Source organism: Aedes aegypti, chromosome 2 (assembly GCF_002204515.2).
Source record: "Aedes aegypti strain LVP_AGWG chromosome 2, AaegL5.0 Primary Assembly, whole genome shotgun sequence".
Classification (NCBI taxonomy): Eukaryota; Metazoa; Arthropoda; class Insecta; order Diptera; family Culicidae; genus Aedes; species Aedes aegypti.
Window position 1 is genome coordinate 448,182,475 of NC_035108.1, and position 1,104,844 is coordinate 449,287,318.

The 1,104,844-nt window shown below is 37.3% G+C and overlaps 5 protein-coding genes and 1 long non-coding RNA gene across 19 annotated transcripts; 2 read left to right on the forward strand and 4 right to left on the reverse strand.

Annotated features, from left to right (window-relative positions):
- Positions 1-4,336: 4,336 nt before the first annotated feature.
- Positions 4,337-30,596, reverse strand: LOC5569805 (protein takeout). Of its 2 annotated transcripts, none has more exons than XM_021848002.1 (4): positions 30,245-30,596; positions 17,770-18,007; positions 17,598-17,710; positions 4,337-4,792 (listed from the first exon to the last, which is right to left on the reverse strand). In XM_021848002.1, exons 1-4 carry the CDS (start codon positions 30,312-30,314, stop codon positions 4,485-4,487), a joined length of 729 nt encoding a protein of 242 aa, XP_021703694.1. In that variant the 5' UTR covers positions 30,315-30,596; the 3' UTR covers positions 4,337-4,484. The 2 variants fall into 2 exon arrangements, with proteins under 2 accessions (XP_021703694.1, XP_001653020.2); XM_001652970.2 differs by having other exon boundaries at positions 17,577-17,710; positions 30,245-30,595.
- Positions 30,597-91,125: 60,529 nt separating this feature from the next.
- LOC5569804 lies at positions 91,126-909,422 on the reverse strand. Of its 4 annotated transcripts, XM_021848003.1 has the most exons (18): positions 909,206-909,410; positions 908,678-909,043; positions 725,844-726,517; positions 725,423-725,668; positions 725,183-725,344; positions 204,981-205,340; positions 200,270-200,392; positions 199,245-200,201; positions 177,982-178,353; positions 167,714-168,295; positions 154,312-155,200; positions 153,319-153,692; positions 144,951-145,056; positions 127,828-127,997; positions 112,183-112,475; positions 111,894-112,113; positions 111,460-111,836; positions 91,126-92,571 (listed from the first exon to the last, which is right to left on the reverse strand). In XM_021848003.1, exons 3-18 carry the CDS (start codon positions 726,210-726,212, stop codon positions 92,184-92,186), a joined length of 5,988 nt encoding a protein of 1,995 aa, XP_021703695.1. In that variant the 5' UTR covers positions 726,213-726,517; positions 908,678-909,043; positions 909,206-909,410; the 3' UTR covers positions 91,126-92,183. The 4 variants fall into 4 exon arrangements, with proteins under 4 accessions (XP_021703695.1, XP_021703696.1, XP_021703697.1 ...); XM_021848004.1 differs by having other exon boundaries at positions 177,982-178,350; positions 908,678-909,422; XM_021848005.1 differs by lacking the exon at positions 177,982-178,353 and having other exon boundaries at positions 908,678-909,422.
- Positions 549,624-551,662, forward strand: LOC23687984 (odorant receptor 46a). The gene is given in 6 exon segments (XM_011495106.2): positions 549,624-550,189; positions 550,443-550,674; positions 550,757-551,038; positions 551,107-551,206; positions 551,259-551,513; positions 551,574-551,662. Coding segments are annotated over 6 exon segments (1,248 nt in total). The 5' UTR covers positions 549,624-549,870; the 3' UTR covers positions 551,634-551,662.
- On the reverse strand, positions 653,015-654,651 carry LOC5569825 (odorant receptor Or2). Of its 2 annotated transcripts, XM_021848007.1 has the most exons (3): positions 653,780-654,650; positions 653,622-653,720; positions 653,015-653,555 (listed from the first exon to the last, which is right to left on the reverse strand). In XM_021848007.1, the coding sequence occupies exons 1-3, from the start codon at positions 654,626-654,628 to the stop codon at positions 653,349-653,351; spliced, it is 1,155 nt and encodes a 384-aa protein (XP_021703699.1). In that variant the 5' UTR covers positions 654,629-654,650; the 3' UTR covers positions 653,015-653,348. The 2 variants fall into 2 exon arrangements, with proteins under 2 accessions (XP_021703699.1, XP_021703700.1); XM_021848008.1 differs by lacking the exon at positions 653,622-653,720 and having other exon boundaries at positions 653,780-654,651.
- A 10,631-nt stretch (positions 909,423-920,053) lies between the features above and the next one.
- Positions 920,054-920,589, reverse strand: LOC110676073. Its single transcript, XR_002500048.1, has 2 exons — positions 920,415-920,589; positions 920,054-920,171 (listed from the first exon to the last, which is right to left on the reverse strand). It is a non-coding gene; the product is annotated as an uncharacterized LOC110676073 (long non-coding RNA).
- A 17,619-nt stretch (positions 920,590-938,208) lies between these two features.
- LOC5569793 (nuclear hormone receptor FTZ-F1 beta) lies at positions 938,209-1,092,149 on the forward strand. 9 transcript variants are annotated; one of them, XM_021848014.1, is made up of 8 exons: positions 1,058,011-1,058,107; positions 1,084,919-1,086,091; positions 1,086,152-1,086,363; positions 1,088,227-1,088,549; positions 1,088,610-1,088,846; positions 1,088,906-1,089,055; positions 1,089,118-1,089,375; positions 1,089,427-1,092,149. In XM_021848014.1, exons 2-8 carry the CDS (start codon positions 1,085,010-1,085,012, stop codon positions 1,089,526-1,089,528), a joined length of 2,364 nt encoding a protein of 787 aa, XP_021703706.1. In that variant the 5' UTR covers positions 1,058,011-1,058,107; positions 1,084,919-1,085,009; the 3' UTR covers positions 1,089,529-1,092,149. The 9 variants fall into 9 exon arrangements, with proteins under 9 accessions (XP_021703702.1, XP_021703706.1, XP_021703707.1 ...); XM_021848015.1 differs by having other exon boundaries at positions 1,089,439-1,092,149; XM_021848016.1 differs by lacking the exon at positions 1,058,011-1,058,107 and adding an exon at positions 1,083,749-1,083,922 and having other exon boundaries at positions 1,089,439-1,092,149.
- Positions 1,092,150-1,104,844: the final 12,695 nt, after the last annotated feature.

The following is a 1,104,844-nucleotide window of genomic DNA, read 5'->3' on the forward strand; positions in this document are numbered from 1 at the left end:
ATTGATACAAATCGACTATGATGGAAAGGTCCCGCTATTTACACCCTTCATAGAAATGTACATCTCAGCGAAGGCGCGCCCCTTAGCAAACATAATCGATTAAATTTCTGAGAAACCAAATCGGTACTACTGATATTTGACCATGCAACGGAACTCTAGTCTCATCCTTGTTTCGCTTTTAGTTTAGTCCCAGAAAAATATTAGAAAAAAGGGGCTTTTTGCTAGCAGCAAAACCGAATCAAGCTAGAAAATTTGTTTAGTAATCAGAATTCACGTGAGTCCTTGAATTACCAGTACTTACAGTCCTTGTTGAGTTAATACTCATGATTGTTATCCTGGCTTCAAGTGTAGTCTCGGGGCTGACCAACTCCGAGTCTTTAACCATTTGCTAGGTAAAATAAATTAATATTCAGAAACTGTTGTCAGTAACAAGGACTTTGTTCCGCGAATCCTTGAATTACAAGAACATATTACCCTAGCCCGACAAACAAGATGAGACTAGGGTTCAAATTGGTAGATCTTACGCCGTAACGCACCACGAAAAGGTGATCTACCCGCGTTACGGGTCAATAAAAAATCATACTTTTTATCATAAAATTTTTCCAAGATTTTTAACATGTTTTGTGTTTTGTACAGAGTTGTTTGTCATGAAAAAACCCGTTTTTTGCTGAACATATCATCACTCTATCTTTAGAAGTAGCAAAGTTATTTATGAATTACTCTTATTTCAAGGGGTAGTTTAGGCCTCTATACTGGCTTCTGCGCAAAATGGCGCAGACAACTCTTACAGATAATGAAAGTACCATATCTCCCCTTTTAGCATTTGATAAAAACTTTTGTCTATAAACGTCTTTGCATGGGTTTTTACTATCAAACAAATAAGCCTTATTAAAACAAATTCGACTGATAATTCTTTTACTTTAAGAGATAGAGAGTTGCGATGTTCAGCAAAAACACGCGTTTTAAGATGTTTAATAACTTTGAATAACTTTGTAGAAGACATGAAAAATGTTAAAAATCTTGTAAAAGAGCTTCGATTTTTTTAACATAAAGTACACAAATTTGTATGAACAAACTCGTTTAAAATCGTTTTTTCTCATAACTTTTTATTTAAATTTTTAACATTTTTTATGTCTTCTGCAAAGTTGTTCAACACCTTAAAACACGTGTCAAAAAACACACCTCTCTATCTATTAAAGTAAAAGAATTATCAGTCTTATTTGTTTTAATAAGGCTTATTTGTTTGATAATAAAAACCCATGCAAAGACGCTTATAGACAAATTCTAAAAGGGGAGAAACGGTACTTTCATTATTTGTAAGAGTTGTCTGCGCTATTTTGCGCAGAAGCCAGTTATAGAGGCCTAAACTACCCCTTGAAATAAGAGTAATTCATGAATAACTTTGTTACTTTTAAAGATAAAGTGATGATATGTTCAGCAAAAACACGGGTTTTTTCATGACAAACAACTTTGTAGAAAACACAAAAAATGTTAAAAATCTTGGAAAAATGTTATGATAAAAAGTATGATTTTTAGGGGTCATTCACATACAACGGTATATATCTCAAAAAGTATAAGAGATAGAAAAATCATGTCTTCGACAAAGTTGTTTAAAATTGCCAATTCTACAACTTTGCCAAAGACATCATATTTCTATCTAAATGTTTTGAAAAAATAGTTTTTCTATCTCACTGCTAGGTGGATTGATCACAAAACTTTTTTCGTCAAAAGTTGCGCTTTAATATACCAAAAAACTTTTCCGAACAAACTATATCGTTAAAATCAACAGTTTGGGCGCTATTCAAAAAGCGCATGAAATCGAGGAAATAAAACACAGTGCTATGGTAGTCGACAGGTGACTTCTCAACTATGCATGCCCACTATGTTTGACAGTGACTGCAGACGAGTCACATAAATCAACTCGATTTACAAAATAAATTCCTGCATTTCTGTTGAAAACTTCTGAAACATACACTTAAATTAGTCAAGTATAAAATTTAAATTATTTTTTCATAGAATTTTATCACGAATGCTGGAAGTTCAGGTGATAAAAAGCACTCTCAATGCTAAAATTTTCAGCTAGGCAAATAATCACAAAATTGATAACATTCCAGTTGTGAAATCTATTTTTTTTTTCGTGATTCTTCAAATTTTATGTGAAATTAATTTATATTTCCATCAAGCCATGTATTGTGGTGAAATACAATATTGCGACTTGAACAATATTATTTGAATGAGAATTTTACATTGAAATGTTAGCAGCATCGTTGAATATGTCATTTGAACGCTCTCACAAGCAATAGTGATCAAATACCGTATTCGACAAAAAAAGTTTTAGCGGAAAACTGATTTATAAACATTTTTCACTTGGTGGGTCGCGGGGAATATGCCAGACGACTAGGTGACACGACAGGTCCTGACGTCGATAATGTCGGAGAAGTGAAGTCCATCAATCAGAACGTGGCGTGGTCGATTTGATACACATACAAGGCATTTATCTCAAAAAGAATAAGAAATAGATAAATCGCGTCTTTGACAAAGTTTTTTTTCAAATAGCCATTTGTACAACTTAATCGAAGACACCATCTGTCTATCTGTGAAAACTTATGTTTTTTTTATCTCATTGCTACATAGATTAATTGCAACTTTTTTGCATCAAAAGCTTATGAGAAACTTTTTTGAATGAATTATATCGCTAAAAACAACAATTTAGACACTATTCAAAGAGCGCACGAAATCAACAAAAGAAAACACTGTGGGTTGCTGGAAGAAATCCTCTGGCTCTGGGTTTGCTAAATTCGAACCAACACACCGGTCAGCATTAGAACGCCGAATAAACCGCACGGTTGCGTGATACAGCGTAACAACGCTCCTACACGTCGGGTATGAATGGTCCTTATTCAATAAGGTGGTGTTTCCTGGATCGGGCAATGATGAGCTGGTCGGAAGCGCACAGAAAAAAAAACACGATCCTATGATCTTGAGATGTCTTTCATGGATGATAAAGACGCGCTTCATTTAGGAGGTATTTAGGGATTACAATGACTTTTTTTTCCCCTTCATGAATGGGGATTTCCAGCTCACTTGCTCAGGGAATATGACTTCGCGCTGCAACCTGTTTACTGTTGACAGGGAACGACGTGCGAAATTGCTCGTTTTTTACACCATTCGCACTGTGTTTATTAGCCTGGTAGATGATTTATTAATTACCTGCCGGGGGGTGTAATTTTACGCGGCAAAAACAAACGTGCAAAACGGCGCATAGGTACTCACATGGTCAAGTGCGAACATCTCGAGTGAAAGATCTTAATGGTTGATTTATTGGAGTTTGTTCTATCGATTCGATTCCAGTAGTGAGTGCATTGAACTTTAAGGCTTCATTGGTCGTTCAAGTGTCGATGCGTAAATATGACGATTCGGCCATGCGTAGCTCAATCATGTTTACAGGATCTTGAATAAATGAAGCCGATTGCCGAGCTTAATTACACAACTATCTAGCGTTTTTATTACATTTAATTTTTGGACGTTGTTTACCATTAAAGTGTGCACAAACAATCGAAAGGAAATAGATGGCAGAAAATGGGAGATTGTGGTTTATTTTGAATAAACATGTGATAAAATACACAAAATAATTAAACTTGGTTTATAACAAATATTGAATTATTAAATTATTCAACACTCAAGTTATTACAGATCGTGGATGTTATCGAGGACACTACTGCAGGACGGGTGGATAAAAATTCTTGTAGTACAGATGGAGTGATGGCATCTTCATGGATGAAGTTTAAAGAATTGAAAGGTGGAAGTGCAGTACAGTGTTTAACACTTGAATGTGCGCAAAGGGCCAATATCGAAAACAATTGTTCTACCCCATTTCTGTTATTTAGAATCGCGTTTGTTGTGTATATCCCACAATTCAATTGCCTGTTTTTTTTTTAGAATTCTTTTTTATAAATTCAATGAATCTTCCATGGGCGATCAGACAGCCAATAAAAAAACTAACTTGTTCATGTAATTAGTAAATAGATCTATACAGCCTTTCCATGAACTACCGATATTGTGGGTAACCAAATTCTGTGAAAGTTTTTTGTAAATATTCCCGACTTCCCAGGAAATCAAGCCATGCATTGAACATAATTCAAGGCAAGTTATCAACAAATATTACTAGTATGGGATCCAATTATGCCCAATTTTGCTTGTACTAATAAATCGATCAACCTTTTATCTAGAACAATTTCGGCAGTGATTGAAATTAAGTGGACATCTAAACAAACTTACCATTGCCACAACCATCAATTGAAATCGGATTTCTTTCTGAATAATTTTATACTAAAAATTACATCTTCGTACTCAAATAGAGACTGCAAAAGGCTCACTTCTTTATTTGTACATAAATGACTACAATATAGATCACAATCATTCCCGCCAGTGCGAGACACTCCCACACTGTCTTCATGGGACCCCCCTCAATCTCCGTTCCTATACTAAACCTTTTCGGGAAACATATCGTCGATGGTGGCAGTCTTCAGCAGATTGTTAACAATTTCCGTGAATATTCTGCCCAAGTTCTTCTCCAGTCCGGGAATGATTTCGTCCAAGAAAATTCGAGAGTTTTCGTTGATCACCTGGTTGCCGACCTGTCCCAACACGGGATCCCCGTTGAACAGATTGTCCAAGTGGAAGGTTCCGCTTTCCACCTTCAGCCGGATTCCAATCCGATGGAACCGCACGTAATCCTTGCCGTCGATTTTCTCCGTGTAACCTCGGATGCGAGCCGCCAATCGGGTGTTAGCTGTTCAGAAAAAAAAGATTAATAGTAAATTAGGGGATGCACCACCCCCACAATGGGGATGATTAGATTGATTGTTGTCCAGATATGATGTTTCATCTTCCAATCTGATGTGGGTGGCAGGTAGCTTAAATCTAGTTTAACTAGTTTCAGCTTTGGAATCACAGATAGCATCAGCCTAGAGTTAATTTATATTGGTTTACAGTGGCATGTAACATCCCCAGCAATCTCGCGGCATGTGCACTTGTAAGGCGTGCTAGAAATTGGTTTGTTTTGAATATAGATACGTGAGAAATAATTGCCATTCAAATAGTTCCGACATGGGCTGATGATAGAATTCACCGATGTGAAAATAAAAACCTATAGACATACGGTCATCAGCCGGATTATTACAATTCTGGTAGTCATGTAGCGAAATTCTCACAATTTGAAGGCTAATGTTCATGCACAATAGAATTGTTAAACCAGGCTCGTTTCCGGTTGGATAATTTGCAGATGTTTGATTTTGAAACCCTATTATTGTCCAACCAAATTACAAAGGGTTTGAGAAATATTACACTATAACCAGTTAAAACCAGCGTTCAGTCGATTTTCTATTTATGTAGCGTATAGAAGAACCTCCAAATATTTGGAAATATCTATAATCAATTATTTGTTTCAAGCTCCAAAATACCGCTATTTACTTTATTGAAGGTTGCTGAATCCATTTAAAACGTGCTATAACGTCTAGTTTTTAGAATATTGGCTGTGAAAAATGTAGAGTTTGACTATTTCAGCCAAGTTGCATGCAAGTTTACCAGATTGTATGACGATTTATTTACTTGATTTGTCACAGAATTCAAACTTCATGTGTTCAACAATACTTATCAACAAAATTCATATTAATTTCGATACTTGAAAGACATTTGCTGATAGTTTAGAAAACCATTTTGTCATATAAGAGAAACAATGAGTGTTGTTCGGAGCTTGCAGGCATGTTGAAAAAATCAGTTCAATATAAATTTCAACGAGCCATTCAAACCTAATGATAGCTTGCATACAAGTTGAAGCTCTATTTTGCATGGTTGTTAGGTTAGGCCACTTAGAAGTTTGATAAATTATACTTTATATGTCATGTAATCATCAATAAACCAGTGTTTCATACAGCTTTGGCAATTGTGACGTGCTGGACCATTTCTTAAAACGACACCAGATTCAGCAACCCCAAATGTACTAGAGACACAACCCCAAATGTCTCTTGAGACACGCAAAATTATTATTTGTTTTACCCTGTGTAATGGATTTCAAACGCAAATTCTAACTGTTACCTGTTGAGTGTATCGATAAAATTGTTTATTCAAACTTGTTCAGTATTGTTTTTTTTTTTCAATAGACACCGAAACGTTAATGCTTCCAGTGCACACTGGTCCAGGAAGCTAATTTAGGCGGACATGAGGTTTTCGTCAAGATTTATTGATTTTAGAGCCATAGTTTCTTCTGAGAATATGTTCAGAATTTTCAGTACCTACTACAAAATGTACGAATCAAAAAAAACTTTTACGGTGTTCGCAAGAGTGGCGTATACGCTAACTTTTTTATTTTAACGAACCGTAAGTTGGTATGTTCAGCAAAGTTGTAGCAAATGATCATAGAAACAACTTTGCCAAACAAACTTTTTCTCGGTTTTGCTTGAGAGCCGAGATAATTAAGTATTTTTATTAAAAAAAAGTTTTTTGCTTCTTAGTGTTTTATTTTTTAGTTTTTTTGGCCTACTATGTTCTACAAAGTTTTTATACTTATCATTTTCTACAACTTTGCTGAACATACCAAAGTTGTATTTCTCATGTTTCTCATATTATTTGAGTTTTTCATCTTAAAATTAGCTGTTTTGTATGCCTTGTATCTCAACTATGAGCACCTCAAAAAATATATCTTTCCACCAAATGATTTTGCAGTCTTTCAAGTAAATGTGAGCAAAATTTGGAGAAGATGATATTTTTCTATCTCGTTTAAAATCGATTTTATTAATAGACTATATGAGATAAATCGATATTTATTGAATATTCATACATGTTCAACTCACAAAAGTCATGGCTACCTAAGCTCATGAAACCAAGGGTAACACGTGTATTTATGTAGAAATATAAAGTACCGTAAATTCGGGTGAAATTGATCAGTAGGGTGAAATTGATCACTGTGTCACACGATTTTATTTCCCTCAAATAGAGCACAGAAACCAATGCAACCTATGTAAATGAACGTTGTTTGTCTTAACTATTGTCAATTTGCATGTTGTGAAGCGTTTTGTGTTATGGAATGTTTATTTCTATTAAAATAAAAGGAAATTCCATCATCGTGTTCTGTGTGGTACTGGCAGACATCAATAAACTTATAGTTTTAAACAAGGATTTAAACATGGTGTCAACCTGAAAATTTGTAAGGATGCTTGAAATATATCCCCAAAACGAATTTCATCATCAAAATTCGTACCAATTTGTAATTTTGTTGTAATAATTGAATTTTTGGATAGATTTCATCAAATTCCTTCGGGAATTGCCTACATTTAGGCGTTTTCTGCGGTATTGCTGAAAATTAATTGCTAATTATTTCCATAAATTTTGCATTGTTAAGAATTTGGCAAGCATATTTGGATTCAGGAGGCTCAAATTAAATAAGTGAAGTTGTTTTCGAAACTAACAATAATTGTTTTAACAGGTGATCAATTTCACCCCGAAATGGAATTCCTTGATTTTTTATTTTAGAGACGATTTTCAGCACTAAAATCACAACTGTATGAAAATTTGAGTATATAAACCAATGAAGCTCACCGTCGTACTTGTTTTCCTGCATTAAGTTGTTTGGAATTGGCAACATCATAGAAGACAGACATGTAAAACAATTAAAAGTGATCAATTTCACCCGAAATTACGGTACATCGTTTTTCAGTTGTTTTCGACTAACTTGGAAGCTTCTGCAAGAAATTCATCGTCTTTTCCTCTACCAGTATTTAATCTATTCCTAAGCAAGAAAATTGGGTTGGAAGTCAACATAAGCCATATAAAATACATCTACAAAATTTACAGTTCGATTAAATTCTGTGGCATGATTTTCCCAGAATCTTCTGATGGATTCCACATTTCATGTTTTTCTTTGGTAATGCGGCATGCCGGACAACACCACTTCCTTGCAATAGTTGTAGGCGTATCAGAACGAACTTCTTCCAGCTGGTAGGAACTCAAATGGTCGTAACACGGCACGCCGCTTTTCACGGGAAGTAGATATTGTGTATTTCTTTCACTACTAGGCTGCGAAGTGCGGCCTCATAAGTGCGAAGGTGTGAATAAATATGCGGGATTGCATTGAATCCTGTTGGTGTCTTCAGAGCACTTATTCTTCGATTTACGAAGAATAAGTCCCCCGAACACCTACCCGATTTGATACAATTGCGCACTTTTGTTAGCGTTTCCGCACTTGAAAAACTTCTGCGATAGTCCAGTGGTGAAGGAAATGTAAATTTTGTAGATGAAATTCTACATTCTTAACATTAATTCGTTAATGTTGCCTAATTGAAAAAATAAAAGTTTTGACAGCGGAATCGTTTTTGGTAATGTCATTTTTAGTGAGAACCGCATTTTCTTTGCTCATATCGCTTGCAGAACTTATTTGAGACACGAATCTTCGCTCCTTAACCATTGAAATCATTGTTTCACAAACTTGACAAATTTACGCATGAAGTTAACGCAATTTTTGCAAAAATCCTCATTTTTTATAGCTTATAAATATAAGAAAGGGAAGCAACATTCATGCTTTGGAAATGTTTCATCAATAAATGATGATACCAACTTATTACGAGATGAGTCATTCCGATCAATGTTACCCCGCTGATCAATGATACCCCGGAGTACGGTACTGCTAACATGGACGGAAGTGACAAGCTTCCTCTGCTAGGTATTGGAAAAAGTGACGTCATTGCTCTTCGAAAAATGGATGTTGAAGTTGGATCAGCGAATGAGCGATGAGAACTGAAAAATTGTGATGTCTGTGGATAACTGTACGGCCCATCCGAAGATCCTTCAGGAAAAAATGAAGTCGATTAAGCTTGTACTTTTCGCTCCAAACGCAACTTTTGTTTTGCATCCTCTAGATTTAGGAATTATCAAATCTTTGAAGCAGTATTACAGATATGAGATGGTTAAAGGACGAATCTATTCAATGGAAACAGATTTGGTATATATGAGTGTTAAATAAAAGTAATTATAAATATTAGCTTCTTCAATTAACTTTTTACAGGAACAACAAGATATAACCGTTTTGGTTGCTATCAAACTTGTGTCCAAGGTATGGGGCGTTAAAGTTAAGGCAGAAACCAACCAGAACTGCTTCCGAAAGGCTGGTTTCATCTTAGAAGACGAAGATGACATTCCATTAGCAGAATTTGTTAGAAGGGAAGCGATACGAAATCAGCAGGATTTGGCACTTGCAGAAGACGAGCTATTTCCTGTTGATACTGTGGTACCGTTTTCTGACTATTGTGATATTGATAGGAATGTCATATGCAGCGAGATGATGACTGATAATGACATTCTCGAATTTGTTACTGGAGGAGACCTCGCACACGATGAGCCCAAAGATGTTTTATCAACCACATTTGACAACATGGAGTCTTTAGAACCACCACTCGAGATTACTGCAGAAACTATAAAATCGACTTCAAAAACAATGGAGTTACTATTACACTCAACAGATAATGTTCAAATCGAAATGTTTGAACATTTTTTTAAAGTTGAGCAGTTTCTTTCCAATCGATACATTTCCCATCAACAACTGGGATTGGTGGTCCAATGGCTACCGCTTCTGCTTCATAAGCAGAAGGTCATGGGTTCAATACCAGGCCCGTCCCTTTCCTCATACTTTGTAGTTGTATCTTTCACTTGCTTCTATCTACCACTCTTAAGAGGAAAATAACCATCATCGTTTTGCAAATTTTCAAAACCAGTTTTTTTGCTCAAATTTTAAACAATCTTCATAAAAATCTATCATTACATTGCGCTTACTATCTGTAATGCAATGATAGATTTTAATGAGGTTCACTTAAAATTTGAACGAAAAAACTGGTTTTTAGTTTTCGATGATTGCTGATGATTGAACGATGGATTCTTGAGCCTTAATATATCACAATTGATCTATCACAGTTCATAGCATTTGCTAGAACCCGAGACGGACAAAACAATCGTTTCCCTACGCTTACATTCTTCCATCACTAGAGCACCTTTCCTAACGCCTGATACATAGGCAGTCTGCTAACCAAACAGCAAGCCTCTCTGCTATAAAAAAATACCTCACCCCTTCACCCTTCCTGCATGAACTGGCGTAGATGCAGTGGTATATACGGTCTACCGTGGGAGCCAGTGAATGCATCATCAACTCCTTCCCTTTCCTCCCATTGGTCTGCAATCTGACGTGGCAGGCACCATTGTTGCCTAAAAATAGAAGATCACCAGCACTTATACACTAAGGGTGTCTGTTAATCCCAAGCAGTCATCTGGTTGGTTCCTTGTGTAAGTGCAGCTGATCTGGCGATACTGGAGTAGCAACCACGGGCGGCCTATCAAGCTCAAGCTCAAGCTCAAGATACATTTCCCATCAACAACTCTAATTTGCGATTTTTATTGAATATCGAATAATTAATCAATAATAATAAAATATATAAAACCACAAATCTGCTTGCTTTTGATTATCTCCTTTGCATTTGTAGTGTAATGCATTATAAAAGTTTAAAAATCCATTTTTTGTAATAATTTTTCACATGACACTAGGTACATTATTGGTAATATCACATAGCAGATTGTGTGCTTTTAAAGTTAAACATGAAATACACGTATTCTTCCAAATTAAGCATATTAAATAATTAAGATTAACTAATACTTTTATTGATATAAAATGTGTCTTGCCTAATCTTTTAATAACGAACACATACACTCCCGTGCATAAGTTTGGGTTCACCCCCTAAAAAACATGCAAAAGTGTTCAGTCCATGTCTCTGTGATTACACGTCCAATTCAAACTCTTTAAGCCGCATTCCAAAGGCAAAGAGTTATTCTTACTTCGTATGTATTTTTCCAAAAACATTCTTCGAACTTTGTATACTAAATATGTACTTAAAATTATGACATTTTTCAAAAAACAGACTGAAAAAACATTACTAATTTCCTCAGCATTGGATCGACCAAAATTTTAAAACATGGTGTATTTAGAATCGCTATCTTATGTTCTTTGAAAAGCACTCATGAAATTTTTGCGGAAAAATCTGAAAAATATTCAAAATCAATGAAACAGTCAGTCAAGTCATCGTGCAAAAGTTTGGGTTCACCCCTCAGTATGGTGTATCGTGCAAAAGTTTGGGTGTATACTGATCGGTCTTAGCCGTCTAACTAGACACCCAAAAAAAATAAAAGCTGTGTACATGCACTACAATTTGTTGTTTTACAGATAACTGCTGTATGTACGCTGTGTAACAAACGACAAAGCGCTTCTTATTTATATATTTAGCAGCATAACAAAACATATTGCATAGAAGCCGCCGGATGAATGATGGGGACTTTTATTCCACAACATTAGGTTGCTACTGCTTAAGGTGTTGAGTTACAGCTTTGTAAAAGCAGCAAAAGCGATAAAAGACGAAATATAGTCAGCTAAGATTTGTAGCTGCAAATTGTTTGCGTTATGGTTGAATTAACGCTAATCGTTATATTTTTGACAGGTTTCATTTTTTTGCAGCGTTCGCTGCTTCAATTCAACAGTTATACATCAGAAAGCAAATAATCTTGGCTTATAGCGCTAAAATTGTTAGTTGGGAAAAGCCATTTTCTTGTAATTTGAGGACGGGTGAAATTGATCACCGTGTGACACGATTTTATTTCTTACCAATAGAGCATCAATATCAAAGTAACCCGACCTTCGTTTGACTTATTTATTGTCGAATTGTTTGTTAAGAAAGTTTTTGTGTAAAATAATGTTTATATCTATTAAAGTAATGTAAAATTCCAGAATCATGTTCGTTGTGGAGTTGATAGACATCCATAAACTTCTAGTTCTGAGCCAGGTTTTGAACATGGTGTCAACCTGAAAGTTTGTGAGGATGCTGCTAATGCCCGAAACCAGAAATTGAATTTCTGTCTGATCCTAGGAAATTCTTTTGAAAATTGCCCAAATTCCACCGTATTCTTGAAATTTTAATTTTCAATATTTCCATAAATATTGTGTTGTTAAGAATTTAGCAAGCATATTCGGATTCAGGGAGCCGAAATTAAGTAAGGGAAGTAGTTTTTAAAACTAACGATTATCGCCTTGACAAGTGATTAATTTTACCACGAAATTGGATCCCCCGATTTTCAATTTTAGAGATGATTTTTTAGCATTAAGGTGAAGATGAATCGAAGCCAAAGTTCAAATTTTCAAGAGCACGGATCTGGAGAACCAATCCGTTTAAGCTGAAGGCTTAATCGATTGGTCACTAGCATTCAACAATTTTGAGACAATAGTTTACATGAACAACACTACCAAAAAATCATGCCCCCCCCCCCTTTCTCCACAGAAGATTTAAGCAAGAAAACAGGTTTTTATACTGACTTTGTCAAATTTTTTAGAAGTGTGCCCATTTCTGCAAAATAAACAAGTTACATACTATCAGTATCGCAAAAATATTTTTCGAAATTAACTACTTTGTTTTAGTTTCGACATATGCTGCAAAAATGTGTTTTTTTGACTTGTAAGAATTAGGAATATGACATCAGGATCCACGAATCTAGTTAGTAGGAGGACTGGTGGCATGACGCGCCGTTTAAGGAAGGAAGCAATTTTAACTCTTTATTCATGATCTGATAGACTAATATGTTTTCAATCATATAGTAAAAACCGCCATCCTTATTATTTTTTCTGGAGTTAATGAATCAATTTTCAAAAAGTGCGTTCTTATCTACATTTTTATATATTGCGGGGTAAAACGCGCCACCTGAGCACGGCGTTAGCAATCATGATTTAATACCGGGTACCCCCTTTGGTTTGACCACATTTAATCTGAACATTTTTTAATCTGTACCCCATTAATTTGCACATCGTTCAGATTAACCCGTATAGGCCTGAGTGAAAGCAAAAATACTGAAACCCTCACCACTCAGCGAATTCTTAACGGATTCAAATGATTCTTTGTCAGTTCACTGGCCCACATTTCTAGTTTCTAAAAGTAGCCAAAGGAATTCGGATATATTCCTGTGGCCGGAGTTATTCCAGTGGGTCACTGGGTCAAGTCGGGTAAAAAAGTGCTATTTTTTGGGACATGCCAAGTTACCTTTATTTATTTGCAATGACAATAATTTTAATTTGCATAAATCATTAAGATTTATGGGGGCCCAGATAGCCGTAGCGGTAAACGCGCAGCTATTCAGCAAGACCAAGCTGGGGGTCGTGGGTTCGAATCCCACCAGTCGAGGATCTTTTCGGGTTGGAAATTTTCTCGACTTCCCAGGGCATAGAGTATCTTCGTACCTGCCACACGATATACGCATGCAAAAATGGTCATTGGCATAGTAAGCTCTCAGTTAATAACTGTGGAAGTGCTTATAAGAACACTAAGCTGAGAAGCAGGCTTTGTCCCAGTGGGGACGTAATGCCAGAAAGAAGAAGAAATCATTAAGATCTGATATTCAACATTATAAATGAAGTGTTTTGCACCGTTTAAAATATACCGGATGTGGCCATTCGGACGTAATGCCCGGAAGAACCGGCTATATATTTGTTGGATACTAAACCGTTTTAATTCTCGAAAAGTAGAAATCAAACATAATTGTGCACTGAAATTCGTTCCCATGAGCTTGGCACAGATGTTCAGATACAAATTGGCCAGTATATCGTAAGTTTGAGGCGTCGCGGGACCCAAAAATGGTCATTTGTAGGATTAATCAAATGCAAAACTCATAGTTATCGAATTCAATCATTTCTCAAAAGGTTTACACTGATGCAATTTTCTTAAAATGCCGTCATATAGTGGCCACATTATAGCCGATTCCGGAAATTATCTGTGACTTGAAAGTTGTCTACCTCCAGGGGCACAAACGCACAGTACTCTTTTCACCCAACCTGACCCAGTGACTCACAGGAAAAACTCTGGCCACCGGAATATTTCCGCGTTCCTCTGCTCACTTCTAGATACAAGATATGTGTGCCAGTATACTGACAAAAAATCATTTGAATCCATTAAGAATTCGCTGAGCGGTAGAGGTTTTAGAATTTTTGCTTTCACTCAGGCCTATACGCGTTAAAAATGGTTCAAACGTCATTTAGCTCATGGAACGGAGTAAAGTGAAATGGAACGCTGTGGAACGGAGCGCAGAATCAAAACAAAACATTGAAAGAGGTAACCAGAAACACGTTTCTAGGGTGACTAGATGTTCAAATTAAAAATGAACCCCGATGGTTTGCATGAGGTACCGTTCAAATTAGCGAGGGTGTACGGTAGTCCATTTTACGAGACGTTTGAACAGCTGATCACTTAGTTTATGAATGAAATTTTGACAGTAGGTGGTGTCGTAACGTGTGAAAGTAACAGCAATATCATCAGTGTTGCCGTTTCGTAAAATGGACTATATACGTTGCATACATAAGGGCGTTTGATCAGATGTTATTGCAGCGTTGCCAACCTTCCAGGTTTGTCTGGAATATTCCAGACTTTTGAGGCCCCATTTTGCAAAAAATCTGGAAGTTCCAGATAAAATTTGTAATGAATTTGTAAGGTTTTGTAAATAATTTGTAAGGTTCTCCATATACGACATAAGCGATCCAAACTTTTCTAGACAAATTTTCAACATCTTCCAGATTTTTGAAAAATTAACTTGGCATCCCTGTGTTATTGTTTAATTACAGTATGAGTATGCTGATACGAAGAATTCGGATTTGTAAGGTTAAAATTTGCACGTTACTCCTTGCTGGAATTTGAATGTAAACGGTTTTTTTTTTTGTGTTGTGCCCCACAAGTTGATTGTAGTTTAAGTCCTTCAATACGCTTTTCAAGCAGCCATTCCATGAAAACCCAATCTAGTGGGTCTCCGAATTCCGTGAAAATTTGCTATTTTGTTCCTTATCCGAGATAAGGATACACGTGTTTTTGGATTTTTTTTATTTTTATTAGGGTAACCATTTCCAAAATCGCGATTTTGCAAAATTTTTATTGAAAAAAAAAAATTTTGTCCGCTTGACCGATTTTTAATTTTCTTGGACGGCCGATTTCCATTCTTTTTTTATGGAATGAAAGCTAAAGATTTCAACTTTTCAGCAAAGATTTTTACAGTTGGTTTGAATTACCCGGACACTACTATAAAAAAAAAATTGAAAATTATTATCTCGTTTTTTTTAAAAGTGTTCGATCCAGCTCGGTAATAACATTTTCTAACAGCTTACTGAAGAGCGCAACCTCACATTACCCCCAACATAAGATTTGATTCAAAATTTAAACCATCCCACAGTGCGTTCCTCCATAGACAAAAATCAAATTTCAAGTTTTTTTTATTCGGCGATAATAAATATCCACAAGTGTTCATAGATAACATCCGCTATTGAAACAAGTATTGACAAACTATACAAAGCACTAAAACTACCACAATAAGCGTCGAAAGTGACAGTTGTCGGAGTAGCAGAAAAACTTAATTTTATCACAGGTTTTCAGCATTCCTTTCAACTAGTACGGAGAGTGTTGAAACAAAATTATTCAATCAAAATCTAAGAAAGAGCATGGCTAAAGGTTGTTAAAGTTTATTTGATGGGATAAGCACATCAATTTTAACTTTGAACATGAGAAATCGGCACGGTGAGTTGGCTATGAAATCAAACTTATAAAATACTAATATGTAACTTTGATTATCGATTAAAAAAAAGTTCCACCGAGTTCCAACCTAAATCACTCACAGTAATGTTTTTAAAACTGTGCTCTAAGAGGTCTGAATGACACAGCTGCAACTCCTTCAAACTCTTCGGATTTTTGACTATTTTTAGGTAAACTCCTTTACCTTAAGTAAAAAACAAGTTGTTTGTGATGAAAAATCCGAAAATCTTGCAACGTTATGTGGTCTCTGCCGAACCAGACATTACAATAGAGCAAGTTTATGCTTAAAATAATATATTATATAAGTAGTTTCCAAGATTTTATTCAAATTTTATATTAAATACCCGAAAATTAAAAAAAATGCGTTCTTGTTTGCATATAGGCGACCAAGTCACTTTTGCAGCTACAAGTGAGAAGAGACGTATTTGCAAATAACTTCTTGCATCATTATGAGTAATAAAAATACAAATTGCAAGGTGTTTCTTGGAAATAATGGAATTGGCGCTTGGGACAGTTTTGCTGTTATGCGTATATTATATGTCATTTATCCAAATTGTAGCTCCTTAATCAAGAACCAACTTTCCTTTCCATACCAAGGTGATCCAATGGCTTGATCTTCCAGTTTTGATTTTTGTCCCCCATCTCCATACATTCAACGAACTTTTCATCCGAGAAGAGGCAAAACTGATTGACGAACAATTTATTTGAAGACATGTCTAAAATCAACGAGGCCTGAGAAAAATAAATGCTGCCAAATTGTCGTTTCGAACCATTGTACATTGGTACGTTTGTCTCAATAATGATTGGATAAATATATAAACTCTGTTTTTCAGTCAAGCATTCAAAAAAGAGTTTTGGGAGTCTGATATGCTTAAGAAAACGGAGTTTATGTTTTTATTCGAAGTTTTTTTTTAAGCATAACAGACTAAAAGTCATAAACCAGAAATAGCAAAATAGTTGAATTCATCAAGAAACATAATATAAGTTACCTCGATATGTAAATAAACAATTAACTGGCTATTCATATTCAACTATTTTTAAGCGACTTTAATTGATTTAGCCTATTTAAAGCAGAGTTTGTTCTACAACTTTTCCGAAACGCCGTTCTAATATTAAAATTGTCGAACAACGCTGCATGAATAAAAATAACCAAGGCAGTAAAAAAGATTGTTCCTCTGACTCACCCTGTACAAGCTGTCAGCCCCAGCCAATATTGACAGCATTTATCTGAACTTGACAACAAAGTTCGCCTACAGGTATACTACCCCAGTGTTGCGCACATTATTCAAATCAGACAGCATGTTGTTATTGAGAACAGGTTCGTAGCTGCAGCGCATTGGAATCACTGCTCTCAGAATAAAACGGGTAATTACAGCCACTGTAAACGGTGAAACATCTAGTCTAAAAATTGCGCCATAATACCGTTTTGATTCATATTACGGACACTTAAGGCCTCAGTGAAGTATAACCCAGCTTGGACCATACAAAATAAATCATTCTTTATGATTTTTCAGCGTTATCGAGAGTCGGAAGCCCTTAACTTTCGGATGGTGGGTAAAGAATACGCGTCCGAAACTTGAATAATTTTAAATAAATCAAAACGTGTGGCCTTTTCATGATTCTTATTCCGGACGCTCCCTCACTTTTGCCTCATATTCCGGACGCTTTGATTCGAATTACGGACAGCACATGATAATCATTAATGGAACAGTCAAATCATCAATTGAAATCGTTCAACCACTTAAGAGACGTCTAAGGTAGTTGGGAATTATAAATTTGCAATGATAATAATGAAAAAAACCTAATAAAACGAGCCTCGAAAATGAGAACTTTTGGACGGCGAAAATTGAAACATTTCGTGTGAAATGTTTCCCATACAAACGAGAGTGTCCGGAATTTGAAGCTGTCCGTAATATGAATCAAAACGGTACTTACTGAGCGATCCTTTCAAATCACCCTTTCCTTGCAGATTCAGCAGCAACATTTTCATCTTGAGCGAGTATTTTCCGGTAAAGTTCAGCTTAGGAATGTTCACAGCCAGATCGAACGACAGATTCATCGGTTTAGATCTACAACATTGGGAAAATATTATACAAAATCACATTGGACATAATCCATTCACACTTACTGCAATCGCTCAACCTTAAACTTGCTGCACCCATAGACATCTAATTTGTTGAACACCGCCTGGAAGTCCTGTCCCCGTTGCATCTTGATCTGTTCGATGTAGAGCGGTTCCAGTTTGGGGATGTCGAATTCCTTTCCGAAGTTTCCGGCCGCCAAGTTGGGCCGGATGATGTCAACCGCATCGATAATACACTGGTCGACTTTGGGATCGTTCCGGGAGCAGACTTTAATGGTGCTGGCTGTGAGCAGTAGAATTGGAAACGAAGCAAAGAAGTGGGGATGATAATTAATGGAAATGGATTTTTATTTCGTGTGGCGCGACGATGCGAAAATCAAGACAAAAACAAAAATGACCGTGAACTTGAAAGGGTATTCGGCGAATTAAAATCGGAAGCCGATATCTCCATATGTGGCGCATTAGCGCTAATTTATTATCGGGTTTAGAATGGTGAATTTCGAAGTTGTTTGTAAACAACTCTTGTTACGCAATATTCCTGCTGGAGTGTGACGTTGATGTGCCCGAATGTAACATTGGTCAAGGTGAAAAAGAAGAGGATAATGGTAAAAGAGATTGGGATGGGAGCTAATTTGTTGGCAAATAACATATGGGCATATATTATCAGTTGGAATTCATTACTGCCAAAATTTTTGAAATGTCTGCGGAAGCAATGATGAATCTGATCCAGAATGAGCTTAAACTATAAAAAGTCGTGCTTGATAATCTTCGATTTGTTTCATACATGTTTCCAGTGTGATAGAATAAACGTTTTCCATAGATAATGCTAACATTTTCGTTGAAGAGCAACAAGAGTTTTCACATGCAAGTTGTGGATAACCTACACAGTTCGAACGAAACGTGTAAATTTCTGAGACATATAATGCACATAATTGGAGCGGGGATTATCATGGATATTTACATGATATTTCATGTAAACTTCAATTATATATGATGTAATCCAGCAGGATCCTCTGTGGTTACATGACACATAACACATTTTTACATGATTTCAGACTTAAATTTACATGACTTCATGTTTACATCGCATAAATGAAGTTTACATGACGTGCAATCTTCATAATTTTTAACTGTGTAGGGCTAGATAGAAATATTATTCACATCTTTTTTATGAATAAAATTTAAAAAAATAGTTTAAAAAACTTTATTTTGACAAAGCTTTGTTTTTATTGTTGGAATTTCACCATACAATCTTGAAAGGAAACAAATTAATCGGAAAAAGTTTCATGATGAAGACCTTTTATTAATAAATTTAGATTTTCAATATATGATATTATGAATTACTCTTTAGAATTGTCCATTTCGAGTAGTTTCAAGTCAAAATATATTTTTTTACTGATAAAATGAGTAATTTTCATTCAAACCACAACAAATTACCAAGCTCTATTGAAAAGAAATAAGAAATTATAATTAAAAGTGACTTCGTTACAGAAATCGCAATTAAAAATAAAATTCGGTCAATCTTATCTTTGCATCTTAGGGTCATACCAATAGTACCAAGAGCCGCATAACTAAGAACAAATATTTATTCAAAACCAAAAAATAAAGCCCGCGGCATTATTTTTACGTCATCTTAAGGTGATTATAAAACGAAGCCAAACTTCGAATTTTCAAGTGCACAAGACGAGAAAATCTGACAACAGTTCGCTTTGAAAATTAATCAAAATGCTTGCTTGCTGGTGGTGATCAATGGGATAGATTTTCAATTGCGGAGCGCTGTTTGGTTCTCAAGTCTTGTGTTCTTGAAAATTTGAGGTGTGGCTTCGTTCTATAATCACCTTAAAGCTTTTCATTCTGATTTTGTGGAAACAATGTGAAACTACGAAAACTCTTATTTTGGTACTCAATATCGCTTGCGCCACTATAGAAGGAGTACGATGGTGTTCAGGCGGCGAAGACGTGCGCGAAAGCGGTTCCTCTTTTAAATGCATTGTTCTCGATAATATGGAAGAAATTTCTAAAAAAAAGTAGCGGATAGTGCGTGTCGGTGGATATAGGAAGGAATTTTCATAGTGTATAGTGAAAAATTGTGAAATTATGGCATTTTCGAGGTGTTTAATCAATTTTGTAATGGCTTGGCCGATGTGAAGTGAAAAAAAAACTGGCATAGTCAATGTATTGGTGTTGTCGTGTGGGTGGAGTGAAGTGAGGGGTTTCTTTATTTGAAGCTTGAATGATGTTGTTGTAATGGGGTTCAATGGTGTTGAATGAATTGCTGTCAGTTGTCATTTACAGCATTTCATAAATATTTCGTAATATGGTCGTTTTATTCAAGAATGTATGTATAATCATGTGGTTGAAATGAGCATCGAATTTTCTGGAAGCAATGGGTACTTCGGATCAGTAAGTGTGTGTGCGTGAAACTTAGCGCATCAAGCATTATGTTGTCATGACAACGACGAAATGTTGTGTTAGAAGTGGAGGAACCTGAAGCTGTATGCCGACGACATAGTAACGCGACGCGTCAAGTGGGGCGTGAGGCGTTCATCGTGCGATTTACATATAAGCATATATGTGACATTGTGACGCCTTGTTGAATCGCGTGGGTTAGATCTACATTTCCTACCATTAAGGGAATATCCATTATTTACGTAACACATTCTTATGACCATTTTCTGTATGAAAATAAAAAAAAAATAGCGTAAGAAATCTCAATCTTATTAAATTTTGCGTGAAGTAAACACAATCATTAATGAAATGTTTCGCGAGTGCAGTATAGCATATAGTGTAAATTGGAAACCTTAAGAAAAATCAAACCATCATTGATCATCGGAGAGTTCATCCAGTTCATCAAGTGTTACAAATCTGCAAGGGGTTCCAACTAACTTGGTGAGATTGTTCTAATTTATATTGTATTTATTTATCTTTTTATATCATATATAACTGGGTTGGGAGGGACCACAAGGGCACCCGAATGAAGCGACTTGGACAGGGAGCTTGGGACTGCCTCCTCCCTGTTGTTAACATTTCGTGGATTGAGGGCGGGCTCTTCGATCCCATCTATTGGGAGTATTCTGTAAATCGAGGGCTTGATTGTACAATTGTTCGTGAAAACTTTCTTCTGGAAGGAGATTCTTTTCCCCTGCCGCGGGTTTCGTGCAAGTGTCTCTGCTTGCGGGTCCGCACATCCGTTTTTGGCCCTTCATACAGGAGACTGACTGCTTACGAACAACAGAACAATCTTGATCAAATCGCTTTTCAGATTATTCCAGTGCTATAGGCAGATGCCTTGCTACAATAGATGGTAGAACCAAATCATCATCATCATCAATATCGCTTGCGCCACTATAGGAACATGTATGCCTATAGTAGCACTTTTTCTGATTTTTGTTCCTATACAGAGGCGCGTCCATGTTCGAAACCATGGGAAGGACAAACGTTGGCAAATATTTTGTACACATTGAAGCTAAGAAAAAAAAATTACCCTATAGATTCCGAAACTGCAAATTGAAAGTTACTATATTTAAGGGGCTTAAACGCAAAGGGTACCAATCGTTACCACAAAGCTTTCCGTTTTAAAAGGGCTGCCTCTGAGTACCTTAAAAAATAGAATATTAAAAACCTGTTGCCTGAAAAAAAGAGACCTGAAAAGAATCAAAACGAAGCCGAAAAAAGACTAAACAGGCAGCAAGAAAACAAAACGAAACCTAATAAAAGCCATAAACAAGAGTTTGATTTGGATTATTTATGCCATCAGAGCAGATATTTCTTTAAGATCTAAGATTTTTCGCGAATTCCTCATGATATTACGAAAAGTATTACTGTTCATATTACTGTATATGTATTTTCATGATCTTATCTACTGATTTTATCGGAAACTATTTCAGGTATGTTCATCTATCAGTTCGGCATTTTCTAAAGGTGTACATTTAGCTATTATTTCTCAAGGAATATTCCTAGGGAACTTCTCCAAGTATTTTGATTCGGATGCTTCAAGAATTCAACCAAGATTTTCCCAAGAAGTGCTGCAGAAATGGTATTTCTCCAAAGAATGTTTCGGAAATCATAAAAATTCCTACACCTTTTTTTTAGAATTTTTTCAAGAAAGTCAGAATTTCTCAAAGATTTTATCCAGTGATTTATCAATAGATTTCTCTGAGACATCCTTCTAGATTCCAGGTGAAAACATCTTCTCTAGAATGCCTAGAGGAATTTCGAATTGTCTTTCAGGATTTATATAAGCTTTCAACTATATATTTATCTAAAGATACATTCAGCAGTTGCTCTGCAGAATACTTCTAAGGTCCTACAAAAATTCGTCTACTAATTCTATGAGTTTTTCTAAAGTAAGTTATTTTCAAAAATTCTTCCAGGAATGTCTCCAGGGAAACACCAAGAATGTTTTTCTGGTAAATAAATCCGTGAGGTATTTCTGAAGAAAATCCTAAAGTAACCTCTGATAAAACCTGTGTAAGTTTCAAAATCATCCTTAATGGAACTCCTGGACTTACGAGGAAGTTTTGGACGACGACAGAATTTATCTGAGCTAGTTTGACTCGAACTAGATAACCAACACTACTCCCGAGGTTTAAAAAAAATGGAAGACATAAAACTAAATTGCAATCGACTGCCATTTTCCGATAATTTGATGACGTATTTCGGTAAAACAAAAACCAAGTGTTCAGAGTGTGAGTCTGTTCGGAATTTGAGACAAAACAGTAATTTGCTGCGATAATCAAAAAAAAATCAATCGAATCTCGGGATAGTATTTCGCAGGATTTTCTAAAGGAATTTCTCGAAAAACATAGGACAGAATCTCGAAAGAAATTGTGTATGAATGATTGGAGGAATTATTGCGAAAATTACAGTAATAATACCTGAGGATTTCTGTTGATCTTGTTTTGATTTTGTTTTTGTTGAATCGTGATTAGGACAATCCTTTAACTGTCCTACCCAATTTTTTTTGTATGTAATAGGAGAACTGGGTGTAAAATGCGCCGTTGTTTTGCACGAACGACGTGCTTTGAGACGCTGTTTTTCACCCGAAATAATGGAAAATGTATTAAAATGCTTCTCTACGTATATTTTTGAGTGTTTTCCTGGCAAAAATCGTGAAAAACTCAAAAAAACGTTTTTTGCTGTTTTCGTTGTAATTTTGTGATATTTTCTAGGTCATTTTTCAGGCTGATAAACAACAAAACTTTTGAAACTATCACCGAGAATCGACTTGTGCACTCCCATAGTTTGTATTCCATGCGAAAAAAGTGTTGAATTTGTCCTTAAAAAGCGTATTGAAGGACTTAAACTTTAATCAACTCGTGGGGCAAAACGGCCACACCTATTTCATAAACAGCCGTTTGAATTCAAATTCCAGCAAACGTAATGCCAAGCTGTAGTTACGTGCCAATTTGAACCTTACAAATGCACATTTTTCGAATCAGTATGTATACTATAATCGAACAATAACATCTGATCAAACGCCCTTATGTATGCAACGTATTTGCAAGCATGATTGCGCATGCGTGCGCGCGAACGACTAACGCCGAGATCATGTGGCGCGTTTTACCCCGCAACAAATAAACAGGCAGATAAGCAAGCATTTTATAAAAATTGATTTATTAACTCCAGAAATAAGAAAATGGATGGTTGTTTATACTATTTGATAGGAAACATGTTTGTCTATGAGATAATGAATAAAAAAAGGCTTATAATAATGCTCTTCATAGCTAAAAACGCTTCCTTCCTTAGAGGGCGCGTTTTACCCCCAGTTACCCTAAATCAATTTTTATAAAATGCTTGCTTATCTGCCTATTTATTTTTTGCGGGGTAAAACGCGCCTCCTGATCTCGGCGTTAGTCGTTCGCACGCACGCATGCGCAATCCTGTATGCATATACGTTGCATACATAAGGGCGTTTGATCAGATGTTATTGTTCGATTATAGTATACATGCTGATTCGAAAAATGTGCATTTGTAAGGTTCAAATTGGCACGTAACTACAGCTTGGCATTACGTTTGCTGGAATTTGAATTCAAACGGCTGTTTTGGTGTTATGAAATAGGAGTGTCCGTTTTGCCCCATGAGTTGATTAAAGTTGAAGTCCTTCAATACGCCTTTTAAGGATAAATTCAACACTTTTTTCGCATGGAATGTAAACTATGGGAGTGCACAAATCGATTCTCGGTGATAGTTTCAAAAGTTTTGTTGTTTATGGGCCTGAAAAATGACCTAGAAAATAACACAAAATTACAACGAAAATAGCAAAAAAAACTTTTTTCAAGTTTTTCACGATTTTTGCCAGGAAAACACTTTGAAATATATATAGAGAAGCAATAAATGAAAGCTTATAATGGTGTTCTTCATAACTAAAATCGCTTCCTTACTTAGACGGCGCGTTTTACCCCCAGTTACCCTACATATCCTACCTGCCCTACCTACGTCACGTGCCAACAAATTTTGTTGTAAGAGAAGCAAAACAACCCAACCGTGGGTAAAAACAAAATCCAGTTTACTCAAATTAGAGTTAAAAGAACGCTCCAGTCGGTGGAACTTTTTCGTCAAATGGAAAGTCCATCACTGGACTACTGAGTGTTTAGTGTTGTCCGTTGCCTATGTTGGTGATCGTCCAGTCCAAGATTAATTGAAGGGAGGTTCAGTGATCTAAGCAGTCAGTGGGTGCGAGGTGTGGTCAGCTGCGAGGGGGTGAAAAGTGACAGCTGGTGAGTCGGCGAGGTAAGTGGAACGATTGCGAACACAAAAACCCGTGGAATTGTGTTCCATCGATTTCCAAAAGAAGGAGAGCGACGCTCATCGTGGGTCGCGTTCTATGGCCAATATGATGGTTGGTCACCACAGCAGAAAATCTTGTGGCAGCTGTTTTAGCAGAGTATCCAAATTTTGATGCAGTGGTGGTGAAAACCTATATCAAAATAAGAACAATTGCCCGGATGCGGTTAAAGAATCTAAGAGCAGAAGGATTACTGTCCATAAACTCAAATGCCGATACTGGAACGTTAAAACGATTACACGAAGATGATGGTAGCTCAAAGAACTCGAAACGCTCGAATATTAACGAGAAGAAGAAAAAGCCCGTCAATAAGAGTTATTTAATAATAAAGTACAAAAAACTATCCTCCAAGTAGCATAAGTCGTAGTTGAAGTAAATTTTATTATGATTTGTTCGTAGATTAAGACATAGTTTCTAGTCCTTATTATTTGTTACCACCATAAATACGAGATGATTAATTATTATATGCTTTAAAAAATCAACCTGTTTTTTTTTACTCTTTTTCGCAATAGTTCAAAATACTCTCCAAATGGTAAGAAAAAATAATATCAGGCATAGTTCGCTGGTGTACTACACAGCGCATCTTACTCGACTTAGTTCCTACGCAAAGATTTGGAGAAACTCCATTTTTTTCGTGTCGAAAATTCCGATTTTCAACTGTGTGAATGATATTTAATTGAAACCATTTGACACGATGTTGAAACAAATTAACTGTAGAACTCATACAAGTGTTTCAATTGAGGCTGCTTTGAAAGATTCAGTATACGCAACCTCATCACAATTTTGCAATCCAACGCCTCGATATTCTGAGGTCCGTTCGTTAGTCATATATCCAATTTCGTTGTCTTCTATTTTGTGATCTTGTCAGGTCCGTCACACTCGGGCTCAGATTGGGTACCACTTCTAGTACTGCATTTGGTCCCTCGGTTGTGCAAAAGGTACCCAAGTTTGACAGATCGCAGTACACTTTTTACGGCATTCTAGATTACCTAATGAGCCATAATTTTGGGCAACTGCAAGGGACATGGAGGTCTTAAATGTGTCTTTGGTCTTGTTCTAAACATGCTTACGATTTGAGGCACCCCAGGTTCGTTACAAGACCATAGAACCATTCAAACGAAATTTCTTTCCTTTTCCATGGTCTGCTATTAATGACATTTCAGTACACGTACGAAACAAAACAAAGTGGTCGGTGAAATAGTGAATTTCATTTCATGGCATGCTGGTTCATTTCGCGAAAACAAAGTGGCCAGGTGTCATATTGTTTTCCAATATGGCGGATCAACCAATTTGACACATCGTATTACCTCCCTTTCAGATACCTTGGTCCAGTCTATGCAGCCTTTGGCTGAAGACGGTGTGAATTGTCTTATTTAATTTCTGTACAGTCTGAAGACTCGACTTCTAGTACACGACACTGAAGACGGCCTTACAGTTGAGGTCGAAATACGCGTATCTGTCAAAGGGCAAAGGGTACAAACTCTAGTGTAATTAAATGGTATAGTACTAAATTCGGTTTTTTCATCTACTTATAGGTATTCTACTAAACAGCTCGAAGATTTATTATCCTCCAGGAGTTCCTTAGGAAGTTCCCCAAAAGTTTCTTTACCAATTCCTAAAGGAGTTCGTTCAGGAATTCCTACAGGAGATCCTTCAGGAATTGGCGAGCGAGGAATGGAGAGATGCGGCCACGAACCGAGAGTTGTGGCGTGAAATTGTTGATTCAGTGCTATCAGTTTAGATCAGGGTTTCTCAACCAGAGGTCCGCAGAACCCTAGGAGGCCGTGAGGAGCTCTAATGGGTCCGCGAGGCCATTGAGAATAAGTGTCATTTATCTTGATTAATGAATAAATGTGATGAATATGATCCTAATATATTATTACCCAGTTGCAAATTTTGCGTCATTCAAATTTTTTGAGGCGTTAGGGCCTTTTTTGTTTCTTGCGACTATAATAATACTGGGAATTTACCTTCAATGTCATTCTGTCGGCTTGAAATAGCAGGCCAGAGATTATTAATTAACGCAGATCCGCTCTAATTCAATTCAGTGTGGTCCTGAAAATAGTTTAATTCTTGGCAGATTTTGCAAGCTTCCTGGCAAGATCCTCCAAAAATTTCTCAGTACTTTGGCGGCAAGATTTTGCACCGCTTTTGCAAAAAACATTCGCGGGAGTCTTGCGAATCTTTCATTAAGTTTAAAAGTAAAATTTTCGATCAATTTTTGTATAAGTGATCTTTGGTAGATTTCTGCGAAGATTCCTAACGGACATCTGACAAAGCTTTCGAAGATTTCCTGGCGGAATTTTTGACAAATTCTCCCCACAGCAGATAATCTGCTTCATAGAAGCCCATCAACAAGTCTCTTAAAATATTAAATGCTGAGCATCCAGAGCTGATTATTTCTGATGAAAACTTCAATTGACTCCTGGGATTTTTTTTTTTTTTTGAAGAATTGATCCCAATTTAGCCCGATTTAGAGAGTTTGGGCTATTATGAAACGGAAGCGAACAGCGAATGGAAGTACTATAGTAGTGAAGTAGTGAAAGTATTATAAAACCTGACATTGCAATTTACTGAAGAGTTTGACCTTTGGATGGAGAAAAATCCACAATGTTAAAATGAATAATGAAGATGCCCAAGTGGTTATCCTACTTGCACTACATTATTTTTTTTGCTAGAGTTTGTCAACATTGTTTATGGAGGTTCCTTGTCATACTTTTGAAAAGATTCTAGTAGCCAGAAATCTACAATTCTGGCTTATTTTTAAAGGATCATAGCAGAATTCTTGCATTTGATTGATTTGAAGAACATTTATTTTTAGAGGTTCGCGAGACGTTTGTAAAGCTTCAAAAGGAGTTGCAGCACCGAAAAGGTTGAGAACCACTGTTTTAGGTGTTAACTAAATAAATAAATGAATCCTTCAGGAATTGCTGGTATCTTCAGGAATTCTTCCAGGTGTATGATCTTCAGGAATTTCCCCAGGTGTTCCTTCACGAGTCCCACCAAAGATTCCTCAAAGCATTCCCCCGGGGATTCCAACAGTAATTCCTTCAGAACTTTCTTCGGGAACTCCTGCAAGAAGTGTTCACAGATTTCATCAGAAATCCTCCAGATGTACCTTCAGGGATGCCTACAAAAATGCCTTCACAGGAATCCGTCCAGAGATTTTTCCAGGGATTACTATAGGAACTTCTTCATTCTTTCGTGAATTCTCCAGGAATTTCCGCCGGGATTTTTCCAAAAAATCTTTTAAATATTCCTCCAGAGATTTTTCCAGAAATTCCAACAGAAATTTTTTCGATTATTATTGCTTAGATTCCTCCAAGAAATTTGTAAGGGATTCCTTTAAAAAATTGTTAAGGAATTCCTCTTGCAATTTCTCCAGGTATTCTTCCAGATATATCTTACAGGGATTCATTCAATTATATATCAATGGATTCCTACAGGAAGATTTTCTCCATGCATCCCTCCAGGTTAATCGAGAAATTTCACAAAAAAATGTCTTTGGAAATTGCTTTGGATTTTCCCAAAGGAATCCTTCAGTAAATTTACGAGGAATTTCTTTGGAAGTTTTGCGATGAATTTCTACAGTAATTTCCTAAAATGAGACATCTCACCAGAACATCTCTGGCGATTTTCTCAGATAATCTCCCAGTAGTTTTATCTCAATAATCAAAAACTCTTCATAGATTCTCCTGAATAAATCCCTAGAGGAATTCTTTGAGATTTAAGTGGAATTTTCGGATATTCGGAAAAATCTTGTGAGAAATTTTTGAAGGAAGCCCCTGAAGAATTCCTGAAAAAATCCATTGGGAAATTCTGAGGAGGACGTTCTCTGGAGGAATCATTGAAGGAATTTTCTGAATCCCTGGATAAATTGCGAAGTGTTTATTAAAGGAATCCCTAGTAGAATTACTGTTAAATCTCTTGAAAAAATCTCATGAAGAATTCTCGGAGGAGTCTTAGGAGGTATTCCTGGAAGAATTTCTGGAATATTGTCTAAATTACTTCTTGGTGAAATCCTGATTGAATCCTTGAAGGAAATACTGGAATCCATGTAGAAGTTCTTGAAAAAAATCTCTTACTTCTTATCAAAATGATGTTAAAGAAATTTCTTGAGAAATACATTAAGTAGCTTTTGGAGAAATTCCTGAGAAAATCCTTAGAGATATTGCAGGAGTAATTCTTGGAAGAACCGCTGAAGGAATCCCTGGTCGATCTCTGGACGAACATCAGCGAAAATCCTCGGAGGAATTCCCGTAAAAGTCTCTACAGGAGTCCTTTAAAAAAAATATGGAATATGACAATGCAAGAGGATGTACATTTCAGGAACAAGCATAAAGTGCAATAATAGTGCCCAAATTTGGAAGTCATAAGAACACTTGTTTAATTATGATTCGTGATTTACGGCTAACCAGCCAAGAAGAAGTTTAGCAACTACCGAAAAACTAAACATTACGTATACATTGAAATTGGATTAAATGGACAAATTGGCGTGAAATTTGCGAAAAAATTATACGTCTTGTCGGTGAAAATCGCTAGATAGGGCGCGTTACCCATACACCACGAGAGGACTCATGGACGCAGAAGTTAACCTGAATTCAATTTCAGCTAAATTACCACGTGGTGCTCTTTCGCAAAGCGCACCTCTTTCGGAAGAATTAGATGCCCATCCAAACACATCGCTACTTATTGTATATGCAATGCCTAGCCCGGTATAGTACTAAATTAGGTTTTTCGTTTGTTTATTTCATTATTTGACTTTGCCTTCCTTGTTACAAATCTTACCGCATTTGATATTTGCATTTCAAACACACACAGCAACGAATTACAATTACGAAATAAGGTGAAAAGTTAAAAAAAACTAAATATGAAAAATTAAGCCACAGATAGTTTCAATTCGACGTGTTATCACAGATATATTGACAAAACACTTTTGTATGTTTTTCAGCTTTGATGACCCCAAACTTTTTCACGAGAGTGCCAAAAAATTGAAAAAAAAAATTGGAGAGGTAGGCATCATTTCTAATTTACGCGACTAAGAACACAGTTCAATTAAAAAGGAGCTCTAGTATTTTAGGAAACATTATTAAGCAAAAGCAAACTTTTTAAGATATGTGCGCTTAATAAACTTAAAACAATAAATATAGATTATTTTATTTACTATTTCTTTAATTAAAAATTTACTACGTCTTCAAAGACAGGAGTCAGCTATTGTGAAATTTTGATTCTGAATGCTTCACATTGAAACACAATTTAAATATTTCAGAAAACAACTAGGAATCAACTTTCCATGATTTCATATTCTGTACCTCAATATTGAGCTTTAGAGCCATAGTAAAACTGGGGTTCATGGCAACCTCGATGGTCATTTAAGCCGCAATGGCATTGGCTTTGTATTCTACAACTCGATGGTCCCTTCAATACAGAATAATGGGAATTTCACTCTATTCTAATTTAGGCATGTTTAACTCTCGAGCTATATCTATCAAATTAAAACAAACATTATGTTTGTGTCTGCCACTGGAAATCACATAAAAGTACACAACGATACATAAAAAGAATTAGTCATAAACGCACAATGGCTTATCCCACCAGTCAACCCTTCAACTATAAAATGCACCCATGTTTCCCATTTCCCACTAATTACGATCCATGTTATTCAATTGTGTTTTCGCAAGGCCACGATTAAATTCCGATCTTGTTCCAGCGCCCTAACGGAAAATCACTTACGCAGTGCACCGCTTACTGCATCAATTACAACGACTAGCGTTATCACACTTATCACAACCAATCGATTCATTTCTGCTGCTGTTCACTGTTCGATCACTTCCGGAAGAACTTTTCACTTTTCACTGATTTATCGTTCGTTATCACACTATCACTTTCTTCCAGTATGGATCGAAGCAACCAAAGCCCGCTTCTGTTGCTTTCTGCCACTATCGAACTGGCCAACTGCGATCTGTTTTCAGGCGTTGATTTCCGTTCCAGGAGGTCACCGGCCACCCTTTCGTGTGCCCTCTGTCTACCGATTCCTGTTTGCTATTGGCAGCGTGCCGTTGCTGACTGAACCCACTTGTGCCCGCCTCCGAACTATTTATAGTGCCTAGGCCTTTTTTGTTGTTCTTCCGAGGGTTGAGCCGAGCCGAGCCTCGCCGGGACGGAACTTGGCCGGCGTTTGTTGTGTGTGATCGTGATTGTTTTTCCATTTTTTGATACAACAGATTTCACACAGCGAAAGATCCCCCCGCCAAATTCAGATTGAGCGGCACCGGCAAGAATGTTGAAGGCGCCACGCTCGGGAATCTGCTGTTGGCTGAGTTTTTCGCGCTTTTGCCATTATGTTCTGAATCATCTCTTTTTAATTCAGCAGTTCTCAATGATCATTGATGATGTCTTGGAGTTTGTTGTTTTGCTTGTAATGTTTGTAGTAGAAGCTTAATGATGTATTAAAAATACATTTAAGTATTCAGTCAGAGCAAAGTAGCATTAATGGTAGTATTTTGGGGCCAGCTGATCTAGAAAAATGTTGCTTTATCTTGAACACTATGTTATCATAACGTTTTAAGTATCACGAATAGAAATCGACCATGCCGGATTTTTTTCTGCGTACAGTGGTCCAATTTCATATTAGTACGGGGGACGGTTTTCACATCGAGTTGATAAAAAACTATTAAATCATACAATGAGTTTCAAATACTTTATCAATTATGAACGTCGGGTGTCATATATAGTTCGACAAAAATATTTTCATTTACATTTATCTTTGAAATAATGTAAAAGTATTGAACTCGTGTCTGAAAATGGCCCAATTTCGTATTCGTACACCTATTAAAAATCAAACATACAACATTCAAAATATAATTTTTATGATCTATTTGATTGCTCAGGTCCTTGATTACGTTGTTCAGATGTATTAGAGTACATTTGGACAACTTATAAGCTACTTATAACTTATAAAAATACCTTTTTTTTTAAATTTCGCAATTTCGTGTGGGCCTTCGCGGCCGAGCGGTTAGTGTCGTCAGGCAGTAAGCGCATCGTGTGGGGTGTGAGTTCAATTCCCGCTTCAGCCATTGAAACTTTTCGTCAGAAATGTTTCGTGGCTGTGCCACTGGAGCATGCTTGTCCGTTGTCTAGTGTTAAGTTACAGTCTGTGCAGCTAAATGGCTGAAGACGGTGTCCAAAAATTTTAACAATAACGTTCATTTTTGTAGATGGATCCATTCTCAAAATGATATTCGTGAGCACTGAGAATTTTTACTGAGATATGTCCAGTTTACACACATCAAAAGCTTTTTATCGTTTTTGAGTTCAAAAAATTGTAATGCCACAAATTTAAAGCTCTTATCGAATGTTATCTTAAATCAATGTAAACCATTTTTTTTTGTTCTAAACAATAGATAAAGGTTAATTATAAGCTTGTCTGTAGAAATTATGACAACTACGAACTTTTTTTACAACAAACTACCCTCTATCATGCTGAATTTACCTTCAAATGATTGATATCATCTCTATATTCAATTAATATGTATATTAATTGAGTTCATATTTAAATTACATACAAAAAAGGACCATATTTTGAAATTTATTGATTTTGTAATTAAAATACAACAAATACATTTGAACAGTGGCGCGGGAAGTGGGTAGGCCAGGTAGGACATGTGTAGCACGAAAACACCTGGGTAGGACAGTCGAAGGATCGTCCTACCCACGATTCGACAGCAGAAAGGTTGAAAAATAAATTAAACAATTTATCATTTGTTCAATATACATCCAAACTCTATCAACGTCGTAAGACACGATAAGGTATTTGATGGAGTTTCTGCGTGATAAAACATTTGTCAACCATCTTCAGTTTTTCCTGAAAACTTTTGCGATTAGGGTCACTTCTTTGCAAAGAAAAACAAACTACACAAATTGGCACAATTTTTGGTGTTTATCCATTTGTTATCTACAAATAGATGAGGGAATAAGAACAACCTCTTTGGTTATAAAGGCGAGTAGTTTGGCCTATTTTTGTCAAATTTGTTTAATAAAGATATAAAAATAAAGGATATTCATTTTCTTTTTTCATTCATTTACAAAAGTTGATCCAATGAGTAATTCCAAAGGCAGGACTGATATTAAGTTTCTTTTAAGAGATTTGGTCTCTATTTTAATGCTCTAAGAGTCTCTAAGTAGTCTCTAAGAAATCTCTATTTTCAATAGAAGGTCTCTAAACTATCTATTTTAACCAAAATGGTGTCTAAAGTCTCTTTTTCCTTATTCTGCTTGCAAAGAATCCTGATTCGAAATTGTACAAGCTCCAAGTAACCTTTGGAGACTATAACGTGTTCAACAGGCTCTTCAAGAATTTCGTCTCAGATTCCCCGATGAAAAGCTTTAGGAATTATCATATTGATTCAGTATACTTTCAGGGTCTCCTACAGGGATCTCTCCAGAAATACTTCTAGTAATTTCTCAACCGATTCTCCCAAATTTTTTTCCAATGATTTTCCAAAGGATGCTTAGAAAAAATCCTTTAGATGTTGATCCAGGAAGTCCATGAGAACTCCAGAACTACTACCTCTAGTAATTTCCTCAAGTATTACTGTGATTACCAAAACTATCCTAGAATTTCTTAAAGATTGTTTTTCACTCATCCTTTAACCTCCTCCAGTTGTTACTCTAGGAGATATTCCAAAGATTCGTACAGAATTTCTTTTTAGAAAATTCATAATGGTTTAGTGCAGAGTGTTTGAAAACAATAGCTCAAAGGATTTCTTTTATTCTTAAGAAACCCTGCAAGAGTTTTTTTGCCTGTTCATGTGGATTTCTTCAAGTTTTCTCTCAGAAATCGAAAATTCCTTGAGGGGTTCTTCAAACAACCAGTTTTACCAAGCATTTATTGAATAGTTTGTCAAAAGAATCCATGCAATCTTTTAATTTTTTTTTCTAAATTTCCTTCAAATATTGCTTAACAAATTTCTATAGAGCTGTTTTTCAAGAAATTTCTTAAGAAAATCCTAAGAAATATTACTCCGAGATTCGAGCGATTTTTAATCAGAGAGTTATTTCAGAGAACCTTGTTCATTAAGATGACTTAAACAAGTTGTGTAAGAGATTTATCTAAGATTTCTTTAAAAATTCCTGGAAGAAAAAAAAACTTTCAAGATTTATGCTTAGTTTCCTGTTTCTTTCAAGAAAAGCAAAGAAATCTCTTTACTGAATGGGTCAAGTAATTTCCTACAGGGAGGTTCATTTGACATTTCTTCTAAACTGCGTGCTGCGATCAAAAATATGAGATCTTCTTAAAAATTCCTGGAAGCAATTTTTTTATGCATCTAGATAATCGGTTACTTTCGTTTTCAACAGCAAACCAGCATATAGGTACTTGAGAAAATCTCAAAGAATTTTTTTTGTAGAAATCTTAGATGTAATCTCTGGAGCAATTGCCGAAAGTAAATTTGAAGAAATCTCAAGTTGAAATCTTGCATAAATCCTGATAATCAAATTGTACAGAAAATCCTTTGGAATCTCTGGTGAAGTAATTGATTGAATTGAAGAAAACGTTTGGCCGGGAATATTGGAGGATGTGCCAGAAAAATCGATGGATGAATCCCTGGATAAAATCGTGGGTGTATGAACTTCTTGAAAAATTCCTCAAAGATTATTACTGAAATAATCTTTGGAGATCTTCCATTTCTGCAGTTCTCCTTGGGAAAATTCATGTTGAATTCTTGAGGTATCCTGAATAAAATTCTTAGAGAAATTTTCTATGAAAATTCGTAGAGAAATTCCATGGAAAACAATAAATAAAATAAAAAATGGAATTTTCAAAAAAAAATCTTGGATATTAGAAAAATGCCTGCTCTGATTCTATGTAGAATCAACGTCTTAAATCTTAGCTCTTTCTAGGTTTTGTTTTCCTGGTTCCTTCAATTTCCTATTTTTAAGGCACTCAGTCGCTACCAGCTTTGTTAACACGAAAAGCTTTCTAAGTCTTGTGGTAACGACTCGCATGAAAATGAGGGGGTCAGGGACAAATACCTTGTTTTAAGAAAATCTATTTAAAAGTTTTGTCCGCAAATTTTCATTCTATACAAGTAGATGTTTCTTTTTCTGCTGAGCGAAAAAATCACCTGAAAATATCGTTAGAACGAATCGTTCAGAATCAAAATGTCACTTACACGCTTTGCGTTTGAGCCTCTAAAATATTTATTATTAAAATTTCCTGTCTGGGGCCAAAATTTTTCTTTGCTACACTGTGAATATTTGTCAATGTTTGTCCTACCCATGGTTTCGAACGTGGACGCGCCTCTGCATTTGAATGAGTAGAGAGCATAGATATGCTTTTTGTAGAATATACCATTTTGTTTTCAACATTAAAAATGATAATGTTTGATAGTAAAACGTAAAACAAGCATAATAATTAGGCAATGTTTCAATAGGAACATGAGTCATGGATCAAATGTATCTATTTAAGAGCCAAACTGAGGGAAAAATGGTTAAAACTTTTGGTTTGGGATTAGTTATAAATGTTATACCAACCAAGAATTTAAAGTATGGGATGCCAATATCCACTTATAGCTACTCCAAAACTGATTATAAGTTTTTGAAACTTGTTCAGTAATCGCAGCTATCATTCTTAAGAAAGTGGTGTTTAAAAAAATATTAATTGTACGACTTACTAGGTTTTTTAGCAAAAAAACATTAAAAAAAAGTTGTATTTTCGTTAAATTTACTTAAGTTTCTTATATATTTGCTTATAAGTTGTCCAAATGTACTCTACTACATCTGAACAACGTAATTAAGGACTTAAGCAATAAAATTGATCATTAAAATTAAGTTTTGAATGTCGTGTGTTCGATTTTTAATAGGTGTACGAATATGGAATTGGATCAATTTCAGACAAAAATTCAATACTTTTCCATTATTTCAAAGATGAATATAAATGGAAACATTTGTTGTTTGTCGAATTATAGATGACACCTGTGACCTTCATTATTGATAGAGTATTTGAATATCAATATATCATTTAACAGTCTTTTAACAACTTGATGTGAAAACAGTGCCCCGTACGAATATGAAATTGGGCCGCTGTAAACAAAACAAAGTGAGATTGATATAGAGTGATTCCAAGCAACAGCACCAAAATTTGGTAAATTTTTTAATTCATTTTTTTCTATTGAGCTGAAACTTTGCACAGTTTTCCAGTTCCATCTAAATTTCATTTTCCGTCATTTTCCGATATCAAATCTTCAAGTTGAGTCACGACTAACTTTTCAAAAGGGTGTCAGGGCCGGATTTACAAATGTGGGGGCCTGGGGGCCATTATCTTGTTAGGGCCCATTTCCAGAAAAAAACGTTTTGATACTTTAGCATAGACTAGATATTTGTAATGTTTTTATAAGGTTTTCATTACCAGAGTCAAATTATTTTATAACGTTAAAAAATACTTCAAATCCCACATTAACGTAAACCAATTTGAAATTTAAATTTATGTAGGTAATGTTTTTTTTATATTTAATACATCTTAGTAAATTTTATATGTTTACAGGATAAATTCAATGTTTTTCATTGTTGAACAAACAGATTTATTTAAAAGTTTTGAGTTGAAGAAATTGCTGTAGGGCTGGTAGCAGTTCTTTTTTTAGAGACTTCCCATCAAATATTTTCGCGAAATGAGAGTGGAACCAATCACTCTCAAACATATTTCAGCTCAATAAAATGTTATTCAACAACTAAGGTTTTTGGGTAGGTCTTTATTTTAATGAAAGTATCTCTTTTAATCAAAATGCTCTCTAGAGTCTCTTTTTACCTCATTAGGATTGCAGTAAATCCTGATGCAAAATTCCACGAGCTCCAGAGAAAAAAAATCAGACTTTAATGCAGTTTTTCAGCAGGTTCTTTAAGAATTTCCTCTCACATGTCCCATGGAAAAACTTCAAGAAATCTTGCAGTCATTTTCGCAGAGATGTCATCTGAAATACATTCAGGGACTGATACTGAGATATCTCTAGATTTTATTCTACCAATACACCCAAAAATTCTTCCACCGATTTTGCAAATGATGCTTAGGACTTAGGAAGGGTATTTTTTTCACTAACCCATCAACAGAATTCTACAGTTGTTACTAAGGAAATCGATGGAAGATGCAATCATAGAGGACTTAGGCCTTCCTTGAAAAATATCTAGAATAATCTTTGGAGAAATTCCTGGGTAATTTCTATAGTTATCCTTATTAAAATCTAGGTTATATTCACGAGATATCCAAAACAAAATTCTTGGAGAAATTCCTTGAAAAAATCTTCGATGAATTCCACAGGAAATAATAACTTAATCTACAGAATAACCTCTGAATCTTTGGAAAAACACCTAAATTTTCATGAAATTCCTAGAAAAAATCATGAAAAAATACATAGAGTACATACAATCACACTGTTGTATTGTCGTAATAAAGAATTTAAGAAATTTATAAGTTTGACCTGATTTTTTTTTCTTTTGGTTCATATTAGGTAAAATATTGCTTTTCTGTTTCCTGCTTGATCCATTTTCGGTCTCTTTTTGTTTCCTCTCTGGTCTCTTTTCGGTCCATTTTTTCAATCTACAGGGTGTCCGCAAATTATCCGTACAAACTTTGAAGACATGGCTCCATACAAACAAGCATAATAAATTCAATATGATTGCATGGTTGTAAACATTGGCTTACTATATTCTTATGAAGTAAGTTTGAAACATTTCCGATTTCAAATATTTGCAAAACCAAGTCAAATGTATTGAGGTGTCTTAAAAGGAGCTATTTTTCGAGCTATATGACGGAAGAGAAATGTCCATAGAACTCACTGGATTTGAACCATATAATTTTCTATTTCCAGTCTAACTTGAAGCCACTAAACTGCAGGTAACTTCAAATAATAATAGGACATCTAGATTCATCTCTTTTAGATTTTAGGGATAACACATCTCCAGTTTGACTAGCGGCCCTCAGGAAAAACGTCTCCGATAAATTTAAATTTGCTTATCTCAGTACTAGCAATCATTTCAAAATTATTTGAAGTTGTATTTTGTGTTAACATATAGATGTATTATAAAAGGTACATGGACATTGATTTTTCATTGTTTTCAATGAGAGATAATCTTTCCAATATGTTGCTGTTCGGATAATTTGTGGACACTCTATAGAGTTCTCTGAAGTTCCTTTATTCACACTGTAAGCTCAAAGTACCCTTTAAAGGGTAAAAAAGTACCCTCTTTGAGAGAAACTAGTTTAACTCTTAAAAAGAGTAAAGCACTTGTACTCTTTAAAATCAGCGAGTAAATTTTACCCATTATCGTTGCTAGGTTTTACGGAAAACGGGTAAAATGTACTCTTTATTTTTTTATTCGTTGCATTCATTTATAAAACTTAGTTAATTAGGTAAATAGTAATGGAAATAATAACATGATCAGTGCCGTAGCGTGCGGTTGGCCAGGTTGGCGCCCGCCAAGGGCGCAAGCGATCAGGGGGGCGCCAAAATGCGTGACGGTCAATGTTTTGGAAATACATACGCAAAATACAAGAAAAACATCTTTAAATTCAATGTTTGAAAACATAAACATTTCAATTTCTGCATTGATTATAACATAATACAGTCATCTCTCCCTTACTCGATAATGAAGGGACCATCGAGTTAGAGAACCTTTTTTTTTCAATACAGAGATACAGAACCTTTTTTTTTTTTCAATTTTTGAAATTTTGATTATCTCGAAAAAGTACATTCAAAATAGTAAATTAAATATGAAAAATAGTAAATTTTTAGTACATTTAGCAACGTGACACTTTTTGCATAGTCTTTAAAAAATCAATTTTTTATCACCCTGAAATGACTTGTCAATCTTCATTTTATTATAACTATAATCATAATTATCAAATTTATGAAATTTAATAACATTTGGGGAATATTTGAAAATTTTCATGGACATATCGAGTTAGAGAGGTAAACTTGCATAGGAAACTGAAACAGATCGCATCGAGTTAGGGAACATCAAGTTAGAGAGGTATCGACTTACAGAGGGATCAAAGTATGCTAGATTGAAGGGACCGCGTATTCCATCAAGTTAGGGGAAATATCGAGACACAGAATATCGAGTAAGGGAGAGTTAACTGTATATTGTAAGCATCCCACAAGATGTTGAAGGATTCTTTAATTGAAAGGAATTTTCAGATAAATCATTTCAAATTTATTAAAGATTTCCTTAAATAGTTCTTCATGACAATTATTTGTAAATCAGTTTACGCATGGTGCCTGTATCAAAAATTACTGTGTAGAAAACAGGCAAATCTAAGCTAATACAGCGGACGCCACAGAAGTCTTGGCTTGAATTTCACACAATCCGAGATGCATTTCCCATTGAAAGTCATGTCAAATAATCCATAACCCTAATGAAAAAATAATAAATTTAAACAGGATGCTTTAGTATTACTAGACGGTGTTCTCATGGAACTTGTACAAAATTCTCTGTTTTAGCCACAATTTAGATGAAATACTGAGCACAATTATAAACGAATCGTAAATATAATTCTCAGAGAATTGTTTACCAATGAAAGGACATAAAGTTGGTTATTATTCGTAACAACAATCATTCTTTTAAGTTTCTCCAAACAAATGCTTTAAACTGACTGATAACAGTTCGAATTTATAAAAATGTTTCAACAACAATTTTCTAGTAATCAGAGTTAAATTCTTTAACATTTTAAAAAGGTTTCACTTATTAGTTTCAAAACTTTTTGTTCAATTCTATGCTTCTACTTTTAATGAAATATTTAGATAATATGAGTATTTCGTAATATATTAAACTTCATCTATATTTTACACAAATTCTCGTGAAACATTACTAAAGGACCTCCCTAGTAACACACATGATGTACAAATGAGAGATTCTCTCCTCTCTCGCTCTCTTTCGATAATAACATTGGAATACTAAAGCTTTTGGGAAGTTTTTCACTACAGATCGAAAAGCAAATTCTTTGACTAGCGTTTCATACAAAAAACGCAACAGAAGAGGTTAATGTGACTCAGTTTTTGATAAAAGAGAAAGAAAACAAAGAGAGCCTCTCATTTGTACATAGGTCCTTTAATAATGTTTCGCGAGAATTCTTTGAACAACTTTCATAAAAATCAAAATCTTGGAAATAATTTAGAATTAATTTATTCATTGTTCATTCTTCAAGAAGTTGAAATTCATTGAAAATATTCTTGTAGTTTTTTTTTCATGTCAACAAAATGTCGATAATAAATTACATTAAGAGATTAATTGAACAGTTAAATCGGAATGACCAAATGTATTATACTTATGAAAAATAAATGGTTTGGCGATATCTACAATAATTTATTTAAGAAATAGAGTTTTACCGAGATTTTAACGATGATAAAAATACAATAGTTGTTATGAATTCACTTCTGACCATATAAACGGTAATTTTATTAGCTATTTATTAAAGGATAAAATGTTTTAAAGCTATACTTCAAAACTTCAACCTTTCGAAACTTGATCGATTGGTCATCATTTGTTTAAAAAGTTGTCTGGTTCTCTAGATTATCTAATTCTTAGTCTTAGCTTTATCATTAAGTCTCCCTAGACTTTCAAAATCTGATGTTTTTCTGAAATTTTCAACATTAACATTAATGATGTTTTTCTGAAATTTTTAACATGAACAAGGGGCGCTCAAATGGTTTTTCGCCAAGGGCGCCATGAGACCACGCTACGGCTCTGAACATGATATAGCTTTCATTGTAAAAACACATTATTTTCTTTTAATAAATAGTTCATGGAATCTACAATTCATCAGTACCTTTGTTTTAAACTACTAATTTTGATGGACATGTTGACTCCCAGGACTGCTCTTTTTTCATTAATTTATTTTTGAAGCCTGTAATAAATGTGAAGCGATATTAATAAACAAATAGTTGTTTATGCTTCTGAATATATTATTTTCCTTTATTTGTAGAGAAACGCCGGTTTGCCTGGCCTCATTGTAATCAAAGCCAGAAGATCAAACTTTCTTAACAAGTTTTCCACCCATTACTGAGTAACCATTCAGAATATGAAAGAGGGCATTATTCACCCATTATAGAAAGTTGACAAGTGCCCATTATTTTGACAGCTCCATATATCTTCAAATAATGGGCATTTTTAACACATTAAAGGGTAATGCGGAGTTTACAGTGCATGGCACTTAAACGTTACCAGGTCTGCAATGTGATCGATAGAGTAATTTTAAAAATAAATAATAAAATAATTAAGTCCTTTACTTGATTTGTAGATAAATAAATTGCATTCGAGCCTAGTCTTAAACTTCGTTGAGAAACCTGTCGTAGTCGTTGGAAAAGTCATGTTAGAAAATCGTTAAGAATTTAAGCAAAAAGATGGCACTCCATTTGTTTATCCAAATCGTTTTTGAATCTTCCTCGATCTTCTTATATCTTGTAAAGTTATCAAACTCCCATTATTTTGCTCTAGTAATTTTATATAGTAGACTTTACTTTACTTTACTAATTATTCGTGAAAGTTTAACTACAAATATTTTTGTCGACATTTGTGGGGGCCCTTAAAATGTGGGGGCCCGGGGGCCATGGCCTCCTCGGACCCCCCGAAAATGCGGCCCTGGGTGTATGTGAAAATGGTTCAAAAATATTCAAAAAGCTGCACAGCAAAACCGGTTCGTTCGATTGTTAGACAACTAAAGAAACAAAGTTAGACAACTAAATAAAGATTGCAAAAAAAATACACACAGTAAAAAAATTATTTTTTTTTGCATTAAAAAACATAATTTTTCCCAGACAACCAGAAATCGCATGAAAGTTCACGTTACAACTCGTTTATTCATACTAATTACATCAAACTCGCTGAACACCGTGGATAAACTCGTCAGATTGATGAGTTTCCTCGCATAAAACACTTCTTGTCTGAGTTCATTTGTACATTTTGTTTCGTCCCGTACACACGTACAAAGTAAGTCGGATCAATCCGTAGCAGCTGTCAAATCATCATTTGTTATCATAAGTTAAGTCGCATAATATTGCAGGTTAGTTCGGTAGAATATTTATACACTCGCATTGTATGTTATTGTTCATCACATAATATATGCACGTATATCGCCTCCACTTTTGTACGTAGAAGGCCTTTTTGCAACATCTTATAAGTGAAATTTTGCACATACAAAGCCTCCAGGTGATTTCGTTATACGTACATTTTGGTTGTCTGGGTTGACACAAAAACTCAAATATGTCAAAACCCTATCGGAATACCACCGTAATTTTTTGAGGGCAAACGGTCCCTTATATTAGCTATCTACCATAAAAATTTGGTGATGGTAAACCAATAAACAAAAAAGTTATGACATTTCAAACACGTCACAATTTTCACATTTAGTAGAAAAAAAAATTTTTTTTTCGGTGTAAATTATTACGGGAACCGCAGTTTGTTGCTGATTTTATTGTTAAGGGCCTTGCGTGAATTAAACAAGTCGTTTTCATGTATTCATTAGTATTATATATATTATATGTATAAATATTATGTATATGTATAAATATCATATGTTTATGTATATATGTATGAATTAAAATGAATTAACAGATTACACAAAAATATTTTTTTTTTTACCAGGATATTTTTTTTAGAGTATGATCGATGAGTTTCTAAATGTTATATGTAAACTTTAAAAGTTTTGGATTTGGGTATGCGTTATGAGATCATGAAAACATTTTATTAATACTTATTTATTTATTTATTGTTATTCATTTTTTTTACAATATCGAACACTTTTGCATCATTATCAGTACAGTTCGAGTATAGTTTTGCTTTAATTTTATTTTCTGACAATGGAATGAAACAGTGAAATTTTTGGGTTCCTTGGATCGTTTTCGCGTTATTATATTGCTCGCTGAGCTCTGATGCCGTTAATTCGTACTCTTCAGTAGTAGTAAAACAAAATGATAATTTTGTTAAATCTTCTTCTTTTCTGCGATTCGCCCAATCAAATAGTTCTTTTGCAGTTTTAATTGGATGCTCACGTTCTTTGGCTAAACTTGCTCTTGTGGCCATGCGCTTTATGGTTCCTCAAATAGCATCACAAGGACCTTTGCCATGTGACGTAGCAAAGAAATGCCATTCTGCATCAATTCCGTACTTTGATTTAAATTGACATAGGCTCGAAAAATTCTTACGGTTTTTGTACTGCGATGCTGCTCCATCAGACATGAAATATATCTTTCTGATTTCTTTATCCTTATCAACGCGTAAAAAGTTAATCATTTTGGCAATGAACAAATTTACAGATACTGAGTCGTGTCTTAAATCTTCGGAAATTACAATAAAACTAAAATGTTCAATTTGCGTACTTCCATTGAAATAAATAACGAATGGATGAATTGTAGCTTGTTGTACGTTCCAGTGATGAGACTGCACTTCATCTTGCAATACAAAGCTATAGTTTTCAGAAAAATCACAAATGACTAAAAATTCACCATCTTGTAATGTATTTTTCGTATTTTTTAAAAAGCGGGATTGCTCTGTTTTAATAAAGTCGTGAGGAATTAAACTTTCTAATTTCAAGCAAAAAAATGACACAAACTCATCTACAGGTTTTACAATAGTTTCTAGGTCACACCTATCCGTGGTCACCCATTGCTCAAATGATAACTGATCAATATAATTTTCTTCAAACTCAGCGAATAAAGTATTTTCCAATGATGAAGAATCTGGACAATCCGAACAAGATCATATATCAGATTTTAACTTTGTGGAGAAAACCAGCGCCGAGAAAACCGACCTGCTTTACGTATACTAGATCACCTGGGTATAGACCCGCCTTGTTCTCTACGAGGTAAACTTTTTGCAGGTAAACTAGTCGTATACCTGTATAGAAAACTTTTTTTGTAGCTTTTGTCTTCAATATTAGATTTCTTATAGGTTTCTTTTATCAAAAGGTTTCAACACTATTGAGAGAATTTTTCTTCAGTTACGTACAATAAAAAATATGACACTATCAAGACTTTAGATCACAACACTGGATCGCGTCTAACTTTCTAATAGATGCTATAATAGTTATGAATAATTAAATAAAATATCATGAAAACAACTTGTTAACCTCATGTGGTACCCTTAACAAAAAATTCAGCAACAAACTGCGGTCCTAAAAAAAATTAACAATGAAAAAAAAAAATTTCACTAAGTATCAAATTTGTGAAATATTTGAAATGTCATAACTTCTTTGTTTATTGGCTTACCATCACTAAATTTTTATGGTAGATAGCTAATATAATGGACCGTTTTCCCTCAAAAAAATACGTTGGTTTTCCGATAGGGTTTTGAGATATTTGAGTTTTTGTGACAAAAATGATGTTTTTTAATGCAAAAAAAAATTGTTTTTACTGTGTGTATTTTTTTGGGAATCTTTATTTAGTTGTCTAACTTTGTTTCTTTAGTTGTCTAACAATCGAACGAACCGTTTTTGCTGTGCAGCTTTTTGAATATTTTTGAACCATTTTCACATACACCCTTTTGAAAAGTTAGTCGTGACTCAACTTGAAGATTTGATATCGGAAAATGACGATTTAGATGGAACTGAAAAACTGTGCAAAGTTTCAGATATTTTTGAAATGGTCGATCAGAATCGACTTGCATGCCTCCGTGGAATCCCTCTATACTGTAATAATAAATTTATTTTGATATACTGATTAAATCTTTAGTGCCCAGGGAGGTTTACTGTGAAATGTGATGATAAAGAAGTAAATTTTTGTGTGCCCCTCCTGAAAGTGGTATAATATTCTAGTGATTTAGCGTTTGCTAAAATAAACCGCTAGGTGATGAAAACAACATATACCGTCGTACGAGGTGACATGGCTCCACAAGCTTGACTTTGGGCCAACATTTTTACAACAAGCTTATTCCAGAAAAGAAACAATGTGTCAAGCTTGAAGAATACGTTATGAATAGACATTAGATGATCATAGATTAGTTTTTAGCGTTCCTACTAATCATGAGATGCATCGAAAGAGGCGGTTTAAGTCACCCCGCACGGAGGTGTAGCAGTTCTTGGTTTGTTTGGACAGTAACTGTGCTTCGAATGATATTTAGTCAGTTCAACTAACATATTACGAGAAAATTCATTGGAATATTTTAATTTGAAAATAGTTAAATTGTGCCAAACCGTCTGATATTAATATGGCGAAACCGTAATTGATAAACCGAAATGCTGGTTTGTCATCATAAACACATGAAAAAGAGCACAATGTTATGATTAGGCATTTTCCCATGTAAAATTTCCCTTATAAATGCTGATTGAAGATGATTCAGCTTTTTTTCGCTTTTAATGGTAATCAAACAGCATTCAGCAAAATTTGACCGTTTTGACGTGTTGTTATGAAGAATATACGCGAAAACAAGTTTCGCATGGGAAACCATTAGGAATAAGCGTTTTTGAATAATAACGTTATGTTAATGATGCTATGTTGGTGTGGTAAGTAATTAATTCGTTGTTGTTGTTGTTGTGATCGCATCTTAAGAACCCAAATACTGATTTCAGAGCTATGAATAAGGTAAGTTATCAGAAACTAAATGGAAGTCAATTAGTTGAAAAGCAGATTTTTTTGACAACAAGGTGTATTATATCGATAGTTTCGATCATAACCGTAACGAATAAGTGTCGGTTTGAAAAAGGTGTTGTAGTGCAAAAAAGCTGGTTTTGAAGCCACGAAATATTGACTTCATAGTTTGTCTCCAAAAGGTTTCGAAAGCAGCTAAAATCCGAACGTTAAATTTCGCCTCTAACTATTATAGCATTCACATACCGTTAAGTCACCAGTCACCGTGCGGCCGCAATTCACCGTGCACATATACAGATTCCTACAGAATATTCATAAAAATTATACAAAATATTGTTTTGTTAGCAAAATAATACGAAACTGATGAAATGAAATAGTTCTTGTCACAATGCTTTTTGAAAAAAATAGTATATGTAGTCAAAATCATGTGAATTCTGTTTAATAATGCGATTTCTTAACACTCTTAGTAGAAACGCCAGAAATTCACATTTTTCATTTTAACGTTAGAGTATCAAATTTTCCATAAGTTCAACAAGTTCTCGCTGTGGATACTAGAAGCAAGATGTATCTAGATGTATCGTCCTTCAAAGACAACTGGCCGAATTGACAGAGCTATCGTGAAGAAGGCGGAGCTATACCGGGGACTATCAGCTCCGAAAATTGCGAAACAAATTGAAAGCGAGTTTTCCATTCAGCTGACATCACAATCCGTAGTAATGCTATTTGGATCTGATGGTATCACAAGAAAATGGCGGCGAACCGGTGAATGTTTGAAAAAGGAGTGTTTGCGGCCTACAGTCAATCATGGCGGTGGTGAGTTACTTTACCAACATTGATTTTTCAACCAACTGAGCATGACTTTGATTTTTTTTTCTGCAGGTAGAGTCATGGTGTGGGGATCTATGGCTACATTCGGCGTTGGAGAACTTGAGTTTATCGATGGAATTATGACCAAGGAGGTTTACTTGGACATTTTGAAGCAAAAACTACCAGCGTCTGCCCAAAAGCTTAAGTTAAGGCACAGATATACGTTCCAAAAAGACGGAGCACGCTATGTCTGAACCAGACGATTATAAAAATTGAATGTACATCGGATTTTTTCTCGCTAGAGTTTAGTATTTGGGTTATATTTAAAAAATCGGAAAGTTTTGAAATATTCCATCGGTGAAATTTTGATTTTTTCCAATTTTTAGCCATTTTTCATACTAAATCCCATGAAAATCACGTTTTCGACGTATTTCAGCCAATACAAAATGTATGGAATAAATTTCACCGATGGAATATTTTAAAACCTTCCGATTATGAGAATGTAAACCAAATACTGATATCTAGCGAGAAAAAATCCGATGTACATTCGATTTTTATAATCGTCTGATTCAGACATAGCGTGCGGAGATCCGAAACATACCTCAAAGCTGGTTTCGCAGTGGTTCAAGGAAAAGCGTATTAAGGTTATGGAGTGGCCAGCACAGTCCAGGAGCAAAAACCAACAAGCATCCAGCAATTGCGGCAGGTAATCTCAAGTGAATGGGACGAAATCACCCCGGAAACAACTGCTAAGCTTGTTGAGTCAATGCCCCGGCAATGCCGAGCAGTTATTGAAGCCAAAGGTGGTCACACAAAGTACTAAAACTGTGTCAGAGGGGTGGAAAAACTTTTTTTGCGTCATTTTTTAACTTATTTTTAACATCAGCTCTCAAATGCAAGAGAATTTGTTTTTTTACATCGAACTCGCACGAATTGAACTTGTTTTTACCTAAATAATAAGAAACTGAACAACAAATAGCCGTGTTCTAATATTTTAGTGGGATTTTTGGAAGAAATCTAATTTTCCACTGGGGGTGAATAAACTTTTTTTGCATACTGTACTGCCGTTATACGCATATTTGTCCCATGTTTCAAAATATGCAATCGAGAAAAACGCGTTAAAAGATTTTAACACATTTAGGCCTCGTATTGACCAGGTGTGTGGTAAATTAAATTAAAATCTTTACAACAGTATAAAGAATAGCGTGTTCATTAGAGTCAAGAGTTTTTATTATGGGAATAAAGTAAATTTAGCTACGAAATTCAAAGTGGGACTGTTATGCCTAGAAATACGAAGTTTTTGGTGAATTTCTACGCATAACAGTCCCACTGATATTAGTGACCAATTATGTGCTAAGCATAATGCTGTAGATGACCGTTCTTACGTATAAATTTTACCGAATGTAGCGGACGTATGTCCTCAAGACTTAAGGCACCTAATGACGGCTCAAGTGACATGTGCCAAACGGAGCCACGTGTGGGGAAGTGGAGAAATACGATTTTATAGTTTGGGATGGAAAGCAAAGTTTTCTGTATGTGTGATAATGAGACAATGTATGAGTTAGTGAAAGAAAGAGTGGATGAGTAAGTTAGAGAGTTTATAAGATGTTATAAATGTAATATATCGACTCTTCCAGCTGCAGGCTTGACAGAAACTCATCTGCGAATTCAAGTTTATTTTGCGGAGTAAATATTTAACTCAAAATTCACGACACAAATCTTCACACGATTTGACATTTCTTTGGACTTGGTTTGCAAAATCATGATTTTTGATACATCGCAAATAAAGCTTCAGAACCATCAACATATTTCCCAGACAACCAGAATGTGCGTATAGCCAAATTACCTTTTGCGTTATGCGATGCTTATTTGTGCAAAGTTTCACGCATAAGATGTCGCGAGAAGGCCTTATACGTACTAAAGTGGAGGCGATATACGTGCATATTTTATACGATGAAACATACCATGCAATGCGAGTGTGTAGATTTCCTTGCCAATAAGTCTATACCCTTATGCGACTTAATTTATGATAACAAATTTTATTTGACAGCTGCTACGGAATGATCCGACTTACTTTGTACAAGTATACGGGACGAAATGGAATGTACATATGAACTCATAAAATAGCGTTTTATGCGAGGAAACTCATCGATCAAACGATTTTATCCACCATGTAGTGCGGGAGTGATGCAGTTTGTACAAATAAAAGACTTTATTCGTATACTGTTATGCGACTTCTGGTTGTCTGGGTTGCCACTTGCATCGAAGAACCAATTACCCAGAATAACCCAGTATGTGGCCAGGTCATCCAAAACCTCTTGAACTATTCTTCTTTTGACATGAATTTGACTTCGTCTTGACTTCATCAAGTTTGATGTGTCGCAAGATAGATCTCAGAATCGCCAATATAATAATCACCTCTTCTGGAGAACAGGATACCCAAAACAACCTGGCATGTTATCAAGTTATCCAAGAACCTTTGAATTACCCTTCTTTAGCCTTGATTTAGGAATTTATGTAGTTTGATGTTGCCAGCTAGGTTTCAGAACCGATGGTTTAGAGGCCATTTCCCCCAGGGAACCGGGAATTCGGAACAATCCAACATGTGGTCAAGTTATTCAAATACATTTAAATAAATATAAAAATAAAATAAAAATAAAATAAATTAAATAAAAGGTAGATCATACCTAGCACTGAAACTTCGCCGAAGACAGTACTGTGCTATCTCTTTTGGCATACGAGATATTCAACAACACTCCCAAAGTGATGAAATCCCATAAGCCCTGGGTCTCCTATAACGTTCTGGTGTGTCTTATAGGAGTGACCGTAATAGGAGTGCACGTTATAGGAATGCGTTTAATAGGAGACCCGACTGTAGGTTGTTTTTTATCAATTACAAAAAAAAATGTTGCACGCAGCTCGTTGTAGAACTCGATTTTTACAGCACTCGTGGTAATTATCCAACCACCCAAGTGACATTGAGAGCTGAACAATAGTTTATTCAGCTGATTCACTAGCTATTCAGCTAAAAAATGACTCGTTCAACTCTTATTCCGCGAAAATGTTTGTTGGGTAGGAAAGCCTTATTACGTAAACTACTATTACTTAACCATAGTGAGAACTTTGGGTCTTTTCCGATCCACTTCAACAATGAATTCAAATCAATATACATATCTTTTGTATGGAATAACCCAGCAATATGATTTTTTTAAGGCACTCCGTGCTCGTGGCCACTACTGTGCCGGAATCAGTTTATCTGTATCTTCCTTACCGATACAGTTCTATTTTTAACTAATCTATATTTACATCTGCGTTCCCTCTCTTCTGCTCTTTTGCTCTCACACCGAGCAGGTAGGAGAGTGCTCTGCTGTTGGTCCAATCGATTTCCATAAGTCATAGTCCATTGCTCTTGCGGAGGTTCGTTTTGCCGTGTTCCTGAGTCATTTGAGGCTAGCTGCCTGCGAAGTGGGTCAGTTTGTCTCAGTCACCATCTGATACTGACGGAGGATGGATGTGCCCCCTTAAGCACGGTCCTCCGTGCGGCGTCTTCTGGTGGCTGGACGGGTTATTTTTTTGGAGGGGCTGGGAATTGAATCCATGACCTTCCGCTTATGAAGCGAAAGCGTAACCTCAAGGCTACGGACCCCCCTAAATATGAATTTTCTAGCAATTATTTTAGTGTGGAAAACTTCACCGTTTTTGACTCAAATATTTAACAATTTTAAAGATGGCGTAAGTTTTCACCCCCTAGATACCGTCGTAGGGGGTGACAATGGGTCAAAAAGGGATGTGTACGATTTATTTATTGAATAACTATCGCAATTTAACTCCAATAAACTTCAAAATTGGTGTGTATGTACTTTGATGGTACATTAACAACTGTTCAAAACATTGAAGAAAAATATTTATTCACAGCGGCACCACAACTGAATGAAAAATGACCCAATCTCACCCCATAGAGGGGGTGACATTGGGTCACTGTAATTGAAATAACTTGTTTTAGATAATATGGTTGCAAAACCATTCACAGCTGAAGAATATTGATGAAATACGATGGAAACAAGATGAAAAGATATCTAGGATGTTTCACAAGTATGATAAACCCACTTAAAAGAACGATTATTCCAAAAAATTGAAGAGCTATGAGAAAAAATATGTAAACACAACATTCATCGTCAAGTTTACATAAATTTTCTATTTTTTCCCCTCGAATTGTCTTCAAAATCTCATCCCCATTGCCATGAAGCCTATTCAGTTTTTCCAAAGGCGTACTGAAACAGTGATTATTGTAATTCTTCACAAATAGTTGAATTTCGGAGCGACATTCCCCGATCAATACATTTCAGGCAGATGTTGACGTCATAATCACGATATTTCAGTGTTCCAACTCATTTGTACTTCCAGGAGATGTTTCTATAATATGAAAACACTGATAAATAATTAAATTAAAAAAAAAAACAATCCATTTGATAAAATTTTACGATGTTGCTGCGCACGAAACACAGTTGCTGAATTGAGAAGTTGTCAAAATGCGTTGCATTGTTATTCAATGCACGGAATCCTCAAGAAGCCGAGTTTGATGTTTCAGAGATGCTGTATTTTAAAAGAATAAACACATCTTAATGAAAAAGAGAACTACCGGCACCGTAAAATGTCAAAAAAGTGGACTTGCAATTTCATTTACTGTCGTTCTTGCTTGACCCAATCTCACCCCCATTTTTGATGTTTTAGACACCGTACCGAAAAAAATGATTTTTTTTGTTGAAAAATCATATAGATTCCGGAAAATACGTGTGGCGTGTAATGAAAAGACTTTAAACCTTCTACTAATATAATGATAGAGGTGAAAGTACATGCGTAATACTTTGCACAGGAGAAATTTAATGTTGTAAATTTTATCTAATTTCAACATACAAGTTCATAGATATAGTAAACAAAAACTACTATTTCTAAAAATGTACATTGTGATAAATTATGTGTAAAAATATGTTCCCTAACATATGAATTATTAATTTTAGTAATATCAGCGTTATTAGCTGAAATATTTCATAAATCATATTTTTCCGTTTTGACCCAATCTCACCCCCCAGACCCATTGTCATTGACCCCATCGACGGTAGTAGAAGAGTTAAAACTAAACAATCTGTCTTAATAGTAAGAAGAAAATAATTTAAAATTTTGCTATGATTTATATTTTTTATGATAATCTACAATTGGTGGAACACTGCTTTAGCTTTTGGTTCTGCTCAATATGCGTTTCTGTTCAAGTCATACTACAAGTCGGTAATGACGCTGGGAGTGTGGGGTAGAATAGTAATATTCCTTAATTGAATACTAGAAACATCAATTCCATTCTATTGCTGGAACTTCCAGTGAATACTCAGCATGTTTTATTTTCGTATCATAACTTTTTTTTTCGTCCAAACCAAAGCCTCGAAAACGGTTGACAAAGCGCTTCATTGAAAGCATTTAGCTCACCACCGTAGCCATCAAACTTGCAAAAGTAAGCACGTATTAGCGACCCGACAGACTATCTTCACCTTTCCTGGTTGCGTGCTCAGGCAAAGTAGGCGGTCGGTGTATGTTGTGGCTAACCGCAATCGCGACTTGTCAACTCTCACGCGGGGTAACGTCTAGAACAAAGATTCAAATCGGAGCCGGAGACACATCGTCGCGCTGCTGTCACCTGGGAAACTATTACTTACACCGCAGTGCAAAAGTTTGAGATCGCCTCAAAAAACACAGAAGTCGCGTCTAGTACACGACACTGATGACGGCCTTACAGTTGAGGTAATACGCGTATCTGTCAAAGGATAAAAACTCTAGTGGAATTAAAAAAAATGGTTTATAATTTATTTAACAAAAAAAGGTTTATCCATATTTTAGTGATTACATGTCTAATTCAAATTTTCTGAAAAGCTCAATCAGTTAATCTGACTTCGTATGTATTTTAACTAAAATATTTTTTGAATTTTGTTTGCTAAATAAACTCATTGCCTTTCGAATGAACCATGGAGAGGATCAGACGTGTCTTTACAAAGATATGGACAAAACACTCTGTATGTTTCAATGAAAGTTCCCAAACTTTTACACGGTGCTGTATCTGCGGGTGCACTTTGCGCGTCAACTGCTTCTGTGAAATGCCACCTTCGGAAGCTAATGAGCCCAGAAGATGATGAGCACACCTGATCAACCGTTGTCAATCGAGGTAGGCGTGGAGTGACAAGTGATTGTATTCCAGCGAAGTAACATGAGAACGTAGATTGCCATGCTGCGAACTGTGCGCGATGACAGGGATTAACCCTTGCGGTTGCTGCGGTTATTTTCTAGTAGTTGCCGTTGATTGAACCGATTGCTTTGCAGACCGGCCGGCTCGTGTGTGAATTGATAATCAGGTTTGCACGCATTTCAATTGTGCACGGTTTGACGTTCCTAAGTGGATCTACGACATCCACACACGAACCCGTGACGTGTAAAGGAAATGCTACAATGTGGCAAAAAGCAGAGTCGATTTCTTAAATGTCTTGGGTATGTTTTATGAGTTTGTATTTGAACTAAAAAAACAGGCAAAAGTGTGGGAGTCAATTCACCTTTTTTTTTTGCACAAATCAAACATAGAGTTGATTTATCCATAAGTATGATGTTAAACCCCCCAACATGCAATGTACTGATAATCGACAATAAATATCTCACGATCCGAATTTACATTCAATCGAAAGTTTTCACTTATGAATGCAACCCAATCATCAATGATCAGCAATTATGGGGCGTCTTGTATTTTATCAAACAATACAACTGGGCGGGTATTGCGTACAAATCTAATTGAGCACACATATATCGGGCAGTCCTGGATTGCCGTGATAAAATCTGATTCACACTTATATGTGCTCGATGCATTTAAAATACGATCAGTCATACATTCACGCAATGCAAAACCCCTTCAAATCCTGATTTTCTACAGTTTCATCACTAGAGTACCTTACCCTTGTATACCTATCCTCGAATCGATGAAAAAAGTCTCATCCTCTACTTAGCCCAGGATCTGCGATTCGAAGTGAGGAAGAAAAGGGTATTGCTAATCGTAGACAGTATTTCCGAAATCGTTGGATTCAAGCAGGGCATTTTAAACTCCATATTTGGAAACAAGGTAAAACATTGATTCTTCCGGTGGCTCTCTACGGGCACGAAGCGTGGACGTTGAAAGAGTCAGACCGGAAAGCTCTCGGTGTTTTCGAGCGTAAAGTGCTGCGGACAATACTCGGTGGGAAACTCGAAAATGGTGTGTGGCGCAGACGCATGAATCACGAGTTGTACCAAGTGTACAAAGATGCGAATATTATCAATCGTGTAAAATACGGCAGACTTCAGTGGGCTGGTCACTTAGTGCGAATGTCGGAAGAAAGAATTGCGAAAATAATATTCAGCAGGGAACCAGGTAGAGGTCGGCGGCTTCGGGGAAGACCACGAATAAGCTGGCTGTACGCAGTGGAAGAGGACCTGGCGACCCTAAACGTTCGGGGCAACTGGAGAAGTTTCGCCCAAGACCGACGAAGATGGAGCTCTACAATACGCCCGGCAATGGCGTAATGCTACGCTGTAGACATCAAGGTATCAAGGTAGGTATTTGGAAACAAGGTTTCCTTCCAAATTATGAAGAAAGGAAACTGCCCTTGAAAATTATGAACTCCTACTCAAACATCTTGAAAAGAAGTAGCACAAATTGAAATAACTTTATTTTTCCCAATCTCAATCCAAAATTCAAATCTTATCGAAATGGAAAACATTTTTACTAGAATCACATGATTGCCATCAGCATCACATATATTTATTACAGATCTCGTCAAAATCTCAAAAAATACAAAATATTCTGATCGGGGTTGCAAAGGATTTACTGGATTTTAAGAGATTCATAATCGGAAAGCCATATATTCCCACTTGATTCCCAAAACAAAATCTCTCAAAGTCCCAGATTGTTTACTGAACTTCTAAATTTCCAACAAGAATCCTAAATCCGAATGCAAGAATTGTTATGCAAATTCCAGAATGGCTCTCCTGGGCATTCAAAGAAATTCTCAAAATTTCCCAAGGAATGTTAGAGTTTCCACTTCAAATTCAGAAATCAAAGAATACCTTTCGAAATCTTCAATATTTTCACTCAGATGTAAATTTAACCACTCCATTCTGCAATCTCAAAACATGAGTAGCAACCTCTGAAGCTTGTAATAAATACTTCTTTTTCATACCAAGACGCTGTTGTATGTTCGAAAGTTGAAGTAGAGTAAAATGACATCGGTAATGTAGTAAACCCAATAAACATCCTAAGCATCAATCGTTCGAAGACTCCAAGTGCTAGCAGGTCCTCCTCGAGCATCGTCCATGGTTCATGCCCGTAGAGGACTACCGGTCTTATCAGCATTATGTACACGGTACATTTGGTGCTGGTGTGAATCTTTTTTAACCGCAGCTTCTTGTGGAGACCATAGTAGGAACGACTTCCGCTGATGATGCGTCTCCGAATCTCACAACTAACGCTATTATCACCGTCAGCAAGGATACAAGGTAAACGAACTCGTCGATCAACTCGAACGTATCCCCCTCTATCGTAACACAGTCCCCGGCAGGATTCAAACGAACTGGAATGTTTGCCTGAAACCTTCACACAATTTTGCACTCTTTCCATCGTCGTTCTTATCCGTCTCATGAGCTTCCCGGGAATTCACATAGCTCTACACGGTCGATAATGGTCGATAATGTCGATGCCGCCTTGAAATCGATGAAAAGGTAATGCGTTGGGACCGGGTATTCACGACATTTTTGTAGGATTTGCCATACAGTGAAGATCTGGTCCGTTGTCGATCGACCGTCAACGAAGCTGGTTGCCATTCCGTGATTGACCGAAATCAGTGAAGATGCACAAAGATTCAACTAGAAGTTCGTCTGGGATTGACCATAATCTTCTTCATTGTGCATAATTCAGTGCCTCTATTTATGCAGGGTCAATAACGGCGCCGGCCATGCCCTTGCAGTCAGGTGGGATTGGGGGAAGGAATAGCTATTTGGAGACCGTGTTTTCCTCTGCATCTTCACGAAGGTTACTGGGAGGGATTTTTGTTAGTGGGGAGGATCGTTGGGTCACATCAACGATGCCGGCTTGATAACTTCCCACGTACTCGTTTGCCCTTCCCAGGCCGATGGAAAATTAATTCTGATTGACTTCTAGACTTCACCAACTTCTTCAAGCTCCAGAATCCCCTAGAACCCACAACACAGTAAGTAATTCCGCATGAATTAACTAATTGCTTGAATTTTAACCAACATTTTTCGATGAAATCTAATTATGTTTGTAACTAATGGGGCAGCCCCCTATCCGACATCAAAAGGGGGGTCTAAGATAGCCGTAGCGGTAAACTCGCAGCTATTCAGCAAGACCAGATCTTCGGGTCTACTACGCGCACTCCATGGCCTACGCACTACGCCAAGGGCGGTTAAAAGGGAACGGCTAAGGTCACTCCAAGATAACACTAAGGGTCCTGGATGATCAGAAATTTTTGCATTCACCACTGTCTAACTCCTTAAACTTCTTTCTCAGGCTCGGATTAGAATTTTCTAATAACTTTGTCAAAGACGTCTACAGTCGGGTCTCCTATTAAACGCATTCCTATAACGTGCACTCCTATTACGCTCACTCCTATAAGACACACCAGGACGTTATAGGAGACCCAGGGCTTATGGGATTTCATCACTTTGGGAGTGTTGTTGAATATCTCGTATGATAAAAGAGATAGTACAGTACTGTCTTCGGCGAAGTTTCAGTACTAAGTACGATCTACCTTTAGGAGTTGAGGATCATCATTTTAGTTGAGAACTTGGCCGGTAGGGGCGCTTTTTCTGATTTGCACTATATGAATCATGAGGGATAAGAATGCAAAATTTTGTAACATATGATATCTCTGAATCCTGATGTTTTGGAAGGTTGGTGTCTTCGGAAGAGTTGTTCAGTCGCTCAAGGGCTGACATGTGGTGGTCATTCTAATACGGAATTACGCCACCAGGCGGTGCTAGTGGGCATGGAATTTTTATTTTGCGCATAACTCAGTAGCCTGACCACTTAGAAAGATGGCGTCTTCGGCAAAGTTGCTCTGTATCACAAGGGCTAACATTATTTGAGCAGAAAGTTTCAAAATTTTGCCACTAGGCGGCGCTAGTGAGCCAAGAATTTTTGTTTTGCGCATAGCTCAGTAGCCTGACGATTTAGAAAAATGGCGTCTTCGGCAAAGTTGCTCAGTATCACAAGGGCTAACATTATTTGAGCAGAAAGTTTCAAAATTTTGCCACTAGGCGGCGCTAGTGAGCAAATAATTTTTGTTTCGTGGATAGCTCAGTAGCCTGACCACTTAGAAAGATGGCGTCTTTGGCAAAGTTGCTCAGTATCACAAGGGCTAACATTATTTTAGCCGAAAGTTTCAAAATTTTGCCACTAGGCGGTGCTAGTGAGCCAAGAATTTTTGTTTTGCGCATAGTTCTGTTACCTGACCACTTAGAAAGATGACGTCTTCAGCAAAGTTGCTCTGTATCACAAGGGCTAACATTATTTGAGCAGAAAGTTTCAAAATTTTGCCACTAGGCGGCGCTAGTGAGCAAGTAATTTTTGTTTTGCGCATAGCTCAATAGCCTGACCACTTAGAAAGATGGCGTCTTCGGCAAAGTTGCTCAGTATCACAAGGGCTAACAATATATGAGCCAAAAGTTTCGAAATTTTGCCACTAGGCGGCGCTAGTGAGCCAATAATTTTTGTTTCGTGGATAGCTCAGTAGTCTGACCACTTAGAAAGATGGCGTCTTCGGCAAAGTTGCTCTGTATCACAAGGTCTAACATTATTTGAGCCGAAAGTTTCGAAATTTTGCCACTAGGCGGCGCTAGTGAGCCAATAATTTTTGTTTCGTGGATGGCTCAGTAGCCTGACCACTTAGAAAGATGGCGTCTTCGGCAAAGTTGCTCAGTATCACAAGGGCTAACATTATTTTAGCCGAAAGTTTCAAAATTTTGCCACTAGGCGGTGCTAGTGAGCCAAGAATTTTTGTTTTGCGCATAGTTCTGTTACCTGACCACTTAGAAAGATGACGTCTTCAGCAAAGTTGCTCTGTATCACAAGGGCTAACATTATTTGAGCAGAAAGTTTCAAAATTTTGCCACTAGGCGGCGCTAGTGAGCAAGTAATTTTTGTTTTGCGCATAGCTCAATAGCCTGACCACTTAGAAAGATGGCGTCTTCGGCAAAGTTGCTCAGTATCACAAGGGCTAACAATATATGAGCCAAAAGTTTCGAAATTTTGCCACTAGGCGGCGCTAGTGAGCCAATAATTTTTGTTTCGTGGATGGCTCAGTAGCCTGACCACTTAGAAAGATGGCGTCTTCGGCAAAGTTGCTCTGTATCACAAGGGCTAACATTATTTGAGCCGAAAGTTTCAAAATTTTGCCACTAGGCGGCGCTAGTGAGCCAAGAATTTTTGTTTTGCGCATAGCTCAGTAGCCTGACGATTTAGAAAAATGGCGTCTTCGGCAAAGTTGCTCAGTATCACAAGGGCTAACATTATTTGAGCAGAAAGTTTCAAAATTTTGCCACTAGGCGGCGCTAGTGAGCAAATAATTTTTGTTTCGTGGATAGCTCAGTAGCCTGACCACTTAGAAAGATGGCGTCTTTGGCAAAGTTGCTCAGTATCACAAGGGCTAACATTATTTTAGCCGAAAGTTTCAAAATTTTGCCACTAGGCGGTGCTAGTGAGCCAAGAATTTTTGTTTTGCGCATAGTTCTGTTACCTGACCACTTAGAAAGATGACGTCTTCAGCAAAGTTGCTCTGTATCACAAGGGCTAACATTATTTGAGCAGAAAGTTTCAAAATTTTGCCACTAGGCGGCGCTAGTGAGCAAGTAATTTTTGTTTTGCGCATAGCTCAATAGCCTGACCACTTAGAAAGATGGCGTCTTCGGCAAAGTTGCTCAGTATCACAAGGGCTAACAATATATGAGCCAAAAGTTTCGAAATTTTGCCACTAGGCGGCGCTAGTGAGCCAATAATTTTTGTTTCGTGGATAGCTCAGTAGTCTGACCACTTAGAAAGATGGCGTCTTCGGCAAAGTTGCTCTGTATCACAAGGTCTAACATTATTTGAGCCGAAAGTTTCGAAATTTTGCCACTAGGCGGCGCTAGTGAGCCAATAATTTTTGTTTCGTGGATGGCTCAGTAGCCTGACCACTTAGAAAGATGGCGTCTTCGGCAAAGTTGCTCAGTATCACAAGGGCTAACATTATTTTAGCCGAAAGTTTCAAAATTTTGCCACTAGGCGGTGCTAGTGAGCCAAGAATTTTTGTTTTGCGCATAGCTCTGTTACCTGACCACTTAGAAAGATGACGTCTTCAGCAAAGTTGCTCTGTATCACAAGGGCTAACATTATTTGAGCCGGAAGTTTCGAAATTTTGCCACTAGGCGGCGCTAGTGAGCAAATAATTTTTGTTTTGCGCATAGCTCAGTAGCCTGACGATTTAGAAAAATGGCGTCTTCGACAAAGTTGATCAGTATCACAAGGGCTAACATTATTTGAGCAGAAAGTTTCAAAATTTTGCCACTAGGCGGCGCTAGTGAGCCAAGAATTTTTGTTTTGCGCATAGCTCAGTAGCCTGACCACTTAGAACGATGGCGTCTTCGGCAAAGTTGCTTAGTATCACAAGGGCTAACACTATTTATGCCAAAAATTTCAACATTTTGCCATTTGGCGGCGCTAGTGAGCAAATAATTTTTGTTTTGCGCATAGCTCAGTAGCCTGACCACTTACAAAGATGGCGTCTTCGGCAAAGTTACTCAGTATCACAAGGGCTAACATTATTTGAGCCGAAAGTTTCGAGATTTTATATATACGTAGAAATCGGGAGAGAAAGTTTTTTTATAAGATTGAATTATCGTTATGAAAAAGAAGGTTTATATTTTAAAAATATTCAAACAAGAGTGTCGTGTAACTAAAGAGATGAGGCCAGTCATAGTTATCTCTTTAAGATTGTTGGCGAATGGATTTCCCAATTTATTAGTAATGACTGACATTCCAACCTAACTTCATTTCTATCCAATCCATACCTTAGAAAATGTTCAAGAAATGAAGTTCATGCAATGACGAAATAAAAATAAACATACATATTTTTTTCTCTGGTTCATATGAAAAGCTAACGATCACATATTTGAATAGTAAACGGATCCTCACTCATTCTCATATCAAATTATTGATCAAAAATTCTCCCAATCCGTCGAAAATACTAGGATACTAGCCATACTTTTATCCGATTGTAAAAATAATGTATATATTTTTCTCCAGGCACTTTTACTTAAACGTGACAATGCGAGGAAAATCGTTAGCCTAGTGTCATGCTGAACAACTTTGGTCAGGCTTCTGAGCTATCCACAAAACAAAAATTCTTCGCTCACTAGCGCCGCCTAGTGGCAAAATTTCGAAACTTTCGGCTCAAATAATGTTAGCCCTTGTGATACTGAGCAACTTTGCCTAAGACGCCAACTTTCTAAGTGGTCAGACTACTGAGCTATCCACGAAATAAAAATTCCTTGCTCATTAGCACCGCCTAGTGGCAAAATTTCGAAACTTTCGGCTCAAATAATGTTAGCCCTTGTGATACTGAGCAACTTTGTCGAAGACGCCATCTTTCTAAGTGGTCGGGCTACTGAGCTATGCGCAAAACAAAAATTCTTGGCTCACTAGCGCCGCCTAGTGGCAAAATTTTGAAACTTTCTGCTCAAATAATGTTAGCCCTTGTGATACTGATCAACTTTGTCGAAGACGCCATCTTTCTAAGTGGTCGGGCTACTGAGCTATGCGCAAAACAAAAATTCCATGCCCACTAGCGCCGCCTGGTGGCGTAATTCCGTATTAGAATGACCACCACATGTCAGCCCTTGAGCTACTGAACAATTCTTCCGAAGACACCAACCTTCCAAAACATCAGGATTCAGAGATATCATATGTTACAAAATTTTGCATTCTTATCCCTCATGGTTCATATAGTGCAAATCAGAAAAAGCGCCCCTACCGGCCAAGTTCTCAACTAAAATGATGATCCTCAACTCCTAAAGGTAGATCGTACTTAGTACTGAAACTTCACCGAAGACAGTACTGTACTATCTCTTTTATCATACGAGATATTCAACGACACCCCCAAAGTGATGAAATCCCATAAGCCCTGGGTCTCCTATAACGTAGATTCCTATTACGCCCCCCAACCATATGTCTAATAGGAGACCTGACTGTATCTCGCTTAACTTGTGGCTCGATAATCATCCAGAGCAATGGTGGATATCCATTTCAGAACCCTCTACCTACAGTTTCCCGCAATATTTGGATTCGTCCCATCATGACTCCTTTTACGCCACCCCCCAATGCAATGGCCACTCATTCTGCTTGTCCTTTTTATGCCTGGTGGTGAGTAGCGGAACTACTTTCTATGTGGCTGCATGCTGTCCAGTGGGCGATGGGTGGTGACTCATTTCCCCGAAATTCGAATTGTGAAGCCATGAACTGTTATAACTGTGAGTTGTATTCCCTTGCTGGAGGGGAAGGTGGTTGGGCTTGAGTGTTGCACATGGGATCCGACAGTTTCGATCTCGGTGGGCCCCAATTCAAGTTTCGGTGAAATGATTCGCACTCACTCACTCACTCATTTCATTTCACCGAAACTTGAATTGTGGCTCTCTGGGATCAAAATTGATCGATTTTGTGTGCAGTACTCAAGCTTAACCATCTGCTTTTCTATCTTAGGAGGATAGAGCATAGTTGTAGTAGTTCGTGGCTTCGTAGTTCGGAAAATGTTATTTTCGGGGAAATGAGTCTGAACAACACTGATTACAGTATATATTACAGTATACGATACGGAACACATATACGCCTCCAATCGCAAAACGCAACATACTGTTAGCCATCTATACTTTGGTAGCGCAACTAGTCAGTGGATGAGAGATTGGATTTTTCACGCATTCATCACATGCCTCTGTAGGGGAAAATGTTTTATTTTTTTGATAAAAGACGGTCAACAGTGAAACGGTGAAGTGGAAATGGTAGAAAAATCCATGCTCTAAGTACAACATTCGTTTGTTTTTTTTATATTATTCTACTAATTTCATAAAAATTGAGATCCGGTTTGTGGGAGCACTAGTTGGAAAACCAAAATATGTGAGGTTAGTTTCATTGGAACTTTCGCCTGAGCCATCTACCATTGGATTTCATTAAATTTCATACATTACTTTACTTAAGCGATAAAAATAAATATTTTGTTCCGAATGTTTTGAAACCATAAATGAGTTTGACATTGCTCTCGTGAACCATAATCATGACGATAGCAGCACACCCCAGCGGACGAATTGTCGTCTTGGGAGCGAAAAATCTGGCACAGACACACCACTGGTTACATGTTTTAAACTCTTAAGACTTTTGAATCAGGTTATACTAAAATCTCTCAAGGAATATCGAAAAGTGCTTCAGAAATCTATCGGATATTGGCTACAAATCTGTCGAAAATTATTCAAATGATTTTGTATTTTTTTCATATGTTCAACTTTAATTTCTTTAGGAGATCAACCATTACTTCAATGCATATTTTCATCCACAAATTGATTACAGATGTTCCTGGACATAACAAAGAACCTTTTTCAAATTTAGCGTTTTTTGTTGCGATTCGTTAAAAAAACATTGAATTTCGGGAAATCCTATACCGAAATATTTAGCAGAAAGTTCCACTAGAATTATTTTCTTTTGTCAGACTACTGTTCCCAAAAATTTAACTAGAAATACTTTTGCGATGTTCATTAGAGTGATGCAAATTTCGAAATTCTTGCTCCCCTATGCTTAAACGATTTAAATTATGGTAAAAAGCATCCTCCCAAAATTTTAAATGATTTGAAAGAAATTTGACTGTGCACACGCCATTTGAAGTTTATATGGAGATTACTATGGAAATCGCCAACCTTTTGTGTTCAGCCCTCTATCTCTTTGTTATAATAGTTTATGGAAAAGTGAACACACTCTTCTCATGTGAAATTCTTCCAGCTACAACTTTGCCGAAGACGACATTTTGATTGGACGTCAGGAAAAATTGTTATTCATCATCATAAAGTTGGTTTGCCTTCAGTAAGCTTCACCAACTATTCGGCAGGCAACAGTGGTGCTCCTGGCGGGAAGAATAGATCAAAGTAATCCAGGCTACTATGTTCTACAGCAAAAAAAGCAGTGTTGCTCTGAAAGTAATTGAATGATCATCTCAGCATGGTTTAGACTTTGGAATCAAGAATAACAAATTATCCTTACGTCCCAACAAAATGTGGTCTTCGGCAAAGTTGTAGCTGGGAAAATTTTACATGGGAAGAGTGTGTTCGCTTTTTCATATATTATTATGCCGAGCAGATAAAGGACTGAACACAAAAGGTTTGGCTTTTCCATAGTAATTTCCATATAAACTTCAAATGGCGTGTGCACAACCAAATTTCTTCCGAATCACTTCAAATTTTGGGAGAATGATTTTCATCATAATTGACAACGTTTAAGCATAGAGGAGCAAAAACTTCAAAATTTGCATCAGTCTAAAGTTCATCAAAGGTCCTCAAGAAATATTTCCGGAATAATCACAAATTGCGTCAGAAATTCTTCTGTTTTTTTTCTGGAAATTATGATTTAAATCAAAAATTGTACAAGAAATTTTCACAAAAAGTGTTTTGACTCTCCTTCAGAATATTATCCTTCGAATCTTCAGTGAAAAATCATAAAGACAATTGTTGAAAAACCCAAGGCACACTTATGCTTGAAACTAGAATAGCGGTTAAGGAATCTGTGGAGGGATATTCAGCACATTTTTGACAATTCTTGTGTAATTGTAAGGTGAAATTCCGAGAGGCTTTTTTGCAGAATTTGGAGAATCCATGTGTCAAATAAGGAATGGTAATGTTTTTAATATTGCCAATTACATTCGCCTTAAAGTCTTACTGGTACTCCTAGGACTTCAATTTCTTAAAATCCTAAATAGTTCAACCACAGTAATTTAAAAAAGTTCCACCAAAAAAGTTTGTTTGGAATTTCCTTAAGAAGATACCGTTTTGACTCATATTCCGAACACTTAAGGCCAACAGTGACTTCAAATGCATCTGATTGGCATAAATTGGCTGACATTTGTGTAAATTTCAATTTCTTTGCAAAGTCTAACTGTTAGCTGTTGGGTGTTGGCCGAAGGAACTCAGGAATATTCCTATAGCCAGAGTTATTTCAGTGGGCCACTGGGTCAAGTTGGGTAGAAAAATGCGATTTTTTGGGACATGCCATCTTTATTTATTTCCAATGGCATTCATTTTATTTTGCATAAATCATTAAGATCTGATATCCAACATTGCACCATTTGCACCATTTAGAGTGCACCAGATGCAACCACTCCGGCCTAATGTCCTGATTAACCGGCTCTAGATTTGTTAGATATTAAAGCGTTTCAAACATCTAAAGGTATTGATCGAACATAATAGTTCACTAAAATGCGTTCCCATAAGCTTGACACAGATGTTAAGATACAAATTGTGCACTTTATCATAAATTTAAGGCATCCCGGGGGCCTGAAAATGGCGATTTGTAGGATCCAACAAATGCATTGGTATAGTTATTCAATTTAATCGATTAACATAAGGTTTACGCTGATGCGTTTTTCTTAAAACTCCTTGATATAGTGGCCACATTATAGCCGATTCTGGAAATTATCTTTGACTTTAAATTTGCTTACCTCCAGGGGCACAGAAGCACAAAACCCTTGTCACCCGACCTGACCCAGTGATCCATTGCAATAACTCCGGCCACAGGAACATTCCCGAGATTCTTTGACCACTTTTAGAAACTAGATATGTGTACGAGTAAACTGACAAAAAATAATTGGAATCCGTTAAGTATACGCTGAGCGGTGAGAGTTTTAGTAATTTTTCTTTCACTCAGGCCTATACGGGTTAATAAGTAGCATAGTGTATTAATTATGCAATACATGATATTTTGTACATATATTCCTCACCATCTCTTTAAAAATGAGCATAGAACGACTAGCCTGTCCAAATTATATACATGTCTAAGTTATATACGTTACCCTAGTAACTCGTTGGTTGCGGCAAATCGATCGAATTTGTATTTAAAAACACTGTTTTGCCCTGTGATTTTGAAAATTTAGAGGTAATTTATCTTCATCTTGTGATGTTTTCGACATGATGGTGGATAACGAAACACAGTTTTTACCAGTCTTATATACACGGTGTTAAAATCTCGATCATTATTATTTTTTTATGTGCCCAGGTCATATTTACGAAAACGTTCAGCATTTGGGCTAAGATTTTGTAAATCTATTGGATTGTATTCTTTCGGTATACATGTTTATGAAAACAGCAAAAAATTTTGAATATTAAACAGCACGCAATTTGGAAATCGACGGAAGATTGTGGCAAGCATTTGAAAATTACAAGCGTTAGTCAACAGCCGAAGCAAATCTGACCATCTGGTCAACAAATCAGGGCACTTCCAACTATATTTCAGTTTATTCCGTTAGAAATTTACATGAATCTGCCACAAAAAAATCGGTCCCGCTCAGCAGTCAGAGATGGGCTCAGGCGTGTAGCTATCGCTCTAGAGGTCGCGAGTTTGAATCCCGTGTAGAACTTTTTTCATATTCTTCTAGTTCGGTAGCTACACACTTGGAAATAATCATGTAATTTTGTGTCATTAAAGTCCGACATATTAAAGTGAGCGAAATGACATAAAATTACAGCTTGTTTCAGTTTTGCGTCAGGTTTTGGAAGCTAGATTTGTAATTTTACTTGTAAACAACTCGCACCTTGTAATTCCAAAATATGACGTAATTCAGTATAAACATAACCTCAACTCTCAGAATGCATACCATTCCCATTTCTTTCTAATATTCTTTATCAATTTCATATAAGCAATAAGAACACTATGCATGTATTTGCCATTATAATTTATTCTTCATATGTAGAAACTGCAACACTATTCATATTTCATAGAACAGATAACGAATCACTTTACCTACAGTACACTTTTGTTTCACTACGCGTTAAGGATTCGGTGCGATGAGGCGATCGGGCTGTTCCGCACTCCACACACACGGCCCCGATGATGACACTGTGAAAATCAATAAACAGCAACTCAATTTCATTAAATTACTTCAGCTGATAATGTTGTAAAATAACTAATTACGTTGCAACACCAAACATGCCTGTTCAAAACAACACTTTCAACTTGATTCCGATAACGTTTCACACTCCCCCGACGAAATTGTATGATTGAGTCACCGTTCGTGTAATTTTCTGTTCCTTGTGATTTAAAATCAAGTCAGGGGATGGAATGTTGAAGTGATTCGTAGATGTTTGTGTTTACATCATCGATGATTCAAAAATGATTTTTTTTGATTTATGGCACGTTTAATTGTGTCAAATTTAGCTATTGTGTCACACATAAATATCTATCAGATATGATGGAATCCTTTTGTTACATTCGATTCGCTATAATTTTACAGGTTTTGTTCGTACTGTGTATGTAAAAGTTTAAGCTGTAAAATTGTTTTTTTTTTTATTTTTGAATTTAATATGGAAAACAATCCTTAAAGTTGAAGCAATTCAATTTTCCCATGCAGAATATTTTGAACTTTGAAGATGTGAAAGTTTTGTTGGGATACTTATCCTCGTCTAAAAACAAATCTAAGGTACATGTAATTTCGTCACCGAAATTTCGACACCGTGATACAAAAATCAGAAATATTACACGAGTTTCAATTAAATAATGAATAGTTCAGAGAGTTTTGAACTTGTAGTTAACCCATTCAGACACATTAATTAAGGCCCCCAAATAAATATTCCGCTGCATAAACTCGCTCAGTTGATTAAGCAAACCGCAAAAGTCAGGAAATATCCCAATCAACGCATTTCTGCCATTTTCAAGTCACGAGGTTTTTAAATATTTAACGTGAAGACAAATATAATTTCATATTTCATATTGTCATATTATCGCAGTTTAACCTTGGAATATAAAAGTGTTCTAAATTGATTGAAACAAACCTTGAATCAAATTAATAAAGGATAGATCAACAAAAAATATACTTCACGATTTTCGAGGGAATTATAAGGTAGATTTAGGCATGTTAAAAAATACAGATTTCAAAAGAAACTAATTATAAAGAACAGGTGTTCCACGTAAAAATTTTATTCCAAAAAGTGCTCCGCGAGCCATAAAGGCTGAAAACCCCTGCCGTAGACAATTTCCGGGGAAATTTCTGTCTGATTCTTTGGAGGTATACTTGCGAGACGCCTGGAATAAAATGGGAGTCATTCCTATAAAAAAAGCATTTCAAATCAACTTTCAGGAATTCTTAGATGAACTTATATCCCGTGACACGACTGCCGTTCAATGGGACTTTTACCAATCGAATCTTCAGGCGTTTTCCATTCCGGAATTTTTTGAGGAGTAAATGATCCCATTACTCGGACAACACATTGAACCAAGACACGTTTCGAACTCCACTTTGGTACCTATGAAAGGAAAAGGATGCAGATGTAGATGTAGATTCTCAAAGTGTGGACCGGTTAATTTCCATCATTCGCAGTACTGACGAAGGCATTTGCTCCGTAGCCTCGGCCTTCATTGCATGCGCTCTCGACACCATTCAGGTGTTCGTCGTAGTGCTGATTCCACCTTTCGATCACCTCACGTTTGTCCGTCAAGTTGCTCTCATCCTTATCCCTGCACCACATCTCGGTTCGCCACACGAAGCCGTTGCGGGATGCGTTGAACTTCTGATAGAACTTCCATGTTTCTTGGCGAAAGGCCTTGTGTAATCCGCAGAAAAAGATTTCTGAGATTCCTTAGCTAACTCAGGTAAGTCAGATGTTAAAATATTATACAATTTGGTCGCATTTGCTGCCTTGATGAACACAGAAAGTCATTCAGACGTGGAGTTCTCATAATTAAGAAACATGGTAAGAGTTTTTTTGTCCTAAGGATTACCACCGCTAGCTTTCGCTAACGAGTCCAACGAAAAAGCGAAGGCATGGGACGAAACAAGCACAGTTATAAGTTTGTTCTGTGCAACTCTCACCATCTGTTTGAAATCGCTTTAAATATTTTCGAATTTTGGTAATAATCTTGAAACATTCAAATCTTTCGATATGATTGAAAACATTTGATTCTTGAAATTCTAATTATTGATACTTTTAGTCGTGATTTGAGGGCCTCCTAAAATATGGGAACCCGGGGCTATAGCTATGGCTATGGGTCCCCTCGGTTCCCTGTTAGTACGGCTCTGATTAGAAGTTTAACTCAGCTTTAACTGAAATCTAACCAACATGAAACAAGTTTAATCGTACTTATGTTTATACACCAGAAAACCCTTTTTAAATCTCAAATAATACAAAAAAATAGCTCAGATGTCAAAACAAATCAATAACTTCCGTTTCAATTTACCTTTTTATCGAACATTCCATTCTGAAGCACACGTATCCCATCGGTTCACTGACCCGCTCGAACTGATATTCATGTGAATTAAGTGATCATGACTATAGTAAAATACTATTCCACGTGTTAGATTTCAGAATGTTCAGGACGACACGTACCCAATCCTACCAAAACAATGAATAATTAATCATCACGTAGTGTTGCCTCTTCACAGTGATAGCGCTATAAATTTGCGGTAGGTATTAATTCGCTATGCTCGCAAACCATTATCAATTAATGGAGTAAAAAACATCTCGTTCTGTTGCCCACTTTCGAGCTCATTGAACGAAGATGACCATCAGATCCGAAGCGCCAGGTTCAAGGCTCATGGATTCCAGCCCCCATATATTACCCTCTGACGACAAAAGTGCACCGTCTTGTTAAAACAAGCAACCGACCCACGGCACTTGCCATTTGTGTGAAAGCTACGACAAAGTTCTAGAAGTGCCTCGTCGCAGAGGCTTTGTCCACGCCTTCGTGCAATTGCGCGCGCATTTGCCTGCCTGCTTAAAACCACACGCGTGTGCACTTTCTGCATTCCATCGTTGTTCATGTCAGATGTATGATTTCGCGGGGCGCGCGTTTCGTTACGTAAAGCCACAGCAGAGATCGGAAGGGTGCAATTTGACCGCCTCCACTAGAATATTCATTTTTCGTTCCAACATTCTCCGGTAGCTCGTCATGCGTAATGCGTGTAGGGTAAACAAGTATAAAAGGAAAACGGAAATATCTGCGCTTTAAGAAATATCTCTAATGTAAAAATTGCCTTATTATCTCACAAGATGTTTAACACATGCAAGCTTTTTCATAAAATCATAAAATACACAACGCCCCGCTTAGTGTTGTCACCCTGGATATTGCGTTAATGGAGAATCAAGATTGCGACTCCAGAAATCATGATTCATCGACATGATATTATGACCTAACCATTTTATGAATTTCATGATTTAAATGAATCAGATTTTTTCCGAATTTGCTTTGCTATGTGATAATGCTGTAAAACTTACATACTGCGTAGTGAGAATTCCCAGTCATTTGCAATTTTATATTGAATATGGTTCGTTAAATACAGATGAGGGACGTATTGCCCGGATGGGGCGTATTACACCGAGTAACCCTATATGTGTCTAGCCGGTCGCAATTGAATTGGGACCGGGAATATGTGCTCACGCGTAGCAATTGAATAATTGGATCAACGCGAGTCGAGTACTAGTCTAATTCAAATGGGAGAAGTTACCTATCGCACATTGTGATCGAATGCGTTTTCCCAAAGGTGTTGTAATCGGGAATAATGGGGCTTTTGCGAAGCGCAGTGCCACGGTTGGTGGTCGGGTGACGTAAGGCAAAGCTGATAGCCATAATTTTACGGCTTTTCAGCAGCTAATGTGAAGGATGTGGTTTTCGTGAGAAACGAAAAATTTCCGAGGAATATGAATAGAACAGGCGAACGAATTTTAAATGTGAATAGTGCTCTTAAATTTTCTGCTGGCATTTTGTTTCCGTTGGATAATTAGGGCCTCCAGAAAGATGCATCGCTAACGATCCAAGCTTGGTTCCACATTTTATTGAAAACATATTACATTTCATTTGCCGCAGCAGGTAAATTGAAGTCATCTGCTAGCAATACAGAAAGGTGCGTCGTAACGCAACGCTTTTTCATTGCACAACTCTTTTGAGTTTTGTTATGAATAATTACACAATTATCAGAAATGGTGAACGCATCTCGATATGCTTTCCGAGACCCTCAAGTGATCTTTTACCAAATTAGAAAAAAGTTGCGTCAACTACAACAGTAGAAGCATTAACCTCAGAATGCTAATGTCGCTACTGTTCGTGTTTCCAACATCTAGGTTGTCACGCGCTGACAGCTTGAGTACCGGTCCTCAAATCGTCAAATAAATTTTAAAATCATCCACTACAACATGGCATCGAACAAACATTCAAAACATACAGTTCAAAGTGATAATGAACTAATTCAGTTTTGTGAGAACAGCGCCATTAGCGTTCTACTACTAATATTTCTATTACTACAACAGACTACTCCCATTACTCAACAGTCTTCAAAATATCCTTTGCAATGCGTAGCTTTGATCGATAAAATAGGGAGTAGGAAAATGCACACTCCTCTTTTCCCAATCCAACACTGCTTTGATTAGTACCTATCATTTCGAGAAAATACTGCATCGATGATCTAATAGTAGTTTACGGAACAAGTTGCAGAATGATAATTTTTACAGCACGAGTCGTAACTTTCCTACGAGGCTAGCCAAGTAGGATAATAACGACGAGTGCTGTAAAAATCGAGTTCCGCAACAGTTACGTACAACACTTTTTGCAATTTCGTAGAAGACCACTTGAGGGTATCAGAAATTATATCGGAATGCATTCACCATCATTTTACAATTTCTGAAAAATTGTTGTGAAATGATTAATAACGCGTTGCGTAATGAATCATTACAGTGGCGTAGCTAGAGTTTTAGGGGCCCGGTGCGGAGGTAGATTTGGGGGCCCCTCGAAAAAAGGTTTGCCAAATTATGGGGTCTATTTTGTAAATCGAGCAGATTCATGTGACTCCTCTGTAATCACTGTCGATCAAAGCAAGCAAGCATATTTCAGATGTCACACGTCGACTGCCATAGTAATCTAGTCACATAGAGTGACAATTGTCGAAACAATCGAGTGACAGAGCCTTGTCGAGCGATTTTTTGGTCGACAGTGACTCCAGTCGAGTCATCCTGATCGACTCGACTTATAAAATAAACCCCTATGTCTTTTATTAGGGAATTCACATGTACCTTTCACATTTTTTGGAAAACGTTAATATTCTATTCTATTCTATTCTATTCTATTCTAAGTGCTTGCACAGCCAATAATGAAAAGCATCCTGGAAATATCGGAACGTCTCCTGATATTTTCTTGTCAGTATTAATATTTGCAACATATCAGTGATATGTTACAGATATTAACCTTCATCCAGCCAACATACTTTTCACATGCAAAAAATACACTAAAATGTGCATAACTTTTTTGTTTATCGATGGATTTGGTTGAAATTTTCAGAACTTACCGAAAAACTCTTCTAGTCTAAGGTCCAGGAAACTTGATAATATGGTCCACGTGGTTCCGGAGTTATTCCGGATTGTCTTGGGGTACCAAAATTGGCCGCATCGTCCATTCAACGGATATCTCAAAAACCAGATGAGCTAGAAGGTTGGTGCCTTCGGCAAAGTTGTTCAGCAGACTAAGGGCTATCCGTCAGTAGAAATCTTAACTGGGAATTTATCCGCTAGGTGGCGCTAGTTACAAATTTTCTTCAATCTTCTATATCTCAAGATCCTGATGAGCTAGAAGGTTGGTGTCTTCGGCAAAGTTGTTCAGCAGACCAAGAGCTATCCGGCAGTAATAATCTCAATTGGAAGTTTATCCGCTAGATGGAGCTAGTTACAATTTTTTTCAATCTTCTATATCTCAAGATCCAAATGAGCTAGAAGGTTGGTATCTTGGGAAAAGTTGTTCAGCAGACCAAAAGCTATCCGGCAGTAATAATTTTAAATGGAAATTTATTCGCTAGGTGGCACCAGTTACAAATTTTCTTCGATTTTCTATATCTTAAGATGCTGATGAGCTAGAAGTTTGATATCTTCGGCAAAGTTGTTCAGCAGACTAAGGGCTATCTGGCAACAACAAAATTAGTTGAGAATTTCTCCGCAAGGTGGCGCCAGTTACAATTTTTCTTCAATCTTCTATATCTCAAGATCCTGATGAGCTAGAAGGTTGGTGTCTTCGGCAAAGTTGTTCAGCAGACCAAGAGCTATCCGGCAGTAATAATCTCAATTGGAAGTTTATCCGCTAGATGGAGCTAGTTACAATTTTTTTCAATCTTCTATATCTCAAGATCCAAATGAGCTAGAAGGTTGGTATCTTGGGAAAAGTTGTTCAGCAGACCAAAAGCTATCCGGCAGTAATAATTTTAATTGGAAATTTATTCGCTAGGTGGCACCAGTTACAAATTTTCTTCGATTTTCTATATCTTAAGATGCTGATGAGCTAGAAGTTTGATATCTTCGGCAAAGTTGTTCAGCAGACTAAGGGCTATCTGGCAACAACAAAATTAGTTGAGAATTTCCCCGCAAGGTGGCGCTAGTTACATATTTTCTTCAATCTTCTGTATTTCAAGATCCTGATGAGCAAGAAGGTTGGTTTATTTGGCAAAGTTGTTCAGCAGATCGAAGGCTATCTGGCAGCGACAAATCTAATTGGGAATTTATCCGCTAAATGACGTTAGTAACAAATTATCTTCAATTTTATGTATCAAAAGTTAACAAGCAGATCAATGTTGGGTGGCTCCAGTTTGTCTTCGGCAGAGTTGTTCACATCGTGACGAAAATTTTAAATTCTCATATTTTATGTTCGAGATTTTTCACGCTTGATTTGTAACTTACGCAGCTCAACAGCCACAATAGTAGCTAGTAACCTCTCCTATATTCTGAATTTGGTGATCCTAAATAGCTAAAAAATGATTTACTAAACAGTTCAGAGTCTGATAGTGATAAATTTGATTCAAATTTTGTTCCCTAGATGTCACTAGTGATATTTTTATAAAATTTATCTAATTCAACAACATGATAAGCAGGAAGGTTAGTTTTTCGGCAAATAATATTGGATGGCTGAAATCTACCTAATAGGGATCAAGTTGGTTTGAGTTTTAGTGGCGCTGCCGTATATTTTTTAAGAAGAATTTTATTCCAAGATCCTCGTACGCTAAAATGTCGGTCATTTAGCATTTTTTTTCAAGCAACAAAAATCTTCCTTAAAAAAATTTAAGGGAAATGTTATAGACAACGGTTTAAATGCTCAACTTGCTGCTCAACGCTAAGATTTAAAGTTAGAGCAATCTGAGTTCAAGTAAATGCTAAGGTAAAAACAAATAATATCACTGATATCACTGATAACAAAACTTGTTGATTTTTTTTAGTTTTGAGTTATTAAAAACTTCCATCAGTTATCGATATCGAAAACATTAATATACTGGGATCGTGTGAAAAGTTATTTCCTTGAATAATCAAAATGCACCGAAATACCGGAAAAATCGATACTTAACGCCTAATGTAGGTCTTCGGAACTTTCAACCAATAGAACTGGATTACGCGATCGAAACGAACCCACTTTATTCTCACTGCCAGCAGCTGACTCGCACCTAGGCAAATCAACAACTACTGCTCTAGTCCAAATTATATTTACTACACAGAACCAATCGATGCACACTTCATCAGGCATGTTCTATTTTTATTCCCACATATATATACAAATAAATTGAAAATTTATATAGAATAATTTTGTATGGCAAAATTCGTCTGATAAATTATGAAAAATATATTCAGGAAAGTATTTTTTGTACCGGTTTTACATAATGGAGAAAAACAAAATTCCTCACAAACGTCTATTTCAAACAAACGTTTTGATATTTTGAGATGAATTGTTAATAAGATTTGCAACTGCCCAAAAATCCTTGATCTGCTTAACAATGTCGAAGACACTAACCTTATAGCTCATCAGGATCTTGAGATATAGATGTTTGAAGAAAAATTGTTACTAGCGCCACCTTGCGGAGAAATTCTCAACTAGTTTTGTTATTGTCAGATAGCCCTTAGTCTAATAAACAACTTTGCCCAAGACACCAACCTTCTAGCTCATCGGGATCTTGAGATATAGAAGATTGAAGAAAAATTGTAACTGGCGCCACCTAGCGGAAAAATTCTCAACTTATTTCGTTATTGCCAAATAGCGCTTAGTCTGCTGAACAACATTGCTGAAGACACCAACCTTCTAGCTCATCAGGATCTTGAGATATAGAAGATTGAAGAAAAATGTAACTAGCGCCACCTAGCGGATAAATTCCCAATTAAGATTGTTACTGACGGATAGTCCTTAGTTTTCTGAACAACTTTGCCGAAGACACCAATTTTCTAGCCCATCTGGGTTTTGAGATATCCGTTGAATGGACGATGTGGCCAATTTTGGTACCCCAAGACAATCCGGAATAACTCCGGAATAACGTGGACCATATTCCCAAGTTTCCTGGACCATAAATTAGAAGAGTTTTTCGGGAAGTTCTGAAAATTTCAATAAAATTCATCGAGAAACAAAAAAGTTATGCCATTTTTAGTGTGTTTTTGCATGTGAAAAGTATGTTGGCTGGATGAAGGTTAAAATGGCCAGGCCCACTGTGAAATGGCCAATTCAGGGAAAAATATACAATCGTTGGGAGTGGCTTTGCTAAGAATGTTATTGCACACTCCATTTGCGGTCCTTTTCCGTTTCCTGGGATGGGACATGGGTATTTCTCCCTTATGCCCTGGCTGTAAAGCCTAGGCTACAGCGCCATTACTCGCTCTCTGAAACGAAATAAAGACTCATTCTGACCTCTCCCGCAGCAGTCATAGATAATTAAATAGATAGCATTGTTTACGGTGAACGTTACCTATTTTTTAATTACTCTAAAATGGATTGTTAAATGTCATGGGAATGTTTATAATGTAATAAAATTATAGAACTAAAATAGAAACAAAAAAATTGGAAAAATCATGCAAAAGTGAGTGCATTTAGTTTCTGAAGAACAGCAAATATTATGGTTATATATTTACATAATTATTTTCAATGAAGGGTAGCTGACAAGTTTTCAGTGTTACGAAAAATTGAGGAGACTCGAGGGCTTATTTGTCGAAATAAAAAAGAAAAATTAAAATAAGTAGGAACGAACTCACCAAATAACGTTATTGTTGTATGCTGCCAAAATTACTCCTCATGTAGGTGAGTTATAGAATGACCGCATTCAACATTGGCTTTTCCACTGTTTTTATTGACATCAGATTCCTGGATTCCAACCGCTCAACAACAAATAACACACGTAAAAGTATTTATCAGCCGAACCAGAATGGCACTAAAATCCATTAGCCGAAGGTGGTAAAGTTTTCATAAGCACGACCAAAACACAACTGAGAAAATTATTCACGTTGGAAACTATCATTCAACAATTTACTGAATTTTATTCACATCAATCTTTGTTTTACAAGCAATTAGTCATCAGATGACCACGCGTCACACAGATTCTGTCTGAATAAATCTTCCTTAAACAATCCCAAAAATTTTCACAATGTTTTGGACCTAAATGTTCGATTTCCCGTTCCGAACACAGCACGCACGTGTTACACGAGAAGTTAAATGCACCATCTGACATCACCCCCCCACCAATTACCACAGAATCGTGGAAAGGAGCTTGAAAACACTAATCACAAAACACTTTCGATCGCGGTATAGATATGCAGCATAGATATGCTTCTGAAATATCTGCCATTAGGGGAACGGACCTAGTAACAGTTTTTTGGCCATATCTTTTCAACACGATGGACGACATGAAAAGTTTTATGTTTACTTGAAAGCCTGATTTAGCGCACGCACTTTTCTCCAGAGAATTTGTGATGTCTCCTACCAGGACATGTCTAGACATGTTCGAACAAAATTCTCCAAAAGGTCCGAATTGGACCAAACTGTTCCAATTCGGACCCCCCATGTTCTAATTCGGACCACCGTTTTTTGCTATGCTAGTTATAAAACATAGCTTCGATTTATGTTGTATTAAAGCTTGTTGAGCCTCTTCCATTAGCGCAAGCATAAACAAATTAAGTCAATGTGTAAAAAGTTACAATTTAACTCAAACCAGAACTAGCTCAAGTAAAATGTGAATTTAATTAAAAAAAACATGGGTGAATTCCGAAACTGGATCAAAATTGAGTACAGTGAACTTTCCAACTGACCATGTGTATGTGAAGTATCGTGATAAAGGACACATATATTTTTTAATTGTGGAGACTTTTGTTATTTCGAAAAAATATATTGGAAACAGCCAGTTTTACTTAGAATAAAGTAAAATTTCAACATATTGAATCATGGCATGAAAACATTGGGTTGAAAAGGTGAACTTGTTCAGAAAACTGAAAAAGACAGCATCAATTCTGGGTACATTAATTTGGTGAAGTACCGACATACAGTTGTGTTCAGAATAATAGTAGTGAAAGCCGATTTTCATACAAAATGCTCAACTTTGGCATGCTGTAACTTTGTTTCTATATGAGCAATCGGCATGAAATTTTGGCAGTGAACTACAAATATGCTCAATTTCATTATCACAAAATTTGAAAATTTTCACACTACCGGCTAAAAAGTTAAGCACCAGGTGAAATCGCTCAAAATAATAGTAGTTTTAATAATTTAAATATCTGCTGTATTTTGAGTTTTAGAATTTTTCTTTACACATCGTTTCAACCGTTTCCACCCAAGCTTTAAATGTATAGACAATACAATTTTTTACTTAATTGTTGCTAAACAAAAATTTACAAAAGAAAAACTACTATTATTTTGAGCGATTTCACCTGGTGCTTAACTTTTTAGCCGGTAGTGTGAAAATTTTCAAATTTTATGATAATGAAATTGAGCATATTTGTAGTTCACTGCCAAAATTTCATGCCATTTGCTCATATGGAAACAAAGTTACAGCATGCCAAAGTTGAGCATTTTGTATGAAAATCGGCTTTCACTACTATTATTCTGAACACAACTGTACATAATAGGGTCAAAGTACGCTTTATTAAAGTGATTATAAAATGAAGTCAAACTTTAAATTTTCCAGTTCAAAACATAATATATCGGGTAAGAGAAAGTTGATTGTATCAATCTCAACATTCGTAAATGTTTTTTTTTTTTTTGTATCGTATTGTCAAACAAATTTGAGAAGCTGTATTCAAAATAGGCTGTGATATTAATGTAGATGCTTTTCAAGTAGCTGGATTATTGATTCCTTTTTTGTGGTCTACCGTATTTCTTAGATTTTGTCGAATACTTTTTCTTGACCGCAACTGCAATAAAGGCACCATCCATCCATATTACAACTTCTGTGATTTTCTACCGAGTCGAGAAGACTTTTACAGGGTGGAGCTTATGAAATAAACTGAGTACTCGTTTAAAATCAAGAGCTCCGTATTGAACCAAATCGAAAGGTCCGGATTGGACCAACATACATTTTGAGGTTTTCAAACTAGTTGAGCACAAACAGTGCATATACATATCAAAACCATATGGTCAGATAAAAGCTTAGCCTTGGGGGATTCGATTATAAAATAACACAGAAAGATTGAAGACTTTTTGTCAATTACAGAAGCTTAGAAATAATGCCAATCGATAGCACACTAGAGCACTTCAAAACAACAACCTAATATAAAAATCGAACGAATCAACTGAAAGGTGTCAAATGTTTTGTGTTCGATCCTAGCCAGACGGTGGGTAGAAAAACGTTACACACGATCTTTACAGTAGCGCCAGTATTGAGAAATGCTTGATGGTCCGAATTAGAATAGGGTCCGAATTGGACCAGCTTCCCCTACAAAAAATACTATTTCTTTCGAATCACTTGCCGGGTGGCATAGCACCATCATCCTTTCCAACACTTTATCTGCCAAATCGAACGAAAAAAAAAACGCGGAATCGAGATGAATCGTGACAGCTAATTCGAAATCGCACCCACTCGCCACATTTTTTGGAAAACGTTAATACAGTCGACTCTCCACAACTCGATATTCTATAACTCGATATACTTTATAACTCGATGGATTTTTCAGACCCTTCAAATTCCCATACATCGTGCTCTCTATAAGTCGATATTTCTATAACTCGATATCTCCATTAGTCGATGTCACGTGAGAGGAAAATTTCCCTCCATAACTCGATATCCATTTTAAAATCCTTTTTATACGGGGAAACCTGGAATAAATCTTGTTTGGGAGTGAATAAATACTTGCAAGTTGTAATAAATGTTTAAAAACATTAAAATAAAAAAAATATTGAAGGTAAAAATAAGGAATTTTTCGAACATTTCGAAAAAAGTTTTCAAATAATCTATTGTAAAATAATATCAACAAAATATTATTGCTTTCTTACAGTAGTAATCATATATGTATTGGAAATGCAGAAATTTGTTTCTTCGATTTTGGGATTTTTTGCGTTGGTATATTCTATAACTCGATAATTCTATAAGTCGATGGTCCCTTGAATATCGAGTTATGCAGAGTCGACTGTATTTGTAAAAAATTGTGAATAAAAGGTCAAAAAATAATCTTCTGGTAAAAAAAAATCGGTCATGGAATAGTTTTTGTTCATACGTCTTGTGGGACCAACACACTTTCTGAGGTGTTGGATTCTCGGCGATTCGTTTTGCTGAGGACGGTGAGATAATTTAATTGTATATAACGCGATTGCTCTATAAGCTTCTATATGTTTCTGTTTTAAATGATCTTTAAAGATATTCTTGGATACCTTCCTGTATGTTGTACGGTATTTTGTAGTATGCTTACGGTTATTCCTATTTGATTTCTTCTGAAAAATTTGAAACTATTCATGGGTAAATATCTGGTGAAATCACTGGACAAATTCTAGTATTGTGCAAACCACTGAAAAATTCTTTGTAGTGGTTTTCTATGCAGATCTAGTAGGCAATCAAGATAACATGTTTGATTTTATTATTGATGTTATTTTATGAGGAACTCCCAGCAAAACTCATAGAGGTACCCCAAATTCTTGGTTTAAATAAACTTCTTGTAAAAAAAGAAATTTCGAAGGAACATTTAAAAAAAATCTTGAAAAAAGGCAGAATCTCCTGTGGAAATTTTTGTTTTTATCACTTGAAGAACTTATTGTACAGAGTGTCCGCATATTATCCGTACACAATTTGAAGGCATGCCTCTATGCAACCGAGATGAATAAGTTGTGCACTCTTACGTTGTTTGATATTATATTCTTAAACAACAAATTTGACCCACTTCTGATGTCAAAATATTTGTAAAATACGACTGAAAGGCGTTGGGCTGTCTTAGCGAACGCCGTTTTTCGAGCTTTATGATGAGAGAGAAATGCCCTTCGAACTCAATGGATTTGAACTGAATAATTTTCTGTTTCCAGTATATCTTAAAGCCAAGATTATGTAGATAGTTTCAAACATTAATAGAATATTTGAATTCATCTCTTTTTTTTCTCCGATAAATTTCAATTTGATTATCTCAATACGAATCAATCACTCATTTTGAAATTATCAATCATTGTGTTTTTTGGTATTTCATAAATGTTTCAAAAACATACATCGACATATACTGCCCATAAAAGCATAGCTGTCCCATATTGATTTTCGAGCCGGCACCTTTTTTGGTCGTAATATCCATGTTTTAATGTATATTTTACTATGCATATAAAAAAATTAACACACTTTGTTTGAAAATATTGTGGAAAAAGTTGAAGTTGATGCAGTCCCATATTGAAAACTAAAAGCATAACAGTCTCTTTATGAACTTTCAAACGAAATAACAACTGCAAAATGGGAATTGCTTTCAAATTTATAATATTCGCTGATCAATTGAAGCAATATGAGTTATCTGAGCGGTTGTGTTCAATGAATATGGTATGTAGAAATGAACTAGAAAATTATGAATATTTGTATGAGAAGACAAACTTCAAGAGTGCCATTTTCTCAATGCTTACTTTTTTCATATGGAACAGTTATGGGCAGTATAGTATTGTAATGTTTGTAATTTATGGACACCCTGAGCAAATTCAAGCAGAGCTCCCTGAATAAAATGAAGGATGCTGTAAATGTTTTCTTTTAACTGTCCTGTGAGTAAAACTCGATGCTGGTTGGGACACTTCTTCTTTCTGGTATTACGTCCTCACTGGAACAGAGCCTGCTTCTCAGATTAGTGTTCTTATGAGCACTGCCACAGTTATTAACTTAGAGCTTACTGTGCCAATGACCATTTTTGCATGCGTATATCGTGTGGCAGATGCGAAGTAACTCTATGCCCTGGAAAGTCGAGAAAATTTCCAACCCGAAAAGATCCTCGACCGGTGGGATTCGAACCCACGACCCTCAGCTTGGTCTTGCTGAATAGCTGCGCGTTTACCGCTACGGCTATCTGGGCCCCCTGGTTGGGAAACCTTTAGCTGTAATTAATTTATCACATGAGTTTTGATGTTTTAATTGGTTTAACTTAACAATTTTACTTACAATTTTAACAGTATCTCCGTACTATTCCTTTAGTTTTAACTAGTTTTAAGTAGTTTTGTTCGTATATTGTAGCTAAGATAACATTTTATATTCACAAGACAATAAATTCAAGGTTTTAGTTTTAAGCTTACCCTCACGTTTTGGTTCACAATTCTTCCACAAATTCAATTATCAGTTTGTTTTCCCAAAAGGCAAAATCTCGCTGGATTTTTCTTCTTCGGAACTATCAATTTTACCTTACTCGTTTCAAAATCGCAATCCCATCGATGACCGATCACCTTGCACGCCCTGTAGTATTTTACAACCATAACGAGCCGAGGGGTTCTCGTCATCAAAAAGGACGAAACCAAAAGGATTTCCAATTATAATTATCTGAGGAATTCTCGCAAACTGCCAAGATGAATACCAGGAAAAAATCCTCAGATAAATCGCAAGGAAGAAATAAATGAAAATTTAATAAATTATTCGTCGAGTTATTGGTGAAGGAATATTTGGGGAAATCTAGGGCTTGACCAAGGGTACCTTAAGAAATTCCTTCAGTGGTTTTCAGGAGCGAATGCTTAGAGGTCTCCTCAATGAAATTTATGGTTGAAACCATGATAAACTCCCAGAACGATTCCTGTAGGCAATCCTTGAAAAAATCAGGGTAGAAATTTTCGGAATTCCTGTGACATATTTTTCAAATCTCCTTATGAATTGACGTCCATATCGAAATGGCAAATAAATTTTTACTAGCTATTTAATAGTAGTTTTACGCTCGAAGCAGTTCTTCCAAAAAATAATTGAAAAATTCCAGACAGCATTTTCAGAATATTTTTGACATGAAAGCACTCGAAAAAGATCCCTGGATTTGTTGCTAATGTTGATTCTGAAGAAATCCAGTTAAAATTTTTGCAAAAATTGCTAAAAGAATTTCTAAACGAATTCTTGGAAAAATGTTCCCCTTTATTCGACGTAACCTTGGAAGAATCTCTAAATACGTTTAACAAAAAAATGGAGAATTTTTGCAGAAATATCATGAATAATTATTTAAGGTCACCCGAGAATAAATTTAGATGGTTATTGGTAGGTATTTTTGAATGATTAAATAATAAGGAATTTTGATTACCTCAAGCCTGAAGCTCACAAATTCTCCAGATTTTTGGAGGCCTACAAACTTCGGTACATTTATTTGGAAATCATAATTCATGAAGTAAATATTAATAAACCCAAGGCCATAATTAGGCTCGACATTTTCGAAATAGGTATCCTAGCCTACTTAAGTATCCTTATGAGGTATAGCAAAACGCGGCCTACATCGAAGGCTCAGTTCTTTCATGCGCCCAATCGTTTGAACAACAACAAGGAAAATAACTTACAAAGTAAATATTTGTGGAGGCCCCTAAAATATGAGGGCCCAAAGTAACGGTCCCGGTCCTCTCTGCTTACTCAAAATCTAGACCTGAAGTATTAAATATAGGTGATAATCAAGGGGCCCCTGTACATCGTGATTGAAATCTCCTCTAAAACCTATGCTTATCATGCTATTTTTTTAGTTTGGAATCATACAAATTGTCAGTTTCCTTCAAGCTAGGTCGAACTTAATGCTATAAGAAATCCACACTGCAATTTTGGGGCCCCTATTTGCTCGGGGCCCGGTGCGGACCGCACCCACCGCATCCCCTAGCAACGCTACTGGCTGAGGGTCGTGGCACAATGGTCGGGATCCATATAAAGGGGCGGCCAAAACTACCAAAAACTTTTTTGAGATTTTTATGATTTTTTTAATTTTAAAATATACCTCATGTGTTATATTATTATGATCCTTAATTGAAATTGAACTAAAATTTAAATTTCTATGATTTTTATGACGGCAAACAGGCTGAAGTCAAAAAACTGAAAAATGTAACAATAAAATAAAGCTCAAAATTTATAATTTAGGAATGCAATATTTCCCCAAAGTTACCCACTATCTGAAAGCTTATGGTTCAACACTTTTATCGAGCATGAGGATGAAAAAAAATATTTGGTTTAAGTTTCAATACTATTCAATATTACATTTTAGTAATTTTGGTGATTTTGAATATGAAAAACAACTCTTGTCGCGTCATGTCGCCGCCATTTCGAATATTGCACATCAAAAAGCATCCTTAGATCTTACAAAAAACCTTCAAAATTTTTGCAGAAATTTGCTGATTTGCAAGTTAGAGCTATTTGAATAATTCAATATTTTACATATATTTTGACGATATTTTTCATACAAAGTTTATTTAAAATTTATTTAACCACTATTCATACACATTTTGATCAAACTCAATCAAATATAAACAAAATTTGTACTTTCAGCCCGGTTTGATAACAATTTTAAATTATAAAAATTTTTTTTTTCAAAGTTACGTAATTTGTGAATAATCCTTTCTGAAACAACAAAAACGCCAAATAACATATTCAGATTACATATTTCATCGATTAAGGCGATAAAAATAGTTTTGGCCAAACTTCACTTTTTTCCGACCATTGTGCGTGGGTTCGAATCCCACCGGTCGAGGATCTTTTCGGGTTGGAAATTTTCTCGACCTCCCAGGGCATAGAGTATCTTCGTACCTGCCACACGATATACGCATGCAAAAATGGTCATTGGCATAGTAAGCTCTCAGTTAATAACTGTGGAAGTGCTCATAAGAACACTAAGCTGAGAAGCAGGCTCTGTCCCAGTGGGGACGTAACGCCAGAAAGAATAAGGGATGACTCGCTGGGTGTTTGTAGGCTTCTTATAGATTTCAAAGTTGTAAGATGAACTTTCTACCCTGGCGACAAGCAGATCCAAAAACGGTAGGTTTCCATCCCTCTCCTCCTTGTTGGTGAACTTGATATCCTTGTGTACGCTGTTGATAGTATCCAAAATTCTAGCCAGATCGTTCCGCTTGAAACGTCGTCGACGTATCTCACCCATTTAGCTGGTAATACTCCTTGTATCTTTAAATTTTCCTCAAAATTCGCCATGAATAGTTCGCACAAAAGCGGAGAGAGTGGGTTTCCCATGTGGGCTCCTTTCGTCTGCTTGTAGAAATTTCCTCTAAATTAAAAGTAGTTCTCGTTCATGCACAATCTAGCCATCCTCATGTATGTCCTGACCTTTCCTTTCCATGCTGCATCCGTCCTTTGGCGTAATAACCAGTCCTTGAGAAGATTTGGGGAAACCATCACCTCGTCATCCTCGATGTGTCTTGTCTCTAATACTTTCTGGGAGAACTCCTGGGTATTATTAGCTGACCTAGTGGGGAATGGATTTGGCATACTCTGGAATTCCTTGACTAACCATTTCGCCAGTTTATGAGTGGGGGATCCGCCGGTCGAAATGATTTCTCGCATTTATTTTCCCGGCTTGTGAATATTCGGAAGTCCTTTAATCTGTGGAAAAATGAGGTTTGACCCTCGTCTCGTCCTTGTCTGCCCTGCTGCGTTGTCCTGTTGTAATGGCCTTTGCTACAGTGCGCATCGTACCTTCGTGCTGTGCGTACACGAATTCTCTCTGCTCTTGGAAGTTTTCTTAAAAACTACATAAAGCAATAAAACAGTACTTTCCAGTGCTACAAAAACAATACTTTTCAGTGCTAAAATTAAAAACGGTACTTTTCAGTGCTACTAAAACAGTACTTTTCAGTACTATTTTTTCTACTGTTGATCCCTCTTACGATCCTTGTTTGGACCCGTGCCTTCGGTTTTTCGTTGGACCCGTTGGCGAAAGCTAGCGGTGGTAATCCTTCTTGGACACCGTCTAGGGAAAAAACCTCTCGAAGGTCACGTCTTTCTCGTTTATTAACTAAACATGGTATCAACAACAAACAAAAGGAAGGGTGAATCTCTGAATTCACTACTTCCTTCCAAAAAAGTGGGTTTTAAAACTGTCACTACACGTGGCAAGAATGGAAGAAAGGACGTTTCTCCGGAATGCGAACTTTCTTCCAAGGCTGAAATGAATAATTGTATCGAAATGAGCAATCAGTTCGATGCTCTAGACAAATTTTCCGAACACAAATCGAAGCAGCCTCTAGCCCAGGCTCTTTGATTCAAGTGAGGAAGCAAAGAGTGCCGCCTATCGTGGTCAGTTGTTCCGAATTTGGGGGATTTAGGCAGGAGATCTTGAACTCCATTAGGGGAATCAAGGTTTCCTTCCAAATCGCAAAGAAAGGAGACTGTCGCGTTTTGCCGGAAACTCTTAAAGATCGTGAACTTCTTCTCAAACATCTTGAAGAGAAGAAGCACAAATTTTTTACTTATGACGATAAAACTGAACGTTTGTTCAAAGTTGTCTTGAAAGGTCTCTTAAGTGACTATAAATCACCTGAAGAGATCAAAAATGGAATAAATTATATACTTGGATTTTCCCCAGTCCAAGTAATCATCGTGAAAAAGAGAACCCAATCTGGCATTGTTCGGAAAGGGCTTTCTCAAGAATATTATTTAGTTCACTTTAACAAAAAAGAACTAAATAATATTAAAGCTTTAGAAAAAGCAAATCTTTTGTTTGATGTCCGTGTGACATGGGAACATGTCCAGAAACCTGGAGGAAATTACCAGAACCCCACTCAGTGCCGTCGGTGCCAAAAGTGGGGTCATGGTACAAAAAATTGTCGCATGGATGCTAAATGCATGATTTGCGGAGGTTCTTCTCACGCCAAAGACGTCTGTCCAGTGAAGGAAGATACCACCAAATTCATATGCTGTAATTGCGGGGCTAACCATAAGTCCAATATTTGGAATTGTCCTGCACGCAAAAGGGTCATTGAGGGTCGTGCCAGGCAGATGAAAGATAATATCCGTTACGATAACGGTCGTTTCCGGAATTTGCCTGGTAGAGTATCGAACAATGCTCATTTTTCAGTTAACGATCGCTTGATCATGAATCATACCCATCAGGAAGATCATAATCATGCTCATTCACAAACTAATTTTAATCCGTCGGGTAGCCGTTCGAATCTTTCAATTTCGAATGTATCTACCCACGGTAAATCCTTTGCCGATATCGTAGCAGGTAATTTTAATTCCTCCCTATTCGTACTATGAGTACCCATTCTACTTGTTTCAAATCAAATGGAAAAAAACCCTACCGACACAGGTAGGCTTCTTCGTCTACCGAAAATTCTAATAGGAATTCATCAGATAATGTACCCACTTCAAGTGACATGTCTGCCTCTGATTTTAATTTTCTAACTGAACAATTGAATCTAATGATTGATGCAATGTTCAAAGCCACCACTATGACTGAAGCAGTCCAAGTAGGTGTAAAATTCACAAATCAAATTGTTATTGGATTACGTTTTACTAATAAATCCAAATAATAATTTAAATATTTCAAATTAGAATGCTCGTTCTCTGAATGGTAAAGAGGACGAGTTGTTAAATTTTCTTACAACTAATAACGTGCATATAGCTGTTATTACTGAGACGTAATTGAAACCTGGATCTAAACTCAAAAGAGATCCTTACTTATTTGTTTATCGTAATGATCGACTTGATGGGGCATGTGGGGGAGTTGCAATCATCATTCATAGGCGTATAAAACATCAACTGTTTTCATCATTTGAAACTAAAGTTTTTGAAACTTTAGGTGTTTCTGTTGAAACACAGTTTGGTAAATATACTTTCATAGCTGCCTATTTGCCTTTTCAATGCTCTGGACAGCAAGTTAATTTGCTCCAAACTGACTTGCGTAAATTGACTCGCAATAAGTCAAAATTTTTTGTCATTGGTGACTTTAATGCCAAACATCGGTCATGGAATAATTCTCAAAGTAATTCCAACGGCAGAATTTTATTTGATGAGTGCTCTTCAGGATATTTCTCAATTCAATACCCTGATAGCCCCACATGTTTTTCCTCTTCTAGAAATCCATCTACGATTGATTTGGTCTTAACCGACTCTAGTCATCTTTGTAGCCAACTGATTACTCATGCTGATTTTGATTCTGATCATGTCCCTGTTACATTTCAAATATCCCAAGAAACGATTCTCAATCCTATCAGCTCCACTTTCAATTATTTACGAGCCGACTGGAATATATATAAAACGTATGTTGACTCTAATCTTGATGTTAACATTTCTTTAGAAACTAAACTTGATATTGACAATGCTCTTGAAACTTTAACAAATTCCATTGTTGAAGCCCGAAGCATTGCAATTCCAAAATGTGAAGTAAAATTTGAATCCGTGATTATAGACGATGATCTTAAACTCTTGATCCGTCTTAAAAACGTGAGAAGAAGGCAATTTTAACGCACTCGCGATCCTGCTATGAAAATTATATTGTAAGATTTGCAGAAAGAAATCAAGAAACGTTTTGCTCAATTAAGAAACAAAAATTTTGAAAATAAAATTTCTCAATTGGACCCTGGCTCTAAGCCCTTTTGGAAATTATCGAAAATCTTGAAAAAACCTCAGAAGCCAATATTGGCATTGAAAGAGGAAAACAAATTATTACTAACTAATTGCGAAAAAGCTCAAAAACTAGCTATGCAGTTTGAAAGTGCGCACAATTTTAATTTAGGACTTACTAGTCCAATTGAAAATGAAGTTACTCAGGAGTTCGAAAATATTCTCAATCAAGAGAACGTTTTCGAAATTGCCTGGGAGACTGATTTGGAAGAAGTGAGAACTATTATTAAAAAATTCAAAAACATGAAAGCTCCTGGCGATGATGGAATTTTCTACATCCTCATCAAGAAACTTCCAGAAAGTAGCTTATCATTTTTAGTTAATATATTTAACAAATGTTTTCAATTAGCATATTTTCCTGACAAATGGAAAAATGCTAAGGTTGTTCCAATTTTAAAACCAGACAAAAATCCTGCAGAAGCTTCTAGCTATCAACCAATCAGTTTGCTTTCCTCCATCAGTAAACTTTTTGAAAGGGTTATTTTGAACAGAATGATGGCCCACATCAACGAAAATTCAATTTTTGCCAATGAACAGTTCGGATTCCGCCATGGACATTCGACCACTCATCAACTTTTACGACGACGAAGCCTGCGTGTCATCTGTAGTCGATTGCAAAAAAGTTTGGATATTTTTTCTTCATACTTGCAAAACTGGAAGATTTCTCCTAATGCTTCCAAAACTCAACTAATAATATTCCCACATAAACCAAAAGCTCTTTATTTGAAACCTTCAAGTAGACATGTTGTCACGATGAGAGGGATTCCAATAAATTGGTCAGATGAAGTTAAGTATCTAGGGGTCATGCTTGATAAGAATTTAACTTTCAAAAATCACATTGAGGGCATTCAAGCCAAATCTGCTAATCTGCTAATATCAACGCACCCCCTAGCCATGGCCAATTTGCGTTGTTTACACAAACATCCCTATAAACCCCACGCTGGGAAATACGTTTACCGGAAAAGGCGTTATGAGGTTCTGCACTGCATTCTTGTATTGGATTTACTTTAATGGCATTGTTGTTAGCAATTCACAAAAAAGTGAAAGAGAAAGAAACATGATTTGTGCAGGCAGAGCCCCATAGGCCATGCTATACCAGTTAGCACGCCCGACGCCCACCGATGACAGAGTGGGTAGGCTCGCACCATCGTCCTGCCCTTCAACCTATTTTTGAGATAGGCAGTTCTGTTAGGGTGTAAATAGTTATTATTATCCATGTAATACAAATGTTAAATTGTTGTTTAAGTCTGAACCAAATTAGACTGTTATATTGGATACTTCTCTCATTTAGCTGGAGGTTGCTGCAATCCTTCGTTGGTCCGTTGGTTCCGACGATCGTTCCCGTATCCGCGTTTCCTCGGCCATTACGCTGTTTACATTGCATTGTTGCTCGTGGTAGTGGCGGGTTAAATATGAAAACAAGGATAGGGAGAGAAGAAATGTTAGTGATTGTAACATGCTTTATTGCAGTATTGGCCTACACTGAAGTCATACAAAATTCGCTCTTTGGATTCGCACGATAACAATCCCTGAAACTGATTATGAACCACATAAAATTTATCCGAAAGAGCAAAAATCTTAATGTTTCAATGTAGGACAATCCAGCTTTATTGCATGTGAGAAGTTCTTGGTGATATTCTCACAACGGCCATTCAGAATGGTTCGACGAATGTAGATAAAAGATCATTATGATAAAATTAACGCGACGACATGTTAGTAAGCTCAAAAAGATTATTGTATTTGCAACTGATAATTTAAATAGTTAAGCTAAGGGTCGGTTATTGTATATAATTTTATAGATAAAGAGAAGTATAGCACGAACGCGAAGTAATGACCTTCCACTCCATCTTCAAGTGTTCCCCACAAGCCCAACACTTCATTATGGCACTTTAGAACGTCCATGTTGTAACTTGTTCACACAAGAAATCTGCCTCTGTTCTGCCGAGTTGGCAGAACGCGCCCGTACCCCATTCTGAACCAAAGGACAGGATTCATCTAATACCATGGTACCTTAACTACAAATACAAAAGCTACTTCTATGTTATTTCCACTACTAGGTACGCTCACGATAATTATGTTATGATCGTTAGAATAAAAACGGTAGAGGTTACTACTACATAACAGAAATACTACCCAAAGAACGCTAATGTCGCCAGTGTTGGTGTAAATGCAAGGTAGTGCAAAAATGTTTAGAGAATTAAATAAGTTATAAATTACAGCATTCTGTTCAAAAATATTATATTATTTTATAAAAGACAGTAAAAAATGAAACATTTCAGTAACAACAGCGCCATTAGTTTTCTAATTATTATACATATATCAGTAATACTTCTCTAATTCCGCTACAACCTTACTAGATAACGCAATATTGTAAAATGCCGTAAATCAGCACATTTTGGAATATTTCTCAAACATTGGAAATTATTGTTAATGATGTTTTTAATTGCAATTATGAATATACAAAAAAACAAACAGCGGTATGGGCATCGGATTTAGGCGATGCGCTGAATTAGGGCAACCCACAGTATTGGTCTTATACCAAGGTAAGTATTACTACGTTGTTAGTAAACCTAATATAAAAGTCTATTTTCAATGTGTGAGACGCAGATGTGCTTATTCTGCGCGGCGTGTGAGTCGAGACGAGTCGCTCTCACTGCGAGTGACGTGAGACGACTAATGTTAATCAAATGGGAGCGAGTCGACAATTGTCACCTCATTCGACTCGTGTCACATCACACGCCGCGCAGAATAAGCACAAGAGACCACCCGCACACACTCTTGCGCCTCATGGACTAGTGAAAACGACTTGTGTATATTGAACTAATACTACTATTAGATATAGTGCTACTGATGAAGGTGATCGTTGGTTTCCCAGTCTTGTTAGTGATTTGAGTGTTAGTAGAGACTGGTAGTAGGCCCTGCCGGTCCCTCCAGCATTACGCGTAGTTATCTGGTGTTAGATCATGCGACAGTAACTAAACTCATGCTGAAGGTGTGATAAATCAAGTGTAAAATATATTTAAGCATTGAAACACATGTCATTATATAACTTAAACTACTAGATTAACTTACATTTTATAAGTTCTTCTTCTTCTTCTTTCTGGCGTTACGTCCCAACTGGGACAAAGCCTGCTTCTCAACTTAGTGTTCTTATGAGCACTTCCACAGTTATTAACTGAGAGCTTTCTATGCCAATGACCATTTTTGCATGTGTATATCGTGTGGCAGGTACGAAGATACTCTATGCCCTGGGAAGTCGAGAAAATTTCCAACCCGAAAAGATCCTCGACCGGTGGGATTCGAACCCACGACCCTCAGCTTGGTCTTGCTGAATAGATTTTTTTTTATAAGTTATAATTACGATTAATTTTTGCGATCAATAAACATTAGAGTAATTTCACAATATCAACAATATGTAATGCCAACTTGATTAATCACCGTCAATCCCATCACCCAAGGGCAGGAAAAAAAAATCACATTGAGGGCATTCAAGCCAAATGTAATAAATATGTAAAATGTCTTTATCCCCTTATTAATAGAAAATCAAAACTTTGTCTTAAGAACAAGCTTTTGATATTCAAACAAATTTTCAGGCCAGCCATGTTGTATGCTGTACCAATATGGACTAGCTGTTGTAATACCAGGAAGAAAGCTCTGCAGAGAATTCAAAATAAAATTTTGAAAATGATTCTGAGACTTGGTATAGTACCAATGAGTTACATAGAATATCCAATGTTGAAACAATGGAACAAATGTCAAATAAAATAATAAATAATTTCAGGCAAAAATCGTTACAATCTTCTATTGCCACGATTAATGCGTTATATGTTTAGGTTAAGTTAGGTTAAGTATATTTAAAGCGTTTTTTTTTTCTCTTATAAGCAGGTGAAATCAACTCACCTGTAAAAAATCGGAACTGCTACGGCAAATGAAATGTTATATGTTGTTAACAAAATGTTAATAAAATCTTAAATTTGTTTTACCAAATTAGGATGATAGTGTTGTCTAATAACACAGAACACCTAGATATAAGAAATAAATGTAATGTTTGGAATGATACTAATAAAGAAATTAAAAAAAAAAATCACAGAACCTGAGAAAGTTGGTGATGCTTTTAATGACTTTTTTTCACACCAAGCTCGCAACTTGGCATAAAACGGCGATATGAATATGTTCAATACTATGGACAGATGCAATCTCTCTCTATTTTTGCGACCTACGTAGAAGGCCAAAGTATATTCAATCATTTGCAATTTAGATGTCACAAAGGCAGCCAGAATTGATGAATTTCCAATAGCTGCACTGAAGCAACACTCTACGCACCTCTCCGGCATATTATATTGTGCCAACGAAAGTATCAGTAATGGTGTATATCCTGAATGTCTGAAGCGGTCACTAGTGTTTCCAGTTTTTAAAGGAGGAGATCCCATGACCCATCTCAGTTCTACCCGCGGTCAACAAGGTATTTGGAAAGGTGATCTACATACGATTCTCAAGTTTCCTTGAGACCACCAGAAGGCTGTACGAACATTAGTTTGGATTCAGACAGGGATCATCAACCGAAGTTGCAACTCTGGAGCTGATAGACGAAACTTCAACTGCTGTGGACAAAAAGAGTTGCGCTGGATCCCATATTTTTGGACTCATCTAAGGCATTCAACACAATCAATCGTGAGATGTTGCTGAAAAAGTTAGAAGCTTACGGCATTCGAGGAGTTCCTCTCAATATAATCAGAAGCTTCAATCGGTATCAACAAGTTGTCGTCAATGGAATGAAGAGCAAAGCCTGCACAATATCTTGCGGTGTACCACAAGGGAGCAATTTAGATCCCTTATTTTTTCTCATTTATCTAAACGATATATCAAAACTACCACTTAAGGTAAACCAAGACTCTTTGCTGATGATACCACCATCTCATACAAAGGTCCACACCCGGAAAGAGTCGTAGATGAGATGACACAAAATAAGGAGACTTTTTGAAGTACTCAAGCATGACATAGAAATGTGTGGCACTTGATATATTACGCGTCTTTCGATATCAACTGCAAGACCGCCTTCAGTATTGATAGTGCACGACTAGACTAGGTTATGAAGCATAAGTAAACCTACCTTAATCTAGTATAATGGAATTTCGGATAAAATAACCCGCACCGTTTGTTTTATTAAAAATATAAACATATATTTTCAATGAACGCCTCTATTTTTCTCTTCCATAAGTTTCTCCACGTATGCAGCTAGTAGTACATTTACCGGAGGGATGCGCTAAAAACGCGTTCTCCTTATATGTTATCCCTCCAAAAATACGAAAGTAATTTTCTACAAATTATTTTACATTTCTTCGTGTTAAAATATTGATAGCTCTCTGATATTCGATAGATTTACAACTGATAATCGGTAGATATACACCTAAAGATCGAAATTTAGAATGTAAATTAGTAAATAGAAACGCCCAAAAATGTACAAAATAGCGACAGTTTTCTGTAGTTTTTTTGCGAAACATATATTGCAACTGGTTAGAAAAGTACACATTGAATGCAGGGAAAAACAGTACACTTGTTTAATTTTCGGAAACTGCCCAAGAAAAAGTGTCTTACTCATAAATGTTAATGGAGGAACATTTACTCTGTTTGCTGAGTTCATTAAGGCTATTTTGTATAGCTAATGCGAATATGAAAACAATGATCTACGCTTAACAAAAGAATGGTTGGTAATCGGTTTTGCTGGACGCTGAAGGCACACACGTGTAGCTATTGCCTTCACTCGTTCACGCATGGCGGCAATTTGTCGCGGGTACCTGATCTCCGATCATTGTTCGACACCCAACGACGGTTTCCATATGATACGTTTAGTTGATTCTGACCTATTTCGTACTTTCATTCATCTTAAACCTAGTGAAATAAGAAACAGTGTAAGTTTACCTTCTAAGAGCACTCCGGTTTCTTCACTTCCTATAAAATAACGAAGTTAGTGGTATGGTACAAATATTTTTGAAATATTGAACCCTTTTGACGAAGGATAATATTGCGGTACGTTTGCTTTATAAATAATTTGCGATTAAAAAGTGGTTTCCTTACATGCTAGGCAGTAATGCACAACTATTCTATATCTCCAGGATATAAAAATTATCCGCGTAAAATCCATAAACAAACAGAAAAAAAAACAATTCATTTTCCCCTCGCCGAAGCGAAGGAAAAGTTAAGTGACCGGATCCGGCATTACACCGGAGGAGGTCCCTTGATGTAACGCAACTGGGGCGTAAAACTCATCGAGTACGTATTGAGGGCATCGCAGCAGTGCGGTTCGAAGAAGCATGCCGCGCACATGACCAGCACCAGAGCCAACTGCACCGGAACGGCAATCTTGGTGATTCGCCACACCCACCGGTTCTGGGACAGTTTCATTTTGGTGGTATGAATCAGACCCAACTGGGTGGCGGTGGCATGCTGCAGATGTTCCTGACGCTGTTGCTGCTGATGGGTTAGCGTTTCCGTTTGCACCTCCGGGTGCAGACGGGTTTCTTCCGAGTCCGTTTCGTTCAGGGATTGGTTGGATCGGGACCGGGACCGATCGGGTTTCGCCGGGCTGGAGTTGCGATTCTTTTTGCTGCAATGGATAAATGGTCTTTGGTTAGAAATAGAGTTCTTAGTGAGGTTGACTTAATTATTATCAGAAAAAGAATATCCATAAAATCTGTGTTCATAATGTTTCATGGTTAAGCTGCACTGCCGTGAATTGCAAGTCAGTCCCATCTGTAAAAAGTAGGCATTGAGAAAATGGGCTGTGAAGTTTTCAAACTCGTTTTCCATACTAATATTCAAAACATTCCAGAGGATTGGAACATGTTCAAATCTGAATAAAACTTTCACAATTTCCTTTTCACTACAATATTTTTCCGAGAAAAATATAAAGAAGACCAAACCACGGTTCATTTTTGTGTGACATGGTGCGGAAATTTGTAGTGGGACTGATATGCGATTAATTTTCATTATGGGAGCATTTGACTCGCTGTTTTTTTCCTATTTTTTCCGAATCATATTACCGTTTTGTCTCAAATTCCGAACAGACTCATATTCCGAACACTCGGTTTTTGTATGGCGATTAGGTTGAAATGTTTCGCTGAAATATGTCAACAAATTACTAGGAAATGGCAGTCAATTGGAATTGGAAGACGTTAACTTCAAATCAATTTTATACCTTGGGAGTAGTGATGGTTCTCTAGCTCAAGACCACATAAACTAGCTCACATAAATTTATTCTCGAAATTAATAATTTGAATACGATTTATTCATGCTGTTCGGAATTTGAATCAAGGTGTTCGGAATATGAGACAGAATGAAGGCAGTGTTCGGCATTTGAGTCAAAATGTTGTTTCAAACTTTTACGTAAAACAATACTAAACAAGTTTCAATAAACATTTTTATCAGTACACCCAACATCTAACGGTTAGACTTTGCGAAGAAATTAAAATTTTCACCTATATTAGCTAATTTATGCCTATCAGATGCTTTTGAAGTCACTGTTGGCCTTAAGTGTTCGTAATATGAGTCAAAACGGTATTTCAAGAGTTTTCCAGCCTACGAAAAAGAGGGTCGCTAGGCGAATAAGAAAATAAACGTCTCTTGTATTTGTCTTCGTATTCTTGTATTCAGCACTGAAGTAATACTTGTTGTGGCGTCTCTACAATGGCGACGAGAGATAAATAGGATTGTGAAAGAAGGAAAGTTTTGATCTTTCTTGTGTAAATTTCGTTGTAAAAGTATTATTAGTTACTAGGATAAATCATCAAAGTCATAGAATAAGGATTGGTGAACGTGATGAAAAATTTGGACCTTCTTCAGTCTCCATGAGGCGAATTCAATTCCGGTTATGTATATTAGAGAGGATATTGACTGAATGACGAGATTTGGAGCTAGTGGTGATTATGGAAATACCTTGTAAGTATGTTGTAAATAATTTTGAGACCTAAATGAGATTCTAAAAATAAAGCTGCTGCCGAAGGTACTCAATTTGAAAAGCGATTTATAACAAATCATTCCCGGTATACTTCAGAACAAGGAAAAAGAGCCAGTTTTTCAAACAACGACTGTTCTTTGTGACTAACATTTTGTTGAAGGTAATTTCTTTTGTGACGAATTATAAGCGAAAGTGGATAATGTTTTCTAATTTTAATGAATGACTTATTATCATATGGTGAATATTTTTATCGCTCTTTTCAGTGTGTAGAACTATTTCTAAAATATCAAGTTTGCGCAAAAAGCCATCGTGTTTTAATTTCGTATGTCTGAGTAGAGCATTATATACGATTACAGTAAGAAAAATCTCCTTGGAGAATTCATTATACCGCATTTTTTTTTTTTGACAATTTAACGAACAAAAGGATGCTGCAATGTCCTGAATTACCAACTGCTGTTTAAATTGTACAAAAGATGAGTTATCGCCGAAACATGTACGGGAAAAATTAGAGAAATAAATAAATAAATGAGACTAAGCTTACGAAAACTTCTTGCATCGAGAATGGTTTCGATGATCCCGTTTATTCCCCTCGCTGAATAAACTATTATTGAACTTCTAATGTTACATGGGTATGCTCATAAAAAAAGAAAGAAAAGAAAAGTATGTAGTCTGGTAGCATTGCGACTTGTTCCTGTTGTGCTCTTATCATAATAATTGTAAGATATGATGTAAGGGTGCAGTCGAAATGAATATCAAAAATCAACTTCATTGTCTATAATGCATATTTGTATCAACTGAGAAAATTTAAGCAAGAAAATCAATAAAGAACACATCAAATCATTTCGTATGTTAGTACTGAAATAAAAAAAATGCAAAATTTAATAAGTTTTAATTAATTTAATTAAGTTCAATTTAATTTAACATACATTTGTCTGATTTGCAGCATTTTAGGCACAAAAAAAAACTTCTTTCTTTCCTCTTGTGGGATTTATCGTCGTACAACTAACGGCTTCTGAAGTTTAGGCGGATCATAAGTTTCGCTAACGCTAACGCTATAAGTTTCAAGAGTTGAGGTCTTGATGACATTTCATTATTTCACGTTTTGTGACTTTGTTTCGTTTGCAAGTGTTATCAATATTTAGTCCGTGCAGCTTTTAGTTTCTGTGTAAATTTTCATTGTTTCTTGATAATTCATCATAACGTTAGTTTAGAATTTTAAAGTTCAAAATGTGATTATCTTCGTTTAATACGCTGTTTTCTAATTCTGAAGAACTCACTAAAATAGTTAATTCACTGAACAGAAAAAAACAAAATTGCATAAATCGCAATTGTTACATATATGCAGTAATTGACAATTTGCTTTGAATATACTCATAAACGAAGTGTTCGGAAGATAAAACTTTTATATGCATATTGGCGTAAGACATTCTTTCAATAACGAGCTAAATAAGAAAGCAATTATTGATTAGATAACATAGATATGTTCACCGTAACAGTTATAATGAAAATAATATAAAAGTATTCCCTACTTGGAATGTAGAAGTCAATCGAAATTATATGTGAGTATTTACAAAACGCAATGTAAGAAAAAAAAATTACGAATAATTCTGATGTATAAAAGCGTTTTCGAAAAAAAGACTTGTGAAATCGCCAGTTCCAGTGCTTTAACAATCAGTAGAGAGTAAAGGGAATACTTAAAGTAATTCCGGTCTATTTCTCCTTAAGAAACGAAGAGGGCAAAAGCCCTGGTCCGTTTCTGTAAAAAAGAACGTAGAGAGTTCGTGGAAATTCGGTCCTGTTCAAAAGAGATCAGTAGGAATAACACGAATCATCCAGCCCGTTTCTTAAAAAAAAAGGTGATAGAATATCGCTTTTATGAGGTCTTCATATGAAAAGAAGAGGATTAAAATCCTGATCCATTTCAGTAGAATAAAAAAATACGTGGAGCAATTGTAAAAAATCGAATATCTAGAAAGAAATGAAGGAGTTTATGGTCAATCAGTGAAGAGAGTAAAGGGAACATTCTATATGATTCCGGTCTACATCTCCGTAAGAAAAATTAAGAGGATGAAATATTCCTGGTCCATTTTGGGATAAGAAAAAAAATAGTAAAGAAAAATAAATTAAAGTTGTTCTAGAGAAAAAGGTCTGCTTTGAACAAATAATAAGAAAGAAATAGAACGAAAAAAAAAAACAGCAAGAAGCTCAACCAAGGCATTCGATTAAAACATATTGACCAATTTCAATGGAATTGAAAGTTTTAGTTGATAAACAATCGAAACCTTCAAGTATAGTCGAAGTAGAAGGAGTTAAAAGAATTCTACTATGTACAATTTGAAAAATATATGGAATGTTGCAACATCTCTTAAATATAAAACAGAATCATTAGTTTAATTTCAGCATTGAAAAGACATCTATACAGGTTTGCAACAAAAGTAGAAGAAGCATAATGAAGTGCGGATAACCGGAAATAGAAATTGAAGACACGCACTGGTGAAGCAAATAAAAAGCATAAATATGAAGCAGTTGTCCAATTTACCTCTAAAATCGGATAGACGGCAAAGTATCAACCAGATGAATAATTATTTGTTACATGTTAGTGATAATCTACCTACTAATATTTTATTTCCCTTAAATTCAGAAAAGCACAACTGTCAACGCTAGGTAACGCGACTGAGAAAATATTTGAGAGCCATATTCACTGGACCTTATACACTGCATGGAAGTTGGCAGCAGAAAGATGAAGATAATAGATACAAAGTGTTAAGTGCGGTTAAAAAAAATAGAAATTCACATATGGATTTGATACGAAGGAAATCGAAAAACTCGCCGCCGATAACACAGCAGTGGAAGGGTCAAACCATATGAACATACAACGTTATAGTTATTAATCTAAAAATTAAATCAATTTATTGTTTCATTTTTATTGAAGACAAGGAGAGATGTAGTAGGCTGGAAAAAGAGGGTCGCTAGGCGAATAAGAAAATAAACGTCACTTGTATTCTGAACAGCACTGAAGTAATACTTGTTGTGGCGTCTCTACAAAGAGTGCAGCTGAAAGAGCATTGGAAGATACATTGAAAACTAAACTCAACTCGATTTTGACGAAAATGCATTTCCATATAAACCTGTATCGTCAATAAACCACCTTTAAATCACCACCGAAAAAGCGATAAAGTCCATAGAACACCATTTTTATCTAAGGATGGTGAAAAAGATATGAGAAATTGGATGTTGAAACTGTTTTAATTTTGAACCGTCTTAAGGTACATGTTGTACACGGTTAAACGAATTTACCCGAAATTGAGTACGATTCGCACAAAATCGAGCTATTCTAGACCTAAGACAAGACCGGACAGGTCAAAGTACAAAAATGAAACCAATTGCCTGTCAAAAAAGACCACTTCTCATTGGTCGTTTTGGCAAAGGCCTACTTTCACATCGTTGAGTTTGATTGCAACAGGGCACTTTGTTGCTAGCCCGGCCGTGTTGCTTGTTCATTGGTTAGAGTTTTCATCAAAAATTTGAAAATTTTCAATGAAATCTTTTTGTTTCAAATCTATTCATATACGATGTTAGGTTCAAAGCATGTGCTGATTCAATGTTAAAATACATAAAAATGCCTAATTGAGACCAATATAATGGAAATTGTGTCAGATCTCTCTAAAATATCGTCGATCTTGAATTAAAATCTGATTTGTTTTTTAATATAGCATCCTTCATTGCACTAAATGAATGAATCGCACAAGAAACAATCAAATTATGAGCTTTTATATTTGAATTTGTTCACAAGATTTGCTTCAAAAGGATACTGGTAACACTGGCTTTTGAATCGTCAAGGTTAACGACTGAAACACAACAGGGCAGTCTTAGTTGAGCTGTCATGTCCTGTCCTAGTTCTAGACTAACACATAAGGTGTAATTTCAACACATGATGGAAATCCTGCTACTATGTTGATTTCTTTTTTTTTCTCCAAAATAAGTATATGGCACATGAAGAAGCTTCTTTGTGCGCGGTGTAATTTGAGAAAATTAGACAGTAATCAACACAAAATCGATGTTGATTTAGAAGAGAGAAGTGAATCAAATTATTATCAAAACTGACTCGAAACAAATAACAACGCAAGCTCGTTTCCAACTTTGTTTGTCCCAACTTTTGCAGATTGGGATATAATCAAATGCAAAAATTTGATGACAATCACAGGGCGCAACATTTTTGCAACCTTTTCATCTCGCGAATAATCAGTTATTCTAAACACAAAACAAAATTTCAATGCTTTTCGATAATGTGACAATGTTTACGAATACGTAGAAAATTATCGAAAATTGCAATGCGAAGCCCAGAAAATCGCTGCGAACGTGGTAAGCGATCGTCATATTCTGTTCAAGTGGTGATAAACTGTTGTCGAATAAAATTGTTACAACAAGAATAATAGATGACAATGTCTATGTTGCTGCGTGTTGGGTGACAATTGCTTCACTGGAAAAGAGTCATTTAAGAGAGGATAATAAAGTACAAGTACACCTTTGAGAAAGCTTTCGAACTTTTAGTTCCTGGTCGTGGGCAACTATCCGTTAAATACAAACTCTAGTGGAATTAAATGGTGTAGTACAGTGAATCAAATTGTCATTAAAACAGACGAAAAACAAGCAACAAAGCTGGATCGTTCACAACCGTTTGTCCCAACTTTTGCGGATAATGATACAATCAAAAGCAAAATTGTCATGACAATCACAGGGCGCAACATTGTTGCAACTTTTTCAACTCGCGATTAACCACCTATTTTAAACACAAAACTAAATTTGTTTATGTATACTATTAGACAATGTGTCAATGTTTACTGACACGGAGAAAGTTCTCGACAATTGCAATGCGAAGCCCAGAAAATCACTGCGCAGGTGATGATCGATCATTGTCATATTCTGTTCAAGTGGTGATAAACTGATGTTGCGGAATGAAATTATTGCAACAAGAACAGGAGATGACAATGTCTTTGTTGCTGCGTGTTGAGTGACAATTGATTCACTGGTGTAGTACTAAATTCGGTTTTTTCATCTAATCATTAAATTCTATTAAATCTTTCCTTTCCGGTTTTGATTTATTGATCGAGTACCTACTACTAAATCTTACAGTGAAATCGAATTTTGTAACCTTAGAGGTGTAATAGAATAGAATAGATGTGTATGAAACAAAAGTAAAAGAATTGAAGTATCATTGTAACTGTTTTATTACACGGATATCCAAATCGTAGCACTTGTAGATATTAATGTTAATAGCCTCGAATAATTAAAACTCATCGTTAATCAACTAACGCACTAAGAAGGCACTTCGTAAAGTCCTAGCATGACATTTTTCGTCGCTGAAGTAGCAGTTTTTTTTTTCGTTTTCGCGCATTTTGCTGGACTGTGCTGCGAGAAGCCTAAGAAAGGATTAGCAAGTCGGGTAAAAAATGTCCCCAACTTTCTTTTCAATTAACTTTTACCCAACTTATTAGTATAAATATGACTCCAAATCAACTTGTTTTTGTAGTTTCGGCACTACACTAGCTTTGGCCTTGGATATTTTTTTCGGTTATACAGTAATTTCTCGATTATATCACGGACCCAAAAAATTTTGGCGTGATATACCGAAGCGTGGTATAATGAAAATGTATTTTTCTGCCATATAATTGTCATCAAAATTTGAGCTTTGTATTGCAGAAATAAAGCTAATGAAATGAAAAACACGTAAGGCATGGGTCAACTGAATATATGTGGCTTGTTTGGAGTTGTTTTTCAATGCAAAATGTATGAATTTCATACAATTATTGTGGCGTGATAAAATCGAACAGAAAACCGTGCTAAAATCGAGAGTGATATGATGAAGCGTTATTAAAACAAGCAGTGCTAAAATCGAGAAACTACTGTACATGGAACCTTCTTAGAACCAGCCAAAGATAGGTCTAATTTATTTTTCTTCTAAACTGTCGAAATTTGCTTGGGAAACTTCATCCTTTGCAAAAGCTAATTCAGACATAATCGTGGGGAAGCATTTCAAGGACATTGGCCACCTAGAGGACAGGTTCAGTGACTTTGTTGTGAGCTAAGGGTATACTGTCAATTTATAATTTTTTATGAATTTCTGATAAAAATTCGCTAATCCTAATAGTCGTCTTGTGTCTTTCATTGTTTTTGGCGGTTGATAATCTAAAATCGGCCGAACTTTTTCCATATCAATGGAAATTCCCTGTTCAGAAACTATATATCCCAGATATCTTACACTTTCTCTGCAAAATTTCGACTTAGCCAGGCTAATCGTTAGATTAGCTTGTTTCAATCGTTTTGCTACCTCTTTTATTAATTGAATATGCTGGGTGAGGGTTTTGGTTGCGATGATAATATCATCCAAGTAGACCCATACATATGGTTGCAAGTCACAGCCCAATGCAAGGTTCATTAATTTTGCCATAGTAAAAGGGGCTCCTTTCAATCCGAAGGGCATTACTTTGAATCTGAAGAGGCCCCTATTTGTCCTGAAAGCGGTAAAATTCCTTGATTTTTCAGCTAGAGGTATTTGCCAGTAGGCTTCTTTTAAATCGATTACACTAAAATACTTAGCATGCTCGATTCTGTGCAGAATTTCATGAAGGTGAGGCATAGGATATGCGGCATTTCTAGTTGCTGAATTAACTCGGCGTGAATCTAGACATACCCTGAATTTTCCATTAGGTTTTTTTACTGGTAGTAAGGGACTTGCATATTCGGAATCGCATGGCTCGATTACATCCATGAGCTTCATCCTTTCTATCTCCTCATCAACAAACTTTTGAATATATGGAGAACATCTGTACATTGGAGAAGCTCTTAATTCTATGCCTGGGATTAACTTTATCTCATGTTCTAACAATGTGGTTTTTCCTATTTTGTTTTCCTCAGATACTACAAATTGGCTTATCGAATCTAGTAAATTAGCTTTGTCTTGTTCTGATAATACATGTTCTGTCTCAATACTATCTATCGGAATGGACTCAACATCTAAAGTTGGGATGTCTAACGACAAATCCTCTTCATCGCTAATGGTTTCTTCAAGCGCCCCTACAAAATTGTTGAATGTTAGAGAAAAGCTCTCGTTTTCATTTGAGAAATGATTCTCCAAAAAGCTGAGTGAGTCATCTGATTGACATTTGGACAGATTTTCAATCGTACAAACTAGATTGTTTTCGTTTTTTATTGCAGGCACGATGTCGAAGGCCTTCCAAAAATTGATTCCTAAAATTAATTGTTTCGAAAATTCTGAAACCACATAAGTTCGAATTACTCTGGTAGTATGGTTATATGTTATAGGTAAATTTACAAAACCAAAGCAGCTATAACTACTTTTTCCCGCGGTATCAATTTTAAGATTGCTTTTATGTAATTTGAAATTATATTTATTTACCACCTCTAGAGAGTTCATTACCGAAATCTCAGCTCCTGAGTCTAAGAGTGCCATAATTTCTGTGTCTACTATTTTAATTTTGATGTGAGGGCATTTTCTGGGTTCCACAATTAGCTCATAAATATCAGAAATCTCCCCATTGTAGGGGCTATTATAATTGTTTGGAAAAGAAGCACCCCTCAGTTCTCTTCCGGACTCTCGTTTTTTGAGATCTGTTGCGGTAATGTATGACTTTTCGGGCAGGTTAAAAACGTAACTCCTGGTGTACCACATGCGTGACAAAAAATCACTTTGGGCTGCTTGCAATCTCTCCAGCGGTGCCCATATTTTCTACAGTTCCAACACAATGTGGCAGGTTCTTTGAAAGCCTCTTTCATGGGATATGTATCTTCCGGTTTTTTGACAAAATAATTGGCCCTTTCTTTTCGCTCCTGTTTACCCCTTCGTTCAAATGCACAAACATCAGCGTCTTCTGACGAAGACGATGAAGATTCTGACGTTGCTTCGATATTTCTAACTTGTTTCTTGAATGGTTGAATATTTTTGGAGTATATCCGACCACTGTCTTTGTCAAGTTGTTGACAAAGCATGCTAAGATGGGCAATATTTTTGATTTTATAAAACGATAGTTTTGTTTTATACCACCTACGCATATTATTTCTTAGAACTTTCAGTCTTTTACGCTCGGAATACTGTTTGGTCATCCGTTCAAACATTCCTTCTATTTCTGCACAAAAAGCAACGAAAGATTCTCCTTTTTTCTGTCTCCTGTCCTTAATATCTTGCAGCAATTTCCTGTCCTTATTTGGATCCCCAAATCGTATTTTCAAATGTTTAGAGAAACTATACCATGTTTTATATTTCCTCTTATAGGTGAAATACCAACGTCGTGCTTCTCCAGAAAAGAGAATATACGCTTGATCTAGGAACCGATCATCAGGTATTCGTTCAGAAATCATCAGTTCATTTACTTGGAACACAAAATCTGAGACATCCATTCCTTGAGCATCCCCACTAAACTGAATTCCCCATCTATCTAATCGGTAATGTTGGAAACGGTCATCGCGACGGTCTCTTGAAAATCTTCGCTCAGAACTATCTGGGAGTTCTGAATCTGAACTCGAGTTGGATGATAATAAGCTACTGAGCGAATCTAAGGAAGAACTATCCCGCGAAGAGGATGAACTTTGAGGTAATCGTTTTCTAATTCTTTCATGTTTTCTGTTTTTATCTCCTTTTTGTTCCCTCACCTTAACTTCTTTTTGTATATGTTCATTCTTCCGTTCTTTCGGTCTGGTTCCTAGCCTTAATGCTTCCCTTTGTTCCATCAAACTCCTAGCAGTTTCCGGACCAATCCTGATATCACGAATGTTTGGTAAATTTGTAAACAGATCTCCTACTGTTTTGTGTGTTTTCTTTTCACCGTATTTACTTTGCGGCAATTTTTTTATAATCGGCGCATCCGGAGCTAAACTGCTATGAAATTGTATGTTATCCTCAAATTTCTCCTGAAATTGTTTTTTCTTTTCCCAATTCTGATCCATACTCAATCCTCCGATTGCTCCATTTAATTTTTCATCTTCGGAGTCACTCAAATTCATTAATCTTTTGACGGTTTCCTTGTAATTAGTCATGAGCTGTCGAATAGCCATTAAAACATCATATTTTTGTTCTTCTTGAGCCAAATCTGCTATCTTCGATCTTTCTATTCGCTCTTTCCAATGTCGAAGTTGGGATATCCACCGAATTTGAATGTCTCCTTTCAAACCTTGTTCAATATTCCGGAGTTTTCTAATTGCCATAGGCCACTCATCTTTGAAATAAATGGTCTCAGTCAGTAATGGTGCTTGACTTTCATTCCTAAAAACATTCCTCAACCTTTCTCGTTTATGTGTCTCTGATTCTTCCTGAAGCATATTTCTGATTCTCAGTTCATAGTCCAGTTCCTCTTCACTCAAGTCAAAAGCATTAATAATGCTTGTATTAATAGATTTCGCCATTTTCTTCTTATTTTTTTTTTTAGGAAATTGGTACCCCGTTGATGATAAAAGAAAACAAAATAAGTTCAAGTTTTAAAAATACAAAAATAAAATTAAAATTAAATAATAATTCTCGGAAAAAAAAAACCAGTCCAACTTATAGTCTACCGAAAAAAAACTGAACCCTTCACCAAAAAGAAAAAAAAAATAAACCAAAAAACGGTATTGCAATCAAAAAATTATCCTAAATTTGTGTATTATAATTCAATTTCTTCTTATTCTAAGTGCTCGAATCAATATTTCCTTAATTTTGCTTAAAATACTAAAATTTCCCCAATTAATTTACTATGGTAATAGGAGTTGTTGCTAAAATTAACAAAAAAAACTCCAATAATTCAATTCAAGTGGGTTGAAGCTTTAAGAAAGTTGGGCGCCAATGTAAGAAGGATCCTGCTAGGTCCTCTAAATTCCAGCTTAAACGCCAGACGATGCAAGTCGTCTGCTAGAATTCACTTTTGTTTGCCCAGCTAACTCAGTGTCTAAACCTATGCAGAATCCACCTTGTGTCGTCTCCCAATAATCCCAAGACTTCTTTCCCAACTGGTGTTCCTTCCCAATTAGAAAAATTCTAGTTTTAAAATTCATTCGAAACTGATTATATATTCGCAAAATTCGAAGTCCCCAACGTTAAATTATATTTATTGAAGCTGATGAGAAGAACCATGCATACAATTTTACAACTTTCAAAAGAAAGGGTTTTTAATCTTCAAAGCTACTTTCGCATTAGATTTATTGGCTGAAGTTGCATGCAACATTTGTAATTTTGGTTTTGTGTAATTCGTTTTCCAAAAAAAACCTGCTCGTGACGTCACGTTTCATAAAAAACTCCATCGTGAGCGATTCAACTAGTACTCTCTCTCTCTTCTATTGGTTTCTCCCTGCTACTACTACTACTACTACTCTTACTACTACTTTTCGGTTTGTATTTCGGTTCTGTAGGGGAAATTGGTTTGGTACTTACAGCTCGTCATAAAGATACCCCCACCATGCTCATCGTGTTGTAGTAGACTTCGACTGTGGCCCGGTCGTCGTTCCTCGCAGCCAGACGAATGATGACTTCGGCTGGGGGGCGTCTTAGCGTCGCTTCGAAGTGGCGTCGCTGGGCCGTCGGGTAAGATCCCGACCACTTGTTGATTCTGGTCGATCCCAACAACAACCCGATCGTGGGCCGGTTCGTGGGGTGGTAGGAGGTTCGATCGAGACGGTGTTTACCATGGATTTTATTCCCGGGACGTGAGTGTAGGCGAGCCGCTCTGGCGATGGCAAACTTCCCTCATTCAGATCTCTCGCGAATTTCGGCAACCACGTGGTAACGGGTGGTGCTCGCGAGGCCGAACCACTATTCCGATGACCACGCTCTCTGGGTGTACCCTTAGTGGCCCACAGCCACGAGGCAAAGGGTATATCCAGGGGACTCACCTCCGTCTGATCGCAAGCACTCGATAACAGGCAGATGCTTTTTTTTCGGGGGCTGGCGACGATGGTACTCGCACGCAGATGTGTCTCCCCACTCTCCACACCACCCAATGGGTTGTGGTCACGGTTGGTGACTGCGAAAGCCAAAACGAATTAGCACCACAATTTGTAACCAAACCAACATTTCCAATTACCTCACTTTCAATCAATTCACTTTTTTTCCTTATAATTTCTGGATATTCACTCACGATAATGGTTTCCTAATACATTAATATTGATTAGCTTAGTAATTCACATGTAAAATATTTTTTCTTACTTTTTTCAATTTTTTTCTAATTCACTCACTCACGATTTTAAAACTTTGATTACTTGATATAAACTTTCTGAAAAGAGCTTTAAAAATTTTAATATGAAATTTAATTTAATTAACAGCAATTACTAATTACTTTAATGGTATTCACTTCTAATCGGCTTCACTAAGAATCACTGGTTTTCGATCTTGTTAGTTCGGCGGTCTGAACGGGAAAGATCGACTTCAGTTTCTCCCCGACCAAAGACCCCTAATTCTTTTGGCATTCTCAGATTTAGTTTCCGGTTTCTTTCTTGATGAAATATTCCTTTGTATACTTTTCTTTCTGGGTTTCCTGGGTAAGTATTACCAACGAGTCGTTATTACCATTATAATATCACTCCCATCCCTTCTACTGTACATCATTTCATCATTATTGATTCGAGCACTTTTTATCTTGTTGCCTACCTCGCAGGCGCTAATTTAAACACAAACTTGGGATGTCTATGAGACGGTTATACAACCGTTTCACTATTATTTTATTTCTAGGTGGCTAGTACCCTTAAAATGATCTTGTTCGATCAGGTCTGAGCTGATTTTCAAAATGATTATATTTAATACCCAAATTGACCATTTCCGAAGTAAAATAAAATTGGCCTATGTTGTGCCGGTTCTACGGAGGTTCCTGAAATAACCGAAAAAATACCCAAGACCAATGCTAGTCCCATTGTCTAACTTAGTTATTACAGGGAGCGGGCCATTTGGCATAAGGTCATTTGGCATAACGCCATTTAGCATAAAGGACATTTGGCATAACAGTCATTTGGCATAACGGACATTTGACATAATTTTTAACTAAGTGAAAGATGAGGGTCATTTGGCAAAACGGACTTTTGGCATAATTTCAATATATTTTCTGTACATACTTAAATTAAAGATTTTAGCATTTTATTGCCGTTTTATTTTAGTAACAGCTGCATCTGTTTTATAATAATTTATTTATACTCTTCTTCGGCAAGCCGCCGAGCACAATAAATGCGGTAAAAATCCATCAGAAGATTCCGGTTAAATTATGCCACCGAATTCAATTCGACTGTAAACTTTGTAGATGTATTTTATACGACTTCTAACCCGATGATCCCGCTTAAGAATATACGGAATAGCGGTAGAGGAATATATGATGAATTACTTTCAGAAGCTTCCAAGTTAAGTTTATATATAAATACACGTTTTAGCTTTGATTTGATGTGCTCAGATAGCCATGACTTTTGTGAGTTGAGCATGTGTGAAAAATCAATAAATATGGATTTATCTCAGTATAAAAACTTTGTTGAACATAGTAGGCCAATAAAACTAAAAAAAAAAACACTTAAGAGCGAAAAACGATTTTTTATTACAAATACTCAATTATCTCGGCTCTTAATCAAAACCGAGCAAAGTTGTTTCTATGATCATTTGCAGAGCTGCTCGCTGTCATTATCAACGCTTAAAATTTTCTGATTTGTACAGGCCGACAGCGATACAATTCGGATCATTCTATATCACATCAATATCATGTCTACTCCATCACCAATGCATAGATAGCGATAGACTAAGAATATCACTGATGGGTTAACTTTTATTTTAAATTAAGCAAATAAAATGTCAACTCTCAATACGATATTTTTGATAATGCTGCAGATGAATTGAAACTATGTGTCACTGAAAAACATGATTAGCTTGGAGAATTGCCACGTGATCACTCATTCCGAATAGATTATGCTCTAGAGAGTGATGTCGCATCACTGGTTGCCAAAACAAAGTAATATTGATAGCTCGTTACAGATATTGATAGTTTTAGTGAATCAGCCATACGCTGATACGACTGATATTAAGCAACTCTGATCATTTGCCACAACTTTGCTGAACATACCAACTCACGATTCGTTAAAATAAAAAAGTTGGCGTATACGTCACTCTTGCGATCACGGTAAAAAAAGTTGATGCGTACACTTTGTAGTACTGAAAGTTCTGAACATATTCTCAGAAGCAACTATGGCTCTAATATCAATTAATCGAGACGAAACCCTCATGTCCGCCTAAATTAGCTTCCTGGACCAGTGTGCACTGGTTGATCGGGTTCGTTCGAACACGAGATGTTATTTAAAAGATAATTGTAGCAGCAATGTTGCTGCATTTTATTCTTTTGTTTTCCAAAGTCAAGACCTTGTTTTCAATTTTCAATTTCAAATTAAGAAATATTGCGTCACTGATTGACACCCTAGTTCATCTTCTGTTATCCTGTTTAGTCATGATATTTATCCCCTTTCCCCTTTAGATTTACCCTTTTTTCAAACATAAGGTGTTCTTACGAGGGTTATTGTTATAGCGATATGACGCGCTATTTTTCTATATAGGAATTTGCCCTTCTTTTTTAACATGGCCTATTCTTTTGCGTAATATTACAACAGTGCTATGTGAAAAAAGGAGTATCTGAATTATTATACCAAATAACCCTTACTTTTCAGATGGTTTGATATTATGCCAAATGAACCTTTATTTTCACATAGTTCAAAATTATACCAAATGACCGTTATGCCAAATGGCTGTTATGCCAAATATCCTTTATGCCAAATGGCGTTATGCCAAATGACCTTATGCCAAATGGATTTATGCCAAATGCCCGTTATTACATTACGTCCGTAGCCGAAACTATAGAAACAAATTAAAATAGAGTCAGATTTATATCAATTAGTTTAGTAAAAGTTAATTGAAAAGGAAGTTGGATTATTTTTCATCCGACTTGACCCAATGACCCACCGGAATAACTCCGAACCGGTGACGTTTCCAAAAATTCCAATATAACTAAACATCCTGACGATTCCATTCGAACTAAAACAAAGGCAATCCGTCACGAATTGCCAAAATAACAGCAATTTGAACTTTTTCCCGTATGCTGGTCGGTTACGGGTTTAAAACGCTATACAAAGCCGTCGTACAACGTGGCATATTAGTTTTTTCCGTTTTTATCAATCAACTATTCCGGAGACTCTCATTAAGCTTTTTGTTCGCACAAATTGTCTAAACTATTGACAAATGCAACAGCGAAAGATTCATGTAAGTTCATTAGCCCGTTCTCAAGCCGTGACATACTAACATCAGTTTTTTTCATATTAATTCTATTAATATATGTGGAGTTTGCCAATCTGTTCCGCTGGAATCGCCCAACGCAGGACCTACAGAAACACAACCTACACTGGCGATGGTCGAGAGATGAAAGAGTCAGAGTGATGCTGTCGTCAACGCTCATTTAGTATGCGCGTGTATGTGTGTCATTCGCGCGCTAAGAAGCAGTGTTGCCACATTTTTTTCGAATCTCATCTGTGTTTTGAGTTGAAAAAATCATTTTTATCTGTAGCCGACCTACAAAAATCTTGGTAAAAATCTGTGTTGCACAAAAATTTAAAATTTCAACTTTTTAGATCAAAAAGAACATTTGCTAACGTATGTTGGGTGTTCTTGGCATGTCAAAAATTTTAAATTTGAACTTACTCTACTAAAAGTGAGAAACAGATGCACAATTGTTTCGAAATATTTGAAATACTTACGAATTTTAGAAAATTAAACAGAGTAATGGCATTTCTTTCCACATCCATGTCCTAAACTCGTGTTATATCCTAAAATCTTTTTGAACTCAAAATTCTGTGATCTGTGATCACAGATATCTGTAGGCAAGAACAAGAAAAAATCTGTGTAATTAGAGATAAATCTGTGTATGTGGCATCACTGCTAAGAAGTAGGGAATGAAGATGGATTCCCAGATGGGAATGTAGATGGATGTGCCCCACAATATATATGAGTGCAATATGTTTACACACATATTTATCGTTACTGGCTTCACTTTCTGTTCTGTAAGAATTGCACTTTGATCCGATTGGTTGAAGAAAGTGAAAAAGTGCCGCGATCGGTTAGTTCTGTTTGATCTTTCGACCTTGACTCTTGCTTTTGCCGGGGCGAGCGACGAGGGCAGGATCAAACATGTCGCGCGTTGGTCTAGTAAGTGAAAAAGTGGCGTGATCGGTGAGTTCGGTTGGAGTAACTGAAAAAGTGCCGCGATCGGTTAGTTCTGTTTGATCCTTCGACCTTGACGCTTGCTCCTGGGCAGTGCGTCAAGAAAGCCCGAACAGTTTTTTTTTTATTATTCTTCTTGGGTCGCGCGCTTATTTTTTTTTTCCTGAGTGCTTTTTTATAGCCGAGCAAACGAGTGAAGCCGATAGTGGATTGTGGCTGCTCAGTCAAGGATAACGGATCAATTGGTGAGCTCGTTTCATGCTACTATTTCTAATCTATAAAATATGTATGACTGCACATTCAATCGTTACAATGGTGGGATGTAAATATGATTTTTCAACAAACTATGGATGGTTCGTCACTGTGAGTGTCGACACAAACTCTGATTCATGATTTATTTATGTTTAACATTTTTTTTTTTTTCAGAACACCTCTTATATACCTTTATTTTTGTAATTAAAAAACTTTGAATGGTTCGACACTACAAGTGTAGACTTGCGAAAGGTTCACTTTATTCAACAAACTTTGGATGGTTCGCCACTGTAAGTGTCGGCATAAGAATAAGAGTGTTCTATGATGTCCCAACCAATCGAGTTTTTTGTTTCTTTTCAAATGAGTAAAATATAATAACACATGCTTTCGTCCTGATAGCTGTAGGAATGTTACATTTAGGTATTTGTTCAACAAACTTTGAATGGTTCGTCACCTCAAGTGTCGGCATAATTTTCCTCTACATAGAAATTGTTCATATCAAATGAAAATATTATATTTACGTATAAGCATGTATATATCTCACAAATCATTGTTTATCATGGTCTAATCGCTTATCAAAGTGAATCCTATGACCCAACGATCCTCCCCATTAACAAACATCCCTCCCAGTAACCTTTGTGGAGATGCAGAGGCAAACACGGTCTCCAAAAAGCAAAGGTTACACACTAACATTCCTTCCCCCAATCCCACCTGACTGCAAGGACGTGGCCGGCGCCGTTATTGACCCTGTATAAATAGAGGCACTGAATTATGCACACTGAAGAAGATTATGGCCAATCCCAGCCGAACTTCTAGTTGATTCTTTGTGCATTTTCACTGACTTCGGTCAATCACGGAATAGCAACCATTGATATGTGTAGTCAGTCTAAGCCTGGGAGGGAGAAACCAATACAAAATTTATGTACGTCATAGTGAGCCGGGATTTCGCTGTCACGAACTGTCACTGTGAGCCCAGATCTCAAACATTAGACTAACATGAAAAAAGCGCGTAACTGATTAGAACACATTTTCGCTTTTCATCTAAAGTGAATGAAAATGAATCCATGCACACAATGCAAGTAATGTAACGTGAGCACCTTTCAATCTGATTGAATATAAAGCATTGAAAACCCATCGTTTTACTTTTTCCAATGAAAATGAATATTTAGTGCATAGAAAACTGTGGCCCTTTCTCCATGTTTGTCAGGAAAGATCAAAAGCACACAACAAAAGAAAACTAGCGATTTTCCCCAAGCCTGCCTTGATTGTTGTTGGCAAGCTGGAGTTATCTTGCAGTTCAAACAAACGTTGTTCCATATTTCGTGTGTAGTATCGGTGCCTCCCTCCCAGGTCTAAGCTAAGCTAAGCTAAGCTGTAAGAATTGCACTTTGATCCAAATGAATAAGGGATGGAACTTCCGCTTACGAAGTTCACATTTTTGCAGATCTCATATTATTGATCAATAACAGCGTCGGCCAAGTCTTCACCATCAATTAGGGATAGGGTAGGAATGTTTGTGTGTGATGATTATCGCTTCTAGAGACCGAAAATACCACTGCATCTGCATCATCAACACGGGAAGGGTTTCTATTTGTGAGGATGAGATCTGGGAGTCCTTTTGGTCGGTGATGCGATCCATAGATAAGAAGGAAAAGTACGATTCTTACTTAAAACTAGTTTTGCATTTTTGTCTTGCGGTGGAAAGATATTTGTAGAAGATTGAGAAATATGTCTTCATTCAAACACGCCTCGTTGTACTGTAATTACATTCAACACGTAATTCAAATTTTGTCGATCTTCTTATTTCAAACTTCGTTCAGAGGTTATAAACCACTAAACAAACCAACTTTGAACCAAGTTCGTTTCGACGGTATATTTCTTCTGGTAATCACGATGAATGAAAACCCGTTTCAATATCTCTGATTTCCTTTGAATTTGAGGAATTATACCATAAATGGAACATAATTTTGAAACGGGCGTTATTGACAGAAAACGATTGATGAGCACAGATTTAATGGATGTTTTTTTTTTTTCAAATAATAACAAGCTAAGGAGCACCGTGCTTCGATACTTACCTTCCCTTGGTTTTGTTCTTGTTCTTCACACTGGCATCATTATTGTTACTACTTTCGCCCCGATCGCTCTCCCCACCGTTTCTGCTTCCGCCCTCGTCACCGCCTTTCTCGTTCATGATGATCTTCCGGCAGGTGTTCTGCAGCGAGCGCAGATCGTGCTCGGCCATTTCCAGCCGCTTGGTGATCGTCTGCATGGCTTCGCTTCCCGGAGCGAGGGCCACTTCCAACTGCTTGACCAGCCTCTTCAGTGCGCTCAATCGTTTCTCTCGCTCAGAAAGACTGCCATCAGACATGCCACCACCATCGGAAATGCCACTATCAGAAAGAGACCCACTCGACGAGAGCTTAAGATTGACCGGAACGGCGATATCATGCTCCTGGAACGGATCGCTCGCATTAGAATCTGGCGACGTTTGACTTTCGATGAAACTCACCTGAAAAAGCGGCTCAGCCTTCTCGGACAGAGCTTTGACAACTTCCTTGACACTATTGACCATTTCGTCAGTCCTCCCGGCCCCGCTTTGCAGGGCCCCTTCGATCCCCTGAAGTTTGCCACGGTCCCGATCGAGGATGTCTTTGAAATCGCTCAGACCGTCCTCCAGTTGCTTCCACGTCATCATCGAACTGGACAGGTTCTCGATTCGGTTCCTTATCCTGTTGAATGATTGAAGCGTTAGATATATTGACTCATTGATCAGCGAACTTTGAACCAAATCTACATACCTCACTTCCGCCTCATCCCAGGTGGCGTACAGCATGCTTATTCCGTCCTTCAGGTCCCGATTGATTGAGCAATCCTCGCGCAGTTCATTGAGGCAATCGTAACAGGCGCCGCACTTCTGGTTGGTGCATTTGGTGAAGTTTTTGTCCCGGTCGAGCTGTTCCATCTGGGCGTCGATGCTCGAATCGTCCAGCAGTTCCTTGCGCTGCTGTTCCTGGGCCGAGACCCAGTTGTGCACGGCGGCATTCATGGTCAGCATCTTGGGCCGCTGGTTCTGGAGCACCTTGCGTTCATTCTGGTGGGGATAGAAAGAATATGGATTAGTACTGGATCGCTTGAAAGTTTGGGTTTTCGCCGTTTTTCATATCTTCGTATCTTATGGCAGAATGTCAGGCAAAAAGTTTTATCGTACCTAATTTTTAGCTCGCCCGCTTAAATTAATAAACTTGTATTCCTATAAATTTATTGACAAATCATTTGGATTGTAAACTTTGGTCAGTGTTTTTACAACTTCTTAAAAAACTTTTAAAAATAGACTACGCAGAAACCTCAAAGTACTTCTAAGGGCATTACAATAATGTCTCTTGTTTTACCTGCATTTCTAATATTTGCAACCAAATAGGACTAAAGGATAATGAAATAAGTTATGCAATGAATCATATATGCATTTATAAAGTTTTTGTTTAATGAAACCTATTATTCATAGAGTCAATCTTGCCGTTCGCGCGCACAGTTCCCTATCGAACAACCTGTAAAATTGTTGAGCAAAATCATAATGGAAAATTTGAAAATGATCCAACCAGGAATTGAATTCTCGTCCTCACGATCAGAAAGCAGACTAGTTACCACTAAGGCTAAATAGCAAAGTGATCAAATCAGAGTGTCCGTTCAAACCCAGTTTCCTAACTCACGGATTGTTTTCCGGATTACTTAAAAATTTAAACACATGACAAAATGATCCTGCGACTTGATGTTTTGGCTTTTTTATTCATACAAAATGAAATACTTGATCTAAGTTATTTATAAATTGTTTTGAATTAAATTAACCCTCTAATACCCAACCCCGCCTTTAGACGGGGTACACTTTGGAATTTTGTGTATTTTTTCGTAGATTTTATTTGTGGCTTTAACCTTGACTCATAACATGCATATAAGACAAGTTTTTTATGACTTTTGAAACTTTTTTTCTATTTTTGAAAATTGTTTGAAAAATTGTATTCCTATATAACCTAGAAATGCCTGGGGTTCATTTAACGTGTAATAATAAAATGCGAACCTTTTATATTTTTCTACGACCAACCTATTACAGAAGAAGAGCTTGGTGGTATTAAAATAATTTTAAACCTGTTTTTCCGTTAATTACACGGAAAATAAAAAATATCACAGAAAAAAATTAAAAATTTCATATTTTTAAAAGTATCCTGAAAGCTTAACGTGTTTAGAACGATTTTAGATAACGAAAAATGATATTTAGATCGAAAATATAAATTTGGGTATTAGAGGGTTAATCAAATACTGTGAGTTTGAAGCGGTTTGAACTTCGAAAGAGTTCACGAAAAAGTTTTGGATCATGAGGTATGAACGATTTGTCGAAATACCCAAAAGATCGTCCATCCTCTCACAGAAAGTTAATAGAAAATTTAAATTTATATGAACAAATTTCAACTCAGTTGATCTGAATTTGGACTATATTCCACAAAAGGGCAAAGTTTAATAGGTAATCAATTTTCTGCCTTTGACATGGCCCATCAACACTGTCCAAGTTTTTCGTCCCACTTGAGACATAGCCCGCTCAACAACTCAATGCACACTGGTTCAGAGCCGGAAAACGGCCGTTTTTTAATTTTGAAAGGGTGGTGTCTTCTGATGAGTTTGAGCTTATCTCATAATTTTGATATAAAAATATAAAAGCAAAGCAGCAAAACATAAATTTTGCTCAAATCTTCAGCAAAGTTGTAGATAATTATGATTGTTTTTTTTATTTCTTTTCATACACCAACTTTGTAAAAACGTTTGTTCAAGACATTAACTTTCTGTCTCCTCTCCTTTTAGAGTTATAAACGATTTTAGTTTAAAAAGTAGTCACAGCGGCAAAAGTAGCAACCAAACAACTTCCATCTAAAAGATACTATTTGTGACTAACGGTCAGTCATTGTTTCATTTTGTTAATAAAAGTATGCCGCATTTGACCACCTGTCATTCTCCTCCTTACTCACACCCACTTTCTCTTGAACTTTTATTGCTTTGGTTGAGAGCAGTTGTTTTAAGAGCAATACCTATAGAGATGCTCTTAAATTATAAATAACTTTCAATTACAAACACTTGTGTTAGCATATTTTTTTATTTGAAGTTATTCATAAAAATTCCTTCAATGGGCCCATTAACAGTACAGTCATCTCTCCCTTACTCGATATTGGGAGGTATCGAGTTACAGAGCACGAATGCAGTGCAACTGCGTTCCAAGGGACCATCGAGTTAGCCATGAAAACCACTACTTACTATGGTTCTCTAACTCGATGTCGAAATACGGAATATCGAGTAAGGGAGAGTTAATTGTAGTTTCTAATTAGTATTGGAACAAGATGGAACAAAATGAAACAATGCCTGATCGATATCCTAAAAGAGTATATTTCAGATGAAAGTTGTTTAGTTTGCCACTTTTGCCGCTTTCCATGGTATTTTGTAACAAAAAGTGATTGTTTTATAACTAAAATCGTTTATAACTTTAGATGAAGAAAAACAATCGTGAAGAAAAACAATCGTTTTTCGATTGTTGACAACTTTCTAGATAAAATAAACGTATTTTCTATAACCGTTTAAGAAAAAGTTATTCTAAAAATGTGATTTAGGAGTATTTCATACAAAACGCTCTGTAACTCTTGAACAAACGTTTGTACAAAGTTGGTGTCATAGGAGAAAAAATTTCAAGTATCATTATCTACAACATATTTTTATACTGCACTGCTGAGTGGAGAGATCACAAATAGTGATATAATACAGATATCCTCCAACTGTTCAGAAGACACCACCTTCCTAATATCACGTTTAGACATCGAAAACTGAAAAACGAACTTTTCACGAACTCTGATCCAGCGTGCAATGGTCTTATTAGCACTTTCTCAGCAATTCACTGATAGCTTCCTTTGTATTTGTATAAACTGTCGCGCACGCGAAGCTTTTTTATGTCCTGGGAAGACGACAAAATTTCCCATCCAAAAAAGATCAAGCTACGGAATATCATACAAAAAGAAGATATTTTTCCAGGAGTTCCTTAGGAAGTTATTCATTAAATTCATTAAAGTATTTCTATGAACATCTATTACAAAGATTTGTCTAGAATTTTCTCTAAAAATATTTCTAGAAAATCTACAGAAACTGCTGTAGGAATAGCTATTTTTCCACAAGTTCTCACGTATGAATGATTGTTCTTTTAAAAACTTCTACTGGATTTCACCAGAGATTCTTCCAGGGAACCATTCTCATATTTCTACAATAATTACGCAATAAATTCATTAATTTTTACAGGAACTACTACAGAAACTCAATCAGGGATGCTGAAAAAAGTCGTTCAAGGATACTATAGATTGTCCTGCAGTAATTGCACAAGAAAACTTGAAGAAAGTCTTCAATAAACTCCTCCAAAATTATAACAGAAATGCAATCAGCAATTATTGCAGTAGTTCATTTCATAGATTCCTCGGATAATTTCGTCAAATATATTTAAAAAGATTGTTCGAAAAGCTCATTATTGGTTTCTTCCAGGAAATTCTATGAACATATTACCAATTACACGAATTCTTCCATAATCCACAAAAGCGCTTTCCGAGGAGTTCCAGCAAGATCTATGTATTTTTTTCAGGAGCCACCATAGAGATTTATTCAGAAGTTTCTCCATTGAGTCCTGAATAATATCTTCATATAATCTCTGCAAGATTTCTTTAAGCAATCTCTAGATTAATCTCTAGTGAAATCTCTGAAAACTTGAGGAAACCCTGAAAAAATCTCGAAAAAAAACTCCTACTAAAGATTCTGAAAGAAAAACTTCGAAGGATTTCTTAGAAAATTTTTAGAGGAAATCATGACCAAAATTCAAAACGATTTCAGCCTTAGAGTAATTCTACGAGAATATCCCAAAGAAATTCTCGGAGGAGTTCCAGGAAAACTTTTTTTGGAGAATTTTGATAAAAATAACACAAAATAATCATGCAAAAAATACCGGACTTTCAAAGTAGTTTATAGAATTATCAAAGGAATTCCTCAGAACAACGCTTGAGAGAATTCTTCCTAGTGAAATCGCTGATAAAATCTTTGAAGAATCGTAGCTGGGAGGATTTCACATTAGAAGAGTTTGTTCACTTTTCCATAAAATATTATGACGAAGAGATAGAGGGCTGAACACATAAGATTAGCGTTTCCCATAGTAATCTCTATATAAAATTTAAATAACGTGTGCACAGTCAAATTTCTTCCGAATCACTTCAAACTTTGGGAGGATGCTATTTACCATAATTTGAATCGTTTAAGCATAGGGGAGCCAAAATTTCGAAATTTGCATCACTCTATTGAGCACTGAGGGAAAAATAAAATTCGAGCCAGAATGATACTTCTTCGTTTTTTTTGGGATCCTTTGGGAGTTCCTGCAGGAAATGCTACAGAGTTTTTCAATTGGAAAGAATAAACTATTCGTGCATAGGATGAAGTACTGGTGAGATCGTTTCATGCTTATGATAATTCTTTTTTTTTCGATGATATAAGTAGCTTTTATTTTATTTTCAAACAAGCTATGAATGGTTCGTCACAACAAGTGTCGACTTTTTCGCGTTGCGTTTAAACTTAATATACCATTATGTTTCCGTCATTGGTAAAAATAACCTTTGAATAGTTCGACATCATAAATGTCGACGTAAGACATTTTTAACTTAACTTTTTTTTTAATTTAATTTTCAAACATACTTTGAATGGTTCGTCATTACATGTATCGACAATACCCTTATTTCTGTTACATACACTTTTAAAATACACAATCCTTTCTGTCTTCGTCATTACTAAAAATAACCTTTGAATAGTTCGATATTATGAATGTCGACTTTTTTATAACTACTTTCAATATATTTTTACTGCGATACAAAAATGCAACACTAGATTTAAGTTTCGTATTTTCCCTCCTAATCTATGGATTGCATCACCGACCAAAGGTGACTCCCAGATCTTTTTCCTCCCTCACTAACCACACCTGTCCCGTGATGATTGTGGAGATGCAGAGGTATTCTCGGTCTCTAGAAGCAACGATCATTACACAATAACGTTCCTTACCCTTCCCAACTGACTCTAAGGACTCGGCCGGCGCCGTCATTGATCAATAATATGAGAGCTGCTAAAATTGCACTTCGAGAGTATGCGGAAAATCCCATCCCTTATTCATTTGGATCGAAGTGCAATTCTTACCGGTTCGGATCAATCACGGAGTAGCAACCATTGACATGTACAGTCAGTCTATGCTATGCTATGCTATGCTATGGAGAGAATAAACTATTCGTGCATAATCCGACAGGACCCTGTTCAATAATTTTGACAGAAAAAAACTTTCTGAAATTGCTACAGGGATTTCTCCAGGTGGATTAATTCTCTAGGAATTGCACAAGGCATTCCTACGGTGGTTCCTCCACAAATCTTTCGCAGATTTTACCAAAGATTCTTCCAGAAATTCATCCAAATGTTATTTTAGTAGTTTTCTCGGGTAATTTCGCCAATATGTTCTTCCTTTCGTAAGTAACGCTAATATTTTCTCCAATTATTCTTACGTGGATTCCTTCTGGGATTTCGGAAGATGCGTTCGATGAGCATTCTTACGGGATGTTGTCTAGGGTCTCCATAGACTATTTTTCTACTATTTTCTTGGATGGCTCAGTAGATTCACCAGAGATTCTAAAAGAAATTGTCTCAAAGATCTTTGAAGGTGATTCCTCGGATTTGTCCATCAGTTTCTCCAAAAAAAATTTTCAAGAGCTACTTAAAAACTCTTTCTGGTATCCCTCCAATAAATCCTGAGTGAAATCTTTGAAGGATTTCTAAAGCAATCTTTGGAAGTATTTCTGAAGAAAACCCCTTTAATATTGCTGAAAAAATCTGATGAAATTCAGGAAGAAAAAAAAGCTTAGAACGAAATGCTTGAAACAGTTCTGAAAAATATCAAGAGAAGAAAATCATGGAAGGTAATTATTAAACGTGCAATGAGGAAAATTACCTATATAATTCTCGAAACATTGAAAATTCTATAACATCAAGAAAAATTCAATTAAGTGTTTGAAATCCCTTCGTAATGAATTTTAAAAAAAATCTCAAAACGTTCGATAAGTTATCTTAGAACATTTAAAACGATTAATTTCTAGAGGAAACGAAGAAACACACGTGAGTACAAATTCCATTCCTGGAGTAGCTTCAAGCAGTATAATAAGGATTTGATATGATTCTCTTAAGAAACAATAAAAATTGTTGTAGTCTTCCCTGCAGTAATTCTATAAAATATACTGAAAAACCGCAGAAAAAATGGATTATCAAAGATATAACTAAAATTGAAGGGAATTTCATAGAACAACTCTTGGAAGAACTTCTGAACAAATATAAAAGCCTTGAAGGAGGGAATTTTTTATTTGATTTTTAAACCTGGACAAATCATCCAAAGAATCGTTTAGTATTTGACCAAGTAAGCTGTGAAAATGCTCAAAGAGCATTAGAGGCAGAAAAGCAAACTCTGCCCCAGTAGGGACGTAACGTTAAAAAAGAAAAAGAAGGCTCGCTCAGATAATGCTCAAGAGATTTCTGCAGGAATCGTAGGGATCATATCTGAAGTAGTGATCTTACTTCGAAAGGCCGAGAAGCCGGAATTATCAGAAGGAAAAATTCTATGAAACCGTAAGGACCGTAACGCAGAATGACCGGAATGAACCGAATGGCAGAAAATACCAGAAGGCAGAAAACCCAAAAGGCAGAAAGTACCGAAAGGCGGAAAACACCGGAAGACAGAAAAAACGAAAGGCGGAAGCAACAATAGCCGAAAAGTACCAAAAGGTAGAAAATACTGAATGGTAGAAAAGACCGGAAGGCAGAATCGGCCTCAATGCCCGCGCCGCAATTATGACTATAGAGGATTCCAAATTTTCGTCCCCCATTTTCCATAGTTTTGCCCAATCTATGTCCTAAACCATATGCATGCATAGTTAAACTTTCGTAGACCCCCCCCCCTCCTTGAATTCAAGAACGCAATTTTTGAATGTTTTTTTGCAGAAAATACTGAAGTGTAAAATCGCAATCCAAGGCCGTTTACAGTACTTTTCAGGGGAGCATGCAGGATTCTAGTAGAGACGTAGGACTTGAGTTGATTATACAATTATGTGTAACCTTTTTATATCCAAGATCTTATTTTCTCCCAAATTTCCCATCATATATTCAAATTCCGTCTAAAATCACCTCAAAATCCATTATGCCCCTCTCCCCTAGAAACCATTATGGCCACACTCTTACAACAGCCTAAATGATATGTGAGAAGCGTAAAAGTGTCTATAAAGGTCTTAGGGAGACCGAAATCTCGTTCCAAGGTTATTTATGAGTTTTCATAAGGGACATGCCGGATTTCAATTGGGGCGTGGGTTGAGGTGTCCTTCACCTCACCCTCAAATCGCTTCAAAATCTATCATGTTCCCTTGCTTCATTTTCCATCTTTCGGAACTTTTTGCCTTTGATTTTTTCCTCTTTTCGGAACTTTCTGCCCTTTGGTTTTTCTGCCTTCTGGTATTTTCGGCCTTTTGAGATTCCGCTTTATGGTATTTTCGGCATTTTGGCGTTCTGACTTGTGGTTTTCCGCCTTTCGGAGTAATTAACGGTGTATTGTCCGAAGAATTTTTGGTCGAAATCTTTATGAAATCATTAGATGAATGTTTTGAATAATCGTTGAAGTAAATATTGAGAAAATACTTATTGGCAATTTTTATAAAGGAATACCGGGAGATATTACTGGTTTGACTGGTATTAGTAAACACCAATCATTACATCATGAATAAATCTCATAAGAAACATTAGGAACAAATCCTTTAGAAATATTTCTAATTCACAATAGGTATCCTAAGAGTGTATGGCAATCTCTCGTGAGAAAGTTAAAAGAATGTACGTTAAAACTATTTCTATGGGATAAAACATCCGGACAATGAAAACAAGAAATAATTTCAGAAGTAGAAGGAGATCCCCCGGTAACGCACAACACCCAATACCGGACAAAGTCGAACAATTGAGAGATCATTGTCCAATCATGATGGTGTATTAGAAGAAAAGATTATGGAGAGTAATGTTTGTGTAGAATGAAATATGCACGCCTTTTTTTTTTAAAAAAATAGAGATGTTTGAACGGGGCTCAGATAGCCGTAGCGGTAAACGCGCAGCTATTCAGCAAGACCAAGCTGAGGGTCGCAGTAGCGTAGCTAGGGGGGTGCGGTGGGTGCGGTCCGCACCGGGCCCCGAGCTCCTAGGGGCCCCAAAATCGCAGTACGGATATCTCATAGTATTAAAAGTCCAACATAGCTTATTAGAAACTGGCAATTTGTAAGATCCCAAAAAAATTGAGCATGACAAACAGACTTGGATCTGCGATATTCAGGGGCCCCTTGATTATCCCTTATTTTTAATATTTTAGAGTGGGCTGAGGGCTCCGGGAGGACTGTGACTGGGGGCCCCTAAAATGTGGGGCCCACAGTCACGGTCCTACCGGAGCCCTCAGCCCAACCTAAATCTATCCCACATTTTACACATTTTAGGGACCTACACGAATATTTGTATTGTAAGTTATTTCCTATATTGTTCAATCGATAGCACGCATGAGAAATCCGAGTCTTCTAAAACGGGGCCCTGATGTAGATACTGAAGTTGTTGAGTCTAATTACGGCTTTGGATTCATAATTATTTATATTTATATAATACTTCATGAATTCTGATTTCCAATCAAATCGAACAAAGTTTGTAGGCCTCAAGAAATTTGGAGCATTGGTGAAATTTGACCCTGTATATATTTACTTACGTTATTAACCATTCTAATTGTCACTCATTTTAGAAATTTGACAGATACCTTCTCAATAGTATATACATGAGTCAAATGCTAAAGGTGTACATTTTGTTCAAATTTCAATGTTCGAGATATTCTTAGAAGTATGTAGAATGAGTAAGCCAACGACTTTAGGTCGACTTTTTAAGCAGATGCAAATATAAATTTTCTTTTAAATCCGAGACCACTACGGAGGGCGCGAAAAATATTAACGTTCAACGCTCCTTCATCGTAATCATCGTGATCATCGAAACTTCAAAAGCAGTTTTTCTGTTCAAAACACGAAATCAATCAATGAAAATGTGGTTCGGTTGTAGGAAAGAATACAGTGAACACTTCTTCTTCTTCTTCTTTCTGGCATTACGTCCCAACTGGGACAAAGCCTGCTTCTCAGATTAGTGTTCTTATGAGCACTTCCACAGTTATTAACTGAAAGCTTTCTTTGCCGATTGACCATTTTTGCATGTGTATATCGTGTGGCAGGTACGAAGATACTCTATGCCCTGGGAATCGAGAAAATTTCCTTTACGAAAAGATCCTCGACCAGTGGGATTCGAACCCACGACCCTCAGCATGGTCATGCTGAATAGCTGCGCGTTTACCGCTACGGCTATCTGGGCCCAACACAGTGAAACAGTGGGCAGTGAACACATTTTCCTGATAATTTCTTTGATTTTGAACGAAAAAAATGCTTTTGAAAATTCCGAAATCAATGACGGATCCTGCCCCCTTAAGGTAGGCTTACCAGACGGTATCCTTTAGAAGGACATGTCCTCCTTTTTGTTCTTATGTCCCCGCGTCCTCTTTGCGCTGAAAATGTCCTCCTCTTTCGAATTAATTGAATAAGTTATTTGAATTCAATTAGTTTCAAATTATTTTTTGGTTAGAATCTCTAGGTATTTTTTAGATCCGAATATGGATGAAAGATCTTTGACTTTTAAATCCAATGGAAAATCAACCAGTTTAGAATTGAATGTGAAATAGTATTTTGGTTTCTTCTCTAGATAATTTTTGATTATTCCTTTAAAAGTATACCTTCAAAAACTCTATATTGTCCCCTCGCTGTGCATGTTAAGCGACCTTTTCCATGCTGTTTGAGGACTTATTAATGGGTTGAAATGCTTTTGGATTTTTCAATGCACATGTAGCATCATCATCATCATCGTCGATGCTACAACGACGACGCAACATCTCGCCCGATCGGTGATACTATTTCAAGCCACAATAGAAGCCCATTTGGCTATTACTGTTTGAATTCAACAATTGTACCCCAATTTGTAAAGACTATTGAAATCTGTTTTTTGACTATCAGAGGCATTGGCCTCGAAATTGTATATAAACATCCTAGGTAGTCCTATGAAATATAGTTTTTATTCTACTCGCACAGCAAACAGTCTTTGCTTTCTCTCGTTCGCCAAACACATATTTTGCACTCAATTTATAAATATATTACAATTACCTTATATTGAGATTAAATTCAAAAACAAGCTTATCAATTTTATAAAAATGATATTGAAAAATGAATACCATGGGTCCATTTATTAAAATTTTAAGGAGAAACAATAATTTTGAGTGATACTCTATGAATATCTATTCCACAGAGGCACACACCCTCTTCATCTTTTGAAAAAATAAATAATGTAACAAATTAACTTTAACTCTCATATGGAAAACAAGTTAATTTATTTTTTCAGAATTATTCTCTAATAATATAATTTTTGGAAAAAAATGCTCTTATTATATGAAATTAAATTAAATTCGTTCAAAAAACAGACAAGATTCTTTGCTTTAAGACCAACACAAAATATTTTTCTTTAAGGTTGTTGTTGTCTTATGTTTTGTATCATAAATGTCATAAATTCAGGCCAGCCATGTTGCATGCTGTACCAATATAGACTAGCTGTTGTAATACCAGGAAGAAAGCTCTGCAGAGAATTTAAAATAAAATTTTGAAAATGATTCTGAGACTTCCTCCCTGGTATAGTACCAATGAGTTACATAGACTATCCAATGTTGAAACATTGGAACAAATGTCAAATAAAATAATTAATAATTTCAGGCAAAAATCGTTACAATCTTCTATTGAGACGATTAATGCGTTATATATTTAGGTTAGGTTAGGTTAAGTAGATTAAAAACGTGTTTTTTTTCTAATAAGCAGGTGAAATCAACTCACCTGTAAATAATCTGAACTGCTACGGCAAATGAAATGTAATATGTTGTTAACAAAATGTTAATAAAATCCAAAATTTGTTTTTTACCTAATTAGGATGATAGTGTTGTCTAACACAGAACACCTAGATACAAGAAATAAATGTAATGTTTGGAATGATATACTAACAAATAAATTAAAAAAGACTTTACTGCTAAGATTTTTTTTCGGTGCAGATATACAAGGTTTTTCACAGTTCACAGCAACTTTTTATTTTGTTGCGTTTCGAACAAATGACAAAAATGTCAAAAACAGATAAAATACATTAATTTAATTTTACAAATTTTAATTTATTTCTTTATTTTAAACGTTGAATGTATATTGAAATCTTTCAGATTTTATTTTTAAATCATCCAAACTTATTCTCAAGTGACAACTCATCAGGGCATTTCTTAAAACATTTCTCCTGATACTTTATATAAAATTATGCCATGGAATTTTCATTATTTTTTATTAAACGTATCCAGAGATTTCTTTAAGATTTCGTTGAAAAAAAAACGAGAACATATTTTCAATTATTCATTTTGGATTATTTCAGGAATTTTTGCAGACATCCTTTATTTGTTCGGAATAAACATAAGCAACAAATCCAAGGAACTTTTTCCAGCGCTTTCATGTAGAAACTGTACATACTAAACTATGCCAGTAGGATTTTTCTAATAATTTTTGAAAGAAATACACTATATTATTGCTAGTAATAATCTATCTAGCTTTCCTATATGGTTGTAAATTCATTAAGGGATTTTTAATGAAATTGCCACGGAAAATCCCAAAATTTATATCCAGATTTTCTCAAGGATCGTTCAAGAACTCCTACAGAAATCATCCTCGGAATTTATCAAGGTTTTAACTACAAATTCCACTGAGGAGCCATCTGAAAATCACTGGAAGGATTTCTTGGCGTACCGTTGGCCAAGAAATTCCGTGGTTTTCCTAAGTATTTTCATTTGGTATTTATCTTAGAAGTTTGAATTTCTCAGATAATATGAAATCCTTTTAAATACGTCCCTCATTTTTTCCAGGGAGCTCTTCATGGATTCATTCATTACTACAATAAGTCCTTAAAGATAAAAGCAGTGATATTCCCAGAAACTTCTAAGAGATTCTACCAGTTTCTTCAAGATTTTTTTATATATTCTTACAAGACTTCTGTCATAAGAAGTTTTTCTCAAGAATAAAAAAAAAAATCACAAATTTCAGGAATTTTGACAGAGTTCTAGGAAAATATTTTTACTTCAGAAGAATTCCTGCATGTTTTTTTAAGGTATATTCCAAAAGTTTATAAAACATTTCGTCTTGATTGCCTCCTAGATCTGCATCAAAAACCACACAACAATTTCAGTGATTTGCGCAATACTAAAATAGAGCCGTTTCATCAGCTATTTTCCTTTGAATTGAGATATTTTTCTACAAGCCTTTAAAGCGGTCATCTAGGTATAACCGTAAGCAAACTACTAAACACCGTACATCATACAGAAAGTTATCCAAGAATTTCTTCAAAGAAAGTGATGAGCCAGCCTCGGGCTGCAAATCTCTTAAATAAAGATATTTTTCTTTAAAGATCCTTTAAAACAGAAATTTATAGGAACTTCTGCAGCAATTGCTTCATAGATATTTTTTGATTCCACAAGACATAACATCAAAAATTACTCCTTGACGAACTTCCTGGCTATGTCCTCGTATGGGTAAATTTTTACTAGCAGAATATATTTTGACCTTTGAATCACGTTTTTTTAATATTAAACGTTTTTGACTAAAATATGTAGGTATGTGTAAGCTAATAAGACATATTTTGCAAACCTCTATTTGAGGGGCCCCCAAATCTACCTCCGCACCGGGCCCCTAAAACCCTAGCTACGCCACTGGAGGGTCGTGGGTTCGAATCCCACCGGTCGAGGATCTTTTCGGGTTGGAAATTTTTTTCGACTTCCCAGGGCATAGAGTATCTTCGTACCTGCCACACGATATACGCATGCAAAAATGGTCATTGGCATAGTAAGCTCTCAGTTAATAACTGTGGAAGTGCTAACAAGAACATTAAGCTAAGAAGCAGGCTCTGTCCCAGTGGGGACGTAATGCCTGGAAGAAGAAGTAGAAGAAGATGTTTGAAAATCGTTAAAAGATTGACGCGTCGCCTTAAATTTCGGCCTAATTAGTAATTGAATATGGCAAAATAGATAGGATCACGCAATCGTGATTGAATACAATCATAATTTGAAAATATGATTGTATTTTGTCTCGTATTCAGTAAATCAATTGTCACCCAACACTCAGCAACAAAGACATTGTAATCTCCTATTTTTGTTGCAACAATTTTATACCGCAACATCAGTTTATCACCACTTGAAAAGAATATGACAATGATCGATCACCACGTGCGCAGCGATTTTCTGGGCTTCGCATTGCAATTTTCGAGAACTTTCTCCGTGTTGGTAAACATTGACGCATTATCGAACAGCATCCATAAAACAAATTTAGTTTTGTGTTTAAAATAACTGATCAATCGCGAGCTGAAAAGGTTGCAACAATATTGCGCTCTGTCATGACAATTTTGCTTTTGATTGTGTCCCTATCCGCAACGGTTGGCACAAACGGTTGTGAGCGAGCTTGCTTTGTTGGTTGTTTTTGTCTGTTTTGCTGACAATTTGATTCACTGATCGTATTTGGACTAAATGTGGACAAACTATAATTTTGGTCAACCACCTCCTGTCCCCCAATTTCGAACAACTAGTTTTGTTATCTGATATCTTTGTAACTTTTGCACCAGTGTCTGAAAATACATTCATTTTTCATGGATTGCGTCGATCATAATATAAAAATTCAATAAAAAAATGGAAAAAATAAACATTCAGAACAACGCCGTAAAATGTGTTATTTTTCGTCATATATGTAAGAGATTTGTGATGGACATCTTGCAAGATAGGTAAAACTCAAATTGTTCTCGTAAATGTTGAAAATGCATTAAATTGGCTATGAGATACTATTCCTGGAGTAATCCCATTCGATGGTGTACGAGCTATTTCTAGATTGTGTCCGGCATTGGGAGCCAATTTTTATAATTGACCAAATTGGCACTATAATACATCATCAAAATGTAATGTATTTATATTTTCAAATTCATTTCTGTACGCTACAAAAATGATAACATTCATCATGGTAACATGATCACATAAAACCAATATTTACCCCTGTAGAGTTTATGGTGAGAATAGGGCATACCACGGAAGATTCTTTGTTGCCAATCAGTATTGCATAACGGCATAATGACCTTGTTGTTCATCAGTTTCCATGATGGAAAAACAGAGCGCGCCAAACTCTAAACGAAAAATTTGAACCAATTACACGCAGCCCTGTTCTTGTTTACGTTTAAATATCGCTTCTAAATAGAATCGTTTGGCATTTCCGTTCACGCCAACGAAACAAAGTGGGCCATGAATTCAAACGAGTCGCGGATAAGCTCGAAAGCGGCACGCCACGGTTTTCGGCAAATCATGCTGTATTATTGATAGGTATGTGTCCTATACAAGATTCTTCTGATTACTAGCTTAAATCACTAAAGAAGTACCGATCCTAACTAATATTGTAACACAAAAAACTTCAAATTGGGCGAAACATAACACCGACGCTTATCAGTAGTAATGACTCAATATCCAAGCAACCTTGGGGCCCTTCATCCATCACTAGAGTCACCACTTAACGTTGCCAGTAGTGTTGTAGGCGGTTGATCATAAACCATGAAAAGCAAATAACAAGTCGTAAAACAAATGCAACCAGTTAAGTTTCACTTTCAGCAATAGCCTCACGTTTGGCTGTCAGCCAGCCTTGACGCAAGTGTTTAATCTTCACACCTACAAAAACTCAGAGTTCAATTGCATCATATCTACAGATAGACACACGCGTTACGGGTACAATCTCTCCATCCCACCGAACGCCGATCGGAATCGTAGAGCACTTGACTCCTGCTGGGATCGAGGAATTCGATCAAGTCATTTACTAATTGCTTTGATTTGTTTCGCCGCCCCTCACTTGTATGCCATTAGGGAACGCCATCGACTAACTGACTAATTATCGTAAAAATACCCGACCACTACTAACCTATCATTCTCGTTGAAAAAACCTTATTTAGCCATTCCCGGCTATATGTGTATTCAAGTGCATCTGCTAAATTTCACCGTCAGCGACCAGAACACGAAAATATCGCCCTCTGATCGGGGCCAACTTTGATCGCCTGACCTTCACCCCTACGAACAAAAACCACACAGCGATTCGACGACGCGACAACGACTTTCTTTCGCCCGACTGACCCTTATCAAAAGGCGTGCAATGCATTCGTGTATAATTAATTACCTTCAGCTGATCGATGGCCAGCTGTATGTGGGCTTCCGACGAGAAGTCGAACGCCTTGCTGCCCAAATCCTCCAGCACATCCTTCAGCGATTGGATCTCCGCCTGGAACCGGGTCGTAATCTGTCGCCGTTCGCTCCAGCTCAGCAACTTCTCCCAGCAGTGGATCGTATCTGAGAAAAAAAAAGATAAACGGAAATTGATCATTGTGTATTGATTGGGTTCTAAATTGGCACTTGATCGAATTCTGTTCTAACTAGATCACGATAGAATGTATTGTACCCGAAGCAAGTCGATCGGTCTGCACACCGGCGTGGCACTTCTGCACCACCCTCCGGGTCGTCTTGGTCGTGGTCGAGATGCTGATCGATTCCTGGTGAATCGATTTGTACTGTGATACTTTTTTCATTCTGTCACTCGATTGAAACTTTTCGTACGAACGCGTTCGCGAAACTCCGTCATATTGAGATTGAGCTTGATCGGGCGCCGCCGTAATGTCGTAGCAGTGCGCGCGCGGTTCGAACGTAAACAGTAGACTAGCGGCTGGTAGCTCTCGCGCGCGCTTAGGTCCGGGCAGGAAGCGCGAATACACCGCAGCAACCGATCGGATCTAGTAGCGTATACCTAGTTTAAAGTCGTAGTAGGCTGCGAAACATGGGCGGAGCAAGAAGGGGCAGATGGAAATGTCAATGAACGTTTGTGTTTGAATTTGTCAAAGATTTTCTTCGGTTATTATTATCAGGCATTGCAGAATTTGTTCTCAATTGATTTCGAAGCGCAATCAAAGAAAACCATCCCATCAGTATCGGTACATGATCGGCAATGTTTGCAATCTCCATACTTTCTGCTGGGGTTTCACTTTCATTCATCCAGATATTTTTCTATGATTCTTCAATGAGTTTTTCTAATAACCACTACAGGAATTATTCCATAAGTACAGCTGAGTACACCTCGAATTTATATAGCGAGTCCTCAACAATACCGCAAGGTGTTTTTAAGAATACCTCTAACAATTCTAGAAATTCATCCATGAATTCCCTCGAGAATTACAGTCCCGTTCAAAAGCTTAAGATCTTCCTCTATAAACATCTAAGTGTTTTGTCCACATGATTACAAGCCCAATTGGTAGAGAGTTCCAATTCAAAATAGGTAAAGAGTTCCATTCGAAAGGCAATATGACAATAGTATACTTCGTATGCATTTTGACAAAGATGTTTTCAAAATTTTGTTTGCTATATTTTTACTTGAAATTGTGACGTTTCTCGAAAATTACACATAAAAAACATGGCTAATTTCTTCAACATTTGAACGATCAAAATTTAGATTCAATGCGACATAAGAACCGTAATCCTATATTCTTTGAATATTTATGACTTGCAAAATTTTAGTGGAGAACAATTTAAAACAATTAAAAATCAATAAAATAGACATTCCAGTCATCGTGCAAAAGTTTAGAACTTACAAAAATCATGTAAAATCTCCTATCAACTAAGTACGCCTCATTATTTACTAAACAAACATAAACTATCGATAAGGAAATTAACAAAAATGATTTGTTTGCATAGCAGGTGACCCTAAACTTTTGCACGATACACATATCATACTGAAGGATGACCCAGACTTTCGCGCGATTACTTGACTGTTTTATTGAATAAACCACGTGTTTCGTCCAGGGTTGACCAGGCCCTACGTTGGGTGATTTTAGGTCCCAAAGGAGCAGACGAATAACGACGACTTTCTTCTACTATACTGTTTTATTGCCCACCACCGAGAGGCAGTGCTCCTGTTCGGTGGGGGATACTACTTGTAACGATCACAACTTACAACTAACATGATTACAGAAAGGTGCCTCTTATATACGGTAGAGGTAGTGGATGAGTGTAACATATTACAAAGGTGTGATGCGTCGACAGCAAGCATCACGCAGCCCAACGCAATTGCATAAATGCAGTTGAGCTGCTTGCTGCTAGCTGGGGCAAAACAATAGAAGTAATAAACCATAGAAGAAGAATGTCGCTGGCGTCGCTGTCGGAACATCTTTTGCTGGCGGAGATATTTAGGCGGGGCTATAAATGTCAACGCGAAAATGTATGCAGTTTGACACTTATGTACCTAATTTCTGAGCGAAAACAAAAGGAACACCAGCGACATTATTCTTCTATAGTTTATTATTTCTATTGGCGAAACAGAGAAATTGAATTATACATCGCAGCGCTGCTGCTATATCTTACTGCGCCTTGCATACAGTAATGGGAGATGCGTTTGCGGTGAGACCGAACACCACGTTTTTTCAGTGTAACTTTTGAAAATTGACACTACTTCAAGTAAAAATCTAGTAAACAGAATGTTGAAAAATCTTCGTCAAAACACCTACGAAGTTAAATTACCTCATTGCCTTTCAAATGTGTCACAGAGATTAGACCTGTAATCGCAAAGAAATGGATAAAACACTTTTGCATGTTGTTAGGGGGTGACAATTGTCTCAGTAGCTCTAGTACTGAACATACTTGGTATCTTATAAAGATTTCTTCAGGTATTCCTCCATCGATTTTTTACAACGTATTCTTAAATAATCTGCATTCATTCTTTCGTGAACCGTTCAAGAATTACAGACAACAATACAAGAATTAAAGAAGTCTGTGTTTCGAAACTCCTTCAAGCACTTTTCAAGGATTCCTTTACAAATTATTATCGAAAGAGTCCTACAGAAATAATTATTCACAAAGAACATTTCCAACAATTGCACTAGGTAGGAGTAACCTGAAAGCCTTTTCCCGAGTGTTCCCTCTCAAATTCCAGCAAAACTTACTCCAGGGATACCAGTAGTTTGCCTTAAATAGTTTTCCGAGGAATTTCCCCCGAAACGCTTAATGGGTTTCCACAATGAAGTTTGCAGAGTACCTAAGATAATTTCAAATATTAGGGATTTTCACTGATTTTTTACATGCATTACTTCTTGGATTATAGGGGTCGTCCATTAATTAGGTAAAGGTTTATGGGGGGAGGGGGGGTTTGAGATTTCTTACGCGCCATACAAATACGCCATACGCCATTTCAATTTTCATACAAAAAATCTTGCAATGGGGGGGAGGGGGGTCTGAAACCCGTCAAAATTGTCTTACGTAATTAATGGATCACCCCATACCAATAATTTCTCCAGTCATTAGAACGAAACAAAAACCCACAGTGTTTACCAAACTATTATCAGGTAGCTCACTGAAGATTTTACGAAGAGTTTAATCTGGGAGTTTCCTCTCGACTTCTTTAGAAGCTCCTTAAAAATCCCTACAAAAAAATTGGAAATTTTCAAGGGTTCCTTCATTAAATTAGATTATTTCAATTCAACCAGAATCAATCCCGCGATTTCTCAAAATATTAAAACTTGAGTTCTTTTTCAAAAAATTAGATTTTTTTTGATCTGGAAAATATGAAACAGCTTCTATGAGAGAAATTCGCGAAAACTGACATTGCTGTCAAAGTGTGAGCCTATTGAGCAGCGAGAGCTGGCAAAGCGTAAGCCAAACGAACATGCGTTATGCTTGTGTTGATCTTTTTCTCTTGAGTAATGTAATCTAATCATATATAAAGTTGCCCGCCTGTCAGTAACGCTTTGAAATGTTTCATTGAGCACTACAACGGCATATTTTTTCGCTCTAATCCGTAGATTGTTCTGGAACTGTTGAAAAGTTTCACAGCAGAAGAAACGCTAGCCACGTTTGGCAAGCTAGTTAAAATTATTTCAGTAGAAATTTTTATTGTGTAGAGAGGGTAAATGTGGAATGTTGGCCTTTTTATATTTTTGCGATATTATTTCAGATCTTTTGAAAAATTTACGTTTTGTTATAGCCGCATTGGGGGGCCTTCCTTAGCCGAGTGGTTAGAGTCCGCGGCTACCAAGCAAAGCCATGCTGAAGGTGTCTGGGTTCGATTCCCGGTCGGTCCAGGATCTTTTCGTAATAGAGATTTCCTTGACTTCCCTGGGCATAGAGTATCATCGTACCTGCCACACGATATACACATGCAAAAATGGTCAATCCGCAAAGAAAGCTCTCAGTTAAAAACTGTGGAAGTGCTCATAGGCAAATGCATCTAAAGAATTATTTCTAAAAAATGGAAACTATTTTCGAAAATATAGTTGGTACCGGTTTTGTGTGCAATGATGATAGCTATCACGCCTACTAAATATTTTTTTTCGATTGAAGCTTTCATTTACGAGATATTTGAAGCTGGATGCCTTTCCCCTCCCCATACAAAATAAAATGAGAAAACTACTGCTGATCAACTGTGGACATGAACTAAGAAGGTAATCCATTAAATAAAAAAGGGTGTATATCCGAAGTCTGAACGAATCTTTGAAATGAAAAAAGTTATGACAATTATAAAGGCTAAAAGCTTTTCGGGGAAACGGGGTATTCGAGGAACTGGCATTCGGAGAACCGGCTTTCGAGGAAACGACATTCGGAGAAACGACATGCGGGGAAAGTAGCATAACCAGAGCAGAAAGACAAAAATTAGTTATTTTTTTCTTCTGTATATTAGCTTTCAATTGTAGCTTACAGGTCTATAACGAAGTGATGTCCCTGTCCCAACATTATCTTCGACGCTAGGCAAACTCAGCACTGCCGGTCTGTTGCCAAATCATCCATTTTATTTTCGCTAATATCTCATATAAAACATCCCTGCAAATCTCCGAATGAGCATCTAGAGAAAATCTTTGAGTGATACATGAAGGAGCTTCGTGAAGAAATTATTCTCTTTATTTTGAAGGAGTTTGCTCTTCTTCTTCTTCTTCTTATATAAATCGCTGTGGAAACCACGATGACCTCAGAGAAAATATTAGATTTTTGGAATAGTGCTTGAAGCCAATTCCGAATGAATCTCGGAAGGTATGCTAGGATAGACTTCTGGAAGGACTTCTAATTGAAATTTTAGAGGTTCTCCCAGAAATATCTATATAAATAAAAATGGAGTGGTGTTTGTATGTCACGAAATGGCTCACGAACGGGTCAACGTAGTTGAATGGTAATTGCTCCGTTTGGTTCCTCAAGGGTTCCGACGTGTTTGCATGTATAAAAATCCCAGGATAATTACCGGAAAAGTAGGGAAAACGAGAGTGCACGGAACTGTCATTTTGTATGGGACGATCCGAAGCGTTTTTCAACAGCCTACTTGATGGCAAGACGAAGTTTGCCGGGACCACTAGTTTAAAATACATTACAAATTTAGAACTTTTGAAAAAATCCTTGGATGTAGTTTTGTTTTATAATAATTTTTAGAGAAATTCTACAGGAAATGAAATAAATATTTAGAGGAGAACATGAGAAAAGAAGTAGATGAAGATTGTAAAAATATCTTGAAAAAAATTTCGAATGGATTCCTGAAGAAACATATTTCAATCCCTAAAAGATTTCCAAATGTTTTTCCCGAAGGAAATTGAAACAAACTATTTAAAAAATCTGTTGTTAATCATCATCTGTTGTTGTATCATTAGTTGAAATTCATTATTTTTTTTAAACTCCTTGAAAAAAAAAATCCGATGCCTTGTATTTTCGAATAAAAAAAAAATGATAGACAATAGAAAATAAAGTACCTGGTGATATAACTGGATAAAAATGCCTACACTAAATCCTGGGGGATTTTGGATCGTGTTCCTGGAAGGAATACTAAGGAATACTTCGAAAAAATATACCTGGATGAGGTTCTGATGGAATCAATCCTAGAGATTTCTTGAGAAACTTGTGTACAAAGAGGAACGCTGAATGATCCTGGCTGTTCAAAAGGTAGGGCGGATCAATGAGACTGCAACTAATCGGATATTCAGATATATTCCAAGTTTTCTGGGCTGTAAAATGAACCCGACTTTGATCACTGTGGAAAAAAATAGGGGTAGGGTAAAAGCGTATAATACATTCCCCTAAGGAAAAGCTGCTCAGTTACAAAAGCAAATAGTTTTTTTACATCTAGGTTTTAATAATTTAGTTTATTGTTTTACATGCAACCTTCTCTTGACAGGTAGCTTCTAAAACTGTACAAGATTTTTTGTACGGTCTAAATATTGACATATCTAAACTACCCAGGCAATAAAAAGTTCAACAGCGTTTTAGAAATGTTTCCAAAGAGAATTCCAATACCTGCACAACCTAAAAGTGTCCATAAGCAGTAGTCTTTCGTTAGAATTTTTTGTAATAAGTACAATATTACCAAATAGGCTACAGTGACAATGAGGATTTCTTATCAGACGCGAAATTTAAGCCTGATATTCGATATTTTTGAAATATCTATTGATTGTTTGTACTTCTCAAAAAACATTTATTCGCAACATATGAGATTTTTGTAGATGTTTGCAGGGCTATAATCCCATATGAAGCAAAATAATACCAAAAAACTCATGATCAGGGTTAGGAAAAATCTAGAAACTAACTCTACAGTAGCCAAGCAAAGCCAATCACAGTCAGCGAAGCAAGTGAAACTTACGCCCATCGTTGCTGTAGGCAAAAAGCCTTGAAAATAGCAAAACACCCGTTGCTAAGGGCAATCCAGAATTACTGTAGAAAAATGTTCTATTTCACGCTGCATTTCCCGCATTTAGAGCCTTCAATGACACTTATGATTTAGAAAATTCGTGCACCCAACATAGGCTACTTGATGAGATTCACGTTTTTGAACTACTGTACTAGAGAGTCACGTGATTTTTGCGAAAATTCAAGCCTACTACTATTACCATTCCCAGCACTGCTCATGATTGAATCGCCATCTTCAGCAAAGTTCTTGATTATGATTTTAAGAATTAGTTATTACTATGGGATGATAATTTTTACTCAAATTTCAGTACTAACGTGTTTGTAACATTTTTCAAAATTTCCATATAAACCTACATCGTCTTTGAAACACCTTTAAATTACCAGAAAGCTGAAAATTTTACAGAACACAATTTTTATGGTAAAGTATACGCTTTGCCAAATGTGCAAATTTTTGGCTAGGCATAAACCAATAGATAAACATTAAACAACCATCTTAACACTGACAATATCTTTGCATTGTCAACCAGTTGATTGAGTCTGTATAAATCCAAGCCAAATATTTGCCATAGTGTATTTACTGATAGCTTAGGAATAGTAAGCAAGGTATGGGATATTTGATTTTCAAACTTTTTCAAATGCTGAACCGCCCTAATGCAGATGCTGTTTAAAATGATCGTTTTTACGTGCAAATTGGGTTGTTTAGTGATGAAAAACTCATAGTTTTTGGTAACTTTATCGGAAGAGCACATTTTTCTAAGTGCAACACGATATTATTGCGCTTCAATACCTTAATGTTGATATAGTAAATGATTTAAAAAGATTTCATTCCGTCGACTCAATTACATTTCAATTTACACAATGACAGCTCATCCCGAAGTTAAATTTGCCGAGGGGTGATTCAAACGCGATTTGCATACTAAATTCAAACGTGTTCTAAAAATAGTTCCAGGGCACGGAAAGTTATGAAACTTTGGATTCTGGCTCAGTTTTTAACGTAGAATAAGAATATGTAAAAAACAGGATACCCCTAAACAAGCCAATTGAGAAAGCATTTTAGAGGTCCCTTGTACCCCCCTTCTAATGGAAAACCTGGCTAAGCCCATGCAGCGAAATAGGGGCGTCAATGTGCTGCTGCTACTACGATTGGCGAAAAATTAAGCTCAAACACAGTCAAAACGTGCGCAATGTCTCGTTTCGATGGGGTGCTAGATCGGATTGTTGTTCCATGATTATATAGTATTGTGTAATTCCCACGGCTATGATGATCGCATAGTAGGCGCCGTACACATTCAAAAATGGGAATCATAATACACAATCACTAAATCACTGTCGCTCCTCACGCTGTTTGGGGTTGAGATCTGCGTTGCCCAAGGGTTAAGGGTAACCATAGCAACCCTGCGATTGCGGAACGCTCACACCAAAAAGAGCGCTCGCGAGCCGGGGAGAGAGAGAACACGAGAGATACCGTTCGGCTCTAAATGCGTCTCAGATGTTTGCAAACACGTGCCATACTGTGGGAAGTTTGGACGCATAAATTTGATCATAGGGTAACTGCTCCTGATGTCGTTCTCATAGGTAAACAGAAAATCGAAGCTATAGTAATCTGAAAGTATTTTCATTTATCTTAGGCGGACTTGGTCTCTTTCGTTTGAATCATTGGATGGATAATGGAACCATTCCTTCGCTACTCTTGCCAGATGCGACCAATAGGTTAGCGCGAGCGGAGTTAAGTGTCTTAAAAGCAGCCGTCTGCATTCCAAACTAGACACTGGACCAATAGGCAGACCTAGTGCCGAATTTCAACATGAAAAACATATGACCGTGTGGTGGATGCAAAACACGCCTCGCTAGGCGGACCGTTCTTTAGTTTGCTATAGGTCAATCGACACGAGTTCGGGTATGATATGTGTATCAATTTTATAAACCAGGGTTGTAGTTTAGGGGCCTGAGTTTCATGAGAATTAAGTAACGCCAAATTTAGATGATTTTCCACAATATTCCAGAAAGAATGAAGTACAAAACTTTTGAAAAAAATTAGGAAGATATTTTGTCGTCCTGTCTGACCATTTCTGAGAAAAAAAAAGTCAAAAAAAAAGTTCTGACAAAATTTGTTGAAAAAACATTGTTCCAGATAATTCGATTTCATACAAATCAAGGCATTGCTTTCAAGTGCAGTTTAAATGTTAAGGAATAACAAGGAGTATAGTTAAATATTCTTCTTTTACTTCTTCTTGGAATTACGTCCTCACTGGAATAGAGCCTGCTTTTCAGCTTAGTGTTCAATGAGCACTTCTACAGTTATTAACTGAGAACTTTCTTTGCCAAAGTTGTCATTTTCGCATTCGTATATCGTGTGGCAAGTACGATGATACTCTATGCCCAGGAAAGTCTGTCCGTTTCGACAGATCCACGACCGTTATTCGAACTCGCCACACTCAAATCTCCCTAGCTTACAACCCTGACCATGAGATCAATCTAGCGAAATGTACAATCCACTTGAACCGGTCCACTCTTTACCAAACTCCATTTGATACAAAACCAGTAACTCTACATTTTTTGCAAAGCCATTCCATATCAATCTATTCACTAATTTGAGAAGCGAATCAAAAATTAATCGCACCATCAGAGTCAAACGACCAGCAGCAAACGGCTTTCACTTGTCCCGCTTCAAAACTGCACTCGTTTCTCCTCAGCAATTCTTTGCAACAAGTTTTTTTTTTCAGCACAGCCTACTGCTCTTTTCACTTTCTTCGACTTGCGACACCCTATAGATATGCAAGAAGCGCCAACCATCAGCACGTGCTAGCTTGCGTATTACAATTACACCCTGTTAACCGAGTAAACCGCAGCCTACTCTGTGTCAAGGTCGTTACGACTTCATTCACCACATAGCATCTCTTGCAAACGCAGTTCGAGTTGCTGCGTATGTTTTATTTCCGAACCATCATAGCAACCGCACCGCGCTCGCAGCCAACGAACTACGGCGGCGGGCACTACGATCGATGAATCACTGATTAGGATTGCTCTTTTACACGACTTGACGAAGAAACATGATCGTCATGGTCCGGCGATCACACTTTGTTACTCACACACCAGATATTCGCCAGATTACAAAAGCTCATCCACTGTTCCACTCGGGGAGCATAATCGAATTACAAGCAACCGTAAACGCGTCGTGGTCAGTAATCGATGACATCATAACTGGGCTAACATGATGTTTGTTTCACCGAAGAAGGTATAGTGAAAAGGCGGTGGCCCTCAAAGCGCTCGTTTGTTTTGGATGATATCAAGCATCCTGGGAAGAACTTGCAGTCGTAGATGTCGTCATAGCATCGCAAGAGGGATACATAGTTGAAATTGCGAACATGCGCACTAACTGCGATTCGGAATTGCACAGTAGATTCTCCATTTGTCGATGTTGTTTGATACGACGGTCGGTTGTCACTTGATAGGAACATTCTAAATTACATTTTCCGGGTTACAAGGATGGTTCATTCAATAAGGTTGTCGAAGTGTTTCTTTTCCATACTAGACATTTCATTCATTCGATAGTCCCTCCAATATAGACATAGGGATGTGCGACTGTATATTCATGTAGTAGGATTGTATGTGCTTGCAGGTTAATTCATGGGATGAATCACGTAGAAGGATAGAAGTCTCGTAGTCTTTTGCAGACGAGATGTTCCTGACCTAGCCTATCAGCCAGCCTTGTTGACCTACATTTAGGAGGTTATTGCGATGTTAATATTCAATACAAAGCTTAAGAAGAATGACATCGCTTAGGAGCATGCTTGTCTGTATGCTTGTAATAGAATGCTTCATAAAAATGTTTGAAGGGACCATCATAGAAGCCATCACCCTTGATACTGTAGCTAGATGACTCGAAATTCAAAATTAAGTTTTTGCCAGTTTATGTTTGACGTTCAAATTTTGTATAAATATGATTCAAATGTGGTAACACAATGTAATCAAAACCAGAGAAGGTGGAAACAACTTACCAAGATCATAATTTGTTGTTCTAAAGTAATTACTGACGATCATAATCAGATATTGGTTTGTTGGAGATAAGAGATGAAAGATCAAAAGTAATATCAAAAATTAATATGAAGAAGTATTGAACAATATCTTGTTCAGATATTATAAGATCAAACAATATCTGGCAAGTTTATTGATTGACCAAAAAATCAATATCAAAATATGATCTGACAAATAGCGAAGAATAAAAATAATAATGTTCACATATTTTCATATGTTGCGCTGAGATTTATAAAGTTTTCGAACATCTTTCTAATATCAAATTGAGACATGCGATCATAATTTTTGGTTTCGAGCTGTGATTTTGATTTTTCCTTCTGACCGGGAAGACTCTTTACAACCATGATCCATCTATAACACCGAAAAACTAGCAAAGAAAAAAATGACTTTCTTGTAAAAAATCTTACCGCGTTTGGTGACGATTAATCCTAGAGAATATGATTGAATAGTAAACTTTAACTTGTTTTATTTGAATCACATGTTGATATCTTACACAGTTAATTATCATAAATATTTTGGCGTAATAAATCCAAAACATCGGACTTTCGAACTTTTTAGGTGAAGCATTAGGGTAGGTTGTCAATTATTGCACGGGCTAAAAATGCGACAATAGGGTCGACAAAAACACCACAGGGGATTTAGTTTTAACATTGGGGTTGTTCCTACCTGGCATTTCGGAAGGGACACGGAAAACAAAACACACTCAAATTTTGAGTTTAAGCCAAGGGGTGTGACAAAATTAAAAAAAAACTTTAAAAAATGTTTGTTGGACTTAAACAAACAAAAAACATTAAAAAATTGAGTACACATGTGTTTTTGGCCTAAACTTAAACGTTTGGTACTGAAATTGGGACAGGGCTTTAGGACCCTGTTATTGCATAAGGGGCTGTGACCCGAAATTATTCGGATTTTGAAATATCTTCATCATCTGAAAATACGTCCCAACTGGGAGCCTGCTTCTCAGTTTAGTGTTCTTATGAACACTTCCACAGTTCTTAACTGAGAGTTTTCTATGCCAATTGACCATTTTTGCATGTGTATATCGTGTGGCAGGTACGAAGATACTCTATGCTCTGGAATGTCGAGAAAATTTCCAACCCGAAAAGATCCTCGACCGGTGAGATTCGAACCCACGACCCTCAGCTTGGTCTTGCCGAATAGCTGCGTGTTTACCGCTACGGCTATCTGGGCCGATATATTGATTTTAAATTGTTGTCTACTCGGACCGTATAAAGTGCGTTCAACATTATACGACTTCTATGTACATTTGTTGATTTACCCACATTATGAACACATTGTAAACAAAAACCTGTTGAGTATTGTACTTAAGAAGATTCTTGAGGAGTATTCCATTTTTGGGGTGTGCTAACGTAAGAACTTCCACTACGATCAAGCATCTCGCGTCGCGTTTTATGTGATCGTCTTGAGGAATATAGTTTGATTTGGTATTGATAGATATCTTTGTTCTAATATGATAGCATCACAGCTGTTGTACAAAGTACAATAGCGCGACAGCCCGAAGGTTAATAGACAGCAACTATCACACAATAGAGCTCGCTGTCCCCCGAACAAATCATTTCATATGACTGGTACATCGAGTTCCGGTTTCTCTGAAACTTGTCAAATTTGATATAGAAGTTCAATCCCTTAATACTTAATTTGTCCTTAACGCCACATTTGACGGTAAACACTTTTAAATTTCAAGAAAAAATGGCATGGTTTTTTCTATAAAATTGAATATCAGAAAATTTGAAGCTGATTTGACAAAAAAGTTTTTTTTTCTAACTCATAAATTGACCGTTTAAGAGAAGTTTTGCTAATTCATCTAGGGTGGTTCACCAAAAATAAATTTATGTGTGTGTGTGTTTTTTTTTATTTCAAGTTTCTCCGTGAAGTTATCTTCTCATCCCGTTGCAGCCAATTGAAACGCATAGTTTGAGGCCTGTAGATTGATATAATTTGAATAATTACAGACCTTCTTTTTCATGAAAAATTAACATTTTTTCACATGTCGATATACCCAATTTGGGGCAAATGAATTTTTTTTTGTGAATTAATTATTTTCTTTTGTGTATAAATGTGAATAAAAACGTATTTTGTTCCAAATGAAAAAATGTCTATGACTTTTCAACGATAAAATTATATGACTGATAGACCTCAAAATATGCGTTTCAATTAACTCTAAAGGTGATGTGGAGACAACTTTTCTAAGAAATTTGAAGTATAATAAGTAAAACACCAAAACCTATTTTTATTTGGCCACCCTATATGAATTAACAAAAATTAAATTGAATTGGACTGTACTGTCACTTCTGTCATATGAAACCCGCTGCATTCTCATCAACTTGGAAACACTTAAGTAGCACTGGGAATTCGCAATGATTCTCTTCCTCAACAACATTATTTCGAACCGTGTACACTCAGCTGCACTTCTTTCTCAATTAACCTTCCAGTTGTTGCGCGGTGTGCCGCTGTGAGAACCACCGCGCTGCTGTTGTGAACGAAAAGCGAGGTTTTTTTCAGCAGTGTTGTACAAAATACAACAGCGCGACGACTGAAGTGTTAAACTTCTGCAAATCTCTCGGCATTTAAGAAAAAGCAAATTATTTGCCGAAAAATCATACAGAACGCATTATGCTCAAAACGGACCAATTAACGGTACCGTCGTTGGGGGTGACAATGGGTCAAAAAGGGATATGTGCGATTTATTTTTTGAATAACTATCGCAATTTAACTCCAATAAACTTCAAATTTGGTGTGTATGTACTTTGATGGTACATTAACAACTGTTCAAAAAATTAAAGACAAATATTTATTCGTATTTTCGTGTGAAACTGTTATTTTTCAAAGTTTTTCTATAATTTTTTTAATGTCAAACAACTGAATGCAGGAAAACAAGTAGGACTGTAAATTTAATAGGTTCATATAAAGAAATTTTATAACATTTTTATGATTTTACTGCTAAAATCATCTCCAAAATAAAACATCGGGGAATCCAATCTTGGGATGAAATTGATCACTTGTCAACTTTACTTTACTTAATAACTTTACTTGTCTTAATGTTCAACATAACAATATTCAAAAACTAATCAATAAATTTCAAGAATACCACGGAAAACGCCTAAATGTAGGCAATTTCCAAAGGAATTTCTTAATGTCTGGCAGAAATTCAATTATTTTAACAAGATTCTTTAACTCAAGAAACTTTACAATACACAAGTCAACAATAGTTAAGACAAACAACATACATTTAAAGCAGGTTGCAGGTGCTCTAATAGTGAGAAATAGAAGCGTGTGACACAGTGATCAATTTCACTCGAAGGTATGAAACAAGCCACTAAAATTGAAAACATTAGACTCAAAAATATTGAACTTGAAGCTGTCTAGAATAAGAATAAAAGAGATAAATAGCATAGGCGATTTTAGAAACCTTTGGTTGCTAGACAATGCTCAATCTTACGGATTTTGAGAATGTCTCAAGATTGAATCCTTGAAGTATTCTGAAAGTTTTTTTTTTAGAATTTTTATGGAAAAATCCATTAAACAATTTTTTGAAAAATCCTTGGAGAAATCACCCACTGAATCACTGGAGAAATTCTCAGAGAATTCCCTGGAGAAATTGTTCAATATATCTCTGGAAGAACATATAAAGCAATCCATGAAGGATGCTCTGAGATCATTCTTGGTGGATTTCTTGGAAAATTTTCTGCAAGGATCAATTCCTTTAAAAATCTTCGGAGGAATTTCTGGTATGTTCTCGAAGTAACTCATGAAGAAATCCCAGTAAGAATCGTTGAAGGAAACAGTGGAGGAATTATTGAAAGCATTTATTGAAGGTTCCCTAGAAGAAATAAACATGTAGTGTTGCAAAAAAAAAACGGATAAATCTTTTCTCTCATTAACAAAACAAGCTTTATGTTACAAACCTGGCAATGTCCTTACAATTGCTAATAAAGATTCTTAAAAAAAAATAATTCATCTTTTCCATGATTCCTATAATTTCTCTGGGGATCAAGTACTTAATTTTAAGAACATTACTATGAGAAACTGTACGTGAACTTATCCATTAGCGTCTTCATTTCTTCAGAAAATATTTTACGACTATCAAATGAGTTTCTCCTAGTATTCTTTATGTAATGTTCTCAAAAACAAACTTGAGAATTCTTTTCAGGGGTTTTCATACCTCTTGGCATAAAAAGCACCTTTGTATACAATTTGATTTTTAGCAAACGTATCGAAATAAGGTACATTTCATCCACAAATCATACGAAAAATTGTGTCGCAGATAATTTTAACCAGCACACTTGCTGATTCATGTATTTCAATCTAGGTCTCTATTAATTATAATTATTTTCATCTACTAAAACTAGATTACCAGTTGCATTTAACTTTCACTAATTGTCATTGATAACTTTCTTTAAGTATGCTTTTTATTTTCTGGGATCACGATTTTTTCACGAATTTCCAACGGACATTGTTGGATTTCTAATTTTCTAATTTTGGATAATCTTCAAAGTATTTTGTTATCCAAATGTTTAATCTTCTGAATGATTTCTGGATTGTTTCAGACTATGTTTCTTCTGTTGATATTTTGCTATGCCTATGAAGAGAGCCTCGATGGACCCATATACTTCGATGCTAAGAAGAAAGAACATTTTTGTGTGTGAATTCCATTAAGATCCGTTGGAATAATTTCTTGTGTCCAGACTGTGCAAGTTTTGAGCTTCGCTCTCTATACTTAGAGCGTTGCGAATTGTACTGAAGAGCATCTTTCCAGTAAAATAAAAACCAGCAAACGTCATGAGCCCATCAGTATTCCTAACTTGTTAAGAAGGCGAAAATGGCATTTGTGTAAAATTGACTAAATTTCGTAAATGTTTGATACATGAAAATATACATTGTATATTATACAACTTACTTATATTCTTCAACCATTTTTGTTCTAAATAAATTACAATGTCATGAAGCTGCAACTATTCGTAACAGCCAATCAAGCAAATCTAATGTAACCCATCATCAAAGCCTAGGCAAACAAATAGCTTTTCACAACTCAATTTCGATTCCGCATTGAATTACAGTTGCAACCATCACACATCACACTCGTGAGCACGTGACTGGTCTGCCGGATACCTACCTGTTCACGGATCCTCGTATCAAATATCTCCCGACCAACACTTCGAGAGCAACGCAAATGGCAGGGTCACCGATCGAACACTATAGGGAAGATGATCCTACAAACAAACTACACCGGTTCTAATCTCATGTCTTCTAGCGTGACTTGATCGGAGATGACTTGGGGCAGTTGTTGAGAATTAGCTATAATGGTCAGTGAGGGGATGTGGTCGGTCAGTTTGTCTGCCGACGACATTCAACGGGTGAGCTTGGTTTGATTTGAAACTTAAGGGAAATTTGTTACCAGTTTATTGTCTGTTGGAGATGAGTTCAATGTGGTTTACTATTTAGTGAGTATGTGTGTTAAAAAAAAGAAAGCATAAGACAGAACGGTTGCAAAATAAGAGTGCATTCAGAGAAGGAATCGAGAGAAAGCGGTGCAAAAGAAACGGAAAGGAAAACGTTCACTCTCAATTGTAAAGCATTTGCTCCGTGCTCGAAAATGAAAGACAGTGTAACACGAATAAACGAACATAAAAATGCGTGCGCAATGCTTTTCGACAGTCACACGTGCGATAAGAAACTAAAAACTAAATGAAAAAGCCGAATCGATGATTTTAAATTTTGAATAATCGTAGTAACCTTTATTGACAGCCAAAATGATGAAACTTAAACTAAAAAAATAAGCGTGCTATGAACGAGTAACCAGGTGATAGACAATAATGAATTACAAAGCGTATTTGTGCGAAATTTAGGCACTAATGGTAACCTATCTTCGATGGTTATATACTCTACCAAAAAATAACATGTAATCTGTACATTTCCGAAGAAATCTGTCATCTACTCAAATAAAAGCATAATTCAGATCGTTTCTACACAACAAAAGCATTCTAACCAAGTAATAAACCTCCAATCAAACTATTCCAACAGACAATGTTCTGATCGTGGCATCCTCACCACTTCCACCGTCACCACCACCGCCGCTTGGTTTCCTCCCGAAGAAGCCCACCAAGCGATAGAATCCTTGAAGGACGCCCACGAAAAACTTGTACAAATTAAAGTTTCGCAGCAAGTTGCCCACATCGAGCAGGAACTCGATCAGGATTGCTATGAAGCGTGTGATTTTCGCGCATCGACACTCATGCCCGACTACTACGATCTTGCGGCGCGCCTGCCCGTCATCGACCCTAACTCCACTATCGTCGTCGGAGGATTCCTGTTCCTCGCTGTCATCGTCCCCGCGTGGGTCACCATGGTCTAGTCTGTCAGTCTTATCTACACTACAACTTCCCTCACCCGGTTCTATGCTTTCGTCACAAGTCTGTGGTTCGTCGTCGTCTTGTCCAAAGCGATACACTCGCCTACTTTTCCGATTCAACAAGGTGCGCGTTAAAGTGCCGCCGCCGGAGTTTTTCGGACAAAAGGTGCGTCTTTTTGTGGTGGAAGGTTTCCGCTTACCTCGCAAGTCTTGGCACTTGGCCGCCGTCAGTACGGTTCCCGGCTGGGACAGCAGCACCGTTTCCAGACAGCGAACGTTCTCCCGGCACGTCTTGATGATTTCGTCCTGCGTTGGAACAGGGGGTTGGCGATTAGAAGAGAAAAGAAATGGTTGATTAATAAAGTAACCTTTGGGTGGACGATTTTGGGGGGTTAGGTTTGTTGGATGACCAGGTTAGGTTGGGATGGGGGAAGCTCATCGATATTCGTGTTTGTGTGGTAAGTGCTTTGTGGGGTTTGCTGGTAATTTTATGAGGTTGTGACGTGATTTCACGGCTGGACAGACGCAAATTGGTTTAGAATAAATTAATTAATAACTTTATAGATCTGCTGGAAGCAGATAAATTTAAGTCCCGTTATTATTATGTCAGTCGTTAGTAATAGAAGAACCTACCTAGGGCAATATTGATTCCATTGTCGTTTACAATTTGGTTTGGTTTTAAATCTATTTTAAGCCTATGATACAACCTCAACTGTTAGTTATGAATACACATGAAACGTAGCATAGATTACACCTTCAGTACTATACGTCTTCCCATACAAAGCTGATGGACTAGCAGCTTGCCGAAGCCAAAGGACAAAACAATAGGGCGATATTCAAAACTGAAAAAGCAATAGATGACTCTTTTTCAGTGGTAGTAAAATCGAAATCTCAAAGCAAGAAAGCACCACGGAAGATGAACTAAACACAAACAGTTTTGTATTAACATTACGCTTGATTTCTAATTACTACTACTTACTACCAGTGAGAGAAACTTAATGTTCGAAAGGTTGTTGTCTTTACTTTTTGCCGCTGTCGCCAACTGTTAGTGATTAAGAACGAAATAAACAGTCGTTACCCTACTGATAAAATGATCATCAATATAAGTACCGTTTTGTCGCATACTCCGAACATTAAGGTTTACAGTGGCTTACAACGAATCTAACAGTCATTAATCAGCAAATATTTGCGGAAGATTTATTTACTTCACTAAATTCAACTGTAAGCTATTGAGCGTGCTGAGAAAGATAATGATTAATCATAACTTGTTTTCGTTTTTAAATATTGAACAACATATTTCTTCATATACCGAGCATTGCCCTCATTCTGTCTCAAATTCCGAATCACTTGAATCAAATTCCGAACAGCATGAATAATAAGTATTCAAATAAATAATTGCGCAAATAAAATCATCTAAGTTAGTTCAATAGCTCTCAAATTAAAGAGTAATCACAATTCCCAATGTATAAAATAGCATGCAAGACGTTTAAATTGATTTGCAAATGACCGCTTTGAACTTTCATGATATATTGGTGTGAAATATTTCAACAAAATCTCCATACAAAAAAGAGTTTTCGGAATATGAGACAAAACAGTATTCAACTTACTCAAAAATTTTCGATAAAGAGTGATCGTGCTCTTCAAACACCATGATCGTGGGTGGGTACCTTAAAACTAAATGGATCTGATCAATATGCCACACGATTGCCTTATGAGATATACGCTGAGTTTATTCTAACTTTTGTCGATTTGTGGTTTGTATATTTCTTGCAGAAAATGTTTATTTTTGTGTAAAATTGCTGCTCTTCGTATAACACTTTCGCGTGGTAGTGGTAGACGTTAAAAAAATTCTAGTTCTAAAACTGGATTTACACATAATGTCAGCCTAGAAGGTTAAGTAGATCATTAAAACAGATCCATGAAGCAAATTTCGCCGTAGAATGTTGTATATTTTTTCAAATGTCATTAGAAATAGACTACATTTAGATGTGTTTTGTGATACTTTTGATTTTTTCAATATGTGCTTACAAAATGTCAAAATATGTCTTACAAAATATGTCAAGAATTTAGCCAGTATATTTCTTTTTGGGGAAAACCAATTTAACATACAATGTGTTTTATGTATCCAAAGATCGTCTCTTCAACGGATTATCATTGTCACTCCAAAACGAGATCCATTTTTTTCAGAATATATCTAATTTCCAAAATCTGTTGCGATAGTAAACCATGATACATAAGCATATGAGGTTGAACATCGTTCTTGTTATCTTGTATTTACGCAACTATCTAGTTGTAATTCAAAACATTACATAAAACAGACTAGAAGAACAATAAAAAACAATTCCACCTAAAATTACGATAGTTCTTACCAAAAAATCCAATGATTGTGTCGAATAGGGTGCTAAAATGTTGAAAGAAAACTTGTTTTTGTTTAATAACACGAAAGAGCATGTTACTGTAACTACTTTAGCATTTTTTCCCGCTCAAATAACAGCTTTATCATATTTAAACTTTAATTTGAAAATTGGGTCCATAAATGAACCTTGACACTTTTGATCATGTTTGACGTTCGCTAAGTCGACAAAAACACCACAGGGGTTATAGTTATTCACTAGGGTTGTTCCTTTCTGACGTTTCGGAAGGGACACGGAAAACAAAATACACCCAAAACTTGAGTTTGAACCAAGGGGTGTAACAAAATCTAAAAAAAAAACATAAAAAATGTTTTCTGGACTTAAACAAACGGAAAACAATAAAAAAAATTGAGTAAACATGAGTTTTTGGCCTAAACTTAAGCGTTTGGCACTAAAATTGGGACAGGGTCCATTCCCATCAATGTTATCATTAGAATATCAATAGAAAGCTCAAAAAATCAAACTAAATCGAACGAAAACTATCTTATATTGACCAGAATCACTTCGAACTATTCATATGTTGTACCTAACGACTTAAGTCCCTGAATTCACACCGTAATAACATTATTATTAACAAAATTTCTCAAAAATCGTGCATTTTTGGCGGGTTTCCCAGGTCCAGACTAGTTTCTTATGTACGTCCGTAAAAGGTAACCTTGCGAAATTTGGAGATTTTTTTTTCTATCTTTATTAACAAGATTTTTAGCCCTAGGCTAGTTCATTTCGGGACCAACGGTTTTACTTCCCTTCCGAAGGAAGTCGACTATCTCGGGGATGGGATTCGATCCCAGGTCCTCGGCGTGTGTTCTAACCACTACACCACGTCCGTACCCAAAATTTGGAGATTAAATTTTGAAGGATAAGCTAGATTCACTTTTGGTGATGAGCTTTTTGAAGACTTTTTTTTTAAGAAAATAAATTTAAACCGCTGTTGTATAGACTGAACGAAAACATTACGCTACGGACTACACGAAACACCCAGCAGTCCAGTGATGATTTTTTTGATTACCGAAAAGTTTCCACCAACGAGGTTTGAGTTAGAATTCCCACATCTCATGGAAAAAAAAAACATTTAAACGACTTACGCCGCTAGCCGTACGACCACTAAGCCCACAATTTAAGGAATCTATGACATTTAGTCGACCAACATTTAGTCGAATGACGTTTAGTCGGAAGTATGTTTGGTCGAACGGAAATCTAAATACAGTCGACTCTCCACATCTCGATATCCTCACATCGAGGACTTGGGATCGAATCTCATCTCCGAGATAGTCACTTTTGATGTAAAAAGTTAGAGTGGCGACTTCTTTCGAAAGGAAAGTAAAGCCGTTGGTCCCGAGATGAAGTAGCTTAGGGCTGAAAATCTCGTTAATAAAGATAGAAAAAAAAAACATCTGGATATCGAAGGAACCATCGAGAAGGGAGAGATCAAGACAAAGAACATTTTGATCAATGAATACTAGAATGAAAATCACTCCGTTACTAGGAAAATTAAAAAACAAACTGAAGTAAGCTCGTCTTCTGAAATTGCTTTGAATCACTAAAGTCTAGTCTAGTAACCTTGAATAATGGATATGCGAAAAGATAATCAGTAATGATAGGGAGCATATCGATATACGGGATATAAGGAGATATCGAGACATGGAGTGTGAAAATATATGCAGATTCAAGGGACCGAAAAAAATCATCGACTTAAGGAGTGATATCGAGATGTAGAACATCCAGGTGTGGCGAGTCAACTGTAGCATGGAAATTAAATTTTACGTTTAATCCGATTATCGTCGAGGGTAGCATTAAGTCGCTAATACGTTATTTTACGCGGTTCTATCCCGTTAGGCCGAAATGGTCATTAGGCCGAAATGGTCATTAGGCCGAAAATGGTCAATATTTTCAATAAATCACACACAGTAACATAGTAACCGCTGCCAAATAAAAGTAGAAAGAAAGCCTTTGTTAAAAATAAAGAAAAACACTGATGAATGTGTTAGCAATGTGTAGTAGTAAATGATCAAATGTTATTCCGGCCTTACGACCCTTTTGGCCTAACCGTTCATTTAGCCTGACGGCATTCGGCTTAATGGCCTTCGGCCTAACGACATTCGGACTAAGGGCATTCGGCCTAATGACCTGCACTCGTTCTACGGCGAATATCCTTGCGAATCTATTACCCAAAGAATCTATTGCAATCATTTCCGGGGAAATTCTAAGTTATTACTCTCTGAAGAATCACATGTCGATCTCCCTCTCGATAATTTATGTGTTTATCTGTAGATAATATAAATTTGAAAATTTGAAAACTATAGTCGCTATACGGTTCTGTGGACATTTTTTGTGTATCTACTCAAATTACCTAACTTTCAACGGGCTACTGGAACATGAGCGGGTACTGGTACGTTGCCGGTACATTAATTTGTAACGTTGGGAACATTTCTTCAGCTACTAATGAATTGGATTCCGGAAGCACTGAAGGAGTTTTATAATAATATTAAATCTATAATACAGTGAAGCTGTATACAAATTACACAACAGTTGCGAAATGGCGAAATAAGCGCCTATTTGTCCTATAACAGTCAAAACAAAGCAATGATCGATATGCTTAATAGCTGTCAGCACAGCTAGATTCGCTAGATTTGTTGGTAAAAGGAGCGCATAGAAGCTTTCATTCGTAGGTTCAGCGCATTTACTCAACACAAAGCCGAATAAACAAAGCTTCAAGAATGTTTACATTTGCACTAAATGTTAGTTAGGATGTGCAAATAAACGTAAAAGCATCTAGAACATAACAATTGCCTAGACTAGAATCTAGCTTTTTACGCTGGCCTGCTATAAACTTTGAACACCCCTATCTGACTTTTCTTGCCTACACTATAATATTTTTATAGTTTAATCGACGAAAACTATGCGATGTTGAAAAAAAAACAAAATATATTCTTAGGTATTCTTGAATTTCTGTTTTTAATACTTTTTTGTCATTTTAAGTTAATTGGGCTTATTCTACGACTGGGGTGAGGTGACAATTGTCGGTGTCGTATAGCGAGGTGACAATTCTCGACTCGAGTGAAGTGACTCTCCATTTGATTTGCACGGCGAGTCACTTCACTCGAGTCGAGAATTGTCACCTCGCTATACGACACCGACAATGGTCATCTCACGCCAGTCGTAGAATAAGCCCAAATGATATGCAATCATCACTGATTCCTATTAATTCTCTATAATGACATAGTACAAGAAATGAACCACAATTTTGTTTGAGCTGTTTCTCCAAGACAGACCATGGACGATCATTGAACAAATTCCTACAGTTCAGGAGATATGTTTGCTTAATGAACAATCTAAATTGCAGACAGAGCGGATCCAAGGTACGGAGGAAGTAAGACATGTTTACTACACCTCCAATTTGGGTCTTGTTTCCTGGATCCAATTTCATAGCTAAGCTAACAGCAATGCTTATAGCTATGTAATAGTATGTGACTAGTAGTCAAGACATTGAAGAAGATCAATAATCAAAAATCTCAAACCACCACTTGTACTGCCGTGAATCGCAAGTCAGTCCCAACTGTAAAAAGTAGGCATTGTGAAAATGGGCTGTGAAGTTTTCAAACTTGTTTTCCATACAAATGTTCTAAATAATTGGAATATGTTCACATCTTGATGAAACTTTCACAATTTGCTATCCACTACGATATCTTTCCAAGAAAAATATAAAGATGATCGAAACACGGTTCATTTTTGTGTTACACGGTGCGAAAATCTCTAATGGGACTGGTATGCGGTTATTTTTCATTATGGGACAATTTGACTTGCTGTTTATTCCTATTTTTTCCGAACAAATCATATTATCTCATTGAGGCAGCTGAAAGAGCATTGGAAGATATGTTAAAAACTGAACTCAACTCAATTTTGACTAAAATGCAGATGGGTCTGACTTGCGATTCACGGCAGTATAGATGTTGTAAAATTTACTTCAAATGTAAATTTTAGTTTATTCCATTGATCCATGAAATTTGAGGAACGTATATATATACTGGCCAAACCTGGTTTGGATATGTTCGCTGATCGTGTCAGTCATAATATCCGATGCAATAGCGATACCTAAAATAACAATATAAGGTTAATAAAAATTAATTTAAATATTGCAGTGAAAATGTTTGACATTTCAATCAACAATAAAATCAGAGAGGGTTGTGTGTGTACAAGACACGACCGCATAAAGTTAACTACGCCATGTGATTTGCTGCATTTGAATTTTGGTCAATTGTCATAATTGCAACCTTCCTTTAGTTATAATTTAGAATATAATGGTTTGCATGTAATGGTTTTAGAATGTAATGTCCCGAACAGCTCTCCGTTCGGAGAAGTGCCCATTTCAGTGTTATTCATGAAAAGGGCCGATTTAACTGTTAAATTTGAGTAACACCCAATTTTCAATAGTATATCGTCAAAAATCAATAGTTTTCTCCATTTGAGTAAAATGTTGCATAAATTTCCGACCGATTGGTGGGAAAATATTGAAAATATATCGATAAATAGCTGAATTATTATTGTTCAAAATCTAACATAATTTCGTAACGGTCGCAACATTTTAGATTTAACATTTTAAAAAGTAAAAAGTAGTAGGCATAGTGTAGTAGAAATTCCACACCTTCTAGCTGTATTCGGAAAAGAATAGCTGATGAAATTCGTAAGACAATTTAATTCGTAAACTATGAAATTCTAAATCGGTTTATGACTAGATTATAATACTGATGGAATTCATGTAACAAAATTACAGAATTTTGGCAGAAAATTCTGGAAAAAAATACTAGTCATAAATAACTTTTGTTCCACCATTGTTATGCTTTTCAAATAAAGGCTGGTTTTCAAGCCGTATGTCAAATAACAATTATGGCAAATGGCCTTTGGTCAATTGAATATGAGAACGGAAGATTTCAATATGAATAACGGCTATATCTGAATGAGGAAATTGATAAAACCGTTGTAAGATACTGTTAAACTATAGTCCAAGGCAACTAACAAATAATTCTGGTTATTTTATTTATTAGAAGAGATGGCGAAGATTAGACTGATGCAAATTTTGTAGTTTTGGCTCCCCTATGCTTAAACAATGTCAATTATGGCAAATAGCATCCTCCCAAAATTTGACGTGATTTCAAAGAAATTTAGCTGTGCATACGCCATTTAAAGTTTATATGGAAATTCAATACAAAGAGGTACAAATATTACAATATTGCAGAAATATCGTCATTTTTTAAGATTTAACAATCAATGTTAGGGTTTTGATTAAACATTAATGTTAGGATTTTGATAAAGCTTCTCCGAACAGTAGCAAATCGGTTCAATTCGATAAAGTATTATTTTTGTTTGTATTGAAGCCTAAACTTTGAATCAAATTAAAATTCAATCTTTTAATTGCCAAAATTTACTCCTCTCCTCTCGCTTCGTCTGTCTCAACTGCATTACTAAATTCTTCACTTCTGCATTTTTCCATTTTTTATTACCTTCACTCATTACTGTTGAAACTCATCGCCATGAAACAATTGGTTATTAGTGACAATTAGCTGTCTCAACTCATCATCCATCGCCGCTTCGGGTGCGCTTCGGAACATCCGTCAATAAGTACCCTCAAACTGTATACCTCTTTAATGAGCATGTTTGCATTTATATATTTCGGGTGCTAATGATCAAATGTTTGAGCATAACTGTGGTAAGCGATGAGAGGCGATTATTATTAATGATTTTTCCTTCCAACTCATGCCGCGTATTAGTCAACGGAACAATATAAGCAATATACCCACCGGAAAACGGATGGATCCACGCGTTGCCTTGACCAGTTTACACGTTTTCATCTCCTAACAAAGTAGGGTTAATTTTGCTTCAAAAATATGCCAATTTGGAAGAAGACGTTCCTCCCAGAAGGTTCAAACGAAACCAAAGAAGGACGCAGTGTTCGTGTATAACAAATAACGATCATTTATATTTACAATGCCCTCCCGGGGCAGCTTAATGAATAAATTCAACACTCTCATCAAACATTACCATAACACAACTCCACATAGATGTAAACCAACACAAACAGGATCGTATTGATGCAGCAGCAGTAAGTGCACGCATAGCGCAAACAAACATCACACAAATAGAAAATCGTCAATCTTACATAGTCCTCCGGCTTCAGCAGGTGCGATTTGGCTTTCAGCGCTTCGGTGTTGGCCAGCCGCAGCTTGCTCTGGATCAGCAGCTTCTTCATCTCCGCTTCCATGTCCTCGTCGAACTCGTTGTTCGAGCTGGAGCTGGTCTCGTGCGATAGCGACCGCAGGAACGAGTTGTGTTTGTCCACCGAGCGCAGTGACCGCCGACGACCACTTCCACTGAGGGCACCTACTCCGGCACCTCCTCCGCTGCTACCACTCGGCGAGTGATCGGGACTTTCGTACAGGACGTGGTGCTTGCCTCGACTGGAGGTGAGCGTCTTGTCCAGCGAATGATGCGGCGGGCTGCCCGACTTGCTGGACCACGAGTTCATGTTGTGACCTGGGAAAAAAGGCAAAGTTATCATAAGGACTGTGAATATTTGAAGCATTATCAAGAATCTGGCGGCGTCGCATGAATCACGAGTTATACCAAGTCTATAATGAAATGGATATTGTTAAGCGTAGAAAACACGGCAGGCTGCGGTGGGCTGTGCATGTAGCTCGTGTGTGAATATTTCAATGCAAAACTGACCCCAATAAAAATGAAATTGTTCAAAATCATCATTAGACATCTATAAACTAGAAAACATTGCATGTCTGTGGTGACCAGTGCTGGGAATGGTAATAGTAGTAGGCTTGAATTTTCGCGAAAATCACGTGGCCAGTACAGTAGCTCAAAAACGTGAATCTCATCAAGTAGCCTCTGTTGGGTGCACGAATTTTCTAAATCATGAGTGTCATTGAAGGCTCTAAATGCGGGAAATGCAGCGGGAAATAGAACATTTTTCTACAGTAATTTTGGGTTGCCCTTAGCAACGGGTGTTTTGCAATTTTCAAGGCATTTTACCTACAGCAGCGATGGGCGTGAGTTTCACTGGCTTCGCTGACTGTGATTGGCTTTGTTTGGCTACTGTAGAGTGAATTTCAGATTTTTTCCCAACCCTGATCAAGATACTCACTGTAGCGATCATCCATCCGGTACTCGTCCAATCGCTTCCGCCGGTTCAGCGAGTTCGTGTTTGGCTCCGAACTTTTGCTGAGCGAATCGTTCTTTCGGAATCGCGGTGGCGACAGCGAGTCCATGTTGGCCGCCGAAAGCGACGACGACGCACAGTCCGACTGGGAATCGATAAAATTCCTGTAATCATCTCCAAAGTCCAGCAACCGCCGGGCGGCGTCCGTGTCCCGATCCTCCGAGTACGGTTCGCTCATGTACTTCTCCTGGTAGTTGTCCCATGCTTGCTCCGAGAAGCTGCTCATCTCCTCGGTCCCGGTTCCCGTTCCGTTGAGGTCCGCCTCACTCCGCTCCACACCATCTAGATTATAATTAGCCAACGCGGCTAATGATCCTAGATTGAGACTGCCGCAGCGAGCGCGCGTGACGGAACCGATTTTAAAGTTTGGCTTCGCCATCAGTGCCTGCTGCTGTTGATGTTCCTCTTCGCTATCCGGAGCGGATTTCTTCGTCGATACGGTGGCCATCATTGTCGTCATGGCCGTTGACCTCGTCGTCTGCCGAGCAGAGGACGATTTGCGCGATCCAGACGACCCGGACAGTGACGACAGCGTGACCAAGTCATCCGACAGCCGAATCCGTCCGGAAAAGGACTCCGACTTCAGGAGGCCCCCTCGATGACTGCTGCTGGACTGATGATGCTGATGATGCTGCTGGCGACCGCCACTTCCACTGCTACTTCCGGCCGATAGTTGAATTTCCCTCAAAGGTTGTTGCTGCTGCTGGAGCAGTTGTTGCTGGTGCTGCAGGATTAACGAGTGCTGTAGAAGGTGCAACGTTGAAGACTGCTGCGCTGGTTGCGATTCATCCGAGCCGGACTCGTCGATGCGATTCTACAACGGGGGTAGAAAGTAAAGCGAATGTTAATTTTATCTGCAAGCAATAAATCATATCTTGTTTGAGAAGCTTTACTGCTACGGACAAGATGAGGTCATGTGGTTCTGCAATGGAACGAACTGTTCCACAGAATCCCGATTGGATGAAATCGTGAATTAAATGCAGTAGATTGGTGTTAGCGGTAAATGTTAGTTCGGAACATCGCCACAGGCGGCATTGTAAAGTGGGAATTCCTGAAATGACGATTTATTTTAAGCATAATTAAAATATAAACAATTTTGCCAAAGACACCATATCTTGCAACATATACTAAATACGAAGTATTTTATGAACTACTTCCTAAAAATAGTTTTCCTCAAATGTTTTGTAGATGCGATGTTTTCGGTTGCAACAATGCAAAATTGTAGAAACTATTGAAATGAATAACTTTTTAGAAGATGCTAGATATCTAAAGAGTAAGGAAAAGCAGTGATCGATCAACTGTTGATTTCACATCCGAAATCAAGGCAAAAGCAACATCGGAACACGGCGTTAAAGGTTTTGAAACTGAGCGTAATAACTGCAAAGCTCACGATACATTGCTCTTTAACTATAGCAGCTATAGCAGTTACATCCTTCTTTACATCTTCTCTTAGCTAATTTCATATGAGTTGCGTATGCAACTCAGATGTTTCAATGCTACCTCTCAAATCGGATGTTTTTCAACGTACATTCTGTATTAAATTTGTCTAAATCTTCTATTCGAATAAAAAAACATGACTTCTATTGGCTAATGAAAACCATCGAGGATACATCAAAATGTTTATTATTTTCTCTGGGTAATATATACAGAACTTACTAGATAGAATGAAGGGTGAACGAAATCAAATAGCACCACTTTTAAGGGGACACGGGAGACCGTGTTATTTTCCCTATATTTCGTCTCACTCTAACACTTATCATCAAAACTTTGTGGAAGCAAATCTCAAGTTTTAGTGAACCGATGAAGCTGAAAATGTAATGGGGTATGCACTACATACAGTGGCCGAAATTCCTATAAGCGCACACGCATTTTTCAACATTTGCGACTAGTTATTACATAAAACATTGACGATCTGTTACTAAAATGATATTTACTATATTTCCACTTGGTTGTATGAAAGACAGTCAAAATTAAAAATTTTTCGATTTTGTGAAATAAAAATATTATTTTTTGGCCAGGAAATTCCTATAAGCTAACGCCATTTGTGTTTGCTTCACTCACACTACAAAAACTTGTCATTTTCTTTTGCTGCCGATGTAAACGGATGCGTGCGGAAAGTTTTGCGATTCGTGCACAGTGTTGTTTGTTGACAGCTTTCAAGATGCCGAAAGGAAAGTTCTTGGACGAAACGGAGCGAAGATTAATCCTTGAATTGAAGGATGTTGGCCAAAGTAACCGTGCAATCGCCAAGAGGATCGGTAGAGGAGAGACGGTCGTGCGAAATTTCCTGAAGAAAGGTGAGAATTACGGCATCCGGAAGAAAAACAAGGGCAACTCCAAGATCACCAACCGTGAGAGGAACCGAATTATCCAGCTTGGTGAAGCCGGGGAGCTGGATTCATCCGGTATTAAGAAGGAATTGGGTCTTTCCATCACAACAAGGCGAGTATCTCAAATACTACGTGGATCTGGACACATGGTGTACACGAAAAAGGCCAAAAAACCCAACCTTACTCCGAGGCATGTTCAGGCAAGACTGGATTTTGCCAGAAACCATATGTCTTGGAAGCGGGAATGGAACAACGTGATTTTTTCCGACGAGAAGAAGTTTAATCTTGATGGTCCTGCTGCGCGTATTATTGGCACGATCTTCGGAAGGATCCGCAAGTGAAGCTGAGCAGAAATTTCGGTGGAGGAAGTTTGATAGTCTGGGCTGCATTTTCACGTAGAGGTAAAACCCCGATTGCAACAATTACTACCAGAATGAAGTCCGAAAACTATGTTGAGCTTCTGGACAGTGTTTTGATCCCATTTACGGAGGATGTGATGGAAAACGAATTTGTTTTTCAACAAGATAACGCTGCGATCCATGTCAGCAAGGCCTCCAAACAATGGTTTTTGGAGCGGGACATCCCAGTTATGGATTGGCCAGCGCGGAGTCCGGACCTAAACCCAATCGAAAATCTTTGGGGAATCCTCGCAAGACGGGTTTACAGTGGAGGACGGCAGTTCGGATCAGTTCGAGAGCTGGAAGCAGCTGTTAGAGAGGAGTGGCGTAAAATTCCTTTGACAATGCTGCAGAACCTCGTCGATTCAATGCCGAAACGAATTTATGAAACAATTCTGAAAAATGGTAAACAAACCAAGTACTAAAGTTGTTGTGTTCTTGTGATATGATTTTTTATGATCTGAAAATAAAGGTGCGCTTATAAGAATTTCCATACTCAAATCCCGTTTTTTCCTCTTCATTCCAAACTGTTTGAAAGAAAAGTCTTAGTAGTTGGTAGAAATATCATATTATCCGAATACCTAAAAGCAGAGATGATTTATTGAAGTATTGGACTTTCATACTACATGTGCCGGTGAAAAATGGTCATGCACTTATAGGAATTTCGGGCACTGTATATAGAATCATAGTGATACATTTTTCGCATCGATATATGGAGTGGTTCTTGAGATTTGCTTCTTGAAATTGATAGGGTGATTATGATGACGTCACGTGCGGCCTTAATTGGCTGTAACTTTTTTCCCGTTGGGCATTTTCTATTGAAATTTTGGGTGTATTTTATTCAATGTGTATTTCTTAACGCTGTGTAATTTTCCCTGACAGATGTGCAATCGTTATGAAGATGAAGTCAGAAGAACAGCAACGGCGTAAAAAAATTTTGCTTACGTACCCCAAAAATACGGATCTATATCATCGTGCCATCAACAGAAAGCTAGGAATGGTACATCCTACGGTGTCACGTGTTTTAAATCGGTTCCACGAACGTTTGACCATCGACCGGAAAGAAATATTGGCAAAAATGGATCTCCGTATAGTGTTAAGGATCACAAACGGGTAGTTTAAACTTTGAAGAGGAATCCCAACAGCTCAGTTCGAGATGTGACGAAGAAACTGAATCTATTCAAAACTTTCGTGCAAGATGAAAAAAAAAACGTGAAGGATCACATAGGTCCAAAGTCCATAAGGCGCCTGATCACGATAAACGGCAGAAGACGGTAGGTAGAACACGTACAGGGAAGCTCTACACCAAGATGTTGACAAAACCACATTGTCTCGTTATGGATGTAAAATCAGAATTCCGGCAGCTTCTGGGGCTCCAGTTTTTCACTGCTCATCATAAATTCGATGTCCCTGAGGACGTTAGAAAGCAGAAGATGTCAAAGTTTGCCAAAAAATATATGATTTGGCAAGCAATTTGCTCGTGTGGAAAGCGGAGCACCCCATTCATGACAACTGGAACGGTCAATGGGCAGGTGTACCTAAAGGAATGCCTCCAAAAGCGTCTACTTCCATTTCTGAGGTTTTACGATGGTCCTACAATTTTCTGGCCGGATTTGGCCTCGTGCCATTACTCGAAACAGGTTTTAGAGTGGTACAAGGCTAAGGAGGTCAATTTCGTGCCGAAGCATCTCAAACCCCCGAACACACCAGAACTTCGGCCAATTCAAAAGTACTGGGCCATCATGAAGAAGGCACTTGGTCTAAGTGTTGTACAGGACCGTATGAGTAGTGTGAAAAGAAAACTTCGTCCATTTGGATATGAAATTTAAATTGAATAAAACAATCATGGGAAAATATTCATAATATGTTTTATTTTACTCCCTGAAAGTTTGAAGATGATTTTTTTCCTTTGTGGGGACATGATTCCACTGCGACCATTAATTTGATCTATTGTTGTGTTATCCTCTTTGTTTTTGCCGTACTGTAGAAATATATTACTATATGAAGTAACTATCTCCACAGCTATTGGCGTGCATCCCAATCAGGTACTACATTTCGGATAAAATTCAGTACCTGTTTTGGATGGTAGATTCGAATTTCATTAGGCTCTAGCAGGCCTTTATCTAAATGTTTGCAACGCTTGTGGTATAGTGCAATACACTTGCACAACAAATGTTCAGTGCTCTCGCTTTCTAATTTACAGAAACGACACATATCTTCTTGCAATTTACCTATAATTTTGAGGTAACGTTTGCTGGGGCAGTGGCCTGTTAATAAGCCAGTATAAGTACTTAGATCGTGTTTTTGAGGTTTAATAACCTCTGTGTTTGATAGGCATCTGGTTCAATGAATCGTTTGGACTGGCGAGAGTCCATTGCGTTCTTCCAGTTGAGTTTAATTTTTGCTTTCATCCAGCTCTTTAATTGCATTTTCAGAGCCTTGTTTTGCTAACTGATCAGCTTTTTCGTTTCCTTCTATTCCGCAATGGCCAGGAACCCAATATAGATTAACTTTATTAAGATAGGACAACTGCTGCAGTAGCTTGGTACACTCCCAAACAAGTCTTGATGTGTAAGTTCTAGACTTCAAAGCGTTCAAGGCTGCTTTGCTATCCGAACACATACATTTATTAGCATTCCTATAGCGCCTTTTAAGAAAAATGTCAGCGCATTCAAGAATGGCATAAATTTTGGTCTGAAAAACTGTTGGCCAACTTCCCAGTGCATAAGATACATTAACTCCTGGGCCAAACACTCCTGACCCTACCATGTTTTCTTGTTTTGAACCATCAGTGAAAAAAATTAATGATCCAGATCGGAAAGTTGGTCCTCCTGTATCCCAATCCTGACGAGTTACATCAGCAACCCAAAAACAATGATCAAAAAAGTTACGCTTCAACATATAATCTTCATTCACTAAGTACACTGGACTTATTTTGAAGTGCTTCAATATAGTCATATGTCCTTTCAGTTCATTATCAGCGCTATCTAAGGACCTTCTGACTCTGATAGCACTCTTAACTGCATCTATTTGAAGATGATTGGTTGAACGTCCGAATTATGACAAATATTTGTGTGTGTCGCAATTTAATTCCGTACACCATTTATTATTTTTTTCATACGAAACGGTCTAGTTAATAGGCCTGGATTCTTGTGCTCCGATTAACCTGAAATTTTCACAGTGGCTTTTATATAACATGAACTTTACTAAGCGCGAAATTCACACTACACCCGATTCTGTTTTTGCACGGGGGATGCGTACCGTGCAAAAAAAGTTTTCAGTTCAAAATTTCAAACAATGTGCAAAAAATATGCAAAAATAAGGTTTTACCGAAAAAAATGTATGGAAACTTTTTTTACATGGCCGTGCAAAAAAAAATCCGTGCAAAAACAGAATCGGGTGTATTTTAAACACAAACTTTTGAGTTATATCATATATCCCATATTGCAAAAAATGATATAAATTCAAATTGGAATGATTTCGAAAACAGTAAATTTAAATTAAAAATAATAATATACGCTCAAGGTTGTTTTTTTTTATATTGAACAATTATGTAGACGTATTTCCCTAGATATTGTCATATAAAAATTATTTCTAATTCCAAATTTTGTTATTTTTGTCGAATATGGAAATTTGCGATAATTCAAAAAGTTATTAACCCTTAAGACGAAGTAGGCCGTCATTGAAATGTGTGCGTGTCGTTGTTGATTGTTGCTAAATCATGTTACAATTTCGAATTGAAGAAAATCAGTAGGAATTGCACTGTTGCTTCTGAAAAAGTATCAGCATAGGGTAGGGTGGGGCAAGATGAGCACCTTAAGGATAAACCTATTTTACTGAATGTGGCCATTATTTTTTATTGCAAATGACATGGAACATTTAATATAAACATGTTTTCTATCACCCATAAACATAACGGGGTCAAAAAAAGGAAAATTTGATTGAATAAAATAACTTAACAAAATAGATGTTTTTCAGGTGGCTTAAATACACTGCGGGGCAAATTGCATTTTTTTAAATTACCTATAAGTTATCATTGATAAGCATCGTATATTTTGCATCAAACTATGCATTTCAAATTTGGTTTGTGCAGAAAATTGTTGAATCCATTCTCAGTTAGAAGATATAAATGCATTACTTGTTTTATTTTACTAGAAATAGAAGCAAAAGATGAGAAACGACTATATAGCGACTTAATTTTATGAATACAAGCTAATCAGCAAATGTAATAGAGCTAAGGCAACTAGTCCAAGCATTGCTAAACATATTTGAATGATATCCAAATCATGTTCCTATTTCCATAAGGGGTGCTCATCTTGCCCCGACTTATAAAAATAACTTAAACCAAGTAAAGCAGTGTATGACGTTATTTTAATAAAATTCATTCAAATAGTCTCATATTTGAGGGGTGCTCATCTTGCCCCGTCCCCCCTACTATCTGCATGTCAGCGCATATATTGATAGTTTTCTGGATCAATATGATCTATGAGGACTGACGTTTATCAATTTAAAATTGCGAGCTTCTATGTCAATATGGCTGCCAAAACGAATGACGGGCTACTTAGCCTTAAAAGTCCGATTTGAGACTTACGTGACGCGTTCTGAGAAACCGAATCACGAACTTTTTGAAGCTACTACTTCAAGAGGAAGAGTGGGACCAAAAGGTTGTATTTTCGGGTTGGTCGGACCGTCCCACTTTTTCTGGGGGGTGGATGTAAGTGTGGCATAAGGCATAATTTTAATTAACCTCGATTAAATGAACATCACAACAACAAAAGATCATAGTTTTGCAGAGACAAATCATTCTGAAAAAATAATGGTTTCCTTATGTTAGCAAAATGGACATATTTTGGCTGTCTAGATGCCCCAAAATAGGTTCTGGAAGTCTGGAAAATTTGCAAGGGATGAACGATTCTCCTATAGCATCACAAGCCTATTATGTGACGCATATATTTTGTTTTTGATTTTCTGAATAATCTAAAATTGGAACAAAGTTGGTCCAGGATATCCAGCAATCCCTGGTGGAGCGGGACGGCATCTCCAGGGAAGTGACCACTTTGGGAATGACGTCCATCATTTATCGGGATTTCTAGACCCCCCCTCCCCCATCTGTCACGCTTTTTCCAATATCTTATAAATGCACTGTCACACTTTTGTAGACCCCCTTCCTCACCTTAATGATGGACGTCATTTTTGAATGACCCCTTTTAGAATTGTTTGGAACTTTTCTTACGACACATCAAACTTCATGATTTTGCATAACAAGTTCAATAGAAGACATTTCAATGACTTCTGGCGACATTGGGCACCTACTGGCATATTTCGGGAATCTGGTATCCTCAGGGAAATGGCCACTTTTAGAATAATTCTGAAACCTTCCTTGCGGCAACACCAAATTTTATGGTTTCGCAAAACAAGTTCAATAGAATACATTGCATTTACTCTTGGCAACATGGCAAAGCAAAGAAGTCGAGTAAATTTCAAGTTATTTTCAAGCTGCGTTGAACATTTCAGGTCGTCCGGAGCACTAGAAGCCGAGATCAAAACCACCAAAATTGATAATTTTATATGGGAAACCGGCCAATGCGCACAGAATAATTCAGTACTGTAGCATACTGTCTTCGCTTTCTGGGAAGATACTGCCAAACTAGCAGTTTTCTATGACTCGGAATGGGTAATTGGTATTTCATGTAATTTCTTGATTTTACTATAAGAGTAATGACATTACTATTCTATCTAACGCATCTACAATGCTATCGAAAATTCGATATTTCTATATTCAACTGTACTTTCCTGAATATAACCAGCCTATGCGGATACATTGTCAAGAGAGAACTTTACAACGGTAGTTTCAAAATTTCTACTCGTGGGCCCTTTACAGAGATTATAGCATAATCAACAAGTGTATTAGCGTGTATTGTTTTTACAAACAGTTGTCATTATCCTTAAAATAACAATTTTAAAGTAAGGCACTCAAACATGATCCCAATCCCGGATCTTGTCAGTTAGCCGAAGGTGAAGCTCATAAGTTTTTTAGACAACAAATTATACAAGGAATTATTTAACATTCAAGGTAGTCTAATGTTTTGCAGGTTTTTTGACAATATTTCTACATTGAACCCCAAATTATTGAAGTTTTTGACAATTCAGCATTCATAGGCTCCCACAGATGGTAAAATTCATCTTATATAGAATCCAGGTTTTTACGAGCGCTAATGGCTGCCGCAAAAAGGCTCACTTTCTGGTAGGGATCAGTTGGTATGAAGTTTGGCTTGGGTCCGTTCTATATAAAATGACCCAAGCTAAACGTCAAATCGACTGATCCCTACCAGAAAGTGAGCCTGTTTGCGGCAGCCATTAGTGCTTTTAAAAAACTGGATACAAATGGCTCGTTCGCTTAGATTCAGTATGATTTCATCTTTTAACGATATTTCTTTTTCTTTATGAATCAGAAATGCTAAATACTGGACATTGGTAATTCCTACAAGTGATCCATAATATAGACCATGAACTGTTTGTTTTCCACAATAATAGATCCTTGGCGTTTCCAGGGACATTTAGTGGGAAAAAAGGACTCAATCTAATTACCACATTGCCATTTCACAAAAAACGCTTCCAAAAAATAATTAATTGGAGCAGCTACTTATTTTGAGATCATTTAATAAAATATGCTCGAAAATAAAGACAATTCTGATGGCTCAATAGTATGATAAGCTCTGTCACAGTTGACTCATCGATCTATTCCGACATATTCATAACAGCATGTTTGACTATTTACTTATGCCGGTTATGCCGTACTTCAATGTAAAGATGTAGAGCATTATTAACTTACCACCGAATCAATACAAATTATTGGAGTTGAAAAATCTTGGTTTTACACATTGTGATATTATTCACTAATTTCTAAAATTGTGCATATATATAGAAATAACTATCTTAGGGTTTATTAATATTTAGTTCGCAAAGTAATATGGACTGACAACGTGTGTTCACTAAAAGATCTCAGTTTTCAAACTGACGGTCTGAACGTCAGGCCTACTATGTTTCTTCAGATTCACCACACACATTTTAATCAATAATGTGAATAGTGATTACAACAACCGACACATTTTTCAATTGACAATTATTTTGTGCTTATTGAATTTTCATGTTCTCTGTGTTAATTCATCGAGAAGACAGACAAGTTTAGTGAAGACACTTTTTGTGTAGGGCTATCATGTTTCGAGAAACATTTTTTATAATTTTGTTGCTCTTTTAGACATAGCAAAAGCGTTCGACAGTATTTGGCATGAAGGCTTAATTGTAAAATTTAAATAAGGTACCGTGGGGCAAGTGGGTAATGGAATTCGCATAGTTGAGATTCTTCAAATTCTAAAGACTTTAAATTGAAACAAATGAGGTCGTGTATATTTTTTAGCTTGACTCCCACCAAATATAAGCAGCATGCTGAAATTGATTTGTATGAAAAATTAAAGAAAAAAATACAGAAAAAGTTTTTGAAAAATGTCTCCTTACTTTTCACTTGCCCCAAAAGTGGGGCAAGTGAAAAGTTTACCGTTTTGAATAATAAATTCAAAAATAAACAGTTATATCCACGATTTCTATAAGCTTTAACATTTGTTAAGGCTTCCCAATGAACAAAAACATAAGTAATATGTAAACAAAGAAAATGTTATTCTTTTCACTTGAATTTTCTTCTGTACAGTTATGTTAGTTTCGATTCGACAACATTATAACTGCAACGTTTCCAATTAGAGATGGGCAAAACGGCTCATTTTAGTGAACGGAAACGATCCGAATCATTCATTTTAGCGAACCGGATCTTTTGAACGGTTCAGTGGTACAGCGGCTCACAAAGAAAGAGCGAACTGATCCGAGCAAACGGAAAAAGAGCGGATATATCCCTGATGCGCGATGCGTCGTACCTTTAGTATCTTTCACTCTCTTTCATTCTCATTCTACCTTCTTCCCCAGAAACTCACGATATACTAGGCCGATTTCTCCTACCCGAACCACAAGGAAGAAGCAAAATGTGCCAGGGGAAGTGGTTCACCTAGAGTGAATTTATAGCAGAGAAAAGTAGATTTTGTAAGAAAATTGACAGGTATATGAAATTCATATTATGAATGACAAGTTCATCCACTTCTCCTGGCCTATTGAAGTGAGCACTTTTTCTCTTTATCTATCATCTGCTTGTATACAAGTGGGCGGAGCAAATGTATCTGTCTATGCTGAGAGCGCTGAGAGTATTGAGCGGCAGAAAGCTGTGCTGTGGCGTTTCGCGCAAAACAAGGCACGTGACAAGCGTTATAATGAACCCGAGAAGCGAACGAAGGGGAATAGGAAAAATAATCGGTTCGTTCTTTTTCATGATCAATTTTTGTCTGATCCATGCTGATCAAATGAACCGACTCTCACCAAAAAAGAGCCACGGATCTCTCGTTCTTTTAAGTGATCCGGATCTTTTGAACGGCTCGATTATTTTTGCCCATCTCTATTTCCAATGTTAGTTCTTACATTATAGGACAGCAATTGCATTTCTGCTCTGTATAATTCCCACCGCTCGTTATTTGTTTTTGAGAAAGTCAGATATGACGTCGGATAACTCTTCGGGAGAAACCAAACGGAATCCTTCAATAACGTATTTAGAATCTTTTTTATGTGGATAGACCTATATCCCATTTTTATGTTTTGAACTAGCTTTACATAGACATTCCACGAGTTTTCCGTGTGTTCTCTAATATTGCAACTTTTCAGTCAACGTCTTCCTTTTAATTGGCTGCCCGAAGTAGACATATTAATATTGTAATGTTTGGCAACATCTTTTAGAGAAGTTCCATGATTTCTAATAGCTTTTAACGCTTGAGTATAGTGTTTCTTGAATTATCAGCACGTTATGTTTTTCTATGATAATTGCGAACCATGTTTACTTATGGCGACTTAAAGAGAAAACACAAATTCAATCTCTAATGATAAACTTTTCACTTGCCCCACCTGATAAGAAAATTGACGGTGTTTAAATTTAGTTATTTTTAGGTCTACGTCGAATTATTTCTAAAACTTTTTTTATTGCAGTTTGAAACTGTCACAGAGGACAACTAAGAAGTGGTACAGGAAATTATTTTCCGCAACTTATTTCCACTGAAAATCTATATAAATAAAAATGGAATGGTGTTCGTATGTCACGAAATGGCTTGAGAACGGGTGATTGAACTTACATGATTCTTTCACTGTTGAATTCGTCCAGAGCTCCGACGTGTTTGTGCGAAGAAAAAGTTTGAGAAAGTCATCGGGATAGTGAGAAAACGGGAGAAAACGAATCTGTCATTTTCTACACGAGACTTGCATGGCGTATTTCAACAGCCTACTTGATGGCAAGACGAAGTTTGCCGGGACCACTAGTATTAAAATAAGATTGTACGCTGCCAACTTGTTACGGAGTAACAGTTGACAGGTTAACAATTTTTCGCTCTATTATGCAATAATGGCTGAAAAATTTCAGAAATATCTTACCTATCGTAATGTTCTCAATGGCCTCAAAGGTTTACGCATGAGTTCAAAACGTTATTTCACACATTCAGTGAAATATATCAATTGTTTTCACTTACCCCATTTACCCACTTGCCCCGCGGTACCTTACTTTAAGTCTCCAACTTATATTTTTAGAATAATCCAAAGTTGTCTGTTAAATCGTACACTTCAGGTTAATTATCAGAATTCCAAGTCTTAAAGACTTCCTGTAAAAGCTGGTGTCCCTCAAGGCAGCATTTTGGGACCAATATTATACAATATTTTCACATCTGACTTACCTGAGTTACCTCAGGGATGTCAAAAATCTTTGTTTGCGGATGACACAGGCCTTTCCGCCAAAGGACGAAGCCTGCGTGTCATCTGTAGTCGATTGCAAAAAAGTTTGGATATTTTTTCTTCATACTTGCAAAAATGGAAGATTTCTCCTAATGCTTCCAAAACTCAACTAATAATATTCCCACATAAACCAAAAGCTCTTTATTTGAAACCTTCAAGTAGACATGTTGTCAGGATGAGAGAGGTTCCAATAAATTGGTCAGATGAAGTTAAGTATCTAGGGCTCATGCTAGATAAGAATTTAACTTTCAAAAATCACATTGAGGGCATTCAAGGATGATAGTGTTGCCTAACACAAAACACCCAGATATAAGAAAAATTGAAAAAAAAATCGTTCATAATTTTTCGTCAAGAATTTCATTTAACTCAAATTGCTTTCAAACTTGTTTAGGGAAAAAATCAAAATATGTGTTGAAATTTATGTTGTGTTTAAATTTCAATCAAATCGGTCCAAATATATCCGAGATCTTGCCCTCCAAAATTTATCATTTTGTATGAAAAATCGAAAAAGTTAAAAAAAATATCCGCTACCGAATTAAATTCACAATTTCGGTCAATCAAAACTCTGTGCGTTCACCACAGAGAATTCAAACCCACTGCATTCGCAAAACAATCGTGCGAATTGTCCAGAAATTTCCACCTTTTCGGTGCTATCAGCGCATTCTTATCGCACAAAATTACTTTCCTATCCTATCATCGTTATCACCACCGACGACGCCCATCTACACCTACCTTGCGTCTCGCGCGCAGCTTCCGCTTCTTCAGCGATCCCTTGCTGTCCGAACTCTTGACCGCCAGTTGGCTCCCATTGCCGCTGCTCGTCGTCTGCTTCAGCGTCCCGGGCCGCATCGGCGACATCGTGTTCAGCGCAGACTCGCTAATTGAAAAGCTCGCCGTCAGCCGTTGGTTGGAGTGCGTCTCGCGCCTCTCCCCGTACTGGTTGATTTCCACGGCGGACGTGTTCAGCTGGGAAATGCACGACACGGACCACGGCCTCTCGGCGGTGGATTTGTTGACCCGTCGTTTGACCAGGCAAGTGTTCGAGTTGGAGTTGTTCTTGGATTCGACTTCGTCGTTCGAGATGTTGGAGGTCTCCGAGGGGTACACGTTGTCGGTGAGCATCTCCTGCGAGGTTTGATCGCCCTGGAGGCACGTGGCAACGGAGTTGGCCAGGCCCTCCGAACTGTCCGTGTCGCGAGCGATCGAGTCGGAATCGGTGTACTCACCGGACGCTTCGCAATCCGTCGTGGGGGCGGATCCCGGAAGGATCGGCGCAGTGGCGGCCACGTCCAGCGGTTGCTTCTCGAGCCATTCCTGTTTGGGGCAAACACAGAGAGGAAGATTCACATCAATTGAATGAAATTAGACGGTGGATGGGTGGAAAAAGAGACAATAATGACGTGGGTATTGAACTGTGAAGGCAACGGTAATCATATTTCTTGTCGATATAAACCCAAACAAAACTCACAGCAATTCGATTCATCACGATCAATTTGAACCTTGAACTTGCAAACATGATGATGCATTTTTCTTCGCTTCTGAAGCAATAAACAAACATCCGAATATATTGATTATCAGATGCTTCTTCTTTGGGCCTTGCACGCTGTTCAGAGCAACACACCTGAGACTAAGTAAAAATAGGATACAATCGATTCCTGGTTTGAGTTGATTGTGTTATATTTCAAATTGATTTATTCTCGAATGCATTCTACTTAGGTATAGTTTTTTACGAGTTTAATGGCTTTTTCAAAATCTAGGAAACGTAGCTTTTGTGTTCAGAAACGAAGGTTTACATGAAAAGTACTGAAGTTTAAACATTTTAAATGCAATCCTATTATTATAACAACGTAGTTTGTGCTTTCAGTGTACATCTGTGTACAAGAAGTAAAAATCAAGTGATTGATTTGACGTCCTGCATTTCTCACCCATATTTTCATTGCAGGTCCCTTGAGAAATCCTTTAAAATTTTTAGCAAGAATCTATCCCTAGATTATGTGATAATTTTGCCGAAAATTGAGTTCGATCAGGTTTAGAGTTCCATTCAAATCTCATCATTGATCCTTTGAAAACTCCACGAAAGACTTTGTGGGAATGATTTGTGATATTTCTGAAACTCTATCAAATTCTGTTAGAGATTTGGTTTTATCCATCATTAAAACAAAAAATCCAAGGAGAATAATAAAACAATAATAAAAGTTGATCAAACTTAAATGTTGAATTTAAATTGAAAAACAAAAACAGTACCCTGCAGTTTTTCATATAGAAGATATTCAAATGTTGTATTGATTGTGTTTTGATACTGAACGTTTGCTTCACAAAGTTGAATTAAGATAACACGGGAGACCGTGTTAATTTCCCTATCTTTTGTCTCGCTCTAACAATTTTCACCAAAACTTTGCAGAAGAAAATCTCGAGTTTTAGTGAACCGATGAAACTGTAAATTTTATGAGTTATGCACAACATATACAGAATTATATGGTAAATTTTCCACATCGATATATGGAGTGGTACTTGCAAATGGATAGGGTGATTACATTGACGTCCCGTGCCACACTGTAGCCGTTCCTGAAAAAACGTGATCGAAATTATTTTGACCTTAAAAACATGATTTTTGTACTATAGTGTCTTCGGGAAAGTTTTTCCATTAAATAAACGCTATTTTATGAAAGTATCAATTTGGTGATTAATCCACCTAAAAGTGAGAACGAAATTTTATTTTTCGTATTTATGAATTTAAAAATAAAGTTTATTCGGGAAAGTTTTAGGCAATATTAAAAGGAACAACTTTGCTGAAGACACCATATGCATAGCTTTTGATTTTCATGTACATTTGTGGAGTTTTTCGTGGAACACCCCTAAAAATCACTTTTTTCACAATAACTTGGTTGGATGATTTTGTACAATTTTCAATTAATCTAGTGTTTTTTGTTACATGCCAAAACGCATAATTTTCTCTAAAAGAGCATATTTTTATCTCTCATACTTTTCGAGTTATTGAAAGATTTATATGAAATTTTGCTATTTTTTGACACTAAAAATCATTAGGCTACGCACATTTCCGCAGTCTGAAACTTGCACATCCAATGGTTTGAAACTAATAGAATAAACTATGACATGCAGAGAAAGCCACTTTTAGCCTGACGGTCAAAAGAAAGTCTGAAAAAATGTTTACTTACATGCATAACAAAATTTACACTTACTCACAATACCCTATATTGGCTCAACTTGAATATCTGGCAACCCTGTATCGAATCCTATGCAATCAAAACAATAATGCAATCAATCAACAACAGATCGGAACAATCTGTTCAGATGGGTTTATCACAAACAAACAGACTTATCATCCTACACAGACAAACAGACTAAATTCGTTCACCCATCTAACTTTAGTTGCATATATGAAGAAGGTGGTCAATAAGGGATCCTGGTTCCGACAACTTTTGCTGAATATGATTCTAAGTAACTAAATCAATCGTCAGTATTAGTAAAATAGCGATAATGAAAATTTTTCCACTAAACTAATTGAAAATAATATAGTTTTCGTGTTGATCATTGGAAATCCCTATATTTTGGTGTTATTACAGAAATCATTATTAACAATTATAACATTTATGCATTTTACAACAAATTATCAATTATATGAAAAATACTATTGTCAAAAAGTTTTTGAGTGTTTGTAATTGTTATCTGAAATATTAACCCTACCGGCTGTCATGCGATTTGCCATCACCAGAACTGCATGATTGATGATACGATAGGAGAGGATTTTCTATCAGCGTTTTACAAAACAAAACAACGTAACTGCTGAATTTCAAACCGGTTCAATTCAGTAACATCACTGTTATGGACAAATTTGCTAAACGCTTCGTTCACTAAATCCTCATACGAGGAAGCGTTTAAAACCCTAAAAAATTCTACTAAAGTAATTAAGGATAGTGCTACATAAAAAGTTCGTTTGGATTTTCCGCAAGAACGCCGGGTTCGGATTTTGGCAAGAATTTCATGACGAAATTGCAGAAATTCTACGGTGAAGTATTGAACTACACTTTAACATTGTAGGAATTATTAGAGCATGCATTTAAAAAATCTAATCGAATTTCTATATGAACTGTTGAATTTCCCGCAAGAACTTAATTCATATCTTGTATGGAGAACCTTACAAATTATTTTCAAAACCTTACAAATTCGTTTCAAATGTTATCTGGATCTTCCAGATTTTTGTAAAATGGGGCCTCTAAAATCTGGAATATTCCAGACAAATTTGGAAGATTGGCAACGCTGGATATAAGATATTCAGAATTTTCCTGACAAATTCTCAAAATCTTCCAGAATTGTTAAACATTGGCTTGGCATCCCTGATTGACACCCAGTATATTGCCGTAAGACGTAGTTAACGTCAAAAGAAGAATGAGCACAGAAACAGAAATCGGTCTGCTTTTATAGTGCACTTGCCAACCCAAAAGAATCGTGGGTTCGGTTGCGTAAGAAAGGGGTCGACATTTTCCCAATTTTCGACAGTCTATCGTCGAAAATCAAAAGTTTTCTCCATTTGAGTGTATAAATTTCCCACCAAATGGTGGGAAAATATTGAAAATCTACCAATTAATGGCTGAGTTATTAGCATTCAAAATCTTACATAATTTCGTGACGGTCGCATTATTTTAGATTTTCAATTGACACCCAGTATATTGCCGTAAGACGTAGTTAACGTCAAAAGTGAAATAATGGGAGTCTACCGATTCCTCCTAGAGAGATTCATTTAAAGCACTTGAAATCGTACTAGAAATTCTATGAGTCACATCAAAATGGTCTCCAGGATCGATTTTTTGTTGTAAATTCTTCACAGATTTCAATAAGAAAAAACTCTCATTGTTGTCAATGCAGTTCTTCTTAAAGCTGAGAAGCTAGAAAAGATTTTAATTTCTCTCGGGATTTCTTTGATGAATGCTTTAAAACTTTTCAGCTGAAATAATCCAGAATTTCCTGCAAAAAATCGTTGAATGATTCTCTCCAGGAGGAATTGATAGACTCCCAATATTTTATAAGCAATAACATATGATTCAATTGTTTTTAATGATTTCTCCGAGCAGTTCTCCGCAAACATCTACATTTTTTCCGCAGAAAATCTTCAAGTGCATTTTAGTAATTCTAGAAAATCCTCAATAGATTATTAAAGATATGACTGGATGGTTTTTCAATTACAACTGGAATTTTTTGTAATAAGTACGTAGAGGGCCTTACTGGAGAAATTCTTAAATAATTTCTTAGGCATTTTCTGGCGGAATTTATTAAGAGGTTTTTCTATCAACCTGATAGAAATTGCTTGAGAAATATTCTGGTGAGATCGGATAGCCAAGCGAAACTCCAGATAAATCTGTTGAATATCAACTACAGGATTAGTTTAAATGATTTTATTTGGGAATCTCAGGTGGAACTCAGTGAAAACTGGTAAACTCCTCTACCTCTCTCTTGGAGACAGCACTGAAAAAATATGAAAATAACTCATAAAGAACTCCCTGCAGGAATTCTCGAAGAAATCTCTACAAAGCATGTGGTTAAATACCAAGAAAAGTTCATGGAAGAATCACATGGGATATTCCCAGGATTTGAGGATTTTTTTTACTTAACTATCACTTTTCATGTAATAAATATTTTCCGTATTTCTGAAGAGAAGAGGGCTTCAAATTTCTCAAATGAAGATATCTATTTTTCCGCAATGAAAATTGAAATTTACAAATATCGCTGATTATTGCGTGATATCGTGATTATCGCGACCGACATTACATCTATAAAATAATAATTTACTTGGCCCCCTCAAGGCCCTCTCCAGAAAAAAATCTTTGCTACGCCAATGTCGACAGGTTGTTCTTTAAAAGTATAGGATCTGAGTCCACGGGATAGATTTGAGGAAATCGACACCATCCCTTAATACATATTTTTATGTCTTGTTGAAGATTACTGGAAAACTAGGCCTTCAAACAGGAAGTTGATAAGAATACCTCTAAACCTATACTAGTCAACTATGGAGAACACTAGTTGTGAGAACCTCTACTCAAGAAGTACCGTCGTGCGGGGTGACATTGGTCCATAAGGGTGACTTTGGGCCAAGATTTTTACAGCAAAACCAGAATAATGAAAACAATGTGGCAAGCTTCAAGAATACGTTATAAATAGCCACTGGTCATGGATTAGTTTTTGGCCTCCCATGCTAGTCAAGAGATGGGCCAATGTCACCCCGCACGGCGGTACATCTAACGAGGAAAAATTGTCGCTTCAAGCCGTATACTGCATTTTTTGACTTTCTAGAGTTGATTTGGTAGATTGAATATATTGAAGTTGAAGACATTTCGAAGATGCTAGAATATCTCAAATTTGTCTAGAGAGTTGGACTGCGATTCCAAGATGGTAGAAATAATTATCGACGAAACAATGATGCAGGATACAACTTAACTCACTCAAGTAGCGATCAGCGAGTCAATGGTTTCGATAGACTCCGTTATCCCGTTGGCCGTGGCGAAGGAAGATCCGGACATCAACGGTTCTCAAGAGGTGGTGACAATCGACAATCAGAGGGACGTTACTCAATTGCAATTTCTGCGGTAGAAGGAACAGATGCAATCCAAAGAGGAGCAGAAGCTGATTTTGAGCGATCTCGAGGTAGTATTGAGTATAGAGGTAGGAGTAGGTTAGAAAAATCATTTTTCAAAACTTTAGTAAGATTTTCGAATTTTTATAAGGAGTGTGTAACACTTTTCGATACAGGTAGCCCAATTTGTTTAATTAGAAGTAGCGTTGTTCTTAGTTCAATTCAAATATCAAAATATTCTGATAAAACGTTTTCAGGCCTAAATAATTCTAAAAATTGATATTTTAGGGACATTTGATTCAGAAGTTGTCATTAATAATTATATTTACAAATTACAGTTTAAAATCGTGAGAGATTCTACCATGGAACCGATGTGCATTTTGGGAACGGACTTCATTAGAAGGAATAACTTGTTAGCTGAATATGACGGTGACGCGATAGTGTTTGGAAAGAAGAATGAAGAACATAGGGGAGTTTTGAACGTGCTTGCAACTGAAAATAATTTTCGTCCAGATATCTATGATGTGGAGGTAAGCTCGGGCACTTTCTTGAATACTGATGTGGATCAATTAGATATAGGTGACGCTGGAATTCCTTTTAAATATATTACGGACATCAAATCTCTTTCTAACAATGTATATGAAAACGGAATTAGACCAATAAAACCTAAAAATTTGTATTCTATGAAAATTGAATTGCAAGTCAATAAAACATTCAACTTTCCATTCGTTTATCAAATTCTCAGAAATTAGAAGTTGAATCTCAAATCAATAAGCTTTTACAAGAAGGGGTTATACAAGAAAGCAATTCATCTTACACTAGCAGAATAGTATTAGTGAAGAAGAAAGATAACTCATGGAGGATGTGTGTAGATTATAGGGAGTTAAATAAAATTACGGTTAAAGATAGATATCCAATTCCACATATTGAAGATCATTTAGATAGCTTACGCAATAAGAAATATTTTAGCACGTTAGATCTTAAAAGTGATTATCACCATCTATTAATTGATGAAAGCTCTCAAAAATATACAGCATTTGTGTGTCATTTGGGTCAATTTGAATATAAGAGAGTACCTTTTGGCCTATGGAATGCACCTTCAGCATTTATGAGATTTATTAACACAAAAGATTTGATTAAAAGAGGTATGATAAGAATTTACATTGATGACATTATCATAGCAACCGAAACAATTGAAGAGCATTTAACAGTGATTGAACAGGTTTTTGAAATTTTAGTTGAAAATCTTTTACAATTACAATTGACGCAATGTAAATTTTTAAAATGTAATGTTGAATATCTTGGTTACAATGTCAATTCCGAAGGAATAAGTCCAAGTGAAAAACATGTAGAATGTATAAAAAACTTTCCGATTCCTAAGAATATTCATGACGTGCACAAATTTATTGGATTAGCAAGCTATTTTAGAAAATTTATTTCAAACTTTTCAGTTATTGCAAAGCCTCTTTATGATTTATTTAAAAAGGATAAAAAAGATTTTAGCTTAGGAAAAGAGGAAATGATTGCTTCCGAAATTCTTCGTGAGAAACTTACAGCTGAACCAGTTTTGAAAATGTATTCGCCTTTTACTAGAACTGAGCTACATACTGATGCGAGTGCTCTCGGATTTGGTGGTGTCTTAATGCAAGAACAATCAGATGGGGTTCTACATCCAGTAATGTATTATAGTAAGAGAACAGATTTACATGAATCAAAACTTTACTCTTTTGAACTTGAAACATTAGCAGTAGTGAATAGTATAAAAAGGTTCCACATTTATTTACAGGGCATTAAATTTACCATAGTTATAGATTGCATTGCACTAAAAGAAACCTTAAATAAAAAGGACATAAATGCAAAAATTGCTCGTTGGGAACTTTTCTTATCTGAACACGACTATGACATCATTCATCGTAGCTCTTCTAATATGAAGCATGTAGATGCTTTATCTCGTTTGCCGATTATCTGTGCATTAAGAAATGAAAATAATAACTTTGAAAGAGCTTTATTGGCTAGACAGATGTTAGATTCTAGAATTGAGGAAATAAGAATTCAGTTAGAAAATAGAGAAGACAAAAATTTTGAGTTGCGAGATGGAGTAGTGTATAGGAAAAGCAAAGATAGTAAATTATTATTCTACGTTCCTCAAAACATAATAAACCAAATTTTGAAGATGTATCATGACGACTTTAGACATTTTGGAGTTGAAAAAGTTTACGATTTAATCAATAAATCTTATTGGTTTCCGAACATGCAAGAGCAAATTAAAAAATATATTAATAACTGTTTGAAATGTATCATATATTCCAAGAAAAACTTTGAAAAGGATGGTAATTTGAATATAGTTGAAAAAGGAAGTACACCTTTTCATACGATACATATTGATCATTATGGACCAGTAACTCTTAGGAATTGTAATTACAAATATATTTTTGTTATAGTGGACGCTTTTACAAAATATTTAAAATTATATCCTTGTAAAACTACAAATACGAGTGAAGCAATTAAACATCTTAAACATTATTTCAATGCATATTCTATACCTGAACAAATTATTTCGGATCGTGGCAGTTGTTTCACTTCCAATAGTTTTAAAGAATTTAATAGCGAAAATGAAGTAAAATATATTTTGATAGCTACTGCATGTCCAAGAGCAAACGGACAGGTAGAACGATTTAACAGGATTTTGACTCCAGTAATAGCTAAACTAGTTGAAAGCAATCCTACAAAAGGTTTCGGTCCAATTTTGTCAGATGCAGAACATTTTATAAATAATACTTTTTGCCGATCGATAGGAAACTCTCCTTCGCAATTACTGTGTGGAGTTAATCAAAAGAAATTGAATATTAATATGATTGAGAAAAGCATTAACGAAAACAAAGACATTTAAAGAGATTTGATCAAAGTAAGAGAAAAAGCTATTGCTATAAACAAGGCACTACAAATTTACAATAAAAAGAAATGATTCTGAATGTAGAATTAACACACAGTATCAAGTAGGTGATCTAGTTTATATACCACATCATGCTCTACCCGGAAGTTCATCTAAATTACAAGCACAGTTCAAAGGTCCTTATATTGTCGAAAAAAACGCTCCCTAATAATCGTTATGTTGTGAGTGATATTGACGGTATTCAGCTAACGCGTTTACCTTTCACAGGAATTTTCAATCCTGTTAATATGAAGTTATGGGATATGTAAAATGAATTAAATGCACATCGGGGCGATGTGGATGTCAGGATGGCCGAGCTGTAGGAGATTGAAGTAGGCAATACAATCATTAGGAAGGTCATAGTAGGCTTTCAATAGCAAATTAGGATCATTTCGATGTATGACAGTCATTAATCCTCGAGACGCCAAATAAACAAGACCATTTATAAGAAGCTCTCTGTATTTTGTACTTCAAATGTTAGAATGATCGAATCGCTATAAATTCGGCTCCGTCAAGCCAGATGGCATTTGAGTCTATTTAATATATTATTAAGTAAATAAATGTGTATCATCAAATACAGCAGTACATTTTCATGAACCCCAGGTATCCGAGACGAATCATCATTAAATACCTATATATAGAAGGTGAGCAAAAAATCGACGATAACGACAATAATGATTTGATTGTTACTACGAATGTCGGATTACCTTGTGGTTTTCAACAAGTTCATGGGTGTACAATTAACTTCGAATGTGTGTAATTTGGCGACGGTTAGCCTAAACTTTTTTGAACTAACATTTGACCCATTTACGAAAACGAACCTTCAATATAACCCTCATTAAACTAGACCACGCGTGCACAATTCGAAATTGAACTTCAAATTATCAATTCAAAAAAGCTTTCAAAGCCGATTAATGCCTACTTTAAAAGTTCGAATGATCGAATAATGCAGACCATCCATCCATACCCCCCACAAACCCATGTCTCTCTCTCTCGGCCTCGAAAATGAAGTGTAACATTGTTGCGAAACGCCCCGTCGTCGTCTTCGTCGACGTCGTCCACCCGCCCAGACCAATTTGCAACAACAAGTAACATGCAATCTACCCGAGCAGGAAGGAATAAGTCGTACCTATCTATGCATACCATATTTTGGAATTCATTTATATTAAGGATTTGTTAAGTAATTAAGGTATTATTAAAACCTCAAATTGGTATTATTATGGCATTAAAATTATCGATTAAAATAATCAATAATACCTTAGTGAAGTATAAGTAAACTATTGAGGACTGCTTGATGTAGTAAACTACTAAACAAAAGTGTAGAATTTCACTTTTCAGTACCTTAATGTAGTATTCTGCCGCAATTATCTCTTACTCGGGCAGTCATGCGCAAGAGACAATAGCCATCCGCGGAGCGGAGCGCAACAAGGAACTTAACAAGCAAAAAAACATATCTACAACTGGCATAAGGCCTGCACTCACCTCGATCCGGTTGATCTTGAGATTGCTCATCACTTTCTCCGCCTTCCGACTGCTGCTGCTGTTGGTGTTGATTCCGCCGACGCCGCTAACAGTGCCCTGAAGGTGGCGCGATGACGGAGTCGTTGACGAATGATGGTGATGGAGGTGCTGTTGTTGCTGCTGAGACTTGTGATACAGCTGATGATGGCTGTTGGAACTGCTGCCACTGACACTACCGTGATGATGATGATGATGATTGTGATGATAGTGATGCAGATAGTGCGGATTCTTCACCACAGTTTTGGGTGTCTTTGCGAAGATTTCGTCACGCACGAGCGTTTCGGCATGCAGCACTAACCTTTGGATCGTTGGACTCGTTGCATATTGCTGCTGCTGTTGATCGGTCGAACAGTTGATCGATTTCGCGATTGATCCGCACGAATATGATGAATGAATGGATGAACGAACCGAAAATGAAACAAAAATAACGAGATATAAATCAGAAAACAGCGAATCGCAGAGAAACGGATAATATCGAGTAATTAGTAGCGCTAGATAAGATTGGACCTCGCCGACCCGAACCAACGCGACTACACGGTACACTTTAGTTGCAGCAGCAACAAATTCGACAAGAGTGCAACTCGCGAGGCGACGGCAAATGGAACGACCAGGCAGATATAACAAGCCGGAGTCGGTTTCTCAGTACCTAGATGACGTGAGTTCACGTTATATCTAATAAATAACAATTATTGACGAAAAACACCACACAACGAGAAGAAACAAAAAAAAAAACGATCCACTCTGAAACAGCTGGTTTCGCGACGTCGTTGGCAATTGCAGTCGCGCGCGATTCAGTAGCCCAACGGTCTGTTGTTGTGTGTCAATTGCGAACCGAGTCGAGACTGAAGACGTGGGGAGCGGTTGCGAGTCGAGTTACCCCCAAGAAGACAGCGAAAACCGCGAAAACTTGGCTCCGCTGTGTTGGATTGGAAGTGCAAGTAGTGGATGTAGAAGAGATATCTCGCGAGCTCGATAAAGAGATATCAAGATTGCGATACCAGCAGAGCAGAGCCGGGGTACCAACCGCTGCTAGGTGACAGTGGGCTGAGAAGTGATAAGACGAGATGGGAAGGATAACGTGACTAGAATTTGCTAGCTTCGTATATCTCAGAGGTATTTAGCATTTGTTTGATTCTGCTTTTAAGCAAAGCTAACCTGTTTCATTCTTAGTGCACTGTAGACCCATTCAGTTTTTATTCACTCTCAATTCTGACTCGACTCACTGTCAACTCAGTCATGGAAATGTTTGCATCACAAAGCACCTCACAACTGTAAATCAACGCATTACAATCATGACAGACTCGCGAACAAGCTTGAGGTGAGTGAGTTCGCACCCATCTGCTCGGCAGAACTTATCAAAAGGAATAGCAAAAATTCATGAAAATCTACTCGCGACTAACCGAACAAGGTGTGATTTCTTATGGGTTTGACAGGTTTTGACAAACAAATAAATTGTATATCCATCAAATAGACAGTGAACTTCCAGTTTGTTGCGAAAATCCTTGAAATCCAGAAATCTCCGAGGGAAAATAGCTTTTTCCCCCAAACCTTAAATGACTCTGAACAGCTCAATACAAGTTCACGAATTAATTTACTATCTTCGTTTACTCGCGAGCACGACAGTTGCGAGTAAATCAGCACTCTGATGCTCGCGAACATTTCGTTTTGTTTTTGTTTCGGTTCAGCAGACATGTTCGCCACTTTCCATCACTGTTTCTTATTATTCTTCTTCTTCTTCTTCTTCTTCTTCTTCTTCTTCTTCTTCTTGGCATTAACGTCTTCACTGGGACAGAGCCTGCTTCTCAGCTTAGTGTTCAATGAGCACTTCCACAGTTATTAAGTGAGAGCTTCCTTTGTCTTAGTTGCTATTTTTCGCATTCGTATATCGTGTGGCAGGTACGATTACACTCTATGCCCAGGGAAGTCAAGAAAATTTCCATTACGAAAAGATTCTGGACCGACCGGGAATCGAACCCAGACACCTTCAGCATGGCTTTGCTTTGTAGTCGCGGACTCTAACCACTCGGCTAAGGAAGTCCCTCATTAATCGATTCTCTCTTTCGCTAATAAGTTCGAGAGAATAAAGGTAATTCTTAATGTGTCTTATTCATGAAGCAAGATGTAATGATAATAAATCTTCGGCTGTCTAGTGGAATATCTATAAGTGAATGAAAAAACAAATATAGTACTATACCGCTGAATTCCACTAGAGTTTGTATCCTTTGACAGATACGCGTATTTCGACCTCAACTGTAAGGCCGTCGTGTACTAGACTCGCGTAACTGTCAAAGGATGCAAACTCTAGTGGAATTAAATGGTATAGTACTACATTCGGTTTTTCATGTACTTAAAATGTAATGATTTTTTCATCCTACAGTACAAAAACATGTTACGAAATGTAAATCAGTTTTTTTTTGCAATGATGCAAAGACAACAACGATGAACAGAAATCAATCAATGCAGATCATCCCTTATGAAGAATCAAAGACGAATTCGATTCATGATATCCACACATACTCGATGAATCCAAGCTTCCGAGTTATTATTTGATTTTTTACTCGCTTACAAATCGAGTTCTATTAGATGCCCTTTGCTTTTTTAGCTTCATTTAGAGCCATATTGGACTCACTCTCACTCACTCTCAACAAGCGTTGCGAAAATCTCAAATTCTCATATTTCACGCTCACGCAACTCAACAGTAAAACATTATGCGTGAGTTGGCTCATCTGTTCGACTCATTGGATTCATTTTTTTCTGCTAGAAATATAACAAACCATTCTAATATAAACAAAAACATGGGCATTTGACGCTTTTCCAATGAGTTTTTTGACAGATTCATTTTTGAGGGAATCACTGTCAGCAAACGATTCTGAATCAAAATCTCATGCGTTTGTTTTGAGAAGGTAAAATCATATGAGTTTACTCTCTCGGGAGAACTCAATGATTCAGATTTGAGTGTGAGCCTACCAATACTACTCTCAACATTTTTTCACTAATTATCCACTCATGCTCAATTTGCTCAAGATCATTTTCGACTCAACATATCATTCGGCACATTCAACTTTCCATCTCAATCCATTTTCAACTAGTTTTCTTAGATAATTTTTGATAAATTTCTTAGTGTAATTTCAGTTTTTGTTTGTCTCATTAACATATCTACATAACTTAGACTGTTTCTCAACTCATGCTCGCTTCAATCCAGATTCAATTTGGTTCTACGAATCATTCCTCGAGTCGTTCTTGGATAATCCTTGACTTATGCTTGACGAACTCCCAACGCACTCTTGATCCTGGCTAACTTTTGGATCGCTCTCAATTTAAACTCGTTTTCCTCTCTCACGCTTTTCACAATCTTAACAAGGAATTGGAAAACAAAGAAAATTGAGCATATCTCATATGTCTCACTGTCTGCAACAATCATGATCGATAGTAAATCATGCGAGTCCGTTTATCATTGACTGCTAAACTGCCCATAAAGGCATAACTGTCCCATATGGAATAAGTAGGCATTGAGCAAACAGCGCTCAAAGTTTGAAGTTTGCATTTTCATACAAATGTTTATAATTTTCTAGTGAAATTTTGAATGCAATGTTCATTTAGCTCCACCACACAGAATACTTAATTTGCTAATAATGATCAGTAAAATATATAAAGTTGAACATAATTCCAGTTTTGCAGTTGCTTTTGGGGTTCAAAGTTCATATAGAGACTGTTATGCCTTTATTTTTCAATATGGGACTGCATCAGCTTCATATTTTTCCACAACATTTTCAAACAAAGTGTCTAAATTTTCATATGCCTAGTGAAGTGCATATTAGAACATGAATGTTGCGATGAAAAAACGTGTTGGTTCGAAAATCAATATAGGACAGTTATGCTTCTATGGGCAGTCAAGCTATGATCAAATCGAGCGGCTGACACTGCTTGACACCCTTTTAAACATGTTCCAACTTCAACATGAGAGAAGAGGATACTACTGACAAATCCCATATCAAATCGATCAGTCCCAGAACTTGACCATCTTCGATTCGCAGTAAATTGTGCACGTGTTTTCGGTATGGTAGAATAAAAGTTTTCCATAGATAAATTGATCATTTAATTGACTCAAGAATAACTTTTGAAAATGACGTATGAGTTTTTGCATGCAATTTTTTTTAATTTATAGTTCCGAAACTGTTGGTTTTAGGCAAAAATGGTCTATGGAGAAGTTATGGTGAATCGTTTGGATAACAAGAAAAAACGATACACTGAGAAAAAAAATCTTTTTAACATGAAAAACTGAAGTATAAAACATTAATTTTAAATTACACAAATACCCCATTAATATTTTTTCAAATTTTGATTTTTTGCAATAAACTTGAAATAACTTGATAGGAAACAGATGTTTGGGACAAAGTTTCATGATGGAAATTTTTTAATAAAACAGTTTTCCTATAAACAATGTGTGGTCGATTTTCATATTTTTTTCGTTTAGATGATAAAATAAGATACTTGAAATCATTCTAAACCATATTGATTATGATCAACTCTCTAACAGTAACCATTTTCGAGTTATTTCTAGTTTTATGCAAAAATGTATTTTAAAAATAATAAAATACCGTAATCCGGGGTAACATTGATCATTTTTTTGAATATTTCTTAAATATTTCGTTTGAAAAAGCAAATGTTGCAAATTTTATATGTTTAAAACAAGTACTGCCACCCATAGCTCGTGACTATATACTGCGTTTTGTTTTTTGAAAGATTTAAGCATGTTTAAAAAAATGTTTTAGGTGATTTTTTGATTTATGGGGTAACATTGATCACCTATGAAAACAACGTTCGGAAATATTGAAAATATCGTTAGTTACTCAAATCATGGCTCCCGAAGCCGAATATGAAGGCCAAACGCTTACAAGTCATTTATTTTTTGAGTTATTTTTAAAATAAAACCACGGAATACGCCTAAAGGTAGGCAATTTCCTAGGGGAATTATATGTTCCTTACAGTAATTCGTTATTGTTGCCTAATTTATCATACTTATGAAAGTTTTGACAACGGAATCGTTTTTGGCGATGCCATTTTTAGTAAGAACCGCATTTTCCTTGCTCATATCGTTTGCAGAACTTATGTGAGACATGAATCTTCGGTAATGTCATCCTTACCCATTGAAATCATTGTTTCGAAAAGTTAACAAATTTACGCATAATGTAAACGCAATTTTCGCAAAAATCCTCACTTACATTAGCTAATGAATATAAGAAAGAGAAGCATCATTCGTGATTTGGAAATGTTCCATCAATAAATGATGATACGAACTTTTTTCGAGATGAGTCATTCCGATCAATGTTACCCCGCTGATCAATGATACCCCGGATTACGGTAGCTCATTTTCATTTGTTATTCACGAATATCTATCAAGAACAATAGGTTTTCGAGGATTTTAGCCATTTGTCTCTACTTTCTGATTTTTCTTGAAGGAGAATCGCGAATAACAAAAGGAAATAGTCTATTTTATTATCGAATTGTTGATTTTTTGCAATAAACTTGAAATAACTTGAAAATCGCTACTTATAGAAAAGTGATCATGATAGTCACTATGGTTATGAACAACTTCAAGATCTTATTGCGTCATCAAAACGTATTTATTTCGACAAACAATATGATCGATTTTTGTATGGAAATCACTTATTCTACCAAAATGTGATGATCTTTTCGACTCATTCTGGATGGAATTCGTCTCATGTTGCCAGCTTTTCGTGGGTTATTGATGTTAGAGGAATAAATCTAAAATTGATATATTTTTTCCCTTATCTTAAATTCAACTCAGCTTTTACATATTCTCGACCACCAAATAAAATTTTCTCAACTCATCCACTCAATTTTGCCATACTTCAGACTTTAGACGTTCCGCTCTAAACCAACTCGATTTTTCACTTTTGGACCGTTCAATTCCGGATTTATAAAACGGCGTAAGTAAGACTTTTAACTTTCGCAACCTAACCGCTACTTTTACCGCTCCGTTGTATAGAGAGACAAAGTGACTTAACCTCGAATCAAAACAAAACACTACTTGAGTCGATTATACACTGGTACAAAAACGTTACAAGTAACTGAATAAAATGGCTTATAATTTTGTCATAAAATTTATATGGATTTTAATAGAAATTACCTACTTTTTAATGCGAGCTGATTGTATGCAACACTTAAGCAATTTACACGGCGAAAAAATGTTAAAAAATTAATTAATTTAAAAACAGTTTTAGAAGATATTTTGTGGTTTTTCATAATTAGTTTTCTCAAAACCTAAGTCACTTTTTACGTCGATTTGAAAAAGTAATCGAGACTTATTGTCGGCTTCTTCACGACTTGGAAAATATTTTCCTCCAGTTATGCACTCACTCTTGTCACAACATCAACTTACGGTCAAGTCGTTACTTTCTCCTTCCATCAACATGCTCTTTACTCATTAGTTACAATATAGACTCACTCTTTTCTCTTTTTTGACTCACCCTGAACTCAAAATTCCCTCATGTACTTTTGTTTCAATCATTTAGCCTACTTTCGACTTGATCTTACTCTCAATCTCAACATACATTAAAACAAGCATGTGCTAGAATAAGGGCGTAAGTCGCATGATCGATTTCTCTTCATCGATCCTCACTTCTGTAAATAAAGGTGACAAGATGCGGGTTTGTTGGCATTTTTTCACTTTAGACCGATTGGCAGCGATGCAATCTTGCGTCCTGAGGTGAAAAAATGCTGACAAATATTGAATCAGCTGACTCCTAAATTTGCAAGATTTCAAAATAGTTATAAATAAATTTACGAGCTGTTTGGTGTAGAATCTATAAAATAAATGAAAACCGTATTTAACCTATCTATTATACTATGAGACGGCTTTACAATTGAAGTCGAAATACGCGTATCTGGATACAAACTCTAGTGGAATTAAATGGTATAGTGCTGGTACTAAATTCGGTTTTCCTTTTTTAGAAAATAGTTACCAGCGTTTTCTGCTGAGAGTTCGACTGTATTTTCAATGATTGATGAAATATCGACAACGCAGTCTTTTTTGTTAAAAATGAGTTTTATTATTTAACCCGACGTTTCGACGCAGAAGAAGACGCCATACCTGCGTCGGAACGTCGGGTTAAATATTATGCGTTGCAAGAAAAATTTTGATTCGCGGAAAATCCAGAGCTATTGATCATCAAAATTTTCCCCCAAAATTATCATAGTCACCGATGACTTTGAAGCGGTTTATGTTGCATCTGCTGTCACCGTGAAATGTATGATTTCAATGGATTTCATTGAATTCCTCGGTTTTCACATGAATTTTGCGTGAAAGATACTAGACCATGGAGATTTCGCTAATTTAGAACCCTTAAATATAAAAGCACCAATACCATTGTTAATCGCTCATTGTTGTTTGTCTTCGACTCAATCTGTTTGAATCTTAAATACAGCTTCATGTGAGACGCAAATTGATACCGCGTGAATAAAAATTACGTGGAGGAACCACTGGGAACCGTTCTGATAAATTGAACACAACTCCTCATGTGAAATGTGATTTCTAACTACATTGGTCTCGAACGTTGTAACCCATGGTTAAACAGGATAAACAGTATTCGAGCATCTACGAATCATGATTCACATCCATCAAAGGTTTTAATTTTGTAGAATCAGAGAATGTTGTTAAAATATGTTGGTCTAACAACATTCCGAACATCACATACCGTTTGGTGCAAATTGTCAATGAGTTGAATTGTGCTTCAAACCGCAGTAGCTTACTTTGGTTCATTTCCTCTATGCGGGGATTGCTCACTGCGCGTTATTTCCGCGAAGCAATCCAAATTTTTAAATTTCCCCGCAATAATAAAACTCGTTATTAACAAAAAAAAGACTGCGTTGCCGATATTTCATCAACCATAATTACCAGCGGTATACGAGAGAAACTTCGGTTTGAAAAGACTTTTCACATATTATTCTAGATTTACTATTTCAAGACTAACAATTCAAAAGGCCTCATCTCCAAAAAGTAAACAATGAGAAAAATGCAATCTTGTTTTGTCAAACAATAAATCAAATTTCAATTATGAATTTAAGCATTGTATGTTATTTTATCGTCCTGAAAGTCGATAGATAAACTGATTTATAGCTATGAATATTCATTACTATCGTTTTAGCAAAAAATCCTGCTAAAAAAACGAGTAAAAGGAAATGAGGCTTTTATTTCACCAAAAGCTGTGCAGCCCTTTTCATTTGTGGCCATAGACGCCGGCCGACGCTGATGAGGCCTGTGAGTTGACGCCTTTGTTTACTCTAAAATGTGTTGAGGCCTTCTAGTTCTGGCTTGTTCTTTCATCATCTTCTGATGTGGCCTTTTGAAAATCATTTAAAATTGATGATGAAATAAGAAATTTGAAGTGTAGAAGAGTGTTAAGTGGTGAAGTTAAGTACATGGAGATCCCTGCAGCAAAAGAAGATTCGTGCGGTCGAATAAATATGTGATTGATTGAACCCTTCCTCATCCATGAACATTATGTATGTGCTACGCGAGTTTGTCGTCGAGAAAATGTATGGAAATATTGGTTCAATTGAAATAATATTGCAATTGAACGTTATTTTTCATGGAATTGAAACCAAATCGTGTTTTTGTTGATTGTCTGTCAAGTACAGACAGGCTGACACAGGTATTATTAGGTAGTATGATACAAAATACATGTCTACAGGAACCCGATAATGTTCGCCGTTTAGACAACCACTGTATAAAATAATACAAGGAGCAGTCGTTCCGTAGTATAACCTGCATCTTCTTAGTGAGTTTGGAACGTTTGTCGCAATCTACATTGCAATTTTTATGTTTGTTTAACAGGCCTCAACTCGGTTTCCGTCAGATATAGAAATGAGGCCTTTTTGAGAAAAGGCCGCATTTGCGATGAATATCCTGATTAGCGGAAAATGAGATGGGGCCTTTTAGAAAAATGTTATTTTTTCAACTTTTTTGCATATTTTTAAATGACTATTGAGCGGTTCCATTTGAATTCGAATGTCGGTTTACATTTGTATTTTTTGATTTGGATGAAATTTTGCACATACTTTCTTTATGCCCAAAAATGCCTTTTTGCATCATCGGCTCGCCATTTTGACTCTAGCCTTGCTTTTGAGAAGGGCCTAAGAAAAAACTCCTTAATAATTTTCAAAAAATCATAACTTAGAAACGGTTTGTCCGATCAGTTTGGTGCCTTCCGCAAAGTTTTAGGTTATTGTTGGGACTATCTGGAAAAAAATATAGACTGTAAAAAAAATGTTGTAATTTTTTATATATCGAAAATAAAGCTTAAAAATCAATTTTCTCAAAAATCGTATTTTTGATTTTTTTTTTTATATGTAAAAGTAGACAAAAAATGAAGTCTTTTGCACAGTGGGTCAAGATGGAGAAATCATGGACAAAAAAGTTATTTTTTGTCTACTTTAACATATAAAAAAAAATCAAAAATACGATTTTTGAGAAAATTGATTTTTAAGCTTTATTTTCGATATATAAAAAATTACAACATTTTTTTTACAGTGTATATTTTTTTCCAGATAGTCCCAACAATAACCTAAAACTTTGCGGAAGGCACCAAACTGATCGGACAAACCGTTTCTAAGTTATAATTTTTTGAATATTATTAAGGATTTTTTTCTTAGGCCCTTCTCAAAAGTAAGGCTAGAGTCAAAATGGCGAGCCGATGATGCAGAAAGGCATTTTTGGGCATAAAGAAAGCATGTGCAAAATTTCATCCAAATCAAAATATATAAAAATGAAATTTGGGAAAAAAGTCGTCATTTTCTGTGGAACCGCTCTATTGTATGTTTTAGTAAGAATAGGCTCTTATACACTGAAATCAGCAGAAAACCTATTTGTTAACATTTTGGACTTGAGGCCTTTTCAATTGTTGGTCTTGGTTTAGCTCAAAACATAGGGGCGGTCCATTAATTACGTAAGGGGTTATGGGGGGAGGGGGGGGGGGTTTGAGATTCCTTACGCGCCATACAAAATATTTTTAATTTTCATACAAAAAATCTTACCACGGGGGGAGGGGGGGGGGGGGGTTGAAAAACCACCAAAATTGTCTTACGTAATTAATGGACCGTCCCATAAAGTGAAGTATTGGACAAAACATTTGCAACTTTTTCAATTTTCCAAACAAAATGACCAACTCTGGTAAGCTAGATCTCAGTTATTCATGAACCAATTTTAATGAAATTTTCACAGAACATCAGACATAACTTGAATTTTAACATATGTTTTTGATTGATTTTTCCAATCACGAGTTCAAAAGCAGTAACGGTTTAACTGAAGTGAATATTTTTTTACGATTTTTTATAATTGACATAATTAAACACATTGAAGGAATAGCTTCAGGGTATTTTTTTTTTTTTTAAGGCACTCCGTGCTCGTGGCCACTACTGTGCCGGATTCTGTTCGTCTGTATCTGCTATACCGATACTGATCTATTTTTAACTAATCTATATTTACATCTGCTTTCACTCTCTTCTACTCTTTTACTCTCACACCGAGCAGGTAGGAGAGAGCTCTGCTGTTCAGTCCAATCGATTTCCATAAGCCATAGTCCTTTGCTCTTGCGGTGGTTCATTTTGCCGTGTTCCTAAGTCGTTTAAGGCTAGCTGCCTACGAAGAGGGTCAGTTTGTCTCAGTCACCATCTGATACTGACCGAGAATGGATGTGCTCCCCCAAAGCACGGTCCTCCGTGCGGCGTCTTCTGGTGGCTGGACAGGTTTTTTTGTGGAGGGGCTGGGAATTGAATCCATGACCTTCCACTTATGAAGCGAAAGCGTAACCTCAAGGCTACAGACCCCCCCATCTTCAGGGTATTATCAGCAAAGTTGTAGATTTTGACGAAATGAACAAGTTTGCTGAAGACAGTTTTTGTGTAGTGCTATCATATTTTAAGATAAATAGTTTTGAATTTTTCGTTGAAAATTCCAGTTTTGTTGAATCGTTATTACATTCAAACTCGTGATTGGAAAAATCATTCAAAATTATATGTTAAAATTCAAGTTAGGTCTGATGTTCTATAAAAATTACATTAGAATCGGTAATAATAACTACATAGATAACTGAGATTTAGCTTACCAAAGTTGGTCATTTTGTATGGAAAATCAAAAAAGTTGCAAATGTTTTATCCAATACTGTAAGTACTATGGTTTGCAATGTTTTTTTTCGTGGCTACTGGTTCATTCCACTGAGCGTAATCTATCGAAGACCCCATGTCACGTATATTTCAGTTCAAAGACAAATCTCGCGTAACTTTTCAGAAGGACCTATGTAACAATGAGAGATTATCTCCTCTCTCGCTCTCTTTCGATTATAACAGCGCAATATTGAATCATTTGGGAAGGTTTTCACTATAGATCGAAAGACAGTGTCTTTTAATCACCATTTATGAAGTATTCATTTACACTTCCCTATATTTCAGTCACAACTCCATACAACTCAACCCACAGCGCACTTCATTAGCTCACATTAGGAGGTGGTGCTGCGCCACTCGCATTTTTCTTTTCTCTTCTCGTTTATTTTTGCACACACAAGTGACACTGCTACCCTTCTGGAACGCACTCTGTAACACTTTCTTCCGCCGCGACGGCCATCTATCCGTTTCTTCGAAGCCGGACGGATGCGAATGCAGTGAAAAAAAAACCACGGGGAAACACTCGCCAAAAGAGAGCTTTTTGTTGTGCCCTAAGCAACCCGACCAGGCGGAAGAAACAAAATTGTAACTGAATGTGTTTTGATGATCTCATATCACCAGTTGCTGTGAAACTTGTTTCGTTAGGAGTTGAAAATTTCAACAAATACAACAACAAAAAACTAACAAAATTGTAATGAAATGTCTGGTCATAACTTCGGTTTTTATGTAAAACAAACGAACATCGTGATACTAAAATTATAGCCACTTCTGTTATTTTTAACCGTTGTTGATAGAAACGTATTAAAATTTTGTTATATGTTTCTGATCGGGAAACTCCGAATAGTCGCCGGCAGCAAACCGATCAGCGATGATACTGTCGTAGTAGATAAGATAACGCGACTAAACAGACGCTTCGAAACACATACACACTATTGTGGGGTGGCAATCAATCTCCTCCAGCACGAAATGGCAAAGTAAACGAGACTGTGCAACACGCAATATACTAAAACCGATAACTTATGTGCAGCTCACAAGCGATTGAAGTTGTCTGCGAGCAGCCCGGACATCGATTGGCGGACAAATTACACGTAGGACCGCTCCGAAGGGTGCAGTATGATTGATTTATTTTCGGACTTGACGTTGGTTTGGCACTGCCCATGATCTCACCAGCAGTAAGTTGGTTCATTCGTCAAAGTTTCTCCGTTTTCGGCTAATGAGCTGTGCCAATTCTTGTAGGTACCTGGAACTCATCCAGCAGTGCCAACGTCAGCATCATCTCTGCGCGAAGCCGGTGAGGGTCGGTCAAAGAAATCATTCGCAGCTTCTGCCAGTTGCCATAGGAGTAACTGGCTTAATTCATAGCCAAAACGTTTAAAAGCGAATGAACGATCTGTTATACATTTAAATATAAGCTGTAAAAGCTTAGGTTTAATTGTTTTCAATATGTCTTGAATAAAAACATTTCATGTTTTTTGATCAAGTAATATATACTTACTTGGCACTCAAAAATCGCACCCACAAGTTTGAAAAAAAAAATCAACTTATAGTCAAGAATTTGGTCTTTTTACTCCTATGTACGTCGATTTGCGCTCTCCCCTTTTTTTGCGCAAAAAAAGTTGAGAATCATCGCCATGATTAGGCGCGTTTAAGCCAGAGTCTGTCTACGCGAGTGCGAGCGCGTTTTCGGTGGCTGAACTGTGTTGTTTGTGAGCGCAGAGTCTACCTAAATATTTTGGCACGGAAGTTTTGATTGGATTGAGGGATGATTGAAAAATGAAACCAATTTGAACCCGTGTCGAAGTAAAGCAGCCGTCATTATCGTAAGCCGGCGCAAAACGGCAAATGACATAGATTGGCTATTTGGGAGGAGGAGCGATAATCGCGAGGTGACCCTAATGAGCAGTTCAGCGACAAATTGAATTGTTCAGGTGTGGTTCGAAGTCTAATCATAGGGTGCAGGAAAAATGGGTAGAGCGAATTTTGAAAGCGCTTTTAGTGGATTAGATTTGTTGTTGAAGAAAAGAGAAAGTGGGCTACGCAATTCAACTTAAATTGAGATGAGGCATTTCAGAATTCGTTTTCAATTGATTTTGAAGCACGATCAAAGCAAGCGAAGAAAAACATACCATCTGTATCGGTCCATGATCGGCAATGTTTCGCAAATTGTACCATGCTTGATAAATAGTAGCAGCGAAGGAAAGCACAAAACAGAGAGAACGATGATAAAACCCATTTTTCTCGCTTATTTACCATTTGGGGTGTGTGTTTTACTTTACTGGCATGATAAACAATTCCTGAACTTTCGATAGCAATAGTGTCCCCCAAATTTGGAGCTTGTTTAGATGGGTTTTATCATGCTCTGCTATCCTCCCGATCTAATCAGAGCTGTAGAGTATATGATAAAAAGGCTCTCACGATATGCTCCACATCATGATTGTCACAGAAAGCGATAAGTGAGAAGTTCTCTCAATTTTCTCAGGATTCAACCTCTGATTGAGATTCAGTTGTAAATCAAACAATTTCAAAAGATCGTCCATGTTCTTTCATTGTTTTTTTTTTTCTGGCGTTATTAACTGACAGCTTTCTTTGAGAATCGTCCATTTTTGCGGTCGTATATCGAGTTGCACACACGATGACGATTACTGGATTACATATGCAAATCATGGGTTTTAACAAAAGTACAGAAATAAAAACGATATATTTGAGAAATTTTGACAAATGTATAAGATAGATTTGACAGACATATGCTATGTTTTCAACAGATCCGATATTGAAGATTTTAGCTTGAACCAGGTATTGAGATTTGTCATCTTTATTAACAGAAGCGAGGATCGATGCAGAGAAATAGATCATATTACATTCGCCCTATTTCAAGCACACGCTTGATATTAGCATTCACATGTCATTAGGGTAAGTAATCATGATATGTTTTTTTTTCTATTCGGTATCTTAAACAACCTGTATTTCAATTCGGGATCTTGAACAAACGGTATAAATGTGGGAGAGATCGATTTGTTTGAATGTGGGCATCGCGATTGAAATTTGTGTGACATTTTATATGGGAAAACCAATACATTTGTTATATCTATAATTTAACCTTCTAATTTCACAAGCCAGTTTAATATTGCGAAAAACGTCGAAAATGCTTCGGACACTACAGTATTCGAAGGTAACATTCATGCTTAAACGAAGTTACACAACGTTGAGTATAATTCGCACAAAATGATGGACCAACACATCAGGTGTGTAATTTGAGCACAATCTGCTCCTGGGATGATTTCTACTGCTTTTTTTGCAAAGTATATGACACATAAAGAAGTTCCGTAATACCAAGCATCGAGTGCGTCGTTCGATTTTCAGAATGTGTGAAAAATACACACACGGTGTGTTAGCAGAGAAGAGCCCAATTTTGTATAACTTTATTCAAGAGAGTTTGGTATGTTTTCAGTGATACCAAAAACGAAATTAAGACATAGTAGTCAGGCTCAGAAAGGGTACCACTTCTAGAACTTTATTTTTTCTATCTTTATTAACGAGTAGCCCTGGGCTAGTTCATCTCGGGACCAACGGTTTGCTTCCCTTCCGAAGGAAGTCGTTACTAAAATTTTTACAAACTATCTCAGGGATGGGATTCGATCCCATGTCCTCGGCGTGAAAAACGTGTGTTCTAGTCACTGCACCAGGTCCATCCCCTTCTAGTACTTTATTTGGCTCTTGGTACTGTAATTGATACCCAAGTTTGATAGATTTCAGTACACTTTTCAACTTTTCATAACATTCTACATTTTGATCTTTTACCTAATGTGCCATAAAGTTTTGGGCAACTATAAGGCACATGAAGGTCTTTATTTCGTCATTGGTACCACCAATGGAGGCCGCCCATCAATGAGCACCCCCAATGGCTTCGCTGACTGTGATTTGCTCTATTTGGCTACTATGGAGTGAATTTCCTATCTACTTCGAACAAATTTGTGAAAACGAAGATCTAGTGGTCCGGTTGGTATGGACCTATGCACGTGTTCATTATTTGACGTTTGAGCTGTGCCGAGTTATTTATGTGACCATGGCAACGAGTGAATATGGCACCGCTCAAACGTCAAATAATGAACTCGTGCATCGGTCCATATGGAGTAATGCACGAGTTCACGAATTTGACGTTTGAGCGGTGCCATATTCACTCGTTGCCATGGTCACATAAATAACACGGCACCGCTAAAACGTTATTTTTTTTGTGGGAACATTTATTTTTTCGGAAACAAAAGTTTTGAATGCCCCCAGGAGAAGCTACCATAAAAAGGTACAAACTGTGAATTAGGGTCGTTTTCGACTCGAAAATTCGAACAGCTCGAAAAAATCAGTGTGTTGACCGAATTTAGTTCTGTTGAGGTACACATGTCTAGTTTCAGTAACCCTCTCGGAGATCCGGATTTGGTCACTGTGGCCACCGGAAACCTGAAACATCTGAAAAAAAAGTCCCTCTAGAGACCCTTACTTTGACAACCTGTAGTTTTGTAACTAAAAAAGTGATTTGAGTACGTATTCACGTGGACTGTGAATAGATTCTCAAATCATTTACTTATTCATACCCGGTTTCGGATACCCGGAACATCCGGAAAGTAAGATTCCATCGCAATTTTGTATATGTAATTTTCATCGATACTATTTGGTTGATGGACATTGTGGCATAAAACTTCTCTGTAATAAGGAATTGATTACCAGCGCACATCCCTTGAAAAATTTGGTGCGGAACATGTTCCTGGAGTCCCGGAAGGTGGCCAATCTGTACAATTCGATGAAATTACTCGGATGTATGCCCCAAAACTAAATGAATTGTGTCCAATTCATAACGATTTATTTTGTTTGGATGTATTTTGCCTAAAGAACGAACAAATGGTTATTCTGGTCCTATTGGAGCACCGGAATGACCACCGGAAACCCCATATTTATTTATTTATTTATTTATTTCGTCAATCAATAGTAGACTACACATTTGCTTAATTCTATGTTGTATTATATCTTAAGGAAAATAATATGGGACCACTAAGTTTTAACACCAGAACTAGGCATGCGACGGCTCAAACTTCATGTTTTTGAATCCCTGTTACTCTTCTAATTCAATTATAGCGCCAACTCGAACGTCTTTTGATGGAAGATTAGCATCAAAAGTTGTTCGAGTTGTTGCTTTAATAAGTTTTGATCAAAGCATATTTATACGAAACATAGTACTTGAGATCTGCTGGATATGAATGGCAAACAAGTTTGTATGCACTAAACTTCACTGTGTATGACCCCTTTTTGGAGACTTTTATTATTCACCTGAGATTTTTGTTGAAGCTTCGTATGATTCCGTTATTAAGCTTGCAAAATCGTAAAGTTACTGAGCAACATTTTCAAAGCTGATTGAATTTATTTGTTTCATGTATTACTATAGAATTCCGTACAACTCTAACTATGCTAAAACTGAACATTACAGCATCTTATTGAGATCTCTAAGCAAAATGCTACGATCACATGATCAATTTATCACAGGTAGATTTGTTATAAGTGGAACCTATCGATGTTTGTATGAATTCATGTGCACCTTATCTACCATCAATTTAACAAGGAATTGTATATTCGTATTATCTTTATTCAAGACTGGCTAATCTGAGAATATTTGTCAGCAATTCTGTTTGTTTTTCCATTGCAAACAAAAGCAATATTCTGTCAATTCTCACAACAAACACGTGGACAATAGTGTCAACATTGCACTGCTATTGCATTTGGGTTGGAATATTGGATTTATGAAATGTTATATTGCGTCTGTCATTGGCACAAATATGAACTTGTCAATATTCTGGAATCTATGACATAAGGTCGAAAGGGCAAAAGATCGAAGAGGAAAAAAAGGGGATAAAAGGTCAAAAAACTTCTTTCAAAGATGATGAATATTGCTCTTGAGTCGCAAACCAAAATTGAAAAAATTTTCATCTAAATCCGTTTCAACAGTTCACCTCACTTAAATGAGATTACTAACAACCAAATTAAAAAAAAAAATGATTTTAGCAGCAAATGAAAGATCATCGGTCCAAATTCGAGACATGCGGATTTTTTTTTGTTATTAAGTTACATAAAAAAGACACCGTGTGAGGGTTGCTGCCTGCTGCTATGCTGAAGTATTGAGGGTGCCTGCTGCTTTCGGGTCATGAACTTCAGCATAAATTATTATTACTATTGGCTATGATCGTTTATCTAACACCATAATTCTTAAAATGTGAATATTTATTACTAATGTATAGTAGCAGTTTGTGAGAGTTATTACTATTATTTCTTGAGTGTAACGGTAGGAGTGTGAATTGAGCTGAATTGTGGAGAAGTTAGTAACATCGAGATTTAAAAAAAAATGACTTCCGGTATAAACAGAAAGCAAACAGCCAGCCATGATGTATGGCAGTCATTTTTCTAATCGAATTTTTTTTATTAGAATAAAGTTAATTAATTACGAAAATACGAAAATTCAAATGCTATAGTATCTAAGTTTTTGCCCCTTATTTACTGATTCGGTAATTTGTACTCCTTACAACAGGCCTGCCCAACCTTTTTGAACCGCAGGCCAAATCGCAGAAATAATTTTGTGTCGCGGGCCACATTTTTCAACGCACAAATATTCCCATGAAGTCTGACAAAAGCCTGTAAATTAAGTTCAAAAAACCTGACAAAAATCAGTAAATGGAGTCAATTTCATTTCAAATCGAAAAACAGAAAAGCTTAACAGCAATTAAGCATTCTGCTGGACATTGTAGAAATCCCTTTCAAAATTACATGATAATATAGTCCAGAATATTTATAATAGAATCTATTTTAGAAAATTTTAATCCTGTGAGAATAGCCGGCCCAGATAGCCGTAGCGGTGAACGCGCAGCTATTCAGCAAGACCAAGCTGAGGGTCGTGGGTTCGAATCCCACCGGTCGAGGATCTTTTCGGGTTGGAAATTTTCTCGACTTCCCAGGGCATAGAGTATCTTCGTACCTGCCACACGATATAAGCATGCAAAAATGGTCATTGGTACAGTAAGCTCTCAGTTAATAACTGTGGAAGTGCTCATAAGAACACTAAGCTGAGTAGCAGGCTCTGTCCCAGTGGGGACGTAATGCCAGAAAGAAGAAGAAGAATCCTGTGAGAAACTAGGATTTTTTTTCAATCGTACTCCGAATTTTGTCAGAATCCGACTTAATATTCTTAGCATGAACCGGAATGATAAAACTCTGATCAAGCTTTTACGAAAATCCTGGTCAGAATGTCCAAGATATTACAAGAATCGTGCCTAGGATTCCTTCAGAATCTCACTCAATAATTATTTTGAAACTAGCTTACCCAACGTGGCTAGCCACGTTTCAACAGAATTTGGAAGCCATAAATCAACATTGCAAAGTAAATCTTGCACTTTGAAAATTAAAACAAACTTTGCAAATTAAAATTCAAAACTTTGCATTTCATCTTGCCCCACCCGTTTCAATTTGCCCTGGTATCCCTTAGGATCTTTCTAAAAAAATCTCCTAAATGTATGCTCTAACCATACTTTTGTTAACACACGTTGTCTTTATGCTGTTGTAAGGTTCTAATATCAAATAAGCACATCATTTGATGCTGTTGCAGGGTTTCTTCTACTGTTAAATGTTTCAAAAGTTCCAGAACATTTTACGAATTAGAGCGAAAAATGATATCGAATTATTCTGCTGTTGTAGTGCTCAATGAAACATTTCGGTGAAACATTTCAAAGCGTTACTGACAGACAGAAAACTCTGGGATTTTAAATATATGATAGTCATCTTTCGAAATCACAGGTGTAATGAAGGGACCATCGACTCATGGAAATATCTAGTTATGGAGCAGGAATGCTTTGGAAAGCTGTTTTAGGGACCATCATGGTAAAAATGAAATTTTGTTTTCAGTATGCATCCATGAGTCGATACCGAGTCATGCTACAATGACTCATGAAGATTTCACTGTAACTTATGAAACAAAACTCGAATATTTGACGAATATATATCTCATTCATGTTTATCTTGCTTTTGCATACGTTGAATTCGTTTTGAACCTGAGTTGGAAATAGCGATACCCTCTCTAAATCACATTATCCACCCCAACCCGACTCAAGTTCGATCGAACAACAATTTGCTTGATGTTGGTTTGTTAACGTTTAATCACCGGCCTATCACTAAAATGACAATGATTCGAGAATATTTTACGTATTGGGAAGGTCAATGTTCTGGAAATTTCATTTGACTGAATGGCTATTGTAGTGCTCCACAATATGCAGTTGTAATGTTCAGACATTCAAATTGTTGAAATTATTTTAAATTGCTGTTGTAGCGCTCAGTGAAACATTTCAAAGCGTTACTGACAGACAGACAACTCTGGGATTTTATATATATATATATATATATATATATATATATATATATATATATATATATATATATATATATATATATATATATATATATATATATATAGCTTTATCCACGAAAGTCGTGTCCAGAATTCTTAAAAAATCTTGTTCAAGATTTTGTAAAATGCTCACCTTTTCTATAATCCTATTAAGGATAAATGTCGAATGAATGAATGTAGAAGGAAGTCATGGTAGAAACACTCAGAATTGGAGATTTTTAATTTGAATCATCAATAAAATTCAATATCTAAGAAGATTATTAAAACAAAACAATTTAAATAATTACCAAGCTAGACCATGATACTTAATCTAAATTTTAAATTAAATAGGCTTAGTATGTTCTAACTTTGGGTTGGTAGAATATTCAGCGGACAAAATATAAGAAGAATCTTCGAACCCTCCGCGGGCCGCATAAAATGGGGTCGTGGGCCCGACGCGGCCCACTGGCCGTACGTTGGGCAGCCCTGCCTTACAAGAATCATTAAATATTTGGAAAACATAATAAGACTGAATAATAAATAGTCATACGGCCACAGAAGGCAGCGCAATTTGAGGGAAGTTGTTACTTTTTATAATGGAAGAACATGCCATATTGTGGATATTGTAACATCGGGACATTTCATTATTTCTATTGGGAAGTGTCCATAAATGACGAAGCGCATTTTTAAACCAATTTTTGAGGCCTCCCCATCGTAGCCTATTTTCGCATGCCTAATACACGGTTCAAGTCTTCCCATGAGCAGAACCGAAGTGCAATTTTGTTTTGAACCTTGCAACTTGTGTTGAACCGCAAACGCGCTTCGTCTCTGTACCAGTGTATCAAACCGAACCCGGTACATGTGTACTTCGGTTCAAACTTAGGTTCATATTAATAGCAGACAGAGAACAGTTGAAATCCACGCGGATAACTTTCTACGATCATATATGGAACTTCTTGATTCAAATCGCAAGACCCTTCAGGCTTGAATAAATGTATTATTTAAGCAGATCAACTAAGATCAATATATTAGGTAACATTTAGCGGTAAATTTATACAAAAACCAAGGGTTTTACTATATCATACAACAAGATACGATAAGTACAAATTGATAAGTGTGGATTCGTTTTCTGTCTGTACGTTTTCTGAACCTCGGATGCAACCGAAGATTTGCACCAACATTTTAACCGCGGTTGCAATCAAGGTACAAATGGACCGACTTTCGAACCGGCGTTTGAACCAATGTTCACCGACAGCCTTACAGAAATTAAACCGTATAGGCCTAAGTAAAAGCAAAAAAAACTTGAACTGTCACCGCTCAGCGAATTCTTAGAGGATTCCAATAGTTGTTTGTCAGTATACTCGTACACATAACTTGTTTCAAACATTTGTACATTTGACACGTGTTTCGTCGTGGACATGTAAACTTCAAAACGTCAATACCTTATAACAGCAAGATTCCTTAGGCGGGAATTGTCTACAACTTAATCATTAATTAACTGTGCAATAAAAACCAAGTTCTGGCCTGAACTCAAGAACGGAAATAGAAAAAAGGAATTCCTGATTTCATGCAAACGACAGTATAATAAACCTAAGAAAGCACTCATTAATATAACCATTATAATTCCACTCACCTTGGCCGAGAGTAACGATCCTCCTTTTCCGTTGCTATCCACCGAGTCGGTACTTTTGCCGAAGCTCCCGATCGACGTCATCATCAGCGGGCGCGTGCTCAGCGTAACGCCACCGACCAACGATTCCTTCGTAAAGTCCAGACTCCGCTTCGATTTCACATCCTTCCCAATGGCCATGGCTGAGTGCTGTTCCTGTCTCCTCTCGCCCGGTTTGTTCTCCTTTTCGTCCTCGTCGTCACCTAGTGGGATCACCTCCGTTGAGGACTTGGTTGCTTGATCACCTCCGGAGCTGCTGTCCTGGCTGATTTCGCCACCCTGACCATCGTCACCGTTATTGTACACCCACTCATCCCCTTCCGACGAGCTGGACGACTCCTCGGACTTGGTCCGTTCGCTCGAGTCCTTGTTTAATTCCGAATCGGTGTCCAAATGCTTAAAGTAGAACGTGGCGCAATTTTTCGACTTTCGCGTGGACCGATTGAACTTGGCCTCGCTGGTTTTGCTCCGCTTCTGTTTGCCATTCTGCTTCGGCGACGAGGACTTCTTCAGCTTCAGCGGGTTGGAGTTCTCGTTGTTGCTGCTGCTGCTGTTCTCGTTGTTGTTGATCAGGTCCTGTGCGGTGGCTCCCCGCAGGATGCCATCGATAATGTCCTCGCCGGACAGTTTTGCGCACGTGAGAGTCGCCGGGGAGTTTGCCGTGTTGCCGTTGGTGATCGTGTTCGTCGATAGGTTCTGAATGTCCGCTGCTTCCATCATAGGGTTCACTTGGCTTGCGAGCAATAGGTTCGCGGCGGATGGAGGGGGAGTCGACGGCGTGTTCGTTGTGGCCGTCGTTGTCGCTGAGTTCTGGTGGTGGTGGTGATAGGTGATAATTTTCGGTACAATTTCACAGTCGCTGCCCTCGGAATCGGCATCGAAACCAGCGTTGGAGAGCTTCTTGCCTTTAACCCATTCTTCCTGAAATGTGGCGGGAAAGTTTGGCGAATTAGGAGATTTGAAATACGATTAGTTGGGAGGTTACTTACGCCGCTCAAGCACTCATTCTGCAGCGAATCGGACGATTTTGACTTGACACTGGAACTCAGTCGTGCCTGCTTGTTGACCGGTTCTTCATCCGTATCCGAAAGACTAGCGTTGTTATCTGAGCTCTGCGGAAAAAAAAAAAATAAATGGGGTGAAACGTGAAGCGCAGAAGGTGAGTAAGTGTAATCACAGGGTTTCCAAATCAGTGGTTTGCGGACCCTAAGCAGGAGAATCGTGAAATTACGCCAGGCATTTTGTATAGATTTTCTCCAGGAATATTGTCAGAAATAAATTGAGGCATTTGCACTTCAGATTTCCGAAATTTATTAAATGATTCTTTAGCGGATTTCCTTAGGAATCATTCCTAAAATTTAATCCAGAGTACCTTAAAATAATCAACCAAGTATTTTTTTAAACTTTCTGGAGGTCGTGCTTTTGTACTTTGTGCAACAATTGTGATTTATATGCTATAATTTTGCAGCAGAGATATCTATTGACATGTATGTCATTCAAAACTTTGACACCAGGTGGTACTAGTGAGTATGAAATTTCTGTTTTGCAGATATCTGAGGAGCCTGACCATTTAAAAAGATGACGTCTTTGGCAAAGTTGTTCAGTAGCTCAAGATTCATTATTATTATTGTAGCCAAGAAACTTAAGGTTTTGCCACACGCTTATGAATATTAAACTTTTGTTTTGCGCATATTTTTGGATCCTGACCATCTTTCTAAGATTGTGTCTTCAGGAAAGTTGTTCAGTAGCACAAAGCCTGGTGCTGTTACTGGTGGCAAAATATCTAATCTCATGTCTCAAATAAAGATAGCCTTTGAGCTGCTGAACAACTCTGCCAAAGACACCATCTTTCTGGTGGTCTTCTTCTTTTTCTTCTTGGCATTAATGTCCTCACTGGGACAGAGCCTGCTTCTCAGCTTAGTGTTCTTATGAGCACTTCCACAGTTATTAACTGAGAGCTTTCTTTGCCAAATGTGTGGCAGGTACGATGATACTTCTATGCCCTGGGAAGTCAAGGAAATTTCCATTACGAAAAGAACCTGGACCGACCGGGTATTGAACCCAGACACCTTCAGCATGGCTTTGCTTTGTAGCCGCGGACTCTAACCACTCGGCTAAGGTAGTAAAATTTTGAATAAACTTGCTCGAACAATGATAATCCTCGACTTACAGAACAACTTTACCGAAGACGCCATCTTTCTAATTGGACAGGATCTTGAAATAGACGCAAAACAAACATGAAACTTTTATTTTTCATTGACGCCGCCTTGTGGTAAAATCTCTAATCTCTTGGCTAGATGATAAAAAGCCTTAGAAAATGAAAAATTTTGCCGAAGACGCAAACTTTGAAAGTGGTCAGGATTCTGCAAAACAAAAGTTCCAAAATACTAGTGCCGCTTAGTGAAATATATTCAATGATTCTTCCATAGAATTCCCCATTATCTAACTGGGAATCCATCTAAGAATATTTCTAGAAATTACTCCAGAGACATCTTGAATTCCTCAAGGCAATGAATATTAAGGTCTTTTTTTTAATGTTTCCAAAAATCCATCCAGTAATGATTTTTCCGCCAATTTTTCTATGTATTCCTTAAATATTTTCATTCAGGACTTCGTCGAGAATTTAACCAGTGCGTAGTTTCTCCTATTATAGCTATAATTTCGTCAAATATAACAGAAAGTGTATTGTGATTTTCTCTATTTTTTTTTATTTTTTCATAAATTCATCCAGCCTAGCGTCCTCAACCATTTTTTTTGGGTGTTCGTAAAAAAAGTTGTTCAGGATTTCTCTAACATTTCAACCAGAAAGTTTTTTAATAATGCTTTCTGGGTCTTCATCAAAGATTGCCTTCCTATATTTTTCCAGAAAATTTCCAAGGAATCAAGAACATCCTTTATTTAGTAATTCTTCAATTTGCTTTCATAATAAATTGTAAGGAAAATTCCAGAAAAATTGAAACAATCGAAAGTTATTTTTAAAGAAAATTCTGCAGTAATCTCAGATAAAAGCCTTTATAAATATCTGATGAACTTTGCTGCTGATTTATAGGATTATCTAAAAAAATAGCGGTAGCAAAAATTAAAAAAAAAACCGATGGTTTAAGTCCCAAGTAACAACTTCACGATCTATTTGAAAAAATGGAGGAATTCTTGTAGGACTATCCTCAAAAATTCTTGTGGGAATCCTTGCAAGAAATTAATACATCGATGGAATAGTTTCTGGAGGAATATCTAGAGGAAATCCTGAGAGAAGGTTTTCCACAACAATACCTGTATAAATTACTGGAAAGTATCATTGTTAAGATCGCTGAGTGTATTTCTGAATGTATCTCTGGAAGAATAACTGAAGGAATTTCTAAAGCATTTCCTCGAAGAATTTGTGAAAAAAATCTTTAAGAGTCAGTGGAGAAGTCGTGTAGGAATCTCTGGATTTTTTTGGATTTACACAAGGATCTTTACGCTCTAAATCAAGATTTTTTAAATTATTTTTCAATAAATCTTTGAGAATTTCTGAAATATCATGCATAAATTTCCGTACAAATCCCTATAGTAGTTTCTCGATCAATCCAGCCACTTCATTATAATCGTGCGATCCAACCCAATAATTTTTTTTATCAAGAAGTTTGTTCATTGTAATGCTAATTCTGCATGAATTTAGAAAAAAAAACACGTATTTGAGATTTTTTTGACAACCAAATACCAGAGAAAAATAACATTGAAAGATTGAAAAAGGGACTTGAGAGATCATTTTGCCCTTTTCAGAGACTTGCATTAAAACAGAGATCAAGTCTATAAAAAGAGGCCTGATACCAACCATGTCAAGGGGGCGGTGACGACTTCTCAGGGGGTCCTTGAAGCCGTTGGACATAAGTATCGTTTTTCTTGATTGATGAAAAACTGTGGGAAATCTCTTAACTCGCTTTTTGGCGTGGTTTAAATTATTAATATTTTAAATATTTAATTTTGTTTAATTTTAATATTTTAATGATTTTTCATCTATAAGTAAAAAGACATGGTGTCATATATCAATAACAAAACAAGACCTTATCCGGATGTTCCAATATCGGATCCTGTAGGCCTCACATGGGACACTTATCGACTTTCCGGTACCATTCGCCATTGATATTTCATATTATACTGTATGTGCATAATGGTATAAGTCAAAAGGCAGACTTGGATCCATCCGGGTATTCTGAATACGGTTCCGGTAAGTTTCAAATGGGACATTTTTTTAACCGGCCTCCAGATATACCTCCAGAGATTCCTCCAGGACTACCTTCAGGGACTCCTCTAGAAATATCTCCAGGGATTCGTCCAGATTTACCTCAAGGGATTTCTCCAAAACTACCTCAAGGGATTTCTCCAGGGCTACCTCCAGGAATTCCTCCAAGAATTCCTCAGAGATTCCTCCAGGACTACCTCAAAGGATTTCTCCAGGACTACCTCAAGATGTTCCTCCAGGACTACCTCCAGGGATTCCTCCTGGACTACCTCTATGGATTCCTCCAGGAATACCCTCAATGATTTCTTGAGGGATATTCCCGTGAATTACTCAGGGAACATCTGCAAGGATTTCCCCCGGAATGTCTCTTATTAATCTTTCAGGAATTCATCCAAAGATTGCTTCAGGAATACTTCCAGGAATTCCTTCAGGCACTCCTTCGAGATTTCTTCTGGGAATATACTGTCTTTTTTTTCAATAACTACTTAAGGGTTTTTTCAGGGTCGTTTTTGCAGTAATTGCTCCAAAGATTTCTTCAGGAACATCTCTATCGATTCCTCCTGTAAATCCTCCAAAGATTCATCTGGGATCTCAGTGATTCCTCGTAAGGTTCCTTTTAACATTATTTTATAATTTCATCGAAAGGCTGAGACTATTAAAATAAATGTTGTACTTATGTTATCGGGTTATCTTTGAAAATAAATTATGGCCACTCTGCAGAAAATCTGCTTTAGAACGAATATTCCAGGGTCTTCATGTCTTAAAATAAATATGACATTACATTCATGTATTAGCCTCGTGTATCAAGATATACAAATGCAAAAATAGTGAACTGGCAAAGAAATCTCAATATATGCGGAAATGCTCACAAGACTGGAGAATCTGGCAACAGTTCGCGTTGAAAATCAATCAAATTACTTGCTGGTGGTGACCAATGGGATAAATTTTCAAAGCGAAGTGCTGTTGTTTCTCAAGTCCTGTGCTATTGAAAATTTAAGGTATGGTTTCGTTCTATAATCACCTTAAAATGTTATAAGATCGTTAGCAGGTTTGAAAAATGACAACTTTATTTAGTACTATACTATTTAAACTACTGGAGTTTGTATCATTTGACAGATACACGAATTTCGATCTCAACAGAAACGCCGTTTTCAGTTTCGTATACTAGACACTGGAGACGGCCTCACATTAGAAGTTGAAATACGCGTATTTGTCAAACGATACAAACTTCAGTGGAAATATATGGTATAGTGCTTAATACGGTTTCCATTTATTCATAGCTCGAACATTTATTATCTTTTTGGCGAGTTTCCAAAAAAATCTCATTTCGTTAAATTCCGATTAGGTAGCCGTGATATGCTCGTGTAAAACTTCAAAGACGAGTCGCAGCTTGAACCAAGTTGAGAACCACTGTGTTATCACCTAAATGACGGATATGATTGCCCGCGCCGCAGCAATATCGATTAATCGACACTTACCGAGGTTTTGGTGTCCAATAATCCCTCCAGCAGACACCGGATTTCGTACGCCTTCAAGTACAGCAGATAGTAGCGTCTCTCGAGCCCTTTGATGCCGCTGTTCTCCTTCGCTTTATTGCTGAGCTTGCCACCACCGTAGTACGTAGTCCCCGGTTGGGCGTCAACCTCCGGGGTCAGGGAACCGGAACCGGAATTGGGTCCTCCGAACTCCGAGGCGGTCGTATTGAGCGTCGACGATCCCACGCTGGTCACGCCGGATATGTTGGCCGAGAATCGGCTGGCTTTGGCCGCTTTCTTCTCGTAGGCACGGACACAGGCCGCAACGGCGCGCGAGTTGGACTCTATTTCACGGTAAATTTCCTGTAATCGGGGAGAATATGTAAAACTCAATTAGTGGCTGTTGCGGTTCGATAGAAAAGCGAGTGGGTGGCAGTTCGATGGCTAACAATGCACATATGCATGCAACAAAATCAGAACAGGAAGGTACATAGTGTACAAGACTCGAGTCATCCGTTTGCTGTTCTGTGTTATCTTTCGATATTTACAAAGTTGATTCCCGATGGCAGGCAGGGAAGAGCGCTGGAGTCAAACGCATCTCCGGGGAAAATGCTTATTTGTGAGCATGAGATGTGTCAGTTAAATGAGGTATATGATTACTGAGCCAATAGAGGCATAATCATTCATTACTATTGGAGAATAGAATAAAGTTGAACGCGACAAATTAGAATCACAGACAAACAGACGTATCAGGAAGGAAAATCTTTCGATCTAACAACAAATGCCAAGCTCGAGCAAAAACGATACGTCAAATGGTACATTTATAACATTATTTGGAAGTATTTCCTATAAGAATCTTTTGCACGAGTGTTACAAACATATAATCGTATTGCAATGGTACATCTTATAAGAATTTATCTCAAAAAAAGCGCAGTCCAATGATTCCCCATGGATGCACAATTGCAGGTTCAATGTAAACCAAGCTAAGTAAAATATTTGTTATTGATAAGATTTTAAACCGAGATTCAAATACATAGTAACTTTACACAAATTTGATAGAACTACATCCATTTCAAAATATAACACTGAATTTAGCAATAATTGATATAAATACCTTTTACCTTCAATTTAACACTTGTCCCAACTACTGTTGTACTTACTCTAGTTAGAGATGAACAGCCAATACATTGTACACTGCATGCAAATCATTTTTTTTACCTAGTGATAGGTAAACAGCAACAAAGCGCCACTAACGCTAGGCAAAATTGAGCATTTTAGGCAAGTACTAGCTTGTGATCCACATAAGATAGAAAGTTCGACTCCTCAGCAAATTTGTTCAGAAAGTCAAGGACTCGAGCTTTATATCTCATGTGGATCACAAGAAGGGCTTGCATAAAATGCTCATTTTTACATGCTTACTAGCACCACCTAGTGGCAGAAATGAACTGTTTACTTCCGGATGTCCTTGACTTTCGAAATAACTTTGCCAAAGACTCGAACTTTCTATCTCATCTGGGTAATGACATAGATGCTCATTTTATATGCTCACTAGTGCCACCTAGCGGCAAAATTTAGAATTAAATCGCTTAGGGGTGGTCCATTAATTACGTAAGGGTATATGGGGGGAGGGGGGGTTGAAGATTTCTTACGCGCCATACAAATTGTTTTTGATTTTCATACAAAAAATCTTACCATGGGGGGAGGGGGGGCTGAAAAACCGCTAAAATTGTCTTACGTAATTAATGGACAGCCCCTTACCTTCCGGATATCCTTGACTTTCTGAACAACTTTGCTTAAGACTTTAACTTTCTATCTCGTGTGGATCGCAAGATAGAACTAGTTTAGAACAGTCAATTTTACATGCTCACTAGCGCCCAGATAGCCGTAGTGGTAAACGCGCAGCTATTCAGCAAGACCAAGCTGAGGGTTGTGGGCAAGCATGGGAAAATTCACTCACTCACCCGAACGCCACCGATAAAAAATAGCAAAAAATCTGCTGCTACCGAACATTCAGTGATAGCTGAATCGTACTGGGTGGAGTGTAGCCTGGAAGTGTCAAAACCGATTGTGTAAAAGCAAGAATCGGAAGGAACACGAAGAGAAGTGAATACAAATACACTTGTATCTGCGAGGCACGAGTGAAAGCATTAAGCATCAATTCGCCGAATGCAATGAACTGAGTGAGCGGATTCCCACTCACTGAATCATTCCGTGGTGTGGATTGCCAGTCAATGAACACTCATCAGCACTCAAATCCGAATGCCACTTCAACGGAATCAGAATGTAAACAATCATTCGGTATGCATTCGTTTGCCTTCGGCTTTTAGAATCGGTAGCGACTCAATCAGTTGCCGTTTTTTGTTTCGCTTTGTGCTCGCCGAACAAGCAGAATGGGCACTGGAAATTGAAACGTTCGGCTTGGTTAGAGAAACGGCTTTCTCGCTCCCGACTGTGCGTGGAAGCGAGTGAGGGAAACACAAAAACTGAGTGAGTGTTTCCCATGCTTGGTTGTGGGTTCGAATCCCACCGGTCGAGGATCTTTTCGGGTTGGAAATTTTCTCGACATGCCAGGGCATAGAGTGTCTTCATACCTGCCACACGATATACACATGCGGAATGTGAAGGAGAGGCTTCTGGACCTATCAGTAACCGGCTAAGGTTCCCGCCAAGGAAGGAGGCGACCAACTTTATTGAAAACAGTGTGGGCAAAAGCCTAGATACTGTGACGACGGCAGGCACTGGCCGCTCCAGTGCAACATGTGTGGTGACCGATGGCCCGGGACTAATCGAGGCCATAGATCGCAATAGGGAGTACCTCCCTAAAATGCAGGTAGCTGCTGAGCAACTTGATGTCATCATCGAATATGTTAAAAGCAAAACAAATATCAGCAAAGACTTGAAAACAAGTCTACTGAAATTGCGACAATCAGTCCTAGTTGCAAAGCAGGACTACGAGAAAGCCAAGGAACAACTGGGCAAGGTAGAAGGCCAAAAAGACACTAGGTCGTGTCAGACCGAAGTGTTTTCCTTCACAGGCAACGCGAATATATCTGATGATATTATTCGATACGCGATGCGGAAGAGGGAAGCTTCCGGGGATGAATACGTGGCGAAAAGACGTATGGTTGCTAAGGGAAAAGTGACCTACGCGGCCGTCCTCCAAAGCGGAAAAGCTGGCACGAGCCAAGCCCCGCGATCAAGAGGACATGGCAACAAAGGAGAGGCCAACACCAATCCTAAGGCCAAGAAAGCCAAGAAAAAGGAGCCATGGGTTAACCGGAACCAGGTAGTGCATCCACAGGAACCACGGGCGCAAGGCAACAGCAACCCGTGGATACGAGTTGGAAATAAGAAAAAACAGAGGAAACCGAAAACGGAGCCCAAGGAGAGCGCTAAACCGAAAACAGCGAAACGTAGGAATTTAGGCGAAGCCCTCGTTATCAAAACGGAGGAAGCAAAATACGCCGAGGTTCTGAAGGCGATGCGAAGCACAGAGAAGCTATCACCATTGGGCGCAGACGTGCGAAGCATAAGGCGAACTAGGATTGGTGAAATGATCCTAGTCTTAAAGAAGGACGCCAAGGAAAAGGGTGCAGTCTATAAGCAACTGGCACAAGAAGTACTTGGTGACGAGGTTGATGTAAGATCCCTTACTGCTGAAGCGACTCTCCAGTGTAAAAATCTGGATGAGGTCACCGATGCAGCGGAGGTCTCGGCTGCCCTCAAAGAGCAGTGTGACATCGACGTAGCCAGTAAGGCCATCCACCTTAGAAAGGGCCCGCAGGGCACCCAGGTGGCGGCGATCAGGCTGCCGGTCGCAGAGGCCAACAAAACGAAGAACTTGGGCATACTCAAGGTAGGCTGGTCGGTTTGCCGGCTGAGCATACAACAGCCTCCTGAAGTTTGCTTCAAGTGTTTCGGGAAGGGCCATAAGTCGTGGAAGTGCAATGGTCCCGACAGAAGTAAGATGTGCAGAAAATGCGGCGCTGAAGGCCATAGGGCAAGCGATTGTAAGCAAATCGCTAAGTGCCTAATATGTGTCGACAGAGCAGACAACGGACACTTAACGGGCGGACCCAAATGTCCGGGCACAAGCGGAGTATCAAAGCAGCCAAAACGGAAGTAACACAGTTAAATTTAAACCACTGTGATGCAGCCCAGCAGCTGCTTTGGCAGTCAGTCTCGGAAACCAAGACTGACGTGGTGTTATTATCGGACCCATACCGCATACCAGCCAACAACGGGAACTGGGTGGCGGATAGGTCTCAACAGCTAGCAGCTATAGGGACGACAGGACGATACCCAATCCAAGAAGTAGTCTCTAGCTCAAATGACGGTTTTGCGATAGCAAAAATCAACGGCGTGTTCTATTGCAGTTGTTACGCGCCCCCAAGGTGGTCGATTGAGGAATTTTCCCACATGGTTGACAGGATGATGGCCGAACTAGCTAATCGGCAGCCAGTAGTGATAGCTGGCGACTTTAATGCATGGGCAGTGGAGTGGGGTAGCCGCTGCACCAATCAAAGAGGCCAGCTATTGTTGGAATCCCTGGCCGCATTAAATGTAGAGCTGGCAAATGTGGGTACAGTGAGTACCTTCCGCAGTAATGGTGCAGAATCGATCATCGACGTGACGTTTTGTAGTCCTAACCTTTTAGGTACCATGAACTGGCGCGTTGATGACGGTTATACTCATAGCGATCATCAATCGATTCGCTATAGTATAATACCAGGCGGGCAGAAGGCAGCGCGATGTAACTCGACCCAAGCCCGAGGATGGAAAACAGCGCGCTTCGACGGCGAAGTATTCACTGAAGCCCTGAGGCGCGAACGAAACACTCTGGACCTAAACGGTGAAGAGCTAGTTGCTATGATATCACGAGCGTGTGATGCTTCCATGCCGAGAAAAGCCCCTCCTAGAGAGAACAGGCCGCCAGTGTATTGGTGGTGCGAATCAATTGCAAATCTTCGAGCAATCTGCCTTCGGGCTAGACGAAGAATGCAACGCGCACGCACAGAAGCACAAAGAGAGGAACGCGGTGCAGCATTCAGAGAGGCAAAGTTGGCTCTCAAAAAGGAAATCAAGAGTCGAAAACGGGCATGCTTTGAAAGTCTATGCGAGAGTGCCAATTCTAGTCCATGGGGTGATGCCTACAGAGTGGTAATAGCTAAGACCAAAGGAGCCATAGCGCCCCAAGAGAAATCGCCCGAGTTGCTGCGATCGATAATCGATGTACTCTTCCCGCACCATCCCATAAGCCCATGGCCCCCAGCGCCGTATGCGGCAGATGAAGGAGAAGAAGTGGCGAGAGTGACGAACGAAGAGCTGGCAGAAGTCGTGAAATCATTCGCGTCAAACAAGGCACCGGGACCCGATGGTATCCCGAATGTTGCCTTAAAAGCAGCAGTGAACACGGATCCGGACATGTTCAGAACCACGATGCAACGTTGCATTGATCAAGGAATCTTCCCGGATGTATGGAAGCGACAGAAATTGGTGCTACTACCAAAGGCGGGGAAACCACCAGGTGACCCGTCGGCGTATAGACCTATCTGTCTACTAGATACGACGGGCAAGTTATTGGAGAGGTTGATTCTCAACAGACTAGTACCGTATACGGAGAGTGCGGACGGCCTGTCCAACAACCAGTTTGGATTCAGAAAAGGTAAATCTACTCTGGACGCCATCCAGTCGGTCGTTCAAACAGCTGAGGTGGCAATCGAGCATAAAAGGAGCGGCATCCGTTACTGCGCGGTTGTCACTCTGGATGTGAAGAATGCGTTCAACAGCGCAAGCTGGGAAGCAATAGCACACGCGCTTCACCGCCTCAAGGTACCGGTGCAGTTGTGTAAGCTTCTAGAAAGCTATTTTGATGGTAGGATTCTACTGTATGACACAGAGGAGGGGCAGAAAAGCGTTCGAATTACCGCGGGAGTACCTCAAGGTTCAATCCTGGGCCCGCTGTTATGGAATGCGATGTACGATGAGGTACTGAGGCTGCCCCTTCCGAAGGGTGTTAAGATTGTTGGCTTCGCCGACGATATCACCCTAGTGGTCTATGGTGAATCGATGGAGGAAGTAGAGTTGACAGCAGCGCACTCTATTTCCCTGGTTGAGGAATGGATGAAGTCTAGGAAACTAGGACTGGCCCGTCACAAGACTGAGGTGGTGGTGGTCAACAACCGCAAGTCCGAGCAACGGGCGCTTATCTCGGTAGGTGATTGCACCATAGAGTCCAAGCGATCCCTTAGGCATCCTGGGGTAATGATCGATGACAAGCTGAGCTTCGCTAGCCACATTGAATATGCCTGTAAAAGGGCATCTACGGCTATAGCGGCGCTTTCGAGGATGATGTCTAACAGCTCTGCTGTAATTGCCAGCAAACGCAAGCTGCTGGCAAGCGTGGCGCTATCCATACTAAGGTATGGAGGACCAATCTGGTCAAAAGCGCTTAGAACGAACAGAAACCTAAAGCGGTTGGAAAGCACGTACAGGATAATGTGCTTAAGAGTAGCAAGTGCATACCGGACGGTATCTAAAGAGGCCGTGTGCATCATAGCCGGGATGACGCCCATCGGGCTCATCATCAAGGAAGATGTTCAATGCTTCAACCAAAGGGGACCAGAGGAGTCCGCGACACGTGTAAAGAGGAAACGCTCAGAAGCTGGCAGCAGGAATGGGATAACTCCACTAAGGGTAGATGGACCCATCGACTAATACCAAATGTGTCAGATTGGTATGGTAGAAGCCATGGGGAAGTGAACTTCCACCTGACGCAGTTTCTGTCAGGACATGGTTGCTATAGACAGTACCTGCATAGGTTCGGGCACTCAGAATCTCCTGCGTGCCCCAATTGCGCTGGTGTAGAGGAAACAGCGGAGCATGTCGTGTTCGATTGCCCCCGTTTCATTGTTGTGAGAGGTCGCATGCTCACTACATGCGGAGGGGACACGTCCCCCGACAATATTGTAGAGAGAATGTGTGCGGATGCCGAGTGCTGGAATGCAGTAACTACGGCTGTCACTCACATTATGTTGGAAATGCAGCGTCTATGGCGCGCCGACCAAGAGTTGGCTGCAGAGGATTAGCCCTGCCGAGGCTGGTCCCTTGTAACATTGTTTAAGTCGGCTAGGAGAAGCAGTTTGCCTAGGCTACTTCTGCTACACGTGTTGTGCTATATGCACTGGTCCCTTCCCGAAGAAATACCGTAAGGTGGTTCCGGGGAGATGAGGGTCTGAGTCCAAGGGTCATGTCGATGCACTGTTCACCACTTGAGCAATTCTAAATGAATTGCTCATGCACAGTGCATAGGCTGGTTTTAGCGGGTCGTCGTTGGTGCGTCATCCCCGCATTCCCTGAGTTATCTTCTCAGGGGATCTGTTTGCAGATTTCCCCCTTGTAAAAAACAAAAAAACACGATATACACATGCAAAAATGGTCAATTGGCAAAGAAAGCTCTCAGTTAATAACTGTGGAAGTGCTCATAAGAACACTAAGCTGAGAAACAGGCTTTGTCCCAGTTGGGACGTAACGCCAGAAAGAAGAAGAAGATGCTCGCTAGCGCCATTTAGCGGCAAAATTTTGAACCAATCTGCAATGTAAATTGATCTGTTTTGAAGTGATACTAAACTTTTTGGGAGGTATTTTAAGGCGAAGTAGGCCGTCATTGAAATTTGTACGCGTCGTTGATGATTGTTGCTAATTCATCTCACGATTTCGAATCAAAGAAAATCAGTTGGTTTTGCACTGACACATCTGAAAAAGTATCAGCATACTTTAAGCATGTTAGCGCGTACAGTGATACTTTTTCAAGTCAATATAAACTATCAAGACTGAGTATTATCACTTTGAAATGCAAGCTGAAAAGTTATCATTGTTGCCAAAACGAATGACGGGCTACTTAGCCTTAATTTTCAACTGAAAGTTGCAATACTTTTTTTAGTGAGTCCTTTTTCATAACGGTAACATAGTCTGTCCGGAGACTAAGCACAACGGGTGTATATTAGAGTGGTTCAAAAAATCGTTTTTGCTCCACAACGCTCATTCGATTCTAGATCAAATTCTGAGTGTCCTCTCAAAATTTGAGCTCAATCGGATGAAAATTGAGACTGCACAAGCCCTTCAAAGTTTATATGGGAATTACTATGGAAAATGCAAGCAAATCATTCAATCGGTCGTAGTGTTTGCCCATGTGCTCTTGGGGATTAGATCTACGTTGATACTGTTAGATACATTCATCAGCTACAACTTTGCCGAAGATCGTTTTCAAATTAGACGCCTCAGTAATTAGTTATTGATTTATATCCAGTCACAAATTCTTCAGCAGTGCTCATTTAACTTCTGAACAGGCAACATTGCTGCACCTGGCGCGAAAGATAGCACGCACAAATCATGGCTACTATGTTTTACTGCATATATCCAGTGATGCCTGCAGAACAGCCCAATAATTATAGCCAAAGTTTTACAACTCATTCAAAAATCAATAGCTAATTACTGGGGCGTCCGATTTAAAAACGGTCTTCGGCAAAGTTGTAGCTGATTATTGCATCTCACAGTATCAACATAATTCTAATCCCCAAAAGTACATGGGCAAACACTATGACCGATTGAATGAATTGCTAGCTTTTCCCATAGTTATTCCCATATAAACTTCAAGGGGCTTCTGCAGTCTCAGTTTTTATCTAAATGAGCTCAAATTTTGGGAGGACACTAAGGATTTGATCTAGAATCGAATGAGCGGTGTGGAGCAAAAACGATTTTTTGAAGCACTCTAGTGTATATGCCCTGGGGAGTCGAGAAAATTTCCAACCCAAAAAAGATTCTCGATCGGTGGGATCCGAAGCATGCCGCTAGTGTGACCCATGAACAATCGAGCAAAATGATGATCACACCTCTGGTTGTAGAGAGTGAAGAACTAGCCTGATGAGTTAAAATTCACACAAATAAAGTCAAAAAAAAAATCTGGTTGTAGAGTTAACATGCAAAAGTCATTCGTTACCAGGGTTTGAATTCTCAAAAAAAAAATAAAAAAAATTGAGAGTATCTCTCACTTATCACTCCCTGTAACAATCCGCAACACATCATGAGAATATGTTTATCGTCTACTGCTACATCCCTGATTATATCGGGGGGATAACAGTGCATGATAAAACCCATCTAAACAAGCTCCAAACCAGGGAGGCACTATTTATATAGGATGTTTGGAGATTGTTTATCATGCCAGTAACACGTACCTATACCCAATGATAAATAAACGAGAGACATGGAATTTATCATCGCTCTCTCTTTCACAGCTGCTATTTATCAAACTTGTAACAGACACAGATGCGATGTTTTTCTTGGCTTGCTTTGTTCGTGCTCCGGAATCAATTGAAAACGAATTCTGCCATGCCTGATCTAGAACAAATCCGACACGATCGCCACCATCTATTCGTTGGCCAACCACCAAATATCAACTGAAAGTGTTAATAGTGAAACTATTGAAATCAAACTAATATCGAAAAATATACCAATTTGCAAAAATAATTGTTGGTGAGATCGATTATAATTTCTTCATTGTTAAGTAGATTTGACTGTGTGTTAGTCGCGTGGACATCATTTAATTTTTTACTTGACAATCAAATAAGTCAAACATATTCTACGTGCGCGAATTTTAAAAGAAAAGAAATTACTAATCGAGCAAAATAAGTATGAAATTTCAAATCAGTTGAGCTTAAATTGTCGATTATTCTTTTCTTTTCGCGTGCACTAAAATTTAGATGGATTCAGATAAACTACGATTAAGGACTGTTCATTTTATAAAGTGGACACCTTGTGCATGCTGTATCTTTCTTATTAATCAATGAAATTTCAATCGGTTTTTTGCACATCGTTCGACTAGTATTGTACAATGTTGTGATAATAAAAATTCTTCAAAATAATTAAATTTCACACAAATATGGAACAACGATTAGATCGGTCGATTTTTTGAGGTTATCAAAATCAATGATTGTAAGAAATTGGCTGGAAAATTCGATAATTTATATTTTCTATTTTCAAAAAAGGCTTGTTCTTCGAAAGCATCATCAATCAGAAGCCTGATGGAAAAAATCAAGTTATTTTTGGAGCAACAATTTTACAGATATAATAAAATCAATTTTCCCGTATATTTTTAAAGAATTTTTTTTAAATTTGATGGGAATTGATATGAGTAGAATTTTTTGTGTAAAAGTACGTCCTGAAGGAAGTCCTAATATAGTATTAATATGAAAAATAACTTACGCCTTCATAGAGTTACTTAGTAAGTCCCCACGTCACATTCAAAGCACAACAGAAACACAATTGTTTTATTCTTAGAAGACCTATCAAAGTACATTGACAATCATCAAAATTGGCAACACTGCTGTAATAAAATCGATTTTATTTTCCACATATTATTTTCATAATATGTTATTCTGAGATTACCAATTGAAAAATTCGGAGAAAACTGTTTACAATTTGCTGTAGATCGATAAATATGCGTACATGATTTTAAAAGTATGAGACTTTTTAGTAAAACTACCATAAACAGTAAAATTTATACTTAAGACTGTAGTTTAATCTCACGATTTAGCTTTCGTTTGTACTAATATAGTTTCTTTAGTAATCCACACTAGTTTTGAACACGCTTTTTACTTTTCTCTTTTGCTGGGAGTGAAAGGATGGTGTATCAGCAAATTTGGCCATAAATGGGTAAATCACTAAAGTTACCTAATGTCATAGAATGGTGGAATATAATTGATATTTTTAAAGCTTTACCTTTAGTAGAATAGTAAAGGATACAAACATACAATTTGTTCATAAAAATAAGGATTTTTGTTTTGCGAAAAATAATGTTAAACTTTGACGGACAGCTTTTTTTAAGAGTTTTTGGAAAAACTATTTAGCTCTCCAACCAAAAGCATTTTCAAAGATTTTATATTTTCATAGCATTTTAGAATAATAGGTCAACGATACACAGAAAACCGATTACGATTTTATCAATAAATAAAAAAGATATAGCATAAACAAAGTGTCCACTTTATAAAATGAACAGTCTTTAAGACGCTCAGGATACGCAAACAGCACTTTTGTTCACAAGCTTAGCTGATATCGTTTTGAGCAAACTCTGCTCATTGTTCTGAGCCTGTATGGCTCAACTTCCCGAACAAAGCCACATATCAATATTGAAAAATCACCGACACGTAAGTGCTTCCAGTGGACCATTTGCCCTTTGAAGGAAGCACCACACCAGACAACGGACTAGCATGAAACGCCCAGTGGCACATTCGAAAAACATTCCTGACGAACAGTTTTCCGGACTGAAGCGGGTATCGAACCCACACTCCTTGACTCGATGCGGCTAAATGCTTGGAAAGGCTAACCGTACGGCCACGAAGCCTACTATTATAACACCTTTCTATCAACTGCAGTTAAAAATAACAGATGTTGATATAATTTTGTTATTAAGATGTTTTTCCCGACCAGACGGAAGGAACAAAATAATAACAGAACGTGTTTCTTAGATATGATTGAACACATTTCTATTAAGAGCAGTTAATAAAAACAGAAGCTATATAGGATTTTAACAACTACATGTGCATGTTTTATAATAACTGTTGATAAGCTATCATAAAACATGCACATATAGTAGTTAAAATCCTATATAGCTTCTATTTTTATAAACTGCTCTTAATAGAAATTTGTTATTATATTGTTATGTGATTCTGGGCGGGTTGTTTTTTACATGTTATATATTTTCGAACACACTGAGAGTAATCTACACGCTTGATCCACATTTTTTTCAATATGAATCTGTGGTGTCTATTGGCAAGGTGAAAAAACGTGTAAAATTTTCGATTCTGTTAAGGATTGGCTTTGGTTACACAGCGAAGCCTTTTACACATGATTTGAACGTGTTTTACAATGTCACCAGGGCCGCATTTACGGGGGGGGGCGAGGGGGCCATGGCCCCCGGGCCCCCACATTTTAGGGGCCCCCACAAATCTCCACAAAAATATTTATAGTTAAACTTTCACGAATAATTAGAACAATTGCAATAGTACATACTTTTCAGAAACGCATCATATGATTTGAAAGATTCAATTTTTTTTAATAAATCCGGGAAAATGGGCGATTTTTTTGGAAATAAACTCTAATAAGTACTACAACTTCAACAAAAGCTTTCTCAACGAAGTTTATGACTAGGTTCGAATTCAATTTATATATCTGCAGATCAAGTAATAAGACTTAATTATTTAATTATTTATTTTGAAAATTTCTTTGTTGATAAAATTGCAGACATGATAGCGTTTAAGTGCCTTGAATATAGGAACTTTAGAGAACTCTAGCTTAAAAAATGGACCAAAAAGAAAACAGACAGGAATCAAAAGTCTTTTTCCAAAGATTCAGAGATAATTCCGAAGATAAAGTTATTAGTTTCTGTGGAATTCCTCGCATAGTTTTTCTAAGGAATTTTTCCAAGAATTTTGTTTCGGATATCTCATATATTCTATCTGGATTTTAACAAGAATAGCTACAGAAATTACCCAGGAATTGTTTCAGATATTTTTCAAGGAAAGCCTAAGTCCTCCATGATTGAATCAGGTGATTCTTCCATCGATTTCCTTAGTAACAACTGTACATTTGGTTGAAGGATTACCGAAAAAAAAATCTGGAGGAACGCTTTAGTCTTTAGAAAAAAACTCGGGGTAATCCTGGAGATGAAATAACTGGAGGTGGATTTCTTGGGGAAAGTCATCTAAGCATCCTCTGCAAAATTGCTGGAAGAATTTCTAGGAGGATTGTTAGAGGAATCTGTAGAGAAAAAATCTAGAAGGACCCCAGTATGAATCCCTAAAAGTATTTCAGATGAATCTCTGGAACAATCACTAGAAGATTTCTTGAAGTTTCTACATAAGACATTTGAGAGGAAATTCTTGTAGAACCTGCTGAAAAGCTCCATTAAAGTATTTGATTTTTTTCTCCGGAGCCAGTAGAATTTTGCATCAGGACTCACTGCAATCCTAATGAGGAAAAAAAAAATACTTGAAAGAGAGCATTTTGATTAAAATGGATTGCTTAGAGATCTTACATTAAAAATAGAGACTATTCAGAGACTTTCATTAAAATAGAGACCTACCCAACAAACATTACTAGTTGAATAACAGTTGAACTCAAAACTGTTGAATAAATCTGTTTGTCCAACATTTTGAGTATTAAACATGAAGAAAATAAGCATAATTTGGATTTAGGTACCTATAAGAAAAGAATTATCAAATGACTTTTATTCTTGACGAATAAGCCCCAAAAAACATTGAATTTAACCTGTTAACATATAAAATCTACTAAGATGTATTAAGTATATAAAAAAGCATTACCTACATTATTTAAATTTCAAATTGATTTACACTCATAGGGGATTACAAGTATTTATAACGTCATAAAATAGTTTGAATCTGGTCATGAAAACCTTATAAAACATTACAAATATCTAGTCTATGCTAAAGTATCGAAATGTTTTTTTTTTTCTGGAAGAAAGCCCCCACAAGATAATGGCCACCGGGCCCCCACATTTGTAAATCCGGCCCTGAATGTCACTATTAGAACAAATTTACCCATCATTACAAGGACCCATTTTCCTCCGCACGCGTGACATGTTATTTTTGTTTTCTGCAATTTGTAAACTAACATGTTTCATATTTGGATTGCCTTTAGCAACTCGTTTTACACGTTCGATTGACGGGTTTCACAATTAGTGAAAATTCACGAGTGAAACACGTTAATCGAGTTTGTAGAATCTTTTCAGTGCAGATTTCTAACACCATGTGTTACCTTTTTGACGATTATGAACGAAAAATGATATGAAAATTATGAGTTCCAAAAATATTTCGGGGAAATGGGTCATTCAAAAAAACGCGCTATTCGGCGAACTGACATTCGAGGAAAATTAGCACAGCTTTTTTTGACATGGCAACATCCAAAGTTATGGACAGTAACATAATTTGCAGTAATTTGGTTGTTCTGGAACATCCTTGGAACATATTCTGTAATAATTCTGTTATAATTATGATGGATGAATTATGATGGAAAGTATAACAACTTTTGTTTTATGTGGTGCAAATTTTGTTAGAACTTTTGTGACTTACGTTACAAATTTTAAGTGATGATATAAAAATATCAAAGAAATACATTCAATTATAATTTTGTTTCTTCCGTCTGGTCGGGTTGCTTAACCAGGAACGTTGAAGTCAATTCATCCCAGAATACTGAAAAAAGTCTTTGAAAAGCTAATAAATTTGATATTTAAATATGTCAATTCTTAGATGTCTATTGATTGTTTATATTATTCTTTCGGAATTATATAGTCGCTACCGAATATAAAGCTGACATCATAACAAAATCTCAGACCTTGGGTAAGCTTGTAACAGAGTTTGATAAGCTTAACATTTAAAGCAGTAGTCACTGTATCTAAATATTTAGAGAACTCAGTATTCGGAAACATTAGCTTGATTTGTTTCTGAATATTTTTCTATTTTTTTAAATCATGTTTACATAATTTTATAGTAATACAAATTTCCAGATCGTTGAACAAAAAATCTCGTTAGTTTTTCAGAATTGCAATTATTGACCACATCTCCGATCAGGAAGTCATGACAAAATCAAAATACAATAGAAATATCAACTGTTGATGTTCATATCAAGTTTTTTTTCTTATTTAGATTATGAAACGTGTTTTGCAAACTTTCATCATTATAGCATAATAAACTATAACTATAACTATAACAACTATAACTAAACAAGTTATAATTTATGTTGAATTCATTAAACAGCAGGGCTCCTGTTATTTATAGCTACAATCGACATGGATTTGACCCAACATAGACTCGACATCGACCCAACAATATTTTGATCGCCAACCCGACTTTAACCCGATGTCAACCTGACATTGCTCCGACATTGCTCCGATTGCGCCTAAATTCTGTGTTGTCTCAAATTCCGAACATGACTCATATTCTGAACAGTGGCGATTGTAGAGATTAAAACTGATATTTTCATTACTTTTGAGTTTGTACTTGTATTGTGAAAGAGTTGATCATCCTGCGGAAATATTTTGAAGATTTTATTAAAAAATCACTGTTTAAAGTCGAGTGTTAGGAAAATGAGTCATGTACGGAATGTGAGACAAAACGGTATCTTAATTTTGACATTATGAAAATTTCAGTCTGTTGACTTAATGACATTTCAATTTACATAATAACAGTTCGTCAAGTAGTAACATTTTCCGAGGGGTGATTTAAAATTGGTTTCCTTACTAACTTTAAACGTCTAAAGTGGGGGATAGACATGCTGAGTGATATTCTAAAAATAGAATAACACTCTTAAAAATAATACAAGAAAAATGAGTTAAAATTTACACAAATTAGTTTTTGTCGGAAGGGTTATATGTAACAAAATGTGTTATAGTTTAGAAATAATCGTATCAATGTCGGTTACAATGAGTGTATATTTTGCATAATTTTTGTTATTTTAACAACTTATCAGCTTATTTTATAACACACTCTGTCACAAAAAAATAACACCAGATGTTATAATTATATTTTTCTTCTGATCAAGCAGATTCCGAATCTGAATCACGAGTAGAATTAGCCCAAAAGCTATTGTCTGCCTTGCTATCAATTGTTCAGCTTCCTTGCCTGCGTATGCTGAGCTAAATTTGCTTAGTATTTTCTGAAAAAATCTTTCAGCACTATAAGTCTTTTTGCACGGCTTCATCAGATTTTTTTTTTGAGATTGTAATCAGTTTTGGAACTTATTAATATTCAAAGCTGAATATTATCAAGCATCTTACCATAAATCGTGCATTTTCGAAATCATTTTTCTGCAGTAGGGTAGAAGCACCGGTTTTGGCCATACGTCGGTTTTAGCCATAGTGGATTAAACACCGTTTTACGAAGCCAATCAGCATGAAACCTTTTGTGTTTAGTTGATCACGTTCACGAGATGGAGCAACATTCATTCACTCGTCCGAATTGATTCAAAACATAAGAAGAACAATTATTTTCCTTATAATTTTAACTCCCATACACCTAATTTGGCCAGAGTACTCCTAATTTAGCCAGTCTTGCGAAAAATCAGTGTGATTGGCCATTTTAGAAACCAAAGTTAAATCTCTGGCCAAAACTGGTTCTGGTGGCCTATATTGACCAATGAGATTTTCAAAGCGAAAAAATGGTTTCAGCTTAGTTTCGACATTTTACATACATAATATGAATCGAAAGCTTGCATTTGACATATTTGTAGTATAAATACGGCTTCCCATAAAATTTTTATTGACATTCTCTCTTAGACTGGCCAAAACCGGTGCTTGTACCCTATTCGTTTGAACGGTGACCCAAAAGGGGTTTAATTTATTAACTAACATAGATTTCTAGTTCTCAATCAATATTTGAAAAAAAAGCATAGCATAGCATAGCATAGACTGACTGTACATGTCAATGGTTGCTACTCCGTGATTGATCGGAACTGGTAAGAATTGCACTACGATCCAAATGAATAAGGGATGGGAGTTTCCGCTTACTCTCGAAGTGCAATTTTAGCAGATCTAATATTATTGATCAATAACGGCGCCGGCCAAGTCCTTACAGTCAGTTGGGATGGGGAAGGAATGTTAGGGTGTAATGATTGTTGCTTATAGAGACCGAGAATACCTCTGCATCTCCACAATCACCACGGGAAGGGTGTTTATTAGTGAGGGAGGAAAAGATCGGGGAGTCACCTCTGGTCGGTGATGCGATCCATGGACAAGGGGGAAATATACGACTTATATTTATAGCTAGTTTTGTATTTTTGTCTCGAGAAGTTTTTGGTAGAAACTTTTAAAAATACGTCAACATCTATAATGTCGAACAATTCAAAAGACTTTTTTTATTAATGACGAAAACTGAAAATTACATGTATATATTTCAAATTATATGAAACAGGAACAATGCCGACACTTGTAGTGACGAACCATACATAGTTTGTTTGAAAATGACATATGAGTATTACTGTGCATTTTGTCTCAATATGGTAGAAGTTTTAAAAAATACGTCAACATTCACAATGTCAAACAATTCAAAAGATAATTTTTAATAATGTCAAAATGAGAAAAATATATGTATATTGAAATTGTATAAGAAAAAAGCATAATGCCGACAGTTATAGTGACGAACCATACAAAGTTTGATTTAATATTACATAAAAGTTACGCTTTCAAGAAAAAATGTGTTACCAGAAGCATGAAAGGAACTCACCAGTTGGTAATCCATTCTCGACTGAACACAAAACTGACACTGACAGCAAAACTTCTTGGCGTACCGAAAACAAACCGTCTTGCTTGGGCCTTCCCAAATACCTACCCAGCAAAACGCTCCAAATCAGGGAAAAAAAAATCTCCGGCGACGAAAACACGCGCGAAACCGTGAGCAAAATCTATCGGACGACGCAAAACCGAACTGTCCTGCTTGGGCTTCACGGAGCACTACCCAGCAAGACGCTCCAAAACAGGGAAATATTTGAAAAAAATTGCTCCAAAACTCAAAATACTGAAAATGCAATGGCAACGGTGTTCTCAGAATTCTTTTCCTGTGTTGGGTGTATAATCAATGCGACCGTTTGTTTGATCTATCTTAGAATCTTTGTCAAGAAGATTCAAATTCAACAGAATTGAGCAATATGGGTTCTAACGAGCTCATTTGGCTCAAAACTGTGAGCTAAGGTTTTTTACAGGTAGTTTTTTTTTTTACAAAATAAACTCAATTTTCTCTTATTTGGGAAAGCTTTCTTGGGAATCTTGAGAATAATTGTTATTTAAACCGTACGTAAAAGAGGCTGTGAGCCTGACAAAATGTTTTTGATATACAAAGCCGAGGAGCTCAAAAACACGAGACACTGGAAAGAAATGTACAAAATATTGGTAAGAATTGGCAAAGATTTTACATAACAATAACAATAGAAATAGTCGGCTGAGAGCTCAAGACACTCTTTTACATCGTTCAAATGAATTGCGAATTCTGAGTTTATTTGGCTTCGAATGTCAATCGGTTCTGGTTTTGCATAAATATAGAACTCCAAGAAATAGTTTGAATGGGATCTATTGTTTGCTTAAAGAGCTCTTAAGAATCTTATGAAATACTGGATCAAGAAAACTCCTAACATCTAACTTACAGATTTTGTTAAAACTGTCGGAAAATTGTAACATGGTGCATTTTTTTTTCTAAAGAGCGATTTTCTTTTTATTTTTCTGTTGTTACGTCCCAACTGGGACAGAGCCTGTTTCCCAGCTTAGTGTTCTAAGGAGCACTTCCACTGTTATTGACTATGAGCTTTTTTGCCAATAGATCATTTTTGAATGTGTGTATCGTGTGGCAGGTAAAAAGATACTCTATGCCCTGAGAAATCGAGAAAGTTTCCAACCCGAAAAGATTCTCGACCAGTGGGATTCGAACTCCCGACCCTTAGCTTGGTAGTGCTGAATAACTGCGCGTTTACTACTACGGATATCTGGGCCCAAGAACTATTCGAACTGTTTAGCTGTTGAGAAATTCACCAGAATCCGTAAAATGAGCTGAATATGTATGGAAATTCTATATTCAAGTATTGGAAGGAATGGAATTGGTTTAGTTATGGTGCAGATAAATCAAAGCCAAACCTCTATTTTACAAGAGCCCAAATCTGGAAAAACAAACTTCCTATTAAGCTGAAAAATTAATCGAAATTGAAGTTTTTCTTGGCTTTGATGCATGTTTACCTTAAGTAAATGCAAGCTTCTTTAAAGCCTATGAAAATCAAACCTCCACTTAAAGCTCAGACACTGAATCTCGAACCATAGACCGCGCCAATCATTAATTGGGATTTCGGCTAAGCTCTGAACACTAATTCCGCTTGTTATAAAACAATTTATCCACTTTGGCGTCCTACCCAAGTCCAAGTGGGACCGCCGTCTTTTACCCACGGCTAATGGGTTTTGAGCAGTCACCGACAATAATGTATTGATGATCCCAACAGTCAAAAGAGGGATTTCTTCCGCATGGGTCTCGACCACGGAGATGACCTCACCGCGATATCGGTTAAGGTTTTAAATTGAAAAACACGAACATCATGGGCAGTGGTGCAAACGCGTAGTCTTTGGTTGTGCACGCGAACCCCGGGAAAAGGGGGCGTTCTCTGTGGGAACTGCTGGAAATGGGACTTTTCAATGAGTATGCCTCCAGCTAGCCTAGCATGATTGATCACCTGAAGAAGACGAACCTCGTGCTAAACGTCAGAAATCATCGGCCACTTAAATCCGTCGTCATAATGATCGTCATTACTACGTACCGATTCCCACGCTCATTTGGATCCCGTAAGAACAATTTGCTCCATCAGCGTAGACAAAGTAGGCCATCCTGGTCGGTTTCAAAGCATTCGAGGGATCTACGCCTACTGCTGCGACTCGATTCAATGATATTCAATCATCGGGTTGCTCAGTGGCATTCCCCGTCATGTTCAACAAAATAGCAACATACGGACGCCGAATTCGTTTAGATACAATCCAATGGGCCATTTCAAACATATTTGCCGTGCGTCTATGATAAAACGTCCGCAAGCAGCGTGCCACACGCCCGGTGATTTATCATTCAAAACATTTACTCGGCGGCAACGTTATTACATCGCTCGAACAAAAGCCGCGATCGTCATTACGGATCCAATTTCTTGATGTTAACAACATTCGTTCAATAGCTTGTCGGTATGCCATAAATTTCTCGCTTGTCAAATGGTCGCCACATTCGGCAAAAGAATGGCCCTCTTTGATAAAAAAAAACGGCGCTTGCTTTGTTCCATTGATGGTTCATCATTCGAAGGAAAACGCACAATCGAGGCCGATGGATTTCAAATCTTCGAATAACACAATCGCTCGCCTTAATGATCTGCTCCATCTTCGTCTGATCCACCAAAATTGTTTAATCAAATTCATATGAGCGATCATCGGGCAGCTATTGATCGCGCAAAGGGCCTTGCCCTGCCCTAACTCAACTCGAACTTCGATCGACCGATGTTGCCAATTGAATTAGGAGATGCAAAGGGAGCGGGCCCTAAAGTGGAAAATTGCTTTGGTGGTGTTACACCTCGTTCTCGGTTAGTTAACCCTTCGTCTGTGTTTTGGGGTCGATATGAGATAAAACATTGAATGTAGTAGTGGTTCCGTTGCATGCTCCAGTGGGGTGAGCAACGGAATCAAGACCAAACGTGTCTGTGCGAGTGCGAAAAGATATTCGCGTTCTGTCGAGGAAGGATTGCTAACTGGTGAGCTCGTTTCATGCTAATGATAACACAGTTTTATCGGCGCTATCGTCATTATTAAAAATAACCTTTGAATAGTTCGACATTATGGATGTCGACGCACTTTTTCAATCTTCTACCAATATCTTTTCACCACGAGACAAAAATTCAACACTAGTTTTAGGGAAGAACTGTATATTTCCTCCTTATCCATGGATAGCATCACCGACTACAAGTGACTCTCAGATCTTGTTCCTCCTTCACCAGTCAACACCTATTCGGTGGTGATCGTAGAGATGCAGAGGTATTCTCGGTCTATCCCAACTGACTGACTGTAAGGACTTGGCCGGTACTGTTATTGATCAATAATATGAGAACTGTGCCCTTCAAGAGTTATCAGAAATTTCTATCTTCTATCTTCTATCTTCTATCTTCTATCTTCTATCTTCTATCTTCTATCTTCTATCTTCTATCTTCTATCTTCTATCTTCTATCTTCTCTCTTCTATCTTCTATCTTCTATCTTCTATCTTCTATCTTCTATCTTCTATCTTCTATCTTCTATCTTCTATCTTCTATCTTATCTATAATTTCATATCAATATAACTGTAAGGCACTGAAAACGATATTTTTTCCGCACAGACAGAAGGCTAATGATGCTCGCCTATGCAACGCGCCATGTGGGTTCGTTCAACCGCGACGAAGCAAATTTGTTTACATTCATCTCAGCGTTATATTTTTTTTCATGGGTTTGGTGTTTGCTGATTACCATATTTCACGCATAATGTGGTTCGTTTCTCGGTTTCATAGAAACAAATTGATGTTTTGGATTTCTTCAGAGGATCATAGTGATGCTGATGATGATGATTGTTATGATGGGCTCGATCGATGTAAACTTGACCCCATTCAGGGCAAGCTTTTGTGGGTTGATTAGTTCGATATGGGAATTTAGAATGAATTAGCCAAAAACGATGTGAGGATGATTGATCGTGGATATTAACATATGCGTGAAAATATTATTATCTATAGAAATTCTTCTATTTTCTGTTGAAGCACTGGTTCCCATATCGTTCGATTTCTGCTCAAAACCAAATAATTTTCAGCTTCAATGTAAGATATTTTTTATTTGATTGGCATTAAACATGGATCATTTGATGAGTCAAGCTTAAAAACCTGATATCCGTAGTGATGAACGCACAGCTATTCAGCAACAATTTTACAGATATAATAAAATCAATTTTCCCGTATATTTTTAAAGAAATTTTTTTTAAATTTGATGGGAATTGATATGAGTAGATTTTTTTGTGTAAAAGTACGTCCTGACGGAAGTCCTACGCCTTACGCCTTCATAGAGTTACTTAGTAAGTCCCCACGTCACATTCAAAGCACAACAGAAACACAATTGCTTTATTCTTAGAAGACCTATCAAAGTACATTGACAATCATCAAAATTGGCAACACTGCTGTAATAAAATCGATTTTATTTTCCACATATTATTTTCATAATATGTTATTCTGAGATTACCAATTGAAAAATTCGGAGAAAACTGTTTACAATTTGCTGTAGATCGATAAATATGCGTACATGATTTTAAAAGTATGAGACTTTTTAGTAAAACTACCATAAACAGTAAAATTTATACTTAAGACTGTAGTTTAGTCTCACGATTTAGCTTTCGTTTATACTAATATAGTTTCTTTAGTAATCCAAACTAGTTTTGAACACGCTTTTTACTTTTCTCTTTTGCTGGGAGTGAAAGGATGGTGTATCAGCAAATTTGGCCATAAATGGGTAAATCACTAAAGTTACCTAATGTCATATAATGGTAGAATATAATTGATATTTTTAAAGCTTTACCTTTAGAAGAATAGTAAAGGATACAAACATACAATTTGTTCATAAAAATAAGGATTTTTGTTTTGCGAAAAATAATGTTAAACTTTGACGGACAGCTTTTTTTAAGAGTTTTTGGAAAAACTATTTAGCTCTTCAACCAAAAGCATTTTCAAAGATTTTATATTCTCATAGCATTTTAGAATAATAGGTCAACGATACACAGAAAACCGATTACGATTTTATCAATAAATAAAAAAGATATAGCATAAACAAAGTGTCCACTTTATAAAATGAACAGTCCTTAAGTAGTATTGGGAGAGTCAAATTTTAATATGTCGTGCTTGAGATGCTCAGAGAGCCAAATTAGCTCATCAGTATTAAGAAAGTCGCAATTCCGTGATTTTTTAGAAAAATACGAGTGATTTTTATCAAAGTTTTGAGGTATTTGACATGAAGATGAATTGGTCCAGTACAAAATTGTGATCCAACTCTGCTCAAAATTAGCTGGGAAATTCAATCAGGTTAATGAGCTGAATTGTCTCCGAGAATTCGAAGGAAAATCGCTCATAGTTTAAGGCACAAGATTATTTTCAGCAAATATTACTTACAGCTTTGATTCCTATTCGAAATTCTGCTTAAAAATGGATAAATTTAAAGCAGAGCGATGCAGAACTAGTCTCACTAACTAGATCTTTTAAAAATTTCGATTTCATCAATTCATTTCCGTTTATACTTTTTTTTTTTAAAGACACGGACACGTTAATACTTCCAGTGGGCATTTTGCCCTTTGAAGGAAGCACCACACTAGACAACGGACTAGCATGCAACGCCCAGTGGCCTAGTCGGAAAACATTCCTGATGAAAAGTTTTCCGGTCTGGGGCGGGAATCGAACCCACACTCCTTAGCACGATGCGGCTAAATGCCTGGTGACGCTAACCGCACGGCCACGGAGCCCACCCAATATACTTAAATATAGTACTTTATAATTTTAAACTTTTCAAATTCTTCACCAACACAGCTCAGCTGGGCCTATCTCGCATCTGATAACAGTGCAGAAAAGCTAAATGATTTGATTGGGAAATTTCTATTAAGTTCAGTATTGAGTCAATCAAGCTCATAGTTCTGAGCCTATTTTGCTTGAAATTTTGAACAAAATCTTCTGGACTTTGACCTCGTTCGAAAACTATGTTGGACGATGGATCAATCCTGTTCTAAACGATTAGTGGTCAGAATGATTCTGTCGGTGTCCGGCCGTTTGGCCGAATGCCGTTTGGCCGAACGCCATTTGGCCGAATGCCATTTGGCCGAATGGGTCATTTGGCCGAATGGGTCATTTGGCCGAATGACGTTTGGCCGAATCAAGAAAAAGAAATAATCAAATTTTTTCAACGCTGAAGCGTAGGATTCATAAGTGTGGACTGATAACAGATCTGCTAGTTGACTTGTTAATCTTTATGATGAGGCGGGACATCATGTTTGTTGCTATATAAATGCTCCAAGAGAACACATTAAACTATCCACACATTCAGGACGAAGTTGTGAACTCGCGTCAAGACTATGAGCTCATGGTTGGTTCGTCTCTGGGGTTCCAACGGGGTGCTAGGGTTTGAAATGTTGTTGATAATTTGATAAGATTTTTTTCTACTTTTAAACATAGGCTATTCTTTCAACTTGTACTGGTTTCATTACTATTGGTAATAATTTAGCTTATACTTCAATTGGGAATTTTACCTTCTTTAAATTATCGGCAGTTCTTTATAGTTATACTGATATAACATTTTTTGGCATAACACAAGCTTAATTTTTTACAAGCGATTTTTCCTTCTTTTGGTCATAGGCTGTCCTTTCATATTTCAATATTTTTTTCAAAGTTAATGGAACTAAGGCTTATTGTACATTTATAGAGTCTTATTAAGGATTAAACTAAACGACTAAGTGAACACTTATTTAAAAAAAAACTAACTGTTTCTCCGTTTTTGAAAAGAATAATCCAAACTTGTGGTTGCTATGAATTATTTAATTTACTAAGTACTAAGAAGGATTGAAGCACATCGATGCTACAAAAAGACGAAGAAGCCGTAAACCGTTTTAGTAACTGACAAGAGCTGACTACAAACGCAATGCGAAAACCTATGCTGACAGCTATTACTGCTAGCAGAGAAGTAAATAATTGCTTACATTTAGTATGTTCTTCTTCCAGCATTGACTGTTCCTTGAACTCACATTTAAGAGCTGTATCCTTCTTTAAGAATAAACAGTTCTTTGAAATTCATTATAAATGCATGCTAAATTTAGTTCACTATTGTTTTCAATTTCGGCCAAACGGCGTTCGGCCAAATGGCATTCGGCCAAATGACCCTTTCGGCCAAATGGCGTTCGGCCAAACGGCATTCGGCCAGATGGCATTCGGCCAGATGGCATTCGGCCAAATGACCCGGAACCCTTCGATTATCTGTTATTCAATGAAATAAAAGCCACCATTTGTACCTTGTTACCTAAACAACTAATCCAATGCTAACTCGATGAAATAAACTCTCTCCACTTAAGGTTTCCAAATCCAAGAAACCGATTTTTTGAGTCAACAGTGACTCGCAGGATCATTTCATCGGTTCTCCGCGCGATCGTCTCACCACACAATGCGTCCCATTCATTTTCGTTCAAATCTCAAAGTCCTCAATCATCACTTGGCTTTTAGCTCCAAACGAAATCGAAAGCAACCGGAAATATCGCTCACCACTGTTTTCACAGGTGATCATGTCTGGCCGATACCAAATCTCCCTCTGCTGACCATACTAAGTAGCTTAGATCCACAATCGATCCCAGTCAGTCGGACAGTCCCAAACCCCTTGGCCGCTCCCTTCCGAGATCGATACGGATCTACGATTGAAAGTGAACGACGAACCACCGATCACGTAATTATGCATTACGTGATACATTACACTTTCTGCTGTCGAAGAACATCGCAATCGGCGGCCTAAGGGCCAGCGATGATGGACGATTCCGGAGGAACGCCCTGCTGCCTACTTGAAGAAATCAAACGACCGCCGATCGGATTGAATATGAATGCTTCGACTCCAGGCATAGTGGTCTGGATCTATGCAAAATTGTGGCCAAAACTATCCATAGTTTGTTTGAAAATTACATAAACGCATCGTTGCCATGTTGAAAATGTGTTATCATAAGCATGAAACGAGCTCACCAGTTGGTAATCCATCTTCGACTGAACACGAATACTTTCGCACTCGAACTACGCAAACCGGACATGATTGACGCGAAGATGTTTTGACCAAACTTTATTGCATTCCCGAGCATTGTGCCAGGGTCCGGAAAAGGCGTCCCAGTCTCTCCGGATCGACGGATCGACACCGCGGCCAGAAGTGATTATGCAAATGAGGTAATTTTCCTCTCATCCATGGCGGATGGAAGGGGGCGACCAACACCGGTAGGTCGCTAATTGATGGTTTTATCGATATATTAAAATATGCTGGTCGGTACGACGGGAATTAAACTGTCGAAAGTGGAAAGGGCTTGCCCTTCATGGGACCCTAAAGCAGGGAAGTACCCCCGTTATGCCATCAATTTCCTTCGGGCGAGTGACGTAACTTCAGAGAAAGTTACGGTTAGTGGGACAAGCTGGAGTTGCAAATTTATGATCAAATGAAAATTATGCGAACGGCATTCGCAGACTAATTTCCTTACAGGCGAAAAGGAAGCAAAAAAAAAAAGTTCAAGGTGGTAAAGATTAGCAAAATTACACGGTGAGGTTTGCGAAATTCGAATGCATTTGGTCGAAAATTACAACCGTGGTGGGCAGGCAGAGTAGGCTTGTGGTTTCAATGCCAACCGGATATTGCATGCACTACTACTAAAAGCTTAGGAGGCGAGCGAAAACACGAAACGAGATCAAATAATTCGCATAAAACGGGGCCGGGTTCGTTATGGCTCTACTTGGGTTGGGTTGAGCGGTAATAGAGGTGCTTGCTGTTGCCAAATTTCAATGGATTTCGCTCTACAAATTCGTGAACTAGATGTTGAAATTGCATTTGAATTAGGGTAAAGGTATGCCTTACCCGATAATCGTTTAACTCTCTACATTCTATAGTACAATTCAAGTCCAGCCTACTGTGATCGATTAATTAATCCATGATTGCTTTGCTGATCCCTTTTTATTAGTTTACAAGTTGTAGAATGATGATTTTAACAGCACGAGTCATACATTACGACGAAAAATTGCAATCCAAAACATTTTTGTTCCATAACACGATATTTACTAGAATCGAAGGTCCCTTCAATATCGTTTTATGGAGGATTGACCTCCTAAAATATAATTCAATACATCACTCAAAATCACCAATTCTAATTTAAGCACCCAAACTCACGTTTAAAACTTCAATCAGCGCTCCTCCATCAGCCATAACACCACACTATGATGCCTCAATCAGCCTCAAATGTAAACATCCACGAAAACACACAACGCACAACACCCACGCAGCACTACCGAATTGCTTGGATCTCCGTTCGCGGCGAACGTTTGCAATTGCGAAAATCACGCGGGCCTACTTGGACCAATACACACCGAAAAGAAAAATAAAACAAACACACTATAAATTAGCACCGACTTTACGATGCCAAACCAGAATTTCTCAGATTCTGCGTCGACGACGTGATGTGTTGATATTTAATCCACTGCGGCGAGTCGCGTTTTCCGTCAAAATAGTCTCGAGCGGAGTTTTCACGGACACTCACAGAGCACTTCAACATTTTTTTACGATCACAACGGATGATCGTCATAATTTTTCCACGCCAACGGAATGTGAAGGTCCATCACTACTTCTGTGAAATTGCGTTCTTCCACTAGTAACCGCGCACAGCCAACTAGCTAGGAAAGTGATAGAGTCGTTTTGCAGAGAATTTTCACACCTCCAAAAATAGATAAGGTCTATGACGTAAGCCATAGAGATAATCTCTCAAGCTGGAAAGTTGCCATCCCGCATAATTGCCTCTCGTGTTTTGTTGGCTTCCGTCATGTTCGGTAAACCTCTAATCGTAAAACTGAAAAACTCAAATATTTTCTTCTCTTTCGCAATCGGAACACCGATCCATCTGACGATGACTACCTAGCTACAGTTTTGGTTCAGTGTAATAATGCTTCGTTCGAGAAAAAAAACTTCTGTTTTTGTTTTAGCCCATGTTGAAACAAGATAATCTCTAGCGCTGTTGAGTTTTCGAAGATTGATCGCTAGGCATGATTCACACTCGATAAACAACCGAGACAAAGGAAAAGATAGCATTTTTACCATTCCTGGTAGAGTAGATAGATAAAGCAACACTTATCGCTTGCTGCGGAACGAATGAGAGACGAAGGAGAAAGGCAAAGAGAAGTGTTATTGTTTATGATTATGATATGGATTATTCATAACAGCGATGGTGTTAGGCGATGATGATGATGAACTGTTGCCCGTTCATAAATATATAAATTTCCCGTTTCATAAATATAAATGAGTGAATTCAATATGCAGTCGACCCAACACATCTCGATGTTCTACATCTTGACATCTTCCCTCTCCCCTGTCGATGATTAACTCGCGTAATTCTTCAAAATGACCTATCTAATATTGAGAGGTCCTCTCGTTCTGTTTTGACTACAACAGTGCAATACTGAAGCTTTTGGGAAATTTTTCACTAAGTATGGATCGACAATGTCACTGGCTAGCGTTTCAAACAAAAACCGCAACAGAAGAGGTTAATGTTGCTCAGTTATGCGTTAAGGTGAAGATGAATCGAAGCCAAACCTTACATTTTCAAGAGCACAAATCAAGAGAACCATTTTGGTCGGTTTAGGAAATTCTATTGTTTCCATGTGTTCTAACGATATTTTCAGGTGATTTTACCGAGCAACAGAAACAAATATCATGAATCTTAGAAAACTGGCTTGTTTTATGACTCCCATACAATTTGTATAAAATGTTTTTTTTTTCACTGACACTTCTTTGCTTTTAACACATTTTTTTCATGCTAGTAATTACCACAAAACTCAGAACGCTTTTCATCTTTAGAGGGATAGTAGCGACTGTGTGTCTTAAAATAGGAAATTAGAGACTCCTTGCTTGACAAAAGATTTATAAATGAACAAAAAAAAGGCCAAAAAACGAACAAACAAGGACTAAGTATACAAAATGAATCCTAATACGAGCCAGTAGATATGTATGAGTTTGATTCTTCATAGCATCAGAATAGACATTTCTTTAAGATCTGAGATTTGTTTTTGAAATACCTCGTGACGTTACGACAATTATTTCTCTAGAAATTTCATCAGAAATTGATTCAGATATTAGCCCACATGATCAGTTATTACTCCGGAAATTTGCTAAAGAAATTCATTTAGTGATTATTTTCCCACGGATTTTTTCCACTAATTTCTCCAAAAATTTTATTTAGGATACCTGAAGAATGCAACCTTTATTTTTCCAAGGAAAACCACAGAAAAATTTTTTTCACAGATTATTGAATTAATCATCTGAGTGTCTTCAAAAATTCTTAGAGACATTTTTCAAGAAAGCCTAAACTCCTCAAAGATTTTATCCAACGATTTCCCTGGGACTTCCTCCAAAATTCCATTATTACTACTCCAGAAATTCCCAAGGATTTTTTTTAAATAGGTTCAGGTTTTACAAAAAAAAAATCAACTGGAGATTTCTCTAAGAATAACTTAAGCAATTGCTCCAGAGATTCCTTCTAAGACTTCTACAAAAAAATTTCCAGTAATTCTTGAGATTTTCTCAAGTAAGTATTGCAAGTTGTTCTTCCAGGAATGTCTCAAGTGAAGTGCCAGGGCAGTTTTTTTTCTGAAAAATAAATCCGTGAAGTATTTCTAAAGAAAATCCTTAAGTTACCTCCAATGAAAAACTTGTGTAAATTTTATAGCCACACTTAATGAACAAAGATCGCTGAAAAACCAACTCTTGGACTCTTGAGGAAGTTTTAGACGATTTACTAGATAATGTAACAAAAATCAATCGAATCTCGGAATGGTATTACGCTGGTTCATCTAAAGAAATCGAAAAACATTGGACAGATTTTCTACAGAAATTTGTGTAAGAATGATCGGAGGAATTATTAGGTAAAATTGTTGTAATATAAACTAATATTGAACCTTGAATGAACTTTTGAAAATTTCGAATATTTAACTTTTGAAGTTACTTAGATGGAATGTTGGAAAATTCCTAGGAAAAAAATCTTGAATTTCAGGGAGGATACGTGGATAAATCCTGGAAAGAATTGACTTGACCAAGCGGAGGTATTTCTCGCACAAGTTAAAAAACAGCTATTTTTTGAAACAATCTGGAACAAACCTTTGTATGTTTCTTCGAAAGAAATGTTTGGAAATTCTCCCAGAATTCACTGGAAGAATTTCTAGGAGAATTGATTGAGAAATCTCTAGGAGAAATTCAGGAGAGACCTCTGTAGGACCCTGAAAGTATTCCAAATAAAATCAGCATGATAATTCCTGAAGATTTTCCTCGAGGAATCTGAGACGAAGATCTTGAAGAGCCTATTGCATCCATTATACCATGAAATACCTTACATCATGTGCATAGTACATGTCCTACCTGTCCTACCCAATTTCCGCGCCACTCGACAGGTCCTTCTAAAAGTTACGAGAGATTTGGATGTTTTCAGTTTCTCACTCCTTATCACGATATCTTCCTTGCATCGATATCTGCTTGGTTAGCAATTTAGCCGCTACGTGACGCTAGTGAGCATGTAAGTTTGGTCTTGTTCTAGCAGGCTCTAGCTCATGATCCAGGCCACCTAGAAAGCTCGTGTGTTCAGCAACATTGTTCAGAAGCAATTTCGAAAGCAATTTGAGGAAGCAAAGTTTAGTTAGTAATTCTGCCGCTACGTGGCGCTAGCGAGCAGATAAATTTGGCCATGTTCTAGAAGGTTCTAGCTCATGATCCTGGCCACCTAGAAAGTTCATGTCTTTAGCAAAGTTCTTCAGAAGCTTGAAACTAATTTGAGGCAGCACTGTTTGGTTAGCAATTTTGCCTCTACGTGGTGCTAACGTGCAAGTAAATTTGATTGTATTGTAGCAGGCTCTAACTAATGATCCCGATAACCTAGAAAAATCGTGTCTTCAGTTCAATTGATTTCCTAAATATGTCAACAAGAAATTACTCTAAGGGTTTTTCAGGGCTTCCTTCAGATATTTTTCCACGAGTTTATCGCAAATTCTACGAGTAATTTATCGAGATATTCTTCTAGGCATTTTTCCACGGAATTGCCATGTCGAGAAATTGTTTTGTAAATTACTTTAAAAAAATAATATACGAAAAATATGTTTGAATGCAATCTTGAAGTAGGATTTTTTACCTAATGTGCTCTAGCTAGGATCTCTGAAGAATCTTCCCGGTCATAAAGAGAGGATCTGAGGATTCTCTAGATAAAACTAACAAACAAAACTCTGAACTATGTTATATGCAATTTTCTGCAAGATCCCCTGAAAAACATGGTATGCAGCAATGCCTGAAAACCTTCCATAGGAAGAATAAAAAAAAACTACTTAAACAATTGCTTCAGCATTTCCCCATTTCCCCAAATGAAGATTTTGAAGATTGTCTTCTTTTTCTTCTTGGCATAACGTCCTCACTGGGACCGAGCCTGCTTCTCAGCTTAGTCTTCTTATGAGCTCTTCCATAGTTATTAACTGAGAGCTTTCTTAGTCAAAGTTGATATTTTCGCATTCGTACATCTTGTGGCAGTTACGATGATACTCTGTGCCCAGGGATGTCAAGGAAATTTGCTTTACGAAAAGATTCTGAATCACCGGGAATCGAATCGTTTTCAAAACCAATCCTTTGATAATTGCTTCACTTGTAATCCCAGAAATTGCTCCATAAATTCTTCCATGGATTATTCCACAAAATCTATAAGGATTTTTTCCAAGAATTTCACAATAAATCCAACCAAGGATTCCTCATAAATTTCTCCATAAATTAGGATTGCTTTCAAAAATTTCAGGAATTATTTTCGAAGTTATGCCTTTTTGGATTCTTTAATTTATTTAGTTTGAACACGAAACCCTACAGCAGTTATTCCGGCAGTCCCTTAAAGAGTTCCACCCGAGATTTTCCAGGAATTTCCTCTAGCAACATTTGTTTGGGTAATTTTTGAATTATAGCATTACTAATTTTTTTGAAGACTCATCCAAGACATACTCAAGAGTCCAGAAGAGATTCGAAATTTTATAACCATTTTTTGAGAACTCTTTGGGAAATTTTCTAAGGGGATCACTGGAAAAAAAATCTGTGGGTATCATTGGAATATGTTCGGATTGAGTTTTTCAAGGTTTATCGAATGAAAGTTCAAGAGGAATTCCTAGGAAAGTCGGTGAAAAAATCGTTCAATGAACTCCTGAAAAAGTCTTCGAATTAATAGTTGAAGCAAAATTTAAGCAAATACATGAATTACATTCTGATAGAATTTCTAAAGAAAATCATTAAATCCCACATAAACTTTTAGAAAGACGCTTTGCAAGTTGTCTGGTGGGATTACTTGAGGAATCTTTATCGAAATGTGGTTCGTGTTCTGTCTCATTTTGGTTTCATTTTTCAGGCATGAGGTCTCTAAAGTTCTTTTTTTAGGACACTTAGCCGCTATTAGCTCTGAAGTGGTCGTTATATTATTCTTTACTAAATAAAAACTGAAAATGATTTTAACAGTAGATGGTCCATTATTTCCAATCCCAAATATGAATATTGCTTGAAAGTATATTATTGTTTCAATAATTGACAAGTCAATTGTTTGGAAGGGCCCCCGATTTTAGCTCCGCACCGGGCCCTGAAAATCCTAGCTACGCCACTGCCACTCGGCTAAGGAAGGCCCCAAGAAGATTGAAACAGAAATAAAAAATATATATATATTTGTTCCCTAATTACAAAAATGTTAAAAAAAGCAATGTGATATCGACATTTGTAAGGTTTCCACTATATCTGGTGTATGGAACGCCACTCCTTGGGCAGACGAGGTTTTGTTAAACAAGTTGTGTGTCTTTCAGTTATTCCCGTAAAATCTTGTGTTTTACTAAGCTGGACTGCTTTTAACCTACAGTTTAGCAGATGCTGTCTTCATAGCTCTGAAATTTGTTCTAAAATTCCAACCCCTACAGGGCACAACACTGAATCGACCCTTTTGAAATCAGCAATTGAAGTCGAACAGCATTAATTTGCAGAAACATACAATGGTACAACTAAATTAGATCCAAAATTGATTGAGAATGTTCAGGCGAACACAAAATTATTGCGGCACCGAAAATGTCATGCCAATTTTCTTATAATGTTTAGAATAAATCCAAAATTTCAGGGTAGTTTTTTACATATATTTACTTCAAAAATCACAAGAAAAGTAAGTCGATGGAGTCTTGAGTGTAAAATTGAAGGCATTTTCGCTTGATGCCCTCCATCAAAGTCATTACAGTGTCATCCGGTATCAGTTTCTCAGTTTTTTTTTTCATTTTCTTAACATGTCCTTCTCGTCTTTGACTGTCTTCTTGCTCTTCCAAAGTTCCCGCTTCATTATACCGGGCGCAGCTCCAGGCAGTTTGGCGGATTCATGTCCTTTGGAACAAAATGGACAGAATTGGCCTCACACCACTCCAGGACACTTTTAGAATGACAAATCTGGCCAAAATAGCGTGCTGCTGCAAGAACGGCAAAAGGCGCTTCTCGGAGCACTCAGATTTGAAGTTCTCGACATTTACTGTGTCCTTTGTCACGAAAGGCTCACTCCTTAGCCCGCAAGAGCAGATGGCCTGCCAAATGAAATATTTCTTCTTCTTAAATTTGTCGTCCACATCGAACTTGCTCTTCCCGATGAAAAACTCCAACCTCGGAATTTGCTTAAAATCGGCTTTTATATACGTTTCGTCGTCCATCACACAGCAGCCATATTTTGGCAGCATCTTCTCATAGAGCTTCCGTGCCCGAGATTTAGCCGTCGATTGTTTCCGCTCATCGCGGTTTGGGAAGTTATGTACCTTGTATGTATGTAGTCCAGCTCACTTCTTTGCATTCGGACTCTGCGACATGCCGATCTTTTTAGCCAAATCACGGCTCGAGACGTTGGGATTTGCTTTAATCATCCGGTTCACCTTTTCCTCCGTCTTTTTGTTCTCCGGTCCAGGTTTTCTTCCAGCTCCTTTGCCGTGGTCCAACGTCAATCACTGCTGGAACCACTTCAACACTCTGGAGACGGTTGAATGGTGAATGTTCAACATTTTTCCCAACTGCCGGTGCGAAAGGTCAGGAAATTCCAGGTGTTTGTTCTCTCGTCTCGCGTTGGTTCACCTCCAATTTCGTTGAATCGAAAAACACGACTTCGAGTTTGACAGCATGTAAACAATACACATCCATGAGAAAGTGTGCAAAATTTGGTTGATTTTTACCCAATGGTAGAAAAGTTATGCTCTGTTGAATGCGTCGCAATAATTACGTGTTCGCCCTTTAGCCTTGTTATCAATTCTGTGATTTCTATGAGAATTATTTTTGTACCTTTATAACGTTCTAGTTTACTTCTGAAAGCCTAATTAACCTTTACGACACCGACCTCCACAAGGCATTTTAAAATAGCTGTCATTTCATCAATTTTAATGCGATTATTTGAAGCCACCCTCAGTGTACTTTAAAAAGGTAGGTTATTTGCCACAAATCGACAATGCACAATTCGGAAGCATGCCGGAGATATTCCGGGTTATACTGGAGTTGGTGGCCGCTCCAGAGCACCTGACACAGATTCCGAAAGGGGACATTTACATTGTATGTCCAAACATATCATATGGTATTCAGTAGTTATTTTCTTCTGCTCGAGTTATAAAAAAATCCTCTTTTTAACATTTGTTGACGTCTACATCATTGAAATGTCACAAGCAACAAATGCGCGTTCAAAAGCATAGGGAGTTTCCATTATTTCTCACAAAAATGTGACGATAAAATGATACACCGTTTGCTTACGACGTTTTTGTACCAGTGTCAAACCGACTCAAGTAGTTTGATCTTTCGACCTTGACGCTTGCTCCTGCGGGGGCAGGTGACGAGGGCAGGATCAAACATGTCGCGCGTCGGTCGAGTAGTGAAAGGAAAAAGCTCCGCGGATTGTTAATAGTGTTTGATCTATTGATCGCGTCGCTTGCTCCTGCGTGGGCGAGTAATGAACACTTGTTCGGCGTACAATGCGATTATCAAATTATATCGCGAATCCGATTAGGCGTGATTATAAGATGGATCGCATCACCAACCATTGGTGACTCCCAGATCTTTACCTTAATCCACTAACCCAATATCCTTTCCATGACAACTGTGGAGATGCAGAGGTATACTCGGTCTCTAGTAACAACGGTTGACTAACTAATATTCCTTCCCTTCCCCGATGACCGTAAGGACGTGGCCGGCGCCGTTATTGACTTTTAGATTTTGAGCTCTTGATTTGTGCACATTGAAGAATGGTAAGCTAATCCCAAGCCCCATTCATAAATTCCCTGTGCAACTTCGATTGCTCTGGTCAATCACGGAGTAGCAATTACGAATTGTACGGTCATCTATGCTCATGCTCATGCTCAGTGTCAAACCGACTCAAATAGTGTGGTGTTTTGATTCAAAGAGATACTTTATCTCTCCAAATAATGGAGTGATAAAAATAGTGATTAGCCTGCGAAAGTTTAAAATCTTAGTTACTTTGTTATGTGAATCCGTTCTAAAAGTGAAGAATCGAGTTGGTTCAGAGCAGAGAGACTGTTTGAATAAATTTTCGAGATTTATTCACCAAGTGTCCCATTAGCTCAGTTGATAAAGCACTTGCAGTAGCCTACAAAGGTCGTGAATTCGAACTGCACCTGAGAACGTGCATTGTTTTCATGGAACTACCACCATTTATGCTATATTTTCAAGAAATTGTTTTAATACGATGATCTTTAGTTCCAAACCTGTCGCTTGATTTCACTGTGATGCTTACCTAGAAAGAGAAAGAGAAATATTAAACATTAATGAATCGTTCGCATTATATTTTATCTTTGATCTTATATTATACAATGTTCTAAGTAGCTTTGAAATATGGTGTAAGAATCAGCACCCCGAGTAGTCTAATGGCTACCGCTTCGGCTCTATCCATCGTACTTTTTAGTTATATCTATCACTAGCTTCTATCTTTACTTTTAATCTATCACACTTGATCTATTCGTTCATAGAATTGCTAGAACCAGAGACGGACAAGAAACCGTTTCCCTACGTTTCCATTCTTCCGTCGTTAAAGCACGTTCTTCCTTACGCCTGATTCATAGGCCGTCTGCTAACAAAAAAAAAAGTTTCTTTGTCATACAATTACTTTACCCTTGTACCTTTCGCATGAACTGGCGTAGATGCAGGGGTATATCCAGTCTACTGTGGTCCAGTTTTAAATTCAACATCAATTTATCTCCCTTCCTCTCTTTGGTCTGTATTCTGACGTGGCATTGTTGCCATTGTTACCCAAAAATAGAAGATCACCAGCACTTACACACAGAAGGTATCTGTTAGTTCCAAGCAGCCATCTGGTTGGTTCTTTGTGTAAGTGCAGCTGATCTGGCGATACTGGAGTAGCAACCACGGGCGGCGAACCAAGCTCAAGTTTGAAATATGGTGTGAGAAACTCGCAATTCACTCCTAGTTCTACTCTAATTTGTACCCTAGCCCTTATTGAAATCCGTAACAACTTTGAACGATCATTAACACCCCTCGTACATTATGTTATGGCGACCAAACCACTGGTGTAACACAAAGCGAATCTAAAACTGAAAACACTTAAACCCCCTTCGCCGAAACCGAAACCAAAACAATAGCAGCTCAGTGGAAAACATCTCATCGGATTAACGCACAAATCTAATCAAACTCGACGCACATGTTGTAAAAGTGGGTATTCCACTTATGGCATTTAGCCACTCCACTACCGAATGCGCCGCCCCTCAGCCTCACATGTTGGTACTGAGAGGCCAATAAAAGCAACACTTCTCTCAGTTTCTGGCGCAATGGGGAAATAACGCCTGCATCCGGCTTTCGTTCAACTCCCCAGCAGCATCATAATCATCATGCTCTCCTTCAAAGTACAATTGATTTCGACCAACGCCACTTGAATTGAAATCAAAACCGACATGATTCGACCCGAATAGGGAAAAACGAGACCTTCATCTCCCTTATGACAGATGACATGCTGGATGTGTTGAACAGGGAAGTTGCTCCAAAGTAATGAAAATCGACACAGAAGCCGATATACAGTGTTGGATAAAACTTTGTATAACGCAAAAATGTATTGCGTAAAACGTACATTCTGGTTGCTTGGGCTTGTGAATTCGTGATTGGAGAAGTTACTGAAAAACATATGTTGAAATCATTTAGTAAGGAAAATCGAAAAAGTTGCATATGCATTGTCCAATACTGTATGTGTAGAAGAAAGTTCGTTACGCAACTCGTGCGCACCATAAAGGAGATCGCAGCCTCGAAGAAAACATGCTGTAACATTAAAATCTATGAAATAACTAATTCCCGGTGCCGTCAATTAGTGCCAATTTACAGCCAGGCACCTTCTTCCAGATGTTTAGCAACAAAAACCATAAGGCTGCGATCGACGAGCTGACGTATTGGACCGCGATCACAGAGCAAGAGTTCCATCAACTCGCAAGGTTTGAAGAACTGCGTGCAAACGCATAGCAGGATCCGCATGCGAAAATCCCTCTTCAAGATGGAGAGACGGTTTTTAACTGAATGACCTAAGCAGCTCTCGCAGACCTCGTAAGGATTGGAGTGACTAAGCAGTTTCTAAAAATTATGGCTCTGCCGAGATTTGAATCTGAAGTGGGGGGGGGGGTGTAATGTTTATATGCTGCGTTGCAAAACAATGCATTATGGGTGTGTAGACTTGTAGAGAAGACGATGACGACGACGTACGGGACTTGTTGTGCGGTATCGTCATCATCGTCATCATCATCCATATATATCGCTGAGTGAGCATCGTTGAGTCGTCAGCTGTTGCGAGCTGTATTAGGCGAGCCAACGAATTAGCATGACAAAGTGCGTTGCTTCGGCGTTGGATGGAGTTGTGCGCCGATGAAAAATATGGGAAATTTGAACTCAATAGTGGTGATACTAAGGATACGCAGATATGGAAGAACGGTTTGGTGAGCTCGTTCCATGCTGTTGTTTTTTACATTTAGTTTTACCTTTACTTTTTTTTATTATACATGATTTAAATCAATTGGTGGATTTTTACCTGAAGAAATCAACATTGCATGCTATCAAATCCGATCGTGTTCACTGTTGGTGTCACTCAGCATTCCAAAACGTTAGTTTTTATTCTTTCTGGCAACCCTGGTTGCTAAGAGTTTCAATTCATTTTTATTTCCAAATTTAATTGTACTAAAATATATGAATGTCGAGCTGAACGAATTAATTGATGAGCTCGTTTCATGCAGTTTTTTTGCGGTGTTATTTGAAACTAGGGTGATCCACAATATCACATAAATAATGTAATCAGCCTTCTTATTTGCAAAATTAATGGTATATAGGGGGATTAGGGGCATAATGAACATACGGGGCGAAATGGACACCCTCTCAATATCTGATAATACACATATTTCATCAAAAGTTCATTCACTGTATGAAATCTGTAATGCATTTGAAATGCTTGACGGTAAAAAAAAAATATATTTTTTGCTTCAATTGTTCTTTAAAATTTGACTTAATTTTTTTCTCAGTTTCAAATTGGCATATAAGCAAGACCGTGGAAGAATCTAATTTTTGAGCAAAGTAACGAACCCAGAAAGGTTCTTTTTAACTATTATGATTGAGGGAGAGTTCTTTTGCAGATCGGAATGATTGACAGTCATTGAATATGTTGGAATAACTAAATTTCATACAGGTGTTCATTTCGCCCCGATACCTTTTTACCAGCCTTGTTTTCGACCCAATTTTCTATCTCGCTTTTCTGACATATGATTTGATTTTTATCACTATGAATGAATGTGGCACGTCGTACTAACATCAAACTTGAAAACTAGCCGGGGGTAAATTAAAAACATTGCCATTTAAGGGTATTAAAACGAACATTTGCTTAACGTGTCCATTATGCCCCTAATTCCCCTACTCAGATTTTAATCAACTTTTCACTGGTCCATGAAAAATTTGTTTTTTTTTTTATCTCTGGTTTTGCTAATGTTGACTTCTCGTCAAAGTAGTCGACTTTTAGATCTTATAAAAACGCGAATTTTCATGCAAAAATTTGGTTATTATCTATTGTAGTTCAAAAGTTATTGAAGTTTTTTTCTGATAAAAATTGTTGGCTTTTCAAGGCATTTCATAACAGCTACAAAAATAACACATCTGTAATTTTTTTGATATATTATACAATTTCATTTTATATTTTGAATGCCGTCAAAACATATACAATCAAAGTAGGCATGTTTTTTCTAGAAAAACAACAATAACTCCCAAATAAAAGGAGATAGCGAGTTCCCTTCACTAACCAAATTACCCAATTTTCAAAGTTCTAAAAGTGTTTCACAGACTACTTTGATGAGATATAACAATTGAAAACTCTAGAGCCAGAAAACCAGTTTTGTTCGGACCACCCTATGCCACCGTAGTAAGAAGGCTCTAAATCCGTCAATTTAGGAGATACAAAAATAACTTTGCTGAAGCATGTACACTGTAATTTCTACAAATAAGAAAGTTAGTTATACATTTTTTTATGAAAATGTGGACCACCCTAATTTTCAATAACATCAAACAAAGGACCAAACAAATACAAACAACTTTGTAGAAGACCGTTTTTGTCTAATGTTTCATTCTGAAGGTCAAAATCCATCTTTCCAAGTAAAACTGCTTTCTGGACTACTGTAGAATGGTAGGATAGCTTGGTGAGCTCGTTTTATGCATTTTTTTTACATGTTGCGTTATTTTTATTTTATAGTATGAAGATTTTACACTGATTAATGGTTTGGTGCCTCAGAAAAAATCGACATTTAAATTTACATTGCTTCCACGCTTTTTTTAGATCGCGTGCCAAACATCTTCCATTCCAGAATATTCGTTTTTTTTACTTTCTGGCTACTCAGTTTAATTTTATTATTTTTCTCGGAATTCTGTGCAAGGATCCAATTCAACATCATTCAAAACTTATCCCTTGCAAATTTCATTGAGGATTTTCTTCCAGATTCTTTTAGAGAAACTTAGCCTTTTTTCAATGTTTCTCATCCAAGGATCTCGTTCAGAACGTTAGGAGAAATCTCAGCAAAATTCCTTCGCAAACTAATTAATTCTGAAGTTAATTAATTCTGAAATGCATCCGAGAAAACAGACAATACCCTTCTGGGATGTTGTTGAAAATACCTCAAAATCCTTCTAGACTGCTTCACTACAATTTACAACAACATTGTACCAAGGGTTTTGTACTACAACCGATTTCAAGATATGGTCTGTGATGGATGGATTATAATCAGCAATTATCACATTGAATCTTTTTGCAAGCATTTAAATTAATCTATCCCCTTGAAGTCCTTCTAAGATTTGCACCTCGAATTATTCTGGAATTTCTCCTTGAATACTTCTGAAATGATTATCTGGAGTCTTTTCAAGCCGGTCTACCAAAATCCTTACGGGATCTTCGCAAAAAACATCACAGAATCCATTAACTCGGAATATTGCTAGCTCTCTTCTTCCAAAACCATCTGGGATTATCTCCCAGAATACTTTTGGAATCTTTTCTTAGAATCTTTTCGGAATTCATTCAAAGAATATTTCTGAAATTCTCCTTAAAATATTTCTGAGATCCAGTCTTTCTTAACTCCGAAGATAGTGTTCAAGGATATTTTAGGACGATCTTCAGTATCTATTTGAGATGTTGCTAGACAAATCTTCCAGAAAGCTAGCACAGAATCCTTATAGGACACTGGATACTTGAACAGAATCCACAAAAGATTCAGGAAAAAATGAATTCCGGGATTCTCCGGAATTCGTCTGAGATGGGCCACCAGAATTTATCCAGAATTCTACTACAGAATCATTTCAGGTGTCTCTTTCTACTACTGAATTCTTCCAGGATTTTATCACAGAGTGATTTCCAGCATTCTAGTTCAGAATTCTCGCGTAACTTTTCAAAGGGACCTATCTAACATTGAGTGAACCTTTTTTTACTTTTTCTTCAATCAATAACTGAGCCACATCGGGGTTGGTGGTCTAATGGCTACCGCTTCTGCTTCATATGCAAAAGGTCATGGGTTCAATTCCAGGCCCGTCCCTTTCCTCGTACTTTGTATTTGTATATTTCACTTGCTTCTATCTTCCATTCTCCTCAATCTATCACACTCACACCCTATCCGTTCATAGCAAAACGCTAGAACCAGAGACGGACAAGAAACCGTTTCCTTACGCTTTCACTCTATAATCAGTATAGCATGCATTTCCTTACGCCTGATACAAAGGCAGTCTGCTAACCAAAGAGCAAACCTCTCTGCCATGCCTTTCCTCCAATCTATACACTCCCACATGAACTGGCGTAGATGCAGTGGTATATACGGTCTACGTGAGAGCAAGTTTAATGCATCATCAATTCCTCCCCCTTCCCCTCATTGGTCTGCATTCTGACGTGACAGGCGCCATTGTTGCCTAAAAATAGAAGATCACCAGCACTTATACACTGAGGGTGTCTGTTAAGTCCCAAGCAGTCATTCGGTTGGTTCCTTGTGTAAGTGCAGCTGATCTGGCGATACTGGAGTAGCAACCACGGGCGGCCAATCAAGCTCAAGCTCAAGCTCAATCAATAACTGAGCCACATCCGTTGCGTTTTTTGTATGGAACTAGTCAAGGAGATTATCTTCAGCTCTATAGTGAAAAACTTCCCGAGAGCTTCAGTATTTCACTGTTATAATCGAAAGAGAGCGAGAGATGAGGGATCTCTCATTATTGCATACATTATGGTGAAAAATTTTACGCAAAATTTCTTCCAGGATTCTGGCCTAATTTTTTCTGAAATTTTATGACAGAATCATTCTAAAATCGTTCTACAGAATTATTCCATAATTATACCACAATATTTTCTAGGATTCTTCTCCAAAACATTTTTAGAATTCTTCCCCAGAGAGATTATGATAGACAATATCAAAGAATTCTTATGAACTTATCTCAGAGAATCCTTCCTGTTGGTAAATTATTACGCATCTCACCTACAAAATTCTAAAGAGCTATCCTTCAGAGATGCTTTCTTGAATCCTTTCTATGGTTCTCTCTCTCAAAATTTAACTACAAAACCACTGATTCTAAGCTATCTCGGGTTTGGAACACGTTATAAAAAATGCAATTAAAAAAAAACAGTTAATAAGCTGAGATGCAAGCCCTGTCCCAGTAGAGTCGTAAAGCTAAGCGGTACAAGGAAAATGATTGGTGGCTGCATGTTAGCATTTTTATCATCTGAAACCTAACACATAACTTTAAATATGACTTTCTCATAAGAGAGAATGTAAAGTATTGTTATTGGAAGGATGCGACTGAATAAATGGTGAGCTCGTTTTATTTATGCCGTAATTTCAAAATAAAATATCCTGATTGCAAGATAATTCCCCATTTCATTTGTAGACGATGGTTTTTTTTTTATTTTACCGAAAAATATGTACTTCGAGACGAATGAAGAAATTGGTGAGCTCGTTTTATGATACTTATTATTTTACCTTGTATGTTATCTGAGTTTCAGAAACGGGAAGGCCCTTATCATTATGAAGGCTGTTTGTAGTACAAAATAGATATTCAAATGAAGCTTGCACATTTTGATTGTCTAATTATAATAGATTCAATAAATTGTTCAAACAGAATCCTTAAAAATAACTCCAGAATTGTTCCGAAAAACTTTTACAATATTCATATTGACTATTTCTATAACATTCTTCTAAGATTCTCCTCGAGAATCTTTTAGTTATAGTTTATTGCTTTTTTTTCTCTTCGGACTATTTCGGGCTTCTACAATTCTCCCTCAGAAAATCAGTTTGTAGTACTCCCAAGAGCTTCTGAGATTCTTCTCCAATATATTTCAAGGATTCAATCCCACAATGTTTAGAGAATGCTGATTAAAAATTTCTTCAAAATTGATCCTGCGAATTATTGCAGGACAATAATCAAGAATTTTACGATCTCTTTATGATTCACCTGCATTACTCTTGTGGGATTCTTCTTAAGAATGTTCTAAAGAATCTTTCCCAGAAATCACATGACATTTTCATTAAAATCATAATGACAATTTTGTGAAAATCATTCCGAAACCACCGACGATTGTCAATCAGCTTCGTTCAGAAATTCTCTTTCCAAATGTTTTAATACTCTTGACGAAATCTTTCTGAGATTCCCTCTTGAATCTTTCTGCGATTCTCTCTTTGAATTGTTTTGAAATGCCCCAAGAGTACTCTTCAGATAATCCACCAGATTTGCTGTTTTAAGATTTTATTTCCGAAATCCTTCTAAGATTTCCTCTAGGATCTCCTCCAGAACATTTGTAGGATTGTTGTCCGGAGTCTCTTCTTCGATTTTTATTCGAAAACCTGTTTTTTTGCAATAATACTTTTTAAATCCTGCTCTCGAATGCTTTTGCGATTCTCCCCAGAATTTTTTGAAATGTCCCTTCAGAATACTGTCGCAAAATATTTCCAGAATATTTTATTTTTGTTATAATCCTTCCAGAACTTTTACACAAAATCTTCCCAAGGGTCTACCACAGTACCCTCCCAAGATTGTACTGCTTCTCTCCCAGAATCCTTCTCAAATTTTTCCACAGATTTTACCAAGCACCTTTCAGAAATACTCTTCCAGAATAGTTTTGATATTCATTTGAAGTATCTGCCTGTGAATTATTTTAAATTTTTTCCTACTTCTAAAAATTTTCTGAGATTTTGCGTTAAAACATCCGGGAAATTTAAATCGGAGTTTTTCTGAAAAATTGTTTTGAGAATTTATTGAGAACCCTCCATTAAAATCTTGCACACCTTTTGAAGGGTAGATGGAGAAATATTGAAATAAAAAACTTACAAGAATATCGCGGAGATTACTCTCCAATTTCCTTATGAGTTTTTTTTTTTGTAAATTACTCTGAATATTTCCCTCCAGATTCAGATTCGTTTTCCCTCAGACTCTGTTCAGACTTTCTGAGATTTTCAAAAAGATTCAATGAAGCATCCCAAATAATTCAAGTGGAATTCAGCACAGGATCCTTCTGAAATCCCACCTCAAGATTTTTCCTTCGATATATTATTTTGCGTTTCCTCCATGAATTCTCCTGCTATTCTTCCTCAGAATTCTTCTGCAAGTTTCTTTAAATATTCGTTTCCAGAATGCTTTTGATATTATTATTTGATATAAACGCAGACAAATATAAGAACGAAATGCCCCATACCCTAGTAGAATTCTATCGGTGAAAATCCTTGATACATTTTTAGAAAGTTTAAAACAAAGGTCTTAAAGTTTCTGTCCCAATATCCTTCAGCGTTGAGGTAGAATTCCTATGTAAATATGATGAAGGAATCTGAAAGAGAAAAATACTTGGTAGAATAATAGAAGGCCAAATCGTCATAGCGCTAAGCACACGGCCATTCAGCAAGACCATGCCGGGGATGGTGAGTTCGAATCCCGATCGAGCCAAGTGCTCAATTGACAAAGGAAGCTAATAAGCTGATAAGTTTGCTCTGACCCAATAGAACTGTAAAGATAGTGATCATAGAATGCACACCTCATCATGAGGTTTTGTGCGGATCGGGAACTGAATATCGACATTTTAATGATTCAATGGCAAATAACATGCTCATGAGAAAGCAGGCGGTTTGAATAGTATTGGTATTGGAGATAAGTGAATTTCGAGATAATTTAAAAACGGTGAGCTCGTTCTATATTGTTTTTTTTTCACATAAGTTGGAGAATATGAGTATTCCGTATACTAGGACGACAATGTATCAACCGATCACTCATTTCTGAATAAAAAAAAATGTTTCACTAAAACTTTTCGGCGCATTACTTCCCATAAGAATTGATAGAGAGAATCACTGATCAATTTGGCAAGAGCAACTCAGAAAAAAAAAGTTGATGAAGGCATTTGAGGAAGATCCAGAGAGGCAGCCTCTAAACATATTTTAGGTCGGGCTCTTAACTATTCTGAAGGACAGTCCATGAAGGTTCTTCAGAAGAAGCACAGTTTTTTTAGGAATACGGAAAAATGGACAATTATTCATCTAGTCTAGACTATTCTATGCTCAGTTTAAATCCCAGAACAGTCGAAGGTTTTATCATTCGACTTGGCTGGCATACAGTCTTTGCGTTTTCCATACAATTACAAATGCAAACATGGTCAAATAACAAAGAAAGCTCTCAGTCAATAAGCTGAAAAGCAAGCTCTGACCCAGTAGATCTGTAAAGCTATAAGGATGAAGAAGATCGGTTTCTGATATTTGAATCCTGTCAAATCTCATACAAGATTAGTCGGTTAAAAAAAATATTGGTATTGGAGGTAAATGAAATTTGGATGGACTTTAAATTGGTGAGCTCGTTTTATGTTATTATTATCACAAAGGATGAAGAATATGAGTTTCCCGTACATTATGACGACAATGTCTTAACCGGCCACTTATTACTTAACAAGGAGACGTCCTACTTCAATATGGTCAATTAAATCAGAGCTTTGAACTTTCTGACTTCGATTTTATAGGTTCATTGGCTCATAGCTCTGTCATGCACTGCACAAACGCATCGAGCGCCCCCAGGCAAACGGCCAAACCCACCCATCGGATGAGCATATGCCATCGGTATGTTGCACTTTTCACGAGCCAACGATTGGCAGTTTATGCAAAGCGCGCCGAACACCCAACTAGACAGGGCGCGATAAATCTTAAAGGTTGTAAAAAAAATAGCGACCAGCGAGGTGTTAACAGACTAACGCGTCCGTGTGTAAAAGATGATGACATCTTCGTTCACGGCGAGAGTTGAAGTCGAGATTAATCGTCTCACTTAGGTGACGTCGTCTTCTTCAACGGGAAAAAAAACTCGCTAGGATTCCAACGAGTGATCGATCTCCACAGATGTGACGCGGAAAAAGTACCAGCCTGGGAATGTTATAATTGGCAAACGGGAAGTTACGTGTGCCAGTGCGAAACCCGTTCAGGAGGATAATGATGATCGACGATGATGAAAGTTTCGCCCAGAAGCATCCGTGTCCAATCGCTTCCGAGCCTTCCTGAATTCCTGACTGACCACAATATTCGTCAGGCCCCCGAAACAATCGCCCATTGATCGATTCTCGATTGGGATCGACGGATGCCAATCAGTTTCCATCGCCACAATACCCTATTATTTGCGCATCATTCATAATACTGTTTTTTTTATCACATCATATTACTGTTTGGTGGGTTATTGATGCACACTTCGTTCCGACATCGTGATTCATTATGGCCCGATATGGATACGAGACGAGGTCTCGGTACCGAGGTCTCGACGAGACTATTATGAAAGGGTTTTATGCCCTCCGGGCGGCCTTCTTCGATTCCTTCTTGGGATTCTGCGCGGAGCTCTTTCCTCGAATCGAACGATGACGAAATAGTACTCCGTTACAGGGCTGGTATCAAAAAAAGTGGTGCCAAAAATAGTTGTTTTTGTGATCGAATTTGAGAAAACAGTGTCCAAACAGGGAAAGTGTACCAGTTATGGCAAAAGTGATTCCCTTTTTGTCAAAATACTTGAAAATAGAGACTATTTGTCGGAAAAGATGACGATGACTTCAGTAGAAAAACATTAAAAAAAATTCAAATTGATTGGCTTAAAAAAAGTGACTCGCTACCAGCCCTGCCATTACAAAACACTTCCAGATAGAGCATAGTGTAGGAACAAGAAGACGGGGCGGAAGGAAGCGTGATCTTTCTATCAGATGATTTCGATGAACTTTCGTAGACAATTAATTGAAAAAAGCATAAATAACTGATTCTTCGATCGGAAACAATGCACCGGTGGTCCTGGGGAGGGTTCCTACCGAGAGAGCGCGCCGCCATTGAATGGCTCCGATAAGTGAACGTTGTGTAATTGTGGCGTGACTCGGCTCTGGTATGCACAATTCAGTTTTACATACCTACCGAATCGAATGCACTTTGTCGTTCTGTTTCGCCGCGTTTTTAGTTGACGAAAGAAACCAAATGCATTTCAGCTGCAATTCAGGTACACAGCAAAAATAAATTGTTATATTACATCGTTTTCGATGTATATCAGTTGCGTCATACACGGATAAAAATCTGATTCTTAAATCATGATTTACAAGCCATGAAATTAATAAATTGATGTATCGACCACCTTCAATCCAACACGACGATTTGATTGTGTGGTAAAGGGCGAGGCCCTTCATCAGAACGGTCTTGGTGCGATTCCCGACAAGGATTTTTTTTATTTGTCGCGATTCATAATTTTATGCATTTGATTCATGATTACAAGCATTATATTACAATTTATTTTTTGCTGTGCACCACTCGTAGCATTGGGGCTGGGTGCCGACGATAAGAAATCCCAGATGGCACAAAAATTGTAGCGAAAGTGACATTTCGTCAAAGTCGCTGTTGCTCGCGTTTGTGCTTGTAGAGAGAGTCGTAGGGAAATGAGAAATGGTCGGTACGCGACTGGCATGACAATGACCAAACTGTTTCTACTTTTTCATTCAATTCACCGCCTCGCGCCTAGTTGTAAGGGCCTTCGATCATGAGCACGGGTGATGATGATAGTGCGGTGGTGGTACTGGAAGTGGGCTGGTAATTCAGTTCAGCAGATTGTATCATACAAAAGGCGCTACGGGTGTTGTGGTCAGTGAACCTTAAGGTACTTATATCGGCTTTACCTCCCCTTCCCGTGTGTTGTTGTGCAGCCAGTTATAATGTACTTGGGACTCGCTAAATTAAGTTCAATGGAGATTGACGTGCTCGAGTGAGATCGGTAATCTGCGGGTGGAACAGCCGAGTGGTCGTGTTTTGAATTGTAATGATGTGAGATGGTTTACTTCTTATTGAAAGCGAACGCTGATTGACATTACTTAACTGGTCTCTCGTCCGCCCTGGAATGATTTAGTAACTGATGTTATGAAAGTTAGGTACATACAGAACTTAATTATATAATGTTGAACCCTTAATTTGATATTTAAGAATCTCATCCAAACTGCAGTAGCAATAATCTGATAACTATTATCGAAGCTTTTGAGAAGTTTTTCACTATAGATTGAAAGACAACGTATTTGGCTACCGATTTAATCGGAACGAATTCCGAAGATAATTTCTGAAGCAGATATTGTCTTAATTATCCAGCAGGAGAATGATTCTGCGAAAGAATCGCAGAACATTAATCAAACTCAGCAAATAGATTCCTTCAAGGAGAAGAAAAAATCTAACGAAGTAACAAAATGATGCCTGCATCTCTCACGCCCCTTTTCCCCCGAACAACCGACGTCACATACCCGCCACTAATGATTGACATCTTTCTGGGGGCACACGACGGCTTCGGCGGTACCTTATGCAACTCCCCTTGCGGGCTTCACCATCACCACACAAAGAGAAGATTGGCAAACGGGCTGGCGACTTTGTGTGAGCGCACGGGTATCATAAATCTGCTATAATTGATACATTTCCCGTGAGGCTTCTAGCAGTCAGCTCTAACCCGAACCGCACGACCAACGAATCGCCATCTATGTGCCACTCTATTATGACGGAAGCCCCCATACTCTAATACTCCCAAGTAAGTAAGCCCGAGCTTTCTAGATTCCACGGCGTCTCGCCCACGGCTCAGGGCTTTACTTACCTCAGAGGGCTTACCCATTGACACAGAAGACGTGACGTGCGCTTGGGAGCACGTCAACAAAACGCCACAAAGCCAGGAGAGCGTGATTTATTGTTGGACTCGTTGGTTTTACGTAATCTGTTTGGCTTCTGAAGAAATCAGACCTACCGAAAAAAAGAACCGCAACATATGTTGACAGCAGCTTCGGGAGATTGACGTGGTGGTGAAACGACGGTGTTCCATGGAAATAATTGCGGTTCTGACCTCGCACTTGGGGCCCACCTTTCGCCTATCGGTTCGAATCGGTCGTAAATCTCTTTGTGCTCAAAAAATAGGTTATTCTTTTTTTTGCGATTAAGCATTCCATTCGATTGCCTAATTCCGTCCGCGAAAGGGCAAGGTTCTAAGGCTGGCTGACTGGCAGTGAAACAAAACGATCATCACTTTGAGGGTTTGGTATCGTGTAGATCGTGAGTCCCCCCCCTGAAGACCCACTGCTGCGAACTTGAGATGGGTGCAGAAAACAATAGCACTCCCATCGAGATAGTTACCATGGGCAGCCCTTCACATCTAGAGCGCGAACAATGCTTAGTAGCGGTACGGTGTGCTACCAAGTTACCTTAATCGACCGAAGAACAACTAGTTAGATCGACACGGTGTGCTCTACAGACCGTTTTTATCAGAAAATATCTCTATCAAATTTGAGCTCATCAGGCGGCTATATAGGCTTCTATAGCTTAACTGCAAGTCTGTACAAAATTTAAAAAAAATGGATTTGGAAGATGTGCCCTTTTGATGGATTAAACCCACAAATTATAAGGAAAACCATTTGCCGTAGTAATCAGAAGAAACAAACAAACATTTCAAACTTCAACTTGAAATTGTGTTTTTTACATGAAAAAACTCAATAGTTTCCATTTTTTCGTGTTTTGAAGGCCTTGGGACCAAAGGGGCTATCGCTGTTCTCATTTTTTCTTGAAAGTTCAGAAAATTTTACGTATACTGTCAAATTTTCAGCGATGTATGTTTTTTAGTTTTTGAGATATATTTATTTGAAAATAAAAAATCAGTCATTTTTTATCGGCACACACTGTAGGTCTCAGCGCATTAGATTGATAATGTTTAAAAAAAAATATAACTTTTGAACAGCTTAACCGATTTCCAATCTTTTTGTATGGAATGAAAGCTTAAAATTTCAACTATTCAGACAAAATTGAAAAATCTGATAAAAATATGTTTAAACGTGAATAAATATAAAAAAAATTAATTTTTTTTTTTAAATTTTCATATATTTTAATGTTTTTTTTAAGTTTTCTATTTTTTTTTGAAAAGTTGAGACCTTAAGCTTTCATTCCATAAAAAAATATTGGAAATCGGTTAAGCTGTTCAAAAGTTATATTTTTTTTAAACATTACAAATTTAACCCTCTAATACCCAACCCCGTCTTTAGACGGGGTACACTTTGGAATTTTGTGTATTTTTTCGTAGCTCGCAAATCAAAATGATTTTATTTTTGGCTTATACCTTGACTCATAACACGCATATAAGAAAAGTTTTTTATGACTTTTGAAACTTTTTTGTATTTTTAAAAATTGTTTGAAAAATTGCATTCTTATATAACCTACAAATGCCTGGGCTTCATTTAACGTGTAATATAAAAAATCGTACCTTTTATATTTTTCCACGATTAACCTATCACAAACGAAGAGCCTGGTGGTATTAAAATCATTTCAAATCTGTTTTTCCGTTAGTTACACGGAAAATAAAATACGCTCCGAAAAAAAAATTAAAAATTTAATATTTTTAAAAATACCGTAACAATTTAAATTTTTATTATTGCCAAAATTCAACAACTAAAAAAGGCTTCAAGAAAAAATGAAAAAAGCTAGAGATGTTCAAAAATAAAAATTATAAAAATCAAAAACCAAAATTTAAAAATTTGCGAATAAAAATAAATAAATGCCCAAAACGTGTTTAGAACGATTTTAGATAAGTAAAAATAACACTTGAATCGAAAATAAAAATTTGGGTATTAGAGGGTTAATGCGCTGAGATCTACAGTGTGTGCCGATGAAAAATGACTGATCAAAGAAATATATCTCAAAAACGAAAAAACATACATCGCTGAAAATTTGACAGCTTACGTAAAATTTTCTGAACTTTTAAGTAAAATGAGAGCAGCAATAGCCCCTTTGGTCCCGAGGCCTTCAAAACACGAAAAAACGGAAACTATTGAGTTTTTTCATGTAAAAAACACAATTTTTGTGAAATTTTATATTTTTCCCGAAAAGTCAAAATCTTTAGCCTTCATTTCGTCCAAAAAGATTGAAAATCGGTCGAACGGTTCAAAAGTTATAATTTTTTTAAAATAAAAATTTTGCAAAATCGCGATTTTCTGGTCATCCTATTTTGGAAATGGTCACCCTAATCAAAAAATCCAAAAATACGTGTATTCTTATTTCGGATAAGGAACAAAATAGCAAATTTTCACGGAATTCGGACACCCACAAGATCGGTTTTTCATGGAATGGCTGAATGTATAATTAAGTGCCTGTAGGACTGATGAATTCTTGCATTGTGATTAAAATAATTGCAGCATTTGCATGTGTAAAACCTTTGATGAAATTTGAGATTGTTCTTGAGAAGCTATTTTAGATTCATTGTTTGGAATATCTGTAGGATTAATGTGTAAATGACAAGTTGGATAAATTCTTAGAAAACTTTCAGAGATTGAACTTTTCCGCTCATGGTTGGTATTCCAGTATAACCAGATCAACTACACTTTCACTAGGAACCAACCAAATGACTGCTTGGAACACTAGCACACACACCTTCAGTGTATAAGTGGCAGTGATCTTCTATTTTTAGGAAGCAATGGCGCCTTTTACGTCAGAATGCAGACCAATGAGGGAAAGGGAAAACAATTGATGTTGCATTTAAAACTGTCCCTCAGTAGACCGGATATACCCCTGCATGTACGCAAGTTCATGCGGAAAGGTATAGGAGTGAGGTAATTTTATGGCAGAGCGGCTTGCTTTTGGTTAGCACACTGCCTATGTATCAAACGTGACGAAATGCGTGATACAGTCAACGCTCCCTTAATCGAGATGTCGTATCTCAATATCGAAATAGAGAACCATATTAAAAGTTGGTTCTCATGACTACCTATATGGTTCCTTGGATCGCAGTTGCACTGGTTCTGTATTCTGTAACTGAAAGCCCCCCTAACTCGTTGGTCCCTTCAATATCGGGTTATGGAGAGTTGACTGTAAAATGATGGCAGAATGGAAGCGTATGGAAAAGAATTCTTGTCCGTCTGTGGTTCTAGCGATTGCTCTGAACGAATAGTTTAAGTCTGATAGATTATGAGTGCTTCTAGTGCAAGATACAACTACAAAGTACGAGGAAAAGAACGGGCCCGGGATTGAACCCACGACCTTCTGATTATGGAACATAAGCGGTAGTCATTAGACCACCAACCAGGACAGACCCAGAAAACTTCTAGAGGAACTCGGTGAGGAATCCCTGGTCGACTTAATTGAGAAAATTCTGGAAGAGTTCAAAACAGATTTCTTGGAATGATCCTTGAAGGAATTTTGGAGCACCGTATGAAAATGTCTGGAAGAAAACCTAATAAAATCGGGATGGAAATTTCTCGATCAATTCCGTTAGATGTTCTTGGAAGATTTTTTGAGGCATCTTTGGAAAATCTGCTTAAGCCGCAATCTGGAAGAATATCAATAAAAAAAATGTAAAAATTCTGGAAAATCCCTGAGAGAATTCGTTAGAAATATCAAGGAGAATTCTCGGAGGGATGCCTGGAGAATAGGGAGCGGCTTATTTTTCGAAAGTTCTCGAAACCTAAAATTCGTTTGCTCTTCTGAATTCAAATCACATAAAAAGGGTAACCTCAAAATTTTGAGCCAAAAATATTAAGATTTAGAGGTGGTGCAAGCGACTTGAAGATGAATTTTTCAGGCATTCAGTCTTCACAACTCTTAGCATCATTCTTTTCAAATTTGAATTTATGAAAAGTTTGTAGAATATCAAATTTGCCTTAAATCAAAACTAGTCTTAGTTAAAAGTAGTATTCTCTAAATTTTTCCACTTATACTAAAAGAAATATTTTTGTTTGACCATGACTTCATGAATACTCATCCAATTCCAAATATATTAACATGCTTTAAAGAAAAAATTGGTTGTAATCAAACTGTGTGTACAACATATTGAATTAAAAATAGTTATTTCAGAGAAACTACTCAAAAACATGATTTTACAATTTTTTGCCGAATATTACTATTTGTCTGAAATTTCTAAAGTATCATTTTGTAACTAAGAGTTTAAAAATGTTTTTTTGAGTTCTGCAAAAAATGCTTCTTAGAGCTTTTTGAAGGTTTTTCAAATGAGAAAAATCAGTTTCAGCTCAAGTATTAACAAAAAAAAAAAAAAATAAAAATACAGTAGGGATAGTGTACCAGTTATGGCCATAGTGGTTCCCTATTTGGTCATATGTGTCTACTCGAAAACTTTCACATTTTGAATGTTTCCGCATCATTCAAGCATATTTGATGTCAAACTGCTGGAACACACAAAATGATCAAAATTTTGAAGATAATCAAATTGTCACGTAAGGCGAAATAGGGAACCATTATGTCCATTACTGGTGAATATTACGTTACGCAAAATTTGTCACTTTAAAACACCCTCCCTCCTCTTTGCAACAGCTTTTGTACGGAAAATTTCAAATTTTAGTATGGACCTTAACACTCTGGAAGACCCTCTACCTCCCCATAGTGCGTTACGTAATATTTGAATGATCCATTTTTACTAAGACAAGTTTTGATTTAAAATACATTTGATATTCTACACACTTTTCAAAATAAAATAATTATGAATAGAATGATGCCAAAATCTTCAAAATTGATTAAAAAATAACAAAATTATGAAGACTTGAAAATTTACATGTAAGTCGCTTACGCCACCTCTAAATTGTTGGCTCAAAATTTTTTTGAAATTTGAATTTACAAGAGCACACGAATTTCAGGTTTTGAGCACTTTAGAAAAATAAGTCGCACCTTAGTAGAAGAATTCCTGAAGCTTTCCTCGAGAAATCTGAGAAGGAATTTCAGGAGAATAATTACACTCCCGTGCAAAAGTTTGGGTTCACCCCTTCAAAAACATACAAAAATGTTCTGTCCATATCTCTGTGATTACAAGTCCAATTCAAACTCTTTAAGCCGCATTCGAAAGGCAAAGAGTTATTCTTACTTCGTATGTATTTTTCCAAAAACAGTTTTTAAATTTTGTATACTAAATTTATACTTAAAGTTGTAACATTTTTCAAAAAACACACTGGAAAATTTCCTCAGCATTGGGTCGACCAAAATTTTAAATCAAAGTGTCATTAGAATCGTAATCTTATATTCTTTGATGAGACACCACGAAATTTTGGCGGAAAAATCTGGAAAGTATTCAAAATCAATGAAACAGTCAGTCAAGTCATCGTGCAAAAGTTTGGGTTCACCCCTCAGTATGATGCAAATCGTGCAAAAGTTTGGGTTCATCTGAGCCACACGCACATCATTTTTGTCAATATATCTGCCATTTTTCAACCGATTTTAATAGTTTAAAGCTTTTTTGAGCGCAAATAATAGCGCGTACATGATTGGTTTGCGATTTCACAGATTTAAGTAAGTTCAGGTGAACCCAAACTTTTGCACGATACACCGTACTGAGGGGTGAACCCAAACTTTTGCAGGATGACTTGACTGACTATTTCATTGATTTTGAATACTTTTCAGAATTTTCCGCAAAAATTTCATGAGTGCTCTTCAAAGAATATAAGATTGCAATTCTAAAGACACCTTGTTTTAAAATTTTGGTCGATCCAATGCTGAGGAAATTAGTAATGTTTTTTCAGTGTGTTTTTTGAAAAATGTCACAATTTTAAGTACATATTTAGTATACAAAGTACAAAGAATGTTTTAGGAAAAATAACTCTAAGAATAACTCTTTGCCTTTGGAATGCGGCTTAAAGAGTTTGAATTGGACGTGTAATCACTGAGATATGGACTGAACACTTTTGCATGTTTTTTAGGGGGTGAATCCAAACTTATGCACGGGAGTGTACGTAAGAGTCGCTCATTACTGGGGGTCACCCATTTCGCATAAAGAAGTTTCGCATAAAGAAGTTTCGCATAAGGACGTTAAGCATAAATGCGAAACGTCTTTATACGAAATGTTCCACCCACCTGATTTCTTCTGCACCAGGATTCACTATGAGGATTAAATAAGAAAAAATGACTTTGTAGACTATTTCAATAAAATATAAGACTTTCATAAGCTTCCATTAAAAAAAATATTTTGAGACGCTTTAAAATAGTAACCAAGTCTCTAAAAAAGATCTGCTACCAGCCCTGCTATTAAATGGCATAAATGTTTAACAAAATTAATAAATCTTTAAAGGCTCAAGCTCTATAAGGCTTTACGGAGCGAATATCGTCATGCAATTAATAACAAACAATCCCGCTACTTGAAATCAAACGATACCAGTATCCGTTCAGTACCACCTATAACAGATTTCATAAATGTTAAAAAAATACCGACAACACAACAGGCTAGAAGTTTTAGGACAAGAGCGATCATTTCTATATCCCTGAGGAAGGCCTTAATCCAGGACCGAAACGTCGGAGCGAGTAGAATTTAGTTCGCTTGATTTACTAAATAAAACTGCCGAGCCAATCGAACCGACACGTTAAAGAATTATTCGGTCGTCAATTCTCTCTTCAAAGTATACTTTTGGACTTTAAATATCTTCTGGACTCAAGTTTACGTGGAATTCGAACTTTGGTAGACTGGTAGACTGTTGACTAATTAAGTTACAATTTGTCACTATTGCTTCACTAGAGTTCAACAAGTATGATCACGTTTTTCTGATTTATCCTATCTTCAGCAAAAAATATGTCAAATTTAATAAATTTACAAAGTATCTAGAAAAAAAAAACAGTAATATTTAATCGCACAATACAAAAAAATGCTCAATAAAGTAAGTCAGTTTACTTATTATGATGCGAAGAGAGTAACGGAGTAACTATGAAAAAAAATGATTCATCACAGATAATCCCCAATGGAAAGTTAGTGTCGGTTTGTTCACAAACCCAAATTAAAAGCCAAATTGAATCCAAATCAATAATGAATCTTTTAGTTAAAACATTAAATTTCTTTCTAAAGCTCTTCCTACCTGTAGAATTTCGATCAATCTATCTATCAACCTATGTAAAATGTGCAACTTCTAGGATTGGTGAATTAAACTGGTAAGCGTTTAATTACATGTAAATTCTATCTTTGCAAATACTGCTAGTTTAAGTTTCATGTAGCGAAATAATAACAGCTATTATTATGTACCATTTATAAAATCTTCAAGCTACTGTTGCTTCAGCTCCCTTCAATTTTCGTTCATTCATAAGCCAATTATTGCGAATAACCATGCTTTTATAATAAAGATTAAAACACGAACAAAACAATTGGGTTAGTTAATGGTTCAAATAGATCCTATTTCGAAAAGAGACATTTTAAACGGAAGCAAATGCGAACATTGTTTTGTAAATAATCACAAAATGCAATTGGCTCCGTAATGCTTCACAGCACGCGAGCCTTCATAACATGAATCTTCAAAACTTGTCCTTTCATCACGATCCACCATCCTTTAAAGCCCGTTTAATCTTTGAACAGATTAATTGACGATCAAGGGTTTCCAAATGCTACTTTAATTTAGTCAAAGTCCTACTTGTTCTTGACGATTGCAAAAAGGGCGAAACTCAATATTTTGTTGATCTATTATTTCAAGCATCTTTACTAAGGTAAAGAATACATAGTCTAACCATCTTTGAGTCATGTTTTGGTGATGTATTTCTTTTGATGATACCGGTTGATGAAAAGTTATATAACAAGGGCGTAACATCAAAACTAGATCTACGACGTTTTTCAGATTTTACCCAGATATGAAACTATGCTATATAAATTGACTGGTAATTGCAAACATTGTTTGTAAATAGTCACATAATGCAATTGGCTTTGTAATGCTCCATACCACGAGAGCTTTTATAACATAAACCTCGCTGAGATTTACGAAAGGACCTATGTAACAATGAAAGATTATATTCTCTCTTTTCGATCATAACAGTGCAATACTGAAGCTTTTGGGAAGTTTTTCATTGTAGATCGAAAGACAACATCCTCGGCTAGCGTAACAGAGGAGGTTAATGTGGCTCAGTTATTGATTAAAGAGTAAGCTAACAAAGAGAATATCTAAATGTTAGACAGGTCCTTTTGAAAAATTACGCGAAAAATATTCAAAGCTTGTAAACACTTTGAGTACTTGACTTTCATTGGCGATCAAAGGTATTCAAATGCTACTTCAATCTACTTAGTACGAGTTGTTGGCGATTACGCCTCAAAAGGACGAAACTCAACATTTTGTCGATCTTCTATCTCGAAAATCTCTACAGAGGTAAAGAATACCTACTGAAACCATATTTGAACCAAGTTTTGATGATGTATTGCTTCTGATAATACCAATAGATGAAAATTAGTTTAAGCATTATTATTTCCCTTATGCCACAAAAAGGACGTGGCCCTACGATCTTGTTCAAATTTTACCCACATATGCAGTTAGCTATTTCGACTGGTTACTACATAGGGAGCCAGATCCTATTCTTGGCACTTTTGATTCACTTCGGTAGTGGGTTTTTTTGGAAGCTACAGAGCTCATACTTGGCTACAATATGCATCGTACTGAAACGATTCTTTTTGCAAAGTTTCAGACAATTTGACCGAGAAAAAAATCCCATGTCAAAGTGAATCATGGAAGTGCCAAAGTAGTTCTGCACCCTATTTGATGAAGATTTTATCATGAGCATGAGCATCGATGACCGTACAATTCGTATTTGCTACTCTGTGTTTGAGCAGAATAATCGAAGTTGTACAAGGAACCAACAGATGTAGCTTGGGAGTAGCATACCATCTTCAATGTACATTTTCGAGGACTCTAAAATTAGTAATGTCAAAAACGGCGCCAGCCACGTCCTTACGGTCATCGAGGAAGGGAAGGAATATTAGTGTGACATCCATTGTTATTAAAGACCGAGTATACCTCTGCATCTTCATGGTTGTCACGGAAAGGATTTTTGTTAATGGGAAGGTTTAAAAGCTATATGATCAGGATTCAGCTCGCTAAGTGATGCGATTCATGTAACCTCTATTTAAAAAGTTATCTATCAATGCGTCACAGGTTTGAATCTCGAAATCAGGGTTGGGAAAAAATCTAAAATTCATTCTACAGTAGCCAAACAAAGCCAATCGCAGTCAGCGCATCCAGTGAAACTCACGCCTATCGCTGCTGTAGGCAAATAGCCTTGAAAATTGCAAAAAACCCGTTGCTAAGGGCAACCCAATATTACTGTAGAAAAACGTTCAATTTTCCGTTCCAACATAGGCTACTTGATGAGATTCACGTTTTTGAACTACTGTACTGGGAAAACCACGTGATTTTCGCGAAATTCAAGCCTAATACTATTACCATTCCCAGCACTGCTCGAAATTTTTAAAACATGTATAAGCGCTTATGCCAACAATTTAAGTGTCGAACCATCCATAGTTTGTTCAACAAAAACATAAAAAAAAATACATGTCATGGTACAAATGTGTTATTACAAGCATGAAACGAGCTCACCAGTTGGTAATCCATCCTCGACTGCACAGTCACAATCTCAGCTCAACACGCTTAAGCAGGCCCGCGAATGAAGTGCTAACTGCAAAAAAACCGCTCCGAGCGCGTGAAAAATTAACCGGACAGCTTGGGCCTTCGCAAAGCACTCCATATTTGATGAAGATTTTATCTGATTAAAACGGTCTGTTGGAGCACCCTGTACCTCGGTTCAATGATGAATGAGCAAGCAAGTTTACTAAGCCTAGTTGGCGGCGCAGTTAACTGCGGTGGAGTGGTGCTAATTTGAAGGTTGCCAATTTGCCAACCCTTGCCCGGGTACAGAGCGAGCTGAATGCAATGTTGCACTTTGTTGGTACCAGGCGAAAACAATGCAATTGCTGCTTGCTGTGTCATAAACACGCCATCCATGCTGAAGGAATTGCTGGGAGCGCTTTTATGTTTGAACAGCGGTGATGTCTTTTGTTGAGCCGTAAAGGGCATCGATCGATGATGATTGCTGATTGCAATTGGGATGGGTAAATGGGGGGAATGATTCTTCAGAATCAGAAATCGTCGATTCTAGGTGTCTGCTATTTCGAGTTCTTATCGAATGGGATTGGATCTAGACTGGAAGTTACGTGGGAATTGGAACAGATGCAAGCATGTCTGAGAATTGTGAACTTAGCTTAATCTGATTGAAGGAGTGGTTTTCAGGGCACACAGTACTTCTAATCTAGCCGAATTGTGGAGGCTTGTATCAGGTAGATGAAACAACAGTTCTTATTCTTCAATTATCAATCAAACTCATCAACAAGCTAATTTTCTGACTACCCATGCTGCTGTTGACAACCATTCGTTTTTTTTTTTCAATTTGTTAAATAATTTCAATTTCACCTTTTCACCAACGGAAAAAAAAAAACCGAAATGTTACATGCCTTCCTCTGATGTTTATTTCTAATCTGAACAATTGCAGAGTTGGTAATCGACTTTCATGACATCTGAAACCTAGTAGGGGAGCAAACGTTTCGTAACCTTTCAATTTACAAAAGTCAACGTCATCAAACTCAAAGAAAGTTCAACGAATTAAACCACTTTAACCCCGCATGAAAGAGTCCATTTATTAACACTAATTCAAGCACGAGTTCTTGCTTCCATTTCCTGTGGCGTGGTTTTCTCCTGGTGCCTCCTACATCACGGGAGGTGTGAACCACTCACTCTCTTGTGTTTCAGAGAAGAAAAAACCCTACAGGGCATCCCCGGAGGGGCGGACTAACCACTTGAGGAAGGTTTATTTTTCGGCAATCAACAATTTGGTTAGCTCATACTTACATCGCACCAGCAGTGGAGTGGGTGGACGACGACGACGTCGAATGAGTTATTTGTTCGTGTAAAGTTCGTTGTAAGCGGGAAATTACTGTGCAGCGCTCGGTCGGTGGGGTCCAATTAAGATGAATATGCTACGGGCGCCGAAAACGCGCCTTCGACCATACGTGGTCGAGATCCGATTAAGCGATTTGGTTCGGTGGGGCTGCTGCTAACAAGGAGAAAACTTCGCTGTTAACCTTATGTAAGAAGAAAAAGAAGAGAGGCCATCAGCTTCCGAAAAGGTTGGTACCGCCGATCGTCTGTTGATTGGAACAAATTACTACCAATAAGACGGACTCAGCATGACTCCCAGAGCGCAGGTCAGAAAGCTAAATGATAAACCATTTATCGAGTCGGATTTGTGTGGGGATTTCGACGCAGGAACAGGTGATAAATTATGTTACAAGCATAGCTGATTTATGGGTTGGCAGTGTGTACCAAAATAACATTTCGTTTCTATCCTGGCAAGGACGTGGCCGGCGTCATCATTAGGGATTCAAAGAAATGATGCTCCAAATATTAAGGGGCAATCGCTGTTCTAAACACCAATGCATATGACTCAAATCGATAACGACCATTTGTAGCTCAGGTGATAGCGGCGCAGCAATAACAAAAAACCATGAACTGGTTCGAGTCTCAATCCTAACTTTTTTTTCTTTATATCGCAAATTTCAAGGACTTGAATCTGTAATTGTTCATAGAGGAAAGCCCATAACCAATTATTCAGATTGTAGTTCCAATCGTAAGAATCTAGAACTTATCAAACATTAAAATTGGTCCAGCAGCCACCAACGTCGTCGGCACGCGACAACGACACCTGGCGGCACGTAAACTCAACCCTCCACAGATGTAGCGTCATTCCAGCACACATGTGTGACAGAAGCTGACAACGAGTTTGACGTTTTACAGGGTACTTAAATCGCTTAACGGTCCACAGCAAAAACCAATAAAAGCGAAAAAAAAAGTTTCACCTCACATTTAACGGCGGCATCTCGTAGTTGGCGCTGGGCTGCTGCAATTGCACCATCAAAGCAAACCATTTGACTATCAAACAAAACCGCTTTGTACTGAGCGCGGCTTGCTGCGCTTCTCGGCCCCGAGCATCAGTTGGTGGGTGATACAATAAAAACACTCATACGGATGACACTTATGCGCCGGGCTTTGCGCTTGCACAAATGCACCCACCTGCATTTGTTGAATTAAAAAATATATAAGCCAAAGGTGGCAATAGAGCGGTAGTCCATTCAAACCTATGGTTGTCGGTGCAGTTTTACTTCCACATCCAGCAGTGAAGAAATTTCAATAACAAAGCCCAACTCGAATGATTGAGACATACAAAAGCGGACAGCGTTTCTCCAACATACTGAGGGGAAATAGAGTTTTATGCGACAGGTAAAATATGTATACTGCTTTCTATCGATATACTGCAGAGAGGCGATTTAATAAGTTACTGACGTCGTTACAAGCGCAGCTCAAAGCAGAAAAGGTGATTTACGATCGGTAAATCAATTATTTGTTCCAGGAAAGCTGTGCTCGCAGGGGAGCTAACTATGGCCTTGGTAGTTATGGTGAACTCAGAGAAAAATGCACATTAGGGTTTAAAAAAAGTAGCTGCTCAAATCGAATGCTAATACATAACGGGAATCCTACAGATTTTTAGACTATGTTTCATCACTTAAACTTTCCCGCGTCCTAGACGGTAAAAAAATGCAGAGGTAGATATGCGTTGATTTTCAAACAGCCAAAGCTGGCTGAGCAACACGATCTTTCGTCTGCCTAGTGAACAAAAGGATTGGCCGGCGTATTATACTACGACTACCCATATTATAGGGTGTCTATTTAAGTACAAACATGAAAATCTCTAATATTTCCAGATTCTTCAAGGTTAACAAAAATAATTCCGGAATTCAAGAAATTCTCCAAAATGCAAAAATAATTGACAAATAGTTAATTTTATATGACAAGAATTTTATTTTCAACTTCAACACAGTTAAACAAAAAAATATAATGATATATTTGAAAGTATTTTTCTTTTTTTTTTTTTTTTGTATGGTATTCATTTGGAGCTGCCTGGCAGCTTAACTTGTCAAGGCTGAACCCTCGGTCTGGCTTTTGCCAAGTTTCCCCTCTACCAGGACCAATACTCAGACGGACTAGGCAATGGCGCCCACATGAACACTGTTTTTTATTAGTATTGTGACGTGGTAGTTTTTGAAAAATACCCATATTCCCTTGCTTCTGAGAAAAGGAAGCATTGTGAAAATCAGCAGCTCCATCAGAATTTGTTTGAAATAGTAGTGTAGTAGTGTCATTACTAATACTGTTTAGTCGAAATGGTTTTGAATAATTTGTCATTCAAGTGCTATTCTGATTACTCCTTTACGTTAGATTAGAGTCTTAAATGTCAATTGTCGTCAAGTTTTAACAAAATTAGGCTGTTTAGTAGTAGTTCTAGTTAATTTAATTTGTTGTTGTTAAAAGTATTTATTGGTCATTACGTTCATATATCCTTGAAGAAAAAAGTCGCTTTCCTTGTCTGTTCAACAATTTTTTGAAACTAGCAAGTGTACTTTAATGATCAATCTCAGCGTCTTACTTTCCACATTCATTTTACTTTAGGCTTCTATTACAGTCTCCTACATGATTCACTTTTCGGTGGCAAATGCAATGCTTCACAACGCCTACTTTCTACTTGTAAATTTTGCGAAAATGAAGCTGGAATTAGATTATTTATACCGCTGTTACAAAGGAGGTATTTCTTATTATGGCAATGTAAAAACCATATTAAAATAAGATTGTCGCCACTTATTTCTACTCAGTGAATCTACTAGTCATTTTCCTAAGAATTCCTATGTATTCCCTACGTCGAATATGATAACGATGTATCTAGCTAGCTAATAGTAAGAGTGGCTACGGATCATTCTGGTTAGCAAAAGGCAAACTGAACGTCACCAATAGTATTAATGTCCACTTCGAATAGATTAATTATTTGAAATGGGTATCAATTCTATCAATGACGCAGAATGTCCGTTGGATCACATCCGAGATATTATTGCGTCTATGCCATATGAATTATGACGCGGCTTTAAGCAAAAAGTGCCAAAATGTGATACCACCACTACAGGTTACGCCTTTGGTTTCCATCATATGGGCTAATGGATTATGCCCTCCCATCGCGGCAAGGTCGCATAACCAAGGGGAGGGTTATATTTGAAAGTATTTTTCACTTCAATAAAAAAAAAATTGTTTCTTTTTCTCGAATGTATTCAAAATAAAAAAAATAAAAATTTGTTAATTTTTATATAATTTTTTATTAATTTAACTTTGATTATCAAATGATCTGAAAGTACCTTTAATCATCAAAATCAGATACGAAGAAAAGAGTCTATTCGGACTAAAGGAAAAAAACATCCTTTCCCTCAAAATGGGATTTATATTTATGGACAACAGCGATGTACGCAGAATATTTATCTGAAGGGCGTGCTGTATTTTTTCCTAGATGAAATCTTCATAAAAACCGAGGCTGGTAGCGTATAAAAGTCTTGGAAATCAGAACTTTCGATATCTTTTGCCTGAAAAAATAACAAACATGAACTTAAAAGAAACCAAGCATGAATTTTATACAAAAAAAAAGAGACCAAACTGGAACCACACCTTAAGAGTTTGGTTTCTCATTTGAACAGGCTAAGAACATCGATATTTTTTTAATTCCGTGCGATATTACGACAAGTGTTTACTGTGGATTTTTTATATATTGCTCAGAGGATCTCTTCAGGAGTTTGTGATTTTTTATGAACTTTCTAAGTAGTTCTTCCAAGAATTGTGTTTTAGATACCTTCAAGAATTCAATCTGGATTTTTTTTTCTGATGATAACCACAGAAATTACTACGGATAATCCAGGAATCCCTCCAAACCGTTTCAATTTCAGTTTTCAAGGAAGTCCCTTGTTCTCCTGAAATTTATCCGTTGATATTTCTATCGATTTCCCAAGCACTCCCTCCAACATTCCCAATTAGAGCATCTTTAAGAATTCAGAATTCTTTCAGGAATCCTGCCATTTTTGAATGTTGTGGTATTTACTGGTGTAGAACCTTGAATGCAGTTTTCAAGGATCTATGGAGATTTTATTTGAAAAATAATTAGAGAAATATTTGAACCGCAGCAATAATATTTTGATGAAAAACTGGAGCAATTCAGAGCGAAATTTTTAGAGGAACTCAATGAGGAATCCAGGAATTTTTAGATAAGATTAGAAAAGATTTCATAGGATAATGCCTGAAGGGTTTTTTTGAGCAACTCCTGTAAGTAATCAATTGGAACGAATGAAAAAAAAAAAAAAACGGTTTAGGAATTATTGTAGGGTTTCATGGAAAAATTAAGAAACTTTGAAATAAACATTTGTGGAAAAAATTCTCTGGTAAATCTCCTCAATTGGAAAACTGGCGAAAAATCAGTAGAGGAAGTCCTGGGATAAAGGCTCGATTTTTTTCGGAGTAATATCGATGAAATTTAATGCAGGTATTAACGTTGGAATTCACTAGATTTTTTTGACCAAATTCTGAAAAAAATCATCCTTTAAAAATGCTGGTATAAATAAACTTTTTATAAAATTGCTCTAGAATAGTGAACAAGACTTAAAAAGAGACCTGCAAAAATGAGGAATGCTTTTTTATTTTTGCTCTGTTCCTAAAAAGTTTATATTATTTGTGTAGAATAAGCGAAAAACATTTTTTGTAAACAAAATTGAAATGTTCTCAACCATGTTTCATACACTCATTAACGACACCCAACTGGAACTGGGAACATTACTTGCTTTCGCCTACTTGGCAATCTTAAGTTTTGCTTACTTGCCTAAACATGTTTAATGCTGAATAGTGAATAAACAAACAGCCTTCAACAGTTTTCGATAGCGACGCAGCAGAAATGTTTTTGATTGAAAAGATTAAGTACCACAGGATATATTTTTCCATATATTTCTGATTCAAAATAATTTCCCTGATTGTGGCCGACAGTTCCTGAGAATTCGAGGTTTTTTCAAGGTAAAATAAAATTCTTTGATAATTCCAGGTTTTCTAGATTTTACCAGGTTGTAGACACCCTGTATTAACTGCTCCCTGTTTTCTCCACAACTCTTGACTCTATTCTCTCTATCTCTATCCCTCGTTTCGTCTATCTGCTAATCACTTCATTCTCTTCTGTATGTTGTTTACTCATTAGCTTCATGTATCTCTTTTTTCTGCATTCCTGCATTCTACTCACTACTCTTCATTCTGTATTGTGTACTTGCTACTTCTGTTTCTACTCTGTTCTCTCTATTACCTTTTCTACTCTCTACTTTCCTCTCTTCCAGGCATTGCCGAATTCATTCTTATTTAAAGCACGATCAATTTGCAAATGAAGAAAAACATCGCATCTGTATCGATCCACATGACAGGAAATGTTTCGCAAGTTGTAACAAGCTTGATAAGCAGCAGCAACGAAGGAGCGCTTCAAAGAGAGAGCTATTATGAAACCTATTTTAGTCTCTTAATTACTTTTGGGGGTAGGTGTCGTGGGTTCGAATCCCGCTGGTCGAGGGTCTTTTCGTAAAGGAAATTTTCTCGACTTCCAGGGCATAGAGTATCTTCGTACCTGCCACACGATATACACATGCAGAAATGGTCATTCGGTAAAGAAAGCTCTCAGTTAATAACTGTGGAAGTGCTCATAAGAACACTAATCTGAGAAGCAGGCTCTGTCCCAGTTGGGACGTAATGCCAAAAAGAAGAAAAAGCAGTAGCTGTTACTGAGAGCGATCAGTGTGAGATACTCTCAATTTCCTCAGTATTCAACCCCTGATCTCTATTATCCTCTACTCGCTACTCTTCATTCTGTACTGTGTACTTGCTATCACTGTTTCTTCTCTATTCTCTCTTATTACCTTTTCTTCTCTCTACCTAAATCTCTTCTGTTCTCTCTCTTTATTTCTTAGTTCTTGGAGTGCTAATGCTGGAAAGCTTCTAAAAGAAACACAATCACAAGGTCAAATTAGATCTTTTACCATTCGAATAGCTTTAGCGGATTTCCAAACTGAGAAGCTCATCATATTGTGCAAAATTCCTGCTGAAACAGTTTCTGACAGAAGCTGTTTCAATATGAGAATCATTCAAATTGTGAGAAAAATTTTCAGAAACATCAGACAGATTTTCTGAAACTTATGGAAGAAACATTCACTCTCATCTACAGCTTCTAGAGAAAACATTTTAAACAACGCTTTGTGAATTCTATGAAAGAAGTCTTTTACGGGATAAGTTTTTCGAAACCTTTAGAAAACCGATGAAACCATTTTGAAGCGCCTCCTCTTCGAGTGAAGCCTTCAGAAACTTCTGTAACGTTTTTAGAATTTTTAAGAAAGCTGTTGGAAGTGCTGCGAGAGATTTTTTAATCTTCGTAGAGAATCTTTCTCATTTTTGTAGTAGATTTTCCGATACTTCAGCCTAGAGTTTTTGAAAAAAGCCATTCGCAGCTTTTGGGATAGATCTTCCGAAGGTACTTTCGAAGTTTTTGCGTAAAACCTTTACAAGCTGTCGGAAGAAGTTTCCCAAGTTCAGATTGAAGATTTCAGAGGATAGTCGATGTTACTGAAAGAAGTTTTCGAATCTTTTCTGTTCGAGATGCTCCCCAAGCTTCTGGCAGAAACTTCTTTAAGCTTTTGAAAGAAATCAATCGAAGCCTCTGGGTGAAGCCTTCCAAATCTATCGAGAGAATTATTTTGAAATTTGGCGAAATCGCCGTGAGAAGGCTTTTAAAATGTCTGTGAATATGTGTTCGAAAACTTCTGGGTTAGGATTTTCAAGCTTTTCAAATCCCAGAAGAAGGTTCTGGGAATAGGCAAGCTTCCTAGAGATGGGTTTCAAAACTTTTGGGAGAAGCCTTCGTAGTATCCGAATGAAGTTGATTCTGAGAATAGCTGCCCATAACTGCATAACAGTCACATTCGACATTTTTGACAAATTGGAGTTAATACCATGGAGAGTCATCAAATGATAAATACTTTCGATCAACTTACTGAAATCTGTGAGATTGTTCTAGAAAATTCGAAAAAAATACCAAGTTGTTTTGTCACATTGCTAATTATAACCGCATAACAGTCACATTGGGATTATAAATGAGCCTCGTAATGTAATAGCAATGAAATTTCTATCAGAATTATTTTCTGGCTATTCATGTAGTATGCGATATGAGTTGTACAAAATATCAACTCCAAATAAGCACTTTTGAGTTCCTGGTAATTTTTAGAAATTTTAGTTTTCTCCCATACTGCCATAAAATGCAAACTTCTATTGCCATTTACTCAATGCCTACTTTTGTCGAATGTTACAAATATGCAGTTATGGGCAGATAGTCTTTCAAAGGTTTCAGGATCCCTTTTCCGGGTGACTTTCTTATCTATTGAGTAAAAAAAAAAACCTCTGAGGAAATCTATCTTTGAGGGCTTTGCTAGCTACTATAAGAAGAGGATGATATTTACCATATATTTTTCAAAGTTACTTAGAGAAATCTCTCAAAGCTGTTGGAAGAATCTCTTAAATATTTTCGAAAAAAAAAACCAATGTGTGTTGCATACTATGTTGTATAGGTTGTATACTGTGAGATGGATGAGTATGAGTTATGAAGAGAGTCTGCGTGATCTGTGGGGATTTGAATTCGAAACTTGTAACCGTCTAAGTTATTGGGTCACCAAGTGGCTCGGTAGATTAATTGGTAAGACGCTCGTCTAGAAAACAAGAGTCCTGGGTTCAAATCCCAGCCGAGCACGTCAATTTTTATAATAATTTCACCCATAATTTATATCTTCAAAACAATAGAAGATAATTCTAATCCTGTCATATTCTTGCAAGTTATTACGGCGGAAAACAATAAAAAAATGAAGGGACCTTTTGCTTTCACGACATGGTACGGGAATAAGGGTTTATGTCGACGCTAGAAAAGATAAACCATGTATAGTTTGTTTGAAAATCCCATAAACGTAACGTTGCCACGATAAAAAAGTTTTATCGGCAGCATAAAACGAGCTCACCAGTTGTTAATCCATCCTCGGCTGTATACGAATATTTCATAGCACTCGCATAACGCAAACCTTAACTTTTTCTGCATTCCTTTTGCTCCCCTTTCTCACAAAAAGGTAGCGTTCGTTGTATATTCGCTCCAAAAGACGAATGCCATCACAGAATTGCTCTTCTTGGCGATTGAGCCCACCTTCCTCGCGGGTCTGTAATAGCTCTGTTGGTAAGTGCTTGGAGTTGACGATAGGGAGGTCGTTTGTTCGATTCCAATCGCCTTTTGTATTTTTTTTTTTCTCGAGAACAGGCTCACAACCTGTCGACGACGCGATCGATTTTTTAGTCAGTTCTGCGCTCCCGACCGAAGATTCGATCATAATGGAGTAAAGCTTATTTGTTCATCGTGACGCGAAGCCCATGTGACGGTTCGTTGCAGCAAATAGTCATCAAACGCTGGTTGAGTGACGAAGACGTTTTTTTTTCAGTTTCGACACCGAATGTTGATGATTATCTATCCTTTTTTTTACAAAGGGGAAATCTGCAAACAGATCCCCTGAGAAGGTAACTCAGGAAATGCGGGGATGACGCACCAACGACGAGCCGCTAAAACCAGCCTATACACTGTGCTTGAGCAATTCTTTTAGAATTGCTCAAGTGGTGAACAGTGCATCGACATTACCGTTGGCCTCAGACCCTTATCTCCCCGGAACCACCTTACGGTATTTCTTCGGGGAGGAGCCTGTGCATATAGCACAACACGTGTAGCAGAAGTAGCCTAGGCAAATTGCTTCTCCTAGCCGACTTAAGCAATGTTACAAGGGACCAGCCTCGGCAGGGCTAATCCTCTTCAACCAACTCTTGGTCGGCGCGCCATAGGCGCTGCAATTCTAACATAATGTGAGTGACAGCCGTAGACATTCTCTCTATAATATTGTCGGGGGACGTGTCCCCTCCACATGTAGTGAGCATGCGGCCTCTCACAACAATGGAACGAGGGCAATCGAACACGACATGCTCCGCTGTTTCCTCCACACCAGCACCCTGACTACCCTGACTAAAAATTAAAAAGTGAAAATTACTTCAAAGTTGTAATAAATTTGCAAAAGCTTTCAGAAACTTCTGTAAGAGGTTTTTCGAAGTTTGAAGAAGTTGTTTGAAGAGCGTCTGCTAGAGGTTGTCCAAGATTTGAAAAAAATCTTTTTCGGTCTTCTTAGCTTCTGAGAGCTTCTAGGAGAGGATCTATGAATCTTCTGGAAAAAGTCTATCAAAGTTCCGGATAGTTTCTATGAAAAATCTTCCGACGCGCATGAGAGACATCTTTTGAAGCAATTAGGAGTGGACTTTGAAAGTTTCCAAAAAAAAAAAAAGTTCTTGAATGCAATGTTTTAGGAGAACGCAAACTTCTTCGAGATGTGCTGCAAGCTTCTGACAGAAACTGTTTCAACTTTTAGGAGAAGCCTCCCAGAGTTTTTCAGGGCTCTTGAAACTTGATAACATCACCATAAGAAGGCTATTCAAAGTATCTGAGAAGAGCTTTCGAAAGCTTATGGGTGCGGATTTTCAAGTTTCTGCAGTCTTTTTGAAGCGTTTTCAAAAAACTAAAAATTTCAGAAGAAGAAGGTTCTGCGAGAAGGCAACCTTCTGAAAGATATATTTCAAAACTTTTGGGAGAAACTTCCGAAGTTTCAAGGAGAACTATTCGAAACGTCTGAATGAAGTTGATTCTGAGAAAAGCCTTTAAAAGGTTTCAGGATCTTTTTCACGTACGGCCATCCATCTATTAAGAGCAGTTTTATCGGCACAGTCAGTCTTGAGGCAGCTAAAACGACTTTTGCTGCTACTTCTCCGACGTTATGTTCTGTGTATTGTACAAAATGCAGACCTCTAAACCCTTGAAAAAGGTGAAACATAGCCGAAACGTCGGAAAAATAGAAGTAAAAGTCGCAACTCTAACAAAGTTTTTTGGATTGTATGGGAGAAGCCTTTCATGCTCCGTAGAAGCATTTCATAGTTTACGGGATAAAACCATTCTGAAGTGCCTTCCAAACCTTCTGAAACAAGCCTTCAGAAACTTCTGTGAGAAGTTCATTGCAACATTTGTAACAGCTGTTGGAAGTGTCTTGGGCAGGTTTTCAAATTTCCGGCAAAAATCTTTTCAAATCCTTTGTTAGAGATCTTCAGCAAAAATCTTCTGGTAAAAGCTCTTCAAAGTTTCTAGGAGCAGCTCTTAAAATTTTTTGGAAAAGTCTTCTGAAGTTCCTAGGATAATTTCTACAAACATTTTGGAAAAAAATAACGCTCTCGAGGCTTTTGGGATAAGTTTTCCGAAGCTCCTGATAGACATTTTTTTAAGGAGCTTTTGGAAGAAGCCTTTCTAAGTTTTACGAAAAAAGTTTTTCGAATTCTGATTGAAAATTTCAAAAACTATTTTATTCTTCTTCGAGAAGCTTTCCTAATCATCTGCTGTTTCAGGAGAACGTAGACTTCTTCGAAATGCTCTCCAAGCTTTTGAATTTTTTTTTACTTTTGAAAGAAGCCTTTTGTAACTTAACGAAATTTCCGTGAGAAGGCTTTTCAGAAATGTCTGAGAAGACAATTCCGAAAACTTCTTGATGAGGCTTTTCAAGTTTCTGAAGCTTTTCCGAAGCATACTTGTAAAGCTAAAAAGCCTTGTAACGATCAGAAGAAGGAAGTCTACCTTCTGAAAGCTGATATTCAAAAAAATTGGGAATAACTTTTCGAAGAGTTTGGGAGAAGTTTTCAAGGCGTCTGAAAAAAGCTTTCACAAGTTTCGCGATCCCCTTTCCAGGTGGCCTTCTTCTCTACTGGGAGAAAGAAAACTTCTGAGGTAATCTTCTTAAGTTTGGGTGCTTTACAATCTACTATGAGAAGCCTTTCGAAGGGTATAATAGAGACGTCCCTGACTAATATCGTTAAAGCATATGACTAACGGAGAATAACGAAGTTTTCATTCCACTGAACCTTTTTAAATAAATGATTGGATACTGACTTTGAAGCCCGTAACGTCAGAATGCAGGTCAATGCGTGGCAAAAGAGGGAACTCGTTATTATTTTTCCACCCACTGCTGATAGATTATACCAGATTCTTCTGTAACGAACATATGGATATTCTCAATAGCCTTTTTATTCTTTCTTACTGACTTTACAACCCAACAGGGACAGAGCCTGCTTCAACGTTGGAGTTCTTAGGTATGAGCGCTTCCACTGTAATTAATTGAGAGCATTACTTGTCCAATCCTTATCTTCAACCAATCCCTATTAATCAGATCCTGGAAGAAATCTTTAGAGGCTTTTGGTAGAAGCCTTTCCAAATCTTGCGGAAGAAGTTTTCCAAATAGTGATTGAAGATTTCAGAGGCTATTTGATTCTTCTTCGAGAAGCTTCAATAATAATCAGCTTTTTTCAAGAGAATACAGATTTATTCGAGACGTTCTCCAAGCTCCTGGTAGGAACTTTGAAACTTTTGGAAGAAGCCTTTTGAAAGTTGATGAAATCTTCATGAGAAGGCTTTTTAAAGTGTCTGAGAAGACTTCTTGGTGAGGCTTTTCAAGCTTCTAAAGTCTTTCCGAAGCTTATTTGAAAAGCTAAGGAGCCTTAAAAAACAGAACAAAATAGATGACTACCTTCTAAATGCTGGAGTTGTTAGCTTTGGGAGAAAATTCCAGAAGTTTCTGGGAGAAGTTTTCGAAGTATCAGATAAAAGTTGATTATGAGCAATGCTTTTCAAAGGTATTGCTTCTCTTTTTGATGAGCTGGTGGGAAATCGACTGTATGGTTGTAATCAATTATGCTTTTCGGCTACGCAGTCTTAATTTTTACAACGGCTTATTTATTTGCCCGACGTTTCGACACGGGAATTGTGTCTTCCTCAGGGGGTCAATATTCACAATTCCCGTGTCGAAACGTCGAGCAAATAAATAAGCCGTTGTAAAAAATAAGACTGCGTAGCCGAAAAGCATAATTGGTATTGCTTCTCTTTTCCAGGTTGCCTTTAATCTACTGAGAAAAAAAAAATAAAACTTCTGAGAAAATCTTCCCAAGGGGCTTTGCAATCTACTATGAGAAACCTTTCAAAGGTTGTAATAAAGATGTCCTTTTCTAATGTCTTTAAAAGCCTATGAGAACGGTTTGCACAAATTTTCACAAATTTTCAAAAGTTTCCAAGGGAAGTCTTCAAAACCTGTTGAGAAAATCTTTTCAATATTCACTATTTAGCAAGTTAATACGACGGAAAAAAATGAAGTTTTCAGTCCAATGCTCATTTTTCTAGTTTTGCGGTAGATGAATGATTGGATTCTGACATTAAAGCCTATATCTTCAGAATGCAGGTCAATCCGTGGCAGGAGAGGAAACTCATGATAATTTTTCCACCCACTGCTGATTGTATAATCCGGATTCTTCTATAACAAACATTTGAATGTTATCAATAGACATTCACTCTTTCCCTCTGACTTTACGACCCTACTGGGACAGAGCCTGCTTTGAAGCTAAGTTTTCTGATGAGCGCTTTTCATTGCTATTAACTGAGAGCTTTCTCAGTTAATCGACAATGGCCAATACAATGGTTCAAAAGGACACTAGTGAGGTCAATAGAGACATTAACGCGTTCATTGCACAATGCTCATTGCATCGAACAAAGTTGTTTAGCACCTCCACAGAAGTTTATCACTTTGTGACAGCTTCATCGCCGCATTCACACCGCATTCGTGTGAAACCTCCTAATAGGCCCCTGTCAGGCAATGGCGAGAGGTGTAAATTTAATAAATGCTTCCTGAGATCATGTTTCGCGCACTGCCCATCCGTCGTCAATAGGAAATCAGCAATGGAGATAAAATTTTCTCCAATTTACAGCTAGCTATCGAGTGCCCAGATGCAGAAGAAGTGTATACCTTTCTTACGGCAAGTGCTGTGGTGCATTGAGAGTCAATACGAGTAATGGAAGTAGCTGAGTAGTGTTCGGCGTCCGATACCGAGCAACCAGATGGAAAGTTATGTTAATTTACGTGTGCATAATATTTGCCAATTATGAAATTTTTACCCAGGACAAATCACAGTAGCTACGTTGAGTGGGAGGAAACGAGGTACCTGAGGGGGAGCAAGTAGCTATCAGCGATATACCGTTCCTGAACGAAACGAGTAGCGATTGTACGTACGAACGGTATGGTAATAGACATTGCGACATTGTACCTCTCCGTGTCTTGAGGGAGGCAGATGGTAATCGGGAGGCAGCTGAGAAAACGGCGGTTATGTTGCACTTGTAGTTCGGATTTTATGTGGTAGCAAGCGGACTTGTATTGGGGGTATTTGGGACGACGATGAACTATGTGATATTTGGTAAACCTGACTGGCAAAAATCTAGTAAGATACACAATAATACCGTTGGGAGAAAATACTTTTGAAAATACTTTTGACCAGCTAGATTGTACAAATATCCCATAGTGTGACGGTGAAATCGGAACTAATCATGTGTAAGATAAACATTTTTGAGAAAATGCTTCAACATGGATTCACTCGACTCGGTTGATTCACCGAGATTCGAATGTTTGACAAGCTTGGAGGTAAGTACCCACTTTATGGCACAATCTAGATAGTGAAGGCCTCCTTTAATTAACAACCCATCCCCGGAGGACGTCGCTGTCACATTTGTCAATTTTTAATTACCTCGGCCATCGATAAATCTTCATTAGGACATAGCGACCGATCTCTCACGCGCTTGCATCCGTTACTCGATTTGTTGCATGCTGCAGAGAGGGAAACATGATACACATTACCACATTGCGAAAATGGTCGTGCACGAACAGACCCTTCGCATCTGGACTCGGACTTGGACTGAATTTCCTAAGAGTTGCGAAACCGTTGAGGTTAGCTGCGATATTAAAAAACACACGCGCGTTGAGATTCACGAAATCGAAGCGATTAAAATCATGCTTTTTTATGCAATACTGCAGTTGGACACTTCGCATAAAATTAACTGCTGCACCAGATGGCAGGTCTTTGTCATACCCTAACCTATGCACCGCAAAAAGTAAGTTAATATCGGCCGACGTAATTTTTGACTCCGCTCAAAACATAATCAGATTTGATGGATAAAAAATCCAAGAAACTTATTTCGAACAGCAATACTAAACTTGTAGTAAATTGAACTTACTTCCATCAGCTAGACAAGATGACCAAGAGGTATTGACTGCAGTTCTCACTCGCTAGTCCTGGGTTCAAATCCCGATCAAATTTTTGCATTTTTTTATGTTATACAGTCATCTCTCCCTTACTCGATATTTCGTATCTCGATATCGAGTTAGAGAAACATAGTAAATGTTGGTTTCCATGGCTACCTCGATGGTCCCTTGGATCGCAGTTGCACTGTATTCTCAAAATAGTTCTATCGATTGCTAGACCCCGATTTATTAGTAATTTTACATGTCTAAAAAATGTAAATATACACCATATTTGTGACGAGACTGATGTACACTTAAAATGACGATAAATTTATTTTTTGCTGTGTACAAAGTCACAGTGGATCAGCGTGCTCCATCGTCGTCGAACAGATAATATCATCATTTATGTTGCTCGCAGGCTATTGGAGATAATCTCCGAGGGCTTGCCTCCAACGCTATAATAGCAGAGCGGCGAACATTGTGCAATGACACACTGACACGGTCCTAGTTGGTTGCTGCACTCTGTGAGGGCCCCAAAGAAAGCCAAGTTGCACTCTGTCGGAAGAAATTGGAAAGGTTAGGCGTCATCGCATCTCGCGACTTGCGATCCCGGCGACTATAGGCGAATAATTAATTTTATTACCTGCTGCTTAGGGGAGAACTTCTTTCCTGCCTTCGACCGAACACTAGGCTGGATCTATTGGCAAGTTTATGAACCTTTTGGGCGCTTAATTGTCCCCACGGCAGCAGCTAATTAAAGCTGTGTGGGCTGCAGCGACAACATCGCGACTTAGATAGGCCAAACCTTTCACATGTTCGGGGCAACGGCAATTAATCACCACCCGTTTTACCTGGATCGAGAAGCGAAGTACGTGAGAAGGCGACGAAGGTGGCTGTAGAGATATAAGAGACTACAAAGAAAGGAACAGCCAACAAAACAAACAGATGGTGGTGAAAAACACGGGTCTATACATTGTAAACTTTGTGATATTTCCATTGCCGACAGTTGGATTCAGGTATCCTACTCAAAAAGGATTGGGCAATGCACTCGAAATTAAATCAAGTTTCAGATAAGAAATACGTAGAAATGAAACAAAATAAAATATAAATTGAATTGAAACTGTACAGAAATTAAGCAAAACATAAACTGAACAGAACAGAAGAATAACTAAACTGAAACTGAACTAAACATAGAACAAAATCTGAAAATAACATAAACTAAGCAGAAAAGAACATAAACTGAGCAGGAAAGAAAGAAAACCGATGCAAAACTGAACAGAAGTTGAATAGACCAGAAACTCAACAGAACAGAAACTAAAGAGATCAGTACTGAACGGAAAAGAAGCTGAACAGAACAGAAACTAAGCAGAACAGAAACTGGATAAACCAGAAGCTGAAGAGAACAGAAACAGAATAAGAGCAGAAGCTGGATAGAACAGAAACTGAACAGAACAGAAGTTGAACAGAGCAGAAGCTGAACAGAGCAACAGAAGCAGAAAGAGAGCAGAGGCAGAACAAAACAGAACTGAAACTAAACTGAACTGAAACTGAACTGAAACTGAACTGAAACTGAACTGAAACTGAACTGAAACTGAACTGAAACTGAACTGAAACTGAACTGAAACTGAACTGAAACTGAACTGAAACTGAACTGAAACTGAACTGAAACTGAACTGAAACTGAACTGAAACTGAACTGAAACTGAACTGAAACTGAACTGAAACTGAACTGAAACTGAACTGAAACTGAACTGAAACTGAACTGAAACTGAACTGAAACTGAACTGAACTGAAACTGAACTGAAACTGAACTGAAACTGAACTGAAACTGAACTGAAACTGAACTGAAACTGAACTGAAACTGAACTGAAACTGAACTGAAACTGAACTGAAACTGAACTGAAACTGAACTGAAACTGAACTGAAACTGAACTGAAACTGAACTGAAACTGAACTGAAACTGAACTGAAACTGAACTGAAACTGAACTGAAACTGAACTGAAACTGAACTGAAACTGAACTGAAACTGAACTGAAACTGAACTGAAACTGAACTGAAACTGAACTGAAACTGAACTGAAACTGAACTGAAACTGAACTGAAACTGAACTGAACTGAAACTGAACTGAAACTGAACTGAAACTGAACTGAAACTGAACTGAAACTGAACTGAAACTGAACTGAAACTGAACTGAAACTGAACTGAAACTGAACTGAAACTGAACTGAAACTGAACTGAAACTGAACTGAAACTGAACTGAAACTGAACTGAAACTGAACTGAAACTGAACTGAAACTGAACTGAAACTGAACTGAAACTGAACTGAAACTGAACTGAAACTGAACTGAAACTGAACTGAAACTGAACTGAAACTGAACTGAAACTGAACTGAAACTGAACTGAAACTGAACTGAAACTGAACTGAAACTGAACTGAAACTGAACTGAAACTGAACTGAAACTGAACTGAAACTGAACTGAAACTGAACTGAAACTGAACTGAAACTGAACTGAAACTGAACTGAAACTGAACTGAAACTGAACTGAAACTGAACTGAAACTGAACTGAAATGAACTGAACTGAACTGAAACTGAACTGAAACTGAACTGAAACTGAACTGAAACTGAACTGAAACTGAACTGAAACTGAACTGAAACTGAACTGAAACTGAACTGAAACTGAACTGAAACTGAACTGAAACTGAACTGAAACTGAACTGGAACTGAACTGAAACAGAAACTGAACTAAAACTGAACTAAAACTGAATTTTTGGGGCGCAGATTACCACATAAAGAAAAATCAATAACAATAAATGTTCGTCTATATTTGAAAAACTTTTGATGGACATAAATTTACTAACTACATAAAAAGGCAGATTTTCAATTCATTTGTAAGGATTACATCTTCATCTAAGAATAAAAATCTGAATTTGAGATTTTTTCAAAATATTAATCCCCACATACTCCAAAACGCTAAGGAACTGACAACAATTTTGCAATTTGAACTAAATCTCGACCAAATATGCTATTTTTTATTAGTTTTAACTGAAGAGAGAAGAGTATTTTTTGACGTTTTGCTTCGAAAAATGAAAAGATTCAATACAAACTCTTTATTTAATATGAAATTTTCGGTGCAGGTAAAAGATATTACTATGAAGTTAGTGCATTTGAGAATGGTATTTCATTTCTCTTATTTTTAAATGCTCAATACACTTGAAATCAGCTGATTTTTTTTCTTGTGTAAAACAGTTTTTTAAAGTTTACAAATTAGTTTCACAAAAACACTCGACTAGATCTACAATCAGGTATAATATGTTTCGGATATGACCGTTTGACAGAAAGACTTTTGACTGAATGGACGTTTGGTCGATTTTTTCCTGCTTCAAATAACTCAATAATTATTTTATATCTCGTTCGTTTGGTAGGCTCAGTTGCCATAGGATATTACGGAGCAAATATCATTCATGTTTTTAAAATTATTTAATCTATCAGTATAATTTATTTTTTTAGCTTGCAAGGTCAGAGCACTCGCAGTGGAATTGAGATTAAGGGCTACAGTTATACGAATGTATAACTAAGATTAAGTAAGAAAGGAACTTTTGGAGTTAAATTTGTACTCTTATACAGCCATTCCATGAAAACCGATCTAGTAAGTCACCGAACTCCGTAAAAATTTGCTAACTTGTTCCTTATCCGAAATAAGGATACACGTGTTTTTGGATTTTTTGATTAGGGTAACCATTTACAAAATAAAGTGACCAGAAAAATCGCGATTTTGATTTTTTTCTTTAAAAAAAAAATAACTTTTGAACCATTTGCCCGATTTTCAATTTTCTTTGACGAAATGAAAGCTAAGGATTTTGCCTTTTCAGGAAAAATATAAAATTTGGCAAAAAAAATTGTTTTTACATGAAACAAACATAACAAATTTCCATTTTTTTAACGTTTTGAAGGCCTTGAGACCAAAGGGGCCATTGCTGTTCTCATTTTTTCTTGAAAGTTCAGAAAATTTTACGTTTACTGTAAAATTTTCAGCGATGCATGTTTTTTAGTTTTTGAGATATATTTTTTTGAATTTATTTTATCGGCTCACACTGTAGGTCTCAGTGCATTATTTGTTTTTATTTTTTAAAAATCATAACTTTTGAACAAATTTTCAGAAAAAAAATATGAAACTCTATTATTTTTTTATACATGGAAAAATATAAAAATGTCAGTTTTTTGAGTTTTTTGACGGTTCTGGGACCAGAGAGGATATACGTATTTTTTTCTAGAAACTTCAGAAAATTTTACGTATATCCTCAAATTTTCAGCGATGTTTTTGAGATATATTCTTTTGAAATTAAAAAATCAGGTATCCCAACTTTACCATGAACTTTAAAGAAAAAATGAGAACAGCAAGGCCTGCAAAACACGAAAAAACAGAATTTTTTTATTTTTTCTTTCATGTAAAAACCATTTTTTGTAAAATTTTATATATTTCTCGAAAAGTCAAAATCTTTAGCTTTCATTTCGTCTAAGAAAATTGAAAATCGGTCAAGCGGTTCAAAAGTTATGATTAAAAATGAATTAAAAATTTTGCAAAGTCGCGATTTTTCTGGTCACCCTATTTAGGAAATGGTCACCCCGATCAAAAAATCCAAAAACACGTGTATCCTTATTTTGGATAAGGAACATAATAGCAAATTTTCACGAAATTCGGTGACCATCTAGTGGGTTTTTCATGGAATGGCTGTATACTGATATCTAAACTATTTCATTTTATTGCGATCAATATTGATGGAAAAACTTGTCCAGAACTGTAACGGAACTAAACGAAGAAGAATTACCGGAAGGTAACAATTTGAAGAGGAAAACGAAAGAAGAGAACGATTGACAATCAAACTCAGGTATCAATACAATTCTTAAATCAACGTTTGTCAACATTTCCCAAACATTTATTTTAAGTCGAGTTTTACCATAAACTTATGACATACGTAAAGATTTCTTTCCAGAGCTTGGTACGGAAAGTATGCGCGTTTAAAGAATAGTGATTGGAAATAAGTCGGCAGATTGCAGAGACGAAATGACGACTTTCGTCCAATCACTTGAACCATGGATTCTTACACACCTGTAAGAATATTGAATCAAAAGGGGATGGGACGTTTCGCATAAGGATGTTTCGCCTACGGACGTTTGGCATAAAAACAATTTTATGCCTTCTATGAAATGCTATCTGTTCTTATATTAAACTACTTTATGCGAAATGTCCATTATGCCAAACGTCCGCATGCGAAACGTCTTTATGCGAAATGGGTCACCCTTGATTCAGCTTGGTCTCTCCATTTTCATTGGCAACTGATCAGACGTTCAGAATCAGCTAGATATCTGAAGGACCATTGCAAAGAACTTCTTCGAAGATTTGATGCTCATAGAGGTCGTCTTTATATCAAAGTCTTAATCTTATTTAAAAAGTCCACTTTCTCATTGTCCGAGATGGAGTAATGAGAAAAAATCCACAAGAGGGTGATAATGTATGAGTGGATTGAGAAAACATTCATTACTTTGCGTATTCTTTTGATGAAGTACGTTGTGCGCTGTAAACAAGGTGTTAAAGATTGTAAATTTGTTTCTGCTTTGATTTTCCAAGCACTTATCGAATTGACGCATTAATATAGTCATGATATAGAACATCGAGATATGCCACGTCTACTTTGATTTACTTTTGTGTAAAAAACACCGCCTTCTTCGATTGAGTAACATGGAAATCTAGTACCCTAGATTTCCCTACTTTGATGCCCATAAAACGTGGTTTTATTTTCACACCAGCTCACTCTCCACTTCCTAGAATTGGCATCGCCTAAGAGAGATAAAGTCCTAATTCAGTCCGCCATAAACAATGGATGCCGTTTGCAAACGCTTAACGTCCCAAAAACGGTCATAATGACTGTTTAAAGTTGTGCATCTCCCTGGTCCCCATCGCCCAGCACACTTTCAAGTAAACAAAAACGGCAGTTTTACTATCAGATTCTAGTAGCTGCATCAGAAGCCGGTCGCCAAACAGTCATAAAAGCGGGAAAAAATGTGCATCTGAAACAACACACGGTGGAGAACAACGACCAACCATAGTGGAAGATCGTTTCCCTTCGGTAGGTTTGATAAACCTTCAGGAGTGGAGTTCCTATGTGGGGTTCGCCGCTTTCAGTGTGCCGCCGAATAATGATCCACTTTTGGAAAGGCATTATTTAGTCTACACGGAGAGGCGGGAGAGATTGCTAGCGAATACAATGTTTCGGAACACGCCAGCTACATGGATGTCCGTCGTCGCGAACGGTCGGCGAAACTGTAAATGAAGCGGAGATTCTACGACAGCTGGTTCAAACGATATGGGAGAGTGCTCCCGAGTAGTAGGATGCAGTAACGTTGTTTTAAACTTAGGTAAAGACTACTTCTATTGTACGATAATACTATACGTCTTGAAAAGTCAAAGAAACATAAAAAAAAATCGGGAGCACTGGGATTTGAACCCAGTTTACTATGCATTATGCTCTGCGCGTTAACCAAGTGAGCTAAAGACGCCAGAGACATTGAAAACAAAATTTGTTTAATTTTTAGCAGGAAATTATTCACATTTGGTTCAGTTATTGTGTGCATAGTTTTTCAAGCGAAAATAATTTAAATTTACAATAACATTTTAGAAACGCATAACAAATTGTGTTGTAGTTTCTCCTGAATCGGCCAATGAGCGAAACATTAACATAAATATAAGTTTGTACACTACGATAGTTCTCTGCTTCTACTCTTAAGAGCAGTCAACACAGTCCCGCGCAAGGTGAGATAATGACAAACAAGAAGAAAATTATACCAAATCCCACTGTTGTTTGACGGTAGGAAATTAAAATTTATGCACCTAAACAACAAATTACACGATACGTTTTCTCAGAAGAGAAGTTGGTCCCACGTGTGAGACACAGCTGTTCAAAGTAGCAAATGAATGGCAACTTCTTGTAGGCACTTGGCAAGATGAAAGGTGCGAAACGGAATGCTCTCGACTCTTTTTGGGAGGGAAATCCCGTCCAAGTTAATGACCAGTGTTGCTTGGATCTGCACCTGCAACCCCCACATTCCAGGTTCATACAAATTAGAAAATTGGGTCCCACTGGATTCGGCCGTCGTGCGCGCAAGACTTTAAGTTTTATAGCCGGGAAGCGAACCGTTTTGTTTTTTGCATAATAAAACACACCCGAACTTCGGTACAAGTAGTTGATCACCACAGCACCATCGGTAAAATGGGTTGAAGTGAGAGAAAAAAAAACGGCTTTATGTAATTACTTGGAAGCGCACGCCATTAAGGGAGCTTCGGGCTAGGAAGTGGGATCGAGCTTTAGGGTTGCGCGGAGTGAAAGTTGGCTACGATCTTGTCGGGAATGGCCTAGAAACTACTGCCTTAGTTTCAGCCAGCAAGTGACAAGTAGGTATTTGTTTTTCCAAGGAATGGTTAGATTGATGAAAGTGAAATTTGATGACTTTCTTCCTGGGACATCAAAATTATAACGTTTTATGTTTTATTGCTACTGCATCGTTATACAAAACTTCAATATCCCTTGGTAAACATGGAGTCTACTCTGAGTAATAGTGTAGCAACTGAGTGGGATAGGAGAAGTGAGCTCATAGCAAAAAACGATCAAGCTGAAATGTCCTAAATAGTATTGTGGCTAAAGTAGTTGTGAAGTGTCATCCATCAATCAACTAGTTGTTTTCAAATAACGAGCTGAGGGTTTTGCAAACATTCGGCTGTGGAAATGCAAATTAATTTAACTCAAACAGCATTTTGGTTTTGTTTAGACAAATGTCGTCAGTCTACTTGAGAACGTACAATGACGTGATTAATGGATTGACAATACTGACGCCTGCCACAAGGATACATTATTCCAGATTTGGTAATTCTGACGATAAAGAAAATATGTGGCTTGCGTGACCATGAGGGTTTTGAAAGCTTTTGATTATCTTCCAAAAAGACCAATTCCCATACATTTTTCATACTATGTTTTACTCACTTATAGGACGATAGGCTAGGCAGTTTGCTTACCTGAAAAGAAAAAAAAAATTTTAACATAAGTATATTGTTTTGTTTATCGTGTATGGAAGCAAAAGGATAAATGATAATAAATCTTAGAGCTATTAAGAAATGTAAAAACTGGTGCAAAATGTATTAATAAAATTATTATTAGATTGCATTATTGACTAGAGAAAGTGGATCCAAATTATTTTTGAAATATTTTGAGTAGCTATGCTCGTTCTTTGAATGGACGAGCTGTTTAATTTTCTAACAGCTAATAACATACATATAGCAGTTATTACTGAAACATATTTGAAACCTGGATCCAAACTCAAAAAAGATCCAAACTTTTTTTTAACGTAATAATCGACTGTATGGAGCATGTGGTGGAGTTGCTATCATCATTCATAGGCGTAAAAAGCTTCAACTTTTTTTTTAAACTTTGGGTGTGTCAAGCTTCCACATTAAGACGGGGTTGGTTGTCTGATGGCAGAAGGTCATGGGTTCAATCCCAGGCCCGTCCCTTTCCTCGTACTTTGTATTTGTATATCTCTCACTTGCTTCTATCTTCCATTCTGAATCTATCACACTCAAACTATTCGTTCATAGCAAACGCTAGAACCAGAGACGGACAAGAATATACAAGATACTTAATACAGCTAAATGGGCGAAAAAAAGAATAAAGAAAAATTGACCTTTGTTTGTGACAATATGTACAGTCGAAGCTTGCTATAACGACATCGCGAGGGACCAATAGCAATAGAGAAAAGTCGTTATAGAGACAGAAGAGTTAATATGCATCAAATATAGCATGTGTGTTCCTTGGGCTGTAATAATTTACGTTGATTGCTGTTTTCAAAATTTCAATCAAGTGAACTCCAAAAAAGCCAAGTTATTTAAAATATGTCTAATGTATTCATTGAATTGTGGTTATGTTACAAAAGTTATTTACTACATATTTGAATAGGCATATTCCCATCTATGTAACTCAAATAATCCATAAAACTGTTAAATCCATGGATGATTTATTCAGTTTTTTTTTCGGGTAATAGAACCACGGATAATTCTCGGACCGGATTCCCAGTTAATCGTATAATCGTAGTGCGATCTGCATGAATTTTTTTTTGTTTGTGATATATGATGAATAATTGTTTTCATTCCATTCAAAAATGTTGGAATTTTTTAAATTGAAGCGCTAGTAGCGACTTAGTGTCTTGAAAAAAAAAAGGAACTTTAAATAGCTTTTCCCTGAAAAAAAAGTGATGAAGGAATCAAAATTCCTCATGAAATCTGAACAAAGATTTCTATTTTTTTTTTATTCCTCGTGACATAACGACAAAATATACTGATTGTTTTACTGTATGCATTTTCTCAAGGAATTTCATCAGAAATTATTTCAGGTATTTGCCCAAAGATTCAGATATTACTGCGAAGATATCATCGGGTTAGGGTACATGGATAGATCACTTTATTTGAGACATTTGAAGCCCGAGGATAACTCATCTCTTGTTTTTCCTCAGGAGTTCATTTAGTGATTATTTCTCATGGAATCCCTTCGAAAATTTTCATTTGGAATTCATCAAATAATTTTGTTTTGGATATCTCAAGAATGCAACCTAATTTTTGTCCAGTATAACCACAGAAATTAACTCCGAGATCAACAGGAATTTATTTCATGATTATTCAGATACTTTAAAAAAAAGCCGAGGATTTTATCCGAAGATTCTTCCATCAATTTTCCCAGGATATGCTCCAAAACTTTCGTTCAGAACTTTTTCAAAAATATAACCAAAAATTTCTCCAAAGATGCCTTTAGAATTTTTTTAGATTTTAACTAGGAATTTATCTCAGTATATCTTCAGGATTTACTCACAGATTCCTTCAGCAACTTTTTAAAATTTCTCAAAAATGATTTAAAGATTTGTCCAGGTACTCTTCGAGGATTTTTTTCAGGTATTTCTCCATGGAAATGCGAATGAAATTTTTCAGAATTTTGTGAAAATGTTACAAAAAAAACGTGAGGTATTTCCGTAGCCAATTTTAAAGTAACCTCTGATGAAAACTTGTGTAACTTTTCACGTAACCCTTGATGAACAAGGTTTAGAAGAACTCATAGACCATTGAGGAAATTTTAGAAGGGTTTCTAGTTAAATTGTTAGGTTCATTGAAAAAAACAAAAATCTGGATAATGTCCTGCAGCATTTTCTGGAAGAACTGCAGCATTACTCTGGAAGAAACATCGCACAGAATCCCTTAAATATATGTAGGAGGGTTTTCAGCCAAAAAGCTCCAGTGTTAATTAGTATGGAACCTTAAATATACTTTTGTAGATTGCATGGTTTTTTTTTTAAGAAAGGGTTGGAAGAATTGCAGTTGTAATTCTGGAGAAATTCATAGAAAAAATATCTAGAGGAACTCAGAGATGAAACACAGGATCAAGTTTGAGGAACTCTTTGAGAAGTTTCTAATAGATTTTCTCGAATAAACCTTCGAGATTTTTTTTGCAGAAATTCTTTTAAGTAACCGTAGATGAAATAATGTAAAATTCTTGCCAGGTTTCTTAGATTTTTTTTTAATCGCTGGAAGAATATCTGGGAGAATTGGTAGAGGAATCTCTATATGAATTTCTGGAGAGATCCCTGTATCCATATTATATCTCAGGAGAAATCACTAGGATAATTCCTGAAGTTTTTCCTCGAGCAATCTGAGATTTAACTTGTGAAGAATTAAGTGAAAAATCTCGTAACAGTCTCTTAAGGTTTCTCTGCAGAATTCACTGCAAGCAAGGAGGACTCTAGAGACCATTTTGGTTGTAAAATAAAGATTTTAATTACCTTTTTACCTTTCATTTTAATTTTCATTCTGCATCGTTTGGTGAGGTAATAAGAGCGCAAGTCAATCCAAATTTGATGATATGAGATGTCTAATTGCTGACTGGTCTATGGTTAACCCCTCTACCGGCAGCTTCATTTTTTCCCGCAAAATTCATATTCAAATCGTTATAACATTTTTGTTTTTCAATATTTTCGCACCATTTTTTCACAAGTTCTCAAAAAACTCTTCTAGTTTAGGAATCTGTGCCGATATTCATTATTGATGATCTGGTTTCAAAGATATTCCGATGTACCTTGGGGGACCGACGTTTTCCATATAAAATGTCTTTGGCGGCCATTTTGTTTTTGATCAATTTATCAAAAAATTAAAATATGGACTATATAATGTCAGGTAATAAGGAGCATCTCTGAAAAAATCATACAAATCGGTTCAGTATTCTTGGAGATATCTGAAAATTACGATATGATGTTTTTTAAAGTTTTTAAGATCTTCATTTGGCCAGCGTGGTTCCAGAAACCTAAATGGTCATTCCTTAAAGATGGCTGCACCAAATTGCTTCATTTTTTCACAACATACTCTCATTAATGTATTGTTCCGAAGAGTGAATATCCGATAACGATTACATTTCTGTAGCCTGAGAAATTAACGGGGGGTTCTAGTTACGGGTCGGTCCCCCAAGGAATTTTGGAATATCTTCAAAACCAGATGACCAATGATCAATATTGATGCAGATCCTAAAACTAGAAGAGTTTCAGGTTTTCCAAGTTTTTCCAGGTAGTAGACACCCTGATTATTTGATGAGTGCTCTTCAGAATATTTCTCAATTCAATTCATGTTTTTCGTCTTCTAGAAAAAAAAAACATTGTTTAGTTCTGAGCACTTAGAAGCGGATCTGCGCAACCTACTGTTGGTGACTAGTTGTTCATCAGTTGCCAAAATAGAAATTAGGACGGTGCCATGACTGTTGACATTTTCTAGACTAGCTCATTTTACCTTATTATTAAGTGGTATTTATGTCTCATATGCATTCGTATACAGTAATGACCTGATTTTGTCAGCCCCCGATTTTGTCAGCCCCCGATTTTAGCAACCTTTTTAACCCGATTTTATCTACCCCCGATTTTAGCATCCTTTTTTGCCCGATTTTGTCAGCCTAAAATTTACATTTATTTAAATTAAACTAAACACGTCTATACTGGCAATATTGGGTACATAAAGTAAATTATGCCCATGGCCACGTCTATACAATCATCTATAGACCGAATTTTGAAATTTGAAATTCTTATTAATTATCCAAGAAACTTATTAGAGTTACCTTGGATTAAGGTACATAGGAAAATGAAGTAGAAACACAATGTTTAAATTAACAAAACCATACAACTTAAAAAAAGTTAAATTAAAACTTGAACCAGTTGAATTTTTTTCCCGATTTTAGCTCTTTTCCGATTACAAAAAATAATAAAATCGGGCCATTACTGTATTATGTGTACGATAATACTCTATATTTAGGATCATTCTGCCGAGATCTTCAATCAATTGAATTCGAACCCACTGTCCTTACTTAGCGCGTTTAGACTCCAATAAAATTATAAAAAGAACGCGAATGAGAAGCTATCAACTTGTGTGTAAACCACTTAGATGTTTGACATGTATTTGTCGTCATCAGAAACTGCAGTGAAACCCCCTAATGATCACATCTCTACCACTTTACAAACCATCCGACACTACCTCCCTGAAGCACTGTTATATTAAGACAATCGTAATCCGTGACTCCATACATTTAATTGGTACACAAAGACCGATCATTACGAATAAAAATCCCAACATGCACGGCCGCCGCCGGGCTTAGTTAGCAAACACATCTATATCTCACACCTCTCCAAAGCTGCTGGTAATGATACCTCTCTTAGCGAGGGAGAGATGCAATCACCACCAGTGTACTAGGAAATAAACATTGCAACACCGCTCCGACCCGGCACTCCAGAATTAATCAATTGCGCCGGTATTATAATGCTCGAGCTCGACGAACTGTATCCCGCGAGCCATATCGCAAATCTTGGTGAGCGCATGCATAACACACTGCTCGAAGTAACGTGCCATGTCGTGCCGTTGCTCCTTATAAATCAAAATCATGGGGTGGCGATGCGATTAAATACAGTATTGGACGATGCTTTTGCTACTTTTTAGATTTTACACACAAAATGTACAATTTTTCATTCATTTTTCTTTTCTTTCTGATACATAGGCAGTCTACTAGCCAAGAGCAAGCCTCTCTGCCATAAAATTATCTTTACCCCTATACCTTCCCGCAAGAACTGGCCTAGATGCTGAGGTATATCTGGTCAACTGTGTGTCAGTTTTAAATGCAACATCAATTTCTCACCCTTCTCCTTATTGTTCAGCATTCCGACGTGGCAGGCGCCATTGTTGCCTAAAAATAGAAGTTCTTCAGCACATATACACTGATGGTGTCTGTTAGTCCCAAGCAGTCATCTGGTTGGTTCCTTGTGTGAGTGAAGCTCATCTGACGATGCTGGAGTAGCAACTACGGGCGGCTAATCGAGCTCAAGCTCAGTTTAATTATCTGTGGGAGCTTATGAATTCTAATGCTACTTTCTCCAAAAAATACGGCAATATTTTGATCTGATACCGACTCAACTAATAAAAACACCATTATTTTTCGGTTGAAATGGATCTATAACTGTGTTGAAGTTTCGCCAAAGGGATCTATAACAGTGTGTGATCCGTAACTGTGTGGGCATAGTATTTTGAGTTATGGCAATTACAATAGACTTTCCAAAAATTCAACTTTCATCAACCCATTATTGCTTTCGATCTCGTGATTAGAAAAATCACTCAAAAGTTTGTGTTGCGGTATGTTTACAAACTGTGAAAATTTCATTCAAATCGGTCCATATATGATTAAGATCTAACCCTCTAAAGTACACCATTTTGTATGGAAAATCAAAACAGTAGCAAAAGTATTGTCCAACACTGTACAAATTCCCATATGCTCGCCATCGAATGTTTTGTTCAAACACCCGAGATCACCTTGGGCACCTTTGGGGACTGACTGCATTTGACTGCAATCTAGACACGATCTAGATGAGAACGATGACGGTGGTGGTGATGATGATGTCAGTCAGTTCCTAGCCACCCGGCAGCAGTTGTAACAGTCCGACATACATGCTCATTATGGCTTGATTATAACACATGTCATTATCTATCTGCGACGCGACTTACTGAATGGATCCCGCCAGGTGGTACGGTACTCACTTCTCTCAAGGTGTGGGTGTAAATGTCCCGCGGGAGCTGATGAACGCCACACTTCCTTGATCTCGACGTCGTTCCACCATTACAACCCCCGGCTGATGTGCTGCGAGATTGCAGGTCGCGAATGCTTAATGCTTCTAAATGGGCCATCAATTCAATTGGATGCTCTTGGTGCTGCGGAGGAATGGGTTTCCCGGGAGGAGGACATGCAAATTTACGGTAATTGAGGTTGAGTTCTGCCGCAAATTGATTACCGCTTTCGAGGTGGGCGCCAAGATGATGTCGTAAGAAGTTCTGATAGTGTTACGAAACCGTAGTCACCTTTTTTATGAAGAAAGAGCAGATTGTATGTTTGGACCAAACCGTTTTTTGTCCATGTGCAAGAAAGCATTAAAATAATAATATTTAAATGAAACGAGCTCACCACTTTTTTGCAATCTTTTTTAGTATCATTCCAAGTGTAACATTTGGTAGGGAATCGGGTTCTCAACGGTAATTTAAGATTAAAAGTCGGCTCGGGTACGTAATATGTAGTTGAAGAACCTTTTAAAGAAATCCTGATGTTTTGCCTGGAGGAAATTGAACAGATTTGAGGAAAAATCCCAGGAGTCCTTGGAAGAACACATGGAACATTATCTGAAGGAATCTACAATTTTTGGAGGAATTTCTGGAGGAATGTTTGGAGTAAATCTATTAAATATTGCCTTGAGAAATCTCTTGAAGAATTAGTTTGGGAAGAAAATTCAGAAAGACGTTCTGAAGGTATCCTTGGAGGCATTACTGAAGAAATTCTTGGAGAAGTACCTTTGAAATATCCTGAAAAATACAGAGATAAATTTCTGAAAAACACAATAGAAGATATCTAGGAGCGGCATCTGGAGGGGGTAAATAACTGGAAAAATCTAAACAGAAAAATGTTGTTGATCGCCTTGGAAGCATTTTTGGTGAAATTTCTGAAGGAATCACTTGTTGCATTCCTGGAGGAATTTTCAAAAGAATCAATGGAAAAATTCTTGTTGGAATCCCTGGTGCAACTCCTGAGAAAACTAGGGAAGGATTAAAAAATCACTGATGGAATTCTTGAAGCAACCCCAGGTAAAATTACCAGACCAATCTTTGGCAGAACTACTGAAGGAAACCTCGGCAAATTTCCTGGAAAATATCTTAATGAATCCCTGGTGGAATTTTAAGAGCAATACCTGGAAAAATTTCTTCAGGAATATCTGGTGGAACTTTTGGGGGAATCCCTGATACAATGGATAGTGAAATCCTTATGTGAATTGCTGTACGAATCCTTGAGTGACTTCCTGGATGAATACCTTGCGGGATTCCTGGAGAAATCTCTGGCAGTTTTCGGGGAAGAATTCCTGAAGGAATTACTGGCGAATTTTCTCAAGGAATTTTTGGCGAAACTCCTGGAGAAATCACTGGCGGAATTCCTGGAAAAATTACTGGCAGAACTTCTAAAAAATTAGTGGAAGAAATAATCGATTCATTGCTGGTGGAGTTTTTGAAATAACTCCAGGTGTAATTTCTGGAAGAATCCATGATGAAATTGCTGGAAAAATTTCGGTTGGAGCTCCTGAGGTTGATTGGTGGGATTACTGAAGTGGTGGGTTCATACAATTTTCAGCGGAATTATATGGCGCGATTCAAATGGAATTCCCTAAAGAATATTTGGTAGATTCCATTTGGAGAAATTTTTGAAGGAAGCCCTTGAAGAATTCCTGAAAAAAGTACATTGAGAAAGGAAGACCGCTCTCTGGATGAATCATTGAAGGAATTTTCTGGAGCAATTACGGAGTGTTTACTGGAGGAATGTCTGATGGAATTACTGGGGCAACTTTGGGAGAAATCTCATAGGTAACTCACGGAGGTATTCCTGGAGGAATTTCTGAAAAATGTTTCAATTTCTTTCTTTATGAAATTCTTGAAAGGAATACTGGAATCCATGTAGAAGTTTTCAAAAGTATATCTTATTCCTTATCGATTTGATCTCAGAGAAATTCCATGAGAAATACTTCAAGTAACTTATGGAGATTAGGAATTACTTGGAAAAATTCCAGAGAATTCTCGGAGGAAGCCCTGGAAGAGTCTCTGGAGAAATTCCTTGAAACAATGTTTGGAAAATTTCAAAGTGAAATCTATGGAACAATTACTGAAATTCCTGCAGTAGTTTTCGAGAAAAATCTCTTTATTAATTAGCAGTGAAATTTCCCTAGATCAATTCTTTGACATATTCCTGGAGTTAAGAAATTGTGTGAAGAATTTTCTGGAAAAACGCGGAAACCCTATGAAGTCCCTGCATTCTCTGGACGATTTTTCGAAAAAAAAAATCGTTTAGAGTAAAGTGGGGCAAAAGTTCGAGTGGGGTAAGAGTTTCTTTTTAAGATTTCTAGCTCAAATAAAATCAAAACTTAGAAATATCATGGTGGTTCGAATGCTATTCAAATAAGAGACTTTCACTCCAAATATCATAAAAATTGATTGAGATTTGGAAAAGTTATGGCTATTTGTTATTTTTTGACGTAAATATTGTAATATGTGGTCAAACTTTCGATGCATGGAACCAAATGAAGATAAAATATTTTTCAATATTTTATGTAGGGGCGTTTCTAGGCCTATCATAAGGATGCTTTGACGTGTATTAGTTTTCGCATAAATGCTTGGAAACAATTTTTGGCCCATAGCGGGGCAAAAGTTCGAATTTGCGGGGAAAAAGTTCGACCTATGTATAAACTCACGGAAAAATTTTCAAATTGCCTAAAATCCACATATTATCTTCAGATTTAGCAAAATTTGCCTGATCGTGCGAAAAAAATTAAAATTTTTTTACATTTCCACTTTTGCGAAAAACTGCTATTTTTGGGTGTATTACAACTAACCCTGTTTTGGGCATTTTTTTGATGAAAATTTAGTGTGTATTTTTCGGCAAACTTAAGTTTACGGCTGGTATAAAGTATGCCTGTCATAAAAGTATTGATATTTTGTGTTTTAGCCTACGAACTTTTACCCCACACTACATTCGAACTCTTGCCCCACCGGTGGGGCAAAAGTTCGTTTAAGACAATCAATTTTGAAACTGTTATAACTAAAAACGGGTTGATATTTTGACACAAGATTGTTCAGCAAAATTATAGCCAATATGTTGAAGGTTCGCTGTACGGTATTTTTTCTGTTTCATCTGCTATTGTTTTCCTGGAAACTTTGATTATACCACTAAGGTCGAACTTTTGCCCCACCTTACTCTAATCATTTCCTGTTGAAATGCTCCTGAAGAAATTCGCTGAGAACTCTCTGAAGAAGCTTCTGGAGTAATTCTTGAGCAAATCCTAGGATAAATTCCTCGAAGAATTCCCGGAGGAATTTCTGGAGGAATCCCTTGTGGAACTAAGCAGGATTCCTCTGTAGAATTTTCGGAGGAATTTCTGGAGGAATCCTTGAAGAAATTTCTAGAAATATACAGACATTCCATGAAACACCGATCTAGTGGGTCAACAAATTCCGTGAAAATTTGATTATTTGTTCCTCATCCGAAATAAGGATACACGTGTTTTTGGAATTTTTGATTAAGGTGACTATTTCCGAAATCAGGTGACCAAAAAACCGCGATTCTGCAATTTTTTTTTCATAATTATAAGTTTTGAACCGCTTAACAAATTTTCAATTTTCTTGGACAGAATGTGGCTATAAATTTTGATTTTTCAAGAAAAATATAATTTTCTCATGAGAGTACAGAAAATTTCACGTTTACTGTCAAATTTTCAGCGATGTATGTTTTTTTTTAGTTTTTGAGATATATATTTTTGGAAATAAAAAATCAGTCATTTTTTATCGGCACACACTGTAGGTCCCAGCGCATAAAATTTTTATTTTTAAAAACACGTTAGAACAGCTCAACAGATTTTCATTTTTTTTTTTTTAATGAAAGCTTAAGATTTCAAATATTCAGAATAAATATAAAACACTAAAAAAATTATTTGACAAAATATTAAAATTTTCAACAAAAAAAAAAAAAGAAGTTTTTATATATTTTCATGTAAAAATATTTTTTTCCGAGTTTTATATTTTTTCTGAAAAATTGAAATCTTAAGCTTTCATTTCATAAAAAAAAGATTGGAAATCGGTTGAGCTGTTCAAAAAATTTTCAAATTGCAAATTTTTTGTCACCCTATTTCGGATATGGTCACCCTAATTAAAAAATTCTAAAACATTTGTATCCTTATTTCAGACAACGAACAAAATAGCAAATTTGCACGGAATTCGGTAACCCACTTAGATCGGTTTTCTATGGAATGGCTGTATATAGACAAATATTTGAATTGTACAGGTAAAATCTTCGAAGGAATTACCGAAATGCCTAAATTATTCCGAGAAATCCCTGTAGGAGTTTCTGGAAGAAATCTGTAGAATTCTTTGAAGAATTTGAAAATTCTTTGAAGAAATCATTGGAAAAATTTCTGGAGGTTTCTTTAGAAGAATTCCCGGGAAACATCTGAAATATTTTTTCAAGAAAGTCCTTCGAGAGAGTACAGTAACACTGCAGAACACGTTTTTGTCTCAAGCACCAAAATACCGTTATTATCCAAATTAAGGGTTGCTGAATTCATTGTCGTTTTCAGAAATATCGTAGCACGTCTAGTTTTTTAGATATCGACTGTTGAAATAGTAAAAATTGACTATTTCAGCCAACTTGCATGCAAGCTTGCCAGCTTGTATGGTAATTAATTCGTTAAATTTGCCACAAAATTCAAACTTCATGTTTATAACAATTATTATCAACCAAGTTTATAGTACTTTCGATGATCAAAAGTTCTTTTTTGATGGTTTCGAAAAGTATTGTATTTTGCCATACAAAAGAAACGAAGAATTTTGTATGGAGACGGAAAGCATATTGAAAAAATAGATTTAATCTAAATTTAATCGTGCAATTTCAACCAAATTATATTTGAAATAAAAGATTAAGTCACCTATTGCATATTTGGTGGATTAGACCACAAAAAAGTTTGACAATTCAAACTTTAAATTCCACGTAAACAGCAATGAAAACAGTATTTTGTACAAATTTGGCGACCTGTAGCTAAAAATTGTGACGTGGTTGAACATTGCTGAGAACGGCATCAGATGCAGCAACCCCAAACCTACTAGAGACACATAATTTGATCCTTGAGACACGCAAAAGTGTCATTTTTGTTACGCAGTGTAATCGCTGGAGAAGTTTTCGAAAAGCTCTCTGAATTATTAGTTGGGGAAATGTTACTAGAGATTTCCTTTTGGAAATCTTTGAAGAAACTTCTGAAGGAATTCTTGAGCGAATTCTTGCACAAATTCCTTGAGGAATCCTTTTGAGAAATTCTTAAAGCAACTGCAAAATAGAGAAATTGCAGATGAAATTCTTGGATTAATCCTGAGAGGAACTCTGGAGGAATTCTTGGAGAAATTTCAGGAGGAGTCTCTGGAAGAGTTGAGAAATTTCTGGAAAGTCTAGATGAAATCTTTGAATTAATTAATGAAATACTTGGAGAAGTTTCTGAAACATCTCTGAATTATTTCGTGGCGAAATTTCCCTAGATAAATTCCCGGAGAAATCCTAGAAGGATTTTCTTGAAGAATACTGTGGAGGTATCCCTGGAGCCATTTGCATGAGGAATTCACCAAGGCTTCCTCCAGGAATCTTCGTGGGAATTTTCGGAAGAGTCTCTGGATGAATCTTTGGTAGAATTTGTTGAGGAATTTTGGAATTTGGATTATATTTAAATTATTTCTTGGTTAATTCTTCGAAGAAACCCTTATAGGATTTACTGGAATACCCAGAGAAGTTCTCGAAAATATCTCTTATTTCCTGGAAAAATGATCTAAAACGAATTCCTCGAGATATCTTTGAAGTGGATTTTGAGAAAATTCCTGAGGGACTCCCTGGAAAAATTCCTGGAGAAATCCCTGAGATATCCTCTTTAGGAATCCCTGAACAAATTGAAGAAGTAAGGAATAACTGAAATCCCAGGAGTAATTTTCAAAACAATCTCTAAATTATCAATCGGTGAAATTTGCCTAGACCTTGAAAAATCACTGAAGGAATTTCTAGACGAATTCCGGTAGGAATTCTATCGAGGAATCCCTCGAAAAATTCCAAGACTCCCTGATGGAACCCTGGAGGAATCCCTATGGGATTTCTTGGAAGAATCTCTGGAGAAATCTGTGGAAGAATTCGGGAAGGAGTCTCTGGAGAAATCTCTGGAGAAGTTTGTGGAAAGTACCTGAATTGGAGGATATTTCGAAAGAATCTCTAAATTGTTTGGCGGCGAAATTTCCCTGGAAAAATTCTTTGGGCAGTCCCTGAAGGATTTTCTAGATAAATTCCTGGAGAAATTGCAAAAGGTATTCCTGGAGGAATCCTTGGTAGAATCCTGGAGGAATCTTTGTGTGAATCCTCGAAAGGTTTCCTGGTTGTATTTGTGTAGAAATATCTGGATAAGCATGTATCCTTGGAGGAATATGTGGAAAATATCTCAATTATTTCTCGGTGAAACCTTTGAAGAAATCTGTCAAAGAAACACTGGAGTACTAGAAGTTTTCAAAAATATCTCTGAATTAATTTCATAGAGAAATTCCTGAAGATATTTCGATACATCGCACATATGGCAAAATACAAACTTTTCTGAACCATTTTTTTTTTTGAGCATCGAAAGTATTAAGAACACATGAAGCTTGAATTCTGTGGCAATTTAAGGAAATAAATTGCCATATAAGCTGACAAACTTGCATGCAAGTTGGCTGATATAGTAAAATTTAGCATTTTCAACAGCCAATATAACAAAAACTAGACATGCTAGGATATTTTTGAAAATGGCAATGGATTCAGCAACCCTTAATTAAGTAAATAGTGGTATATTGGTGCTTGAGGCAAAAACGTGTTCCGCAGTGTTATTTGACATAACCATGATTTTTCAAGAAATTAAAACAATTCACATTGATTTCCGGCAAAAAAAATGGTTCAATCTATATAGCTTGACTTTACATTCATTTGTCTAATCTCGCATAAACCAGTAATCAGCTCCACTGTAGGTCCCATATCAAATGTCAATTTGCTTCTGGTAGGCAAATCAGTTGGATCAATTGAACAAAACGACCATTCCGGCATCTCTGATCAACACGCAAAAAACCGAACAACTCTAACATCAAATGTCGACAATCTCTCCCCGCAAGAGAGATTGAGTCGAAGGAAACCTACAGCAGAGCACGCGGGTTGTAAATTTCCCCGGACAACATCGAGCGAACAAATTGATATCGATATTAAAATGCTAATGTCAACATGCATTTGAGAGCGGCTCCGAGGCGCTCTAATTTCCCACCGCCCGGAAAATGCGACGACTTAAGAGTGACCGGCCGACAATTCCGACGACGACGACGACGACGACGACTTCGACCACCTACCAACTGACTTTTTTCTTACCAGTCAGCACTTTTGTGAGTGCGGGGCGCCGCCGCACTACGAGATAGAAAGCTATTTTGGATGGCCAAAAACTATAGTGCTCTGGAGATGTTGGCTAGAGGTTTGATGTCCGCTGCGTTTTATCTCGAGTGAATCAGAGATTTTACGAACAATAAATAACATACATATAGCAGTTATTACTGAAATTTATTTAAAATCTAGATCCAAACTCAAAAGAGATCCAAACTTTTTTGTTTATCGTAATTATTGAATGGATGGAGCATGTGATACAGTTGCTATCACTCATCAACTGTTTTCGTCATTTGAAACCAAAATTTTTAAAACTTTGGGTGTTTCTGTTGAAACACAGCTTGGTTGGATATACTTTCATAGATGCCTTTGCCTTTTCAATGCTCTGGACAGCAAGTAAATTTGCTCCAAACTGACTTGCGAAAATTGACTCGCAATAAGTCAAAATTTTTTGTCATTGGTGATTTTAATGCCAAACATCGGTCGTGGAATAATTCTCAAAGTAATTCAAAAGGCAGAATTTTATTTGGTGAGTGCTCTTCAGGATATTTCTCAATTTAATACCCTGATAGCTCTACGTGTTTTTCCTCTTCTAGAAGTCCATCGACGATTGATTTGATCCTAATCGATTCTAGTCACTTTTGTAGCCAACTGGTTACTCACGCTGAGTTTGATTCTGATCATGTCCATGTTACATTTCAAATATCCCATGAAGCGATTCGCAATCCTATCAGCTCCACTTTCAGGGTATTTTTAAATTACACTGTGTTGATCCAGTCCGGAAGAGCCCGATTTTGTGTGTATTTATTTGAAAGAGCTCTTGAAATTTTGGCCAACCAAAGTAAGTTTGCGCCCGTTGTGCCGATATAGCAACTTGTTGGATGTTTGGTGTCATTTTGGTATGTTCATGCTGCGGTGTGGAAATAAAAACCATTGAATCGATGTTTTCTAACGATAAAACCGTGGTCGTCGATGATGGTGGGACCTCCCCTTTGGCACTTGGTGTCCCACGACCGCCCCATATGAATGAGGGGGGAGGGGTTAGGCGATTGAAATATCTTAAAACCATCTCTCGGTGACGACGACAATGATTATGATGATGATGATGACGCAATATTATGCTATCTTTATGTCTGCTATTAGTAATTGTGGGGTATTTTTATGATACAATCTGTCATGGCGAGCTTGAGGGAAACCGCCGACAATTTGTGGCGAGCATAAAAGTGCATTCTGATGGTTATCAATTCGAAGAGTGATGACGGATGGTTTTTATGGCTGCAACTCTTGATGGGACCCCCTAATGGGGAAGGTATTCTTCTGTTGCGGCTCAATAGACGGAAATGTGTGAAAAATTGTTCATACATGTCGTTGGTGGGCATGTCTGGAAAACGTGAGAAAACGGCAGTTACGACAGTTTGCTATTTGAACAATTTTCGAGTGGTGTTTGTTAATGGAAATATTCTTACACCATCTCGGGAAGGTGCACCTTTACAGCAAAAATCAATCCAGGTCACCGCATTGCATTCCCCGGTAAAAAGAAGGAAACCACCTCCCCGACAGGAAGCCCCCAGAACGGTAAAATATATCGAACCCGGTGCCAGAAAACAGGTTGAAGGCGGTGGCGGTTCCACTCCAAACTTGGGCAATACCCTTCGACAATCATCGTCAAACACAATGGCTCGACTCGGTTCGACTTCTTTAACATATTTTCTCCATTTAGTGCACTTTGCTTAGCCAGCCCCCCTCTTTCGCCAAGCACTCCCTCCGGAATCTAAAACAAAGCAAGCGGCGAGGTCTTCAAACTAGATTCTAGAACAGTGGTTCTCGACCCGATTGACTATGCGGGTCATCTTCCAAAAGGGCTTAAAGCCAAGGTCCGATTGAGAAATTTTGTTTTCAAAACTTTTGTTTCCTAATTGAGTTAAACGTTTTTTTAATTTCTTTTTGCAGATCATGTCATATAATATTCATAGCAGCATCACGAGTGCGTTGAAATTGCTTCCATCTCACGTCTTTAAAGAGATCAAGATAATTCGGATTGTTTAAAGTTTCGAGAGCATTGTCAGCATCAAGTTAAGTTTTTAAATTTATCTTTTACGCAATTAGTTAGTAATAATCTATTTTCCTCTTTAAATGCCGGAATTGGCTTAATAGGTTTTCCAAAATTTTTGATAATTTCTAAAACGACTCAAAACCAGAGTCCAATTGAGAAATTTTATTTCAAAAGTTTTTGTTTCCTAATTGAGGAAGCCGTTTCTTAATTTATTTTTGCAGATCCTGTCTTATAACATTCATAGCAGGATCGCAAGTGCATTGAAATTGCCTTCACTTCACGTTTTTAAGACGGATCAAGAGTTTAAGATCATCGTTAATAATCTCGGATTCGAATTTTACTTCACATTTAGGTATTGCAATATTTCTTGCTTCATTGATGGAATGAGTAAAAGTTTTGAAAGCATTGTCAATAGCAAGTTTTGTTTGCAAAGAAATGTTACCATCAAGATTATTATCGATATGTATTCCAGTCGTCTCGAAAATAATTAAATGTTGAGCTGATAGGAATGTAACAGGGACATGATCAGAATAAAAATCAGCGTGAGTAACCAGTTGGCTACAAAGGTGGCTAGAGTCGGTTAAGACCAAATCAATCGTAGAAGGGTTTATAGAAGAGGTAAAACAAGTAGGGCTTTCAGGGTATTCAATTGAGAAACATCCTGAAGAGCACTCATCAGATAAAATTCTACCTTTGGAATTACTTTGCGAATTATTCCGAATTGCATTAAAGGCACCAATGACAAAACATTTTGATTTATCGCAAGTCAATTTTCGCAAATCAGTTTAAAGCAAATTAACTTGCTGCATAGAGCATTGAAAATGCAAATAAGAAGCGATGAAAGTATATCTAACCAAGCTGTGTTTCGACAGAAACTCCCAAAGTTTCAAAAATTTTGGTTTCAAATGACGAAAAAAGTTGTTTTATGCGCCTATGAATGATGATAGCGACTCCACCCCATGCTCCATCCAGTCAATCATTACGACAAACAAAAAAGTTTGGATCCCTTTGATTTGCAATTTTGTTATGGCCAGTAAGATAAATGGGATCGATAGGAATTCCTAGTTATAAATGACCGTTGAATTATTTAAAAATTTCACCCAAAACACCGAAATTCGAAGAGACTCCTTCAAAATAGCTTCAATTATTGGTGGTAGGTCATTTGGCATAAAGTCGTTTGGCATAAAGCCGTTTGGCATAAAGTCGTTTGGCATAATGGTCATTTGGCATAATGGTCGTTTGGCATAATGGTCATTTGGCATAATAATCGTTTGGCATAATGAGTGTTTAACCAAGAAACTCTCAAATATTGAATCTTTCTGATGACATCAGGAGTAAATTGATACAAAATAATACTTTATTTAACAATCTTTTGCTCTTGAATAAATTTAAGCATAGTTGGAAAGTTATTGCCAATATTATTTTATTTTTTATCCATAAATTATCCTTCTTTCAAATATTAATTCTTCTTCTGAGTTTCGCTATTGGAACAAATTTTTGCACTGTAGATTTTTATATATTTAGCACAAATTTACTCTTCTTTTAATTGTTTGTTTTCTTCTAATTATGATGTAACCATAATTATAGGTATGAAAACTGTTGATTTAAATTTCAAATGCATATGCTGTTCTTTGAAGCTATATTTTCTAAGTATTTTTTTTGTTTCCAATTGACAAAAGAGCGGCAATCGATAACATTGATCTGCTCTAATTATCAGCGAAAACAGAAGTCGTTTACTGCAGTTACTACGATGGGTTGTGCTACTTTTTCCCGAATGTCGTTTCCCCGAACGCCAGTTCCTCAAATGTCAGTTCCCCGAATATCCCGTTTCCCCGACTAGCCAACTTCCCCGAAAAGTTTTTAACACTCATAACTCAACACTCATGTCGTAACTTTATATATTTCAGGGTGGTTAACGAATTCATCATCTAATATGCACCCTTCTTTATTTAACTGGCGATTCTTTCGAGTTTTTCCGTCCTCAGCATTTTTTCCAACATGAATATAGCCGAGAATTACAGAATACTTCCTTCTTTTGACTGTTCATCGTTCTTTCACGTCACCACTTTTCGGGGAAACCAGTCATTCGGGGAAAAGTAGCACAATTACTTGGATGATTCTGAACGCACTTTTTTATGTCTTTTCGTTTTATTATGCCGCAATAATTGTTGGGGTTCATTCCTCTATTGGTTTAATGATAAATTTTGCCTTCTTTTAAAAATAGGCTGTTCTTTATTATTATACTGTTTTAAATTTTATTATTTTATAAAGCTAAATGTTAACCATTTTTATTTTTTGCTGTTTTATCATTTCTATCCAGATGTGTTCTTAGAATGATAATTACTTTAGAACCTGCCAATATTCAACATATACTTTTTTTGGGGCAAACGCGTGATCTCCTTCCGAGATATGCTGGAAAAAATACTATTTCAATCACAAATTTTCCCTTCTTTCGATAATGGACGATATTTTTGATGTACACTTCCGAAGTTAGAATTTATATTGAACCGTTGAAAAGTTATGCCACTAATATTTTCTTTTAAAGATGTGTTGTTCATTTGAGTAATGCTGTGATTTTTTTTTTTACGTTAGAGCCTTAAACGTTTTAAACGAAAAATAATCTGCTCTCGTATATAGGCTATCTTTACATCAAGTCACATTGATAGATTTTTGGATTAGAGCTTTTGATGAATCCATTCTTTTAATCAAGTAATTTTCATCGAGTGTTACGTCTAAACTGGGACAGAGCTTGATCTGCAGCGAAGAATTGTATGAGCGTTCCCTTGATGAATAACTGCGAACTTTCTTTGCCAATTTACTGTTTTCAAATATGTATATCGCAACAAGCTCGAAGATACTCTATGTTCTGAAATGTAGAGACCCGTCACGAGTTTTATTTAGTAATGCTCTCTAATGTCACAACAATTTTTAAAATGTTTAGCTTGGAAAATATCTGAACGAACACCACGCTTGTTTGGAATCTACCAAAATTTTTTGTGGTGTTGATCTCGGTAAAAGCTTTAAAATGCCGATATTTATTTTAAGTCAATCATCATGCCAAAAGGCCATTATGCCAAATGACCATTATGCCAAACGGCTATTATGCCAAACGACCATTATGCCAAACGGCTTTATGCCAAACGACCTTATCCCAAACGACTTTATGCCAAACGGGGTACAATCTAAATAATTGCCTAGAAGTTCTTCATGAAATCTGAAGTATAATTCAAAGAATGTTACATCCGGAGTTTTCCACAATTTGCCTAAAAATTATTGTAAAATAAGTGTTTTGAAGATTTCTTATATATTTCTTAAATTTTACAGACATTTCACCAAGGGTTTGACCTGGATTTTTTGCTAAAAATATTTCTTAAAGTATGGAAACCATGATATTTTCTCCAGCTTCCATGGATTATTTTTTGAAGCAGAAATATTCATTACATTGCATAAATTACATTATTCATGACAAATCTGTGAAATTATTCCGTTGCCCATAGGATGATTAATTGCTTCAATATATTCTAGTTGAAATTTCTGTTCGAGTTTTTAAAAATTTCGAGAGATGATTCCTATAGGAATCCTTCGATAAGCTTAGCAACTTATAACAAAACTTAGGGAAATTAAAGGAAGATCAGAAGGAATCTTTCGAACTGGTTTTAGACGAATATCGGAATTATAGAAAAACAGATTTTTTATGAGTCTTAGACCAAACTTCATCAAGAATAACCTAAGAAAGCTTCAACAAAACGTATTTTGAAGGGGTCTACTAAAGTGTTAATTATCCCAGACAACCAGAATGTAAGTATAACCAAATCACCTTTTGCGTTATTCGATGCTTATATGTGCAAAGTTTCACGTATAAGATGTCGCAAAAATGCCTTATAAGTACAAAAGTGGAGGCGATATACGTGCATATTTGTAGAGTGTGCAGATTTTCTTGCGAATTAGTCTGCACTCTTATGCGACTTAATTTACGATATCAAAATTTATTTGACAGCTGCTACGGATTGATCCGATTTACTTTGTACAAGTATACGGGACGAAATGAAATGTACATACAGTATTGGACAAAACATTTGCAACTTTTTCGATTTTCCATACAAAATGACCAACTTTGGTTAGCTATATCTCGGTTATTTTTGGACCGATTCGAATGAAATTTTCACAGTAGTACTTTTCTCTCCAACAGTTGTAAAAGATTTGACGCGCCCTTCTTCTAACAAACCTTTCCGTGGAAAGCTCTACAAGTATTGCAAATTCTAATACTCAATCTGTTGGATCATATGGCTGGAAGGAGATCCTCTATTTTCCGCGGGTTTCGCGTAAGTGTTTCTGCTTACGGGTCCGCCACCCCCCTTTTGACCCTTCATACAGCGGTATGTTGAATGCAGATTGGTAATAAAATTTGACCTTACTGTTGAGTGGAGCCGCATGCAGAGCAAGACTCAAGCAAGGATTGGTGGCTACCCACATACATACATACATAGATTCGAATGAAATTTTCACAGAACATCAAATATAACTTGAATTTCAACATATATTTTTGAATAATTTTTCCAATCACGAGTTTATAAGTAATAACGTTTTAACTAAAGTGTAATTTTCGACGAAAAATTCAAAACTATTTATTTCAAAATCTGATAACCCTAAACAAAAACTGTCTTCAGCAAACTTGTTCATCTCATTAAAATCTACAACTTTTCAGAATGAAGCTATTTCACCATGAAGCTATTTCATCAGTTTGTTTAGTTATGTCATTTATAAAAAATCGTCAAAAAATTCACTTTAGTCAAACCGTTACTGCTTTTAAACTTATGATTGAAAAAATCACCAAAAAATAAATGTTAAAATCCAAGTTATGTCTGATGTTCTGCCAAAATTTCATTCAAATCGGTCCATAAATAACCGAGATCTAGCTTACCAAAGTTGGTCATTTTGCATGGAAAATCGAAAAAGTTGCAAATGTTTTGTCCAATACTGTATGAACTTATAAAATAGAGTTTTTATGCGAGTAAAGTCACCAATCAAACAATTTCATTCACAATGCAGTGCGGGAGTGATGCAGTTTGTACAAATAAGCGATTTTGTTAGTATACTGCTATGCAACTTCTGGTTGTCTGGGATGTTATTGAAGACAAAATCTCAATAAAGCTTTGAGGAGCACATTTTAAAGGAATTGCTGGCGACAAATTGAAGAAATGAATGAATTCAACAAGGAGTAAAAGAAGATAATTATATAAGTAATTTACTAAATCACTTAAAATTGAAGGGTGAAGTCTGCAAACAAGTTCAAGAGAGAATGCATGAAGAAATTTCATTTATGACGAAAAAATCGCTTCAATATACACAGTGTGTTTCTGATACAATTTATGGAATTATTCCTTGAACATTTTTGAAAAAAGTTTCACCAGTACTCGATATATTGATTTTTGGAGTATTATTGAGTGAAATTCTCGGAATTCATGAATAAACCCACTCACCTCGTTATTTTTTTTAATGAACTCGGCAGTGTGAATCTCGGTTTTGCAGTTTCAAGGTGAAGATGAATCGAAGCCAAACCTCAAATTTTCAAGAATGCAAATCTAGAGAACCAAACATCCGATTAAGCTGAAAACTTAATCGATTGGTCACTAGCTGCTGGTGACCAATCGATTAAGTTTTTATCTCAAGTGGGTATTCGGTTGTCAAGATTTGTACTCTTGAAAATTTGAGACTTGGATTCGATTCATCTTCACCTTAAGCGGGATTTATTTAGCAAATTGTCCGGTTGCTTAGTAACGAAACATGATTTACTGATACTCGAGATCTCATGAAATTCGCTGTACCGTTTTGATTCGAATCCCGGACGGCTTTAAATTCCGGACACTCTACTTTATATGGGAAAGATTTCACTCGAAATGTTTCAAAATGCGCCGTCAAAAAGTTCCCAATTTGAAAGATGATTTTTATAAACATTTTACATAGCAATCCATGAAAATTTACAATGTTCAACTAGTTTTGACGTCTTTTCAAAGGATTAGTGCATTTAGTTAATGATTGGACTATTCTAATTGTGTTTTTCATGAGCTGTCCGGAATTCGAATCAATGTGTTCGGAATATGAAGCAAAAGTGTGGTTGTGTCCGGAATAAAAATCATGAAGAGGCCGAACATTTTTGTTGATTAAAGTGAATTAAAGCTGTGGAATCCGAATCTTCACCCAGCATTCGAAATTTAAGTGTTTGCAAGGCCTGATTACGCTAAATTTGTATAGCGAACGATTCAATTTATATATTTTTTGATTAGTTGAAGTTCATTGCAGCCTTAAGTGTCCGTAATATGAATCAAAACGGTACATAGTATAATTAGCATAAGCTGAGATTCGGTATACTATTTCTCCTGAGATTCCTCAACAAAATTTTAGGGTGGTTTTTGGAGATGCCTTTTTAAACTCTTCCATAAGATCTTTAAATCTAGACTGTGAAAAAAAAATACTACGGAGATTAATCTTGTGTTGGAATTGTTCAAAGATTGTATCCAGCACTCGGATTTATACAATAATTACGTCATTATAAATTGGAAAACTTATGAAACCACCATGCAATCAGATTTTTGAAAAACATCTTGCCAGAAATTTTTCGTAGGTTTTATGAAATCTGTTTGGAAGCTCTAATTTTTTTTGCCAAAAATAGTGTCAAACACAAGATTAATTTCCGTAGAAAAAAATGTTCATGGTCCAGAAGACTGAAATTAACTGGGACAACATCGACACAAGAATTTCCTTGGGTAGATCCCTTCGGACGGATATCGTTAACTGAATAATGAGAATTTTTGGAGATTCTGCCTGGGGAATTCCGTCTACGAAAAACGTTGTCGTTCATCTGTCTGATATGACGACGATTCGTTTGCGCGAAAGGCAATCCCAAAAGTTAGACTTACGATTGCCCCCGCAACTTGCACATACAAACTTCTTGGTATTTTTCTTCACAGGACAGACGTCCTTAGCGTGAGAAGAACATCCGCAAATCATGCATTTAGCATACGTTTGGCAATACTTGGTACCATGATTCCACTTTTGGCACCGACGGCACTGAATGGGGTTCTGGTAATTTCCTCCAGGTTTCTGGAAATGTCTCCATGGTCACACGGACATCGAACACAACTCCTGCTTTTTTTTCTGAAACTTTAATATTATTTATATCACGTTTGTTTCAGTGAACTAAATAACTTGAACAAGCCCTTTCCAAACTTTGAACAAACGATCAGAAAAAAAATTAAAAATAAATTGTGCTTCTTTTCTTTAAGATGTTTGAGAAGATGTTTCCTTTCTTTGGAAGGAAACCTTGATTCCCCTTATGGAGTTCAATATCTCCTGCCAGAATCTCCAAAATTCGGAACAACTGACCACGATAGGCTCTTTGTTTCTTCATTTAAAAAAAGTTGTGTACGCACAGCATTATTTGCTAACCACTGCCCTAGAGCAACCAGCAGCAGCTCCAACAAGGCCATTAGCAGAAAATCTACAGGCGAACGCGGAAATAAATCGATCGACTGTACGGCAAAAGTACGGTCGGGAAATAGATTTCGGTACCTCGAGTGGGTGGGTGAGGGTGGAGCGGAAAACTATGCCACCAGTTTATTTCAAGACTTGTCCGACTCTGTCTGTCTGTTTCCTAAAAACCGAAGGAAAACCTACTGACTGACTGACTCGCGCGGCAACCATTCATCGAACGAACGGTGTGCGTTGCATCAAACGGTTGTCTTGTGTCTTGAAATGTGTTTACGTTCTGTTGATCCACTTTGGGTTCCGGCTTCTCGCGCGCGGTTCGTCTACTTACCTAGTTTTGCCGTTTTCGAGGGAGGTCGGCTTCATTGTTGGTGGGTTTTGAGCTGGTGGTCTACCGCCAAACCGAAGGGATAAGCCGGTTGTTGCAAAACAATGTGCGGTTATGAGCATTTTACAGTGGATTTTCTACCTTATTTTGGTGACGAGCTGTTCATCAGTTTCTTAAATAGGAATTGGGGCGGTGAACAGTTGGATAAGTTTGAAGCAACCCTGTTGAAATTTTTCGTTGGTGAGTTTCCACAGTCAATTCAGTTAAACAGGACAAAATAAGTTAAATATTGGTGAGCTCGTTTTATTTTATCATTTATTCAAAATTATACTACCTGTCTCACATAGAGATGTGTTCTGTAAAATCACTTTAGGCGATATTATTTATTACCATGCAAAGGAAGACCATAAGCATTTTAAAGTGGAATTTCTGCCTTATTTTGGTGACAAGCTATTCATCAGTTTCCAAAATAGGAATTAGTAAGGTGCACAGTGCGAGAAGTTTGATGCAACCCCATTGAAATTTGTCTTTGGCAAATTTCTATAGTCCATTCAGGAAATATAAAGGACAAAAAAGTGTAAACTGATAATTGGTGAGCTAGTTTTATTATTTTTTTAAGTACTACTAGTCAAGTCTTGATTTTATTAATAACAAGCATAAATCTCAACGATCTTCAGGGGACTGCAATTGCCGAAACGGTAAACACATTGCCATTCAGCAAGACCATGCCGAGGGTGATAGGTTCAAATCCTATCAAGGATATAAGGGTTTCTCGAATTTTTTTAGCACTCTGTAGCGTCTTAAAATGGATTATAAAATTTATTCAATTTTTCTGGACACCACATCCACAACTTAACTGTCAAATAATCATTATTGTAAAGAGATTATTTGTTGATTCATTTAAAATAACTTCACTTTATCTTCATTCCAACTCCACCTGAAGACAGTCCATTAGACAAAACTCATAAAGATTCAAAAACAAAAACGAAAGTAAAACACTCGCCCAACGCAGACAGTCAGCCCTATCCACCTGTTCGATCAGAGCCCGTTTCTCGAAAAAACATAAACCATTCGGTTCCAATCTATCGAAAGTGAAAAACGCCATCGACAGCTTTCAAGAGCACTCGGTGGCCGCACCTTGAAAGGCCATAAAGTTCGAAGGTAGGCTTCCTCCACCGCGGTTTGTCCCTCTGTCCACACGGTGCACCCTGGGTGGTAGATTTAGATAATTAAGCTTTTAGATTACAATATGGCGCGCACGTTCCTGACGTTCCGAAAAGCTGTGCTGCGCTAACCAATCGGGTGAGTAGGTCACCCCTTACCCGAGGTTTCACGATCACTATCATTGTGTCCAAGCCCTTTCCAGGCCCCGGGAAGAATTGGGAAACCTCTCTCGCAGGGCGGCAATAAAAATATTCAAAAACAAAACCGAGATCGAGGCTTTCGGTGGAGTGGCCGTTTTCGGTTTAGGTAATCGATGTTGATTAATCGATGGCACGCCACGGAAAATCGTTTTTGTTTTCTGATCCTAGGGTTATAAATTGTGTACCTGTTATGCAGATGTTAGGCAGGCGCCTGCCGTGAGAAGACAGGTGCAGTATTTATTAGTTTAAGTTATTGCTTTTGTTATTGGTCTACTTCATCTAACAGCTACGATTGCTTTCGTGAATTATAAATATTGATTATCTCTTATGCAGAGCCATATTTGCATACAAACTGCTCATCAAGGTAACTATTCAATCCAGTGGCGCAACCAAGGGGGGGTTTTGGGGGTCAAAACCCCCCCCAGAGCCGAAAAATTATAAGGCTTGCCAAGTATATTTTTGAAATTCAACATTACACATTATACAACTACAGAGTAGTAGCTTAGTTAGACTCGTGTTATCACTAGGAATGTCTGTGGTTTTTCAAGTTAATTCTTCTAAGTTGTGTTTTTAACTCTTATACTCTTCAGGGAGTTTGATAAATATGAAATATTACTACAACAAGCTTATAAATAATCAAAATTACTAGCCTCTAAACGTGTTGTCTCAACAGTTTGTCAAACCTTCAAATATATTCATTGGTGCACCATGTAACCGCCAGAGCATATAAATTCCTTGATTTTTTAAGATTATTTGGCTGCCTGTGGAAGTATTGCGGCCTCACTAGTAATTTCAAAAATTTTGAGATTTTGTAAGTGTGGATCATGAATTAAAATTCTGAAAAACCTTTTTTTGTGGATAATTCATGAAAACAGGGTGCACATCCAAAAATGTTGGAAATGTTGTTGTGACTCGGATTTGTCCATTAGAAATATGAACGCATTAGCATTCCACTACAAAAGTAAAACGATAGGATTCCAAATTCATCCAAAAACAAAATTTAATGACCATTTTGGAAACTTCAAGGTGTCATCACATATTTTGTCATAAAATCTTTACAATGAAAGCAGAACTCACTTTATAACTTTGGACTCGATTAACTAGATTGTAATATGTGACAATTACAAAGTTGTACATGAGTTTTCCAATGCTGATCTACTTTCGACCTACTGCAACAATAGTGGCAATGATTTCTATAGCAAATTGCTGCGCCTAAAGATTATTCCTGAAACCATTTTCATTGTTGAAGAACTCGAAAACATGATACAACACAGCAGAAGAACCATTCACGGCATCACGCGAATAGAATGTAATATTACTTAATTCATTTTACTATGCAAAAAACAAAGCATATATTAATTTTGAACTAGATGTTTTTTGTATTAAAAATATCTTCTGACAAAGTATTTTGAAATTGGCAAAACCCCCCCTAGAACTAAATCCTGGTTGCGCTACTGATTCAATCAATACAATTCTAAATCAATCTTGAGAGGATCTTACGAGAATCCTGAGAGGATTCTTCCGAGAATCCTGACAAGTTTCTTCCGAGAGTCCAGAGAGGATTCTTCCGGGAATCCTGAGAGCATTCTTCAGAGAAGCCTGAGAGGATTTTTCCCAGAATCTTGAGAGGATTCTTCCAAGAGTCCTGAGAGGATTCTTCCGAGAGTGCTGAGAGGATTCTTCCGAGAATCCTGGCAAGTTTCTTCCGAGAGTGCAGAGAGGATTCTTCCGAGAATCCTGAGAGGATTCTTCAAAGCAGCCTGAGAGGATTCTTCTGAGAATCTTGAGAGGATTCTTCCAAGAATCCAGAGAGGATTCTTCCGAGAATGCTGAGAGGATTCTTCCGAGAATCCTGACAAGTTTTTTCCGAGAGTGCAGAGGGGATTCTTCCGAGAATCCTGAGAGGATTCTTCAAAGAAGCCAGAGAGGATTCTTCCGAGAATGCTGAGAGGATTCTTCCGAGAATCCTGACAAGTTTTTTTCCGAGAGTGCAGAGAGGATTCTTCCGAGAATCCTGAGAGGATTCTTCAGAGAAGCCAGAGAGGATTCTTCCGAGAATCTTGAGAGGATTTTTTGAGGATCCTGAGAGGATTCTTTCAAGAATGCTGAGAGGTTTCTACCGAGAATCCTGAGAGGATTCTTTCGAAAGTCCTGAAAAAATTCTTCTAAAAATCCTGAGAGGATTCTTCCAGTAATCCTGAGAGGATTCTTCCGAGAATCCTGACAAGTTTCTTCCGAGAGTGCAGAGAGGATTCTTCAGAGAATCCTGAGAGGATTCTTCAAAGCAGCCTGAGAGGATTCTTCTGAGAATCTTGAGAGGATTCTTCCAAGAATCCAGAGAGGATTCTTCCGAGAATGCTGAGAGGATTCTTCCGAGAATCCTGACAAGTTTTTTCCGAGAGTGCAGAGAGGATTCTTCCGAGAATCCTGAGAGGATTCTTCAGAGAAGCCAGAGAGGATTCTTCCGAGAATCTTGAGAGGATTTTTTGAGGATCCTGAGAGGATTCTTTCAAGAATGCTGAGAGGTTTCTACCGAGAATCCTGAGAGGATTCTTTCGAAAGTCCTGAAAAAATTCTTCTAAAAATCCTGAGAGGATTCTTCCAGTAATCCTGAGAGGATTCTTCCGAGAATCCTGACAAGTTTCTTCCGAGAGTGCAGAGAGGATTCTTCCGAGAATCCTGAGAGGATTCTTCAAAGCAGCCTGAGAGGATTCTTCTGAGAATCTTGAGAGGATTCTTCCAAGAATCCAGAGAGGATTCTTCCGAGAATGCTGAGAGGGTTCTTCCGAGAATCCTGACAAGTTTTTTCCGAGAGTGCAGAGGGGATTCTTCCGAGAATCCTGAGAGGATTCTTCAAAGAAGCCAGAGAGGATTCTTCCGAGAATCCTGACAAGTTTCTTCCGAGAGTGCAGAGAGGATTCTTCCGAGAATCCTGAGAGGATTCTTCAAAGCAGCCTGAGAGGATTCTTCTGAGAATCTTGAGAGGATTCTTCCAAGAATCCAGAGAGGATTCTTCCGAGAATGCTGAGAGGATTCTTCCGAGAATCCTGACAAGTTTTTTCCGAGAGTGCAGAGAGGATTCTTCCGAGAATCCTGAGAGGATTCTTCAGAGAAGCCAGAGAGGATTCTTCCGAGAATCTTGAGAGGATTTTTTGAGGATCCTGAGAGGATTCTTTCAAGAATGCTGAGAGGTTTCTACCGAGAATCCTGAGAGGATTCTTTCGAAAGTCCTGAAAAAATTCTTCTAAAAATCCTGAGAGGATTCTTCCAGTAATCCTGAGAGGATTCTTCCGAGAATCCTGACAAGTTTCTTCCGAGAGTGCAGAGAGGATTCTTCAGAGAAGCCAGAGAGGATTCTTCTGAGAGTTTTGAGAGAATTATTCCTAGAATACTGAGGGCATTTTTCGAGGATCCTAAGAGGATTCTTTCAAGAATGCTGAGAGGATTCTTTCGAGAATCCTTAAAGGATTTTTCCGAGAATCTTGAGAGGATTCTTTCAAGAATCCTGAGAGGATTCTTCCGAGAGTCCTGAGAGCATCCAAGAATCCTGACAAGTTTCTTCTGAGAGTCCAGAGAATCCTGAGAAGATTCTTCAGAGAAGCCTGAGAGGATTCTTCCGAGAATTCTGAGAGGATTCTTCCGAGAATTCTGACAAGTTTCTTCCGAGAGTGTAGAGAGGATTCTTCCGAGAATCCTGAGAGGATTCTTCCTAGAATACTGAGGGGATTTTTCGAGGATCCTGAGAGGATTCTTTCAAGAATGCTGAGAGGATTCTACCGAGAATCCTGCGAGGATTCTTCCGAGAATCTATAGAGGATTCTTACGAAAATCCTGAGAGGATTATTCCGAGAAACCTGCGAGGATTCTTTCGAGAATCCTTAAAGGATTTTTCCTAGAATCTTGGGAGGATTCTTTCAAGAATCCTGAGAGGATTCTTCCGAGAGTCCTGAGAGGATTCATTTAAGAATCCTGACAAGTTTCTTCTGAGAGTCCAGAGAGGATTCTTCCGAGAATCCTGAGAGGATTCTTCAGAGAAGCCTGAGAGGATTCTTCCGAGAATCTTGAGAGGATTCTTTCGAGAGTGCAGAGAGGATTCTTCCGAGAATCTTGAGAGGATTCTTCAGAGAATCCTGAGAGGATTCTTCTGAGAATCATGAGATGATTTTTTCGAGAATCCTGAGAAGATTCTTCCTAGAATAGTGAGAGGATTCTTCCGATAATCCTGAGAAGATTCTTCCGAGAGTCCTGAGAAGTTTTTTTTTTCCGAAAGTCCTGAGAGGAATTTTGCAAGAATCTTGAGAGGATTATTACGAAAGTCCTGAGAAGCATCTTCCGAGAAACCTGAGAGGATTCTACCGAGAATCTTGAGAGGATTCTTACGAGTATTCTGAGACGATTATTCGAAGAATCCTGATTCTTCCGAGAATCCTGAGAGGATTCTTCCGAGAATAATGATAGGATTCGTCCGAGAATCTTGATTTTGATCATATATCTGGTACATTTCATTTCAATGAAGCGATTCTCAATGCTATAAGCTTCAATATCAATTATTTAGCTGACTGAAATACATATGATGTTGATGTTAACATTTCGTTGCAAACAAACCTTGATTGCATTTTCTTGAGAACTTAATTTCGATAATCAAACAATTTTTTAGGGCATTTGATGTGTATTATGCCATTCATAAAATGCTGGCCTAAAGACTCAAATATAACAATCTCACGAACTCTTTTGTCGATTACCAATAATCGCGCCGTGATTGATTCGGCTTTGGATTAAATTAGCTCAAATTTCGCAGCGCGTGCCTCAAAAGCTGTTCCAAATTGCCATTTTTAACGAACATAATCTTTCGACGCCCGGTAGCTACAACGAATTAGATGCAATTTTCTCGGTTTGGAAAAAGGTCGTGACCACCGGTCAGTCAGTCAGTCAATCTGAGGGTAAGGCGATCACTAACAATTGCACAACAGCGCCTTTTTTCCGAAAGGCTGCCCTAATTGAATCGGAATCGGAGCCGCCTGTCGTCATCCATGTTGATGTTGGTTTAAACATAACATATCCACAGCAGCAGAGCCACATTATTGTCTCGATTCGGTAACGAACACGGACCGTGAGCGAGTGGTAACAGTTTGTTGGGGAGCTTTGAAATGAAAGTGAAAACCGATGCAAACCAAACAATAACAAACTTCATTTGTGGATTGTTTTTTCACGTTCTTTACTCTCGTTGGCTTTGGTTTTGGTTACACATTTTGAATGGGGTGGTCGCTTTGCGCCGCGCGGGGTTTGAGCAACGACAATGGGTTGGATTGAGTGGCGGTCCAGTTTTGAGGGCCTATGGTTACGCCTCAGTTGGATGTTTTTCTAAGTGGTTAAGATCTTGTTGAAAACTTCACTTGGAATTACAAGTGGAAATGGATATCTAACATCAAAGTGTTGCAGGGCTGGTAGACACTGAGAATCTAAAAACTGGGAACTTTAAAGACAAAATGTCTAAGGAAGTATTAAAAGAGACCCATCCATCAGATCCAATCAGGAATAAATAAGAATAAAACAAATTAATTAATAATAATAAATATTCGAGCTGTTAAGTGGAATATTTTTATGTAGATGAAAAACCGAATTCAGTTCTATACCATTTCATTCCACTAGAGTTTGTATCTTTTGACAGATACGCGTATAGCCTGTACTGTGTACAGTAAAGCCGTTTTCAGTGTCGTGTACTAGACTCGAGTCTAGTACAGGCTATATGCGTATCTGTCAAAAGATACAAACTCTAGTGGAATTAAATGGTATAGAACTAAATTCGGTTTTTCATAAATTAATTAACTCATTACGCGTTGTAAAGATGAATAAATTGTGGGCGAAATTATAAAAAAAAAATCACGTGCTTGGCTGGGATTCGAACCCAGGACTCTTGTTTGCTAGACGAGCGTTATACCAATTAAGCTACCGACCCACTTGGTGATTCAATAACTCAGATGGTTACAATTTTCGAATTCGAATCCCCACAGATCACGCAGACCCTTTTCATAACCTATATCGTCTAGCATAGAAGAGTCCTGGGTTCGAATCCCAGTCGAGCACGTAAATATTTTCACAATTTCACCCATAATTTATCCATCTTTACCACGCGTAATGAGTTAATTAATTTAATAACCATGCGGATTTGATTACCGAACATCTCAATACATGTGTCGATATAAAGAATAAAGCAATTTCAAGAGTAATTTTATAACATTCCTTATAGAATTCAACATTTCTCAGAGTACACTTCTAACCATTTCTTTGGGGATCCATTTTGAAATTTTGTCACGTATTACTCTAGAAGAAATTCAGCAGCTTCATCAGAAATAAATAGATTTGCTAAAAACTACTATCGTCATTCTTTTCTCTAAAGATATCCTAGCAATTACTCCAGAGATTTCTCGAGGATTCTTCCTCAAATTGCTAAAAGAAGACATTAGTTCTTGAGGATTGTATCCAACGATATTTCCATGAAATTTCATAGAACTCAAGGATACCTCTAGATACTACTTCAACGATTTCCTATTTGTTTTTTTTTTTTTAATTTTCAAGGTGTTCAATGATTCAGGAATTTATGCAGTGATTTTTCTTTGGACTTTTCTAGGTTTTCCTTACAGATTTCTGATCAGGACCTCTTTTAGGATTTAACCAATAATTCCTCTAAGAATATCTCCACAAACTACTTCAGAGATTATTCCAGGATTTTTTTTTAATTTCAGCAGATATTCATACATTTTCTGATTTTATACAGCAATTCTAACTGGATATTTCCAATAAATTCGTCCAATGCCGCTTCTTTGTTTGTTTTTTTTTTTTTTGAATTCCTCAAAGAATTTTGTTGAGGATTTCGTCAATATGTTGAACAGGACTTTGTTTAAGGATACGTAGGTACAGGAACAATTCCAGAGATTTCATAAGGACTTCTTTCAGAGATTTCTACAGAAATTCCTTCCGAGATTATTTCAGAAACTACCCAAAGAAAAAAGAAATGTTCCCTAAATGCATTGCTGGTATCGGTGGAAACATTACCAAACGATACCCTGAAATTTTGAAGACATTTTTTTACGAATATCTTAGAAATTGCTAATGGAATTTCTGTAGGGATCCCTACATGTGACCCCGGATATATTCCTAAAGAAAACTCTAGAAGAATCACTGCAAAAAAATCATAAAGCGATTTCTCGAGATATGTGTCAAGTGAATGAAAAAATCGATCTTGGGCCTCCAACTGCCCAGAACAATAGCTTCCAATCGAGACTTGAACTAGTGTTCGTTCATACTCATAATGTTACTTTCAATACAGTAAATTTCGCATAACTTGCGATCTCGCCCCAAAAGCCATTGGCAACCGAGTGTGTAGCTCGCTGTTTTTAACACTTCAGTCGTCGCGCTATTGTATTTTTTAAAACAGTGGTAAAAAAACCTCGCTTTTCGTACACAACAGCGTGGTGGTTCTGACGGCGGCAAACCTCACGACGACTGAAAGGTTAAGCAAATAAATGGATCAAGATAGAAACTACCACCACTGGGAGATAGAGGAAAATCTTCTCTTCATCATAACATTTCCAAACAACATATTAATCTTTCGATTGCTCAGTAAATACAAGCTACACACTTGGTTACCAATGGCTTATATGACGCGATCATAAATTATGCGAGAAAAGGTACGTTATCGTAAAAATAATGTTGCACTGTGGGCGATCAGGTGGCCAATAATCGAAAAATGACTTGTTCTGATTGTTTTTTTTCTTGTAAACACTTCTGTTAGGGGGATTTTTTTAATTTCCGTACAAAGTGGGCCGAAGGGTCTCAGATTTTCATAAAACTTTTTCCACGTGCAGGGCTCATCAATATATGAATAAAAAAATGAGAAAAAATCTGGGCCGCTTATTTTCCCGGAAAACTCAGTTAGATTTTTTTTGTTTTCGTCTGACACTACTGACTTTGAAAAATCATAACTCAAGAACGAAGCATCGTAGAAACAAATTTTTTTTGTTTATGGAAATGAAAGCAAATTTTCTCAGGAATAAAAAAAAATATTAACTGGAAAAAGTTTTCCACAAAATTTTCCACCGTTGAGAAAATTCGTAAGAAAAAGCCGGAAAAACTATGCTCCAACTCGTGGAAAATTTTCAAAAAAATATTTTTGAAAAGATAATTTCATAAGCTTTAATCGCTGAAATTTTTGAAATTTACTTTTTTTTTCGATTTTGAGTTATGGCCAATTTTGTAAAAAAAAATGTGCAAATGTGCCATTTTGAGCCTTTCTTTGAAAAATCATAACTCAAGAACGAAGCATCATAGAAATAAAGTTTTTTTTTTATGAAAATGAAAGCAAATTTTCTTAGGAATAAAAAAAAAAAATAACTGGAACCAGTTTTCCACAAAATTTTCCACCGTTGAGAAAATTCGTAAAGAAAAGCCGGAAAAACTATGTTCCAATTAGTGGAAAACTTTCAAAAATATATTTTTGAGAAGGTAATTTCATAAGCTTCAATCGCTAAAATTTTTGAAATGTACTTTTTTTCGTTTTTGAGTTATGGCCAATTTTTTGGAAAATGACCATATAAGCCTTTTCTTTGAAAATCCATATTTCAATCGAAGCATCGGAAAAACAAAGATTTTTTATCAAAATAATTGCAAATTTTCTAAAACTTCTGAAAAAAAGATATGGGATTGGTTTTCATGAAGTAAAAGTCGGAATGGATGAAAAACTGAAAAAAAACTGTTTCTGCCTCAATTTTTCATTACACTGAAAAGGGAATCTTTCTTTTCTATGGAACAAATAAGATTATTCTTTATGTTTTTAATTTTATTTGTTCAATTAATCAGTATATAACTTACATTTTCATCTTAAAACTATCATTTTTTTCAACCGGGTTGCTAACACCAGAAGATTATTAAGAACAAAGCATGCTGTATTTTCTTGGTTTTCATGTGCATCTGAGAATTCACTAGCAAAAATGCTTCGTTCGTCTTTTGGTATAAATGAATGATATTTTTTTGTTCCAGGAATTGGAACAAGGTTAGAAAATCTTTCCTGAAGAAATTTTTCAGCCTCTGAATAGTCATTTTCAGTTGCATAGATAATTTCCCAATCTTTTTTAAATTGGTCTTTCACCTTTTGCGACACAGCCCAGTCGAAAAATTGTTTGGCGTTATTAATTTCTGCTGACTTTCTAATACATTTGCACTTTTTTTACAAAATTGGCCATAACTCAAAATTGAAAAAAAAAGTACATTTCAAAAATTTCAGCGATCATATTTTTTGAACGTCAAAAGGGGGGAAAACGAAGATACAATTTGCGCAGGATCTGAAAGGTGTAACATAGAGGTTCAAATGGTATATTGTATCTCTGGAGCATATTGGAGGATTTATAGTACAGTTTTGATGTGAAAACGAACATTTATACTGAAAGTTCATGATTTTAGCTGATAGCTCGACTTTGACAATTTTTCTAAAATTTACAAGATCATTTATGGACGCCATTAGGGAAATTACCTACAGTTAAACTGAAATGCGGAAAATCTAAAAAAAAACTTCACTATTTTCAATATGTACTACAAATATTTCCCACACATTTTTAAAAACATTGGAGTAATTCAATTTATTTGTTAAATTAGCTCTCTCATGATATTTTCAGAGGAATTTGTTTAAATACTAAGAAAGGATCAATTCTTCAAGACATAGATAAAAATTCGAGTTATATGAGTTAACTCCAGATTGGCAACGCGTTGGAGTGCCGAGAGATATTGCAAAAACAGCAAAATACAGTTATTTTCAACAATTCTGCAGATGGATTAAACTGTATGTTGGTCACTGGAAATCACACATAATGATTTTTTTTTTTTGAGCTTTTTGATTAGTTACACTTTACTGAGGCCTTAAGTGTCCGTAACATGAATCAAAACGGTAGATAAATCGGTAGATGTTAGGTAGAGTTAGGGGAAAATATCTGGAAGGAATACTAGGACCCTTAGGAAAGTTTTAAGAGTAATCTCTGAGGAAATTTTCGAGAGGTAGAACAGTCGATTCTCCACATCTCGATGTTCTACATCTCGATATCTCTCCCTATGTCGATGATTTCATAAGTCCCTTCAGTCTGCATACATTTTTACTCTCCATATCTCGATATCTCCATACCTCGATGTGTTTCTGTTCATTTTTCGTTCTCAATTTTCTCTCCGTATGTCGATATGACCAATATCGAAGGTTACTAGACCAAAGTTTTGAGATTCAAAACAAATTAGGAGCGCAAAATGACGTTTGTTTGTGGATTGTACCCCGTTTGGCATTAAGTCGTTTGACATAAGGTCGTTTGGCATAAAGCCGTTTGGCATAAAGTCGTTTGGCATAATGGTCGTTTGGCATAATGGCCGTTTGGCATAATGGTTATTTGGCATAATGGCCGTTTGGCATAATGATTGACTTGAAATAAATATCGGCATTTTTTGAGCTTTTACCGAGATCAACACCACCGAGCGGACAGCAAAAAAAAGGTTGGTAGGTTCTAAACAAGCGTGGTGTTCGTTCAGAGATTATCCGAGCTAAGAATTTCAAACATTGTTGTGACATTATAGAGCATTACTAAATAAAACTCGTGACGGGTCTCTACATCTCAGAACATAGAGTACCCTTGAGCTTGTTGCGATATACATATTTGAAAACAGTAAATTCGCAGGGAAAGTTCGCAGTTATTCATGAATACTTCATGAGTATTGTGGACAAAGTTATTCCAGAACATCTCTGGGTCAGGTAGGGTAAAAATCACATAAACTTCCATTTAGAACTGCTCAAATACGAGCAATTTAAATTTTGGTTGTCAGCCCCGTAGCCTACGGGTTAATTATTAACAACTTTGCCACAGACGCCAACCTTGCAAGTCTACTGTAGCGCTTGCTACGGCGTTTTCCATAATGCAGGGTAGGGTGGTCCATGACAAAATTGATATTTTGCCCATAACTTTTTTATTTCAAATTCTATCAAAATAACGTCTTCTATAAAGTTTTAGAACCAGTTGAAACGCGAATTTTGGTGAGCGAATTAAGTGATTCTACTCATCCGTGTATGAGATATGACCATTGTTATTCAAAAAAATCATATTTTTTGAACACCAATATCTCAAAAAGGGGGAAAAACGAAGATACAATTTGCGCAGGATCTGAAAGGTAAAACTTAGAGGTTCAAATGGTATATTGTCTCTCTGGAGCATATTGGAAGATTTATAGTACAGTTTTGATGTGAAAATGAACATTTTTTACTGAAAGTCCATGATTTTAGCTGAAAGCTCAACTTTGACAATTTTTCTAAAATTTACAAGATTATTTATGGACGCCATTAGGAAAATTACCTAGAATCAAACTGAAATGCGGAAAATATAAAAAACTTCACTATTTCTAATATGTTCTACAAATATTCCCCACAAATTTTTAAAAACATTGGAATAATTCAATATATTTGTTAAATTAGCACTCTCATGATATTTTCAGAGGAATTTGTTTAAATACTAAGGAAGGATCAATTCTTCAAGACATAGATAAAAAATCGTGTTATATAAGTTAACTGCAGATTGGCAACGCGTTGGACTGCCGAGAGATATTTCAAAAACAGCATCTTTCTTATCTTTCTTAAGATAGCACAAAAGATTAATCGATTCTGGACAAACGCTGGCTAAATCGTATTGGTATGAATGACAATTGGAATACATTTGTATGCTCACTAGTCTTACCTAACACCTAAATAAGTGACCTTAGGATCAAACTATTGAAAAACAATAATTTAACTATTGATTTTCAATCAAAACTTTTTAAGTGATTCTGAAAAATTCAGATTAATTGTTCAAGCTCTTTTTTAAGAAACATCATTTGACAACAAAACTCAAAACAGAGAATATGGTACTTTTGAATTAGAGGGGCCCCAACGTCGCTTTCAGGTAGATCCGCAATAATGAGAAGTGGAGAACGAATTTCGAAAAGGTTTTCGAACCATTTTAATAGCATACACCTTTGATCGAGGGCATTAAGCATAAGATATAAGATGTCGCGAAAAGGCATCCTACGTACAAAAGTGAAGGCGATATACGTGTCTATGTTATATGATGAATAATAGCATACAATGCGAGTGTATACATTTTCTACCGAATAAACCTGTGATCTTATGCGGCTTAATTTATGATAACAAATGTTGATGTGACAGCTGCTACGGATTGATTCTATTTACTTTGTACGAGTGTACAGAACCAAACAAATTGTACAAATGAACTCAGAAAAAAAGCGTTTTATGCGAGGAAACTCATTAATCTGACGATTTTATCCACCGTTTTTTGCGGGTTTGATGTAATTTGTATGAATAAACGAGTTATCACGTGATGTTTTATGCGACTTCTGGTTAACTGGGTAGTTTACAATGCTCAACTAGTTTTGACGTCTTTCTAACGGCTAAATAAGTTTAACAAATTATTTGACTAAAAAACTTTATAAACTTTCCATTGAAATTAAAGATTTTAGTGACTTGCAGCTTGTCACTATTTTGACAGAGACCTTCTACCAGCCCTGCCGCAATAGATGCATCGATCAGCTCTGACTCACCAGTCCTGTAAATCAATGCTAATTCATTACGATATTTGTTTTACAACGGCACCGCAACATAATTGCACAACAGCAGCACTGATAATAACAGCTGCACTGCCAAATGATCAATTTGTCCGAGGGCCCACTCCGACAAATACTTAGTGTTTACTGCCTTAGTGTAGGCTCGATCGGTGAAAGGCAGTTACAACGACGCATCGCACCTGGCCGACACGAAACGTTTGCTGTAGCTAAGCCTCGCTAATGGTCACAGACACGCCATCTGCATGTAATTCTTGGTCACTTATCAACCGAAACCACACGGTTAACAAATCTCATCTCGTCTTTCCATCGCCGTCACCTGAACTAGCAGCTAGACGGACACGGACAGAGCAGTGCCTTCTGGCTCTTCTACTCTTTTTAGTCGCCGGATGATAATTGTTACGATAATGTACGAATCATGTAATTTGATACGAACGGCTCTGCAGGTGATTTTGACACCATCTTTCCGAAGCCTAAACCAGATCACAGAGGAAGCAAGAAGTGTGCCAGCCAGCAGCATGAACCATAAATCATCGGTGACTTGTGCTGGACCACGGACCAAGCGACGAACCCCGCTGTCTACTATACAGAGACTTCAAGTCCATCGACGTCGGACGTGCTTTTAAACGCCATAATCATTTGGGAAATTATGATATTTGATTTGGCTTTACTCGAGAAAAGGCCGCCTAAGCCCTCGCCTCTAGAATTGAGATTAAAATCTGGAAAATGTGCGCGGTACGCCCCCTCCTGTCTCTCTTTGCTGGGGGTCGGCCACCCAGATCAACGACGGCTTCGATCGACGACCCAAACGCGCGGGTGAAAGTCAGAATCAAAAGCATTGTAATTTGTTGGGAAATTTACTACGACCGGCACGGATCGTGTGCCCGCTTAGAGCAGCCACCGCACAGCAACAACACCGGTTGCGATCATAAATTAGACTTTAGCCGAACCGAAAGCGGATTGGGATTTTCTCGGGCAATAACAACGTGAAGGGGGAGAAGTTAGGCATCGAGGCTACGACAAATTACAAGTAAATTGTTTCGCTTAGTATCTGTTTATTTTTCACATTTCCGACGATCGATCCTTATTTATGCTGTCGTCGTGTCGGGGTTCGATCGTTTCGGTTGTTGCTTTAAGCTTTTCATGAGCCGGGGTGTTATCGTCAGGTGGAAATCGCTATTTTGGTTACCTTAATGGTAGACGGGAGAGTATTGAAGCTTAAATGATGATTGAGAGATGTCCAGCAAAAGAGATGGAGCTTATCTTATAAAAAGATCATTGTCGCTACACAGAAAAAAAATCCATGTAAATTTTAGCGTAAAATCATGCACATAGAGAGAAGCCAGATTTGTAGTAAATTTACATGACACATCATGTAAAATTACATCAACATCATGTAAATTTATACGAATTGTCGCGTAATCGGTTAGAGTCTATGCTAGATTACATGATGTATAGCGAAAACTTACATGATGTTGTATTTTTTCACGATGTGACGTGTAAATTTGCGACAAGTCTGGCATTCCTTCATACGCTGAAATTAACATTGATTATTCTTTCTGTGTAGAACGATAAAACGATTTCTATTAAGAGGAAAATAACCATCATCGTTTTAAAAATTTTCAAAACCAGTTTTTTCGCTCAAAGTTGAAGCAATGCTCAAGAAAATCTATCATTTTTCGTTTAAAATGTTTGAGGCTCTAACGCAAAAAAAATGTTCCCACAGCATGAGGACTGTTCATTTTATAAAGTGGACACTTTGTTTATGCTATATCTTTTTTATTTATTTATAAAATCGTAATCGGTTTTCTGTGTATCGTTGACCTATTATTCTAAAATGCTATGAAAATATAAAATCTTTGAAAATGCTTTTGGTTGAAGAGCTAAATAGTTTTTCCAAAAACTCTTAAAAAAAGCTGTCCGTCAAAGTTTAACATTATTTTTCGCAAAACAAAAATCCTTATTTTTATGAACAAATTGTATGTTTGTATCCTTTACTATTCTACTAAAGGTAAAGCTTTAAAAATAGCAATTATATTCCACCATTCTATGACATTAGGTAACTTTAGTGATTTACCCATTTATGGCCAAATTTGCTGATACACCATCCTTTCACTCTCAGCAAAAGAGAAAAGTAAAAAGCGTGTTCAAAACTAGTTTGGATTACTAAAGAAACTATATTAGTATAAACGAAAGCTAAATCGTGAGATTAAACTACAGTCTTAAGTATAAATTTTACTGTTCATGGTCGTTTTACTAAAAAGTCTCTTATTTTTAAAATCATGTACGCATATTTATCGATCTACAGCAAATTGTAAACAGTTTTCTCCAAATTTTTCAATTGGTAATCTCAGAATAACATATTATGAAAATAATATGTGGAAAATAAAATCGATTTTATTACATCAGTGTTGCCAATTTTGATGATTGTCAATGTACTTTGATAGGTCTTCTAAGAATAAAACAATTGTGTTTCTGTTGTGCTTTGAATGTGACGTGGGGACTTACTAAGTAACTCTATGAAGGCGTAAGTTATTTTTCATATTAATACTATATTAGGACTTCCGTCAGGACGTACTTTAACACAAAAAATTCTACTCATATCAATTCCCATCAAATTTAAAAAAAAATTCTTTAAAAATATACGGGAAAATTGATTTTATTATATCTGTAAAATTGTTGCTCCAAAATTAACTTGATTTTTCCATCAGGCTTCTGATTGATGATGCTTTTGAAGAACAAGCCTTTTTTGAAAATAGAAAATATAAATTATCGAATTTTCCAGCCAATTTCTTACAATCATTGATTTTGATAACCTCAAAAAATCGACCGATCTAATCGTTGTTCCATGTTGTTCCATATTCGTGTGAAATTTAATTATTTTGGAGAATTTTTATTATCACAACATTGTACAATACTAGTCGAACGATGTGCAAAAAACCGATTGAAATTTCATTGATTAATAAGAAAGATACAGCATGCACAAGGTGTCCACTTTATAAAATGAACAGTCCTTAACTCAAATGAACAACACATTTAAAAAAAAATATGTGTGGCAAAACTTTTGAACGATTCAATATCAATTTTAATTTCGGAAGTGTACGTCAAAAAAAACGTCTATTATCAAAAGAAGGGAAAAGAGGTCATGTATTCGCAAGAAAAAAATATATGTTGAATATTAGCAGGTTCTAAAGTAATCATCATTCAAGAATTGATAATGCAACAAAATATAAAAATGGATGACATTAAGTTTTACGAAATAATAAAAATTTAAAACAGTATAAATATGAAGAACAGCCTATTTTTAGAAGAAGGCAAAATTTATGATTAAACCAATAGAAGATTGGACGCCAAAAATAATAGCGGCATAATACAACGAAAAGACATCAAAAATTGCGTTCAGAATCACCGGTTCCCCGAATGACCGGTTTCCCCGAAAAGTGGTGCAATTTAAATATAAGCTATAATAGTCTTCAGTGGCTGGATAGTGAACGAGAAAGTACGATAAGCAATCAAAAGAAGGAGGTATTCTGTCATTCTTGGCTATACACATGTTGGCAAAAATGCAGAGGACGGTAAAACTCGAAAGAACTGCCAATTAAATAAAGAAGGGTGCATATTAGATGGATAGTTCGTTTACCACCCTGAAATGTATAAAGTTACGACAATTATGAGTGCCAAAAACTTTTCGGGGACGTGGGCTAATCGGGGAAACGGGATATTCAGGGAACTGGCATTCGGAGAACTTACGTTCAGGATAACGACATTCGGGGAAAAGTAGCACAGCCCATCGAAGTGACTGCAGTAATCGATTTCTCTTTTTGCCAACAACTTGAGCAGATCAATGTTTTCGATTGCCGCCCTTCTGTCAGTTGGAAACAAAAATTATCTACAACATAACTCCAAAGAACAGCCTATGTATAAAAGAAGGTGAAATTTATTTAAATTTTAAATCAACACTCTTTATACCTATACTTATGGTAACATCATGTTTAGAAAAAAAAAACACAGAATGTTTGAAAGAAGTATATATCAAATATATAAAAATCTTCAGTGTAAACAAATATTCCAATAGCGAAACTCAAAAGATGCATTAATATTTGACAGAAGGGTAATTTCTGCATAAGTAATAAGCATTGAAGAGCATATGATTGTTGAATAAAGTGTCATTTTGTTTCAATCGTCTCCAAAACAAGCCTGATGCCACCAGAAAGATTCAATAGATACGTAAAAACGAATGTCATCTTAATAAATTCTTGGTTTCAGACTCATTATGCCAAACGACTTTATGCCAAATGACCATTATGCCAAACGACTTTATGCCAACCGGCTTTATGCCAAATGACCTACCACCGGAATAGATAACCATTTGAGTTCGTGTCATTTCGAATGGTGCTACCTATGCAAACGTTGTTGCGGGTACACATTTTTAAAATTTTGGTATATTCAAAATTGGACTGTACGTTCAAATAAATGAGAACCGAAGAGGACGACAATTTAAATAGTTTGATATTTTACAACGTGCATATTGCAGTCATTACAGAAAAATTACGAAGAAAACTCAATAGAGATGCAAACATTTTCGTTCATCGAAATGATTACCTGGATGTTTCTGTCATTTGCTGTCTTACTTCTTTTTCAAAGCACTGTACAATAAATTCTTCTGCATTAAAATGTTTTGTAAAAATTGACTCACAATAAGTCTTAATGTTGTGTCATTGCTGTCAAACTTCGTTCAAGGAACAATTTCCAAAGCCATTCCCACAACAGGAATTTGTTCGACAACTTTTCTTTATGATATTTATCAATTCCCTGTACGCAATATTTGTTTTTCCTCTTGTATAAATTCATCAACTATTCATTTGATCTTAACCAACTCAATTTTCTAAACAAAAAAAAACATAATTTGGACTAGCTCATGAGTGTAAGAATGAGAAGCGTCATCATGTATTGAAAACATTACAACGATAAATGATCTTAGTAGGAGGAACTCCCCCATACTTTCATTGAATGCTTTCATTTGTTTGTAAATCTAAATATTATCCACTATTAACTTACGATTTACGATAAGAATCATTGTGCTTACCTGAAAGTAAAGAAAAAAAAGGAAATTATATTGATGCTACTGGAAATTATATTATGTAGTACATTATGGTTTCAGGGATGAAAGACCTCATGCCTAAAATTCAGAAATATTAAAATAAACCGAAGAGACAATAAAAGACATCATTTAGGGTGCCCCATGAAAAATTCCAAAAGTTCTTATAGATTCCAAAACCCGACCAAATTTTACTGTAAATCCTTTGTGAATTACTGCTGTCATTATTCCAGATGTTACTCTAAGTATTTTTTCATTATTTATTTTGAAGAATTTCACCAGAAATCATTTCCGTTTTTTTATAAAGTGTTTTTAAGTACTACTCCACAAGATTCTTCAGAAATTGCTCACGAAGTTTCAGGGATTCATCCCAAATTGCTAAAGAAAGTTATATATAAATTTGGTAATGGCGATTTGACTGCATCTTTAAATGCTATTTTCGGATGGCTTTCTCAGTCTGGTAGTCGAAAGAGGATGTTTTTTTTTTTTTACTTTCCCAATGTTTCGGCCATTGGACTGTGACCCTATGACCCTTGGAAAAGGCCAAAAACATATCGGTCGAAACGTCGGGAATGTAAAAACAAACATAACTTTTTACCAAGCAGAGAAAGCCATCTAAAACAGCCGGCCTAAATAAAGTGGATCTAGGAATATCTCCAGGAAATACACAAGAGGTTTCTTTAGTGAATCCTTTCAGTAATTTACCAAAGAAATTCTTAAGAAATTGATTCCAAGTGAATTATCAAGGAAATCCAGAAATAACTCGCGACATTTCCTCAGTTATTCATCCAAATTCTTGCGGAAACTTCTCAAGAAAACCCTAAACCGATAACTCCAGAGGACGGACTTGGTTCAGTGGCTCTTTGGATACCGTCAAGGGTTCATCCAGAGATTCTTCCAGAAATTCACCAAGAAATACTGAAAAAATTCATTTATGGAGTTCATGCCATTTTTTTTCTCCAGGAAATTTTTCGTTCTGTTTTTTTTCCTGGGAAATTCGTGTTGCAGTTTTTTAATAAATCCCTGAAGAATAAATGAAGGATCGGCTAAGGAACTCTTGGAGGAATCTTTGTAGGATTTCCGAGAAAAAAATCTCAATTGATTTCTTCATAAAAAACCTAACGAATTTCTAAAAAAAATCACATATATTCGCAGAATTTTGGATATATCTTAAGTAATTATGTTTAGAAAAAAGACTTTCAGAGCCTTTCATTAAATAAGAGGTTTTTTTAGAGATTTGCATTAAAGTAGTGACCAGCTTGCATTGAATAGAGATCACCTTAACTCACAATTAAAAATAAATCAAAAGTTGCTTTTATGGGCAAAACATGTGTAATTAACAATAAATTCATCACTCGATTGAATGCCATAAAAATAATTAATTTTCCACCATTAACAATAACGTTTGCCCTTTCGGCGCACCCTTAATCTTCCCACGGTCCCACATTTCTCGGATTTCCTCGGATTAAGTCATTAAAACGAATCAAGCATAAATCGCAGGTCAATAAACGGCGCCACACGTCGTCTTCCTTATTTGTACCTTCCGAAGTGACAACGAAGTAAATCAAAGCACAACATAGCACCTTGATTTGATTACCCAATTCCACCTACAGACCGCCGCAAAAGCCAAGGCTGAAAAACGATAGGCCGTGTACATAATCCGCAGCGCTTCCAGACTATTAATGAACCAGGAGGGCACTGCAGGGGCTTCTTCCGTGTTTTGACGACCCTACGCCACAAACGCTCTCCGGGGGTTCTCCACCGACACCAATTAATGTGCCGTATTTTCGAGGCTTGCATAATTCCCCACCGTTTTTAAATATTATGACACCTTAATTACTTCTAGCGGGAAAGGTGGAATTCCTCCTGCTGGGGGAGTGTCTATAATCCTCCGCTATTCATGGCAGGCCGTACAGTAGCCAGGCCGTTTTGTGTAGAACAAGACTTTCACATTTGTTGCAGTGCAGCGCCGAGCAGCCAGTGTCGGTCAAATAAGGCTTTCTTTTTTTTTTGCCCGCGCGATGTCAGACGATCCCGCGATGATAGCAGGCGCTGGAAAAGCGCAACATGACAGGCGTGCTGATTGTTCCAACTTCGCCCGGGAGTTGTTGGATGTTTGTAGATCGCAGTCGGCCGATTATTCGGAGCTGGGCAGGAACGTGGCATAATTTATGGCCTACTACTGTGAGAGGTACATTGGGAACGCTTTTCGCCGGAACGGAAAATTGAATTCTGTTTTCCGGATTGACGGCTTGGAGAAGCTTATAAATCTATGGCGGGTTTCGCATTGTCAGGGCTGGTAGCAACAAAGTGTCGTACCATTAGGATCTTTGGAGAACTAAAACACAGGAATCAATAAAACGAAAAAAAGAAGCAAATAGGAACCAGAAGATACGAGTTTTTCTAAAGAGTTTTTAGAGAAAAAAAAAATAGAGTAAAAAATGGAGTAATCCGTGAAAGTATTCGAGAGAAGTCATTAGAAGAATTTGTAAAGCTTTTTCTCGAGGAATCTGAGTAAAAGTTCTTGAAGAACGTATGGAATAATTTCTAAATGTACCAGTAAAATGTTGCACCAGGATTCATTGCAAGGATAAAAAGTGACTTTAGATACCATTTTGGTTGAAATAGAGTCCTTAGAGACCTACCATTTAGAATAGATTTTAAAGTCTTCGGCTCCCATCCCTGTAATCATTGTGAATTGTGAAACAAGAGATTGGCAAGGACCATGAATCACCCATTGAGCCCATGGTTCCGGGATCCATACTCCTTCAAAGCACCTTCAGCCGTTCCAAGTCACCCTTAACGCTTGGCTGCCCATCTTCGCCGCCGCGAGTTAATTGAGTTTTCGAGCTTCATGACAACTGCTGCCGCTGGTGACAGAAGTGAGTGGGACTACATGCTTCTGCCTTCCCACCTGGACCGTGTGCGATTCCTTGTCGAGATGGTCCATGTCATCGTCGTTCCACACCACCAACTTGCTTGCATACGAACGATCCGAAAGCCTAAGCCTCTCATGTATGAAACGACTATCATTGTTACTGTTATTGCCCGGGCACGAACTTGTAATACGATTCACCGAAACCAAAAAAAATGGCTTGAATTCAACTAGAAAAAGTGCCATTTGGAGTTTCTCTTTCGCAACATGCAAAGCACCGTGAAGTTATGACAACCTTCCGCCAAGTCCGAGTGTCGTCGTCGTCTTCATGGTGATTCTTGAACTTTTACTTCGTGATGTCGGCGCATAGTCCCAGCTGGATGCGCCTCCGTCGAGATGCAAGTGAGAGTGAATGTGATTCCATCGCAACAACGGCAGCTGTGAACTCCGTGCCAGCGAGAAGAATTGAGTCGTTTCATAAATCAACTTCTCGCGGTTTGTCCTACTGGAATTAACACCGAATCACTTCGGGGAGGGACCCTGGATGAGGTAGTTTGGTGGGGAGAGCAAGCTGATCAGCTTAACAAATTGAATTCACACTGCGCTCTATCTTTGTTCCATGTCGAGTTGGTCCAGTGCAGTGGTTGATGGTGGAGAATTCGAGACATGACACGGGGAATGGAACGTATCATCGTTTTTTTCTGGTAATGTCATCATGAAGGATACTGAAATGATTCTCTGAGTTTTTCTGGGAATCCTTTCCAGTATCTTTCTGAGAGTCTCTTCCAGAATCCTCCTGAGAGTCTTCCTTGAAGTGTCTCAGATTCTTTTCAAAGTCTCTTTCAGAATCTTTCTGTGAGTCTCTCACAGCATCTTTCTGAGGATCTCTCACAGAATCTTTCTGGGAGTCTCTTCCAGAATCTATCTGGGAATCTCTCCCAGAATCTTTCTGAGGATCTGTACCAGAATCTTGCTGGGAGTCTTCCCCTGAATTTTTCTGGTAGCCTATCTCAGAATCTTTCTGTGAGTCTCTCCAAGAATCTTTTTGAGAGTCTATCCCAAAATCTTTCTGAGAGTCTCTCTCAAATTATTTCAGGGACTCTCTTCCAGAATCTTTCTGTGAGTCTCTCTCAGAATCTTTCTGGGAGTCTCTCCCAGCATCTTTCTGAGGTTCTCTCCCAGAATCTGACAGGGAGTCTCTACCAGAATTTTTCTGGAAGTCTCTCCCAGAATCTTCATTCTACTCTCTCCCAGAATCTTCATTCTACTCTCTCCCAGAATCTTTTTGGAAGTCTCTCTCAGAATCTTTCTGGGAATCTCTTCCATAATCTTTCTGAGGAGCTGTCCCAGAATCTTTCTGAGAGTCTCTCCCAGAATCTTTCTATGAGTCTTTCTCAGAATCTTTCTGGGAGTCTCTCCCAGCATCTTTCTAAGGATCTCTCCTAGAATCTGACTGGGAGTCTCTACCAGAATCTTTCTGGGAGTCTCCCCCAAAATCCTACTGGGAATCTCTTCCAGAATCTTTCTGAGTATCTGTACCAGAATCTTGCTGCGAGTTTTCCCCTGAATCTTTCTGGTAGCCTATCTCAGAATCTTTCTGTGAGTCTTTCCAAGTATCATTTTGAGAGTCTTTCCCAGAATCTTTCTGTGAGTCTCTCCAAGAATCTTTTTGAGAGTCTCTCCCAGAATCTTTCTGAGAGTCTCTCCCAGAATCTTTCTATGAGTCTCTCTCAGTATCTTTCTGGGAGTCTCTTCCAGAATCTATCTGAGAGTCTCTCCCAGAATCTTTCTGTGAGTCTCTCTCAAATTATTTCAGGGACTCTCTTCTAGAATCTTTCTGTGAGTCTCTCTCAGAATCTTTCTGGGAGTCTCTCCCAGCATCTTTCTGAGGTTCTCTCCAAGAATCTGACAGGGAGTCTCTACCAGAATTTTTCTGGAAGTCTCTCCCAGAATCTTCATTCTACTCTCTCCCAGAATCTTCATTCTACTCTCTCCCAGAATCTTTTTGGAAGTCTCTCTCAGAATCTTTCTGGGAATCTCTTCCATAATCTTTCTGAGGAGCTGTCCCAGAATCTTTCTGAGAGTCTCTCCCAGAATCTTTCTATGAGTCTTTCTCAGAATCTTTCTGGGAGTCTCTCCCAAAATCCTACTGGGAATCTCTTCCAGAATCTTTCTGAGTATCTGTACCAGAATCTTGCTGGGAGTCTTCCCCTGAATCTTTCTGGTAGCCTATCTCAGAATCTTTCTGTGAGTCTCTCCAAGAATCTTTTTGAGAGTCTTTCCCAGAATCTTGATGGGAGTCTCTCAGAATTTTCATGGGAGTCTCTCCCAGAATCTTTCTGAGAGTCTCTCCCATAATCTTTCTGTGAGTCTCTCCCAAATTATTTCACACGCTAAACTTGTCACGCTCAGAAATGAGTGCCGAGTACACAAAATCAGCCTCTCTTCATGCAGCACAGATTCTGTGCAAAGGGGGCTGTACACAGTTTTGAGCAAACGGTGGTAAACAAACCGAATGAGTGAAATGCGCACAGAGGAGGAACGCTTGGAATGCGGAATTCGCTTCCATTTTTGTTTTGCTTCTGAAAACATTAAAAAAACATTCAAATTTTCAAGTTTTCAGAGATGTTTTCATTCGAATAGCCGAAGCGGAAGCAAATGGGGAAAAAACTTCCACATTTGCGACCATCTTCCGGCTTTTCGCCTGAAAAAATCACAGAAAACTCCCCATCTTACCAACGGCCAACTGTTTGCTGCCGCGCGGGAGAGATTGACAGTTCCATTTCCATCGATCCCCGCACAGCCTAAGGCCAACACATCGGCTACACACAGCATGAGTGCGACTTACACAGAATTTTCACTCAGCCAGAGAGTCCTGCATTGGTTGCCTCATTCTGTGTAGTTTTAACACATGCACTGCGTTGAGCAGGCTTAGCGTGTTATGGGAATCTCTCCCAGAATCCTTCTGGGAGTCTCTCCCAGAATCCTTCTGGGAGTCTCTCCCAGCATCCTTCTGGGAGTCTCTCCCAGCATCCTTCTGGGAGTCTCTCCCAGAATCTTTCTGGGAGTCTCTCCCAGAATCTTTCTGAGAGTCTCTCTCAGAATCTTTCTGGGAGTCTCTCTCAGAATCTCTCCCAGAATCCTTCTGGGAGTCTCTCCCAGAATCCTTCTGGGAGTCTCTCCCAGCATCCTTCTGGGAGTCTCTCCCAGAATCTTTCTGGGAGTCTCTTCCAGAATCTTTCTGAGAGTTTCTCCCAGAATCTTTCTGGGAGTCTCTCCCAGAATCTTTCTGGGATTCTCTCTCAGAATCTTTCTGAGAGTCTCTCAGAATCATTCTGAGAGTCTCTGCTAGAATCTTGTTGGGAGTCTCTCCAAGAATCCTTCTGGTATTCTCTCTCAGAATCTTTCTGAGAGTCTCTCCCAGAATCTTTCTGGGAGTCTCTCCCAGAATCTTTCTGGGAGTCTCTTCCAGAATCTTTCTGGGAGTCTCTCCTAGAATCTTGCTGGGAGTCTCTCCAAGAATCCTTCTGGGAGTCTCTCCCAGTCTCTCCCAGAATCTTTCTGGGAGTCTCTTCCAGAATCTTTCTGGGAGTCTCTCCTAGAATCTTGCTGGAAGCCTCTCCAAGAATCCTTCTGGGAGTCTCTCCCAAAATCCTTCTGGGAGTCTCTCCCAGAATCCTTCTGGGAGTCTCTCCCAGCATCCTTCTGGGAGTCTCTCCCAGCATCCTTCTGGGAGTCTCTCCCAGAATCTTTCTGAGAGTCTCTCTCAGAATCTTTCTGGGGGTCTCTTCGAGAATCTTTCTGGGAGTCTCTCCTAGAATCTTGCTGGGAGTCTCTCTCAGAATCTTTCTGAGAGTCTCTCCCAGAATCTTTCTGAGATTCTACCAGAATCTATCTGGTAGTCTCCCCCAGAATCTTTCTGGGATTCTCTCTCAGAATCTTTCTGAGAGTCTCTCCCAGAATCTCTCCCAGAATCTTTCTGGGAGTCTCTTCCAGAATCTTTCTGGGAATCTCTCCTAGAATCTTGCTGGGAGTCTCTCCAAGAATCTTTCTGAGTCTCTCCCAGAATCTTTCTGGTAGTCTCCCCTAGAATCTTTCTGGGATTCTCTCTCAGAATCTTTCTGAGAGTCTCTCCCAGAATCTTTCTGGGAGTCTCTCCCAGAATCCTTCTGAGAGTCTCTCCCAGAATCCTTCTGGGAGTCTCTCCCAGAATCTTTCTGGGAGTCTCTTCCAGAATCTTTCTGGGAGTCTCTCCTAGAATCTTGCTGGAAGCCTCTCCAAGAATCCTTTTGGGAGTCTCTCCCAAAATCCTTCTGGGAGTCTCTCCCAGAATCCTTCTGGGAGTCTCTCCCAGAATCCTTCTGGGAGTCTCTCCTTGAATCTTGCTGAGAGTCTCTCTCAGAATCTTTCTGAGAGTCTCTCCCAGAATCTTTCTGAGAGTCTCTCTCAGAATCTTTCTGGGGGTCTCTTCGAGAATCTTTCTGGGAGTCTCTCCTAGAATCTTGCTGGGAGTCTCTCTCAGAATCTTTCTGAGAGTCTCTCCCAGAATCTTTCTGAGATTCTACCAGAATCTATCTGGTAGTCTCCCCCAGAATCTTTCTGGGATTCTCTCTCAGAATCTTTCTGAGAGTCTCTCCGAGAATCTTTCTGGGAGTCTCTCCCAGAATCCTTCTGAGAGTCTCTCCCAGAATCCTTCTGGGAGTCTCTCACAGAATCTTTCTGGGAGTCTCTTCCAGAATCTTTCTGGGAGTCTCTCCTTGAATCTTGCTGGGAGTCTCTCTCAGAATCTTTCTGAGAGTCTCTCCCAGAATCTTTCTGAGACTCTACCAGAATCTATCTGGTAGTCTCCCCCAGAATCTTTCTGGGATTCTCTCTCAGAATCTTTCTGAGAGTCTCTCCCAGAATCTTTCTGGGAGTCTCTCCCAGAATCTTACTGGGAGTCTTTCCCAGAATCCTTCTGAGAGTTTCTCCTAGAATCTTGCTGGGAGTCTCTCCAAGAATCCTTCTGAGAGTCTCTCCCAGAATCTTTCTGAGTCTCTCCCAGAATCTTTCTGGTAGTCTCCCCTAGAATCTTTCTGGGAGTCTCTCTCAGAATCTTTCTGAGAGTCTCTCCCAGAATCTTTCTGGGAGTCTCCCCCAGAATCCTTCTGAGAGTCTCTCCCAGAATCCTTCTGGGAGTCTCTCCCAGAATCTTTCTGGGAGTCTCTTCCAGAATCTTTCTGGGAGTCTCTCCTAGAATCTTGCTGGAAGCCTCTCCAAGAATCCTTTTGGGAGTCTCTCCCAAAATCCTTCTGGGAGTCTCTCCCAGAATCCTTCTGGGAGTCTCTCCCAGAATCCTTCTGGGAGTCTCTCCTTGAATCTTGCTGAGAGTCTCTCTCAGAATCTTTCTGAGAGTCTCTCCCAGAATCTTTCTGAGAGTCTCTCTCAGAATCTTTCTGGGGGTCTCTTCGAGAATCTTTCTGGGAGTCTCTCCTAGAATCTTGCTGGGAGTCTCTCTCAGAATCTTTCTGAGAGTCTCTCCCAGAATCTTTCTGAGATTCTACCAGAATCTATCTGGTAGTCTCCCCCAGAATCTTTCTGGGATTCTCTCTCAGAATCTTTCTGAGAGTCTCTCCGAGAATCTTTCTGGGAGTCTCTCCCAGAATCCTTCTGAGAGTCTCTCCCAGAATCCTTCTGGGAGTCTCTCACAGAATCTTTCTGGGAGTCTCTTCCAGAATCTTTCTGGGAGTCTCTCCTTGAATCTTGCTGGGAGTCTCTCTCAGAATCTTTCTGAGAGTCTCTCCCAGAATCTTTCTGAGACTCTACCAGAATCTATCTGGTAGTCTCCCCCAGAATCTTTCTGGGATTCTCTCTCAGAATCTTTCTGAGAGTCTCTCCGAGAATCTTTCTGGGAGTCTCTCCCAGAATCCTTCTGAGAGTCTCTCCCAGAATCCTTCTGGGAGTCTCTCCCAGAATCTTTCTGAGTCTCTCCCAGAATCTTTCTGGTAGTCTCCCCTAGAATCTTTCTGGGAGTCTTTTTCAGAATCTTTCTGAGAGTCTCTCCCAGAATCTTTCTGGGAGTCTCCCCCAGAATCCTTCTGAGAGTCTCTCCCAGAATCCTTCTGGGAGTCTCTCCCAGAATCTTTCTGGGAGTCTCTTCCAGAATCTTTCTGGGAGTCTCTCCTAGAATCTTGCTGGGAGTCTCTCTCAGAATCTTTCTGAGAGTCTCTCCCAGAATCTTTCTGAGACTCTACCAGAATCTATCTGGTAGTCTCCCCCAGAATCTTTCTGGGATTCTCTCTCAGAATCTTTCTGAGAGTCTCTCCCAGAATCTTTCTGAGAGTCTCTCCCAGAATCTTTCTGGGAGTCTCTCCCAGAATCCTTCTGAGAGTCTCTCCCAGAATCCTTCTGGGAGTCTCTCCCAGAATCTTTCTGGGAGTCTCTTCCAGAATCTTTCTGGGAGTCTCTCCTAGAATCTTGCTGGGAGTCTCTCTCAGAATCTTTCTGGGAGTCTCTCCCAGAATCCTTCTGAGAGTCTCTCCCAGAATCCTTCTGGGAGTCTCTCCCAGAATCTTTCTGGGAGTCTCTTCCAGAATCTTTCTGGGAGTCTCTCCTAGAATCTTGCTGGTAGTCTCTCTAAGAATCTTTCTGAGAGTCTCTCCCAGAATCTTTCTGAGACTCTACCAGAATCTATCTGGTAGTCTCCCCCAGAATCTTTCTGGGATTCTCTCTCAGAATCTTTCTGAGAGTCTCTCCCAGAATCTTTCTGGGGGTCTCTCCCAGAATCCTTCTGGGAGTCTCTCCCAGAATCCTTCTGGGAGTCTCTCCTAGAATCTTGCTGGGAGTCTCTCCTAGAATCTTTCTGGGAGTCTCTCCCAGAATCTTTCTGAGAGTCTCTTCCAGAATCTTTCTGGGAGTCTCTCCTAGAATCTTGCTGGGAGTCCCTCCAAGAATCCGTCTGGGAGTCTCTTCCAGAATCTTTCTGGGAGTCTCTCCTAGAATCTTGCTGGGAGTCTCTCCAAGAATCATTCTGGGAGTCTCTTCCAGAATCTTTCTGGGAGTCTCTCCTAGAATCTTGTTGGGAGTCTCTCCAAGAATCCTTCTGAGAGTCTATCCCGGAATCTTTCTGAGTCTCTCCCAGAATCTTTCTGGTAGTCTCCCCCAGAATCTTTCTGGTAGTCTCCCCCAGAATCTTTCTGGGATTCTCTCTCAGAATCTTTCTGAGAGTCTCTCCCAGAATCTTTCTGGGGGTCTCTCCCAGAATCCTTCTGGGAGTCTCTCCCAGAATCCTTCTGGGAGTCTCTCCTAGAATCTTGCTGGGAGTCTCTCCAAGAATCCTTCTGAGAGTCTCTCCCAGAATCTTTCTGAGTCTCTTCCAGAATCTTTCTGGTAGTCTCCCCCAGAATCTTTCTGGTAGTCTCCCCCAGAATCTTTCTGGGATTCTCTCTCAGAATCTTTCTGAGAGTCTCTCCCAGAATCTTTCTGGGGGTCTCTCCCAGAATCCTTCTGGGAGTCTCTCCCAGAATCCTTCTGGGAGTCTCTCCCAGAATCCTTCTTGGAGTCCCTTCCAGAATATTTCTGAGAGCCTCTCCCAGAATCTTTCTTGGAGTATCTCCTAGTACTTTTCTGTGAGCTCTCCTAGAACTCTTCTGGGAGTCTCTCCAAGATACCTTCTGGGAGTCTCTCTCTCAGAACCTTCTGAGAGTATCTTTTGTGAGTCTCTCTCAGAATCCTTCTGGGAGTCTCTCCCTGAGCTCTTCTGGAAGTCTCTCCTAGAATCCTTTTGAGAGTCTCTCGCAGAACCATTTTGAGAGTCTCTTGCAGAGTCCTTCTGAGAGTCTCTCTCAGAACCCTTCTGTAAGTCTCTCCCAGAACTCTTCTGAGAGTCTCTCCTAGAACTCTTCTGGGAGCCTCTCTGAGAATCCTTCTGGTAGTCTTTTCCAGAACCTTTTTGGGCGTCTCTGTTTCTGAGAATCCTTTTGGAAGAATCCTGTCCCAGAATCCTTCTAGGAGTCTCCCAAGAAGCCTTCTGGAAGTCTCTCCAAAGTTCGTATGAAAGTTTATCATAGAATCTCTTTTATGAGTTATACGGAATCGTACATACATGCATTTGAGAGCATCTATCATATCTCCTCAGGGTCTAATCCTTCTGAGAAGAAACTTCTTGACATTATTTCGAAATTCATCTTGGAAACTCTGAGAGCCCTAAGAGTAAAGGCAGAATATATTGAACTGAGTTTTTTGTGCATTTAATATTAGTTGTTAAATATAAGTTCAAATTCTCCAAAGAACTTCATTTTTTGTCGAAAAAATATTAAACAGATTTCGATAGTCGAATGCTTGGCCGCTCTCGCTCTTTCCATATCCCCGTCGTTAGTTCAAAAGGCAAGATCACACTACAAAAAACTGCTTTCCAGCAAAAACAGTTCAATTGAACCGACCTGACAGTGAAAGCACGTGCTCATTAGTGCCTCTGCGCGGAATCCGAATCCGAATCGCATTCGCGGGCCAATCCTCCTCCGGAAAAGGGAGCAAAACAGTTTTGTATCGTTCGCCAACTGACACCAAATCTGATAAAGCGTTCCATTGTGTATGTAGGCACAGGTCTGCAGTCAATTCCGTCCAGCGATTCGACACTGAATCAAACGCGGAAGAATCTAGCGACGATCTGCGATTGTTAGCTGCTACCGTTTCTCGCCCAGTTCACAAGCCTTATTGGAGCACTGCGACTCTGACTGCCAGAGATCATAAACTGGCGATCACAAAAGGGTCCCACTGTCGAACTGTCTGTTTGCTGTCCCCTTTCCAATTCTCTGCTATTATGGAAAATCTCGCACAAATCAGTTCGGCAGTGCCACTCTCTGGACCAGGGGTTCACAAAGTGAACGGATTCTGATAATAAACTGAATTTGTGGGCTGAAATGGCTAGCAAGGGGACGAAAATGGGAGAAATTTAAAACAACGACTCATAACATTTGGGAAACACTGCTCCAGGCTGTCATATTTCGCTATTTTCACTTTCTGCGACTTTTCAATCGGCGCGCTTTGGACATTGGAACGCGGGAACAATAACGGCTTCATTTCCTCAGTTTTCCATCGATTGAAGAAAAACGCCTTATAGCACCTTTGGAAGATTTCTCTTTTTCCACTCGATTGAATTCCTCTTGAGCTCCGAAGGAAACAATCGGATCGAACTCGTGGTTGGCGAAAAAAGGGCTCTGATTTATGGACATGGTTGGCTTTCCTACTTGGTGAGTTAATGATCTGGCATTTACAACGAAGGGTTCACTGTCAAAATAGAGTCAGAATAGATTTCCAACCTGGACAAGCCTTAAAAAGAATCGACGATTATGACGATTATTTAACGACCGAAACCGAAGGCGGACCTTTAAACATCGATAATACCACTCGAATCAGTTGTTAAAACTCGAATTAATTTTACAGCTCACACAATGCATATCAATTACCCTAAGAAATGGACCTCCGCCGTTCTAACGTTCAAAATTCTGAATTATGGCCATAGAAATGGCTCTTTTATGACTGTTCCCTTCAGAACACCATATTTTTTCGAACAGTTTGTTCCTCTTGTCATGCCACAAACTCGGTGGGATGGCTCGTAAATTCCCGTCAGGTTTCCTCCAGGTTCAGTCTCGTGGGTGAACGTTTTGAATGCACCTCTTCTCAGAACGATAGAAATAACAAACGATCGAAGTTGAAAACGAAAAAACGAAATCAGAAACATGGAAAGTGAAGGTGTTTTCGAGGCAAAGGCTGTTTATCATAAAAGCTTATTGTATTGGGTTGTGACCACCGAAGGTTCTGACCAGTCTCGTGCTAACGACATTGATTCGTTAAAAGCCAAGTCATCGCCCATTTCTGAACTCCGAAACTGATCTTCCTTCCCGACCAAATGGAAGAAACAAGATTATAGCAGAATGTGTTTTTCTGATATAAGTTTTTTTTTTTTTTTTTTTTAAATATCTTTATTAGTATTATTCCAAACATTACATTCATTTCTTATATCTAGGTGTTATGTGTTATTTGACAACACTATCATCCTAATTTGGTAAAACAAATCTAAGATTTTATTAACATTTTGTTAACAACATATTACATTTCATTTGCCGTAGCAGTTCAGTTTTTTTACAGGTGAGTTGATTTCACCTGCTTATAAGAGAAAAAAAACGCTTTTAATATACTTAACCTAACTTAACCTAAACATATAACGCATCAATCGTGGCAATAGAAGATTGTAACGATTTTTGCCTGAAATTATTAATGATTGTATTTGACATTTGTTCCAATGTTTCAACATTGGATATTCTATGTAACTCATTGGTACTATACCAGGGAGGAAGCCTCAGAATCATTTTCAAAATTTTATTTTGAATTCTCTGCAGAGCTTTCTTCCTGGTATTACAACAGCTAGTCCATATTGGTACAGCATACAACATGGCTGGCCTGAAAATTTGTTTGAATATCAACAGCTTGTTCTTAAGACATAGTTTTGATTTTCTATTAATAAGGGGATAGAGACATTTTACATATTTATTACATTTGGCTTGAATGCCCTCAATGTGATTTTTGAAAGTTAAATTCCTTCTGATATAAGTTGTTTATATCACCAGTCGTTATGTAACGTCGGAAGTGCAAATAACAAAATTTCTACCAATATATACAATAATATAGTAAAATCATTTATAAACATAAAAGAATTCAAATAAAATGTATTTCAAGAATTTTCCAAATTGAAAACAAAAAAATACAAACTAGATGTCCCCGCAGGCTGTGATCCCTGTACATAATATCGAATTTCACTTTTTTTTTCATTTTTCAGTGGATGCCCTCAACATTTTCCTAGCAAGCACAAGTCGGAGTCTTTGACAAAGGCAATAGTGAAAGAATTGTGCAAATCCGTTGACCCGTTCTCAAGCTGACTCGTGACATACAAACACTATTTTATTTTTATTTTTGTCAAATGGCAATGTCAAAAATAGTACAAATGTTGTAATAAATCTGTCAAATCAACAAGATAAAAAAACAAAACCATCCAGATAAGACAATTTTATCAACTCCTGTTATTTTAACTGGATAGAAACTAGTTATAATCTAAGTATGTCATTCCGATCGGGTTAGCACCGGTGTTGAAAGATGGAAGGTGATAATGCCCAACACAAAATCCATTCTTCTGTTGAATGAAAAGAAAAACGCGATCCCCCATCGCCTAACAGGAATACCGTCCCCAAAGACGCGAACCAACAATTTAAAAAGTGAAAAAAAAAGCCATTGGCGAATCGGCGACCCCAATCACAGGTTGATCGAAAAACATGACACATCAAAAAAATTTGCGCTCGTTTTTGGGACGTGCCTCAATCACTGGTCAGTCAGGTGAATCGGTGGTTGGTTCGGGAATGGTAGAAGAAGCCGACAAGAATCCAACGCAAAGCTTCCCAGTACACAATTGGCGGAAATTAGATGGCGAAAAAAAAAATTAATTACCTTCTGGTGATTGGACACGGATAGTGAGTAGCAAAAACAAAAATTTCGGGGGAATGATGAATGGATTCGGGCTGGGAAAGTTTGAGCTGGATTTGAGAAATTGAAAGTGGTGTATCCACTACACGCTTGATAAAACATTGAAGATTTTTTTAGAGACTTGCAGAAGGATTTCCAAAAGACTCTCAGATGGACTCTCAATCAGATTATTTGAGATTCTTTTGACAGACGAAAATCTTGGAAAGACTTCAAGAAGGACATATGCCCAAAAGAAATCTGATGTGTGTTATGCAGAACTCTTTGAACCTTTTTCAAAGGTTCAAACCTCCATAGTGATTCCCGAAGATTTATTCTGGGACTCTAAGCTTGAAGCTCCAAGAAGAACTCTGGGAGAGAGACTCCCAGAAGGTCTTATCTGAAGGCTCTAAAAATGGCTCTGAGTAACTGAGTAACACTTGAAAAAATTTCCAGAAGTGCTCTGGGAGAGACTTTTAGAATGGAGAGATTCTGGAATAGACTCCAAAATGGATGAATTCCTCCTGAACATATTTTCAGAATGATAATAAATCTTTGAGCTGTTTAGTAGAATACCTATAAGTAGATGAAAAACCGAATTTAGTAGTATACCATTTAAAATGATACTGGAAGAGAAAGTCAGAAGGGCTCATGAAATCTTTTTCAGTGTCCTTCTGGGAGGGTCTACCTGAAGCATTCTGAGATAGGCTGACAAACATAGGGACACTGAGTAATACCCATAAATGGATTCTCATCATTAAGACGTTCCTAGAATAATCCTGGAAGTGACTCTCAGGGGTATAAGAACTCTGAGAGTCTGGTAGAACAAAATTGGATAAATATCCTGTAAGGACTCTAGACGAAACTCCCAGGAGTCTCAGAGTTTATAAGAAGAAGTTCCTTAAAAGGGATTCTGAGAAAGATTTCCAGAAGGATTCCGGGAGAGACACTTTGAAGAGTTCCTGGAACGACTTCCAAAAAGTTTCTGGGATACATTCATAGAAAGATACTTGAAGAAATTCACAGAAGCATACTGGGAAAGACTCCTTTTTGGTTCTGGAAGAGACTCCCAGAAGGATCTAGAGGAGACTCTAAGAAGGATTCTGGGAGAGACTCTCAGAAGGATTATGGAACAGACTACCAGATAATTTCTGGGAGAGATTCCCAGAGAGATTCTGGGAGAGACTCCCAGAAAGATTCTGGGAGAGACTCCTAGAAGGATTATGGAACAGACTACCAGATAATTTCTGGGAGAGACTCTCAGAATATTCTGGGAGAGACTCCCAGAGAGATTTTGGAAAGACTCCCAAAAATATTCTGGGACAGACTCCCAGAAAGATTCAAGGAGAGACTTCCAGAAAGATTCTGGAAAGATTATGGTAGAGACATCTAGAAAGATATTGGGAGACTCCCAGCAAGTTTCTAGGAGAGATTACCAGAAAGATTCTGGGAGAGACTACCAGACTACCCAGTAGGATCCTGGTAGAGGCTTTTAAAGGATTTCGGGAGAGACTCCCAGAAGGATTCTGGGAAGGACTTTCAAAAGGATTCTGAGAAAGACTCCCAGAAGGATTCTGGAAAAGACTTTCAAAAGGATTCTGGGAGAGATTTCCAGAAAGATTCTGGGAGAGATTCCAAGAAAGATTTCGGGAGAGATTCCTAGAAAAATTCTGGGAGAGATTTCCAGAAAGATTCTGGGAGAGATTCCCAGAAGGATTGTGGGAGAGACTCCCAGAGGGATTCTGAGAGAGACTCCCAGAAGGATTGTCGGAGAGACTTCCAGAAGGATTCTTGGAGAGACTCCCAGAAGGATTCTTAGAGAGACTCCTAGAAGGATTCGAGGAGAGACTCCCAGAAAGATTCTGGGAGAGACTCCCAGAAAGATTCTGAGAGAGACTCCTAGAAGGATTCGAGGAGAGACTCCCAGAAAGATTCTGGGAGAGACTACCAGAAAGATTCTGGAAGAGACAACCAGATCGATTCTGGAAGAGTCTCTAGCATAATAGACTGAAAGCCATAGAGACTCTCAGCAGGATTGTGGGAGAGATCCCATGAAGGATTCTAAGAGAGACTCCCAGAAGGACTGTGGGAGAGACTCCCAGAAGGATTCTGGGAGAGACTCCTAAAAGGATTCTAGGAGAGAATCCCAGAAAGATTCTGGGAGAGACTACCTGAAAGATTCTGGAAGAGACAACCAGATAGATTCTGGAAGAGACTCTAGCATAAAAGACTGAGAGCCATAGACACTCCCAGAAGGATTGTGGGAGAGACTCCATGAAGAATTCTGAGAGAGACTTCCAAAAGGATTCTGGAAGATATTGGAAAGACTCCCAAAAATATTCTGGGACAGGCTCTCAAAAAGATTAAAGAAGAGACTCCTAGAAAGATTCTGGAAAGATTATGGTAGAGACTTCTAGAAAGATATTGGGAGACTCCCAGCAAGTTTCTGGGAGAGATTACCAGAAAGATTCTGGGAGAGACTACCAGACTACCCAGTAGGATCCTGGTAGAAGCTTTTAGAAGGATTTCGGGATAGACTCCCAGAAGGATTCTGGGAAGGACTTTCAAAAGGATTCTGGGAGAGATTCCCAGAAGGGTTGTGGGAAAGACTTTCAAAAGGATTCTGGGAGAGATTCCCAGAAATATTCTGGGGTGATTCCCAGAAAGATTCTGGGAGAGATTCCCAGAAAGATTATGGGAGAGATTCCCAGAAGGATTGTGGGAGAGACTCCCAGAAGGATTCTGGGAGAGATTCCCAGGAAGATTCTGGGAGAGATTCCCAGAAGGATTGTGGGAGAGACTCCCAGAAGAATTCTGAGAGAGACTCCCAGAAGGATTCTGGGAGAGACTCCCAGAAGGATTCTGGGAGAGACTTCCAGAAGGATTGTCGGAGAGACGCCCAGAAGGATTCTTAGAGAGACTCCCAGAAAAATTCTGGGAGAGACTCCTAGAAGGATTCTGAGAGAGACTCCCAGAAAGATTCTGGGAGAGACTCCTAGAAGGATTCTAGGAGAGACTCCCAGAAAGATTCTGGGAGATACTACTAGAAAGATTCTGGAAGAGACAACCAGATAGATTCTGGAAGAGACTCTAGCATAATGGACTGAAAGCCATAGAGACTCTCAGCAGGATTGTGGGAGAGATCCCATGAAGGATTCTAAGAGAGACTCCCAGAAGGACTGTGGGAGAGACTCCCAGAAGGATTCTGGGAGAGACTCCTAAAAAAATTCTAGGAGAGAATCCCAGAAAGATTCTGGGAGAGACTACCTGAAAGATTCTGGAAGAGACAACCAGAAAGATTCTGGAAGAGACTCTAGCATAAAAGACTGAGAGCCATAGACACTCCCAGAAGGATTGTGGAAGAGACTCCATGAAGGATTCTGAGAGAGACTGCTAAAAGGATTCTGGAAGATTTTGCAAAGACTCCCAAAAATATTCTGGGACAGGCTCTCAGAAAGATTCAGGAAGAGACTCCCAGAAAGATACTGGAAAGATTATGGTAGAGACTTCTAGAAAGATATTGGGAGACTCCCAGCAAGTTTCTGGGAGAGATTACCAGAAAGATTCTGGGAGAGACCACCAGACTACCCAGTAGGATCCAGGTAGAGGCTTTTAGAAGGGTTTCGGGATAGACTCCCAGAAGGATTCTGGTAAGGACTTTCAAAAGGATTCTGGGAGAGATCCCCAGAAAGGATCTGGGAAAGACTTTCAAAAGGATTCTGGGGTGATTCCCAGAAAGATTCTGAGAGAGATTCCCAGAAAGATTCTGGGAGAGATTCCCAGAAAGATTATGGGAGAGATTCCCAGAAGGATTGTGGGAGAGACTCCAAGAAGTATTCTGGGAGACATTCCCAGAAGGATTCTGGGAGTGACTCCCGGAAGGATTCTGGGAGAGACTCCCAGAAGGATTCTGAGAGAGACTCCCAGAAGGATTCTGGGAGAGACTTCCAGAAGGATTCTGGGAAATACTTCCTAAAGGAGTCTGGAAGAGACTCTCATAAGGATTGTGGAAGAGACTTCCAGAAGGATTCTGGGAAATACTTCCTAAAGGATTCTGGGAGAGACTCTCATAAGGATTCTGGAAGAGACTCCCAGAAGGATTCTGGGAGAGACTCTCAGGTACTGAAATATATTTCCAGAAGCTACCAGAAGTACTTAGGAGTTAATACCATAAGGATATTGAGAGACCAAAAGGAGGTTGGGAGAGATTTTTACAAGGATTCTGAGAGAGACTACCAGAAGGACTTTGGGAGAAACTCCCAGATGAACTGCAAGTAAGAATCAGAGATCAACTACCAGAAGATCCTTGGAGAAATTCGTAGACAGACCATGAGGACCGATCTACAAAGACATTCAGAAGAAAGCTGAAAGAGACTTCGAAAAGGGCATCAATTTCATTAGTATTTCGAGAGGTAATATTGGAAGAAAAATTACTTACTCGTAATAAATCTCCAAAAATATCCCGATAAAATTTCGAAACAGAATTCTTAAAGAAAAACCCTTCCATAAGCTCCTAAAAATGCTAAGGAAATTATCTCAGAAGAATTCTAGAAAAGACAGGAAAACAATATGGGAGAAGAAATCCACAAAATATTCCCAGTACATTGTCCTGTGGACTTTGTACATTTCAAGGTCCACAAGATAAAAATATTGTCCAGTGGACCTTTTTTCGTTAAATCGCTGTGAAAATATCTGTCAACATTCTATGATTTAAAACGAAATAAAGCCATCAAGTACCCTTCGTATTGATCCAAAAGTATCAATCGTGTAAAGCCAGTTTGATCATCCAAAGGGTGTCAAACCCACACATTTTTTGCAACCCATTCTCGTCACTCTAAGCAGTGCCTTAGACACCCACACACGGTGATCCCAAGAAGAGGCTTCTGATCGCGACTCATCTCCTCACGATCAAACCAACAAGATCACCCGATCGATTGAGCTACGAAGGGATTCACCGTTCCAAAAATCCTGTGGGTGGACGATCGCTCTAAAGTTCAACCGATAGATGGTGCGATCGCAGCCAGTCATTCATTACCACACTTTGCTAATGGCGGCGGACGCCGATCTGCGACAGCTTTTAAGACAAAAAGGAAGATGAGCAGTACCCAGAAATGCCAGATTAAGACCGCCTCGATGACGCCAGCCAGCCTCCGATCGGCAGTCGAAGTTTTTTTTTCCTCTTTCAAAGTGTACTCCTGAAACGAGGAGTGTCATCTTGAGAGGCTCCTCTCGAGAGGCCTGCAAATGTGCCAACGATGGTTTTACAGACTATGCTCAAGGAGTCTGGATTAGATCATCGTTACCGTCTCGTATGTGTTCCCAAGCAACTCTATGTGCGGAAAAAAAAACGCGATATTAGAGAAATAAATAATAATGGATGTAGTGAAGCACGGCTAGTAACAGTAAAACAGCGCCACGATCGTCGCGAGTGCAGTATTATAAATAAGAACGACGAGCGGAATTAATGTTCTGCCTGTTGGAAGGAATCGCCGCTTGGGCTCCAAGATCCCAAGTCGGTACATTAATTAAGCGGAACATTGGCAAACACAAGCACGGAGGGGACCATTATAATAAAGATTTAAATACGATTCGATCACGACATGGCGACCGATGACGACGGCGACGGCTAAGACATACAATGACGACAACTAAAGCGCGATCGCAACTGTCCCGTTACGATCGAAATGCGCCGCCTGGATTTGATGAAGAACCCGATCGATGGCACTGTAAAAAATATCGATCAATTGTCCAATGAAGTTGGATAAAATATCTTTTTTTTTCATCATTTATGCATTCGTTTATCGTGTAGCTGGTACGATAATACTCGATGCCCAGGATTGTCAAAGATATTTTCATTGCAAAAAGATTTTGGACCGACCGAGAATCGAACCCGCATGGTCTTGCTAAAGAGCTGCGCGTTAACAGTTATGGCTGTATGGACCCCATAAAAATACCTAGTTTTATCGTTCAAATATGAATTATTCGCCTGAACTTTTATCAGTGTCACAAATCAGACCATTAGCGTCTTCATTCAAGTATCGACCGACAAGCACATCCGCCTTGAGACGAAACATTCGTGACTGTATCGTGCAATTTATTACCGATAACAAGCTTGATTCGGAGACAAACTTTTTATCGATCCTTCTTGAACGAGTCACGTGCAGAAACATCTCTACGAAGTCACTTCCGGGTGTTAGGGACAGAAAATCTAATAATATAATATCTATCCGAGCATTTAATTAAGCCCGCTCTGATTGTGGTGCAATTATAATCGCACATCATTCCACGGGGCGTGCGCAGCTCATTAGCTATCTCATCCACTCTCAGTTTTCCCGAGGAAAAAAGTGCAGAGACACACACACACGCGAGGAGAGCGCCCTGAAGAGCCCTTTAATTAATTAATCCGCGCTTTTGAATCACAGAGTCGCGCTCGGCGAACGCTCAAGGTAGGTATATCAATTATGCAAATCTTTCCGCGCAGAAAGCACTTCACGACGATGCACGCGCAGGAGTAATTCTTCGTGTGCTTATCGCCAATGAAGGAATAGAAAAAAAAAGTATACGAAAATGGAAACCGATTAGGTGTTTTGAAAGCGCAAACATTCCTCCCTCTTGCGCTTGGAGTCACGTCACGTGTTTAGGGCTTCGATATTGGCAATGTACAGTATTGGACAGTGCGTTTGCAACTTTTTTTTTGATTAATTCAACTTTAACTACAGCTAGAGTGGTGTGTGGTCTTTCGATTCCGTTGTATGCTCATGTGGAGTGAGCGACGGAATCACGCCCAATCGTTTTCGGTTCGCGTTGTGCGAGCAAGAAAAGATATTTGTGTTCAGTCGAGGATGGGTTGCCGACTGGTGAGCTCGTTTCATGCTTTTGATAACATACTTTTATCATGGCAACCTTGTTTTTTTGTTTTCCATATGAAATTGTCAATTCTACAGAATTAGATCTAGGATATTGATGTATCGATTTGAATGAAATTTTCACAGCACGTCAGATATAACTTGCATTTTTTTTATCTAATCACGAATTCAAAAGCAACAACTGTTTAACAAAAATGATTTTTACAGCAATAATTGCCATAACTTAAAATATGAAGAGAGAGTTTGAAAGTAGCTTCAGAAAAATTATTCAGACCAAATGAAGAAATTTGCTGAACACACTTTGTGTGCCTAAGGACTTTCATAAATTAGGATAAAACGTTTAATTTTTTTCGTCAAAAATTTCACTTTACTCAAATTTTTATTATTTTTGAACTCGTGAATGGAAAAAATACACAAAAATATATGTTAAAATTCAAATAATGTTTGCAGTTGATCATTTTGTATTGAAAATCGAAAAAGTTGAGTGTATGCAGTCCAATACTGTACCTTCAAAGCAAGAGCCGTTTTTTGTGGCGATATCGAGGTGGTTGCTTGCTGTTTTCGCGCTTGGCCCATTGATGCGAGTAATTACCGTTGCGTGATGGGGAATTATCGGAAATCAGCTGGGAAATTTATGCACGCTCGTGGCGGACGCTTTTTTTTTGTTGGTTTGCATTTGTACTTGAGACTTGGGGAGTTGAGGTGGACTCTCATTTTTGTATGGTGCGCGAGATATTCCATTTTGTGAGCGATAACATTGATCACAGTTTTATGTAATTTCTAAAGAAAAGAGCACCGATTTCCATTTTGCGTGCTTTATTGTTTTTGAATAAAATTTATAACAGCGGCGAATTTCTTTACAATCTTCACGCGTCACTCCCAGTATGCTTCTGGAAATCTCTCCCAGAGTCCCTCTGTCCTGGGAGTCTCTGCAAGAATTTTTCTAGGAGTCTCTCCCAGAGTCCTTATAGGAGCCTCTCCCAAAGTCTTTCTTGGAATCTCTCCCAGAATCCTTGTGAGAGTCTTTCCCAGAATCCTTCTGAGAGTCTCTCCCAGAATCCTTCTGGGAGTCGCTCCCAGAATCCTCGCAAAAGTCTCTTCCAAAATGCGTGTGGGTGTCTTTCCCAGAATCCTTGTGAGAGTTTCTTCCAGAATTTTTCTGGGTATCTCTCCCAATATCCTTCTGGTTATCTCTCCCAGAAGCCTTCTGGGTGTCTCTTCAAACATTTGTCTAGGAATCACTCCCATAATCCTTCTAGGTGTCTCTCCCAGAGTCCTTCAAGGAGTCTCTCCCAGGATACTTCTGAGAATCTTCACCAGAATCCTTGTGAGAGTCTTTCCCAGAATCTTTCTGCGTAACTCTCCCAGAATTGTTCTGGAAGTCTCTCCAAGAATCCTACTGAGAGTCTTTCCCAGAATTCTTTTGAGAGTCTTTCCCAGAATCCTCGGAAGAATCCCTTCCAGAATCCTTGTTGAAGTCTTTCCTAGAATTCTTGTAGAAGTTTCATCCAGAATTTTTCTGGGTGTCTCTCCCAAGATCCTTCCAGTTATGTGTCCCAGAAGCCTTCTGGGTATCTCTCCCAGAAACTTTCTAGGAGTCTCTCCCAGAGTCCTTCTAGAAGTCTCCCCCAGAATCCCTGTGAGAGTCTTCCCCAGAATCTTTCTGAGAGTCTCTCCCAGAATTCTCTTAAGAGTCTTTTCCAGAATCCTTGTGGGAGTCCCGGAATCCCTGTGAGAGTTTCTTCTAGAATCCTTTTGGCTATCTCTAACTGAATCCTTCTGGGATTCTCTCCAAGAATCCTTCTGAAAGTCTCTCCAAGAATTCTTGTGCGAGTCTTTCCCAGAGTCCTTATGGGAGTCTCTTCCAGAATCCTTCATGGAGTCTCTCCCAGAATCCTTCTGGAAGTCTTTCCCAGAATCTTTCTGGGAGTCTCTCTCAGAATCTTTCTGGTGCTCTCACAGAATCTATCTGATAGTCTCTTCCATAATATTTCTGGTAGTGGCTCCCATAGTCTTAAAAATTTAATCCAAATCGAAGGATATCGAGCCAATTTTCATTTTCTCGACTCTTTCTGGATGGAGTTTGTCTAGTAGAATCCTTCTAAAAAATATCTCCCAGAATCCTTCTAATAGTCTATCTCCAAATAAGAATATAGAGAAGAGAATAACTATCAAAGTGTTTCATGAAGTTTGTTCTATAACCTTCCTAAAAGCCCATCTTAGAACAATACAGACATAGACAGTTTTTTCAAAATCTTTTAGGAAGAACCCACAAAGACATTTTAGATATGTCCTGTCTGCGAGCCTTTTCCAGAATCTATACGGGGAAACGAGAATCCGTGAAGAGACTTCTCGCAAGATTTTTTTTCTACAAGTTTCTTCATAAATTACTCTAAATGTTTTTCTCAGAATTCTTCCGGAAAAAGTTTTGGAGTGTACCCAAAAACAATTCTAGGGGACTTTTCGACAATCCTTCTATGCGACTCTTCGAGAATCCGTCTAAAAGACTCCTCCAGTATCCTTCCAAGATTATCTCCTAGAATCATTCTAGAAATCTCTCTCAAAATCCGGCGCAGTGTCTCAAAGCATACTTGTGGAAGATTATTTCAGAAGTTTTTTTGGAAGTTTCTATTGTAATATTTCTGGAAATTTGTCTCAGAATTTTTCTGATTATTTCTTCTAGAATCCTTCTGAGTCACTCTCAGAATCCTTCCGGAAGTCGCTTCCAAAAACTATCTCGACCAGAACCCTTCTGGAACTTTTTCCCAGAACCCTTATGGGAGTCTCTTCAAGAAATCTTCCGGGAGACTCTTCCAAAAACCTTATTGAAGCTCTTCTAGAAACTTTATGGGGAACTCTTCCAGAAAACTTCTGGGAGTCTTTTCCAAAAATCTTCAGGTAGTCTTTCTCAAAAATCATATGGGAGTCTTTCCCATAATCCTCCCGAAAGTCTCTCGAAGAACCCTTCTGAAAGTTTCTGTCAGTGCCCTTCTACGAGTTACTCCAATACCCTTGTGGGAGTCTCTCGCAGAAACCTTATGGGAGACTCTTCCAGAAACGTAATGGGAGTCTCTTCTAGCAATTTTATGAGAAACTCTTCCATAGAACTTCTGGAAGTCTCTTCAAAATTTTGTTCTAGGAGTTTCTCGCAAAACCCTTCTGGAAGTCTCTCTTAAAACTACCTAGGAGTCTTTTCCATAACCCTTCTGGAAATATCTTCCAGAACCCTTGAGGAAGTCTCTCTCAGATACCTTCTGGGAGACTCTTCCAGAAACCTAATGGAAGACTCCTCCAAGAACCTGGGAGTCTTTTCTAGAAACTTTATGAGAAACTCTTCCATAGAAGTTCAGGAAGTCTCTTCAAAAACTTTCTGAGTCTCTTTCAAAGAGCTTATGGTAGTCGCACGTAGAACCCTTCTGGAACTCTCTTTCCTCTTCCAGAAACCTTATGGGGGACTCTTGTGGGAGTCTCTCACAGAACCCTTCTGAAAGTCTCTGTCGAGCCCTTCTTCGAGTTACTCCAAGAATCCTCGTGGGAGTCTCTCGCAAAATCCTCCTGAAAGTCTCTCAAAAAACATCTAGGATTCTCTACCATAATCCTTTTGGAATTCACTTACAGAGCCCTTGCGGGTGTCTCCTGCTGTGAGACTCTTCAAGAAACTTTATGAGAGATTCTTCTAGATATCGCCAAAAACCTTCTGGAAGTCTCTCCCAAAAATTCCCACGAGTTACTGCAAGAACCCCTGTGGGAGTCTCTCGCAGGAACCTTAGGGGAGAGGTTCTCGCAAAACCCTTCCTGGAAGACTCTCCCAAAAACCATCTAGGAGTCTCTTCCATAACCCTTCTGGAACTATCTTCCAGAACCCTTGAGGGAGTCTCTCCCAGAAACCTTCTGGGAGACTCTTCCAGAAACCTAATGGGAGTCTCTTCTAGAAACCTTATGAAAAAAAAAATTCTGGGAGTCTCTTCAAAATCCTTCTGGGAGTATCTCCCAAAAGTCTTATATTAGTATCTCGTAGGATCCTTCTGGAACTCTTCCCATTGCTCCCAGAAACCATCTGGGAGACTTTTCTAAAAACCTTATGGAGGACTATTCCAAACACCTTATGGGGGAGTCTTCCAGAGACCTAATAGAAAACTCTTGTGGGAGTTTCTCGCAGAACCCTTCTGAAAGTCTCTGTCGTGCCCTTCTTCGAGTTACTTCATGAATAATTGTTGGAGTCTCTCGCAGAAACCTTATGGGATTCTCTCCCAAAAAACTTCTGGAAATCATTTCTAACAATTATGGGAGTTTCTCGCAAAATCCTCCCGGAAGTCTCTCCCAAAAAACATCTAGGATTCTCTCCCATAATCCTCCTGGGACTCACTTACAGAACCCTTGCAGGTGTCTCCTTCTGGGAGACTCTTTCAGAAACCATATGAGAGATTCTTCCAGATCTCTTCAGAAATCTTCTAAGAGTTTCTCCCAAAAATTCTCACGAGTTACTCCAAGAACCCTCGTGGGAGTCTCTCACAGAATCCTTATGGGAGTTTTTTCTAGAAACCTTATGGGAGACTCTTCCAGAAACCTTCTGGGAGTCTCTTCAAAAACCTTCTGGGAGTCTCTCCCAAAAACCTTATGGGAGGCTCAAGCAAAAACCTTCTGGAAGTCTCCAGAAAACTTTTGGGAGTCTCTTCAAAAACCTTCCCGGAGTCTCTCGCAGAACCCTTCTGGGAGTCTCTATCAGTATCTTTCTACGAGTTTCTCCCAGAAACCTTCTGGAAGACTTCTAGAAGCCTTTACTGGAACCTGTATGAAAATAAACATTCAAGATTTACTTTGATTAAAACAACTTTCATTGTATTTACCACAAGTTCAATCGTCCGTCCATGGTAGCTTACCTGGAAATAGAAAAATAAAGATAAATTAATAATCAAAAATATGTTCCCGTAGAAAAATCAATATTAAATAAATAATCAATTAAAACGTACATAATTAATTTCCCATTGTGTTTGATTGCAATTGAAGGAGCTTACATTCCTCCATCGAAATACCTAAAACTTGTTGCTTCCTAGCAATAGCTCAGCTGGAATAGTTGGAAAATACCTAACAACCTATGCACCGAGACCCCCTCGCTTAACCCACCACTAATGAATCTCCAACTGTGCTCTGTTGGTGCACAAAACCAGCGTGCACAGCATCCCACCTGCCACCCAAACCCAAGTACCCTTCCTATCGTCCAAACTGCCTGCCGAAATCAATTTGAATTATGATCATCGAGCGACTTCAACCCGAGAGTACCCTAGCTACCACACTTGGAGTTCATTACGGTTCCAGGGGTGAAAGATCGCTCTCAGGCAGTCAACAGCACTCCTTCAGCGCAATCCCCTCATCGAAAGCGAAATCTCCGTCAGATATTTCACGTATCATTTGCATTTCTGTTTTACCCACAAGAAGACTAATGAGCGATCGTAAATCATATCTGTCTTCCCTGTCGACGCACTTCTGGGTCACACTCGAAAGGCCCCAAAAGCGTTGAAAGGGTACTCTCGTAGTTTGCTGCCCAAATCAAGCAGCAAAACTACCCGGATCAAATCGCTCATTTTCCACTCTTGAAGTGAAACTAGTTCGGACGCCACAACCAAGTTAGACAAATGCGTAGCATCAAACGAAAACGAAACGCACCGATTGTCATTTGGCGAGGCACTTGCTTTGCGCATTTTCCTTAAGGTGAAGACGAATCGATCAAGTTCTCTAGATTTATGCACTTGAAGACTTGAGGTATGGCTTCGATACATCTTCACCTTAATGGTGCTACGCTTTTCCGATGCCTATCCAACTGCGATCCCTTTCAAAACGCAGAAATGTTCGCCGCGCCGTCAACGAAGATGCTTATCTCGATCTCGACGAGCGTAACAGTCCAAAAATAAAGCTAAACAGTTTCGCGCTCTTGGAAATTACATTAACGCATCTCCTAGTTAAGACGACGAGTCATCAGAAGACCCTCAGACTTAGGAGCTTAGGGGCTCCATTCACGTTGCCGACTTGGTTTGGGGTGACCAGAAAAACAAGCACGACGAAAGCGAACCGACATGGACGTGATTGGCACCTAACACGGCGACGGCGATTTCGATCTTGAAAACTGCCATGTTAGAGCATTGGAGCGCTGCATAGATGCTCCACTTTTCGGGTGACATGATAATTCATTCATTTGGTCGGACGGTAGCAAGTTAATCCGAACATGGCAGTCGGAATATAAATGAGCGGGCTCATTCATTAGACGAGGTCTACGTTCAGCTAGACGAATTGTCGTTCGTCCGATCGGGATTCAGTTTTTTTTTTCAGATTTATTCTCTCTCTGACTGTCTCAATCTCGGATTGATCATGACTCTCGTTGTAACTCTCTGAATTTCATATTGACTCAGTCTGTCACACTTTGCACTTAATATGACTTAGAAGAAATTAGTCTCACTCTCAACATTACATTAATGTTCACTGTCTAACTCACGACTCATTCCTAACGCACAATGTCTCACTCTTGACTCAATGTTACTCATACTGTCTCATTTTCAACCTAATGTTGACTCTCACTGTCGCTATATCGACTCAGCCGTAATTCTTACTGTCTCACTACAGACATAATCTGGACGCTTTCTAAAAGCCAATATTATACATACAGCGATTATTACTCAAACTTATTTGAAACTTGGATTCAAACTCAAAGGAAATCCAAACTTTTTTGTGTATCGTAATGATTGAATCAACTTTTTTCGTCATTTGAAACCAAGTTTTTTGAAACTTTGGGTGTTTTTGTCGAAACACTGCTTGGTAAATATACTTTCAAAGCTGCCTATTTGTCTTTTCAATGCACTGGACAGCAAGTTAATTTGCTTCAAACTATCTGGCGGAAATTGACTCGCAATAAGCCATTTTTTTGTCATCGCAATAAGCCAAAAATGTTTGCATTTTATTTGATGACTGCTCTTAAATATCCCATGAAGCGATTCGCAATCCTATCAGCTTCACTTTCAATTATTTTCGAGCCCACTGGAATACATATGGAACATACATCGATAAGAATCTCGATGGTAACATTTCTATGCAAACAAAAATTCTTGTTGGGACCTCAAAAAAATCTGTGTACAAGCCTACTAAAATTTTCGATAGGAAACTCGTCAAAGATCAATGTGATCTAGTAAAGATGAATTTTCCATGGATCGTATCTCGAATACGCCAAGCATCCTATCATTCATCACTTTTGCTAAGTAATAAATGGCACGTAATTGGTAAACTTTTATTCCCATCAACTCGATCCTCATGCAGAAATCCATCCACCACTTTTCCGGCTTGCGTAAAGCCAACGGATCATTTTTCAACCCCTTTTCTGTGCCTGGCAGCTCAAAGCCCGAGGGCGTCATTTGAGCCCCAAGCCACACTTTTATGATTGATCGCAATCAAACCGTTGGTTGCGCAGAGATTTGCCTCTGCCCACTCGGCGTGGTCAGCTGTCCATGTCCAGTGTCCATGTCCCCTGTCATGTCTCTATCTACGCCTCCTCCGAATCTACAGCAGTCCAATCCAACACAGATATAGTTAATGCTGGACAGCCATCAGTAGTAACGATACAAATATGAATTATAAATTGAAAGTAAATTGATCGATGAGTTGTTTGAGCGGTTAATTATATGCATGTTGTGAGCCGGGCGTGAGGTTAGTTTGTGACAGGGCTTCTACCACGAGCCCAACCCATTGCACAGTGGGCAGAAATGGACTCGTAATCGGACTTATCTAGAAGCCTTTGAATTATAAACTCGAAATGTTGGATTTACCAATCGATTGGTTTCATTTGTGGATTCCTGGAGACGAGAAGACGAGAAGATGATGTGGAGACGAGAAGACGAAAAGACGAGTAGAAGAGTAGACGAGTTGACGAGAAGACGAAAAGACGAAAAGACTATAAGACGATAAGACGAAAATACGAAAAGACGAAAAGGCGAAAAGACGAAAAGACGAGAAGATGAGAATACGAAGAGACGAAAAAACGAAAAAACCAAAAGACGAAAAGACGAGAAGACAAGAAGACGAGAAGACGAGAAGACGAGAAGACGAGTAGACGAGAAGACGAAAAAACGAAGAGACGAAAAGACGAGAAGACGAGAAGACGAGAATACGAGAAGACGATAAGACGAGAAAACGAGATAACGAGAAGACGAAAACACGAGAAGACGAAAAGACGAGAAGACGAAAAGACGAGAATACGGGAAGACGAGAAGACGAGGAGATGTGAAAACGAGGAGACGAGAAGACAAGGAGACCAGAAGACAAGAAGACGAGAAGATGAAAAGACGAGAAGACGAGAAGGCAAGAAGACGAGAAGTCGAGAAGACAAGAAGACGAGAAGACGAAAAGAGGATGAGAAGACGAAAGGACAACGAGAACATGACCAAAAGACTGCGAAACGCTTATCAGACGACGACGAAAAAACGACTAGAAGACTATAAAAAGATGGCGAAGAGATAACTTAACGACGAGAAGATAATTAAAAAAATGAAGGCAAGACGACGGAAAGACGAAGGGAAGACGACGAGAAGACATCGAAAAGACAACTAGAAAATGACAGAAACACGACGAAAACACGATGATAATATGACCAGAAGACAACAAGAGTATGACCAAAACATGGTGAGAAGAAGGCAAGTAGACCAATAGGAGACTATGAAAAACGGACCAATAGGAGACTATGCCGAAAACGACGAAAAGATGGCGAAATGGCGATAAAACGTCGACGTGAAGACTAGAAGAAGAGAAGACGAGAAGACAACAAGACGAGAAGACGACAAGACGAGAAGACGAGAAGATGATGTGGAGACGAGAAGACGAAAAGACGAGTAGTAGAGTAGACGAGAAGACGAGTAGACGAGAAGACGTGAAGACGAGAAGACGAAAATACGAAAAGACTATAAGACGATAAGACGAAAATACGAAAAGACGAAAAGGCGAAAAGACGAGAAGACGAGAATACGAAGAGACGAAAAAACGAAAAAACCAAAAGACGAAAAGACGAGAAGACAAGAAGACGAGAAGACGAGAAGACGAGAAGACGAGAAGACGAGAAGACGAGAAGACGAGAAGACGAAAAGACGAAAAGATGAAAAGACGAGAAGACGAGAAAAAGAGTAGACAAGAAGACGAAAAGACTAGAAAACGACATAAACACGATGATAAGATGACCAGAAGACAACAAAAAGACGACAAGAAGATGACCAAAAGACAACAAGTGAATGCCCGAAGGATGGTGAGAAGAAGGCAAGAAGACTAATAAGAGACTGTGAGAAGACGACGAGAAGACGAAAATTCGATAGGATGACGAAAACGACAAGACAATTACGAAAAGATGGCGAAATGGCGATAAAACGTCGACGTTAATAAACGAGAAAACTAGAAGACGAGAAGACGAGAAGACGAAGAGAAGACGAGAAGACGACGAGAAGATATCGAGATGACGAAAGGACAATGAGAAGATGACCTAAAGACTACGAAATTCTGTTTAGAAGACGACGAGAAAACGGCTAAAAGACTATCGAAAGATGGCGTGTAGACAATTTATAGATGACGAGAAGATAACCAGAAAACGAATGCAAGACGACGGGAATATGACGAGAAGACATCGAAAAGGCAACTAGAAAATGACACAAACTCGACGAAAACACGATGATAAGATGACCAGAAGACTACAAAAAGATGAAAAATAAGAAGGCAAGATGACTAATATGAGACTATGAGAAGACGGCGAAAAGACGACGAGATGACAAAAAGCCGTTTAAAATATAATGAAAAGATGACGAAAACGACAAGCAAAATTGGCGAAATGGCGATAAAACGTCGACGTTAATAAGACAAGAAGATGACAAGACGAGAAGACGAGAAGACGAGAAGACAAGAAGATGAGAAGACGAGAAGACGAGAAGACGAGAAGACGAGAAGACGAGAAGACGAGAAGACGAGAAGACGAGTAGACGAGAAGACAAGTAGACGAAAAGACGAAAAGACGAGAAAACGAGAATACGAGAAGACGAGAAGACGAGGAGATGAGAAGACGAGGAGATGAGAAGACGAGGAGATGTGAAGACGAGGAGACGAGAAGACAAGGAGACCAGAAGACAAGAAGACGAGAAGACGAGAAGGCAAGAAGACGAGAAGTCGAGAAGACAAGAAGACGAGAAGACGATGAGAAGACGACGAGAAGACGACTAGAAGACTACGAAAACATAACCAAAATACTGCGAAACGCTTATCAGACGACGACGAAAAAACGACTAGAAGACTATAAAAAGATAGCGAAGAGATAACTTATAGACGACGAGAAGATAATTAAAAAAATGAAGGCAAGACGACGGAAAGACGAAGGGAAGACGACAAGAAGACATCGAAAAGACAACTAGAAAACGAAAGAAGCACGATGAAAACACGATGATAAGATGACCAGAAGACAACAAGAGTATGACCAAAACATGGTGAGAAGAAGGAAAGTAAACCAATAGGGGACTATGAAAAAACGGTGGGAAGACGAAAAGGTGACGAAAACGACGAAAAGATGGCGAAATGGCGATAAAACGTCGACGTGAAGACTAGAAGAAGAGAAGACGAGAAGACAACAAGACGAGAAAACGACAAGAGGTTTCACCTAATAGCTAGAGTAGGACTAGAAGTCGAGAAGACGATGAGAAGACAACAACAAAAAACGACGAAAATACAACGAAAAGCCGAGAAGACGACGAAAATACAACGAAAAGACGATGAAAAGAGGACGAAAAGACAACGACAAAACGACGAAAGGACGACGACAAGACAACATAGCGACAAGTTTAATATGCGAGAAGATAAGAAGATGCGCAACGAGAAGATGATAAGATGAGAAAACTAGAGAATAATGATAAATGATGATAAAAATGTAAACGATTTTGAAAGAGTATAAATACAGACAGACGACGAACATGACAAGAAGCAATAAAAAAAACGTCGAAAATGCGACGAGAAGGACACTTATGCACGACGAGAAGGTGATGATAAGATGTCGAAATAAAATCGAATAGACAACAAGAAGACGACGAGAAGGCGACTAGAAGTCGAAGAAAAAAAGAGAGAAAAAAGACGATGACATGGTGACGTAAATGAGATAGAGAGAGGTCTAATAAACAACTAGAGAAGGACCACAAAAAAAGAGAAAAAAGACCATAAACGACAAGAAGATGACGGGAACCCGACAAAAGGACTACATTAAGACGAGCTACAACGAAAAGACGACAAGAAGATAAAAACTCAACGAAAATACGTTGATATGACGATAAAAGTATGACAAAAAGACAACGAGAAGACGACAATAAGAGAATTAATGAAAGACTACAGACAATTTACGAACTACGCGACGAATGAAGGACTAAAAGACGACGAGTAGATGACGATAAGAAGATGAATAAGCGAGAAAAAAACGAACGAAGACGACCAAAAAACAACAAAAAGACGAAAAAACGACGAACAGACGTTGAAATAACGGCGAGAAGATGATGAGAAGACGAAAGAAGATGACAAAAAGTTTACGAAAAATTAACGAAAAGACGGTGAGACAATGACTAAAACATAGCGAAAATACAGCTGTTTTTTGGAATGAACGAGTAGCATCTACGGGCTGTCGATCGAGTGTAAGATGAAGAGAGGGCTAATAGACAGCTAGAGTAGGATCAGAAAAAGAAGAAGAGAATAAGACTATAAATGACGAGTAGATGACGAGAATTCGACGAAAGGACTACATAAAAACGAAATACAACGAAAAGACGACAAGGAGATAAAAACTCAACGAAAATACGATGAAAAACGACGACGGTACGACTAAAAGACAACGAAAAGACTACAATAAAATGATAATGAAAAGACTATGATAAGATTAAGAATAATGCAACGAAAAAAGGACGAGTATATGATGTTCAGACGATGCATGGACGAGAAAAACCGACGAAGAGACAACAAAAAGACGAAGAAGAGGGCGAACAGACGTTGAAATAACGACGAGAAGATAATGAGAATAGAAGAAGAAAATTATATAAAACGAAAACAAAAGAGGATGAAAAGACTACGAGAAGATGAGAATAGACAATAAAAGTAAGACAGCGAGAAGATGACAAAAAGAGACCACAAAAACAACGAGAAGATGACAAAAAAAATACGAAAAATCAACGAAAAGACGGCGAGAAGATCACTAAAATGAAACGGACAAAAAGCTGGTTTATTTTTTCAATGAACGAGTAGCATCTACGAGCTGTCAATCATATAAGCGCACCTAATAACAGAATTTCAGAATAATTGGTCGACAATAACTCTTCTTGACGAAGATAACAAAACTGCCGAAAGAACAAAAGTTTTCCTTAATGGTATTGTACTGGAATCGGTTATTATTTACCTACAGATATTCCTTCAAGAACTCTTTGATCTATATTGTTTTTTTTTTCAATTGGCATACTATGTTATAACATACTGATAACTTGAATTATGTTCTTTTAGAAAACATCTGGTCCGAAAAGTGGTATCTCACAAGGTTTAAAAGAAAGATAATTAAAAGGAAATTTTTGAAGAATTTTGCCAAGAAATCAAAACAAAAAGTCTTGATAAATTATACATAATTGAGTACGACTTACACAAAATCAGGTTCTTCTTGACCAATATTTGTTTTATTGTTACAAAAAAATCGCTCCTGTGCTTGTTTCTTCTTCTGACGAATTCCATCCAGAATGAGTCGAAACAAAAATCGTGCTCGATAATCTTGGACTTGCAGTAAATTTTGCACATGTTTTCGGTATGGAAATATAAAAGTTTTCCATTGAAAAATCGATCATTTTGACGCAAGAATAACTTTTGAAAATGGCCCATAAGTATTTGCATGCAATATATTTGAAAAATTCTAACTCCAAAATTATTGATTTTTGATTTTGGACTACAAGTAAAAAAAAATACACTGAAAAAATATTTCATGAAAAATTATAAAATAAAACTTAAATATTAAATTACACAAAAATCCCATTTTTAATATTTTTCAATTTTTACCGTTTTTTAGTTTCCTATCAAAAGAAACTGATGTTTGGGACAAAGTTCCAATGTGGAGAAGTTTTTAATATAAAATTTTTTCTAAGAACATATTTTGGACGATTTTCAAAAGTTAAATTTTTTGTCAAAATAAATACGTTCCGATGATACAATAATAATCTTGAAATCATTCTAAACCATAATCATTCCCTAGAATAGCCATTTTTGAATTATATCAACTTTAATGCAATTTTTTTAATTTAAATATTAAAATAGGCCATTTTTATTAGTTATTCGCGATTCTTTATCAATGACAATACGTTTTCGAGAGTGAAGACCATATTTCTTTCCATTAACTTATTTTCCTTGATGGAGAATAACTAATGAAAATGGCCTATTTTAAAAAATAATTTATAAATTGACGCTTATATTGAGCTGTTCGGTAATCCAATCCGCATGGTTATTAAATTAATTAACTCATTGCGCGTGGTAGAGAGTGTTACTGCCTCTCTGTAGTAGTCATGTCGTCACTTGAGTGAGAAATAAATGCAATATATAAATCGCACTCGCTCTTCTCGCGTGTGTATTTTACATGAGATGGATGGATATGGGTTATGAAAGGGGTCCGCGTAGTCTGTAGGGATTTGAATTCTAAACTTGTAACCAACTCAGTTATTTGGTCACCAAGTGGCTCGGTAGCTTAGTTGGTAAAGCGCTCGTCTAGCATTCAAGAGTCCTGGGTACAAATCCCAGCCGAGCACGTGGATTTTTTTCATAATTTCACCCATAATTTGTCCATCTTTACCACGCGTAATGAGTTAATAAATTAAATAATTTATATTTTTTTGCATTAAACTTTGGATAATTCTAAAATGGCGACTTCTGGAGAAGTGGTCAAGATAATCATTATGGTTCAAAATAATTTCAATATTCTTATTTTATCATCAGAACGTATTTATTTTGACAAATAATCGATTAGAAGTTGTTCTTAGAAAAACTCTTTTTATTAAAAACTAGTGGTCCCGGCAAACTTCGTCTTCCCATCAAGTAGGCTGTTGAAAAACGCTATGGATCGTCCCATACCGAATGACAGTTCCGTTCACTCTCGTTTTTCCAACTTTCCCGGTAAAAAGCCTGAGAATTTTATTCACACAAACACCACGGAACCCTTGAAGAACAACATGGAGAAAGAATCATTCAATTCCGTTGATTCGTTCGTAAGCCATTTCGTGACATACAAATACCATTCCATTTTTATTTATATAGATTTCTCCATCATGAAACTTTGTCCCAAACATCTGTTAACCATCAAACTTCAACGGTAAAAAGTTAAAAAAAAATATTAAAAAAGGTTTTTTTTTTGTGTAATTCAAAATTTATGTTTTATTTTTGAAATTTTTATGAAAATAATAAAATATTTTTTCATTGTATATTTTTTTCTTATACTCCAAACGGTTCACTAGAACTAATTCATAGAACTTTTTTTTCTTTTAAATCAACAGTTTCGGAGTATGAACTTTTCAAATAAGTTGCATGCAAAAAAATACAGGCCATGTTCGAAAGTTATTCTTGAGTCAAAATGATCGATTTTTCTACGGAAAACTTGGATTAAGGATAGGAAAAATGCAAAAAATTGACTTTCTATGGTCCGCGCAGGATGATACTTGCCCCAATCAATAACTTTTTTTAGATTTTTTTCCATCGAAAATGCATCATTACATGTTTCTTTCTTGCGGCTCCTAAATAAAACCCATTTCAGGTCTGATTTCGCCCACTGTGCATCAGCTCTCGGATTGATTTGAGGAGCTACGTTGTGACTTTTTTTTTCAAAGAGAAGCGATAAGATTGCTACAAATTATTGGACGTAATTAATTGTGTACACGCTTTGCATAGAGGCGTTTTTCCGTCGTCCAACTCTCGGACGAAGGCGTCCAAGTGACTGACTGACTGACTGACTGGTCAGGTTGAGTCACTCGCTTCTTGCAACCACTCACGGTGAATCTAGTCAGCCTTCAAGATTTGACGGCGCTACCGCCGTTGTCATGGTGATGAGCTTTGACGTACTTCCTGTGATATGGTGCAATCCAAAGCAACGGACCACGACTTGGCTAGCGGCTTTCAACTCAAATCTAGATCAACGTTTGAAAGCAGCGTGTATCAGTAAAAGTAAAAAAAAACGTAATTTTATCAGGATGTGTATAACTTTATCAAGGACTATTCGTTGCACTCATGATTAAAAATGATTATCGAAAAAATTCCATCAAATACCAACTTTACAGAATTTACTTTGTATGAGTTGCTATGGAAATTGGAACTTCAACATCGTTTATCTCCGTTTATGACTTCTCTTACATAGAGTGTTTTCAAATATTTGTCTAGAAATAACGCGAACAAAAAGAACAAGAGTCGAACCCCGACTGATATGTGTGTTTATGGAGCGACTTCGGAACTAGGTAGGGGAAATCAGGGTAAAACCGACACTGTGGGTAAGATCGACACCCTTTGATTTTTCATGTTTTGAGCAGATTTTCATACAGTTTCCACCACGCTCTATCTTGACTTGTGAAATATTGTGTTTCGAATGACATTACAATTGACGCTACCAATAAACTGCCAAAATAAACAACAAAATCATATTGGATAACATAGAAACAACAGCAGTTGCAATATTTCGCTGTTATTCTTTAACTATTTCGCATGTAATTTTTTTTAAATGTCATTATTCAATCTGCGTCTACATCCTTATTAACTATTATTACGTTGGTACAACATGGAGGAGAAATTATTTTTTAGTTTTTCGACAGCTGAAAACGCTATTGAAAAATAAATGTCCACTCGGGGTAAGATCGACACTTTCATTTGGGGTAAAATCGACACCTTTCTTTGCTTCATAATCTAACTTCTGGGAATCTTTCTAATCGGAGGACTATCTCTGTAGTTTAAGTGAGTCTTTATTTTCGAATTCCAGTGAAGTTCACGGATAGCGAACTTGTTTACATATAAAATATGACACAATATGACTTGCCACAAGTAGTAAATAAAATATTTCTATGTTATCACGTTTCAACTTATTTGATTAAGCTTGAAGAGGTTTTTCTCATTTAAAATTCAAGAATTAATAGAATTTGAAATATTTTCACATAAACTACTCTTATTGTTTATTTACAAACCATTAGGTTCGACAGTTTTTATTTTCTAAAAATAATTACACTTTTCTGTTTTGTAATAATATAACAGTATTTATTTTCACAAACAATCATACGCCACAACTTTATATTCGTAAACATTCCATACACACAAATTAATAATATCCATGTATATTCACCCCAACTTTATAATCATAGCATGGAACATTTGAAATTTTCACATATATATATAGTGGATCTTTGACCTCTCCTCAATAATTTACGTAATATGTGTATAATCCTTTAGAGAAAGGGGTCATAAATGTCGAAAGTCATGTTTAAAGCATTCTTTTGAATATGCAATGTGATGGTGATGTTCACAACGTATAAATTCTACTCAAAGTGCATGTGTCGGTTTTACCCCAACAGGGTGTCGATCTTACCCGCACTCTCAATTTTCTCACCTAAAAATGATGAAATATCAATGTGATTTAAATCACTATATAACCTTAATATATCATCCAGCGATTGCAAGGATTGATAGATTTATAACCAATATGTGATTCTACAACAATTTTAGGTTCGTTTAACAAGCTAAAGTACACAAATTTTATCAATAAGCTTAGGGTGTCGGTTTTACCCCGAATTCCCCTAGAGTATAACGAGATGAAAATGAAGCAACAACAACGAGTATCAGCAGAGGCCTATGATTGACAGTAAATGAGAGTTGTTGGCGTGATGCCAGAGCAGCTCAGTAGCGTAGTGTGGTGTGGTGTGGAGCAATAACAAGCTTGCGAATTACTCTTTCACACTTCTTGGGTCGAACAGAGAAAAAAGGGGGCCGAGGACGAGGGAAACCATGAATAATGAATAAAGTGGGTAAATTATGGTCGATTGAGTACATTGTAGTTTTTTTCATCTTGCTCAAAACCGTATCAAAGCTGATTGGCAGAATGGGTGAAACTTCAGGATCAAGATGAATGGTGGTGGTGATTTTGATCCAGAGGAAGCTCTAAAATAGAAAGTGAATCGATGTGGACAAAAGATGTTGGGGCATCGGAAATTCACAAATTGGAGGAAGTGGTGAACTCCTATAGTCAATGATCGGTTCGAATCTATGTCCACTTAACATTTCAATCCTTACAGACCCGCAGGGTATCAATTATTCGCAGCGCGAAATGCGATAGAAGACTAAGCTAGTACAGTGCCTACTCGATTTTCGCAACATGATGCGACTTGTATTTTTAGTGTTAAGCAGCTTCTGAACCATTAGTAATTTCAATTTTAACAGACTGATTTAGGCTCGGTGTACCAATAGTCGATCAGCTTAGAATATGTGAGAAATTCTCGCTGAAACCAGGCCGCCGTCGATACCCATCGTTAGAATTCCAATTCTATGTCACTAATCGCTAGTATATGCTAAAACTAAAGGGTGGTCCTTCTGTTTTCTCAAATTGGTGGACCCATTGTAAGCCAGCTAGCTAAACCGTTTGCGAAAAAGCCAATTTTTTTTAAAAACATTAGGTATTTCTTCACTTGGAACACATAGCAAACATAGTGGCATCGTATAAAGGAAGGACATTTTGGCGGCAATTTTAAATTTGGCCGCCATCTTGAATTTTGTAAGAGAAAAACCGTTTTTTCACTATTGGCGCACCACTCGCTTAGAATTTTGAGGTCACCATCTGAAAGCTGATAAACAACTGAGCAAGATAGGCTACAAAACTAGGTATTTACCCTATGAAATGAACGATTTTCTAAATCATGTTCTACGATTTTGACGTATATGGCGAGAGCAATAAATGAAAACATTATTTTTTTGTACAACAAAGAAGAGGTTGAATCAATTCCCCCGAGATGGTAAATCAATTCCCTCGAGAGGGTAAATCAAATCCCGCGAGAGGGTTAATCAATACCCCAGAAAGGGTAAAACATAATCAAAATTTTATGTAAACATCAATGGAAACAGTGTTTTATACAACTTTGGCAACCTATAGCTAAAAATTGCGACGTTCTGGAACATTTCTGAGAACGGCATCAGATTCAGCAACCCCAAAGCTACTAGAGACAAATAATTCGATCCTTGAGACACACAAAAATGTCATTTTCGTTACGCTGTGCATGTTACCATGAGTATAGCCAGAGGGTGGCATAAAGCTGTAATAGGAAGATAAAGTGTCTCTGGAATTGATCTTCATAAAAAATAGCACCTTTTGAAAGTTCTTGCGGGATTGTTAGAATTCGTCATACACTCAGGTATCTACCAATTATTTTAACAAAATTCATCCAACGGTTTCGTCAAGGATCCGCAGTAAATTTCCAAGAAATCTTTCAAAAAATCGCTGCGATGCGTAGTAACGAAGTATTTCATAGATTTCAACTGGAAGCTGTCATGTTTTTCAATTTATCAATCTTATTCAAATTACATACCTATACAAAAAAGTTTAGGAAGGAATCGCTATCTGATCGGAGGTCAAAAATACAAAAGCACGACAACTCCCATTGCCAGCCACACCCATCTAAAATAAAAAGTGAATAATTTTTCGAACAAAATCTGCAAAAATATATCGTCATGAAACTCCTCAGCAATCAAAAATACTATTTGTTTCGAAATAAACAATTCAAGAATTTTGCAAAGGATTTGTTCAGGAATTTTCTTAGAAATACCTTTGAACATTTTGCCAGAAATTGCGCGAGAAGAAAAGAATAAAACAAAAAATATTTCCAGAAATTATATCAAGAAGAACTCCGAACTTCTACATAAATTATTTGGGGAATGTACCAGAAATCTCCCCAAAATTCTGTCGATCTTTTTTTCAGGAACCTATAAAGATTTGCTTCAAGATTTTCCTGTAGAAAATTTCCTAAGACTGTATCTAGTAATTCTTTAAAAGTTTAAAAAAATACAAGACTGTGTTACATGAATTGTTCAATTTTCGAGTAATTTCACATGAATAAAGCCATTGGATAAAGTGTGAACTAGGTAAACTTATTATGTTTTATTTTTTAAAGAAATTGTTGGGAAGTTCCAGAAAATATTTGAATAATTTCCGAAAGATATTTACCAAACTTTTTGAAGTCATACTTCGATATTCCTTAATAATTTTTAGTATAATCTTATTTCCCAATGAATATTGAAGGGTGGTTTCGGAACTGGAATATGATCTCTTCATACTTTTCCCCTGCGATTCCTCTCAAAACTCATTGACTCTGTCAATGAATATTTCGCTGAATTTAAAACAAATTTACTAAAAATTTATCAATGGTTTCCTTCAAAAAGTTTCTTTTTTTCAAAAACTAATTACAAATTCTTTCGCCAAGTTCATCGAAAGTCCTTCAGAAATGTTACTGAAAAATATCACAAACTGGAATTATGTTTATTTTAACGAAAATACATCATACAAAAATTAACTACGAAGAGTGTTTTTAAAATATCTCTTGCCGTCGAATCTTTAGAGAAAATCTGTAGAAAACCCCAGAAATAATTTTGTTTTTGAGATCAACATAGCAATAAAGAATTTTGTGGGGAAACATTTAGCTAAATGTACCAGCTATTAGGGGTTGGTGGGAGCGATTTGTTAAGATATTTAGAAACGAAATAAAGAATAATGATCTTCCTCTAAATATTTTTTTTTTTAAATAGTTTTACCAATTTATGGCAGAATCCATATTCTGGTATTGAAACATTGTGCAATTCTATGCCGGAATTCTCAGAGGCTTGCTGGCAGAATTCTGGGAAATCATGAAATCAAGTAAAGTCTGCCAGATTTCATGGAAAAAATCATCAAAAAAATATTTTGATGGAACATTTCAATAAATTTGTTTTTGTTTTGTATGCATTACAGAGCGTTTAGTTATCTTTGAATTTTTCATTTCTAGAGAAAAGATTATAAATAATCACTTATCCTTCGTTGTCCATCTGTTGTTTCTACTTGCTTCAAAATGTTTTTGTTTCTCCTTCTGAGCATGACGCTTTCTAGAGGAACTTCGCACATTTTTTTTCATATTTCAAAAAGTAATAACAGCAAAAACTAAAAAAGAGGTATATTGTAGGAGTTTTGTATAATTGCCCAATTCTTATTCGCCCGGCTGCTGATTCCTGCAAATCGATCAGGAATTCCTCAACAAATTTTCAGGGTAATGCAAACATTTCCACCGAGATTTAAACTTACTTTACGAATTCACAAATAATAAATCTTTGGCAATGTTCTGAATAAATATTTTCGCAGTTTTATTCAATTTTTATTATTTTTTTAAATTTTATTTATTTATTTATTAATTTTTTTAGATGGGCTTTTTTTAATTATTGTGGTAATAGAAGTTTATTACCACAATAATTAAAAAAGCCCATCTAAAAAAATTCTTTTGGGATTTCTGTAAATAGGTAACATTAATCTGTTCGCCATAATACTATGAAACTTCGTAATTCTTCAAAAACATTTCCTAAGATGTTCGGAACAAAAAACGCGAGTTAATCAGAAAAGACGAAAAATAACAACAATAATTTTTGGAGTGAACCACTTAGGCTTTTCTGTGAGAAATTTAAAAAAAAAGTTACAGAAATTCTACGGTGAGTTCTTGAATTTTTCGTGAGGAATTTAGTATTTTTTTCCAAATTCAATTTAAGCTGAAATTATCCAAAAAATTTCTTTAGAAGTTTTTCCAAAACTTTTTTTTTGTATGAGTTATTGTAGAAATCTAATATAAATTTGATATGGATATCCAAAAAATTTCTCTAGAAGTTTTTCCAAAACTTTTTTTTGTATGAGTTACTGTAGAAATCTAATATAAATTAGATATGAATATCTATTGCAAAAAATTCTCTTTAAAAAATTATTGAGATATTCCTGGAATACTCTTGAACCAAAAATATTTAGAAGATTCTCTGGTGAATTTTCGGAACAATACAAGGACGATACCTAGGAGTAATAATAATATAATATAACATAATATAAGGAGTAATAATAATATTTTTAAAACAACAGATGCAGTATTAGGTAGGCAATTTTGAGCAACATCAAATTGATTTTGAGAGAAATCTAAAGAAACACTTGAAAATTGCTTGTGAAAATCTTGTAGAATATTATTTTAAAAAAATCTTTGAAGAATTTCCGAGAGATTTGGTGAAGAAGGCTGAAGAGAAACTGTAGGAAGAACCTCAAAGTCAAAGTTAGAAAAACTGTTGGTAAACACTCTGAAAAATATGTGGAAAGAATCCTTGCTTCGTGATCTTGAATTTCTATGAGGCTCTCAAGTTTCCTGTTATATATCTTGGAAAAATCTTCAGTGATTCCAGAAAATCCTTAACAAATTACTAATAAACAACTGGATAATATTTTAAACTAACAATTGGAATTTATACAGTATTGGACAAAACATTTGGAACTTTTTCGATTTTCAATGCAAAATTACCAACTTTGATAAACTATATCTCAGTTATTTATGGACCGATTAGAATGGATTTTAACATATATTTTTGAGTGATTTTTCCAATCACAATATGAAAAGCAGTAACGGTTTGACTAAAGTGAATTTTTTGACGATTCCTTATAATTGATATAATTAAACATATTGAAGGAATAGCTTCATGGTATCTTCAGCAAAGTTGTAGATTTTGACGAGATGAATATGTTTGCTGAAAACAGTTTTTGTGCAGGGCTATCAAATTTTGAGCTAAAAAGTTTTGAATTTTTCGTCGAAAATTACACTTTAGTCAAACCGTTATTACTTATAAACTCGTGATTGGAAAAATTATTCAAAAATATATGTTAAAATTCAAGTTATATCTGATGTTCTGTGAAAGTTTCATTCGAATCGGTCCATAAATAACTGAGATCTAACTTACCAAAGTTGATCATTTTGTATTGAAAATCGAAAAAGTTGCAAATGTTTTGTCCAATACTGTATGTAATGAGTGCATAGAAAAATGTTCAAAATAATCTCAGATCAGAATATCCTAAAATAAGACTTTAGGAAAAAATTGTTGAATAATACTTACTAAACCCGGGAATGATTTTCTGTGGAAATCCCCGGGGAAATTCTCTTAAAAGCACATGATTGAATACCTGAAAAACTCGTTGGAGAATCATAAAGGCCCTCGTGAATTTTTAGTAGCATTTTTGAAGGAGTTTGGATTAAGCATAGAATGAATATTTACGTAGTGAAAATTGAATGTACCAAAAATTACTAATGTGCAGTCATACCAATACCAACAAAACAAAATCAATACAAATCTGTGCAAACTAAGAAATTTGTGGTAACCGTGATTGTCATTAACGACATTATTTCTGCAAAACAAGAATTTGCTAGGCCCCCGTAGGACCCCTCCAGAAAAAAAAATCATGGAACAAAAATGCAACAAATTTTCAAATTCAGAGATCCTTTGGGAAATTAATTTATGAATTACCTCCACCGATTCATCCCAAACTTTCTATGAATTCTCTGGAGATTCCTCAAAAAATTCCACTAACAAAAAAATCCAAAAATTCTTCAAAGGAATTCAAGAATTCTTTCCATAGAATCTATGACACGCTGAAAAACAGCAAATGTAAAAGCAAAAGATGGAAGAGAAAGTCAAGGGACAGATGATCGTAATATTATTCAGAAAAGGGGAGAATCCTACAAAGAAAATCATTTTTGACCTTTTTTCTTCTCGACTTCGTACCTTAACTTTTCCAATACATCTTACACTGATTTGCTGAAATCGAACTACTGGAGGAATTTTAAAACCATTATTTAAAAAAAAAATCATGTGTAAATTTCTGAATGAATTTCTGAAGGAATCCTTGAAGGAGTTATTGAATGAATTCCAAAAGATGGTCCTGTATTAATTACTGTAAGAATTTCAGAAATGTTTGGAGATTCCAGGATGAATTTCTGAAGAAATTTTGACGATATGAAAGAAGGTTTTTAGGTCACCACTTACTACACTAGCTGATGTTGATTCTGAAAAAGCCCTAGAAGGTTGTGCCTGGAAGAATTTCTGAAAGAAACTTCAATTGAAAATGAATAAGATGAACCTCCATAATCTCCAGAAAAAAATCTATGGAGAAATTATTGATGGAATTCATCGAATTTGATGACAGAATCTCAGAAGAATTAGCAAGAGTAATGGCTGGTCACCAGTCCAAGCTATGACCAACTAATGATTGATTCAAATACAAATTTTGCGTTATATCAAAATAGAAAAACTTGTTCAATGAAATTTTGAGGTTAACGCTAAAATCAATTAGTCACTGGAAGTTTCCCAATTGACCATCCGGCGCAAAATTTACATAACCATACATCACGCTGCTGTACGTCCCCTATTTGGTCTATCCTGACGCTTTCTTCCAAGAGTTCAACACCGACTGATTCTTCGAACAAATCAATGCAAAAGAAAAAAAAAAAAACGCCATCAATCGAACCAAAAGAGCAGACCGCGCAATTCAGCAAAATGATGTCTATCATTATGGTTATTTAAAGTCCCGACGTCCATTACTCCCGACACCTCTTTCTGTCTAACGCTCTCCTTTTATTGGCAAATGGCGAAATGGACTTACAAGAAACCGTAGTTCACTATGGCGACTATCTATCTCCACGGATGGCCACGGTAAGCTTTCCTCGCGGCGGCGCGCGTCTTTAGCCCTCTTACATAAAACCGGCCCCGCAGACCCGTAAAGCTAAAGGTGGCAGCGGGAGTGAACATGATGTATAATTACAATCATCATTACCGGTTCATTAATAAATAAAATATAGATCTCGATACGGCGAAGTGACCGCCACGGCCCGAGCCGCATCGAATGAGTAAGACAGACAGTTTGCCGTCAGTTCAGATTGCATTCGGGTGAGGGTTCCATGTAACCGCCACCGCAACTGTGGACCAGAAATCAAAATTTCGCCATGTAATTTGAAGCACTGTCATAACACAGTACAATACACAAAATTTAAACAGCATTCGAACAGCAGTTTTTGAAAGTACACAACCATAATAGCAAAAACCTTGTTGCAATTCCATTGCCAATCAAAACAACCTTTCATCGAGAAGATGAATAAACTATGCTGAAAAGAGCTACTTTTCAGAAATCTTTTCGGTGCTGAAAAGAATAACTTTTCAGTACTGCTTTGGGAGGCGTCAATCAGTATTTTCATTCTGTAAAAAAATCTAATAAAATGCTCGGTAAATAACCACACTTATTTGCAATCATGAGAAATTCGTCTTTTGAACTTTTGTCACGGAATTTCGAATTTGACCCTCAGTGCAAAGGCGCGACGATGACTTGAGTTGCGAAAGCTTAGCGGGACGTCCACGCGCAAAAAAAAAAAAAACGCTACAGAAATGGCATGCTTCGTCCGCGAACAATCTAAGCAAACTTGGATCTTTCACCCACAGCAAAAAAAACTCCTTTTACGACCAAGGAATTCTAAGGCGCACAAAATAGTAGGCTTCGAAGAGAGCTTTGAAAGGAGCAAAGACCTTTTCGGCCGGCGATGTGGAGAACATCACAGCTTCGGCGAGAGACACTTAGCGTAGTAATTACGGAACGAGCTCGCGGAGATCGGATCGACCTTTTGCTGGAGCAGGGGGCGAAGAGATGATTGGACGTGAAGTGACTTTGAAATGACGACTCGGGCGGCTGTTTTGTGTGACTTTTTACGTTTTCTCATTGTCCACGCCGCGAGGATGACCGATGCACAGTGGCTCAAAACAGGCTAAACGTGAAAAGAAAATTAAGCCGGCAATTTCTATTACCGATTTCCGGCTTTCATTGGTATTGAATAGCAATTTTCCAAAGATTCAGAACGATTGGTATACACTTAGATTTTTTTATACTATGTGAACTGTGAAGATGTCAGCTACAATTTGGACACCTATCGTAATGTGTAACATTTAAAATGTCATAAGTAAACCATATTAGAATTTTAACACCGGACTTCCATGAACGTATAACAATTATTTAATGCTTGGCTAAGATATCTAGGAAATGCTTTTGAATAATCATTTACCCCTCAATGTGAATTCAGATATTCAAATGTTTTGAGTGAGGTTTGTACTTTTGCCCAACATCGTTATGGAATGCGACCACTATACTATGGAATAGCCGCCCGCGAGAGCGAGTGATAAATGGCAAACGGTGATCAATGAGTTGGAAATTACCATTGACAACATTGTGGCCTGGTGTGATGTCTGTCTACGAGAGGATTGTGGGAATTTCGCTGACCGTGAGGTCCGTGGGAGAAAATGCTTGCGTGTCTGGGTGCGGACGGGGAGACTTGCACTTCAAATTCAATACGAAGCGGTTCTCTGGAGTGCGGTAAATTACCATTTTTCGACATTGTTATTAGTTTAGGTCACAACCCGTACTTAAAATACATTTGTTTTCTGATACTAATATTCATGACTGCCATGACAAGGCGCTTTGACGTAATGATTTTTAAAACGGTGTATTGCACCATCATTGAAATAGAGTGCTCCTTTTTGTTTAAAAGACGTGGAATATGTCAAGATTATTTGAAAAATTCCCCAAGTCTTCTTTCAAATTGCTCTGATTTTTTTTTCAGAGATTCCTCTTCTAGGTTTTTATGGTTTTGTTACTGATTCCCCAAATAACATTGCCCTAAATGTCAGCTCCCCGAATATTCACTTTTTGCGTAAAGTTGTTGCTGTCACTGAAACTCTCATTTCTTGATTTTCCCACGCAACTCCACGGAAAACAAATCACAACGTAAAATTGAGTTTGTACCTTACGGAACCAAATCATTATGCAACTTACTACCAACTGCCAATCCAAGCCAAAGGGTTCATTCCTTTCCAAACCCGCAATGCGCCCGAGGCTCGTCGCGCGTAGCCCCGAATTGATCTGCATCTTTTGCATTAGTACAGTTAATGGATGAGACTCGCCGCCGCGCAATGACGAAGGCAATTCGTTTCGGTCGTGCCTGGTTGCGGTTGTCTTTCCTTTCGCGCGTGAATTCTTTAGCAACACAACTTACATACGTTATATAGGTTTCATATTTCGTGCCCACAGCACAACGACAACAAGTGCTTCCAAAAAGTCCCGCACTCCACTTACTTGTGCGCAAAAATAACGGCCACGGTTGAGTCACACCACTCCGTGCAGTTTTGCGCAAAGTCGTCGAATTGAATTGTATACGGTTTGATGAAGCGCATTATTATAATATAATATTACGTCTCAGTGGCGTGTCCCGACGCTCTCTGAAGGTTCGTCGCTTGTGTGCAAAGGGACACGCGTTTTATGCTCTCTCTCGCCAGAAGGCGAATCGACGCAATTGTTACGTCATCGAAACCAACGCCGCCGTCATCATCAACATCGTCTTCGTCCGTAACTATTTGCGGAAACTGTCGGCCGTGCTGAAATGTGTCGAGAGTTGGATCATGCTCGAATGCGGTTTCCGAAGGGTCTGCGGCGTTCTCCCATTGGGGCCCTTCAGTAGGTTAATTGAATAACATTTGGAAGATGAATGATAAGTTACGTGACCGCGGTCATTACTGTTTATGTTAGGGGTGGAGTTATCTTCGGTTGGAAATCTTGTAGACCGACGAGAGGTATCGAACATTGAAGCTAGACGCTTCTCGGAAACTAAGCCGGAGGATGGGAGTTTGAATGTCAAGTCGTCATGCGACATTCGAGAGGATTCATTAGCCTGTGTTTGTTGAGAATCTGACAAGTTGTCTCGATTCCAAAGAGCTAATTGAAACGCTTGTAAAACCTTCACGATTGCAACTACTCTTGTGTAGAGCTTGCCACTCAACCAGTCGATTTTGCGAATGACGTGATACTTGGTCAAGTACAGAAGGGTAGAAGGTCCCGCGTAACACCATCCATCGACACTCTCAACCAGTCGACTTCGAGTATGAGTAACGCGCGGTGGTCGATTTGCGAAATGCCGCACTTGAACTGCCGGCTTGCCGAAAAAAAAGAAGTCATTAAAACCGGACCGGGGGCTTGTAGCAAAAAAAAAATGCCATTAACTCGAAACAATAAAACTGACCACAAATCCGGCGCTTTCCCAGGTTCGGAAAGGGTTTTTATAACGTTTTTCCGCTCGATGAAGGTAAAACAATGTGGGCACTTACGCACGGGTATTCGCGTTCGCAAAAAGTAACGAACTTTATTTGCGGAATTGTTCCTTGGTTCCGAAGCATGTAACACTATCGAGATGGAGAGTTGTTTTCATGGTAATGTGGGTATACACAGTTTAATGGCAGTTCCAGTGAAACAAGTAAAACAGATAGCTGACCTACTGTCGTCGTCGTCGTTAGTAGTTTCTCGGAAGTAGCGGTGAAGTCACTTGTTTGCACAGTTCAAGCTTACCGCTAGAGTCTTGTATCTTGAATTACCGCTCAAATCTGTGAAAGATTACTGTGTTTTGAGATATTGATAAGTTTTTTTTTTAATTTTCGTTTGTATGTCTGTATGAAGATAGTCACCATCCTAGCTTGAGTCTTGCTCTACATGCGGTTCCACTCGATAATATGGTCAACTTTCATTATTAGTAGTTGAAAACCCGTACTAAACTCGACTAGTCTAGTACACGACACTGAAGACGGCCTTACAGTTGAGGTCAAAATACGCGTATCTGTCAAAGGATACAAACCCTAAAGGAATTAAAAGGTAGTACTAAATTCGGTTTTTCATCTACTTATAGGTATTCCACTAAACAGCTCGAAGATTTATTTATTTTTCATTATTAATTTATATTCTTATGAAGGGCCAAAAGGGGAGTGGCGGATCCGTCAGCAGAGACACATACGCAAAATCCGCGGAAAAAAGAGATTCCTTGCCACTAGATGCTATTTTTTGTTCCTTTTCAAACTACATATTTTTTCTAGGAAACGGTACATTCGGGAAACTGGCATTCGTGTACAAGGGTATTCGAAGAAACGACATTCAGGGAAACACTAGCAAAATCCCTGAAACTCGATGTTTAACAACACAGAAAAAAATATTTTATTTTCAATGTGATGTAAACTGAAGTCTAATGTAAAAATAAATCAAATTCGTGTGTTATTACAGCATCATGTAAACTTGAATGAATATACATTTAATTTTCAACTAGAAATGATTGAATATTACATGATCGTGTAAATTTAGAGTGAATTCGATTGAAAAATAATGGATAAGTCGTTGAAATTTAGGTTTATTTTGATGCTCCAAACATTTGCATGAAAATAAACTTAAATTTACAATACTTTTTTAGCTGTGAAGTGCCAAAAGTGATTTCCTTTAGGAATATGGATGAGAATATTAATTTGGTCAAGATCTAGACCCTGAATTTGAATTTAAGATCCAAACTAGTACTGCATAGATAGATTGATAGAAGTTCTAACAAATCCCTTAGCTATATTTGCGCTATAGACTTCTAACCAGGGACACAGTAACATATTTCAGAAGTCACCCATCTGCTCCCATAGTGATCCAGCAACATTGAATGACAACTTTTGAGAACTTTCAAAATCATTATCAAATTATGTTTCGTCCCCTCAGTTCGCTTCTACTGAATCAGGTTTCAAAATTACTTTGTTGACTAGTATCATATGTTCCTTGTGCGCTCTATAATTAGAAATGTAGAAATGATCTGATAAGCTGCTAGTTATAACATTGTGCTCTAACAGCTTATACAGTATTGGGCAATACATTTGCAACTTTTTGCAATGTTTGTTGTTGAAAGTTAATAGCCTGCACTAGACCATAATACAGGGCTGTACAGCATTCGCATCCGGCCCGTGGTCTTAGTTTATGCGCCCCGCAAAGAGCTGGAAGATCCTTCTTATATCTGACCCTGAGCTGCTGGAGATTTTTTTTTATTTCCGCACGGGTTTGGGCCGAAAGGTCTCAGATTTTCATGAAACTTTTTCCACAGGCAGGGCTCATCAATATATGAATAAAAAAAAAATTAGAAAAATTCAGAGTCGCCTATTTTTCCGGAAAACTCAGTTGGAATTTTTTTGTTTTCCCCTGACACTACTTACTTTGAAAAATCATAGCTCAAGAACGAAGCATCATAGAAACAAAGTTCTTTTACGAAAATGAAAGCAAATTTTCTCAGGAATAAAAAAAAATAACTGGAAAAAGTTTTCCACAAAATTTTCCACCGTTGAGAAAATTCGTAAAGAAAAGCCGGAAAAACTATGTTTCAATTAGTGGAAAACTTTCAAAAATATATTTTTTAGAAGGTAATTTCATAAGCTTTAATCGCTGAAATGTTTGAAATGTACTTTTTTTTCGTTTTTGAGTTATGGCCAATTTTGTGGAAAATTTGGAAAAGCCTTTTCTTTGAAAACCCATATTTCAATCGAAGCATCTGAAAAACAAAGATTCTTTTATCAAAGCAATTGAAAATTTTCTGAAACATCTGAAAAAAAAAATTCTTCCGATTCTCTCAGGAATTGCTTTACTAATCACTCCAGGGTTTATTTCCAGAAATCTTTTTTGGGTGTACCGTTCACCCCCGTTAATTTGAACGATACCTCATGCAAACCATCGGAATTTATTTTTAATTTGAACATCTAGTCACCCTAGAAACGTGTTTCTGGTCACCTCTTTCACTGTTTTGTTTTATTCTGCGTTCCATTCCACATCGTTCCATTCTACTTTACTCCGTTCCATGAGCTAAATGACGTTTGAATAATTTTTAATCTGAACGATGTGTATATTAGCGGGGTACAAATTAAAAAGTGTTCAGATTAAATGTGGTCAAACCAACGGGGGCACCCGGTATCTCGAATTAAGGACTGTTCATTTTATAAAGTGGACACCTTGTGCATGCTGTATCTTTCTTATTAATCAATGAAATTTCAATCGGTTTTTTGCACATCGTTCGACTAGTATTGTACAATGTTGTGATAATAAAAATTCTGCAAAATAATTAAATTTCACACGAATATGGAACAACGATTAGATCGGTCGATTTTTTGAGGTTATGAAAATCAATGATTGTAAGAAATTGGCTGGAAAATTCGATAATTTATAATTTCTATTTTCAAAAAAGGCTTGTTCTTCGAAAGCATCATCAATCAGAAGCCTGATGGAAAAAATCAAGTTATTTTTGGAGCAACAATTTTACAGATATAATAAAATCAATTTTCCCGTATATTTTTAAAGAATTTTTTTTTAATTTGATGGGAATTGATATGAGTAGAATTTTTTGTGTAAAAGTACGTCCTGACGGAAGTCCTAATATAGTATTAGTATGAAAAATAGCTTACGCCTTCATAGAGTTACTTAGTAAGTACCCCCACGTCACATTCAAAGCACAACAGAAACACAATTGTTTTATTCTTAGAAGACCTATCAAAGTACATTGACAATCATCAAAATTGGCAACACTGCTGTAATAAAATCGATTTTATTTTCCACATATTATTTTCATAATATGTTATTCTGAGATTACCAATTGAAAAATTCGGAGAAAACTGTTTACAATTTGCTGTAGATCGATATATATGCGTACATGATTTTAAAAGTATGAGACTTTTTAGTAAAACTACCATAAACAGTAAAATTTATACTTAAGACTGTAGTTTAATCTCACGATTTAGCTTTAGTTTATACTAATATAGTTTCTTTAGTAATCCAAACTAGTTTTGAACACGCTTTTTACTTTTCTCTTTTGCTGGGAGTGAAAGGATGGTGTATCAGCAAATTTGGCCATAAATGGGTAAATCACTTAAGTTACCTAATGTCATAGAATGGTGGAATATAATTGATATTTTTAAAGCTTTACCTTTAGTAGAATAGTAAAGGATACAAACATACAATTTGTTCATAAAAATAAGGATTTTTGTTTCGCGAAAAATAATGTTAAACTTTGACGGATAGCTTTTTTTTTAAGAGTTTTTGGAAAAACTATTTAGCTCTTCAACCAAAAGCATTTTCAAAGATTTTATATTTTCATAGCATTTTAGAATAATAGGTCAACGATACACAGAAAACCGATTACGATTTCATCAATAAATAAAAAAGATATAGCATAAACAAAGTGTCCACTTTATAAAATGAACAGTCCTTACTCTACCCAATCGTAAGCAGTACATCAAGGAATGGATTGAAGTCTTGGAAAAGCGAGAGTTAGATCTAAAGTTGTTTCAATTCAAGATTATTTTTCGATAATCATTTTTGAATCAAATTTTTTCCAAATAATTTAAAATTGTGCATGAAGCAGTTCTGGTAGCGACTGAATGTTTTAAAAATAGGAAATTAAAATAAAAAACACTTTCCTGAAAAAAGAGATTGAACAGGAACCAAAATGAGATCGAAAAGAAACCAAACGGTAATCAAAAACCAAAACGAGAACTAGCAGTAACAAAAAGAAAGAGTTCGTTATAACCAGAAATTTCGCAGAGATTATTTCAAGAACTTATTTAGGAAATTTCTTCAGGTGAGATGAACTTTTTTAGAGATTTTCTTTTTTCTACAGAAGTTTATTTAGTTATTATTTCCCATGAAATCTCTCTAAGAATTTTCCTAAGGAATTTCTCAAAAAAAGTGTTGGATATGTCAAAATAGAAACTGGATTTTTCAAAAACTACCACAAACAATACCTTAGGAGGGATTCCAATAGGAATTCTTTCATATATTATTTCTCATATTTTTTTAGGCAAGCCCTGAGTCCTCGACGAATTTTTCCATTGGTTTTTCAAGAACATCATGCAACACTCCCGTTAAAACATATTGGAATATTCGACCAGAAACTACTCTACATGTATCCAAGGTTTTCTCTGGATTTCCTACAAAATTGTCCTTCAGAAATTCTCAAAGATTTTAATTAGAAATTTGTATGAGTATAACTTCAGGAATTTCTCCAGAGATTGCTTTGGGAAGTCATCCAATAATTTTAAGAGATTTATCAAGGAATAGTGTACGTCGTTACAAAATCAAATCTTAAGGTAACTTTTGTTAAAACTTGTGTAAGTTCTTAAATCACCCTTGATTAATAAGGATGTCTAGATTCTAGAAGAACTCACTAAATTTTACAAGATTTTCTAGATTATTGCTAAGATAATTGAAAAAAAAAAATCGAACGATGAATAATATTCCGCTGGATTTTGTGAAGGCACTCCTGGAAAACATAGGACGAAATCCTTAAAAAATGAGTAGTGTTAACTGAAAAAAAAATGTTATAGTGTTAACTGGTGTGGAACCATAAATGAACTATTGAATATTCCATGGGGAATTTTTTTTAGTAATTCATTGAAAAATTTTTGGAAGAACTCCAGTAATCATTGGATGAAATGCTTGAGATGTTCATAGAAAAAAAAACTAAAGAAAACTCAAAAATGAAACACAGGTCGAATTTAATGAATTATTTGAACTGTTACTAATAGAGCAATTCTTTGTAGATGAAATAGCGAAGGAATTCTTGTCGGGTTTATTGAAAAAAAAAAAAAAATCTTCGAACGAATTTTACCAAAAACTCTAGAATAAACCTTCGCGAATTTTCTTGAAAATAATATCACTTAGAGTAACGACTGGAGAATTCGCTAGTAAAGTTAGTGAAAAAATATCTGGCGGAAGTCCTAGGATAGTTTTTGGAAAATTGTTCAAAGTAATCCTTGAGAAAATTACTGGAAGTAGTAACAATGGAATACTCAAGAATTTCCTGGAGCAAATTCTGGAGTAATTCCTTGAAGGATACTTTGAAAAATTACTAAAAGAATTGATAGAGGAATTTCTTGGAGAATTTTTGGAGAGAACCCTGTAATAGTTCCTGATAGTATTTTAGATGAAATCCCTAAAGAAACCACTAGGATAATTCCTGAAGCTGTTCTTGAGAATGAGAAGAAATTTTGCATCATAATTATCTGCAAGCCAGATAAGGAAAAAAAAAATAAGAGACCATTTTGACTGAAATAGAAACTTCGGAGACCTTTCATCAAAAATAGAGACTTCTTAGAACAATTCTCTAAGGAGGAAACCTGCTACCGGTCCTAGATATGTTATTCCTTTACTTATTAAATATAGAGAAAACGTCAATCATGGTTTGGAAAGTCGATAAAATTTCACAGTCGAGAGGATCCTCACTCACAGCTCAAATAGCGTTCTGGTAGCGGCGCAGCCGAATTTTTTTTCGATTGAAGAGAATTTTATTGCAAATAATGGTTGCTTTGGCCTTGCCACAAAAATTCTTTTTATTGAACATATTCTACCATGAATTACTGCCTCAAAATAATTTCCCTAAGTGTGATCGAAATTTCCTGAGAATTCCAGGTTTTTTTTTCAGAAAGAATAAAATTCCCTGATAATTCCAGAATTTCCAGGTTTTTTCAGGTAGTAGACACCCTGACTAAGAATTGAAAACATCACACTGAATTATAATCCTGAGCCTGAGCTTTATATTGTAGAAAGAATTAAATTAATATTGGGCAGATATTGCATACATTTTGAACAGGATAGGGTGTTTATACAAAACCAGTTTTCCAATTACCGGATTTTTCCCGGATAAATAAAGATCTCTTTAGCGATTTTTTATAAATTGTCAAAGCTGAAAGTTTGGTTTAGTCTTCAGGGACGTATTAAGGGATCGTCCATAAATGACGTAGCATTTTAAGGGGGAGGGGCAAGTCTACAACTTTGTTACCAACCATGTGTTAGGTATGGGAAAATAGGCTACGATGGGGGAGGAGGGCGTCAAAAATTGTCAAAAAACTGCTACGTCATTTATGGACGGTCCGTAAGGACCACGTCATAGATCAAGAGGACTAGTCAAACTAATATTTCTAACAAAGCTTCACCAAGTATCACAAAGATTCCACCGACCGCTAGGAATCTGCTGAGAATGTAATGAAAAATCGGCCAAGGATACAGTTTACTTAAATTTTTATTAGTAAATCTCTAATAATTATGTACTTGTATAGTGAAGTTTTACAGAACTTTTATGTAACTCGTCAATTATCGCTTAGATTCTCGTTAAGATTTCTGCAAAAATCTCAAGCTATCTATCCTAGAAGAAAGCTAGCAAGCTTCACCAAGAATCTAGCCGGGAGTTCTTAAATGCTCTTTCAGAAATTGTTCAAGCATTTCAATAATGTTTCATAAGACCTTATGCGAATTTGGTTAATATCTTTCCAGAAATGCATAAAGCATCTCAAAAGAAATCTACATAAATTATAAGAAAACAATATTCCCTAGTATTTCCCGCATTTCCCGGATGGGTGAGGATTCTTAGATAGTTTGGGCAGGATTCTTGCACAAAGTTAGGCTTGATTGTCATAAAATACTGTGTGATATCATAGTATCCTAGCAATGATGATCACCGAATCCGGGACATCATCCTGGGCAAGATTTCCACAAAATCTTGAATTTCTGGCAGAGTGCTGAGCAGAATAGACTTCTTCAGATTCTATAACAGGATTTTCTATCGAATGGATTCTGGGAAATAAATGATTCTAATAGAATCCAAGAAACAAATTTCACGGAATCATGCATAGAATTCTTTAAATTAAAGTGAGTTTATTCTTAAAATCCTGGGACAGCTTTTACGAATAATATGAGATGGAATACTAATATGATTCGGTTGAAAAAATCTTACAGACTTCCGACAGATTCTTATGAAAACCTAGAAAATTTTCTCAGTAGAATTTTTTTAGAGAACCCTGGCCTAGATTCTTTCCTTACCCTGAGCTCGATGTTTACAGAATCTTCGGCAGTATTAAAACAAAAGCAAGTAACCATTCAATTGCTCCAAAAATAGTATGTATTACATAATTGAATTTACCGAAAAAATAATTGAACAAAATATAACTAAAACAAAGACATTTTTAAGCAAAACAATTTTTTTTGGTCCGCCGAAAAATGTTGTGTCTGACATTTGGCTCGTGGTTCGAAAATGTGGGCAGGCCTGTCCAATATGTTAAATAATCAGTTGCAATTCTGAAATTCAGCAATTTCTGCGTAGAATATTAATTTTTTTTTCAGCTTTCAAGCTTTATAAATTTTGTAGAGCAATTCTGCTGATAAACAGAAAAACTACCAGTTTAGAGGGAATTTCGTTTGTATTCGTGATTTGGTAAGAAAAATGAGTAGAAGAGTGGGTTAACTGAAAAAAATAAGACATTATTTTTCGAAAAGGACCAAAAACCGTTTCTTGTAGTTTATATCCATAAGCTTTCAAAAGGAGTGAATTACTTGAGGGAATTTCGATGTTCTATCAACCGTCTTTTTTCATGGTTAGCTTTTTTTAACGACAATCGAAAATAAATTGTATGTTGTAATAGTATGTATTGGCGACAACTTTGGATGTGTACTATTTAGTAAAGCAACTACTTTGAAATTGACACAGTATGTCAAAATCTTTGAAATTCTGTCAGAATGTTGAAGATTTCATTCGACTGTCAGTTGAAAATCTGAAAGCTTTTCAGGAAACGGTTGCAAACCTGACTATAAATGGATTGTTAAGAAGTTTCCAATCATATACATACACATTTCGAATCTACGATAAAAATTGAAAAAAAAACTTGATTTTCATTAGCTCCAGTGTACTAGTACAAGGAAATCAATTTTCAATTACCTCTCGAAAATTGAGTTGGAAACAGAACATCTTGTTCTTGCCTCAAGATATACAAATGAGCTCTCAGTAAGTATCCTTGAGAGTTCTTGTAGGCCACAAAGCTGAGAGGACGAAGTGTCAGAAAATAAAAAAAACAGGATGCTCATAGTTAAAAAATGGTAACCTTGAAAAATGTTTCCTTTCATGCATGTTTCAATTACTACCAGGCTCGACTCTTTACTTCAATAACAAACCCAATGAATTCATTTCCGGAGTAAGTGGCTCTACCCCAGTAGGGATACTGAAAACATTAGATAAAACCCTTCGCTAGACCACAATTCCCTTCCAATTGGTATATGACATCAGTGTCAGCGCGTATTAAAATAAATAGATTTGTAAATAAGATAAAAGAACTGCTTCACTACAAACTTCCTTATTGCCCACAGTGAAGTGGTTCGTTATCTTTCACTCAATCCGGAAAATCACTAACGAACCATAACACAAAACACCGATTCATCATTAACTGCACCAAATCAAAGCTCCAACCTGGCAATTGTAGGAACAATTCACGCCCAATAAAAAAAACCCTCGGACATAACATACTCCAAGATTGCTGCCATAAACTTACTGCACCTTTCGAATGGTATCTCTCAATCCCGTAACCACACTAATCGTAAACCGATTTTGGTAGTGAAATTATACATCTTTATCTCGTACGATCTTCCCGAACAGGCACTTGAATTCCACCCAGGGAGTCTGCTGATCACACAAAACAAACAGTGTCAGGCTTCCCACAATCGAAGCCGCGCGCGCTGAAAAGTGAATGGAGGATCTCTGCCCGCAGTCAAACGACGAGGTCCATAATTAACCAACTCCCCTTACGGATAGCTTCCTAAATCGCGATAAACCCAACGAAACCCTTCTCCTGCTGAGATTCGTTTTTGGCCGTACGTCAAACAGGTGTTCGGTTCGCGAACCCGGGTCATGTCCCTGCGGCTGGCTGTCTATCCATCGAGCATCTAGCAGTCGACAGTGAAGCTCACGGATTATCATCATATTTGCATGCATAATCTCTCTTGTAAGCGAATCTAATTCATCATCGATGTAAGGCTGAGGACTAGGGTGGTTCAAAACTTGATATTGTTTCAAAATTCAATCTCCCATACTATGGAGATATTCAGAAAAATGTTCTAAACATAATAGTACTTCTGATGGAGAAAAAATCATCATCTTAGTTTATTCTTTAAATCCTAAAAAACATTGAATTTGATTTTCAGTACAAAGATAGTAAAAAGATATGGAAGATTTTTATTCTAAACCACCCTACTATGCACGGCCTGTTCAAATTTTCCCTTTCGTTGGAATCTCAGCCGGCGAGCTCAGATGACCGCAAGGGAAATTGAAAATTACATCAGCTCGGAGTCCTCCTCTCGCCTTATCTCGTACGGAACAATCTACAACTACAAAGGCTAGGCAAATTTCCGAAACTGACCACACCGAGAAGTGCTGTCGCAATCGCAATCAGTCACGCTGCGCCGCCTACTACAAGGAAGACGATGGTGACCATGGTGCTGGTGCATCTAGTGAGCCTTGCTTGGCTCGATACAGATGGAGAGCTCTAGGAGCTTTCGATTGTGATTAGTTGGAGCTCCCAAAGCGCGAGCGGTACTTTCTCTGTCGGGGTCCCTCGAGATGATGGTCCCGGATCGAGTCTTGTTGCGTCTAAGGGTATGCGCTAGAACAAATGATTCGGAATTCCAAGGAATCTAATGAGGCGAATCTTATTTCGTTTCGCTTCGACAGAAACGACGATATTTTCAGGTCACAAATGAAATTTCACGAGTCATCGAGTTCATTTTGTGTCAAAAAAAAAAAAAAAAATCGTATATTTTTTACATTTTTAAATTGATGTCCTGTGTTTGTGGCTAATTCAATGGTATTTAAGCATCTACTCAACTCGGTTAGAATCAAACTGCAAAAGTGGTGGAAATGTTCTCATCACGAAGCACCTCACGAGTGTAAACCAACGTGAAACAAACATGACAGAATCGCGAACAGGTTTGGTGTGAGTAAGTTCACACTCGCCTGCTCGAGAGCAGTGTTGACAAACTCATACTCGAATCTCAATCAATGAGCTCTCCAGCGAGAGAAAAATCATGAAAGATCTGCTTCGAAATTGCAAGAGTTTTACAAGCGAAATCATTCAATCACACTCAAGTCGACAAAAATGATTCAGTCATAGAGCCTGTCAAAAACTCGTTAAAACCAAATTTAGAAAGGATTACTCTAATTCTATCAAACTAACAAGAAATCACACAAAGCGAGTGAACTGTGGAAACAATTCAATGAGTCAAACAGGTGAGCCTACTCATCCATGATAGAACTCAACAGTCAAAGTTGCGTGATAGACAGCTCAATGTCAATAGTGAGTTATGAGAATTTGAGATTCTCACGACACTGCTCGGTGAAACAAATCAAAAGAAATAGCAAAAAGTTCGCGAACATTTACTCGCGAGTAACCAAACAAGGTGTGATTTATGATGCTTTTGACAGACAAATCAATTGTGTATATGCATCAAATCGTCAGTGAACTACAAGTTTGGAATAAAAAACTCTTGAAAAACAGACATTTCGGAGGGGAAATAGCTTGTTTCCCAAAAGCACAATTGACTCTTAACTGCTCCGAACACGTTTACGAATCACTTTAGCTACGTTCACTCGCGAGCACGACAGATGCGAGTGAATCAGCACTCTGATGCTCGCGAGCAATTTGTTTTGTTATTGTTCCGGTTCAACAGACATGTCCGTCCCTGCTGCTGGGACGTAATGTTAAAAATGTCTTTTCGACGATTCATGGTCAGGAAAAGACTATGAGCGTAAGTAGTGTCATCATGAACAATTGGTACGTCAAGAGATAATTAACTATGCAGTGCAAACTGCACAGTTTGGCCCACTATAGGTCAAGGTTCGCATTTAAGTTTTACCAGTAAATTGGGAGCAAAGTTACTTGGACACTTTCATGATTCACTTTGGCATGGGAGGTGTTTCTCGACCGATGTCTGAAACTTTGCAATTTGCAAGTGCTTTTTCTTCAATACGACACATATTTTGGCCAAACATGAGCTCAGTAGATTTCAAAAAAAAAAACCTACTGCCGAAGTGAACCAAAAAGTGTTAAGAATAGAATTTGGCTTCCTACTATAATCTTAAAACTACAAATGAAACTCCAAAAAAATCCAAGTACAGTGCGCGTTCGATTTTGGCACGGTTTTATTATAGCAACACGGTAATGCAAATACAAAAAAAAAATAATCACGGGTCAGTCACCAATCTGGTAATCTCAATCTTTCTGTGGGCTTTTTTGAGGCATATGATGTTCAAAATAGGTAAATTTAATTCGTGGTCATTATTATGGCGATAAAAGTTTAGATAAGATCAGCTGATCGTTTTTGGCACGTTTAGATTTAGCCAACAAGAAAATTGTTGTCATGTTGTCAAAATCGAACGGGCACTGTAATGTTAAGCCATTTGAAGCCATTTTAAGTAAATTTAAACCATTTCATGACATTTTATGCCATTATCAGCCATTTTAAGCCATTTTGGGCCACTCCAAGCCGTTTTAAGCTACTTCAAGTCATTTTAAGCCATGTCGAGCAATTTTATGCAACTTGAGGCCATTTTAAATAATTTCAAACCATTTTAAGCCATTTGAGGCTATTTTATGCAGTTTTAAGTCATTTTAAGCCATTTTAAGTCCTGTTAAGTCACTTTAAGCCACTTCAAGCCATATTAAGAAATAATCTAGTTTAGCTATTTATATCATGTTATGTTATTTTTAGCTATTTGAGGTCATTTAATGCCATTTGAAACAAATTTAAGTCTTTTTAAGCATTTTTAAGCCATTTTAAGTCATATTTAGCCATTTTTACGATATTTAATGCCGTTTCAAGCCTTTTTTCACGCTATGCTAATCCATGTTTTATTGAAAGACATCGAATTGAATTATTGAATTTTGAATTTTATGTTTCGAATTGTGCGTTTTGGGTTTTGAGCTTTGAGTTTTGAGATTTCAATTTAAAGTTCTGAGTTTTTATGTTTTATGTTTTGAGTTTTGAATTTTGAAATTTGAATTTGAATTTGAATTTGAATTTGAATTTGAATTTGAATTTTGAATTTTGAATTTTAAATTTTAAATTTTAAATTTTAAATTTTAAATTTTAAATTTTGAATTTTGAATTTTGAATTTTGAATTTTGAATTTTGAATTTTGAATTTTGAATTTTGAATTTTGAATTTTGAATTTTGAATTTTGAATTTTGAATTTTGAATTTTGAATTTTGAATTTTGAATTTTGAATTTTGAATTTTGAATTTTGAATTTTGAATTTTGAATTTTGAATTTTGAATTTGAATTTTGAATTTTTGAATTTTGAATTTTGAATTTTGAATTTTGAATTTTGAATTTTGAATTTTGAATTTTGAATTTTGAATTTTGAATTTTGAATTTTGAATTTTGAATTTTGAATTTTGAATTTTGAATTTTGAATTTTGAATTTTGAATTTTGAATTTTGAATTTTGAATTTTGAATTTTGAATTTTGAATTTTGAATTTTGAATTTTGAATTTTGAATTTTGAATTTTGAATTTTGAATTTTGAATTTGAATTTTGAATTTTGAATTTTGAATTTTGAATTTTGAATTTTGAATTTTGAATTTTGAATTTTGAATTTTGAATTTTGAATTTTGAATTTTGAATTTTGAATTTTGAATTTTGAATTTTGAATTTTGAATTTTGAATTTTGAATTTTGAATTTTGAATTTTGAATTTTGAATTTTGAATTTTGAATTTTGAATTTTGAATTTTGAATTTTGAATTTTGAATTTTGAATTTTGAATTTTGAATTTTGAATTTGAATTTTGAATTTTGAATTTTGAATTTTGAATTTTGAATTTTGAATTTTGAATTTTGAATTTTGAATTTTGAATTTTGAATTTTGAATTTTGAATTTTGAATTTTGAATTTTGAATTTTGAATTTTGAATTTTGAATTTTGAATTTTGAATTTTGAATTTTGAATTTTGAATTTTGAATTTTGAATTTTGAATTTTGAATTTTGAATTTTGAATTTTGAATTTTGAATTTTGAATTTTGAATTTTGAATTTTGAATTTTGAATTTTGAATTTGAATTTTGAATTTTGAATTTTGAATTTTGAATTTTGAATTTTGAATTTTGAATTTTGAATTTTGAATTTTGAATTTTGAATTTTGAATTTTGAATTTTGAATTTTGAATTTTGAATTTTGAATTTTGAATTTTGAATTTTGAATTTTGAATTTTGAATTTTGAATTTTGAATTTTGAATTTTGAATTTTGAATTTTGAATTTTGAATTTTGAATTTTGAATTTTGAATTTTGAATTTTGAATTTTGAATTTTGAATTTTGAATTTTGAATTTGAATTTTGAATTTTGAATTTTGAATTTTGAATTTGAATTTGAATTTTGAATTTTGAATTTTGAATTTTGAATTTTGAATTTTGAATTTTGAATTTTGAATTTTGAATTTTGAATTTTGAATTTTGAATTTTGAATTTTGAATTTTGAATTTTGAATTTTGAATTTTGAATTTTGAATTTTGAATTTTGAATTTTGAATTTTGAATTTTGAATTTTGAATTTTGAATTTTGAATTTTGAATTTTGAATTTTGAATTTTGAATTTTGAATTTTGAATTTTGAATTTTGAATTTTGAATTTTGAATTTTGAATTTTGAATTTTGAATTTTGAATTTGAATTTTGAATTTTGAATTTTGAATTTTGAATTTTGAATTTTGAATTTTGAATTTTGAATTTTGAATTTTGAATTTTGAATTTTGAATTTTGAATTTTGAATTTTGAATTTTGAATTTTGAATTTTGAATTTTGAATTTTGAATTTTGAAATTTGAATTTTGAATTTTGAATTTTGACCTACTGACCCAATTAGCCTAACATACTTCGGCCTATTGACCGAACTCAGTTTCGTATCGCCAAGCAAAATTTACATATCGCATACCCTTAGCCGCGTCGGTGGGCAGTTTCGATTTCATGCTCATTGTTTTCGCGTGCTTCTCCAGCTGATGCCACCTTGCACCGGGGCAAAATTCATTGATTACACCGCGTTGCCTGATGGCAACTTGTGGAAACAGCTGGAGATGCACACCGAAATCCGAAGGGGGTGGAATCTCCTGCTCGTTAGGGTATGTAATTTTTTTGCTGTCCGGTGAAACGTCCGATAATCACAGTTTGGTGGTTTTAGGTTTTCTTTCGCTGCACCTACCCCATAGTTAGGCAATTAATTAAATACGCTTAGATTCATCAGCCGTGCCTAATGTTTGTGTTCGGCTCGTCTGACAAATTGACGCCCATTAGAAAGCATCCCTGAATTGTAGTCATTCAGGAAAATTGGAAGTCATTGCTACACGAAGTACAGCACGTCTACTGCGATTGGGTGGTCCATGCTTTTTTCGCGAAACACAATCCAAGCAACAGGGTCGACCGATTCACAGGAAATCTCGAATTTCTTGGCCCTCTTTGATGAGGCTGTGCGGGGTCTCAAGTACCATCGCATTAATTTGCGCGACTCACACTCGAATTACGAATGTTTTTTTTCGGCAAGTGAATTGATTGCGACGACCAGCAACCAAAAACTCGCCCTGGAGCGGTTCATGAGTTCAATTTGAGACGGATACTCGCGACTCGCAGAAGTCAAGTTCACTTTCGCCGTTCCACTTCGAGATGAAATTTTTGCATGCCGAAAAATTGGAACAAGTGCACGCGGCGGCGGTCCCTCATTAAGACAACCACCTCACGTCGCTGTTTTCGTTCGAGCATGCATAATGAGGAGAAGGTTGGACCCGAGTAAGATGAAAGATTTGCCAATGACTCTATCACGGGGGGGCTTCTGACCGCAAGACCGTGTGGGTCTCAATACTTCTGCTGTTTGCGGCTGTTGAGATTTGAGAGCACGTCACCTCGCCACAATTGAAGTCGTGTCGTCCACTCGAGAGTGTTGTTATGCAAATTGTGCAGATCTTATGGAAAAATGCGGATTGAATTGCGAAAAAAGGTTGGTAGTGGTAATGATGATATCCATCACGATCACGATTGAGAGATAAATATTGGTGGTGGGTAGGTGACGTGAGTGAACGGTGCTTAATTCAATTGGACGAGAAGAGTGTGATTGATTTGACGAAGAATGAGATTTGAGTTGTTGTCTTGAGAGTTAGAAGGTGCATACCTTAGCATAGACTCACTGTACATGTCAATGGTTGCTACTCCGTGATTGATCGGAACTGGTAAAAATTGCAATTTAATAACGGATGGGACTTTCCGTTTACTCTCGAAATCTACATTTCAGCAGCTCTCATATTATTGATCAATAACGCCAATGGTCAGCTCCATACAGCCAGTTGGGATGGGGAAGGAATGTTAGTGTGTAATGATTGTAGCTTCTAAGGACCGAGAATACCTCTGCATATCCACAACCACCACGGGAAGGGTGTTTATTAGAAGGGTAGGAACAAGATTTCGTAGTCACCTTTGGTTGGTGATGCAATCCATGGATAAGGAGGAAAAATACTACTCTTACAAAAAAACTAATTTTGCATTTTTGTCTCGTGATGCAAAGATATTGGTAGCATTTTGAAAAGTTACGTATAAGTACTTTAAAATTATATAAAACTGGAATAAGAGCTTGTAGTTGTCGACACTTGTAGTTGTCGACACCATGCATAGTTCGTTTGAAAATAACATAAACATAGCGTTACCACGATAAAATTGTATTATCGAAAGCATGGAACGAGCTCACCAGTTTGCAACCCATCCTCGACTTAACGCAAATATCTTTTCGTACTCGCACAACGAGAATCCAACATGATTGGTCTTGATTTCGTCGACCACAAACTACTTCCTTAACTACCCATGATACCCATAAGTTAAAATCGTCAGTTATACTCACATGAGGGACAGTGAATTTTCCACTAAATTCAAAAGCAAAATTGGCTTACCTGAAAATAGAAATGAAAAAAAAATATGTTAATGACGTCCATATTGAAGAATAATTGATGATAAAACTGCAAATAGATGTAGATAAACATTTCTCCAGGATTCCATGCAAACAAATCACCACTTAAGCACCATTTACCACCTCGTTTAAAGACACGTGTCAATGTTCGGAGCAATCAGCCGTCAATAAAGCGACCGAACCGTTTACGATCATCCGTTCGAAGCTGAATACAAACTTCATCAAATTTCACACCTCCCATTGCGTTCCATTCATCCAATCTGCATTGAAATCGTTCGGTAAATTATCCCCAAACAACGAACACCGTCAATTTGTCTCGATTGGAAGCGGGGGCCCTTAATGATCACCAGGGTCTGCCCTGGTCCCAAAATATTCACCCATTCTTACATTTCCGAAACTTAAAGGCACAGATCGACGACAAAACCGCACAAACAAGGCACAATGGTCGGAATGATAATAAAGTTTGGCCAAAAAAAATTGCGTGACTCTGTTTAACCGTTTTCACGCCATTTCGTGACATACAAACACCATTCCATTTTTATTTATACAAATAGATAAATAGATAGATAGACAGATACTAGTTGCCCGGAAATCGTTGCCACATAGTAGAATGTTCTAAAACGCTTTGAAAACCCCATACAAATTGACAGTTTTGTACTATCCCTTTTTACCGGCAGTCTTTCTCAATTTTTACATCACACAAACACGTCGGAGTCCTGGTAGAATACAACTGTGTTAGAATTTTGAACCGCTAGAAGAAGATATGATGTTATACTTTATTTATAATATTTCAAATTTTAGACTTTAGTCAATTTGACGACATTGAATTTATAGAAATTTCAACAATATTATTTTTTTAGATATCACTAAAATAGTTTTTTTTTTTAATAATTGAATATTTGAAAATCTTAAAATCATGTTCAGTAGTTCTGGCCGCCTATTCATATGATGTCCGACCATTGTGCGGCGGTCACAGTTTAACTGTAATCTGATCTCTCCCGCCCCCCGACTTCGGAGTCCAGTTCCATCAGAGCGCTACGACCTCCATTCCCGGCCCAAACCGACCGGCGGCCGTTTCGGTGACCCATTTAGCCGTAGTTGGAAATTAGTCACGAACAAACCGACTCGGAATCGAATGATAAATGACTCCCGATTGCCGAAGTTGATTTCTTTCACTAGCTGTTTTTTTTCTTGCGATTCTGGAGTTTTAACTCACGCATTCGTTCGTTCGTAGTTAGTTCCGATAGTTTGATTAATTTTCTCTCTGTGATTCCTCGCCAATTCTCATTCTCTCTTGAGCAACCTGTTTTGGCAGCTGAATTAACAAACATTCAAAAAAGGGTTTACCAAAGAGTAACCAATAAAATAATTAGACAAAAGCAATGTTAAGATTAATAATAAATTTTGATAGATTAATGATAATTAAAAGATATCAAAAGGAAAAATAAAAGTAAGACCTCAAAAAAATACCAATAAAAACTAAAAAAAAAACTCATTTCTATTTAAAAGATTCAAAATGTTGTTCTGATTTTTTTTTCGGAAAATTTTTAATATTGGCGTGTTTATTTTCAGTTTTTTAGAAAATATTTCAAACTGCTAATTTGTACCCAATTTTTTAGTTGAACCATCTCGCTCTTACCCAATTTTAACTATTTTCTAATTATTTCATTGGATATTACTAAAAAAGTGATTGTTATCCTTTACCCAGAGCATGATGATATTTTTCCAACCTGTTTTCGATGGAAACGATTTGGCAAACAACTTGCCGCCGCGACCTGGGGGCAAATCGTTGATTGTTTTTTTTTTCTTGCTAGTTACTAGTTATCGTTTTTCGGAAATCCGCGTGGCTAAATTCGCACGGCCCCCACTTTAGTTTCAATCACATCATGGTTGGCTTGATGATTCGGAGATGACTTGGTCAAAGAAGCTGTGTTGGTTTATGACCACCGGTGTGAGATTGGTTTTTTACGATTTGTAGGTCATGGTTTCATGTCGAGATCAAACTCTGTAACATGACGCAGATTTTGTTTTTCGTTATTATTCTCATCAGGAGAAAACTAATGGTACTTCAAACATCAATTCTCGATTGAAAACATTTTCTAAGTAGAACCAATTCGATTTGAAACAGATAATTGCCAATTTTCGACATAGGATAAAATTTTACGTGGAACGGTCTCACCACTTCAAGCATCGCAGCAAGCTGAACACATTTTGTTCAGTGTCTTACTGCGAAAATGATCGTTCTACCGTTAGGTGAATTGCACGAGATCTTTATTAAATCTGTGGGAGGCTGCGAAAATGGAAATCATCTCGTCACGTCGTCATGACTACTACAATTGGTTAGATGAACGCGTGTGGTGTAGAGTTTGCTAAAAGTGTGTCAGCCATCATCGCAGCACTGAACGGAAGACTACGCTCACGATGCGGGTGGTGGATGATTTTTGGCGTATTGGATTCCTTTTCGCGCAGCTGACGGAAAAACGAACGGAGATTATTCGGATGCCAATTGGTTTATAGTCGCCATATAAAAGAGATTTCAACACCAAGTGGGAGCCCACGCTGATTTCAAATGTTTGAGAAGAGGCAGATAAATCATTTTTATTCAAGAAAGTGGACGTAAGTTCACAGTTGGAGCATAAGAGTGCTACTTAAAAAAAACTTGAGACCAGTATATTATTAGAAGGTTTCCAAGAATCTCCTTGGGCTTCTCTTCAGGGGTGTTCACAGCGAGCACAAGAGTTGCCACAGAGAACTTCACAACAGTCTTCAAAGGGATGTACATTGTGGTCTCCATACAAATCTCGGCAGCGAGTACAGAGATTTCCACAGGAATATCCGGAGGACAGGAATCTTTACAATAGAATCGACAGGGATTTACATGAAGGTATCAACAGGAATCTACACAGGGGTTTGTACAACGGACGCAGATCTCCACAGAAATCTCCACAACGAACATATAGGTCTTCACAGTGATTTTCACATGAAGAGTTCTCCACGTTTTTTCACAGAGATCTTTAAAATGGCCTCTAAAAGGTCTCTACAGAGTCTCCATAGAAATCTCCACAGTGAGTACAGAATCCACTGTGAAAATCACTGTAAAGACCTATATGTTCGTTGTGGAGATTTCTGTGGGGACCTGCGTCCGTTGTACAATGATCTCCAGAGGGATCTTTACAAGAGTATCTACAAGGATTTACATGGAGTTCTTCACAGGAATCTATACAGAGATCTGTGCAACGAACACAAAGGTTTCACATGGATTCACATAAAGGTTTTTCCAGAAATCGTCATGAGGGTATGTAAAATAATCTTCGCAGAGATCTTTACAACGAGCATATTTGTCTCCCGACATGTGGGGTCCTTACAGACTTTTCCACCAGGGGTTTTCACTGGGATCTCTAAAACGAGCGTAGAGAATTCCACAGGGATCTAAACAAGGGTCTTCACGGAGATTTACACAGAGGTGACTTCAAATAAGAAGCGTAAAATCAGATTATGAATCGAAGGATTCTAAGAAGTTCTGTAAAAAAGGGTTTGTACCACGGATGTTCATAGTGAGCACATAAGTTTCCACAGAGTTCTCTATAGGAATTTCATAGATGTGGTCTTCATAGAAATCTCCACAGCGAATATAGGGATTTCCACAAGACTATTTTCAAGGATTTATATGGAGGTCTCCACATTAATCTGAAAAGGGAATCTGTACAACTAACAAAGAGATTTCATAGGGGTATGTATAATAAGAGATCTTCTCCCGAGAAGTAGAGGTTTTACGATGTTCTCCAAAAGGGTTTTCACATGGATCTCTACAACGAGCATAGAGAGTTTCACAAATGGCTCTCCACGGGGATTTACGTCTGTTTAAATTAGAAACGTAAAATCAGGTTATCGATCTGGGGATTTCAAGAAGCTCTGAACAGAAGTGGCTTCTCCCCAGGAGAGTGCACTGCGAGCAAAGAAGCTTCCACAGAGATCTTCCGACGGTTTTTAGGGGACTGTACATTGTGGTCTCCCATAGAAAGCTCAGCAGCAAATACAGTGATTTCCACAGAAATATCCAAAGGAATCTTTACAAGAGTATCTACAGGGTTTCAAATGGAGGTATCTACATGAAATCTACTCAACGGCCTCTACAACGGGTACAGAGGTTCAAAATGTGTTTACATTAAGGTCTCCACAAAATTCTCCACAACTAGCGTATAGATGTCCACAGTGATGTTAACATGGGTCTTCACCGAGTTCCTCTCGAAGTTTTTACAGAGATCTTCAAAACGAGCTGAGAAGGATTTTTACAGGATTTTACATTGTGGTCTTCATCAAAATCTCCACAGCGTACATGGGTTTCCACATAAATTTGGTTAACATTGAGGTCTCTACACGGGTCCTCATAGAGAGTACAAGGGTTTTTACAGGAATACTCAAAAGATTCTGAACAGTCCACCAAAATTAACATAAAAGTCTTCACAGAGATTCGTACAACAAGCGCCGGGGTAGGTGTCTAAACTAATTTTCATAGAAGTTTCCACAATGATTGCTCAAGGGATATGTATAATGGTCTCTGCAGAAGCACATGGGTCTGCAAAAATATCTTTACAAAACTCTCCTGCAGATGTGTACAGAGAAGTGTGGTTTCTCCGAAGTTCTTCACTAGAGGTTTTCACAAGAGGTTTTCCAAGGACTTTAACAGTGAGCAGAGGGACCTTTACAAGTCTTTACAGGGATTCACATAGAGGTCTCCACAGTAAGTCAGTAGGGTTTTTCATCATGAATTATAGATCGCATCGCCAATTAAAGGTGTTTACCTTATCATATTAATCTCATATCCAATGGCAAAGCTAGGTTTTTTCGGAGCCCGGTGCGGAGTCATATCAGCCCTTTAAAATACGGGTCTGCGTTCTAGGATACTCGACTGGAAGGATTTTCACTGTGATTTTATGGCTTTTGTAGTCTAAGGGAATCAAAACGGAAAGCTTTGTTTTGCCCGACGTTTCGGCACTTTGTGTTTGGCCTTTATCCAGGGTAAAACTGTCATCCTTGATAAAGGCTAAATACAAAAGCCGAAACGTCGGGCAATACAAAACTTTCCGTTTTGATTCCCCTAGACTGCGAAAGCCAGAAAATCACAATTAAGATTTGTGATAGAAAATATATGAGCTGTTGATTATCTATTGTTGCAGTCGTTTTTCAATTCAAAAATCAAGATGTCTATTATTGAGGAGAAATATGCCAATTTAATCTCTTCAGGGCTGGTAGCGACGAAGTGTCTTAAATATAAACCTAAATTTACCTCATGCCTGAAAAACGTGACCAAAAAAAAAAACTGAATACAATCCGAGTTTATATGAGGATATCTCATAGAATCAAACCGAGTTCTCGAAGGGTCTTTTTTATTCTTTATTTGTTTGATTCAACGGACTTATTGTAGTCTAATTGAATATATACTTAATCTAAGAACATAGCAATTTGAATACAAACAACAGTAAACATAATTCGGTTTTAGAAACTTAACAATTAACACAGAACAAACTTCCAAACAGAACATTCAAATCTCTGTTGAATCACAATTATTTACAATAACAAAATTACGGTGTGTCGGGTTTCCAAGTACATTGCCTTCTCTTAAACTCGCGAAACCTAACATTCTTTGGCCATGTAGACGATTTCATTGCGATAGATTTCCATTTTTGGTTCAAAACTATTTTGAAAGAGATGTAGTCTAAGGTACTACTGTCAACCCATTGCGGAACGAGCTTCTTCACATATTTACATTCTCCATCACAGAAACCCAAGCATTGCGAAACCATCATTTGCACTTCTTCCTCTGAAACGCTACTGTCGATGTTCGTCAGCAATAAAGAGAAGTGTTCATCCCCGTATGTTGTGTTCGAAATTCGGTCTGACGCTTCTGCTACACATGATGTTTCTCCGCAATTTGTATCTCTGAACGCGCGGTCAACTTGCCGTGAAGAGCTAGGAGTTGAATGCAGCATCGAAGTATCCAGAGGGCAGTTAGAATTTGATCCTAGTACAGACAGTATAGAATCAACTTTTGCTTTCAGATCGTCAACATCACATTGAAGTTTAGATTTCGGCTCAGTGTCCATTGGTGCGATCAGTTCCGTTTTCTCCTTCTTTTGTTCATTTCTCCATACCACGAACTCAGCCAAGCATTCGTCGCACAGCCAAAAACTGTTTCTCTTTGGAGGCGACACAGCAACAAGATCGGCTTTGCTCAATCCAACGCAAGCGGCATGGAATATCACAGCACACGGTCCATTGCAATGAATGAATTGCTCCTCTTTTATAACAACTGGGACAAGGCACTTTTTGCAGTCCATGGCGGTGCGGCTGAACTAAATAATTTAATGTTTCCTTGGGAAAACGCCGCTATATTGAACAAAAACGTGACACAAAATCTGACGCTCTTGCGGGTCCGTAGTTTCACAGTAATTTGACGAATTTTCAGACACGGTTACAACCATAAATTCAACAATTTCGACAGCGATAGAAAACCGACAACCGACCAATTGAACAAACAACAACTTCTTAGAAATGTCTGTGGCGATTCCTTGTGAGGTTATGCCAAATATTACTATATGTTTTTTTACACATTTAATGAGAATGTAATTCAAGTGTTTGCTAAAAATTTCCATAATTTATTATCGCGAAGATTACTTCAGGAGTTCATTGAGCTAACCCTTTACAAACTTCCCGAAGAATTCCTTCCACATTTTCCCAGGTATCCCCGTGAGGAAGTCATCCAGATTTTTTTTTCCGAATATACCATTCCAGGAATTTCTTTAAATATTAATTTCTCAAGGAAGTGATCTGTCTGGGAACTCATCAAGCGATTTTTCCTAAGAATTTAGCAATAACCCGAAATATTTCTTCGGAGGTGGTTTTGTAATTGATCTTCTTTTCGTTTAGAATTTTTGTAATATTTCTTCAAAAAAAAATCCTATAGAAGTTTTAAAAGAACCCTTCGAAGATTTTTCTAAGAACGTCTACAAGAAGATGCTAAGGATTTTTTTATCTGGAAATAATTGGTGGAAAAAATACATGAAACATTCATACAAGAGAGAAGCCTTCTTAACATCCTATAATTTCTCCTGGATTTTTGAGAAAAACTTGTATCTTTAAAAAATAATTATTTACAATATATCAAACGAAACCCCTCATAATTTCTTGCAGGTTTTTTTAGAAGAAATCTGGGAAATCTCGAAGAGAAATTGCTGAAGCATTTTGTGGTCTTGATCTCTAAATGATCTATTAAATTGAAAAATCCATTGAGAATTTCCTAGAAAACTTTGAAAGATATCAAAACTGTTGTAGAAATTAATGAAGAATCCCCAGTTGAATAATTTGTGAATTTTGTGAAAGAGTTGTAAAATAATCTCTGCAAGAGTTTATGGAGCAATTCTTGTGATAATCCTAGGACTATTGAAGGATAAGTTCTAAAAATGACACAAAATATTACTGAAAAAATTACATAGAAGTTTCTTGAGGAATTATTGTACGATTTCACGGAAAATTTTCCACATGAATTTCTTCAAGCCTAGAATAATCCGTTGCAAATTTTCCTGGGAGCATTCCTGTAGGAATATTCCTCCAGTTATTACTCTGAATAAATCGGTAGAAGAATTTCTTGGAAAATCTTTCTGGGCAAGGAAGAAGGAATTCTTTTTAGCATAGCATTGAAAGATTTTCAGACCGAATTCCTGAAAAAAACCTCTAGAGCAATCTTTATAATAATATCTTGAGGGATGTCTGGAGAAGTCCTTGTTCCAATTCCTGAAGAAAGCTCTAGACAAATCACTAGAAGAGTTTCTGAAGCTTGTTATTGAAATGTACGCTATCTTTATCAATATTTTGGATGCTATAGGAGCCCATTATCATTATTAATTCAGGTCCCCTCCAAACTTGACTTTCCCTACCTATAAACATTTTAGTTTTTCAAAAAAAAAAATTACCATTATTTCTGGGCCCCTAAAACCCTGGACCATGTGCGGACCGCTACTGCTCATATCCTTTCCATGACCACTGTGGAGATGCAGAGGTATACTCGGGCTTCGTTTGTCTTACTGACATTCCTCGGTCTTCTTCTTCTTCTTCTTTCTGGCGCTACGTCCCAACTGGGACAAAGCCTGCTCCTCAGATTAGTGTTCTCATGAGCACTTCCACAGATATTAACAGAGAGCATTCTATGCCAATAGACCAGTCCTCGGTCATTGCTTGTTTTACTAACACTCCTTTCCGACGCAGTAGCTTCTCAAGCGTCACTTCAAGTACCATAGAGGTCTCAAAAGTGGTCTTCACAAATGCATTCCCACAGAAGTTTCCAAAAAAAAGCATCAGAAAGCTTCTCTACAAGTCTTCACATTTGTCTCCTCTGGTCTCCACAAAAATCTTCACTGAGGACTGCAAAGTTTTCAAACAAATCTTCATAGAAGTTTCAGCAGTGGCTTCAAATAGAAAAATTAAGAGGTTCCATGAGGAATTATTAAGCATACTTAGTACTTACACAGAAATATTCCCAAGATTTTCTTGAGGATGTATTGTACGATTAATTGATTTTCTTAGAAATTTCTTAAGAGATGCCTGAAAAATTCTTTTTGAATTTCTAAGAACACCTCCAGGTTACTTCTAGAAAGAGTAGAGAATTCCACAGGGATCTGCACATGAGTCTCTACAGGGATTTACATAGAGGTGTCTATACAAAGGTTTATACAGGGATTATCAAAAGGGATATTCACAAGAGTCTCCACAGTCCACCGAAATTGACCTCAAAAGTCTCCATAGTGGTCTGCATAACGAGCACAGGGGTTCCTACAGGGGCGTCTAAACTGATTTTCATGAAAGTCTCTACAGGAATCGCCTAAGGGATATGTACAATGGTTTCCGCAGAAGCTCCACAAGGATGCTGGCTGTGGGGAGCAAGGTCTCCTTGGAGATTTTCACAAGAGTCTTCACAGATGTCCACAGAGAAGTGTGGTTTCTACAATGTTCTCCAGCGGTTTTCAAAGGGATTTTTACTGGGGTTTCACTAGGTTTCACATAGCGAGCACAGGAATCTCCACGACGTAGCAACGGTCTCAAAAAGAGTCTTTACAGAAATTTACAAAGAATTCTCTACAGCTAGTACAAGTGTTTCCAATCTTCAAGAGTGTTTTTTTATACGAATTACACTTGTTCGGCGTGCCAGGCGGTATTAGAATAACACCCTGAATCCGATTAGGCATGGAACTCATCGCCAAATGAAGGCTTTTACCTTATCTTACTAATCTCATATCTTTTCCATGACAACTGTTAAGATGCAGAGGTATACTCGGTCTTTAGTTGTCTTACTAACATTCCTCGGTCATTGTTTGTTTTACTAACATTCCTTTCCGGCGTAGTAGCTCCACAGGCGTCTCTTCAACTAGCATAGAAATCTTCACAGGCGTCTTCACATATGCATTCCCACAGCAGTCTCCACAGAAATCTCCAGAGAGCTTGCCTAGAAGTCTCCACCGATCTTCAAGTCTCTACAAAAGTCTCCACTGGGGCCTGCACACAAGTTTTAAAGGAAATCTTCATAGAAATCGTAACAGTGGCTTCATTGGAGAATACTTAACAGGTTTGGTGAGGAATTATTAAATATACACATCCAGAAATATCCCAAAGAATTTCATCCAGGAATAACTCTGGATTTGTTTTTTTCAAGGATTTCTTGTACGTTTTCTTCAGGTAATCATTCATGAACCTCCTAAGTGAAGAGATCCTCGAAAAATTCTCTTTAAATTTCCAAGAAAACGTCCAGCACATATAACTGCAAGGTGCTTCTAAAAATTTCTCAAGGAATCAGGAAAGACTGTTCTATGAATTCCTCAGAGATTTTTTCATGGAATTTTACAGAGTTACATCAAGAGTCAATTCTTTAGGAAATTTCTTGAATTTATTGAAAACAACTTGGATTAAAACAAGCCTGTAATAATAAGTTCATCCATAGGATTTTTTCCGGGAATTCCCCTAGATTCTTCTTGATAGTCGTCAAAACCATACGTTCTTAGGAACAGTAGCGTAGCTACGAGGGTGGGTGCGGTCCGCACCGTGCCCCGAGTTCATAGGGGCCCCCAAATCGTGGTGAGAATTTCATTTAATATTATGAATTTGATTTCTATAACAGGGTGTCTACTCGTTTACCGAAATGAAATTCCCTGATATTTCCAGGTTTTTCCAGGTTTTACAAAAAAAAATCCAGGTTCCACAAATACTCTAATTTTATATGTCTATGATTTTTTTCACCCCCACTTAGGTCTTAAATCTAGTTTTATTATATGGGTTTAACGTGGTTTACGGCTTAAGCGAAGGTGAAGAAAAGGGCCCTAAAACAAACAAATGACACATTTTAAAAAAAATTCAATTTAATAGCTATTTATACACTTCTGAACATTATTTAAAGCATGCTGATGCCATTCCAATATCCAATATTACAATATGAACATGCTAACAATACCAAAGCTTAAATTTTATTCAAATGAATTGTATTTTCCAATGATGATGTATTATATTTCGTTTGTTAGAACACCGTGAACTGAACGAAACTTTCAAGTACATCAGTATGCTACTTCTTGAAAGTACTTTTAGTACAGATGAATGGTACATATCATTTCCATCGGTCGTTTAGATAACTAAGACAACTTCATGGGCGCAAAAGTAAAACTTTATTTGGATTTGTGGTAATATTTTAAAATAAATACTAAGTTTATCGATGTATTAGCAAGCAATCATACAGTTCTGATCTGCATAAAAGCCAAATTCTTTAAAATATCTTAACATTAACACGGTCATCTGCAACATATTTAAGTAGATATACATATACCCATCTAAATTAATACAAATAATCCGTAAAACTTTTGGATCCCGATCCATTTTTTTTTCGAAAATATAAACACGAATTATCAAGCCCCTGGGTAATCGCGTTCGACCGTATAACATATCCCTGTGGTAATTGAAATAAATGTTGAATTTTCGCATTCCCTTCGGAAAAGTTCTAAATTATTCATGATTGTTACGAAATTTTCAATTTAACACTTCAGTCGTCGCGCTGTTGTATTTTGTACAACAAAGCTGAAAAAACCTCGCTTTTCGTTCACAACAGCAGCACGGTGGTTCTGACGGTGGCAAACCGCGCGACGACTGGAAGGTTAAAGTTGTACAAATTCCAGAATTCTTTTCGAAAATCGTTTGTTCTAAAACCGAATATTTTCCAATAATTTTAAAAATTGTGCATGAAGCAGGGCTGGTGGTGACTGAGTTTCTTAAAAACAGGAAATTTAGAAACCTCTTTTTAGAAAAAAAAAAAAAAGACACTAAAAAGTAATCAAAAAGAAACGAAGCAGTAATCAAAAAGCAAAACGAGACCTAACAGGAACCAGGATAGAATAGTTTGATCAGACCACATATTTCTTTAAGAATATTTTAATTTTTTTTTCAAATTTCTCGTGACATTACGACGACATACCAACAAATCTGGTATATGCCAGTAAATGACAAACATGTATTATGACGACATTACGATGGGAATTGATTGATATCTTTTTTTGAGATTTTCACTCTCCAAGAATTTCCTAAGGAATTCCTCCAAATGTTTTGTTTTGCGTATCTCAAAATAGAATCAAGATTTCTCCAAAAATATATCACATACAATACCTCAGGGCTTCCATCAGAAATTCCTATAATTATTTCCATTATTTCAGGTATTTTTCGAAAAGCCTTTAGTCCTCTAGGATTTTGTCCGGTGATTCTCCAATCAGTTTTTCTACAAACATCCTTCAAGACTCTCGTTTAAAAAATGTCATAATATTCAGCTAGAAACTTCTCCAGATGATTCCAAATTCTCAAGAATTTCTACAACATTGTTCTTTAGATTTTTGTTTAAAGATTTCAACAGCAAATTTCTCTGAGGATACCTTCAGGAATTACTCCAGAGATTGCTCCTAAGATTTCTTCGGAAATTCCTCCATTAATTCTAAAAGATTTCTCAAGGAAGTTTTCGCAACTTTTTTCTCGAACATTCTTCCAGGAGTTTTCTTCGTGGAAATTTGAATGAAATTTTCCAGTATGCTGAGAAATTGTTGAGAAAAATTCGTGACGTATTCCTAAAGCAAATTTTAGGGTACCTTCTGTTACACCCGGGTAGAGGTGAATAACAAAATAATGGTACAATAAGAACAAATTTTGCAATCATATCTAGTTTAACCATTATTATGTTATTAATATATGACATAAATATCTCATCAATAGCAAAACATACAATCATAGCAAAATTTGTCATTTGTATGTTATACTTGAAAGTCATGTAATAACTAATCAATAACAAAATATACTATCATGGTAAAATTTGTTATTTGTGCAAAAATACTAAAAAACATTAAATATCTAAAGAATAACAAACATCGGCATCGCAGTAAAATATGTCATTATTTTAATATTTGAAAACTTTATTGAAATAATTCATGAGAACAAACCAACATCAAATTTTGCCATAATAGCTTATTTTACAATTCGTATGATATTCATTAAAGATTTAAAAAGAAAAAGAAACTAAAATTACCATTATTTTGATCTACTCGTGAATAGCTTATATAGTTATTATTTTGTTATCAATATCATAATAATAACATATTTTGTTATTTACTGTCGCCTATATTTTTACTATTATTTTGTTATTACAATGGCAAAATATGATATTATTTAGTTTTTATGCCATATAAACTTAGTTATTATTTTTGTTATTTTATCTCTTATTTCAAACAAACAAAGAACAAATTTTGCTATTCAAAAATTCTATTTTAATGGTAAGTTTTGTTATTCTTTTGTAATTCTGCTCTACCCGGGCAGTTACTTATGTAATTTCTTAGGTCACCTCTGATGGAAAAGGTTTTTAGAAAGTCACTCTTGAAGAACTATTAGAAGATTTCCAAGATTATTGCTAAATTATTGCTAAGATAATTGAAAAATATAAAAGAAAAAATCGAATCTCGCAGGATATTGTGAAGGAACTCCTGAAAAAACAGGACGAAATTCCTAAAAAAAATGTGAAGGAATTATTGTTACTACAATCGTAGGATCTCATGAAAAAATGTTGGAGTGTTAACTGGTGTGGAACCTTAAATGAACTTTCCAATATTCCATGGGGATTTTTTGAGAATACATTCAAAACGTTTGGATGAACTCCAAAATTCCTTGAAAAAAACGCTGGAGAAATTTCTAGAAAAAAATCTAAAGAAACTTAATAATGGAAACAGGTCGAATATAAGGAATTATTTGTAATGTTCTTAATAGATTCATTCGAATAACCCCTCGAGGATCTTTGGAGCTATTCTTTGGAATAACCGTAGATGAAATGGCGTGGAAATTCTTGTCGGGTTTTCTTGGAAGAAATTCTGTGGGAAACTTTGGATATCTCTTAGATTAACGACTGTTTCGGTTGAAAAGTTAGTGAAAAAGTATCTGGAAGAAGTCCTAGGATAGACTTTGTTCACAGGGAATACCCTGAGAAAATTACTATAGTAACGTTGAAATGCTCAATCCTGAAGCAATTTCGGGAGAAATTCTTGTAAGCATCCTACGAAAAATTGCTGAAGAAATTGGTAGAGGAATGATGAAATCTCTGGAGCAACCACAAGGATAATTCCTGAAACTGTTCTCGAGAAATATGAGAAGAAATTTTGTATCTTAATTATCTGCAAGCAAGATAATGGAAAAAGAGAGACTTTAGAGACTATTTTGGTTAAAATAGAGACTTCAGACCCCTTTTATCAAAAATAAAGACTTTTTAGAGACTTGCATAAAAATGGTATCTAAAATAAACCTGCTACCAGCCCTTGATATGTTAATCTTTCACTAAATAAATAAAGAGACATTAAAAACATCAATCATGTTTTGGTAAGCTGATAAAAATTCATACTAAAAAGGATTTTCATTGAATAGCTCATGAGAGCGGCGCAGCCGAATTTTTTTTTCGAATTAAGAGAGTTTTCGGGCAAATAATGGTAGCTCTGGATTATGACGCAAAAATCCATTGTCGTTAACATATTCTATCATGAATTACTGCCTCAAAGTAATTTCCCTGATTGTGATCAAAATTCCCTGAGAATTCCAGGTTTTTTCCAGGTTGAATAAAATTCCCTGATAATTCCAGGTTTTCCAGGTTTTTCCAGGTAGTAGACACCCTGTATAAAACTAACACGTTAACAAGCAGATAAAAATTCAGTTTGGAGGTGACCTTGATCGGCAATGTGTAGGGACTCCATGATTACATGATATTAGTGATTGAAGTAGTCTAAATACCTTTTCTAAATTCATTCTCGATAACTCCGTTCAATTTTATAATTCAGATGGATCTACCTAAATGTGCGGGACCCATAATTATATTTGGAGATATGTTACAGAACATATTCTTAAACAAGCCAATTTTCATTTCGACTAGAATTTAAAAAATTTATCAGTTACCATCTTTGGGACATAGTTTGTAAACATTCAAGGCTGGTAGCAGAACTCTTTTTAGATTCTATTTTAATGAAAGTTTCTATTTTTAACAGATGGTCTTGAAAGTCTATTTTAACCCGTATCCGACCGGGTTAAGAAAAAAAATTCAAAAAATTCTCGTGAAGCTATTTTCTATCCGATTTGCAAACTTCTTTCACTATATGAAATCCAAACTCTTCTATTTTCCTATGCTGGAGAAAGTGGTCCAAAATTTTGCCTGTGGCCGGAGTTATTCCGGTGTCCTCCTGGGTCAAGTCGGGTGAAAAAATGATCAACTTCCTTTCCTGAACAGTTTTATAATACTAAACTGTCATTTAACTACTCAAGTTTTGTAGGAACAGTCAATCGTGCAACATGAAAGATATTCAAGTGATTTAAGGAGTCACTTTCATGGAAGTTTCCTTGAAAAACTGAAATATGCCTTCCGGAAGATCCGGAACATCCGTAAAAGTGGTCAAATCGTTAAAAATGACTTGGAAAGCCGCGGTTTTTTTTCAATCTCACTAGTTTTCAACATACATGGACATAAACGATGCTTTGAGTGCATAAGACCCTGTATGGCCATTGAGGGGCTCACCGGAAGATCCGGAACATCCGGTAAAGTTATCAAATCGTTAAAAATGACTTGGAAAGCCGCGGTTTTTTTTAATCTCACTAGTTTTCAGCATACATGGACATAAACGATGCTTTGAGTGCATAAGACCCTGTATGGCCATTGAGGGCTCACCGGAAGATCCGGAACATCCGTAAAAGTGGTCAAATCGTTAAAAATGACTTAGAAAGCCGCGGTTTTTTTTTCAATGTCGCTAGTTTTCAACACACATGGACATAAACGACGCTTTGAGTGCATAAGACCCTGTATGGCCATCGGGAGGCTCACCGGAAGATCCGGAACATCCGGTAAAGTGGTCAAATCGTTAAAAATGACTTGGAAAGCCGCGGTTTTTTTTTCAATTTCACTAGTTTTTAACATACATGGACATAACCAATGCTTTGAGTGCATAAGAGAGCAAAAACCCAGTATGGCCATTGGGGGGCTCATCGGAAGATCCGAAATATCCGGAAAGGTGGACAATTAACGTGACTTGCCCTACAACACTACATATTTTTGAAAATTTATTGTTTTCAGTATTTAGGCCACCATGTGACTCTAGTTGGCTACTGATTGGTCCTCCGAACGATCCGGAACATCCGTAAAACTGGCCTTATTATAGAAGATGTCTCGGAAATTCTCGTTGTTTTTTATTACACTAGTTTTCTACATTCAAGGATGAAACTAATAAATAGAACGTTTTATGATCAGCTATGGCAACTTGGGGGGTTTCTATGTATGTTGAAAACTATTGAGATTGAAAAAAAAACCGCGGCTTTCCAAGTCATTTTTAACGATTTGACCACTTTACCGGATGTTCCGGATCTTCCGGTGAGCCCCCCAATGGCCATACAGAGTCTTATGCACTCGAAGCATTGTTTTTGTCCATGTATGTTGAAAACAAGTGAGATTGAAAAAAAAACCGCGGCTTTCCAAGACATTTTTAACGATTTGACCACTTTTATGGATGTTCCGGATCTTCCGAAGAGCCCCCCAATGGCCATACAGGGTCTTATGCACTCAAAACATCGTTTATGGCCATGTATGCTGAAAACTAGTGAGATTGAAAAAAAACCGCGGCTTTCCAAGTCATTTTCAACGATTTGACCACTTTACCGGATGTTCCGGATCTTCCGGTGAGCCCCCCAATGGCCATACAGGGTCTAGTGCACTAGAAGCATTTTTTATGTCCATGTATGCTGAAAACTAGTGAGATTGAAAAAAACCGCGGCTTTCCAAGTCATTTTTAACGATTTGACCACTTTACCGGATGTTCCGGATCTTGCGGTGAACCCCCGAATGGCTATACAGGATCTTATGCACTCAAAGCATTATTTATGTCCATGTATGCTGAAAACTAGTGAGATTGAAAAAAACCGCGGCTTTCCAAGTCATTTTTAACGATTTGACCACTTTACCGGATGTTCCGGATCTTCCAGTGAGCCCCCAAATGGCCATACAGGGTCTTATGCACTCAAAGCATCGTTTATGTCCATGTATGCTAAAAACTTGTGAGATTGAAAAAAACCGCGGCTTTCCAAGTCATTTTTAACGATTTGACCACTTTACCGGATGTTCCGGATCTTGCGGTGAACCCCCGAATGGCTATACAGGATCTTATGCACTCAAAGCATTATTTATGTCCATGTATGCTGAAAACTAGTGAGATTGAAAAAAACCGCGGCTTTCCAAGTCATTTTTAACGATTTGACCACTTTACCGGATGTTCCGGATCTTCCAGTGAGCCCCCAAATGGCCATACAGGGTCTTATGCACTCAAAGCATCGTTTATGTCCATGTATGCTAAAAACTAGTGAGATTGAAAAAAACCGCGGCTTTCCAAGTCATTTTTAACGATTTGACCACTTTACCGGATGTTCCGGATCTTCCAGTGAGCCCCCAAATGGCCATACAGGGTCTTATGCACTCAAAGCATCGTTTATGTCCATGTATGCTAAAAACTAGTGAGATTGAAAAAAACCGCGGCTTTCTAAGTCATTTTTAACGATTTGACCACTTTTACGGATGTTCCGGATCTTCCGGTGAACCCCCCAATGGCCATACAGGGTCTCATGCACTCAAAGCATTATTTATGTCCATGTATGCTGAAAACTAGTGAGATAGAAAAAAAACCGCGGCTTTCCAAGTCATTTTTAACGATTTGACCACTTTACCGGATGTTCCGGACCTTCCGGTGAGCCCCCCAATGGCCATACAGGGTCTTATGCACTCAAAGCATTATTTATGTCCATGTATGCTGAAAACTAGTGAGATTGAAAAAAACCGCGGCTTTCCAAGTCATTTTTAACGATTTGACCACTTTACCGGATGTTCCGGATCTTCCGGAAGGCATATTTCAGTTTTTTCAAGGAAACTTCATGAAAGTGACTCCTTAAATCACTTGAATATCTTTCATGTTGCACGATTGACTGTTCCTACAAAACTTGAGTAGTTAAATGACAGTTTAGTATTATAAAACTGTTCAGGAAAGGAAGTTGATCATTTTTTCACCCGACTTGACCCAGGAGGACACCGGAATAACTCCGGCCACAGGCAAAATTTTGAACCACTTTCCCTAGCATAGAAAAATAGAAGAGTTTGGATTTCATATAGTGAAAGAAGTTTGCAAATCGGATAGAAAATAGCTTCACGAGAATTTTTTGAATTTTTTTTCTTAACCCGGTCGGATACGGGTTAAGCGAATTGGCCTCTTAAGTCACTATTGTCTTTATTTTGCAGTGATTACTGCTTTGAGAGGTTCCAGAGAGAACTTCAGAGAATGTTACGAGATTTTTTCACAGGTTCTTCAGGAATTGTCTTTTTTTAGATTCCTCCACATAAAACTTCAGGAATTCTTCTAGTGGTTTTTACAAAGATCTCTTCAAGTATATTTCTGAATATTCTGTAATGTTTTCTCCAACATTTCATGCGAAATGATTCCTGCAGTTGTTCCAAAAAAATCCAAGTAAAATCTTAATGGCATCTTCAAAAGTTCATCTGAGGTTCCACACCAGCTAATACAAAAGTAAATATTCTTGTAATTTTAATCATCTAAGCAATTTATCTACGAAAGCCTTAAAGACTTTCTTTAAGAGCCCGGAAGTTCTTTGGAGAACTTCGTGGGAGTTCATCAAAGATTACTTTCAAATTTCATCAAGTCTCATCAGATGTTACTTTAAGATTACGTTCTCCCAGATTTCATTTCTGAAATTTCAACGATATTGGGCATATCTTGGTGGAAATTCTAAGAAAACGATGGTTAAATCATTGGAGACATTTCTGGTGTACATTTATGATTGTCACAAAAAAAAATGTTATGAATTTTTGAAGGAATTAATGATAGAATTTCTTAGGAAACATTAATGGTTTTAATTAGAAAAATTCTACGTCTAATACGGAATCCATAGAAATTTCATAAAGGGGCCTATTTTATAAATCGAGCAGATTCATGTGACTCGTCTGTATTCATTGTCGATCAAAGCAAGCATGCATATTTCACATGTCACCCGTCGACTCCCATAGTAATCCAGTCACATAGAGTGACAACTGTCAAAAACTCGAGTGACAGAGCTGAGTCGAGCGAATTTTTCGGTCGACAGTGATTATAGTCAAGTCATTTTGATCGACTCGACTTATAAAATACTCCTAAAATTACAAAATGAACCCCTGAGGAAATCATTGGAGTGTTTGCAATTTATTTGAAGCAAACCTTGTGGATTTATAAGGTATTTCTTTCATCAAGCATTTCAAAATCAATCCCGGCTCCAAAACATAAAATTAAGAGATTGTCCAATTTTTCCTACAATACCCTATAAAAATTGTATATGAATCATTGCTTTCGAGAGCTACTTCGCTAGCTATTATTTCTACTTCCATGCCAATTCACTAGAGGTCCTCTCGATATTTGTCAACATACTAATGTATTTCTGAACAAGAATTAATAAAAGAAGAACTGTAGGCTCATTAATTGACATTTTTGTCATCAAACTAATATAATAACATATCGACATGTTAACATATGTTCCACCACTTTAGTCATAGTTCTACAAAAGCTATTTGTTCATCGTTTCTTTCAACAATCAATTCCACATGAGCGGCTTACATTTAGACGGCGTTCACCTTGATTTTGGGAAACCCCTTAATCGAAATCCACACCGGGCCCCAAAAACTCTAGCGACGCCACTGCTTATGAATGTTAGGAGGAACAACAGTAATATCAAAAATCAAAACCAAAACCCATGATCAGTCCCTTTTCTGAGCCTGGACGCTCATAATAATACATCATTCAAATTAAATCATATACTTTCGCTCTTTCTCTCCACATACTGCATGGACCATAAATAATGACCGTTATCTCCCGTCAATCTGCAGATAAGGCCTCGCCAAAAAGGTCCGAGTCACCTTTGCTGCCGTGTTCCGCAAAAAATAGCCAGAAGTGATCTCCTTGTGCATAACTTAGCATCCGATAGACAGAGGGCAAGACCCGCCCCTCTCTCGTATTGCCCAAAACCATTTCCGCCTATTTCGGTGTCTTCGGACTATCCCCGAGCAGATCGACTCGAAATAAATATCTTCATTGGCTTGGTACGGCGGCAACCCTACCTTGTGTCACAGCCCCCCAAAAGCCGAAATTAATTTATTACCACGATTCCCAACTCAAAGACTCCCATATATCGTCTTTGTTTTGCGACGTAATCCGGTTGTAATTGAAATGGAAAGTGGCCGACTCGGTCGCTGGGGCTCGGGTTCCGCCTCCTTCTTTCGATGGTGGTTGGACGATTTATTGAGATGACGGTCCTCCTCCTCTTTGGAGTAGGTACCCTCTGTCTACTCTCCTGAAGTGTATGGTTTGTGACGGCTCTCCATTGTGATAAGAGAAGCGCGGCGTTGTGCTCACAAGAGGCACGCGGGATATGCTCTTATGTGAACAAATGAGTTTTTGCAATATATTGAACTTTCACTGATGACGGTAGCGGTAATTAGCCGAAGATTTTTGACAACCCATGGGGGTTCCCATGGACTTTTGGAATTTGGGTTCGTCGAGGGTTACATCACATTAGCTTCTGGAATTTTTATTGAATATGAAAAGTTGAAATCTACATTGTCAGTTTGGATCAATTTAGGCCTCTTATTGCGAAGAATCGAAACATAAGCGCTGTGGTTTAAGCGGATAGAGCGCCGATCTAGAATGTATTGATTCGTGGGTTTGAATCCCACCAGAACGACACTTTGATTTTTATCGCTTGTCGGTTTTTTTTTATTTTTGATATGCTAGAATGTTGATACCCTAGATTCGGTTGATAATTGTAATCAATTCAAATGAAGACATTCAATTCAAATCAATTCAATTGAAATTAGACACCGAAAGTGTGATTATTCCCTAGAGTAAAATTACAATCAAGTCAAAAAAAAAAGGTCGCTACTTGGGAACAGCGCCATTCCATCCGGATTAACGTTGATCGAACATTCTAATCAACATTGCAGGTATGAATTCTCCTGCAGCCTCTGGACTCAATCCACTTAGCGCCACTAGCTGCCTCACTTAAATCGACACCCGAACGGAAACGGACCAAGCGCACCAACTGGCAGTCAGTCACGATTCCTCCCGAAGGGCCGCGCCCCATACAATGTGCCTCCACCGCGCACTTTCGGCCGAACAAAACATTTCAATTACATGAGCAAATCATTTCCCTATTGGCGAACAATTAGATAAAATTGCTTAATTACCGAGATAGCGCGCGTGAGCACGAACCGGGCGGAAGATCGAAATTGCACGTTCCCGCCGTTGTTGTAGTTGCTAGCCGACGGATCGCACATCCGATGAGGATGGTTCCGAACGTCAGAGTATACTAGCTAACAAGCTAAACATGCACTTTCCGGCGAAGGACCTGCCCACCCAACTCCGAGCAATGCCCGGATTCATTATTATAAATGTGAGTGGGTTGAGACAATCCAGCCATATGATGTGCAAAACACCCCCTTTTCCCGAGCTGAATTGTGGTTTACAGCTGCTGCCTGGAAGCTCATAAACCAGCAACAGGAGCAGCACCCGAAGCAAGACAAAACAGGCCGATCATCATCATCGATCAGCGAGAGAGGAGTTGTGTGTTGAGTGGTTATTGCCCGGGCTAGGCAAGCTTTACCGTTGGTTAACCCGTAAACAACCAGGACGATATTTTTCGAAATTTTTCGATCTTTCATAATATCTTCGGACTGTTTGAAATGCTTAGTGAAACTCTACTTGTCGAGTCTAGTACAAGACACTGAAGACTGCCTTACATTTGAGGCCGAAATACGCGTATCTGTCAAAAGATACAAACTCTACTAACTCTAGTGGAATTAAATAGTGTAACACTAAATTCGGTTTTCCATTTATTTATTGATCTTATATCGCATAAATTTAGTTTCTAATGATAACAGATAATCTATATTTAATTTTTCATAATAAACCATTCATGTTTTGATCTTAGAGGTCTCGTAAGGCATCCAATATACTTGTAAGTTTTTACCTAAATTCTATTTTTTTTTTCAAGGTTTGTTTGTGGAATATATTTTATGCTATTCACAGACCCTCAAAACCTAGAACGCTTTTGGAATACGTTTTTCATAATCTAGACTATTCAAACTACTCTGAAGTTATGGACTTCAAAATTTACATGGTCTATCGTAATTTATATTCACTCTACGTATGCATTAGACATTCATTGATACTCGTAGTACCTTGAATTTATTGTGTTCATTTGAATTTCTTCAAAACATGTTGCGATCAATTTCTAAAGTTCTATATATTCTACCACAACTGGGCAGATTTATATATGTTTTTCGATAATTTAAATTTATTCAAGGTAAATAAATAAAAAATGGTTGTCTTCACTACTTGTTGCATCACAATAAACAAAATAAAAAATTAAGGACGACTACACAAGTCTAGCTTTTACAAAATACATAATTACATTTGTAACATTCTCACTACTATTTGCATACGTTACGTCAGTCTTAAGCCCTACGGGATGACAAGCTCTTGAATTTAAAGTTTCGGTTTTCAAGTTATTGCCGTATATACTTGTGTTTAACTATGCATATTTTTTATTAGTCGACAGTGGCGCAGCTTATGTTTGTTCTAGCATTCCGATTTCTACAGGGCATTTCATTTCATTGCCCTGGCATTTCATTGGCCCTTTTGAAATTAACAATTTGTTGTCTGGAGTAGGAAAGCATACACATATATTGAGAAAAATAATTAGGTCTTGAATTGATTGCCTACTTTCATATTTCATCATGATTTTGTTTGGCACCTTTGTAGGGTTCTAGATAGTTGCCTTCTAAGAGACTGTTGTGGGGGGAAGTTTCCCAAACTCTTTTGAGCAAACCGTTTTGTATGTGGGTAAGCTAAAAGCTAAATTTTATTTCATTAGAATAATGAATTCAATATTTTTGCAATCACTTACAATTTTTGGTGACCTTCAGACGGTTGGGTCTTACCACGGTGACTCGGGCTTAATAATTTTGTAGATATACTAAGGATTAGAAACTCTCAATTATCAAATTCGAACCAAAAACAATAATACTTACAGCTAGTTAGGTTTTTCAATTGCTCAACCTCGTCTAGGACTTGGTAGATGATTAGCGGTTTCTATATATAACGAATTCATTTTAGGTTATAAATTCAACGTACTTTTAAGAAGTATTTCCCTTACCTCGGTACTATAGATTTTAAGCCAATTTTGCACGAACTAGAACTAAGTTAAACTAGAGTTTAGATTTTGATTCCTCACTACCTTTTAGCTTTAAATTAACGGAAAAATGCGCAGAATAGTAGATAAAACTTTTGAAATGCTCATTTGCATGACTTCGTAGAGTTGTTCCAATTTTGTTTTGGTTCTGAACTCCTACATACATCGAAAAGCGCCTTTATCCTCTCTTTTACGCTCGGTTAATCGACCGTTGTATTGGTCAAGCTTAGTTGACCACTTGAACGGCCACAGTGAATCGACCACAGTAGATTTGTAGCAGGGGGGTGACGTGACATCCCCCCTCCCGTGAACACTAGTTACGACCCGACTCTTCGAGAGTCTCCAATCTGGGTTCACTTCGTTCAACCACGTCAAGAACCGCCAACTTTACTGCTGGTCGACGATGAACTCCGGAAGCCGTCCGGACAAGGGCTTGGCGGACACGTCCATCACGTCCAGGCATCACAGCTTCAACACGTCCTCTCGTCCATTGATCCTTGGCTGTCCCATTCACCACCAATACCAAATCTCCAACAGCTATATCTCGGACCTCTCCAAACCACTTCGATCTCCGCGTGATTACTGGAAGATATTCCTTCAGCCACCTTGTCCAAAAGCGTTGCGTTATGGCCTGCGCAAGTCTCCAACTGCTCCGTAGCACGGCCGGTGACTCAACGGGTTCATCTGGAAGGAACTTGTCACCATTTGAGGAACCCAGCAAAAAGTGGTTGGGTGTAAGAGCTTCCTCATCCGCCGACTCGAGTGGAATATAGGTGAGCGGACGCGCGTTTATCAGAGCCTCGGCTTCGAGCAAGATGGTCTCCAGAACTTCGTCATCTGGTCTACGTGGGCTGTCTGCTATAGATCCTATTGCTACCTTGACGGAACGAACTAGACGTTCCCATGCGCCTCCCATATGGGGAGCCGCTGGTGGTATGAAACACCACCGGGTCTTGGTTGTTGTAAACGTGGTAGCTAAAGCGGCATTCCGCTTTTCCGTCTCTCGTTGCAGTTCGTTGCTCGCCCCTTGAAAGCAGGTTCCATTATCCGAATGGAATTCGGCTGGAGATCCACGTCGAGCTATAAATCGCCGTATTGCCATAATGCAGCTCTCCGTGGAGAGGCTGTACACTACTTCCAAGTGTATTGCGCGAACTGTAAGGCAGGTGAATAAAGCCACCCACCTTTTCACTTGACTTCTTCCAACCTTGACCAGTATTGGACCGAAATAATCTACTCCTACGTAGGTAAATGGTCGGATGAACGGTTGTAGACGGATCGCTGGAAGCGGCGCCATCGCTGGAGGACTCGGTAGGGCTTTCTTATTCCGGCACACCACGCAGCCCTTTGTGACCTTCTCGACTAGTGCACGTAGCTTGGAAATTTCGAAGCGTTGACGAATTTCGTTGGTGACGGTTTCGCGATTGGCATGGCGGAAACGCCGATGATACCAATCCACAAGCAGGAACGTGATCTGATGTTGCCTCGGGAGTATTGCTGGGTACTTGAATTCCATTGGTACAAAAGTTGAGGCGCCGATTCTGCCACGTTGACGAAGCACACCGTGCTCATCGAGAAACGGCCAGTTTTTGTAAATTGGACTGCTTTTAGCGACACATCGATGACGGACCTCTGGTGAACCTTGCGTTTCAGACAAGATTTCGATTTCCTCTGGAAACGATTCAGCCTGTGCAATCTTCCAAAGGGCTGTCTCAGCACGCCTCAATTCATCTTGGACGAGAACATCCTGTTGCATCGAAGCACCGCTGCGTTTACGGCGTAGGTTATCCACGAATCGAATCACAAACGCCATGGTTCTCTGTAGACGAGTCCAGTTGCTAAACCGTGTGGTGTCGATTAATGGTGGGCTGGTAGAATGGATGTGGATTGGTCGCAGTTCTTCGCACGTTGTTGTGACTACCGTTTGTTGAGGCCAGAATTCTTCCGGCCGATGCAGGAATGGTGGACCCGCGAACCATGGATTCATAGAGGTGAGATCAGGCCCATTTTTCCATTTCGTAGCGAGGTCTGCCGCATTCGATCTAGATGGAACCCATCTCCACTCCCGTACGTCAGTTGATGTAAGGATCTCACCGATACGGACTGCCACAAATTTGTTATACCGACGATGTTCTGATCGAATCCAGGCTAAAACGGTGGTAGAGTCGCTCCATAGAACTCGGCGGCTGATAGAGTAAGTGTGGAATCCTTCGACAGCCTCCAAAATTCGGACTCCTAGTACGGCCGCATTCAATTCAAGGCGAGGGATTGATAAGACCTTTAAAGGTGCCACCTTAGTTTTTGCGCAAACCAGCGCAACATGAATGCCGTTTTCAGTTTCGATTCGGTAATAAGCTACGCAGGCGAAGGCAGAATCGCTGGCATCGACGAAAACGTGTAACTCCAACCGATCGAAATTATCTGGAAACGGGGAGTTGAAGTAGCAGCGGGGGATTTGCAATGAGTCTAGTTGCGGGAAGAAGGCTACCCATTGTCGCCAACGAGTGAAGAGCTGCTCGTTGATTTTTTGATCCCAATCAATCCCCGAGGCCCAGACGTCCTGCATAAGTACTTTCCCGTGGACTAAGAAGAACGCCACGAATCCCAAAGGATCAAAGAGACTCATAATCACCTTCAAGACTTCGCGTTTCGTTGGAATGTGATTCTCATCGAGAATTAACTTCAAATCCTCACGCATCGAAAAGGTGTACGTGAAAACATCGTCCGCTGGTTTCCATCTCATTCCGAGAACCGATTCGGCTGCATCTGCACGTACAAGAGCGAAGTCTTTGGTAGAATCTGGTTCGATCTCCCCAGTTCGCCGCAGAACTTCGTCTTCGTTCGATAAAAAGTTACGAATCTCGAATCCACCCATAGAGTGGACGTACTTGACATCGCTCACCACCCGAACTGCTTCGTCAATCGTCCTGAAACTGTCCAGGTAGTCATCCACATAATGGTGCTCCTTTATTGCGGCTGCTGCTCGTGGATAATGCTGCGCGTACTGTTCGGCATTGGCATTCTTTACGAACTGGGCGGAAGAAGGAGAGCAGGTGGAACCGAACATTGTGACTTCGATCGCATACACCTGTACAGGTTCTTCGGGAGTGCGACGAAACACAAACATCTGTGAATTCCTATCGCTAGCTTGTAGCTTGATTTGGAGAAACATCTCCCTAATGTCTCCAGAAACGGCCACCGGAAATAGACGGAATCCGCTAAGTACTCTCGGGAGCGGAGTGAGGAGGTCGGGACCTTTCAACAGGAACGAATTGAACGATACCCCAGCGACTTTTGCTGCTGCATCCCAGATCAGCCGAATTTTACCCGGTTTCTTGGGGTTGATGACCACTCCAAGTGGCAGAAACCAAGTTTTCTGTGGATCGATAGCTGTCACCTCTGATTCGCTGACTTTGCGAATATAACCCTTTCGCTCATAGTCGCTGATTTGCTCACCAACTCGCTGCATCATTGTTGAGTTACAACCCAACTTCTTTTCGAGAGCCTTCATCCGTCGAATGGCCATCGGATAGGTTTCTGGAAATTCCGGATCATCGAACTTCCAGAGGAGTCCGGTTTCGAATCCGGTTGCTGTTCGCCTTGTGGTATCTTCCAACAATTTTCTCGCTCTCTTGTCCTCGTCCGATTCGAGCATCACGTTCGGGCCCACGATCCCATTGTTCTCCAACGTGAAAAAATCGCGTAGCTGTTCATTTAGCAGAGCATCTGAACTCGCCGCGGCCGCTGTGTGGAAGTTCACAATCGCCCTAGGAATGGGTTTCGCAGATGTGCGGCCATAGACTCCCCAACCTAGTCGACATTTGGCGGCTATAGGGTCAAATGGCCCTCCCTCTCGTAGCCTCAAAGGAACGCCGAGGCGAAGATTGTCTAGCCCGATAAGTAATTTGGGTTGTGCTAGATCATAGTCTTCGATCGGAAGCCCCTTGAGATGTGGGAAACGTGTTGTCATTTCTCTATAGTTGAAACGCTGCGCTGGAAGAAGCAAACAACTCACGGTGCGTGCTTGGTGAAGATCATAACGTTTGTCGTTTCGTTTACCCGATATTTCCAGGCTCACCTCTTCCGATCGCAGTTCATTGCGCTTCACGTTCCCAGTCCATTGTAGAGTCAACGGTTTCCTAGGCCCGGAGAGACCAAGTTCGTTTGCCACTTTCTCCTCTAGCATTGTAATCTGCGAACCCTCGTCGATAAAAGCGAATACCGTTACACTCTTGCCGTTTGCGTACAATACTACAGGCAGTACTCTGAACAGCGTTTGATCGTCGTCCATTGGAAATTTCCTCGACGAAACATTCACGGAGTGGGTTGTTGGCGTAGAGGAAGACGACGAGTGCAAAAGCGTGTGATGTTTGAGTCGGCATCCCGAGACTCCGCAACCCTGCCAAGACTTACACGGCCATTTGCCGTGGTTGTTCAGGCACGTTCGGCAGAGACCTTTATCCTGTACCTCCTTCAATCGTTCCTCTAGGTTTAGCTGTTTGAACTTGTAGCATTCAGCAACTCGGTGGCCTTCACGATCACATATTCGACACGATTTTGGTGATTTGCGAGTATTTTCTGCCGCTGGTTTTGGAGCCGGAATATCTGCAGTTGAATGAGCTTGAATTCTAGCTTTCTCACGAGGACGTTGTAATTTTTCGCTGTTCGTCGCTTTCTGAAACCCTGGAAGTTCGAAACTCACTTCACTGGCCGCGCTGACCAGCTTGCCCATGAATTCACCGAACGTTATGACGGTAGCCCTGGGCTGAAGATTTTTGAAGGTGGCCCAGTCCATCCTCATAGGGCCTGGCAGTTTCTCGACCAGCTCCTGCATGAGCATTGGGTTGGCCAGATGTTCTTCTTGTTCAGCCGCCTGAAGATGGTCGACGAAATTTTGCACCGCCAATCCAAATTCCAGAATGGATTCCGGGCGGTCATGCCTAGGTCCTGGAGTCCGCCGAATCTTTTCATGTAATGACCGAATAAGAAGTTCGGGACGACCGTAAAGCGTGCGGAGCGTGTTCATCACTTGTGGAACGTTGGCCGGAAGCAATAGTCTGCTTCGCACCGCTTCTCGAGCGTGTCCGGTAAGGCATCTTTGTAGTCGCGCAAGGTTTTCGGCATTTGAATACCCACACGCAACGGTTGACTGCTCAAAACTGCTGATGAACATCGGCCAATCAGCAGGATTGCCGCCGAAGTGAGGTAAATCTTTGCCGACAACTTGTCTCGCGGCTATTTGCTGCGTGCTGAGAACCCCTGCTTGCCCGATTGGTTCGTGATTGTTCGCTCTCATCGCTGTATTCACCGTTGGTCCACCCAAGTGACGAAATTGCTCCGGACGAGATTCGTGAGAGAAAAGATTTGGCTCTACGGATCGACGTGTTAGAGGTGGATCGTGAATTGCGTCGCACAGACCAGGTGTGGTCCAAGAAGGCTCTTGTCGGCGAAATATCTGTGGAGTGTGTTCACCCCCATCACTGTGTCCACGAGATGAATGAATCGACGGTGGATATGGGTGAACTGGCAAAGGATTTGTTTGCAAAGGCCTTGAACTAGTTACGAACTGCTGGAACGGTTCACGGATTGTAGTAGATCGAACGTGATACCCGATCCTACCACTCACATGAGGAATGCCAGTGGGCCCAGGGAAACGCTGACGTGGAGAAGAACTATGAGTTTCTGCCACTTGGGGTGCAGGTGGTAATTCTGACGGTATCTCCGTTACTCTTGAAGGTACATTGATGATCAACGACGCTACACTATGCGGGGCCGCAGGAACCGAATCATATTGGAGGTTGCCATGATTTCCCAATGTATTCCTGTCGGACTTCCCGTTCGGCATATTAGCCGTCAACCAACTCGCGACCTTTTCTCGGGAACTTGTTGCCGATTCCACCACACTGCCACGTTCGGAAATCTGCAGAATGACTTCATTTTTCTTCTCCAGTGATTCACGGCGTATCGACTGCTGTTTGAGCAGACGTGCTTTCTCTGCCACAAGTTTGCTCTGCCTTAGAAGCGATTCTTCCTCAGCCAACTTCCTTTGCTCTTCCATTCGCTTCTTCTTTTCTTCCAGTTGTCTCTGGGCCTCTTCATGTTCCAGTTTCTTAAACGCTTCCTCTTCTTCAAGCTCTTTCTGTTTCATCCTCTCTTCTTCCTCGATTAGCTCCAGCCGCGCCTTCACGATCGACGACCGGCTACTCGATGCTACCGACGAAATCTTGCTGCCAATATTTGAAGCAGGTTTGCCCCCTGACACGTTACCTGACGGCGCTCGTTTCGCTTGTGATCGCAGTCGAGAAGAGATAGTCGATCCTGCTGCATTCTCTCCCCGGCACTGCCTGCAGATAAACGGTCTACTCGGCACGGACTCGCTCTCGCCGGTACAGCTGAAGTGCTCCCACAGGCGGCATTGATCGCAGATGATCATATGAGCACTTGACGAGTCTGGGCGGTGGCATGCCTTGCATGTATATCCCGATCGGCTGTGATGTCCGTCCATCTTCACCCACGTACAAAAATTCTTTTAGAATGTTGTGGGGGGAAGTTTCCCAAACTCTTTTGAGCAAACCGTTTTGTATGTGGGTAAGCTAAAAGCTAAATTTTATTTCATTAGAATAATGAATTCAATATTTTTGCAATCACTTACAATTTTTGGTGACCTTCAGACGGTTGGGTCTTACCACGGTGACTCGGGCTTAATAATTTTGTAGATATACTAAGGATTAGAAACTCTCAATTATCAAATTCGAACCAAAAACAATAATACTTACAGCTAGTTAGGATTTTCAATTGCTCAACCTCGTCTAGGACTTGGTAGATGATTAGCGGTTTCTATATATAACGAATTCATTTTAGGTTATAAATTCAACGTACTTTTAAGAAGTATTTCCCTTACCTCGGTACTATAGATTTTAAGCCAATTTTGCACGAACTAGAACTAAGTTAAACTAGAGTTTAGATTTTGATTCCTCACTACCTTTTAGCTTTAAATTAACGGAAAAATGCGCAGAATAGTAGATAAAACTTTTGAAATGCTCATTTGCATGACTTCGTAGAGTTGTTCCAATTTTGTTTTGGTTCTGAACTCCTACATACATCGAAAAGCGCCTTTATCCTCTCTTTTACGCTCGGTTAATCGACCGTTGTATTGGTCAAGCTTAGTTGACCACTTGAACGGCCACAGTGAATCGACCACAGTAGATTTGTAGCAGGGGGGTGACGTGACAGAGACCTTAACATTATCTAGACATTCAATACAAATGAGCATTAGACCTGTTCACTTTTTTTAAGGTACCCTTGCTACATTTTAATTCGAACTTATTTATCAAAAATGAGCCAATTTGGTAAAGTTTTAGAGGTGTACCAAATCGATTTTGTGGTTTTTTGGACCTTCTCACCGACATCCCTCTAGAAACACAAAAATATGATTGAAAATGATTCGAATATACCATAAGCCTTTTGCTTACATAGTAATCTATTGTTTTGCTGAAGACACTGGGGTGTTCTGACTACTACTTCATCGTGTTTTTAGCGTAATTAGTTAGAAAACTCGAAACAATCTTTCCAGTTTGCCATAATTTAAATTAAATTCCGCTAAAAAAACTTATTATATTTTGTATTCAAATCAACTTTTTTTTATCTGAGTGATAAGAGCATACCATTTATACATCAGTTTTTAGTGGGAATTGATTTTCACTGCGAGATAATTGAAATTGTATCACTCTATACCAGTGAATCAATTGTCACCCAAGATGCACCAACAGAGACATTGTCATCTCCTATTCTTATTCCAACAATTTTATGCCGCAACATCAGTTTATCATCACTTGAAAAGAATATGACAATGATCGATCACCACGTGCGGAGCGATTTTCTGGGCTTCGCATTTCAATTCTCGAGAACTTTCTCTGTGTTGGTAAACATCGACACATTATCGAACAGCACCCATTAAAAACATGGTTCAAAATATTTGATTATTCGCGAGTTGAAAAAGTTTCAACAATGTTGCGCCCTGTGATTGTCATGACAATTTTGCTTTTGATTGTATGCCAATCCGCAAAAGTTGGGATAAACGGTAGTGAGCGAGTTCGGTTTGTTGTTTGTTTTTCGTCTCTTTTGATGACAATTTGATTCTCTGCCTTAAATCAGTGTTACCAAAACGAATGCACGCTATGAAACCCAAAGTTACCCATGATTTAGACATAATATCTTTAAGCCTTACACTTCTATCTGCATCGGCTCCTCCAAATAGATTTGATGATAAGGTTGTACCTGAGGATCATAAAATCCACAATTCAAGTACAAGGGACAACCTTGTTTTTGCATAATCAACAGTAATTCTAGCTTATCGTCTCTAATTAGTGAAGACTGAAAGCACATGTATTTTGAGTAATATATGCCAAACATAATAGACAGATGATTTGAATATAAAATATAATAAGATTTTTAGCGAAATTCACAACGCAAACTGGAAAAATATAGTCTTTTTTAGATTTTTTGACTTATTACGTTAAAGCACAATAGAGAAGCAGTGGAAGGATCACAGTGTGTTCGGCCAAGTGATAGATTATTGCGTAAGGAAAAAAATAGTTGTATTTTCGAATCTATTTAAACGTAATTTTGTGGTTTCATGAAGGCTTTTCGGCATAAAATTGATTGAAACTTTATCAAATTCTCTAATTTTTGGACAGATATCTTATTTTGATAAATACGTTCAGAATTTGATGTGGCACGGCGATTCGGAGAATATTTTTCAAAAAGTGTACAATCAGCAAATAGCATTTATGATAACAACATTTTCTCAATAATCTGCTCAACAATAAAATCCATAGAGTTTGCTACACTGATGATGTGAATAAAAATGTTTAGAACATGTACTTCGTTCTACGGTATGGACCATAAAAAATGCGAAAATCTTTATATCATGTTATATAGAAATTATTTTATGGAAAATGAAAACCAAACAAAATTTGTATTCATTTTTAGACTTTGTTTTTCGCTTTGAACATGATTTTTATCCCGAACCAGCCACTGGCTGAAAGTCTCCTTAATAAAGATAAAATAAATAAAATAAATAAAATATATAAAATATATAAAATAAATAAATAAATAAATAAATAAAATAAATAAAATAAATAAAATAAATAAAATAAATAAAATAAATAAAATAAATAAAATAAATAAAATAAATAAAATAAATAAAATAAATAAAATAAATAAAATAAATAAAATAAATAAAATAAATAAAATAAATAAAATAAATAAAATAAATAAAATAAATAAAATAAATAAAATAAATAAAATAAATAAAATAAATAAAATAAATAAAATAAATAAAATAAATAAAATAAATAAAATAAATAAAATAAATAAAATAAATAAAATAAATAAAATAAATAAAATAAATAAAATATATAAAATAAATAAAATAAATAAAATAAATGGAATAAATAAAATAAATAAAACAAATAAAATAAATAAAATAAATAAAATAAATAAAATAAATAAAATAAATAAAATAAATAAATGATTTTTATCTGCTGCTTTCTTCTTACTAGAGAGCAATTGGAAGCATATCTTCCAATTGTATCATGTACATATTAAGTTCAATATCTTTGTGATGAATGCTTTTAAAACATCAACGATTAGGTGAGATTCTTTACAGGCCTTGTCTCGAACATTCGCCCATGTCAAATGACAGAATAGATTTATACTTGGAGCGCTGGAGACTTCAACATATTTTAGAATAAACGGCTCATTCCGGATAACCGTGGCTGAACCTTCATACAAACATGATAAACGGCTCTGTTTTGCTAAAAACCTATGAGCTAGTATTCAACCAAGTTGTCTCTAATAAAACACTAACTTCTTTATCAAAAAACACTGTATTATTGTTTCATTAAAAATCAACAAAAAATAAAGACACATCAAAACCCAAAAGACAGAAATGCTCCCAAAACCATGACCCTGGCAAAATATTTTATTGTGAACAAGAGAAACACGTAGTCAAAAAACTCCTCCCTCCTCTGATACCTAACAAGCTAATATTTTCAACAATTAACCATGATTTTCGAAGGTGGAAAATTTATCACAAAGTATACGACAGACAAACGCTTTTTCTGACCTTTGGACCTTGAAACTTCTCTGCTTTAGTACATTATTTAGGTTAGTGTTAAAAATATGACAAAAAATGTTCTATATAGCGAAGTTATATCAGAATAAATTACAGTCATCAGAAATTACACACATTCATAATAACGATGAAAATAACGCTTGTTAAATTCACATTCAAAAAACATTTGCATTTTTTATAGGCCATACTGTGCTTTCAAACATGAACTTTTACAAAATTAAAAAATAACATTATTTGACAGTTTTCTACTACACTTATACGAAACTTATAGAAAACTGTCAAATAATGTTAATTTTTCGTCTTCGTCAATGCCTGTGCTTAAACGAATTTTTGAATAGGTAAATGAAAAAAAAAAACGAATTTAGTATCAAATTTACCATTTAATTCCACTAGAGTTTGTATCTTCTTACAGATACGCGTATTTCGACCTCGACTGTAAGGCCCTCTTCAGTGTCGTGTACTAGATTCGACTTCTTATTGAAGCCTAAATTCTGAACTTTATGTGGGAACTTTAATATTACAAAATTTAATCTGGGAAACATAATTACCAGAATTCTTGATAGTCCAGTACGGATATAAAGGTTAAATTGCGGTTGAATTTTGAGGCTTCCAAGATTTCTGTAGAGTTTCTTAATCGCATGTTGAATTCTGATGATGAATAAAGGATTCTATGTACTTCAATGGTATAATTTTGGTTAAATTTCTAGAATTGAAGATTTCCATAAAATTGCTTACATTGAAACAGGATTTCTTGGAATTAATGAAGGAATTCTGTGGATTTTTTCGGGATTCCATTAAGAATTCTTAGAAGACCAATAGATTACTACTTGTTTAATTTAGGAATCCTGGGATTTCGATGAATATTCTAGCATTCCAGTGAGATTTCAAGAATCTGTTTTACCAAATCTGAAGATTCGCAAAAAAACACATAAAAAACTTAAAGATTTCCAAAGGAAATAAAATATTTCAAAAGATTTTCATCTGAAATTCAAAGATTCCATCGAAATCTGCATGAATGCCACTGAAATCTTGAAGAGCGATTTTACAAAGATTCTAATCTGAGCCGCAAAGGTTCCACCAGAATTCCAGAAGATTCATAATCCCCTGAATTTTCACGGATTTCCAAAAATACTACCGAATTAACGCAGCTTTTAAAGACTCTGCACTACTTCGAACGCCACTACGCCGAATATCACTACCTCGAACGCCATTACCCCGCAAGCCAGTATCTCGGAGGCCATTACCCCGAATTGGTCATTGCCTCGAACGCTACTACCCCTCCATGGTTGTCATGAATGAGAACGAGTTTTATTAGTGAGGAGGGATCAGGATTCACCTTGGTAAGTGATGCGATTCATGCAACCTCAGTTCAAAAAATCACCCAACTATCAGTACTATAAAGACAACGTAAACATACGATAAGTCGATACTCTTTGCATCGAACCATTCAAAGGTTATTTTTATAATGATAAAAACCAGGTAAAAGTAATGGTATAGGGTTCTAAATGTTTATGTGCAAGAGTCTATGTCGATACTTACAGTGACGAACTGATCATATTTCGTAAAATAAATTCATTTGACTACCATATCCACTATTGTCATGTTAAAAATCCGATTCAAAATATATTGAAGATTTGCATGAAACGAGCTCACCAAATTGATTGAGCAGATGTAAGCTACTTTAACCAGCATACTCATTTCACAAAAGCAAAATATCAATTCCGGCAGTGCGAAAACTTCAACTCGGAACGCGTGCAAAAACGACGCAAAAAACAAAAACGTGTTTTCGGGTGAGGATGAAATGAAGCCAAAACTTAAGCCCTCAAGAGCACAAATCTTGTTTTTGTTCTGCTTGGGCTTTAACGAAGCAATGCCCAACTGCGTGCAGAATTAACCGACATATTTGAATTATAGGCAGATTTTCCAAAAACTGTACCAGCCGTTTCATCCGCCGAATCTTATAATTTGCGCAGACGATAAAAACGTGACAGATCAATTTTCAACACATCCGTTCGCCCACGCTGCCTACTGCGATCTCCATCACCAACGAATTTTACGCACCATTAACTACTAGTTTACATGATTAATTTCATTTTTTTGGCTGCAAAACAAGATATTACAATATAGTTAGTACTGTTCGGGATAGTGACCCATACGGGGTAGTGGCGTTCGGGGTACCGTAATTTCGGGTGAAATTGATCATTTTTCACGGTTTTTCTAGTCTGTTTTCTATAATGTTAACAATGCCAAACTACTAAATGCAGGAAAACAAGTACGACGGTAAGCCTCATCGACTCATGTACCGAAATTTTCTAACAAATGTCATTTTAGTGTTAACAAATATCACTAAAATAAAAAATCAGGGAATCTCATTTCGGGGTGAAATTGATCACTTGTCAATGCCATTATTGTTAGTTTTCAAAACAACTCTATATGATAAATTTGAGCTCCCTGAATCCGAATATGCTTGTAAAATTCTTAGCAATGCAATATTTATATAAATAACGAATAGTTAAATTTCATGAATTACGCGGAAAACGCCTAAATGTATGCAATTTCCTAAGGAATTCAATGATATCTAACAGAAATTCAATTATTTCGACCATATTAGCTAATTGGTACGAGTTTTGGTGATAAAATCTGGTTTGGGGATATATCTCAAGCATCCTCACAAACTTTCAGGTTTATACCATGTTTAAATCCTTGCTCAAAAATAGAAGTTCATAGGTGTTTGTCAATACTGCACCGTGCATGATTTTAAAATTTTACGTTATTTCCATAGTAACAAACATTCATTAACGCAAAAAACTTCACAACACACAATTCGACAATAGTTACGACAAACAACGTTTATTTACTGCAGCTTACATTGATATTTGTGCTCCGTTACGAATAAATAAAATCGTGTGATACGATGATCAATTTCACCCTTCTGATCAATTACACCCGATTTTACGGTAGTGATATTCGGGGTAATGGGTTTACCCCGCTTAAAAACTTCCACCCACAAAAATCCCAAAATGGATACAGGAGTTCCATAATGCCTATCTGGATGTAGAGATATCAGAATTTCCAAAAGAATTCTGGAATTCTATCCGAACTATCAGAATTTGCATGTAAAACTCAGAATTTCTTCCAAAAATCCAGTATTTCTACTTAAATTCATCACCGATATTGCGGAGCTTTTACAGAATTTTAAAAAGTTCCACCTACAAGACCCCCAAAATAGGTACCAAAATTCCATAGTGCCTATCGAAATCTAGAAAATTCTACAAACATTTCGTAATTTCAAAAGGAATTCTGGAATTCCATTCGCAGTATCAAAATTTGCACGTAAAACTATTCGGAAATCCCAATATTTGTACTAAAACCATAAAATATCGTTATTTCAAAATTTTCACAATAACAATATTCTTGAAAAAATTCTAATGTTTTTACCAAAATCTAGATTTTTTTTTAATAAATCTCAAAATTCTTTCGAAAACCAAAGAATATCTTTCGACATTCCAGAATTCACATCGTATTACCATGGCTTTTATGCTCCATATTCTATCACTCGCCAAGTCTAAGCATTTTTAGCATTATAAGCTCGTCCTGAGTGTTTACGGGTAAATCGGGAGGATGCTCCCGAAACCTGCAAGGCTTTCCGATGGAACGCGGCTGTAACAACAGCAGATCGTGTTCAGAAGCCTTGCGCACTACAAGCAACTGTACGGGATGATGTCGCAACCGAACATGTAGGTACACCGGCTCCGGCAAGCATCTCAGATCCACCCACCAATAAATATGACGGTTTTCAACGGTGATCGCGACCCACCTGATTTAGAAAAGAGAGGTCCCACTGAGCAGGATTTATCTAACGGTAGAATTTCGATTTATGTTACGCCGACGCGCGGGGCGAAGACAACTCTTGCGCGAAGGTGGTTGTTTCTGGCTGATAGGTGTAGGTACCTCGGAGCATAATATTTAATCGGGAAATTTGATCTTGGCTTCGGGTCGGTGGGTCGCTTTGGGGACCTGGCCAGAAAAGTTGAGCGCCCGTTGCTGAAATCTTAATGGGATGAGATAAACGCGGACATTATTCCCATGGCTAAATTGAAGTTTAATGTCGGTGGGTACTTGTTCACAGAAGTGGGAAGCTACGCCACGTACGAAATGAAAAATCCTCGGGGAATTTTTAATTAGAGATTAACATGGGACCATAGTGAAAGGATTCCTATCGCATGCTAACAATAATTAATGAGCTTTTTTTCCTGTTGCTGTTCGGGATGAATCACTACAATTAGTTTTATGATCTTTTGTGATATACCGGTGTCTTTTACTGTGTGCATCTCTCCCTATTTTACAAGAAACAAAAAGTCATATCTAAATCAACAAGGGGAAATTAACCAGACAACCAGAATATACGTATAAAGCAATCAAGATGCTTATATGTGCAAAGATTCGGTATAAGATGTCATCAACAGCACATAACGGTAAATATGGCAAAATATGGAATGAGCTCACCAATTCATCAGTTTATCATTCCTGACAAACATTCTACAAAGAACAAAAAACTGCATGGTTCTAATATCAATTTTTAAGATCGGGAGATCTAGAGTGTTATTTTTAGTAAAGTTACTTCACATAAGCTGGTGAAAACTACATTTAACTACATAATCTACCCATACAATGTACAATGCTTGGTCATTACTTGCTATAGTTTCGACAATAAAAACGCCATCGGCTCTTGCCAAACCATGTTTTTGCACACGAAGCAATTAAAAAGATATCGGATCTTTCGTGGCGTTCACTTCTATGCAACAATGTTCACTTTTTTTTTCTCCGGATCCATTGTTCCAGAGTTTTACATAGTCAAAACCGGTACCAGAATAGCAAGGTGGGGTCCAAAGGTGACTAGATTGTGACGCTTTCGCCTTAGGGTCCACCTTGGTAAAACTACGAAAGGGGAACCCATTTTTCGCAATAACCACTCAACCTAAAGGGGAAATCGATTGTCCGCTCTGTGTAATCAGTCATGCGGTTAGGTCAGTTGATTAAAAATTCGTGCAGTATTGACATTGTCAGTTGCCACACCGACCGGCGGCGGCGTGTCAATTACAGAAAACAAGACCGCCACAAAGCGTGGGAAATTCGCTAACCGGCTTAAAAACTGACCCGGAGCAGTAGAACTCTCATGAATAATTCCTACACCCCATCAGCGACGGTCGGACTTTCAGGCCACACACAAGAATAGAACTTTGGTCCGAATGGCAAGGTTTAAGTTCTAGCGACGCGAAAAAATTAAATCATAATCAGATTTCATAAGTCATTTTTGGCCCAGTTGATGTCGGTCACACAGTGCCCATGAATCAAGTTGATTCGGAAATAATTGCCCTGTGGTGATGATGATGATGCCGTGAGCTGAGCAGTTGTTGAGCACTGTTTACAGAACTTTATAGTTGCTATTGTTGAACCGTAATCGGATCGCGGAAAGGTGCGATAGAAGGGTGATGGAATGGTTAGTCGTGGCTTACCTCATTTGGCGAGCTAGCGGAGCATGGTCAATCTCCCACGGTGATTGACTGTAATTAAGCATGAAACAATTGCTTGTCGAATTACGGTGCAGAGATTGGAACGGTTGATTCTACTGGTTTTGTTGTCGGTTTGAGCGTTATATTTTAGTTGCTATTGATGCAATTTCAAATCATTCTAGTTTATATATGAAATGTTGGGCAAGTTAATCCCTCATTGATCTATACACTTCAAGGTAGAGCTTCATCAATAAGTTTGTACAACTTTTCAAAACTTTCCATTTCATCTGACATGTTACTTCATAAAAAGTCAACCATCATGATTATTCGGTTCCACACTAATTTTGATGGTTTTTGTTTAAATCATTTTAACAATCAGAAACCGAAACCCGCACCTCAGTATCAAGATTATTAAATTTACGACCCGCATAAATTTGTAACTCACGAAATGCGACTCTACGTCACTTCCGTAGCACTCTCTTAATACATTTAAACACCGAAAAAAGATTGTCATGCACTGAACCGACAACCATCGATCCGATAAAAGGACCTTTTCCCTCGTGAAAGGTGAGAAAGGGCGACCAAGTGTTACGTAGCGATATCCACTTCAAAAACCCCCATCCGGTAGAAAGGTACTTTACGGCCCCGGCGATCGAGACGACAACCGCCAATCAATAAATTAGCGTTGATAACTCACTTATTTTCCCCGAAGTAGTAGTAGCAGCCGTACCCATTTAACATGCCACATCGTTCCAAGTTGGACATGGTCCCATCAATTTCGTCGTCGAGTTGTTGTGATCATACCGATTGCAAGGCAGTCATTTTTCATACAGGGGCACGATCGGAGTTTTGTTTTCTACCAAAGTCATATGGGATCGTAGATACCATCATCGATCGTTTCAGGTGTCTTGTCTGCGGTCGACGGAAACCGAACGGACAGATTTATGATAATGATAGGTCCCCCAATCAGTTTAACAAACAGGAGGGCCTCTGCACGATCATTGATGAACTCCTGTATACGGATTTTGTCCATATTATCGGAGTTGAAACAAATACTGACTTTTACCTTTTGATGGGTGCTAATTTATTATGAAATATAGTAAAATATAAGGAGTTCGTGTAAAATGGTTAAAACAAGCTCATTTTCGTTGTACAGACTCAACGAGAGTGAAAGCAGCAAAAAAGTTTTTTGAGATCTAGCCTCCTTCAGCCGCGCTTTTCATGTACAGAGTTGGCCGGCGTAACACTCTGGAACAATGGAGCAGGATCGTAAAATGCGCGAAAAAATAACACCAATAACATTGTTGCATAAAAGATCCGCTATCTTGGTTTTAAATGGTTCTCGTGTGCAGAAATGGTTTGGCAAGAGTCGATTGTCCGTTTTGTTGGTGTTTAAATTTCAGGTAAACGATTTAGGGACAATAAGACAATAAAAAAACGTCGAAAGGACGAAAGGGCGAAAACCAAAACGTCGTAACAACAAAAGGCCGAAAATGATTTGCATAGAGGAAAATTATACATTATTTGAACAGCTGCATCCTTTTCAATTATTCCCTTCTTGTTTTTATCTTCGACCTTTTGTCTTTCGAATTCTTGTTATGAACTCACCTTCAAGTACAGTCAACTCTCCCTTACTCGATATTCGATATCTCGATATCAAGTTAGAGAACCATACTAAAAGTAGGTTTTCATAGCTACCTCGATGGCATTTCCACTGGTTTTGTGTTCAATACATCGTTACCTCCCTAACTCGATAGCCTCTTCGATAACGAGTTATGGCAAATTGACAGTATATCAAGTTTTTTCAGATTTAAACCCGATTTGAATGATAGAGATAAAGTCTGAAACATTGAAACATCATTCACTCTAAATAAAATTTCTAGACCAACATATGAAAATTACCTTTGAAAAGAAAAGATTCTCCTATCCATTTTAAGCTTACACTCCCGTGCAAAAGTTTGGGTTCACCCCCTTAAAAACATGCAAAAGTATTCTATCCATATCTCTGTGATTACACGTCCAAATAAAACTTTCTAAGCCGTATTCGAAAGCAAAGGGTTATTATTACTTCGTATGTTTTTTTTTTTCAAAAACATTTTTTGAATTTTTTATGCTAATTTTTTCCTTAAAGTTGTAACATTTTTCAAAAATCACACTGAAAAATCATATTTAATTTTCTCAGCATTGGATCGACCAAAATTTTAAAACAAGGTGTCATTAGAATCGTAATTTTATATTCTTTGAAGTGACTACACGAAATTTTGGCGGAAAAATATGAAAAGTATTCAAAATCAATGAAACAGTCATTCAAAAATTTGGGTTCACCCCTCAGTATGGTGAATCGTGCAAAAGTTTAGGTTCACCTGAACTTACTTAATACAGGAAAAATCTGTAGAATCTAAAACCAATCATGTACGCGCATTTATTTGCGTTCAAAGTGCTCTTGAAAGAATATAAGATAACGATTCTAATGACACCTTGTTTTAAAATTTTGATCGATTCAATGCTGAGGAAATTAGCTATGTTTTTTTCAGTATGTTTTTGAAAAATGTCACAACTTTAAGTAAAAATTTAGTATACAAAGTTCAAAGAATGTTTTAGGTAAAATACATACGACGTAAGAATAACTTTTTGCCTTTCGAAAGAGGCTTAGAGAGTTTCAATTGGACATGTAATCACAGAGATATGGACTGAACACTTTTGTATGTTTTTAAGGGGGTGAACCCAAACTTATGCACGGGAGTGTATTTGAACTTTGACTTTTAAAATAATAGGCTCTATTACGTTATGTCACAAGAACGAAGGTAGTGCACAATGCTCCATATAAAGGGGCGGCCAAAACTGCCAAAAAGTTTTTTGAGATTTTCATGATTTTTTTAATTTTAAAATATACCTCATGTGTTATATTATTATGATCCTTTATTGCAACTGGACTAAAATTTAATTTTATATGACTTTTATGACGGTAAACCGGCTGAAGTCAAAAAATTTAAAAATGTGACAATAAAATAAAGCACAAATTTTGTAATTAAGGAATGCAATATTTCCCCAAATTTACCCACTATCTGAAAGCTTATGGTTCAACACTTTAATCGAGCATGAGGATGGAAAAAATATTTGGGTAAAGTTTTAATACTATTCAATATTACACTTTAGTAATTTTGATGATTTTGAACATGAAAAACAACTCTTGTCGCGTCATGTCGCCGCCATTTCGAATATTGGACATCAAAAAGCATCCTTAGATCTTACAAAAAACCTTTAAAATTTTTGCAGAAATTTGCTGATTTGCAAGTTAGAGCTATTTGAATAATTCAATATTTTACATATATTTTGACGATATTTTTCATACAAAGTTTATTTAAAATATATTTAACCACTATTCATACACATTTTGATCAAACTCGATCAACTATAAACAAATTTTGTGCTTTCAGCTCAGTTTGATAACAATTTTAATTTTAAAAAAATCTTATTTTCAAAGTTACGTAATTTGTGAATAACCCCTTCTGGAACAACAAAAACGCCAAATAGCATATTCAGATTACATATTTCATCGATTAAGGCGATAAAAATAGTTTTGGCCAAACTTCACTTTTTTCCGACCATTGTGTAGCGTACTAAATAAGCCTCGACTAGCAAAGGTTGATCCATTCTTTTTACTTTTAAGTCAATATTGATGATTGTGAAAGCGCCTAGTTCGGATTCTCAAATTTCTCAAACTTGCAACACAAGGGCATGGAAGAATGGTAGTCGAGAACTGTCAAAACGTATGAAAATAATGAAAAACGTAAATTACTTGCAATCAGGAAACTGGATCGAAAAAGTAGTGATTAGAAATCAAGCGTAATGTGAAAACATAACTTTTTGTGTTTAGTTCATCTTCCGTGGTGCTTTTTTTGCTTCAGGATCTCGTTTTTACTACCACTGAAAAAGAACCATCTATTGCCTTTTCGCCATATTAGTCATAGATCATCAGGTCTCGAAAAATTCATTTTGGAACACTACAGTCTCATACTCGGCTAAAAAAGTGTATTGGGACATTTGAACAAATGAACAGATATTTTGGTGAGTTCGTTTCATTCTAAATTTTACTAAATTAATTTTCTCTTTTGTGATTTGCACAGTCCATAATAATCCATTATGCCCATAACTGCATATTTGTCACATTCGACATTTTTGACGATTTCGAGTTAACACCGCGGAATACCATCAAATCATCAATACTTTCGACTAACTTAATAAAATCTGTGAGGTTGTTCTAGAAAATTCGGAAAAAAATACCAAGTTGTTTTGTCACATTGCTTAATATAACCGCATAACAGTCTCATTGAGATTATACATGGGCCGCGTAATGTTGTGGCAAAGAAATTTCTATAAGAATTATTTTCTGACTATTCACCCAATATGTGAGATGAGCTGTACAAAATTTTAGCTTCATATAAACATTGTTGAGTTCTCGATATATTTTTGAGATTTTGGGGCCTTCCCATACTGACAAGTAATTCACACTTGTTACTCCATTTACTCAGTGCCTACTTTTGTCGAATGTTACAGATATGCAGTTATGGGCAGATTAGTTTGATTTAGTATGATTCTAATTCAGAATTGATCATGCCCCATTTCCAGTGTTATTATACACAATCATATAAATGTTTACAAAAGCCACGGTTCCTGATCAAATTTAATTAAAATGATGCGCAAGTTTATCAATTTATCAAACAATGATTTGCATGATTTTAAATCACCGTATCGAAGATTTAGATCCGATATGAGTTCACAAATGATATGAGCAAAGAAACAGCTATTTTAACTAAAAATTGAATAGTCCGAAACGACAATGTAGTCAAAACTTGTATAAATATGGAATCACGGAATGCTATCGACTGAGGTTCTAGATTACTGGGGGGGGGGGGGGGAATTTCTTGGCTTTGCAATCACCATAGCAATCAAACGATTATTATGTTTCTTGCTTCCAATGTTTCGGTGTTTATGGGCCTTCAGAACGAGAACGATTATAAGTTCTCATTCCAAGAAGAAGATGTAATAAACACCGAAACGTTTGAAGCAATGAAAATAATAATCATTTGATTGCTTTGGTGACTGCGGAACCACGAAATTCCCCAATGATGTAAAAGTATGCTGAATTCAGAATAATGAACGAAATACTGTAAATCAGGCCTGCCCACGGCTTCATTTTGAGCGGCCCACGACGAGCTTGAAGACCGTCATATTCTCATATCTGGCCCTTTTTCTGCTCTCCAAACTTGATGTTTGAATATTCCAAGACTTCTTATTAAGATTTAAGGTTCTTCAATTCAAGGTATTTTAATTTTGAAGACTCTTTACATATTTTTTTAAATTTTAAATTTGTTTGATTTAATTTTTTTTATCTTTATTAACGAGATTTTTAGCCCTGGGCTAGTTTATGTCGGGACCAACGGCTTTACTTCCCTTCCGAAGGAAGTCGTCTCTATAACTTTTTACGTCATAAGTGACTATGTCGGGGATGGGATTCGATCCCAGGTCCTCGGCGTGAGAGGCGAGTGTTCTAACCACTACACCAGGTCCGTTTGATTTAATTTTTTTCATATTTGTTTTTCAAAAAAGCTTAATTTCATGAGGAACGCACCTGATGTAGTGGTTAAAACACATGCCTTTAACGCCGAGGACCTGGGATCGAATCCCATCTCCGAAATAGTCACTTATGACAAAAAGGTTATGGCGACGACTTCCTTCGGAAACCATTCTAAGGGGACCCTGGACAAGATTTTCAAATAATTTTAGTCGAGATTTTGATAAAATACAATGAATAATTGTGACAGAATTTTGAGAACATTTTTTTTTTTTGAGTTGAATTCTGACGAAATCCTAAACACATTTCTCTCAGAATCTTCGACATAAGCAATTTTCTCTTTTCAATCTCTTCAAAAGAAATGTTTATAATTTTTATTTGACTTCAACAACAATTTTGAAATCGCTGCGCTTAAAAATTTTGGCACTCCTTACCATATCAAAGCTGAGATTTGACCCGCAATTCAAGAAAATTAGGCTGGCCTGATGTAAAAAATGCACAATCACCTAACGAAGTTGCCTACTTTGTATTGTTTAGAATTTTAAAATAACTCAAGAAGTAATTTACTTTTTTGATCTTAATAAACAGATTCAAAGGCCATGTATTAGGGTGAAACAGCTTGGAATTCAAATTCAATAATGTACTTAAACTTTAAAGGCACAAATCTTGCGAAAGGAATATCAAAGTACAGTGCAGTTTCTATTTCAGCTTTTAGCACTAGCAAAAGTTCTAAATACAGCCATTCCATGAAAAACCGATCTTATAGGTCACCGAATTCCGTGAAAATTTGCTAATTTGTTCCTTATTTGTAATAAGGATACACGTGTTTTAGAATATTTTGATTAGGGTTACCATTTCCGAAATAGGGTGACCAGAAAAATTGCGATTTTGCCAAATTTTTATTTTCAAAGAGATTATAACTTTTGAACCACTTGACGGATTTTCAATTTTCTTGGACGGAATGAAAGCTAAAGGTTTTGACTTTTCAAGAAAAATATAAAATTTCCCAAAAAAATTGTTTTTTACATGAAAAAATATATTAAAAATTTTCATTTTTTCGTGATTTGAAGGCCTCGGGAAAAAAGGGTTATTGCTGTTCTCATTTTTTCTTGAAAGTTCAGAAAATTTTACGTTTACCAAAAATTTTCAGCGATGTATGTTTTTTTTTGGTTTTGAGATATATTATAAAATAATATATGTATATATATATATATATACATATAAAACCCTGAAAAAAAAATATTATATTTTAACACATTATTTTTTTTTTCAAAAAAATATATCTCAAAAACTAAATACATACATCATTGAAAGTTTGACATTAAACGTAAAATTTTCAGAACTTTCAAGAAAAAATGAGAACAGAAATAGCCCCTTTTGCCCCGAGGCCTTCAAAACACGATAGAACGGAAATTTTTGTTTTTTTTTTAGGTAAAAAATTATTTTTTGTGAAATTTTATATTCCCAATATATTATCATTTAGAGGTGGCGCAATTGTCTTGAAGGGGATAGTACATAAATTATGTTACGCTAAATGTCAACTTTTTCGACACCCTCCCCCCCCCCTCCTTTGTCACACTTTTTGTATGAGTCCTCCGAAAATTTTGTACGGCTTGTCACGCTTGGCTTGACCCCCTATCCCCCATGGAGCGTGACGTAATTTGCGCATGACCCCAAGGTGAATTTTCAAGTTATAAAAAATGACCTTCAGTAAAGTAAACATAACTTTGTTATTTTTCAACAAATTTTGAAACTTTTAGCACCATTATCTTCCAGATTAAATTTGACACATGTTTTTGAAGCTAATTTAGTTGTCTTCAAACTGTTTACTCAACACATTTTTTCTGAAAATGGTTTTGATTTAGTTATTCAACAAAAACTACCAAAAACATGATTTTTTCTAACAAAAATATCAAATTTCTTTGGATAATTTATGTTTTTTCGATGAGAATTGATTTTTTCAATAAAATTTAAGTTATAATGCATCATGTTTTGATTGAGAGTTGAATAGTGCATATAATTTTTAACACATGCAAAATTATTTTGATTCCAAAAGTTTTCAAAAATTGTTGCGAAGTCCTTTTCAAAGTTTAAACAAATGATAAAACCCAGTTTCAGGTTTAGAGATAATATTTAACTGGCAAAAAAATGAAAAAAAAACTGGCATTTCAATTAAAACAAATCAGTTTTTTGTGCAGTTTTTGTTGAATAACTTGTTCAAAACATTTTTTCGTGAAATGTATTGTATAAACAGTATGAAAAAAAATTAAATTAGCTTCAAAAGTATGTAAGAAGATTTGGAACCGGTTGAGTATTAATGAAGTAATGGTCAAATAAAGATGGAATTTTTAGAAAAATGAGAAAAAAATTGGAGTAAACTACTTTTAACTAAAACTAACTAACAGATTTTAGAAAAATTTGGTACTCTGGAGAAACTTATAGAATATACAACTGATTACAATGTAGTTTGAACCCAGAGAATTTTTATCTGCATCAATATGCCTCTGAAATGACAACACCATAAAAAATGGCCATTATTTACTTTAAATTGACAATGTTATTCTTGTTTGCATTTTAAAGCCCTATTCATTTTATTCCACTTTGTATCCTTTGACAGATGCAGGTATTTCGACCTCAAATTGTATGGCCGTCTTCAGTGTCGTGTACTAGACTCGACTTTTTGATATTTTGTATTACTCAAAAAGGATAAATAGTCCTTGGACTTTTTTCCATTCTCAGTCGGAAACGTACTAACAATTCTCGAAAACGCCATTCATAAAGTAAAAATTCGATTCTGCTTCTGTTTCCCTGTATTGAAAGCAAACTAAACTGAAACTGAATTCAGATCGAGTGGCCTACAGTTCGCCTCTAAACGTGCAGTCCGAAATTATTCATAAATTCTAGCCGCGGCATGGTTTCCTGCCAGTCCGCAGAGTTATCCATAAATTTACGACGACGCGTCGGTCGGTTTATTGCATTGCAATTGATGGTCACCGTTTTGGATCACTGGTCATGTGGATAGTGGCATTTATTATTTTATTTATTTTAAAACCATTACATGCCTAATGATGAGTAAATTGAATAGGTGAAGCTTGAAATTGCGGAGGTATGTTAATATTGAAAAAACAAAGCTAAATTATTTCGTTTAAACTAATTGCTTGATCAATTGAGCTCTTGAGTCTTACTTAAATTAAGCCAGAAAATTGTATTTAATTTTGTTTAGAAGAAAAGGGTCATTAGTCCTGATATGAAAGTCGAAGTGCCATTGGAATTACATCTCCAAGTCACGTTGATGACCCACAAGTTTCTACGACCTTTTCATCTTAAAATTAAAGCATTAAGAGTAATTCTGTAATTTCCAACACATAAAAAAAAAAGTTGTGATCCTCTGCAACCCACTCACTTCTTTTCACTAATTTTTAACGATCGTCCTCCACAGTCACGCAAGAATCTAAAATAAAGGTCATAAAGCACACCACCAACCATCATAGCCAGTTATATAGTCCAATTATTCCTCTTTAAGGTCATGAGCTTATGAGTGCGAGCAAATGACTGAAAACCCTCGTCACCTTACGTATGCTTTTGAAACGGGTTTCAGTTTTACGATTTAACGCGAGCTTTTACATGAGCACTCGCGTTGCAATGGTCAGCTCAGCGAAGCGTCAAATGCAAGACCATTTCATAAACGCCACGTCCTGCGCAGCCTTGAAGACGACGATATGGGTGATAAATCATCCAACACCTACAACGGTCACAATCAAACCGAAAAAAAAACAGCTGAAAATTAAGAACAAACGCCTTCGCACACCGTGTCGTCCATAATCAGCAACACAAAAGCAAAGAGGTTGACTTTTTTCCATTCTCAACCACCATGTACGTTAACATGCGAGAAAACGACACAGCTATGAAACATTGTGACAAATGACGTTTGTCATCTATGTGGTGCGGCGAGCGGAGATTACCTCCAAAGGTGACTTCTTCCCTGGCCTAGGGTGGGGGTTCCGCAATATGAACAATATATACCGTTTAATCCTACAAAAAGTTCAGAAGTAGGCATTGCTGATTTTGTTCTCAATTGATTTTAAAGCACGATCAAAGTAAGCGACGAAAAACATCCCATATGTATTTATCGGTCCGTGATGTGGCAATGTTTCGCAAGTTGTAACAAGCTTGATAAATAACGGCAGCGAACGAGAGGAAATGATAAAACTCATTTCTCTCGCTTATTTACCATTGATGTAGGTGTTTTACTTTACAGGCGTTATAAACAATCCCAAAACATTCTATAGCAATAGTTCTCCCAGGTTTGATAAGCAGACTTTCATTATGTGTTGTGGATCATGTATGTTACAGTGAGTGATGTGTGAGATATATTCTCAATTTTCTCAGAATTGAAATCCTGTTCAGAACTTTGATGAATTACAAAAAAAAAAAACGATTTTTTAGCGACTACTATACTCGAATTTACCATACATTAAAGATTTACTAATATCTTTTATTTTTGACCCGATATTAACGCACTTGCCCAGAATCAAACTACCACCACCCTACCATGTAATGTACGGCACATTCGTTCGCGCATTGTTGCTCGCTGATGGCTACAGTAGTGTCGTGATGGGCCCATTGTGTTGACGGAACGACGCCATTCTTAATTACAGCGGAAATTGTAAATCGTAACTCGCGTCGCTCATCTGGTTCTGTGAATGAGTGCGCTGTTTTCTGTCTCGCTCAGATTTTTCGGAACTGGGACCACCTTCAACTACGGTGTGGTCATTTAAACAGTCGTCGCCCGGGATCGCACTCTCACACTATCTAGGTCATTTGAATAGTTTCGGTTTGTTTGCAGCTCTCGGCTTCTTTCCCTCGACACAGCATCACCAGAATTTGTGAAACGATGGTGCGGCTTTTTTTCGTTTGTTGGTACATTTGTACACATTACCCAGTTTCCAATGAATGATACAGTCAGTGCAGTGTGTGTACGGCGGTCATTTCGATACGGTATCAAACGATTCGGATTTTTATGCTAAAAGCGCGTCGTGTCGTGATTCATCTGGTGCTGTTGGAATGTTTGATCGTCGTCTGCTTGGAAGTTTGGAATGTTTTATCCCGCAGATAAACAGATGCGGGGTCGTAAAAGTTTTCATCAGCGTTTTGTTTTGAGTAATTGTGAAAGCGACGCTGGAACAATTCAGCATTTACGACCGAATGTGCATTTATAATTTAACGCATAATTATAGCCTGAGTCTGAAGTAACTAGGTATATGAATGGAAATTTAGAACGTAAAATATGGCAATATATTTTACTAGAAGTTCAAATTGCATGAATCTCTGAAGATCAACCTCGCTTGACATATTCAGCATCAGCGAGGTGCAACTGTCTTATGCAGTGAATACGGGTCATCTTACGCAAACGTTCATATCATGTAAAATCAAAATTTCGGATTTGAATCAATTGAGATAGAATATTCATTACAGACTATTGTACATTGGTTTGAAAGTAGTTTTATGAGAATAGATGTATTTTGAGCTATGAAAATCAAACTTTGGACAACAATTGAATCTTTTGCTTGTTTGAGAAACATCAATTATCAATTATCTTCTGCATAGCTGTGTCTCCGTGAATACAGACAGACGATGTTTGTAGGGATACTTATCCTATTTATGATAACTTTAATTAATTTCGGCAAGTGTTTTTATTTAACCCTCTAATACCCGCCTTAAGACGGGGATACGGGGAATTTTGTGTATTTTTTCGTAGCTCGTAAATCAAAATTATTTTATTTTTGGCCTAAACCTTGACTCATAACACGCATATAAGAAAAGTTTTTTATGAATTTTGAAACTTTTATGTATTTTTGAAAATTGTTTGAAAAATTGTATTCTTATATAACCTATAAATGCCCGGGGTTAATTAAACGTGTAATATAAAAAATCGTACCTTTTATATTTTTATACGATCAACCACAATCACAAAAGAACAGCCCGGTGGTATCAAAATAATTTCAAACCTGTTTTTTCCGTAAGTTACACGGAAAATAAAATACGCTCCGAAGAAAAATGAAAAATGTAATATTTTTAAAAGTACCAGAAAAATTTAAATTTTTATTATTGCCAAAAATCAACAACTAGAAAAGGCTTCAAGAAAAAATGCTAATAGCTAGGGATGTTCAAAAATAAAAATTATAAAAATCAAAAACCAAAATTCAAAAATTCGCGAATAAAAATAAATAATTACCCAGAACGTGTTTGAAACTATTTTAGATAACGAAAAATAATATTTAAATCGAAAATAAAAATTTGGGTATTAGAGGGTTAATGAGAAAAAATGATTTCATCGCAGTAATCCACGGCATGTCAGTGAAAAATAATACCTCAACTATTGGTACACTGTTCCTTTAGTTGCGGTATATTTTTAAATTGTGTTCCTATAGTTGCGGTATCCGTTGTTTTCTTATGGGATCCTTCACTATAGGAACACTTTACCGCAACTATTGGTACAAGCAAGTAAAGTTTTAGCAATATTAGAGATAATTCATCAGTTTTAAAGGAATGTGAAAGCCCTTTTCAACTATTCCGTGCCAATACGCCGAGTTGCAGTGTCGGTTCTGTGGTTAATGTAATAAAATTAGTGAAAACGGCATTACTGCAACTATAGGAACACCCACAACTAAGGGAACATTTACCCTTTATTGAAAAACTACCAACAGTTGTTCTTAGAGAAACTTTTTTATCATGAAACTTTGTCTCGAACATCTGTTTCCTATCAAGATTCTACGGTTAAAATTGAAAAATATTAAAACTAGCGTTTTTGTGTAATTTAAAATTTAAGTTTTATTTTTGAATTTTTCATTGAAAAAAAAAAGTTTTTCAGTGTATATATTTTTCATGTAGTCTAAATTGTTCACCACAACTTCTTTATAAGACATTTTTCTCTAAAATCAGCAACTTCAGAGTTAGAGTTTTTCAAATAAAATGCATGCAAAAACTTGTAGCTCAAAAAGTCAAAATGATCGATTTTTCTATGGAAAACACTTATTTTATCATACCGAAAACATGTGCAAAATTAACTGCCAATCGAAGATGGTCGAGTTCTGTGACTGACCGATTCGATATGGAATTCGTCTTTAGAGACCTCATGCTTGAAAGAAAAGACCGATCGGGAACAAACAAGAGACCAAGTAAAGACCTATAGAAACCAGTAAGAGACCATGTAGGAATCAAGAAAACAAAAATAGTCCAAACAAGAATCAGGAGAGAAAAATGTTCATAAGAATTTTTCAGTAATTCCAGCCAGATATTTTACTTTGAACATTCTAATTTTTTTGAATTACAAGTATTAGTGCTCGTATTACATTTTATCTAGTTTTTTTTTTCCAAAAATGTCTTTTTAACTAATTTAGGTATTAGCCCATTTATTGCCTTTGGCAGCCTTTTTTTAAAGGAAATTATTCACTCATTCAGGATATACGTTAAAGACACTTTCATGGACTCAAGCCATAATTCCTCCAGAGATGACTCCACTAATTTCATAGGATTTTCACCAGAATTCCTGGTTTTTTTTAATTTTAATCAAGAATTTTTCAGAGAATGCCTTTAGAAATTGCTCCAAAGATTACTCCTATGATCACTTCGGAAACTCCGCAAGAAATTCTTTGAAAAAAAAACTACCAAGGAAGTTCTCAAAGAATTCATCCAGGATTTTCTCCAGGGATGTCTCCGGAGAATCTTCAAGGGCATTTTCGAGACATTTTTTATTCCCTGTTGGGTATTTAAGTCACTGCCACCAGTGAAAATATTATTGGAGAAATTTCTGAAAAGAAATCCAGTAGGTACACAGAAAGAAAAATCCATGTAAACTTCAGCGTAAAATCATGCACATAAAGGGAATGCCAGATTTGTCGCGAATTTACTTGACACATCGTGTAAAATTACATCAACATCATGTAAATTTATGCGATTTGTGGAGTAATCGCGTGAGAGTTCATGCTAGATTACACGATGTATAGCGGAAACTTACATGATGTTATTGTAATTTAACACGATGTGACGTGTAAATTTTCGACTACTATGCCACTCCTTTAATGTGCATGATTTTACGCTGAAATTTACATGGATTTTTAGTTCTGTGTAATGTTGAAATAAGAAAACCTAAAATCCTGGATAAATCCAGCAGAATTTTCTGGAGGTAATCCTTGAAAAATTTGAACTGAATCCCAGAAGTAACTGTTTTAGCAATGATCGGAATAATTGCTGTACTTCTTCTTTCTGGCGTTACGTCCCAACTGGGACAGAGCCTGCTTCTCAGATTAGTGTTCTTTTTGAGCACTTCCACAGTTATTAACTGAAAGCTTTTTTGCCGATTGACCATTTTTGCATGTGTATATCGTGTGGCAGGTACGAAGATACTCTATGCCCTGGGAATCGAGAAAATTTTCTTTACGAAAAGATCCTCGACCAGCGGGATTCGAACCCACGACCCTCAACATGGTCATGCTGAATAGCTGCGCGTTTACCGCTACGGCTATCTGGGCCCTTAATTGCTGTACTATTTGCTGTGAAACCTCAAGGAAAAATATGAAGAATCCATGAAAATTGGGGTTGAAAAATTACTCGAATATTGTTGGAAAAGTGCTATTTTTGGATAGCTTTCTCAGTCTAGTAGTCGAAAAACTAGATCAATTAATTTAAAATAAATTTTGAAGTAAATGCGGTTAGTTGGTCTTCCAATCTTTGGGTGAGACATCCTCTTTGACCCCTCCTTCTTTTTTAAAGAAAGAAAGCGAAGACACAAGGGGTTATGTCCGAATACTATAGGCCCAGGAAAGATATTTAGCAGTTCAAGGGCTATCTGGCGATGAAAACTCTGATTTCGATTTCATCCGCAAGGTGGCAAAATTGACACGTTTAATTCAATCATCTGTATCTCAAGATCCTTATCAACTAGAAGGATGGTGTTTTCAGCAAAGCTGTTCAGCAGATTGTAGGGCTATGTGGAGGTGAAAAGTCTACTTGAGAATTTATCCGCTAGGTGGCGCTTGTAACAAATTGTCTTCAATTATCTGTATATTAAGATCCTTATCAGCTAGAAGCTTGTTGTCTTCGGCAAAGCTGTTCAGCCGATCAAGGACTATCTGACGGCGAAGAGTATGATTAGGAATTCATCCGCTAGGTGTAGCTAGGAAAAAAATCTTCATTCTTCTCTACCTCAAGATGTCTTCGAAAAAAATATACGGCAGATTAAGGACTATCTGGAGGTAAAAAATCTGATTGAGAATTTATTCGCTAGATGGCACTAATATTTTTTTTTATTGTACCTTGAGAACCTTATTAGCTAGAAGGTTGGTGTCTTCGGCATTGTTGTTCTGCAGATCAAGGCCTATCTAGCGATGAAAAATCTGTTTGAGAATTTATCCGCTAGGTGGCGCTAGTGACAAGTTTCTTTCAATCGTCTGTATCTCAAGATCCTTAACAGCTGGTTGGTGTTTTCGGTAAAGTTATTAAGCAGATCAAGGGCTATCTGGCGATCCAGATTCAATGACGATGATTGAGAATTCATCCGCTGGGTGGCGCAATTGACAAATTTAATTCAATCATCTGTATCCCAAGATCCTCATCAGCTAGAAAGTTGGTGTCTTCGAAAACTTTGCCAAATCTTCAGATTGAGGGCTATTGAGAAATGAAAAGTCTAATTGAGAATTTATCCGCTAGGTGACGCTAGTAACAAATTTTCCTCAATCATCTGTATTTCAAGATCCTTATAAGCTAGAAGGTTGGTGTCTTCGGCAAAGTTATTCAGCAGAGCTAGGGCTATCTGGCGGCAACGAGTCTGATTGGAAATTCATCCGCTAAGTGGCGCTAGTAAAATAAATTTTCAATCATCTCTACTTCAAGATCATTATCAATTAGAAGGTTGGTGTCTTCGGTAAAGTTATTCAGCAGAGCAAGGGCTATATGAGGCCATTTTTGGACCGTTTCCTAGAAATGGGGTCAGTGAGGATGTCTCACACATGGATTGTACGACCAACTAATCGCATTTACTTCAACATTAATTTCAAATTAATTGATCTACCCCTCTCCCAATTGTAGCCATTTAAAAAATCGAGGTTCGTCTTGTGATTTTAAGGTTTAAAGTTCCAGTCGATATTATCAAATTGTTTGGAACAAACTGTAGGAGTAATTATGGATGAAATGTTGGAAAAATTTATCGAGGAACCTCATGATTGTAGGATTTATTAGGAGGTTCCTGGAAGAGCTCTTAATAGATTTCCAGGTATAATCCTTGGAAGAACTAAAGAACAATTCCTGAGACAACCCGTATACAAATTCACAAAGGAGTACGTATGAAAATGACTGGAGAAATAACTGAATGAATCAACGTAGGAGTTCCTTGAGGAACTCTTGCAGGGGTTCCTGAAAAAAAAAACTTTTAAATATCTTCAGTAAATCTGAAATAAACACTTAGGGATTTTTGTTGGAAATACTCCTGTAGATGACATGAGCTTAAGCATCAGAACTTTGAGCCCATCTCAAGCATCATTCCTAGTTTTATAATGGTGTTGAAGTAGTTTTAAGGCAATTTTTGACTATTACAACCGTAATGAAACTATGCATACGTCTTGTTGAATGTAGATTTGATTTGTGTGCACTAATATATTTTTTTTTTTTGCTAGCATTTAGAAAGCCCTACATTTTCTACTGTCCCTAAAAACTCCGAACGCCGACTTTCCCAATCCCTTCACCAGCACCAACGATGCGAAAGGTCTAATCACAAATCACGTGCAAAAATTTAACCTCATTTTCGCGTTGCTCGCTACTTCTGAAAGCGCACCCCTCGCAGACACATTCGATTGGAAATTAGTACCCTCCCGTCATCGTGTCCTGCAGTCTTTCGCTCGTAGTTATCTCCGGCTACCGTTTTGCGCAAACCGGACGACCACACCTTCATCGGGCTTGGTCAGCTGGATGCAATTCTCCTGATAACTGCCCTAGAAGAGGTGAAGTGTTGATGGATGGAAAGCCCGCAAAAAAAAGGGCCAGTCCCGTTTGATTAGCTACCTTCTGAACCAGAAGGACTGTAATTTGATTTTATTGCCTCCGCGATTAGTGACTGACTGGTGGCGAACTCTCCGGCTGGAAAGGGTCGACCATTGCGGGGGCACCTTTGTGTCTATATTATCTGGGTTATATTTATTTTCCCTGGGTGTAAATTTTCCATTGGCGGACGGACGCGTGGTGCCAGCTGGTTGGAATCACGCGATTAAAAGACCGGACTCAGGCACCCTGCTACAGTTCCAAATGATTCGTGTTTCGATGTGTCTCAGTCCATGTTCCGATGTTTGAAGTGGATCGATTTTCAAAGGTGGTTAACCTTTTCCGTTGGGATTTGGTTTGTTTCACTTGTCATTCGCGAGCGATTAGTTTGGTTTTGAAACGCGAAGCAGACACATTATGATTCAATGAGATGGCATGATTGATTTTTGAGGGAAATTCACTCAGTTGATACTCGACTTTTCGGGGGAAAGAGTATCTTTGTTGTTGCCACAATATATAGAAATGCAAAATGGTCAATTGGCGAATAAAGCTTTTAGTTAATAACTGTGAATTCCTGTGAATAACGGTCGGATAATCTACTAACAAAAGATGGTGAGCTCGTTTTATTCTATTTTCACACTGTTTCATATCAACTCACGGAATATTGTAGAAAAGTTAAAATAATTGAGCTCGGAATAACATCAATAAGTGTTGCTTATCAAAATTTCAATTTTGATATTTTCTTCAAATTTTGTGAGATATTTTACCTCTAGTTTTTCTTTAAGTGTATGTGTGAATGTGGCACATCAAATACTCATGAAAACTATCAGTTCTAGAACCACAAGGACCAACAAATTTACAGTATAACTGAAATTTAAGTGTTACTGACATTCTCAAGAAAATAAAGAATAAAAAGAAACGTGGTGAGCTCGTTTTATTGAATTTTTTATTCTTTTCATGAGCTTTTGTAGAAAAACAAGCCAAAGTGAATTCGAAACAAGCATGAATGGGTATTTTTATCATAATTTCAAGTTTTCAATGAGGGCTTTGGGTTAATCAGCTGAGTGTTATGACTAGTAATTAAAGATAGACTGCAATTTTAACATTTTCTTCAAACTTTGTGGTACGAGCTGGGTGTTAAGCAATCCGATTCTAATCTTAAGTCAACTAGCTTGACCCTTTCGCACGGCTGTTGCTGCCAACAACCAAACCTGGCAGAATCCCACGTTTAATCTGACGGTTTCCCTTACTCGGTGCGCAACATGTTTCCTATGATCATGCCGAAGAGCAAACCCGTTTTCAATGGAAACCTGCCATCACCTTATTCGGACACGCGGTTTAATTTCCTCGCTGCTGACTAGGTATCGCTGCTAATCTGTCTCGAGCGAGAAATTAGTTTTTCTTCATCTAGGTACCGTGATTCTGCGTGGCTGCCGCCGCAAAAATGTTGCCGAGGAACGAGACCGACCGCATTCAGCTGCCGTGGAAAATGAAAATGTTTGGCCGGTTTACTGCTTTGGGCCCTGGGTTTAGCACTAAATGGATAAGCAAAAACATGCTGCGTAAGGAATCTCATTCCATTCGCAGCAGCTGGTTGTCCGTTGAGGCAAGTATTTCTCAACGTGAAATTATTTCCTGAACTGATTAGAAATAGTTCTTGATTGGGTAAATTTTCAATTCATTCTGAATTCAATTGATTTTTTAGCAAAAAGAACTTCAATTTCTTAAAAAGCTTTATTCTTTGAATTTTCTTTGCAAATGTAAGCAACGAGCGTGGAAAACAGAAATTTTAGAGACTACCTGCTTGTAGAAAGACCACACAAGACTACGAAAAACTCTGTTGCGATTTCTCAAGACACTACGCCTAAGATATTTTTTTTAATTATGTTCCGAAAATTAATAAGATATGTTCCTTCGGGTTCTAGTTATACGAGTTCCTCAGAAGTTTGTCCAGTATTTGATTTACAGACTTCATCCAAAAATTCAACCAGGAATTCTTATAAGCACCTACATTCAAAAATATCCACACACATTCTTTTGGAGATTCTTCCAGCAATTTCTCAAGGAAATCCTCAATCCTCCAGGAATTTATCCACGGATTTTCTTGAGGTTTCCTCCAAATTTTTTGTTCGTTCGTGACTTCTTTAAGAATTCATTTTTATTATTCAGTAACTTCTCCTGGGATTTCATTAAAGAATTTCCAGAAATTATAGGGAGATTGACAGAAAAAATAATCATAGAATTTTTCAAACGGAAATCCTAAAAAAATCTCTGATAAAATTCTTCAAAAATATCTGATGAGCTCTGGCAGAAAACTTTTATAAATCATATGGCCCCTTGGGCAAGGATTGAGGGATTATTTACTTCAATTGTTGAAATAATTAAGAGAAAAATTATCGAACAAACCTCTGGATTTTCTCCAGCAATCCTAGTAGAACTTCGGGTGGAATCCCTGGTGGTTTTTATGGAAAATATCGGAGGAACTCTAAGAATAAATGCCGAAGAATTTCTTAATCGAAGCACGAACTAAACTTTTCGTCTACTATCTGCTACAATAAACTCGGGATGAAATGCTGGGAAAATCCATAGAGTGATATCAGGAGAAAAATTCCAGGAACATTATGAGAAATCATTAAACGAATACAAACAAGTAGCCTGGAAGAATATCTGTAGGAATTCCTGGAAAATCTACTAGAAGAACCCTTGAAGTAATCGCGAATCAGTGGATATATTTTTTCCACATTTTTTAGATTATTGAAACTTTAGTATACTATATGACAGCCATTCTGTGAAAATGAAGTATATTGAACAAACAGACATGATTTACAATTGATGGTTCAGTTAGCAGAAGCGCCAGCCTGGCATAAACGTAGTCGTAGGTTCGAATCAGAATAGATTTTTTTTGTCAAATTTTAGTTTTACAACGAAATAACATTGGGCTTTCCAATTTGAAGTTCTTTGGGTCCACCAAACATATGTGACTCCAGCTCCTTCCGAATGTTAATGCAACTACAGTGAATCCATTTTCACCTTTAGCAAACTTCCATGCTAATGACGTTTATTGTTCTCCGTGCAATAAATTTACAAATCCTACACCTAGCACTCAGCCAACGGCTTTCTCCGTGATGCACCGCCACACATTGCAACGATCATTTTCCTCTCCCTCTGACTCCGTTCGGCAAAACAACAATAACCATAAATCCAGAGCGACTAAATTATAACAACAGCACACATTCATCGTGGTTTTCTCCCTAGCAAGTGAACCGCACCCTCATGCGATCGATACGATCCAGTTCTACACAGCAAAAAATTTGCTGATATCGGTCGACGTAATTTGTGACTATGTATATATTTTGTCCCAAACACCAAAATACCACTATTCACTTGATTTAGGGTTGCTGAATCTTTTGCCGTTTTCAAAAATATCATAGCACATCTAGTTTTTAAGATACTGGCTGTTAGAAATGTGATTTTCGACTATTTAAGCCATCTTGCAAGCAAGTTTACCATCTAAAATCGTTCAAAACACGTTTTGGGCAATGATTTATTTTTATTCGCAAATCTATGAATTTTGGTTTTTGATTTTTGTAATTTTCATTTTTGAACATACAATACAATTTTTTAAACAATTTTCAAAAATCATAAAAAAACTTTTCTTATATGCGTGTTATGAGTCAAGATTTAAGCCAAAAATAAAATCATTATGATTTAATTATCTACAAAATTCGAACTTAATATGTTAAACAATATATATCAACAAAGTTCATAATACTTTCGATGCTTCAAGATAGTATTTTTTATGGTTTCGCAATGCTTTCTGTTTGGTCATATAGGAGAAACGAAAAAAATTCTATGGAGACCTCATGGGTTTTTTTTATTTCCGTACGGGTTTGGGCAGAAAGGTCTCAGATTTTCATGAAACTTTTTCCACAGGCAGGGCTCATCAATATATGAATAAAAAAAATTGAGAAAAATTCAGGGTCGCCTATTTTCCCGGAAAACTCAGTTGGATTTTTTTTGTTTTTCTCTGACACTACTTACTTTGAAAAATCATAACTCAAGAACGAAGCATCGTAGAAACAAAGTTTTTTTTCATGAAAATGAAAGCAAATTTTCTCAGGAATAAAAAAAATAATTAACTGAAAAAAGTTTTCCACAAAATTTTCCACCGTTGAGAAAATTCGTAAAGAAAAGCCGGAAAAACTATGCTCCAACTCGTGGAAAATTTTCAAAAAAATATTTTTGGGAAGATAATTTCATAAGCTTTAATCGCTGAAATTTTTGAAATGGTATTTTTTTTTCGTTTATGAGTTATGGTCAATTTTGTAAAAAATGTGCAAATGTGCCATTTTGAGCCTTTTCTTTGAAAAATCATAACTCAAGAAAGAAAACATCGTAGAACCAAAGTTTTTTTTTATGAAAATGAAAGCAAATTGTCTCAGAATTAGAAAAATATTAACTGGAAACAGTTTTCCACAAAATTTTCCACCGTTGAGAAAATTCGTAAAGAAAAGCCGGAAAAACTATGTTCCAATTAGTGGAAAACTTTCAAAAATATATTTTTGAGAAGGTAATTTCATAAGCTTTAATCGCTGAAATTTTTGAAATGTACTTTTTTTCGTTTTAGAGTTATGGCCAATTTTGTGGAAAATGACCATATAATCCTTTCATTTCTCAAAGAAATAAATTTTTCAACAATATAGTAAATTTGGGTCAACCTATTCCTGTATCTGTACGTGATATACTTGGTACAAAATGGTATCCTATAATGAAACTTTTGTTTCAGTTTATAAATGATATTTGGTTTGATACTCTTTGTATTTTTTTACTTTTATTTTCAGATGTCACATTGCATTCGATTCTGGTTCTCTCCCTCACTGATGTCACGTTGCATTCCATTTTGATTCTCTCCCTCACTGGCTTTCGATGACACTCCTAACTTAATGCTGATTGTTATTTTTCAAGATTATGGCTCTGTTATGGTTTACTACCGTGTGAGCCTTTAGTTTTAAGTTTTATTTATAATGTTTACTGAAAAGATAAAGAGGTTTTGTGCCTCTTTGAGAAAGATTTTCAATGAAAATCACTCAAAGGGGTTTTTCCCTCTTTCAAATATTTAGTAAAAATAAAATAAATAAAATAAACCATATAATCCTTTTCTTTGAAAACCCATATTTCAATTGAAGCATCGGAAAAACAAAGATTTTGTATCAAAGAAATTGAAAATTTTCTAAAACATCTGAAAAAAAGATATGGGATTGGTTTTAATGAAGTATAAGTCGGAATGGATGATATTTTAAATGAAAACTTACACCGCTAAGAAAAACTGAAAAAAAAACTGTTTCTGCCTCAATTTTTCATTACACTGAAAAAGGATTCTGTCTTTTCTATGGAACAAATAAGATTATTATTATTATCTTTTTTATTTTTTTTAATTATTCAGTATATAACTTACATTTTCATCTTCATACTATCTCTTTTTTCAACCGGGAAGATTGTCTTTAATTGCTAACACCAGAAGATTTTCGTTTCTTTGTATTATTAAGAACAAAGCATGCTGTATTTTCTTGGTTTTCATGTGCATCTGAGAATTCACTGGCAAAAATGCTTCGTTCATTTTTTGGTATAAATGAATGATATTGTTTTGCTCCAGGAATTGGAACTAGGTTAGAAAATCTTTCCTGAAGAAATTTTTCAGCCTCTGAGTAGTCTTTTTCAGTTGCATAGATAAATTCCCAATCTTTTTTAAATTGGTCTTTCACCTTTTGCGACACAGCCCAGTCGAAAAACTGTTTGGCGTTATTAATTTCTGCTGACTTTTTAATACTAGCATCTCTAGCCATTCGCTTAATGTTGCCACCGATACCATCACAAGGACCTATTCCATGTGAGGTTGGGAAAAAGTGCCATTCTGCTTTAATTTTAAAATCATTTTCATGGTTGCATACATTTTTGAAATTTGATTTATTTTTGTATTGCTCTCCGCAACCATCAGAAAGATAAATGATTTTTTCAAGCTCCGGAAATTTGCTTCTTTCTTGAGTTATAATTTTTCAAAGAAAAGGCTCAAAATGGCACATTTGCACATTTTTTTACAAAATTGGCCATAACTCAAAAACGAAAAAAAAATACCATTTCAAAAATTTCAGCGATTAAAGCTTATGAAATTATCTTTTCAAAAATATATGTTTGAAAGTTTTCAACTAATTGGAACATAGTTTTTCCGGCTTTTCTTTACGAATTTTCTCAACGGTGGAAAATTTTGTGGAAAACTGTTTCCAGTTAATTTTTTTTTATTTCTGAGAAAATTTGCTTTCATTTTCATAATAAACTTTGTTTCTACGATGATTCTTTCTTGAGTTATGATTTTTCAAAGTAAGTAGTGTCAGAGGAAAAGAAAAAAATTCCAACTGAGTTTTCCGGGAAAATAAGCGACCCTGAATTTTTCTCAATTTTTTTTATTCATATATTGATGAGCCCTGCCTGTGGAAAAAGTTTCATGAAAATCTGAGACCCTTCGGCCCACTTTGTACGGAAATAACAAAAAACCCTTAAGTTAACAAAACCGATCAAATCTAAATTTAATCGTGAATTTTCAACCAAAATGAATGTTGTAGTCCTTGCATGCTTGGTGGATTAGACCATTTGAAAGTTTGACAAATAATGCTTTGAATTTCATGTAAACATCACAGAAACCAGTATTTTATACAACTTTGGCGACCTGTAGCACAAAATTGTGACGTGCTGGAACATTTCTGAGATGATCGAGAGGTATCGGACGCGGCTCTCATTCGCTAGACTTGGGTTCTATTCCCGGTCATTTTTTTTTGTTTATTTCTCAAACCGGTTGCTATATCCCGATTGATAACTGTCATTGGCTGTTTGTACGTTGAAGGGATGTAATAGTACACCATATCAACGAATGAATTGATGTGCAGCAAAAAATCCGTGATATTACAATTTATTTTTTGCTGTGCATGAGAATGGGGGATCTGAACCGTCAAATTGGCAGCACATGTTCCCGGGGTCTGGATGAAAAATTCGATCCGTTTCGGTACGCGAGAAAATGCATCAACTTTTGAACCTTCCAGAATTCCCGGACTTCCCGAAATTTGGTCACGATCCCAGCAACGGATCGCTCTCGTGGGAAAACGCCCCCCATCCCGTCTTAGTAACAGTGTGTAAACTTACTAAACTATCATTACCGAACGCCTCTCTAGCCCCGTGGATCTCACCCACTTCGGTTTGGACGTAGGAAGATTAGTCATTTTCACCGCCATCAGCGCAGTCTTCGAAGACAACGACGACGCACAGTGGCGTAAATTCAGACAGAAGTGGGACAAAACTTTTGGGATTTCTGGGTGAAATTTGTTCAGTACTTATTCTCGAATTCGAATCGGATAAAAAGGCTATCATTTGCTAAAATTTGATTATAATACAATAAATTGTTCATAAATGTTTAATAGAGAATATGAATTCAAATTACTTTTTTTCAATTTCAGTTAAAGGTAAACTTCACATAAACGTACAGATTTTTAAAAAAATTTAAGAAAGATTGTAAAAACTTTTTTTGTTACAAATGATAATCCAACACGGATCACGTTTTCAAATAAAGCCTTAGATAGGTTATGATTTCGTCGAGACACCGCTGTTTGGAGTTTGAAAAGTGAACAACAGTTTAAGAATTTAAAGTGCTACAATTTGCTGAATTTTCCACACTTAAGATGCTGCTAAAATCGGAAACAATTCTGAACAATCCCAAATTTTGGGAAACAAGAGATTTCAATGTTCGTTTAATGATTTCAAGGCAGCGCACAGTGATTTATTTCATCGATTTCACGATCAAAATAGAATAACTTCAAAACTATTTGTTCTAGATGTTTGGTGTCTTCGATGAAGTTTCTTGATATTAAAAGGCGCTTCTTTTTGTATTAGGGGTAAGATGATCAATTCACCTAAAAGTGAGATAAAAAAAATATTTCTTCAAAAAATTATGTTAGAGATTTCAAGTCTTCGGCAAAGTTGTAGAGTATGTTATTACAAACAACTTTGCCGAAGACACAAAATTTCTATATATTCGCGGTAACGAGATATGGAGCATTTTGTCTTCGACACCCCTTAAAACTCGTTTTTTGTACATAACTTTTTAATAGAATTTTTCACATTTTTTGAATATTCTACAAAGTTGTGTGGATCGGTAAAATACACATTTTTGCTGAACACGCAAACCTTCTGTCTCTTATCTCTTAAAAGTTATAAACAAATTTATGTTAAATTTTAGTCCAGTTTCACCTTAAAAATCTCCATTCTACGCAAAATGACGCAGCTAGTTTCATGATAACTTCAAGATCTAACTTTCTACTTTTGCATAAAGGTAATAACTTTTGGAAACAAAAGGTTTTTTGCAGTGTTTTTCACAGATGATACACTCCCGTGCAAAAGTTTGGGTTCACCTCCTAAAAACATGAACAAGTGTTTTGTCCATATCTCTGTGATTACACGTCCAATTGGAACTCTCTATGGTGAATTTGAAAGCCAATGAGTTATTCTTACTTCAAAAGTATTTTCCCGAAAACAGTTTATGAATTTTGTATACTAAATTTTTACCTAAAGTTGTGATATTAAAAAAAAACACTGAAAAAATGGCCATTTTTCTTAGAATTTTGGTCAATCCAATGCTGAGGAAATCAGCCATATGTTTTCAGTGAGTTTTTTTTTAAATAAATGTCACAATTTTAAGTATGAATTTAGTATAAAATTAAGAAAATGTTTTTGGTAATACAACTACGTAGTGAGAAAAACTTATTGCCTTCCAAATGCACCATAGACGTGTAATCACAGAGATATGGACAAAACACTTTTGTATATTTTTTAGGGGCTGAACCTCTGGGTTTGCGCAGGAGTGTTAATCGTTCATTTAACATTATTAACTTTAAATTCTTCCTGTTAACTACAAATTTCTTATTAAGGTCTATCGAAGTAAGTAATCCAGTATTAACACCTTGAGACACAACTTCAATGAAATAAAAATATCAAAGAGTGCCTTACAATTTAGATGAAAATATGGCTGAACAGGGTATAATGGAAACATTTGACGATTTCTTATTTTTAGATTATGAAATGCCAATTCTTTGCAGTCTGTTAGTTTTCAAGTATTTGTTTTTTTTTCTTGGTCTGGTTTAGCTGACATGTTCGCCACTTTCCATCACTGTTCATCGTCTTTCATCAGACTCCATTGTAAAATTTTACGAAAATCGATTAAACTTAAATGTACTAATCCGAACAGAAAATCGAAGGAAAGAAGTCAATCATTGCAATTATGTCTTAGTAAATGCAAGATATGAATTGTCAGAAAACCAAGATCGATAATTGGTTCGAAAACAAGACTGGTGAAAAGATATCGGGGCAATATGAACACTTTCGTGGAATTTAGTGAATGTTTATTGTTCTTCTTTTTGGAATGACTTTATTACAAACTATTACAAAGCTTGTTTCTCAGCTTGTTCTTAGAACACTTGCCACATTTCTTTACTTAGAGCGTTCTATGCTAAAGTTATTATTTTTGCTTTTGTATTAGGAATAATATATTATCTTCAAGGCATCGATACATTTATGTGAAAAAAGTATCATAGAAAAGTATCGATACCTACAAAATATTTAATAGATAGCGAAGTTGATCTCAAATGGATGCAAGCCGAGCTTTGTCACGTCATTCAATTCGTCTGATCTCACCCGATTTACAGAATAAGCACAATTTCCTCAATGGCACAAATATACCAATTGGCGGGAAACGTGCCTTTGCAGCCGGCCTTTCGATAGGTCAAACTATTTTTGGTGCTTTCATAGTGTTGAATGGCTAGCTTCCACCGCAATCTCTGCTATTTACCTGAAGTCATCAACACCGCCGGCAAAGTCATATGTTTACCTAAGGAATGTATGATACCTACTTAAATCACATGACTAGTTTTTATTATAAAGGAAACATAGAACTAAAACGATTACGATATCTATTTTTAAAGAATTGCATTAAAGATTTATTAATAAATAAAAATACCGTTGAATCAGAATTCTTGATAAATTTTCGTGAATAAAACAAGATTTCTCAAATGCTGCACCAGCCTTTCCAAAAACGTACATGACATAGACTAGGGCCTTTCCTGCAAACATTTCATTCGAAATTCCCTAATTTCATTTCTTGAATCTTGGTAGTAGTATTCACTTTCGAGAATCTAAAACTAAATTGATAACAACATACTGCCAAATTTCTGACCCGCAAACTTACACAACTAGTTTACTAGGGCTAAAAGTCTCACTAAAAAAATAATTAAAGTGGTATTGCAAAGAAACGCATAATGCTCAAATTTTCCTTGCGTTTTGAAAATGGCGCAACAGTGAGAACTGGTACATGTTATACGTTGTATTGAAACCAAAGAATGTTTGTATTAAATATATCATCATAGCTTTATAAAGCTTGTGAAATATACCTGACAATTTAATTTCACTGAAGTTGTACCTCAAGGTCTTAATTGTCCAGTATTCTTACTTGCTCCGATGTACCTTAACAAAAAATTTGTAATTAACAGGGAGGGTTTAAAACTTAAAATTTTAAATTAAATCTGTGAAAAACAATGCAAAAAACCTTTTGTTTCCAAAAGTTATTATTTGTATGCGAAAGTAGAAAGTTAGATCTTGAATTTGCCATGAATTTAGCTGCGTCATTTTGCGTAGAATGGAGATTTTTAAGGTGAAAGTGGACTAAAATTTAACATAAATTTGTTTATAACTTTTTAACGATGAGAGATAGAAGGTTTGCGTGTTCAGCAAAAATGTGTATTTTAGCGATCCAAACAACTTTGTAGAAGGTTCGAAAAATGTGAAAAATTCTATTAAAAAGTTATGTACAAAAACGAGTTTTAAGGGGTGTCGAAGACAAAATGCTCCATATCTCATTATCGCGAATATATAGAAATTTTGTGTCTTCGGCAAAGTTGTTTGTAATTACATACTCTACAACTTTGCAGAAGACTTGAAATCTCTAACTTAATTTTAAAAATAAATATTTTTTTATCTCACTTTTAGGTGGATTGATCATCTTAACCCTAATACCAAAAGAAGGGCCTTTCAATATCAAGAAACTTTATGGAAGGCACCAAACATCTAGAACCAATAGTTTTGAAGTTATTCTATTTTGATCGCGAAATCGATGAAATAAATCACTGTGCAGCGTACGATTCAGCGAAAGAAATGAACTGTGGCAGACATGTACATGGTTTTCAGTCGAAACTAACAAGGCTGATACGTGCAACGCTGGTTGGTTCGAAATCAAGTGTTCGGATTGCAGATGAGGTGTCAACTTCGTTTGTGACGTTAGACGTATTGAAGCAGGGAGACGCACTATCGAATTTACTGTTCAACATTGCACTCGAGGATGCTATTAGGAGATCTGGCGTGCAGGGAAACGGCATTATCGTCACACGGTCACACATGCTCCTTGGCTTTGCGGACGATTTCAACCTTATTGGAATCGTTCACAGGTCAGTGAAGAACGCCTTCGAGTCTCCGGAGACAGCAAGGACAGGCCTGACCATTAATTCTGCCAAAACGAAGTACATGGTTGCAGGTAGAGATAGAGGTAGGCTTTGTGGTGTAGGTGCTATGATAGTGTTTGATGGAATATTAGCAGGGAACCAGGTAAGGGTCGGCGATTTCGTAAAAGACCACGAATATGCTGGCTGTACGCAGTGAAAGAGGACCTGGCGACTCAAAATATTCGAGGCAACTGGAGAAGTATCACCCAAGACCGACGAATATGGAGCTCTGCAATATTCTACAATAAGCTTTGCCAGCCATGTGCCACTGTGCAACGTGGATGCGTGTGAAATGATATGCTAAGTGCATGCGCTATCTCCCAGCACCCGACTCTCAGCATGCATGCATGCATCCACGGTAGGTAGATTGAATGTTTGCTGAGGCGATGACGATCATAAGGCTATTATTATCCTATCGTCATGATATGCTGCAGCAGCACGTTATGTTGTTGTAGTGTAGCATCAGCAGACAACAGAGGATCACCCTTCGGCGGGGAAAGACAAGCAACAAAACAACAGTGTTCATCTTTGGCAGCATCCCATTCTTCAACGTTGATGTTGATTTTTTGGATTTCGGGGAAACCAGTTTCCAGCGAGGAAACAGTCGAGGAATCCAGCTATCCGGAAAGTGCATTATGCCTAAACTAAATATTTATCCTCGTGCGGTGGAGTATGGGTTGGGGCAGTGGTTCCCAAGCTGCTGTACGAAGACTGTTTTGAATCCAAACAATGATAAATTTGAAGGTACAAAACTAAAAGAACTTAAAGGAAGTAAATACCAGTATTGTAGTAACAAATTCTACAATTTCGAAGAGAAATGTCTGAGATGCCTGCAAATATCGAAAATTCTGGAGATTAATCCCAGAGAGATTCCAAGATAATTTTTCATTTCTTAAATGTCCGTAAGAAAAGTTATAGCAGATATCAATTGAGTCAAAATAAAACTTTTTTGGAGTATCTTGCAGAATTTTGGAAGACTATTTTTGAAAATACGCTTTTTGAAAGAACTGACAGGAGCATACACTACCCGTCATAAATACGGACTCACTAAAACAAGTATTGCAACACTCAGCTGAATATTGAATCACCCTCTAAAAAGTTTAACATCACCTCAAAACAGGTAAATTCACATTGCTATATCTCGAGATCCTTACGACTTGCAAAGAAGCAATCCTCAGCTAAGTTGATCAGGGGATCAAGAACATACGGAAGGCAAATAGTTTGGTTCGCGATTTTGCCACTAGTTGGCGCTAGTGAGCATGTAAAATTGAGCATTTTAAACTAGGGAAAGTGTACCAGTTATGGCCATAGTGGTTCCCTATTTGGCCATATGTGAAATTTTGATAACGTTCACATTTTAAATCTTTTTAAATGTTTTAACATCAAGATATATCTTAAATCTAACTGATACAACACACACATATTTTCAAAATTTGAAGGCATTAAAGTAATAACGTATGGCGAAATAGGGAACCACTATGTCCATAACTGGTACACCTACCCTAGTTCTAGCTTGTGATCCACAAGAGATAGAAAGTTCGAGTCTTGGGCAAAGTTGTTCAGAAAGTAAAGGACATCAGAATAGCAAACCGTTTGGTTCCTAATTTTGCCATTTGGTTGCACTAGGTTGCGCATATGTAATTAAATATATGAAACAAATTCTATCTTTTGAGCCAGATGAGATAGAAAGTTTGAAAATTTGATAGATGAGATTGGAAGTTTCTTCTAGAGATGGGCAAAACGGCTCATTTTAGTGAACGGATCCGATCCGAATCATTCATAATAGTGAACCGGATCTTTTGAACGGTTCAGTGGCTCAGTGGCTCGCAAAAGAAGAGCGAACTGAACCGCGCAAACGGAAAAAAGTGCGGTTCACTCCCTGATGCGCGTCATGCTTCGTACTTTTCGTATCGTTTGCTCTTTACGTGCTTTTCCAATCTAGTGGGCATGTTTTCTCTCTCTCTCTCTTTCATCTGCGTGCCGGGCAAACTAGTTGTTTGGCTGTGTATACTGAGAGTGCTGAGCTGTAGCAAACCGTGTTTGCATGTGTGCTGTGGCGTGCAAAGCAAGGCACGTGTTAAGCGATATAATATAATATAAGGAATGAACAAGAGAGAATAGGGGAAAAGCATACGTTCGTTCTTTTGCCGGGTCATTTTTTGTCAGATCCCGTGCTGTTGAAATGAATCGACACTCGCCAAAAAAGAGCCACGGCTCACTCGTTATTTTGAGTGAGCCGGATCTTTTGAACGGCTCTGGTTCTTTTTGCCCATCTATAGTTTCTTCGGCAAAGTTGTTCGGAAAGTCAAGGGCATCCAGGAAACAGTTTGAATTATAATTTTGCCATCATGTGGCGCTGCTGATCATGTTTCAATGAGTACTTTATACTAGCTCTATCTCTTGATTTTACTACGGTCCAAATCAGCCATGAAAACCAACTTTTACTCTGGTTCTGAAGAGATGACTGTACCTAACACTTATGAATTTGATAACATAGAATCTCCAGAACGCTGTTCAGAAAGCCTTCGGCATTTGAAAGTTGAATCATATTAAATTAAAGTGATTCAGGTCTGATCAATTGTATATTCAAGTGTATCAGACCTGATTCATATTCTAGTGATTCTGGTATAACTGGCCAACTCCATGTGCGAGTGATTCAGTCAGGACACATATTCATCATATTCAAATTATTCAAGTCAAAATCTCTTCATATACAAAGGGTTCAAGTTTGATTGACTTCATATCCAAGTGATTGATGTCTGATTCTCTTTATTTTCATGTCTTTCGGGTTTGATTCTCTCTCTATTCAAGTAATTCAGGTTTGACTTGAATATGGAGTTAAAAAAAAATCATGTCAAATTCACTACATGTTCAAGTGACTCAGGATTTATTCATTTTATATGCAAAAGATTCAAGTTTTGTTCGATCCATACCGGCGAGTGTTTCACGTCAGATTCACTTTATCATAAAGTTATTTAGAATTGTTTTATATTCAACTGCATCACTTGAATATACTAACTACGAATTGCGCGATTACCAATGTTTATAATCCGGGATGGAATAGAACAATTTAAAGTAAATAACAACAGCTGTTAGGTCCTTATCGGGGAAAAGATGTAAAGTTAGTTGGAGACAAATTGTAATCAGAGACCGAGATAACCTCTACATTAGGGCGATTCAAATTTTAGAAATCTTTAAGAATCCATCTCCCATATGCTCCTTACCATCCTTACCATAAAAACAGTGTTCTGTAAAATTTTCTGCTTTCTAGGTGGTGATTTAAAGATGGCCCAAAGACAATGTAGGTTTATATGGAAATTAGTATGGAGAAATTTTGATAAATGTTCCAATCACGCTAGTACTGTAATGTAAATAGAAACTTATCATCCCATAGTGAAAACTCATTCTCACTAACTACGAATTGCGCGATTACCAATGTTTATACTCGGTTTGAACTACTTTCATGTTCCCACATTCCAAACATTCGTCATTACCAATAATGATCCACGTGCTACGAAAACTAACAAATCGCCATTCATGTTACCTTTTCATCATCGCTCAAATCCCAGAAATCGCTCGTTCGGTGGGATAAACATAGGCGACTTCAATGCATTCCATGTGAGATGTAAAGTAATTTCACCCTCCCTACAATCCCTCCGAAAACCCGCTTCGGAGCTGAAGCATGCCAGCAGTTAGTAAACAACAAACTGGAACAAGGAAAATTGAAAAATTTGATTTGATTATAGACCTCGTTCGTCGCTCGTCCCTTCACTTCCCTGACACATCTTTCTCGGGCACATGTTTGTTCGCATTTCACGTACGCTTCACCGAGAAAAGGGTACTATTGCGCAACGTAACTACTCTGGGAAGTTTCTGCTGCTGCCGCAGTCAACAACTCTGGGTTTAGCCTGCGGTTGCTGTCGTGCCAAAAAAAGTTAAACATTTAATGGCGGTATACCGATTTTGAGAGAATAATCAATTGACTTGGATAACTTGCACATGCGCGTAATTACCTGGATAATGTATGTGGATGCTTGACTTGGTTCGTTTTTCCAACGCACAGATACAAATTATGCGCTTGTTCTTGAAATAATCGACATTAACCGGTCGCTGTTTCGTTTCATTAAATTTTTTTGGAATTACGGAACAGTAACAGTGTTGATCAGACTCATTTCCCCGAAATTCGAATTGTGAAGCCATGAACTGTTATAACTGTGCGTTGTATTCCTGAGATGGAGGGGGAGGTGGTTGGGCTTGAGTGTTGCAAATGGGATCCGACAGTTTCGATCTCCGTGGGCCGCAATTCAAGTTTCGGTGAAATGATTCGCACTCACTCACTCACTCATTTCATTTCACCGAAACTTGAATTGTGGCTCTATGGGATCAAAATTGATCGATTTTGTGTGCAGTTCTCAAGCTTAACCATCTGCTCTTCTATCTTAGGAGGATAGAGCATGGTTATAGTAGTTCGTGGCTTAATAGTTCGGAAAATGTTATTTTCGGGGAAATGAGTCTGAGCAACACTGAACAGTAATAACTTGCAATTAGTTTTTCCAAATTGATGATATGTTTAGGCGATTTTACTCAACGTGTTGTGCGGGTGTGATGTAATTCATAGTAGTAAGCAACTTACGCAAATTCTAATGCGACTTTTGGTTGTCTGAGCGAAAATGTGAAATTTTGAAACACCCTAACGTCCATGCCTACCATACTGCCCATATCTGTCGGCCTGCTTTGTTCGATCAGAAAACTGTCAGTGCTGGAAAATGTTACGTTTGAAATCCGTTCAACCGACCAAGGGCGATTTCGGTTAACATCTAGAAGGCCAGGTGGCCCGTCGTTTCGCCCCGATGATCGATGGGGCAGCATCTAACCTAACTTGATGATGATCGTTTTTTCCTGATGACATCAACAAATGATCGCGCGCTGATTTCCTGTGTGTCTGTTTGTTCCTAATTTCTCGTTATTTTTTTCGGTGTTTTGCGTTCATCATAGTGTTCCGTTAGGCGGCGCTGCTACGCCAACGATGACAGAATGATCGGGTGTCTGAACATCATCATTACGGGCCCCAGCCATTTGTCAGACGAGGTTTTGTCTCGTTGTTGGAGCTGAAATGGGTGGGTTTTTGTGGGCCGGGACCTTAATTCTTCTCGTTCGAGTCTCGACTCTTGAAATGAGAGAGTAGAAAAGTGTTCTGCTGAAAAATTACAAACGAACATGTCTGCTAAATGGCTCGTTAAGCCTCGTTGGCAGGGAGAGAGATCCCCCCTCGTATGTGATCAAAGAACCGGTAAAACATAAAACCTGGTTTTCTCCTACGCAGCAAGAACACACGACAATATGATCGATGATCGTACACCCGCACAAAACAACGCATTCGATACAAGGGAAGTTCTCAACGTTTTTTTTTTGCGAGACCAGCAACCTATAATTACAGATTGGAAAAACATGCGTCGAGCAAAACAAAAAGAAAAACCCGCCGATTACAAGATTGATCGCTTTCGCCAAAGATTGCTGGCAGAAATCCCCTCGCCGCCGCCTCGGATATCAGCCAATTACGAGATGCCATCCCACTTGGCACGTCACCACAATCTCGCACAATTGTGACGGAAGTCACTTTCGTTCACTTCCGAGCTCTAGCTTTTTTTTCTCTGTCTCTCAGGTTTTTGTAGGCTTCAAATGATCTGATTCCGTTTATGTTCAACTGCCGGCAGCAGTTGCGTGGCGACATTTTCGTAGTAGACACTGTTTTTTCTTGGATTGTGCGTTTCTACGCGTCGAGTTTTGTTTGTGGGAATGAGACGATTTCGCTGCGTTTCCCTTGGCAATGAAATCACAGTCTCAAAATTAGATTTTGAGTTTCTCGTATGGCCTACTTATGAATGCAAAAATTTAAAATTTCGTTAATTTTACGTAAAAAGTGAAGAGTTAATTCTTAAGGGCATGTTGATTACAGAAATTTATTAGAAATATATGCCATTCAATTTTTGCGCCATTCTTTTGACAAACTTTTCTACAGTCAAACCTCCATGAATCGATTTTTGAAGAGACCATCATCTCACAAAAATAACAAGAACCCATAAAATATTGTTTTTTGTTTGGTTCGGGTTGGGAGTCGATATCGAGTCATGGAAAATCGGTCTCATGAAGTTTTTACTCTACTTCCAGAAACAGCGTTGATTAATATCTTAGATGATCTGATTTTGGAGGTATTCCGATGTTCCTTGAAACTTCATGATAACTAAGATGATCTCCTCAAACAGAGATGGTCCAAGGAGCTTTCCTGAAAATTTCGACCAAACCGGTTGAGTTATCTTCAATAAAACACAAGATTACAATTCGTTTTCGTCAATTTTACGATCTCCAATAGCCTGAGTGGTACCAAAACACATATTCTCACAAAACCGTTCAACTGAATTCACTTTTTTTTTTCAACACATCCCCACATATGGCGCCGGCCAAGTCCTTACAGTCAGTTCCAACGGGAAAGGAATGTTAGTGTGTAATGATTGTTGCTTCTAGAGACCGAGAATACCTCTGCATCTCCACAATTACCACGGGAAGAGTGTTGATTAGTGAGGGAGGGACAAGATCTGAGAGTCACCTTTGGTCTGTGATGCGATCCATGATTAAGGAGGAAAAATACGACTCTTCCTTAAAACAATATTTTGCATTTTTGTCTCGTATGAAAATATATTGGTAGAAGATTAAAAAGGACATTAAAAAGACACGGACATGTTTATGCTTCCAGTGGACGATTGAATCCTTTTAAGGAAGCACTGCACTAGACAACAGACTAGCATGCAATGCCCAGTGGCACAGTCGAAACACGTTCCTGACGAAACATTTTCCGGACTGAAACGAAAATCGAACCCACACTCCCTGACTCGATGCGGATAAATACTTGGTAACACTAACCGTACGGCCACGAAACCTACATACATAATATCGAACTATCTATCGAAAGAAAACTAGCAGGGAGTCTACTCGTTTACAGAAATGAAATTCCCTGATATTTCCAGATTTAAAAAAAAAAAGGAAGGTTCAAGAAATTCTCCAAAATACATAATTGATTGATAGAAGCTCGGCTTCGATAAAAAAAAGATTAATTTTAATATATCTTTTATTTCCATGAAAAGATATTTCCTTAATTGGTAAACAAGTTAAGAAAATATGTGGTGATTTTCGATAGATAGATACCATTATTTAAGAGATTTGCAGTTTGAGATTGACTAATCTCTTTAGAGGCGGTGGAAAAATCGATTTAATTTCCACGAAAACCGACGACTGCTTCTTTTGATGTAAATTTCTTTCACATATTACTCCGAAGATCTCTTCAAGAATTTGATTTGAGATATTTTACGAACTTTCTGAGCAATTCTTCCAAGAGTTTCATTCTAGATACCTTTATGAATTCAGTTTGGATTTTTCTAAGGAACATTTCTTCTAAAGATCGTTTCACATTTTTCAAGGAAGTTCAAATTTTCCAGAAATGTATCTATTGTTTGATGAGTTTCTCCAGTCCTAAAGTTTTTTTTCCTACTCATTCATCATGGGATGTCTCAAGGAAAACAAAATCGAACATCAACTCTGATACACTTGTGTGTATTCTTGTATGCCTTGATGAATTCCTACGATGATCTCTGAAAGAACTCCCAGATTTTCAATGAAATTGTTTCTAGATTTTTTATACTAATTTGATAAACAAGCTGAAAAAAATCGAATTCTCGAAAATTGTCCAGTAAGACTTTTTGAAGAAATTCGGAAACAATCCCTTAAGAAATTTATGTATGAAAGATCGAACTGTACTAATTACTGTAGTATTAACAGGTATGGAACCTTGAATGAAGTTGTGAAGAATCCATGACGAATTGAAAATTTTATTTAAAAAATATTTGTAGCAATAATAGTTTGATGAAATACTGTAGAAATGTCGGGAGAAATTCCTGGAGAAACTTTATGAGGAATCCAAGTGAAATTTGTTGAGGAATTCTTGGAAAAGTTTATAATAGATTTCATCGAATAATGTCTAAAGAAGTTTTGGGGACAATTATTGAGAGCAATCGTAGATAAATATTTAAATAATCTTTAAGAAATGCCTGTAATAAATGGAGAAGTTGGCATAGGAATCATTGTAGAGTTTGTTGGAAAAATGTCGACACGATATTTTTTTTCCAAAAACAGTGTAATAAACCTTTAATTTCTCCTAGAAGTAACAATTGGAATAATCAGTGAAAGAATCAGTGAAAAAACATATAGATGAAATCCTGAGATAATCGCTGTAATTTTGTCAAAGTAATATTTGTAAAAATAACTGGATGTAGTAGCGTTTGAATGCTATAGGGTTTGCTGGAGTAATTTCTGAAGAAATTTTTCTAAGCATCCCTTGAGAAATCGCTGGTAGCATTCCCAGTTGAGGAATCCTAGTGGTTTTTGGAACACTTCCAGGAGTACTCAAAATAGGGGGGTCGGTAGCCTTGAATTTTGTACCATAATTCACAAGTAGTATAAGTAGACTAAGACTAAAAAAGTGACTTTAAAGACCATTTTGATTAAAGTAGAGATTTTGAAGACCTTCGAATAAAAAAAAAACTATTTACAGACTTGCATTAAAATGGTTAACCTTCCAGTCGTCGCGTGGTTGGCCACCGTCTAAGCCACTACGCTGTTGTTGTGAACGAAAAGCGAGGTTTTTTCACCAGTGTTGTACAAAATGCAACAGCGCGACGACTGAAGTGTTAACAAGACTCTAAAAAGAGACTGGTTTTAATTTTTGCTGTTTCCCTACAAAGCATGTAAAACACGCGACAAAAAATTGTAATAAATTCAGAATGTTCTCAACGATGCTCACGAGCGAGACCCAGCTTGAACTGGGACTGTTTTTTCCTTTATCAACTTGGTAAGTTCTGATTTATTGTCTAAACATGCTTCATGCATAAATATAAATACCTAAAAAATAAAGAACTGAACATCGCAAGTAGCATTTTGATAGCGAATTTTTTTTATTGAAAATCTTCGTCACAAGAAGAAAATATTCTACCATGCACTACTATTTCATAAAATTCCCCTGATTGTGCCCGAAATTCCCTGAGAATTCCAGGTTTTTTGCCAGGTTGATTAAAATTCCCTGATAATTCCAAGTTTTTTTTCAGGTAGTAGACACCCTGGCTAGGTAATGTGTATATTAATATTATATGAAACAGGAATAAGGGTTTCTGTCTACACTTGTAGTGACGAGCCATCCATATTTTGTTTGAAAATAATACAAACGTAAAGCTGCCACGATAAAAATGTGTTATCACAAGCATGAAACGAGCTCACCAGTTGATAATCCATCCTCATACTCGCACAATGCGAGCCGATTGATCTTGATTCCGTCCCACGCTCACCACACAGAAGCATGCAAAGACCACATACTACTCACTGCCCAGGAAAAAGGAGAAAACGGAACAACATTTTTTTGGGCTTTCTGTAGCGCACTGCTCAGGGAACACGAAAACCAAGAAAAAAATATTTCTGTGACGCACAAAACGAACTCGCTAGGTTGGGCTTTACGAAGTGCACTGTATTGGGAATGTGAAACTAGTTCAAACTAAGCCAAAAAATAGTCCAAACTAAACTAAAATGAACCAGTTCAGCTTGTAAATATGAAATTTTTGTAGAAAAATGTAGATGTTTTTCAAATTTACGATTCAAAGATGAAATCTTTGAGAAAAAAACTCTATGTCTGAGGGAAATTCCAGTTTCAAAATCTGGTAAAACTAGTATCACAGCTGCACAAGTTGTTTTAGAAAACAACATATTGGTTTTGATGAGCCGTTAAGCTCCCAACATTATGTTGTCTCCAGCACTTGGAATCTGTATGGTCAATAAGTAAGTTTCTTCAGCAAGTTGGCTCTCCGTAGCTCTTCTTAAACAGCCGAGAGCTTCCAAGATGATAATGTTTTGCTGAATATTTCATTGGTACGAAAAATCAGTCCCTCTATCAATATCCAGGTAACGTGAGCAAACTAGCTCCGCTCTTCAGGAATTTATTGTCTACTTTGATAATGATAATTCTTATACCGTTTGGCGCCCCTATGTTTGCTGAGCCTTTTGGCTCTTTGCGATTTGGCAGCATATTGGCTGGAATTTTATCGTCTCTCCTTGCTTGGCTGACATCCAAACCTCAAATCTTCAAGAGCAATAATCTGGTTCAAATTGAAAATTAGATCGTTTGATCATTTGCTGGTGGTGACCAATCGAACACATTTTCAGAGTGAACGGCTGTCTGGTTCTTTAGTTTTGTGTTAGAACGCTATGTAAATGGCAAGGGCTTCTATCAATAGTCTACTTCATGAGCAAGACAGCTCCACAGAGCTTTTAACTTTTGGTAAAATATCTACTTTTGGTAAAATATTGTTCATTTGGCTGTTTTTCTTTATTTTATTCATTGTGAAATCTCGAGTAAAACTTCTTCTGAATACATTATCTTAGTCTCATGAGCCATTTAGCTCCCATTTCTACTTGGATTATAATCGAGTTTCGATGATGATTTTCACAGCAGAAGAAAACCTCACCAGACCAATATCGTATTAGTTTTTGAATGAATTCATCTTTCTAGTTATGCAAAAGCTATCTATTTGAACAATCTCTTCAAAAGCAGTATTGATTTATTGTTTTTTTTTTGTGGATATTTCATACGCAGAATCAATTCTTCCACTCAGTGAGCTATTAAGCTCCAAGTTCAGCAGCGTTTTCAGAGCTCCGCTTACTTCTCTGTTGACATGCGTTGTCCGTCAGTTTGATGGCATTTGAAAATCTTCTTGAATCAATAACTGAAAACCGAATTTAAAAAAAAAAAAAGATTTACTATCCTCTTGAACCAGTTTATCACTACCTGCCAAGTGCATTCGCATTCCCTTTCTTAGCAGACGTTATCTATACTGAAACAATCCCTAAAATCGGTTTTGATTTGATGCATTCGTTGATATTGTATGGATAGAACCGATCATTATATTCCATGACCCATTAAGCTCCTAACATAATTACGTTCTACTAGGCAAATGTTCAACGGGGTGTTTATTTTTATTTTTGAACTGGTTTGAACAAGAAGTTTCTGGATGAAATATCATGTTTTTGTTCTAGTGTTTTTTCCACTTGTTGTGCAATTTGATAGTTTACTACTTTACTCAGACATCCTAAAGGCATCATTCGTGTGTCATTTAGCGCTTTTTCACTTGTTGAGCCCTTTAGCTCCTAACTCTTCAAGACGACTTATCATCAGGCTTTATTCTGCTCATCTTGATCTGATAGATGAAGCGACCTCGTACGCTCACAACAATTATGAACCAGCATTCGCTGTTGGTTGAATAATCCTTGGCTGAGAGAGTGGAGAGAAACGTTGGCTCTATCCAAACGCACATCTTCCATTTGACAGCTCTAGCTTACTTCGAGGCTCTGCAAACACATCATCATTGCGTTTGGGATGAACTGAGGTTGGTTTCTCCGTCAACACAAGAGCATGATTTCGCTTTCCTCTTTGCCCTTTTGGGCAAAGAGCTACAAAGAGACAACGAAGAGCTGTCTGGAAATGCTCTTCCCCGAACTGAGAAATGGGAAAACATGCTCTCCCCCTAACTGAGAAAGGGAGAAAATAATTTCTTTCTCTTTTAAGCACTGAGGTTGTCAAAACAAACTCTTCACCACTGTGGGAATGAAAATAACAAAACACAAACGTGTAAACTCTTCATCCCGCAGAGCTCGTACGCTCAGTTTGTGTGTGGGTTAAATCGCTTCTCTTTTGTAGTTGATCATTAAAAAGGGGAGAAAGAGGATAAGTCAAGAGCAAGGAAGAAGCCTGCTTATCATGTCAACCACGCTGTCATAGAACATGTTGTGAGACTCATCTGTTCTGAAAGTGTTGAACCATCTTATCGATATCTGCTCAATTCAATCCTAGTCTCCCTTTAGACTTTTTTTACTGATATGTTGACACATTTTTCAATAACGGTTTTGATTTATTTCAGTCATTTTCGGGAGTAATTAAGCTCCTGCATTAGCTGAGCTGGAAATACGAGATCTAGAATGTTTTTGCTTTGAAAGACTATTTTATGTGGAATTCTGCATTGAATTGTTCCAAGGTTTACACGATGAACAGGGCTGGTAGCGGCGAGACAGCAAGATAATAGTGACTTTAGAGACCAAAATGATCAAAATATTGACCTAAAACTTCAAGTTACGAGATGAACATTAGCTTGATATAGGTTCTTCTTCTTCTTCTTGGCATTACGTCTTCACTGATACAGAACCAGCTTCTCAGCTTAGTGTTCAATGACCACTTCCACAGTTATTAACTGAGAATTTTGTTTGCCAAAAACGTCATTTTCGCATTCGTATATCGTGTGGCAGGTACGATGATATTCTATGCCCAGGGACTTCAAGGAAATTTCCATTACGAAAAGATCCGGGAACGACCGGGAATCGAACCCAGATACCTTCCGGAAACTAAACTTATATTATTTAAAGGAAAATTCCTGTTCATGAGGAATTTACTGGAAAAACTTCATTGAATTTTGTGGAATAAATCGAAAGAAAATTGTTGGTTGTAGAAGAAAATTTTTGACGAAAATCATGATCGAATTACCGACTGAAAAAACTCCCAGATTTCGAAATTCAAACAAAATATAGAAACTCAGGTATAATTTTTGGCATAATTTCTGTAAAATTAAATGCTTTCATCCAAATGAACAAATCCAGAACACAATTGATTTTAGACGAACTTGAGACAAAGGAGAATGTTTTACATAAGGAATTAACACCCAACCCCCCTCAGAGAGTCGGAAGTGCAAAATTGAAAATGCATATCTTTCTAGTTTTCGAAGCGATTTTCAAAAACTTTTCAGCGATTGAACCGGACACTACTTAAGATTGATGTTCAGTTCTGGGTTTTTGAAATAGATGCGTCTACCCAAAGTTATTAAGCAAAAAGCACTTCCAAGTTTTTTGAAAAACGATTTTTTTCACAAACTCAACAATAAAACAAAATTCAAAGCGATGACATGTAGTTTTTCCGAAATTAAATTGATTGAGAAAGTCAAGTGAACATGTTTGAGTTATAAAATGTATTTTCGACAACACAAAAACAAATATTTTAGCCGGAAAACCACACAAAAACGTATTTCTTGAGCTTTTTTGTCCGAAAATCAAAGTTGAAGGCTACGACATGCAGTTTTTTCGACATGAATTTACTTGCAGAGGCCAAGTGAATATTTTCGAGTAGCAAAAAAAGTTCAACTCAAAATTGTTTTTACCTAAAAAACAACATAAACAACTTGTAAACAAACGATCTAGCCCTGGGAAAGCGTTTTTTGTGTAATTACTAGGTAAAATTAATTTTAAGTGCAATCAAAACTTTCTTTTTCTACTCAAATATGTTTAATCAACCTCTACAAGCCAATTCATTACGAAAAAAACTACACTTTATCGCTTTAATTTTTGATTTACAGACGAAAAAAGCAAAGGAAAAACCGTTTTCGTGTTGCTGTGTAAAATAAATTTTTAATGTAATCGGATATTATTTTTAAATTAAAATATGTTTACTTGATTTTCACAATCAATTTCATGTCAACAAAACGAGAATTTTGAGTTACAGTTACATGTCTACTATAGACGGATTCCATGTCAAATCGGTCAGTCACAGAACTCGACCATCTTCGATTTGGATTAAATTTTGCACATGTTTTTGGTATGGTAGAATAAGTGTTTTCCATAGAAAAATTGATCATTTTGACTCAAGTGTAACTTTTGAAAATGGCCTATAAATTTTTGCATGCAACTTTTTTGAAAAATTCTAACTCCGAAACTGTTGATTTTAGAGAAAAATGTTCTATGAAGAAGTTGTAGTGAACCGTTTGGACTATAAGAAAAAAATATACACCGAAAAAATATTTTATTTATTTTCATGGAAAAATCAGAAATAAAACTTAAATTTTAAATTACCCAAAAACCCCGTTTTTAATATTTTTTAAATTTTCACCATAGAATCTTGATAGTAAAAAGATGTTTTGGACAATGTTTCATAATGGAGAAATTTTTAATAAAAAAGTTTTTCTAAGAACAACTTTTGGTCGATTTTCAAAATTTTGATTTTTTGTCAAAATGATGATACAGAGAGCATCTTGAAATGATTCTTAGTCATAATTTACTATTCAGATTATATGGTGAAAATTTAAAATATATTAAATTTGGGGTTTTTGTGTAATTTAAAATTTAAGTTTTAGGATTTTTTGTAATGTTTTAAGTAAAACAAATTTGGAGTGTAACACAAATTTCAATTTCAGCACAAACATGTTCACTACACTCAAACAAGCAAAATATTGTCAAAAAAGCTAAATGTCATCGCTTTAAATTTTGTGTCATTGTTGAATTTATGAAAAAATGCGTTTTTCTGAAAACTAGGAATTGCTTTTTGCTTAATAACTTTGGGTAGACGCATCTATTTCAAAAACCCAAAAACCCAAAAATGAACATCAACCTTGAATGAATGAGCTAGTAGCGGTTCCATTGCTGAAATTGAATTTTTGATATGCATGTTCAAAGTTGTACTTCCAACTTTTTATGAACCCTTGGTAGTTGGCATAAGTTTTCACCCCCTTGGTAGAAGAAGAGTTGAACAAATGATTCTATGTGTTCTTAAAATGTCTATATTTCACTGACTAGTTCAATAAAATAATTTTATCACTCAATGGCCACTCGTTATCTCACGTTTTATCTGATACGAAACCCTGAAAATGACTAATTTTGTTTACTTAGATTATGGAGCAAACAGTAAACGATGCTGGATTTGACGTTAGGGAATCGCCTCTTATGTCACTATTGATTAATTAAGATCGTCAAACAATGTTCAAGAATGCATTATAGAAATATGGTTTTGTATAGAAATAGTTGACTAACGTCGTGTAAAAAAAACAGTGATAAGAGTTAATCAATTGAAAAAAGTGTAGTTTTTTATTGGAATTCCTAGTGTAATTTATGAAATGGTTTCTAACAATATTAGTTCTATTCATAATGTTTATCTTTCAGCTGAGTTTCGATGCTGTTCTTTCAGAAGACAGGTTGAGGATTCCTTCTACAGCCGTACCTATCAGTGTAGATTGTTGCAGAAAGTTCACTAGTAATTTATTCAGCAGGTTTGCTAGATATTGGTTCTGGGATTCATAAAAAAATATTATAATATTTCGGTCAAAATTCATCCTAAATTAGCTTGCCAAGTTTTCGCACAATCTTCTTCAAAACTTTTCCCACATTTTTTTTTTTCATTTTCCGTTGGAAATGTCTACAGAATATTCATCTGAATTCTACCAGAAAATTAGCCGGAAAATAGTTCCTATTTTTCTTGAGTTATGAATCTCGATACTAAGATTTCCAAATAACACTATAGTTGTCTTTATAATAACAGATATCTATGTCTTGCTGTTTGTATTTGAAAAGCTAAACCAGTTTGAAATGTCATTATCATCAGATCACGAAAATAGTGACTTAAGCGACCATTCTTCTTTTAGTAACTTTTTGATGGAAAGAGTGACTTTTTAGTGACCAGTCAAAATTGCTTGTTCAAGGCGACTTGCTACCAGCCCTGCATAAACCTTTTTAGGAGATTATCTAGCAGTTTATTGTTTTTTTTTGTAGAACGATAATTTTTTCCTTTTTTTGTTCGAAAATTACTCTTCTCCAAGCTTTTACATCGATTCCTTAAGGATCTCTCACAAAAACTCACTCAAAAATTCCTTCAGCATTCACACCTTAAGAAGGAGTTCCTTCCGTGAACCTGAAATTTTCCTTGTAAACTTTTGAAGAGGATTCTCGATCTTTTCGTAACTTATTCCGGAATTTTGGACAAATTTAAGCATTCTGACCGTGAATGAGGGACCTTCCTTAGCCGAGTGCACTCGAGTGGTTAGAGACCGCGGCTTCTAAGCAAAACCATACTGAAGGTGTCTGGGTTCGAATCCCGGTCGGTCCAGGATCTTTTCTTAATGGAAATTTCCTTGACTTCCCTGGGCATAGAAGTATCATCGTACCTGCCAAACGATATACGAATGCAAAAAATGGCAACTTTGGCAAAGAAAGCTCTCAGTTAATAACTGTGGAAGTGCTCATAAGAACACTAAGCTGAGAAGCAGGCTCTGTCTCTGTGAGGACGTAATGCCAAGAAGAAGACCGTGAATGATTCCAGAGATCCCAGAAAACTTGTAAAATTCGAAGCCAGACTTAAATCCTTCTTCAATGCACTAGATAGACAGTATTTACGTCCATTTAAACCTCCTCGAACAAACAAGAGAAATCGAGCCCTCTCGTCTAATCACAGTACGCAATTCATTTTCGCATAACAGCACGCACTCTCCTTGGCATATTTCCCCTTCGTTTATTGCTCTACGTAGAGCAAGCCATTGCAAAGCACAGCAAAGCAAAAGATCCCGTCCACTCAGTGTCAGTTGTAATAATCGTCCAGTCGTCGTCGTCGGTTGTAATGGGTGGACAACGACGACAGCTTGGACAAACTCGGACAGCAGCTGATGTTCAATACTGAACCCTTGCAAACCTACCAAGGGGGAGGGAAAAATGTAGCAAATATTTATAATTTCTCAACGGTTGCGGGTAATTACGTTCCGCCGATGGAAAATGGTACCAACTACGAACAGTCCATGAAGGGTTCTCCTAATCCGCTTATATGAGAAACCATCATCGCCGCAGAAAAAAACCGCGCACTGTCGACGTATTTTTTCCTTCTCTGCGCAAAGTGGGTTGGTCACACACTCGACTGGTTAGGGGGAAAATTACCTCGCCGACATGGCAGTGATTGGGAAACGTACAGTGCTGAACAATGTATTCAAAACTTTTTCGATTCGATCTAGATCTTGGATGTTTATGGACCGATTTGAATAAATAACTTAAATAACTCAGATCTAACCCTCCAAAGTGGACCATTTCGTATGGAAAATCTAAAAAGTTTCAAATGTATTGTCCAATACTGTAGCGAACAGCAAACCCTTTTTCGAGGAGGTCTAATCGCTACAGTAAAAAATGGAACGTGAGCAAACCGTGTGTCTGTTTCATTTTGCGAAGCGCGTGTAAGAGATGTAACACGACGTAACATTTAATTGGATCAACAATCCGAAATAATTCAAGTGTCACGACGACGAGCAGCCCACCCCTTGCGAGCATAACGCCATTTTCTCCGTTGCGCTTCCAGGGCCAGAGCTTCCTGTGTTGCAATTACCAATTTGCCTAAAGATAGCGGAAAGTTCCTGTCCTCACGACGACACGTTCAGCTCAAACTGCAAAATCCAAAATCACGACCTACCTGCTGCTGCTGCTGCTGCTATTATTACACCTGTCAAAAAGTCAGTTCAGTGCACAACCGAACGGGTGAAGTGAAGACCCGATAGGGAGAGCACGAAGAGACCTCCAACGGCAGCCGCTAATTGATTTCCACCGACACCACGGTGGATGCAGTGGTCGCACTGCATTCAAAAGTTGGCCGGAAGTACGAATTTTGCTCAAATTAGACAAAAATTCGAAATTTTTGACAACAAAAAATACGTGCTTTAAACAAGTCCATGATGTGATGGCCTGAAAATGTCAGTAAAATAATATGCAAAATTCATTTCTGTGATAATAAATCCTCGCTGTTCACTAAATAGCCTATATATAAATTAAAACCGGATGCAGTACTGTACCATATATTTCTACTAGAGTTGTACACTTTGACAGATACGTGTATTTCAACCTCAACTCTTCAAGTCGAGTCAACATGAGTTCTGTCTGATCTTTCGACCTTGACGCTTGCTCCTAAGGGGGCCAGCGACGAGGGCAGGATCAAACATGTCGCGCGTCAGTCTAGTAGGTGAAAAAGTGGCGTGATCGGTTAGTTCTTTTTGATCCTTTGACCTTGACGCTTGCTGCTGGGCAGTGCGTCAAGAAAGCCAAGTTTTTTTTTCTTTTTCGGGTCGCGCGCCTTTTTTTTCTGAGTGCTTTTATATAGCCGAGCAAACGAGTGAGGCTGAGAGTGGATTGTGGCTGCACAGTGAAGGATAAAGGATCAATTGGTGAGCTCGTTTCATGCTACTATTTCTAATATATAAAATATGTATGACTGCACATTTAATCGTTACAATTGTGGGAAGTAAATATGAATTTTCAACAAACTATGAATTGTTCGTCACTGTGAGTGTCGACACAAACTCTGATTCATGAATTATTCATGTTTCACATTTTTTTTATTTTCAGAACACCCCTTTTTACCTTTATTTTTGTAATTAAAAAAAAAACTTTGAATGGTTCGACACTACAAGTGTAGACTTGCGAAAAGTTCACTTTATTCAACAAACTTTGGATGGTTCGCCACTGTAAGTGTCGGCATAAGAATAAGAGTGTTCTATGATGTTCCAACCAATCAAGTTTTTTGTTTCTTTTCAAATAAGTAAAATATAATAACACATGCTTTCGTCCTGACAGCTGTAGGAATGTTACATTTAGGTATTTGTTCAACAAACTTTGAATGGTTCGTCACCTCAAGTGTCGACATAATTTTCCACTACATAGAAATTGTTCAAATCAAATGAAAATATTATATTTACAAATAAGCATGTATATATCTCACAAATCATTATTTATCATGGTCTAATCGCTTATCAAAGTGAATCCTGTGACCCAACGATCCTTCCCATTAACAAACATCCCTCCCAGTAACATTTGTGGAGATGCAGAGGCAAACACGGTCTCCAAATGGCAAAGGTTACACACTAACATTCCTTCCCCCAATCCCACCTGACTGCAAGGACGTGGCCGTCGCCGTTATTGACCCTGTATAAATAGAGGCACTGAATTATGCACACTGAAGAAGATTATGGCCAATCCCAGCCAAACTTCTAGTTGATTCTTTGTGCATTTTCACTGACTTCGGTCAATCACGGAATAGCAACCATTGATATGTGTAGTCAGTCTAAGCTAAGCTAAGCTAAGCTAAGCTCAACTCTTCAAGTCGAGTCAACACTGCAGACTGCCTTACAGTTGAGGTCGAAATATGCGAATCTGACAAAGGATACAAACTCCGGTGGAATAAAATGTTATAGTACTAAATTCGGTTTTCATTTCAGAGACGTTTGGCCAGCATTGGTCCACTGTGCGGTGGGGCCGCCTCCGGTGGCATCGATTACAACTTCAGTCGAAACTTCATTTGACAATACTTGTTGAATTTTCAATGACCGGCGAGCTGGGGCTTGGCCGGGTTTCGCTCCACGGACGAGCAAGTGATGGTTGCTACTCGGTATTGGACCGAACCGTGGAACATGATCCTCGACATGGATCTTGAGAGGAACTTCAACCAGCCCTAACCAGTAAGCATCATCATCTTTGTTTGCATTCACTTAGAACCTTCACTCGATTCGATTTTCTGTTTGCTGTTCCCTTTTCTGAAGCTGTGGTCAGGCGGGAAAGGTACGGTGCATTATCTGCACCAGTGGTTGTCCAACAAGATACCAAGCACAAGAAATGTGTGTTGAAAAATATTGTACTACATCGAATTTTTGATATACAGTATTGGACAATACATTTGCAACTTCATCGATTTCCTATACAGCCATCAATTAAGGAGGTTTCAGCTCGTTTAAGGAGGTTAGATCTCAGTTATTTATGAACGGATTTGAATGAAATTTTCACAGCACAGCAGATATTTGAATTTCAGCATTTGACTAAAATTAATTTATTGACATATTTTAACAATTAACTTAACTCAAAAAGTTGAAGTTTTATGGTACCGTTCTGACTCATATTCCGAACACTTAAGGCCAACAATGACTTCCAATGCATCTGATTGGCATAAATTGGCTGACATTTGTGTAAATTTTAATTGTCAGCTGTTGGGTGTACCAATAATAATGTAGGTTTAATTAGTTTTAGTATTGTTTTACGTAAAAGTATGGAACAACATTATGATTCAAATGCCGAACACTGTGTTGAATTACAATTGACTGCAATTTCCTTGCTATTTGGTGACATATTTCAGCGAAACATTTCAACCAAATCGCCATACAAAAACCGAGTGTTCGTAATATGAGTCTGTTCGGAATTTGAGAGAAAACTGTATCTACAGAAAAGTAGTAGATTTGGGGTTTACTTCGAATGCCCAAGCAAACGGTTCCTTTGTTTTTACCGCCGAAGTGTATTTATTTTTCGTTTTTTGGCGTTCCACTGAGCAGGTGACAAAATTGAAAATGAATGGCAACTGCCCAATTAATGTTGGATTATCAATTGGTGAGCTCGTTTCATTCTTTTATTTCAAATTTGTTTTATTATCTTTTTATTTCTTCTTTCTGGCGTTACGTCCCAACTGGGACAAAGCCTGCTTCTCAGATTAGTGTTCTTATGAGCACTTCCACAGTTATTAACTGAGAGCTTTCATTGCCGATTGACCATTTTCTTTTACATGTGTACATCGTGTGACAGGTACGAAGATACTCTATGCCCTGGGAATCAAGAAAATTTCCTTTACGAAAAGATCCTCGACCAGCGGGATTCGAATCCACGACCCTCAGCATGGTCATGCTGAATAGCTGCGCGTTAACCGCTACGGCTATCTGGGCTCCCTAATGAGTTTTATATGTAAACAAAAATCTTCTTGTGACAACGGTTTCAACATTAAAACCGATGACCGTAAGGACGTGGCTGGCGCTGTTATTGACTCTTGGAATTCTCGAAATTGCACACTGAAGATGGTCAGCTACTCCTAAGCTCCGTCTGTTGATTCATTGTGCATTTTTGAGTAGGAACTACGAATTGTACGATCATCAATGCTCATGCTCATGCTCTCTACAGAAAAGTTGTATATTAAGATCAGATGAACAAGTTCACTGAAGATATATTTTGTATTTTCAGAAAAATCTTTTATAATTTTTCGTCAACAAGTTTACTTTGTTCAAATAAATGTATAACAATTCAAGAAACACCTGAAGTGCTTTGGAAATTTCATTCAAATCGGTCAATAAACAACGGAGATCGAGCCTTCCAAAGTTTATCATTTTGTATGGCAATCGAAATAAATTACAAATGTTTTGTCAAATACTGTATAACTCAGATAATTAAAAGCACTAATTACAAGCTCTATATAAGATCATTAAACCAAGTAAAAATTCGAACAAACGAATTCTCGACCTTCTGTCATGCGTTGAAATAGTATCTGGAAAATGTTGTTTGACAATCAGGTTTAAGGATTTTTTGTTTCGAGCCGCTCGAAATGACTCGTTTAGAATCACATTCGACCAAGAAATTAGATGCATACAGCACATGTTCAATGGATTCCAGATTCCATTGACTTATTATAAGTGTACCTGGTCAGGATTTTGTAATGAACACTTAGGAATTCAGTAAAAATTATCTAGAATTATTAGAAATCTGCCGTGGTTTTTTTTTTCTACAAATCTTTTGAGGACAATATAGAAGTGCTAACAAGAAGTCTAGAAACGAAAAAAAAAATTCAAAAAATCTCCAGAAACATTCCGAAACCATGCTAAGAATTATATAAGAGACTCAAGAAAAAACTTCACAAGGAATCTTTTAAAGGAAACTTTTTAGCTGAAAACTCTGCCCACATTCAAAGCTAGCTAGAAATTCAAAAAAGGGTGCGGCTTTAATTTTCAAAGGATTTCACATGTTTGCTCAACTTATTAACTACGTTTTGAAATTTGAGTGCAAATCATCAATGCTGTTTCCAAAAACTGTGTAGAAACGGACCAAAGATGTCAGTTAATGATGCCCTTCTTAAACCCTATGCCAATGTTTTACAAAAATTTGGTCAGGAGTGTTCCCAACATTTTGCCAAATAAAGAACTACAACTAGTATTTACATGCAATCCCGCCAAGCGATACATTGGAGATAATTAGGAGATGATTAGGATTTTGCTACAAATCCACCAAAGGTTTTTGTCATAATAGCAATTAGTAATTTAGTTAAAAAATACCATCTTATATTCGTTAATAATGGAAGCAGGGACAAGACAGCCGAGGAAAAAATCTCGTAGGGAATCCTTCAAAGTTTTGCAGAAAATAAGCTATGAATTTATTGGTAATTGTCCGAGAGGAGTAAAATTCAAATCTTCCTAGCGTTTTGCACAAATTTCTACACGAGCCGCAAATAGGTCGGAAATCACTGGAAGAATTTGCCAAGGATCTCCGAGCTTTTTTTTGGTCAGCGTTAGCGTAGTTACGGTATTCGTAGTTAAAATACCAGTAACATTTTCTAATCTCATCCAGACTGCTTTCAAGAACAAGGCTGGATAGTAAATCTCGAATCTTGAGAAATACCACAAAAAGCATGAATGTTTCTATTCGCGGCCACGCTAATTTTCATCGTGACATGGCATAGTGGAGGCAAAAGTGATATAGTGAAACTTTGCGCATGTTTAAGTGGCCAATAGCCACTGGCTATTCAATACGACATTTCGTGTCTGGTATTCAGGGTGTCTACTCATTTACAGAAATGAAATTGCCAAATATTTCCAGGTTTCGAAAATTAATTCTAAATTCAAGAAAATTTTCAAAATACATCAATTACACTGCGGAACACGTTTTTGTCTCAAGCACCAAAATACCGCTATACACTCAATTAAGAGGTGCTGAATCCATAGCCGTTTTCAAAAATATCATAGCACCTCTAGTTTTTGAGATATTGGCTATTGAAAATGCAAAAAATGACTATTTTAGCCAACTTGCATGCAAGTTTGCCAGCTTGTAAGGCTATTTATTTGCTTAAATTGCCATAGAATTCAAACTTTATGCGTATATCAATACTTATCAACAAAGTTTATAATACTTTCGATGCGGAAATGTTATTTTTTATGTTTCAAAAAAGTTTTGTTTTTTCCCATGTAAGAGAAACGAAGAATTTTGTATGGAGACAGCAAGCATGTTGAAAAAAACGGTTTAATCTAAATTTAATCGTGCGATTTCAACCAAATTATGTCTAAAATGAAAATTTAAGTGCAAAATGGCATGCTTGGTGAATAAGATCACAAAAAAGTTTGATAAATTATACTTAAAATTTTATGTAAACATCGATAAAACCAGTGTTTTATACAACTTTGGCGACCTGTAGCTAAAAATTGTGACGTGCTGGAACATTTCTGAAAATGGTATCAGATTCAGCAACCCCAAATCTACTAGAGACACATAATTTGATCCTTGAGACACGCAAAAGTGTCATTTTTGTTACGCTGTGTTATTGACGAATTTTTCATATTTGATGACTAAAAATTTATTTTCAAGGATTGGAGTTCGGCTTCGAAACATTTAAACAAAACAATAAAAAAAAATTTCACTTCAATTAAAATAAATATCTATTTGTTGTTTTGTAAACTTAAAATATGGTGATTTTGTTTAAATTTCTTCGAAAACCAAGAATGTTTTTCAAATGATCAATGAATGAAAGTGCTTTAATCATCAAAGTCAGATATGAAGAAAATAGTCTATTCGAATTCGAGAAAAAAATAGACTTTCGCCTAAAATAGGCTTCAGATGTATGGCTATCAGCAACGTATTCAGAAAATTTCACTGCAGGACGTTTTGTTTTGGCAGGTAATCACTGATCGTCCTGAAAACAACAACTCCCCTTTTACCTGAAAAAAAAATCAATAAATCTACCAGGAACTACTGAACCGGGAATCGAACCCACACTCCTTGACTCGATGCGGCTAAATGCTTGGTAACACTAACCACACGGTAACGAAACCCGACTTAGCAATAACAAAATAATTCACATTCAGTGTCATAAAATCTGAATTTTTTTCCAGCTTTTAGTAAAGAGCCCCACGCGGACCCACATATTATATTTCCACAATGAAGCCAATGTTCTTGACTAATCGTAGACAAAAATTTAGGTGCCGCCATCTGCCGCCTCACGAGTTATCCAAGATTTTGTAAAACACTTGTAAAAGTAACATAAAATCTGAAATGTTTGCCAGTAAATGATGTAAATTTACTTCGTTGTTGTTAAGTTTTAAAAATATGATGGCAACATATTTTTTATACAATAAATTTGAGCAAAATAACTGTCAATATCTGATTTTGGGCTATTTTAAATCAAGTGTCATACAGCGCCATTTACGTCAGTGGTCTGGCGTCTTCGGAAGGAATGTCAAAAATGTCTCAATGAACAACTTTGCAGAAGAAAGTATTTTGTTAGGACGCTCAAATCAAAAGATAAAACTGATGTAGATCAGTTTTAATTTATCTAGATCAAATACGCAGGAGTCAAAATGTAGTACGAATTACAGTCAACTCTCCCTTACTCGATATTGAAGGGACCATCGAGTTAGGGAGGTATCGAGTTACAGAACACAAAACCAGTGCAAATGCAATCCAATGGACCATCGAGGTAGCCATGAAAACCAACTCTTACTATGGTTCTCTTACTCGATATCGAGATACAGAATATCGAGTAAGGGAGAGTTAACTGTATTCCAAAATATTTTGTCGAAGACACCAAACCGCTAGGATAAATATCCACAGTACTAGAGGTTTTGGCCGTCGAAAACAGCGATCTACCCCAGTGTGTGTCGGAAAGACAAATGTCAAGCGAATGCCTCTGACCACGATAGCTTCGCAATGTCACACACACTTTGCCTGAATGTTTGGATGGGTTTGAATCACTCATTATTGGATTAAGGTCTTCGAACAGTCAAGTTCAAATTCGCTTTATAACATCATTTCAAACACAAATTCCACACATGAATGCGGAGGAAAATTTTCACTTCACCGGTAGGATCTGTTTTCTATGGTAAACAACCCCTAACAAAAGAAGCAATACATGCAAACATACTCGCCAGCTGTCACTTCTACCTTCTCTGCAGCTGAACTCCACTCGCACCGACTGATTGCTTAGATTGATGAACCTTCTTTCGAGAAACCTTGGCTTCGGTAGGAAACGTGACGGTTGTGTTTGTTTCTGTCATTTTTAGTAACAGGCGTTGCTTTCACTGTATGTGTGTCACTTTCGGCATAACAAGCAATATCAAAATATTCAATTGACAGTTTTTTTTTTGTGTTTCTCGAAGATCATTCTACCGCTCGTGCTGTGTGTGAGAGCTGACGGTAGCGGATGAATGCAGACAAATCAAATGACTGTTGACCACCATGGCAACGAAACCAACGTCGCGCAAAATGTCGAATGTTTACAGCACTGAGCAAGAGAAACTAAGACCGTATAGGGCGATGGAGATTCAGAAAAGAAGACTTTGTCTTCAGTAACCTTTCAATGGGTCACAACACAAGGAGCAGGTGGACATCGACGATGAACAAACAGTTCCTCAAAGTGTTCTTCAGGTTTTACTATGAAGATTTTTTTAAGAGATCCACCCTGTTGTTCTTTACGGGTTTTCCCAATAAATTTCTACAATATTTTAGTTATGGTTCTTAAGACTCGCAAAAAATGCGACACTTTGTTTTTGGTGTTACCTTTTATCGCGTGGGTAAAAAAAATTTTTTTTTGGGTAGTACTAGTTTAGAGTGTTATGTTTATGTGTGCAAAATATCGCAATCTGTCAAGTAGTTTTCAAGATGACGGATTTCACGCCAACTCGACAAAGGGATTGGCAGCACCCCTTCAGAATTCAATGAAACTTTCTGGGTGTGAAGACTATGTGAAACTAAGATACTTTTTTTATCTTTTTTATAAACCCGTATAACTCGAAAACGTTAAGACCTACAAAAAAGTGTTGTATGAGGGACTGTCGTGAAATTTCCTGACGTTTTAGTAAAAAATATTAAAAAAAAATAAAACACATTTTCTACACTGAAAATATAATCATTCAAAACTTCAAAGTCGATTTAAAAAAAAACGACCACTTCAGATTTTGATCATCCTTAAGCAAAAAGTTTCGTAATTAAATTTACTAAAAGTCGTCCATACATTGCAAATTGGGCATATTTTAGAGAAAAAAGTTTTTCTAACATCGAAATTTTCAAGTCCCAAAGATTTTATTTTACTTTTTTTTATAGATCCGTATAACTCGAAAACGGCAAGACCTACAAAAAAGTGTTGTATGGGGGACTGTCGTGAAATTTCCTGACGTTTTAGAAAAAAATATTTAAAAAATAAAAACACATTTTCTACACTGAAAAAAAAAAATATTCAAAACTTTAAAGTCGATTTAAAAAAACGGCCACTTTTGATTGTGATCATCCTTAAGCAAAAAGTTTCGTAATTAAATTTACTAAAAGTCGTCCATACATTGCAAATTGGGCATATTTTAGAGAAAAAAGTTTTTCTAACATCGAATTTTTTAAGTCCAAAATGAACTTTTTATTTAGCTTCAAATCGTCTAGTATGATCATATTTTCAAGTGATAAATGAGTTTTAATCACAAAATAGATTATATTTGTTTTATTGGGAGTAGTTAAAAGAAATAAAACGGAATCATACAGTTTTTTTTATTAAATTCAATTGATCTCGCACCATACCGCTTATGATAAAATCAACTCCTTCTAACAATTCGATGGTTTTTTTTTTATGGTTGGAAAGATATCACAATAATATTTTATTTCTTATTTGGTCAAAGCCAATCTTAACAGGTGTCTGGAAATATTATACTTATGAAAAAAGTCGTGGTTTGTTTTTATTTTTATTATTGCTATATATCCTAAAACGTAGTATCTGCACACGAATATTCACATTATTTTTGGGCTTTACTGAATAAATTGAATGTTTTTGGTTCATCCTCTGAATTGGTATACCGTTTGGCTGCAATTTGTGTATCACTAGTAGGCATAAAACAATGATATTTTTGGGTACCAGGGACAGTTTTAACCTTATCAAACAATTCCACAAATTCCTCTGACATTTTAACATATTGTTCATTAGATATATAACAGAAATTTAATTTGGTGATACATGTATCAGTTTGTTTCACTGCCCAGTCGAATAGTTCTCGCGGAGTTGCGATTGTGTTTCCATAGTATTTTGCAAGACTTGCTTTTTTTGCCATTCGCTTGAGAGTGCCACCAATAGCGTCACAGGGGCCTTTGCCGTGGGATGTGACAAAAAAGTGCCACTCTGCTTCCAATCCATGTATTTTCTTGAAATTACATAAGCTGCCAATTTTTTTTCTATTTTTATAATGAGCTGCAGCTCCATCTGACTTAAAAATAACTTTTGATTTGTTTAACAAAATTTATCAATTTTGAAATAAATAGCTGAACTGCTACTGTGTCATGGGTCTGATATTATAATAAAACTAACATTTTCCAATTTATTATCTTTTTTATGATAAATTTAGAATTGGGAATTATTCCAGTGATATCCTTGAGCAGCGTTATAATTTTCAGAAAAGTCGCTAATTACCAGTATTTAACCTTGTTTTAAGGAGTCTTTTTTGTTTCGTGAAAAAGAAGACTGTTATTTGCAAATAAAATCATGAGTTATGAGCTTATCAACTTTTTTTTAGGTAGATAACAACACAAACATATTCATTATTTCTTATTCATCTGGCGTTTAACGCAGGTACGTTTAGTAAGTTATTTTTCACAAAACTTTTCCTAGAAAAGAATTTAATGGGATATGGATAAGGTTGTAACTTTTCAATGTTTGCAATACTGTTGTGATACCTTTAGAACCATAAAAATCCGTCGGATTGTTAGACGGAGTTGATTTCCTCATAGGCAGAGGCGAAGTCCATTGATTGCCTTCATTTAAAAAAACATAATCACTGTATAATTCCGTTTTTTAACTATTCTCAATAAAAAATACAATCTATTTTCTGAACAAAATCTTTGAAAAAAAATTCAGTTTCGGACTTTAAAAAATCGAAGTTAGAAAAACTTTTTTCCCTAAAATTTGCCCAATTTGCAATGTATGGACGACTTTTAGTAAATTTATTTACGAAACTTTTTGCTTAAGGATAATCGAAATCTGAAATAGCAGTTTTTTTAAATCGACTTTAAAGTTTTGAATATTTTTTTTTTTTAGTGTAGAAAATGTGTTTTTATTTTTTCAATATTTTTTTCTCAAACTTCAGGAAATTTCACGACAATCCCTCATACAACACTTTTTTGTATGTGTTGCCATTTTCGAGTTATACGAGTTTATTAAAAAAAAAACTAAAAAAAAACTATGGGACTTAAAAAAAATCGATGTTAGAAAAACTTTTTTCTCTAAAATATGCCCAATTTGCAATGTATGGGCGACTTTTAGTAAATTTAATTACGAAACTTTTTGCTTAAGGATGATCAAAATCTGAAGTGGCCGTTTTTTTTTAAATCGACTTTAAAGTTTTGAATATTTTTTTTTTCAGTGTAGAAAATGTGTTTTTATTTTTTTTAATATTTTTCTCTAAAACGTCAGGAAATTTCACGACAGTCCCCCATACAACACTTTTTTGTAGGTCTTACCGTTTTTGAGTTATACGGGTTTAAAAAAAAGGAAAAAAAACTTTGACCCTTTCCAAATGTTAGTCTAAATCGATTTTGAAAAAAAAAAGTATGCAAAGTATCTTAGTTTCACATACTTTTGACATCCAGAAAGTTTCATTGAATTCTGAAGGGGTGCTGCCAATCGCGTGTCGAGTTGGCGTGAAATCCGTCAGATGCATTAAAAACAAGGAAAGCTACGTCAACAAAACTTGGGCACGGGATCGATAATGCTGGTCAGTCGCACAGATGGATCGGCAAAAGGCTTGGAATCCACCGTAGAATGGTGTCCCACGTTGTGAAGATGTTCCAGAGGACAAAGACCATCGGAGCGGCGCGCTAGAAGCGGTCGAAAACCGAAAACTGAATACACAGAGAAAGCGCGGAAAATAAGGCAGTACTTTAAGAATGATCCGAGCTTTTTCACCCGAGACGAGGCCAAAAAGGTCAATTCGTCTAAGTGGTTCGTCCAGCAAACCATGAAGTGGGTTGGGCAACGTACTTTTAAGGTCAGGAAGGCGCCAAACCGAACTGACAAGCAGAACACGGAGGCCAAATTGCGTGCGCGGAAGTCAGACATACATCAAGGCAGACACCACCAAAATCTCCGGCCTCGAGTTTTTTGTCGGTACGTCCCGCATGGAGGTTCCGGAAGAAAAAGATAGACAAATTCGCGAAGAAGTACCTGTTGTGGAAGGCGATCTGCGAGTGCGGACGGTACAGCAAGCCGTTCGTTACAACCAGCACCATTAACAGGCATATTTATCGAGAGGAATGCTTGCAGAAGTGCTTGCTGCCCTTCCTCAGCTCTCACCGTGGTCCCACGCTGTCCTGGCCGGATCTCGCTTCGTGCTATTACGCCATTAGTCTGTTTTAGATTGGCACGAAGCGAAGGGCGTTAATGTGGTCCCAAAGGAGACGAACCCGTCAAATACACCAGAACTTTGTCCGATCGAAAAGTTTTGGGCGATAATGAAGAAGAAGTTGGAGAAAAGCGGAAAACATTCAAAATCGATGCAGTTTTGAAGAAAAATTGGAGTAATTGAGTAAGAAAGATGGGTAAAGCCTCGCTCAAGATCTCATTAAGAGAAATATACGAGCATTCAGCTTGGGGAGTTACATAGTTACTTATTTCATGAAAATTTGAGAAGTATCCGATTTAAAATTAATTTTTGGTGATCATTTTTGTGCGTCTCATTTTTTACGATTCCAGTTTTTTCGGATTCTTTGACCACATTTAGAAACTAGATGTATACGACTATAGTGACAACAAATAATTGTACATCCGTTAAGTAGGAGCAGAATATTCTGCTGGTGGTGACCAATCGATTAGGTTTTCAGCTCAAACGGATGTTTGGTTCTCCAGATCCGTGCTTTTGAAAAATTGAACTTTGGCTTCGATTCATCTTTACCTTAAGGCATTTTAATAAAAATGGTCAAGTAGCAATCAAGTCTCTAAGAAGAGACTTCTTATTAGTGCCGTGAAGTGCGTTATTTACTAGATACGATTCTTTTTCGCCTCCTTCATCGTTCTCCATCGAGTTCCCATCTTGTGTGCAGATATCAGTCTACCATTACCGAAAAGAACGAGCCTTCTTGCGCAAGAGCACGTCCAGCAGCCATCATCCAATTGCGAGCAGTACTTGATACTGGTCTTGCAGTAGTAGGATGTGCGATGACGCGCGAACAAATTGCTCTCTTTTCCCCCACGTCTTGTACTTGCCGTTGCTGCTACTGGCTTTCGGCTACAATCATCTCCTCTCAGAGCGGAAGCCATTTAGTAGCAAACGGCTCTTAGCACTGTTCGTCCCATCCCTACTCAGCCCAACCCAATTCCATCGCGAGATTTGCTGGACAAGGGCTGGGAGTTGATAACGAGACCCGCCCGAAGGAAGCGCGAGCGCAAGTCCACAGCCCATGAGATTGGAACAGTGTAGGCAGACAGACCATTATTCCCGGGGATAAATCTAGGACAATGACGGAAAAGTTCTCCTCCGAGTAGGCGCGAAGCCGAAGTCGCTCTGGGTGACCGCGGGGGGAGATTAATTTTTAAATTAGATTCGCATTATTTCAGCGCAACTGCGATATCGCAATTCATAAAGGTGAAGGGTTTCTGCCGTGGGGCTCTATTAGGCGCAGGCAGGTAGGAGGCGCTATCTTTTCGCCAAGGCTGTAAAAGGCGCAGCGGCAGTCGAACTCAATTAACGATCGAAGCGTCCTAACGGTTTCGCCTCCGCCTTGCGGGATACGAATGGCTTGTTGGAAAGAAGGAGAACGACGGACGCTGAACCCATAGAGGCTCGTGCCGTGCCCTTTTTCGGGGGACTTGACCACAAGTCGAGATGGCTTTATGGATGACTTCGTCAGGTCTGCGCACTATGGGCCGAAAATCGAAATTACAAAAGACGTGTAGGTAATGATAATTTCAAATATAATTTAAATTGGGTAAAGATTATTAAATTCAGGAAAATAAGGGGAATCACTAGTTTTGACAAAAGCAGCCAAGGAAAAAAAATAAATGAGCAAGAATTGAGTATACACTAGCAAAAAATATAGCAATAAATACATAAAAAAAAACAGAATTGTGGAACAGTATATTGTATATATATATAAGAACATATTGAAACTAGATTTGTAAATTTTCAATCACTAGTTTTGTAATTAAAAAGTTTATTGGCCATTTGTTGCAATTTTTTTGGATTCTAGCCCATAGTGCAGCAGGAGAACGGTAAACCGAAAGGCACACGCGCACACAAACCGCAAGAGGTCCGTGCGGTCGGTCGTGATATTTACGGTGCGATAGTGGAAATGGATTTCTCTCCTGCTCAAATCCGTTCGACAACAGTTCAATCCAACAACTGAACTGATTGAAGCGAAATTCCATGGGCAGAGTTCTAACGACGTTAGCATTACGGTCCCGGTCGGTCAGATGGACATGAAGGCGATGGCCATTTCGAATAAAAATGCATAGAACCGTATTGTAGTTGAACTCTGTTCGAACAAACGTGTGGGTTCCGGTACAGTTGAAGGGGTGATGAGGTTCGGAGCCGTGTTTTAATGCAACACTTTTCTATGCCTTCGATGCACTCTCGTCATTCAATGCACATTAAGGTGGTCCATTTTTATACGGGAAAAATCGAACTGTAAAAATCTTTACTAACATCCCCCAAAATTGTTCATTTGGACCTCATAAGGTACTGTGCAAGTTTGAGCGAAATCCGCCTACTCTAAATCTACCAAATATATGAAGAAACAATTCAAATTACATTTCTCATATATGGCGCTGTAGTGTACGATTTATTCATTATTGATTTGAAAATTCTCTAAACAATAATGAAGAGGCTGACGATTCGGAAGTAATTTCGATAAGAAACGAAAAAAGATGTATTATATTGTAATTCTAAGCAAATCTAGATTACTGTTTCAAATAGACGTAAGTAACTTTCATTCGGGTTGAAGAAAAGCAATTGAGAAACATTGAAACCCTAAATTGACGCTTATATTGAGCTGTTCGGTAATCAAATCCGCATGGTTATTAAATTAATTAACTTATTACGCGTGGTAAAGATGGACACATTATGGGTGAAATTATGAAAAAAAAAAATCCACGTGCTCGGCTGGGATTTGAACCCAGGACTCTTGTATGCTAGACGAGCGCTTTACCATATAAGCTACCGAGCCACTTGGTGACCCAATAACTGAGTTGGTTACAAGTTTAGAATTCAAATCCCTACAGACCACGCGGACTCCTTTCACAACCCATATCCATCCATCTCATGCGAGAAGAGCGAGTGCGATTTATTTAGTGTTGAAACTGTTTGCCTACGTACCTACATCGCTTCCACAACAACTGTATTGTGGAAGAGTAAGAGTCCTGGGTTCAAATCCCAGCCGAGCACGTGGAATTTTTTCATAATTTCACCCATAATTTGTCCATCTTTACCACGCGTAATGAGTTAATTAATTTAATTTAATTGAAACCCTAGCTTACCTACATTTTGAGGTTTTTTCTTCATGAGGATACCCATGGACTTCATGTGTACTTTCTATCATTTTTTTCACATTTTCTATCATTTTGTTCAATTACTTACGACGGTTTTGTACCAGTGTAAGATTGACTCAAGTAGTGTTTAGTTTTGATTCGTGGTTATGTCACTTTGTCTCTCTATAAAACAGAATGGAGGAAATAGTGGTTAGGCTGAGAAAGTTGATATACTAACTTACGTCGTTTTGCGATTCCAAAAATTTTCCCGTTTTTTTCATACACAGCCATTCTTTGAAAAACCGAATCCCGTGAAAATTTGCTCTTTTGTTACTTATCCGAAATAAGGATACACGTGTTTTTGGATTTTTTTTATTAGGGTGATCATTTCAAAAATAAGGTGACCAGAAAAAAACGCGATTTTGCAAAATTTTTATTTTTTAAAATATCATAACTTTTTCACCGCTTGACCGATTTTCAATTTTCTTGGACAATGCTTAAGATTTTAACGTTTCAAGAAAAATATAAAATATCACAATACATGGTTTTTACATAAAATAAATCAATAGTGTCCGTTTTTTCGTGTTTTGAAGGCCACGGGACCAAGGGGGTAATTGCTGTTTCATTGAAAGTTCAGTAAATTTTACGTTTACTGTCAAATTTTCAGCGATGTATGTTTTTTTTTAAGTTTTTGAGATATATTTTTTTGTAAATAAAAAATCATTCATTTTTCATCGGCGCACACTATAGGTCTCAGCCGCATAGATTTTTTATTAAAAAAAAATCATAACTTTTGAACAGCTCAACCGATTTCCAATATTTTTTATGGAATGAAAGCTTAAGATTTCAAATTTTCAGAAAAAAAAATATAAAACTCCGAAAAAAAATTGTTTTACATGAAAAAATATAATAAATTTCAGGTTTTTAGAAAATTTTTATATTTTTCACGTATTTTTTTTTTTCAGAGAATAGAAATCGGTTGAGCTGTCCAAAAGTTATGATCTTTCTAAAAATTAAAAATCTATTCCGCTGAGACCTACAGTGTGTGCTGATGAAATATGACTGATTTTTTTATTTTCAAAAAAATACATCTCAAAAAATAAAAAAAAAACATACATTGCTGAAAATTTTACTGAAATTTCAATATAACAGCAATAATCCCTTTGATCCCGAGGCCTTCAAAACACGAAAAAACGAACATTATTGATTTTTTTTTATGTAAAATAACATGTTTTGTGAAATTTTATTTTTTTCTTGAAAAGTCAAAGATTTTGAGCCGTTCAAGAAAATTGAAAATTGGTCAAGCGGTTCAAAATTTGAAATTAAAAACTAAATAAAAATTTTGTATATTCACGATTTTTCTGTTCACCTTGTTTTGGAAATAATCACTCTAATAAAAAAGAAAAATGCAAAAACACGTGTATCCTTATTTCGGATAAGGAACAAAAGAGCAAAATTTCACGGAATTCAGTGACCCACTAGATCGGTTTTACATGGAATGACTGAATTATATCAAGTTTAACACAAAAAATATTAATTAAATAATAAAACAGATCATTTTCATTTGCTATTCGCAATTTTCCATCAAGAAAAATAAAAAAGTGGAGATATACATGGCTTAATGACGAAAACATTTTTTTTTATGGAGAATCGCAAATAACTTATGAAAATGGCCTATTTTATTAGTTAAAACATTTTTTTTTGCATTGAACTTGATATAATTTGAAAATGGCTACTTTTAGAGAAGTGATCATGATAATCATATAGTTTAGAATTATTTAAAGGTTCTTGTTGTATCATCAGAACGTATTTATTTTGACAAACGATCAAAATTTTGAAGATCGACCAAAAGTTGTTCTTAGAAAAACTTTTATATTGAAAATTTCTCCATCATGACACTTTGTCTCAATCATCTGTTTCCTATCAAAATTCGATGGTGAATATTTTAAAAATATTAAAAATGGGGTTTTTGTGCAACTTACAACCTAAGTTTCATTTTTGAATTTTTCTTGAAAAAAATATTGATAATGTTTCAGTGTAGGGGAAGTGTACCAGTTATGGACATAGTGGTTCCCTATTTGGCCATATGCAAAATTCGGATAGCTTTCACATTGTTTATCTTTTTGAATGTTTTATCATCAAGATATATCCTATATCTTACTGCTAAAACACAAAAAAACTTTTTAAAATGTTGAGACATTCAAATTATCACGCCATAACTGGTACACCTACCCTATATTCTTTTCTTGTAGCCAGATGGTTCACTACAACTTATTCATAGAACATTTTTCTCTAAAATCAACAGTTCCAGAGTCACAATTTTTCGAATGAATTGCTTGCAAAAACTTATAGGCCATTTTCAAAAGCTATTCTTGAGTCAGAATGATCGATTTTTCTATGGAAAACACTTATTATGTGCAAAATTTAGTGCAAATCGAAGATGGTCGAGTTCGGTGACTGATCGATTTGACATGGATTTCGTCAGCAGTGGTTATGTTACGTTTTGTAATTCCGATATTTTTTTTTTTTTGAGTTTTAATCCATATGAACTTCAAGCTCGTTTGGCCCCTCTTTAGAGTTGACGGATTTCGCTCAAACTTTCACCGAATATTCGGAGGACAGTTTGACAATTATGGGTCACCCTAGTGCACACTGAACGCTCGATGCATTCATGTTCACATCGCTGGGGTGCGGTACTGGCGACGACGACTGCGAGTGTTCGACTGTTGACTGGAGCAGTAATTTAGATCGAAATCTGTGGTTTATTTAGCTCCGTTTCCGTACTTTTGTTCCAACACACGAGTCGGAGGAGGACGTCAACGACGACGACGACGACGACGGACAGTATAGAGCTGTGCTGCCTGTAGTTGATGATGATGGTGGGTGAGGGAGGGTGATTGAATCAAGGAAGAAGGAGCAGAGCCCGACGATCGTGTTCTATTTATTCCAGCTGGAATTGGAGTTCAGTGCCATAAAGACAGCAGAACCATGTGTTTTGTGTAGAATGGGATATGTTTATACGTCTCGGGTTGGTTCCTTCCGTTTTTCTTCTGTAGGCAGTTTATGATCCGTCGAAGAAAATGGTGTGTAGCTGTTGGATTGCTTTGCGTCCGTAGCATTATTGGACTTATGTATTATTATTATTATAATCATTTATTACGCAACTTAAGGCATCTGCCTTTTTAAATGTTACATTGATGTAGAAATATTGATGGTAGATAGCTGAACATAATTTACAAATAACAAATGATACGATTAAAAACTGTTTTTCAAAAACTATTACTATTAAAGTGCTCAATACATTCCCTCCTAAACGCAGCTTCTGAGGTTTGAAGTGTTAAACTATTAGGTAATGAGTTCCAAATTGCAACGCCTCTGATAAAGAATGAATTTCCGCGTTTGGCGGTACGATAACGTGGTATAGAGAATTTCCGACAACGAATGCTCCGCAAAGGTCTCAATTTGCTAAATAAATAGTGAGGCTCTTGAGATTTAAGAATCTGATAGATTAGCAAACAACATCTCATTTTCCCAAAATTTTTAAACGGACATCCTATTAATTTTGCTTGTAGATGCGAAACATGTTGAAACCTTGTCAAGTTGAAGACAAATCGAACGCATGAATTTAAAGCAACTTTCAACTTGTTATAAGACACAGACGAAGCTTGTGTTAGTAAAAAATCACACGAAATAAAATGAGGAAGAATTAACGCTTTGAATAATTTCAGTTTAGTTTCAGTGTGCAAAAAACTGGCACAAAGATGCAGTGTTCGAAGCTTGCCATATATTTTACCACACTGCTCACTCAAGTAATAGTCCCATTCGCAATTTTCCTGGATTTTCACTCCCAAGCTAGATGCCGAGTTAACAAACGGCAAACTAGAACCATTCAATAATAAATTCGGTTTTCTGATGAGATTTGTATGTTCCGCTATAAAAATTGCATACGACTTATTGACGTTCAAAGACAATCGATTTGTTATCGACCACGTTAATATACGATCTAAGTCTTCATTTACACGTAACGTGATTTCAGAATCATTCAATTCGGAACAATCAAAGTATAGTTGTACATCATCAGCATACAAGTGAATTCTGCAATATTTCAGTACATTAGGCAAGTCGTTTATATACAACGAAAATAGAATTGGTCCTAACACGGAGCCTTGAGGTACTCCTGAGCTAATTGGTAAAAACGTCGACATGCTACCGTTGCAACACACAGCTTGAGAACGATCCACCAGGTAAGAGTGGACAAGTTGAACAGCATTGTTCGAAAACCCAAAATTCAATGCAAGTTTCTTACATAGTCGACTATGCGAAACGGTATCGAACGCCTTAGAGAAATCTAGCAGTATTAAAACAACAGGCTTACCACCATCCATAATTATTCCTATATCGTCTAGTACCTTAAGCATTGCAGTTTTGGTTCCATGGTTCGGTCGATATCCAGATTGAAAATCGTTCAGCAGTTTGTTTTCGAGAACATAGCTACATATTTGGTTTTTGATAATACGTTCGAAAGCTTTTGAAAGAACACTCAATATGCTTATAGGACGAAAATTTTCGATTGAATTACCAGTTGTTTTTTTCTTTATAGGAATAATTTTGGAATATTTCCATGAAGATGGAAATTTGTGTGTTCTGATGATATTATTAAACATAAAGGTCACTTGATTTAAACACAAAGGCAAAATAATTTTCAAAAATCGAGGGGAAATGTTATCTAGACCAACAGCATGAGATGTAATTTCAAACAAAGCATTCACTACATCAACTTCACTGATTTCATCAAAATTGAAAGAACGCAGAGTTGAGTAAGGCACAAATGGACAATGATCATCTGGTTCTAAATAATTACTGACAAAAAATTCATTAACATCATTTGCACTGTAATTATTAACGTTAGAAGTAGACGATTTTCCAATACCTATATTGTTCAATCGTTTCCACAAAAGTTTTGACGTGAGATCTGGATTAAGCTGGGTAGCATAATAACGTTCTTTAGACTTGTGCACTAGGTCCGTGACCTTATTACGTAATCTTTTGAACAAAGTGCGATGATTATCATCATTAGAAATTTTCCATTGTCTATATGCTAAATCGCGATCGACTATAGCCTTGGCAATATCATTATTAAACCATGGGTTCATGTTGGTTTTTGAAGTAAACGTTTTCATTGGAACATATTGATCATGTAAATACAGAATTGATGAATTAAAAAAGTTTACTTGTTTTAATTATGAATCGTGGTTTACGGCCAACCAGCCGAGTGGAAGTTTAACAACTACCGAAAAGCTAAACATTACATATAATTTGCAATTGGATTAGATGGACAAATTGATGTGAAGATTTGCGAAAAAGTTACACGTCTTCTCAGTGAGAATCGAACTCACGACTCCCCGATCTCTAGTTGGGGCGCGTTAACCACTACGCCATGAGAGGACTCATGAACGCAGAAGTTAACCTGAATTCGATTTCAGCTCAATAATCACGTGGTCCTCTTTCGCAAAGTGCACCTCTTTCGGAAGAATTAGATGCCCATCCAAACACAACGCTTTCTATATATATCCAATGCCTAGCCCGAGAGCGCATTGTTTTTTAGATATAGGAATAGCACACTACACTAGCCAGCAACTGCGCTGGCTGAGGTTTCTATTGTGTGGGCTTCCAATGGGTCGCGACGTTCTCAAACGACCGGTTACGGAACATGAGTCCGTTGCTCGATAAATACTTGTTTTAATTATGAATCGTGGTTTACGGCCAACCAGCCGAGTGGAAGTTTAACAACTACCGAAAAGCTAAACATTACATATAATTTGCAATTGGATTAGATGGACAAATTGATGTGAAGATTTGCGAAAAAGTTACACGTCTTCTCAGTGAGAATCAAACTCACGACTCCCCGATCTCTAGTTGGGGCGCGTTAACCACTACGCCATGAGAGGACTCATGAACGCAGAAGTTAACCTGAATTCGATTTCAGCTCAATAATCACGTGGTCCTCTTTCGCAAAGTGCACCTCTTTCGGAAGAATTAGATGCCCATCCAAACACAACGCTTTCTATATATATCCAATGCCTAGCCCGAGAGCGCATTGTTTTTTAGATATAGGAATAGCACACTACACTAGCCAGCAACTGCGCTGGCTGAGGTTTCTATTGTGTGGGCTTCCAATGGGTCGCGACGTTCTCAAACGACCGGTTACGGAACATGAGTCCGTTGCTCGATAAATACTTGTTTTAATTATGAATCGTGGTTTACGGCCAACCAGCCGAGTGGAAGTTTAACAACTACCGAAAAGCTAAACATTACATATAATTTGCAATTGGATTAGATGGACAAATTGATGTGAAGATTTGCGAAAAAGTTACACGTCTTCTCAGTGAGAATCGAACTCACGACCCCAACTAGAGATCGGGGAGTCGTGAGTTCGATTCTCACTGAGAAGACGTGTAACTTTTTCGCAAATCTTCACATCAATTTGTCCATCTAATCCAATTGCAAATTATATGTAATGTTTAGCTTTTCGGTAGTTGTTAAACTTCCACTCGGCTGGTTGGCCGTAAACCACGATTCATAATTAAAACAAGTATTTATCGAGCAACGGACTCATGTTCCGTAACCGGTCGTTTGAGAACGTCGCGACCCATTGGAAGCCCACACAATAGAAACCTCAGCCAGCGCAGTTGCTGGCTAGTGTAGTGTGCTATTCCTATATCTAAAAAACAATGCGCTCTCGGGCTAGGCATTGGATATATATAGAAAGCGTTGTGTTTGGATGGGCATCTAATTCTTCCGAAAGAGGTGCACTTTGCGAAAGAGGACCACGTGATTATTGAGCTGAAATCGAATTCAGGTTAACTTCTGCGTTCATGAGTCCTCTCATGGCGTAGTGGTTAACGCGCCCCAACTAGAGATCGGGGAGTCGTGAGTTCGATTCTCACTGAGAAGACGTGTAACTTTTTCGCAAATCTTCACATCAATTTGTCCATCTAATCCAATTGCAAATTATATGTAATGTTTAGCTTTTCGGTAGTTGTTAAACTTCCACTCGGCTGGTTGGCCGTAAACCACGATTCATAATTAAAACAAGTATTTATCGAGCAACGGACTCATGTTCCGTAACCGGTCGTTTGAGAACGTCGCGACCCATTGGAAGCCCACACAATAGAAACCTCAGCCAGCGCAGTTGCTGGCTAGTGTAGTGTGCTATTCCTATATCTAAAAAACAATGCGCTCTCGGGCTAGGCATTGGATATATATAGAAAGCGTTGTGTTTGGATGGGCATCTAATTCTTCCGAAAGAGGTGCACTTTGCGAAAGAGGACCACGTGATTATTGAGCTGAAATCGAATTCAGGTTAACTTCTGCGTTCATGAGTCCTCTCATGGCGTAGTGGTTAACGCGCCCCAACTAGAGATCGGGGAGTCGTGAGTTCGATTCTCACTGAGAAGACGTGTAACTTTTTCGCAAATCTTCACATCAATTTGTCCATCTAATCCAATTGCAAATTATATGTAATGTTTAGCTTTTCGGTAGTTGTTAAAAAAGTTTGCTAAAACGTCAGGATCATTTTGGGAATAAAAATACGCCCAGTCGCACATGTCAAACGCATTTCTTAGATTATCCACATTAATATTATTATAATCACGATATTGAACTATGTTTGGTTGGACTGAACAGTTAAAATCTAATGAAACAAACAAAAGGTCATGATTTGAAAGGACTGGTATGTCAACTTGGTTGAAAAGCAAAAACTCGGGAAACACTATTAGTTAAAATTAGATCAAGCTGAGAAGATCCTCCATTATAGAAAAATGTTGGCTCAGTGCCAATGCTTTGCATTTGATAACTTGAAATAACATCATTTAATCGTTTTGTTGGTGTGATTCCTGTGTTCAACAAGTTTGTGTTGAAATCTCCAAGAAAATAGATGTGATTGTACTATGGTCCATACTCCTGAAGTAGTGTATCTAGCAAATTGGAAGCATCGACTCTTGGTGGATTGTAAAAGGCAGCTAATAATATTTTCGATCCATCGATCGACAGTTCTATCATTACAAATTCCGTTTCAATGTTCGTGTTATTTGTTGACTTATTGATTATACGGTAATTGAGGGTTTGTTTGATATACATGATTATGCCCCCACCCATACTGGCAGTTCTATCATTTCTTACAATGTGGTAACCATCGATCTTTAAGACATTGCTATCAATACGTTCATTCAACCATGTTTCGGATATACATGCAACGTCAACTTCAGAAATAGCGAGAACTTGCTTCAACTCATGGAGTTTGCTCAATCTTCGGGCACAAATGCTTTGGCTATTAGCACAACATATTGAGAGCTTTCCAGGGCAGAGAGCAGATTTCATGACAATTCCAGCCTTACACCATTGCTCAGAGGCGTTGCTATTGCTCGTAGTGTTAGCCATTATCATAAATTTGGAAAACTGCAATTAGAAGGAAACCATAATCGAGCACTTTATCTAAACAAAACTTTAACATCAAACAATTTATAACTTTCATTACAATTCTTCGAAACCAGCTACACAAATACATTAATATTCATACTTAAAGAGATAAACAAAAAACCACCAATTCAACAGCAATCCAGTACAAGCATAATCAACAGCATAACCAGCAGCAGCAGCACCAGCACCAGCAGCAACAAGCGATGACCACGAAGCGATCCAATGACTTTTAGGACGGAAGCAAGGGAAAGAATGGATCGGATTGGAAGGATAGTTGGCCGTAAGGTATGATGTATAGTTGTAGGGAAAGTTTACTAGCCGTCATTTCATGAAACAACGTGCTATTTGTGTGCAAAAGGTTCATGAACTCACATGCTGAATGCAACTTCATTGGAGAATGTTTTCTCAACCGAGAAATAGATGTAAGTTCCAAATAAATACATGTTCTTGTCGTTCGAAACAAAATATTTTTTATCATTTGTCCCAGCTTTGGAATAAAGACCACTCTTTCTTTTGTGTAAAAAACCAAAAACAATAAAACGAGCTCACCAATCAATAAAAATAGCCTTAAGATAAGAGCATCAAAACAACCTTACTTCATACGAAGGACGTAAACAAGTTCCTGTCGAAACCTAGGTTGAAACTCTCATTCAAAGGTTAAATTTATCCTTGAGAAAATTCAACCTAGAATAATTGACGGACTGCAGATGCGACTCTGAAAAGACTCCTGGCAAGATACTTCAGCTAGATCTTGATCTAATCAGGTGTGTTCCAGTAAAATATTAGCTTAGCAATTAAGCCTACTAAGAAATTTTTGGAAAATTGTACATAAATCATGTAGCGAACCATGTGATATCTCATGTAGAGTCACCATAGATCACATAATAATATACAGTTACTCAAAATTATACCACTCGCGATCACGCAATTTCAGCTAATGATGGTCCGAATTCGGCCCTCCTCGACATCGACGATATTTACCTGAAAATAGAGACAAAACGAAAAACAGCAACATTAATAATGGTCTCACTTTCCACCAGGCAGCAACACTACATTAGATGAATAGGCTATTTACAATCCATTTCCCATAAAACCCTCCCCGAAAATTCAAAACTCGCGTCACCACACAGCAACAACAACTGTTCGCATTCGCACGTTTCCGAAAACAACAATTAGCCGAATGTGTATCATTAGGGAGGGGGCCTTTTCCCATCTCTGAAATAGGCATCATTTTCGTCGCCATCGTCGTCATTTCCTCGATGGCTGTAATGCTGATGCAGTGGGAAACGAGCGACCCGCAGCATCGCCATCCCACCCATTTAAGGGCAATTCAAACACTGCTGCGTTTTTATGATTAAATATACAGCCAAATTCAGATTCGTCGTTCGGCATGGCTTACTATACATGTTAATGCACCAGAAGACAAACAAAGAAAACGCATCACTAAATCATATCTTCCCAGATCCAGTCGGTCACAGTAGCCGGGAAATTTCAACACAGTAAAAAAAATCAGCCGAGCAATATTGCTAAAATAACTAATCTCCTTTATTGTTAAAAGTTACATTTTTGATTGAGTTTGAAAACGTTTAACTTAAAAATCCAACTAAACTTGACGCAGAAAAAAATTAGTTGATTGTACAATATCCTTTTTTATATCCAAACTCCCAGTGTTTTCTCTTGTGGAAGTGCAGAGGACTCCTAGGCTTTCATCCTCAAATTAACTTGCATTTGGACACAGCCGGCGCTGTTCTTCTTCTTCTTGGCATTATGTCCTCACTTGGACAGAGTGTAGTTCTCAACTTGTTCAATGAGCACTTCCACAGTTATTAACTGAGAGCTTTCTTTGTCAAAGTTGCCATTTTTCGCATTCGTATATCGTGTGGCAGGTACGATTATACTCTATGTTCAGGGAACTCAAGGAAATTTCCATAACGAAAAGATTCTGGACCGACCGAGAATCGAACCTAGACCCTCACTCGCTAGCCCAGGGATCAAATCCCAGGTAAACTATTACGTTTTTTTTCGTTAACTTTTTAAACCGGTTCTATCGATTGCTAGACCCCAATTTTAGCTCAGCTGGTTTTATTCGTTTAAAACGTGTCATTGTACGAAATATTCATAGATAAATCGACGTGATATTACATTTCTCGCGTTCAGTATCATATGGACAGTGCATTTGCAGTGATTGATTTCTCTTCATCAATTTTCTCTTTGGCTAATTACTTGACCGGGAGAATGTTTTCGGCCAATATTGTTGATTCAATAGAAATCGCTCATCATCCTTCGTCACACTGTATCATAAAATGTTCCGAAAATTGATTGAATTCCCAGTAATAATTCAAAGAGAAAGTCGGTGAAGAGAAATCGATCACTGCAGATACGCCTGTATGATACTGAGCGCGAGATTTTATTTTTTTGCTGTGTGCCGAGAACGCACATGTCTCGTCTCAGCTCGTTCGCTCATGCGTAAGGACGAGGCAAACAATCCGGCAAGGGGTCATCGAACTCGCTTCTCCGGCCAAACTCCCGAAACCAAATTTGTCAATATGGGCTGTCGAACACGAATAACAACCATCAAGCGAAGTAATTGCAGCGGCAATCGATCCGATTTTCCCCCTAATAATTTTGCTGACCTATCTAGGAAATTAATTCCGTTGGACATGTCGTCGTTGTTGAGGAGTGGAGGGAAAACCACGTATTTTATGGTGACGATGATTAGGGGGTTCCAAACAAACACACGGATGGGAAACCCAAACCATTTCGATCGAGAAATGGAAAGAGTTGCGTAATTACTGTAGTCGATTACCTCAGTTGCGGCCGGCCACCGATCGACGTTATTCGGCGTCCCGATAAAGGTCTGGGAGGTTCACGAGGTACGACGATCAAAATGAAATTTACATACGGCACCTTCCTGTCCAGTTCAGTTTTGGTTTGACATGCAGGTTTGTGAATGTGAGAGTTGGTTGGAACAGTAGAACTGATAATAGGTAATTAGACGTGAGATTATCGTTATTATGGGGACAATTATACCTTCAAAAAGATTGAATAACCATATCGTATATGATACTTACTATTAACGATCATCGAAATGTTGACTTTCCAGGAAACCGACAATTATGAATAAAAGCATAGAATTATACTACACGTTATTGTAGCAGAACTGTCACATGTATAACAATAACAATACCTAAACTATTCAATAACGATACAACTTATCGTTCTGTGTTAAAAACTTATGGTAAACGGCAAGACCATATTGTCATTAACATATTGTCGAAACAGAATGAAGTGTCGAAGCAATAATTGGACTTTTTCTATTAGTGAAGTTAGGGGTTCAAATATTTTTATTTTAAAAGCTATTTAGGAATATCATCAAAATGTTGTACTGTCATTGTTTCGGGAACAAAGAACAAAGGAACAAAGCTATCGACCGAATTCTATTGAGCAGCCTTACCTAAGCAACCATTGATCTCTACAAAGTGGAAGAATCCCTGAAGAATCGTTGGAGGAATTCCTTGAATGTTCGAAATTCTCAGAAGAATCTCTCATGGTGTTCCTACAAAATACAAGGATTCTGACGGAACACCAGGCGACATCTTTGAAGAACTAGCTGGAAGATGTTTAGAATACTTAGAATATCGAACTTGTAGTGGAATTTTCGTCGAATTTCCCAGTTTCACCTACGGCAAATTCATTTAGAAATTTCTGGTAGGATCAGGTCAACTCTTGTGGTGAGCCCACATAGCTAAAAAAAAATATGTTCCTTCATCGAACTTATGACTCATTAAACTTATAGTTCTATGGGGAACCTTTTTCTGCGAAATGTTCTAAGTTTGTCATTGTAAAGTGCTAGTTTTAGTAAGAAAAAACTCAGGTAAAAACTTGAAGTCCGTACGTGGACGCTAGGTGGTCCTAGCGGCTAACAGTTATCAATCCATCCGACCTAAAAATTCTGGCAGCTTTTGTGTGATGCCAATTATTCAGGACTAACCCTGTTAATTACCCATTCGACCTTACGGTTCATTAGAAATATTGGCCGTTTTCGGTCTAATGACTCTTTCGGCCTAACGAACCTTTCGGCCTAACGGGATCGAACCGCTTTATGAACTTCAGATAAATAGTAAAAATGTAAGTTCTTGCAAAAATAAATCATGTTTTTGGGAATTTTTTGTTGAACAACTATGTTAAAACATGTTTTAATTAAATGTGTTGTAAACACAGTTAAAAACAAATAGCTTCAAATGCATACAAAAAGATTTGGTGATTTTTTTCTGTATTAGCATACGAATTTTCAGTTCTGAGAACTTTCGAAAAATAAGCCGCACTCTACTGATCCTTCAGTGTAAATGTTCGAAAAAAGATTTTAAAAATTCAATAGAGATTCGATGATTTCGTGGAAGTTAGCGAACCTACAGCAGTAGAAAAGTGCATATGGGAACACGAATAATACGGATGATTTGAGAAAATATCGGCAAAAAAGGGAAACACACTGTATCATTAGAATAGAATTTGTTTACAAGTATTTTGAAACGTTGATGTCTCACTAAACTTAACTTGTATAATTAGCCCAAAAAGTGAGAACGGAAAAAATACTTTCAAACCTTCACTTCTATTGCTCTGCTGTTCAATACCATAGACTTAAAGATTGTTCCTTCAAAACTTTGTCAAAATTCACAAGGATGAAGAATCAAATGGTGAGCTCGTTCCATGCTTCTATTTCAAATCTGTTAATTACGTTTGACTACACATTTTGTCATTACAACGGTGGGACGTAAATAAGATTTTTCAACAAACTATGAATGGTTTGTCGCGGTTCGTGTCAGCATAAACTCTTACTCATAAATTATTTATGATTCACTTTTTTTCAAAACATTCCTTTCCCTTTACTTTTTTTTGCAACCTTGAATGGTTTGATACTATGAGACTTGCGAAAGGTGCACTTTATTCAACAAACTTTGAATGGTTCGCCACTGTAAGTGTCGGCATAAGAGTGTTCCGTGCTGGTCCAGCCAAACGAGTTTTATTTTATTTTCATATGAATAAAGTATGATAACACATGTTTTCGTCCTGATAGCTGTAGGAATGTTGTGTTAAGCTATTTGTTCAACAATGTTTTATTATTACAAGAATTGACATAATTTTCTTCTACATGGAAATTTCTCATTTCAATTGAAAATATTATATTTATAAGCATGTTTATATCTCACAAATAATTTAAACGCTTACCAAAGTTATTGTGATCCTGTGACCCAACGATCCTCCCCATTAACAAACATCCCTCCCAGTAACCTTTGCGGAGATTCAGAGGTAAAAACGGTCTCCAAATAGCAAAGGTTACACACTAACATTCCTTCCCTAATCCCACCCCAATGACCCTGTATAAAAAGAGGCACTGAATTATACATACTGAAGAAGATTATGGCCAATCCCAGCTGAACTTCATCAGAAATACTGCATTTCGAGGCAGCATTTCAGCATTATTTGTTTCATCCTCAGTTCGATTTCCAATCTTGGTTTTTGATTTGGAAGATTATGTATATAGTTCTTTTATAATCAAACAGATTATAAGAGAACTATATACATAATCTTCGAGGGCAAAAATTAGAATTCGAACTATTTTGGAAAAAGTTGATTATGTCAACAGATTATGATCAGCTAGACCAGTTCAACAATGACAATCTAATTCCCTGTTGTAATTCAGAACTAATTGCGTCTACCTTCAGACAAGCGAAGAAAATTGTTTGCTGACAGGAAGCTATGCCACACCGTTTCATATCACCTTCCTTTGTCATTCCCTACATTTCCCCTTGTAGGGTTATTTACGCAATCCCTCTTCTATTCAACTCCCGTTCTTGTGGTTTTCCTCAACAAGTGTTTGGCGTTCTTGATAGAAGGGAAACCGACATTTATTTACACGCATGAAAAACGCCTAGTTTGTATCGCATAGCGACGCCACTACTTCAAAAGAAATAAAACGTTTGTCACGAAAGTCGTTCAATATTACCGGAGTGTAACTTTATGACACCAACAATCACCCGAATTGGAAAGGAAGGGGGGATTCTTATTTCGATTCGCTCGGGGTATTGTTCTCGAATTTGTCACGATTCGAAAGAACGACATCGATTGCGGCGAGCACGCAATGTTTAATGGCAATCGATAGTTTTTTTTTCATGAATTTGGAAACGTGTGCTCGAAAGCGATTGTCGGTACGGGAGATGCATCGCTGAGCATGAAGGTCGTCGATCCGTTGCGAGTGAGGAATTGGTGGCAGGTTGCAGACGATTGGATTTGAGTTGATCGCGAGTGCATGGGTAATTGTTGAGGTGTGAAGTTTGTGGAATTCCTTGGATTTTGGAACGATGACGAGCCTTGAAAGGGAATGCATTCGGCGAGGATGAGCAGGTGCCAATGTGAATGTAAGTCTTAATAATGTAGAAGTGACGGTTTTGATATGGAGAATGGTGGAATAAATACAATATTAACTGTATGAAGAAATTGGCATAGAAAGAAAACATTATTGACTATGATCAGACTGGTGAGCTCGTTTCATACTATTTTTCCTTAATTTGAATTCAATCCCCTAATAAGATATTCAATCGAACACGAAAATTAAATTGGTGAGCTCGTTTCATATAACACATACAAATAAACGGTTATGAGCAGTTATGTTATTTAATAAAACTGTTTATATTTCTTCATTATGTTTAATTTAATCGAATTAATGTGAACATTGTCAATTAAATTCAGTTCTATTTGTGGGGTAATGGATTTGAATAAGGTATTGAGGGATCATTATGAAATCATTCGATGAATCATTCAACTTTTTCAACCAGTCAGTAATTTAAAGTTTTATTATTGCCCACTCCTTATAAGTTGATTGCTTCTCCAAACAAACCGTAAAGTTTGCCTTTCTTTGGACCTTTATTGTGATTGGAACTAACGATGCCCCTAAGAGCCATCAAACACTTATCCGATTACTTCAAATTCGCTATGGGTTTGTGTTTGCGCAAATCTCACGCAGATATTGCCAACAGAAACCCAAATGACATCACCGCGGCTCGTCGATTGTCATCGTCATTTATAGCGGTCTTTAACCTCTTTCGGCTAACAACACTCGCCCCATTCATTCATTTGCTGTTGTGTGCGGTGTCAGCTGATGATTTGGTCATTCTTTCGCGCTCAATCAACGAATCAAAAGTGAGAGTGCTTAGCAATCCGCACTCTCGGTCATATTATCGTCAAAATGGGTGATAGTTTGCTAACAATAATCTCGCATTGAACTACGTTGGAAATTCGTTTCAAACAATTGACCTTTTTTCACATCCGCGCCGGTCGAGCAACTCATCAACGATGGCCATAGGTGAGATCGCAATGCATAACCTCTCCTCACCCGAGCAGGAGAAACTTGCTATCGAATATCCAATTAAGATATTCCCTATCAGACCATGGAACTTCCAATACTTGCTACCTAAAGAACCCTGTATAAGAAGTAAAATCTAAAATATAAGATCTTATCTCAAAAATAAGATATTATTGAAGTTTTCCAACATCCGAACAAATTATCCGTTTATTGTTTGAAAAATGTGCATGATATATTATTTGAGGTATTTCACCTCTTATGCCCCTTTCATACCTTATTCAGGTGATTGGTATTGACAAATATCTGCTCTATAATACTTTAGTCATTATTTTGAAGAAATTTTCATCTACTCGGGACAGTTTACCCATTTTGCCAACGATTGCGCTTAGGTGTCGCCATCGAGCTGACGTCATGTATCAACATTGCGGTTTTGGTGACAGACAGACAGAGGAAAAACATCCGATTCAACCGGCGCAATGCGATGCGACGCGTCGTAGCCAATCGCCGACAGCAAAAAACATTGAATTTTGTAATTGAAAATAGAAAACGAGGAAAATGGGTGCACACTCTCGATGATGAAGTTCGGTTTGACAAGACGTGTCGGCCTCGTGACTAACGCAACGCTTACCGATGACCAACGGCGTTACATCAAGTTGGTCGGTCAGACAGGCCGGTTGACCGCTAATAATAACCATTCGGCGCACTAAGGGGTATTTAGCGAATTAAGATGGTCAAAATTCATATTTAAAATTCACTTAGATTTCGGTAGTAGTCTGACCTCTAGTTAGGGCGCGTTACCCTTACGCCATGAAACTTTTACTTTTCTTATGCTGATATCTCAGGAAGGTGTCCATTTAGAGTAATGGGCTATCATTGTTTGGGCTAGTTGATTTAAAATTTTGTCACCAGGCGGTGCTAGTGAGCATAAAAGTTTTGTTTTACGGATATCTCAGGATCCTGACCACTTAGAACAGGGCTGCCCAACGTACTATTCTACCAACCCTTAGTTGGAACATACCAAGGTTAATCGTTATAGTTTACAATTTAGTTTCAAGCTAACATTTTAGCTCGGTTATTGTGTATATTGTTTATTTTTTGAAAAAATTTAAAGGTTTTATGAATGATTTGAGTTTTTACTTTGAAAGTCTGAGCATTTTGTAGCACTATCGATTGCAATTTTTTATAAAGGTTAAAATGGTTCTACGTATAAATCCGACTTGAGATCATGATTCGAGGTTCATTATGAAAAAAAAAAACACTACTATCAGATTGAAATTATTAGGATTTTCTACCGTGCCTTCTTTCAACATTCAATGAATGAAGCCTGAACATAACTCATTTTAAAAAGGCGAAATTTTCAAACAAAATTTCACTAAATAAAAGGCTCAAATTTTCACAGAAATTTGGAAGTAAATTTTACCAAAACTACCTAGGCGTGATTGGAAACGTAATTTTCTAAAATCCTACACCGTGCAAGATTTTTACATAATTGAGACGAAAAAATAATTGAGATTTGAGCAGTTTTTTTTTAAATTGGTAGGCATTCATAAGGGTATTCATAAGCAAAGCAGGGTTTTAAAAGATTATGGGCGAATCTGATAATACCAGATCGGGTTGGCAGAATTCAAAGTATGATTTCATAAAATCCTGGACATTATTCTTACAGGGTTTCAAATTTCTGGAGTAGATTCTTCAAAATATGCTGGAATAGATTATTTCATGATTTTAAAAGAGCTAGCAGGATGTTTCATCTGTTTTTCTCGATTTCTCCAAATGATATATGCCTATTTCACTGGTTTTTTGTCATATTTCTTGAATGTTGTTAATTGACTTTTGTGACACTTTTAAGATTTATTTTTGGGATCCTTATTGCAGACTTTTTTTTTGCTGAAACGAAGGGAAATATCAAGATACAGAACACATATTTTTCAAATTTTAAACTTTTCATTATTTTGACCAATTACTTCCAAATAGTAATTTTCACGTGAAAAATAGTACAATTTTACCACATTTACATTTATGTGACATTTTTTCAACGGTCTGAAAAAATAGAAAATTTTATCACCCAGAAATGAAACCTAATTTTACTATCAAATTAATCATACTATGCAATTTCCTGAAATTTATTAATATTTGGAACCCTTTATGCAAATATCGAATTAGAGAGGTAAAATCACATGGGAAACTGAAACAGATAGCATCGAGTTAGGGTACATCGAGTTAGAGAGGTATGAATTTACAGAGGTATCAAAGCATGCTAGATTGAAGGGAACGAGCATTCCATCGAGTTAGGGGAAGTATTAAGATACAGAATATCGAGTAAGGGAGAGTTGACTGTATATGTTTTTTTACTGTTTTAATGAGATTGTAATTCAAGTATTTGCTAGAAATTTCCTTCACTTCACTTCATCTCGAAGATTTATTGAGGAGTTGATTGAGTGATCCCTTCACAAACTTCCCAAGGAATTCCTTTCACATTTTTCCAGGAATCCCCGAAGATACCCTTAGATACCACTTCAGGGATTTCTCAAACCTTCATTTCCTAAGAAAGTGATCTGTCTCGGAACTCATCAAGCAATTTTTCCTAATGATTTAGCAATAACTCCAAATATTCGTTCGGGGATTGTTTTGTACTTCTTTTCGTTTAGAATTTCTGCAATATTGCAACGAGAAATTCATTTTTAAAAATATGCTCCAAATTTTCATTTAGGAATTCTTCAACAAGTTCTTCTAAAAATATTCCATAGAAGTTCTCAAAGAACACATCCAAGATTTTGCTATGTATTATTCTATTATTATGGTATATTTTATTCTTTTTTCGTTTTATTCTCTAAGTACGTCTTCAAGGACATGCTAAGGATTTTTTGTTTCATATCAAGCGAAACCCTCCTAATTTCGTGCAACATAATTTAGAAGAATTCTGGTGAATCTCGAAGAATAATTGCTGTAGCATTTTGTGGTCTTACTTACTTACTTTTGCTGGCTCTACGTCCTTCAAGACATGACCTGCGTCACAATGTTACGCCAACTAACTCGGTCCATGGCTGCTAACCTCCAATTCCTCGATCGCCCCACACTTCCAAGATCCTGCTCCACTTGGTCGAACCACCTAGCTCGTTGCGCTCCCCTTCGTCTTGTACCGGCCGGATTTGAGGTGAACACCATTTTTGCGGGATTGTTGTCCGGCATTCTCACAACGTGTCCCGCCCATCGTACCCTTCCAGCTTTGGCGACTTTCGTGATACTGGGTTCACCGTAGAGTTGCGCAAGCTCGTGATTCATTCTTCTCCTCCATACGCCATTCTCACATACTCCGCCGAAGATCGTCCGAAGCACACGTCGTTCAAAAACTCCTAGCGTTTTCAGGTCCTCTTCGAGCATTGTCCACGTCTCATGCCCGTAGAGGACTACCGGTCTTATTAGCGTCTTGTACATGGTACACTTAGTACGAAAGTGAAGTTTACCAGACCGCAAGGTCTTGTGGAGTCCATAGTAAGCACGACTTCCGGCGATGATACGTCTTCGAATTTCTCTGCTGCAGTTGTTATCCGACGTTATCAATGATCCGAGGTAGACGAATTCGTCCACCACCTCGAACTCATCCCCGTCGATCGTCACGCGTCTGCCTATGCGAGCTCTATCGCGCTCGGTTCCTCCAGCCAGCAGATATTTCGTCTTCGACGTATTTACCTTCAATCCAACCCGATCTGTTTCACGTTTCAGCCTGGTATACTGTTCAGCAACCACCTGGAACGTTCTTCCGACAATGTCCACGTCGTCAGCGAAACAAATGAACTGGCTGGATTTATTGAAGATCGTGCCCCGCATGTTGAAGCCCGCCCGTTTCATAACACCTTCTAGCGCAATATTGAACAGGAGGCAGGAAAGACCATCGCCTTGTCGAAGTCCTTTGCGTGTTTCAAACGGGTCCGATAAAGCACCCGATATCTTCACACAGCACTGTACACTATCCATCGTTGCTTTGATCAGTCTAGTCAGTTTCCCGGGAAAACCGTTCTCGTCCATAATCTTCCATAGCTCTTCGCGGTCGATGGTATCATAGGCCGCTTTGAAATCGATGAATAGGTGGTGCGTAGGGACTTGATATTCGCGACACTTTTGGAGGATCTGCCGCAACATAAAGATTTGGTCTGTCGTCGATCGCCCGTCCACAAATCCGGCTTGATAACTTCCAACAAATCTGCTTGCCAGTGGCGATAGACGGCGGGAGATGATCTGGGAAAGCACTTTATAGGCTGCATTAAGAATGGTGATCGCTCGATAGTTCTCACATTCTAACTTGTCACCCTTTTTGTATATTGGGTATATTATTCCCTCCTTCCACTCCTCCGGTAGCTGTTCTGTATCCCAGATCCTGGCTATCAATCGGTGCAGACAAGTGGCCAACCTGTCCGGGCCCATTTTAATAAGTTCCGCTCCAATACCATCCTTTCCAGCTGCTTTGTTGTTCTTGAGCTGTTTGATAGCATCCTTAACTTCACCTATTGTGGGAGTTGGCACGTCTCCCTCATCCGCCGTACTGATGAAGCCATTCCTCCTGCTGTCTAGATCTTCCTCCTCTGCGCCGTTTAGGTGTTCATCGTAGTGCTGCTTCCACCTTTCAATCACCTCACGTTCGTCCGTCAAGATACCTCCATCCTTATCCCGGCACATTTCGGCTCGCGGCACAAAGCCTTTGCGGTATGCATTTAGTTTCTTGTAGAACTTACGTGTTTCTTGAGAACGATACAACTGCTCCATCTCTTCGCACTCCAATTCTTCCAGGCGGCGCTTTTTATCCCGGAATAGATGGGTTTGCTGTCTTCGCTTCTGTTTGTATCGTTCCACGTTTTGACGGGTGCCTTGCTGCAGCATCATCGCCCGCGCTGCATTCTTCTCGTCCAAAACCGTCTGACACTCCTCGTCGAACCAACCGTTCCGTCGATTTGCTTCCACGAACCCAATGGCACCTTCCGCTGCGTTGTTTATGGCTGCTTTGAGACTACTCCAGCAGTCCTCAAGAGGGGCTTCGACGAGCTCTCCCTCTTCCGGCAACGCTGCCTCAAGGCTTTGCGCGTATTCAGTTGCGACTTCGGGTTGCTTGAGTCGCTCCAGATTGTACCGGGGCGGGCGTCGGTACCGAATGTTGTTCACAACGGAGCATTTTGTGGTCATGAATCCTAAATAAGCTACAGCTAACTCTCGATATTGAAGGGACCATCGAGTTAGGGAGATATCGGGTTACAGAACCAGTGCAACTGCGATCCAAGGGGCCATCGAGTTAGCCATGAAAACCAACTTTTAATATGGTATCGATATCGAGATACGGAATATCGAGTAAGGGAAAGATGACTGTATTAAATTGAAAAATTCATTAATCTTATACAGCACAATTTTAAGAAAACTTTAAAAGAATTCAAAATTTTTGTTGAAATCTATGAAGAATCCCCAGTTAAATTAATTGTAAAATTCCTGGAAAAGATGTAAAATATCCCTGCAAGAGTTTATTGAGCAGTTCTTGTGATAATCTTAGGACTAATTATTGAAGGAAAGGTTCTAAAACTGACACAAAATATTACTGAAAAATTGACATGGAAGCTTCTTGAGGAATTCTTGTACGATTTCTCGGAAAATTTCCTACATGATTTTCTTCAACCTTGAAAAATCTTTTGCAAATTTTCCCGGGAACATTCATCATGTAGGAATATTCCTCCAGTTATTACTCTGAATATATCGATAGGAGAATTTCTGAAAGAATCTTTCTGAGGAAGAAAGAAGGTATTCTTTTCAGCATAGTTTGAGAAATCATTTAAAGTTTTTCAGACCGAAGTCCTGGAAGAATCTCTAGAGGAATGTATATACAGTCGCCTCTCCACATCTCGATATCGAAGGGACCATCGAGATAGGGAGAGATCGAGACAAAGAACAAATTTTTGACGAATACTAGATTGAAAAATACTCGATGCCAAGAAAGTAATACACAAACAGACGTCATTTTGCGCTCCTAATTTGTTTTGAATACCAAAACTTTGGTCTAGTAACCTTCGATATTGATCTTATCGACATACGGAGAGGAAATTGAGAACGAAAAATCAACAGAAGCACATCGAGATATGGAAATATCGAGATAAGGAGGATATCGAGATATGGAGAGTGAAAATGTATGCAGACTGAAGGGACTTATGAAATCATCGACATAGGGAGAGATATCGAGATGTAGAACATCGTGATGTGGAGAGCCGACTGTAATAATTTCTTTAGGGATCCCTGGAAAAGTCTTTGTTCGCATTCCTGAAGAAAGCTCTAGACAAATCACTAGAAGAATTTCTGAAGCTTTTCCATGAGGAGTCGTTAACCTATGGAGCAGCCGCGTAGTAATCTCTGGAATACAAACATTCGTTTTGAACGGTATGCTGAGCGACTTGGTTTAGAATATGGCGAAGAACGAAAATGTTTCCAAACCCGTTCCTGGCTTTCTAAGGTTCAAGTTATTAAGCCCCGGATATTTGAGGATTATTAGAATAATACTTTTGACCAGCTCGGATTGTCCAAATATCCCTTAGTGCGACGCGAAGAGGCAGGAAAACGGTTTCAAATTTAGTCAGCGGGAAAATCGTCCAAACCGCGGTGACGAAATGCGGCAGCAGCAAACGAAGGAGGCGTAGACATTTTCAGAAGTTTAAGGTGCGGAAGCGCGCACCGTTCGTGACCTCGTTGAACGGCACCGGCTAGAACTGATTCATCATCATCTTCATCGTGATCATCGGCTGACCGGCGAGCAAAAATGTTCATGACCGGCACATTGCGAGGCCGCGCAAGTTAATGTTGAGGTAATTTTCCCCAACCTTTTTACGAGGTTAACTAGCTGGTACTGCTGGTACGACGGTCGGTCATCGAGAGGAAGCCTCCAACAACAAGTACGCAATTGAGAAAAAATGAATCACGATGCCATTAGACGGATGAACTCGTTTCGGGAAATTATAAAAAATATATTTATAGAATCGATTTTTGTTTTTGATTCAAAATTAATGTTCAAGTAGTAGCTCATCTCAACGAACCTTGAGCCGTCCAAAAGCAACGTGAGGAATGAGGGAGTATCCCGATGAAGACCACGTTATGTTCATAATAGCGAGAACATACCAAAACGAATAGCAAAAATTTCGCGAACATTTACTCGCGAATATACGAACGAAGTGTGATTTATTGTGACAATCAATTGTATATCCATCAAATCGGCAGTAAACTCTAGTAGTTGTATTTAAAAACCCTTGAAAAACAGAAATCTCGGAGTGGAAATAGCATTTTTCCCAAAATCGCAATTGACTCTGAATAGTTCACGAATAACTTTCAGCTTCGTTCACTCGCGAGCACGTCAGACGCGAGTAAATCAACACTTTAATGCTCGCGAGCATTTTGCTTTGTTTTTATTCTGGATCGACAGACATGTTCGCTACTTTCCATCAGTGGAAATCAATAATGTTACCTAATCAGAATTCAGTATTTGATAATATAAGTATCATGAGTATAAGCTCAACAAGTCTTTCACAATCTTGAAGCTTGAAGTTTGTCTGGAGAAAATTTACCAAATATAAGAGAAAGAACGGTTCCAACCACATTTTTTACAAAAAGATGCGCTGCAGTCGATGAAATTCTGAACTTGTGTAATGACTGTATTTTCAAAAATTCTAAATTAATTTTGAATGCATCCCGATCTGATTCTGATACCCTCAAGGGGACTTCTACGAAATTACAAGAAAATGTTGTACGCAACTCGTTGCAGATCTCGATTTATACTGCACTGGTCGTAATTATCCATCTCGGTAAACCTCGTTGGATAAATGTACGACTCGTACTGTAAAAATCATCATTCTGCAACTTGGTACGTAAATTACTATTTCACGACGATATAAAATCTAAATCATCATTGTAATTCAATTACGAAGTTTCTTCTAATAACAAACAATTCATAGACAACACCATCTGCATTTTCCCAAACCTAATATTTAACAAGTGTTTGCAAACGGACACCTCTAAATCAATTATGCAATGATGAGATTCTGATGCCCCCAATCCATATGTATAAAGAGACATCTCAAGTTTGATATTCTACGTCCCGTTGCCGATGACGGCCACCTTCTTGAACTACTTCACCGCCAAAAACGAAACCGAAGCGATCGAGTTCGTCCTGCCGCTGGAGAACAAGTTCTACGGGTTGGATACCCGACGCAACATTGTGCACTACATAATCTACATGATGATGCTGACTCCGGCTGTTTGCGGTTCTGCGTGCCTCAGCATCGTAAAGGGTACCGTTCTTTTCACGATCATCCGTTACGGAGCAACCCTGTTTGAGCTGGTTTCGCTGAAAATAGCGGATCTTGGAGATCCCTCAAATTTCCGCGATCAAGATGACCTCGAAAAGCAGCGCAATCGACAAGATCGTCTCCAGGAGATTATCGCCCTGCACCAGACGGCGCTGGAGTTTGCCGACCTGCTGGAGAACACCATGCAGCACATTTTGCTCTCGCAATTTGTCAACTGTCTGCTCATCTCGTGTCTGATGATGTTCTACATCTCGAGCGTGAGGGATCAAAGTTCGCATTTATTAATGGAACGACTGGGTTGATGTTTCGTTTTTTTTTCTCTCTTTTCTCTCCCCGCTGTCGTAGACGTACGGCCCCAATGTCGTGAATATGGTAATACTGTTCGCCGTCCTCATGGTGGAAGTGTTTGCGTACTGCTTCAATGGAGATGAGCTAAGCGAAAAAGTACGAGGGTCTCGCTTAATTGAGGAAGATTTTATGATGATGGTTTATTTTTTTGTTTCTCAATCATGCAGGCGGCAGCGGTTGCCAACTCAATCTACAGCTATCCCTGGTACTTAGAACCGGTGCCGGTGCAGAAGGCGATCCAGTTGATGATTTTGCGGTCACAGCGGAAGATCGGTATTACGGCGGCCAAATTCTATTTCGTAGACATTGGACGATTCGGGGTGGTCGTTCAAGCTTCGTATTCGTACTACTTGATACTGAAGGAACGATTTTAAGATGTTTTATAATTTCACTGCTTTAATAAAAATGTTACTCGCCTGATGTTCGCCACGTTATCCAACAGAAAACTTCACCCGTTAATTATGTCATATATCACGAGATAAGAAAGAAAGCGACGTGATTTACATCGTGAGATACATTTTCATGCAACTTTCTCGCGTTTCATGGAACGTGCAAAATTTATGATGATTTGCGTAAAAGATATGTTGCCTTATTTTACGATGGATCTTTCGCAAGTGCCGCAAACTGTGTAAATCTTATTCTCTGCAATACCGACTTTTGGAGGCTGAACCCATTGTCTTGCTAATTAGTTTCTAACAGTGAATTGCTCTCTCAAAGCCTCGATTCTCTGCAGCAGAGTGCAATTTCGCCAATAAAGAACGCCAATTTGCCTTTCACAAACCGGTAATCTCTCTAGCAGCAGGTGATCAACCCAGACCATTCTGTGCTGCAAAACTCTCTCAAGGAAAGTCGTCCACTTAGCAGATCAATTTTCACCCGGGTGGTGTGAAGATCAGTGCGAAATTTTCGCCACAGGTCAATAACGGACCGCCTGTCGCTCGGCAACGCGGCGAGATAAACTCCCGAGAGGTCGTCCGGCGGCGCTATGAACTGGAACACTCCATCGCACTAATTACCGCTTGGTGGTGGTTTTGTGTCTGTGTTTCATCTCGCCAACGAGCCATTCACCATCCTCATCCAATCACGACCATCGTCGCACAGAGGTCCCGTTTTTCAGAAAGGTGGCAAAAATTCAATTTCAAAGTTGGAAAACAAAGTCAAACACTAATCATTAATCATATCAATACTAAGGAATTGACTAGAGAAGATTCTTTTTGTTTAAGAGTGCTCAGTTTTTTTTTGAATAAGTTTAGAGTCTCAAAAGGTATGAAAACAGCAATTGTGTTACATTTTTAATCTGAATTCCATGTCAAATCGGTTTGTCACAGAACTCGACCATAATCGATTTGGATTAGATTCTTCACATGTTTTTGGTATAATGGAATAAGTGTTCCATAGAAAAATCGATCATTTTGTCTAACGAATAACTTTTCAAAATGGCCTATAAATATAGCAATGCAACTCCGAAACAGATAACTTTAGAGGAAAAAATTCTATGAAGAAGTTGTTGTTAACCGTTCAAATACAAAAAAAAATAAACACTGAAATTTTTTTTTGTGAATAATTCAGCATAGCATAGCATAGCATAGACTGACTGTACATGTCAATGGTTGCTACTCCGTGATTGATCAGAACTGGTAATAATTGCACTGCGATCCAAATGAATAAGGGATGGGAGTTTTCGCTTACTCTCGGAGTGCAATTTTTGCAGATCTAATATTATTGATCAATAACGGCACCGGCCAAGTCCTTACAGTCAGTTGGGATATGAAAGGAATGTTAGGGTGTAATGATTGTTGCTTCTAGAGACCGAGAATACCTCTGCATCTCCACAATCACCACGGGAAGGGTGTTTATTAGTGGAAAAGGAAAAGATCTGGGAGTCACCTTTGGTCGGTGATGCGATCCATGGATAAGGAGGAAAAATACGATTTATACTTTAAGCTAGTTGTTAGTTTTGTCACAAAAAGTTTTTCGTAGAAGATTTAAAATAAACGTCAACATCTATAATGTCGAACCATTCAAAAGAAGTTTTTATTAATGGCGAAAAGAGAAAAATATATGCGTTTATTTTAAATTATATGAAACAGGAATAATGCCGACACTTGTAGTGACGAACCATACATTGTTTGTTTGAAAATTACATAAAAGTATTATTGAACATTTATGCCTCAAGAATAAAAGTCTTTGGTAGAAGTTTTAAAATAAACGTCGACATTCATAATGTCGAACAATTCAAAAAATATTTTAAGTAATGTCAAAAATTTTATATGTATATTAGAATTGTATAAAACAGGCATAATGCCGACACTTTTAGTGACGAATCATACAAAGTTTAATTGAATATTACAAAAAAGTAACGCTTTCATGAAAAAATGTGTTATCATAAGCATGAAACGAGCTCACCAGTTGGTAATCCATCCTCGACTGAACACGAATATCTTTTCGCACTCACACAGCGCGAACAGCAAAACTTCTCGGCGCCCCGAAAACGAACCGTCTTGCTTGGGCTTTCCAAAACACTGCCCAGCACAACACGCGAAACAGAAAACCAAACTCCACTGAAATTTTTTTTTGTGAATAATTCAAAAATCAAACTCAAATTTTTAAATTACACCAAAATCCTTTTTTTTTTTTTTTTTTTGGCGGTAGCGATAGGGGTAGTACTGGCACTCTTAATCTGCCCTAAGCTCCTTCCCAGCATTTGCTTTTATAAGCCTCTATTGCGTTCATCACACAGACGTTCCTAAGCAATGTTGCTCAAATGGTCACTGTGTACGCTAGCAGCAATCAGCCCTTGCCGTAGTTTTGCAGTCTAGTAGTTCAGACTACTATCAAACTATGATAAGGCCTGAAATGCTACTAGAGTGGTTAAAGTGAAGAACGAAATAGTTTTATTAAAAAGTCCTCATTCCCCATTTCATTTCATCACTCACTATCGTCACTTTTATTTTCGACATTATCACGTATATCACCGATTATCACTCATCAACTTTCGTAATACACTTCAGATATACTTTCTATTATATCACTTTTCACATCACACCATTTTCATATAAATCTGTTAGCATTACTATCTGTTAGCATTACTAAGTAATTAAAAGATATTCAATTTAAATGTATCATATTTTTTGTTGCTGTAGACTCCTTACTATTCAAACTACGATTTAGCACTATGATCAAGAAAGTTACATTTAAAAAAAAAATCACTTCGATTCATTCTTCTGTACTCGCTGTCATTACATATTAACACTTTTATCATGCACGTTTGAAGAACTAGGCAATTATGTTTATATTCAGAAAAATGATTGCACAATGTATTATGGCCATTATTAAATTAGTAGAGTTCACATCATTATTATTATATTTTTAACAAAACTATCAGAATCATTTCCACCTTAATTTTCAAATTTTCATCACTATAGATTTAATATAAAATCACTATTAGCACCTTCACAATCACTAAATTTAATAACGACGAGTGTAACGCACAGTTCCACCAAACATCCATTCTTATGTTGCATTATAAAACGATTGATCACACGTTGGCTTCGAAACTTAACCACCATTGCTGATTAGTACAAAGGATGCTACAGCTCGTGTAAACGAATTGAAACATCAAACAACCAGCACTGGTTTATAAGTAACTAATGAGCCCTGGCGGTCCCTCCGTTCGAAGAGGACCTGATAATATGCCGAAACATATTAACAGATCCTCCGCCTGAATGCAGCCGTTTCATGATAAATCATGAACCGTTGGAGGTGTGCCAAAGTATTGGGAAGGTGATATGTTTCACAGACGGGTATTATTATGGTGCACCTTCTACTTTGGCACCGTCAAACCCTGTGATCGTGGCCAGGGTAAAAATCAAACTCAAATTTTTAAATTACACCAAAATCCCGTTTCAAATATTGTTTTAAGTTTTCACCATAGAAGCTTGATGGGAAATACATGTTTGGGCAAAGCCTTAAGATGGAGAAATTTTCATCTAAGAAAATCATTTGCAAAATAAATGCGTTCTGATGATAGGGAAGGTGTTCCGGTATTCGCCATGTACCAGTTATTCGCCACCCCGGATTATATACCGTTTTACGATATGTATGGTTGCCGATTGTTTAGTGTTCGCTAAATTGCTTTAAGATGATGCGGAAACATTCTTGGAAACCGCAAAATTTTCTCAGAAAATAGTAGAAAAAAAAAATTCTTTAAAATTTTTGCTCCTTTGCACCTATTTTTCGCCATTCCTTATTCGCCACCCTCCATAAGAAATCAACTTAGATGGCGAATTCAGGAACCGAAATTAAAATCGTGGCGAATACTGGTGCAAGTGGTCCAGTATTCGCCACCCCCATTTTTAATACAAAAACAAAGATTCTTATTAGTTTTTATATTTTTCCTGCTGAGCATGGATTGAAAGCTTTCGTTTAATATATTGACAGTAACCAAAGGTTGTTTGATTTATGTATAAACAATATTTTTCCTTAGGGTGGCCAAAACTGGTACACCTCCCCTACAATAAAAATCTTGAAATTATTATAAACCAAAATGTTTATCGTGATAACTTCTCTAAAAGAAGCTATTTTCGAATTATATCAAGTTCAATACAAAAGAAAAAATAAAATAAATTAATAGGCTATTTTTATTAGTTATTCGTGATTCTCCGTTTAGAACAATAAGGTTTAGAGACTATAGGCCATATTTCTCTGAACATACTTATTTTTCTTGATAAAGAATCGCGAATAACTAATAAAAATGGTCTATTATTTATTGAATTACAGTGGTTCCTCGATATAACGTAATTCGATTTTATTTTCGTTACGTTATATCGAGGTTACGTTACATCGAAGCAAAATATATTTTTTTTCTAAATTTCGTTCAACACGTATTGTTTGTTGAAAAATGGGTCTTAAATTGATATTATTGACCTAGCAGTCATTTACAGTCTTTCTTACATATTTTTTCGATATTTTTCCATGTTTATTTTTTTGTTTTTCTTCTTATTTTTTTTTAGTTTTACGTCTCTATCATCATGTGAAATGTAGTCGAAAAAATCTTTGGAGGAATCCTTAAATACATGGAGAAATTCTGAATGAAATTGATAAATGATATCTTTCATAAATCATTAAAAAAGTTAATGTTAAGCAGTCTATGAACAATTCTAACAGGAAATATGGAACTTCAAGAATTTTGTTATGATGAGCTCATGGTAAAGTTCTTAAAACAAATCCTTTTGTAATTTCTTGAAAGAATTATAGAATGAATGTCCCAAGAATTCTTGAAAAGATGTTTATTTCAGAATTCATGAAGAAGGCTGACACGAATGCACCCTTCTGGTGTAAAGTGTCATAAATACACAAAAAAACAACAAACCAGAAAACTCCATTGAAAACCAGAACTATCCTTGAGAGATTATCTATGGAACAGTTTCTGAACGAATACGAAATAGGATTATCGGCAGTATTGTAGGAGAATAGGGTTCTAAAGCCCTGTCCCAATTTTAGTGCCAAACGCTTAAGTTTAGGCCAAGAACCCATGTTTACTCAATTTTTTAATGTTTTCCGGTAGTTTAAGTACAAAAAACATTTTCTATGTTTATTTTAGATTTTGTCACACCCCTTGGGTTTAACTCAAATTTTGGGTGTATTTTGTTTTCCGTGTCCCTTCCGAAATGTCAGATAGGAACAACCCCAGTGTTAAAACTAAAACCCCTGTGGTGTTTTTGTCGACAAAGCGAACGTCAAACATGATCTTAAGTGTCAAGGTTCATTTATGGACCCAATTTTAAATTAAACTTTAAACATGATATAGCCGTTATTTGGGCGGGAAAATTTGCTAAAGTAGCTGCAGTAAGGTGCTCTTTCGTGTTATTGAATAAAAACAAGATTTCATTAAAAATTTTAGGACCCAATTCTCTGGGGGATCTGAGACACTTGCTCAGTTTTTGAACGAGTCCCTGAATATATTTTTGTAATAAAAAAACCATTGAAAAATTTATAGACATCAAAAATTACTTGAAGAACCCATGAGCATGAGTATTGATGACCGTACAATTCGTAGTTGCTACTCCGTGATTGACAAGAATCATCGAAATTGTACAGGGAACCAACAGATGTAGCTTGGGAGTAGCATACCATCTTCAATGTACAATCTCGAGGACTCTGAAATTAGTAATGTCAATAACGGCGCCGGACACGTCCTTACGGTCATCGGGGAAGGGAAGGAATGTTAGTGTGACATCCATTGTTACTAAAGACCGAGTATACCTCTGCATCTTCATGGTTGCCACGGGAAGGAGTTTAAAAGCTACATGATCAGGATTCACCTTGGTAAGTGATGCGATTCATGTAACCTCTGTTTAAAAAGTTATCTATCAATGCGTCGACATCTTAAACATCGAACTATTCAAAGGTTTGAATCTCGAAATTTTATAAAACATGAATAAGCGCTTATGTCAACACTTAAAAAAAATACATGTTATGATACAAATGTGTTATTACAAGCATGAAACGAGCTCACCAATTGGTAATCCATCCTCGACTGAACAGTTACAATCGCAGCGTCAACACGTATAAGCAGGAATATAAAATAACTGAATGAAGTGCTAACTGAAAAAAAAACTCCGAGCGCGCGAAAAATGAATCGGACAGCTTGGGTCTTCGCAAAGCACTACCCAAGCGAACGAAGCCACCGAAAAACACTCCGAGCGCGTGAAAATGAATCGAACTGCTTGGGCCATCGCAAAGCACTGGGCAAGCGAACGAAGCCACCGAAAATGGCCATTTTGAAAATGAATCGGACTGCTTGGGTCTTGGCAAAGCACTCAATGAAATCAAAAATTACTTGAAGAACCCAATGAAATAAGTATCATTGAGAACTTTCTTAAGAAATTCCTGATGTTGTTGTGATGGATTTTGTTCCACATAGAATCTGTTGCCAGTCGAAACCGTCACCGAAGTTCTTCGACCTGGTAACAATCGTAAGATGGCTTCAGTTTGAACCGGATCAAATATCAATCTCAATATTCGGACTACACTTGAATATTACATTTCGAGGTAACAAAGCTACAGTTCACTTTGCCTTAACTACAGTCGAAGCTAGTTATAACAACCACTTTTAAAACGACATAAGCTCTCAATAGCGACATTTTTCGATCCCTTGAAAAACATTTTAATGTTAACACTATTCTCTATAATGACCTTTCTCTATTACGGCGGCCATTTGTGATGTCGTTTTAACAAGCTTCGACGTTCGATCAATGGAGTTTACATCTACATGTAATCAATTGCTGCCAATATTGCTGTTCAGAGTATCGCCACTATTTTTCGTCATAACAAAAGAAATTTAGATAGTACATAGAATGGTCCTTTCATAAAAACTTGGAAAAAGTTTTGCAGAAATTTTAAATGGAATTGCTGAAAAGTTCCGTGAAAATTGTTTTTCAGATTTTTGAATCAATACCTGTACGAATACATGTAAAATAGGTGGAATAATGTATGAACCTCTAGACTTCGGAAAAAATAGGTTTCGTAGGCGGAATGATTTGAAGAACTCATAGTTGAATACACTTTATATCCTGACGAAATTACTTGGGGAAATTTTTGATCTAAAGCTCAGTAGAATTCATAGATATTTAAAAAAAAAACTTTTAAAGAAATTCAAAATCCTTGAATTTTAAATCCCTAGAATACGGAATTCTTTGAAAACCGTTGTTGGTCATATTCTGGAGAAATTCCTGAAGAAATATTTGAATCATTTCTAGATGGAATTCAATGAGAACTTTTAGATGAAATTTCTGAATGAATTCTTAAAACGGGTAACCGTTAAGACAATACTGATCAGATGTTCCTAGAAACTCTTAGAGGAATCTCTGAAATCGATTTGAAAAGAAAGAAATAATTTGATATCATTTCTGAAGAAAATCTTGAAGGTTTTTAATCATGAATATCAGGAAGGTTAACCAGTGGAATTTCTAGGAGATGCCTATCGGAATTATTTTAGGAATATGTTTTATGTTTTAACATGAATACTAGAAGAGTTTAAGATGAGTCCGTGGACAAATTATTGCAGGAGTATCTGAAGGCATCCCCAGAATGATTCTAGTTGAAATCCGTGGAGGAATTCCAAGAGAAATATCGACTTATCGAAGGAATCATTTGATGAAAATCTGTAAGAATTCCTAAGGCAATAACTGAATTTTCAATTTTGAGTTTGATCTAATCTTTTGAGCTTGAGCTTGAGCTTGATTGGCCGCCCGTGGATGCACTCCAGTATTGCCAGATCAGCTGCACTTACACAAGGAACCAACCGAATGACTGCTTGGGACTAACAGGCATCCTCAGTGTATAAGTGCTGGTGATCTTCTATTTTTAGGCAACAATGACACCTGCCACGTCAGAATGCAGACCAATGAGGGGAAGGGGGAGGAATTGATGATGCATTGAACTGACTCCCACGTAGACCGTATATTCCACTGCATCCACGTCAGTTCATGCGGGAGTGTATGGATTGGGGGAAAGGCATGGCAGAGAGGTTTGCTTTTGTGGTTTAGCAGACTGCCTATGTATCAGGCGTAAGAAAGGCGTGCGCGTGGAAGTAGGAAGCGTTAGGGAAACGGTTTCTTGTCCGTCTCTGGTTCTAGCGTTTGCTATGAACGAATAGTTTGAGTGTGATATATTTAGAATGGAAGATAGAAGCAAGTGAGAGATATACAACTACAAAGCACGAGGAAAGGGACGGGCCTGGGATTGAACCCATGACCTTCTGCATATGAAGCAGAAGCGGTAGCCATCAGACCACCAACCCCGTCTATTGAGTTTGATCTAATCTTTTTGAACACTAAGTCTAAAGTTTTCATAGATAATTTAAGTGATTAGCAGGCTTGGTTCCAGTGGCAGCGTAAATGCATCAAAAATAAAGAAGAATGATATATACAAATGTACAGCAATGACAAAATGTTGGTTTTAACATTGAGCTTATAGCTTACTCGATATCGATTTATGACTGTAGTCAGTTATAGTAAACACTTGTATTGCTTTGATTTAGTATTGGTTGTAGTTTGAATCTTGAAGAATGTTTAGTGTAGTTCATAAACCATGTTTTCAATGGAAATTGGAAAAACAAATGTGAGCCAAAAAAAGTTACGCCATATCGAGGTAAAATTTACGTTATATCGAGTTACGTTATAAAGAGGTTGCGTTATATCGAGGTATAACTGTAATATTTTTTGCATTTAACTTGATATAATTCAAAAATGGCCATTTTCAGAGAAATTATCATTGTGGTCGTCATGTAAAGAACAAATGGACAATGTTGGATCGTGTCAACATCGAGGAGGCAGCCCCTCTACCACGATGTAAGTAGCACAACCCTGGTTAGGTGGCCTATCGAAGACTCTTCACCAACCAAGAAAGGCAAAAGTAGAGCAAACGGATTGATTTTACGGCAACAGACTCGGCAACGAATAAAGGACACTGCGGAATGTCGGCGTGAACGTGGCAGCTATCCAGGAAATACGCTGGCCGAAGACCGGAGAAAGTGAATTTCGAGCAGTCGTCAACACTTCATTCAAGTACCACAGAGCAAACAATGGCGCGGGAAGTGATCAACACTGGTCAACGACGAAAATGAAACGACTGGTTCGATGAAGAGTGCCAAAGAGTGACAGACATGAAGTATGTCGCCAGAAGCCGCAGGCTTGTAGTCGGTACTCACCAGAACAGAGAGCGGTACAGGGTAGCGAGAGCCGAAGAAAAGCAAATCCACCGCAGAAAGAAAAGACAAAAAAAAATGTGGTAGCTGAAGCGCATAATAGCATGAACCGGAACGATATGTGGATATTTTATAAAATGGTCAATGCCGCACGGCACAATACTGTACCAGTGCCCACCATGTGCAATGATCGAGAAGCGAATTTTCTGTCGGATAAAACAGCAGTGGTTGCCAGGTGGAAGTAGCACTTTCAGCAAATATTGAACGGTGAAAATGGAACTGTAGCGTCAAAAATGATGAACTTTGATGATAACGATAAAACTGTGGACCCACCGACCATAGGCGATGTTAAAAAGGCTATCAGCGAGCTGAAGAACTGTAAGGCTGCTGGGAAGGACGAGATCCCAATCGAGCTTCTCAAGTACGGAAGTGAGCAGCTTTACCAGTTCATCCACCGAGTACTTCTGAAGGCAGGACGAAGAATGGCCCACTGGCTGACTGGATGGCCTCATACGCCCTATCTACACGAAAGGGCACAGACTGGAGTATGCTAATTACAGAGGAATTACCCTGAATTTGGCGTACAAAATTCTGTCGCGCATCATGTTTAACACACTGAGGCCGCTCGAGGAGTCCCTCGTCGGCAAATACCAGGCTGGTTTTCGTGAGGGCCGCTCGACAACGGACCAGATGTTTAGCTTGCGAATGATCCTAGACAAATTCCGGGAGTATAACTTGCAGACTCACCATCTGTTTTACAATTTCAAGGCGGCGTACGAGTCAGTGAAAAGAAATTACCTGTGGCAGATAATGTCAGAACATGGTTTTCCGGCGAAACTATTAGGCTGATACGTACTACGCTGGACGGTTCGGAATCAAGTGTTCGGTTCGCAGACGACGTGTCAACTTCGTTCGTGACATTAGATGGATTGAAGCAGGGAGACGCACTTTCGATTTTACTGTTCAACATTGCACTCGAGAGTGCTATTAGGAGATCTGGCGTGCAAAGAAACGGCACTATTATCACACGGCACTATTGCTCTTTGGGCTTGTGGACGATGTCGATTTGATTGGAATCGTCGCGGGTCAGTGGAGGAGGCCTTCGAGCCTCTGAAGAAGAAGACAGAGAAGATAGGCCTGACCGTTAATTCTACCAAAACGAAGTACATGATTGCAGGTAGATATAGAGGCAGAGTTGGTGGTGTAGGTGCTAAGGATGCGTTCAAAGTTGTTGAAGAGTTTGTTTACCTTGGAACATTTGTGACATGTGAAAACGACATTTCCCGCGAAATGAAAAGACGTGTTGCGGCTGCAAATAGGGCCTTTTACTGACTACGTAACAGGTTTAGGTCCAACGAAGATGGAGCTCATTATTTTCCTAATCCCAAGAAAAGTATTTCTGCATACTACTTAGCCATTGTTTTTATACAAACCTCAAGCTCATTAAAAGGTTGTTAAAAGAAGTTTATGTTTCAAAATCAAGAAAATTAATGTAAGTAAGTGTGTTGATTGTTATCTATTTGTGAATTGAAACACAATGAACAAATTTCAGTTAACTTTTTCATTTCGAAATTGTTCCAGAATGATTAAAAAATTGTTATTCAAAATCGCCTTTAAATAAAAAAAAATGTTTCGTAAAAAGTGTAGTAAAAATGGATCAATTTAAAAAAAGTGTAACAATAGGCAGCATACAATCAGCTATTATAATTGTTTAAAAAGTATAGCACTGGACTGAAATTATTACCTCAAATTTGTTCAAGTTACTCCTCTGTGCGTCGTGTTCATATGAGTATTTGACAGGTGTCGTCCATTTCAGCGCAAAAACGATTCCGGACTCGAAAAAACAACGAGCCACGAACTTGTTTTGCGGTGAATGAACAACAAGACACAAAACAAAAAATCGGTGACTTGATACTCTGATTGAACCAATTAACTTTCTCGAGTGTAACGAGAGTTCATCATTCGAATCGATCGCAGTCGGCGGGGTGATTGCGTTGACTGTGAAACTGAAAAAAAGTGCATCATAGCCTGCTCCGCTCTGACAGGGACCTTATAAGGAACTGAGCAATAATTGAGTGACAATTGGACCAACGTCGGACGGAGATTTTGGATGCGGCTCTTAATTATCGATAATTGCTGCAGCAGATGCAGTTGCTCAAGTGCATGTGCGTATGTTGTAACCTCGACCGGGTCCGAATCGAATAACAAGAAGTAATTGGATCCTAATCGTACACGGCTAGCTACGATCCCGCATTTGCAAGCTTCTCTGTTTTTTTTTTTCTCACAGACTACACACGAGTCATTCATCGGTCGGTAGCAACACGAAAAATACAATCTTTTCAAATGTCTCTCAAAATGCCATTGCTACCGCCGCATGAGAGGCTATTTTTTCTGCTTCGAACACATAAATAAGCGCAATGGCCCGATGCTGGAAAGAGGCATGACATAAAGATCACCCGGGAAAATGGTAACATATGCAGCGATCGTCGACGGTTCAACATAAACACATAAATCTCGGGATCCCTCCGATCCTCGGGCATCCTCAGTCTCCGGCGTCGAATGCAATGCACTTCAATGCAGAAAAGGGCGACTCGAAAAGGAGGGCTCACTCTGGGAGAGGAGCTGTAAAATGGTTCTATCGGCTAACGGGGCAATGATCTCCAGGCGTCTTCCGGTGTATTAAACCTCGTATGATCACGTGTTTTTTTTTGCGATCACTTTCTTTACTTGAACGAACAAACAAAAGATTATATGGAAAAAAATCTTTGTTAGTCGGTTAGAGTTTGATTAGTGCAATGTATTTGCTGAAGGCGGAGGTGATTTGCATTTGCTCGCTCTCTGCAGACCGCGAAAACCACTGCATCTGCGAAAGGTCAAGCGAACTGCATTAAAAACGAATGTTAGTGGTGATTCTTTCACAGATTTTCCTTGAACTAACTATACAATTTTCTTTTAGATTATTTTAAAGGACCATCCTACCAGTAATGTTTATAAGAAAATTAAAAAAAAAGATCATTCTTCTTTTCTTTAAGAAATTTTCCGCAGATACTTCAAGATTTCTGTAACATTCCAACGCAAAATTTCCCGAGAATTTACAAAAAATAACCAGAAGATCCTTCTGGAATTACCTGAAATTCAAGGAATTCCTCGTGGGATTTTCTTTAGGAATTCCTCCACCATATTATCAAAGGAATTTCTCATATTTTTTAAGGAATTCCTGGAAAAAAAATCAGAAGCTGTTAATAAAGGATATTATAGAGTGATTTCTGACAAAACTTATTTGACAAATACCTTACGAACTCCTGCTAAAGAAAAACTACTGGAGGATCTATGAAGGATCTCTTGAGCCTTCGAAAAAATCTTGCTGTATAGTTTTTCTCATCATTGAGCAAGAATTTCTTCAATTTCAGCAGCAATTAATTATATTACTACTATATTTTTAGAAGGAGATCTCCCTGATCAAATGTATAGAAGAATATAGTTGAATCTGAAGATCTCTGGAAGGTTTTCGGGAGCAATTTGAAGAAATTTGAAAAAAAAAAATCTGTAAGAAGGGTTCTTTGAGGACTTCCCGAAATAATCCTTGAAGAAATTCCAGGCGGAGAATTCGTGTAGGAATCTTTGGAAGATTTCCTGGAGTGACAACTATCAAAATCTGAGAGAGAAAGAATGTCTGAAGTAAATCTCTGGATGTCCTAGGATAATCTTCGGGAGAATTTCCAGAATAATCTCTGTAGAAGTGGGAAATTACAGGAGGAGTGGGAATACAGGAGGAGTTCCTGCAAGTATTATTGAATTCTTGAAACTCTTTCTGAAATTTCTGGAGAAACACTAGTGGAGTTGCGTATGGATCTCAGAAGATATACAGCAGGATTGTCTACAAGTTTTTTTTTTCACGAATTCTTTCAGAAATTTCATCTTTATTACTCAAGAGATTTTTTGTTGGATTTTCCAATGATTTTTAATGGATTCTCCGGAATTTCTTACAGCGATTTTCCTTACGATATTTTGAGAAATATCACTATAAACCCCTGCATGCATCAATCAGCAGAAATAAATTGTTTCCTCATTTGTTCAAGAATTAATTGAAAAATAAGTTTTCTCGTGTTATGTCTTGAAATTCCGAAGATGATAGCAAAAGAATATCAAAATATTGCTATAGAAATTTATCCAATGATGTCACGAAAAATTGTCCAGATAATTTTCGAAAGAAGAGATTCCTTTGTAGCAAAATCTTTAGAAAACCATCATGACAAAAAAGAACGAATTTGTAGAATATCGTTATACAGGTACAAAATACAACGGAGTGACTTCTGAAGTGTTAATCAATAAATAAATACTTGGTCAACAGTTTCTTGTTTTAACTTAAGAACGGACGATTTCTGAAAATTGCATTGATAGGTGGACAATTTCCGGGAAATTTGGTTAGCTCGTTTCATACAATAATTTCGTTTTTTTTGTGTTAATTTGTAACTTTGTGTTATCTCTGAATTTTCTGAATCTCTACAATGTAATATATTATACCAATACGTAACATAATTTGTGCACAATAACATGTTCAAAATTTGCAAAACGAACATCATTTTCTGCAAATTTTGAATCAAAGCTGATATATAGAATAAAACGACGCGGTTAACATAATGCCAAAAAACAAATTGGTGAGCTCGTTTTATGCAATAATATCAACGAAAACATGATTTTTTCACAGAAGACTTTCGTAAGTACCAAAAATCCGCTCCGAAGACACGTTCGATCAAAAAATAAGATGTCCATAGTGTTTGTCGTCTGAAATCAGATTGATCCTTCAGAAATCCGAGCTTGGTTTTGCCTCTTGTAAAACAAAACCAATAGAACGAAACGTCATAAAGCGTCATATTTTAGCACGCCTCACAGTGGCGGGTCGGACAAAACCTCAAATACGTCCCAAATCACTTGCTAATGGTAATCTATTAACTATCTTGGATAACTGATATCATCCCGTTGGAAATAACTGCAAAATTAAAAATTCGAAAATTGATATTTTTCCAAATTAAGTTTTGTTATCCAATCAAATAAAGAGGCTATTATTACAAAAAAAAAAATAGTTGTAATGCAAAAATTTGTGTATAAACCTAAACTAGAGACACATGTTCAAGTTCCTTGTAGTAATTTCAGTATAGTTTCAAACGAATTTTGACACATTATACAGATTTGAATGATGAAATAGATAAATTATAATGAAAAATTTAGATGAAATTTTCACCTCTAGGGGCATGGAGGGGCAAGAAAAATCATTGCAGATTAGAAAGTATGAATAATTTGCTGCTTCATAGTGAGTGACTCATTTTCTCGAAACACTTCACATAAAATGGACGAAGTTTTGAAAATTTATCAAAATTTTAGAGAAGGATTGCAAAGAACATTGTTTGCTACAACTAACAACCTAATGTGTTAAAATTAATGTTATTATAGCCAAATGAAAGGCTTAAGACTACGATTTCAAATGAAGACTATTGAGCTTAAATCGGTTATGATTTCGTTGAGATACAGCTGTTTGAAATTTGCTTGGTGAAGCATTATTCATGAATTTTAAGCAATCCGATTTTGCTGACTTTCCCGCACTTATGAAGCTGTTAAAAATCGAAAACAAAACAGATCACTCTCAAATTTTGAGAAATCTTCACTCAATAGTATAGAAGTCAATAGAAAATATTTACAAGCGATTTTGAGAACATGGATTTTTGAGGTTTTGTCCGGCCATGCGCCACTGTGCGCCTATCTTCCTAGCCGATCATTAAAGTGAAACTGCCGCTACTTTTGGCATTGGCACAGAATTCTTGTAGGTCGAATATTAGTGCTTTTCCCCTATTACACATGTAACGTAATTTGTGCACAATAAAATGTTCAAAATTTGAAAAATGTACATAATTTTCTGTAAATATTAGCCAAATATAATATGACAAATAACAAATTGGTGAGCTCGTTTTATGCAAAAATTTCAACAAAAACATAAATTTTCCACTGAAGTCTCACGTATGGTCAAATTAACTCAATAGTGTGTTAGCCAAATTTTGGAAATTACGTCTTAATCCATCAATAATAATAAAGATGTCCATAGAGCGTGAGCTCTGAAACCAAATTAATCCTTAAGAAATCCCAGCTTGATTCTATACCTCTCGCAAAGCAAAACCAATCGAATGAAACGTCATAAAGCTAAACATTATAGCACGCCTGTCTTCGCAGTCGATCATTAAACCGAAACTGCCACCACTTTTGTTTTTTTTTTGTTTTTTGTTTTTCGGACGCCACAACCCGGCAAAATTTTGCAAAACCGCATTCACGTACCACCGGCTCGTTTGCTCACATCTCGTTCCGTCCAATCAAAAGTAGACGCACGTACTGTTGTGTGGTGGGATCCCATTAGCTGACGCCTTCGCGCAGTTCGACAGCCGGTCAGTTTCGTCGGCCGCTTCGCGGTCATTCCACCTTATTCCCATTGGGATTTTTTTTTTCGGGAGATTTTCCTTTGCCAAAACGTGCTTCGAACGGGGTCAAGGTAGATAGAGTACGTACAAGTCTGGTGATGCTCGCCACCACAACTACAACGGTCGATCACATCTCGTGAGGGGCGCAGACGCATATGCAAAATCTTTGCGGTTTTCTGGTTTCACTACTCGTAGACCCAAATGCAAATTCATCACTTAGGTCGAACTGTAGGGGTACTTGAAGCGCCGTCATTTCACGAAACGAGGGCTGTTCGTTGGCCGGGAATGCACACTAGGGTGGCCCAAAAATAATAATATCAGAAGGTTTGAATTCGCCATAGACAAAAGATTATAGCGCTGGGAACACTATCGAATAATGTGAATCCGAATCAAGTTTCAAAAATCTTATAACTTGTTGATAATCGGTAAATTTTAGAATTTAATTATTGAAGTTCAGGACAAACCACATTAAATGCCTAAATGTAGGAAATTTTCTTTGAATTTGGCAATATTTCGACGAAAAAAGAATGAAACTGGGTTAAGAAAAAAAAATCTGGAATGCAAGAGAGAATTTATTTGAATGGTATCTTTATATGAAGAAGAATCCTTCAAAAGTTCATCAACTATTTCCTAAAAACTTGTTTTCCCATGTATAAAAACCTTCCATGTTTAAATAACAATAAGAAGAATAAGTAGCAGCTATCAAACAATGCTACACCACAGACATTTTGATATTTTTTCTCATTCTGTTCTCAGTATTAGCAAAATGTTTAGACTCAGAAAGCAGATAACGGAAAAAAATTGGAACCGATAATCTACATGAAATTTGCTACAAGATAGGGGACAATCACCAGTAAATCCTTCGAAACTGAGCACTAGAAAATTTGAAAAAAAAAAGTTTTTTCCGAACTTAAAAATGATCCCTAGAATGTGAAATTTATTTTAGTGACAAAAATTCTTACGCCACATTTTGTTCATATTTAGCATCTTGAACTATGAGTAACAAGCATTTATTTATTTTATTTCGATCAATTTTCCACTTACCTCAACAATTCATCGCAACTTCTATACTACGATACTCTATATTTTTACTGTACCTAAACATTAATGTTTTGTTTTTCGATATTTTGGCAGAATTTATTTTCGTAAGGTAAAGTAAGGTAAAATAAGAATGTGTGTTGATTTTGATCGACAAAATGAAACGAGTTTGTGCAACCGTTTTTGAGTCATGAGAATTTATTTTATGGCACCATTCCAAGTATCTTGAAATTTTCAAAAAAACATCGTTTTTGAGAGTTTTTGAGAATTTCTCATGTTTAAAGTTTTTGCTTCTGACACTGTCATCTAAGGGGAAAGCAGTTAACTTTTCAACAGTTTTATTTCGAGGGACACCCTAATGCACTCCGTTCGTCTCTCCAGCCAACAGCTAGAGTCGGAGAAAGATTGCGGAATTGAGTTTGCATAAAATTTAAATTAGATTTGAACTGTGCATAATCAGATTGCTCGCGTGATGCTAAACTTACGACTACGACTGGTAATGGTGACCGCTTAACATTGTGATACACTGACTGACTGTCTGTTTGTTAGAGGTTTGGTCTCGTTAAAAACCGCGCCTGAAAAAACAACTAACGTGAAATCCATCGCACTCGTACGTCAATTATTCTAATGTGCCAATCGCCGAGAGTCGTTACTTTCTATATTGCCGAGCATAAATCTTTATTAATCTATTGGGTCCCCCCAATAATGTGGCACAGAGTCGTCGTCGTCGTCGTCACATCTCACACTCTGTATCCTTCTGAAAACCCGCAGATGTGTGTCGACTTGCTAAGCGAGAGATGAAGTCATATAACGTATCGGTTTGATTAATTTACGATTTCCTAATCGCATTGCTCAGTTCTCGCGACCCATCAACCAACAAAATCGGAGGGCACAAGAGCGGGTGGAACCCTCTTAAAGGCGGCGTTACTTATGGGAGGCGGCTTTTTGCACATAGCTGCGAATGAGTCGCACAATCTCATTAGCAGCAGCAACAGTACAGGAAATGTTCGAGCCAAGTGGAAAGCTTGAGCTTCGCGCTTGGTTTTTTTTTATTGCCACCTTCAACATTCAGACCAGATGTGCGACGAGTTCTGGCAAATGGTTACAAGGAATGGTTCTCTTGTGTCGTTTGACATGCAGTTTGTACCATTTGAAAGGGGGTTAATTGTGACATGAATGGGACGACGAATTGCATTCTATATTTATTGATCGTTTTACGACCTATTTTTACGATGCATGAGAAAATTTCTTGACTTATCATTATTTTAACGACTTATCGTTTATGTTCGATAGCGAAACAGTCGTAACTAGCTAGAAGAATTATACTTATTTTTCAATGAAACTGCCTTGTAATTTCATGTTTTAAATTTGTTGTTCGCTTTTCATCCGTAGCCGGCACATTTCGCGGAGAGTTATAAGAAACGACATCCCATGTTTGGATAAAACTGGCATCTTCAAGCCTATCATAAAACCATACAAGGGTGTCATTTTTTATGCACATCGATTTTACAATGTATTCAATATGTTGATAGAGTAGGGTTTATTTCCAAAATCTTTCATAGTCAAGATTTACAAAGTAGAAAAAAAAAAATCGGCCCCCAAATAACATCCGGTAAAATATGAAATTTTTTGAAAAAAAAAAAGATTACGAAAGATTTTGGAAAATAAGCCCCACCCTAATGTACTACGAACCATTAGTCAAATAGGTTCACTGTACAGGTCGGACTCGATTATCCGGAGACTCGATTATCCGGGGACTATTTTCAACCGAAGCATCAATTTTTAGAACAATTTTTTGAGTTTTAAAACAATGTTGGTTTTGAACAGAAAACTGCTTTTGAAGTTTGGACGCTGACGGTTATGGATTCTTGAACGTTAAAACACTTCAGGCCGAAAAAAATGCAATCGTACTTACAATCCCATATTTTAATTTCAAATCATCTTGGACATAGTGGGATAATTACCTAGAAAGAGACGAAAATAAGGAAAACGTTAGTATTTTTAATGCAATGGATGGGTGAATCTGATGAGCTCGTTTCATATATTTTTTTTGTTCGTATCAAACTGAATTAAGTATTTTAAGCTAAGTGAGGCCTTCCTTAGCCTAGTGGTGACGTTCGCGGCTGTAAAGCCAGGCTGAAAGTGTCTGGGTTCGATTCCCAATCTCTCCGTAATGAAAATTACCTTGACTTCACTGAACATAAAGTATCATCGTACCTGACACACGATACACGAATCCAAATATGGCAACTTCGGCAAAGAAAACTTTCAGTCAATAACTTTGGAAGTGCACATAGAACATTAAGCTGAGGGAAGCAGGCTCTATCCCAGTGTGAATGTCATGTCAAAAAGAAGAATAAGAAGATTTAGACTGATTAGAACGATATAAAAGTCAAGAAACGATTTTCAACAGATTCAGTTAATTTGTCTACTTCGCGGATGATGAGAACCAGCGAAGGATTTAGAATGGATTTCGATTAGATTTGTAAGGTTCGGTAATCTAATGACGCTTGTCGATTCGCAATATGGATTTCAACAGAAGCTATTCGTATTTCCCTGCAACCGAAAGACACGCACAGGTGTTCATCATTCCGAAAAGGGGAAAGGAAAAAAAACTGGTACACTTTCTTTCATCAGTCCGTCTGCATCTAATCACAGCACACGTGTCGACGATGATGTAGATGATTGCCTGACTGCCGTGGCTTCTTCTTCTACGACTTGGGGAGTCGAATGCACTTTTCCATTGCATATGCACGAGAGCGTCTCCGGTTGTAAGAGGCTGGTCTTACCGTAACAGCAGTGCGCACATACCAGGGAAAAACGATTTCGCACGATCGGCTCGACCATCACCTTCTGCTCGGTTTCTGCTATGGGGTGTGAAGACTGCCAGCCCAAAATAGGTGCAAGGAAAAGTGGATCCCATATTTCACTTTGGCGATGCATACAGGCAATTACTCTCGCTTTGATTAATCACCTTCGATTATTGGCGGTAGGCTACCATCCACCGTCCACCGGACGGGTCTGTTCCACGCCAGATGGAAGCCTCGGTGCAATATTGGAATGTAACGACGTTTTCGCCAGGGGTTCCTCAACGGATTTATGCAATTGAAACTCGGGTAGTAAGGACGTGGCCGGTGCCATTATTGACTCTGTAATCTTCATGCTCATGCATTTTGGGTAAAAAACCATAGAGAAAATCGATGAAGAGCAGTCTATCATTGTAGATACGCCCATATGATTCTAAACCCTAGAAGGTTTCGGTCCACAATTGAATCTTGAAAATACCATAATTTTAGGTTGTTTATAGAACATTGCAGAAGAGAGTAAAATATTTCTAATAATTCATCATCATCATCAAAATCATTATTATGATTATCAGAATCATGATCATCATTATCATGATCATGATTATCATCATCTTCATGGCCGTGATTATTATCATATTATCATAAAAACACAGGCAAAATATTCGTTGTTCTTTATACATAACCTTCTATGAACAACTATATATCTTCTTCTTCTTTCTGGCGTTACGTCCCTACTGGGACAGAGCCTGCTTCTCAGCTTAGTGTTCTTATGAGCACTTCCACAGTTATTAACTGAGAGCTTACTATGCCAATGACCATTTTTGCATGCGTATATCGTGTGGCAGGTACTAAGATACTCTATGCCCTGGGAAGTCGAGAAAATTTCCAACCCGAAAAGATCCTCGACCGGTGGGATTCGAACCTACGACCCTCAGCTTGGTCTTGCTGAATAGCTGCACGTTTACCGCTACGGCAACAACAACTATATAAGTAATACTTAAAAAGACGATTGCTCAAAAAAAATCCAAGGTAGAAGGAATGTTACGAAGGGCAACAGTCTGTGAAAGAAACTAAAATTTGCATAAAAGCTCCCTTTGGACGGCTAATGGTCCGTTGGTTTATGGGCCCGTATCCTGTTATCAACCGATATGAATAATTCCACGACGGTTTGGGATCCACTGCGCTGGACCGATGAGCAAGATGACGTTACGGGGTTTTTGTTTGACTTGCTACATAACGACGCGTAGGTACCATCATCAGACAGAAAGGGGAAGAAAACAGTTTTTCCTAACTCCATTTATCACTTATTTCTGTACGACGGGTGTGTGCATGTGTACGGGAATGTGCAATCTAATACGACAGCAGACGGACGTGTGGTTAGTTTTTGTTTCCGAAGTCACCTTGACGTGCTTCTTCTTTTCCTAGAAATTATGGACGATGTCTTGTTTTGGTCATTTCGAACACGCTTCTTCGGCGAACTCGGCGCACTTCAGGGTAAAATCAAACCAGCCATTTTCGCGCGCAACAATCACGGTTATTTTACGATGAAACTAAACATGGCTCTTGGAGCAGAACCCCGTGCAAACTCAAGGACGGCATTTGGCTCTCGACAGGGCTGGTAACAACTTTGTGTCTAAGAATAAGGAACTTTACAGAAACCTTATTTGGAACCAGGATCCAAACTCAAAAGATATCCAAACTTTTTTTTGTTTTTCGTAATGATCGACTGGATGAAGCAAATGATGGAGTTACTATCATCATTCATAGGCGTATAAAACATCAACCTTTTTGTCTTTTAAACCAATTTTTTTGAAACTTTGGGTGTTTCCGTTGAAACACAGCTTAGTAAATATACTTTTATGGCTGCATTTTTGACTTTTCAATGCACTGGACAGCAAGTTAAATTGTTCAAACTGACTTGCGGAAATTGACTCGCAAAAAGTCAACATGGGTGACTTTAATACAAAACATCTCTCATGAAATAATTCACAAAGCAAGTCCAAAGGCAGACTTTTGTTTAATGAGTGCTATTCAAGATATTTCTCAATTCAATACCCTGATAGCCCTATTTATTTTTCCTCTTCCAGAAACCCTTCAACGATTGATTTGGTATTAATGGATTCTAGTCACCTTCACAGAAAGAAAAATCCATGTAAATTTCAGCGTAAAATCATGCACATGAAGGGAATGCCAGATTTTTCGCAAATTTACATGACACATCGTGTAATATAACATCAACATCATGTAAATTTATGCGAATTGTCGCGTAATCGGTAAGAGCCCATGACAGATTACACTATATATAGCGGAAACTTACATGGTGCAATTGTAATTTTACACGATGTGACGTGTAAATTTGCGACATATCTGGCATTCCCTTCATGTGCATGATTTTACGCTGAAATTTATATGGATTTTTCTTTCTGTGTTTGTAGCCAACTTGTTACTCATGCTTATTTTGATTCTGATCATGTCCCTGTTACATTCCAAATATCCCATGGAGCGATTCTCAATCCTATCAACTCCACTTTCAATTATTTTCGATCCGACTAGAATACATATGAAACATATATCGATAGTAATCTTGATATTAACATTTCTTTGCAAACAAAACTTGATATTGACAATGCGCTTAAAACTTTAACAAATTCCATTGTTAAAGCACTGGGTATTGCCATTCCTAAATGTGAAATTAAATTTGAATCCACCAAAAAAAGACCGATACGGAACCAAGAAAAGACCAAACAAAAACCTTTTTTTTTTTTCAAAAGTGCAACCAGCCCTGCTCTCGATAGAAAGCCCCGAAGCAGCCTCTCTGTGTCATCGGGCTTGATTTAGCCTTCTGTGTGCACTGTTGCACTCATCATCGCGCCACTATTATCGATCTTCTCTGCTTCTGCTGCTGCTGCCTTTGCTTTCCTACCATCATTACCATTGATTAAACCTGACCAAGTGCATCGAACAAATCGATTGTTCTTCAAACGTGCGCGGAGCGTAACCAAACCTCCATCACGGCGGCGCAGTTGTAATTACCGGCCTTACAGACTGGTGCCCTCCTGGCCTGCCGATAGACCGATAGATAGTTTCCTCATCTATTACGGAGCCTATTATTGGTCCGTTTTTCCATTATGATGTGCTATTATTTTTGTGCAGTTTTTTTTGTTCCTATTATTATATTGCGCCCCTTCTGCTGCCTTGTCATAACTTCGATCGATCGACCGAGGAAGCCGTGGTGCGAAACGATTTGTGTGACTTTACAATTTTCTACAATGGCTGCGAAAACACAGTAGGCCTACCTCGCACCAGAATAACTGAACGCCAGGTTCTACTACCAAGTGCCTACTGCGACGTGCCAAAGACGTTGATAAGCAAGCCTTTGGTTGAGCCGGTTGCCCCTCGCGAAGGCTGTTCTTGTCTGCCGTGAAAAGCTTGTAAAAATTATTTATGGTCGCTTTAATGGCATTTTGCTGCTACCGATTGAAGGTTTTCCTGCTGATTCACCCGGGGTTGGCTGTGAGGGTTTATCGCTGTCCGTTATCTTGCGTTCTTGGTGGAAACTTAATTTGACGGGTGCCTTGGAGTGTTGTCAATTCTATTCTGGTGCGGTTTGTCATACCTAGTCTAAAACTTGCAAAAGCCTGGAGAATTTAGGATTACGAAAAATCGGTTTTCTATCGGTTGTACAACAGCTGTGATTTATTTGCTATCATTTTGCAACAGAAGTATCTATCAACCGCAAATTAAAATGTATTCCTGAAGAATCTTCTTAAGAACAACACTCGACAGCTTATGTTTACAATTTGGCCCTATATAATACGGTGAACCCACGAATGAACATGGAAGTCGCATAATAATGTTCGCACCATATATGGTTCAAGTGGACTACAATTCGAAACCGGTGTATCTTAAAATCCAGATAAATTCGAAACTTGGGGTCTTCAGCAAAGTTGTTCTGGAGGTGAAGAGTTATGCGATAATACCTCATTTAATTCGGATTTGACCGCTAGATGGAGCAAGTAGCCTTTTACTTTTGTTATCTCCGACATCTGAGAAGCCTGTCAATTTAGAAAAAGGGCGTCTGTTTACAAATTGTTCAGTAAGTCAAGGACTATCATTGTTCGACCTAGTTTATTTAAAATATTGCCTCAAGATGGCACTAGTGAGCATGAAACTTTTGTGTAGCAGATATCTCAGGATTCTAATCTCTTGGAGCAATAGCGTTTTCTACAAAATTATTCAGCTTGTTGATTCAAAATTTTTGTGATCAGGTGGCGCTATTGTGCAATAAACTTTGCATGCTCAATAGCGCCATCTTTATAGGTGGTCAGGATTCGAATTTTTTTTGGCTAGATATCATTATTTGGCCTATAATTTCATAATCGGAAGGTTTCAAAATATTCTATCGGTGCAATTTTTCCCATACATTTTGTATGGGCTGAAATGTGTAAAAAAACGCGATTTTCATTGATTTTCATAGGCTGTATATAAAAAAAGCTAAAATTTTTAAAACTTTTCGATTATTAAAATATAACCCATTGAAGGTAGTTTTTGTCAGTGCTCACCGCATCTAAACGAAGGCGCCACTATATATGGGGTTTAACATTATGACAGCACTGCTGTTCTGTCAAACACACAAGGCTACGGTGGCGCTATCTATGCTTTCCATAGCGGCCGTTTTGGGTATTTTAATGGTCCATTACTGAACTCTAGCGGAAAATCATAATCTGCTGGTTTAGACATAGCGTGCTCCTAATCAACTATGCCGAAGATGGTTTTTCTCTGTTTTTCTATATTAAATCTAGCTAATTTTTAGTCCAAGCTACGATTTTTTTATAAGAACTGAATACTAAGAAAACGACATAACGCGTTAATTTTGAAAACGAAGTAAAAATACGTTTCATGATCATACGAACATTGTTTTGTATGGAAAAAAAATCAATCAAGTTTTTTTACGTCGGTTTTTGAATTACGCTATTTTTATCACGTCTTTTTTTATTAAGGCGGTTTTTTTACATGGTACCGGGTATTTCATAAATCACCATCATCGATCATCACCAATTTCGACCAAATATGCAATCACTAAAACATGCCAAACCCAATTTTTTTATGACTATTGGACCACCACTCGGCCAATGCGATTCCTGTGATTGCAAAAGTCATGATTTTCCTTGAATTTTTAATTTGTATCTTAGATATAGAGACATAACCTCAATTTTTTTACAAAGAAAATCGATCGAAGAGTCCAGGAAAAATGAAACTGTTTTACAATGAAATAAAATATATTTATTTTCAATTTTGACACTTTAAATCGATTTTTTATCGAATGAGTATGTTTATAGTTCAAATTTTTTTTATTGCACTGTGTTTAGTAGTCATTTTTCTGTTTGAAACACTAAACTCCCCGAGGTGTTTCGATCAAATCGCGAGAATTAGCGTTTTGAGTAAAAATTAAGTAATAAAGCATTTTGCTTTTAGTCAAAATGCTATAGCGTCGGTGTTCCCTTAGTGGACGGTCCCCTATAGTCGCACTAGTGGCGTTTTACGGCCGTTTCACTGGTAATTGTAGCAAAATATAAAATGAGTATAAATAATGAGTTAATTAATTTAATAACCATGCGGATTGGATTACCGAACAGCTCTATATAAGTGTCAATTTATGTAGCAAAATAATTTTTGACATGAAGATCAGTAGCTATTTATCTAAGTACCATTGACATACTGCTCGATTTTGTTCAAAAAATGATCGAAATAAATAGTTTTGCTTAAAATTTTAGCTCCCTTGCACCTATAGTTAACCTATTGTTCCTATAGTAGCACTACTAAGAGAAACTATTTTGTTATTAAACAAAATAGTTGATAAATTAGGAACTTTTTTACATCAATCGAACGTTTTTGATCCACACTTCAAAGGAAAAATATAAAAGTTTTGTAAAAATACGGTTTTGATTTGTGTTTTGCCTATTCCGTGAGGCAAGTGCTACTATAAGAACAGAAATAAGGCGGCATCCACAAATTACGTAACGCTCTAGGGGGAGGGGGGAGTAGGCTCAAGCGTTACGGTTCATACAAAAAATTGAAATTTTTCATACAAAAAGCGTTACGGAGGGGGGGAGGGGGTCAAAAATTTCCAATTTTAGCGTTACGTAATAAATGGACGCCGCCTAAGGAATAGTGCTACTATAGGCACACATAGTGGCACAAGCGATAATAAATACAAAAACATGAGTTTTCTTATGTTTCATAATTTTTCCACAAAGCCAAGATAAAAAGCTTTCAGATGATCTAAAAATAATTCCGCAGGCTTTATTTTTCGATTTTATACGAATATTTGTTCTTAGCTATGCGACTATTGGTACATCGATTCTATTGCTTAATTTTTACTCAAAACGCTAATTCTCGAGAATGGCTCAATGCAAAGTTAAGGTATCTCGGTTGTTTAATTAAAACAAAAACCTATAGACTAATAATAAATAACAACAGTGTTGCCAGTACATCATTTTGATCACAAATTATTTTTAATATATGTTTTACAGATTAGCCGTTAGTAAATTGTTCGAATAGAAATTTTTTTCAACAAAATATTAGATTACAGTGTTGCCAGATATGAAATTTTTAAATTAAAATAGACCAATTCTGTTGATGAGTGGTTAAATTGAAGAAATAAAATTTTAATTTCCAAGACTTTCTTCGCATATTTGACAACACTGCAACTTTAAACTTAGCTAGATTAATATTTATTTTTGAAACTACAACTGTTTTCAGTTTGACATTATTTTTAATAATTCAATTAAAAATCTGGTAACACTGTTCACATTTCCGCCGTGGAATTTTTATTGCATGACTTCGAAGCGGCTCTACGTAAAAAAAATAAATTGAGTCATTTTTTTTTTTTTTGTCAAAATTTCATATTTTATGTAATTTTAGCTTAGCTTAGCTTAGCTTAGACTGACTACACATATCAATGGTTGCTATTCCGTGATTGACCGAAGACAGTGAAAATGCACAAAGAATCAACTAGAAGTTCGGCTGGGATTGGCCATAATCTTCTTCAGTGTGCATAATTCAGTGCCTCTATTTATACAGGGTCAATAACGGCGCCGGCCACGTCCTTGCAGTCAGGTGGGACTGGGGGAAGGAATGTTAGTGTGTAACCTTTGCTATTTGGACACCGTGTTTGCCTCTGCATCTCCACAAAGGTTACTGGGAGGGATGTTTGTTAATGGGGAGGATCGTTGGGTCACAGGATTCACTTTGATAAGCGATTAGACCATGATAAATAATGATTTGTGAGATATATACATGCTTATAAGTAAATATAGAATTAAATTAAAATTTATTTTGATATGAACAATTTCTATGTAGAGGAAAATTTTGCTGACACTTGAGGTGACGAACCATTCAAATATCTAAATATAACATTCCTACAGCTGTCAGGACGAAAGCATGTGTTATTATATTTTACTTATTTGAAAATAAACAAAAAACTTGATTGGTTGGAACATTATAGAACACTCTTATTCTCATGCCGACACTTACAGTGGCGAATCATCCAAAGTTTGTTGAATAAAGTGAACCTTTCGCAAGTCTACACTTGTAGTGTCGAACCATTCAAAGATTTTTTTAATTACAAAAATAAAGGTAAAAAGGGGTGTTCTGAAAATAAAAAAAATGTTAAACATAAATAATTCATGAATCAGAGTTTGTGTCGACACTCACAGTGACGAACCATTCATAGTTTGTTGAAAATTCATATTTACGTCCCACCATTAAAACGATTAAATGTGCAGTCATACATATTTTATGGATTAGAAATAGTAGCATGAAACGAGTTCACCAATTGATCCGTTATCCTTGACTGAGCAGCCACAATCCACTCTCAGCATCACTCGTTTGCTCGGCTATATAAAAGCATTCAGAAAAAAACTGGCGCACGACCCGGAAAGAAAAAAAAAATTGACAACTGAAAGCCCGAGTTCTTGACGCACTGCCCAGGAGCAAGCGTCAAGGTCGAAGGATCAAAAAGAACTAACCGATCGCGGCACTTTTCACTTACTCTAACAGAACTAATCGATCACGCCACTTTTTCTCTTACTAGACCGACGTGCGACATGTTTGAGCAAGCGTCAAGGTCGAAGGATCAAACAGAACTCTATTTCATATTTTATGTAATTTTATATGCAAAACTCGGACTTCCTCTAAAGATTCTTCCGAAAATTCCTCAACGAAGTTTTCAGCTCTCCCGGAATTCATTCTAGAATTTCCTGGGGATTTTTTTTTATTTCCGTACAAAGTGGGCCGAAGGGTCTCAGATTTTCATGAAACTTTTTTTTATATGAATAAAAAAATTGAGAAAAATTCAGGGTCTCAGGAAAACTCAGTTGGATTTTTTTTGTTTTCCTCTGCATCGTAGAAACAAAGTTTTTTTTTATGAAAATGAAAGCAAATTTTCTCAGGAATAAAAAAAAATATTAACTGGAAAAAGTTTTCCACAAAACTTTCCACCTTTCTCAACGAAAAGCCGGAAAACTATGCTCCAACTCGTGGAAAATTTTCAAAAAAATATTTTAGAGAATATATAAGCTTCAATCGCTGAAATTTTTGAAATGGTATTTTTTTTCGTTTTTGAGTTATGGCCAATTTTGTAAAAAATGTGCAAATGTACCATTTTGAGTCTTTTCTTTGAAAAATCATAACTCAAGAAAGAAGCATCGTAGAAACAAAGTTTTTTTTATGAAAATGAAAGCAAATTTTCTCAGGAATAAAAAAATATATTTACTGGAAACAGTTTTCCACAAAATTTTCCACCGTTGAGAAAATTCGTAAAGAAAAGCCGGGAAAACTATGTTCCAACTCGTGTTATTTTTTTTCCTGAGAAAATTTGCTTTCATTTTCATGAAAAAAAATGTTTCTATGATGCTTCGTTCTTGAGTTATGATTTTTCAAAGTAAGTAGTGTCAGGGGAAAACAAAAAAAATTCCAACTGAGTTTTCCGGAAAAATAGGCTACCCTGAATTTTTCTCAATTTTTTTTTATTCGTTTATTGATGAGCCCTGCCTGTGGAAGCAGATCCATGAAAATCTGAGACCTTTCGGCCCAAACCCGTACGGAAATAAAAAAAAATCCCCTCCTCTCAGATTTCAGATTGGGACATATTTAAGAATTATATCAGTCATTTCTTTAAAGATATCTTCAGAAATTACTATCGAAATTATCGGGGGAGATCTAAGGCTTTTCTTAAAAAAAATCTTTTTTTTTCGATATTAACCAGTACATTTCTCTAAGGAAATCATCAATAATTACACTAGAAATTACTCCCGTATCCTGCAATATTTTTCCAACATATTTTTACAGAAAATTTCCGAAGAAGTTTCCGAAGAATTCAAACACAAATTATTCTTGGATTTTTTCAGTGAATTAGGTAGTTTAGTGATGAAAACAATTTTTGGTAGCTTGATCGAAAGCGCACAATTTGTTATTGTGCTTCAATATCTTAATATAGATATTACAAATTATTAAAATAGATGACAGTTCGCCCGTAGTAAAATTTGCCAAGGGATGATTCAAAAAAGATTTCCATATTAATTTCAAACGCATTTTAAAAATAGTTGCAGGGCACGGAAAATTTTGAAGCTGAGGGTTCTGATTCTATTCTATCCCGTTAGTACGAATGTCGTCAAGCCGAATGCCGTGAGGCTGGGTTATTAAGCAGAAAATGGCCGATAGTTGTAATGAATCGCCGGAAGAATTTTAAGGACGCATAGATTGTTAGTTGTTAGATTAGGATAGAACTATTTCAAAGGGCTAACACATTCATCACTGTTTTTTCCTTCTTTTAATCAAAGGCAGTTCTTTCTAGCTATATTTCACAGCAATTGTAGCAGCTCTCATATTATTGATCAATAACGGCGCCGGTCAAGTCCTTACAGTCAGTTGGGAAGGCTAAGGAACGTTATAGTGTAATGATCGTTGCTTCTAAAGACCGAGAATACCTCTGCATCTCCACAATCATCACGGGACAGGTGTGGTTAGTGAGGGAGGAAAAAGATCTGGGAGTAACCTTTGGTCGGTGATTCGAACCAGTTTTGTTTCAACCGCCGCGAATAAAACCCGATCGAAGTGTAGTAAAAAGTAACAGTGACGTAAATAGTGAACAGTGTAAAGTAGTGAAGGGAGAAATAAAGTGTAGTGACTGGCAGAATCAGTGGTGTAGTTCCTTTCATCCAAAAAATACAGTCCACCCCGACCCGACCGGAGTTGGCCACGGTTAACGCGCCAACACCCCCCTTAAGACCCTTCGTTCCTTGCTACGACTATGTAGAATATGTTTATTTATCAGTTGAAGAGTCAACCTTTATGACTGTGAAAAAAAATTTTAAATCGAATGACTAGTTTTAGAGTAATGGCTGTACAAAAATCTGTGTAACGCAAATTTTTAGCATCGTTTCGTGACAGTTAATCAACTCAACCCTAGATATCCTGCAGGATTCTCTACGGGAAACAATTGGTTACAGCAATGATAACTGTAGCATTTTTTTGGTAACTTACTGAGCTTCATAATTTTTTGCTTGACAAATTTCTGGAGAATCTTTATTGAGGAATTCATGAGAGGGTTCCAAAAGTTTTCGTGGAATTTACCCTAAGAGAACTCATGGAGTAACTATTGTGTGAAACCATGAAGAAATCGTTGACGTAATCCTCATAAAAATGGTTAGCAGAATTACTTAAAAAAATCGCCGCAGTAACCATTCGAGAAATTTATCTGTGAAAGTCTGTAATAAATGATAAACAACTTACTTCAACCTTAGAATAAATCCCTGTACATTTTTACGAAGAAAACTTTAACTCTATAGAATAATATCGCAGGGATCTTTGACGTCTCGAGAGGTCAGAACAATATTGGAACATCCTGAGATATAATTCAGGAAAAAATCTCAAAATCCATTGCTAACAGAGCTGCACAAGTGTTTCCCGATCATATGAATGAATGAACATCCAAACCCCAAACCAGCACTACTGCACGGGTAGAAATCTAAACCCAAAAAACAATATTATGACTCATGATATCATGATTTCAGTGTGTTTTTATCTTATGAAAGACATCATGAATTGGACTCATGAGTCAGATTGCCGTGGCGTAGCGTTATGTTTTATGGCGTGGCGTAATACAAGCGTTATGTTTTTTGTTCTTGATTGCTCGGAATCATGAATCTAATGCCTGAAATGGTAAGTTGCGCATCCGTATAGATCGACAAAATAAAAAATAAAATAAAAGAATAAGTGCTACAATGAGATTCGAACCATGAACCCTCTGATCGAGAGCCACATACTTAACCACACAACCATTTTGTCCTATTGATAAATGGGTGATCAATCTGAATGAGTTGCAGTAAAACGCACCGCTGAGTGTAGTCAATGGATCTTCTTCTTCTTCTTTCTGGCGTTACGTCCCAACTGGGACAGAGCCTGCTTCTCAGCTTAGTGTTCTTATGAGCACTTCCACAGTTATTAACTGAGAGTTTTTGGATGTGTATATCGTGTGGCAGGTACGAAGATACTCTATGCCCTGGGAATCGAGAAAATTTCCAACCCGAAAAGATCCTCGACCGTTGGGATTCGAACCCACAACCCTCAGCTTGGTCTTGCTGAATAGCTGCGCGTTTACCGCTAGGGCTATCTGGGCCCCAATGGATGTTACGCTTATGAAGCATCATGATTATGACTCCAGGAATCATGATTTGAGGTCCTAAAAACAACGAGCTTTTACTTCCTTTTCGCATTTGGAACGAAGATGCTCTATGCCTTGGAAAGTCGAGAAAATTTTCAAAACCGAAAAGATCCTCGACCGATGGGATTCTAATCCACGACCCTCAGCTTGATCTTGCTGAATAGCTGCGCTTTTAGCGCTTTGGCTTTCTGGGCCCCTATCGACCGATTCAGCTGTTATATTTTGAATGGGTTCAAATAATCAGCAATTAGCAAGCCATCTGCATCAAATTATCTCTAATCGAATGCAATTATGCAAAATATAGATAGCTTTATAATATCTCCATTACTTATGGATGAGCAGAACGTGATAATTAGCCTAATAACCTAGATCAAAGGCTTACGCATGTGCTTTCCTTCTGATTTATATAATCGGATAACCATTTTCTACTTTTCCCGATGTATGTAAACTATTGATGTGCAAGTTGTAAGAATCTAGAGAATACCATCGACTGTCAGGAATGGAATGGAACAGTTTCTCCTTTGACTCTAGCACATGAAAGGAAATAAATTGTATTCAGACGAATCAACTAGTCACTGCCGCTGATTATTATATCCACAATTGATTAAATATGCATTCAAGTAAATCACTATCCATCAACCCAGATTGATTTTTTAAATATCGAACCATATAACCGTGTAAACAGCCATTCAGTCCATGGCAATCCGCCGATAGCGAAGCCCCAGGATGGAACTGTCCTACCATCGAAGTCTACCTCCGGAGTTGCAAATCATGCCCTTCCAGCTGCGTTGCATGGAGCTGATAGGACTTATTGGGCCCAAAGGGCGCTTCTATCGATTCGTTCTGGCATTTGGCTGGGGAACGTTCGTCATTCTGCTGCCCAAGTCGGTCCTTGGGATTGGCAGTTCTGAGCTGGACGCCATCATCAAAGGTTTTGCGGAATTGCTATTCGAGGGAAATCTGTTCATTGCTGTGGCTTCCTTGGTGCCGAAATTGCCACTCGTCAAACGACTGCTGCACGTGCTAAGTGAAATCTTCCGACAAGGTGAGTTCTGAGGAATTCTTCTATGAACGGTATGTAGCAGGGCTGGTAGTGGAAAGTGATGCCAAAAAAATTTATTTCGGTATCCAGATTTGAGAAAACGGTAACGAAATAGTGATTGACGAGTATCAAAAAAGTGACTACAAGTATCCTGTGGAAACATTCTCGAAAACTTCTAGGTTTTGTCTTCACTTCGATACCAGCCCTGAAATTTTGATTGATCGATTTTCAAATTTCTCGTTTTCTCCTCCGCAAGCAACGCACGATAAGCACGACGCCAAGGACCACTGCTACGCGTTGATTTGCGAGCAGAATTCCAAAATCGACAAGTTTTGCAAGTTCTACTTCATCTACTGCTGCTTCGGACCGTTCGTTTTCTGCATTCCGGCCATGGTTACCAGCTATGTGCGATACTTTGACACCACCAACAACGGCACCAATGCTAATGGATCGGAACATCTTCGGTTCGAACTTCCCATGGAACAAGAGTAAAGCCCGAGAAAACCCAACGATCGATCCGGTCGATCACCATTGATCAGGTTTCGTTTTTGGTTTCGTTTGTTCCGTCAGATTCTACTGGCTACCAATTCGCACAAATTTCGCATGTTACCATCTCTTTCTGGCGCTATCTCTGTCGGCCTATTGCGTCTGCTCGTACATGTCGGTGATCAAGGTTTCGACGCTGCTCATCATGATCAAATACTGCTCATTAGTCTACCGATTGGTGGCGATTCGGATCCGAGAATTGGGAAAATAACCCCCAGGACGAAAACAGGACGATACGGATGAGGATGAGCGGACGAAGATGGTGATGGTGAAGGAAGTCGTCGAGATGCACGAAAAGGCTTTGGAGTCAGTCATGGTCGGGTGAGTGAGAGGGGTTCGATCCTCGTTAAATCCACGATTTCTATACTTTTCAGAGCGACCGATCTGGTAGAGAAGGTAATCAACATCCCTATCGCAATGCAATTTATGGCATGCATCCTATTCTGGTGTATGACCATGGTCTATGTCTCCACGGTAGATACTAGAATCAAATTTTGAGAGTACGTTCTGAAGTCACCTTTTCCAGAACATCAATTTCAACTTGTTCAACGTGATGGTTCTCTTTTGGTTGTCTTTGATCGAAACGTACGGGTACTCGTACTTGGGGACGGAGTTGAGCGAAGATGCGAAAGCCGTAGGCCACGCCGTCTATGATCTACCGTGGTATGAAGATAGCGCTCAGCTACAACGATACTACCGACTGATGATCCAGCGTTCCCAGCAGAACATCGGAGTTACGGCGGCCAAGTTCTTCATCGTCGGGATCGAGAAGTTCGGAAAGGTATTCATGGAACATCCCAACATTGTAGATACTTATATCGATTTTTCTACCTTATTTCAGGTCGTCAATCTCTCTTATTCATACTACCTAGTGCTCAAAGATGTTCTGGACCGGCTTTGATTACAATAAACAGAATTCTTTAAACTCAATAACCAGCCAAAGTACATTCCCAAGAAATCCGATTGCGATGATCACGTCCCCATCAATGCACCGTTACAACCGCCCAAGAATGCGCCGGCCAACAAACCCACCACCGGCCATAATAATTCTTCAAAAACCCGTTTCCTCCCGTAGCATCGATCGTTTTAAACTGTAACTGTCCCCCCCTTCAGGGGAAGGCGATAAACGCTTCCGATTTGATCTGAATACTAACTACGTGGTCGTTTAGAAGAAACCAGTTGCAGTCGGTGGCAGAGCAGAATTCCCGACCGCTAATCCGAGCGCTTAGCAGATCCATTAATCGAAGAGAGTTACAACCTCCCGAACCCATCATAGGCATTAGTTTTACGACCTACCGGACTTGGTGCACCTCAAGGGGGAGCAAGCGCACGCGTCGGTCGAGGATTTGGAAAAGGGCTCGCATCTTCATCGATTTGCCGGTGCGGTTGCACATCGGGATTGCTCTGAATGGCCAAAATCATTTGAATAGATATTTTGAGCTATGAATACTAAATGTCCATTTTGAATTAAATGAAATAACGCGTTGTCTATAATCAATAAAGTTGTTAACCATAAATTGGGGTACTTTATGGGCCATTTTTAGTCTAGTGGTAAAGTGCATTGCTTCATAGCAAAGTCATGCAGAGGGTTTCTGGGTTCAATTCCCGGTCTATCCAGGATCTTTTCGTAATAGAAATTTATATATCTTCCATGGACATAGCATATTATTGTGCCTGCCACACAATACTTGAATACAAAAATGTCAACTTCGGTCAAGAAAGCTCTCAGTTAACAACTGTGGAAGCAGTGTTGATAGACTCACACTCAAATCACAATCGTTGAATTCTCCAGCGAGAGTAATCTCTATCGCATAACTCACGCCAAGCATGGGAAACATTCACTCGAATATTGCATTTCTCTCGCTCACATCCACAAGCGGTCAAGAGCGAAATTGTCGTTTCTCCGACCAAGCGCTTTCTTCTTGTTCGCCGAGCGACAAGTTAGACAAAAACGGCAACATAATGATTCACTACCGATTCCTTGTGCCGAACGCATCCGATTGCTGTAGCGAATGATTCTTTACATTCCGATTCCGCACGAGTGGCATTCGTTTTTGAGAGCTGAAGAGCGTTCACTGACTGGTAATACACAAGGCGAAATGTTTCAGTGAACGCAAAATCTGTACATTTCGCAGGAAGCTTTCAGTGATCGAATGGCGAACGCGTTCTTTCGTGTCTCCAATTTGAGAGAGGATAGGTGCTCTCTCCGCTCCGTATATCTTTTCATTTTCGGTTTATCTCAATCGTTTACGATTCGTCGGGATTGCGCTCACCCTAGTAGCGTTCGGCAGTCATTGAACATTCGGTGGCAGCAGATAGGTACTTTGCAGATATTTTATCGGTAGCGTTCGGGTGAGTGAGTGAATTTCCCCATGCTTGACTCACGCATGAGATTTTGATGCAAAATTACTTGCTCACCCTCATGCCGTCAAAAATGATTCAATAATCGGGAATCTGTCGAAACCCAATGTTATTGTCTACATTCAAAAAGTTTGTTATTATTTCTAACAGAAAACAAAGAATAAGTGCTTTGCGTGAGCAATAAACATTGGCAATACAAGCTAATGAGTAAAACGGATGAGCCAACTCATGCATGATTTTTCGACTGTTGAATTTTGTAAGCTACAACTCAAGCATGAGACATAAGAATTTAAAATTTTGCTTTTAGAACACTAAGCTGAAAAGCAGGCCCAATGCGATCGTAATGCCAATAAGAAGAAAAAGAAGCGACTTTCTCTACAGATTCATCCGCATATGCTGTCCGTTTATTCACATTGCCAACTCAAAATCGATTCATTATTACGAATCATTATCTCAAGATTTGAATTCGATTACTTTCAAGATTAATTCGACTACTACTAACTAACTCGAAATGCTCTCTCCACTCACCTCCTCAGTCACTTTCAACTCATTCTCGCCTCGCCTCTCTAATGACCCTTAGTTCGTTTTCGATACGCTCTCTACTCACTCACAACTCACTCTTGATTTATTCTCGACCAACTATAGTATCATTCTCCAATTGCTATCGATTTACTCATCAAAAGATTAGTAGATGTACTCGCCAAAAGTCTCATTTTTGGCTTACTACCGGTCTACTTTTGAGTCCCTCTATATTAACAACCGATTCATTTTGGTTTACTCAGCATATTTCTATTTCAATCGAGCTTTCTTCTAGATAATACATTCAATAAGAATCGTTTCGATTTTCAAGACGGTTTTTACTATTAACAAATTTTAGGTTGATGCACGATTCTCTTTCGTCTCACTTCCGGTAAACATTCTACTCTCTTGTTTTACTCTCAAAAATGGATCAAGAGTAAATCTTGAATGAGACTCAGAGTTACACATGAGTAAATCGATAGAATGCCAAGAATGAGTACAGCATTACTATGAAATGGATCAAGAGTTGAAGAGCAGAACTCGCTCTCATTCTGCTCTTCAGCTCTAGATCCATTTCATAGTAGGGAAAGTGTACCAGTTATGGCCATAGTGGTTCCCTATTTGGCCATACGTGAAATTTCGATAGCTTTTACATTTTGAATATTTTTGAATGTTTAAACACCATGATATACCTTAAATCTTACTACTAAAACACACAAAACCATTCAAAATGTGGAAACATTCAAGTAATACCGTATGGTGAAGTAGGGAAACAATATGTCCATAACTGGTACACCTACCGTAATTCTGTACTCATTCTCGGTATTCTATCGATATACTTATGTGTAACACTGAGTCTCATTTAAGATTTACTCTTGATCCATTTTTGAGTCCTATTCGGCTAGATCATTTGAAATCGATTTCTGAATATTCTTGATTTGATATTCAATGCTAATATATTATACAAAAATTATATTAAAATGCTCAGCATATTTTGCGATCCATAATACACCAAATTGCGGGTAAATTAAGAAGAAAATAGGAAAATATTTAACGGTTTATTTGCTTAGTGTGGTTATAACTACACACGATACTTTATAAGATGCTTAGTATTTTTATTCGAAAATAACTTTTTTTGAGATCATTAGTTTCGATGATTTTTAGTAGATTCTTTCAGCATCTTTCATAGATCATCTATGTAGAAAAAAATTGGCGTGTTCCGAATGAATGCTTTTGAATTTTCGTTGCGTTAGCCAGATCTCTTTACAGGATTTCAGACATGATCCTTGAAAAGTTTCCTTGTGAACTTAAATGCGGATTTTTAGCGAAATCCTTAGAGAATTTCCTATAAGATCCTTGTTGGATTTATTGCAAGAGTTTGGGAAAAACCACAGCAATTATCTTGACGGATCTCTGACGAGCTGTTTAGTGGATTTATATCAATAGCATCGATCACGCCAGAAAAACAGCAAGAAAGTCCAGATATCATATCATATGGATTCGAATTGATTTCCACTCATTTTTAACTCATTCGGCGTCTTAACTGAGTATCATTTGACTCACTCAGGATTATCACACGTGACAAATGGGTTCATGTCAGTATTTCTCTACTCTTTTATAATTTCTTCGTTGCCATAGTTCTGGTGCGCGTTGATAAAAATTGAAAAGGAGTGCATAATCATTCCCGGCGACGCTGTTATGTGGACCAACCTGGAGGTGATCCGTTTTGGCTCCTAAATCGTATCTCATTATCGAGTCTCTGTCTCAGAATACATCCTCGACCAGTGGTGAAAAGGTTCGCATCACAAAGCACCTGACGAGTGTAAAACAACACAAAACAAACATGAGAGACTCGCGAACAGGCTTGACGTGAGTAAATTCGCACCAGCCTGGAGAACATTCCAAAAGAAATAGCAAAATGTTCGCGAACATTTACTCGCGAGTGACTGAACGAGGAAGAAATAGGCAAAAAGTATAGGAGTAATAACGAGTGATCCGTGGCTCCTTTTCGGTGGGAGTCGATTAATTTGATCAGCACCGATCGATCAAAAAAATAAAACGATCAACTGATGGAACATACACTTCGTAGTTGCTACTCCGTGATCAATCAGGATAGTGATAGTGCACAGAGAACCACTCAGATGAAGCTTGGGTTTTATCTTTTTTTTTCATCTTCAATGTACACTACCCTTGATATTTCTTGATTGATAACGGCGCCGGCCACGTCCTTATGTCCATCGGGGAGAGGAAGGAATGTTAATTTGTTAGTCGTTGTTACTAGAAAACCGAAGAATCTCCTGCATTTCCCACAGCTACCTTGGAAGTCGGAGTGTTTTGTTAGTGATGGATGAGGTATTCGACCGGATGGATACCACTGTGGTAAGCGGTTAAGTCGATATATTTAATTCTAGCGATAGATAGAACTGAAGATGTTTGCACCAGAATGACGCAGAGAGATAGAAAAAGACAGCTATTAGGAAGAGTGTTACAAATATGTGAAAAGGACGGACCTGGGATTGAACCCACGACCTTCTGCTTGCAAAGCAGAAGCGATAGCCATTAGACCACCAACCCCCATGGCATGTAGTTTTCTACAGCTCCACACTCTCAGCATACACTAATTTGCCCGCCCACTTGCATACAGGCAGATTAAATGGAGAGAAAAATGCCCAATTGAGTGGCAAAATGTTGCTTCTTTCTTTTGGTTCAGGTAGGGGAAATTGGCGTGAGTTTTTGTGGGAGAACGAGATAGCGAGATACGGAAGGTACGAAGCATGTCGCTCTTTTTCCGTTCGCTCAGTGCAGTTCACCCTTGGGAGTCGCTGAGTCACTGTACCGCTCAAAAGTTCCGGTTCACTTTAATGAGTGATCGATTTTAAAAAGTGATTGGATCCGTTCATTAAAATGAGCCGGTTTGCCATTCTCTAGAACCTCGTTTCTCAACCGGGGGATCCACGGACCCCCGACCTTGCAAAAAGCACGCTGAAACGAACACTTCACAACGAACCGTTTTTACTCCGTTACAAAGGTTGAGGAACAGTACTCTAAAACAAGGTGTGATATATTATGGTTGTCACAGACAAATCAATTGTATATCCATCAAATCGACAGTAAACTACCAGATTGTAGTCAAAACCCCTCGAAACCCAGAAATCTCGTATGGGAAAATGCATTTTCCCAAAAGCACAATTGACTCGTAACAGTTCCGAACACGTTCACGAATCACTTTAGCTTCGTTTACTCGCGAGCAAGACAAATGCGAGTAAATCAGCGCTCCGATGCTCGCGAGTATTCCGTTTTGTTTTTGTTCCGGTTCAGCAGACAAGCTCTCCACTTTCGATCACTGAATTTCAGCAACATTTTGATGATTTCAGCAAAAAAAAATAGTTAGACAAGTGATTGTATTGATAGCGAGGACTAAGGTGAGAGTGAGAGAGTTGTATGAGAAGTATGAAGCGGGAGTTGCTCGCTAAAGATTCGAGCGTAAGTTAATGTTGAATCGAAAATTAGTTGCGATGCGATGTGCAGTAACGAAGTATTTCGTTGATGGCATACTGTCATGTTATTAACTGTTTTGAAATTCATCATCGTAATATGCCGTTTTTCATGACGCCAATCTATATTTTCGGAAATTGCTATTATCACCCAGACAACCAGAAGTCGCATCAAAGTTCACGTAATAACTCTTTTATTCATACAAATTACATCAAACCCGTAAAACACGGTGGATAAAATCGTCAGATTGATGAGTTTCCTCGCATAAAACGCTTTTTTATGAGTTCATTTGTACATTTTGTTCCGTTCCGTACACTCGCACAAAGTAAGTCGAATCAATCCGTAGCAGCTGTCAAATCAACATTTGTTATCATAAGTTAAGTCGCATAAGATTTCAGGTTAGTTCGGTAGAAAATTTATACACTCGCATTGTGTGCTATTATTCATCACACAATATATGCATGTATATCGCCTCCACTTTTGTACGTAGAAGGCCTTTTCGCGACATCTTATAAGTGAAATGTTGCACGTACAAAGCCTCCAGTTGACTTTGTTTTACGTAAATTTTGGTTGTCTGGGCACTCTTATTCGAATTACTTATGGAAAACTATTTTGCCGGCCACACCCGTTACGAGGAATGGAAAGGATAATGATGATGTGACACCTACTTGATGAGTATGTCAAATTCCAGACACCTACCTGATGGTGAATCGAAAATTGGTCGAAAGAAAGCCCGTAGCTGAGTCGATGATGAGTTGAATGTCAGTTGTTGATTAATCGAAAATGATGCGAGCGTAAGTTCATCCTAGTGAGTCAAATTATACTCAGTCAAAAGTAAGAATCTAGATATAATATTCCGAATATTATGATAGATTCTTCTGAAAATCCATAGCTTAAGACTTTTGAAACTTGATTCTTGGAGATTTCCTGGCGTAAGTCGCCGTAGATATTTTTGAAAGATGTTCGTTATCATCAGGTGAGTTAAATAGCAAACATTGTTCTAAAAATCATTGAAAAATCGCTACATAGTTATGACCAGGCTTGATAGAAACTCCTCTGCGATGCTAAGAGGAGGCGATTTCGCCGTTTTTCTGAGGAGAAAAAAATAAACTCAAAATTTTCAACACAGATCCTCAAGCGATTCGAGTGAGAGTGCAGAAAAATGCGAGGATTTTTTCAGGCACTCTCTCTCTCTCTCGTTGCGATGCTCACCATCACTCACACTTCAAAAGAACTCTCGAGTCTGTCGCCCGAACAGACAGTCCTCGAGGAGTTGTGAAAGCACCCTTTTTTGATGAAATTTTACTCGTTTTTTTTTAGTGCTTCATCTTCCTCGCTCATTTTTCGTTGCCTCTCTGCTTAGCATTTTTTCGCTCCCTCGCAAAGAGGCAAAGACAGCACGCTGCTCTAGAGTATGTCCCCGAACTCTGATGATGTTGAGGAGAATTATCAAGCCTGGTTATGACCAGATCATTAGTGGTCAAGGATCGATTGCGTGAATAATTTACCGAAGTGAATAATTTAACTCGTCCATACTTCATTTATCAGTCTAGGGTCACACTAGGAATTTTATCAGAAATCGAATCCGGCAGAGATCTTGTAAGACAATACTCGTAAGAGAAACTCGTGAACATCAGAAATCTATTGCTGGTTATGTCATAATTATCCACCGTAGTCCTTACAAGAAAACTTCAGAAGAACTTAAAAAATCGCCAAACGTCCCAACAAAAATTCATCAAACAGCTTCCCAGGCATGTGATCACTATGATTGCTACAGATCAGGCATATGACGAAGAATCTTTTAAGAAATCGGTAGGAATCTCCCGAAAGCTTAAGTTTTTAAAAAACCTTTAGATTAGACTATCTCTAAAGAAATCTTTCATGAACCTTACCAAGAATCAGTGAAGCATAATGAAGGATTATTAAAAAAAATTGCGAGGAATTAGTCAACGTAGTTGGCGAAATTTTGCAAGATATCTTCTTCTATAAAATTATGGTGTCAAGAGTCTCCAAAGTCTATCAAGAATCATGTATCGTTTAAGATTAATCTGTTAGATATATTGGAAGTACCAAAAATCTCACAGTTTGTTGGTTGGTCAAGAATTTTTCAAAAATTCGCTAGATTTTTCTATGAATCTTTGACGGATGCCTCCATAAAAAAAAACAGAGTGCACATATGCTTTCCAATGATCGTGCAAAATGCTTCATAGAATTTCAGGAAGAGCAATTCTCGTTGAAACCAGGCCGCCATCGGCACCCATCGTTAGAATTACAATTTTATGTCACTGATCGCTAGTTTTCGATAAAACTTAAGGGTGGTCCTTTCTGTTTTCTCAAATTGGTGGACCCCTCGTACACCAGCTAGCTAAACAGTTTGCGAAAAAGCCCATTTTTTGATAAATATAGGGTATTTCTTCCCGTGATATGTCTCATATTTTACTTGGAATACATAGCAAACTTAATTGCATCGTATAGAGAAAGGATATAGCTTTCATTTAAAGTTAAAAAAATGTTGACGGTCATTTTGAATTTTGTTATAAAAATCTCTTTTTCACCATTAGCGCACCGCTCGTTTTGAATTCTGAGATCACCATCAGAAAGCTGAGGAAAAATTGCGTAAGATAGGGTACAGAAACTAGGTGTGCAATGGTATTTACCCTATGAAATGAACGATTTTCTAAATCATGTTCTACGATTTTGACGTATATGGCGAGTGCAATCAATGCAAACATTATTTTTTGAACAACAAAGAAACGAGTTTTCAATCGTTGTTGTTTCATTCGAGTTGAGTGAAGAATAAGAATATTATTTTAAGTGAAAAAATCTGGCGGCCATCATGGATTTTGACGCCATCTTGGTATTAAATAGTAGAATGAGTTTTCACCTTGTTAGCACTCATCATGTTGAATTTTAATGCCACCATTACACTTACTCTTCGTCTTGTTCTTCTTTTTCCTGACATTACGTCCCTACTGGAACAGAGCCAGCCCCTCAGCTTAACTAGTTTCGAAAACAAATTATCAAGTAGGATTTTTTAACGCTTATTTGCTATCTGAATGATTATTCTGCATATCTTCGTTTTGAATAACAGCATGATTTCTTTTATTTATATGGTCTAAAACCTATGATAAAAATGAACAATCAGTTGAACAGCTGATATTAGATAAGAAATATAGAATCTGATGTTTTTTTTTTAACAGAGTCAGTTATCAAAATCATTCAACTGCTAAAAACTAAGATGGCGTCTAAATCCAAGATGGCCACCATATTTCCCGACCTCAAGATGATACACCTGCGTTTCGGCATAACGTTCACATTAGAACAAAGCCTGATTTTCATCTTTCAATTTCGCTATTTTTCACATGCATGTTGGGCGGTAGTAAAAACGATACTATATGGTTCAGTAAATCAAGGATTTTTTTTGCTTAAAATTTAAGATTTCTATTCTTAATTAATGCACTTTTGGCAATGTTTTACGTTAAAACTTCAGATATTACCACAAAACCTACTAATGTCCAAACGCGCAAATTATAAACTTCATTCAATGACACAAATGCACATGGTAAAAAAATGTTTGTTTATTTCAATGAATGTTTTGGGACGGGTTTTATTCAATAAATTTATTTATTCATTATTACTGAATTAAAAAAAAAAAAGATATGTCGAAGAATTATTCTGATATTGAAAATCGCATTATAAAAGAAAATTCCTATTTAATAACCTGTATTCACAGTTAAACCTCCATGAGTCGATGTTCTATGACTCGATATCGACTCATAGAAACGAACTGAATACCAAATATCGTGGCTACTATGATGGTCCCACGAAACAGCTTTCCAAAGAATTTCTTTTCCATGACTCGATATTTCCATGAGTCGATGGTCCCTTCAATATCGACTCATGGAGGTTTGACTGTATAACTAATAAAGCTGAGTATCAGCCTCGGTTCTGGTAAGGACGTAACGTCAGGAAAATAAAGAGTAATAAGAAGACGAGTATACGTAACCTTGTTTTTATTGGTAGCCTCTGAATTCGACATGCACATGTATATCAAGATTAAAAATTCATTCTACTAATTAAAACCAAGATGGCGTCAAAATCCAAGATGGCCGCCAAATTTTTTTACTCAAAATAGTACTCTTATTCTTCACTCGACTCGAATGAAACACCAACGATTGAAAACTTGTTTCTTTGTTGTACAAAAAAATATGTTTTCATTGATTGCACTCGCCATATACAGTCAGTGACATAAGTTAGTAACCAAATGCTGTTTTTCCATACAAAATGTCCAAGTTTGGGGTGCTGTATCTCAGCTTCTGGTTGTCCAAATTGGCTGAAATTTGGATGACGAACTACAAATAACTTGAAATTTTGCCTGTAAGGGAATTATTACATTGCAGTCATTTTACATAGAGTTTCAGAGGGTTGTTCAAAGACAAAAGTAAGTAACCGAGAGACTTTTAAATTTAATTGAAAACGGTAAGTCGTGGAAAGTTGGTGTGTTCTGCAAATTTGTGTGACTTCTGAAATTGAACAACTTTGTGGAACAGACTAACCACCCACAACTAACCGTTTTAGAATTAAATTAAAAAGTCTCTCGGTTACTTACTTTTGTCTTTGAACAACCCTCTGAAACTCTATGTAAAAAGACTGCAATTTAATAATTCCCTTACAGGCACAATTTCAAGTTATTTGTAGTTCGTCATCCAAATTTCAACCAATTCTGACTACCAGAAGCGGAGATACAGCATCCCAAACTTGGGCATTTTGTATGGAAAAACAGCATTTGGTTACTAACTTATGTCACTGACTGTACGTCAAAATCGTAGAACATGATTTAGAAAATCGTTCATTTCATAGGGTAAATACCATTGCTCACCTAGTTTCTATAGCCTATCTTACGCAATTTTTCATCAGCTTTCTGATGGTGATCTCAGAATTCAAAACGAGCGGTGCGCTAATGGTGAAAAAGAGATTTTTCTAACAAAATTCAAAATGGCGGCCAAATTCAAAATGGCCGTCAACATTTTTTTAACTTTAAATGAAAGCTATATCCTTTCTCTATACGATGCCACTAAGTTTGCTATGTGTTCCAAGTGAAATATGAGACATATCACGGGAAGAAATACCCTATATTTATCAAAAAATGGGCTTTTTCGCAAACTGTTTAGCTAGCTGGTGTACGAGGGGTCCACCAATTTGAGAAAACAGAAAGGACCACCCTTAAGTTTTATCGAAAACTAGCGATCAGTGACATAAAATTGGAATTCTAACGATGGGTGCCGATGGCGGCCTGGTTTCAGCGAGAATTGCTCAAAGATGTTCAACTAAAAAGTTCAGAGTGAAAAATGAGTCATGAAAGATGAGAAGCAAAAAAAAAAAATAATAATCGTGAGGTCTAAGATAGTCATAGGGGGATCAGTGATGAGACGGCAGCTTTTCATGACTTGATATGGAATTGAAATGAGTCAAAAGTTAGTCGAGAATGAGTCAAGAGCGGACTGAGAGTGAGTAGAGAGTATATCGATTGCGAATCGAAATGTAAAAAGAGCTCCTAAACGATCATAAAGAAGTAAGAGTTGTAAGAAACAAAGCAAATCAAATGTAGGTATATGGAATGATGCGTGATTAAAAATTCGAAGTTCTGAGAGAAATGGCTATTTCGTCTGTTTTGAAACACTCAAAAATGGGCCTATGGTAAGTCAAGAATGAGAAATTAGTTTAACAGGACAATCAATTCGTTAGATGGCAACTTTTCATATTACAGTTTGAGAAATTACATTTCTATCTGTAATATAAACACAAAACATGAGTAAAAACTGTACTGCAATGCTCGACATTTGATGTTTTCTGTAACTTTCATTCACCTAAATCATTTGATAATTACAAATTTGATCATAATCACGGCAATTACATTTTTCTTTTTGACCACTTTTTTGATTCTAACTGCTCATAATCCATTTTTGATGTTTATCGCACAAGCCTCTTTTCGTTATCTTCCCGTTCGAAGCAAGAGTAACTGAACGAGTTGTGCAGCCCGGCAGATGTCACCAGCTGCTTGTTACTGGGCCAGCAGGGCTCTTCTTCGAACCAGAACATGGGAAGCTGCACGCAAAGTCGTTTTCCTCCGTAACAGTTGTCGGGCAGTTAATGTTTCCATTAAAATAGGAGATATGTAATGTACTTAACGTATTGAATAAATGTTACATTTCCAGAACCATGAACTTTTATTAATGATTCAAGAAGAGTTATGGATGCCTAGAAACAGCTCAGAAAACATATGCTCGACATCCTACCACAGTTTACTTCCGACCTTGCACTCACTGTTCAAAACTCTACACGCAACTGCATCAGTGAACCACATTCTGAAGAAGCCACCTTAACAGCCGTAACGGGCCAACATCCCGTCCGCATGCATGGAGTGTATTCCGATCAAGATCCAACCGGCGGCAGCCAACTCGAGTGGATTTAATAAAATTTATTTTAATTTATTCACCACCAAAGCAACTGACCTGCTCTGGCTATGGCCAGCGATTCACAGCCAGTGCAGAGTTCGGACCTGTTGCCTCCATCATCTCTTTCGACGATCATACGCAGCGATCCAGTTGAGTTACACTCCGCGGCAGCATTACTTCTTGAAAAGTTGTAAATTCACAATGATTTTGTTGTTTCTCCACCGGTTGGCCGCATCTCTCGGATTGGACCTCTTGTGGCGGCTCTTCGATGGAAATATGCGTGCAGTGCATGATAAACGAAACATTTTTTCACTCGAAATCAGATGAAGAATGTTCGAAGGCATTCGCACGGCTGATGATAGATGCCTGTTTTTAATAACGTTCGGCGGCGCAACGCGAAGGGATTCGGGTTGCATACGAAGGAGGGAACGGGGGAGATAATTGATATGCTTTTAGTGGGAAAAGAGGAAATATTATTAGCAATTATTCTCCGCTTCTGCATCCCTGCGCGAAGCGGTGGAGCATTTGGATACCTCCATTGTACAGTGAACCAAAGGTGGTCAAAAATAAAATCAGCATACGAGCTGGTGAACTTGCATGCAAGTTGACTGAAATCGATAAATAGTGCACATTCAACTCAATATTTAAAAAAATCAGTCGAGTCTAGTACACGACACTGAAGACGGCCTTACAGTTGAGGTCGAAATACGCGTATCAGTCAAAGGATACAAACTCTAGTGGACTAGTACTTAAATCGGTTTTTTATCTACTTAAAAAAAATCAGACGTCAATTTTGGTTTTTGAACGATTTAAATGGGGTTTTTGACCAACATTCGTACGGAAAGTGTCCACTGTGCGATGTGAGATTTGGATTACTGCACGTAGACGGTAGCAAACGCTGTTCCCGCTCTCCGTGCGTCTGCATGAACCACTCGTTCTGCGTACCCCCGCAAGATCAGGTATAGACTTAAGAACATTATCTTAATAGGTCTATTACGGTTTGTGACGAGGTAGGCGCGGTTCGCAATCATCGTTCGTCCGTCCGTTCGTCTGCACAGTCGGTTCGCGTTGGCCTCGTGCGGAAATGGAATTACATCACCCCTCCGGAGAAGTCTGTTGCGTCAATTGGCAAGCTCGGTTTGGGCGGTGGAATAGGAAACAGCCTTCTTCAGCGTGCCAGCCCTCGAATGCGATAACAAGCAAGGGCCAACTCCGCGGACAGATTGGGACCTTTTGAGGGCTAACCTATGATTTACGAGTCGGCGTGGTAACCTTTTGCAGCGTGGTTCCCCTATCAGGGACGATAAATCTTGCCGAAATGGAAGAGACATCTCCCGAATGGGGAATGGGTGCAAATCTTGAACTTGTTGCACGAAGAATAAAACAGTATTGACAAGCTAAAACGATACATTTTACAACCCAATGATTTCAAATAACATTTCTGGTTTTATGGTAGATTTCTGAACCATAATTTATCCTTTGGGATTACTATAAAATCTCAAAGAAACTATAATTACATTGCACCCAACATAAGACTAGAGGATTTTAGTACAATTCTGCATGGAAACCTTACAAATGTTGTATACTTTTATTGCATATACAGGAAATGTAACGTTGTTTTACAGTATTTGTACCGAAATCTTACACGGAACAAACATAGAGTTTACATGACGTGTTACCTTTAGTATTTTAATAGTGTTCATCTCCTGTAACAAAGCTTTATATTTTCTTTATATTTAAGGACATTACACAAGTTTTGAATTATGTTTTGTTTAGGGAGTATGAATGATCAATCTATGTAAAAATCGTTCAATGTGCAATTTTTACCCTTATCAAACACATCTTATTTGAGTCGAAACACGCGAAATTCTCAAGAAAGTGAAGTGTATGTTAACATCAACATATTTGAACTCGAATTTGAAACCATATCGACTTTAAATCCAACTCGGGCACACAACCCAACTTCGGTGGTGATGAGGGTAAACGGACGACGATTCCTTCCCTCATGGCTGGGATAGGGCCTCCGCCGCACGGCCAAGGAGGCAATTTACATAATTTGTTCACCTATCAAGATTTTCGCTAGCCAAAGGCAGCGGCGGCGGCAGCTTCGGCAGTTCCTTTTTTCTGAGAAGCGACAGCATTCCTCTCTCTATCTCCTCAAAAGCTCCATGAGGGTCCATTGTTTGTCGCTCATGTGCGGGTGAGCGAGCTTCGAGACGAGTTCAGTACTACTCAGTCAATTTGGAGGATCTGAGTGTAGTGTGACATCAGTCAGTGTCTTGATATTGTGCCTCGTTCCCTCTCACTACTTGGTATGAAGTGAGCATATTTCTGAGTGACAGTTGAGGGGTTGCAAATTGACAAACTTCCATCGAATGAGTCGGGTTATCAAATAACCAAGATCATGTTGTTGTGTAACCGCAAGCTACGTTATGCTTCTATCAGCGCACTAGAATCTGGAAAAACTGCAATTGGAAAGCTAGCTTCTACAAAAAGCAGGACATTAAAAAAAGTATGCTTTTGTTAAATTTGGTAAACACATAGTTGTTCAGCAAGTCCGTTGTAAATGTGTCGGGTTCGACATTAAGAACCTTATCAAGTTGGGGCCTTTCTTGGCCGAGTGGTTAGAGGCCGCGGCTACAAAGGAAAATCATGCTGAAATTTCTCACACTTCCCTTGGCATAGAATATTATCGTACCTGCCACACGATATACGAATGCGAAAATGGAAACTTTGACAAAAAAAAAGCTCTCAGTTAATAACTGTGGAAGTGCTCGTTGAACACTAAGCTGAGAAGCAGGCTCTGTTCTAGTGAGGACGTAATGCCAAAAAGAAGAAGGCCTTTTTGTGCTTGCCACACGATAAACAAATGCCAAATTATCAATTGGCAATGACAATAGGGATCCCACTAATTATCCATTCTCACCTTTGCTGTCTCGCAAGGACGTGGCCAGAGCAAAGCTAGAATGTTCGGGGAAACCCCAGAGATTACCCCAATTTTTGTCTTTCAGTACCAAACAGTGGAAAAATCTCGAATCTCTTGGCTGGAATTATGACAGTCCTTGAGCTACTGAACAACTCTGCCGAAGACGCCATCCTTCTAAGTGGTCAGGATCCTGAGATATCCGCAAAACAAAAAGTACTGCCTGGTGGAGCAATTTCACTTGAGCAGTGTTGCCAGCTACGACAAAATTTGGACCCTGCGTGAAAAACTGGATTACAGTTGAAGAGTATTGCTATGTTACTAAGCATACTATTTTTCTATTCCGCTAAAGTTTCATGGATTTGATCTTTTCTTTATTCTTCTTAAACAGTGTTGCCAGCCACACTGCATATCACACCCCCATATAATTGGCTCATTTGATAACAATCGAACAGTGTTGCCATCTATTAGCAAAATATGAAAACTTGAACGGCCATTTTGAAAAATTCTCAATCTATGCTTCAACTATGCCGAATATCTCGGATCAGTACTTCCAATTCTTGACGTTGCATTTTTCAAAAACATAATTATAATCCTGATTGTTTTTACGACCGATTCTTTTTACGACCCCCCGATAACGGTCGTAAAAAGAGGTTGGAAGAATAGGAAATAGCTTCCTACTGAAAATTCCCTAAATGAATCAATGAATATGTGAGTTACTGTTATCACTTCTTTAAAGAAAAATCATCAAACCTTTATTGGGCAACTATCCTTGAAAAGTTTCCATTTACATACCTGAAAAGATAAGAATAAAAAGAAGATTAGATATCATACTAGAGGTATACTGGAAAATGTATATTTTCAATATATATAATTAATTCTCTAACTCTCGAGTAGCTAGACCTCTCAATAAATGAGCAAAAATCAATTCAGTCATCTCAAAAGAGGAACATTTTCAGAACATTGCCGTCGAAAATTTATAATCAGTGTGCTGAATATTTTAGTGGCTAAACTCGTCCTTCGACTATTTATTAGATTCACTCAGTACTCTGCTTGTCTCTCCTATCACTCATATTGTTGCTATATTCGTACTCGAATAACAATCATTTAAAATATTTTAGATTTGGCTTACAAATCTTACGTTTGCGTGTTTATTTATGTAAAATCACAAAATTATTCATTATTAATTTATGATCTTATTATTTTATTATCAACTTATCAAATAATTATCTACACACTTTAGCCTTATTCTTGACTTACACTCGATTTTATAAATTTTGGGTTCATACAAATCAATTCTTTAAGAATCTTTGGAGTAATTTTTGAAGAAGTTTCATAAGTAAACTGGAATCATTGAAATCAAACTGGGTTGAAAAGAAAAAGGTGAGCTCGTTTCATATTTATATTTATACTCAAAATATCAAGCATTGAAATTATGTTGATATGTCTACCTCACAAATCTCGCATTTGAGTTTTTCATGCAAAATCACACTAATTCACTCATTTTCAACTTATAATCCATTCATTACTTGCTAACTTTGGCATCAGATCATAATCAGTGTTGACAGACTCACTCTCGAAACTCAATATAAGAGCTCCACCGCGAGAGCAAACTCATGCTTCATCTCTTGCTTGAGTTTCTCGTGCACAATCACTCAATAACACTCAAGACGACAAAAATGATTCAGTCATAGAATCTGTAAAAAAAACACCAGAAAACCGATTGTTGCTGTTTACTTAAAAATGGATTGCTATAACTATACCAGATTAACAAGAAATCATAACTTTCAGTTCGTAAACTGTGGAAATATAAGACAATGAGGCAAACAGATGGTTATCCATGATGACTGCTGAGTTAAGTGATTGACAACTCACGCAAGAAAAATTTCAATCGTGAGTAATGAGAATTTGAGTTTATCACAACACAGCTCATGGTTGATTTTTTTTAGAAGGAATACCTGAAAAAATGTTTTAACCTTTCAAAGCCGATGACGAACCTAGAAATTTTAAATGGCCACATCTCGGAGGCTAGTAGCTCAAATAATTTGAAATAAATGCGGTTAGTTGGTCTTACAATCCTTGGGTGAGATATTCCTCCTGAACCCTCACCCTTTACTAGGTAACGGAAAAAGCGTGGTCACGACTGATCCAAAATTGACCTCAAACGGATATCTCAACATACAGTTGAACTAGAAGGATGGTGTCTTCGGCAAAGATATTCAGCAGATCAACAGCTATCTGGCGTTGAGAAATCTGATTGAGAATTCATCCGCTAGGCGGCGCTAGTAACGAATTTTCTTCAATCATCTGTATCTCAATATCCTTATAAGTTAGAAGGTTGATGTCTTCGGCAAAGCTGTTCAGAAGATCATGGGCTATCTGGCATACGAGAGCCTGATTGAGATTTTTTCCGCTAGGTGGCGCTAGTGACAAATCTTCTTCAATTGTCTGTATCTCTAGATCCTTATCAGCTGAGAGGTTGGTATCTTCGGTGAACCTGTTCAGCAGATCAAGGGGTATCTGGCGGTGAAGAGTCTGATTGAAGTAGGTGGCGCTAGTGCAAATAAATCTTCAATCTACTCAACCTCAAGATCCTTATCAGCTAGAAAGTTGGTGCCTTCGGCAAATATATTCAGCAGATTAAGGGCTATCTGGCGGAGAGAAGTCTAAATTTATTCGCTAGATTGCGCTAGTATTGAATTCACTAGCGCCACCGAGCGAATAATTTTCCAATCAGACTCTTTACCACCAGATAGACCTTGATTTGCTGAACAGCTTCACTGCAGACACCAACCTTCTAGCTAATAAGGATCTTGTGATACAGATGCTTGAAGAAAATTTGTCACTAGCGCCACCTAGCGGATGAATTCTCAATCAAATTTTTCAACGCAAAATAGCTCTCGATCTAATGAATAATTTTGTCGAAAATACCATCCTTCTAGCTCAACTGGATGTTGAGATATCCGTTTGAGGTTCATTTTGGACCCCTCGTGTCCACGCATTTTCCGTTACCTAGAAAATGGAGAGGGGTCAGGGAGATGACTCATTTAAGGATTCTAAGACCAGCTAACCGTATTTACTTCAAAATTTATTTCAAATTAATTGATCTACTAGTCATCGAGTTGTGACCATTTAAAATTTAAAGATTCGTCTAGGGCTTTAAAGGGTTAAGTCTCCCCGAAAAAAAATCAATGATTTTAAAAAGGAATATACAATTGAAACTCAGAGAGAATTTTTCACGAACCCTACAATAAATCTTAATCGCAACTCAGAGAGAAGCACCCGGAAAACAATTCTGGAAAAGTTAATGATTGAATCTTGAAGGAATCGAGAAATTTGAAGCAGTGTTGACAGACTCACACTCATATCTCAATCAATGAGCTCTACTGCGAAAGCAAACTCATTAGATACATGGAAGGAAGAAAGGATTAATATAGCTCCATCAGACTAACAAGAAATCAAGACAATGAGTCAAACAGATGAGCCAACTCATCCCTGATTTTTTGACTGCTGAGTTGCGTGATTGACAACTCACGCATGAAAAATCTCAAGCGTGAGTAATGAGAATTTCAGTTTCTCACAACACTGATTTAAAGAGAGATTACTGGTGAAACCTCTACTGGTGGAAATACAGTTGGAATCCCTGAAAGAATACCTGGACTAAATAGTGTAGCAATTTGAAAAGTAATCACTTAAATAAATCCTCACGAAATTTCATTTGTGGAACCCTACAGAAAGTACTTCAGAAATCCAAAGGCGAATTTCTGTAGGAGTCCCTGCAGTAATTTTCGATAAAAAAAATCCCTACAGTTGTTTCCGTAGTAATTTCTGATAGAACTTTTGAAGGGTTTGGCACAAAAACTCCAGCAGGAAAACCTGAAAATGTATTGGAAGATGTCCTGTCAGTAAGGCAGATTCGATTACTGGATAAACTCATAATAAATCTTCGAGCTGTTTTGTGGAATACCTATAAATAAATGAAAAACCGAATTTAGTACTGTACCATTTAATTCCACTCGAGTTTATCTCCTTTGACAGATACGAGTATTTCGACCTAAACTGTAAGGTTGTCTTCAGTGTCGTGTACTAGACTCGATCAACTCGGTAAACTACTCATGCTATCCTGTAGAAATTCCAGAAGGATTTCTCGGATGAATTATTTGAAGAATTCTAATTCTAACTAACTAATGGGTATTATAATTATCAAGTGTTCAAGATGGTGTTACAGTTGTTTCTGAATTTTTCCAAATAAAGTTGAAAAGGAAAACAAGATTTTTTTCTTCGAAAGCGTGGACTTAGGTGATCCATTAACATAAATATTATTAAACATTTTTTTCCATGAAATCAGATGTCGAAGCTTGTTAACTATATGAGAATATTCTGTGCTACTAGGTTATATGATTCCACTAACAAGACTAAACTCGACTCGACTACACAGTGTCTTCTATGAAAAAAGGTTAATGTGAAACGAGCTCACCATTTTTTCATATTTCATTCTCTGTCAGTTATCAAAGAATGAATTATGAATAAAAATGGTGAGCTCGTTTCATATTACCTTTATATTTTTTTCATGAGAGACAGTGTTTAGTCGAATCGAGACAAGTACACGACACTGAAGACGGCCTTAGTGTCAAAGGATACAAACTCTAGTGGAATTAAGGTGATTATAAAACGAAGCCAAACTTTGAATATTTAAGTGCACAAGACGAGAGTATCTGACAACCGTTCGCGTTGAAAACCAATCAACTTGCTTGCTTGCTGGTAATGACCAATGGGATAAATTTTTAACACGGAGCGCTGTTTAGTTCTCAAGTCTTGTGCTCTTGAAAATTTGAGGTGTGGCTTCGTTCTATAATCACCTTAAATGGTGTAGTACTAATTCGGTTTTTATTTATTTATAGGTACTGCAGAATTCTTGACGAATTTAACCTCAATTTTGCTCAATTTCGAGGTCATAGATACAAATTTTGAAAACTTGATCATATTTTTCTTCTTTTTCCCAACTCCGTCTAATCATAAAACACAAGCTTCACCCCTGTCCCGCCGACTGATAGCGAAAGAAAACCTAATCTAGAGCTCACGAAAGGGAAAATTAATCTCGCTCTCAAGTCTTGTTCCGACGTGTAAATAGCAAGAAAAAAAAGCAGCCAGGCAAAAAAAACTAACCCAACAAAATGAACCGTTAATAGTCGGACCATAAATCATAAGCCATGGCATTCGCACCTTCGCTTTTCTTGCACTTCCTTTCCTTTCCTTCCCGCGATCATGATCGATCGCGGTTGTGGACTAAATTGTTGGTTTTTCCTTCGCGAACCATAGGTACCAGACTAGAAAGAATTAGACTCTTTTTTTTTTGCACCCAATATCGTTCGGCTTCGGAGCAAGGACCTGGAACAGGTCCGATAAATATTGAACAGTGCAGAAATAATGATCATCGGAATCGATAATTGCCTTTCGGAAAACTGGAAATGCGAGGGGTGGGGGATCGACAATCAATTCCCTCCTGTGTTGTAATATATTTTTGAACTTGGTTTTTGATTGCAAAACATAATATTCATCTAAGGTCAACTTCCAAAAATCATGCTCAAAATTTGAATAGTACAAACATTTTATTTTTTAGCGGCTTAGATCAACAAAAACTTTTGCAATATCCTACCTAAATGATCTAGGCAGGTTAACAATGAACGCTTTCACTAGAGTTTGTATCCTTTGACATGTACGCGTATTTCGACCTCAACTGTAAGGCCGTCTTCGACATTGAAGACTGTACTAGACTAGACTAAACAGGGTCTCCCATGAGAAAAAAATAAATAAATAAAAAAGAAATATGAAACGAGCTCACCATATTTTTTTTTCGTATTTCAGTAATCAAAGGAATCTTCATGAAATTTAAAATTCCATAGTATTTAAGGAAAACTCCATAGAGTCATGTTATTCTTGTTTTTAAATATTTCAAAACCGTGTCCTAAGCTCATGTAATATCGTAAAATCCGAAAAATCTTTTTCATTTCACATTTCTGTAATCTGAGAACACAGATATCGATAAGCAAGAACAGAGAAAAAATCCGTGTATTTCCAGACAAATCTGGCATCACTGGTGAAAAATTGGTCAACCCTGCACCCCCGAAGAAGCTGTCAGGCGTGAAAGGAAAATTGTTGTGCATCGAAATGCCCGTCAACCCGCTCGGTACAATACCATCGCTTACGTGTGACGTGAGTCGGCGCGAGGGTGCGCGGAAAGTGGGCAGCTCTATCTACTACTCCGGTGGTTTCATTATATAAAAATAAAGAAATTGAATAAAAAAGTGAACTCTGCGGTCGGCGGCGGATACTGGCGACGACCGGCGACTGATTGCTCCGTAATGGGTTTCTGTCTGGGCTGATTACTTTTCAGGCAAATTGTTGCAAAGGTTAGGTAAATGTGGCGTTTTTTTTCTGGGAATTGTGGCTTATGATTGGGTGATTGGTTTGGATTCTGGGAGAAAGGGTTAGGAAAAATATTGAGTACTTTCGAATATGGACTTGTTTTCGAATCTATGTAAGTTTCTTCAGTTTCCATACAATTTGTATGGAATGAAAAAACTTCCAAGTCGATTTTCTCAAAACTAGATTTTTGTCATTTACACCCTTTTGCTTCCAACCCTCTCACATGGAAAGAAATGAAAAAAAAAGTAAAATAAAACGAGCTCACCATTTTTTTTTAGACTATTTTTCATTCCTCTTCAGTTTCATGTCTTTCCAGTGGAATCTAATAATCTTGTAGTGCAGTAAGGTCTCATAAAACTCACAAGTTTCGATACCTGATTTCATGAAATTTATACAAATTTATATATTTATAAATGTTCTCCGTTAGATGGAGTGACAAGATCCGAGCTCGCAAATAAAGCAAAGAATAAAAAATCTTGTTTTTCATCTAAGCTTCATACAGAAAGATTCAAGAATAATTGTAAGAGCATCTTGAAGATTTGATAATAATTTTAACAAAAAGTTATTTTTCCAACTAATACTAGAATTTTTACAAGGACATTTTAGATATTTATTCAGGGAATTTATCAGAAATTATTCAACCAAATTCTTTAGGAATGCTTTGGGGTTGCTAGGTCTGTAGGGATTTCGTCAAGTGATTACTTTTCAAATCCTGCCCAAATTATTCCAGGTCAGGGTGTCGACTCAATTTTGAAAATAAAATTCCCTGACTTTCCCTGACCTTCCAGTCATTTTCCAGAAAAGTTCCAGACCACTGAGTTGGTTAATTTGAACCAAAATAAGTAAGATTTTTACAAGAAGATACATATTCGTTATGTTATAGGTCGTATGAATAAACTGATCAAAAGCTTTTACTTCATTGAGATATATGTACCTGCCGGATGACGTTCTTGAACGTTTATTCAAGTTGATATGATAAAACTGAACAACTAAGAATTTATTTACTTTTCAAACTTGAAGATCCGTATGAACAAAGATGTTCTCGGCTAGTGAACTATCTTAGACCTGATTTAAAATTTTAGGCATGAACGAAAATTTTAGACTCCTTCCTGATTATAACTTTTTTATACAAGAGGCAACACTATTACGATCATCCACCATATTTTTTTTTGTTGGAAGAAAGCTATCCTCAAATTCGGCTATTTCTTTTTCCAGGCTAAATTCTAGCCAATGCCATAGAACTTTCTTGGAGAATTGCTTTAAGGAATTCCACATAGATTGCTCAGAAATTCTTCTTGAAATTCTTAAGGTTTTTTTACCAGATATTCCTTCAATTCTTCTCAATAAACTCTTGAAAGATTTCCTCCAGAAGCTCCTCATCTCCAAGATTCTCTAAAAATTGTTAGAGAATTTCTTTCAGTTTTAATTTTTTCTAAAAATAGCATTTGGATTTCCTAGAACTATTTCAGGAATGCTTATAAAAATATTTTTCAGGATAACATATTTTTTTCCAAATTGTTTTCATTTTTTTTTTCTTAGAATATCTATGATAATTCTTCACAATGATTCGTTACAGTTAATATTTTAGGATTTCGATATGAATTACCCCTAGTTTTTCTCCCAGAAAAAAAATATCTAAATATTCTTAACAGAATGCATTCAGAACAATGCGCTGATTAGAAGGTTTCTAATGTTTCTCTTGTACTTGCCGTACCTTCAGCAATGCTCCGAGGAACTCTTTTAAGAATTCATCTACGAGTATCTCTAAGTAATATCACAAATTGTCAATAGCAGGGCTGGGCAAAAATCTGAAATTCACTCAACAGTAGCCAAACAAAACCAATCATAGTCAGCAAAGCCAGTGAAACTCACATCCATCGCTGCTGTAGGCAAGAAGCCTTGAAAATTGCAAAACATCCGTTGCTAAGGGCAACCCAAAATTACTGTAGAAAAATGTTTTATTTTCCGCTACATTTCCCGTATGGACCTATGCACGAGTTCACTAATTTGACGTTTGAGCGGTGCCGAATTCACTCGTTGCCATGGTCACATAAATAACACGGCACCGCTAAAACGTCAATTAGTGAACTCGTGCATAGGTCCATTAAGAGCCTTCAATGACACTAACGTTTTACAAAATTCATGCACTCAACATAGGCTACTTGATGAGATTCACGTGTTTGAGCTACTGTACTGGGAAAGCCACGTGATTTTCGCGAAATTCAAGCCTACTACTATTACCATTCTCAGCACTGGTCAACAGATTATCAAGATTATTTCAAATGATATTCCTGAAATTTCTGCGTTTCAATGATTTTCTGGATTACTAAAAATAATCGAGGAACTTTGAGAATCATCCTCAGAATTTCTGGAGAATTTTCTGGGTCCTGGTTCCTTAGTCGAGTGGTTAGAGTCCACGGCTGCAAAGCAAAGCCATGCTGAAGGTGTATTGCTTTAGCATGATCAATTACTTTGCAGACAATAAACTCGTTTGATATTGTAGTATTGATATTTTTTTCCCTGACCTCAAGTGAAATTCCCTGATTTTCCCTGACTTTCCAGGTCAAAAATAAATTCCCTGACATTCCCTGACTTTCCAGGTTTTTCCAGGTAGTCGACACCCTGCAGGTATTCTTTCAGGGATTTCAGCTAGGAATCTCTACTTGAATTCATCTAAGGATTCCATTGGAAATTAATCATAATCCTTTCCACATTTTTTTCAAGTGCTTCTTCCTGAGTTACGAATCAGATTTATGCAACGATTCACTCAGAAATTCACCCAGATTTAATTTCTAAATTCCTTTTAAAAATGTTATTGATTTCTATGGGGAATTTGTTAGCATTTCTTCGGAATTTCTTACAGAGTTTGCTCTAGGAACTTCCTTTGAATTTATTCGAAAAATTCTTACATAATGGATTTTTTTTGTGTATGAACCCAAAATAAATCCAGCATATGAGTTAAAAGTAATGTCAAAGTTAGTGAAGAGTGATATTGGATACCATAGACTTAGTGTACATGTCAATGGTTACTACTCCGTGATTGATCGGAAGTGGTAAGAATTCGATCCGAATTAATAAGGGATGGGACTTTCCGCTTACTCTAGAAGTACAGAAAGAATTTCTCATACTATTGATCAGTAACGGCGCCGGCCAAGTCCTTACAGTCAGTTGGGATGGCGAAGGAATGTCAGTGTGTAATGATTGTTACTTCTAGAGACCGAGAATACCTCTGCATCTCCACAACCACCACAGGAACGATGTTCATTAGAGAGGAAGGAAAAAGATCTGGGAGTCACCTTTGGCCGGTGATACGATCCATGAATAATGAGGAAAAACACGACTTTTACCCAAAACTAGTTCCGCATTTTTGTCTCGTAGTGAAAAGATATTGGTAGAAAAATTTTGTTTGAAAATTACATAAACGTAACGTTGTCACGATAAAAAATATATTATCATAAGCATGAAACGAGCTCACCAGTTGGTAATTCATCTTCGACTGAACACGAACCGAACACGGCGAAACGAAAAAAACACGATTGCTTTGGTTTCTACGAAGTATTGCCCAAAACTAACTCATAAACTAAACGACAAAAAGTCAAAACTAAGTCAAAGTCAAATTCCGAACATTGGGAAAGTATGATCGACTCTCCGATTTGCAATTAGGACTTTCCCTAGACCATATCGAAATCAAGAAAGTTATCGTACAATAACATGTAATTAAGTAGGTATTCAACCTCATTTCGTTTTCTGAAGTTGAAAAATTAAACCACAAGTAAACCAATGAGGCGGAGTAAGTTAAGGTGAAAATTGTGATCTTCCACATCCCTGTAAAATATCTCGATAATTTACCCTCCAGAAAGTGAAAGGACCTTCACGGTGCCCCGATAGACCGTTATTATGCAAAAAAATTGTCCATCAAATCTGAGCACAGGGCTCGCTTTCTGAGGTCATTCTGCACCTCTGGGCCAATTTTTAAAAAAATCCCTAGGAGGAATCTCGAGAAATCTTGATTTGAAGTTTTTGACTTAAAAATTCAATATAATCCTTAATAAAATTTTGCATTAGCACTGAAAAAACCTACAAAAACGCTCAAAAAGTTTTCCAAACTGTTCTCAACTAGCATATAACTGTTACCATTGTTATAATTAGAAATATTCAAAACTGACTTAACATACCAGAGTGGCTTAAGTATGTTTTTACATGGCTTAATCCAGTTAGCTTAGTTCAATAGAATGAAATCTAAGCAATAAATTCTTATATACAATTGATATTACGTTCGATAAACGTGAAACATTCAATGCTGAATTTACAGCTAATTTACAGCTTATTTTTCGATTTTCACACTAAGTGACCAGCCCACCAAAGTCTGCCGTATTTATTTTGCTTAAAAAAATTGTTTCTACTATTTACTACTTACTACTCTTGATGTTTACGTCTAGTTTTTCGCCGAGTTCTGCCCTCACCATTCTGTGTAAAAATATCCTTTTCAATACTCCAGCCACAACAGGATTATAACTACACGGGAAACATGATTGTCATATGTCACAAGTGTTCGAAAATTCACAACTTCAGCATCACCAGGAATTCCACTCTATATACCTGCAACAATCTTCGTTTTATTGTTTTCGGAATTCATCGTCAATCTGTATATTGATTTCTAGATCACGAACGACTCAGTAACGAAATTCTAGCTGCTGCAGGTAATATCAAAGGCTTAAAAATAAAACATAAAGCTGATAGGCTGGCAAATACAATGAAGTGTAAGAATTGTAGACGAGGAGCCTATTTTTTTTTTTGGAAAATTACATGGAATGGAAGGAGATGAGTTTCAGAATTTACTGTTCAATATTGCGTTTTGTCGCATATACTCCTTGATTTTGCAGACGATGACTTTATTGAAATCGTCCGCAGTGCAGTAAAGCAGAGTTTCACTATTTTAAAGGTAGACAACTAGTCTCCGTCGCGTCTCTCGTGAACTAGGATAAGCTTGTCATATCATGTACTCTACCCAAACGTATATGGTTGCATGTAGACAAAGAAGGAAGTTCAGATTTGTTGGTGCTGAAGCAGTGCTTGATGGAGATGTACAGTTGTGTTCAGAATAATAGTAGTGTAAGCCGATTTCCATACAAAATGCTCAAATTTGGCATTCTGTTACTTTCTTTCCATAGGAGCAATCGGCATAAAATTTTGGCAGTAAACTACAAATATAGTCAATTTCATTATCACATAATTTGTTAATTTTCACACTACCGGTTTAAAAGTTAAGCACCAGGCGAAATCGTTCAAAATAATAGTAGTTTTCATTATTTATATATCTGCTGTATTTTGAGTTTTTGAATTTTTCTAAATTTAAAGCCGATTGCTCATAGGGAAACAAAGTAACAGCATGCCAAAGTTGAGTATTTTGTATGAAAATCGGCTTTCACTACTATTATTCTAAACACACTTATGACGTATGATAATAATGATAAAATAATGATAACACACGTGTACTAGCTGTGAATATCTCCTTTTATGGATTATGTAACCAGCTTAGGGGCCAACTTGCAAGGGGAAATAACATTTCTACACTGTTGCTTGATAAAGGCTTATCTGATTTCATAGATCAATTATTTCGTTAACAACTTCGGCAAAACACATCGCGACCCTTTATCGTAGAACACTGAAAAGTGTTTCGAAAACTAAATCAGTTTTCAATAAAAATGCAAACAGAACAACAGCACATTTATTTGAGAACAGGAGCGAAAACTATTGTGTGAATAAAATAGGCAAACTTCAGTGAGCTGGTCATTTGGTGAGAATGCCGGAAGAAAAAGTTACATCATTCAGGTGAAGGTCAGCGGCCCCTTGAAAAACATTCGTGTATGTTCATGTGTATTGTACCAAATCATTCCAGATTTGAAACAAATGATTGATACTAGCTCTAAATCGACTATACAAGTATAAAAACTATAGAAATCTATGAAAAACAAAAAATCTTAAGCCACTCAGGTAAGTTTAGTTAGTTGTTAATGTCTAATTATAACAACGGTAACAATTTTATACTAGTTGAGAACAGTTTGGCCAACTTTTTGAGCGTTTTTGTAGGTTTTTTCAGTGCTATTGCAAAATTTTAATGAGGATTATATTGAAATTTTAAATCTAAAACTTCAAATCAAGATTTCTCGAGATTCCTCCTAGGGATTTTTTTAAAAATTGGTCCAGAGGTGCAAAATAACCTCAGAAATCGAGCCCTGTGCTCAGAATTGATGGACAATTTTTTTGCATAATAACGGTCTGTCGGGGCACCGTGACCTTATTTTGCAGACCCAAAACCTACAACAGGCGAAAGCGCGTCAGCCATGCTAATTATGATCCAAGATGGCTCTGTGTCACATGCAGAGTCAATCTTCTTTTCCATCCCTCGCTGAATCGATCGATCGGGATAATTTGCATTTCGCACGATCGTGACCTGCCGGCGGAAAAAGTGTGAATAATTGAAGATAACGTCCGATCGATTCGATCTGCTGCCGTATCAAAATCGAGAGAGACCCCGTTTCGGTTCCTGGAGTATAATTTACTGCTCGGAATTGGGGAAACGGATCCCCGACGATCGGTGGCAACGGTCCAAGTCCTGATCCTCTGTCAATGGCTACTTAGCGTTTTCGTGATCTTCCGGAGACGCCGACTGACTGTGGTTTCGCACCCCGCAGGGAAAATTGTCCTTTTTCGATCGGCGCGATCGAATGCATGTGAGCATGTGTTGATTAGGGTGGTTCATAATGAACTGAATACATAAAATCTTAGGTTACATCCCTCAAATGTATTCATTTGGACCCCTAGAAGATACTATGAAAGTTTGAACGGAATCCGTCAACTCTAAGTGGGAACCAAATGAGCTCGAAGTTTGTATGGATAAAATACACCAAATATATGGGAAAAACGGTCCAATCACATTTTTGACCAGTCGTAGATTGTAGTCGATAGATTTCTTTCATTATTAACTTGAAGATTCCTCAATCCATGAAGAAGAGAGACCTCTTCTTCATTGATTGAGGAATCTTCAATTCAATAATACAAGAAATTCATCGACTACAGCGCCATCTATGGTCAAAAATGTAATTCAATCCGTTTTCCCCATATAGGTGCTTTTTTGGTCGATTTTCTCCATACAAACTTCAAGCAAGATTAGTGTTAGAGTTGACGGATTCCGCGAATTTTACAATACCTTCTGGAGCTTCAAATTATTACATTGAGGGGAAGTAACTTAACATTTGTATAGTATGATTTCTGTCATACAAAAAATGGGCCACCTCAATGTACGGTGTTGGACGATGAGTGCAATGATTGCAAAAACGAATCCCACTGCGAGTTCGATCATCATTACCCCACGCCACGCGATCGCGATTGCCCGTGCAAAAAAGACCTTAATTATCGTAACGGTACCATGGCGGCGGCTATACGTACATATATGAATTGCTTCGTTTTTTTTTCTCGATCAAAGCGATGATTTTTTTTCATATATCTATTCCCTCTCGCGGAGAAAAGCCCACTGCTGTTACGAGAACGGGTGCGATCGTGGTGGAGCCAAACACGTAAAATTGAAAATCGATTGTAAAAAAGCGCTCCTCGGTAAAGGTAGCAGTAACCCATCAAAACGAGCAATAAATAACATGAGTAACGAGCTCAAAAAAAAAAAAAACAGCGGGGAGAGAGGGGGAAAAAGTGATCGTAATAAACGCGAAGGAAAGCTATTACCTGTTGGAAGTGTTTGTATGCTTTTGATCGAATCGCTAATGACGAGCGGGACGCTTTCACGCGAAACCATTGCGATAATCTGGCACAGATTTTGGTGAACATAAGAGGCCAAGTCAAAAGACTAGGATTATTGGAACCAAAAGAATCTTGAAATCTGCGTTGGGATCCCTATCTTAGATGCAACTGTAAAAAATGATCCAGTTTATCAACCAAAATCGACGGTTGCACCGCTTATATAAGATTTTGCAAATTGAAGCGTAGCAGGCGTCAGTACTGCAAAGGTATACGTAGTCAGCAGTATCTGTGATATCAAGATAAGTACAAATTACACACAGCAACACCAGTCCAAACATTTGTTTGAAACCAGCAAAATATCTCTACTGTCAAACAAGTGTCTGTCCTTCAGTCATATGACTGCCAAATGTTTGATCTCGTACACTACAACCTTAAGAAATAATTTTTTAAACTCGATAGCTTGTGTCTTGAGCAAATATTTTTCGAAAACTTATTATCATTACTCGACAAGAAGCTAAAAACAAGTCGAAATTGAGTAAACTATATATAAAAATTTTTAACGTTAATTAGTCGAAAGTATGTTAAAGACACGTCGAGAATAAGTCAAAACGAAGCCAAAATTAAGTCGAGTATACGTCGAAACTAAGTAAAAAATAAGTCATGTACAGTAAGATGCGATAGAGTCAGAAATAAGTCAAGAATATAGGTCAAAACTGAATAGAAAAAGACACAAATAAATCTAGAGTGAGTCGAGTATGAATATGGAAAAGACTAAAACGAGCCCAGAATTAGACTAGAATAAATCAAAAGCGAGTCTAGAAGAAATCCAAAATATGTCAAGAATAAGAAATGAGTCAATCTACAAGGAAGGGCACAAACTGGATTATTACATTGCCAATAGCAGAGGTATTACCCTGCCGAATTCGATGTACAAAAGACTGTGGCACATCCTGTTTAAAAGACTGAGAACGCTCGAGTAGTTCTTCGTCGGCGAATACCAAACTGGCTTTCGTGAGGACAGATCGACAACTGACCAGACCTTGCGAATGATCCTAGTCAAATTTCGGGAGTATAACTTGCAGACTTACTTTATCTGTTTATCCATTTCAAAGCGGCGTACGATTCAGTGAAAAGAAATGAACTGTGGCAGATAATGTCTGAACATGGTTTTTCGGCGAAACTAATTAGGCTGATACGTGCAACGCTGGATGGTACGAAATCAAGTGACCGATTTGCAGACCGACGAAGATGGTACTCTACAATACGTCAGGCAGTGGCGTGATGCTACTCTGTAGCCATCAAGGTACATGGTGGGTGAATCGTGAGTGCGTCAAAAACAAGTCTAGAATGCATCATGAACGGATAGAGAAATATCCTAGAATAGATCGAGAGTGAGTCGAGAAAAAACTCTAGAATCCTGAGTGATGAGAATTTGAGTTTCTCACAACACTGCTTCAAACGATTTGAAAACAGCGCTTCCCATGAAAGACCATTGAGTTAACCTATAACCTTCTGTTATGAGGAATATTCGTGAGGAAGTGAATGATAAGTGTGAACGCTTCACTTTATTTTGTTCGTTAACGTTCAATGCTCCGTCATCGTAATCATCGTCATCATCGAAAGTTCAAAAGCAGTTTTTCTGTTCAAAACTAAAAATTATTCGATGAAGATGTGTTCACTGTGTTTCGGTTGGAGAATAGAATACAGTGAACACATTTTCCTGTAAATTTTCTTGATTTTGAACGAAAAAACTGCTTTTTAAATTCCAGAAATCAATGACGGATCCTGCCTCCTTAAGAGCTTATTTTCGATCCATGTCAGTCTCAAATGAGTCAAGTGTGAGTAAATTAGAAAGTATGATAAATCTTGTTCACTAATGAGTCAAATTGAGAATTGTTGTGAAATGCGTCGTAAATTTAAAGGTTGTAATTGTTTTTCTTCGAGAAAGGAAGGAAGAATTTCCTACCAAGTTACTAATTTTGACTGTCTTTCTAACTTTCATTTTTTATCTTTCCACTCTTTATCCCTAAACTTTCATTTTACGGGTTCAAAGACACGAAACGTATCTGCACTGAAAGCTGGAAAAAGTGTTGAATATTTTGAAAAGTATGAAGACTTTTAGGCAGATCAATTTATTCTTAGATAACGACAGTTATTGAAGATGCACTTTGAACTATACAACGGTGAAAAATCAAAGCTATGTATAAAGAAATGAGTTCTTCTTTCTCATTTCTGGGTAACCCTGGAAGAAAAACCCGCTATCTGAAAAATATTCGACTATGGAACGAGCTCACCAAATAATCGTGAACCAAATAGATTCTGAAATTTACTATCTATATCGACCGTGAGCTACCTCTTAAAAATAATGAAAATTACTGTGGCTGTTATTCACACACATCATAGAACTGATTATAATTTCTCGTTGTTTTGTATGCACATTAGGGTGCGGCTTATTTTTCAAAAGTTCTCAAAACCAAAAATTCATGTGCTCTTCTGAATTAAAATCACATTAAAAGAGAAACCTCAAAATCTGAGACGAAAATATTAACATCTAGAGGTGGCGCAAGCGTCTTGAAGAATAAAAATCTGAAAAATTTTCAGGTTATAAAAATTACCTTGAGTTAAGTACACATAACTTCAAACGATTTCAAAACTTTTAGCATCAATACCTTCAAAATTAAATTTATGAAAACTTTGATGAACACCAAATTTGTTTAAAATCAAAACATGTAAAAGTAATTTATTCCAAATTTTTCCTCATTTTACTAAAAAAATCAACTTTGTTTGACCATAACTTCATGATTACTCAACCGATTACAAATCTTTTAACATGCTTTTAAAGTTAATTCAATTGTTTTCAAACCATTCATACATCACATTTCACTAAAAAAAAATGTCTTGACCAAGTTATTCAGCAAAAACTGCGCAAAAACATGATTTTTTAACGAAAAATGCCAGTTTTTTCAAAATTTTGGCAGTTAAATATTATCTCTAAAGCTGAAACTGGTTTTTCTCATTTTTTAAACCTTTGGGAAGGACTTTGCAACAATTTTGAAACAAAAATATGTTTGCGTATGTTAAAAAAATATTTGCACTATTCAACTCGTAATTAAGGCAAGATGCTTTATAAATTTAATAGAAAATATGCAATTTCTGGCAAAAAAAAACTGAAATAATCCAAAGAATTTTGAATTTTAATTAAAAAATCAAGTTTTTGGGTAGTTTTTGTTAAATAACTTAGTTAAAACCATTTTTGAGAAAAAAAAAAAAAAAATGCTGTATGAACAGTTTGAAAATGACTAAATTTGCTTCAAAAATATGTAAAAAGATTCGGAATCGATTGAGTATTTATGAAGTTATGATTAAAAAAAAATTTTTTTTAGTAAAATGAGGAAAAATCGGGATAAAAGTATTTGTAACTAAGACAAGTTTAGATTTTAGACAAATTCGATGTTCTACAAAGAATTTATAAATTTTATTTGGAAGATTCCAAAGTTTCAAAATCGGTTGGAAAATGACAAAGTTATGTTTACTTCACTGAAAGTCATTTTTTATAACTTGAAAATTCACCCTCAAGACGCTTGCGCCACCTCTAAATGTTAATATTTTTGGCTCAGATTTTGAGGTTTCTCTTTTAATGTGGTTCGATTTCAGTAGAGCACACGAATTTTTGGTTTTGAGAACTTTTGAAAAATAAGCCGCACCCTAATGCACATTACTCGCGTTGGGAATATTGAGCTAGAATACTTAGTGAATAAATAGCTTTGATTTGGAAATTTCATAAGAAACGCCCCGACACGAATGCCAAACGAATGGTAAAGTGGCGCTAATAAATAATAATAATAATAAGAAACGTATTGTAAAACACATTTAAAACATATAAAATCGCAGAGTTGTTTGTCTGTCGGTAATGCTTTGAAATGTTCATCGAAAAGTTTTATATAGCGCTACAATAGAAATTTGAAGCACTACAACAGTCAATTTGAATGTTAGACAATTGAAATTTTTGGAGGACATCATCAACTACTTGACAGAATATTCTGGAGCTTTTTGGAACATGATTCTTCCTGATGAAAAAAATATTCTCGAGTGTTTAATTATAATCGGTGAGATGATTAAAATGTAAACAAACTAATTTCAATCAAACTATAGTTCAGTCGAACTTGCATGGAATTGGGATTGGATTGTAATTCAGAATGAGTTTCGCCAGTTCAAACCTAGTTTTTAAAATGAATTCGACATATCAAAAGCAAGAAAAATATAAATAGGATAAATATGCACCAGCTATTCGAGTTCTTTTTTATTAACAGTGAAACCTCCAGAAGTCGATGTACCATGACACGATATCGTCTTATGAAAAAAGTCTGAAAACAAAATGTAATGTGTACTATGGTGGTCTCCTTAAACCAGGGCCGTCCATTTTCAATTCATTGAAAGCCTTTTCAGTCCCCAACTGACTGACTCAAGCTTCCCTTTCGATTGAAACTCTCATGTTTCGTTTCAATCCGACAAACATTTCCTTTCATCGCAGCAAGCGTAGTCTTTCATTTCTTTTGTGCTGCCTGTGCGGTTAGAAAGCTAGCCATCATATAAATAAAGTCCCAGAGTTGTCTGCCTGTCAGTACCGCTTTAAAATGTTTCACCGAAAACATTACGACAAAGATCTCAATACGCTATAACAGTTTATTAAAATGATAGAGCACTACAACAGCTATTCAGCAGAATAGTCGGAAATTTTCAAAAACATTATTTTCTCCAATTCATAGAATGTTCTAGAACTTTTTAATGCTTCTCAGCAGAGTAAACACTACAACATTTCGTTGTAATACTAGAACCTTACAAAAGCACTGAGGCAACATGCTCGATAGAGCATGGTTGAAGCACAGATAATAGGCAATTTTGCAAATTAGTATCAAAATTACGTTAACCATACATGTTGCCTCAATGCTGTTATTTTTGTTTTTTTTTTTTTTTGCAAACAGATCCCCTGAGAAGGTAACGAGGTAACGAGGATGACGCACCAACGACGACCAGCTAAAACCAGCCTATGCACTGTGCTTGAGCAATAGGCCAGGAGCATCCACTTGTCATTCATTTTTCTGTCAATTCTCATACAAAATCTACTTTTTCTCTGACATAAATTCATTCTAGGTGAACAACTTCCCCTGGCCTATTCTTTAAGTGCCTCAATGCTGTTGTAATGTGCTCAGAGCACTTCTACAATTTTGTTAAAGAAACATCTTTGCTGACGATGCCGTTTCGCATTCGAATACATACATTTTTAGTTGAAAATTGAATGTATATTAATTTAAATTTACATGATACTGTAATAACACACGAATTTGATTTATTTTTACAGTAGACTTCAGTTTACGTCACATTGAATATTAAATATTTTTTTCTGTGTGGCTAAACACGTTGGGTAAACTAATTATAGTAATAGAGCGGTTCCACGCCAAATCGGTAAACGATGAAAATTGACTACCTTGGATTCAAATGGAATTTTGCACATAGTTTCGATATAATAGAATAAGTTTTTTTCCATTGGTGGAGAGACCATTTAAAATCAAGAGTAACTTCTGATAAGGGCGCAAGTATTTTAAGCATCACCATTTAAAAAAAATGTACCTCGGAAACCATTTGTTATAGAGAAAAAGTGTCTGAGAAGGGATGGTAGACAATCAAATAGGCTTTGTAAAAAAATATACACTGAAAAAAAAATACTTTTATTTTCATGAAAAAATTGAAATTAAACTTTAAAACACAAATTGCAAAAAATAGGTATCTTCGATTTTTTTTCAAATTTTTTCTGTAAAATTTCAATGTAAAACCAGATGTTTTAAGCACAGTTTCAACATGGTGCAATCTAAAATAAAAAAGTTTTTCTAAGAGCAACTTTTGGTGTATTTCTGAAAATTCAATTTCTGGTTATAGAAAAGGCGTTTTGATGCTGCAATATGATTCTTTATCCAAAAACAATTCAAAGTTCTAATATCAATGATCTTCCTATAAGTAACCGCTTCAAGATATTTGGGATTGAATTATATTAATATCATAAAACTTAAGAAAATACGCCCGTTTCTTGCATTATTCCAGATACTCCATCAACAATGTTACGTTACGTAGACAAACAGAAGTAACACCTAGAACATTTTTCACAAAATTCTCTCGACCACAAATACTACCACCATCTAGTGAGCTTATTGAACGAAATAACTTTTTGTGCCACATGTCCAACAGGTGGCGGTAGTGTGAAATGTCAAACACGAAGGAATGCGACGCGCGCGCCTCTGGTTGTGAACTTTGTATATTAAACTGATCGTTAAATTCGTGGGCGATGGAAATTTATCCAGTGTTACGTCTGTTTGTCTGTGGTAATACTTATATTAATTCTCAACAATATTCCAACAATCATACTGTATCTTTCGAACAGTTCATCCAACCGTCTAAATGTCAAAGAAAAAGTAGATGGGATATTAATGTGGGAAGAGATTAACGTAACATTGTTGATGGAGCATCTGGAATAATGTAAGAAACGGGCGTATTTTCTTAAGTTTTATGATATTAATATAATTCAATCCCAAATATCTTGAAGCGGTTACTTATAGGAAGATCATTGATATTAGAATTTCGAATTGTTTTTGGATAAAAAATCATATTGCAGCATCAAAACGCCTTTTCTATAACCAAAAATTGAATTTTCAGAAATACACCAAAAGTTGCCCTTAGAAAAACTTTTTTATTTTAAATTGCACCATGTTGAAACTGCCCTTAAAACATGGGATATTAGTGTGGAAAGAGATAAACGTAACATTGTTGATGTAGCATCTGGAGTAACTTATGAAACGGGCACATTTTCTTAAGTTTTATGATATTAATATACAGTCATCTCTCCCTTACTCGATATTCTGTATCTCGATATTTCCCCTAACTCGACGGAATGCGCGGTCCCTTCAATCTAGCATGCTTTGATACCTCTCTAACTCGATGTTCCCTAACTCGATGCTATCTGTTTCAGTTTCCCAAGTAAATTTACCTCTCTAACTCGATATTTTCATGAAAAGTTCCAAATGTCCTCCAAACGTTAATAAATTTCATGAATTTCATTATTATGATTAAATTGATAATAAAATTAAAGTTTACTGCCAATTTCTGGGTGCTTAAATTTTTAATTTTTGCTGATCGGTAAAAAAGTATCACAAAAGTAAATGTGGTGAAATGGTATTGTTTTTCACGTGAAAATAACTATTCTGAATGTATTTTGACAAAATAATAAAAAGTTGAAAATGTGAAAAATATGTGTTCTGTATCTCGATACCTCCCTAACTCGATGGTCCCTTCAATATCGAGTAAGGGAGAGTTAACTGTAATTGAATCCTAAATATCTAGAAAACGGCTAGTTTTAGGAAGATCATTGTTATTAGCATTTTGAATTGTTTTTGGATGAAGAATCATATTACAGCATCAAAACGTCTTTTCTACGGCCAGAAATTGAATTTTCAGAAATGCACCAAAAGTTGCTCTTAGAAAAACTTTTTTATTTTAGATTGCACCATGTTGAAACTGTGCTTAAAACATCTGGTTTTACATTGAAATTTTACAGAAAAAATTTGAAAAAAATCTAAGATACCTATTTTTTGCAATTTGTGTTTTAAGGATTAACTTCGATTTTTTCATGAAAATAAAAGTATTTTTTTTCAGTGTATATTTTTTTACAAAGCCTTTTTGATTGTCTACCATCCCTCCTCAGACACTATTTCTCTATAACAAACGGTTTCCGAGGTACAATTTTTTTAAATGGTGGTGCCAAAAATACATACGCCCTTATCAGAAGTTACTCTCGATTCTAAACGATCCACATATGAGATAATTTTCGTCTCATATACTTAATGCATCTGCGCAGTTTCATCCAAATCGGAATGGTACATGTCAGATTTCAGCATTTTATGGACGATTTCGCGTGGAACCGCTCAATAATATATTATATATAATAATATGAAGAATATATTCTGACAGTTTGAGCGGTATCCATTAAGTCTAAGCGCCCCACGAGCTTGAAGTCTGTAGAAAATCAGTCAAATTTATGGGAGAAACTGATCCTATTACGTCAAATCCCTGAGAATCTCTGGAACTGATCCATAGACCAGAAAACTGATTTATTGTTATCTTTTCTGCATACTGATCATGCAGCTAGCAATCAGATACTTAAATAGACCATTCAAAGGCGCTGCTGTTTTCGTATAAAAATCATTCTGGACATCGCTGTTTGATCGTACTCGGCACGGCCAACAACCCTTGAAAACTCTTAGAAATCCTTGGAAACCTCTAGAAATCTCAAAAAGACCATTAAGAACTAGTGATAACCTTCTAAGATCCTAGTAGAAAACTTTGGCAACATTGAGGAACCCAATGAAACTTCTGTAAAACCATTGGCCTTCCTGAGAGGTCTTTGGAATCCTTTTGGATGCTTTTGGGCATCCTTGCTAACCTTCTGAAACACTTTGATTTCACATTGGAAATCTCTAAGAACATTTGGGAATCACTATAAATCCTCGGAAGCCCATTCGACAACCCTAAAAACGCCTTGGGTACAGTCTCAAGCAACTACAATCTAAAAATTCAAATTCAACGGTTTACTTACAAATCGCTTTCAGGATATTCATGAACTTCATTAAGTGAACACAAAACCATTGCTCTGTTGAAGGTTAATTGATACGGTTTACAACCAAGCACGCTATACGAATCGTGCCTTACCAATATTTTAGTCCAAGACTATGAAAGTGACATTTACACATGGAGTAAATGGCTTTGGATCTATAAGCGCAGAGGTCCATTATAGTTATCCAAGAACACCGTTGAGTACAGGACATCAAATCAACAAACGTAATCAGTATATCTGGTAGGTACAGTAAACTCTCTGTAATTCGATGCTGAAGGGAGTTACAGAATATAAAATCAGTGCAACTTTAACTTTACTTTTGAGTTACAGAATATCGAGTTATGGAGAGTTGATCTCTTAATTTTTTCGGACGAAAACCAATAGGTTTAACTTGTTTGAGTCTTTTAGAGTGTGCCTGAAGATCTATATTCAAAGAAGTAAACGGGAAACCTGGAAGCGTAGTTGAAATCAAAAATTGTACGAGTCTATTTCTCATACTCTGCAGACTGCATACTTTAAAATTCCGTGACTAAGTATTTCGTCAGCTTATGCTATATAGGTCAGCCGAAATGATTTCTCGCAACTCCTTTCCAGGTTTGTGGATTTTCGGAAGTCTCGTCAATGATCATCTTGGAGTACTTCAGAGTTTTGTTCGTAAGCTTGATAGGTCCAGCAAGTGGAACCAACAAACAAGTTCAAATCCAACGGTTTCCTTGGGTGTAATATCACTAATTCATAAACTTCGTTGAATAAAGATCTGCAAACATAACCATTTATCTCTTGAAGATTATTTGCTAAGGTTTAAACACCAAAACGATCTACAAAATGTGCCTTACCCATATTTGAATCCAAAGACTGTGAAATTTTATACAGGACATGATATTGAGACATTGAGGACATGGCTTTGGACATTAAGGACATGGCTATGAGCGCAGAGGTCCTTTGTCTTCAGTTATCCCAGAACAACGTTGAGTACAGGACTTCGGATCAACAAGCGTAACCAGTAATCTCTTGAAGGTATAGTAAATTCTCTTAACTCAATATTGAAGGAATTTTCAAGTTATACAACACATAGTTAGTGCAACTTTTTAATATGGTTCTCTATCAATTTTATTATGATTCTATATCGATCTACAAAATCTCGAGTTTTGGAGAGACGATCTCTTGAAGGTATATAAGCTTTCCGGACGCAAACATAATAGGTTCTCCAGAGTTTCATGCGTAAACTTCATAAGTCTGGGTATATTTTGTCACTTTTAGTGCCCACTGATGAAAGTTATCAGAGAACTCCAATAAGAACAAGCTTTCAATTCTAGTAACCAATAAACTCTCAAACTCGCCGACTAAATAGATATCATCATACAAATCGCTATTCGAACCTTTTGTCCGTCCACCATTCTCGAAAAAACAGCAAAACTCCAGTAGTGAGATCGCCAATCTCCCTCCCCCAAACAAGGCAAACAAGCAGCTATTTTCTCGGAATGTCGAATCTCAATGAAACACATCCAACACCGCTCTTCGGCTTCTGCCGCTACTAGTTACTCACTCCACCGTCGCCGCCGCCGCCGCCGCAATTCAAACCCGACCGTGTACGTTTCCGAGGCTTTTATAAATAAACTTGAAAACGTAAAATAAAACCCAATGATGTGTTGTCGGCATCAATGACTGACTGCCTGCCTGCGTACATAGCTACCATGCCATTCGAAAGGAAACGCAATCCATCCGTCTGTATGGCAAAATCAGACTTTAGTCTCTACAATCGGTATTCGTCCATCGGTGCGCACACAAACTACAGCCCTAGAAACGGTTTGTTAGAGGCTGCATGCAGCAGCGCACAGTGATGCCGAGGCAATGAAATTCAAAATTATTTTTGTATTTTTCTACAATGAAATGAATATTTCAAGGGACTAGTGTGTGGTCTTTTGATTCCGTAGCATACTCCTGTGAAGCGAGCAACGAAATCAAGATCAATTGTGTCGGGCGCGCGCGAAAAGATATTCGCGTTCAGTCGATCAACTGGTGAGCTCGTTTCATGTGTGTGATAACATTTTTTTATCGTGGCAACGTCACTACAAGTATCAAGATAAACCCTTATTCCTTTTTTCATATCATTATGAATGTCGACGTACTTTATCAATCTTCCACCAATATCTTTCCCCCACGAGACAAAAATGCAAAACTTATTTGAAGTTAGAGTCGAATGTTTCTTCCTTATCCATGGATCCCATCACCAACCAAAGGTGACTCCCAGATCTTATTCCTCCCTCACTAATCAAAATCCTTCTCGTGGTGGTTGTGAATATGCAGAGGTATTCTCGGTCTCTGGAAGCAACAACCACTACACACTAACATTCCTTCTCCATCTCAAGTGACTGTAAGGACTTGGCCGGAGTTGTTATTGATCAATAATACGAGAGCTGCTGAATAGTGCACTTCGAGAGTAAGCGGAAAGTCCCATACCTTATTCATTTGGATTGAAGTACAATTCTTACCAGTTCCGGTCAATCACGGAGTAGCAACCATTGACAAGTACATTCAGTCTTTGTCATGCTAAGCTTCAGAGATAAATCTGTCGAATACTTTTTCGAGAAATCCAAATACTTATTGCAAATCCCATTTTGGTCGCATTTAATCGTTTAAACATCACTTCTTTTTCTATACTTGAAGAAATCTTAATAAGAATTTTTGAAGAGAGAGAGCTGAGCGTATTGACCATTTCTGATGGTATTTTCTTCAAATATGGTACAACATATATTATGACCGCTTCGTAGAACAAACGGCACCACTGTGCTGGTGATGTTTAATGGATGAGCTCCCAACATTCGTTTCAGCTGAAAGGCGAGCAACAGTATCGGAAAACATGTGTTCCGCTGCTGCCGTTGTGGTTTTCCCAAGCCGGATGAGGTTGGAAGTTGACTGAGGGCTCGATTTGTCGGACAAAAGGGAGCATAAGCAGGAGCAGTCGTCTTCCCATCAGAAACGGGAACTTCCTTTCGAACATTCAGTTTTCCATCTGCTACTGGAAACAACCATTCAATTGCGCGTTACGCTGTAATCAAAATGTTTATCCGTGTCGTGCGTCGCCGACAACCGTCCAAATGAATGGTAATGTAACGTTAGTCGACGGTAAATTAACTCCTAAGAAAGGGAGATTATACGACGTGTGGATTCCCAGAAACAAACACCCACCACACCGCATTATTGCCAGCAGCAAACGAACGACCCAAAACCTAAGGTTAACAAAGGGCAATTGGGTACTGTTACCAGCTAGTTGGACCGATCGATTCCTGAGAAATTCGACAGTCGAAAACTCACAAACTTTTCGTACGGAGCCAATTCAGCACGGCCGAGTGTCTGACCACATACGTATAGCTCTATGTGTGCAATGAATGTCTGTATGCCTCTCTCTATCTCCTACTGTTGGAAATTGATATAGGCGAAGACCTTGGAATAGCGCAAAAAAGGCGAAACCCACCAATCTTATTAGCGTGCTTCTTGCCCGGCTTTTTGGGGCTATTTCGTTTCGTTTCGATCGATCATCTTCTTTCAGGTGCGGTTTGTTGAACTGCTGGCTGGCTGGTGCTGTCTGCGAGAGGGGTTTACGTGGTTTTTTCGCGGTTATTACCGAGGAATTGGGCACTGATCACGATTGTTCTGCTGTGTGAAGTGAAGAAGGATTGAATGCTGATTTAGAGAGAGATACCGATCTGCTGTGCGAAGGCCAATCACAACGTCTCTATTCTTTCGGGCTGGTTGTGCAACCGTGAATCCACACACCATTAGTGTGTCATTCTCCAGCTGAAATTAAACTTTTATTGGCTGTGGGCTCAAGGTGAAGCTGATTTATGGAAGCTACCAAGGGAAGGGGGAGTTCCCGCGTTTATTTGTCTGAAGAAGCGAAAACCCGAATTCTAATTATTCTTCACCACATGAAGCTAGAGGCATGCGACTGCCTAATGAAGTTATGTGTTCTACCGGAAGTGTCGGTTGAGTAATAGACTACCGGGGAAGAATGACGGCGTTGACGGCGAATTGCTTACAAACAACAATATGCTGTTCCTGTCGGTAGGAAGTGCTCGAGCATAATTTATTCTGGATGGGGAGCGAGCGACTGCGTAAATTATTACTTTCGGTGGGCAGTTTGAATGGAAAAGAAGGGTAAACGTTGCGTTGTCGGTTCCGATTGGAAACGGTTGTACCTGCTGAAATAAATTCACGCGGTGTGCTATTGTTAGATTGTTGCATAACATGCGCATGTTAAGCAGATGCCACATGTGCGGATGCGATGAATTTATGTCCTATTGCATTCGAACGATGAAATTTGCTGAGGAACGTAAGTGACTTGAACGAAAACCTATGTGAAGAATGCCAGGTAATAAATAACCGATATAATTCTGGTCTACTGTCGATATAATGCTAATAAGTCATTAAGTAGCCCTACATAAGCCGTATATGAGGTTCTTGATCCAGTATACTGCTAATGGTTGTCTAGGTATGGATAACAGTTTCAATATTTGTGTTGTTTGGTGAGCTCGTTCCATATTTTTCATACTTTTTTCTTTAAACTGGCCCACAGTAGACCGGATATACCGCTGCATGTACGCCAGTTCATGCGGGAAGATATAGGGGTAAGGTAATTTTATGACAAAGAGAGACTCGCGTTTTGGTTAGCAGACTGCCTATGTATCAGGCGTTAGGAAAGGCGTGCTATAATGATGTAGGAATGGAAGTGTAGGAAAACGGGTTTTTGTCCGTCTCTGGTTCTGGGAAATGCTATGATGGATAGATCAACTGTGATAGATTGAAAGTGGAAGTTAGAAGCAAGTGAGAGATACAACTACAGCGTACGAGGAAAGGGACAGGCCTGGGAGGCTTATGAAGGAGAAGCGGTGCTATTGAACAAATTTTTCTTCAGAAGAATGAGTGGCAAAAATCATGAATAAATTCCCAGGTAATAAATAATCAGTAGAACGTGAAGAATGCTACTATACTGCCGATATAATGCTAAGGTAGCCAAACATTAGTCCAAAATTAATTGATTGGTTCAATACACTGTGAATGGTTGCCTAAATATTGAGTAAGGTGAAGTAGTCCGTCATTCGTTTTAGCTGCCATGTTGACTTTGCGGCTGATAATTTCAAAATGCATACTAATACTTTTCCAGCTACGTCAATTACAAACCAACTGATTTTCATTACATCGAAATCGTGAGGTGATCTATCAGGCTAATGGTATTCGGGGTAATGGAGTTCAGACCAAAGGGGTAGAGTAAGGTGGGGCAAAAGTTCGACCTTAGTGGTATAATGAAAGTTTCCAGAAAAACAATAGCAGTTGAAACAGAACAAATACCATACAGTAAACCTTCAACATATTGGCTACAATTTTGCTGAACAAACTTGTGTCAAAATATTTACCCATTTTTAGTTATAACACTTTCAAAATTGATTGTCTTATTCGAACTTTTGCCCCACCGGTGGGGCAAGAGTTCGAATCTAGTGTGGGGCAAAAGTTCGCTGGCTTAAACACAAAATATCGATACTTTTATGCCAGGCATAGTTTACACTAGCCGTAAACTTAAGTTTGACGAAAAATACACACTAAATTTTCATCAAAAAATTGCCCAAAACCGGGTTAATTGTAATATACTCAAAAATAGCAGTTTTTCGCAAAACTAAGTGGAAATGTAAAATTTTGGTGACAATTTTCACACTATCAGACAAATTTAACTAAATTTGAAGATAATATGTGAATTTTAGGCGATTTGCAATTTTTTCCGTGATTTTATACATGGGTTGAACTTTTGCCCCGCTGACTCGATCTTTTGCCCCGCTGACTCGAACTTTTGCCCCACTATGGGCCAAAAATTGTTTTCAATCATTTATGCAAAAACTAATACACCTAAAAGCATCCTTATGATAGGCCTAGAAACGCCCTTACATAAAATATTGAAAAACATTTTATCTTCAATTGGTTCAATGCAACGAAAGTTTCACCAAAAATTACAATATTCACGTCGAAAAACAACAAACAGCCATAACTTTTCCAAATCTCAATCGATTTTTATGATATTTGGATTGAAAGTCTCTTACTTGAAAACTATTCGAACCACCATTACATTTATAAGATTTGTTTTAAATTGAGCCAGAAATCTCAAAAATAAACTCTTACCCCACTCGAACTTTTGCCCCACTTTACTCTATAATTATAAAAATATATATAATATATGGTAAAAACAGAGTTCTTCATGGATTCTGCGAAACCCCCAGTTTTGGTTACCGGAAAATCGTAAATTGTTCTGTGGCCCTTGTTTGTTACCTGCTGGTCTACCAATCAGAACATGGTTTGACTCCTACACAAACTGAAGTTTTCTATGTACATTTTTTAGGTCGCAAACTGTACTTATGAGGTTAAGGTTCACCAGCTGCTATAACTCTCCACAAACGAAATAAAACATTCTTTAGGAGTTACACAAATTTTTCCAAGCTGACAAAGACAAACAATTAAAATTGAGCTTGATAAGTGCTACGATTTTTTATTCCATTAAGCAAAATAATAACGGATGTTCTAAACTTTGCATTATTTCCTTTCATTTTGTATTGCTGCTTTCTACGTCTTCAATTTTATTTTATTACATATATAACCGAATACTCAAGTCCGAAAGTATTCCTTGACGTATACTTGCGCTTCGATATACAACATGTACCAATGGGTTGAATAAAAATAATCTGAATCGTGAGTACATGAGTTCACTAAACTAGACAGAATATTGTGCTATAAAAACTAATTTGGTAACATGATGAAATTAGCTCCGTAATGCCTTATAGCACTTGAGCCTACCAAAAATCAGTTAATGGTGAAAGACTTTTGCGGCATGTAAGCACAATGTGTCACTGAAAAAACATTTGAACGCGTTTAACGGTATTAGAATGCCCTATAAACACTAATATTTTTGATGGTTACCTCTTCAAAAGGGCGTAACTACAAATTTTGTTGATCTTCACATTCAAAACTCCGCCCAGAAGTTATAAACAACTAAGGAGTGTATCGAAAAGTAGTCGCAAACATTCAAAACGGTATATCTCAGAGCATAGTTCATCTTTTTGAAAGCTATTTTCACGCAAATTTTCATCATGTCATCAAAAATTGAAGCAGCTAAAAAAATATTGAATAATATGCAATCTTAATATAAATACAACAAGGTTTATAAAGCATGGAAAAGAAAATCTTGCACAAAATTACATTTTTGAAGTGTCTTCTGAAAATTCGATGATTTGTATTGAACAAAATGTATACCAAACAAAATAGGATGAAAAGCTTATTCTATCAAAAAATATGTTTACTTCACACAGCACGTAAAAGAAATTCAAAACAATAAATTATTGCTCTAAAAAATCTCAATTATTGGAACAAGGTCGGTTTTAGAAAATCACTTTTGTTTAATCAACTTTCAAAGCTCTGTCATATACAGCGGTAATTATATAGAGTAACATTTTTTGCTAACGTTACTTCATAAATATGCAAAGAAACCTTTCCAATCAAAAAACATTTTTTTATTCATTACAATCGTTCGATATTAGCATTAACGTGTAGAAAGAAAAAATCAGAAAACGAGGTCCTTGAAAATCGACTTTTTTGTTTTTTTTTTTGTATTTGCTCTTAAATGCTTGTTAATGAATTTTTTAAAATATTTTTTACATTATGTCATGAGAGTTGTGGCACAGAATATATCAGCACAAACAAAAATCATTTTTTCTTAAAATTTAACACATTTATTAACATATCATTTTTTTCAGAGGTGTGCAAGATTTTCATCGACATCTGTTAGTAATTTGCAAAATTATCATGCAAAATGCCACTTTATTGAAATAATATCACCGCATCATCATTTTTAAAAACATTGTAAAGCATTTCTGATCAAAACATTGTTTGTATGTTCAACCCATTATTTTTGAGACTGTTTTGAAAGTTTGCGACTACTTTTCGATACACTCCTTATATAACCCAACCATGGTTCAAATTTTATTATTATATTTCTTCTGATAATCACGGCCAATGAAAACACATTAAATACTTCAGATTTTCTTTGAATTTGTGAACTTAAACAATCAAAAGGGTGTAACTTCAAAACTGGTCCTACGATTTTTCCCACACATGCAGCTTAGCTATAGAAAACGTCTGGTGAGAACAGATTTGATGAAGAGTTTTTTCTGATTAGAACCATCAGGGGAGCACCTTGAGCTTACTCAAGCACAAAGCTTTAATATTTGTTTCATGTTTGGTTGGTGAGCTCGTTCCATGTTTTGTATATTTTTTTTTCTCAAAACCCTTTCAAAGCGATTTCCTAATTACAGTCGACTCTCTATAACTCGATATTTAAGGGTATCGAGTAAGAGGACACTCTGTTTCATAACTATTTATAGATCCCATCAGAAGTTTTGTGTGTTTTGCTAAGAATACAATGATTGCATTTCACGGTCTATACCAGAGCTGCCCAATGTACGGCTCGCGGGCCACATCCGGCCCGCGGTCCGCCAAGAGTATGAAGATTCATTCGTTTTACCAATTCGAAGTTAGAACTACTAAGTCATTCCTTTTTTTTTTACTGAATTTTAATTTACAATTTATTTTTTTTAAATAAGAAAATGTTCAGTAACGGAATTCGATGCACTTTTCTTCAGAATTTGAATATCATTTGAAACTGTTCTTCAAAAAAATATATCGTGAAGTTGTAGTGTTGACATTCGTAATGACAAAGCCCATTTTACACTTCTTGATAGAAAAATAAACTGAATTTTCATCGAACTTCAACAAAAGTATTAGACCAATTTGATCAAACAAAAAATCACAATTGATTCTGACAAAATCCTGGGCACAATACTGGGAAGATTTCAAGCAAAATCCTCAGCAGGATTATTTATAATATTGGGAAGGTTCTTCGAAAAATCTTGAGCATGATTCATGAGTTTTATGGCAAGCTTGTGCAGGGTTCTCATGTGTGTTGGGTAGGCTTCGAACAGAATCTACGGCAGTATCCTTGATAGAGTCAAATCTGGAACATAATCATGAGCAGAGCATTGAAATGATCCTAGGTGCGATTCTATTGGGATTCTGAGCAGAATCCCAGTAAAATAATAAATACCAACTTCACATATTCCTAGACAGGATTACAAAACAAATTTTAAGATTCTGACATAATGCTTTGCACATTTTTTCCAAAATCTTGCGCATAATTTTCATTTAAACTTAGGCGAAATTATTGCACAATCTTGGGTAGATTTCTCGAGATATCCAGGACATGTTTTTTAAGAATCCTGGGAAAGACTTTCAGGGACAGGTTGGACTCTGAATGAATTCTTACTAGTTTTCTTATCCAAACTTGGCTTACATTCTCAAGTTCCTAAGCAGCAAGTATCTTTTGTAAAATATAAAAAAAAAAACTTTTTTTATCGACTGATTATGTTCGATCAAAACATTTTTTTTTTGTAGACTAATTCGAGTATTTCCTAGAAATTGCTTCAGATAATACTCCATGGTTTTCTGCAGGAGTTCTTTTGGTGATTTTTACGAACCGTCTAAGGAATCCCTCCAGGAATTTTGTTTTAGAATTAAATAATTCAACCTGGATTTTTTCTAAGGATACACCCAGAGCTTACCTCAGAGATTCTATTAGAAATGCCTCCAACAACACTTTTATTCTTTATTTTTTCAAAAAATTCCTTAGATTTTCATGAGCTTATCTAATGATCGCATCTACCATTGTTTTCTAAAGACTGCCATCAAGATTCCCATTTAGAATATCTTTAAGAATTCAACTAATATTTTCTTGATTTTCCTAAAAAAAATTGTGTTCAAGATTTCTCCAACATTTTAATTAGAAATTTCTATCAGAACACCTTGATTCAAACTCCGGCACTTACTTTCAAGGGAAAGCGTTTCAATATTTGTCACTTTTGATGCGTGTTTTATAAGGATTCCAGGAATTCCAGAATTCAATTTCAAAACTATTAAAATTTTGAATGTTTAACTAGCTTGGACGTGTTTCTAATGGCTGGGAGAGCCTAATAGTTTGACTTATACGATTTGAGCCGTCTATGATTCGAATCAAAGTCTCCAGAATATGGCGCAAAAGTGAGTTAGCGTCCGAAATAAGAAACGTTTATTGAGGAATTTCTGAAGCAAATTCCCTCGAAGCATCCTTTGAAATACCACTACAAGAAATTCTGGGAGACTGGAATCACTAGACTCTTTTGAAAGTACACCGAAAAATCTCTTCAGAAATGATGAGACTGATTCCGGAAGCTTTTCCTTTGGAAATCTGAGTTGAAATTCCTGAAGAACCTGCAAAGTAGTCGCATAATAGACTCTGAAGATTTCTCTGGGACAAATAGTTGGGGTACAATCAGACTAGTTTCAGAAAACGTATTCTAAGAATGATATCACGATTCATGATATTTGCATTATTTACTTTAATACTAGAATATCTGTAGCAAAATAGCATAAAAAAATTGAATGAAGGATTGATTTTAGTCCTTGACGTAATTTTAAAATGCCAGAATATAATCTAGTCCGGTCTGTCTGAACACCGACCAAATAGAATTTGTAGCATAATTTAAGAGAACTTCCATTAAAAATAGAGCCTTTTGGGTGATTTTCATTAAAATAAAGACCAAATCTCTAGAAAGAGACCTGCAACAAGCCCTGCTTTATAGAGTATAAAAAATCAGTTCGAAGATCAACACAAAACCATGTTGAGGTTTTGGTGCTTGCAACATAATGCAGATTTTTTGTGTTGAATTTTATTGGAATCTTTCAGCCCCTGGTTGGGTAAACAAACATCAAAAAAGAATTCTAGATTTGTTTCATTGTTGGGGAAACATTTTGAATACTAATCGAATTCCAATCATTATTGCATGATTATATGGTGAGCTCGTTCCATCAATGTTTTTTATTATTTGTTTACAAACTCTTTCAGAACAAGTCTTAAACTTTATGCATTTTTTCCAAGTTTCACTGTTTTGGAACATGAAAATTGTCACGCTTCGTCACGATTCGTTTTGATTCGCTTCAGGTCCAGGATCTTTTCGTAATGGAAAATTTCCTTAACTTCCCAGGGCATAGTGTATCATCGTACCCGAAAATGGCGAAAACGGCAACTTAAGCAAAAAAAGCTCTCAGTTAATAACTGTGGAAGTGCTCATTGAAAGACCTTTAAGCTAAAAAGCAGGATCTGTTCCAGTGAGGACGTAATGCAAAGAATAAGCCGCTGATTGTGTAAGCAAACATACGAAAAGTTTCAATATTAGTTTTATTGTCTGGGAAACATTTTAAGAACAAATTGAATTCTACTAATTGTTGCATGATTGTATGGTGAGCTCGTTCCATGCAAAATTTTTTATCGCTACCAACGCTTTCAAAATAATGTTTTAAACTTATTTTGCTGCTCCGGAACAGAATAAGTGGAAACTATTGGGTTCTCTGGAAACATCAATAACACACTATCAAGACCACCATATTCTTAAGAACTGTCAGGTTAGAGATAATAAAAATTAAGGATGATATTGTGGATTAGAGTTAAACAATTGATGGTTAAAGCTGTAATGGTGATTATCGATGCATTTGAAGAAAAGATGAAACAATCAATTGCATGTAACTAAAACAGATTCTAAGTTGTTCTATTTATGTTCATGGTAGTTTTATTGAAACTTTTTATAAGTATAAATTGATAAATTGTAATAGAAATTTAAAAATTTCTTCTGGGTTTCTTTTGTCTTCTAGAGCGATTATGGTAGTTTAATAGCCTGATGATAAAATTTGCAACTAAAAAACACCAACAATTTTGTACAATATGGACCCGATCACGGGATAGGCAATTTTCTGAATGGGAATTTCCTCAATTTCTTCCCCAAGCGTTCACAACTCCAAAATTGGAAACATCAACCAATCCAGAGAGTGTTAACTGTAGAAACAGCCTGTGTCCCAGTTAGCTGATAAGAAGACCGGGACCAAAGCAATTCCTCCAGCAGAAATAGCCCGAATGCAACACATAAGTGGCAAACAAACAAACAAACCTCATTTATCGCGCAGCCACATGAATCATAAACCAAACAAATAAACCAGCAGCAAATGATTCGTCATCATTCTCAATTATCGCCTCGCACTATCGATGGACAGCAGTAGTTTCTTCACATAGTCGGAGACAGACGGAGAGCCAAATTCTGCATCAATTACCCCGTCAGCTGTTCCAAATCATAATTGCTCAATCTTTCCCAACTGGGTCAACAACTGGGAAGGTGGTGAAGGCCACTGTCGTGATGCCATTCTTTTTCTCTTTTCCAAGATTTGCATACATACACTGTACTGGAATGTTTGTGTTCTTTATCATTTGTTTCGTGGTAACATGTCTCCCTCTTATTTTGACATGATGGGACACGTGGTAGAGTTGCTATCATCATTCATAGGCGTATAAAACATCAACATTTTTCGTCATTTGAAACTAAACTTTTTGAAACTTTAGATGTTTTTGTGTTGAAACACAGCTTGGTAAATATACTTTCATAGCTGCCTATTTGCCTTTTCAATGCTCTGGACAGTAAGCTAATTTGCTCCAAACTGACTTGTTGAAATTGAATCGCAATAAGTCAAAATTTCTTGTCATTGGTGACTTTAATGCCAAACATCGGTCATGGAATAATTCTCAAAGTAATTCCAACGGCAGAATTTTATTTGATGAGTGCTCTTGAGAATATTTCTCAATTCAACACCCTGATAGCCCCACATGTTTTTCCTCTTCTAGAAATCCATCTACGATTGATTTGGTCTTAACCGACTCTAGTCATCTTTGTAGCCAACTGATTACTCATGCTGATTTTGATTCTGATCATGTCCCTGTTACATTTCAAATATCCCAAGAAGCGATTCTCAAACCTGTCAGCTCCACTTTCAATTATTTACGAGCCGACTGGAATATGTATAAAACGTATGTTGACTCCAATCTTGATGTTAACATTTCTTTAGAAACTAAACTTGATATTGACAATGCTCTTGAAACTTTAACAAATTCCATTGTTGAAGCCCGGAGCATTGCAATTCCAAAATGTGAAGTAAAATTTGAATCCGTGATTATAGACGATGATTTTAAACTTTCGATCCGTCTTAAAAACGTGAGGAGAAGGCAATTTCAACGCACTCGTGATCCTGCTATGAAAATTATATGGCAGCATTTGCAGAAAGAAATCAAGAAACGTTTTGCACAATTAAGAAACAAAAATTTTGAAAATAAAATTTCTCAATTGGACCCTAGATCTAAGCCCTTTTGAAAATTATCATAAATTTTGAAAAAAAAACTTCAGTAGCCAATACCGGCATTGAAAGAAGAAAACAAATTATTACTAACTAATTGCGAAAAAGCTCAAAAACTTGTTATGCAGTTTGAAGGCGCGCATAGTTTCAATTTAGTACTCAAGTTACTCAGGACTTCGAATTTATTCTCAATCAAGAGAACGTTTTCGAAAATGCCTGGGAGACTGATTTGGAAGAAGTGAGTACTATTATAAAAAAAAATCAAAATATGAAAGCTCCGATGATGGAATTTTCTTCATCTTCATCAAGAAACTTCCAGAAAGTAGCTTATCATTCTTAGTTGATATATTTAACAAATGTTCTCAATTAGCATATTTTCCAGACAAATGGAAAAATGCTAAGGTTGTACCAATTTTAAAACCAGACAAAAATCCTGCAGAAGCGTCCAGCTATCGTCCAATCAGCTTGCTTTCATAAATCAGTAAACGGTTTGAAAAGGTGTTTTGAACAAAATGATGGTCCACATCAACGAAAATTCATTTTTTGACAACGAACAGTACGGATTCCAACATGGACATTCGACCACTCATCAATTTTTACGTGTAACAAATTTGAGACATCAAAAAATCTGAAGGCTATTCTACTGGTCTTACTCTTCTAGATTTAGAAACAGTGTTTGGCATGAAGGCTTGATTGTAAAATTTAAAATCTTTAATTTTGCAACATACATTGTTCGAATAATACAAAGTTATCTGTCAAATCTCACACTTCAGGTTAATTATCAAAACTCCAAGTCTGAAAGACTTCCTGTAAGAGCTGATGTTCCTCAAGGCGGCATTTTGGGACAAATATTATACAATATTTTTACATCTGAATTACCTGAGGTTCCTCAGGGATGTCAAAAATCCTTGTTTGCGGATGACACAGGCCTCTCCGCCAAAGGTCGAAGTCTGCGTGTCATCTGTAGTCGATTGCAAAAAAACTTGGATATTTTTTCTTCATACCTGCAAAAATAGGAAGATTTCTCCGAATGCTTCTAAAACTCAACTAATAATATGCCCACATGTACCAAAAGCTATTTATTTGAAACCTTCAAGGGGTTCCAATAAATTGGTCAGATCTAGGGCTCATGCTAGATAAACATTTAACTTTCAAAAATATCATTTCCTCTCTGAATCGAGGAACAAGAAAAAAAGTTTTGATGAGTATTTTGGATATTTTCTTCCCTTCACTTCACGTTCGCTGATTTCGACTTTTCACGACTCCAAAACTGTAAAACATAAAAAAAATGTTTTCTTGTGTTCGGAGGTAAAGTAAATTGAGTATTCCTGAAGTCCACATGGAATTCATTGTCGAGATGTTTATGTTAAACATTCTCTAAACTTACAGCGTACGATCGTGATCTTCAGCACTAAAGCCAGCAAAATTGCCGCTTTGAACCAAAAAGACAGCAAACGCCATAAAATGGACACAATATCCATTTCAAAGTGCTAACATACAATCGAAATAGAACACGAGTATAAACAAGATCACAACATCTTACTCGCAGCACAACAGATCGCGTCAGAAAACATAAATCACCATCTCCATAGCGCTTTTACACGTTCTTAATTGCTCATCAAAAAACATAAAACATACATATAAACAAACGAACGGCACCGGCTCAAGCAGAAAACTCACTTTTTAATCCGAAAAGCGTGAAACAGATGAGAACAGCCTTCCTTTCTCCCTTTGTATATCTGGCCTAGGGCTAGAGATGTGATGATCGGTGTAATTCCCACTCGTTGTTCGAATCCACTTGCTGCCAATCCTTTTTTCCACTTCTTCTCAATCCAAGGCAGCGGGGAAAAAACACAACTTATTCTTCTTCCTTTTTTATTCGAGAGGATCGATCACATCAGGCACCGGTCGGTCAGAAATGGAAAACCAGCTCTTTCTCTTCTCCTTTAATGATGTTCTCTCTCGTCGTGAACAACAATATTCAAGAACAAAAAAAAAGCACCAACAAAAACAACAACACTCTGATCACAACAACAAGAACGACTCGCGAGAGCAAACTTCCAACATCCACACAACTCTTCTTCTTGGCGGTTAGGTTTCTTGCGGTTTACGCCACCGGATTGCAAACTCTCCTTTTTCTTCCCGTTCTCGATCGGCGTCTTCGTCTTGGCCAACAACTGTGGTGGCGATCGCCTACTTCGGGCTACAACAGAAAACGCTAACTAATGAGACACTGCAGAAAATTCTTGACTCGCTTTCCACGTGCGTTTGTCTGATCTGCGTATGAGTATGCGGCGAGATCGCGATCGTGTGCGTATGTGTAGGCACTTATTTATAAAACTTCACTCTTGTCAGAACGATTTTACGTTCGTATTAATAGCTTTTTCGTGCGTTTCTCTGTGTCGTCTTGATCACCAAACAAAAACACTCGGCTGACACATCCAAGAAGGCACTGGGATACGATCCACTGAAATTTTCCACGGTTTCTTTGTCAGAATAAATGATTCCCGGCAGATTTAGCACCAAACTTTTCTCAAAACTCAACTGTCGCTGATAAATACCCGGTAAGAACGCACCGATTATTTACACGAAACTTCGACACGAGCGAGAAGTTAAGAGCACCGTTGATAACAGTAGAGAGGGAAACACATTTACAACATATCTAAAATCGACTACTTTTTTTCTGTACACTATACACTGTACAAAAAAGGGAGAGAGTTTCGAAAACTACCGAACCATGCAAGGCTATGCGCTTCGCACTATTCTTCCAGAAAAGAAGAAGAATCCCCGAAACCCAAATAAAACCGTTCCGCGAAGGTACTCGCTACTGCTGTCCGTTTGTAACCGAAAAACGGGGTTCAACCAAAACGAAGGAGGAAAAACGATCAACAGAAACGTCGCCACGTGCAAGCGCTAACCACTCCGCCTACTGTGTGTCCTCTACGTACAACGTCCAGAGTGAGACTAACGTCGCGCCGACGGTGCTTCACGAACGCGACCGCAGCAACCCGAACTCGCCGAAGGCGATTCGCGTTGAGTGCCTCGCGACGACGAATCGACCCGACCACTCACTCACAGCTTCGTTTTCGGCGGGGAAGAAAAGCTCGCGAAGCGAAGCTTTCCCCACACTCACACGATCGATCGACTCAATTGAAAGGGAAAAACTATGCGCGCGGTGAGTGACCGCTGCTCCATCGACAAATCATAACCCGAAGTGGGTGGTGGGTGGAACTCAAAATCGATGAAACTCTTTCGGTTACAGCTGAGCTCGGTCGTCGATCCAGGAGGACAATTGAAATTGCAGTCACGCTCGCTCGACTTGTACACAGTCGCCGTAAAATACCTAGTGGTGGTGATTCGCTATTAGAATGGTAACACACGATTTTCTGTGGCGTTGTTTTTTGTGCATGCGGGTGATGTGACAGACAAGCAGAGTAAGTAACCGCTTCGTGATGGATCGATGGATGGATGTGTTTATGGTCGGCGAACAATTTGGTGCGGCGACAAAAACAGAATAATAGACATGGGTAAGGTACGTGAATGGAGACGAACCTCGTTTCGGGCGTTGTTGAATTTCTGAACGAGGAGTTGATTTCGGGTGAATAGATATTTAATTATCGATATTATCATTATTTAAAGTATAGCTGCATGAGGTTGTCGACCATTCATTAAAAGAGCTTGTTTCAAATCATTACATGCAGTATTTTGAAATTTGGTAGGCTAATAATTAAAACAGAGCACATGTAGAAACTATTGGAATATTCACAACTTAAAGACAGTGACATCCAGTATATTTGCTATTGAAACTAGTTCAAATATGTCAGAGCATGGTCATTTTAATGAGGAAGGGAAAGGATAATTTCAAGGCTGAACAAAACCCAATTATTCGAAACATTAAACTAGTACAGGTATGTTCCGTTTTTATCACGTTCCGATTTTGTCACGCTCCGATTTTGTCACGTTCCGATTTCGTCAACAAATTATTCCGTTTTTATCAACACACGAAAATAGTTTTTTTTTTTTTTATTTTTCAAAATGTTTAGAATATAAACTAAATACTTATTTTGAAACAATTGAAATGCTTTTTGATACCCTCAGAGTTGAATTTTCGACATTATGTTAATATTTAGCATCTACGACACATGGTAGGTGTCAAGTCATATACGAAGGTTTGACCCCTTCTTACGCGCTAATCAATTGAAGCTTTCAAACTTAGCATAGTCTGTTGGATAAGATTGATCCATTCATCAACAATCGAGAGTTGCTCTGGCCACGACCTAACAACAACTGGAATTTGTGATTAGTTGAATACGTATTTAAGAGATTTGCAGAGACTTTGCCCTTTTCTTTTATAACAAGGCATAAAATAATTTTCTATGTAAATTTGATAGACATATATACCCTTCTCCCTCTATGGTTTGATTTTTTGTATGAGAATAAAAAATAATTTGTATGGCAGTTAAGATATCTCAAATCCCCCTGCTTCCCCCAATAACTGCTTACATGATTAATGGACGATCCCATATATGTTCAGTTCTTTATGATAAGGGATGCAATTGGGAATGAACTCAAGAAGACAAGGCAACGGCAAGAGACATGATTGGGTTTATTTTATTTTTGATAAGACTGTCGACCTTGTTATATTTTGGACATTACCTTCTATCTCTCAAACTCGAAATTATTGCACAAATTATAGCAAACATCAATTGATATTATCCTGTTTCAAGGGGTAGGGCATGAGGTCCTTTCTTAGCCGAGTGGAATGGAAATTTTCTTGACTTCCCTGGGCATAGAGTATCATCGTACTTGCTTCACGATATTCGAATGCAAATATGGCAGCTTTGGCAAAGAAAGCTCTCAGTTAATAACTGTGGAAGTGCTCATACCCAGACAACCAGAATGTACGTACCGTTTTGATTCATATTACGGACACTTAAGGCTTCAGTGAAGTATGACCCAGCTTAGACCGTACAAAATAAATCATTCTGTATGATTTGTTAGCGTCATCGAGCGTCGGAAGCCCTTAACTTTCGTATGGTGGGTAAAGAATACTCGTCCGCAACTTGAATAATTTTAAATAAATCAAAACGTGTGGCCTTTTCATGATTCTTATTCCGGACGCTCCCTCACTTTTGCCTCATATTCCGGACGCTTTGATTCGAATTACGGACAGCTCATGATAATCATTAATGGAACAGTCAAATCATCAATTGAAATCGTTCAACCACTTAAGAGACGTCTAAGGTAGTTGGGCATTATAAATTTGCAATGATATCTATGGAAAACACCTAATAAAACGAGCATCGAAAATGAGAACTTTTGGACGTCAAAAATTGAAACATTTCGTGTGAAATGTTTCCCATACAAACGAGAGTGTCCGGAATTTGAAGCTGTCCGTAATATGAATCAAAACGGTATAATTAAATCACTTTTTGCGTTATGCGACGCTTATGTGTGCAAAGTTTCACGTATAAGATGAAAAGGCCTTATACAGTCGTGAAAAGGCCTTATACAAAAGTGGAGGCGATATACGTGCATATTTTATATGATGAAAAATAGCGTGCTATGCGAGTGTGTAAATTTTATTGCGAACTAATATGTACTCCTAAGCGACATAATTTATGATAACAAAATTTATTTGACATCTGCTACGGATTAATCCGATTTACTTTGTACGAGTATACGGGATGAAACGAGATGTAAATATGAACTCATAAAATTGCATTTTATGCGAAGAAACTCATCGATGAAACGATTTTATCGACCATTTAGTGCGGATGTGATGCAATTTGTATGATTAAACGATTTCGTTCGTAAATTGTTATGCGACTTCTGGTTGTCTGGGTAAGAACACTCATAAGCTGAGAAGCATGCTCTGTCTCAGAGTAGACGTAATGCCAAGAAGAAGAAGGAGAAGAAGGAGAAGAAATGAAGAGGTCCAGCAAAACTAAGCATTCTGTAGAAAATTTTGTTGCCATCCCAAATTTACTGGAATGTTGATCTTTGAGCAGACATGGACCCCTCCCCCACATGGAGACTAAAAAGTTTATTAGGTGTCTTATACCAACAGCCATACGCTTATTCAGAAAACTTTACAAAAGAGTTTCTTACCAACAAGTTTTTATTTGGTGATGCTTGTTCTAGAGTTTGTACACGTTTGTGGTTTTGATGAACTTCTATATAAATAAAAATAGAATAGTGTTTGTACGTGTGTTCCAACGTGTTTGAGTGAAGGAAACGATTTGGAAAATTATCTGGAATAACTGGAAAAACACCTGTAAACGAATCTGTCGTTTGGTATCCAGCTTTTTGCGCTCGCCATAAAAACAATATGCTATAAAATATTTGACAGAAGCCGATTTCCACCACTGAACTGAAACTTTGAAATATATACTCAGCATGCCGTGACGAACAGTCGAATTTCATTGTTTTCTTTTTTCTGTCAAACAAATGATTTTTTTTTTGGATTTGTGGAAATAATCATGATTTGTTATTGCTATATTTCTCAAGTTAAATTTAGTTATAAAAAATTCTTTATTTTATTTTAGGCTTGAATGAGTTTATGATGATGAAGTTGGTTTTCCATATCTCACAACAGCTAGAAGAAGTATTTAAAAGACCCGGCTTAGATTTTCAAATTTCGCAAGACCAAGGCATACAAATTTTCAAAAACAGAATCAAATAGATCAATCATATCCTCACCAAGTCGTAGGAGGAAGTCTCAAAGAATCATGTTAAAAGTTTTATCACATTTAAACAAATTTGGAAGGAGTTCACGCAGCATGTCGTCATGCCGTAATTCTCACAAAGTTCAAAGCATAGTTTTCACATATTTCTGGGTAGGATTATGATAAAATCCTGGACTGCATCCTTACAAATTCCATGATAGGATTGTAGTTAAGAATTTTGAACAATGTTCTGATGAAAAGTTTATTACAGATTCCAGCACACGATTCTCACCTAATCTTAAGAAAAATTGTTACTTAATTTTTGTAGGGATGATGAGAAAAGAATAAGTAAAATATACAAAAAAGATTCTCGCAAAATCCTTTACAATATTCGTACAAAATTCGAAGCTTTATTTAAGTTATTTGGCGAGATCCTAGAATTATTGCAAAATCCTGGAAATCATTCACACAGATTGGCAAGAATTGTTCTTAGAATTCTGAGCTAGAGTCTGGATATTACACTCTGGATAAGCACGATTTAAAATGTGGGTTATAAAAACCCTGGAAGATGTTCTCACAATGTTCTGTGCAAATTGCAATGTAGTAGAGATTTTAACTTTCACGACAAATTTCATTCAATTTTTCAGACATCAATTCCTTGACTGATTTTCATTTGATTTACGGAAAATTTGTACCGCACTATATTGTTTCAAAGATTTGGCCTACAGCTCAAAGGATATAGCGGGAAGGAAACCTAAAAAAGAAATGGAACGATTAGGTATTAAGCGATTAAAACATTATCAATGCAAATCGGAATTAGATTTAAGTTTGAATGACAGAAAAGCAATGAAAATTATTTCAGTGAGTGATGGGTTACTAAGGATATATTTTCAAGTTTCAGTTCAGTGGTGGTAGTTAGCTTTTGTCAGATATTTTATAGCATGGCGAGCGTAAAAAGCTGGATAGGGCATTGCATGCGATTTTTAAGCCTACTTGATGGCAAAATAAAGCTTGACGGGATCACTAGTATTTATTATTATATTTACTTAACAAACAACTAGAACTTAAGGTTAGTTTGTTGCCAGTCTTTTTCTGATCTAACGAAAAGCTAAAAGGCGATGGTGGTGCTGTTCTAGATCATCCTTGTCGAAGTTGATAGTAATATCTTGAAAGAAAGATTACCACAATTATTTTACTGTTAAATTTGGCAATTTCAAGCACAGAAAACCTAATTATTTATTTCAGTTTGCAAAACATTCTCAACATAACTCCACATTTAATCATCAGTCGAATGTGGCCGAAAATTAAAAAAAAATGTGTCTTTGCAAAAAAGCTCTCAGTTGATAACTGCGAAAGTGTTTATAAGAACACTAAGCCTAGAAGAAGGCTCTTTCTCAGTTAGGATGTAATGCCATAAATAAGAAGAAGAAGAAGAAGAAGAAGAAGAAGCAGAAGGATGAAAATGAGAAAAAGAAGTTGTTTCTTGTTCAATTTTTCTTTATTTAATTATTGTGGTTATTTTTACAAATATGACGTACCTTGTGATGTAAAGGACGTTTATGTGGTTATCGTTTTGATATTCTATATTACATTTATTAAAACTGTAACCTGGAAAACTAAAACTGTTAATGATTTATTACTAAATCATATTGATTGATAGGACTCTGCAATCAACTTCCATTACGAACCTATAAGAATAAACATTCTAAATGCTTCTCACGCCTCCTAAACATCAATACTATGCATTTATATGATGAAAATGTGTATTATCCTGACAAAACTGCAATTTTCATTTCAAATTTGTGAAACATTTTGTCTAAGAAAATTATTCCGTTTTTGTCACGGTTCCGTTTTTGTCAACTGAAAATCTCCGATCGTGTTGATAAAAACGGAACATACCTGTACTTCCCGAACAGAGCGCCGTAGCACTTCTCCAAGTATGCCACAAGTTGTGAAACTACTGAATCAGTTTTTAATGTAACCTTTGAAAATTAGGTACATAAAAATATCCATCAATTCCAACTATCAAGTGTATACGCGTATTTCGTCTGTAACTGTAAGCCGCGTCCTGAATCCTTTCGACTTCCGCTTCCATTTACAAGTTCTAATGTTTATTATCCACAGTGATCGCCATTAATTTGCCAAAAACCTAATTTTTAACCTGGCTGCCATTCTTCAAAAAGTTTCAGGGCGTTGTTCAAAGACAAAAGTAAATAATTAAAAGATTATTTATAATTTAGTGTAAAAACGGTCAAATGGAGTAACTTTGACGAACAAACCAACAACCCATAACGCATCGTTTTTGAAATAAATCCAAAACTCTCGGTTACTTGGATTTGTCTCTGAACAACCTTCTGAAACATAATAAAAAATGGCGGTAGTGTAATGAACTAACTGCAGACATAATTTAAGGTTGTTTGTAGATCATAATCTAGCCTTGTTGACTACCAATAATTTTGGGGACTATATCCATGGACACAGACATTTTGTATGGCAATAGAACATTTGGCTACCAACTTTTGTCCGAATATATAAAATTGAGCTGTTGCTGTTGATTTATTTTTGTTCATAGAATAATAAAGTTGGGGGAATAATTGGTTATTAAAATATATACAGTTTAGTTTTAACAAAACAGAATACTGTAATTATTTTCAGACAACAAAAACTGTCAAATTCCGGCTGTCAAGGCTCGCAAATGAACAATAAGATTCATTTATGTAAAAACGTTTCAAAATCTATTGGCTCTTCAACCTTTAATGAGAAGAAGTTACTCAAGCTCGATCGAACAAGTTTAAACTTAGGGCCCTATTTTATAAGTCGAGTCGACCAAATACTACTCGACTGGAGTCACTGTCGACTAAAAATTTTGCTCGACTCGGCTCTGTCACTCGAGTTTATCGACAGTTGTCACTCTATGTGACTGGATTACTATGGGAGTCGACGGGTGACATCTGAAATATGCATGCTTACTTTGATCGACAATGACTACAGGCTTGTCACATGAATCCTCTCCATTTACAAAATAGACCCCTTAGTTAAAAAGCAATACAATTTATAATACAGGTATGTTCCGTTTTTATCAACACGATCGGCGATTTTCAGTTAACAAAAACGGAACCGTGACAAAAACAGAATAATTTTCTTAGACAAAATATTTTACAAATATGAAATGGAAACTGCAGTTTCGTCAGGATAATACACATATTCATCATATAAATGCACAGTATAGATGTTTAGGAGCTGTGAGGAGCATTTAGATTATTCATTCCTATAGGTTCATAATGAAAATTGATTGAAGAGTCCTATCAATCAATATGATTTTGTAATAAATCATTAATAGTTTTGGTTTTCTTCGTTAGAATCAATAAATGTAACATAGAATATTGAATCGATAATCACCTAAATGTTCTTTACATCACAAGGTTCGTCATGTTTGTAAAAATAACTACAAGGAAGTGAGGCAAGCTGATCATTTTTTTTAAAAAAGATTAAACAAGAAACATATTTTTTTCTACTATTCATCTTCATCCTTTTGCTTCTTCTCCTTTATGGCATTACATCCCAACTGAGAAAGAGCCTTCTTCTCAGCCTGATGTTCTTATAAACACTTCCGCTGTTATCAACTTAGAGTTTTTTTTGCCAAGGTACATTTTTTGAATTTTTGGGCAACATCCGATTGATGATTAAATGTGAAGTTATGATGCGAAAGTTTTGAAAATTGAAATGAATATTTACGGTTTCCTGTGCTTTGAATTGACAAATTTAACAGTAAAATAATTTGTTGATCTTTCTTCTAGAGTAATTACTACCAACTTCGACAAGGATGCACTAATCGCCCATCTAGAACAGCCCCACCATCGCATTTTAGCTTTACGTTAGATCACAAATAGACTGGCAATAAACAAACCTTAAGTTCTAGTTTTTTGTTGAGTAAAATAGTATTAAATACTAGTGGTCCCGTCAAGCTTTGGTTTGCCATCAAGTAGTCTTCTGAAAAATGGCATGCAATCTCCAATACAAAACGACAGATTAGTCTCCAGGTGTTTGTCCAGTTATTCCAGATGATTTTCCAAATCGTTTCCTTCACTCCACTTGACCAATGCAACAGTAAAATAATCACGTAAGTCTATCAGGCCGTTCTTAAGGCATTTCGTGACGTACAAACACCATTCAATTTTTATTTATATAAAAGCTCATCAAAAACACACAAGTAAACAAACTCTAGAATAAGAACTTTTTGTTAAGAAACTCTTTTGTAAAGTTTTCTGAATAAGCGTATGGCTGTTGGTATAAGAATCCTAATTTAACTTTTAGTCTCCATGTGGGAAAGGGGTTCATGTCTGCTCAAAGCTCAACATTCCAGCAGATTTAGAATGACAACAAAATCTTCTACAGATTGCTTTGTTTTGCTGGACCTTTTCACCTACCCCTTGGAACAGGATCTAATCAATGGCTGTTTACTATATTTGTGCAATGCTATCGAGTTTTAGAGATAAAAGATAACGTCCAAAATATGACAAGGTCGACAATCTTACCAAAAATAAAATTAACTCGATCATGTCTCTTGTTGTTGCCCAAATATTCTTGAGTTTATTCCCGAGTGCATCCCTTACCAAAAATAACTGAACATATATGGGATCGTCCATTAATCATGTAAACGGTCATGGGGGGAGCCAGGGGGATTTGAGATATCTTATGTGCCATACAAATTATTTTTTATTTTCATACAAAAAATCATACCATAGGGGAAGGGGGTATATATGTCTATCAAATTTACATAGAAAATTCTAAATTATCAAATTTACATAGAAAATTCTAAATTATATAGAAATTATATAAGAAAAAGGAAAGGTCTCTGCAACTCTCTTAAATACGTATTCAACTAATCACAAATTCCAGTTGTTGTTAGGACGTGGCCAGAGCAACTTTTGATTATTGATGGATGGGTTAATCAGCCAACAAACCAAGCTAAGTTTGAAAACTCCAATTGATTAGTACATAAGAAGGAGTCAAACCTTATTGAATCGTATATTTCTTGACACCTACCATGTATCGTAGATGCTCAATATTGACATAATGAGCTTGAGCTTGAGCTTGAGCTTGATTGGCCGCCCGTGGATGCACTCCAGTATTGCCAGATCAGCTGCACTTACACAAGGAACCAACCGATTGACTGCTTGGGACTAACAGGCATCCTCAGTGTATAAGTGCTGGTGATCTTCTATTTTTAGGCAACAATGGCACCTGCCACGTCAGAATGCAGACCAATGAGGGGAAGGGGGAGGAATTGATGATGCATTGAACTGGCTCCCACGTAGACCGTATATTCCACTGCATCCACGCCAGTTCATGCGGGAGTGTATGGATGGGGGAAAGGCATGGCAGAGAGGTTTGCTTTTGTGGTTAGCAGACTGCCTATGTATCAGGCGTGCGCGTGGAAGTGGGAAGCGTTAGGGAAACGGTTTCTTGTCCGTCTCTGGTTCTAGCGTTTGCTATGAACGAATAGTTTGAGTGTGATATATTTAGAATGGAAGATAGAAGCAAGTGAGAGATATACAACTACAAAGTACGAGGAAAGGGACGGGCCTGGGATTGAACCCATGACCTTCTGCATATGAAGCAGAAGCGGTAGCCATCAGACCACCAACCCCGTCATAGATGCTCAATATTGACATAATGTCGAAAAATCAAACTCTGAGGCTATCAAAAAGTATTTCAATTGCTTCAAAATAAGTATTTAATTTATATTCTAAACATTTTGGAAATTTAAAAAAAAATATTTTTTGTGTGTTGATAAAAACGGAATAATTTGTTGACGAAATCGGAACGTGACAAAATCGGAGCGTGACAAAATCGGAACGTGATAAAAACGGAACATACCTGTACATATTAACAGCTTGTAACAAGCTATATAGTGTCATATTTTACCTGTTAACAAGTTTGCCATCTGTGAACTTCACTGAAATCCGAAAAAACAAGACTTACATGGACTACAGAGAAAGTATTTCGAAAAAAAAAGATTCCCTGAAATTAGATTATGAAGCAAAGAATGGTGTCGATTTTGCCCCAAATGAAAGTGTCGATCTTACCCCGTGTGAATATTTTCCTTTCAATTGCGTTTTCAGCTGTCTCCTTCAAGTTGTATCTACGAAACAATAGTGAATGATGATGTATATGCAAAACAAATAATGACATTTTTAAAATTTCACATGCAAAATAGTTAAATAATGGCACCGAAATATTCCATGTTATCCAATGTGATTTTGTTGTTTATTTTGGCTGATTATTGGTAGTGTCAGTTGTTATGTCATTTGAAAAACAACATTTGTCAAGTTAAGCTTGTCAAGTTCAAGCTCTTGAATAAATTTATTGATTACTTATAGTGAAAGAAATATTGCAAATAGTATATTATTATCTACCCAGAGATTGGCCTTTTTTAACATATAAATTATTCTTTTGAGTCGCGCTGTCAGAATAAATGTTGGCAGTGAAGTTGATGTAATTGTCACAAATTTATCCTTCTTTCAAATATTGGTTGTTTTTTTTTTCGAAATATGGTGTAACAACTATTTTAATTATTACAACAGTAAATTAAAATTTAAGTTTTAAATGTTTCGAAAAATAATTGGTTTTGAAGTTGAAAGGAATACATCCATCTGCCCAAGTTATCAGCAATAAGAAAAAACCAATAAATAGAAATCTATTGCGTTACACCGATGACACTACACACAAATTTTATTTTACTTCCATTGTCTTACATTCCAATCTTTATCAGTTTATTCGTTAATTTTTTAAACAAAGACTATTCTTAAGAGTCTTATAAAAACAATGTTTTGTTAGGCCTTTTTTAATATTTCGCTGTTTGAATAATTATTTTTATATATTGCTGTTTGGTTCATTCTTTCGAGCCTTGCTGTTAGCATTGGCATTGCTTAGAATCCTGCAAATATTTCCACACACAATTATTGTTTTACAGACACTGAATCTTGTTTCGTAATACGCTCGGAAAATTATTATTTCAATTACAAATTTTCCCTTCTTTCAAAACTATGCGGACTAATTTTAAATAATGCTGCAAAAATAGGTCTTTACATCAAATGTAAAAATATGTTGTATGTAAATTTTCATTTTTTTTACTAAGCTTGACTTGAGCAAGTGTTGTGTAATTCTTTTAAATAATCACTGAACCATGATCGTGCATATTTCAGTCAAACATAATCCTGCTTTTAATCAAATTGTTTGAGATGTGGAAACAATTTTTTTATGTTTAGTTAGGTTAAAACTTTTTCCAGTCCAGTTAGGTTGAAACATTTCGATATGAACACAATCAAAACTGCGTTTGGCATTCGTTGTCACTGTCTTGTGCTCTAGTCTGCTGTGAACTAGTCAGAAATTTTTGCTATGTGCTTGGTGGTATCAATTTCGGTGAAAAGCTTCGACAAATGTCGATCTACAAGGATATAAAATCAGTATGTCAATTGTAAGAGGTGCAGAAGAAGTCACTGATTATACATGATATTTGAATCTCCTCATTTCAAATCACTCATTATGCCAAACGGTCATTGTGCCAAACGTCCATTATGTCAAACGAACTTATGCCAAAAGGCCTTTTGCCACAACTTTACAAAACAAAATCGCGAGAAATTTCATGACCCTCCGTTGTTTAAACTGGTGCTTTGAGCCATACCGAGGAAATCTAAAGGGCAGTACGATTATAAAGGTATGGGAACCTCTGCATTAAATTATCCCATTTCTCGCCTAACAATTAAAAAGGGCCAATCCTCAGTTCGTTGATCTGAGAAAATTCGATGTGAATGTTTTTACCACATTTTCAATTCCTATTTCACAGCAATCAAAACAATCAATGTGATTTATTGCTCGATGAGTGACGATTTACAATTTCTACACTACAACTAACAAAAAATTTAAAAAAATGATGAGTTTAAATGCTTGGATCATTTTCGTTTTTTACCAGGCATTCGCCTTTTGCATAGGCCAAATTGAATTTTCTTAGCATGCTTTGGCTCATAGCTAGGCCCTTTTGGTTTTCAACGAATGAGAAACAGAGATTCATTGGCCTCTCACCATGCTAAGGCCAATGACAGTTTGCGAAATTTTTCGATGGTAGACCCCCTTGAAGGAGAGAGATCCGATCATTGGCCGTTTTGAGTAGGAGGCCAATTAATGATTGTTTGTGGATATTGGGAGATGCTATCGAACGGTATCCAAACACCGACTTGTGTACAATTTGATCATTGGCCCTTAAGAATTATTACGCGACATTTCTAACGATATCATGTATCGTGAGTCCCTCGTTAGCCATATAGGATAATTAATTGGCGACGAAGACGAACGAATCATCAGACAAATATCAGGATCAATTCTAACACAATCTCTGCAAAATTAAATATGTTTGTGCATAAATGCATAAGTCATCGAGTATTGAAATTACCAGAAGTGCCAGCGATTAAGTGTCTTAAAAATAGAAACCATAGAGACCTCATGCCTGAAAACAGGATCCAAACAGGATCTATAAAGAGTCCAGTTAAAGTTGAATTAAAATCCAAAACGAAATCCAAACTTGAGTCTAAATGAACATCCGTACCGAAATCTAATTCGAAATTGAAATCTAAAATGAAATCATCTTAACTAACCTCCAAGTCAGAATCTAAATCCAATTCGTAATATAAACCGACCTCTAAATCGAAATCGGAATAGTAACATTTACCAAAATTTACCAGAGACAATAGGGCCTAATCATGGGGACTGAGAAGTGATGAATTTTAAATCGTGAACTATCGTGATCAATTTCATTACAATACACTTTGAAAGGATCTTGAAAGTCTGTTAGTATCTTTAAAACTTTATTAGATGAGATTCTTGTATTTACTGAACAAAGAACAAAAATTTTTGGATGTGTCTTTTGGGACAGCTCTTGGAAGACTCACTCAAGCAGATATTGAAATGATTCGTGGTGAAATTTAAGAATAATTCTTTATTTAAGGCATGTTTGAATGTATTCTTGGAGGGTTTTTCGAAAGAATTTATCGATGTTTTCGTAGAGCATTTACTGAAAATAATTTCCGAGGCGCTATCAAGAAAGAAAAGGAAAAGATTCCTCGAGGAATACCCAAAGGAATCCTTGAAGGGATTCCTTAAAAAAATGATTTGAGAAATCCTGGAAGATAATCTTCCTGAAAGTTTGAAAATGCTTTTCGAATTTCAGAATGCAATACTGGATGATTTCTTGGAAGTTTTTCAGAAACGATTGCTAGGTGAAGAGATTAAGTTTAAGATTATCGTCTATAATTACAGATAAGATTTTACTTCACATTTTGGTATTGCAATCCCCCTTGTTTTAACAATGGAATTTGTTTAGAGAGCATTGTCAATATCAAGTTTTGTTTGCAAAGAAATGTTAACATCAAGATTACTATCGATGTATGTTTCATATGTATTCCAGTCGGCTCGTAAATAATTGAATCTTGAGCTGATAGGATTGAGAATCGCTTAATGGGATATTTGAAATGTAACAGGGACATGATCAGAATCAAAATTAGCGTGAGTAACCAGTACGCTATAAAGGTGACTAGAGTCGGTTAAGATCAAATCAATCGTAGAAGGGTTTCTAGAAGAGGAAAGCAACAGGATGCTGAATGATTGCGATGACGCAAGTGTATGGTCAATATCGAGTATTGACGGACCATCTCATGGAGCTTTTACTGTTTATCGGATATTTCCCAACTTGCGATAGATATGCCTATTAGAAATGGGTTTATCTAATCTCTTACCAGATATGCGCCACAAAACGTCGAGAGTAATAATTCCAGAAACTCACCTGTAAGAAAGCAGAAAAATAAGATAAAATTAGATTTATTTTATTGACTACGAAGAACATCGAATGACATCAGAGTGGCATAGTACATAACCTTCAGTTGCGTTCTCTTCGGATAGTTTAACTAGTTCCGTTCCTACGACCCAACCGAAAATCTTTCATCACCATATCTTATAACCTTCCGCACATAAACGCCACCGAATCGTCGTTGCTTTTAGTCGAACATGGTCAACGTAATTCAATACTTCCTCCTCTCTCGAAGGAAAAACCTTCGCTCCGGGCTGTGCCATAAAATCTGCTCGAACAGAACCCAACTTCATTTCACTTTCGGTAAGTGGCTCGTCTGAGACGAAAAGGCAAAATGCAAGTAAATCACATTACCTCGTCTTCGATTTCCGTTTCGTTTCACAAAAATAACAACAACGAAACAAGGGACAATCAACTAGAGCCCGAAGCGAACCCCTCGTATTTCGGTGTAAACATACGATGCTAATTACACGGACTCCTTCACACATAATAAACCGTCATAATCCGAACGTGCACCGAAGTCGTCGTCGTCATCGGCTTGTAAAATCACGCGACTTCGATGAACCTGGGCCGGAATTAGCGCTACAGAGTAGCAAATGACACATATGTGTACTTGCCTGACGGATTGACATTGACATTCACCGGCTTTCCATTCGCACGTGGCCGTACACGAACAATCCAAAAAGCGATAGAACTGGTGGAGCGTGTCTCCTGCGCAATGTGAATCCAATAAACGCAACTCCGAAGAAATGCAAACAAAAACAACAATACCCCGCTGAGCGATAGAGACAGAGAGAGTGTTGTGGCTGACCATGCGACATGATCGGTAGCATCGCCTCCATCGCCGGCCATATCGATTGAGAATAGGCGCGTCGAGCGTGGAGACCTAAATTAAATTTACCAGAACAATGAGACTGACGCGGTGCGGTTGAGGAGGACCGAATCCAAACCGCGTGGTTTTTTGACGAATTGGACAGAGAGGGGAGCAGACAACTGGGTCACCGAATCGACTCGGGCTGGAAACCTGACGACATGATCTTGCGAGAAGCTTTTGAACCTGCCTTAGGCATTTGACGATTGTATCGGAAACAAGGTTACCTCCAGGGGAACTGTTTAACATGAAACCGACAGATTCAATCAATTTTTACACGCTCAACTTGGACTATCACGCAAGACCATCTCACAAGCGTAAAGAAACATTAAAAAATGTGACAAACCGAAAGCTGCAGAGGCTGCAATCTCTTTCCCGAGCGTGACACAATTTTCTCGGACAGCACATGATTGCTGCAAGCAAGCGCGCTTCGTTCCTCCGATAGGCTGATGCATTGCGTTTCACCTTCGGAATACCTAACCACAATCCAAGAGGGCCACCTTCCCAGGGCCATCTGTATTTAGGTTACCGCCGCCGCCGCGCCATAGCCTACTGGCGAAGAGTGCGTATCATCTCCCGAGCGCATTCAATATCGCGCATCATCATCCATCGGAGCAAGCCACTTTCCACCTTTCGATTTTCTTATCAACGAATGGTCGGCGCGGAACGAGGCCTACTTCTATTCGATCAAATCGGTAATTGCCTGTGCTTATGCCATTTGTACTCAAATGACAGGGTTGGTAGCGAATGGGTTTCTTGAAAATAGGATATTTATTGAAAAACAAAATCCAAAAATAGACGGAATATAAGCTAAAAAGAGACCAAACAGGAATCTAAAAACCAAGAAGGAATTAAAAATGAACCATGGAATACTAAATAAATAAATGAAAACTGAATTTAGTACCATACCATTTAATTCCACTAAAGTTTGTCGAGTCAAGTACACCTTACAAGTGAAGTCGAAATACGTCGAAGGATATAAACTCCAGTAGAAAAAATGGTATGTGTAGTACTAAAATCGGCTTTCATAGGCATTCCGCTAAATAGCTTTAAGATTTATTATCATGGAATAGGCAGTGCTTCGGAAGGCCCAAGCAAGACTCTTCGTTTTCGAGACGCCGGGAGTTTGGTTTTTGTTTCGCGTGTTTTGCTGGGCAGTGCTTCGGAAGGCCCAAGCAAGACGCTTCGTTTTCGAGACGCCGCGAGTTTGGTTTTCGTTTCGCGCATTTTGCTGGGCAGTGCTTCGAAAAGCCCAAGAAAAATGGTTCGTTTTCGGGGCACCAAGAAGTTTTGCTGTTCGCGCTGTGTGAGTGCGAAAAGATATTCGTGTTCAATCGAGGATGGATTACCAACTGGTGAGCTCGTTTCATGCTTATGATAACACATTTTTTCATGAAAGCGTTAGTTTTATGTAATATTCAATAAAAATTTGTATGGTTCGTCACTACAAGTGTCGGCATTATGCTTGTTTTATTCAATTCTAATATACATATAAAAAATTTTGATATTATTTAAGATATTTTTTTATTTGTTCGACATTATGAATGTTGACGTATTTTTTAAAACTTATACCAAAGACTTTTCTTCTTGAGACAAAAATGCACAACAATACACTTATGTAGAGTAAGGTGGGGCAAAAGTTCGACCTTAGTGGTATAAACAAAGTTTCCAGAAAAACAATAGCAGTTAAAACAAAACAAATACCATACAGTGAACCTTCAACATATTGGCTATAATTTTGCTGAACAAATTTGTGTCAAAATATTTACTCATTTTTAGTTATAAAAGTTTCAAAATTGATTGTCTTATTCGAACTTTTGCCCCACCGGTGGGGCAAGAGTTCGAATCTAGTGTGGGGCAAAAGTTCGCTGGCTAAAATACAAAATATCGATTCTTTTATGACAGGCATACTTTACACCAGCCGTAAACTTAAGTTTGACGAAAAATACACACTAAATTTTCATCAAAATATTACCCAAAACCGGGTTAAAGGTAATATACTCAATAGTTATAGTTTTTCGCAAAACTAAGTAGAAATTTAAAATTTTGGTGACAGTTTTCACACGATCAGACTAACTTAACTAAGTTTGAAGATTATATGTGGATTTTAGGCAATTTGCAATTTTTTCCGTGATTTTATACATAGGTCGAACTTTTGCCCCGCTGATTCGAACTTTTGCCCCACTATGGGCCAAAAATTGTTTCCAAGCATTTATGCAAAAACGAATACACCTCAAAGCAACCTTATAATAGGCCTAGAAACGCCCTTACATAAAATATTGAAAAAGATTTTATCCTCGATTGGTTCCATGCAACGAAAGTTTGACCAAAAATTACAATATTCACGTCGAAAAACAACAAATAGCCATAACTTTTCCAAATCTCAATCGATTTTTATGATATTTGGAGTGAAAGTCTCTTACTTGAATAGCATTCGAACCCCCGTGACATTTATAAGATTTGTTTTGAATTGAGCTAGAAATCTTAAAAAGAAACTCTTACCCCACTCGAACTTTTGCCCCACTTTACTCTAATTTTCAAACAAACTATGTATGGTTCATCACTACAAGTGTCGGCATTATTCCTGTTTCATTAAATTTATAATATATTTTTTTCTCTTTTCGCCATTAATAAAAAATTCTTTTGAATGGTTCGACATTATAGATGTTGACGTTTATTTTGAATCTTTTACCAAAAACTTTTCAAAACAAAAATAAAAACTAGCTTTAAGTATAAGTCGTATTTTTCCTCCTTATCCATGGATCGCATCACCGACCAAAGGTGACTCCCAGATCTATTCCTGTTCCACTAATAAACACCCTTCCCGTGATGATTGTGGAGATGCAGAGGTATTCTCGGTCTCTAGAAGCAACAATCATTACACCCTAACATTCCTTCCCCATTCCAACTGACTGTAAGGACTTGGCCAGCGCCGTTATTGATCAATAATATTAGATCTGCTAAAATTGCACTTCGAGAGTAAGCGGAAACTCCCATCCCTTATTCATTGGGATCGCAGTGCAATTATTACCAGTTCCGATCAATCACGGAGTAGCAACCATTGACAAGTACAGTCAGTCTATGCTGAGTGATTCCAAGCAACAGCACCAAAATTTGGTAAATTTTTTAATTCATTTTTTTCTATTGAGCTGAAACTTTGCACAGTTTTCCAGTTCCATCTAAATCGTCATTTTCCGATATCAAATCTTCAAGTTGAGTCACGACTAACTATACAAAAGGGTGTATGTGAAAATGGTTCAAAAATATTCAAAAAGCTGCACAGCAAAAACGGTTCGTTCGATTGTTAGACAACTAAAGAAACAAAGTTAGACAACTAAATAAAGATTCCAAAAAAAAAATACACACAGTAAAAAACATTTTTTTTTTGCATTAAAAAACATAATTTTTGACACAAAAACTCAAATATCTCAAAACCCTATCGGAATACCAACGTAATTTTTTGAGGGAAAACGGTCCATTATATTAGCTATCTACCATAAAAATTTGGTGATGGTAAACCAATAAACAAAAAAGTTATGACATTTCAAACATGTCACAATTTTCACATTTAGTAAAAAAAAAATTTTTTTTCGGTGTAAATTATTACGGGAACCGCAGTTTGTTGCTGATTTTATTGATAAGGGCCTTGCGTGAATTAAACAAGTAGTTTTCATGAATTCATTAGTATTATGTATATTATATGTATAAATATTATATGTATATGTATATATGTATAAATTAAAATGAATTAACAGATTACACGAAAATAAAATTTTTTTTACCAGGATATTTTTTTTTAGAGTATGATCGATGAGTTTCTAAATGTTAAATATAAACTTTAAAAGTTTTGGATTTGGGTATGCGTTATGAGATCATGAAAACATTTTATTAATACTTATTTATTTATTTATTGTTATTCATTTTTTTTACAATATCGAACACTTTTGCATCATTATCAGTACAGTTCGAGTATAGTTTTGCTTTAATTTTATTTTCTGACAATGGAATGAAACAGTGAAAGTTTTGGGTTCCTTGGATCGTTTTCGCGTTATTATATTGCTCGCTGAGCTCTGATGCCGTTAATTCGTACTCTTCAGTAGTAGTAAAACAAAATGATAATTTTGTTAAATCTTCTTCTTTTCTGCGATTCGCCCAATCAAATAGTTCTTTTGCAGTTTTAATTGGATGCTCACGTTCTTTGGCTAAACTTGCTCTTGTGGCCATGCGCTTTATGGTTCCTCCAATAGCATCACAAGGACCTTTGCCATGTGACGTAGCAAAGAAATGCCATTCTGCATCAATTCCGTACTTTGATTTAAATTGACATAGGCTCAAAAAATTCTTACGGTTTTTGTACTGCGATGCTGCTCCATCAGACATGAAATATATCTTTCTGATTTCTTTATCCTTATCAACGCGTAAAAAGTTAATCATTTTGGCAATGAACAAATTTACAGATACTGAGTCGTGTCTTAAATCTTCGGAAATTACAATAAAACTAAAATGTTCAATTTGCGTACTTCCATTGAAATAAATAACGAATGGATGAATTGTAGCTTGTTGTACGTTCCAGTGATGGGACTGCACTTCATCTTGCAATACAAAGCTATAGTTTTCAGAAAAATCACAAATGACTAAAAAATCACCATCTTGTAATGTATTTTTCGTATTTTTTAAAAAGCGGGATTGCTCTGTTTTAATAAAGTCGTGAGGAATTAAACTTTCTAATTTCAAGCAAAAAAATGACACAAACTCATCTACAGGTTTTACAATAGTTTCTAGGTCACACCTATCCGTGGTCACCCATTGCTCAAATGATAACTGATCAATATAATTTTCTTCAAACTCAGCGAATAAAGTATTTTCCAATGATGAAGAATCTGGACAATCCGAACAAGATCATAGATAACAATTTGATGTTGTATTTTCACACAAAAGACTACCAGTTAACATTTTAATATCCTTTGATAAATTGATTCTTTTCAAACTATGTAAGATTAGGTTAATATTTTCGTGTGTTGTGCACACACAAACATTATGTGTTCCTGAATTGGATAGAAGCTTGCATTGCCTTGGACGAAGGCTTGCAAATGAGGAAAAACCTACCTTAATATTTTCGTTAATTTCCTTGAAGCGTGTATACGCTTCTTTCAAAGTAGTCATCATTAATCGTTTTTGGATTGCTTGACGCTTTCCATCTTTTTTTACAGATACATAATCTTTTTGGCCAGGCATAGCTCTACTTACTTCATCGTCTTCAAAATATTGAATTATTTTTTCTTTTGTCTCATCTGTTAATGAAGTACTCGACCTAGCATTTTTGGTTGCAAGACAGTTATTTTTGAATTGTTTTGCCTCTTTTGCTGTATTTCTATTGGTTTTGAACTCATCAATGGCGTCTTGAATAGACCACGAGCTTGGCAGCATCGATAAAATCAATAATTTTTCTTTCCTTGTCGTGGCTAGATTCGAGAACCTTTCCTTCATATTCATAATTACCTCATCGTAGTCTGTATTTTCCACATCCTCAGGTCCTAATTTGAAGAGGTTTCTTCGTACAGCTTCGTTGATTTCACGGTATTTTTTCTCGGGATAATTGACGTAACCCATCTTCGTCCATTTAATCGGAGTCACTTTTATTCCAGCTATCCCTTCGTTGAAGCGTTCGATGTTGACCTTCTGGATGCACTCATCTTCTGATTGATTTGTTGAAACAGATGTCGCTGATGGTACCGTGGCAAGACTATCTGCACTTGGTACTTCTGGTAACTCCTCAGTTGTTGTCGGTGCATCTAGTAATTCCTCAGTTGTTGTTGTTTTCGAACTTCCTGCAACCTGATCCACCGATGATGTACAGATTGCCCGTTTGTCAACGTTTAAACGGCAGGACGTACAAATGCGTAAATTTGTATTCAATGTAGACATTGGAGCATAACCAGCCGCTTTCAGTTTATCTATGGTGCTTTCGGTGAGATTTCGTAGCTCTTTCGAACACTTTTTTTCTGCAAACGGCCTGCAACAGTTGAGAAAGCGACTACTCATGTTGCTCGTTAGATTTTAATAAACAAAATCACTTTTAAGTTTTTACTGACTAGTTTGGTGTCGTTTGCTTGACTGAAGAAAAAGTTTACAATTAAATCTTTTATAACCATAGTGGTAGTATATTTTTAGCTTTTTCGTGAGTATGTTCATGGTATGTACCTATCATGTTTTTGATGTTGTTGAAGTTACTCGCTTTCTCCCAAATATGATTAACAAAGTCTATTCTCTACCAAGGCGGGTATATACCCAGGTGTAATCAGATTTTAACTTTGTGGAGAAAACCAGCGCCGAGAAAACCTACCTGCTTTACGTATACGTATCACCTGGGTATAGACCCGCCTTGTTCTCTACGAGGTAAACTTTTTGCAGGTAAACTAGTCGTATACCTGTATAGAAAACTTTTTTTGTAGCTTTTGTCTTCAATATTAGATTTCTTATAGGTTTCTTTTATCAAAAGGTTTCAACACTATTGAGAGAATTTTTCTTCAGTTACGTACAATAAAAAATATGACACTATCAAGACTTTAGATCACAACACTGGATCGCGTCTAACTTTCTAAAAGATGCTATAATAGTTATGAATAATTAAATAAAATATCATGAAAACAACTTGTTAACCTCATGTGGTACCCTTAACAAAAAATTCAGCAACAAACTGCGGTCCTAAAAAAAATTAACAATGAAAAAAAAAAAATTCCCTAAGTGTCAAATTTGTGAAATATTTGAAATGTCATAACTTTTTTGTTTATTGGCTTACCATCACCAAATTTTTATGGTAGATAGCTAATATAATGGACCCTCAAAAATTTACGTTTGTATTCCGATAGGGTTTTGAGATATTTGAGTTTTTGTGACAAAAATGATGTTTTTCAATGCAAAAAAATTTTTTTTTTACTGTGTGTATTTTTTTTGGAATCTTTATTTAGTTGTCTTACTTTGTTTCTTTAGTTGTCTAACAATCGAACGAACCGTTTTTGCTGTGCAGCTTTTTGAATATTTCTGAACCATTTTCACATACATCCTTTTGAAAAGTTAGTCGTGACTCAACGGGTCAGTTATTGGGAAAATTTCAAAATAATCTATGCGGAAATTACTGGAGATGAGCTCAAGAATTTACTGAAGAAAAATTGTGAATAAACTTATCTTGGCCTCTTTTGGGAAATCGCTGGACGAATTCCTTCGAGAATTTCTGCAGAAATCCGTGGATAATCTCAGAAGGTATTCCAGAAAAAAAAAACATCGAAATAAATCACCAGAAGAATATGGTAACATTTTCCAAAAGGATTGGAAACGTCCTCACTGGAGCTGCTTCTCAGCTCAGCTCAGTGAGCACTTCCACAGTTTTTAACTGAGAGTTTTCATTGCCAAAGTTGCCATTTTTCGCATTCGTATATCGTGTGGCAGGTACGATGATAATCGAAAACAAAAAAATCCTGGACCGACCTGGAATTGAACCCTGACACTTTTGCTTTGTAGCCGCTGACTCTAAGTATTCGGCTAAGGCTAAGGAAGGCCCCAGAGACCAATTTGGCTAAAAAAAGAGACCTTCTATCAAAAAAGAGACTTAACTTAAAATAGTGACCAAGTCTCCAAAAAGAGGCCTGCTACCAGCCCTGAAATGTGGAACAGCGCACCTGCCCACTCACGCACTTGCCCTTTTTCCCGGGCGCATTCCGCCGCCTCAGACCAAATCGCATCTGTTAAGGGAGATGAAATCTGCTTCAAAATACCAATCGGTGCCGCTTCGAATGGAACTTGATGAAATTTTGATGTGGCGACTGGCTGGCTGGCAAGCTGGATGCGCGTTTGTTGTGCGGCGCACTCGAATTAAGTGATGGAAATCCAATTTCGCCACACGAAAGCGTTCGATCGATTCGATGGAATTGATCGATCGTTGCCAAAAGCTGTTGTTGCTGTTACTGCTGGAAAGGGGGATTATGACTAATGTTCATTAACAGATTCCGAGCGCGAATTGTGCACTGCAATTGCAATTACGACCAACAGCCATTATTGTGCAGTGTATGAGCGAGTTTGCGGTGCTTTCTTGAAGGGGGTCATTATCGAGAAAGGAATTTTCGAGTCGATTTGGTGGAGGATTTTCAAACCGAGGGAAGATACACGTGGCTCCATTGCTATTGCAGTGGCCGTTGGGTAAGTGTCTAGTGTATTTAGAGACTCTTTCTTGGTGATTTTTCTCGTAACATTGTTACATGGCGAGCAATGAGAAAGTGTACCAGCTTTACTGCTGTTGCGTTCGTACCGATTGTAATCCTAGTTTTTTTTTCTTAATTTAGAATTTTCAATGTTAATTTTCCTGACAAAAGAACCTCTGTTGAGAATTGAAATGATGTTTTTTTCTCTAGCTACCAAATCAACAATACAAATAACAGTAAACTCTTCATAACTTGATGTTGAAGGGACCCTCGAGATAAGGAAGTATCAAGTTACAGAACCCAAAACTAGTGCAACCACGATCCAAGGGACTATCGAGCTAGCCATTAAAACCAACTTTTACTATTGTTTGGAATATCGAGTAAAGAAGAGTTGACTGTAACATTGTTCTTTTTTAGAGTCTTTAACTATGATTCTTTATCATATATATTGGATATCAAGAAGCAAATCGTTCGAATGCTCAAAATGCAATGAATACATCTACAGAGGGGGCCTTAGCCGAGTGGTTAGAGTCCGCGGCTACAAAGGAAAGCCATGCTGAAGGTGTCAGGGTTCTATTACCGGTCGATCCAGGATCTTTTCGTAATGGATATTTCCTTGACTTCCCTGGGCATATAGTATCATCGTACCTGTCACACGATATACAAATGCGAAAATGGCAACTTTGGCAAAGAAATCTCTCAGTTAATAGCTGTGGAAGTGCTCATTAGAACACTAAGCTCTGTAAAGATCTTTACGTCAAATACGTAATACGTAATCTTTGCTAGCTAAATGACCTCACAAATGCACAAGAGAAACCACACAAAATCACAGACAGCTTAAAAAAGTTTTGAATAAGCTTCAAAACCAGAAAAAAACGAGTTACCCATTGAAGGTAATGAAAGACCATTAAACGAAACTGCTCCGAAATGGCCCCAATTAAAGCCAATCGGCAGCACTAACCCATTGAACCTCTCGACTTCATCGACGTCTAGCGTCTTTCCGCAAATAGTCATTTTTATATGCACTCGCTCTCAAATAGACACTGGTGCTCATTTACTGTTCGGCTAATTTACAGTACAGTCTGTGTGTGTGCCTTTGACCCATCGAGACTGGAAGGAAAAAAAAAACAAGAAGCCTTGGTCAATTTTCAATGACCGCCACCGTTTCACGTTATTCCGAAAATTAAGCACCACATTCACAGAATTGGACCATTCACTTCCCAAATCAATCAGCGAGGTGGACCATTCGAATCCGATTCGTCAATACAGTACCGTTAAATGGGGTATAATTGATCGTAACGATTCTACCCGTGAAAAATCTAAGCAGCATTTTGTTTTTGAATACTTTCGATGCATGAATAGTGCTCTCTTCTCATATTCATAAGCTTGTAAAAAGTAAGGTTTCTGCAAAAACTAAGTTTTGTTCACGAGAATTTTTTAAACTGTCCGAAACAACGATTTACATGATTATGTTCCGCATATGTTTCATAAGTATGTTAAGTTGAGAAAAAATAACGAGTTATTCTAAAGCAAGGTTGCGTATCATCACAACGAAGCGAAAATCGCTGTGTTGTTCCATCGTCGGAGATGGAGAAGTACTACAAAATACCGGTTCTCTTTTCGTACGCAAGAGCTTCTCTCTCGCGAAAGGGAAACCATCATTCTGTTTTTTGCATCTTCCACATTCTCTCGCTGCTCTTTGAGCTACCGCCGTTTGCAAACCGAACATGCGTCACTCAGCGTGCTGTTCGTTATTGCTCGATTTTTACTATGCCCGATCTATCCGATGACTCCTTATGGAAGAGTTCCATTTGTCAGGAGTGCAATTTACCACTCGCGACGAGCGTTCACTGCGATGCGGCACATTGAGCTGGGCGTTCGAACGGTGTTAGATTTGAGGCGTTAAATAAGAAGTCAACCAAATGATGTCTGTATGATATGCTGTAAATTTGTAAGTGTAAAATTGGGATAACATATTTATAACAGAACAACACATTTTATGGTAAATTTTGTTATATCTTGAAGAAAGATTTTTCGATCAATTTCTTCGACATTTAAGAGATCAGTAGTCGTGCTGTTGTACTTTATGCAATACAGTTGTATCAAACCACGCAACGACCGGGAAATAAAGCGCCAGGTGAGATCCTTTTTGTTTTGAAATTTTTTAATCAGCAACAATTCCACAAAAATTGGTTTATTTATACACTTATAGCAGTGACAATTGGGGGTGGTAAGGGGACGGACCTGGTGTAGTGGTTAGAACACAAGCCTCTCACGCCAACGACCTGGGATACTCCCATCCCTTTCAGCGTTGTGAAATTCACGAATTGGCCCTTATATTGATTTGAACAACCGGTACCGTCGAATTTAATGGAAATTCGTTACCGCCGTTTTTCTTGCCAAGATCGAAACCGATCGGTTCACTGTATAGTCCATTTTACAAAACGACAACTGTTGGGAATCGTCATCGTTGGCGCAGTAAACCAATTATGAAAGCAGCCTTCGGGATAGCAGCTTCAATGCTGTAATTCATTTTTTATTATTAAACTAATTTAGAACATAAGATTATACATACAATTTGGTTTTTATTTCAAGCTTCCAAGATACGGTCTTCCAACATTTCGAGTACACATTTTACTACTGATATGTCTATTGTACAGTGTTCCCAGTCAACATTTTGGTTGGTATATTTTTTGCTATACATCATTCTATATGAATTGAATCACTCGTATAAAATGCACGAAAACGCTATATACACACCAAAGTGGAGGCCATATACGCACTTCCCACGACTTTTTCAGACTTTCCATGGTCAGCAATACAATGCCACAAAATTCCGATAAAAAAAGAGCTTCCACCGAGACTCGAACACTGGACCTTTGAATCCCTAACCCGGCACCATACCACTACACTACAGATCGCTTCATGAATGAGGTGTGATTATTTGCCAATATGTAAGGAAGTTTGCTATACAGTACATATGCTTTGTTGTTCTTTGAAGCCCACCGCCCGAAGATACCAACCTCGGGTCGGGTGGCAAATTTCGCAAAGTTATTGCGATTCCATTTCTTGCTAGTCTGCATTGATATATGATCTGTCAGTTTATATAACTTGACGCGATTCTAGATTATACTATTTACGGCATGGTTTGTTGTCAACAAAGTTTGTCGACAATGAATCGTAGTGAAGAATTATATACAATTTGTGTTAACATTTAATCGTTTGGGTTTGGCATATTGTGCGATTCTGATTTTTGACGTATGAATATGAGATTTTTGGCGCACATTCTTATACGATACGTGGTTCACTGGGTTGCCAGTTTCACTAAAAATGTCTCCACAACAACAACACTGATGATATTGCTGTTACTTTCAAACGTTACGACACCGCCATCTATCAACATTTCATTCATAAGATAAGCGATCAGCTGTTCAAAAACATCTCGTAAAATGGACTATTCCATAGATATAGAGTACATTCTCAAAATTGGTGGTGAGTCATTTGGCCTGATGTCATTTGGTATATGGTCAAATGGCATGAAGCCGATTGGAATACAGGTCATTTGGCGTAACAGTCGTTTGGCATAAAGAGTCTTAAAAAAAGGTTTTTTTTAGGTGGAATTCATGTCCACGGTTCTCTTGAACTTCACTGACGATTTCAGGATTATTTTAGAATGAATTGATATAAAAATATACATTATCTCTCAATTCTATTCTCTTGAATTATCAAAGGTATGCTATGGATTATTTAGTATGTATCGCGATTACCGAAAATTAGGAAAATATTGCAATAAGTTTTTCATTATTTGACCATAGATCACATTTCTTTCAAAAATCAACTATTCTTTTAAGCAGCGCTGTTGTAGCAAAGTACAAGGGGACGGGATTCAACTCATTTTTGGGTTGTTTCAACGCAATTCCGTAGTTGAGCCCAATTACTCAGTTATGGCTAACTTTCCAATAGAAAAAAAAAACTAGTGTGTCAAAGTTAAATTAGTGTTTTTTTTTCTCTTAAACATACTCTAATAATCCCTTCCATAAATTTAATTAAAAATTGTAGTAACTTTCCAAGATCCCCACTAGGTAGTTTGCCTTTAATTCCATTAGAAAAATATACTCAATTTTGTGTTAAAAATTGCAAAATTGAGTTTTTACAATCCAAGTTTGAGAACAGTTTGTTTTACTCAAATTTGGCTTATTGGGCCAAAGTATTTCCATTGGGTAGATGCGGCTCTCTCTATTTTACAACATACGTATGGAAGAAAGAGAATACTGAGAGATTTTGGGTTGAAAGTATCATCGATATACTTAATTTGGGGTAAACTAGACTCAACATTTAGGTAAACTATTTTTCTACTTGTAAACTGTCCTCGTAATTATAGTTATGGAAGCTGTTAAGGTTTTAATCTGAATTATCCCAAATCTGAATTCTAAAAAGTCTAACTAATTTACCTGTCCAGTATATTGTGCTCGACAAATCTCTAAAAATACACATCGATTGAAATCTCTTCAGAAATGTATGCGTAACACTGGGTGCAATAAAACGCATTGAAAAAGTGTGTTAATTATTAAAATTGCAGCAGAAATGGTCGGTGTTCAGACAAACCCGACTAGATGATATTTTGGCCTTCTAAAAATACGTTCAGGACTTCATCAGTTCTGATTTTTACGACGTTCTTTCGATAAATATTTGTCATCAAATAATTAAGTTCCATTATCACTGCAAATGATGACAATATTTAGATATTTCACTTGCCTGGGGTACGTTTTCCTGAAACATTAAAACAAACTCCGGTCCAGTCTGTCTGAACACCGACCAAATAATTTTTAAATAAGTAAAATATTTTGTTTTGATCTGGAGGTGATTTAATAACTCATTATGGAAAACGACCATTATGCCAAACTAGCTTATGCCAAACGGTCGTATGCCGAACGACTTAATGTGAAGCGAGATGTACACGGACAAAAATCTGATCCCCACACCATGATTTACAAATCATGAAATTCATAAATTGGTTAGGTCATAATATCAGGATCACAAATCATGGTTCCTGGAGTCATAATCATGATTCCTCATAAGCGTAACATCCAGTATGAAAACACTAAGCGGCGCACTTTGCTTCATTTCATTCGTATCGATCACTCTACTTTCAAGATGACGAAGTGGTTGAGTGTTAGAGTACGTGGCTCGCAATCAGAAGGTTCTTGACTCAATTCACAATAATTGCGATGCGCGACTCAGCATTTTTGGCATTTGAATCATGATTCCGAGCAATCAGCTACAAAAACCTAACGCGTGTGTTGCGTTACGGCAATCTGACTCATGATATCATGAGTCCAAATCATGATGTATTTTCATAAGACGAAAACACGCTGGAATCATGATATCATGAGTCATAATCTTGTTTTTGGATTCTGATTTCTACCCGTGTAATCCTCAAAACTTGCTGTACTTTTCAATCTTTAAATAAAACGGCTTGCAATAAAATCCTGGCTGCGCTACTGTTTATCCTAAGTGTAAAATGATCAAACTATGAGTGAGGGTATATTGTAAAATGAATAATAAATATAATAATTATAATATTATAATAATCAAGGAAATACCATTTTTAACGCATATAATAGGGTTTCAATGCTACTAATGGACGCCTTAGTAGCTGAAATTCATTCTCGACGCTTTTCTGGAATGATATCAGACGCATATACGTTTTGTGGAGTTTAACAACAAGTTCAATATTTTTACTTTATACTTTTCCAGCGAAATATGCATTTGAAAAACTGTTGTCCGAATGCCTATCATGAACCCCGAGAGGGGTTTGACGTTTCGTGTTATGGACCCTCCATTTGATTCCCAACAATTTTTTTTTCCATTAATGTTGTATGGGCTGAAATCTGTCTAAAAACGGGATTTCCATGGGTTTTAGTATGAAATTGTAGTTTTTCGACTGGACAATTTAGCTATCTGAGGATATTTTTCGGCCTTAGCAGTCTTGAATAACGGCGAAAACAAGTTTGCCTTTACATCCGACGGTTTCGGTTGTTTTATTCAACCTTTATCAGTATGAAAGATCGCTAAAAAGTAAAAAAAAAAACAAAATTTCACCGTTGGAATATTTTAAAACTTTCCGATTATAAAAATACATCTTAAACACTGTGCTCTAGCGAAAAAAAACCCGATGTTCGTTCGTTTTTTTTTTATAATTTAACGGTAAAGACGTAGCGTGCGAAGTTGATAAAATTGCAGAATCGGATCGGTTTGGTTTCCTCACCGTACTTAATTGTCATCTCATGTTGAACAACTGCGGTGAAGACACCAAATCCGACTAGGCGTAATCCCCCACGTTTATTCACAAACCAGCATTCGCACCAGCAACGCTATATGGTTTGATCAATTTGTTACACATCCTTCATTCCACGGCAACAATTTTTCTTTCCAAACTCTTACGAGCCGGTCCCCAACGACTCGCAGCGAGCGTTAGCCAAAACTCGCAATGAGCCATCATTGCTGCTTGCACTCTTCCCCGATCGCAACATTCCCCGAAGAGTTGTTAGAATCGAGCCAGATTGAGTGGCAAAACGCGCAAACACTCTCCCCGCAGAAGGCTCTCACAAGCCTCCCGACGATGCTATCGGTTCATTCATTCGGGAATAATGCTTTGCTCTCGTTATTCCGAACGCGTTCATAAGCGGCAAGCGATTTCGAGTCGTACGAGGCGAGTATCAGTAACCTTGTTCTAAAGCACGGATTGAAGGCTGAGAAAATTGAGAGTATCTCTCACGTATCCCCCTCTGCAGCAATCATGATCCACATGTCTGTTTGTCATCTTCTGCTACAACTCTGGTTAGATCGGGGGGATAATAGTGCATGATAAAACTCATCTAAACAAGTTCCAAACCTGGGGAACAGTATTCGTATGTTCGAGGATTGTTTATCATGTCAGTAAAAAAAAACTGAGAAAGGGTTTTACCATCGCTCTCTATTTTTAGTTCTTGCATGCTTCCGTTATTTATCAAGCTTGTTACAACTTGGGAAACATTGCCGATCTTGGATCGATAAAGATGTGATGCATTTCTTCGCTTGCTTTGATAGTGCTTCAAAATCAAATGAGAGAGAATTCTGCAATGCCTGCTCCAAAGAATAAAAAAAATTCTTCGACAATAGGGTCCCAATTTTAGTAACGAACGCTTATAGTTAGGCTAGAAGCACATGTTTACTCAATTTATCAATGTTTTTGTAGGCTTAGGTCCAAAAAAAATATTGTTTGCCCCTTGGTTTAAAGTCAAATTTTAATGTAAATTTTGTTTTCCGCGTCCCGTACAAAATGTCAGATTGGAATCAGCCCAGTGTTAAAATGTGAAGTCCCTGTGGCGGTTTTATCGACTAAGTGAATGTCAAACATGATCATAAGTATCAAGTTTCAAATTCGGACCCATTTTTTAAAGGGTCCTAAAATGTTAAATGAAATCTTGTTTTCATTTATTAACACGAATGAGCGTGTTACTTTAGCAATTTTTCCCGCTCAAATAACGGATATATCATATTAAAACTTAAAATTTAAAAATTGGATCCATAAATGAACCTTGACACTTGAGATCATGTTTGACGTTCGCTTAGTCGACAAAAATACCACAGGTTTTAGTTTTAACACTGGGGTTGTACCTATGTGACATTTCGGAAGTACACGGAAAACAAAATACACCCAAAATATGAGTTTAAACCTTTTGGTGACAAAATCTATAAAAACTTAAAAAAATGTTTTTTTTTTCATTAAAAACATTAAAAAATTGAGTAAACATGTGTTTTTGGCCTAAATTTAAGCGATTGGCACTAAAATTGAGACAGGGCTTTAGGACCCTATTGACGTTTAAATATGCAAGTAATATGACGTAAATTTAAATGTGATTTTCCGTCACATTGAACTGGATATTGTTCGGATCACAAACAATTTCAATTAAACGTAATTTTACAAAATGACGTATTTTTAAGATAAAATAGTATCAAATTTACGACATTTTATCTTTTACATAGAAAATTTTGCTTACCATGAAATTTACCTCATATGTAACATTAGTTTTTTCTTAGTGTGTGATATAGCCGTTATTTGGTTGGGACAATTTGCCAAAGCAGTATAAAGAACACGCTCTAGCGTGTTATTTAATGAAAACAAGATTTTAGGCGTTGGCGTTGGGTTGCAAGAATTCGGCATCCATATTCAGTTGAAGAGGTCGCGAATTTAATTAGTTACGGAGTTTTTTTAAAATTACCAAGGGTGGTAGCGACTGAGTGTTTAAAATGTAGTAACTTTAGGGACCTCATGCCTGAAAATAAGACCAATGAGAGACCAAATAGAAATCAAAAGAGGCCATGCATGTACCAAAAAGTGATTTATTCAGAATAAATAAAAAAAAAAGAAATCAAACAGGAACCAGGACTAGGAGTTTTCATTAGAACTTCCCCAGTGATAATTCCCTCAGACATTTCTTCAACAATATTTTATTGTTTTTTTTTTATTCCTATTGACATTAAGACGATTTTCTCCAGAAATATCATTTGATATTGAATTAGGTATCTGCCCAAACTTCAGATATTATTGCGGGGTTTTTTTTTTCAGGAGTTCATTGGGTGTTTCTTATACCGACTTCCAATTTGTTAAATTTATTGCAGATACCTTAAAGAGATCAACATGGAGTTTTTTTTTAAAGGATCATTTCAGAAATTTCATAATAATATTCCAGGAATTCTCACGTAACATTCCACAAGGACCTATCTAACATTGAGAGGATCACTTTGTTTACTCTCGCTTTAAACATAACTGTGCCACAGAAAAGATTATCTATTGCATTTTTTGTCTGAAACGCTAGCCCAGGACATTATAGTTCGACCTATAGTGAAAAACTTCCCAAAAGCATAATATTGCACAGTTATAATCGAAATAGAGCGCGAGTGGGAATTTAGGATTTCTTTTAGATTTCAACAAGGATTTTCTAGGCATGACTTTAAAAGTTACTCCAGAGATTCCTTTAGCAGTTCCTCCCGAACTTATTTTGAAAATTTACCAGAGAAGTCATAAAATAATTTATCCAGATAATCTTCCACTGATGTCTCCAAGGAATTGTCAGAGGTTTTTTTTTCGATATTATAGGAGAAATTGCTAAAAAAAAAATCTGGTAGCTTTTTGCAAAAGGAAAACCTAAAAGTAATCTATGATAAAAATGTAGTAGTAATTCCTGATGAACTCCAACAAGGATGCCTGAGAGCACTTTTGGTCTCTTGAGGAAGTCTAGGTGAATTTCTTAGATAAATTGCCAAGATAATTATTATTGCGAAAATAATCCATCGCAAGCAGGATGTGTTAGAGGATTTTATTGAATAATATTGGTCAGTACCCCGAGAAAATTTGTTTCGCTGATGTGGAAGCATAAATGAACTTTTAAAGGATTCACGAAGATTTTTCTTGAGAAATTACTCGGAATGTGTTTGGAAAAAAGAACAGGAGTTATTTATTGGACAGGGCTGGTAGCGACTATGTGCCTTATATATATGAACTTTAGAGACCTCTTGCCTGAAAAAATAGACCAAAATGAGACTGAAAAGAAACAAAACCAAACAGGATTCGGGTTTGATTTCTCATATAATCAGACCAAACATTTCTCTAGGAATATTTCTAAGACTTTTTTGGAACATATATAAGAGCTCGTATTACTGTATGCATTTTTTTTTTCATGATTGTTTCTAGAAATTTCATCAGATATTAATTCAGGTATTTGCCCAAAGATCCAGATATTAGTCCAAAGATTTCTTCAGGAATCAATCAAGAGATTATTCCTTACGGAATTCCTCAAAGATTTGAGGTATCATTGGGAATTCCTCCGTTGATTATCTCTTAAGTAAATCTCCAAAGAAACACACGTTATTTGAGCGAAAAAAATTTTCAAAGGGGAAGTGGCATTATAACGTGTTATTCAATTAAAACAAGATTCATCAAAAATGTTTGGACCCTATTGCATACTTTTAAACGCATTCTCTGGTTCAAGATGTTTTCAGTTTTAAAACAATGAGTTGTAAGAGTTTAGCCTCCATGTTCGTTTTTGGGTGTCACTAATTCAATTAGGTACGAGATTGAAAAAATATATCAAGGGTGGTAGCGACTGAGTGTTTAAAATATAGTAACTTTCAAAAGAAGGCCAATAAGAGACCAAACAGGAACCAAAAAGAGATCAGGCAGATACAAAAAAATACCAAAGCGGAAGTTTGGTGATATTTTTATAATTTATCTTCGAGCTGTTTAGAGGAATAGCTACAAGTAAATGAAATGAAATTTTTAGATAAAGTGCTGAAATAATTGAAAATATAATCAATCGAAAGTACGATTTTCTAGAACATTTTTTTTTTTTTGAAAAAAATTCGTTGGAGTGAAAACTTAAATGACCTCTTATGTTTGATATGTTATGTTATGATACGTTTGGAAAAAGTACAAGAGTTATCCCTTGAATGCTTGGACAAATAGCTTAAAAATTTTGTAAAGGCTTTTCATCAAAAAAAAAACGGTTGAACTCATTGATAAGCTCTTGGAGGAGTTTTGAAATAATTCCTGGTGCAATTCCTGGAAAAAGCTGTGGATGAATACATAAAAAAAATCACTGCAAAAAAATAGAAAGAAAAATTGGCGTAGGGATTCCTCGAGGAATTCATGTAGCTAGTAGGATAAGACAGTATTTTTTCAAACTCTGAAATAAAGATTTATGATTTTTGTCGTACCACGGCTGGTAGCGACTAAAAGCCTTGAAAGCTCATATATTGCTGTTTGCATTTGAGATGCAAATCCTGGCTAAACGTCCTCCAAATGCGGTAACACAAAACAATCAAAGGACACCTAGCAACGATTATACAAATCACCGCCGCCCTAGCAAGAAATATCAATCTTTGACACCGCATTCCTTGTGAAAAATCTTACCGCGTTTGGTGTTCCCGCATTTGATATTCGCATTTCAAACGCACACAGCAATATTAGAAGCCCCTTGCCTAAAAAAAGACCAAACGAAACCTAATAGCAGCAGAGCAAACATTTATCTAAGATCTAAGACAGTTTTCATTTATGAATTTCTCGTGACATTTCGATAAGTATTACTAATCACATTACTGCAGGTGTTTTTTTTATGATTTCCTTAGGAATTTTACCAGAAATTATTCCAGGTTTTTGCCCAAAGACTCACACATACTCCGAAGTTTTCATAGAAGGTTTATTTAGTGATCATTTCCCATGGATTTTTTCAATAATCTTTCTAAGGAATTCCTCAAAGAGTTTTGGTTTGGATACTTTAAGAATGCAACCTAGATTTTCCCAAGAATAATCACAGAAATGTCTAAGGAGATCTTCAGAAATTTAGCCAAATTTTGTCAAGAATTTCTCATGTCCTCCATGATTTTATCCAGCGATTCTTCCATCTATTTATCTAAAACATCCTTGACTTTCGGTTAGAATATTCTTCAAACAATAACTTTTCCAGAAATGCCTACAGGGATTATCTTCTACGATTTTAACTAAGGAGTTCTCTTAGTATGCCATCAGAAACTACCCCAGAGCTTCCTTCTGAGATTTCTTCCGAAATTCTGTGAGTTTTTGTCAAGAAAGTTTTCAAAGACTTTTTCCAGGCATTCTCTCAGAGAGATGTCAAGGAAATTAAAAAAAATATATGAGAAATTCGTGAAAAATAAAATCCGTCGGGTATTTCTAATGAAAATCCTGAAGTAACCTCTGATAAAACTTAATAAACAAGGATCACTGAAAGAACTACTGAACTCTTCCTGAAGTTTTAGAAGATGTCCAAAGTAAATTGCTAAGATAATTGAAAAAAAAAATAAATCGGATCTCGAGATAATATTCCGCAGGAGGAATTTATATAAAAAAAGGAATAAATTTTTAGAAAAACATTGAACAGAATCCCTAAAGAAATTGATGTAGAAATGATCAGAGAAATTATTGGAAATATCGCTATAGTGATAAATTGGATGAAATGCTGGAGAAATTTGTAGTAAAAGAAGCATTTCTTCGAATAACCACTCAAGGAATTTTGGATTTCTGTGAGTAATCGTGGATGAACTCTGGGAGGAGTCCACGTGAGCATGCGGAGAAATTCTTTCAGAATTTCTTAAACACAAAACCTTGATTGCACAGTTAATTAATTGTCAAAAATTTCAAAACCTTATAACAAAAACTTGAACTTTCAAAACAGCTGGAATAAACCTTTGTGGGTTTCTCGGGAACAAATTCTGTTATATAATCTTCTACAGTAAAAACTGGAGAATTCGATTGAAGGATTAGTGGAAAAATAGCTGGAGGAAAACCTAGAAGAGTCTTAGGATCTAAACAAAATCCTGTAAGCATACTTTGAAGAATTTTTTTTCAGAATTCATAGAGGAAATTATTGAAGATTCATCTAGGAATCTCTTGAAAAATCACTGAATAAATTTTTGGAAGAATTTCTGCGAGAATTGGAATAGACTACTCAGGAAGAATTTTCTGAATGGATCCCTGCATTAATCTTTGAAAAAAAAAACACTCGATGAATTCCTGAAGCTATCGTAAGATACTCGGAAGATATCTTTGGAGTTCGGATTAACTTTAAGCAGAATTGAAAGTAAGAAAGTTACTTTGGGGCCCTTTCTCGCGAGCAACATCATGAGGGCGTAACTACAGTGAAATAGAAGTCCATCAATTTTCTCTTAAGCTGATTGCTTGGTCGGGTAAATGTCTTCGACTTTTCTTTTTGATTTAGTAAAAAGTACTTATCGTGTTTTGGCATCCTGCATAGTAAAATGTTCTATAATCAATATATTTCGTAAACTTATACGTATACGTACACGAAGGGAAAATCGATGACGAGATATCGATCACTGCAAGACCTTCCATCAAAAATTGAGACTTGCATTAGAATAGTGACCCAGCCTTGATTGTAAAATTTGCAAAAAAAAAACTTTAATTTTCCAACATACATTGTTAGAATAATCCAAAGTTATCTGTCAAATCGCACACTTCAGGTTAATTATCAGAACTCCAAGCCTTAAAGAGCTGTAAGAGCTGGTGTTCCTCAAGACAGCATTTTGGGACCAATATTTTTACATCTGACTTACCTGAGTTACCTAAGAGATGACGAAAATCTTTGTTTGCGGATGACACACAGGCCTCTCCGCCAAAGAACGAAGCCTCGTGTCGTCTATAGATTACAAAAAAGTTTGTATATTTTTTCTTCATACTTGCAAAAATTTCTCTTAATGCTTCCAAAACTCAACATACAATATTCCCACATAAACCAAAAGCTCTTTATTTTAAAACTTCAAGTAGACATGTTGTCACGATGAGCGGGATTCCAATAAATTGGTCAGATGAAGTTAAGTGTTCAGGGCTCATGCATAGCATAGCATAGCATAGCATAGACTGACTGTACATGTCAATGGTTGCTACTCCGAGATTGATCGGAACTGGTAAGAATTGCACTACGATCCAAATGAATATGGGATGGGAGTGTCCGCTTATTCTCGAAGTACAATTTTAGCAGCTCTAATATTATTGATCAATAACGGCGCCGGCCAAGTCCTTACAGTCAGTTGGGATGGAGAAGGAATGTTAGGATGTAATGATTGTTGCTTCTAGAGACCGAGAATACCTCTGCATCTCCACAATCACTACGGGAAGGGTATTTATTAGTGAGGGAGGAAAAGATCTGGGAGTCACCAATGGTCAGTGATGCGATCCATGGATAAGGAGGAAAAATACAATTTAAAGCTAGTTTTGCATTTTGTCTCGAGAAGTTTTTGGTAGAAGATTTAAAAAAAAAATACGTCAGCATCCATAATGCCGAACCATTCAAAAGATGTTTTTATTAATAGCGAAAAGAGAAAAATATATGTTTGTTTGAACATAGTTTGTTTGAAAATTACAGAAAAATAACGCTGTACATTTTTGTCTCGAGATGAAAAGTTTTTGATAGGAGTTTTAAAATATACGTCAACATCCATAATGTCGAACCATTCAAAAGATGTTTTTAGTAATGTTAAAGAGAGAAAATATATGTTAATTGGAATTATATAAAACAGGCATAATGCCGACACTTGCAGTGACGAACCATACAAAGTTTGTTTGAATATTACATAAAATTAACGCTGTCATGAGAAAATGTGTCGTTATAAGCATGAAACGAGCTCACCAGTTGGTAATCCATCCTCGACTTAACACGGATATCTTTTCGCACTCACACAACGCAAACCGTAGAACTTCTCAGCGTCCCGAAAACGAATCGTCTTGTTTGGGCTCTCCGAAGCACTGCCGAAGTTAAGTGTTCAGGGCTCATGCTAGATAAATATTCAACTTTCCGAAATCACATTGAGGGCATTCAAGCCAAATGTAACAAATATATAAAATGTCTTAGAAACATTAAATCAAAACTTCGTCTTGAGAACAAGCTTTTGATCCTCGAACAAATTTTCAAGCCAGCCATGTTGTATGCTGTACCAAAATGGACTTGCTGTTGTAATACTACGAAGAAAGTTCTGCAGGGGATTCAAAATAAAATTTGGAAATGATTCTAAATATCAAAAAAAAAAACTAATCTATGTTGTCCCAGCTAACGGTACGCGACAAAACTGAACGTTTCGTTTTTTCCGCCGATCGCGATCGATCGGTTATTCCGGGGCAAACTCCTCCCAAATCGACTGAGACTGAGCTTTAGAACTCACCACAGACATGAAACGGCAATTCTTCGCCGTCCCTGACGATCTGTTGCTTCTTCTTATTAGGGTGCTTCGGAAATTGGAAATTCGATCGGTACCCAAGTACGATGTCGGCTCCCAAAAACACATAAAAAAAAATCGATCGCTTCACTGAGAGTGTGTCTGCGAAGGAGAGAATCGGGCCAAATTTGCTTCCTATTTCTTGCAGCTACCGACAGAAACCGGCAAAATTTGCGCAAAAAAATAATACAGACCCGATCGAAACAAGAAGAGCAGTTTCAGTAGCAAGAAGAGTCAGAACTGGTTCTTGTGCAACTCCAACACGCTAAAACATAAGCAAAGAATGAAATAACGGGGCAAAAGTGAATTTACCGGGGCAGCAGAGAAACGCTTAATATGCAAAACCACAAAAAGGCGAATGACGAAGGCGCACTTCGTCGAAGTGAAGGCAAAGCAACATACGACGAGAAGACCATTAGCGTTGTTTACAGAAGTTGCTCCCGGGGAAAACAGAGCAATCGAAGGTGTCGGAGGTGCACACATTCCTCTCGAGAACAGATGTTTTGCTGGAGGTCGTTGGAATGTTTAACGCGATAAAAGAGAGAGCAAGACCTACGTTAAAAACATATCTAGGAGATTTGCATGCGATTTTTCAAGGTGGGCCTTCCCTAGCCGAATGATTAGAGTTTGCGGCTACAAAGCAAAGCCTCGATGAAGGTGTCTGAGTTCTAATCCCGGTTGTTCCAGGATCTTTTCGTAAAGGAAATTTGCCTGACTTCCCTGGGCATAGAGTATCATCGTACGTGCCACACGAGAATCGAATGCACCTTTGGCAAAGAAAGCTATCAGTTAATAACTGTGGAAGTGCTCATCAGAACACTGAACTGAGAAGCAGGCTTTGTCCCAGTGAAGACGTTATGCCAAGAAGAAGAATGAGAATACTTCTCAATGTAAAGTAAATAAGCTTTCACTGCATGGGAAAATTAGTTGAACATTCCCATTTCACGCCTGATAATAAATCTACATCCAGTCTAATATTTTAACGGATTATGTTAAACAAATCAATAAGTTTGCGTTGCCCACAACTTTTGGTTTATATAATCTCCTAAAACTGACTCAACCACCCTTGTACTTCATGTAGGATTCAAATTTCTCTGCCCTCGAGGCCTCACAGAGGGTCTCCCCTTAAAGCTGCGGAGCAACTGTGACAACGCTCAATCATAATCAGCTTGGGAGCACTTTCCATTAATCATTCCCCCCTAAATCTCACCCAAATTGGACAACATCAACCACACCGGTTAAAGAGGCCCTTTTTGTTTCCCGCCGCGGGTCGTAGAGCTCGCGGCCTATTAAATTAATTTCGGCGCCCGATTAAAAGTCCATTCCGATCACCGATCGTTTGTGAGACTGTGGAAAGACTTTTACCCCTGTGTCAAAAACTAGCTGTTGCTCTCTTAGGTGGTGGTTTCCGGTTTCCTGTCATCTCCGTCATGCTGACCTATGACGACAAAATGAATTATTGCTACGCCTAGCCCTCTGCCTCTGGACTGGAGTGAAGAATATCGAGAGTGAAGTTGCGCAACTTCCCGCGGAGAAACTGGTTGTGTTCATAAAAGCGAATCACTTCCATTGAATTGTTTGATCTGATTTTGCGCAATGGGACGTTCCGTGTTGGGTCCATCTCGAGTGTATGTGCAGGGCTGGTAGCGACTGATTGTGCTAAAATAAGAACCTGAAAATAGAAGATAGAAAAAAAAACCAAACCGGAGCTCACAAGAGACCAAACAGAAAACCAATCATGAAATCATTGAAAGAATTTCAAAGGCTTTTCCTCGGGAAATTTCAGAAGAAATTCTTGAAAAAACCTGTTGAATAGACGAGTGTATGAATGCTTCAGTAAACCTGGAACCCTTAAGACGATCAAGTTTTCGGCTTAAATGGATTTTCGGTTTTCCTGATTTGTGCCCTTAAAAATTTTAAATTTGGCTTCGATTCATCATCACCTTAAAGAAGATCGAAAAAATAAGTCCTTGAAAGTATTCCAAGGGAAAATTCTAAAAGAATTTCAGAATCCGGAGAATCTTAGAAGAAATCCTTGAAAAACCTGTGGAGAGTCAGAGTCTATAAAGGTTTTTCTGGAGCCTCTAGAGTTTTATTGATGTTGGGTTTTGTCCAACGTTTCGGTTCGTTTGAAACCTTCTTCAGGGATTCAATTGTTACAATACTTTTGTCCAGTATGGAGCTGTAACAATAGTGTCCTTGTAGGGGGTCCCAAACGGACCGAAACGTTGGGCAAAATAAGATAACAGTTATAAATTCCGTCAAAACTGGGAAGCCAATCCCACATTAACAAGAAACTACAGTCGACCGAATTTTGCACGACTTGAGGAAGAACGAAGAACTAGCAGCTTCACAGCCCATTTTTGTGAAAATCAAGACTTTGAGGCCCTTTCATTTTAAAGGCTTTCATTAAAATAGTGGCCAAGTCTCGTTTAGGTAATCTGCTACTAGTCCTGTATGTGCAAAACGGTGCGGCGCGCTGAAATGAATGGAGTCCGCCTTTGACGTCGTCAAATTACTCTAACAAAAAGAGACGTAGAAAATAATAAGCTGAGCGTGTTGATATCTTGATGTGATTCAGCAGCTTTGTCATAACTTAGTTGCGCACAATTTCTATTATTTTCGCCCTGGATGGATTTCGCGTTATGGTATGACGACGATGATTCCAAATTGCGAAACGTTCGTGAGGCGCCTTATAACTTTAATAAACCTCATCTCTTTATCCGAGCATTCAAATCGTGTTACATAATTGATGAATTTGCAATATTTTTTTTTGCAAAATTCAAGAGAAAATTACAAACAAGAATAATGAACAAGAAAAAAGATAGGTTTAACCTTTTTGTCCTTGTAGCAGCAACTGAAATCTTTCGAATGAAGCATAAAGATCATCTCTTGGACTTATCCTCATTTTTATACATTTATTTAAAATACTGCTCTCACCACTGGAACACGACGGCAATTAATTACTGGTGCAAGGGAGCTGAATTTAGCAAAAACTTAACTTTCTGATAGGATAAAAAGCTCAAACTTAGTAAATCGACTAAACTAGAGGCTGGAAAAAGCGCATGTCGTTTTTATCGAAAAAATATGCGTTTAATTCCATAGTCCAATCAAATGATACATGAAAAAATTCACAAGGTTTATTTAAATTATTTGCCCAACGATTTTATCAAAAATCCAAGAAGACACCGCCAAACATTTTTTTTTTCATCAAGCATCATCTCTCCAAGCTGCTACTAATATTTTAAAAGAATTGATGATGGGCTTGCTAGGAACTAGTTTTTGCAACGGGATTCTTTTTTAATTTTACAAGTAACTCTCCAAAAAAAAATGGTCAGACATCCGTCAAAAACTTTGCAGAAATATACCAGATCAGACTACACTCCAACCTCTTTTAACGACCTTTTTTTTACCGACGGTTCTTTTTCCGACCACTTTTTTACGACCGAAATTCAGATTAACGACCGTTTTTATAAATGATCATTATCTTAAAAAGTATTCAAAATAGAGGATCATGATGTTCAGCAAAATTGTTCAGTAATTCAAGGGCTAACATATGGTGGTCATTGAATTGCGGAATTCTGCCACTAGCTGGCGTTAGTGAGCATAGAAATTATGTTTTGAGGATATCTCAAGATCCTGACCACTTAGAAAGATGGCGTCTTCGACAAAGTTGTTCAGTAGCTCAAGCACTATCATTATGAAAGTTATGAGATTCGAAATTTTGCCACCAGGCGGCGCTAGTGAGCATGAAACTTTTGTTTTGCGGATATCTCAGGATCCTGGCCACTTAGAAAGATGAAACCTTCGGCAAAGCTTTCAGTAGCTCAAGGACTATCATTATAAAAGCCAAGAGATTCGAGATTTTGCCACCAGGCGGCGCTAGTGAGCATAGAATTTTTGTTTTGCGAATAGCTCAGGATCCTGGCCACTTAGAACGATGGCGTCGTCGACAAAGTTGTTCAGTAGCTCAAGCGCTATCATTATAAATACTGAGGTTCAAAATTTTGCCACCAGGCAGCGCTAGTGAGCATGAAACTTTTGTTTTGTGGATATCTCAGGATCCTGGCCACTTAGAAAGATGGCGCCTTCGACAAAGTTGTTCAGTAGCTCAAGCACTATCATTATGAAAGTTATTAGATTCGAAATTTTGCCACCAGGCGGCGCTAGTGAGCATAGAATTTTTGTATTGCGGATAGCTCAGGATCCTGACCACTTAGAGAGAAGGCGTCTTGGACAAAGTTGCTCCGTAGCTCAAGCACTATCATTATAAAAGCCAAGAGATTCGAGATTTTGCCACCAGGCGACGCTAGTGAGCATAGAATTTTTGTTTTTCGGATAGCTCAGGATCCTGACCACTTAGAGAGATGGCGTCTTCGACAAAATTGTTCAGTAGCTCAAGCACTATCATTATGAAAGTTATGAGATTCGAAATTTTGCCACCAGGCGGCGCTAGTGAGCATGAAACTTTTGTTTTGCGGATATCTCAGGATCCTGGCCACTTAGAAAGATGAAGCCTTCGGCAAAGCTGTTCAGTAGCTCAAGGACTATCATTATAAAAGCCAAGAGATTCGAGATTTTGCCACCAGGCGGCGCTAGTGAGCATAGATTTTTTGTTTTCCGGATAGCTCAGGATCCTGACCACTTAGAACGATGGCGTCTTCGGCAAAGTTGTTCAGTAGCTCAAGCACTATCATTATAAAAGTTATGAGATTCAAAATTTTGCCACCAGGCGGAGCTAGTGAGCATGAAACTTTTGTTTTGCGGTTATCTAAGGATCCTTTTGCCGAAGACGCCATCTTTCTAAGTGGTCGGGATCCTGAGATATTCGCAAAAAAAAATCATGCTCACTAGCGCCGCACGGTGGCAACATTTGAGCTACATCAGTGGTCACCAAACTGCGGCCCGCGGGCCGCATGCGGCCCTCGAGAAGGTTCTATGCGGCCCGCGAATGGATTTTGAATATTAATGTGATGCGGCCCGCATGTTATAAATTTTATTCATGTTGTTGTTTAATCTTTTGCTCTAGCAACTTTGTTCTTGGAAAGTCAGTCATTGAAATCATGTAAAATGTTTCTGCATTTATCCATCTTCATGGCATAAGGAGTAATATGAAATAGACTTTGACTCATTCAAAGGTTCAAAGTCTCTGAAAACCCTGAAATTTTTTAGAATCTTAAAACGAAGGCTAAGGGCCTGGAAAAAGTCTTAAAATCTCTAAAAATCTCTCTGCTTGGCAAATTTTAGTTTAGAATAAAGTTGAACCAAAGTGTCCGCAGAACGCTGTGATTTTCACAAAGATATATTTTTTAAATTTTGAATTCAAAAATGTCTCTTATTTCTGTAATTCTTTGAAAAATATGTTATTTGAAATATTGCTTTTTGAATGGTTGAGGAGCCAAAATGCAAAGAGGTGTACAATATTGGACAATACATTTGCAACTTTTTCGACCTTCCATACAACTGGTTAACTTTTGTGGGATGAATGTCAGTCAGTCCGATATAAATAAAATTTACACAGCATTTCGGACATTACTTAAGTGTCAACATTTTCAAATATCAAAAATAAAAAAATCAAGAGTTCAAACATATTATCAATCCGATTGAAGTGAATTTCGCGAAAAAAATTTAATCGATTTATTTCAAAAAATAAGAGACCTACACAAGTATCTTCAGCATAATTGTTAATCTCATCTAAATGTACAACTTTGCTGAAGATACTATCAATCTATTTCATCAATGTTTTTCTTTGTGTAAATTTTGAAATTTGTCGAAAAATATATCGTTACTGCTTTTAATTCGTAAAAGAAAAAAAAGTTACAAATATATGTTAAAAATCAAGTTATGTTAAAATTTAATATAAATCCATCCTTAAAAATAGATGAACCCTTTAAATCAGACTTGTATTAGAATTGTATAGTAGATTTTGTATTAGAATCGAAAAACTTGACAATACATTGCATAATACTGTAAGTGACATGTTGATCGAATTTGAATAAAGTGTACTAATAAAGCTCTGTTCCTAGCTTTAAAAACGTATTTCAAGATGAGTTTTTTTTGTCATGAATTATTTTATATTAGCTAACATAATTCATTAAAAACTTGGCATTATATCTCTGTCACTTATATCTTTGCTTCCAAACCCCTCTATTTTGATCATGAAGTTCCCAGAAATGAATTGTCCGTTTTCAAAGAAATAGTGTTTTTTTTTTGCAATCCCATTGGAAACTGTTAAAATTAATCGTTATAAATCTTGCGGTCCGCGACTTATTCTGAAACCGTTGAGATGGCCCGTGTAATCGGTTAGGCTGAGGACCACTGAGCTACATTTTTGAAGTGTTCTGGCAACACGTAGCCGATCGGATCCGATCGTACTCGACCCGAGCAGCATCAGCTGTGTCAAAGAACATGCTGTGCAATTTATTAATTTGGACCGAAACCCAAAATTAGATCCGTAGAGGGTCCAAAATAAGAACGTTACGCTACACCGCAACAAATTGAGCATGAGCATGAGCATAGATGACTGTACAATTCGTAGTTGCTACTCCGTGATTGATCAGAGTAATCGAAGTTGCACAGAGATTTAGTGAATGGGGCTTGGGATAAGCTTACCACTCTCAATGTGCACAAATCGAGAGCTCAAACTTTAAAAGTCAATAAGAGCGCCGGTCACGTCCTTACAGTCATCGGGGAAGGGAAGGAATGTTTGTTAGAAAACCATTGTTAGCTACACCGGAACAAATTGAAAAAAAAAATACAAAAAATAACAAATGTATCTACAAAAACATAATTGAAAGAAACTTTAAGGGTAAAGAAACCTGCTAATATGTATTCACATAATAATAAAGCTCTTTTTAAATAAATTACCGTTTGGACTCAAATTCTTGACATGACTCATTCCAAACAGTGCAGTGACGATTTCCAAAAGAAAAGTTGAGATTTTCATAACTTTTTAATGCGAAGGCTTGAATAATAGAAGAATAAATCATCCTGTGCAATTGAGTGAGTGTGCAGCACGAGCGGTAGAATAAATATCGAGAAACTGTAGAATGAAGGTCATCTGACTTGATGACATTTTCATATATCTAAATTTTTTCATGAATTCTGATTATAAACAACAAGAATAGTTTTAACTTGCTAGTTATGTCGAATGTGACATACAAACAGTGGAAGCAGCTCTTATTTCTCAAAAAAAAAAAGATAGAAATAAATAAAATTGTACCGTTTTCTGGCGACGCCATCATGGTCAGCTACATTCAATTGACATTTTTTTTCCCAGCGTTCGTTTGATCACTCTTGTTGTGAATACTGCATAGCATAGCATAGACTGACTGTACATGTCAATGGTTGCTACTCCGTGATTGATCGGAACTGGTAAGAATTGCACTACGATCCAGATGAATAAGGGATGGGAGTTTCCGCTTACTCTCGAAGTGCAAATTTAGCAGATCTAATATTAATGATCAATAACGGCGCCGGCCAAGTCCTTACAGTCGGTTGGGATGGGGAAGGAATTTTAGGGTGTAATGATTGTTGCTTCTAGAGACCGAGAATACCTCTTCATCTCCACAATCACCACGGGAACGGTGTTTATTGGTGAGGGATCGTTTGATCGCCTTTGTTGTGAATACTGAAGGCGAAAGTAAACGCAAACGTGTCGACTACCGTGATTGCTTACAACACAGACTATAACAAAACTACAATGCCACTTGAGTACAGGGTCAAGGAGTTAGATAGCTGTCTATAGCTTCTCCAGAATCATGATACATGCTAAATGGAACTGCATATTGTCTTTTTTATCTTTTGAAGTTTACAAGCCAAATTTTGTATTTAAACGTTAAGCTCTCACAGGATCTAAAGTTTTGTGGAGACCTAAATATCTTTGTTTTATCAGTTTTGTTTGCTTGACTTGGTATTAGTTTTTCAGGGGATGAAAAGACTGACAAACTAAGTCAAAATAATTCGTTTAATACTGGAAATTTCATCATTCTGGACTTATTCTCGGTCCTTTAAACTTGGCTTTCTTTTGTTCCAAAAATTATTGTTTTTTTTTTGTTCTTTTGGGGAAAATATGTTTAACCCTCTAACACCCAAATTTTTAATTTCGAACTAAGAATCATTTTTTGCTATCTAAAATCGATCTGAACACGTTTTGGACAATGATTTATTTTTATTCGCAAATTTATAAATTTTGGTTTTTTATTTTTCTAATTTTGGCTTTTTGAAAATCCCTATACTTTTTCACTTTTTCTTGAAGCCTCTGGGTACCGGTTTTAGACAATAAAAAACTAGTTTTTGCAATTCTTTTAAAAATATAAAATATCTTATTTTTTTCTGAAATATATTTTATTTTCCGTAACGGAAAAATCGATTTGAAATTATTTCAATTTCACCAGGCTCTTTTCCTATGATAGGTTGATTGCAGAAAAATACACAATGTTGTTCCTATTATATGTTAAATTAGACCAGGGCATTTGTAAGTTATAATATAATAAAGTTTTCAAACATTTTTCAAAAATACAAAAATGTTTCAAAAGTCGTATAAAGTTTTCCTTATATGCGTATTTGGCCCAAGGTTTAAGTCAAAAATAATATTTTGATTTCCGAGCTTAGAAAAAATACACAAAATTCCCCCGTCTAAACGCGGGGTTGGGTATTAAAGGGTTAAATGGGGGATAATGTTGAAAAAAATAGACTTAAAATCTCAAAATTAAAAGCTCTTCAATAAAAATGCAAATCACTGTAAATAGTCGCCTTCTTTGATAATCAACTTTCCCTAACTTGATATAGTGTTAAATCCTTCCTAACACGACGGTCACTTCAATATCGAGTTATGGAGATTGACTGTAACCAGGATCAATAAAGTAGAAAATTCAAAATTTTTAAATTTAAAACCGTAATTAGTATTGAATTTATGGCAGATTTCTCAAGAAAACTAGAATTCGAAGAATCCCTCGAGACATTTTATTTGGATTGTGTTTAGATTTTTCATTGATGAAAAATTACATCTCCTGCCGAAATTTAGGTTCTCTATAGCATGACACCCAACCTTAAAATTCATTTTTTTCTAATCTGTGTAACCTAGAAAGAACGTTTCGGTTCTACCACCTCTCTGACCATATTCAAACTATAGTGAGCTGTGATAGCTGTCTAGAATCCTGTGAAAACAATTTGCAATTTTTTCTGATGAATTGAGCAGAACACTTAAAAAATCAAACAAGAATAGTCAAAACAATTTGTTGGTGTTTGCATGTGCCTTTGGTGGCTTGAAATAGGTTCAAGAGATTGTTTCACCTGGGAGATGCGAACTGGATATCAACAAGCAGCCTAAGCTAAAATTTCCATCAAAATGATCCCAGTATGCCTAGGAGTGTGTAGCTATTCCTTCGTCCGACCTTATTCATATAATGTGATATCCGTTTCGAGTCCAGTGAAATAAATTTTCAATTCTTTTTGATGAATTGATCAGAACACTAGAAATTTCAAACAAAAATAGTCAGAACATTTTGCTGGTGTTTGCATGTGCCTTCGATAGCTTGAATAATGTTCCAGAGATTGTTTTATTTAAACAGTTCAAGATTTCGGTAACAGTATTGTGTGAAGTTTCGCGACAATTTTTAATAAAAGTTTGAGATACTCTTAAATCATAGTTGTTATCATAACGAAGGTGTAAGTGCGTTTTCAGTAACAAAAAAAAAAGGAATTGGCATCTAAGGTTTTTTCAAAATTTTATATGATCTCCAAAAGGGCTTAGAGCCAGGGTCCAATTGAGATTTTTATTTCAAATTTTTGTTACTTAATCGAGAAAATCAATTTTTTATCTCTTTTTGCAGATCCTGCCATATAATTTTATAGCAGGATTGCGAGCATTGTCAACATCAAGTTTTGTTTGTAAATACATGTTAACATTAAAATTACTTTCGATATATGTTCCAAATATATTCCAGTCGGCTCGACCAAATCAACCGTAGAAGGGTTTCTAGAAGAGGAAAAACAAGTAGGGCCGTCAGGGTATTGAATCGAGAAATATCCTGAAGATCACTCATCGTTGAAATTGCACTGCGAATTAATGCATGAGCAATATTTGCCTATGAATTATGATAGCAACTTCATCAAATGACTACAATCAAACAATTGCGAGATGTTATAGCCATCTAGAATCCAGAGAAATCAATTTGCATTTTTTTTTTTCGTTTAATTGAGCAGCCGAGTGGTTAGAATCCGCGGCTTCAAAGCAAAGCCATGCTTAGCAAAGCTTAGGGTGCAATCAAAGTGCTTAGATTAATTCCTCGATCTTGCGGTAGTATAGCATATGTCATAGAATTTGGTCCAAAATCTCGTTCAAAATCGATTCTTCAGTATCAAATAGTACGAGTACGAAGCCTGCACCACGATTCCCAACCGCTCGATGTTCACAAAGTAGAACTTGGCCGCGGTAACTCCACAGGGCTTCTGCGCGCGTTGTATCATGAAGCGAAGATCCCGCTGCATAGCTGCCGGCTCCTGGTACCACTTGTAGTTGTAGATGGCATCGCTCACCTTGAGGGCCTGCAAGAAATACGATTTCAGTGAACGACGAACCATATGGTTAATCCTCTTGATTGCACTCTCCACATTTTCACTCAGACGCGTCCCGTTGACACAGTAAACGACCATTTCAACGATCAGCACGAGAAACAAGACCATCACGTTGAGAGCATTCGGTCCGTAATTCTTCGAATTCAAGGATTTTTGTTAGATTCAGAGTAACATTCCTCACCAAGACAACTCACCGACGAGAGATACACCATCATTAGACACCAAATAGCCATACAGTTCAGGATCTGATTGATCAGAATGAATGTGATCGTTTCCTCCAACAGCTCCGTATACCGCAGCGTCATCTTGTGCAACTCGATGATCTGTCGTAGCTCTTCGTGGCGTTCTTTGCCGGCCTTCACCATATCAAGGCTGTTGATTCTCATGTGTAACAATTCGAACAACTTGGCTCCGTACTGCAGAGACGTAAGGAAAATGGCTGCCTTCATGCAAGTTTGGTAAGCCGAACACATGGTGGCCGTACTGCAGAACGCGAAATAGATAAGGTAGTGGACGATGTTTTGTCGAATATCCAAGTAGTAGTACTGCACTTCAACCAACAGCACGTAATGTCTTCTTTGATCTGATGATACGAAAATCGCCAAGTACAGGGTCCAGGAAATTGGTGGGATGAGAAACAATACAACCAGTAGGGATATGTACGCGATGTATCCTTTTGCAAATCTGTCCATCCGACGATTGAACCGGTGAATCTCGTCGACACACTCACGAGATTTGTACCGTTCGAAGATCTCCTTCAAAAGTTGAACCATCCGCACGAAAGGTCGTCGGCGAGTCACGAATATCCCAACAGCGATGCACACGTCCCCGAAAAAGATCAACTCAGCAAGGTTTCGGGCGACGGAATCGAATCCCTCCATACCGGAACCAAAAAGCGCCTTCGGAAGGATATTGTTTCCGACCAGCCAACTGATGGCGAAAAAGTACCGCCAAATGCTGTTGGGCTCATGCAAGCCGGCAAAGGACATCATCCTGAAGGCCACTTGGAGCGGTTCCGGTTCGGTTGTCTTCTTGAGGAACATCTTCACTACTCTGAAAGGTTGCTGGCGATGGCGAAGAGTTTTTAAACTTGATGTGGTCGTATGACACGTGTCAAACAGTTTAAGTATTTAAAGAGAGGTCAGATCGGTGGTTAAATTGTCATTTGAGTTTCTAATTGTACGCTTTGCCGTTTGTGGGATGGTTGCAGCAAGTTTGATGCGTAATTACACACTGTCTACTATTTTGAATGCTGTTTGCAATTAAAATGAAGACCACAAATTATTGGTTTATTTATATGCATAGAAGTCATAGCAGAGCTACTTAAAATAGTAGAAGATTCATGGGCCGATTGATCCGAAAATTCTGTGAAAGCATTTCCCTATCAACCATTGGACATTAAACAAATCGGCGATATAATTGTGATACAAGGCTGATAAATCCTTAATTAGTTCTATTCTAGAATCTACTTTCTTCTAAGGGTAAAATGGATAATGTTGCATCGAGATTAGTTATCAGTTCGACGCTAGAGACAAAGTTTCCAAAGTAAGGAAGCAAAGGATTCCACCAATCGTGGACAGTATTTCCGAATTTGATGAGTTTGGATTAGGGGACGAAATCTTTAATTCCATTAACGGAATAAAGATATCTAGGGCCCAGATAGCCGTAGCGTAGCTATTCAGCAAGACCAAGCTGAGGGTCGTGGGTTCGAATCCCACCGGTCGAGGATCTATTCGCGTTGGAAATTTTCTCGACTTCCCAGGGCATCGAGTATCTTCGTACCTGCCACATGATATACACATGCAAAAATGGTCATTGGCATAGTAAGCTCTCAGTTAATAACTGTGGAAGTGCTCATAAGAACACTAAGCTGAGAAGCAGGCTCTGTCCCAGTGAGGACGTAACGCCAGAAAGAAGAAGAACACATCACAAAGAACAAAGATTGTTGCGTTCTACCGGAAACCCTTAAGAGGAAATCAATTATCAATAATATATTGAATAAATGATCATCATTATTTTACAGAATTTCAAAACCAATTTTTTGTTCAAAAATGAAGCAATATCTCTAAAATATATCATTGTATTGCACTTGCTTCTATAAAGCAGCCCACATACGCTCATATGGTTTGACCAACATTGACATTAACAACTACGGAATAAATAAACATTACACATATTTTGCAATTGAATTAAATGGACAAATTGATGTGAAGTTTGCGAAAAAGTTACACGTCTTCTCGGTGGGAATCAAACTCAAGAATCCCTGTTCACTAGATAGGGATAGGGCACGTTACCCCTACACCACGAGAGGACTTATGGACGCAGAAGGATTCTACCCTATTACCCCGAATGCCATTTTTTTTTTTTTTGTTTCTGTTCGGGATGAACCACTGCGACCAGTTTTCTTTGATCTTTTGTGGTATACCCGTGTCCTTTGTTTAGTGCATGTCGTTCTACTCCATTACTATTGAGAAATAATGAAGTAGTCATTTTTTATACAAATATCATTTTTTACCATTTTGCATAGAGCCTCTTTAGAAAAAGATACCGCTATTTATACCTTTTGGAGAAAACAGTTTGTCACCATTAAACTCTCAAAAGCGCGCCCCTTAATCAGGTTCGGCCACTAAGCTGGTTGAATGATACTGATTTTGACCATGCATCGGTACTCTAGCATATCAAATTATTGCTTCTACTTATAAGGTTCAAAGTCGTTTTTTGAAACTGTTGAACAGGTTTCATCGCATGAGACATTTAAATTCTTTGAAACAAAGAGCTTATTTTAGAAGTTAAGAGGTCTGCTACTCCACTGCTTCGGAATCGTTTCCCTCCTAGATGTCGAAAGATAAACTCTTGAACTTGGAAAGAAATTGTCTCATGCGTTGAAACCAACCTCAGATGCTGATTGAGCCATTTTTCCACTTCGACCTCCTCATCATCTAGGACAAATGGGTGGGTCTTAGTGGCTTGTTACTCTCTTATACTCTTCCGACCGTAACTTATAAGTATTCACAAGAACAGATACAGAAAGAGTACAATTTGGTAGATCTTACCCCGTAACGCACCTCGAAAAGGTGATCTACCCGCGTTACGGGTACCAAATGCCATTACCATGAATACCGAATGCCATTACGGGGATATAACATTCGGGATGATGGAATTCGGGGTAATGGTATATTCGGGGTAATAGCATTGAGAGTGATGGGATTCGATGAAATGGAATTCGGGGTAATGGGGTAGAATCGAAATATTACACACTACTTGCCTACGACGTGGTGGCTGAGATTTGTGTAGTGCGGCTTCGACTGAGGTTTGTGTAGTGTAGCTTCGACAACCCATGAACTGCTGTTGTAGATGGATGACAAGTCAAAATGCGTAAATTTACGCAGCGTCGATGCCATAGTGATCTAACAAATGTGCGCTCTTCAGTTGTTTCTATATATTTCACTAGCGTTTCCAACAATCTTTGAGCGTTTTCTTTAACAAATTTACCAGGGATTCTTTGAATATTCCTCAAATATTTTTTCCGGGTTTATCTTCACAGAATCCATTAGCAGTTTTACCTGTGATTCTATCAAAGGTTCAACAAGAAACTAGGAGTTCCGTCAAAAGATTCTCCAGGGATTCCAACAGGAGTTATTTCAGAGATTCCACCTGGAATTACTCCATGGATCCTATCAGGACTTCCTTTAGGGATTTCATCAGGGTTCCTTCAAGACTACCTTTGGAGATTCGTCTAAAGATTCCATCAGGAGTTCCTCCAGGGATTCCTTTAAGAGTATCTTCAGAGTTCTTCTGGGGATTCCATCCGAAATTTCTCAAGCATTGCATCAAGGGTTCTTCTGAGATTTCGCTTGGAATTCCTCAAGAGATTCTATCAGGAGTTCCTCGAGGAATTACATCAATATCTCTTCAGGGAATATCATAAGCAGTTCCTCTAGAGATTCTATCAGGAGGTTCATCAGGGGACCATCTAGGAATGACATCAATAGTTCATCTAGGGATTTCATCAGTAGTTACTTCAAGAATATGTTTAAAAATTCCTCCAAAGAATACATCAGGAGTTTTTCCATGGATTCCATCAGGAGTTCCGATAGGGATTCTCTCAGGAGTACCTTTAGGGCTTCCATTAGAGTTCTTATGGGGATTTCATCAGAAGTTTCTCCAGAAATATCATCAAGAGATTCCACCTAAAATTCCTCGAAAGATTCTATCAGGAATTCCACCAATAATTATATTAAGAGTTTCTCGAAGAACTCCATCAGGATTCCTTCCATACTAGGAATTCCTCCAGGAATTTCATCAGGAGCTCCTATAGGGAGTCCACCAGAAATTCTTCAAGGAATTTCATCAGGGGTTCTTCCAAAGATTTCATCTGGGGTTCCATCAAGAATGTCTTTAGGGATTGCTACAAGCATTCCATCAAGAGTTTCTCCGGATTCCATCAAGAGTTTCTCTAGAGATTCTATCAGGAGTACCTTTAGGGCTTTCCTCACTCATTCATCAAAGGTTCAACAAGAAACTAGGAATTCCGTCAGAAGATTCTTCAAGGATTCCAACAGGAGTTATTTCAGAGATTCCACCTGGAATTACTCCATGGATCCTATCAGGACTTTCTTTAGGGATTTCATCAGGAGTTCCTCCAATGATTTCATCAGGATTCCTTCAAGACTACCTTTGGAGATTCGTCCAAAGATCCCATCAGGAGTTCCTCCAGGGATTCCATCAAGAGTACCTTCAGAGTTCTTCTGGGGATTCCATCCGAAGTTTCTCAGGCATTGCATCAAGAGTTCTTCTGAGATTTCGCTTGGAATTCCTCAAGAGATTCTCTATCAGGAGTTCCTCGAGGAACTACATCAATATTTCTTCAGGGAATATCGTAAGCAGTTCTTCTAGAGATTCTATCAGGAGGTTCATCAGGCGACCATCTAGGAATTACATCATTAGTTCATCTAGGGGTTTCATCAGGAGTTCTTCCATGGATTCCATCAGGAGTTCCGATAGGGATTCTCTCAGGAGTACCTTTAGGGCTTCCATTAGAGTTCTTTTGGGGATTTCATCAGAAGTTTCTCCAGAAATATCATCAAGAGATTCCACCTAAAATTCCTCGAAAGATTCTATCAGGAATTCCACCAATAATTATATCAAGAGTTTCTCGAAGAACTCCATCAGGATTCCTTCCATACTTATAAGGAATTCCTCCAGGAATTTCATCAGGAGCTCCTATAGGGATTCCACCAGAAATTCTTCAAGGAATTTTATCAGGGGTTCTTCCAAAGATTTCATCTGAGGTTCCATCAAGAATGTCTTTAGGCATTGCTACAAGCATTCCATCAAGAGTTTCTCTAGAGATTCTATCAGGAGTACCTTTAGGGCTTTCATCAGAGTTCTTCTGAAGATTTCATCAAGACCGGGATTACATCAAGAGTTCCTTCAGAGATTCCACCTGGCATTTTTTTTCAGAGATTCTATCAGGAGTTCCCTAAGGAATTCCATCAGGATTTCTTTTAGGGATATCATAAGGAACTTCTTAAGGGAGTTCCAGCAGGAATCTTATCAGGAATTCCTCCAGGGATTTCATCAGGAGTTCTTCAAGGGATTTTATCAGGGGTTCCTCCAATTATTTCATCTGGAGTTCCTTCAAGAATATCTTGAGCAGTTGCTATAAGGATTCCATCAGGAGTTTCTCTAAGAATTCTATCAGGAATACCTTTAGGGCTTCCATCAGAAGTTCTTCAGGAAATTTCATCAGGATTCCAATGATTCCATCTGGAGCTCCTTCAACAATATCTTTGAAAATTCCTCCAAAAATTACATCCAGGGATTCCATCAGGAGTACCTTTAGGGCTTTTATCGGAGTTCTTCTGAATATTTCATCAGGAGGGGGATTCCATCAAGAGTTCCTTCAGATATGCCGCCTGGCATTTTTTCATAAATTCTATCTGTTCCTCCAGAGATTATATCAGGAGCTCCCCGAGGAATTACATCAGGATTTCTTCTAGGGATATCATAAGGAACTTCTCAAGGGATTCTATCAGGAGTTACAGCAGGAATCCCATTAGGAATTCCTCCAGGGTTTCCTTTAGGAGTTCTTCAAGGGATTTCATCAGGAGTTCCTCCAATGATTTCCTGCAAGAATATATTTAGGAATTTCTACAAAGATTTCATCAGGAGTTTCTCCAGGAATTCCATCAGGAACTCCTTCTGGAATCATCATTAAGTTCTTCAGAAATTTCAACAGGAATTCCATCAGGAGTTCCTCTAGAGATTATATCAGAAGTTTCTTCAGAGATTCCACCAGGGATTACATCAGAAGTTCTTCTAGGGATAACATCAGGAGTTCTTCTGGGAATTTCATCAGGAGTTGTTTTAGGGATTTGAAAAAGAGCACCTTCAGGAATTTCGTTAGCATTTTCTTTAGATATTTCATCTGGAATTCCCCATGGGTTCTATCAAAAGTTTCTGTAGGGATTCCATCAGGAGTTCCCCTGAGTCTTTCAACAGGAGTTCTTGTTGGGATTTCATCGGTAGTTACCAAGAGAGTTCTTTTAAGGATTTCATCAGGAGTTCCTCCAGGGTTTCCATTATGAATTCCTTCAATGATTCTCCATGGAATTTCTACTGGAGTTCTATCAAGAGTTGATCTTATGATTCCACCAGGAATTCCTCCAGGGATTACATTACAAATTCTTATATTTCTCACGGAATATCTCCAAGGATTCTCGAGAGTTATCAGGAATTCCTCCAGGGATTTTATCAAAAATTTCTTAAAAGGATTTCATCACCGGAATCACTCAAGAAATTGCTTACGGAATTTTTCAAAGAATTCCTCGCGGAATTCGGGAATTTTCAAAGGATTCCTCCCAGAATTCCTTAAGAAATCAATCCCTCAAGAAATCCCTCCAGATTTTTTCAAGGAATTTCTCGCGGAATAACTTCAGGGAATCTTGGGGGTTTTAAGGAAATCCTCAAGTGATTTTACCAGAAATTTCTGATAAGAATTGAACCTGTAATTTGGGAATTCACCAGTATAAGATCCAGTGACTCTATCAGGAGTTCTTCCTGAGATTCAAAACAGGAATTCCTTCAGGAATTCTTTTGACAATTCCACCAGATGTTCTTCCGTGGATTCTGCCAAGATGAACTCCAATGATCGCATAACTAATTTCCTATGGAATTTGGCCAAAATTTCCTATAAAGATTCCACCAGTAAGGAGTGTATCGAAAAGTAGTCGTAAACATTCAAAACAGTCTCAAAAATAATGGGTTGAACCTACAAACAATTTTTTGATCAGAAATGCTCTACAATGTATTTAAAAATTATGTTGCGGTGATATTGTTTCAATAAAATGGCATTTTGCATGATAATTTAGCAAATTACTAACAGATGTCGATGAAAATCTTGCACACCTCTGAAAAAATTGATATGTCAATAAATGTGTTAAATTTTAAGAAAAAATGGGTTTTGTTAATGCTAATATATTCTGTGCCACAACTCTTATGACATAGTGTAAAAAATATTTTGAAAAATTCATTAACAAGCATTTGAGAGCAAATACGAAAAAAGTCGATTTTTAAGGACCTCGTTTTTTTCTTTTTTCTTTCTACACGTTAATGGTAATATCGAACGAATGTAACGAATAAAAAAATGTTTTTTGATTGGAAAAGTTTCTTTGCATATTTATGAAGTAACTATAATTACCGCTGTATATGACAGAGCTTCAAAAGTTGAATTAACAAAAGTGACTTCTAAAACCGACCTTGTTCCAATAATTGAGCTTTTTAAGAGTAACAATTTATTTTTTTTTGAACTTCTTTTTACGTGCTGTGTGAAGTAAACATATTTTCCGATAGAATAAGCTTTTCATCCTATTTTGTTTGATATACATTTTGTTCAATACAAACCATCGAATCTTCAGAAGACACTTCAAAAATGAAATTTTGTGCAAGATTTTATTTTTCATGCTTTATAAACCTTGTTGTATTTATATTAAGACTGTATATTTTTCATTATTTTTTTAGTTGCTTCAATATTTGATGACATGATGAAGATTTGCGTGAATAAAGCTTTTAAAAAGATGAACTATGTTCTAAGATATACCGTTTTGAATGTTTGCGACTACTTTTCGATACACTCCTTTATTCCTTCAGAGACTTCACCAGTATTTTCCATAATTATTTCACCTGTAACTTTTCGCGAGAGAAGTTTTTTAAGAAATTTCACAAGGAGTTTTTCTTTGGTTAACACTGGGAATATCACCAGAGCTTGGCTAGACTTTCCACCAGAAAAATCTAACAGAGTTTTGCCAGAAGTTCAACTATAAAAAAAAAATCAAATGTTTTACAAGGATTTCCCTTCAGGGTTATCAGAAATTCCTCCAGGAAATTAACTGATATTTGCTCAGAAGATTAAACGAACCATTTATTTGAATGCCTTCAAGTTCAATCCCAAAAGAAACACCTTGAAGATTGTTTTTTGAAAATTTCTGAAAAATCCATGGAGCGATTTTCTTGAGAAATCCTTTGAGGAAACACTGGAGAAATCCTCAGAGAATTCCCTGTAGAAATTCCTTAATATATTCAATTATCTAATCAAAAGATTCTCTTAGATAATTATTGGTGGATTTCTTGAAAAAATCCTTCAAGAAATACTGGAACGAATTGATGGATAAATTCCTTTAGGAATCCTCGGAGAAATTTATGGTAGATTATTGAAGTAATTACTGCCGAAATCCCAGGACGAATGTCTCGTAGGGTCCCTTCAGAGATACAAGGAAGAATCTTTGAAGGAAAAAACTGGTGGAATTTATGTGGGACGATTGGCATACCCCCCGGCGAAGAGAGAAGAAAAATCAGTTTTTATAAGTGCTATCGACCGATGCACACGCATCTCCGCGTCAGTGAAATTTGGAAATAAAATAAAGTTCTTTTACGTTTTTCTCAACCACTCCTTTCCCTCTTTTCTACATGGGGCTCGTCCGGGAAGGAGTTATCGAGAAATTGTCCGGTCGAAACGTGAAATTCGCGAAAAAGTACGCTTCTAATTCGATTCGGTGAAAACGCGGAGTGAATCCAAAATGGCGGAGCAAGTGGACGAATTGTGCAAAGTTTTTACCAAAGCCGGAATCGAGCGAGAGTGCGAGAAACGTGGCCTATCTCGCGAAGGATGCAAGAGAGAGATGGCGCAGAGAGTCGTGTACCACGACATAACGATGGTTGCAAACGACGGTCGTTTACGTGCCGATGACGAGGTACGAGACGGCATGCAACACAATGACGGTGGCGACGACGCGCTACATGCCGACGGTGGTAATGATCAGCACGAAAGCGACGACGACGAAAATGGAGGCAACAGTGCACACGAAGGTGATCGCTCCAACGACGGCGGCAACGACGATGCCAATCATGACGGTGACGACGACAACGGTGATGAAAATGACGGCAGCTCGGACGACGGAGATGGTAGTGGTAGTGAGAACTCCAGTAAATTTCTCAGGGCGCTGCCATAGTAAACGCGTCGAGCGACGCGTCCGCGTGTGCGAGCCCACAAAGCAGAATATCAACAACAGGAAATCCTTTGATCGCATCGCGTTCGCGGACGCAGACGCGTTACTATGGCCTCACCGTCACAGCGCTGACGAGAGAACGACGCGCGTCCACTCCGAAAAATCGAGAACGTTTTGCGACTGAACGACGCCAGCCGTATTCGTTCCGAGACGTAGAAGACAGCATCGAAACGTTCGGTGCCGAAGATGGGCAGGATGTGAAGCTATGGATGTCGCAGTTTGAAGAGATGTCCCGAACAGCGTTGTGGAATGACGAACAAAAGTTAATCATGTGCAGGAAGAAGATGACAGGCACAGCCCGTCGGTTTATGTTTGCGCAACGTAACCTCACATCGTTTGCCAAACTAAAGAGTGCCCTCATCAAGGAGTTTGCTCCTTTCGTTCTTGCGAGTGACGTGCACCGCCAGCTTGCAGCACGAAAGAGAAAGCCGAATGAAGCCATCCGCGACTACATTTACGAGATGCAACGCATAGCTCTTTCCATCGACCTCGACGAACCGAGCATTTGCGAGTACGTTGTTGACGGCATAACCGATGATGAATTCCACCGGTCGTTGCTGTACGAAGCGCAAACCATCCGACAATTGAAGGAGAAGCTTCTCAATTTCGAGAAAGTGCAGAAGAAGTGTGTAGTGAAACAAAAGCCACAAGATGGCCAGTTAAAGAAAAAGGACCAACGTGAAAAAGTGTCGAAAAACCCGTCAGACAAAAGTTCGAAGAAGCACTGTTTTAACTGTGGTGATGGCGCTCACGTCGCTGGCGATTGCCCACAGAAGAGCGATGGGCCCAAGTGCTTCAGTTGTAATTCGTTTGGCCATTTGTCGCGAGACTGCCCGAAGTCGGGTGAAAAGTTGAAGCAGCACGACGGCGTTAAGAAAGGTGCATCTAAAGTGAACACATTGAAGAGTGTTACGATTACCAATCCGTCTGTGTTGGTGAAAATCGATGCGTACGAGGTCAGTGCAACAATCGACACGGGAAGCGAGATTTCTCTGGTCCGAAATGATTTCTGGGTGGAATTGGCGAAAACCGGAGCACAGATGAAAAGCTCGACGATGAAAGTGCGCGGATATGGAGGTGCCGTGAAAAATGTTTGCGGGGAATCAGTGCTAAATATCTCGATCGAGAATGAGGTGTATGAGATCCTTGTTTACGTTGTGCCGCAGCAAGCGATCGATATGAAAATGCTTATCGGCATGGATTTTCTTTGTGTTGTCGATTATTCGATCACTCCGGAAGGCGTTAAAATCAAGAAGATTCCGGCAGTTGAGCCGGTGTGTGAAGCAAAGTGGATCCGAAGGATCGAAGAATACGTCGGGAAAAACGAAATCGTCGTACCGTATCAGTATCGCGAAAAGGTTATGTCTCTCATTGAGAATTACGAACCGAAATCGTCTGTTACGGCGTCGAATAAGTTGAAGATCAAGTTGTGTGACAATGACGTTGTGTGCGTAAATCCGCGACGGTTGGCTCCTCTCGAGCGGGATGTTGTGAAAAGGCAAACCGACGAATGGTTAGCAAACGGCATTATTCAGCCATCCGAAAGCGAGTACGCGAGTGCCGTTGTGGTAGTGCCGAAAAAAGACGGACGACATCGGGTGTGTATCGACTATCGCGAAATCAATAAGAAAATGATCCGTGACAAGTTTCCCACACCGAACGTGGAAGAACAGATCGATAAGCTATCTAGTGCGCGAGTGTTCACTACGTTGGATTTAGAGAACTCTTATTTCCACGTACCGGTTGACGAAGAAAGTCGAAAGTACACATCGTTTGTGACAAGTGATGGGCAGTTTGAATTTCTACGTGCCCCATTCGGTCTGTGTACGAGTGGAAATGCTTTCGGACGTTTTATAAACACTGCGCTGAAAGACTTGATCAACGACGGAACGATTGTTGCGTTTATCGATGACATAATCATCCCGACGGAGAACGAAGAAGAGGGATTGCAGGCCTTGCAAAAAGTGTTGAGTGTGGCCGAGAAAGCAGGCTTGAAGTTCAATTGGGGAAAATGTGTGTTCCTGCAACGACGTGTCGAGTACATTGGCTACATAGTTCACGACGGCCAAGTTGAACCGGCACCAGCCAAGATCGAAAAGGTTAAGCAGTTTCCGATGCCGACGACGGTGAAGCAGCTCCAGCGATTCTACGGCCTGGCAAGTTATTTCCGGAAATTTGTACCCTCCTTTGCCAACGTCGCTCGCCCATTATCAGGTATGTTAAAGAAAGATAGCAAATTTCATTTTGACGACGAAGCGATTGCTGCTTTCAATCGTATTAAGGAAATACTTGCAAGTTACCCTGTGTTGAGAATATTCCAAGCTGATGCCGAAACCGAAGTCCATACCGACGCAAGCAAATACGCTCTGGCCGGAATTTTGATGCAACGCGCGCAGGACGATGGTAAGTTCCACCCTTGTTATTATTATAGCCGTTTGACAAGTGGCGCCGAACAAAATTACCATTCGTTCGAGCAAGAGGCTTTGGCTGTAGTAGAGTCGATCAAGAAGTTCAGATGTTATCTCTTGGGACGTAAGTTCAAGGTCGTCACGGATTGCAGAGCGTTCAAAGATACGTTGACCAAAAAAAGGATGAACGCTCGCGTGGCCCGATGGATTGTTGATTTGGCCGAGTTCGAATTTGACGTCGAACACCGTCCCGGAGAAAAAATGCCACACGTTGACGCACTATCAAGAGCGAATATTATGCTGCTCTCAGCTTCGGTAAGCGCGCAAATTGCTGAAGGCCAACGAAACGATGAGAAAGCTAAAGCAATCATAGCGACACTGGAGCGTAACGGCAATTACGAAGGGTTTAGTATCAGGAACGGCGTTTTGTATGAAGGCGAAGGTGAAAATCAACGAGTGTACGTGCCTCAAGCGATGGAGTCGACGATCGTACGAGCAGCTCACGAAAAAGGACACTTTGGAGTCAAGAAGACCAAGGAACGGATCGACGGTGATTACTACATTCCAGGATTAGACGAGCAAATCAAGAACTGCATCGCTACGTGTGTTCCTTGTATCATCGGCGAAAAGAAGCGCGGAAAACCAGAAGGAGAACTCAAGCCGATTCCGAAGGGAGATGTACCATTCGACACTCTGCACGTTGACCATCTTGGACCGATGCCATCAACGCGAAAGGCGTACAACTACATCTTGACGGTCATCGACGGATTCACGAAGTTTGTCTGGCTATTTCCAATGAAATCTACGGGAGCTGAAGAAACGATGAAGAAGTTGAGGATTATCTTCGATATTTTCGGAAATCCCCGCCGCCTGATTAGTGATCGTGGTGCAGCCTTTTCGTCGAAGATCTTCACTAAGTTTTGTTCTGATGAAGGTATCGAGTTACACACGATTGTCACCGGAGTTCCCCGTGGCAATGGGCAGGTGGAACGCGTCCACCGTATCATCATCCCGATGTTGACGAAGTTGTCAATCGACAAGCCAGAAGGATGGTTCAGCCACGTAGCTAGTGTACAGAAGTGCCTGAATAACAGCTACCAACGAGCGATTCAAACTACGCCATTCGAACTCCTGATTGGTGTCAAGATGAGGACGAAGGAAGATGAGGTTCTACACGAGATTTTACAACACGAGCTTCAGAACAACTTTGAGCATTCACGCAGCGAACTACGAGAAGCCGCTCATCGGAGTATTCAGCAGATTCAGGAAGAGAATAAGAAGTATTATGATCTGCGAAGAAAGGCAGCGAGGAAGTACCAAATCGGCGATGTTGTGGCCATACCGAAGACGCAATTTGGTGTTGGTCAAAAAGTGAAGCCGAAGTACTTTGGACCCTACGAAGTCGTCGGAGTTTGGCCGAATGATCGGTACGAGGTTCAGAAGCTGGATCCGGACAATGAAGGACCACACAAGACATCGACGTCCGGTGATTCCCTGAAACCGTGGTCACTTCCGGGCCGGAAGTGATGTCAGGAGTGGCCGTGTGGGACGATTGGCATACCCCCCGGCGAAGAGAGAAGAAAAATCAGTTTTTATAAGTGCTATCGACCGATGCACACGCATCTCCGCGTCAGTGAAATTTGGAAATAAAATAAAGTTCTTTTACGTTTTTCTCAACCACTCCTTTCCCTCTTTTCTACATTTAATTAATGAATTAATTGAAGATTCCCTAGCAGAACATCGGAGGATAACCTGGGAGAACCTATAAAAAGATTCAAGCGGAAACTCTTAAAGAATTCCTACTGACATCCCGAGTAGAAAGTTTTGACAAATTCTTTTGCAGTACTTCTCTGCTGGTGGAATCCTTAGAGGAATTCTTGGTGGTATCCTTGGAGAAACTCCTTGATGAATCTCTGGATGAATTCTGGGTAGAATCATTGTAAGAGTTCCTGGAGTAAATCTCTGATCTCTGAATATATTTTTGTAGAATTGGATTTTTTGAAGGAATTTCTAGACAAAATCGGTGAAGAATTTTCTGAAGGAATCTGGGGAGGGATCACTAGGGAAATCACTAGAAGAATCACTGGAAGATTTTTGATGGAAGCATTTCTTGGTGGAATTTTTGATGGAATCCCTGTATTAATTTCATGGAAGGGATTTCTTGAGCAATCTCTTTAAGATATTCTACAAGAATTCCTGGTGGAATCGCAAGAAAAAATCCTTATAGAACATGTTGAGAAATTCCTGAAGTTTCGTTACGGAAATTAAATAAATGTTTGGAAGATTTTTTGGTGGAATTCTTGACGGAAGCATTGGATGAATCAGTTAAGGAATCTCTCGGGAAGTTTTCGTTTAAATCCCTGGAGGAAAATTAATAGAAAGAATCACTGAAGAAATTCCTGAAGCAACCCCTAGTGGAATTTAAGGAGGAATCCTAGGAAGAAGCCCTGAAACAAGTCCTGGTGAAATTCTTGGGGGAATTTCTGATGGTGGATTACTTGAGGAATCCCTTGAGAAGTATCTGAAAGAATTCGTGATGTGATTCATGGATAAATGTGTTATGAAATCCTCGGAACTAATTTCTAGAGGAATTCATGACGGAATCTTTAAATAAATTTTTATTGCAATCTCTTGCAGGCAGCCTTGGAGTAAGCCGTGAAGAATTACTGAAGAAATAACTTGAGATTTTTTTGGATTGATCTTTGAAGGAATCAATGGAGGACTCTATGGCAAAAAGCCGAAAGACAAAAGGTCAAAAGGACAGAAGGTCGAAAAACAAATGGTCCAAAGGACAAAAGGTCGAGGAACAAAAAAAAGGACTGAAGGTCGAAAATCTTTTTTCAAAGAAGGAAAAATTCCGCATCAAGCAAATCATTTTCAACCTTTTGTTTATAAACCGCTTGAAGGATTTTTCCCGAAAGAATTTCTGGTTGAATCTGCGGAAAAAATCTAAAGCAATTCTCGATTACTTTTTCAAATCGACGTAAGTGACTTTCATACGGTTTTGAGAAAACTAATTGAGAAGAATCACAACCTGTCTTCTAAAACTGTTTTAAAATAAATCACCTTTTTAACATTTTTTCGCCGTGTACATCGCTCAAATTTTGCATACAATCAGATCACGTTCAAAAACTAGATAGTTTCTATTATTTTCAACAAAAATAATTATAACAAAATGATAAGCCGTTTCATACAGTTACTTTCGACGTTTTTCTACCAGTGTAAAATCGGCTCAAGTAGTGTTTTGTTTTGATTCGTGGTTAAGTCACTTTGTCTCTCTATACAGCGGGGCGGCGAAAGTAGTGGTTAGGTTGCGAAAGTTGAAAATCTTACTTTCGTCGTTTTGTAAATCCGGAAATTAAACGTTCTAAAAGTGAAAAATCTAGTTGGGTAGGAGCGGAACATGTGGAATTTCGCCTGCGACTCACGTAGGATCAATAAAGTAAATTCATTCACTTTTTTGACTTGAGACTATTTGAACAAGTTTTCGAGAATTATTGATAAAATTCCTGATAAAATCCCAGGAAGATTTTTTGGAAAACTTCAAAGTAGAATAAATAGAAGAAATCACTAAACGATTATGGATAGAATGTTTGAAAAAATTCCCATAGCCATTCTTATATCGATGACTGCTCAGAACTTTCGTCGACAGAGAGCCCTCATAATTTCAGAGTTTTGTCGGAAAACTTTGTGCGAATTATAACTGGAATTCTCCATCAATATCCATTTCTTCCGGTACTTAAATTTTGAAAGTTCTGCTTTTCCTTAATACGATTATTGCCAAAAAAAAACCGTAGAAATATTCTCCCCCATAGCCACAGAATGCGAATAATAAATAAAAATAAAAATAATAGACTTACCGAGATCATTTAAAACATGCGAGGAAATATCGTGTTGTAGCAACGAACTTTGACAGTCGGTCAAACGGTTGCATCAACACAAATCGGTTCGACTAACCTGGGGGCGTCAATGTTGGTCAAACCGTCTGAGCGTCTGTGGGCTGCATAATACGTCGATAGATTGTCATGCTGATTTCTTCAAATTTGTACATAAAGACTGGATTAGGCTAGATTCTCCGTCCTCGGATTTTTTTTCTGATCTCGTCGATTTTAGACGTTCGATGTCTTCAGAGAAGTTATTCGTAATTGAGTTTTGCATCTTCTAAGAAAAAAGTTGAATAGGGTGGTTATTTAAGTATAGATTTTGACTCAAACATTTTTGTTTGATGAAATTTGTGGCTGCGCTCTTCTGCAAACTTTTAGAAAATGTTATTTTGAACAACTTTTTCGAAGACGCTTTTAATCTAACTCTTTATTTGAGCCAAGTTAACTGATTCTGAACGTTTTAACTTGGGGTAGACAGAAAAATCAGTTATTTTGGTCTGATTCTTTTGTTCTTAGTATTACGTGAATGTGGTGTTCAGGAGAGTTGTAGAGGAAGTAATGATACACATTTTTGCTAAACAATGAAAGTTTGTAATTCTTGTGAGTTTGAATCTATTAGCAAATCTATTAACAAATCTAAATGAAAAACTTTGAAATCTTTAATAAAGATAGAAAAAAAAACTTTGAAATCTTAAAATGTCCATAACTTATGGAGTTGGTTCGATATTTTTTTTACCTTAAGCAGCATTAGAAAGGCCATACAATTGACTATTTTTACTGCAAAAACTGTGAAAACGTAATTTTTATAAATTAATAAAAATCCACTCAAAAACTCGAAATTTGAATTTAATATTTCGAATGAGACTGAAAAATTAACTGAAATACGGTGAGACCGTTCTAATTTCCATTTATCATCTGAATTGATGTTCTATGAAGGCGATGAAACCTTCCATCGATTTCATATCGTGTCTCCCCTCTCCCAAGACTTAATCGCCAAGCAAACATTACCTCGCACATGATAATGAGACTTCCAACTTATTTGTTTTGTAAACGCATTTTTCGATACGCCGGCTTTCGTCTGAGAAAGGAAGTTACATCTCGTTAAGTCACCACCCAAAGCATGCAGGAATCGAAACGCACAATCTTCAGTCGCAGGCCACAACAAGATTGCACAATTCTCGACTCTCGGTTCGCGGCTCAGCAGTGCGTTACACCGGGTGGCGGCAGCTCCAAAAGAAAGCTCAACCGCACTTTCTCGAAAATAGTTGCATCCTCCTCCTCCCGCGCAGTCAACATCAGTCAGCTCTGAAGTTGGGACCCCGATTATTCAGGCGTGTTTTGGTTAGGAAAATTACACACTTTTCGGCACTTTTGAACAGTGCCACTGACGACTATAAGCGGATATCACTAGGGTAGATGGTCAGGTATTCGTCAGCTTAGATTATATACAATTTTACGATGCAAATAAAAACACAGGGACACCGTGTTCAGCCATTAAGCTAAACAGACTGTTACTTAACACTAGAAAACAGACAAGCATGGTTCAATCGCACAGTCAGGATATTTCCTGACAAAATGTTCCAATAGCTGAAGCGGGAATCGAACCAACACCTCATAACACGATGGGACAGACGACACTAACCGCTCAACCACGAAGTCCACAGTAGTTCAGACTTCCTTTATTATTATTATTTATTTTTAGAAATCTCAAAATTTGCTGAAAAATCATAGAAAAAACATTTTTTTTTCAAATTTGTACTGCTTTTACATCTTATTCCGCCATGGTGTTGCTGAATTCGACACCTTCCATGAGGGTCGTCGAATACTTGTACATCTACCCTCCGAGCTGACGAATCGGAGTCGATCACAGGGCACGGGGTGTGGTCGGTTAGCATCATAAAGCTTATTACACCCGCCCCTACTGACCGCCACCGGACGAAATTTCTGGACGGACAGCAGCCCGTTTTCTGGGCTTTCCTAGACTTAGCCTGCCAACTTATGTCATCGCTTGTCGTTTGCTCAACGCTACGCTACGGGTGGATAATAGTTACATTTTTCCCCCAAAACTAAATGAGCTCTAATTGTGCGCAGGAAAATTGAATAATCTTTGTTGATGTTGAGCTACTTGGGAAGCTACGTTGGGATAATTGAATGATTGTACGGAACGAACATTTAAATAATTAGATTAATACCTTCGGTGCACCGGTCGCCTGGCAGTCGATTTCGCTTTTTTAGGCAAATATACAAGACAAGCGGATTTTAGACCGTATATTATAAAAATTAAACCTGTCATTTGCATGTCATTAGGCCGTGTAAAATTTCCTCTAGCACTGTTATTGTTGCGGAAGTGAGGAAGTAATTTGATACAATTGGCCAATTTGGAGTCGACGTTATATCACGTTTACATTTACATCGGCTATTTTCTTAATAACAAAGCGTAAATAACCTCACCTGTCTAATGCTTTTAGATAAATTTTGTAATGGATTGAATGAAACTCACCTGAAAGTAGAGGAAATGAAAACGGATTAGTAAGCACATGATCATTTTTGTGGTTTAACGTTTGATGGTTTTGGATTTCAATCTATGAATGATGAATTCGAAAGTACACTGAAAAATATCGATAAACAACCTGCAAATACTGTTTGGCAGCTTGAAACCAGTAGAATATTTCATTACATTCAACTCAAAACTGATAAAAATATTACTTACATCCCTTTGCGTTTGGGCCCCTGAGTTCTTAAACTCGATGCCTCCCTAACTCGATGGTCCCTCCAATATCGAACTATGGAGAGTTGACTGTATCACCATATATAATCTTCTGAATTGTAGATGAAAATGTATAAGGAATCCTAAGTAACAGTATTCTGTAAACTTTTATTGTATTTTCGCATGGGGAAGCTTATATAGATTATACATGGGGAAGCTTATATACAGTATTGGACAAAACATTTGCAACTTTTTCGATTTTCCATACAAAATGACCAACTTTGATAAACTATAACTCAGTTATTTATGGTCCGATTTGAATGAAATTTTCACAGAATATCAGACATAACTTGAACTTTAACATATATTTTTGAGTGATTTTTCCAATCACAAGTTGAAAAGTAGTAACGGTTATACTAAAGTGAATTTTTTGACGATTTTTCATAATTGACATAACTTAACATATTGGAGGAATAGCTTCATCGTATGTTCAGCAAAGTTGTAGATTTTGACGAGATGAATAAGTTTGCTGAAGACAGTTTTTGTGTAAGGCTATCAGATTTTGAGATAAAAAGTTTTGATTTTTTCGTCAAAAATTACACTTTAATCAAATCGTTATTACTTATAAACTCGTGATTGGAAAAATTATTCAAAAATATATGTTAAAATTCAAGTCACATCTGATGTTCTGTAAAAGTTTCATTCGAATCGGTCCATAAATAACTGAGATCTAACTTACCAAAGTTGGTCATTTTGTATGGAAAATCGAAAAAGTTGCAAATGTTTTGTCCAATACTGTAGATTACGCATACTAAAATTACTAGTTTAGCGATCATTTTTCTCAAAAGGGGCTTAAGTGACTATTTGTTAAAATACCCAGTTAACATTTTGTTTCAACTCTCCCTTACTCGATATTCCTTTTCTCGATATCGAGTTAGAGAACCATGGCTCTCTCGATGATATACACTCCCGTGCATAAGTTTGGGTTCACCCCCTAAAAAACATACAAAAGTGTTCAGTCCATATCTCTGGGATTACAAGTCCAATTGAAACTCTCTAAGCCGAATTCGAAAGACAAAGAGTTATTCTTACTTCGTATGCATTTTTCCAAAAACATTTTTTTGAATTTTGTATACTATTTTTTTACTTAAAGTTGTGACATTTTTCAAAAAACACACTGAAAAATCATTTTTAATTTCCTCAGCATTGGGTCGACCAAATTTTTAAAACAAGGTGTCATTAGAACCGTAATCTTATATTCTTTGAAAGGCGCTCACGAAATTTTTGCTGAAAAATCTGAAAAGTATTCAAAGTCAATGAAACAATCATTCAAGTCATCGTGCAAAAGTTTAGGTTCACCTGAACTTACTTAAAACACGAAAAATCTGTGGAATCTCAAACGCGCCATTATTTGCGTTTGAAAAAGCTTTGAATTATTGAAATCGGTTAAAGAATGGCAGAGATATTGACAAAAATGACCTCAGGTGAACCCAAACTTTTGCACGATTTGCATCATACTGAGGGGTGAACCCTCTAAGCTCTTATAAAACCAGGATAATCGTCAACATATTCAAACTGGATTTTCTCCAGATATTTATTGAGGAATACATGTAATTTTCAATTCAATTTTTCTCAAATTATCCAACAAATTCTTCAGAGAAGTGCTGAAAAATGTTTGAAACAAGAAATCTCATGAGGATATGGAAGTATGAGTTGATGGAAAAATTGAATTCCAGGAATCCTTTAAAAAATCTTCAATAGACTCGATGGCAAAATGTCTGATTCCTTGAAGAACCACTCGAAGTTTGGTTAATTGTGTTTATTTTAAAGATCCATTCCTCCAGAATTGATCTGGAAATTCCTCAAGAGTTTCTCCTGGAATTTTTCTATACATTTTTTCGGAGTTCTTCCAGTTATTCTTCCGAAGTTCCCCTGGAGCTCCACTGGTAGTTTCTCCACAGTTCTTCCGAAAAAGTCTTCAGAGCTCCACCGAAAATTCGTTCTTCGGCAATTCCTTGGGACTTCATCCGGGTACTCTTCCGGAGTTTCTTCTGGAATTCCTTCGAAGCTCCACTGATTTTTTTTCAAACGTTGCTTCCTAAATTCCTCTGGAATCCCTCCCACAATTTCTCCGGAGCTCCTCCAGAAACTGTACTGTAGTTCCTTTAGGAATTTACACGCGAGTTGCTTCAAGAATCTGGCAGCTTCACCAGAAATTCTACCGCAGTTTCTTAAAGAGTTCTGCCGGTTGTTCCTCCGAGAATTTTCCAAGAATCCACCCGAGAGTTTTCTTGGAAGTCCTCCGGGAGTTCCTCCAAAAATTTCTTCAGGAGTTCTTCCACAAATTCCTTTGAGAGGTCCTCCAAGAATTTCAGAGGGTTCCTTTCCCGGGAGTTTCTTTCAAAATTTTCATAAGGAGTTCCTTCAAGAATTCCTTGAGACCTCATCCTAAAATTCCTGAGTTCGTAAGAAGTCGCTATGAAGGAAATCCAATGGAATTCCCTGTAGAGCTCCGGAGGAACTCCGGAGGATATGCTGAATGGAATTCAGAAGAATTACTGCAACAATTTTGGAAGAATTTCTTGAGCAACTCCGAAGGAATTACCGTTGAAGCTACGAAGGAATTCTCGGAGGAACTCTGAAGGAACCCTGGACAAATTCGTACAGAACACTTAAGGAATTCCTTAGCCGAGTGGTTAAAGTCCGCGGCTACAAAGCAAAGTCATGCTGAAGGTGTCTGGGTTCGATTCCCGGTCGGTCCAGGATCTTTTCGTAATGGAAATATCCTTGACTTCCCTGAGCATAGAGTATCATCGTACTTGCCAAACGAGATACGAATGCGAAAATGGCAACTTTGGCAAAGAAAGCTCTCGGTTAATAACTGTGGAAGTGCTCATAAGAACACTAAGCTGAGATGCAGGCTCTGTCCTAGTGAGGACGTTAATGCCATAAAGAAGAAGAAGAAGACTTAAGGAACTCCGGAGGAATACCAGGAGAAACTCTTGAGAAATTCGCGGAGGAACTCTGGGATACTTCGCGGAGAAAATCTAGGGGAATTTTCGGAGTAACTCTTGAGGAATTCCTAGCGGAACTCCGGAGGATTTCTGATGAATTAATGCACGAACTCTAGAAAATTCCTGGAAAAACTCCGAACTTAGGCGGTAATCCGAAGAAATACCTGCTGGAAATCCAAAGGAATTTCCGGAGCAAATCTGAAGTCTTCTGAATTGCTTGAGGAACTCCGACAACAATTCCATGAGGAACTCTGAAGAAATTTGTAGCGGACCTCCAAAAGAGTTTCTGGAGGAACACCGAAAGATTTGCCGGAGGAACTGCGGAATATTTTCTAGAGAAACTTCGAAAAAAAAATCCTGAAAGAACTATGGAGAAAATCCTGGAGGAATCTGGCGGGGTTTGACTGTAACTCTTAATCGTTCTGATTTAACGGCTACGCAATCTTTTAGAAAATGAAACGAGGTTTATAACTTGCCCTACGTTTCAACTCGGGGTTAGTGTCTTGGAACTTTGGAGAAATTTCTGGAGGATCTCCAAAGGAACTCCTTGAAGAACTCCGAGGATTTTCGGGAGGAACTCCGAAAGAATTCCTAGATCCATAAAGGGATTCCCGGCAAAAATTTTGAAAGATTTATTGGAGAAATTTCTAGAGAAATTACGATGGAACTCCTTGAGAAACTCTGAAAGAATTCCTGGAGAAAATCCGAAAGAATTCCTGGAGAAACTTGGAAGCCCGGAATACTCTGAAAAATTCCCGATGGAGCTCTGGAGGATTTCCAGAAAGAAGTCTGCAGGAATTCCTGGAGGAATGCCCAAAACAGCTCTGAAGGAATTCCTGGAGAAACTCTTAAATAAATCCTGTAGGAATTCCGGATGAATTGCTGGAAGAACTCCGGATAAATTTATTTATTTATTTATTGTCGTCAATCATGTTTGTAGACCGTTACAGAGAGTTTCTTATGCGCTAGTTACACTTCTACATTCAATTACCTAATTTTTCTTCTTAAGATAATGTGCGGAAGTATTGTTTTAGCTTCGCTTTGGACCAAGTTAAGTCGATTGAATTGTAATGTTTATTATAAGTAGTCATCATTTGGTTCATTGGCCCAAATTTTGCATAATTAGTACGGTGATAGTTGATTGCAAATAGTTCTCGATGGCGTAAACGTCTGGATGGTACATAAAAGTTTAATTTAGATAATAATTCTGGTGAATCAACTTTATGGGATACAATATCGTTTATAAATGAAATCATGGCATATTCACGACGCTCTCTTAGTGTTTGAATATTAATCAACATACATCTAGCTTTGTAAGATGGTAATGGAAATTCTGTCCAACCTAATTTGCGAAGAGCATATAATAAAAATTGTTTTTGCACCGACTCTATCCTTTCATCATGTACTGTTGAAAAAGGTGACCAAATTATGCTGCAATATTCAAGTACCGTCGGACGGGGCTACTTTTGATTCCGGGGGCTACTTTGGACACTCACCTTTTGTATTTATTTGCAGCGTAAATATTAATCTGAGAAATTTTGTGTCTTCAGCACTTTTATTAACCAATGTAAGCTCTACCACTAGGCATGATTTATTTTTGGAACAACATCAACAATAACAGGATAAACAAGAAAACATTTCAAAAAAGTCCGAATAAATATTCACAAGGTATAAAACATTGGCTATGCAAACATTGTATGAATTTTTCCAATGTCGTGGAAAGTTATTGGGAGCACCACAAAACTATCGAATCGTCATGTTTCATAAAAATCTTGAGATTTGTTTTGCTTAAAATTGTTGTTTTATTAAAATAATTGATCAAAGGTCTTATTTTTACGACTTTCATTTTATTATAATATTTTGGTTTATATATTTTACAACATAAAAAAAATAAAATAAATATTTGGAAACGTGAACAGATATAGAACAAACATATTTCAATACGTACCAATGACAAGTTCACAACATAATCGCTAAAAAAATATTTTCCGTCGTATTTCAAATTAATTTGCAATACAAAACAATTGCATTGTTCAATTGATAAAATAAACTACTTTCAAGCCAACTCTAAACTGCTAAGAAGCTAAAAGCATATTATAAAAGCAAACTTTTACTTCTCTACCAGCTTTACTTCATAGGTTCATTGCGTTTATAATGAAAATTACTTTTTTGTTACAGGTATTAATGTGATCCTTCTGCACATCGTTCATATAACAGTAAGACAGTTTTTGTACATAACTCATCAATCATCGCAGTACCTAGTAGTTACATCATTTGTTTATATCAACTTAAAAATCAAGCATTCGTAACTGATAGTTCCATTCAAGAGGAAGTTGAAAGTTTAAGGCTCATCATTCAATCATCAGCAATCATCAAAAATGAAAAACCAGTTTTTTTGTCCAAATTTAAAGAGATCCTCATAAAAATCTATCATTGCAATCCATATAGCAAGTGTAATGCAATGATAGATTTTCTTGAACATTGCTTAAATTTTGAGCAAAAAAACTGGTTTTGAAAATTTTTAAAACGATGATGGTTATTTTCCTCTTATGTCTCACTACACTACAAATTGAAAATAGTAAATAGCATGTTTCGCTGAAATTTGTTATATATGTGTAATTGTTTCGAGCTTTGTTTTGCAATCATTCTAAATTATGTTTATCATTGAAAAAATGTTCAATAACATCACAATGGACGATAATCTATAAAACCAGTTTGATATTTATAAAGAAAAATCATTTCATTATCAAATTGTGAAAATGTCCAAAGTAGCCCCGTTTTTGTCTTGAAGGACACGTTTTTTTCGTTATTCAAGCATTTTTGTTATTCCTTGATGGATGTGCCTCATATTTCGCACATTTGTTACTTACATATACAACTTAAATATATGCAAGAATCATCAATATCCATTCATAATTCTAAGAGTTACAAATCCTCAAAGTTGAAGAATGTGGAAATAATGTCAAAAGAAGCCCCGTTTGACGGTATTGATCTAACATAGGCAATGAACAATGTTTTTATTGTGTATGGATCATTGAAGTTATAAGCGAAGCGTTTAATGAAGCCTAACATATTATTAGCTTTATTTATCATAGTGTTATAGTGATCAATGAAAGTAAGTTTTGAGTCTAAAATTATGCCTAAGTCTCTGATTCTATTACATTTTTCAACATTTTGATTGCCTAAAGTTATTGTTACATTGGAAATGTCTCTTTTCCTGTTAAAAGATATCAGGTTACCCAATAGCGATTTCTCCGGGTATTTCCTCCAGAATTTGTTTCAGAAAACTTTCCAGGGATATCTTCAGAAACTCCACCGGGGGTTTCCCCTAGGAATTTCTTCGGATATTTCCTCCAAGAACTCGTCTAAGTATTTCCTCCAGGAATTGATCCGGGGATTTCATCCAGAGATTTTGTCCATAATTTTCTTCGGGGATTTCTTACATCAATTCCTTCGAAATCCCTCCAGGAATAGCTCTGGAGATTAGCTACGGAAATTCATCCAAAATTTCCTCCAAGGATTTGCTCCAGGAAATTCATCCAGGGATTTCTCCTAGGAATTTCTGTGGAAATTTTCTCTAGATATTCCTCGCAGAGGATTTCCTTCAGGAATTTCCTTCAGTAATGCCTCTGGAGAAATTCCAAATATTCCTCCGGGAATTCTTTTGGAGCTCTACAAGGAATTCCTTCGCATTTCTTCCGTGGTTCCTCCTTTTTTCGGAATTTCTCCAAAAATTATCCAGAGTTCCTCAAATAATTCCTTGGAAATGCTCCAGAGTTCCACTGAGAATTCTTCTGAAGATACTTCGAAAAATTCCCTACATTCCCTTCGAGAATTTCTGCAGAATTTCTCAGGAAATGTCTCAAGAGTTTCTTCGGGAATTCCTCTAGACTTCCTTCCCGAAATTCCTCAAGAGTTCCTCGTGAAGTTCTTCCGGAGTTCCTCCAGGATCTTTTTCAAATCCTTCCAGAAATTATTCCGCAATTCCTCAGGCAATTCCTCTGGATTTCAATCAGCAATTCCTCGGAAATTTCTCCGGATTGCCACTGGAAATTCTTCCAAAGTTATTTCAGAAAATCCTTTGGAGGTACTCTAGCTATTCCTCATCCAATTGTTCCTGAAAAGTTCCTCTGGAGCTCCAACGCTAACTCCTCCGAATTTCTTCCTTAGTTTCTCCAGGAATTCCTCTAGATACGCCTCCGGAGTTCCTCCGGAGTTCATCCAGAGTTTCTACAAGAATGCCTCCGAATTCCTACAGGAATTGCTCCGTAGTTCCTCCGGGATTTCCTTTGGACATTCTCTAGGAACTTGTCCAGGGTTCCTTCAGAGTTCATCCGAGAATTCCTTCGTAGCTTTAACGATAATTCCTTCTGAGTTGCTCCAGAAATTCCTCCGGAACTTCTGGATGGTATCCAGCTTATCCTCCAGAGCTCCACAGGGTTGGTTTGGTTGGTTTGACTTTATTAACGAGATTTTTAGCCCTAGGCTAGTTCATCTCGGGACCAACGGCTTTACTTCCCTTCCGAAGGAAGTCGTCACTTTAACTTTTTACGTCATAAGTGACTATGTCGGGGATGGGATTTGATCCCAGGTCCTCGGCGTGAGAGGCGAGTGTTCTAACCACTACACCAGGTCCGTCCCCAAGGCTCCACAGGGTATTCCATTGGATTTCCTTCATATTCCGTAGTATTTTCAGAAATTCTTCCAGGATTTTTTCCAGATTTCCCTCGTAAATTCCTCAGCAGATCTCCAGCAGTTCTTCTATATCCTTGAGACAGATCACGTGAAGAAATACCCAGTATTTATCAAAAAAATGGTCTTTTTCGCAAACTGTTTAGCTAGCTGGCTAACGAGGGGTCCACCAATTTGAGAAAACCGAAATGACCACCCTTAAGTTTTATCAAAAACTAGCGATCAGTGACATCAAATTGGAATTCTAAGGATGGGTGCCGATGACAGCCTGGTTTCAGCGAGAATTGCTCATATACGCTCTTCGCATGACTTTTTCAGACATTCTGCGATCAGAAATACGATGCCACAACATTATAAAAGAAAAATGTTTTTACCTAGCCTTGAACACTGGAACTCTGAATTGAGAACCAGACACCTTATCACTACACCATCTAGTGATTCATGACAGAGGTATGATCATTTGCTTATCGTCCCCCTGGGACAGCGCCTGCTTATCAGTTTAGTATTCTACTGTAAAAGTAAAGCTTTCTTGATATTTTTTGGTTCAGGCGAATATCCGATGAAATCGAGAAAAAATCTAACCCGAAAACATTTTCGGCCGGCACGATTCACACCACCGACCCTCAGCTTGGTCTTGCTGAAAAGCTGCTTGTTGATTGCAACGGCAAATTTGACCCCCAACAACAAAATCCCTTCATTTGTACTAAATTGAAAAACCAATAAATTTGTATGAGGTACGGTACCTTGGCTTAAAGGTCGATCGAAATGATCGCGACCAGCTCAAAAAATCTTCGATCGTAGCTCATGATAAACCTTCTATGCTGCAACGAGCTATCCTCATAACGTAAAATCCTTCCAGATGACATAACATCCATTCAGCATTCGGACGATTATCTCAACCGTCCGATCTCACATGTTTATTCACACGTTTCCACTATTGCTCTCCAATGCGGTAAAGAAACCAGCCCTACTCGAAGGGCACTTGCAGAGTATATCTACTTCTAATGTAGGTCCAGACATGACACACAAACAATTCAGTAACAGAAATTTTCCCAAATTTTTACCACTTGAGTGTGTTGAGTCAATGAACGGCGCTTTGACGATGATTGATCGATACACAAATCGCGTAATAGTGCGCTCTCTCAAAGTTACGGGTCCAGTCAGTCAAGTCGTCCAGGGTTGCAAAGTGCGTCCAAACTAGATGCATCTAATGAACGGGTTTAAATTCCATTCGGAACACAGCTTACAACGTGTTACATCTTGCAGAGCTCACAATGGGCATTATTCAATTCGACACCGTTCATCGTACGTACATCGTACAGAAAGGCGGTGGTCATATGCTTTTCAAAACTGACCCCCCATCAAAAGCGAAACATGTAATATCACACTACCATTCACGACGGGTTGCAGCGGGAATTTCATACAGAAATGGAAATCAATTCTTATCGCACACGGGCGGAGATGCCGATGAAAAATGATTGGATTTTTGAGGGAGTTTTTTCTTTTCTTTTTTCGAGACAGAGAACGGTACATTGGGCACCCCGCACGTCGACGTGTCCGGCGTAATTGATGCTGGCCGGGATCAAGGGCCAACTCTCATTAGTCCGAGGAGCGAGGCGGCACTGGGTTGGAAGTTCATTCTTTCGAGCTGTTGTTCGAAAGACAGGGCTGGTAGCGACGGATTGTTTTTTTTAAATGGGAACTTTAAGGACCTCATGCTTGAAAACAAGAATCCGATTAGAGACCGTTCATTATCCAAAATAAACAAAATAGAATAAAAGAGGAACTAAAAAGAGTCCAAAGAGAAACATAAAGGGGCTGAACATGAACCAAGAAAACAAACCAAAAACACACCAGGAGATAAAAGTTTCCATAACAATTCCTAATGGCATTGCCACAGGTTTTACTGCTTGTATTACTGTGTATATGTTTTCTTGATTTTTTCCAGGAATTGCATTAGAAAATATTGCAGGAAGTTTTCCCTGACCCGCGAAATTATTCCAGAGATTTTTTCTGACATTTTTGGATAAAGCTCGAAGTCCTCCAGGAATTTACCCAGTTATTTCATTATCGATTTCAAACAGATCAAACCAAGAGTTTCGCTTAGAACATCTTCAATAATTCAATCAGTAGTATCTCCACAGGAGGATTCAGGATTTCGAAAGGAATGGACTGTTGGCATGTTTGACCATCTATCTTCCTGGCACTGTATCCGTGTATGCCGTGTGAGAAAGGTAGCATAACTTGCATACAAGTTGCAGGCGGGTAGTATACCTGTAGGCGTTAGGTAATACATATGAACGGAAAACGGCAACGGAAAAAGAAGAAAAGTAATAAGAAAAATCAGAAGTAAAGCACACATTACAAAAAAGCTGCCTTTGAGCGCCACGACGTCTTGCTCCACGTCGTCTCATAGATTCATTTTAAGATTCCGTAAGAATTTCTTCCAGGGAAGTGCGCAAAAATTTCTGCCAGGGATGCCTCCTTAGAATTGTGATGGAAATTTTTCAGAAATAATCGATAAACTCCTGACAACAAATCGATGGATATTTCCAAGAGATATCCTAAAGTAAGCTTTGGAAACGCTTCTGTAGAAATTCCTGATGGTTTTGAACTGCTCTTGAACGCTGGTAGAAAAATTGATAGATTGCTAAAATATTTGTTCAAAAAGAATTATTTATTCCTTTTTTTTCCATGGTTGCTTTAGAGCTCCATTGATTTTCGACGAACTTGAGACAAATCGAATCAGATGAATACTATGTAGAAGTTACTAGAATAGGATTTTACACTCATCAGATCAATCCAAGAGTCAACTAATGGTAAAAAAACGATGTTTTTGAACTAATTTCGAAAAATGTTGCCCACATGCAAGTTTTTTTTTTTTTCAAGCACTTTATATAATAACGCTAATTTGTGAAGAAATAGTCGATCGCAGATTTTGAAAAGAAAGGGTTCAACATAATCTATCGAATCTCTGGATAATATCTTGGATGGGTGGATTCTTTTGAATAACATCTGACGAATATATGTGAATACCTTAACTCTTTCTTCCTCACGACTTCGAACGCTTGAACAAACAATATAACAAATGGGCTCAATGTTTTGAAATCAATTAAAAAAAACATTGTTTTTTTCTCTTCAATTGTGAATTGATTAAGCATACTATTGGAATAGTCAATTTACTATTTGATTAATCTGATGAGTATGGAATCATATTCTAGTACTTTATAAACTCGGTGTACCAATAGTAACAGAGCTAAGAATAAATATTCGTATAAAATCGAAAAATAAGTCAGCGGCTTTATTTTCACGTCATCTGAAAGCCTTGGATCGTCGAAGTTCCTTCAAATTGTTTGGGTGGCTCTGTGCGATCATATTTTGGAAATCATGAATTGTTGAAATATCGCGGAACTATTCGCGAGGAGATCGCGATGATCAGATTCGATCAAAACAATAACAATCCAGCATTGAAGGATTGATGACGTATGTCATGTTATTCCAATAATGCCCAAACGAGATCCAACGGGAACTTGCATACGAGGTTGTATGCGAGGCGCTCTAAATGTTCTGCTGCAGATAGGTTCATAAATATTCTTACTTGAATTCAGTGTTGCGAGTAATGCTATTGGATTTGGCATGTGATTCATATTGAATTATAAACATTGGATTATTGACATCGCTATCGAACATTGACTACCAATAATGACCTGACAGACGAAATAAAGAATTTTTATCTACAAAGCAAACCAAAACTGACTTTAAGTTTCAACAGGTTATGGGCCCAGTAGTCAACTGAGCAAGATTTATTTTTCTTCAACGATCAAGTTTTTTTTTTTGAAGAAATCGAAAGATGTCTGTGAACGATGTCGAAGTCAAGGCAGGTGGTCAACCTGCAAACCAGCGACAGGAGGTTGAGAATCGGACCGGGAGAGGAGCCTTCGAACGGCAGCTGCCGTATACCGCCGTTGCTGTACGAGATCGTGCCCATATCTTCGATGGGTCGGAGAGGATGTTTGCGGCATGGAAATGGAGGATGGAGCACCACCTCTCTATTATGGACCTCATCCATACGTTGGTTCGTACTCCGTACGAAGAAGAATACGCCACTCCCGTGGCGGGTAATTCGGAAGCCCAAGAGGAAGTGAGAAAGGCAAAGCTGCGTAAGAGGATCAACGACGACGTGAACGCTCTGGATGAAATTGTTATGTGGGTGAACAATGACGTCCTTAACAAGCTAATCGGAGTCTCATACGCAAAGGAGGCTATGGATCTATTGCTGAAAACCTACCAAAAAGTTGGAACGGGCGTCATGATTGCCATGCGTGATCGATTGTTTTCGATCAAAAATAGAAAACATACTGGCTTTGTTCGACGAGTATGAGTCGATAATCCGGGAGCTAGATCGGATGGGTACCCGAATGGACCAATCGGAGAAGATGGCCGCTCTGATGATAGCCATACCGAAGCGATATCAGCACGTCAAGGGAGCATTGACAGTTTTGTAGTGCGATGAACTTTGCAAGAAGCCGTTAGTGGAGATAAAACGAATGCTGTTGGATGCAGAGCAAAGCGAGACGATGGAGGTCGACGATGAGCCAGTGGTGCCAGACGTGGCGCTAAAAACGAACAAAAGAGTAATTGAGTGTTTTGGGTGTGGAAAGCCAGGACACTACAAAAATAAATGCCCGGCGTTGAAGAAGAAGAAGAAGAAGAAGAAGAAGCGGTTTGTTCATCACCAAGGTCATGCGATGCTAGCAGGAGAAAAGAAGAAGGAATCTCGGAAGGTAACGTTTGCTGTGGACTCTGGAGCTTCGAGCCACATGGTGAACGACGAAAAATTGTTACAGAGAGCGGTGACGCTGGCAACACCGGTTACCATCAGCACAGCAAAGTCGGGGGAGACGCTACAGGCTGTGAAGAAAGGAAAGGTAACATTGAAATCGGTTGTTAGCTTGAACAAAATAAAACGTATTGAATTGTACGATGTTCTTTTCATTCCCAATCTCGAAGAAAACCTCCTTTCAGTCAGAAAGATTAATTCCATGGGGAAAAGGGTCACTTTTCAGGATAAAGAGGTTCGAATTGAAGATAAAGGCGACCTAGCAGCGTTGTTTAGTCAAAGGAAGGTAAGTCTAACCGATTGGAATAAACGGCTCGGTCATCTTAGTTTTTCGGGGCTTGAAATACTGCTCAAAAACAATATGGTTGATGGAATAGATATTTCATCAAATGATTTAGTCAAACAGTATGAAGTAAGAGAGTTGTTTAGCAGGCAAACAATCATGCAAGAAGTTTCTTTCTATGCAATTACCCAGATCAAGTCGGCCACTTGAATTAGTGCATACAGATGTATGCGGGTATATGGAGCAATCCACCTACGATGGGTATCGGTATTTCGTCACCTTTACCGATGATTTTAACCATTTCACTGTTGTTTATCTTATTAAAAGAAAAAGTGACGTATTCGATCGTTTTAAAGAATACGAAGCAATGGCAACAGCTCACTTTGGTCAAAAGTTGTCTAAAATGCGTTGCGATAACGGTAGAGAATATCTTGGCAAAGATTTCCAAGACTACTGTAGGAATAAAGGTATCAGAATGATTTTTACCGTTCCTTATACTCCTCAGCAGAACGGAGTAAGTGAAAGGATAAATCGAACGCTAATGGAGAAGGTTCGAGCTTTACTCCATCAAAGTGAACTTTCGAAAGAAATGTGGGGAGCAGCATTGTATGTGGCTGCTTACGTCACTAACAGGTCTCCGACAAATGCTCTTGTTGAACTCAAGACGCCTTTTGAAAAGTGGAATGGCAGGAAACCAGACCTTAGTAATCTTATGATGTTTGGTTATGCGAATAACGGATATCGGTTGTGGAATAAAAGCAACCGAGTAATTGAAATATCCAGAAACGTTGTCTTTGATGAATCAATTGTTCGCAGTGATACAACAACCAAAGATGTTCATCTGCCAATTGTTGTGAGGGAGCAGAAACACTGCGAAAATGAAGATAAGGAGGAAGAAATTTCAATCTGCAACGAAGATGAGAGCAAAACAAACAAAGATGTTGAAGAAGAGGTGATTCGACTTCCTGAGCCTGAGGAAGAAGTGGAAGCAGAAGAAGTTGGAATAATCGAGATGTCTGATGAGGATTTCGCGGATGCTGAGGGAGATGAGGGCATCGATGAGCAGCAATCAGAGCTAAGACGTGGTACACGGAAAAGAAAAGTTCCCCAAAGATTCCAACCGAGTTCTGCCAAGATAGCTTCTGCAACATTCGATGAAACAGTAGCCGAATTGAAGAAACGGGAGGACTGGGAGAATCGGAAAATTGCCATCGATGAAGAATTAAATTCTCTTCATGAAAATAAATCCTGGGCAGTGGTCAACTGTTTACCGAGGAACCAAAGAGCTATTCATTCGAAATGCGTTTTTTCGGTGAAAGACGATGACCGCTATAAAGCTCGGCTAGTTGCAAAAGGTTGCTCACAGAGACCTAGCTTTGATTACCAGGATACTTTTGCTCCAGTAGCCAGAATGGAAAGCGTTAGGACAATTTTGTCAGTCGCAAATAAGAATGGACTTTTGATTCATCAAATGGATGTTAAGACAGCTTTTCTTTATGGAGATTTAGAGGAAACGATCTTCGTAAATCTTCCAAACGATGAGATAGGTAATTCTCAAATCGTACGTCTACAGAAAAGTTTGTACGGTTTAAAACAAGCTAGTAGATCTTGGAACAGGAAATTCGATGACGAAATTCAAAAGCTAGGTTTTATTCCATTAAAGAGTGACTGTTGTGTGTACAGTGTACACGTTTCGAGCAAAAGATTTGATTTTGATTTTGTATGAAGACGATATACTCATTCTTGGAAAACAGGAATCACAACTAAACTGGATAAAATCTGAACTTGGGAACCTATTCCAAATGAAAGATTTAAAAGAACTGAAACATTTTTTGGGTATGGACATACACCGAGATTATCAGAACCAAATCATGGAAATATCTCAAGCAGGTTATCCTAAAATGATTTGGAATGTCCGAATCAAAACCAGTTAGCACTCCACTAGATCCGAATGTACGATGGGTCAAGTCAAATGATGATGTATTAACATCACACCCATTCAAAGAATTGCTTGGCTGCTTGCAATATCTAGCATTAGTATCACGCCCTGATATCAGTGCTGCAGTAAATATCCTAAGCAAATACCAAGCTTCCCCTTCAAATGCACATTGGACAGGATTGAAACGCATTTTGCGTTATTTGCGAGGAACCAAACGTTTTATTGGGTTTTGCTGATGCCGATTTTGCCAATGACATCGATGATCGAAAATTAATTTCTGGAAATTCGTTTCTTGTTTTCGGCAATCTTGTGTCTTGGTCAACCAAAAGACAACAAACGGTTAGTTTGTCGTCAACAGAAGCTGAATTAATATCACTCTGTCAAGCTGCTAAAGAAGGATTGTGGTTAACAAACCTTCTGAATGAACTGGGCATAGAAAGTTCTCCATTCATAATCATGGAAGACAACATTCCATGCATAAACTTCACTGAAGAACCTCGAAGTCACCAACGAATGAAACATCTTGATTTGAAGTTTCAATAAGTAGGTATATTTTCCTAATGGGTGAACTACACAAGACAGACGTATTTATTAATTAAGGCCGGAACAAATTTGAAATTTTACTTTGGTCAAAACCCCACCCCCACCCTTCAAATTTTTCAAAAAGTCAGAGAGGGGAAATAAATAAAATGATTTATTTTCAGTAGTGGTTTTCACTTTTTTTGCTAGTTTTGTATTTCGTCCTTACGATATTACACGAGATAACATGTGTTATTGGTTTATAAGTCCTAAATCTGTTTATAACAATAGGTTTGGGATTTTTTTGAACGTTTTTCTTTTAGAATAATGTTTAATAGGTCCAGGATCTTTTTGTAATGGAAATTTCCTTGACTTCCCTGGGCATAGAATATCTCGTACCTGCCACACGAATGCAAAAATGGCAACTTTGGCAAGTTTACGCCATGCGCATATCGTGTGGCAGGTACGAAGATACTCTATGCCCTGGGAAGTCGAAAAAATTCCCAACCCGAAAAGATCCTCGACCGGTGGGATTCGAACCCACGACCCTCAGCTTGGTCTTGCTGAATAGCTGCGCGTTTACCGCTACGGCTATCTGGGCCCCAAATATGTTATATGTACGACCAATGTTATAAAAAAATGACGTGATAATACTTCAAAACATTTTGTTTGACGGGTATATGTTGCAAAAACATGGTTTAGCATTAAGGTACTTCTTATTGGTTTTTAACCAATGTTTCAAACCTCGGTTCAACCGAAGTTCAAGTGTCTTCTTCTTCTTTGTGGCGTTACGTCCCAACTGGGACAAAGCCTGCTTCTCAGATTAGTATTCTTATGAGCACTTCCACAGTTATTAACTGAGAGCTTTCTTTGCCGATTGACCATTTTTGCATGTGTATATCGTGTGGCAGGTACGAAGATACTCTATGCCCTGGGAATCGAGAAAATTTCCTTTACGAAAAGATTCGAACCCACGACCCTCAGCATGGTCATGCTGAATAGCTGCGCGTTTACCGCTACGGCTATCTGGGCCCCAAGTTCAAGTGTACCGGGTTCAATATGCAACGCGAGTTTTTTGTCGTCGTGCGTTTGCTGTTGAACACGAGTAGAAAGATGCGAACCCAAGTTGAACATCGGTAATGTTCAAGGGAAGACTGGTTTTAAGTAATTTGGCCGAAGAAAATTCTCCATGTCAAAGAGAATCAAGAAAGTGCCCCAGTAGTTCTTTACCCTTACACTTCACCAATTTATAATAGATCTTAAATCTTAATCAATAATTATGTTTATTGTTTTTTTTTTTTTGAACCCTAAAATGTGGGGGCTCGGAGGCCGTGAACCCCTCGGCCCCCATAAATGCGGCCCTGATCATGAGAAAGAGAGGGTTAATGATCCTATAAACAATCAATGGAGTTGCAACTACAGAAGCTACTCGAGCAAAGTTTGAAAGGACTACATCAGTAATCCTTGGATGATATATTCGAGAAAATTCTAGAGAAATTTCCAATGCAACGTCATGAGATATTTCTGAACGAATTTATTGAATCAAGAATTCCTAGAAGAGTACCATATCGTAAAGGGCGAACATTCATTAAAGTACCATATAGATTTCCTGGAACAATCCTGGAAGAAGTTTTGAAATAATTCCTGTGAGAAACTGTGAACGAATTCTCGAAGGAATCGAAATTAAAATGACCGAAAGAAAAACTGAAACAATCGGCATAGAAACTCCTGCAGCCATTCTTTTAGGGTTTATTGAAAACAATACTAAACGAATGTCTTCAAAAAGTCTAGAATAACGCTTTGTGGATTTTCTCGGGAGAACTCCAGTGCGAATTTTTTAGGTTTTCTAAAGTAACAAATGAAGAAATGGATTGAAGACTTATCAGAAGTATGGAGAAAATCCTGGAATAGTCCCTGAAAAATATTTCAGAGTTATCTCTGAGAGAAATACTGGAAGAAGTAACACTGGAGAGCCCAAGATTTCGCTAGATGAATCTCTGGGTAAATTCCTGGGAGAATTGGTGGAAGAATCTCTCTGGAGAGATTCCTGAAGGAAGCCTTGCTAGTAAACCAGTAGAAATCTCTGAAAGAATTCCTGAAGCGTTTCCTCGTGAATGGTCCTGTGATAATCTCCAAAGGTTTTTCTAAAGCCTCTAAAATTACACACGAAATAGTGACTAAGTTGGGGCCTTTCTTAGCCGAGTGGTTAGAGTCCGCGGCTGCAACGCCGGTCGGTCCAGGATCTTTTCTTAATTGATTTTTTCTTGACTTCCCTGGGCATAAAGTATCATCGTACCTGCCACACGATATACGAATGCAAAAATGGCAATTTAGACAAAGAAAGCTCTCAGTTAATAACTGTGGAAGTGCTCATTGAACACTAAGCTGAGAAGCGAGCTCTGTCCCAGTGAGAACGTAATCCCGAGAAGAAGAAGAAGTGATCAAGTGTCTTAAAAGAGACCAGCTACCACCCCTGGAAATATTGATGAAATTTTACTCGGGCTTCGGGGTATTTTTGACCCTGTCATGGAGGCAATGGGGGTCCCGCTGAATGAATCGGCAAAGGGCGACAGCCGTACAGATTGATTTCTTGTCGTCACGATGGACCATGGAGGCGTTCGAGAAACGGAAGTCTGCCCTAGATCCAAGCCGTGTCGATTGAAATATCTTTTCCTCTGTCTAGCAAATTAATTTTCTCCCTTTGAAGCGGTTATCTAGTGCGTGGTACTAATGGGCCAAATGGCCTCCCTATCTCGTTAAGGAAATCACGAAAGCTATCAAAGGCGCATTTGTAGCCCTTAGAGCTTATCCGGGATTGTCGCTCCCTTTGGATCAAAAGTACCAAAAACGTTTTTGGGAACCTCCGTAGCCCAGTGAAAGTATTTCTTCACCTCAAGGCCGTCAAGGCCGGGAGCTCACAACCAGTGCGCCGCGATCGCTGCCTAAACGAGATAGATAAGATCGTGGACTCACAAGCTTTCGGAGAATGGAATCAATTTTTCATCCACTTTCTGACACGTGCACCGTCGCACCGTTCCCATAAAGACAAAGTTGTAAAACATTTTTTCATGAAAACAAGTTCTCTTCGACACCACCAGCGGAGGGCCGCCGCCAAGTCGTGCATTGAACGATGATCGACCGTCACAAAATTAACCAATCTCCGAGTCACGATCGGCCAGATCGCCGCACCGGGATAAGTCCCGTTTGTTGATACTTTCTCTTGACGTGCGTGTCAAGTCGCTGCTACAAGATGAGATGGATATTCTTCACGCGGACAGGTTATGACGGAAAGGTATGCCCTTCGGTCCAGTTCCTCCTATTTTGGACATGCATACGTCGGAGAACACTCCGAGTTCTATCCGCCGGCGCACTAAGGTGTTTTTGGATGATCTAGCTGGCCAAAAGCAAATCGAAGCATTTTTCGCATTTTTTATGTGCAGTTAATTATGGAATACAATGGTAAGACAGTTGTGCCATAACCTCGCACTACAGCATCACTGCGATGGATTTGACGATGGCTTTTCGCGCGTTGCAAAACTGGGCGTCTTCAGAACTACCTCGTTGATGCTGTAACGCTTTTCCAAATTAGTAGTAGGGTAAGTGTTCCCTTAGTTGTGGGTGTTCCTATAGTTACGGTAGTGCCGTTTTCACTGATTTTATAACATAAGCCACAGAACCGACACTACCAATCGACGTCTTGGCTTGTTGATACACGGAATAGTTGAAAAGAGCATTCAAATTGCTTTAAAACTGATGAAATATCACTAAAATTGCTAAAACGGTTCTTGCTTGTACCAATAGTTGCGGTAAAGTGTTCCTATAGTGGAGGATCCCATAAGAAAACCACGGATACCGCAATTATAGGAACACAAATTAAAAATATACCGCAACTAAAGGAACAGTGTACTAATAGTGGAGGTATTATTTTTCACTGACAAGCCGTGGATTACTGCGATGAAATCATTTTTCTCATTAAGTCAATGGTCGTTACTTCCCGTTACAACATTAACATGTACATTAATTGCACTTCTTGAATTTAGGCAGTTAAATGAACTTCAATAATGCTTAGTACCTCCACTATTGGTACATCTACCCTATAAAATACATTTTTTTCCTTTACTTGTAGACATCGATTTGAAACTATACTCAAACTTTAAGGTAAGATTTACGCGTTCTTCAGCAGTCGAGAGCTGATTTTATAAGGTTCTTGAAATGTCTTTGGCATGGACAGATATTCGTTAGACAGACTTCTTAAAAGACTTTCAGAAACCTTCAGATTCTTCTATCATCTGCTGTAAACACATCGATACAAGTTTTCTAACAAATTTAAAAAAATACTTTTGACCAGCAAGATTTGCCAAGAAACCCCTCAGTGCGAAGGCGATAATTGCTTTTCATTTATTCTTCGATCCATCTGTTGTGCGAGCGATGCTTTCCATAACTCAATCGCCGTGTGATCTTGTGTTGGGAAACATGACAAGTCTGACGGATCATCGCATCAAAGGAGATGACGCGCGCAATGTAATGTGGGCTCGTGGACCGGGAATCGATTCCTGTTAAACAGCAACACAGATCTACTCGATCGTGTGCTAGAGGCTGTTGAACCTTCTCGGCGAGCATCGGGTAGTACAAGAAGATCTCTTATATGTGTGGATCGGGAAAAAGGGAAGAAAAAATGCTAATAATTGCAACGGGATCTGCTTTTCTTAAAAAAAAAAGCTGAACCAGGGCCCGGCAGTGAGCAGCACTTGAAAAAATTGGTCCCTTGCAGGGAGAAAGTGTTGGATACAAAACCTATAATTAAATGTAGCGGTAATCTTCTGACGGATATTGAAGCGGTTTCTACTTAACGAGATAGATTAGCTTGTTCTTGCTGGAAGATCAGATCGACCACACGCACTTTGCGCGAGTAGATTCTGGTTTTGTGATAACGCTTTTTATGTTCTGTTACGCTCTTGAGCTTTAATAAATGGATGATCGCGGATACGACGGATAGACTCATAGCTTTGAAACATTTGCGAAAAAATTACACGTCTTCTCAGTGAGAATCGAACTCACGACTCCCTGATCTCTAGTTAGGTTAGGTTAGGTTAGATCTAGAGATCAGGGAGTCGTGAGTTCGATTCTCACTTGCCCTACAGGAGCAAGCGACAAGATCAAAGGATCAAACACTACTAACACGATCCGATACTATTCCACCGTGCTACGCAAACGACACGCAACATGTTTGATCCTGCCCTCATCGCCCGCCCCCATAGTAGCAAGCGTCAAGGTCTACGGATCAAACAGAACTCGATGGAAGCAAGTACAACTACAAAGTACGATGAAAGGGACGAGCCTGGGATTGAACCCATGACTTTCTGCTTATAACGTAGAAGCGGTAGCCATTAGACCACTAACTCCGTCTCTTTTCAAATTAAAAAAAAGAAGATGTTGTAAACTCAGATCAACTAAATGAGTCAATCAATCAAATTGAGATTTTCCCTTCCCATTCAACTGCCAAATCGGGTGATATCTGTCCATCTACTTAATAACCAATCAAACCACATCTCACATATGGTTCGCCCATCTCTCCAAAAGCCCGGTAGTATTATGATAATCTAATTAAGTGTCAATAACCACAAAAAAACCGATTGCCAAATGAGTTATACACAATGTGTCACAACATCAACATCATCATCATCGGCGACAACAATGGAAACTTCAAGCCAAATTTGGAGATGTAAAAAAACCCACTTCCTCCAAGATTGGCTAGTTTTGCTTCATTTTGTGTTAACAATCAGCAGAGCTACTACTAGCTAGCCATTGCTCCTATACTCGGTCCGCTCGAATTGAAAACTAGTTTTACAACACCATTATTTGATCACCGCCAATCATCTAATTTAATGAGTTATGGACTTTCCCCGAGTGGGCAATTTCGCTCCATCACTCCTCTCCCATCCATCCATCACGGACAACAAATATTGCACCCGCAAATTGATTTATGCGAGAGCAAAAAAAACCATCGCGGTTTTAGTACCCATTTTGTGCTGGGTCGGTCTAATTTTTTACCACCTTCCATAAGTAGGCGCAGAGCGTCTGCGAAAAAAAAAACGAACGCGAAAGGATATCACTCTGGCGCAGCCTACTAAGTAGTACTACGCGTGCCAATGTGGTTCACATGCTGCACGACTTACAAGGTAATGTTGTTTTATGGGACCGATAAAAAAAAAGATATTTATGTCAGCTGTGGCGGCGTGCGAAATGAAGCCATCACGAACTAGTCCAGCCTCGTTTTTTTTTTTTTTTTTTACTTATCTCGTTTATTTGGTAGGCTCGGGCGCCATAGGGCATAACAGAGCCGAAATCATTTAATCTTTTACATTTATTTTTTTTACATATTATATTTTGTAATTACTTTAAAACTATGTTAGTTTGGGTAACCGAAGTACTCGCGGTTGATTCGAGGTTAGGGATTACATTTGAACAATAGGAAAGGAAAGGATTTCTTAGGGTTTCTGTTGTACTTTTATAGTGATACTTAAACTACTTAGACTACTAGCTTGATAAGATTTGATGGGACAGGTTGTCCAGAACTGTAACGAAACTAAAAAAACGTATTAAACGGGGGAGACAGCGACAAGACGAGGACAATTTGAACGGGAAAACGATAGACAGGGGACGAACGACAATCAAACTCTGACATCAATACGTTTCAAAAACATATAGATCGAACAGTCCAGCCTCGTTGAACGATTATTGGAGAAAACCACATGAACTACTTTAAGGGAATTCTTTTCACCGGAAATTACCGGAGAAAAGTCATCCACGTGAGGGCATTCTCTCATCTCGATAACATCTCAATCGGCAACGGTCCCTGATTTACCTCGAGACGTGACCCTCCTAGTGCCAGCTTATCCAAAGACGCGATTGAATGTTGTACAACGAATTTCACACGTCCCTATAATTACACCGGACACCATTATTTTGACACTTTGACCATTTTCAATGGATTTACTAGCTATTTCTTATCGCGAACAGATTTGGAGAGAAATGCAATTTTTTGGCGGCTGGACCGTTATTTACTCAATTCTGAGTTGCTGATTCCAATGCTGTTTTCAAAAACATCATGTTACGTCTAATTTTTGAGTTATTTCCTGTTGAAAATGCAGAATTTGACTATTTCAGCAAACTTGCATGCAAGTTTCTAGGCTTGTATGGCAATTGATTTGTTTTATTTGCCACAGAATTTAAACTTCATGTATTAAATGGTACATATCACAACAATTAATAATGCTTTCAATTATCAAAAGTTTTTTTTTGATGATTTAGAAAAAATATTGTATTTTACCATACAAGAGAAGCGGAACATTTTGTATGAAGACTAAAAGCATATAAAAAAGTAGATTAATTCTAAAATTAATCACGCAATTCAAACCCAATTATAGCATGCATGAAACCTGAAGTTCTATTGTCCATGCTTGGTTTACTGAGATTACTGAAAAGTTTGATTAATACCCTACGTGGGTAGCCACGTTCCAACGAAATTTGAAAGCGAAAAGCTATGTATAATCTTTCGAAGATTATCTTAGTGGTCTGCTTGGTTCAACAATGTCTTTGTTCAACTGCAAAATTACAACATGGACAAAGAATTTCTCTGTCAATAACTATGAAATTGATGTATGAATAACAAGCTGAGAAGCAGACTCCGTCCCAGTGGAGATGTAATGTCAGAAGTAGGGGATATTGGTTGTAATTTTATTACCATGACCCGACATCGTCACGCATGACACTAGTGGACCGTAAAATCGCCTAAATTTATGCTCTGACCATGCTCTACTAAGTACGTGGCCTCAATGCTGTTGAAATGTTTCTTCTAGCGTGCAACATTTAGAAAGTTCCAGAACTATATTAAATAGAGATAAAATATTACCGAGTATTCTCGAATGTTCTGCTGCATAGCTTTTGCAGTGTTTTATTGTCACCTTTTAAAATTACTGTTGTGATGTAGGGACCATCAACCCATGGAAATATTGAACACCTTGGAACAGGGATGCGTTGAAAAGCTGTTTTCGGGAACCACCATAGTAACACAATAAGTTTTGTTTTGAGTAAGCTTCCATGAATCGATATCGAGTCATGGAACATCGATTGTGAAGGTATTGTAAATAAAAAAAAAACCCGAATATATAGCGCACATTGTTCTCATTAATGCTTATCTTGCTTTTGCACATGTCGAATTCTTTTTTAAACCTAAATGGAACTGGGGTAACCCGTTCTGAATCAGATATTTAACCCCAACCCGATTAAAGTTCGACCAAACTACAATAAGCTTAAAGTTGGTTTATTTACATTTTGATCACCGACCAAGTTCCTCAAAAAGAAAACTACTATGATGAAAAGTTCGAGAAAATTCTACGAATAAGGAAGAACAAAATATTGTGAATGTTCCATCAAATAGCTGTTGTAGAGCTCAACAATCTTCAATTGTAATTTTCTAACATTCAAATTGACTGTCTTAGTGTTCTTATATTTCTATTGTAGCGCTCATCGAAACATTTCAAAGCGTTACTGACAGACAGACAACTCTGGGATTTTGTTTATATGATTTCATGTAAACATCAACCAAACCATAAACACAAACTAGTGTTTTACACATTTTATATATATCTATATCGTAATGGCTAGAAGGTACTCCGGAAAAAAAATCTTGTAGGGTTTCCTGGAAAAAACCCTTAAAGAATTTCGCCAAAAACTCTGCAATAAACATTTGAAGTTTTTCTTGAAAGTACTCTTGTTGGAATCTTTTGAAGAATTACTAGTGTTCCTCAAGAAATCGGTGGTAAAATTTGTGAAAAAATAGTGATTGTGGAGCAAATTGTGGAGAAATTTTCCTTGAAAATTCCTTGAAAAAACTTTAATGAATTATTTGGACGTATTCCTGGGAGAGTTTTTGAGAAATCATCAGCGGAATTTCTAAAGCGATACCTGGCGTAGTCCTATGAAGTGTTCCAGAAAGAAAACTCTGGAGAAATCGTGAGCTTTTCATCGAAGAATCTGTGGAATAATCACGCTTGAGTCTCTGTAAGTAAGAGTCGTTTTTGTGGAGTCTCTGAAATTTCACACCAGGGTGTTGAATATAAAGAAAAAAAAGACATAGTGACTTTATTGACAATTTTGATTAAAAGAAGAAATGAGTAGTGTTTGATCCGTTGAATCTGTTGCACGCTCCTTTGAGGGCGAGCGACGGAATCCGGATCAATTGTGTCGCGATTTTCGGAATAAAGAAATGAAAACAAAGTGTGCGGGTGAAAAAAAAAAAAGAATCGACGCGGCAGTAGTGTTCGATCCGTTGAATCTGTTACATGCTCCTTTGAGGGCGAGCGACGGAATCCGGATCAATTGTGTCCGGTTCGCGATTTTTCGGAAGAAAGAAATGAAAACAAAGTGTGCGGGTGAAAAAAAAGAATTGACGCGTCAGTAGTGTTTGATCCGTTATATCTGTTGCATGCTCCTTTGAGGGCGAGCGACGGAATCCGGATCAATTGTGTCCGGTTCGCGATTTTCGCAAGAAAGGAATGAAAACAAAGTGTGCGGGTGAAAAAAAAGAATCGACGCGTCAGTAGTGTTTGGTCCGTTGAATCTGTTGCATGCTCCTTTGAGGGCGAGCGACGGAATCCGGATCAATTGTGTCCGGTTCGCGATTTTTCGGAAGAAAAAAATTAAAACAAAGTGTGCGGGTGAAAAAAAAATCGACGCGTCAGTAGTGTTTGATCCGTTGAATCTGTTGCACGCTCCTTTGAGGGCGAGCGACGGAATCCGGATCAATTGTGTCCGGTTCACGATTTTCGGAAGAAACAAACGAAAACAAAGTGTGCCGGTGAAAAAAAAAAAGAATCGACGCGTCAGTAGTGTTTGAATTTGTTGCACGCTCCTTTGAGGGCGAGCGACGGAATCCGGATCAATTGTGTCCGGTTCGCGTTTTTCGGAAGAAAAAAAAGAAAACAAATTGTTGGGTGACAATAAAAGAATCGACGCGTCAGTAGTGTTTGATCCGTTCAATCTGTTGCATGCTCCTTTGTGGGTGAGCGACGGAATTCGGATCGTGTCCGGTTCGCATAGTAACCGCACTATCGGTTTCGATCAGTCGTGTATATGTTCACGTATTCATTTAAAAATACATCTTTATCGTTTACCAAAACGAATCCTTTCCCATATCCAAACTCCCAGTGTTTTCTTGTGGAAGTGCAGAGGACTCCTCGGCTTCCATAAAGCAAGTAACACGTCAACATTTCCCTCCCATTCCCAAATTGACCTGCATTCGGACGCAGCCGGCGCCGGTATTGTTTGTTATAACAAACAGTGAGGACGTAATGCCAAGAAGAAGAAGAAGAAGACTTAGGAACGAAACAGCATGGAAACAAAGATTTCTTCAATCATAATGTAGGCATTTTTTCCAGCTACCTATTAGGTAACTACAAAATTGACAGTTAAATCAATGGGTAGACAATATGGCAATTAGGTATTTACCAATTCTGGTTTAAAGCGTTGAAATGGCTTGAGAATCATAATATTATCAACAAAGAGGAAAATGTGAACGATTTTATTTAAAAATTGCAAAATCTGACCGAGAAGTTTCTTGTGCATCAATTTAAAATAGAAAAACAAAATAAATTTATAAGATCTAAAAAGGAATCACTTGTAGAAACAAATAAAATAATGTGCCAGATGGATTTCGCGGAAAATTATTAGTGCGTGATACAAGATTCCATTCGAAGCCATTACTTCGTACGAACTCAAGTAACAATACATCCATTTGTAATTTATTACAAAGACAAATCTTCGATCAAAGTCTTAAATTTTTTGTAATTGCTGACATTAAAAAGCATAACACGACTTCAGTTTATGCTTTTCAAAACTAATTTCAAGATTGAAAAACAAATTTCCGGAGCTTGAAAAAATCATTTATCTTTCTGATGGTTAGAGATGCTAGTATTAGAAAGTCAGCAGAAATTAATAACGCCAAACAATTTTTCGACTGAGCTGTGTCGCAAAAGGTGAAAGACCTATTTAAAAAAGATTGGGAATTTATCTATGCAACTTAAAATGACTATTCAGAGGCTGAAAAATTTCTTCAGGAAAGATTTTCTAACCTTGTTCCAATTCCTGGGACAAAAAAAAATTCATTCATTTTTGGTATAAATGACGAACGAAAAGACGAACGAAGCATTTTTGCTAGTTAATTCTCAGATGCACATGAAAACCAAGAAAATAATAATACTAAATAATTTTATATCAATTAATTATTATTTCTAAAACAATATAAAATTAATAAAACTTAAAAATTTACAATAATTATTAATTATATAAAATTAATTAATATAAAACTTTATTAGTTCAATCCAAAGAAACGAAAATCTTCTGGTGTTAGCAACCAAAGACAATCTTCCCGGTTGAAAAAATAGATAGTATTAAGATGAAAATGTAAGTTATATACTGAATAACTGAATAAATAAAATTAAAAAAATAATAATAATCTTATTTGTTCCATAGAAAAGAAAGAATCCCTTTACAGTGTAATGAAAAATTGAGGCAGAAACAGTTTTTTTTCAGTTTTCCTTAGCTGTATAATTTTTCATGAAAAATATCATCCATTCCGACTTATACTTCATTAAAACCAATCCCATATATTTTTTTCAGATGTTTTAGAAAATTTGCAATTGCTTTGATAAAAAAAATCTTTGTTTTTCCGATGCTTCGATTGAAATATGGGTTTCAAAGAAAAGTAGTGTCATAGGAAAACAAAAAAATTCCAACTGAGTTTTCCGGAAAAATAAGCGACCCTGAATTTTTCTCAATTTTTTTTATTCATATATTGATGAGCCCTGCCTGTGAAAAAGTTTCATGAAAATCTGAGACCCTTCGGCCCACTTTGTACGGAAATAAAAAAAATCCCCTAGTCTCCAAATCGAAATAGGTGATACATTCTGTCACGTAAATCAATGTTACATTGATTTTGTAAGTTTTAGGCAAGGTTTCTTGCATTTTCACCATAATTTTCATTATGAAATACCCTAGATACCCCAACAAATTTGGACCTATGTCAAAACGCATCACCGAATTTGAAATGTTTAATGTCTGAATCAAAAATGTAACTCCTCATTTGTGAATTTTTCTGAAAATTTCATCAGAATTGATTGAACGGTTACGAAGTTACAGAATTTTGAAACTTCGATGTCGGCACCCAGTACTGTAAAAGTAAAAATAGTGACCAATTGCTTAGGAACAAAAAAGTGAAATTTACATGAATATACCTATCAATATTTTCTGATTACAGATTCGAAATCAGCGGTTCAAAATCCATAGCGAATGGTAGTGCAGGAACAAAGGTCAGATTTTGTCGCCTAGTGTTATCCATCGATTGGGTGTTTCTGCTGCGTCGATCCAAAGTGCAACGGAGACCCAAATCGATTTTCAATCACCTCTTCTCATCTGTTTCAGCTCGAATCTTTTGCCTCAGTCACATTAATTAATTATGCTCCCTCTCGTCGGCAAACGGGCCCCCGCCGTTATTGCCGCGTCAATAAAAGATACAAATCTTAACGCGCGTCACATGATGGGAGCCATCTAATGATGGTGAGGACGGCGCAGCGGTGCGGTGATGATGATGGTGATCATTATGCTGGGGATTGAATTGATTCGCTTCAAGCGCTCCCTGCGACGCCGAGACAGGGGGCATGCAAATGCAGAGCATCGTCCGTTTGCACTATGGGCGATCAGGTGGCCGAAACAAAAAAAAGAAATGACCTGTTCTTATAAAGTTTTTCTTTCACCATTCTAGTGTTCATAGCATAGTGTTCAAAACCTCACTCAAAAAAAAAAAACAAATTTAAAATCGTATTTCGATGCGTTTAAATGTACACGGAAAAAGTGTTTGATTTTTTTGTCGATATTTTAACACGTCCCATACTTTTTTGTTGCCAAATCACATACATAAATACATGAAAACTGCCCATAGTGATTCTGCGGATCATTATGCACATAACACACGAGGTTATTCGGGCGGGTGTTGTGCCGATAATGCACGGTAACCTCTTTGGTTGTAGTAGGCCTTGCACGAGTGCCTTACGCGGAAACATTACGGCTCGAAGCGCTTCAGAAACGCCGACAAACAGAGCGGATGGCAAATCAATTTGCGTATAGTTTCAAAAACACAAAAAAAAACTTTAAGCGCTTAATGTGTCTGTAATGGGTGTGTAATTGACAAAATGGTAAATTAATTTGATGGTTGTGAGATGCGATTATTTTTTTTACAATTTTGGTCATTAGTAAGAATACAATCTTCTCTCTGTTAGAGTTATGAAATTACCCACAAGAATTTCTTTCGTGGATTTCTTTAAGATTTCCTCCGTATACTGATCAATCAATTTCTCTAAGTGTTCGTCCAGGTAGTTTTTAAGGAATTCTCCTAGTAATTTCTCTAGAAATATATCTATGTATTGCGGTAAAAATTCTCCCAAGATTTTTTGACAGTGCTCGACTTGGAGTCTAGTACACGACACTGAAGACGGCCTTACAGTTGAGATCGAAATACGCGTATCTGTCAAAGGCTACAAACTCTAGTGGAATTAAATGGTATAGTATTTAATTCGGTTTTAAGTTTACTTATAAAATCAGTGCAAATTCGAACCAAGAAACTATCGAGTTAGCCAACCAACTTATAATATGGTACTCTTACTCGATATCGAGATACGGAATATCGAGTCAGGGAGAGTGTATCGTAATACAAAAAAAATCAAGGAGAACATAATTTATAATTATAGAGTTAAATAAAAGTAACTTTCAAAAATAAATGTGCATGCATACAATTTTCGGCAGTAAGATGCATTTATATGCGGAGTGCCAAAGTTTTACAAAACATGCTAATAATAGTATCCGTCTTACTAGTATTTGTTTTAGATATCGGTTTAGAAATAAAACAAAATGGCATAGCATTTTATCGCTTCGTTTTGCATAGAATGTGGAATGCGCATATAAATGTGCAAATTATTCTAAACCCATCTCGTTTATTTTTACCTACCTACTCTACTTCGAATTTAAATCAAAACAAATTTCTGAAATTCCTGAACGACGACTATACGCTAAGAATGGAAGCATTTCATAAGCCCCTCTGGCGATGCCACATTTCTTCTAGTATGCAAATTTTTATGCGACTGGGCTCTAGCTGCGAGATGGCGCATACGTGATCGATTTCAACATTGGTCATTTGATTGAATCACCCACATTTTTGCCACTTCTCACACCATAATGGATCCAATAGGTATTAATGGACGATATCGATGATGGCGAAGGTGATGGTGCAGTTTTTTTTTTGCTTCTCTGTTGATTGCTTTTTGCACGGGCGTTTTTCGGGGGATGTAACATCCGTTTTCGTGTGTTCTGCAATTATTTTCTCCATCATCATAGGAATCGGTATCGGTGCAGCAGCAGCAACAGCACTGTCTGGTGGGAAATGAAAAAGTCTTTCGCGTGACTATTGCCTAGTGACCCAGAAAGTAGCTTCTCTCTAAGATCTCGCGGATCTCTTAGTGTTTTACGTAAGCCAAATGACGACATTGGACCGATTGAAAGCACTTTGTGGGTCTTTGCGGTTGATGAAGGTACGGTTTGATGGGTTTGACGTATATCCTTTTGGAACTTATGTGGGTTCGTTCACCAGGCGAATTTTAGCAGTGATTTCGTAATGTCGATTTCGCGTTCCCAGGATCACAACGGAAAGCCATACAATAAAGAATGAAAATTATAACAATTACACATTCACAGTCATTAACTGACTGCTTTTTATGTCAATTGATCATTTTTGCATGTGTAGCAAACTCGATGATACTCTATGTCCGGGAGGTCGAGAAAATTTCCAACCCGAAAAAAACTTAGACCGGTGGGAATCGAATTCACCACCCTCAGCTGAATTGCTATAGTTATTGGAGCCCTTGATAATTATTCTTGATATTCATCCAAAGCTTTAATTGTTTTCTGATGTACTCGAAAAATAACTTCTATGTTCTTCTTGTGAATATTAAAAACTTTTCATATCTTCTATAGTTTTTCAAGTTGTTAAGCATATTGAAACATATATATTGTAAGTTCTTCAACTACAGCCTGATCAGCATATATGCGCCAACGAACGATAAGCCCGATGACATGAAGGATGAGTTCTATGAGAGCCTGGATAAGGCCTACGGAGAGTGCCCAAAACAAGACGTCAAGATAGTCATTGGCGACGCAAATGCGCAGATCGGGAAAGAAGATTTCTTCCGACCCGTTATTGGAACGGAAAGCCTTCATTCCGTTACCAATGATAATGGCCTGCGGCTAGTAACCTTCGCTGCTGCTAGAGGGATGGCAATCAGCAGTACCTACTTCGCACGAAAGAATATCCGCAAACACACCTGGCGACACCCGAGTGGCGATGCCTGCTCCCAAATAGACCACGTGCTGGTTGATGGGCGACATTTCTCAGATGTCATTGATGTCAGGACCTTCCGAGGCCCTAATATCGACTCGGATCATTATCTCGTTGTAGCTAAAATTCGGGCGCGGTTATCCAGCGTCACGAGTTCCGCAACACACAGAACGCTACGCTTCAATATACAACGCTTGTCGACTGATGGGGTAGCTGCGCAGTACCGTCAGCAACTAGACGAGAAGTTGGGAAGAGTCAACGTTGCTGGAGACGTCGACAGCCTGTGGGACCCTATCCACGAAGCTGTGACAACAACGGCGTGGGAAGTGATCGGCACTGGTCAACGACGAAGACGGAACGACTGGTTCGATGAAGAGTGCCAGAGGGTGACAGACATGAAGAATGTTGCCAGAAGCCGTATGCTTGTGGCCGGTACCCGACAAAACAGAGAGCGGTACAGGGCAGCGAGAGCCGAAGAAAAGCGAATCCACCGCAGAAAGAAAAGGCAGCACGAAGAAAGTATGGTAGCTGACGCACAAGAAAGCATGAACCGAAATGATATGCGGAGATTTTATGCAACGGTCAATGGTGCGCGGCACAATACCATACCAGTGCCCGCCATGTGCAATGACCGAGAAGGGAATTTGCTGACCGATAAAACGGCGGTGGCTGCCAGGTGGAAGGAGCACTTCCAGCAATTGTTGAACGGTGAGAATGGAAATGTAGCGAGGAACAGGATGAACATAGATGATGACGATCAAGCTGTGGACCCACCGACCATAGGAGAGGTTAAAAAGGCTATCAGCGAGCTGAAGAACTGTAAGGCAGCTGGGAAGGACGAGATCCCGGTCGAGCTTCTCAAGCACGGAAGCGAGCAGCTTTACCAGTCGATCCACCGAGTACTTCTGAAGGTATGGGAGGACGAAGAATTGCCCACCGGCTGGTTGGATGGCCTCATCCGCCCTATCTACAAGAAAGGGCACAGACTGGAGTGTGCCAATTACAGAGGAATTACCCTGCTGAATTCGGCGTACAAAATTCTGTCGCGCATGCTGTTTAACAGACTGAGACCGCTCGAGGAGTCCTTCGTCAGCGAATACCAAGCTGGTTTTCGTGAGGGCCGTTCGACAACGGACCAGATGTTTAGCTTGCGAATGATCCTAGACAAATTCCGGGAGTATAACTTGCAGACTCACCATTTGTTTATTGATTTCAAGGCGGCGTACGACTCAGTGAAAAGAAATGAGCTTTGGCAGATAATGTCTGAAAATGGTTTTCCGGCGAAACTAATTAGGCTGATACGTGCTACGCTGGATGGTTCGAAATCAAGTGTTCGGATCGCAGACGAGGTGTCAACCTCGTTCGTGACGTTAGACGGATTGAAGCAGGGAGACGCACTTTCGAATTTACTGTTCAACATTGCACTTGAGGGTGCTATTAGGAGATCTGGGGTGCAAAGAAATGGCACTATTATCACAAGGTCGCACATGCTCCTTGGCTTTGCGGACGATATAGACTTGATTGGAATCGATCGCAGGTCAGTGGAAGAGGCCTTCGTGCCTCTGAAGAGGGAGACAGCGAGGATAGGCCTGACCATCAATTCTACCAAGACGAAGTACATGGTTGCAGGTAGAGATAGAGTCAGGCATGGTGGTGTAAGTGCTGAGGTAGTGTTTGATGGGGATGTGTTTGAAGTTGTTGAAGAATTTGTTTACCTTGGAACACTTGTGACATGTGACAACGACGTTTCCCGCGAAGTGAAAAGACGTGTTGCGGCTGCGAATAGGGCCTTTTACGGACTACGTAACCAGCTTAGGTCCCGCAGCTTGCAAACCGAAACTAAATTCGCCCTGTATAAAACATTGATTCTTCCGGTGGCTCTCTACGGGCACGCAGCGTGGACGTTGAAAGAGTCAGACCGGAAAGCTCTCGGTGTTTTCGAGCGTAAAGTGCTGCGGACAATACTCGGTGGGAAACTCGAAAATGGTGTGTGGCGCAGACGCATGAATCACGAGTTGTATCAAGTGTACAAAGATGCGAATTTTATCAATCGTGTAAAATACGGCAGACTTCAGTGTGCTGGTCACTTAGTGCGAATGTCGGAAGAAAGAATTGCGAAAATAATATTCAGCAGGGAACCAGGTAGAGGCCGGCGGCTTCGGGGAAGACCACGAATACGCTGGCTGTACGCAGTGGAAGAGGACCTGGCGACCCTAAACGTTCGGGGCAACTGGAGAAGTTTCGCCCAAGACCGACGAAGATGGAGCTCTACAATACGCCCGGCAATGGCGTGATGCTACGCTGTAGCCATCAAGGTATCAAGGTAGGTATATTGTTTTGAACTCTCTATATCTCAAAGTTAAGAAATTGTCGGTCCATTTTTGTTTTCTAATTTTTTTTTTCCACATGAATAGACGTTTTAGAATTGATTAACCTGTCGAATATAACAATAAGGTTCATATTTTGAGATGGTATGGTACTCTGCGTCACATTGTGTAAGTTGTTTGATTTGATTATCTTTAGTATATATACTTTCAGACTTGGGCGGATTCACCTCTTTATACAGAAAAAAAAACAATTAACCTGTCTACCGTTAGGACACCTTTCACCGCTCATTTAACAGCATTTCAAGATGTTAAATTCTGTCAAAAATCGGATGTTTGATATTTTTCACAACTTTTACGCTATACGCAAGATAAAACATTTGTTTTTGTAGGAAAAATGTCCTAAGTATGAGGCATTAGTTGGAATTAATTTACTTTCATTAGCTGGTTGTTATATTAAACCAAGGCATCTAAGATGGATTTTTCGATTTGCACAAATAAAATCTTTGTAAGATCCATATTTACCGCATTAAACAGCCTAAAATTGTTTGTTATAGATAATATATAATATGAAAATAGATGATTCTTATACAATCCATTTTGGTATACTAATACATGTTGATAACTTTTATTGCGAAAGTATGTTTAGATTTTTCAAAATAATTCAATGAGCGGTGAATGGCGTCCTTACGGTACCAAGTGTCTTTGGCGGCCCTTTTTCTTTTTGGAATTTTTTTCAAAAAAAAAAAAATGTGGACTATACAATGCCAGGTAATAAGAAGCTACTCTGAAAAAATCATACAGATATCTGAACATTACGATATGATGGTTTTTGAAGTTTTCAAGGTCTTTATTTGGCCAGCGTGGTACCAGAAACCTAAATGCTCATTACTCAAAGAACGCTGCACCAAATTGCTTCATTTTTTCATAACATACTCGCATTAATGTATTGTTCCGAAGAATAAATATCCAAATACGATAAAAAATCTATAGCTTGAGAAATTTACGTGAATTTCGGCTACGCTAAGGAGACCCTAAGGAATTTTGGAATATCTCCGGAACCAGGTGACCAATGATCAATACTGACACAGATTCTAAAACTTTTTTAAGAACTTGTAAAACAATTGGTGCAAAAGTATCGAGGAACAAAAAAATATGGGGGTTTAATTTTTTTGTGGTATAAAATGAAGCTGCTAGTTGAGGGGATAACTAACCTAACAAAACTTTTGCATAATTGACAAACCAAGAAACTTCTCGGAACAACCAATATTTCTGATACCAATGGTTTATATATTATTCAAAAGACGCAGGATATCACCAAAATGCAACACTGTGGCGACTAGAAGCAAAATTTTGAACATGGCTATGAGTTTGAATTCATATTTCTTATTTCTTGCTAATCATAATGGTGAATCGTTTCACACTCCTCACCCCTGATCCAAAAAATTCCATGACAGAGGCGATTTCACCTGAATCTTGTTTTGTCAACTCAGAAAAATGTTAAGACTATCAGAAGTCAAAACCAGTAGCTCGTGAATAGATACTTTGACTCGGAAAAACGTGATAAATCCTATGTAATTTGAGCAAACCGGTTTTGTCGCGATTTGTGTGGCGCCGCAATTCAAAAATTGTTGAAAGGTGGCCTTTCTCAAGCGTCCAAAAATCTCATGAGTAAGTAACCCGAAGAGACAAATGAATGATAAATAATAAATGATGACTTCAAAGGATAGACACAACAGTAAACAGTCTTGAGAGCAATGCAAGATTTAGCCTTAGAAAATTTTGTTTTCTTTAAATGAAAGGATATTAATTCGAGTTGTTATGCATTATATCGAAAAGATACCTTTGTCGGCCAACGGTTTATTCAGTCAAACTAATATTATGCTAAATGGGACATCATCGCCTTACCACGGGAGATAAATTTTCACATTGCCTTTGCAGGCCGCTGTCTGCTACAACCTAAATTGAATTGTTGGCGGTTCCAACGGGGATATTTAACTAAATTTCAATCAATCATAAATTATTACAAATGCTGAATTGGTAACACACAATTTCATTGAGTTTAAGAATTAATTCTGAAAGAATCTTGAGCATGTTCTCACAGAACGTTGAGCACAATATTCACTATATCTTCAAAAGGGTCCCACAGACTCCAAACCAGGACTTGTACTAGAACTAGGAAACAGTTTGCAAAAAATTCTGGATAGGCATTTCAAATGAGCCTGTGTAAATTACAGAACTCTGAACTTAATTAAAAAAAAATATTTCGCAGAATACTGAGCAGCATTTTCTTTTTTTCTGTTCTCCAAACTTTTTTCACTGACTTAATTTAGTTAGATATTTCGCACTTGATGAAATTACTTGTGCACTAAAAAAATGGCGCATCGCACAATTTGGATTCTAAGATTGGGCCCACAGTGCAAACAGGATGGGCAGGCCTGCCATTTTTTTTTTTTGTTCGATAGGTAGAAGGGTAACGAAACAAATAATAGAGATGGATCTAATTCAAGCGTGAATAATTATACAGTCAAACCTCCATGAGTCGATATCGAAGGGACCATCGACTCATGGAAATATCTAGTCATGGAACAGCTTTCCTCTGATAAGCTGTTTGACGGGACCATCATAGTAACCATGATTTTCTGTTTTTATTATGGTTCCATGAGTCGATATCGAGTAATGGAACATCAACTCATGGAGGGTTGACTGTAGCATACTTAATTGCCCTTAAAACAGTGTTGGGTTACCAATCCCGAAAATAGTTTACCGGAATTTTCATTTTTTCATTTTTAAACATAGACCATCCTCTTTGGAAATAATAACATCCGAATATTTAACTTTTAATGACATTTCAAACTAACCCTTTAACATTTATGGTTTCAGTTCGATATTGCAACGTAGGAATCGAAGTGAGATTATAAAAATACCAGAACACTCATACACCCTTTTTGTTCATACAATAAGTGTAAGTATTCTCCACGCTAAACATTACTACAGGACCTAAGTAACAATGATAGATTCTCTCCTCTCTCGCTTTCTTTCGATTATAGCATTGCAAAACTAGAGCTTTTGGGAAGTTTTTCACCATTGATCGAAAGACAATATTCTTGTCTAGCGTTTCATAAAAAAAAATCTATCAGAAGAAGTAAATGTTGCTCAGTAATTGATAAAAAATAAGTAAACAAAGAGAGCCTCTCAATGTAAGATAAGTCCTTTTAAAAAGTAACGCGAGTATTAATAAATAACCAAATAACTAAGAAACAATTTTTCTTTGCAGTTCTGATTAATTTTGACAATTTTGAACAACTTTTGTTCCAGCAAAACCGATTTTTTAACTTTATTTGTTAAGTATTTTTGCATACACAAAAATGAAAAGAAATCCACAAGAACTGATTCTAGATTAGTAAGCTTCTAAGAATTGTTCGAGATCCCAGGAATTCCCAGAAAATGGAAATTTTATTTCTTATTTTCCGGGAAGTCAATTCCCGGGAAAATTGGAAATCCTAAACCAGTCAGAGTTTTGTGCGACAACAATTTGGCTACATTATAAAATTTATCTTCAGAGCCGCGATTGAATTTTGAGAAAATTGAGAGTATCTCTGACTTATCACTCTCTGTAACAACCATGATCAGTTACACATCATGAGAGTCTGTTTATCATCTATTGCTACATCTCTGACTATATCAGGGAGATAACAGTGCATGATAAAACCCATCTAAACAAGCTCCAAACCTTAGCGTATAGGAAGTTCAAGGATTATTTATCATGCCAGTAAAGTAAAACACCTAATCCAAATGGTAAATAAGCCAGAAAAATGGTTTTTATCATCGCTCTCTCTTTGGGGCTCTCTTTCGTAGCTGCTATTTATCAAAATTGTGACAACTTGCGAATCATTGCTGATCATGGACCGATACAGATACCATGTTTTCTTCGCTTGCTTTGATCGTGCTTCGAAAAGAATGGAGAACGAATTCTGCAATATTGAGATATTGTTGTGATTGAGATGGAATTTGCAGAATACAACAAAGAATTGTATTGTCGAATGGATGATGGCTATGCTCAGAAATTTAAGGGATGTCGTGAGGGAGGAGTGCAATCGTCATTGCCGTGTTCTCCGAACTCCTTGAAAGTCAATATGATCAAGATGGTTTGGAAAAAGGAAAAATGTAATCCTCACAAAACCTACTTGATATGGAGTTCGAATTCAATTCTCGGAACAGGTGGAATACATTGCAGTTACTTCAGAAAAGAAATTGAACAAAAAGTTTCATCTAAACAAGGACATAGTTAACGGGCAAGACTTGAGGAAACCCTGGGTACTGCGGCCTAATATTTTACATTAGTGTTGTGCCGAAGTAGTGTTTATCGATAATATCGATATCGGTCACACTTGATGATTGATATCGGTTTTTCGAGTCTATCTCGTTTGGCATAATCGCCATTTGGCATAATGGTGAAAAAACATCAAATTTGATCAAATTCCTTCCTTGAGCAAAGGTTCACCACATTTTTTCACCACATGTTTATATATGTTTCATGAAGTAAAAATACTCACTTGGATTTCTAGTTAAAACACAACAACCGAAGTAAAATCGGCATTTTTTCAAATTTAAATATAGTGGATTTTAAACGTCTATATTCAGAAATATAAACATAACTCTCTCCAAACAAAAATACAAACAAGCTCAATTGAGTTATTTTTCAAAGATTCAATAGAGTTGTTATAATATTCTTAACGCAAAACTATTGATTTTGCGGAAATTTATGTGGATCACTGGTGATCCATTGGGAATATAACGACATTTTCCACAATTTTGTTCTAACATAACGGCATCGATCTGAATGATTTCTTGGTTGGTTGTAAGATGCCAAATACGACCAAACTACTGAAATATGTCAGCGAGTTGTAGCATCTGTTGGACCGTCTCTAGAAGCACGGTAGTGCCCCGTTGAAGACCGTCGAGGATCATTCAATTCGTTTAAATGCGATAAGTGTCTAAGTGTGATGTTTGCTTACTGCCTCAAAGCTTTCCAATTGCCACCAGATTAAATTGATGAGAGCCGTAATAAGCATAAAGCATAAATTAAATGTATGATTTTGTGTAAAAATGAAAATATAAACGGAAGAATATTGATGTCTCAATATTACCCTAGTTGCAGTCATCTTCCCAATGGATTTTTTTTAAGTTCTATTCATATGTTTGAATAGAATGACGGGGTTGGTGGTCTGATGGCTACCGCTTCTGCTTCATAAGCAGAAGGTCATAGGTTCAATCCCAGGCCCGTCTTTTTCCTCGTACTTTGTAGTTGTATATCTCTCACTTGCTTCTATCTTCCATTCTTAATCTATCACACTCAAACTATTCATTCATAGCAAACGCTAGAACCAGAGACGGACAAGAAACCGTTTCCCTAACGCTTCCATTCTTCCACGCGCATGCCTTTCCTTACGCCTGATTGATAGGCAGTCTGCTAACCACAAAAGCAAACCTCTCTGCCATGCCTTTCCCCAATCCATACACTCCCGCATGTTCTGGCGTAGATGCAGTGGTCTACGTGGGAGCCAGTATAATGCATCATCAATTCCAGTGGCGCGGGAAGTGGGTAGGACAGGTAGGACATGTACTACGTACAATAAAACCTTGGTAGGACAGTCAAAGAATTGTCCTACCCACGATTCAACTAAAAAAAAATCCAAACAAGATGAGCAGAAAGCTTGAAAAATAAATTTAACTATTTATTATATGTTCAATATTCAACTCGATCAACGTCGTACTTATTCTTATGGAGAAGTGAAACATGATAAGGTTTTTTATGGTTTCTCATGCCTAGTGAAGCGTGAAATGGTATGTAAATGAGCCCTAAAACGGCTTGTTTGAAGAACGATTGAGAATATCTATAGTGAAAATCTTGGGAAACTAACTGAAAGAATTTTTACAAGATACTTCTCCAATCATTAGAAAAACTAATGAATCTAATCCTCTATGACATTTATTAATGAATCAATGGATGGTTTCGTAAATACATTAACGACCAAATTGCCATTGGATGTTCTTCGACAAATTTCCGTGAGTATTCCTGGAAGTAATTCGTGAGAAGTTTTTGGAACATCCGTAGAGAATCAGCAGAAGATTATTGAAGAATCTTTGGAAGAAGCTATGGATAAATCTAAGACCAGTCGCATCGTATTATACAAAACAGCAGTGTGGAGGCCCAATCAAATTCTGAACGTGCGATCTCTCTTGATACAATCTATCAAAGCATTGCTGAACCTCTTGACGATTTTTAGAACAATTCCTATTGAACTCCCAGAGTGGAACTGGAAGAAGTTCTTAAATAATTAAAATGATTTTATCAAATTCCCATGGATATTTTGTGGTCTCTATTTTGATACAAGTCTCTAAAAAGTCTCTTCTTTAATGGAAGGTCTCTATAGTCTCATTTTTCCTTATTCTACTTGTTTTGAATCCTAATGCAGAATTGTACATATAGTTTCTGAAGGTTCAAGAGAAGGCTCTTTAAGAATTTCGTCTCAGATTTTCCAAGGAAAAGATGCAGAAATTATCATTGTGATTTTATTTATAATAGTTTCAGGGTCTCCTAGACGCATCTCTCCTGAAATTCTCTGCCTCTAGATTCCTGTGGCAATTATCCTAGGACTTCTTCCAGCGGTTTTACAAAGGATGCTTAGAAGAATTTCACCAGAATTTGCTCCAGAAACTTCATTTGAACTCCAAACCAACTGCCTCCAGTAATTTTCTCAGGTATTATTATGATTCTATTTTTTACAAAACTATCCTAGAATTTCCTCCAGATACTAATCCTTCAATCAAGTGTTATTGTAGGAGATCTTCCAAAAAATTCCCAAAAATTCAACCGGAGAAATCCATAAAGGTTTATTCCAGAGTTTTAAAAAGTTTTTAAAGAAGTAGCCCAATGTTTTTTTTTTCAAGAAAACCCTTAAAGAATTTCTCCGCCTGTTCATGTGGATTTCTTCAAGATTCCATCATAGTTTCCTCACAGGGACCCAGGAATTTCATGAGGGGTTCTTCCAACAAGTCTATTTTTTTATCCTAGGAATTTCTCCAATATTTCTTAAAAATATTACCACTGCAGTTTTTCCAAATATTTCTTAAAACGTTTCTCAAAACATTTCCAATCTTACACCAGTTAATACTACAGCAATTTTTCTAATAATGATTTAAGAGAAATACCTCCAGGCAATTTTGCAAGGCACTCTCCCGAGATTCGATTGATTTTTTTATTCGATTATCTCAGAAAATCTAAAAATTCTTTCAGAGGTCCTAGTTCATTAAAAATTACTTCAAACCTAACACTGGTTTTATCAAAGGTTACTTTAGGATTTTTCTGTAAACATTTCTGGAATGATTCCTGAAAAAAAAAATCAGGACTTACTTTAGAAAATCTCCAAGTGGAGGAATTTCAGTATAAACCTTAGAAGGAATCTCTAGATCAATTACTGAAGGTATCTACAGATAAATTTAAAGTTGAAATCTTATATAAATCCTGAAGTTATTGATTGAATTTAAGAAGTTGTTCTGACCAGGAATCTTGAAAAATGTCTCAGGGAAATCTATATATGACTGGATAAAATCTTTCAGCTTTCTTATTCTTGTGGTAACGACTGGAGCCATTTGCGTTTGAGTTACAAATATAGTAACTTTCAATTTCTAGTTTAGGAATCCATAGGGTGAAAGTTTTTCTTAGCTTCACAGTGCCAACGTTTGTCCTACCCATGGTTTCGAACGTGGACGCGCCTCTGATCAATTCCTTCCCCTTTCCCACATTGGTCTGCATTCTGACGTGGCAGGCACCATTGTCGCCTAAAAATAGAAGATTACCAGCACTTATACACTGAGGATGCCTGTTAGTCCCAAGCAGTCATTCGGTTGGTTCCTTGTGTGTGCAGCTGATCTGGCGATACTGGAGTAGCATCTACGGGCGGCCAATCAAGCTCAGGCTCAAGCTCTATTCATGTGTTTGAATAGAACTTTACATTTTTTGTTCTGGTGATTTATCCAGATATAACATTTTCTATTTTTGAACTATGAAAAACCTCGTGGATAAGAAAGGGTTAAAAAAACACACTGCCGAAGTGAATCAAAAGTGCCAAGAATAGGATCTGGCTCTCTACTCGATATCGTTTTAAAACTATCGTCGATATCGCATATCTTATCGATAATTTGCATCCGATAATAGGGTCCTGAAGCCTAATCCCAATTTTAATACCAAACGCATAAGTTTAGGCGAAAAACACATGTTTACTCAATTGTTTAATGTTTTTCGTTGGTTTATGTTAAAAAAAATCCGGTTCCTGACGTTTCTTATACCCCTTTCCATGCAACACAGTTTATTTCAACTCAAGAAAAACATATCTCTTGATACTAATCAGAAGTGAAAATCGTTGAAAATATGTCTTAAAATTGCATTGCATAGCAACGCAAAAAACTCAAGGGGCGGAGCCTGTTTGCAACATATTTATGTTATAGTGAAGTTAATTGTTTGTTGCAAAATACTTAAGAGGGAAAAAAATATAAACGAGAAACGAGCTCTCGACCTCTAGATTATAAATCTTCTATTTTACTAACTACTCAATCAGCTCTTCGAACTCTATTGCAACTGGACTGAAGCAAACAAACTTCTGGCTGACAAACAGTCAATGTGCTCAAGTTGCAGAGCGCTTTCTTTTGATATTTATATGCAACGGAACTAGCACTAGGTAAGTTACATACACTTTATTGATACATCTTCGAAACCATTTTTGGGAAGCATTTCTTTGAAAGATGTTTCGCGTGTAACTTGGTTTGGTTTAAATTCGAATTTTGATTGTATATTGTTTCGCTTGTCCCTTCCGAATTGTCAGATAGGAACATCCCCAGTGTTAAAAGCAAAAACAAAACACTGTGGCGTTTCTATCGACTAGGTGAACGTCAAGCATGATCAAAATTGTCAAGGTTCAAGATTGGACCCATTTTTTAAATTAAAGTATGAATATGATATAGCCGTTATATGGGCGGAAAAGTTGTCAAAGTAGAAGCAATAACATGCTCTACTTTTTATGACATTTGTTAAGGCAGAGATGTGTACTACTTACAGCTGCAAAGTTATCAAAATTCATTTGGAGAGTTATGTGGTACATTTATGCAGAGGTAGAGAGAAAAATAGTGCAACAAAAACCCTAGAATTCACATTTTGTTACTTTTAACCTAATTAAAATGATGTATCACAGTGTTTTAATGAAAAAAACTCACAACGAGTGGATTTGTTGACATTTCGCACGATAATTTGAATTTGTTTGTAAGTTTATTGAAAAGCTCGAGTAACGTTTTCGTTTCTGCGATATCATGAAGCTCATCTGTTGGGAATCAGAGATCCAAATTAGAGATAATCTTTAGAAACTTGTTCGGTTAGTCTTGGAGACATCTCAGATGAGACATAGTACAACATTGCCAAACTGGACAACCATAGGAGGACTAGTCTGTAAACACTTTTGAAGAGCAGCAATTTGTTCGCCAATTGTAGAGAAGATCTTCGTCGGTTATTCATTGAATACAATGAACGAGTTAGACCTGCGCACTTAAGGCCTCTCAAATTTCAATCAACTGTAATTCATTGAAAACAAAACACAATACACCGAAATTTAGGGAGCAAACACCTATTGATCTTAGGTATAAGGGAAAAATATAAAAGCTTCACTAAGCAATGGTTCTTATTGCAAATTTTTTAATCTTTTCAAGGGTGTGCGTATTCCTAACTCTGCGCACTCATTTTTTGCAATGCTCCTTAGTCTGCGCACTCGATAAATTCTTTATAACAGGTGAAGTATTTTACTGAAAGCATTACTAGCGTTTAAACTTCGAATTGCTATTCATTTTCTCGCTTTATACGACTTCACGTCCCCAGTTGAACGTGGCATGTCTTTAATATGGAATTTTACTAGGTGAGGTGAATTTTATCTATAATTCAATCCGTGATAGTTACTGTTATTGAATACCATTAAATATATTTCTCAAAATAATCGGAAACATCATATGATTTGCAAAATATGTTATAAACTTAATTTTCTGAAATCTAAACCAAAGTATAAAAAGGGTACAAACTGTTTTTTTTTAGACTAGCTTTGACTGTTTATGAATTTAGAAAATATAAAAAACGGAATTTTCTTTGGTCCGGATCGGGTCCGGATTTGGTATTGAATTATTGGGTTCGAAAAAAAGTAAGAGCATGGTTCTGGCTTGTTATATATGAATGTTTCATGAGAGGGTACATCGATCCATATCCCTTATTTGTACGGAATTCTTAATGTATTGTTCATCACTCAATCAAGAAGTATCACCGCTCTGTACCGTTAAGTAATATAAAAAATTAACCCCTAAAATATTTTTTGGTGCAAACTGAGTAGGAAAACTTGACGGTGTACCTTTGTAATTTCTAAGGGAATTTGTATAGACGGTTTTCGAAAGAAATTGATGGAAAACTTGTGAAGGTTGTGTGTATCTATACGAATCCCTAAACATTTTCAGCGAAGCATTACTAAGAGATTTTTAGAAGTGAAAACTCGTGAAAAAGTTCTTGCAAGAATCTTTCATATTTATTGAAACATTGTCAGAGGATATTCCAGAAGAAACACATGGTAGAATGCTTTATAGACTTTCTATAAGCATTTTCCTTGAAATTTCTGATAGACGGCAAGCAAAAAATATCCTGATGAATTTTTGGATGGATCTCTAAAAAAAATCGTGAGGGAGGTGCCTTGAAGATTTTTTACTGAATCACCTTTATGTTACCGGCCTCCGACAAAGCATTTTCAAATAGCTACCAGTTATTTGTCATAAATGGAGGATGCTGAATTCGGAACCATGCCGGAGATATTCCATAGGGGGCCAGTTTGGGGACATTTCCGTTTCATGTCCAAAACATAACGTGCGACGTGTCAATCTTCATGAATTCGGGAGAACATATCAATAAAAGATGAAAAACCCCGATACAAACAGATGTGGCATGAAGTGCATTTGTAAGTAAAACCTTTGCGGATAATGAGCATGAGCTCAAGCATAGATGACCGCTTCGTAGTTGCTCCGTGATTGACCGGAGCAGTCGAAGATGCACAGAGATTTAATGAATGGGGCTTGGGATTAGCGGACCATTCTCAAAGAGCACGAATCGAGAGTTCAAAGACTGAATATATATCTGCATCTCCACAATTGTATTGGAAAGTAAATTAGGTTAGTGGGTGTTTCCGGTCCCATCGCTCGCTCCAGCTGGAGCAAGCAATGCAATCGATGGACCAAAGATTTATGACTGGATTACACCACTTTTTCTTCGCACTGCGCGAAATTGATACGTCTGATTTCTATTGCATAGCTCTCCCCCGTAGGGGTAAGTGACACAATTGATGGACCGAACATTTATCTGTAGGAAAACCCAGGTAACAGATGAAATTTCGAATGGGTTCCAAGTTAAATAATTTCTGGCTATTGTTTAATTTTTGATGAAATCCTTAACATATTCTGAGCAAAATTTGTATTCTGTTGCACGTGGAATTCCTCCATTCATGGATAAGCGGTACGATTGACGGAATTGACGTTTGGTCGAATTTACTCTTTTTTTTAACAGGCAATAGGTTGTTCTTTTTTTATACCGTTAAAACAATTATTGGCAGTAAATATGCCAAAGGTCAGTAAGCCAAAGGAATTTCATAAATCATAAGACTGTTTTCATGGTGTATTCTTGCGGAGTTCCAAAGCGAATTCCTTTTAAGTTTTTATCAACAAATTTATTGAGTAATTAATAGAAAATTTTCTTCGAGTTTACAATAGATTCTTGTTGGATTCTTTTTGGATTTCTGATGATGTTCGAAACAAAGTTCTGGTGGATTCCTTGTTATTTTTCTTTTCAGCTTTCTGCTGAGTTTTAACTAGTTGCACAGTGCATTCCTGGCGTATTCATGAAGATCTGCATAACAGATTTTCCAAAAATCGTGGAAAACATTTGTTCAGAAAGATTCGCCTAAGACTACATCAGTGAAGAGGAGCCACATCAGTTTGTATGTATTTTATCCTAGATTTATTTGAATACTTTTCAGAATTTTCATTATGCTTTACCCGTGGCACATCATGTTTTGTTCAAATATCGGAAAATGTTCAAAAAAGGTTTTTGGCGAAACCTTTTCCTTGTGCTCTGGAGTAGCCAGATCTGTTGGTAGGGAGGTCATTCCTCATTTATTGACATATTTTTTCCTTCAAAAAACGGTAATGTCATAAAATAGGGCTGGAACCTTTACGTGATGCTCAGGAGTGGAAACATAGGGTCATTGGCGTAGGAACAGGGGGGGCCAGGGGGGCCAGGCCCCCCCCCAGAGACTTCCAGGCCCCCTCCAGAATTTTGAATGAAAATATATATGAAAAAAAAATGTTTACATAATTCTAAAGTGAAGTGAAATCGTCTGAATCTATTGATAAACATTCTTCAGTAGTTACGTTCTTTTATTTTGTTCAATAATAGTGGGAAAACCTAGCTTGTCGTTCACAGCATTAGTGTGGCGGTTCTGAATTCGTTGAATTGTGCGACCATCGAAAAATCAATCGTCCTGCTGTCGCTTGACATCTCCGTTTCAAAATGCTGTGATACTATGTAAAAAGCGTCAATATCCTAGAAAATCGGTTCCTTAATTTCGTATTTTCTGAGTAGGGCAAACCATACTATTTCAAATGTTCTAGCATGGTGTAGCCTTTTAACTGAATTACGATTTCCTGTGTTCTTGGAGGGTGCCCTGATCGAGGTGTCCGGTGATGATGATTATCCCCATAAGATTTCTTTAAAGAAATTCATTGATAAAAAAGGTCTCGGCAAAAAATAAATAGGCAAAATTACTAAAGGAACTTCTAAGACGTAAAATAGCTGCAATTATTGGCGAAAGACAAGGCCTAATTCAAAACATATCTCTTCAAAGAATTTCGAACTTACCTAAGGCTTCAAAAATAAGTAAAAAAATCAGCCATACTTTTTGATTCCAGCAATATGTTCTTTCTCTGTTTTCGCTTCATTTTTTTTTAATAATTTCGAATGAATGAACTTTTTAATTTATCTCTAAACTACGTCTTACCAAGTAAGTTTTTTTCAGTCTCAAGAATTTTAGTGATCAAATTCATTAATGTACCGTCAAACGGGGTGACTTGCAACGGCGGGGTGACTTGCAACACATAGTAATTTACAATAAAATTTCACTATAAAACACAAAATTCAAATGAAAATTTGTTATTAATCGGTACTACAACACGTGTCACTTATAATTCATGTAGTAGCCACAATTAAAGCAGCTATTAGAAATCTTTTTACAAATTGAACATAATTCTGTTAAATGCCTTTAAAACTGATACTTGATGGAGGTTCGAAATCGTGGCCTGAAAACATGATATAGATTTAATCCACAAAACTAATACTCTACATGTTGTTCCTACAACTAATAAGTTATAATATAACGAATTTTATTTTACGAAATTTTAGTAACAACTTTTTAATATAAATACTTATTATAAAGATGTACCTATGCGGGGTGACTTGCAACACCTAATTTCCATGGAATTTAGAGTTTTAAAAAAGTGGAAAACTTTTGTATTAGGTCTACTTTTCAATAAAATGAGTCATAATTCGTCAATCATCTTCAAACACTCGTTAAATGTATTGTTGAATTAAGATATTTGACCTTGATGATTTTACGCCTCATTTTCCGATACAAAAATGTCTCAATCATTTTCTTGAAAATAGGTAATCAAAATGCTCCTGTAATGGTTCGAATGCTTCAAATACATGAATAATAATTCTTAACAAGTGCGACTAATAAAAAATATCAACATTTTGATAGCAAAAACTAATTTAGCATAGAGTGTTGCAAGTCACCCTGCATAGGGAAATTTGAAAATTTTCACCTTTTTTATGATTTTTGGAATGATAAAAAAATTCGATTCAATCTTCTGTCACCTCATTCTGTAGGCGGGTCGACCATTAAAAGTTCATAAAGGAATTTAGATTTTTAGATGACGTTTAGATCATGATTTTGGTTGATTGAAGTTGAAAAGTGTTGCAAGTCACCCCGTTTGACGGTATATCGAAGAGTGGTTTATACCTTTTGCTTCAATTTTTTTTAAAAAGTAGTCAAATAATATTGAGATTTGCTAAAAATTGCTAAACCTTGAAAAAGTTCAAACTTTGCCCTAACATTTTTTTCTAAATAATCGTTGATTCTGTCAAATTCCTTCATAAAGGGGAATTTACGTATTCTTGGCAGTCCAAACCGATGTCGCGCTTCTTTTGCAATTTTCTCGAACATCAGCAGTCAAATTACGTTTTTGCCTGTTTACATGTATGCGCTGCTCAATCCTCTATCAATTCACACCGATAGACATGTTATAACCTTCTTGGAAACTTATTTATAACGCTTTGAACAACCAATATCCGTGTGACTAATGTCGGCAGCCTTAAATATTCTCTTTGGCAGATATTCCATAAGAACTGTAGGCAAATCTCCAGATCAGTCGCACTTTGAGGCGTGTTCATTTGAATTGATAGCATCTATGGTGAAATTGTTCGTCCAGTCTCGGCAATCTCGTCAACGGGAAGCTGACAAAACAAAGAAACATCTGAATGTTTTCATTGATGTGTTTTGAAGAAGCCGTAAATGACCCTAGCTTTCCCAAAAAAGTTATTAAAAACTTTTTCGCAAAGTTCATTATGAGTCTTTCAGAATTATTTTTAAAATGCATTGTAAATTGCGTTACAAATTCTCCTTTGTTTTTTTGTTGTAAATTCTACTTCAAATCCCCAGATTCTACAGGAATTATATACGAAAAGTATTTTTGGAATGTCTTATGGCTTCGAATCTCCAGAAGAAATTTATTCAAAAATCCCAGGCATATTTTTACTTCCAAAATTAGCAATTTAGCAAAATAACTGGGCAGGGATTAATTAAGAAATTCATAAAGAAATTTTTGAAGATCTTCCTTAAAACAATGTTTCAGAAATTGTTTTATAAATTCTGCAAAAAATATATATTTAGGCATTGAATTTTTGTACATTTTCAAGGCGGAATTCCTAGAGGCATTTTGGCTTAATTATGAAGATTGTGATGGAGATCCTTGAGAAATTTGTTTTTTTTTTTTAACATGATTTGAGCGATGTCAATTATCCTGCAGTTTGTTGTTTATTTATCCAGCCCATTGATTCACCTCTAGAGAAAAAATATAGATAATCACTTATCTTTAATTGTTTCGATCTGATTTAACATTTTGTTGTTTCTTCTTCATTCACATATCGTATTCTTAGGCACCTTCGTACAAAAATTCGTACTCCAAAAAGCAATATTTTAAAGAATCATAAGGAGAAAAATGAATTCCAGGAGTTTTCAGAGTTTTTATACGTATGGCTCCTGATTTCTGAAAATCCATCAGGAATTCCTCAACAAATTTTCAAAGGTATGCAGAAATTTACTCCAAGTTTTAAATTCTGAATTTTGTTATAAAACATTTTTAGCAGAATTCTTGATAAAAACCGCCAATATTTACACCTTCAACTTTTACAGTTCTACCACAATAGTTAAAAGTTTTTAGATTAATCTGCCATATTAAAGCTTCGGAGTTCATGCGAAACGTTTTCTAAAATGTAAGATACAAACACCTTCATAAAAATCCCATCTGTTTTAACATAAACCATTGTCTATTATAAAGACGATAAAAATTAACAAGAATTTTTGTAGTTAATCCTACAAAAAATGCCAAAGCTGTTTCTGAAAGTAACATCGTCAGGAACTCAGAAAGTTCCAAAAATTCTACGATTAATTCTTGAGTTTCCCGATAAGAGTTCAATATTTTTCCAAATTCAATTTGAACTTTAATAATAAAAAAAGAGAAATCTCTGAACAAATTTCTCGAAAATTTATGAAAGAATAGCTGAACCCATTCCACTAAAAACTTTGAAATTATTGAATTGAAAAAATATGGGTAAGGAATTCGGGGATTTTTAGATAAATCTAAAGAAACACTTAGACAATTTTCTTTGAAAAAATGTAGATAGATTTGTTGAAAACTTCTCTGAGAAATCACTAAGAACATTTTCCCAGTTAAATCTTATTTCATTATTTATGAAAACCTTGTGGAATATTAGGAGAAATCAAGAGAGAATTAATAATTTTTGCTGTGAATTTTTCAAGCAATCCTCTACAGGGTGTCGACTCAATTTGGAAATTAAAATTCCCTCACTTTTCCCGTAATTTTTCAGAAACATTTCAGAGTACTGAATTTGGTTTAAAGACGAAATAAAAATATAGTTGTCGGGCTCAGCGCTACGTTTTGTTACCCAAGTTTGGCATATCGCAGTACACTTTCTCAACATTCTAGATTTTGATGTATTACTTCAAGTGCCGTCAAATTTTGAGCAACTACAAGGAAAATCAAGGTCTTTATTTAGACCGAAATAGGTCGTATAAAGAAAAAGCTTTCGCTCAGTTTAGCAAAGGCTTTCACTTTACTCGAATACAACTGTTAGATAATTTCCTAGAGCGTGTTTAAACTGATCACTTGAGTGTCGTGCCTCCAGCAATGCTGTGAGGAACTGCTCCAAGAATTCAATAATCGGTTCTTCTAAGAGTATCTTCAAGAAATCTCACAAAATTTCAATCTTTCATAGCAGAAATTCTATTTAGAGAATTTCTGGGTTTTTTAAAATCTTGGAGCAGGGGAAAAGCACTAAAATTTCGACTCACAATAATTCGGTAAATGTTACAATTTTAATTTCACCGGAAAAGGCCGATGATATTGTCAATAAAATTAAATTTATGATAGCGGGGTGATCCAGACATAACAAATTGCAAAGAATCGCAGATTGAACACTTAAGGAGAATTTCAGAAGAATCTCCAGAATATCTTTGTGTTCATTCTGCGATTCTAAACATCAGTATGGGAAAGCTCCTAATGAAAATCCTAAAGTAGCGCTTGGAACCTTATTCATCACATTTTCAAAGTTCGAAATTCCGAGGATTTTTTCATAGATAGTAAAATATAGTTTACTTTACCATACATAACAGCGCTTTATCAAAGGTTAATAGCTAAGATTGATTACCTATTTCGTCCAACAAATTTATCGTATTCAATGATTTGCAGATAATCAACTCGTTTGATGTTGTAATATAGTATTGATAGATAATTTTCCCTTACCTGTAGTAAAATTCCCTGACTTTCCAGGTCAAAAATTGGATTCCCTGACATTCCCTGACTTTCCAGGTTTTCCAGGTAGTCGGCACCCTGACTTTAAGAATTTCAGAGAGATTTTTGAACACAATATTGGTAGTATTTATTGTAATATTTCTTGGAGAAATCCTAAGTATTTCCAGAAAATCCTTAATACATTTTTAATGAACAACTTAATGATATTTTCAACAATAAAAATTTATGTGTGATAAGTACGTAGTTTAGCTTCATGGAGAAATGTTTGAAATTTCCCGAGATGAACTAGTCCAGGGCTAAAAATCTCGTTAATAAAGTCAAACCAAACCAAATGTTTGAAATTCTGATGTCTTCTTTAGAGCAGTTTGATACAGTTTCTTCGAAAAATTCCAGATTATAAAACCTAAAGAAACTCCGGGAAAAATCTGTTTAATAATAGCTACTTATTCCGTGGGAGTCCCAGCAAAAACTGAGTGAAAACTGGTAAAGGCGTTCTTGCACTGGAAAAGAACGAAAATAGTTCATGAAGAGATCCCCGATACTTGAAAAGTTTGTGCAAGAACTGCAAAGGGATATTCTTCGTGAGTTCTTTGGAAAAATTCTTGAAGTATTTTTTTACTGGATTAGACAAAGAATTGATATTTTCCGTAGTTATTATTATTATTATTATTATTATTATTTATTTAGGACACTTTACCATACGTGTGGCATTCGTGTCGAATTTTCCGTAATGAAAATTGTAATTTACAAGCATTACTGATATTCAGAGATAATAACTGATATGAGACAAAAACACAAACAGATAAAATCAACGCAAATTTTCGCAAACTACGAAATTTGCGAAAATCGTGATTATTACTTCGGTAAATCAAGAATTTTCTAGGCCCCCCCCTAGGCCCCCTCCAGGAAAAAATCCTAGCTACGCCAATGCATAAGGTCTATTCCTCATTAATTGACATGTTCTATCGAATTCACGAAGATTGACACGTCACACGATTTGTTATGGACATAAAACAGAAATATCTCCTAGGATGCCCTGGTGGAACCTGTGCTTGTAGCTATGGAGTGGCCACATCACACGTTAATAACTTGATTCTTCTTTTATTGACATGTTTTTTTTTACAATTCACAAAGATTGAGACTAAAGCAGATATATACCCAAAGAAGCCCTTATAGAACTTGTACCAGAAGCTCTGGAGTGGCCAAATCTTTTTACCGTGTTGTTTTTCATTTATTGACAAGTTATTTAAAATTCATTAAGATTGAGATGTCGCACGGTATGTTTTTGGACATAAAATGGAAATGTTGCCCAAAAAACCATCGTGGAACCTGTGCCTGGAGATCTGGAGTGGCCACATCTGTTCGTACAGAGCTTTTTCTTCTTTTATTGACAAGTTCTCTCGAATTCACGAAGATTGATACGTCGCACGGTATGTTTCCGAAATGTCCTCAAAGAGGCCCTGGCGGAACCTGTGTCACCCTTGTGACCCCAGTACAACCCGGAATATCTCCGGCATGGTTCCGAATACAGAATTGTCCATTTATGACAAATAACTGAAACCTTTTTAAAGTAAACTGAGGGTAGTTTCAAAAAAATCGAATGGAAATTGACGAAATGGCAGCTGTTTGAAAATACCTTGTCGGAGGCCGGTAACGTAAAGGTTAATCAACTCATACGGTATTCCGAGTTTAAACTAAAACGTAAATTCTACGAAAATCGCAAAAACAAATGCAAATATCTTCTTGATACTGGTATTCTCTACAGTAAAATCTGTACTTATTTGCTAAATGACAACCAAATCTGCGTAGGAAAACTTCCGTTGAGGAAATTTTCACAACTTCTGTGGACACATAATTTTGCCGACTTTCTCAAAGTGCCAAGTTCGGCGCCAAAGTCCATTCGTCATCATATCTAAATATCTGTCCGAATGCATTGACTTGACTTCCGTGTGTTGTTCTACATTCTAATTCACAAAGACGATGTGCATAAATCTGTCGTCCCGGTTATGCAATAACCACAAACAACTTTCCGCCGCCCCACATGTCGTCTTTTATGTTGATATTAAATTTACGTCCCCCGGATGGGTAAACATCATAGAGCGAAGGGACAAACGTCCAAAATGTGGGTTACTGCACGCCAAAACATAATAATCAATACACATAACAAACATGGCTTCTGCTGGTCCGATCCGACCACGCATGACGCCCGCCTGTTTTGTCGCCACATGCAACCCAAGCGCAGTCCAAGTGGGCCATTGCAGAAACAAAACGCTTCTCACACAGTAGCCAGAAGATGGAAACAGTTTGGCGCACCAAAATAAACATTAGGTAAATCTCAGCATGCTGCCGCCCCTGCCTTACATTCGTCACAGCCTTCTTTGCTCCGGTGACGCATAACATTGTCAAACAAAACCGCGATGCGCTCAGCGCAGTAGTCGAGGCATTGGGAGGCGGTAGGGGTGCGCTAACAAATAGTAGGCGATGCATAAATTGAGCGATTACGCCTACTGCTCTGGGCGTCCAAGCTGACTAATCCAGATTGATTTATCGATACGCAGAATTGAAGTCGATTTTCGTTGTTCTTCTTAAAAACGGTAAGAGCCCATCAATTCACTCACGATTCAGATGGGTTGCTTTGGCACTTGAAATCCATCCGAGGATTATTTCCAACCGTAAAACTATTCTTAGCACGATGTTTGTCTTCAGCGTCGTTCAAAAATAGATTGCTGCGATTTACTCACCGAATGTTCTCCAGAGAGCCTCAGCAACTGCTCCGTGTTCAACCGCTTCGTCTCCGTAATCGAAGGAATCCGTGAAATGCGAATCTCCATCTCCCTGATCCACTGCCGCAGCAGGCGGGGATCTCCGTAGAACGTCTGCATCGGAGAGGGTTTGAACATGGCCTAAAACGAAAAAGCGAAGATGATTCAATCCGTTCCCGGAATAGGTTTTATCCGATGATGATGACGCGTGCGACTCACCCTCCGATAGTAGTCCATGTGGTCCTCCCGGGGTCGCACAACGGACCCTTCGATTTCGCCTCGCGCTTCCCGACAGCTGTCGAGAAGGTTCGTGTCCATGATAAAATTGTAGTTGGTCTGCAGTGCCGCCCAGAAGTCGTCTTTGCCGATGCCGGTCGTGATGCTGCTCTGCAAGCTGCAGGAGCTATGGCTGTGCCCGCTGCCCCACGACCGGCGCCACAGTTCGCGCTCTGAGTCGCGCTTTTTCTTGAATTTGGTGAAAAAAGGTTAATTTGCATAAGAATGTTGAACGAACTGAACGAAATGATGTTGAAGAAATTTATTTTTTAGTGATACTTGATACCGTTTAAGCATAGGGGAGCAAACACTTCAAAATCTGCATCAATCTAATGTTTAAGATTAGCAATTAACTTCAACTAACCTTTAAGCTATTGTATGGCCGATCGATTCTCAGTCTGTTTTGTGCCATCTCGGACCCCTCGTGGGGACCTTGCGGTGGCAGTGAGTTTAGCGACAGCGAAGGCTTGATGAAGCATCCAGCGTTGGGGGGTCCGGATGCCGTCGACGACGACGTGGCATGTGCTGCCGATGGCGGTTTGATCCGATATTTCACCGTCCCGAAGGCGTTTGAGGTGTTGCTTCCGGTTCCTCCGCCGGGTGTCTGCTGTGGTTGTGCTTGGGTTTGCGTCGATGTGGACGCCACCGTAGTGGGCGTTCCGCTACCCGTGCCGGAAGTCGACATCTCAGACTTGACCGGCGTAGCGGAGTCCTCTGCAGTTGGCGGTTTCATGGCGATTTCTCAGTCTGTTTGTTACGATGTTCCGTTTGCGATAATTCCGTGTAGGGATTGCCTGTGTCCGTTTGTGTGCTCTAAAGCTGATCCGTTCCGGTCGTTTGAAGGTCTCCTGGTCCGGCTTCTTATCGAAGGAAGAAGTGGTGGAGTCCTAGGCGCTCTCCGAACTGATGGCAGTTCGCGAAAACCGGCATTTTGCGTCCGTTTTCCGATGAGCCCGGGTCGGTTTGGCTTGGCTTGACTTTCTGGGGTCAATCGCACCCCTTTCGGTTTACAAAATGAACATTTTCGTTGGAGAAAATCTGCGAGAATATAAGAAAAGAAACGTCAATCAATGTTCAATTATAATTATCGGAGGCAAAAATCCCACAATAGGCAAACAGCAAGCTTCCACGTTTCGTTTTCTTATGAGGGATACAGGTCAGCATTTTTGTACTTCGAACCTAAGAATCAATTTCAGCACAAACAAAAAGTAACGCGTCAACGCATTCAAAGCTAAGTTCAAAGCCATCGCGGTTCCCCACTTAAAAGTGCCAAAGTCGACAATACGTAGGTATCAGTCACCCAAGTCAATGTCCCGCCTCGAATTTCAACGCTGTAGAGAGCTAGCTGTCGATCATTGTCAGCATGGTGAAGGGAATCGATTCTATTCTGGGCGCGTACGGTAACCTAAAATGGGCAAAATAAAACGGTTTTAAAAACAACATTACTGCAGTCGATAGTGATCTAGCTTACACCATTTTATGAGTTTTTTAGCATGATAAAGAATCTAGGGACATTGAGAGACTCTCTTTGTTTACTTTCTCTTTGAATAATAACTGAACCACATTAAGGTGAAGATGCATCGAAACCAAATCTCGAATTTCCAAGAGCACAAATCAAGAGAACCAAAAATCCGTTTGTGATGAAAATTCAACTCACTGGTCACTCGCGGAAGTTAAACATTCGATCAAATAATCAGCGCGAATAGTTGCCATGTTCTCTAGATTTGTGCTTTAGAAAACTCGAGATTTGGCTTCGATGCATCTTCACCTTAATCCCTTCTGTTACTTTTTTTGTATGACACGCTAGCTAAGGACATTGTTTTTTATATATAGTGAAATATAGTGAAAAACTTCCCGAAAGCTATAGTATTGCACTGCTACAGTCAAAAGAGAGTGAGAGAGGAGAGTAGCTCTCATTGTTACATATGTAGGTCCTTTTGAAAAGGAGCGCGAGAATTTAGCAATATCCGTGTTTTCCCAGACTTCTCTATACATTACGCACATATTAAACCAAATAATCACCCAGTTAAACCATGTCGACCCAAAGTGACATTACACTGCTTTATAATACTACTAATACTAAGTTATTAGGAACCCTTATATGAGCTATCCATGAAGAGTACGGTTTGTGATTACTTTAGCATTTTTTTCGTTAGAGTTCTTGGATAAAATTCCTGCTGAAGAATCACAGTAAAAAAATGCAAGTCATTTTGAATTGTATTTTTTGCTCCGATTTACTGGGATTTCCCAACATTTTTTGATTCCTTTTTTAAATCGACGTAAGTAACTTTCATACGGGTTTGGGAAAATTAATTAAAAAGAATCACAATCTGTCTTCTAAAACAATTTAAAATAAATCCCCCTTTTAACATTTTTTCGCCGTGTACATCGCATAAATTTTGATTGTATGCAGCTCACGTTAGCACTAGGTAGTTCCTATCGTTTCCCATAAAACAATGTGTGGCAAAACGATAAGCCGTTTCATTCAGTTACTTACGACGTTTTTGTACCAGTGTAAAATCGACTAAAATAGTGTTTTGTTCTGATTCGTGGTTTTGTTTTTTTCGCCATACAAATGAATGTGAAAGTAATGATTAGGTTGCGAAAGTTGAAAACCGTACTTACACCGTTTTGTGAATTTAAAATAAACGTTCTAAAAGTGAAAAAGTTTGTTTACTTTTCTGACTTGAGTCTGTTTGAATAAGTTTTCGAGATTTATGAGGCAATCTGGCGTTTAATGTAGTAATCCTTTATAAGAAAGGAGCACTAGTTTAATCTAACCTCTCTCTTTCCAGCACACGCACGTATATGGGAACCGTTTCCGTATGAAAACAACAAACGAAAAAATCCCATTAGTTCTTGTTGCTAGAAACAGAAGGCTGAGAGAGGCTTATGGGCCTCTGAATCCATCCTAACATACAAACACGTGCAAATGCTTTCCACTGTCATATGTTTCGGGAATCTTCATGCAACTTTCGATCGTGAGTCACGAAATTTGTGTCAGTCCTGGAGATAATTTCAGAAACATCTTAATCGAATTCTTGAAATTGGAAGAGTAATCCCTCGTAGAGTTGTGGGTAAAAGAATCCATAGAGAAATTTATAGAGAAAACTTTTAAAGATATCTTAAACTTTTTTCTGACAATCTGCTTTATAGTAATCCTAGACAAACTTCTTCACAATCTATAGAAATAAACCTGAAAAGATTCTCGAACAGGGCTGGTAGCGACTAAGTGATTGAAAATTGTAAAAGAATATCAAATTGGAATCAAATAGAGATAAAAAAGAGGAGGCCAAAGAGAGATAAGACAGGGAACAGGAAGAATTTGTTAAATGGATTTCTAAAAGGATTCCTCAGGGAATTGGGTCAGGTTTTATTATAAGGGTTTTCATATGAACTATTTCTGCATTAGAAATTATTTCAGGCATTTGCTCAAGTTTTCCATTGGAAATCACGAAGGTTTCATAAGGTATTCATTCCGTGATTCTTCGGAATTTCCACCAACATTCTTGTTCTGGATACCTTCAAAAAATTTCTTAAGAGTGTCCAAGATATCCAAGGTTTCGTTTCAATGTTACTTCCGTGGAAATTACTAGCATTTGCTTCAGGATATTCGTTCAGTACTATTACAAAGTACAACCAATTTTAATTTTTCAGAGGAACACTGGTGTTGACCAATCGATCAAATTATCAGCGGTAATAGTTGCCAGGTTCACTGTCAAGAGTTCAAAAAGGAATGCGTACACTACACATAAACCACAATAAATGTCTCAGGGATTTCTCAAGGGTTCAGCAACTCATCTACAGACCTTTCAGAATGATTTCAATCAGAGGCGCGTCCACGTTCGAAACCATGGGTAGGACAAACGTTGCAAATATTTGTGCACAGTGAAGCTAAGAAAAATTTCCGTGAGGTATTTATAAAGAAAGTCCTAGAGTAACCTCTGACAACTACTAAGTGTAAGTTTTAAAGTCACCCTTAATAAACACAAATCTCTGAAATAACTGATGAACTCGTACTGACGTTTTAGTAGTTTTACAAGGTAAAAAAAACCATCGAATATCGGAATAGTATTCCGCAGGATTTTCTAACGAAATTTCTCAGAAAAACATGGGACCGAATCTCTATAGAAATTTGTGGAATGATCGGAAATAAAATTAACTACGACAACTTCTAAAGCTTTTTCTTGAATCTGAGACGAAATTCTTGAAGAGTCTTTTGAACCCGTTATAGTCTCTGAAGGATTCTTTGCAGCCTGTACAATTTTGCATCAGGATACAATTAAAATAATGAAAAAAGGCTTTCAAGACCATTTTGGTTGAAATAGACACTTGAGAGACCTTCCATTAAAAATAGAGACTTTTTAGCGACTTGCATCAAAATAGAAACCAAGTCTCTAAAAAGAAACCTACTACCAGTTCTGTCTTGGGGATTATTCATTGGATCAACTTTTGTTATCATTCATATTAACAATGTGAATCTCTTTTATATTTATATCGGTAAGGTGATTATAAAACGAAGCCAAACTTTGAATTTTCAAGTGCACAACACTGGAGAACCTGACAACAGGTCACGTTGAAAACCAATCAAATTACTTGCTTGCTGGTGGTGACCAATGGGATAAATTTGGATTTTTTCGAAATTTCTTCAACAATTCAACAATTTTAAAATATCATCTCAATCTGCTTTAAATATTTTTTATGAATAATGCTCAACATATCAGTAGGAATTTGATAAAAAAAAAAATCAGGAATTAACTAAAAACTACTTTCAGAAATGTCTACAGCAATTCTGAATCTGAGTATGCTGTGGGAGTTCTATAATAATTGCTCTAAGAGGGAGTTAAAGAACTTTCTTGTAGAAATTATTACAGTTAGTTTCCCAAGATGTTCACAATAGATATCATCAATCGTTCTTGTCACGAGTCAGTGATTTTTGGGGTCATGCTCAAACCATGCCACGTTTTACTAGAGATGATCATACCATGAACAACCTTATCGTATCTTCTATCATCCATAAGAATAAATACGACGTTGAGCGAGTTTGTATGTATATTGAACAAATAATAGTTTACTTTATTTTTCAAACTTTCTGCTGGTCTTGTTTTTTTTTAATCGTGAGTAGGACAATCTTTTGACACAGGTATTTTTGTGCATAGTTTTCAATGAGTTCATCTAGTGTATCTCTCACAGATATTATTAGGTTTTCATAGATCAATTTCGTAGAGGTTATGTTTACAATTTAAACCAAGATTTTTTGCGAATATACATACAGGAATAAGTTCAGATATTCGTTCAGAACTTGCTTCAGGGGTTCGTTAAGAAATTTTCCAAATTATTTACTCAAGAATTGCATCAACCATTTCTTCTAGGCTTCCTCCATGGAGTTCTGAACTGAACAATAGATCAGACTCTGAACTAGACTATTGGTGTAACCCTGTTTGCAATGTGGATTGTACTTTAGCTTAGCTTAGCTTAGCTTAGCTTAGACTGACTACACATATCAATGGTTGCTATTCCGTGATTAACCGAAGTCAGTGAAAATGCACAAAGAATCAACTAGAAGTTCGGCTGGGATTGGCCATAATCTTCTTCAGTGTGCATAATTCAGTGCCTCTATTTATACAGGGTCAATAACGGCGCCGGCCACGTCCTTGCAGTTAGGTGGGATTGGGGGAAGGAATGTTAGTGTGTAACCTTTGCTATTTGGAGACCGTGTTTGCCTCTGCATCTCCACAAAGGTTACTGGGAGGGATGTTTGTTAATGGGAAGGATCGTTGGGTCACAGGATTCACTTTGATAAGCGATTAGACCATGATAAATAATTATTTGTGAGATATAAACATGCTTATATGTAAATATAATATTTTCATTTGATATGAACAATATCTATGTAGAGAAAAATTATGCCGACACTTGAGGTGACGAACCTTTCAAAGTTTGTTGAATAAAGTGAACTTTTCGGAAGTCTACACTTGAAGTGTCGAACCATTCAAAGTTTTATTTTTAATTACAAAAATAAAGGTAAAAAGAAGAAGGTGTATTGAATAAAAATAAAATTAGACATAAATAATTTGTGAATCAGAGTTTATGTCGACACTCACAGTGACGAACCATTCATATTTTTTTAAAACATCATATTTACATCTCACCGTTGTAACGATTAACGGTACAGTCATACATATTTTATAGATTAGGAACAGTAGCATGAAACGAGCTCACCAATTGATCCGTCATCATTGAGCAGCAACAATCCTCTTTCAGCTTTAATCGTTTGCTCGGTTATATAAAAGCACTCAGAGAAAATAGGCGCGCGACCCGTGAGGGAAAACAACTGACGACTACTCGGACTTTATTGAAGCACTGCCCAGGAGCAAGCGTCAATGTCGGAAGATCATAAAGAACTAATCGAAAGCGGCACTTTTTCACTTTACTCGATCGACGCGCGACATGTTTGATCCTGCCCTCATCGCCGGCCCCCGCAGGAGCAAGCGTCAAGGTCGAAGGATCAAACGCAACTCACCCTGTTTGCAATGTGGATTGTACTTTATACCACAAAGTATCCCAGTGCATTTTGTCCAAATTTTTGTTTAATTTTACCGCAAAGTACCCTAATTCAGCGCATGTTGTTCATTTGTTTTATAATTTCAATAAAATTTCGGCTCTTGACTTGGTGCCCATTCATAAACAGTTCCCGTATTTTTCCCGGATGCCCAAAACATTAAAAAAACGGATGAAAAAAACGGACCTGCGACTTGTTATTTTTGTTTTTTATGCATAATTGACAAATTTGGAGGGACTTGCTCTAACCTACCTATGAACTAATTACGATTAAATTTATAAAATACTGTGAGCTCAGAACGGTTTGAATTTCGAATAAAATATAAACAATTTGTAGCAATATCTAAAACATCGTCCACCCCTAGAATTTATAGCAAGTTCAGGTAATTTTGGGATTATTTGAATAAATTTGTGTGCTCTGTGTTACCATAAATCGGAAAATTTCAATAACTTACCCATCACTCTTTAAAAATGCATTCTGAATTATGCGTTAACTATGGACTATAGCTGGTTCCTTCTTGATCTGATGAAACTTAAACAAAATCTCCAAAATATTTTTTTGTTCTTCTATGAAGCTGACCGAAGTGTTTGGCCTAAATTCAAAATTACATCTCCCAAGCGATCTTCCAAAGAATTGGCCAAGAATTTCGTCAAGAACTCTGGTCAAGGCTAAAACATCTAAAAGACATCGCTATTTATTCATCCATCAAAGATCGTTCCATAAATTTATGAATAATTTTACAAGAAATTGGAAATCACGTCAGGAGCCTCATAAGAGCTTCGTCATAGATCTAGGATAAGTGATACTAGAAATCCAGACAAGGTTTCACCAAGAATCAGTATAATCAATAACACTGCGGAACACGGTTTTGTCTCAAGCACCAAAATACCGCTATTTGCTTAATTAAGGGTTGCTGTATCTATTGCCGTTTTCAGAAACATCCTAGCACGTCTAGGTTTCGAGAAATTGGATGATAAAAATACTAAATTTGACTATTTCAGTCAACTTGCATGCAAGTTTGCCAGCTTGTATGGCAATTTATTTGCTTAATTTGTTTCAGAACTCATACTTCATGTAAATAACAATACTTATCAACAAAGTTCATAATATTTTTGATGCTCAAAAGTTATTTTTTGATGGTTTAGAAAATTTTTGTATACTGCCATATAAGAGAAATGAAGAGTTTTGTATGGAGACTGTTAGTAGGTTGAATAAATCGATTTAGTCGAAATTTAACCGTGCAATTTCAACCAAACTATATCTTAAATGAAAGTTGAAGGCCAATTTTGCATGCTTGATGCATAAGATCACAAACAAATTTGATAAATCATGCTTTAAATTTAATGTAAACATCAACTAAACCAATGTTTTGTCTAACTTTGGCGTCATGCAGCTAAAAATCCTGACGTGCTGGAACATTTCTGAGAACGGCATTAGATTCAGCAACCCCAAATCTACTAGAGACACATAATTTGATCCTTGAGACACGCAAAAATGTCATTTTTGTTGCGCAGTGTAACCGATAGGGTCCCATTGAACATTTGCAATGAGTCTAAATGGAAATCTAACTACCATCTGAACAAAAACTTTGCCAGGAATATCTGAGTACCATTATAGCAAGACATTCAATGGATTTTTTCTTCGTAGTCGTATTTATCCCCCATCCATGGGAAATTAAACAAATCCAAACAAAAAGGATAATGCTGATTTTGACTTATTGTAATCAAAAAGAATACTTAAAACAGATTATTATAAGATCGATACGCTTAGAGGTAATCTCATTACATCTTACAATTATCCCATAAACGATGATAAATTTTCGTTAATAAGAGCATCAACATTTAAGAAAATCCTCAAAAATAATCTTGAAAACCTACTGAAACATGGACCAGATTAGCTTCATAAGATTTCTATCATGTTTTTTTATGGTTTTGCAGTCGATTGTATGATCTGATCTTTTGAAAATCCTGATACTTGGGATATTTCAGGAACCTTAATCGTTAACTATCTCTCTATTAACTCATCAAAAATTAGTCATAATGCGAAGTTCGAGTTGACAGGCATAGTCGTGCACCTCTTGAAAAGAAACGTTTTGCCTTTAGTGCTTGAAATTGAATTGAAAAATATTTTCATGTTTGAGTAACTTATTTTCCCGATGTGTTCTCTAAATTCCTGGATATTTCCCGTATTTTTCCCTGTAATTTTTAATTTCTGAGAAATTGTCCAAAGTGCGCGTAATAAGGGCCTTAGCAACGCTGAATTACTGCACTTTACGATATAGAACTCAGGTAGGTATGCATTCTACACTAAACTCTGAACCAGATTTTAACATAGACTCTAAACAGGATATGACTGAACTCTCGACTTAAACCTGAATAGGACTTTCCGCTGGATTATGGACTGTTGTCTTTATTGTTGGGTTGTTGGGCTAGACGATTAGTTAAGTTTATCGATTGAACTATGAAATAGACTTCAGCCTGCATTTTTGTTATGACCATGAACTGTACTCTTGGCTGAGCTATCAATTCAATCCTTGACTAGACTATGGACTGCTATTCTTTATGGGCTATCGATTGGAATTCAGAGGTACTACACATGGAACTACAGTTTCGATTCTAAACTATACTTTGGTTAAGAACTGGTCTGTAGTCTTTTCTTTCCAGCGTTACATCCCAACTGAGACAGATTCCTAATTTCAGCTTGGTCTATGAGCACTTCCACAATTATTAATTAGGAACTTTATTTGTTATTTGATCATTTTTGCGTTTGTATTCGTGTGGTAAAAACAAAGATACTCTGCCTTGGGCAGATTAAAAATTTAAAATTTTCAACCCGAAGTAATCCCTGACCAGCAGTATTAGAACCCGCTATCCTCAGTTTGACGTTACTGAATAACAACAGGTTTATTGTTTTGGTTATTCGAGCTCCAAAACCCATGCGGAGGACAAAATTGGATTAACTTTTGACTCTGATCTGAGCTTCACTGTTGATTGAACGCTGAAGTAGAATCTGGGCTGGACAAAGGACTGAATTAATGTACTCAAATCGGTCAAGCGGTTCAAAAGTTATGATTTTTTTTTTGTTTTAATAAAAAATTGGCAAAGTCGTGATTTTTCTGGTCACCCTGTTTTGGAAACGATCATTAAAAATCCAAAACACGTGTATCCTTATTTCGGATAAGGAACAAAATAGCAAATTTTCACGGAATTCGGTGACCAACTAGATCGGTTCATCATGGAATGGGTGTATATCCAATTTTTTTTTACAAATTACAAATTTTGTTTCATTTTTATTAGAAGAATTAAGAGTTTATGGAGGAAATTATAACACAATTAAAACAAAATCAGTTATATTAACAGAAGCTGTATCAAATTTGTTTCAAATTAAAACTTAATTATAACAACATTTGTTTTGCAAAGAGATTAACAAATTTTGTTATAATTCTTTTATGGAAAATAAAAAAAAATGAGTTATAATTTCGTTTGATTTGAAACAAAATAAGTTATATTTTTGTTTAAATTACAACATATTTTGTTGAGTATATAAGAAACTTTGTTATAATTTTTGTTATTTTAACTGCTAACCAGCCAGATGTATATTACATTTTGTTAGTAATGTAATATACATCTGACGCTACTTGAGTAATAAAATCTGTTACAACTCTGTTGTTATCCACTGGTCGGGTAGAACAATTGTAGGGAGTGAACTTTGATCCTATCAGAAGAAAATTAAAACTATGAATATCGCTGTTCTCGGTCACGCTCATCTTTAATTTGGAATATGAAGAAGAACATAAAGATGCAGTCCTTACTAAATGCGACTCAGCGACTGGAGGTTGAGAGTCAACTCTCCATAACTCGATATTGAAGGGATCATCGAGTTCGGGAAATATCGAGATATAGCATTAGAATTAGCATTAAGCATTTCGCATGTCGTGTGGTTTGTATTCACAAAAAATAGATAATTATTTTTTTATTTATTCTCATTAAGTAACATAAGAATAACATAATTAGATTCCATGTACCAATATTATTTCAAAATCCACCCGAAAACAGATGAAAACCTCTGTTCAAAAATTCCAGAATAGGGTTTACATCATTTAAAAATCTTATGAAAGTGACACATCTCCCCTCTTTCGACGCCAATGCATTCTGAAAAAAGCATTCATTTAAAATCGGAGATCCGGCGGATCATCGGATGACACGCACGATGATGATGCCGATGATCGCATGCATTTCCTTCCTTCTACCGAGTATCGTCTCACAGCGGAGCGCCACTCACAAGTCTTCGACGGACTGACTGCCTGTAGCTGCTAAGTACGGAACGAGAATAAATTCTAAAGCAAACTTACACTATTCATCTGCACACATACGACGACACAGCACTTGTGTGTACTTTTGGCCTCATCGGGAATTAGTTTGCTTGGGTGGCGCTCCTCCTCCGGAATACCTCGCGTGGCTCCACCACCACGGGAGAAGATCGTCAGATCAGTCAACAGAACGCTAAGCACATTAAGTCGAAAGCAAACACAGAAGTGTGTCTTCTAGATGGGAAAGAGGAAATGCAAATAAACGACCAAGTATCCGACGAAGACGATGACGACGACCATGGCTATAAATTCTATGGCTGGAGGAAATGGTAATCCACCATATTAGGATGAGGAACTCTGGAGAGGCGGTTAGTTGGGTGTGAGAAGTGGGTGGCACGGATGACTTGGAAATATGACGAGAATTTCTATTTTGAGAAGTCTATAAACTGCGATCGGATGTGGAGTACATACATTCTTCCTGATTCGGAGCAGCGTAGGGGATTGATTCAGAGATGTTCGGAAGACTTTTGCGGAAACGACCAACGAAGTCACGTTCGCGCGTTTTAGCGTAGTTAACATGTCGTGTCCGTGTCACGCACATGTTTATCTTATCGCGGTCGCTCGATCATCATTTGCGAGAAGTCTCTTGGAAGCTCCGTGTTTTCCTAAAAAAGGCAGCACATTCCGTTCCAGCACGAGAGATTGGTACGCAAACGCCCTGCATTTTATAGGCAAAACCTCTTTCACTCTCCAGCCGTTTATAAACGGCCTAAACTATCCTAACTATTTCAAATTTTAATTTGATCCAAACGCGAAACTATGTGCCGTGCGTTGCATACGAGATTGGACGACGCTTTCCAACTGCTGCTGCTGCACCCAAAGTGGATCAGTTCAGTTTGTTCAGCTTGGATCTCGCTCAGGTCGATCTATCACCGACGACGATGAAAAATAACAAAAACATCACCGTCGAGAAAATGAGCAGATGAGCCATTGCGAACCATAACGATGTGATGTGCAAAATATCCGCTGCTCATCATCATTCATGAAGTGCATTGCGCTGCACAGTGGTTCCTTTTGTTTTCTATGAAATGGTCATAGATCATCTTATACAATCTATATAAATAAAAATGGATTGGTGTTTGTATGTCACGAAATGACTTGAGAACGGGCTATCGGATTGTGAAATTTATCATATAGATATGATCCTGAAGTGTTCCGACGTGTTTGTGTGTATTAAAAAACTCAAGATGTTCACAGGAAAGTTACAAAAACGGGAGCGCACGGAACTGCCTGTTTTGTATGGGACGTCCATGACGTTTTTCAGCAGCCTACTTGATGGCAAGACGAAGTTTGCCGGGACCACTAGTATTTAATAAGAAAAGAGCAATCGGCAATAAATTATGATTTAGCTATCAAAAGCAATCTTTAGGGTATTGTCATTGATGCCAATTCAAAAATTCCTATAAAGATACCTGTCTACGACCAACAAAACCTACTCATCCCTCGCTACACTACTGGTGCAATGGCTAGCGCAAGTCGGCAGATATTATATAATTACCACAACAATAAGTTTATTGATCTCGCTACCGTGGTCGGAAACAATAGGCTTCCAGCGCCAGAGATATTGCCATCGTCTGGATGTAGGACCACAGCACTATCACTATTACTCGATAGATCGATAGCCGATCGGATAACGGCGATAAGAGAGTGAGATCCTCACTCTTTTTGCAGGCAGATCTACCTATCTATTTTGAGTGAAGAAACCAGTCGATTTTGGGTCGCCGGCAGGATCACTTGGGCACCGAGCCCACGCGGAATTTTAATTCGTTTAGTTCATAAGATTAAATATAGATATAAGTGTAGCCAATATAGTTGTTTTTGTCCTTAATAAAATGTGTAGTTTTGTGTTAACTAGTTTTTGCATAAGTGAAAGCGTTTTAATGCGAGACTAGAAAAAGTGCATGCATCATTGTTTCGGCCGGATATTTGGATAAAGAGCTCAGGAAGTTGGTTCTAGATCTGATCACGATCTCCTAATTCGGATCCCCATACTCCTACGGTCGATGTCGGACCTGACTGCCCGCTGCATCGTATACGCTATCGGAGCCAAGGAAGGTTGAACAGCCAGGTGCGTACATTGTGGTCCTTCGAGCCGGATCGGGACCAGGGAAGGATCAACGGAAGCTCGAATTGGATGCTGTCGACACAGGCGTCGACGAGAGGACGCTGATTGGTGCCATTTTGTCAACCCGCCAAGCTTTCGTGATGTGATTGTTCTCGTGGAAGAAAGGATTCCCCGCGACAAAGGATCAACGCTTTCAAGGGAAGAAAGGATATCCACCATCACTCTTTGGGATCAGCGTCGCTTGGCTTGGACATTCGTTGGGCGGTACTTTCTGTCAGGTTAGTGAAGACCGCTTACTATATGTCCAGCCGATCCTAGGAAACTACTCCATTCTAACACCTTCGTTTTTCCGCAAATCTGCATGCACAATACCACCGAGATTTGGGTTTCTCGGAATTCTTCTGGAAATTGGATTTTACCGTCTGGTCTGGGATCGGATACGAACGCCATTTGGATTGCATGACTTCAAGTGGAAAAGGACAACAACCAAGGCTACGGATTGCCACATCGCCGGAGGACACTCACTGGACTAGCGCCGAAACTTGTCTCACAGGTAAATGTTAAAGAACAAGTATATGTCCAGTCGAAGTGTACCTTGTATTGTACTTACACCCAATTTTCGCCCATTTTTTCTGGATCTTTTGCATCGGAGCCATTCTGGACAGGACCGTCTAGTGTTTTCGGATAAGACGTGAAGCCCTTGGTGCGCGTATCAACCCGAGATCATTGTGGCAACTGGCTGCCATTTTATCGTTGGATGAGATTATCTGCCCGTCTTCATTCATCGGATTGGATTCCATTCATTGGATTGATGTTCAATACTGATGACCGAGTGACGATAGATGCCATCATCGTAGATCATCAGCGTACCACGTATGAATAAGAAGAGGCGGCACCAACGGAGATCTGTCCAGGTAAATGAACATTATTATAGTATATGTCGCCGAAGCAAGGCACAGTAAATACACCTGTTGATCGAATTTCGTATCCTCTTCGACTATTTATTCATACACGTGAGCCCTGTGGACCCCATCGGGTCTGTTGAATGCCTTTCGTGATAAATTCTCCGCTTCGGACCTTTGAGCTATTGCACGCTGGACTTGCACCGCTGTTTGTTGTCTGGGTAAGCCACAACAGTATATGTCCAGCCGTGGCATTTATTTTGAATACTACATCGTATATCCCTCCTCTTCATTCCTCTACTTTCGTTGGTTGCTGAGACGATCTGGTTGACGTAGCAAAATCACATTGCACATCGTGATTGGTTTTGGAAATTGATTATCGTTGGGCATTATCGCCTGTCCCGTCAGGTTAGTGAACAAGATAGTATATGCCAGCCAAGCTAGGCGTATACGCGGAATACTACACCATCATCTCTTTATTTGTTACCGGTGAATTGAAACGTCAACCATGCCGCCCGCTGGATCAACCACGAAAAAACCTTCATTGAAGCAACTAACTGCAAGGCTTGTTGAATCGCAGTCTTCCCTTCAAGACATTTGGCTATTCATTGAGGATTTTAGAGAGGATACGAAGCTTTCTCAGGTGGAAGTTCGCTTGGAGAAATTGGAGGAGCTATGGGACAGATTTTCCGAGACGTTAGTTGAGATTAAATCCCATGATGACTATAAAGAGGATGAGTCTTACGACAAGGAAAGGCGGGAGTTCAACAATCGCTATTATGAGGCAAAATCTTTTCTTGTGGATCAGGTTAAAGGTTTGAAGGAACCACAATCCCTAGACCAAAGCGTGCGTCTCCCCGATGCGTCGATGCATGGTGCGCTTGATAATGTAAGGTTACCTCAAATCAAGCTGCAAACCTTTAACGGTGATATCGACGAGTGGCTAGGCTTTCGGGATTTATTCACCTCCCTCATTCATTGGAAACCTGATCTTCCGGAGGTGGAAAAGTTCCACTACTTGAAGGGATGTCTTCAAGGGGAGCCACGCAGTCTGATTGACCCGCTAAAAATAACTAAAGCAAACTATCAGGTGGCATGGGATATGCTGCTCAAGCGTTATAACAACAGCAAGCAGTTAAAGAAGAGGCAAATTCAATCACTGCTGTCGTTGCCTACGCTCTCCAAGGAGTCCATTGGAGAATTGCACACGCTTTTAGAAGGCTTTGAGCGGATAGTGCAAACCCTCGATCAGTTGGTCCAGCCAGCTGAATATAAGGATTTACTGCTGGTTAATATTCTCACGTCACGCTTGGATCCAGTGACACGCAGGGGATGGGAAGAATTTTCTTCTTCAAAGGAAATCGATTCTCTGGATGAACTCAGGGAGTTCCTCAATCGGCGAGTGCACGTCTTGGAGTCGCTACCACCCAAATCGACGGACACCAGGGGTGTCCATCCGCCTCCGTCACAGTCGAAGCAGAAATCGTCGTTCATAAGAAGTAGTTTCACCACAGCACAAGCATCCGGGGGTCGCTGTGTATGCTGTTCCGGAAATCATCCGCTGTTCCAATGTAGCACATTCCAACGGTTATCGGTCTCGGACAGGGACGGCCTGCTGAGAACTCATTCTCTTTGCCGAAATTGCTTCAGATCGGGGCATCAAGCACGGGATTGCCAATCCAAGTACTCGTGCAGGAATTGCAAGGGTCGCCACCATTCCTTGGTCTGTTTCAAATCAGAAAAGGGTGGTGGAAATAAGGTTTCTGCGGTTGCAAAGGGCAACATTCCATCCACCGATATGGATTCCCAAGTAAATTCCAATCCCAGTTCCTCCCAGGTAGCTAACGCGGCAGCCACTGATACAACGGTTTCAAATGCGGCACACCAATACACTTCCAAGGTCTTACTAGCCACAGCAATCGTTGTAATGGTAGACGACGATGGAAATCGACATCCTGCTCGAGCACTCTTGGACTCCGGTTCCGAGAGCAATTTTATAACGGAAAGATTGTGTCAACGCATGAAGGTGACTCGAAATAAGGTGGAAATTTCGGTCCTGGGTATCGGACAGGCTTCAACAAGAGTTAAGCAACGGATAAGAGCGGTGATATGCTCACGAATATCCCCATTTTCCAGAGAGTTGGATTTTCTGATTCTACCGAAGGTGACTGTGAACCTTCCTACAACATCGGTCAACATTGATGGTTGGTCCATACCAAATGGAATAGAACTAGCAGATCCTACGTTTTTTGAGTCAAAGGGCGTGGATATCGTACTGGAATTGAGTCATTCTTCGATTTCTTCGAAACTGGCAGGCGGATTTCATTGGGTGAGCGGTTACCAATGCTCAACGACTCAGTTTTCGGATGGGTCGTTTGTGGAGGCGCATCGATTCCCACTAATTCACTCCAAATCAGCTGCAACACGTCATCGTCCGGACGGTTGGATATGTTATTAGAGCGTTTTTTGGAATGTGAAGAATTAGGATCAGAAAGGGCACTCTCGCCGGAGGAAAGACGCTGTGAGGAGCTATACCAGCAAACAGTTCGGCGAGAACAGGATGGCCGGTACACCGTCGCACTCCCAAGGCAAAACGATACTATTCCACAGTTGGGTGCATCACGTGAGATCGCATTTTCGACGGCTTCAAGGAACGGAGCGTAGACTAGCAAGGGACGCTGGTTTGCGAGAGCAATATATCGCATTCATGGAAGAATACCTCGCGATGGGTCACATGCGGAAAATTGACAAGGCTACTCAGGAATCGGTCCAACGATGCTATTTACCGCATCATCCGGTGGTCAAGGAGGCAAGCACGACCACCAAGGTACGGGTAGTTTTCGATGCATCTTGCAAAACAGCGTCAGGAGTATCGTTAAACGATGTTTTACTGGTGGGGCCAGTAATTCAAGAGGATCTAAGGTCGATTGTACTGCGGTGTCGTACACGCCAAATTATGCTGGTCTCTGATGTGGAAAAAATGTTCCGCCAGATCTACGTTTGTAAGGAAGATCGACCGCTCCAATGCATCCTGTGGAGATCATCACCGATAGACGACGTTGAGGTGTATGAGCTGAACACCGTGACGTACGGTACCAAGCCAGCTCCCTTTCTGGCTACAAGAACGGTTAAGCAACTGGTGGAAGACGAAGAACAACGATACCCGTTGGCAGCCCAAGCAGCTAGCGAAGACGTCTACATGGACGACGTCATTACAGGTGCGGATAATGTCGAAACTGCGTTGAATCTTCGAGATCAACTTGACCAAATGATGTCCGGAGGTGGATTTCGGCTGAGAAAGTGGGCATCCAACTGTCCCAAGGTATTGGAAGGCATTCCGCCGGAAGACTTAGCCATTAAACAGTCATCAGAAGTCAACCTTGGGCCTGATCCGTCAGTAAAAACGCTAGGACTGACCTGGGTGCCGAAAACAGACGTTCTTAAATTCCAATTCCAAATACCCGATCAGGAGGAGGAGGAAAAACCCACTAAACGTAAGGTTCTTTCCATAATTGCCACATTGTTCGACCCACTAGGGTTACTAGGAGCCGCTATCACCAGCGCTAAGATATTTATGCAACAGTTATGGTCGGTACAGGATGAGAAGGGTCAAAAAATCGACTGGGATCAACCACTTCCTTCCACGGTGGGTGAGGTTTGGCTGAAACTTCGCTGCCAATTACCAACGTTCAACCAAATAACTATTGATCGTTGCGTCGTTATTCCCGGAGCGGTGTCTATGCAAATACACTGCTTCTCGGATGCATCAGAAAAGGCCTTTGGTGCATGTGTCTTCATGAGGAGTGTAAACGCTGAAGGTTCAATCATGGTTAGGCTTCTTACTTCGAAGTCTCGAGTTAGCGCCTTTGAAATGCCAGTCAATTCCGCGGCTGGAGCTTTGCGGAGCCCTTCTAGCGGCTCAATTATGCGAAAAGGTTCAAGCGTCCTTAAAGCGCACTATGGAAACGTTTTTTTTGGACCGATTCAACCTGCGTGCTTCGATGGATTAACGCAACTCCAACGACGTGGACGACCTATGTTGCAAATCGGGTTTCGAAAGTGCAGGCAATTACCGAAAATGGGCAATGGAGACATGTACCTGGAGTCGAGAACCCTGCAGATCTCATATCAAGAGGAATTTCGCCGGAAAGAGATTGTAGGCAATCATTTGTGGGTGGCAAGGACCGAACTGGTTAGAAGAAAATCCGGAAGCGTGGCCGAAACTGCATCAAACTGTGAACGAAAATGCAGAGGAGGGAGAAAACGAGAGACGTCGGACAGTTATAGCAAACGTCACTACACCGAACGTCGAATTCAACGAGGAATACATCGGCAAATTCGCTTCATATAACGATATGATTCGCAGAACAGCATATTGGCTTCGGTTGATGGATTTACTGCGCAAACTAGAACTGATAGGAAAAACGGATCCTTCCTGTCTACAGCGGAACTACGAGAGGCCGAAAACGTGCTCGTTAGGCGAGTACAGAAGGAAGCCTTTGCCAAGGAATGGAAGGCAATTATGAACCAATCTACTCTTCCATCAAGCTCTCCATTACGGTGGTACAATCCAACAATTTCTAAGGACGGAATCATGAGAGTAGGTGGCCGTTTAAGCAAATCTCAAGAAACAGAGGACAGTAAGCATCCTATTCCTTTACCGGCCCGCCACGCCTTCACTCGTAAGCTCCTACGGCATTATCATGAGAGGCTTTTACACGCTGGTCCACAGCTTCTGTTAGGAGTAGTTAAACTACGATTCTTGCCCTTAGGAGGAAGAAGTGTCGCCAAACAACTAGTTCACAATTGCCTGAAATGTTACCGTTCGAGACCAACACCAATCCAGCAATACATGGGCGACCTACCAGCAGCGCGGGTCACCGTTTCCAGACCATTCTCCAGAACAGGCGTCGACTATTTTGGACCGGTCTACATCCGGCCAGCTCCTCGGCGCCCCGCAGTGAAAGCGTACGTTGCCCTGTTCATCTGCTTGTGTACCAAGGCGGTGCATCTTGAATTGGTCACAGATCTTTCGACTGACCGGTTTCTCCAAGCTCTACATCGGTTCGTGGCAAGACGGGGAAATGTAGCGATATCTACTCCGACAATGGCACCAATTTTGTCGGTGCTAGAAACAAATTACAGGAGTTCTGAAATTATTGAAGGATCAAACTCACAGAGAGATTGTTGCCAAGGATTGTGCCATGCAAGGAATTCAGTGGCATTTTTCTCCCACCAAGCGCCCCACACTTCGGGGGCCTCTGGGAGGCTGCGGTTCGATCGGCGAAGAAGCACCTCCTTAAAGTCATCGGCGAAGATCCAGTTTCCCCGGAAGATTTCTCCACACTACTCGTCCAAGTTGAAGGGTGCTTGAATTCTCGCCCTCTCACGCCCATGTCGGAGGACCCTGAAGACCTGGAGCCGTTGACTCCCTCACATTTCCTTGTCGGCACGTCCCTCCAAGCATTGCCGGATCCCAACCTTGAAGCTATCCCACTCAACCGGCTTAATAAGTACCAAACTGATCCAAACGAAAGCTCCAAGATTTCTGGCGACGGTGGCGTCGGGAGTATTTATGCCTACTTCAAGCCAGGACTAAACGCTGGAAACCGCCGGTCCAGGTAGAAATCGGCAAGTTGGTCGTTATCCAGGACGACAAGGTTCCTCCGATGCGTTGGAGGATGGGACGCATACAAGAACTACATCCAGGTGACGACAATGTGGTTCGAGTCGTTACCATAAAGACGTCTTCAGGTGTGCTAACACGTCCGGTTGAAAAACTGTGCATTCTACCAATACCGGATTGTAACGACGAACCTGGTTCCGAAGCCACATCATCCAGCAACCAAATGTGATTTTCCGTTCCATTTCCCCACCCTGTCGAAGAGGATATTCCTGTTTCTTTTCTCTTTTCAGAAATACGACATTTCTGGGTGGGTGAGGATGTCTACGACCAACAAAACCTACTCATCCCTCGCTACACTACTGGTGCAATGGCTAGCGCAAGTCGGCAGATATTATATAATTACCACAACAATAAGTTTATTGATCTCGCTACCGTGGTCGGAAACAATAGGCTTCCAGCGCCAGAGATATTGCCATCGTCTGGATGTAGGACCACAGCACTATCACTATTACTCGATAGATCGATAGCCGATCGGATAACGGCGATAAGAGAGTGAGATCCTCACTCATTTTGCAGGCAGATCTACCTATCTATTTTGAGTGAAGAAACCAGTCGATTTTGGGTGGCCGGCAGGATCACTTGGGCACCGAGCCCACGCGGAATTTTAATTCGTTTAGTTCATAAGATTAAATATAGATATAAGTGTAGCCAATATAGTTGTTTTTGTCCTTAATAAAATGTGTAGTTTTGTGTTAACTAGTTTTTGCATAAGTGAAAGCGTTTTAATGCGAGACTAGAAAAAGTGCATGCATCATTGTTTCGGCCGGATATTTGGATAAAGAGCTCAGGAAGTTGGTTCTAGATCTGATCACGATCTCCTAATTCGGATCCCCATACTCCTACGGTCGATGTCGGACCTGACTGCCCGCTGCATCGTATACGCTATCGGAGCCAAGGAAGGTTTGAACAGCCAGGTGCGTACAATACCTGAAAAGCTAAATATAGTCTGTTTCGAGGATTTCGAATTTTTTGAACTTTCTCCTGATTTTGGTTTCCGAAGACAATACACAGAACTGCGGAAATCACTTGTTTTATTTTTTTTTCTTTTTCTTTGCCATAAGTATTCAGTCTATAGGACCTTATGGGAGTGAAGAACAATTTTTTTTTCGATTTACTACACAGTCCAGTAGGTACCCCTGTGGCTGGGCTGGATGAAAAAAGCCACTGAGACAACGGTGCAACGCGATGCGCGGCGAACGATACCGCGAACATTGCGATCATTTCCCCGCGAAGAAGAGACAGCCGAGCATTTTGCTCTATTGGTAGAAGACAGCCTACACACTGAAATAAAAACCGCATCGTAAATCGTCACGCCACTTCGGTTGGACATCTCATCATCGCACGGTAGCGATTAACTAGATTTTACACTCCGAACAGAGCGAGCGGTGGCGGCACGATCTTATACCCCTCATTCCCACCTTCTTCGTGTGCAATAACAGAGAGCGGTGTGGTGGTAAAGATCAGATGCTCGTAAAACTTTTCCTTTCGTTTGATACCAGTCGTCGCGTCGATTCGACGAAGCCGCCAAGTGAATTACGTAGGCACGCACCGTGACGAATCGATCTGTCGTTTCTCACCACCCGCCACTTACTCCGAGGGATAGTTGGCGGCAAGTTCGGTATGTACTTTACCTCTCTAAAACAAAGTTACACAAAATCGGGCTCTTCTGGACCAACACATTGAGTGTGTTATTTATGCTTAATATTTTCCACAGATACGTAGTATTGGGAAATCCCAAGCTTCTTTATGGCCCATAAGCAATATTTCAGAATGTGTCAAAATTACACACACGATGTATTGGTCCAAGAGATTTTGTGCGAATCGTACTCAATTTTGTGTAACTTCGTTTAAGCGTGAACGTTCAGAAGAGACTGGGCACCTACGAGAGCTCGGCTGATAATAACCGACCAGAGTAATGATCGTCCTCCTAGTGGCAGGTGATGCGCGATTTACTGCCTATCGGAGCGAGAACGAAGCCCTGAGTCTGAGTAATGTTAAGACTGCTGGGTGATGATAAAGAAAGTACCCGTCTGCGGAATTTCCCACTCTCGATTGTCATTTTTTTTGCTGTCATGATGTATCTACTGCGCGAAAAAGTTGGTATATTATCTGAAGGCTGATAACTATTTAGTAGAGGAGTTGTTCATTTAAAAAAGGAAAAAAATGTAGAGAAAAGCTTCATTGATAATATTGTTTACAGCTCAATAGATTCCAATTATAAATTACTATTCATCATAGCAGAACGAATGATACTTAGGCTTCCTGCTAACCAAATTGAACCAATGCCTTAACGTCCTTACTCTTCGACAACTAAGAAATCCCGATGAAATCACGCAGACGCAGTTGGCGAGGAAATGCAAAATTTATGCTCTGCTCTTTCCCTCGTTGACCTGACCATAGTAGTCTGAAGGCCAGCCGAGCGCCTAGTTCAAAATTCAATCCAGGATCCAGTGCATAGACAGGGGCAGGATCCGTAATTGATTTGATAATTTTCAGAAGCAGTTTTTTTTCGTTTATGAATGAATTTACATGAAAATGCATTCAGTCTATTAAATTATCTAATCGTAACACAGTGAACACATTTTCATTGAATTCTTTTCAGTTTTGAAAAGAAAAATGCTTTTGAAGTTTCGATGAATACTATGACGGATCCTCGAACGTTAAACCCGATGCATCATGTATTCTAGAGTGTAGTAGGTGTTTTCCGGAGCAATTTTTTTTTCGAAAAGATAAAATTTTCTTCCGTAACTCACCAGCAAGAATTTTTTTTCGGAGACAATACGCGGAATTCGCCTACAGGATCATTTTTGTATGGGCTTAAAAAACTGATGTCTAGCTAAAAAATCCTATGTACATTCGATTTTTATGATTTGTTGGTTCAGCTATAGCGTGTAGCCTTAGAAACGCTTCCCCCTAAAGTTCAGTCCAGAATAGTTAGGAGCTCTGCTCAGAATCCAGTCCTTGGTTCAATCCAAAATCCTGTTCAGAGTTCGATTGACAGTCGAAATCAGATTCCAGTGCAGTGTCCGATCTAGAGTGCTGTCCAGGGTTCAGTCGAGTTCATAATGCAGTCTAGGGTCATAGCTTTTTTGATAAGTAATCCACAATCACGCCAGAGTTCATTTCTAGATCGAACTCAAACTTTAGTATACGTATAGGTTATTATATAGTTTATAGTCAAATTTAAAGCGGACTCCCGTCATGATTCCTGACATGCCCAGTACAGAATCAAATATGCAGTCAAGCTCAAATTCCATTCAAGATTCTACGAAATCCTCCTACAGAAATCTCCAGAAGTTTTCCCAGGAATTGTGGGCTTCGTGGCCTTGCGGTTAGCGGCGTCAATCGTCTAGGCATTTTGTGCCACGGGGTGTGGGTTCGATTCCCGCTCCAGACGGTGAAAACTTTTCGTCAAACGAAAAATTCATCGCCAGGCTACTGGGTGTTTCGTGTCGTCCGTTACCTACTGTTAGTGATCGTTCAGTCTGTGCAGCCTATGTGATGAAGGCGGTGTAAATTGTCTTAATACCGAAGTTTCTCTGATGTGTCTAACAGGATTTCCACCAGGAATTCCTTCTTGGGTTTTCTCCTTGGATTTCCTACAGGAATTTCTTCGGAATTTCTTCTAAGAATTACTCCGGGGATTTCATTATGAAATTCCTCCAGCCATTTTCTCATGAAATTACTTCGGGGTTTTTTTACGAGAATTTATCCGAGAATTTCTCTGCAGATTTGCACCAGGAATTTCTCCGGGGATTTCCTCCAGGCATTCCTTTGGGGATTGCGTCCAGAAATTCTTTCGGGGATTTCTTTCAGTAGCACCACAGGGGACGTTCTCCATAAACTGCTCCGAAGATTTCCTTCATCAATTTATCTGTGGATTAGCTCCAGAAATTCCTCCAGGGATTTTCTTCAGAAATTCATCCGGGGATTTATACCAAGAATTTCTCCGAGAATTTCCTCAAGGAATTTCTTCTTTTTTTCTATTTTTCCAAGTTTTTTTTCCGAGAATTTCATTCAAGATTTTTTTTATTGAAAATTTCCTGTTGGGATTTTTCTTCAGAAATTTCTTAGGAGTTTTTTCAAAGTATTAATCAGAAGAAATTTATCTGGGAATTTGCACAAAGAATTTCTCAAGAGATTTCCTCCAGGAGTTCATTCGAGCATTTCTTTCAGGGATTGCTCCATAGATTTCAAAGATTCTTCCGGGGATGTCCCCAAGAACTCCTCCGGGGAGTAAATGAAAAACCGAATTTAGTACTATACTATTTAATTCCATTTGTTTTTGTATCCTTTGATAGTTTCAAAGGATACAAAAACTAGTTAAATTAAATAGTATGGTACTAAATTAGGTTTTTCATTTACTTATAGGTATTCCACTAAACAGATCGAAGTTTCATTCCTCAGGAGATTTTCAATAGAAATTCATCGTAGAATTTCCTCCAGAAACTCATCTGGCCATATGTTCTCTAGGCAATCCTCCGAGGATTTTCTCCAGGAATTCCTCAGGTGCTTTCCAATAGCAATTCCTCTGGGGATTTGGTCCAGGAATTTCTCCGGGTATTTCATTACGAAATTCCTTCAGAGATTTTCAGAGGCTTTCTCCGGAGATTACCTCCAGGAATTTCTCTAGGGACCTGCACCAGGAATTTCTCCGGAGATTTACTCCATTAGTTCCTCTTTGGATTACTTTCAGCCTAGAAATTCAATAAGAAATTCTTCAGTGTCTTTTCTCCAGGAATTCCATCGGATTTTTTTTTTTTTTAGAGATAAGGAGATTTCCTCCAGGAATTTTTGAACTAGGAATTTCTCCAGAAATTCAATCCACGCATTTCTTCAGGGTTTCCTCCGGGGATTTCGTCCAGAAATTTCGCCAAGAGTTCCTCCGAGAATTTCAAGAACTACACCGGGGATTTTCAATGGAGATTCTGAGGGAGTGATCCCTCAGGGTTTTTTTTTTTGTTTTCAGAGAATTTATCCGAAGTTTTTTACCATTTTCTCCGGAACTTCATCCAGGAATTCCTTCGGAGATTTCTTTCAGGAATTTCTCTAAGGAACTCCTCTATAGGTCTTTTTTATTCTGGCGATTTGCTCAAGTAATACTCCCGGGGAATTTTTTCAAAAATTCCACTGGGGCTTTTAGGGGCTTCTCCTAGGGATTCCTGCAGAGATTACATTGAGAAATTCCTACACGGGTTTTCTCCAGGAATTCATTTGAGGATTTCATTAAAAAAAAAATCTTGCGGAGATTTGCTGCAGAAATTCTATCGTGGATTTTTTCATAAAATTTATCCGGAAATTCCCTTCCTTAGCCGACTGGTTATTGTCATGCTGAAGGTGTCTGGTTTCGAATCTCTATCAGTTCACGATCTTTTCGTAATGAACACATCCCTGATTTCCCTGGGCATAGAGTATCATCGTACCTGATACACGATAAACGAATGCGGCAACTTTGGCAAAGAAAGCTCTCAGTTAATAACTGTGGTAGCGCTTATAGGAACACTATGCTGAGAAGCAGACTCTGTTCCAATGAGGACGTAATACGAAGAAGAAGAAAATCTGGAGATTTTTTCGAGCATTTTGTCCAGGAATTCCTCTGGAGATTTCGTTAAGAAATTCTTCCAGCCATTTTCTCCAGAAATTCCTTCGGAAATTTTCTCCAGGAATTTCTTCGGGATTTTCTCCGAGGATTTGCTCCGGTAATTTTGTGGATTTATCCAGGAGTATCCTCCATGAACTCTTCCGGGAATTTTCTCCAGGAATTCCTCGGGGGATTTCCTCCAAAAAATTGCTCTGGGGATTTCCTCCGGGATTTTCTCCATAGTTCTTTCAGGAATTTCTTCGGAGTTTCTATAAAAAATATTCCGCAGTTTCTTCAGCAATTGCTTTTGAGACCCTGAAGGAATACCATTGGAGCTTCTAAAAAAATCTCCAGAGCTCCTCATGGACTTTCTTCGTGGTTTTCCTCTAGCAATTCATTTGAAACTCCACCGGGATTTTTTTCGGATTTCCTCTATAGTTCATCCTGGATTTTTTTTCGGAATTTCTTCAAGAATCCTTCAGAGTTCCTCTAGTAATTCTTTTGGAATGCTCTGGACCGGAATTTTGCGGAAGTAACTTCTAAAAATTCTATACATTTCCTCCATGTAATCCTCCAGAGTTCCTTAGGAAATTTCTCGAGTGTTTCTCCGAAAACTCCTCTAGACGTCCTCCAGTGATTCTTTCAGAGTTCGTCGTGGAATATCTCTGAAGTTCCTTCTGGATTTTTTTTGTTCTTCCAAAAATTTCTCTAGATTTCATCCATTAAATCTTCGGAACTTCCTCCGGATTTCGACTGAAAATTCTCCAAGAAACTCCTCTAGAGTTCTTCGAAAAACTTCTCTTGAATTCTTCCAGCGATTCTTCTGGATTTCATCCGGTCATTCCGGGAAATTTCCTCCGTAGCTCCACCGGGAACTCCTTCGTATTCTGCTAGAAACGCCTCTGGAGTTCCTCTAGGAACTCATCCGGAGTTTTTTCAGTAACTCATTTGGAGTTCCTCCAGGAACGCCTCCGAAGTTCCTCTAGGAATAGCTTAAGAGTTTGTATAGGATTTTGTCCAGAGTTCCTCCAAGAATTCCTCCGGAAATTCCCTCAGAGTTCCTTCAATTCCTCAGAAGTTCCTCTGGAGCTCCACCGAAAATTCCTCAAAAGTTCTTCCGGAAAAGTCTCCGGAGCTCCACCTAGAATTCCTTTGGAGCTCCGGCGGTAATTCCTTCAGAGTTCAACTAGGAACTGTTCCACCGCGAAATTCGTCGAAATTCCTCTGGGGTTCATCTGGATACTCCTTCTGAGTTCCTTCAAGGATTCCTTAGGAATTCCAGCGGAAATTCCTCAGGAGTTTCTTCCAGAATTCCACCGGAGTTTCTCCGCAGTTCTTACAGAAATTCTTCCTAGAATCCCGCTGGCAGTTCCACCAGAAATCCTTCAAGGCATTCCCCCGGAGGTTTCTTCAAATGGAAGACCTTTCAAGATTCCGTATAAACTGGATTCTGAGGACTGCGTCTAAAAACTTCCAATAAACTTCAGTATTCAGTCGGTTCAATCCACTATTTGTTTGTTTTTGTCGATCACATTTGAATGGATCGAAAAAAACACAATAACCGGTGCATGCGCATGCGGATTTTTTCTGGTACATTTAATTTTGACAGGTAAAAATTTGGACCAAAAATGGACCACCGGTGAAGTTGCCCTAAGACCTATTTTAAAATGCATTATAGGATCCAGTCAAGAAAACGGGACCTATTGCAGTCCAAACAGTGCAAAGTTTAGTTCAGAGCTCAGTCCAGTGTTTAGTCCTGCTCAATCTAGTAAAATATTCAGTTCAGAGTCGCATAATCGATGGTTCCACCCACAGTTTAGTTAAGTTCAGTAAGATAGCCAAAAAATGACAGCCTAGTTTATACTTTGAACCAGAGTCAATTTGATTTTCAGCACAGAACAAAGTCTATTTCAGAGTTCTATCCATAGTCTAGCACAGTCTATATTCCAATTCAGTCCAGAACAATGCCTGAAGTCAAACCTGGTTTTGTCCAGTTCAAAGTTCCAGTCAGAATTCAATCCAAAATCGAGTTCATATCAGAGTCCAGTGTATAATATAATCAAGGGTTTCGTATGTTGTACTATCCAATCGATAGTTAAGTAAAAAAAAAAACAATCCATAGTCTAGCCTAGGGATCAATTGATAGTCCAGTGCAGAGCTCAGAGTAGTATAGTTGATTGGCAGGCAATCGGTAGTCTAACTAATCGATAGCCCAGTCCAGAAAGACTGTATTCATAGTCTATCCGAAAGTTCTATTCAGAGTTTAATCCAGAGTCCATTTAAAAATATTGTTCAAGGTCTAGTTTAGAATGCTTACGTAAGTTCAATATGAAGTTCAGTCCAAAATGCAGACCAGAGTAACATCTATAGTCCAGTATAGAGCCTAATTCTAAGCCCAGTTCAGAGTCTAGTCCATCGTTTCCCAACCTTGGTATTCGCGAACATCTCAACCCATAGTATATTTCGTTTTACAGCCTACAGTCCAATTTAGATTTCAACCAATTCAGATCAGTCAAGAGTCAAGTTGCAATGCGTTCAATCCAGAGGTTAGTCCAGAACGAAGTCCGAAGCCAGTCGAAATTACAGTACACAGTCTAGTTCAATGTAGAGTCCGATCAAGTGGATTCTTTTCTGTTCAGCTTCCAGATAGCACATCAGGGTGTAATTTAGAGTCAGCCCGTAGTTCAGATTTTAGATTTAATCTAATGTAGAGACGCGTATGTAGAAAATCGATAACAACAGTTTAAAGTCTAGTCCAGAGTTCAATTGATACTCTTGTACATAGCTCAATCTAGGATCGACACAACAATGTAGGCTAAAGTCCATATCGATCCGCAATCAATAGTACAAACTATTCCGGAGTTCTGCCGAAAGTCCACTTCAGTGTTCAATCTAGAGTGCAGTCGAGAGCTCAATCATGTTCTATTCAAAGTCCATCTCTGTCCCGTCACGAGTTTTCGAAACTAGAATGTTTCAAACAGATCGACAGACGAATCTGGAAAGCTACCATGATTGGTATTAGCTGAAGACAGGCAATCTACGGTCTTCTTAATATGTTCCCGGTGCGTTTTAATTATATTTTACTTCAACAGGAACTTATTTTTGACTCATTGTACGCTGTGAATCTTAACTGTCCGGAATGAACAATCGTCTCAACGTCAAGCTTTCCAAAAATATCCCAACGGTTCGCACACAAGGTATCAACCGAATAATTGCCGTCAACTTCGATCCACATCTACATTTTTTCTTCCGTGCAGAAGTGCCCACGAAAACGAAGCAAAATTAAAGTCAATCTTTCTGACATGCTTCCACTTCTAGCTTTCTACACTGAAAGAAGACCGTCGTCACGGTATCCGCAAACACATAATCCTGAGATCGAACTATTTTTCCTCAAAAGTGTTACGGTTATTACCGCAACCGAAGAGGGTTTATGTCTCGACCGCAAGAAAATTACGCCACCTTCGCTGCCGCCGTTGCACAGTCTATGATCGAAGACGAACGCGCGGCGGCGATGCAAAACACATGTAAAATGCATGTAAAGTGCATCGATAATCGTCGCTTCCAGCCCATACTAGACAGACACAGACTACAGTCTCACCGCCGGTCGCCGCCACCTTCGCCGAGAGCATCAACCAACAAGGAACCGCAAGTCACGAAGATGTGCAGCATCATACCGCAAAACTGCACCGGTGCACAGTGTTTTAAATAATTAATTTCATGAATAGCATCTCAACCGTTACCTAAGGGATGTCAAAAATCTTTGTTTGCAGAAAACAGAGGCCTCTCCGCCAAAGGACGAAGCGTGAGTGTCATCTGTGGTAGATTACAAAAAAAGGTTGGATATTTTTTCTTCACACTTGCAAAAATGGAAGATTTCCTCTAATGCTTTCAAAACACAACTTATCATATGCCTACATAAACCAAAAGCTCTTTATTTGAAACCATCAAGTAGACATGTTGTCACGATGAGAGGGGTTCCAATAAATTGGTCAGATGAAGTTAAGTATCTAGGACTCATGCTAGATAAAAATTTACCTTTCAAAAATCACATTGAGGGCATTCAAGCCAAATATAACAAATATGTTAAATATCTTTATCCACTTATTAACAGAAAATCTAAACTTTGTCTTAAGGAGAAGCTTTAAATCTACAAACAAATTTTTAGGCCTGCCATGTTGTAATGCTGTACCAATAGTCAGTAAAGTTGTATTACCGAAAAAAAAGGTCTACAGAGGAATCAACATAAAATTTTAAAAATGATTCTAAATCTCACTCCCTGGTATAGTACTAATGAGTTACATAGAATATCCAATGTTGAAATATTTGAACAAACAGATTTGTAAATCGACAAAATAAAACACTGTGCGCTGCCATTCGGCGTCGTTGTTTTCATATCTGAATCTCGCAAGAAAGGCAGCTGAGAAGTATTCAACGGCAGCGGCTCAGAGCCTAGATCAGAAGGATGATGATCATGCTGATGACGGTGCTGATCGTCATGGATTTTATGCACGGCTGTTGCCCCGGAATAATGCAACCCATCGTCGGAGGGCTTGTTGCTCATCAATCATGACCGAAGACGACGACGACGGCGGCGCGGTGAATGAGCTTATGCATCGCGTGGTGGATTAGCGCCGAGCCGATGCTCTTGATAAATTTAGTTTGCGATGAGTGGAAGAGAGGTTTTCAAATAGGTATGCTGGATTTAATCCGAATTAATGGTTTTCGAAGCAAACATTTCTCCTGCGATTTGGGCAACCCAATTCCTGGTACATCAGAACGTGACAAAATTTACAAGGCGAAAGACGCCGTCGATGCAAAAAAAAACCTCAGGTTATAAAAACTCAATCCACTTTTTTATGACCTTTCGGTTCAAACTTGAATTGAACGTGACGTTATTTTGGGTAAAATGTGTACTACAATGTTACTTAAGTAATGAGAAAATGTATTATTTCCTGTTTCCTACATCCTAACACGTACACTCAAGTTGTTCGTTTATTTTTCTGATACTTATCGAATAGTTCACAATGATTTCAACAAGAATTCTAAATACATGCCTTTGGTGATTTGTTGAGTATTTCATTCTTTAAGGTGAAGATGAATCGAAGCCAAACTTCAAATTTTCAAGAGCACGGATCTGGAGAACCAAACATCCGTTTAAGCTGAAAACTTTATCGATTGGTTAGTCGCTGGTGGTGACCAATCGATTAAGTTTTCAGCTAAAACGGATGTTTGGTTCTCCAGATCCGTGCTCTTGAAAATTTGAAGTTCGGCTTCGATTCATCTTCACCTTAATTTGGTATGTTTTTGCGTTGACCTACCAATTTGCCATAAAGTCGTTTGGCATAAATCTGTTTAGCATAATGATCATTTGGTATAATGGTCGTTTGGCATAATAGTCGTTTAGCATAATGAGTCTGAAACCAAGGATTTCTTAAGATGACATTCATTCTTACGTTTCCATTGAATCCCTCTGACGACATCAGGCTTATTTTGAAGTCAATTGACACTGACAGTGACAATTTATTCAACAATCATACAGTGACTCAATTTCATTTTCGTACGGGGCACTGTTTTCATATCAAGTTGATATAAAACTATTAAATGGTGCATGGACATCAATATACTTTATCAATAACGAAGGTCATAGGTGTCATCTATTGTTTGGCAATGACAAATTGTACTCATTTGCTTAAATCTTTGGAATAATGGAAAAGTATTGAGTTTGTGTCTATAATTGGCCCAATTCCATATTCGTACACCTAACAAAAAAGAAATATACAACATTCAAAACTAATTTTTAATGGACTAGATGATTGCTTAAGTTCTTCGTTGTATTGTTCAGATGTAGTAGAGTACATTTGGAAAATTTATAAGCGGACATATTTGAAACTTAAGTAAATTTAAGAAAAATACCACTTTTTCCCATGTTTTTTGCTAAAATATTCGGTAAGTCGAACAATAACTTACATTTTTTTCAACATCACTTCCTTAAGAATGATTACTGCGAATATTGCACAAGTTTCAAAAAAATATAATGAGTTCTAGAGCAGCTAGGAGTGGATATCGACAACTTGTACTTTTAGATCTTAGGTAATTTAACTTTTATAACAAATCCAAAACCAAAAATTTTAGTCAATTTCTCTCAGTTTGGCTCCTAAATGGATATACATAAGCCATAGTTAATGTTCCTATCAAAACATTGCGTAAATTGAATTTTTAATTTACATTTTCTTACCAAACATGATTATAGAGATTTATAGAATAAATATTATTGCGGTAACTACAACACAAACGTTTTATAAAATGATGAAAACAACAGGATATATTCTAGTAAAAAGTATATCAATGCTCTCTGCTCATTCAATTTATTTTGCATTTTTCTTATAAAACCAATAAATTGCAAAATGGGGTGCTATTTTGAATACAATTTGAATATTAATTGAAAGATAATTGAATATTGCGATAATATCAATTATGTTGAGGTATGTACAGCGTAGTTTGGGGTATTTTATTGTAAAACGAAGTGCGTAGTTCAAATTATTTTTACAGACAAGTTCAAAATTAACCTTTACCTGTTGTTTAGAATGAAAATTTGGTTTACATTGATTGAAAATATCATTTTAGAAGAGTTTTGAAGTTATGGCACAATAATTTTCTGAACCCAAAAGGGATAAAAACTGTTTATGATTTCTATAAACTGTATACATTTCAACTAAATTTGCATCTGAGCTCACGAATATATTTAATAGATTTGATCCAATGACAAATATGAACGTTATTGTTCGAGTTATTAGATTTTATAGCAAAAATCATTGGAAAACTGGCATTTCTCATAATTTTACCTAAATTTCATATATCTCCGCTAATAAATTGTCCAATAAAAAATAAAAGTATTCACTACATCTGAACATCATATTAAAGTACCTCAGCAATCAAATATAGCTTTTAAATTTAGCTTTGAATGTTGTACCTTTGAATTTTGGTATGTGTACGAATATGGAATTGGGTGAATTTTGGACATAACTTCAATACTTTTCCATTGATCCAAAGATGAATGTAAATGGAAACATTTTGTGATTTGTAAATAATAGATGACACCTTTTACCTTTAAGGTGGATAAAGTATTCCAAACTCAATACATAATTTAATAGTTTTTTACTAACTTGATGTGAAAACAGTATCCTGTACGAATATGAAATTGGGCCACTGTATGCTCTTGAATAAACTAAAGCATATTAGGAAGCTATTGCCAATAGTATTTAATTATTTATCCAGAAATTTACCTTCTTTTAAATATTAATACTTCTTTTGAGTTTCGCTATTGGAACGATTTTTGCAATGAAGATTTTAGTATATTCAGCACAAATTCACCCTTCTTTCAAAACATTATAGGTAGAAAAACTGTTGATTTCAATATTAAATAAATTTTGCCTTCTTCGACACATAGGCTGTACTTTGGAGCTTTATTTTTCAAATATTTTTTTTTTTTTTTTTTTGAAGCCTTTTCTAGTTGTTGATTTTTGGCAATAATAAAAATTTAAATTTTTACGGTGCTTTTAAAAACATTAAATTTTTATTTTTTTTTCGGAGCGTATTTTATTTTCCGTGTACGGAAAAACAGGTTTGAAATTATATTAATACCACCAGGCTCTTCTTTTGTGATAGGTTGATCGTAAAAATATAAAAAGTACGATTTTTTTATATTACACGTTAAATGAATACCAGGCATTTGTAGGTTATATAAGAATGTAATTAAACAAACAATTTTTAAAAATACCAAAAAAGTTTCAAAAGTCATAAATAACTTTTCTTATATGCGTGTTATGAGTCAAGGTATAAGCCAAAAATAAAATCATGTTGATTTCCGAGCTACGAAAAAATACACAAAATTCCAAAGCGTACCCCGTCTAAAGGCGGGGTCGGGTATTAGAGGGTTAAACATTTGAACGAAATCATCTGCTCTCGTATAATATTTTGCAAATAAATGTTCCCTTCTTTTAGCAGATAATTTTTATCAACTGTTACGTCTCAACTGGGACACAGCTTGATCCGCAACGAAATGTTCTATGAGTGTTTCCTTTATTATGAACTGCGACATTTATTTGCCAATTCACTATTTTCAAACATGTATATCACATCAAGCTCAAAGATACTGGGATGTTGAAAAAATATTATTGTGAAAAGATGTTCCGCCAGACTCGTCACTAGTTTTATTTAGTTATAATCTTTGACCACCAATTTATGACATACATGGCTTGGAAAATTTCTGAACGAACACCACGCTCGTGGAATACCTACCATTTTTTTTGCTATGGAATTGTTGTTGATGATCTCAGTAAAAGCTTCAAAAAATTCCGATATTCATTTTAAATCACTCATTATGCCAAACGACCATTATACCAAACGACTTTATACCAAACGGCTTTACGTCAAACGGGGTACAATCATTGCAAAACACGTTAAGAGCATGTGCAAAAGACGTTGCTATCGAACCAAAGCCAATCCTTAGCAGAATCACAGGATTTACACGTTATTATACCTTGCCATTCGACACGACAGATCAAAGTTGAAAAAGTTGAATGTGGATCCAACGTGTCGATTATTTTCAGTGTAAACATGAAAAAGAGTAAAATTTCGTCACATATTAAACTACCACATCGTCTTAGGGGAAATATCGAGATACAGAATATCGAGTAAGGAAGAGTTCACTGTATTCATTATGTTAGATGGCTAATTCTTGGAGTTTAAAGTAAAAGTAGGGTTTCATGGAACCCTAGCTTCTCTTTAAACTCCAAGATGACGTTTTCTAGCAAATTCAGATGAGGTGAAAAAGTTTGCAACTCTGAGATGAAATCTCTTTGAAATGCTAGAAAGAACCTTAATTAGAAGAAAAGTTGCAGTTCCTTGAGGTGAGTTGTAGTAATAATAACAGCTAACAGTTTTAAGCGATCACATACAGTATTCGACAAAACATTTGCAACTTTTTCGATTTTCCATACAAAATGGCCAACTTTAACCCTATAATACCCAACCCGCCTTTAGACGGGGTACATTTTGCAATTTTGTGTATTTTTTTGTAGCTCGGAAATCAAAATGGTTTTAGTTTTGGCTTAAACCTCGGCTAATAACACGCATATAAGGGAAGTTTTTTATGACTTTTGAAACTTTTTTGTATTTTTTGAAAAATGTTTGAAAAATTGTTTTCTTATATAACCTACAAATGCCTGGGGTTAATTTAATGTGTAATATAAAAAATCGTATCTCTAATATTTTTCTACAATCAACCTATCATGGAAGAAGAACCTGATGGTATTGAAATGATTTCAAACCTGTTTTTCCGTTAGTTACACGGAAAATAAAATATGCTCCAGAAAAAAAAAAAAAAATTAAAAAGTACCATAAAAATGTGATTTTTTATTATTGCCAAAAATCAGTAATCAGGAGAGGTTTCAAGAAAAAAATGAAAAAGGATAGGGATGTTCAAAAATAAATATTATAAAAATCAAAAATAGTAATTCATAAATTTGCAAATAAAAATAAATCATTGCCCAAAACGTGTTTAGAACGATTTTAGATAACGAAAAGTGATATTTAGATTGAAAATAAAAATTTGGGTATTAGAGGGTTAATTTAACTTGAATTTTACCATATATTTTTGAATAATTTTTCCAATCACGAGTTCATGAGTAATAACGGTTTAACTAAAGTGCAATTTTCAACGAAAAATTCAAAACTATTTATCTCAAAATCTGATAGCACTACACAAAAACTGTCTTCAGCAAACTTGTTCATCTCATTAAAATCTACAACTTTGCTGAAGATAATATAAAGCTATTCCTTCAATATGTTTAGTTATGTCAATTATAAAAAATCGTCAAAAAATTCATTTTAGTCAAATCGTTACTGCTTCAAAAGCATTGTGATTAAAAAAAAAAATACTCAAAAATTTATGTTAAAATTCAAGTTATGTCTGATGTTCTGCCAAAATTTCATTCAAATCGGTCCATAAACAACTGAGATATAGCTTATCAAAGTTGGTCATTTTGTATGGAAAATCGAAAAAGTTGCAAATGTTTTGTCCAATACGTGTATCCGAAAAAAGTTTCAGACTAAATTAAATACCATTAGGTTTTCCTTCTAGGGGAATTTTTCTGAGCCCAAAAATCAAAATCTAGGCACAATTTCAGACAAGGGCATGAGAACCGTAAATTTTAAATATAGTGGGAGATCCCCTAGTACCGGAAAGCACCCCGGACAAAGTCGAAAAATTGAGAAATCATGGTCCAATCAAGATGATGTATTAGAAGAAAAGAAAGCTATTATGGAGAGTAATGTTTGTGTAGAATAACACATACTTGAAATATACATGCCTTTTCGAATAAGAAGAGATGTTTGAAAATTGTTGAAAAGTTGACATGTTGCCTTAAATTTTTGCCTCACTAGTAATTAAGGACTGAGACGAACTAAACTAACCTTTCATATGTTATTCAAGTTTGAGTATGTACTTCAAAACTATTGTACCATGAGTAAAAGTGATTTGCAATTACCATTCCTTTTTTGACTAAAAATCTTGAAAAAAAAATCATCAGATTCTCAACATAATGTTGTTGATGGTGGATTCAATTTGCAACAATAAAAGGAAATCTTCCCAGCTTTCAACAGCTTTATGTTGCACAATGGTCCAGTTTAAAAAACACGGCAGAAATTGTGCATTCTCAACATTTCACTATTTTTAGCCATTACAAGTGTTTTAGGGTTGAAGACTCTATTTTGGGCATAGTCACAATTCTTCTCATAGAGCAAAAATCTAACAATAATGCCGTTTTTCATACATTTTGTGACTCTCAACTTTTTTTAATGGCTACCGCTTCTGCTTCATAAGCAGATGGTCATGGGTTTAATCCCAGACTCTCATTCCTCGTACTTTGTAGTTGTATCTTTCACTTGCTTCTATCTTCCACTCTCAATCTATCATACTCACACCTTATTCGTTCATAGCAAACGCTAGAACCAGAGACGGACAAGAAACCGTTTCCCTACGCTTGCAGTCTACCATCATTATAGCACGCCTTTCCTAACGCCTGATACATAGGCAGTCTGCTAACCAAAGAGCAAACCTTTCTGCCATTCCTTTCCTCCAACTCATACACTCCCGCATGAACTGGCGTAGACGCAGTGGTATATACGGTCTACTGTGAGAGCAAATTTAATGCATCATCAATTCCTCCCCTTTCCCTCATTGGACTGCATTCTTACGTGACAGGCGCCATAATCGCCTAAAATAGAAGATCACCAGCACTTACACACTGAGGATGCCTGTTAGTCCCAAGCAGTTATTCGGTTGGTTTCTTGTGTAAGTCCAGCTGATCTGGAGATACTGGAGTATCAACCACGGGCGGCCAATCAAGCTCTAGCTCAAGCTTAAGTGTCCGGTACCGGGGGAAACCCCCCCCCCCCTAAGTAATCACAGATTCAAAATCTAGAGTTAAATACCTTGCCGGCCACAAACAACAAAATGCGAAAATCGTCACATCGTTTCGAAAGTGCAATCAGGACGCCATGTGCACAAGTGATCAATTGAAATCGAATCTCCGCCGCGAACGTGCCATCGTGCCATTTTTTGTCTCCATCGGCGACTTTTTCGACAAGTCACGTGTTTGTCGTAGCTACGTATCCAATTCCTCTCTAGGTGACGATAACGATCGCTGCTGCGCCACAACAAAAACCAAATGCGGAATCAAAGCGCATTTGACAAACTTGCATAGCAGCAACGCATTGCACGATCACCACCATCAATATCGTCTCCCGATCTGATTGATCGGTTTCGCTTCGGCGCGGTACATTTTGGTCGTATTTCTTTTGATTTCGGACCCGAGCACGCTTCTCGGTCAAAGTGGTTCACGCTTTACTCTCACTACACCCGCTCTCGAAACGGGACACAGATAAGGATCTTTCAGCGCGCGGAAGAAAGCGATCGTTGTTCGTTCCCAGGGATTTATGGTGCCGGACGTCGCGCGTAACGGGCGCAAAGTCGTGACCATAACTCTCTGCCTCATACAGTTTCGTAACTGTGAGTGAACTCGGTCGGGTACTCGATTGGGTTGCGCAGCAATTTGATTGAATTTATTCAACCTAGGAACAGAAAGGTCAAATTTCAAAGTGATGTTCAAACATTTGCATCGCAACAGCAACGAGAAGTGCGTACCGAGATCACATCAACGCAAGCAGATCGAAGTGACCGTTCGGTGATCGGATCGGCTTGAAAATCATACATCCACAGCCTACTTTGTATAGTAAGCAAAATAAACTCCGAAAATTTGGAGCCCAACGGTCCTTGAAGTGTGCTGCCAAGCATTCCAATGTTTGTTTTACCGGACGAGCATTCTGTTATTTGCGTTATCTGCAATACCCGTGGCCATGCGTTCGGCATCAGTTTGCTCAGATTGTGATGCGTAGGTACATGTGAATTAGCTAATCATACTGCTGCTCTCCGCAGTCGCTGTCCTGTTCCCCTTTATAGATGGGTGATTCAATGACAGGGCTGGTACCAACCAAGCGTTTGAAAAATCTATCGAAAAAGAGTCTTTAGAGTTTATTGTGTTTAATAGAGACTTTTTAGAGAACTGCATTAACCCTTTGGGGCCGGCGCGGTCATATATGACCGCAGTACAAAATAGGCTGTAAAAGAAGAACCAATGAACAAATGTATATACACCCGATTCTGTTTTTGCACGGATTTTTTTTACACGGCCGTGCAAAAAAAGTTTCCATACAAAATTTTTCACCAAAACCTTATTTTTGCATGAAACGTCGAGAACTGATGTTACTTTTTTTGTACGGTTTTTGAAATTTTGAACTGAAAACTTTTTTTGCACGGTACGCATCCCCCGTGCAAAAACAGAATCGGGTGTACTGTCTTCGGCAATGTTGTCCCAAATATACTCTTTTATCAGAGAAAAATATGAAGTACCGTCAAACGGGGCTACTTTTGATTCCGGGGGCTACTTTGAACATTCGTGTTTTTGATTTATTTGCAGCATAAATATCAATCTGAGCTATTTTGTGTCTTCAGCACTTTTATTGAGCAAAACATGCTCTTCAACCAGACATGAACATTTTTCGGAACAACATCAACAATAACAGGATAAACAGGAAAATATATTTAAAAATTCCGAACACATATTCACAAGGCACAAAACATTTGCTATGTAAACATTGTTCGAATTTTTCACATATCGTGGAAAGTTATTGGGAGCGTCACAAAACTATCGAATCGTCATGTTTCATAAAAATTTGTGATAATTTTATGTTAAAAATTGTTGTGTTACAAAAATAATTGATCAAAGGTCTCAATTTTACGACTTTTATTTTATGTTAAAGCGTTGGTTTCTATATTTTACAACAACAAAAAAATTAACCAAGGATTCAGGAAAGTTAATACTCATCAAATATATATATTTTATTACGTATTGGTAGTAATCTCAAACCATATTCCTTGAAAAAATAATTCTAGGTCATTTTTACATGAATCCGTAGTACAAAACAATTTCATTCTTCATCTGCTATAAATAGACTACCATTAAACCATATCAAAAATATTGAGAACCAAAATAATTACAAATGTAAAATTTGAATTGCCTACTATCTTGCGAAACATTATTCTAGTGCTTCATGCATTACACTTTAAATAAAAATTACATTTAGTTACAGGAATTGATGAGATCCTTCTACATATCATTAATATAACATTCAGAATTATAACAGATGTTAATCATTATTAATCAGACCTTATTAATCGTCGCAGTACTTGGTAATTGCATCATTCGATTGTGTCAACTTAAACAATCAAGCAGTCGTAGCTGACAGTTTTATTTAAAAGAAAGTAAAACTGAAATTTCATACTAGAAATTAAACACTACAAACCCATATTTTGCTGAAAAGTGTTATATAGGTATGTGTATTTTTTCGCGCTTTACAATTTTCTTAATTATGTTTATCAACGAAAAACGTTCAACAACGTCAAAATAGACGTTAATCTATCAGGGTGTCGACTCAATTTTGAAAATAAAATTCCCTGACTTTCCCTGACCTTCCAGTAATTTTCCAGAAAAGTTCCAGAGCACTGAGTTGATTAATTTGAACCGAAATAAGTAAGATTTTTACAAGAAGATACATATTCTCGTTATGTTATAGGTCGTACGAATAAACTTTTACTTTATTGAGATATATGTACACCGTGGTCAATATATTCTCATACACTTTTTCTTTTCTTTGGTATAATTTTACTGAATGTAGGATAATCCAATGTTTTAGTATTTCATTGTGATCTGGTAGTATTATACTAACGTAGAATAGCTTGTTTGAAGAATTAGAAAAATTAATTGCTATGTTATGTGATGACATGTCCATTGAAGTCGTGTTTAGCACTTAAAATTAAGTTTTGACCATATTGGTCTGGTTTACAAAGTAAAGATCAGAGCATTCACAAAAAAGTTTTAGAAACTTTAAGTTAATTATATTGCGTTTTGAATAGATAAATATTGATAAAATTTGATGAATAGGTGTGCGATAACTGCAGATTGAAATTATGCTCTGCCAATAAGCGTGCCGCTGGAAATATTTTTCGTAAAGTCTTGAGTTGATGAAATAAGTTTATAATTGAAATATTTCCAAAATATTTCCTGTAGTGAATCAGTATTATAATACCTTTCAAAAAATATTATCAACAACGATGTCAGTTAGACAAGCGCGAAATAACGTTATCTCGAATTTGTATGAGAATATACTGGACACGTTGTACCTGCCAGATGACATTCTTGAACGTTTTTTCAAGTTGATATGATAAAACTGAACAACTGAGAATCTATTTACTTTTCAATCTTAAAGATCCGTATGAACATAAATGTTTTCGGCTAGTGAACTACCTTAGACCTAATTTAAAATTTTAGGCATCAACGAAAATTTTGGACTCCTTCCTGATTATAACTTTTTTGATACAAGAGGCAACACTATTACGATCATCCACCATACTTTTTTTGTTGGAGATATTCCTTCAATACTTCTCAATGAACTCTTGAAAGATTTCCTCCAGAAGCTCCTCATCTCCAAGATTCTCTAAAAATTGTTAGAGAATTTCTTTCAGTCTTAAATATTTCTAAAAATAGCAATTGGATTTCCTAGAACTACTTCAGGAATGCTTATAAAAATATTTTTCAGGATAACATAATTTTTTTCCAAATTGTTTTCATTTTTTTTTTCTTCGAATGATAATTCTTCACAGTTTTTTCGTTACAGTTAATATTTTAGGATTTCGATATGAATTACCCCTAGTTTTTCTCCCCGAAAAAAAATATCTAAATATTCCTAACAGAATGCATTCAAGACTTGAACAATGCGCTGATTAAAAGGTTTCTAATGTTTCTCTTGTACTTGTCGTACCATCAGCAATGCTCCGAGGAACTCTTCTAAGAATTCATCTACGAGTATCTCTAAGTAATATCACAAATTGTCAATAGCAGGGCTGGGCAAAAATCTGAAATTCACTCAACAGTAGCCAAACAAAGCCAATCACAGTCAGCGAAGCCAGGGAAACTCACGTCCATCGCTGCTGTAGGCAAAAAGCCTTGAAAATTGCAAAACATCCGTTGCTAAGGGCAACCCAAAATTACTGTAGAAAAATGTTCTATTTTCCGCTGCATTTCCCGCATTAAGAGCCTTCAATGACACTAACGTTTTAGAAAATTCATGCACCCAACATAGGCTACTTGATGAGATTCACGTTTTTGAACTACTGTACTAGGAAAGCCACGTGATTTTCGAGAAATTCAAGCCTACTACTATTACCATTCCCAGCACTGGTCAATAGATTATCAAGATTATTTCAAATGATATTCCTGAAATTTCTGCGTTTCAATGATTTTCTGGATTACTAAAAATAATCGAGGAACTTTGAGAATCATCCTCAAAATTTCTGGAGAATTTTCTGGATCCAGGTTCCTTAGTCGAGTGGTTAGAGTCCACGACTGCAAAGCAAAGCCATGCTGAAGGTGTATTGATTTAGCATGATCAATTACTTTGCAGACAATAAACTCGTTTGATGTTGTAGTATTGATATTTTTTCCCTGACCTCAAGTGAAATTCTCTGATTTTCCCTGACTTTCCAGGTCAAAAATAAATTCCCTGACATTCCCTGACTTTCCAGGTTTTTCCAGGTAGTCGACACCCTGTCTATAGAATCAGTTCAAAATTGATGCGAAAATAATCATTTTATTATCAAATCGTATTGTTTTCTAAATGTGTCCAAAGTAGCCCCATTTTGTATCTTGAAGGACACACATTTTTCGCTATTCAAGCAATTTTTTTATTTCTTGATGGATTTGCTTCATATTTTGCACATTTGTTACGTACATATACAACTAAGATATATGCAAGAATTATCGAAATCCATCCATAATTCTTAGAGCTACAAATCCTCAAAGTTGAAGAATGTGGAAATAATGTCAAAAGAAGCCCCGTTTGACGGTATATGCCTTTATGACCTAATTGACAACCTAGAACATTCTGATGTTTGGAAAATTGAACTATAAGTACATATGAGGCGTGAAATGCTGTTTGTGAACATAAATGATGTTCAGGCTAGATAACACAGAATTACTTTTTTAACGAAAACACTATTTCACTTGCTTTGCTATGTCCTGGGATGTTCTAGGACGTCCAAACTGTCTTGAAGCACACTCTTTGAAATCTACAACCGTAACAGTAATTGTTTGGGTTAAAAACAATAACATTACAAATTCAAATAGAATCTACCAACCTCTGAGAATCTCAAGAGCTATTTCAAGGAACGTTTGGGATATTCCAGGCCCTCCAAATTACCCTGGAGTTCAGAACTTCAGGTCTACACTTGTTCCAGTAGTTATTTTCGCTAAACTGAGTGAAGTTATATAATCTACAATGTTTACTGAACTTTGTCACGGATCAAAAGGCTACTTCAAGAACGTTTGAGGTATTCCAGGCCCTCCAAATTACCCTGGAAATCTGAATTTCATGTCTACATTTATTCCAGTAGTATTTCTTGCTAAACTGGGTGAAGTTATATAATCTACCATGTTCACTGAACTTTCGCACGTATCAATAGGATGTTTTAAAGAACGTTTGGAGTATTCCGGGCCCTCCAAATTACCCTGGAGTTCAGAACTTCAGGGCTACACTTATTCCAGAAATTTATCTCGCTAAACTGAGTGAATTTATAAAATCTTTCCTGTTCGCTAAACCTTCTCATGCATCAATAGGCTGTTACAAGGAACGTTTGGGATATTAAAGGTGCTCCAAATTACCCTGGAGTTCAGAACTTCAGGTCTACTCTTATTCCATTATTTTTTCTTGCTAAACTGAGTAAAGATATATAACTTACCAAGTTTACTGAACCTTGTCACGGATCAATAGGCTAATTCAAGGAACGTTTGGGGTATTCTAGGCCCTCCAAATTACCCTAGTGTTCGTAACTTCAGGTTTACATTTGTTTCAGTAATTTATCTCACTAAACTGAGTGAAGTTATATAATCTAACATGCTCACTAAACCATCTCATGGATCAATAAGCTCTTTCAAGGAACGTTTGGGATATTCCAGGCCCTCCAAATTACCCTGGAGTTCAGAACTTCAGGTCTGCACTTGTTCAAGTAATTTATCTCGCTAAACTGAGTGAAGTTATAAAATCTAACATGTTCACTGAATTTTCTCACGGATCAAATAGCTGTTTCAAGGAACGTTTGGGGTATTCCGAGCCACCCAGATTACCCCGGAGTTCAAAAATTCAGATCTAAAACTGTTCTAGTAATTTTTCTTACTAAACGATGAAGTTATTTAATGTTCACTGAGCTTTCTCACGAATCAAAAAGATATTTCAAGGAACGTTTGGAGTATCCCAGGCTCTCCAAATTACCCTGGAGTTCAGAACAACAGGTCTTCCCTTGTTCCAGTAATTTTTCTTTCTAAACTGAGTGAAGTTATATAATCTACTATGTTACTGAACCTTCTCATGGATCAATATGCTGTTTCAAGGAACGATTGAGGTATTGCAGATCCTTCAAAATTTCCCCACGACTTCAGAACTTCAGGTCTACTATTTTTCCAGTAATATTTCCTTCTAAACTGAGTGAAGTTATATAATCTACCATGTTCACTGAACCTTCTCACAGACCAATTGGCTATTTAAAGTAACGTTGGTGATATTCCAGGCCCTCCAATTTACCCTGGAGTTCAGAACTTCAGGTCTACCCTTGTTCCAGTAACTTTTCTCGCTAAAATGATCAAAGTTTTCCCTTTGGGGCCAGCACGGTCATTTATGACCGCAGTCGGAAAATGGCTGTATAAAAAGAACCAATGAATAAAATTTACTGTCTTCGGAAAAGTCCTTGCAAATATACTTCCCTGTCAGGAAAAAATGTCCTACTTGGCAACCTAGAACATCCTGAACATGCAGAAGTCTGACAAATAGAATAATTAGTATAAAAGTAGCTTAAAATGCCTTTTGTAAATACAATTGATGTTCGTACTTGGTAATACATACCTATTATGTCAAAAAAAAAAACGCTGCTTCACATGCCTTTTCATGTCCTGGGATATTCTACGACGTTCAGACTATCCCGAAGCTCAATTCTCGTAATTTACAGCAGTAGTTGCTTGCGCTAGAAATAATCAGCGATGCCAGATTTCTTTGGAAATCATTCCGTAGACGAAAAGTGATAAGCTGGGGGAGAGATCCCCGGCACACAATGGGGCACACAATCGCTGTTTTCGATGGCCAAAACCTCTAGTACTCTAGATATGCACCCTAGAGGTTTGGTGTCTTCGACAAAGTGTTTTGGAATAACTTGTACTATATTTTGACACATTCAGATTTGATCTAGATAAGTGAAAACTGATCTAGATCAGTTTTATCTTTTGATAGGAGCGTCCTAGCAAAAAACTTTCTTCTGCAAAGTTGTTCATTGAGGCATTTTTGACTCTATCACTGACGTGGATTACGATATATGACATTTTAGTAAAAACAGTCAAAAAATCGATTTTGACCATTTTTTCATACAAAAAAATGTTAAAAAATATTTTGTCATCAAGTATCAGAAGCTTAACTATAACAAAGTAAATTTACATCATTAACTAGCAAAATTTTCAGATTTAATTATGTTTTTGATAAAAACAGTCTAAAAATAGTGTTTTACAAAATCCAGGATAACTCATGAAGCGGCAGATGGCGGCAGCTAATTTTTTGTATACGGCTAGTCAAGAACATAAGTTTCATTGTCCCGAAGAAAGAAAAGTGGGGCCACGTGGGGCTTTTTTGTTGTGGTGGTTTGAAAACTTGATGAAAATATGCTAAAAAATGCTTATATTTGAGAAACTTTTCATGAATTTATATTTTCCAAATGTATTTCTAAAACATATTGCATGTTGACGAAGTGATTTGAAAAAGTCATCACCAAACTGGTATCGTATAATATGGCTTTTATTAAACACAATACTATTACTCTAATAAAAATCAAAGGATAGATAGATAGATAGGTAGATACACATATGGGACAAATTATCTTGAATTCCGTTTAAAAGTTTATTGGAATACCAGTTTAGAGATGACTTCTACAAAACACTACGTCAACATACAATATGTTTCAGAAATACATTTGAAAAATATAAATTCATGAAAAGTTTCACAAATATAAGCATTTTTTTAACATATTTTCATCAAATTTTCAAACCACAACAACAAAAAAGCCCCACGTGGCCTCACTTTTCTTTCTTCGCGACAATGAAACTTATGTTCTTGGCTAGTCGTATACAAAAAATTAGCTGCCGCTATCTGCCGCTTCATGAGTTATCCTGGATTTTGTAAAACACTATTTTTAGACTGTATTTACCAAAAATATAATAAAATCTGAAAATTTTGCTAGTGAATGATGTAAATTTACTTTGTTATAGTTAAGCTTCTAATACTTGATGACAAAAAATGTTTTGATAATTTTTTTTTATGAAAAAATGGTCAAAATCGATTTTTGACTATTTTTACTAAATTGTCATATATCGTAATCCACGTCAGTGATAGAGTGTAAGTGTCTTCCGAAGAAATGACATAAATGCCTCAATGAACAACTTTGCAGAAGAAAGTTTTTTGCTAGGACGCTCCTATCAAAAGATAAAACTGATCTAGATCAGTTTTCACTTATCTAGATCAAATCTGAATGTGTCAGAATATAGTACAAGTTATCCCAAAACACTTTGTCGAAGACACCAAACTTCTAGAGTGCATATCTAGAGTACTAGAGGTTTTGGCCGTCGAAAACAGCAGTAGAATAATGAGAATTTCCGTAGCTTTCTGTAGAAAATATACATTTTCCGTAGAATTATCTTACGGATCCGTAGAAAGTGCTCAATTCCGTAGATCTACGGAAATTTCCGTAGATCTGGCAACGCTGCAAATAATAATATTTTCAACTCAAACGGAATCTATTGACCTCTGAGAATCTCAAAAGCTTTTCCAAACTATCCTGGAGCTGAGAACTTCAAATCTGCCCTTGTGGCAGTGTTTTTTTCGCTAAAGCTAAGTATGCTGTTCTGCTCAAGAAAAGTAAAAATTTCTGCGCAAGAAATGGTCAAGAAATTTTCTACAGTGAGCTCCATTTGAAATGACATTTCTTTCCAACTGCGTACTGCGATCAAAGAAAAATACTTTTCTTGACCATTTCTTGCAAGAAATTTTCCACGCATCGAGATAGGCGATTACCGTTTTGATTCATATTACGGACGCTTAAGGCCTCAGTGAAGTATAACTCATCAGAAAGCATATTAAATGAATCATTATGCATGATTCCTCCACGTTATCAACCCTTCAAAACAATTATCTTTCGAATGATGGATGAAGATTTTGATGCCGCAACATGAATAATTTTAAATTAATAGAAATGTGTGGACTTTTCATGATTCTTATTCCGGACGTTTCCTTACTTTTGCCTCATATTCCGGACACTTTGATTCGAATTCCGGACAGTTAATGAAAATCATAGATAGAAAAGTCAAATAATTGATTGAGATCGGCAAACCACTAAAGAGGCGTCTAAGGCAGCTGAACATTATAAATTTTCATAGATATCTATGGAATATGTTGACTAAAACGAGCCTCGAAAGTGAGAACTTTTGAACGGCAAAATCTGAAACATTTCGTGTGAAATGTTTCCCATACAAAGTACAGTGTCCGGAATTTGAAGCTGTCCGTAATATGAATCATAACGGTACTTTTCTGTTGAAGTGCATACTTCGCTTAAATAGAGTTCAGTTATATAATCTACCAGGTTATATAGGGCCCCCATAGCCGAAGCTGTAAAGACGCGGGTATTCATCATGACCATGCTGAGGGTTCCGGGTTCGATTCCCGGTCGGATGTACCATGAGCTTCTCAAGAGTGTTATGTCTGTTTGTCTGTAACAGTACAGTAGTGACGCCTCTACACGGATAGTCGTGTTGCACGATTGCAAAAAAGAAGTAGAGCTCGAGATTTGTATGACGATTACCGGATCTTTTTGTAAAGGAAAGAGTCTTGACTTCCTTGGGCACAGAGTATGGGCGCATGCCTACCACACGATATATTCATGCAAAAAGGTCATTAGCTGAGAAAGATCTCAGGTAATAAATGTGGAAGTGCTAAACTAACACTAAGCTGAGAAGCCAGCTTCCTCCCAGTGGGAACGATATGCCAAGAAAAAAGAAGAAGATTCGTCGACAAACACATATATTCAAAACGTGTTTCTACTCGTTTACGCATTTAGGCTTTACTGACGTTTTCACAAATTGTTCTCAAACAAAAGGTGAAAAGCAGGGGGGTAGAAAATAGTATATTTTTACGTGACATAATTTATGGATGCTTCCCAATAGATGTCGCTAATTATGACTGGAAACTTTGTCGAATACACCATGTTCCGGAAGTGCTTCGTTTCGTGGTTATTAATTTATTACCACTAAACCCTGACTCTGATCGCGTTGTAGATCTTATGTACTGAACATCCCGACAAGTTAGATAATCTAGAACATTCGAAATGATCTGATAATATTTGCTGAACACTCAGAAGGTTCAGAATATACGGTAGATTACAGTTCATCACCTTGTATGATGAACAAGGTTGTTATTACAAGCATAGACTTCAAGTTATGAACTCAAGAGCAGTTTGGAAGACCAAAAAAAATATTTGTCATCATTTCTTGTTATGTTTAGCATTTTAAGCACCAAAACTATTGAAAGGCGTTCAAAAAACTGTATAATAGTTCTTGGAAAAAATCAGGCCCCAAAGGGTTAACATAGTAATCTATCTATGAAGAAACCTGCTACCATCCCTGCAATGGTGAACCATATTGAGAGGATGACAAACGGCTGTTATGGCAAGTGGTGATAATTGCTGATGGTGGAACGACTACAACTGTAGCGCCGCGATAACCGGTGTGATAGGACGGGCGGCAGTTAAAATACTTTACGAACACCACAGAGCACTTCGCGCGTATTGGCGAAACCGGTAAGGCAGGCAGCGACCTTGTGGCGATCGGCAACGTAAGCAAAGACAACCTGATATCTTGAGGTTTGACCAATTTTAAGCTGCTGTTTGCGGAATGAGCTCCAACTGGAGAAGGAAAACCGCGCAATTTATGTCGCAAAGTTGACAGAAAGACATACTGACCACTTAACGAGTGGAATCACCGTTCCATGGAAATTGGACACCCCTATGTGGGACCACAAGCCCTGTTCGACTAACTGGACAAAGTCAAACCGCGCAAAACGTGTTCAACTCCGTTTACGAGGACTATCATCTTCGACGCGATCTTCACCCATCCCTTGGTCGTCGCCATAGTCGCCGATAGGTGGTACAAATTTGATTGAAAGAAGAATGCCTCACTGCGGCTTCCATTTCGGGGACGGCACGTTTACGATGAAGCCTTTTTTCGAATTGACCCTCCTGAAGGCGAACCCCTTTCGTATTAAGACGACGCAGCGCACAGGTATGGAAAATTGCAAGGTCACTTTTACGACCATTTGTTGTACGGCTCCGTACTCGGACCGGTGGAGATTACACTTTCTCGCGTGCTGCACACGATTTATGGGACCATTCATGGGGAGACGACCTCCTCCGCTTGCTCGCCCACCTTTTTTCCCTTTTATTTTTAGTCGTTTTTTTTTTTTGTTGTATTTGCGCTAGGGTCTTTTTTGTGTGCTTGCGTCGAACTATCTCGGAGGGGTTCCACCAGCACATGATGGCGCTCTGGAAATTCACTTTCTTTCGGACAATTTGTGCGCACTCGAGTACGTAGATACCTTTCACTCTTCTTGCTGCTTGGTGGCGGCAGCGACGGCGGCAGATGATGGACCGACTTGGGGTCGGTACTTTGGGAAGCTAATTCTGCCTCCTAAGCGCCCCCGTCATTAGCGCGGGAAATTTTAAAATTCTCACACGAGACACTGATTGCGCGTGGTCGTGGTCAATGGCCGCCTGCGCAGTCGGAAGTTGTCGGTCGCTGATCATCAGACCTCTAGCATCTGCTTTTTGTGCATCCGTGGTGCGAAAATATCTTTGTCTTGCTCAGGGGGCATTTACCTGAACCTTACTCGTTACTTCATAACAAATTGCAAAATTGTTGCGAACTGCTAATTGATGGATTCGGCCTGGTTTATTTTTAGCCGTAATTTTCGATGAGTGGGGTCTAATTTTTGGCGGTTGATATTCGGCATGGTTCATCGGATCTTTGAAATTGAATAAGTAAAAGATATTTTAAAAGTCAAATGGAACCCACAAATGCAGATGCAAATAAGTTTAAAGTGGCACACAACCACTATACATTCAAATCACTGATGGATATATGCTAAAATGTACAAATTTCTTTTACTTTAGTATCTAGTAGAACCATTAAGTTATGAAGGTATTGATTAGTTCTACCAAAAGCTCACCGTATCCCGTAATACGCTGCGAGCCTATATGCGTAGGCAATTGAAAGGTGGAAGTAGCGTTTCTATGAATACCTGAATGGAGCTGAGAGCGAAATGAGGGTCAAGATAACGGAAGAAATATCTACGTCATTACTATGGACGATGGAAACCAACCAGTTTGCAATTTGGAGTATGTTAAGCAGATCAGTTCAAGAACAATAAAGTAGCAGAAGAGGATGCTCGGAGCTGAACTCATCAAGATGGTCCCGGAGAAGCTGGCTATTTGTCTTCACCGGCTGTGTATCCTTTGCCAGATACGCGTATTCCGACCTCAACTGTAAGGTCGTCTTGCCTTCAGTGCCTTGTGCTAGATTTCGATTTTCACTTTAGCAAATAAAATTCAAAACATGTTCTTGTCCAAAATACTTGCGATAGAGCCATAGCCATAGAGAGTTCCAATTGGACGTGTAATTCCAGAGAGGCATGAACACAATTTACGCTTAAAGGAGGGTTTCTGGTTGTCGTTACGTAACAAACTTCCACAACTGACAAAATCAAACATCCCAACCGAGAAAATATATTTGTTAGAAGAAGTAATTGTAATTGAAAACAAAGGAAAACATTTCCTAAGTGTAAACTTCTTTTTCTAAAAAAATAAAATAAAAATAAGCTGGAGGGATAGTCTTGAGTGAGCGTTACGTAATTAGAAAGGAGGGGTTCCGTGAAACTTTTCTTGTTGTTACATAGGGGGAGAAGGTCAAACACGTTTAGCGTAACGTAATTTGTGTGCCATGCCAGTTATGGACTAAGAGAGTCTAATAATACTATTCAACCACAAAAGTACACATCATCGTTAATGTTAATCGTTTAGTGCGTTACGTCATGTTTTTCAAATGCAGCCTTGTACTGCAATTTTTTTGCAACAAGAAATTTCCGCTTCCTTTTCGACCTGTGGACATCGCATCCAATCATATTAGTCAGTCATATTCCTTGAATGGTCCCAGATCGAAACGAGTGGACCGTCCACCTGACACCACGTTGGCAGTTGAGCATGAACGTGGCAGTGCCAAATTTAGCAAAATAATTGTTCAATTAATCCACCATACATAGCGTACATTCATAACGCACTCACACAACGACCAGCTCAGCGCCACTACTGGAGGAATCAGTCAGTCAGTAGTGCTGTCTGTTCCAGTTTGACGGCCGGCGTGCACGTTTTGGCGTCGGACTGCTGCATTCATAGCTTCATTATGTGGTACCGTAATCCGCGGTAACATTGATTAGTTTTTTAGATATCTCAAAAAAAAAATAGTCGAAAATGCAAATGCAAAAAAGTTTTAGCGTAATTCGCTAATTGTTGAACGATCTGTAGAAACCATGTTAAAACAGGAAATTGAACCATTTTCAAACAGTTTCAATGAATTATACAGATTGTTTTGTAAGTTAGCTGTACTATTGGACACAATAAATTTAAATAGCACATTATTTTCTTAAACGAAATATTTATTGAAAATTTTTATCGGTAGGTGAAACGATAATTTCAATTCTCTTAGAAAAAACTTAAGCTGGGGTTGCTATGAAATAAGCTGTGTAGTAAAACATACTACGTATATTAGGTTAGGCACGATATCAGTAAAAGTCTACTTTAGTTGTTTTCTAAACATCCGTACAATTTACTCGTACCTTTTAATTACATAAAAACATTTTCAATTGCACTTTCGTTTCACGTACATTTTCCATTTATTGAGCACTAGCATAACATGACAGGCTTGGTTTCATCAACAGTATTGCCAGATTTTTTTATTTTCGTAGCAAACACCTATATTGAAATGGAATATTGCATTACACAATATAGTATTGTTTATTACTTTAATTGTGTTGAATGCTTGTTTTAGCAACCTTTCTATCAGAATTTACATTAAAATAAAAAAAAAGAACTGGCACCTATCGCTCGTGACTGTCTTTTATTTCCAGAACTGAATGTTTCAAACATGTTTAAAATAATGTTTTAGGCGGTTTTTTTTATTAAGCTGACATGGGGTAACATTGATCATCCCTGTATAGAATATTCGGTAAAGTGGAAATTGTTGTTACATACTAAAATCATAACCCCAAAAGCCGAATTTGAAGACCAAACGCTCAACAAGTCATTTACATCAATTAACTTATTACGCATGGTAAAAATGGATAAATTAGGTAAGTGGCTCGGTAACTTAGTTGGTAGAGCACTCGTCTATCATACAAGAGTCGTGGGTTTGAATCCCATCTGAGCAGGTGATTTTTTTATAGTTTCACTCATAATTTTTCCATCTTTACCACGCATAATGAGTTGAAGAATTGTAGGCGTAAATATAAATCATTTACTTTATGAGTAATTTAAAAATTAAAAACACCAAGGATCGCGAAATACACCTAAAAGAAGATAATTTCTCTATGAAGTTCTGCGTTCTTTACAGTAATTCATTAATTTTGCTAAACTAAACACACTTATGAGACAAGATTTCTTTTGCTGATGTCATTTACAGTATTCAGAGGCATGAATCTTCGGTAGTGTCATTCAGAATCATGGAAATCATTGTTTCGAAAAGTTGAAATATTAACCCCAACCAGTTTTCGCGATTATTTCAATTTTCATAAGCTTGTGTAAAAAGAAAAGAGAATAACCATTCATATGATTTTCAAAATTTTGTATCAAAAATTTTGATTGGAATTTATTACGAGGACCATTCCGATCAATGTTACCCCGTTTTACGATACGTTGCTCTGCTGCTCGTTCACTGCTCACGTCAACGACGACGACGATCAAAAACCTCAAAGATCGTTATTGATGTTTTGAAGGAGCAATTTGTGCGCTCTGCGATTGTTGCTCTTGTTGCTGTTTCTTGCTGTTGGGTGTACGACAAAGTTTATGAATGCGCCGAACACCGTCAGTCCCGTCATGTTCACACGATTTTGCATGCTCTAGCTACGGTGTGTATGTGTGTCGGTTCCCGATCGTTTTCCATAGAGACCATGGGTGGTATGGATAAAAATTGGGTAACTTTACAGACTACATGCAGCATCTCCACACGAAGTCCACAGAGTTTACTGAACTTCTTGTTGTTATGTTTTTCTTATTATTATTATGGTTCTGAATTCTGATGAGAATGTTGAGACTTCTGTGGCAATTGTAGTAACTTAGTTGGTAGTCGTTGGTATTCAGCGGATGAGTCTTTTAGATCACCAGGTTTCCAGTGAAATTCTTATTTTTTTACCGATATTTCGAAGATTTCCTTAGCAACCTCGTAGATTTCTACCATTATTCAAAAGATTCATACCTCCGAAATCCTAAGGATTTGCAAAAAATCCAAATAATTTAACAAGAATTTTGAACAAACTATTTCCATGGGATTTATAAACAAAAATGGACCAAATTATCTAGAGAAATCCTAAAGTTTCAGGACAGGATTCTAGAAGATTCATAACCGGCCAATGCCAAAATTTTAGTATAATTTCGGAAATCTTAGAATTCATATAGTACAGTCGAAGCTCGTTATAACGACAACTTTTATAACGACAAAAGCTCTCTTTAGCGACATTTTTCGGTCCCATGAGAAATATTTTGATGTTAAAACTATTCTCTATAACGACTTTTCTCTATTGCGACGGTCCCTTGCGATGTCGTTATAACGCGCTTCGACTGTATTTCTATATTTTTTACTCATATGTTAATTATTACGCAAGACTCTCCAATCTCAAAGCATGAGTAGCAACCTCAGAAGCTGACTACCAAGTATTAAGTAACATTCACTACCGGGAATGTAGTAAACCGAACTTTACCACTTTTAATTCGAACTACCCCATGTTTCACCCGGATCGTTCGCAGACTTTTTGAAACTGTTTGATCGCACGATACACCAAGTACCAACGGATCACCAGAGTGCAACGTTTCGAAATTAACATGTTTTAGAGCTTTCGAATATCAGTTTTGGAAAAATCTACCCCATTTTGTGCGACGACGGCTGGTCCCAAAGCCTGGTCCTAAAGCCGCAACATATTGCCATGCTCTGTGCGGTGAAGGGCAAACATTTTTGCTGGTGCAGCTGTTTGGCAAAAGCGGCCATTCACCTTCGTTTGGGGAATGCGAACACGCTGACAGAGGGCTGGTTCTCGACAGAGTGGGAATGTAGGACATTTGCACCGAAGTTCGGCCGGTGGTTGTTGTGGCAAGTCTCCTCGACCAGATGGAAGAGACAAAATTATAAAAGAATGTATATCTAGTTCTTGTAAAACATGTACTGTTAGTAGATAAAATAACAAACATTCTAACAAAATTTGCACCAAATAAAACAAAATTCTAAGAATGTGTTTAAAGGATGTTACAAAATAACAAAATTATTGCAAATTATGTAACTGTTCATAATTTCGGATGTTATTTAAAACAAACTGTCAAATTATTGTCATAAATTTAACTAATTTCGTTAAGAACAAAGCCATCTTGATAACAAAATTATATCAACTCCAGTTATTTTTAACTGCTGTTGACAGAAATGTGTTAGAATCTTGTTATGTGACCCTGGTCGGGGATCGTTGTGGTTACCAGATTCCTTTTAGGGAACACAATACGCCAGATAGGAGAGATTAATGAGCGAACGGATGAATGGCACCTCGGTCCAGCCAACCGCCCTCATTTTATGTGCGAATTGTAACTTCAAAGGTTGAAATATTGAACGCTTTTGTCAGCCGCGGGACGGGAGGCTCGTTTTAGAGAATTTCCCAATCAATTCGGCGTGGAGCAAGCAGCACAAAGCTGCGATCGATGCCGCGCTCTAAACACGGCGTAAAACCAGCGGCTATAAATCATCATCGATGCCGCTCTGCGGTGCACAGTGGATCCATTTGTACTACGAAGTGGTCATAAATGATCTTAAACAATATCTGATGACAACTACCGAAAAGCTAAACATATATTTTGCAATTGGATTAAATGGACAAATTGATGTGAAGATTTGCGAAAAAGTTACACGTCTTCTCAGTGAGAATCGAACTCACGACTCCCTGATCTCTAGTTAGGGCGCGTTACCCCTACGCCATGAGAGGGCTCATGGACGCAGAAGTTAACCTGAATTTGATTTCAGCTCAATAATCACGTGGTCCTTTTCGGCAATTATATCTGATGGAAAATAGCATCGGAACCTTCGAATACAATGACTATCAAAAACACTTTCGAAGATGTGATCTATATCACTTCATTAATTCTGATTAAGGATATTTTCACATACAGTAGACGCAATGTTTTTTAAATGACTGTGTGCAAAAACAAGTTATTTTGTAAATATTCCTCTTTCCGTATTCTGAACGAATGAAATCATTGCAAATATGGAAACCGACGATGACAATGAAAAAAAATGATGTGTATATTATAATCGATCCATGAAAAGATAAGGGAGTCGAAATAAAGTTTTTTGGCCTATGTGCCGTACCCCTGTGCTATCTGCGGAAAGCCAATTTTCTCCTAGCGACAACTTAACAACCTTTTTCCCCTTCGATGATTGGCCGCCGGTGTGGTACTAACTACCGACTACTACTGAACCAAATGACTTAACCACGAATCACGGTCGGTATCTGACAGCAGCGGCCTTTTGCGCGCAAATTCGTTCTCATGCTCATTCGGCGGCTCGGGCGGGTTGTGTTTGGCATTTCAACAACAAATTATATTGTGCTTCGGCGAACTGCTTTCTCATAACCGTTTTACCCAATTTTTCCCATCTCTCCGTTCCGTTTCCATCTCCTGGTGAGGAGCATCAAAGCTCAAGCACTTCACCCTCGAATGGAGAAGAGCAGTACTTCCCAAAATGATATATACAACTAACATGAAATCAGCTTATGATCTTATATATTTTTTTACAAATTCAATGATCGCAATTGATTTGTGAATAATCTGAAATAACGCGGTCAAATAGCTATTCAGCATTTTAGTCAAATCATTATTGCTCGTGAATGAAAAAATCGTTCAAAGTTATATGTTTTATTTCAAGTTTTGTCTGACGAACTGTGAAAATCGGTCCATAAATAACTCAGATCTAAGCTTTCAAAATTGACCATTTTGTATGGAAAATCGTAAATGTTGCAAGTGTATCACGATCGCCAAAAGTTTGGAAACCTCTGGAGAAGAGCACCGAGAGACACACGCGCTTCCCGTAATTAGCTCACAATGTGAGGCCAATCAAACGTCACTTCTTTCTCCGGATGGTTTGCCGGGATCCGTCAAGAATTTCTCTTCAATCCGTTGGAACACATTCGGTGCTCTAATGGCACATTACGGTGAATTAATCAAAGCGCGCGCGCAGCGAAACAGCGTTCAGTGTCGGATTTCCTTTGAGACCCTTGTCGGATATCGGTGACGGGCCGACGTTGCCCTAATGGTGCTTGAAGACCCACTCCTTTGAATGTTGTTGGTTTTCTACTATTTCGGACAGATGGGTCTCATCTTCAACTTCATCTGAGATGAAGAAACGAACGCGTGCCATCTTTTAGGCCGAAAAGGGTCATCGGTCAACATAAAGTGCCTTAAGATTTCCAAACCTGCCTCAAAAATCGTGCGAATTTGACCCACATTTCTAATGTGAAATGTTTAAGAAAGGCTTGGCAATAGGAAACATTCATTCCGCGTACACATGCAAATCGAGTTATTTTAAGGCCGAGTAATTTCAGTTTTAAGTGGGACTTCTTGTACTGTTGAGAGTAATGTGATTATCTGAAGTGGACTACCCTCGCTAAATCGAGCAGATTAGATAGAAGCAGAGGCTTTCAAAAGCAAATCGCTTCATTCTCGATGTTTCAAATTGATTGATCGAGAAACTTATTAGAAATATTTCCAAGCGAACGAAATTCGCTTACATAATGGTGACATTACTTTTTTCGATGAATGAATATCAGAATGTTTATTCAATACACACTTCTCAGTATGTGTGGAACTACGGATGAACCAAATCACCTTTCAAGTAGTTATGAATCTCTGGCTCTGGCTCGCAGTATCGTTACTACTGAATCGATTCAATGAACACTTAATAGTTTTGCTTCTCATTTCAAATCTCCAGGAGCAGATAAGATTTATCCTGTTCTGCTCCATAAGCGATTTGAGTACCGAGTACAATCCCAGATCCTGGCGTGATATTACTGTGAAGTTTATCCTAGAAGGAGGACGTGAGTCGTATGAAGAAGCGAAGAGTTTTAGACCCATCAGTTTGACTTCTTTTCTTCAGAAATGTCCGGAACGTAATGTTTATTTGGCAAACATGCCTATTTATGTGAAACAACATGCTTACCAATCTTGAAAGTCCACAGTGATTCTTTTATACAATGTTGTGTACGATATTGAGAAAACTTTCGCTCAGAAGCAATCCTGCTTGGGTGTTTTCTTGGATATTTTGGTATTGCCTTTAATAACGTGTCTTCCGAAGCCATATTGAAATCTGCACGAAACCATGGGCTGTCTACAATGATTACCAATTGGATTCATCAAATGCCTAGAAACCGACATCTCTTCTCGACATTGCGTCAAGCAGCGATTCGAAAATTGAGTGTTTGCGTATGCCCCCAAGGGGGAGTCTTGTCACCACTTTTGTGGAATCTCGTAGCAGATACGCTTTCCCCCAAGGGGGAGTCTTGTCACCACTTTTGTGGAATCTCGTAGCAGATACGCTTTTGAGGCAACTCAATAATAGCGGTTTTCCAACTTATGGATTTGCCGACGACTTTCTAGCTCTGATAGTTTGTATGTGCATAAGCACCCTATTCGACCTGATGCAAAGTGCTCTTCAGGTAGTCGAGAGTTGGTGTCGCCAATATGGCTTTTCGGTTAACCCGAATAAAACATCTATTGTTCTTTTTACGGAAAGACGAAACCGCGATGGAATCCGACCTTTACGTCTTTTTGGCACTGAGATTAATGTGACTGATCAAGTGAAGTATGACGGAGTCATTCTAGATTCCAAACTTTCATGGACACCTCACATTGATTTCAGAGTCAAAAAAGTTTGCATGGCCTTCGGTCAATGCCGACGACCCTTTGGTAAAACTTGGGGCCTCAAACCCAAATATATCAAATGGATTTACACAACAGTTGTTCGACCAATATTGGCATATGGATGTCTTGTGTGGTGGCAAAAGGGCGAAGTGAGAACAATCCATTCAAAATTGGGCCATCTCCAATGGATGTGCTTGATGGCGATGTCTGGTGCGTTCTCCACAACTCCCACAGCAGCGCTCGAGGCCCTTTTCAACGTTGCGCCACTACACATATATCTTAAACAAGAAACACTTTCTTGCTCTTACCGTTTATGGGTACTGGATCTACTGGAGAAAAATCCAGTGAATCGTGTGTGATCTACACACACTTCGTTGTTTCCACTTTTCGTGAATTGGGACAAAATTGTCCTTGCTCCAAGTGATCTCACAATTACTTGTCACTTTCCTTACAGGACATTTACCACACAATTCCCTTCACGGGAAGAGTGGACGTCTGGCTATTTGGAAAGAAGTATATCAAACAATATAGTATGTTACACTGATGGCTCCCTTCTTGAAGGTAGAGCTGGTGCAGGTGTATATTCTCGTGAGCTAAAGCTAAATCAGTTTTACTCACTTGGTAGACACTGTACCGTTTTTCAGTCGGAAATATTTGCTCTTATGTGTGGAGTGCAATCAGAACTTCGACAACGCGTAATGGGTAAAGTCATATACTTCTGTTCAGATGGTCAGGCTGCTATAAAAGCTCTCGCTTCGGCCAACTCAAGGTCGATGCTTGTTATCGCATGTCGAACTCAAATTGAGGAACTGAATTCAGTCAACTCTGTAAACCTTGTATGGGTACCTGGTCATTCTTCCATCGCTGGAAATGAATTGGCTGATGAGCTAGCTCGCGATGGAGCATCGCATGACTTCATTGGCCCTGAGCCGGCTATTCCAATTTCGAAGTGCTGGGTGAAGCTTCAGATAAACTCTTGGGTGACAACTCAGCACAAGCAATATTGGAATAGTTTGGAGTCATGTCGTCAAACAAAATTGTACATTACTGAGCCATCTGCAAGGGTGGCGAAGTATTTATCAAAGCTGTCAAAGCAGAATTGCAGTCTCTTGGTCAGAGCGTTGACAGGCCACTGCCGACTCAACTATCATATGGCAAATATTCAGCGTGCTGACTCATTTGTGTGTGATAGTTGTGACTCCGATTATGGAACATCGTATCACCTGATATGTAACTGTCCAGTTTTTGCGCAAATGCGATTCCAATTACTTGGTAAACACTTATTAAGTGAAACTTAATTCAGAAGCCTGAATCTTCAGGACATTCTGTTATTCATAACTCGCTGTGGTAATGAGCTATAGGCTCTCTTTACGCTCATGCGTTTTGCAGTGTCCTTTTAAGGGCGCTTTTCGAATCCATTGTGGTATGGAGCTACATGCTCTCATTTCGCTAATGCGATCTTCCCTCTTCAAGGGACCCCTCTCCTATTTCCTCCCATCTTTCCCTTCCCTTTCCTCTCCCATCGGGTAGATGATGAAATAGGCTCAAATATGGCGATGGCACAAATCTCCCAACTGGTGGGAACGTGCCTTTGGAGCCGGCCTTCTTCGCAATAGGTTCGCAATTTCATTTGAGATAACTGCAGACATTTATCATGGTTTCTTAAGAAAATTTAAAAGATATGTTGTGCCATAAAGCTCAGTTCCATCAACTATTTGAATTTTTTATTTTTCTGGAACTCCCGGAACCTGTATGAAATTCTAAGAACTTCTGCAGATTATATCATGTGTTTGAATTAGCCACATTTCTGGGAATCCCGGAACCTGTTATGGAACCACTAGGCGACCAATGTTAATGAAGATATCTCCGATTTAAATCTGTAATTGTTTATGTGGCGTAAGGATCAGTTCTATCTAATTAATGAAATAGCCAATTAGGAAACACGGAATCAATATTATCTTAAATTACTAAATACATCTCTAATAGGTTCTGTACGAATTTCTGAAAAGTTTGATACTTAAAGATATCTATAATAAATTATGCATGAAATCCATCAATTTTTTTTGTATTTCACATCTCAGCTCTACCAAATTTTTGAATTGGTCACTTATCCGGGAATTCCGGAACCGCTAGGTGGTCAATGTTACTTTAGGTGACTGAAAATATCGCTGATGAATTTTGCATGAAATTCTGCAAAATTTGATGTGCCTCGTGGCTTAGTTCTATCAAATATTTAAATTGACCGCTTCTCCGGGAGTCCCGGAAATTGTTACGGAGGTAACTAAGTGAATATGTAGGTAGCTCATGAATTCCGTATGAAATCCTGAGAAGTTTGTTGTGTTGCATGATATGGTTGCATCAAATGAATGAATTGACTACTTCTCCGGGAATCACGGAACCTGTTACGGGACCAGGTGGCTAATGTTACATTAGATAATTATAGGCAATTCTGGATGAAATTCTTGACCCGTATAAGCCTGAGGGAAATAAAAATACTAAAACTCCCACCGCTCAGCAAATACGGATTTCAATTAGTTTTTGTAAGAATACTCGTACACACATTTAGTTTTTAAAGAGTTAAAAGAGTATCCCGCTAAGAATCCATTCTGGATTTTGCAAAAAAAAAAACCGTTGCATCACGAATCCATTAAAGATTTCATGAAGAATCTACATAGGATCACAAGTTAAGATTTAGAGAATTGAAGAGAGAAAGCTCAATCGTTAATTTGAGTAATTGACCCATTTCATGAATTCAATTCCATGAACGTCGATCCCTCATAACGTTTCGATCAGTATGGTCTACAAATTTAATCACTTTCCTTCTTGGAACAAGTACTTCATACAATATTGAAGAAAGCAACAAATCGACTGCCTTATTTATTAAAAATACGGAACTTGTCTGCATCATTAACGCTCTTCGTTAGTTCATTTGTATGACTAATCGTCAACCTGTACCAGATGTTCCATAATAAATTAATCACCCGCAGACTTGGAAGAAACAACCCATCAAAGAAATACAAATCGTGCCCTCCGTACTCCCCGTCCCTCTCGTTCAATTTGTTCCAATTAACAGAAACCCGCACCGCATCGAAACACCACCACACACATGACAATTTCACATGCCAGAAGCCATCAAAATCATTAGGAATGCATGCAAACGCCGCGACATGGCCGGCTATAAAAGGATTTGTTTTCGGTCCAATTCGCCTCACGAGAAAACGAAAGCGAAAACGATCCAATTGGCTTGCTAGCAGGTAAACTACTTCATTATAAAAGTGTAGCACAACATAGTCGCCCCCGCATTAGATTATGGAGTGGGGGATATAAACTCCCGACTATCGATTTTCGTTTCTCCCCAGGGCAGACTCACAAAATCCGTATTACCACTTTGCACGCATTCTCACTCCACCGGCATTTCTCGATTACTTTTTCAAATCAACGTAACTAACTTTCAGACGGTTTAATATTTAAATAAATTCAATTTTAAATATTTTTCGTCGTGTACATCCATCAAATTCGCATTTTCATTTAAACAATTTGAATTTTCTTTTATTTTCTCAGAAAAGTAGATTTGAGAACTGTACCTCTTGATTCCGTCTTAATTGCTTTTCTACTGCCACTTAGCCTTCTTTAGTGTCAGTTAATGAAGAAGGCTACCGAAATACGCATATCTGTCAAAGGTTCAGAGATAAACGTGTAGATTTTAGTCTGAGGACTACTTTGAATAGATAATCCAAATATGTTTACTTCTGAGAGATAAGTCCGTTTCAATACTTATCCCAGATTTCCGTTTGGTCTGGGCTCATTTGTCGCGTGTTTGCTATTGAATGGCGTGGAAAATGTGTCGAGGACAAGGCCTCATGAATGAAACATGCCACTAGATTAGGGAGCTTATCAGAGGCCACGGTTTTTGTGAGGGAGCGCGATTCAAGAAACACAACACAAAATGGCCATTAAACGCGGTGCCTGAGAAATGGTTTCTGGGCCGTCAACCGTAGGGAAATTCGAAGGTGTATATAATCAAACGGGGTGGGTGAAATGGTTGAGGTACACTTTTCGTGACTAATTGATTGGGTACAAATTGTTGCCCGCGTTTGATCGTTGGCGTAGTGTTGATTTCGATCTAAGCAATGAAAGGAGGTTCAGAAGCCGGATGCGAACTATTAGAGGATAATTGCATATCGCGCTTGCTGTTTGCTTTGTGATGAATAAAAGATTGCTGGAGTCTTCACGACGGGACTGGAATGAGTGTTCACTACTTCGACATTTGAATGCATTGAGTAATAGGAACTGAATCGATCGACTTTTGACAGAGATACCGGATGCCTTCACGGGACAGCTGGAGCACAAAACAGCAAACTAAATTTCCCATAATTCACCCGAAATCACCTCGAGGTACCGACCAAACGTGCACAAGTCACTTACTTCCATCCAGGAAGCGAACCTCCAGTAAGTAGAGATCGAACCAGCCACTCTGCGTCAAAGCAGAATCGGTGAAAATTTCCTCCTTCGCATGCGAACCTTTTGCGCCCGCATCCGACGAGCGATCGACCATATTCCGGTAGCATTCCGGGACCACAAAATCCCCGGTCATTAATTTCGCGCGCTGCTCGCTCGGGTCCTCTTCCCGCGCGATGTTTGATTTATCTCGGCGGTGGCGCCCAGGCTTCCGTGCCGATTTCAACCCCCACAGCTGGACGCTATTTTACAAGGCAGCTGGCAGGGCTGGCAGCGACTGGGTGACTTGAGAGTAGGTACTTGAAGATCTTTTGGATGAAAAGAGAGATCAAACAGGATCCGAGAAAGCAATCTAACAGCAGTCAGGAGAATTTTTATAAGGAATTCGACCAAGGTTTCAAAAATTCAACTTGGATTTTTCCAAGGATAACCACAGAACACAGCCCTAAGATATCATCAGGATTTTTTTCAATCTTTTAAAAATCATAGAAGCGATAGATCACCTGAGAAAATGACTGTAGGTTTGGAGTGCTCAAGGATTTCTTGGATCAAATTCTGAAAAAAATCGTTGAGGTATCCTTTGGAAAATCGATGGAAATATTGGTAGGCAAATTTCTTGAAGAATATCTGGAAAAATTGAGGAAGATTGTAGGAGTCCCCGAAAGTATTATATATGAAATCTCTGGAGAAATCACTAGAATAATTCCTGAAGCTTTTCATCAAAGAATTTGAGACCAAATTTTTGGTAAACCTGTAAAATAGTCGCGTTATAGCCTTTTAGGTTTCCTCAAAAATTTGTAGAATTTTGCATGAAGGTTTCATCCCAAGCAGAATGAGAAAAAAAAATACTTTAAATGCCATTATGATTAATATAGACAGTTTTGAGTTCTTCCATTAGACATTTTAGAGACTTGCACTAGAATAGAGATCAAGTTTCTTAAAAAGAGATCTGCCACCAGCCCTGCAGCTGCAACCGTGGCCACTTAAATGCCAGCTGAGCAGCCAACGAGGAAGATAGCCGTCTTTGGTCGGTAGCCTACATCAGCCTATATGAATTGGAAGTCGAAGCTTATCCGGGTGTTTCCGAGCACCATTTGCAGCTGTGGATCGCCGCCATGTTTATGCAACGAGAATAAAAGCAAGTTCGTGTTTTGAAGTATAGGATACTGCTACGTAACATTCGTCCCAATCAATCGTACGAATTAAATTTTTGAGCGTTTATTGTCGAAGACAAACCCCCATCAATCAATAGCTTTGTCCTCACATTTGAGGAGAGGTTTCAAATTGATTGGAGACTCTCAAATCGGCTTACTCCTTCCCACGTGCATTCACGATTACGGAACCACCCGCTTCGTTACCATTCAGGTCAATAATTTAGTTCAATCAACTTTGAAGCAAGAATTTTTCTCGAACGTGACTCAGGGTGAGGCAAGAGAAACCACACTCGTCTACCGAAGTGGCTCAAACGACTACCCACTTGCCTGCCGAAGACGTCGTCGTCAACGGTGAAGGCGAGTATCAGTCAGTGCACAGAACTACTGCAGTTTTGTCTAATTTGTACCCATTACATCATCATTAACCAACCAACCAACCAGCCCAAACATATAATATACCCCGCACTGCCATGTGATACGACTCCACAAAAAAGGCGCACACATGGGCGACGGACCTAGTAGTGAACAACCAACACCTTCGTTTCCGTCGAGCTCGAAAGAACTCGACCGAATTGCTGCTGCTGCTGCTGACGGGTGTCATATATCTCCAACGGAGAGTCGGCTCCAGTCGACCAACAAACTGCGCGGTATAGTGCTCTACTTGAATGTAGAATTATGCCACCCCCGAAAAAAGCTAAACTGAACTGCACGCTTCTCGATCACCAAGAAGGCCGGTATGAAGCGAGCAGTTCTACGTTTATAAAATCAACTAGAGTCAATCGACAGTGCTTGTGTCAGAATAAAATAGTTGAACTATAGTTTTACTTTTGTATGATACAGGGTTTTCAAGAGAAGTTTGTTGGTACTGTAATGAATAATTGGTGAGCTCGTTTTATATTCCATTTTTAAGAATTTTTCTGAAAATCGAATTTTGAAAATATATTCAACTTCTCATTGATTACAGGATCGATTTTTCAATTTTATATCTATAGATATAGATAGATATTATATCTAAGCTTCCAAATGTTCAAAGTAAGAAATAAATGTTTTCAATTTTTTATTTTCACTAATTCTGAAATTGCATTTGCAACTTTAAAATTGAACCCTGGGATTTATTAGAAAGTTCCTCAATACAGGGCTGAAAGCGGTCATAAAGCAAAATAATAATGACGTTAGTGACTAAAATTTATAATAATGTGACCAAATAGCAGGGCTGTTACAAAAATCTTAAAATCGTATTCGCGAAAATCGCGACTTCAGAAATTCGATCCGCGCCTAGGAACTTTAATCCGCGCCTCAAAAAAATCTGTTTCATTGACATTTTTACTACTCATTACAAAAATGCGTAAGCGTGCTTGATCAAAAACTAGTTTTTAATGGTACTAAGTGATTATTTTCGCCTTAAAGTATCTACAATTGAGCAAGACAAATTGGTATACGGATTTCTATCAACACTAAGGGTAGAGTTAAATTATGAAATATGTTGCGCCACTAGGCAAGAAATAAGGTAAAAAGCGAAAAAAAAATCCAATAATTCGAGTTTTTCATGAAGAAAATCGTATTCAACAATATCACTCGAAATTAATTTGTTATCAACATTTTAATACATTTTTATAAAAAATCGTGCAATTTAATAAATGGTAGTGTCACTACAAGCAGAGAGGAGGCCTAGTTTGCAACTATACTTATCACAATTCGATGTCTTTGCATACAATAGGAGATGCAAAATGTAGTTATTAATGATAACTTAAAAAGAAAAACACACACAGTAGTTTTACATTGTCAATTAAAAGCATACAAAACCTTAAATTTCGATTCTTTGTCTCATCTAACTTTACACTATATTTTAAGTGGTGAAAACATTGCCATTAATAAGATTAGATCGCCAACTGTATTTTTTATTTTTCATGAAATACATGGACAGGCAAACACCATCATATTATTACAAAAAAAAAATCTTGCAAATTTTTTTTTTTGTAATAACAACATTAAGTTTGAAATGCATGCCATTTATTGTTTGAAAACTGTTTTTATTTTTATAAAACTTCAAGTCCTAATACTCAATCAATTTGAGGTAAAAATACAAGATTGTTGTGATAATTTAATATTTTTAACAAATTTCTGTTTTTATGAAAATTGTAACATTTTTTTTCAGCAATATTCATTAGTCATTGGAAGTACATTAGCCTATACAGTATTGGACAAAACATTTGCAACTTTTTCGATTTTCCATACAAAATGACCAACTTTGGTAAGCTAGATCTCAGTTATTTATCGTCCGATTTGAATGAAATTTTCACAGAACATCAGATATAACTTGAATTTCAACATATATTTTTGAGTGATTTTTCCAATCACGTGTTTATAAATTATAACGGTTTATCTAAAGTGTAATTTTCGACGAAAAATTCAAAACTATTTCTCTCAAAATCTGATAGCCCTACACAAAAACTGTCTTCAGCGAACTTGTTCACCTCGTTAAAATCTACAACTTTGCTGAAGATACCATGAAGCTATTCCTTCAATATGTTTAGTTATTTCATTTATAAAAAATCGACAAAAAATTGACTTTAGTCAAACCGTTACTGCTTTTGAACTTGTGATTGGAAAAATTACTCAAAAATATATGTTAAAATTCAAGTTATGTCTGATGTTCTGCCAAAATTTCATTCAAATCGCTCTATAAATAACTGAGATATAGCTTACCAAAGTTGGTCATTTTGTATGGAAAATCGAAAAAGTTGCAAATGTTTTGTCCAATACTGTACATTTAAAACTCTCTCGACGTTTGATACAAAATGTCCAACTCTACAGGGCAGATCTGAACCACTTATAAATCAATTTTGATGAAATGTTAACAAGAACTTATTTATATATTAAAACAAATAAAATTCAAAATTTTAACCAAAAAACGCAATAAAATTTTATTAAAATTGGTTTGTAAACTACTGAGTTTTATTATGCAGAGCTTACTATTTTACACAAAAGTATTGAAAATGTATTGTATATACAGTTGTATTCAGAATAATAGTAGTGAAAGCCGACTTTCATTCAAAATTCTCAACTTTGGCATGCTGTAACTTTGTTTTACTATGAGCAAAACGCATGAAATTTTGAAAGACAACTCTAAATGTCTCTTCAATTTCATTATCCCAAAATTCGTCATAGTACTGCACATTTACATTTAGAAAACCCTAATATTACGTACGTAACGTAAATTTGATGGTATTAAAACTTAAAAATACGTCATTCTTGTAAAATTACGTCCATTGTGACTGAAAATTTTTGTGATTCAAATAATATTCAGTCCAACAGTTTTCTACAAAGTTAAAAATTTATAAATGATCCATTTTTTATTACAAAATTGTTGCTCAACAAAAATTTACCAAGCAAAACTATTGTTTTGAGCGATTTCACCAGGTGCTAACTTTTTAACCGGTTTGTTGTGGTGGTGATTCAATCAACTTCAATTAATTTGTATCTTCTAGATTTACAATACTTATTCTTCACTGACAAAACTGCTAATTTGACTACGGAGCTATCTATTGTTTTAAACTTTTCTTTCAATCCTAAGATTTTATAACGTAACCAACTATGACTGCAGCGCCAACACTCAGCCAGAGTGTCCGCATATTATCCGTACAAACTTTGAATGCATGTTTATATGTAATCAAGCTGAACAAATTTAGCATTCCTACACGATTTAATGTCTTGACATATTATATCCATGATCAGTAAATTTGACACATTTCTGATTTCAAATATTTTAAAGCCAAGCCAAATGTGCTGAGTGGTCTTAATGAGCGCCATTTTCTACGATTTTTAACGGAAGATAAATATCCTTCAAACTCACAGGATTTGAACGGTATAATTTTTTCTTTCCAGTTTATCTTAAAGTCAAGAACCTATAGATCGCCGTCAATAGAATAGAATTTTAGATTAGTGTCATTAAGAATTTAGGGATGAGCTATCTCTTGATTGACAAGCGACCCTCAAGAAAAAAGACTCCAAATAAAATGAAAAGGATTAACCTATGAAATGTTACTGCTTTTTATATTTCCCTGAACAGTATTTTTGATATCAGTGACTATACTAACTGAACTTTATTGCTCTCAAGGAAAAGACTAGGATTTTCTATTTTAAATAGTAATATCCCAATTTTGAAATCACGACTGTATGTATATAACTACAATTTTTGCCGCATGATTTGGGTAATCCGCGATTTTCGCGACAGAATTTTATCCACCCGCGATTTTCGCGCTTGGCTGGCCAAATCCGCTACAAATCCGCGAAAATCGCGAAATCCGCGAGAATCGCGAAATTCGCGCCTGTTGTAACAGCCCTGAAATAGTGACTAAAAAGTGACTTCATAACTACAAACATTAGTTAAAAAAAGTCCGGAAACTGAAATATGGTCTTCATAACAAACATAATAAAAAGCTTACACATTGTACAAAATTAAAAATTAAATAATAAATCTTCGAGCTGTTTAGTAGAATACCTATAAGTAGATGAAAAAACCGAATTTAGTACTATACCATTTAATTCCACTTGAGTTTGTATCCTATGACAGATACGCGTATTTCGACCTTAACTGTAAGGCCGTCTTCAGTGTCATGTACTAGACTCGACTTTGTTTTTTGGTACTGTAATGAATAATTGGTGAGCTCGTTTTATATTCGATTTTTAAGACTTTTTCTGAAAATCGAATTTTGAAAAATTACATTGATTACTGGATCGAGAGCAAAAGTGCTCGACTTACTTGTTTGGCAAGCTTTACAAAAATTGGAGAAAAATTCCAGGTTGTTCTTGTGGAATTCCCGACAGAACAGAGGATTAAAAAGTAGAAGTCGACAAAATTCCAGTAAGAATTCAATTATAAATTTGACCCTCACTAACTCACGAGCTACCTTATTAGTTTATACTATTTTCAATGAAGTCGAAAAACTGAATTAGATGACTATTGTACGTATAACAATAATCTAGATATTACTTAGTACTCGAAGTATCCAAACCAATCGTATCGCCGAAGACTAATAAGAAACACTTATTTGAAACTAATTTCATGTGCTTAAGCAACGACTCTATGTATTCCAAAGCGCGTATTTGGAATAGAAATAGTCGTTTGAAATCGTAGAGATAAAAGGATAAGCTAAATTCGCGGATTTGTTGAATATCTTGTAAAATTTTGGAATCCATTTCCTTATAAATAACTGAACTAATTTCATGGTAAATTATCATCTTGAACAAGTTTCTGACAATTTTTTTATATTTTTATAATAATTTTTGGTTGACATTTTAGGCTTCTTTCTTGCAAGACTTTTGGTATCTTCAAAAGATAGGTCAAAGGTACCTTCAGACTATTCTCAGTTGATTTCTCCAGAAATTCATCTAATTAAACTCAGTAGGTCTTTCAGGAATTAAACTGACATTAATTAGGGCGGAAATAAAAAAAATAAAACTTTACCGGATCTTTTATTACAAATCCAACAAACAAGTTCCATATCCCAACCAACCGGTCTTCATAATTCTTTATAGATCTGTGACCAACGATGGCGAACGCTAACGGTTCAAAACGAATCTATATCGATCGCTATCGAAAATCACTGACTGGTTGACTGGGATATTTTGCCAGAAATGTCTGTGTAATATTCAACTGAATTCTTCCAGAATGTTAGGAAAGAATCCATTGCTCTTTAGAATAATAAAAACCGGTAAAACATTATTGTCCTGCTATTGAAGTTTGAGAAGCTGATCCATATTACCGTTGATTTATTTTCAGATTACGAAAATAGTGACTTTAGTGACCATTTTCTGAAAATGACTTTAGTGACTTTCTACTGCAAATAGTGACTTTTTAGTAACCAGGTCGAAAAAGGTGACTAAGTCACTAAAAAGTCACTCGCTACCATGCCTGTTAGTAATACCTTTAAATTCTTCGAGTCATATTTCCCTACATCTTACCGAGAAAAACACAAGATTTTCGATCAGCTTTTCATCAGAAATCCCGAAAAAGACAGGATAGCTCATGATTTTTTTAGCAATAGCAAAATAAAAAATTAGGTACTCCTTATAATTTCTTGCATAATCTTCTAAGTATCTTCTGGACGAATATTTGTGAGGACACCCTGGATAATTTCTTGATGATATAATACAGGAAGAATTGGTAGAACTTTAACCTGGGAAAATATTTTTATGAAAAAATCTATGAAGAAAATCTTTTAGAACTTTTAGAACTGCCTATAATAAATGGAGTGTGCTTTTGAGAGACTTCAACAGATTGTTCATTTACTCCAAAAGCTGCTCCTTCCATTACTCTTTATTGAATTTTAACGGTTTTTCAATATTACAAAATTATGCACAACATATTCAATTCAAGAATAAGAGTTCATGCCGAACCATTCATAGTTTGTTGAATAATCATATTTACGTAATATTCCCACTGTTGAAACGATGAAAATGTGTAGACATACATATTTTACAGATTTGAAATAAAAGCATGGAACGAGCTCACTAATGTATCGTTCATCCTTGGCTGGGAAGCAACAAACCATTCATGAATTACTGCCCATCAAAATGCACCAAAAAACGATCCCGATTGCTTGGGCCTTCGCAACACACTGCCCAGCTAAAGTGATGCGAAGCAAATACAAATACTCCGGTTGCGCAAAAACCAACAAATAGTTATAAGTTTTCCAAATCTCAATCGATTCATATATTTATCATTAGGTTTTATATTTCCATAACATCGTAGTTAAACGATGCACAGGAAAACGATAACGATTGCATTACAAAAGAAATAGCATAAACAAGGTGTCCTCTTTATAAAATGAACAGTCGTTAAGGTGAAGATGGAACGAAGCCAAACTTCAAATTTTCAAAAGCACTAATCTGGAGAACCAAACATCCGTTTAAGCTGAAAACTTAACCGATTGGTCACTAGCTGGTGGTGACCAGTCGATTAGGTTTTCAGCTCAAACGGGTGTTCGGTTTTCCAGATTTGTGCTCTTGAAAATTTGAAGTTTGGCTTCAATTCATCTTCACCTTAAAGAACATAAAACGAGCTCACAAGTTGCCGGAAAAAATGAATGTTATATATTTAAAGTTATTCTTTTGTTTACCGAAAAATTTCTTCGGAAGATTCGTTAGAGGAATTCTAAAGTAAAATCTTTAATAAAATCATGAAGCAAAAAGTTCTAAAAGTTTCAAGTGACAAAATACATATCGACAGTGCGACAGCCAAGTAAGTTCATTGCGTGGGAAATTCGCTAAATGTTGTTCCGTAGCATCCTAAAACTCATTTCGATAAAGTCTCTCGTGGAAGATTAATCAGACACTCAATCTTCCTTATTGAGAATACACATCCACACCACAAGTGTTGGATAGGCGTCGATAATGGCCCGATAGATTTCATCGAACGTATAAATAGCCATCGCATCAACCAACGGAAAACAGCTACATGCAACCGATAAAACTCCAACCGCGAAAAATCCGTTCTCTAGCACATCCTTCATCCATCGTCACGGTGCTAATGCCTTCTCTCTAGCGCCTTTCTTCGGTGAGAACACTTGGCACTGAAAGCAACTAAAAAAAACTCGCAACTTTGGCGCACGATATGCAACTTTCCCAGCAAACAACAACGACCAAAGTCGGTGGAAACCGGACTGCAGAACGGGAATGAAGAACTCCAGCGTAGATCGATGCACAGCGAAGACACAGACAGGATAGGTGACACAACACACACGACCGTTGAGTTGATGACGATATTAATAGAAACAAGCGCGAACCGCGTGCGCCTTTTCTCCAATGGGGTTCGCAAGATTTCCAAGACCGTGGAGAGGCTGATATCAATCATTTACTGACCCATTCGAAGCTGGTGTGGAAAATCTCCTGGCATTGCATGCTAGTGGCAAGAAAAATGGCAATTCGTTCTCTTCGCCTTGGGTTCGCTCTGGAATCCGCTAGGTTTTTTATGGTTCTTAGCTTCGTTTCGGAGAAATATGCTTATGTATTGAAAAGCGTTAGTTACTTGATTTTTGGTGAATGATTGAGTTACTAACAGAACTCGAATTTTATAGGAAATTTTGAAAATAGTAACATCAATAAAAAATGAATGGAAATTAAGAAAGTTTGAAAATTTAAAAACAAATTCAACTTTAATGAACAAGTTGATAATGGCAATGTACAAATTTCAATATTTCTAGTATTTCTTAGTATTCCTAATTTCAATATTTCAGTATTTCTAAGAATTCATTGATGGTTCATGGTCACATTACGTCAGGTGTTACACAATATAATTTCCTCAGGTTTTCCCCTGTAACTTCCTCAAACAGGCATTTCCCAAAACCTGAGATATTCAGCCTTAAATTCTTTCAGTGATTTCTCAAGGAATTCCAACAAGATTTTTGATCAGGATTCTTCCAGAACCCAACCAGTAAATTCTCTAAAAATAACAAAAAATATGTCAATGAATACATACATTTATCGGCCTCGGATTTCTTTCTGTATTCATCCAAATTTTGCTAGAGAATTTTCAAATATTTTTTTTCTCAGACATTAGTGGAAGAATTCCAGATAAAATCAGAGAGGCCTACGAACGGGTCAACGGATTTGAATGATTATTTCTCCGTTTTGATCGTCAAGGGTTCCGACGTGTTTTTGTGTATAGAACCCCGAGGATATTCTCCGGGAAAATCGAAAAAAAAAACGAGAGTGAATGGAACTGTCATTTTGTATGGGACATAGCGTTTTTCAACAACCTACTTGATGACAAGGCGAAGTTTGCCGGGACCACTAGTTTTCGATAAAATTTCTGGAGCTTAGACTGACTACGAATATCTATGGTTGCTATTACGTGATCGGCCGAGGTCAGGGAAGATGCACGCTGGGATTGGCCATAATCTTCTTCAGTGCCTCTATTTATACAGGGTCAATAAAGGTGCCAGCCACGTCCTTGCAGTCAGGTGGGTTTCAAGAAGAAATATAAGTGCGTAACCTTTTCTATTTGAAGACCTTGTTTACCTGTGTATCCCCACAAAGCTTACTGGAAGGGAAGTTCGTTGGTGGGAAGGATCGTTGGATTACATGATTCACATTAATAAGCGATAAGACCATAATGTTTGATAAAGTTTCTAGAAACAAAACTGATTACCTCCTGCAAGGGTCTCTAAAATAGCATTTAGAAATCCATGGAGGAAACTCTAAATTGCTAAAATAATTCTTCAAAAAAATACCTCATGCAAGCCCGAATAATATGCCGCAAGATTTTTTAAAAAGCAAAAATTCACAGAAGAATCTTAGATGAGCAGTTGCTGGTAGAATCCGAAAAGAAATAATCCCAGCGAAATTGAGAAATATCTCAAAAGATCCTTGGATGAACCCTAAAATGTTTTTTAAAAGGATGTATTGAAAAAGCTCTTAGCCTTTAATCGAGTAATCAATGAAGGAATTGTTAAAGAACCTGTGGAGGATAGGCGTAGAAATCTCAAGGATTTACAGCAGGATTCACAAGGAAAGAAGAAAGGAGATTTCTTTAATGATATTTTACTATATTAAAAAAAAAAAAAAACATAGGTAATCCTTGCGCTGATGGTGGCTAAATAATCATCATCATCATCATCATATTTAAAACAAAAAACTCTAAAAGGATTTATTCCAGATACTCTTGTTATCGGATACTACGAATAGAATTTCTTTTCATCATTTCTACAAATACACAGCTATAAATATGCTGTAAATTTTAGTTTATTCTCATGCACATAAAAGGAGCATCAAAATAAACTGAAATGTCAACGACATATCGCTTATTTTTCAATCGAATGCACTTTAAATTAACACGATCATGTAACATTCAAACATCTTTAGTTGAAAATTAAACGTGATGCTGTAACAATAGATGATTTTGATTAACTTGTACTATCTTCTTCTGTGGTTCTAGCGTTAGATCGAAGGCCATTAGGCCGAATACCGTTAGGCCGAAAGGGTCATTATGCCGAAAATGGCCGATAGTTCTAATGAACCTAGAAGCCCACAATAACCTCTGTGAAATACAACTACAAAGAACAGAAGAAGGATAAAAACACTGATGAATGTGTTTGCCATTTGAAAGAGTAGTAAATGGTCAAATGTTATTTCGGCCTAACGGCCCTTTCGGCCTAACGGGATTCGGCCTAATGGCCTTTGGCCTAATGACATTCGGCCTAACAGCATTCGTCCTATCGACCTGCACCCTCTTCTGTTCACGCTACATTGAAATTTAAATATTTTTATCTGTTTAATTAGTGCAATCATTTGGACAGATTTTTACATAATACTTCCTCTTGAAATGCTGTTGATGATACCAAATTTTGGAATTACAAGTATAATCTTGGCATTACGACAAGTATTAGTGCTTGTTTTACTGTATGATTTTTTTTTGTGCAGGAATTCATTTGTTAGTTCGCAGACGATCTTTCTAAGAAATTCATCCAAGAATTTGTTTAAGATACTTTCAATAATTTAATATGGAATCTTTGTGACGCTAACTCCTGAAATTACTTCAGAAATTTTACAAGGAATGACTCAGGAATTCAACCAAAAATTTCTTATATAAATATCTCAAGAATGTCAGGGGTATTCAGATTTTTTGGCTCACGGAGCCGCGATGTCGCGATGTCCCCTACAATTCAAGCGAAAATCATGGAGAAAGACGGATTGCACCAGTCTATCATCTATTCAAATGAAAATGGGATGGTGTTTGAATGTCACGAGTTGGCTTGATAACGGGTCAACGGATTTGCATAATTACTTTTGCTGTAGCATTCGTCCAGGACTCCGATGTGTTCGTGCGCTGAAAATGTTTAGGAAAGTCTCCCGAATTTTTATAAAATGGGAGAAAACAAATCTGTCGTTTTTTATAAGGCAATCTGACGTTTAATCACCTTACTCTTTTTAGCACACTCACGCATATACAAGAAACTCAAACAAATACCGTTTTCCTATAAAAAAAAATAAAATAAACAAAAAAATCATTTGTTTTTGTTGCTGGAAAGAGAAGACTGAAAGAGCCTCATGGGAGAATGCATGCTAACTTTGAACAGCTTACTTGATGACAAGATTAAGTTAGTCGGGACCACAAGTTAATTAAAATTTTGAGTTTTTTTAGTCGGTTCTATTTTAAGATTTTGGAAGCTGCATTTCATGCCTAGATTGTGTAAGCTAGGCATTTTCAAGAAATTGTACATGGTTATCCACCACAAATATTTCAAAATAAGATTATATTCTAGGCCTGATATCTTCTAGTTGAGAAATTTTTAAACTTGCATTGTTCTTCGAATTGTTATAATTCAATTGAAAATAACCGATTTCTATCCGACATTCGTAAAAAAAACTGGGTTCAACAATTATTTAAGTGTAGATTAATAGAAGCCAATTTTTCAAATTTTCAAAAGCACAAATGTAGAGCTAAGCAGCGCTTCCCGAGGAGGAACAAATAATTCCCAATAACTTATGCATACCATATTTTAGTATCATACCAAAATTAGGTATATTTCAGTTGTCAATACCTCAATTTGGTATCATAATAATATTGAAAAAAATCTTTAAAACAATTATAAATTAAATAAAATACCTGACCTAATTAACAGTTTGGTGTTTGTAGAACATGATTGAGATATTATTTGAGGTATTTTACCTCTTATGCAAGGCTCATTCATACCTCATTCAGGTTATTAGTATTGGAAATTATCTGGTATGGAATACCTTATTTTGGTATTCAGAAGTTATTTTCTTCTGCTTGGGTTTTGGCTGAAATTTTGAACGATGGGTTTCAAGTTACCGATCGAAATCATTTTCAACGGAAATATCTTCTTGAAAATTCAAAGTGCTGTTCAGTTTAGTATGTATTTTTGACATTAATTTATTGTGTATTTTAAGGCAAAAATTGAGATATTCAACAGCACTGGTAGAAATTTAAGAAATGCCGCGGAGCACCTTACAATGCTTCGCGAAGCACGAAATGCTCCGGGGAGCACGATCTGGAAGCCACTGTTCTAAGTCATGTAGGAATTCTTCCAGTGATTCTTTCACCGATTAAGCTAGGATGTCATCCCATATTTCCGTTCAGAACATCTTCAAGAATTCAAACAGTAATTTCCACAGAGATGCCTCCATTGTTTTTGTAGGACTTCTTTCAAATTTATCTTTCCGGGATTTCTCTAAGAATACATTTAGGAAAATTCTACTCTGAAATTTTTTTGAGAAATTGCAAAATGAAGTTCCTAACGAAATTATTCAGCCTTTTTTTTGCGGGAATGACTCCAAGGCACTGGCAAAAACCATTTTTTAAATCATTGAGTAAATCCCAGCACCATATTTTTAAGGAATTGAAAAACATCAGATCATATCTCTGAATAAATCTGTGTAGGATCGAAGGAATTGCTACAATGAATGCTTAAATAAAATATTAAATATTCATTATTTTTAAAAAAATCTCGAGAAAAAAATCGAAGAACTGGACGAGTAATCCCTGGGTGAAATACTGGAGAAATTTTAAGAGAAATTTATAGAAATTTCATGAAAATTGCCTGGTTGAATTTATTGAGGAATTCCTTTAGGAATTATTGATAGATTTTCTAGAATAATCCCTGGAGGATTTATTTGAGGCAACTCATGGAAAAAAGCGGATGATTTTTCAACATAATTTCCATGAAAATAATTTGAATAATTACTATAAAAATCAAGGTAAGTAAGGTTCCCTTGAAGAATCCCTAAACGAATTTCTGAAAAACTCTGGAACAGGCTGAATTAAGCACTACGCTTAGGAAACCCTCCGGTTAAAAATTTCTGACAGTATATAAGAAAAGCCCTTCTGTTTCTGTTCGGGATGAACCATTGCGACCAGTTTTCTTTGATCTTTTATGGTATACCCGTGTCCTTTGTCACCATTGAACTTTCAAAAGCGCGCCCCTAATTCGGGTTCGGCCGCTAAGCTGGTTGAATGATACTGATTTAGACCATGCAACGGTACTCTAGCGTATCAAATTACTGCTTCTACTTATAAGGTTAAATATCATTTTTCGTAACTGTGAACAGGCTTTGTCGCATTATAAATTTAGATTCCTTGAAACAAGAAGCTTATTTATGAAGGTAGGAGGTGTGCTACCTCACTGATTTGGAATCTACCTCCTAGATATCCAAAGACAAGTACTTGTACTCGGAAAGAACTTGTTCCATGAATTGAAATTGAGTCGTCTTCCCACTTTGACCTCCTCATCATCTTGGACGAATAGGTGGGTCTTAGTAGCTTGTTACTCTCTTTTACTCTTCCGACCGTAACTTATAAGTATTAGCAAGAACAGTTACAAGAGTACAATATAGTAGATCTTACCCCGTAACGCAGCTCACAGAGGTGATCTACCCGCGTTACGGGTGAGAAAATCCCTCACTTTCCATAGATGAATAATTTCAGGTTTTCCCTGTTCCAACATCGGGAAGATTGACTCTCGAGCCGCGGGTTGTTTTCGGTTCGATTTTTTCCCTCCAGTGTTTTTCGCGGTGGGTGCGCAATATTTCAACACACGGACAGAGAAAGGTGGTGAGCCTGAGCATCATCACGACGGAACTTGGGATTATGGATCGCGGTTGTTTGTTGCAATATCTAATATTTTTAAACGTTGCGTTTGCCTGCAGCACAGCTGGGGCCTATCATCGGGCACGGATTATTGGGAACACGTCTCCAGGTCTCCCGCAGATCGGGGTCTTCCCAGTAAAGTTTCTCAGCCCATTTTCAACGACGGTGCTGGGATTGAGCAACCGTGAACGATATGGCCAACGATGTTTCTCCAGGGACTGCATGTGGCGACAACAAATGAAATAAAATCGAGGACAGTTGGCACTTACACTTTCTGAATGACTTTCGTTGTTAAAACAACCCCAAAAACACCCTTCATTAGCACACATCTCAAAATCGAATTAACACGCACAGGCACTTGTTTCGAAATGGGGGCCCATATGGTGCGTATCAGCTTCGTTCGAAATCCGGGAGATCATCCATCAAAAATTCAACCGCCTGCCTCCGCCGTGAGCACTTTCATTAGAGCCCGGAGTCGTCGCCCGCTAATGGACGGGAAGCCAATTTCGTCACCATGGTAGAGCGCCCTTTTCCAAGAGAGAAAAAAAACTATCGCATTATAGTTCACTTCAAATTGGGTAACCCTCTCGGTTTGTTTTGTTTTGGTTCGAGTGCATGTCGGGAAAGGGTTCTACGCTAGGGTGGTTCAAATCACAAAACAAAAGTTTCAAAATCCAATCATCTATAATATCTTTTTTACAATTTTTATGGTAAAAAGATTCCAAAGAAGATATAGGAAGTGGAAATTTCAAACTTTTATGCAATTGGAGCCGCCCTATTCTCCACTCAGACGGCGACACATGACGAACGCGAGTGCGACCCAGACGATCACCATAACTAAGCCGTGCCATTCAACCTGACACAATTGGCGGACGAGAGTGGCAAAAGCGGCGTACCATTTAAAAGCCAATTTGAGGCCGTCAACCGAAAACCACACCAAACGACAACAAACCGAAGCGAATGAAATTGCGGTGAGAACGGGGAAGTCGAAGGGGACACTCACAAACATTGTTCGGTGGCTTAGAAGACGCACAGCTCTCGAAGCGATGATGCTGAATGGCCATCGAGACTGATTGGGTGGCTTTCTAGTACCTAGGTAGTCGAAGTCGTCTCTCGTCGTGTTTATGATCCACGACCTACAGAAATACAGTCGATGGACAAACAGATGACGTGCGCAGCTCTTGCTTACTCGTGATCACCGGAGCGAATCGAAGTGCATGCAGCTCATATCATGATCGTACCTCAGTCGAGGAAGGTATACACCAGTTTTGACAATGATACCAAGATATCTACAGTGGACACATTGTTTGGCTTTTGAACGACTTGTTAAGTATCTTTTAAGGTGAAGATAAATCGAAGCCAAACCTCAAATTTTCAAGAGCACGGATCTGGAGAACCAAGCATCCGTTTGAGCCGAAAACTTAATCGATTGGATACCACCAGCGAGTGACCAAATCGATTAAGTTTTCAGCTTAAACGGGTTTTCGGTTCTCCAGATTTGTGCTCTTGAAAATTTGAGGTTTGGCTTCGATTCATCTTCACCTCAACACTAATTAATCTACAACATAAACCAATCCCATACAGATTAGTGCAACAGTAATTAATAAGTGACCCATTTCACATACAGACGTTTCGCATACATTCTCATAAAGCAGGTAGCATTTTAAGAAGGCACATAATTATCATTATCCCAGATGTCCATTATGCTAAACGTTCGTATGCGAAATGTTCCACCCCCTTCCAGTCATTGAGCTCAAATACAAATGTGTATTATTCTTTTGTAATGCTTCGATCGACCTCATAACATAAAAAAAACTGACAACTTTGGATTTGGTGAGCTCGTTTCATGCTATTTTTAAATAAATTCTTTGAACATGAAATTGTTACAAATATGCAATTGCAATTGACAGTAGAATTCTTACAGGCATGTACTATCCACAACAACTGCATTGTCATTCATTACGGTAAATTTTTATTAGTAATTTACGTTAGGAAATTTTTTTTTTAATCCAAAAACATTTCCTTTGTAAAAAGTTAACCATTAAAAAGGTCGTATTATAAAAGCATGATTGACTCTCAAAAAATCACCAAACGTGGTTCTAGCTTACCAATCCATCCTTTGAAATATCCAAACTTACCAGTTCGAAAAACTTTTCCCATCGATAATTTTAATATTCGCATCGATCGTAGCGTACCTATTACTTAACACAGTGGCAAACACCTTTACCTACTTTTGTTGCCGCCTTTGGCCCACAAACCATGAGACCCCTTGAGAAAAAAAAGGCTGCCCTGCTTCTTCGCTCCCTGCATCCACACTGTGCCGCCTTTCTGTGGTAATTGTTAAAAGTATACATAATTATTGCAAAAGGTTACCGCACTTCTCCACCATGAGGCTCACCTCTTCGTGAAATCAATAAACAGCGAGCGGCACACCCGTTTTGGTTCAACCTGTTCGAGACGCCTGGCTGTTATTTTCGGAGCCCTTAGTTTAACTGGGCGAACCGTTTTTGCCGTTTTCAGGTGAGTATCAGTGCACAAGCATACTAAGGTGGCCCATTTTTATATTGAAATAACAAACGACCCCCTCTTTTATTTATTTTTTTGACCTTCAGAAACTACTGCAGCAATACCTAAAACTAAGTGAAACCGAGTTTAGTACTATACCATTTAATTCAAGTCTAGGTTTTTATAGAGAAAATCGATCAAAGGCATGGAAAAGACTGGTCCAATTACATTTTCGGACATGAAGGGCGCTATTGATGAATTCTTCCGTTTTAATCACGAAGATTTTCAATCAACGGAGAATATATTACAGATCCGAAAGTATTTTTGGATAGAAACAAAAAAGTTATACCTATACAATGCTGGTTCTCCCAGTATAAAAAGAGGCAACTTCCCACAATAAGGGGCTTAAGGGGGTCCAAGCAGGGTTTGAGGGTTATAACTTAAAATTTTTACGCTTTTACGGGCCACCCTAAGGCAATCGGCTTCAGCGATGGAAATTTCGTCTCCTATCTGCGCAGATCTGACCTTCACATGTGCACTTTGTGTTGGTAATCCCCAAAATTTCACACTAATTTTGGCGGGAAACTCTCCCCAATCGCGCTGATTATAGCTGTGAGTGTGTATTTATTTATGCATTCAATTGGCGAAGCTCGTTTTCGTGGGTATTATGTTTCCGTCTTTGGCCGCACCCAATGTAAACCGACCGCAGAAATGACTGTTAACGATCAATCGAAACTTCGTCAAAATTTGCATACTCAAATAAAATATTGGCAGTAATGTGTCGTTCAACCTTGGCGTGCTTTGGCTGGCAAAATGTCACTGCCATAGGCGGAGTCGGTGCTCCTGTCGGTGTTTATTAGTATCATTTCAAGCATTACATTCATTTCTTATTTCTACGTGTTCTGTGTTACGACATCCTAATTTGTTAAAACTTAATGCAACTATTGATGAATTTTTGTTAATAACATGTTGCATTTCATTTATCATAGCAGTACAGCTCAGATCCTATGAGAAATCTTATTTTCACTCATTTTGTTTTTCATTTCAGAAAAACTTTAAATTTACTTCTGATCGCGTGTACGTTATAATTACCTTCTCTTTCTGCCTTGCTGTCCAATACTTAGTTATTAAGATGGTTTAAATAATCGTTTTTGCTGCACACCAATCATTTGATTCTGAACTAAATTCTGAGTGTCCTCCCAAAATTTGAGCTCATTTGGGTGAAAACAGCCCAAGTAACCATGGAGCACTTAAAATAGCATACTAACAGCATTATATGCGTTGGCACGGCAATGCGTCAAATGCTTATCAAGCGTATAACTGTTGTTGCGAATTGCGCTAGCTCGGCCCATTGTCTGGTTCCATCTCAAGTCGGCGCGGAAGAATGTCGACGCGTTGCGTTGTACGCTAACGATGACACGTCGGTGACAGCCGCCCAATGATGACATCAGCAAAAATATCCACGAAAAAGTGATGATCTCATGAAGAAGCTAAAACTTATCTAATATTCTATAAAATTCTATTGTATATTATTAACTACCTTATTTCTAAACAAGTGAATTTTTTACCGTGAATTTGATCTAAAACAGTTGGAGGTTGGTGAAGATTATTTTACGTGCTAGTATGAAAACAGAAGTTGTAACGATATTTTCTAGGAATCTAAAGCTATTTCTAAAACATGCCTTAAACAACTACTATTATTTCTTAAAATTACAGTTAAAACAATTCTTATAAACTAAGCTGACTAAAAGCACAAGTTCTTAACTAGATAGTACGAACGGAGAAGTAAGTACAAAATAGTTACTCATTCAGTTAGTGGCAGATAACAGTATTTTCTTTTATCATTATTAGCCTCTCCAACCTCAAAACTAACGCTGGAACGATTTTTGGACAGGTAGAATAGTTGGGAAACTAATTTGTAAGTTGATTACAATATTATGGATTGAAGTCGAAATCAATAAACTTTATTTTTCCAGTCGAGTTGCGGAAAACCCGAACTACGAAAAGTTTTACAACATTCTCGAAAATTACTACGTCCACGAAGTTTCCAGCCAGTCATGAGTAGTTTTGGAGTGCCGTCTCCCAGCTGTTGCAAAGTCTGCAACCGGCCGGATAGCGCTGAAGATATGGTCGCCTGCGACATCTGCGGGACTTGGTTTCATTACACTTGTGCGGGAGTGACGTCTTCGGTGAAGAATATCCACTGGTGCTGTGGCTATTGCTCCAGTCGTGGAGCTGCTAGTAGCAAGTCCGCAATTTCCGTCAGCTCGGGAAGTTCTAGTGCACAACTACGGCTAAGGCAACTAGAAGAGTCTAAAGCTTTGGACGACCGTCTTCTTCTGCAGCAAGCGGAACGGGAGCGAGCCTTTTTAGCCGAGAAGCACCAAATAGAGGTGGAAATCCAGGCTGAAAGGCATCTAAGAGGAAGTACATCGAGCTTCAGAAGCCGACACAGCGGTAGAAGTCGTCACAGCTACAGGAATGAGGTAAGAACCTGGATCAACCAGTCGGTGGACACGCCTGCAAAGGCCGGACATCAACAATCTGGAGCGGCAACATCAACTCCTATTGTTACCACCACCGGGATCCTGGCGCTGACAGTCCCAAATCGACAAGGCGTTCCGCCAGCTCCACGTCACCATCCGATGGGTGACCAGGAATTCATTCAGCCTCCCCTCATCAAACCCAGTAATGTACAAGCCTCATCAATGATTCCTCCAAGAACTGAAATGCAATCAAACGAAACACGTAAAGTTTCAATTGCCACCAATGAGCCACCAAAAGCAGTGACGAATGCGGCTGCCAATAACCCGTCTAAGCAATCATCGTCGGTACCGCATCTTGAAGCCTTCCATCAGTTCCAGCAGAGACAACATCCATCGTGTTCACCTAAACGGCAACTTCCACCGACGTGTCCGTCAGGCCCGGAGGAGTCAGTGGTACCAGGCACGGATAGTCATGTTCCTGCTCAAAATTGTAGTGAAGGTCCAATCGGAGCGGCAGCAGCAGATATGCAACAAGCGCGGATGCAGCAGCCTCAATGTCAGAATGGTGGACATATTTTCTACGATGTGCCGCCAAACCAACATGCGTCACAACAAGCTTCTTTGTTTCCGGCACAGTGGCAACAAAACAACAGTTCGAGTTTCGTGCAGCAACAGTCCTCAACAGCCAACCAGATGCCGGTTGGACCTCCTATCAATGCCTCATATCCGATGAGCTTCTACCAGCCATCGTACTACCCGGCGTGGCCAAATGTTCCGGCATCCACCAGAGTACCGCAAAACCCGTTATCAAGCACAGCAGTAAGAGCTGCCCCAGGAATCTACGCCTCGCAAACGCAGCACGATCAAGCACAAAACACTCGGCAGACATTTCCAGGCCAAGTTTCGAGCTTCTACCCTGGAACAGCTGCTGAAGGAGTTTTGACTGCTCAACAGCTTGCTGCACGTCAAGTTGTGTCGCGGGATTTGCCAAAGTTTTCGGGTGATCCCTTGGAGTGGCCGATGTTCATCAACGCTTTTGAGTCCACAACGGCCATGTGCGGGATTCAGCCAGACGAGAACTTAGCCAGACTGCAGAAAAGTCTCGTAGGGCCGGCTCGGGAGAAGGTACAAAGTATACTAACTCTACCGGCGGCAATCCCTGAGATTCTTGAGACGTTACGTGACGAATGTGGACGACCAGAACAATTAGTTCACTGCCTGCTTGCGAAGATTCGTCACGCTCCATCGCCGAACGTGAATAGGCTCGAAACTCTCATCACTTTTGGCCGAGAAGTAAGGAACCTGGTTACTTACATTGAAGGTGCAAACCTGCAGGATCACCTTTCAAATCCGATGCTGCTGTCGGAGCTAGTAGGGAAGCTTCCTCCAAGTTTGCGGCTGGACTGGGGGCTCCATACGCAAAAAGTTCCTCGCGTGACACTGAAGGCATTCAGTGATTACGTTTCATCGGTTAAGAGTGCAGCCTGTCAAGTTTCGTTACCAACAGATAGCCACTACGACGACAACCGCCGAGGAAGGAAGGAAAAAGGTGGTTTTGTAAATGCGCATACCGTTGAGGACAACAGAACCGGTTACGTCCCGAACTCGAAAACAGAGTTTCGAGCTAAAAATGAGTCTTCTGCTCCCAAGCCATGCCATGCGTGCAACAAAACCGATCACAAACTACGAAGTTGTGAAAAGTTCGCTAGCTACAATGTGGATAAACGAAGACATCTTGTCGACCAGTCTAAGCTCTGTCACCGTTGCCTGGGCAGTCACGGTAAGTGGCCTTGCCGAAGTAAGCAATTCTGCGAAGTTGACGGTTGCAAGGAACCTCACCATCAGCTACTACATACAGCGAATCCCAAGCCAGCTAACGCTGTTCTACAAGCGAGTTCATCTGGAGTCATCTCCGCTCACTGCTCTCGCCAAGCCGGCATTCTGTTCAAAGTATTACCCGTCATACTTACCAGCAATGGGAAAACCGTGTCGACCTTCGCGTTTTTGGATGATGGATCGAACGTCACTTTGATCGAGGAAGAAATAGTGGAAGATCTGGGATTGAGTGGCCGCATTGGCACGCTGTGTATACAGTGGACTGGAAGCGTTACTAGGAAGGAACCAACGTCACGTCAAGTGAATTTGAATATTTCTGGCGTTAACGGTGGACCAGACTACGCCATCTCAGAGGTACAAACAGTGCCTCGCCTTGACTTACCTCAACAAAGTTTGGATTATCAAGCACTATCCAATCATTTCCCGCATTTGCGAGGATTGCCTGTGACAAGCTACACCAATGCAGTGCCGCGCATTCTTATTGGTCTTGATAATGCATCGTTGAAAGTGGCCTTGGACAAACGTGAGAGACGAAGCGGAGAGCCTATAGCAGCGAAAACGCGACTTGGTTGGACTATTTTTGGAGGGGGACGAGGAACGCAACGTAGCGCCAACGTAATGCTTCATGTGTGCAACTGCACTGAAGATGAAAAACTTCACAGTCTCGTTAACGACTACTTTTCCGTGGAGTCCATTGGAGTGAACCCTATGTTACCTATGGAATCACCCGAAGATCAGCGCGCTAGGCAACTCTTGGCGCAGACTACTCGAAGAACTGAATCTGGGAGGTTCGAATGTGGGCTACTATGGAAAAACGACGACTTCGAATTCCCTAATAGCTACAAAATGGCTGAGCGTCGTCTAGTTTGTTTGGAGAAGAAACTCAGCAGTAAACCAGAACTTAAAAGAAATGTTATGGAGCAGATTGAGGAATATCTGGAACGCGGATATGCACACAAAGCTACTGAAGATGAAATACGAGACTCGGATCCACGCCATGTTTGGTATCTACCCTTGGGTGTCGTCCAGCACCCGCGTAAACCGGGAAAAGTACGCATTGTATGGGATGCAGCAGCCCGAGTAGGAGAAACATCCCTCAACTCTATGCTACTAGCGGGGCCTGATCTTTTAACGCCACTGCTGAAGGTAATGTGTGGATTTCGGCAACGACAGTACGCTGTAGTAGGAGACGTTCGTCAAATGTTTCATCAGCTGCTGGTCAGACAAAGTGATCGGCAAGTTCAAAGGTTTCTCTTTCGATCTGATCCAACACACCATCCTACAATCTACGTGATGGATGTTGTAATTTTTGGAGCTTCGTGTTCCCCGTGCCTGGCGCAACATGTGAAAAACTCCAACGCCAGGGACTATGAGGAGTTGTATCCCGACGCAGCGTCAGCAATCATCAACAATACCTACGTCGACGATTTCTTGGATAGCAGAGACACCGTTGATGAAGCAGTGCGTATAGTAGAAGAAGTGCGCTGGATTTTCGACAAGGCCGGATTCGAGATCCGAAACTGGCAGTCTAATTCCGAGGAGATTCTCAGACGGGTCGGGGTCGACGTCAACGAAACAGTCAAGCGCTTTTCGGTGGAGAAGTCAACAGTGGCAGAACGCGTACTTGGTATGTCATGGGATCCCAAGAACGACATTTTCGTATTTGTCACACAATTTCGGGAGGATCTTCAAGCTCTGCTGTCAGGAAACGTCGTTCCCACCAAGAGGCAAGTTCTACGCGTAGTAATGAGCTATTTCGATCCGCTCGGAATCGTGGCCACCTACACCGTGCATGGAAAGATCCTAATCCAGGACGTGTGGCGGTCTGGCGTGAAGTGGGACGATGAAATAGCGGCAGAAGACTACGAAAAATGGCAGCGTTGGGTCAAGTTAGCTCCGAGCCTGAGGGAAGTGCGGATTCCAAGGTGTTACTTCCCGAACTATAATCCGGACAGCTACGACTCACTTGAACTTCATGTTTTTGTCGATGCCAGTTTGACGGCATACTGCGCTGCAGCTTATTTTCGAATCTTGGATAATGACGCACCCCGCTGCACTCTCGTAGCCGCGAAGACAAAAGTGACGCCTTTGAAACCTCAATCGATCCCTCGCAATGAACTGTGTGCTGGGGTAATCGGAGTGAGGCTTCTGAAAAGCATCCAGGAGAATCACTCAATACCAGTTCAAAACCGGTACATATGGACGGACTCGACAACTGTTCTGGCTTGGCTGCGAGCCGATCCACGTAAATATCGGCAGTTTGTTGCTTTCCGAGTAGCAGAAATTCAGTCAGAGACCAACGTGGATGAGTGGCATTACGTGCCATCGAGCCTGAACACCGCCGACAAAGGTACCAAATGGGGAAATGGTCCCTGTTTTGACCCAGAAAATCCATGGTTCACTGGTCCAATGTTTCTACGCCAATCAAAGAACGAGTGGCCACGTCAGCCAACCAAATTCTCGGAACCGCAGGAAGAAGTAAGGATTGTCCATCATCATGCGGTAATTTCCGACTCCGTTATCGACTTCGAGAAGTTTTCACGTTGGGATGATCTAGTGAAGAACTTGGCCTACGTCTACCATTTTGTTCATCGTTGTCGAACGCCGCAAAGACTGACAACAAAGGACAGGATTGCAGTTCTAGAGCAGAGAGACTACGCAGCTGCGGAAGCAAGTGTATGGCGTGTAGTTCAGGGCGAAGATTACTCCGATGAGATATCCATCCTTCGGAAAAATTCTGCGCTACCGAATCATCAAAGAAAGTCGTTGCAACGAAGCAGTCCCATTGCAAAGCTGTCACCGTTCTTGGACGACAAAGGTGTTCTCCGGATGGGTAGCAGGATCAAACAACCTGCCGTTTATTACTCCTACGATTTTCAGAATCCGGTGATCGTTCCAAGGAGCAACCACATCGCCCGTCTGTTGATTCACAAGTATCATCAACGCTACGGTCACGCTAACATCGATACCGTTATCAACGAGTTGCGTCAACGGTATTACATCCCTAAGACTCGTTCCGTCGTCAAAGCAGTGGTGAAGCAATGCATGTGGTGCACGGTCTACCGAGCAAAGCCAGCCGCTCCGAGTATGGGTATGCTACCACATCCACGGGTAACACCGTACGTCCGCCCATTTACGTTCACGGGCCTAGATTATTTCGGGCCACTGATCATCAAGCGTCGTCGGTGTAATGAAAAACGGTGGGTGGCGCTGTTCACATGTTTAACAGTTCGCGCTGTACATGTAGAAGTAGTGCACACACTGTCGGCGGAATCCTGTAAGATGGCGATTCGCCGTTTCATCTCGAGAAGAGGCACACCGCAACAGATATACAGCGACAATGGCACCAACTTTCGGGGAGCTGCCCGAGAACTTGCCGAGGAAACGAGACTCATCAATCGAGAGTTGGCGACCTCGTTTACCAACGCTGAAATCGAATGGGTGTTCAATCCCCCTTCCGCTCCTCACATGGGTGGAGTGTGGGAGCGTAAGGTGCGCTCAAATCTTTGCACCACGATCAACATTTGAATGATGAGGAGCTAACAACTTTCCTAGCCGAAGCTGAGATAATAGTCAACTCTCACCCGCTAACATTTGTACCACTGGAGGATTCCACAGAGGAAGCAGTTACTCCGAACAACTTTCTGGTAATGAGTTCAAATGGTAGCAACAATTCGTCGCGGATACCAGTTGACAAGGAAGTTCCCTTGAGAGTTAACTGGAGGTTGATGCAGCAACTTTTGAACCAGTTTTGGAAGCGGTGGATACAAGGCTACCTTCCAACGATAGCTAGACGGACCAAATGGTTTAGTGACGTTCGCCCACTTCAGGTCGGAGATCCGGTGGTTATCGTAGACGAAGCGGTCCGTAACGGATGGTTACGTGGCCGTGTAGTGGAAACATACCCAGCAAAGGATGGACAAGTGCGGAAGGTCGATGTCCAAACTTCATCAGGAGTGTTCCAGAGACCAGCAATCAAAGTGGCCTTGCTGGACGTTCAACAGAGTGGTAAGGCCGGTCAAGACTAAGGCATTACGGGTCGGGGTGTTTCGAATTGCGCTAGCTCGGCCCATTGTCTGGTTCCATCTCAAGTCGGCGCGGAAGAATGTCGACGCGTTGCGTTGTACGCTAACGATGACACGTCGGTGACAGCCGCCCAATGATGACATCAGCAAAAATATCCACGAAAAAGTGATGATCTCATGAAGAAGCTAAAACTTATCTAATATTCTATAAAATTCTATTGTATATTATTAACTACCTTATTTCTAAACAAGTGAATTTTTTACCGTGAATTTGATCTAAAACAGTTGGAGGTTGGTGAAGATTATTTTACGTGCTAGTATGAAAACAGAAGTTGTAACGATATTTTCTAGGAATCTAAAGCTATTTCTAAAACATGCCTTAAACAACTACTATTATTTCTTAAAATTACAGTTAAAACAATTCTTATAAACTAAGCTGACTAAAAGCACAAGTTCTTAACTAGATAGTACGAACGGAGAAGTAAGTACAAAATAGTTACTCATTCAGTTAGTGGCAGATAACAGTATTTTCTTTTATCATTATTAGCCTCTCCAACCTCAAAACTAACGCTGGAACGATTTTTGGACAGGTAGAATAGTTGGGAAACTAATTTGTAAGTTGATTACAATATTATGGATTGAAGTCGAAATCAATAAACTTTATTTTTCCAGTCGAGTTGCGGAAAAACCCGAACTACGAAAAGTTTTACAACAACTGTAATTAGTGCTACCCCAATGCAAGTTTTGGCGAAATAACGGGCTGCTTCAATGCTACACCTTCAGGAACGTTGCATTTAACTGTCAAAAAAGTGTAACGCCTTGGTGGTGAGCGAAGAAAAATAAATTTTGACTCTCTCCCTTCTCTTTCTCCCGTGTCATGGTTTCTCCGTCGTTAGACTTTGTTGTTGTTGTTGCGAAGTTTTTCTGCTCAGATCCCGGTTTGGGATTCGTAATAAGAATCTGGCGATTGTAAGTTATTTGATGGTGATGCTTCGCGTAGCAGGATAAGCTACGGAAGGTTGGGTGACGAGCGATGAATTTGTGCCCTTCTTAAGCTAGCCCTTTTGAGGTTCAAAAATGTTGCATAGCCTGAAAATGATCGATGCTGGCATGCATTAAAAAAAGTGAGAGTGGATTTTATCCGTAGTGTTTTGTATGAGTTAATTCAAATTTTAATATTGTGCTTCCCTCGTAAAATTATAAAATTAATTCTAAGCGTACACTTTTTGGAAAATGGGATCGTGGGAGGTACAAATCCCACATGAGCTAATTTCTTCCAAAACTCGGATACCATTCGCGGCAACGTAATTGTTGATGTTTTTTTTCGGTGTTCTGCTAGGTTTTCCAAAAGTTCGCATTGTGAAACCTTTTCTTGCATCATAGCCGCGCCGCGAATAATTATGTCTGGTTACCGATACAACATACACACAAACAAGTGATTGATATGAAAGAGACGACACGCTTTGTCAAATTTTAACATATATGCTTTACTCTTCTTTTTTGGCAGTTGTGTAGCAACAAACAAGCATCTCGGTTGCTCAGAACAAAAATAAGCTCCTGCAGTGAACATGCTTTTTAAGAACAGATTGATTTTAAATAGCAGTGCTTCTGCTGATTTGAGACGGCTAAGCAATCAGACTGCTTTGATATGACAGAAAGCATCTCAAATGTTGTAAGCAGTCTGCTGGGCTGCTTATTCAAATGCTTGGTGGTTACCTGGGAGAGATTGCACAAGGCCTTCAAAGTTTGTATGGGAATTACTATGAGAAAAGCAAGCAATTCATTCCATCGGTCATAGTGTTTGGCCACGTGCTCTTGAGGGTTAGAGCAACGCTGATACTATTAGATACATTAGTCACCTGCCGAAGACCGTATTCCAATCGGACGACTCAGTAATTTATTATCGTTTTATAACCAATCGGAAATTATTCAACTACTATGTTTATTGCACATTTCCAGTGATGCCTGAAGAACAGTTCATTTATTAAAGCCGAAGCTTTTCAACTCATACTAAAATCAATAGCTAATCACGGAGAAGACCGATTTGCAAACGGTCTTCAGCAAAGTTTCAGCGTTGCTGTAACCCTAAAGAGCACGTTACCAAACTCTATGACCGATGGAATGAATTGCTTGCTTTTCTCATAGTAATTCCCATACAAACTTTGAAGGGTTTGTGCAGTCTCAGTTTTCATCCAAATAAGCTCAAATTTTAAGAGAACACTCAGAATTCGATCTAGAATCGAATGAGCGGTGTGGACCAAAAACGATTTTTTGGACCACCCTAGTAGTTATAAAAGTATATTATTTAAGATGTGTTCCAACCAGTGTTGTAAACATTCGAAATTTCGCGCGACGTTCGTTTCGCTTGCATGGTCAGCAGACAGTTGATTTTTCTACCCTCATGCGTTACCGTCCACCTGTCACACACAGCATGAGCGGCAGAATTAACATAAACTGCGAAATGAATGTCGTCTGACACGATGACATTTTCATAAATTGTAAATCTTGCCTAGATTTCAGAAATGCCCGATCATATACAGCAAGAATTGTTTATTCTTGCTTCTTATGTCGAATGTGACACATACACAATGTAAGCAGCTTTTATTACGAAAAAAGATAGAATAATCAAAACCGCACTGTTTTCTGATTGCGCCATCATGGCCAGCTGCAATCAATTGACATTTTTCCTTCGTACATTCGTTTGACCGCTCGTGCTGTGAATGCTGAAGGCAAAAGGCTGTCCAATGTCAGCAAAAAAGTGTCGACTACCGTGATTGCTTACAATACTGATTTTAACAGAAACACACAAAATTTCAAAAACATTGGCTTCAAATGACAAATTTAAGATGATGTTTCATATGCCTATGAATGATGGCAACAACTTACAACGTGATCCATCCAGGCGATCATTAGGACATACGAAAAAATGGATCTATTTTGAGTTTGTATCTAGGGATCAGATAGGTTTCAGTAATAAGTAGGTTATTAGCTGTTGGAAAATTGAACAGCTCGTTCACTTTACCATTCGAATATTGAGCCCTCCAATATAAAACTTTAATTTTTTTCATCCATTAACACTCAAGCTCTTTCAGGATAAGATGCTACCGGATCACAACAGTATTCAATTTTTAAGTCTTCCAATATGCCCCAGCCAGACTTCTCCAAAGCAGGCCCGGATTTGGGGGGTGCCAAGGGCAAATGCCCCGGGCCCTCCGATCAAGGGGGCTCCCCGAGAAGTGAAAAAGAATGCAATGAATTATTTTTTTAACTAATGATTTTAAATTGATTTAAATTTTAAATGATTACAAATCCGGTACGGGTTCTAACATAGATATTATGACATGAGATTATGTTACCTTATAGTAAGTAGTAAATTCCATACGATTTTTCTGTGCAATTTCCATTATTCCAGTCATTCACGGGGTAGCAACTTCGAATTGTACGGTCATCATTGCTAATGCTTTCATTAAGTATTAAATTCCATTCGATTTTTATCTGAATTTTTCTATTCGCTAAAGAAAACCATCAAGGTTATATCAAATACTTTAAGACTCTTCTCGGGTTACTATACAACAAATTATCACAGCATTCTGGAAAGATACTGTCAAAGTTTCAGTGCTCTATGTCCTGGAATGATCTTGAAAAGTCTAAGATACTCGGTAATTCATACAATCATACATGATTTTACCAACAGGGTACTGAAACTACTATTCTATTTCCACCGGTATTTCGATATTCTACTGTACTCTTTTCCATTGCGCCAGATTTTTATAATTTTGTTTAAATATTTCCTTGTTTTTATTTAAATATTTCATAGAATTTACTATAATTTTAACATAAATTCACAGAATTTGTTTGAATATTGCATATTTACATTGAATCTGCCATCATTTTGACCCAAATCTACAGAATTTGAATACAATTTTATTAATTGACTACAGAATTCAAAAACAATTCCTTTCGATCTCTAAAATTTTAGCCAAGTGAATAGATTATCAAGGTAATTTAACTATACATAGTCAAATTAAAAAAAAAAGACTGAGACATTAGCCTTGGGGAAGGTTCATTTAGCTAATTCTGTAAGTTGCTAATTGACCGAAAGTAAAGCTCATGTGTTTTTTTTTCTGAAAGCAATTGCTCCTTGTCAGCAAAGAATAGTAGAATATCTGACTAAAGCAACGCTAGACAATCATTTCTTCCTTTACCGTCATGACAATCATATTGAGTATTTTTTTATTGGGATTTAAACCACGGCGACCATGACCGTTGCTCTGTTGTAGTAATTGAGTATTTAAAAGCATATTGTTTAATCCAGTCGCAATATGATCATATTTTCTAACAATAAAGGTGGAAAATCAGAAAAAAAAATGCAATAAATTTAAAAAAGTGATCAATTTGCTCATTGCTTCAATAACGAGTGCTATTCAAGTTAATTAAATGGAAATATCTGAAGCACAAACGGAAAAATATTGATATAATCTTTGCTATTCTTATCCATGTTCCGATGAATGATATAGTCTTGATTTCAACTGAAATATTTTTAATTTTGGGGTTGCATGAGAACGGTTCAGTTGAAATTCAATCTTATCATCTATTATGTGCAATTCTTCAAGTATTTTTTACAGATGAATCATTTTACATTATATTCACGAAGTGATGTAGATATAGTGAAATTCGAATGATATTACAATTTTTCCGGATATTTCATTTTCATTATACTCAACCTACCAATGCCTAAGCATACGCTAACGATTCCTGCTCATTTTGTGTTAAAGGCCCCCGTCGAGAGATTAGACCCGGCTACCCATCACCGCACCCCCCCCCCCCCTCAAACCCAAATCCGGCAGTGCTCCGAAGTCGGAGAACCTGTAAAAAGGGACGATTGCATTATCGCACCAAAATGGCTCGTGTGATTTTTCATGAGAAGACTTTGAATGTATTTGAAAAGTATCATCGGTCACATTAACTTAATTTGGTGAGCTCGTTCCTGATTATGTTCTTATTTTTTTCGTTAGACGTAATTAATACGAACCCGTCTGTAAAAATATGACAGATATGAACTGAAAACGTGTTGGCTATCAATCGCAGGTCTAAGGTCAAAGTGAGTTTTCGAGTTTTCTTCTCGTTTCAGAGAGCGAGCAATGGCGCTTAAACTTAGACTTTACAGCCAGGACATGAGGAAGAGATACCGGTGTCCCATAATCAAAACGAAGACAGAACACAAACGGAGTGTGCATTAACCTTCTTAGCAAAGCCACTCCCAACGATTTAATCAATATCCCTGAAATAGAACGGTTGGTACGGTTGTCCCCGTTTCCTTTTTCATAAATTTGAAAATTCTTGTCTATCATGTTATTTGTTCTTGAATAATCTGATCGCTGCGAATTTTCGAATTATCTTCGAACTCAAGTCTGCACAGTGGGCCTGGCGATTTCAATATCTGTATCTTACCATCGATATGCTGCAAATATTAATACTGACAATAAAATAACGGAAGATGTTCCGGTATTTCCAGGATGCTTTTCATTAGAGGCTGGGCATGCACTTAGAATAGAATGGAATAGAATCGGCCACATCGGCCACAGTGGAATCACCGGGATCCCCTCAGGGAACTGCATCGAGGGAACAATTGCATTTTCTCACCAAAACAGGTCATGCGACAGCTTTTATTGCATGATTCCTCATGAGAGTACTATCGATATACTTGAAATGGATGATTGGTGTCAGTGTCCGTTTCTAGAATCCTCAGGGTGCTCTCAGGGAACCTATGACATAGGACATTTTCGTTTCCACATCAAACCATATCATCAAAGACAAAATAAAAACCTCCATGTCCCTTGCAGTTGCCCAAAATGTTATGGCACTTGAGGTAATAGGGCAAAATCTAAAAGGCCGTGAATAGTGTATTGCAATCTATCAAACATGAGTACCTTTTTTAGTACCGTTTTGTCTCAAATTCCGAACAGACTCATATTCCGAAAACTCGGTTTTTGTATGACGATGTGGTTGAAATGTTTCGCTGAAATATATCATCAAATTCCCAGAAAATAGCAGCCAATTACATTACGATTTTATCTTCTTCAAATATATTTTATACCTCTGGAATAGTGATGATTCTCTAGTTCGAGGTTAGTAAAGCTAGCTCAGATTAATTAATTTGCGAAATTTATCATTTGGATACGATTTATTCATGCTGTTCGGAATTTGAATCAAGGTGTTCGGAATATGAGACAGAATGAACACAGCACGGCATTTGAATCATTCCATTCTGTTACGTAAAAACAATACTATACAAGTTTAAATAAACATTTTTATCGGCACACCCAACAGCTAGCTGTTAGACTTTGCGAAGAAATTTAAATTTTCACAAATATGAGCTAATTTATGAGCCCCAGATGCATTTGAAGTCACTGTTGGCCTTAAGTGTTCGGAATATGAGTCAAAACGGTACCAAGGGACAGTACCCAGACAACCAAAACGTACGTATAACGAAATCACCTGGAGGCTTTATATGTGCAAAATTTTACTCATAAGATGTCAGTACAAAAGTGGAGGAGATATACGTGCATATATTATGTGATGATTAATAGCATACAATGCGAGTGTATAATTTTTTTTACCGAACTAACCTGTCATCTTATGCGACTTAACTTATGATAACAAATGCTGATTTGACAGCTGCTACGGATTGATTCGACTGTACGAGTGTACGGGACGAAACAAAATGTACAAATGGACTCAGAAAAAATGCGTTTAATGCGAGGAAACTCATCAGTCGATTTTATCCAGACGATTTTATCCACCGTGTTTTGCGGGTTTGATGTAGTTTGTATGAATAAACGAGTTATTACGTGAAATTTTATGCGACTGCTGGTTGTCTGGATACCTAACTTGAAAAATATTTGAAAAGTAGATTAGAGTACCTTGTACCTTTTAATTCCGCCCCAAATGCATATCTTTGACAGATACGCGTATTTCGACTACCATTTGTAGTCTTCTTTAGTGGCAGTTACTCGTATCTACTGTGCAGTGGATACGAGTAACAATCACTGAAGAAGACTGCAAGTGGTAGACGAAATACGCGTATCCGTCAAAGATAAGCATTTGGCGGCGGAATTAAAAGGTACAATGTACTCTAATCTACTTTTTAGTTTCTCCATTGAGATTCTGCTCAGAGGATTCGAGTACATTAAAAAGGATTTGAATAGGATCATTGGCTACATAGACCTTTTGTAGAACCATCCGGGTGCCCTCAGGGAACCTAAGACATTTTCGTTTCCAATCTAAAACAAGTCATGCGAAAGCTTTTTCTTCATGATTTTTCATGAAAATGCTTCAAGGTTATTTGAAGTGGGTTATTGGGCCTGGAGTTTCTGGAGCCACCGGGATGCCCGTAGGGAACTACTTCCAGTGTGCGACATCAGAATACTATCAATATATTTGGAATGAATCATTGGTGACAGAAACGTAGTCTAATAGCATTTTTACTCCGATGGTAGGGATAATAATTAGCTTGTTGGAGAGAAGAATTACAATTTACGCGGTGATGGATATGATCGTTAATCAAGCGATCGTTAATTGAAAAATGAGAATTAATGGAGATTTTACCTACAACTCGTTTGCGTAATTCAAACATACATAGAGTTGTTTATATCTTTCTTTTTTTCACAGAACAGACATCCTTAGCGTGGGATGAATCCTCACAAATCATGCATTGATCAATCAATCAATAAAAGCTTGATTCCCTGATGGAGTTCAAAATTTCCTGCCTAAATACACAAAATTCGGAAATACCGACCAAATTGCGACACTCTTAGCTTCTTCACTTGAATCGAAAAGCCTGATCAGTGGCTTCGATTTGCTGCTAGGAAAATTTGCCGCTATCATCGAATTGATTGCTCATTTCGATGCTCTTTTTAACATTTTCTATTTTACCTATGAAAGAAACCACACATTCCGAAGATTTTCAGATTTAAAAACTTTTTTTTAAAGTAAGTGATGTATAGAAAGATCCACCTTTTCTTTTGTTCGTAGTGGCAACAATAATCAAAGAATATTCGGAAGTGACCTTCTAAGAGGTTTTTCCCAAGACAGTGTCCAAGAAGGATTACCACCGTAAGCTAACGTACCCAACAATCAAAATCACGGGTCCAAACAAGAATTGAAAAATGATCAATATATTTAAAAAGTTCCACAGGGAAGTACTGATTTATCGCTTTTGATAGTTTTAAAGCTTCCGCACAGCACTAGAGTACGATGTACCCTGGCTATCCCAATCACCTGCTGCTTCAGGCGATCCAGCAACTTGACTTAGTGCCGCCACATAATGTTGGGGGACCCTGTGTGACCAACAGAACGAAAACAAGTTTCTTTCTGGACCGGTTCCCGGATCTGGGCTTGGATCTGACCGAGAATCGGTCTGACGAGAATAGCAGTAGCGGTGCATTTTCCTTCTAATGATGATAATTGGCTCGGTGGTGCGCGGTTACCCGTGTCTAATCGTCGTCCCCGGGTCGATCCCGTGCTTGGGAACTGTGCTTCTGGGGTAAAAGTTCTGGGAAGTCGGCACAGCAGCCCACCGAGCGATCGACGGAAGCAGATGCACAATCTTCTCTAATGATTCATCGCCTTTAACGGGCGAGCCGCTCGGCACAACAACCATCAGGAATGCTGTAACGAGAATAGTTGCGATTCTCTCTTTCTTTGGCTTAAACGGAGGGAATTAATCGACACGGAGATAATTGCGAGGGGCGAATGGGGGGCTCACATACACCTTCCTTATAAATCAGTTAGCTAGCTATTGAATGCGAACGAACCGCTTCGGACTTTTTTATTACCGTTTGTTCGCAGTTTTATTGCAGGCACCTCTCTTGACGGGGAGATGTTGTCAACTTTATGGCCGTTACCGGCGCGTTGTTGAATGCTGCTAAAATTGTTTAGCGTCGATCATCGGGGCACGAGATGGTGTGAGTTTCGACGTTAAAAGGTTTGTAATTAGCATGGCACATTGAAACTGAGAGATTCAATCAAGCTGTTATCTCGTGCCATGCGTGATGCCGGGAGCAGCAATTGTGCTCTCTGAATGCATGACAAATTGGATGAGATTTATCTGAATCATTGTTCTGGTGGAATGTAGCTAATTGTGGTTTCCGTTAGTTGCGATAATTAAGTGGGATTTTAAGTTAATTTAATTTGAAGCTTAGTTCGAGTAAATTTAATTATTGCGGATTTGATTTTGGGGAAAGCAGTAGATCATTATCCCAGTAAAAATCTGATAATTCATTGACAGTGAATAGGAAACAATTTTAGCCAAAACATGGTTTAGAAAGTTGTCCCCAATTCGGATATACAGTATTGTATATACAGATTTATGTACAGATTTAAATGAAGATTTTACATCACTTCATCAATTACTTGCTGAAACTGTCCCATATGCCAATCAAAGTTAAATGTTTGACATCTCATACATGTGAAGAAAAACGTTTAACTTTGAATGACATATGGAACAGTTATGTTTATCATGGGAAGCAGTAGTTCTCTTCAAAAATTTCATGCCATTTACTTTTGGCCTGTCTATTATGTAGCAGCATGTTAAACTTGAGCGTTTTGTATGAAAAAAGCCTTTCATAATTATAATTCTGAGCACAACTGTATATGGCGACCGTGACTTGATAAAATCATCATGTTTCATGAATCTATCGAGTAATAACGTTAAAATGTTTTCAATGAAATATTATTTGCTGCGTTGTTACATAAATGATAAATCTATAACGAAACAAAAAACTACCAATCTGCATCTTTCACTAAATGTACCAGTCGGCACATCCTTTGTACCTTTTAGCAAATCATATCTCAATTTGAAACAATCAAAGTGATGTGCACTCCCCATGAAGTACCACTGCTCATCATCACCCTGTTGTGTAGACCAGATGATGTGCGAGCACGTTTAAGACATTTCACTTTTTTTTGCTTCCAATTACTCCCCGGTTCGATTATCGCCGTATGTGGCCATCTCCCATACGATGATGATGATGATGGGCTAGATCCTGTGGGGGGGCTCGTGGTCTGCCAAATAACTAGCCACAATTAAGGGTTGCACTTTTTCGAGTCAAGTTTTTTTTTTGCGTCCAATTGCAACTTTCATTCACAGGGTAACCGACGTTTGATGATTGCTGTATTCCGTTTTGTGTGAAGCAATGTGTCAAAAGATTATGGTTCGTTCACGACGAGCGACAGCGATTGGATAGGAAACGGATAGCAAATAATCGGACGAATGAAAAAAAAACGCACGGAATTTAGATAACAACTTGATTCCATGTAAGTAGAAAGGTAGGCAGGAACCTTCACTTCTGGAAGGAATCACATGGGGTACCGCAAAAGGAGTTTATCCGAAGGTGGCAATCCAAAAAACCCCGACAGATGGTCAAACAAGGCCTTGTTGCGAAGTTAATTTGCGGGGACGGTCTGCGACTTAAGGGTGAGAGGTCTCTCGAAAAGGGAACACTAACGACGGCGATTAACGTTGTCAAATTGGACAATTTACTTTTGATTTCAATAACGTGTGCTGCTGTCCCTGAAGCGGGACTTTTTCTTCCCATTGCGTGAGCGAGGCTTTTACGCGATAAGATAAAACGGCGTCGACTTTGCGTGACTTGGAATGGCCGGCACGTGAATGGGACTCTCGAATCCACCGAGCGATCATCCCGCACAGTGCGATTGCAGGGCTGGTAGCGACTGAGTGTCTTCAAAATTACCAAAATAAGACAGACAGGAACAGTAATCGTGATCGGTTACGTACTATTTTTTTTTTTTTTGCCATTTCAGTTAAGCTGGTATTTTTCTAAGGCAAACCGTAAAAATTACTCCAAAGAGTCCACCAACCAGGAATATTCTTTCATAAAGTTCTCAAGAATATATTCTTTCATAAAGTTCTCAAGAAATTCCTCAGTTCTAGCGGAATGCACCCTTCTTCGATATGAGATACTTATTGAAAAAAAATCAATTGAATCCCTAGATAATGTCCTGCAGGATTATGTGAAGAAATTCCTTTAACGATATCGGACAGAATTCCTATAAAAATAAAATGTGTAGATATGAACGAAGGAATTACCGAAATACCATCAGTGCACCAGATTTCGCTCATTTAAGGGAAGTTATGTATCCAAATGGTTATTATAAAAAAAAACAATTGTTTCGATCAAAACTATTTTCATATCACAATGTAGCTCCAAGTATAGGTAATCAGCGGCTTAATAAAAAGAATTTGAAAAACTTTCATAAAAAAAAATATTTATTTGCATTTGTTACTGCATCTAAGTGTTCCTATTTCCGCTCACGGTAAACACCTTTCGGGACGAACTTATTAAAAAATGCATTATTTCGAATTTCGTTATTTATCCTGATATTTTTTATGGTCAAACCATAGCTACTACTGCAATTAAGAAGGCTGTATACTAAAATCGACATTTCTTTGAAATTTTGTTTAATATTTTGCATGAGCGGTTATTGGAACATACAAAAATACCTAGTGGCCCAATAACCGCTCACGCTTGTGTTTTCAATATAAAGAATTATTTTATGAAATGAAAATAATGTCAGACGACTTCATTTAAAAGTTGTTAGTATTGCTAGATTATATCCTTGCGAAAAATGTTGGTTTTTGACACGAAAAATCAATTTTTACACTAGTGAGCGGAAATAGGGGCATGAGCGGTACACTGATGGTAATAGCAGAATGTAAAATAATATTTAGAAGATTCAAGGTGGTTTTACTTAAATGCTGGAGAAACCCTTAGAGAAATTTTATAACGGATCCATGGACGAATTTATTGAGGAATTTCTGGAAGCGTTCTTGAAAGATTTCTTGGATTGATCAGTTAAGAAATTTTAGAAGCAATTCCTGAGGGAATCGTACTCAATCCTTAAGAAAATCCATATGCAAATGATTGGTGTAGCATCATATATATAAAATCCCAGCGTTGTCTGTCTGTCAGTAACGCTTTAAAATGTTTCATCGAAAAGTTTCGTTGAACACTACAACAGTAATTTAAGAGCACTACAACGGTTAATTTAAATATAAGAACATTACAATTGCAAATTGTGGAGCACTACAAATGCTCTTTGACAGAATATTCTGAAGTTCTCTGGAACTTTGTTCATACCAATTCATGGAATATTCTCGAACCCTTCATCATTGTCGTCTGTATAGGAATTTGGTTGGTGACTTAAACGTGAACAAATCAACTTCAAGCAAATTGTAATTCGGTCGAACATGAATCGGATTGGAGTTGAAAATGTGACACGGGTTTCTCCAGTTCCAACTCAGGTTCAAAAACGAGTTTGACATATGTAAAAGCTAGATAAACATGAATGAGATGAATGTGCACCATATATTCGATTTTATTAATTTACAGCGAAATCTCCATGATGTTCAATGACTCGATATTGACTCATATATGCAATGCAATGCAGAATATTGTCGAAGACCGCGAAACAATCCGACGCTTGCGAAAAAAGTTATTCAATGAAAACCTATTGGCAAGGCGACGTTGATTAACACGTAAAGGAATAACAATAATAAGCAAAATTTACGAATAGTCTATGCTTAATAACTTTTTTCACAAGCATCGGATTGATTTGCGGTCTTCGGCAATGTTGTTCATCGTGAATTCTTCTCTAATTCATAGAATCTTCTGGAACTTTTGAGATATTTCACAACATAAGAAACATTACAACAGCATATAAGGCTATAGTTATTTCAGATTAAAACACTACAACAGTATTGAGGCCACGTGCTCGATGGAGTATAGCCAGAGCATAAAGTTAGGCGATTTTGCGGTCATCAGTATCATATCACTTGAAAGATCCGTAGCTTTTCGCTTTAAAATTTTGTTGGAACGTGACTAGCCACGTCGGGTAAGCTAGTTTCCTATAAAATCCCAGAGTTGTCTGTCTGTCAGTAACGTTTTGAAATGTTTCACTGGCATGTTTACTACGACCTATATTTGACGGTATTACAACAGTTTTACAAAATGTACACACTACAACTGTCATATCTGAAAGCAAAAATAAATTATAGATGACTACTACAGCAAAATATTCGAGAATTTTCAGAAACAGAATTTATTTCTCAGCTTTTTCAGTGTCGTTAGTGCCCCTTCATTGTTATTAACAAAAAAAATCTTTCAGCAGAATATTCGAGTATTTTTGATTCACATTCTTCTATTTTTCCGTAGAATGTTCTGGAACATTTGAAATGTTTCACAGCAACAGCTTTTGAAGCTACATTAATTTGAGATTAGAACCTTACAACAGCACAACGGCAATATGCTGAACGAAGTATGATTAGAGCATAATTTTAGGCGATTTTGCAGTCATTACTACCAACCGCACATTACAGTCATTATTACACAACCGCCGGGTAATGTGCAAAATAAAATCAAAACCGTTATTCTTTATTTAGGGTGGCCAGCAAATTTCCATTTTTGAATTCTCGTTTTTTTTTCGGTTTTCCCTTCATAGTTTTAGAAACTCTCCGGGTTTCTTATTGTGCTAAGAGACTATTCTTGACTTGTGGGAGACTATTATTGGCATTATTCTTTTTGGAAGGTTTTTTAAGCTTCTGAACTCATATTTTGCAAACATGTATTTCTTACCTAAGTGCAACTTACTGCCAAGACAAGGTATTTCAACTTCTTACCCTTCGGTTTTTTCTTTATAAAAATTAAGGATTCTCTAAACAATTCTCTTAAATGAAACAGGATAGATTGAACTATATTTGAGAGATTTACAGCCCAAAACTGGCTCATCTCTTAAAAATTAAACAAAGCCACAAGAATTCAAGCATTTATCACTAGATTAAATGGAAAATTCCGAGTCGATTAGTAAACTAATACAGCCATTCCATGAAAAACCGATCTAGTGGGTCACCAAATTCCGCTATTTTGTTCCTTATCCGATATAAGGATACACGTGTTTTTGGATTTTTTTAAATACGGTGACCAAAAAAATTGCGACCTAAAAAAAAAATTTTTTTTTTTTGGAATCATAACTTTTAAACTGCTTGACCGATTTTTGATTTTTATATTATATTATTTTTATATTGTTTCATGTAAAAAAAAAAATTTCAGGGTTTTATTTATGAAAAGTTGAAATCTTAAGCTTTAATTCCATAAAAAAATTGGTAACGATTCTTTTTTAAATAAATAATGTAATGCGCTGAGACCTACAGCGTATGCCGATAAAAAATGGCTGATTTTTTATTTTCAAAAAAATATATCTCAAAAACTTAACAACATTAATCGCATGAAAATTTGACAGTAAACGTAAAGTTTTCTGAACTTTCAAGAAAAAATGAGAACAGTAATAGCCCCTTTGGTACTGAGGCCTTCAAAACACAAAAAAACGGAGATTTTTGATTTTTTTTTCATAGAAATTTTTTATTTTTCTTGGAAAGTCAAAATCTTTAGCTTTCATTTAATTTTATAAAAACACGTGTATCCTTATTTCGGATAAGGAACAAAATAGCAAATTTTCACGAAATTTGGTGACCCACTAGATCGGTTTTTCATGGAATGGCTGAATATCAAGTACGAAAATCTTATAAATTATTAATTGTATTCAAAACATCCGTATTTACTTCAATTATAAATGTTCAGAAGCTAAGAAAAATTTTCAATGCAATATTTTTGAGTGATATAATTTTCTGAAGGATGTTATTGAACTTTCATTCAAAACTTCGAGTCAAATATGTTAGAGAAAAGTTAAAAAAAATGTTACCCCTGACGGTAAGAGGAAAAATTCAGAACAATATTTCAAAACATTAATAAAAATGAAACATTTGTAAGAAGCATAGTGTAGCAAACTATGTAGTAATTGAATCATTTATTTTTTATAAAACTGTTCAATGAAATTAATTTGTTCAAAATCACAGGTGGCTTATAACAACATGATCGAACATAAACACTTTTTATAACTTATTCTTTAAAGGGGGCAAACATCATTTAATCTAAATATCGGGAGCGAAGAAGTTGGTAAGTGAGCGAAACGAAAGCGAAAAAGGAAATTTTAAATTCTACAATTAGGTTTAATTGTTACACGTTGAACAAGTTAAAAATGTAAAAAAGGTATTTCTCATTACTGAACTGTTCGTTCACAGGGAAAAAGCCCACCCTTAAAATGTATGCGATAAAAATCTAAGAACTATCATTTCCAATTTACCATAGACCAAGTTTGACAATTGACAAAACGTAGAATTTTCTGATCTTGAAGGAAGATCTCATAACAAAACCCTGAATCTGAATATTTGTTTACCTATTTTTTATATTGAATTTCAAATTAAAAATAGGTGGTGATAATTATTTCTGATTTTTTATTGTTAAGGATTAGAAGAAGTTCTTAAAATTATCGAATATATATTATCCAAATTAACAACATTTCATATGTTACAGGAAATAAATTTATCTAACCAATTCGATAATTTCATGAAAAAAATCCAAATCTACTTCAACTGTTAATAAATTTAATAGAACATTAGGCAACATTTTAAACTTTGTGTAGATACTGAAAAAAAGTTAGGAATATACTTCAGGATGTGAAAATATAAAAACAATTTTAAAAGAAGCAGCTACGTAGTGAATTTTATATGTTTCACGTTTAAGGCTAAGTAGCCCGTCATTTGTTTTGGCTACAATGATGATCTTTCATCTTGTATTTCAAAGTGATAAAACTCAGTCTTGATAGTTTGTATTGACTTGAAAGAGTATCACTGTAAGCGGTAACATGCATGAAGTATGCTGATACTTTTTCAGCTGTGTCAGTGCAAAACCAACTGATTCTCTTTAATTCGAAATCGGGAGATGAATTAGCAACAATCATCAACGACGCGTACAAATTTCAATGACGGCCTACTTCGCCTTAAATAACTAATTCATTTATAGTCCATCAAAAACATTTTACTTTTCAGTGAGAATTTTTTTCAATATTTTCACAACATTCATGGTTCAGTTTGAAAAGTATTATAACTTGCAAATTTACTAAAGTATAAAATCAAAACAGCTTGAGCCGTATTTTTTCAATGCTTGTAGTTTGACTTTTTTTTTTCAAGACAAGGAACTTAATGTGCTAATTATCGGACGATCCAAGCATATTTCGGTATTCAGATATAATTCAAATTCACAAATGGTAAACATTCACATAATATTTTTAAAGGACTACAACAGGCCTAAATATTTGTAAAATTCAGTAAATTAATACATTAATTAAAAAAAACTCAGTAACTTAATTGACAAATAAGAGTAAGGTTAAATTTTGCAATTTTTTTTTCTTTGAAAGCTCAAAATTGGCGTATTTACGCAACTTTATTTGTGATGAAAATTTAGAAAATGGTTTCTTTTAGAACCTTGCAAATTTTACATAATTTAGGCTACAGCAATATAAAATTGGCTTATTCAATATCCAAATTTTCAGAAACATAATCCAACTTTTATTCGTCAATACACATAACTTATTATTTTGTACAACAGGGCGATTTGCAAATATATGGGTCTCACGAGCCGAAAGTCTCAACAAACTTGGGAAACACTGTCCTAGAGAAATAACTGGATGAATAAGTAAATAAAAACTGAATAGAGTCCTAAAAAAATAATGAAATCTTGTTGTTTGTATTCAATAAGACGATAGAGCAGCGGTTTTCAGATTGTGCTCCGCGTAGCACTTGACAAGGGCCAGGAAAATTCGTGCCAATGCTTTGAAATACGTCTACTTTAAAAAAAAATTAAAGAGTGCAAATTTTAAGAACAAAAAACCCGATCGCGCTGAAATTTGATTATTTAGTAACTCGTTGGTTGCGACCAATCGATCTAATTTTCATTTAAGACTGTCTTACTCTCTTTATTTGTGCTCTTTAAAATTCAGTTGGTTTTAATTAAGAGGATTAGGAGTACAGGATTGTAAAAGACCAAAACCTAGTATAGAGAACATGGAATTGAAGCGCAAAAATTTAATTTCACAGATCTCCGAGCGCCAAAAAGACCGAAATGGCATATTCCCACTCAAGTAGCACTTAGTCGAAAAAAAAACCAAATGGGGTTTTGCTTTTTGACAATGGCATTATTTCTTTCTGAAATTTTGGAAGGTACACGGACACAATAGTTTTCCCAGAATCCTGAAATCTGAGTTAGAGTCTAGGAATACTTAAAATAATACTTTTTTTTTTGGAATTAAACCAATACACAACATTAGAAAATTGAAAACATTGACGTAAGCTCAAGCATTTAAAAATTGCGGCAGGACTTCAGGACCCTATATAGTACTATACCAATCAATTCCAACTAAATTTTGTATTCTACGACAGATATGTGTATTTGGGCCTCAACTGTAAGACCGTCTTCAGTGTTGTGTACGAAATTCGACAGTTCAAAGTTTAAGTATGGAATCAGTTAGTTAGAAAATATTTTGCGGAAATTCTGGGATCCCTGGTAAAATGATCAGTGTAATCTCTGTGGAAATTTGTGGTAGGTAGTAGTGTAGGAGGCCTCAAGGATTTCCATGAGCAAACTCCAGAGAAGTGTTTTCTAGGCATCCCAAGGAAAATCGCTGGAGAATTTTCTGGACGAATTCCTGGGAGATTTAAAGGAGAAATCTTTTTAGAGATCCTTGGAACTGTTTACTGGATTAGTTACGTTAGAGTCTATGAAGGTTTCTCTGGAGCTTATAAAATTTGAAAATTTTATATTGCATCAGGAGTGAATGTAAAAAAGAAGCTTTAAAGACCATTGTGAATACAAAAAAAAAACTTAAGACACTTCCAATTGAAAAAAATAGAGACTTACATTCAAACAGTGACCAAGTTTCTAAAATATACCAGCTACCATCCCTGTTGCTGTGAATTGAGAGGTGCTGCGTAAATGCATTAGCAATCTTGTGCGAGAGAAGGAAAGTTCCCCTCGGTGCATGGGCGATATATGGCTTATGAGTGGAAGAAATGCTTGCGTAAGAGAGAGGCGCTAAAATTTGTATGAAATAGCCCATGCATTAGTTTGGGTGTCACTTAATTGAATGTAATTTCCGGCCGGGTGTCGTAACGAATGCTTTAGGGAGCAAACGTTCAAATATTTGACAATGGATTTGAATACCCTGAAGGGCGACGAACCTCTTTGGCATTGTCCGTTCTAACAAACTTGTAACAATATTTGCCTCATGACAAAGAAGTCTCTTTGTAGAAATGTCACCTTTTCAATTCGTTCCTTAAATTCATGCTAATTCTATTCAATTCGGGAAAAACCGTTCAAATCCCCTACACAGAGCGGTTTCACCTTTGATGCTTTGGTTCTTATCACCTATTCGTCACGACAGGGGAAAGTTTTCCGCACGGCGTCTGGAGAATTTCACTTTCCAACTTCTGCCGCAAAAAAATGACATCGAGCACACCTTTAAATACAAACCATACAAACAATACGCTGCCCCGGTTGGCCCTTTGGCGACGGTAGCGAGTGATAGGCCGAAGCCGAAGCCGCCGCCGCCAGTTGGTGTGAATTATTCATTTGACCGCATCGACGAACCCCGAACCTTCAGCAAGGGAACAAGGTGCTGACTACTACTTGGCATCTTCTACTGTGCACCTTCGAATCGGAAACCCGATAGTTGTTGCTCCTTGCGCTGTCGCTGTCACGGAGTGCATTTTCTGCAGTCAGCAGTGCATGCGACACATTCGGTCACGGATCGCACATGAACCTGCACAGTGAAAACTAAATTGTAATATTACGGCATTTAGGCTGCCACATCATTTACTCTCGATGTGCCAATTTTAGCAGCTTTCATGCTATTGATCAATAACGGCGCCCGCCAAGTCCTTACAGTCAGTTGAGATAGGGAATGAATGTTGGTGTGTAGTGATTGTTGCTTCTAGATACCCAGAATACCTCTGCATTTCCACAATCACCACGGGAAGGATGATATTTGTGAGGGAGGCAAAAGATCTGCGATTCTTACTAAAAACTAGTTTTGAATTTTTATCTCGCTGTGAAAGTATAATGATACATATCGGTAGAAGATTGAAAAACTATGTCGACATTCATAATCTCGAACCATTCAAAAAAATTTTAAGTAATGACGAAAAAGAATGTTATGTGTATATTAGAACTATAGGAAATAAAAATAATGCTTTATGTCGACGCTTGTAGTGACGAACCATCAATAGTTTGTTAAAAAATTACATAAACGTAACGTTGCCAAAACAAAAAGATGTTATCATGAGCATGGAACGAGCTCACCAATTGGCAATCCATCCTCGACTGAACACGAATATGTTTTCGCACTCGCACAACGCGAACCGAACACGATTGGTCTTGATTCCGTCGCTCTTATTTTTGTTAAATGGATGTATTCTAATTCAATTACGTCCAAATATTGATAGATTGTCAAAAAATACACCAGCCGACATTGATTTATTTTTTGCTGTGTAGATGTGTTTCTGGATACGTATATGCTCAGCAGACACGTGAAGAAGTTTCGTCGTATCGTTTCACGGTGGCTAGCGAACTTTACGCGTTCGTAATACCCCGGTGTCAGCAGATGATGACGGCGGACTACGGCGGAGGTATCAGGTGACGCATTTGCACAAAAGACGGCGACAGCAGAACAAAAGTGACACTTAGCTTCCAAAAGTAGCGTCGAGCTACCGGTCAGTAGTGAGGATGACAAAAAAAACGTTGCGGATGCTCTAAGGGTGAGATGTTTGTAGAAACGACTGCATCGCATGGGTTGATCAATGAAAGGTATTGTTGTGTTGCGGTTTTCGACCCAGGGTCGCTGTGGATGATTACGACTTAGAAGGCCTGGTGATTTTGAAACCAATACATTTGCTTCAAATACAGCAAATTTGTTAAGAATCTTGGGAAGAATATGTCACATATCTCGCCTTCTTATTGAATAATTATCAAGTGTCAGGGATCGCACTATCATCATACTTTTTATATGCTTTGTATGACTTTGCGGACGATATCTATCACATTGGATCTTGTCGATCAATATGGAATGTTTTCGATGGGCGAGGATCAGGCCTGATTTTATATTATACTTAAAAAAGAAGGTTGTAAAAACAGGGGATGAGCTCAGAGAAAATTGAAAGTATCTCTCACTAATCACTCTTTGTAGCAATCATGATCCGCTACACATCATGCGAGTCTATTTATAGTCTACTGCTACAGCTCTGATTAGAACGGGGGGATACTAGTGCATGAAAATATCCATCTAAACAAGCTCCAAATTTGGGGGACGCAATTTTTCATCATATCTCTATTTCTTCGGAGCTCTCTTTCGCAGCTGCTATTTATCAAGCTTGTTATATCTTTGGAAACATAGCCGATCATGGACCGATACATATTCGATGTTTTCCTTCGCTTGCTTTGACCGTGCTTCGAAATCAATTGAGAACGAATTCTGCAATGCCTGATGGTGAGTAAGCTTGATGAGAATGTTACAATCATGTTTCCTGTGAAGTGAAAACGGTATCCATTACGTGTTAAATTGTCAGTTCAACTATTTCACTTCTACTCTCTAAAGCAAAGTTTCACAAAATCGGACTCTTCTGGACAAACACACCACCATGTGTACCAAAAATAACTTCTTTCTAGTTATTTGATTCGATTCACTTGAAAACTTTATGATCAGTAACACGATTGCGATATTCACATCTTCATTAGGATATTAGATAATATTTTATCCAATCCACCAAATATTTCTTCGAATTACCAGTCTTCGTTTCGTAATAAATCGGAATTGCTAATTTGTATCCGTTACGTCGAAATGCAAATTCGAATCAGTCCTGAGTCTATGAGTAGCTCATAAACGTTTTCATGCACTTCTTAGGATATCAAATTTCAAACGCAACAACTATAATTTTGTAGCAGTTTACGTTGATTTAGTGACTTTTTCAAACGTCAAGCGCCATTGTCGCAGCTGCTCATTCCGAGCGACGTTTTAGAGTGAAGCCATTGACTTTCAATTGCGTTTTGATGAGTTGCCATCCTCCTCCTCTAATGTGAGACGATGTGGCCTGCGGGACGGGTTCGAGGCTCAGCTAATTTAATGCGTAAATAAAACCAAATTGATCGATGGCTAGAAAGTCCAATGGAGTTGGATATAGGATACTCGGGGATAGTCAAACCAGAGACGGAATGTTCGATTCTTGGATGAAAGTTCGTCGAATGATTTGTCGGAAAACAGGCATGGTTCCAGTTGGATTTGAGTATCACAAAATAAAATTCGAATGCAAGAAACTGCACCGCTCTCGCACATGGCGCATAAATATGCGTGAGAAGCCTCGAAACCGGTGGATCAAATGAAGATGAAAGTTATTGATAGACAACCGAGAGACGTCCCCGATCGCTGCAATAGAATGTAGCGCGCAGTGTTTGTTGTTGAATAATATAATCGAGGCCTCACCTCGTTCGAGGTTTGTTTCGGAAAACAATGCCGGCCTTCGTCGTGTTTGTCCACCCTTTGCCTTCCACTTCGAGTTGGGTACCCGGGCAAAGCTGGAGATCATGTTGAGAAATGATTTTGATGCTTGATGTCGCAAATTATTGTAACTCAGGTTTATAGTCATCTTGATCATTTTAACAACTTTTAGCAATATTTTTGCAATCAGTGTTAAAATTATAACATAAAAATTAAAAAAAAATGACTGCAAATCAAAACCAAAATATGATTATATTGAATATAATAATTAGAAATTGATAATAAACAATTATATCAACTTGATGTTGAAAACAAGATATATTTTCGAATTGCTTTTTTATTGAAGAGGAATTTTGCTCGGGTAGCTTCATTCGTCGGCGCGCGTACCGAACAAACCTGGGAAGCGAGCGTTGATTATTATTTATTTTTAATCGCGTGATTATCCGACAAACAGGCAAACATTGGAAAGGAAAATATTCCATCTTGATCGACCTGGATTGGAAAACGATGACGGCGACGACGACGACGGCTTCCCGGTCGACGGTGATTGTCAGAGGCTCAAGTGAAATTACTTAACCGAGTACACGCTTGCGAGTACACACACACCGTGCAGTCGCAATAATTATTTATGTTTATTGATTGTAATCTGTGAGCAAGCGCCATTCCGATGGGGGGCACAAACGATTGCCTTTGCAAGTTGTCCGGTGGGGCATCATAGGTGTAGATAGGAATACTTCTACAATAGGAATTGGATTCAAAGAACATGACCACATGACTCTTCTCTAAATGATTGGATTCTTTTTCGACCTTTCGTCTTCCCACCTTTTGTACTTTCGACGTTTTGTCTTTCGACCTTTTGTCCATAAACCCTTGAAAACTGCAAATATTACTTCCAACTTCCAAAATTTCTCCAAATTTATAAGACAGAAATAACTTGGTGGGCTCATGATGAACGCTCCGAAGCCTTCGATTTCAAACCCTGACTTGTCCCCTTTCTCTCACCATCTTCGAACCTCTCTCTACCAATTCACTGTTAATGTTCTGAAGAATGGTACAGCTTTGTATGGAAAATTCTACAAATCTGAAAACTTTGTACTTCTAAATGAGCGCCACCAGGGAGAAGCAGAGTGCAAAGAGATGGACTTGGTTGTAACAAAACATGGATGACGAGGGGAGCATCTTGACGTACGAATGAAAGATGATCGAAAGGTAGTAGCAGGACTACGATGAGCAACTGAACGGCGCAGAGGGCACAGGCTAACAGTAGAAATCAACTAATCCCTGTGAAAAGGGAACATCTGGATATTACTGATGACATTCACCAGTCATAGAACAAAGTTGCTGGCAAAGTAGAGTTGAATTCATCCAGCAAGACGAGAGGTTGGCCGCTTACCGTCTGATGGTCAGAATACGAAAGAGAGTTAGAAGCAGCATTTCAACGAACACCTGAATGGTGCTGAGAGCGCAGGCAATGAAGGTCAAATCAACAGAGGAAATGTCTAGGTCAGTGCTGCGGACGATGGCAGCAGATGTACACATTTCCTCCGTTGTCTTGACACGCATTTCATACGCTCTTAACACCATTCACGGTGTACTAAAGCACACATATTTTCGAATTTGCATGAACCTCCAATCTTGTTTCGCTAAAAGTTTGCCTCGGTAGTCACAAAATTCTTGCGGCATATCCAAAAAAATCTTTCATCGGCAAAAATTTGGAAAAAGTGGATTTTTGTATTTTTGATCTTTCTTCTGAATATATAATAATAATAGAAAGATGTGAACCCGCCTAAGGCTGAAAGCCTCTATAATAAAGAAAATCAAAAATCAAAAATAATAATAGAGTTACAATAATGTTGATGAATTTCAACAGCTTAAACACCAATTTCACATATCTGGAACACGAATGAATTATCAATCATTTCTAATTGGGCCTCATGTCTACTTGTTCTCACAAAATATGACCAGCCTACTGTGGTATGCCGTTTATTATAGATTCCACTTATTCAGAAAACCTAATATAATTTTTTTGTATACTCATCAATCTAATCAATGTTTCCAATTCTACTGAATAATAGAAATAAAAATGTAATGTAATAATAATAGAACTATACTCTTACATACATGCATGAAAATATACAACTGTACAATAATAAAGGGCACTACAATGTTTCTTACTTTAGAGGGATTCCACGGAGGCATGCAAGTCGATTCTGATCGACCATTTCAAAAATATCTGAAACTTTGCACAGTTTTTCAGTTCCATCAAATCGTCATTTTCCGATATCAAATCTTCAAGTTGAGTCACGACTAACTTTTCAAAAGGGTGTATGTGAAAATGGTTCAAAAATATTCAAAAAGCTGCACAGCAAAAACGGTTCGTTCGATTGTTAGACAACTAAAGAAACAAAGTTAGACAACTAAATAAAGATTCCAAAAAAAATACACACAGTAAAAAAAATTTTTTTTTGCATTAAAAAACATGATTTTTGCCACAAAAACTCAAATATCTCAAAACCCTATAGGAATACCAACGTAATTTTTTGAGGGAAAACGGTCCATTATATTAGCTATCTACCATAAAAATTTGGTAAGCCAATAAACAAAAAAGTTATGACATTTCAAATATTTCACAAATTTGACACTTAGTGAAATTTTTTTTTTTTTTTTCATTGTTAATTTTTTTTAGGACCGCAGTTTGTTGCTGAATTTTTTGTTAAGGGTACCACATGAGGTTAACAAGTTTTTTTCATGATATTTTATTTAATTATTCATAACTATTATAGCATCTATTAGAAAGTTAGACGCGATCCAGTGTTGTGATCTAAAGTCTTGATAGTGTCATATTTTTTATTGTACGTAACTGAAGAAAAATTCTCTCAATAGTGTTGAAACCTTTTGATAAAAGAAACCTATAAGAAATCTAATATTGAAGACAAAAGCTACAAAAAAAGTTTTCTATACAGGTATACGACTAGTTTACCTGCAAAAAGTTTACCTCGTAGAGAACAAGGCGGGTCTATACCCAGGTGATCTAGTATACGTAAAGCAGGTCGGTTTTCTCGGCGCTGGTTTTCTCCACAAAGTTAAAATCTGATTACACCTGGGTATAGACCCGCCTTGGTAGAGAATAGACTTTGTTAATCATATTTGGGAGAAAGCGAGTAACTTCAACAACATCAAAAAACATGATAGGTACATACCATGAACATACTCACGAAAAAGCTAAAAATATACTACCACTATGGTTATAAAAGATTTAATTGTAAAATTTTTCTTCAGTCAAGCAAACGACACCAAACTAGTCAGTAAAAACTTAAAAGTGATTTTGTTTATTAAAATCTAACGAGCAACATGAGTAGTCGCTTTCTCAACTGTTGCAGGCCGTTTGCAGAAAAAAAGTGTTCGAAAGAGCTACGAAATCTCACCGAAAGCACCATAGATAAACTGAAAGCGGCTGGTTATGCTCCAATGTCTACATTGAATACAAATTTACGCATTTGTACGTCCTGCCGTTTAAACGTTGACAAACGGGCAATCTGTACATCATCGGTGGATCGGGTTGCAGGAAGTTCGAAAACAACAACAACTGAGGAATTACTAGATGCACCGACAACAACTGAGGAGTTACCAGAAGTACCAAGTGCAGATAGTCTTGCCACGGTACCATCAGCGACATCTGCGCATGGCCACAAGAGCAAGTTTAGCCAAAGAACGTGAGCATCCAATTAAAACTGCAAAAGAACTATTTGATTGGGCGAATCGCAGAAAAGAAGAAGATTTAACAAAATTATCATTTTGTTTTACTACTACTGAAGAGTACGAATTAACGGCATCAGAGCTCAGCGAGCAATATAATAACGCGAAAACGATCCAAGGAACCCAAAAATTTCACTGTTTCATTCCATTGTCAGAAAATAAAATTAAAGCAAAACTATACTCGAACTGTACTGATAATGATGCAAAAGTGTTCGATATTGTAAAAAAATTGCATAACAATAAATAAATAAATAAGTATTAATAAAATGTTTTCATGATCTCATAACGCATACCCAAATCCAAAACTTTTAAAGTTTATATATAACATTTAGAAACTCATCGATCATACTCTAAAAAAAAATATCCTGGTAAAAAAATTTTTATTTTCGTGTAATCTGTTAATTCATTTTAATTTATATATATATACATAATATTTATACATATAATATACATAATTCTAATGAATACATGAAAACGACTTGTTTAATTCACGCAAGGCCCTTAACAATAAAATCAGCAACAAACTGCGGTTCCCGTAATAATTTACACCGAAAAAAAAATTTTTTTTTCTACTAAATGTAAAAATTGTGACATGTTTGAAATGTCATAACTTTTTTGTTTATTGGTTTACCATCACCAAATTTTTATGGTAGATAGCTAATATAATGGACCGTTTTCCCTCAAAAAATTACGTTGGTATTCCGATAGGGTTTTGAGATATTTGAGTTTTTTGTCAAAAATTATGTTTTTTAATGCAAAAAAAATTTTTTTTTTATTGTGTGTATTTTTTTTTTGAATCTTTATTTATGTCTAACTTTGTTTCTTTAGTTGTTTAACAATCGAACGAACCGTTTTTGCTGTGCAGCTTTTTGAATATTTTTGAACCATTTTCACATACAGCCTTTTGAAAAGTTAGTCGTGACTCAACTTGAAGATTTGATATCGGAAAATGACGATTTAGATGGAACTGGAAAACTGTGCAAAGTTTCAGCTCAATAGAAAAAAAATGAATTAAAAAATTTACCAAATTTTGGTGCTGTTGCTTGGAATCACTCTTTATCATTTGCAAACGAAATGTTTTCATACAAAATGTGAACAGACCCGTTATTTGTAATAAGTTACCAAGGCTCAGGATATTTTTAAAATTTATTATTAACCTGAAGTAAGACTAAGGCCTCCAGAATATTCTGGAATTTTGCCATATCATCGGGGCCATATCGACAATTTGGCCACGGTCATCGGGGAAGGGAAGGAATGTTAGTATGACATCCATTGTTACTAGAGACCGAGATCACCTCTGCATCTCCATGGTTGTCATGGGAAGGAGTTTTGTTAGTGGGGAAAGATCATAGCTGCTTGATCAAGATTCACCTTGATAAGTGACGCGATTCATGCAACCTCTTGCAATTACAATTGAAATGTGCGATTATATAAAATTTGGCATACTGCCATGGGCTGGTCAAATTGTGTAAGTGTACATAGGAAATGATGCTTAATTTAAAACATCTGATAATTCATTTGTGTTCAAAATGTGTCAAACCCAACAATAATAGCTATTATTCTCCTACGAGCCCATATATAAGGGGAAAGGACAAAACTACAATGTTTTAATTCAAAGTGTAATATGTAATCCTAGCACAACTTTTAATTTTGAATATTTTACCATAATCCACTTCGCTGAAATAGCCCCGTAATAATGGCTGCATGCCGTGAGCCGGGGTAGAGAAAAATACTTGAACAACCTGACGAACGGACGCAATGTAGGTGAATGAAAGGTGGAAGCAGCACTACCATGAACACCTGAACAACGAAAAGTAGAAAAGAACCAGTTCTCGGGATGAGGGAATATCCGGATGTTAAGAATGCCATTCAGCAACCCAAGAACAATGTTGTCGGCAAGGTTGACATCAGAATCTGAAGATGGACCAACTAGCGAAACCAGCAGTGGAAGCAAGGAGTCTTATGCTAAAAGAACTGAAGCGTGCAAATACTATCCTGATCGTTGCCTACAAAGTGCTGTCCGTTGTCTACCATCTTTATCAAATGAATTCGTAGGCTGCTAGATCTATTACTAGATTCTTTCCACCCGACTACTTCTCTAGACATTTCGTGATTACGAGCTGTATTGTTCATAAACTATCATCAAGTAGTCGCGGGGCGTCATACGACAGTATTGACTTAATCATAGGCCAATGAAACTGTAAAAGTATGAGCTTTAAAAAGTTGATATTGCCTAGGTAATATTTCCGATATGATACAGGATCTTTGTTGAGAATCATTTCGTTCGAGTATTTTTTGCGACTTCGCTAAACCTAGAGTAGATTTTTCGTGCAAAATCCTTTTTATGCCTGCATAATGCATTTTGCCCTAATGCTATTGTATTGCTCTATCCTTAATACTTAAAAAAAAACCTTATACTATTACTGAGAGCTGTAGCAGTGTTCCCGAATTAAAACGTTTGTTGTAATGTATTATTTTTATCTATGACAGAAAAATCTGTGATTCTATGCACAATGATATGATAAAAAATAATCAAATTTGATGTCCAGCGAGATCCTTAAATTTTTCATCGAACAGATGGAATGGAATCTTTAGATACCAAGCTATATTCAGAAGAATTATGACAAACTTTTGTGCATTTTTATCGAAATCTTGTAAATTATTGACAATATTCTAGCGAAATTTTGAAAAATTCCTACGAGCAGCTGAATTTCCGTAGAGTATTTTAAACAAATTACCACCGATTTCGAACCAATTACTACGATCTCAGTGGAATCTTTAGATTTCAAGCAGGCTTCTAAGATTTTTCATCGGATACTCTAGCGGCATCCCAGTGGAATCTAGGCATTCATTGATTAATAGCCATTTTCTGCGAAACCTTTGAGAAATACGGGGAATGACTAGCGGGACCCTGAAAGATTCCAAACAAATTCCTGATAATTTGCAACGGTATCTCGAACAACAATTCTAGAATTAATCTTAATAAATCAGTGGAGGCATTTCTGAAGCTTGTCCTGTTTAAATTCCGAAAAAATATTACTGGTTAAATTCTCAAAGATTATCAAACAAATTACTGGTTAAATTCTCAAAGATTCAAGAATGACCGGATTAATATTTCTGGAAACTGAGAATTTCCTGATAATTTACAACGATATCTTTAGGATTCTAAGCCTAAATTAGTAATTTCTAACGAAATCCTGAAATTCCTAGAAAATTTTGGAGAATCATAGCACAACCTAGGAATTTTCAATTCTCAGTCAAATCTGGGATTCCTAGCGACATCCTGGAAGCTTCCACCATAATATTGCGGATTCTGATCGCAATTTTACTACTCTACCTGAAGAATGATAACCAAAACTTGAGGATCTGCAGCAGGTTTCTGAGAATATCTCGAAAAATCATCTGAATCCTGAGTATAAATCGGAGACTCATAGATTTCATAGATTTTCGGGCGGGATTCCAAGAATTTCCAGCGGTACCATGATTGTTATGAGCGATGTCATAACGGAATATGGGTAACTCCGTTTTAAGAAATTCTTGAATATTTCATCCGGAATCTCAACAAAATCTGGGGATCTCGGTTGAATCGAAAGGAAGAAGGTTTCCAGTGAGGGGTTGAGGGCTCTGTGTAATAGCTGAGAATTCTAAATGGCTTCATGGGGTTCATATCGGAATTTCGGGATTCTTAGCGGGATCATTATAATGGTTGGTGCAATATCTAGGGATACGGAACCCCAAAAGAATTTGAAGATTTACTAGTTATTTTGATACTAGGGATCCCTATGAGACTTTGAAGAATGTTATTACATTCTTGAGCTAGTCCAATTAAACTCTAGATTAACCATCCTGTTAAATCACTATAAATTCAATTGTTATGTAAAATATTCATCCGTGTTCACTTGCCAGGCTGATCATACATATAAAATCCCAGAGTTTTCTGTCTGTCAGTAACGCTTTGAATTGTTTCATCGAAAAGTTTCGTTGAGCACTACAATAGCAAGTTTAGAGCACTACAACGATCTATTTTAATATTAGAACATTACAATCGCAAATTGTGGAGCACTATAATAGCTCTTTGACAGAGTATTCTGAAGTTTTCTGGAATATTGTTCATTCCAATTCGTGGAATATTCTCGTACCCTTCTCCATTTTTGTCCGTTAGGAACCAACTTCAAGCAAATTGTAATTCGGTCGAATATCAATAATATATTCTGAGAATATCCCGAAAAATCATCTGAATCCTGAGCATATATCGGAGACTCATAGATTTCATAGATTTTCGGGCGGAATTCCAAGAATTTCCAGCGGTACCATGATTATTATGAGCAATGTCATAACAGAATATGTGTAACTCCGTTTTAAGAAATTTTTGAATATTTCAAACGGAATCTCAACAAAATCTGGGGATCTCGGTTGAATCGAAAGGAAGAAGGTTTCCAGTGAGGGGTTGAGGGCTCTGTGTAAAATCTGAGAATTCTAAATGGCTTCATGGAGTTCATATCGGAATTTCGGGATTCTTAGCGGGATCATCATAATGGTTGGTGCAATCTCTAGGAATACGGAACCCCAAAAGAATTTGAAGATTTACTAGTTATTTTGATTCTAGGGATCCCCATGAGACTTCAAAGAATGCTATTAGATTCTTGAGCTAGTCCAATTTAACTCTAGATGAACACATTTTTTAATCTTTTGAAATCAGCCTGATAACCCATCTTGTTAAATCACTATAAATTCAATTGTTATGTAAAATATTCATCCGTGTTCACTTGCCAGGCTGATCATACATATAAAATCCCAGAGTTTTCTGTTTGTCAGTAACGCTTTGAATTGTTTCATCGAAAAGTTTCGTTGAGCACTACGGTGGTAGGTCATTTGGCATAAAGTCGTTGGCATAATGCCGTTTGGCATAAAGTCGTTTGGCATAATGTTCATTTGGCATAAAGTCGTTTGGCATAATGGCCGTTTGGCATAATGGTCGTTTGGCATAATAGTCGTTTGGCATAATGAATCTGTAATCGAGAATTTCCTTAAGATGGCATTCGTTTTCACGTTTCTGTTTATTCTTTCTAATGACATCAGGCTTGTTTTGAAGTCGATTGACACAATATCACATATTATTCAACAATCATATGCTCTTGAATAAACGAAAGCATATTAGGACAATTATTGCCAATAGTATATTATAATCCAGAAATTACCCTTCTTTCAAATATTAATTCATCTCTTGAGTTTCACTGTTGGAATAAATTTTTGCACTGAACCTTCTTTCAAACATTCTACGTTTTTTTAATATGATGTAATCTTAATTATAGGTATGAAACCTGTTGATTTAAAATTTAAATAAATTTCACCTTCTTTTATACATAGGCTGTTGTTTGGAAAATATTAGATATTTTTTTGTTTCCAACTGACAAAAGAACGGCAATCGATAACATTGATGTGCTCAAGTTATCAGCGAAAAGAGAAATCATTTTCTTACTGCAGTTACTTCGAAGGGGTTTGCTACTTTTCCCTGAATGTCGGTTTCCCAAATGTCATTTCCCCGAACGCTAGTTCCCCGAATGCCAGTTCCCCGAATATCCCATTTACCAAATCAGAACGCTTCCCCGAAAAGTGTTTGGTACTCATAATTATCGTAACTTTATACATTTCAGGGTGGTGAACAAACTGGTCACCTAATATGCACCCTTCTTTATTTAATTGGCGGTTCTTTCGAGTTTTACTGTTTTCAGAATTTTTGTCAACATTTGTATAGCCGAGAATGACAGAATACCTCCTTCTTTTGATTGCTTATAGTTCTTTCTCGTTCAGTATACAGTCACTGAAGTCTTTAATAACACCTATTTAAACTTCACCACTTTTCGGGGAAACCGGAGAAATGACATTCGGGGAAAAGTAGCACAATCAGTTCGATGATTCTGAACGCAATTTTTGATGTCTTCGTTTTATCATGCCGTAATAATTTTTGGTGTTCAATCTTTTATTGGTTCAATCATAAGTTTTGCCTTCTTTTAAAAATAGGCTTTTTTATATTTATGCTGTTTTAAATTTTATTATTTAATAACATTTAAACCATTTTTATACATTTTCATATTTTTAATTAGTTCGTTGTTATATCAATTCTTGCAGGACTTGCTGTTGAAATGATAATTGCTTTAGAACGTGCCAGTATCCAACATATTTTTTTAAACACATGATCTCCTTTCGAAATTACAAATTATTCGATAATAGACGGTGTTTTTGATGTACACTTCAATGATTTAAATTTATATTGTATCGTTCAAAAGTTTTGCTACAAATATTTTTTAATCAAAAATGTGGTGTTTATTTTAGTTATGCTGTCACAACATTTTTTTTTATTTAGAGCCTTAAACAAGTTTAACGAAAAATAATCTGCTCTCGTATATAGGCTATGTTTCCATTATGCTACAATAATAGATCTTCGAATAAGAGCTTTTAATATTTTGCAAATAAAATTTCCAATCTTTTGTCAAGTAATTATCATCATGTGTTACGTCCACACTGGGACAGAGCTTGATCTGCACCGAACTATTCTATGAGCGTTCCCTTTATTAATAACTGTGAACTTTCTTTGCCATTTTACTGTTTTCAAATATGTACATCGAACAAGCTCAAAGATACTCTATGTACTGGGATGTAGAGAAAATTATTATTTCCGAAATCTTCTACCAGACCTGTCACGAGTTTTATTGAGTTATGCTCTCTAATGTCACAACAATTTTTGACATTCAAAGCTAGGAAAATCTTTAAACGAAAACCATGCTTGATAGGATCCTACCAAAACATTTAGCGACGGGCTTGGTGGTGTTGATCTCGGAAAAAGCTTCAAAAATGCCGATATTTATTCTAAGTCAATCATTATGCCAAACGGCCATTATGCCAAACGACTATTATGCCAAACGACTTTATGCCAAACGACCTTATGCCAAACGGCTTTATGCCAAACGGGGTACAATCGAGCACTACAATAGCAAATTTAGAGCACTACAACGGTTTATTTTAATATTAGAACATTACAATCGCAAATTGTGGAGCACTATAATAGCTCTTTGACAGAGTATTCTGAAGTTTTCTGGAACATTGTTCATTCCAATTCGTGGAATATTCTCGAACCCTTCTCCATTGTTGTCGAGTTCAATTGAGTCGATATTCAATGACTCGATATAGACTCATGAATGCATACTTAAAACAAAATTTTAATTCATAGAATCTTCTGGAACGTTTGAAATATTTCACATTATAAGGAACGCTACAACAGTATATAAGGCTATAATTATTTAAGATCAGAACACTTCAACAGGCCACGTGCTCGATGGAGTATGGCCAGAGCATAAATTTAGGCGATTGTGCGGTCATCAGTATCAAACGATTTGAAAGATTTTACGTAGCTTTTCGCTTTAAAATTTCATTGGAACGTGGCTATCCACATAGGGTAGCTAAGCTATAATTTGATATGTTTTGTCTACAAAATATAACTTGCAAAGATTTCGGATGAACATTCTCAAATACGATCAAACCTCGATTGGGAATGCAACCAAATGATTGAATTTTGTACCTATTGTTTCTAAAGGTATAATACGAAGAGTCTAATTTTAACTGCCGAGGTGTGATGTCTACGAGATCCGATCAATTTGTTTGCTTCGCGGATGACATGGGTACTACCAAAAGAATGCTTCAAACGGTAGCAGATTTGTTCACCATCTTAATCAAAAATTGAACTGAGCTTCTAAAGAAACTGCGATCGGAAAGGATCGAAAAAGGTATTGGCGTCAAATCCGGTCGGAACAGGAAACCGTGGAGCTTTCTAACCGGAGCGAATCTGTGACGCAAATAACCTACCCCCCCCCCCCCAACGACGTCCATGAAATCGGCAAAGCTTGTGCAGACTCGATTTTTGGCTATCTAATAGGCAAGTAAATGCATTGTCAATTTCCATCAATTTTCTTCATTGACCTGCATTCCGAGAATTTCCAAAAATGGAAATAAATCTATTTCAGGTGACAATCAACAATTTTACCCTCAAGCCTAACAACGCCAAACGCCTATGTCCCCTCGTACTACATTTTAATTATTTGCACCTCGATTTATGGCAGCAATCGGATTAAACGGTAATGATTGCACCTCTCCGGCCACCTTCCATCCTCAAACACCGACCATAAAATAGACCGAACCGATTCAGAGGCGTCACTTATGAATCCCTCGCCGTCATTTCCTACGCAGCACCGTCCATCATCGAGGTCCGAATAGGAATAAATTTTCGCTAACAACACGATTGTATTCCAGAAGTCTGTCCCATATGGCGGCACAATTTCTGGTTCCAAACAGCTCAGGAGAAAAAGCACTGTCACTTTCGAATACGCGCGACCCCCGCTCGTCAAAACTCGCTTCACGCCTCGGCAAACGACGGCGACGACGGAGTTCCCGCGGGGGATCGATCGCTCAAACTTCCTTTCCGCCTTCACTTTCTGCTGCACGCAGCAGAGCAGAGCAGAGACCAAGCCGACAGCGAAGGCAATTTAAAGCTCGCAAAACTGCGATTGAAATCTTCGATGGGAAATCGTTTTTATTATTTCGCTGCCGATGGTGATACCAACTCTAAAACACGCATATGGTTGACGCTGGGGCCGCTACAATCATCATTTAATAGCGCAAAAAACAACGGGCAATAACAACAAACCGAATCACAAACGCTTTGAAGTTTTTTTTTTTTGACCAGCACCAACATTACCAATAGATCTGTGCGCCGACTTCGGTTTATTAAATAAAATTTTGCGATTTTTGCAAGAATTTCTCTATGAATTTCTCGAGAAACTCCTCAAGAATTTCTTCTATGGATTTCTTAAAGAATTAATTCAGTAATTCCTTATAAAATACCCCTGAATTCTCAGATCTGTTTTAATAAATTTTTCAGGAACTCATCTTGGGGCCCAGATAGCCGTAGCGGTAAACGCGCAGCTGAGGGTCGTGGGTTCGAATCCCACTGGTCGAGGATCTTTTCGTAAAGGAAATTTTCTCGCATCCCAGGGCATACAAGTATCTTAATCCAATAACAGTTTTATCAGTAAATTTTACACCGACCTGGACTGCTTCAGCTATTGTGGTGGTTTTGAATATTGCATCAATCGTTTGATTCCACTGTTCAGTTACAAATTCAAAATCAGAGGGAGACATGTTACTAGAAGTAGGTGCATTTTCTGACCAACATTTCAGAGAAACATTTTGGCGCACCGGTCTATCAAACGGTGTTCGACAGTCGTCGGTCTTTCTCGGATCTAGTCGCGGTCATTGCGGCGAACGAAACGAACCAATCAAGTAACTGTTAGATCATAAGTGTGTGTGCGCTTGTGCGACTAACCTTTAAGCGACGGCTTTTCTTGTTTCGCTCTTTCCTACATCATAGGAACGGGTCTGCCTCTGAAGTGGCCGGCACATCGCTCATCGGTTGATGGCTACTATTTTCTGATAATCGCACGCGATTTGCACATTTTGATTCAATTAGGAATTGGTTGGTGCGCTCTCTGATGGGCATGGGGCTTCCATTAGTGGTCGCACAGATGATCGCAGTCAGGTCAAAGCGTTTTGTTTTTTTCGGGGTAGACTAATGAAGACACAAAAACTCTCACTTTTATGCGTGCAAAAAGCGCCGGAGTTTTGCGGGAGATTGATGGTAGTGAGAGGGTCACAAACCATGAGAAAGTGATTGTTGTTTGAAAAATGACCCCATCCATCAGTTGGGTGAGTTTGATAAATTTTGGAAATAATTGCGCGTCGAGAGCATGTACTAATTACAAATTTGTCAGCAATTAAGTTAGAGCTCTTGGTTTCCGCTTCATGTTTGTACCTCTGACACTTAAGGCATTAGTGTTTATTACACAATGTTTAAAAATAATGGGAAATAAACATTGAGTTTGTCAAGCAGTCGAATATTGAGTAAAAAATGGAGCTGCAAAACAATCCAGTGTGATCGGTTGTATTGTGAATGTTTCTGGTTATCGGTAAAGTGAATTTATTTATTGGTCATTTGTACACATAAACCGATCCAAGAAAAAATGTATTATAGAACGAGCTCACCACATGCTTTCCATCCATTGAAGGCTCCGGTATCAGGAATCAAAAGGCCGGCTCCAAAGGCACGTTCCCCAGATATTTGTGCCATCGTCATATTTGAGCCTATTTCATCATCTACCGGATGGGAGAGGAAAGGGAAGGGAAGGATGGGAGGAAATAGGAATGGGGTCCCTTGAAGAGGGAAGATCGCATAAGCGAAATGAGAGCATGTAGCTCCATACTACAATTGGTTCGAACAGCGCCCTGAAAAGGGCACTGCAAAACACATGAGCATATATCTCATTACCACAGCGGGTTAAGAATAACAGAATGTCATGAAGATTCAGGCTTCTGAATTCAGTTTCGCTTAATAAGTATTTACCAAATAATTCGAATCGCATTTGCGCAAAAACTGGACAGTTACATATCAGGTGATACGAAGTTCCATAATCGGAGTCACAACTGTCACACACAAATGAGTCAGCACGCTGAATACTTGCCATTTGATAGTTGAGTCGGCAGTGGCCTGTCAACGCTCTGAACAAGAGACTGCAATTTTGCTTTGACAGATTTATTAAACACTTCGCCACCCTTGGAGATGGCTTCGTAATGTATAATTTTGTTTGACGACACGACTCCAAACTATTGCAATATTGCTTGTACTGAATTGCCGCTCAAGAATTTATCTGCACTTCGAAATTGGAATTACTGGCTCAGGGCCAATGAAGTCGCGAGCTAGCTAATCAGCCAATTCATTTCCAGCGATGGAAGAATGGCCAGGTACCCATACAAGGTTTACAGAGCTGACTGAATTCAGTTCCTCAATTTGAGTTCGACATGCGATAACAAGCTTCGACCTTGAGTTGGCCGAAGCAAGAGCTTTTATAGCAGCCTGACTATCTGAACAGAAGTATATGACTTTACCCATTACGCGCTGTTGAAGTGCTGATTGCACTCCACACATAAGAGCAAATATTTCCGCCTGAAAAATGGTACAGTGTATACCAAGTGAGTTAAACTGATTCAGCCCCAGTTCACGAGAGTATACCCCAGCACCAGTTCTACCTGCAAGAAGGGAGCCATCAGTGTAACATACTATATTGTGTGATATACTTCTTTCCAAATAGCCAGACGTCCACTCTTCCCGTGAAAGGAATTGTGTGGTAAATGTCCTGTAAGGAAAGTGATAAGCAATTGTGAGATCACTTGGAGCAAGGACAATTTTGTCCCAATTCACCAAAACTGGAAACAACGAAGTGTGTTTGTGATCTCACTTCGCCCTTTTGCCACCACACAAGATATCCATATGCCAATATTGGTCGGACAACTGTTGTGTAAATCCATTTGATATACTTGGGTTTGAGGTCCCAGGTTTTACCAAAGGTTCACCGGCAATGACCGAAGGCCATGCAAGCTTTTTTGACTCTGAAATCAGTGAGAGGTGCCCATGAAAGTTTGGAATCTAAAAAGACTCCGACATACTTTACTTGATCAGTCACAGTCAGTGCCAAAAAGACGTACTGGTCGAATTCCATCGCGGTTTCGTGAAAATAACAATAGATGTTTTATTCGGGTTAACCGAAAGGCCATATTGACGACACCAACTCTCGACTACGTGAAGAGCGCTTTGCATCAGGTCGAATAGGATGCTTATGCACAAACCGACTATCAAAGCTAGACAAGGCTTCCGGGGGAATTTTCGAATCGCTGCTTGACGCAATGTCGAGAAGAGATGTCGGTTTTTGAGCATTTGATGAATCCAATTAGTAATCATTGGGTAGGTAGTCCATGGTTTCGTGCGGCTTCCAATATGGCATCGAAAGACACGTTATCAAAGGCACCCTCAATATCCAAGAAAACACCCAAGCAGGATTGCTTCTGAACGAATGCTTTCTCGATATCGTATACAACTTTGTGTAAAAGAGTCACAGTGGACTTTCCAGATTGGTAAGCATGTTGATTCACATGAAGAGGCATGTTAGCCAAATAGACATCACGGATGTGATGATCGATAATGCGTTCCATACATTTCAGAAGAAAAGAGGTCAGACTGATTGGTCTAAAACTCTTCACTTCTTCATACGACGCACGTCCTCCTTTCGGGATAAACTTTACAGTAATATCACGCCAGGATCTGGGAATGTACCCGGTAGCAAAACTGCTTACAAGTAGCTTTTCAAAACATGTTTGATAAACTCAAATCCCTTCTAGAGCAGAACCGGATAAATCCCATCAGCTCCTGGAGATTTGAAAGGAGCAAAACTATTGAGTGCCGATTGATTCGATTCAGTAATAACGATACTGCAAACCGAAGTCAGAGACTCATAACTACGGTTCCTCCGTAGATGCAATGTCTACACTTCCAGAGAAGTGTGTATTGAATAAACATTCTAAAACTTCTTCATCAGAAGAAGTAAAGTCACCATTAGGTAAGCGAATTTCGTTCACTTGGAAATCCATAGATTTTGCAAGGATTTTGTTCGGCCGACTAACTTCACTCGAACTGGAAACATTTGTACAAAGCTTTTTCCAGCCGGATCATTCAGCCGAACGAAGAGCCTTCTCGTAAGCCTTGCGGGCCAACTTGAACGACTCTGTTCCAACTCATTCTACATTGTTTCCTGAGTCTATTCAGATCGGAATTCCACCATGGGATCCCTCTTGTAGTCTTCACAGACCGCAGAGGACATGCTTCTTCGAAAGCTCCCATAAGTAGAACACATAAAGCGATCCTAGAAAAGATGTATTGTAGAACGAGCTCACCACATGTTTTCCATCCGTTAAAGGCTCAACAAGGTAATGTTCAACGATGTCTTATCAAAGTGAACTATGGAGGTGACCAATTCGTTCTTAACTCCAATTGCCAATAATGAATAAAATTAAGGAAAATTATAGCGTTATATTCTAACATCAACACCACACTTCTAATTCATGAGGATGTTAAAAGTCCCGTTTCCGAGCATTGTTCAAGATTGTCTTCCTTGCGAACATAATTACGTACGTTCACAACATTAACGAGAACATACATACGATTAAACCAACAAACATGTCATAACTTGCACATAATCCCTCGAATCAAGTTAAACAAAGCTTCCCATTCAAGACGGGCATTGAGAAGGCACCACCCACAGTATGCATTTTCCTCGTGTATCGCTTAGTCCACAGCCAGCACTCTTCATTAGCACCGTAACCATTAAAACCGACCGTAAAACATATTCATCCGACACAACATGCCCAGCGACCAATTACCATCTACCCCTTGCCTTCAAAAGGCTGTGAAGCTACTTATGCACTCTTCAATGCTAGCCTCGATTACTACCCGAGCAGGAACGAATAACCAGCACATAGTTGTATTCCTACGAGTAACCGTTCTAATTGTTTTAAATAAAATGGAAGTACACCTGGCGCCGCAGGTAACTTCAATTCCGCCTCTTCATCAACGGAAAATCCCAACAGAAAATCATCAGAAAATGCACGTTCTTTCCTCTGATTTTGATGTTAAAAATTTCAGTTTTGTATGAAAATCCATTATGTGTAACTTACGCATTAAAAATACCTGATCCAATTATCAGTTTGGAGTTCGTATAATATGCATAAGAGATTTTTTCAGGTATTCTTCTTAAGCCTCTTCTTGGCATTACCGTCCTCATTAGGACTTTATTAGACATTAGCTTCTCAGCTTAGTGTTATAAGCACTTCCACAGTTATTAACTGAGAGCCTTCTTTGCCAAAGATGCCATTTTCGCATTCGTATAGCGTGTGGCAAGTACGAGTATACTCTATGCCCAGGGAAGTCAAAGAAATTTCCATTACGAAAAGATCCTGGAACGACCGAGAATTGAACCCAGACACCTTCAGCATGGCTTTGCTTTGTAGCCGCGGACTCCAACCACTCGGATAAAGAAGGCCCCTCTTATGCACGTCTCTTTAATACCTCATTCAGATTACAAGTATTGGTAATTATCTGGTATCGATTACCTGAATTTGGTATCCCGCAACAGTTTTCTCCTACTCGGGATACCACCTCCGTAACGGTTGAGCTTTTAATCACATACTCACCACATTCACATTCCCTCATTATCAGCCACCAAGTTTGTCGGTCCGGCCGGCTTGTGATTAGTCATCCGAGTTATTCTGAGCTGTTCGAGGTTGGATTTATGCAACCGTCCACCAAGCTTAGCAAGCAATTTGCTTGCTTTTTTCTGTTAACCCCCATGTCTTCCACCATATCAACCGGTCCCTTGCTGCGGCTGCCTGGTTATCAGTTCAGGAACACAATCTCTCGAAACAAGTTCATTTGTTTGTTTGCATTTGGCATTTGGAGCCGGTTGCTCAAGTCTCTCATCGTATCTTGGAGCGTTTGTTGATGTTTCGGAAGAAAATTATGACGACAACCGGTCCGCGAAGCGGACGGGGCCCTGCAGGCTATGCGAGATTATGAGAAGCGGTGTGTCTTTCCCATGTTAACACAAAAGTCATTAAGCGGACTCCCAGGGGCACATGGAGGAGAGTCCCGTAATCCGGAGGGCACCAGCTTGGAAATAAGCTTGATAAGTGCAGGGTAGTTAATATTCATAATTAGTTTAAATAAATCAAGTCGATTATGGAATCTACTCCGTTGCATGCCGTTCAAGCAGGGCTGGTGGCAGGTCACTATTTTAATAGAAGTCTCCAGAAACTCTAAAGTCTTAATGGGTAGGTCTTTAAAGTCTCTTTTTCATTCCAAATGGTATCTAAACACTTCATTTTACTTTTTCTCCTTGCAATGAATCCTGATGTAAAATTCTCAAAACTACACAGGAATCGTCAGGGATTCTTCCGCGATTATTATCAAGGTATGCCATGTCAGATTCCATGAGAAACACCTGAAGAAATTATTTTACCAGATTTCTCCAGAGATTTCTTCCAGAATACTTCGTAGGACTTCGCCGGACACTCCACCAGAAATTTCTCTAGAGACTTTTAATTTCTTTGAAGGGTTTGAAGAATTTTATTAACATGTTTTCGTCAATCAAATGAACAATAGTACAAATTGCTGCCCTTTCGGCAATTCTTAATGGAATGCCTGCATTTTAGATCAATTCTCGAAGGATATTGGAGCTTGCTTTTTCATCAACTTTTACCCAACTAATCGGTATATTTAAATCTGACTACAAATTGTAGTCAATAATTGAACTTGTTTTTATATTTTCGACTACGAATGTCATAATAAAACCAAATTAGACAGCCTTGAGTATTTTTTTGGATTGTTTATCTTATCTCCATTGAACTGGTCAATTTTATATTTCGTCTAAACTGGCAAATTTGGGGTTAAATTTCATCACTTTCAAAAGCTAACTCAGATATGGCCGCGGGAATTCATTTCAAGGGTATTGGCCTCCTAGATGACAGGTTCAGTGACTTAGTTGTGAACCAGGTATTTTACAAAATGAGCAGATTACGAACTTTATGGAATCGTTGAAAACTCTTCTCAAAATGCTCTGGTACGATCAAGTCCGAGCTGGTTTTACGAAACGATCAAGTTTGACACCCAAATTTTTCATCTTAAAAGAAAAATAGAATTGATCTAAATGGGACTGGCTCCCCGAGATAGTCACTAAAAAAATTTCAGTGACGACTTCCTTCGGAAGGGAAGTAAAGCCGTTGGTCCCGAGATGAACTAGCCCAGGGTTAAAAATCTCGTTAATAAAGATATAAAAAAAAAAAAAAATAACAGCATTTTCAATTCTATTTACTGTTCGGATACGGGTCAAGGGATTATTCGGGTATCTCCAGACGGGGGTAATTTCTGGGTTATTTTGGTAATCAAAAAGAACCAAAGTGTTCATTAGAACTTGAAGAGTCACAGGTATTCAAAATCATTGAGATTGGGCCATCGATTGCCTAGTTTTGCTACAAAAACTGCTATGTACCATAATACTAGTATCTCCGGTGGTCAATCTTGGGTTATATTGGTTGCCAAAAAAAAGCGATCATTGATCTGAAATTGTATTAAAAAAATCACAGGTATTCAAAATCATGAAGATTGCCGTCGAACGCCTAGTTTTAGTACAAACACTGACATGGTCCTCAATACTGATAACTCCGGTGGTCATTCCATTTGCATTCCATTGTTTCGGTGGTCAAAAAGAACCAAAGTGGTCATTCATCCATAATTGAACTAGAAGAGTCACAGGTATTCAAAATCATGAAGATTTAACCGTTGCATGCCAAGTTTTGGTGTTGTAACTTAGTAGTCCCATAATACGGGTTTCCCGGTGACCATTCCGGTGCTCCAAGAGGACCCGATTAATCCTTTTGACGAAAAAAAAGACAAACATAAAAAATCATTTCGGTGCCATTTATTTTGTTTTGGGGCGTAAATCCAAGTAATTTCATCGAATTTTCCAGACTGGCCACCTTCCGGATCTCCAAGAACCGGTACCGCATGGTTCAATATGGTGGACCGAAATTTTCAGGAGATGTGCTCCGATAAATTGTTTTTTATTGTAGATAATATTTAAGATTTCGCTCGAGGATTCGAATACATTAAAAAGAGAGATAATTTGTATGCCAAAATATCCATCAATCGAATAGTGTTCTTCTTCTTCTTCTTCATGGCATTTACGTCCTCACTGGGACAGAGCTTGCTTCTCAGCGTAGTGTTCTTATGAGCACTTCCACAGTTATTAACTGAGAGCTTTCTTTGCCGTCATTTATGATGCACAGGGAAGCCAGGGAAATTTCCATTACGAAAAGATCCGGGACCGACCGGGATTCGAACCCAGACACCTTCAGCATGGCTTTGCTTTGTAGCCGCGGACTCTAACCACTCGGCTAAGGAACACCCCCAATAGTACCGATTTGAATTACTTACGCAAAATTACGATGGGAACTTACTTTTTGGATGTGCCGGGATTCCGGAACCGGATATAGATGCGGGCATGATTTGAGAATCTCTATTCATAGTCCACGTGCCACAATGACCAAATCTTGGTCTTCGAGAGGCTTTCTGAAACTACACATTTCTGTCAATTAAACCCAACTGAACTGAAATCAGTCAACACACTGATTTTCGCGAGCTGTTTGAATTTTTGAGTCGAAAACGACCCTAAGTCACAATTTGAATTTATTTTTTCATGGAAGGCCCCCTAGGATTTATTCAAAACTTTTGTTTCCGCAGAACTTAAATTTCCAACGAACAAATAATTGTCCGGAATTTTGCTGAGTTGTTCTAATCAAAAGTTAATTTGATTTGAATTTTGAAATGGGTCGAAAAAGACCCAAAGGCTTAATGTTTGTCCATTTGCTGGCCAGATACGGGTTAAGGGATTCTTCCTGTACGAGAATCTCAAGAAGTTTCTAAGCTGATTATTTATTTCAGTTATTTTTCCAACCATTTCCATACACATTCCTTTATGAGGTCATCCTCGGTTTGTCCTAGGAATTTCTCTTAAATTCCTCCAGGCGTTTTTCCAGGGCATCTCTTAGGAACTCTTCCAGGTATTCTTTAATAAATTGGACCAGGAATTTCTCATTGAGTCCTTCCTGATTCCTGAAAACTTTACTGAGGCTTCCTCAGGAGTTGGGAAGTATTTTTTAGAGATCCTTGCAAGAGTTTCTACAAAAGATTAATTAAAGAATACTATAGGATTTGTATAATAAATATACTAAATACTATACAAACATACTAAACAAATAATTTGAAAACTTCTCGGATAGCTTCTTTGGAAAATTCTTCTAAAATTTTTTAGTAGACTTCGTAGAGGAATTGCACATATTCTTACAGAAATTTCTGATTGAAATCTTAAAGAAACCCAGTTCGACAGGTATTACATTGAAAGTTTACACAAGTACTATCCAGAGATTTCTACCAAGAAAATAATTGAAGGTTCATTCCACAGGTTTTGAAGAAATCCGTTCAGATATTTGGCTAGGAAACCCTACGATAATTCCTCAGGGAGTTTCTACGCCGGTTCTTTCTCCATTTATTCTTTCACCCAGTCTCTTTTTTTTTCTATCTTTATTAACGAGATTTTTAGCCCTGGGCTAGTTCATCTCGGGACCAACGGCTTTATTTCCCTTCCGAAGGAAGTCGTCACTGAAATTTTTAGTGACTATGTCGGGGATGGGATTCGATCCCAGGTCCTCGGCGTGAGAGGCGAGTGTTCTAACCACTACACCAGGTCCGTCCCCCACCCAGTCTCGGTTTTCCCTAGGAAATATCCCAAAATTCCTCCAGGGATTATTCTAGTAAATCTGTTAAGACCACATCCAGGAACTCCTCAATAAATTCGACAGTCGTTTCATATTAAATCCTTCCAGATTTTTTTTTCTAAAAAATCTTGAACATTTTATCCACAAATTACTCCTGCAGTTCATCCAAGTTGGTTCCCAACCTTTTTGAAGCTGCGGCCCCTTTCAAGTTCTACAAACATCCCGCGGACCCCTGGACATTATAGTTTATAGAATCATTTCTTTTAAAGAATGATTTGTTTTTTTAGTATCAGATGATTTCAAGGGATCAAACACAAAGGGATGTAAATAACATTTTGATCGATTTTGAGTCGAGTATACTGGAAAAATCTACTGTTTCCAAGCTATTCAACGGTATTTTTAGGCAGTTTTTGGTCCAACAAAAATAAAACAAAATTCGTAGAAGATTGGCTTTCATAGAATTTGTATAGAATGAAAAATAGCAGGAAAATTTTCAAAATTGATTTTATCAAAACTAGTTTTTTGTCATTCACACTCCTTTGCCTAACACCCTTTATAATATGCAGCTCAGATGAAATTTAACTAACTTCAAGAGCAATATCAACGTAAGACACATTCTTACTAACTCTTTCTAACATATCAAAATAGATTTCACAAAGAATTTCTCAATTATTTTATTGGGCATCAGAAAAAAAAATCTGTCAAGGAACCTTAACCTGAATAAAATCATTTACTTTCCCACAAATTAAAGTAAAAGATTTATTAGAGAATCGTCTCAACCTCAGATGTTTCCAAAGGATTTCACTAGAGTCCATGACGATACCCAAGTAGCACACATGTTATAATCGAGGCAAAATAACTATTATATGACTAAATCTAGCTATATATCAGTCTATATGCCTTAGTTATAACATGTGTGTTACTCGGGTATTTATGTCAAGAAATTTTCAGGAGATATTGTTAGGAAATGAGCAAGCAAATTAGCGGATTCTGCCAATGGGCTTCATAGCTTCATAGTCGAAAATCTTCTTAAAAACTGAGAAGAGTCACTACTAGAGGCTAGAGTGTCCATCCCGGGACATCCCGGGACAAGAAATCCCGGGATTTGACAAATTTCGGGATTTCCCGTTTCCCGGGATTTTAGTTCTGACATCCCGGGAATCCCGGGATTCCCGACATGTACGTAGAATTGGATGAAAGCCACTTAAGGACATATAGGAAGGAATCCCTGTCATGGCAGTGAAAATGGCTTCCTCACATATACAAACCCATTTCTGGAAGGCCACATTATTTCTCAAAATATTCCACTTACCTACACTAAGTTCACTCCCAAATTGCTAACAAGACATCAGAACACTATTACCTTACGATTTCCGTAGTTTCAACACTAATAGCTGGTGGAAATTTCATGAACCGTGCTAATTTTCAACACGGACGTTTAAATTTGCTACAATTGTTTACACTTATCCGCCTGCGAACGAAGAACACTTTTCGCCGAATTTTACCACTTTTGCTAAACGTAGAACCTTCAACACTGTTTACTTTCACTACTTGTTAATTAAAAAACAATTACTGGTTGATTTCTGATGAAAACAACTTAAAATTTCACCAAACCGTGCTAAAAACAATCACTTGATCACAGTATTTCGCTGTTTTTATTTTTCTAATTTTACGCCGGCTGCTCGCTTGCAGGGCTGTCAGATACGTTGATGGTTACGCACGACATCAAGCAATCTTATTTAGTCGAAGGGGAAAAGACTCAAAATGAAGTAGTGATTACTGGCAACAACGTGTTATCAATTATAATTTCACTATTATCAACAAATAGGAGAATATTTTTTGTATACCACTACTTTTATACAGTTATTAGTGGATTCGAAGGAGTGTCACCTTAAGTCCAATGCAATACATTAACATTTTTCTTATTTGATAGAATAGAAAAGTATCATTGAAAAGAGTAATTATTTTTCATACAAATGTACTAAGTAAGAAACACATATTTTTATTTGTCTAGTTGCAAAGTTTTAAGGCGAAGTAGGCCTTCATTGAAATTTGTGCTGGGCATCGATGATTATGGCTAATTAATCTCACGATTGCAAATTAAAGAAAATCACTTGGTTTTGCAGTTAGTGATTATGATCAATATTACTCATGTTGACTGAGTTTTATCACTTTGAAATTGCGAGCTGCAATTTGATACAGCCATGTTGATGACTGCCAAAACGAATGACGGGCTACGTAGCCTAATTGCTTTTCTAATCAACATAAGCCATTTTTATAAGCCAATTCTGAGAAAGCGAATTTCAAAGTACATCTAAACTTCAGTCAATAATTTTCAGTTATCAACTTCTAACATGATATTCTAAAAAAAAAATTCCTTTAATTATCTTCAATTGTGTCTTTTGTCTAAAGTATTGATGAGTTTTCAAATATCTAAAGCAAATAGCTTTATTATTATGACTTAATTTGTTACCATATTTCCATTCAAAAGTATTATAAAGAATTTGAATAAATCCTTAGCAAACCTAGCAAAGTATTGATTTTCGTTAAGTTACTTCAATAGAATACGGAACCATATATGGAATATTTATTTATTTATTTATTTATTTTTAACTTGAAATTTTGGAAGAGGGAAAAACCCCTTTGAGTGATTTCTTACCAAAATATTTCTCCAAAAGGCACAAAAACTCTTCCTAAAAACATTACAAAATAAACAATCTTAACAATAAGAGGCTCAAACGGCATTGATCCATAGCAGAGCCAAATCCTTGAAGAAGTGAAAAGTCCTAGGAGAGGACCTATATAGTTAAGGTATCACATATAGAAAACTGTTCTTCAAAGCTGAAAAGAAACGTACGAAAAAAAAGACAAGTATCATACATAATAGATTTATGTTTCCTAAAATATCTCTAACAGATGTTGGAGTAGTATGATTTACATTTTGAATTTGTTTTAAAAATGTATTCCTTGGTATAACGTATCTTGAACAATGAAAAATTATTTGATCAATGTCTTCATAGAATGGTCCACAATCACATAAATTTGAATCTTTTATGTCGATGCGATATAAATTACTGTTACAATTATAGTTATTTGAAATCAGTCTTGAAATGCTACAAATGAAATTTCGAACTGAATTATGAGCATATGGAATATGATTTGTTATAATAATTGGAAAGCTACATTATCTTCATTTTATTTCATTTAAAAACATTGTATTGTTAGATTTGTACTTCCATTTCTACCAAAATACTAGTTTTATTGAAAATTTTATGAATCCCGGGATCCCGGGATTTCCCGGGACAAGCTAAGATTTTTGTCCCGAATCCCGGGACGAGCAAAATGGCCGGGAAATGGACACTCTACTAGAGGCATATGTCACAAATCTCACAAGAAATTACACAGAAATCCTGTTAACTTTGGGAGGGTTGCGCCAATGTTTTGAGTGCAATAAGTAATAAATTTTTAATTTCACATGCTCCACCGGTTTTTTTTTTATCTAGAACTGCATAAGGTTTTTTAAAGATCTTGTTGGAAAATCTAATATACCACTTTGAATTTGCAGCATATATATTAATCTGAGCAATTTTGTGTCTGCAGCTCATTTATTAATCAATGTACGCTCTACCACTAGGCATGATTTTTTTTGGAACAACATCATCAATAACAGGATAAACAAGAGAACATTTCAAGAAAAAGTCAAAATAAATATTCATAAGGTATAAAACATTGGCTATGCAAACATTGTTTGTTAATTCTTGATGGATTTGCCTCATATTTTGCACATTTGTTACGTACATACACAACTTAAATATATGTATCATCAATATCTATCCATAATTGTAAGAGTATCTTAGTTAGACTTTTCATAAAACACAGTTTTAAATAATATAAATTCGTTTGGTTTGCAATAAACTCACATTGAATTAAAGTGATTTTTCTTTGGAATCAGGTGTGCAATTATCTATTGATATTTTTGAAGCTGTTTGAATGGACATTTACCATGTGATATGTAATTGATATTTTGAGTAGGAACAGCAACGGTGATGAAAAATATGAACAGATAATTCTGAGAAATTATGTTTGGACCTAAATGAAAAAGCTACATCGACCATATTTTAGCAATATCTTTGAAACTTCAAAATGAAATATTCACAAAAGTATACAAAAATTGAAACATCATAGGTTCAACGATACTGAAAAACCTCACTTATTTGAAATGGCTTCGCCGCCTCTCCGAGAAGTCTTCACGACCCCCTAGGGATCCGCAGGCCACCGGTTGGGAAACGCTAATTCAAACAATTCTGGAATAATCTGTCAGGTAAAATATGCCAGGAAGCTTTTCAGAGATCTGTGCAAGATTTCATCAGAAAGTTTTACAAGAGTCTCATCAAAGATTACCCACCATGGAATTTGTTAAAAAGATCTATTAGATTTATTCCATAATTTAATAATCAATCAATGGGTAAAACTTTTCTTGAAAAAGATAAAGTAAGTTCAGAGAGAGATTCATACTCAGGAGCAGGGATGGGAAATGTACTGTAGCAAACATTTACCACCTCGATATTCACATTTTTCTACACGACCATCAAACTCCAAAGCAAACCATGACCGTTCAAAACAAAAAAATGTCACGGCTCTTCAAAACCGTAATCTTTTTCTTCGCAACGTGTTTTCAAACCCGAATGCGAAATGACTCGAGCACAGTGGTGACACGATTTTTTCGGTTTTCGGGGTTTTGCAATTTTGCTCGATAAAGGCAGCATGAAATTAAACTTTATATATGTTTCGCAACGGAATGATTGTGCTCTTGCTGTTAGCGCTAATAGATTTCAATTAGTTGAAAACACAAGCGAAATATTAAATATTGTTTAACATTTTTTTCAATCATTCACCTCGAGATGGCTGCCCGAAAACGGTCATAGTGGAGAGACAAAAACAGTCAAGCAGTGTGTGAACCATTGGCAGCGCAACACCTGATGGTATTGATGCTGCTGCTGCTTTGTGTTTTGGTCAGTGTATCAATTGTCACCCAACACGCAGCAACAAAGACATTGTCACCTCCTAAATAGGAATAGGAAGAATTCTTGTTGCAACAATTTTATTCCGCAACATCAGTTTATCACCACTTGAACAGAATATGACAATGATCGACCACCAAGTGCGCTGCGATTTTCTGGTTTTTAGTTAAGAATAACTGATTAATCGCGAGTTGAAAAGGTTACAACAATGTTGCGCTCTGTGATTGTCGTGACAATTTTGCTTTTGATTGTATCCTTATCCGCAACAGTTGAGACAAACGGTTGTGAGCGAGCTTGCTTTGTTGTTTGTTTTTCGTCTGTTTTGATGACAATTTGATTCACTGGTTTGGTTGACTGGCAGAATCGATGAACTGTGGCAAATTGTGATCACAGTTCCCAAGCCTGCGCAGGAGAAATGGCTATTCCTTACAAATTCTGGTTGAATTCTTGATGGATTATTTTATTTATATTATCTTTATTAGAGAGATTTCCAGCAAAAGGTTCATCTTTTTCTTGATGGAATCACGAACGAAATTTATGGAGAAATTTCTCAATAAGGCCGTTGTTATTTTTGTTCCTCGGTATCTGTTCAGTTTGTAATGTGACATGTTTAGTGTTGCTTTTCAAGCATAACATCTCTGAAGTTCTCTGAATTAGTCGCTCCCAACCCTGTTGTCTCGTTATGATCGGAGCTAGAAAAGAGTAATGAGTCGCGCATGGGAGGTTTGTTTGGAACGCGATTAAGTTGTACCTCGGTGGGTTGGACGTTTGCGGGGGAGATAGTTGATCCACCAACGCCCCAGAGAGTAGCCATGAGCCAACCATACGACAACCAGATAGGGGGTACTCTTATCTTATTACCTCTCTCGAGTTGGTACACACCGCACCGTACGTACTTAGATGATGATGGGCAACGACTCTACACAAGACCACACTAATGAAGGGTTTTATGGAGGTGAGATTCAGACGCTTTCGCAATCCACCTTTCCGACGAGGGTTAGAGCAAAGTACAGAGAGGCCACATGTAGTACAAAGTATGGACAAGATTAGTCAAGGCGGATCAGCGCCAGATTGTAATCAGGTGTCAAATAACCGGCGATGGCCAAGGCGTGGAGAGGTTGGGTAATACGATCCACCAACAACGGCGCTCTCGCTGCTCCATTGGCGTAACCGTCGATAATCAGCTGGGAGGGAACCGTTTGCCCGGGAGAAATTAATGATCCCATCCGAGCGAGTGGAATGTGCGCCTCCCTCCCTGGATGGGTGTGATCCAAGCAGCACCGTTAAAGGGTACCAATCCGGTCGTAATAAGCGATTACCATGATTGCAAAATTGAAAGTTAGTGCCGTCTTTAAGGTTGCGATTGACGAAGGGATTCATTAGCAATTTCATTAGTCCTCCGCACTAGTGGTGGGAGATGGTAGAAGAACATGGTGTTTTGTACCACTGATTATATTTTGTGGTAACCATGTTCCAGGATAAGGATATATTGATTGTATGTTATTAAACACCGATTACCTGAAGGTGTCTGGGTTCGATTAGTTTGGTCGGGCCAGTTAGTTTGACTCTGACTAGACAATAAGGAGATAGCAGAGATCTTCCAAGGACTACCAAATTGTTCAACAGTTATTAATTGAGAAACAAGATTGTTACACTCAGATTCAATTCCATGATACGACAATATAGGAGCAGTGGATCAGAACAAAATACTAAATGAGATCTATTTGAATGAAACTGAGTGCCATTTACTGATCATCGAAAATCCGCGATAAATGTTGCGAACAGCAAAAATATCTCAATTTTAAGCAAGGAACGCAACTTCACCTGAAGAAATGGTCCTCAGGAATGGTGAAATACCCTTAAGTGCACCGTCACAATTTCCCAGTAGCAAGTTTGAAACGATGGCACTTTTTGGATAGGTTGTTGCTTCTGTCGGCATAGTCTCCTTTTCGGTCGTTCACTTTGAACTGGACACTCACACACGAGTTGCTCGAAGTGAGGCTATTGCGAAAAACTCAACACACAGCAATACCGAAAAACTGCACACTCTGGCACTTATCGTACTTTGGTGTTTGCTCGAATGTATCAAAGTCATCGGCACACACAAATCAAGAGTAGCGTCTGTGCACAGCCAAAAATAAAGTAATACTGGCCGACGTATCAAAAATGCTAAAAACTCATTTTGAGTAGGAACACATAACTTGTAGGAAATTTATCTTTTCCGTGGTTTGGTAAGATGACCGAGAGGTATCGGACACGACGCTCACTCGCAAGACCAGGGTTCAAATCCAGGTTAAAATTTTACCTATTTTTGGCTTATCTCTCATCTCAATTCATTCGATTGCTAGCCCTCGATTTTCAGCAGTCTCTGGATGCTTTCATACGTTGTTGTTCACCATATTTGCGAAGAGACTGATATGCAGCTAAAATGACGTAATATTACAATTTATTTTTTGCTGTGCATGTGAGAAGTTTATTGGTTTTTGGTTGGCCAGAGAGATAACAACACACAATCGGCATTATCGGAACCAAGTAACTGATAGTGTCGGTAGACAAGTAGTACAAACCGTACAAGGCATGGAAATGGAAACGGCACGACTAGCTGCAGGGGGCGTCTAGCTTGAGTTCCACAAGAGGAACGAAAGGACGGAAATAAGCCATTGGCCATTACTGGCGCGGCAAAACACGAAATTGAATTATCTTTCCGCGAGATAATTTTGAGCAGATGTAGTAGTAGCACTTTTCGGTAATTGAAGAAAACGCTGGCGAATTTCTTAGATCTTTTTCGGCGGTCCATTTTTGCTCACAAGATCCTCCATCCAAAAAAGAAGCTTCCGATTTAAATTACTCCTCGAAACCGGCGGTTAATCAGCAAATTGGTATGTCGTCAAACAACGCCAATGAAACGTAAGCCCAGACAGTGTAGAGCACGATCGTCTGATTAGATGAATCTCTCCCCCAATCAAATCGAACGCTCGCGGGTGAAGGTGGTTAACTATCATAACCGCCAATCTCAAATTGAATAATTTGTTTACATCATCGCACAGAAAACATTGTCGGTAAATCGTGCGCTGAGTACGGTCATTTGCTCCCAGCAATTGGGTGTGTCGTAGATATTAGCGATGCGTGTTCGTCATATCGTCCAATTTCGAAGCGACATCCGCTGCTTCAATTGAATTTGGTGTTGGTGGTTGGCTACTTCCTACTTTTGCACACAAGGCAAAAGCCAAACAAAATTCCCGTGTGAAGTAATGGTGTCTGTTTGAGCAAGTTATCGTACGAAGTTTGGCGACAAATTGCTCAACCTAGCAAGTTGACAAGAAGGTGCTGATTGTTTGTACAAATTTGACAAATTATGTCGTATTGCATAAGCAGTTTAAGTTGCAAAAAGTCTCGAACTGTATCAAAATCTACTGTCTAATGTATTACCAACTGGTGAGCTCGTTTCATGTTTATGATAATACGTTTTAATAGTGGCAACGTTACGTTTACGAACTAATAATCTCTCATATCAATGAACAATGATTTCCAAAACTATTTCATGGTCAAGCATCATACTTGATTTGCTTAAATACCACCAAAACCCATTCGAATAAATTCCGCCCGAATACATCCAAACCCGCTGAACGCATTATAAAACCACCAACCCTCCCGCGCACCCACCGTCTTCGAACGCAAATTTTTTAATTTCGTTGTTCAGCACAGCACACCACCATAAACAAAAAGCCGAAAATTAGGCATCAATGGGTGTCTGACGTCGGTGAAAAGAGCTTCCGAAACCATCGAACCGAAACGCCAACCATGCCTGCTACCTAACCTGAATGAAACCGAAGGAGTTTTGGCACACAGTGCACGCGACCGATCGACCGACCGACCCTCGCTAATGAATAACTCTAAATGCGTGGTAAAGAAACAATCGGCAAACAACACTACCACATACAGGTAAACCGAGTGGCGACCCACAAAAGCTTACCCTAAATGTGGCCGCTTGGTTGCACTATGGGCGATCAGGTGGTCAAAGATCGTAAAAATGACTAGTTCTTCTTCTTTTTTACATTAAGTCCTCACTGGAATAGAGCCCGCTTCTCAGCTCCGAAGAGCACTTCCACAGTTATTAACTGAGAGCTTTCTTTGCCAAAGTTGCCATTTTCACATTCGTAATCGTGTAGCAAGTACGATGATACTCTAAGCGCAGGGAAGTCAACGAAATTTCCACTATGAAAAGATCCTGGACCGACCGGAAATCGAACCCAGACATCTTCAGCATGGCTTTGCTTTGTAGCCGCGGACTCTAGCCACTCGGCTAAGGAAGACCCAATTCCACTCACTCACTTGTCACAAAACTCCTAAAAATGACATAAGACGACACAAATATTTTTGACCGCCAGACTATACGGAATCCGCCCATAGTGGGTTGCGATCTCGTACACAGTAGAGGGTAATGGAGCGTGGCCGTCGTCATCGTGCCGGAGGTACCTCTCATTCACATTTGGTGGGATCAGTGCGTGAGTATAGTGCCAAAAAATGTTCAACGCTCGACCCCCAAATTATCGATCGCCGAAAATGTGCAACATTTAAAATCCTTGGCAATCGGAGTGGTGTTCAATGTTGATCTTTCGGTAGTTTGAATTTGGCATGCAAACTTCTAGTTATTGGAACGTGAAAGAAGCTTTCCATGTTTTACAGTGCTCCCCAGTTATTAACAAAAAATGTCTAAATAAAATTTGTGATCATCAGTCGTTTTCTTCTCCTCAACTGCCGGTCTGATCAAAATTTACATAAAAAAATCGTTGGGCCTGTTTTGAAGTTACGCCCTATTGGTGGTCACTGAAATCAAATATATTGAAACTTGTCTTGCTTCATAGAATACTTTCAAAAATTGTGTGCTGCCATCTTTCTTAGCTGAATTATTCTCTATGATTTTGATATTTTCCATAAATCTAATTCTGATGAATACAGGGGTGGTAGCGACTGAGTATCTTCAAAACAGGATAGAACCTATGCCTGTCAAAAGTGACCAAAAAGAAATACCAAAACGGAAACAAAAAGACACCAAGAAGGATCGAACATTGATTCCAAACAAACAGAAATTGAAAGCTCATTAAAATTTCCTAAAGAACCATATACAGTTGTGTTTATAATAATAGTAGCTCAACTTTGGCATGCAGTTACTTTGTTTCCCTGCAATCAGCATGAAATTTTGACATCCTCAATTTTATGATCACAAATTTGAAATTTTTAACAATATCGCTTAAAGAATTAAGCATCAGGTGAAATCGCGCAAAATAATAGAAGATTTGATGATTTGCAGATAAAGTATCTGCTGCATTTTGAGTTTTTAAAATGTTTCTTCACTCATCGCTTCAACAATTTCAATCTTATTTATAAATGTGGAGGTGCTTTGAAAATCCGAAATAAATGACTAGGGTCAGTGTTCCCTTAGTGGACAGTCCCCTATAGTCGCACTAGTGGCTTTTTACGGCCGTTTTGCTATGAATCTTCTCAAAATATTTTTTGACATGAAGGTCAGGAGCTATTTATCTGAGTACCATTGATACACAGCTTTATTTTGTTCAAAAAATGATCGAAATAATTAGTTTTGCTTAAAATTTGAGCTCCCTTGCGCCTATAAGTTAACCTATTGTTCCTATAGTAGCAGTAGCACTGAGCACTGAGAGAAACTATTTTTTATTATACGAAATAATTAATGAATTAAGTACTTTTTTACATCAAACGAAAGCTTTTGATCCACACTTTCAAGGAAAAATATAAAAGCTTTGTAAAAATACGGTTTTGATTAGTATTATGCCAACGCCATGATGCTAGTGCTACTATAGGAACAGAAATTAGAAATAGTGCTACTATAGGCACATGTATTCCTATAGTGGCACAAGCGATAATAAATGCAAACATATGAGTTTTCGCAGTTTTCATATTTTTCCCACAAAACCAAGATAAAAAGCTTTCAGATGATGTAAAAATAATGACGCTAGCGTTATTTTTCGATTTTATTCGAATATTTGTTCTTAGCTATGCGGCTATTGGTACATCGACCCTACGTGGTACAACGGCAGACCTAACCAAAATCTTAAGGGAAATATGCTGTTTAACTATTTTACATCTACTTAACATGATTGGACTACTGTTATTTCCCTGAATATCATTTCCCGGAATGCCACCTCTCCGAATGACTCGTTTCCCCAAAAGACATTTCCCCGAATGACTCGTTTCCCCGAAAAGTGATGCAGTTCAAATAGGTGCAAGTAGAGGGTCTTGTTTCCCAGACTCGAAAAAATCCCGAGATTTGGGATTTTATTGTCAAAAATCCCGGGATTTCCCGGGATCCCGGGATAAAAATCAAATGCTTCCAAAACGACTATAGAACAGTCGAAGCGGGTTTTGAAGCAATGTTTAGTTTTATAGAGTAGTTTTGTAATAACCGAACCTGTTTTTGAAGGTTAAGTTGAATTCTTATAGGAAAGAACAATGCTATCTTAGATTAAATTCATCAATATTTCACCTATCTGCAGTCGAAGTCAATGGCCATTTATTAAAGCTAACTTGAAACGAAAATCAATCGTGATACATAAGGTATAGGTATAGATGATACCAATCACTCTCAAATTTTACAAAGAACTCTTTCAAAATATACTCTCATGATTATGTAACTTATTAACATTGTTAGAATTATCATGCTTTTAAATTATTTGGCATAACAGCCACGTTAAATGTTAGAGCCACGTTAGACCCCGGTAAGGTACACCGGGCAAATTAAATCGATTATGGGAAGATAAAAAAAATCAACTATTAAATCAATTGTTGATAAATGGAACAAACCGTATAAAAAACAGTTCCAGTTTATTGAAAATTACGTAACAAAAATACCAAAGAAACACAAATTTAAGCATAAGTGGCCTTAAATATCAATAAAAACTTTTATTGACTAAGCTAAATGCAATAAATACAATCTTGCACTGCTGAAAATAAAACATGCCGCTTGTTTTGTGCCATTATTTAAAAATAATACAACAGCATTTTCTAGTTCAACAAGCATTTTCGGGAAATCCCGGGATTTTTGAAAATATCCCGGGATTCGAGATTTTTTAGATCCCGGGATTTCCCGGGATTTTTGTCCCGGGATTTCCGGGACAAGACCCTCTAAGTGCAAGAATAGTCTTGAAGGACTGGGTGCTGAACTAGAATGAATGATAAGCAATTAAAAGAAGAATACAACATGGATTATAACGTCATCCTCGACTGAATACATCTTGCTAAAAATGCCGATGATGGTGAAACTCGAAAGAACCGCCAATGAAGAAAACTTCTCTTGTCTTTGGTAACTTCCTTTCACAGCAAAACTAAAGCTACAAAAGATCGTAGTCATTTTCTTTTTTAATCAGACTACAATAAAATACTGCAAACATTTGAACAGAGTTCATCAACTCTAAGGAGGGACTAAACGTGCTTGAAGATTGTAAGGAGAAAATCGTCAAAAATATATAGAAATTGTTCGAAAGGTTCGAATTACATTTCTGACCATAGGTGGCGCTGTATTTGATGAATTTCTAGAATTTTGGATTTAAAGATTCTTCAGGCAAAAAATGAAAGACTGCAAAAAAATGCCGTTAAAAAAATACGAAAATGTTTTTCCTATGAAAACTATAATTGGGGTTTTCCTCGAATTTTGCAGTTAAATGCGTTCACTATAACTGGATTTTAACACCCTCAAAAATCTCTTGCTATTTTTTTTTCTGGGGAATGTCCCATTCTGGGGAATGGACTTCTGGGGAATGTCCCATTCTGGGGAATGGCGTTCTGGGGAATGTCGTTCTGGGGAACGTCATTCTGGGAAATGTCGTACAATCGTTTATTATTGTTTTTCATAATTATGACTAGAAATTTTACAGAAATAAACTTCTGTGGGTAAAGTTTTTTGGGATACTACTCCAGAGATTTCTTCACAAGTTAACTTAGTATTTATTTTACAGACTTCCTAAGGAATTCCTTTAAGATTTTTGTTCGAGATACCTTCAAGAACTCAAACTTCAGTTTTTCCGAGCAAAACCCTAGAAACTACAGCAGAAAGTAGTACCAGGAGTTCCTCTAACACATTTCTTTAAGATTTTCACTTGGGATCTAGGAAGTCGAGAAATTTTCCAACACGAAAAGATCCCGGACCGATGGGATTCGAATTCACGACCCTTAGCTTCAAATAGTCAACCATTAATTAATTTAACTCCAGTTAAAATGGAGGGTTTCCTCGGGTTTTCATCCAAATTTGTTGTTTAGTGATTTCAATCAAGATTTTTTATAAGAATACTTCCAAAAATTATTCCGGAGATTCCTTCTAAGATTTCTTTGAGAATTCTTACACACATTAAGCAAGAATTAAAGAAATCCTAAGGAAATCTCTGATGAAACGTATGTAGAAAAACTGGTGAACACCTGCAAAGATCTCTGAAAAAAAAAACTCCTGGACTCTTGAGGAAGTCTTTGCGGATTTTGAAGATAATTATTGAAAAAAATCAATCTCTGAATAGTATCCTGCAGGATTATTGTAAGAAATTCTTTGGAAAATACGAAGGAATACATGGAGAAATCCGTGAATGAACAATCAGGGGAATAACTGGAGTAATTTATGTACTATTCGCTGGTGTAAACCTTCACTTTTGAAGAATTCATAGAGAATTTACTCTAAAGAATACTCGTAAAATATTTGGAGAACATACAGGGGTAGTGGAAGTTGGACGAACTGCTTGAGAAATATCTAGAGGAATATGTTATTATGTTCGAATTTATTAAGGGATATTAGGAGAAGTTCCTACATAACAAAAATATATTGTAATATCACGTCATAAGTATTGAGTAAAATCACATTTCAACGGTTAAAATTGAATACATGAAACGTAGATAGACCAATCACGTAAATCAATTGAATGTAATTTTACGCGATATGTACTCGCTCCCAAAAAATCATGTAATTTCACGTCTTTTGGATGCACATAAAAGAAACGAGTCGAAGTAAACTTGTGCCACTTTTCAAATACCATAGCCTCTGATTCTGTAAATGCCGATCATAGTGACATCGTTTTCATGTCCTTTGACATGTAAAATTACATTTTTGTTCGATACATCTTCAAGGACACATTTTTTTTTTTCACATTAATTTTCAATATTTTTAAGAATATACGACGCGAGCTGTGTAATAGATTTCCTGGAATAATTCCTGTAGAAATTGTTGAAGCTTCTTGGGTGAAACTGTCGATGAATTATTGAATTCATATACAAATAGCTGGAAGAATAATTGGAAAATCAGCTTAGGCACTCTTGAAGGAACTCCTGTAGGGTTTCCTGGAAAAATCCAGAAAATGAATTTCTTGTAGAACTCTGGAATAAGCTTTTGGATTTGCTTTGAAGTACTCTCCCTTTGGAAGATCTTCTAGATACATTGGTGAGAGTGGAGAAATTTCTGGAAGAAATCTTGGGATAATCCCTGGGGAAAATGTTTTTAGAGACCATTTAGATTAAAATAAGTGACTTTCGAGACCTTGCTTCAAAAATGAAGATCTTGAAGAGACTTGCATCAAAATAGTGACGAAATCTTAAAAAATGACCTGCTACTAGTCCTGTCAAGGCTGGTGGCGATGGAGTTACTTAAAAATAGTAGAGAAGAAAACGTAGAAACTCTAGATGGAATTCTTGTGGGGGTTTCAGAAAAATCTTTCAACAAATTTCTTCGAAAAATTCAGGCATAATCGTTTTTTAATTTTCTTGGATGAACTTCTGAAGGGTTCTTTGGAGGATCTTCTAGTGCAGGCCTGCCAATCCTTTTTGAATCACGGACCAAATCGTACAAACAACTTTGTGTGGTGGGCACGTCCGTATATTTGCTTGAAGTCTGCCGAAAGTTCATGAAATCTGACAAAAATTAGCAAATAAAGTAAATTAAGAGAGATTCACTTAAAGAAATCTAAAAACAGATAATTGATGCTAAGCTTCCTGCTGGATGTTGTGAGAGTCCCTTTTTAAAAGAGTATAATAATTTAGTTCTAAATATTCTGAAGAAACTACTCCAGAAATTTTGGACCCTATGAGAATATGTTCATTTGAATTCTGCTATCATATTGGTCAGAATGTCCACAATTTCGCAAGAACCGTGCCTAGGGTTCCATGAAGGTCCCACCCAATAATCATTTCGAAATTCCACCTAGAAATCTTTGAGAATGCTAACCAGTACATATTACATAATGATCCTGCTCAGAATTTCATTATGAATTCGTTGGAGAATCAGCCAAAATCTTACATAAGGTTGTATTGTAACCTTGCACAGGATATTAGAAAATCGCGTATTGAATTGTTGAAGATTCTTTGAAAATTTTGCGCATGTTATCCGTGTAATTCATGTCCAGAAATCTTGAAAAATACTGTTCAAGATTTTGGGAAAAACCTTTTTGAAAGTCAAAGATTCTGCGTGAGTCACTTCCATGTTTTGTTAAAATTTATTTCCAAGATTCTGTAATTCAGAGAAATTATGTTTGAAAATTTAGTGTTTTTTCTATGAGTTTTGTTCAGGCTTTATTTATTAAATGTTGTAGTCATGATACAAACATTGTTGCTGTAATCTCAGTAATATTGATATTATATTTCAATTTGTTTTATTTTCATAATAAATTTCAAATCAGATTCATGCGTAGAACAATTTCAACCGTTATCAAAACAGCAATCGACAGTGCTCTAAATCTAGCTGTAAAACACCCTAAATTTCAGGTTAAGAATTTGAATCATACATAAAGTTGTATCTAAGAAAAAAAAAACGAGTTAAATAATAATCGGGCAAAAATAACCAGGATAGCTCCTGAGAAAATTTTCAGAGTAATCCCTGTGCAAATTACAGCAGGTCGCATGGTGTTTGAGTGCTCAAGGATTTTATTATAGAAAATACTGGAGAACTTCTTTGAAAATCTCTGGGAAATGCACTCCAAGAATTCCTGGAGATTTTCGTCGAAGAATCTGAGAAGAAATTTCGGAAAATGTGTGGCAAATTCGCGTAAGATTCTCACATCAGACAAGAAAAAAAGGGGTTATGACTTTAGAGATCCTTATGGCTGAAAAAGAGACTTCAGGAAGCACCCATTAAAATAGTGTCCAAGTCTCTAATAAGAGACCTGCTACCAGTCCAGCAATATATTTCATCTGATTTTTTCGGTAAATAAAACACCACTCAGAACTCAGAAGCTAAGAGTCGTGCTTGCCGCACGATATACGAATGCGAATGGCAAATCGGTAAGGAAGGCTCTCAGTTAATAACTGTGGAAATGCTTATGAGACACTGCTGAGAAGTAGGGTATATTTTGATAGGGACGTAACACCAGAAAGAAGAAGAAAAAAAACACCGTTTTAATTTTGTAGCCTCTTTTTTTAATATAAGGACCTTTTTTTCGCTATTCTAAACACTGATAAGATCTTAGGTTATTTTCTGATAAGATTATTGGTAGTATTAGTGTATTCTTGAAGAAGTCCCTTGTAAACAGTTGTCGACATTTTAGGAAGATTCTTGAAGTGGCGCTGTATAACCTGGTGAGTACTGGTGAGCTTTATCAACGTTTCATGGCAAAATACTTGTTGCATTCTTTGCAAAATTTTCGTTAAGATTCTGTCAAGCAACTTTGAAGATATTTTTCTAATTGCTTTGCGGATCTCTGAGATGATCCATGACAAATGGCTCTCCGAATTCTTAACGAACTTCTATAATGATAAATTTATTAGAAATTTAGATAAGAGGTACCGTTAGTTTTTTTTTTTACATTTTATCGAAGATGATTTGCTCCTTTGGAAGATGTGTCTTCTTGAGATCTTACTTTATAATTCGAGACAATATATAAGACGTCTGCTGACGAGGTTTCTAGTGCGTCACTGACGTTCTTGAAAGATTCGCAGGAGTAAATCTCTGCAGGAATCTATCAAGAATCTCGTCCTAAATATTTTATCTATCCATAACTCTGTCAGAAATCCTTAATGCACCCCCTTAGATCCCAACTAGCATTAAACTAGAAACCTAGTGAGGGTTGTATTCATTTTGACAGGAATCTACCATAGACTTGTAAGATATGTTCTGGACAAATTTTCTTGTTAATTAAAATTTGAAGGAGAATCTTAGGTATTTCAAAATCTTTTTAAAATCTTCTAGTCTGGTTAAAGAAAGAACATTCAAACGCCAGTGTTATCTAATGTTTATTTATTATTATTCATCAACATTGCAGTTATTAATTGACCATTTCATAATCACATTCTGTACTTTCACTTTCCATTGGATACATATGGTGAACAAAATTCTACCACGAAGCTCAAATTCACTACAACTCCATCCATCAATCATCTCGAACAACTGAACCAGACCAACTTAGGTTGTCTATGTGCTCGACATGTAACACGATGACCTCACCAAGCAACAACTTGCGTTTGTCGCCTCACTGGAATTCCGGTCACACTTGGTCAGTTTTCCGCCAACACAACTCAACGTAACGCCTTTTCCCTAGCTAGTGTACCAATCGCAGCAATCTTTTTTTCTCTACCAACTGATTTACTGATAAATGTCTACTCGATGACGTCCGACTACTTGGATGACAATCGAGTTCCAATCTGAGGTTGAAACAAAAAATCGAGTATGGACATCGAAGTGTGCTGCGACGTGCGGACGTATTCTGGGGGCAATTGAAGGCTTTAATTTCGGCAATGAGGTCAACTGACTTTTTCCTCAATTGCAGGTTTCGTTTTTCCCACTACATTTTTTTTTCTCTCTCGAGGGGTATTTACATTTTATTTTCTTCCAAATCGCGCGCAATGATGACGAACGATGGCCGCCCCGCATCATTTTCGCGCACATTTGTTTTGATAAGAAAAATCACTGTCCGTCCGTGCGCAATGATTTCTGGTGATTATGTACGCTTACGTTTGCGGCCGTGGCGTAGCGAATTTTTGGCTAATTTGAAACAGCGATGGCGCGAGAAGAGGGAGGTAATAATAATCAATCACTCGAGAGAGTTGTGGTATGAATTTACGAAAATTAAGGAAAAGATACCAGCTCGCGGCAGATTCGCCTTAATTAGGCATTGTGAGGTGTGTTTGTATTTCCGTCTGATTTGAATTTCTTGTTTGAAATTTGTTCGAAAAATGATTGCGGACGGAACAAACGCCTTCTGGGATCGAAAGTAACTGGGTTGGGATTTGACGTGAAAGTTATTGATATTCCCACTGTGAACGCCGGCTACAGGATACCGGCTATCGAGGGACGAGCCTTTTTTTCCATTCTTATTGGAACGCATGCGCCCTTCGTCATCAGCTGTTTGAGACTGTATTCATGCAGTCATACAGCATCATCCACCCCAAGAAGTAACCTTGAAAAAGCGGTTCAGACGCCCAGATGACACGTATTTGTAAACACTTTTGCTCCGATTACGTTTTATGTGTGTAAACAACATAAATAAATCGGAGCGCAAACGCACTTTGTGTTTTGCATTGTAGAGGGACGAAGACTACATAGTTGAGGATAAGTGATCGATTCAATGTTTGTGAGAAAAATTTTAAGTTTCATTCTCTCTAAAATTCTGTTCTCGCGAACTATTACAAAACAGCTCGATTTTTCTTTTAATCAATTTTTTTGTTTAAAATGACCAATCTTCTGGAAACATATCTTCGCGTTAGACTGCCCCTCTTTTCGCCTATTTTGGTATTGGTGTTTACAGTTTCGACGCCGAGTCGATTTGAAGGTTATGATCAGCAGGTTGCTTCCGGCCCGAAAAGGGTTCCCATTCAGGAAAATAAATGAAGACATCGTAGGTTTTGCTTCGCTTTGGCCACCGTGAGAGACAGGAGAAAGTTTACGACTCCACTACGGGATTTGTTGTAGTAACCTGCTTTTTGCACGGTCCTCCACCCAAATGAATGGCTTTTTTTCGGAGCCAGCGAACCACGGAAGCCCTTCTGCTGTGTGTTGGCCCTGCGGGAAAAATTCAAATTCAATTTGCCGATGACGGGATGGATTTTTTTTTCGGTTCACAATGGCCATGCTGCGTCTTAGTCGCCGCGGTTCACTAATTGAATTCGAGCTCCCGAGCTTCTTGTGGCGACTCACCCTGTGATTTCCGCGTAACCTAATGACTATCCAGTACTGCTGGAAAGTTTAAAGTTCATTTCGCGTAGTGCAGTGAGATCGACGGACGATCATGATGAGATAGTATGGCACCCCGATGGATCGATTCGAACCTAGTTTTTTCGCGAGGCTTCGATGGAAGAAACGGTTAATACTTCCTTCTCTTGCATGATCAAATCTCAGCTGTATAGCTGAAGTACAGAAGGCGGCAATCAATCCTTCTTCGATGTGCTGTTAGAGGGTGCACAAGGTTAAGACGCATGGGGATTTAGACTTGTTCCATCAAATGATTGAGCGTCTAATGGCTGTAATAAGAGGGATTGAGGTTTCGTAACAATTCCGAAGATTTAAATTCCAAGAGTGATGGCTTTATGGCTCTGTAGGACAAACCTGACGTGAAATTTGATTTCGAGGTTTTCTTCAAGGAATCTTTGGAAGAGATTGAAGTAGTAATAAATAAATGAAAACCCGAATTTTGTACTATACTATTTAATTCCTCTAGAGTTCATATCCTTTGACAGATACGCGTATTTCGACCAAAACTGTAAGGCCGTCTTCAGTGTCGTGGACTTGACTAGACTCAAAGTAGTAATGTCTAGATGAAATTTGGAAGAAATCCCTTAAGGAATGTCTGGAGTAAATACCTGAAGAAACAGTATGGACAAATTTGTTGAAAAACTCATGTGAAACTTCTTTAAAGATTTCGTGTAGTAAGAATTCATGGAAAAATCCATTCTTGAAGCAATTACTATGAAAATTGCTGGAGTAATTCACAAACGAATTTACTCAACCCTTGTGGATACCGTAAATTCAAGTGCAATTGATCAATTGGGTGAAGTTGATCATCGTGTCACATAATTTTATTTCTTACTGATAGAGCCACAATATCAATGTAACCTGTAGTAAATTAGCGTTGTTTGTCCTAACTATTGGCAAAATGTGTGTTGTGAAGTTTTTGATGTCAAAATATGTTTATTCCTGTGCTGTCAGCCTGAAGGTTTGTGAGGAAGCCTAAAAGATATGCAGATATAACAGATAAACAGATTTTATCTTCAGCATTCTAACCAATTCTCTCATTTTGTTGAAACAATTGATTTTTTGTTAGATAGTTTGAAATTGCCCACACTTAGGCGTTTTACTCGTTATTCTAGAAATTTGATTATTATTTATTTCCAAAAAAAATTGTATTGTGAAGAATTTGGCAAGCATATTTGGATTCAGGGAGCCCAAATTAGGCAAGTATAGAGTAAAGTGGGGCAAAAGTTCGAGTGGGGTAAGAGTTTCTTTTTAAGATTTCTAGCTCAATTCAAAACAAATCTTATAAATGTCATGGTGGTTCGAATGCTATTCAAGTAAGAGACTTTCAATCCAAATATCATAAAAATCGATTGAGATTTGCAAAAGTTATGGCTATTTGTTGTTTTTCGACGTGAATATTGTAATTTTTGGTCAAACTTTCGCAGCATGGAACCAATTGAAGATAAAATCTTTTTCAATATTTTATGTAAGGGCGTTTCTAGGCCTATCATAAGGTTGCTTTGAGGTGTATTAGTTTTTGCATAAATGCTTGTAAACAATTTTTGACCCATAGTGGGGCAAAAGTTCGAATCAGCGGGGCAAAAGTTCGACCCATGTATAAAATCACGGAAAAATTTGCAAAATGCCTAAAATCCACATATTATCTTCAAATTTAGTTAAATTTGTCTGATCGTGTGAAAATTGTCACCAAAATTTTACCTTTTCACTTAGTTTTGCGAAAAACTGCTATTTTTGAGTATATTACAATTAACCCGGTTTAGGGCAATTTTTTGATGAAAATTTAGTGTGTATTTTTCGTCAAACTTAAGTTTACGGCTGGTGTAGAGTACGCCTGTCATAAAAGGATCGATATTTTGTGTTTTAGCTAGCGAACTTTTGCCCCACACTAGATTCGAACTTTTGCCCCACCGGTGGGGCAAAAGTTCGAATAAGACAATCAATTTTGAAACTGTTATAACTAAAAAAGGGTAAATATTTTGACATAAGTTTGTTCAGCAAAATTATAGCCAATATGTTGAAGGATCACTGTATGGTATTTGTTTTGTTTAATTGCTATTGTTTTCCTGGAAACTTTGATTATACCACTAAGGTCGAACTTTTGCCCCACCTTACTCTAGTTGTTTCCAAAACTAACATTAATCGCACTGACAAGTGATCAATTTCACCCCGAAAAGGGATCCCCCAATTTTTTATTTTAGAGATTATTTTCAGCAAAACAAAATCACATTTGTTGAGGTTTTTTAATCAGTGTTGTTCAAAATACAACAGCGCGACCCACGACGACTGAAGTGTTAACATTGAGATACAAAATAGATTCATAGAAAATATGTAAGAAAAATCGCGAAACATGATCAATTTCACTCGAAATGACGGTACCTTTGTCAGGGTGTCTACTCATTTACAGAAATGAAATTCCCTGAGATTTCCAGGTTTTTCCAGGTTAAAAAAATAATTTCAGATTGTATAAATTTTCCAAAATACTTAAATGATTAACGAATTTTCCATGTTACACGACTAAAAATTTATTGTATAAAAAAGTGCTTCAAAGCACTTGAACAAAAATAACGATAAATTTTAAAGTATTTTTCATTTAAATAAACAAAAAATGTATTATCAATCTATTCTAAACGTGTAGCTTAACAACATTAGAAAAAATTGATGATTTTTTTTTATTTTCACAAAAAAAAAGTCTTATCAAATGATCTGAAAGTGCCTTTAATCATCAAAATCAGATATGAAGAAAATAGTCTATTCGAACTTAAGAGAAAAAAAAACCTTTTCCTTGAAACGTCATAAGATGTTGGTACCTCATTTGAACGGATATGCCTCTGAGAATGATTTGAGTATTTAAGACTTTTTTGGAGTCCCATGACATTACGACAAGTATTACTGCTTGTTTTACTGTGGATTTCTTTCACATCTTACACGATCTCTACAGGAGTTTGTTTTGTGATTTTTAAGAACTTTCTACGAAATTATTCCAAGAATTTAGTTTTAGATACTTTCAAGAATTCAATCTGGAGTTTTTTCTGGGGATAACCATAGAAACTCTTTCGGGGATTCCATCAGGAATCTCTCCAAAGACCGTAGGAGACATTTTCAATGGAAGTCTCGTGTTCTCAAGGAAACAATCTATTGACTTATTCATTGATTTCCCTAGCACTTTCTTCAACAGAGCATCTCCAAAATTCAAGTCATTTAGAAATTCCTGTTATTTTTTATTTCTCAAATAAATCAAAAAATATTCTAGTCATTATTCCAGAAATTTCTCCAGGGAATTTGATTCAGATTTTTTTGGAGGAAATTTTTAGTAAAATTCCACATGAAATTTCTAGAGATTTTTTTTTTGTGTGAGTGTGCCTAAGTATGCCTTGATGAATTTTTACGAGGATCTCTGAAAAAACTCCTGTATTCTTGATAAAATTCTTCATAGAAATTTCTTGATAAATGCTAATATAACTGAAAAAAAACGAATCTTTGTGTAATGTCCTACAGGACTTTGAAAAAAATCGGAAAGACTTGCTGGAGAAATTCAAGTATGAATAATTAGAAAAACACCTGTAAGAATGACTAGACTAATAATTGACGTGGAACCTTGAAATGAAGGTTTGAATTATCCATGGAGTTTGGAAATATTATTTGATAGGTTACATTACATTACCTAGTCATGTAGGAGATATTTTGATGAAATCCTGGAGAATTTCTGAGCGAAATTTCTGAAGGGACTTAATGAGGAATTCCAGGTCAAATTTTCTAGAAAAGTTCATCAATGATTTCATCGAATAACGCCTAAAGGAAGCAATTTTGAACAATTTATGAAAAAATCGGCGTTATCGAAACTATGGAATAAACATTCGTGGAATCGTATTCGTAAATCTCATAGAAGTAATAACTGAAAAAATCGGTGAATTAATCAGTGGAAAAACACTTGAAGGAAATCTTGGGAAAATTACCGCCATATTTTTGTCAGAGTTATCTATGTGAAAATTACTGGAGGTAATAATTTTGCAGTGCTCTACGTATTTCTTGACACATTTTGTGAAGGAATTTTTTTGAACACCCCTTGAAAAATTGCTGGTAGCATCTCTCGAGAAGTTCATAAAGGTATTCCAGAAAGAATCACTAGAATACCTGAAGCATTCCTTGAAATTTTCTCCAGAACTTGTGGAATAGTCGAAAAACATTTTTGTAAACAAATTTAGAATGTTTTCAACCAAGTTTCATGTGCTCATGAACGACACCCAGCTTTAAATAGAAACTGTACTTGCCTTTATCAACTTTCTAGTCTTAAGTTAGGATTAGAGTTAGTTAAAAAGTTAAGATAAGGATGCAATTATATGAACATGTTTTATGTTGGATAAATGAAAATTTAAAAAAAAAATTAAGGACTGAACATCTCTAGTAACTTCTTGACAGCGGCGCAGCCGAAAATTTTTATAATAGAAAAGATTTTCTGTCACAAAAAAGACAAATTCTACCTTGTGTTACTGATTCAAAATAATTTCCCTGATTATGACCGAAATTCCCTGAGAATTTCAGGTTTTTCCAGGTTGAATAAAATTCCCTGATAATTCCAGGTTTTCCAGGTTTTTCCAGGTAGTAGACACCCTGTTTGTGGATATTTTCAGTGAAAATTCGTCCCCTTGATGCTACAACTAGATAACTCGAAATTTGAAATTTTTGACTTCGATATGTCAAAACATTTTTCTTAATTATATTTGCAAAATATCCACAGGTCTTAAGCGTGTGATTCAAAATACACAAGTTAAAGATTATTTTTCAATCATAATCTCTGCCATTAACCATCACCTTGTTAAACGGTCATACCTTCAAAGTTGCACATCTCAAAATTTTGATTTTCGAGTTATCTAGTTGTAGCATTAAAGGGACGAATTGTTTTAGGAGGAAATCGGTAGAATTGTATCCCAATTCGAAAAAGTTGAGACAACAATTGTGAGTGTGCTTGCTTTATTGCTTGTCTTGCAACTATTTCTATTTGGTTTATTTGGCACTGTAAAACTTTCAATTGCAATTAGCTCATATTTGGGTTTATCTTTTCTAGCAATTTTGTACTAAGGACTGTTCATTTTATAAAGTGGACACCTTGTGCATGCTGTATCTTTCTTATTAATCAATGAAATTTCAATCGGTTTTTTGCACATCGTTCGACTAGTATTGTACAATGTTGTGATAATAAAAATTCTCCAAAATAATTAAATTTCACACGAATATGGAACAACGATTAGATCGGTCGATTTTTTGAGGTTATCAAAATCAATGATTGTAAGAAATTGGCTGGAAAATTCGATAATTTATATTTTCTATTTTCAAAAAAGGCTTGTTCTTCGAAAGCATCATCAATCAGAAGCCTGATGGAAAAAATCAAGTTATTTTTGGAACAACAATTTTACAGATATAATAAAATCAATTTTCCCGTATATTTTTAAAGAAATTTTTTTTAAATTTGATGGGAATTGATATGAGTAGAATTTTTTGTGTAAAAGTACGTCCTGACGGAAGTCCTAATATAGTATTAATATGAAAAATAACTTTCGCCTTCATAGAGTTACTTAATAAGTCCCCACGTCACATTCAAAGCACAACAGAAACACAATTGTTTTATTCTTAGAAGACCTATCAAAGTACATTGACAATCATCAAAATTGGCAACACTGCTGTAATGAAATCGATTTTATTTTCCACATATTATTTTCATAATATGTTATTCTGAGATTACCAGTTGAAAAATTCGGAGAAAACTGTTTACAATTTGCTGTAGATCGATAAATATGCGTACATGATTTTAAAAGTATGAGACTTTTTAGTAAAACTACCATAAACAGTAAAATTTATACTTAAGGCTGTAGTTTAATCTCACGATTTAGCTTTCGTTTATACTAATATAGTTTCTTTAGTAATCCAAACTAGTTTTGAACACGCTTTTTACTTTTCTCTTTTGCTGGGAGTGAAAGGATGGTGTATCAGCAAATTTGGCCATAAATGGGTAAATCACTAATGTTACCTAATGTCATAGAATGGTGGAATATAATTGATATTTTTAAAGCTTTACCTTTAGTAGAATAGTAAAGGATACAAACATACAATTTGTTCATAAAAATAAGGGTTTTTTGTTTTGCGAAAAATAATGTTAAACTTTGACGGACAGCTTTTTTTGAGAGTTTTTGGAAAAACTATTTAGCTCTTCAACCAAAAGCATTTTCAAAGATTTTATATTTTCATAGCATTTTAAAATAATAGGTCAACGATACACAGAAAACCGATTACGATTTTATCAATAAATAAAAAAGATATAGCATAAACAAAGTGTCCACTTTATAAAATGAACAGTCCTTAAGTACACGAAGAAATCAGACTATCCAAAAAATAAGTTCTTTTAACTCAATTTTTTGTAAACTGCAGTAAGTTTTTACCCACGGTTGGGCTGTTTTGTTTCTCTCGCAACATCATTGTTGTCAAAAACAGAGAGAGACCAACCCACCGTCGAATGTCCGTGCAATAAGCCAAATTTGGATTGTTTAGAGTTTACCCAAATTTAAGTTTTAACCCACTACGGAGACTTCGAAAGCTAACGCTGGGTAGAAACTTGTTGTTCGCTGTTGTCAAACAAAAACTCCCTATTGAGAGCTATATGCCAGTTAATCCAAATTTGGGTTATCCTACGGAAGAGCCGAATTGAGTCAAAATAAGACAAAGTTAGGTTGATTTCTGGCTCCGTGTAGATCTCAATTAAGGGTCGTCCATAAACCACGTGGTCATTTTGTAGATCTTGAAATAGTTCAACCAATTCTTCCAGAGCGTTTTTTTTAATTTATTCAAAATGTACCAAATTGAATCCATGTTTGGTTCTTTGGCGTTGGTTGGGACTTGCGGAAAGAATATTATGAAACTCTGAGATACTTCCTGAATCATTGGTGACTTAAAGCAGAATATTTAGGCAAATCGGGACTGCCATAAGGAAAAAGTCTTAAATTATTTCTGAATTGTAGGTAATAGCATATGACTTTGAAAGGATTGAAAGATTGTTAAAGGACTGCTAAAAATTCTAAAAATAGTTCAGAACTGTGAGGAAACAGGTGAACTAATTCAAAATTGTTATAGAAAGATATGCTAGCCAATACATAGATCGAATGATCATGCCAATTGGAACAATTATAACTGTAAATACTCATTTTTTTTCGTAAATGTCAATCACAGGTTGTCCATTCAAAACCAATTTTCCAATTCCCGGATTTTTGCCGGATGTCAAAAAAAATTGAAAATGTATGACAAAATGATCATGCGGCTGGATATTTTCCAGACTTGATAGAAGGTAATACAGAACTAAACATTTATAACTTTTTTGTTCAATACAAAATGATCAAATCTAAAGGAGCTATATGAATAAATTTTGACTACATTTGTCATATACTGTGGAGTTTGGAATTCGAAAGAGTTTTTTAAATACATAAAAAGGTTTAGAATATTTCAATCTGAACCACCAAATTGATATAAACGATATCAAAACGATCAAAAAAATCGTTTGTTCTCCTGTACTAAGTGATTTCACGGACTAAGTAAAAATGTGCTCAATAATACCGAGCTGCTTAATAATAAATAAGCCATGAGTTCCATAAGGAGAACTACATTGAGAATGGCCGGAAGAAATTGCTGAAAATCTGCAGGAATCCATATAAAATCCCGTCGGGTGCTTCATAAATACTTCACAAAGAATCAGCATCAGTATCTTCAGGAATCCAGAATTCCTAATGAAACTGTGCTGACTTGCAGTTGGATAACACTTAGATCTCCAAAAAAATTTGGCAAATACCTTTTCAGCTCTGTTTTTCGCCATCCTTTAAGAATCCGCTACGAATTTCAAGAAACATCAGCGAAGGATTTTAATAGAAACCACTAAAAACCTTTCTTGAGCTTGAGCTTGAGCTTGATTGGCCGCCCGTGGATGCACTCCAGTATCGCCAGATCAGCTGCACTTACACAAGGAACCAACCGAATGACTGCTTGGGACTAACAGGCATCCTCAGTGTATAAGTGCAGGTGATCTTCTATTTTTAGGCAACAATGGCACCTGCCACGTCAGAATGCTGACCAATGAGGGGAAGGGGGAGGAATTGATGATGCATTGAACTGACTCCCACGTAGACCGTATATTCCACTGCATCCACGTCAGTTCATGCGGGAGTGTATGGATTGGGGGAAAGGCATGGCAGAGAGGTTTGCTTTTGTGGTTAGCAGACTGCCTATATATCAGGCGTAAGAAAGGCGTGCGCGTGGAAGTAGGAAGCGTTAGGGAAACGGTTTCTTGTCCGTCTCTGGTTCTAGCGTTTGCTATGAACGAATAGTTTGAGTGTGATATATTTAGAATGGAAGATAGAAGCAAGTGAGAGATATACAACTACAAAGTACGAGGAAAGGGACGGGCCTGGGATTGAACCCATGACCTTCTGCATATGAAGCAGAAGCGGTAGCCATCAGACCACCAACCCCGTCAAGAAACCACTAAAAACCTTTCAAGCAACTTACTCATTACTCTTTCAAAGAACTTATCCCCTGAATTCTCGTCAGGATTCCTGCAAAACACTCACCAAGAATTTGCCTTGAATTTTAATAGTAATCTAGATCTCAATGCTGTTCCATAATTGTTTCTTGCTTGTCACGAGAAGTCTCCAAAGCATTTCAAAAGAAATTGGTAAAAAATGTGAGAAAAATTTGACAAACACTAAGCAAGTTCAAATAACGTTCATTCATGGTACAATCTTTCTGAAACATGGAAAATCTGTCAGACAGTCGTACACTTCACGGCAAACATTTCTAGTTTTTTTTTTAAATCGTTCAAAATATTTTATTTATTTAAATAATTCAAAATAAATTCTCGGTTTTTTCCCGCTTTTCCCGGGGTTTTCCGGATGGATGGGTGTCAATCACTATTAAAAAATGGCAGAAGACTTTTGAGATTTTTAAAAATTAAGAGATTATTTTTGAAAAAAATATGAAAGATACAATAATTTCCCAGTGGGATACCTACGAAAAATTAATCTAAATTTTCTACACAATTCTATAATAAATTTTCAATCATTGAGGATGAAACATCCATCATGATTCTTGGGGAGATTTTTCGAGGTAACTTTTTTCAGAATCTTCTCTGAGAGCTACGCAGAATTGCGATAGTTACATAGGTTTTAATGAAAGCAAATTGTACCCACTAATTTTCACATTTTTTTTTCAAATGATTTTCAAAAAAATTATGACATTTGAAATCGGACAGTTGCGAAGTATAAATAAAATTTTAAAGGTTATTTGGTATTAAGATTGTAAAGGAATATGAGAAATTTCAAGATTATTGTCAATTTATTCTATCGATGATGATGATTTATGATTTCTTGAAGAATGTTTGGATAAAATAGAGAGAAGATTGATCACAGCTCATGAATATTCAACCCAGAACACTTTTATACGCCGAAACAATACATTCTTTAATTCAATAAAACCACGTGGCTTTTCGCGGTCATGGCATCAAAACCCCCACCTTCCCTCAATCGACTACCCCTTACCTTAATAGAATGCACAAGAATTTCTGCTCGTTGAGTGGGTAGATTTTAGGTAAAGGAATCACTTCATGGAAGGAATTATCAAAGAAACTATAAAATAATTCTGTTGAAATTTCAGGAGACTCAAAAATGTACACTGGGTTTTATTATTGCAAGCAGAAAAATGGAAACAGTGACTTTAGAAAGCATTTCACTCTAAAAACAAGATCTTCGATTGAGGAAACAGACATTTCAGAGGAAACAAATTGGAAACGCCCAGAAACTTCCCTAAAAATATGATATTTTTGCATATTTCGTGACATAACGACAAGTATTACTGCTCGTACTACTGTATGTATTTATCATGAATAAATTCAGATTTCTATCCAAGCATCAATAAGTATGGATTTTCTAATACATTTATGACATAATTTCGTTCAGAATACATTCAACAATTCAATAACCCCAGCATTTAGTTTAGTATGTTTTGCCAGGATGATTTTAAAAACATTTTTAAGAAAGTCCAAAGTCATCAGTAGTTCGTCCAGTGATGCTTCCATCGGTTTCACAGCGGAACAAATTTTTGTCTCAAGCACAGAAATATCGCTTTTTTTTATTTGAAGTCGTTGCCGTTCTCAGAAATGTCATAACATGTCGGTTTTTTGGGATCTTAACATTTGTCGATTTAAGTCAACTTGCATGCAAATTTACGAGTTTGTATGCAGATTTATGTGCTTTTTTGTCTGATGGCTCCAAATTGTGAGCAATGGTCGTCGTACAACATATCAACATTAACAACTGCTGGCACATAAAACGAATTAAAAACTAAATTATAACTGAGAAGCAACAAAATGACGGTTGATCTAACAGTTTGTCCGAAATAACAATAATATTAATATTCGTCTTATGTGCCAAAGTTGTTGATGTTGATATGTTGTTCGACGACTATTGCTCACAATTTGGAGCCACCAGACCAAAAAATTCATTGTTTCTAATCCTTGAAAAAGATGTAATATACATCGAAACGTCGGACCTTGAAGCAAAAAAGCTTTTGAGTCGTTATTGGACTGCATCACCGAAAATACCACTCTGCAAGATTTACCAGTCGAAAAAATACAACCAAAAAGAACTTTTTTATGGATGTCTTCAGAAATAGCTTTAGAAGCTTCGCCTAGCATTCCTTCATGAATTTCTTCAGACACGCTTTTTTAACCCGTATAGGCCTGAGTGAAAATAAAAATTCTAAAACCTTCACCGCTCAGCGAATTCTCAATGGATTCAAATGATTTTTTGTCAGCATACTGGCACATATATCTAGTTTCTATAAGTGGACAGAGGAACGCGGAAATATTTCTGTGACCGGAGTTATTCCGGTGGATCACTGGGTCAGGTCGGGTGAGAAAGGTATTGTGCGTTTGTGCCCCTTGAGGTAGGCAAAATTCAAGTCACAGATAATTTCCGGAATCGGCTATAATGTGGCCACTACATGACGGAACTTTAAGAAAATTGCTTCGGTATAAGCCTTTTCAGAAACGATTGAATTGAATAGCTATGATTTACGCATCTGATTAATCTTACAAATTACCATTTTCGGGTCCCGGAACGCCTCAAACTTACGATAAAGTGGCCAATATGTACCTGAACATCTGTGTCACGCTTATGGGAATGCATTTTAGTGCACAATTATGTTTGATTTCTACTTTTCGATAATTGAAACGGTTTAGTATCCAACAAAGCTATAGCCGGTTCTTCATGGCATTACGTCCGAATGGCCACAATCGATATATTTTAAACGGTGCAAAACTCTTCATTTATAATGTTGAATATCAGAACTTAATGATTTATGAAAATTAAAGTGATTGCCATGACAAATAAATGAAGGTAACTTGGTATGTCCCAAAAAATAGCCCTTTTTTACCCGACTTGACCCAGGTATAACTCCGGCCACAAGAATATTTCCGAGTTCCTTTGGCTACTTCTAGAAACTAGAAATGTGGGCCAGTGAGCTGACAAAAAAATCATTTGAATCCGTTAAGAATTCGCTCAGCGGTGAGGGTTTCAGTATGTTTGCTTTCACTCAGGAAGAAGAAATGCCTGGAAAACTTTGAGAAAATTGAGAAAATTTTCAGTGTAATCCCTCTGGACTGGGATTGCTGGAGGTAATAACATTGGAGTGCTAAAGGATTTCCATGAGAAATTTTTCTAAGCAAAAAACGCTGGCGAATTCCTGGGGAAATTGATTGAAGATTTTTTTCCGGAGGGATCCCTGAATTTCTGAAGGGACCACCTAAATTACTCTCTATGAAATCTTTGGAGAATCATATTTCTGGAGCCTCTAGAATTTTGCACCAGGATTCATTGCAAGCACAAAAGTGAAAAAAGAGACTTCAGAGAGCTTCCAGGCGAAAGGAGCAACCAGCTCATGCACTCCATTCGGAATCTTGATAATGAATATAAAGGTTTAAAATATGTTAGAAACTGATTCCAAATATGCGGATGCTGCTGCGGATATTCTGCTAGGATGAACCGGGTTTGGCGGACGAGTACAACAGAGGTAATCAAGAAATCAATCACAGACATCCGCCAAACGAAATTGTTCGTTAAACTGTTCAGGATTTCAATAGATATCGCAATAAATTCTTTGAACCAACCGTTACCGCCTTCACAAGTACAGTGTAAAGTAAAGGCACTATTAAGTGACACATAAAAAACATAGGCTACAGTTCACTTCACACTTCATAGAATTATCCGATGTATGTCCCCAAACTTGACACCGACAGTTTTATGTTATACCATACGGAATACGACTAAACAGAATTCTCCCCCTGAAGACGACTCGGATTAGAGTCGAAACGTCGGGAAAAATCTAAAACAGTCATTTTGATTACCCAAGACTGCAGCGCCGAAACTAATAGCTCCAATTCTCCCAAATCAGTCGAAATCTCCTCGCTTAAATTCGCCAACTTTTGTTTTGCTCAGCTATTTACAAACCTCTCTATGAATATACTAACATTTTTTTTTTGCAAAATTAGTTAAGATTTTTTTCTAAAATTCACTTAATAGCAATCATTGACTCGATTCCCGTTGAAGTTTCAGCAAAGATCGCATTAAAATTTGCTCATAATCTAAATCGAAATGCCATGAAACTAAATCAAGAACTTTGCCAGGAGTCCTTAAGTACCCTTCTAGCAATGTTTCAAGGATCTCAATCTTAAACTATCTCTCTACCAACTTATCAAAAATTAATCGTGATGCGAAGTATGAGTCGGCATACAATCGTGCACCTCCTTGTAGAATTCTAGTTTTGCCCACAGCACAATTGAAACAAATCGGTATTCTTATGTTTGAAATACATACCATTCCAATGTGTTCTTCTTAAGGGCTATTCTCATTGCGCCGTGCCGGGCCGGGACCGGGACTCATCCGGGGCCCGACCGGGTTATGTTTTGAATATCTTTCATATGTTTTATATGTGAGCGTTCACACCAAAGCTACCGTGCCGTGCACGGGGTCAAACCGGGGCTGTCAAAAAATATCGTCGGCAACGATATTTGAGACTCTCCGGCGGCTGCACGGGTGGCAACATACACTTTGTCATGTGTATGTAGTTGTGAGATCTCTGTGCATTACCATTATTACCATGGTTCAATATGAAGCAGAGGTGTCAGATTTGTTTTCATTTGTATTATCAGCGTTTGCGACAAAACGAAATGCATCCAAGACGGGTGCGCTCGAAAGATATTTTTAGTGGTGGTTCAATTTTGGGAATCATTCCAATTCCCGTACATATTTACAGGCAAATTTTTAGTACTTCTAATTATATATTGAATACATATCACCCGTACTAGAAGTTTATAATGTTGAGCAGTGAATTGTTTGGCTGCATGTCGAGAATACTTTGAGAATGTGTAGTTGATATGGATAGTTTTGTAGCTGCTGGGTTACCGATTTTGGCAATTCTTTGGCATTTGCTCGATCTCTGGTAATGCTGATGTGAGACTGACAGTAATGTGATTCAGGCTAACAGAGTTTAAAATTCCTATAGCTGTTTCTCCAGGTATTCTTTTAGGTATTCCTACAGAAGTTTCTTTATGAATTCCTCCAGAAGTTCTTCGTCGAATTCCTCCAGGGATTCTTGAAGGAATTTTCATTGGATTTTTGAACGTATTCTTTCAGAGATTTCTTCAGGAATCCAGCCAGGAGGTTCTTCAGGAATTCCTCTAGGATTTCGTTCATGAATTTGTCTAGGAGCTCCTGCAGGAATTCCTACAAATATATCCCAGGAGTTCGTTCAGGAATTCCTATATGTAGTCCTTTAGGAATTGCTCCAGGTGTTCAATTAAGGATTCCCCCAGTAGTATTTTCAGGATTCCTCCAGAAGTATCTTCTGAAATTTCTTTACGAGTTCCTTAAGGGATCTATCTAGGGGTTCCTTTCAGGGATTTTTCCAGGAGTTTTTCCATACATTATTCAAGGAGTTCCTCCAGATTTTCCTTAAGGTGTTTCTCCAGGGATTGATACAAGTAATCATTCAGTAATTCTTCCAAACATTTCTAAAATAGTTTCTTAAATAATTATTCCAGGAGTTTCTTAGGGATACCTGAAGGAGTTCCTTTAGGTATTCCTCCAAATTTTCCTCCAGGAATTCCTTCAAATATTCCTCCAGGAGTTCCTTATGGATTTTTTCAGGAATTACTTCAAGAGATTATTAAGCGATTACTCCACGAGTTCCTCCAGGTATTCCTCCTAAAATTCTTCCAAATATTTCTCCAGGAATTTCTCTAAGAGTGTTTAAAGAATTCCGCCAGGAGTTTTTCCAGGGATTACTACACGAGCTTCTCCAGATATTCAGCCAGGAAATTCTTTAGCGATTTCTTCAGGGGTTCGTCCAGGTATTCCTGCAAGTATTCCTCCAAGAATTCCTTAAAATATTCCTGTAGGAGTTCCTTTAGGAATTTTAATAGAAGTTCCTTCAGGAATTCCTCCAGGTATTCCTCGAGGATTCCCTCTGAATATTCGTTCAGGTATTCTTCTAGGTACTCCTTCAAATATTCCTTTAAAAATTCCTCCGAAGGAGATCCTTCAAGAGTTCCTTTAAGAATTGATCCAGGAGTTCCTTCAATAATTCTTCCATGAGTTTCTTCAGAACGTTCTCCAGAAGTTCCTTGAAGTATTTTTCCGGGAGCTCCTTCAGGAGTTCCTCCACAAGTTTCTTCAGGAGTTTGTCCAAGAGTTTCTCCAGGGATTACTTCCGAAGTACCTTTAGGTATTCATCCAGGAGTTCCTTCAGGGATATCTCCGAAAGATCGTTAAAGAATTTCTCCAGGAAATTAACCAGGAATTCCTCTAGGAGCTTCTCTATGGATTACTCCAGAAGTTCCTTCTGGTATTCCTACAAATATTTCTCCAGCAATTCCTCCAAACATTCCTTCAGGAGTTCGTTAAGGAATTCCTTCATAAATATCTCCAGCAGTTCCTTCAGAAATACCTTTAAGAGTTCCTTCAGAAATTTCTCGATGAATTCCTTAAGAAATTCCATCAAGATTTTCTTCAGGAAGTCTTCTAGTAGTTCCTTCAGGAATTTTCCTAGGAGTTCCTTTAGAAATTCCTCCAGGTATTCCTCCAAATATTCTTCTAGGAATTCTTCCAAATATTCCTCCAGGTGTTTATTTAGGAATTCCTGAATTTCGTTCAGTAATTTTTCCAGGATTACGTTCCGGAATTCCTCCACGAGCTCCTTCAGAAATTCCTCAAGGAGTTCCTTCTAAAATTCATCCAGGAGTTCCTTCTGGGATTCCACCCCAGAAGTTCTTCCACTAGAGATTCCTAAGGATATATTTCAGGGGTTTTTCCTGGTATCCCTTCACGAGATCCTCCAGGGAATTGCCCCAAATATACCTCTAAAGATTCCTCCAGGAGATCCTTCAGGATCCCTAGAGTATTTCCTTAAGGTGAAACATCTCGGAATCCAAAAATGGCCGACTTGTGCCCCTACTCACGTCTTCAGAGGCACTAAACTGGAGAAATAGTTGACAAACGTTTCTGATCTTCTTATTTTAAGCTTTCTGCTAGTGCACAAAGTCAAAATATAAAGTTCACTGTTGTTGAATGCTTTCTTCGCGAGATTTGTGCCTTTGAAGTTTCAGTGCAATCTTAGAAGTTGATTCCAAACTGTTTCACCTTAAGAAACTCCCTAGGAATTTCTCCAGGAGACTCGAAAAGGACTTCAAGAATTCCTGCAGGAATTTCTTCAGGAGATCCTAAGCATTCCTCCAAATATTTCTCTAGGAATTCCACCAAATATTCCTACAGGAGTTCATCCAGGACTTCTTCGAGTAATTCCTTCAGAAATACTCAAGGAATTACTCCAGGAGTTCCTCTAGGTATTCCTCCAGGAAATGCTACAAATACTCCTCCAGGAGTTCCTCCGAAAGTTCCTGTTGCAATTGTTTCAAAGGTTCCAGCAGGAACTCCTTCTTGAATTCCTCCAGGAGTTCCTCCAGAAGTTCTTCCAGGAGTTTCTCCAAGAGTTCCTCCAGGAGTTTCGGCAAGAGTTCTATCAAGATATTCTCCAGGAGTTTCTTCATTAATTCCTCCAGAAGTTCTATCAGAAATTCCTCAATGAGTTCCTTTAGAAATTCTTCCAAGAGTTTCTTCAGAAAAAAAAATCCTCCAGGTGCTCCTTCACCATTTCCTCCAGGAGTTCCTTCAGGATTCCCCCCAGAAATACCTCCAAAAGTTCCTTCAGGAATTCCTCCAGGAGTTCTTCAATGGATTCCTTCAGCATTTTCTCAAGGTATTACTCTAGGAGTTCCTCTAGGGTGATTCCTTTCTCCAGGAGATCCATCAGGAATCCTTCCAATAGTTTCTTCAGAATTTTTTTATATGTTCCTTCAGAAATTCCACAAAATTTTCCTCAAGCAGTTCTTCCAGGATTTCGTTCAGGAGTTCCTACAGGAGTTTTTATAGGAATTCCTGAAGGAGTTTCTCCAGGGATTACTTCCGATTTTCCTTCAGTTACTATTTCAAGAATTCCTTCAGGAATTTCTCCGAAAGTTCCTGAAAGAATTCCTACAGGAATTAGTCTAAGGATTCTCCATGGAAAACACCAGAAGCTAGCTCCTCCAGATATTCCGCCAAAAATTTCTCCAGGATTTCCTATAGAAGTTCGTTCAAGAATTCCTTTAGGAATATCTCCAGGAGTTCCTTCAGAAATACCTCCAGAAGTTCCTTCAGGAAAATTTTCAGGACATCCAACAAGACTCCCTCCAGGAGGTCCTTCAGAAATATCTCGAGGAGTTCCTTCAGAAAATCCTCCAAGAATTACTTCAGAAAGTCCTCTAGTAGCTCCTTCAGAAATTTCTCCAAAAGTTCATTCAGGAATTCCCCCAGCAGATATTTCAGACATTTTTCCAGGTGTTTCTTCAGCATTTCCCCCAGGAATTCTTCAAAGAGTTTTTTCAGGAATTCCTCCAGAAGTTCTTTCGGGAAATCCTCCAGGTATTCCTCCAAATATTTCTTCAGGATCTCTAAATTTTTCTCCAGGAGTCCGTGTAGAAATTCATCCAGAAGATTCTTCATGAATTCGTCTAGGAGTTTCTTCAGGGATTACTTCCGAAGTTCCTCCAGATTTTCTTCCAAGAGTTCCTTCAGGAATTTCTCCAATAGTTCCTTAAAGAATTAAACCAGGAATTTTTTCATGTATTCCTCCAGAAGTTTCTTCAGAGATTACTCCATAAGTTCTTCCAGGTATTTCTCCAAATATTCCTCTAGGTATTCATCCAGGAGTTTCTTCAGGTTTCAGGAGTTCCTCGAGGAATTTCGTTAGGAATATCTCTACGAGTTCCTGCAGGAATTCTTCCAGAAGTTCCTTCAGGAGTTCCTTCAGATATCCTCCAGGAGTTCCTCCAGGAATTCCTTCAAGAGTTCCTCCAGGAGTTTTTGCAGGATTTTTTCCAGGAGTTCCTTCAAAAATCCCTCCTAGAGTTCCTTAATTAATTTCTCCAGGATTCCAGGATCCTTCCATCAGAAATTCCTTTAGATGTTCCTCCAGGATTTCCATCAAAAATTCCTTTAGATGTTCGTTCAGCAATTTCTCCCTTAGTTTCTTCAGGAACTTCCTCCAGGAGTTTTTTATGGATTTCCTCCAGGAATTCCTCCAAGAATTTTCTCAAGGAGTTCTCTTGTAATTTCTGCAGGAATTACTCCAGGTATTGTTCCAAATATTCCTTCAAGAATTCCTCCAAATATACCTCCAGGTGTACGTTCAGGAATTCTTACAGGAGTTTCTTCCGGAATTCCTCCAGGAGTTCCTCTAGGAGTTCATCTAGGAGTTCCTCCAGGAGTTCCTCTAGGAGTTCCTCCAGGAGTTAGTCTAGGAGTTCCTCCAGGAGTTACTCCAAGAGTTCCTCTTGGAGTTCCTCCAGGAGTTCCACCAGATGTTTCTCCAGGAGTTCCTCTAGGAGTTCCTCCAAGAGTTCCTTCAGGAGTTCCTCCAGGAGTTCCTCCAGGAGTTCCTCCAGGAGTTCCTCCAGGAGTTCCTCCAGGAGTTTCTCCAGGAGTTTCTCCAGGAGTTCCTCCAGGAGTTCCTCCAGGAGTTCCTCCAGGAGTTCCTCCAGGAGTTCCTCCAGGAGTTCCTCCAAAAGTTCCTACAGTAATTCCTTCAGAAGTTCCTTCAGGAATTCTTCCTAGAGTTCTATCAAGAATTTCTCCAGGTCTATCTCCAGAAATTGCTTTAGGAGCTCCTTCTGTAATAATTCAAGGAGTTCCTCAAGCAATTCTTCCAGGAGTTCTTACAGGAATTTCTTCAGATGTTCCTGCAGGATTTTTCCTACGTGTTCCTTAAGAATTTCTCTACGAGTATCTCCAATAGTTCGTCCAAGAGTTTTCCAAGAGTTCCTTCGCAAATTTATCCAGGAGTTCCTTCAGGACTTCCACCAGGAATATCTCCAGGAGTTTCATAAGGAACACCTTCAGAACTTCTTTCAGGAATTCCTTCAGAAACTCCTTCAGAAATTATTTCAGAAGTTCTTCAGGAATTTCTCCAGAAGTCTTCTTCTTCTTTCTTGCGTTACGTCCCCACTGGGACAGAGCCTGCTTCTCAGCTTAGTGTTCTTATGAGCACTTTCACAGTTATTCACTGAGAGCTTACTATGCCAATGACCATTTTTGCATGTGTATATCGTGTGGCAGGTACGAAGATACTCTATGCCCTGGGAAGTCGAGAAAATTTCCAAACCGAAAAGATCCTCGACCGGTGGGATTCGAACCCACGACCCTCAGCTTGGTCATGCTGAATAGCTGCCCGTTTACCGCTACGGCTATCTGGGCCCCTCCAGAAGTATCTTCAGGAATTCCTCCAGGAGTTTCTTCAGGAATTGCTCCAGGAGTTACTTCAGGAACTACTCCAGGAGTTCCTTCCAGAATACTTCTAAAATTTCCGTCATAAATTCCTCAAGGAGTTTCTTCAGGAATACCTCCAGAACTTTCTTCAGGAATTCTTTATGGAGCTCCTTCAGGAGTTACTTCCGAAACTCCTTCAGAAGTTCGTTCAGGAATTCCTCCAGAAGTTTCTTCATCAATTTCTTCAGAAGTTCTTTCAGGAGTTCCTCTAAGAAATCCTTCAGGAATCACTTCAGAAATTCCTCCAGCAGTTACTTCAGGAATTACTCCAGGAGTTTCTTTAAAAATACATCCAAAAGTTCCATCAAATATTCTTCCAGGAGTATCCCCAGGAATTCCTCCAAGAGTTCTTTCAGTAGTACCTCCTAGAGTTCCTTAAGGTATCCTGAAGTTCCTACAGTAATTCCTTCAGAAGTTTCTTCAGGAATTCTTCCAAGAGTTCTTACAGGAATTTCTCCAGGAGTATCTTCAGGAATTCCTCCAGGAATTCCTCCAGGAATTCCTCAAGGAATTCTTCCAGGAGTTCGTACAGGAATTTCTTCAGATGTTCCTGCAGGATTTTTTCCAAGTGTTCCTTAGAGAGTTCCTCTAGGAGTTCCTCCAGGAGTTACTCTAGGAGTTCCTCTAGGAGTTTCTCCAGAAGTTCCTCCAGGAGTTTCTCCAAGAGTTCCTCTCCAGGAATTCCTCCAGGAGTTTTCTAAGAGTTTCTCCAGGAGTTTCTCCAGGAATTTCTTCATGAGTTTTCTCCAGGAGTTTCTCCAGGAGTTCCTTCAGGAGTTCCTTCAGAAATTCATCCAGAAGTTCCTGCAAGAATACTTCTAAAAGTTCCGTCAATAATTCCTCCAGGAGTATCCCCAGGAATACCTCCAGGATTTTTTTCGGTATAACCGCCAAGAGTTCCTTACGGAATTCATCCACAAGTTCCTACAGTAATTCCTTCAGGAATTTCTCCAGGTGTATCTCCAGAAATTGCTTCAGGAGCTCCTTCTGTAATAATTCTAGGAGTTCCTCAAGCAATTCTTCCAGGAGTTCTTTCTGGAATTTCTTCAGATGTTCCTGCAGGATTTTTCCCACGTGTTCCTTAAGAATTCTTCTAGGAGTATCTCCGATAGTTCGTCCATGAGTTCCTTTAGGAATTTTTCCAAGAGTTCCTTCGCAAATTTATCCAGGAGTTCCTTCAGGACTTCCACTAGGAATATTTCCAGGAGTTTCATAAGAAACACCTTCAGAACTTCTTTCAGGAATTCCTTTAGGAACTCCTTCAGAAGTTAGTTCGGCAACTCCTTCACAAGTTTTTCAGGAATTTCTCCAGCAGTATCTTTAGGAATTCCTCCAGGAAATCCTTCAGGACTTCCCCCAGGAGTTCCTTCAGGAATTGCTCCAGGAGTTACTTCAGGAACTACTCCAGGAGTTCCTCCCAGAATACTTCAAAAATTTCCGTCAAAAATTCCTCAAGGAGTTTCTTTAGGAATGCCTTCAAAACTTTCTTCAGGAATTCTTTAAGGAGCTTCTTCAGAAGTTACTTCAGGAACTCCTTCAGAAGTTCGTTCAGGAATTCCTCCAGAAGTATCTTCATCAATTTCTTCGGAAGTTCGTTCAGGAGTTCCTCCAAGAAATCCTTCAGGAGTCACTTCAGAAATTCCTCCAGCAGTTACTTCAGGAATTACTCCAGGAGTTTCTTTAAAAATACTTCCAAAAGTTCCATCAAATATTCTTCCAGGAGTATCCCCATGAATTCCTCCAGGAGTTCCTTCAGTAGTACCTCCAAGAGTTCCTTAAGGTATCCAGAAGTTCCTTCAGTTATTTCTTCAGACGTTTCTTCAGGAATCCTTCCAAGAGTTCTTACAGGAATTTCTCCAGGAGTTCCTCAAGGAATTCTTCCAAGAGTTCGTACAGAAATTTCTTCAGATGTTCCTGCAGGATTTTTTCCAAGTGTTCCTTCAGGAAATCCTCCAGGAGATTCTACCTCATTACCCCAATGCCCCAATGCCATTACCCCGAATTCCAAATTCTCGAACGATCCATAACCCCGAATGACTTTACCACGAATTCTAAAATCATGTGGAAATGTCATCATGTCAAGATAATTGTAAATTCAAGCTAAGTTTGCTGTTTCGCTCAAGAAAAGTAAAGGAATTCCTTGACTGAATGGATCAAGAAATTTCCTACAGAGAGCCCCATTTGAAATTACATTTCTTTTCAACTGCGTACTGCGATCAGAGAAATATGATTTTCTGGACCATTTATTGGAAGAAATTTTCCACGCATCGAGATAGGCGTTTCTTTTTCTTGGCAGTAGCAAACCAGACTCCAGGGATAAAGCATTCTGGGTGATGGAATTCGGGGTAATGGTGCATTCGGAGTAATGGCATTCGGGGTGATGGCGTTCGGAGAAATGGGATTCCGTAATGAATGGGGTAATGAAGTAGAATCCCTCCAGGAGTATCTCTAATAGTTATACCACTAGGAATTTTTTCAGGTTTTTTTCTAGGAGTTCCTTCAGGAATTACTCCAGCAGTTTCTTCGGGAATTTCTTCAGGACTTCCTCCAGGTATTCCTCCAAATATTACTTCAAATATTCCTCGAGGAGTTTCTCCATGAATTCTTCCAACAGTTCTTACAGGCATTATTACAGGAGTTCCTTCAAAAATTCCTCCAGGATAATTTCCAGGAGTAGCTTCAGAAATTTCTCCCTCAATTTCTTTAAGAATTCCTTCAGGAATTGCTCCAGAAGTTCCTTTAGGAATTTCATAAGAAATTTTTTCAGGTGTATCTTCTGGAATTGCTCCAGGAGTTCCTCCAGAAGTTTTTTTTAGGAATTCCTCTAGGAGTTCCTCAAGGAGTTTCTCCAGGAGTTTCTCCAGCGATTCCTCCAAGAGTTCCGCTAGAGATCCCTAAGGAGTCCTTCCAGGAATTCCTCCTGGTGTCCCATAAAGGATTACTTCACGAGTTTCTCCAGATATTATGCTCTATGAATTCCTCCAGGTGTTCTTATAGGAGTTCCTTCAAAAGTTCATCCTGAAGTTTCTTTAGGATTTATCCCAGGAGTTTTTCAGGAATACCTCCAGGAGTTCTTTCAGGGATTCCTCTTAGCATTCTTCCTGAAGTTTCTTCAGGGATTCCACCAGGATTTCTTTCAGAAATTCTCCAAGAGTTTCTTCAAAAGTTTTTTCCGCGATTCTTTCAGGAGTTCCTTCAGGGATTCCATCATAACTTTCACTATGAATTCTTATGAGAACCTCTTAACGAATTCCTTCAAACATTCCGCAAAATCCTGTAGAAATCCATGAAGAAACTTCCGTGGAAATTTTTGAAGGAACCCTTCCAGCGGCTCAAACAGGAATTCACCCAGAAGATATTCTTCAGGAAACTCCTCCAGGAATTCCTCAATATAGATGTTCCTACGTTATCCTGGTGGATTTTCTGATGGAATCCTTAGAAGAAATCATGAAAGACTCCCTAAAGAAATCTCTTGCATTATCGGAGGAAAAATGCGGAAACATTTCTGAAGAAATATCCAGAACATCACCTGGATGAATAATTGGATGAACCTCTGAAGGAATGAGTGGAAGAATTTCCTTGATTTTGAAATATCCTGGAGGAATCTCTGAAAGACTTGCTGGATGAGTTTTTGGAGGAAGAAATCCCTGTAGGAGTTTCTGTAGGAGGAAATCTCTTAAGAATATACTGGAGGAATCTTTGAAGGAATTTCAACAAGATTACCTCGAGGAATTACTGAGTTTCTGCAAAAAAAAAAGATAGAACAATTCCTGGAGAACGTTTAAAAGGTATCCCCAGGAGATCCTTGAAAAAATACTGTAAAAATCTTTTTAGGTATTTCTGGAGGAACCACTGGAAAAATCCATGGAGGAAATGCCTTCAGGCACTATCGGCGAGGAAATCTATGAAGGATATAATGGATAAAACCTTGGAGTGATTGATATTAATAGGAAAATAACTGGAGAAATTCATGGTGGTATCACTCACACAATTTTGCTAGGATTCTCTGGAGCATGTCCTAAATAATATTCTGGAAGATTTCCCAGAAGACATCCTTAAGAAATCCTTGGAGGTAGTCCTGAAGGAATACCTGGAGCAACTCCTGGGGGAATACCTGAAAGGATTCTTTTGAAAAATACCTGAAGAGACTTCAAAAAAATCCATAAAGGGATTTCTTGGAAGTGTCCCAGAAACCTTGGAGAAATTCTCCTTGAAATGTCTGGAGGAATATCAGGAGAAATCCGAGGAGGAAGTCTTAGAGGAATTCTCGAAGGAATCCCCAGATGAATTGTATGAGAAATCTCCAGAGGAATTTCCGGATGCATTCCTGCAGGAATAGCTTGAGGAAGAACTCCCTGAGGAATTTTTGTATAAAAATAGAAGATTAGAAGAAATTGTTGCAGAAATTCTCGGAGGAATTCACAAAAAAAAGATCCCTGCAGAAATTCCTCGATGGAGTAAGAAAATTTCCCAATAATGAAAGAAGAAATTTCATATAGAAAACCCTAGTTGCTCAAGATCCTTTTTAAAAAATGATCTTCTTGTTATGGTACTCAAAAACCCGAATGATGATGATAATAATAGAATGAGCGTTCCAATACGCTATTCCATACATACGATTGGCTAAATTATTCAAATATTTAACATTGCGTTTTTACAACAATTGTTCTAAATTCATTCAAAAGTTCATGCGAAAAATATCTTAAAAATAATCCAATGATTACTCCAGAAATACTACAAAACTTCTTTTAATATAAAAGTTCATTTTTTGGTAATGTTCAGTACACTCAAGGAAAACTTCAAACTGTTTCTTAAGATATGTCTCTCAATGTTCATTTAATCTGGAATTCTTAAGATAATTACAGTTAATTCTCCCTTACTCAATATTCTGTATCTCGATATCAAGTTTAAGAACCATATTGAATTTTGGTTTTCAGGGCTGCCTCGAGTGTCCCTTGGATTACAGTTGCACTGGTTTTGTTCTGTAACGCGATACCTCCCTTACTCGATGGACCCTTCAATATCGAGTTTTGGAGAGTTGACTGTATTTCTAAAATTTCCTTAGTGATTTCTAAGAGAGTTTTTTAAATAATTTCTCGAAAAATATCTCAAGAAATCAAGAAAATCAAATTACAGGAAGATTTTTTGAAGGAATTTTCACATGTCAATTGATTAGAGATACCTGGGAGAAATACATTGAAGCATTTCTGGAGTAATCCCTGAATCTTCAAAGAATTCTGGAAAATTCTGATACGAATTTTTCAATGAAAATTTGCTATAAATTTTATCAAGAATCCCTAGAGAAATACCTCAGGTAAGAAATATGTTGAAGAAATACTAGAGTGAATATCAAGTTATTTCTAGTGGAATTCCTAGATGTGCAGGAAAGTATTGTTGGAATTTCACCAAGATAAATATTTAGAAGAATTTACTCATGGTTTCTTGGAAGAATCCCCCAAAACATTTATTCAGGAATTATTTCTTCAAAGAAACGCTTTTTTTCAATAATCTTCAAATTTCGCGGGTATATCATCCTTGTACAATCCAGTAGTTGCTCACAGGAGGGAACTCAGATTTATCCAGAAACTCTCACTAAGCAAGGCATAGATCGCTACCAACTTGTGGCCTACGTTAGAAATTTATTATCAAATTTTGAGGATATTTGGCCGCAACCTCCCTCTTATTTATTTGATCGAATAACTAGGTATTTCTTACCACATTCCAGAATGTTTCCAAAAATCAATCAAGAATACAGTGTTTCATATATTCAAAAAGCACCGGAAATCGTGTATCCTGCGATAATTCTTTTATCATTAAATTTCCCCATTACCATTCATACCAGAAGCTTATTATTAATCTCAATCAGCAGGCTTACTGCAAAAACAAAACGATTTGACAGTTTCATCATTGTGTGCGTGCAATCTCGCATCATAAATAGCCGGTGACCGCCCGGTGAACACGGTCGCAGTGTGAACTGTACGAAAAATCACCATCATAAAATACAAACTTCCCGGACCCGGCCCGTGCCCGGCACGGCGTAATGAGAATGACCCTTTATTCTCAGGTTTTTCAGGTCATTTGTAATTCCCGAGTTTTTATCGCTTTTCCCGGATTACCCGGATGGATGGACACCATGAGTTAACAAATGTGTTCCTAATGCTTTTCCTCGAGAAATCTCTAAAGGATAGAGTGGTCAATCATTTCACCTATCTGTCTAACAAATCTAAAAATTGTAACTTGTCCATATTTGAAATTTAAAGCATACAGTAAATAATTGCATATGTTTCCGTAGATTTTGTACACGTATGAATGGCAGCGACTGAATGTTCTCAAAATAAATGCTTAGAGACTCCATGCCTGAAAATAAGAGATTCACAAGAGACCAGTAATAAAAAAAACAAAACGAAAGCAAACAAGAACTAGAAAATAAAAGTTTCCATTAGGGTTCTTCGGAAATTCCATCGCGACATTTCCTTAAGAATATTTCGAAATTTTTTTATAACATTCCACGTGACATCACTACAAGTATTACACTGCTTTTATTACCTTATGGTATTTTATATAAATAGGAGAAGGTATCGACCGTGATTATTTTATATTATTTTTGTTATGGCCTTAGCGGCCATGCGACTCAAAGATAAGGGAGTCTATAGAAGATTTTTGCAAATGATGGAAATGTATAGGTGGATCGGCGTCGCAAGGGAGCGACAAGTTTGATTTTTTTTTAGGTGGTGAAAATTGAGCAAGCCATTTTAAACTCAGTGAGCATCGAAGCGTCATGTGTTCGACCTAGCTTCTCTACTGGATACTTATGGTATGTTTTTTTTATGAAATAAACCAGCATTTCATATCAAATTCCTTATAATATTTTGTTCGCGATACATTTAACAAGAAGTTTTCTAAAAATAACTTCAGAGATACCACCAGGAATTCCAACAGAGATTCTTTCACAAACTTTGTAAGGGCCAAGTTCTTAGGAGTTCTTCCAGTGATGCTTGTATCGTTTTTTACAAAAAAAAATCTGCTTAGATTTCCATTCAGAACATCTTTAAAAATTCAACCAGTACATTTTCCAGAGTTACCTCCAAAAATGTTTTTATGGATACCTCCAAGAATTACATCAGAAGTTACCTCTAACATTCCTCAATAAAGTACTTCAGATATGCTTTGAGAAGTTGAGGGGCTGTCAATGAATTTGTCCAAGATTTTTCTCCCGGTAATTATCAACGAAACTTTTCAGAAATGTTTGATGAAATTTCTGAAAATTCCTGGAGGCATTTCTAGATGAAATGTTGAAGTAATACTCTCACTATACTCGATTTCTGTTCATTACTTTTTCGATACATATTCTTATTTTCAAGTATTTAAAGTTTTTAATGATTTCCATACGATTTGACAGCAATATGGGAGAGCTCGTGGCGGAAGTTTGAGAAATTTAAGAACCGAGCGTATCACGCTGAATGATTGGAATACAAACAACAGTGTCGCCCTTCAGTGGTTGGTGAATTGAATGTAGCATTTCAAAACGATGTAAACAATCATTATCCTCATGAACTCCTGAAAGTGCTTTCGGAATCTTGAGGAAGCCTTGGAGGATTTTGTAGAACAGTTGCTGACATAATTATCGATTTATGGAGGGGTAGTTGAGATAATTATTGAATTATCGGAGTATTTTCTAGAAAAGTCGCGGATCGCGCAATCTGAAAGAGTTCCTTTAAAAACAACGAACGGGATCTCCGACAAAAGGTATTATGGGTAGTGGTTGGAATGATTTTAATAGTTGAGAAATGTATCGAATCAGTAGAAAAATTATGAGAAACCCTTAGAAGAACCGTTCAGTAAGAGTGCTCAGGAATTTTCCGGAGAAATTCTTTTGAGCGTCCCTTGCAAAATTATTGGAGCAATATCTAATCAAAATCCTGAGATAATTGGTTGAGGAATTATTATAGAAATTTTTGGAGGTATTCGTGGTAGTATTGCTGAAAAAATTTCTCGATAATTTTCTGGAACCTTTAGAATTTTGCACCAAGATTGACAGCTCTGTCCCAGTTGAGACGTAAAGAAGTCTCTTAAAAGAGATCTGCTATAAGCCCTGCTCTGTAGGACGAGACCAATCCACGGAGCGGTAGCAGCAATGGTCGACTTCGAATTCCACTCTGACACGATACAAAACTGAAAATCCTTCGCAAATTTGCACTCCGGGAAGGATTTGGAAAGTTTACCCAGTGGCGACGGTGGTGCCAAAGTTTTGATTTCAAAAGAAGCCGGGTCACGATCAAGTCTCCATTGGCACACTGGATCGATCGAAACCCCTTAAATAAACTCACTCTCATTTGGAGGTATGGTATTTATTCAGTTGCTGCTGCCGGCTGATTGCGTGAAACTGTTGTCGGTTGCTCGAGCGGCCGGGTAGCGTGAATCGAAGTATGATAAGATACGTTCACATGGGCTGCTGCTTACGGGGCAGTAGAATGTGGAATGTGTACCGGCATTTCGTCGCATATAGTTACTCGAATCGGCAGGCAAGACGATTTGGATTTGGAGGCCTTTTGCAAATATAGACATATGAGTCGCCGAACTGATCTGTGTCTTTCGTTGAGTGAATAGCTTGCTTTTTTTCTATGCCATGAGGTGACCGTTGAAAAGCAAAATGCGACATTGCAGGCCGTTTTGGCTATTACGATAGCGTAAGTAACCGCAATCAACTCTTTGGACTGATTATGGTAAGACGCTCAAGGATGTAGTTGGAACAAGCCAAAACATATTTTACTGCTTTGCATATAAAAATTAGTGCAAATTAGCCATTTAAGTCAATTATCAATTGACACAGCGGCAAGTTGCGCGATGAATTCAAATCCAATGTTGGGGCTGGACATCCTCGATGAATTAAAGTCTTTGTCCGCAAATATATTGACAAACAAAAATACGTCGGCTCCACCATCAATAGAATATCCAAGTTTGAAAGCCGAATTGAATAATAAAATTGCTGAGGTATCAGGATGGCGACTAAGGCGGCATCCACAAATTACGTAACGCTCTAGGGGGAGGGGGGGAGTAGGCTGCAGCGTTACGGCTCATACAAAAATTTGAAATTTTTCATACAAAAAGCGTTACGGAGGGGGGGGGGGAGGGGGTCAAGAATTTCCAATTTTAGCGTTACGTAATAAATGGATGCCGCCTAATTGGAAACAGAAAAGTTTGGAAAGCCGATTGGACGCAATATGACATGCGCCAAAGCTTTCACAAAAGGCAGCAAAATATGGCCGATAAAGCAAAAAAGCGTAGAAAGCAAAAATTGTAATAAGAACAACATTAACAACAACAACGTGAACATTAATCACCATTGCCGTAATAATGTCCCATCCAAAATTCATCACAAAGTAAGCAAACAACAGAATAACAATCACGGAAATTTCGCCTTCAACAATAACAACAATGACTTACTTTTGACACAAAGAAGATTGAGCATGTGTGGGTTAAATCAAATATTGGTAATGAAACTCATATTTTTGTATCAGTTTACTTTCCCCCAGATCAGGCTTGTAAGTCAACATACGAGAGTTTTTACCTGATAGCAGAAGAAATCATAACTCAACTTCCTCCCGAAAACAAGGTGCATATTTATGGCGATTTCAATCAACGTAATGCAGATTTCATCCCTGATTTTGAAAACGAGAGTATTCTACTCCCTGTTGTTGGCGATAATGAAACTTTGCAATTTATTTTTAACAAAACTGCATCCTTAGGCCTTAATCAAATAAATCACGTAAAAAATAAACAACACTGTTACCTAGATTTTTTATTGACAAATATGCATGAAGATTTCTGTGTAAGTGAGTCAATTTCACCATTATGGAAAAATGAAGCGTTTCACACGGCAATAGAATATTCTATGTTTATGCATATTTATCATACTCCTCACGAATATGTGTATGAGAATATTTTCGATTATAGTAGAGCCAATTATACTAATATTAGATTAAAATTAGATAACGCAAATTGGCAATCTGTTTTGAGAAATCAAAATAATATTGAATGTGCAATAGAAATCTTTTACAATTCATTGTGGGAAACCATTAGGGAGGAAGTACCTGTTAAGAAGAGACGAAGGAATCACAACTCAAAAAATCCAATTTGGTTCAACAAGCAAATCATAAATTTGAAAAATCGAAAACAAAAAGCTCACAAAGTTTACAGAAGATATAAAAAACCAGACGATTTAGAAAAATATTTGGTTATTTGCGACCAACTCAATTCAGCCATTTCTACAGCACTTACCGAGTACAACATAAAAACTGAAAATGAAATAAAGTCATGTCCAAAGAATTTTTTCAATTACGTTAAAACTAAACTCAAATCGTGCAACTTTCCATCAACAATGACTTTGGATGAAAAAGTAGGAAATAATTCTGAAGATATTTGCAATCTTTTCGCAAAATTTTTTAAGAAAATTATTCAACATTTTCGGAAAACGATCGAGATTATTCTTACTTTTCACATTTTGCTGACTTTCCGAGTGATGTTGGCGTTAATTCTATAAATGTTCAAGACATTTTGTTTGGTCTTAAAAATTTGGACGCCACTAAAGGATCAGGGCCAGATGAAATTCCACCCGGATTCATTAAAAACTTAGCAACTGAACTCACAACTCCATTATTTTGGTTATTCAATATGTCTCTTCAAACTGGTCAATTTCCAAAGGTATGGAAAAAATCATTCCTTATACCTATATATAAATCAGGTAAGAAATCGGACATTCGAAATTATCGCGGTATTGCTATTATGTCATGTATTCCAAAACTTTTCGAGTCAATTGTAAACAAAAATATGTTTGCCCAAATAAAAAATCGTATAACAAACGCTCAACACGGCTTTTTCAAAGGTCGTTCGACCACTACGAACCTTCTGGAATTTGTAAGTTACTCACTGAGTGCAATGGATAAAGGTTACTTCGTAGAAGCTCTTTACACTGACTTTAGTAAAGCATTTGATAAACTTGACATTCCAATGTTGACTTTCAAGCTTGAAAAAATGGGAATCGAAATGAGTCTCCTAAAGTGGATCAAGTCCTATTTAAACGACCGTCAGCAAATAGTAAAATTCAATGGGAAAAGATCAAATCCAATACATGTTACATCTGGAGTACCTCAAGGCTCACACTTAGGCCCTCTTCTTTTTATTTTATATGTTAATGACGTTTCTTATATTCTAAACAAACTGAGGGTCCTTATATATGCTGACGACATGAAGCTATTTTTAGAAATAAAGAATGATGACGATCATAATGTTTTTAAGAATGAGATACAGAATTTCTACACGTGGTGCTGCAAAAGTTTATTGGAATTGAATATAAAAAAATGTAACCTCATAAGTTATAGCAGAAAACGAACCACACCAAATATGTCTATTGTTTTAGGAAACGAACATGTAAAAAATGTGATAAAATAAGAGACTTAGGAGTTATCTTAGACTCAAAACTATCATTTGTAGATCACTATAATGCAATAATTCATAGAGCAGGAAATATGCTCAATTTCATAAAACGATTTGGCCAACACTTCCGTGATCCTTACACATTAAAAATACTTTATGTTGCATATGTAAGATCAATATTAGAATATTGTAGTATTGTTTGGTCACCTTACACAAAAAAACATGAAGAACGTATAGAATCGATACAAAAGCAGTTTTTATTATACGCACTACGTAATTTAGGCTGGTCAGTACTTCCTCTACCATCATATGAATCACGATGCATGCTTATCAATATGAAATCACTGAAAGTGCGTCGTGATTATGCTATGGTTTCTTTTGTTAACGATATTGTTTCACAGCGCATTGATTCTGCTGAAATACTTTCAAAACTGAATTTTTATACTCCAACTCGTCACTTGCGCAATCGTTACTTGTTCACAGTAGGTCATCATCGCACGAACTACGCTAAATTTAGTCCGTTGAATCAGATGATGACTATATATAATCAGCATTGTGAAATGATTGATGTTAACATGTCTCGAACAAAACTGAAAAAATACTTTTTTGATATACAAAACAATAGTAACTGAGGAGTGTATTATGAATCGAGTATACTCAACAAATTTATAGTATATAATCAAATAGATATTAAGAACACAATGTAATTTAGAATGGTCTACAAAATGCTTGACGTCAAATAAATAAATAAATAAATATTTTTATGGAATCTGTATTGCTCTTAATACTTTCAGACTGTGACAAGTATTCTGCATTCTTGGTAATCGTCGTCGCTTTGAGAACATTTTTAAAGACTCCATTTATATTAGAGAAAACCTTCATCTTCCATCTGATGTAGCCTACACATGCTTTTAAGCTTACTGTTTTATGAGTATATCTACAATGTTGAACAGTCGAATAGATGTCTGAACGGACAGTACGAAAAAAACGTCTGGCGTTTGAAAAAGCAAAGTTTTTCAAGTGCTTTTTTGGTTGTGAGAAATAAAGTCAAAAGCCTCTAGGCTTAACATAGTATTTTAATTGCCTAACAGACAGTTCTCGCAGTTTATCCTTAGATTTTTCCGATATATTTTAAATTATTTTTAGAAGAACAAATTGAAACATTTATTCAATTCTTAGACATATATTGATGCATACGTCTTTTTCTAACAAAAGTTTAGCTTAGACGGGAAATATCCATTGATTCTTCTTCGATTACAAAATTACAAACATGAGCGTGTTGACAATCTCACACGATTATGACAATTCGAATCGTAATAGATGAAGAAAAAAGGAAATTAAAGAATATGTTTTAATGGGTAGAGAACTGCTCGAAAACGCTATTACGTTATAAATGAATATGAGCAGAATTGAAATCACATCCGAATAACAAGAGAAACGCATTGTGAATTTGAGGAAACTGACCAAGTAGCAAAACTGCAGCTGTTAAGGTTACTTGAATAAAGTCTGCCAGATCTAGTAAAAACAAAACATAACCATTGATGATAATGATAGATAATGAGCATAATCAGAACAGCAAACATAATTTTCGTTCAAACGAAGCAATCTTCAAAATGATTACGGCTTGTTCAATTGTCGTCGTCTACTGCAATAGCAAGTTTGCCATTTAAAATTCAGGTAGCGAAAGAAGTCGTGCAAAATTTGTTCACAAGAAGCTAGACTAATATTCATAAGTGTGTAAGACAGACGTCGCCTATGCAATCGATTTGGTTTGGGGTTTTCTTCTGTGGCGCTCGTTCCAGGTTTTGCTAAAATTCGAAGCTCGCCACGCGAAGCTTCATTTTCAATGGGAGATGAATTATGTGCCGACTTTTTTTGAGAGCACAGAAAACCAACAGTGTTTGTTCGATCTTCGATCGATCGAAGAGCTCACCGACTCGGAAAGAGCAGCTTGCTGTGATGAACGAACGCTGCGCGAAGACCTATTTTCAATTATCAATCTATACGTGTGCGAGGGGCGATTGGCCCCGTAAATCGTACCAAACAGCTTATAAATTGTTCGAAAAATGTACACAATACCTGAGGTGGTGATGCCGAATTTTTCTTCTCCGTTGCTATTGTAATCCGGACAATTGGATGCGGTTTCTTGTCCGCAAAGTTACGCAACTTGTTCGTGGCGTGAAGACGGAGAAGAGACCTGAAGCATTTCGGTGGCGAAAACAGTCAACATTTTTGTTTTTGGCAAAACCAATGGCTCCTCGATTTCTCTACTCCATTTGGGACCCAACCACGGGTTCCAGTATCCCGTTTTCCGAGCCAGTCAGCCCCACGATTATTATTATTCTTTCTGCTGTACTCTTGATCTATACACGTACTCAACCACGGAGGAGCATTGCTGAAAGCACTTATACACTCGCACATTCGGTAATGGCACTTCTTTTTCTTCTCTCCAGCAAACTAAAGGCCATTGTAGGCTCGTGATGTTTCGCCTTCTTCTGCAGCCAGTTTGATTCCGAGCTGGTATTCTTCTTCGCTACGATTTTGAAACAAGTTACAAAACAGAAACGCAACGACACAAACACTAAGCCCGCATGGATTAAGTTATTCTATGGGAACCTAAGGAAATATTCTTCGATTATGCTACGATATCTTAGAATCTACTATGCCCATTGAATTGCACGCAGCAACCCATGACCAAGTAGCAGTCGCTTATTACAAAGAAATTACATAGTAGCTACCTACCGGTCAAGGTTGGCTTTGATTCCGTTGCATCACCGAGGGTTAGATAGGATTATAATTGATTACGGTTGCTTTGACCAATCCGCACATAAGACCCCAATCGAAGAAGATGTGGAAGATTGCTGTTTACCCATCATAACAAAAAATGATAATAACTAAAGATATACAGAAATTTGCCCGTCATTACATTCAATTGCTGATTGTTGCTGGTCGATGATTACTGCGCTGTTGAACGCAGGTTAATTCGCAGAGTCGACGTTCCTCGTAGAGACCACTCCGCAGCTGTTGTTATGGTAGATGTTGTCGATGAAGATTCTTCTGGCTCCGCAGGAGACCTTCGCTTCGAGTTGAAATTCTCCAGATAGCGAACACGAGACCAAAGCGGAAGGCAAGATTTCAGAATGTTTTGCACTATTACGATTAACGCACACACGCCCGTCTGCACACCAATACACTTTGCGCACAAAACTTCGGCGAACGGAAACTGACTTGACTTCACTCTTCTTCAGACGATGTACATAAGAGCCTACTCTTCGAGTAAAAATCGTTCCACCTTTAAAACACACACTTCTCTTCCAGTGACCCAACTCTATTCACAGAATCTAGTAACCACAGGCACTTGGACAGAAACCGTAGATTTTTCACTTTCAATTAAACAATCTTCCTAGTATTTCGTCACTAAAATTGTAACCAAATCACCAATCTCGATCACTACCACTGTTTATTATTCTCCAGTTCACTAAAATCCCACGTCAAAATGAACGACGACGACGAATAAAAGTCTCAGAATAAAACAACCGTATTTCGCGTACGCGTTTCTTCGGCTAGAGTATAATCTAGACGGCGACGACGACGACAACGACGATAATCGGTATGAGTCCAACGCTTGCTGCACAACTTTCTGACCGTCTTCCACAACTCGCAACTCAACACTAATCAAAGCAAGCAGAGGGAATCGGAGCCGAAAGCATGCCTTGCACCCACACATTCGTGTGGTGATGGAGCGCAATTCGTATGTGTAAGTGCCTGTGCAAGTGCATGCGATCAATTTTAACGAAAGATTAAATGGAAGATATTAGGGTGGCTCTTTTTTGTTGAATTGCCCTATTCGGTGACTTGATAGATACCGAGTGTGACAGCTCGCAGCACACATTTCTTATCATTATAGATTTTGCTTCATTACTTCACCCGATGTAAACCAAATATCCGAAACTGAAGCTGTGAACCGTTTTTTCAATTCGTTTAACTTTAGGTTAAAATTTGACAGTTCGATTATTTCTACTCCGATTTTAAAATAAACCTGCTCTGGAGCATGGTTAAATTTGACAGTTTAAAAGTTATTTTCTGCTCCCGGTAATTTGAGAATAAATAACCATCTGTCAACTTTGTTCTGAAATACTACTCGACTGTCAAAACTCAAATAGGTCTACCGCAAAGATCTATTTAACCATTTGAAGGGGAAAATAACTACCAAAATATCAAATTTTTACTAAAAGTTAAACGAATCGGTGAAACGGTTCCCAGCAAGAGAAACTTGAAAAGCCGTAGTGACCAGGGTTGGCAGAACATTTTGGAAAATGTATGGCACGTCTGAAAAGTTCCAAATGAAAAGTTTGACAAAATCTGGAAAACAGCATTATGCATCAATAGTTCATTTCACGGCGATATTCTCTCTCTTTCGCTCTTTAACAAAACTTGAAAACAAAGGTGCCAGTACCTGTCAACTTTGACAGGTACCCCAAGCAACCAAAAGTTCGGATTTTACTTGACGAGTGAACTCAGAAGTTCAAACACGGTTCAGATTGAGTTCGTTAGAACTTTATGGCTGATTTGAAGGTTCTACGAAAGTTATCAGAACAAAGTTTTTAAAAAAGAATCAATTGTATTTATTCGAAACTTAAAAGTACAATTTAAGTTTTTCACTTCTATTCAAATCAACTTAAAAGTTCACAATAAGCTCACAGAGTAATTGGTTCGAACCTTGCCGTAATGCTCAATTAGAGGATTAACCGTACCTACTTTGAATTATTTTACAACTAATAAATATTCGTGAAGTTCCAAAAAAGTACATAAACCGCTTTAAAAAAGAACTCGCTTTGAACTTCTGGCACAAAGTTCATTTAATTCCTTAACCACACCTAAAGCGATCTTCTTTTTAGCTTCGGAAAACAAAACAGAACATGCTTTTCATAGAGCTTTCTATTCTTCTATACACATGAATATATTAAACACACGTACCTGCATCAGAATACTGTATCATTATCTGCAATTCCTTTATCTTATAGAATATAGCCAAGGTACATCGTAAAGCTCTCATCTTCACTGGAGGCACTACGGAGTTGTTGACGATGTTCTTTCAGTTTTCTCAAATATTTTTGATTCTTGCTCTGTGCAAACAGACAAACTTTTAACTACTGACCAAATAATCACCTCTTATAAGTGTTTTCCACATATTGTTCTCCAACAGCAGTTAATTCTTCCCTTAGTAATAAATCACTGCCATACAAAACAAATCAAGAAACGTCAAATTATGAAAGTTCACAATCAGTTCCACGTGTACTTATCTGAACTTTCAAGTAGAAATTTGGTTCTGGGGTTGTTTTCCAAGAGAATTCAATGTTCACGAGTTCTATTTTTAGAAACACAACTATAGGAAACCAACATATCAAGTAAAACTATAGACCATACCAAAACGCGTACATGGAGCAGCAGTATGGTATCCGGTTTCAACGAAGAGGACTTGGGTTCGAATCTCAGAAGGAGTAATTGTCCATAGATAATATATAAAAATATAACTTATAACGAAAAACACTTTCGCCAAGCCAAAGCTAAGCTGTCTCATTAGAAGCAAATTGGATAAAAGACAGTGCATAGTTGAAAAATATTTTGATTAATTTTATTCACGTTTCTTTATGAACTGAATTGTATTCTCTACAGTCCCGTGACTGAACTTATTATGAACTCTAATTCGATTATTTACTTAAAAAGTGGGCTGTATAGAATTCTCTTCATGAGTTTTCGATTTTAAGCTCAAACATGCTTTTATGTCCGTACTTTTGGTTGCTTGGGACTGGTACCGTTATTTTCAGATATTTTAAAGAGGAGAAAGAAAATGATTTTCTGATGTCATCACCGTGCAATGGGCAATGCTTGTAAATCTAAATTTCGACGAAAAAAAAAAGAGTTATCCAACATAAAAACATTAACTAAAACATGATCTCGATAAAAAAAATCATCGAACGAGAAGTATTTTCAATGTAGATAAAAATAATTCATTTCAGATTCACTTATGTCAAATATCTAAACTTTTGGATAAACAACAAAAAATTTAGATTTTCATCACTTGTGTAATGTACATGAAATGTAGATTAATTTGCATCAAATGCATTTTTTCGACATTCGCATCAAATTCATTAAGAACGAACGCCTATTTGTTCTTTCTGGATGTTATGATGATCCATAGCTAATTGTTTTTTTATTTTGAATAATCGAGCAGGCAGGCTTTAGAAAATCCAATGGTCATTGACACACGTAACATTCGGTGACCCATTCTCATTCTGATCAAGAAACAGAGGCGAATATTTTGTATTTTCTGTGCTATGTTTGCTACCAAAGGGGTGATCAATGGTCCAAAAGATTATAATTAGGTTGTTAAAAGCTGCATTACCAGAAAATATGAAAGTTATTACCAATTGTATGCAAAACATAAATGAACCGAATGGCTCGTTACTGTTGCAGTCTGTGCGAGTTGCTGCTCTTGAACGCTCTCGTGCCACGTACCAAATGCACGATACACCATACTGACGGGTGAACCCAAACTTTTGCACGATGACTTGAATGACTGCTTCAATAATTTTGAATAGTTTTCAGATTTTTCCGCAAAAATTTCGTGAGTGTCCTCCAAAAAATATTAAATTACGGTTCTAATGACACCTTGTTTCAAAATTTTGGTCAATCCAATGCTGAGGAAATAGAACTGAGTTTTTGCAAGACTTGTCACGCTTGGCTCGACACCTCCCCCCCCCCTTGGAGCGTGACGTAATTTGTGCATGACCCCATAGCAAATGAGCCTCTGTACGAGCCATAAATTCTTTTGTTCTTATAACTTTTACTGTGCGCCGTGTGTTGGTGCTGTCTCACTCTCTCTCACGGGCAACTTGAAAACAGGGCGCACAGTAAAAGTCAAACGTTTTATGGCATGCATAGGCTCTATGAGCGTTTGATATCTGCTGATGCTTGTGTCGTATAACTGTTCCGAAACCATATGGCCAATGGAGTATACATGCTTCCCCGTTTCACTACTCTAATAAATCTCCCCGGAAAATCCTCCACGACCACCACAAATATCCCCTTCATCTTCCCGCCGGAAGCCTCTGGCGTGCTCTGCTATAGTCTTCGAAAAAGGTTCTGCTCCCGGTGGCAAACTGGACCGGTGGCAAACCCGCCGTTGTCGTGAAAGATTTCATCGTACTGGATCTCTTCTACATATTAAAATACCGGTGGTGGAACCGCAGTTAAAAACATTGCCGACCAGCAGCAGCACCAAGATGGTTTCCGGGATGGTTTTGATGATTTCAGCCACGGTGGAAGTGGCGGATGAAAACATAAATAAAGGGAACTGTCATGATTGATTAGAAACAGCTGATCAAATATTCACCACAACGTGGAGACAAAAATCATAGGAGAAAAAGGGGTCCGATAAGAATCGGAGAGAAATAAATTGTAGGGAACCGTGGGGTGTACTGTCGTGCCGCCAGTTTTTCATTGTTTTTCAATAGTTGGAGTCTTCAAAACATATGGATTGCTTGGGAAAGTTTGTTCAGTAAATTAATAGAAAGCATATGAGCCATTAAAAAAATTTCACGGAAATGGTCTATTAGCTATGTTTATTCAGTGTGTTTTTTGAAAAATGTCACAACTTTAAGTAAAAATTGAGTATACAAATTCAAAAAATGTTTTTGGAAAACTTCATACGAAGTAAGAATATCTTTTTGCCTTTCGAATACGGCTTAGAGAGTTTCAATTGGACGTGTAATCCCTGAGATATGGACTGAACACTTTTGTATGTTTTTTAGGGGGTGATCCCAAACTTATGCACGGGAGTGTATATAAGGATTTGGCTTTGACCCTCTTATTAATCGACCACAGCTGAAATCAGAAATTTTGTTTCCGTTGAAATTTCATATGCTTAAGTTTATGAAATCCAATGAAATAAGTAATTCTCTGATCATTTACCGTATCGGCAATGATAAATATATTTTTTCAGCTTTTTATTGTACATACTTTATGATCTAGCACAAATTTCGTGCAACAAAGTCGCTCAGATATAATGTCCAAGTAACCATTAAGCCGTATAAACTGGCCCCAAGTCGGTTCTATAGTCGATTTAAGGGCATGCCCAGGTAACATATGTAGCTGAATAACAGCTTTTTCAGCTGAAAAGAGGCTGTATAAACATTATTTTAGTTGAATGAGCTGTTATTCAAACAAAGTACATGCTGGTTGGTGGAACTGAGCGCGACAGGGCCCGCCTAGGAAGCAGATAGACGGGGATACCTTCGAGGTGGTGGACGAGTTCAAACAGATTCTTGTAATGATCGTAAATAATTAATCTGATCGGTTAAAAGACCATCACCATTTTTTAATTGCCCATGATTGTGATTACTGTGCATTTTCACATACTTTGAAACTTGGTAGATACCCATTTTTTCTGCTTCTAGCATCGTATTACGCGATTTAACTTCGAACATCTCGTTATTTACATTTTCGTTATTCAGTTGTCTTTCCTCTAGCTCTTCCAATTTTGTGTACCAAACCTCTTTTTTAGCACGGTCGCGTTGCTTGTACACAAAAAACTTTGAATTGTAAAACTGCTTAATTTTGTTTTCAACATCAATGCACCACCACTCTGCAAAATTATTTAAGTATTTCGCCCTAGAGCGCTAACTTTCATAAGTTTTTGCGAATTCGGCAGTTAAATCATCATCTTGCAATAAAAAACCTTCAATTTTCCAATATCCTCTACCGTACACAGGGATTCTGTGATTTAGATCAAACTTATAACAAAACTGGATTGCATGATGGTCGGAGAACGGTACGGCTTTTGTTTCAAATTTAATAATTTCGTTTAAAACAAAATCGTTGAATAAAAGCGATCCTTGAAGCGGAGTCATTTCTAAAAAAGGTGAACTATTTCTTCTGACACTTAAGCTTGAGTTCAACATCTTTTAAGTCAAACAGGTTTGTCAATGTTTTTAAACCACGACATATATTTTTGAAATTACCACGCGTATTATCTTCTTCCAAAATGCATTTAAAATCACCCCCTATCACCGTTGAGTTTGCTGCAGTTTTGCTCATGTAATCAACAGCTGATATTTCAAACAGTTCATCACGTTCTGCTCTCTGTTGCGATCCAGCATGACCATAGATGTTTACAAAGTTAACATTATCTATCACGTGTATCAATCGACTTACGCACCAGTATAGCTGTACCAGAACTAGCTTCATTTCTGTTAACAAAGGCTTCGTAAAATGGCAGGAATGAAAAATCATCAAACGCTACTTCCTATAGAAACACTTCATCTATATCATTGTCCAGGATGAATTCTTTTAACAAAGACTTTTTAACGTTCACTTTGATTGCGTTAATGTTAATGGATACAACTTTCCGGATAAAGGTCATCTCTCACATACACCCAAATCAAACCTTAAAGACGTAGCATATTTCATCATAAATGTTCAAGTAGTATAATCAAAAATAAAATAGTCCAATCTCATAACCTCAAATCATAGCCACTATCATAATAAGATCAAGAACTTGCATATACTATAAATCACTTTCCAAATCAATAACCTCGAAACATTGCTATTGTCATCAACTATGGCCAAATCGATCCTGACGCTGTTCCATATCGTTTCCAAAACAATAACCTTAAAACATAGCCATTGTCGTCATGAATAAACAGGGCTTTAACCTTCAACTGACCTTAGTTTTTCAACTTGCTTTTACCAGTGTTTTTCAACTGAGCAGACGTCGCTGCAATGATCTCCAGAGCATCCTCATCTTTTGTTTTCGGCTTCTCGTAACCCGATTAAAGCCCTCATCCTCCGTCGAGGAACTGTCGTGTTGTCTCTTCACCGCGTGGCCGGATTCATCCATTTCTGCATCCAGGACAGCCGCAGAATCCGATTCAGACTCCTGACTATCTCCATCGTTACCGACGATTTCGGCAGCAGGTGGTCGCGAGTCATCTCCAATCACACCGACAACCGAAGAACTGCCCTCCTTAACGTTGCCACGTGTTACTTCTGCAGCCGGTACTAGCACCGTCAACGTACTTCCACTCACTTCAGCGACTGACACTTTGTTCTTCAACGTTTCAGCATAGCTCGAACGCCCGGAAGTAGTAGGAGCAACTTTAGCCGAGGCACCCACCGTTTCGCCACTTGTATCGGCAGTTTGGCTCTTTCTCTGGTTTGCTGCATTTCGCGGGCAATCCGCCTTAAGATGTCCTTCCTCTTTGCACAGGAAACACTTGTGCTTGAAACCTTCGTAATAAATTCTTCCTCGACGATTGAGAAAGACCAGAGTAGCTGGGATCTCCTTTTTGATTTCGATGTAGACACTACGAACTCCTGTTGTCAGGTCCAACTCCAGTTGCGCGGGACATTTCTCCCGGACCATCCGGCGTACAACTCCATATATCGAGAGAACGGTAGAAATTTCATGATCGGGCACCTCCGGTGGCAAATCGAAAATCTGGATGTACTTACTGCATCCACCAGCGACAGACATCTTGATTTGCACTTTGTCCCCATTCGAATACTCGAACACGTGTTCTTCGTGATTCTGCATCAAAGCATCCTTCATCGTTCGCTCATTCATGAACTTGATGCATATGCATCGTTCTTCTGAGATCTTGTAGACACTTTCCATTGTGAACCTGTCCGCATCGAAAGCCTTGGCAAATCTTGCCATCTCCACTACACTTGGCCCTGCAGCACCATCCGGAAACCCGAACATGAGCGTGTTCTTCACCAAGCCTTCCATTTTTCTCGCAATGTTCCACTTTATTTCACACAAAGCACTTTAGCTGTGAGCCAGCTTTTGAATTATTGTTTTCGATCTAACAAAGCACGTCAATACCGAACGAGAGCTGATCGTCAACTGAGATTGAACCATTATTGTTTCAAAATGTAGCCACGCGAGCATTTAAGTCCAATGCTAAAAACGCTACTTGGCCAACCAGTAACTAGGTGATTGAGTAACAAGGCTCGCATAGCCAACTATCGAATATCAGATTTGAATGCTATTTCAATATATGATGAAATGTTACATCTGTTTGTCTGTGACACTAACCTTAAAATTTCTAGATCAATAACAGTGCCGGCCACATCTTTATGTCGATTTGGGAAAGGAAGGGATGTTAGTTATATAGCCGTTGTTACTAGAAAACTGGAGAATCTCCTGTATTTCTCACAGCGACTTTGGAAGTAGGAGTTTTTTTTGTTAGTAATGGATAGAATATAGGGCCGTAGGGATACCGCTGTGGTAAGTGGTTTTGAGTCGAATCATTCTATTCTAGCGAAAGATAGAACTGATGATGTTTGATATCGTTTTCAAGAATGACTTAGAGAGATAGAGAAAGTTATCGATAAAAAGATTGTTACAAATATGATAAGGGGACGGAGGTAAGGGGATAAGAGTGTTTGAATATTTTTTCCAGATTGTTTTGATAATTTCCAACCCATACATTGTTTATCTTGTAAAAATCTTAAAAAAACATACGTTGAATTGTACGAAACAATATATATTTTACTGTAATTGGAATATTATTTTACAATATACTATTGTATTGTGTTTTTCACCAGATATTACACTTATTATCAAATCATGTAAACTTTGTGAAAAACGCGTATAGGAAACCATGAACTTAAATTAGGTTTTTCATTGCGCTTTTGAAAAACAATAGTTTACTAATTAAATTTACCACTTCATTTTTGCAAAAAAAATATAAATACTAAAAATCACTACCGTGATGCATCAATATCCGGACGCTTAAGCTGACACAAATGTTCAAACTCTTATTTAAGTATGTTTTATAAGAATATTCTTGAAGTTTGGTCATTTTACACATTTTTTTTAGACCATCTTGATGTAAGTAAAGAATTTTTCAATATTTGTTGTGTTTTTATTTAAAAATTTACAAAATGAGAGAGCTTGTCTTGTCTTTAGATCCGGACACCTGATACTAGTAATGTTTTTAAATTCGGACAATTTTGGTTCGAAATCCGGACAACGGTGTTATAATTTTAAATATTTGTATATTTCAAATATAAATCAAATCAAACTATAATCAAATATCAATATTAAATCGAAAAATTGTTTGTATTTGCCCTACAATGCTGGAAAGAATAGAATGTAAAGAATATGAGTGTTTTGAATACCTGGACTGACGGGTGCTTGCTAGCACTAAAGTACATGCGGCTTGGGTTGTAAAAATAAAATAAATGTGCAATTTACACTACATTGAATCGATGTCGAATAACTCATTGCGCTTTGTATGATCACAATTTAGGGCCCATTCACAAATTTCATAACGCTGAAGGGGGTGGGTATCCTTAACATGGTACAACTCATACAAAATACTGAAAAAATATATATACAAAATGCGTCACGAAGGGGTGGGTGGCTGTTAAAAATGCCCAATTTTGGCGTTATAAAATTTGTGGTAAACCCTTAAGTTTTCTTTTATTTTCTCCTTCATAAAACTCACTTTCACTTTCACAATAGGACATGTCATATGATTTCCGGATTTGAAATCACTGGCTCGTTGTTCCGACAGTCTCTTCACACACTATAAAACACTTATTTTCATCGCAATTTACTATGGTGATGGCACCGAACATTCAAAGTACATTCTCCGTAAACAACTATGCCAAAAACACATCTTCAAAATTAGCTTCACACACTTTTTCATCTACCAAACATTATAATGCCTTGTTCGTGCGTTTATCGATCGTTGAATTTGAGTTCAAACGAACCGTGATGTGAAATGATGTAAAACAAGTACAACTTGTTTATTTTTAATTTTTTTATTTTTGCAGTGGTAACTAGATTCAAACTTGTAGTAAAATGATCAATAATGGTAAAAGTAAAGAGTATGACTGAAAACCAATTGAATTAATAGTGAAATTAAGCTTTATATGATGAGTTTAATCAGAGTGTTCGGATATTGGTACCGTCTGGATTTTGATACACCACGGTAGTAAGGCGAGCGAATACCTTTAAACTCTAAAATGTTGCTTATCTTGATAGATAGGCCTATGGACCGATGCACGAGTTTACTAATTTGACGTTTGAGCGGTACCAAATTCACTCGTTACCATGGCCACATATATAACACAGCACCGCTCAAACGTCAGATAGTGAACTCGTGCATCGGTCCATTTCGTTTAAGACTTACAGACTTCTTCAGTGTCGAGTGCTGTTCCCTTTAAATTTTCATTCATTGGTAACCATGTGTGTAGCTTGTTTTTACTAATCAAACTAATGGATTTACACGTTATTTCACAATGATACGATGAACAGAAGATGCTCCTCTATTTTCTAGTGGTGATAGTTTTTATCTTGGTCCATGCTTCCTTCTTCTTGGCATTAACGTCCCCACTGGGACAGAGCCTGCTTCTCAGCTTAGTGTTCTTATGAGCACTTCCACAGTTATTAACTGAGAGCTTTCTATGCCAAAGTTGCCATTTTCGCATTCGTATATCGTGTGGCAGGTACGATGATACTCTATGTCCAGGGAAGTCAAGGAAATTTCCATTTCGAAAAGATCCTGGACCGACCGGGAATTGATCCCAGACACCTTCAGCATGGCTTTGCTTGGTAGCCTCGGACTCTAACCATCTTGGTCCATTACTTTACTTAAAACCTACGAGCTACTCCCTCGGTTGTCAATGGCAAGATTATACGTTATGCGAGAAATTATTAGAAAAAAAATATTTATCAAATATTTATGTGCCATTAAAAATACAATTAGATGCATCCACCCTAATTTATAAGATTGATTCATCCATACACCCCATAAAGTGTGTAGGTTAATTCCCACGGCGTGTGTCTGGCGTAGTTTTGGCACTTGCCTTGCATTCAATGCGTCGGCCTCTGCTCTTCCTTCTGGGTGGTTTTCTTCGCACGAGCACGGTGCGAATTTGGCAGAAGATATTCAACACTACTACCAGTGCCGTTGCGTATATGTGTTGCACATCGGGCACAACTTAACGAAAGTTTCCATGAATGAAGCCAGACATGAATGAATTCAAGAGGTTCTCGTAACTTCCAGTGGCAGCGCTGCAGTGACTTTCGTTAGGTAGGGGGATTAGGTGCATAATGAACACACGGCGTGTGATGGACATTCTCTTGTTCTCTGAGATTAGGCATATTTCATCAAAATTGTATACACTGTATAAAATCTGTATTGTATGTGAACTTTTCCTCAGCTTCAAAATAGTATTCAAGCATGGCGGTGAAAGAATCTAAGTTTTAAGCAAGGATACTGTCGTGAACTCGCGGTTTGCGACTAGGTTCGATGTCCTCATCGCCGCTGCGAGCTCGTTCCACGTGATCCATCGTGCCGCACCGGTTTGGTGGATTAGGGGATAATTCGACCCTTGCTGCGCTGTTGGGAATATTTTATTTTTTGCAACTCTTTTTGTTCGCAATAATTTTCCGAGGAAAACTATTTTGCGTAGGAATAATATCCAAGAACTCTTTAGTGAAAACCGTAACAACTCTTTTTAGTGAAAACCTTATAACTCTTTATGCTAGTCCTAATCTAAAAAGTTCCTAGAAGAACTAATAGATCAGGAAAAGCTATTTGTAGTATGAATACTACTGATACCGCTCGTATCCAGCTGACTACCTTCTCCAGAAGCACGTGTTTCAATTTTCGCGCCTTCGGTTGCACACACGCGATGATTCGATCCGATTCGTTCTTGCTTCGATGAGAGCGCTGGCTGCCCACGCGTTGGTTGCCCTAGCAACCGCGAATTGCGCGGGTTTTTTCGCGTCCCGCTTTGGCTAGCTGTCCGTCAGGTGATCGATCTCACACTCGAGAGGTGTTTGCCTCTTGAAGACTTGCTGCTGCTCTGATGCTTCTGCTGCGCCGTTCGATTTCCGAATGACTCGCGTGGGCCTCACACTGGTGGTTTTGTAGCCGGATGGCCCCTCGCTCAAGTGGTGGCTACGCGTCGCTTTTCGCGTCGGTTGGCTGGCTCGTCCGATTGGGTTTCGCGCCGATTTCTGCGCGTGCTGGCTGGTGGCTAGTCGAATGTTGACTTGTAGGAGAAGTCACAATCGTGTCCGCGTCCGAATGTAGAATGAGCTCAGTACCGGATTGCTGGGCATATTTATACCCGATCAGATATCAGTCTAGTGGAGGGGAAATTTTCAAATTCCCCTATTGGACAATGAATTGCGCGCTTTTTTCTTTTTTTTTTTTTTTTGATACGCTGAGTAGGGAATTTGTTTGTTTCTTTTTTTCGGAATTGTAAAATAAGAAAGCTACACGATGATTATTAGTTTTTCATTTCAGTGAGTTTATTATATAATTTATTTATTTCTCTTCTCTTCTCTACAGATACGAACCGAGAGAAGTTTTTTCTTGCTGTTTGAGGAGGAGCCCTTTACACTCATTAAAATGCCGATTACACTGAATTCCATGAACGTGTTAATTTTGTCCCAATACTTTTATCAGCCCTTTTTCGACTCAATTTTCTATTTTGTTTTTCTGAAATTTTGAACCATTTTTTTTTTCAACCATGAATGAATACAGTACGTCATACTAAGCCAAAGGTAACTAAAAGGTTTTGCCATTTCATGGTTTTAAAATAAGCTTTTGCTCAAAGTGTAAATTATGCCTTTAATCCCCTTACAGGGGTCTATTGAAGGGAATACTTTGATATTTTTTTAAAACATGATTTCCATATTGACTCATATAGAGAATCCAATCCGCATGGTTTTTAAATTAATTAACTCATTCCGCGTGGTAGAGATGAATAAATAGGGTCCTGAAGGCATGTCCCAATTATAATGTCAAACGCTTAAGTTTAGGCCAAAAACACATGTTTACTCAATTTTTTAATTTTAATCTTTTGTTTAGGTTCAAAAAACATTTTTTTTTTCATATTTTGTCACACTCCTTGCTTGAACTCAAATTTTGGGTGTATTTTGCTTTCCGTGTTCCTTTCAAAATGTCAGATAGGAACAACCCCACTGCTAAAACTAAAAGCCCTGTGGTGTATTTGTCGGTTAAGCGAACGTCAAACATGATCAAAAGTGTCAAGGTTCATTTATGGACCCAGTTTTTAAATTAAAGTTTAAATATGATATAGCCGTTATTTGAGCGGGAAAAATTGCTAAAATAGTTGCAGTTACAAGCTCTTTTGATTCATTATATAAAAACAAGATTTCAATAAACATTTTAGGACCCAATTCGTCTCTTTCAGCTGGGCCATCCTACAAGAGTTCTCGCCAGCCCTAATTTCCTATCTATATTACATGTTTCATGTATCGTTGCGATCTGAACGGCAATTGACAATAGTTCCTTAACCGGTTTTGTTACCTTCCTGTAATAAATTGAAAATTCTATTACTGCTCATTATCACTCAATTCACCTTCAGATCCGTTATCTGAAGGTCTCGGGGGATCACGCTTGTACAACCGCATATTTTGTGGGTCGAATAATCCCTCGAAACGTTTCCCTGATACCTGATAGCCCTCAATATTGGTAACAACATAACGGTTTCTATCCAACTCTTTCTTGACTTGATAGGGGCCTTTGAATCGAGGCCTCAGCTTTTTATTCTCACCAACAACCGGAACGCTACGGATCACGACTAGGTCCCCCTCCAAATAAACGGTTTTCATGCATGTACTATCATGGATTCGCTTGTTATAATCTTGGATTTTACGCATATGAATAGCCGCTTCATTCCGAGAAGACTTCAAGTCAACACAATCTGGAGATTCTAGCAAATCCTGAAAATACTGGAAGGCATCATTGGATATTTTGCGTAGCTGCAGAACACCAAACAACAGTTTCGACGGTATTGCTCCAGATCCACGGTTTGTTGTATTATTCAAAAGATATTAATATCTTTCGGCGTCAATCAAGGCACTATCCCAAGAAGAACCGGAGGACTCAACTAGTTTGACCAATAAGGGTACTAATGTGCGATTATATCTTTCCACTTGTGGACAAGCCGTTGCTGCGAGATTATGAACAACTCCATGCGTCTCAACAAAACTTTTAAACGCCTGAGAAGTGAAGCATGCTCCACGATCTGTGACAAGTATCCTAGGAGTGCTGTAGTTGATGAAATAAGACTTCAAATGCTTCATAACTTCATGCGTGTTCGTCGTCTTGGTAGGATAAAACTTAATAAATTTGGATAAACCGTCCCGTCGTTGACGGGATCCTACTGCGTCTGCTTTTTTCATAAAAAAATGTATTCGCACCACTTGATCCTTTTCAACAAACCGAAAACCGTGGTGTACTCGTTTGCAGCGATTTGATGATACAGCTTGTCACGTGAAAGGCCGCTGATGATATATTTGACCACCGAGGTTTCCGAAACATGTCCTTTGCTGGCGACGTTTTGAACTCGAAATACGTAGTTGTCGTACGTTTCCTGTGGAGCTTTCATTACCGTCATTAACTCCCGATGTATATCCGCGTCGTCGTGGTAACTCGGAAAGGTTATCAATAACATCAATTTGAATCCTTGGAACCCAAAGATTCTCTCTTCTACTGAACTGTACCACAACTTCGCTGGACCAATCAACCTTTTTTTCTGTTCGGAACATAAACCACTGCGACCAATATTTGATCTATTGTAGTATATCCCGTGTCATTTGTATAGTGCATGTCGTGTTACTTTGTCACTATCGAGAAGTGATAAAGTATTCGTTTTTTTTTACAGTTGTCATTCCTAACTTGATCACAGGAAAGGATTCTAATTGAAAGGTTCCGCTTTTTAAACCCTTCGAAGGGTGTGGTGGGTACACTCTCCGCAGGCGCGCCCCTTTATCAGTCAAAATCGGATCCCTTGATAAAGTCGGGAAGTGACACCGATATTGTCCATGCATCAGAATCCTAGTCCTTGCTTCTTCAAACTAGAGAACAATAAATAAAAGATTAGAAAACAATTGATTTCGACTCATTTTTATCCTTGTCTTAAGGTCATTCTCGGCTACTGGAAAACCGAGACTTGTCACTTTTAACAAGGTTTAAAATGTAACAAGGACTAATAGTGTTCCTTTGATTACTATAGCATCCTATTCTCTTCGTTTAAAGCAGTCAGGAGTAGGTTTCATTGGTAGATCTTTACCCCATAACGTACCATGAAAAGGTGATCTACCCGCGTTATGGGTAATCAACCTTGTCGTTGCGTATAGAAGAGTGGCATTATCCGTCCATCCGTACGGTTTCTGATAATGTTCCACTTTCCGTATCCAAATGGCTGCATCGTACGGTCCATCATACTCACTGATTAAAGCTCTCACTTCTTCCGGATGCAGTGGTCGTGGCATTCGGACTTCCGTGGCTTCAGGTATTGGGTTCAGTGACATTTTACTGCTGCACACCGGCAAGACGTTCTGTTGTCCTTGGTGCCCCTGCTTAATTACCGCTTCCTCTTCTTCTTCTTCTTCTTATTCTCGTGCGTCCGTCGCGTTTCGCCGACGTTTGATTTTCGGCTTTCGTTCCAAAATGGCGTTTCGTTTTCAAATTGGGTCCATAAATGAACCTTGACACTTAAGATCATGTTTGACGTTCGCTTAGTCGACAAAAACACCACAGGGGTTTTAGTTTTAACACTGCACGGGAAAAAAATCTGTGGAGATAAAAAATATTTTAGCTGACTACACCCATTCTTGAAATTACCATGGAAATTCAGACCAATTTACTATGTTTACGGTACACCCCACCGCATTACTGGTACATTTGACAGAAATAATTTACAACAATCTGATTCCGACTACAGACATGGTAAAATCAAGCGCATTTCTGGTCTGCTGAAAATTGCCGGTGTGAGCGCTTAAGTTAACCCCCTCTAAAATGGTAGTGTCGTATTCTTTCAAAATAAAAACTATTTTCTTTAAATTTTGCGACATCGGCCGAATATTATATTTTTCTTTTTAAAACGATCCCGACCACAAACCGTCCGCGTTTAAATTCGTCATTAGACTGAAGTTGCGCATCGACAGATCCCAATGCGAGTCCTAGTGCGCTGCCGAAAACATTCCATCTCCTTTCCTCTTTCGCTTCTTCATTTCTTCCACCACCATATTCCAGTGCTGTCTCTATCGACGCATTTCTCTACTGCGTCGATTCGGCTCACTCGCTCTCATTCGTTCTTATTGTTAGAATGCATCTTCGTGTTGATCTTCTATCGTTTGTGCTCGGACCGGACGTGAAAACTGTCGTGTGATGCTTAAGATTACACTGAAGGAAATGCACTAACGGTTTTTATTCGTGTATACAATGACAATTGAATTTGTGTATTTTCATAATCATCGATCGTAAATAATTTATTACTGTTTTTCCATTTGCTCTATAATACTACATTCGCTCCCTTCTCTACTATTCAAATAATTATTGAACATATTGTTGCCGGATTACATGTTGAAAAAGATATGCTTTTTTTTTGGCACGAAAAAATCATCAAAATATTGTTTACTCTTACTAGCATCTCTGATAAAGTGTTATACGTCGATTGATTTCACCTGTTGACGGAAGCAACCTTCAAATCTTGTGATTATGAAATATTCCAAACTTTTTTTTTATATAATATGTCATAAAATAGTTATATTAACCTTATTTCAAATGAATGTCAATTAAATACATTGAAACACAAGTATTACAAATTTATACATTGGTGAGAAAAATTCGCTGAACATTATCATCGTTTTTATGGTTGTCATCAGTAAAATTCAACTGGTTTATTTTTCATCACCAGAGTGAATTGAGTGTATAATATTATTGCGTTTTTCGTCATATTTTAGTTTTTTTTCGTTATTATCAAACGGAACTCTAAAACAATCTACATATTTTTTCTTTGCTGTAATTCTTTTTTTTTTAATCTAATATAATTCTAGAATATTTAACTTGAGTGTAATGGCAATAATAAATTAAGGCAATTTAAAATAAATAATGATTAAAATTGATCTCACTTATGCTTTGTAAAAAAAACTAACTACCTTAACCTGTCTGGTCGAATTCCATACAATTGAATATTGTTATTCAATTTTAAGAATGCAAAATTTTCAAAATAAATAAACAAGTCCTCTATTTAACAGAAAAATCTTAACGATGTATATGTATTACATTAAACTTACATATTTTTATTTTTTTTACAGCAAATATCTCGATGTATTGCTTACAATGTTATCAGTGTTTCAATTTTGATCATATAAGAATTAAAGTGATACTGATTACATACCGACCGACCTACAATAGCATGCTAAATGAAACAACATCGATCTAATCCAGAAGAATGAAAATGCTAAAATTCAATTCGCTTCAATTGGAAAAATTATAAGCATTAAGATGCCTCATTTGGTTATTATTGCATTTATAAATATGGTCAATGACTAAATATTATAGCAGTTACTATCCATTTATAATCCAGAAAATAACAGATTATATCTTGGGTTTTATTTGAATTTAACACAACTTCAACTCCGAAATTTTATTTTTTCGTTATTTCACGCACTTAGTTTTAACGGTCCTTATTATCAAACTAAAGAAACATGTATATTCACTAGTTTTTTTTATGAAATTACTGTTCGATAACTATACTAAAATAATCTTCCATCTTCCGTAAATTGAAACCTTTCTTGTTCCTCTGTATTGTTACTTCTATACTGGAACCTGAACTAAACAGATTTTTTTAAGGTAGAATAAAAAATTAGGTTCAAAATACTCACTATTTGTAAATATTCCTTTCGTTTATTAATAATGTTTTTATTGTCTCATTATCAGCAATTTCCGATCTCAAAGTTAAGTACATTTTCAACAGAGACTAAAAATTGAAAACAATGGATTATACTTTTCTCGTACTTATTGCTTTTCTTATAACAATAAATGATTATTTCATTAGTAATTTTCTATTTTAAATAACTCATAAAGGTGCCAAAAAACGGCAATTGAACGGTAATTGATTGACCCCTATGAGTTTTTTTTTAATTTCATATTTTGAAAGTCATACATGCTGATTATTATCGTTCAATCTCAATTCTTACTCTCCATTCTATATTCAATGTGTATATATCGTTACAACGAGTTTGTGCAATAAGGTTTTAACATAGATACTGTTCGATAACAAACATGTTATCTTCTATTGTTAAAAACATTTCGACACGATATACGAGTTGATGAGTATTTCAATAATAAGCTCAGCTTATTGAAATAAAAATTGTCACACATACAAATTTGATGTCAACAGTCATATTCTTTTATTATTTTTTTTTTTTAACTTAATATTATATATATTTCCCATATTATATTTTTTTAAACATTTAAGGAATCTCGAACATATCTATATTTGAGCTGAATACATATATTTTGTATTTGAATTATGAAGATTTAGCAATGAAGATTGCAATTTTGTCACTCTATCTGATTAACGTCATACACTTTACTATCGCAATGCAATGTAGGCCTAATATTTTAATTTGTTTACAAAAACACATGTGTACTTGGTTCATGATACTTGTTCACATAAGTCGTTTCAAACAAAAAAACTTCAGTATACAAAACCTGACATAAACATCACCTATTAAACTGAAACAATATTATTTTTATAGGCAACAACAATAACAACAGTTGAAATTTTTTTATCGAAACCTTGTCGAAATCTTATTGTCCACTTTTCAAGTCTACACAGGTGATATCTTATCGAATCAAAATCAAAACTATACATATTAATAAATTTAATTAAGATCTTGTGTATATTTATCTTCAATCCAAAATCAAATACTGTGAATTTGGGTGAGCTCAACAATGGTGATGTATGAAAAAATGTAATTAATTCAAGTTGATACCTTACCAGCCTATTTGATTGTGACTGTACTCATTTAAATCAACAATTGATTTACCTGTTATTCCTTCCAAGGCATTGAAACAGATTGTTTTTATTTTTTTTCGACTCATGACCAACGATACATCTTATTTTTAAGCTACAGCCAAGCCATTACAATTCTACAAGCTAATCCATCTGGTCGATTAGTATTTTATAAATAACCTCATGGCATCTCCCTAACAAGACAAACAAAAAGAAAAAAGTGTCTGAACTTGTATTATTTTATCTGCATTTAATAGGATTATCTGTTTCACAACCTTGAGAAATATTATTTGAATTTATCTGTTGAACAATACATATTTTTTTATTAAAAATTGGTAGTTATTTTTTTTTTTTACCTATTATCATATATATTTTACTAATCGATGGCAAAATTTGAATTTTATTTTATTAAAAAAAAACAATCAATAAGTACATACTACTTATCAACGCCTCTACCATCGATTTTATGAATGTTCAAAATGAAATAGTTGCTAAAATAATCTACTTGTATTCATTGCAAAACGATTTAATATTTCGTTTCCTCCAAACAGGTCAAGTCATCTATCATATCAGTTCTACTTACCATTATTTATAAAGCCCCTTTTGTTATATTTAAGAAATCACAGGTATAACAAATAATAATATTGAAAGAAATAGCTCCTTGATGTTTTCCAATACTTTTGATTTTTATTTTACGTAAACTCGAATTTTTTTCTCGATAAAAACATATCGAATAATTCATTGTAAAATCTAGATGTAATGTCAGTTAACATCTTGCTAGTTTATTTTTCATGTTAAGTCTTATTTCATCGGTAACAATATATATTTGATAACAAACATATTACAAATATTAACTTAAAAAAAAAAAAATACTTCACACGATCTCTGGAGATTCCTTCCATACATTTAGACTTGTTTGTTTTGTTGTACTTTTTTTCAAAAATGTTACTGAATTGAGTCCTCTCAAATCTTACATACCCGGTATTTGCATGTCATCTTAAAATATTTACTCTGTTTGATATGAATTTGAAATTCTCCTCAAAGAATAAATTGAGATATTTATCACTCAATCCATATAGAAAATCAATTTAGCGAGCTTGCCAGACTAGCCGATCTATTTTTAGTCCAGTTCATCCTGAAAACTTTTAGCAAACCAAATCTATGACTAAGTTGTGATTATTCAGAAATTCTTCTCCGTTTATTTAATCAAAAGTTAAAAAGTTCAAAGTTACACTACATATCAATTTTGTTTAATCAAATTGTGTTCAGCGGTGTCATTTTTAATATATGTAATTTACTAATTCCATGCCGTTCATTATTCTCTTTTATTATCATACGAATTCAAAATCTTCCTAGAAAAGTCAATTGAGAAAATAAATGCTGAAGCCGGATAGAAAATCAGTTCAACGAGCTTGCCAGGCTGGCTGATTGATTAAAATCCAGAACAAAACTTCAGTTATTAAATTTTGTTTACTTAATAAATTTCATGTTTATCATAATCTTTAGAAATATACGTTTCAGACAATTCAAATGTTGTTTAAACAAATTTCACTAATCGATATTCTCTCAAATGTATTTGTAATCTGGTGTTTCCATCTATTCCATAAATTGAATAAAATTTCTACGAATTTTAAATTCTTATAGATAGAGATTGATAGACATTGGCTGATCCTAGAGATGAAATCAATTTAACGAGCTTGCCAGGCTGGTCGATTGACTTTAAACCCAGAATCAAACCCTATCCAAAACAATCTGTTCAAATATCATTCAAACCCGAAATGTATTAAGAAGTTTCATGTTTTTATCTATCTCTTTCGTATAAATTGAAGTATAGTACCTGCAAAACTGTGATAAATGATAATAAGTTTAAATTTATACAAAATCAAACCTTTAACATCCTGTTGTTATAAAACAAACAGTAAAGTTTACAGTATATTCAACACTCTACTTTTGTTATATTTATTATTATTTTATTTTTCTTTAAGGCGAAGTAGGCCGTAATTGAAATTTGTACGCGTCGTTAAGGCGAAGTAGGCCGTCATTGAAATTTGTACGCGTCGTTGATGATTGTTGCTAATTCATCTCACGATTTCGAATCAAAGAAAATCAGTTGGTTTTGCACTGACACAGCTGAAAAAGTATCAGCATTCTTTATACATGTAAGCGCGTACAGTGATACTTTTTCAAGTCAATATAAGCTATCAAGACTGAGTTTTATCACTTTGAAAAGCAAGCTGAAAATTCATCATTGCTGCCAAAACGAATGACGGGCTACTTAGCCTTAATGATTGTTGCTAATTCATCTCACGATTTCGAATCAAAGAAAATCAGTTGGTTTTGCATTGACATAGCTGTAAAAGTATCAGCATACTTTATGCATGTTAGCGCGTACAGTGATTCTTTTTCAAGTCAATATAAGTTTTATCACTTTGAAATGCATGCTGAAAAGTCATCATTGTTGCCAAAACAAATGACGGGCTACTTAGTCTTAACTGCACGAATCCACTCATCTGCATCTGCAAGTACCACTCTTCTTCTATTTTTTTCTTTTTTTTTTTGCGAAACACTATGCAGGAATAGTCCATTTTACGAGACGTTTTTTGAACAGCTGATCGCTTGTTTTATGAATGAAATTTTGACAGTAGGCGGTGTCGTAACGTGTGAAAGTAACAGCAATATCATCAGTGTTGCCGTATCGTAAAATGGACTATCCGTTCAACTGTATAGTTTGAAGTAACCCACTCGCTCTGCTTTTCAAATATGTTTTACTTACTCTCAATTTTTAAGTACCATGCAGGAATCCGCTCATCTGCATAGTCAGCAGTAGCCCACTCGCTCTGCTTCTTTTATTTTATTTTTTTTCTTGTCCTTTTTTTTTGCCAAACGCTATGCAGGAATCCGCTCATCTGCATAGTCAGCAGTAGCCCACTCCCTCTGCTTTTCAAATAGTTTTCTTTCTCCTTTTTTTTCTTATTATTATTATTTTTTTTTTTTTTTTTTGCAAAATACTATGCAGGAATCCGCTCATCTGCATAGTCAGTAGTAGCCCACTCGCTCTGCTTTTTTTTTATTTTTTTTTCTTGTTCTTTTTGCCAAACGCTAAGCAGGAATCCGCTCATCTGCATAGTCAGCAGTAGCCCACTCGCTCTGCTTTTTAAATAGTTTTCTTTCTCCATTTTTTTTTCTTTTTTTCTTATTATTTTATTTTTTTTTTTGCAAAATACTATGCAGGAATCCGCTCATTTGCATAGTCAGCAGTAGCCCACTCGCTCTGCTTTTCAAATAGTTTTCTTTCTACATATTTTTTTTTCATTTACTAATTATTTTATTTTTTTTTTTGCAAAATACTATGCAGGAATCCGCTTATCTGCATAGTCAGCAGTAGCCCGCTCGCTCTGCTTATATTATTTTATTTTTTTTCTTGTTCTTTTTTTTTGCCAAACGCTATGCAGGAATCCGCTCATCTGCATAGTCAGCAGTAGCCCACTCGCTCTGCTTTTCAAATAGTTTTCTTTCTCCTTTTTTTTCTTTTTTTTTCTTATTATTATTATTTTTTTTTTTTTGCAAAATACTATGCAGGAATCCGCTCATCTGCACAGTCAGTAGTAGCCCACTCGCTCTGATTTATTTTTTATTTTTTTTTCTTGTTCTTTTTGCCAAACGCTATGCAGGAATCCGCTCATCTGCATAGTCAGCAGTAGCCCACTCGCTCTGCTTTTTAAATAGTTTTCTTTCTCCTTGTTTTTTTCTTTTTTTCTTATTATTTTATTTTTTTGCAAAATACTATGCAGGAATCCGCTCATCTGCATAGTCAGCAGTAGCCCACTCGCTCTGCTTTTCAAATAGTTTTCTTTCTGCATATTTTTTTTTTTTCATTTACTTATTATTATTTTTTTTTTGTAAAATACTATGCAGGAATCCGCTTATCTGCATAGTCAGCAGTAGCCCACTCGCTCTGCTTCTATTATTTTATTTTATTTTTTTCTACTTTTTTTTTTGCCAAACGCTATGCAGGAATCCGCTCATCTGCATATTTAGCAACAGCCCACTCGCTCTGTTGCTCAAATATTTCATTCATTTCTATAATTTGTTAAAGTGCTATACAAAAAAATCCGCTCATCTAAACTGCCAAGCAAGAGTCCGCTAATTCTGACCTTAAGGAAAAACATTAACTTCACAAACACCATCATCGTACCAGTAACCATTCATGCCTGTATATCAAATCACTACTTTCAACAGTAAATTTTCGTTTAAAATAAATACAATAATTTTCCCTCTGATATCTTATAGTAACTTCGAAAAAATTTATAGAAAGCCGTCTGAGATTATTTTCATTCATTACAATCATTCCTTGCTCAAAACATAAGGCCTTTCAAGCAACTATCGAAGCATTTTTTTTAATTACCATGCAAAAACATAACATTATAGTTATGAATTCAAATATAGCATTTTTAATATGATTCTCATAAAATTCATTGGTATTTTTTTTTACCGTGAGCGGAAATACAAACCTAAGATGCAGTACCAAATGCAATAGTATTGCTTTTCTCTGGAATTTTGCTATGAACTTTAATTGCTGCTTATTGCATAAGACTGAGAAATACTGTATCAAAATAGTATGAATCGGCTTAATAGTTATTTTATAACAAATGTTTGAACACAACGAACGGAATCTGATGCACTAATAGCAACTGCTTTCAGTTTCTTTTAAAAGTTAATAAAAATCAAGCACAAATACCATGTTGCACCCTATTCCAAATTCACCATCTTTTACGTTTTTATTACCAACATTATATTTTTCTTTTCTTTCAATAGCACTGTCTGCTTCATTGAACTGCCTGTTCCAAGTGCAATTGTTTTATGTTATAAAATTTGATTTTCTTTATGATAAATTAACTGAAAATGAGGTGACATATTATAAAAATAATAATAAATGATAATTAGAAATCTCTCTGAATATTTCCTTCTTGAAACAGTCTGACCAATCTCGTCAATATTACGTCACTATTCAATGTTGAACACCTTACCTTAACTCCTCTACCACCTTCCAGCACCTATTCTGCTTTTCAACACATCAAGCGAATAAAACCGACGACCGAAATTTTAATCAGCTCGTTTCAAACATAAACCATCTTCTTAACACTTCACACCATATCACTTGTAAAATTGAACATACCGACTGCGCCATGTCGTATTCTTTCAAAATAAAAACTATTTTCTTTAAATTTTGCGACATCGGCCGAATATTATATTTTTCTTTTTAAAACGATCCCGACCACAAACCGTCCGCGTTTAAATTCGTCATTAGACTGAAGTTGCGCATCGACAGATCCCAATGCGAGTCCTAGTGCGCTGCCGAAAACATTCCATCTCCTTTCCTCTTTCGCTTCTTCATTTCTTCCACCACCATATTCCAGTGCTGTCTCTATCGACGCATTTCTCTACTGCGTCGATTCGGCTCACTCGCTCTCATTCGTTCTTATTGTTAGAATGCATCTTCGTGTTGATCTTCTATCGTTTGTGCTCGGACCGGACGTGAAAACTGTCGTGTGATGCTTAAGATTACACTGAAGGAAATGCACTAACGGTTTTTATTCGTGTATACAATGACAATTGAATTTGTGTATTTTCATAATCATCGATCGTAAATAATTTATTACTGTTTTTCCATTTGCTCTATAATACTACAGGTAGTTTTTACCGCACAATTTTTTTGCGTGGGGTTGTTCCTATCTGACATTTCGGAAGGGACACGGAAAACAAAATACATCCAAAATTTGAGTTAAAGCCAAGGGGTGTGACAAAATCTAAAATAAACCTAGAAAATGTTTTTTGTACTTAAACTACCGGAAAACCTAAACTTAAGCGTTTGGCACTAAAATTGGGACAGGGCTTTAGGACCCTATTGAGGGTGTAGACCATTTCAAAATTCGTCTCCTTCAGTTGTTAATCCGTGATTGACCAGTGCAAACAAAGTTGCACAGAGATTTTTGAAAAATAGGGCTTGGGATCAGCTGACCATTCTCATTGTGCATAAAAAGAGAGCTCAATTTTTACAAGTCAATAAAGGCGCCGGCCACGTCCTCGGTCATCGGGGAAGAGAAGGAATGTTAGTTAGACAACCATTGTTGAAGCATCTCCACAGTTGTCATGGAAAGGATATTGGAATAGTGGGATAAGGTAAGGATCTGGGAGTCAACTGCGATTCATGATATATTCACGCCTAATCGAATTCGCGATATAATTCGATATCCGGATTCTACGCATTGAATAGGTTTGAGGATAATAAACGTCATTCTTGTGAAAGTATTGATCCGAATTAGAACTGATTTATTCGCTATGTTACATTGTCGACGATTTTAAAAATGGACCCGCGATTGTTTAAATGTAAAGCAGGAGTAGAAACTAGCGTTGTGTTTAGATGAAATAAGAAATCAACTAAACGAACGTTTACTGGTGGACAATTTTGTGCTAGGAACATTTAAAGAAATGAAAGTGAAAAGAAGTAAAATTTGCGAGTCCATTGAATAAATTTCATTTGTGGAAGTCAGGCGGTGTCCTAAATGATACATTTTATTTGATAAGCCTGATTTGCTGCTGAAAAGGAATCGTTGAAGAAATTGCTTGCCGATTCCATGCAGAAATTTTCTACAGCGACTCCCGTTTGAACTGACATTTCTTTTCAATTGCGAACTGCGATCAGAAAAAAAGCACTTTCTTGATCGATTGAAAATTGAAAATTTTCATGATACTTAGAAAATTCTGTTTGTTAATGACAGTTGAAAGTGTAAGAACGTTATTTTCATTATTTATTAACTGTACTTTTTAATTCCGCTCCTAAATGCTTACCTTTGACAGATACGCGTATTTCGACTACCACTTGCAGTCTTCTTCAGTGTCAGTTACTCGTATCCTTCATCTACTTTTAAGTTTCTCTATTGAGATTCTGCTCAGAGGATTCGAACATTAATAAGAACTGAGATAAGTGTATTAAGTTGTTGTATTGAGAGCTGTGTATTGAAAAAAATACGGATTTGGTTTTGACCTGTGTATTGAAAAAATACGGATTTGGTTTTGAGTTTTGAGATCAATGAAGAGCAAAATAAATCTTAGTAATGCATTTGAAAACCACATACATAAAATATTTCAACAACATTTGTGTTTTATCTATTGAGTCTCAGAGGGAAATTTAAACTAGTTTGACTTATTGGTCATTCTATAGAAATATAGCTTAGAATTCAGTTCATTGTATCCTCGAAATAAAAAAAAAATATGAAAAGAACTACAGTCAACTTATTTTTACTCGATATTGAAGGGATCTTCGAGTAAGAGAGGTATCGACACACCTCGTATTCCATCGAGTTAGGGAAAATATCAAGTTACAGAATATCGAGCAAAGGAGAGTTGACGATACGAATAAATTTATTTGATATATTTAATTATATTATTTACAAATGATTAAACGAACAACTAAATAAATTTTATTCAGAAATATTTACGCCTTCATTTCTAGTGGATTTTCACCACGTTAGATATTATTTCATTCGAGTAGAGTATTACATTTTATAAGGTGTATACATTATAATAATAATTTCTTTCCACAATTGCCTTAGGAATCCTAAGCCTAGTGTAGAAATTTTCTTTGCTCTCTGGTCTCTTCTCTGATACTCTGCTGGGTAGTTCAATCCTCACTATGTACATTAAAGTTTAGTCAACCACCGATGCGACAGGAATCAAATAAATTTAGGCAAGTGCATGAAGCCAAGTTTTTTTTATCCTTTGCAATAAAAGTGAGTTCAGTGAACCCTTAGTGCCCAAAAGTGTTTCCGTGGAGTGGTGTATCTTCGTGATATCGATCTATGCTAGAAGGACAGTTAGCTTGGCCCTGTGGATAATTGTGCCAATAGCCAATCAATTGCACCGCAGGAAACCCAACCCAATACCCATTCGGAGGTCTTTACAGAATCCAACAAGTGTGAGTTAAAATCAAGTTATCAATTCAATAGTCGCATTACAATTAAATAGATTGAATAAACAACAATTAAATAGGTACAATGGTTTGGTTTAATTTCAGAATGAACTATGGAATTCAAATTAAAAAAAAAAGAAACAAAAGAGATAATGGTTTACCAATTTAAGGTATATTACATGTAAAGTTCATTTTTAATTTTCATTATTAGCCAATGCTTGATCTGTAAAATTTTTACAAACTGTAATGCTTCATTCCAAAATTTTAAATCTTTATAAGGACGCCACGTAAGAATCTAAGACGCATTCGGAGTAAATCAAATACACTGAGTAATTCTGGTCTTCATCTCAATAAGAAACAAAGAGGGTTAAGTATCCTGATCTGTTCCCGTAGAAATAAAGTTCAGAGATCAAGAAGGTTCGATTTATTTAGAGAATGAAGCTACAGAAACGCAAATTGTCGTAGGAATATAATATGCGAAATAAAAAGCATTCGTTAAGTTACTTCAGTCTACAAAAATAGCTACTAGGATCCTGATCCGTTTTTACAAATGGAAGGCAGAAAGATATAAAATTCGGTCCTTTTCTACAGAAAAGTGTAGGAATTTCAGTTCATTTATGATCAGTAGCAAGAGGAGATACTTTAAGTAATTCCATTCTACTTCTCCGTAAGAAACGAAGAGGTTAGAAAACATGGTCCGGTTCTGTAGGAAGGACTTAGGGAAATTGTGAAAATTCGGCCCATTTCTAAAAAGAAAAATAAGAAATAAGACAAATCGTTCTTAGTCAGATTAGAGAGTGAAAGAACATCATGAATGATTCTGGTCTATCTCTGCATACGAAATTAAGAGGATGAAACAACCCTGGTCCATTTCAGCAGTAGGAATAACACACATCATGCAGTCCGTTTCTTGAAAAAATGTTAGGAATAATCATTGTAAACATATACATATGAATAAACGAAGATAATAATGTTCATTTTTAGAAACGTAGGGTATCTGCGAGATACCAGTCCGTTAAAAGACTTTAAACATGTAACTTAATGTCCAGTCTGCCAAGAGATGTAGGGAGCTTAGAAACTTTACTGAATGGTAAAGGTATATGCAAAGGAAACCCATTGCTTTAGTCTGCAGTACAAAAGACCAAGTGTAGAAGAATTATCTGTTGAAATAATTAAACTACACTGCTACAAATAAAAACCAATGCGGCTACTGTTCTATACCGCAGGCTAATGATTGATATTGCTATTAGCCAGCACCTCTTTTTTATTCCAAGTCTGGGTACATATATATTTACAATCTTACTCACTAAGCGTTATCTCTACAATTCTCTCCACTGCAGGGTGTGTTATGCTCTCCAACACTCCTCCTCATCACAATACCTCCGAACCGCATATCTGCCTCTGAGCTCTTCCTGTCCTCTAAGCTCCTCCTAGCTGCTGAACTCCCCCTAGCCTCGAGCTCCTATACCGCACCATATACCTCTTGTTCAACCGCACTGTCCTCCATGCTCCTCTTGACTTCCGAGTTCCTCCAGCACTTCCGAGCTCGTCCTCTCCGATCAGCCAGCGCCGCACATGTCCAGCCTCTACCGCATCTTGGCCTCTATCTGTTGGGCCCCTTGTCCAAGCCACCTCCCGTCCAGGCTCTACTCGTTGAGGTTCTGCCTCCTCGTCCAGGTCCTGTCTTATCGTCCAGGTGCTTCCTCGTGGTTTCTCATCGAAGCTGCCTCAGCGTCCTCCATGCGTTCCTGGGCCCATAACCTGTACTAAACTCTACAAATAAGGAAGAAGAATGTTACCGTAAATTCTCCAATATTCTTATGAGTAACTGTTGTAGTGTTCTATGATTATTGAACTTCAAAGTGTTAGTTGTGATGTTCTAACATTTAAATTAACTGTTGTAGTGCTTTTAAATTTATGTCGTAGTGTTCAATGAAACATTTGAAAGCGTTATTGATCGACAGATAACTCTGGAAATTTATGTTATATAATGATGATGTATCAACTGTGTAACTTCCTGGAAATGCGTAAATTCTACAAGAAACAATGCCAATGATTGTCTATCAACTATCAAATTGAAGAACTTCGCGATGATGAGAATCGATTAACAAGGTAAGAATTATTGAGTGGAAAGAAAAATGCATACCGTGGTCCCCAAGTGTACCATATTTGTTCAAAGAAATTGTTTGCAAATTTGATATTTTTATTTTATTTTCAACGGTCGATTAGAATACTGTACTAATTACAATTGTACTAATATTAGTACTACCAAAAGCGCTATCTCTCCTGCAGCACCATCAACTTCTCATTCGTATTTTCTTGCACTTTTTACCTGAGCACTGAGCATCCGCTTCAATGTATGAGTATGTTCCCGAGCATCATGAGGAATAACGGCACTTGCTGCTTCTCGGTTGTACACCAACCCGTTTCTATCTCCATCCCGTTCGTGCTTCGGCGTCATAGCGAGTTTATGTTCCAACTCCCCCTCTCGCTCGCTCCCACGATTCCAATACGACTTTCCCGAAGCACGCAACGAACACCAGTGCAGCAGAGCAAGGCCTACTCGGTCGAGCCAACACGATCGGAAACGAAGAAACGAGTTGTGTTGTGTACAGGCGAAGGACAGCAGTAGCCTAGACTCGGTGCAGTCACCACCGCGTGCGATTGAGAGACGAGTTCAGTTCGAGTCGGCAGCGAGAGTGAACGCGTTTCTCGGTTTTATCTTCCGTTCTTCTGTTCCCATTCGCACACTAGACACTATTGGTAATTAGTATTTCTGTTTTCGAAAGCAAAAAGTACCTAGTAGTTACTCTTCCAAAAAAAAAAAAACGCTGTTTGAAACCATTGTGGCAACGAATTTGCGTACGAAAACGATCCAACGAGATTTCCTGCGAAGAAGAAAGAGCGAGACGGAAGCGAAGAAAAAGGGTTTCGGTGTTTATTGTGTGGTTTGATCCATTCAACTCGAGATAGTTTGGATTCGTTGTGTCGTGTTGCTTCCATTGTGCAATATTGTGTGTTTTGTTTATGCCCCGTCGAATGGATAGAAACAATCGACCTTGAAGCTGATATGACTGGCGAGCGAAAAAGGGAAATGAAGTGATAGTATTAGAAGTGAATGGTAAACTAGATTTGCTTTCATAGTGAACAGAACAAAGATGCAATTTTTAGTGCAAGAATAGTAGGCTTGAAAGTTGTTGTTTTAACAATTAAATATTTTACATTTTTGTGAGAAAAAATTGGTGATGGTTATTGACAAACGAGTTTGCAATCGGAGGTTTAAGCTGAGTAAAAGTGCAGATTTTTTTTCGCCTAAAATTTGTTCACCTCGATTTGATTTCGATTCCTTTACATCGTGCACCAATACACTGACGGCGCGTGGAAGGTGAGCTGAAACAAATGTAATAACATCATCAGCAACAACAACAATAATGGAAAGGTGTTTGTGGTGGAATAAAAAATAAGCGAAAAGAGACACCATCCAAGTAGCTTGGAGGTTGCGGCTGGCAAAAGAAAGGTCCAACAAAGCAACCAAGAATCAACCAACGACGACGAAGACGAAGAGTGAGTGGCCTCCAAAACAGCCTTCGTTGATCCAGTGTTGTGCAAATCGCGTGAATGTGTGAAAGGAGGCTGATAGAAGGCAAGAAGAGAGTGCCAAGAGTCACCGCAGCATAAAAGGCGATCGTGTTGTTTTATTTTTCTTCTGAGCTTTGCGTGCACATACCCACGCTACCTTTCTCGTTCGTTCTCCAATGATGATCATGATGATGATGGTTGTTCTTACCTGTATCGGGATGCAGCAGTGAGTGTTTCCAATACCCGGTGGAGTGAGCGAGAAGCAACATCAGCAGCAGCAGCACAAGTCGTGTCGGCCAGTGTCAATAAACTCTGGTCGTCGGAATCGTCGTCGTCGTCGTCGTCGTCGTCTTCTTGGGATGCGAGAGGAAAGGCATTAAGCGAAATCACCACAAAACTCCTTGGATATATGAATAGAGAAAAACAACGACAGTGAAAACCTTTGGGACCAAGAGAAGTAAGTTTTGCAAAACGCTGGATCTTTCATTTTATCTTGTGCCATTGCTTCTCCTTGGTTTACGGGTTACTCGGGGCATGATTTCTCCTTTATGCGCGAGCTGTAGACAGGATTGACCCTGTTGGATGGTGGTCAACATTGGGAGGAAATCAAAACAAGCCAGGGCGAAAATTGATGTGACTTTGACCCATGAAATTTTGTCGCACAGCTTTTGAGACGATGTCAAACGGAGAATGAGTTCTAGTGAACACTAAAAGACATGAGCTTAAATTGGATACTTCGAATCTGGATTAGAAAACTGAAGATTTGCACAAACCAATTCCAAGTTTTACTGAAACAAGCTGCATAAAAAATATTTTACTTTAAAAGAGCAAACAAAACTATATCTGTTACAAATAGCAACGACCAGCACAGATATGTCTGTGATAAGAGTGTGACGTATGTTTCTCACAAAAAGTAGTAGGAAAAACATCAAAAATGTAGGTATCACTTAAAATGTTAGAAAAACGATTGTTTTAACAAAAGAAATAAAAATATAAACATATTAATTAAAAAAAGATGGGGAAACAACACACTTATTCAAATAATCTGTTTGCAAGATTCTATACTTCAAAGCAGAAATTTCAAAATTCTGAAATTACAATGTGATTCAAACATCCTTCTGCAAGAAGTTCATATAGAATTTAAAGACGAAATTTTAGCAGGATTACTGGAAAAAAGCCCAAGATGCATACGAGAGACAAAAATATTTACAAAAAAGTATTAAATAAGCTTTGACCCTCCACAAAATTCATGGATTCCTGTAAAATAATTTAAGTGTGAGTGTTAATTCAAACCATGTTATGTAAAAATCGAATGTACCTCGGAGTTTTGCACTAGAGTTCCGTACTGGGTTAGATTTCCATAATTGAAAAGTTTTTTAACTTTTCATCGGTGAAATTTTGATTGTTTACGATAGAATATTTTGCAAAGCTGCTTTCAATAATTGGTTTATTGCGCCAACGATGACGATCCCCATCACCTTCGGATTATGAAATTGTAGACCAAAAACTGATCTCTAGCGGGAAAAAATCCGAGGTATATTCGATTTTTGTTATCTGGGTTCAGACATAGCGTTTGAAAAGACACTGACACGTTAATGCTTCCAGTGGGCATTTATGCCCTTTGAAGGAAGCACCACACTAGACAACGGACTAGCATGCAACACCCAGTGGCACAGTTGGAAAACATTCCTCACGAAAAGTTTACCGACCTGAGGCGGGAATCGAACCCACACTCCCTAGCACGATGCGGCCAAATGCCTGGTGACACTAACCGCACGGCTACGAAGCCCACAGCGTTCGTTTTCCTCTATGATATTTGCAATATCGTCGAAGGAATTCTGGAGACTTCCAAACCGAAAATTTGCAGCTCCTTCGTGCATCCAAAATACATAATTTTCAGCTTTTCAGTTTAATTTCAATGTAAATTGCATTATATGTAAATTAGTGTATGCCAATAATTTTCGTATAGGGATTTCTTCCAAAATTTTCCTTGATGATTTCTTGCAGATTCCAAACAGAAATGTCTTGAAGGGTACCTTAGAGTTACTATTTCAGGAATTTGTCCAAAGATTCTTTCAGGAATTTCCCCAGATTTTAAGAGATATTTTCCAAAAAAGTCCTTGAAGACTGATCAACATTTTTTTTTTTTCCAAGAAATTGTGTATTAAGAAAAAAATATTTAAAAATTTCCGAAAGGTATTTCCAAAAGAATTGTCTGATAAACTCCTGCTACGATCTCCAAGAGAACTTCTGGGCTTTTGAGGAAGTCTTGAACGATTTGGGGAATTGGAAATTGAAATTTAAAAATGAACAAACGAATCCTTGAATAGTATCTTGTGGGATTTACCGAAGGAATCCCTGTGAACCCATTGAGGCAATACCAGAATAAATTTATGTAGAAATAACGGGGAAAGTATTGAAATTATTGATGTAGTATTGCTGGTATGAATCCTTATATGAACTTTTGAGCAATTCGTAGAGAATTTACTTGAAAAATACTCGATGGATGTTCGGGAGAACGGCAGAAACAATCTCTGAACTACTGGGGAATTCCCTGGATCAACTTCTTCGATTTAATGAGTAATTCCTGGGAAAATTCTAAATAGAATTCCATGCAAAAATCCACGGAAAAGTTTTTTTTTCCATCAATATTTGGGATTAACCTGGAAAAAATCTATATAAAAGTTTTTGGGAGAATCACTTAAAATATCTAAGTAGCAACTTATGTGGGAATTATTGTACGGTTTCCTGGAAAAATCTCATTTACACATATCTTAACAAAATTCTGAAATTATTTTTTTCCTATTTTTTTTTTTGAATAACTCCTGTATTTAGATATTCTATTAGAATAATAAGTGGATATGTCGATGAAAGTATTCAATTTTTTTTTTGTAATTGGAAACATGTTTTTTGAATATAAAAGCAACTGCAAAATTTTCACCTTTCTTTGCACAGCTCTTGCATTTTTAAACTTTTTGAGTTGCGTGCATTTTTTTAAGACATGTGCCAATTATTTTGAAAAGTTTTAAATATAATAACAAATAATAGAAAAATAGCCCCGTGTTATTGTACATAGAGGATAAATACAGCACTTAGAACCATAAAAAAGTTTGTAAGATCAACTCAACTTCTCTAGAGCAGTTGAAAATGTTGCTAAAACTTTTCGATATTGTCCTTGAAGAAATTCACGGTTTTGGTTCTATCGCTAGAGTAACGTGCTCTTTAAAGCTTGAACGATTTGAATCATTTCGTTGAACTATCAATAGTCATAATATAAGCCCTAAATCAGCATCATAGATGCATACAGATATTATAATAACACTAAAAATGCTGACACGCCTGATAACAGCACTTCCTCTGCACATAAGCCCGATACCATTCTAAGCACTGTATTGGTTCCAGAAGCGCATTCACGTTCAAAACCATACATATACATACGAGTACATATACATATACATACGAGTGTGATTCATCATAGCATCAGAGCAGAAATTTATCTGAGATTTAAGACATTTTTTAAAGAATTTTCCATGATATTGCGACAAGTGTTTGTGTTTTTTTTATTTTATCTAGGAATTTAATTAGAAATTTAGTGAGGTGTTTGCCCAAATGTTCAGATATTGTTCAGAAATTTCTAAATGATTTCATTTAGTGATTTTTAATAGGAAATTTCTCCAAGAATGTTGTTTAGAATATCTCATGTATTCAATCAGGATTTCCACAGAAGAAACACAAAAATAATTTTCTACAAAGATTGTTTCAGAAATATTCTGAAATCCTCCAAAAATATTTTGAAAAAACTTCCAAGAAAGTCCTAACTTCTCCAAAATTTTATCCAGTGATTCATCCATCGATTTCCCTGGGTCATCTTCTAAATTACTATCAAAAACTTCTCCAGAAATTACTATGGATTTCCTCAAAAAATGTCTTTTACGATTTAACCAAGATTTCAACTACAGATTTCTCCAAAGATACCTTCAGCAATCGCTCCAGAGATTCCTTCTAAGATTTCTACAGAAATTCCTCCTGTAATTCTTTGAGATTTACTCAACTAAGCCTTAAAAGTGTTTTTTCAGATGTTCCTCCAGGAACGTATCCAGGGAAATGTTAAGGATTTTTTTTTTGCAAAAAATAAATCCGGGAGGTATTTTTGAAGAAAATCCTTGAAAAACCTCTGATAAAACTTGTTTCATTTTTCAAAATCACCCAAAATGAACAAGGGGATCTCTGCAATTATTCTTTGACTCTTGAGGAAGTTTTAGAAGATTTCCTAGATAATTGAGTTCTTCAAGAAGTCTACTTGATCAGGCGTAGGAAGTCTTGCAGGCTTTCATAAAAAAAACCCTTAAGCTATTTTTTCAAACACTCTGGAATATACTTTTGTGGATCTCCACGGAAGAAATTCTGTAAAATTAGTTGGAAGACCTCCTAAAGTAACAACTGTCGAATTCGGTTGAAGGATTAGTGAGAAAATATCTGGGAGAAATTCCAGGACAGTTTTTGAAAAAAAAAAAATCAAAGTAATACCTGAAGAAATTACTAAAGTAGCTCAGGAGTTATTGAGGATTTCCTGGAACAAATTCTGTGGATATTCTTCCAAGCAACGTTTGAAAAATCGTTGGATGAATTGGTAGAAAAATCTTCAGAAGAATTTCAGGGGGGAGTCCTGTAGGACGACCTGAAAGGGTACTAAATAGAATAACTATGATCATCCCTGAAATTTTTCCTCGGGAAATCTGAGACGAAATTCATGAAGAGCCTGTTGAACCCTCTGAAGGTTTCTTTGGAGCTTTTTGCATCAGGATTCAAGGCTAGCACAATTTTAGTTAAAATAGATACTTTAAAGACCTTCCATTAAAAATATAAACTTTTAAGAAATTTACATTAAAGTAGAGACCAAGTCTCTAAATAGAAACCTACTACCAATCCAGTCTTTAGGTTTATTCATTGGATCAACTTTTGTAATCATTCATATTAATCAATATGAATAATCTTTAAATTCATATCCTTTTAAAATCAATTTTACTAAACAAATTTGACAAAAACAGACCAAATTGGTTGTCTTTAGAACCAGTGAGGTTTAAATAATAATTTCCTCATCTATTTCTAGATAATAAATGAATAAATCGTGCGTAGGACAATCCTTTGACTTACCTACCCACTTTCCGCGCCACTGATCAGGTGTTTTGACAACTAAGCCAGGTGCTTAGTGTTTGCAAGTAGTGGTAAGAGGGAGCAAACCATAAACCTTCTCACTACCACAATCATTCATTCATTTACCTCGTGTACCAGCGTGTACGTTCGTGAAAGCATAAAAAATCTCCCAAAAATCCGACGAAAACGACTGACGGTTTTTACATGGTCTAATATTAGCATTAGTGGTGTAGAGAAGCACGATAATATCTTTGCATTATAATCGCACGCTATATTGGCATTATATGCGCATATAAAGCTGTCAGACATCCATTGAGTACCCTATATTGCGTTATGATAGACGGGGATACGTTCGAGGTGGTCGACGAGTTCGTCTACCTTGGATCCTTGCTGACGGCTGACAATAACTTTAGCCGTGAAATACGGAGGCGTATTATCGTAGGGCCTACTATGACCTCAACAAAGATTCATACCCGCACCAAAAAACGCTCATAAGGCCGGTAGTCCTCTACGGGCATGAAACGTGGACGTTGCTCGAGGAGGACTTGCAAACACTTGGAGTCTTGGACGGTCGGGTGCTTAGGACGATCATTGGCGGTGTGCAGGAAAACGGTGTGTGGCGGCGAAGGATGAACCACGAGCTCGTCCAACTCTACGGCGAACCCAGTATCCAGAAGGTGGCCAAAGCTGGAAGGATACGATGGGCAAGGCATGTTGCAAGAATACCGGACAGCAACCTTGCAAAGATGGTGCTCGCTTCGGATCCGATTGGTACAAGAAGGCGTGGAGCATAGCTAGCTAGGTGGGCGGATCATGTGCGTATCGATTTGGCGAGCGTGGAGCAAAACCGAAGATGGAGAGCTGCGGCCACGAACCGAATATTGTGGCGTGAAATTGTTGATTGAGTGTTATCTGTTTAGATGTTAACTAAATAAAGGAATGAATGCGTGTGGCATTTCCTTATCGTCTGGAAAGATTGATTAAATACCTAAATGGAGCAACTGAAAAAAAGTTTATTGTTTGATTCATATAAGTTATTTTTTGATTAAGGTTTCTTTCTTACAGTACTATTAAGACTTTTGAACAAGTTTCTGAGTGTAATTTTGGTCAAAATAATATATTTCGGAGAATTATTAGTGTATTTGAAAAAAATGTCTAGAAAGAAATTTTAGGAACAAAACGATGAATGTTCGGCAACATTTTGGAAAAAAATCTTTTAAGCTTAATAGCTTGGCACAAGACAAAGCGTAAAGCGAAGTAAAATTCAAATGACTTCTGTTACCTCTAGATGGAGGCTAAATGATAAATTAGGTGAAGAATAGCGGTTAAATCTAAAATGTAAAATGCAGTTTCAATCCAACTAAGAATATAAAATTATAATAAACATTCCCCACAAAATCAAAAAAGAAAATCTTCGATTCAGACACATAACCACAAACGAAGTTAATTTATTCCGAAACCGTTCGGATTAATTTATTCAAACAACGCCATCGCCAGGGACTGAAGATACCATCGCTTCACTTCTTCTAATCAAGAAGAAAGCATCCGAATCGGTCGACTAACTGCGCACACGAGTCACCTGGAAAGGCCAAAACGCAGAATCCGACCGCGAGGAGCTTTGCGATCAACCAATCAGAAAAGACGACTCTAAAACTACCCCACAATATGTCGGTCGGTGATTAGCCCAAAGGCCGTCTCCGTCAGCATTCGGGAACAAGAGAGTCAATCAATCCAATTTCAATCAATCCACATCCAATCAAAACAATCCACATTCGTTCCCATGGTCAGAGAGGGTCAGGGTGGCGATGTGGAGTGGAGCGATCCAAGTAACCCATGGATAGCAAACATGGCGCACCCCTCTGGAAGAGGATCCACCGCTCACCACTACACTGCCACAATGCTGCTCCCTGGGGACAAAGTCGTGCGGTGTCCACCAAAGCACTCCAGCCAGGGGCTAGGAAGGAAGCAACCCATAATAAAAGCACCGCGTCATGGTCGTGTCATTTGACGACGGAAAACCTTCCACCCCCCGTTAGAGCACAAAAGGCGGTCGGACACGACGGACAATGGCGAACCTCTTGCGAGTCTTCGCACGCACACGTTCGCGAAGGTCATCTTTTCGTCGTTTCCTCTTTCCTGTCGCGCAAAAAAACACGAACCCGAGGCCACTCCGTTTCTCAAACACGATCCCACCCATCCCCAATCCATCGCCGCCACCCACCGACTCGGGCTGACCCTCAATCAGCGGGAAAGAGAAAGAGCAGCGTCCTTCAAACTCCCCATTAGGCCACCTAGCGAGAGAGAGTGTGTGTGCGAGCGATCGAGGCCGATCTTTTGTTCAGCGATCACTACGACCAAAGCGCGCCCAAGTGACAACGACCTTAATTCGGTTTTGACGATGACGACGACATTTCAATGACCTTGAACTTTGAGGGGCGATTTCGGTGTGCTCACATCGTTTGAACAACCTTCCTCGGTTACACACTGAACGAAGGCAGCGCAAAAAAAAAAAAACGCACACTCACATACGCGCTTGATGCGACGATGAAGGCCGCCGGGTGGAGAACCGAAGGCCACGGCGAACGACGCGACGGTGGTGCAGACGGGAAGCAAAATTCTATAAAAAGATGAATCATAGGAGGCGATGAGCGCGCTGCTAGGCTACTGAAAAGAAGCGAGGTCGTTGTGCGGTGGCGGTCGGTGGGTAGAAAAGAAGCGATCATGGTCGTCGTCGGTTGGGAGCGGTGGGCATTATTGTTATCGTGCGGTATTTTTTTTTCGCGAACCAAGTAATCAAGTAGGCGGTTAAATGGAAAACCCCGAATACATACGATTCTATGTTACAGGGCGGGTAGCAGGTCCCTATTTAGAGAATTGGTCACTATTTCAAGGCAAGTCTGTATAAAGTCTCTATTTTTAACGGAAGGTCTCTTCTGTATGCAGTGAGTGCTGGTGAAATTTCTGGATGCTTTTGATAAAAATTCTTCACTGTCAGTTACTTTTATCCACAGTGGATACGTAAAAACAGTTACTATCCAATGAGAATATATACCGAGGTGAGGAAGACGACATTTAGTGTGCGTGACATCCGTGTACGGTGCAAAATGTTTCACAACTACAAGCGGGCGAGCTCCCATAAGAAGCCGTGTAAATTAGTGACGTAGTTATTTTTGTTTACGTTTTTTCTCTTTACTAATACATAGCCATTGCTTCTTCTTCCACACCTTAGTATATATTCTCATTGGTTACTATCATATTTTTTTGGAGATTTACTAGAAGATCTCTTCAGAATTTTATTCATAAATTCCTCCGGGTATTGTCCAGAAAACATCTTTCAAGTTAGATCTGTAGGAACTTTTGAAGTACCGCCTGGAGGAATTTTGGCTTGAATTATCTTAGAGATATTTCTTGGGGAACTATTGCTACATTAGATGATTTGGGGAAATTAGTTGGTAGGAATATATGGCAATTGACTTTATGTTTTGCAGGACTGGTTGAACTAATTTCGGGTAAATACCATGCAGAAAAAAAATGATTACCTGATCCGTTGAATTATTTAATGAAGAGCCTGGTTAATTCCGGCAGAAATATATGAAGATATCTCTTAAAGACTTCCTTGGAAGGATTAATGGAAAAAATCTCTGGAGCCTCCCTAAGTCTTTGCCAAGCCTAACTGAAAATAAATACGAAATGAATACCTGGTGCAAGTTGAAAAGGAATCCTTATCGTCTTTCTGTAAAAAAATTTTGGAAAAGTTCTTCAACATTTTTCAAAGAAATTTGAAGGATTTCTTGAAAAACATTCTGGAGAAACTCCATTTACATAGATTCCTTGAAGAAATACAAGTACCATATAAGTAATCCTTGAAGAAATCCCCCAAAGAAATTCCTTGCAAAACTCTCAACAGAATCACTTGAGGGATTTCTGATGACGTCACAGTATGGACCCTAAGAAATATATGAGGAATATTTTGGATAAATACTGTCTTATTTTGATTTTTGAATATTTGCTTGGAGATATTATTAAACACATATCCGGAATAAATTGCTGCAAACTGTTTTAGGAAACATATGTGAAACAATTCTTTAAAAAAAAGCACATGAGAGCTATTCTTAGAGAAACAAACTGGAGAAATCCTTGAAGAAAAAAACATTGGAAAAAGTTCTTACACATAAATTTGATGAAGTTCTAAATCCCTAGACAAACATCTCGCAGAAATCTATAAAGGAAGTTCCTTAAAATAAGTTTTTGGTCATATGCTGGGAGGAATCCTTGATGGAACTTCGGGGAAAACATTTGGACAATTACTTGAGCAATTTTTCAGAAAAAAAATACTAAAAAAGTAACTCTTCAAATCATAGAGACATTGAAGGAGGAACGTTGGAAATTTTTCTGGAATAATTTCTGAAGGGCTCTTATTCTAAAGAAATCCCTGACGAAATTTTTACACATATCTTCTTCTTTCTGGCGTTACGTCTCCACTAGGACAGAGCCTGCTTCTCAGCTTAGTGTTTTTATGAGCACTTCCACAGTTACACTACCCGCCATAAGTATGAAATCGCATCATCTAGTATTGCAACACCTAAATTGAATATTGCAGCACCCCCCAAAATGTTTAGCATCACCCGTAAGCTATTACACTAATGACGCAATATCTTGGAAACCTTACTTTCTAGAAAGCTGCGGTCTTCAGCAAAGTTGTTCAAAAGCCTTACGGCGTTCATCAGCTGAAAATTTTAATGCGCCATTTTGCCGCTACGTGGCGCTAGTGTGCATGTAATTTGGTCATATTCTAGCAGGCTCTAGCTCATGAACCTGATTACTTAGAATGTTCGTGTCTTCAGCAAAGTTGTTCAGAAGCTTAAAAGCAATCTGAAACAGCACTGAATGGTTAGCGATTTTGCCGCTACGTGGCGCTAGTGTGTATGTAAATTGGTCATATTTTAGACGGCTCTAGCTCATGAACCTGACCACTTAGAATGTTCGTGTCTTCAGCAAAGTTGTTCAGAAGCTTAAAATCAATCTGAGGCAGCACTGATTGGTTAGCAATTTTGACGCTACGTGGCGCTACCCGAGCAAAGTTGAATAGCAAAATAATAACAAATCTTGTTACCTGGTTATCATCATTTGATAACTGATTTTGTTATCACCTTGGCTGAATTAACAGCCAACATAACAGAAATGAGAACTCAAATTTGTTTGTCGAATAACAAAGTAATAATAAATTATGTTATCATGTAGTTCAAAATGATAACTAAATTGACGTCATCATATAATTTTGAATTTTATGGTCATAATTCAGGGAAAATTTCGAGAGATGAGTGTTTTAGATTAAACTTACGCTCCAAATAATTTTGCAGAATTTTGTATGGCGAAAATTCAACTTTGTTTAATGACACACGGTTTATAAAAATGTTATAGAAAACATGTATGATAACATATTTTGTTATCAACCTGTTATCAAAAATGTCTGTCACGATACAATGATAACAAATTTTGTTATCATCGGTTACCATTGATAACATAATATCAAAATGATAACAGCGATAATAAAAGTTGTTATCAATTTAATATCATCCAGTTATCCGCCTTTGCTCGGGTAGTGTGCATGTCATTTGATCATATTCCACTGCGGAACACGTTTTTGTCTCCATCATCAAAATACCTCTATTAACTTAATTAAGGGTTGCTGAATCCATTGCCGTTTACAGAAATATCATAGCACGTCTAGTTTTTGAGATATTGGTGGTTGAAAATGCAAAAAATGACTATTTCAGCCAACTTGCATGCAAGTATGGCAGCTTGTAAGGCAATTTATTTGTTTAATTTGCCACAGAACTCAAACTTTATGTGTATAACAATACTTATCATCGAAGATTAGAATACTTTTGATGCAGAAAAGATGATTTAGAAAAGTATTGTATTTTCCCATATAAGAGAAACGAAGAATTTTGTATGGAGACTGCAAGCATGTTGAAAAATTCAGTTTAATCTACATTTAGTCGTGACCAACCAACAAATCAACCAAAATATATCTAAAACGTAAGTTTAAGTCTTCTTTTGCATGCTTGGTGGATGAGATCACAAAAATACATCAAATTTTAGGTAAACATCAATAAAACCACTGTTTTATACAATTTTGGCGACCTGTAGCTAAAAATTGTGACGTGCTGGGAAATTTCTGGCATCAGATTCAGCAACACCAAATCTACTAGAGACACATAATTTGATCCTTGAGACACGCAAAAATGTCATTTTTGTTGAGCTGTTTTCTAGCAGGCTCTAGCTCATGAACCTGACCACTTAGAATGTTCGTGTTTTCAGCAAAGTTAGTCAGAAGCTTAAAAGCAATGTGAGGCAGCACTGATTGGTTAGCAATTTTGACGACGGTGGCTATGCTTTTAGCGAAATGATGGATCCGAAATTTGAACTGAATGTTGGAAATAACTTTAAATTAAAACTGTGTACGATTCCTTAAGGCATTAAATATAGCCGATTTGAACAAAAAATGTCAAATTTTGAATTTATTTTAACACATAGTAAACAATTATACAGTACGGACCCGATTTTGTCAGCCCCCGATTTTGTCTGCCCCCGATTTTGTCTGCCCCCGATGTTGTCTACCCCCGATTTTGTCAGCTTTTTGACCCGATTTTGTCAGCCATTTATCAAAAAATTATTTTCGCCATGTTTTACCACATTTTCATTAAAATTGATTATAATGTTTAATGTCATGCACGCATGGGTACGCATAGCCAGAGGGGGCAATGGGAATGCCTCCTCCCCTTTGGACGATGCTAAAACAATATAATGGGAATTAATCATATGTTTGTATTCTTAAAAGATTGTCTCCAGCACTCATATTTATATAATTGTTACATGATGATAGATTGGAAAACTTATGGAGTATACCAAACAATCAGCCTTTTGAAAGACTTCTTGCCATAAATTATTCGAAGGGTTTATCAAATCTGTTGGGAAACTCTAAAAGGTTCTTCCAAATTTATTGTCAGCAGAATATTATCATTAGAATAATCGGATAAAACTCCTAGTTTTCCCACAGGAATTTCACTTGAGATATCATTCATAATCCTCCAGATATTTCTCCAACGTGTTTCTCCAATTATTTCTGAAATTATTCTATAAATCGTTCCTGGCTGTACCTCGAATTTCTCCAGAGATTCCTCAACAAAAGGTGTTTTCTGGAGGTGATTCTAAAAATTCTTCCATAAAAACTCAATTTAATATGCCAAACATTAAACGAGTTATGTACAGCGATCTCAAGTATCATAAAAATGTGTTTCGTTACTAAGCAACTTGGCAATTCGCTAGTTAAATCATGCTTAAAATTAAAAAAAAAAAAAACGGGATTCATACAGCCGAGTTTATGACAAAAAAAAAACATGTGTGTAGGTTCATTCATGAATTCCTCCGAGAATTTCTCTCAATACTATTTCAAAAATTAATCTATGGATTCCAGTTGAAACTTTTTTTTTTTTAATTCCCAAGCAATTATTTCATAAATTGTTCCAGAAACATAGAGGGTACACCGATACGGAATAATTATCTTCTTTTAGTCCTTGTTGAATTCATTCCATTTTTATCCTCAGTATGTCTCGAGATAAACTTCAAAACTTGCTCACGAGATTTTCAGGAACTTGACTAGGAATTTCACCAAAATCATTTTGAAGCATTAAATCATCCCTTAGGTATAGGAATAATTTATGAGATTTATTCACAACTTCATGTTATGTAATTTATGAATACTTCTGCGAATTAAAGAAAATTTCTTGGTTTTCATACTGTAAGAAATATTTTTACATACATTCCATTTCCAAACATTGAGTTTTAAAACAATTTTTAGGAAAAATTATGTGAAAACTCCATATGAAACATTCTTTGAATTATACTAAAATGAATTCCAAGAAGAGCTTCGAGGCAATTATTTATGCTATTTCGAAGGAGTTTCTAAATCAAGAGGAATTTTATTATGAACCTTTTTAGGAATTTCTGTGTTTTGTGAGAAATTCTTAGATAATTCATCGATCATGTATAACTAGGAACTTAAGTTGATTCCATTTGTCTTACTGGACAAAGCAAAATTGCCGATCAAAGGGACAACAACGAATCGAATCTTTGGAATTTTTCCAATAGGTAAATCTGCAAGGTTTTAAATAGACCCGTCACTCAACACTGAAATAAGACGTGTTTAGGACTTTACTTAGCTTACTATGAAAAAATACGGTGGGTATCTTGTATAGTTTTGTGTTTCATTCAAAAAGAGTGTAATGTATAATGATCGTTTTGTCTTGAAAATCGTGAATGAAATGTTAAGAACCGATCTTCTCAACAAACCCCCCCCCCCCTGATGAATAAGCCTGGCTACGCCAGTGGTCATCGACTCCTTAGGGACCGTTCAAATATTACGTAACGCAACAGGGGAGAGAGGGGGTCTTACATAGTGTTACGGTTCATACAAAAATTTAAATTTCCTATTCAAAAGTTGTTACGTAGAGGTGAAAGGGGGTCTAAAATTGACAAATTTTGCGTTACGTAATTTTTAAATGAACTCCTAAAAGTCCATGCAAGTTCTTGATGCGGTTCACAAGTAATCATTAGCACGTCGAAATTTGAAAAACAGGAACATAATAAGATGACCCGATTTTGTCAGGTTCCCCATTTTGTCAGCCTAAAATTCATCGAGGGGCTGACAAAATCGGGTCCTCACTGTATTATATTCCACAATGTTTTGAATTTTGTCTAAGTAAACAGGTTCGTAGAAAATCCCTTCTTCTAAATATTTGCTGAAGATACGAACATTATAGGTTGTCAAGATCATGTGCTAGAGCCCGCGAAAATATAACCAAATCTATCTGCACATCTGAGAGATTGGAAAACCACACATTTGAAGAGCAAAGCGTAAAATACCGTCAAAATTTAAATAAAGGTAATTAAACTTTCTAGGTGTTTTTCGATGACTGCACATTTTAAAAAGTTGAATACTTAAATATAGTCGTGTGTTGGCAAACTGCTATTGATTTTTTTATTCATACCTTTTTCATAGTGAACAACAAGAAGTGAATGATTTTGACCATAATAAGATCATTAGACCGTTGTGCACAACCCAAGAACTAAAGAAAGAAGTCTAAGAAGGCAAGAAAACATGCCAACTGTCGTTGAGCTGTTTCCTCTCTCAGCTGTACACTAGCACCACATAGCGGCAAAATTGCTAACCAATCAGTGCTGCCTCAAATTGCTTTTAAGCTTCTGAACAACTTTGCTGAAGACACGAACATTCTAGGTGGTCAGGTTCATGAGCTAGAACCGTCTAAAATATGACCAAATTACATGCACACTAGCGCCACGTAGCGGCAAAATGGCGCATTAAAAATTTCAGCTGATGAACGCCGTAAGGCATCTGAACAACTTTGCTGAAGAAACGCAGCTTTCTAGAAAGTAAGGTTTCCAAGATATTGCGTTATTAGTGTTATAGTTTACGGGTGATGCTAAACTTTTCGGGGTGCTGCAATATTCAACTGGGGTGTTGCAATACTGAATTATGCGATTCCATACTTATGGTGGGTAGTGTATGCACTGAGAGCTTACTATGTCAATGACCATTTTTGCATGTGTATATCGTGTGGCAGGAACGAAGATACTCTATGCCCTGGGAAGTCGAGAAAATTTCCAACGCGAAAAGATCCTCGACCGGTAGGATTCGAACCCACGACCCTCAGCTTGGTCATGCTGAATAGCTGCGTGTTTACCGCTACGGCTATCTGGGCCCCACATATATATATTTAGTCTATAACCTGGATCAACCTATGTAAGGAAGGAATTTCTGAAGAAAGTCTGGTAGGAAATCTTATAGGAGTTCATGGTGAAATTCTCATAGTTATTTCAGGGAAATAATTGAAGGGTTCTCTGGAATCTCGTTTCCCAGTAATACCTATTGAATTGCTTCAATAATCTACAAGTTTTTTTTTCCTGAAGTTTATTCCAAACTCTCTTCTGAAATTACCCCTATAAAAATCCAGAAATTTTTCGAGGTCAACCCATGATTTTTTTTTTTTCTAAATTACTTCAGAGCTTATTTTTCGAATTTCTTTCAAAATTTCATTCATTTTCATAAACATTCTTCAGAAATTCTCTTCAAGACTGTCATTTGCAATTCCTTCTTGAATTCATCAAGGATATATGCATAAGTTTACGCATAAATTTTTCAGAATTTTTCCCGGGGATTCTTGTAAGGATTTTTTTTATGATATCAACCCTAAATTAATTACAAAAAGCTTCTCCCCAAAACTCTGACGTGACCATTGCACAAGTTTTTTGCAGGAATTTCTTGTGATTTGTCCTGAGATTTTTTGGGAGTACTTTCAGGGACTCATACAACATTTCCTTCAGAGATTCCTCCACCATTGCTACAGCAATTTGAGCATTTCAACGCTACTACCTTTAGTCTCCTTTACAGGAATTACTCTAAAGATGTTCCCAGATACTATCTCTAGATATTTTTCCACTAATTCTTTTTCTGATTCTTCCAGTTGTTACTTTCGGTTTCTCCAGGGAACTCTACAGGAATTCTTACATCGATCTTTCTAATTATTCTTTCAGGCATTTATTCCAAAATTCAACATCTACGAATTTTCGACTTCCACGGATTTCTCAGGAATTGCTCCAAAAATTCCTACAGGGATTATTCGAAGAAATCTATTAAAAAATCTTCCAGGGATTTTTCCAGCATAGCATGTCATCTATGTCCTTCAATTCGTCTCATTTCTCCAGTAAAATCTCCATGGTTTCTTCAAAAAATTATTTACTGTTCATTATGTTACTGTACACATTTTTTTCCAAGTAATTCTGATAATTTCTACACAAATTGCTTCCGTGATGGTTTTTCATAGAATTCCTTAGCATTATCTGGAGCCTCAAAAGGTTATTTTTTTTTCAATAATATGCTCAGAAATTTGTCTAGAAAAACCTTCAAGATTTCCACAAGAGTCCAGGATCTATTTCGGAGATCTTTGCAGGAGTAAGCTTTGAAGAATTCCTTTAGAACTATAGAAACATATATTGTTTCCCAGGTATAAAAAAAAATACTGATAACCTCCAAAAATCATCCCTGGCACATTCCTGGAAGGAAGCCCAAAAAATCTTCAAAAACGTCATTGTGAAACTCCTCAAACAATTAGCAGGGTGTCTACTACCTTGCAAAACCTGGAAGACTTGGAATTCTCAGGGAATTTTAGCTACACACAGGAAAATTATGAAGCAGTAGTACATGGTAAAATGTGTCGTTCTATGACACAAAATCTATTTAATCAAAATTTTTTCGGATGCGCCGCTATCAAAACGCTAGTTGACATATTTAATCTTTTCAACGATTTTTATATATTCAGCAAGGAAGCAACAAGAAAGCAGAACTTAGGATTGCCAAGTCGGTAAAGGCAAATACAGTTCATATTGGAAGTCGTTTATGAGCATATGAAACATAGTTGAAAACTTTAAATTTTTTTCACAAAATTTTGTCCTTCGTACATTATTTAGAAATAATAAACTTTGCAAGTAAAGAGAAAAAAAATACAAAAAGTACAGTTAACTTTCCCTTACTCGATATTCCGTATCTCGATATCGAGTTAGAGAACCATAGTAAAAGTTGGTTTTCATGGCTAACTCGATGGTCCCTTGGAACGCAGTTGCACTGCATTTGTGCTCTGTAACTCGATACCTCCCTAACTCGATGGTCCCTTCAATATCGAGTAAGGGAGAGATGACTGTACAAAAACTAGTAAATTTTTAGGGTTAGCCGATTTTTGTAGTCTTGACCGCTATTTTTGGTTAATGTCTCGAAAGTCTCTGTTTCAATCAAAATGTTTGCTAAAGTCTTTTTTTTTATCTGCTTGCAGTGAATCTTGGTGCAAAATTCTAGATACTCCAGAGAAACCTCTAGAGACTATTATGCGACAATTCCACAAATTCTTAATGATTTTTTTCTGAGATATCGAGGAATGCTTCAGTAACTCTAGTAACTATTCCACTCATTTCTTCTGGAATACTTGCAGAAATGCTACCAGCGAGTTTTCTATGGATAATTAGAAGAATCCCTTCCGAATTCGGTTCAGAAAATCCTACAGTACTCCAACGTTTCCACAAAGATTTATTCTAGAGTTCAAAGAAACCTGCAGTAATTTTCACAGTGATTACCATGACAAAGTCCTAGCGATTATCCCAGAATTTCCTCTAGATGTTTTCCACGGATTCTTTCACCGATTTCTCCAGTTGTTACTTCTAGAAGATTTCTCACAGATCCTACTGGAGCTCTTCCACAAAGGTTTATTTCAGAGTTTATTCTTTTTCAAAATTCCTCCACGATTACTCTCAGGAATCGCTCCAAAATCCTTCAGGCATCGTTCGATGAAATTATTTTGAAGTTTTCCATGAATTCCTCGTTAAATTTGACCTGGGATTCCTCATTAAATTCCTCCAGAAATTTCTCATGGCATTTTTCCAACATTTCATCATCGTATTTTTGCACCGGTTCAAACATTTCTCTAAACTTTTTTCAAATAAAATTTCCAAACCTCCATGGATTCTTAAAAACATTATTCCAGTTAATACTACAGCAGTTATTGATGTTATTGTTCGGATCATTTATAGATAGTTTTTTTTTCCAAGGGGTCTGTCCGAATTTCATCAAAGATTTTCTTTGAAACGTCTCGTAGAACATCCATCTTAGTTTCTTTAGCTATCTTAGCAATTTATCAAGAAAATTCTATTGAAAATATTATCAAACATGTAGGAACTCTTACAGAGATCCTTATATTCTTTGACATTTCCCTGGAGTCTCCTGTATGGAGACATCCCTGTATGAATGACTTAAAAATGGTTAGAAGACTTCCTTGAGTAAATTAAAACAACAATGGAGGAATTCCAGAAAGAATTTTTAATTATTGAATGAGCTCTAAACGGGAACATTGGAGGTAGTCCTTGGGAAACCAATTCAATGTTTTGGAGAATCTGGGACTTCATTGAAAAATGTCTGAAACGATCTTTGGAGGGATTCTTGATGGAACCTTCAAAATAATTTCAGTGAAAAAAGTCCAGATTTAATTTTTCAAGGTACATTTTTAAAACAAATTTCTTGGAAGGATTGTACAGAATGTTGTGAAAAATCCTAAATCAACTATTGAAGAGATGTGAAAAAACTACAGTTAAACAAGCAGTAATATGTACTTCTAATATCACGAGGAATTTCAATAAAAGCCTTAGAAATAATCTTATAAAAATGTCTTAGGAATCGAATTGTTTTTTGTATTCATAATTCATATAAGGGCTCGTTTCAAAACTTCTTATCACCAAGACGATCAGTCGCTCCCAGCCCTGATTTCCCCAAGTTATCATCTAGGAGAAAATACAAAACGCTCTCCAGAGAAATATTCTGGGTACGTCGCTGATGCTCATAAATCTGAATTCCATTTTAAGGGAAATGGTATTTTTTCCTCAAGATCGAATAGACTGTTTTTATATTAGACTTCGATGATTAAAGACACTTCCAAATCATGCTTACTTTTGTTTTTCGTGGAAATTATATAACAACAATCAATAATTTTGAAATTATATATTAAAGAGTTTTGTTTTTATTGAAGGAAAAAGTATGGTCATCTGAAATTCTATTTATCAATCGTTTATGTATTTTAAAGAAATATCGGGAACCTGGAAATAACGGGGAATTTCGTTTCTGTAAATGAGGTGAAGCTATCTGAGGAGGAGATAAAATTTTCTTCCACAACTCACCAGCAAGAAAATTTTCTGGTGGCAATTTCGAAGAATTACCTGTTAAATTCTTATAAGTGCTTTAAAATGGAATCTTGGTTGATGTTTTAGGGGAATCAATCGAAAAATCACAATTCCTATAAGAGTTAGGACTTCCTTGAAAAATATCTTAAACAATCTCTGGGGACTTCCTGGAGTATTCTATGTGCTAATTTCTGGGGATATCGTTGTAAAAATTCTAGGTAGAGTTCTTGAAACTATCTAGAAGAAAATTCTTGAAGTCCACTAATAGTCCGTGAAAGAATCACTAATTGAACTCCTGAAGTAATTTTCAAAGAAATGTCTGAAGGCAACATTTGGCAAATACCTACCTGAATTAAATTATGATGCAATCTCTGGAGAAAATCATGAAAACATACATACAGTAATACTTGTCGTGGGTCGTGGGTTCGAATCCAACCGGTCGAGAATCTTTTCGGGCTGAGAATTTTCTCGACTTTCCAGAACATAGAGTATTTTCATACTTGCCACACGATATACACATGCATAAACGTTTAATTGACAAAGAAAGCTCTCAGTTAATAACTGTGAAAGTGTTTATTAGGGCGGTTCAGAATTTAAAAATGTTTCAAAATCCAATCTCCCATATCTTCCTTACTATCCATACCATAAAAATAGTGTTCCGTGAAATTTTCAGCTATTTCGATGGTGATTTAAAGGTGGCCCAAAGACAATTTAAGTTTATATGGAAATTACTATGAAAAAATTTTGAAAAATGTTCCAAACACGTTAGTACTGGAATATAAGTACAAACTCATCATCCCATGGTAAAAACTTATTCTTTAAACCATAATAAAAAAAATTGCTGAAGAGAGCAATGCAATCTGATGGATAGGAAAAGGTATATTCATGAGTTTGTCTGCTATTATTTAGCTCCATATCGGATTATTGCCCTGTAAACATCTACAAAAATCCCAAACAAAATTAGCTCAAAAGAAATTTGTTTCTTCAGAAACATCCTTCATTATGCTTTGAAGAATGAGTTTTCACTAAGGGATAAGTTTTGTACTTACATTCCAGTACTAACGTGCTTGGGACATTTTTCAAAATTTCTCCATAGTAATTTCCATATAAACCTAAATTGTCTTTCGGTGACCTTTAAATCACCATCAAAATAGCTGACAATTCCACAGAACCCTATTTTTATGGTAAAGATTTTTCAATTTTGAATCGCCCTAGTGTTCATAAGAACCTACACGGAGAAATCAGATTACCCAAAAAATAAGTTCTTTATACTCAACATTGGGTAAACTGCATTTAGTTTTTACCCACGTTGGGTTGTTTTGCCTCTCTCGCAACAGCAATGTTGTCAAAAACAGAGAGAGATGCACCGACCCATCGTCGAAGTTCAATGGAATAAGCCAAATTTGGGTTTTTTCGAGTTTACCTAACGTTAAGTTGTTTTTACCCACTACGGAGACTTCGAAAGCTAACGATGGGTAGATTTTTTTTTCACTGAGTTGTTTGTTTTGCCGCTGTCAAATGGAAACAACCTAATGATAGGTATATATCAGTTAACCCAAATTTGGGTTATCCCACGGAAGAGCCGAATTGCGTCAAAAGAAGTCAAAGTTGGGTTGATTTGTGGCTCTGTGTAGTATGTCGTAATTGGGACGTAATGCCAGAAATAAGAAAAAGAAGAATACTTTTCTTGATGTTACGAGAAATTCGAAAGAAGTGTTGTTTGGTATCGTTTTCAGGCAAGGTATTCCCAAAATTCCTATTTTCAAGACACTCATTCCCAACCAGCCCTGCACAAAGATTTATTTAAACAGTCCAAAGGAAACGAGTACAAAAATTACCGAGACAGGCAATCATTGGGGGCACCGCGAAAACGGCTCGCACTCGCGCAGAAATAAATGCTGTGAGCAATAAAAAAAAAACACTTAAGGAACACAACAGCCAAAGACCTTGACGGCCATTGGTTGGATGGTTCTTATAAGAATGAGGAATGAGTGTAGCAAAAAAAAACCTCGCGTTTTTTGCGCGTTTCTTCGATTGTAATAGAGGAAAAAAGAACTTAAACGCGTGTGTGGAGGCGTTCGCTCTTCCGTGCATGTATTGTAACCGTATTGTACTGAATGTGTGGTAAGAGTACTTCCAAACTCGAGACGGGTCCAACGCAACGTCGAAAATCATCAGGTGGCAGTGGCGAGAGGTTGGCCTTCTGAAGGTGGTTTTTGTGCGTTCTGATCGTTTTTTAATGGATTTGTTTATCTGAGATCCGGTGGGTTTGGTTCTTTTGATTTGAAGGTCATCCTGTGGCCTCCAGACAAGGAGCAGAGAACTACCTACGTATTTTCTTCAAATGTCACACATGGGAGGAACGAAATTGCGATGATTTTCGGATTTCAATGCTTCCAAAGAGCAAAATTCTTCTTCTTGGCATTACGGCCCCACTGAAACAGAGTAAGCTTCTCAGCATAGTGTTCCTTATGAGCACTTCCACAGTTATTGACTGAGAGCTGTCTTTTCCAAAGTTGTCATTTTCGCATTCGTCTATTGTGTGGCAGATAAGATACTTTATGCCCAGGAATGTCAACGAAATTTCCATTACGAAAAGAACCTGGACCGACCTGGAATCGAATCCAGACACCTTCAGCATGGCTTTGCTTTGTAGTCGCGGACTCCAACCACTGGGCTAAGGAATTGAGAGCTTTCTTTATTCTGATGAAATGATGAATGAAGGTTTATTAAACCTTCAAATCTCTCAACCAGCAATGAAAACTTACTTGCCACATTAACAATCTGTAACACTGTACTGTATCATATTGACCTCAGTATAAAAATGGCTTAAGAGCAGCTAGACCTTCATATGCGATGAATAATTGAGATAATATCTGCCGGAGCCATCCAAAGAAAAGCGTGTATCTGACTCAGCCGTCCACAAGTAGGTTGACTAAACAAACGAACGGAAATGACCGAAATATTTCTTCAACATACAACCACAAAACAATCGCCACCCAAATTGACCACACGTGTGGAATAACTAATTTGTTGACACCGCCAAAAGATTCACATAGAGGACGACCGGTCTGTAGATATTCCCTCAAGCAACAATAAGGCATCGGCAGCATCTCCCCAGTCTGCAGTGAAACACCTCTCAGGTGACTAATGCTTAATTCATGCATGCATTTTGAAATAGAGTATCACGTTACATTGGACACACACACTTGGTGGCTGTTGGCCTGAACGCAACAATGGCCGAAAGGTTAGTTGGTGCTCTTTTTACTATTGGCGGGCTCCCATTTGCTCTTCTATAGAGTAACACAATTGACTGGGACCTGCATCAACCGCAGACGGCTAACCTTTCGGACGAGGAATCTCCACTACGTAGTCTCATTGTCGTCGTAGGATGAGTCATTATTCATGATGCGGTTCAGCTGTCCGTATCATCTCTGTGCCGTTGATCGAGCAATGGTGAGCGCTTAGTTAGTTACTAGCCGCTGCTAGTAGGGTAGATGTACCGGTATTCGCCATATTAACAATTTTTGCCACCTTGGATCAATATACCGTTTTACGGCATAGTTTAGAGCAGTGTTGGTAGAGTCACACTCAAATCTCAATCATTGAGTTCTCCCGCGAGAGCAAACTCATTTGAGCTCTGCTTCGCAAAACTCACGTATGAGATTTTGATGAAAAACCACTTGCTCACGATCATGCCGTTAAAAATAATTCAATCATAAAACTCATCGGAAATCTGTTAAAAGCTAATGTTATTGTTTACATTGGAAAAGTTTGATATATTTCTGGCATAAACAAAACAAAGAATAAGTGCTTTGCATGAAAATGCAAGTCAAACGGATGAGCCAACTCATTCATGATTTTCGGCTGTTTAGTTACGCGAGAGATTTTGAGCATTGAGATTTTCGCAACGCTATTTAAAGTATTCCTAAGGTGGCAAATACTGCTGCACCTACCCTATCTCATCATAGAACAACAGCAGAGTAACTCGTGGAGCGGGAGGAAAGGGCCAAGGGGGGCAGAGCCCGTCCATAGACGATATTCAATTTACCGTAAATCGGAACGAGCAGCGGTCGCTCGCCATCGCATCGGTAAGAAGAGAAAGAGCGCGAAACAGTAGCTGCGGTTCTGCTGGCCGTTGTTGGTTGGATTGGAGCTCACAAAGAGCAAGGCAACGACCATGAGAAGGCTTTCCGATCAGATCCGATGCGATGAGATGGTCTTTGTGTGGTGGAGAAGGGACGAGCTAAAGATCGCTTGATGACCTTGGGTTGGACGAGAAGACGGGTGATGATATTATTACCGAGGAGTCAAGATGGGTAGCTATCGGTGGCACATAAATTGCCCGAAAGTATAGTTCGGATTGATGTATGCGTTTGACATACGCAACGCTGGAATATATTGCTTAGATTTATGGGTACGCACATGAATCTGCACTACTAATTATTCGCACACAAAGAATAAAACACTGAGAAGTAGATGAAAAAACCGAATTTAGTACACACTTAAACGGTTTCGCCGAGAACCCAACAGCTGATATCTCGGTAATAATTTGACGATTCTCGGTAAAATTTTTACCGAGATTTCGGTAAACGTTTACCGAATCTCGGTAACGTTCGCCGAGATCTCGGCGAAAAATTCGGATTGCCGAAATCTCGGTAAAATAAGTACCGAGATTCGGAGTTGAAAATTACCGAATTCTCAGCTGTTGGGTTCTCGGCGAAAAGTTTTACTGAGGTCGGTGAAATAATTTAAGTGTGTACTATACCATTTAATTCCACTAGAGTTTGTATCCTTTGACAGATACGCGTATTTCGACCTCAACTGTCCGCATACAAACTCTAGTGGAATTAAATGGTATAGTACCAAATTCGTTTTTTTCATCTTCTTATAGGTATTCTACTAAACAGCTCGAAGATTTATTATCACTATTGAGAAAATGCTATTTAGAGTTCTGATTGTTTAAAATTTTGAATTCAATTTGGTAAAAACTGAACATGCTCGTCAAATCAAATATGTATATGCCGGAAAACTATGAAAAGTAAGGTAATTCATTCAATTGTAATTTACTGCAATTAGCAGATCTGCAATTGAAAATCATTGAAATGAACAAAATTCTAATCTACAGATGTCCACTGTACTTGGTCTCATGTAGCAATACAATGAATGATATTATTGCATATATCTATTCATTGATTTTTTTTTCAAATTTTGAGCCCACTAATTACAGTTCACATTGAAAAAGGGTAAACTAATTCAAAACTCTTGTTCAGTGTATCAATTTAGATTATTCTGATTATTCATGGAGTAGCAATTGTAAAATTGTACGGTCATCCATGTCTGTATAAGACTTTTTTTTGAAGAAACACCATACATATCACACTATTTTGCAGAAGACAGATCTTGATAGGAAGCTCCTATCGGAAACTTGTCCACTTCCGTACGAGGTCATCGTTGGCGAATTCTAAGCAAGATTCTTAGCAAGTATCTCTTGATACTTATTGGCAGATTCTTGGATTCTTCTTACTGTATTTGTAACGTGATCCTAACGAGTATTCTGAAAGATTCTCGTCAAATTCGTGATGAGATTTTTAACGGTTTTTCCTCAAGATTTCTAGAGGATTCCAGAGAACATTGTTCGATTAGATTATTATTAGATATATTCATGAGTGTCATTGAAAAATGAATTTAAAATTGAGTCCTGCTTTCTACGTATGGAATATTGCAGAATTCTTTCCTAATTGATTTCAAAGCACGATCAAAGCAAGCGAAGAAAAACATCGCATCGGCATCGGTTCATGATTGGCAATGTTTTGCAAGTTATAAAAAGTTTAATAAATAGCAGCAGCGAAAGAGAGCATCAAAGAGAGAGCGACAAAAAATCCATTTTTTCGGCTAATTCACTTTACTGGCATGATGAACAATCCCCTAACATCCATAAGCAGTAGTGCACCAGGTTTGAAGCTTGTTTAGATGAGTTCTATCATGCACTGCTATCCCCCCGAATAATCAAAACTGTAGCAGTAGACAATAAACAGTCTCTCGTGATGTACTGCGGATCACGTGTTACAGGGAGCGATACAAGAAGGATACTCACAATTTTCTTCAAATTCACCGTCTGGTCATTCGGCGAAAGACTAAGGTCAATAAAGTCACTATTTTTGTAATCTGATGATAATGAGATTTAAGGCTGGGTTAGCTTTTCAAACAAAAACGGCAAGAAATAACAACTACCGAAAAGCTAAACATTACATATAATTTGCAATTGGATTAAATGGACAAATTGATGTGAAGTTTTGCGAAAAAGTTACACGTCTTCTCAGTGAGAATCGAACTCACGGCTCCCTGATCTCTAGTTAGGGCGCGTTACCCCTACGCCATGAGAGGACTCATGAACGCAGAAGTCCATTATTTATTTATTAGGCTCATGCGCCATTAGGCATTACGGAGCCGAGATTTTTAATGTTTAACAAATTCATAATAATTTCTTAATCTTCCGAACCCCAAACTCGCGGTTTGGTCGAGGTTTGGCTTAACCATAATTTTCAACGAAGGGAGTGGATAATGGGATCATTTCGTTGACATTCAGCAGCGTTCAGTTAACGTGTTTACTTTGTTGCTGGTCAAACGATGTGTGGACAATGACAACCTGTAACGATACAAAAAGACGGATTTCGAAAGGACACAAAGTGTTACTCCACGACGGAGGAGTTAAACATTGATATCACAGCGTAACAAAAATGACATATTTGCTTGTCTCAAGGATCAAATTATGTGTCTCTAGTAGATTTGGAGTTGCTGAATCTGATGCCATTCTCAGAAATGTTCCAGCACGTCACAATTTTTAGCTACAGGTCGCCAAAGTTGTATAAAACACTGGTTTTATTGATGTTTACATGAAATTTAAGGTACTATTCATTTAACTTTTTTGTAATCTAATCCACCAAACATGCAAAATAGAACTTAAGCTTCCATTTCAGATATAATTTGATTGAAATTTCACGATTAAATTTCGTGTCAACCGATTTTTTCAACATGCTTGCAGTCTCCATAGAAAATTCTTCATTTCTCTTATATGGAGAAATACTATAATATTCTAAACCATCGAAAAATAACTTTTTCGCATCGAAAGTGTTATGAACTTTGATGGAAAGTATTGTTATACACATAAATTTTGAATTCTGTGGCAAATTAAGCAAAAAAATTGCCGTACAAGCTGGCAAACTTGCATGCAAGTTGGCTGAAATAGTGAATTTTCGCATTTTCAACAGTAAATATCTCAAAAACTAGACGTGCTATGATATTTCTGAAAACGGCAATGGATTCAGCTAGCCTTAATTAAGTGAATAGCGGTATTTTGGTGCTAGAGACAAAATCGTGTTCCGCAGTGTATTAGCTTGTTTCAAAAAATCGTACATAGGCTTCGTGTGTACAAGGTCATGTTTACCCAACCCATCTCTAATGTCTTCCTTTTCTGGTTTCCCTTGGGCCCTGTGCATCCCTACAAAAATCAGATCTGGCAATACCGCACTCAAAGCATTCCCAAAATACGTGGTTTATATCTTGGTAACCTGCACCGCAGCTGCAGTTATTGCTATCTGTGAGCCCTATTCGATAGAAGTAAGAGCCTAGAGGATAGTGGTCGACACATTGCCTTCTACCACATTATATCTGGACTTAAGTCCAACCCCTTGAACCACGGCCTCTTCAATACCTGCGGGAGAATAGAATGTAACACTTTGTTCAATTCTCCGGCATCCCATTTTTGTTGCCAGCTGACCAATTCATGTTTACGAGCAATTTAAAAAAAAATCATTGAAGGTGATTTGTCGGTCATAAATATCGCCTTTCATAGTGCCCCTTGGCAAGCGAGTTCGCTTTCTCATTGCCCGAAATCGAGCAATGCGAAGGGACCTAAACCAAGGTGATACTATATGATTCATTCGATAGAACACTCAAAGTAGATCGTATTTCACCGAGGAAATATGGGGTTTTTTTTTTACCGGCCTCATTGAACGAAAAGCCTCTATGAAGCAAAGCTATCCGTTGAAATGAAATAATGATCAGAGAGAAGAGAGGCAAGTCGCTCTCATGCGTAAGGGGTCGTTCATTAATTACGTAAGGGGTTATGGGGGGAGGGGGGTTTGCGAATTCTTACGTACCATACAAATTATTTTTAATGTTCATATATAAAATCTTACCATGGGGGAGGGGGGTCGAAAAACCGCCAAAACTGTCTTACGTAATTAACCCCTCTAAAGGCAGCTTCATTTTTCATTACCAAAAAAAAAAATCAAATCGCGATAACTTGTTATTTTCTCGATATTTTTGCACCATTTTTCCACAATATCTCAAAAAACTCTTCTAGTTTGAGAATCCGTGTCGATATTAATAATTGGTGATCTAGTTTTGAAGATATTCCGATGTTTCTTGGGCGACCGACATTCTCCATATACAATGTCTTTGGCGGCCATTTTGTTTATGGTCAATTTATCATGAAAATAAAATATGCACTATACAATACCGGGAAATAAGGATCTACCCGGAAAAAGATCATACAAATCGGTTCAGTATTCTTGGAGAAATCTGAAAATTACGATATGAGATTTTTTAGAGTTTTCAAGATCTTTATTTGTCCAGCGTGGTACCATTAACATGCTCATTACTCAAAGACGGCTGCACCAAATTGCTTCATTCTTTCACAACATACTCGCATTAATGTATCATTCCGAGAAGTGAATATCTATCCGAATACGCTGAAAATTCTGTAGCCTGAGATATTCACGTAAGTTATGGCTATGCGTCGATCCCCCAATGAATTTTGGAATATCTCCGGATCTAGATGACCAATTATCAATATCGACACATATTCTGAAACTAGAAGAGTTTTTCAAGAATTGTTGCAAGAATGATGCAAAAATATTAAGAAACCAAAAAGTTATCGTGATTTGAATATTTTTAGCGGTAAAAATGAAGCTGCTGGTAGAGGGGTTACTAGATCGCCCTTAATGCATAGCCGTTTAATTCTGCAACATTACGTAGCAAGAATTCTGAAGTGTGTATGCGGCGGTATGAAGTTTATAACATACACCAAATCCAGTGAAATCATTTGTTTTTGACTCGTCGGGGTAAAACCTTTTAACGTAGTTGACGTGACCGAAATTGCTTGCAAAAATTGTTGGCATTTGCTCTGAACGAAGCGAATCTGGAATTCCACGGATATCTTGCTTCATGGTCAGATCAAAAACTACAGTGGAATTTGAGAAGTTGATTGGGGCGATTCAAAGAAGGATTTACCTCCAGAGTCATATAGTAGAATGTCATAGATCTTGTTTGAAATTGAACGAAAGTTCGATTAACATTTCAAAATTTTCAATTACCAATGGGGTCAACACTTTACAACAGATGGAGAACATACGCGACAACTCCACGAACCGGCAGTATGTCTGCTTATACCACTAAACTCATGTTATGAGTTGAGTTCATGCAGCCTAACGCAATTCGTTGTGCGAAATAGCTCTCCGTGTCGAAACGTTGGACAAGTAATAAACCTCATTTTATTCCCCACGTAGTCTGCGTTGAATCCCCGCCAGATTTCTTGTTATTATTATAATTTTGATTATTTATTAAACTGTGGATCTCGGTCTTCTCTCAAGCACAACAATACCGTTATTTACTTAATTTGACTATTTCAGCCAACTTGCAAGTTTGCCAGCTTGTATGGCAATTTGTTTGATTAATTTGCCTCAGAACTATTTTTTTTTGTGTATACCAATACTTATCAACAAAGTTCATAATATTTCCGATGCTCAAAAGTTATTTTATTTTTGTTGGTTTAAAAAAGTATTGTATTTTACCATATAAGAGAAACGAAGAATTTTGTATGGAGACTGCAAGCATATTTAAAAAATCGATTTAATCTAAATTTGATAGTGCAATTTCATCCAAATTATATCTGGAATGAAAGTTATTATCCTATTCTGCACGCTTGGTGGATCAGATCACATTTTTTGTTAAGTCATAGTTTAAATTTTATGTAGACATCAATGAAACCAGTATTATTATTAACTTTGGCGACTTGTAGCTAATATTGTGACGTGTTGCAACATTTCTGATAACGATATCAGATTCATCAGCCCCAAATCTAATAGGGACACATAATTTGGTCCTTGAGACACGCAAAAATATTATTTTTGTTACGCTGTGTTATTAAAAGCATATAGAAACCTAAGTTAGTCTTAGATTTTTAGAAAACTATTGATGGGACCAAAAGTGCTACGTCCTTGCAAAGTTAGCGCCTATAACTGTGAAAGTGTTCAATGAGCATATAATACTAACTGAGAAATTCTGGACGTTACACTAAGAAGAAGAATTGAATAGTTTCACTAGCAAGCCTAGGGGCCCAGATAGCCGTAGCGGTAAACGCGCATCTATTAAGTAAGACCATGCTGAGGGTCGTGGGTTCGAATCCCGCTGGTCGAGGGTCTTTTCGTAAAGGAAATTTTTTCGATTCCCTGGGCATAGAGTATCTTCGTACCTGCCACACGATATACACATGCAAATAATGATCAATCGGCAAAGAAAGCTCTCACTGCTGTGAAAAGTGCTTATAAGAACATTACTCAGAGAAGCAGGCTTTGTCCCAGCTGGGACGTAACGCCAGAAAGAAGAAGCAAGTCTTCTTAAATGAGTCATCACCAGCATCTCAGTCGAATCAAGCTTTTGGAATCGAATGAAGGTTCTGTATCAGCTGCTACTATAACAGCTGGTGAACCGCATGTTACCCCCAAAACGAGAGCCCCATATTTCATTTGAATCCTTTCGTTTGCACCAAAAGAAAAAAAACAACTCAGTCTAGTACAAGCAAGGTACATTTCAACCGATTCAATGCAATCAACAACTGCCCACGGGGCTTATACGATTCTGACGGTGAACACCAGAGAAAACCTCGTTCGCACGTTTCGGAACTGGGCGCGCGTAGGTAGACGCAAAGTGACCAACCGCAGTGGAAAGCGACCATTGGCAACCGGCTGTAGGGTTATGTGGGGCATAATATGGAAACAATAGCACTAATAGAAACTGCTAACATCAAATTTTACTATCAAATTACAAATTTAGCAATTTAACAGAAATTCCATGACCAATTTTTTATTTTATCTTTAGGTCTTATATTTTTTTAAAGTCTCGTTTTTATTGCCAGTAATACATTGCTTCTACTCGGTTAGTTGGACGATACAAACATTTTATTATTTTTTTTTGTAAATGTTACATTCAATGCTTACTAAACATATCTAGCCGCTCTACTCTACGCAATCTATAGTCGAAGCCGGGTCCCCTTGTAGTCTAGAGCGCTTGAGAAGTTGATTTGCTGCCACTTTCCAGTGGACGCCGTCGTCGAAGTCGTCATTCGCTCATTGCTTCAAGAGCTGGAAAAGTGTATCATAGTCGTCGACATTGTCGTCGGCACAGCCGCCCAAGACAAGTCACATTCGCCGATAGACGAGAAAGAAGCAAAAAAATGTCGGTTACATTGAAAATTGGCACTCCTATCGGGTGGATTTCAATCCACATCTCTCGGTCTCTTGTCTGAATCCGTATGCTGCTGCGTTGACCAAAAGGTGGTTTCCATTGGCCGCGATTGCACGGTTGCATACAAATGTCCAAACCGTAGAAATTCATATGAAATAGGCGCTACTAATAAGCGACACTACTCCAATTCAACCCACTATGAGCATTTTTCATATAGTCTGGCGGACAAAAATGTATTCGTAACATGTCATATTTATGGGTTTTCCGTTACAAATTTGATATTTTGTTAAAAAAAAAGTATTCGAGACAAATTTTTGAAAAGGGCCTTAGGTGAAATCGTGAGGTTCGTTACTGATGATGCATATAGGCCACTTGTGCGATTGACGTTGCAAAAACCTTAAATATTAGAAATAACATAGTTATAATGATACTTATACTTCATCGAATACGTTTCATAGTTTTTTTTTGTAGATTGCTTCTTGGGTTAACTTAAGAATGGGAGCATGAGCATGAGCATTGATGACCATACAATTTGATACTCCATGATTGACCAGAATGATCTAATTTGCACAAGTAACCAATAGACGGAGCTCGGAAGCTAACCTTATTCAATGAATGATTTCGAGAATTTCAAATACCGTACACCCCCGTTAATTTGAACGGTACCTCGTGCAAATCATCGGGCTTCATTTTTAATTTGAACATCTAGCCACCCTAGAAACGTGTTTCTGGTCACCTCTTTCACTGTTTTGTTTTGGTTTTGCTTTCCGTTCCACAACGTTCCATGAGCTAGATGACGTTTGAACCATTTTCAATCTGAACGATGTGCAAATTAGCGCGGTACAAATTAAAAAGTGTTCAGATTAAATGTGGTCAAACCAACGGGGCCACCCGGTATTATAAAGTCTATAACAGCGCCGGTCACATCCTCACGGTCATCTGGGAAGGGAAATAATGTTAGTTAGACATCAATTGTTACTAAAGATCTGCATCTGCATCTTTATGATTGTCACAAGAAGGAGTTTTTGTTAGTGGGAAGGCTTCAGAAGCTACATAATCTGGATTCACCTTGATAAGTGATGCGATCCATGCAACCTCAACTAAAACAGTCATCTATTTACATAGTCTTCTTCTATTCGATTCTATTGTTCTGAACCTAAAATATGTCGACACCTCTGGTGATGAACCATTCAAAGCGTTTTTAAGCATAGAACATTTTAATTTGTTAAGTGATTCGATTTATGGAATATAAATAAAAAAAAGTATTCTATCAATCTGTGAAGAAAACGTAGACAGCACTTGTGTCGGGCCGTTCTAAGCTTTTGGTAATTACAAAAACAGAAGTAATGGCATGTGTATTTTAATATGTATTATATACAACATGAATAAATAAATTGTTTTTTTTTAAGAAATACATAAACGCAACTGTCGTAATGTTTTTCCATTTTCTTCGCGAACAACTCCGAAATCGCCGGTTAAACGGGAATACAACGTGGCACTCCAAAGCCAATTCTTTCTAACAAAATAACGCGTCCAACTGCTATAACGTAGTAATAGGAATGGTAATAGTAGTAGACTTGAATTTCGCGAAAATCACGTGGCTCTCTCACTTCAGTAGTTTAAAATCGTGAATCTCATCAAGTAGCCTATATTGGGTACATGATTTTCTCTAAATCGTAGTGTCATTGAAGGCTCTAAATGCGGGAAATGCAGCGGGAAATAGAACATTTTTCTACAGTAATTTTGGGTTGCCCTTAGCAACGGGTGTTTTGCAATTTTCAAGGCTTTTTGCCTACAGCAGCGATGGGCGTGAGTTTCACTGGCTTCGCTGACTGTGATTGGCTTTGTTTGACTACTGTAGAGTGAATTTCAGATTTTTTTCCAACCCGGTTTTCAAGATATAGATGTGTTTGAACAATTTTCACTCATTTGAAATAGAAGTATGAATTGAGCTCACCAATTGGAAACAGTGATGCTTCAAACTGATAACTTAAAACACATACGGGCTAAATTAATAACAGACTGTCTTGTTTGGGCTTTACGAAACACTGTCTTTTTGGATTAACTTTTGAACTGTGTGTATCTGTATAATCTATTACGAATTGAAGAACAAGTTATTTCTTTAAATTTTTGGCCACCTTATCACTCACTGTGCAACCCCTTGGTTCACAGTTTGGAGCTCTAGTGATATATCGACTGTTGGCACTACTGACTGGGAGTGGTGGGAGCAGGAACAAGTCAACCGTGTTGAAGCCTGCTGTTGCAGCAAGGTAAACCGTATCGGGTTGCAACAATCCTATCACTTTTGAGAGGAAATATTTCACCGCTTAGTAATAGGTTTCACTCGCACTGGACGACGGAGTTGACCGAAGCCCATTCTATTTGGGTCTCTAGTGGCTTTGGTTGGATAGAAATGGAGTGATTTTATCGCCTTTTCTGGAACAAGGGCTCAATTTGTACCAAGATTGTCCACTGATATCGCACGCCGGGCGATCTAATGCAATGAATTGGTCCGGTAAGGCTAATTAGTTGGTCGAGTTGTTTCGGCGTTTCGACACCGAAATCAGTTGGCTGAGTCACCCCCGGTTTCGATGGGGTCAAATCGAGACATTACACATTCGAATCACGGCTCTGTAGTTCTGTATGCAGACCTGCAGACTGACAGTACTCAATCATTCGTCGATCGGTGCTTGCGACGGACGAAGCTTACGGCTGGCATGAGATAAATTATGCGTCTTACCTGTGAACATATAAAAACGCATTCCATGCATATATTACATGCATCATGACGAAGACGATGGAGTTATTGCAAGTTTCAGCGGGCATGTTAATCGTGGCGACATGCTAGTTGCGAATTGCCTTTTCAAAAGAGTCTCTATTGAACTACACACTTCACAAAATTTAATTTTCAGACATACTCTTCATTGTTGGCATTGTATCTCAATCTTCAATTTAATCGTTTGAATGTATTTGTTGGTAATCTGGAGTCCATATGCGATAAGAGAAGCTGAAAGTGGTTTGGGGCTGCTCAGTCAAAGAAGGATGATCAATTGGTGAGCTCGTTTCATGCTTTCATTTCAAATCTGTTATATATGTATGGCTACAAATTTCATTGCAACAAATATGGGAATGTTACATAAATATGATTAGTCAACAGGCTATTAATGGTTCGTCACTGTGAGTGTCGGTATAAACTCTTATTCATAAATTATTTATGTTTTACATTATTCTATAAAATCACATCACTTTTTTTTACTTTAATGATTATATACTATAATTGTAGGCTTGCTAAAGATTCACTTTGAATGATGATAATTTTTCGAGCTGTTTAGTGGAATATCTACAAATAAATGGAAAACCCAGTTTACTACTATGCCATTTAATTCCACTAGAGTTTGAAACTTTTGACAGATACGCTTCTTTCGACTTCAACTGCAAGGCCGTCTTCAGTGTAGTGTACTAGACTCTGCTCCAAACTTTGAAAGAATTTTCAGCACAAATTTTACTAAGAATTCCGGCAACAAAATTGACATTTCTCAGAAATGCCTATCCTGAAATTTCAGTCAAGTTATTCGGACCATTAGTTGCTTTGTATTATGGATAACTAATGGCCTTCCTTAGCCGAGTGGTTAGAGTCCAAGCATAGCCATGCTGAAGGTGTCTGGGTTCGATTCCCGGTCGGTTCAGGATTTTTTCTTCCTTGACTTCCCAGGGCATAGAGTATCATCGTACCTGCCACATGATATACGAATTCAAAAATGGTAACTTAGGCAACAAAAACTCTCAGTTAATAACTGTGGAAGTGATCATTAGAACACTACGCTGAGTAGCCGAAGAAGAACTCTCTACATTTCTTGTCTAAATCAAATTTCTCTAATTGAAAAACAGCTTTTCCATTACATTTACAACACATGTTTTCTATTAACTTAGGAATTTCTCTCCGGCAATCATTCGCCTGAACCTTTGACCCAATAGAAACTCTGGCGACAACCCAGATTCAAGTTGTCACACCCGAGTCTCGTGTCCAGTCCCACCACACATGTATCACACCACGCAACAACCATAAAACCCCCAGCCGATCAGCATCGCATACATGTGGGTACAAGATTCGGTCACCTAAATGTAGCGGATAGGAAAGATATCAAATATCCGGCCGAAACCCACCGAGTCGACCATGGTATCTCTCGCTCGTTCCGATCGGCACGGCACCCCTCCCCGTGCCTTTTTGACTTCACGCTGCGATGAAAACTTTCTAAACCTGTCCACCCGAAGGTCACCCATCTTTTTCAGCGCCGCTCGCTGGGTCCAATGGAGCGACTCGCATATGCAATTAGCTGGAGTCACCTCTCCCCCGCTGCCCGAGTTTCCTCTCCATTGCAGCGTAGTCTCCATCCTCATTTCGGATGCTGTGCGGTTTCGTTGCTATAAGTGTATAAGAACTGAAACCTCCATTTTCGTTATGGGTCGTGAGTATGTAAGTAGAATTTTACGTAAATGGAATCATTAAGTAAATAAAATTCTCATCCTAAGTTCAATTATATGACAATTTGTAGATTAAGTATATACACTAAAAATAAGATTTGTTCGATAAAGTTTTTGTAAAGTTATGACAGCTATACGCTAATTTGCCTCTTATAATTAGTCTCCAGATCTACAAGTGATCTTTTGGATGTTTTTGAACAATGTCGATACCAAGGTTCATGTAATTATTCTCTAGCAAGTTTTGAGTCAAACCACCGTTTTCGGTGGAACAATTTTAAATATAAGCCTTCAGATATACAAGCGTACAGGTAATCAGATCTACAAGTGTAACGAATGACTTTTAAGAACCTAGCGAACAAGGATAATACCTAGAGTATGTAGTTAAGTTCTATCAAGCTTTGAGTTCAACGACTATGCAAAGTCGTCTAATAACTCATTTGAATACAGGTCTTCAGATCTACAAACGTAAACCCGTGATTTTTTTTTGTGGTTTTGAAAAAGATCGATACCGCAGATTCATACCATGTTTTGAGTTCAACAATAGTTAAAGATCGTTTTAAAAGAACTCTGGCATGAACAATCTTCCACGGCTACAAGTGTAATACAAGTTAGCTCTCTTTGTTGGAACGAATCAAATTTGTTACACGTAAAATTTGATGAGTGATCAAATGTCAATATCGGAATCCGAACTGTTCATTGGCAAAATTTTAATTTTCGTGGATTTGAACCATCATTTTGTTCAAAAAGGCCTTTTCGAAGTTTACTGATGGAGAAAAGCCAGCTGATCGGACGATAGCTGGAAGCTTCTGTAGGAGTTTTGTCCGGTTTTAAAATTGGTACAACTTTGGAATTTTTCCATTTGTTAGGGAAATATGCCAACTGAAAACATTAGTTAATTATAAAACTCTCTGGAAAATTCTTGATGAAAGCCAGGGGCTTTCATATTTTTTATTTGTTTTTAATAATAGTTCTCACTTCTTCCAAATCAAACTGCATGGAATTTTCGAAAGCATTCTCTTGATTGATAATGCTTTCGAAATCCTGATTACTTGATTTTCATTTGGGCTGATGAATTAAAATTGTGTGCGCTTCCAAACTCCATAGCAAGTTTTTAATCTTTTTCGCAATTAGTAACTAATATTTTTTTTTTTAGGAATTAGCTTCACAGGCTTTTTATTTTTTTTTTAGATAATATCCAAAAGGGCGGAGAGCCAGAATTACTCTGCTAATTATTCCATGAGCGATGTTTGGCATTTAAGTCATCCATGACAATTTTTTTTAACTTTTTGCTAGTCAATTTCCGCAAGTCATTTTGAAGCAAATTAACGTGCTGCCCAATGCATTGAAAGTATATTTACCAAGCTGTGTTTCAACAGAAGCACCTTAAGTTGCAAAAACTTTGGTTTCAAAAGACGAAAAAAGTTGATGTTTTATACGCCTATGAATGTTGATTGCAATTCTCCCACATGCACCATCAAGTCGATCATTACAATCTAGGACAGGAGGTGACAGCTCAACTAAGACTGCCCCGTTGTTTTTCAGACAATAACCTTGACGATATAAAAGCCAGTGCTACCAGTATCCTTTTTAGGCAAATCATGTGAACAATTTCAAATATCAAGGCTCATAATTTGGTTGTTTTTGGCACGTTCCATTCATCCAGAGCAATAGAGGATACTAACTTATTTAAAAATCAGGTTTATATTCAAAACCGGCGGTAATTTTGAGAAAATTGTCACAATTTACATTATATTGCTTTCAATTAAGTATTTTTTTTTATTCATTTTAGCACATTTTTGCGGAGCACATGGGGTAAACTTAACATCGAATATAAATACATATATTTCATGAAAATATTTCGAACTTTTGATAAAAACTCTACTTTATGAACTAGCAACACGGCCAGTCTAGCAACAAAGCGCCCTGTTGCAATTCAACTCAACGATGTGGAAGTAGGCGTTTGCCAAAACGACCAATCAGAAGTGGTCTTTTCTGACAGGCAAATTGGTCTTGTCACGTCTTGTCTTAGATTACGATAAACGAAAAAGTTTGGAGCTTTTTTGAGTTTCAGTAATAACAGCTATATGTATGTTATTGGTTATTGGCAGTGTTGCAATTGAACGCGTTCAGTTCGCGTTCCAGTTCAAATTTTTGAACAAGAGATCAAGTAGGCTTGAACATTGATCGGTTCAAAAATTTGAACCAGTAGGAGCTAAAACTCGAACGCGCAATGAATATTGATATTACGGGGGATGCATAACATATTTCAATTCGAAAGATTTACGAAAGATATTATGGAACATTTAAGTTCCATATATTTTGAGTGAGTTGAATTCAGTACAGATCGATGTAGTTTATTCGAGTCTTAAGCTTCATTGTGCATTTGTTCATGAGCAGTGGCAGGATCATGCACGAGAGTTCAATGTTTGCTGCGTTCTGGTGCAAAATTTGAACGCGTTCAGTTTCAAATGCATCACTGGCTATTGGAAAAGTAGATACTTTTGTTTACAAATCGCTCGTCAAGGAGATTGTCTATCGATTCATAGTGAATTTTTTTTCAAAAGCTTCAGTATTACACTGCCATAATGGGAAGGGATCGAGATAAGAGAGGAGAATCTCTAATTGTTACATAGGTCGTTTAAAAACATTCCGCGAGGCATATAGCATATAGCTTGCAATTTTTTTCTTATTTGTCACACAAATTTTTACGTAATTGAAGAAGTTCTTTGGATAGAACTTTATTTCAAGCTCAGTTTTAAAATTATATTATTCAAAAGCACCACTGATGGCAAGAATCATTTGAATGCAAGTGTCCAATATTTTGTTTTCTTCTTTCTGGTGTTTCTTGTAAATTTTTTTGTGTGCCTTTTGCTTCCGATTTTCAGATTTTGTTATGTGGTTGTTATACAGGTCAAGCTCGGTTATCCGGTGACTCGATTTTCCGGGACTCGATTATCCGAAATAAACTAAAACCAAAACATGAATATCCGAGGTATGTTTTTTGATATTATATATAAATTTGAGATATTTTAGTATTGCAATATACAATATGAATGGTTTAGTAGTTTTCGACGTAGGTGGGAAAAGGATATTTTGTGCATGCTGGTCACAATTTTTTTTTCTTCTCAAGGCCCCTAATGTTGCTAGAAAAATTTTCTGGCTTCGCCCCTGCTCATATAAATAAAACAACGAAAAAGATAGTATTTAAGATCGCAGATTTTTTTTTAGTAATTCGATTTTTCGGAGTGAAACAAATCGATACTCCGGATAATTGAGTCCGAGCTGTACCATATTGATTTTTTTGGGCTAAGGATTTGTATTCAAAGGCTTCCTTGTCGTTGCATTTTTATGGATGAATGGGGAAAAAATTCGAAGAAGATGATCGAGATCCGTTGACAATCCTTCCGACGCAAGTACCATCCTGATGCTAGTTGGTGTGTTGCCATCGATGCAGATATTCACAGGTTGTGCTGTCCAGTCATGTATGCCAGGTACAGCCGGACGATCTTCATGATGTTGGGATCACGAAGTCTTGCATTTAGGAAGCGGCCATCACCCTCCTTTGATTGCTGAATTAGACGAACGATGAGAGGCCAATTCGAATTGGCTGTCCGGATTTGAAAGTTGTTGTTGTTGTTGCTGCTGCTGTTGTTGCATGATGGTCATGCTGGTTCTACCCATAGAGTAAGGTGGGGCAAAAGTTCGACCTTAGTGGTATCATCAAGGTTCCGAGACAAACAATAGCAGTTGAAACAAAATAAATATCGTACAGTGAACCTTCAACATTCATTTCATTTATTTAGTTAACATCTACACAGATAACACTGAATCAACAATTTCACGCCACAATACTCGGTTCGTGGCCGCATCTCTCCATCCTCGGTTCTGCCCCACGCTCGCCAAATCGATACGCACTTGATCCGCCCACCTAGCTCGCTGCGCTCCACGCCTTCTTGTACCAACCGGATCCGAAGCGAATACCATCTTTGCAGGGTTGCTGTCCGGCATTCTTGCAACATGCCCTGCCCATCGTATCCTTCCAGCTTTGACCACCTTCTGGATACTGGGTTCGCCGTAGAGTTGGGCGAGCTCGTGGTTCATCCTTCGCCGCCACACACCGCCGAAGATCGTCCTAAGTACCCGACGTTCGAAGACTCCAAGTGCTTGCAGGTCCTCCTCAAGCATCGTCCACGTTTCATGCCCGTAGAGGACTACCGGTCTTATGAGCGTTTTGTACATCGTGCATTTGGTGCGGGGGTGAATCTTTCTTGACCGCAGTTTCTTCTGGAGCCCATAGTAGGCACGACTTCCGCTGATGATGCGCCTTCGTATTTCCCGACTAACATTATTGTCAGCCGTCAACAAGGATCCGAGGTAGACGAACTCGTCCACCACCTCGAAGGTATCCCCGTCTATCGTAACACTGCTTCCTAGGCGGGCAATGTCGCGCTCAGTTCCGCCAACCAGCATGTACTTTGTTTTCGACGCATTCACCATTAGCCCGACTCTTGTTGCTTCGCGTTTCAGGCGGGTGAACAAAACTGCCACCGTTTCAAATTTTCTCCCAATAACATCCATGTCGTCCGCGAAGCAAACAAATTGTCCGGATCTCATGAAAATCGTGCCTCGACTGTTAAGTCCGGCTCTCCGCATGACACCTTCAAGCGCAATATTGAACAATAGGAACGAAAGTCCGTCGCCCTGTCGTAGTCCTCGCCGAGACTCGAACGAACTGGAGTGTTCGCCCGAGATCTTCACGCAGTTTTGCACACCGTCCATCGTTGCTCTGATCAATCTTGTGAGCTTCCCGGGAAAGCTGTTCTCGTCCATGATTTTCCATAGCTCTATGCGGTCGATACTATCGTATGCCGCCTTGAAATCGATGAACAAATGGTGCGTAGGGACCTGGTACTCACGGCATTTCTGGAGGATTTGCCGCACGGAAAAGATCTGGTCCGTAGTCGAGCGGCCGTCGATGAAACCTGCTTGATAACTTCCCACGAACTCGTTTGCTATAGGTGATAGACGACGGAAGAGAATCTGGGATAGCACTTTATAGGCGGCGTTTAGGATGGTGATTGCACGATAATTTTCACACTCCAGTTTGTCGCCCTTTTTGTAGATAGGGCATATAACGCCTTGCTTCCACTCCTTCTCAAGACCCCTAAAGTTGCTAGAAAAAAAATCTGGCTACTCCATTGCTCATTTAAATAAAACAACGGAAAAAGATAATATTTAAGATCTTTTATCACAGATTTAAATTTTTCTTTTAGTGATTCGATTATCCGGAGTGAAAAAAATCGATACTCCGTATAATCGAGTCCGACCTGTACCATATTGGATTTTTTTTGTACTGAGGTTTCGCCGTGTTTTCTCGGAAGGAATTTCTTGTTTGACGATTTGAAGTACAATTTTATTGAAAATGTATGCAGTAGTTTCGACACTTCCTTCATTTCTAATTATTTCTTCTCGTTTAACACTATTTAATCTACATTTAACTGTTTCATAGGCTGCTGATTTGTATTCAGTATTTTTATGGATGAATAGGGAATATTCGATTGCTGTGTGAAACGCTTCATTTTTCCACAATGGATTCGATGGCTCAGTTACACAGAAATCTTCGTAAATGTTTGTCAATAAGTAATCCATATAGCAGTTTTGTCTGTTTTTTAAATAATTAATTTGATTTAGTCCTAAATTTACGGGTTTTATTGAAAATAAAATGCAATGTTTCATTATTCCCAACGACTAGGAGTAAAATACATTAATTTTCAGAGTCCCGAATGAAATTAGCATTGTATTGGTTAAAATTACCATAGATGTGAACTTTAACCTCTAGGAGGGGGAGTTGTGATAAAATTTGTTCGGCACATTGTAAGAAATATTCGTACGTGCCTTTATGCGCATGGTCAGGTGGATAATACACTGTGACAAACAAGTGCGTTTCACCTGCTATGTGTGGCTTTACCCAGACCTGTCCGAATTCTTTGATATTTTGTGTATTAATAATTTCAGAATTAAAATCAGTTGGAAGAGGAACGAGCAACTCCTCCGCCTGATTTTCGTCCGGAATCTGTAAAATTCCGGTCGTCTCAGAATACGTTAAAGCCGCTCCCAAAGACTTCTTCGCTTTTAACTTTTTGATTATTTTCTGACTTTTGTCATCTACAAACGCATTCGTCGTTTTATCGGTCCAATCAGTGAGTTTGATAAACGTTTATATGGAAAAAATATCACTCTCATAACAACCTGGTTTATACGCTAAACTATCCGAATAAACACTCTGCACATCGGGTGTTTCTTCGGATAAGTTGGTGTATGTGCTCATGTCAATCCGTTTTCCTCTTATAGTTCAAGTATTTCAGAACAAATAAGCGCTGTTCGAAGGTCCAACCAGTGTGTTTATTAGGTAAAGAATACATTTAAATGGAAAAAAGCGTTTTGGCCATATTGGCGCTTACATCGACTATGCGAATAGTAATAGTAATAGGCAGTATAGTGACCCTTGAGATGTTCCATTGGTTTATTACCTGCTCCAATTTTCAGATTAAAAAAAAACATAACATAACATGCCAAACTTATGCACGAAAACTACATTTACGTTTCATTGGGTAGCTGGATTTACGTAAATTGAGGTTTCAGTGCACTTTACTTCAAATTTTAATGAGTTCAAATATGTCTGCCTATCACATTACAGATCTGTAAGTTCAATAAGAAAACTCGAATACGGCCATAAGTGAATTCCTAAACGCTTAGCCTAGTAGAATGTTCGAAGTCGCCTGCAGCAGCTGTGTATACGCTGCGCGGTTCGTCAAATGCATCTCGCTGACCGTGACGACGACGACGACGACGACTTTGTACCAACCGCGGCAGCAACGGCACAATCTCCTTCTAACAACACATAACTTCACCTCGGACAGAACAAGTTCTCTGCGCGCGCGCAAACTCTCCGGTCAGCATAGGATTAAAGTACCAAAGCGGTCACCCGTTGACGCAGTTCTGAGACGCGGCGGAGGACTTTGCACGAACCAGTTCACCTCCCGATCCATGCTGCCGCCGCGCCGTTTCTAGTTCTAGACTACGCCTGCGAGGAGTTTCATAGTATGAACAGAGACAAACCGATGTAACACTTAGAACAAGTTTATTCAAAATCCATCGCCCAGTTCACACCATCATCATTATGTGTTGATCATGTAGCACGAAATCCTGATTTGCGCAACTAGACCTTCAGAAGGCACTAGAAAAAGGTTGCGAGCGCATCTGTTGGTGAGATTCGTAACATACTCAGTGAACCAATTCTGAAGTCGAGTCTAGTACACGACACTGAAGACGACCTTGAGGTCGAAATACGCATTTTCTGTCAAAGGATACAAACTGTAGTGGAATTAAATGATATAGTACTAATTTCGGTTTTTCATTTGTTTAGAAATATTCCACTAAACAACTCGAAGATTTATTATCATGGGTAATGATTTTGAAGTGATCGCTAATTGAGTGCTGGAAGGAACTGTGATTAGTATTACGTCTATTTGTCTAAGGTACGAATGTTGCTTGAGAGTAAGGCAGCGGCAGTCAGCGGTGGCGACGACGACTCTCAGACAAAAGGGGGTCACGACAGAAATCAATCAAACCGCAACTGACAGCGCTTTGGCGCAGTTCGGATCGACTTTTGTCCAGATGATCTGTCAAGGTTCCGTCCAGTGTAAGTAGCTGGAAGTCAGCCCGCGGTGTGTCAGTTTAGGCTTTGGATTGAATTTCGACCACTGTATGTTTGGGGCGGTAGGTAGTGGAAAATTAACCGTTATCTTCGAGATGGGAAGGCGCACGCAAACATTGGTCAGATGGGTTTCCTTTGGTGGATGGTTTTGCGATCGATCGGAACGACCAAAAAAGTTTTTGAAAAATGGTCGCAGTGCTTTTTTTATTGAACTAATTCACTGATTCACATCATCAGAATATTAATGAACAATTTACTTATTATTTAAACATTTTCAGGCATTTCCAAGAATTCTTCTATACTTAGACTTAAACATATACTTAGAACTCAGAGCAGTTTACTTCCTAGAGCAAAAACAGTGTTTATCAGCGTTATTTTGATACCTATTTATCTATTTTCGAACCTGGCAGATGAACGGCAACACTTCCCCAGACAGAACCTCCAATAATTATCATTTTTTCATTTACGATCGCTTACTTAACAGTCATACCCTTCAGGTAATTATAATCATGCTTATTCCCAAACTATTTTTTTTCCGTCGGGTAAAAATTTGATTGGAAACCCCTAAGAAAATTCATACGCCATTGTTGTCGCTGGTGATTCGTCCCGTAATAAAATTCGTCGTAATAAAATTGAGAAATTTTATTTTCAAAATTTTTGTTTCCTTATTGTGAAAAACTTTTCTTGATTTCTTTCTGCAAATCCTGTCATATAATTTTCATAGCAGGATCGCGAGTGCGTTGGAATTGCCTTCTCCTCACGTTTTTAAGACAGATCAAGGGTTTAAGATCATCGTCTACAATCACGGATTCAAATTTTACTTCACATTTTGGAATTGAAATGCTCCTGGCTTCAACAATGAAATTTGTTAAAGTTTCAAAAGCATTGTCAATATCATGTTTTTTTTTTTTGTAAGGAAATGTTAACATCAAGATTATAGGCAATATTTGTTTTATATATATTCCAGTCTGCTCGAAAATAATTCAAAGTGCAGTTGATAGGATTGAGAATCGCTTCATGGGATATTTGAAATGTAACAGGGACATGATCAGAATCAAAATCAGCATTAGTAACTAATTGGCGACAAAGATGACTAGAGTCGGTTAAGACCAAATCAATCGTAGATGGATTTATGTAGGGCTATCAGGGTATTGAAATGAGAAATTTTCTCAAGAGCACTCATCAAATAAAATTCTGCCGTTGGAATTACTTTGAGAATTATTCCATGACCGATGTTTGGCATTAAAGTCACCAATGACAAAAAAATTTGACTAATTGCGAGTCAATTTTCGCAAGTCAGTTTGGAGCAAATTAACTTGGTGTCCAGAGCATTGAAAAGGCAAATAGGCAGCTATGAAAGTATATTCACCAAGCTGTGTTTTAGCAGAAACACCTAAAGTTTCAAAAACTTTAGTTTCAAATGACGAAAACAGTTGATGTTTTATACGCCTATGAATGATGATTGCAACTCCCCCACATGCCCCATCAAGTCGATTATTACGATAAACAAAAAAGTTAGGATCTCTTTTGAGTTTAGATTCAGGTTTTAAATACGTTTCAGTAATAACTGCTATATGCACGTTATTAGCTGTAAGAAAATTAAACATCGTCCTTTTTACCATTCATAGAACGAGTATTCCAACTGAAAATATTCAAATTATTATTTGGATCCATAAGAAATACGTAATCCAATAACAATTTGATTAGTAAATTTTACACCAACTTGGACTGTTTCAGTCATAGTGCTGGCTTTGAAAATTGCATCAATCATTAGATTCAATTGTTCAGTTAGAAAATTAAAATCAAAGGCAGACATATCACTTGAAGTGGGTACATTATCTGATGATTTTACGTTAGAATTTTCGGAAGTAGATGTTACCAGTGGCGGCAGGGTTTTTTCCATTTGATTTGAAACAATTAGAATGGTTTTTTTGTAATATTCAATCAAACTTTGTATGGTTCGTCACTATAAGTGACGACATTATGCCTGTTTTATACAATTGTAATAAACATAAAATTTTTGACATTTCTTAAAATATATTTTAAATTGTTTGACATTATGAATGTCGACGTTTATTTTAAAACTTCTACCAAAGACTTTTCTTCTTGAGGCATAAATGTTCAATAATACTTCTATGTAATTTTCAAACAAACTATGTATGGTTCGTCACTACATGTGTCGGCATTATTCCTGTTTCATATAATTTAAGATATACGCATATATTTTTCTCTTTTCGCCTTTAATAAAAACTTCTTTTGAATGGTTCGACATTATAGATGTTGACGTTAATTTTAAATCTTCTACCAAAAACTTTTTGAGACAAATCTAAAAACTAGCTTTAAGTATAAATCGTATTTTTCTTCCTTATCCATGGATCGCATCACCGACCAAAGGTGACTCCCAGATCTTTTCCTTCTCCACTAATAAACACCCTTCCCGTGGTGATTGTGGAGATGCAGAGGTATTCTCGGTCTCTAGAAGCAACAATCATTACACCCTAACATTCCTTCCCTATCCCAACTGACTGTAAGGACTTGGCCGGCGCCGTTATTGATCAATAATATTAGATCTGCTAAAATTGCACTCCGAGAGTAAGCGGAAACTCCCATCCCTTATTCATTTGGATCGCAGTGCAATTATTACCAGTTCCGATCAATCACGGAGTAGCAACCATTGACATGTACAGTCAGTCTATGCTATGCTATGCTATGCTTTGATTTGAAACAATTAGAATGGGTACTCATAGTATGAAAAGGGGTGGATTTCAAATTACCTGCTACGATATCGGCAAAGAATTTTCCGTGGGTAGATACATTCGAAATTGAAAGACTCGAACGGCTAAATTAGTTTTTGAATGAGCGTCGTTCATCTGTCTGGCACGAGCCTCGACGGCTCGCCTATGTGAAGGGCAATCCCAAAAAATAGACTTATGATTGCCGCCGCAATTTGCGCGTATGTACTTATCGGTATCTTCCTTAATTGGGCAGACGTCCTTAGCGTGAGAAGAACCTCCACAAATCACGCATTTAGCATCCGTGCGGCAATTTTTTGTACCATGTTTGGAAATGTTACCATCTCATACAGACATCGAACATAAGTCTAGCTTTTTCTAAAGTTTTAATATTATTTAGATCTATTTTGATAAGGTGAACTAAATAATATTCTTGAGAAAGCCCTTTCCGAACAATGCCAGATTGGGTTCTCTTTTTCATAATGATTACTTGGACTGGGGATAATCCAAGTAAATCATTTATTCCATTTTTAATCTCTTCAGATGACTTATAGTAACTTGAGAGACCTTTCAAGATGATCTTGAACAAACGTTCAGTTTTGTCATCATAAATAAAAAAAATGTGCTTCTTCTCTTCAAGATGTTTGAGAAGACGTTCGCGATCTTTAAGAGTTTCCAGCAAAACGCGACAGTCTTCATTTTTTTTTGCGATTTGGAAGGAAACCTTGATTCTCCTAATGGAGTTCAAGATCTCCTGCCTGAATCTCCCAAATTCGGAACAACTGACCACGACTTGAATCTACAGACTGCTTCGATTTGTTGTTCGGAAATTTTGGCTAGAGCATCGAACTGATTGCTCATTTCGATACAATTATCAACATTATTCGTTTCACCCTTGGAAGAAAGTTCGCATTCCGGAGAAACGTTTTTTCTTCCATTCTTGTCACGATTAGTGACAGTTTTAAATCCCAATTTTTTGGAAGGGAGTTGTGAATGCAGAGATTCACCCTTCCTTTTGTTTGTGGTTGCAACCATGTTTAGTGAAAAAAACGAAAGAAGACTTGACCTCCTAAGAGGTTTTTTCTCAAGAAGGTGTCGAAGAAGGATTACCACCGCTAGCTTTCGCCAACGGGTCCAACGAAAAATCAAAGGCACGGGTCCAAACAAGGATCGTAAAGGGAGCAATAGTAGAAAAAATGGTACTGAGAAGTGCTGTTTTAGTAGCACTGAAAAGTACCTTTTTTTACTCTTTAATGAATGCTCGAATCCTCTGAGCAGAATCTCAAATAGAGAAACTTTAAAGTAGATGGAGTACCGTGTACCTTTTAATTCCGCTCCTAAATGCTTATCTTTGACAGATACGCGTATTTCGACTACCACTTGCAGTCTTGTTCAGTGTTATTATGATCATAAACTTTTGAATTCTGTTTAAGCATTGAGTGATGTCAAGGACATCGTTCATAGTCTTGGTTCATCATGTTACAACTGCATAACCGACCGTATGAATCATCAATCTCCAAAAATACTTCTGCAACTAATAAATGCAGCCACAGTCTGCTAGATAATCGCTGCAATTCAAAGTTTAAGTCGTCGTCGGTTTTGGCATCGAAATTACCCTCCATCGTCGTCGCCGTCGTCGTCAGTCATTCGACTTGCAATTTCGCGGCTTTGAATTAAAACCACATTAAAGTGGGCAGAACATATTTCTGCTGCATTAAAGGCATCTGCATACCTGCAATTATCGTTAGGGTCGAGCGCAACAGCAGCGGAAAAAAAGAGCTAAATAGCTAAAAGCCTCAATCACTCCTTCCGATTTCCTTGCAGTTTGCCCGAAAAGAGGTGATTGTGGAGGCAGGTGCCGGAGGGGTGGTCAAATTGGCGCATGAATCGCGTGTCCTTGAAAGGTTTCGCGTTTCGATAACTGAGTGCAACTGTTGCTGCTGCTGTTGCAGAAATATAAATACAAGCAAAACAGCAATTCACGGCAATCCGTGCGGAGAGCGTGCAAAAGCGGCTCATAATGGTTCTCTGATTGCGACTGACAGTGCACATACCTCTAGATTTATCCATAGACAGACCAGTGACTCCCAAAGTGGGCAAAATGGTTACGATTTTCAGGTTAACGGGGCATAAATTAGGGGCCTTCCTGAGCCGTGTGATTAGAGTAGTCGTGGAGTCAAAGCAAAGCCATGCTGAAAGTGTCTGGGTTCGATTCCCGGTCGGTCCATGATCTTTTCGTAATGGAAATTTCCTTAACTTCCTTGGGCATAGTGTATCATCGTACCTGCCACACGATATACGAATGCGAAAATGGCGAATAAGGCAAAGAAAGCTCTCAGTTAATAACTGTGGAAGTGCTCATAGGAACAGCTGAGAAGCAAGCTCTGTCCCAGTGAGGACGTAATGCGGAGAAGATAAAGGATTTACAATTTTTTCGATCCCGGAAAAGTTGGAGAAACACTGACACAGACTTCCAATTGCAGAGCCGTGACGAGCAGCCGCGAGTGAGAAGTACTCGTCATCTAATGGCACTTCAAACAAAAATCGGCTACAATGTAGAATAGAGAGAAACTGCAAGAAGAATGGCGACTGATGGGTTGTTATGGGCGGGGGTTGAAGGAAAATGCAGTAGCAGTAGCAGACTCACGGTTTGTGTTTGAGCACGATCGTTTTGATCAACAGTGCGCCCGTCGTCAAAGCAGAGCAGTCAGTGTCCGTTCCCTACACTGAGGCAAAAATAGTTGATAATTCCTTAAGAAATATTTATGATTTTGTGACACAAAGATCATAATTGAAATTTGAAAGTTTTACTTATGATTTTGGTGAAGAATTTCATTACTGATTTTCATTAGTCATTCGACGAATTTCTCTAACCTATTACTTCAGTACTTCAGGCGTGCTATAAAACTGACATGTTTTGATGTAAAACATGTAATCAAATGTCACTTAACTTCTGCCATACTCCAAAAACTCAGATTAATAAAGTTTTAATAGATTTCACTTATGGAACTTATTGTAATCCCTAATTGCAAAATTGTTAAATGTTCAATTCAATCGTAATTCAACTAATTCATAAGACGTGATTTACAGAAAACCCAATTATTTTTGCCTCAGTGTACCAAGACGGCTTTGTTCGACAGTCCGAGTCGCGAAAGTTATGGCCTGCGATGGAGGGGTGCCGGGTGGCTTAAGGAACAACTTAAGTAGGGTTAATAGTTTTTGTTGTTGTTTGGCCACAACAGGCGCACCATCAGAGCACTACCGCGTTTGCTATAAGTAGGTAGTTAGTTAGACACAAATGAGTCGCGCGCGGACATATGGTAGATTTGTAAGGAGGTCGTCGCCAACAAGATTAGTCTTTGGAAAATGCCAATCATCACTGCGGTTCAGAATGGCCTTGGTGGCTGTCAGCGCAAATAATTTATTTATTTATTGATTCTTTTTACGATATATTAACTAACATTTTTATTAATTACTTTTTTATTTTTCTTCTTACAGGTACGTATGCGGAAAGTTATAAGCTATAATTTCAGATCAGGTAGTGTGTAATAAATATTTTGTTATTTGACAAGGCGATCTATTCATATTTTTTTACAAAATGACAACTTTCGAAACTTTCCGACTCGCTCTGTGTATTTATTCTATTTTTGTAAGAAACTTAAAACTTAGCTTAGCTTAGCTTAGACTGACTACACACCTCAATGTTTGCTATTCCGTGATTGACCGAAGTCAGTGAAGATGCACAAAGAATTAACTAGCAGATCGGCTGGGATTGGTCATAAACTTCTTCAGTGTGCATAATTCAGTGCCTTTATTTATACAGTGTCAATAACGACACTGGCCACGTCCTTTCAGTCAGGTGAGATTGGGGAAGGAACGTTAGTATGTAATCTTTGCTGTTTGGAGACCAAGTTTACCTCTGCAAAGGTTACTGGGAGGTTTGTTTGTTGATGGGTATGATCGTTGGGTCACATGATTCACTCTGATAAGCGATAAGACGATGATAAACAATCATTTGTCAGATATAACATGCTAATAAATATACACATTTTACAGATTTGAAATAAAAACATGAAACGAGCTCACCAATTGAGCTTTCATCCTTGATTGAGCAGCCACAGTCCACTTTCAGCTTCACTTAACGAATACAGACTAACTGAGGCAGAAATAATTCAGGAGACGCGAGAAAAATAACACTTTTGTTTTTCATACAAAAAATCGCTCTTTTGACACAAAACAATAACACGAATGCTTGGGCTTCCACGAAGCACTGCCTAGCAAAACGCGCGCAAAAAACTTCTGTTTGAAGTTATTCAAGAATTACACTCTATGGATTATTTCAGGGACCTATTTCGTGAGTGTTTTTCAAGCATGTCGTCCAATAGTTAATTCTGTACTTGTCTTGAGACAACCTCAAGTTTTCTTTTGAAACGATATCAATTGTTCAATTGTCGTCACTTGATGTGGTAATGAATCATCGCTTTTTTCTTTCGTCGTTTACTTGATTTGCCAGATTGTTCGGAAGTTTCGATCGTTTTATGGCCAACGATCATCTTTTGAGGACTTAACTTCCAGCCGTTCGTTAACAGTTGCACAGCTATAGCTCGTAAGATTAGTCTGCTGAAGATGTCCGTAGCTCAGGAAAACAAGCGAAACGTCCGGACAACCTGGCAAATCAAGTATAAGCTATTTTTCGCCAAAAATAAATTGATCACATAATTACTCTCCTGAGAAATCTGACAAAAGCTTCTTATGGAATGCATCCAAGGATTTATACAAACGTTATTCCAGTGATACAAGTGTCCGTGCACGAAAAATCACTGAAACTTTGATCGAAAAATATTTGTATGGAGAAATTCATCTGAAAATTGTTTATTCACAATTGGAATTTATTTTCGAAAAAATATTTGGTACTGGTTTGATGGTGGCTATCACGTTTAGCGAAAGTTTGTTTGATCAAGCTTTTGTTTTCGAGAAAATTTAAGTTAGATGCCTTTTCCCTATCCAGCTTTTTACGCTCACTCTAAACCAACAAAGGGTGATTCAATTTTGACAACTCTTGCTTACAGATTCTATAGTTAAGTCTTAGCAGGCAATCATTTTATTTTGTTGGAGGAACCGTCATTTGCAGCTACAAAATCTTCGGATTCAACTTTTAATATAACAATAAGCCATTTACTTATAACTCTAAAGGGTTTTGTATGATTTCAGGCTATCAATGATTAGGATCCATTACAAGTTATATGGTATGAACGAATTTCCAGACTGTTTTCAGATAATCGGGTTATTTGAAGTGGATTGCGGAATGCGAATATTTTATTTTATTTTATTTTTACGCTCGCTATAAATCAACAAAGGGTGATTCAATTTTCACATTTCTTGCCCACAGATTTTATAGTTAAGTCTTAGCAGGCAATGATTTTATTTTGTTGGAGGAACTGTCATTAATTTTCACTTGATTTGTTTTGCAGCTACAAAATCTTCGGATTCAACTTTTTATATTACAATAAACCATTTTCTTATAACTCTGAATGAATTTGTATGATTTGAGGCTACCAATGATTAGAATCCATTACAAGTCAACTGGTGTGAATGAATTTCCAGCCTGTTTTTGGATAATCGGGTTATTTGATGTGGCTTGCGGAATGCGAATATTGAGCGCTTTTCTACGTAAGCAATGCATTTTTAGCTGGCGACCAAATTCTCTGATGGTTTTCGTTTTTAAATGAATTGCCTATCGAAGAAAATATATTCAGAGAAGTTCAAAAATTTTGCTTGAACCCGGAACAAAATGAAGGCTTTGCATGGAAACCAGCTGCTTTTACTAAAGATTTCTTAGCAAGGAAAGTAATATTGTCATATGCATTATGAATTTCTTAAGTCCATGGGAAGCAGCCGGACGCTATATTCTCACGACCTTAGTCTACTTTATTAAATGACCTAAACCCACAGAGTCAACTTTCGCACATTTGTGACAAATTTGGCCAGGAAGCACCTCCATGGGTTCAATATTATATACTATTCATACAAAACTCCTTGACAAGTTTGGTCCTGCACGAAGTTACGAATAACAATAAAGAAATTTCGCCGTTCATCCCTATTTTACATTAACAGTATCGCCTTCGTGATAACTAATGATAATTCCCGGCTAGTTTGTCGTGTATGGAGTATTAAATATGACTCCATGGATCATTGGTGACTAAATTAAAAATTCTGAAAGCATTTATTTTTTCTGCGATTAGAATTCAGTATGCCAATTTCATTACTAGTAATCTTGTTTAGGGCACCTGAAATAAGAATTCGAACAAAAATATAACAAAATCTATAAAATATGAACTAGCTTTTTAGGATTTTTTTTTGTTTTTTGGTCTCGAGGAAACACATTTGTCAATATCTAAAATTTACTTCGCTACAGAGGTTGTTACGATCCAACTTTCAACGCTAGCTATAAAACAACGAGGGGTGATTCGATTTTGACAATTCTTGCCTACAGATTTTATAGCTCGATCTTAGTAGGCTGCAGGCTTTTAGGTTGTTGATAGAACTGTCAAAAATTTTCACTTCGCTTGTTCAACATTCAAGTTTTAGTTTGAAGTATTTTTTTCTTGAAAGTATTCACCGAACTGATTATTTAATTTAATTTCAGTTAGGAATCCGAGGACCAAGAAGCTCTCCGATGCCTGTAAAATGCAATACGCCATTACGCCACCACATCATTTCAAAAAATGACCAAACAGGCATTACTCATATTTCCGCGGTCTCCTAATGGTGAAGTCGTGGACACTGAGAGGATTTTCCGATACATCAAATTGCTGGTTATGCGGAAGCTCCGGAGAACAGAAGCTGTAAAAATATACTTCGTATAAAAACAAGAATGAGATTTAAAAAAATTAGGAGAGGAAAGTCTGGGATACTACACAATTGGGCAACGTCAATGCATGAAGTTGCTTTCTGGTGGCACCAAAATTAAAGCCGAATTTAAATTTTAAGAGAATTTAGTGAATACTTTGTATTGGCTGATTAAAACCTAACTGACATGTCATATGCCAATTAGATATGTAATATGGTCTTTTGAATTATACCTGATTCAAATGTATTCGTGGCAAGATGAAAGTCAGCCCCCATATTGACTCAAACAACAGAGGAAGGAATTCCTATAGGTACAGATTGATCCATCCCAGCCAGAGACCGCACAGACTGGGTCCTGAGAAATATCCAAAGAAAATACATTCAAATATTAGAAGTAAACGTAAACTCTCTTTACAAGTCAGATTGTGGAGTAACTAGAGATCTGTCTTAAATGGAAGCCTTGCAGAAATCAATAAGATTGAAAAGGGTTACTGAAAAGAAAATATTTAAAAACACAAGAATGAGTCAAACCGTCGTTGTCAAAACCAGGGACGAGAATAATCATGATCACTATACTCAATTCGCTGAATTTATGCCACCATCAAAGTAACGATGCCCGTATGTCGTTGGTGTTTTTGATTATCAGAAGCAGAAGAGTGTCAGTTTTAGAAAATTGATTATCAATGAGGTTCAAATGCATTAAAAAATATGCTGCTTTACGGGTAATGAAGGATCCGATGCACGGAATGGATTATATTGACGCGTCTTTAGTGTGTCTCGTGCAAAAAATACAATTTCCCGAAGTGAAATGTAAAAAAGTCAAGTTGGTTAAAATGAATATCTTTTTTTGTTTCCGATTATCAAAAAGCGGTTGAGTTGCAGCAGGTTAAAAGGAAACTGACAATCTTGCGCAAGCGTTTGCCAATCTTTGTTGTGTTGTCAAGGTGAGGATAAAAACAAATAAAAATCAACGAAGATTCTACCCAGCAAGTATCAATGTAGGCGAGGGTAGATTGAGTAATTTCGTCCCTGGTCAAAACAACCACAAAATTTTCTTCACCACTAAGCTTGCTTTGATCAAGCCATACAAATTTATAGTGTGTGCAAGAAATGTCAAACGGGAGTGATTCAAATTTTATGGAAAACTAGCGTGAAAAGCTGGATTATTATTTTATTTATTTGGCTTTACATCAATTATCTTGATAAAGCCTCGCCAACAATAATTCGACAATTCACTCGGTTCATGGCCGCTTCTCTCCATCCTAGACTGTGACCCACGCTCTCCAGGTCCTGGTCAATCCACCTAGCTCGCTCTGCCCCACGCCTTCTTGTTCCGACCGGATTCGTAGCGAACACCATCTTTGCAGGGTTATTGTCAGGCATCCTTGCAACATGCCCTGCCCAACGTATCCTTCCAGCTTTAGCTACCTTCACGATACTGGGTTCGCCGTAGAGTTTAGCGAACTCGTGGTTCATCCTTTGCCGCCACACGCCGCCGAAGATCGTCCTTAGCACTCGGCGTCCTTACCACCATCTTGAAGGTACTCCGTCTATCGTAACACTGCTTCCTAGGCGGGCCCTGTCGCGCTCAGTTCCGCCAACCAGCATGTACTTTGTTTTAGACGCATTTACCGTTAGCCCGACTCTTGTTGCTTCGCGTTTAAGGCGGGTGAACAAATCGGCCACCGCTTTAAATTTTCTGCCAATAATATCCATGTCATCCGCAAAGCAAACAAATTGTCCGGATCTCGTGAAAATCGTGCCTTGACTGTTGAGTCTGGCTCTCCGCATGACACCTTCAAGCGCGATATTGAACAGCAGGAACGAAAGTCCGTCGCCCTGTCGTAGTCCCCGCCGAGACTCGAACGAACTGGATTGTTCGCCCGAGATCTTCACCATCCATCGTTGCTCTGATCAATCTTGTGAGCTTCCCGGGAAAGCTGTTCTCGTCCATGATCTTCCATAGCTCTACACGGTCAATACTGTCGTATGCCGCCTTGAAATCGATGAACAAATGGCGCGTAGGGACCTGGTACTCACGGCATTTCTGGAGAATTTGCCGTACGGAAAAGAACTGGTCCGTTGTCGAGTTGCCGAGCGGCCGTCGATGAAACCTGCTTGAAAACTTCCCACGAACTCGTTTGCTATAGGTGATAGACGACGGAAGAGAATCTGGGATAGCACTTTGTAGGCGGCGTTTATCATAGTCCCAGATTCTGACTGTCAGCCGATGCAGACAAGTGGCCAACTTGTCCGGGCCCATCTTGATGAGTTCGGCTCCGAAACCATCCTTGCCAGCGGCCTTGTTGTTCTTGAGGTGTTAAATGACATCCTTAACTTCCCCCATCGTGTGAGCTGGTTGGTTTCCGCTGTCCGCTGTGCTGACGTAGCCATCGCCTTCACTGCCCTGACCTTCTGTGCCTGTGTTTTCATCGCCATTCAGGTGTTCATCGTAGTGCTGCTTCCTTCTTTTGAAAAGCTGGATACAAATATTATAGTGTAGTCAAAAAATGTCAGAGAGGGGTAATTCAAAATTTATGGCATGCTCGCATAAAAAGCTGGATACAAAATAAAATATTTAACTTCTGCTGACAGGCATTGTAGAATTCGATTTGATTTAGAAGCACGATCAAAGCAAGCGAAGAAAAACATCCTCTCTGTAGCGGTCCATTATCGGCAATGTATCGCAATTTGTATCAAGTTTGATAAATAATGGCAACGAACGAGAGCCCCAAAAAGGGGAGAGCGATGATAAAATCCATTTTTCTCGATTGTTCACCATTGGGGGGAGGTGTTCTATTTTACTGGCACGATAAACAATTCCTGAACATCCGATAGCGATTATGTTCCCCAGGTTTGAAGCTTGTTTAGAGGAATTTTATCATGCATTGCTATCCCCCGATATAATAAGCTGCACCAGTATACGATAAACAGCCTCTCATAACACTGCGGAACACGTTTTTGTCTCAAGCACCAAAATAGCGCTATTTATAGTATGGCCCATAAAAAAATGCGGAAATCTCCATATCATGTTTTATGTTAATTTTTACATAGAAAATGTGAATGAAACATAAATATTATTCATTTCTTGTATTGTTTAATCTATTTAGACTCAGTTTTTTTTGCTTTGGACATGATTTTTATCTGTTACTTTCACCTTACCAGAGAGAAATTGGAAGCATACCTTCAAATTTTATCATGCGAACTTCGAGTTCAATATATGTTTGATGAAAACTTCTTAAACATCAACGATGGCATGAGATTTTTCACAAGCCTTGTCTCCAGCATACGCCCATATCAAATGATAGAATTGGTTTATACCTGAGTAATTAAAGACTTAAACATATTTTCAAAAAAACGGCTCATTTTTGGAGAGCTTTGATTGAACCTTCATATAAGTGTGATAAGCGGCTCCGTTTTGCTCAAAACCTATGAGCTAGTATTGATATAAGTTGTCTCTAACTGAAGGAACAAATTTCATCCTCAAAAATCTAAGTTAATGGCCCTATATTTATTTGTTATTCAATTTTAACAAAAAATACAGGCATATCAAACCTATATTGCGCAAATGCCCTCACAACTATGACCCTGGCAAAATATTTTATAGTTATCATGAAAAACACGTTCTCTAAGAAATCCTCTATCCTCTTTTACCATACAAACTGAAATTTTAAACAATAAAGTGTGATTTATGAAGGTGAAAAGTTTATCACCAGAGTATACGACTATCAGAGGCTGTTTCTAGCTTTGGGCGGACAAAATCTTTGAACTTATTTGCTTTATTACATTATTTAGGATAGTAAGAAAAATATGACAAAAATTGTTCTGGATAGCGAAGTTGTGTCAGAATATACTACAATAATCAGAAATTACATTCACTATCAAAAACTATGAAAATAACACCTGTGGATGCTAATTTCACGTTCATACAATTTTCGCATTTTTAAATGGGCCATACTGAGCTTAATTAAGGGTTGCCGAATCCATTGCCGTTTTCACAAATATCATAGCACGTCTAGTTTTCGAGTTATTGACAGTTTAAAATGCAAAATTTGATTATTTCAGCCAACTTGCATGAACTTTTTGTGTGAAACAACACTAATCAACAAAGTTCATGATGCTTACGATGGTAAAATGTTATTTTTTGGTGGTTCAGAAAAGTATTGCATTGTGCCATATAAGAGAAACGAAGAATTTAATATGGAGACAGCAAACATGTTGAAGAAATCGATTTAAACTAAATTTTATCGTGCATTTTTAACTAAATTACATCTAAATTGAAAGTTTGAATCCTATTTTGGATGCTTGTTGAATTACAATACAAGAAAATTTGATAAATCATACTTTAAACCTCATGTAAACATCAATTAAAACAGTATTTTATGCAACTTTAGCGACATGTAGCTAAAAATTGTGACGTGCTGGACCATTTCTGAGCACGGCATCAGGTACAGCGACCCAAAATCTTCTAGAGACACATAATTTGATCCTTGAGACACGCAACATGTAATTTTTGTAACGCTGTGTAATGTGCTGCAAGATTGTTACAGAGAGTGATAAGTGAGAGATTCTCTGAATTTTCTCAGCGTTAAATCCCTGTCTGCTGATCAATTGTAGACATGAGCGAAGCAGGTAATCTATTAGTATAGTAATATTCAAGGCATTGGTTTAAAACACAAACAGTTCATAGAGAGTTTGGTTACAAAAAGTTTCATGCTTTTCTCTAGTATTTCTGCTTCAATCATATTAAGCCTTATTTTAGCTTAGTCGGTAAAGGAGAGCTACAATTGAATAATGCTAAAATCGATTAGTGATCTTTTATCTTCTGAATTTGTTTTTTTTTTTTGTAATAATAATGTAATTTGTATGTAATGTGTCATGGCTGCATTACTATATACGAATGTACAATAATAACTCTGCTAGAGTAACAGTAAAATTTTGACACTACCATAAATTTAACGAATTTCAATCTTCTATGCCAGTAAAGACTTATTCATATAATCAATTAAATCATGTTTACTCTGTTTGATTATTTTTTATGGATTACACTCAGCATTGGCGTAGCTAGGATTTTTTCCTGGAGGGGGCCTAGGGGGGGCCTAGAAAATTATTGATTTACCGAAGTAATAATCATGATTTTCGCAAATTTCGTAGTTTGCGAAAATTTGCGTTGATTTTATCTGTTTGTGTTTTTGTCTCATATTGACTATTATCTCTGAATATCAGTAATATCAATTCTTTGTCTAATCCAGTAAAAAATCCTTCAAGAATTTTTCCAAAGAATTCACGAAGAATATCCCTTTGAAGTTCTTGCACAAACTTTTCAAGTATCGGGGATCTCTTCATGAACTATTTCCGTACATTTCCAGTGCAAGAACGCCTTTACCAGTTTTCACTCAGTTTTTGCTGGGACTCCCACGGAATAAGTAGCTATTATTAAACAGATTTTTCCCGGAGTTTCTTTAGGCTTTATAATCTGGAATTTTTCGAAGAACCTGTATCAAATTGCTCAAAAGAAGACATCAGAATTTTAAACATTTCTCCATGAAGCTAAACTACGTACTTATCACACATACATTTTAATTGTTGAAAATATCATTAAGTTGTTCATTAATAATGTATTAAGGATTTTCTGGAAATATTTAGGATTTCTCCAAGAAATATTACAATAATTACTACCAAAATTGTGTTCAAAAATCTCTCTGAAATTCTTAAAGTCAGGGTGTCGACTACCTGGAAAAACCTGGAAAGTCAGGGAATGTCAGGAAATCCAATTTTTGACCTGGAAAGTCAGGGAATTTCACAACAGGTCAGGGAAAATTATCTATCAATACTATATTATAACATCAAACGAGTTGATTATCTGCAAATTATTGAATACGATAAATTTGTTGGATGAAATGGGTAATCAATCTTAGCTATTAACCATTGATAAAGCGCTGTTATGTATGGTAAAGTCAACTATATTTTACTATCTATAAAAACATTCTCGGAATTTCGAATTTTGAAAATGTGATGAATAAGGTTCCAAGCGCTACTTTAGGATTTTTATTAGGAGCTTTCCTATATTGATGTTTAGAATCGCAGAATGAACACAAAAAATCCCCAGATGTTCTGGAGATTCTTCAGAAATTCTCCTTAAGTGTTCAACCTGCGATTCTTTGCAATTTGTTATGTCTGGATCATCCCCGCTATCATAAATTTAATTTTATTGACAATTTCATCGGCCTTTTCCGGTGAAATTAATATTGTAACATTTGCCGAACGTTTACCGAATTCTTGTGAGTCGAAATTTTAGTGCTTTTCTCCTGCTCCAAGATTTTTAAGAATCCAGAAATTCTCTAAATAGAATTTCTGCTATGATAGATTGAAATTTTGCGAGATTTCTTAAAGATACTCTTAGAAGAATCGATTATTGAATTCTTGGAGCAGTTCCTCACAGCATTGCTGGAGGCACGATAAGTTTTTATTAGAACAATAATAAATCCCTGAATGATTTTTTAAAGCATCTTTAGATGAATTCTTCGGGGAAGAAAACCAAGGCATAATTCATATGGAAAGTCCAAAATTTTGATTAAAATAAATAAATTGTAACAAATCTTCGCGACAAATTATTTGAAGTACCTATAAAAAAAAAAAATAATTCATTTTGAGTGAAAAAAAACTGAGACTCTTGAAAAAATCTTCCTAAGTATTCTTGAAGAAATATTCGCATTAGTTTATGGAGGAATAATGTAGGATTTTATGTAATAGATTATGAAATTGCATCTTGTTATTTTAAACAAATACATGTAGAGAAAAACATTGAGAATTTGAAGATTTGAACTAAGCATGATTAGTAAGTAGATGACTCAGGATTTTCTAGATATCTACTCAGGTTTCACTATTTTTTGTTTCATACGAATCTTTAAGCTTTGAATGAAAACACTCAAGTGATCAGTTTACTCAAAACTTTAAGACACGCTCTAGAAAATTATCTAACAGTTGTATTCGAGTAAAGTGAAAGCCTTTGCTAAACTGAGCGAAAGCTTTTTCTTTATACGACCTATTACGGTCCAAATAAAGACCTTACTTTTCCTTGTAGTTGCTCAAAATTTGACGGCACTTGAAGTAATACTCTTGATTTCTCCTAATATTCCACAAGGTTTTCATAAATAATTAAATAAGATTTAACTGGAAAAATCTTCTTAGTGATTTCTCAGAGAAGTTTTCAACAAATCTATCTGCATTTTTTCAAAGAAAATTGTCTAAGTGTTTCTTTAGATTTATCTAAAAATCAATTTGATATAATCGCCGAGTTCCTTACCCATGTTTTTTTTCAATTCAATCATTTCAAAGTTTTTGTGGAATGGGTTCAGCTATTCTTTCATAAATTCTTCCGTGCAAACATTTAAAAACATTTTCGAGAAATTTGTTCAGAGATTTTTCTTTTTGTTTTTTTTTTTGAATTTTTGGAAATTTCTGACGTCCTGACGATGTTACTCACAGAAAAGGCTTTTGAGGTTTTTTGTAGGATTAGCTACAAAAAATCTTGTTAATTTTTATCGTCTTTATAATAGACAATGGTTTATGTTAAAACAGATGGAATTTTTATGAAGGTGTTTGTATCTTACATATTAGAAAATGTTTCGCATGAACTCCGAAGCTTTAATATGGCAGATTAATCTAAAAACTTTTAACTATTGAGGTAGAACTGTAAAAGTTGAAGGTGAAAACATTGGCGGTTTTTATCAAGAACTCTGCTAAAAATGTTTTATAACAAAATTCATAATTTAAAACTTGGAGTAAATTTTTGCATAATTTTGAAAATTCGTTGAGGAATTCTCAATGGATTTTCAGAAATCAGGAGCCATACGTATAAGAACTCTGAAAAATTTTAAAACTCCTGGAATTCATTAGATTCTTTAAAATGTTGCTTTTTGGAGTGCGAATTTTTGTACGAAGGTGCCTAAGAATACGTCATGTGAAGGAAGGAGAAACAACAAAATGTGAAATCAGATCGAAACAACCAAAGATAAGTGATTATCTATATTTTTTCTCTAGAGGTGAATCAATGGGCTGGATAAATAAACAATAAACTGCTGGATAATTGAAATCACTCAATTCATATTAAAAAAAAAAACAAATTTCTCAAGGAGATCTATTAGAATCTTCATAATTAAGCCAAAAAGCCTCTAGGAACTCCGCCTTTAAAATGTACAAGAATTTAATTCCAGAATATATATTTTATGCAGAATTTATAAAACAAATTCTGAAATAATCCATGCCCAGTTATTTTGCTAAATTGCTAATTTCGGAAGTACAAATATGCCTGGGATTTTTCAATAAATTTATTTTGGAGATTCGAAGCCAAAAGATATTCCAAAAATACTTTTCGTATATAATTCCCGTAGAATCTGGGGATTTGAAGTAGAATTTACCAAAAAAAAAACAAAGGATAATTTGTAACGCAATTTACAATGCATTTTAAAAATATTTCTGAAGGACTTATAATGAACTTTGCGAAAAAGTGTTTAATAACTTTTTTGGGAAAACTAGGATCATTTACGGCTTCGGCATTATTGGACTATTATCGGCAACCAAATTTCAAATGCCAGATACACAGAATTTTTTCTTCAAAACACATCAATGAAAACATTCAGATGTTTCTTTGTTTTGTCAGCTTCCCGTTGACGAGATTGCCGAGACTGGACGAACAATTTCACCATAGATGCCATCAATTCAAATGAACACGCCTCAAAGTGCGACTGATTTGGAGATTTGCCTACAGTTCTTATGGAAAATCTGCCGAAGAGAATATTTAAGGCTGCCGACATTAGTCACACGGATATTGGTTGTTCGAAGCGTTATAAATAAGTTTCCAAGAAGGTTTTAACAAGTCTATCGGTGTGAATTGATAGAGGATCTAGCAGCGCATACATGTAAACAGGCAAAAACGTAATTTGTCTGCTGATGTTCAAGAAAATTGCAAAAGAAGCGCGACATCGGTTTGGATTGCCAAGAATACGTAAATTCCCCTATATGAAGGAATTTGACAGAATCAACGATTATTTAGAAAAAAATGTTAGGGTAAAGTTTGAACTTTTTCAAGGTTGAGCAATTTTTAGCAAATCTCAATATTATTTGACTACTTTCTAAAAGATTTGAAGCAAAAGGTATACTCTTCGATACACATTAACGAATTCGATCACTAAAATTCTTGAGACTGTGAAAAACTTACTTGGTAAAACGTAGTTTAGAAATAAATTAAAAAGTTCATTCATACGAAATTATTTAAAAAAATGAAGCGAAAACAGAGAAAGAACATATTGCTGGAATCAAAAATTATGATCGATTTTTTTACTTTTTTGAAGCCTTTGGCAAGTTCTAAATTCTTTGAAGAGATATGTTTTGAATTAGGCCTTGTTTTTCGCCAATAATTGCAGCTATTTTACGTCTTAGAAGTTCCTTTAGTAATTTTGCCTATTTATTTCTTTGCCGAGACCTTTTTTATCAATGAATTTCTTTAAAGAAATCTTATGGGAACAATCATCATCACCAGACACCTCGATCAGGGCACCCTCCAAGAACACAGGAAATCGTAATTCAGTTAAAAGGCTACACTATGCTAGAACATTTGAAATAGTATAGTTTGCCCTACTCAGAAAATACGAATTTAAGGAATCGATTTTCTAGGATACTGACGCTTTTTAGTTACACAGTATTTTGAAACGGAGATGTCGAGCGACAGCAGGACGATTAATTTTTCGATGGTCGCACAATTCACCGAATTCAGAACCGCCACACTAATGCTGTGAACGACAAGCTAGGTTTTCCCACTATTATTGAACAAAATAAAATAACGTAACTACTGAAGAATGTTTATCAATAGATTCAGATTATTTTACTTCACTTTAGAATTATGTAAAAAAAAAATCATATATATTTTCATTCAAAATTCTGGAGGGGGCCTGGAAGACTCTGGGGGGAGGCCTGGCCCCCCTGCCCCCCCCCCTGTTCCTACGCCAATGCCCCCAAGTTTGGAGCTTGTTTAGAGAAATTGTATCATGCACTGCCATCCCCCGATATAATCAGAGATGTACCAGTGTACGATAAACAGGCTCTTATAATGTACTGCGAATCATGATTGTTACAGAGAGCGATAAGTGAGAGATTATCTTAATTTTCTCAGGATTAAATCCCTGTCTGCTGATCAATTGTGGACATGAGCGAGGCAGGTAATCTATTAGTATAGTAATATTCAAGGCAATGGTTTAAAACACAAGTTGTTCATAGAGAGGTTGGTTACATAAAGTTTCATGTTTTTCTTTAGTATTTCTGCTTCAATCATTTTAAGCCATTTTTTAGCTTAGTCGGTAAAGGAGAGCTACAATTGAATAATGCTAAAATGGATTTGTGATCTTTTTTCTTCTTAATTTGTTTTTTTTTTAATTTCTCTAACAATAATGTTATGGCTGCATTGCAGTATAGGGGTCATGCACAAATTACGTCACGCTCCGAGGGGGGGGGGAGGGGGTCAAGCCAAGCGTGACAAGTCATACAAACTATTTGGAGGACTCATACAAAAAACGTGACAAAGGGGGGGGGGGGAGGGGGTCAAGAAGTTGAAATTTAGCGTGACATAATTTGTGTACCATCCCATACGAATGTAACAATAGTAACTCTGCTAGAAAAATAGTAAAATTATGACACTACCATAAATTTAACGAATTTCAATCTTCTTTGCCTGCGAAGACTTATCCATATAATCAATTAAATCATGATTACTCTGTTTGATTACTTTTTATGGATTACACTCAGATAGAGGTTAAGGACTCTCATTACACTGCACAATCGTCAGCCCTCTGAGCGAACAGAGTGCCATTAGCTACTGAACGAACTCCACTCGCTTATAGCGAATGAAGTCTCAGCCATACAACGGATACTTCACCACTACCTACCTTCCAAAGTCTTGGATATCCCATGGTCCGTACCGGATAGCTTTCAACTCCATCAGTCACCCACCGGATTTTTTTTTTCTGTCTGAACAATTATTGACTCAAACTGAGACGACTTCGTTTCGCGCAAAATGCAGTTCAGAACGAACGCGATCGGTTCTACGTGAGAGACTCACGTGCCGCAGAGCCGGTAAGTCGCATGTTGGTAACTGCCCTCATGCCACCCATCCATCCGAAGCCAATTCGATCCGATTGTAGGTTAAAGCAATTTTGAAAGTTAAATTACCTTCAAAAAGCGGAGCGTAGCCTTTGCCGGAGAGCGCTTACATGTGACTGGTTGGTGTAGCTCTGAACTAGGGCGGTCCATATCTTCCTTCATCTGTAGTTAGTTGTAATATGATGCCATGAGGTCTTCATGCTTATTCATATACAGGTCGGACTCGATTATCCGGAGACTCGATTATCCGGGGACTCGATTATCCGGGATTCGATTATCCGGAATTTTAGACTCGATTATCCGGAATTTGTTTTTTGATGTTCTTGTTTTTCTATTTTTATGCATAAATCTGAGATAATTTGGTATTGCCATATACAATATGAATGATTTTGCAGTTTAGAACGTATTTAAGAAGAGGGGGTTTGAAAAAGTGTTTTTTTGTGTATGATGGTCAAAAAATTGTTTTTCTTGTAAAGGCCCCTACTGTTCCTAGAAAAAAATTCTGGCTACACCACCGCATCATATAAATAAAATAACGAAAAAAGATAATATTTTAGTTCTTTTATCAAAGATTTCAATATTTTTCTTAGTGATTCAATTATCCGGAAAATTCGATTATCCGGAGTGAAAAAAAAATCGACACTCCGGATAATCGAGTCCGACCTGTAATTGCAAGTGAAAACGTAGAGTCGAGTACACACTTAGATTGTTTCCAGAAGCTCGGCTTTGTAAAACTCGGGTTTAAATTTTAATCGAGATTCAGTTAAAAATTTTAAGGTTACTCCGTTACGAAGCTTGGCTAACTGATATTCGAATTTTATTTCTTGAAATCTAATTTTTTTTTTTGCCGAAATCTCGATTGTGCAAATCTATTTTTTTTTTGTTCCTGTTCGGGACGAACCACAGCGACCAGTTTTCTTTGATCTTTTGTGGTATACCCATGTCCTTTGTTTAGGGTTATAAGATAAAGGTATGAGGAAGATATGGGAGATTGGATTTTCTAACTTTTTCGTTATTTGAATCGCCCTACTCTACACTCGAGTCGCTTCGGCATAGAAATGTATGCGATTTCGCAAGAATGCTTCTTTTTCCCTACCTCGACAACTAACCAACCAACCAACCGTTTTTGCTCAAGAACTGGAGGCTCGAGCAAGGCTGATCTTGCCCTCGTTGGTTGATGGAGGCACTGGGAAAAGATCTATTTCCGATTGATAGTGTCGAAGATGACCCGCAATTTCGTCGTGATCTAAATCAATTGAAACATTTCCGCCAATATTGGCAATAATCGGTTTCAATCGAATTTCAAGACATTTAGCAAATTAGCCAACGATTTCCCACCGTGCAACCCGCCGTGCAATTTTCCAAAGTGAGTCAGTGTCGGCGGAACGATCGCTTAGGGGCTAGAGTTCATTCACTTGTGGCGTGCCGCGCTAACCGCCGCGATCGTGGTCGTTGCTGTGCTTGGCTTGACTCGGAGGAGGCCCGCTTCTCCGCCACCTACTCTATCGCCGCCGACCGCGCACGACGACAACTTAGCGAACTCGATAGAAAAAGAGCAAATAAAAAAGGGGCACAAGCGATAGGCAAAATAATCCGCGCGAATGATTCTTCTCTCCGAAGGATGACGATCATCATTCAAGAACAATGATCGTATCCCAAGTGGTATGAATAAAAAGTGGTGAAGTTGAGTTTACTACTTTCTCAGCAGTAAATGCTACCTGTAGAACACATACCAGAACCAGACACCACCCATTCTGGTCGGAAAGAGGTTCCAATCTGTTCTACACAGCTAGCTACTGAAAACTGATCAACCGACGAAGCCCATCGGTTAACACGTATATGACGGCGATGGTGGATGGTGATCAATGTAGTAGGATCAAGCAACGGTTTGATGTACTTTCGGATCACGTAGAAAGAGTCACGCGCATGTAAACACACTCTGCCGAACAAAGCAACCCTAGTAATAAGTAGTCAGTCATGTTTCGCATCACTTCCACGTCGTTAAAACAACAAACAGTAAGTAGCAGGCGGAAGAGAGCAACATTCAAGGTCATGCCATCGAATTTAAAATCCGGCCTACTTCGGCTGCGCCCTGGGTGTTGATGCTAGGTTTTAATTAACATTTATAAAACATCTTGTTGATTTTAAGCTTTCTTCGGTGGTGCGGTTGTGGAGCGGTGCGGCGATCTTCAAACACGAGATTACTGCGCGCACGCTTCGGCAGTCATTGTTGTGTCTAAGTAATTGCTCTTGAATTTGCATACTTGCGATACTGTGTACCGGAACGACGCAACGGTGTGGAGGTCACCAGAATGGCGTTCGGTTGGATAACGGTTGAAGGTGATCTTGGGCCATGGCTTTATTGCCACCTATACAAGGTTATTGTTTAACCTTCGTAGTAATGTGAGCCTAAATGTGTCATATTTGTTGTGGTTTGTCCCCTTTGTGTTGGATTGAAGAACCTGGCCATCCGGCAGACGAATACCGTCAAGTAATTGGTAACAACGCCATGATACGACATCCTATCTTCCGGATGAGCTGCCGAGTACACTAAACCTAATACCTTTAATTGACTTTACCGACAATCCTAAGTTCTGTTTTCTTGTTGCTTCCTTGCTTAATATATAAAAATCGTTGAAAAGATTAAATATGTCAACTAGCGTTTTGATAGCGGCGTATCCGAAAAATGTTTGATTAAAAAGATTTTGTGTCATAAAAACGACACATTTTACCATGTACTACTGCTTCATAATTTTCCTGTGTGTAGCCAAAATTCCCTGAGAATTCCAAGTCTTCCAGGTTTTTCAAGGTAGTAGATTCCCTGCTAATTATGTGAGGAGTTTCCCAAGGACGTTTTTGAAGATTTTTTTGGGCAGGGATGAATCCAGGAATGTGCCAGGGATGATTTTTGAAAGTTATCACTATTTATTTTATAACCGGGAAACAATATATGTTTCTATAGTTCTAAAGGAGTTCTTCAAAGCGTACTAGTGTAAAAATCTCCGAAATAAATCCTGGACTCTTGTGGAAATCTTAAACAAATTGCTGAGCATATTTTTGAAAAAATAATCTTCGAGGCTCTAGATAATGCTCTGCAGGACTCAATTAAGGAATTCTATGGAAAACCATCACGGAAGTTGTTTGTATAGAAATTATCAGAATTACTAGTAAAAAATAGTACAGTAACATAATAGAAAGTAAATAATTTTTTGAAGAAACCATGGAGATTTTACTTGAGAAATATTTGGAAGAATTGAAGTACATGGATGACATGCTGGAAAAATCCCTGGAAGATTTTTTCATAGATTTCTCTAATAATAATAATTGGAACAATTCCTGGGAAATCCATGGAAGTTTAAAATTCATGGATGTTGAATATTTGAAAAAAAAAAAAATGCCTGAGAGAAATAATGAAAGATCGGCGTTGGAATTCCTATAGGGTGTCCTGGAGTAAAACGCAAGCGAATTTATTCAAAAAAAAAAATTAATCTCAATGATTTTTTTTTTGTTTTGGCAAAACTCCTGTTTGAATCTTTTGAAGATCTCCGAAAGTAACAACTTGAAGAATCGGAGGAAGAATTAGTGAAAAAATATCTAAAGAAAGTCCAGGGGATAGTCTCTGGGTATAACTTCAGAGTAATTCCTGTGAAGATTACTGAAGTTAGTAGCGTTGAAGTGCCCGAGGATTTTCTTGAGCAAATTTAGGAAAAAAATCGTGGATTGATTCCTGGGAGAATTAGTGAAGAATATTGTAAATGAAATGCTGGATAAGTCCCTAAAAGTATTCCTAAAAAAAATCAATCCAGAATAGTTCCTGAATCTTTTCCTCGTGAATTCCCAGAAGAAATTCCTGAAGAACCTGTGGAATAGTCGTGGAAGAGTTTCGGAGAAAAGATTTTTGTAATGAATCTAGGGTTGATACCATAAAGAAATCATTGCAAGAATTCCCCGAGAAATTTCTGAATATTCACGGATGAATCTATGGATGAATTCCTGAAAGAATTGCTAATGACAGCCTTGAAAAAAAATCTGGAAGGATTTTGATGAATATCTACGATAAAAACATATGGATGAGAATCTGAAATAAATTGAAAAAAAGTAATATTGAAAAAAAAAATCTTAAGGTAACCTTATAAGAAATTCCTGGACCTTTATAAGAAAAATTTCATTCAAGAAAAAAAATGCTTGTAGATTATTTAGCTAAAGTAAATCTCTGAAGAGAATTTTCTGGGTAAATACCTATAGCAATTTAATCGGTATTACTGGACGAATGCCATCTAGAATGAGTCATAACAATTAAAATCGTGCTCGATAATTTTCGATTTGGATTCAATTTTACACGTGTTTTCAGTATGGTTGAGTTAGCGTTTTCCATAGATAAATCGACTATTTTGAGTCGAGAATAACTTTTGAAAATGGCCAATGAGTTTTTGCATGCAATTTATTTGAAAAATTCTAGGCCCGATTTTCTTATTTTAGAGAAAAATATTCCATATAGAAGTTGTAGTGAACCGTTTGATTCACTGAAAAAATAGTATATTTTTTATCATGCAAACTGTTTGCGAATTGTGTTATTGTGAGTGGTGCGTAGTGTAGTCAGTCCCCCCCCTAGATTTTTAACACTCAATGTTTAATGGCACTACAAGAAGCTCCATCTCTCCTAAAGATTTATACATTAGGTGACGAGACACGGTTGACTGCTTATCCCTTGAAAAAGGTCCAATACACGAGACCGAAACGTCGGGCTTAGCCAAACAAGCCGTTTTAATTGTCCTCCCAGTCGCAACACCATCACTAATTGTGTATTCTATGTAGCTCATTAGGGGATTTTTTTTATTATCGTACAAATTGGGCCGAAGGGTCTCAGATTTTCATGAAACTTTTTCCACAGGCAGGGCTCATGAATATATGAATAAAAAAAAAACTTGAGAAAAATTCAGGGTCGCCTATTTTTCCGGAAAACTCAGGTGGAAATTTTTTGTTTTCCCTTGACACTACTTACTTTGAAAAATCATAACTCAAGAACGAAGCATCGTAGAAACATAGTTTTCATATGAAAATTTAAGCAAATTTTCTCAAAAATAAAAAAAAAATATGAACTGGAAAAAAATTTCCACCGTTGGGAAAATTCGTAAAGAAAAGCCGGAAAAACTATGCCCGAACGCGTGGAAAATTTTCAAAAAAATATTTTCGAGAAGGTAATTTTATAAGCTTTAATCACTGAAATTTTTGGAATGCACTTTTTTTTTCGTTTTTGAGTTATGGCCAATTTTGTGAAAAATGTCCAGATGTGCCATATAAGACTTTTCTTTGAAAAATCATAACTCAAGAACGAAACATTGTAGAAACAAAGTTTTTATATGAAAATTTAAGCAAATTTTCTCAGAAATCCAAAAAAAAATATGAACTGGAAAAAGTTTTCCACAAAATTTTCCACCATTAGGGAAATTCATAAAGAAAAGCTGGAAAATCTATGCCCGAACTCGCGGAAAATGTTTATTAAAATATTTTTGAGAAGGAAACTTTATAAACTTCAATTCTAGTAACTTTTTGGATGTATTTTTTTTTGTTCCTGAGTTGTGGTCAATTTTGTGAAAAATGACCATATTAGCCTTTTCTTTGAAAACCCATATTACAATCGAAGCATCTGAAAAACAAGGTTTTTTTTATCAAAGCAATTGCAAATTTTCTAAAAGATCTGAAAGAAACGATATGGGATTGGTTTTAATGAAGTATAAGTCGGATTGGATTATATTTTTCATGAAACATTACACCGTTAAGCAAAGATGAAAAAACTGTTTCTGTTCCATTCCAAGGGATTCTTTCTTTTCTATGGAACAAATAAGATTCTTTTTATATTTTTCTTTAATTTTATTTATTCAATTATTCAGTACATAACTTACATTTTATCTTAAAACTATCTATTTTTTCAACCGAGAAGATTGCCTTTGGTTGCTACCACCAGAAGATTTTCGTTTCTTTGTAGTATTAAGAACAAAGCATGCTGTATTTTCTCGGTTTTCATGTGCATCTGAGAATTCACTTGCAAAAATGCTTCGTTCGTCTTTTGGAATAAATGAATGATATTTTTTTGTTCCAGGAATTGGAACAAGGTTGGAAAATCTCTCCTGATGTAATTTTTCAGCCTCTGAATAGTCATTTTCAGTTGCATAGATGAATTCCCAATCTTTTTTAAATTGGTCTTTCACCTTTTGCGACACAGACCAGTCAAAAAATTGTTTGGCGTTATTAATTTCCGCTGACTTTCTAATACTAGCATCTCTAGCCATTCGCTTAATATTGCCACCGATACCATCACATGGACCTTTTCCATGTGAGGTTGGGAAAAAGTGCCATTCTGCTCTAATTTTAAAATCATTTTCATGGTTGCATACGTTTTTGAAATTTGATTTATTTTTGTACTGCTCTCCGCAACCATCAGAAAGATAAATGATTTTTTCAAGCTCAGGAAATTTATTTTTCAATCTTGAAATTAGTTTTGTTTGAAAAGCATAAACTGATGTCGTGTTATGCTTTTTTATGTCAGCAATTACAACAAAATTTAAGACTTTGATCGAAGTTTTGTCTTTGTAATAAATTACAAATGGATGTATTGTTACTTGAGGTCGTACAAAGTAATGGCTTTGAATGGAATCTTGTATCACGCACGAATAATTTTCCGCGAAATCCATCTGGCACATTATTTCTTTGTTTTCAACTAGTGATTCCTTATTAGCTCTTATAAATATATTTTGTTTATCTACTTTGAATTGATGCACAAGAAACTTCTCTGTGAGATTTTCCAAGTTTTCTATAAAATCATTTATATTTTCCTCTTTGTTGATAAATTCACAACTAGGAGAAATAATCCAAAAACAATACTTAACTTCTTCAACGTTGTTTTCATCTAAGCGATTGGCAACAAAATCTAATTTCTTTAATTTACAATCCTCACAGGACCTCAAGTAACAATCATCTGTACTATCTGGACATATCATTTGACTAGTCAAAAAGGTGTTAAGTTTTTTTTTCTGTATTATGAACTTCAAAGCAATTAGTTTTTTTCAATGCATCAACCATGAATTTCATATTCTCATGTATCATGCAAACACAAACATTCATGGCCGATGAATCCTTTGTATAAACACATTGTTTTGGTTTAAGTTTCCAGAACAATGTGAATGAGACAGATTCTTGTTCACTCTTACAGGTTTCCAAATATTGTTTATATAAAGTATCCAAAGGGTCAAGCAAAAGGCGTTTTTGAACATTTTGGCGCACTCCATTGGGTAACTTAATAGATATGGTATCTTTCAAGCCAGGAAATGGCCGACTGATATCATCCCTTAGGTAAAAATTTGAAACTATGTCTTGGACATCTGATCCATGCGAGGGTCGTCCTACTTTTGAAAATGGTTGAATACCTAAATTGTATTTTATTGATTCAGTTATAACGTGTTGAGACACGTCAAAATGAGCTTTAACTTTGGCATATGACCAATTCCTAGGAAGTAATTTTAGAAGTTCAATTTGCTTGTCAGGTTCGGCTTTTGTAACAGCTGAGTTCAAATTTAATAAAACGGAATTAAAATCCTCTGTAACATCGACAATATTAGGCGGAAACCAAGTCTTTATTTTACTCAAAATTTGATTGAACATTTCGTCCATAAAAGCATTGCGATAGTTACTACTAGAAGCATCCAAACGTGAAGATTTTACTTGAAAAGAAATTTCCAAGAATTTAGCAAGCTCTTGTATTTTTTGTACATTATTTATAGAACCAACTAGACACCGAACTCCATTCGAATGAAGCTTACTGATGAGGCCTTGGCTGATCGATCGTAGATTTGTCCTCACTGATTTGTGGTCGTCCAGTCCGAAGGGGTTACAGCATAAAGAATTGTATTCGTAATATTGAACTTTGTCCATTTCAACAGCTTCGGGAAAACTTTTTCCACTTTACAAAAAATAATAACGAGGAATATACAGCTGATAGACAACACTTGCACTTTCTCACTGCTCTTTGTTAGTTTTTGGTAAACTTATGATTCTCAAGCCATTTCAACGCTTCAAACTTGAATTGGTAAATACCTATTTGTCATATTGTCTACCCATTTATTTAACTGTCAAATTTGTAGTTACCTAACAGGAAAAAATTGCCTACATTCTGATTGAAGAAAACTTTGTTTCTATGTAGTTTCGTTCTTAAGAAATTTTGTTTATGAACTTATAAATTTGTAAATATATGGTTCAAACAGCTCATCCTAGCAATATTTGATCATGTTTTAGGAACGAAAAATGAGCGTATTGAAAAATATTGTAGGATTGAATCTTATTGATCGCTCTTTTCAAATATACTTTGTTTGAAAGCTGGAATAGCTAATCGGGTTTTCATTATTTGTTTTCATAAACAGTGAAAAATGTCCTGGGAAACTGATTCCATTTCAAAAATTTCATATTTTTGAGATAATTTGAATCCGGTTCGACAAGTCATGATGAGTCTTGAGTCATGATTTTTAAACGAAAAGGCATGTATGGCAAATCTTTGCATTTTTTACAAGATTGACCATAGATCAGGAACTAAAGAAAAATACATCCTAAAAGTTACCAGAATTGAAGTTTATAAAGTTTCTTTCTTAAAAATATTTTATTAAAAAATTTCCGCGAGTTCGGGCATAGATTTTCCAGCTTTTCTTTTTATGAATTTCCCCAACGGTGGAAAATTTTGTGGAAAACATTTTCCAGTTCATATTTTTTTTTTTGATTTCTGAGAAAATTTGCTTAAATTTTCATATAAAAACTTTGTTTCTACAATGTTTCGTTCTTGAGTTATGATTTTTCAAAGAAAAGTCTTATATGGCACATCTGGACATTTTTCACAAAATTGGCCATAACTCAAAAACGAAAAAAAAAGTGCATTCCAAAAATTTCAGTGATTAAAGCTTATAAAATTACCTTCTCGAAAATATTTTTTTGAAAATTTTCCACAAGCATACACCATGACTGGCTGGAAATTTGTTTGAAGATCAAAATCTTGTTCTCAAGACAATGTTTCGATATTCTGTTAATAAGTGGATACAGATATTTTATATATTTGTTACATTTCGATTGAATGCCCCCCTAGATTTTTATCTATCATGAGCCCTAGATACTTAACTACATCTGACCAATTTATTAGAACCCCTCTCATCGTGACATTTCTACTTGAAGGTTTCAAATAAAGAGCTTTTGGTAATGTGAGAATATTATAAGTTGAGTTTTGGAATTATAAGGAGAAATCTTCCATTTTTGCAAATATGAAGAAACAATCCTCTACACATGACACGCAGGCTTCGACCTTTGACGGAGAGGCCTGTGTCATCCGCAAACGAAGATTTTTGACATCCCTGAGGTAACTTAGGTAAGTTAGATGTGAAAATATTGTAATATATTGGCCCTAAAATGTTGCCTTGATGAACACCAGCTCCTACAGTTTTTCAGACTTGGAGTTCTGATAATTAACCTGAAGTGTACGATTTGACAGATAACTTTGGATTGTATGTTGGAACATTTAGGTTTTTTAATTTTACAAACAAGCCTTCATGCCAAACACTGTCGAATGTTTTTTCTATGTCCAGAAGAGCAAGACCAGTAGAATAGCCTTTAGATTTTTTGGAACGTATCAAATTTGTTACACGTAAAAGTCGGCGAGTGGTCGAATGTCCAAGTCGGAATCCAAACTGCTCATTGGCAAAATTTGAATTTTCGTTGATGTGGATATACTATATCATTCATTTTGTTCACTCATGGTGTATTCATTGCGTATTGTGTTCATGTATTGCTCATGTTTATGGGGGATGATGGGAGTTCTACAATACAACTACTAGTTGCTTCGACAACTACTCGTCTTTTATAAATATTATCCGATATCATGCTAATTTTTTTTCTTCAATACTGAATTTGCTGTTATATTCACACCCTACATACAATTCAAAACCTTTGGTTGAACCTTAGTTTCCCTGTCGGTACATATACAGAAAGACAGGTGAGTGTCGTTCTTTCGCGTTTTGCCTTGGAATCGCACTGAAGTAGCACGCTGCTAACCGGGCGCTTACCGCGAAGGAGATCGAGCAGATTAAATGAATTAACGGTGAAAAAATATCTGCCGTCTTTCTCACAGCATCAGCACCGAGACTTGGTAAAGGTACCGTCACCGGACGGTGGACCGCTCTCCGGTGGAACATAAATTGTACGACAAACATTTTGCACTACCGGCCGAACGACTGCGACCGACCGGTTCCATTCTCTTCTCGGTCTCTGGAACTGGATTCAACGATCGAACGGAGCGACACATGTGGATGACCATCACCTCAACTCGTCTTGCTTAATGCAATCTTACGAAGGTGGGTATTAGGGTGGTTCAAATTGCAACTAAGTTTAAAAATCCAATCTCCCTTTATATTGCTCACAATCCTTGAAAAGTGAAACAAAATAAAATTCTTACTTCAGTTCTTGAAAGTGCACACCCATACAAGCAAAACCCCTTTTGAGTTTTGAAAGATCATTTCGAAATATGGAATTACGTCCTTGTCATATTTTTAGCTAAAACACGACAATGAATACGGCCCTACCCAGACAACCAGAAGTCACATAGCAGTATACAAACAAAGTCGCTTATTTGTACTAAATGCATACCTCCCGCATTATATGGTGGATGAAATCGTTTGATCGATGAGTTTTCTCGCATAGAACGCTATTTTATGAGTTCACATGTACACTCCATTTCGTCCCGTATACTTTTACAAAGTAAGTCGGATCAATCCGTAGCATCTGTCAAATAAATTTTGTTATCATAAATTAAGTCACATAAGAGTACAGACAAATTCGCAAGAAAATCTATACACTCGCATTGCATGTTCTGTTTCATCATATAAAATATGCACGTATATTTCCTCCACTTTTGTACGTATAAGACCTTTTCGCGACATCTTATACGTGAAACTTTGCATATATAAGCAACGCATAACGCAAAAGGCGATTTGGTTATACGTACGTTCTGGTTGTCTGGGTACAGTTGAGATCAAAACACGCGTATCTGTCAATGGATACAAACTCTGGTGGATTTCAATGGTATAGTACTGGATTCATTTTCAGGATTTTTTTCATAAAAAAAGATTGTAAGGAAGATATGAGAGAAGAGTTTTTCAAACTGTTTTTGAACCACTCTAGTAGGCACCAACTACGTGGGCATCTCGTCGCGGTCAAGAGATGTGACACCCTTCTCGAGAGCCAGAGCCAGGTCGTCGGTAGCGCCTCTTCTTCGGTCGTTGAAGAGCCCTCAAGGCCCTTCACGTCCTTCACCCCCTTTCGAGAGGGTTGCGCAAGTGTCTTGGACCTCTGCTGAAATGCACTTGCAGAGGCGGATCGCTTTCAGGACGCGATGAGAGCATGAAATGTGGTCAAGCGAGTTATCTACAGCACCGAAAGGAATGCCAGGAATCCACCTCGCCAGCTCGTTAATGCTGCGCCAAAAAAATAATAAAAATAATGACCACAGGTGACCTCAAAAGATGCCCATCGAGTGGGCTGGATCTGAGAGATGAGCATTAGGCCTGTCCACTTTTCTTGAAATGTCTTTGTCATCAAGTCCACACTTGTATCTTGACTGACATCCTGGTCTTTTTTGTTTCATATTCCGCATACTTTGATTCAAATTCCGAACAGCATGCATAAATAATTTAAATTTAAATCGATAACATCGCAAATAAATTCATCTGAGCTAGTTGGTACGACCTTGAACTTCACATAAATGTTAGAAATTTGTTTCAACCTCTAGAGTACAATTTATCGACATTAAACTTAAGATGCAAATGACCATTCTATCCTGAAAATTGAATGACATATTACAATGAAGAGTCCAAGTTGACAGGTCTAATGTGCATAATTTTGAACCAAATTGGGACTGCTTGGATGAAATGATTGTGAAATGCGACCAAACTCAAAATGCAAATAGTTACCCTACCTCCGAAAGTTTGTGAAGCTTTATCAAATCCAGTCGAATCAAGATACCGACACAGCCGTTGTTGTCTGTTGCCGGTAGTTAATGAAACCGGAGCCGGAGCCACTGCCGAGACATTGGATTTTGTTGGATCGATAGCCAATGGGGATTTTGGGGAAGAACGCGAAGGAAGTAGTGGCGTTAGGATGGGAGAAAGCCGCGGTTGCGGATCGAATCCAGCCGGAGCTGGATTTTCATGGCGCTTGCTTTGCATATCACACGTCTAATCGCTGAAGGGGTGGGATAGGGTAATGACGCCCGCCACATTCAGTGATTGATTATGCTGAAATGTAACTGGAGTGATGTTCGCGTTTCTGTCATGTTACAGGACTCCTGGAGAGTAAGTTTTGGGCTTGACAAGCAGATGCGGCTGCTTTAAGCCGGAACTGATGACAACTTTTTCATTCACTCGTTGGTTGTCAAAAAATCAACAACATTGGATGAGGTTCCGAATCATTAATCGGGCCACGGGGATATGTGCTTTGGCCTGTGTTAAAAAAAGTGGTGTCGAATTTGATGTTTATCCTTTAGCTTGAGAAGAAAGTTTTTGCAGTTTTTACAGCGTTTAACTAGATGTTGAAGCATCCTTGGCCTCATCGCAATTTTACAAATTCGATTCAAGGCTCTAAATTCCATCACTCAATAATTAAGACTGCTTTGCAGCTTAGATCCATATACGTATATCTATCAGATGATACAAACCAAAGACGAAATAAAGACCTCCATGTTCCGTGCAGTTGCCAAAATTTTATGACGCATAAGGTAATAGAGGAAAATTTAGAATGCCGTGAAAAGTGTACTGCGATCTGTCAAACTACACAGAAAGAAAAAATCCATGTAAATTTTAGCGTAAAATCATGCACATGAAAGGAATGCCAGGTTTGTCGGAAATTTACATAGCAAATCATGTAAAATTACTTCAACATTATGTAAATTTATGCGAACTGTCGCGTAATCGGTATGAGTCCATGCTAGATTACACGATATATAACGGAAACTTACATGATGTTACTGTTATTTTACACGATGTGACGTTTTTTTTTTCTATCTATATTAACGAGATTTTTAGCCCTGGGCTAGTTCATCTCGGGACCAACGGCTTTACTTTCCTTCCGAAGGAAGTCGTCAATGCTTTTTATTGTGACTATCTCGGGGATGGGGTTCGATCCCAGGTCCTCGGCGTGAGAGGCGTGTGTTCTAACCACTACACCAGGTCCGTCCTCGACACGATGTGACGTGTAAATTTGCGACAACTCTTGCATTCCCTTCATGTGCATGATTTAACGCTGAAATTTACATGGATTTTTCTTTCTGTGTAGGTACCGAAGTTGCTGTACTAAAGGACAACATGCAGTACTAGAAGTGGTACCCATTCTAAACCCAACTACAATGTTTCTATTCGTCTCTGTACAAACTCTAGAGGAATTGAATGGTATAGCATTGAATTCGGTTTTCATTTGTTTATAATATTTGGAAAGAAATACATTTCACATAGTGAATCTTTGACGTATTGACTACAATTTTGCTGAACAAACTTGTGTCAAAACATTTACCAATTTTCAGTTACAGTTAACTCTCCCTCAATCGATATTCCCTATCTAGATATCAAGTAAGGGAGCCGTAGTAGAATTTGATTTTCATGGCTACCTTGATGGTGCCTTGGATCGCATATGCACTAACCATTTTAAAATAGAATATCCTATATGAACTTTTGCGCCATCTTTGGGGAAAGGGTTCGAAATTAGTGGCGAAAGTTCGCAGACTCAAACATATTTTTATATTTTTACTAGTGATTCCGGCAAACTTCGTCTTGCCATCAAATAGTTTGACACTTAACACATATTATCCACAACTTGCTAATTTATTGATAACTACAATCTACATATATTTACAGGATCCAAAAATTGTTTTCTACAGCTAACCAAAGCTATTATTCGCAAAACTAAGGTAGAACGTGAAATTCTAATGACTTTTTCACATGATCCGGCATGTTTCGCTAAATTTAATGATACTAGGTATGTGGATTTTAGGCAATTTGTAATCCGTGCGATATAAGGCTTGAAGTTTTGCCCAGCTAATTCAAACTTTTGTCCCAATGTAGGCCTTGACTTTTATAACTTTTTTTTTTTGAATTGGACATGGAATTTTCCTCACTTTATTCTAGATCAGCGGTTTTCATATTGTACTCCGCGGACCACTTGGAGTTCTGCGTAACCTTGGTAAGTGCTCCGTGACACTGAAACCATGTTTTCACGAGTCTTATGCACATGGTGTCAAGATCTCGATCATTATAAAACTATCAAGAACTTTGGATAATTTACTACTCATATAGTCCACTGCACATTGGTCCCAAAGCCATATCTAGGAAGACAAAAATGATTGCGCCAAAACCGTCAATTTTAGATATATGGTGTCTTCGGCAAAGTTTCTCCATATTTTTCAGACATTTTTTCAGAGGTGTGAAATTAGGGTGGCCCACATTGTTTACGAGATCACAATATAAACTTTTTTGCTGACGCATTTAGGACTACACAATGTTCTACAATGTTCTAGAACAACCAATTTGGAGCAACTTTGCCGAAGAACCCAAATTTCTATCTCTTATGGTTCGCGAGTTATGATTTTTTTAACTAAAAAGTTAGGGTGGTACTGAAAAATCAGTTTTTTCTTGATAACTTTTTATACGATAATTTCTCGCAAAAGCTTTGTTCCGAGTACTTTTAGAACTTTTGATTGCGCAACTTTTTGCCGAATAAACTACTGTTCTATCTCTTATGGTTACAGAGTTATCAGAAATTTTCTTCGAAAAAATGGTTATTTTCAAATGCGATATCTCCGAAAGGCGCAAACGGATTTTCAATCTTTTGTCGGCATTAGAAAGATTATTTCTTTCTCTGTTTATGGTGAAAAAAATTGTGAGGACGTTTTTTGTTTGAAAAGTTTGATAAAATTTTGAAAATCATATGTTTTTCAACCGAAAATTGTCCATAACTTGAAACATCTTCGAGATAGCTCTTTGGTGCCTTCAGCAAAAATGTGCAAAAATGAAAGTTCTGAAAGTGCTTCATGCAAAGTATTCATAAAAAATCATTGCTTTATGATATAATCACCATAAACCGAATTTTGTATGGTAAAGAAAGCGAAAAAAAGAGATATTTGCTGGAACAACCGGAATAACTGTATGTAAAGCCATTTAAAATAGAAAATATATGTAATGAAATAAGATCAATCACAGTAAGCGAAATGTTTGGAGTTAGGGAAAGTTAGTTGCTGAAGCAGTTTTAACAGTGATCCATGGAACATTAATCCATAAACGGTGTTTTGTTATTTCACGTGACATAATGTTTGTCCAGCTAACCTATGCCGTGGTTGGTTATAAATTGCAACCGCTTCGGCTTACTAAGCACCAGGTCATGCGTTCAATACCGGTTCCGTTTATTATATTATCAACCCCAAACGATAACAAAACGTATACTTTGAAGAATTCCTTCAAATTACCAAAACCTTACTTCCGTGATATCCTCCCATAGAAAATAGAAGTATCTGCAATTATTCTATCTGGGCATCCAACTTATCGCATTCAATTCAATCAAATCCAAAATATCTGCCACAACGAATTAGTCAGGGCAGCATTCGCCTGTTGAAGAATGCATGAATCTTGAACAAGAGCCAGATATAAATCCCAAATATCTGTCTAAGGTAACGAACCAGAAGGTAGGCCTTGATCACTTGAAAACTGCTTCAGCAAATAATTTTCCTTTTTTCAACTCCTTAGATTCAGCTTACTATGATCGATATCAATACATGTGTATTCAATTTTAAATGACATCTTCTTCTTTCTGGCGTTACGTCCCCACTGGGACAGAGCCTGTTTCTCAGCTTAGTGTTATTATGAGCACTTCCACAGTTATTAACTGAGAGCTTACTATGCCAATGACCATTTTTGCATGCGTATATCGTGTGGCAGGTACGATGATACTTTATGCCTTGGGAAGTCGAGAAAATTTCCAACCCGAAAAGATCCTCGACCGATGGGATTCGAACCCACGACCCTCAGCTTGGTCTTGCTGAATAGCTGCGCGTTTACCGCTACGGCTATGTGGGCCCCTGAATGACATACATACAGTTATTTCGATTGTTCTAGAAAATATCTCATTTTTCGCTTTCTTTACCATACAAAATTCGGTTTATGGTGAATATATGTATTAGCGTTGATTTTTTATGAATACCTTGTATGAAGCACTTTCAGAACTTTCAATTTTGCACATTTTTGCTGAAGGCACCAAAGAGCTATCTCGAATATGTTTCAAGTTATAGATAATTTTTGGTTAAAAACATATGATTTTCAAAATTTTATCAAACTTTTCAAACAAAAAACGTCCTCACAGTTTTTTCATAATAATCAGAGAAACAAATAATCTTTCTAATGCCGACAAAAGATTGAAAATTCGTTTGCACCTTTCGGAGATATCGGCATTTGAAAACAACCATTTTTTCGAAGAAAATTTCTGATTACTCTGTAACCATAAGAGATAGAACAGTAGTTTATTCGGCGAAAAGTTGCGCATTCAAAAGTTCTAAAAGTGCTCGGAACAAAGTTTTTGCGAGAAATTATCGTATAAAAAGTTATCAAGAAAAAAACTGATTTTTCAGTACCACCCTAACTTTTTAGTTAAAAAAAATCATAACTCGCGAACCATAAGAGATAGAAATTTGGGTTCTTCGGCAAAGTTGCTCCAAATTGGTTGTTATAGAACATTGTAGAACATTGTGTAGTCCTAAATGCGTCAGCAAAAAAGTTTATGTGCTGATCTCGTAAACCATGTGGGCCATCCTAATTTCACATCTCTGAAAAAAATGTCTGAAAAATATGGAGAAACTTTGCCGAAGACACCATATATCTAAAATTGACGGTTTAGGCGCAATCATTTTTGTCTTCCTAGATATGGTTTTGGGACCAATGTGCACTGTGGTTACGAGTAACTGACACTGAAGAAGACTGCAAGTGGTAGTCGAAATACGCGTATCTGTCAAAGATAAGGATTTAGGAGCGGAATTAGAAGGTACACGGAAGCTTAGAAATATTCAGTTGGTGAAAATTTTACAATGTATTCTGTATGAAACAGTTTTAGCTGCATAATTCGGTTCTCTTGAATTTTATATGGAATGAACATTTCCGAGAGTGCTGAACTTGTTGTTAATCCCATTCAGACAAATTGATGAAAGCTAAAAAAAAAAGAAATATTCCGCTACAAAAACTCGCTCAGTTGTTCGAAGCAACAACAAAAGTCGGAAAATTTCTCAACCATTTTCAAGCAACGAGTTTTGAGATATTTGAAGTCTTTATCTATCTATCTGAGTGCTTGAACAGCCAATATTGAAAAGCATCCTGGAAATACAGAAATTCTTCAGATATTTTCTTGTCAGCATCAATATTTGCAGCACATCAAAGATATCATATAAATATTAAATTGGCCAGGCCCACTGTGCAGACTTTAAGTTTGAAGATAATTAAAAAGCTCACGGCTATCACTTTATTCACGTATGGATAACATGATAGACGCATATTTTTTTTTTCAATTTTTCAAAGGAAGACAACCGTACCAACTAGGGTTTCGGTACCGGGAGTACTGGTAATACCGACAATTTTTTGGTACCGAAATATCGGTACTGGAAAGCACTGAGTACCGGTATTTTCGGTACTGATAAAAAATCTGATGATCGTTTGAATAAATAAATTTCTTGGCAATAAATTGTACGTAAATTTGGTAAAATTACTATATTTACCTAACTTAATATGGTTTATCTCCACACAAAAAAACGTTAGAAGAACGCTTATTGTTTGTTTCTTGTTCCAGTTGAAAAGATGTTTTTAAACCTTTTTAAAACTGAGGTTTAATTTAGTGAACGAAAATGATTCAGCAGATCACACTTAACACTTCACGATACATGGGCAACATCCGGATAGACCCAGAAATAGCTTTTTTCATGTCTGAAAGTATTGTAATAAAAATACGCACACGTATGGCAGTCAAACATTGAACGTTGAATATGCTCCGTGTTTATAAATTCTATTTAATGAATGAAAAGCAAGGCGATAACATGAAAACGGAAAAGATTTTCCGCACCATATATAATATTACACAATACATCTGCAACTTTTTCGAATTTCCTATAAAACGGTCAACTGTTGATGGTTAAAAGACAGATTTGATGAATGTGGTCCACCACGTCAGACAAATCGCAAATTTCAACACATAGTTTTGGGTGTTTCATGAGTTTTAAAGTAAGAACTGATTACTCATCCTTATTTCATGACCACTTTGTTTGGTAGTATTATAATTTATATAAAAAAGTAGCTACAGCAAACTTTTGTTTATTGGTGAATTTGAAAAATTTGCAAATTTTGTTGTCCGATAATTTATAATTCCTGAAAAAAATCTTCCAGTACCGGTATTTTACCGGTACTACCGGTACTTAGAGTTACAGTTCCGTAGAACCGGTACTCGTCAAAAGGTGTCGGTACTAGGAACCCTAGTACCAACCGTTGCATTGGAAGGGATAATACAAATCGTTGGAAGTGGCGTTGCTAAGTAATTTGGTGCACACTTCATTGTTGTCTTGTCTCCTTTTCCTGGGATGGGACACAAGTTTTTTTTCCGTATGTCATGGCTCTAAAGCCAAGGCTTAAGCGCCTTTACTCACTCTCTGGAATGGAATAAAAAATGATTCGTACAATTGATCCCGCCCCATTATACTATGGCCATATTATAAAACAACCCACAAAGAAGTAAATGGAACGTTCTCAACCAGTTTTCTTGCTTCTCGTTCAGCTCGCATTGCTAGTTGCACTCTCTCATATTTTCGTTCATTATTATTATAAAACTAAACCCGCACCTGTTCACCTGAGCCATAAGCTACATTCCGCCTTTGTGTCGTATGTTCAACATGCTTCTCATCTTCCCATCATGTCACTGTTTTCACGAGCTACATAAGCATGCAATTTTCACTTTCTAGCACGAAAAACATTAAACGTAAAACTTAACCTAACTCAATTTGGATGGAATTTCATTGATTGTCGCCATTGTGGTGGTGACCAATCGATTAAGTTTTCAGTTCAAACGGGTGTTCGGTTCTCCAGATTCGTGCTCTTGAAAATTTGAGGTTTGGCTTCGATTCATCTTCACCTTAACCCTTTGGGGCCTGATTATTTCCAAGAACTATTATACAGTTTTTTGAACGCCTTTCAATAGTTTTCGTGCTTAAAATGCTAAACATAACAAGAAATGATGACATTTTTTTTTTTGGAGGTGCTAGGTCTTCCAAACTGTTCTTGAGTTCATAACTTGAAGTCTATGCTTGTAATAACAACCTTGTTCATCATACAAGATGATGAACTGTAATCTACCGTATATGCTGAACCTTCTGAGTGTTCAGCAAATATTATCAGATCATTTCGAATGTTCTAGATTATCTAACTTGTAGGGATGTTCAGTACATAAGATCTACAACGCGATGAGAGCCAGGATTTAGTGGTAATAAATTAATAATCACGAAACGAAGCACTTCCGAAACATGGTGTTTTCGACAAAGTTTCCAGTCATAATTAGCGACATCTATTGGGAAGCATCCATAAATTATGTCACGTAAAAATATACTATTTTCAACCCCCCTGCTTTTCACCTTTTGTTTGAGAACAATTTGTGAAAACGTCAGTAGAGTCTAAATGCGTAAACGAGTACACTCAAGAAATCAGCTCCCTGGAATACAGGTGCAGTTGCACATACCTGGTTCGATTTAGCTATTTCATTATTTCCATTTGTATCATATAAGCAGTATATCATTAGCGAATACCTTATATTAGTGTGGCTCTCTTATATCATTTGAGTCACATTTAACGTATGTGCAAGCTTTATACCGTTCCAAAGCACATTGTGTAAACAAAAATGGCAGCTAGGGAAAGTTTTTCGCAGTTTCGCTCTGGAGTTGTGATTACCTGGAGGGTCCTTAGATGCTAAAATGGAGAACTTAGAGGATCAGAATCGAAGAAAGTATTGTGGTACCGGAAAAGGTAGCCAGCAACAATGCTACATGAAACAATACAACCAGGTAGACAATTATCACCTGATTACGATTGTCTACCTGATTGTATCGGCTGTACGGCTATCTTTCCCAGTACCACAACATTTAATATATTATTTCATCGGAATCACTAACAACTTCCAACTTTTTAAAAGTTTGGAAGTTAGTTGTGATTTTTTTCAGAATATCTCTGATCTATGGAGAAAAGCATCCCTTCAAATAATGTGTATCTTAAATGCATTCGATAAAAGTGAAACATGAAATGTATGTGTTAGGTCCATTGATTACATTTGAGTTAATCATGCTTTCAATGAAAAGAAACTTTGGCGATAGTGTATTGACTTCGCACATACTCTCCATGTGCAAACCCCCATTGCAAAAATCCATGTAGGTTGGCACATGAATCAAATGGGATCTTTATCTTGAGTGTAGAAACACGTTTTGAATATATGTGTTTGCCGACGAATTTTCTTCTTTTTTCTTGGCATATCGTTCCCACTGGGAGGAAGCTGGCTTCTCAGCTTAGTGTTAGTTTAGCACTTCCACATTTATTACCTGAGATCTTTCTCAGCTAATGACCTTTTTGCATGGATATATCGTGTGGCAGGCATGCGCCCATACTCTGTGTCCAAGGAAGTCAAGACTCTTTCCTTTACGAAAAGATCCGGTAATCGTCATACAAATCTCGAGCTCTACTTCTTTTTTGCAATCGTGCAACACGACTATCCGTGTAGAGGCGTCACTACTGTACTGTCACAGACAAACAGACGTAACACTCTTGAGAAGCTCATGGTACATGCGTTTAACGATGAATTTGAATTTCATTTGACCGACGCGATCGTTCCACCAGAGGCGCTAGTGTTCAACCGCTTTAACTTTTGATAGTGTACACGTTGCTGAATGAGGCGAACAAAACTTACAGGCAATTCGTGTAGTAGTGTGCGTGTTAGGCAAACGTCAACTAAAATTCCATCATGGCAGACAGTGCTTCGCGCGGTTCTTGCAACAGATGGCAGTGTGGACTATAAGACTATCCATGAGGACACTTCGCGATTGGGTTGACAGCTCAAAGTGCAAGCACAGTGAACACTAAACTTACCAAAATTTCGTTAAGCGTCATCAGTGCTTACCAATATCCTTTGTTCCCCAAGCGATGATTGTCAAAAATTCATGGTTAACAAAAAAAATTAGCTGATCACAGCTGTCTCATGGATTGCCTTATTGTCAGTTAAGCACTTGGTACACTCTTTGCCAAGGGTGCAAATTTTTCCGCACGCATAAGCTTACACTTCAATGGAAGCTTGCGCAGTGACGACATTATTTATCTCCACCTCTTTCTCTCATTCGGCGTCGCTCCGTAGAAGTTTCACGACACTCTCACCCAAATCTAGTTGAGAGTCTTCCATAAGGCACTTGGTGGCTTTGTTTAGGTGTTAAACGGCTCCATTTTATTCGGTTGGAAAATGCATCGTAGTGCAAGGACTTTTCCGAAGACAGTAAATTTCATTTATTGGTTCTTTTTATACAGCCATTTTCCGACTGCGGTCATAAATGACCGTGCCGGCCCCAAAGGGAAAACTTTGATCATTTTAGCGAGAAAAGTTACTGGAACAAGGGTAGACCTGAAGTTCTGAACTCCAGGGTAAATTGGAGGGCCTGGAATATCACCAACGTTCCTTGAAATAGCCAATTGGTCTGTGAGAAGGTTCAGTGAACATGGTAGATTATATAATTTCACTCAGTTTAGAAGGAAATATTACTGGAAAAATAGTAGACCTGAAGTTCTGAAGTCCTGGGGAAATTTTGAAGGATCTGCAATACCTCAATCGTTACTTGAAACAGCATATTGATCCATGAGAAGGTTCAGTCAACATAGTAGATTATATAACTTCACTCAGTTTAGAAAGAAAAAATACTGGAACAAGGGAAGACCTGTAGTTCTGAACTCCAGGGTAATTTGGAGGGCCTGGAACACTCCAAACGTTCCTTGAAATATCTTTTTGATTCGTGAGAAAGCTCAGTGAACATTAAATAACTTCATCGTTTAGTAAGAAAAATTACTAGAACAGTTGTAGATCTGAATTTTTGAACTCCGGGGTAATCTGGGTGGCTCGGAATACCCCAAACGTTCCTTGAAACAGCTAATTGATCGGTGAGAAAATTCAGTGAATATGTTAGATTTTATAACTTCACTCAGTTTAGCGAGATAAATTACTTGAACAAGTGCAGACCTGAAGTTCTGAACTTCAGGGTAATTTGGAGGGCCTGGAATATCCCAAACGTTCCTTGAAAGACCTTATTGATCCATGAGATGGTTTAGTGAGCATGTTAGATTATATAACTTCACTCAGTTTAGTGAGATAAATTACTGAAACAAATGTAAACCTGAAGTTACGAACATTAGGGTAATTTGGAGGGCCTAGAATACCCCAAACGTTCCTTGAATTAGCCTATTGATCCGTGACAAGGTTCAGTAAACTTGGTAAGTTGTATATCTTTACTCAATTTAGCAAGAAAAAATACTGGAATAAGCGTAGACCTGAAGTTCTGAACTCCAGGGTAATTTGGAGCACCTATAATATCCCAAACGTTCCTTGAAACAGCCTATTGATGCATGAGAAGGTTTAGTGAACAGGAAAGATTTTATAAATTCATTCAGTTTAGCGAGACAAATTTCTGGAATAAGTGTAGCCTGAAGTTCTGAACTCCAGGGTAATTTGAAGGGCCCGGAATACTCCAAACGTTCTTTAAAACATCCTATTGATACGTGCGAAAGTTCAGTGAACATGGAAGATTATATAACTTCACCCAGTTTTGCAAGAAATACTACTGGAAATAATGTAGACATGAAATTCAGATTTCCAGGGTAATTTGGAGGGCCTGGAATACCTCAAAAGTTTCTTGAAGTAGCCTTTTGATCCGTGACAAGGTTCAGTAAACATTGTAGATTATATAACTTCACTCAGTTTAGCGAGAATAACTACTGGAACAAGTGTAGACCTGAAGTTCTGAACTCCAGGGTAATTTGGAGGGCCTGTAATATCCCAAACGTTCCTTGAAATAGCTCTTGAGATTCTCAGAGGTTGGTAGATTCTATTTGAATTTGTAATGTTATTGATTTTAACCCAAACAATTACTGTTACGGTTGTAGATTTCAAAGAGTGTGCTTCAGGACAGTTTGGACGTCCTAGAACATCCCAGGACATAGCAACGCAAGTGAAATAGTGTTTTCGTTAAAAGAGTAATTCTGTATTGTCTAGCCTGAACATCATTTATGTTCACAAACAGCATTTCACGCTTCGTATGTACTTATAGTTCAATTTTCCAAACTTCAGGATGTTCAGGATGTTCTAGGTTGTCAATTAGGTCATAAAGGCATATACTTCATATTTTTCTCTGATAAAAGAGTATATTTGGGACAACTTTGCCGAAGACAGTATATACATTTGTTCATTGGTTCTTTTTTTATAGCCTTTCTTGTACTGCGGTCATATATGACCGCGCCGGGCCCAAAGGGTTAATCCCTATTAAGCCTAATGACACAATGCTTGTGCCTACCCCTACCCCTTGGAGCGTTACGTAATGTAAGGACGGCGCCTTATTGAATTGCATCAAAAGTGTATCTCTGCAACATGATTCCACCAAGGCCTTCCCCAACGCTCATGTCTAAGTCTTTATAATTTTTATGCTGAAGATATTGACAACTGTTTGGAAGAACCATGTTCGCTCAGACAAATTGAAGATGATGCTGTGGTCTCTATGAAGGGCCCACGAGCGGAAATCTTGCAAATACCATTGCAAAATTCCCTTTATAATCTATCCACTTGAACTAGTAATTTAGGGATCGAGTTTGCGCTGCAAAAATTTCAACTACAGTCAACTCTCCGTAACTCGATATTGAAGGAACCATTGAGTTAGGGAAGTATCGAGATAGAGAACACAAAACCAGTGCGAATGCTAAGGGACCATCGAGGTAGCCAAGAAAAGCAACTTTTACTATGGTTCTCTAATTCGATATCGACATACAGAATATCGAGTAAGGGAGAGTTAGTTGTAGTTGTATTTTCTAAGAAGCGGAATCCAACCTAACAAAAGCTTTCCAAAGCATTTGGAAACAGACATCGACCAGTCTTTGTCTTCAAAATATCTTGGGGTGTGGTTTGATTCTGATTCTGATTCTGGCTTCTGAGCGGACAAATATTAGATACTTAATGGGAAAATGCCATCAAAGTATCCATTTTCTTCAAACAATTACCGGAACATGATGGGTTTCCGAGGAGGAAAGAATAACTCGCAATAACTTATGCATACCATTTTTTTGTATCATACCACAATTAGGTATTCATCAGTTATCAATACCTTATTTTGGTATTATAATGGTAGTAAGAAATGCGCAAACTGAATACTCAGTCATAATCCATGATAGTTTATCTCTATTACATGTCATCTGACATAAGTTTTCCATTTTATAACCCTCCACGTGTACGCTTCACCAATGATAGTTCCTCTGTTGAATACGACCTGTCCAAGAAATAAGCTATTCATGGAATCCCAGCTCAACTTCGATGTATAGCTATCCCACGTATTTTTAACGCAAAGTACCAACAGTCGATTCCTACAGGAGATATTTCACTGACCGGTCTCGTACTAAGGGTTCATTCAAATATTACGTAACGCAAAATTGGTCATTTTTAGACCCCCTCCCACTCCCACGTAACAGCTTTTGTATGGGAAATTTTATGTTTTTGTATGGACCGTAACACTATGTAAGACCCCCTCCCTCCCCCTGTTGCGTTACGTAATATTTGAACGGTCCCTAATGGATCCACTGGCTTTGGTGTCTTCAATGAAAATTCTTCCGCCTTCCGAAAACTTCAGGAACTCTGCACGGTTTATGTTGCTGAGCTGGCAGCAATGAACTTCGCTTTGGGGATGACCACTTCTTCATCTTCTCGGATGGTCTCAATTCTATTAAGGCACTCCGGTCGATGAAACCTGTAAAGCCTGCATCTTACTTCCTTACAAAAATATGAGAACAGATGTGTGCACTGGTCGAAATATTATATAAGATTATCTTTGTATGGGTCCCCTCATATTGCTCAATTTATGGCAATTAGAAGTCGGACCCTCTCTCTTGTTGATAGAAGAATTTAACACGATGTACTTTTTCTTTTTGTACGTCAAAGTTCTCTTCACCGACGTCAAAGCGATTAACTAAATGGCCAACATTCCATAATCCCTACAGTCTCCTTCCAAGCGTGGTGGAAAGGTTTGGATGTAACTCGGGATTTCATTCGCGTGATGTCGAAACTTTTGTCCAACCCTTACTCGCTAGATGCACATTTGCACAGGATTAACCTCGCGGTGAGCAATATTTGTAATAGATGTGGTTCCGGTTATAATGACATCGATTTTTCCTGCGTTTTGTCCCCTTTGTGTTGGATTGAGGATCATGGCCATCCGGCAGACAAATACCAAATAATTGATACCAACGCCACGACACACTAATCGAGCTACCACGATATACCTTCCGGATGAGCTGCAAAGAACCCTAAACCCAACCCTCCCTTCCAAAACTTGTGTACCTCGAGTTGCCACGAGTAGCCTGGCTCCATCCCGTGCTAATATGGGCACTGAAAACTGAATAAATTGTAAAAAATATAAAAAAATAATTTCGGCTTTGCGATTGAGCCTCAAATAAGCAAACCATCAAATAGAAAAGATTTCATAAAAGTAGTGAAGCCTCTTGGAGGCTTTCGCAAGCATTCAATTTCTGAATCGCTGCTAGACGCACGTTGCTTGCACAAAGTCAATGTTTGAGCATTTGATAAAATCAATTGGTACCTTATTGTACGTAGCCCAAGATTTCGTGCAGCTTCGATGGTATCTTTATGCTTAACATTGAAAATCGAGTCTAGTACTCGACACTAAAGACGGCCTTACAGTTTAGGTCGAAATACGCATATCTGTCAAAAACTCAAGTGGAATTAAATGGTATAGTATTAAATTCGATTTTCATTTATTTATAAGTATTCCACTAAACTGCTCGAAGATTTATTATCATTGAAACCTTACCCTCAAAAATATTCAACGTTCGCGCAAATATAGCCCCAGATCATCTCTCCAAATACGGACCTCCGCATACAGACAATTCGGTTACATTTCCTAACAAAGTACCTACTCGACATCAACAAACAGTAAACGACACAACAATGCCATAATGGAACGTACAAAGTTCAAGGTCAAATGAGCGTTTCTCGTTTACAGTGCTGTGATGTATGTGGCAGTGAGCCTACATTGCAGATGAAAAAGAGCAGCAACGTCGGGGACTTTCTCTCGATCGCGCGCGCCATATCATGCTGATAGCGCTGTTGAAGTCATTGTGCACACTACTGTTCAGTGGCGAGCCAAAACAATCAGCTTGAGCTCTCTCTATCTCTAACCGATTTGAGGCGGTTCGCGAGGGAGCCCTAAAATTACTCAATTTATATTTGCTTTTTCCCTTTTTAGCGTTATGCCCCAACTGGGACAGAGTATGCTTCTCAGCTAAGTGTTCTAATGAGAACTTTCACAGTTTAACGTTAACCAAAAGCTTTCTTTGCCAATGGACCATTTTCGCGACCGGCGAGATTCGAACCCACGACCCTCAGTAGGGTCTTGTTGAACAGCTGGGCATTCACCACTACGTACATCTGAACCCCCACAATTTCTGTGCGCGAAATGAAAAAAGCATCGAAATTGAACCGGGCGGCAATTGAAAATTAAACTGCAACCGCGCGCGCATTGGGATTCCCACCGAATGAGAAAGGTTTTCTGTTTCAAATCTTTGACTCACCACCATCGCGACCGACGGACACGGCACCGTTACCTCGCTCGGCGGCCTTGAAATCCTATCCGATTGACGCGAAAGGGAAGCGGGGAAGCATTAGAGCAAAATTTCCGACGAACTTGGCACATTATACCATAGAGCTGGCCTGAAGTGGGGCAATTTCGGGTGAAAGCTTGTTGGATCTTGCTATTTGTGTAAGGTATGGTAAATTTAGGGCAAAAGTTTCTTTTTTAGATTTTAAGCTCAATTCCAAGCTAGTGCTATAAACATCATGGTGCTTAGAATGAGATTTTCATTCGAAATATTATAAAAAATATTAAAGCTCTTTGATATTAGTTTGTTTAGCAAAATTGTAGCCATTGTGTTGTATTTGTTTCATATCAACTGTTGTGGTTTTCCTGTAAATTTTGTTTGTTCTACGAAGGACGAACTTTTGCCTCACCTTATGTACTCTACCCAGTAGAATTTTGCAGATTGGAGTACCGGTTTTCTGTGAACTGTCATAGCTGAAAAGTATCAACATATGTATTGAAATTAAAAGCCAAAATTTGAGGCAATCAACCCCACTCAGTTATGAGGCATAAACGGTCATCGGATTGAAAGACGATGAACGAAAAGAAAAAATTGAAAATGACCCATCCAAGAAAAAAGAAGACACATCGTTAATTCAGCGCATCCATTTCGTGCGAAAATCTAGCCGAATCCGATTCGCGTGGTCGCCTTGTGGATTAGGCAGCACTATAGGGAAAAGAGAGACATCAAATACTGGCTACTAGTGACTTGGCGACCAGTGTGACGGAAGTATTTTGCCTCACTTGATTTGTCGGTTTTTATAATACTCTGCCCGGGCTAAGTGTGATGATTTGTTGGTCGCATGAAGTACTCCCGCAGAGTATCCTCTATCAAGCAGATGCTTTTGAGTGTGATACACATTTGAATTTTTACGTTCACAGCTGAATTATATGACCATGAATGATGGAAGTAGTACCTTTTCTAATTTCTTTATTTGTATCATTCCAAACATTACATTCATTTCTTATATCTAGGTGTTCTGTGTAAGAAAACAAGTCATCCTAATTTGGTAAAACTAAATCAAGCTCTTATTAAAATTTTGTTAACAACATATAATGTTTCATTTGCCATAACAGTTCAGAATTTTTACAGGTGTGTTGATTTCACCTGTTTATAACAAAAAAAAAACGCTTCCTGTTTACTCAACCTAATTTAACCTCGATATATAGAGCATTTATTTTGGCAATAGAAGATTGCAACGATTTTTGTCTAAAATTATTAATAACTAGTGATCCCGACAAACTTCGTCTTGCCATCAAGTAGGCTGTTGAAAACGCAACGGATCGTCCCATACAAAACGACAGTTCCGTTCACGCTCGTTTTTCCGATTTTCACGGTGAATATCCTGGAATTTTTATATGCACAAACACATCCGAACGCTTGATAAATAAAACGAAGAAAGATTAATTCAAATCCGTTGGCCCATTCGTAAGCCATTTCGTGACATACAAAAACCATTCCATTTTAATTTATACAGATTTTATTCGACATTTTTTAAAATGTTTCAACATTGGATATTCTATGTATCTTATGAGTACTATACTAAAAAAGGAGCTTTAGAAACATTTACAAAATTTTATTTTGAATCCTCTGCAGAGATTTCTTCCTGGTATTACAACAACTAGTACATATTGATCCTGCATGCAACATGGCTGGCCTGAACATTTGTTTGAAGATCGAAAGCTTGTTCTTAAGACAAAGTTTATATATTTGTTACATTTGGTTTGAATGCCAGTTGGCTACAAAAATGACTAGAGTCGGTTAAGACCACGATTGATTTGGGGTTTCTAGAAGAGGAAAAACAAGTAGGGCTAGCAGGATATTGAATTGAAGGATATCCTGAAGAATACTCATCAAATAAAATTCTGCTAAACTTTGCAAATTATTCCATTAACGATGTTTTGCATTAAAGTTGCCAATGACAAAGAAATTGTTTAAACGTAGAATGAGTAGTATTCGATAAGTAAATCAGTCTGTAGGAAATTTATCCAAGACGTTGCAAATAAATAAATAAATAAATAAATTTATTAGCGTAGCTAGGGTTTTTTTGGGTTCGCTGCGGAGTCAAATATAGGGAACCTAAAAATAGAGGTGTACGCCACTATGACAACATTCAATCAACAGCTCTCTGTTTGAGTTTAGTCTAGTTCATCTTCTCATACGGCGTCAATAGATACTTCAATTACTGTTGAAGTCGTTTAGAAGTCAAATGACAATTAATTGGTTTTCCTAGAAATTTCTTTTGAAGGAAGTCATCGGTACTTCATGAGCAGGAACTAATCCAGTTATTTAGCCATGGATTTACCTAGGATTTCCTACAAACAAAAATTATGGATTGTTCCGCCAATTTCAACCGAAGATTACAAAAAAAATCTTAGCAAATTTATAGATTTTTTTTGGTAGTGTATCATGCTCGGATTTCGTTTGAATGACTCCTGAAAAGGTTTGTTTAGTATTTCTTCAGAATAAGAACCTTTTTTAAAGATACAATTAGGAATAAATCCACAGATTCTTTCAATAGTTACTCCAGATTCATCTTGAAATTTCTCAAAAAAGTCTTCATGGAATTTATCCTTGAGTTTCTTCGAGAATGTTTACAGGAATTATCATAAAAAAAAACAAAATTATTGTATGAGAAACCCTGTAAAATCCGGGAATACGAAATGGCGAAAAGAAATTCATATACCGTTTTGATTCATATTACGGACAGCTTCAAATTCCGGACATACTACTTTGTATGGGAAACATTTCTCACGAAATGTTTCAATTTTCGCCGTTTAAAAGTTCTCATTTTCGAGGCTCGTTTAAATGAGCATTCTCCAATGATCTCTGAAAGTACTTTTTGACTTTTGAGGAAATCTTGATAGATTCTCAAAATAAGAACTTTTTGGGGCAGAATTTGGCGAAGAAACTCCTTAAACGTTTTTTTCGTAGTCCCAAGAGGAATTATATATTTTTGAAGAGTGGAAAAATCACATGAGAAATTTCTATTAAAATTTTTGGAAACGTATTTACAAAAAATACGTTAGAAGTCTTTGTAGGAAATTCCTGGAGGAACTTCATGAGTAACACGAACGACAAATTTATTGAGATATCATAGACAAAATGTTGGAAGAGTTCTTATCAAATGTCCATGAAAAATCCCTGGAAAAATTTCAGTAGCAACGCTCTGAAGAGTCCGTAGAGGAATTTTTGAAGCAATCCCTGTGTTGATCCCTGACTGGAAGAGTTTCAAGGAATATTATAGTGACATATTTTTACTTCATAACCTTGATATGAACTTCGAAATAGGAAGAAAGGGCTCCTACACATTACAGATGGGCAAAACAGCTCATTTTAGTGAACAGGATCTTTTCAACGGTTCGCTGGATCAGCGGCTCACAAAGGAAGAGTGAACTGAACCAAGCGAACGGAAAAATAGAGTAGTTCACTCTCTGTTGCGCGACATGCGTCGTACCTTTCGTTTCTTTCGCTCTATCATTCTTTCCCGGAAATTCACGATCCGTGTTGTAAACATTCGACACGTTGCGAGACGTTCGTTTCGTTACCAGGGTCAGCAGCCATTTTGTTTTGCTGCATATTTCCGCTACCGTCACCTCTCACACACAGCTCGAGCGGCAGATTGAACATAGAGAAACACAAGCACTGTCAGTTGAATGTCATCTAACACGATGACATTTGCCCAAATCATAAGTTTTGCATAGAATTCAGATATCTCGGATCATAATCAACATGAATAGTTTGATCTTGCTTATGGACCGATGCACGAGTTCTCTATCTGACGTTTGAGCGGTGCCGTGTTATTTGCGTGACCATGGCAACGAGTGAATTCGGCACCGCTCAAACGTCAAATTAGTGAACTCGTGCAATGGTCCATGGAGCAGTGCACGAGTTCACTAATTTGACGTTTGAGCGGTGCCGAATTCACTCGTTGCCATGGTCACGTAAATAACACGGCACCGCTCAAACGTCAGATAGTGAACTCGTGCATCGGTCCATTGTATCGAAAGTGACACAGTAAGTGAAAGCAGCGCCTATTACGACGAAAGACAGAAACAAACAAAATCGTAACCTTTCCTAGCGAAGGTGACATTTGACATTTTTCTTTCAGACATTCGTTTTATCGCTCGTGTTGTGAATGTAAAGTGGGGGGGGGGGGTAAGCGCTGCCGAACATCAGCTAAAATGTGTTGACTACATTGATAACTAACAACAGTGCTCACGATGTATACTCGGCTGATTTCCCCTACCCGAACCGAAATGAAAAAACTGCTTTGCCATTCCAGTGGGTTTTCTCTCTATCATTCATCTGCCTGTATGCAAGTGTATAGTGAGAGTGCGTAAATTGTGTTTTCATGTGTGCCGTGGCGCGCAAAGCAAGGCTTGTATCAAGCGTTATAATAAAGCAGAGAAACGAACGAAGGGGGAAAGAATCGTTTCGTTCTTTTTCCGGGTCAATTTTTTTCTGATCCGTGCTGATCAAATGAACCGACTCTTTCCAAAAAAAAGAGCAACGGACCACTGGTTCTTTTGATTGATCCGGATCTTTTGTACTGCTCCGATTCTTTTTGCCCATCTCTGTTACACATTACAAATTTAGGTCTTCTTTCTTTCTTTCTTTCTTCTTGGCATTACAACTGGGACAAAGCCTGATTCTCAGCTTAGTGTTCTTTTGAGCACTTCCACAGTTATTAACTGAAAGTTTTCTTTGCCAAAGTTGCCATTTTCGCATTCGTATATCGTGTAGCAGATTCGAAGATACTGTCAAGGAAATGTCCAATACGAAAAGATCCTGGACCGACCGGGAATTGAACTCAGACACCTTCAGCATGGCTTTGCTTTGTAGCCGCGAACTCTAACCACTCGGCTAAGGAAGGCCCCAATTTAGGTCTCATACAAACCTGATTTTTCATTGCCTGAAATTTGTACTGCTTTGAGATTTTTTTAACTATGATTTTGGGGCCTCTAGGAACTCGGGCCCGGTGCAGAGCGCCTCCCTTGCACCACCATATTTACACTACTGCTCACATCAAGAATCCGCACAGATCTTCTTCCTCTTGGCCTTCTGAAACCTTTTGACTACGCTTTAAGAATCCTCTGTAAACTTCTAAAAACCTTTAGGGGATCTCTGAGAGCAGCTTTGAAACAACCACAAACCTTTGAAAACTCTATGGTACGGCTTAGAGCAATTAAGGAACCCTCTTGAAACATCTACAGGCTTCTTTGCACGCTCCTGGAGTTTTGGAATCCCTGAGAACGCTTGAGAAACTTTTTATACTTCTTTGAGTTTTCTTGAATAACTCTTGAGATCTTCCGGAGATTTAACGGAAAATCCTTGACAACATTAGCAAATGTCTTAAGGTGAAGATGGATCGAAGCCAAACCTCAAATTTCCAAGAGCACAAATCTAGACAACCGTTCGCGGATGTCTAGTTTTCTAGATTCGAGGTTTGGCTTCGATGCATCTTCACCTTAAAAAGTCGAAAATTTGACAAATGAATTCTGTAGAAATATTCGAAGAACTTTTAAAGGAAAATCCTAGAGCAATTCAAAAAAATCTTGTATTTATTTAAAAAACACTCTCAAATAATTTCTATGATAAAATTGAAGGATTTCTAATGAAAATTCTATAGAAACAAAGTCTTGAGATAGGCTCTGGATGTACATATGTAGGTAGAAATTTAAAAAAAAACTTCATCAATAAAAATTTGAAGGAAATTCCTAAATATATTCCAGTAAAATTTGTTACGGAACTTTTAAAGGATTGGTTTGTAAGGAGGAGAAAATAATAGACGAAGTTAAGGTTACAAATTTTGAGGAAAATTCTAGACGAATTCAAACATAAATTCCCAGAGCAAACTTGAAAAAATATTTGGGTAAATTTCCGAAGCATCATGTAAGATTTTTTTGGTGAAAAGATTATCCAATCACAGTCAAACGATATCGTAGCCACAGTAAGCATCACTTTTAATTTCATACCAACATTTTTTGATGTAGATCGGCATACATCATTTGGTGCTTTAAGTCAGACTGGACCAAATGTTTTTCAGTAGTTTTAGGAAAACGTACTCCCATCATTCAAAATTTCCAAACATTTGCCTTATTTTCTGTAACATTGACACATATCTATTGGATGAAACATTTGTCTCAAAATAGCATCAATAGTCAAAATGATAGAGATGTTGACGTTTATTTAAATGGCCAAAATACCATCTAGTCCGATCTGCTTGAAGAACGACCATTTGGTGTTCATTCAATACCTTGAGAATATAATTTAATGAATCATTATCCTCAAAGTTTTGACTTATTACTTTTCATTAATCACGTTTTTTCCCTACCACACATGACATTCTTATAATAATCATATAAAGATGTTGGAATGTGCCGCAGTTTTACGATATGCTCTAAGGTAAACGTCTGATACATCTCATGAAGATTGACGGAGGACTTATCATGCGTCGTTAGTATGACTGGCAGTACAAACTATTGAAAGTACGTTATATTTCACAAATAGGTTAACTCAAGAGCGGTCGCGCATTCAGCCATCGCCAGCGCCACCTCGCTCGAGCTGTGCATGAAAAGCGAGCTTTTCTCAAGATGCGTGTACTCAGTACACGCATGCGACCAATCTTGGGTTAAAATTAAGCAGGATCTATTTCATTTGGGATTTTATCTATCGAAATTCATTCATTTTGCCTTGGAAAGTGGAACGATTATAGCAATGCGAGCGCTTTATGTAGCGCAACGCGAGCGCTTTGGCATCACCTCACATCAAGGCGTCGAAAGGCGCATGGTATATGCATGGGCCTATCGATCGCAAGGTTCTTGGTTCGATTGCAGGTTGCCGCGTAAACATTTTTTGTTTTCAAATTTTGGTTTCATAAGGCAAATTTATGAATTTCAACCCGATTCCTTGTGGTGAATTTTTATAAGGGGTTCCTTTGTTTTTCGATAGTCCATTTGCCTGAGTGTAGGAGGTCATCGAACCAATCGTTACGCAATGGTTGCAATAAGGAAATTCCCAGTTAGTTCAACGCCTCTCATTTAGTATGAATCTGGAAAATCGTAAAACTTTGATTAATCAAAGCAGGTAAGATATTAGGGTGGGGCTTATTTCCAAAAATCTTCCGTAGTCATGATTTACAAAGTGGAAAATGATCATCGGTCCCAAAATAACATCCTGTGAAAAAATGAGAATTTTCGGTGAAGATTTGGAGGTGGCGCAAAGGGCGTAAGTGCAATTTTACCAATTTAGTGAACTCTGAAAAAATTTGGTATGCTTTTCAGCTTGTTTTGGTGATTTTAGGACCCTTAAGGGCAAAAAATCACCTCAAAATTGCGATATCTCTACTCCTTTAGATGATATTCGACAAAATATATTTATGCATGCGATTTTTGCCCCCTTTACAGGTTACGCTGACTGATTACTATGAACCCGAATAAGCATATGATAAGCTGGGGAGAATTCCTATGCAAGTAGAATGGAGCGAAGAGCAAAGAAGAATGAGAGAAAGAACAAAGAACACAGAAGAATGTAAGGTGGGGTGGGTTAAACAGTTGGGAGAGTGAAACTAGTGATGTGTTGAGTGTAACTGAGGAATCTTGTAAAATCTCGATTTAACGCAATGGAGAAAAATTCCTAGTTTCTAGTAGAAAACGATGATTATATTGACTTTAATTCAATATTACCTACTTCAGAAATATTTCGACCAATGTTTCTTCAAGTAGGGGAAGAGCACCAATTTTTGACCTATCTCTAGTTTTCGACCCATGCATACGATTTTAGATTACTCTTAATAGAAAAATTGCAGTAACGGCAAAAATGTCCTCAACTCCATGCGAAGTTTCATCATTATTCTCCTGGTAGGTATAGATAAATGCATGTCCACTTCACTGCTGTAGTTCAATAATCGTTCGGTTTTTTTCCTGGATGTTGATAGCAATTGGGTCCTAAAATGTTTAATGAAATCTTGTTTTTTTTTTTCAATGACACGAAAGAGCATGTTACTGCAACTATTTTAGCAATTTTTCCCGCAAAAATAACGTCTACATCATATTTAAACTTTAATTTCAAAATTGGGTTCATAAATGAACCTTGACACTTTTGATCATGTTTGATGTTCGCTAAATCGACAACAACACCACAAGGCTTTTAGTTTTAACACTGGGGTTGTTCCTATCTGACATTTTGGAAGGTACACGGAAAGCAAAATACACCCAAAATTTGAGTTTAAGCCAAGGATTGTGGCAAAATCTAAGACAATGTTTTATAGTACTTAAACCAAAGATAAACATTTAAAAAATGAGTAAATATGTGTTTTTGACATAAAAATTGGGACAGGCCTTTGGGACCCAATTTATCGAAATGGACCGTTGCAAAATATACATCCTGGAAATTCAGCCTCACACAGTATTAATTAAATTCATAACAAATTTATATAAGCATTTTATATACATAAGACATCCTGTGAAAATTCCTTCATGTAGCTCTGTCGCGATTCCTAAAAAAAATATGTTTCAGAACTGTGAAGTTTTAATTTTGTTTTAATTCGAGAGGTTTTCAACCTGAAGTGCTTTATCTCTTGCACCCTATAGAAACTCGTGCAGTAATTTGAATCTTGAATACCGATTTTTTCCTTCTGTTGTTTATATACATCGATTTCATATACAGATGTAGAACGATGTATTGAACTTCAACTGCATTTTCGTTTGTCCAAAGTTATGTTGAAGGTGTTGTGGCAAAAGTGAAGTTTTGGAAGCCCAAACGCAATTAATTGTTGAAATGGCATCATAATCCAGAAATTCCTGTGGAAATTCTAAGAGGAAGTGTTACTGCTAGAAAGCAGAAATCGTTTATGAATTTACCTAATAAAAATATATCGTGCGGGATCAAAATCCGAACACCTATGAAATGAATCTAAACCCTTCCACTTCATATAACACTCCTTCTATTTGTATGAAGCGTACGGATTTTGAGCCTGTATGGGTTTAGGCCCCTCTGTAATTTCTTTCAGATTATAAAAGCAATTGCTGGAGTTATATCAAACGGGCATTCTAAAATACAAAATTAGTGTTAAACTTGCATATAATCACATCTCATACATCCAACCGAGATATTTTCACGGTTCCGTAGTTCATTCCAATACAATACCATCAGTTACACCTTCCCTCGTTTAACTCACCCCACCTTACATTCTTCTGTGTCCTTTGTTCTTTCTCTCATTCTTCTTTGCTCTTTGTTCCATTCTTCTTGCATAGGAATCCTGAATAGCTTATGCTTATTCGGGTTCATAGTAATCAGTCAACGTAACCTGCACAAGGGCCAAAAATCGCATGTACAAATATATTTCGTCAAATATCATCTAAAGGAGTGGAGATATCGCAATTTTGAGGTGATTTTTTGCCCTTAAGGGTCCTTAAATCACCAAAACAAGCTGAAAAACATACCAAATTTTTTCAGAGTTCACTAAAATGGGGGAAATTGCACTTACGCCCTTTGCGCCACCTCCAAACCTTCACCGAAAATTCACATTTTTTCACAGGATGTTATTTTGGGACCGGTGATCATTTTCCACTTTGTAAATCCTGACTACGGAAGATTTTTGGAAATAAGCCCCACCTTAGTAAGATATACTATCCTTGCACCGAGTTGACCCCACCAAGGTAATGGTGGGTGGAGTGGTGAGACTGCACAATAATTACTCATCTTCAATGTCAATTATAACAACCCAGCAGCACAGACACTAGAGCTCCCACGCTTCTTCCCAAATGAGGAAAGCGAATCATTTCAATCGGAAATCAGAAACTAACAAGTAGGTACCTACACTGAACCATCTGCTGCTCAATACCGATTTCCCTTCAACAACCCCGGAGTCAATCTTCGTCCTCGTCTCAGTTGTTGTGCTTATTGAACGACACTGAGAAGCACTTCTTTTGCAATTTTTTTGCTGCTGCAAGGTTTAGAGGAAGACGGGGCAATATGCGCCCTCTAAGAAAAAAAAAACATAATTTTTGCTCTGAGTTTCGTCAAAAATGTTATTTTGGCAATCCAGCTGTTTTCAAAATTATTATGTATGCTGCAGTAGTATGCAGTTCTGTTTCTCGTTTAGGTTGGGGTTTCCGATGGTTTCTGAGCAACAATCAAGTATGGCGCACTTTGCCCCACGTCTTTTACTCCCAAGTTTGCCAAAATAGTTTTGATAATCAATTTTCGAGCTGAAAAACCGATTTTAGTACTTATAAGTATTTCAATTTACTTATAGTTTTTGAATGTTTTTGTTGTGACTTTTGGAAAAGAAAACAAATAATTAATACAGATTTCGTATTAAACGATAAAACTTGACTAAAATACCTTTTTGTTTTGGTGCGTTTTACCCCGACGGCGCATTTTACACCTACTACTAACTAAGTGCAGAGCACTGTTATATAATGAGGGTGCAACAATATTACAACCCACTGACAAACTCGATCCAACGACACGACGATGCAATGACATTCAGTCAAGATCAGCTCCGATCGATCATCTGCGGGTCTTGATCTGCGTGGTGGTTTTTAAAAATAATACGTAGGTATTGCTCGCGAAAATTTGTCCTCCACCGTCTGGGGTTGCGATTGTTAGAAAATTTTCATTTTATCATCGCCCTCGTCATCATCATCGTGATTCAGTTGTTTTGTCGCATCGGATTGGCGATACAGTATGATCTATAAGAAATGTAAAAATAGTCATATCTTGAATTTTATTTATTAATTTAGTTTGTTTTTATTTGTAACATCCTCCTTACGAGATCTTAGGTCTTGGAAGCTTACATTCTAATTCTATCATGCTCTCATTGAATTAAACATATTTATGATGAAAGATTTAACGTCAATGATATTTATCAATGAGACGGCCTTACAGTTGAGGTCGAAATACGCGTATCTATCAAAGGATACAAACTCTAGTGAAATTAAATGGTAGAGTACTAAATTCGATTTTTCATTTATTTTTAGTCATTGGTGAGGTAAACATGACGCTTAATTCAAGTTAGTACTATTTTCTCATATTTATATTGCCCATACTGTACAACGTTCATATGGCAGCAGTTTGTGGTCGTTGTCTGTTGACAATCGAGCGTGGGTGTGTCACCGCAGAGACGACCTCTAAGACACACAGAATCCCAATCAAGTCAGTCAGTTCAGAGTCAGAGTCAGTCAGTTGGCAGACAACAATGGCAAAAAGGGAAGCGCAATCTGAGCGAAAAATAAGACGAAAAATCTTGCAAACGGTAATGGTTCATCGTCATCTAGAATTGTCTGGTGACGAGAGAAAGAAACGAGCAATAATTACTGGTATTGGGAACGAGATTGACTTGATGCTAGACGCTAGAAAGATAGTGATAAGATGTATTAGGAGTGGGTTTGAAATTGTCTGCACTACATTGTACTTTATGTCAATGTACTACTAAATGGCCTAGTAAATATTATATAAGTTGATTGACATTGGAAATTTCACTAAAAAAATTGTCGTAGGGGGTGAGAATAGATCAATAGCGCATGTGTTCAAATTTATTGTTAGATAACTCTTGCCATTTAACTTGAAAAAGAAACTGGAAATGGTTTGCATTAGAAGCAAATCAGAAGAATCGATCTGTCTTCAAGATTAATACTTCTTTACAATAAAAATTTACATGTTGGACATTATTATAAGTTTTCAATGAGTATTAATCCTCTTAAAATAATTCTACAATTTTAAAAGGGCGCTTTAAAAGCTAATTTCGACGATATTGAACATATGATTGAATTTGTATTTCAATAATCCGAATATTTGTTGGATTGTTTTAAACTATGCTTTGTTAGCTCCTGCCTTCCAGCACTTTTTGTGAGGTATTCCTCAAAGGCTGGAAGATCCCCAAACTGGTCGAAATCCCCCCTCTTGGGTGATTTTCAAGTCCAAGAGAACGAAATTTTGTAAAATTGATTTTTCGGCGAAGAAGAAGGAGGGAGGGAGAAATTGAAAACAATGAGTCATAGCCAGGGTTCTGAATTTTCAAATCAATGATGCGAAATCTACGATTTTTCGCACGTAAGGAGAATGCTTTTTTCGCTTTCTCGCGTGAACATCTTTTATCGCTCACACTAATTTTCCCTGGAGCTACGATGGAGGATAACCGAAAATCACTCCACTCTGTGGATAATTTGTTTTTCACTACATCATATTTTCGCTCACCAACTGCTCCCGAGAATTATCACTATGTGGATAAACAAAAACTAGTGCCGGCGACGGGATTCGAACCTAAAACATTGCTAAAAACAACCGCGATGCGTGCACGCTAACCATGCTACCACACCAACTCGACGAAAGGAGTGGTTAATTTGGTGCATAAAAGCAACTGCTGCTCGTGGCGATGGATACAGGAAAAAATCTCCATGGATCAAAGAAAGAGAAAACAAACTTCTCACAGCTGCGGAAATGTGCAATTATCTATTTTCGCTTTGTTTTGTGGTCGGATAAAATCGCAAGGCAGCTGATCGCTGAAAATTACTGTGAGGGATAAATCCATTATCGTGAGAGTGAGTGAGAATTCGGAAGCCTGCTCATAACATTTGAAGGAGACAATTGTTCCAAAGGAACAATAAACTCTAATAATCTGAAGAATAATTTATTTTAGACTTTTCTTCTGCTGATTTGACAATGTTGAAAAAAATTGCAGCAATCATGGGAAACGATTCCAAAAAGTATTGACCTCATTTGTGAACAACAATAAAAAATGATAACATGATCGATAAACACTGCTCTAAGGAAACAGAACAGAAGTTCCTCCTTTTGAGATTTTTATAGACACTCCTCCAGTAACACGTGTAGGCGTTCTCCCATGTATTTCTACTAGGGCTCAGGAAATTTTCTCCAATTGGTTTCTAGCTACATCATTATATGATAAATTCTAATTAAGATTTCAATGTACCCCTGTTATCTTCCAGACTTTCTGGAAACATGATTAGCATTCTCCAAAACATAAATAGATAGACAGAAAAATATTTAATTAAGCATGAAAAACCAGTGTCTGTATATTTCAATATACAGTTAACAAGGCCGACCCTCGGAGGGATCTGTCATTGTTGATTTCTTCTTTGTGTGAAATTTTTTTTTGCAATACATGCACGAATCTGATAGAGCGTATATTCAGTATTTCAATTAATTTTTCTACACTGAATTTCCTCTACCAGCAGACATTCGGTAGCAGCAAATTCAATTTTATCTGTGAAAAAAAAATAATTTTCCTCAAAATACCAAAAGTTGTACGTTTTCCATAAAAGACATTCATGATTCATCAACTGGAAGCATTACATTGCCGTTTACTTACACCATTCATATAAATTTCAGTCGTAATTTGTTATATTCAAATCTCAATTGAGTGCCCCTAGGAGAAATTGAATATTCAAATGACACCAAAACTGAATGTGTGCGTGTGCTGCACCCACTCTCTTTCTCGTCGCATTCGCTCTCATAGTCAGATTGGCTTCGTGCTAGCGGAGTTTGTTTTTGTTCGTTTTCGCACTGATTGGGTATCACTGACACACTCATTCTGATCAAGAAACAGAGGCGAATATTTTCCATGTTCTGTGCTATGTTTACAATCAAAGGGGTGTTTAATGATCCAATAGATTAAAATTAGTTTGTTAAAGGCTCTCTTGCCACGTACTATACGAGAGAGTGAATGTTTACATTCATAGGGCTCTCCGATTGCGAAGTGCCACGAACTGTTATGGTTTATGAACTCTTACACTCTCTGTTGGGAGACGGGAAACTCACTTCGATAGCCTTGCAATAATTTCTCCAACACTCGAAGTTGTATTCGACCTTGACCAAGGTCGATGTTGCCGGCAGAAGAACACTGGTCTTAGTGGTTCCAACTCATTTTCTTGAGTTATTGGGCCTTTGGAGTTTCGTTTCCGAGGGCTTCTTCCGGGCAATTATAAAAAACACTCACTTTTACTGAATTTAAACACGAACTACACATCACTACAATTATTTGGATCTTAAAACTAACATTGAACGCTTATATCTAACGCATTAAAATTCAACCGAGTGAGCTCTCCTATGCCCAAAAAATTTACGACCGATCGAGATGCAACTGAAGGTCCACTCTACTCTCGCTCGCCTACCTACGGAAGTAGCATTCTATGATTTTATTCGGCTCAGTCCATCGGTCTTGTGAGTATCACTCAGCGCCAACTCCTCTCATCGATTATTCACCACTGCAGAACGTATCGGGTCCGTCTGCGTAGATATCGCAAACATCTATTGTAGCAGGGGTTACGCTAGTGTTTATAGATGCCTGTTTGTTGCTGCGATCGTTGGCCTAGTTGAGAAGCAGTTCCAGGGTTGAAGTAACAGGGGGGTTTGAGCCTGCTATCAGACTTTCTCCGAATATGGTTCGATCGGCTTATTCGGATCAAAATCCAAACACTGCTTTCATGAATTTGTGTAAGGGATATTCCTGAATAGAATTCTGGATAAATCTGATTTTATTTTATTTCTGGAATATTTAAGAAGAAACTCTTGGATGTGATTTTCAGGATATCTTAGGAAAAATTACATAGATGTCCCTGGAGGAACCTTTTGAATTATGCTTGAAGGAATGTTTTTGAATGAATTCTTGCAAAAATTACTGTTAAGAGTTTCTAAAGAAATCCATATCGACGATCTTATATGAACCTCTGTTAAAATTCTTGTGGAAACGATTAAAAAAATTGAAAGAAATCCATGCAGAAATTTAGAAGCTATTTTTAGAAGCTTCTTCCTAGGAATGTTGGTGTGAAATAACTTGGGAATCCTCGAAGTAATTGCATGGACCTGTTATGGACTCCACCTTTGCTATTTGGAATGAAAAAGAGGGATAGTTGGCCTGTATAGTTAAACGTTTCATGCAAAAAGGTGTTTATAATGATCGTTTCTGAGTAAAATTATGAAGGAACTAGTAAAGACGCTTGCCTGCATTCTGACGGTAATTCTGGCTACGCCCATGCTCTAGATTCTCAATTATTTCCATGGTTTCAGAAAATTCTGCAAGATTTTATTCAAGGATATCCAAGGGTATCCTTGGATCGTCTTTTTCACAAATGAACCTGAAAATTCTCTAAGACTTCCTCAAAAGGTCAGGAGTTTTTCAAAGATCCACGCAAGAGTTTATCGAGAATTTATCAGATATTACTATAGAAATTTGTTTAGTGATACTTTCAAGATTTATTTACGGTTTTATCCAATAATATCTTGAATTTTTAACTTGACAATTGTACTCTTGTTGTATCTGTTCTTGTGAATACTTATAAGTAGGATCGGAAGAGCAACAAGGCACTAAGACCCACCTATTTGTCCTCGATAATGAGGAGGTCGAAGTGAAAAAATGGCTCAATCAGCATCTGAGGTTGGTTTCAACTCATGAGACAATTTCTTTCCAAGTTCAAGAATTTATCTTTCGATATCTAGGAGGGAAACGATTCCGAATCAGTGGAGTAGCGTACCTCTTAACTTCTAAAATAAGCTTTTTGTTTCAAGGAATCTAAATGTTTCAAGGGATGAAAACTGTTCACAGTTTCAAAAAACGACTTTGAATCTTATAAGTAGAAGCAATAATTTGATACGCTAGAGTACCGATGCATGGTCAAAATCAGTATCATTCAACCAGTTTAGTGGCTGAACCTGATTAAGGGGCGCGCTTTTGAGAGTTTAATGGTGACAAACTGTTTTCTCCAAAAGGTATAAATAGCGGTATCTTTTTCTAAAGAGGCTCTATGCAAAATGGTAAAGAATGATATTTGTATAAAAAACGACTACTTCATTATTTCTCAATAGTAATGGAGTAGAACGACATGCACTAAACAAAGGACATGGGTATACCACAAAAGATCAAAGAAAACTGGTTGCAGTGGTTCATCCCGAACAGAAACAGAAAAAAAAACTTGACAATTCCCTGGAAAAAATCCTGGACAATTTCTTTGAGAACTCTCTTGAGAAATATATCAGGATATTCTGCAGGACTTTCTGGAGAACTCATAGGAGGAATCTCTTGAAGAACTTTTAAAGATATCCTACGAGAAATTCTCGTTCTGCATTGGAAGATCTTCAGAGTTTCTAGAGAAATGTGTGGAACAATCTTTAGAGGAAATCCTGAAGAAATTCATTGTGAAATCCCTGAAGTAATTTGTGCGTAAAAAATCTGGTTGAAATATTGAAGGTACCTTGAAATAATTGCATGAAGATATTCCTTAAGAAGGCCGGTAAATAATAAATAGATTTTTTTTGTGCAAATGCCTATGTTACATTCTGACGAATTTCTTGAAGAGAAAAACTTAAAGAAATGAATACAGGTGTACGAGCAGCAATACTTGTAATTCCCAAAACAAAACAAAAAATGGTTGCAGGAAAATACAAAGCCGAATTTTCTTAAAAGTTCTTTTAGAAACTTTTATCTTTTGATTCCTGTAGTAATTATCTTAAATAGTTCTCAGACAGTTCGCCTCAAGAAGGAATTTTTGAAACGTAACTGAGTCTCCTTTAACTAACCAAAGTTTGACTAACAATTTATCAAATCTTTTATTTCATATTTCTGCTGCATCATAATTATTTCGTTTTTTTTTTAAATATATTTACGCTTTTTTATATGAATGCCTTCCTTAGCCGAGTGGTTAGAGTCCGCGGCTACAAAGCAAAGCCTGAGTTCGATTCCCGGTCGATCCAGAATCTTTTTGTAATGGAAATTTCTTTGACTTCCCTGAGCATAAAGTATTATCTCACCTGCCACATACGAATGCGAAAGTGGCAAAGAAAGCTCTCAGTTAACAACTGTGGAAGTGCTCATAAGAACACTAAGCTGAGAAGCAGGCTCTGTCTCAGTGAGGACGTTAATACCAAGAAGAAGGAATAAATATGAACGCTAATTTAGATGTAAGGATAACGTTAATCAATCCCATCACACACAAGTGTAGACTCTTATCCCCTGAATTCCAAATGTATAAAGTTCTCAAATGTATACAATTTCGAACTGCCGGCGATAAGAGTCGTGTCCAGCCCACTGTGTCTAGGTCGTTCGAGGTTGTATGCTGACGCCGAAGAAAAAATAAGTTGTTTTCACAATCGCACTCACACCTCCTCGATCTTCACTCTTCGCTCTGTCATCAATGGCTTGCCGCTATAATGCTATTTCTAGTGTACGTTCTTCTTCTAGTCATAATATCACCGGCGAAGTATGAATGCAGAGCGCTCGCGACCAAAGACAACCTCTTCTCCACTGCCATTTATACTGTGCTGTGGTGGGTACTTGCTTGTGGCAGCGAGTGTTCGGCCGATTAACGGTTTCCGTACTTCGTCATCGCCACCCCAAGCCCCAACGCCGCAGACCCCGAACCAGTTATCACCTCGCATCTTCCTCTCCGCTGTACCGTATACACTTGACACCACACAGAAAACACAGTCGTCAGCTCATTTCCACTGCGACTCGCGGTCCGGTCTCTTTTAGTTGCTTGCTGTCCTCCCATAGGGGATAGGGCAGCGTTTCGCAACTAATGGTCCGCGGACCCTAGGGGGTCGTGACGGCTTATCAGGGGGCGAATCCCGGACACCGGCCTTAATTCACTGAAAAATTATTGCTTCGTTTACTCTCATGAATTAAGAGTGCAGAAAACGTCATAATTATGTATCAGAAACGAAAAAAATACTGTTAAAATAAGGCAAGTGTCCGGCATTATTGCATTCACAACAATGTAAAATCCTTGACATAATGTCAGATATTGTAGATTATACAATAGTTTTCTCTGCGTGTTGGGTAGACTTGAAAGAGAGTTGAGAGGCACTGTCCTAGGGGAAAGAGTTGCTCACCACCATCGACGACTCACGTCGACGACCTTTCCAACGAGTCCCCGTCTGCGCCATCATCACCACCACCCGCTCGTCGCTCTAGCATCGGAAACCCATGTTTGGTCTAGGGTGGCCGGCCTACTACGATGAGACGCCTACTTCGTTCTCATCTGGACGACCTCCCCCTCTGTGATTCACTCCAGTACTGGTTGGAGCCGTAGTCGAAGGGTGGTCGGTCTTCTCCCCCAGCAGCACCCTCTTCAGCCCCATCACCAAACCAACGACATTTATAGCGTATTTGGCCTTGTTCGAGTTGGAGAATGTCAAAAAAGATGAATGTGTGGTCATCATCATCATCGGTTGGAATGAATCGTTCGTCATAAACACCGGTTCCCCCTGAGCTTACTGTGACGGCTTGAGTTACCGCCACTTCGTCAATTCAGTACGGCGATAATGAAGTTTCACACCTGCTTGGATTTGCTGTTTGCTCGAACGTCGCGTGTCTGACCGGTACAATTGGCAAATTTGTTGGACGTTTTATGCACATGGACCACATTGGTGCCCCAACGGTACATATGTAAGCAAGAATCAATGTGGTGATTGGCCTCGGCGTAGCTAGGGTTTTTATTAGGGGAAGATAAACGTCATTGAAGAAATTATTCATAAATTTTTCACAAATTGGTTAATTTAGACACCTTTCGCATCATTTTTGTGTGCTTTTTTAACTTTTGTGTGAAAAATAACAATATTCGCGATTACGAAGCTGCTGATGTTTTCTTCGGTTTTCTGTGAGAAAAATCAAGGAGAGAGATATTTTTTGCTTTTCTTCACACACACGATGACAGTTCCTTACGAGGTCTTCCGTTGGTGCTTTGTGGAATCTATTTTTGCTTCGTAGTCACGAATGGAAGATGTACAGTGCAATAGTTATTTATGCAACAAGGTGCAAAATGATGATTTTTCAGCACGAGTTGTACATTTATCCAACGAGGCTTTCCGAGTTTGATAAATACGACGAGTGCTGAAAAAATCGCGTTTTGCAACGAGTTGCATACAACATTTTTTGCTATTACGAAAATTGCCGTTACAGATGGATTTATTCTTGGAGCATAAACATGTTTCAAGAAAACCCACATGAGCATCAATGCGTAGTAACAACTCAGTATTTCTCAATCAGGTAGGCTGTGAAATGTCTGTCACAAATTTTCACATTTCTGTTGCTGACTCTATTTTCAGGCTGATCAGTTAAGACGCCATTTACAATGTTCTAATAATATGAAAGCTATTTTTCATGTGCTGGATTGTCTACACGATCCGCCGCATAAGGCTCCCGACACTCTTGAGAATGAACCAACAATTTCTACTGCCTCCACTGTCCGCAAGACGATCGTGCTCCAAAATAGAATACCTCACAGTCAACTGGCTTCCGATTCAATATCCGTTGCACAATCCAAACCCGGCTCAGTTCGAATCGTTGGAGAATCAGAACCTTTATACAATTTTCAGCCATATTATAAGTCATTCAGGTGCTGAATTGTCTACGTGAACGCTAATCGCCCCATAAAGCTCCCGTCTTTTTTGTAGTGAACATTTTCAAACTCAGAATCCTTCACATTCAACTAACTTTTGCTTCTACATCCGAATTTACGATTCGAATCCAAGTCAATTCGGTTCGTCAAACGGATGTAGAATCAGTACCTAGTTGACTAAGTCATTGAGAAATTCAGAACAATTGAATGAATAACGTATGGATGCAATCCGACGTCATTTTGATAACTCCCAAAACAGTACTGAAAAGTGCTACTTTTCGATACTGATATTAGTGCTGAAAAGTAGCACTTTTCAGCACTGTTTCTTTCGGTAGGAAAAGTAGGCCGTTATGTTGTCCATTTCCTCGATAAAAAGTAGGCTGATTTGCAACGGAATAGCCAGCGAGATCACTTAACGGAAGATCCACGACAAAAGAAGACCTAAGTCAATTGGAGGAAATCTTCAGGAGAAATTCTCCAGAATTTCACCCAGTGATAATTTAAAAACTTCTGCCCACAGGAAATTATTCAGAACTTATTTTCGAATTTGTTTTATAAAGATTAATTCAGAAATTTAATCGAACTTTCTTCCAGGAACTTAAGACTCCTCTAGGACCAAAATCTTCTAGACATTCCATCGAAGGTTTTGATTTTAAAATGAATTACTTCGTGAGTGTTTTGGCAAAGATACCCTTGAGGTATTTTATGAATTTTATACATAACTTCAGAGAGTGAATAGCGTTGCCGAACAATCCAACCATCCACAACCTGTCGGTTTTAAATTAAATAGAATCATCTCGTGGTTACTTACTTTTGTCTTTAAACATCCCTCTGGAAATTTTCGAAAAATGTTCGAAATGTAAAAAAAAATGACTGTATATGACATCTTATGTTACACACTCCGAAAAAATCATGTGATTTTACGACTTTTGGATGCACACAAAAGAAGCGAGCAAATGACGTGTCACAATTTGTGTCACATTTCAAATACGATAGTGTCTGATTCGAGAAATGTCCATCATAGTGGTATCGTTTTCACGTCCATCATCATGTAAAATTACAATTTTCGTTCACTGCATCTTTCAGAACACATTATTACATCATTTCATCATTTCATCACTTACATCATGTGTCATTCAGTCATGATGTGAACTACGTCCGCAGTAATTATTATTATTTTTAAGAGTGTATTTTCTGCTAATTCAGCCTACCAAAAGCTGAGATGCATAGTCCCAAACTTTTGTATTTTGTATGGAAAAGCAGAAGTCCATTCAGATATTTCTACATAAATTTACACAAGAAATCATTGAGAACTTTCCTAGTGGGATTTTTCTAAAATTTCTTTCAGAATTGAAATATCAATCTAACTAAAGATTTTGAGAAACTTTAAAATAAGTTTCTTAAAATCTTTAGTTAGATATAAATTAAATTGGAAACCAAAGAGAACTAGTTTCAGAAACTTTCTGCTCCAGATCTGTTCCTAATGTATCTTTAGAAGAATTCCTGGTTGAAATCTGTGGTATCCAAAAAATAATATTAATTATTCCTAACTTTCTCTAAGGATTTTTTATGTGTTTTACTGTCAGTAAAGTTAGTAACCGAATGCTGTTTTTTCTTTATAAAACGTCTTAGTTTGGGAATTAGTATTTTAGCTTCTGGAAGTCCAAATTGGCTGAAATTTTGAAGAAGTACTACAAATAACCCTACCTTGTTTTGCCTGTAGTGGATTCATTGGGCCTTCCTTAGCCGAGTGGTTAGAGTCCGCGACTAGAAAGCAAAGCCATGCTGAAGGTGTCTGGGTTCAATTCCCGGTCGGTCCAGGATCTTTTCGTAATGGAAATTTCCTTGACTTCCCTGGGCATAGAGTATGATCGTACCTGCCACACGATGTACGAATGCGAAAATGGCAACTTTGGCATAGAAAGCTCTCAGTTAATAACTGTGGAAGTGCTCTTAAGAACACTTAAGAACACATAATTATCAAAGAGTTTCAGAACATTGTTCAAAGACGATAGTAAGTAACCGAGTGATTTTTTTTTTAAATTTAATTAAAAAAAAGTATGTTGTTAGCGGTTGGTGTAGTCTGCGAATTAATTGAACTTCTGGAAGTGAACAACTTTGACGGACAAACCAACCAGCCACAGCTATCCATTTTTTAATTAAATTAAAAAATATCTCGATTACCTACTTATGTCTTTGAATAACCCTCTGAAACCGTTCGGAAAAAAAAATCAATAAATTCACTACAGATAAAACATTAGGTTATTTGTAGTTCGTCAATCAACTTTTTGTTCAGAAGCAACCAGAAGCTAAGATACAGTTTCAAGCTTAGGCGTTTAGTATGGAAAACAGCATTTTGTGACTAACTTTTGTCACTGATTGTAGTTGCAATTAATCACATTATTTTTAGAAATATTTCTAGAAAGAAAGCTTGGAAAAGATTATTTTACACATCTAATGGAATTAATAGCAAGAATTACAAGTAGCAAAATATATACATAATTCGAGATATCGTCAAAATTGGATATGTTTTACCAAGTTGAACCATGTCTATCAATTATGAAAAAATATTAATTAACAGCTTGATAAATTTCAATAGTAGTTTATGGAAAAGTTCAGCAAAGAGAGCCTTATTTAATTTTCTGGAATATGTTGTAAGAACTGTCTGGAGGTACCATTTGTGGAATTGCTAGACACATACTAGAAGAAATTTTAAAAGAAATCTTAATGTGCTTTGAATAAACCATTGCTAAAATTATAGGGGATAAGTTTCGAGACGTACTTTTTCAATTTTGCAGTAAATTTATCCAGAAATTCTTGGTTTATATTTTTGAGAAGTACTTATACAGCCATTCCATGAAAAACCGATCTAGTGGGTCACCGAATTCCGTGAAAAATTGCTATTTTGTTCCTTATCCGAAATATGGATACACGTATTTTTGGATTTTTTGATTAGGGTGACCATTTCCAAAATAGGGTGACCAGAAAAATCGCGATTTTGCAAAACTTTTATTTTTAAAATAATTCTAACTTTCGAACCGTTCGACCGATTTTCAATCTTTTTGGATGAAATGAAGGCTAGAGATTTTGACTTTTCAGGAAAAATATAAAATTTCACAAAATTGTGTTTTTTACATGGAAAAACTCAATAGTTTCCGTTTTTTCGTGTTTTGAAGGACTCGGGACCAAAGGGGCTATTGCTGTTCTCATTTTTTCTTGAAAGTTCAGAAAATTTTACGTCTACTGTCAACTTTTCAGCGATGTATGTTTTTTAGTTTTTGAGATATATTTTTTTGAAAATAAAAAATCAGTCATTTGTCTTTGGCATACACTGTAGATCGCAGCGCATTAGATTTGCAATGTTTAAAAAAAATCATAACTTTTGAACAGCTCAACGGATTTCCAATCTTTTTTTATGGAATGACAGCTTGAGATTTCAACTTTTCAGAAAAAATAGAAAAAAAAAGAAAACTTTGAAAAGTTATTTTTTTTTTCCATTAAAATATATGAAATTTTCTAAAAAAAATAGAAATTTTTATAATTTTTCACGTTTAAACATATTTTTATCAGTTTTTTCAATTTTGTCTGAAAAGTTGAAATTTTAAGCTTTCATTCCATAAAAAAAGATTGAAAATCGGTTAAGCTGTACAAAAGTTATGATTTTTTTTTAATAAAAATTCTAATGCGCTGAGACCTACAGTGTGTGCCGATGAAAAATGACTGATTTTTTATTTTCAAAAAAATATATCTCAAAAACTAAAAAACATACATCACTAAAAATTTGACAGTAGACGTAAAATTTTCTGAACTTTCAAGAAAAAATGAGAACACCAATAGCCCCTTTGGTCCCGAGGCCTTGAAAACACAAAAAACGGAAACTATTGAGTTTTTTTTTTTGTAAAAAACACATTTTTTGTGAAATTTTATATTTTTTCCTGAAAATTCAAAATCCTTTGCCTTCATTTCGTCCAAAAAGATTGAAAATCGGTCAAACGGTTCAAAAGTTATAATTTTTTTAAAAATAAAAATTTTGCAAAATCGCGATTTTTCTGGTCACCCTAATCAAAAAATCCAAAAATACGTGTATCCTTATTTCGGATATTGAACAAAATAGCAAATTTTCACGGAATTCGGTGACCCACTAGATCGGTTTTTCATGGAATGGCTGTACAGTCGAAGCTCGTTATAGCGACATCGCAAGGGACCGTCGGTATACGGAGATGTCGCTATAAAATCGTCGTTATAAAGAAGTTGGATGTCGTTATGGAGCATGGAGGAATAAAACGACCATAATGTGTACTAAAATAGCTAAACGAATGTCGTTATATTGAGTGACTATTGAATATAACACTAATGTCGCAATAGAGAACGGTCGAAACAGAGAAATGTCGCTATAAAAGTTGAAACTAGTATGGAAATTTGAAGGGACCATCGGAACTGTGGTTATAGAGAGATTTGAGATTTCGCAATAAAAGTTGTCGTTATAACGAGCTTCGACTATATATATATTGGAAGTTTTTACTTTTGAGATTTACTTAAAACAAGAATTTCTGTGATAATTTCTGAAGGAATAGCTGAGGACTTTCAGCCGAAATCTGCAAATATTGATGAAGTAATTTCTTTTCATTTGGCAGACAATTTATCCAGGAATTCCTCAATTAATTATTGGAGGAGTTATTGTATAATTTACTATTAAAATGCTTTTTTTTTTAATGTACTAACAAATCTCAAGGGAATTTCTTTGAAAATATGTGGAGAAATAGCTGAGGACTTTCAGAAGATATTCAAAACACTTTATGAAGAAAAACACGGAAAAAATTGAAGAAAAGATTTTTGAATGAATCACCTGGACATTAAGATTCATATTGTAGGCTTCCTAGTTCCTCCCAGTGCACAATCTAGACATTTCGTAAACCTTCTCCTGTCCAAAATGTCCACGTAGAATTTTTCAAACTGTCTGGAAAATTGCTTCAAATATCAACAAATGTTCAAAATGGTGTGGAACATTCGACACAAGGACATATTATGTATAACAATTGAGGGATCAGAAGCAGGGGGATATAAGGGACATACAAGATTGTGGAAAACTGCTTATTAGCTTTAGCATATCATTCTTAACTTTGTCATATCATCTAAAATTACCACAGTTTTTTGTTAATCTAGTAGTGTGACTTCTGGCGACTTAAATGCACATTAAGGTGAAGATGCATCGAAGTCAAACCTCGAATTTTCAAGAGCACAAATCTAGAGAACCTGATAAACGTTTGCACTGAAAATTTGATCGATTGGTCACCTCCAGCGAGTGACCTGTGAGTTAAATTTTCAGCTTTGGTTCTCTAGATTTGTGCTCTGGAAAACTCGAGGTTTGGCTTCGATGCATCTTCACCTTAAAACTCTGCAAATGAAAGTTTGGTTTTCATTATTCGTCTCAATTACAACCATTTACCATCAAAATGTTTGTAACCCCAATTTTGATTATGAAGCACAGTATAATAAATTTTTCATTATATTTACAAATACAGTAATATAAATGACATTTCATAGAACGCCATTCCCCAGAATGCAGAATGGAACATTCTCCAGAAAAAAAAAACATAAGAGATTTTTGCGCTTTTAAAATCTAGGTAAATAATAAATAGTAAATAGTGAACACATTCAACTAGAAAATTCGGGGGAAACCAAATTCAAGTATACATAGGTAAAGCATTTACGAGTTTTTTTTTTTTTCAACGACATGACTTCTTGTTTGCATGTTGCATTTTCAATTCATTGATTAGAGAATCTTAAAATCAATAATTCAAGAAATTCATCAAATTCAGCGCCACTTACAGTCGGAAATGTAATGAGAACCGTTCGGACGATTTTTATATATTTAGACGTTTTTATTCTTATAAACTTAAAGCTCGTTTAGCCTCTCCTTAGAGTTTATGGGTTCTGCTAAAATTTTCACAGCAGTTTTTGCAATCTGACCAATATGTGGCACCCTAGTGCACACAAACTACGATCTTCTGTAGATATTAAGGTTAGCTGCAAGAGACAATTATCAAAGACAAGGGAAAGTTTTTAGTGTAATTGTGCTTCATTATTCTACATAATTTCGAAGACAATAAATCTGGGAAGAACAACCTTTTTTTCTATCTTTAACGAGATTTTTAGCCCTGGGCTAGTTCATCTCGGGACCAACGGCTTTACTTCCCTTCCGAAGGAAGTCGTCACTGAAATTTTTAGTGACTATCTCGGGGATGGTATTCGATCCTTGGCGTGAGAGGCTTGTGTTCTAACCACTACACCTGGTCCGTCCCCGTAAGAACAACCTTTTGATATAGAGAGAAAATGAAAAAAAGAGGAAAATAAAAATTATATCAATTTATTTAGTGAACAAAAACAAAGAATATTACACTAATGCACGTTTTCCTTTGAAAATGCAATCTAATTTTAAAAGTAGGAAAGCTAACTATGAAAACAAAAAAAAAGCAATAGCTTGGGTCATGTTAGTATGACATAGTATAACATATGAAAGAGCAGCTTACCTTAAACGGTTGCGCTACTTTTCTCCTAATTTCGGTGCCCCGAATGGCGTTTTCCCAAACGTCAGTTCCACGAAAACCCCGTTTCATCAAATAGCCCAGTCTCCCGAAATGTTTTCAGCTCTCATAATTTTCATAACTTTTTTCTCTAGTTGATTGGCGGATCTTTCGACTCTCACCATCCTCGGTATTTTTGGCGATATGTATTTAGTCTAGAATGACTTTATAATCTATAATATTTCCTTCTTTTGAATGCTTATTATACTTTCTAGTTCAGAATCCTGTCCCTAAAGACTATTCTTGCACCTGTTTGAACTGCATCACCGGGTCATTCTGGGAAATGGCTTTCGGGGAAACGGGTCATTCGTAGAGCTGGCATTCGGGGAAAAGTAGCACAGTCGTGATAAACAATTGTAAAATTTTCAAATAGCGTTTTCCCCTTAAAATTTTGGTCGAGTTTTGCCATTAACAACGTAGTCATTTATTTTGGATTTTCAAAATCACCTATATGGTTCGCTTGGAACAAGGGAAGCAAAATTGCCTTTTAAAAAGGTCATTTTGCACTCAATTCCGATTTTATTCGCTTGGGATCCACAATAATCATTTGGATGATATAATATTTTGGGTGAATTGTCGTCAGTGTCCGAGATGACATGCTCTAGAGCAGCGTGCTACCTTTGCCTCTTTGCGAGGGAGCGAAAAAATGCTAAGCGGAGAGGAAACGAAAAATGAGCGAGGAAGATGCAGAACAAAACACAACAGAGTAAAATTCCATCCAAAAAGAATACTCTTACAACCCCCCGAGGACTGTCGGGCGTTACACTCAAGAGTTCTTTTGGAGCGTGAGTAAAGGTGAGCATCGCAACAAGAGAGAGAGAGTAGGTACCCAAAAAAATCCTCGTATTTTTTTCTTTCACTCAAATCGAAAAATGGCAAAATCACCTCATCTTTGCATCGCAGAGGAGTTTCTGTCAAGCCTGCTCATGGAGGTTTGATTGTATATTGTGTATTTCTTTCACTACTGGAATGCAAAGTGCGGTTTCTAAAGTGCGAAAATGCGGATAACAGTGCGGTATTGCATCGAATCATGTCGGTGTCTTCAGCGGGGTTATTCTTTTGACTGCGAGGAATAACCCCGCTGAAGACAACGACTCGATTAGATGCAATCGCGCACTTTTATTAGCATTCCCATACTTGTAAAAACTTCTGCGATGGTCCAGTGGTGAAAGAAATGCGCAATATGTTGCTTAAAATACCATGACCCCACAGTTATGGATCAAATAGTGTGGAGTCCAACCTATGAAATTCAATAAAACGACATGGAAAACGTAAAATTGTAATATAAAAGCACGAATCGTATCGTTTCAAATTGGAACTTCGGTAAGTAAACTGTTTTGAGTGTAATATTTACATAGGATTGCATAAAAAATAAAAATTGTATCGGTTCCTGAAAACCATATTATGGATCAATTTTCATATTATGGATCAAAATGTGACATATTACGGATCAGTGCGCAAAATCAAGAGATTTTCAACTCAACGCATCTGTATTGCATGGTATAGCGAAAGTTAACAATGTGTCATATATTACTGCAAAAAATAGCAGTGTTAGAGCTGGAAACAAGGGTAAAATGGCCTTTTTTTGTGATACTGCATTGTAGTAACTGAGACATGAACTGTTTTCGCTATACACCAAGTTTACCACCCATTTTTGTCTGCTAAAAAATGAAATTTACAAACCTAGATGTTTTATTAGTTTTATCCTTAGTGCTATTGTCTAAAAATGTCGAATCCAATGCACAAAATAGCAGAAATCTACATTCTTTGGAAGTGATCCATAACCGTGGTAAACGATCATTTCCTGGTCCATATTATGGATCACTAGTTAGAAGTGCTAATATTCGATATTTAGAATCAACAATCAAGAAAAACCTTTTCCAAAAATGAATTCATACTAAATCGAAGCGAATGAGCATAAAATATGTTATAACATTTGAATTTTACCACCTGTGGGAGCTTATGAATGCTGACGGCACTTCTTACAGAAAACGACCATATAATGATAGCTGTGTGGTACCAACTAAACATTTGTCAAATACACCGTTATTTAGCGGTCGAATGTTGTGCTTAACATTACAAATGGTAGAAGACAAATAGTATAACATGGGAAAAATATGTTTTACGTCAACGTTTATGTTTTGAGCGAGTTATTCGATGTTGAACGCCAAAGTGATCCGTCACTGTGGGTGATCCGTAACTGTGTGGGCATGGTAGCTATGCTTCAATAAAAAAAAAAAATGATGGACTCCTTCTGCCCCCCTCTGGCTACGCCCATGGTGATTGGCAGTTGAGTGTTGTTTTGGGTTCGATTCGGCGGTGGACAAACATCAACATCATAAGCGAAGCGAAAGGGTGGTCGGATGTGGGGTGGGTGACGCTGGCGCAGGGCGGTGAGGTGACACACATGCGTGGTGGAGCTTCGCCTCGCTGACTACTGACTACGATGCGATACCATGCCGTGTCCGTTCTCTTGGGGGGAGAGCCAGTGTAAAGTTTGCATTCGTATCGGGTGACACAAAGTCGTTCGTAGCGGAAAACCACATGTTCTCGTGAAAGGTAGTTAACTCTTTGTGGTGAGCCTTTTTAGAATAAACCCCTTCAAAGTGTGGTTCGGTTTTCTGTCGATTGTGGCGTTTCGAAAGTGCATTCAAAGTTTTTTATTCTCAATTTCATTTCTTGATTGAAAACTGTATCAAATCAAGTTGCAAAAAAGCTGCAATCCGTGTGGGGAAAGGTGAAAGGAAGAAGAACTGGGGACGGTGGTCCCCCCTCCCACTGCACCACACGTCCCACAACCAGTTAGTGGATAGATTTGGGGTTGTTTGTGAAATTCGACATTTCCTCAAAGTCTGTCGGTCACCGTTCGTCCCTGTTTGTGTGCGAGGAGTTCTTTCTTTCACTTTGATTTGTTGTGCTGCCGCTGCCGATGTGAACACACAAACGAGGAAGTGGTGTTGGTTCAAAACAAGCAACATGTACAGCGGAATTGTGGGGACAGTGTTGCTGGTCGAGTATGATGTTGTGGGTTTTTTTTTATTATCTGAATAATAATCAATCAATATTTGAATAATGGAGCTACCACAGGTATACAAATGTTTATAGCACTGTTCTTGAAACTTCTCATCGTAATAGGTAGTCTGCTTTTCATCTTGCTTATCCACCAAGAAACTTTCCTGCCTACCTGGACCGCGTTATGAGGATTCATAACTTACGTAATTATTCGTTAAGCCAGCGGTTATCATATCGTGCTCCGCGGAGCCTTGGCAGGTGCTCCGCGATAATTTTGAAAATTTGTACCATTACATTGAAAAATCTCAACTGTTTGCTTTAAAATTCACTTTTAATTTTCAAGGGTTTAAGTTATTTGATTTTGTTATAGGAAGGTTTGAAATATTCTGTCGGTGAAAATTTACCCATACATTTAGTTTGGGGCAGTTTTAGCTGCAAAATTGAGTTAATATAAAACATTGCTTTAAAAAGAAATCCTTTTTCCTCGATAGAATGTTTTGAAACTTTCAGGGTGTGAAAATTTTGTTGAGATACTTATCCTCGTCAATGAAAAAGTTTGAGGTACATGCAACTTAGATAATAATTTGAATTTTTACACCGTGATACAAAATTAATAATGTTTCACGAGTTTCATTTAATTTATGAATACTTCCGAGTGTGCTACAGAAACTCGCTCAGTTGTTCGAACTAACAACAAAAGTCGAAAAATTTCACAATAATAACAATTCTGTCGTTTTCAAACCACTATCTATAAAAATAAAAATGGAATAATGTTTGTATGTCACGAAATAACTTGTGACCAAGTCAACGGATTTCCCTGATTGTTTCAGAGTTAGGTTCTTCAAGAGTTCCGACGTGATTGTGTATACAAAAAGTTGAAGAACTTCCAGAGAAAATTTAGAAAAAAGGGGTAGAAAACTGACATTTGGTTAGAATAATTTTGTTTCACATTATCGAGCAGCCTACTGCGTGACAAAACAAGGTTTGTCGGGTCAACTAGTCTTACATATATGACGAAAAACCAAGTTCTGTTTAACCTTCAAATAAAAAAGTTTGCTCAATCAAATAAAACAAACCTTTTTAAATTAGAACATAAATTTAAGAATAAAAGTAAAGCAATAATAGATTGACCAACTTGTAAGATTTATCTTACTTTACGAATTTCATAGAAATTAACGGGTTTATTTAAGTGTGTAAAAAATCTTGATTTTAAACGTAGTGATGATGAAGAACAGGTGCCCTGCGCAACAATTTTATTTCAAAAAGTGCTCCGCGAGCCAAAAAGGCTGAAAACCCCTGCGTTAAGCAATAATAATTCAAGAAGTAACTTATTTGGGTGTACTAGTCGAGTCTAGTACACGACACTGAAGACGGCCTTACAGTTGAGGTCGAAATGCGCGTATTTGTCAAAAGGATACACACTCTAGTGGAATTAAATAGTGTAGTATTATATTCGGTTTTTCATTTACTTATTTGAGTTGCATATTGACTCATTACACTACGATTTCCCCAAATTGTCAAAATAGGATAAAAGTTAGGCTCAGTACAGCTAAAATTCACTGGTTGGACTACAACTGCATCCCAACTAGCGAATTTTACCCATTAGATGGGACCACTGACAATTGGTGAAAATGTGAAATTCTACTCTTGACATCTCTCATGTCCCAGAAAGTATGGGCACGATTTTGATAACGTTAATCATAATATTTTCTCTAACATAAATATTTATATATTTTTGTAGTTTTCTATGAGGCATTTCAAAAGGTGCCTGAGAAAATTTCGTTTGATAAAATAACCTTTTATATTGAAATTTTTATGTTAAGAAAATTAATTCTTATCTAGTCAGCATAGACCCTACTTTTGCGTTTTGTTGAAGTATCTAGTAATGAAGGGTTTTCTACATATAAGATGTTCAACAAGAGCGACTCGTCTAGCAAAAGTTATAATCGAATGCATTTGTTTCAATAGCACACGAAATTACTTGATGAGTACTCCAGGAATTTCAGTTAGGAGGTCTCAATGAATTTTCTAACATTAGTTACAGTCATACCTCGATATAACGTAATTTTTTTTGGCTTCCATTTATTTTTCTATTTTTCATTAGAAACATGATGCATGAACTGAATTAAACATTCTTAAAGATTCAATAATCAGTTACCAAATCGAAGAAGTCATGAATCTATATCAAGTGAGCTATAAGCCCAATGTTAAAACCAGCATTTTGTGATTGCCGTACATTTTCTTTGTTTTTTTTTTATCTTTGTGGCATTTAAGCTCCCACTGGAACCAAGCCTGCTACTCACTTCAGTTTTGTATAAAAACTTTAATAATTATTGATTTAGCCTTTCATTCAAGAACACCAGATCAAATTCAGATTTCACTTGTGAGTCGCCGGACCAAGCTGACATCGTTGATCCATTTAACGTTCATTTGATAATATTTTTTTGCAAAAATGCTTAAGGAAATATATAAGGAATTTCTACAGATAATCTTCAAATGATTTCTCAAAGAATTAAATGTTTATCCTGGAGTTTCTCCATGGATTTTAACTAGAATCATTCCGAGGCTGCCTCCATAGATTCTTTCAATAATTTCTCCAATGGAGGGTTCCTGAGCTTTAAAACATATTTCTCAAATAATTCCAACAAAGATCTCCCAGAAAATCCGCTAGTTAACCGTCCTGAATATTTTTGAGATTTCTCGCGTTCATTATCATAAGGGCGTAACCGCAGTGATCAATTTCTCTTCATCGATTTTCTCTTCAACCAATAACTTGGCCGGATGAATGTTTCCTACTGTCATCCTGTATCGTGAATTGTTTCAAAAATCGATTTAATTTCGTATACTAATCCAAACAGAAAGTCGATGAAGAGAAATCGATCACTGCAGATACGCCTGCGATACTCAACGCGAGATTTGTTTTTAGAAATTGTTCCAGGGATAGCACCAGATTTTTTTTTTCAAAGCAATTTCAGAGATTCCTCCAAGGGATGCACAGTATTGGATTAACAGATTCCTAGAAGAATTTTATCGTAAAATTATCATTGCGTTCCCCAAAATATGGATCTAATATTCCTGCAGGAATTTCTCCAAAAGTGTCAAAGAGCTGTGACAAAGAAGTATGGATTCTAGGAATTTTGAAGGATTTTAAATGCTCCAAAAGTGTTTTTTAAATATATCTGTAAATTCTACTATGCCTTTGATCAAGAGTTTCACCAAGTAATTTCTCCAGAAAAAAAAGTGAATTCATCCTACGATACTTTCAATTTTTCCTGAAGTTTCGTCTAGATATTCATATACTTCAACTTCTTCAGGATTTTATGTGGCAAGAAATCCAGGAATTTCTTAAGAAAGTTCGTTATGATATTTTTCAGTGAGTTCTTTAAATATTTCTTAAAGTATCCATGTAGAGATTTTTCTACGGATTTTTTTTTTATTATCAAAATTTATGCAGAGATTCCTCCAAAAACTGATCAAGTTCCCCAGATCCCCCAGAGAATTCTTCTAGAATACCTCCGATAATCCCAACAGGTATTCGTTCAGAAACTTTTCCTTGGAAAATCACTCAAGGATAGTTTTGGTTTTCAATGAAGCTTTTCTATTTTTTTCCTCATACATTATTTTGAAGAATTCGTGGGAAATTTATTTTATAACTCTTCCAAGAAATAAAAAAGGGATTGTTTTAAGAATTGTACCGGGAATTCCTAACTCTTGAAATTCCATAATTGAACTGCTCAACCTTATCTTTTTTATAAATTTATGAAAGATCTCATCTGTGAATTTCTTTTAGAGTATCTCCGAGTGTTCAAGAGATCATCCAAAGATTTTTCTGGAATACATTTTTTTTAAAGATTATTCCAATAGAGACGTAATTATAAAACAAATGAAAAGTTTAAAAAAAAACACATGTCGAAAGGACTTTTTTTTTGCTTCGATTCAATGCAACCTCGACATAATGTAACGGAAATAAAAATCAATTATTTCTGAATAGATTATTTCGGATTTTTTTCTCACAAATTTCTTCTGGAATTGCCTGTTATTTGAGGAATTAAGATCGTTACAAATATTTTCTGGACTTTTTGTCCTATCGACCTCCGGACGGTCGAGGGGGAGGGGAGGATTATCTATCTTCTTTATAAATAAAAATGGAGTGGTGTTTGTAAGTCACGAAATAGCTTCCGAACGGGTCAACCGACTTGAATGATTATTTTTCCGTTTTGATCGTCAAGTGTTCCGACGTGTTTGTGTGTATAAAAATCCCAGGATATTCACCGGTAAAGTTGAAAAAACGTGCGTATATGGAACTGTCATTTTGTACGGGACGATCCATAACGTTTTTCAACAGCCTACTTGATGGCAAGACGAAGTTTGCCGGGTCCACTAGTAAATAATAAATAATTAAACTAAAAAAAATACAATAAAACTCATCTAATTTGTTAAGAAAATTTTCACCAACCATCAGATTTTTATAAATATTTTGCAACTGCTCCCTCAAAATGCTTAAAATGACCCAAATTTCTTAAGGGATGGGGGAGTTGTAGACTAAAAACAAGAAATCGAATTTGTATCAAAATTTATGATTTTACCAAGAATATTTTCCAAAACGCCAAATATTTTCCAAATATCTTGAGATATTTCTTTAGGCATAACTCCGGGTGATTCACCAAATTCTACCACGAAACACTCCAGAATTCAGTAATTTATAAAGAAATTTTTATATGGAACTCGATAAGAAAATTTTTGAGGAATTTCTATTACTGGATCTACATTAAATGTGGCGTGGCGTGGATCCTGAGAAAAATATATGACAAAAATAAATCGAGGTATTGATTCCTAAAGAAATTTCTGTCTCAAATGAAAAATAAAATCAAGGCGAAATAATAGAAAATAAGGACGCCTCCAGTATTCTAAATTGTTTGTGAGACCTTTGTGAAAATTTCTTCAAATATTCTAGTCAAATTCCCGGAATACTTCATGTAATGGCTTTTGGATGAATTCAAGAAATAAAATATACATGGAAAAATAATTTATGTTATCTTTTGGTGAACGCCTGATAAGAGAATTGCTTGGAGGCGTCCTTAGTGAAGAATTCCTAGACACCTGGAAAGATTCCTGTATGAATCCTTGAAAACCTTATGGCTCATGGAAGAATTGATTTCAGAAATCCTTGTCAAACTCTCTGATGAAAACGCTCGTATTTCATAGAACTTTTTCTAGACATTTTTGACGGAGGGAAGACAGAAAAGTATATCAGAAGTTATGAAATAAAAACTATCTTGAGGAACTACTTGAGATATTGTAGACAAATAAAATAGATGTAAGCTAAATCATATTTGCGCGCTAACATACGTGTTTTAAATTAATATACATTTTTCATGCATACCTGACTTTCGTGATTCCTAACAATTTTGCTTCAATTTCTAAAATAAAATGCAAAAGAGCAAAACATTTGGGAGAAGTAGTAGAATACGATTTTGTTAGCTACATGCCAGTTTCAGGTCCTACAAAGCCTGTTTAGCATGTTCACAAAAAACATTTTTAAAAATTAATTTGATGGATAAATGCCAGTGAAACAAAACTTAGATTTGGCAGTTTGCAAATAATCTTGTTTTCGAAATTTAGCGATGTAAAATAACCTGTTTTGAGGTGACGCTTAACTTTTTGGAGGATGATTCAATATTTCAGTGTTGCAATACTTTTTTAAGCGAATCCGTACACAGTAGTGTACTTTCATAAGCAAACCTAATGCAGGAATATTGAGCTTTCATTTCGCAAAAAAAAATGTGTTGTTAGTGGATACGGGTAACTGACACTGAAGAAGGCTACAAGAGGTAGCCGAAACACGAGTATCTGTCAAAGATAAGCAATTAGGATGGAATTAAAAGGTACAAAGTACTCAAATCTACTTTTTTGATTCTCCATTGAGATTCTTCTCAGAGAGTTCGAATACATTGAAAAGAATTAATATTTGTTATGTTTATGCTTAGTTGTGGTTTCTTGGAAATAGTCCAAAAACACAAAAATGATTTCATATGCCTTTTAATTTCTATGAAACTGGCTGAAATTTTGACCAAATATTTCTCTAGCATTCATAAATAGCGGACTTTGGGGCAAGTGTGCCATAGGGGCAAGTGTGCCACCCCTGCTATTTATAAAAACTACAATATATATTTTCTTTTTGAGCTTAACAATATGTTCCCTTATAGTTCACAATACAATGATCAAAATATGATGAAAATTGCTCTATTTTTCACGTATTTACAGCGACTTGTGCTAAGACAACCAAATTTGAGTGGAATTTTATAAGATTTTGTTGTTTCTAAATAGCATGGTGAAAGGTCAATTATTAACAGATTTTTCTAACGTACTGTACATCGTGAAACTATTCAAATGTGTAAGTTATTGTGGAATTTTAATCAAAAAAGTATTTAGTTTTACCAACGAAATCCAGTTTGGTTGAAATGTATACCTATTGGGGCAAGTGTGCCACCTATTTGGTAAACAAAAATTGTTGGAGTGAAATTTATAAAAATGTAAACATCTTCAACAGAATCATAATAATAAACCAAAATGAGGCACCAGTAGTAATTTCTGAAGTATAGTAGGGGAATAACTGACATGTTTGCCCCCTAAAGTGATTTTTTCTCAGAATATTCAATATTCAATACGTTTTCGGCTTATTAAGTACAGTTTTACATATCTACATCAATATTTTACCGTTATTTAGTGCTGATCTAGACTAATATTATACATATTTGCCGTAATATAAGGGTAATACATATATTGTATGGAATGGAGACAAAATTAACCATTTTAGTTATTCGGATTGAGTAATAGGGAGTTACGCATGTTTTGAATCCTGTTATAAAGCATCCCCTTATCACGGTAAACTTAATTCTTGTTTTAATTATCGATAAGCGTCCGCTTTGTAAGTATTATTAATAGGAAATAAAGAAAATTTCATTACAAGTGGAATTATATACGATTTTCATATGGTGGCCGTCTTGCCCCATATGGGTGGCACACTTGCCCCATAGTGTCGAAAAATAGGTTATTTTGGATGATATTTGAGAAGCTCCAAAACTAATACTTTTTGAAATTATTTTCTTTTTAAATGGCACAGTGGTTATGAAAAGATGTAAAACTAACATCATGAGGATAAATTGGTGGATTCTATGAGCTTTAGACAAAGTTAGAGAACAATTTGCTTAAGGTGGCACACTTGCCCCAAATTCCGCTAAGGTATGAAATAAATAATCCGAGAACTTTTATGAAAATGTTGATAGGTCTACTTAATATGCATCATACTATATTATCAGTGAAAATACTCGAAGATTGATGTATCGCATGACATGGAAACATTCGCATCATGAAGTGACTACGTAAAACTAACGAGACAGACTCGATGTGAGTGAATTCGCATATCGAAGAGCATACCGAAAGAAATAGCAAGAAGTTCGCGAACATTATTCACTCACGAGTAATCGAGCAAGGTGTGATTTATTATGGTTTTGACAGACAAATCCATTGTATATCCATTAAATCGACAGTAAACTACCAGTTTGTAGCCAAAACTCTTAAAACTGGAAATCTCGGAGGAGAAATAGCTTTCTTCCCAAAAGCACAATTGACTCTGACAGCTCCGAATACGTGCACGAATCATTTTGGCTTCGTTTACTCGCGAGCATGACAGATGAAACTAGGTTAGCACTCTGATGCTCGCGAGCATTTTGCAGTATTTTTTTCCGGTTCAGCAGATATATTCGCCATTTTCTATCACTGATTCAATGAAATAAAAAAGCGACTTTTTCGCTGATCGTGTTACTTTTAGAAACCCGGCTAGTGGCACATAACAAAAACATAATAAAATATTATCATATGATATGCTTATCTTATTATGATATAATTTTGTTAGGCACCGTTATTCAAAGAAAATATTAAAACAAAAAAATTGGATTTTGCCCTACAACAAAACAAACAACTCCCCAGCGCATCTGGCAGCTCGGACTTCCCATTTTTCACGCGAATCGAATTGCGCGCTAGTTAGCCCGCCTATCCGGCCAACTGGTAGGTAGTAGTCGACCGTCCATCCTGAACTCTCCACATCCCATACTAATTTCCAATGCAAATCATCGCCTATCGCGCTCATATCGCCTCGCTGAGCCTACCCACCAACAACAAAACGACTACACGGGGGCAGACCCGGCTTTGTCGTTGGCGTGACGCTCCTCGTCGACCCGCAAGCTCATCATCAACAACCAGCGAGCAGTAAAACAGTCCGTTCCGTCCGTGTTGTTGTAGTTAGCTATAGGTAGGTAGAGTATCTACCACGCTGGGCTTGTTTGGTGTGCTGTGTGCTTGCACCGAAGCCGCGCATGGGTGTTGGTGGGATGACGACGAACGGTGTGACGCACATGCAAGGTCGTTGCGTACAAATCCAACATATCTGAAGGTCGTTGTGTCTATACACCGCTATGGGCCTGATGGCTGCTCGCCAGGCCATTCAGTGCCAACACTACCACTACGATACGGGGTGTGGGCATTATACAGACGACCGTTCGTTCATACAAGCAGTTACAGAGTGGTGTGATGGAATGTGTATGAATGGGATTTTCGATGCTGCAGGGATGGTAGCAAGTTTATGTTTTAGAGACAGGCTTTACTCTAATCCAGGTCTCTAAAAGTCTCATCTGATCAATTTATTGGAATCCCTCTCATCGTAACAACATGTCTACTTGAAGGTTTTAAATAAAGAGCTTATGGTTTTTGTGGGAATGTTGTTTGATTTTTGGAAGCATTAGGAAAAATCTTACATTTTTGCAAGTTTGAAGAAAAAATATCCAAACTTTTTGCAATCTATTATAAATGACACGCAGGCTTCGTCCTTTGGCGCAAACAAAGATTTTTGACAACTCTGATGTAGTTCAGGTAAGTCAGATGTGAAAATATTGTATAATATTGGCCCCAAAATGCTTTGAGTTCTGATAATGTTAAAACCAATATTTTCTCATTACTATAAATTTGTATGAAAAGCATCGTTCTTCTTTATCATTGTTTCATTTATTTATTTTCATATGAGTTCTCCAAGAAGTTGACGTTCCTTCAGAAATTACTTCACAAAATTCAACTGGAATCGTGGATAAGCTACCTAGATATTCCTCCAATAATTTCTCCATGGAGTCTCTTGAAATTCATAAATTTTTCCAGGAATATCTTTAAGGGCCGATTTCTTCACCTTCGCTTAAGCCGTAAACCACGTGTACCCATACGATTAAACCAGGTTTAAGTCCTATGCGGTGGTGAAGAATCCGCTTATTAGTATTGATAAATTCCATGTCAAATCGGTCAATCGCCGAACTCGACTATCTTCGATTTGGATTAAACTTCACACATGTTTTCGGAATAATAAAATAAGTGTTTTCCATAGATAAAGAGATCATTTTGACTCAAGAGTAATTTTTGAAAGGGCCTATTGGATTTTGCAAATAATTTTTTTGAAAAAATCTAGCTCCGATACTGTCCATTTTAGAGAAAAAACGTTCTAAGTAGGTAACTATTTGGACGATGCAAAAAAAAAAAAAAAAAATAAAATAAAATACACACTAAAATTTTTATTTTGTTTTATAAAAAAAATAATAAAATAATCCTTAAAATTCGAATTACAAAAAAATCCCATTTTTAATATTTTTTAAATTTTCACCATAAAAACTTAATGGAAAACATGATATTTAGGAGGTGGTTTCATGATGGAGAAATATTGTATAAAAAAGTTTTTCTAATAGCAACTTTTGCTCAATTTTCAAAATCTTGGTTTTTTTACGGAATAACGTCGTCTTTATCATAAAGTAGGAATCTTAAAATTATTTAGAATCATAAATATATTAATGATGAACTCTCTATAAGGTGTTATTTTCGTGATATTTCAAATCAAATGTAAAATATATCTTTAAAAGTGATGAAATAGGTGCTTTTTGTAAATCAATCGCGATTCATCATCATGAAAAATAAGTTTTTATGAGTACAAATGATAGTTCCCACAATTTGCCCATGGATTTGCATAGCATTCAACAATATTAATTATTTCTGTTATAAAACCGGTTGTTATATCGTAATACAATTTATTTTATTTCTCTTCTATTTCTAATAACAACTATTCAACATGTTTTAAAATCTTATGTATACTTATTTCATCATCGTTGGAAAATAGCTTTTCGGCAATTTCGGTCTCCGAAATCGGAACAAAAGAGTGGTATTTCTGAGTGCCATTTATCATTTTTGCCTGCTGATGGATAGTGCTCCATTCTGCTACACCTTGGTCGTATTCATCTTGCGACACGTAACAGAAAGACAACTTCGTCAAATAGTCATTTCTCTTTTGATTTGCCCACTCTTATAGCTCTTCTGCATTTCTGATTGGATGCTCATGCTCTACAGCTATGCTGGCATTTCTTGCCATTCACTTCAATGTGCCACCTATTGCATCACAAGGTCCTTTTCCATGCGATGTCGCAAAGAAATGCCATTCAGCATCAATATTGTACTCAGTTTTGTATTTACAAAGGCTTGCAAAATTTTTCCTGTTTTTGTACTGGGATGCAGCACCATCTGACATAAAAATTGCCTTTTTAAGCTGAATTCTAGATGTTAAAAATTCATTAATTTAGAAATAAAAACTTGCACCGCAACCGTATTATGTGTTAGTACATTCGATATAACAATAAAACTCAAATTTTTCAGTGTTCCTGCTTCTTTGAAATAAACAACAAACGGATGAATTGTCGCTTGATTGTTTGTCCAATAACTACTTTGAACGGCATCTTGAAGTACAAACAAATAGTTCTCAGAAAAATCACATATTATTACAACTTCTCCATCCTTTGAAGTGGTTTTGGCTTGTCTTAGAAAGGTAGACTGCTGTGTTTTGATGTAGTCATGAACTACCAATTTTTCCAACCGTTCACAAAAGTACGATGTGAATTCATCCACTCGAAAAGACCTCTGATAGTCCACGTTTCTCAATTTCCGCAGAAAAAAGACTTTTAAACTCAGGAAGGGTCGGACAAGTTTTGCACTCACGTAGATAACAATATATCGACCTTGCTACATAAAAGTTGTTCACAATAATGCTTGTAATCATTTTCGAAACAGTGTTTTTTGAGAGCATGCAGCATCAGGTTCACATTTTCATGGATGGTACAAACACAAATATTTTGAGATCCTGAGCTGCCTAGCAGTCTACAATGTTTGGGTCGTACTTGGGCAAATGAACTAAATCCTATCGTTTTCTTACTTACTTCCTTAAACCTTATATAAGCTTCCTTTAATGTACAAACTAATAGTCGTTTTTGAACATGAATTCGTTGCCCAACCTTTCTAACAGAAACGTAATCATTCTGATACCCAAGTAACCACAAGCATTATAACATAATTTCATCGAAGTCAGCTGCTTTGGAATTCACCAGCTCAAGATCGTCTTCTGCTCCGAAACTGAAAATGTGATTCCGCACGCCTTGAGTGATTTCCAAATACTTTTCTGGGGATACTGCGTCTTCCGCATCTTCTTCGTAGATATTGGTGAAACACTGATTCCGGCTACACCTCTATTGAATAATTCAATATTATGTGTTCTCGAATAGGTATTATCGATGGTGTCCTGGGAAGACGTTGAGATGAATGATGCAGCTGATGGAACTTCTTCCAGAGGCTGCCGCGGTGAAGATGGTTGTTGATGTAGAATGAAGGCTGCTGATAAATGCTCATCTCGCTGAAAGTCTTCAGCAACGGATTGTTCCATGGTTTCTGGAGCACGTACTTTTAGAGAATGCAATCGGCATGTTTCACAAATTAACAGCGACGTGTTTAAGTTGATTGCTCCGTCCAGTGTTTTTAGCTTATCTACCATTTTTGCTGTAAGGCTACGAAGCTTCGATGAGCATTGTCTCGATGGAAAAGGTCTACAACACTTCACCTTATTGATCTTCATGTTCACGCTTTTTAACTGAAAACTAACTTTCTTTTTAAATTCAATTTTGCTGGTTTCCACGTTTAGGTGGCACGTGTTGACTCCACGCGTGTATGATAGTAACTGACAAACACTTCATCTCGTGATGACCACCACTATATCAAAGTAAGCTATGACTCAAATACAATAGCCTACTACAATGGAAATTGGAACACGCCTGAAAAAAGCTACAAGAAACTGAGTGCACCCGACCAGAACCACGTAACAAGATTATAACACATTCCTATCAGCAGCAGTTAAAAATAACAGAAGTTGATAAAATTTTGTTATCAAGATGGCTGTGTTCTCAACTTGTTATATTTTCAGTAACACATTTATAACAACATTTGTTATATTTTTGACATCACATTTATAAGTTTGTTGCAAATAATATCCGATGTCATAATCAGCAACATAGTTTGCAATAATTTTGTTATTTTGTAACATCCTTGCAACAAATTCTGTAATAATTTTGATATAATTGTAATACGGTTTGCTATATTTTAGTTTAATGTGGTGCAAATTTTGTTAGAATTTTTGTTATTTTAACTACTAACGGTACATGTTTTATAACAACTGGTGATATAAAAAAATCATATCAGGTGAACACATTCTGTTATAATCTTGTTTCCTCCGTCTGGTCGGGCACACATCTACTTTTTTGGCTCTTTCGCATGTATTAATAAACGGTTTTCAAAGCAGATTTCTGACACTGTTATTCTTTGTTTTAAGCTGAATTGGTTAACTGTTAACTGTGTTAATATTCACTTCGATGAAAAATGTGTTCATTATTAGTTCGATAAATGGAAAGCGATAGGTAACGAGAGCTTAACTATTTAATAATAATAGTTCAGGTAGTAGAACAGAATGGATTCTTCTTCTTTCTGGCGTTTACGTCCCCACTGGGACAGAGCCTGCTTCTCAGCTTAGTGTTCTTATGAGCACTTCCACAGTTATTAACTGAGAGCTTACTATGCCGATGACCATTTTTGCATGTGTATATCGTGTGGCAGGTACGAAGATACTCTATGCCCTGGGAAGTCGAGAAAATTTCCAACCCGAAAAGATCCTCGACCGGTGGGATTCGAACCCACGACCCTCAGCTTGGTCATGCTGAATAGCTGCGCGTTTACCGCTACGGCTATCTGGGTCCCAGAATGGATATTAATTAAGATTAATAATTATTGTGTTTTACAAAACAATAAAAAAAAATCATTCATCTTCAAAACAGCTTGTTGAATTTTCAGGGGCGTTCAGGGATGAGTTGCTAAAGTTTAAATTCTTTTCAATTATGTTGCTACTAACAGTGTGAAAGTTACTTACGTCCAGTTGGAAAAATAATATAAATTTGATCAATATTGACATCCATCTGAATTTCAATTCAATCAAAAATTTCATCTGGAATTCCACCAAGAAATGATTTAAAAGTTCCTCCAGGAGTTCCACTAGGAACATATGTCTTCAATAATTGTCTAGTGTCTAGGAAATGTTCTTAAAGAATTCAATATGCCTAGAAAATGAAGAATTCAGTAATCAAAGAATTTGAATTCTCCAATAGTTCTTTAAAAAATATATCTATGAAGTTTGCGGTGCTTTTGATTAAGAATCTAATAAAAAAAATACTCTTGAAGTGGATTTTACTATCAATTCTTCAATCTATTCTTAATACAATACCTTCCTGTAGAAATTTGTCGAGAAATTCTTTCATAAACTATTCCAGCCATTTTTCACGAATTCTTTCAGTGATCCTTTTGCTCTAGGAAGTATTCGTGCAGGTATTCGTTCTATAGTCCTGAAAAAATATCCATTGATTTCATCAGGAATTTCTTCTAAGTTCTTCTTCTTTCTGGCGTTACGTCCTCACTGGGACAGAGCCTGCTTCTCAGCTTAGTGTTTTTATGAGCACTTCCACAGTTATTCACTGAGAGCTTACTATGCCAATGACCATTTTTTGCATGTGTATATCGTGTGGCAGTTACGAAGGTACTCTATGCCCTGGGAAGTCAAGAAAATTTCCAACCCGAAAGGATCCTCGACCGGTGGGATTCGAACCCACGACCCTCAGCTTGGTCATGCTGAATAGCTGCGCGTTTACCGCTACGGCTATCTGGACCCCCAGATAGCTAGATCTTCTAAGTTCTCGATGGGATTTTCCAGTGATTTTTCCAAGAAATTATTATCCAGAGATTTTTGGATGAATTTTTCTATTACAAAAAAAATTAAGCAACTCCTCCGAAAACTTATGAAGTTCCCGGAATCTCCTAGAGAATTCTTCCTGAAACCGCATATAATTCTACCAAGTATTCGTTCAGGAACTTTTCCATGGAAAATTATTTAAGGATATTTCTTGTTTTTTGAATGAAGTTGTCCAATGATTTCTTTATAAAATTTTTCAAAGAAATTCTTCCAAGAAATTTCTAAAGGATTTGCTTCAAGATTTTACTATGAATTGCATATAGTAATATTCTTTAATTTTTATGATTGCCTCTTTTAAGTTGGTCCCAGAACTCTAGTAATTTATCCAGAGAACTCAGAAGCATGAAACGAGCTCAATAGTTAGTCTTCCATCCTCGACTGTGCAACAAGTTGCTACCCAATAGAAAAAAACTTTCACTCCGGCTACGCTAAAAATGAACCTGTTTAAAGTTACTATTTTTAACTAAAATAGTTTCTTTTAGTAACCATTTTCCTCCTCTTTTTTGTATTATTGAGGTATTGAAATACCTGATACAATTATCAGTGTAGTGTTTGCTGAATGTGCATGAGGTATTAGTTGAGGTACCTTACCTCTTAATGCAGGGCTTTCTGCTCGGACAGAGACTTTTTAGTAATACTCCAGGAATTTCTCTAGGAAAGCTTCAAGATTTTTTTCCCAAGGATTACGCTAAAAACAAATTTCCCACAATACTTTCTAGGAATTCGTCCAGGAATTTCTTCAGATGAAATATCAACAAATGTTAATCTAATACTGTCTATACACATACATACATTTCTTATTAATTGTAATTTCTTCCTGAGAAAGTACGCAAAATGATTGTAAAACATCGAAACCTTAGAAATGTCCAAAACTACAGTTATGTTTTACAGAAACCTTTTTACTCACATTAATCCTTGGTGTGTCGCGAAAAGTAAACTTGATGGCTAGGTGGGTGTATAGTTCTTACAAGAAAATCCCAAAGGTGTTTTTTTTTCTAGAGTTTTGAAATTCGATTAGGTTGTTGCAAGTAATCCTTTAGGAGATCCTGCACTGATTTTTCTATTGCTTCTTCCAGTCATTTTCATATCGATTCGCGAATTTATGGACGGCTTGTCTCAGGAATTGCTTTCAGCAAATCTATCAAGAGTCCTACCAGGAATTCAGCAACCAGGGATTTCTCATTCGGTTCCTTCGATTTTTTTCAAAGAACTCCATCTTTTCTATTTAGGGTTTCACATCAAATATTACAGCATTAATTCCGATTGTTCCTGTACAAATTTTCTTCGAGGTAGGCGATCAAAGTTTTTAAGAAATTCTTCAAGAAAGTACTCCAGCACATTATCCAGCAATTGGATTGATTATTTTTTTTGACGAACCGTATTATGTGTTAGTACATTCGATATAACAATAAAACTCAAATTTTTCAGTGTTCCTGCTTCTTTGAAATAAACAACAAACGGATGAATTGTCGCTTGATTGTTTGTCCAATAACTACTTTGAACGGCATTTTGAAGTACAAACAAATAGTTCTCAGACAAATCACATATTATTACAACTTCTCCATCCTTTGAAGTGGTTTTGGCTTGTCTTAGAAAGGTAGACTGCTGTGTTTTGATGTAGTCATGAACTACCAATTTTTCCAACCGTTCACAAAAGTACGATGTGAATTCATCCACTGGTTTAACAATTGTCTCCAGATTACATCGATCGGTTGAAATCCACTGCTCGAAACAGACCTCTGATAGTCCACGTTTCTCAATTTCCGCAGAAAAAAGACTTTTAAACTCAGGAAGGGTCGGACAAGTTTTGCACTCACGTAGATAACAATATATCGACCTTGCTACATAAAAGTTGTTCACAATAATGCTTGTAATCATTTTCGAAACAGTGTTTTTTGAGAGCATGCAGCATCAGGTTCACATTTTCATGGATGGTACAAACACAAATATTTTGAGATCCTGAGCTGCCTAGCAGTCTACAATGTTTGGGTCGTACTTGGGCAAATGAACTAAATCCTATCGTTTTCTTACTTACTTCCTTAAACCTTATATAAGCTTCCTTTAATGTACAAACTAATAGTCGTTTTTGAACATGAATTCGTTGCCCAACCTTTCTAACAGAAACGTAATCATTCTGATACCCAAGTAACCACAAGCATTATAACATAATTTCATCGAAGTCAGCTGCTTTGGAATTCACCAGCTCAAGATCGTCTTCTGCTCCGAAACTGAAAATGTGATTCCGCACGCCTTGAGTGATTTCCAAATACTTTTCTGGGGATACTGCGTCTTCCGCATCTTCTTCGTAGATATTGGTGAAACACTGATTCCGGCTACACCTCTATTGAATAATTCAATATTATGTGTTCTCGAATAGGTATTATCGATGGTGTCCTGGGAAGACGTTGAGATGAATGATGCAGCTTATGGAACTTCTTCCAGAGGCTGCCGCGGTGAAGATGGTTGTTGATGTAGAATGGAGGCTGCTGATAAATGCTCATCTCGCTGAAAGTCTTCAGCAACGGATTGTTCCATGGTTTCTGGAGCACGTACTTTTAGAGAATGCAATCGGCATGTTTCACAAATTAACAGCGACGTGTTTAAGTTCATTGCTCCGTCCAGTGTTTTTAGCTTATCTACCATTTTTGCTGTAAGGCTACGAAGCTTCGATGAGCATCGTCTCGATGGAAAAGGTCTACAACACTTCACCTTATCGATCTTCATGTTCACGCTTTTAAACTGAAAACTAACTTTCTTTTTAAATTCAATTTTGCTGGTTTCCACGTTTAGGTGGCACGTGTTGACTCCACGCGTGTATGATAGTAACTGACAAACACTTCATCTCGTGATGACCACCACTATATCAAAGTAAGCTATGACTCAAATACAATAGCCTACTACAATGGAAATTGGAACACGCCTGAAAAAAGCTACAAGAAACTGAGTGCATACACATCTACTTTTTTGGCTCTTTCGCATGTATTAATAAACGGTTTTCAAAGCAGATTTCTGACACTGTTAGTCTTTGTTTTAAGCTGAATTGGTTAACTGTTAACTGTGTTAATATTCACTTCGATGAAAAATGTGTTAATTATTAGTTCGATAAATGGAAAGCGATAGGTAACGAGAGCTTAACTATTTAATAATAATAGTTCAGGTAGTATAACAGAATGGATATTAATTATGATTAATAATTATTGTGTTTTTCAAAACAATAAAAAAAATCATTCATCTTCAAAACAGCTTGTTGAATTTTCAGGGGCGTTCAGGGATGAGTTGCTAAACTTTAAATTCTTTTTAATTATTTTGCTACTAATCGTGTGAAAGTTACTTACGTCCAGTTGGAAAAATAATATAAATTTGATCAATATTGACATCCATCTGAATTTCAATTCCATCAAAAATTTCATCTGGAGTTCCACCAAGAAATGATTTAAAAGTTCCTCCAGGAGTTCCACTTGAAATATATGTCTAGGACATGTTCTTCAATAATTGTCTAGTGTCTAGGAAATGTTCTTAAGGAATTCAATATGCCTAGAAAATGAAGAATTCAGTAATCAAAGAATTTGAATTCTCCAACAGTTCTTTAAAAAATATATCTATGAAGTTTGCGGTGCTTTTGATTAAGAATCTAATCAAAAAAATACTCTTGAAGTGGATTTTACTATCAATTCTTCAATCTATTCTTAATACAATACCTTCCTGTAGAAATTTGTCGAGAAATTCTTTTATAAACTATTCCAGCCATTTTTCACGAATTTTTTCAGTGATCCTTTTGCTCTAGGAAGTATTCGTGCAGGTATTCGTTTTAAAGTCCTGAAAAAATATCCATTAGATTCATCAGGAATTTCTTGTAAGTTCTCAATGGGATTTTCCAGTGATTTTTCCAAGAAAATATTATAAGTCGAGTCTAGTACACGACAATGAAGACGGCCTTACATTTGACGTCGAAATACGCATATCTGTCAAAGGATACAAACTCTAGTGGAATTAAATGGTATAGTACTAAATTCGGGTTTTTCATCTACTTATTATCCAGAGATTTTTGGATGAATTTTTCTATTACAAAAAATATTAAGGAACTCCTCCGAAAACTGATGAAGTTCCACGAATCTCCTAAAGGATTCTTCCTGAATACCGCATATAATTCTACCAAGTATTCGTTCAGGAACATTTCCATGGAAAATCCATCAAGGATATTTCTTGTTTTTTTTTTTTTTTGAATGAAGTTGTCCAATGATTTCTTCATGAAATTTTTCAAAGAAATCCTTCCAAGAAATTCCTAAAGGATTTGCTTCAAGATTTTACTATGAATTCCTTATAGTAATATTCTTTAATTTTTATGATTGCCTCTTTTAACCTTCGGGCTGTCGCGCTGTTGTACTTTGTACAACAGTTAGGATTTATATGCTATCATTTTGCAACAAAGATATCTATCGACACCAAATCAAAATGTATTCCTCAAGAATCTTCTTAAGAACTATACTCGACGGTTTTTATTTACAGTATGACCCCTTATAATCCGGTAAAATCAACAAATGTACATGAAAGTCGCATAATAATGAACGCACTATATACGGTTCGAGTAAACCACAGTTTGAAATCGGTATTTCTCAAAATCCAGATAATATAGAAACTTGGGATCTTTAGTAAAGTTGTTCTGGAGGTGAAGCGCTATCTGATGGTACCACATTTAATTCGGAATTTGACCGCTAGGTGGCACTAGTGGGCATGGAAGTTTTACTTTTGATTTGCAAATATTTCAGGATCCTGATCATTTAGAAGGATGGCGTCTTCGGCAAAGTTAAGGACTATCATTGTTCGAGCTAGTTGATTCAAAATTTTGCCACTAGGCGGCGCTAGTGTGCATGAAACTTTTGATTGCAGATATCTCAGGAGCCTGACCACTTAGAAAGAAAGTGTCTTCGGCAAAATAGTTCAGTAGCTCAAGGACTATCATTATTTGAGGCAAGAAATAGGATATTTTGCCACCAGGCGGCAGCATAACATGTTTGTTTTGCGGATGCTTCAGGATCTTGACTTTTTAGACAGGCACCTTCAGCAAAATTGTTCAGAAGCTCAGGAACTATCATTATTTTACAAAATCTCGAACTTTAAGAATTAAACAAAGATATCATTTGAACTACTGAACAACTCTGCCGAAGACGCCATCTTTCTAAGTGAGCAGGCTCCTGAGATATTTGCGAAACAAATGTTTTATGCTCACTAGCGCTGCCTGGTGGCAAATTTTTGAATCAACTAGCCCTAACAATGATAGTCCATAAGTTTCCGAGCAACTTTGCCGAAGACGCCATCTTTCTAAGTGGTCAGGATCCTGAGATCTGCGATACAAAAATTTCATGCTCACTAGCGCCGCCTAGTGGCAAAATCCCGAATTTCTTGTCTAAAATAATGATAGCCCTTGAGTGACTGAACAACTTTGCCGAAGACGTCATCTTTCTAAGGTGTCAGACTCCTGAGATATTCGCAAAACCAAGGGTGTTGTACAAAGTACAACGCGCGACTACTCGCGTTACAAAAATTCGCGCGACGACCGAAAGGTTAAGTTGATTCCAGAACTCTAGTAATTTATCCAGAGAACTCAGAAGCATGAAACGAGCTCACTAGTTAGTCTTCCATCCTCGACTGTGCAACAAGATGCTACCCAATAGAACAAAACTTTCACTCCGGCTACGCTAAAAACGAACCTGTTTAAAGTTACTATTTTTAAGCAAAATAGTTTCTTTTAGTCACCATTTTCCTCCTCTTTTTTGTATTATTGAGGTATTGAAATACCTGATACAACTATCAGTGTGGTGTTTGCTGAATGTGCATGAGATATTAGTTGAGGTACTTTACCTCTTAATACAGGGCTTTCTGCTCGGACAGAGGCTTTTTAGTTATACTCCAGGAATTTCTCTAGAAAAGCTTCGAGAATATTTCCCAAGGATTTCATCTGTATTACGCTAAAAAAGATTTCCCACAATACTTTCTAGGAATTCGTCCAGAAATTTCTTCAGGTGAAATATCAACGAATTTCAATCAGAATTTCCGCCAGGCAATCCAACGCAATTACTTCCCGTTATTTCCATAGGAATTACACTGAACATTTCCACAGAAACTATTCGTGGACTTTCTCCAAATCCAACAGATATTGAAAATTCATATTATGTTGAGTTCGTCAAAATTACGTGTCATTCGGATCATAATTACAGGCCTCCAAACGTGACCACTTTATATGAAATTTACTTAGTGATTTCTAAAACTGTATATTTATATACAGCTATTCCACGAAAAACCGATCTAGTGGGTCTCCGAATTGCATGCAAATATGCTAGTTTGTTCCTTATCCGAAATAAGGATACACGTATTTTTGGATTTTTTGATAAGGGTGACCATTTCTGAAATAGGGTGACCAGAAAAATCGTGATTTAGCAAAATTTTTATTTTAAAAAAAATTATAACTTTTGAACCGTTTGATCGATTTTCAATCTTTTTGGACGAAATTAAGGCTAAGGATTTTGACTTTTCAGGAAAAATATAAAATTTCACAAGAAGTGTGTTTTTTACACAAAAAAAACTCAATAGTTTCCGTTTTTTGTGTTTTGAAGGCCTCGGGACCAAAAGGGCTATTGCTGTTCTCATTTTTTCTTGAAAGTTCAGAAAATTTTACGTCTACTGTCAAATTTTCAGCGATGTATGTTTTTTAGTTTTTGAGATATTTTTTTTTTGAAAATAAAAAAATCAGTCATTTTTCATCGGCACACACTGTAGGTCTCAGCGCATTAGATTTTTTATTTTTAAAAAAATCATAACTTTTGAACAGCTCAACCGATTTCCAATCTTTTTTTTATGGAATGAAAGCTTAAAATTTCAACTTTTCAGACAAAATTGAAAAATCTGATAAAAATATGTTTAAACGTGAAAAAATATAAAAATTTCTAGTATTTTTTAGAAAATTTCATATATTTTATTGAAAAAAATAAATAACTTTTCAAAGTTTTCTATCTTTTTTTTTCTGAAAAGTAGAAATCTTAAGCTTTCATTCCATAAAAAAAGATTGGAAATCCGTTGAGCTGTTCAAAAGTTATGATTTTTTTTAAACATTAAAAATTTAATGCGCTGAGATCTACAGTGTGTGCCGATGACAAATGACTGATTTTTTATTTTCAAAAAAATATATCTCAAAAACATAAAGACATACATCGCTAAAAATTTGACAGTTTACGTAAAATTTTCTGAACTTTCAAGAAAAAATGAGAACAGCAATAGCCCCTTTGGTCTCGAGGCCTTCAAAACACAAAAAACGGAAACTATTGAGTTTTTCCATGTAAAAACACAATTTTTGTGAAATTTTATATTTTTCCTGAAAAGTCAAAATCTCTTGCCTTTTTTTTTGTCCAAAAAGATAGAAAATCGGTCGAACGGTTAAAAAGTTATAATTTTTTTTAAATAAAAATTTTGCAAAATCGCGATTTTTCTGGTCACCCTATTTCGGAAATGGTCACCCTTATCAAAAAATCCAAAAATACGTGTATCCTTATTTCGGATAAGGAACAAAATAGCAAATTTTCACGGAATTTGGAGACCCACTAGATCGGTTTTTCATGGAATGGCTGTATATATACATGCTAATTATTTGTAATTTCTTTTTGAGAAAGTACGCGAAATGTTTGTAAAACATCCAAACCTTAGAAATGTCCAAAACTACAGCCATGTTTTACAGAAACCTTTTAACTCACATTAATCCTTGGTGTGTCGCGAGAAGTAAACTTGATGGCTAGGTGGAAAGTTTGTGAACCTATATTCTAGCAGATCTTCCAATGATTTGTATAGTTCTTACAAGAAAATCCCAAAGGTGTTGTTTTTTTCTAGAGTTTTGAAATTCGATTAGGTTGTTGCAAGTAATCCTTTAGGAGTTCCTATGCTGATTTTTCTATTGCTTCTTCCAGTCATTTTCATATCGATTCGCGAATTTATGGACGACTTGTCTCAGGAATTGCTTTCAGCAAATCTATCAGGAGTCCTACCAGGAATTCAGCAACCAGGGATTTCTCATTAAGTTCCTTCGATTTTTTTTTCAAAGAACTCCATCTTTTCCATTTAGGGTTTCACATCCCCAAATATTACAACATTTATTCCGATTGTTCCTGCACAAATTTTCTTCGAGGTAGGCGTTCAAAGTTTTTAAGAAATTCTTCAAGAAAGTCCTCCAGCACATTATCCAGCAATTCGATTGATTATTTTTTTTTTGACGAAAATTTTTGGAGTTCATCTGAAAAATTTACCATGATTTCCTAAAAAAATGGTAGATCTTTCGGAGATTCTTTGAAGAGCTCATCAGAAATTTCTAGAAAAGTAACATTATTTTTTTTTTTAAATAACCGTTCAATTCTTGAAGTATATTAACTATACGGACCATAATGCCGAGAACACTTCAGACACCTAGAGCACTTCCGTTCTTCTAAATTGAAAATGAGCACTTCAACTGAAAAACAACAGTTTTTTTAAACTTTAAGGAAGACTAAATTTATTGCTTCGACAAATTCTATTCGATGCGAATAATGATGAACATAATGATAATAGCTATAAAAATCACGTCCATGTAAAAGTTCGTACGGTTTTTCTGGAGGACTTCCTGAAGAAATTTTGAGAGGACTGTCAGAAGTAATTTCTGAAGGTATTTTTTGAAAAATTTCTGGTTGAAATCTTAAAACAAATCCTTGTTGTAATTGTATGCAGGAAATCTTAGGAAAACAGTGAAGGTATAATTGGAAAACTTACTGATATATTTCATTAAGGTGTCCTAAACGAAATTCTTGGAGAAAGTCCTAGCGAAATCGAAGTAAAAGTTCATTTTGAACTCCTTGAAGACTAAATATATTCTTAAGTAATTTGTGAAAGAATCTTGGGAGGAATACCTGGAAAAAAAAAGAAGGTAATTTTAGAAGTTTAGCTTTAAAAATTAAACAGGATGAATTCTCGAAGGTATTTTAAACAAAATGCATGGTGGACCATACATTAAAAATGCCTCTGAATAATCAGTAAATTAATTAATGACGAAATCATGTCGTAATGTCACGAGTAAAACTTCTAAATATAAAGAAAAAAGAAAAATAAATAGATAGATAATGGAAATTTTCTTGACTTCCCGGGGCATAAAGTATCATCGTACCTGCCACACGATGTACGAATGCGAAAATGGCAACCTTGACAAAGAAAGCTCTCAGTTAATAACTGTGGAAGTGCTCATAAGAACCTGAGAGAGACTCGCGAAGAGGAAAAATATCAACGTCATAAGCAGCCCAGATTCCCCTCTCACGAAACGTCAAATGCAGCCCACCGTTTTTATGGCTGAAAAAGTGAAAAGTATTGTGTTCAAAGTAAATTGTTATTGTAAACCTCAGTCAGCGGAGCATTTTTCCAAAGTTGCTGATAAATCTAAGCAGAAGATTAATTATTTCTAATGTCTGCTACATTTGCTGGCATGAAATTTCACTCAAACGGCTTTTTATGATTCGATGTGATGCAAACTCAATCATTTTTTGCTGAGGGGTTCATGTGAGGATTTGAACGGCTTGCGCATAATTGGTATAAACACAAAGTGGAATAAGAAAAAACACTCAGCAATCACAGAAAAAGAAGACCGTCTTCGCGAGTCTCGTCTCAGATAAGAACACTTAGCTGAGAAGCCGGCTATGTCCCAGTGGGGACGTTAATGCAAAGAAAAAGAAGAAGAGTCTGATTGAAAATTATCCGCTAGGTGGCGCTTGTCACAAATTTTCATCAATTGCCTGTATCTAAAGATACTTATTAGCAAGAAGGTTAATTTATTCGGCAAATCTGTTCAACATATCAAGGGCTATCTGGCGGTGAAGAGTCTGATTGGGAATACATCCGTTAGGTGGTGTTATTTGTCCATATCTCTTTGATTACACAAGAAAGAAATGAGTTATTCTTACTTCGTAGGGTATTTTTCCAAAAACATGTTTTGAATTTTGTATACTAAATTTTTACTTAAGGTTTTGACATTTTTCAATAAACAGACTAAAAAAAACATAGTTAATTTCCCCAGCATTGGATTGACCAAAATTTTAAATCAATGTGTCATTAGAATCGTAATCATATGTTCTTTGAAGAGTACTCACGGTATTTTGGCGGAAAAACCTGAAAACTTTTCAAAAACAATGATACAGTCATTCAAAGTCACCTTTGAAAAACATAAATCTACCAAGTAGATGAAAAAAAAACGATTTTAGTACTATACCATTTAATTCCACAAGAGTTTGTATCCTTTGACAGATACGCGTATTTCGACCTCAACTGTAAGGCTGTCTTCAGTGTCGTGTACTAGACTCGACTTAGAGTCTCGGCACAGACAAACAGACGTCACACTCTCACCGATGTCCATCGACCACCTTTTTAACGGCCGATTCAAATATATGGTAGGTGGCCAATCCACCACCCGCAGCGCTCGCATCGTTTTTGTTCGCGTTTGACGTTTACACACTACCGCCATCTGTTGGTCCATCGGCCAAACACACCGATTTTAGCATTGGGCGTACATGTCATCGTGACTATGATTTTGATCGGGATTTGTTCTAAGTGTTACGTCTGTTTGTCTGTGGTCTCGGTCTCGAATTCGGCATTTTCATCTACTAAACAGCTCGAAGATTTATTATAAATCTACCACCTGAATAGGAACTTTTAAGCCACTCAGTCGCTACCAGCCCTGGTGGTGAGACTATACGAAGTCTTGGACTTCTTCAGAGCGACCGCGTGTGTTGGTTACAATGATGATGATGATGGTTGTAGAGCATAGAGAGATCGGTTGTTGCTTGTAGGTATTCAAACTCGGAAGAGTGAGCGAGTGAGCTGAAAGTACAGTAAGAAAGGTGAACCTGTGTTGTGAGGTTGACGCGCGGATTCGAAACTCGCGGAGATTCGAATGGTAGGAAGGCTGAAGGAAGGTTCGTAGGTACCTACAGCAGTCAACCCGATTCTGTTTGCTGGTGCAACTTGTTTTCTAGTGTACTTTACGGGATTGGAAGCATTTTTTGTTCGAGAAGTTCTGTTTGAATTGGATGGAAGTTTTCAGCATAAACAATCTTTGAAATGTGATATCCGCAGAGAAACAGTCGTGGGTTTCGTGCCAAGCGCTTTATGTGAGTGTGCCAAAAAGTTTAAGAATCTAGTCATTCAGTAGGATTAACTCTTCAATCTTTTGTTGTCTGGCTGGAATTGTGCAAGGTGACAGTCTGATAAGAACATTACGATATGCACGCAAAATCAGGTGCGTGAAGATAATTGAGTCGTTGAATATCTTGATCATCTACGTTGGTTAACCGATAATTACAGTTATCACCAAAATATAGTGCCCTTTTGCTTGTTATCGAAACAAATTGACGAAAGTCGTGTGTCAAAAAGGACAATTTTCTCGTTTAAATGTTTGTAATAAAGAGTTAATATGTGCTCTTTTTGATACAAGGCAAAAAATCATATTTTTGCATAATTTTTCGATTTTTACAAGGCGAAACAATTCTTAAGAATCAATAAAAATTGGGTCAAAATAAGTGCCCAAGTGTATCTTATGCATGGAGCGTCATACTATGAACCCAACAGAACGATGAGGTTTAAAATGTTATGAACTCCTCAACCCAGTTGGTAGCATGCTGTCTTCATAGCTGAAATCTGATTCAGGACTCCGAGTCCTACAAAGTGCTCTTAATGTAGTTTATTTGTTTGACATTAACAAGGTGATGTCTGTGGTCGAAAAGCATCATACTGCACCAATACATATTTTATTAATTTGATTGCCTTGTTTCCTGCTTTTGGACCAATCTTGTGATTTCTCTGAGAAATAATTATAGTAAGTCTAAAAGGTTTTAGTAAAAGGCATATTACCAAATTCGGTTTTCATTTACTTTTAATTTATTTAAGAAAGTTTAAATAACGGGTACATCGAATACTCGAACCTCATGAAAAGCACGATTTACATGCAAGTGGGCATTTCATTTCGGCGGTAACTGTAGCTCGCCTCTCGCTGACCTTGACACATCCGATTCTGTAACAGGTTCTCATTCTCTACCGTTTTTAATCGCTGACGATGACTTCATACCACCTGACTTATCTCGACCTTTCTTTGGGTTTTCTCTTTTCAGAAATGATTTCTGCTTCCATATTATTGTCTTAGCATCGCATGGTCCGTGTGTTGTGTACGTGTGAAGAATAATTATCGAAGCAGCTAGCAGAATGACATCAACGGAGTCGCGAGGAAACGTCTCGGTTACGACGATCAACTGTGAAAATGATCCGGGCTTCAATCCGGCCAGCAGCATGAGTACCATGATTCCAACGCCATCGTCCGGAACCAGTTCCGGAAGCAGTAGCAGCAGTAACACCCCGAATGCCAGCACCAGTACGATTTTCGGCAACGTTGGTATCAGAATAACCGTGCCAAAAATGGAAGAATCCGACGAGTCTGATACAGAACTATCGAACATAGAAAAGACGGCGAAGGTTAACATGAGGGAGGATAGTCGCGCTAGCAAGGGATTGCCACGGCCCATGTCCTGGGAGGGTGAACTGTCCGAACCTGAAGCGATGATGATTGACAACGAAAACAGTTCCAGTGGCCCCAGTGGGCCAGGGACTTCAGCCAAACCAGAACCACTCATGGTGGCCAAGGAAGAACCGTCGGGACCAGGGATAACGGAACCACTGGCCCTGACCGCCAATCACAGTAGCAGTAGTTCTCCCCTTCCGAACCGCGTTATCAAACCGGAAGTGGGACTTCCGTTAATCAATCACAACGTGGCTTCCAGCTACGCCAATTCCATTCCAACTAGCAGTAGTATTAACGCTAAGAAACTCCCCGATGTCATAAGCCTCAAGTTCGAGCACGGACTTGCTGAGAACCTCCCAGCGGTCCACTCACCCCTTCTCGTACGCTCAAAAACCACCCTCCTCCCAGCCAATCCCAGTCCAGACTCTGCCATCCACTCCGTCTACACCCACAGTTCCCCAAGCCAATCCCCGTTAACGTCCCGACATGCGCCCTACACTCCCTCCCTCAGTCGCAACAACAGCGACGCTTCGCACAGTAGCTGCTACTCGTACAGTTCCGAGTTCAGCCCGACGCATTCCCCTATCCAGGGACGGCACAACATGTTCACCAGTGGGTCCTACAACGGCTCCCCGCTCCATCACTCAGTATTATTCAAACCGATGATCGACAACGAACAGGCGCTGAAGCTTGCCAACCAGGACGAACCGGTCTTCGACAGCGAACATCTGCCGTCCCCGGGAATCTCCCGGCAACAGTTGATCAACAGGTACGACCTTCCCATAACTTCCCAAATTGCAAAACTACAACTTCTGCTTCATTCTTACAGCCCGTGCCCCATCTGCGGGGACAAGATCTCCGGCTTCCACTACGGGATCTTCTCGTGCGAGTCGTGCAAGGGCTTCTTCAAGCGGACCGTGCAAAACCGGAAGAACTACCAGTGCCTTAGGGGAGCCGCCTGCCCGGTGACGATCGCCACCCGGAAAAAGTGCCCGGCCTGCCGGTTCGAGAAGTGCCTTCAGAAGGGGATGAAGCTGGAAGGTAAGCGAGAGGAGGTTTGGATTAGGATTGGGTTTGGGTAGGTTTTGGATGGGATTGGATATGATTAGATTCGGATTGGCAAAGGCCTAGGCGTCGCCTGCTAGAATGTGGCCATTCGTAGCACATATTTCCAGTACAGCCTCCCGTATCGGTACACCTGGAGATCACCTCAGCAGACAGAATTGCAAATTGACCACGTTTTGATCGATGGACGGCACTTCTCCGACATAGCTGACGTCAGAACCTATCGTGGCGCTAACATTGACTCCGACCACTACCTGGTGATGGTGAAACTGCGCCCAAAACTATCCGTCATCATCGATGTAAGGTACCGACGCCCGCTTTAGTACAATCTAGCGCGACTGAAACAATCAAATGTCGCCAATGCGTACGCGCAGCATCTTGAGGCAGCGTTGCCGAATGAGGGCGAGCTCGATAAGAGGACAGTCAAAGCAGCCATTAACGACGCTGCCGGAAGCATAGTCAGATACGTTGAACGGAGTTGATGAAACGGTTGGTTCGACGAAAAGTGCCAGAAGGTTTTGGAGGAGAAGAATGCAGAGCGGGCTACAATGCTGCAGCATAGTACGCGGCAAAAACGTCGAACGATACAGACTGAAAAAGAAACAGCAGTGCCGCCTGGAAAAAGTGGAATGCCAAGCGATAGATTTGCTGCACGTTCTCATGAAACGTGAAAGTTCTATCAGAAGCTGGGCCCGGAGAGGTTGGCTGCTTGTCTGCATCGGCTGATAGTCAGAATCTGGGAAACGGAGCAGCTACCGGAGTAGTAAGAGCAATCCAAGATTATCTTAAGTTTTCAAGCAGGTTCAAGCATCGACGGCCGCTCGACAATGGACCAGATCTTTTCCGTGCGGCAAATCCTCCAGAAATGCCGTGAGTACCAGGACCCTACGCACCACCTGTTCATCGATTTCAAGGCGACATACGACAGCATTGACCGCGTAGAGCTATGGAAGATCATGGAAGAGGACGCCTTTCCCAGGAAGCTCACAAGATTGATAAGAGCAAAGATGGACGGTGTGCAAAACTGCGTGAAGATCTCGGACGAACATCCCAGTTTGTTCAAGTCTCGTCAAGTACTACGATAGGCCGAAGGACTTTCGTGCCTGCTGTTCAGTATTGCGTATGAAGGTGTCATGCAGAGAGCAGGACTTAACAGTCGAGGCATGATTTTCACGAGATCCGGATGTTTGCTTCGCGGACGACATGGATATTATTGGGAGAAAATTTGAAACGGTGACAGATTTGTTAACCCGCCTGAAACGTGACGCAACAAGAGTCGAACTGGTGATGAATGCGTCCAAAACAAAGTACATGTTGGTAAACGGAACTGAGCGCGATAGGCCCGCCTAATAAGCAGTGTCACGATAGACAGGGATACCTTCTACGGGCATGAAATTTGGACGATGCTCAAGAAGACGTGCAAGCTCTTGGAGTTTTCGTACGCCGGGTGCTTAGAACGATCTTCGGTGGCGTGCAGAAGTACACTGAAGGTGGCTAAATGTAGAAAAATACGCTGGGCAGGGCATTTTGCAAGAATGCCGGACAACAGTCCTGTAAAGAATCATGTCGGAACAATTAGGCGTTGGGCGGAGCGAGATAGATGGATTGACCAGGTGCACCAAGACCTGGAGAGCGAGGGTCGCAATCGAGGATGGAGAGAAGCGGCCATGAACAATATGAACAAAGGCAAAGGCAAAGGCAAAGGCAAAGGCAAAAGGCAAAAGGCAAAGAACAAATTCAAAGGGCAAAGGCAAACGCGGGAGGAAACACGAATTCATTTAAACATAAGAAGATTCAAAGATTAAAGTACTAAGAACCACATTTATATTCCACTTCCAGCAATTCGCGAGGATCGCACGCGAGGGGGCCGATCAACGTATCAATGCTCGTACACACTCCCTGGAACAATCCTCAGCCCGTCGCTCGGAGGCAACGACGGCAGCAGTAACTTTCCGTACTCAAACGCTTCGCAGCGAAGTGCAGGCGGTGGTCCTGGAGGTCCATTCTCTTCGGGCGTTCCCGTCAACTTGACCGGCCATCAGCTAAAGATCGAATCCGGCCAGCAGGACTTCAACAGTAATTCCAACGGTGGCAATGGCGGAGCCGGCAATAACAATCTCGGTGGAGCAGGCATGCGACAGGGCATTCCACAGCTACTGCAGGTGGGTAGATTTGATGGTTTTCACAGAAAATCGAAACTACCATGGATGGAACTTCTGCAGGAAATCATGGACGTCGAACATCTGTGGCAGTACAATGCATCGGAGCTGGCGCGGTTGAACCAACCGGCGCCACCAGTGAGCAGTGCTGCCATCGCAGCCAATCCGCTGCTCTCCAGTGCAGGCATCTCGAGCGAAAGCAGTCCGGACTTGATAGCGAACCTGTGCAACATTGCGGATCATCGGTTGTACAAGATCGTCAAGTGGTGCAAGAGCTTGCCGCTCTTCAAGAACATCTCGGTAGGTTCTGCTAAATACGCCAACAAACTCGTATTAAATTTTGATATCCTCAATTCTAGATCGACGATCAAATCTGCCTGTTGATCAACTCGTGGTGTGAGCTGCTGCTGTTTTCGTGCTGCTTCCGGTCCATGGCGACTCCCGGCGAGATCAAGATCTCACTCGGAAAGTCCATTACGTTGGAACAGGCCAAACATAGTGGGTTGCAGGTTAGTATTATCAAATTAAATCTCTTAAAATGCCGATATGAACCATTGAAATGATCTTACAGACCTGCATTGAACGAATGCTCAACCTCACCGATCACCTTCGGCGGCTTCGGGTCGATCGTTACGAGTACGTTGCCATGAAGGTGATCGTCCTGCTGTCTTCGGATACTTCCGAGCTGAAAGAATCAGAAAAGGTTCGTGCCAGTCAGGAGAAGGCGCTCCAAGCCCTCCAAGCGTACACGTTAGCGCACTACCCGGAAACGCCGGCCAAATTCGGCGAGCTGCTCCTCCGGATTCCGGAGCTTCAACGGACCTGCCAGGTAGGCGTACTTTTGTGATTGAAAGGCTTCAGAAGTCAAACTGATTTGCAGCTTTCGTTTCAGGTGGGCAAAGAGATGCTAACAATCAAGCCGAAAGATGGCGAAGAACCGTCGTTCAATCTGCTGATGGAACTGCTCCGAGGGGAGCACTGAGCAAAGGATGCTTTGCTCCAGTGAAAGACGAACAACTGATCGTGCCTCAAAAAGTTCTAGTGTTTTAGAAGAAGAAAAAGTGTGTCCCAAACGGCAGCCAATCTAGCAAGCGTAACAGGAGAACGGGATTGATCAGAGTAGGCGCAGGAACGCCTAGGGTCATCATTCTCTCACAAGCACTCACGCATCTGCAGCTCTCTTCCCCTCTCATTTCCATCCATCTGTCACTGGAAGTGAGTAGCGATGAGCCGTTTCCACGGCAACCATCATAGCATGCGACCCAACTTCAACTTGTTTTCCTGCCGAAGGGAAGCAAGCGTAAACCGAAATCAAAACTCTTTTAGACATTGTGATTTTAATTCGTAATCCAATAAGTAGAGCGAGTTTATTTTATTCTTTTTACATAGTTTTAGTCAGATGTTTAATAGATTTTTATTTTTCATTTCTGCGATTTTATATTTGTCTGTTGCAAGAAGATTTTTTTTATTTAAACAACTCATGTAATATTTTTAAACGATAATCATTTACAATCGTTCTAAACGTTTCCCGGTAGTGTCGGGGCGAACGCTCAGACTCTCGAACCCTTTCAAAAAGAAATGAAAACCTATCGCATGGATAACCATTAAGTTTCCTTATAGATTTTTAAGCCAGAGCTCATAGTTAAGTTAGAATTTATTATAGCTGTAGCAAACAATAGATATGAATAGTTTCTCATTTTAACAAAAAACACTAGACGCAAATCTTTGTATTGTTGATTGATACAAGTTTTCTGTTAAGGTACGCTTTTTATGAAGAGTCAGGAAGTGTTTAAGTTTTTCCCTAACCTTATTGAGTGATTTGCCTTCGAAGAATGGCAGTCGTAATCGTAATAAGTTTTATTTTATATCAACTGAAGCGTTCAAAGCTGAGATAAATATTGTTTTAAGGTTCAGTAGGTAAATAAGTTATCGTGTCATCGAAAGATCTTCAAACCTAACGTTAAGGCAGGCACAAATTCCATCTCGCGCATGTGAAAAGCAACTTTTCCTTCTCATCACACATGATAACAGAACAAACGGTTTCCAACTTTTATTTTCCTGACGAGTGACAAAAGCTAACGCGCAATCAACGCTGTCGCCATCGTAGCAACCCGTTCCGAACGATATAACGCGTTTATATCGCTGAAGGAGCTCCGTTGCCACGGCAACATAGAGAATCACAGGAGGAAGAATAAAGTTTCACATCTAGCGAAATATATGAAAAAAAAGAATAAAACATGAGGAAGAAGTGTGCCTTTTTTCTGGTAACAACAAGAAGGAAACATTACAATTTTTGCGATAGACGTAAGGCTATTTTATACGAAGAAAAGTAGAAAAACCGAATAATGTAAAACAACAAGTAAGCGTAAATGACTGAACTTTTTAGTCTAGTGTTAGTTAATGAGTATATACTTGTGGAAAAACCTCCCTCAAGAAAATAAAAACGAATACAATCGCTTATTAACACAAGTGATCTGTCCGAGAGGAGGAGGAACAAACTTTTTGAAACGTGTTTTTTGAGATCCGATTTGAAGTTGAACGAAAACTCTTTGATAGTTGCAATATACAAAAAAAAAAACCAATCAGCGGATCAACACAAATAATAGCTTAAAGTGAGGAAAATCTTTCCCCAAACGCGAGGGAGTAGATCGAATGTTTTTCGTTTTTCATTATATTGTATGTGGAGTGCAATACTATTTTTCTCTAACCGTGTAACTTCCAGTCCGATGAGAAGAAAAACATTTTGCGGAGGGCATTTCCAGCTATTTATTTTCATACAACCGAGAAAAAGCGTTTCAAACCTTTTAAGATTTCTGTGAGAGCAAGACAAAAGTTTTTTTTTTTCAGTGTACATAGTAAACAATATTCTTTCAAGAACGATGCAAATGTTTTCCAAGAAAATATGGAAATATGTGATGATTTAAGTGTAAAACTAAGTACTAGTGTTTAACATAACAAAACCAAGCGTTACGAGGAGGAAGAACACAGAAACAGCTAGCAAAATATACAGCTACTTAAATCGGCAACACGGAAACGCAAATTGAAATGAAATCATCGTGAACAAAAATCGAAACCGGAAAATTGCAGTATTTTTAGGAACGTACTTTTTTACTACTCAGACCCATTTGAAAAGTCCGTAACTGTTGTTTTTATTATCGATTAAAATTTATCATTTCATTTTATTTGTGTTGCCACAAATGTGTTTTCTGAAAACACTAGAAATCATAAACAACCGCTAAACAATACTTCAGAGAGAAAGAGAGCGTAAGAAACAAACGTAAAAAAGCTTACGGAACAACTCAACACAGCAGACAGACATTACACGCAAGCAAACACATTATATTATTGTACTTAAACAAATTTTTAGATTAGCCCCCATTTTTTTTTTTTAATAATTTTGTGTTTCGAACGGACTCGTGGAATACCCTCCCATTCAGCGCATCGCACCGTACATTCTCTCTGTGTATCTATTTTTGGTGGGCGGCTCCTGGGTCGATTAGTAGCTAATTGGCCCTCGCGGCAGGCGCACCATGTCGGAATGGGAGCAAAATTGGAATATATGAATATATTTTTTATTGAAATAAATATCAGTTTATAACGTAAGTATTGTGTCTGAAGTGGTCAATCATCCGAAATTTACCTTGGGTTTTTGTAGGTGTATGTTTCACAAAATTATTTTTTTTAAATTCTTCCATAATATCATTCCAAACATTACTTTCATCTCTTTTGTCTAGGTGTTCTGTGTTAGAAAATACTTTCATCCAAATTTGGTAAAACTAAATTAAGCATTTGTTTACATTTTGATAACAATATATTACATTTAATTTACCGTAGCAGTTCTGAATTTGTACAGGTGAGTTGATTTAACCTTTACATAAAAGAAGAAAAAAACGCTTTCAGTTAACTGAACCCAACTCAACCTAGATATATTTATCGCGGCAATAGAAGATTTATGTCTTAAATAATTAATAATTTTATTCGACATTTGTTCCAATGTTTCAACATTGAATATTCTATGTAACTCATAAGTACTATACCAAGGAGGGAGCTTCAAAACCATTTTCAAAATTTTATTTTGAAACCTCTGCAGAGTTTTTTTTGACAACAGCTAGTCCATACTTATTTGTACAAGGTTGGCTCGAAAATTTGTTTGAAGATCAAAAGCATGTTCCTAAGACAAAGTTTCGATTTTTTATTAATAAGTGCATACAGACATTTTACATATTTGTTACATTTGGCTTGAATGACCTCAATGTTATTTTTGAAGGTTAAATTTTTATCTAGCATGAGCCCTAGGTACTTAACTCCATCTGATCGTTTTATTGGTACCCCTCTCATCGTGACAACATGTCAAATAAAGAGCTTTTGGTTTATGTGGGCATATCATAAGTTGAGTTTTGGAAGCATTATGAGAAATATTCCATTTTTGCAAGTATGAAGGAAAAATATCCAAACTTTTTTGCAATCGACTACAGATGACACACAGGCTTCGTCCTTTGGCGGAGAGGCCTGTGTCATCCGCAATCAAAGATTTTTGACTTCCCTGAGGTAACTCAGGTAAGTCAGATGTAAAAATATTTTATAATATTGGCCCCAAAATGCTGCCTTGAGGAACATCAGCTCTTTTAAGAAGTCTTTCAGACCTCGAGTTCTGATAATTAACCTGCAATGTACGATTTGACACATAACTCTGAATTATTCTAACATTGTATTTTGAAAAGTTGAGTTTTTTTAATTTTATAAACAAGCCTTTATGCCAAATACTATCGAATATTTTTTCTATGTCTAGAAGTGCAAGATCAGTCGAAGAGCTTTCAGATTTGTTGGAACAAATCAAATTTGTTACACGTAAAAGTTCATGAGTGGTCGAATGTACAAGTCGGAACCCCACGTTTCCTTTAGGGATACTCAAAAAGGTTCTTCCTTAAATTGTGCAACGAAGTCATGAAAGAATTCTTCTAAAATTTCACTATGATTTTTTCCAGAGAATTACTATGTGGCGAGTAATCCATTGGGAAAGGAATTTTTCAGATATTATTGAATGGAAATTCTAAAAAAATATCGGGAAATATTCCTGAACAAAATCCTGAAGTGATCACTGATGAATTTCTTTTTTTTTTTCTCTCTTGATTTGTGGCTCAGACCTCTTTGGTCCATAAAGCCAAGGATTGTGACGTTTGTAGTAGTGTTTTAAAATTGATCAAACGGGACGACCGAATCTGATGCCCCTTTAGTAATTTGCTATACCTTAATAGTGACCTGATTACATTTATGTGTTTTTTTAATAGTTAATCTCAAACATTTTTGTTAATTCTTCTCAGATATTCGACTATTTGTTTGTACTCTTTGGGGTTATTTTTGTTAAGAATATCAATTAATGGTGTATTATTGTACAGTATTGGAAAATTTACTCTGTGTGTGTCATAATGTGAGCAACCGTATAGTATGTGCATCAAATCTTCAGTATTCATACAATGGTCACAACGTGAATTGGAGACAAGATTCCAGTTAGCAAGTTTCTCTTTTGTAACAACATGTCCAGTTCTAATTCGTCCTATTTGTATTATTTCGTAAGTTGTTAGATTAAGTCCTTTGAACCATGGTCTATTGATTACTATTCTGGAATGTTCGTAGTGAAATTTACCCTTCTCTGTTGAAATTAAATCATATTGATCCTGCCATTCTCTTGAAACTTCGTTTTTGAAAACATTTATTAAATCACCTAAAGTATATCCTATTTGTTCTTCTTTATTTTTAGTAGTACCCAGTTTAGCTGCTTGATCAGCTCTATCGTTACCAATCAACCCTATGTGGCTTGGTATCCATTGAATGTGAATATTGTTAATGTTGGATTTGTGTATATCATTGAGTAATTTAGTAATCAAAAAATTGTCTGTTTTGTGAAAATTTAATAGTAACGTGCAAGCATTTTTGGAGTCTGTGAAGATAACTAAATTCTCTATGTTTTTATGATTTGCATATTCTATAGCATTAATTATGGCAACTATTTCTGCATTAAGAATTGTGAATCCAGTTTTGAGCTTACTACTGTATGAAAGTTTTTCCTGTGTGTCGTAGTAACCAAATCCTACTAAATTATTGATTATAGACCCATCTGTATATATTTGATAAAAGTTATTGTATTTGATTGAAATTAACTTTAAAACTAATTGTTTTTGTGAATTAATACTTAATGCTTTCTTTTTTAGATCTTTAATGTTGTTGGCAATCGACAATTTATTATAAATATTTTCATCATAAATTGGGTCTATTTTTGGAGCTAATTGATAGAATAGGAAATTATTGACTGAAGCGGTTTTTTCTAAATACGATGTGTGTTTCGGGATCGAATCTTGACTCATGACATTATTGAGGTTTTCTATAATCGTACTTTTATTGTAGTAAAGTGTTTTAGCTATTTCTTTTAATGCTAACATTTCAGCTCTATATTTTAAGGGAAGTTCTCCTGCCTCGTATAATACTACGTGATTAGGTGTAGATTTTAAGTGTCTTAATGAAGTTCGGATTGCAAGGTGTTGCGTAGTTTCTAATTTTTGGAATATTGTTTTTGGTGTGGTTCCTATGATTGTTATACCATACTCTAAGTGAGGGCGTACTATTGCTTTATAGATTTTTAACATTTGATCGGGATGTGCACCACTTCGTTTTCTGCTTATCATTTTTAAAATATTTATTTTTTTCTTCGCTTTTACTATACTGTTATCAATATGAGTTTTGTATGAGAGTTTATAATTTAAGTGGATTCCTAAGATTTTGTGTGTTTGGACTATTGGTATTGGTGAATTATTTATTTTTATAGATACCGTTGGGTCAAATTTGTTTCTGAATATCATACAAGCTGACTTATTAGGATTTAATTCCATTCCTAATTTTTTGAACTCTATTGCTAATCGACTTAAAAAAATTGTCATTTTTTCAGCGACTATTGCAACACTGAAACCTACAACGATAGCTGTAAAGTCATCAGCAAATTGTATTAAAATTTCCCCGTTCCTAGTTATATTGTGAATCAGTTTGGTGTAAATATTGAAAAGTATAGGTGATAATGGACAGCCCTGAGGTAGTCCTTTATTTGATATTTGTACTATATGCGATCCATCATTTAATTCTAGTATCATTTTTCTCTCTTTAAGGCAAGCGTAGACCCAATTTATAATTTCAGTTGGTATTTCTAATTGTTCCATTATAGATAATAATTTATTTATGTCAACATTATCGAACGCCTTACTTAGATCAAGAAAAGTGGCCGCAACGATCATACCCTCTTTCTTAGCTTCTTGTACTTTTGTGACTAGAGTATTTACACAGTTAATAGCCGACGTATGCTTCTTAAATCCATATGAGTTTGTTGGAATGATTTGTTTGTCTTCTATGAACTTATTTAATCTATTTTTAACTACATTATTTATAAGCTTAATCAATACATTTAGCATTGCTAGTGGTCTATATGATTGTGGATTATCTGAATCCTTTGAGGGTTTGAGGAGTGGTATAACTTTTATTGATTTCCATTCATTTGGTATATTGCATGATATTAACACTTCGTTGAGCAGTTCTGCAAATCTAATAACTAAGTTTAAGTTAAGATTTTTTAAAATAAAAAATGATAAGTTGTCTATACCTGGGGTTGAATGATCTTTTTTTGATTTAATTATTTTTAATATTTCTCTATAGTCTATTTTAATAATGTTTCCATTTTTTGGAGTATAATTGACGGTTTCAGTAATTGGAGGAAAATTTATATTCATGAACTGTTGTGAAAGAACTTTATTGTTTAAAAGGTGTATATTGTTTTTTGATGGCCTTCCACCTCCAACCATTTTTATTGTGTTCCATAGTGTTTTACTGTTCATATTTCCATCAATTGAGTCTATTAATTCTTTCCAAGTTTTCCTTTTTTCTCTTCGAATTTCTCTTTTAAGTATTGCCCTACTCTTTTTGAATTCAGTAAATTTTTTCTCTGTTTGGTTTTTATAAAATTGTTTGAGATTTTCGTTTTTTATGTCCAGTAATTCTTCTATACGATTCGTCCACCATTTTTTTTTGGGTTTTTGTTTTTCTGTTTATTTGTCTTGTATGTACATTCTTTGAATTTCTCTTGAACTATTTCATTGATGTCTTCCGGTACGTGGACTGCATGGGGTTGTAATTCGTTTAATTTTTCTATAGCCTGTTTCTTGTTAAAATATTCTGTTTTATAGTTATAATTATTAACTGTATTGTCTATTACAAATTCTATTACTCTGTGATTGCTAAAAAAATCCTCGTTGATAACATTCCAGTCTATTTTGCAAGCTAGATCCGGTGTTGCAAGCGTTAGGTCTATTGAAGATGGAATGGAGTTTGGGGGTTTAATTAATGTACTAGAGCCGTCATTTAATATTACCATTTCTCGACTATCTAATAAATGTTCGAGTAATTCGCCTCTCGGGCAATTTTCTTGTAATGGATTCCAAAGTTTGTTATGAGCATTAAAATCACCTGCTAATATCACCGAACCTTCAAAATTTTCTATTGTGTCAAATAATTTTATCAGTGGTTCTCTAATTTCACTATTGTTAACTGGAAGAGGTGGTATGTAAATAGATATAAATAATATTTTTGGTTGTGTATTCTGAGTGATAATTGCTATTGATTCTACTGGATGTAATTTTGGCAATGTAAAAGGTTTGAAAGCAATTTCATTTTTAATCAAAAAGCCAACTCCACCGTATCCGGTGGATCTGGCTTCGGTTAATAATTTGTAGCCGGGAAATTTATAACTTTCATCTGGCTTAAGCCAAATTTCGCTCAGTATGACTATGTCTGTATTATTTTGCGAGAGGAAGTTTTTGATTGTTTCTCTAGTATCTATAGGACGTATACTAGTAACATTATTTTGAATAATTTTAAGTTTTCGTAGCTTGTTATGCATGATTGACTATTTACTATTGTATCTTTCAGGTTTATGTACTTACTTCCGGATTTACTATTTTATTCAATTCTTCACTTATGTTTATCAGTAACAGGTCTTGTTCTATTGAGTCGGTTTTTTTGGAACTTTGGATTATGGTTTGTTGGATCGCTTTAATTTTGTCGATCATTTTGTTAAGGTTAAACTGTTTAATGAGGTCATCTTTAATCATTTGGGTTAGTTTTTCAATATCGGTTGTTTTGTACGGATTAGTTAGGAATTCGTGTTTCGAGTTTTGTGTGTTGAACCAATTTTGAGGTGTCGGAAAATTTGGTTTAGTGTTTACAATGTTTCGGGTATTTTTGATTTGTGACTTATTCAATTGTTGATTTCCAATTTCCAGTGGTGGGTAATCTCTGATGGAGTCGAGTCTTCCTTGTACGTTATTTTTAGGTCGTTTTGGGTATTTGTCAGATGCCTCGAAAAAGGATGTTTTATTTATGGCCATGTCTTGTCTAATTAGGTCTTGTCTAGCTCTTTCCGGACATTCCTTACTCGATGCTTTATGATTTCCTGTACAGTTCACACATTTCGATTCCGTTGTTTCGCATTTATCTTCTTCATGTTCTTGTCCGCAGTTACAGCACCTTATTTCTTTCGCTTTGCAAAACTTTTCTCGGTGACCGTAACGCCAACATTTCATGTATAACTTCAGAGGAAAAATGTAAGGTTCAACCACGGAGTTCAACATACCTATTCGACCCATAGATTTCCACAGTTTCAGGTAGATTTTCTCCTTTCACAAACATTTTTATCGAATACGTTGGTACAAACTTTCCTTCTCCTACCCGTTTCTTTATTCTTTCCACTTTCGCTACCTTAATGTTGTTTCCACATACCATATGAGCCATTTTACGAAGCAGGTCAAATGACAGGAGACCTGGGATTTTTCAATCATCGTCAGTTTTCGCGATGATGATGGTTGATGACTGTGCGCATTTCTAGCGTAGCTTTTCATACAGGCGAAAACTTAAATGGAGACAAATTATTAAAATATTTCTTATCACAAAAATGCCTTTTTATGTGCAACATGGGTAACAAAGAGGTAGGAGATACAATAAATATGTGTAATGTTGCAGGAACGACCATTTTTGGATCTCTTTTTTGTCATTTTTTCCATGTCCCCGTTTGGTAAGACGAGGCGTTGTTAAAAATAACGCTGGATTTAATCCCAGGTCTCCTGTCAATTGACGCCGTCGCGACGATCAGCTGTTCCGAAACGTCTCGTAAAATGTCTTATTCTCCATAATTTCGTTTTCTGTGATAGATGGTGGAATGTCCCTTACTACACCTATGCTCTCTTTGAACCTCATTGGGACAAAGATTGAGTAGCCAAAACTTTCCTTGAGTAGGGTTGAGTTTAATAACTGTTCTGCATCTCTGGGTTTCTCAAAACTAATTTGGAATTTTCCCCTACCAACTCCTTTCATTGCACTGTATTTTGTTACTCCAATATTTTTGAGCATTTTTGCTACCTCCATGGGATGTGGGTATTTCACGTTATTGGTTTTGTCTTCGTCTTTCATTTCCTTTTCAATAATGAATGTCTTGTAGTGTTGGTTTTTTATCCATCCGTCATCGTAAATTCCGTCGGTTTTGTCTTTGTGCTGTCTTGTCGTGTATTTGTCTGACTTGTGTACTGTACCTGTCTGTTTTTGTGTGCGTGTGGTCTGATTTTCGTTGCTTTCAGTAAAGTCGCCATTTTGTTTTTCTTGGATTTCTGTTTCGTTCGTAGTTGTATGTCCGTTAGCGTTGTCATTCAATACTCGTGTGGCCTGATATTTGTCCAATTTCCTTGCGTAGTTGCCTTGTTTTTTATTTCTCTTTGTCTCTCTGTCATAGTCACTGTCGTCGTCTGTGTCTTTGTGTCTTGCTTTTGACTTCCGTAATGGCACTTTTGCCCAATCATCATCCTCCATCTTGTCTCCAACTCCCGTCCCCATCATGTTTCCACATCAGAATTCCCTACCCTCCCTTATATATCAATATCCCCAAAAAGCACTTTTATAGTCTTACACCTAATTGAATCAACGTAATGGAGAATACTTACAGTAATCAATAATGTAATCTTATCACTAATATGTACAACTTTTTACTTGAGGTTAGTCAGGCACTTTTTCCTTTTCTCACTTTTCGCTCGCGAACGCGCTTCACAATCCTTGTCAGAGACCGTCTGAACCGATCGAGTGGTTTGGAGAGAATGTGATGAATTTCTATTCAGAAACCACTTAGTCGCATAGTTTGTAGCCTCACGAATTTGCATCAGGAGCCACTGCAAGCAGAATAAGGAAAAAAGGGACTGAATGAAATAACTTTTCAGCAAGAAACAGATGTTGCTTCTTTGAATTTCATTTCATTCAAAGTCGGCATTGACATAGTGAACAGCAGACCTCGATTCTTCCTCATGGCCAAGCGGAATTGTCGTCCGTGAATTCGAAAACTTTTGGATGCCCAAACCAAGTAGGTACTCCATCGATCCTTGTTACATCAGATTCCGAAGTAACTCCTCATCAAACTACCATGGACATCGCTGACTGCTGACCATAAAATAATAAATCGTAGCACAATAGAGACACTTATCGGATTCATACAGTCCTGCCATTTGCAGGGATCGTTCATCAGAGCGACACGTTGGGGTAGCAATAAAGAGACGCCAGTGCCACCCTTGCATGAGACAGTTGCGATCAGCTGATTTTTTGTTTTCCATGAGCTTTTGAATATAAAGCTGATTAAAAAAAAAGTTAGTATCCTCTATTGCACTAATTGAATCCTCTGGATAATTGAATCACAAAAAAAATGTGATAAAAGTACTTAAATATTATTTTTTTCTCGTTGTTTTATTCATATGATGCAGTGAATAAAACAATATTTTGAATATAAAGCTGATTAAAAAAAAAGTTAGTATCCTCTATTGCACTAATTGAATCCTCTGGATAATTGAATCACAAAAAAAAATGTGATAAAAGTACTTAAATATTATTTTTTTCTCGTTGTTTTATTCATATGATGCAGTGAAGTAGCCAGAAGTCATTCTAGAGCATTAGGGGTCTCGAGAAGAAAAAAAAATACACAATAAAAAACCTTTTATAAACCCTCCTTCTCTTGCCTACGTTCAAAATTGATAAATCATCCATATTGTACATTGCAATACTAAATTATCTTAAATTTATGCATTAAGCCTGATTTGCTACTGAAAAGGAATCGCTAAAGAAATTTCTCGCCGATACCAATTTTCATTTCAATGATTGATGTTCAATAATTTTAACATAATTTCACAAATAAATGTTTAATGTTGCTTTTTCCTGTGTTTGATAACAAGCGGCAAGAAATATCGAGCAATTGAGTATAAAATTGCTGTTGCATGTTACCTTACAAGTGTAGTCAAAAATGTTATGGAATTTCGTAGTGAAATCAGTAAAAAAAAAAAATAAAGCTGTTGTAAAAAAATTGTATTAAAAATTTCCGACCTACAATTTTTATTACATTTTGATGTTTAATGTATGATTGTGTGTATATAGTTATGTATGTATGCATGTCTGTGTCTTACTTAGGTGGTTAAGCAAGAAATTGAATTGAAGCCACTCAATGATTTAGCGCTGGTATCCATCTATCGACTCTGTAATTTCCATTATTTATGTTTGAGATTCCACATCAGGGAACGTCCATAAATTAAGTCATGCAAAGTATAGCCATATTCATCCTACTCTTCTTCCCTGCATATCACGCTTATGTATGGATTCCAATTTAAATATGGGTCGTCACTTTTCCTGAAACCCTCTCTCTCCTCCTAAGTACGTGACGTGGTTTTTGATTGACCCCTCATCTCCAGTTTATTTTTCAATTTCTTAACATTGTTTTTGGTCGAATAAAATGGAAATATATTTGATAAATCACGGAAAACAAATAGAACAACTAGATATGGACGACATATTTTCAAGATTTTTTTTAAGTTACCACCATAGATACGATTTTTTTTTATGAAATAAGGTTTAATTTTTGAGAATACAAGTAGGACAGTTCGGTTTTGCGTCGTCCGATAGATTTTGCTCACGGTTTCGCGCGTGTTTTCGTCGAAGGATCGAAGTGAGCCGTGCTAAAAATCGAACGTGAAAAGTTTTCGCTGCCGGCAAAAATGTCTTTTTCTGCCTATCCATTGTATTTAATTGTTGTAGTTTTATTATCAAAAGTTTTAGTTAAAAGAAGTGTCATATAAAACAATAAATAGTGATTTGAATTGTATTGCGGGTGCCGTGATCCAGTCCAGCTTGATTTTGGATGCCGTGGTGCTCGGGCCGGAACACATTGCCTTTTGGCGGGTTTGCTTTCACGGAACTTGCGGTGTGTTTTCGTTACAGGAACTTTTTATTTTTCGCCAATCTTCGGAGATAAACATTTTTGTTTGGTTCGCGCATTCCGCCCTGATGATAGCTTGCTGATAGTGCGATACGATTGTTGGGCGAGTATTATTCGTTTATTAAAAAGTGCTTTAATCGCGTCTTGCTTTTTTTACGATTCAATGACCCTAGAGGGATTGGTTCTGCTTTGTATTTACTTCTGAGCAGAATAAAAAACACCTGAATCATCATAACAAGTGCGTAATAATAAATCCAGTAAAAAAAGGTTCTTTTTTGATTGCCGGCATTCAAAAGAATAAATTTACAACACTTAACCACAAATGCCCTTTGTCTATCGTTAGCTTTTCAGGCGAATCATGACGTCAAACCTTTCCCATTCTCCTCCTCCGTAGCACTTATGAGGGTGTCGCTGGCCTCCCGCATAATCAGGAACCGTATTAGAATAATTTCCCAAAACATCCACGACCGTTTGCGACAATATCAGAATCATTTCACAAACCGACCAAATAAACAATAAAACAACCGTGCCGCAAACGGGTTTGACAGTTCGGGAAATGGTGATTGGGTAAATAACAGTATGGGGAATAGGCGGTTAAGTTATATAACCATAAAAAATGACGAATTTCTCGAACAAAATTTTTCGATTACAGTTTGGCAAGTGGTAGACATACTATCCATTTTTCCGCAAATCAACTGTTAAGCAAACAGTGTAAGAATAGTATAACTATAAAGTTTCATTGGAAACAAATAATGTAAGGGTAATTATGGGTTTACGGTATTTTATGGTATTTCACCCATTAACAGTATTGTGCCGTTTCGGTCTTACTATAAGAGAAAAATCAACAACATGAAACATTTTTAAATTTATATTTATTTTATCCTTGCATTTGTTATTTTTTTATTGAAAACATCAAAACATGATCGAATTACGTACAATTATTTTTTCATGTTTTTGTGTATAGTGAAATTAAAATGATTCTCAAGTAAAATTCGTGGTAAAATGCACAGAAGAATGTTCTTTGATACTTCTTTCACATGCTGTCTAGATTGATCCGGAACAATAACGTAGATTTTGCAGAGCGGAGAAACATTTGGTCCGTTCTAAGGATGAGAAAAACAACAATTATAATAAATGAATTAAAACTCAAACCATTTCTACTTACTTTTCCAGAGGAAATCATCATTTTGTGCTCCAATCGCGGTGTTTCATTCCATCTGAACCGCACAAACCCAGTACTTCAGCGACGAATTTCAAAGTCGAAAATTGGGCCACGAAAAGTCCGGTTTCTCTTCGGATTCTTCCAGCTTCCAGCACGTTCGCTTTTTAGCTTCTCTTCCGTGTTACCTTGCAGTCAAAGGAAGTTTTATCACGAGGAAAGCCTGTCCGCTTAGTATGCGCCGAAAATGAACCATATATTTTCAGCTGAACGGACGTATTCGGACCACTAAATTTCACGAACGATGTAAATTGTGACTGGGAATATTTTTTTCTTAAACAAAACAAACATGGCAGCTACGGCAAAGCTATGAACATTTGGAAGCTTACGTGCATCACAAATACCAGTGCATGCAACTGTTTGCCAAACTGTTAACTAATAGTAATATATAGTAAAATACACACATGTGTTAGTGTGTTGCACAAGGCATTTGGGAAAAGGTTACGGTACATTTCAACCATTTCACCTTGCATTAGACACATGGTATATCCCCATATCATTTCACTATTTTCGCACAGTACAATATATTGTTACAGTTTGGTATGAATTATTCAATCCGTTTTGTATTGTTTAGCGCGAAAAGATTCATATTGTTGAATATTAAATCAATTGTTTTAAATACATTAACCTTTACAGATAGGATATATTTACTGTTCTTAATATAAGGGAAACTGTATTTTTCTATGCGGGCTCTCATTAAGTAAGTGCTACATCAACATTCCCTTCCCCTATCCCAAGTTACGATAAAGATGGGCGTGGCCGGGGATAGCAATATTCATGCTTTTGGTAATATTCTCCAAGATTGGGCCAAGGTTTGCTCCCCAGCCTTGTTCCTGAAAGCAGTCTGGGTAAAATTATCAAATTACACATGAATGTTGCTAGTATCCAATCTACGAAGTATACCGTAACTACGCCAACGCTAACGCTAACGAAATTGTGGACTCCACACATTGTACAAGATTGATTCGTCTCTGGGTTATCAATTGTGTTCTAAGGTTTCAAGTGTCTTTAATGATTTCGTCATAAATTTTTCCTTCTTTTAAACATAGGCTATTCTTTCGAGTTAAACTGGTTTTTCTTCATATTGGCAATAATTCAGCTTATGTTTTATTGGGAATTTTACCTTCTTTAAATCATCGGTAGTTCTTTGTATTTATATTGAAAAAACTAATATTTGCATTACACTTGCTTAAATTTGCATAAGAGATTATTCCTTCTTTTGATCATAGGCTGTTCTTTTAACAGTGAAGTATTTTTCAAAGTTATGGAATTTAGGCTTGTTCATACAGACATATGTTTTTACCACAACGATTAACTTAGATGAGATGTCTTTCTCCTTCAAAATTAAGATTGCAACGTGTGAACTGAACTCTGCACCGTTGTTTGCGTAAAGCGGTACACAGTGAACACTTACGTCGAAGAAGCTCACTGGTTCTCCGTTGTGAAAAAAAGAAACAAAGACTTGTGATTGCTAAAAAATTTTACTTAGTAGGATTCGAGGGATCGAAGCAACCCGATCCAGCAGAAGGACGATTAAGTTGTAAAACGTTGTAGTTACTGTCAGAGGCCTTCGAGACTACAAACGCGATGCGAAAACTTCTGCTGGTAGCTTCCACACCTAGCAGAGAAGAGAATGATTAAACATTTAGGACGTTCTTATTTCAGCATAGACTGTTTCTTGAAATAACACTAAAGAACTAATTATTTGTACATCAATGATGATTAATCTTTCTTTCAGAATAAGCAGAATAA

Excerpts from the sequence above, each read along its gene's own strand:
- LOC5569825 (XM_021848007.1), bottom strand. The coding sequence starts at position 654,628 with ATGTTCCTCAAGAAGACAACCGAACCGGAACCGCTCCAAGTGGCCTTC. Across the intron at positions 653,721-653,779 it reads TGATGGTGTATCTCTCGTCG|AATTACGGACCGAATGCTCT; the intron begins GTGAGTTGTCTT and ends TTGAATTCGAAG. Across the intron at positions 653,556-653,621 it reads GGACGCGTCTGAGTGAAAAT|GCCCTCAAGGTGAGCGATGC; the intron begins GTGGAGAGTGCA and ends TATTTCTTGCAG.
- LOC5569805 (XM_001652970.2), bottom strand. The coding sequence starts at position 30,314 with ATGAATCGATTGGTTGTGATAAGTGTGATAACGCTAGTCGTTGTAATT. Across the intron at positions 17,711-17,769 it reads TTTAAGGTTGAGCGATTGCA|ATCTAAACCGATGAATCTGT; the intron begins GTAAGTGTGAAT and ends CCAATGTTGTAG. Across the intron at positions 4,793-17,576 it reads TGATTTGAAAGGATCGCTCA|CTAACACCCGATTGGCGGCT; the intron begins GTAAGTACCGTT and ends TTTTCTGAACAG.
- LOC5569793 (XM_021848010.1), top strand. The coding sequence starts at position 1,085,010 with ATGACATCAACGGAGTCGCGAGGAAACGTCTCGGTTACGACGATCAAC. Across the intron at positions 1,086,364-1,088,226 it reads GAAGGGGATGAAGCTGGAAG|CAATTCGCGAGGATCGCACG; the intron begins GTAAGCGAGAGG and ends TTCCACTTCCAG. Across the intron at positions 1,088,847-1,088,905 it reads CGCTCTTCAAGAACATCTCG|ATCGACGATCAAATCTGCCT; the intron begins GTAGGTTCTGCT and ends CCTCAATTCTAG.
- LOC5569804 (XM_021848003.1), bottom strand. The coding sequence starts at position 726,212 with ATGAAACCGCCAACTGCAGAGGACTCCGCTACGCCGGTCAAGTCTGAG. Across the intron at positions 725,669-725,843 it reads GGCCATACAATAGCTTAAAG|AAAAAGCGCGACTCAGAGCG; the intron begins GTTAGTTGAAGT and ends ACCAAATTCAAG. Across the intron at positions 205,341-725,182 it reads GGCTCTCTGGAGAACATTCG|GAAATTTACCGTGAAATAGA; the intron begins GTGAGTAAATCG and ends CCCCGATTACAG.